Source organism: Pelodiscus sinensis, chromosome 15 (genome assembly GCF_049634645.1).
Source record: "Pelodiscus sinensis isolate JC-2024 chromosome 15, ASM4963464v1, whole genome shotgun sequence".
NCBI lineage: Eukaryota > Metazoa > Chordata > Testudines > Trionychidae > Pelodiscus > Pelodiscus sinensis.
The window spans coordinates 25,977,212-27,061,272 of record NC_134725.1 but is presented as its reverse complement, the minus strand read 5'-3'; the positions used below and the strand labels follow the sequence as shown (position 1 = coordinate 27,061,272).

The 1,084,061-nt window shown below is 44.2% G+C and overlaps 2 protein-coding genes across 11 annotated transcripts; one reads left to right on the top strand and one right to left on the bottom strand.

Moving 5' to 3' along the window:
• The first annotated feature begins 7,834 nt into the window (after positions 1-7,834).
• GLT1D1 (glycosyltransferase 1 domain containing 1) lies at positions 7,835-178,518 on the top strand. 8 transcript variants are annotated; one of them, XR_012895997.1, is made up of 14 exons: positions 7,835-8,115; positions 32,506-32,654; positions 36,670-36,775; positions 44,358-44,409; positions 83,132-83,168; positions 84,906-84,962; positions 115,568-115,663; positions 121,829-121,876; positions 122,283-122,332; positions 130,405-130,455; positions 133,708-133,751; positions 135,385-135,505; positions 135,944-136,080; positions 148,328-148,426. XR_012895997.1 is itself a non-coding variant. In XM_075898460.1 (14 exons), exons 1-14 carry the CDS (start codon positions 8,048-8,050, stop codon positions 175,327-175,329), a joined length of 1,125 nt encoding a protein of 374 aa, XP_075754575.1. In that variant the 5' UTR covers positions 7,838-8,047; the 3' UTR covers positions 175,330-178,504. The 8 variants fall into 8 exon arrangements, 7 of the variants coding, with proteins under 7 accessions (XP_075754578.1, XP_075754575.1, XP_075754576.1 ...); XM_075898460.1 differs by lacking the exon at positions 135,944-136,080 and adding an exon at positions 175,183-178,504 and having other exon boundaries at positions 7,838-8,115; XM_075898465.1 differs by lacking the exons at positions 7,835-8,115; positions 135,944-136,080 and adding exons at positions 34,807-34,909; positions 175,183-178,511 and having other exon boundaries at positions 32,515-32,654.
• A 49,759-nt stretch (positions 178,519-228,277) lies between these two features.
• Positions 228,278-817,759, bottom strand: TMEM132D (transmembrane protein 132D). Of its 3 annotated transcripts, XM_075898457.1 has the most exons (9): positions 816,753-817,759; positions 645,964-646,852; positions 541,972-542,118; positions 412,960-413,137; positions 298,670-298,813; positions 238,969-239,174; positions 237,468-237,741; positions 234,227-234,418; positions 228,278-229,937 (listed from the first exon to the last, which is right to left on the bottom strand). In XM_075898457.1, the coding sequence occupies exons 1-9, from the start codon at positions 816,829-816,831 to the stop codon at positions 228,753-228,755; spliced, it is 3,294 nt and encodes a 1,097-aa protein (XP_075754572.1). In that variant the 5' UTR covers positions 816,832-817,759; the 3' UTR covers positions 228,278-228,752. The 3 variants fall into 3 exon arrangements, with proteins under 3 accessions (XP_075754572.1, XP_075754573.1, XP_075754574.1); XM_075898458.1 differs by lacking the exon at positions 298,670-298,813; XM_075898459.1 differs by lacking the exon at positions 645,964-646,852.
• Between the last annotated feature and the right edge of the window lie 266,302 nt (positions 817,760-1,084,061).

The following is a 1,084,061-nucleotide window of genomic DNA, read 5'->3' as shown; positions in this document are numbered from 1 at the left end:
AGGGAAACAGGATTTTATGCATACTTTTTCTCAAGTACATATCTTTTGAATTCTTTGGAAATAAATGTTCACCATAAACAATGACACACCCTGTTGCCTCTCACTATGCATTTCCATTAAAACCACACATTTTCTGTTCCTTTTAGGGTCTTATACTGAATTCATCCTCATGGCGTACATAGATTTACAGCCAAATTCTGGACTACATTTTAAAGAATGTTCTTCTTACTTTGAATAACCTCACTCATCTTTTTTTTATTCTCACTTCTTTAAATGGTCACAGACTGAAACAGTTCCTGCCTGCATATCGTGAAATAGATGCATCTGTTAATCTTCACTTTGGATTTCAACACTGAATTGGAATTAAATTTGCTTGTAAATAATAAGATATTACTATGAAAACATTATTTTTCTTTCACTGCAGTTCATAGAAAAATAAAACTAAGAAAATAGGAATGATAGACAACAATTATCTTGAAAAAATGGAATTCTGAGTGTAATCTGTCACTTTTTCATCACATTGGTATTATAGACTGATCATTTGACACACCTTCAAAATTATTAGTATTTATATTTAACATATGGTGGTAGTGTATAATATGTGAAAGATAAATGATTAAAAAGCTTAGTTTAGACTTGCCTATTTTTTCTTTTCTTCCCACTGTATTTGAGTTTTACTGTATGTCTCCAGCTTACCTTAAGCAATTAAGGCATTGACATCAGTGGGACCCATTCATGGTAATAAAGTTAACCATGCTGTCAGTGTTACCTGAATCAAGGTCTTAAACTTCCCATTTTACCACCTTCATTTATGCTAATTAGTAGTTGACATTAATGAGACTAATTTTAAAATGCAACTCAGCAATAAAAGGACATTTAATACTTCAGTGGAACTAGTAACAGAAGTAAACAATACTCAGAAGTATGTATTATAATATCAAGCCCTAAGATAAAATGTATGCTGTGAACAAAGTGGAAAAAATACTGTACTCTTCCTATTCTCAATAAAAAAACAGACTGTTAGACAATATGCCACCACACCCAGCTATCTGGTCATAAATTTTATAATTGTCAGTAAAGGACAGCCTGTAGCTATGTGTTAATAATTATACAGCTGGTGCCAGTAAAAATGCACTTATCTTTAAAGAAGGGCCTTTGTAAATAACATACTGACCTCATGGAAGTGACTCATTTAATATATTTGCTCACTTTAAAGTTTAAACCTAAAGACAAAGTGCAGCAGAGCTCTACCAGCCAGCTGGGAAGGAAAGATCTCTGTTATAAATTATTGTTGTAAGTATCATGGGGTAGCATTGTTAGTCTGCTTCCACAAAAACAACTAAGAGTCCTGTAGCATCTTAAGGTGCATCTACACGGTGGTGCTAGTTCAAAATAAGCTATGCAATTTGAGGTATGAAAATTGTATATCTTATTTCGAGCTTATTTCAAGATAGTCTATTGTGAAATTTGGCACTGTCTACACAAGTTGGCACTGTCTATCACTATTTCAACAAATCCCTTAATCCTTGTGGAACAAGATTTACCAAGACTTCAGAACGGCAAGCCCGTTATTTTGATTGCATTTGAAATAACAGGCGTACTCTGAAGACACAGAAAACACTATTTTGGGATGCTGGACATGTGCCCCAAAATAGCACCCGCTGTCTAGACATACTCTAAAAGACCAACAGATTTATTTGGATATAAGATTTCCTGGACAAAAACCCATTTTGTTAGATGCAAGTGGGTTTTTGGCCATGAAAGCTTATGTCCCTATAAATATGTTGGTCTTTAAGGAGCAAGGGACTCCTTGTTGTTATTGTTGTAAGATCACTAATATTTTGGCAGGAACAGACCAACATTTTAGGTTTATAAGACTTACCTAATTCTATATGCTATTCCCCTATATGGAACCAGTGTGATTACATTGTCTAAGGTTTCCACTAGCTTTGCCCAGAGATTACCAAGTAGATAACATTACTTTGTGTTAGTCCACATTTTAACGTATACAGATATCATATTCCAGTTCCTGCACAATTTATCTTAATAGCAGTATGCTGACATTGTATATAGGCCTATTCACCAACTGTTAAAAACATTTAGCAACACTGAAATAATCATATTTAATATTACTGATGTACATTACAAAGTGTTATGTGTGTCTTTAGGATTCAGAACTAAGTAGGTTATGACAGTCCCAATGAAATTCAAAAGCATCTATTGAATTTAATATTGATTAAAAATAGTGGCTTCAACAAGACATTTTTTATTTTCCTCCAAACAAGAACATTTAGCTATAGTACATTTAAAATTCCTGCATGAGGATATACTCATGATGAATTTACTGCCCTATGAGCTCTTGCACCACTTAGTGTTGCATAAAAATAAGGATTTTCCATGGAAGCATTTTATGAAGGACATAGGCGTGAGTTTTTGAAAGCAAGGTAAACAGATGGAGAATTGTTTTTCCTTCATGGCTTACTTACTTTTGAATTAGGACTCTCCAAAGGGAAAGAAAAACCTTTTGTCTGAATGCCACATTTATACACTTATGTCAATATAGATATTTTAAAGACACAGCAGTAAGTAATCATGGCACACATTTAGAGTGTTATGTCTTCAAGGTAGAGTCTAAGCCCTTTTGTAAACACTATATTCTTTCCTATTTCTCTCCTCTGCTACTTTTTTCTTCTTTCCTCACTCATCTTTATTCTGATAATTTTCTTTAGTCTGTTAGTTTGAAGCTAGCATCTCTCTATCAGAAATATTTTCCCATCTCCCTTCTTTTAAAAATGTTTTTGTCATGGGGAACAGGTCCTGATTGACCAATGTGCATTCAGTGCACTAAAAAAGGCCCTCAGCTTAGAAAAGGTCTCAAGCACCAGAAGAAATAAATCGAATCTGCTACAACTCCAAGCACTAGGTGCAACATCAGTCATAGAATCATAGAACCATAGAGCTGGAAGAGACCTCAAAAGGTCATCAAGTCCAGCCCCCTGCTCTAGGCAGGACCAATCCCAACTAAATCAACCCAGCCAGGGCTTTATCAAGCCGAGACTTAAACACCTCTAGGGATGGAGCAACCCAAGGTAACCCATTCCAGTGCTTCACTACCCTCCTAGTGAAATAGTTTTTCCTAATATCCAACCTGGACCTCTTTCACCACAACTTGAGACCATTGCTCCTTGTTCTGCCATCTGTCACTACTGAGAACAGGCTCTCTCCATCCTCTTTGGAACCTCCCTTAAGGAAGTTGAAGACTGCTATCAAATCCCCCCTCACTATTTGCTTCTGGAGACTAAACAGACCCAACTCCCTCAGTCTCTCCTCATAAGTCATATCCTCCAGCCCCTTAATCATTTTGATTGCCCTCCACTGGACCCTCTCCAATGCGGCCACATCCTTTTTGTAGTGGAAGGCCCAGAGCTGGACACAATACTCCAGATGTGGCCTCACCAAAGCCGAATAAAGGGGAATAATGACATCTCTGGATCTGCTGGCAATGCTCCTCTTAATGCAACCTAATATGCCATTATCTTTCTTGGCTACAAGGGCACACTGCTGACTCTTATCCAGCTTCTCATTCCCTGTAGCCCCCAGGTCCTTTTCTGCAGAACTTCTACTTAACTGGTTGGTCCCCAGTTTGTAACTATATTTGGGATTCTTCCGTCCCAAGTGCAGTACTCTGCACTTGTCCTTGTTGAAACTCATCAGATTTCTTGTGGCCCAATCCTCCAATTTGTCTAAGTCACTCTGGCCCCTATCTCTGCCCTCAAGCATATTTACCTCTCCCCTAGCTTAGTGTCATCTGCAAACTTGCTGAGGGTGCAATCCATCGCCTCATCCAGGTCATTAATAAAGATATTGAACAAAACCAGTCCTAGAACCGAACCTTGGGGCACTCTGCCTTTGGCCAAACCTGAGTGAATGACATTGCAAACTGGTGCTTGGCTGTCCAATTCAACTATACTATTGACCCACCAAAAAGCTTATGAGTCCCTTTGGTAGAGAACTTCTATTTGAGATGTTAGAAGAGGGGCAGCACACTTAAATTTTGTCTTGTGCAGCAGCTTTCTTGTCTGTCACATGCTCTGTCTAGTTTAAGGAAGGTGTGTGGTGGAGGAGGGCACAATATCCTCAGTGGACAGTGCCCTAAAATTCTTTAAACTGGGCCTGATGGGTAATCCAAAATCTTTGAATATAAACAAGGTCTGCAAATCTACTCAACCACAGTACAGTGAAAGCTAAACTACCAGACATAGCATAATTGGAAGAATACACACATAACACACCCTTCTTCCTCCTGCCCTCATCCTTGCAGCTGTGGTGAGAAGTGCTGATTTAATTTTGAAACACAGATGTCTTCTGACTCTGCACCTCCTCCTCAGATCATATGCATCTGTGAGTAATATGGGCCTAAAGAGTCAAATCTTGTAAAGTGCAATGCAACTGTGGAAGTTTTAAAAAAAACTGCTGAGATCCTGGCCCTGCTGAAGTCAATGGCAAAGCTTTTTTGGTGTCAGTGGAGCCAAGATTTCATCCCAGGCTTTCTATAATGGATGAATGGTTGCAGTTTGATTATTTGACATAAAAGGGAGCTCAGGGTTTTCAGCATTTTGCAAAGTTATTCTACAGTCCTCAGAATGTCAAGGTTGTCCCAAAGAAAATAAAGACTTGTGAGCAAAGCACAGGCAGAGCTATACAAAATGCTTACAACTTCCCTGAATATACTACACTAATTGATCTTCATCACTTTGGAAAACTTAATTCTTGAAAATGAAGAATATTTTACAAACTATTCAGGAGCACTACATTTTGAAAGAGTTCAAGATTACATCTCTCATTAGGACTCTGTTTCCCCTATGTGAGGATTTCTACCTTGTAAGAAATAAGGGATTTATTTTTCCTTCAAGTATGACAAATTTGTTGAAAATTCACATTTAAATTAAACCAAACTTCTCCAAATGGTGCTTAGTTCTTGAGAATTAAAATATTTTTTACTAGGATTTCTAAGGACTTGTTTACACTATCGCGTAAGCTAATATAACTTACATTGCTCAGGGGTATAAAAAACCTTCTCTTCTGAACAACGTAAATTACATTGTCTTACAGTGGTTCCTACACTGTACTATGCTCTTTCCTTTTTACTCTTGTTTCAATGGAATAATTATATCGATAGGAGAACATTCTTCTGTCAGTGTAGTACATCTTCACCAGGTACATTATAGCAACAGTGATATAATGTGGTAGTGAAGACAAGTCCTAAGGGTATGTCTAGACTACATGGCTCTGTCACCAGAGCCATATAGATTAGTTTACTAGACATACCCAAATGAAGCAGCAATTTAAATAATTGCTGCTTCATTTAAATTAAAATGGCTGCCGTGCTGAGCCGATCAGCTGTTTGTCAGGTCAGCGCAGCAGCCATTTTAATTTAAATGAAGCGGTGATTTTTTAAATCACCACTTCATTTGGGTATGTCTAGTAAACTAATCTACATGGCTCTGCTGACAGAGTCATGTAGTCTAGACATACCCCAAGTGTTTGTCCTAGTATTCCCTCCCAAAGATTCAGAAATGTATTTTGCGGGAAATACACTGAATGCTTCTATTGTTGGGAAAGTTTGGATCTACTGATTTTTTTATTTGGTTTTCATACTGAATGATAACATAGACCCATGAAATCATTATATAAAAATGAAAACACATACAACAGAAATATTATTCCAGGTTATAGTAAAATAAGTATTTATGTGGATTGTTGTTTGACAAATGATTGGTTTCTTTTCATGTGCAAAACAGAACAATGGAAAAGAAAATTAATAAAAAGGAAAATATGTATAAATCTCCCCTCACTTTAATGAAATAGTCCTAATGGACCATTTCTTTGTTAATATGTGCAGATTTGCTACATTTCAATTGTTTGGAGGGAGCCTCCAGTTTTGTATTAATTTTGTGGTTGTTTTTAAAGTATCTTGTTTCAATGCAACAATTTGAAGCCCACACTTTGGGGGAGGGGGAGGAGTGCTGATTTGTCTTTTAAACTCACTAATTCTGTTTAAGTATTGATCTAGTCAATATCTTCATCGACTATGTAGATATTGACAAAGAGAGTACACTTACTAAGTTTGCAGATGATACCAAGCTGGGAAAGGTTGCATGTAATTTGGAGGCTAGGGTTATAATTCAAAGTGATCTGTACACACTGAAGAAATGGTCTGAGGTAAATAGGATGAAGTGTAATAAGGTTAAATGCAAAGTACTCCACTTAGGAAGGAACAATCAATTTCACACATACAGAATGGGAAGGGAGATAGAAATGTAGCCGTGTTAGTCTGGTGTAGCTGAAACAAAAAACAGGACTATGTAGCACTTTAAAGACTAACAAGATGGTTTATTAGGTGATGAGCTTTCATGGGCCAGACCCACTTCCTCAGATCAAATAGTGGAAGAAAATTGTCACAACCATATATACCAAAGGATACAATTAAAAAAATGAACACATATGAAAAGGACAAATTCAAACTTAGGCGTAAAGTGTCAAATTTAAGCATGAATGACAGTTCTGAGGGTGAACCACATATTCACAAAGCTGAACCACATATTCACTCTGCTGATACCATAATTGGACCTAACCAAGTGAGATCAAGAACACATATTCCTGCGCATCCAGAAATATAATTTATGCTATCATGTGCCGAAAGTGTCCATCTGCTATGTACATTGGACAAACGTCTCAGACACTTCGCCAAAGGACCAATGCCCACAAAACAGATATTAGACAGGATCACAAAGAAAAAACAGTTTCTTGCCATTTCAACCAGAAAGGACATCGTCTCAACGACTTGATTACCTGCATCCTGCTTCAAAGGCCTTTTAAGACTACACTTGAAAGAGAATCCTCTGAACTATCATTCATTCTTAAATTTGACACTTTACGCCTAAGTTTGAATAGACTTTAATTATCTTACCTATTACAAAGATAGCTTCCCCAATTATCACATCTAATATCTTTAGCTCACCGACATTTACCTCCCACTCTCCCATCCCCTTTCTGTTCTGAAATTTGATTTGTCCTTTTCATATGTGTTCATTTTTTTAATTGTATCCTTTGGTATATATGGTTGTGACTATTTTCTTCCACTATTTGATCTGAGGAAGTGGGTCTGGCCCACGAAAGCTCATCACCTAGTAAACCATCTTGTTAGTCTTTAAAGTGCTACATAGTCCTGTTTTTTGTTTCAGAATGGGAAGTGGTTGCCTAGGAAGGAATACTGCAGAAATATCTAGGGGTCATAGTGGATCACAAGCTAAATATGAATCAACAGTGTGACACTTAGAAAAAAAGCAAATATGAAATTAGCAGAAGTGTTATGAGCAAGACTTGAGAAGTAATTCTTTGCTCTACTCTGTGCTAATTAGGCATCAATTGGAGCATTTTGTCTAGTTCTGGGCACATTTCAAGAAAGATGTGGAGAAACTGGAGAGGATTCAGAGAAGAGCCAGGAGTAATTCAAGTCACTAATGTAAACATAGTGCAGAGAAAGCCTGTCTTTGTGAGATTGAAGACTGGAACAGGGAGTCTCTTTCTTAACCTTTACTGGCTGGAGAGGCTAGCCCAGTGTTGGGAAGCCTAAGGAAAATCCAATGCCTATCTCCCCTTCAGGGTTCCTCAGGATGTGGCCCCAAATTTAGGGCTGGATCGTCTGCGTACATTTGTCACTGGTGTCCTTCCTGGTGGTAGGAAGTTAGGGGTGTGTCTGTCTTTCTGTGGCCCCTCCCCCTAAAGCTCAGCACTGCCTGTCACTAGAACTGTCTGGCCGCCTCCCCCTCCGCCCTGTAAGGAGCCGGAGGACGTGTCTGCCCCGCCCTGTCGCTCTGTCCCTCCCGCAGTCGGGGGAGGGGAGGCGGAACGCTAGTGCCGGGCGCCTGTGGCCGGGGTGCCGTTGTGGGGCCGGACCGTAGGCGGCCGGGGAGCGCTGGCTGCGGAGCGATGCTGCTGGTCCTGCTGGGTAGCCGCCCGTAGCCGCAGGTGGGGCCGCGCCGCTATGAGGCTGCTCCTGCTGGCCTGTCTCCGAGCCCAGACGGGGAACGCCACCACCGCGGGCAGGATACAGTAAGTACCCCCCGCCCGGCCGTGCCTCTCCCTGCACCAGAGTGAGGTGGGGGCCCCTGGACCTGCCTGCCTCGCTCCTCTCCTCGCCGGTGACTGGAGCACGAGGGTGTCTCACCTGGACCCGCCCTTCTTCTCTTCCCCATGTTCACAGGCGGTTCCTTGGGGTTTGCCTCCCCCCTTCTCAAGGAGGATCTTCCCATGTTTGCCTCTTCCCCCTTGCAAAAGAGGGGGGTCTCCCTATGCCTATCTCCTCAGCTGTGAGGACAAGGGGAAGGGGGTCTCCCCTGTATTGTCACTGCCTTCCCTCATATGCTCTCGGGCAAGGGAAAGCACTCATCTCCCTTGTGCCTGGTCTCCCTTCTATCCACATGGGCAAGAGGGCACTCTGCCTGTCTATCTCTCTCCTGCTCCACAAAAGATGGGTGAGTGTGTGTGTGTGTGTGGGGGGGGGGGGTTCCTTTGTGTGTAATTAATTATTCCTCCTGTCCCCCACACCAGTGTCTTCTGTACATTGAGCACTTGGGTGGCCACCTAAGAGAGAGGCCAATGCTGGTCAGCTGATTAGCAGAGTACCCATAGCTGGCAGCATATGTTTCTAATGGTTGTGCACATCTGCACTTGCCTTGGTGCCTGTAACAAAGTGTATTCTTCCCAGGGATGGGGGAAAAAAATGGAGGGAACACTGTTCCTCCCACTCTCAGTCCATTTCCACAGGAACAACTATGAGAAGAATGGGTGCAGCATAATGTTGTGGTAGTCCCACCCATGCTTTGTGAAAACTGACTTATGAATATAAAAATGCTTAATTTGGAGATGCTTTGGACAAAATACCTCATGTAACCTATAAATTTTAAAGTTACAGTGTTTTGGATTTCGCTATCATATTTTGATAGAAATGTAGCCGTGTTAGTCTGGTGTAGCTGAAACAAAATACAGGACTATGTAGCACTTTAAAGACTAACAAGATGGTTTATCAGATGATGAGCTTTCGTGGGCCAGACCCACTTCCTCAGATCAAATAGTGGAAGAAAATAGTCACAACCATAGATATGTGACTATTTTCTTCCACTATTTGATCTGAGGAAGTGGGTCTGGCCCATGAAAGCTCATCATCTGATAAACCATCTTGTTAGTCTTTAAAGTGCTACATAGTCCTGTATTTTGTTTCAACTATCATATTTTGGTACACATATCATTCTTGAATGAGAAGTTAGAAATATGAAATGTGAGATAGATTATAGTTTTAAATGTGCTCATGAGAGCCATTACTGGTGCCTCCTTCTCATCCCAAGCCTTAATGACTTGCTGATCAACTTAATGATTTGTAAAGACATATGACCATACTACCTGGTACTGGGATTCCATTTTGACCCAAGTATTTTTCCATGGAAGGGGGAATGCAAGTTTTTTGTTAACTAGCATTAGCTATGCATTTTCTTTTCATTTTAACTTGCTAAAACTTTGATCTATCTATTTTCACTTGCTACCACTTAACTCCTATTTCAGAGGGGTAGCTGAGTTAATCTGTAACAGGAAAAACTTAAAAAACAATAAATAGTCTGGTAGCACCTTAAAGATTAACAAAACATGTAGATGGTATCATGAGCTTTTGTGGGAAAAATCCACTTCTTCAGATGACCGGAGTATAAATCCTACTGTTTGTACTTAATAAAAACTAGGGAAATAAAAGGTTAACTGGTTAATGGGTGTGGCTTACTGATTTCGGTTAACCTGTAGGGATTAGTGTGGCTCCCTGCCCACACTGGCCAGGGGATTTCTATAGTCCTGTGGGGCTCACTGCAGGCAACGGCTGCTCCAGCCAGGCACAGCAGCCCCTGGCAGTGTTGGGCCCCCTGGCTTTCCCACCTCAGGTTATATGCTGGCTCCCTGGGAGCTGGGCTGAAAGGGGCTGCTGGCCCCACTCCCTGAAAGCTGGCTGCAGAGCCTGTAGTGAAGCCTACCTGGGAGCAGGCCCAGTATGCCTTGCCAGTCCTATCCCCTGGGAGGTTTCACTGTGGGTTCTGCATTATAAACTTTATACTACAGAGTCTGCAGCACATGTAACTACTGGGATTTCTAGCAGTTACAGTTCTACATGATGTTTTACATCCATAATAAAACTACCTTTGTTTACTATCAAACTCAGTGTAAAAGTTATCTGCGGGATATCTCCAGTGTACATATCTTTCTTTCATTGATAAGAGGCAAACATCCTCATGAGTTTTCCTTGTGTAAAGTTTTACACAGAGAAATCCAGATTTATTTTTTACAGGGGTTTTGATCCCTTTTGGGGGTTAATTACCTGGGGGCTGTACTCTAGAACTGCATTGTGACAGAGCTGAATTGGTTCAGTATCTGCATTGCTTATTAGGAGGATGGTAATTGCAACTCTGTACCTTGTCTGAGGGAGAATAGAGGAGCTGGCTGAACAGGACAGGGTGGTGCAGAGCCTGAGAAAGCAAGAAGGTAGGTGTCAGTGGCATAATCAGCACACTGGGGAGCAATCCGTACGGGACGTCTGTGATATCTTACCCCCTCACAAATATATTTTCTAATCAGGGCTTTTCTCAAGTCCTGAGGAATTCCTTCATTGATAGAGATTGGGTCTGTAAACATCCGCCTGTGACAGGGTGGCTCCGCCCCACATCCAGCCCCAGGAAATCACCTGGCTCAGGGGGCAGAGAGGGCCATGCCCACGTAGCCCTACTCGGCATGCTCCCAGGAGGCCCCAGGTGTAAAGGACTGCAGTCCTATTCAGTTGGGCGGACAGCCGCCGGACCCAACTTGCAGAGCCGCCGACCCGTCAGCCAGAGAGGGGGTCGGCAGGCCCAAGCCAGGCTCGGCCCCAGTGTCGGAGCTGCCAGCCAGCCACCCGGGACCCAGGCACCGGACCTGCCACTGTGACCCCAGATGCTGAGTCAGAAGGTGCTGCAGGCATCGGGCTAATGCCAACAGGTGGGATGCTGCTGACCAGGGGAAGGGGATAGGAAGTGACCAGGGCAGGGAGCCGGAAAGGCCCCGGAGGGCTCTGCGCGTTCAGGAAGGAACCCCCGCCGAGCCAGTGGTGGGAGCTGCCCGCCACTGATAGGGCCCAGTGGAAAGGAAGGGCCCAGGCGCCTCTACCCCTCCTTCCCTGACCCCCAGTGAGAAGGGGTTTGCCTAAAGGACTAGGTCTCAGGGCCTGCGTACTTTCAGACTAGGCCAGCGGGCCGGGCCGTAGATCCCCTAATAGAGGAGCAGCGTACTTTCAGACTGGGCCAGGGGCCATAGTTCCCCTAATACAGGGGCAGCGTACTTTGAAACTAGACCGGAGAAGTCCGAACTATGCCCAGGAGGCGGGCAGCCCGCCCCGAAGGAGGGGCGGCCCCCTGTCACCTCCAAATAAGTCACAAAAGAAACAAGGCATCTTCTAAATCACGGAGACTTGGGCAATGTCAGGCTAATGAGATGAGTGCTACATAGTGTTTTTATAAAGTTAACACTCCACAAAAGGAATATCTTTATCTGTATCTTGTATGTCACAGTACCTTAAAGCTAGTAATGACAATGCAGGGCAATAAGAGTCAGAATTTGTAGGTTATTTTCCTAACTCTTCTACATTGAGTGATGCTGAGTAAGTCGCTTAACCACTTTGTATGCCTCTGTTTATCCCCACTTGTAAAATCAGATTGATAAGGGCTTGTCTACACAGAGAACTTATCTCAGATGACACATGATGTAATTTAAAGCAAAATAGCTATTCTGGTCTTTTCCCCAATGTAGACAAATTCTAGTATATACCTTTTCTGAGCAGTATGAAACTTCCTTAATTAATGTAAAGTACTATGAAATCTTTAGACTAATGGCGCTATACAAATACAGGCAGTCCCCGGGTTACGTACAAGATAGGGACTGTAGGTTTGTTCTTAAGTTGAATTTGTATGTAAGTCGGAACTGGTACATATTGTAGGGGAAACTCTAGCCAAACATTTCTCCAGAGCTCAGTTTTATTCTCCCACACCTCACTTCCCTCAGTCCTTTATTCTCAAGCTGAGGTGTCTGCTGAGAAAAGCCGCTCCGCGTCTCCCTGGTCTGCTGGGTGGGGCGCTAGCTTCGCATCTCCCTGGTCTGCTAGGGGGAAAAGCAGCTAGTGCGGGGTTGCCTCACCCCGTTTGTAAGTAGGGATCCGATGTAAGTCGGATCCATGTAACCCGAGGACTGCCTGTACATATTATTATTGAAGTAGTGTTGATGTTACCATTTACCTAGTACTTTTCTATAAAATATAGGAGAAAAATGCATTATGATTAAGAACATAAGAATGGCCATACTGGGTCAGACCAAAGGTATCTGTATCTTGTCTGCCGACAGTGACCAATGCCAAATGCCCCAGAATCAGTGAACATAACAGGGATTCTTCATGCAATACCTCTCCCATCACCTAATCCCAGCCTCTGACAGAGGCTAAACACACTGTTCCTACTCATCCTGGCTAATAGGCATTGATGGACCTGACCTCCATGAATTTATCTGGTTCTTTTTTGAATCTTTGTTAAAGTCCTGGTCTTCACACACCCTCCTTTGGCAAGGATTTCCACAGGCCAACCGTGCATTGTGTGCAGAAAAACTTACTGTTGTTTGCTTTAAACCTGCTATCTAATAATTTCGTTTGGTGACTTCTAGTACTTATGTTACGGGAACAAGTAAATAACTTTTCTTTATTCTTTTTTTCCATACCAGTGGTTAAGTGACTTACTCAGCATCACTCATTTTGTAGACTTCTACCGTATTCCCCCTTAGTTTTCTCTTTTCTAAGCTGAAAAGTCAGTCTTTTAAATCTCTCTTCATATGGGACCCATTCCAATGGGCTTTCAGAGAACCATTCCAAGCCCCTAATCATTTTTGTTTCCCTTTTCTGAACCCTTTCCAATGCCAATATATCTTTTTTTGACATGAGGTGATCACATCTGTACACAGTATTCAAAATGTGGGCGTACCATGGTTTTTTATAGAGGCAATAAGATATTTTCTGTCTTATTCTCTAAACCTTTTTAATGATTCCTGACATTCTATTTGCTTTTTTTTGACAGCCACTGTACATTGAGTGGGTGTTCTCATAAGGATGTTAAAGGCTAGTCAACTAGTCAGCGATCCAGTAAGCAAATGCTTATATGATAGTCAGTTGACTAGTCAATCTCCCCACCCCCTTGCTGCCTCTATCAGATAGAGGCAGCAAAGGGGGACAGGTAACGGGGTACTTCAAAGGGCAGCACCGCACAGCCTGATTCCAGAATCAGTTGTGTGGGGCTACCTCTGTGAAACCCGAGGCAGCGTTTCAAAGCGGCAGAGCCACTTGGAGCCTTGGGTCCCCTGGGAACTCCCCAGCTGATCCTGGGCTCCATTCAGCATTTCCATGGAACCCAGGATCAGCTGGGGAGTCCCCAGCAGACCCTGAGTTCTGGGGAAATGCCGCGTGGAACCCACAGTTGGCTGGAGAGTCCCCAGCTGATCCCGGGTTCTGCTGAAATGCCGTGCGGAGCCCAAGATCAGCTGGGGAGTCCCCAGCTGACCCCAGGTTCCGTGTGGTATTTGAAATAGGCACTGCAACATGGAGCCCAACCCCTTCTCCCTTCCTCCCCCCGCTGACCCTGGGTTCCATGAGTGCGCTTTCACTTTGAAATGCACCAGAGCCCCCGCTGAGGACTGTTGTACATTTCAAAGCTGGCACGCCCACATGCCGCCCAGAATCAGCGGCACTTCCTGCTGGCCCCAGGCTGCGCGTGGTGTTCTGCATTCCTTCTTTGAAATATACAAGTGCCCCAGAGGGAAGTGCCTATCGACTAGAAATTCCATCAACTACTTGACAAGTAAATTAATCACTATTTAACATTCTTATGCTTTCAGAGAACTATCCACAATGACTCTAAGATCTCTTTCTTGAGTAGTCATACCTAGATTGGTCCTCATCATAATGTATGTATAGTTGGGATTATTTTTTCCAATGTGCATTACTTTACATTTACCAACATTACGTTTCATTTGCCTTTTTGTTGCCCAGTCACTGAGTTTGGTGAGATCTTTTTGAAGCTGTTCGCAGTCTACTTTGGCCTTAACTATCTTAAGCAATTTAGTATCATCTGAAAATTTTGCCGCCTCACTGTTTACCCCTTTTTCCAGAGCATTTTTAAATAAGTTGAATAGGATTGGTCTCAGGACAGACCCTTGGGGACCCCACAATTTAGCTCTCTTCATTCTGAAAACTTACCATTTAGTCCTGGGGTGGCCAACCCATTCTTGGCAAAGAGCCAAGATATCAGTGGATGCAGTGCGAAGAGCCGGGGCAAAGTTGTCAAAGAAAAAAAGGATTGCCCCTTTAAGAAAATGCATTTCGAGGCTTTTTGGCCACATCAGGTTCCACCGGCTGGCACGATCTTTAAAACTCCATCTTTAATGGCTATGCCGGATGGCTCTCTTGCACCAGTGAGCACAGGGAGCTGGGAGAAGAGGGCCGTTTTCAGGTGCATGGGGGCGGCTTTATGAGCCACGGGAGTGGAGGGGTTGTTGTGAGCCACGGGGGTGGAGGGGTTGTTGTGAGCCACACCCAGGGGTTGAGAGCCACATGCGGCTTGTGAGCCACAGGTTGGCCATGGCTGATTTAGTCCTACCCTTCTTTCCAGTCTTTTAATTAGTTACCAGTACATGAGAGGACCTTCCCTCTTGTCCCATAACAACTTACTTTATTTAAGAGCCTTTGGTAAGGGACCTTGTCAAAGGCTCTTTGGAAATCTAAGTACACTGTATCTGCTGGATTCCCCTTGTCCACATGTTTGTTGAGCTTCTCAAAGAACTCTAGTAGGTTAGTAAAGGATGATTTCCTTTTATAGACGCCATGTTGACTTGCCGCCAACAAATTACGTTCATCCATGTGTCTGACAATTTTATTCTTTACTATTGTTTCAACTAATTTGCCTGGTACTGGTGTTAGACTTATGGATCTGTAATTGTCAGGATCACCTCTAGAATCCTTTTTAAATATTAGTGTCCCATCAGCTATCTTCCAGTCATTAGGTACGGAAGCTGATTTAAAGGATAGGTTACAAACCACAGTTAATAGTTCTGGGCTACGTCTACATTGGCATGATCTTGCCCAAATACTAGAGTGTCTACACTGGCATGTGCCATTGCGCAAGAGATGTGCTTTTGCACAAGAGCATCCGTGCCAGTGTAGACACTCTCTTGCACAAGAAAGCTCCGATGGCCATTTTAGCCATCGGGCTTTGTTGTGCAAGAAATTAACATTGCCTGCCTACACTGGCCTCTTGTGCAAGAACAGTTGCTCAAGAGGGCTTATTCCTGAGTGGGGGCATCATAGTTCTTGCGCAAGAAACACTGATTTCACACATTAGAACATCAGTGTTCTTGAGCAAGAACTCCCTGCTAGTGTAGACAGGCAGCATGTTTTTGCGCAAAAGAAGCCGCATTGGTGCAAGATCGCACTAATGTAGACACAGCCCTGCAGTTTCTCATTTGAGTTCTTTCAGAACACTTGGCCATGCCACAGTGACTTGTTACTGTTAAGTTTATCAGTTTGTTCCAAAACCTCCTCTAATGATACCTCAATCTGGACAATTCCTCAGATTTGTCACCTAAAAAGAATGGCTCAGATTTGGGAATCTCCCTAACATCCTTAGTTGTGAAGATGTACGCAAAGAATTAATTTAGTTTCTCCGCAGTGACATTGTCTTTGATTGCTCCTTTGGCATCTCTATTGTCCAGTGGTCCTACTGGTTGTTTAGCAGGCTTCTTGCTTCTAATATACTTAAACAACAGTTTGCTATTACTTTTTAATTTTTTTTGGCTTGCTGTTCTTCAAACTCCTTTTAGGTTTTTTTTATTTTACTTTTACACTTAATTTGACAGAGTTTATGCTCCTTTTTATTTTCCTCACTAGGATTTATCTTCCATTTTTTTTAACAATGCCTTTTTGTATTTCACTGCTTTTTTTTTACTTGGTTGTTAAGCCATGGTGGTTCTCTTACTGTGTTTTTTTTAAATTTGGGTTATATGTTTAAGTTGGGTCTCTAATATGCAGGGATTTTACTTCTGTCACTGTATCTCTTAATTTCTGTTTAACTAACCTCCTAATTTTTGTGTTGTCCCCCTTTCTGAAATTAAATGCCACAGTGTTGGACTGCTGAACTGTTTTTCCCACCACAGGGATGTTAAATTCTACTACATTATGATCACTATTTCCAAGTATAGCGGAGTCCGGATTAACCGACATCTGGGAATCTGACACTCCACTTTATCCGACCCTGCAGCTCCTGGGGACTTTGTCCCAGGAGCTGCAGGGTTGGATACAGCGCAGGCTGGGAGAACGGCCCCGCTTGCTGCCCGGTTGCTCTCTACGAGCGGCAGCAGCTTCTCCTAGAGAGCCGGGGACGTCTCCGCAGGAGTGGCATCAGCTGTTCCCTTGCTCTCTAGGAGATGCTTCTGCTACTGCTGGGACGCTTCCAGGCAGGAGCAGCAGCAGCTTCTCCTAGAGAGCAAGGGAACAGCTGATGCCGCTCCTGCCGGGGACGTCTCCCGCAGGAGCGGCATCAGCTGTTCCCTTGCTCTCTTGGAGCAGCTGCTGCCGCTCCTGCCTGGAAGCATCCCAGCAGGAGCGGCAGCAGCTGCTCCTAGAGAGCAACGGAACAGCTGATGCTGCTCTGCCGGGGATGCTTCGTCCCGGCAGGAGTGGCATCAGCTGTTCTGTTGCTCTCTACAGTACCGTCCGTATCATATGACTTATTCACTAATCCGACCATGTGTCGGTTCCGTTTAGGTCGAATGATAGGTATTCTACTGTAGTCCACTTATATTTATCCCTTGGATCAGATCCTGTGCTGGAAACTAGTGACGTTTCATAATTGTGAGCTCTTATATATATATTTTTGGGGGCGGGGGGAAGGGACATAAAAATAAAACTTTATCTCATAGTGGCTTTGTCTGCTTGTGTCCTGAAGTCATCCCTTGCTTTTTGTATTTTCAGATCTGGACAATAACTCACCATTGTTATAATTTGTATTTGCAAACTTAAGCCCTAACAGTGCAATGGTCTACTAACATGCTCCATTCTTCACGCAAAAATAGTCCATTGAGTTTGTTTTCCAAGAATTTTCCTTCCAGATTCTTAATTTACTTCCTATTCAGTCTTATGTAGTTGGGACTCCAAATGGCTGTCAGGCTTCTAGAAGATAGATTTGTAACAAGTCTACTAGCCTCCAGTACTTGGAGTGGAACAAAAGGGACATAAAGAAAGATCCAAAGCAGTAGAAAGTTAAAGTTTTGTATGATTTAATAGAATGATGAATGGTAAAATATTACAATAAAATGGCTATAACTGTGTGTGACAGAAGTTCTATATCAGAAGCTGAGGATAGGGTTGTGGGCGGGGAGATCACACACAGCCTCCTTCTCTTTCCAGAGCAGAAAGCCACAGGGTTGCCGGGTGCTTAAAGGTCCTGGGCGCGTAGTATGTGGCCCAGAGCCGGTGGCTGGGTGGATGGGATGCAAGACTTATCTTGCTACCCCTATTCTATATCTGCATACTCAACACAGTTTTTTTGAATTTGTGTACTGTGATTTCTGTGTCTATTTATATTATCCTTTTCAATTTCCACTTTTTTTCTAACAAAGCATTCAATTGTATAAAAAACGATATACAACTGGGAACAGATAAAACAACCCAACCATTGCCAGAGTATTCTACTCTTCTCTCTCCTATGTAGCATTATTTTTCTGCCTTATAAATTACACAGCTTTAAGCTAGCCTTCCAAATATTATCTATAGCCTTGGAAAAATGTAAATCTTCAGCCCTTCTAACAGTTCAGGACTTGTCTATCTGCAGTAGCTGCACTAATACAACTTGAGTCATCTTTTAAACTTATTATAAAAGCTGTTTGGATAATCTTTTTCAAAATTAAAAATGGCTAAACTGAAATAAAAGTGTCCACATAGGCTTGCTACCAGTTTAAAAATATCAGTTTAAATTAATACATTAAGTTAGATTGATGCAACTTTCTCTGATCTCCCATAGGGATGTAAGCGACTAGTCAACTATCTGATAAGCATATGCATACTGGATAGTAAACTAGTGTCTCTATTAGTCGCCCCTCCCCTTCTTGCTGCCTCTATCAGAGAGGCAGCAAGTGGGGGAGCAGGAGCGACTGCTTGGGAGAACCATCTTAAAAGCTGGCTCTCTTCCCAGCACCATCTCCATGGGGAGGCAGTGGAGTAGCGGGGAACTGGGCGCCAGCTGGGTATTAGCTACACTTTAGCCTTTTAAATGTATTAGGAATGTCTTGTCTCAATTATAATAATCGCTATTCATAGCAGTGGTGTAAAGGACCCCATAAAAACATCTAATCTGGATAATGTGTAAGCAGTATTAGCTAGAAATATATTCGGCTGTTTAGTAGTGTTAGCTGCCAGTTTAGATTAAACAATTCTACATTGACACTGCCAGGTAAGGACAGTTATTTTAATTATTGTACTTATTATTTAATCAGGTTTTAAAGGCCTAGAGCCTCATACATTTTAACTTTATGAATTGGAATTCTCAGTGTGTTAAGTTAAGCACATACATAAGCCTTTGCAGCACTGTGCTTGAATATATAGATTTTATGTGCTCAAGGAAATATACTGCTTGCTTTAATCACATCCATGTTTGCACATACTATTTTATTTACTCAAGCCTTTTTATATGTTGAGCTGTAGCAAACACCGGTTTGTTTAAAAAATTAAAATGCTTAAGTTATTCCCAAATGGGAGAGAGATTAATATAGGTTGATTTTATGTCCCAAGATCATTGAGAGTGCTAAATTTGTGAGACTGGTTTGTTTATGTAACTATTTTGTCTCCTCAAACAATATTTTCATCTTCTGAATTTAAGCTTTTGAATTCCTAAGTGACAGAAATACCAGAGTTTGATTTCAGAGGGGTAGCTACCTTAGTTTGTTTCAGCAAAAAATGAGGAGTATTGTGGCATTTTCAACACTGAAGATGTGCCTAGACTACAGGGTTTTTTTCAAAAAAAGTAGCCGTTTTAAAAAAAAACTTCCCCTGCATCTAGACTGCTGCTGCGTTCTTTTGAAAGTAAATTGAAAGAACGCAGCGGTTTTTTTGACTGCGGAAAACCTCATTTTATGAGGAAGAATGCCTTTTTTTCGAAAGTGCTCTTTCTAAAAAAAGGTGTTATTGAAAGCAAACAGTGCTTTTTCGAAAGAAAGTATCCAGACTGCCTGGGTGCTCTCTTTTGAAAAAGCGGCTCTCTTTTTCGAAAATACTGGTTGCTGTCTAGATGCTCTTTTGAAAGAGGCTTGTAGTCTAGATGTAGCCCTAGTGTTTAATGCAGATACAGCATGTTGAAATGTTAACTGCCCTAGAGATTGATTAGAACAGTGGTTTTCAAACTGTGGGCCATGACCCAGTAATGGGGTTGTGGAACATCAGGCACTGGGTCTTGTTACTGCAGGGTGATCAGGTAACCAGTGTAAGTGCTAAGGTAGGTCCTGCTGCTTGGTTGGGGGGAGGGGTGGAAGAGTGCACAGAGCTCAGAACACTGCCTCTGCTGTGAGCACTAGCTCCATACTCCCATTGTCTGGGAACTGAGGCTGGCTGCTTTTGGAATGGAGCATGGTCTGCGGAGCCAGGAGAGGCAGGAAGCTGCCTTAGCACTTCTTATGTACTGGGAGCTGCTCAAGGTAAGCTTGTCTTTCTCTAGCCCTGATTTTCCTCTCCTCCCTGCCCCACTCCAAACTGGAGCCCTCGCCTGCACCCCAAAGCTCTTATCCTCAGGCTGATCCAGAGCCCACACGCTAGTCAAATTATGTTGGGCCTTGGGCATGAGCAATTTTCTTCAACTAGGTTATGAGAAAAAAAGTTTGAAAACCATTGGATTAGAATATTGGGTGTCTGCATGCATGCTACATTGCAGGTTAAATATTCATCAATATTCACAAAAGCATTGTGGCTTTTATTTGTTTTTCTTTTTTTTTCTTGCGCTTCTTACCTGGAATTATTACTATGGGAGAGGGTGTGCTCCCCATAGGGAACAAATGCTGAATTAAGAAGGTATTTTCCATTCATCCTCCAGGCCCAAGGCCTCATATTCTGACATTTACAGCCCCAGCATGTGATGCGTGCTGCATTCCAAAAGGATTGACATAGCTGATCCTGTTTACAATTAGAGTGAAATGTCATTGGGTTCAGTTCTACCTCTAGAGGGAAAACTACTGACCTCAGGCACTAGAGGCAGACTGTTTGCCCCTCATGATTGTTGTTTTAATGTTTCCATTCCACAATGGATGTGATCCAAAGTTAGTCTTGTGTATCGGTTGGTGCATATTCATTTAAAGCCTAAAAAAGTTTTCTATGTTAATCCCATGCTGTTTGGAAAGTGATGTCCACGGCAGGGAAAAATTTAAAAAAATGGATGTTGATTAAATAAATATGGATAAATTAAGCCAATGATTGAGAGTGTACAGAAGCAATTTTAGACTTCTGGCCACCCTTATATTTTGTTACACTACAGCAATAGTATATAATTTGCAAATAAAGGTGCCTCATTATTTTATAAGGGAGAAGAATAAAACCTACTGATAAAGGCAATTTCAAACCAAAAAAGGTGTTACCAGGACAGATTTGGTTACACAGTTAAAGCATCTCAAAGTTGTACTTTAAATACAGCTTCCACAGACTTCATTGAGAATTGTAGTTCACTAGCTTTTGAGGGTAAGGCACTACTTAACTGATCTAAACACAGTACACCAGATGAAGTTGAACCTCTCTGGTCTGGCACTGTCTGGTCAGGCCACATCCATGGTACTGCATGATTTTAGTTAGTTGGATGTCCACTTATCATGAGTGTGGCCAACTTTTCCACAATCCCATAAAGCTTGTTTACAGCCACCGAACTCTCAATGTTGTGTGCTGTTATTTAGCTCTAATTTACCCCTACAAGTCTTCTAAGAGCCCAGTAAGCAGTGGAAGTGTTGATAATGCTGCTAGATAATACTGACCTTCCATACTTTGGCAAATTCTCAGGTCCCGAAGGTGCTGGACTAGAACAATTCTACATCTAAAAATTATTTCATTGACTTCAGTAGGCTTAACATTCGGCCTACTACACTCAGTTTAGAAGCACTTTATTCCACCACGTGTGTCACCAAATTCAGTTGGACCATTCATAGATTAATGTGTTACTCAGGATGGAAAAATCTGATAAGGATGGCAAAATCTGGCTTAAAGTGAAGAATGTCAGTAATGAAGATTTTTCTTTGGAAATTCATTCACATTCTGTAAGGAAACAATAGAGAAAATACTATCTCAAGTTTCAGTATTTCTTGCAAGGCTCTACTGCAGGGCTACTTAACTTTGGGAGCCACAGTGATACTCATAGCACATGCCAAGGGCCACAACCGAAGTGTGGTTACAAATGCATGCAAATAGATTCTTTCACACTGACGGGAATGAATAGAAAAATTAAAGCAAGACTACACAACACGTAGGCCCCATTTAATTCAGGTCTGCTGATATTAATAAAATGCAATATTTACTTGATTTTCACCCACATGACAGCACTTTTAATGAGCAATGACAGCCCAGGAATTTCACTACTAAAACGCGTATCAACAGAAGACCATTATATTGACTACTTTTTTGTTTTGACTCCCACCCATGGCACACAAACAAATGGGCCACAGGTTTCATATGGCCCGTGGGCCACGTGTTGAGTAGCCCTGCTCTACAGCATCAGAGCTGTGTTTGCTTTATGAAAATGCATTTATTTTTATTCCAATACTGCTTGTTTATGAATTGACCAAAAATATAAATACACAGTTTCTATCAGAAGGGAAAACAAAATATATCGTGTGTGTGTGTGTGTGTGTGTGTGTGTGTGTGTGTGTGTATATATATATATATATATATATATATATGCGCATGCCTTGGCCTGAGTCAGGGCCTTTTATGACTTCACAGACAGTTGAGTTTTCAAAACAGAATAAAATAAAAACCTTGCAAAACTGTCTACAAAGCATCAGCTCTCTGTCATTTTGAAGTGGCAATATGTGTTCAAGTACACAGGAAGTTGTACTCTTTATGCCCTGAGCAACAGTAAGCCTATCATGGAGGAAGAAAATTACACTCTGTACACTCAAGTACTTTCAATAACTCCTATTTAATAAATGTGATCTCACAAATATTTATGCATGAGCTTAATCTGAAGCAGGCAAGTGAGTAGTCAAATTGAACTCCATGGCATGAGTATAAATGTTTTCAGCATTAGGGATTGTTAACATTGTAAAGAATTTCCAGACTATTCATTTTAACTTTCTAAATTGTTTACTATCTTTTGCATGCCCCTGAACAGCCACTCATAAAGTGAGTCAAGCTTTTTATCATGCTGTTCAATCAGCAGTTCTCAAACTAAGCTGGGACCCCATAGTGGGTCATGCCCCATTTTAAGAGTGTCACCAGGACCAGCATTAGAGTGGCTGGAACCCACATTGGAAGCTGAAGCCCCACCTCCTTCCAGGGAGGAGTCAGGGTCAGTGGGCCTCAGACTCTGAGGGTACATCTACACTAGCCCCCTAGTTCGAACTAGGGGGGCTAATGAGGGCGACCAAAATTGCAAATGAAGCGCAGGATTTCAATATCCCGCTCTTCATTAGTACGTTCTCGTGCGGTTGCCATTTTAGAAACTGACTAGCCCGGAATAACTGCCCACATCTACAGGCAGCAGTCAAACGGGAGTTCTAAGTAAACCCCTTAACTCGAATTAGCTGTTAATTGCCTCGTGGAATGAGGTTTATTCTGGGCTAGTCACTTTCCAAAAGGGTGACCGGCCGGAAATATGCTAATGAAGCACGGGATATTTAAATCCTGCACTTCATTTGCAATTTTGGTCGCCCTCATTAGCCTCCCTAGTTCAAATTAGGGGGCTAGTATAGACATACCCAGAGTCTCTGTTCTCCTAAGCTGGGAAGGTGGGGCTTGGACTGCCTCTCTAAACGTATTGGTTAATCTAGCTGACTGTTTACATACACAAGTAGCGGGGGGCGGGGGAGGGCGGTATCAAAGGCAGCGGAGGAGCAGGAGTCAGTGCTGGGAGAGCCAGCTTGAAAGCCAGTTTTCTGCAGCACAGACTCTGTGGTGCTTCCCCTTCCCCCTCCCCCCAGCACGCTGCTGCCTTTGTGAGCTGTGAAGCTGTAGACAGGCCTGCAGAAAGAGGCTGCTTTGTGACAGCCTCCCTTGGTCTTCGTACTCCCTCCCTCACTCCACAGCAGCCTCTGTCTGCGGGAAGCTCAGATCCTGTGGACAGGGGCTGCTACCATTCCACAGTGCTGCCTCTATTTTTAAAACTGGTTTTAAAAACTGGCTCCCTTCGCATACTGGATTGTTCCTGGCATCCTGCATTGTTGCCTGCTACAGAGGCAGCAGCTCAGGGCTGTGGGGGCTCTCTGGAAGTGGGGCCAGATTGCACTGGCTGTCAGCCCATCCACAGGGACTATAGAATAGTTGAGTAACCGATAAGAATTCATGCAGTTACTCGACTATTCAATTAACTGACAGCTAACATCCCTAACGACGAGTCTAGGACTCTTCATTGTTTTGGCAGGTACAGACTAACACAGCTACCTCGCTGAGATCCTTCAATAAGAGTGTCCTTCACAAAAATCAGTCTTTTAGTACATCACAAGGAAATAACCCTTCCATTTACTATTAAGACTACCATTGTTCCACTTAGATTTTCTTCTGGCAGGATCAGCTCTGTTGGCAGATTTTGCCATTGTTCCCTCTGTTTCAATATGTAACACCTAGGCTATGTCTCCACTGCCTTTTCTTGCAGAAGAGGATATGCAAATGGATGCTCATTTGCATTTCTTATGCTGATCCTTTTTGCGGAAGAGGTTTTTGTGATAAAAAGTCCCGTGTAAATGGGGCCATTTGTCAGAAAAATACCCTTTTTCGCAAGATCCTGTAAATCTCATTTTTTGAGGAATAAGGGATCTTGTGCAAAAGATTTTTTTTTCCAGACAAATAGCCCTGTCTATATGGGGCTTTTTATCGCAAAAACCTCTTCCGCAAAAAGGATTGGCAGAAGATATATAAATGAGAGCATGATTTGCATATCTTGTGCCGAAAAAATCCTGGCAGTGTAGACATAGCCCTTGAGTGGGAGTAGGGAAATTTGTTCTGGGTAGCCCATCAGCTAGTTTTGGACCAGGCTCTGCAGAGAGCTCTCCCTTTGTCACCTTTCTCATCCAGTCTGAATAAAGTGTTGCTCTTTGTGCCACATGCTGTGCTGCTTCCATGGGAAAAGCAAGTCAAATAAATCCTACTTCTGCACTACAAAAACTAAAGGATTAGGGAACCAGTGTTCTGACGTGATTAAAACATGGTTCAGTCTTGGCTGGAAGATGGGGTTGCTACTTCTGATGTGGGGAAAAAAACCCAACAGGACATCCAGGGTAATCCTGAGCCCATAAAATTGGGCAGCTGGTAGTGTATACTGAATATCTCTACAGATTTACAGTGTATACTGAATATCTCTACAGATTTACAGGGACAACTATCTTAAAAAAAAGATGAACCTTTTTTGATAGGAACTCCATGGGGTAGATTAGATAAAGCTTTTAAAATTACACTAAACACCAGTGATAACACCATAAAGTCCCACATGTACAGGTTGAACCTCCCTAGTCTGGCACTCTCAAAACCTGATGGATGCCGAATCAGAGGATTTGCTGAACCACAGGAGGTCAATATTCTAGCTAGTGGGTCTCTTTATTTTTATTTTGACAAGGCAAACGGAACAATGTTTGCAGTGCTGCTTAATATATGACTATACTGATACACCCTATATAAACCTACACCTAGCCACAGCTAATCAGCTCTCTTCATAGAAACATAGAACACTAGAACTGGAAGGGACCTCAAGAGGTCATCAAGTCCAGACACTTGCCCTCAAGCACAGTCTAGATCATCCCTGATAGATGTCTGTCTAACCTGCTCTTAAATACGTTTAGTGATAAGAAATTTTACAACCTCCCTAAGCAATTTATTCCAGTGTTTAAGTACCCTCACAGTTAGGAAGTTTTTCCTAATGTCCAATCTAAAACTCCTTTGCCACAGTTTAAGATCATTGCTTCTTGTCCTATCATCAGAGGCCCAGGAGAACAATTTTCCTCCCTCCTCCCTGTGACTCCTTTAGATACCTGAAAATTGCTATCATGTTCTGTCTCAGGCTTTTCTTTTCAGGTATATCTACACTTGCTCCCTATCTCGAGATAGGGATGCAAATGTAGTGTACCGAAATTGCTAATCACATTATTGCAAAATAAAATGCCCCGTGTAGCAGTGTTATTTTGAGAGAGAACCCTTCTCTCACAATAACTGTGAGTTATGAGGAGTAACAGTTATTTCAAGAGAAGGGTTTTCTCTTAAAATAACGCTGCTACACGGGGCGTTTTATTTTGCAATAACACGATTTCAAAATGGCGCCTGGATGCAATTATGCGAATTAAGCACTGGATATTTAAATCCCACGCTTCATTAACAATTTCGGTATACTACATTTGCAACCCTATCTCGAGATAGGGAGCAAGTGTAGACGTACCCTTCCAAACTAAACAAGCCCAATTTCTTCAGCCTCCCCTCAAAGCTCATGTTTTCCAGACTTTTAATCATGTTTGTTGCTCTTCTCTGGACCTTCTCCAATTTCTCCACATCTTTCTTGAAATGTGGTGCCCAGAACTGGACACAATACTCCAATTGAGACTTAATCAGTGCAGGGTAAAGCAGAAGAATGACTTCTTGTGTCTTGCTCACAACACTCCTGTTTCAAGGCATCCCAGAATCATGTTTTGCTTTTTTTTGCAACAGTGTCACATTATTGACTCATATTTAGATTGTGATCCACTATGACCCCTAGATCCCTTTCTGCCATACTCCTTCCTAGACAGTCGCTTCCCATTCTCTATGTGTGAAATGGATTGTTCCTTCCTAAGTGGAGTAGGTTGCCTTTGTCTTTATTGAACTTCATCCTGTTTACCTCAGACCATTTCTCTAGTTCATTTTGAATTATGACCCTAACCGCCAAAGCACTTGCAGCCCCTCCCAGCCTTGTATCATCTGCAAACTTAATAATCATACTGTCTATGCCATCATCTAAATTGTGGATGAAGATATGGAACAGAAGTAGTCCCAAAACAGTCCTCTGAGAAACCCCACTTGTTCTTCCCGTCCAGCATGACTATGAACTGTTAACCATTCTCAGAGAGTAATTATTATCCAGCACCCACTTATGGTAGCCCCATCTAAGTTGTGTTTGCTTAGTTTATTGATAAGAAGGTCATGTGACACTGTATCAAATGTTTTACTAAAGTCTAGGTATTCCATGTCAACTGCTTGTCCCTTATCCACCAGACTTGTTATCCTGCAAGACTTGTTATCCTATCAAAGAAAGCTATCAGATTTGTTTGACATGATTTATTTGTTACAAAACCATACTAGCTGCTACTTATCACCTTATTTTCTTTCACATAATTTGCAGACAAATTCCTTAATTGCCTGCTCCATTATCTTTTCTGGCACAGACGTTAAACTGACTAGTCTGTAGTTTCCTGGGTTGTTTTTATTTCCCTTTTAATAGATGGGCCCTATATTTGCCCTTTTCCAGTCTTCTGGAATCTTTCTGGTCTTGATGATTTTTCAAAGATGATAGCTAAAGGTTCAGATACCTCCTCGATCAACTCCTTGAGTATTCTAGGATGCATTTCATCAGACTCTGGTGACTTGAAGACATCCAACTTTTCTAAGTAATTTTAACTTGTTCTTTCTTTATTTTAACATCTAAATCTATCCCATTTCCACTAGCATTCTATATGTTAGGCATTCCTTCATCATCAGGCTTCTTGGTGAAGCCTGAAACAAGTCATTTAAACACACCTGCCATTTCCGAGTTTCCTGGTATTGTTTCTCTCTCTTCACTGAACAATGGGCCTAACAAAGTGTTAGTGTTGTTACACAATTTTACTGTATTGGCACAATGAAATAAGTAGATAAAGCATAAAAACCATGCTTACACTTAACAATATTACCAACACTTCCATTGCTTATTTGGCTCTTAGAAGACCTTTGGAGGTAAACTAGGGGGCTGCATACCATGCTTGCTATACTCACCAACTTCCTTCTCTCTGGGGGTAGGCGTCTGACCAGGGGAAAGGGGACAAGCATGGGCTGGGGGGGAGGAGTAAGGGTCTGGCCAGGAAGAAGGTTCAAGAGCAGGGGAGGGTGCAGGAGCAGGCTGGAGGTACGGGGTCTCAGCGGATGGGGTGAGGGATCTGGGAGGGATTGGGCTCAGATGGCAGAGAGGACCTGGCATGGCCCGGGGAGGGCTGGAATGGCTGAGGGATGTGGTGCATCCCAGGGGTTCAGGCTTGGATGGTGGAGAGATCCCAGCCCCAGCAGCTCCTCCCTGGTGGTGCAGCCCCCTAGAGTGTGAAACTAGAGCTGGAGTAGCCCAGGGCCAGAGGGAACAGCACCGAGGATAGCCACAATAAGCAGCTGAGGATGGAGGTGGGTGGCAGCGGCGGCATGAGGATGCAGATGATGTGAAGACATCACTCTGTCATCCCACAGGACATTATATATATATTAGTGCTAAATAACAGCACAGAACACCGAGAGCCAACACGGGTGGCTGTAAACAAATATTAGGGGACTGTGGGAAATTTGGCCACACATATGACAAGTGGATATCTGGCTAACTAAAATCATCCTAGATCATGTATGTTGCAGGATTAGAGTGTGCCGGATGGAGATTCAACCTATACAAGAAAAGTGTTTAATCATGTCAGGTTTTAGTATGTTGCATTTGGGTCCCTTAGCATGGTAGTTATGTAGACGTACCCTAACTAGCCCCCTAGTTCGAACTAGGGAAGCCAATGAGGGTGACCGAAATTGCTAATGAGCGCGGGATTTAAATAGCCTGCGCTTGATTAGCATATTCCCGGCCGGTCGCCATTTTGGAAACTGACTAGCCCAAAGTAACTGCCTGTGTCTACACGCAGCTGAGAAGCGGGATTCCGAGATAAACCCCTTAATTCAAATTAACTGTTAAACCTCATTCCATGAGGAGTAACAGTTAATTTGAACTAAGGGGTTTATCTCGGAATCCTGCTTCGCTGCCACGTGTGGATGCAGGCAGTTACTTTGGGCTAGTCAGTTTCCAAAATGGCGACCAGCCGGGAATATGCTAATCAAGCGCAGGCTAATTGCTTCATTAGCAATTTCGGTTGCTCTCATTAGCCTCCCTATTTTGAACTAGGGGGCTAGTGGAGACGTACCCTTTATATAGTGGGAATTAAACCATGGTCACTGAAGACAAAAGGAAATATTACCTTGTAGTTAGACAAGATAGCTTCAGCTCACATTTTCTAGCTGAGTTTATTGGGTTCTGAAGTCCTTGGCGTGTGATGCTAGGGAGTTATTTTCAAATTAACTGCAACATGCAGACATATTGCTTGTACATGATCATGATGTATGCTAATTGGAATACTGAAGGGGAAAAAAATTCTTTCAGACAAATTAATGAGCACATGAGAATGTGTGAAATGTGTGCATGAGCATCCCAATTGCTTGCCCAAGAGAATGCATTTCTACAGCTGTGGGGTTTGCAAGTGCATTATTATTTAATTAGGGCCAAATTGTGAACCTCATACATTGGCAAAGAGGTACTTACATAAACAACTTGACTGAAATACATGGGACTTGCTCATATGAATAATTGCTCAACAATGTGAATAAAGGCCTTGAAATCTGGCTGTATTTTATTATTTATTAATGCTTACTTTAATGTATTAGTTTTATTTCAAATAGTGAAACCCTAAGTAAAATTAATTCCTATTCAGTATAATGGAGAAATACAGGACCATATGTTGTGCCAATAAGGCTTTGTCTGTTATAGTACTAATAAGGTTTCCAGGGCCTCAAGATATTTTATAATATTTTTAGCAGCAATTTCTGCACTGGTGACTAACTTCTCCAGGACAGATAATTACATTCTTTGGGAGGCTGTGAATTGAACAGCGAAAGGAAAAAGAACAATATTCAAGAAGCTATTGAATTCGTGCTTTTTTAACGCCAGAATAATTAATAGTCAGATGAGAAATGAAACCACTGAAGCACTATCTAATGACTGCAAAAACTGTAGCATTCTTTTTATGATGCTGGAAATGTAAACACTTCATGTTTTATTTTTTTTTGATACACTATGAAAGTTTCTATTAAAATATAGACATGTTCTTCCACTAGCTAATGACAATTGCTAAACTGTGAATTAATCTCAGTTTCAGAGGTGGAGGAGAGATGTAAAATCTCACTGATAATAAATAGATTGCTGGTGCAAAACCTGTTGTAATCCGTGGAAGTTTTTCCGTTGACTTTAAAAGTCTTTTCACTCAGGACTTTAACTGGAAGAATGTTGTTAGATTTAGAGATGTCTCTCAGAAAGAGGCAGCAAGGGAGGGAGCAGAATCCAGTGCTGGGAGGAGACTGGCTTAAAAACTGATTTTTCTCCCCAGCACCATCTCTGTGGGACTGCTTGGGTCCCTCACTGGCTTTGCTACTCATAGAGCTTCCGCCTTTAAAATGTAGCAAGAGCCAGTGTTGCTACATTTCAGAGGAGAAGGTGCCCTAATCAACTAATCAAATAGTTGATGCAATCTAAATTTTCCTAATTGATTAATCTAAATTGAACATAATTTGTTAGATTATGTTGTGCAAAATGTACACTATCATCATGATAGCCAATAATAAAAAAGTAACATTGCCTTGATTTCTTTTAGAATCTCAATTGCATTAATATTTGTGATCATGAAAACATGTTTAATAATAACTTCTTAAACAGGAGGATCAATTAAAGAGACTTATGCCCATTTTACAGATGACTAAACTGGAACAAAGTGAATTGAAATTTTAGTATCAAACAATGTTAGCAGGAAGGTGGGCAATACAATTCTTAGTCCTCTCTTGAACCTAAAATCCTTTTGCACTGAAGAAAGTTTTACTTTGCACATTTTTGGGTGGGTGGTATAGCATTTATTTTAATTAACTGCATGATATCGTATTTTTTTTCCACAAAATAGGGATGTAAGATAGTGGTTGATTAGTTGACTACCCCAGTGTTTCTCAACCAGTGGTATGAGTACCCTTAAGGGTATTCGAGAGATGTCTGGGTGGTACATCAACACAATTGAAATTTGGAGAAAACTGAATATTTGTTTTAAGTTTTACAGCAATTTGTTATTTTTGTACTTTGTGCACCCAAAAATTTCTTCTCCTGCCTGGCTATGATGAAGTTGTTTAAACAAATGTGTTGCAATGATAGAAAAAAAAATGGTGTGTCTGAAAACTGTAGGTACGTGGGGGTACTTCTATTTTTTTTAAAAGGGGTGCTTTATAAAAAAATGTTGAGATACACTGGACTACCCAATAAGCTTATCGCATACTGCCACCACCCTTGCTGCCTCTGTCACAGGCAGCAAGGCAGGGGCAGAAGGACCTGGTGCTATGGGGGAACCAGCCTAAAAGCCGGTTCCCCCAGCACTGCCTCCACTCTCACCTTCCCCCCCACTGCCTCTATTAGAGGGAGCAGGAGGGGGAAAGAGGAAAGGGTAGGGGCCAGACACTGAGGACAGGGGTTGCTTCACAGGCAGCAGCCCCTGTCGGTGAGGGTCCCAACTTCCTGCTGGTATCCTCTGCAGCCAGAGGCTGCCGCTGAAGAGCAGCTCTATCCGTGGCTAGGTGCCGCAGACAGTGGCTGCTATGTGGGCAGCAGCTCTTGTCCACAAGGGTCCCAGCAGGGAGCTGAAACCTCCAATGGACATGGGCTGCTATTGACAGGACAGGCAGGCCTTCTCAGTGCCTGCGGCTCTACAACTTAAAAGAGTAGGAGCTGGGCAGCCTGCCCCCTGTCTCCTACTACAATTTAAATTGCAGGGCCACAGCAAGGTTTTGACCCTGACCCAGTGCAAACAGAGACTGAACTGAACTGTCTGCTCCCCCACCGTTCCTATTCAATTTAGGAGCCAGGTCCCCAGCCCGGTTCAGTCCCTGCTCACACTGGGTTGGAGACCAATCCTCGCCGTAGTTCTGCAATTTAAAATTCAGTAGGAGTCAGGGAGCAGGATGCCTGGCTCCAACTAGGGTTGCCAGATGGTTTTAAAGAAAAAATACTGAAAAAAAAGAAGACTTCGGAGAGTTGTTAAGCAACAAAACAAAACAAAACAAAACAAAAAACCCCAAAACAGCGTGGTCCCTTTAAAAAACGTGTGGGGATGCTTTTTTACCCTAACCCTGAATTGAGCCTGTGCGGGGCTGGACAGCTCCCCTGTGGAACCCGGTAAGTACTATGGTTGTTGGGCTGCCTCCGTATTGAGCCAGACAGCATGGGATTTTCGCCTCCTGGCTGGGAAAAAATCAAAGTACCAGACATTTTAGGTGTCCAGTATTTTCAGAATTTTTTTTACTGGACAGGAGGCAAAAATATAGAACTGTCCGATTCAATACCGGACACCTGGTAACCCTAGCTTCAACTGTGTTTTACATTGCAGAGCCACAATGGGGTTTGGTCCTGGTACAAGTTGGGACACCTTCCCCTGTTGAGTAATCAAGTAATCAATAACAATTCTATCGACTATTCGATTACTAAAATAACCTCAATTTAACATCACTATCTCAAAGCTCCAGTGGATCAGGCCCTCAGGGGGCTAAGAAATACAGACATAGCAACCAAAGGAACTCTTTCCAGTGATTTGAAGGGCATTGGACCATGTTCATGGAACCAGATCCATACATATGCTGAATGTTTTCAACTTCCACTGATTTCAAATTAGGCTGATAATTCTCAGTGCCTTAGAAGATCCTACTACTGAAAGCACACTCCAGCGTTCCCTGTAAGTTGTGTACTTGTGTAGCCACTCAGGAAAGATTCCAGTGATTTGCAGAGTGCACAAAGCTTGTCTTATGTTGTGGTTATGTAGTGGTTGTGCACATTTGCACATGCCTTGGTGCACATAAAACTTTATTCCACATATGAATGGAAAAATCTGCACATGGATGGAAAAGATTCAAGGGAACATTGGCACAGAACCTGTTAAATAAAGATTAAAAGGACGAGATATCAGAAAAGAGCTTTCATGGGAGAGTATTTTCAAACCCAGGTTGCATAAGGAAGGTGAATCTAGGGACAAAAATTATTAAGCAAAACATGTTTTTATTAAGCAATTTAACATACTGGAAAATCTGCAGCATATTCATATTCATCATCTTCCATTTGTTCTATTTATTTTGTGATGAAGGGATCATCTAGAAGCTGTGGGTCACAAATGCAGTCTTAAGGATGCTTTTGGCTATGAGAACCCATCTGAAATAGCAAATCTAATCTCTGCAGAGAAGTTTGAAGCAGCCTTGGCCATTCATCTTTATAAAGGAGGCAGACTTCTGCAAGGTAATCCTCTTTCAATTTAGCAGTTAAAATAACCCTTAAAAGAAAGAGACTGAAAGTAAGCAGGATGAAGACAAATAGCTACAAATGGAAAATGTACATAAACCCATGCATAATGTAGTTATTCTGTATTCATTTCAACAAATGTTAATAAACATTTAAAATGTTTCTCTGTGGGGGGAGCCTAGTTCAGAACAGAGGAATAAGTAACTGTACTTTTAAAGGACACTGTGTGTTTTATAATTAAATATTTTTACTACAGTAAGATAAGAGCATTACAGTAACTTTAAGATACTTTCAATAAATGTGCTCTTTCAGAGGATGATAATAGCTTGGCTAAGTATAGCAGAGGTCAAACAGAAGAAAGGAGAAAGGCTAATTTGATTTTCTGTTGAAAAATGAATCATGTTTTCTAGACATGAAATAACTTTGAGTTGTCAGTCATGCCAGCTAAACTGCAGGAGACAGCATGTTAGCTGACAAATAATAAAATCTTCCATTATAACTGGCGAAGTAGAACAAAATTTTAGTCTGCCATTAATGACATGAGCAACATTGGCTTCCTGAATTACTGAGGCCCCAACTGAAATTGGAAATATATATCGCCCCCTTCTTGAGATCATGTTTGGATCGTCCAAGCCTGTATATTTGGTCAAATGTAGATAATTGATTACTTGCAATAGACCTGGAAATAACTCTAGTTTTCAGGTCCTAAAAGTCTCCACCTTTCAGATACTATGAGTGTTTCAAAGCTTAATTTATTACTGCTAGTATGCATTGGCACAGTGTCCATCACAATGGAATCCTGTTCAGATTGGGAACTCTGGAATATAAATAAGAAATAATTAATCATCTTAATCTGTGTACTGTAATTTTTATTGTGTTGCAGGACACAAAATAGTTACAGCAAAGGCTAATGAAAGGTGCTAAGATTGATCTAACATACTGTTGTAGGTGAAGAAGTGAAGATAAGGTTGGATTTTCAAAAGTGATTAATGTTTGGCTAATTTGTACAGAAGTCAAATTCAGTTAATGCTAAGTACTTTTCAAAACCGCACCCTAAAATCCAAAATGAATTGAAACCTTGCTACTTATCCGATAAAGGAAAATCTTACTAATCTAAATGAATCATAGTTGCACTGTTCCTATAGGCAGCTGCAATAGCAAAAAGAATTATATTGAAAAATGAAATAGAAATCTACAGAGAAAATACACTAATATGGTTATCAGAATGATTGAGCTGACAAATCTTGGATGGATTATTGAGCTTTGAAATGAAAAAAAAAAACCCCAAAAGCCCAGAATGTGGGAGAGAGATAGTAATTGGTTTCAAAAATTTAATAATTGGCGTGCATGTTTACAGTAACATCTATTTCAGGGGCAGGCAAAATACAGCTTGTGTGTTGGATCTGGCCCTCCAAACCTTCATATCTGGCATATCACAATTCCATGGCCCTGCAGGACCCTCAGGCAGACTCCCTGCCTGCTGCACCGCCACACACTGCACAAAACAGCCGGCTGCTAAGGTCATGTGCATCTTGGTGCAAAGGGGTGGGGGTCTCCTTACATTGCTACCACTCCCAGCACAATCTAGAGTAAGCGGCCTCCCAACCAGAGCCTACACCTGGCACTTCACCTCCTTCGTCTCCCCAACTGTCTGTCCCAGGTCACAGCTCAAACCCCTGCACCTCTGCCCACAACCCCTCCCAGATCCTGCACCTTCTGCTGAATCCTAATCCTCTACCCCATCCCCACCTGCCCTAAGTCATATCTTACACAAGACAGGGCTGCAAGATGGGGCTCTATAATAAAATATTAGAAGTAAGTTGCATTTCTGTAGTACCTTTCTACCTGAAACCCCCAAAACACTTTAAAAATAAGTATTACTTCAATCACTACGGAAAAACAGTTAGCTCTGAGTTAAAAATACAAGAGTGATTTTGACAGTGCATATAACATTTTGAGAGATGAAAATACCATATTCAATTGAAAATGCAGGGGGAATTTTTGGTAGGAAGAATGGAATTGAGTAAATTGGACATTAGCCAGAACACTGTGGTAACAGTCTAAATCTTGTAAAAAATGTGATTTTTTTTTGTTAGTTTTAAAGTAACAATAAATATTCAGGGCTTTAGTTTTTTTTTTCCTCCAAAAGATGGTGTCTTCAGAAGCACACTGTTCCCAATGACATGTTGTACATTGGTCTTTAGAGGAAAGAGTGCCATCTGCTGAATCATTGACCCCACTGCTATCCAAAGGTAAAAACATGGAGCAAATAAAATCACTTTTTTGGAGGGAGAGGGAATGGAACTGCACCATTTTCTCTTTGCAGTCCTCTTTAAATGTTCACTATTATGGGTTATCAATTATGAAACATAATAGTGCGTTAGAGTCAAAATGATAGAGCTCTGCCATAAAGTGCTAATAATCAATAGCTACAAACCCTAGGCAATGGACAGCTGATAAAGGTTCCTCTATCCTAATGGATAGAACTTCATAGTTCTATATAAAACCCACAAAAAACAATAGTCTAGATGACAGACCTGATAAACTGTATCTAGCAACACTGGAAGAGGGGGATGCATTTTGTTCTGCCAATGTGTAATCTCATTTATCTGGAATTTAAAATTAATATTAGCAACAATCAGCTAGTTGTTTGTAGCATACTGAAGTTTAAAACTGACCACTTAATTGTTTTCAATACTTTTGTAATGCTTCAAGAATCAAGGATAATATCCTGTGCTAATTTGTTTTTGGTAGCTATTTACTAAAAATCATCTGGTTCCAAATAAACAAATGCTATTAGAATGGAATCTCATTTTTAACACCATTTTTTCCCTCTAAGTAATCTTTAGGCCATGTTCACATTAAGACTTTAGCATCAATGTTAAAGCGCAGGTGTAGCTGCCCTTGGTGTAAACTTTGACACCCTGCACTTGTAGTGATGCAAGTCCCAGTTTACAGAAGTGCAGTTTGTCTAGAGTAGGGCCGTGTCCAGACTCAGGGGTTTTTTCGGGAAAAGTAGCCTGCGTCCAGACTCAAGCCGCGTTCTTTCGAAATTATTTCGAAAGAACGCGGCTTTTCTTTCGATGGCGGTAAACCTTGTTTCACGAGGAAGAACGCCTTCCTTCGAAAGTTCCTCTTTCGAAGGAAGGCGTTCTTCAATGTAAAGAGGCCGTCTTCGAAAGAGAGCATCCAGACTCGCTGGGTGCTCTCTTCCGAAAAAGCGGATTTCTCTTTCGAAAGATACGCCTGCAGTCTAGACGCGATCTTTCGAAAGATGCTCTTTTGAAAGAGGCTCTTTCGAAAGAGCCTCTTTCGAAAGAAGCCTGCAGTCTAGACATAGCCTAGGATTTTACATCAGTGCAGTATTTTGGTGTAGCTATACCTCTGTCTAAAAACTGGAGTGTTGACAAGTCTTTATTCACAGCAGCCCCAATATAATAACATGTTGGCACACCAAACACAATTCTTACAACTGTAGTTGCAAGCATTGATGCTTGCAGAAGCTGCTTCTGGATAATCTGTAAATTAGATCTGGCACTGTACTGTAGGGCAGAGTTAAGCAGAATGGTTAATCCAGTGCATCTTCAGTTCTCTAAGGAGACACTATGATGGACTAAAATCCTTTTGTCAAACGTTGCAATTAACTGGTTCAACCAGTGTTTGTAAAGTGCTTGGAAAGCAGCTGAGTATGGAAACTCAGGCTGTTCCAATCAGCTATTTATTGCAGCAGCTTTTTGGCTGAGTATAGGCAAGGCTTGAGAAAACCTTACAGGTAAGTAATAGACTGGCATGCATGTAATAGAGTACACATATTGTACAATCTCATTAACATTTAGGCTTACCCAGTTGTTATGAAAGGAGTGTGCTTATGAGTGTACGAATATAGCTTGGAAACATACTATTTTAGGAATATCATCTCATTTTCACCAGTGCTATTCACCAGTACTTTCTTCAAGTCCTTATCTTATTACATATAGCTTGCTTGCTTCTCTTGTCTATTTTCATTTTGCAGGTAGTAGAATTCCTTTTGGAATCATCTTCGGTGGGACGGATATAAATGAAGACATCAAACATGAAGAGAAACACCGGGTGATGGGAGCAGTGTTAGAAGAAGCCAGGTAACAATGAATGTAGGGTTTATGGAGAAGTTTATTGTTAATCAGTAAAAAATAAATATATATTGTGGTTAGTGTTGACTAAGGCCCAAACCTGTTCCCACAAGAGTTATTGGGAGTTTGACATAGACTTCAAAGAGAATAGAGCAAACCTTCTGTAAAATCAAATGTGGAAACATACTGTAGTCACCACTGTGCTATTTGTCCATGTTAATGACTTGCTCCAGTCATACAGGGAACTGGAGGAAGGGCCCTGATTTCCTCCAGTAGGATTTTCAAAAGCTTCTGTGTTAGTTAGGAGTTCAAGTCCAATTAAAAGTTAATGGAACTTGTGGCCTAATTATCTAAACCACAACTGTTCCCAAGAATAGTGGATGTGTGCATGTGAGGAGGAAATCATATTATAGGGCTGGTAAATGGCACAATAATCTTATAATGCAGTAAAATAATACCTAGCATGTTTAATTTGTATGTGATCAGATATATGTGTGTGTGTAAAGGGAGGGTATTATTATTATTATTCATTTTTTGAAAATAATAGGTTTGCTTTTTTTAAGACAGTCTCTGGAACAGGGGTGAGCAGAAGCCTCTCACCGGGCCGGATCCGGCCCGCTTTGGGCTTTGATCCAGCCTGCGAGGCAATTACAGGCCCCGTGTGCAGAGGAGTGGGGGGTGAACTTGGCCACTGCAGAGAAGGCAGTGCTGGAGCTGAGGCTTCGCAACAGGGCCAGCCCCGGAGGCGCCGCTTTCATGGCCATGCGATCTGGGGCCAGCCCCGGCGTTTGGAGGCGCCACTACCACAGCAGTAGAAGTGCTTCAGGGTCTGGCCCCAGGGCAGCTCTGGGCCACTTGGCCATGATAGCAGCACCTTCGGGCTGGCCCCATGCCGTGGTAATGGTGCCTCCGGGGCTGACCCCAGGACACAGCAGCAGCCCCTCCAGGGCCAGCCCTGGGATGCCAGGCTGATGCAGTGGCCCCTCCAGGGCTGGCCCTAGGCCACCCAGTAGTGGCACCTCTGGGGCCTGCCCCACGCCACCTAGCCATGTCAGTCGTGCCTCTGGCATCCGGGGAGGTGTGTGAATGCGGTTCCTCGGGCCTGGCCCCAAACCGTGTGGCCATGGCAGTGGTGCCTCCGGCTTCCAGGACTACGTGGCCGTACTAGCGGGGCCTCCCTCCGGGGCGGACGGTTCAGGGTGGCTGCAGCTATTGCTTCAAGAGAGTATGAAATCAGGTAAGGTTCCCCCTCATGCCCAGAGCCCCCCCACCCGCACCCCAGTCCCACCACTTCCCTCCCCCCAAGATCCAGCATCCCCAGCTTGCTCCAACACCCTCCCTTGTTTTTTCACCCTCTCTCCTGGCCACACACTGCACCCTCCCTTGTTCCTGCTTACTCCACCTGGCCAGACACCCTACTCCTAGCCTGTATCTGCAGCCCAGTTCCTTTCCAGATCCTGCACCCTATCCCTATCCTACTTGCTGGCCGCCCTGTCTCACGCACTGTACCCCTTATTTTTGTCCATACACCAGAGCCTAAGGAGGTCCATAAAATCCAGAACCCCAGGAAAGTAAATCTGGTCTTTAGGAAGCCCTGAAACTCAGTTTCCCTCTTCCCTTCACCCTGTGAGGTTGGGGCACCAGGGGAGTGAGGTGTCTCAGTTGGGGCCACATCAGTAAGCATTGAGGGAGGAGATTTTGCTTCTCACTTGTGTGGTCCCCAGCTGATTTTTTTGTGGGTCAGTGACCTGACCCAAAAAGGGTTCCCCACCCCTCCCATCAATAAAGAAAACATTGAAACCTTTTGTGTTGGACATAATATTTTACTTTATTTAAATGAAGTTTGATAAAGTTAAAATGAGAAAGTTAAAATGCTTAATCTGTTTCATAATTTAAATTAAACTGCTCTTACTAGCTGCAGAAAATAAGATCACTGTAACCAGCAGGGTAGTTCTCAACCCCACCCATTCTGGGTCAGCGCAAGGCCACTTCCGAAATCTGTGAAGTGTCCCCCCTTCCAAAATTATTGCCCACCCCTATGGTGGAAGCGTATTGCTCTTTAATGGTAGACTGGTACTGAGTTTGCATTGAGATCTGTCTTTTCTCTTGCAAAAATATGTATCTCTTTGTCAATGTGAATCTTTCCATTGACATCAGTGGGCTTCGGAGTCAGGCTTTTAATGGGTTCTTTCATTTCATGCATTGGAAATCAAAACATTTCAGGATCATGTGCATTTTTATTTGTATTTGTATTTTAAAATTCAATGACCCTTACTCATGTTGAGCAGGGCTTTCCTCTGAGAGTCATCCCACTGACATTCAAATAAAACATGATTTTGGTGGGACTGTTCAACAAGTAAGGGCGGCTGTACTACTCAGCATAAATAAGGCAGAATGAGCTTAAAAGCCCTTACAAGTGATCTTTGCATGAATGTCAGGATGGGTCCACATGGAGCTCACTGAAGGGTTGGGTCTATACACCCTGATGCTGCAAGGTACTTCTAAGCCCGTGCTGAAATTTAAGACCTGAGTAACTCCACTTAAGCCAAGGTGCTATTTGCATGCTTAAAAATTAGACACATTCCTTAAATACATGAATGAACTGAGGCTTTACACTCCAGTTCAGAAAAGTGTATTAACATCAGCTCTTGTGCTTGGATACAAGTCCCAGTAAACCAATCACTAGAGAAGGGGTCAGCAACCTACGGCATGTGTGCCGTAAGTAGCACGTGAGCCAATTTTTCAGTGGCACGCACAGTCTGCAGAGAGAAGAGCTCAAGCCTCTCTCTCCAGAGCCTGCACAGCTGCAAGGCTTGTAGCACTAGCTACAGCTTCTGGGTGCACAGGAGGGGGGGGAGTGAAGGAAGCCCCGACTTCCATCCGCCCCCAGTGTCTGAGAGAGCTGCCTTGGTTCCCCACCCACCTCCACTGGGTGGCACAAGGACCCTTTGCAGAGCCTGGAGGCTTCCCTCTCTCCCTCCTCCCCACCTATGGGATTGAGGTTCCATTGCCCCGTGTGCGTGCTGCTGTTGTGCCCGGTCCAGCTCTGCCAACATGTGGAGGGGCTGGGTAAGAAGGAAGCAGTGGGGTGGGAGTGTCTGCTCCTGTTGCCTCTGAGAGCTCCCCCAGCTCCCAGCCTGCTTCCACCAGGTGGCACAGGGATTTTGCACAGAGCTGGATGATTGAGGTCCTGCCCCTGAACTTGTGCTGTTGCTGATCTGCCTGCCCCAGCTTTGCCTGCCCCAACTCTGCCGGCATGTGGGAATGTGCAAGTGTGGGAAGGGGGTTGGGAACAAGCTTTCCTGCCCTCAGGGCCTGGTCAGGACTGTCTCTGAGCAGCCACCAATGTGTGAGATGAGCAGTGAGGATCTGGGATGTCGAGGGCTGGAGGGTGACAAGGCAGTAGGGCAGCTGGGTGTGAAGTGTGGTGGGGAGAGTCCACGCCGGTACCTCCAAGCACTGCCCCAGTTTCCCACCCACTTCCACTGGGTGGCACAAGCACCCCACACAGAGCTGGAACCTCCCTCTATGGAAGGGGTGGGGGTGTGGGAACCAGGGGTGTGGGAAGTGGGGGCAGGAATGAGGAGGAAATAGGGGAATTGGGAACTGGGGTGTAATGGGGTCAGGCTCAGAGGGTTGGGGGGTTTTAAAGTAGTTTTTTTGCATCTCACTTGTGTGGTCCTCAACTGATAGTTGCTCGCCCCGGCCATAAATAAAGAAAACATTGGAACTTTTTGTGTTGAATATAAGTTAATATTTTACTTTATTTAAAATGAAGTTTGATAAACTAACATGAGAAATTTAAAATGCTTAATCTGTTTAATAACTTTAATTTTCCATTCCCCCAGCTGCATAACTAGCAAAATGGGTCGGCTGAAATTATATAATTAATGTTGAGTTTCCATTAGCAGCTGGTGGTCCGTGAAAAGCTTTGCATTGAGCCAGGTGGTCCATGGACCAAAAAGTTTGAGAACCATTACGCTAGAGGGCAAGTGCTGCCCGGGCTGCAGCTCTGGGGCTGGGCAACAGTGTGGATTTCTAAGGGGAGAAAATGCATGAGGAATCCTCCTGCCTCAAAGCCAAGTTGGGTGCTGGGTACCTAGGTCTGTGGCAGGAAGGCGAAGGGCCTCATTGACTGAACCTCTACTGGATCCCACCCCTAACAGGGCTAGACACCCTGAGGTCACCCACCAGTCTCCCCCTCACCCATTTCCCTGAACCTCACTCTCCACAAGCCACCCTGACCCCAGCTTGTGCTGACAATCCAGCATCGTGCCCCCCAAAAGATTGGAGCCAAGACTTGCTACCTGCAGGGAGTGGGGGAAGTCCCAAGGCTCCATGCTTCCTCTGGCTTCTGGGGAAGTGTGCTCGCGCTGTTCCTCCCCTCCCTGCAGGAGACCAAGCGGGTGCACAGTGTGCGGTGTAGAGAGCTCTTTCCCACCCCCTCCTGGGGGAGTGGTGTGGCCCAGGGCAGATGGGTTAAATCTTAGCACACCACTTTGGACCCCTGCACTAGAACATCATTTATTTATAATTCACATTTTGACTCAAGACTATTTAAGCATATGCTTAAGTCCCAGTGGGATTTATAGGTAAGAAGATATTGCAGTGTGGCTCTGAATTAAGGCCTTAGAAATGTATTCTTGCTTGTAATCAGATAGTTAGAATATCATTTATATTACATTGCAATTTTCCTTTCAGAAATACCTATGGTAATAACTTTGGAAGAGGAGGAGAAAGGAAAGACAGGCGAGTGCAGCTGAAACAAAAATATTAAATGTGAACATTAGATTGAAGCAAACGAAACATTTTTATAAAAATTGGGCTTTTATTTTTTTCTTATTTTTCTCTATTGTGACCTGTGTTGGTACTTAGAGAATATGCAATCTTGCAGCAACATAGCTTTTGCATATGTTAAGTAAGTTCTATGGGTAGTCAATGCAGAGTTGTGGTGATTAGTTTAGGAATTTTAAATGTATTTTATTATGTTGGATTTGTTCTAAATGCTTCAAAATGCATTACCATGTGCATTGTAGAGTTCATAATACTTTTTCTGGTACAGGAAAAATAATTCCATTTTCTAGAAGCTACAGTGAGCAGATTGCCCTGCTAGTATTATCATAGTATTATTCATTGCATAGTTATTAAAATAAAGATTGATTTTTTTTATTATTGATTTCAGGATTCTAAGTAAAAAGTTCCATGAATTGTAGATTACTTGTCCAGAACAATATACCACCAAATTCCAATAAAACAAAGTATTGAACTGTGTCTAGCTTTATAATGAGTGTTTCATTTTTAATCAAATTCCTCTAAATGGTGGTTGTACTCCTCCAGGGTATATTTTCAATTTGACAGAACTTTGTGGACTTGGGAGCAAGAGTTTTTCTGCTTTTTAATGTGATGTATTGAAAGTAAAATTGTAAAAACTTGAAAGGGAGCATATGCAACTTGAGAAAACAAGCATTTTCAAAGGCTTTAATAATCTTTAAACTGTCAAATTGTATATGTGGACTGCATTGTAATGATGTAGAGCAGATGCCACCGAGCAACTGCACGGAAACAGGCTTGAGACTGTGAAAATAAATATAATAATTTAGCACTATGACTTCTGATGAATGATTGTGACTTCACACTAACAAATTATAACATTAACAGTTCTTAGTGAAAGAGCATTTTTGTGACTATAACTTTCTAGTGTACTTCACCCATTGATACTATGGGAGTATAGTATAAGCACTAACAGTGAATAAAACAGAATTGTGCAGTTGTATGAGCTTCAATGATGTGGCTTATGTGGGTAGGTCCTGTGATGATGTCACTTGTAAAGATAGGTGGACAGAATTGGCAATGGGATTTGTTACAGGGGTATGTTCCTGGGTAATGTATCTGAAGTATGATTGTGACTGCTGGAAAGTATTTGTTTTGGGTTAGGGGTTTGTCTATAGGCGAGGACTGGCCTATCTCCCAAGGATATAACCACATAAGCCACAACATCAGAGGCTCACATCCTGTATAACTGCACATCCTCTACGTGATCTATGCCAACATGTGTCAGCAATGCTCCTCTGCCATTATATTGGCCAGACTAGACAGTCTCTATAACAAAGGATAAATGGACACAAATCAGACATCACATAAACCTGGAGGGAAACATTTTATTCTGCCTGGGCACTCAATCATTGATTTAAAAGTAGACATTCTTCTACAGAAAAGTAGGCATTCTTCTTTCACTGGCTTCAGGGGGTAGCCGAGTTAGTCTGTTATAGAAAAAAAACAGCAAGCAAATGGTCTGGTAGCACTTTATAGACTAACAAAACATGTAGATGGTATCATGAGCTTTCGTGGGCACAGCCCACTTCTTCAGATGACCAGCCTACAAAAGCTCATGATACCATCTACATGTTTTGTTAGTCTATAAAGTGCTACCAGACCATTTGCTTGCTGTTTTTTTCATTTCTCTAATCAGTTACTGAGAGTGTGTGGAATTAGTATTCATCTGAAAATTTGATAATGTTTCCCTGGGCTTGAACAAAGACATTAACTGGATGTAGCATTATAAAGCCAGTCTTCCTTGCCTTTAATGGTGCATTTTTACATCAAAAGCTAAGTATGGGACACTGCCAGCACATTTAATTAGCCTCATTAGCACCAGTCCTGGGGAAAAGGTGTTACAGTGAACCCTTGTTTATCGCGGTAGATAGGTTCCAAACCCGACCGCGATAGTTGAAAATCCGCGAAGTAGGGACATGTATATTTAACATGTATACAGCGAGCCCTCGCTACTTCGCGGTTCGACCATCGCGGATTCACGTATATACATAATGTAATGAAAAAAGTCCGCGAAGTCGTGAATCCGCGATGGTCGAACCGCGAAGTAGCGAGGGCTCACTGTACACTCACATAAAGAAGTGCAAATTGCTGGGCTGGGTTGATCTGCCAGCTATAGTATGGAGGGCTATGTCTACACTATCACCTATGTCAGCATAGCTGATGTTGCTATGGGGTGTGAATAACCACCTCCGCCGAGTAACATAAGTTATAGCAAGGTAAGTATTCATGCATATAGTGTTAGTTCTGGAAGAGCTTTTCCTGCAGACATAACTTCTGCTGTTCACTGAGGTGGTTCTTTATGCTGACGGGAGACCTCTCTCCTGTTAGCATAGAGCATCTTCACCAGACACGCTGCAGTGGCACAGATGGATTGGTACAGCTGTGCTGCTGCACTCTGTTAAGTGTAGAAATGCCTTAACTGTATTGGAGTTCAGAATCCTTCTCTTGGTAGAAAGCTGTGTACTGTAACTTGAGAGCAGAACTGGGAAGAGCAGCCTTGAGGCAACGGTGTCAATCTGGATAAATGTCAGTGGGCATCCCCAATGTGTGGGCTTCCAGTGAATGCAATAAATTCTCACTTTAGCTCTACTTGGCAAAACAAATAGAATTTCTGATTCCTGCATTTCCATCTTACTTTAATCATTTTTATCAGCTTTCAGTCTTTGTTTTGATATACTTTTATTCTGAAGTGCTCCTTTATTATTATATTTAAAGACTTTAAGCAGATGATCCTACCCATTTTTGTTCATTTAACTAGGTTTGCAGTGGCTTTCACAAAGAAAATGAAGGAACTGGCAGCAGCAGAGTGGGTATGTTTATATGATTATTACAGCATTATCAACTATATAGTGCCATAAAATTTAATTCTGAATAATGCTGGAGAATTATAATAATCTTCATAGTGTGTATTTATGATTTTTTCTGGAGGAAACAACATTTTATATGTATGCACTTTCCCGGGTCAAATAGGTCTGGCATTTAAAAACCTTTAGTACTTGAGAAGAGTTTACAGTTGTTTTTAAATGCACCACTTTTAAAACTAGCCTTTGCCTTTCAAGTCTCTTTTGAGATTATATTTATGTTCTTCTCTTTTATTTCATTTGTTAAGCCCCTGGATGTTACCACAATTTTATTTAACAGTTTCTACTTACTGTGAGCAATATTTAAAATTAGTTTGTAAATACTTGCTTTTTCAACACAGAAAATAAAGCAAACTTCTTAAGGTAAACTGGAAAATTAAAAGGAATGGGGGGCTAAGTCCAACAATATGAGATCTCCATTTACCAGGCTGTGAATGGTATAAAATACATATTACTTTTAAAAAAAAAATGTGTTAATTTGTGAATTCAAAATGAAAAAATATATGCTAAATGATACATCTGGCCAAACACTGAATAAAATTATTTGTAATAAAACACATTAAATACAAAAACATCATTAGAAAAATTATTTGAAGTATATTATCTGTCAGTTGGCAAGTTCTTCCAAACACCCTTAGTCCTGTTAGTTGAAGCATTTTATTTGCATGAAGTACATTGAATTCAATTTTATAGTAAGTGTTCCATTTAAATTTTACTATAATGGAGAAGATTGTTAAAAAGGAATGTTTTCTTATAAAATTGCGTGACTCTCAAAGATAAATTTTGAACTGTTACAGATGTCAGGAAAATATTTTTGGGGATAGAATTTTTGTGATATTTCTCTATTTCAGGATGTATGTATATATTATATTTATGATACTTAGAGCCCTGCAAATCCTCAGATATCCTCTATATATCTGCAAATATGGATGCGGATATCTGTGGCTCATTTTTCCATACACAGATGCAGAAACAATTTTGTATCTAGAACCCTGGAAATTTGCAGATATCCACTTTATTCACAGGTGTCCTCATAGGTGAATGTGGATATCTGCAGTTCATTTTTGTGGATATGAATGCAGATACAAATTTTGTATTTGCATACAGCTCTACTGATAATCCGTATACCTAATACCTGATTTTGTAGACAAATCTCTTTCCTCTCATGCAGCCTTGTTGACTGTGGTGAAGTTCCACATGGACATAGGAATCCATCTATGTGGAACTCTTTGATGGACTAGGACCCATGTGTGGTGACATTTAACTAAGTCTTAGTGCTTCATCACTCAAGTCAATGATAGCTCTACCACTCATTGCCTAGAGGATCAGGGCCTTAATTACTAGGGTTTGTTTTCCAGTTTCTGGACTGATTTCAATTAGGATTTTCAAGATTTAGGGCTAAGTAATTTACTTCTAGTGATTGAAGTCACAGTAGTTCCAAACTACTGCACTACACAACACTGCATGGGAAAGAGGTGGGCAGCCCTCAGTGGAGAAAGAAGAGGCTGAGAACTATTTAGAAAAGTTAGACATACACAAATCCACGGGGCCAGATTTAATGCATCCGAAGGTGCTGATGGAGTTGGGAGATATTACAGAGCCTTCGGCCATTATCTTTGAAAACTTGTGTAGATTGGGGGACATCCTGGATGATTGGAAAAAGGCAAATGTAGTGCTCATCATGAAAAAAGGGAACAAGGACAATTCAGGGCACTTTAGACTGGTCAGCCTCACCTCAGTCCTCAGAAAAATCATGGAGGTGATTCTTAAGGGATCTATTTTGAAACACTTGGAAGAGAGGAAAGTGATCAGTAAGTCAACATGGATTCACCAAGAGCAAGTAATGCCTGACCAACCTGATTGCCATCTATGACAAAGTAACTGGTTCTGTGGACATGTGGATATGATATACCTTGACTTTAGCAAAGCTTTTGAAATGGTCTCCCACATAATTCTTGCTAGCAAGTTAAGAATCCAAAGTGACCTAGGCAAATTAGAGGATTGGGCCAAAAGAAATCTGATGAAGTTCAGCAAGGACAGGTGTAGAGTTCTACACTTGGGATGGAAGAATCCCTGTGACAGGGTGTACCAACCCTGCACTGGGCCTGTAATGTTTAACCAGGCCTACCTGCCTGAGAGATCCCCTCCCCCACAGCCTACTGGGCATGCTCCAACTGAAGGACCAGTATAAAGGCCAGTGAAGCAGCTTAGTCTGGGCTGACCACCACAGAGGAAGGAGCCAGTGCCAGAGCTTAGGAGAAGGAGGAGCAGCAGATAGCTGGTGCAGCGGAGGCCAGCCAGTGGAGACCGGCCAGGGCAGCTCCAAGTCTGGAGGAGGCAAGTGGGGAAGATGCTGACGATTGTGAATCAGATAGGAAGTAGCCTAGGTTGGGGAGCTGGAGCCCGCCGAGAGCTCAGCGTGTTGCAGGAGGATTCCCCACTGAGCTAATGGTGGGACACACCCACCACTGATAGAGTCCTGGTTTGGGACCCGATTGAGAGGGAGGGCCCAGGTACCCCTACACCACCTTCATTATACTTGAGGGGGACACTACTGCTGGAACTATTGACTTTGGCTCTCAGGCCTCACTGCCCTGTGAGCTGGGGGCTGTTGTAGACTTGGGCCACTGGACCCTATTGCCCTACGAATAGTGGATTGTTATTGACATTGGCTGCAAGGCCTTAGTGCTATTATAGACTCGGGCCGCTGGGCCCTATTGCCCCACAAACGGGATTGCTATTGATTTCAGTTGCAAGATCTTATTGCCTGGTGAACCAGAACTTACTATTGACTTAGGCTGCTGGGCCCTTCTACTGACTTTGGTGACAAGGCCAGACTCTTGTATGAAAGTACTGGGGTTGGTACCACTCACGGGGTGTAGCATGTATTGAGGACTCTGATAGTCTCAACACCCTGCCTCAAAGGGGGCTGGACATACTTGTCCTATTACAATCCCAAGCACTGTTACAGGCTGGGAACTGACTGGCTAAGCAGCAGTTTGGCAGAAAAGGAAATGGGGATTATCGTGGGTAAGAAGCTGGATATGGTCAACAGTGTGACCTTGTAGCCAAGAAGGCTAATGGCATATTAGAGTATATTAGGAGGAGCATTGCCAGCAGATCTAGAGAAGTGATTATGCTTCTTCGAGCGGTTGCTCATGTGCATTTGAATGAGGTGTGTGCATGCTGTATGCATGGCTCCTGGAGCATTTTTTCCCCAGTGGTACCCGTCAGGCCGGCAGGTCGCCCCCTGGAGTGGAGCTTACTGTCTCGTGCAGATCCCAGCTAGTTAATTGTTGCCCATTGGCAGTTCTTTGTTCGTTAAGTAGTTGTTAGGTATTTAGTAGATCGTTTGCACCTTTCTCTCTCCTCCCTACCCCCCGCTGGGGGACGGTGATGCCAGGCCTGCAGGGCTTCAAGCCTTATGCGGCTTGTGCTAAGCCTATGCCCTAAGGAGACCCCTTAAGTGTCTGGGGGAATTTCATCTCACGGACTCCTGCAAAATCTGCCGCAGTTTTAAGCCTCGCACTAAGAGGGACAGGGATTCCCGTCTAAAGTTACTTCTCATGGAATCGGCACTTCAATCCATGCCTTCAAAAGAAGTTTCTGGCCCCTCCCGCACCTCAGTACCGAATAAGATGGCACCGCGGCACCGATCTCAGTCTGCGGCACTGAAAAGGGTGAAGGACTCCAGAGGGAGACACCTGGCTGAAAGGCCTATGGGGACTGGCCACCAGCATAGATGTTCTCCGACACCATCCTCATCACTGAAGAGGAAGGCAGACTCGCACCGGGCGCGAAGCTCAATGCCTATTCCAGCCCATTACCCCTCCACTCTGGAGACGTTCAAGTTGGCTTATGAACTGATAGAGTTGACAGTCTCGCCTCTGTCGCCCCTTTCCTTGGAAGGGTCCTTGACTTCGGTACTGGGAGCCTTGGGTGCACCAGTGACTTCCCCGCCTCCAGGACCCTGACTGGCACTGGCAGTGAGGAGACCAGCCGTTGCTGCCGGCACCAGTTACAAGGGGTCAACCTGTACCAGCACCAACGGCAGCGCCTAAGGTGCTGGGTGACCGCTCAGCACTGCTCTCGGAGGCAGTAGGGGCGGCACTGTTTCCCACTCCGGGGACATCTGCGGCACTGTACCCACTGCCAGCACCTGTGAGGTCGGCGGCTCCATCAGCCATGTTGACACCAGCATCGGCACCAACGCCTCTGGCTCAGGCCCTGACACCAACAGCTCCAGATCAGGCCCCAGAACCGACAGATCCAGTGCCAGCAGCCCCTGCTGGGACCCCAGGATTGGTGCCGCAGCACCAGATGGTTTTTGGCATTCTGATACCACAGTTGCCACAGCTGCACCCTGTACCCACGCCGGAAAGCCGAAGTCTATAGTGAAGTACAGTACTATAGTGGTAATACAGGAGCAGCCCTCCACGGCACCACCGTGGTTGGCGTCGGAGCTGTCCTCCGAATCCGAGGCAGAATCCCTATGTTCTGCAGGTTCATCCCACCTGTTGTCACGGTACCGCTCTTGTTCCCAACACCGACCGATACCACAGGGGTTCGAAGAGATGTAGCCCCCACAGGCACAGCAGTCCTGGCCCTTTTGGACACCTTGGGCCTACCACCAATGGCAGGGCCCGATGCCGCCTCCCCATTCGGCTAGTGGGTCTTACAGATGGTCCACACCGTCCGCCTCATTGTCCAGAGCTCCACCATCGCCCAGAGGGGCCAGTCCACAGGAGCACACCGACTTAGGAGGGTCACACGCTGATCTCCAGCAACAGCTGGTAGTGCCGCAACAGCTGGACCCCGCACTAGTGGTGATGGAGCAACCAGTTCGAGGTCCGGAATCATCGTCCTCGTTGTCTCCAGATGAGGCCCTGGCAGACCCGGCTCCATCTATGCCAGCAAAGGACACCAGATCAAACCAGGAGTTGCTCTGTCGGCTCGCAGCAAACCTAGGGGTGCCAGTAGATCCGGTGACTGAGGAGTCCGACCTGATGGTGGACATTCTCATTGAGGATGCCCTGGCCAAACTGGTCCTGCCACTTAATAAAATTGTGGCAAAAATTACTAATGCATTGTGGCAGATGCCAGCATCCATATCCCTGACACTCAAGGGCAGTGAAAGGAGATATTACGTCCCCCAGTCAGGGCACAAACACCTTTATTCGCACCCCATACCAGGCTGAATCGTGGTCCAGGCAGCAGCACAAAAAGAGGGGCAGGGGCAGCCAGGTCCAACCCCAGAGGCTAATTACCCTAAGTACATGGACCTGTTGGGGTGCAAGGTCTATGCAACTGGAGGGGTGCTATTGCGCATTGCCAACCAACAGGCAATTCTTAGTCGCTATGCCTACAACACCTGGCAAGCGATGGAGAAATTTCGTGACCAGCTTCCCCAGGATGACAGGCAGGAGTTTGCCGCCCTAGTTACAGAGGGCAGAACAATAGCCCACACAGCTCTGCAAGTGTCCCTTGATGCAGTGGATTCGGCTGCCAGGACCATGGCATCAGGTGTGGTAATGAGGCGTAATGCCTGGCTGCAGGTCTTGGGGATCCTGTTAGACTTGCAGTCTACAATACAGGACTTATCTTTCGATGGGAAAGCCCTCTTCTCAGAGAATACTGATTCCAGGCTTCATAGCCTCTGTAGTGGGCCGGAGTGGCCGCCCATTGATCCGGAAGAGGAGGAAGCCTCCGGCTGCCATGTTGGGCTAAGGCTGGCCCCACCAGCCACCTGACTGGAAGCCAAGGGGCAGGCCCAGAACTATTAAAGCCCAGGCAGTCGGCTGAGCCAACAGAGAGACCAGAGGTTGGGAGGCTGGGATTGAGGGCTGGCCAGGGCTTCCTACCTTCCTGGGCGTAGAGGTCAACTACCAGCCCCATGCCGGGGAGGCTGAGGCCTGGCCCGGTGCGCCTACATTTGTTGGCCATGCCGGGGACCAAGGGGGCCAGCCTGATCCCTTGCTCCAGACCCTACCCAGGAACCAGAAGTGGCTGCCGACCTTCCGACCAGAGGGCCAGCCCGGGACCCAGGTCGAGCCCAACTCTGCAATCCGGCCCCAGCGCCTGACGCTGCCTGCACTGGGAGCCCAGCTGAGGCCCGCAGACCCACACACTGCGGAGGACTGGACCGAACCGCCCTAGTGGGATGAGACCCTCCTGGACTCCCTGCCTACTCAGCCCGACACTCAGGTACCGGTCGAGGAAGAGCACAGAAGTGGTCCAGGGATTATTGGGGGCTGTTAAAGGCCCCAAGGCCGGTGTGTTTTGGGCTGGAGCCCCTGCTGAGCTGTAGCAGCCTACATTGCTGCTCCTAGGCCCTGGGCCGGGGCGCAGTGGAGTGGCTGGGCCTGTGCCCCTCCCTGCCACCCACCTGCTGGATGGCTGTCTCCCCCTCGCTGCTGCCACAGGCAAGTAGCCTGTCCACATCCTAAACCAGGTGATCCACCCTGCGTGAAACTGTGTTTGTTTGTTGCCCCGCCCTGGCTGCGGGCCAGGGCCTCCCTAACTGACTGTGGTAATGGCTGTCATGCCCTGAACTAAGGACCTGGCCGCCCCTATAACTGTGTTTGTTTGCTGCCCATCCTGAAACAAGGGCCGGGCTGCTCCCTGGACCTGGGTTTGTTTGTTGCTCTGCCTGGAGTGAGGGCCTGGGCCTCCTAAACGGACTAAGCTACGGCCGCCATGCCCTGAACCAAGGGCCTGGCTGCTCTTCGTAGACACTAACTATGTATGTTTGTCGCCACACTCTGATCCAGGCTTGGCTGGACCCCCAAATTGGGACTTAGGGGATTTGCTGCCCACCCTGAACCAGGGTTGGGCTTGCGTAAAGACGCAGACCGTGTTCGGGCTGCCCACCCGAAAGAAGGCTGGGCGCGGACATGGGGCTTGCCTTAAAGGGGCAGTGTAGTGGGCTGGAGTGGCCGCCCATTGACCTGGAGGAGGAGGAACCTCTCGGGGCAGGCAAGCCGACTACAGCCTCAAAGATACCAGATCTACTCTTAGGTCCTTGGATATCCATACACCGGCGCCTCAGCGCAGGCAGTTGCTGAGTAGACAAACAAATAGGCCGCAGTTCCTGGCTGTGCGCCCAGACTATTTGAGGCATAGACCTCAGGGCTTTGTTAATACAGCTTTGTTAATATGCCGAGCTCCAATACATGCAAGAGGCGCTATTGGCCTCGCCCGGACGCAGGCAGGGGTGCTACTCAACCCCCTTCCCATCAACCCAAGCAGCCATTTTGAAGGCGCGCTTAGGGACCACATACCAATCCCTACCATCCCTCCTCCCTTTGGGGACCTTTTGTTCCATTTTTCTCAGGCCTGGTCAGTTATAACCTCCGATAGGTGGGTGCTAGATATAATCACCAAGGGGTACTCTTATCACGTTCTTGAGTTCCCACCCTTGCCTTCCCTCCTCCTTGTCCCTCTTCAGGGACCCGTCTCACGAGGCTCTCCTCAGGCAGGAGGTCCTCATGCTCTTGGAGAAGTGAGTGGTAGAAAGGATCCCTTCCCATCTGGAGGACAGGGGGTTTGCTCCTGGTATTTCATCATTCCCAAGCCAAAAGCAGGGCTTTGGCCTATCCTGGACCTCAGAGATCTCAACAAACATATACAAAAGGCAAGGTTCAAGATGGTGACCCTAGCCTACATCATTCTGGAGGGGGGCATCCTGTACCACCCGGATGTCAAGTTCCTCCATTTGACAGCATGGCTTATCCATGGCTGAAACAACCGGAGCAGGTTTGCTCGCAGGGGGTGCAAGCGGTTCTCCTAGGGAGTAGGAAACCAACCACCAGATTGTCCTACACTGCCAAATGGAAAAGGTTTTCAGTCTGGGCCTCTGAGAGGGGAGTATGCCCCTCCCAGGCCTCTGTCCCCGTGGTGCTAGACTACTTGTTGAACTGTGTCTGGTGGGTCTGTCTACATCGTTGGTGCGGGCACATTTAGCGTCCTTGACAGTGTTCTACGAAGGGTTTGGAGGCAGATCACTGTTCACAGACCCTCTGATTAAAAGGTTCCTGAAAGATCTAGACAAATTATTCCCGCAGGTGAGAGCCCCTGTACCCCAGTGGGACCTCAACTTGGTGCTGACAAGACTTATGGGTCCTCCCTTTGAGCCCCTGGCATCCTGTCCACTCAAGTACCTATCTCGCAAGGTAGTATTTATAGTGGCCATCACTTCAGTGCACAGGGTGTCTGAGCTGCGTGCCTTGACGGTAGAACCACCGTACTTGGTGTTTTCTGCAGATAGGGTTAGGTTGCGCCCCCACCCGGCATTCCTCCCCAAGGTGGTGTTGGCCTTCCACATGTCACAAGATATATACCTTCCAGTCTTCTTTCCCAAACTGCCCCGCTCCCCTAAGGAGCAGGCGTTGCATTCCCTCAACGCAAAAAGAGCTTTAGCGTTTTATATAAATAGAGCAAAACCTTTTCGTAAATCATCCCGGTTGTGTATTGCCTATGCAGAATGAATGAGAGGGCTACCGGTGTCAGCCCAAAGACTATCGGTATGGATCTCATCGTGTATTAGAGAGTGCTATACTCTGGCGCACAGGGAGCCACCCCAAGTGTCAGCACATTCCACTAGGGCGCATGCTTCGTCTGGCTTTTGGGGCACAAGTCCTGATACTTGAGATCTGTAGAGCAGCCACATGGTCCTCTGTCCACATGTTCACAGAACATTATGTGCTCACCCAACAGGCCATGGAGGATGCCGCATTGATTTCCACTGTGTTAGGTTCAATTCTGTTTAAAAAAAAAGAAAAGAAAAGGAGATTGATGCTGTACCTACCTCTCCTGAGTTCCTGTGTTGTGTTTTGTTATGTTCGGTTGTGATTCTATTACATTTCTGGTTCTTGCTTATGGACATGTGTAGGTGTGTCTGTCTTGCTAAGTGGTGGTCCGACCCCGCCTCTGGTTGGATAGCTTGGAAGTTTTCTCATTCGAATGGACATGAGCAACCACTCGAAGAAGAAAACAGGGTTACTTACCTGTAACTGTTGTTCTCCAAGATGTATTGTTCATGTCCATTCAATTTCCTCCCCGCTTCTCCTGCATTGGAGTCTCCGGCAAGAAGGAACTGAGGAGGGAGAGGGCTGGCAGGGGTACTTATGCTCCGCTATAGCGGCGCCACTCCAGCGTGTGACCTGCTGGCCCGATGGGTACCAGTGGGGAAAAAGTGCTCCAGAAGCCGTGCACGTGGTGTGAGTGCACCTCATTCAAATGGACATGAGCATTACATCTTGAAGAACAACAATTACAGGTAAGTAACCCTATTTTCTCCTTTATTTGTCACTGGTGAGGCCACATCTGGAGAATTGTGTCCAATTCTGGGTCTCCCATTACAGAAAGGATGTGGATGCATTGGAGAGGGTCCAGGAGAGGGCAAGAAAATGATTAGGGGGTTGGAGCACATGACTTATGAGGAGATGCTGAGGGATTTTGGCTTGCTTAGTCTGTAGAAGAGAAGAGTAAGGGGAGATCAGATAGCAGCTTTTAGCTACCTGAAGGGAGGTTCCAAACAGGATGGAGAGAGTCTGGTCTCAGTAGTAGAGAAATGGTTGTTCAAGTAGAAGTGAGGGAGGTCTAGGTTGAATATTAGGAAAAACTATTTCACTTAGATGGTGGTGAAGTACTGGAATGGGTTACCTAGGGAGGAGGTAGAATTTCTATCCCTAGAAGCTTTTAAGTTCCAGCTTGACAAAGTCCTGGCTGGGATGATTTAGTTAGGGTTGATCTTGCTTTGGGCAAGGAGCTGAACTCAGTGACCTTCTGTGGTTTCTTCCAGCCCTATGATTCTATGTTGATATATTATTTAAGTAACATGAAATAAGTTCAGTAGCCTCATCATGTATTTTTAGTGTGGTGGGTGTGTCCACTTAATAGCTTGAGATGTCCAAAACTTAGTCCAAAAGGAATTAATTAAAGCCATCACCATCTCTAAAATTGAAATAAATTAAGGTGAGTGAGACAATGATCTTAAATATCTTGTTCCACATTAATTTTGGTGTAATTGAGCTTAAATCTGTGTGGTTCTATCGGGTGAATATGACCACTTTCCCAAATTTGTACTATTAAAAATATATTGACTAGCTCAAAGGAAGGGGCAAAGTAAACGACAAGGGAAAAATGTAAATTTGTTTAACTTTTACAGAGGCATTCACAAATTTCAGCGAGAGACTGAAATTAAAGGAGTTTAAGGAACAGGTCTTACAAATAAATCAGACAGTGAAGTTGCGCAAAAACTACGATTCTCTTAGATAATTTCTGTTTGAGCATTCTTTCTAAAGTCATAGTTTTAGTGTAATTACATTTTGGTTCTCACACTTTACAATATTGTCAGATTTTGCTTTGTGTTAGTAATCCTTCTTAGTGAACAAATTTGGCCCAGAATATAATTTAACTAATCCCACTAATTATCATGAAATAGAAAAGCAGTAGAGCAGTCACCTCAAAACTAGTAATCTAGAATTTGGTGTATTTTTTTCTCATTTGTCATTTGTGTGTTTTGTTTTGTAATTGTATTGCATGTGTGGGAAGGTTTTAAAAGTTAATAACATGAATTTGTTTTGAATGGAAATAGTTTATATCCTGAAACAGTATTCAATATAGTGATAATATAATATTTAGCATTTCAGTAACACTTTCCTTTTGAAGAACATGAAGAATTTTATAGACTTCAGGCCAGATCCGAATCTAGTGTAAATAAGTTTATCTTAATTAGTTTGAATGAGTTATGTCACATTACACCAAATGAGGATATAGCCCATAATATTCATGTTTGAGGGCTTGTCTTTGTTCCCTCAATTATAGACAGCATCATAACCTGAACTACTAATTCCCGACTTACAGGGAATACTGCAATGGTAAAGCTAACCTCTGCTTGGAGCCATTTAGGCTGCAGCTTAGTGTTCTTTATCCTGCGTATAACAGTATTTGAGTGGGGCAGCTACACTTGTGCCTGGCCACCAGATGGAGCCATGCCAAATGTAGACAAGGCCTGAACTTGGACACTTCACAGAAGCTTAAGAATGTGGAAGGCACAAGGAACTGGGAACAGCTACAGTCTTTGCCCTCGTTTGATCACTAAGATTGCTTCTGGTTAGTACCATTATTGAGTTCCTGGCCCACCTCAACCTCCACCCACCATGAGGAGGCAGAGTTCCTCATATTCAAAGACAAGTACATACTGCATAGCTTAAGGATAGGTCTACACTAGGGATGTAAGTGACTAATCACAAAGAGGCAGCAAGGGGGGGAAGAAGAGAGGGTACTGGGGGGAGTTGGCTTAAAAGCTGGTTCCCCCCCCCAGGTCCAGTTCTGTGGGACTGGGCAGGGGCACAGCAGCGGGGCTTTGATGTGCACAAGAGCCCCAGCAGTGCTCTTATACATCTCAAAGCAGAAGCTCCTGCATGGAGCCTGGGGTCAGCGGGGAGTCAAAGCGGAAGTGCCTGCATGGAGCTTGGGGTCAGCCGGGACCCCTGCTGGGACACATGTACATTGCAAAGCAGAAGTACCTGCATGGAGCCTGGATCAGCAGGAAGCTCCCTGCTAGCCCTGGACTCCACATAGCTTTTCAATCTTTGTACATTTCAAAGGTGGAACGCTGCACTAGTTCTTATCGACTAATTGAATAGTTGATGGAAATACCATCGGCTATTCGATAGTTAATTAATCTAAATTTAACACTCCTAATCTATAACACAAGGACAGGTCAATCTAAGCGATACAATTTGAGTTATGTTAGTAATGTAACTTGAATCAATGTAGCTTAAATCTACTTACTGCTGGTAGGTGTTTTCTAGACTCATTAAATTGTCAGTGGATCAGTTGCTGTAGCATCCATCTTCTCAGTAGGAGACAACCCCTAAGATGTAGGTGAAGTAGCTCTGCTCTCCATTTGCTCCATGTGAGCCAACACTTCTGCTTGGAGAGTGATTTTTGAGCCAAATACAGATGGTTGAAACCATTGTTTTCCATTATTGAAAGCTTGTTTGGGAGTCTCCTCTACAGTGTACAAGAGCCTGGGCCTGAATATTCCATCATTAATTGAAACAGCAGTCCCTTTAGAAACTGTTCTACACATAGCAAGAGGAATCCTTTGACTGCTAGCGAGAGGAATCCCTTGTACTGTTCACTAGGCAGATGAACTCAGGAAATCTTCATTTTTTCATATGCTAGCCTGAATGAATGAGCTGCAATATGACTGACTCCAGGCATTTCTTAGGAGGGTATTTTTCTCTAACAATTCAATTCTTCTCCATCTCTTCTCCACTTGTTCCCTTATTTCAATCCCCAACAGCAGTAGGAACTAACTGCCTGTGCTATCTCTTAGGTTTTAAATTTCATAAGCATGCACTCATTTTCCTTAGGCATTTGGTTCCCCACCCTTCCCTCCACCAACAGAAAACTGTTAAGAGGTACAGTCCGTATGTCCAAACAATTTAATGATGCACATGAATGCTGTCTATAGTTTCTTCAAGATTAATTGACTTAAATCTTTTAGTGAACAAAAGCAGGACACCCAAAGAGATGTGTGGTCTAGTAATTGTATTATTTATTGTGAGTAATGACCACAAGGTGCTAGGCACTATAGAGTCTAGGGATGTGAACGACTATCCAACTATCCAATAAACAAATGCTCATTGGATAGTTGATACCCTAGTGTAGTCGACTAGTCACTCCTCCCCCACCCCTCCACTGCCCCTATCAGAAAGAAGCAGCAAGGGGGGGGGAGAGGAGGGAGTGCTTCAAAGCAGCACGCTGCAGGGAGCCTGGGGCCAGAAACAGGGCTCCACGTGGTGCTGTCACTTTGAAATGCTGCCTACAGACCAGAGCCAGCTGGGAGGTCAGCCTTGGAGCTATTGCTACACTTCAAAGGCAGAGGCGCCCTTATCGACTAATCAAATAGTCGATGCAAATTTCAATGATTATTTGATTAGCCAATTAATTGATATTTTACATACCTAATACAGGAATCTAAAAACATGCTCCCTTTTCCAAAGAGTTTACACTTGAAAAAGTCAAAACAAAGAGCTGGACAAAAGATAGAAGGCAAGAGTAAAGTTAGACTCTGGAGTCCTAACCCTGGTTCTGACTGTGGCTCCCTTGGTAACCTTAGGAAAGTCATTTTTATCATGGTACATATAATATTGGCTAATAGTCATTAATATATTAGCAATTAGACATTTAATTGCTTCTGAAAAATCTATGTATTTTAGGCACATTTGGCTCCAATCACCATAGTAATGGCTCTTCTTACAACAGGTTGTAATACCTGCCCATGGGTTGGATCCTGTCTGACAGGGTTAACCCCTGACAGACCCCCACACTGCTGTTTACCTGTTCCTCTTGTGATACGGGGATCACCAGTGGAGGCATAGGTAAATATAGCAGCAGAGGCCCACCAGGGGCTAACCTTGGTGAATTGATGCCAATTTATTGTGCACCCCGGCCTTTCTATTTTTTAGTGTATTCATCCTTCCCACACTCCTGTGAGGCAGAGCAGTGCTATAATCCTCATTTTACAGATGGAAAAACTGAGACACAGAGAAGCTGTGTGATCTGTCCAAGAGCATACAGGAAGTCTGTGACAAAGAAGGGTCTTCCAAGGCCTAGACTCTTAATTAGCTGGGTCTTAAGTACTGTTATTTCAGGTAAAACAGCTGGATATGAAAATTTCAACTTCAAACTTTGAGAAATACAAAAGCACCTTTCTGTGCTATTCTCCTCAGACTATTATGATTTCTTATCCATTATTTCATACTAATCTGAGCTATATCTTTCTTCCAGTGTGCTGTTTATTGGTTAGTCAGTAATTTAAGAATTTAAATTCCTAGCAAATACTGGGAATTATGAAGTACTCAGTAGGCATGTAATAGTGTAATTGATTAACCAATAAGCAAAAGCTTATAAATTAATGCTGTATACTACATGCATTCCCCACTCCCAGACAGTAATTTTTTTTGGCAGGCTGGCCAACATCCCAGCTCAGTCCTGGATTGTACTGGGTTCAGGACCTATCCCCACTACAGCTCTGCATTTAAAGAGTATTAGGAGCCAGATGGGCAGGCAGCCCGGCTCAGTTCTGGCTTGCACTGGGTCTGGGAGCTCAGACTTCTCCCATCCCATTGAGAAGAGCCGCTGCTACCCCTCACCGCTGTCTTTGTATCAGAGGCAGCAGCGCAGGGTGGCAGATAGCCAGTCCATGAGGAGAGCTGATTTTTAAACTGGCTCCCCTCATGGAACAGCTCCCGCCTGGCACCCCACACTACTGCCTCTGATAACATGACACACATCATACCCAACCAGATTTTAAATAAAGGGGTGTAATTTTGTACATTTTTAAAAATTATTTAAACGAGATGATACAATTTAAACATGTATTATTACAGGACACTCTTTATTGTTCCCATTGGAACTGACTAGATCTCCTAATATGTATCATGTTTTTTCTGTATCCTTAATAAATGAAACCATGGACAAAGAGGTTTAAATCCTGAAAAACCACAAACCTTTCATAATCTCAATTTAATTTACAGTTCCCCATATATTAATCTTGGTTTCAACAAGAATGCCTAGTTTGGTGAAAGCATAGAACTGTTGTTTGGGGTGGTGGCTCTCCACAGGAGCTTTGATCCTGAATAGTCTAGGTTACAATATGTTCTTTATTACCTTTTCCACTTTAAAGCATAACTTAAAATCTTCTGACATATGCTTATCTTTGTATTTTTGGACACTCATTGGGTTTATAATTTAGTTGTTAAGCAAGTGACATACTAGATCCTAAGGAGTTATGGTTATTTCAAGGCAATGGAAAGAACACATACTGAGCAAAGAAAGTCCAATCAGTATGCAGAGCATAATTGTGGCAAAGTTCTGGCTGTGCCCGATGGGTCTCACGCTATTGATAATATTAGGCTCAGAGACTTGCTTTGGTCCTATACACCCTTTTCTCTTTACAGGAGGCAGGGGCCACAGCTTAGTGAGTGATACTCATCACAGGCTAGTCCACGGTTTTGGGGTGAAAACCCTCTGATAGTCCTGGTCTCTCTTCTTGGGACAGGCTCTGTCTTGGCGTGGGGAAAGGTTTGGGGGGGGGAAAGGGCTCATCCACTACTCTGGGTTCTGGCCCAAGGCCCCTACAGTAGCAGCAGCAGTCAAGGTTGTTTTTCCTTCTGACTTGGCAGCTTTTTCCCTGGGCCACTTCCTTAAACAGCCCCTCCAGAATATCTCCCTCTGGTTCACACACAGCATCCTCTTGTTCCTCCCTTTTCTCCCTCCGGTCTGTCACCCTTTGTCTTCCCCCTCTCCTTACCTATGGGAGGCCTTTTAAAACCACTCCACTGGCTGTAACTGGCTGCAGGTGTTGAGTGACTTGCTTGAGGGAGCAATCTAGTTAATTAGCCCCAGGTGTTTTCCTGCTTTCATTTTATTGCAGCAGGCTCTAGGGCTGTGTCTAGACTACATCCCTTTTTCGTAAAAGGGATGCAAATTAGACATATTGCAATTGCAAATGAAGTGGGGATTTAAATCTCCCCCGCTTCATTAGCATAAAATGGCTGCCTCTTTTTTCCGGCTCAGAGCTTTGCCGGAAAAAAGCGCCAGTCTAGACGCGGATCTTTCGAAAAATAAAGCCTTTTCTGAAAGATCCCTTATCCCACTTAAAATGATCTCTTATCTTAAAATGAGGGATAAGGGATCTTTCGGAAAAGGCTTTATTTTCCGAAAGATCCGCATCTAGACTGGCGCTTTTTTCCTGCAAAGCTCCGAGCTGGAAAAAAGCGGCAGCCATTTTTATGCTAATGTAGCGGGGGAGATTTAAATCCCTGCTTCATTTGCAATTGCGATATGTCTGATTTGCATCCCTTTTACGAAAAAGGGATGCAGTCTAGACACAGCCTCGTAGTTTACTCTGGAAAGAGAAAACCACTTATCCAGTGCTCTGTTTACCTGCCTTCCACCAGTGTGTGGCAGACTGCTGGCTTAGGTTTGTCACATAATATGCACGCATGCACATACACCCAAACACATATCTGGGGCTCTTGGCACATGTGGCTTTTAGTAAGAATGGTTTATTGTTATTTCTTGTTCTTAACCATGCCTGGCTCATCAGGCTTCAGAAAGTGCCTGACATGCCGGGACTCTATGCCCGCCTCAGACGGGCTCTCTTCCTGCATCAGGTGCCTTGGGGAAGGCCACATTCCTCAAAAATGTCAGCACTGTTCAAAGCTGACAGTGAGAGCATGGCGCAACTGTGAAATGCACCTCAAAATGCTCTTATTTGATAAGGCACTCCACCCACAGACAGGGGCTGAAGAACAAGTGGCTGTATCTCGTCAGTCCTCCCCTGTGGCAATGAACTCTTGAAGAAGTCGCTCTCCATCGCGCTCCTTGCCAGCGGTGAGGGTGAGCTCCGAGGACAAGCCGGGCATCTCTTATAAAGTGGCAGCTTGAAAGCAGCACAAAGACAAGCCGGTCCGAAGTATATCGGCACCAAGCTCAATGGCGCATGTGGCGCCGAAGCCGACCGGGCACCTCAGCCAGCGCGGCCAGCCCCAGCACCTCCAGCATCCGATCCCACAATGGCACTGACTACAGTAGTGCTCATGGTGCCCAGGGCTTCGACACCGAGGCCAGCACCGTGAGAATCGACGGCACAGCACGGGAGCTCTGCACAGGCACCGACGGCCAACGCTGCCAGAACATGCACCATCATCAGTACAAACAACACAGTCGGCACCAACCTCCCGACCACATCTTCACACCACGTCATCACATGCGGCCCTGGAATCCCCGGCACCGCTAAGACACTCACCAACTCCATCATATTCCCGGAGGATCTCCACACTAAGTGCTTCTCCACCCACACCCCGATGCAGGTGTCCCCCTCCTCGACGAGTGGGCGACTGCCAGTAAGCCCAGGACTGATGGTTTTTTCCTCAAAGCCGCCGTCTACACCTCAACACTGCCAACGACCAAGACACAGTATCTTCCCCCCATCGAGATACTGTTATTACAGATACTATTGATCGCCATCTCCCTGCTGCTCACACCGCAGATCCAGGTCATTGAGATCCCCCTCGTATTCTTGGGATTCCAGATACAGGGATGACTACAGACACTCATATCACTCTTGATATGATGACCGCTGGCACCCACATCACGACCATCGAGACCGATGTTTCTGGTCGATCTGTTCGTCACCATCGCCAGCTCCATCACGGCTCACTCATGGCAGGAGTAGGTCCTCCATTCCGGCAGCATCCAGACCACCTACTCCAGCCGGCGATTTATCTCCTATGCAACAGCCCATCGTGGAACTACCGCAGGTCTCCGAAGTAGAGGCACCATAACAATTCTCTCCCACAGACGTGGCTTCCTTTTCTCTGGACGACGCCATCCTCACCGGAGATATGTCACCCTCCGATGACCTCAAGGAGTTCCAGGACCTTTTCCGTCGAGTAGCGGACACACAGAACGTGAAGCTCACAGAAGTCCAACAGAAACAACACCATCTGTTGCACAATCTACATCCTTCTTCCCATGCTTCCAAGGTCACATTGCCTCTGGATGAGGCTATATTTGAAATTGCCAACGCCATCTGGCAAACACTTGCCACAGCCCCACCCATGAATAAAATGGCAGATAAGAAATATTACGTCCTGACCACGGAGATGGAATACCTGTTCACCCATCCCCAACTGAACTCGTTGGTTGTGGATGCGGCGCAACAATGTGCAAAAGCTCTCCAATACAAGGCAACTACTGGGGACAAAGATAATAAATGCCTTGATCTGCTCGGGCGGAAAGTTTACTCTTCAGCCACCTCCATCCTTTGAATGGCCAACTACTCCACGTTGCTGGCCAGCCATAACTTCAATAATTACACAAAGTTAGTCCTGCTACTGGAACACCTGCCAGACACAAAACGCCAGCTGCTCAAGGCCATTATCCAGGAGGCTTACCGTTCAGCGCTGAACGTAGCCCTCGACATGGTGGATTTAGCAGCTAGAACGACGGCGACATCTATAGTTATGCGCAGGGCTTCGTGACTCCATATGTCAGCGGTCCCCAGGAAACTTCAATCTAAGGTTGAGGACTTACCTTTTGACATCCAAGGTTTGTTTGCGGAGAAAACAGATCAACTTCTCCATTCCGGTAAGGACTCACGTACCACCTTGAGAACTTTAGGCATGTATACACTGCCATACTGCCGCAAGAAGTATACACCATATCAGAAACAGAGACTGCCCACCTATGCACAGCCACGACAATATGAACAGCAAAGCTCTAAGCAGTGTCCCCTAAGATGATGTCCACAGGCTCCCAGGCCTACAACTCAACCACAACCCAAGCAGCAAGTTTGACTTTTGCAGTCTATGATGACTACCCCATTCTTATGATGGTGGGAGAAGAGCTAGCCAACTACATAAAACAAGACCAGAGGGTTGGAGTGGTCACTTGCAGCAGGCCTAAGCAAGCCTCCACACCTAAATCCATTCCTGAGCTTCCGACCAGGGATTAGTCTGTGCACCCAAGCACCCCAGGACCAGACACACAGATGGAGGTGACAGAGCCAGACCCCAGGCCAGCAACCTCAACTGCAGCAGTGGATCCAGTTCCTAAAATCCAGGTGGAACCAGAGCCAGAATTGGAATAATCAACCAAAGATGCCACAGAGCCTACATCAGCAACTGAACCTGCACAAGCCCACCTAAGCCTTCAGCACCACCCAGTACACCAGCAGACAGTGGTTCCTAACCAGCAGAGATACCCACTTCACTTGCTTCGCTTTCAGAGGAACCAAGCCCAGGTTCACAACCCAGCAAGGAACCGATGACTCCAACATCAAGAGAGCAGTTCCAGGCCGAACAGGAAGCAGACGAGAGCATCATGGTAGCTTGGATGGTGGCCAGAAGTGACCTGCCACCTCTCAGCTCTTCTAACAGCCAAATTTGCAGTCAAAAGAGGACTTTTATACTGAGAGACTCTTTCTGGGGAGCACAAGGAAGACTGGCAGTTGGTAGATCCAACTAAATACAGAAAAGACCTTTTCAGCTTATCCCATGATCACCCTAGTAGCCATACTGAAGTCAACAGAACCAAAGACTGGTTGGGAAGGTCATTCTACTGGAAGGGAATGGGCAAGCATGTGGCTAGCTATGTCTGAACTTGTGAGGTGTGCCACCAGGTGGGGAAGTCCCAAGAACAGGTCAAGGCACCTATCCAGCCTTTCCCCATATTAGAGGTCCCATTTCAGCATGTAGCTGTGGATATTATGGGTCCTTTCCCTAAAAAGACCTCCAGAGGGAAACAGTTCATACTGATTCATGTGGATTTTGCCACATGATGGCCTGAAGCAGTAGCTTTAGGGGACGCTACAGACATGAATGTGTGTCAGGCACTAACAGATCTTTACTAAGGTATGATGACCCTCAGAAATCCTTATGGACTTAGGAACTCATTTTCTGGCAGAGACCATGAAATGTCTCTGGGAAGCTCATGAGGTGAAACACCTACTTGCCACTTCCTCCCACTATGCTCAAACAGATGGCCTAGTGGAAAGATTTAATGTAACTTTGCAAGCCATGATACACACATTTGTAAATGAATGCTCCAATGACTGGGACCTGGTTCTGCAGCAGTTGCCGTTTGCCGATAGAGATGGTCCACATCCCAGTTTGGGATTCTCACCCTTTGAACTGATGTATGGCCATGAGGGTAAGGAGGATTAGATCTTATGGAATTAGAGTTCATACAGGATCTGTAGGGTGCAGCTCATGCCTATGGATAGCCCTTTTTCCCTTTAATTGCAGAACTAGTGTTTGTCTGCGGAGCGCCTGTGAAATGTCCACTGCAGAGTGTCTGTGAAATGTCCATTTAAGCGACTTCCACGTCAGCTTCCTATCCCTTTGACTGGATTGTTTGAGTAATTGAAAGAGAATGTCGTGACTCAGCAGTGGAGAGGGCCAGTCACGTAGGACAAAGTTGAAAAACAATACATGCAATTGTTTCACATTGGTTTTGAATTGGGACTGTCTCCTAAAAAAAGTACTGGGTCACAGTCTGCTGATAGAGGTGGATATCCTAAATTGCTTTTATCTGAGGATGCTAAACTCTGGGTAATATAGGGACTCTCTGCTCCATTGGGCAACTCCTCGCGATAATAGTTGGAACTATTTAGGCAAGCACTAGTCATCCCTGCAGCCCTAAAGTACTACAGTTCTGAGTCCAGTATCCTCCAAAATAGGATGGGTAAGATGGTCTACATGGTACCTGGTACTTAGGCCCCATGCTGATGAGGGAGACCCCTCAGAGGCCCTGAGTTTACTTCTTGACTAAAGGCTTACTTTGCTGTTTTCAAGGTAAAATGCATATTATACGGCCTGATTTGCTCTAGAATCAATTCTGGAGAGAAGGAAGGTTATGAAGTATCAAGCTCTTCTTTAAACATATACGCTTTGTCTCCATGGTGGAAACTGCTATATCCGCACTGTATAGCTATTCCAGAACACTTTTGGAAATCATGGAATCATAGAATACTAGGACTGAAAGGGACCTCGAGAGGTCATCGAGTCTAGTCCCATGCCCTCGTGGCAGGACCAAATACTGTCTAGACCATCCTTGATAGACATTTATCTAACCTACTCTTAACTATCTCAAGAGATGGGGATTCCACAACCTCCCTGGGCAATTTATTCCAGTGTTTGACTACCCTTTTAGATACCTGAAAACTGCTATCATGTCCCCTCTCAATTTTCTCTTTTCTAAACTAAACAAACCCAATTCTTTCAGCCTTCCTTCATAGGTCATGTTCTCTAGACCTTTAATCATTCTTGTTGCTCTTCTCTGGACCCTCTCCAATTTCTCCACATCTTTCTTGAAATGCAGTGCCCAGATCGGGACACAATACTCCAAATGATACCTAACCAGCGCAGAGTAGAGCGGAAGAATGACTTCTCGTGTCTTGCTCACAATACACCTGTTAATTCATCCCAGAATCATGTTTGCTTTTTTTGCCGCATCATCACACTGCTGACTCATATTCAGCTTGTGGTCCACTATAGCCCCTAGATCTCTTTCTGCCATATTCCTTCCCAGACCGTCGCTTCCCATTCTACATGCATTCCCCACTCCCAGACAGTAATTTTTTTTGGCAGGCTGGCCAACATCCCAGCTCAGTCCTGGATTGTACTGGGTTCAGGACCTATCCCCACTACAGCTCTGCATTTAAAGAGTATTAGGAGCCAGATGGGCAGGCAGCCCGGCTCAGTTCTGGCTTGCACTGGGTCTGGGAGCTCAGACTTCTCCCATCCCATTGAGAAGAGCCGCTGCTACCCCTCACCGCTGTCTTTGTATCAGAGGCAGCAGCGCAGGGTGGCAGATAGCCAGTCCATGAGGAGAGCTGATTTTTAAACTGGCTCCCCTCATGGAACAGCTCCCGCCTGGCACCCCACACTACTGCCTCTGATAACATGACACACATCATACCCAACCAGATTTTAAATAAAGGGGTGTAATTTTGTACATTTTTAAAAATTATTTAAACGAGATGATACAATTTAAACATGTATTATTACAGGACACTCTTTATTGTTCCCATTGGAACTGACTAGATCTCCTAATATGTATCATGTTTTTTCTGTATCCTTAATAAATGAAACCATGGACAAAGAGGTTTAAATCCTGAAAAACCACAAACCTTTCATAATCTCAATTTAATTTACAGTTCCCCATATATTAATCTTGGTTTCAACAAGAATGCCTAGTTTGGTGAAAGCATAGAACTGTTGTTTGGGGTGGTGGCTCTCCACAGGAGCTTTGATCCTGAATAGTCTAGGTTACAATATGTTCTTTATTACCTTTTCCACTTTAAAGCATAACTTAAAATCTTCTGACATATGCTTATCTTTGTATTTTTGGACACTCATTGGGTTTATAATTTAGTTGTTAAGCAAGTGACATACTAGATCCTAAGGAGTTATGGTTATTTCAAGGCAATGGAAAGAACACATACTGAGCAAAGAAAGTCCAATCAGTATGCAGAGCATAATTGTGGCAAAGTTCTGGCTGTGCCCGATGGGTCTCACGCTATTGATAATATTAGGCTCAGAGACTTGCTTTGGTCCTATACACCCTTTTCTCTTTACAGGAGGCAGGGGCCACAGCTTAGTGAGTGATACTCATCACAGGCTAGTCCACGGTTTTGGGGTGAAAACCCTCTGATAGTCCTGGTCTCTCTTCTTGGGACAGGCTCTGTCTTGGCGTGGGGAAAGGTTTGGGGGGGGGGAAAGGGCTCATCCACTACTCTGGGTTCTGGCCCAAGGCCCCTACAGTAGCAGCAGCAGTCAAGGTTGTTTTTCCTTCTGACTTGGCAGCTTTTTCCCTGGGCCACTTCCTTAAACAGCCCCTCCAGAATATCTCCCTCTGGTTCACACACAGCATCCTCTTGTTCCTCCCTTTTCTCCCTCCGGTCTGTCACCCTTTGTCTTCCCCCTCTCCTTACCTATGGGAGGCCTTTTAAAACCACTCCACTGGCTGTAACTGGCTGCAGGTGTTGAGTGACTTGCTTGAGGGAGCAATCTAGTTAATTAGCCCCAGGTGTTTTCCTGCTTTCATTTTATTGCAGCAGGCTCTAGGGCTGTGTCTAGACTACATCCCTTTTTCGTAAAAGGGATGCAAATTAGACATATTGCAATTGCAAATGAAGTGGGGATTTAAATCTCCCCCGCTTCATTAGCATAAAATGGCTGCCTCTTTTTTCCGGCTCAGAGCTTTGCCGGAAAAAAGCGCCAGTCTAGACGCGGATCTTTCGAAAAATAAAGCCTTTTCTGAAAGATCCCTTATCCCACTTAAAATGATCTCTTATCTTAAAATGAGGGATAAGGGATCTTTCGGAAAAGGCTTTATTTTCCGAAAGATCCGCATCTAGACTGGCGCTTTTTTCCTGCAAAGCTCCGAGCTGGAAAAAAGCGGCAGCCATTTTTATGCTAATGTAGCGGGGGAGATTTAAATCCCTGCTTCATTTGCAATTGCGATATGTCTGATTTGCATCCCTTTTACGAAAAAGGGATGCAGTCTAGACACAGCCTCGTAGTTTACTCTGGAAAGAGAAAACCACTTATCCAGTGCTCTGTTTACCTGCCTTCCACCAGTGTGTGGCAGACTGCTGGCTTAGGTTTGTCACATAATATGCACGCATGCACATACACCCAAACACATATCTGGGGCTCTTGGCACATGTGGCTTTTAGTAAGAATGGTTTATTGTTATTTCTTGTTCTTAACCATGCCTGGCTCATCAGGCTTCAGAAAGTGCCTGACATGCCGGGACTCTATGCCCGCCTCAGACGGGCTCTCTTCCTGCATCAGGTGCCTTGGGGAAGGCCACATTCCTCAAAAATGTCAGCACTGTTCAAAGCTGACAGTGAGAGCATGGCGCAACTGTGAAATGCACCTCAAAATGCTCTTATTTGATAAGGCACTCCACCCACAGACAGGGGCTGAAGAACAAGTGGCTGTATCTCGTCAGTCCTCCCCTGTGGCAATGAACTCTTGAAGAAGTCGCTCTCCATCGCGCTCCTTGCCAGCGGTGAGGGTGAGCTCCGAGGACAAGCCGGGCATCTCTTATAAAGTGGCAGCTTGAAAGCAGCACAAAGACAAGCCGGTCCGAAGTATATCGGCACCAAGCTCAATGGCGCATGTGGCGCCGAAGCCGACCGGGCACCTCAGCCAGCGCGGCCAGCCCCAGCACCTCCAGCATCCGATCCCACAATGGCACTGACTACAGTAGTGCTCATGGTGCCCAGGGCTTCGACACCGAGGCCAGCACCGTGAGAATCGACGGCACAGCACGGGAGCTCTGCACAGGCACCGACGGCCAACGCTGCCAGAACATGCACCATCATCAGTACAAACAACACAGTCGGCACCAACCTCCCGACCACATCTTCACACCACGTCATCACATGCGGCCCTGGAATCCCCGGCACCGCTAAGACACTCACCAACTCCATCATATTCCCGGAGGATCTCCACACTAAGTGCTTCTCCACCCACACCCCGATGCAGGTGTCCCCCTCCTCGACGAGTGGGCGACTGCCAGTAAGCCCAGGACTGATGGTTTTTTCCTCAAAGCCGCCGTCTACACCTCAACACTGCCAACGACCAAGACACAGTATCTTCCCCCCATCGAGATACTGTTATTACAGATACTATTGATCGCCATCTCCCTGCTGCTCACACCGCAGATCCAGGTCATTGAGATCCCCCTCGTATTCTTGGGATTCCAGATACAGGGATGACTACAGACACTCATATCACTCTTGATATGATGACCGCTGGCACCCACATCACGACCATCGAGACCGATGTTTCTGGTCGATCTGTTCGTCACCATCGCCAGCTCCATCACGGCTCACTCATGGCAGGAGTAGGTCCTCCATTCCGGCAGCATCCAGACCACCTACTCCAGCCGGCGATTTATCTCCTATGCAACAGCCCATCGTGGAACTACCGCAGGTCTCCGAAGTAGAGGCACCATAACAATTCTCTCCCACAGACGTGGCTTCCTTTTCTCTGGACGACGCCATCCTCACCGGAGATATGTCACCCTCCGATGACCTCAAGGAGTTCCAGGACCTTTTCCGTCGAGTAGCGGACACACAGAACGTGAAGCTCACAGAAGTCCAACAGAAACAACACCATCTGTTGCACAATCTACATCCTTCTTCCCATGCTTCCAAGGTCACATTGCCTCTGGATGAGGCTATATTTGAAATTGCCAACGCCATCTGGCAAACACTTGCCACAGCCCCACCCATGAATAAAATGGCAGATAAGAAATATTACGTCCTGACCACGGAGATGGAATACCTGTTCACCCATCCCCAACTGAACTCGTTGGTTGTGGATGCGGCGCAACAATGTGCAAAAGCTCTCCAATACAAGGCAACTACTGGGGACAAAGATAATAAATGCCTTGATCTGCTCGGGCGGAAAGTTTACTCTTCAGCCACCTCCATCCTTTGAATGGCCAACTACTCCACGTTGCTGGCCAGCCATAACTTCAATAATTACACAAAGTTAGTCCTGCTACTGGAACACCTGCCAGACACAAAACGCCAGCTGCTCAAGGCCATTATCCAGAAGGCTTACCGTTCAGCGCTGAACGTAGCCCTCGACATGGTGGATTTAGCAGCTAGAACGACGGCGACATCTATAGTTATGCGCAGGGCTTCGTGACTCCATATGTCAGCGGTCCCCAGGAAACTTCAATCTAAGGTTGAGGACTTACCTTTTGACATCCAAGGTTTGTTTGCGGAGAAAACAGATCAACTTCTCCATTCCGGTAAGGACTCACGTACCACCTTGAGAACTTTAGGCATGTATACACTGCCATACTGCCGCAAGAAGTATACACCATATCAGAAACAGAGACTGCCCACCTATGCACAGCCACGACAATATGAACAGCAAAGCTCTAAGCAGTGTCCCCTAAGATGATGTCCACAGGCTCCCAGGCCTACAACTCAACCACAACCCAAGCAGCAAGTTTGACTTTTGCAGTCTATGATGACTACCCCATTCTTATGATGGTGGGAGAAGAGCTAGCCAACTACATAAAACAAGACCAGAGGGTTGGAGTGGTCACTTGCAGCAGGCCTAAGCAAGCCTCCACACCTAAATCCATTCCTGAGCTTCCGACCAGGGATTAGTCTGTGCACCCAAGCACCCCAGGACCAGACACACAGATGGAGGTGACAGAGCCAGACCCCAGGCCAGCAACCTCAACTGCAGCAGTGGATCCAGTTCCTAAAATCCAGGTGGAACCAGAGCCAGAATTGGAATAATCAACCAAAGATGCCACAGAGCCTACATCAGCAACTGAACCTGCACAAGCCCACCTAAGCCTTCAGCACCACCCAGTACACCAGCAGAAAGTGGTTCCTAACCAGCAGAGATACCCACTTCACTTGCTTCGCTTTCAGAGGAACCAAGCCCAGGTTCACAACCCAGCAAGGAACCGATGACTCCAACATCAAGAGAGCAGTTCCAGGCCGAACAGGAAGCAGACGAGAGCATCATGGTAGCTTGGATGGTGGCCAGAAGTGACCTGCCACCTCTCAGCTCTTCTAACAGCCAAATTTGCAGTCAAAAGAGGACTTTTATACTGAGAGACTCTTTCTGGGGAGCACAAGGAAGACTGGCAGTTGGTAGATCCAACTAAATACAGAAAAGACCTTTTCAGCTTATCCCATGATCACCCTAGTAGCCATACTGAAGTCAACAGAACCAAAGACTGGTTGGGAAGGTCATTCTACTGGAAGGGAATGGGCAAGCATGTGGCTAGCTATGTCTGAACTTGTGAGGTGTGCCACCAGGTGGGGAAGTCCCAAGAACAGGTCAAGGCACCTATCCAGCCTTTCCCCATATTAGAGGTCCCATTTCAGCATGTAGCTGTGGATATTATGGGTCCTTTCCCTAAAAAGACCTCCAGAGGGAAACAGTTCATACTGATTCATGTGGATTTTGCCACATGATGGCCTGAAGCAGTAGCTTTAGGGGACGCTACAGACATGAATGTGTGTCAGGCACTAACAGATCTTTACTAAGGTATGATGACCCTCAGAAATCCTTATGGACTTAGGAACTCATTTTCTGGCAGAGACCATGAAATGTCTCTGGGAAGCTCATGAGGTGAAACACCTACTTGCCACTTCCTCCCACTATGCTCAAACAGATGGCCTAGTGGAAAGATTTAATGTAACTTTGCAAGCCATGATACACACATTTGTAAATGAATGCTCCAATGACTGGGACCTGGTTCTGCAGCAGTTGCCGTTTGCCGATAGAGATGGTCCACATCCCAGTTTGGGATTCTCACCCTTTGAACTGATGTATGGCCATGAGGGTAAGGAGGATTAGATCTTATGGAATTAGAGTTCATACAGGATCTGTAGGGTGCAGCTCATGCCTATGGATAGCCCTTTTTCCCTTTAATTGCAGAACTAGTGTTTGTCTGCGGAGCGCCTGTGAAATGTCCACTGCAGAGTGTCTGTGAAATGTCCATTTAAGCGACTTCCACGTCAGCTTCCTATCCCTTTGACTGGATTGTTTGAGTAATTGAAAGAGAATGTCGTGACTCAGCAGTGGGGAGGGCCAGTCACGTAGGACAAAGTTGAAAAACAATACATGCAATTGTTTCACATTGGTTTTGAATTGGGACTGTCTCCTAAAAAAAGTACTGGGTCACAGTCTGCTGATAGAGGTGGATATCCTAAATTGCTTTTATCTGAGGATGCTAAACTCTGGGTAATATAGGGACTCTCTGCTCCATTGGGCAACTCCTCGCGATAATAGTTGGAACTATTTAGGCAAGCACTAGTCATCCCTGCAGCCCTAAAGTACTACAGTTCTGAGTCCAGTATCCTCCAAAATAGGATGGGTAAGATGGTCTACATGGTACCTGGTACTTAGGCCCCATGCTGATGAGGGAGACCCCTCAGAGGCCCTGAGTTTACTTCTTGACTAAAGGCTTACTTTGCTGTTTTCAAGGTAAAATGCATATTATACGGCCTGATTTGCTCTAGAATCAATTCTGGAGAGAAGGAAGGTTATGAAGTATCAAGCTCTTCTTTAAACATATACGCTTTGTCTCCATGGTGGAAACTGCTATATCCGCACTGTATAGCTATTCCAGAACACTTTTGGAAATCATGGAATCATAGAATACTAGGACTGAAAGGGACCTCGAGAGGTCATCGAGTCTAGTCCCATGCCCTCGTGGCAGGACCAAATACTGTCTAGACCATCCTTGATAGACATTTATCTAACCTACTCTTAACTATCTCAAGAGATGGGGATTCCACAACCTCCCTGGGCAATTTATTCCAGTGTTTGACTACCCTTTTAGATACCTGAAAACTGCTATCATGTCCCCTCTCAATTTTCTCTTTTCTAAACTAAACAAACCCAATTCTTTCAGCCTTCCTTCATAGGTCATGTTCTCTAGACCTTTAATCATTCTTGTTGCTCTTCTCTGGACCCTCTCCAATTTCTCCACATCTTTCTTGAAATGCAGTGCCCAGATCGGGACACAATACTCCAAATGATACCTAACCAGCGCAGAGTAGAGCGGAAGAATGACTTCTCGTGTCTTGCTCACAATACACCTGTTAATTCATCCCAGAATCATGTTTGCTTTTTTTGCCGCATCATCACACTGCTGACTCATATTCAGCTTGTGGTCCACTATAGCCCCTAGATCTCTTTCTGCCATATTCCTTCCCAGACCGTCGCTTCCCATTCTACATGCATTCCCCACTCCCAGACAGTAATTTTTTTTGGCAGGCTGGCCAACATCCCAGCTCAGTCCTGGATTGTACTGGGTTCAGGACCTATCCCCACTACAGCTCTGCATTTAAAGAGTATTAGGAGCCAGATGGGCAGGCAGCCCGGCTCAGTTCTGGCTTGCACTGGGTCTGGGAGCTCAGACTTCTCCCATCCCATTGAGAAGAGCCGCTGCTACCCCTCACCGCTGTCTTTGTATCAGAGGCAGCAGCGCAGGGTGGCAGATAGCCAGTCCATGAGGAGAGCTGATTTTTAAACTGGCTCCCCTCATGGAACAGCTCCCGCCTGGCACCCCACACTACTGCCTCTGATAACATGACACACATCATACCCAACCAGATTTTAAATAAAGGGGTGTAATTTTGTACATTTTTAAAAATTATTTAAACGAGATGATACAATTTAAACATGTATTATTACAGGACACTCTTTATTGTTCCCATTGGAACTGACTAGATCTCCTAATATGTATCATGTTTTTTCTGTATCCTTAATAAATGAAACCATGGACAAAGAGGTTTAAATCCTGAAAAACCACAAACCTTTCATAATCTCAATTTAATTTACAGTTCCCCATATATTAATCTTGGTTTCAACAAGAATGCCTAGTTTGGTGAAAGCATAGAACTGTTGTTTGGGGTGGTGGCTCTCCACAGGAGCTTTGATCCTGAATAGTCTAGGTTACAATATGTTCTTTATTACCTTTTCCACTTTAAAGCATAACTTAAAATCTTCTGACATATGCTTATCTTTGTATTTTTGGACACTCATTGGGTTTATAATTTAGTTGTTAAGCAAGTGACATACTAGATCCTAAGGAGTTATGGTTATTTCAAGGCAATGGAAAGAACACATACTGAGCAAAGAAAGTCCAATCAGTATGCAGAGCATAATTGTGGCAAAGTTCTGGCTGTGCCCGATGGGTCTCACGCTATTGATAATATTAGGCTCAGAGACTTGCTTTGGTCCTATACACCCTTTTCTCTTTACAGGAGGCAGGGGCCACAGCTTAGTGAGTGATACTCATCACAGGCTAGTCCACGGTTTTGGGGTGAAAACCCTCTGATAGTCCTGGTCTCTCTTCTTGGGACAGGCTCTGTCTTGGCGTGGGGAAAGGTTTGGGGGGGGGAAAGGGCTCATCCACTACTCTGGGTTCTGGCCCAAGGCCCCTACAGTAGCAGCAGCAGTCAAGGTTGTTTTTCCTTCTGACTTGGCAGCTTTTTCCCTGGGCCACTTCCTTAAACAGCCCCTCCAGAATATCTCCCTCTGGTTCACACACAGCATCCTCTTGTTCCTCCCTTTTCTCCCTCCGGTCTGTCACCCTTTGTCTTCCCCCTCTCCTTACCTATGGGAGGCCTTTTAAAACCACTCCACTGGCTGTAACTGGCTGCAGGTGTTGAGTGACTTGCTTGAGGGAGCAATCTAGTTAATTAGCCCCAGGTGTTTTCCTGCTTTCATTTTATTGCAGCAGGCTCTAGGGCTGTGTCTAGACTACATCCCTTTTTCGTAAAAGGGATGCAAATTAGACATATTGCAATTGCAAATGAAGTGGGGATTTAAATCTCCCCCGCTTCATTAGCATAAAATGGCTGCCTCTTTTTTCCGGCTCAGAGCTTTGCCGGAAAAAAGCGCCAGTCTAGACGCGGATCTTTCGAAAAATAAAGCCTTTTCTGAAAGATCCCTTATCCCACTTAAAATGATCTCTTATCTTAAAATGAGGGATAAGGGATCTTTCGGAAAAGGCTTTATTTTCCGAAAGATCCGCATCTAGACTGGCGCTTTTTTCCTGCAAAGCTCCGAGCTGGAAAAAAGCGGCAGCCATTTTTATGCTAATGTAGCGGGGGAGATTTAAATCCCTGCTTCATTTGCAATTGCGATATGTCTGATTTGCATCCCTTTTACGAAAAAGGGATGCAGTCTAGACACAGCCTCGTAGTTTACTCTGGAAAGAGAAAACCACTTATCCAGTGCTCTGTTTACCTGCCTTCCACCAGTGTGTGGCAGACTGCTGGCTTAGGTTTGTCACATAATATGCACGCATGCACATACACCCAAACACATATCTGGGGCTCTTGGCACATGTGGCTTTTAGTAAGAATGGTTTATTGTTATTTCTTGTTCTTAACCATGCCTGGCTCATCAGGCTTCAGAAAGTGCCTGACATGCCGGGACTCTGTGCCCGCCTCAGACGGGCTCTCTTCCTGCATCAGGTGCCTTGGGGAAGGCCACATTCCTCAAAAATGTCAGCACTGTTCAAAGCTGACAGTGAGAGCATGGCGCAACTGTGAAATGCACCTCAAAATGCTCTTATTTGATAAGGCACTCCACCCACAGACAGGGGCTGAAGAACAAGTGGCTGTATCTCGTCAGTCCTCCCCTGTGGCAATGAACTCTTGAAGAAGTCGCTCTCCATCGCGCTCCTTGCCAGCGGTGAGGGTGAGCTCCGAGGACAAGCCGGGCATCTCTTATAAAGTGGCAGCTTGAAAGCAGCACAAAGACAAGCCGGTCCGAAGTATATCGGCACCAAGCTCAATGGCGCATGTGGCGCCGAAGCCGACCGGGCACCTCAGCCAGCGCGGCCAGCCCCAGCACCTCCAGCATCCGATCCCACAATGGCACTGACTACAGTAGTGCTCATGGTGCCCAGGGCTTCGACACCGAGGCCAGCACCGTGAGAATCGACGGCACAGCACGGGAGCTCTGCACAGGCACCGACGGCCAACGCTGCCAGAACATGCACCATCATCAGTACAAACAACACAGTCGGCACCAACCTCCCGACCACATCTTCACACCACGTCATCACATGCGGCCCTGGAATCCCCGGCACCGCTAAGACACTCACCAACTCCATCATATTCCCGGAGGATCTCCACACTAAGTGCTTCTCCACCCACACCCCGATGCAGGTGTCCCCCTCCTCGACGAGTGGGCGACTGCCAGTAAGCCCAGGACTGATGGTTTTTTCCTCAAAGCCGCCGTCTACACCTCAACACTGCCAACGACCAAGACACAGTATCTTCCCCCCATCGAGATACTGTTATTACAGATACTATTGATCGCCATCTCCCTGCTGCTCACACCGCAGATCCAGGTCATTGAGATCCCCCTCGTATTCTTGGGATTCCAGATACAGGGATGACTACAGACACTCATATCACTCTTGATATGATGACCGCTGGCACCCACATCACGACCATCGAGACCGATGTTTCTGGTCGATCTGTTCGTCACCATCGCCAGCTCCATCACGGCTCACTCATGGCAGGAGTAGGTCCTCCATTCCGGCAGCATCCAGACCACCTACTCCAGCCGGCGATTTATCTCCTATGCAACAGCCCATCGTGGAACTACCGCAGGTCTCCGAAGTAGAGGCACCATAACAATTCTCTCCCACAGACGTGGCTTCCTTTTCTCTGGACGACGCCATCCTCACCGGAGATATGTCACCCTCCGATGACCTCAAGGAGTTCCAGGACCTTTTCCGTCGAGTAGCGGACACACAGAACGTGAAGCTCACAGAAGTCCAACAGAAACAACACCATCTGTTGCACAATCTACATCCTTCTTCCCATGCTTCCAAGGTCACATTGCCTCTGGATGAGGCTATATTTGAAATTGCCAACGCCATCTGGCAAACACTTGCCACAGCCCCACCCATGAATAAAATGGCAGATAAGAAATATTACGTCCTGACCACGGAGATGGAATACCTGTTCACCCATCCCCAACTGAACTCGTTGGTTGTGGATGCGGCGCAACAATGTGCAAAAGCTCTCCAATACAAGGCAACTACTGGGGACAAAGATAATAAATGCCTTGATCTGCTCGGGCGGAAAGTTTACTCTTCAGCCACCTCCATCCTTTGAATGGCCAACTACTCCACGTTGCTGGCCAGCCATAACTTCAATAATTACACAAAGTTAGTCCTGCTACTGGAACACCTGCCAGACACAAAACGCCAGCTGCTCAAGGCCATTATCCAGGAGGCTTACCGTTCAGCGCTGAACGTAGCCCTCGACATGGTGGATTTAGCAGCTAGAACGACGGCGACATCTATAGTTATGCGCAGGGCTTCGTGACTCCATATGTCAGCGGTCCCCAGGAAACTTCAATCTAAGGTTGAGGACTTACCTTTTGACATCCAAGGTTTGTTTGCGGAGAAAACAGATCAACTTCTCCATTCCGGTAAGGACTCACGTACCACCTTGAGAACTTTAGGCATGTATACACTGCCATACTGCCGCAAGAAGTATACACCATATCAGAAACAGAGACTGCCCACCTATGCACAGCCACGACAATATGAACAGCAAAGCTCTAAGCAGTGTCCCCTAAGATGATGTCCACAGGCTCCCAGGCCTACAACTCAACCACAACCCAAGCAGCAAGTTTGACTTTTGCAGTCTATGATGACTACCCCATTCTTATGATGGTGGGAGAAGAGCTAGCCAACTACATAAAACAAGACCAGAGGGTTGGAGTGGTCACTTGCAGCAGGCCTAAGCAAGCCTCCACACCTAAATCCATTCCTGAGCTTCCGACCAGGGATTAGTCTGTGCACCCAAGCACCCCAGGACCAGACACACAGATGGAGGTGACAGAGCCAGACCCCAGGCCAGCAACCTCAACTGCAGCAGTGGATCCAGTTCCTAAAATCCAGGTGGAACCAGAGCCAGAATTGGAATAATCAACCAAAGATGCCACAGAGCCTACATCAGCAACTGAACCTGCACAAGCCCACCTAAGCCTTCAGCACCACCCAGTACACCAGCAGAAAGTGGTTCCTAACCAGCAGAGATACCCACTTCACTTGCTTCGCTTTCAGAGGAACCAAGCCCAGGTTCACAACCCAGCAAGGAACCGATGACTCCAACATCAAGAGAGCAGTTCCAGGCCGAACAGGAAGCAGACGAGAGCATCATGGTAGCTTGGATGGTGGCCAGAAGTGACCTGCCACCTCTCAGCTCTTCTAACAGCCAAATTTGCAGTCAAAAGAGGACTTTTATACTGAGAGACTCTTTCTGGGGAGCACAAGGAAGACTGGCAGTTGGTAGATCCAACTAAATACAGAAAAGACCTTTTCAGCTTATCCCATGATCACCCTAGTAGCCATACTGAAGTCAACAGAACCAAAGACTGGTTGGGAAGGTCATTCTACTGGAAGGGAATGGGCAAGCATGTGGCTAGCTATGTCTGAACTTGTGAGGTGTGCCACCAGGTGGGGAAGTCCCAAGAACAGGTCAAGGCACCTATCCAGCCTTTCCCCATATTAGAGGTCCCATTTCAGCATGTAGCTGTGGATATTATGGGTCCTTTCCCTAAAAAGACCTCCAGAGGGAAACAGTTCATACTGATTCATGTGGATTTTGCCACATGATGGCCTGAAGCAGTAGCTTTAGGGGACGCTACAGACATGAATGTGTGTCAGGCACTAACAGATCTTTACTAAGGTATGATGACCCTCAGAAATCCTTATGGACTTAGGAACTCATTTTCTGGCAGAGACCATGAAATGTCTCTGGGAAGCTCATGAGGTGAAACACCTACTTGCCACTTCCTCCCACTATGCTCAAACAGATGGCCTAGTGGAAAGATTTAATGTAACTTTGCAAGCCATGATACACACATTTGTAAATGAATGCTCCAATGACTGGGACCTGGTTCTGCAGCAGTTGCCGTTTGCCGATAGAGATGGTCCACATCCCAGTTTGGGATTCTCACCCTTTGAACTGATGTATGGCCATGAGGGTAAGGAGGATTAGATCTTATGGAATTAGAGTTCATACAGGATCTGTAGGGTGCAGCTCATGCCTATGGATAGCCCTTTTTCCCTTTAATTGCAGAACTAGTGTTTGTCTGCGGAGCGCCTGTGAAATGTCCACTGCAGAGTGTCTGTGAAATGTCCATTTAAGCGACTTCCACGTCAGCTTCCTATCCCTTTGACTGGATTGTTTGAGTAATTGAAAGAGAATGTCGTGACTCAGCAGTGGAGAGGGCCAGTCACGTAGGACAAAGTTGAAAAACAATACATGCAATTGTTTCACATTGGTTTTGAATTGGGACTGTCTCCTAAAAAAAGTACTGGGTCACAGTCTGCTGATAGAGGTGGATATCCTAAATTGCTTTTATCTGAGGATGCTAAACTCTGGGTAATATAGGGACTCTCTGCTCCATTGGGCAACTCCTCGCGATAATAGTTGGAACTATTTAGGCAAGCACTAGTCATCCCTGCAGCCCTAAAGTACTACAGTTCTGAGTCCAGTATCCTCCAAAATAGGATGGGTAAGATGGTCTACATGGTACCTGGTACTTAGGCCCCATGCTGATGAGGGAGACCCCTCAGAGGCCCTGAGTTTACTTCTTGACTAAAGGCTTACTTTGCTGTTTTCAAGGTAAAATGCATATTATACGGCCTGATTTGCTCTAGAATCAATTCTGGAGAGAAGGAAGGTTATGAAGTATCAAGCTCTTCTTTAAACATATACGCTTTGTCTCCATGGTGGAAACTGCTATATCCGCACTGTATAGCTATTCCAGAACACTTTTGGAAATCATGGAATCATAGAATACTAGGACTGAAAGGGACCTCGAGAGGTCATCGAGTCTAGTCCCATGCCCTCGTGGCAGGACCAAATACTGTCTAGACCATCCTTGATAGACATTTATCTAACCTACTCTTAACTATCTCAAGAGATGGGGATTCCACAACCTCCCTGGGCAATTTATTCCAGTGTTTGACTACCCTTTTAGATACCTGAAAACTGCTATCATGTCCCCTCTCAATTTTCTCTTTTCTAAACTAAACAAACCCAATTCTTTCAGCCTTCCTTCATAGGTCATGTTCTCTAGACCTTTAATCATTCTTGTTGCTCTTCTCTGGACCCTCTCCAATTTCTCCACATCTTTCTTGAAATGCAGTGCCCAGATCGGGACACAATACTCCAAATGATACCTAACCAGCGCAGAGTAGAGCGGAAGAATGACTTCTCGTGTCTTGCTCACAATACACCTGTTAATTCATCCCAGAATCATGTTTGCTTTTTTTGCCGCATCATCACACTGCTGACTCATATTCAGCTTGTGGTCCACTATAGCCCCTAGATCTCTTTCTGCCATATTCCTTCCCAGACCGTCGCTTCCCATTCTGTATGTGTGAAACTGATTGTTCCTTCCTAAGTGGAGCACTTTGCATTTGTCTTTATTAAACTTCATCATGTTTACCTCAGACCATTTCTCCAATTTGTCCAGATCATTTTGAATTATGACCCTATCTTCCATAGCAGTTGCAACCCTTCCCAGCTTGGTATCATCTTCAAACTTAATATGCATACATTCTATGCCAATATTTAAATCGTTGATGAAGATATTGAACAGAGCCGGTCCCAAAACAGACCCCTGCGGAACCCCACTTGTTATACCTTTCCAGCAGGATTGTGAACCATTAATAACTACTCTATGAATACGGTTATCCAGCCAGTTATGCACCCACCTTATAGTAGCCCCATCTAAGTTGTATTTGCCTAGTTTATTGATAAGAATATCATGTGAGACCATATAAAACGCCTTACTAAAGTCTAGGTATACCATATCCACTGCTTCTCCCTTATCTACAAGACTAGTTATCCTACCAAAGAAAACTATCAGATTGATTTGACATGATTTGTTCTTTACAAATCCATGCTGGCTGTTCCCTATTACCTTGCCACCTTCCAAGGCTGTGTCTAGACTGGCATGATTTTCCGCAAATGCTTTTAACGGAAAAGTTTTCCCGTTAAAAGCGTTTGCGGAAAAGAGCGTCTAGATTGGCACGGATGCTTTTCCGCAAAAGCACTTTTTGCGGAAAAGCGTCCGTGCCAATCTAGACTCGGTTTTGCGCAAGAAAGCCCCGATCGCCATTTTCGCCATCGGGGCTTTTTTGCGCAAAACAGTTTTTACCTGTCTACACTGGCCCTCTTGCACAAAAGCATTTGCACAAGAGGGCTTATCCCTGAGCGGGAGCATCATAGTATTTGCGCAAGAACACTGACAATCCTACATTAGATCGTCAGTGTTCTTGCACAAATTCAAGTGGCCAGTGTAGATAGCTGGCAAGTTTTTCCCGCAAAAGTGGCCGCTTTTGAGGAAAAACTTGCCAGTCTAGACGCATCCCAAGTGTTTACAGATGATTTCCTTAATTACTTCCCCATTATCTTCCCTGGCACAGAAGTTAAACTAACTGGTCTGTAGTTTCCTAGGTTGTTCTTAGTTCCCTTTTTATAAATGGGCACTATATTTGCCTTTTTCCAGTCTTCTGGAATCTCTCCTGTGTCCCATGATTTTCCAAAGATGATAGCTAGAGGCTCAGATACCTCCTCTATCAGCTCCTTGAGTATTCTAGGCCACATTACATCAGGCCTTAGTGACTTGCAGGCATCTAACTTTTCTAGGTGATTTTTAATTTCTTCTTTTTTATTTTATCTTCTAAACCTACCCCCTTCCCGCTAGCATTCACCATGGTAGGCATTTCTTCAGACTTCTCGGTGAAGACTGAAACGAAGTCATTAAGCGTCTCTGCCATTTCCAAGTTTCCTGTTACTGTTTCTCCCTCCTCACTGACCAGTGGGCCTACCCTGTCCTTGGTCTTCCTCTTTCTTCTAATGTATTTATAAAAAGTCTTCTTGTTTCCCTTTATTTCCGTAGCTAGTTTGAGCTCATGTTGTGCCTTTGCCTTTCTAATCTTGCCCCTGCATTCCTGTGTTGTTTGCCTATATTTATCCTTTGTAATTTGTCCTACTTTCCATTTTTTTATATGACTTCTTTTTTTTTTTAGATCATGCAAGATGTTGTGGTTAAGCAAAGGCTGTCTTTTGCCATATTTTCTATCTTTCCGATGCAGCGGAATAGCTTCCTTTTGGGCCCTTAAAAATGTCCCTTTGAAAAACTGCCAACTCTCCTCAGTTGTTTTTCTCCTCAGTTTTGATTCCCATGGGACCTTACCTATCAGCTCTCTGATCTTACCAAAATCCGCCTTCCTGAAATCCATTGTCTCTATTTTGCTTTCTCCCTTCTACCCTTCCTTAGAATTGTGAACTCTATGATTTCATGGTCACTTTCACCCAAGCTGCCTTCCACTTTCAAATTCTCAACCAGTTCCTCTCTATTTGTTAGGATCAAATCTAGAACAGCTTCCCCCAGTAGCTTTTTCAACCTTCTGAAATAAAAAGTTGTCTCCAATGCAGTCCAAGAACTTATTGGATAGTCTGTGCCCCATTGCGTTATTTTCCCAACATATATCTGGATAGTTGAGGTCCCCCATCACCACCAAATCTTGGGATTTGGATGATATTGTTAGTTGTTAAAAAAAAAAAAAAGTCTCATCCACTTCTTCCACTTGGGTAGGTGGCCTGTAGTAGACTCCTAGCATGACATTACTCTTGTTTTTAACCTCTTTTAGCCTAACCCAGAGACTCTCGAAATGGAGTAGTGTCTACAGAGGGGAGTTATTCCCAAATAGCTATGCTTGTCAATGTCTACACATAGATAGTGACGGATGGCAGAACAAGGAGCAATGGTCTCAAGTTACAGTGGGGAAGGTGTAGGCTGGATATTAGGAAAAACTATTTCACTAGGAGGGTGATGAAGTACTGAAATGGGTTATGTAGGGAAGTGGTAGGATCTCCATCCCTAGAGGTTTTTAAGTCTCAGCTTGACAAAGCCCTGGCTGGGTTGATTTAGTTAGGGTTGCTCCTGCTTTGAATAGGGGGCTGGACTTCATGACCTCCTGAGGTCTCGTCCAGCCCTGTGATTCTATGATTCTATAAGTCCATATATATTCAGCAGTGATCTTTGACAAAAGATGGTATGAGAGATAAGTGGAGTTTTGGTTTTTGTCTGGTATATTTGAAAGTCCTTTTTAAAGATAAAACCAATTAATGTTTTTCTACGAGTTCCTGTGTTTTTGGAAACTACAGCCTTCTGCAGAGAGTTCTTTTTAAGAACATAGTTTTCTGTTTCTTCATACAGTGAGCAAACAAAAATGTCATTGGCATAAGCCAAAAAATACGTTTTATATTAATCTGGTAATTGTATCAAATTGCAAATTTAGTTGGTACATACTATAAAAATTGATTAAACCTATTTAAATCACTGACTTTGCAAAAGTGTTCCTTTCTAATGGTCAAAACCCACTAGAAATTAGATATACAGCTGGTCTCTTCTCAGTACTCAAAGGGCAACTATGCAGTGGAACATTTTACTGCATTATATTATTGTGAGTCTGAACAGTTTTTCAAATTCATTATTTTACTCTCTTCTCTTTAAAGCCAGGTGCTAGAAGCAAAATATACATCCAAACTCAAGGTAAGTTTTGAAATATTCTGTAAGGTATGTGCTTGCTTTGAAGTTTGCTACCGAATACCCTTGTAACGCCTACTTATGTACATTTTTCTGGTGATACAAAAGTCTTGCTGAAACAGCCATAGGATGAAAGCCTAGTTCCACTGAAGATAGTTTTGCTGTTAACTTCAGTGGACCAGGATTTCACCTCAGATCCTAGATTTTCACGTGAACTCTTGATTTTGGGTGACTCATGTTTCAGCTGCTCGACATGACACATTCATGGGTTTGACCAAAAGCACAGTGAAGTCAACAAGAGTCTTTCATAGACTTCAATGAGCTTTGCATCAAGCTCGTTTTGCCTAATTTTCAGAAAGTGCTAAGTATCCATTCTGGAAAAATAAGGCCCCTTTAACATGCCTCAAGTTGGAGCCACAAAATCAGAGGCTCACAAATAATATCTATCTATCTATCTATCTATCTATCTATCTATCTATCTATCTATCTATCTATCTATCTATCTATCTATCTATCTATCTATCTATCTATCTATCTATCTATCTATCTATCTATCTATCTATCTATCTATCTTTTTTAAATCTTGGTAGGACAATCAATGCAGGGAATGTGGTGTATGCTGTTTCTAAAGTACTATCTTCATCTATAGTGCCATCTAGGTATATTAATACAAATTAAGATCTAGCTTGGCATTTTAAATGTTGCTTCTTCAGCTTCTGCTCTCATTGCCTAAACTAACCAATTGTAAATTGGAAAAATAAAATATAATTTAATATAATTCATATAATTTGGTAGTGACATCAAAAGATTTGGACATGATATTTTATTCCATGATACTTTGGTATTTGTGTCACAACAATTCAGATGATTTTATCAAGTAAAATCTACATATGAGATGCCCAGGCAACAATGTACAATAATTCCTCATTTAACACTATAGATAAGTTTCAGAAAATGATCGTGGTAAGTGAAAACGTGTTATGCGGTGTCAATTTTACCATTGAAAATTATGGAAAAGGTGGGGGTTGCGTTTCAAGCGGTGGTGTCTGTTGGGACCGGGACATAAGGTTGTGGGAGAAAGGGCACTAGGTTACAGTAGGGAGGGAAGGTGTTTGGTTCTGGGGAAGTGAAGGGGAAGAGAGAGGAAGGGCATTGGGTTTGGAGTATGACCCTGTGATGGGTCTGCTGGGACCCACACTGCGTCCGGCGAGGGGGGAGGTCGCTGGGAAACAGCGTGGTGAGTGGCAAACCCTGCGCCACTTTGTAGGGAGGCAGGGGAAACCCTGCGCAGCCACCGGCAATGGGCTGGCTGGGGAAATCGTGTTATTCCGGGGATGGTCGTGTCATTCAAAAAATGTTCCCTAAAAAAAAAAAATCTTGCTATTGCAAAAACATGTTAAGCGGGCACATGTTAAATGAGGAATTACTGTAGTATTAAGAGACCAAGCCAACATTTATGCAAATAGGTCTGACTCTGTGGACTTCCTAGGAGTTGCACCCTCTGATTTCATTTGGCTCAAAGTATAAATACTGGAATCTAAATTGGAACAATGAAATGAAACGTTATAAAAATTCTAGGTGAGGAAATTTAGATGGAAAGGAAAAGCTTGAAATGGGAGCAATTGCAAGTGTGATTTAGAGTATTTGACAAAGACATTATTCACTCAGTGCAAGACTTCTAGACTATAGTTCTACCACCCTGCATCTAATAAATCATGATGTAGTTTTTCCCTTTGAATCCAGGAATTATGACCACACCCAGTGCATCTTTTAATTGGAAGAGATTTCTACAAAATGCAGGTAACATGTAAAACTGCTTTTATGCTTCTGAACAAATTGCATGAAGATCATAGTTCACACATGCTTCCTCTTCCTCTAACTATTTTCAGTATATATTCCTGATACGTTTGAATGATTTTCTGTTTTTGCCTCCATTCTGGAGGGGATCTTAGCATATGTAAGTTGATCTGTTATATGATTATTTTTTTTAGTGATTTTAAAAAGGAGGGACTAACAGTGGTAGGTAGAATAATTTAGTTAGAATTCTGTCATTGCTTGTTAATCACAGCAGTGAACTACTCGTGCTATATCTAATCCCATCCTTTAGCTATACTTAAATTTCCAAACATGAAATAGCCATTCTATTCTTAGGTGCAATGAGAGATGGACAAATGTTACCTGGAAATTTATTCATTTCACTCATGACCAAAGAGCAGGTACCTGGGCATACTAGTGATACACAAAAAATGTGGTGGAGGCTACTTTGACTTTGACAGAAGGGATGAGTAGGGCATCTGAAACAGCCGTTCAGACTTCCACAATCTAATCAAGTGAGTTTAATCCGTGACTTGGAGAGGTCAGATATCACTCAGTATTTGTACCTATACTCTATATAGACAAGACAGATTGGAGTATTGGGCCAAAAGAAATCTGATGAGGTTCAACAAGGACCAGTGCAGAGTTCTCCATTGTTACAGGCTAGGGACCAACTGGCTAAGCAGCAGTTCAGCAGAAAAAGACCTGGGGGTTACAGTGGCTGAGAAGCTGGATATGAATCAACAGTGTGCCCTGGTAGCCAAGAAGACTAATGGCATATTAGGGGCATTAGGAGGGGCATTGCCATTAGATCTAGAGAAGTGATTATTCCCCTTTATTCGGCTCTGGTGAGGCCACATCTGGAGTATTGCGTCCAGTTCTGGGCTCCCTGCTATAGAAAGAATGTGGAAGCGTTGGAGAAGGTCCAGGAGAGGGCAACAAAAATGATTAGGGGCTGGAGCATATGACCTACAAGGAGAGGCTGAGGGATGTGGGCTTATTTAATCCGCAGAAGAGAAGAATGAGGGGGGATTTGATAGTAGCCTTCAGCTACCTGAAGGGAGGTTCCAAAGAGGAAGAAGAGAAACTGTTCTCAATAGTGATGGATGGCAGAATAAGAAGCAATGGTCTCAAGTTACAGTGGGGGAGTGTGACGTAGTGGGGGGTACCTGGCTGGTTTCTATGCTGCTGGCTCTGGGGTAACCCCCACTGGCTGCCGTGGGTACCACGACCCAGCAAAACAGGATGAGTCACTATGCAAACGAGTATGGCCAGACAGCCCCCATGGAGAGGAACAAAGGAAGGTGGAATGCTGCCCTGGCTGGGGGGCAGGGCTGGAAGAGGGTTAGTGAGTTCCTAGCTGGAAGGCAGGGAAGAAGGAGCTGGGGAGGGGGGCTGGGACTCCCCTATCTCAAGGGGGGCACTGAGGCCTCTTAGCCCCAGTTCCTGTAACCAGATTACATCTGTGCTGCGCTGTGCTGGAGGAACAATAAACAACCTCCATTCTACTGGCTGGTGAAGTCTGTTCATGCCATTTCGGGGTGCAGGAGATGGGAAAACCCCGATGCGTCGTCACAGAGATGCCTACGCTGAATATTAGGGAAAACTATTTCATGAGGAGGATGGTGAAGTACTGGAATGGGTTGCCTAGAGAGGTGGTGGAATCTCTATCCCTGGAAGTTTTTAAGTCCCGGCTTGACAAAACCCTGCTGGATGATTTAGTTAGAGTTGGTTCTGTTTTGGTCAGGGGGCTGGATTCGATGTCCTCCTGAGGTATCGTCCAACCTAAGAGTCTATGTTTCTATATCAGAGGTTGGCAACCTTTTCAAACCAAAGAGCCAAATTAAACCAAAATTCAGAACGAGTGGTCAAAATGAGCCATAAAAGAGTGCCCATTTGTATGACTCCAAAATGCACAACTTACTATAATTGACATAATTGACATAGTGATTAATAACTGCATAAATGAAACATTGTACTCACAGATTTACTTAATGGGACTTCTGCTGCTACATCTTTTCACACATTTCTTTGAAGTTTACAGCATGACCGGTCAAATCTAGATTCATTCAGGCTGTCTTCTGTCAATCTTTTGGCAGAGGGCGTATGTGGGGGTGCAGGAGTCTGAGTTGGCGTATATGGGGGCTCAGGGCAGGGGGCTTGGGTGTATGATGGACTCAGGCTGAGACCTAGAGGAAGTGCAGGAGTGTTATGACACTGCAGCCAGATGGGGGCTGGATCCCAATTGGGGGCTTTTTGTCCAGGCTTCATTTTTAAATAAACTAAAATATGTTGAACACAAAAGGTTTCAACATTGTCTTTTTTATGGCAGGGGTGGGGAACCTTGGGACTTCTGAGAGCCACTGACCCTCAGAAAAATCAGTTGGGGAGACTACACAAGTGAGAAGCAAAAAAAAACATCCCTCCAAAAACCTCTAATCCTTACTGATGTGTCCCCCAGCTCAGATACCACACTCCGCTGGTGCTCCATCCTCATGGGGGAGGAAGGGAGGGAAAGGGAGGACTGAGGTTCCAGGCCTCAGGCCAGATGAACTCTTCTGGGGTTCCAGAGTTAGTGGATTTTGTGGGCCCCCCATAGGCTCTGGGGTGGGGCCAAAAACGAGAGGTCCAGTGTTCAGGACAGAACAGCCAGTGAGTGGGCTAGGGATGGGGGTTCAGGATCTGGGTGGAAGGTAGGGTGCAGGAATGGGCTGGGAATAGGGTATCTGGCATCAGGGAAGGGTGCAGGAGCAGGATGGGAGTGCAAGGTCACAGGCGAGGGGCAAGGGATGCAAGGTCTGGGCCAGGAGTGGGCAAAGGGGATGCCCTGCCATTCCCCCACCCCCTAGCCAATCAGGGTCAGCGTGAGAGGGAGTACGGAAGTGTCTTGAACCCGCCCATTCTGCAAGAGACCCTGTCCCTTCTGTGGTGGTTTACGGCCATTTCAAAAATTAGTGAAGTGGCCACCGGCCACTTGTCTAAAATTATTGCCCACCCCTGGTCTGGGTGGCACTTACTTTTTTCCCCCAGTGTCTGTAATAGGGTCTATTCATTGAAACAGATACAAGTCACTCCCACGTGTCAGCTATCCACTGCGCCACATGGGTTATGGCATAAGTTAGCATCCCAAGGGCCCAGTGTGGAATGGAAGCCACACCTTGCCAGGAGTGCAGGGAGTCTGGCTGGTGGGTCTGGGCATGGATGGGAACTGGCTGTGCTTTTTGTATCTCTCCAGGCTGGCCAGGATCCAGCCCACTGGCATCAGAAAGAAGGTGCTCAGGCCTGTGACAGACTTCAGCTGCCCCCATGGGGTTCTCCAGCAGGTGTGAGTGCATGGCGCACATGGGTGGTACAAGGCAGGGGAGGAGCAGTGCACGGAGCAGTGTGCACATGGCCATGGCAGCAGTGTTTCCTTTGTGAGCAAGATGGTGGCTGGATCTGCTTTTTGCACCTCATGCTGTTCTAAGGTTCCCTGTCCCAGGTATGAGTTCCTGCTGCTCCATTTGCCAGATTTTGGCCAATGGAACAATGGGAAAAGCCTCAAGGCAGCGCACGTGTTCTGCAGCTGGGGTAAAGGAAGGGGGAGGAGGAGCACGCTCTGGCTCTGTCTTCTTCCCCAATCATACAGCAAATCTCGGGGCTTTCTCCACCTCTCCCTCCCCCAAAAAGCCAGCACTGGCTCCAGTCTTGCTGGTATGCGAGGCTGGATTATGGTGGGAGTGCATGTGGGCTGAGCTTGAGCTGCGAGTCATATTTGGCTTCTAAGTGTGCCATATGTGTCTTGTGAGCCATACATTGCGTACCACTGCTCTATATGGCCTCACCATGAAGACTATCCTAAAAAATGAGAAACGCGCTTCGACTTCTGGACAGGTATTATGCTGCCACTGAACTATTTGGCAACTCTTTTACAGTGATAATTTATATATATCAGTCTGGGCTGAAACTTAGTTTCAAAGCAGGAGAAAATTTTGGAAAAGAACAGATTTGTTTTATTAATAAGTCTTTTAAATAGATAATTAAGGTATTTCAGTGAGAACATGATGACACTCCTAGCACTGCATCTAGAGTTCATAGACATCAAGAATAATCATCATGTTATTAGAAATGGTTGAAAAAATTCAGAGTGAACTTTGTCAAAAATATTTTGTGAGATTGATTAGATTTCTATGAACTTTGCATGGATCCCAGTTTGACAGCAAGAGTCCGGTCAGCTTCACTCCTGGTATGACATTTGTTCTGATGTGGGATGGAAAGTCTTCCAGAATCTCAAAAATTTTCCTGGGATGGAAAAACTGATTTTCCACTAATCTCTAGTTATTGTTATTAAATATTTAATCGGGTACCCTGACGGACTTACAGTCAAAATGTTTAGATGCATTTTTGAATTGCCCATTGAGTCTGTTGGTTAAAATGCCCATTAATTAATTTAGAATTAATATGCCTACTTTACATTTAAAATACTGGAGCATAATGATGCCTTTGAGTACTTACTCACTTGAACAGTAAGTATAAATACTTTAAAAATTATAGCTCCTCTAACCTGAAAATTGGAAAGTTGATATTTTTTCTTTTCAGATTGAAACACAAATCATTTTCTGGGCTCAGAGCACCTTTGCCGGTTTTCAGCCAAGAACAGCAAAACCTTGCTGACTTACTTATTTGAATACAAAATAAATACATACATGGAAGCAGACTGGATTCAGCAAAGGATTTGTCCAATTCTGGGGGGCATGGATGGGAATCAGAAATGCAGAATGACTTGTGGCGAATGAGAGTTCTTAGGTGATAAATCTGAGAAATTGTCCAGATTGAGTGTCATTAGAGGAAGTTTTGGGACAAATTGATAAGATTAACAGTAACAAGTCACCAGGACCACATGTTATTCACCCAAGAGTTCTGAAAGAACTCAAATGTGAAATTGAGGAACTATTAACTATGGTTTGTAACGTATCCTTTAAATCAGTTTCTGTACCTAATGACTGGAAGATAGCTAACATGATGCCAATATTTAAAAGGAGCTCTGGCAATTACAGACTGGTAAGTCTAACTGGTAGGTCAGTACAGGGCAAATTAGTTGAAACTACAGTAAAGAATAAAACTGTCAGACACCTAGATGAACGTAATTAGTTTGGGGAAAGTCAACATGGTTTCTGTAAAGGGAAATCATACCTACTAGTGTTCTTTTGAGTTTCAAAAAGATCTCGCCAAACAAAGTGTTTGGGCAACAAAATGGCAAGTGAAATTTAATCTTGATAAATGTAAAATAATGGACGTTGGAAAAAATAATTCCAACTACACGTACAATATGATGGGGACTAATTTAGCTATAACTCCTCAACATAAAGATCTTGGAGTTATTGTGGATTGTTCTCTGAAAACATCCACTTGGTGTGTGTGACGGGGCAAGCCTGCACAACGCGGGGGCGTCCCCCCAGGAGGCATTGTTGGGCGGGAGGCTAGGCAACCACCGGCGTTCTCCCGGTTGCTCGGCAGCCGCGCAAGACGCCCATAGCTCCGGCGCGGCGGGTGACGTCAGCCGGAACGCGCCACGACGATGGCCGCGTTACCATGGCAACGGGCCGACTCTCAGATGGAGGGGCGAGGCCGCCGCGACGTGCTGGCGCCATGGTTCCGGCGCCAGATTTAAAAGGCCGGTCAGAGGAGAGGACAGGGGGAATTCACTGCGGACGGAGGCAAACGGCGGGAAGAGCGATCAACGCATCCATCCCCAGCAGTTCCCCCAAGCGGTCCCCGATTGGAGACGGTGAGCAACTTGGACCCGGGGGCATGACGATGGGAAGGGAAGGAAGCAGCCCAGGGCAGAGTCAGGAAAGACTGGTGGGCTGATGAGTTAAGGGGGAACACCCCGTCAGCCAGGTCGGGTCAAGCTGAGTCCGTACCCTTAGGGCCCTGGGCTGGGGCCCGTGAGAGTGGGTGGGCCCGGGCCCCCCTTCCCCTCCCATCTTGCTAGGGAGAGGGAAACTGAAGATAAGCACGTCTAAAAGAAAGACTACGGGAAGTGGTTCGGGGACGTAGGAGTGAGAGCCCGGGGAGTACGCTGCGGAGCGACTTCGGGGCTTCACAGTGTGCAACAGCAGTCAAAAAAGCAAATAGAATGTTAGTAATCATTAAAAAGGGATTGAGAATAAGACAGAGAATATCTTATTGCAGGTATGTAAAACCATGGTACACTCACATCTTGAAAACTGCATACAGATGTGGGCACCTCATCTCAAAAAAGATATATTAGCATTGGAAAAGGTTCGGAAAAGGGCAACAAAAATTATTACGAGTTTGGAACGGGTGCCATATGAAGAGAGATTAAAAAGACTTGGGCTTTTCATCTTAGAAAAGAGGAGACTAAGGGGGGATATGACAGAGGTCTATAAAATCATGACTGGTGTGGAAAAAGTAAACAAGGAAAAGTTATTTACTTATTCCCCATAACCTAAGAACTAGGGGTCACCAATTAAAATTAATAGGCAGCATGTTTAAAACAAACAAAAATAAGTTTTTCTTCACTTAGCACACAGTCAGTCTGTGGAAGTCTGTGCAAGAGGATGTGGTGAAGTCTAGGACTTTATCTTGGTTAAATAAAGAGATAGATTCATGGAGGTTAGATCCATCTATAGCTCTTAGTCAAGATGGATAGGAATGGTGTCCCTAGCTTTTGTTTGTCTCTAAATGGATGACAAGAGAGGGATCACATGATGATTATCTCCTGTGTTCCCTCCCTCTAGGGCATCTGCTATTGGCCACTATCAGCAGACATGATACTGGACTAGATGGACCTTTGGTTGACCTAGTATGACTGTTCTTATAGCTTTGTTATTTTGCCTCCATTCTCATAATCTGGCAATCAGCAGCCCTTCCATCCTTTGAGGATTCTTTTAATTTTTTTAACTCATATCGAAAACATATACTAACATTATATGAGAATTGAGAAGATATTTTATATAATAGCTACCAAATGAGCATTCATAAATAAAGCCCTATGCCTGTCTACCCAAATCTTCCTACAAGCTTGAAGATATAAATTGGTTTCACAATTTTGCTAATGACAAATTAGAGCCGTCTCTTCTGCTAATGTAAACTAGAGTAATTCCTTGGACTTCAGGGGCTCTGTGTCATTTTATAGCAGATAAGTTTAAAGACACCATAATAGAGGCCCAACTTAACTGTATACCTCAAATTAAAAAACATAGCAAGAGACCTAAAAAAGAGTCACCGTGGCTTAACCACCATGTAAAAGAAACAGTGAGGGACAGAAAGGTATCTTTTAAGAAGTGGAAGTCCAATCCTAGTGAGATAAATAGAAAAGAACATGAACACTGTCAAATCAAGTGTAAAAATGTAATAAGAAAAGCAAAAAAAGATTTTGAGGAACAGTTATCCAAAAACTCAAAAAGAAATAACAAAATGTTTAAGTACATTAGAAGCAGGAAGCCTGCTAAAAAACCTGTGGGTCCCCTTGATGATCGAGCTATAGAAGGAGCAATCAAGGACGATAAAGCCATTGCGGAGAAACTAAATGATTTCTTTGCTTCAGTCTTCACGGCTGAGGACGTTGGGGAGATTCCTGAATCTACACCGTCCTTTGTGGGTGATGAATCTGAGGAACTGTCCCGGATTGAAATATCATTAGAGGAGGTTTTGGAACAAATAGAAAAACTTAATGTTAACAAATCTCCGGGACCGGATGGCATTCATCCAAGGGTTCTAAAAGAACTCAAATGGGAAATTGCTGAGCTATTATCAGTGGTTTGTAACCTATGCTTTAAATCGGCTTCCGTACCTAATGACTGGAAGGTAGTCAACGTGACACCAATATTTAAAAAGGGCTGTAGAGGCGATCCTGGCGATTACAGACCGGTAAGTCTAACTTCAGTACCGGGCAAATTAGTCGAAACAATAGTAAAGAATAAAATTGTGAAGCATGTAGAAGAACATAATTTGTTGGACAAAAGTCAACACGGTTTCTGTAAAGAGAAATCCTGTCGTACTAATCTGTTAGAGTTCTTTGAAGGGGTTAACAAACATGCGGACCAGGGGGATCCAGTAGATATAGTATACTTGGATTTTCAGAAAGCCTTTGACAAGGCTCCTCACCAAAGGCTCTTGTGTAAATTACATGGCCATGGGATAAGAGGGAAGGTCCTTTCTTGGATTGTGAACTGGTTAAAAGACAGGAAACAAAGGCTAGGAATAAATGGTAAATTTTCAGATTGGAGAGGGGTAACTAGTGGTGTCCCTCAAGGGTCAGTCCTGGGACCAATCCTTTTCAACTTATTCATAAATGATCTGGAGAAAGGGGTAAGCAGTGAGGTAGTAAAGTTTGCAGATGACACAAAACTGTTTAGGATAGTCAAGACAGAAGCAGACTGTGAGGGACTCCAAGAAGATCTCACCAAACTGAGTGATTGGGCAACAAAATGGCAAATGAAATTTAATGTGGATAAGTGTAAAATAATGCACATCGGGAAAAATAACCCCAACTTATACGTACAGTATGATGGGGGCTAATTTGGCTATGACAAATCAGGAAAGAGATCTTGGAGTTATCGTGGACAGTTCTCTGAAAACTTCCACACAGTGTGCAGCGGCGGTCAAAAAGGCAAACAAGATGCTAGGAATTATTAGGAAAGGGATAGAAAATAAGACCCAGAATATCTTACTGCCCCTGTATAGAACTATGGTACGCCCACATCTTGAATACTGTGTACAAATGTGGTCTCCTCACTTCAAAAAAGATATTTTGGCCTTGGAAAGGGTTCAGAAAAGGGCAACTAAAATGATTAGGGGTTTGGAACGGGTCCCATATGAGGAGAGGTTAAAGCAACTGGGGCTTTTCAGTTTAGAAAAGAGGAGACTGAGGGGGGATATGATAGCGGTCTATAAAATCATGAGTGGTGTGGAGAGGGCCGATAAAGAAAAGTTATTTATTAGTTCCCTAACTAGAAGAACTAGAGGACACCAAATGAAATTAATGGGGAGCAGGTTTAAAACTATTAAAAGAAAGTTCTTCTTCAAACAGCGTGTAGTCAACCTGTGGAACTCCTTGCCAGAAGAGGCTGTGAAGGCTAGGACTATACTAGAGTTTAAAGAGAAGCTAGATAATTTCATGGAGGTTAGGTCTATAAAAGGCTATTAGCCAGGGGATAAAATGGTGTCCTTGGCCTCTGTCTGTCAGAGGCTGGAGAGGGATGGCAGGAGACAAATCGCTTGATCATTGTCTTCGGTCCACCCTCTCTGGGGCACCTGGTGCTGGCCACTGTCGGCAGACAGGATACTGGGCTGGATGGACCTTTGGTCTGACCCAGTACGGCCGTTCTTATGTTTTTATGTTAAGTTCTGGCCTCTTAAACTTTCAGTTAAAAAGGTGTTTATTCCAGAAATGCTGTAGGTGATGGGAGCTAAAACAATGGTGCTTGACCGGAAGAGAACAAAAAAGCAGGATCTGAGGTATCCGGTAGTCATAGAAATTCAGAGTTACAATAGCCTGACAGGTTGCACTGAGATTCATAGATTTCAGTGATCATTGTGATCATCTGATCTGACATCCTGAACAACACATGCCATACAATCTTGCATTGAGCAGTGTAACTTCTGGAACACAAATGCAGCACATGCTACTGTAAAGTTGACAGGTGGAACCAACCCTGGAACCTCTGGAGCTTTGTGCATGCACCTTCAATCTACAGCTTGAGCTAAAAGTGAGCTGACTATTAGCAAAAGCTGTAGAGGAGACTCATCGTTCTCTGTAAGTGGTCTCGGTGCCACTATGTGGAAAATACACCACACCCAGCTGTACGTGGGTTACACTACTTCGTGCTATGTCTCTAGGGGAAAAGTAGGTGTGTGGATCATTCATTTATGTGTGCAGTATGTCTGCCATAAGCAGTACCACGCTGGTGTAGACAAATGAATTGTGCCTTCACAGAACGTTTATGAGCCACAGCAATGTTACACTGAGTTCCTATGTCAGCCTTTCAGTAAAAGCAAGCTCTTCTAAACTTTCTCCTTTAATGGCTCATCTGGGCAACGGACTAATTTTAAAAAGCCATTTCACCTTAACTTTGATTATTAAAGCTCCTTTAGCCACCAAGAAAAATTTTCAGGCTTTTTACCCTGAATTTTTTTTTTTTTTGGCCTCTTGTTCATCAGTCTGATCTCCAATAGTAAAGCTGTTTCTTCCTCCAGTTATAAATGAATCCACACTGTTCAATTGCTTAATCACTTCAGTAAATGCGTGTCATTATTCAGAACCCATGTCCAATTTTAAATTGAGCTTTGTGAGGTTATTTCGTTCCCAGTAAATCATAGCACACTAGCACAGCACCACTAAGATTAATAATTTTCAGAAGTATAATGATTTGTCACTAGCCAGTATAGCCCTAGCATTGATTGGATCCTGTGTCTTGTTATTTCGTGATTAAAGGAACTGCCGGGTCAGGAGTGCAATGGAGAAGAAGATTCCCCATAAATACAATTTGTCTGATATATTAAAGGCACTTTTATCCTAATGTACTCTAATGCAAAACTGCAAAATAATTCATTATTCACATAAAAAAGCAAACAAAATGACTGTGACTTCCTTGTCTTCTAAGCAATAACTTGAAAACGGACAAAATTATTCAGTGTGTATTGGTTTTATGACCAAGTGCCTCATCTAATTTGTCTTTATCATCAGTCCTGCTCTTCTTTCTGTATTCAGAGATGGACTGCAGGTCTCATCAACTCTTTCCCTATGCCCTGGTAACATTTAGAACATGTTCCATTACAGCAGATCAGGTCTGGTTGTTTGTTATTCTCCAGTAAGCACATAATTAGAGTCAAAGGGAGCAGAAAGATGCTTTTCATGCCATTTGCAATTTCTAGATCCCATCTCTTATACTCTGAATTATGGCAAACTTGTAACAGTTACTGACAAATTAGAAAATATAGCAGTGACAATATTTTCCTCAAAGTAGGGCCATTTTGATTTAGTTAAAGCATGCATTTGCTGAGTGCAGTGCACTTTAACCAGATCATCTACTATTTATGTGATCCTATGACTGCCCAATCTAGTTCATCTTATGAAATTTACTACCTTCTGTCATGTATTCACTACTATATCTATCCTGTCTCTATAGGTGATTAACAGTTTTTTCTCCAAACACTTCTCCTAATAACTGGAATGTATTTTCAGTAGTGTTCTCCATGTTATATGCCCAATTTGTCAGCCAGTACCTAGCCATACAGTTCCGACCAAAGTAACTGGGAGCCATAAATGCTCAATTTCCCTGAACACCTGGTCATATAGTGCTAAGTAAGTGTCATTACATCAGTGGACTCTTTAGAAAACTTTATTTTTTCCTAATTGTTTATGCTCCACTTACATAATCCAACATAGTACTAAGTTCCATATCCTTGGTGATGCCTGATACTCATGCTGAATATAACTTTATATTTAAATAATTCTGTTAAAATCAGTCACACTGTACATGAAGTGAGGTACGTCTATACTGTAGCCTTCTTGTGGAAAAGCATATGCAAATGAAGAGTTGCGTGAAATATTGCTATGCTCTATTTGCATAAGAGCAGATATTTTTTCACAAGAGGCTTTTGCGCAAAAAGGAACTCTGTAGACAGCTCCTTTTTGTGTAAAACCCCCTCTCTTAGGAACATAAGAACGGCCATACCGGGTCAGACCAAAGGTACATCTAGCCCAGTATCCTGTCTGCTGACAGTGGCCAGCACCAGGTGCCCCAGAGAGGGTGGACCGAAGACAATGATCAAGCGATTTGTCTCCTGCCATCCCTCTCCAGCCTCTGACAGACAGAGGCCAAGGACACCATTTTATCCCCTGGCTAATAGCCTTTTATGGACCTAACCTCCATGAAATTATCTAGCTTCTCCTAGTATAGTCCTAGCCTTCACAGCCTCCTCTGGCAAGGAGTTCCACAGGTTGACTACATGCTGTGTGAAGAAGAACTTTCTTTTAATAGTTTTAAACCTGCTCCCCATTAATTTCATTTGGTGTCCTCTAGTTCTTCTAGTTAGGGAACTAATAAATAACTTTTCTTTATCGGCCCTCTCCACACTACTCATGATTTTATAGACCTCTATCATATCCCCCCTCAGTCTCCTCTTTTCTAAACTGAAAAGCCCCAGTTGCTTTAACCTCTCCTCATATGGGACCCGTTCCAAACCCCTAATCATTTTAGTTGCCCTTTTCTGAACCCTTTCCAAGGCCAAAATATCTTTTTTGAGGTGAGGAGACCACATCTGTACACAGTATTCAAGATGTGGGCGTGCCATAGTTTTATACAGGGGCAGTAAGATATTCTGGGTCTTATTTTCTATCCCTTTCCTAATAATTCCTAGCATCTTGTTTGCCTTTTTGACCGCCGCTGCACACTGTGTGGAAGTTTTCAGAGAACTGTCCATGATAACTCCAAGATCTCTTTCCTGATTTGTCATAGCCAAATTAGCCCCCATCATACTGTACGTATAGTTGGGGTTATTTTTCCCGATGTGCATTATTTTACACTTATCCACATTAAATTTCATTTGCCATTTTGTTGCCCAATCACTCAGTTTGGTGAGATCTTCTTGGAGTCCCTCACAGTCTGCTTCTGTCTTAACTATCCTAAACAGTTTGGTATCATCTGCAAACTTTACTACCTCACTGCTTACCCCTTTCTCCAGATCATTTATGAATAAGTTGAAAAGGATTGGTCCCAGGACTGACCCTTGGGGGACACCACTAGTTACCCCTCTCCAATCTGAAAATTTACCATTTACTCCTACCCTTTGTTTCCTGTCTTTTAACCAGTTCTCAATCCAAGAAAGGACCTTCCCTCTTATCCCATGGCCATGTAATTTACACAAGAGCCTTTGGTGAGGGACCTTGTCAAAGGCTTTCTGAAAATCCAAGTATACTATATCTACTGGATCCCCCTGGTCCGCATGTTTGTTAACCCCTTCAAAGAACTCTAACAGATTAGTACGACAGGTTTTCTCTTTACAGAAACCGTGTTGACTTTTGTCCAACAAATTATGTTCTTCTACATGCTTCACAATTTTATTCTTTACTATTGTTTCGACTAATTTGCCCGGTACTGAAGTTAGACTTACCGGTCTGTAATCGCCAGGATCGCCTCTACAGCCCTTTTTAAATATTGGTGTCAAGTTGACTACCTTCCAGTCATTAGGTACGGAAGCCGATGTAAAGGATAGGTTACAAACCACTGATAATAGCTCAGCAATTTCCCATTTGAGTTCTTTTAGAACCCTTGGATGAATGCCATCCGGTCCCGGAGATTTGTTAACATTAAGTTTTTCTATTTGTTCCAAAACCTCCTCTAATGACATTTCAATCCGGGACAGTTCCTCAGATTCATCACCCACAAAGGACGGTGTAGATTCAGGAATCTCCCCAATGTCCTCAGCCGTGAAGACTGAAACAAAGAAATCAGTTAGTTTCTCCGCAATGGCTTTATCGTCCTTGATTGCTCCTTTTATAGCTCGATCATCTAGGAGACCCACAGGTTTTTTAGCAGGCTTCCTGCTTCTAATGTACTTAAAAAACATTTTGCTATTTCTTTTTGAGTTTTTGGCTAACTGTTCCTCAAAATCTTTTTTTGCTTTTCTTATTACATTTTTACACTTGATTTGACAGTATTCATGTTCTTTTCTATATATCTCACTCGGATCGGACTTCCACTTCTTAAAAGATACCTTTTTGTCCCTCACTGCCTCTTTTATACGGTGGTTAAGCCACGGTGACTCTTTTTTAGGTCTCTTGCTATGTTTTTTAATTTGGGGTATACATTTAAGTTGGGCCTCTATTATGGTGTCTTTAAAAAGTTTTCATGCAGCTTTTAGGGATTTGGCTCTAGTCACTGTGCCTTTCAATTCCTGTTTTACTAACCTCCTCATTTTTGTAAAATTCCCCTTTTTGAAATTAAATACCAGGGTGCTGGACTGCTGAGGTGTTCTTCCCACCACAGGAATGTTGAATGTTATTATATTATGGTCACTATTCCCGAGCGGTCCTGTAACGGACAAGGGCTGTTCTTCCTGAGGAATATAAAGGATAAACAGAGTTAGAAGATGTATTGAGGATATCAAAGACATATTCCACTAGTGGACATAGTCATCCAAGATTCAAACTCTGGAAGATAAAATAATCATCTCAGACAGAATTTGAAATCTCAGCAAGAAACCTGTCAATACTCTTTGGTAGGAGATCAGTTAATACTTTGAAATGTTTAGGAGACAAAAAAGCAAAAACAAAAAAACCTGAAGTTTTCAAGAGAGATTAAAGATTTGGTATGGTTCAAAGTGAACAGAAAGAGTGATTTGAGAATGGATTCAACCTCACCCTCTGGTCATAACTTAGGCATAATTTGTGAACAAAAGCAAATGCAGGAAGATAATCCTAAATAATGTGGACCTAATATAGAGCTCTAACAGTCTTTGAAATACAAGTGAAAATCAAGCTGAAGTCAGGGATTTAAAAAAATTAACTTTGCTTGACTTTGACCTAGCATTCATAAGACAGTGTTTGTTTATGTGTAACTCTGTACCACAAATTAAGTTATTTAAATACACAAATACTATGTATCTAATCTCTAATATATATTATTTTCAAATCTTAAACTATAAAAAGTAAAACAAATGTTAAAGTTTTGGAGGGAGGGGGCAGGGGTATTAGAATTATAAAATAAATTCTGTTAAAAATAAGCACTCTAAATGAAAATCCTCAGAAGTATGTTTTTTCCCCATTGGAGTTTTGTGAATGCATTTCATGAAAACAGCCATTAAAACCTCTAATAAGAAAAAATATCTGTATTTGAACGAACAGTTTAAAACTAAGTCATGTGTGATTAGATGTTCTCAGACAGCATCCTCGCCTCCAGCAAGTTAGAGTTTGATATCACCCAGACACATAGACTCCCGAGGCTCTGCAGTAAGATTTGTAAGAAGACTTTTATACTATATAACTGAAATTGCTCTATCAGATTTTTCTTGATGGTTCATATTGGGAGGGTGTTAAATCAATTTGCTATTTTAAAGTTCTGTGAGGTGACGATGGTTGTCTTTTACTCTTGCCATTAGCATAAAAATAATGTAATCAGGAATGCCTCAGAAATAATTCCTGAGATGCTACTTAGTTTGTTTCTCAGTTAAAATGTCTTGGCAGCTAAGGCATGGATTATTTTCAAGGCCCCATTCACCTAGTACCATGCTATATCTCAGTTCTGAAGGAGAATCTTTGTTTTTACTTCCTAACATATTATGTAATCTTTTTATATATAAACCTTGGCAACATCTACCCTAGTTTCTGTGGCCCTCACATTATTGCTGCAGGGAGGAAACTGGAGGATTTCCATAGTAATAGATCTTCCAACACCTTGGATTTAGTACCACTTCACTACTTGATACTAATCAAATGACTGCCTCTTAAACAAAATACAGATAGTCTTTCCCAATTAAGAATCAGTCATTGTCATTTACTATTAATAAACTAAATATATTCTCTAGGAAATTCTTTTATTAGGCTGTCATCCTGACAGAGGTCTTGTCTACATAAAAACTTCCACTCATTTTATTACGCCAGCTCAGTTAAACTGCCTTAATAAAACTAGTGAGAAGGTAACTCTGTCACCAAGTCCATGGCAGTTCTGCAAAGTAGGAATGTAAAGGACTAGTCAGTTAGTCAACAGGATAGTCAACTTCCCTCTCCCCTCCCTCCATTCTTCCTGCCTCTATCAGATAGAAGGGGAGAATGGGGAGGGGGGTAATTAAAAGCAGCAGTGCCTCACAGAGCCTAGGGTCAGCTTTTCAAAGCAGAAGTGCCCATGTGGAGCCCAGAGTCAGCAGGGCTTCCTGCTGGCCCTGGACTCCATGCGGTGTTCCAATTTTGAAATGCACAAGAGCCCCAGCTGGAGCTCTTGTTTATTTCAAAGGCGGAACGTGGAAGTGCTTATTGGCTAGTCAAGTTGTCGATGGAAATTCCATTGACTACTCTACTAGTAAATTAATCACTGCTTAACATCCCTGTTGAAAGCTTGTTAATAATCGGGCCAACTGCAGTGATGGTGTTTGCTTTAGTGACACTTATCCACTAAGAACTGGAGAGAGAATGCAAACATTGGATGGCAATCATATGATAGTGCCATTTGAGCACTGTCTGCCTCGGCTGGATTTGAATAAAGTACTCAAAAGAAAAAAGGTTAAAAATCCGGTTTTAGGATGTCATTTCTTTGTAGTTGGTTCTTAAAAGACGATCTATTATTTCCTCAGTTTTATTTTAAAAAGCTCTATGACCTTATGGAATACATGGTAAAAGATTTTATTTTATGGATATAGGAAGAAGTCTATATACATCACAAATAAAGCTCAAAGGAAGGAAAATATTAAGGACATCTATACGAATACAGGGGCAGAGATTCTAAGAAAAATTTCAACAATTTCTGTCTTTCTTCCCACCTAAAGTTATAATTATCTGTTAGTGACATTCTAGTTGCTTGCTGTGAAAATGATTGATGTGACAAACTCAGGATTATGATTTCAGATGAGGAACAAATTGTAGGAGCTGAACCAAAAAAGATCTTGTTTTCATGCAGAAGTGTTGTATAATCAGAGTTCTATCTAACCAAAAGGTTTTCCAAAAGACACGCTTGATCTTGAGAAGCTTTTTGTATTTTCACTGTGCTTTTCAGCTGAGAAGTTCAAAACACTTTACCAACATTACTTGGTTACAACTTCATAACATCTCTTGTGGAATTATATTTATTTTACAGATAGATACATATAGGTCGTTTGCCATTAAGTGATTCACTCTTGATCAGGTGAGTCAAGAACACAGCCAGGCATAGAATAGATTTATATAACTGTAGGACAGAAAGGAATTTTGAGCAGTCATCCAGTCCAGACCCCCGTACTTATGTCAGGACCAAGCACTATCTAGATCATCCCTAATAGATATTTGTCAAACCTGCTTTTAAAAATCTCCAATCTCCACAACTTCCTTAGGTAATTTATTTTAGTGCTTAACCACCTTGACAGTTAGCTATTAGAAAAAATTTCTTAACGTAAACCTCTCTTGCTGCAATTTAAGCCCATTATTTCTTGTCCTATCATTAGAGGTTAAGGAGAATAGTTTTTTCCTTCTCCTTGTAACAAACAACATTTGGTTTCTTGAAAATAGTTATGTCCTCTCTGTCTTCTCTTTTCCAAACTGAACAAACCCAGTTCTTTCCATCTTCCTTCATGGGTCCTGTTTTTTAGACCTGTAATATGTTGAGGCCAGTTGAAAACTAATCAGTGTGGAGTACAATGGAAGAATTTATTTCCTTTGTCTTACCTACAAGACTCCAGCTAATACATCCCAGAATGTCGTTTGCTTTTTTTGCAACATTGTCATACTGTTGAGTCATATTTCATTTGTGGTCCACTATGAAACCCTGCCCCTAATCCTTTCCCCTTTTCTATCCTAGTTATTTCCCATATTGTATATGTGCAACTGATTGTTCCTTCTTTAAGTGGATTAATTAGCCTTTGTCCTTATTGAATTTCATCCTGTTTACTTCAGAACATTTCTCCATGTTGTCCAGATCATGATTAAGAATCCTATCCTCCAAAGCACTTGCAGCCCTTCCCAGGTTGGAATCATCTGCAAACTTTATAAGTAGATTCTTTCTGTGCCATTATATAAATCATTAGTGAAAATATTGAATGGAACTGGACCCAGGACATATCCCTCTGGAACTGCTCTCATCAACTATGTCTACACAGCACCGTTATTTCGGAATAAGCTATTCTGGAAGAGATTTTCTGGAATCGCTTATTTCGAAATAACGCATCTACACACAAAATGTGTTTTGAAATAGCACTTAGCTATTTTGAAATAGAGCATCCACAACTGATTGGACATTGAATTGCATTTAAGACCATCCAGAACCAGTTCAGGCAGGGCATCAGGTCAGTACTTGCTTTGTGTACTGACAAGATAGCTGCTTGAGGCTATCTGAGGGCTCGTGCTTAAAGGGATGCCCCTGGACAGCTGTTTCTCAGGTTTCTCTGCTTGCTTGCCTACATCTCTGAAGGACAGCAAAGTATTTTTTCTTTTTGCTCTGGTTGCCCTGCTTCAGGACACCACAGCACTCTCTGCTATGCAGCTGAAGCTGCCTCCAGGAAGTCTTCAGCTCTTGCAGCTTTTGCTGCCGGTCATGCAGCGCTTTCTGCAGGCTGCCTTCCACATTCTGCTGGAACCCAGCCCTTGTGGCAGTCCCTCCTTGGTTATGTGAGGGCACTCACAGCTGGAGGCTGCCCACCATAGCTTGGAAGCCTTGCCCTGCTGCATCTGGTGTCTGGACACAAGTGCAGATTGGTGGGACTACATCGTTCTGGAATGCTGGGGAGACCAACAATGGCTCCAGAACTTCAGAATGAAGAAAGGTACCTTCCTCAAGCTCTGTCAGTGGCTCACCCCTGCCCCGAGGCAACGGGACACGCATGTAGGCTTGCCATCCCCCTCCAGAAGTCTGTTTCCATTTCCCTCTGGAAACTCTCCATGCCAGTTCGGTGTAGGGAGATTGACCATCGGGGCACTGGTTGTGCAGGTATGTGGCATTCTCGGGCTACTGTCGTAGGAGGGGGGTAGAGGGATAGAATGAGCTTCCCTAAGGAAAGGGGGGGGGGGTAGAAGTGGAGGTGGTACAAGTCCCCTCCCTTGGAGGGTTTGTTCTCTTCCGTCCTCACAAAGCCCTGGTAAGGGTGGGCATGATTGCAGGGATTGCACGTGGGGAGGGGGACTAGGTGAGAGTAGGGAGTAAACTCTCAGGCACCCCTATGATTCTTGGTTTGTCTCCTTCTGCAGGTGGCCAGGGCCATCAGCAGCATCCTGATGCACAGAGCCATCTGCCTGGCAGATGAGGACACTGTCATCGAGGAATTTGATGCCCTGGGCTTCCCCAACTGTGGGGGGAGGGCTAGTTATTAAGGGGACCCACATCCCTATCCGTGTTACAAACCACTGGGCATCAAGCTACATCAATTGGAAGGGATACTTTTCGGTGGTCCTGCAGGCCATGACTGACCACCGGGGTCAGTTCACAGACATATATGCCGGGTGGTCGGGAAAGGCACATGACGCACGTGTCTTCAGAAACTTGAGTATATTCCAGAAGCTGCATGCCAGATCTTTCTTCCCCACCCATCTGCCTGGTGAGGGATATGGCCTATCTCGTGCACACATGGCTCACGAATTCCTTCCCTGGTTATCTCAACCTCAACCCCTCACAACAGGCATTTAATGACAGGCTGAGCAAGGCCCGCATGGTGGTCAAGGTGCACATCTCAGGGAGACCAGTGACACTCCCCTGATACACCCAACTGAGGGTTTCTGCTTCACCCCTCACTGCCATACCCCACGTACCCCTCCTTTTCCTGATGAAAAAATAAAGACACTTTTTTTGGAAAACTTAACGCTCTATATTTTACATAACTGGGGGGAGGGGTGTCAAAGAAACTAGGGAGAGACTGGGGAAAAAGGAGAGGTGATAGGGTGGAAGAAGGGGGGTATTGAAAACCTTGGAGGAGGGAGCTGGAAGGGGGACAAAGGGGAAGGATAGGCTCAGGACTGGGTGTGGCACCGGGTTCTGTGGATCCCACTGCCAGAGATGCCGGGGCTTCAGCATCCACTGGGGGATAGGGAGACTGTGGAGGGAGGAGTGACAGCAGGAGATGGAGCAGAGGTTAGAGCGGGAGGAGGCAGCATGCTCTGCACAAGGGAATGCACATCATAGCACAGAGAGGGGCCCTGCACAAGCAGCTTCTGTCAGCTCTCCAGCCATAGCTGCAGGTGATGGATAGTTTGGTGCAGGGCCCAGAGTGCCACCAGGTGCTGCCTCTGGTATTTGTTCATGGGATGGGTGTGCCTGTGGAAGCTTCGGGTCTGGGAGGCTGTCCTGGGTGGTGTTAACTGCCCTGAGGTGGTCCAGCTGTGGAGAACAAAGATAGATGGTCAGTCATCCCAGGGGACACAGTGCCTGGAGCCCAGCCCCTGTCTGCGAGCCAAGATCAACAGTTCTCAGCTCTGTGTCAGGCGATGTGCTTGGAGCTAGGCCATGTGCGCATTGGTCAATGGCCCCAGATGTCCCCAGAAGTGGGGGCTGATACAAGTGCATACCCATGAGCCATGCACAGGACTGCTTTGGGTGTGTGTGTGTGTGTGTGTGTGTGTGTGTGTGTGTGTGTCCCCTGCCTCCTTGAGGTGGCTTGTGGAGGGAGGGTGTCCCACCCCATGGTCAGGAGCATAGCAGGCCTCTCCAGACACCCTGTGCCCAGTAGCCCAAGGATCCTCTGAGGCAACCTCCTGGGGTCATGTACCCAAGAGAGGTATGGCACATGCCCCTATGTGCATAGGTTGCTGCGTGATCCACAGCCAGCAAGGGCCAAGCGAGGAGCACCCAGCTTCCCCCAACTCAGCCATCTCCTCTACCCCCTGTATGAAGGGAAAGTGATGGCACTTAGACGATGTTCCTTCTCCAGCCTCGGACAACACCTGGGACCCGTCCACAGGGAAGGTGTCAGGGTCCTGGGTTAGCTGTGTGCTGAGGCTGGCCTTATCCGGGTCCTGGTCCTTCTCCTCGTCGCCATTCCTTGCCTCCCTCCTCCCGGGGGGATGACGATGGTAGTCTCCAGCCCGGAGTCGGATCTCTTTCACCTTCATCTTCACCTGTTCTTGGGTGCAGATGTGCCCCTTTGCTTCCCAGGCTGTCTGCCATTTGACCATAGACGGCCGCATTCTTGTGTCTAGTGTGGAGATCCTGGAGGTTCATTTGGCCTCCCCATCACCCCAACCTCAATAAGGTCCAGGATCTCCGCACCAGACCAGGAAGGCACATGTCTTTTGCAGCCCCTGGCAGGCTGCTGGGAGCTGTCTGCATGCTCTTGGGGAGCAGTGGAGGGCTGGGTGGCATCATGAGGCTGGTTCATTTTGGGACCTAAATTCAGTCAGGGGAAGCTGCAGGGGTGGTTTAAGGCTGTCGCCTGCTGTGAGCCACAAACCCTGTCTGCAGAGTCTGCAGCTTTAAGGGCCCTGGAGGGGGAGGAGTTCTTCTGTGTGTAGACAGAGTGGCCAGCAGGTCATCCTGGGAAGGGCTGGAGGCCCCCTATTTCAAAATAGCCCCTATTCTATGTCTACACAGCCCCTATTCCGAAATATCTATTGCGGAATACGTGCTATTCGTAGAATGAGCTTTACAGAACTCAAAGTGGCTTATCTGCTATTTCAAAATTATTTCAAAATTGTGGTTTTGATGTGTAGACACTTGCAAAGTTATTTTGGAATAGTGGCTGTTACTCCAAAATAACTTTGCTATGTAGACACACCCATCGTGTCCTTCCATCATGATTATGAATCATTAATAAGTATTCTCTGGAAACTCTATCTATGTTATATTTTCCTAGTTTGTTAATGAGAAGATCATACAGGACTGTATCAAATGCCTAACCAAAGTCTAGATATAGCACATTTACGAGTTCCGCCCTATCCATAAGACTTGTTACCTTGTCAAGGAAAGTTGTCAGGTTGGTTTGACATGATTTGTTCTAAGAAATCCATTCTCTTACTTATCACCTTATTATCTTCTTGGTGTATGCAAACTGATTCATTAATTATTTGCTCTGTTATCTTTCCTAGTACAAAAGTTAAGCTGACTGGTCTATAATTCCCTGGGTTGTTCCTACATCCCTTTTTATAGATGGGCACTGTATTTGCCCCTTTCCTGTCTCAGATGTCTCTTCAATCAGCTCCTTGACTATTTTAGGATGCATTTCATTAGGCTCTGGTGACTTGAAGCCATCTAACTTGTCTAAGTAATTTTTAACGTGTTCTTTCCCTATTTTAGCTTCTGATCCTATCCCATTTTCACTGGCTTTCACTATGTTAGGCAGCTAGTCGCCAACAATCTTCTTGGTGAAAACTGAAACAAAGAAGTCATTAAATACTTCCGTCATTTCCACATTTTCTGTTGTTATTTTTCCCTCTTCATTGAGTAATGGCCCTACTCTGTCCTTGGTCTCCCTCTTTCTTCTAATTCCTAGCCCCTTATTATAGCTACAAGACAAAATTTTGGAGACCAAATTCTATGGTAGTGTGATTGCACTGAAATCAGTGGAGTTATGCCATAGAAAAATTTACCTGCTCTCTTTATAGTGAAATTATACTCTGATATATCATTGTAAAAGTGGCAGCCCTTTTAATGAACTATTAATGGTGGTCAAGTTTGTTCCATTTACAAGTTTGCTTTACAAAATCAATCAGATAAGTGCAATACAGATATTGCAGGTCAAATCTGAACCCAGACATCAGAAGTGGAGAGTGGAATTTTGTCCCATAGGAGCTGGAATTTTTTTCTATTTATGATGCGTGAGCCAGAACACAATTCAGCTTATATTGCCAAATCATTGACTCTCTAATGCTTTCAATAGTGAAAGTAACATGAAAAAAGTAAAAATAAATAAATATTTTTTGTCATCAATGCAAGAAGATTCTATCAAAGTCGAATCTTTCTATTAAAAGTGTTACTTTTGCATATTTGCTTTTCAACCCACACTTTCAATAGAAATTGCATTACAGCTGAGTTAAAATTTCTTGGAAGCTCAGTGTCTCAGCAACAAGTGAAGCTCTAATTTAAGCTACCTCTCTTCCCACCCCCAAAAAATCAAGAACAAAAAAACCAGGTGCCTTCTGTCAGACATCAATTTCCACATAGCTGTTATGGCAGTAGCACCTAAAAAGCCAGTAGCACTGACTGTATTAATCTCTCCCCATATTAGGGCTCTTGAGTATCTTGTGAGGCCAAATCAAAACTGAGAATGTTGAAATGATTGCTTTCTTGTCCAGATAGTTATAGTTTACTTTTCACAGCAGGGGTTCCAAGAAGTCTTGGAAGAGCACCGAGGAGGTGAAAATCCAGTGGTAGCATTATCTTCATGTGAAAATTTAATCATCTTCAGTGAATAAATAGAAAGCCAACTAGACATACAGGTGTTGCTTAAGTCTGACTGTAAGCAGACCCAAAATAGAATGGACTACTGACAGTGGGGATTGGCTGTAATGCTCCTGCGAAGGAATCTTCCCACAAATGTTTTTTGATATGAGGATTAGGTTGAGGAAAGTTGAGACGTAAAAATGAATTGGGCAAAGAGTAAGATGTACTGCATGTAATAAAATATAATTGTTAACTGATTCCTGGCTCAGGAATTGGATTGTCGTAGCTGGTAATAGCTCCTTTTTGATAGTTTTTAGGACAATCAGAATTGCCATATAGGATCAAAACCATGTTCCATCTAATTCAGTATTATGTCTCTGATAGTGAATATTATGAGAGGTTTCAGAGGAAGGGGCAAAAAGTCCCATAATGGACTATTAGGATTGGATGTTCCTGTCTATGGGAGTTAGGCACCCAGTTTCAATTAAAAACCAAACTCCTTTAATGCCCTTTGAAAAAAAATCACAGCCTTATGAAATAACCTGCCCATCAGAAAAGCTGGTTATGAATGTTTGCGCAACATTAGGAAAGAATATATCAGTAATTTGCGCTACAGAATTCCAGTGGAATGTATAGAAAGTGCACAAATACATAGGTGCTACCCTGCTGTCAGACTGGTATAGATGTGGTTCTTTGAATGGTAACTTTAAATACTGGATGAATGAAGAAATCTCTTACAAAATAATGCAATTACCAGTTAGCACTTACAAAGGGCCCAAGCCACAGAACTGCAGAGTAATGTGCACTATGTGGGCTAAAGCATTACACTGGGGTGTATGAGACCCGGATTCTATTTCAGGCCCTGCCAGTAGCCTGCTAGATGCCTTAGGCAAGTCATTTCATTTCTCTCTGTTATCCCCATTTTACATGGGGATACTGAATCAAAGTGCTCTGAGATCTGCTGATGAAAGCTCTCTGCAACTATTATTATTTATCCTGGGTATGTCTACACAGCAAAGTTATTTTGAAATAACTTTCCTAGCATCTACACAGCCAAACCGCTATTTCGAAATAAATTCAAAATAGCAGAGCGTGTATTTAGAATTTGGTAAACCTCATTCTACGAGGAATAACGTCAAATTCAAAATAGCTATTTCAAAATAAGTGCTGTGTAGACACTTATTTCCAAATAGGGGGCCTCCAGCCTTCTCAGGGTGTCCTGGTGGCCACTCTAGCCTCAACCAAGAACACTTCTCTCGCTCCCCGCTTCCTCGGAGCCCTTAAAGGGGTAGAGTCTGGCCACAGTGCCTGTGCCAGCTTCAAGCCTGCCAGCCCAGAGCCAGCAGTCACTACCCCTGACCCAGTGGCCTTAAAACATGAGCCAGCAAGCCACTGGCAGCCAGCCCTCCACCGCTTTCCAGGAGCAGTCTGCCAGCTCCCAGGAGCCTGTCAGGGCCCAGAGAAGGTGGGCACCTTCCTGGTTCAGGGTGGAGATCATGGACCTTATTCAGGTTTTGGGGGGATGCCCCCAACGTCCATGATCTCCGCAGTAGATGGAGGAATGCGGCCATCTATGGCAGGATAGCTGCCAGCCTGGCCACCAAAGGCCACATGAGAACCCAGGAGCAGGTTTGCATGACAATCAAGTTGGTCTGGTGAGACCCCCAACCCTGAGCCCTGAGCTTCCCCTCTCCCTTCTTCTGCTTGCTTCCCCCTTCCAGCTCCCTTCTCCCAGGTTGCTCCTTCCCCTCTCCCATCCTCTCTTTTCCCTTCTCCCGCCTCTCCCACCCTCTCTTTTCCCTTCTCCTGCCTCCTTTTCCCAGTCTCGCCAGAGTTTCATCCCCCCCCCCCCGTTTTGTTAAATAAAGAGAGTTTGTGTTCATGAAAATATGTGTACAGGCAGTCCCCGATTTACGCGGATCCGACTTATGTCGGATCCGCACTTACGAACGGGGCTTTCTCGCCCCGGAGCTCACAGGCAGCGATCCGCCACCTCAACCTCCGGGGCGAGAAAAGCTGCTCACGGTGCCCCTGGTCTGCTGGAGAGGGGGGGGCGCAGCTAGTGTGCCCCCCCCCAGCAGACCAGGCTTTTGTTGCCGGACCCTGGGGCAGAGCAGCTGGGGCGCTGCCGGTTGGTCCCGCAGCGCTGCTCTGGGCACTACTGGACCAACCCAGCAGCACCCGAGCTGCTCTGCCCCAGGCGTCCTGATTCAGCCGCTGCTGGTCAGTTTCAGCAGCGGCTGAATCAGGACGCCTGGGGCAGAGCAGCTGGGGTGCTGCTGGGTTGGTCCAGTAGCGCCGAGGAGCGGTGCTACTGGAGCAACCCAGCAGCACCCCAGCTGCTCTGCCCCAGGCGTCCCCAAGTCAGCTGCTGCTGAAACTGACCAGCACTGACTACAGGAAAGCCCGAGGCAGAGTTGCTCTTCCCCAGGCTTCCTGGAATCAGCGCTGATCAGTTTTAGCAGCAGCTGACTTGGGGACGCTTGGGGTTCTTAAGTTGAATCTGTATGTAAGTCAGAACTGGCAGTCAGTTTCAGCAGCGGCTGAATCTGGACGCCAGTTCCGACTTACATACAGATTCAATTTAAGAACAAGCCTACAGTCCCTATCTTGCACGTAACCCGGGGACTGCCTGTATTTTATTTGACATCAGGAACGGGGGTTAGGGAAGGGTAAGTGAAAGGACTTGAGGGAGGAATGAGGTACAAGCCCCCACTGGGGCAGACCAGAGAGGCTCTTAGTGCTCCACAGGCTGAAAGCTCTCCCTAAGGGCTTCCTGGATACTGACAGCCCCCCAATGGACCTCCCGGATGGTAGCCTGCAGAAAGTGCAGCCAGGCTCGCAGCAGCGTGTCCAAGAGAAGCACCAGAGTGCCCAGGGGCAGCTCTGGCTCCATGTTGCAGAGTGCTGTGGTGTCCCGAGGGAGGGCAACCAGAGCAGGCAGAGACAAAATGCTTTGCTGTCCCTCATTGAGGTAGATAAGCAAGCAGGGAAACCTGAGAACTGGCTGTCTGGGAGGGTTTCTTTAAGCACAGACCTCAGATAGACACAGGCAGCAGCCTCACAGAGCAAATTCTGACCTGGTGCCCTCCTGGAACTGGTTCCGGCCAGCCTTAAATGCGATTCAGAGTCCACTCAGTGTGGATGCGGTATTTCGAAATAGCAAAATGCTGTTTCAAAATGTATTTTGTGTGTAAACGCATTATTTCAAAATAACTATTTTGAAATAAGATATTTCGAAATACCACTGTAGTGTAGACTGCTGTGACTTGAGGTTGCCCAGAACCTACTGCAGGATGCTCAGCACCTTCCAGATTTGATCTCACTGTGCTTTTCATCTTCAAACTGCTTTACAAACATTATTTACACACATAAATAAAAAGGCAATGCAGAAAAAAGATGCTAAGAGCTAGGAAGAAGCAAATATATTAGATTTATCAAGGCCAGCAGGTATGTATTAAACCCAAGGATCTTCATAACTTTTGTGATGAACTCTACACCTACAATAACGGAATTCTGGATACTCATTGCAGTGCAATTGTTAGTGTCAATCTGATGTTCCTATCCACAGCAGCCAAAGAGGTTAAAAAGTATCAGGAGGTGGAGAAAGCTTAATTTAAATCAAATGTCTGTGCCTTACGTGTAATTAAAATTCAGGCAGAGTTGCTATGCTCAGTCTGACCCTTTTTCTAGCAGTTTTCTTTGTGGAAGTTTATATTATGACTCAAAACCAGTCTAGATTCTTCTAAAAGCATAATGTCTTAATGGGGCATCATACCAGACTAAAGGACCTTTCCAGCCCAAACATTGTGTATTATGAATTATTCTTGGTCCAATAAACAGCATAATTATCTACCTTGTCTGCTGCAGCCACTCTGTGACAGCTAAAACTATTCAAATTAAATCAAAATGACTCAATGGCAAATGCTGTGAAAAATAACATTTAAATTCCCATGTTAGATTTTAATTTTAAATGCAATATCACTTGAATATGTCATGAACAACCCATTGTGTGCCTATGGATGACCACGAAAGCTCATTATACCATCTACATGTTTTGTTAGTCTATAAAGTGCTACTAGACTATTTGTTGTGTTTTAAGTTCATCCTGCACAGGCAATCCCCGGGTTACATGGATCCGACTTACATCGGATCCCTACTTACAAACGGGGTGAGGCAACCCCGAACTAGCTGCATTTAGTGAAAATGGAAAAACAAGAATATGAGATAAATCTAAATAAGGCTGCATCATTCCATTTCCTATTGTCTTTTAGAATTAGAGGGTGTCTCGGAAAATAGAATGTGTGAGGAGACGAGCTAATGTGCCAATGAATAAAATAAGATTGTCCCTGTTTAAATAAAGCATAATTCTTTACTACTATTGATGTTTTATGTTCCAAGGGAACTGTTGGATATATACAAGTTGTTCCAGAAAAAAAAATTGCCTTAATGATTCATTACACAGAACTGGGATATTTGTGTTTAAATTCTGACTTTTTCCCTAAAATGTAGATGATGTGGGGATGTCACTTAAATATTTTCCCATCTGTAAAAATGGCTAATAATATTTCTCTTCCTCATGGGAGAATAAATTCTTTGATGTTTGTGTAGTGATGAGACACTACGTGAGCCCAATCATTGTACAGTCAGAAATAAGCAAAGTTAGATCAAGCCAATTGTGTTTCATCTTTAAGAGCATGTCTGCATAGTAGGGCTAAAGCCAAAATAAGCTACACAATGTAAACTAAATCAATTGGGTAGCTTTAGTCAAAGTAGCTTATTTCGGCTTTTGGTGCTGTCTATATAGCAGGAAGTCCGAGGAAGAGCACTCTTCCTCTGACTTCCCTTACTCCTCCTAAAATGAGGGCTACAGGAGTTGGAGTAAGAAGTCCTCCAGCTTGACATTATTTTGACATTATGTCACATTATGTCAAAATAACTGCTTGCAGTGTATTGAATAATGTTATTTATTCCAAAATAACTTTGCTGTGTAGATTTATACTTAGGCTCAGGTTAGCAATTCAAAATAATTAGCTGGACATAAGGCTGAGGTTTTATTTTACTGAGAAATTCTTAGAGATTTGTTTCCCTTCAACAAAGGTACTTGATGCTTCGCAGAAGAGGTTGTAAATGTTTTATACTATTTTTTGATTTATCACGTCCTGCCTCAGTTTTTGTTGTTTTCTTCTTTCTATTCTTGAGGTCATTTGACTTAAACTGGTTGTTTGTTTCTGAAGAGTCCATTTGTTGCAATTGTTTATCTCGACAGTGTGTGTGCATTTTAGTTGTCCATGAAAGAACAGCAACTCTTTAATAAAATTAAAACAATCAGATAGGGGCGGATAACCTCATAAATAAAGCTCTTGATAACATGGTTTACAGCTGTAAAGTTTTGCAGACATTAGGTATATTGGCTCTCCTTGCCATAATTCAATAAATGTGTGCATGGAATTGATCTGCTTTGTGCAGTGTTCAGCCAGGAAATGGAATTTACCAACCCCCAAGAATTCATTACGTGATGTTGCTGTTATGTACACGCATTGAGCAATTTGTGGATTATATTAAATTATGGTGAACACATTTGATCCAAGCACATCACATGGTGACCCATCCCCAGAATTATATTCTGAGTGTATCTGTGCTATTTTACATTAGAATGTCGTTTTAAAAATTATATTCTTGTGAGAGTGAATGGAATTTTATGGTTCCTATTTGTGTTTCCAGCAGCATTTAAGCGTGGATGCTTTCTTTCTTTTTTTTTTACATTGAGATTTTTCAGATTAGTTTTGATTTGCATTTCTTATCCACAACATACCAACCACTAGTTCAAGTGTGACATGAGAGGCCCTGTCTTGACAGATTCATTTTACCAGAAAGATGTAAAATAAATAGTGAAGGGTATAGTTCATTATCTTCAAAAGGTTTTCTTGTCAGTGTGCTACAAAGGAAATTTAAGATTAAAATAAGTGCTTTGCAGTCATGTAAATTCTGGTTAAATATTCTGTGACAGCTTGGGGGTTTAAAGGATAGATACCATTTTGGAAATTGAAGCAATAAGATTTTGCTCTTATTATGCAATTCCTTTCATATGAAGAACTCACATCTCTTTACAAACATGAAGCGCTTCACAGCTCACAACACTCCTGAAATAGGGCCATGTTATTACCTAGATACACATTATCTCTATGTCACTGATGGGGAAACTGAGTCATGGAGGATTTTTATAATTTGCCTCTCTGTTACGAAGTTAGCAGTAGAACTGAGGCACCTTGGCTACCAGATGCTTTCCATTGAAAATGTCAGTGGTTACATGGTTAAATGCAAGGGGGCAGCCAATTCCATGGGAGCCAGTGCATGCTGGGAGCTGGCTTTTAGGGGACAGAGGCAGCAGTGCAAGGCAGCAGCTGGCTCCCAAGGAGACAGACCAGGAGTCACATATAACCATTTGAGTAACTGATAAGCTCATGCTTATTGGTTACCTGTTTAAACAGATATACTCTTACATCCCTAGTCTACACCAATGGAAAGGATTTTTCTGACAGTGCAGGAAAACCACCTGCTTAAATTTGAGTAGTTTCAGCAATATAAATATTATTCTGTCAAAAGAGATGCATTGACAGTGGGATTTAAGTTAGCATAACTGTGTAGGCGAGGGGTATGGGTTTTTCATACTCTTGACTGACGTAGCTATGTCCAACTGACATATAAAGGTAGAGCACACCTTAATATTCTAGATGGTAAAATGCTGCTTGTTGCTTCACTGAAACTATTTCTAGAGTACAAACAATATATTTTTTACTTGCAAACTATTGACTCTTAATGTAAGACTGCTGTGCTGAATGTGTATGACTGTAAAAATAAATAATTGGAATACTCTGTTATACTCAATGCCATATGGAAAAAAGTGGAATCTACTTTGGCTAAGAGATTTTGGACAACACTAGACACTTACTTTTGACAAATGTAAACTTGCAGTATTGGATGGTTAGAGCATTAATTACATAACAGGAAAGCTGCATTTTTTTCATTCACTGCAGTTAAGAAGAACAAGCACAATAACAGCCTTGCACCCAATGAGTTATATGCACTTTGCATTATTGTGGGCATTTGCTTGAGTTTTATTGTTTAAAAATTAATATTACATTATTAAAATATTCAATCCGGTTAACTGACTACTGGATTAGAAACCAGAAACTCTGGATTCAAATCTAGATTCCCTTTAAACAAGAAATTTTAACCTCTGCATCAGGTTTTCCATTCATTAAAGAGTAATATTTCATCAGGATGCTAAAAAGACTCTCAGTGATTGCAGTGAGTTTTGGATTAGGCCCTTAATGCTGAGATGCACTGAGACAGGCAGTGCTTAGCATTAGGGGTAGAATTTTCAAAAGCTCTCAGTATTGACTAGCTGCTCCCTCTTAACTCACATTTACTTCAATGAGAAAACTTAGTTTGGTGCTGGGTGGGTACTTTGGAAAAACGTCACTCTATTTATATATTCCTATCATTACTGCACAGTAAGCATGCTCACTCATAAAGCAGCTGTGGTGAAGATATTTTAGGGTTCTAACTGCATTCAGTATTTTTGTGTTACAGGCATTCCTCAAGACACAGACAATTTATGCTTGTTTCTTTTGATTTGTGGACTTAGAAGAGTCAAGGACCCTCTTTATTTAGTGGATGCATTTTCAGGTATGTACCCTGCTGTTTAAATATCTCTGCATTTTCACTGGATTTGCTTTTTGCCCTCCAGACATTATTCAGATACATTTCTTGGTGTTTATGACTGTACTATAAATTGTGTTTTTCTCTGCAGAATAATTCATAATATATTTATGTTTTTTAAAAATGTTCCTATAAACATTGATCTTTTGAACATATTTTTCTGTACTGTGTCTTTTTCTGCCTGTTGGGAATAACATAGAATTGCAATCAAAGAAAAATATTTGGTCCTTTTGCCTGTTTAGGGAGTAATTATTTTGCTGCTAGCATGTAATATTCATAATACACAAAAAAAAGTTTACCTAATTCAAAATAAGTTTTTTGGTTTATTGTGTCATGGTTATTACATGTTTCTAGGTGTACCAATGAAGACTGTTAAAGTTATAAGAAAATCTCTTTTCACATGTGCTTAGATCAAAGCAATAATCTAAATGGAGGTTTATTTACATAGCATATAAGAAAATCTTACAATCCTGAAAAAGGTTGCAAACGACCATATTTCATTTACTAGAACTATGCCAAAAAAGTTTCCAATCAGTTCCAAATTTAAAAGTCTACTGTATTCAATGACCATGAGCATAACGCATCTCTCAGAGCCTTGCCTTTTGCCTTTCACAAAAATATTAGCAGAATATAGTGAGAAATAATACAAGGTATTCTTTCTAGGAACTAGGGTGTAAATGGGTCTTCCTACTTTTACAGGGATTTTATCTGTGATGCAGTTGTAGTTAGGTATCAGAGGGGTAGCCGTGTTAGTCTGAATCTGCAAAAGCAACGAGGAGTCCTGTGGCACCTTATAGACTAACTGAAGTGTAGGAGCATAAGCTTTCATGGGCAAAGACCCACTTCGTCAGATGCATGGCGAAGTGGGTCTTTGCCCACGAAAGCTTATGCTCCTACACTTCAGTTAGTCTATAAGGTGCCACAGGACTCCTCGTTGCTGTTGTAGTTAGGGTTGCCAGATGATTTAACCAAAAATACCGAACACCCCCCTCCCCAAAAAAAAACTACCGGGGAAAAAATTCTGTTGAGGGGAGACCAAATTTGTTGAACAAAAAAAAAAAAAAAAAAAAAAGACACCGACAGCATGGCCCCTTTAAGAAGAGTATTTTTTGCCAGTGGCCATTTTGTTTTTCTTTCCATCCACAAGACAAGCCCCCGTGGAACCTAGTAAACGGGAGTAGCCTGGCAGAGAGTCCGGGGGCCAGTTGCTGAGTGTGTCGTAGGGTTGCCAGGTGTCTGGTATTTTCACCTCCAGGCAGGGAAAACCCCCCAGAAAATACCGGAAATATTAGGTGTCTGGTATTTTCTGAATTTATATTACCAGACAGGAGGCGAAAATAGTGGACTGTCTGGGTCAGCACCAGACACTTGGCAACCCTAGGTGTAGTAGTACAAATTGAACCTCTCAGATCTGGGACTCTCTGGTCTAGCAGGACCATGGATGTTGCTGTACCAAAGAGCCATGCAGGCTGGGAATGGAAGCCAGCCTGGAGCCCAGTGGCTGCAAAGCCCCCATGGTAGCTGGGGAATCCCAAGTGGGCTGGTGTCAGCCAAGGAGCCGTGGCCATAGGAAGCCCCCTTGGCAGTGGGACCAACGGCAGCTAGGGATCCCTGGTGGCTAGGAAGCAGTGACAGCAGCGGGGCCAACAGTGACCAGGGAGCATCAGTGGCAGTGGGGCTGGCAGCAGCAAAGGAGCCCTGGCTCCAGGAGCCCCAATGGCAGTGGGGCCACTGGCAGCCCCAGCAGGTGTAAGGCCGGCAGTGGCTGGGGAGCATTGTCTCTGGGGATTCCTGGTGGCAATGGAGCCTGTGGTGGCTGGAGGCTGGGCTAGCAGCAGCAGGACCAATGGTAGGGTGGGGAGCCCTGAAGAGGGGCTGGCAGACAGCAGGAGATCATTGCCATCCAGGGGCTGGGAAACTCTGTGGTTCTAGAACCACTCAGGTCCTGAGAGTGCTGGACCAGGGAGGTCCAACCCGTAGAATCATACTACCTCGAAGCTCTAGTCATGGACTACAATCCTATTATGCAAACACAAGCCACAAAGAGAGTTTCTGCTCCAAGGAGCTTACAGTCTAAGGCAAGAGACAACAGTTGGATAGTGACAGACAGAAAGGGGAGTACAGGAAGATAATGAGATAGCATTGATCACTTTAATAGGTAGCATTATCATTGCACAAGCAGCCTAGCTGTTGCCAAGAATTTTTTAGGTAGTAATTAGAGAAAACAAAGGTTTAATGGAGGATAATGAGTTAGTTTTGCAGATGTTTATTAAGCATTGCACTCAGGTGAGAGGAGCAGGAGGGGCAGGATGGGTAAAAGCATGAAGGTTCTTGTTTGAAAAGTTAACAAGTGGGAAAAAAATAATATTACAGTAGTAAAAAAGATACTTTTTCACACAATGCACAGTCAACCTGGAGAACTCCTTGTCAGATGATGTTGTGAAAGCCAGGACTTTAACAGGGTTCAAAAAAGAACTAGCTAAATTGATAGAGGCTAGGTCCATCAATGGCTATTTGCCAGAATGGGAAGGAATGGTGTCCCTAGCCTCTGTTTGTCAGAAGCTGGGAATGGGTGAAAGGTGGGATTACTTGATGATTACCTGTTCTGTTCATTCTTTCTGGGGCACCTGACACTGGCCACTGTTGGCAGACAGGATACTGGACTAGATGGACCTTTAGTCTGACCCAATAAGGCTGTTCTTATGTTCCTATAATAGGTGAGACAGGGATGCTGTGAAGGGCTTGGAAGGTGATGATAAATAGCTTATGTTTGTTTCAGAAGAGAAGGGGGAGTTACTGAGGGATTAAAAGAAAGAGGTGACATAGTCCAAGTGAGAGACTAGAAAAATACTTTTGGCAGCAGCATTTTGAATGGGATGAGAGTAGCAAGAATGTGTTTGTCAAGGCCAAAAGTTCCAGTAACACAAGATGATAAGAACTTAGCTCGGTGATTGCAAAGGAAAGGACATGTTTCACAGATCTCATGCAGAAAGGATCTGAAAAATGTAAACATAGCCTGGATGTGAGGGCTCAGAGGAAGGGCCAAGTCAAACTTGACACCAGGGTTACAGCCTTAGTGAGTATCAGAGGGGTAGCCGTGTTAGTCTGAATCTGCAAAAACGAGGAGGAGTTCTGTGGCACCTTATAGACTAACAGATTTATTGGAGCATAAGCTTTCATGGGCAAAGACCCACTTCGTCAGATGCATGTAATGGAAATTCCAGAGGCAGGTATAAATATACAGGCATAAGAAAAGAGTACCAGTCAAGAGTAGGGCTAGAGATAACGACGTCAGTTCAATCAGGGAGGATGAGGCCCACTTCTAGCCGCTGATGTGGAGGTGTGAACAGCAAGAGAGGAGAAACTACTTTTGTATTTGGCTAGCCATTCACAGTCTTTGTTTAATCCTAAACTGATGGTGTCAAATTTGAAGATGAACTGTAGCTCAGCAGTTTCTCTTTGAAGTCTGTTCTTGAAGGCTTTTTTGTTGCAGGATGGCTACCTTTAAATCTGCTACTGTGTGTCCAGGGAGATTGTTCTACCGGTTTTTGTATATTACCATTCCTGATATCTGATTTATTATTTTACATAGGACTTTCCATTTTGGCCAATGTATATAACAGAGGGGCACTGCTGGCACATGATAGCGTATATTACATTGATAGATGTGTAAATGAATGAACCCATGATGGTGTGGCTGATCTGGTTAGGTCCTGTGATGGTGTTGCTGGTGTAGATATGTGGGCAGAGTTGGCACCGAGGTTTGTTGCAAGGATTGGTTCATGAGTTAGAGTTACTGTGGTGCGGTGCATAGTTGCTAGTGAGAATTTGCTTCAGGTTCAGGCAGGTTGTCTGTGGGCGAGGACTGGCCTGCCTCCCAAGGCCTGTGAAAGTGAGGGATCATTGTCCAGGATGGGTTGTAGATCACTGAAGATGCGTTGGAGAGGTTTTAGCTGAGGACTGTAGGTGATGGCCAGTGGTGTTCTGTTGGTTTCTTTGTTGGACTTGTCTTTTCGTAGGAGGCTTCTGGGTACACGTCTGGCTCTGTTAATCTGTTTCCTCGCTTCCTCAGTCAGGTATTGTAGTTTCAAGAATACTTGGTGAAGATCTTGTAGGTATTTGTCTCTGTCTGAGGGGTTGAAGCAAATGTGGTTATACCTTAGTGCTTGGCTGTTGACAATGGATCGTGTGGAGTGTCCGGAATGGATGCTGGAGGCATGAAGGTAGGCATAGCGATCTGTAGGTTTTTGGTATAGGGTAGTATTTATGTGACCATCACTTATTTGCACTGTAGTGTCCAGGAAGTGGATCTCCACTGTAGACTGGTCCAGGCTGAGGTTGATGGTGGAGTGGAAATGGTTGAAATTGCAGTGGAATACTTTCAGAGCCTCCTTCACAGGGGGTCCAGATGATGAAGATGTCATCAATGTAGCATAAATAGAGAAGAGGTGCTAGTGGACAAGAGCTGAGGAAGCGTTGTTCCAGGTCAGCCATAAAAATGTTGGCATATTGTAGGACCATGAGGGTGCCCATAGCAGTGCCACTGATTTGGAGGTATATATTGTCACCGAATCTGAAATAGTTGAGTTTTAGGGTAAAGTCACTGAGGTCAGCCACCAGTTGTGCTGTGGCATCATCAGGGATATGGTTCCAGACAGCTTGTATTCCATCTAGGGATGTTGGTGAGAGCTGTAGTAAGAGGGATGTTGGTGTTGTCCACAGTGATCAAGGAAGGAGGTAACAGGGAGGGCAGATTAGGACATCTGCTTTAACCACATTAAGATTAAGCTGAGGATTGAGGTCCACACAGAGATGATACAGGCCACAATTTTAGTTTGGACTGGAAGAGATAGGTATGGGTCAGAGAGATAGACCAATGAATCATGAGTCATCAGAATAAATTTGAATTGTCATCAGAATAGTTGAATTTGTGTGTGCCAGTGAGAGTACCCAGAGATAAGAGAAGAAGAGAAAGAAATCAAGGATAGAGCCTTGTGGAATGCCCAATGAAAGTTGGAAGGGGGATGGGAAATGAGAATGATCCACTGAAAGAAGTGATCAGAGAGAGGGGAAGACAGAGTCATGGAATGTAAGGAAGGATAAGAATTCAAGAAGAGCAATGTCTTGACATTGTCAGTGACAGCTGACAGATTAAGGAGGATGAGGATGGAGTATTGGTTCTAAGTTTTGGCTAGGAAGATGTTATTTTTGCAAAAGCAGTTTGAGTGGAGTGTAAGAGGTGAAAGATTACAGAGGGTCTAGAATGGAATCAGAGGGAGGAAGTTGTGATTCTAAAGTGTGCGTTCAATGAGCTTACAGAACAGAGAAAGGAAATGGAGTGGTAAGCTAGAGAGGCAAGTGGCGTTGAATGTGGCACTGAATATGGGGAGAAACTAAAGCATGCTTCTGTTGTGAAGGGAAAGAGCCATAGAAGAGTGAAAGACAGAAGAGATGGGAAGGGATGTGAGTGGGCATGAACAGGGCTCACCAAGTGGCGGCGAGCCCTGCTCGCCAGCCACGTGGTTCTGCGCATGCGCAGATCATTCTGCACATGCGCAGATCGCTCTGCGCCGGCTCTTCTGGGATGTAATCTACTTGCCACAGGTGAATATATTACATTATTTGTCGAGCCCTGGGCATGAAGGAATTCAGGGGTGAGGTGGAGTTTCTGTGCAAGTGGAAGGGATACAGTAGTACCACTGCATTTGTGGCAGAGAAAGTGGGACTGATGGGAGAAGGTCGTATTGGTTGTGTCTACACTACAAAGAAAAGTTGGAAAAAGATATGCAAATAGAGAACTGCAATTTGAGTATCTTTTCTGCTTTTCTTCCGAAAGAAGCTTTTCCGACATTTGGCCCGTCTACATGGGGCCAAATTTTAAAAAAACCCACCTATTTCGGAACATCCCTTCTTCCTCATGAAAGAAGGTTTACAGGGATGCCCACAAAACATCCGCTTTTCCAACATTTTTTTCCGAAAAGCGGACGCGTTCCTTGGATGAGGCAGAGCTTTTCTGGGATACCTACTTTGGCAATGAAATCTTTAAAGAAAGGCATTTTTGCAAATTCTAGAGTTACAAAACACTATATAACTATAACACCACTGCAGTTATTTCTTCTTTCCATTCACTAGTAACAACAGAACATTGCATTTCCTGGGGGCCACATGCAGGTGCTGGTGGTAAGAATAAGTCCATTTAGGCAGTACAAGAATCCAAACCATCTTGATTTAGTAACCCCATTCACTAGCATTCTGTAAAATGTTTTGCTGTTTAAATTATTCTAAAATAGTACCTGAGCTTAATCGCAAAAATAACACTTGAATCATAACAGAATGAATGAAAGAAAAATTAATGCTAACTTCAATAATGTTAACGAATCAAATATGACGTGTGAATGTTGGAGGTGAAAATCTCATCTATGTGCTATATTTAAACACTGTTGCTAATACTAATGTCCAGATTCTACCTTTCATAGTCATATAAGTGTCTCACTGATTCCAAGAGAGGAAGACAAGCCCTGTATGGGGGTGTAAGAATATTAAGCATAATTTGTTAATATTTTAAAAAATTACTGTTGTGTTTTAGAGTGGCACAGAAGAGAGCCCCATATCCACCTTGTTATAATTGGACCCGCGGTAAGTTGTTTTTCTCCCTTTTTTTTAAAGTAAGTAATTATATTGACTCATACAGATTTATTTTAGTGGACAAATGAGATTTTTTTTTCCATGTTTGATTGCAAATGGAGACAGAGCTAATGGTGTTTGAACTATTACAGAGATTCCAAGTACACCACCAGATTATTGGTGTAGCTGGTCAAAAGGTGCTCTGAATGATAGAAGTCAACCAAGCACTAATGTTTTAATTTCCAAAGCTTCCAATGGGTCACCAGGGTCTCATGTTTTACAAGGTTTAGACACAGTTACATTTTGAAGGGAATCTAGAGATATGCTCCCCGTGAAGTCAATGACAAAACATCAGTTAGTGGGAGCAGGGCAGACTTGAGTTATTTATAATATGGTAGTATGGAGCAGTCCTAGTAAGGATTGGGGTCGCACAGTGCTAAATACTATATAGATCTATGGAGACGATGGTCCTTGCCCAAAGAGCCATACATACAGTCTAACTGAGGCCACGTCTCCACTTACCAGAGGATTGACATTGGCAATCAATCTTCCAGGATTCGATTTAGAAGGTCTAGTAAAGACCTGCTAAATTGAACACTGATGGCACCTCTAGCAACAGTGATACTCCTTACAACATTGAGGAGTAAGGGAAGTTGATGGGAGAATTTCTCCCATTGACCATCTGCTGTAGAGCTGCCCCAGAATATTGATTCATGGTACGTCAACTCCAGCTATGCAATTCACATAGCTAGAGTTGCATATTTTGCCTTGATTTTCTCTGCCAGCATAGACCTGCCCTAAGAGGGAATCAGAATTGATTTAATGACCTCCAAAATGTATTTCGCCAATTTAGATGCCAACTGTGAGACTCAGACCCACTTACTGTCTTGGAACTTACACCTTTTCCTTCTTGTGCCATCACATCTGAATTAAGCTGATCTATCTCATGAGCCAAAAGGCAAGAATGGAGTAGTGTAGCAAGTGCATGGTGAAGTAGCCCCCACCCATCTTTTCCTTTCATCCAGCTCCTTGCATACAATCTGATTCATTGACTTTTGCCATTGACTTCACTGGGCTTTGACTCAGGGCCCTTGACCTTGCTTACATTTCAGCACGTAATTCTAAATTAGACTTTATATGTCACCTCTGAATTTGGGCTACATCCTCAGCTAGTGCAAACAGGCATATGTCTCTTGACATCACATGAGCTAGCCTGGTTGACTGCATCTCAGGGCCTTATGTCAGTTTTGTAGATACAGAGGACACTCTTGTGATTGGAGCAAATATACTCTCTTCAGTTTGAATATTTAAATTCTGAACATTCACATATTAATGATATTCATTGATTTCAGTCTCAGAGCAGAGGCTTTAATATCACATATTACCACAGGACCAACTTTTGGAGGGGAAAACTGTACATTTAACATTTTAATTTTAACATTTACTAGGGTATTTATACCATTAGTTTAACATGCTGATTCTCTGCTGCAGACTGAAAAAGAAGTTGAAAGGTCAAATCTTGTAAAATGAAATATTAGAAATTCATACTTCTGTGTGAATATTTTATGAACAGAGGTTATCTAGCATTTTAAAAGACAGCAGTTATCATTTCTGAAGTTTTTCAGAGAGTCTTGTGTTATGAAAATTTTTAATAATATGTAGATTATATCAAGCACCTTCTAGTTGGTGGTATAATTTTGTTAGCTAGTAGGGATGTTAAAATGCATGTATTTTTGTAAAAATGAGACTGCTGAATTTTTCGGTGGTGCACATTTACACCTGAGAAGGCAGGCAGGAGCTGGTGCTTGTAGCGGGATGGCTTTTAAGCTGTTCCCCCACAAGCATCAGCTCCCACCTGCCCCCCATCCCGTTGCCTCTGAGGGGGTGGGAAGGGCATGCAGGCAGCTCTGCAGGAGGCAGCATGCATGGGGAGACAGCTTTAAGCCGTTCCCCACACGTACCAGATCCTGCCCTTCTGTGAGAGGCAGCAGCATGGGGGAGAGGGGGAGGTGGCTCCATGGGAGACAGCACCCATGAAGAGCTGGCTCCCCACATGTACCAGCTCCCACCTGCCACATTCCTCCCTGCTGCCTCTGTATCAGAGGTGGCAGGGATGAAAGGGGGCTGTGCGTAACTCCTGAGGATTAACCGTGTACATACATGGGTACACTTTCACATCCCTACTAGCTACTTGGCAGTATTTAGGGAATACAGGATGCTGCAGGCAAAGTATATGAAGAAAGAGTAGTGGAATTTTGTGTGAAAGTTGCTAACATGATATTAAAGACTTGTGTGACTGATTTTCTGTTACTAATGTCAGATTTTTTAAGAGCTACAAGCCTCAGTTCTTCAAGGTACTAACTTCAAGGTTCCTAACTTCAAGCACATGAATAGTCCAACGGATAGGAGGATTAGTTAAGCAAGTGCTTTGTTGGGTCAGGGATCTAATGCTTAGTTCCACTGAGCTATCACTCCCCCCAAAGTGGTTTTGTGGACCACTTTGAGAAACACTGGGCTAAGTGTTTGCAGGTTGTCTCTCAAAATTTAGCTCCATGTTACATTTCCTATTTCAACTGCTTGAGATGGTTTATCTTTTGTAAACAGAAGAAGGCCCTTAACAGGCAAAACTAAAAAGCTGATTCACCCTCTAATTTTCAATAACTACAGTTAAAACCTGTGAATCCTGTGACATGTAGCCTGTTTTAAGACTTGTATTTGTGTGCTGAGATAAGTCTTCCCTTCCCCAATTTTGGTTTATTTAAGTTTCTGTTCACACTGATTTTGCTGATGCAGGAGGCTCATTCAGTTTAGATTATTTTAATGACATTTGAACTAGTGTGAATTTTCATACAATTAGCAGATATCAGCTGGTGCAAAATGCTGCTAGGCTTATTTCTGACAGCAGACAGTGCACAGCATTTGAACTGACAATGAAAATCATTGACGTCTGTTTCACTTTTGGATTCTGAATTCTGTAAAGTTTTGTTTGTAGCTATCAAAGGGGAATGTTTAGAATGTTAACAAACATCCCATGCATTTACATTAGTGTTGTTTTACAGACCCGTGGAACTTATACAGTCCATATTTCAGGCTAAATATGAGTTGACCGCATCCCTGGAAATGACTGGCATATCTTTTTTGAAAGTGTTGGTTAACATTAGATTGCATGCTTTACAGTAGGAATTTTTCTTCCTTCTTTGGATTAGATTGGTTTTGTTTTATCTCCTCATACAAAGAATGTTAAAAAGATGGATACTATGAATAACTCTGATTTTTAAGTTTTGGGTATAGCCTGTATCAATGGCTACTATGCTTTATAGTGTTGCCAACTCTCAGGATTTCATCATGACTTACAATATTTATAGTTTGTCCTAAAACCCTAGCTCTTGGAATCATAGAGTCATGATTTAAAATGATCATTTAAAAAAAACGTAAGTTTTTTAGCAGCATTCACTCGCAGCGGCACTTAGTATTTAGGCATTAGGTTTCTATGTGTCCTACCCTCAGTATCTCTCGCCACTGTCATGTCTCTTGGTGATCTGCCTTTTGATATGTATGGACTTCACTTTGTGTCATATCACCACGTAAGCTTTTCTTCTTCTGGGGTTACAGAGTCCCAGAGACGATATTGGGTTCCAGGCCCTTACTGCTGGGGGGACCTACAATCAATCTGTTGATCCCTGCAGGCTCCAGTTCCAACCCTGGATTTTTCAGAGTTTTCATCCTTCCCTTGCTTCCCCAAAGGGAAGTCTGTAAGTGGGAGTTGTGTGCTCTTCATAACAAGGGTGGTTGATAGTGGAACCCAGGCCAGGGTCTTGTAAGAGGCAATGATATTGAGACCCAGAAGTACCTAATGGCTGCCTCTTTGGATCGCTTCCTACTGCCCACCACCCTGCCTTATTCTTACAAGGTCTGACACAAAGGCCATCTGCCCCGTCACAGACCTTTTAAAAAATAGAGCCTTATTGTTCAGTGTATATTAGGGATGTCAACGAGTAGTTGACTGTATGTTTAACCAATAAGCCTGGGCTCTTGTACATTTCAAAGAGGAAGCGCCACTTCTGCACCCCTGCCCCATCCCACAGAGCTGGAGCTGGGGGGAACCAGCTTTTAAGTTAGGTCCCCCCAGCACCTTTTCCTCTCCCCCTCACCTTTGTGATAGAGGCAGAAGGGGAGGTAGAAGTGACTAGTTGACTATCCAATAAGCTTTTGCCTATCAGATAATCAATTAGTCGTTTATATCCCTAATACAGTGTGCCCCAGGGAGTGCACTGGCGACTGGTCCTGCCCCCGGAGACTATCAAATAGTCATGTGTCCACAAAGATTTCATGCGGTTATATGACTGTTCAATTACCTGATATCTAACATCCCTAGTATATATGCAGCTTACATTTTTGTGAGTTCTTTCAAGTGCAGTGCCAAGAGAGAGATGGCTTTTAGCTATAGACTATAAACTGAACCATTAAAAAACACAAGAGAGAATGAGATTTAAGATATGCTCATCTAACCCAAAGATTTTTACGCTTTTATTCCCGGTGAGCCAGATATTCCATTGCACTGAGTTTATAGTCGCAAATGAAAGGACCAAGAAAGAGAAAGAGGGCTCTAAACCACCTTACTGCTCTCCCAATACTGGACAAGTGGAGGGCCAAAATCAGCTAGGACCTAAAAACTACTTCAAGGCCACATCTATACTAACCAGACTGGAGATCAATCTCATAGCATTCATTTGAACAAGTATAGTAAGGACGTGCTAAATCGAACATTGAGGGTGCCCCCAGTCAGTGCAAATACTCCTCAATTTATGAGGAGTAATGCTTCCTTCAACCTCATGCTGTTGAGATGGCACCAAACTCGGCTTAAGGTTCATCGACTCCAGCTATGTTATTTACGTAGCTGGAGTCAACGTTCCTTAAACTGACCTTCCAGGTCTATTATAGACCTAGCCAGTGACTGCTGCACTGGCCAGAGATCTGGGGGAGAATCATTCAGTCTGTCATGCCTTCCAGATTCTAATATGTACCATCTGTCAGGAGAAATCCTTAGTTTCTAGGGAAACTCAAAGCAGCTCTGAATGCATTAACACACTGCACTTGCAATCGCATCACACGGTGGAGAAATGGTTTTGGTGGCTGGACACCAGTTCTGACTGGTAGGACTGGCTGGTGATGGAGCGGTGGGATGGCCAGAAGTGGCTCCAAAACTCCAGAATGAAGAAGGAGACATTCATGGAGCTGTGTGCCAGGCTCACCCCTGCCCTCCATCAACATGACACCCAGATGCGACCCACCCCTCCCCCTGGAGAGATGGGTCACCATCGCCATCTGGAAGCTTGCCACCCCAAACAGTTACTGGTCCATAGGCAACTAGTTTGGCATGGGAAAGTCTACCGTTGGGGCCCTCCTCATGGAGGTAAGGCACTCTCAGGTTGCAGGCCCGGGGGCAGGTATATGGAAAGGGGGACCCTAGGGAAAGGGGGGTTGCAGGTACATGGGGTGGGCTTCCATGCCCTCCCGTCCTCCCAACAACACTCCTTCCCTGCAGACTATTTAGTTAGGAAAAAAAGCTTGCTTGCTTTTTTATTTGGGATAAAAGTAACTAGGAAGGAGGAAGCGAGGCTGAGAACCTGGATATGGAGAGGGAGGATGAAGGGCTGAGAACCTGGATATAGGGTAGAAGGAGGGGGGTTCTGAGAACCTTGGAGAGGGGAGGAGAGGCTCAGAGCTGGGGCTGAGACTGGTGCATATTTTGGGTGGTAGTTCCACCTCATGTCTGGGGACCTCGGCAACCTTGGGACGTGGGATGGGGCTCCTGGAAGAACAGGAGGATAGGCTGGAGTGGGGGCTGGTGCAGGGTCAGGCATGGCAGGGAGGGCAGGGGCTGGCATAGCAGGAGGAGCAAGGGCTGGCATGGGAGGGGTAGCAGGGACAGGAGCTGGGACTGGTGCTAAGTAGGTCACCATGTCTCGGATGGTTGCACACATGATGGGGCCCACTTGGTCCACATCTGGGTCCATCATTGTTCATTATCTCAGACATTCTGGGCCAGCGTCTGCTACATGTTCCTGAGGACGGACACACGTTCCCTCATTAGGCCCTCATGGATCCTCCGATGCCTGTGGCTCCCCCAGGGTCGGACCGCTGGCTCAGATGCTGGTGATCGTCCCACAGTCACGTCTGGTCTGTCTGGGGAGAATAAAGAGAGATGATCAGTCATCCCTGGAGCTACTGTCCCTGAGACCTTGCCCTCATTAGCAAACTGACAGCTATAGTCCTTGGGGCAGAGAGCCATGACCCGGGAGCAAGGCCATGTGTGGCCTGGACAATGAGCCCTGCCCCCAGCCAATGGATAAGCAAACAAGGGAAGTGTCCAGCCACACTGGGATCCTCTGGGCGGGAGAGGGGCCTGGAGCATCCTGGCCTTCCATCAGGGCTGCACACACACCTGCATCTAGCAGTGCTGTCCCCAGGAGCAGATGGTGCCTTGAGTGTGTAGGTATGCTCATGTGCTGTGTGCAGTATTCCATGTGCGGGCATTCCTGTGCCCTTGTCCTAGTGGCTGGTGGAGGGAGGGCATCTATCTTTGGGAGTCAGAAGTGTGTCTGGCCTCCCCCAGAACCTGTGAGCAGCAGTCCAGGGGTGCTCCGGAGATGCCTCCTGGGGCTGCGTGGCATAGACTGGCGCTGCAAGTGCATCCACATGCACAGACTGCAGCACGAGAACCAGGCTGAGAAGGCCGAGCAATGATTGCACCTCAGCCCCATAGCATCTGCCACCCCTGCCCTATGTGTGTGAAAAACTAAGAGCGCTCACCTGATGATTGCTCCCCGACCTTGGAGGATGCCTGGGAGGCATCCAGGCCCGGGGATACTGGCTTTATGGTGATGGTAGTCACCATGCTGGCCATCTCTTCATTTTCTTCCAGGTCTTCGTCGTCCTCCTCCTTCTCCTGGGCTGGGACCCCTGGGTGGGAGACGACGGGCATCTCCAGCCCCCAGTCCATCACCCGGGGTGGGGAAGGGCTGTACCAACCCCCAGGATGCAGTGCAGTTCTGCATAGCAGAGGCAGGAGTGGAGTCCTGCCCCGGAGCGTGAGCTGCACTCCCTTGCCCTGGCATAGCCCTGCTGGAGCTCTTTCACCTTTCTCTTGACCTGCTCCAGAGTCCGATCGTGGCCTCTCATAGCTAGGGTCTTGGCCATCTGGCCATATATGTCGGCATTGCTCCATCTGGAACTGAGATCCTGGAGGCTCTCCTCTTCACCCCATACCTCCAAGAGGACCAGGATATCCACCCCAGACTAGGATGATGCATGCCTTTTCCAGCCCCTGGCAGGTTCCTGGGAACCCCATGCATGTTCCCTGGGAGGGCCATTGAGCTCTTGGCGGGCTTGTGGCTGGAACATTGGTGTCCGCATGCAAAGTACTGGCAACCACACAGTGTATTGCAGCTCCCAGAGCTGGTTTCCTGCCACAAGCCCTTTCCCAGGTCTCTGTAGCATTATGAGCTGCTGGGAGACAGAAACTATAGAGTTGTGATGAGTGTGGCCAGAAGGGCACCTGTGTTATTTCCTGGAGGCCTCTTTTTTTCAACAGAACTCTCTCTTCCACATCCATGCATGCCTTTTTCCAAAAAAGCTTTTTTGGAAAAAAGCTTATTACTCATAGAATGAGCTATACTGCAGTCAGAAAAAGCCCTCAGTTATTTCAACTTTTTGTTGAAATAACGCAATTGTAGTGTAGATGCTAGTATTGTTTTTCCAGAATAACAGCCGTTATTTCGGAAAAACACTGCAGTGTAAATGTATCCTTATTCTCAGTATTCTTTTTTGCAAATTCAAAAGTATCACAACAGGATACCACAGTAACTCCACAATTAAACTTGCTGTATTTATTTTCTTGTGACCCTGAAAGTTTACAGGTAACATGAGAAAATGAATAAAATCTGAATGAACAAATGATTTTTTTTCTCCTTCTTACTCATTTTTGTTCTCTTTAAATTTCAGAATATATAGTTCTATTAAAATACTACAGCATCTTCCTTCTTTTATGTTTTTCTTTTTATCTTCATTTCTTTCCACTCTAGTACACGAAAAGATTTGAAAGTGAACTGATGTGGAAGATAAATCTGAAGCAGGTATAATGCAGTTTGTGTTTGCGACTTGGAAGATGCATTTTCTGCCTCAAATGAAGACTTTAGGCACTTCAGTTGTCTTTTTAAATTTACTTCACTTTTTCATGAATGAACATCATTACGATAAGTAACCAGAAGGACCCAACGTTAATATAAATAGCACATCCATAGTGGTTGAATGATTGACCAAACTTTTAAAACTCTTAAAATATTTAAAAAATATTTCCACACCTGGGAAAGGGCTTGTGGCAGGAAACCAGCCCTGGGAGCTGCAATACACCGTGTGGTTGCCAGTTCTTTGCATGCGGACACCAATGTTCCAGCCACACACAGAGAGAAGGACATTTTCTCCAAATACTGTTAAATATATTTCAATATAGGAGGGGCAACTCTCCATCTCAAAATAAATCTTAGCTGCATTCTAACTCACTCTGTAATAGCTTGTTTACATTAACTCATACCACAAGATTCTTTTGAACTCAGTGGAGTTACTTGTAGTATAAGATAGTATTCATTGTTGGTATCACGGCCTGGCTCTTAGCAGTTATCATCACATAACAGATTAATGTATTTTATTTTCTGTTTGTGTTTGATTATAATTTGTATCCTTCATTCTTCACTTATGAGTATCTCTGTTTACTTTAATGGGATTGCTCATTTGTAACAGTTGCAGGAAGCTCCTTCACAACTTTTTTCTTTCCCCCATTTCTATTTTTAATGATAAAAACACATGTAACTTGTAAGAACAAAAGCTTACAGAATCTTATTCTGAAAAGATAAAAAATCCTCTTGCAGAACTTTTGTTCATTTGAGCTTTCCCTACTGCAAGTTTAGCCTCTTGTACTGCAATAAACTCCTCTTGATACCCAATTTGACTATACCATATAATTTTTAACCATGCAAGTGGCAAGTACAGAATATTGTTATGTTTATAGTGATATTATTTTCCATTGACAACTATTTTTTTCATGTCTGCCTTCTTCCTGTGCCCACTGACTCAATTGTTGAATTCAGTATCATCGAATCTAGAAATAGAAAGAACCTATCAGGTCATTCTAGCCCATCTCCTTAATAATCAGGACTCTTCCTGACTCTATGGTTTGTAGTAGTTTTTTGTAATCTAGTTCTGAAGGAATCTACCAGTGACACTCCTAGCAATTCAAGTACAAAATTATTCCACTGGCTCCCAGACCTTACTGTTGGGAAAATTTCCCAGTGTGAAGTCTACATTTTTCTTTAACTTCATCACATTTCTCCTGTATCCATTCCTACAACCTTCTGTTATAATAAATAATTCTGTTCCATCTTTGATGGTTACAACTTCAAATAACTGTACATTTGTATATTCCCTCTCTTTTAGCAGTGTAGTCAGTTTAGATAGATAGATAGATAGATTACATTCTAGGAATACATATGTACATGAGGGTGGGGCAGTGCCAGATGTGAGTGAGCAGCCAGCCCTTTTCACCTACTTGGTGATTCTGTATCTTTTTATATATCTCCTTATGCATGGGGAGACTTTTCCCCTGCACTGCCAAATCCTGACCTTGCTTTTAGTTTTGATAAGAGGAATCTGAATACCAAATATAGTGGTCCTAATTGAAACAGGACAGTGCACTTGAGATAAGAGACCTGTAATCCCATGATCCAAAGAGTAGAGAGGAGGTCCTGTGGGATCACAACAGCCACACACTATGAGGTAACTGAGAAAAAAGTGTGCTCTTCAAGGCCTCCACAACAACAACCCAAGGGCTGATACTTGTAACTTTCCCATCAAAGAAATCAGAGACAAAGGCATTTCAAGCCAGCCAGTTGACCTAAGAGCAACACCCCCGAGCATAACAGTGCCTGAGCCAGAAGCTATTGCCCAGAGTGCAGTTCCTGAGTGACTCTGAAGCTCAACAGGACACACAAGTTAAAGAAGAGATGCTTTTTCTTTTTTCAAATAAACACATCCCATGAAGAACAAAGCTGTTCTTATTGAACTTGCAGGCATAGCTTTTGACTTTCTGTTGCACTCAGGGCAGCATGTTGACAGACTGCAAATGTGCTATGAGCTCTCCTTTTTACAAAACTTAGACAACAGCAATAGTCTTACCATCATCAAAAAATTCTGGACCACTTCTTTAGTTCAAATTCATTTTTAAATGGCAGGTGTTTAAAATAAGGTGTTTGCAGACAGTTCCTTTGGATTTTTAATATGATATGCCCTTCACTGAAGCAAAGACATCTTCATCATTGTGTTATATTTGATCTATGGCTGTTTTCACAGTGTCGAACATGTCCCAGAGATGATTCTTGCCTGTCAGCAAACTAGTGCTTCCCTCGTAGCTTAACTTAACCCTGCTGCTAAGCATGGTTTCTTACTCTCTGTATCCATTGACTTTTCATTTTGCTTCATGTGCACTTACAGAAACTGTTCATATAACACAACCAGTGTTTCCTGTAAGCTGTGCAGTTTTGATCTCAGGAGAGATTGAAAAGTTGCCCAGCTGATTAGCTGAATTCCCACAACTAGGTTTTTTGTTTCTACTGATGGTGCACATTTTGCACATGTTTTGGTGCATATTAAAATTATTACGCATGTGAAAGGAAAAGATGAGAAGGAACATTGAACACAACCTCAGTGATAAGAAATCCTTAATGTCTTTCCTGGATTTCTTTTTTTTTTTCCCCCAATGGGGAATTGTTTAATAAAATGCACTGGACAACTGATAACAACTTTCTGCTTTTTAATACTGTATTTTGCACAGTCTCTCATAAATCAACTTAATAAAACCTCAATATAACAAAAAGAACTTGTGCTCTTCTTGCTTATCTGGTTATGATTTCCAAATGCCTGTTTATAGTTTTTAATCCTACTAAATGAAAATAGCAGAGTTGGTTAGTTTCTGTAAATAAGCCTATTTAATTTCCCACCTCTACAAAGGGGTTGTGAATTAAGCTTGAACATTCTTCCCATTATATTCACACATTTTAGATTTTTACATTAGTAAAAGCTGGAAATGGAACCCAGAGATCCTGATTCCCATTCTAGTGCCTGCATCACAAAGCTATCTTTTTCTCAAGAACTAAATATGACCTACCAAGTAGGATTTTCTATAACATGATTTTAACATCTAAATTCCACTCTAGAATTACTGCATATTCTTGCAAATATCGAACTGCGGAAATTTATATTTTCCTTTTAGGTGTTTAATTTATATGTTGTATTGCTATGTAGATACATGTAACCGTGTTTGTGTGTCTTTATAGGTTGATCCACTGTTTACAAGTGAAGTCAATGAAAAAGTTAATAGGTATGCAGTTATTACTCCTCCTTAGTTTAAAAAAAGAAGCAAAGAGTTAATTCTGCCTTTGTTTTGTTCATATCTGTGTGTGCGTGCAAATCCTTGTACCTTATATGTATAGTACTCTTCATGTCTATCAAACTAGTTCTACTAGTTTGTATATGAGACTCACAAATAAAATATTGCATGTTTCACTTTTCCAACACTAAAGCAGAACCCTGTATATTGTTTTGTGTTAACTCACAACTGATTTAGAATTAGATTTCTTATATTTATAATTCATGTGGATATTCTCCTTCGAATCTTCCCCTGTGTTTCTGCAAGATCTTACGTGTTGTTGGTGGGCGGACAAGATAACTTGTCTCAGTTCTTTTCTGTTTCTAGTTTAAGTTTTTTCTAGTTGAAGGGTATACATTTTAAGAAACAGATTTTTTTTTCTGCAGTACATAAGGATTTCTTGGCTGGAACAGAACACAAGAGCAATTTCCTAACTCTGGTAGCCTGTGCTAGATGGACAGTTAAGAATCAGCACAGCATATGTGCTCTGTAATATTCTGCTTTCCTTTGATGTTATATTAAGTTACAGTGCCATACAGTTGATATATTCATTTGCATCTATAATAACTTGGTGTAAAATATTATAGAATTAGAATGGTAGCTTTTGGTGGTATAGTCTAGGTCTGGGGTGGGCAAGAACATAGTAGTTGTTCACCAGAGTTAGCCCCTGGAGGGGTGTTACCACTATATTTACCTGCAGAGCTGCAGGTACTGATGATTGCAACTGCCGTTGACCGTGGATCACCATTCCCTGCTAATGGGAGCGACAGGAAGTGGTATGGAAGGGGCACTGCTTTCCACAGCTCCTATTGGCTGGGAATGGTGATCTGCAGCCAGTGAGAAGTGAGATCATCAGCACCTGCGTTTGTGCAAGCAAATATAGTGGTGGGGGCCCACCAGAATCTAAGCCTGGTGGATCAGATCTGGGTCGCAGACTGGTATTTGCCTAACCTGGATCTAGGTGCTGAATTGGGATCCAAAAAATAAGGGGTCTAGTCAGGGCCCCAATATCAGATGACGTCTCTTAGGACCACTGTAATACAAATAATAGCTCATTATAATATTCAGCACAGGGGGTGAGCAATACATACGTGCTAGCAGTAATAATACATTGTGCGTAAGGAATCTTTTATCTAAAGATCTATTAATATTAATTAAGACTCATTATGCCTCTCATTTTACCCATGGGCAAGTCAATGAGTTTGTCTGCAGTGCAATCAGAGTGCAGTTTATTTAGGTCTGTCCATGCTAGCTTTAATCTAGTTAGCACAGCTAAAATTAGAAATGAAGATGCAGCAGAATAGTATATACTTGAGATGCTAACCTATGTGATTCCACCGCATTTTCACTGTAAGTGCTATTCAGACTAATTAGGTTAAAGCTGGTGTGGGTCTGCCTCCATGAACTGCAATCATCTCCAGTTGCACTACAGATACTGATTCTTATTGCTGGAATCAGAAACATAATTCCCAACTGCCAGAGTAGTTTTAACTACTGGGCTATAACTCAGTGACCCTAAATTCTGAGAAAAAGTCCATAATGCTTGTAGTTGAAGATGTTCTAACTATGCCCTGTTTACTTCTAGGGCACCTGGGGTACATTTGTTACAGGAGATACCTCAAAATGATCTTCATGCTGCTGTGAAAAGATGCTTTGCAGTGGTGAACAGCTCCATTTCAGAAGGGATGTCTGCTGCAATCCTGGAGGTAATTACATCAAAGTGTTGAATGTGTGCAGAGTGTGAATCTGAAATTGCTTTGTATCTCCTGAAATTTGTCAGCATTCCTATGCATATTTCAAAGCCACTGAAGGCAAAACCAATTTTTTTTCTTCACAAGAATTAATAGTTTTTAAAAATAAATTAAATATTTAAATATTAGAGTTTATTTTTAAAGACAGGCTGTATTTTCATCAAGCTTGTTAAATTAATATTACAGACCCTTAGGTCGGATGATCTAGATTTCCTGTGGGTATCAAATATTCCTGGTTAAATATCTATCTACTTATAAAACTGCTCAAAAATGCTTTATTGTTATTTAAGTGTTACTATGTCTGAGGCTGAATTTGGTTATTAAAGTGATTAATACGTTTAAGACAAGCTCATTTTATTCATTTAACATATTGTGGTTAAAACAAAATCTCAGGTGTCTTTCATACCAGTCAAAGTAAGGTCCTGCTTGCTCCGACTCCTACAAAAATCATGATTTACTGAGACTATGTCTACACTTGTCAGCATATAGAGGACAGGCACTTCATGCATAGCTACATGCAAGAGCAACAGGTAAGCTGCATCCATACGTGTCACTGCTTTGCACCAGGAAAAGGCTTTGGCGAGGAGGCACGAGGACACTACATTGTTAAAATAACAGCGTAGACGTGGGAGATGGTGCTTGGGCATGTAGAGAGCTGTGTAAGGTAAATACCCATGGGTTTCAGGTATGTAGTGCACTCTATTCACCTAAGCCATACCTCACCATCTGCACTGCTGTTTATATCCATTCTAGCAGGAGTGCCGAGTTTATATTCCACATGCTGTTGTAAGTGTAGACGTACCCTAAGATTGTACAGGGCAGTAGCCCATCTTTATATTCTGTTTGTGTAGTGCTTAGACACACTAGGGGTATTAGCCCATGACTGAGATTCCAAGGTGCTATGACATTATTTTTACTACTATAACTACTGTTAATAGTGAAACTCCTATTGCTGTTCTTAGCAAATGTTCACTTCTAGAATGTTTTTCTAGATTTGTTTGTATGTAACAAACAGTTTCGTAAATATTATCTCATTATACTCATTATACTTCATAAGACCTCTGCAAGGTAGATAAATAGTAGAGAAGGGAGCAAATCATTCATCACTGAATTGTAGCCACCTCTAGGATGGAAGGCAGACACAGTTTGACTGCACAAAGCCATACTGCATACACTATTAAGACCAGAAGCACTACTGCTTCTGGGCAAGGGCTAAAGAAGGTTATGACATTTCCATAGTTTTCATTGCTGCATTTTTTTAACATTGAACAATTGTTGAGAAATGCTGGAGCATAACAACAACATCTTATCTCTAACTCGAGATCTAAGAAGAATCAAGGAATACCACATGCAATTGATATACTATGAGTAAGTTAAATAGATGTTAATTATCTGAATAGAAATGTTATTATCTGAATCTGAATTTGCTAGGGTGTCAGAGTTAACATGGCAAGTGCCTTGAAATCTTTAATTTCTGAAGTGGTTAGGAACTCAGTTTTAGATGTTCTTCAAAAAACAGCAAGACAGTAACCCAGGGGTGGGAAACCTCAGGCCTAGGGACTGGATACAGCGCCTGGCTTGCCTGGATCTGGCCTCCAAGGCTCAGCCCCTTCCTCCCCCCCCAGCATTGTGGAGCCCATGCTCATGCTCCAGCTCTCCCACTGCCCCACAGCGGGCTAGAGCACACAAAATCTACTAGGTTGGGCCCTCCCACCAGGCTCTGGTGTGCAAGAGGAATGTGGGGAGTGTCTTTCTCCTCAGTTAGGAGTCTGTGTCAGTGAGGAAGTTTTTTTTGCTTCTCACTAGTGTGCAGTCCCCGACTGATTTTTCTGTGGGCTGTGGGTCAGTGGCCCCCAACCCAAAAAAGGTTCCCCACTCCTTTAGTAACCCCTAGCAGTATCCAGAGCAGTGGATTCAGTACTGACTCAAAGGAATGAGTGCTCCCTGCTGAGTCACCAACACCACTTCTTACTGCACTTGCATGTCCCCTTAAAGAAATGGCCAATATTCAACCTGATTTTCTTTGTGCGGGGAGAGGGGAGAACAGAATCTCTGTGGGGAAACAGGATCTCTGAAGGTTTCCAACAGAACCTGGTGATTCTGCTGAGGCGAGGAGTAGTTTTTCCACAAGGACGGGACTGACAATTTGTGATCATTGCCATAAAGGTTTTCTGTGAAAAATCCTCTCCCTCAGGTTTTAATGTGGGAGGGAACAATCAGCTCTCATGAGCAGGTGAGTAATTTAACAAATGTTTGTTGAGTCAAAAATGTAAGTCAACGTGAATTTACTTGAAAGAGAGTATTGACCTGAATTCAGGGATTATTGATTTCAGTTCTGCTTTGTTGAAGTCACAGTTCTGACAAGCTTTAGTTCTGATGCCTGACAGACTAAATCAGTTATCAGCAGGATTCCGATGAAGGTTTGTATGTGTGAAATAGAATACCGCTACTCCGTATGCAGTTTTTCATTATTGCATTTCTAAAGAGTTGAGTATCACGTCAAGGGGAAAGCTGCCTTATTCTAAATTTCTATTACATAGATGAAGTAAGTTTCAAGGTGCATAGCTGCCACAAAACCCCTATTCTCTTTCTTTCTTTCTTTCTCTTTCTCTTTCTCTCTCTCACTCTCACTCTCACTCTCACTCTCACTCTCACTCTCACTCTCACTCACACACAATCCCCCAGATGCTTTCATATACATTACTCCATATTGAATTTAATTTTATTTCCTACTAATACAGTAGATCAGTGATGAGCAACCAAAGCTTGTGAGTGAGCCACATTCGTGGCCCTCCTTCTTCTCAATGGGCTGCAAGACAGTCGTAACCAAGATGGTCTTGTAGACTAGGGTAGTTTTGCTAACTGCGCTTGTGCACCTGCTGTGTCAAGTATTAGAGGGGTAGCCGTGTTAGTCTGAATCTGCAAAAGCAGCGAGGAGTCCTGTGGCACCTTATAGACTAACTGAAGTGTAGGAGCATAAGCTTTTGTGGGCAAAGACCCACTTCGTCAGACGCATGCATCTGACGAAGTGGGTCTTTGCCCACGAAAGCTTATGTTCCTACACTTCAGTTAGTCTAGAATTTGTGGTATGTGCTGACTGAACCATAGCAGTGCTTTTATTGTGCAGAGGGAGTGCATGTCTCTCACAGTCAATGTTGTGTGCTAGCAGCATGCACCTCACATCACGTGTCCTTGTTTTACATGTGTGTCATTTTAGTAATATCAACAGGAAAAAAATAAATGGATTTAAACCAGCAAAATCAGGCCCTGCACGTGCGCAATGATAAACGAAATGTCACATGGGCCATACGTAGAACCCCAATGGGTTTCAGGTTGCCTACAGCTGCAGTAGATCATTTGGTATTATTTTCCTACGTTTGCTGGTACAGGTAGCTACTAAAGATGGCCCAATTTACTACTGTGTGTAGTTTTTCAGCTTAAAAGCTATTTTGCAGAGACTCGCTACATTGAAAATGGAGGGATGATTTGTAGTTGCTAAATACTGTACACTCTAATAACCTGTGAAGTACTTAAGTGGAAAATGAAACTCCCTTACTCTAGGTGCAAGAATTGATCTTTAGTTGTTTGCTTGTCACTTGTACATGATGCTATTGAAAGAGAAATCATTCTACCTACTTTCCATTGTTGTATTGATGGGATCATTTCATAGCTTGTTGTAAGTTTTGGATTGTGTTTCTGCATAATGATGTATCTACTTCCAGATCTTCAAAACTGAGCTTAGCCTACACTTAAGAGTTTAAAGCACAGCTGTGGCAGTACTTTAAACTGAAAGAGTGGCCATGGCATGAAGCACTGGGAGAGCTCCTCCAGCACTCTATGTAAAGCATCACCACAAGGAAAGTATTTAACAGTGATAGGAGCATGGCTTCTAGAGCTGTAGCCTGGTTCACATGGTGCTTTACGATCCTGTAACTTGCTGTGCCCTGAGGGGTGTTTCTCACACCCTTGAGCCAGGAAGTTACAGCACTATCTTGGCCTAAGACTCTGGACTATTTAAAGTTGGCCTCCTCTTCTTAGGTATGTTGATGTAGTATATTTTTATTTTGCTTTTTATTCTGGAGATAAAATAAGGCAGCATATTTACTTACAATTTCTGCTGCTACTGAATTTCTTTATATATTACTAGGGGGCTGTGCCCCTTGCCTGCTGTACTCGCCAACCCCCCTTTCTCGGGGGTAGGCAACCCTAGCTTTCCCTGCCAGCCACTGGGGAGGGCTGGGCTGTAGCTGTGCCAGCCCGGGTCCCTTTCCATCCTCCCCCTGCCACACCAGCCCGGGCCCCTTCTCCCCCACCCACCACACCAACCCAGGCTCTCCTCCTCCCAACAAGCCAGGGTCCCTTCTCCCTTCCTCTGCCCCCGTGAGCCAGAGTCCCTTCTCCCCTACCCTCCCCACCAGCCCGGGCCTTTTCTCTCCCTGCCCCAATCCTAACCCCCCTCCTGGCCATGATGCGTGCCAGGCCCAACTCTAATCCCAGAGTCTGGGGAGCTGCAGGGGTGCCTGCCTATCCCATGTGCGGCTCAGGTAGTGCCGTGTGTAGGCAGTGCTCCAGAGCACTGCAGCCTGCTGAGGTAGGGAAAGCAGCAGCATGGTGGCTGCTGTCCCGCCCTCTCTCCAATGCAGTCCCACCTGCGCTGCTCACCACCCCAGCACTGCCCACAGAGCCCAGGGCTGCCAGCTTGCCGGGAGCGGAAGGGAAGAAACTGACAGCTTCGTGCAACAGCTCCCCCAAGCAGCTTGGGAGTGCTCTGGCGGCCACAGTAAGTGCAGCCACTGGGAAGAGGGTGACTGTCCATGGGGGCAGCTGGACTCTGGGCAGTCAGACACCGCACTCCAGTTCCCCAAGAGCTTGGTGGCAGGGGAGCCCCTAAGAGCGGAAGCCCAGCTGGGAGTCCTGCTCCTAGCACTGTCTCCAGGCTGCTGTCCCAACCACCTCCTCCTCCCCCCTTCTTCCCCCCACTCAGTCACATCTGCGATGTGGAGTCTGATGACTACTGTGCCATGTGCACTGTTGTTGAAAGCCCTGTGGGGTGGGGAAGGCAGAAGAGGAACAGGAGCTTGGTTTGAAATAGCAATTCCAAGTGGTGAGGGGAAGCAAGCGAGGTCGGGCTTTAGCTGGAAGAGTGGGGAAAGAGGGGGGAAGCATGCGAGACACAGAGTGTCGTCCCATAGGAAAAAATGTTTTTAATATACAGAGAGATTTTACCAGTGTTTTCTGTGCATCATTAAGAAAATGTTACTTGATAATTTCCTGTTGGAATAAATAGGATCTAATAATGGAGGCTTGAAAATGGCCATAGCTATTTTGTCTGATTCACTTGACTATGATTGCTATATACCGTGTTCTCATAACAAGACGTGTTGTCTCATGATCTGAAAATGTCACTGGTGTCAGGAACTCCTGAGTAATAATCCCTGCTCTGACAATGACTCCCTCTTGGGCTTTGGAGAAATGATTTATGGCCCAGGAAGTGCTGAGAACCCGCAATTCGCATTTGCTTTTGGTCTCCAGAGAAGATGCTCAGCATTTTTGAAAGTCAGACCATTAACCTCTCTTTAGTTCCTCCACAATGTTGTTATTAGAGTCAGCACCAGTTACAACTCAAGTGGAATAGAGAGAACACAAATTATTTACCTTTGCCTATCTCAGTGTGTGATATCTGTTGCTAAATATTGAACCATTATAGTAACCACTGTACTTACCCAATTCTTATTTAGGGGCTGTATAAGAATTAACAGCTGTAAAGATCTATGAAGATGTCACTGCTGAGTATTATTCAAAATTCAATAGTGGCTCCGGGGCTTGTACTTTCTCAGAGAGTAAGGCACGTGAAGCCATAATGATACTCCATTTCCTTCCAGCACTAACAAACCTGTACGGGTCAGCTGCTGAATCAAGACAGATGTCTTTAGTATTGCCTTGAGAGCAGAAGACTGGATTAAAAGACCAGTAGGTCCCTTTCAGTCCTAGGATTGTATGAGTCTATGGATACATCCTTTTTTGGAGTCTACTAACATAAGCTGAGCTTATGTGACAATGATATAAAGAGCTAGTACCCCTTCAAAAGTCTGAGCATTCTGGCTCATGCTCACATCAAATGAATGACCAAGCTACAGTGTAGAAAAGATAATCAAATGGACTATGTGCTAGAGAGGGACTCAAAAGTCCTGGGTTCAGTTTTTGGCTCAGTCACATATTTCATGTGTGGCCTTGGGCAAGTTACTTAAGCTATACAATGGGGATAATAATTCACATTGGATTGTGAGAAAAAAATTCCACCAATGGTTTATGATGTGCCCAGACATTACAGCAATGAAGACCATGGAAATAGCTATATGGATAGTGCTGTTTATTTGTTAAATCTCTTTTAAAGATAATGGGAAGTTCAGTCCAGGTTAGAATTGCTGACAGTCTTCCATTGACCTCAATAAGAGTAGAATCAGGCTCTTAATTTTCCATTAGGCTAGAACTTTTTAGTGACATCAGCCATAGAGCCACTTGGTGCTTTTGCAATTAATTTCCTCGGGATAATTATATGGTAGGATTTGGTAAAACAGTGGAACCACTTCCCTTGAAAATATCTTTTGAAACAAGGTTTTAATTTCCTTAGCTAAACCCCGGACCTAATATTTCCAACAGTAGGAAGAGCCATTTGTCAAAATATTGTCATCTTATCAAAACAAAACAAATTCAAAATTTTTGGATCAGAAATGGAATAAACATTGTGCTAGGATTTAAAAAAAATTGCTGTCTACTAGGGAATTTAAAATGTAGAGAGATTTGTATCCTGCAAACATGCCGGCATACACTTAATTTTATTCATATGAGTTGTCAGTGTTCTCTTCAAACTATAAAATTATGTCTGGTTGAAAACTAGCCCTGATTCAAAGTGACCAGAAATCATTACTGTCAGATTGTTTGATCTGGCCATCTAAGATCTGTTTTTAGCATCCAGATCACAATAGAATTGTCACAATTATCACCTTTTCTTCTTCACTGTCACTCAAGAAAGTAATGTGTGGGGTTTATTAAATAACCTTTGACCCCTTATAGTAGGGGTGGGAAACCTAAGGCTGGGGGGCTGGATGCGGCTCCCAGCTTACCTGGATCTGCCCTCCAAGGCTCAGTGCTCCCTCCCCCCAGCCTTGGGGAGCCCACACTGGTGCTCCAGGTCCCCTGCTGCCCCACCACAGGGCTAGAACACACACATTCTACTAGCCTGAGTCCCTATAGGCTCTGGTGTCTGAGAAGAATGTGTGTGGCCTCTGACCCAAAAAAGATTCCCTGCCTTAGAGGGTACAGGGACTTGGTTATTATCACTGTCCTACATAGCAACTTACTGTGTAGTGGCTGAACAAAAGAGTTTGACTCTTCACATCCTTTTACCACATCACCTTTCCTCTGCTCTAAAACTTAGATAAAATCATGAGATATTGCTGGAATTCAAACAAACAAAAAACACAAACCAATCACCTAATTAAAGAAAACTCAGCACAGAAATGTAAACATCATTAGATGTTTACCCTCTGATACAGAAGTGAGGAACCTTTTTGTGGTCGGGGGTTGCTCACCCACAGAAAAAAATCATTCAGGAGCCGCACACAACTGAGAAGCAAAAAAACTCCCCAGAAACCAAAAAACCCAAACCCTCTCTGATGTAAAAACAAAACAAAAAACAAACAGGACTATGTAGCACTTTAAAGACTAACAAGATGGTTTATTAGGTGATGGGCTTTCATGGGCCAGACCCACTTCCTCAGATCAAATAGTGGAAGAAAATTGGCACAACCATCTATACCAAAGGATACAGTCAAAAAATAAACACCTCTCTGAAGTACACTCCAAGTGAGAAGGAGAAAGACATTCGCCATATTCCCCTAGCATAGCAGCACCTGGGGAGCCCATCCTTGTAGATTTTGTGTTCTCTAGCCCCGTGGTGGAGCTGCCAGGGGAATGGAGAACGAGTGTGGGCTTCAGGGGCCAGATCAAGACAAACTGAGGGCCACATTTGGCCTCTGGGCCTTAGGTTTCCCACCCCTGCTCCAATATTCTATATTGTGGTACAGATTTACTCTTAGTCCAAAAGCCCAGATTTCTGCTTTAGAACAACCTACAGAAAGCTAAGGAAGAAAAAATTAAGCTGGAAGACAGTAGGTAAGAAGTGTGGAGATACCAAAATGACACAGACAAGAAGGACTATGAGGCAGCAAATGAAGGACTCCCAAAAAAGACCATACAATGAATAAAATCCACAATTCCCCCCTCCATACTTGCATGTGTGTAATGCCTAACTTTACATCCTGTATCTGTCTCAAACTGCTCTTAAACATATTGTCAGGATAAGGTAACAAAAGAGAGGGCCATCAGCATAAACTTTTACATTAAGTTGTTATTGACAGATCCCAGGTCAGTAATTATATATTTCCAGCAATACAAATGATTCTCTTTACAGCTTAAAAATAGAATAAATGTCTAAATTAAATTCAAGACTACTTGATATAGCAATTATTTACAGCATAATCCATTTGTGTAAGACTGGCTGGTGCAAAGCCAATTCCTTGTCTTATCCACTTGGCCATCTGTTGTATCTTTCAATGGCTGCAGTACATTAATGCCTATGTGATTCCAGGCTCCAAGTTTTTCAGATGTTGCATTTATCAGCCTCAGTCCCCAACTAACAAGCACTATACATCTCTTTTTCCACTGGGTTCAGAAATGAATTATAAACTAAAGCTCAAATTAACAAAAAGTTTGTAGGTGCCTATATCCCATTGTTTTCTGTAAGAGTTAGATGCTTAAATACTTTTGAGGATCTGGGCCTTTGTGGCCATTTTTAATAAGCTGCAGCCTATGTGGCATATGGAGAAAGAAATGAATAACTGTACTATAGCAAAGTGCATAATAATGAGGGAACACTTCCAGACTGTGGTGCAGCAATACTGCAATACATGTACAAGTTCCCAGTACTAAACTCAACCTAAGGCAGAATTACTATGGGCACTAGTACCTTGAGTCGGTCATCATTATTCATGTATCGAGTGGCGTGTGATGGCCTCTTGTTTAGTATGCCTAATTTACTTCTCCTATCTGTCCTGCCTACCCCAATGTATGGATAGCAGGCAGTCACAACAGCCCATTCTAGAGCACTGAGAGGAATTCAGAAAAAAAAATCTTTCCATTTAATTTAATTTTAAAGGAAATGTCTTGGCCTCTGAAGTGTATCCAATGTAGTCTTGTTCATACGAAAAAAATCTACATAAAGTAGTCAAGTTACTTTTGAAGCATTGTGGCTTTTTTTTTAAATTGAAGGAGAAATATAAAATTTACAGAGCCAAGTACTGCATTGTGCTTATCTCCCCCACTGAAATCTAGGAGACACAAGTCAGTACAGAACTGGACCCTAAGGGTTACACAACAAATACTTTCTTTGAAAAAAATGTCCACTGTCAACTAGTCTTAATTGCTTTTGTGTTGGTTCCTGTTATAGATTTGAGAGATGATTTTTCCTGTCACTAAGCTGGTCCTGATTTTCCAGAGCCAGCCATATGAGCCTATTTGGTTAAAATGATGGTGCTTTTAACATTTATTCTCTTCTAACTCTCTGGGAAAGCAGTGTTCCCTGGGGCTTTGTAATCCTCAGGGGGTGAGGAAACTTTTCTGGAGTTGTTATCATATAGCGTTCCCTCCCTAGACTTCAAACAGGCTAACTGATGGTATGGTTCTTTGATAGAAGAAGCAATCTGTAGTCCTTTCTGAATCCTGGCCTTGAGGGCCACAGTATAAAAACAGAACAACAACAAAAATCAGAGTTATTAAGGAACCTAGGTCTAAATTAGTGTCTTGAACTCATCTCAATTGGTTACCTTGTTTACATAACTGGATAACTGGAAATAGTTATCCTATTCCCCATCATATGCAAAGGACCAGATTTACAAAGGTATTTAGGTACCTAATGCTTTAGATTTTCAATAGAACTTAAGTGACCTAGGCACTTGACTTCCATTGACTTTCACTTGAAAATCACCCTCTACACCAGGGCTACTCAACTTTGGAAGCCCGGGGATTACTGTGGTACTCACAGCACATGCCAAGGGCTACAAGTTAAGTGTGGTTGCACATACATGCAAACATATATGCAAATTCACACTGACAGGCATGAATAAAAAGATTAAGGCAAGACTACACAACACACCGGCCCCATTTAAGTCAGTTCTGCTGATATTAATAAAACACAATATTTACCCCATTTCCACCCATTTGACAGCACTTCTAATGAGCAATGGCAGGCTAGGAATTTAACTACTAAAATGCGTATCAGCAGAATACCATTACATTGACTACTTTTTTGTTCTGGCTTTCACCTGTGGGCTGCATGCGGTCCACAGGCCGCATATTGAGTAGCCCTACTCTACATCTATTTGTGTCTTTAGGTGCCTAAATCAGTATGTAAATCTATGCATACTCATTTATCCAAGATTGTTAGACCATTTAATTTCTTCTCATGAATCTGTTGCTTAGAATTATCTCCATTTGGCTCACTATTTAGACTAGAATGCCTATGTCATTAAGGATTATTAATAGGCTTTTTAGAACAATCTGCTGAAAAGCATTGTAGCATCAGCAAGTTGATGGGCTTTATATGTCTAGTCTAAATTTCTCTACACTAACTATGTTTTCCTTGGATATTTTAAACTATGAATGCATGTTGCTAGGCCACTGCATTCCTTTACTTGTCAACTTGCCGTTGGGTTTGTACGCTAGTGGCTGGGGTATAAAGTCTTGTCCAGATTTACAAACCAAAGAAGCATTTTTCTTCCTCACTTCTTTCCCCATTTAGCTTTTTCATGCTACTTATGCTGACAGAAAATTGCTTCCATCAGAGACTATAATGACAATAATTAAAAATGTGTTCTCTCCAAAGTGACAGTGAATCAGTATGAAATAGATTGTACATTTTGGAGAGTGAATTTGTTTTTTGTTTGACACTGTGATAATTGTATAAGATTAGCCATTATACATTCAGGGTTTGTGTATTTCAAGATTTCCAAATCCCACATTGGTAATTAAAATTTCACATCAGGGCTTGACAAATGCATGAGTAGGCGGTGGGTAGGGATTTTCCTTGGGTGACTAGGCTTTGCACACTGGGTTCTGTACACTTAAACTTTTGTTCAAAATTTTCTAGCTCTTATCTTTATTATGGAGATGATTTACTGGAGATAAACTCATGCAGTGCTGTCTCTGTACTCCTCAATCTACAGACAGCCTGAAATGATATGAGAATAAGCTTAATACTCCATGCTCCCTGGGTATGTGTTTTTTTTAGAAGGGTGTCTGCAACGACATGAGGGGATCGCTTTTCTGCTTCTGCAACATTCTACTTGACTTTTCAGAAGCCTAGACTTTGGGATTCTGTGGCTGTTAAAGGAACAGATTCTTCTCCACATAACTCTTGGATTGAGATAACTATTTTAGTTTTGAGAAAATGGAAATATGCAATGCTTCCCTTGTACACTGCCAAGCTTAGTGAGTTCTCTACTATAGCATTAATGGAAAAAATGACTAATAGAAATGCCTGGAAAAAATATGAAGTTGGTCACACTTGAAACTATTGCACACTTGTGCAGTTTAGTAGATAATTGTCCCCAGTATTCATAGGCTGTATTCACACTTACTTATCTGTGTAGTCACTTTAATAGTTGTTGCCTTGCAATGACCTCTGTGGGTTCAGGTTTTGGTTTGTTTCTTTCCAAGTTTTTCAAACAAGAAACTTTTAATTTATTTTATTTATAGTCTATGTATATTGCATTCTTATTGTATTTTTCATTGTGTGTTTATATTTTATATAAAAACAAAAACAAAAAAAAATTAGAACTCCTGAAGGAATCTGATTATCGTTAGAAGCTATATTAGCTTGTGCCATCTGCCCTCCTCTGTGCTTGGAACCCTCTTTTGGAGAGCGCGATCTAAGCGAAGCCACAATGTAGAAGCAGAGGCATGTTTAACAAGGGCCTGTGGGAACCAGGGCAGCAGAGAAGAGGCCAAGGCATTTCCATGGAACTGGGGGTTGCAGCTACATGTGCTCTCCTGAAGTAGTAATAACAATCCAAACATATTGTGTCTACCTTCAGCACCCCCATTATAAAAATTGTTCCAATAGGACAGACTCCTTGGATGTCCTTGCCTCTAGAGGATTTCTTGTAAAGATTTTGTGAGCTACGTGGATCATAATTTCTCTCTTCTTCTATGGAGAGAACAAAGAGCCATATGTAGGGGAGAATTAGTCCTTTCAGGGTAGCTGTGAACTGTGTCTGTTCAACTCCGTGGGATGTCAACTGTGGCAGGAAAAGTGACAGGCTTCAATCTAGATCTTAGTTTTAACTCCTCATGTCCTGCTGCATGCTAGGAATTTCTAGGAGGTTTCAGCCTCTTCCTGGGCCAACACACCCTGATTACTCTGAATACCTGCCTTGAGAAAGGTGAACATATCACCCAGTGACCTGCCAGATGGGCAGAAAAAGGCTATTTCAGATATTATTTTGAAAGTGATAAGTCCTGATTGCCAGAACCAGCATGACAAGTTTTATGGTTTCACATGGTTCCATAAAGTGGCTAATATGGCCTCCCATAGATCCTTGTTTTAAAAAAAATTTGGAGAGGAGAAGTTTTTGGAACAGGTTTCATACTTTGATTGTATTTTTATTTCTCATCACAAGCCCTAACTGACTACATCTTCTTTTTTTCCACATTCTTTAGGCAATGGATTTAGATGTTCCAGTGCTGGCAAGGAATATTCCTGGGAATGCAGCAATAATAAAACATAAAGATACAGGACTATTATTTACAGATCCCCAGGTAATAAGAACAAAAACCAAAGCATCACAAAACAACCCTTTTTAAAAATTATTTTCCTTTTCCTTTAACTGCTTGGGCACATCTAACCTACATTCCTCTTTCAACAGAGGAATATAAATGAAGCCAATCAAAAGTTCAAATGAAGCGTGGATTTACAGATCTCATGCTTCATTTGCATAATCGCATGAGAATGGTTTTTCGAAAAAGGGTTTTTCAAAAAAGAAACCGCAGTCTAGACAAGGTTCTTTCAAAAAAAATCAAACTCTTTTTTGAAAGAACCCATACTCCTGAAAAATGAGGTGTACGGGTTCTTTCGAACAAGGGGCTGTTGTTTTTTCAAAAGAACACTGTCTAGACTGCTGTTTCTTTTTTGAAAAACCTTTTTTTGAAAAAGCGCTCTCACACGGATTTGTAACGAGATTTGTAAATCTGCGCTTCATTTGAATTTTTGATAGGTCTCATTTATATTCCTCTTTCAAAAGAGGAATGTAGTTTAGACATAGCCCTTGTGTCTTGATGCTCTACTTATGGTAACTTTCAGAAGTTCTACCCTCATTCTCTTAAAACGTCTCCAAACTGATCTTGGTTTTAATGAAGGTTTTTCATGCTCTCTTTGCAGTTCACTGAATGTGGGGGGTAGGGAAAGGGGGGAATCAGCATTATTGAACATTTCTTTTTAGCTTATGACTCTGCTACTTGCTTAAATGCAGTTCAGTTGAGATTTTATCAGGTGATTTAATTTAGTTTTCGGAGCTTCTTAGGCAAACCCTCGAATAGATGCTGTTCAGATGTCTTACTTCCTTCAAGCACTCTCTGAAATGTGAATGTATATCATAGAAGCAGTGGATCACAAAATCAAAAAGGGTTGTGAACTGAATTCATTGCTAGGATTACAGAAAATCCTAATATAAAGAATTAGTATATCATAAATAGCAGTAGGACAGAATATAGTTATACAGAAAGTAAACACTATATTTTGCACTCTGGGTGTGTTGGAGAGAACTCTGTGGTTGCGTTTAGACTGGCAAAATTTTGCACCAAAGCGACTGCTTTTGTGCAAAATCTTGCCGCCTATCTAGACTGGCCGCGAGTATTTGCGCAATAACACTGACTTTGTACTGTACAAAATCAGTGGTTCTTGTGCAAATACTTTGACGCTCCCGCTCAGGGATAAGCCCTCTTGCGCTAAAATGGCCATCGGAGCTTTCTTGTGCAAGAGAGCGTCTACACTGGCATGGATGCTTTTGCGCAAAAGATGTCTTTTGCACAACAGCATCCGTGCCAATGTAGATGCTCTCTTGTGCAAATCTTTTAACGGAAAAACTTTTCCGTTAAAAGTATTTGCGTGAAATCATGCCAGTCTAGATGCAGCCTGTATGTATTTAAGTCCTAGATATTCTTTGATTTGTATGGTGTTTTATGTGGAATGTAAAATCCCGTTTAAAACGTTAACCAATTAAATTATATGTTTAACCCGTTAAACAGCCCGCCATGTCGCACCACGGGCAAGGATGCCTGGCCGGGCTGCAGCAGCAATCTACCCAGGGTGCAGTGGGTTGCTCCACTAAGCCAAGTGCCAGTCAACCGGTTACACTGGTAAGCATGCCGGTAAAGCAATGCTTACCAGGTAACCTGTTAACACTTTACATGCCTAGTTTTATCTAATGTGGTTTGCTGTTCTGCCATTGTCTTTGTGCATTGTGTACACGAGAGGCTCTGCCACATGTTTTTTTGAGTCTTAAGCAAATCTTAATTTTTCTGCCTCACTTTCCCCATCATTAAAACAGAGCAGTCAAACAGCTATCAAGAGCCTGCCAAGGACCAAAAAAGACATGCACCTTCCTGATCTGCTGCAGAGATCCTGGAACTTATTGAGGTTTAAGGTGATGAGACCAACCTCCAGGATCTCCGCATCAGATGCAGGAATGTGAAAGTCTATAGGTGGATGGCTGACAGCCTGGCCGCAAAAGGATACATACTAACCCAAGAACAGGTGTGGATGAAGGAAAAGGAGCTCCGCCAGGCATATGCCAGAGCCAGGGAGGGAAACTCCCACTCTGGGGCACCTTATTACAGAGACTTAGACCACATCCTGCCCTTATTACAGAGACTTAGACCACATCCTGCGGGGTAGGACAGTCCCACCTTACTCCTCGCCCACAGTTGTAGACTCCAGGCTCAAGACGCCCATCGTCATACTCGGGGGGGGAGAGACGAGGAGGAGGAATAGGACCCGGATGAAGCTAGCATCTCCACCCAGCTGACCCAGAAGCCTGATAGCCTCCCTGAGGATGTGTCCCAGGTGTCATCTGAGGCTGGGGAAGGTAAATCATGTGAGTGCCATCGCTTTCCCTTCGTACAAGGGGTGGAGGGGATGGCTGGGGCAGGAGGAAGATGGGCGCTTCACACTTGGCCCTTGTTGCCCACAGATTGCATAGCAGCCTGTGCATGTGAGAGCATGTGCCACACCTCTTCTGGGCAAACAGCCCCAGGAGGCTGCCACAGAGGACCCTTGTGCTATTGTACCGTGGACATCTGGGCCCACTGGCCAGAGTGCACATGGCCTTTCTTCAAGCACATCACCTGTGACAGAGCTGAGAACTGTTGTTCATAGCTCACAGATGGGAGCTGGGCTTCAGGCACTGTATCCCCTAGGTTACTGACCATTTATCTTTGTTCTCCACAGCCAGACCAGCTGTGAGAGAAGGGGTGGTCAACACCACCTGGGACAGCCTCCTGGTCCCGAGGACCTGCAGCTGCATTGGGAGAGCTGGTGGAAGCTGCTTACATAGGGCCGCTCCATATGCACAGCTGTCCACTCCCTTGTGGAGAACATGATGCCTGCTCCAGCTTCTGCTGTAGCTCCTTTTCCCACTCCCTTTCTTCCTCCCTCTCCCGCTTCTCCCTCAACACCTTCCCCACCCTCAACAGAGCCTGACACCACTCCCAGCCCCAGTCCTGAGCCTCTCCTCACCCCTCTTCCCCTTCACAGGTCGTCACCACCCCTTTTCTTCCACCTCCTCTCCTCTCCCAGGTTCTTTCCCCAGTTTCTTTGGTCCCACATAAAAATACAGAGGTTTTAGTTTTTCAAAAACAAATGTGTCCTTTATTTTTTCATCAGGAAAGAGGGGAAAGAGAAAAAGAAGGGTTAGTGGAGGGACAGCAGTGAGGGGTGACGCAGAAGCTCCCAGTGGGGCAGCCCAAGGGAGAGTGTCACTTGGCCCCCAAGGAGAAGCTCTCCCTCAGGGCCTCCCAGATACACACATTCCCCCAAAGGACCTGATGGATGGCAGCCATTTGCAGCTGCTCATAGGTGCTGCCTATGAGGTCAGCCTCTGCCCCCCACCCTGGCAGGAAGGCCTCCCCCTTCCTCTCACACACGTTGTGCAGGACACAACACGCAGCCACCACGTGGGATTTTGTGCTCCCTGAGGTCCAGACAGGTGAGGAGGCGTCTAAAGCGTGCCTTCAAATAACCAAAGGCACCCTCCATAACCATGCGGGTTCTGCTTAACCTATATCGTTCTCTGGAGAGATTGAAGTGGCTGGTGTAGGGTTTCATGAGCCAAGGCTGCAGAGGATAGCCCACATCCCCCACCAGGCAGATGAGCATCTCCACATCCCTGACCCTGATGGTGCTGTCAAGGAAGAAAGTTGCGACATGCAGCTTCTGGAACACGCTCAAGTTCCTGAAGACACCTGTGTCATGCGCCTTCCCCAACCACCCAACATATATGTCGGTGAACTGTCCCCATTGGTCCATCACGGCCTGCAGGACGACTGAAAATATCCCTTGTGGTTGATGTAAAGTGATACTCAGTGGTCTGGGGCACGGATGGAGATGAGGGTCCTGTCAATAGCCTCTTCAAAACTGGAGAAGCCCATGTTGGCAAACACAGTGATGATGGCGTCCACGTCTCTAAGGGAGATGACTCTTCACAGCAGGATGGTGTTGATTGACCTGACCACTTGCAGAAGGAGACAGACAGAGAATCACAGAGGTGCCACGGTGCCTGAGAGTTCCCCCAGTCCCCTTCTCCCCTCCCCCACTCACCAGAAGCAACCCACTCCAATCACCCCAGCCCAAGGCACGGTTTTGTGAGGGGGCTTGCACCCTCACCACCCCCACATCCACGCCCCTTTCTCTAGGGAAGCCTATTCCATCTTTCTACCCCCCCCCCCCACTCTCCCCAGGACAATAGCCCGAGAATGCCATACCTGCATGACCAGGGCCCCAACAGTCGATCTCCCCACACTGAACTGGTTCCTCACCGATCAGTAGCCATCTGGTATGGAGAGCTTCCAGAGGACGATGGCAACATTCTTCTGGAGGGGGATGGCAGGTCTCATGTTCATGTCCTGTTGCCTCAGAGCAGGGGCGAACCACTCACAGTGCTCCATGAAGATGTCCTTCCTCATCCTAAAGTTCTGAAGCCTTTGCTGGTCTTCCCAGTGCTCCAAAACAATGTGGTCCCACCAGTCTGCACTGGTGTCCAGATGCGGCGGGGCACGGTGTCCAGAGCAGGGCGGGTGGAATCCAGCTGCAGGAGCCATGCCTGCACAGACCCAAGGAGGGTCCCCAACAGGGGCTGGGTATTGGGTTCCTGCAGAGCTGGGAGGCTGCATGCAGAAACTGCTGCATGACTTGCAGCAAAAACTGCAAGAGCTGCAGACTGCCCAGCTCTACAGCGGAGAGTGCTGTAGTGTCCAAAAGCAGGGCAACCTGAGCACACAGAGAAAATACTTTGCTGTCCCTCAGAGAGATAGGCAATCAAGCAGGAAAACCTGACAAACAGCTGTCCAGAGGGACTTTAAGCACAAGCCTCAGATACCCTCAAGCAGCAGCCACACGAGGTGACTACTGACTTGATGCCCTGCCTGATTTGGTTCCAGATGGCCTTAAATGCGATTCAGGGTCCAGTCAGTATGGATGCTATTTCAATATGTATTTTGTGTGTAGACATGCTATTTCAAAATAAGCTATTCCAGAAAATCTCTTCCAAAATAGCTTATTCCAAAATAACTGCAGTGTAGACATACCCTTAGTGTCCTATGCAAGTCCCTCTAAAGCTGGACTGGGCTGATGATCTTTAAAATGTGAAGTCTCTTCTCATCATGAATATGTCAGAGACTGTACAGTAGTTTCTATTTGTTTGGCATGGCAATGTATTGGATTATTACTGTATTGGTATGTATTTCTAAAGCTTCCATTGTCCCATCACCCAAGAAATGAAATTCTATTAGTGGCAGTGATGAAATCTATTACAATCTTCAGTTTTCAAAGCAAAATGCAGGACAATGTAGCACTTTAAAGACTAACAAGATGGTTTATTAGATGATGAGCTTTCGTGGGCCAGACCCACTTCCTCAGATCAAATAGTGGAAGAAAGTAGTCACAACCATATATACCAAAGGATACAATTTAAAAAAATGAACAAATATGAAAAGGACAAATCACATTGCAGAACAGAAGGAGGATGCGGGGGGGTGGGAAGGGGGAGGAAGGAAGGTAAGTGTCTGTGAATTGCTGATATTAAAGGTAGGGAGAGTGGGATGTTTGTGAGTTAATGGTATTACAGGTGATAATTGGGGAAACTGTCTTTATAATGGGTGAGAAAGTTCAAAGACTTGTTAAGTCCTTGTTGGTAAGTGTCGAATTTTAACATGAATGACAGTTCAGAGGATTCCCTTTCAAGTGCAGATGTAAAAGGTCTTTGTAGCAGAATGCAGGTGGCTAAGTCATTTAGAGAGTGTCCTTTCTGGTTAAAGTGGCAAGAAACTGTTTTCTCTTTGTGATCTTGTCTAATATCTGTTTTGTGGGCATTAATCCTTTGGCGAAGTGTCTGAGATGTTTGTCCAATGTACATAGCAGACGGACACTTTCGGCACATGATAGCGTAGATTATATTTCTGGATGCGCAGGAATATGTGTTCTTGATCTTATAACTCACTTGGTTAGGTCCAATAATGGTATCAGCAGAATGAATATGTGGACAAAGCTGGCAACGGGGTTTGTTGCAAGGGAAGGTACCAGGGTTGGTATTAGTGTGGTATGTCCTGTGGTGGTTGGTAAGAATCATCTTGAGGTTAGGTGGTTGTCTATAGGAGACTATGGGTCTGTCTCCCAGAGCCTCTTTGAGTATGGTATCCTGTTCCAATATAGGCTGTAGTTTCTTGATAATGTGTTGGACAGGTTTAAGTTGGGGGTTGTAGGTGATGACAAGTGGTGTTCTATTGTTGGTTTTCTTGGGTCTGTCTTGAAGTAGATGGTTTCTAGGTATTCGTCTGGCTCTTTCAATTTGCTTTTTTGTTTCTCTGGGTGGGTAGTTGAGATTTATAAATGCTTGGTAGAGATCCTGAAGCTTCTGGTCTCTGTCAGTGGGGTTAGAGCAGATGCGGTTGTATCGAAGGGCTTGGCTATAGACGATGGATCGTGTGGTGTGTTCTGGATGGGAGCTGGATGCATGTAGGTAACTGTATGAGTCAGTGGGTTTTCTGTAGAGAGTGGTGTCTAATTTTCCACAGTTTTCAAAGTGTTCATGTGCCTACTCTATGTGAAAAGGATTTTTTTTTCATGTTAGACAATATGCCAGTTAAGATAATTAGATGGTTTTGGGATCTTGCACAGGGGAATGAATCAATTTGTTTACTATATAAACCATAGTTTATGCAATACCAATCACGAGCTAAACATGGCACAGATTTTTGTCTAACCCCAAATGAAACTTCCTTGAACAAAATATTTGTTCATTTTGCAAAGCGGAAATGCATTATATTTACCAACTTTGCAGTACATGTGTGATTAATGCATGCTATTAAGCATAGTCTTGGAAGAGGGATTCCTTTTATTTTCATTTGTTTTTTAACTGAAAAAATTATTTCCAGTAACATTTGTCTCTCTGGAAAATTCACATTGTTCCCTATGGTTTTTTACAACCAAATCTTTTTTTAATTACGGTAATTTGTTTTCCTTTGTGGTTTTTTAATTACTCTCTGGGTGGCAGAGCTGTCAAACTGTTCTCAGATAAACCTATTTATATATTTAAACCTTGATTCTGCAACTACATGGAGCCTCATTGACTACAGTGGGATTTCACAGAGGCTCAGGCGTCCATCTGCTTGGGTGTAGTTGCAGGATTGGTGCCCAATACTGAAACTCATAATGGTGATGGCCTACCTGATATTGAAAAATAGCAGGAAGGCCACAAGTGCATGTATAAGTCTTTGCAGGATCAGGGCCTATGATCCAAAGCGTCAAGGTTAAATTAATGAAGACACACAGCATACCTAAGCACTGACTCCTTCACCTAAAAACCTTAAAGTTATAGCAAAACTTCAAAAACGTTAAGCTGAATTCAGCTATTATTAGCTTAAATGTTTTGCTGTATCAGTACAGAGAGAGAGAGACAGTAAATATGATGCCAGTATTTCTAGAATTCTGTACTTCTCAATTCCTGTCAGTATCATCCCTTGCGGTGTTCCCCCTCAGCCCCTTAAATGTTGCCTCTAATATTAGTGATTCCTTTTTATTCTGATACTGTTCTTCTACATCCCTTAGGCTGTATCTAAACTACATTTCTTTTCTCAAAAAAGGGATGTAAATAAGACACTTTGAAATGGCAAATGAAGCCAGTATTTAAATTTCCTGTGCGCCGTGGTTCTTCTTCGAGTGTTGTCCCCGTGGGTGCTCCACTCTAGGTGTCGGGCTTGTCCTGCGCCGCAAACTGGAGAGTCATGAGCAGTGGTCCAGCCAGACCACTCATGCATGGCAGGCGTATCGTGCCATTCGCACCGACTCTGAGTGCACGTGGTCCGGCTCCTGCCAGTTCCTCCTGACCATCTACGGCTGCAGACGGAGCTCTTTTTCTTCTCCTGCATTCTGACAGAAAAGTTGAAGTTATAGTTAGTTCAGTAGGTCTCACTGTTATAGTTCTTTAGTCTTAGTTATTCTAAACAGTTTAATAGTAAACAAAAAAAACCCAAACCAAAACATTATCGTCATAGTTAACTTCTGCGTAGTCGCTCCTCAGAACACAACATGCCAGGATCCCCTGGCTTAAAAAAATGTGCTACATATCAGGACGCAATGCCCGCCTCGGACAGGCATTCGCGATGTTTCAAGTGCTTAGGTAAGGGCCATATCCCTTTAAAATGTCAGCACTGTGCCAAACTCACGGCACAAGCCAGACGAGATCGCGAAATGTGGCTCAAAATGCTGCTATTTAGCAAGGTCTTGCAACCAGCCGAACCTGATGCCTCACGGCCCCTAGACATTCCGGCATTGGACAGGCATCAGGCCACCCCAAGTGCGCCTAAAAGAAGGTCTTCGCCACCCCGTCACACTCCGTTTAAACGGACGAGTCTTAACTACCAAGTAAAAGAAGCAATGAGGGACAAAAAGGCATCTTTCAAGAAATAGAAGTCCAATCCCAGTGAGATAAATAGAAAGGAACATAAACACTGTCAAATTAAGTGTAAAACTGTAAAACTGATTTTGAGGAACAGCTAGCCAAAAACTTCCAAAACAATAGCAAAATATTTTTAAGTACATTAGAAGCAGGAAGCCTGCTAAAAAGCCAGTGGGTCCCCTAGACAATCGAGATACAAAAGGAGCAATCAAGGACGATAAAGCCATTGCAGAGAAGCTAAATGATTTCTTTGCATCAGTCTTCTCGACTGAGGATGTTGGGGAGATTCCCAAACCTGCATCGTCCTTTGTGGGAGATGAATCTGAGGAACTGTCCTGGATTGAAGTGTCATTAGAGGAGGTTTTGGAACAAATAGAAAAACGTAACGTGAACAAATCACTGGGACCGGATGGCATTCACCCAAGGGTTCTAAAAGAACTCAAATGGGAAATTGCAGAACTATTAACTGTGGTTTGTATCCTCTCTCTTAAATCAGCTTCCGTACCTACTGACTGGAAGATAGCTAACATGACACCAATATTTAAAAAGGGCTCTAGAGGTGATCCCGGCAATTACAGACCAATAAGTCTAATGTCGGTATCGGGCAAATTATTCGAAACAATAGTTAAGAATAAAATTGTTAGGAACGTAGAAGAACATAATTTGTTGGGCAAAAGTCATCATGGCTTCTGTAAAGGGAAATAATGTCTTACTAATTTATTAGAGTTCTTTGAAGGGATTAACAAATGTGGACAAGGGGGATCCAGTAGATATAGTATACTTATATTTTCAGAAAGCCTTTGACAGAGTCCCTCTCCAAAGGCTCTTGCGTAAATTACATTGTCATGGGATAAGAGGGAAGGTCCTTTCATGGATTGAGAACTGGTTAAAAGACAGGAAACAAGGGTAGGAATAAATGGTAAATTTTCAGAATTGAGAGGTGTCCCCCAAGGGTCAGTCCTAGGACCAATCATATTCAACTTATTCATAAATGATCTAGAGAAAGGGGCAAGCAGTGAGGTAGTAAAGTTCGTGGATGATACTAAACTGTTTAAGATAGTCAAGACAGAAACAGACTGTGAAGAACTTCAGAAAGATCTCACCAAACTGAGTGATTGGGCAACAAAATAGCAAATGAAGTTTAATGTGGAGAAGTGTAAAGTAATGCACGTTGGAAAAAATAACCCCAAGTATACATATAATAGGATGGGGGCTAATTTGGCTACAACAAATCAGGAAAGAGATCTTGGAGTTATTGTGGATAGTTCTCTGAAAACGTCCACTCAGTGTGCTGCAGCGGTCAAAAAGGCAAATAGAATGTTAGGAATTATTAAGCAAGGGATAGAAAATAAGACACAGAATATCTTATTGCCCCTGTATAAAACTATGGTACACCCACATCTTGAATACTGTGCACAGATGTGGTCTCCCCACCTCAAAAAAGATATTTTGGCCTTGGAAAGGGTTCAGAAAAGGGCAACTAAAATGATCAGGGGTTTGGAACAGATCCCATATGAGGAGAGGCTAAAGCGACTGGGACTTTTCAGTTTGGAAAAGAGGAGACTGAGGGGGGATATGATAGAGGTCTATAAAATCATGAGTGGTGTGGAGAGTGAATAAATAAAAGGTATTCATTTGTTCCCATAATATAAGGACTAGAGGACACCAAATGAAACTAATGGATAGCAGGTTTAAAACTAATAAGCGAAAGTTCTTCTTCACACAGCGTGTAGTCAACCTGTGGAAGTCCTTGCCAGAGGAGGGTACAAAGCCTAGAACTATAACAGAGTTTAAAGAGAAGCTAGATAAATTCATGGAGGTTAGGTCCATAAAAGGCTATTAGCCAGAGGGTAGGAATGGTGTTTCTGGCCTCTGTTTGTCAGAGGCTGGAGATGGATGGCGCGAGACAAATCGCTTCATCATTGTCTTCAGTCCACCCCCTCCGGGGCACCTCGCATTGGCCACTGTCGGCAGACAGGCTACTGGGCTAGATGGATCTTTGGTCTGACCCAGAACGGCCATTCTTATGTTCTTATGAGTGGGGGAAAAGCCGGGCACTTCGGGGACGGGCGTCCCCTATCATGCAGATCAGCATAAAGCTGCGTGTAGCACATCAGCACTGAGTGCTGGTCCTTCACGCAAACAGGCGCAAATGACACCTCCGGCACCTAGAGCAGAGTTGGCACCGGCAGCAGCACCAAGAAGGTTGTCTGTGCTGGCACCGAAAACGATCTCAATGCTGATGTTGAAGTTGGCGCCGACAACCGCCCTGGCACCAGATTTGCCAGCACTGATTCACCAAACCGCGCCGAGCATGGCACCATCCATGGCGCTGAGCATGCTTGCGCCTCCATTGGCACGGACATCGCCAGTGCCGCTGATATAGCTGAAGCCAGAAGCGCCCCTAACATCACCACTCTTCACTAGCACCGTCTAAGGCAATACGCAACTCCAGGAGAATTATCATTCTTTCTCTTAGCCTGCCACTGGTGCCTTTTTTGCCTAAGCCTTCCTCTCCCGTTGCCTAAGCCTTCCTCACCACATTCACTAAGGTCAGAGGCCATTATACATCATCATCGCAACTCCCTGCGTTATTCCCCATCTCCTCAGCGCTGTTACCGGCACAGAACCGTACGATCTCCAAGGCATTCAAGAGCCAGATCACGTTCACCAAGATCACATTTTTTTTATCTTATTTTCGTTATCACCATTCTACGAGGTTATATTCCCCAAGGTATTCTCCTGATAGAAGTTATTAGAGGCACTGCTATGAGCACCATTGCTATGATCACCGTTGCCCTTATTCAGAACGACGCTCAAGACCGCCTCACTATCACCACAGTCATGTTTCCCATGATACCATCAGCTTGACTGCTACATCCACCATCACAGGACCACCTATCCCCACTGGGGACGTGCCTTCCATACCTCATCACCCTTGCCCGGACACAGGTCACGTATCGGAACAGGACCAGCCACAAGGGGAATCTCCCACTTACCAGTCATCCTTATCCCCAGATTCTTCACCCACTGACGATGCCCATCAATTTCAAGACCTCTTCAGGCATGTGGCAGACTTACAGGAAGTACATCTAACCCAAGTCCCGCAAAAACAGCACAGACTTCTTAAACATTTACAACCATTTCAGATATCAAAAGTGACACTACCTTTGGATGACGCAATATTTGAGGTAGTCGATGAAATATGGCAGACACCTGTCTCAGCCCTTGCAACTAACAAGTGGGCAGATAAGAAATACTTCATTCCCTCTATAGACATGGAATTTTTATTTACGCACCCACAATCTAACTCTCTGGTAGTGGACGCAGGGCAGCAGAGGGCAAATGCACCCCAACATAAAACCACTTCAGGAGACAAAGAAGGCAAGCGCCTAGATCTATTTGGTAGGAAGGTTTATTCATCAGCCACACTAACTTTAAGAATGGCAAATTACGCCACCCTCCTTTCTAACCATAATTTTGATAACTATACCAAATTAACACCATTATTAGAGTACCTGCCCGAAAGCAAACATGAAATCTTAAAATCCGTGGTACAAGAGGGCTACTCTGTGTTGAGGACGGCGTTTCAGATAGCGTTGGACATTGCTGACTCAGCTGCAAGAACTATCTTCACATCAGTTGTGATGCGCAGAGCGTCCTGGCTCCAACTGGCTGCAGTTCCAAAGGAGCTACAGTCAAAAGTAGAAGACCTGCCCTTCGACAGGCAAAGTTTAGTCCCTGAGAAGACTGACCAGGTACTCTATTCAGGCAAGGACTCAAGGACCACACTCAGGATGCTTGGGATGTATATGCCACCTTTCCGATGTCGGTAACATACGCCTTATTATCACCAGAGGCCTTTTTCATGTGCGACGTCTCAATACAAGCAATACGACCAGCAATGACCTCGTCAACGACAGCACAAGTGATGACCCCAAAACAACAGGGCACCTAACCAGCAAAATAACTGGCAGTCTGTTTGATGGCTTGGTTGGGGGACTGCAAACCATCCCTTTAGCATACCATCCACACGACTCACACAAACTGTGTCATCATTGATTGAGACCATACCAACATCGGTGGTTTGCCATCACTACCGACAGATGGGTACGCAAGGTAATCACATCGGGCTATACAATCCCATTTGCTTCTCTACCCTCACCCTTCCCCCCTTCCTCGTCCTTCTTCAGGGACCTCTCTCACGAGCCTCTCTTACAAAGAGAGGTTCTCCTCCTACTCGCAATCGGTGTCATTGAGAGGGTGCCCAAACAGTTCTGGGGCAAGGGAGTTTATTCCTGGTATTTCCTTACCCAGAAGAAATCAGGAGGGTGGGGACCAATCTTGAACCTCCGACGACTCAATCGATAGCTGCGAAAGGTTCAGAATGGTGACATTAGCCTCCATAATTCCAGTGCTCAATGCAGGGAACTGGTTTGCGTCCCTCGACTTACAGGAAACCTACTTTCAAGTGACTATACATCACGTGAAAGTATAGTCTGCTCACAGATGTTTCTTCAGGTTCCTGGTGTGCGACGAACATCAGCGCCTAGAGTCTTCTCAAAGACGTTAGTGGTATTGGCCACTTATCTACGCCGACAGGGCATCATAATATTCCCATATCTGGATGATTGCCTAATCAAGGCCCCTTCTTTGGAGGAGGCTTCATATGCGATCAACAAGACACAAGCTCTATTCAATGCTCTTGGGCTCATAATTTTGCGAAATCTTCCACGACTCCACAGGAATCCCTTGAGTTCATTGGGGCACAAGTGGATTCCACCATGGCCAGGGCATACCTGCCCCTATCCAGATTCCAGGTAATTCAAGATTTCATACAGATACTTTCCACAAGCCCCAAGACCTTGATACTTACATGCTTGAGGCTCATGGGTCATATGGCCACCACCACACATGTGGTGCAGCATGCAAGGTTACACCTCAGATGCCTCCAGCATTGGTTAGCTTCAATTTACCTACTGGGCAATCACGATCTTCACAGAACAATGTCCGTCCCTGCTACAGTACGAGGCTCCCTAACATGGTAGAGTACCCCCACAAACATGCTCGCCAGCGTTCCTTTTTGTCGCCCACAGCCCATGGTGCTGATCACAACAGATGTATCCTTAATGGTTTGAGGAGCCCACCTTGGAGAATACCAAATTCAGGGCCGATGGTCTGCTTAGGACTCCCTCCAACACATCAATTTCCTCAAACTGAGAGCGGTAGCCAATGTCTGCAAGCATTTCCTACCCAGTATTCAGGGATGCTCTATATAAGTTCTCTCCGACAACATGACAGCAGTATACTACATTAACAGTCAAGGCGGAGCCCACTCACGATCCCTTTGTGCAGAGGCTGCCCATTTATGGAACTGCTTATCTGCCACAACATTTCCATTATTGCGACATACTTGCCGGGCAAGGACAATGTCATGGCCAATACTCTCAGCAGGCACCTAGTCCATCAATACGAATGGCAATTGAATTCCAAGGTAACACAGCACATCTTCCGGAGGTGGGGATGTCCCGCTATAGATCTATTTGCAACATATCATAATACAAAGTGCCCCTCTTACTGCTCCAGAGGGAGCCTCGGACTGAAATCTCTCCGAGACGCTTTCCTAATAGATTGGAGTCATCACTTGCTGTTCGCTTTTCCTCTGATTCCACTGATTCCCAAAGTCTTGGAGAAAATAGGCAGAGATAACACTAGGGTCATTCTCATAGCTCCCTTCTGGCCCCAGACATGGCTCCCATTTCTCCTCCGGATGTCCCCATACCACTTACTAGACCGACATGACCTTCTGACACAGCAGCAAGAGAGGCTCATACACCCACAAATCCACCGCATGCACCTAATGGCTTGGCTCCTAGCTGGTTCCGGCAAACAGAAATTACCTGTTCCCAGAAGGTCAAGCATGTGCTGATGCAGAGTAGAAGAGATTCCACACATACTACCTACCTATACTAATGGAGCCGTTTCCAGTCCTGGTTCTATGCCAACAACCTTGATTCCAGTTCGCTTCCCATCCAGCTTATCCTCGACTATGCCCTGCAATTACAACAATCAGGTTTAATGCTTTCTTCTATTAAAGTTCACCTTGCGGTGATCTCTGCCTTTCGGCTCCCCATAGGAGGTTACTCACTATTCTCCCACCCAATGACCAAGAGGTTCTTAAAGGGACTCACAGACTTATACCCCCCGCACAGGGAACCTCCGGACCTGTGGGATTTGGAATTAGTTTTAGATGCACTAATGTGTCCCCCCTTTTGAGTCAATGGTGACATCGAATCTGCCCACACTCATGATGAAGGTCACCTTCCTTCTGGCTATTACTTCTGCGCTAAGGGTGGATGAGCTGTCTGCCCTCTCAGCCACACCACCATATACACTTTTCACCAACAAGGGGGTGATACTACGCCCCCATCCGTGCTACCTCCCCAAGGTGAATTCAGAATTTCACATTAACGAGCCTATAGTTCTCCCAACCTTTCACCCTAAGCCACATTCCTCTATCCAGGAATCTCGTCTACAAACCCTGAATATCCATGAAGTTCTGGCGTACTACTTGGACAGAACACGAGCTTTCCGTAAATCCCAGTGCCTGCTACTATCCACTGCAGAGCCTCTAAGGGCCAACCTCTGACAGCGCAGTGCATTTTGAAACTTATTGTCTCCTGTATTTTATGCTGCTACTCGTTATGAAATTTAAAAAAAACCTCGTGCCCTGAGAGCACATTCAAGCAGAGCGATAGTAACTTCTACAGCGTTTCTTAAGGGGGTCTCCTAAGCAGACATCTGCCATGCAGACACATGATCATCCAACTTCACGTTCACGAAACATTACGCTATCAACACTTCTATGCATGACTCAGCAGTTGCTTCCACAGTTTTGTCCACAGCAAAAAGATCATAACTCCAATACCCGCCTCCATAGGCCAGACTACTGCTCTGAAGTCACCTAGAGTGGAGCACTCACGGGGACACCACTCGAAGAAGAAGAAGACGTTACTCACCTTGTGCAGTAACAATGGTTCTTCGAGATGTGTGTCTCCGTGGGTACTCCACAACCCGCCCTCCTCCTCGCTTCAGAGTCTTTCCTTATGTATTTCAGATATCTCCACTTAGGAGGAATTGGCAAGAGCCAGACTGTGTGCATTCAGCTTCGGCATGAATGGCGCGAGACACCTCTCACGCATGCGCGGTCCGGCTGGACTGCTGATGACTCTCCGGTCTGTGGTGTGGGACGAGCCCAACACCTAGAGTGGAGCACCCACAGGGACACACATCTCGAAAAACCATCATTACTGCACAAGGTGAGTAACTTCTTTTTTTCAAAAAGGGGCTATTCAAAAGAAAAACGACTGTTTAGATGGTGATTGTTCGAAAATAAACCCTTTTTTGAAAGATCCTATACTCATTTTTTCAGGAGTACAGTATCTTTGAAAAAGGGTTTTATTTTTGAACGATCCCCATCTAAACAGCCGTTTTTCTTTCGAAAAGCCCCTTTTCGGGAAAAAAAAACCCCTATGGCTCCCATTATGCAAATGAAGTGCAGGAAATTTAAATCCCAGCTTCATTTGCAATTTTGCAGTGTGTAATGTACATTCCTTTTTCAAGAAAAGGGATGTAATCTAGACATACCCTGAGTGCCTACCAAGTAAAGGTGTTAACTTACATTACCATATTAACTAACATCATCCTAAATAATATTTGCATTGGGATAATTAATGTTTGTGCAGGTGCTCTATCTTGAAAAGTGAAATAATCACTTTTCTTTCTCTGTACACCAGCAATTGTATTATATTTAATAAAGCTCCTTTTAAAAGTGCTTTGGTTTCAAATCATGTATAAAGTATCAAAGTTTACAAATGGGTCAGAAAAAGGTTTGTTTTAATGTTAATACCAGGATTCCACCAGGAGGTTGTTGGTGATAATTGTCACCTGCAGTGTCTGCCAGAATGCCACTGACTTTCACTAAATCTTTCAGTTTCACTAGGTGTTGAAGGGAAAGTGTTTTATGATTATCCCATATTCCTTGACACCACCAATGTGTGTCAAATACAGTTTTCCAAACCTCCATATGTAACACATGATCAAGAGAGGGATAACAGAACAAAGAGTTCAGGAAACATTTCTCATTTCAAGCAATTGCTAAAACCTCTTTGTATTGTTAGAAATGGCAGTAATACATTTTATAGCACTTTGCATAGTCTGCTCTTAGAGCACTGGTACTTGACCGGGGGTATACGTTTGCTGATTTTTACAACAGGCTACATAAAAAGCACTAGCAAAGTCAGCACAAACTAAAATTTCTTACAAAAGAATGAGAATGGACGCAATCTTTCAGTAATGGTGTGCTGTGACATTTGTGTATTTTTATGTCTGATTTTATAAGCAAGTCATTTTTAAGTGAGGTAGAATTTGGGATACACAAGATAAATCCAACTCCTGAAAGGGGTACAGTAATCTGGAATAGGATGTAAACAACTAACCATTTAACCAATAAGTGGATACGTATCAGTTAATGGTGTCAGTCATTGCAATGGTATCAGCTTCACTGCAGCAGGGCAGTGAAGCCTCCTTTCTGGGAGCTAAGTGAGCAAGAGCTGCTGCCTCCGCTCCCATGAATTCTCCCTATGTGCTACAGCTAGTGGTGCTGCTCTCAGGAGGCTTCACTGTGGGCTCTGCAGTATAAAGCTAAGTACAGGCAGTCCCCGGGTTACATGGATCCGACTTACATCGGATCCCTACTTACAAACAGGGTGAGGCAACCCCGCACTAGCTGCTTCCCCCCAGCAGACCAGGGAGACGCGAAGCTAGCGCCCCCCGCAGCAAACCAGGGAGACGCGAAGCGGCTTTTCTCAGCAGACACCTCAGCTTGAGAATAAAGGACTGAGGGAAGTGAGGTGTGGGAGAATAAAACTGAGCTCTGGAGAAATGTTTGGCTAGAGTTTCCCCTACAATATGTACCAGTTCCGACTTACATACAAATTCAACTTAAGAACAAACCTACAGTCCCTATCTTGTACGTAACCCGGGGACTGCCTGTATATAAATAGTGTAACAGGGTAACAACAGTTACAGTTACCTATTACACTATTTTTAACTTTCCTTCTAGAAAAGTCTAGAAAATGTCTATCTTAGAGGAATTGGCATGACAGTAGAGGCAGGCCAACCTTGTGTGCTGGAAAGCAATGTGTTTTTTACATTTCTCTTCTGATTACTTCACATCTTAAGTACAGTGAAATCTTTGTTATCCAGCACTCTGTTAACCAGAAAACTTTGTTAACCAGCATTGTCCCCAGCCACAACACTGGCACCTCTTCAGGCGCACAGGCCTGGCTTGGTTTACCATGATTGGCTTAACAATTTTTTATTTAAGAAGTACTAATCATCTTTAACTCAAAATAGAAATGTGAGACCAACTGCCTCACACTTCAAAACTACCAATATTAAAAACTTGAGTTTTACTGTTATTGTCCATTGGTTTTTCCTAGGTTGATGGGACCCTCAGATAACCAGAATTTTTAGATAACCAGAATGTTCTAATCCCCGAGCGTGCCGGATAACACAGGTTTTACTGTATTTGGTAAAATATATCCCACAATAACCTCAGTTTGTTCCTAAATTAGATGTCTTTCAGAACCAACTGTTCAGAGCTAGTCTTTTGGTTTACATGTAGTTACACCTCTGTCTAACTCTAATTCAGATTATTCAGGAGATAGAAGCCACTATTTGCTTTCTGTTAACTACATTATCTGAATTGTCCAGATTTTAATAAACTAAAGTTTATTTGCAATGCAGGTCAACCCACAGACACATTCCTGCTGGTGTTTGCTTTAAGCAGTATCCTACATCAGCAGTACTCAACATGCGGCCCGTGGGCCTCATGCAGCCCGTGGGCCACATGCAACCCATGGCCCGTTTGTTTGTGGCCTGCAGTGTAGAGCCAGGTGGGAGCCAAAACAAAAAAGTAGTCAGTGTAATGGTCTTCTGTTTTAATAGTTAAATTCCTGGACTGTCATTGCTCATTAAAAGTGCTGTCATATGAATGGAAATCAGGTAAATATTGCATTTTATTAATATCAGCAGAACTGACTTAAATTGGCCCTGTGTGTTGTTTAGTCTTGCCTTAATATTTGTATTCATGCCCATCAGTATGAAAAAAAGCTATTTGCAAATATTTGCATGTATATTTGGAGGTATATGCAACCACAATTAAGTTGCAGCCCTGGGCATGTGCTATGAGTATCATTGTGGCCTCTGGGGCTTCCAAAGTTGAATAGCCCTGTCCTAGATCATTCTTTCCCTGTCTACAATTAGCTGGTGGATAGTAAGTATAATTGGATCTAATTTTATTATTTCTTTACAATTAATATATTTTCCTCACTACATAAAATATTATGGTGCAATCTGAATGGCTTTATTGAAGTGTTTGGAGGTTCCACATACTAATAAGGGTGTTTTCATACTACTGCAGGGTCCTAACTCTTTCAGCAATTAGCTTTCTCTTTCAGATAAGCCTCTCTTTTATCCTTCTTTTCCTCAGAAGGTATCCTCCTTTACACTCCTCAGCACTGACTTTTGAGCTCTAGAAGAACACTCTGTTTGACTGATACATTAGACTTATTCTTTTATTGCTCCATTGCCTAGGACCGCGTTTCTCAAACTGTGAGTCCTGACCCCCTGGGGGGTTGCGAGCAACTTAAAGGGGGGGTCGCGATATCACAAAGTTTGAGAACCCCTGGCCCAGGATAAGCAGCAGATGTAGCAAATTTGTGTATTTGAATCTAGATCTATAGTGTTAAAAATATTGCAGTTTTATTTCCTTCCCCCCCAAATACTAACTATGAAAAGGGGCAAGCTAGATACTGTGGGGGCTTGGTTATTGGACATGAATCAGTCTTGTGGATATTTCAGTTTTTATGTCAGGAAACTAAATAAAATGAGTTTTATATGATATATGAGAAAATAATAATTTTAAGTACAAACTTTCCTTTTTTAGTGAGGAAAAAAGTGATGTTTTCTGGCTTACAAAGAAATCAGGCAACTTTTCTTGCCTAATTATACTCATTATAATTAATTGTTGGTAGATATTCTGAGCCCTCATGACCATGTACATAGACAAAAAAAGAAATAGCCAGCTGGACGCAGCTGTTACCATAAAAGTGAAAAGTCATGAAACATGTTGCCCTTGATTCTTGAGTTACACTCCTCATTTTAAAGCCATGTTTTATTCTTGCCATTACTCAAATTTGCAAGTTTATGGAATATGTGACACTGAGTTAATGTGACCCAAAAGGAAAACTGATAACTAAGAAATAAAGGAGTCGTGGGCCCTGTTTGGGTCATAAATAATCACAAAGCATATTCAAATGGAAGACGTGCACCATTATTCAGCAGACTAAGCTTTAGGGTTACAGAATGTCCAGCATCTGTGAAGAATCGCAAAGGTGGGCTGGGGGAGAGAGTACGTAAACCTTTTTCGCCCCAGTCAAAACAGAAGTTCTTGCTATTAGGGAGCAACTGGAATTAGTAATATTAACTGTGTAAGGGAGGCAATCAATTCGTGGACCTACAGGCAGGAGCACATTCATAGTAAGTTGTCTTGCTGTGGCAATGTGGGGGTATGCCATCCCATTGTAAGGTGCTATGATGACATGGCCAGGATTTAGCCCTTAGACTATGCTTCTAGTCTTGAGGACTTTCGTTAGCTTTCAGGATAATATTGAACAGAGCAGTTTGCTGTTTAAGCAATGATCATAGAATCATAGACTCCTAGAACTAGAAGGGATCTCGAGAGGTCATCGAGTCCAGTCCCCTGCCCTCACGGCAGGACCAAATACTGTCTAGACCATCCCTGATAGACATTTATCTAACCTACTCTTAAATATCTCCAGAGATGGGGATTCCACAACCTCCCTGGGCAATTTATTCCAGTGTATGACCACCCTGACAGTTAGGAACTTTTTCCTAATGTCCAACCTAAACCTCCCTTGCTGCAGTTTAAGCCCATTGCTTCTTGTTCTATCCTCAGAGGCCAAATTGAACAAGTTTTCTCCCTCCTCCTTATGACACCCTTTTAGATACCTGAAAACTGCTATCATGTCCCCCCTCAATCTATTCTTTTCTAAATTAAACAAACCCAATTCTTTCAGCCTTCCTTCATAGGTCATGTTCTCTAGACCTTTAATCATTCTTGTTGCTCTTCTCTGGACCCTCTCCAATTTCTCCACCTCTTTCTTGAAATGCAGTGCCCAGATCGGGACACAATACTCCAAATGAGACCTAACCAGCGCAGAGTAGAGCGGAAGAATGACTTCTCGTGTCTTGCTCACAATACACCTGTTAATTCATCCCAGAATCATGTTTGCTTTTTTTGACACAGCATCACACTGCTGACTCATGTTCAGCTTTTGGTCCACTAAAACCCCTAGATCCCTTTCTGCTGTACTCCTTCCTAGACAGTCACTTCCCATTCTGTATGTGTGAAACTGATTGTTCCTTCCTAAGTGGAGCACTTTGCATTTGTCTTTATTAAACTTCATCATGTTTACGTCAGACCATTTCTCAAATTTGTCCAGATCATTTTGAATTATGACCCTATCCTCCAGAGCAGTCGCAACCACTCCCAGCTTGGTATCATCTGCAAACTTAATAAGCGTACTTTCTATGCCAATATCTGAATCGTTGATGAAAATATTGAACAGATCCGGTCCCAAAACAGACCCCTGTGGAACCCCACTTGTTATACCTTTCCAGCAGGATTGTGAACCATTAATAACTACTCTCTGAGTACGATTATCCAGACAGTTATGCATCCACCTTATAGTAGCCCCATCTAAGTTGTATTTACCTAGTTTATTGATAAGAATATCATGCGAGACCATATAAAACGCCTTACTAAAGTCTAGGTATACCACATCCACTGCTTCTCCCTTATCTATAAGACTAGTTATCCTATCAAGGAAAGCTATCAGATTGGTTTGACATGATTTGTTCTTTACAAATCCATGCTGGCTGTTCCCTATCACCTTGCCACCTTCCAAGTGTTTACAGATGATTTCCTTAATTACTTGTCCCATTATCTTCCCTGGCACAGAAGTTAAACTAACTGGTCTGTAGTTTCCTGGGTTGTTCTTGTTTCCCTTTTTATAGGTGGGCACTATATTTGCCCTTTTCCAGTCTTCTGGAATCTCTCGTGTCTCCCATGATTTTCCAAAGATGATAGCTAGAGGCTCAGATACCTCCTCTATCAGCTCCTTGAGTATTCTAGGATGCATTTCATCAGGCCCTGGTGACTTGCAGGCACCTAACGTTTCTAGGTGATTTTTAACTTCTTTTTTTATTTTATCTTCTAAACCTACCCCCTTCCCACTAGCATTCACTATGTTAGGCATTCCTTCAGACTTCTTGGTGAAGACCAAAACAAAGAAGTCATTAAACATCTCTGCCATTTCCAAGTTTCCTGTTACTGTTTCTCCCTCCTCACTGACCAGTGGACCTACTCTGTCCTTGGTCTTCCTCTTTCTTCTAATGTATTTATAAAAAGTCTTCTTGTTTCCCTTTATTCCCAAAACTAGTTTGAGCTCATGTTGTGCCTTTGCCTTTCTAATCTTGCCCCTGCATTCCTGTGTTGTTTGCCTATATTCATCCTTTGTAATTTGTCCTACTTTCCATTTTTATATGACTCCCTTTTTATTTTTAGACCATGCAAGATCTTATGGTTAAGCCAAGGTGGTCTTTTGCCATATTTTCTGTCTTTCCTAACATGATTGGGAATTACCAGTCTGTTGTCCTGCAACTGCTGCACTTTGCCATTTTAGTAGGTGCATTGCTATTTATAACTGTTAATTTAGCTTTATATCTGGAAATTGTCTTGCCTGGGTTTATACTGATCTATTTAAATTCCATGTCCCTTTCCTCTCCTGCAGCCGAGTCTGAAATGGTTTAATTACAGATTTTAGCTTGGTATTTGCTGTGTTTTCAGGGCTCCTCTTTCCAAAACATCTGGGTCTGTAGGGATGTTTGCAAAATTTGGTACTGAATGATTTGATATGTACTGTTGCATTTTCTTGAAAGCTAATTTGGCAATCTGCCTGAGGGAGAAACATATCAGTGACATCATTTTTGAAGATAACTATTACCTAGGGGGATACTGAGTGTCCAGAAACAGGGCATGCATCACATTACTTATAAAACTAAGCAGCCTAGTGCTTGCCCCAATATTTTTGTTCAACTTATAAGTAAGTCTTCACCCTATACACACATATCATTTATGAGGTAGGTAATTGTTGTTTTACCCACATTTCCATGGGTTTATTTTGGTAGATAGAAATTAAGGTCTTCATTTTCAGAAGTGGCATCTAATTACAAGTGCCTCATTTTTTGGATGCTCAGATTCAGCAACCTGGGGCCTGACTTTCAAAGATGCCAAACAATTGCAGCTCCAGAAGATGTCAGGGGGAGTTGCAGAAGAACACGTGAGAATCAGGCCCTTACTGAGCATCCAAAAATGGAGGGACTCTAAATTAGATGCTCCAGGAGCCTGGTCCAAAACCCAGCATCATGAAAGCCGATCTTTACCATAGCTTCAGGTCACACCGTGAGTGACTTGCCTGAAGCTGCACTCTGAGTCAGTACAACAGCTATAACTAAAGTCCCCTGGCTTTATCCATTTGCTATTTTTCCCTCCTGCCTTTGCTTCCCCTTTCCTCTTTGGACTTGTGTTTAATATTATGCTGAAATTATCAGCAGCAAAAGGCAGTTTAGCACTGTAGCAGTGTCTCATTGCTTCTATCATTTACAATGTTTCCAAGTTTTTATCCTCTCTAGCCACATATTAATAGAACAACTCAGCAAGCAATGGTACATTGCAGCTTCTGATATGTATAATTTACATAAATTATTTTTAAACAAAATAAAATCCTCTACAGGAGCATAAAATTAAAGTTGGAATGCAGTGGAGTGAAAATTATTATTTATTATGATCACATAAGAGATTCGATCTAACTAGAAGGCATTTAAAGGTTTTCCCCACTTATCCTGGTGCTGTGTGTTCTTGGCAGTATGGAAAAGAGCACAGAGATGGGATGTGGAAAAAGGAAATGAAGTATTAAGAATAGACTCACTGGGAGAACAGAAAAAAACAATTGAGAATGCAACAAGAGACAAGTCTTGAGAGCTGGTTCAGATTATGCCATGCTTTGCAGGGGAGAATGTGAAGTTAGAACTCTGTTATTTTAAGGGTTGCCATCAGATGAATGCAAGGGGGAAGTGTGTGGTGTAGTGTGTGTGTGTGGGGGGGGTGCTCTGACATGATCAGGTCAGTAAGCAAGGAAAATAATCTTTGCAGTCATGTTTTGGATGGGTTGATATAGGCAATGTGCATGTCCTGGAAGCTGGAATGTTGTAAATTGCAGTAGTCAATATGGGAGTGGCTATGGGCATGGACAACATGAGCAAGAAAGATCAGATTTTTATTGTGTGTTTTGAAGGGGGAAAAAGGCAGCTGGATTTGGAGATGGTGGGAGAAGAAAAAAAAAGAGGAGTCAGATGGTTACAATCCTGGGTGACTGAGAATGTGGGTGCTGTCTACTGCAACAGAAAATGGGGAAAGTGGCGAAGGTTTACAAGAGAATATATTAAATGCCTCTAATATAATATTATGATTATAGCTCTTAATTTGTTAATCTCCACTTCTGATTCGAACCTCTTAAGAGAATAAATTCTCTAATTTTGAAAGCATTTTTCAGGAAGATTTATTCCATTCAGAGATTTCACAACTACAGCTATTACAAGAAATGAACACATCAGTAGGAATCTTTGAGTTCATGAAGGGCTCCATTGTTAATTAATCAGATACTTTTTCCACAAGTGGTCGCTTTTAAATCCCTGTAAATACGCAGACATCTGGTTTATATCCACACTTTTTTGTGTGTGGATGTGGATACAAATTTTGTATCGGGGCAAAGCTCTAGTCATTCTGTTTTAGAATGTTGAGCAGAGGAAAAATGTACAAAGAATTCCTCAAATGAATCTTTAGCATTTATGCAGAAGAGGAACTCATCTTAAAGTTGTGCAGTGCCCTCCTGTGTGTCATTATAGGATGAGAGCCTTAGTAATGCAGTCCCCCCAACCCCGCAAGTAGGGAAGCTCTTCTTTAGCTCTTTTGTGTAACCTTTAGGGGCATGTAGAAGGAGAGATGCTGGTGCTATAGAAAGCTTTATATACTTATAACATAATGTTTCCAAGTAGCCTGACGAGGTAAGTATTATTATGTAATCAGCAGGCAAAGCCTCATCCTACAAACCCAGGTTACATTTTCAGAGGTAATATTTTTAAAAATTAAAGTTATTTGTGGGCATTTAATTTAGAATTACAGCTGCTAATGTGATTCATGTAAACTTTATATTAACCACATAACCAAGACATGGCTATTGAAAAATTCCAGAAGGTTGGAAAATACTTGTAATGGCCAGCTAAAGTGACATACACACATTTTCTGCTGTCATTGCTGGGCCCAGTTTGCACTATCGAAGCATAGCAATCATCCCATGTGACTCAGCATGCAAGATTGACGCCATACTCTAACTGGATATATACAGTAATGACAAAATTGACATGTGAGAATTCATCTTATTTAGTCTATTATTAAGAATGTAAAAAATAAAAAAAAAATTAACCATGTAACAGATAAAAATTCTATTGGTTACATGGTTAACTGTTCCTGGGGCTGCCATAGCTTCCAGCCCCAGAGGGCTGCCAGGGCTCCTGGTCCCATATGGGGCCCATTAGGGCTGGAGCAGCCCTCTGCCCACTGATTTAGTTGGGGTTGGTCCTGCTTTGAACAAAGAGTTGGACTAGATGACCCAGATGGTCTCTTCCAACCCTAATCTTCTATTATTCTATGATATGCACCACTAATATACATGCTTCTTTGGCTATGTAAACTACATGCCACAGTGCTCCATATGTTAAAAACATGTGCATGTCTTCTCAATGAGCATCAAAGGCTGTGATTGGAACATGTGCAGTATTATTTCATATCTCAGCATCGGTTCCCAGTGGTCATGCTGTAGTTGTATATTTTGCACATTGACCATATAAATTACATCAGCAACCGTAGCTCTTTGATAACCATTTTTTGTGGGTGAGTTTAAGTAGAGTTGGCTAATGAAGGAATTGTTGATCAAATATGTATTTTCAGCTCTTTGCTGGAGGGCCTCAGTGATTTTCCCTTTAATAGTTGACAGCTTATTGTCAGGAAAATGCCATCCATGTCTAAATGCTATTATTACTCCACTTGGAGTCTATTACTGATTTTTATCATCATTTGTGTAGTAACTAATGATCTTCACTTTATATTGATCCTACCAGTGCTGACCTTTCTGAACTAGTGCACATTGCTATACTGGTTTTGAGGTACTTCTGTAATCTAGCTTCAATGTTGAAAGTCGTCCTGTGATGGCAGAAAATCAGACAGACAATGCAAAAGTGCATTTGTTTACTTAGAGGCCTCCAACTGTGACATGAGCTCTCATATTCATTAGTTTGGTACCTACACTTCCTAAAACCAAAACTGGAATGGCAGAGCATTGGCCAAAGAAGTCTTGTTCTATCAGTTTCAGTAACTTGTTCCATAGGGCTAAAAGGATTTGATATACTGCATTTTGCAGGCTGTTTGATATTATGTGCCAGATGCTGCCTAGATTCCAGGTCATTAGCTTCCAGCATCACACAGTGCAGCTCTTCTTTATTAGCTTGGATCAATCTTGCATCTATGCCCTGGCACAATACAGATAATTTGTTGCTGAGTGTGTGTTCTTTACTTTATACTATAGACATCTTTGTGAAGTGTTTTTCTTGACCTCATTAAGAGCATGCAATTAGCTAAAGATGCCTCATTAGCAACCAGGCATATGCCTAGTTGAGCCTAGATCAAAACTGTCTGCTACCACCTCTCCTTCATCCAGCAAACTAGTTGAATTTGTAACTTCTTAACCAGCTATGGCATGCTTCATTGCTGGAAGTATCTGGTGTTCAAACACTTTTCTGTCTCATTAAATTGTTTGTCCATATTTTGTCTGATTTAGCACTCTAGGGATTTGGCCATGGTTTAAGTTCTCTCATCAGTGGGCTGTATAAAAGATTTAAAAAATTGTATTTGTTATTTATGGAGTTGTACTTACATATAAAATATGGTACTTGACTCTGAGGAATGGCTCTTGAACTGCTCAGTGGGTGCATTCACTCTAAACTCAACTGCTTTGCTTCAGTTTCAAGATTATTTCAGGGTAAGTAGATGCTCAAGTAACATTTATGTTTTCTTTAACTTTTTAGGAGTTTGTCCACCTCTCCAAAAGTCTGATGAATGACCCTTCTTTGGAAAGAGAAATTGTGACACAGGCAAAAGCATATGTGAAGAAACACCATTCACGGGAATGTGAAAGAGAAGCCTATCAAAATTTTGTCCTTAGACTCCAGTGAATCAGTGGGTATCAAATGTGGAAACTGATCATATTTTGTTTCACTTTAATGATGGAATTGTAATCAAATTATTTTAAAGAAAAAAATCACACATTATGGATATATTGTTCCACTCAAACTGTGCCCACTGTACAAACATAGTGCATCAGACGGTGGTCCATCCAACTCACTATCCTGGCTCCAACATGGATGGCATAGTGAAATCAAGGATGTCAATTTCTTCATAGTATGCAATCATGTGGGCCTCAAAATAGGGCTCTTCTTTATGCACAGGCGGGGATTTCATCCACATTGAACTTATTCAATGCCAGTTACTGTGTTTTAGCCTGACAATGTTAATAGGGCTTAAGGCATTTATACTCTAATCTGAATTTATCTGGATACATGTCAATGATACACATAATGTTGTAAGAGTGGGTTCATCTCGCTATATATACAGTAAGGATGTTAGCTGGGTCTATGTGATCTAAAATTTTAAAGGGGAAGGATCATGAATTAGTCAAATGACTGGTACTTTAATCAAGAATGTAACTCTCTGGAGCTGGTGAGCATTATAGAAGTTGATGCTTTCTAGCATGATCAATAGTAGACACTGTTTGCTGCCTACATATTCTACTTTATTTATGAATTATTGGAAGACAGCAGCTACCTCTTAAAATTACCAAACTTTGGGGACCTCACAGATGGCCATTATTCTTACAAAAGATGAATGGAGGCTGTAATAAAGAGCAACAATGTAATTTACTATTTGGTATGTAATTTGGTAATTTTGCCATGAGTGACTCTCAGGAGAAAGACATAAGAGAAATCTGTGGGCAGTTTAGTCAAATAAAAAGGGTTTTTAAATTATATAACAAAAGGAATCTTAATAGTTCTAGGTACTGGCTCATTACTATATGTATATGGTAAATATTACAGACAAAAATGTTCAATATTTCTGTTCTGTATTTTGAGAAAAAACATGATCTATTAATATTTTATGATTATATATTTTCCAATTACAGTAACAAAGGGTGATATTAAACAGTAGCTATCTAAAGTCAGACATCTTTAAAAATCAGCAGATCCAGATAAACTGTACCTAAAATTTATAAAAGAACTGACTAAGGAGTTCTCTGGATCAGTTATGCAAATTTTCAATTAGCTTTTGAACAATAATGAATCTTCAGAGGAATGAATGAAAATTAATGTTTTGCCAATATTTTAAAAGGACAAGCAGAATGACCCATCTCACAGAAGGCCTGTTAGCCTATCATTAATCCCAAGCAAAATAATGGAAATATATGGAACTCAATAAAGAATTAAAGGAGGATGATATAATGAATGCTAATCAATATGGGATTATGGAAAACAAGTTGTCAAACTATATCACTTTTTGATGAGTATGGTTAATAAAAGTAATAGTGTTGAATTAATATACCTCTCTGTAAGACATTTGACTTGGTACCACACGTCATCTGCATTAATAAATTAGATTGATGCCAAATCAGCATGGTATCTGTTAATTGATTAAAAATGGTTAAAATGATAGGTCTCAAAATTAAATTGAAAACAAGAAGTCATAATTGAGCAACTTAGGGGCTCAGTTTTTAGCTAAAATTTTTAACCAATCACTTGGAAACAAACATAATAATCACTGGTAAAAGTTGGCAGATGACACAAATATTGGGTGAGTGGTAAATAATGAAGAGCACAGATCACTGAGAGGGAACAATACAGATTGCTTGGTAAACTGAGCACATGCAAACAAAATGCATTGCAGTTGAGCCACATATAAAGACATACATCTAGGAGCAAAGAATGTAGGACACCCTAACAGGATGGCTGATTGTATCCTGGGAAACAGTGCCACTGATAATTAGCTGAACATAAGCTCCCCGTGTGGCCAAAAGGGACAATATGATCTTTGGATTTATGAATAGGGGAATTGTCGAGTAGGAGTAGAAAGTAATAGTATTGTATTGCTGCTTGAGCACTGAATCCCATTATGGTGTTCCCTGTTCAGGAAAGATGTTGATAAATTGCAGAGAGTTCTGAGAAGAACTATGAGAATGAGCTAGGGATTGAAAAAAAATCCTAAAGACTTAAGCTATACAGACTGAGCTCTTTATCGAAGAAAAGATTAAAGAGATCACTCGATGACAGCCTATTAGTTCTTAAAAGGAGATAGAAATTTCATGAGAGTTCTCTTCATTCTGCAAGACAAAGGTATAATAAGATCCATTGTCTGTAGGTGTTAGATAAATTTAGACAGGAAATAAGGTGCAAAATTGTGAACAGTAAGAATAATTCCTCATTGGAATATCCATTATGGTAGATTTGCTGTTAGTGGCAGTTTTTAAATTAAATCTGGATTTTTTTTTTTTTTAAAAAAGCTGTTGTGTAACTAGAGCTATTGAAAATGAAGCAGGAATTAAAAGATGGAAGTCCTATGGCCTGGATGAATTCAGACCGGATGATCACAATGTTCCCAGGAAATCTATGGTATAAATCTATTTTGGGGAGCAGTTAGCCACCTCCTAGAAGCTGAGAAATAATTACATCAGCCTGAGTTCTGAGTTTAATGGCCTCTAGCCACTGCATATTAACAGATTTTAAATCTGCAAATTAATTTTGACTTACCAAACTTAAAAAATAACAAAACAGCAGAATCGAAGGGTATGTCTACACTTCAACACTAATTCGAACTAAGCTAATTCGAACTAGTGCATCTAGACTAAAAAATTAGTTCGAATTAGCGTTTTGCTAATTCAAACTAGCATGTCCACACTGAGTGGACCCTGAACTAAGGTTAAGGATGGCCGGAAGCAGTGCCGGCAGGGCATCAGATTAGGACTTAGAGTGTGGAGCTGCTGCCTCAGGCTAGCCAAGGGCTGTGCTTAAAGGGACCCGACCCCCACCCCAGACAGACAGTTCTCAGGGGTTCCCCGCTTGCAAAGCAGTCCTGGCTTGGAGTGCCCTGAGTGCCCACACTCGGCACATCACAGCACTTGGCCATCAGCCTGGCTGCACTTGCTGCAGGCTGCCATCCGGAGGGGGGGGGGTCAATCGAGGGGCTTCAGGAGAGCTTCCACCCCGAGAAGCCCGCAGAGCCACCCCAGTCCTCCTCATCGGGGGCTCGTACCCCATTCCTCCCTCACCTCCTTCCACTTACCCCTCCCTAGCCCCCCTTCCTGATGTACAAAATAAAGGACACGTGTGTTCAGAAATAGAAACTCTCTTTATTGAACTTGGGGAGAGTGGGAAAAGGAGGTGGGAGAGGGGAGGGCAACTACAATATCGGGTTTGGAACAGGTCCCATATGAAGAGAGGCTAAGGAGACTGGGACTTCTCAGCTTAGAAAAGAGGAAACTGAGGGGGGATATGATAGAGGTCTATAAAAGCATGAGTGGTGTGGAGAGGGTGCATAAAGAAAAGTTCTTCATTAGTTCCAATAATAGGAGGACTAGAGGACACCAAAGGAAATGAATGGGTAGCAGGCTTCAAACTAATGACAGAAAGTTCTTCTTCACAAAGCAAAGAGTCAACCTGTGGAACTCCTTGCTGCAGGAGGCTGTGAAGGCTAGAACTAGAACAAAGTTTAAAGAGAAGTTAGATAAAGTCATGGAGGTTGGGTCCATGGAGTGCTATTAGCCAGGGGGTAGAAATGGTGTCCCTGGCCTCTGTTTGTGGAAGGCTGGAGATGGATGGCACGAGACAAATGGCTTGGTCATTGTCTTCGGTCCATCCCCTACAGGGTCCCTAGTGTTGGCAAGCTGTTGTCAGACAGGCTACTGGGCTAGATGGACCTTTGGTCTGACCTGGTACGGCCATTCTAATCTCAGTGCTCAGGATCGGGGGTCTCAGTGGACCACCTTGATTTTCATGCACACCTGCTCCTGGGTGGCCAGGTTGGCAGCTATCCTGCCCTAGACGGCCACTTTCCTGTGCCTAGTGCGGAGGTCATGCGTGAGGTCCATGATCTCCACACTAGACCAGGCGAGCGCCCGCCTCTTGCGGACCCGGGCAGGCTCCTGAGAGCCGCCAGCCTGGTCCCAGGAAGAGGCGGAGGGCTGGGTGGCAGCGGGGGGCTGGCTCGAGCCGTGTCAGGTGCAGGATCTGCTGGCTGGATGCTGGCAGGCTTGCACCTGGCATGGGCACCGTAGCCAGCCCATGCCGCTTTAAGGGCTCCGGGGCCAGGAGGGGGAATAGAGTTTCCCTGGTGGTGCCCAGAGTGGCCACCAGGGAAAGCTGGGGAGGGCTAGCCTCCCACTAGTTCGAATTAAGTGGCTACACAGCCCTTAATTCAAACTAGCTAATTCGAACTAGGCGTTAGTCCTCGTAAAATGAGGTTTACCTAGTTCGAATTAAGTGCTCCGCTAGTTCGAATTAAGTTCGAACTAGCGGAGCGCTAGTGTAGCGCCTATCAAAGTTAATTCGAACTAACGTCTGTTAGTTCGAATTAACTTTGTAGTGTAGACATACCCTTAGAGACTAACAAAAAATGTAGATAGCATCATGAGCTTTCATGGGCACAACCCACTTTTTCAAATGAATGGAATCAAAGGGTCCAGTTTCCAAATAAATAGCAAAGAAAAGAGGAGGTGTGGGGGTGAAGAGAAGGGAAAAGAAGGAGGGTGAAGGGAAAAAATTGTCCATTAGTGTATCCATGCTAAATGAAGTTAATAGAGTGGGTTCTAGGTGCTCTTAATACCCAGTGCTTGATTTTTTATGCCATTAGGATGTTGAATATAGCGGGCCATCCATGCAAGGTCTTTGTTTAGGCCTCTGTTGCAGGTATCTATTCATTATTTTTTATGTTTTTTTCAGTTAAAGACTAATTTGGATACCCCTCAAACTCTTGATGTATCAGTCATTCTCTGCTATTCTCATTTCAGACTGTAGGCCCAATATTGCTGGAGGCTCCCCAGTTGACAGTTATTGGTGAGGTAGCTCTCCAGCTGACAGTCCCCCACTTCTTCCACAAGAAGTTAATTCCTGAAGGCAGGATTTAAGAGGATATTTTTCCAGGGAACCACAAGGGGTGCATCCTCAGGCGGTATCAATAGTCCTAGCACCATTAACTTCCAATTTCCTAGAACCAACTCTCCCAGGACTTCCCTGTTTGTATTTCCTTGCTCCTCCACTTGCACAACTATGACCTATTATACACTGGTTTTCCTCCATCCTACCACACAAATTGTTTTCTGACAAATATGCAGAAGCATGAGCATTTAAAAAAGTAAGATAGTGTTCAGCCCTACTGTTAAGCCCGAGTTAATGGTGTGATGATTAGAAAACTTGTTTTAAAAGCAACACATTAAGTGCCAACTATCAAGCAACCTTATGCCTGGACAAATTGGACCTGAATAACGCATTTGCAGAACTTCCAGCAAAAAACGTGTTCAAGTAAGGAATTCTGCTACATCCACAAAACATACTTAACATGCAGTATTTGATCTATAAATATGAAAAATGCATCTGGGAAACAGAGCAATGCACTCATTTACATGTGATAACTGTGCAGAAAGAAAACAATCAACCCTCCTCAAGGATGTTGGCCTTTTTTATATAGTTATCTAGTTATACCGTTCAGTGATTATTGGCATTCAGTGTAGATGTCATTTATTATTTAGCTGACTTGAATTCTTGGGACCATGCTGAGCTAAGATTTGAGGGAGAGAGGTTACTCTATTTGCTAGGGGCTATTTTTCAGTCACAAAAATGTATATTATACACCCAACTCCATATGTTTTGTACTTTATCCAATCTTTTAGCCAGGGATTACAAATACTCATTACACCTGTGAGGTAAATATTAGACCCATTTGACAGATGGACGAACACAATGGACTTTTCATGCAACCTTAATTTTAAAACAGCATGCTCATTTTACATGCAAGATTAATCATTTTGACCAAAAGACATCTTCCTTCTATTACCACCCTTACAATAAACTTTTGGCTTCCTCTTTCTGGAGCCATTTCCTTTATCCTAAGAAGTCTTGCAACTGAGCCCAGCCTTAGTTTAATAACAGCTGTGGCTCCAAAATGATTTGCTCCAATTTCTGTCCTAGGAAATTTCACATTATGTATTAGCTCTGTGGCTGGTACTGCGTTTCAGGACCTCCGACATGTACAGTTAGTTAATCCAATTAGGCACACCCCAAGAGACATTACAACGCAGACACAGCTTTCAGAGATTAAAAATTTACTTTTGGCCTATACCAGTAACCAAAATTTCCTTTTCCCCCCCAACATCTGCTCAGAAACTCTGACAAGCAAATGGGTGAATTAGATCCAATTCTCTATTCTTAACTCCTATTCTGGAGAAGGAGTAAACAGGTGAGAAGCCCCTCTTATCCCTGAGTGTAAAATTCCAATAACTTGCATAGGGGTGCAAAGGCTTTCTTATTCCCTATGGGCACACACAGTCTGTGTCAGAATCTAGCCCCTAATGTTAGCATTCACAGTCTGAATACCCAGTGTTTGTAGTAGTTAGTTCTTACTCAGAATCGTGCCCCAACAGCACCAGCAACTTCAGTACCACAATATGAAATGGTTCTTATACAAGCAATATAGCCCTGACAGAATTGGGAAAAATTTTTGTATATGGCTCTTTAAGAGTTTACAGAGAGAAAAAGTCATGCTTTCCTGTTCGGATATGTTATGACTCATGGAAATGTGCAAAGAGTTAAAAGCCAAACAAAATACAAACAGTCTCTCCCAAGAAACAAGACTATATTAAAGGGCTGTGAGGACATGCTGGACATTTGAAAGTATTTTAATACCCAAGGGCTCTTTGGGGAGATAGGCTTCAACTTTAATTGATGCCTCATGGCACTTAGAAAGTTAACATTTTAAATTTGTCCTTAACAAAGTGGCAAAAGTTAACAATTCTACTGAGCAGGTGTCAGTTTATCAGAGATGTCAAATACATGTTAAATCCTGACATTTTGCAGTAGGTCAGATGGCTCAGTGGATTAATCAGAGCGCTTTGGGATGCCACTTTCAATCAAAAATTGACCAGAGTGATTTAAAATTTTAATGGATGGCTCAGTGCTACCAAATTAGCTAAAGGTAGTTACTTTCAGATCTCAAGAAGTCAAGTTCTTTTCCTCTTGCTATTAAGCTAGTTCAAATATCAGACTTTGAAAAAAAGCCATCAGAGGAAGATGTTAAACTATTTTAAGATTTAAAAGCACTTGGTGCTTCTTTTTCAAATACAATTTGCCATCAGCTTAACATGATCATCAAGTGAACTCAGATATGTTACACTTAGACCCTTTCTGCTAATTGAATGTGCAAATCTTATCTATCTTCGCTCTCTTTTCCGTAGATTAATCTCCCCAGTTTATCTCTTTTCTGTAATGTAGTGGGGCTTGTAGCCTGTTCTCTGTCCCTTTATCACTCTCTTTTTAATCTTTTGGTCAAGAACAGTTCTTGAGGAAAATAAAGAAATTGTTTTGTCAGAGGCTTGTCCAAAGAGATGGGTGCTTCCATGTGAAAATCAATCATTTAATAGCTCAGTGGGATCTGAGAATTTTTTTTCATTAAATTGTCCAAAGTAATTTCATCACCCTGGAATTTATTCCACTCTGTCCGGTTGGTCAGAGTCTAGCTGCTTTAATATTGATAGTTTAGACTCGAACCACAGGTGAATCCCTCCTGCCCATTATGTGAGAATGCCTATTATATTAGCCTAAGGAGGTGTCCCAAGTATTCATAGCTACTGAAAGAACATATGGTAAATGAAAGAACATTATACAAAATAAGGCCCCGCAGTTGCACATATGTAACATCACAGTACAGTGGGATACTAACATATGTACATTTACACAGGAGTTTAAGCATTTGCGGAACTGGGGCCTAAAATTTTAAGGATGCTAAATTGTTGTAAGAGATAAAACAATGCATTCAAGTTCTCACTGCTTTTAAAGGGCAAAAGGCATTTACTCATATTGAATGATGCCTTATAAGCAGTGTTCCCTCTTCTTTTTTCCATCCTGTCATGAATAGGAGCTGCTAAGCAGAGTCTGACTTACCTGGAGAGTGAGAAAAGAGTTAAGCAACTCTGGAGATACACCTGAGGGAGGGGGCTTCCAGGAATTCAGCCATTGAAATGCAGATAAGAATTTCAAACTGAGAGAAGGTTTTTTTTTTCTTTCTTCTTTTGTTTTTGAGATCAAAGCCATTTTCCCCAGGTAACAAGGGAGACGGCCTTTCCCAGGAATGGACTCCTTGAAATGTGCAAGTAGGGAAGAGTTTAGATAGTCCATCAGATTTTATTGTTTTCCTTGTTTGGGGGTTTGGAAATCATGTCTGAGCTGGTTAATCGTTTTTCTCTTTTGTAAATAAGAATTACAACCCAAAGGATTTCCCCTGAGTCTATTTCACTCCATGGCATTTAACATCCAGTCGTTTACTATGCTTGCAACAGTAATCTTGTTTTGATAATCAAAGTGTTTTCCTTTTTGTTTTGATTAGCCAGTATTGGTTGATTTTTGTGTCCTTAAACTTATATGCCTAAGTTACCTGGGAGGAGTAGAGCCCCATTGTTCTCTGGATTCCCTCTGGTTGTTTTCCTAGCTCCAAGTGAAATGGAGGTTGAGGTAGGGGGGAGAATTTACTTCAGCGAGGGGATTCCCAAATGATCTCTTCTTTGGAAAAGGGTTTATTTATTTTATTTTATTTTATTTTATTTTATTTTATTAACTACACTTGAGTGGTGGCAGCAACCGATCTTCTTCCTTTTGGGTCTCAGGGAAACTGAGTCCGGACAAGTTTGTCTCTGGGAGTTAGAGACAGGTTCTTACAGAGTTTATTCTGCTAGCTGGTCCCCATATCTATACTCGAAGTGCCAGGTTGGGGAATTGAGCCATGACACATCCATATATGGATTAAAATTTGTTATGTGCACCAAGACATGTGTGGATGTGCACCACCAATAGAAACACATGCTGTGTGTGCAGTGGGCACTCTGCTAATCAGTTGAGTGTCATTTGAACCTCTCCTGGTTGGCCGTCCAAGCGCTTAGCTTACAGGGAACACTGTTTATAAACCATTGTCATATAAATTTCTGAGACCCAGGAGTAAGGTAACATTCAGTGTAAGGATGTCACATTCTGGCCCACAATTTAGAACAGGATTAAAAACAAGCTTGCATTGGCTGAGCAACAGCTGTCGTCTAATTCTTTAAGGACCATCAGTTAGGAAAAATGTCCCTTGTGCCATGTGCCTAGAACCCTGCCAGGTAACAGGAGACAGAGCAAGCTTAAGAACAATTCTTCATTGAGAAGTGTCCCTGTAGGTGCTCTACTACAGGTGTTGGGTTTGTCCCGGTGCCGCAGCTTGGAGAGTTTTCCTTATCAGTAGCCCCCCGCCGGACCGCGCATGTGCAGATGCTGCCTCACACAGTTTGCGCCCTTTCTGTTGAGCGCAGTCCAGCCTGCCAGTTCCTCCTAACCATCCATGGCTGCAGATGGAATCTGGATGAGTTCCTCCTCAGTTCTGAGGAGAAAGAGAGACAGAAAAAATTTTAAGTAGAAAGTTCTGTTTTTCTTTTTTTGTCCCAGTTTAGCCCCTTCTCAATAGTTCTAGTTCCAGTTTGTTAAAAAAAAAAGTTTTCTTCTGTATATAGTTATATGCAGTTCACCGTGCAGTTTGACAAAAAAAAAAAAAAAAAAAAAAGGAGAGAGGAGAGGAGAAAGAGAGAGGAACAAGGACTTAGGCTTGGTAGTGGTGCCATCATGCCCGGTTCCCTGAGGCTAATCAGAGGCACCACTAATGCCACCTCGCATGGGGAGAGGTTGGAACCGAGATCCCTTGCCTCAACTCCAACTAGCCCTACGGGTTCGGCTCCACCTCCTGCGCGTGCCTTTACAATGCCTATTAAGGCGCAGTGCAGGTCTAGGCATGTATGCACACCAACACCAAGTCCTGAGGTGGCTGTTTTTTCTCCTGAGCCTTCTCCTCCACCTTCCTACAGGAAGTCACAGACATGAATGCTACATTTCACCTCCACAATGTTATCAGAGATCCCCATGTCGATCACGCTCACCTCATCATTACTACCAATCCTACCCCTCTCATTCACCTTCACACTACACAGTGCAATCAAGATCACCGAGGACACCAATGTCACTATATTCTTGCCATTATAGGAGCCCAAGTTCTTACTCTCCAAGGGTATGTCTACACTACCCTCCTAATTCGAACTAGGAGGGTAATGTAGGCATACCGCACTTGCAAATGAAGCCCGGGGTTTGAATTTCCCGGGCTTCATTTGCATAAGCCGGGCGCCGCCATTTTTAAATCCCGGCTAGTTCGAACCCCGTGCCACGCGGCTACACGTGGCACGGAGTAGTTAGTTCGGATTAGGCTCACGAGGAGCACAGCTAGTTCGGATTAGAAGCCTAATCTGAACTAGCTACTCCGTGCCGCGTGTAGCCGCGCGGCACGGGGTTCGAACTAGCCGGGATTTAAAAATGGCGGTGCCCGGCTTATGCAAATGAAGCCCGGGAAATTCAAATCCCGGGCTTCATTTGCAAGTGCGGTATGCCTACATTACCCTCCTACTTCGAATTAGGAGGATAGTGTAGACATACCCCAAGGCACTCCCCTCAAACGTATTACCATCACAGCCGGCACTATACCTACTACTATCGTGAATGTCCATGCTCATGTAGTGTGGTATAGTCCGTATCCAGATCACCAAGATCCAGGCAATCCCAGCCTCCACAGCGCCCAACCCATGACATCTAACCTTCTAGACAGGCTCCTCCGACACCCACAAGTGATGCACCCTCTACTTGGAGCTAGCAGGAAAGGGATGATAATCTACCCTCCCACTGTGAGCAACGGCATATGGACTCCCCCACTGATCAGTCGTCCTCCTCACTGGATGATGCGCTATTCCAGAGTGACTCCTCCCATGCGGATGATTACAGACAGTTCCAAGAGCTGTTCAAAAGGGTAACCCAGTGCCAGGAACTGCACACCTCGGACATGCCACAGAAACAGTACTGTCTGTTAAAAAAATTACAGGAGTCCCAAAAATCCAAGTTAGCGCTTCCCTTCGACGAGGCCATCTTGGAAATTGCCAATGACATCTGTCAAACTCCAGCCTTTGCGCCACTGATGAACAGACGTGCTGATAAGAAATATTTTGTAGCTCCTAACGACACTGAATTCACACACCTGTAGCCCAACTCCATCATTATGGATGCTGCTTAACAAAGATCAAAGACGGCACAGGGTAGAGCAGTGGCAACTGATAAGGAGGCGAAGCGCTTGGATTTGTTGGGTAGAAAAGTCTATTCCTCTGTCACAGTAACCCTTAGGATGGAGAACTATGTGGCTCTCCTCACCAATCATGATTTTGATAATTATACTAACCTGGTTGCTCTCCTGGAATTTCTACCTGAGGCTAACAGGCAAATTTTGAAGGCAGTAGTGCAGGAGGGCTACACATCAGCCCGTACAGCACTGCAAATTTCCCTAGATATTGCTGACAGTGCCTCTCGGATCACAGCAACATCAGTGGTCATGTGGTGTGCTTCCTGGCTCCACCTGGCATCCATACCGAAGGACCTCCAACCAAAAGTAGAGGACCTACCCTTTGACCGTCAATTGCTGTTCACTCAGAACACCGATCAGGTCTTCCATTCCAGCAAAGACTCGTGTACCATACTGAGGATACTCAGAATGTATATGCCATCATACAGGCACAAGAGATTTGGTCTATACAATAAGCAAAGACCTTTCTCATGTGCCCCACTTCAGGCCATATGATCAGCCGAGGCAGAGACAGCGTACACAGAGATGCTGCCAGCAACCAGGCAAAGAGTCCAACCAACAGCACCCTTAGCAGCAGGTATGACATGTTGATTGATCGAGGGACTGCATGCCATTCCCCTTACAGAGGCTCCACACAACATGACCACATTATTCCATCACCAGTTGAGAGTGTACCACCGCCACTGGTTTGCGGTAACCACAGACCATTGGGTCAGAGAAATCGTCACGTCTGGTTTCACCATCCCATTCTCTACCTGCCTTCCCCCCCCACCACCCTGCTATCCCGTCCCTCTTCAGGGACCCCTCTCACAAACCTCTTTTGCACCAAGAGGTCTCACGTCTACTTACCATCAGGGCAGTGGAGATGGTGCCAAAGCAGTTTAGAGGGAAAGGCTTCTATTCCCGGTACTTGCTCACCCAAAAGAAGTCTGGGGGTGGAGGCCTATCCTGGATCTCTGCAGACTCAACGGCTACCTTTGAAAACAAAAATTCAAGATGGTCACGTTAGCCTCTATCATTCCAGCTCCAAACGAAGGGGATTGGTTTTTCTCCCTTGATCTGCAGGATGCTTATTTCCACATAACCATGCACGCTGCTCACAGGAGGTTCCTCCGTTTCACATTGGGCAAAGAACATTACCAGTACAGAGTGCTACCGTTCAGCCTTTCAGCAGCACCGAGAGTATTTTCCAAAACCCTAACAATCATAGCCACCTACCTCCGACACCTCAGCGTCACCATCTTTCCTTATTTGGATGACTGGCCTGCTGAAGACTCCTTCTGCAGATGAAGGTATGGCAGCAGTTAACACATTCGAAGCTTATTATCAATATCCTGAAGTCTACTTTGACGTCTTCCCAGTCTCTCAAGTTCATTGTGGCGAGGCTGGATTCTGTAGCTGCTACAGTGTATCTGCCCCTGGACAGGTTCCATACCATCCAAGACCTCAGGAACAATTTACTTGTCACCCCCAAAACACCCATACTTACCTGCCTGAAACTGCTGGGTCACATGTTGGCCACCACTTATGTGGTGCCCCATGCAAGACTCCACCTGAGGTGCCTTCAACATTGGGTACTCACCATATATACACGGGGCAACCAGAGCACATGGAATTCTGTTGTTGTCCCCAAACACGTCCCTATTCCTTACTGTGATGGCTCAACCCAAAGAATATCCTATCGGGAGTCCCCTTTCACAGCCAACAGATGCATCCCTAATCGGTTGGGGAGCTCATATGCGTCACTATCATGCTCAGGGGCTTTGGATGCATCAGGATAAACTTTCTGGAGTTGCGAGCTGTGTTCAATGCCTGCAAACACTTCCTGCACATAATATGAGGCATCACAATACAAATTGTCAACGACAACATTTGCACTGTCTACTACATCAATCGGCAGGGAGTTGCCAGATCCCGATCACTCTGCACCGAATCCATCTGATTATGGAATTGGGCTGTCCAGCATGGAATCACACTCACTGTTGCTTACCTCCCTGGCAGGAACAATACTATTGCTGATGCCCTCAGCAAGGCCTTTCCCCTGCAGCACAAGTGGGAATTGCTCAACAAAGTAGTCTGCAACCTCTTCAAGCATTGGGGTATCCCACCATAGACCTTTTTGCCACTTGGATCAACAGGAAGTGCTGCTGCTATTGTTCGAGAGCAGGCATAGACACAGCTTCCCTGGGGGATGCCTTCCTTATCGACTGGGGACCTCACCACTTACTCTACACCTTTCTCCCCATCCCATTCATTCCACGGATGCTGGAGAAAATAGCTACGGAGGGGACGACAGTGATAATGATAACACTGTTTTGGCCCCGACAGATCTGGCTATCTCAGCTAACACTGATGTCAGTATCACAACCACGATGACTTCCGCAGTTACACAGCTTCTGTTGCAATGCCACAGGTCGCTCCTTCACCCTCTCATCGACTGTTTGCACCTCACGGCTTGGCTCCAATTTGACTCCAGGGCCCAGAAACGACTTGCTCTCAGGCAGTGAAAGACGTCTTCAGACATAGTAGATGCCAGACCACCCAAAAGACCTACCTTCACAAATGGCATTGATTTCGGTCCTGGTGTGAGATAAGGGCTGTTGATCCTCTAGTGACATCGGTCCAGCAGATACTGGACTATATTCTACAACTAAAGACCAGAGGATTAGTGATCTCCTCACTTCAGGTCCATCTGGTGGCGATTTCTGCCTTTCATCTGCCCATCAAGGGTTGGTCAATCTTTGCTCACCTACTCACCAAAATATTCTTAAAGGGTATCGCAAATCCCCTCGCAAACCTCCCCTGGAAGAGTGGGACCTAGGTCTAGTCCTGGACACTCTGACTCATCCTCCCTTCAAACCACTTGCGACATATGATCTGCTCACACTCACGAGGAAAGTGACATTCTTGCTTGCCGTCACCTCTGCACGGCGCATGAGTGAACTCGCAGCACTCTCTGCTTATCCCCCATATATGTTATTCATCGAGCGGGGGGTAACACTGTGCATTCACCCTGCCTTTCTGCCAAAGGTCAACTCTCCGTTTCACAGAAACGAACCTATAACCTTACCTACCTTTTACCCGAAACTGCACTCCAATGTGGAGGACATGCGTTTACATATGCTAGACATCAGAAGAGCACTTGCTTTCTATCTGGAAAGAATGCACACCTTTCGAAAGTCGCGGCTTTTTCTATTATCTATAGCAGACCGTTCTAAGGGCCAGCAACTTTCCGCACAGTGCATTTCCACCCGTCTTGTATCCTGCATCACTCGCTGTTATTCCTTGAGTAATAAATCATTATCTCATAGACCTAGGGCACATTCTACTAGAGGGATTACAACCTCCATGGCTTTCCTGAAAGGTGTATCACTGCGAGACATATGCCGTGTGGTGACCTGGTCTTCCACCTTGACCATCGCCAGGCATTACGCCCTCGCAAGCACACTAACAACCGATGCTGCGGTGGCCCAGATGGTCCTATCCACGCAGAGACTTTGATTCCGAAGCACATTATTTACATCGGAGCACTGCTTCGTATTCACCTGTAGTGGAGCACCCATGGGGGCACTACTCGACAAAGAAAGAGTTTCTCATCTGTGCAGTAACATCTGTTCTTTGAGATGCGTGTCCCCGTGGGTGCCCCCCCAACCCACTCTCCTCCCTGCTTTGGAACTGTTGCCTTTGTTTTTCAGATGGTTCCGGCTACGAGGAACTGGCGGGCAGGACCGTGCTTCACAGAAAGGGCGCAAATGGTGCAAGGCGGCATCTGCGCATGCGTGGTCCGGCTGGGGGCTACTGCTAAGGAAAACTCTCCAAGCTGTGGCACCGGGACAAACCTGACATCTATAGTGGAGCACCCATGGGAACACACATCTCGAAAAACAGATGTTACTGCACAGGTAAGTAACTCTTTCTTTTCTGATATATCTGAACAATGCAAACAGGTGATCTACATATTCAGCATGCCCTCATACCATTTCAACCTTCCAGATGGCTTTCTGAGGACCATGGTATTAGCCCCTTTCCAAGCAGGGTTACAAACCTGGCCCAAGTCCTGGGGCATAGTTTGATGATTATATTTATTGTTTTATACTGATTATAATGGTTACTGTTTTATTCTTGTGAGGTGCTAAAAGATTTCCCTGGGGTTGTATTCATCTTGCTCGCTTTGCTGTTCCCACATGTGTGTCCCTGCAATAGTCGCTTGGTTCAGATGAGACACCAGGATGTATTTAGGATGGCACTAGAACAGAAAGGCTCCTAGACACAGCAGTCATGGCAAATCTTCCCCTTGCCTTTTTACTTGTTTTTTGCTCAGGTCTTTCAGAGCAGAACCATTGCTGCTGGTAGGGCAGTGTCACCAAGGGAAATCTGCAGGCAGTAGCATCAAATAAGAAGAAATTGAAGCTTGTAAAGAGTTAACAGGGGCCATCTGATCACATGGCCATTCAGGGCCTGAAAGAGAAGCCTCGGGGAATTATTACCCAATGTTTTTTCAGTTGATTAGCTTCTGTTTTGTGTATAATCAAGCAAGGACAGGGTCTCACAAGGATTGGTGCTGGGAGCTTTACTCCAGGGGCCCTTCCCCTGGCTGGTGAACCTGCTGTCCTCTTACAAGCAGGTTTTACAGTGGTACTGCTTGTTTCTATTAATCTCCAAGTCCCTGCAGATTGCGGGTCTGGAACAACGGAGCTGACAACCTGACTGGATTCCTGGGCAAAGTGAGGGAAGGTCGGCTCTAAGCTCATGGAAAAGGTGAGTGGAAGGGGCAGGAGCAGCCAGCCATGAGCGCTGCTCGGATCACAGTATGCTTCTCCTCAGCCCTCACAGATATTCGGAGTGTGCTGCTCGGTGCTCTGGCGCTGATTTAAAGGGCCCGGGGCTTCAGTTGCTGCCACAGTTGTGGTCATAGACGGGAGCTCTGGGCCTCTTTGAATCACTGGCCCCAGGGCAGTTGCCCTCTTTGCTGCCCCATCCCCCTATTGGCAGGTCAGCTCTGGAATTGCCCCAGAATCCCCCCAGTGGGTGACAAATAGCAAAATAGCCACTAAATCCTCTTCAGGCCCTAGACTATTGCCAGCAAAGGTGATAAGACCCTCAATAAGATCTCTGAAGTACAGGTATGTGGACTGCGAGGAATGGCAGCCCTGTGTTATGAATCATGGAACAGATGAAAACTCAGCCAGAGAGGGAGGTGCAACCACATGAGAGGCAGACCAAGGAGACAGAACCTAATTTCTCTTCTCACACTGGTGTCATGCTATTGATTTCACCCAACTTACTCCAGATGTACCCCAACATCATGGAGATTTGAATGTACCCCACTGAGAAAAGTATCCAGAGATAAGCTCTCTGGCTCACATACTGTACTGACCGTACTATATGGTTTCTTTATCAAGAAAGTCACTTTATCAAGTAGTCACTCAGCCATCTGCAGCTAGATTTTTGATCCCTGTTCTTCGGTAGTCAAAGGAACAAAGTAAATATATTGTTGTTTTCTAAGATTACTCAGCCCTTTTATTCAAGGGATCACCTGTCAGCTTCTGGCAGCATAAAAAACACACTGAAGAGAAATGTCATGCCCAGGAAAGATGCCAGCTTGGCACCTCTGGAAACCATAGATATGAGATAGCAGAGGTGGTGGCAGTGCCAGCTTTACCCCCACACCATTATGATAATTTGCCTCAGCCCTCAGAGGTTTGCAGTCTTTAGAACTCCAGAGGCACTTTGGCCTGGCTCTCTCTGCTCTCACCAGCAGCAAAGTTGCCATTTAGTGCTAGCCCAGTAGTAGGGGGTTTTGTGTGCAATATGAATGCTTTTCCAATAGGAACTGGACTGAGAATACCATCTCCTTTCCTATAGGCCACTGGACAGCTTGACAGAGGGTAGGAATTTCACCCTCTGAGCAGGGCCGAGGAGACTATGCGGGGCTTAAGGGAGAGAGGGGTCAGCTCCAGATGGGCAAGGGAGGTCTAGCTTCCCCCAACCTGCTCTTCAGCACTGCTAGACATGTGTTGCCCAGGATCTAGCAGTGATTTAAAGGGCTCAGAGCTCTGGCTGCTACTGCTGTTGAGATACCAACAGCAATGGCCAGGAGCACTAGGCCCTTTTAAATCACTGGTCCCTGGACCAGCTTCCCACTTTGACTCCCATTGTTGGCAGCCCTGACTCTGAGCATTATAAAAGATTTGCGGAGGCAACCCATCTACACACACCAAGCCCCACTCCAAGCCTATCCCATGCACTGCCACCATTTTTAAAGATAATCCCCATTTTAACTAGAAAGACTGCCTATTGGCGCCAACTTGTCTTGAGCGGCAGCTGCTAAATCTAATGGCAAATGCATTCACATCTCTAATTTGAAAATCACAGCCCCAAGCACTGAAGAGTCAACTGGAATAGTAGGATCCAATCATTAAAATCCATGTAATTCTAAGAACCCATGTAAGTTAGCATGTCTAGTCTCAATAGAATGGCCAGTGAAGTTGTTCCAGGAAGACCAATAAGTTGCTAGAAAAACCAGCCCGAGGCAGCCCAGCCAAAGTGGCAAATTGCCAAGAAAAAATTTCAGAGGTCAGAGTCACGAGAAAGAGAAGGATGAAGGGGGAGACGCTCTCCAGCAGCCATGGGCAAGAATGGGTTCACAGCACATTCAATACACTGGGTGATGAATATACTTACTATTCATAATGTCGAGATATAGTGGATACATCACAAATCTCTGGGAGGAAGAAACCCTTCTGTTTATCTTGGCACAAACTTTAGACTAAGACTTAGCAAGCTGAAGCAAGGAATACTTCAAAAAGCTGTAGCTTTAGGTCAGGAATGGATTCCCTGGACCCCCAGTGAACAAAGCTAGTTAACTGCCAGGAGGTAGGGATGGGAGGTGTTATACAATACACAATACCAGAAACCTTTCAGACAGGCAACTGGTTGAGAAGTCATAAAAATGACTACTGCTGAGGTAAGAAAACTCTATTACATCATCAACTACATGGGAAAGAATTGTTTTGCCTTTGCATTTTCATGTGTGTGCACCCATCTCAATGAAGATCTAGGAGCTAGGTTTCAAAGGAAAAGTGTTGTGATTTTTCCTGTTGCCTTGAGGTGACAGCAGACGCATTAATTTAATCAGGCTACCAACCTTAAAAATGACAAAACAGTATTTAACACCCCTGGAAAACTGCTCTCAGACTCTATTCATATTGACTGAGCAACTCTGTAATCCATGGGTGCTACAATTTTAATAGCAACTCTAAGGTGAAACAGCCTGCGATGTCATGCATCCAGACACTGATGGAAAATAAATAAATGTTGTGCCCAAAGACAGAGTACAGCATGAGAGTTCCACAGCTCTTAGTAAGTAAGATGGAGGTCTGTATTTTCTCCATGGATTTGTTTCTGTGATTTTTTTCCATTTTTAAAAAGTCACTAAAAAAGAAAAAGAATGGGAAAAAATCCAATGCTTTGTGATAGACTGTTCAGCTCAGTTCAGTGTATAAAATATTCAACAAGAAACAAATAATTCTATTTAGGTAAAGAGAAATGTAGAAATCTGCTGTTGCTTATATCTCTGAGGCTACGTCTACACTTCAAGAATTTGTCGGCAGAGGCAATGCAATGAAGTGCTCATTAGCATAGTCTCATGCTTTCATTTGCATAGTCTCTTCCAATCCTTTTTGCTCAAAAAACTGCAGTGTAGACGGGGCTATTTTGCGCAAAAAAACCCACCCTTTTGTGCAAGAACCCTTATTCCTCAAAAAAGCAGGTACACAGGATCTTACACAAAAGGGTTTTTTGCCCCACCTACGCTGCGTTTTTTTTCCGCAAAAACCTCTTCCACAAAACGGATCGGAAGAGACTATGCAAATGACAGCGCTGGAAATGCTAATGAGCACTTCATTTGCATTGCTTTTGCCAACAAATCCCTACAGCGTAGATGTAGCCTGAGCTTCCAGCCCCCACATGTCTCACCACACCAATCAGACAGATGGACTATTTCCTGCTTTGGTATTTCATAGTTAATTTTTATCCAGAGAGACACAGTGACACAATGGCACTCACATGGGAATGGAAGTCTTTGCAGGATCAGAGCCTTGATTATGCTTTTGCTCTGGCTCAAGTGACTAGAAACGACTTCCTGTTCGGCAGTAGCCTTTTTATCAGTGGTTATTGTATGTGTGGACTTACATCCATCTGTTCCCTTTCATATTAGACATTCTCATGCACCACAGATGAGATGTAAGATTTATTTAGGAATGAAGCAAAAGATGTGGCAGTGAAACAGCTATTGGATTTGCTCATAAGTAACATGGACAATGTTTTCTCTGTTGCATCTTCTGAATGTTATCTGCAAATGCCTAGTTCTCCCTGTTTCTAACTATTTTTAGCACAGCCAAAAGTCCTCCAGCAGAATATAATTATCTCAGCCAGAGATGTCAGGAGAGCTTAGAGCTGAAGTAGGTGTCTCCCTGCTCAAAATATTAAAATCTGTGTGGGTGTGTATTTTAAAAGGAAAGTTATTGCACAGTGTTGTTTATCTATAGAAATTTGAGAATTCTGTTGAACAGGTGGGAGTGATTTCTGTAATGTTTCTATTGTGGGACAGAGTAAGTCACATGAATCCACTTGATTTTAACTTTCAATCCTTGGGATTGAGCAAAATAAATCAGTTTTAATTAAATCGCTGTTGCTTCACCCCATGGAGAGGATGCACCTAGTAGAAGCCCCTATTAATGCTAATACAATGACATTAAAAAACCAAGAAGGTCACCTAGGACATTGAAGCAGCTTACAATCTTCTCCACTGATTTGGAGCTACCATTAGGAAACTAGCACATACTCCCTCTCCTTCTCTGATGTTACCAAAAAGTCCAAGGATCCTCATACAAAGCTTATTTGAAATCACATTAGAAGGAGGCACTGTGGGTTCAGGCCATTGATTCCGACATCACTTAAAAAGGGCAGGTAACAGCTGGCCATCCCAAGAGGAGTGAAAAACACCATGATGGTCCATGATGACCCCCTGACCTTGCTGCTATATTGCTATGGCATTCAGTTAAGAATGCCATCTCCCAGAGTTTGAATTGCACACAATGCAGGGGAATGTTAACATAGTGGCTACATCTAGACTGGCATGATTTTCTGCAAATGCTTTTAACAGAAAAGTTTTCTGTTAAAAGCATTTGCGGAAAAGAGCGTCTAGATTGGCATGGACGCTTTTCCGCAAAAGCACTTTTTGTGGAAAAGCGTCCGTGCCAATCCGGACGTGGTTTTGCGCAAGAAAGCCCCGATCGCCATTTTCGCGATAAGGGCTTTTTTGTACAAAACAATACCATGTTGTCTACACTGGCCTTCTTGTGCAAAAGCATTTGTGCAAGAGGGCTTTTGCCCAAACGGGAGCAGCATAGCATTTCCATAAGAAGCACTCATTTCAGACAGTAGGAAGTCAGTGTTCTTACGGAAATTCAAGCGGCCAGTGTAGACAGCTGGCAAGTTTTTCCACAAAAGCAGTTGCTTTTGCGGAAAAACTTGCCAGTCTAGATGCAGCCTGTTTCCTGAGCACTTTTAAAATTTATTTTGATTAGGTTTATATCCAAGCATATGTAAATATTAGAACAGAATCTCCACTTCCAGCCTAAATTACCGGATAGGCTCCCACTTAGAAAAACACTAGCTTTTAAAAGGAGACAATTATTATAAACAGTTTCATTTGTGGAAAGGAGGCAAGGCCCAGTAGAAACAGGGGTGAGGGGAGAGGAGGAATCCCAGGCTGATATTAGTTTATGGAAAGTCACTTTGGCCAAAAATTTCAAAAGTGCCTAACTCAAGAGAGGTAGGGCTCAGTTTTCAGAAGTACAGCAGTATTCACGCTATTTTTTTCCATCCATGTGCTGCATAAATTTTATTATGTCCACTGAGGCATGTGTGAATGTGCACCGCCAATAAAAATACATGCTGCTGGCTGTGGGTGCCTGCTAATCAGATTGGCAGCATTTGAATCTCTCCCAGGTAGCTACCAAAGAGCTCAGCTTATAGGGAACACTGGAGTAACTCAGACCTCACACTGACTCTGACAAGACTTGTGGATCATAGAACTCATAGAAATGTAGTATTAGAAGGACTCGGTTCGGTCATCTATTCTAGTACCTTTCACTGAGGCTCAGACCCTATATGTTATATGCTCAGTGCAATAAAAGTAACATTTTACTCACAGGACAAGAGAGATGGGTGCTTGTTGCTTTATTCAACTGCATCATAACAAGCCGAGTGGGGCAAAGTCCAGACTTCCGTTAACAAAATAGAAAGTACGGAAGTACATTATGGTGTTAATTGTTCCATCTCTTCAATAAGGGTAAAAATACACACTTCTCTACAAAGAGCTTTGTTGATGAGAAGAATCAAAATGGTATGTGACCATACCTGTAGGCTGTGTCTACATTGGCCCCTATTCCGAAATAGGGATGCAAATGTAGCACTTTGGAATAGGCAAATCCGCGGGGAATTTAAATATCCCCCGCGGCATTTGCATTAACATGGCTGCCGCTTTTTTCCGGCTTGTAGATAAGCCAGAGAAAAGCGCCAGTCTGGACGCGATCCTCCGGAAAATAAGCTCTTTTCCAGAGGATCGCATCCAGACTGGCGCTTTTCTCCGGCTTATCTGCAAGCCGGAAAAAAGCGGCAGCCATGTTAATGCAAATGCCACGGGGGATATTTAAATCCCCCGCGGATTTGCCTATTCCAAAGTGCTACATTTGCATCCCTATTACGGAATAGGGGCCAATGTAGACACAGCCCTATTGTATTTGTATTTAGATCTAACACCAACATCAATCTGGTTACCCACTGAGAAACTCAAAGGGTCAGTTTCCATTGTTAGACTCACATATGCAACCCCCTTGATTTTAGCTGGGTTACAAGGTCTAATGAAGGATAAAATTAGGTCCAGTACAATGGCTGCAAGTCCTCATTATTCTGTGAAATGTGTTAATTCCCTAACGCAGCTAAGCGTTGTTCATTATTTTTCAAGAGCTGCAGTAGTATGAGAAAAAACACACTATACGTTGTATTGGATAATATGCCCTGTTATTTTGCTAACACAATAGCGGACCCCATTGTTCTCTTGGTGCTGATGCTAAATCAGGGGTGGGTAAAAGACTCTCAGCGGGCCGGATCCAGCCTGCCTTGGACTTTGATCTGGCCCACGAGGCAATTACATGCCTCATGCCCAGACACTCCTACCCAAACTCCAATTCCATTACTTCCCTCCTCCACAAGACGCAGCACCTTCAGCTTGCTCCAACACCCTCCCTTGTGCTTGCACCCTCTCTCCTGGCCACACACTGCACCCTCCCTTGTTCCTGCTCCCTCCACCTGGCTACACACCCTTCTCCCAGCCTGCTTCTGCACCCCAGATCCTTCCCAGCTCCTGTACCCCATCCCTATCTTACTTGCTGGCAGCGTTGTCTTGCACACTGTACCCCTCGTTTTTGTCCCTACCCCAGAGCCTAAGGAGGTCCATAAAATCCACTAACTCCAGACCCCCAGAAAAGTAAATCTGGTCTATGGGAAGCCCTGAGCCTCAGTTTCCCCCTTCCCTTCCTCTCGCCCCGTGAGGCTGGGGCACCAGAGGAGTGAAGTGTCTCAGTTGGGGCCATATCAGTGAGCATTGGAGGGTTTTGGAGGAGATTTTTCTTCTCACTTGTGTGTGGTCCCCAACTGATTTTTTTGTGGGTCAGTGACCCCAGAACCAGAAAGGGTTCCCCACCCCTCCCATCAATAAAGAAAACATTGAAACCTTTTGTGTTGGACATAATATTTACTTTATTTAAAATGAAGTTTGATAAACTAACATAAGAACGTTAAAATGCGTTCTGTTTCATAATTTTAATTAAACTGTTCTTATTAGCTGCAGGTGGTTCAGAAAATAAGGTCACCGTATCCAGCAGGGTAGTTCTCAACCCTGCTTCTTCTGCCTGAGGTACCGCCCCTTCCAGGTTGGCCTCCAAAATTTGTGAAGTTGCCCTCCTTCCAAAATTATTGCCCACCTCTGTGCTAAATGAACAGTAAGTTCAAGTTATCTGAAGGAAAAAAGCAAAAATAAGTGCTAACAATGAGAATAATTAAGAACACAATTCACTGGTAAAATGTTTTAATCAGCTAACTTAGCTATAATCACAAGGAACTGTTTGCGAGGTTAAGACTGCAATTCGGTATTTGAGTGAGAAAACATACAGCATTATTCAAAACATGCAGTTTCATTCTGGCTGCTTGACTCAGATCTAAAGCTGAAGAGGACAGTCAAGAGTTTGTTGTCCTTCCCCACATGAGTGATTTCCAACAAAATAAAAGTTAATGGGATATTTACAGACAAAGAAGCTACTTTGCAAGGAAATACGCTGCCAAATGAAGCCTATGGCCAGCCCTATGATGCCCAGAATAACACATCTAGAGGGAGGATGGCATTGGGAGGGTTGGGTTCAGTTCCTATTCAGCCATAGACCTCCCCTGTGAGCTTGGACAAGTCAGAGAATCTCTCTGTGTCTATTTAATGGAGGCATTGGGAGGATAAATCCATCAACAAATGCAAGATGCTCAGATGTTATGTGTAAAAGCCACGGAAAAGCCTATAAGGTAAGTGGTTCAGACTTCCTCTCGTGTCAGCAGGATCAGACTCTGCCTCATTAATCTGTAAGGAGCTAACAGTCCCCTCTAAGAGAACTATAAGAGGACTCCTGTGTAAGAGGGAGCTTGGCATTTATTCTGACAGGCACTGGATTGGATCCTAAATGAGAGATGAATAATTTGAGTAACTCAGCTCTGGGGTGTTGATCTCTTTCAGGCTGGTGGGCATTATAGGCCATGGGAGGCTGTCTCCTCAAATGCCCAAGCATGGCCCTTTCCACACTCTGCCCCCAGCCTCTCTCCTGCTTCCACTTAGCACAGCAGCTGCTTTTCCGGAATAAGTGGCCCAGTGTAGACACAGCCCAGAGGTTTGCTTAAAAAGGAAGCCTTCGCATCTGTTTCTTAACAGCCTGAACTTTATGCAAGACTCACCTAATGCAAAGCCCAACTCAGTATGAAAAGGGCTCACTCATAAAAGATAATTCCGATGGCAGATTTGGGCATAAAACTAGATGGCACCATTGCAGAGAAAGGGCTGGGTCCTGGGGAGAATGAAATGGGGCTAAAATATCCATCCGTTTGGAAAGAAGGATAAGGGAGCATTACAGACAAATAAATGGTTACTGCACAGAAGATCAATTTGGGGGCCCTACTACCCTTTTCTATAATATAAGAATAAGAGGTCTTTCCATATGGAAAAGCATCACATCTAAAACGAAGAGCACTTATAATGCATAGTTAACCCGTGGGACTCAGGGCTGCAGGATAGCTTGGGCAGTGTCGCATAGTTGCTTTGTGCCAGTCACATAAACAGGCCACTAGGGGGCATCTTGTAATTTCATGTGAAAGACCCACATCAGCTGAAAATAAAGCATCTTAGTTACCTTCATTCCAGTATCTTGAGGCTTTTCTCTAGTCCGGGACTCCTGAGTGCTATTCCTGCCTCTGCCTCTCAGTATGTGACCATCGTAAGCCAGAAACACTTTCTCTTACTGCGCCAATCTGGCCAAAGGACTTACCTATATTGCAGGAATGTTGTGAGATATAAACAACAGCTGCTTAGAAGGGGGCTAGAGCTCCGTGCAAGAAAGCTGTTACGAGTGCAAATGATTATAGTTACCATGCATGCAGAACAGCATTGGCACTTTGACTGGTTGTGATGACAACTGTAAGGGCCGTGGAGCCAAAGCTAATCACTAGCTGGCTTCAGGAAGAAATGAGACTCATCATATTTTCAATCTATTGAACTATAAACTACCATTTTAGTAGGCCCTATGTAACTTAACTGATTATTATTGTGCTGTGCAAAGAAACATGTAAGGTGCATCCTGTCATTCACTCCCATAGATGCTCAGCTTGGGTCTGAGGTGGGTCCATCTAATGAGACAAGGTGTCCCTTCGGGTGTAAATCAAAGAATATGGACTAATATTGTGGCCTCCTGCCCTGCTCTAATGGCTAGGAATCACCACAGAGCGTTTACTCCTCTCTTTATACTAGGGGTGGAGAATCATTTTTGAGTCAGGGGCCACTGACCCACAGAAAAATCAGTAAGAGGCTGCACACAAGTGAGAAGCAGAAAGAAAGAAAGAAAGAAAAAAATTCCCCTCACACAGCAGAGCCTTGTGGGTAGCGGGCAAGCCAGTGGATTTTGTGTGCTCCAGCCCTGTGGGGGAATGGAGTGGGGGCTAGAGACCAGCATGGGCTCCTCAAAGCTGGGGAGAAGCCCCAAGCCTAAGGGGCCGGATCCAGGCAAGACGGGGTATGTTTACACTAGCCCCCTAGTTCGAACTAGGAAGGCTAATGTAGGCATTCAAAGTTGCAAATCAAGCCCGAGATTTAAATATCCCATGCTTGATTTGCATCTTCCTGGCCGGTTGCCATTTTTGAAATTTACAAGTCCAGACTAACTGCCCGCATCTACACGTGGCAGAGACCCGGTAGTTCGAAATAAAGCCCTAGTTCGAGCTACCTGTTAAACTTCATTCCAGGAGGAATAACAGGTAGTTCGATTTAGGGCTTTATTTTGAACTACCGGGTCCCTGCTGCGTGTAGACGCAGGCAGTTAGCCCGGACTTGTAAATTTCAAAAATGGCAACCAGCCGGGAAGATGCAAAACAAACGCGGGATATTTAAATCTAGGGCTTGATTTGCAACTTTGAATGCCTACATTAGCCTCCCTAGTTCGAACTAGGGGGCTAGTGTAGACATACCCCCGGAGGGCCGCATACCAGCCCTGAGCCTTAGGTTCCCCACTTCTGATCATCTGGCACACCCTACTGGACTAGGTGGAGCACTGGAGTCTCCTCAGCCAGTCACTTTATCCTGTCTTTTGAGTTACTTTTACTGTATCATTAAGGATTCTTTAAGAAGTCACTAGAGCAGGGCAATAGGCCACATTATTAGTCCACATTCTTTGATTTTAACCCAAAGGGGCACCTTGTCTCATCAGATGTACCCACCTCAGAGCCAAGATGAGCATCTAGGGTGTGAATGATATCATACACTGTGGCTGTGTCTACACTGGGTCACTTATTCCGGAAAAGCAGTCACTTTTCCGGAATAACTTGCCAGCTGTCTGTATTGGCCGCTTGCTTTTCCGGAAAGCATGACTATCTACTGTAAAATTGTCAGTGTTTTTCCGGAAAAAACTATGCTGCTCCCGTTCGGGCAAAAGCCCTTTTCTGGAAAAACTGTTCCGGAAAAGGGCCAGTGTAGACAGCACAGTAGTCTTTTCTGCAAAAAAGCCCCGATCGCGAAAATGGTGATTGGGGCTTTTTTTGCGGAAAAGCGCATCTACATTGGCCACGGATGCTTTTCTGGAAAAAGTGCTTTTCCGGAAAAGCATCCTGCCAATGTAGACGCGCTTTTTCCAGAAATACTTATAACGGAAAAGTGTTCCGTGTTAAGCATTTCCGAAAAAGGGTGCCGGTGTAGACGTAGCCTCTATGTTTCCTTGCACAGCAGAGTGATAACAAGGTAATTTATGTAGGGCCTACTGTAATGGTAATGTATAGCTCAATCGACTGAACATATACAGAACTTTAAAAAGCTATTCCTTTAGAGAGAATGTCTGTAGAGATGTGATCAGTTTGTGATTTTAGGTAAGGATTCACAGTCTCTATAAAACGATGAATCAGGGTGAGCTAATGTCTGCAGGTGTGTGGCATCTACTTTATAGTAAGACACACACATGCCTCCCAATGTGAACATTCTGGAAGAGAGTATTAGAGTTGCTCTTATATCAGAGCCAACAGATAGGTTCTCTCTCCCCTTCCCCTCCTCATCGGCTGTGTCTAGACTGGCAAGTTTTTCCGCAAAATCATCTGATTTGCGGAAGAACTTGCCAGCTGTCTACACTGGTCGCTTGAATTTCCGGAAAAGCACTGACGATCTCCTGTAAAATCATCAGTGCTTTTCCGGAAATACTATGCTGCTCCCGTTCGGGCAAAAAAAAAGACTTTTGCGCAAAAGGGCCAGTGTAGACAGCATAGTACTGTTTTCCGAAAAAAAACCCTGATTTTTCTGTGGGTAAGCAGCCCTCAACCCAAAAAACGGTTCCCCACCCCTGCGTTAGAGGCTGAGAATCCAACCTAGACCTCCTTCCTAGACCATTTCTGTGGGTCAACTTTATTCCTGAATGCACAACCCAGATACAGGTCACAAGCTTTACCCCTGGGCTCAGGATGAGCACAGGAGTGAATGTCTTCCATGTGTTTACTCATGCAAGGAATCTCACTGAGTTTAATGAGAGTCCAACTTAGCTGTATGAGTAATGGTTGCAAATTGGGCCCTGCTGCAATAATTCCTCTGGCTGCCACTTTAGTATATTAAACCAGCATTGATGCCAGGCCACACCATCACTCACTTTTATCCAACAGCTTGAAAAGCTTCAGAATCACTTTCAAGACATGTGAAAGGCAAAGGAAACAGTGACACAGCGCTATGGAAAGCAACAGGTGAAAATCATTGCACCGTCATATGTCATCTTGGCACCAGAAGCAAAAGCAGCCACAAGGGAGCATCAGACTGTTCCAAACAGATAGCAAGCAAGAATGGAATGTCACAGAGACGGGGACAAAACACCATCTCCATAAAAAAAGATCGAAGCTACGAAGACTTCATTGGGCAGGGGGTCTGCAGCCAAGCAGGACCTAGGGCAGAGGAACCCCAAGCATCAGCAGGCTCAGCTGCCATGATGCTGGGTGTCAGGGGCACGGTGCCAGAACACCAAAAAGCTAGAGATGCTAACCACCCTCCACATCCCTACTTCCAGCACTCTGTGCAGCAAGAGACAGCTTCTGCCCCCAAAACAAGCTAAACAGACAAGTCAAAGGATGGGAAAATAGAGAATAGAAATCACTTGCCATGGGCCATACAGCAGACAGGGCAAAGGGAACTCACGTCTCCCGAATCCCAGCTCTGAGGCCTCTCCACATTGTTTCACAGATGGCTGGATTGTGAAACAAAGGGACAAGATGTTGACCGACTGAGACCTGTTAGAATATTGTTCCCCATTTGGGTGTGAAATTTCTATCCGATTAACAGCAGACCTAACAGGTTCTCAAATCCAAGCTCTTCCAGTCATTGACATGGCAGGTCGTTTAGATGGATGAGCAGCTGCAACTTTTGTTGGCTTAGGTGGGTACGAGCACAAACATTTTGTGGTTAATCATCAGTCCCAGAATGGTTTCCTTTGTCATTTCTTCTGGAAATTCTGTCCATTCAGAATTCTCCCTCAGCCTGGAAACAGAGCAGCCAGGGACAGCTAAAACCCCCCCAGTGCCATCTAACTCAATGAAAGTGCACAGGGGCACACTGAAAAAAAACCCAAATCACCTCACTGCCTGACCAAAAAAAAAAAAATCCTATCATGGTCAAGGGGGGATAATTAGCAACGTGCTTTCCAAGCAAGGTTGCCACTAATGACCACTTTCCAGGAATCTGACCCAACCTCTAGCCTCAACGCAATAAATGATTTAACGCACGGGGCTTCAAAATCAGCCATGCTCTGCACTGAGGGGCAAATGTAGCCTAAACAGGCAAATAATCGTGCTGCCCTTTCAATACACATACAATTTATAGTTACTGCAATATTTCAGTAGAGGCGCTTTCTGAAGGAGGAACTGTCCGCAGAGCAATTAGAATGAAAAAGAGTTTGGGCTGCCTTTCGCTTGGTAGCTCGCTTCTCTGTCACGTAGGGAAATTTATGCTGCTGCAGAAAGTCTGCATTAAAGGGTTGGAAGGAGGGAGTTTGCCCTCCAGCTCTCGAGATCTTGCAGTGGTCAGAAGTGTCTCTGTGGTGCCAAAAATTCTGTATTAAAATGATAAGCTGCTTGGAACACCATTAGGAATAATAATAATAATAAAGCAAACTTCCCTTTCCCCCAACCACCACAGCTGCTTCTTTCCTTCTCTATTGCACAGGGGTAGCTATAGATCATGTTTTACACAGGGGAACTCCCCACAGCATTTTGCTTGAAACCACCAGTCCTGGCTTGCACTGTGGTTTCCTTACCCCTCCAGCTGGAAGATAGGCCTCTTGCTCCAGTCCCAGTAGTTACACAGATTTAAGGAATTAAACATTTGAATAACCTGGCCTCCAGGCCTGAACTTTCCTATTATAGAGGAGGCAGAGATTCCACTTTCTATTCTAACAGGGTTCTACAACTAGTTCCTGCTAATTTTCCATTAACACCGGACAGTTCTGCCCCTCTCCCCCAGACACAAAAACATGGGTTGGCTACTTTTGGGAGCAGCTGGCAGGTTAAACAACTAGAGCTAGGCCCAAGTTTGGAGCAAATTAGGGGGACACCAGATAGTTTAGGCCTCAATCCCGCACACACTTAGACATAATTTTAGCCATGTGCCTAGCCTCTTCATTCCAATGGGATCAGTCACTTATTTAAAGTGAAGAATGTGCAGAAGTGTTTGCAGGATCAGGGCTTAATCACAACATGCAATTCTGTACTGAATGGCCCTGCTAAGACTATCAAGAAAGGCGGGCTACCAATAAATGCAGTCCTGCCTGTTGCAAGGGGATGTGGATTGCAACTGATTTGAACACTAAGGAGAGGGGATCACCACATAGGAGTGTAAAGGGCTTGTTTATTCAATTAAAACTGGGAAGGGAGGAGGATCTCAGTCATACACTCAACCACACTTACAGTCCCAGGCAGGATGATAAGGCGAGCAGAAGGCCGTGGTATCTGATCTTCCCGTGTTCCCGCTGGCCAGGCAATCCAAACAGAGGGCATTCTCTGGGAGGCTCCATTTGATGGTCAACCAACAACCTGTGTCTTCATCCCTCTCTCCTTTAAGGATCAGCCACATGCAGCTTCTGGCTCCCTAGGCATCTTGGGGAATGTGCACTCCCTGCAGGGATCCCTGTGCACTGTTGTTTACTCCTGCTGTTTACCTCAGTTTTCTCCCACCTCTTGTGTCCACCTCAGACACACTTAGGGAAGAGACAGGGGGTTAACAAATATCACTTTAACAGTTTAGGGAACCAAATAACATTCTTAACAGGTGATAAAGAGAACAACATCCATTTTAACTCTTTCCTTGCTCCTCCTCCTTTGCCGCCAACAGTGCCTTTTTATTTTTATATTCAAACAATTGCACACTAAGTACTAAGTCAACCAGCTCAGTTCACTTGAGGCACAAGTACCTGAAATGGCTTTGAATTAGTGACTTAAGTAGGAAAGGCCGTATAGCCCATCACCCATCTTCTGAGCCTCTCTTATTTAGCACAGCACAGTTGCCATTTGTAACATACACACCTGCTAGGTGTGGTGCACAGTTCCATCTAATAGTGGCACTAAGACCACTTATAAAGAAAACAATAGAGTCATAGAATCCTAGAACTAGAAGGGACCTCGAGAAGTCGAATCCAGTCCCATGCCCTCACCCTAGAACTCAGCACCATCTAGACCATCCTTGATAGATGTCTATCTAACCTGCTTTTAAATATCTCCAGTGATGGACATTCCACAACCTCCCTAGGCAATTATTCCCATGTTTAACCACCCTGACAGTTAGAAAGTTTTTCCTAATGTCCAGCACCTCCCTTGCTGTAACTTAAGCATTGAGTCTGCTCTGTAGCCTTTGCTAATAGTCATCTGGATTTTAGCTCATATAGCAGCGGCTCATGCACTAAGCTCAAGAGGTATTTTGCCTGTGAGTATTACAATTGCTCTATTACTGAAATCAATGCAAACATGACACCAACATTTTCAGTAGCAAACCATGTCGGTTTTTACACAGCTCTATTTCAGGCAGACATGTTATGCATTAAAAACAACACCTACGAGGACAGCATACTCTTTTAGCTCAGATACACTTTTATATAGGTAAGTGTTCCATTTCATATGGTTAGTTCTGCTCACATTCAATTACAGCTCTAGTTCAGACTATCTTGCACTATGATGCCATCCCCAGAGACATGAGGGTCTTGCAGTGTCCAGGGTCAGCACATAGCCCCCCAAACTGGGTACATTTTAAACTGCAATCAAGCAGAATCACATTAAGGAAGTACTCCTGCAAGCTATACCTGTATAGTTAAAACTCCCTTTAATAGGACCTTCCTCATGTGGATGTAGTTATACTAGGTAGGATAAATGCACTAGCTAAGTTTATTCCCCCATGGAAAGGGGACCAGTCTATATTGATATAAAGCACCTTACTACTGATCTAACTACACTCACACTAGGGGTTGCACTGGCATACTGAACCTGTAGAAGATTACAACACTAACCGATAGAGTTATATCAGTACAAGAACAGTGTTAGGACTAATTCTCCTTTGTGGAGCAAAATTTTGATTGGTAAGATTGACTTTAAAGATACTTTATATTAAGAACCCGCCCCTATACTACACTCAATAGTCCCCAGAAATATAGTTACTTGGATGCTTTGCTAGCACGTCTTTATGATGCACTGCCCTTGCAACTTGACATGGAAATCTACATCTATAAAGGGCCTCCAGAAAATTGTATGCCTTCTGCCTATCAAGTGTTGTGACAGGTGGAAGTTTGTTATCTTCAATAACATTTTGGGTTGTGGAGATTGCTATGCACCCATCTCTGTTGCAGAGTAGGAAAAGAACACAGGTAATCTTGCTTAAAATGTCTCTTCCCATTCAGCCCAACTGTAAATGCTGAGGGTCTCTGACATGCCATCATTTTAAAAGAGGCTTCGAATGTTACTAAGGAAGTGAGAAAAAACAGCAGTGAAAAAAAAGAACAGAGGAGAAAAGGGAAAAGAAAGGCATTGCCACTTTCCTGGCTCCCTTTAAAACAAGAACTGATTTAAAAGTCAGCCCTGCCCCCTGGAAAATGTTACTGCAGAATAAGAGGGTCAAGCTCTTCCCTTCTGGGTGATTTGCAAAGCTCACCCGCTGGGAAGGCACCTGCACATTGCTGGAGTGATAGCAAACTCAATAGCACTAAGAAACCAATGGTCTCCAGAGAAACAAAAGAGACGGCATTCTGATAGCCTCTCCCTAGTTCGTGAGCACTTGGAACATTAGTCTAATGAATTTTTTTCCCTGTTAGCACTATAAAAATATTTACAGGGGAACCAGAGTGCATCTTTCTGCACTGTTGGTGAAAACAGGAGTTGATTTGACCTGTTCTTACCTGCATACCCACACACTGTATGTATACCCATACGTTGTTTCCTTGTCTAATACTTAATTGCTTGAGATATTTAGTGTACACAGCTATTGCTTACAAATGAGATGTTTCATGCTGCTTGCACTTTTAGAAGGGGGAAATATCTGTGATCAATAAATCAAGTCAATTCTCTACCCCCTGCCTTTTACAGGAAAACAGCCTATTTCTCTTCCTTTCCCCCATTATTGTTATATTATCGGAGTGAGTCAGGCATTGGCAAGGAGAGGGGGGAAATGACAGGACATTCTAAAAGAATTTAATGAAGTGGCTCCAAATATTGTATCAAAATAAATGAAGTGAATAATGCAAGAACTCATTCCAGGTCCCTTCTACAACAATAACTATTGTGTGAGCAGCACATTTGAGGCGATGGAGATGGATGGGTGAATACGAAGGTGCCACTCCAGCACATTACAGAGCAAGGAACAATGGCAGCCTGAATTGCTATATTTAATTGCAGTAATTCTTTGAGTCCGGCAGCCCTGGAAGAAAACGGAAGGAGGTAAAAGGGGAGGGAGAGGACCGGCTCTCAGTCTTTCTGATCTCAATGGCCTATTTTCTTTCCCATGAGACAAGAGGAAAAGAGCCCGTTTGGTGGCTGCATGTTTTAACTCTGCTGCAAACCTGATATGCATTTTGAACAGTTCATTGAAGGCTGTCAGCTGGCAGAACTGGGTTCCAGCCAACAGGAAGAAATTCATTTGATAAAGTCATCACTCCCATTTATGCGTTATCTGCCTTCTGCTGAAAAATACAAAGTGAAATGTAACAGAGATGGCTACCTAGAGGGTGGGGATCTGGGCATTTGGCCCTTCCAAAGCTTATTTTGGGGGAGAATGCTCAGCTCTAGTAGTAGGTAGAATTGCCTGATCTTTCTGTTGACTAGGCCTATTCAGGTGGACCCCATGGCTTGGCCTGAGCTTTTTGCAGTATTGAGTATTTAGGTGTCAGCCACAGCTCTGCCTGGGGCCATGCTAAGCTCGGATTCTACCGGGAGCAGGATCTGCCTAGATCAAGTCCTTGGATTGTACATGGAGATAAGTTTAAATGTCCAAATTTTGAGGTAAAATGAGTTAGCCGCTTTCCTATTGATGCAGTTTGGATGTGATTATTTCACTCTGTACCATGGGAGACCACATCTGAGACACTAGAAAAGTACATTTCTCTTTTTCTAGACACCTGGAAAATACCCATTCATTTTCCCTATTTCTATTGGGGAGTGCCACTCGCAGAGTGCAGTGATTTGGGTTGTTTGTACACAAGGGTACCTCCAAGATGGCCTCACAGCTCTGGGAACTGAGTTTGTTGACTGACTATGGCAGAGACAGCAAGGCAAGCACATGAGCACAAACCTCTGATTTCAGTTTGTTTCATTTTCTGCATGCATGTTATTGAGGCTGGCAGTTGAGTTGTGGGCCTTGGACAGCTGCACGATAGTCATGCCTGCTCCTGATACATTAGATGGGGCATAGAGGAGTGCAGGAACTGGGATATTCTCTGCATTACAACAGCCCCATGATGGGGGAGAGGAAGGAGGGAGACACCGTCCGCTTTTGAAAACCATTGATTGTTACCCCTTCCCCCACACATCTAGGGCAGTGGAATCCATGTCATTTAATTCTTCCCTGCCCCTCAGCTTTGCAGATGTCTACCATACATTATATTGCTGCCACCCACTAGCAACCACCTGAGAGGTTCCATTTGAGCTCTTGCTTATACTCTGTGGGCACATCTAGGCTACGTCTACACTGGCATGATTTTCCAAAAATGCTTTTAACAGAAAACTTTTCCATTAAAAGCATTTTAGGAAAAGCGCGTCTAGATTGGCAGGATGCTTTTCCGCAAAAGCACTTCTTGCAGAAAAACGTCCGTGGCCAATTTAGATGCGCTTTTCCACAAAAAAGCCCTGATCGCCATTTTCGCGATCGGGGCTTTTTTGCAGAAAACAGAACTGTGCTGTCTACACTGGCCCTTTTGAGCAAAAGTCTTTCGGAAAAAGACTTTTGCCCGAATGGGAGTAGCATAGTATTTCCGGAAAAGCACTGACGATCTTACATGAGATCGTCAGTGCTTTTCCGGAAATTCAAGTGGCCAGTGTAGACAGCTGGCAAGTTTTTCCAGAAAAGAGGCTGATTTTCCGGAAAAACTTGCCAGTTTAGACACAGCACACCAGTGGGCAGTTATTTTGAAGTAACTTCCCTTATTTTGAAATAATAAGGCAAGAAGCCACACTACCAAGCCTTCTACTTCGAAATAATGGGCTTGTTATTTGGAAATAATAACTCCTACTTGTGAAGAGGAATAAGCATATTTCACAATAGTTATTTAGGGAGTTTTTTCAAAATAACTTATTTCAGAATAACCTGGTAGCGTAGACATAGCATGCGTGTGTGGGGAGAGGAAGAGAGAGAATCATGCCACTGACAGGGAGTACAGAAATCTAAGGCATAGGGGACTCATCCTCCCTTCTGTCCACTTTTCTTTGAAAACACTTTCCCTTTCTCCTCTCTTCCTTTTATCTTTTGTCCCTACCATTCTCTCCTGAGTCACTGATCAGTAGTGAATGGAACGTACGCCTCTGTGAAGGCATACACAGGCCAGAATCTCACAGTGAGCAGCGCTGCACCTATTTATGTCAACTGAGGCTCTGGCTTATACACACCGCGTAGACTTTAGAGAGGGAGCTGAATCTAAATACTATTACAAACACCCCTGAAATTTTGGAAGTTTGCTTTAAAATCTGGGCTCCTATCATGAACCTACCATAAGGCAAATGCTCCCAGATCTCCAAGCAGTTTGGAATTGGGAGCAGAATTTTGCAAACCCATCTCTAACTGTAACCAGCAGTAGTGCTGCAGATAGAGAATTTTGAGTCCCAGTGTGGAATCAGCTGCAGAACCTGATGCATTCTGACTTTTGCTTGTAAACGTTCTTTCTTTCCCTCTGCTCTAATTTCCTCCTGCTGAGCAGCCTCATCACATGCCTAGAGCCTGTGGTTTATAGCCAGAAAACAAAAGCAAACTCTTACCACACTTTACATCAGCGTCACCCCATGGACTGGCCACAGGGCCTTCTTCTCTCCTTGGGAGGCAGAGCTTTTCCCTTAGTCAGCCCCTGTCAGTCATGTGTTTCCTAATCCAACTGCATTTTGCTGACAGCTTTATTCACAAATTCCTTCTCTACACAGATCGTGTTAAGAACCTTAATATTCCTGCAAATTCAGAAAGGGGATTTCCAACAAGCATTAGGAAAATTAAACTTCTCTCAATCCTAAAAGCTATTTCTAGCTCCTCAAAGTACAATACATGAAAAATATTAAAAGGGGAAGAAGGTGAGATAGTAATAAGCAGAATGATGAATTAAAAGTGGAAACCAGGGCATCCTATGTCTCTACGGTGAGGTTAAGACTCCCTGCCTCCACCAGATGCAATGTTGGAATTTCCCAGCCTTCTTCCCCATCTAAAGCAGTAGGACGTCACCAGTGTGAGACATGCCCCTCAGAGATTTATGTTGACACAGCATTAAACATGCCTGAGTGCTAACCCTCCCTGGTAACAGACTGGAAAGCTGTCGTTAGAACAGTAGCTATTCACAAAGGACATTTCACCTATCAGTATAAATCACTGGTGAAAGTCCATTGTTCTGCTCAGAGGTGAACTCAATAGAACTGAGAAGAAACACATAGCCAGCTAAATTATATAGAGCCCTCTCAAGAAACAAGACAGAGATCCACTGGTATGTGAATTGGCCTGTGCCTTATCTAAGTCTGTAAGGCTAGTAACAAGGTGACTTTTCAGGCCCGGGATTTGAATTCTGGCCAAGACCAAGAATGGAGACTCTGTAATACATGGGCCCTACTATCCCTTTTATCACCTCAGCAACGACACATACAAAATAACTTTGTGCAGTTCCAAATCCAGTGTCTGTTTTCATATCCACTTGATACATGGCAAGCAGACAAAAATGTCCCTTCCTGGCCCATCTTGTTGCATTTCTTTCTCCAGCTTCCAGAACCTTTCTTTTTTCCTCCCACCCCTCCTTAGTTTTAGAAGTCTTACCTGTAGCAGAACAGAACCACTTCTTGTCTCCAGACTCTTCAGCACTGAATTCAAAATGGAGGACAGCCTATTTATAAAATGGGTGGGTAATATAGGTGGGGCTATGGCAATGGCTTCCTTATAAAATAATGGCTGGGGGAGATTAACCTGGGGTTACAATCTGAAGAGGAAAGATTTAGACTGGGGTTGCTGAAAGCCTCTCTATCTCCTTCGGCAATGTATAGTCTTGGCATCTTGAAATTTCACTTGTTTCAGTCTTGTGATTAGTATTAGTTACCGGTCTACTTAGCTGTTACACTTGTTCCTCCTCTCTGACTTTTCCCTCCTCACAGGTTCTCTTTCCCCTTATTCTCTTTCATGAATCCTATCATGAAATCTCCTGGGTACACTCTGTTGGGAGAGTACCCTCTTTTCATGTAGCTGCTTGGTGCTTGTGACCTGGCCCAGCATGGTTTTACAGAAGAATATGACACTGATTCCATACGGTGCCAGAGAGAGCAGACATTTAGAGAAGCCAATTAAAATCTCATTAATCACAAAGGAACTGCGTTACCTCACCACCATGCTGTGATAAATCTATCTGAATGTGGACTTGCAGCCTTGCAAATGACATTTTATTGAGTGTGGCTCTAAAGCCATATTCCAGATTGTGTAGACAGAAAGGTATGGTGCTAAATCTAATCAATGCTTGGGATCTTTTAATGTCACAAAATATTTTGAGTCAAGTCAAGGCATCTTAATATTATTTGTTTAAAAAAAGGACACAAAAAAGGCTGGTTTGACCTTGGGAGCCTGACTGACTGACTGAACAGAAGGGATGCCAAATGCTAAGAGGAACACTATTGATAAGGTCTGAATGGGATGAACAATGAAAGAAAGCCTTGAGTTGTTATAAATGGCAAAGAAAAATAGGGTGATCTGGATTTCCATTATGAAACTAAAAGGACAGAAAGTAGGGGCTCAAAGAGGAATGCAGGTGTGTGGAGGTGTTGAAAGCAGGAAGAGAATCTTGCACTCCTTTATGGTTTTTAATTTCTATGAGGCAAGTCATCAAAGCTATGTAATCTCTCCTCCTCCTTGTCCCTAACACCTCAATAGCTACATTAATTGTGGTCAGTTTATTTAGGGAAATGGATACATGGTGACCTTTGAAAAACACAGGACTTCCCTCTCACTTTCCCTCCTTCCACCCTCTCCCCCCCTCCCATCTCTCTCTCTATATATACACATCTGTATCTCTCTTTTTTTCAGATAAATCCATCAGGGCTTGATTCTTCTCACAGTTGCACCAGTGCTGTGCTGAGCTTTGGCGTCCTTAGCACAGAATCATTGTAGAAAAAAGGACACAGGGGCTGCGTCTAGACTGGCAAGTTTTTCCGCAAAAGCAGCTGCGGAAAAAACTTGCCAGCTGTCTACACTGGCAGCTTGAATTTCCGCAAGAACACTGATGATCTCATGTAAGATTGTCAGTGTTCTTGCGGAAATACTATGCTGCTCAGTAGTATAAGGGCACTCTGCTCCCGTTCGGGAAAAAGCCCTCTTGCACAAATGCTTTTGTGCAAGAGGGCCAGTGTAGACAATGCGGTATTGTTTTGAACAAAAAAGCCCTGATAGCGAAAATGGCAATCTGGGCTTTCTTGCGCAAAACCGCGTCTAGATTGGCATGGATGCTTTTCTGCAAAAAGTGCTTTTGTGGAAAAGCATCCGTGCCAATCTAGACACTCTTTTCCGCAAATGCATTTTACGGAAAAACTTTTCCATTAAAAGCATTTGCGGAAAATCATGTAGTCAGGGTGAGAATGGCAATTTGGACAAGTTTTTATGTCATTGATGCCATCCAATTGCTGACTGTAGAAAGCTCTTGTTTAATCAATTAAAAATTCTGAATGAAAATAAGCAAAGAGAAGTCTACTGACTTCAGCAAAGTGCTGCATTGTTCAGATATTGCTACAGACATTCCAATCACAGCTACATACAACCGAGGGAAGCTTTGGGTACAGAATAACTAATATTCACACTTTGTCATTCTGCAGCTCACAAAATAATTCACTTATTTCAATCAAAGGAGGAGAAGCAGCCTGAATTGCTTCAAAAACCACACTGAGTGAGGGTACCTTTGCTTCCACCAACAGAGTGAGCAAAAGAAGGCTAAGGGAAAGGCAGATGAATTCTGCTAGGGTAAGAGGTAAAAGATGTCTCCATGCTGGAGTGTATCCCCTCTGGGCTCAGAGGGAAGTTTTAAGAGGCCTGTCATATGTAATCTAGCAGCTGTCTTTAAAATGCAAAGGGAATTTCTTAGTGAAAACTGGCAGGACACACAAACAGCTGCAGCATTGCTTCCCCAAACATTAATATTACATACATGGACTACTTAATTTGCTCCACCACACAGAGGCAATTCATATAATGAAGGACTTGTTGACAAAGTTCCCAGACCCAAGTCTGTAAGAAGGTAAAAAGGGCCCAGTCTCCAGGATGTTCCCTTTCACTCTTGGCAGACTCAGTCCATTTAATTCCATATTTATGTGCACTGAAAAATTATTTCTATTGCTGTTCTATACTGCTGTCATAGTCCTCATAGCTGAGTACTTTTGGAACTTCCATGCTTTAAACCTTTTAGCCAGAAGCCAAACAATAAAGCATTCCTCACCAAACTCCTTTGCAGAGGCATTGTTCTGTACTACTCTTGTTTTGCCTGTGGAGAAATGGAGGCATCTAGCAGCTAAGGCACTAATTCAGCAATGTACTTAAGTAAATGCCCAACTTCAAGTATGTAAGCTTTAGGGGTTAGCTGAGTTAGTCTGTACAGGATAAACTTAAAAAACAACAAATGGTCCGGTAGCACTTTTTAGACTAACAAAACATGTAGGTTACATCTACATTGGGCATTCTTGCGCAATAAGATATGCAAATGAGGCACAACAATGAATATCGCCATGCCTCATTTGCATACCGAGTGAGCCACCATTTTGCGCAAGGGGCTTTTGCACAAGAGCCATTTTGCCGCTTATTTTCAGGCAGAACAGCTCTTGTGCAAGAGGGGGGCTTTGTGCAAGAAAGAGCAGTGTAGACTGCTCCTTGCACAAAAGCCCCTTGCACAAAATGGTGGCTCATTAGGTATGCAAATGAGGCACGGTGATATTCATTGCCACACCTCATTTGCATATCTTCTTGTGCAAGAATGAGCAATGTAAACATAGCCATAGATGGTATCATGAGCGTTCATGGGCATAGCCCACTTCTTCAGATGACTGGAGTTTTGATTTAGGATGTGTAGAGCCAAAATAAATAGGAGGGGGTGGTGGTGAAGAAGTAGGGGTGGGAAACAAGGAGCAGAGGTATGGAAATATCAAAGGGAAAAACAGGAAGGCAGAGCTGGAAATAGTAAGCACCTGAAGATTGGGTAGTTAAAACAAAGCGGATAAAAATTAAAGGCAATAACAGGAATTTACACAAAGAACTATTTGCACCTTCATTGAATGTTAGGTTGATAGTGTCCCAACCATCCCTCATCACTGATTAAGACCATTAGCATGAGAACTGAACATGCAAATGAATTGTAATTTCAACACCTCTCTGTGTATTTGGCTAGTATAATTGGTTGGTAAGTAAGTAAGCAGTTTTATGGAAACTTGCCGAAGGTCAAATAGTGACTTGGTGACTGAGTTGGAAAGAACACAAGTCCCTGCCCCTGCCCAAAGCAGTTTCCTCTGCTAGCAGTGTTTGTGTCTTTACCTCAAAGTATCCTTGAGTATTTGACACCTATCTTGGAATAGAATCCCTTTACCAGCCGCTAATGTGCAGGACATGGCAGATATTTAAAAGATACAGCCACAGTACACATTTTACACAAAGGGAAAATTTCTTGCTGAAATTACATGAGGGAATTTAGGAGGAGAAAATGTAAAAACCAGGATGGCATTATAGTCTCATAATAAACACCAAAATATAATTCTACTGTAATCCTACTGTATTGTGTATTGGGCACAATACAGAACATAACTGATTTTATAAGGTATACATTGTATAGCAGAGGCAAATTCAATCCCTAAATCTGATTGTTACAGAGTGCTTATATCTAGTCTTGGAAGGATTTGCTTGTTATCAATACATGTCGGTAAACAGCAATTTCACCATACACATATAAACCACTGAAAATATTTCTGTTGATAATAATAGAAATTAACAGATAGACAACGTGAGGAAAATGCTGCTTGAGAACTTATTATTTACCTTGTGCATTATTACATGTGATACTGACAATTTGTGATTTTACATATAAAGATTTAACTTTTTTAATCATAACATCAACAGCCATTAAATAATTATTGTCATCAACTAATTGTTTGACCCCTCTTCCATAATTTCTTGCAACTGTGAAAATGTAAACGGATAAAAATATTGTCACTTAAAACTCATGGGCTACGTCGACACTGGCATGAATTTCCGAAAAGTTTTCCGTTAAAAGCATTTTCGGAAAAGCGCGTCTAGATTGGCAGGATGCTTTTCCGCAAAAGCACTTTTTGCCATCCCTGATCCCGCCCCAGCCCTCCCTCCTGCCTGTGGTCCTCATACCCACCCAACCCCAACTCCGATGAGGTCCCCGCACCCAAGGTGGCACATCTAGCCACCACTCTGAGCCCCTGCTCCCTCTCCAGGTTATGAGCCCTCCCTCCCCCTTCAGGTTATGAGCTCCCCTCCCCCTCCCCACCTTTTTTTAATGAAAGATAAATACAGACTTCATTTTTTTGGAAACCAAGCAAGTGTTTTTATTGCGAGGTCAGGGAAGGGGTAAAGGGAGGGATTGTGTTGGGAAAGGGTTGGGGCAGCAAGCTACAGGCCCCTGTTGGGCAGGCCCTGGGGAGAGTTACTGGAGTCCTTCAGAGAACTTCTCCCTCAGGGCCACCCGGATGCGCACTCTGACCTGATGAGCCTGGCGGATGGCGGCTGTCTGAGGCTGCTCGAAGGCTTGACCCTCATGGCCAGCATCTGCCCCCATGCTGGGAGGAAGGTCTCCCCCTTCCTATCCACAATGTTGTGGAGGACACAACATGCTGTGACCACATCAGGGATGTTGTGCTCTCCCACGTTCAGGCAGGTCAGCAGGCACCTGAACTGCGCCTTGAGGTGGCCAAAGGTGCACTCAACCTGGATCCTGGCCCGATTCAAGTGGACATTAAATTGCTCCCTGCTGGGGTCCAGGTGTCCGGTATTAAGCTTCATAAGCCACAGCATCAGAGGGTAAGCTGTGTTCCCCACAATGCACAATGGCATCTGCATGTCTCCAACTGCTAGTTCATGATGGGGGGAAGAATGTGCCTCCCTCCAGCTTCCCATACAGACTAGAGTTGCAAAACATGTGGGCAACGTGCGCCCTGCCCAACCACCTGACAAAAATGTCCATGAAGTGTCCACGGTGGTCAACGAGGTCCTGTAGCACCATTGCGAAGTAGCCCTTCCTAGTAATATACTGGGCTGCTCGATGCTCTGGTGCTCGGATTGGGAGGTTGGTCCCATCTATGGCTCCAACACAGTTCGGGAACCCCAGGGCAGCAAATACGGCCACAATCGGGTCTAGATCTCCCAGGCGGATGACCCTCCACAGCAGGATGGAATTGATGGCCCTCACAACCTGCAGAAGGAGACAAACACGCACACAAAACAGAGAATGAGAGAGCGAGTGCCTGACCTCTTGGGATGTGCCTGCCCCCCTCTCCTCTCCCAAATACCCCAGGAGCCACCCCCTGAGAGGCCACCCTCCCCCCAGCAGCAGGACTGTGTGAAGGTGGGACAACATAACCCCACAGGGATGGGCCTTCCTCCCCATCCCCACTCCACCCCCCACAGCTCCCAACCCCCCTTTCCCAAGGAACTCCCTTTTCCAGGACTCCCCCCCCCCCCCGCCTCCTCCCGCAGGGACTGCAGCCCCAGAGTGCCTTACCACCCTGAGGAGGGCCCCGATGGTGGACTTCTCCACACCAAACTGGTTGCCCACTAGCTGGTAGCTGTCTGGAGTGGTGAGCTTCCAGATGGCAATTGTGACCTGCTTCTCCAGGTGGGTGTCACATCTTTGGAGGGTGAGGGTGAGCCAGGCACACGGGTCCCAAAAGGTGGCCTTCAGCATGCAGAAATTTTGGAGCCACTGCTGGTTGTCCCACTGCTCCATCACCAGTTGGTCCCACCAGTCCGAACTGGTGTCAAGCCTCCAAAAACGCCTCTCCACGGTGGGGTGCGGTTGCCAGAGTGTAGCTTCCGCGCTCGTGGAGAGGGTCCTAAGAATGACCTCGGGGTCGAGCTCAGTCAGGACCAGGAAGGCAGCTGGCAGAAAGTGCTGCAAAAACTGGAGCATGGCTGGGGCAGCTCGGGCTCCATGGCACAAAGGAAAAAGCTGTCCAAAAAAGCAGGGCAACCACAGCAGGCATTGTGAGAGCTTTGCTGTCACTCGAAGAGATAGGCAAGCATGCTGCAGAAGCCGATAAACAGCTGTCCAGGAGGTCCCTTTAAGCACATGTCTCTGAAAGGCACCAGCACCAGACTTGGAAGCAACTAGTGACCTAAAGCCCTGCCTGAACTGGTTCCGGGTGGCCTTTTATGCGAGAGATCACTTTTTCAGTGTGCTTTTGTGTGTGGGCGCTTTCTTTTGGAAGAAGTTTTTTCAGAAGATCTCTTCCACAAAAGCTTCTTCCAAAAGAAGCTCGCAGTCTAGATGTAGCCTCAGGGACTAATGCAGCTTGTTCCGGCTTTTCCCCAAGCCGGAAAAAAAGCGGTGGACATGTTTATTTAAATCCCACGGGGGATATTTAAATCCCCCGCGGATTTCCCTATTCCAAAGTTGGAAATTAGCATGGCTATTTCAGAATAGGGGCCAGTCTAGACGTAGCCTTGGTGTTTAGCCATAAAAGTATATAGCATGCAAACAGAATAATAGTTTTGAGGGAGGGGAATGGGGCCAGTTCTGTTCATTTCAGGGTATGTCTACACTACCACCCTAGTTCGAACTAGGGTGGTAATGTAGGCAACCGGAGTTGCAAATGAAGCCCGGGATTTGAATTTCCCGGGCTTCATTTGCATCTCGCTGGGCGCTGCCATTTTTAAATGTCCGCTAGTGCGGACTCCGTTTCACGAGGAGTAACAGTAGTTTGGACTAGGAAGCCTAGTCTGAACTACCTAGTCTGTGCCGCGTGTAGCCGCGCGGCACGGAGTCCGCATTAGCAGATATTTAAAAATGGCGGCGCCCGGCTTTATGCAAATGAAGCCCAGGAAATTCAAATCCCAGGCTTCATTTACAACTCCGGTTGCCTACATTACCACCCTAGTTTGAACTAGGGTGGTAGTGTAGACATACCCTCAGGTAGTATTCTTGACTGTCTGAAAGATTATCTTTCATTCTGGAAGCCATTCCACCCTTTCCTTCTCTCAGCTCCCTTACTTCTAAAGACTGCTTTGCCCATAATCCCGCATGAGAGCCCAGCATAGCAGCAACTAAGGTTCTAAACTGTGACTCTTGGCTATCTCTATTATCATTAATTTGGAGTCAGGTCCACCAGGGGTGGACCAAGGAAGGCAGTTGCTCAGGGGCCTGCTGATTCAAAGGTACCAGGGCTCCTGGCTGCTGCAGCAGTGATGATGGTCGACGCCCTGAGTCCTTTAAATCCCTTGGCAGAGTGCCACATGGAGAACAGCTCTTAGGACTGCCTGGGGAAGCAGGGGCACCCCACCATGCACTGAATAGGATGGACTGGGGGGCGAGGGGCCGGGGGGAAGAGGGAGGGAAGCAGCGCTGCAGTCTGGATTGTGCTGAGAGCTGGTGGCCCAACCCTGCTCTTTCTGCCTGAAACCCTGCTCCTTCCAAGGGCATAGAGCCACCTCCACACACACCTTTCCTTGGGGCCTGTGGCAGCTGTTGGCTTCCCTCTTTGTATTACAGTAGCATCTAAAGGACCCAACTGAAATCAACACCCCAGTGTGCCAGATGCTGCCCATTGGAGCTGGAAAAAACTGACAAAAATGAAAAATAATGATCATTTTCACCAAAACTTTCAGTGGGAAATTTTGATATTTTTTGGTAAAAAAATCAACAATGCAGAATCTGATCTTTTTGTTGTTGTTGTTGTTGTTGTTGAATGTTTTTTTCCAAGTTCAGCTACAAACCAAGGAACACCATTTCTCCTTCCTCCAATCTTTAGCTGAAATGTTCTAGGCTTCTTGTGTACCAATAAAAAGATCAAAAATTTCTTAGGAATGTGAGACTTCACACAAAATAATTTGTTTTGCTGAAAATTCAATTTCTGTCCAAAAAATTAAATATTGGGAAAAATCACAAGTAATCTTACAATGCATAGAGAGTAAGAGAAAGCCTCTACCTCAAACACGTTACACTCTTAGGCTACATCTACACTGCAGGCTTCTTGTGCAAGAAGCTTTTTGAGGAAGAGATCTTCCGCAAAAACTTCTTGTGTGAGAACGCATCCAGACTGCAAAAGCTCATCGAAAAAGCGATGTGTTTTTGCACAAGAGAGCGCCCAGACTATATGGACACTCTCTTGAAAGAAAGCGCTGATTGCTATTCACAGAATAGCCATGAGAGCACCTGTGCTTTTTTTGATTGGCTCTTTTTGCACAAAACCCCCTTTACACGTCCACACGTACCTTTTTGCACCAGAACTCTGGTGCATAAAGGAGTAATTCCTCGTAAAAAAAGGAATACCTACACCACAAAAACCCCTCTGTTCTTTTGATTTACTCTAACTTTTCTTGCACAAAAACGTGCTTGAGGTGTGGACGCTTCGTGGGGTTTTGTGCAAAATCCCTGCAGTATAGATATAGCCTTAGGCTACATCTAGACTGCATTGCTTTTTTGGGATACTGGAGGGTATCCCAAAGGAATGCATCCACATCCAAGGAATGCATCTGCATAGCGAAAAAGTGGATGCACTCTTTTGCCAACCCAGTAAACCTTGTTCTCTGAGGAATTGCGTATCTTTTTCCGATTTACCAGTGCAGTCTAGAAGTAGCCTTAGAAAAAAATGGGAAAGGGAACATTACCATAACCTCATGACAGCTGGAGACCTGAAGCACAGAGGGCTTAGCTACAGGGTAAAACTGTGAACTGAAGTTACATCTTCTGAATCTTGTGTAGTAATCACGTTAACACTCTTCCTCTCCAGACAGCCATAAGTCAGGATAAGACTGGCTCTCCTGCATGTGTCTAATACTGTTGATGCAAAACTTCAAGGATTTTCTTTTATCCATTGATCCAGGAAGACAAGAGCACAAATATTTATGGTTGTGGGCATCTGCTATTTACTTTAAATAAGAATCTAATATATATGTGGAAGTGCTTGCACGAAGGCCTTTGACTTGCAAATTAAGGGCACCCTGCTTCCAACTGGCAGTATTTATTCCTTGGTAATCAGTTTTTAAGGACATGCTGTAACAGGCATTGGCCACCAGGGATACTGTTCTGGTCATCCAGTTTTCCTTTCTGAGAAACCCTACTGGACAGCTTTCCTTTTGATTGCCACTGTCTTTGGTACCCAATGAAGAGCTCCAGAATGAGAGGCTATTTCTGCACTTCACCCACACTGGAAGGAGGCTGCACCTGGCACGTCAGCTCAAAACACTTGTCAGGGTATGGAGATATTTGTGCTCCTTTTGAGCTATTTAAAAAGAGACTCTCTCTAGATACACTCCATTTGAGTGGCTGCTCCTGCCAAGGTGGCGTGTTGTTGCCACTGTGGATAAGGGAGGATGAGAGGAGATGACTATACAGAGTGAAGAACCAAAAAGCATAACTAATTAACAGTTATGATAATCACGGAAGCAAAAATGATAAATAGCCCCCCTCTGGATTCCCCTGGGCTCCTGCTGCAGCTTTGTTTGCAAATGTAAAGTGTGAAGCCAAGTGAGCATACAGCACAGAGCTCTCTCTTTCTTCCTGCAAGAAGGAGCGAGCAGAACAAAATGTGCGAAAGTTCAGCTGCAGTGGATCCCCAGCACTCTGTACTTAGCACTTACCTACTGCAAGGAGGCTGCTGTAGGCTTGGTCCTCCATTACATCATTATTGTTATTATTCTTTGGCTTCCCGTCATGGACCAGAACACCATTGTGCAAGGCACTGTACGAATACAGAATAAAAAGACCTATGAACTACATTTCTTACAAGAGGCTCCAGTGATCTGATGCAAATGGGATGGCTTTCATTCCTCTCCATGCAGTCAGTTCACTTGCTCAGCTGTTGGACTTTTGGCTGCAATACACCTCACAAAACAGCCTATCCCAAAAACTGCAGGTCACCCTGTCTTTACTGTAGCCACAGAACTTGTGACTGCACACAAGCAAGTGAAAATTGATTCAGCCTGCTTCAAGGACTTTCAGATGGGAAGTTCCAGCATAAGGAGTATTGTGCAATCTATTTGTAAGACGCATGCCTCTTCACTGACGTCTTTCCAGATCTGAATCTAAGGGTACGTCTACACAGCAGAGTTAATTTGAAATAACAGCCCTTATTTCAAATTCACTTTAATTGCTTCTATACAGGCAAACCGCTATTTTGAAATAAAATCAAAATAGCAGGGCTCTTAATTTGAATTAGTTAAACCTCATTCTATGAAGAATAATGTCAAATTCAAAATAGCGAATTCGAAATAAATGCTGTGTAGATGCTTACTTCAAAATAGGGGGCCTCCAGCCTTTCCTAGTTTCCCGTGGTGGCCACTCTGTGCCAAACCAGGAAGACTCTTCTCCTCTCCCCCAGCCCCAGAGCCAGGGGCGGATGAGAGTTTTGTGGGGCCCAGGGCAGCACAATTTTGCGGGGCCAAGCTTTGGAGACAAAATAGAAAAAAGGCGTCAAATGCGCAAATCGAAGGCTATTTTTCACATTAAATGTGAATTGTGTAAATTTGATAGAAACTTAATTTAGCTGGATAATTTTTATTTTAATTATATTGTAATTCATTCTTAAATACAATTCTGCATTAATAATTAAACATTTTAATTTGTATTTAAGTCTACTATAGCTGTCTAGCTCTTTTGGCAGCACATTCTTCAATTATGTCAGTAAAGGCTATTTCTTTACACAGGTCGTTTTCGATCGATATAATCAAAAGACCTACAAAACGCTCCTGGCTCACAGTAGATTCTCTTTGGCTGCCCATGGCTGGTATTTGCCAGGCAGCGTTGGGTGTTCCGCAGCCAGGCAGCATTGGGACTTGCGGGGGCCAGGTGGAGTGTAGGTGTTGAGACTCGGGGGGGAGAGCAGGGGGCATGTGGGTGTTGAGTCTTTGGGGGGCAGGCAGCGTTGGGTGTTGGGGGGAGGCAGCATGTGGCTGTTGGGACTTGGGGGGCCAGACAGTATTAGGTGTTGGGATTTGGGGGGGGACAGGCAGGGTGTGGGTGTTGGGACTTGGGGGAGCAGGCAGCGTGTGGTTACTCGGGTTGGGGGGCAGGCAGGGTGTAGCTACATGGAGGATGGCGCACAGATGGGCCATAGGGAGGACCAGCGGGCAGGGGTGTCTGACTCATCAGACAGGCCAAAATTACCATTTCAGCCTCTCGAACAGCTCCTGGCTGGGCGGGGGCAGCTGGCAACTCCCTCTGGTCCCAGGGAAGCGTGTGTGTGGGGTGGAGCTGGATCGTACTGTGCCCACAAGTTGGGGGAGGTGGGGACTGGCGGGAGGAGATGGGGGCTTCCTGGCGGGCGGGTCGCTCTACCCCTGAGCGTGGCAGGAAAGGGGTCTGGGCTCCCCCCGGGGATAAACTGCGCCACCTCCAGCCTCTCTCTGGCTGGGGCAGGAGGGTGGAGCAGCGGGATACCCGGGCGCCATGGCCAGGCATTGCCCTTCGCCTCGCTGGCAATGAGCCGCAGCCGCATGCGCCACTGGCTAATGGAGCTGCTTGTGGACTCGCAGCGAAAGGCAGCAGTGGAGGCGGCTCCAGCAGTTAAGGGCAGCAGCAGCAGATATAGGGCAGGGTGAACGGGGCTGGCGCAGGGCCTATTGAAGCGCGGGGCCCAGGGCAGCCGCCCTGTTCGCCCTGCCCTATATCTGCTGCTGCCCAGAGCCCTTAAAGGGGTAGACTCTGGCCACACTGCATGTGCCAGATCTAGGCCTGCCAGCAGTCACTGCCCCTGACCCAGTGGCCCTAGGATGAGCCAGGCATCCAGAGCCAGCCAGTGGTCCCCCGCCCAGTCCCCCAGCGCTCAGGAGCCAGCCAGGGGCTGTAGACAGCGGGTGCCCTCCTGGACTAGTGCGGAGATCATGGACCTCACTGAGGTTTGGGGGCAGGACCCAATGTCCATGATCTCCACACTAGATGGAGGAACGCAGCTGTCCACCATGGGCAAGAAAGGCCACAGGTGCACCCAGGAGCAGGTGCGCCTCAAGATAAAAGAGCTGCAGCAGGCATACACCAGGGCCACTTGGGGCAGCTCCGCAGCAGGGGCAGACACCTGCCGCTAATTCACTGCCCTGAACGGCATCCTGGGGGGCGGTGTGGTCCATGCCACTCCGGGGGGCAGCGAACTGGGACCGGAGGGCCCTGACCAGGGCGCGGAGGAGGAGCTGCCATGCCAGCAGGACCCCTGAGCAGTCCCAGGAGAGGAGTCAGCAGAGTCATCTGGGGAGGCCACACCATGTAAGAGCTGTCACTGTCCCCTTTCTGGGAGAGGTGGGGGTGGAGTGAGACCAGGGACCGCACGTGTGGCCCTTGCTTACCACGCATCACGCAGCAGCCTGTGCATGGGCGAGCATGTTCTGTGCCATCCCAGGCAGGTGGCTCCAGCTGCCTGCTACACAGGGGCCATGGCCAGATAGCCACACACATGTGTGAAGAGACCTGACATGCTCCTGATCCCAGGGCGGGACACAGCAGGATGCCCTCCCTTCACAAGCCTCCTCTAACATCTCCCCCCACCTTGGCTGCACTATACACAGCACAGGGGCATGGCTGCAGTCTTGGGGCAGCTCCCTCTCCTGGGGAGAGCCAGACATCCTGACCATGGCCTCTGTGGAAGCACGACGGCTCTGACAGTGCAGGGCACGGTCGTCTTCACCTCGCAGCGGGGGGCTGGGCTTCACCTTCTGTGTCCCCAGGGAGAACTGACCACTTCTCTTCTTTCTCCACAGTCGCATCAGCTTCATGTGCAGGGCGCATCACCCTGCCCAGGACATCCTCCCGCACCGAGGGCTCAGCAGGTCCACTGCAACACCGTAAGGGTACCAAGACCAACAGCTGGATGCCCTGTGAGCCCTGCACCACACCATGGAGCAGAGGGTGCAGGATGAACGGGAGTTCCGATGGTTGCCCATGGTCTTTCCATCTGTGCCCATCTGCAGACCCTGGTGCAGAGTGTGCCGCTCCAGTGCCTGCTGCCCCCCCAGATACCGTTCCTTCTCCCACTCCTTCTCCCCCTCCCGCCTCTTGGTCCTCAACCTCCACACCCTCCTTCTCAATCTCCACACCCCCCTCCCCATTCTCCCGGGGACATCGAGGCCCCTGCACCTGCCATGCTGATAGACAGTTGGCCCAGCGAGATCCCCAACCCTGAGCCTTGAGCTTTCCCTCCCCCTTCTTCTCTTTGCTTCCCCCTTCCAGCTCCTTCCTCCCAGTTTTCCCCCTTCCCTCTCCCACCCTCTTTTCTCCCCTCTCCTGCCTCCTTTCCCCAGTCTCACCAGAGTTTCATTGCCCCCCCCCCCAGTTTTGTTAAATAAAGAGAGTTTATATTTTTGAAAATACATGCATTTTATTTGACAGCAGGAAGAGGGGTTAGGGAGGGGTACGTGGAAGGCAGGCAAGCAAGCAGGGACACTTGAGAACTGGCTGCCTGGCGGGGGGGGGGGGGGGGGAAGAGTCCCTTTAAGCACAGGCCTCAGATAGCCTCAGGCAACAGCCACACAAAGACATTCCTTACCTGATGCCCTAACCCTGACCTGGTTCCGGCCGGCCTTAACTCTGACTCGGTGTCCACTCAGTGTGGATGCGGTATTTTGCAATAGCAAAATGCTATTTCAAAATGCATTTTGTGTGTAGACGCGTTATTTCTAAATAACTTATTTCGAATTAACTATTTTGAAATAAGATATTTCAAAATAATGCTGTAGTGTAGATGTACCCTGAAGGACTTACTATATTTGGGCCTTGTGGACCACCTGTAATTGACTCATTTAGCCCTGACCCTCTGAGCCTAGGTTCCTCATGAGTGAGGAAACTTCTGTGGAGTGTCAGAAAACATATGGAAATTTTACCATGTGGAGTCACTGCTCTGATTCCAGGGACTGAAACATCTTTCAGAGGCTTCTCTCCATTATGCTGGGGATAGATGCTGCAATGATTGATCCACTGGCTGTCGATTTATTGCATCTGCTTAGATGCGATAAATCAGTGTCCAAGCACTCTCTCGTCAATGCTGGTACTCCATCAGGATGAAAAGAGTAGTCGGTGTTGATGGGAGATCAGCCCCTGCCTGCCCTTACTGCACACAAAATGATGCAGTAAGTACATCAACTACAGCTACACTACTTGCATAAGCTGAAGTTACGTCAAGTAGATCAGCAGTGGGGGTTAATGTAAACAAGGCTTTATAGAGAGAACACTAAACCCTCAGAGGCCATCTACTCACGTGCCAATATACAAGAGGCCTCATTAATCTGACCCCTGTACAGAGACACTCAACATGACATGCTAGGCCTATGCTACATCCAATATTATTCTTCACATTCTCCTGGTATGTTTGCCTCCTCTCTAGATACGCCAAGTAATTCTTTTAAAGTTGTCCTCTAAGGAATTTTTATAAATAGAAACAAGGGCCAATATCTATTGCTCTCTTTCTGGCTGCCCCAAACTGAACACCATCCTCATCTCATACAGAAAGCTTTCCAGGCAGAAATACACAGGTGTTATTTGCAAAGAGTTCCAAATCCTGAAAGGGTGACTTGGTGAAAAACATACTTCATCATAATGTGTTGTTATTTTATTTTTCCCCAACACAAAGTGCCACAGCACAAGAGGGAAGAGTTTGTGACTGGATTGTGCTGAGATCCTTAAATCTGTGTGTTCCCTTAAACCAAGGACGGTTGTATGCATTGCTGGTACTCTTTTAAAAGGTGAACAAGGGCAACGGGAGAGAACAGGAAAAAAGATGAAGCCCACCAAAATGCAAATTTTATTTGCCGTTGGTATGTTTATAAATATATAGTACATTCTTACAATCTACAATACATTCTAAATACAGAGGGATTCAGTCAAGGCGTTTCTGGGTATAATAGAGTATTAAATTGGACAACCTAGATTTGGTGGCTGTGAGAGACTTTGTAATCCACTAAAGGCATGGGCTTAGTTTACAAACCAAAGGAAAATTAGGAAAAAGAAGCAGTCCAAACCAAACCTCATTCCTTGGCACTTTGCCACTGGTCACTGGAAATTAACTCTGGATCAAACAGATGATTTCTCAGTTTTAGGGCAAGAGGGCACTTCAGATTCAAACGGCAATTACTGGAATTCTACTGTACATATATGTAAAAGGAATGAGCAGATACAATCATACTGCTGGATGAAACAAATGTTATTTACCAAGCTTAGCCTTCGCCTTCCTGGCCTTCATGTTGCCATATAAATATGCCCAGCAGTGGGTCTGAAAATGCATGATCAAAGTGGAAGTGAGCAATCTAACCTCAAAAGAAGAAGGAGAACAAAGAGCCAGTCACCACTGGTTTCTGAGTTCAGCACGAGTTATACCTACCCAAGACAGAATAGCTAACTTTAATAAATTACAACATGTAAAGCAAGTACCCATTTAGGTCCAATGGCTTCTGCGCTTGGCAAAATTGCACTGTGGATAAATAAATTTGGATCTGAGAGAAGGGAAAAGTCACCAAACTTACAAACCAGATTAGTGCTAATAAGTGCCCCCAGCATATCAAATGAAAGTGCTCCAGGAAAATGCATGGGGAATACAAATTTAAACAGGAAAACTGGATAAAATGGGCTTCTTTAAAAGACGTAAGGTTTCTCAAACCTTTCCAAAGCAAACCTTCCTTTATATGAGCAGTATGTTGATTATAGATTATACCTTCTATTTTACAAATTAAGAAATACTGAAAATTGGCCAGCAAAGTTTATTATCTCAGCATCTACTTAAAAAGAAAGCTTCAGTTATCACTGTACATGTGTAACCGTTCTCAGTGCTTGGAAGATGATCATGCGGGTCTGTAAACAACTCAGTCACTCCCCCTGCCCTGCTTTATTCTTTGGAAATTCATAACTTTGCAACTGTGGTTGCTCTGCTGCTCATACAGCAGTTGTTTGTCAGCTTTAAATTAACGTTCTCAGCTGGGTATCCTCTGCTTGTGTCTTGAATGACAAGCTTCCTTTCATTGATCCATTTATTCCAAGCCTGATTTTCACTTTTAACTACAGCCTGTGATATTGAACATTAGAACTCTGTGAGCTTTGTAATATCCAAACGGTGTTGGAGTTTGTTATTTTTATTGATTTCCTGGGAAAGTTCAGAGAATGAGATCTTATTATTTTGCTAAGTTTTTTTCCCATGTTGCCATGCATCTGAAACCTCACATACATTTTGCTCCAGTCTCCAAGAACATAGAAGACTTGAACTGTATGAGATGGCTAGGATCTCTGTGTCTCAGCTGGTTTTGGGTGGTTTTTTGGGGCTCCAGTGAGGTATGATTCACCTCTTGATTCTCATTTGCCAATGCATTTTTTGCCCCAATACCCAAAATTAAAGGCAGAAAGGTGTGTGAAAACCAAAAACCAAAATGGTCCTTAGCGTCTCATTACACATTCTCATGTAACCTCTCCATATAGTTTTTTAGCTCTTTGCACTCCCCAAGGTCCATATCCTGGCACACCCATTTAATATCATCCTCACTACTCATCAGAATGGAGTTGACAGTAGGACATCCATCGTCAGATGAGATGGTGGTAAATGTGGTGAATTTGACTCGTTTCCGCTTGGAGGTAGGAGAGGCAGTTGGTTCACTTTTCTGTTCTTTCCCTTCAGTGAATGTGGACTCTTGTGACCTGAGGACCTGATCATTAATATTCTTTTGGGCATTTGTGTTGAGAAGATACTTGCTTTCCTCAAAGTCTACCCCTCGGTCAATGGCAGTGATGCACTCATCTTGAGGGGAGGAGAAATTAATGTGATTCTCCAGAAGCTCTGCCCGGTTACTCAACCCAACCCAGTCATGAGAGTGGTTCATGCCTTCCTGCTCTTCAAAAGGGACCTGCTTGTGCCTGTACTTCAAAGCAAAAGTGACACAGTTGATAAGGAAGACAAGGATGGCCAGGCAGAAGACTCCCAACAAAGCATACATTCCTATCTCCAGATCACTGAGCCCTCGGGGCGTCTGCACAAGGTCATTTTCTTCCAAGTCCCCATTGCTTCGTGGCAAGTCTACCTGTGCAGGGAAACTGGTGAAGTCTATTGGAATGTTCTGCATATAGCTGTCATCATCCAGAAGGCTTTCTCTGTCCTCTTTTTTACTTAAAATTGACCTGTCCGTGGTAGTTCCTCTGCCTTCCATACGGCCCACTGAGGAGCTGCTGTAATACTGCCCGTCTGGCCTAACTCTGTCTTGAAAAGTGGTTTTCTGACGCCGGTCACTTGCATGGTTTTCCAGGTGGACACCAGTTCCACTTTGCTTGCTGTCACTGACATTAAGATTGGTGTCACTCTGTCCGAACTTGACTTTAATGTTCCCACTCCCAACAGCCAGGACACTCTTCCTTTTGGATTTCTGGCATGGTTCACTGATCACCATCTCTACCTTCACCAGTGGCCCCTGGCCTTCAGTCTCAGCAGTGAGCATGGGCCACTTGAATTTAGGGTCGTGATGAACGGAGATCACTTTTTCATCTAGAGAGGTAGCCATCAAGGAGAAATCTTTGACATCGTAAATATCCAGGGGCATGACAGATCCATCACTGAACTGGACCCAGCAGCTGATGGTCGCTTCCTGTAATATATGAAATACACACAGAGAGAATAATCAGAAAGGGAAACATACAGTCTCCCCGAGGGCTCCCTCTACCCCCAAACCATTTATAACTAGGACAGAAATAAGAGTGAGCAAGAAGAATATTAATTCCTCTCTAAGACATATAAAAATACTAGTTTTAAGCATCCCTTGGTAATACAATTTGTTTTCCCTGGAGGTGCTAAAAAGGAGCTATGCCCTTTGAGATCTGTGGAGTCTACTAAAGCACGATAATAAATTGCACGTCAAAAGGCATTACCAGCATTGACTTCATTTACTGCTGTTGTATATTTAAATGAAAAAATATTTATTTCATTATTTCTAAACTGCTTAAGATACAAAATAAAAGCACCTAATCTAGCAAATAAAGCAACAACGACTCCGGGTCTTCAAGCTTTGTTTTTTCCTTTCAGCATAAAAATGATTTTGCACAAACTGGGTCAGGAAGGGTTGTTGTTGTTGAAGTGAAATGCTCAAGGTAAATTTCATGTCTGCTAACAGTGAAAAGCAAGACAATACTGCCCCTTTGTTTTGAATTATGATGTCCTGATCTCACATCCGCTAAAGTCAACAGAAGTGTTGCTATCTAATTCAGCATGGGCAAGGTTGAGCCCGAAAGCTGCATCTTACACAGACAACAGATTTTCAAACATGTCTAGTGATTTGGGAAGTCTCCATTTTTTGGTTGTCTATTTGAAACACCGTTACTGGGGTTTCATCTTCAGAGGGCAGGTGCTTAGCCATTTCTGAAAATCAGGACATTTCAGATGTCTGAAGCTGGAAATCAAAAGTAGAGTCACTCAAACTTGTTAGTAACATCTAAAAAGGTTGGCTGGCACGCATCCATGTAAGATATTCAATTGGTATAAAGTCAGTATAGCTCCATTGGACCCATTTACATTTACTTATAATATTTGTATTTAAAGAATAGATGAATAAAATAACCAAACAAAAAACTAGGCTGTTTTTACATCCTAACTCAATACACATGTGGGCTGTGTCTACACTGGCACCTTTTTCCGGAAATGCTTAAAACGGAACAGTTTTCTGTTATAAGTATTTCCGGAAAAAGAGCGTCTACATTGGCAGGATGCTTTTCTGGAAAAGCCCTTTTCCCGGAAAAGCGTCCGTGGCCAATGTAGACGTGCTTTTCCGGAAAAAAAGCCCCAATCGTCATTTTTGCGATCAGGGCTTTTTTGCGGAAAAGACTACTGGGCTGTCTACACTGGCCCTTTTCCGGAACAGTTTTCCGGAAAAAGGACTTTTGCCCGAGCTGGAGCAGCATAGTTGTTCCGGAAAAGCAGCTGATTTCTTACAGTAAATCGTCACTGCTTTTCCGGAAATTCAAGGGGCCAGTGTAGACAGCTCGCAGCTTATTTTGGAAAAGCGGCTGCTTTTCCGGAATAAGTGGCCCAGTGTAGACACAGCCGTGGAGAGTAAACTTTTTCCTTTGTTTTTCAAAATTATGTTTACCAGTGGTTTTCCCGCATGGATCACTATACTGTGAAAGAATTCTCTTCTGGTTTAACTAAGGGTCTGATTCTGAAGTCCTTCTGAGTAAAACTCATATTCTGAGTAAAACTCCCAGCATACTCAATGGGAGGTTTGCCTGGGTTGAGGACCAGGCCCTAAGACTTTGCTGGCTCTGTCATAAATTTTGGCTTTGTGTTTATTAATCTTTGGATGTTTCCTGAAGGCCACATGGAATTTATTGCATCAACTCTTGTCCTCCCTCTGTGCTGCTTAAACCAGCATAATCATTTAATAATTTCACATTGCTCTCTGTGTGAGGAATGTGCTTTGAAATATAATGTGCTAAGTAATGGCTCCAATCAACACCAATTAAAACTCATAAAGCCCTGCCAGGGTGAGTATTTTCCTTTCTGGTTTGTTACATTTTCCTCAGGAGTCCATATGCGCCACTGCCCCCAGAAAAGGGATTCAAACACACTTGATTTCTTGGAACTGAAATACCACAGCAGTGCAGTATGCTGGGGCTAAATGCCAATACACCCCACATCTGAGCTGATTTCAAGATATTGTCTTTAGCTCCACATGTCAGCCATGGATTAGCTCGTTGGCTCTATTTCTAGTTGTGCAGCATCATCTTTTTAGCTCTTGGGAGACTATGGGAACCTGATTTTTATCATGCTATAAAAACATCAGTCCTATGTGACTTTCAGGGGAGCCGACAGCCTGGGCATGGTGTTTGTGTCGGGGGGTGGCTCCACGCCCTCGGAAGGGGCAGGCCCTGGACAGAAGAGGCTGGGCTGGGGCAGCCTACCCCCAGTGCGGCCCAGAGTTCAGTGTGCCCCTCCCCCACCAGCCTTCAGCGCTGCCCAGAATTTAGTGTGTCCCCCCAGCCCTCAGAGCTGCACAGAGCATATGGCGTGGTACTCTGGTGGTGATTTAAAGGAGCCAGAACTCCAGCTGCCACCTCAGTAGCAGCAGTGGAAGCCAGGAGACCAAGGTCCCTTTGAATTGTTGGGCCCCAGGGCAACTACCCGCTTTGCCCTGTGCTGTCAATGGGCCTGGTTACTTCTCATCCACCTGATCAAGGATAAGAGCCAGCAATGAATTAAGTCTCTCTCTCTCTCTAGAGCTGGCCAGCATTCAAATGTATTTAACCTTCTCACTTACTATTAAGCATAAACCGTGTTTAAACATAAAGACAATTCATCCTGGCTGCGTCTAGACTGGCTTGATTTTCCGCAAATGCTTTTAATGGAAATGTTTTCCGTTAAAAGCATTTGCGGAAAAGAGCATCTAGATTGTCACGGACGCTTTTCCGCAAAAGCATTTTTGCGCAAAAGCATCTGTGGCCAATCTAGATGCGCTTTTTCGCAAAAAAGCCCCGATTGCCATTTTTGCGATTGGGGCTTTTTTGCGCAAAACAAATCTGAGCTGTCTACACTGGCCCTTTTGCACAAAAGGATTTTTGCCCGAACAGGAGCAGCATAGTAGTTCCTCAAGAAGCACTGATTTCTTACATGAGATCGTCAGTGTTCTTGCGGAAAAGCTTGCCAGTCTAGACACAGCCCCTGTGTATAACTCATTGGTCTTCCATGGTGAAAACCCACAGATGACTTTGATATAAACAATAGATAATTTCAAATGCAGACAATATAAGGCAGGAAAAAGACCATTCTGTCACTGATTGCATGATCCAGTGTTTTCAGACTCAATGAGCTGTGTGAATGCAGACAGCACAGGGCTACTGAGTATATATGTGCATGAGTGGAACCTTGTGATTCAAGCACACAGGTCCCCCACACAGGGGTTTCACAGTAAGGTGTGACTGAGGAGCACACAGACTCAGCGTCGCATACGATGGAAATTTGGGTCTGGCATTCCTGGGGCCAGCAAGAGGCCAGAGCTCAGACAGGAGGAAATGCCTGATTTTGTTGCTCATAAGGGAACACGCAGACAAATGCCAGAACAAAGCTGAAGGACCTCGGTGGGAGCACAACCTGCCTGGAGGTCAAATGTGAGGTTTTTGAAGGAATCAGGATGGGTAGAAGGGATACGAGAAATGAAGTGGTCCCTGACAAAGGAGAGTAAAGGTGACTGAAAACAACCAGCCCTTGTTTCAGATCAACATGGATCAGTCTGCATGGGAGGTTCTCAGGGCCATTTGAAATACTAATGACAAAGAAATAAAAATGGAGGAGTCTGGCGTTATAGAAAGTCCACCCCCATTTGTTAGCTATTTGCAACACAAGAGACCCTGCTCTATTCTCATTTTCACCCATGTCAACTTGGTTTAATTCTGCCAACATTGACAGTTACTCCAGTATGTAGAAGTGAAACTAGACCACAGTTGTTTACTGTGAGGAAACAGAAAGCTCTTTCCCTTTTTATTTCCAGACTACAGAGCAGTGCACACATAGATAGCTACTATGGAAGGTGCTTGGGTGTGCATGTGTTAATTTTGATGGAATAAATGAAGCCCGAGATCCCAACAGTGGGTTGGGAAGGGGGTTATACAGTTTATTAAAGGTACACAATTGGTGGGGCTTTGCATTATTTATGGGCTGTGACCCACAGAGAGGGAGAGGGTTGTTTGTTGGCACTTGGTGGTGGGTTTTTTTTTCAGACATATTGCCTTTTTATGGGAACTTTGCTTTTCTGTTAAGGTGGCCATTAGCATTCAGTTGTAGGTGTCTATAAATTACAATGTTTTGATAGAATCATATTAATAAAAGGACACCTGATCCCATCAGTTTAGCTGGTGGGAAATGCTGACATGACAGGCTGGGGCACTGTACCTGCTTCGGTGACTGAAGAAGCTCTTGCGCTACTGCGGTAGCAAAGATGGCCTTATTGCTCCCTGGACTGAGCTGGAGGGAGAGTGACAACCCAGTTACCAGCTGAACTCCGAGGTCTGTAATTGTCACCTTCTCATCCATAACGGTCACGGTCTTCTCAGCCAAGATGGCATCCGAAAGAGGGGACAGTATCTGAAAAGGGATATTGCTATTAGTGCCGGTTGTTTTTGTGTAGCATTCGGCACAACAGCATCCCTAATGAGGCTTCTGGTGCTACTTTAAGTCAAAGAAATAATACATTATCTTACTAATTAGTGCACACATTTAATATTAAGGCTATTTTTACACATTAATAACAAATGATAGGTTAATACATGGTGTCCTAAATCGATATAAAGCCTAACATGTAAATAGGCTGCTTACAAACATATACAGTAATTCCTCATTTAACACTATAGATATGTTTCAGAAAATGATAGTGTTAAGTGAAAAATATTTCCCAGAAATGAAAAAACATTTTGTTTTGACATTTTCAGAATGCATCATTTTGAATTTCATTTCAAAATGATGTTTGCAATATTTCGTTCAACTTCATGCATTTTTGAGATTTGGTTCTGTGATACAAACAGTTTCAGTTGATTTTTTATCCAGATTTTTCAGTACATCCCCCATGCTGAAAAATCATTTTTTCATTCTGTTCTCTTTAAATTAACCCTTTGTAAGTTCATTGTACATGTAACCATAATATTAAGTACAATTTAATTAGTAATAATTTAAAAAGTATGTTGTTCCTAGTGTGGGAGAGAGGTGGAAAAACTTTGTCATAAGATTCTATCACAACACAATTTGTAGAGGATCTGTAGAATGAGTTTTATTCCAAATTCTTACCCTGGGGAATTAATGGATAAGAGTGCATGGAAGAAAACTCCTGTGACAATGGGAGGGAAACATACAAAGGAGGCTTGTTAGGATGAAAAGGGATCTGAATACACTGAATAGAAGTTACTGGACTGAGAGAGCACTAACCACAGGTTTGGATTTAGAAGAGGACTTAGTTTAAGCTTGTGTGGTGGGCTACACTTTCCAAATCTGCTCTTAAAACTTATTTTGCTATCAGTTTCTTTCCCTTTGAATTCCCTTTTCAGAGTCACTCAAGCTATTGATGTACACTTGGAATGAGCACTGCAAGTCCCAGCGCCTTGAAGCCTATAAAGACTTTTTATTGAGGCTCCTGGTCACAGAAGACTCAGAAACCCGCTTCCCCAGGACTGACAATCCGTGCAATCAACATATGCAGATGCAGATTTCTACTGGGCTGTCCTGAGAGACTGAGGTCATGAGCATATCTGGGGATGGGAAGAAGATTGTCTCCCTATTAGCCCTAGTGCCTTCTGATAGGAGTAAGTATAGGAGATTTATCATTTCAGTTGTGGGATCCGACTTCCTGATTCAGTGGATAGTTTACCAGATCAGCTGTTAGCATAGCTAGCTTCATGGTATTTTGGCTCTGCCACTGATTCTCTGTGATGTTGGGTAAGTCACTTAACCTCACTAAGCCTGTAAAATAGAATTAATGTTCCACATTCTCTGCTAGTGTTAATTTGCATAGATCCACTGAAGTAAATGGAACTACTGCAACAGAAATTTGGCCCAATCACACTTAACCTCATTCTTTCTAATGCACTTAGAGATGCTTGGCTGGAAAGCACGATCTGAGCACTTATTGCGATCTCCCTGTAATGTTTATATCCTGTAATACAAGTTGAATTTGCATGATTTCAATCCCAGGGTTTCATATTTCATATTTCCATTCTGACTCTTCAATCTGCCCTAGTTAATATCAGTTTAACCGCTTTGCTTTGCCACTTTAGGCTTGAGAACATTAAGTTATTTCACCAGCTGCCTCCCATGTGATATCTCCAGTTGTGGATTTGATATCAAAAAAGTATTAGTCAAATGGAGCAGAAATGGGGACTGATGTTACCTGAGCGGGGATAAAATTAGAGAAGCCTGTTATCCCCAGGCTTGAGGGCACAGGCTGATCAACAGCTGGGGAAAAAAAAGCAACAGTCGTGTTCCATCCGCCTCCCACACACTGTAAAGTATTGCACCCGGGAATGTAGTATGTAGGTTTTACATTTTTTGCTGAAATAAACGGTCTTTGCTTCTGTTGCAGAAGGGGCACTGTGTTCAATGGCAGCATTCCCGTGTGTTAAAATGTCAACTTTTATGGGTGGACATAGGGCTGGTGACAACTCTTGAGATGGAAACCCTTTTATTATCTGTAGGATAGACATAGCTGGGGCATTGTTCATGCAACCTTCTCTGCCCACATGCCTCAGCCATGACTCAAAAGTTCACCATTTCTGGGGGAGAGGGTTAATCAGCTTCAAGCTAATTATTCAGTCTCTGCCCTCTCCATTGAGGCTGCCAACAAGGGGACATATTGGTGGCTGCTATGGTGGTTTGTAGAATGTGGACACAGTGCATGCCAGTAGAATCACAGCATCACTAATTTTTGACATAGGACAAGTAGCCATTGGATGGTAAAAGTTTTCCGGCACTACCCACTCAGGCCAGATTCAAACCCAGGATCAAGTGGAACAGCAAAAAGCTTTGTATTCTTCCCAAACCTAAATCCCCATTTCCTATCTAGGGTTACGTCTAGACTATAGGCTTTTGTCGACAGGGCTTTGTCGACAGATTCTGTCAACAAAGCTTCTGTCGACACAGAGCATCTAGACTACATCCAGTTCTGTCAACAAAGCAAGCCGCTTTGTCGACATGAGAGTGTAGACGCAAAGGACAGTGTAGATGCAATAACGCCTTCTGTTGACAGAACTCTGTCGACAAAAGGCGTTATTCCTTGTAGAATGAGGTTTGCCAACGATGACAAAACTGCTGAGTCTAGACACACCCTAAGAGTCCCTTGAGACCACGGAACCAGAAGAGTTCAACTCGTGATGCGGGGGGAGAGGAAAGGTTGGTGTGTCCAGTTATAAAGAAAAGAGCAACTTGTAAAATTCAGATCCAGATACAGGTTTAGTTTTCAACCTCCTTCCCGATCCAGCTCTGAGGATGTTGGATCTGGGGCAGTTTGGCTTGACCCTATTGCTATGCTCCTGTTCCTAATGCAGGGTGTCACCTGGCAATGACTGCCAAGTTCTGTAAGTAGGGCAGGGTAAAGCCTGAAACACCAAGGAGAAGGAGAAGGGGGAGCACAGTAACCAGTTTTCCCTACCTGAATTGTCGTCATTCCGAGTTCCTGCCCAATCAAAACCTGTCCACCTTGCAGCTTAGCGATTCTGGGCTCCTCCACCTGCATGAAGTCACTCACCAGCTCCGTGATATCAACCTGCCAGTCAGAGCCCAGCAAATAGCTTAGCTGGCCACCTGAGTCGGAGGGTTCAGCGACAAACTGTGTTAGGACTCGCACCATGGCATGCTGGTACTGCAGGGTGCAGCCTCTGCCCTTCCGCTCATCCTCTTCTTCATCATCGCTGTCTCGAGCTGGTCTGGTAAAAGAACAAGATAAAAAATATCAAACCACCAAAGGAATATGTCATGTGCCATGCTGTAACAGCTTGTTAAGCACTGCGAAAGGCATTCAATCAGAGATGCTCAGCTCTTTCCTTTCTCTTGTCCCCCTGACGCATCCAGGTTATGCCCACTCCTGCAGCTTCTTCCCCTGGAATATATCTGACATCTGTCATATTCCCTCATTTCCCCCCAGAATTATGGTAGCCTCCTGGTTTCTTTAGCCTTCATAGCACCCAGAAGGCCCACACCCTTGGGTCACACATAAAATCAGCTGCTAAAGTCACCTTTTTTACCTGCACTTCTGAGCACACCACCTTTCCCCCATCCTCTTGGAATATCTCCAGTGACTCCCCATGTCAAGTCCAACATTCTCATCTTCACCTTCACACCTCTTACTCCATGATTCACCCCACCCTGTCTATGATGCCAGACTCGTGTGTGCTTTGGTCAGCGACAGTCACAAACATCTCCTCCAACCTCTTACTAGCTGCCCATATCAACAGCTGCAGTTAATGCCCTCGCTGAATAGGTCTGCAAGGCCACGTCTTCAAACCCTTTCCTCAGAACCATTCTACTGTGACACTCCCAGGAAACCAGTCAATAAATGAAGGGCACATGACAACAGTTCACATTTAATTGATTTGCTATAATTGTAATTAATAACTTTGTTTATATAAATCCACATCTCTCTGGCACTATCCTTCATGTGCTGTTTGTCTTCATAGCATCTGCCACAATAGGGCCCTGATCCTAATTTGGGCCTACTGTAATATAAATATGGGATATGTAAGAGATGCAGACAGAGTTAGCAATTATTACACGTAATAAATAATTATTAACAATAAAATAAGCAATGGTATCCCATGTATCAGGCCTCAGACCAGACAGATCTGGTCTTTGCTGCTGTCCTGCAATATGCCACATGTGAAAACACTGACCCTGCCTCTCCTGGCCAACAAGCAATTTCCATTTAAGCCACTAGTGCTATAAAAGGAAATTGATTTTCAGTGCAGATCCATACAATCTGTGGTTCCCGTTGCCCTAATAAGTACAATCCGACAGCTGATTGAATAAATGCCTGGTGACCTTCAGGTTTACACCGGAATTGCATTAAGGCCAAATGAGTGTGTTCAGATCCGCTGGCCCTGTCAGCCACTTGGAAAGTGTATAACCCAGACTGAACATTCACTAATGAAACCTACCTCTTATTAGAGAGGATGGGGACCCTCCACCCCTTGATCTGGTTTAATTCTGTGTCAGAGATCTCTATCTGTAGTGGGAGGCGAGGAACCCAGACAGTCAATTCTAGTGAGGCAGTCAGATGCTGGTAAGTAAAATTAACAATGACATTCACTTTGCCTTTCATTTCTTTCCCGTTGACAAAGACATAGTCACATCTGTCAGAAACCTGTAAAAAGGGAAAAGGGGAAAAAATTAATGAGTTTCTGTCCAAAATTATAAAGCTCTCCCCCATGTTGAGTGAGTGGGAGGGAAGGAGAGATAGATTTTGGGTTTGAACTAGTTCCAAACTCTGAGGACAACTAGCAGCATGAAAAGTCTTGCTTTGCTATTAGCAGTCTGCATAATTTAGCAACACTTGTGAACAAACAGGCTTTTCCTGCTATAAATATTTCCAGTGTGAATTATGATAAAAGAACAGCTCCATTCTCTTCCCAGTCCCACCACTAGGAGCCATGGCTCTGATTCTGATCTTGTTCTGGCTCTGATGCTTGTCCACTATATCACAGTCCTATCCCTCAATAAGTCAGATTAAGTTCCCCATCCTCATGTTTGGTGTGAGTCTAAGGAACTGTACTGTAAACATGTGGAAAGTCAGATGGGTGGGTGCTAGCACAAGCAGGGGCAACACAAGGGAGACACAAAGGGTCACACCCCCAAATACTGCAGGGTGAGGGACAGGGGCCAGCTGTTGGGACTAGTGGGGAGCCTGGTGGCAGCAGCAGCAGGGGTCAGGCCCACCACTGCACTCACTGACAGTGGGAAGAATTGGTGTGACTCAGCCCCAGCCTGCTTCACTCCCTGGCTCCCAACGTCACTTGCAGGGGAAACTTGGGGGGAGAAGGGGTGGAACTGCCCCTGCACCCACCAGTGGCAGGAAGTGGAACAATGCAGCTGGGAGTGAAGAGAGAGCTGGGGCTCCACCTCCTGCCACTGCCAGAGAGAGGGAGAGTGGGTGTGTATGTGTGTGTGTGTGTTGCCTAATGGGGGCTTAGGAAAAGGGGTGAAATGGTGGTGGAGCAAGGGAAGGAAAGGGGAGAGAGGGTGGAGCAAGGGCAGTAGGGTGGAAAGAGATGGGTGGAGGGAGTGTTGTCCCAGGCCCCACAGTCTTCTAGGGACAGACTTTCCCCAGGCTAGGTATGGCATGGGGAGGATTCACATGGGGGGGCGATCACATGGCCAGTGTCCCCTCTTGTGTCCCTCTCAAGATATTGAACAGAAGGTGCATTTCCCTAATCTGTTCTGTTGTGATGTCCTGGCAGGAGTGGATTGGTCTGGCGGGACACCGGGAATTTCCCGGTGGGCCATCGTCTAAAGGGCCATCGTGTCTGCACCCCATTGCCCCTCACTTCAAGCGGCTCCTCATCTGTGCTGTATGTGTCACGCAGAGCCCAACGCGCCGCCTGCGCCGCATGCCGAACATGATGCAGAGGGTGGGGCTTGAGGGGCACGCAGGAGTGATGTCCTGGGAAGGCCCGTTCTCAACCCATTTCCCGGGCCTATTTTGATTGCCAGTACGCTCCTGTCTCCTGGAATGGTGACAGCAAGCAGCATTAATGATTTAGTAGGTAGCACTCTCCCTCTGAATCAGTACTGGCCCGACACTAATGAATGACACCAGGGGTGCCTGCTTTGGGGGGGGGTGTGCCACATTTCAGAGAAGACACAAAGCTGGCCAAGTATGTAAGATTGTTTTGTGCATGTCTGTGCAGCAGTGTGGACAGCTTTTAGACCTTTCATGCTTCCTCTGTGGCTTCCCTTCTCTCTCTGACCTATACTGGTCCTCTTTCCTCTATGTCTGCAATGTCTTTAAACAGCCCCAAGTCCCTTGGTCCCAGCACATCTCCCTGTTCTTGCACCACATTTCTCTCTTCAATAGCTTCCCAACCTTCCCCTGTGTGGATGAATTTTGGGCTCTGTTCAAACCTGGCTTTGCTTGCCCTAGTGTCCTGCCTCATACAAAATCCAAGAGACATGTAAGTTATTCTAAGGTAGTGCTATCTTTGACTTCGGTGGGAGTTTTGCCTTAGTAAGGACTGCAGGATCTAGAGTCCCTCCTGAGGAATAGTAGTGAAACGGAGTTGGAGGCTCATGACTAAAACAAATCCAATGTACTGGCATTCATGGAGCTGCGATTAAAACAAGAAAATGTTTGGGGGCTTTGAAACTTTTTTTCCCAGTTTCACAAGGGCTAAGAATGCATTTTTAGGTCAATATCACAGAGTAAAACAAACATATGAAAAGCCAACAGAAGATGCCATTTTGTTGTTCAACAGAAAAAAGGGGAGATTTATAATTCATTCATATTTAAAAGCATGTACTCATGGTGTCAATAGGGCTCCATTTATCAGTTTAAGGTCTGAAATCTCTCTTGATACAAAAAGCTTCCAAAGCGGATTGAAAAAAGTTTCACTGAAACACGTTCAGACAGGTTTATTACAATTTATTGCATGGGCAGTTCTTTGAAAGACTACACTTGCTAAGGATTATTTGATATTAGCATTTTCCCCTCAACCTCTCCTTAATAAAGAACAGTATTTTTGTATTTTAAAAAGCTGAATAAAATAGTGTCTTGACTAATGTATAGCATGAAAGGTAGGATGAATTGTTGTTTGTTTCATGAAAAAAGAGTATAAGTACATAGGGTAGGAGGGGGAGAGGAAGGACCAGACATCTGTCTGAACCACTTCTGAACTGTGGTAGTTCACATGAAATGGAACTCCTGTTCCCTCTAATTTTTCCATCCATGTATGGAATAAATTTTGTTAGGTGCACTGAGGTACCTGTGGATGTTCACCACAAGTAGAAACACATGCCTCCAGTTGTGGACACTCTGGGAGCTCTGCTAGTCAGCTGGGTGGCATTTGAATCTCTCTTGGGTAGCCCCCCAAGTGCTCAGCTTATCCATGACCTTGTAAACCCAAACCTGAAGTCCAATGTCCTTATTCTTGACACTTGAGTTAAAGGCTCAATTGGGCAATGACTGTTCCCTCCCTCCTGCTGGCACACCCAGCTCAGTAACCTATGGGATCTGCTGTCTTTATAATTTCTTTCCCTGAAAGAAGAAAGCATCTGCTCAACCATCTAACGATGCCTTTACTTCTTCAAACATGACCTAGAATCCATTGGCTGCAGCAGCGCTCCAAAAGAGTACAAATGATAGTACAAAGGCTTCTGGGAGGCTAAGGCCTTGCTGCAACCAACTGAGCACAAAGAATAAAAATGTGGGACTGGCCAGCTGATGAGCATCCAAGGCAGTCACCATGGGGCTCTTGAAAAATAATACCCTAAGCAACCACTTATCTCTTAGGCTGCCCCAACGTGCTATATGGATTGATAGCAAAAGGTTCTATGTTAGCACAGTTAGGATCTGCCAAGGAAGAGATAGACTCGTGAGTCCACAGTTGACCTCAAGACAGGACACCTCTGCTGTCTAAAAGCTCAAACCTACCTCATTATTGTGAGTGTGACATCCATTTTACACAATGTCCTTCCAAACCATTTCTGATACTTTATTCATAATAACCTGTGGCTCTGGCCATCAATACTGCTGAGAGTTACTAAATCTCATTCAGGCTCTTTGGCAGCTACTGCAGGAGTCTAGGTGAGCCGACAAGACCTGTTCATTACAGCTAGTTAAAATATATGAGTAAATGTACATGTCAAATAATTTATTAACTACCACTTTACAGTGCTGATGATCTGAAGGAATGATCTATTAAAACCCTGAACTCTTTTCACAATCCATTACCAGCCAGACCTTCTTTTCCATTACGTGGATATATTTAATATTTCTGACTCTTGTATGCATAATCTTGCACTTACCTGAATTTAATGTCGTTTTCTATTTTTGTTTAAATGTTGAGTGAATTTAAATGTTATTTAAATATCACCAGCTTTTGTGGCACAATTTACATCCCCGGTGTTTTGTTTTTCAATAGCAAAGATCAATATAAAGGGTTTAATAGCAAACCATTCCACATTTTTTGTGTCTGTACCACGGCAAACCTGAAAAAAAAAGGATCCTGAAACTGCATTGTTCATTACTTGCTCTAGGATGCTTAACTTGTTGGTAAGATCAGAGGACACATCTTTTCAAGCTGAATTCTGTCCTCCCATACAGTTTCCAGGTGAGAATGATAGGCAGAATTTGTATTACTACAAATATCTAGAAGCCAAATCAAGGAGCAGCTCCTGGGGTGCTAGTGGTTGTAGAGATAAGTGAAAAAAAGAGGCTAGGGAGTGCAACTGCAAACAGAGCTGAGTTGAGGGTGGGAAGAATCAGTAAAGCTCTGAGCCATGCTGTGTCTCAGGTTGCAACAGAAGGGTCCAGTAAGAGCTAGAGGAGAGCACCGAGCTCAACATCACTTCAGATGCTGCAGCTTAGTCCCTTCCCTTTAGCTGCATGGACGGATTCTTGTATGTGCAAGGTTGATTCCATCCCATGGGCACTGGAAGAGCGCACTCCTTTGCGGCTGCCTCTATGCAAGCAGCACAATGCTGCCTGGAAGTCCTGTGCTCCCATGACTTGCATCATTCTTCTCACCCATATTCTACAGTGTCTTGTCTACTAGACAGGAAGGTACAGGGCCCTCAGGAAGTGACTGGTACCCCTCCTTCACCTCTCACCTCACATTACATTGCCTCTGCGGGAGAGGATCCTCTATTCCCTGCTAGCAATGCATGTTTCTCCTAATCCTTCCCTGTGTTTTAAGTGATGCTCTGACACAGAAAATCTCTGGTGGGCTAATGAACTTCATCTGCCGCTTGCTGGCTCACTTTTTTCCTTGGGATGCCAGGGAGGAGAAAATTGGACAAAGCCTCAAACCACACATTACACTTGAGCCATGGCAGATCAAAGTTCAAGCTAAGGTGGCCCTGAGGAAAATAATCAGCTTGGGAGCTGAATGCCTCATGTACGTATCTTGCCTCCACACACTGAAGGCCAGATATTGACTGCAAATGAATGGCCTGGAGATGGGGATTTTCCTTTCTCAAGCTTGAGGCCAGTGTGTTAGCTTACAGCTCACTTATGATGAGTTATAACAAACAGTTACACAGCCTTAATGAATGAATGCATTGGGGAAGCAATTAACCACTGATCTTCATTTCCCAGAAGCAGAAGCTTGGGCAGAGAAGCTAAGTGTCTCCCAAGGCCACAGAGCTGGGACTAGACCTCCTCCAGGAGTAAGTAACTTCTGACACTGATCTGAGAGTGAGACATAGGGTGAAGTTCTGTGCTGAACTACTAGTAGCTGCGCCTTGCAGCCCTGGGGCCTTACATTCCAGCCACCTCACTGAGCCATCCTGCAAATGGCACCACCACCCAGTCCAGCACTATCTGCTGCACTCTCAGTGCCTCAACATGTCTCTCCCAATCTCAGCCAGGCCCTGCCCCAGCACTCTACAGCTTGAGGAGGGGCCTGGAAGCAGCTTTGCAGTGCCTGAACTAAAGGAATCATTCCCCAGCTGGATACAGGGCATCTATATACCAATTTGGCCCTTTTATGCAGCATGAAGGAACCAGAGTACAGGTGGGAATCTCTCCCTTTTAATGTAGATTTGTTGTTTTGGCAAAGTCAAATGAAGCCGCGATTTAAATGATCGCGGCTTCATTTAAATTTACATGGCTGCCGCGCTGAGCCGACAAACAGTTGATCAGCTGTTTGTCCGCTCAACGCGCTAGTCTGGACGCTCCCCTGCCGACATCAAAGCCCTTTGTCAGCAGCCCCGTTATTCCTCGTGGGATGAGGTTTACCAGGGCTGCCGACAAAGGGCTTTGATGTCGGCAGGGAAGCGTCCAGACTAGCGCGCTGAGCGGACAAACAGCTGATCAGCTGTTTATCGGCTCAGCATGGCAGCCATGTAAATTTAAATGAAGCCGCGATCATTTAAATCGCGGCTTCATTTGACTTTGCCAAAACAACAAATCTACATGGCTCCGTCGACGGAGCCATGTAGTTTAGACGTACCCCTAGATATTGAACTTGGCCCTGGCTGCTGCTGGCTCCATCTGACAGAAGGGTTACATACATGGCAATTAGTTATCAACAAATGCTGTCCCCAGTAAAATCCTTGTTCTTCATCCTTCACCATCTGAGAGAGAAATAGATAAGCTCCGAATTCAGTAAGCTCGTGAGTGCAGTGAGTCAGCATTGCATGTGTCTAAACAAGCAAATTTCTCCCTAAGATTATTGTGGGGTATGTGCTCAGAATGAGTTTATTTTCCTCAAACAGACAATTTTCAGAGAACTAGTAAGCATACATGGTAAGTAACTTTTTAAAATAGCAGATGCTCCATAAATATCATTGTATTTAATAAGAATCTTTGAAATGTGAAATATGAAAGCCCCTTTCCAGCAATCAAATTGGATAAAAATGTGTGTAAGTGTGCATATGAATATGTATACACCAAATCCCATTGGAGTATTGTGGGCACCTTCCCCCCAGTGTTCAGAAACCAGAAGATGGTGAGATGGGGCAATATCATGATTTCTTCCAAATCAATCAGGTGTTCCACACCAACCCAATTATTTATTTCTAGCTATTTTTGATCTCTCAGGGCTGGCGATGCTCTGTCCCAGTAGAACAGAAATGAGCAGAGAGAGGATTGTGAAACTGAATTCCATTTTCTTTTGCTGCTCATGTGCTCTTTTCATAGGCTCTGGCCCCTCTCTAGGCTCTGGCCACTGGTAATGCCATAACACAACAATGCCATTAAATCATTTCAGAGCCACTCTCTTTCTAAAGTTTTATAGACCATTGTATCACAATAGGTTTCCTCACAAATGTGCTGAGCTGCCTGCCCTCCATTTAATTTATAGAGAATGCAATTAGTTCCCACAAGACACTCCACTAATCTTTCAACACGGGGAAGCTTTTATCTCCCAATGAGATGGTCTCTTAAATGGTATTTGTAACAGTGACCTTGGAAGTATAGTGAAGCACGTGGAGTTTGATTTGGCTCTTGCAATTCCCCTCTTTCTCTTCTGCAGCTGAACAGCTAGGAAAGCTTCAGTAAGCTTGCCCTGAGCCACATACATGCATGTAATCTCCATCAACCAGAGGAGCAGAGGTTAGAGGCTGCTTGTCAGCAGCAGTATGCAGAGTGACACAGCAGAATTATGAAGCATGTCATGAAGGCACTAAATAAAAGACTTAAGGCAAATTGAGTGTGGGGATCAATTGCTAAGGCTACAAAATTTGCAAGATGAGATTTTTAAACTGGCTAAACTCTACACTCTGACGTTGATGGCAGAACTTCCATTGAGTTCAATGGGAGTAGAAGCACTAAGCGCTTTCAAAAATCCCACCCATCAACTACACTGCTCATTCTTGAGACAAATGTCAGTCTCCAAGAATGGTGCAAAATATGTGGTATGTAGCCCAAGACAGTGCATACAGCTCACGTGGAATAGCAAACTGAAGAGCTTTTTCCTGGAAAGCAAATATGGACTTCAAAGAGTGGGCTCTTTGCTGTGCCAAGACATCTTAATTTTCATTGTTAAAATGTCTGATTGTGTTATTTCAAAAGAAACCAACTTTTCACTCCAAAACAGCTCAAGGACTCTCCAAACTCTTCAATTTTGATCATAAGTAAAGTAAGTTACAAATCTCCATTATTATTTTTTTCACAAGATAAAACAAAATCTGAAAATTATTTCTTCCTCATATTGACGATACTGTATTTTAGAGAGTGCAGCTTCCTATCTAAGCAAGTGAAAACAAAGACATTTGCATCCCTGTTACATGGGGGCTTTGATCTGTCAGCAGAAGTCATCAACGGTAACTCCTGTCACTGGGCATCAATTCCTCAAATACTTTTCACCCTAACTTCTTACTCCTAATTCTGTGCTACTCCACATCTATGTCATCAGGTACAGTCGTGCAAAGGGCACATGAAGGGGGGGAGGAGGAGGTAAAATGCTACCGCTGTTGTAAGAGAGGAATTCTGACTTGGCAGCATTCTACACCCACTATCCACAGGTATAAAGGCCATTGGAAGGCTCTGGGCAGTGCAGAATCATAATCATTAGCCCCACTGCTGGTCCTAATAATACAGCTCTGCTTTTTTCATACTTAGAAACTGTCTACCTTGGATTCTCCAGCTAGTCAGACCTGCCTTTGTTAGTTTACTGTGCTGAGTGGATTATTCAAGTGTAGTAAAACAACAGGACGAATAGTACATTTTGTATTTTGCAGAAGAAGGCTAACACATTTCTTTCTTATCCCATTGGAACACCACCAGGGCCTAAAGCACTTCCCCATCTCATTTGTATCCTTTAGCCCACATGTGAGACTGATTAAAAATCCTTTCAGGCAGCAGTTTTTTTTCTCTTCAGCAGTAATTCTGTTGGCTCTTTTACAAAGCGACACCTAGTACATCTATGAAAATTAGATACATAGTCAGTTATGAAGACTCTAGATTAGGGCATCTTGAGGGACAGCCGATTAGGAAAGCTAGTCTTCACTGTTCCCAATTGACAATCAATGTTTCAGGAATGCATTACGCACTGGGCTTCTAATCTTAATTCCTGGCAATGCAGGACAGTAATCCTTCCCCAGCGCAAGCACTTTCTCTTTCTACTGTATGTTTTAAAAACAGACCTACCACCTTGGCAGGCTTAGCAGACATTTGCAGATTTAGCATTGCACATGTTGCCTAGTCCACAAGCATAAGTAGGAGTCATTAACAAGATAAATTATATTGAGTCCTGCCTGAATAGGTGCCGTCACTTACAAGAACAGGAGAATTTCCCAGCTTTTCTATAATCAGGAAAAAGTTACTGACAAGGGACATAAACAAATGAAATTCATTGTCGCTTTGAAAGACTCCAGGAGGCATCTGAGCTGTGTATATCAAGGTGCAAAAGAAGAACACCATCTCTACTCTGTAGGACATTTGTGAGTGCTTTGGGAAATGTGGAGTCACTTCTAACCATGGATACTTAGCACACAGAGGAAGAATGAGATACATTATTGTGAAGTCTGGGAACTGGCTGTATTTTGAAACTACACGAGATGGGTGATAGCTGACGAGAGTGACAAGACAGGAGGTAAAGTGGGACCAAGGTCTCTATGTAGCTAGAAAATACATCCTTCCTGGTTCTGAATCCAATCATAACCAAAACCATAAGACATCAGAATCTAATAGTAAGAATCTACTGATGGCAGCACGTTGCCTGTCCACACCAAAGGACTCTGGAAATCAGGAGTAATCAGTGAACATCTGCTCCCTGAGGTACAGTATTTCCCTGTGTAGTAGAGGAGAGACTTTTTTTACTCTAGAAAGGAAGGGGTAGGAAACAGAAATTACATCAATTTTAGGCCAGATTCTATTGCCCTCACTCATCCTTGGGTAGAACTTTCTCCCATAGACCATGGACTCACATATTATCTGCAGGGGGAGATGCTACTCAACATACAATGTTTCCTCAGCTATCAGCAGCTGCGTGTTCAGTGGCATAACATCCCCAGCTCCATAGCTGTAGTGAAAAATGCACAACTTGGCTTGAAGCTCAGCATGGGTGGTTGGTAATGCAGGCAAGGGAAGGCTCAGTCTTCCCCAAAACTGCCTACATGACTGATTACCTAAGGCTGGGGTCGCTGCTAGGGAAGGCTGGAATTGCAGCGCGGCAGCTTGGCTCTCCATGTGTGGCACTGGGCTATTGGGGGGGGGGGGGGGAATGTGGGGAAGGCTGGAACCGTGATGCAGCAGCCCAGCTCCGCCCGGCCACTGGCAAAGGCAGCCCAGCTCAGCAGCCTGGCTTCCGGGGGACGGGGAGGATGGGACCACGATGGGGTAGTGTGCTGGAGGGCTGGGCCAGGGGTATCACGATGGCCCCAGCTCTTCACATTGCCAAGCACCATTGGGCTGGGGCGGGTAAGGCCTTAGGCAGAAGGGACAGGACTGGATCTTGCCTTCCTCGGCTGGGCTTTCACCTGATGCCCATGAAGTTCAGTTACTTAACTCCATCCAAATCCTAAATCTGATGTTGCCTTGAGGTCTGTCAACGTGTATTTATTCTAGATGGGGGGGGGGAGGAGGGAATGTGAATGTCTACTCTTTGTACAGGTTATTTCATCTCATCCCAAGTAATTCATCATGTCATAAATGTCAGCAAAAAAATGCAAGAGCCTTTTTGTATGTCTGTATTTCTTTCACTGAAGTAGTGCTCTGAAATAAGAAAGAAACAAAATGGGCTCATGTCAGATTGGCATATTAGGCCAGGTTGCCTGCATCCTAGTCCACAACAAAATGATACCAGAGGATCAGATGCTTAAGGGATACTCTCGGAGTTCCTTCCATCCTCACGAGCAAAGAAAAACAGAAAACAGAAGGCCCTGGAAGTGAATGGCAGTGTAGGTAAGTGGTATAAGGCAGGTGGTTTTTATTTTGTGGAACACTGGTCTACCTTTTATTATGAAAGGAGCTATACAATTTGGATTGGTTCTTGGCACTGTGCTCTTTAACATTTTTATTAATGATTTAGAGGAAAACAAAATCACCCCGATAGTTTGTAGACGGCAAAAAAGACTGGGTGACTGGCAAATAATGAAGAGAATAGATCACTAATGCAGAGTAATCTGGATTGCTAAACTGGGCACAAGAAAATAGCATTGTTATGACATGGTCAAATGTAAAGTGTTGCATCTAGGGACACAGAATGTAGGCTCTACTTAAAGAATGTGGGACTCCCTCTTGGGAAGCAGTGACATTGAAAAGAATAAATGACCTGATCATGATCCTCCATTGCTACACTCTGGCCAAGAAGGATAATATGATCTTTGGATATATAACGAGGGGGATCTTGAGTAGCAAATGGAAGGCTATATTACAGAGCAGAGCAAAATATGGCCCATGGGCTGGATCTAACCTGCCAAGCTGCCAGATCTGGCCTATGGACACAAAGGGGAACCTCAAGTAGGCTGCCTGCCTGCCCCACCTACTGGCCTGCCACTCAGAAAAATGGCTGTTCAGCCATTTGTCTTTCAACAGCTGTGGGCCCTGGGGAAGGGGAGCAGAGGCTTCACGTGCAGTCCCCACTCCCAGCACAATCCCATTGGCTGGTTTCCATCCAATGGGAGATGCCTGTTTGCAGCGCATGAAGTAGCCTTCTCCCTCTCCCCTCAGGCTCATAGTTATTCACAAATGCACATGGCCCCAGCAGCCAGTGTGGAGGCCGGGCAGGCAGGAAGCCTGCCTGGGAAACCTGCTGGGCTTCTGGCTGGGAGTTGCCTAGGTAAGTCTCCCATCCAGAGCCTGCCTTTGTCACCATAACCCCTCTGTCCCCCAAACCTTCTGCCCCCTCCTGCACCCATACCCCCTTTCAGACCTTCTGTTCATTCCTGAACCCATGCCCCCTCCCAGACCCTGTATTCTGCCATAGATCACAACCCCCTCCTGCCTCAGTTCACACAGCTTAAACCCTTGCAGTCCTGCCCTAGGCCACAATCTCCTCCCAGACCCTACAGTCCCTCCTACACTCCTTCTCCAGGTCCTCCTGCACCCATTATCAGACCCTTTCCTGGACCCTGGACCTCAATTCCCTGCCCCAGGTCACAACACCCTCCTGTCCCAGGTTATAAGCCGAATCACTGCAGCTTCCTCATGCACCCCAGGCCTCTGCCCCAGGTGACAACTGCCTCCTTGACCCAAACTCCCTCCCAAACCCACATGCTCTCCTGCCTTCCAATCTGTTACACCAAGCTCTCTTCTGCACCCAAGTTCTATCCCACACCCATGATATTACTGGAGTAGGGGCAGGAAGAATGTGGCCCTTGACCACTTTCCAAATTCTTGGTGTAGTCCCTCATCAAAAATTATTGTCCACCTCTGGACAAGAGTATAACAAGATTTAATAAAGTTGTGAGCAACCTTCAGCTCATTGGGGTTCTATGTGCGGCCGATGAGACATTTTGTGTACTGTTGCTCATGCACAGGGTTATCAGATTCTGCTGGTTTTTGTCTGCATAGTTTTTTTCCTACTGATATTACCAAAGTGATGTGCACATTGAACAATGGCATGTGAAGTGAGGTGCATGCTGATTGCACATAACATTGTGAGAGCCATGTGTCCCCCCTGCATCCAATCAAAGCACTGCTATGGTTGAATCAGCACACCTCTCAAATTCTAGGTACACAAGTGCAGTTAGCAAAACTATCCTATCCTAGGAGACCATCTTTTTATGACAGTTTTGCGGCCTGCTGAAATGAAAGAGAGACACTCATGCGGCCCACTCATTAGTTTAGGTTGCCCCTAATTGATCTAATGGCTAAAAGCTGCAGCTAGAAAAATTCAGAGTGGAAACAAGCTGCAATTTTTTTTGCAGTTGAGTATAATTCATCATTGGAACATCTTAGGCTGTGTCTACACTAAAAAGAAAAGTTGGAAAAAGACATGCAAATTGTGAACTGTAATTTGCATATCTTTTCCTGATTTTATTTCGAAAGAGGCTTTTCCGACATTTGGCCTGTCTCCACTGGGCCAAATGTCAGAACCCCCCCCCCCCTTTTGGAACATCCCTTCTTCCTCATAGAATAATATTTATGGGGATGCTGAAAAAAAGTGTCTGCTTTTCCAAAATGTTTTGGAAAAGCAGACACGTTCCTTGGATGCAACAGAGTTTTTCCAGGATATCTCCAATACCCTGGAAAAACTCTGTAGTCTAGATGTACCCTTACTAAGGTCTGGGGTGGATTGTCCATTACTGGCAGCTTTTAAGTCAGCATTTCCCCCCCCTGAAAGATATGCTTTAATTCACACAAGAATTCTTCCAGAGAACTTCTTTGTCTTGTGTTCTAGCCACTCTATCTATGAAATGTTTTCTTCTATTTGAAAAGGTTCTGCACAGTAGCTCCCTATTATGTGACCCCCATCATATCAGGTTCCAATCCCAGCTAACAGCACTTCTGCCTCAGAAAATGTTCGAACACACTATGGATTTGGGCAGAGACCCATGAAGATAAAAGATAGCTCTCTGATCGCTTTCCTCATGTGTTAATCTGCCTTGAGCGCATTTTAGGAAATATTGATTAGGAAAACACTGCTTCCAATTAATTTCTGAGGAAATCTTATTTTGTTCTGCAGCTTTGTGGCAAACATCAATACATTATCCCCAGCAAAATATACCTTAGTGAAATATGCAGTAGCACATATTAAAAGTACTTACAATTCTGGGCAAACATCCAGTTCTAGTTGCATGCTGCCTCCCCTGTGAATGTTATGGATCAGCCACAATATATGAAGTGTATAGGTGTAACTAACTGAAAGCCCCTTGGTTAAAAATCTCTTCTGGGGAATCACCTCCTTATTATTAACCTAGATCAAGAATATTTCATTTCTGCAGATTTTTCCCCTTCAATTTTAATTTTGTGCATGCATTATTACGAATAACATGGCCCAATACTCAACTCTGTGCAGGGAGCTAGCAATGACCTATGCATCATCAAGGAGTTAAGTTATGCACAACGTGTATACCAGCCTTCTGCACACAAGTAAATTTTGCCAGAGAAAATGATCCTTAGTTAGATGGGATAGGGCATATGGAATGCAGGAGTGCACACTCCCAGCATGGCCAACAACTACTGCGGGCCCTGGGGCAAAGTATGTGTATGTTGGGGGCAGTGCTGCACCTCTGGAAAGGGCAGGGGCCTCAGGTAAAAGGGGCAGGACTGAGGGCTGTCAGCCCTCCGTGCCATCTAGATTGCAGTGCATCCTTCCCAGCCCTTAGAGCTGCATAGAGCATCCAGCATGGCGATTCAAAGGGGCCTGGGACAGTTGCTGCACTGCTATGGTGGATAGTGTAGTACAGGGATCTCCTACCTTTTAAAGCATAAGATCACTTTTTGAATGTAAATGCAATTCAAAGGATCTACCTCAAACCTAGATACCCTTGCCCCGCCTCCTTTGTGCCCCTTCTGCAAGGCCCCACTCTTGTTCATTCCGTCCTCCCTCTCCCATTCTTCCTCCCTTTCATCAGGTTGGGGCACAGGCTCTAGTTTTGAGCTAAGGGATATGGAGTGTAACAGGGGCTCTGAGCTGAGCTTGTGGCAGGGAGCTGGGATGCAGGAGGGGGTTCAGGGTACAAGCCCCATAAGGGAGTTTGGGTCCAGGGGGGTCAGGGCTGGGGCAAGAGGTTGGGGTGCAGGAGGGGATTTATGACTGGGGCAGGGGTTTGGGATTCTGGCTCAGGCTGGACAACTGCTTATCTCAGGTGGCTCCTAGGTGGTGGTGCAGTGGGGCTAAGGCAGGTTCACCCCGTCCTGGCAGTGCATCACTCTCAAAAGCAGCCAGCAAACTCCTTCCATCCTTCCATCCCAAGGACTATTGTGCCTTTCCTCCCCCCCCATGATGTGGAGATAGAATACAAGGTGGGAGGGGGGCACCTTGATATCAGCATTCCTTCCTCTCTCATCCCTGCTCTGAACCACAAGCAGGAGGCTCCCAGGGAGGGGCAGAGGATACATAGCAGTAGGGGGAGGAGCAGCTAAAGTGCTGTGCTTGGGATCCTCATGGCCAAACCAGTCAGGATCACCTATCAGAGGCTCCAAGATCTATCAGTAGATCCTGATCTACTGGTTGTGACCACTGGTTTAGTAGTTCTTTATGAGCTATACCCTCTAAGAAGAGCTTCCTTCACTTTTCCTGAAGCTAAACGCTTCCTGAAGCTAAATACTTGCTCACAATGGGCAATAACCAGCATGGGGTACAGTCCTGGTATTCAGTGGCCTCTGCCTGAAGCTACAGCTTTGTGAAGAAAGTTCTACTCTGGGAAGGATTTTAGAACATGGTTTCATGCCCCATCAAAGTGAAAGTGAAAAATTTCAAAATTCTGCCTAATGGAAACTTTGGAAAGAAAAAAATAGTTTCAAGTCGATTAGCATGTTCTCTTTTGACAAAGTCATGTTACTTCCATTGTGCCTTTTTTACATAAATTCTGTGTTATTAAAATATATAATCTCACCCAGAATAAAAAAAAATTGAAAGGAAGCATTGCTTAAAGACAAAAAAAAATCATATTAGTCTGTTTCAAAAATAAAATAAAATAAAATAAAATAAAATAAAAATGTAGGAACCAGATGTTCTGACATTTTCAGAACAAAATGTTCAACACTATTGTTACTTCCCCACCAAGCTTTTTTCTATTAAGGACTGTTGTAAAAAAGATAATCAATTATTCTCCATGTCCACAGAAGGTAGAATAACAGTAGTTGGTGTGATTTTTGGCATGGGAGATTTGGATTTAGATATTGAAAGAAGTTTCTAACTACAAGATAGTTAAGTACTGGAATAAGCTTAGAAGATTTTGTAATCCTCATTATTGGGGATTTTTGAGAACAGGTTGGACAAACACCTGTTAGGGATGGTCTAGGTAGACTAGGTTCTTGCGTTAGCCGGGGGAAGAAGGGGTGGACCAGATGACCTCTCAAAGCCCCTATATTACAATTTTTCTACATAAGGCAGTGAATCTGTATTAGCTGGATTTACTGGGTATATGATTTATACTCTACTAGAGTTGCTTTCCCATTGCTGCATGGAGTGCAGTGTATGTTATTCTCACTTGCCTGTAGAACAATAAAAACAAAGCTAGAAGATCAATACCAAAAGAAATAATATTTTCACTTAGGATTGCTCATCCCATAAAAAGCAAAAATGCTCAGTAAGAAAAGATTCCCTTTAAGCACTCATGAAATTTTTCATCTGTAGGTCCAATAGGGAGAGTGGAGGTCAGGCAAAATTCCTATTTCACTATGACTACAGCAAACCTTGCTGTGCTTAGGGGAGATGTGGGTGGAAGTGGCCTGGAAAAGACCAGCCTGTTTGTCCTAGCAGAGTGTCTGAAGGAAACAATGCAATGCCACAGAGCTATGTGGCTGTCCGTGAGTGCTCAGAGACCAGTATTCATAACCAAACAACTCTTCTCTTCCTCTATAGCTGAAGAAACATCTCCGATTGTACAAATGGGCAGTTCTCCTGTGGAATGGGGATGGTGGCAGGATTTACAGGGGCTCACACATGGGGGTGTGTTTTCTCCATGTGTGGCACTATACTATTGGTGGGGGAGAGCAGATCTGAAGGCAAGACCATAGGAATCCATTGCCCTAGAAAAGAAAGCAAGGTACAAAGCTTCTCTAAGGCCATGTCTACACTAGGAAATAAAATCGAAAGAAATAAAATAGAAATAATAATCCCTGAAATAACAAAATTGAAATAGCGTGTCCCAATTACTGGAGAGAATCAAAATAGCTCAGAAGTATTCTGATATGGCACGTCCACACTGATTGGAGTCTTCCTTTGATACACAGCCCCCAGAAGCACTCTGGGGAGGACATGAGGAGAGTTCACACTTCCTGTGGCTGCTTAGTCAAGCAGCCACAATGTGTGCTTTCAGGGGTTCCTCTCTATGTTCATGTCTCACACTCCACTGCCCCCAGCTATGTGGAGGAGCCTCAGACCTCACAGGCTGGATCAAAGGAAGGCCGTCAGGCCGTAGGTTCCCCACCCCCAATATATAGAGACCTTAGCCTGCCTAGTATCCTGGCAAACACCATTACAAACTCTTTGGAGTCTTTCCTTAAAGAAAGAAAAATGTTAAAGTATTTGAAATGCAAAGTATTAAGCCAAGCCTCCCTGGGCCTCCAGGCAAGCTGTGGGGGTGGGGGGAGGGGGAGAGCTCTATGCTCTGAAAATGGTGGGACCTCGGGCAAAAGGGGTAGGGCTGGGCCAGCCAGACACTGTGTCACCTGGAGCATGGAGCTTGTCATGGGCGGTTGGTGAAGGTAGGGCAGGGGGAGGCAGGCCCCCAACCCCTCCTACAGCTCTGCCCCTTCTGCTGAGGCCCCAACCCCCATGGGGAAGGGATGAGGGTGCAATGGAGTGAGCATATACATGCCCTAGCGTCCCTACTCCCAGAGCAACAGGGGTGTGTAACCCTAGCTTCCCCAGCCCTGGTGCAATGGGAAGGGAAGAGGGTGTGAGGCTCCCTCCTGTCCAGCCGTGGAGCATGGGGATGGCAGGCACTAGGATCAGTAACATGCTGCCCTCAGTACTCCTACAGCAGGCATTCTGGGGGCAGAGTGTGGGCAGAGCCATGCCTGGAGGTTTGGGATGGCAGAGCCTTCCTTTGCCTATGGTACCGAATGTCCATGGTGCTCGTAGTATGCCCCATCCCCCAGTCATTAGCATGGCAATGTGCATGGAGTGCAGTGAGGCTCTCTCGCAATGATAGAAAGGGTCTGGGGCTCTGGCCACCACCTCTGCTGCAGCAGTAGCTGTGGCAGCTGGGAGACCCAGGCCCCTTTGAATTGCCAGGACTTTGGGAAAGTGCTTTCTTGGCTCCCCTCCCCGCACTGGAAATCTCACGGCTGGCAAAGCACATACCAGTGTTATGGGGCTAGAGAGCCTGGGGCTGCATGCTGCCCACCCTTCCCATGCTCTAGGACCAGGGTGACTCAGGCAATGTGCTGCCATGCCTCCTTGTGATGCTGGGATATGGGGCCTGAGCAGAAAGGGTGGGGCTGGAAGTGGGGGTGGGGGCTTGCCTCCCGAGCCCCACTTTCATCTATTGCCCATGCTTATAGAAATTTAATTTGTTGGGTGATATTAGCAGTGAATCCTGCCCCTGTTAACTACTGCAGTAGTGATACACACAGTCTGGTTACAGTATTTGTGTTGTTACAGTATTTGTGTAGAGCAGTATTCTCAAGAGCTTTCCTATTGTAGCAATGAGGTCACATATATTATAATTATGTTAACAAGCCTGCCTTTCTAAAGAACTGACTATTTTTCTTCTAATTTCCCTGAGACATGTTTCCCCATCTAGCCATAGCAGGCTATTTTGATGGATTGCCACAATCACAAACAACAATTCTGCTTCTTGAGCAAACTCAAATCAGTGCAGTAATAGTTGTGGATGTCTCAGAATAAAGCCTAATGCTTAGAAAAATCTGCTGGGAATATGTTGAAGATACCTGACCCTATATATGTTCATTATATCCAGCTCTGTCCTTGGGGAAAGGGCTATAGGAAGGCTCCATATATTCATTCTCTAAACTATTTCAACACTGTATTCAGCTGAATGAGGAACAAAGAAAGGGTACGTCTACACTACAGAGTTAGTTAGAACTAACTTAGTTCGAATTAGTTAATTCGAACTAAGCTAATTCAAATTAACGTGTCTAGAACTAAAAACTAGTTAGAATTAGCATTTTGCTAATTCGAACTAGCATGTCCACATTGAGTGGACCCTGAACAGGGCTTAAGGATGGCCGGAAGCAGTGCCGGCAGGGCATCAGAGGAGGACTTAGAGCGTGGAGATGCTGTCTCAGGCTAGCCGAGGGCTGCGCTTAAAGGGACCCGACCCCCACCCCAGACAGACAGTTCTCAGGGGTGCCCCGCTTGCAAAGCAGTCCTGGCTTGGAGTGCCCGGAGTGCCCACACTGGGCACATCACAGCACTCGGCCATCAGCCCGGCTGCACTTGCCGCAGGCTGCCATCTGGGGAGAGGGGGCAATTGGGGGGCTGCAGGAGAGCTTCCACCCCCAGAAGCCCGCAGAGCCAGCCCAGTCCTCCCCATCGGGGGCTCGTACCCCATTCCTCCCCCACCTCCTTCCACTTACCCCTCCCTAGCCCCCCTTCCTGATGTACAAAATAAAGAAAACATTTCTTCCAACATTGACTCTGTCTTTATTGAACAAAACTGGGGGAGACTGGGAAAAGGAGGTGGGAGAAGGGAAGAGAAAGGCTGGGAGAGGGGAGAGCAACTAACATGATCAGGGGTTGGGAACAGGTCCCATATGAAGAGAGGCTAAGGAGACTGGGACTTTTCAGCTTAGAAAAGAGGAGACGGAGGGGGGACAGGATAGAGGTCTCTAAAAGCAGGGGTTGGGTGGAGAGGGTGCATTCAGAAAAGTTCTTCCTGAGTTCCCATAAAGAAGGACTAGAGGACACCAAAGGAAAGGAATGGGTAGCAGGCTTGAAACTAGTAAGAGAAAGTTGTTGTTCTTGACAAAGCAAATAGTTAACCTGTGGAACTCCTTGCTGCAGGAGGCTGTGAAGGCTACAACTAGAACAGAGTTTAAAAGGAAGTGAGATCAAGTCATGGAGGTTGGGTCCATGGAGTAGTCTTAGCCAGGGGGTAGGAGTGGTGTCCCTGCCCGAAGTTTGTGGAAGGCTGGAGAGGGATGGCACGAGACAAATGGCTTGGTCACTGTCTTCGGTCCATCCCCTCCAGGGTCCCTAGGGTTGGCCGCTGTCGGCAGACAGGCTACTGGGCTAGATGGTCCTTTGGTCTGACCCAGTACGGCCATTGTAAGCTCAGGGCTCAGGGTCGGGGGTCTCAGTGGACCCCCTTGATTTTCATGAACATCTGCTCCTGGGTGGCCAGGCTGGCAGCTCTCCTGCCCTAGATGGCCACTTTCCTGTGCCTAGTGCAGAGATCGTGGATGAGGTCCACAATGTCTGCACTAGCCCAGGAAGGTGCCCGCCTCTTGCGGTCCCGGGCAAGCTCCCGGGAGCCGCCAGCCTGGTCCCGGGAAGAGGGGGAGGGCTGGGGGGCATCGGGTGGGTGGCTCGATCCGTGCCAGGTGCAGGGTCTGCTGGCTGGGTGTTGGCAGGCTTGCACTTGGCACGGGCACCGTAGCCAGCCCGTGCCCCTTTAAGAGGTCCGGGGCCAGGAGGGGGGCAGACGAGTTTCCCTGGTGTTGGCCAGAGTGGCCACCAGGGAAACCTGGGGAGGGCTAGCCTCCCACTAGTTCGAATTAAGGGGCTACACACCCCTTAATTCAAACTAGTAAGTTCTAACTAGGCTTAGTCCTCGTAGAATGAGGTTTTCCTAGTTCGAACTAAGCGCTCCGCTAGTTCGATTTAAATTCGAACTAGCAGAGCATTAGTGTAGCGCCTATGAATGTTAGTTCGAACTAACGTCCGTTAGTTCAAATTAACATTGTAGTGTAGACATACCCAAAGAGATCTGCCAGATCTCAGCCATGGTCCATCTTGTGATGTTCTGACACTTGGCTGTATTGGATACTTCTGAAGCAGGCCAAAAAGTGAGTCCCCCTTAATTCATGTTGCCAAGGCTGAAAGTTGACCCCTGTATAGAGGTCTAATATGAGGCAAACACCATACTAAGGCCATGCTTTAATGGCTTAGATGGAATGTAACTGGGTGCATAAGTAATCTACTGGTTAGTGTCCATTACAGGTCCTCCTTCTTGTCTGATCCACAAAGGACATGAACCCTAAGCCTTTGGTTTTTAACTCTAACATTAGCAGCTTATGCGTCTTGCTCAGGAAGTTCCTGGTTCACGCCTCAGTCTCTGAGTTAAGGTGACAGATATCACAAACCTTCTGGAAGCCCTTTAATCAACCCTACAAAGGAAAATTTCTTCCTGACTCCCTTGCTGGTCAGTTTATGCTCCAAAGCATGACTGCCCGTAGCTTTTCTACTTGTTACCTACTTAGAATAGTCTAAATGCTATTATTTGTTTGTTTCACTTACTGCCAAAGATCAACCTTTGAATTGTGTTTCATGTCTGTCTGGAATTAATTTCATTATTACCATGTTAAAAGACATTCCCTGTGATATCCTCTTTTTAAAAGGCTTTCAGCACTCAATGCAATCAAATGGAAAACTTAATTAAAACCCCCAAACAATCAAATTAGATGAAATAACTCATGCCCATTACTGCAGGGCTGCTGTGACACTTGCTGTTGGGGTGGTCCAGCTGAAAGTAGAGGAAAATCATTCAGGCCAACATAAAAAAAAATTCTTTCCTTTACAACTTGAAAGGAAAGAGAAATTTAAATCCTCGTTGATGTTTCTGGATTTCTGAACTATTAGGGTGTGTCTAGACTACAGGGCTTTTTTTAAAAAAAGTGGCCTTTTTTCGAAAAAACTGTACCGATGCGTTCTGTCGACAGTAAATCAAAAGAACGCAGTGGTTTTGTCGAGGATGGCAAACCTCATTTTATGAGGAATAACGCCTTTTTTCAAACGTCATCTTTCGAAAAAGGCGCTATTGCATGAAAACAGGGCTTTTTGAAAGAAAGCGTCTAGACTCTTGAAAAAGCGAGCTGCTTTTTCAAAAAAATCTTCTTGTCTAGACACTCTTTTTTGAAAGAGGCTTTTTCAAAAGAGGCTTGCAGTGTAGACGTAGCCTTAGAAACAGACATGCAGCTGACACATCACACAGCTTTTGGAAATCATTCGTTTCTCATCTCAGTCCCTGCACTGAGCACTGAAGCACTGCAATTTTGGGGTGACAAGATGCTCATTTTTCCAGCTTCCAAAAAATCTTTAGCCACGGCATGTCAGCTTTAATTAGCCCATACATGTGGCAGCAACAGGTGGCTGCTGAGGACTCAGCAGTGATGCTTGATCATTTGGAGATGGAGCATGAAGTTCTGACAATGGACTTATTGAGAGCAAGGGGATTGTGCGTTGGTTTGGGCAGTAGCCTTGGTTGGGGAGATCCTCTGAAGATTTCCTTTGTCACCTTGGGCTTGTCTCTTTGAGCATGTTTAGACAGATAAAAATTGCAAATGAAGCCAGGATTTGAATTTCCCGCACTTCATCTGCATAATGGCAGCTGTGCGTTCTTTCGACAATGGGTATTTCGAAAGTGAAACTGCTGTCTAGATGTGGTTCTATCAAACCTCCCCCCCCCCTTTTTTTTGAAAGATCCTGTACTCCTCAAAAAATTAGGTTTATAGGATCTTTCAAAAAAGGCTTTTTTTCCCCCCTAAAGAACCGAGTCTAGGCAGAGGTTTCACTTTTGAAATACCGGTTTCAAAAGTGAACCTAAAGCCCCAGCACAGCAGCTCTCCTGTCCTCAGTGAGACTGACAGCCTGGCCAGGCCCTGGGGCAAGGAGATGGGGGCCCTTCTCCATATCTGGGAAGGGGTTAGGCCTCTACAGGAAGGGGTGGGACTGGGAATAGGCAGCATTCAGCACTTCCTGGAGAGCACTGCACCTCCCTCAGGCAGCCCTCAGTGCTGCCTGGAGTGCAGTGCATGGCGCTCTGGAAACGGTAATGGCAGCAGCGGTTGGGAGCTCTGGGCCATTTTCTATCACCAGGCCCTGGGATAGTTGTCCCCATTGCCCCTGCCATTCCCCATTGGTGGGCCTGTCTGCCCTCTATCTGGATGTCTCCTGCTCTTTTAATTTTCTTCCCAAGAATAATAGGCCATCCACCAGTTTTAACTATGGACACCACTCAGAAATGATGTAACCTCAGCCAAGTATAAAGCCAGACCTCCAGCAAAGAATGGTACCTGCTAAAGGAGAGGGTCAGAGGAGGGGTGAGAAAAATGAAGCTGCAGGGAGATGAGAGGAAGTAGATGAAAGGAGAGGAGAGAGTCTGAACTCCTCTGTGCTTTCAGACTCCACTGCCCCATGAGCAGAGAGGTCATCCCTCAGCTGGTGCTTAATAGAACAATGGCCAAATAATGCTGAAATAACCTTTGTAACCTAGCCCCTCTTCTGAGCAACAGTGTACCGACAGGGTCCAAAGGCATGTCTGGCACTGACCATATGATGAAAAGATTAATCAAGTCTCCAGCATGGACAGCGTCTAGCAAATCCTGCTTCATCAGCCTTTTGGGAACCCACTGCTACAAGGACAGGATGAATTTTGCCTAGGTAATAGGATGTTTTCAAAGGTAATCGTCCAGATTAATTCCACTCCCTGGCATGGTGCTGGCAAAAGCAAAAAGGAGTTCTGCTATGCCTGCCTCAGGCATGGATTCAATTATATGACTTAAAGGGTAGAAAAAGGAGACAATCTGTTAGCAGAATATAGAGTAAGGATCTCAAGCATCTCAGTGTACAGCCAATGGGCTAACATCTGCCAGGGATTGGAGTCAGATGCTACGAGAGACATTCACAAATAAGTTCTCAAAGACATCTAGGAGTCAAATAAAAAATCACCTTGCAGAGACATGTGTGACTAAGTGTGTAACTCAGCTGATAGCGCACAAATAACCCAGGCAAGATCAGAATCAGAAGTTCTGGGCCACCTAAAGTGCCAGCACATGTTTTCCAAGTCACATTCACTATGACAGTAACTTTGAGACCAGCAAGGGGTTAAAAAAAAAGTTTGGGAATTTACCTGAGGGGCCAGTACCAACAGTCAGAGTTGGGAGTTACTTTCCTGGAGTACATTATCCACAGCAATAACACTTCACAGTGGTAGCAACTGAAGGGAAATCTAATTGATGACCTTGATTCTCTGCACATAGCTAGTGCTGGAATGGTAGGCTGCACTCTTAATTAAAGGAGGTAATGAGGCTGTTTGGGAACAATTGTATGCAACTATATTATCTTTCTTCAAAAATAAAAAATGGGACTTGAATTCAGAGGAGCCTTCGAGCAAGGAATGAAGGGGGTGGCTCCGCAATTCTGAAATGGGGCCGAAGGCGGAAGGAGCAGGGCCAAGGGCAGCCACCTTCAGTGGGCATGGAAAGCAGTGCGGCCCTCCCCCTCAGCCCATAGTGGTGCAGGGAGTGTAGCGATTTAAAGGGCTTGGGGCTCCAGCCGCTACAACTACTGCTTCAGCAGCCCTGCATCACTTTGAATCACTGGGCCCCAGAGCAACTGCCCTCTTCTCCCACCCCCGTCTGTGGGCCTGCTTGAATGTGAGTTTTTCCTGCTCTCCCTCTCTCAGTAACTTCCCTGAGTAGTGTCACTGAGATCAGTGCTTTTATTTGCATGAAGAACAGCTGATCTCTGTGACGAAGGGGTTTCTAATCTGGCCCGAACAGACAGTCATCTAAGCTATTTTTAGTGACCCACCAAAAGATCTGCCAACTCCTACCTGCACACAAAGGTGCCCAGGCTACTAATTTGGGGTACGTCTACACTACAGCGCTAGTTCGAACTAACTTAGTTCGAATTAGTTAATTCGAACTAAGCTAGTTCGAACTAACGCATCTAGAACTAAAAACTAGTTCGAACTAGCGTTTTGCTAGTTCGAACTAGTAAGTCCACATTGAGTGGACTCTGAACAGGGCTTAAGGATGGCCGGAAGCAGTGCCGGCAGGGCATAAAAGGAGGACTTAGAGCATGGAGATGCTGTCTCAGGCTAGCCGAGGGCTGCGCTTAAAGGGTCCCGACCCCCACCCCGGACACACAGTTCTAAGGGGTGCCCCGCTTGCAAAGAAGTTCTGGCTTGGAGTGCCCTGAGTGCCCACACTGGGCACATCACACCACTCGGCCATCAGCCCGGCTGCACTTGCCGCAGGCTGCCATCTGGGGAGAGGGAGTAATTGGGGGGCTGCAGGAGAGCTTCCACCCCCAGAAGCCCGCAGAGCCAGCCCAGTCCTCCCCATCGGGGGCTCGTACCCCATTCCTCCCTCACCTCCTTCCACTTGCCCTTCCCTAGCCCCCCTTCTTATTGATGTACAAAATAAAGATAACGTTTCTTCCAACATTGACTCTGTCTTTATTGAACAAAACTGGGGGAGACTGGGAAAAGGAGGTGGGAGAGGGGAAGAGAAAGGCTGGGAGAGGGGAGGGCAACTAACATGATCAGGGGTTGGGAACAGGTCCCAGATGAAGAGAGGCTACAGAGACTGGGACTGTTCAGCTTAGAAAAGAGGAGACGGAGGGGGGACAGGATAGAGGTCTCTAAAAGCAGGGGTTGGGTGGAGAGGGTGCATTCAGAAAAGTTCTTCCTGAGTTCCCATAAAGAAGGACTAGAGGACACCAAAGGAAAGGAATGGGTAGCAGGCTTGAAACTAGTAAGAGAAAGTTGTTGTTCTTGACAAAGCAAATAGTTAACCTGTGGAACTCCTTGCTGCAGGAGGCTGTGAAGGCTAGAACTAGAACAGAGTTGAAAGGGAAGTGAGATCAAGTGATGGAGGTTGGGTCCATGGAGTCCTATTAGCCAGAGGGTAGGAGTGGTATCCCTGCCCAAAGTTTGTGGAAGGCTGGAGAGGGATGGCACGAGACAAATGGCTTGGTCATTGTCTTCGGTCCATCCCCTCCAGGGTCCCTAGGGTTGGCCGCTGTTGGCAGACAGGCTACTGGGCTAGATGGACCTTTGGTCTGACCCAGTACGGCCATTGTAAGCTCAGGGCTCAGTGTCGGGGGTCTCAGTGGACCCCCTTGATTTTCATGCACACCTGGTCCTGGGTGGCCAGGCTGGCAGCTCTCCTGCCCTAGACGGCCACTTTCCTGTGCCTAGTGCGGAGATCGTGGACGAGGTCCACGATGTCCGCACTAGCCCAGGAAGGTGCCCGCCTCTTGCGGTCCAGGGCAAGCTCCTGGGAGCCGCCAGCCTGGTCCCGGCAAGAGGGGGTGGGCTGGGGGGCATCGGGTGGGTGGCTCTGTGCCGTGCCAGGTGCAGGGTCTGCTAGCTGGGTGCTGGCAGGCTTGCACCTGGCACGGGCACCGTAGCCAGCCCGTGCCCCTTTAAGGGGTCCGGGGCCGGGAGGGGGGCATAGAGTTTCCCTGGTGTTGGCCAGAGTGGCCACCAGGGAAACCTGGGGAGGGCTAGCCTCCCACTAGTTCGAACTAAAGGGCTACACAGCCCTTAGTTCGAACTAGCTAGTTCGAACTAGGCGTTAGTCCTCGTAAAATGAGGTTTACCTAGTTCGAACTAAGCGCTCCGCTAGTTCGATTCAAATTCGAACTAGCGGAGCGCTAGTGTAGCGCATAGGAAAGTTAGTTCGAACTAACGTCCGTTAGTTCGAACTAACTTTGTAGTGTAGACATACCCTTGCTGACAATTGCCAGAAGGCTGCCCAACCTTGCCCCTTGCCTACATGCTGGGCAATCTATCCATAGCTCCTTAAGAAAAGTAATGAGTAGGATGCTGACCCCTTCAGCCTGGGAATAATTTTTGTTTTTAATCTGGAGAGAGAGAGAAACTGCACAAAACTCGGCAGTGAGAGTGTGAAAATGTGCTGTGTTTGGGGGGAGGGTGCAGAAAGGGTATTCCCAGACATCCTTCACTAACAAATGAAAGTGCTGCCTCTGCCAGGCAGAAGTGAAAACATCTGTAAAGCTCTAAGATGCCTCCTGCCATCAGCACATGCTGCTGCTGCTAGTTCTCAGGCCTCATTATGCATGGCAAAGCAAGCACCTCCAGGTAGCACTAACTGTCATCTTTCTGGAAAGAGCCAGAGTCCAAAGTCATTATTTGGACCAATTAGATCTCACTCATTCCACTGTGATAACTTGGAATGAATCAGCATGGATCTTCCTCTCCCTTCCCCTCCTCCCTTCCCCACAGGCCTGTAAAATGATGATCATATTTCATATGAACCACTTTTTAAAAATCTAGATTGAGCTCAGTCAGTGTTTCATTTTTAGGGATCAGATTTAGGTATCTGACACCTGACCAGTGTTCCCTGTAAGATGAGCACCTGGCTGGCCTCCCTGGAGGGATTCAGGTGCCACTCAGCTGATTAACTGAACACCCAGACCCGGTGTCATGTGTTTCTAAATCTGGTGCACATCTGCACATGATTTGGTGCACATAACAAAATTTATTTTACAAATAGATGGAAAAAATAAGAGGGAACATTGCATCTGACCTACATTTTTTTTCTGATACCAGTCAAGATACAGTACCTACAAGAAGCTTGGTAGTTTCTCTGGGTAACAAAGGGACCATATAGCTCATCATCTTTGCATTGCAGATGTCATAGTTACCAACTGAGTAAACAGGTCTCCCAATGAAGTGGAAAATATATTTTGGAGACTGACGGTAAAACCTGCCTCCATACTCTTCTATATTCAAAACAAAGCCAAGACTCTATTGCTTTATTGGTCTTGTAGATAGGAAGTTAAGAGCGACTCTGAAACTTACACTGTTCACTGCCTTCATGATGCCCTGCAATGAACCTGAGTCTCTGAAACATCATTACTTATGCAGTTGGAGTGCAATTATATACACAGTTAGCAAACAAGGCAAACACTGTTTCCCTACTCACTTCTTTCCCTGGCAGATGTGACAAAATGCTCGATATATTACATTCACCTATATTAATAGGAATGGTGCTGAAAACTCAAGTAGTTTCTATAAACTATTCAGACATCTTAAAGGAGCCTGGGCCTGCACACTGATTATCAGAGGATGATCCTACTACATATTGTACACTTAGGTAGTTCCTTTCATCTGATGAGGTCAAAGCACTTGGCTCATAAAGAAATCAGATCAGAAAACTCAGCACTTATTCTGTACCCGTCTCTGGGATATTCCTGTGCCCATCCCTGTGACAGTTCAGTTCTTATAAACTAAACCTTGCAACACCATTTATAATACAAGTTTTAGCTCCTTCCTTTGACAGGCGAGGAAGAAATGGCAGAACAGAGAACTGAAGCACTTTGTCCAAAATCACAGTGTCTGAGTTAGGAACAGAATCCTGCTTTTGTTCCATCAAGTATCCAATCTGTTGGACCATGAAGAGAAGTTGTATTGCATTTCTCTTTTTTTTATGAACAAGCAAACAGAGAGTGAAGGTCACAGCCAGGGTAGAAGCCAGGAGCTACTGTTCAATCCCTTGCTCTAATGGCAAGACAAGATTGTTTTTCACAGCCCAATGACAAAAGAACAACATTTAAACCACTTTGTCTAGTGCCTAGTGCACTAGACTGGGATGCAGGAGATCTGCATTGTAGTCCCAGCTGTAGCACTGCCTGGCTCTGTGACCTTGGGCAAGTCACTTCCCTCCTTAATGCCTGTGTGTGCCCCACCCCCCACACACTCATTGTCTCCTTAGGGCACATCTATACAGCAGCATTATTTTGGAATTATTCCAAAATAACATAGTCGGTGTCTATACACCAGCAGTTATTTCGACATAATATTGAACTGGAGGACTTCTTACTCGAACTCCTGTAACCCTCATTTTTTAGGAGCAAGAGAAGCTGGAGGAAGAATGTTCTTCCTTTGACTTTCTCCTGTGTAGACGGAGCTAAAAGCCTAAATAAGCTATTTTGACTTATGCTACTCAATGGATATAGCTCAAATAGTGTTGCTTATTTCGGCTTTAGCCCTGCTTTGTAGACGTACCCTTAGAGTAAGCTCTTCAGGGCAGAGGGTTGTATTCTACTATGTGTTTGTAAAACACCTGGCATAACAAGGCTTAGATTTTAGCTGAGTTCTCTAGGTGCTACTGTAATGTAGACATCACCAATAAAAGGTCCCACCAACAAAAAATAATGGCATCATCAAGTATCCACATTTGTGGTAGCACAGAAAGAAGCAATGACTTTAGTCTCCAATAGCCATGGTGAGGAGGCATTAGGAAAAGCTGATAAAGCTCTTAAAATATACTTAGGGTTAGTTTAAGGTTAGAAACATAAATCAGCTTTTTGTTAGTCAGCCTGGGACATTACAAGCCAAACTGTGGTTTGGCTTCACAATCTGTCAGATTAACTCTAACTATTGGGCTTATGTGAAAAGAGTCAGTCATGGTACCATTTAGCTTTGGAGTTAAAAGCATTTGGTTTTGTACCTAATCAGAGTCTATAGTTCCTTGGTGCCCCTTCTCACCTCTTACAGAAATGACACAGGGAACACACTTGAATGGGGAAACTTCAAGAACAGGCTTTGGCAAGAGTAGAGGTGGGGTGGTGGGCAGTGTTCCCTGTAAGCTGCAAGGCAGTACAGCTTCATAGGTGATTAATCAGCCCCGCCCAGTCAGAGCTTCAGGGCTCTGTGAAGGGAGCTGATAGACTGGGCAGAGCTGATTAATCAACTGTGAAGCTGTGCTGCAGCTACCTTAGGGGAAACACTATTGGGGTATGTCTACACTTGCCCCTACTTTGAAGTAAGGAGGCAAATGAAGCATACCGAAGTTGCAAATCAAGCCCGGGATTTAAAGCCCCTAATTCGAAGTAGCTGGTAAACCTCATTGCAGGAGGAATACCAGCTACTTCAAATTAGGGCTTTAAATCGGACTCCCATTTCACTGCCGCATGTAGATGTGGGCAGTTACTCCGCAGTAGTGAATTTCTAAAATGACAACCGGCTGGAAACATGCAAATCAAGCACGGGATATTTAAATCCCGGGCTTGATTTGCAACTTTGGTATGCTTCATTTGCCTCCCTACTTTGAAGTAGAGGGCAAGTGTAGACGTACCCTTGGTGTGTAATTTTGAAGCATTCTGTCAGATTTCCCACTGACTCTAATGAGATTCATGCTGCTCTGATCAGCAGAATGCTTTCCCAGCATTCCCATGGTGACAGATGCTAAGCACATTTATTGATTGATCGAGTGATTGGTTACTAAGGATTAGGTGATGGACCATGCACACAATTGTATGAAAATCCTGAAGCATCAACATGGCTAAAAATTCTAGAGAGATCTGGAGGGAAGGGCTTTATGCTGACATGTATCCAGAATACACATGCCCATGCGGAGCAAATAATGACAAGAGGCATACAGAGTCAGTGGCATAGATAGGACATCAAGCCATGTGAAACTACACTTCTAGCTGTTGTTACCTTCATTCAACTGTTGACCAATCACAGCCTTGAAAATCCCTTCAACAACTGCAGAAGCCAAGGGGAGGAATGTTTACTAGGTTGACCAACCTATGGTGAAGCAGGACTTCTGTGTGTCCATGTGGTGTACTCTCTTTAAGTCACGAATTACTTCTCTCTGTGCTGCATTTTACTCATGGTAGCATAATGCTACTGCTACATATGTGTTGTGAGGCTTAAATGATATTTGAAAAGCTCTTTGAAATCCTTGCACGATTAAAACCATATCAATGCACAATAGCATTGCTCCTGAAACATTTATGGAGGTCTTAGCTGAATCTGGGCTGATAAGTTGAATAATGTGCTAATGACCCAACATACTCCACTAGTTTTGCACATTAGAACTGGGATTTCCAGAGCCACTGAAGGGACTTGGGTGGCTATTTCCGAATTACCAAAGTAACTTTGAAAATCCTATCCTGTAAATCCAGATTTCATCCCAGTTGAGTGATGGGGAACTCACACTGCAAAGTCTGAGGGGGAAGGTCTTTTAGCCCACCCTGGCTTATATGACACTCTCAGACATCATGGAAATAAGAGCTTTTCTATTTAGACAAGCTGACACACCTATGCACGATCCATTTTGGAAAATATGCAACTGATAATCAACAAACAGCAGCTTCACTTGTTCTTCATGGGGCGCTCGCAGAAATGTTACATCTTTACTACATACTCCTACAACCAGCTGGCAGAAATGCTCCTTCTCAAACACAAGTGCTCCCCTGAAAGCTGTGCACACATCACTGGGTGGTGAAAATTAGTGGAATTTTACATTATTTATTGATTTGTTCTGTGATAGCACCTAGGAGTCCAAACATAGATTCTAAGTCTACAAAGGACTATTGTGATTACCTAGTATGATCTGCACAGCACAGGCTATCACATTCCCCTTAAATAATTAATGGATCAGGACCCCACTGTGCCAGACTGTACAAACACAGAACACAAAGCCTAAATCCAGTCCATTTTTATATCATAGGGTATGTCTACACTACCCCCCTAGTTCGAACTAGGGGGGTAATGTATGCATACCGAACTTGCTAATGAAGCCTGGGATTTGAATTTCCCGGGCTTCATTAGCATAAAGCCGGCTCCGCCATTTTTAAAAGCCGGCTTGTTCGAACCCCGTGCCGCGCGGCTACACACGGCACGGGCTAGATAGTTCGAACTATGTAGTCATTCCGATCTATCTGTACACCTCGTTCCACGAGGCGTACAGATAGTTCGGAATAATTACGTAGTTCGAACTATCTAGCCCGTGCCGCGTGTAGCCGCGCGGCACGGGGTTCGAACAAGCCGGCTTTTAAAAATGGCGGAGCCGGCTTTATGCTAATGAAGCCCGGGAAATTCAAATCCCGGGCTTCATTAGCAAGTTCGGTATGCATACATTACCCCCCTAGTTCGAACTAGGGGGGTAGTGTAGACATACCCATATGTATTGACTATGCTGCTCAGTACTGAATCACTGCTTCTCTTAGGGTATTGCTACACTAGCCACCCTAGTTCAAACTAGGTTGGCTAATGTAGTCATTCAAACTTGCAAATGAAGCCTGGGATTAAAATATTTGAACTACCATTACTCCTCATTAGGAACTTTAATTCGAACTACCTAGCCTGTGCTGCGTGTAGCTGCGGGCAGGGGATTCGAACTACCGGGCATTTAAAAATGGCGGCGCCCGGGAACATGCAAATAAAGCCTGGGATATTTTAATCCTGGGCTTCATTTGCAAGTTCGAATGACTACATTAGCCACCCTAGTTTGAACTAGGGTGGCTAGTGTAGACATACCCTAATTGAGCCAGTGCCAGAACTGGAGTTCAGACTGATATACAGGATCAACTCTCTAGTCTGGACCAAATTTGCTGGTTCTCTCATCTGAACCAGAGAATTTGCTGAACTGCAGGAGATCAATATTGTCTAGCAGTATTACCAACTTCCACAGCTTAGTAGGCTCTTAGAAGACATTTAGGGGTAAATTAGAGCTAAATAACAGCACAGAACACTGAGAGCCAGGATTGGTGGTTATAAACTAAATTTATGGGACTCAGGAAACTTGACCACACCCATAATAAGTGGATATTCCGCTAATTAAAATCATGCTGGACCATGGATGTTGCTGGACTAGAGAGTGACGGACTAGTGAGGTTCAATTTGTATGTGAATATGGGTAGCCTTCCAGTATCCTGCTACCACAGCCTGGGGCTTGAATCTCTTTTCACTGTCATTGGTTTTACACTGGTGTCATTTCAGACGGAGTTACTGGAGATTTACAGAGGCACAAAATAGATCAGCATCAGAACCTATGGATCATCCCCAAAGATGTTACTTGTTTTGCTGACAGTCATGCTTCCAGAAAGGGTGGCACATTTTCAGCTAATCAGCAATGCTTTATATCTCTATAAATCCTGGAGGTGCAACTTTCAGGAGTGGGAAGAGCAGATCTAGCTGGTGCTCATTGGCTCTGATCACTGTCAGAGTTTTGACAGTTTTATATCATGCTGAATCACTTGGGACCCAAGACTGTTTCCAAAGAAGGTTCTCTTGCTAATGGTAAAAATAGAGAAGCTGGGTTACTGGAGGATTTTTTCCAGACAGACTGAACAATGCAGATTTAGGTCCACCAAAAGTATTAGCTAATTTGACACAAATCTGGTGAATTGTTTCAGATTAAAAAAAATTGGGCAGTTTGGTGGATTCCCAAGGCACTTAGCCTCCCTTCACAAAGCAATTTGTGGTGCTGTCTTTATACCCACCAGCTCCATTGTTACAGCTCTCAGCTGGAAAGTGGGAGACAATTTTAAATCTCTATTTCAGGAGCTAGGACATGAATCCTGGTCTCCCGACTTCAACCATCTGACTACCAGATACTCTAGACTGGGTCACTCTGTATCTGTATCAGTTGAAGCTGTTCCACTTTGTATAAAATCCTTGAATTTGACCAGAAAGAGAGCTGGTTTCTAACTTGATGATTAGAGCATTCCCACAGGCTTTGAAAGCTCCATGTTTAAATTCTTGTTCCAGTGATTATTTACACAGAGGGTATGTCTTGATTGCATCCCTCTGTCGGCAGAGGGATGCAGAATAGGCAGGTTGACATTGCAAATGAGGCAGGGATTTAAATATCCCATGCCTAATTTGCATAAAAATTGCCACTCCGTTTTGCCGACTCAGCACCTTGTCGGCAAAAAGTGGCAGAAGGAGGTTTACAGGGTCTGTCGAAAAAGGCTTTCTTTCTCGACAGATCCCTCTCTAGACTGCCACTTTCTGACATACTCAAAATAGAACAACTTTAATAGGAGATCCTGAGAAAGATCCACTTAGCTTGATTCACAGAGAGGAAGATATCTGGGTTCAAAAATCTGCTTTCCCATATCCCAGGCAAATGATCTCATTTTGTGGTACTGAACATAATGGGCGATTGTACTGACACCACCTCAGACACTGGTTATGGGAATTCAGTACTTCATGTCCTTTTCTTTTCTTTCCAAAAGGTTAAAGTGCTCAAGAACAAAACAAAACACTTCATTATTCATCTAGCAAAACATTTAATCAACCCAATAAAATGTTTGATGACTTTTTATAAGCCAAAAGTTCTTAAAAATTTCAGTTTTGATTCAGGTCAAAGAATTCCTCCACTCCCCTGATTTTCTGGTATTATTTGCCCAAAATACTTATTTGGTGAAAAGAATGAAGTCAAAGACTCTGATAGGTGTAGGGTTCAAGACTCCCTCTGGCAGTGAGATCAGAAAGGTTTTCTTAGCCATGACTCAGGATTATACAAACTATAGAGCAGGGGTGGGTAAAAATTTTGGCCTCAGGGCCACATCTGAGTAAGCCCCTGACTCTACCCCATGGTTGGAGTGCCAGAGCAGTGTAAACCCCGACCCTGCTCCTTGGCTGGAGTTCCAGGTGGATAAAGCTGACGTACCAGAGAGGGGCAACAGAGTTTGAGGGCTGGATTACAAGCTGTGATGGGCCACATATGGCCTGCAGGTTGCAGTATGGCCACTGCTGATGGAGAGTTAATAAAAGGGACAAGAGCTCATACAGGAAGAAACCTTTGAATTGGTCAGCTCAGGAGTGTGCTCATATAAACAACAATTCAGAGGCGCCTGCAAAAGCTTATCCCCATGCAGCCCATCAGACACCTGCTACTTTTCACAAATATTTTCTTCTATGGAGACCATGTAACCAAACAGCAGCAACACATACTGCAGTGTCTATATATGGTGCCAAACATGCCCTGTGGAATCAGTCTTTTATGCTTTCCTTATGCTTATCCCCAGGTCCTCTCTGTGACTGTACCATTGCAGCTGTGCCATGGGCTCTGGATTTTCAGGAAAGGTGAACACTGGACAGCTCTATTTGTATGAAAAGTTCCTTGGAAAAATGTACTTACTAATGCTAAGCTCTCGGCATTGGGAGCTGGCTGTAGCCCAATGTGGTTTTAGCTTCCACATGCAACAGCAGGCTATGTAGACAGCGTATGACAAGATCTGACCCCTAGAACAATTATACTAAATACAGGTGGATACTGCAAATCTATCACTCATAAACTTACCCCCAGTATTTAACACAGCCTAACACCAGACAAGATTCAATATCCTTATGCTCACCATGACAAATCTGGTGTACCCCTACAGCTAAGTAACAGGGAGCAAATAGGTTAGGCCTGATTTCCACTCCAAAACACATGTTTTTGCTATGTCCTAGTAGTCATGGCACTCTACTTCTTTGCACCTCAGTTATTCCATCTGTAAAACAGGGCTACACATGCATTTGAGACTTACTGGAGGAAAAAATGCCATGTACGTGCAAAGGATTCTCATTAAGTCCACTTTACAGATAGGAACAGTGAAATGCAGATAAGGTAAACACATGCTTCGGCAATGTTTGGTGGACTGAGTTATGCATAAACCTATGACCTGGTATCCATTCTGCTCTCTGTTAAGTATTTGCTGTGTCATGTTAGGCACGTTGCTTTGCTTCCCCACCTGTACAATGGCAGGTACCTACCTCAGGAAGGTTCCATGGGGGCCATTAGGAATGCTCATGGGATTCTTTGAAGAAAAAGATGGGAGATTGTCAAGAGATAGGGCACAAGTATTTTCCACAGAATCAAAAGTTGCCTGCTAAGTTTGTGTTGCGTGGATCAGCAATCCTGGACTAACTTCTGGCTTTTCATAGGCTATGTCTAGACTGCAGGCTTCTTTTGAAAGAGGCTCTTTTGAAAGCATCTTTTGAAAGAGCCTCTTTCGAAAGATCGCGTCTAGACTGCAGGCGGATCTTTCGAAAGAGCAATCCGCTTTTTCGAAAGAGAGCACCCAGCGAGTCTGGATGCTCTCTTTCGAGGAAGCCCTATTTACATTGAAGAACGCCTTCTTTCGAAAGAGGAACTTTCGAAAGAAGGCGTTCTTCCTCGTGAAACGAGGTTTACCGCCATCGAAAGAAAAGCCGCGTTCTTTCGAAATAATTTCGAAAGAACGCGGCTTGAGTCTGGACGCAGGGGAAGTTTTTTCGGGAAAAGGCTACTTTTCCCGAAAAAACCCCTGAGTCTGGATACAGCCATAGTGTGTGTGTGCTTGTATGTTTGTGTCTGTAGGAAGCACAGCAGCCAAGAGAGGGAGCCCTGATTTAAAACAAAAACCAGACAGAATGGATGAAAGGGATTTGGAAGATGTGGTTCCGACTGCACGTACTACCCCCAGCACACACTTTCATGTGATCTAGGCTTTCAGTTGCTTCTTGTTGGGGCCATAAAGCAACAAGAGTTACAGTAGAGTTATTCCTCTCCCCACAAAGAATAACTATTTTTTGCTCAAGAGTTCTTGAGCAAAAAGGCATGTGTGGACACTCAACAGGGGTTTCTTGTGCAAAAAGAGCCTATCACAAAAAGCACTGGTGCTCTGATGGCCATTTTGTGAATGTCAATCAGAGCTTTTTTGCACAAGAAATGTCCATGCAGTGTGGATGTTCTCTTGTGCAAAAGCCTGTCGCTTTTGTGATGCGCTTTTGAGGTGTGGAAGCGCTTTTGCAGAAGATCTCTTCCACGAAAAGTTTCTTGTACAAAAACCTTGCAGTGTAGACAAAGCCATAGAGTGAAGCTGTCTCTTTGCAGTGAGAGATGGCACCTCTAAGTACGCAGAGAGCTAGGCTAGTAGGCAAGCATGGCAGAAGGCTTGCCAGCTGCTGCCTGTGCCCTACCTGTTCTGTGCTGAGAGGACATTAGCTTCCAGAGCTTGTCATCTCAAGCCCATTCCACCAGGATTAAAGACTCTGCAGCCCTTGTAACAAGCTGGCATGGACATGTCATTAGCTGGGTTCTTCAGATCACATTTTTAATGGGATAATTTACCACTTCTATATTCATTTAGAACTCTCCAGACAAAGGCTTATAAGCAAAGAATGTTTTCCAGCTGGTGAACGTGACTTCTTTCCCCTCAGGCATTTTCCTGATAGACTGTATGTAAGTTTGAAAGCAGGATGTTCCTGACTGGTATGTTATTTCTCATACAATTTTAAACAGGGTTTATCTAGTTTGAGGAGATTTGGCTTCTTCTGTCAAAAGTTGCATGGCCCTAGGGATTCTTCACCAGACAAATGGATGATCTTTTTTAACACCTTCAGATTCTGACATTCATATCTTGCATTAAAGCAATCTTCTGTTCATGATTTATATTTATGCCAATGCCCAATTCTATTATAACTCTCTCTTCTGCTTTCTCAATTTCCTCTAGTATTCTTTTTTTGGCTCAAAAATATCCTTTCAGTAGCTAAGTCATAGGCTGTCATTTCATATTTATGAATAGAAACATAAATGTGCATTATTGCTTTGTTTTTATGAAAGTCCATAATGACTAACACGTTGATTGAATCTCTAGAAAGCTTTATGTTTGACTTCATGACTTTCCCCTGGAAAAAAATCTTTATATAATTGCAATATTTACATACTGAATACGTTGTAAAATTTCTTCATCTCCTCCTGCTCTCCAGAGGACTTCAAAAATTATTAGGTGAACATACTAGAAACTGGGGTTAGGTGAACATACTAGCAACTGCTTAGCATTTTTGTATATTTCAGGCTAGATTTTTTTTCTAAAAGGGGGAAAAATTCTTCCAACAAATTGAGGAGTATTAACCAAAAGGAACACTCCCAAGCTAGTTTTAACTATCAGAATTGGCAATTAGTTGGTAGGACGTAGCATTACTTTCCCTTTCCCTTAAAATGCTGAGTTTGATTCTGTTCCTTTTTTCATCTGTTATTTTCAACAGGATTTTCTCTTGATTTACAATCATAATGGTGCAGGCAGAACTGGGTTTGCAATGTTTGTGAATTTCTTTCCTGTTTTCTCATTTCCTCATGCTGAGGAGCAGAAGGCCACCCATTTAGATTGACTGGGCTCATCCCACTCACCTGGTCCCTTTGCATTGATGTCATGGTGCAAAAGGTACAGAACACAGATCCATTTTCCCACCATAGGGCTCTTCCCAGCTGACCCAGACCTGGCATAGCTTCTAATGCCATCCTTTGATGAAAGGGGCATGCTGGGAACATTCCTAGGAGGAAGGGGTCAAGGCCAGAATGTGCTGTTCTCCAGCCATGCCTGGTGGGTGGATGGGTCTTTGGGGCCATAGCCAACTCAGCATAATTTAGAGCAGCCTTGGGGCTGCTGTAAACAGTCAGTAGCCAAACTGGGGCCTCCATCTAGGGTTGAGAAGCCGAAAATGTTTTCCTCCATCTATGCTGTTTTCTGCAAATACTGCAGAGATGGTGGCCATTGGCTCTAAAAGCCTCTTTTTAGGCTGAAAATGTTATGCTAGCCCTGTAATAAGATTGTGAAATCAGCAGGGTACTTTGCTTGCCACATAACTGTTTGGGGAATAAGAGTGGTTCCGTTTTCGTGACATAGGAACTGGATTGCAATGACAACTGAGATGCTGCTGAGGCAGAATTCTGGAATTGCTCAGGTTATATTTCAGCCTGACCATGATTCAGAAGTAACCTGTGCTCGGATTTTCCAAAGAATAGAAAAAAATTGAAGACGCAGCCCCATTGAATTGTAATGGGACTTGGGAGCCTATTGATAGGAAGACTTTGAAAATCCTAGCCCAGGCTTGCTAATAAACTCATGTTCTTGATTTTTTAATTCATGTCTGGACCTTTTTTATGAAACACAATACAAAGTAAATCCCAAGTCAAATGCAGTATTTCTCTGGGCTGCCAGCTCTAGCCATCATCTTGCCATTGCATTTAGTTTCCTTTCTTCATTTTATGTTGCTTGTGGATTTTGCCAATATACTTTCCATGAACCAATGCTGACTCAGGGGGCATGGAACAATTTCTGTACTGGGAGTGATAAAAGCCATTGAACCAAACTGTCAACCTGGTATATGCTGGAAACCACTTTAACCCAGGGAGGCTGTCTAGATTGCAAACTTCTTTCGGAAGAATCTTTTCTGGAAGAGATCTTCCAGAAAAACTTTTTTCAAAAGATAGCGTCCACACAGAAAAAGTGCAACGAAAAAGTGATCTGCTGTTTTGAAAGATAGTGTCCACATTGATTGGATGCCATCTCACATTTCAGTTGTGCTTACCAGGCCTCCAGGGCACCTGTGCTTTTTTCCTGGAGGCCTCTTCTTTAAAAAACACAACAACAACAACAAAAAACAAACCACCTCCTCCCCATCCACACATGCCTTTTTCTGAAAGAGCTCTTTCAGAAAAAGGCTTCTTCCTCACAGAAAAACCAATGCCAGAAAAACCTCTTTGGTCTTTCGGTTACTTTTGGAAGAATGTGATTGTAGTGTGGATGTAACGCAGGTTTTGTCAGAAAAACAGCCATTTTTCCGATAAAACTCTATAGTGTAGACATGCCCGGAATGTGGCAGTACCTCCAGCATCTCTAGCTCCAGCATATATGGACTGAATCCCTCTGGGGAAGCTCACTGCAAACCAAGAAGCAGTTTAAGGCTTCATATTGCCATGATCATCATCTGGGTGTTTAAAAGTAACATCTGGCAAAGGCATATGATTAAACTTAATTATTTAAACCTTGAAATGTTTCTGAGTGGCACAGCACTACTGATCTTTTGTAAAACAGATGACTTGTCTTTTGCTCAGCAATGACAGAAGTTGGAAGGAGACCAATATCCTTCTGCTTTGGATAAAACACCCCTGCGGCGTAACAGCAGAAGGGTTCCTGGGCTGTGGAACAAGGAAATCCTCTTCTGGTTTAAGCGCCTCAAGGAGCATCTTCATTCACAGCTCCTAATGAAATTTGAATGGTTTCTTTTCCTTGATTTTTTTGACACATTTTATGGCGTTTAGTTTCTCATTCCAAACCCCCGGGTTGTTTTATTGTCTTGACAGCAAAACAAAACAAAACCTATCAGTAATTAGTTTTGCTGGCAGCAAACAGATCCGAGCACTAAACAGTGCAGGTGTGAGGAATCTAATACTGTATTATAGCCTCTCAGGAGTGCAAGTCCCCAAAGAAGCACATATCAGTGACTGGAGCTCAGTCAAATGTAATTAAAAGAAAAGGAAAATAGAGATGCAATTAGACACAAGCGCCATTTAGCCTTGCAGCAAAAGACACAATTTGGAAAATTTCTTGTCAAATGTCTACAAAAATTAACATGAGAACATGAAAAGATATTGCCAGAAAGTCCCATTCCCTGGCCTTTCCACTGCAGATAAAGTTACAGTGCAAAGCGATCACGATAAAGCCCACTTCACCCTTGGGGAAAATCAATTGCTTTTAGGCTTTGTTACAAGCTAGAAACTCAGCTCAGCCTCATCAAAATGTTCATAAAACTTTCAAAGAAACCTGGGCCGATGTACAGGTGTCGCTTTAAATCAGCTGAAACTTGGTGGCCCTGGCTATGTTTTGCTTTGACGTTGTTGTCAGAGGGGCCAACAGCCTCACTGGACCCCTGAGCAAGGCTGAAAGGAACCTGCTCAGTGCCCTGAAAGAGGCAGGGCCTCGGATGAAAGGGGCAGGGCCTCAAGAGGAAGGGACTGGCCTCAGGTGGAAGGGGCAGGACTGGGATTAGGCAGCCCTCTGCACGACCTGGATTGTATCATCTGGCACTCCTGCAGCAATTTTAATGGCTTAGGACTCCAGTCACTGCTACCGTATCCCTTTTGTACCTCTGGACCCTAGGGCAGTTGCCCCTTTTGTCCCTACCCCACCCCCACCCCGTTGGCAGGCCTGGTTGTACTAAACTATCTCATGTTGGTGCAGTTCTACTTAGCAGGACAAGCTGTGCTCTAAGGTCTAGGGTCTTTCTGCTGTTCCAACAGGATAAACTCTATCAGCTTCAGTGGGGTTACTTCAGATTTATACTGCTGTAAATGAGATCGGAATCTGGCTTGATGGCCAAATCTATATACAGTTACAACTCCAATTTGGGAGGACTCTCCCTTCCCTTGATTAGAGTACACTGTATGTAGGTATCTGAGAACAGAGTTTGGCCCTGGTTCTCTATTTTAGTGGCACTCAAGTACAATTAATATAATGGTTACAGACAGCTTGGCACACATGCTTTGTGCTTTTAGGTGCCTAGCCAACAAGCCAAATTATAAATTCTCCTACAACCAGAGCTTTGCTCCTCTTTCTCATTGGCTTGTGGTCATATAAAATGTAGCTTTTCATTACATCCTGCACCAGACTTGAGGTTTTTGTGTATCATTTCTGTCAATGTCCTTTTATAATCAAAGAGCTCTGAAATCACATATATTACGTGACTTTTTAGCCACATCTAAAAGCCAAAACTAGTTGATGCCAGCATCTAAATTCATAACTCTAAATAAGACTCCACATTTACTTTAATCAAAAGGCTTTTTTGAGTCCCACACTAAATAGCTGTTTGCAAAGAGATTACTTTATTTTTTTTAACATTTATTAGCTTTATGGGATCATGAGCTTTGGAATAGAAAAAGGCAAAGTCCATCTTTTACAATACCCACTAGCTCCAAAGCCAGTACTAAATGTTGACTGGAGCTGAGCAGCCAAAAAACATAGTTATCCTGTAACCAATTTAACAAGGTAAGCCTAAATTCAAGAGACTGAAACAAGGGACTCTTTTTGCCTATGCATGGGTAGCTAATGTGGTAATAAAATAACATAACTAATGCCTGCTATGAAAAAAACCAAAATACATATAGCACAGACAACATCTTAGCAAGTTTATAAAAGGAAGGACAGAAAATCCACCCACACAAACACAATATCAGAATAAAAATGTTGTTATAGATAATCATGATTTGTAACTACTTGGGTTTATATAGTACCTTTTATCCAAAGATCTCAATGCATTTTGCAAATATTTCTGAATTAGAGCTCTCCACCCCCTTTGAGGTAAAAGGAGGAATGCAAGCCAAGTTTATAAATGAACTAACCTGGGACACAATGACCATGTCTTCGCTTGTTGCACTGGAGATTGATCTTGCGGAATTTGATTTAGCAGATCTAGTTAAACCCGCTAAATTGAATGATTGGCACCAGTAGTCCTTGCAGTCATGAAGACGGCACCACTCTCAGCTTAAGGTAAGCTGATTCCAGCTACGTATTTTATGTAGCTGGAGCTGCGTGCCTGACCCCAACCTTCCAGGTCTAATGGAGACCAGGCCATAGTGAGTCAGTAGAGCTCAAACAACCCAGGAGTCCTGAATGCCAATATCCTGTTCTAAAGCCCAGACTATATTTCCCACCCACTAGCTATAACAAAAGAACCTAACAACAAACTACCTCAATATACTGGTTGCAGAGCACCTGGAGAAGAGTAAATTCTGCATTTGATTACTCTATTATAAAAAGGTGAGTCTGCTTTTCACTGTAAGACATTTGCTCTAGTGGAGCTATCCCCTATCTTACATTCCTAAATGGCAGCTGAGCTCTTTTGGAAAAGCTGTCCTTGGACAAAAACTACTTATACTAGTATACATGGGAATTCTACATTCCTTTCACCTCAGTAGCAAAATACTCAGTTTGCCAGTGTGTTAATATCCCTGAAGAAAAAAGTCTTGCTATCCGGTAGCTTTTAAAAGCTGCCCTAGGAAGCCAATACAAGAAGGCTGAAAGGGGCAGTGTGTTGAAACTAGAAGTGTGGAGCGGGCAGGATCAGAAAAACGCAGACACAAAAATTTAAGAAAAATCAGGCACGGAAAAAGGCAATGGCCACTGGTGGAGTAGCATGACAGCATTACAGAAGAACAGTGGGAGGAACAGAAATGTGAAGCTGAACAAGAATAATGGAGGGAGGAAAAGCCAATGAGGATGGCGCTGAATGTTAGCAATGATGCCATTGTTCGACTATTGAAAAGTCCATTTCAAGGGGATGCCCACACCCATATAATCTTTCTGGAATACCTACATAGTTGTACAGATGGTAGCATGACAGACAGAAAAATCCATGGAGAGACACATGCCTGTACTCCATCATTATGAATTTTATGAGCACTCCTACAGGATTTCCTCTTGAAGTTAGTATCAGTGCATCACTATTCAGAATTACAAAATGCCCATCTGTGGTGCTAAGTGGAAATAATCTAAGCAGTCATTCTTTCTCAGGAGCCAAGATTCCTAACTCAGCTTTATCTAAGGACTTAATAGTGCCCATGGACAGTGGGTTTAAAAGGCAAGGATTACCTCCCCTGGGTCTTAGTGCCCGAACACTCCTGCTTTCCTAGCCCTAGTCTGAACATTCCTGCAGGAATCCCACAGTGGGCTGTTGCAGCCTGGTGAGTTTTCCTGGCAGGAGAGGAAGGAAATCTAGTAACTTAAAAGTAAAAAGCTTTCCAGCTTGCCAGACCTAACATCGTAACATTGAGCCCGTAAAAAGTCTATGCTCCATTTTCTTTAGAAAGAAATTGTAGAAGCGTGTTGTGGGTTTTTTTCCCTCCAAATGTCATTTACTACATTTGAGTTGAGGGATTTGGCTAGAAGGGGATGAACAGGGAGAGGGAAGGAAAAGAAAGGGGAGACAGTGGGGAAGGGGTGGGTTTGGGCAAGGGGTGGGGAGGACTGGTCAGAATCACAGGCTAGGGAGCTTGCCTCCCAAAGCAGCAGATTCACCCATCATGCATATCTGTCCCCATTTGTTACTAGCTCTCCATACTCCATGTGCTGATATTCTCTCTGCTTCATAAGGATTCTCTCCATGCTTCGGTTCTTCCACCATTCCTGGAAAATAATCCTTGGCTTGGTAATTAGTGAACATGATTAACTGCCCATTAGAGAATAGGGAAAAGATTAATAAAATTCCTCATTGAATGCACGGATCTTGACAGAAGTAAATTCCTTTAGCCAGGGATCTGACATAAAAACAATAACCTATCTGCTAAAATTGGGGAAAACAAGGTCAGGATCAATGTTCCCTCTAATCTTTTCCATCCATGTGTGGAATAAATGTTATTTGCTCTGAGAATTGTGCAAATCTGCACCACCAGGAAAAACATAAACCTAGCTGTGAACACTCTTCTAATGAGCTGGGCAGCATTGGAATCTCTCCTGAGTAGCTGCACAAATACATAACTTATAGAGAATAGTGGTCAGGACCTTACTTGAACAGTTTAGAAAGCAATTAAAAGTGTCCAGAGAGGGTCCACAGAGTAATGAGACTTCAATCAGCAGATCTAAGTGAACTTCTTCACACGCAATCTCTGCCTATGGCAGATGCAAAGGAATGAGTTCTACATCTCTATTAATCCACCAACGTTTTGTCAAAGGGAGTTTCAGGCTACATTGTGATTAATGTCAATTTAGTGGGGCTGCTTCAGAAAAATAGTGAGCTCAATCCTAATTAGTTTCTGAGAAAGTCAAAGACATCACGAAGTAATAATAAGACTTTGTACTTTCATCTGGGCATCTTTACACAGCTGGGTAAGCATTACCACTGGCGCTGGTAGGAATTCTCACAGAACACTGTTTTGTCAGATGAGATGAGTAAAAAATGAAATGGTCAGATGGAATCCTGCTTGAAAGGCAGGTTTCAAAACTTCTCAGTAGCCCTCTTGAAGGACTGTCCCAGGATCTGGGAACTCCAGGCTTTCCAGGGTCCATGGCTCCAGGGTAGCTTGCCATACATACCACCCATGTAATGTTCTTTCTAATATTTATTATCCATGAGTAGATTTTTTCCATCCATGTGTGAAATCATTTGTACATAAGAACATACGAACGACCGTACTGGGTCAGACCAAAGGTCCATCTAGCCCAGTAGCCTGTCTGCTGACAGTGGCCAGCACCAGGTGCCCCAGAGAGGGTTGACCGAAGACAATGATCAAGCAATTTGTCTCCTGCCATCCCTCTCTAGCCTCTGACAAACAGAGGCCAAGGACACCATTTTATCCCCTGGCTAATAGCCTTCTATGGACCTAACCTCCGTGAAATTATCTAGCTTCTCTTTAAACTCTATTATAGTTCTAGCCTTCACAGCCTCCTCTGGCAAGGTGTTCCACAGGTTGACTACACGCTGTGTGAAGAAGAACTTTCTTTTATTAGTTTTAAACCTGCTACCCATTAATTTCATTTGGTGTCCTCTAGTTCTTCTATTATGGGAACTAATAAATAACTTTTCTTTATCCGCCCTCTCCACACCACTCATGATTTTATAGACCTCTATCATATCCCCCCTCAGTCTCCCCTTTTCTAAACTGAAAAGTCCCAGTCACTTTAACCTCTCCTCATATGAGACCTGTCCCAAACCCCTAATCATTTTAGTTGCCCTTTTCTTAACCCTTTCCAAGGCCAAAATATCTTTTTTGAGGGGAGGAGACCACATCTGTACACAGTATTCAAGATGTGGGCATACCATAGTTTTATACAGGGGCAGTAAGATATTCTGTGTCTTATTTTCTATCCCTTTCTTAATAATTCCTAGCATCCTATTTGCCTTTTTGACCGCCACTGCACACTGTGTGGAAGTTTTCAGAGAACTGTCCACGATAACTCCAAGATCTCTTTTCTGATTTGTTGTAGCCAAATTAGCCCCCATCATACTGTACATATAGTTGGGGTTATTTTTCCTGATGTGCGTTACTTTACACTTATCCTCATTAAATTTCATTTGCCATTTTGTTGCCCAATCACTCAGTTTGGTGAGATTTGTATGTGCACCAAGGCATGTGTGAATGTGCACCACCAGTAGAAACATAAAACCCTTGGTGGTCCCTCTGCTAATCAGCCAGGTGGCATTTGAATTTCTCCTGAGCGGCTGCACAAGTGCACAGCTTAGAGGGAATACTGCCCCCAGGGCTTTCAGGTTTCCTGACATGGAGCCAGGAGTCTGGCAGAAAGTCCCAGTTCTACTCAGTGCTCTCAGGGTTTAGATCCCTGACTCTGCAGCAGGGAGCCTGGAAGTCCTGAGGGCTGTTTTTGCAGAGTTGGGAGACTGGCAGCCCTGGGAGCCATGATTCTCACACTCCCAGCTCAGCTGTGACTCCAAAGGCTTCAAGATTCTAAACTCTGCATCAACCCTGGGAGCATAGCTGAGCAGGTGGTCTTGTAACTTGGGCTGGGGTTCCCGTGTGGAATTTCATTTACAAATTTTCACAAAGAAACATTTTCCGTACTGCAAAATGACATCTTGAGGGGAATTTCCGCTTTTTGTTCTGAAATTAAACTACTATTTTTCCAGAATTTTGGCATTTCCCTGAGAACGGAAATTCCAGCTTTTGATCTGCTCTACTTGTCACCCCCCTCTTACCAGGGCAAGGTCAGCTCCCAGGCTAATGCGCTAAGTGACGCAGTATTAGATGAAGATGGACAGCCCTTGGTGGGGAAAGAACAGGTTAAGAACTATTTAAAAAAGCTAAACGTACATAAATCCATGGGTCCGGACTTAATGCATCTGAGGGTACTGAGGGAGTTGACAAATGTCATTGAGGAGCCTTTGGCCATTATCTTTGAAAAGTTGTGGAGATCGGGAGAGATCCTGGATGATTGGAAAAAAGCAAATGTAGTGCCCATCTTTAAGAAAGGGAAGAAGGACGATCTAGGGAACTATAGGCCGGTCAGTCTTACCTCAGACCCTGGAAAAATCATGGAGGGGATCCTCAAGGAATCCATTTAGAAGCACTTGGAAGAGGGAAAGGTGATCAGGGGTAGTCAGCATAGATTCACAAAGGGAAAGTCGTGCCTGACCAATCTGATTAGCTTCTATGATGAGGTAACTAGCTCTGTGGATATGGGAAAGTCAGTGCAGATAACACTAAGCTAGGGGGAGAAGTAGATACACTGCAGGGCAGGGATAGAGTCCAGAGTGACTTAGACAAACTGGAGGATTGGGCCACAAGAAATCTGATGAGGTTCAACAAGGACAAGTGTAGAGTCCTGCACTTGGGACAGAAGAATCCCAAGCATAATTACAGGCTGGGGACCAACTGGCTAAGTAGCAGTTCTGCAGAAAAGGACCTGGAGATTAGCTGATAAGCTGGATGTGAGTCAACAGTGTGCCCTTGTAGTCAAGCAGCTAATAGAATATTAGGTTGCATTAAGAGGAGCATTGCCAGTAGATCCAGAGATGTGATTTTTTCCTCTTTATTTGGCTCTGGTGAGGCCACATCTGGAGTATTATGTCCAGTTCTGGGCCCCCAATTACAGGAAGGATATGGATGCATTGGAGATGGTCCAGCAGAGGGCTACCAAAATGATTAGAGGGCTGGAGCATATGACTTATGAGTAGAGGCTGAGGGAGTTGGGTCTATTTAGTCTGCAGAAGAGAAGAGCGAGGGGGGATTTGATAGCACCCTTCAACTTCCTTAAGGGAAGTTCCAAAAAGGCTGGAGAAAAGCTGTTCACAGTAGTGATGGATGGCAGAACAAGGAGCAATGGTCTAAAGTTGCAGTGGGAGAGGTCCAGGCTGGATACTAGGAAAAACTATTTCCCTAGGAGGGTGGTGAAGCACTGGAATGAGTTACCTAGGGAAGTAGTGGAGTCTCCATCCCTAGAGGTGTTTAAGACTCAGCTTGACAAAGCCCTGGCTGGGTTGATTTAATTGGAATTGGTCCTGTCTTGGGCAGGGGGCTGGACTTGATGACCTCCTGAGATCTCTTCCAACTCTATGGTTCTATCTTATACATGCTGGTTCAGTCAGAACATCTCTCTCTATTCATCATGTTGTCATCATGACCTCATATTTAGGATGGGTCAATGTGTTCCTGTTATTGGTGGGGAATATGTTTTTATTGAGGTGTTCTGGTACCACCCTTCTGGGACATCCTTCCATGAGTGTTCTGTGTCTAGCAATATCAGCCCTATGCTTGTGAAATTCTGGGACCAGAGTCTGCCTCTTGCTAACAACATGACTTTGCTTTAAGGAAAAGGGACTGAACTTCCTTTTCCAAAATCTCAGAAGGCAGCCAATCTCTTCAAAGGAAGAAAAATGAGAAATTCCCAATTAAGTAACAATAAAGAGATAATGCTTGGCTGACAGCTCTGCAAACTAGGTCATTAGAGTTGTTTCCTGCTTCTTACAACCACAAATGACCATTACCTGCCTGTCTGCATCTCACCAGAAACAATTTAGATCATTTACTAATGAGAAGTGAAACTTTATTTTTGCTCCCTGCTTCACTGGTCGGTCAGGAAGAAATTCCTTACCAAGAGTCTAGTGAGAAATGCTTTTTGACAATATTACTTGGATACTATTAAGTAGCTTGTTATTCTTTATCAGGTTCATGCCTTACTATTATTAATTAGAACTATCAGTGGCGAAAGGAGGTTATTTTTCTCTGCATGCACTGGCCATACAGTCTCTGCCATGTAGACACAAAGGACTAAATTCACTGATGCCTGATGTGAAGGCATATTTGAACATCAGTGAAAGTCCCATGTCAGCAATGAATTTGACCTATGCTACCATAACTATGACTCCACAATCAGCCTCTATTTCATGTTTTGTGATTCTAAAGAAACACGGCCTTGATTTTTGCCTCATAGAAATTTCTATTGAGAGCCAAGTTGAACCTTGACCTTCGCAGAAGACTAGTAGACAGGTATGATCTCAAGAGAGAATTTCAGAGTCCTGATACCAGTCCAACCTATTAGAATAAATTGAAATGTACAGTGGAAGTTATGGCAAATTCTGTATTGAGTACATATTTTTGCCTTTCCTGATTTTAATCTGGGGAAGATTAAGGATCTATTTCTGCTCCCACTAAAAACAACTTCAATAGCATCAAGCTTGGGCACACTAATTATTCCTGTGATCTTTATTTTAATACTATATTTTCATGATACCTGTGATCACTAGAGTTGACTGAAAAAAATGAAATTTTTGCCCCCCTTCAATCTTCTTCCTGAGTTGTGATGAAACGTAAAATAATATTTTTCATGGGCTGAAAACTCTAGAAAAATTTTCATTCGGGAATATTGAAACTGGGTTGAGAATAATTATTTATTTCAATACCATTGATCACAATTAAATGTTTAGGCACTCCTGAATTGAAACTTTTCATTTCCATTTCTGAAATGGAAAGTTTTATTTCAAGTTAATGTTAATCACACTGTGTCATGATAACTTAGCCGCAGTGAGATGCCACAATGCATAATGGGAAATGTAGTCTAGTCAGGCTACGTCTACACTATAGCCTTCTTTTGGAAGAAGCTTTTTTTGGAAGAGAGTTTCCAAAAAAATTCTTCTTCCAAAAGAGCGTGGCCATGCTGCAAAAGTGCCTCTAAAAAGTGATCTGCTTTTTCGAAAGAGAGCATCCAGACTTAATGGACAATCTCTTGCATGTAAGCTGTGATTACTATGGATGGAATGGCCACCAAGGCATCTGTGCTTTTTCCTGTTTCCTCTTCTTTTGAAAGAACTCCCTCTTCCTTGTCCACACACGCCTTTTTGCAAAAGAGCTCTTTCGCAAAAAGGTTTCTTCCTCGTAGAATGAGAATTACCAATGCCGGAAAAACACATCTGTTTTCAATTTTCATGCGGAAAAACACAGTTGTTCATCAAGTTTTGTCGAAAAAGGACCATTTTTCTGACAAAGCTCTGTAGTGTAGACATACCCTCAAAGACCAGAGCTTAAAGGGGAAAATGAACGCATAAGGGGCCAATGTTCCCTCTACTTGTTCTGCCCATATGCAGAATAAATTTTGTTATGTGCACTGAGCATGTGAGGATGTGCCCCACTAGTAGAAACACAGGTTGCTTGTAGGCTCTGTGGCACTCTGTACATCAGCTGGGCAGCATTTGAATTTCTCTTGGGTGACTGCCCAAGCACTTAGTACACAGGGCACACTGTGAGGGACCTAGCACTAAGCCTTCATGAAGGTTCAGATGGACACAAACATTCATATATCCAAACAACCAACAAGGAAATGTTTCAGTTTGATTTTCCCCAACAGAAAATTCTGTTTTTCCATAGAAAGTTTTATTTAAATGAAATCCCATTTTCTGACAAAGTTTCATTTGAAGTATTCTGATCATCTCTATGTTCACTCATACTTTTTTAAACTGCAGTATCACCAATCCCAAGCATTCAAAAACTGTGAAGCAGAACCCCAAAATCATGAGACTGTCTTAAAAAAAATCATGAGATTGAAATGAAAAAACCCCACAACCTTATTCACTATTTTATTTTTTGCGTCTCTGAGATACACTTACTTCATATTTTCAAATTTTCCCTTGCAACCAGAGAAAGGACTAAAAACTTACTTCTGAAAAAGGAAAATGGGATGATCATGCCATCATATGTCTCCAAGAGCTGGGGATTTAACATAGACTATCATGACACAATAGCTTTGTGAACACTGGCAACACTAACTGTCCAGCTCAAACTACAGCCCTAGTCAAAACCTTGGACCTGATTATCTTTTCCCATTGGTTTTAAACCCATGCACTGATTTCTATGTGGTGAATTTTCTCCTGAATTATATTGGTGTTAGAAAGAGGAGAAATAGATGCTAAAAGTTTAATAGCTGTGTCAGGCTATTTCAAAGGCTAGGATGCCTTAATTCTGGTGGGAGCAGCATGTAATGTATATCACTTAATTAGAGGGAGGTAATTTTTACTACTAACAAGACCACACTGAGTTTTTAGTGCTAAATATATCATTCCGCAAGAAGACTTTACAAAATGTCAGAGGCATTACTGTCCTTTCAGTACTACTCAGAGTGGATAGGACAAAGTTGCCTTGTAATGCTTGCCGCAGAACCAATAACAGAATGCTGATTGTTCATACCTGAAGGTTACATCTACACTGGCATGATTTTCCAGAAATGCTTTTAACGGAAAAGTTTTCCGTTAAAAGCATTTTTGGAAAAGAGCATCTAGATTGGCACGGACGCTTTTCCACAAAAGCACTTTTTGCGGAAAAGCGTCCGTGCCAATCTAGACACGCTTTTGCGCAAAAAAGCCCCGATCGCCATTTTAGCCACCGGGGCTTTTTTGCACAAAACAGTACTGTGCTGTCTACACTGGCCCTCTTGCACAAATGATTTGCGCAAGAGGGCTTTTGCCCGAACGGGAGCAGCACAGTATTTCTGCAAGAACACTGACGATCTTACATGAGATTATCAGTGTTCTTGCGGAAATTCAAGCGGCCAGTGTAGACAGCTGCAAGTTTTTCTGCAAAAGTAGATGATTTTGCGGAAAAACTTGCCAGTCTAGATGCAGCTGAACAGTTTGGACCTGGTTTCTGCAGAGGTGGTTTGATAATAAAAATAAGCAATGCTCTGGGGCTACATCTAGACTGCAGGCTTCTTTTGGAAGAAGCTTTTCTGGAAGAGATCTTCTGAAAAAATTTCTTCCAAAAGAGAGCGTCCACACTGCCAAAGCGCATTGAAAAAAATCCATCTGTTTTTTCAAAAGATAACGTCCACACTATCTTGAAGTGTGGATGCTATCTTGCATTTCAGCTTTGATTACTATGGATGAAGTAGCCACGAGAGCACCTGTGCTTTTTTCCTCTTTCCTGTTCTTTTGAAAGAACTCCCTCTTTCACATCCCCACACACCTTTTTCTGAAAGAGCTCGTTCAGAAAAAGGCTTCTTCCTCATAGAAAGAGGTTTACCAATGTCGGAAAACCCCTTCTGTTCTTTTGATTTTCTTTCGAAAGAATGTGACTACAGTGTGGACGTAAGTAAAGTTTTTTCAGAAAAACAGCCTTTTTCCCAAAAACACCCTCTGTAGTGTAGACATAACCTGGGGTAGAAATTCACTATTCCATTGTCCACCCACACCTGGGAGAGCAGCATTTGGGCAGGCTAGATGCAGGAAATCTATCTTTTGGCCATAGACCTGCAGGATAACCCTCTGCTTGTCCAATTGCAATGAAGCTGCCTCATTTTAGTACAGAGGCTCTCAGCTCCCTCTTCATCTGGATCATACTCTGAAAGGACTTTGGCAGGCATCATGAGATACTGAGGGTCTGTTGCCTTCCTTTTGTTACGAGTGTGGGTCCAACATAGACGAGGGCTTTTGGAGCTGCTTTCCTTTTCATAGCTTTATCTGATTTCAATGTGTAGAACACTAGAAATGAAGATCCCTCAAGGAACTTTGTTAGAAGCATAATATATTTTTGGATAAAAATCAGTTTATGGGTGTGCTGTGCTCTGTATCAAATACTCAGTGATAGAGTATTGCCTAAAGCAAAGGTGAGCAAATCCTTGTTCATGGGCCAGATCCAATCTCCTAGCTTAGCCCCTAGTAGGCCTCAGCACCACTGCATTTACCTGTGCCTCTGCAGGTACAGGGGATCATAGCTCCCATTGGCTGTGGATCACTGTTGTTGGCCAATGGGAGCTGCAATCGCCCTTACTTGCAGAAGCGCAGGTAAATATAGTGGCAGCAGCCCACCAGATACTAACCCTGGTGAACAACTGCTGTTTTATTGCCCACGCTGGTCTAAGGGCTAGAGAAGGAAATTATGTGCCATTAAGAATTTAATATAAGAATCGACATTCTGGGTCAGACCAAAGGTCTATCTAGCTCGGTATCCTATCTTCCAACAGTGGCCAATGCCAGATGCCCCAGAGGGAGTGAACAGAAACAGGTAGTTATTAAGTGATTTATCTCCTATCTTCCATTCCTGCCCCTGATAAACAGAAGCTAGGGACACCATTCCTACCCATTCTGTCTAATGTTAAAGTCCTGGTCTTCACAACATTCTCTGGCAAGAAGTTCCATAGGTTGATTGTGTGCTGTGTGAAGAAAAAATTTCCTTTTGTTTGTTTTAAACTTACTACCTATTAATTTCATTTGGTGTCCCCGAGTTTTTATGTTATTGGAACATATTCCTGGCTCTGGCACTAACTCACTGTGTGACTTCCAAAAAATTCCTGTGGAAAAGACTATTTGCTGATTAGGATACATGGCTAGGACTGATCAGCTTTGGGTTCTATTTCCTGCTCTGAGAAAGTCATCTTGTATTACCTTGGCTAAGTTTCCAAGATTTTCTACAAAATGACACCACCCTGCTGCAGGCAGGTTTTGTGAGGATAAATACCTAGAGGTACCACAGCGATGGGAATCAGAGAGTAAGCTTTTCAGAATCACTCAGGACTGGCTTATGACTACTCTTTCAGAAGTCTATGGGACATAATGATAAGGACTTTGGAAAAATACCACTCTCAATCTCTTACTTCTCAGAGTCTTCATTAGTGGCATGAGGATCTGTGTTCTCCCCAAGCTGTGTGGCAGCATAGACTACAGCTGCTTAATGAACCCTGCCCAGCTAGGGGCTCAGTACTCATGCACAGAGCTGCCTAGCTAGGGGAGGGACTGGAAGAGACAGTGAGTCTCTTCCAGCCAGTAGGGAGGAAACGCGGAGAGGATCATAACATGCTTTCGGGGGTATTGGGTGGATTATTATGGTCCAAATCACCTTAAATGATCACTTATCATCAGTAGGGTTCCATCTAAGTTGCACAACCATACAACCATGCAGCTGCCTAATAAGCCCCACATTGGGGCTCAGGGATGCAGCACACAGAGCAGTTGCAATTGGGGAAGAGACCACAGTGAGACAGGCAGGGAACTGTTGCAGCTGGGGAGAAGTGGGCCTCCCCAGGCAAACCCAGCCTCACCGGAGTTGCTATAGCCAGCAGAGAGGTGCCTCTCACTGAGCCTAGAGCTGCTGCTGTGACAGAGGACTAGGGGAGCCCTCTCTCCTGTGGGAGCGAATACCCAAACCTCCTCATCCCTATCCCCACCCCAGATCCTGCACCCTCAGCCACAGCCTTCACACTGGCACCCCAACCCTCACCCCCAGCTCTGAGTCCCCTCCTGAACTCCAGATCCCTCATCTTCAGTCTCACCCCAGAGCCTGAACTCTCAGTGAGAACCCTCATCCCCCCAACACTGAGCCCCCTCCTGCACTCTGAACCTCTTGGCCCTATCCCCACCACAGACTGTCCACCTGTAGAATGAATTGTATTATGTGCACCAACACGGAGGAGATGTGTTGCACATTTTCTCCATATGGGCTTACATAACAAAATTCATTCTACACATGGACATAAAACCTTAGAGGCAACACTGGTCCTCGCTGATGGTGAATTAACAGCTCAGTATCTGCTATAATTTATCTCGTGTAACCTTGTTTAAGTCAACAGTATTTCACAGGGTATAAAACAGGAAAAAATGTGGTCCAATTTTGTGCTTTGAAGTTCCAAATGAACGGAGCTAGTAATAAACATAACCCTGAAACAAAGACTGGCACTGACTACCCTCATCCTTTGGGAAAGATTAATCAAAACAATATGAGAATAAAAGAAAGCAGAAAATATCTGACCTCTTAAATGTTACAATACCTGAAATGGATACATTAAAAAAACAAAGACACAGAAAAAAAAAGGAAAGGAAAAACACCTCTAACGACAGTAAAGAAAGAATTGTAACTTTAATCTTTGTATGATGGGCATTTTTAATCAACTGTTTCTTTCTCTTATTGTTCTAATATCCAGAGAACAGAAACTCTAATTACAACCCCATGCTGAAGGCTGACCACTAATTATGGATGTTTATCTTCATTACTTGAGATTTCTGGGTACAAGACTAAGTCTGAACACAGCTGGTATACTGAAAATACAGTGATGCGTTTTCAGTGTCATCCATGGAAGTTTACCTAAGCCTGCAGAAATTGGTTTTCTGCTGCAAAGTCATTGAGGTCCATGGGCCTCAATTTGTGGAAGACAGTACCTTCTCAATTTTAACTGATCAATCTCTATTTGGTCATGGTCTAGTTATCTCCACACTGATCCTGCATACATTTTTGCATGTGCATAACATGTTAGGTACCTAAGTAATCACAGATTAAATTAAAGATGAACAAGGCATTGGCCTTGTTGTCTAATTCTCTTCCAATGCAGGATTATTTGCTTGGATATTGTATTTATTTCCTTTTCTAAACACTGGGTACTATGGGAAGATTGACAAATGTTCACTATTTAACAAGGATCACTATTTATTTTACATTTCACTATCCAGTCTAAAGGTCTCAGCCACCTATTCCTAGCCACATTGCAAGCTTCTTTATTAACAGTTTAAACTAAAAAAAACGTTATAAATCTTCTGCTATGTATTTTAGAGAATTTATGCATCTGTCTGTGTCTATCTGGCTGGCTGTGAGTCCATTTGTTCAAGAACTTCTCCTAAATTGTAGGAGCCAGGACCATCAAATTTGGTAGGCAACTTCCTCTTAGTATAACTTAATGCAAAGTCAGGGAGTGTTTGTGCCAGGACAATGGGATGTGCCTGGAATGTGACGGTTTCACATCTAATGGAAAGAAAGGGGCGTGATAGTAGGGACAGCTATACTCGTAAATGACCACAAGGGAGCAGCAAGTGCCTCAGCCCTGGGGAGCAGCCCATTGGCTGGCAGCACAGCTCCTCCCACCCCAGGCTGCCTGTGGGGTACAGCCGCCCATTGCGTAGTGTGGCTCCTGCTGCTCTGGGCTGGGCCTGAGCAACACCGGGTAAGCCTAGTATCACCATGCAAAGGAAGAGGGGCCGGTTCTCCAACATATATAAACTGATGTAACATCATTGATTTCATTTACATAAACTATGACTTTGGTTCATGATCTCTACAATGACTCAGCAATACATGCCAGCAAATTTGTTTTTTTCCCTGAATCAACATTCAGTTGAAATCAATTTCTTAAATCAGAGGCATATTTACTAGATTCAGGAGGATCTTGCAGAAGCAGTAAAAAAAGAGGATTAAGAGAGACAGAAAAGCATACTTAATCAGAAGCCACCAACATGACAGCTGGATTTGCAACTGTTAAGATAAATGGAAACCCTGTGTAGATTTCAAAAAAGGAAACATAATACACTGGACTTTCAAACTGCTTGGCCTCATCTTTGGTACAAGATGTTAATATGAAGATAAAGTAGACAGGCTATAAGTTTTTCAGTCAGAACTTTTTTTCACTGAAAAATACATTCTCGGCCAGCTGAAACATTTTGACAAAATGTTTGAGTGGAGAAAACCCTAAATATTAACCAAAAAAAAGTGTTTGAATGAAAACATTTAGATTTCTCGCTTCAAAATTACTTTTTACTGTGAAATTTGCTTCAGTTTATTTAATATATTTTGAAAAAATAAAAGCTCAAAATTTAAATGAAATGTTTCATTACAGTGTAGATGAAATGTTTCGACAATCAAAATACAAAATGTTTGACTCTAAACAAAATATTTTCAGCTTTTTGGTGCAGTGAAATTTTTTTGTTTGAGTCAATGTGAAACGAGGTGTACCGGTAGTTCGGAATAGGCACCCTAGTCCGAACTACCTAGTTCGAGCCCTGTGTAGCCACGCTGCACGGGGTTCGAAGCAGCGGGGATTTAAAAATGGCGGCTCCCCGCTTATGCTAATGAAGCCCGGGAAATTCAAATCCCGGGCTTCATTAGCAAGTGCGGTATGCATACATTACCCTCCTAGTTCGAACTAGGAGGGTAGTGTAGACATACCCTCAGTTATCTGGACAGTTCTAATTATAATCTCCCAACAGAGAAGTTAAAATATAGTTTACGGCAGTCACTTTTCACCATCTACAGCTCTATGTGTTTCAAGATGTTTCGTTACTTTGTTACTTCCCTCCTTAACTTGTATGTAAATTTCAAGCTCTCAGCAGGCTGCTCCTAACAGTAACATTTGATTACCTGCATTGGTCTTACAGGTGCATGTTAAGGAATATTAAGCAAAGACTCCAGTTGCGGGTATGCACCATTTGAACAAAATGCAGTTTTCAGTTCCACTTCAACACTACAGGACGTCCACTAGGAAAGCCCTGTTATCAACTAATGGGGCCCAGAGAGGATAGATTTGGAGCTAAATATTTCCTGCCGGGGTATGAATCCATCTTAAAATGGGCAAATGCACTGCTGAGGGAGTTCAATATTCCTGTCAGCCTTTGTCTGAGGAAAATATAGCACAGGGCCAGATCCTCAACTGCTGTAAATTGGTGCAGAACCACTGAAGTCAGCAGGACAAGGCTGATTTACACCAGCTCAGGGAGAGGCTCACAGTGACTAAGGCCCATTGGCTGCCAGATAAGTTAGGTTAAAAATATTTTAAAAGGCAACTTTGGATTCACAAAGGAATTTGCTTCTAGTCGGTCTGGTTTTAACTCTAATTTTTGGCTGTGTCGGCCTATATTTAAGGACAAGTAAACTGGGTGTAAATGTTACAAGTAGACAGGCTACAAGTTTTTCACAGGCCAGCTGTGATTTTCTGAAGTAATAATGGCAAATCCCAGAGAAACTGGTATTGTCATCATTCTGTGCTTGGTTTTCTCACTCCCACCTCATACCATCTTCTACATCCAACCCTGCCTATCATTGTCTTTCTTCCTTTGTCCACTAACATATATTAACCAAATGTGGGATGCTGAGTTTCTGAAAAAAACTTTCAGTATTCATAGTTGTATTATTCCACATTGAATAAACTAAATGGCCAGTTTATTCTCCAAGAAACCTGATGGTGAAATCTACATCCTTTCAGAGCACATCATCGTGCATTACAATAGATGCATAATGAGTCTTGAGAAAAAAATATGGCCCAATCTGTCATTGTGCTGATAATCTCTTGTGAGATGCTTAATCCCCAGTTTAGGGATGTAATAGGTTAACTGGTAAATCTCACCCTTAACCTGTCCAGGCTCTGCAGTATTTAAGCTTTATACTGAAGAGCCCACTGCAGTGTATGTAACCTTGTACAGGCCATCCTCGCTATAAGTCCAAGATATGTTCCAAAAACCTAGGATTTATAGCAAAATAACTTAAAGCGGGGAATTATTTTCCCTGTGGCTGACTTCCACAGGTGCAAACTGTGTTTGGGTTTTTTTTTGGTGTGACTTAAGAGCAGGGCACAGAATAACTTATAATGCATCAGTTCCTACAAGCATCAACAACATTAGTATGGAATCAATGTATACCTAAGTGACTTATAGCGGGGACACCTTATGACTGTTATAATTCTTTGCAATTACACGGTTACATTTTTAACTGCATTTTTACATCCCTAATGCCCAATTAAACCAGAGGAGTACTAGAGTTGGACCTGTAGTTATCAGAAGTTGAGGGTACTCAGCATCTTTCCTGATTATGGCCTCTATCTCTAAGATGTCCACTCTGTAGATTTACTAATTTTAAGATCTAGTTTTATCTCCCACATACCACAGATGATTGATTTTTACCCCATAATTCATACATCAAGCCCAACAGCTATGATGGTATCCTTTACAAAGGGACCCAATCTTGTATTATTTTAGAAAGCCAGGCAATATTGTATAGGAAAAGAACAAACTATTAATTCTCCATAAGATATATGAAAAACAGAAGTAAAAAATATATAAACAGGTCCAAATCCGTTCCACCCCAAACTTTTCAAATCTTCAAAAATCACATCTGAACTTTTTGTCTTGAGACAATCATTTCTGGTATTAATGATGTGTTGGCAGGTTAAATGAGTGAAAAAAGTAGGAATGAAAAATGAACGTAGGCTGTTTTTATTCTGAACTAGAGCAGTTCTGAGTACTGAGTGCAATGACCTGAAATAGCAAAGTCTTGAACTCTCAAAGTCACATGGTATCCTCAACTCAGAAGTGAAAGTTTGATTAGGATATATGTGCTGTCTGGCTTGAAGGGCTGTAGAAAGCACTCTGTTTATGAGCTGTGGATTTTTTCTTACACATTTGGGGCCTGATCCTGTCATTTTACACTTGTCTGTCACTCACTTGTGTGAAAAGTAATATACATGCCCAAGGTTTGGAAGACCTAATCTATACTACTAAAAGATCAGTGGCAAAATAAACTGGATTTTGGTTCAGCATGTTTCTCTCATGAAGACATCATATGCATTGGATAATTTCTCTTGTGTAGGTATTTGTGCTTTATTTGTTACAATTTTATCTTTTTTCTTTCTTCTTCCAATTCATGCTTATGAGTGGGAGGCACTTCACTTGCAAAGCGATTTTCTTCCCATCACATGGAGGTTCACTTTCATTTTCTGGTTCACAACAAAATAAGACTCACAATATTCACTATCTCTGGATGCATTTCTCAGGCTTTTTCCATTTTAATACATGTTTACTTGCTCTTCAAGCAAAGAAACTAGGAATGGCTAAGAAGTCAAGTGAACCTCAACTGGAGACAAGGAGACAGAGAAAGTATTAACAGATGAATGAGTTACACAGCACAAGCAAGGCTGCACATGAGTCTAATCCAGTGTCACTTTCTCACGGGCTACAGAAACACTTCAGGTGTGTCCACATTGCACCACAGATTGAAACAAGATACGCAATTTGAGCTTAACAAATTATGGATCTTATTTTGATTTTATTTTGAAATAGTTTATTTCAAAATTTGGCCCTTTCTACACAGTACTTATTTCAGAATAAATCACTATTCTGAAATGTCCCTTACTCCTCATGGAATGAAGTTTGCAGGGATGTCAGAATAGCGAGCCCATTATTTTTTGAAATAACGGATGCTCTCAAAAGATACAGAATAGCTATTTTGGGATACCTCCTGTATTCCAAAAAAGCTCTGCAGCATAGACATAACCTTCCAATCCCTCCACAGGATGGCTACACTGTGGCTGGGAGTGAACTGCCCAACCCAGGAAGACAGATTAGCAATGGCATTAATACACTAAACTTAGTTAATCAGGACACAGCACATAGGCCAGCAGAGGCTTGCACTACCCACATGAACTTAAACCCAGAAACTAAAATGGGCTTCTGCAGGGTGGAAAAAAACCCAGACCTGCACCAGTATTGCTATGTCTACATAGCTATTTCCAGCACGCTAGTGTGAGTTCTATTATAAGAAGACTGTCTATCTGGATAGGGAGGCTTGCTCTCAGCTGCAGTGTAGACAAACTCACTGAGGGACTGGAAGAGAGGGATGAAACAGGAGAAAGCAGCTACTAAGAAGGTTTGCAGTGGACTTTTTTTCCTGTCTTCTAGCCATTCAGTGACAAATTTTGCTGTCAGTTTCCCCAGTGTACCCCATTCATTGATTCAACCCCATTGAAATGAGAACAGAATTTAGCCCTTACATTATTACCTTGCTGGAATGGCATTAATCCCAGCAGAACTACTCTAGATTTACACCAAGGTGAGAGAACTGCAAGTGACACAGATACAAAGTCCTTAGATGAGAGTCTCCCCTGCATCAGAGTTTGTGCTAACTCTGCCCTGAAGCTGGCATAGCTAGCCAACACAGAGTCACCCTTCTGTGGACTAAATCACCTGTGAGAGAAGAGGCAAGGTGGAGGGGTGTGGTCGACGCTGGGCCCTGACAATCACTGATCTCTATGCATCTGACGAAGTGGGTTTTTGCCCACGAAAGCTTATGCTCCTACACTTCAGTTAGTCTATAAGGTGCCACAGGACTCTTCGTCGCTTTTGCAGATTCAGACTAACACGGCTACCCCTCTGATATTGATCTCTATGGCTCAGTATTTACTTTTGACAAACACCCTCCAAGATGCTGAATAGAGATTTGGGGTTTTCAATGTGTTTTAATAAGTCCAGTACACTGGTTTATACAATACAATGACAGTTCTTTGCTTTCTAGTGGAAGGACAATCAAAAGGGATTAAACTAGCCACACAGAGAACAGACTCCTGTAGGTCAGAGGATACTACTGGCAGCATTTCTTGCAGAGAGTGGTCTTCCATTAATTAAATGATAGGCTCTTACCTTAATTACATCTTCATCAGATGATCTACACTCCACTGATTCCAGAAGATCAGTCACTGTCCCATCAACCTCCACTGAAACCACCTTAACAGGGACAGCCACAGTTTTCCCAGTGAGAATCGCTGTGTTCAGGATCTCAGCTTCCTATAACATCAAACAACAAAACATTGGTTCAGATGTTCCTTCCTTGTCCCCATGTCTTCCATCAACCAGCAACTCTCCTTTTCTTGGTCCACCATTAAAACAATGAAATGTACGTTAATTTCCAGCTGATCTTCCAAGATTCTGGCACAGTGGACAGGACAATTATACAGTAAGTTGCACCAAGTGGAAGGTAATACTGAGGAGTGGGATCCTTCCCCAAGATTAAGGGATTGCCTTCAGACACATGTAATTAGGCATCTTGTTGCACTGATCTCCCCTTATAAAACTCAGTAGTTATGCTCAAAACTTTGCAGCAATGCAGCACTGTATGCTATTAGCCAGAGGTGGTATTTTAATGCATGGTTGGAGGAAAATGAGAGGTCTGTTTTTAAGGGTCCAGCTTGCTTCATGAAAGCACAGAATCATTCTCTTAGGGATGGCTGAGAAGAATCAAGGAACTCTAATCGTTAGAATACTGTGAGCCAGCAATATATGGAGAAGATGACAGTGCTGATTTGGATGTGTACTAGATCCCAGAATACCCTCTTCTGTAACCCTGTGTTAATTATTAATTATTGCTGTTATTTAGTATTTCTGCTATAGAAGTCCTAAATCCTACCTGAGATTGAGAACCATTGTACTAGGTGCTATACACATAATAAGAAAGAGTCTCAGACAACTTACATTTTAAACAAATAAAAGAAACAGAGAGACAAGGACATTCCTTATGTTATAGGCTAGTGAGCAGCAGAGCCAGGAATAGCATCACAGTCCAGTGCTCTAGCCACTCAACACAGCTGCCTCTCATGATGCTTCCAGAGTGTCTCTGATTCTGTACAGTGGATGTCCATTTGATTCTGATGCCAACCTCTCTTCTATCATCAGAGCTGTTGGGTACTTCCCCAGTTGACATTCAATGAATATCAGGTATTAGAGGATGACATCTAGAGGAGATTCCACATAGCATGGGCATGCATGTATCCAGTATTTAGCAATGGGTTCTTTAACTGAGAACCCGAGAAAAGATCTCCTAACAGCCATGTTGTTCACCTGAAAATACCACGATATCTTAACCTTTGTCTTTTTACCATTGGACTCCTGCTCCAGAAGATATCCTATAGCCAATGACAGTCTAGAACAACGTCAGAGAAAACACTACTTATGTAGTTAGAAGAAGGATGATACAGTGGTAAAGGCATTAGTTTAGGACCTAGAGGACACTCAGGATCAAAGTCTTTCTGAATGACCTTAGGTAAGGTCCCTCACCAAAGGCTCTTGTGTAAATTACATTGCAATGGGATAAGAGGGAAGGTCCTTTCTTGGATTGAGAACTGGTTAAAATTCAGGAAACAAAGGGTAGGAATAAATGGTAAATTTTGAGAATGGAGAGGGGTAACTAGTGGTGTCTCCCTAGAGTCAGTCCTGGGATCAATCCTGTTCAACTTATTCATAAATGATCTGGAGAAAGGGGTAAGAAGCGAGGTGGTAAAGTTTGCAGATGATACCAAACTGTTTAGGATAGTCAAGACAGAAGCAGACTGTGAGGGACTCCAAAAAGATCTCACCAAACTGAGTGATTGGGCAACAAAATGGCAAATGAAATTGAATGTGGATAAGTGTAAAGTAATGCACATTGGGAAAAATAACCCCAACTATACGTACAGTATGATGGGGGCTAATTTGGCTATGATAAATCAGGAAAGAGATCTTGGAGTTATTGTGGATAGTTCCCTGAAAACTTCCACACAGTGTGCAGCGGCGGTCAAAAAGGCAAATAGGATGCTAGGAATTATTAATAGAAATGTAGACATGTTAGTCTGGTGTAGCTGAAACAAAGAACAGGACTATGTAGCACTTTAAAGACTAACAAGATGGATGGTTTATTAGGTGATGAGCTTTCGTGGGCCAGACCCACTTCCTCAGATCAAATAGTGAAAGAAAACTGGCATGACCATATATACCAAAGGATACAATCAAAAAAATGAACACATATGAAAAGGACAAATCAAATTTCAGAACAGAAGGGGGATGAGGGGAAGAGGTAAATGTCTGTGAGCTAATGATATTAGAGGTGATAATTGGGGAAGCTATCTTTGTAATGGGTAAGGTAATTAATGTAACGGGTAAGGTAATTATTAAGAAAGGGATAGAAAATAAGACAGAATATCTTACTGCTCCTGTATAAAACTATGGTATGCCCACATCTTGAATACTGTGTACAGATGTAGTCTCCTCACCTCAAAAAGGATATTTTGGCCTTGGAAAGGGTTCAGAAAAGGGCTACAAAAATGATTAGGAGTTTGGAACGGATCCCATATGAAGAGAGGTTAAAACAACTGGGACTTTTCAGTTTAGAAAAGAGGAGACTGAGGGGGGATATTAGAGGTATATAAAATCATGGGTGGTGTGGAGAGGGCGGATAAAGAAAATTTATTTATTAGATCCCATAATAGAAGAACTAGAGGACACCAAATGAAGTTAATGGGTACTAGGTTTAAAACTAATAAAAGAAAATTCTTCTTCACACAGCGTGTAGTCAACCTGTGGAACTCCTTGCCAGAGGAGACTGTGAAGTCTAGGACTATAACAGAGTTTAAAGAGAAGCTAATAATTTCATGGAGGTTAGGTCCATAAAAGGCTATTAGCCAGGGGATAAAAATGGTGTTCTGGCCTCTGTTTGTCAGAGGCTGGGGAAGGATGGCAGGAGACAAATTGCTTGATCATTGTCTTTGGTCTACCCTCTCTGGGGCACCTGCTTGCAGGCCACTGTTGGCAGACAGGCTACTGGGCTAGATGGACCTTTTGTCTGACCCAGTATGGCCGTTCTTATGTAAGCCACTTAGCTGTTCTGTGCCTCAGTTCTCCATCTGTGAAATGGGGACAATAGCACTGCTATACCTCATTAGGGTGCTAAGAGGATAAGTACACTCAGATCTGTATGGTGCTCAGTTATTTTGTGGTAACTGGGACCATACGAGCACAGGGAGTGAGTCTGAGACTCCACTGCTCTGCATGTTTGTATTGTTGGTTATGCCATCACTGGCTGCGATGATTTAGTTGGGATTGGTCCTGGTTTGGGTTTGGGGGCTGGACTTGATGACCTCCTGAGGTCTCTTTCAGCCCTAGGATTCTATGATTCTATTCCAGAGTGTTTTGAAAACATTACAACTCAGATCTGAGATAAGCAACCACAAAAGATGGAAGGCAATAGAAATCCAATGTATCTTGTTTTTAGAATCTGGGATGGTGAATCTGGAAACCACTCTGACTCTGTCTCTGATTTGTCATATGACCTCTGGCAAGTGACTTTGCTTAGTTTCATCTCAGTCCCTTTGTCTGTAAAAAGAGACTAATATAGAGCTGCCATGTCTCAAGGAGTAAAGCTGTCTGAAAAGTGCTTTGACCTCTTTACATGAAGTGCATTATATAAGTGAATAGCATTACTATTGTATCACTATTGTCACATTATTCCAAAAGGAATATTACCCTTGGATGCATTACCTGCACATTTTAAGAACAGTAGTACAGATTATACAGCTATATTTTGATTCAGAAACACAGTACTAAACTGTTAGTTACCCTGGTGTAACTTCATTGTCTTCCCTACAGTTATCCTTGATTTACACTAAAAGAAACAGGGAGCACAATTTGGATCCTGCATTCTTCCATTCCTAATTACAAGGTACTACTCATTCCTGGAAAGGTCGTAAGCTTTTCAGAACCAGGTTTCTGTAGCAAGGAATATCCCTTAGAACAAGGGCTCCTTGATTTCAACTGCTTCTTATGAACTAAAGGCTTTGAAAGTGTTAAGTTCTCTATCTAAATAGCTCATGCTAAGGGTTCTGAGTCTGACCTGATTTTACTTGTGGAAGGAAACAAAGCAATATTGAAACTAAGTAGTCAGAAGACAATGACTCCCCCTACTGTCTATTGGGGTAGAGCACCAATTTTTCTTATTTAAAATATGGGATCAAAAAAGAGCTCTTCACACTATTTAAAGGAACAGACACTTTATTCTGGTTCAAAGTAGTACCTAAAGATGGAAAAAATCCTAGTCCTTTGATAGCTCCCTTGTCAGAAACAGCCCCTGCAGCCCCATGATCTTTAAGGGAAGGAGGAAATAGAATTTTACAAAAAGAAAAGTAAAGAAGAAAGGCTTCTTCCCTCCCTCAGCCAGCCCCCAAACTCTTCAGATATTCTGATATTACAATTTACACAAAGGTAAATGACTCTGAGGACAGACAACCTGCAGTGTGAGGCCTGGCACCCAGTATCTTCAGGAGGTTTGCACTAAATTACCAGATTATTTATTTTTTTCCTTGTATTGAAGACACCACAGAGAATCTCCAGCCTACTATAATCATAAGGCTCTGTTTTGCAAACATTGCACCTAATATATAAGTGCTGTAGAGCCAAGAACCATAGGCCCTGACCCTGTAGTACCTTGTGCATGTGTTTCATTTCAACAGGATTATTCATGGTACTAAAGCTATGTTGGCAGCAACCATTAAGATGGCATTGATCTCTCTTCTCGGTGCCATATTTTGTAGGCCCTTGTTGGAATGCCGTATAGTAGTGATGGGAAACCTAGGCTAGTGAGTGCGTCACGTGAGTGGCCCTCCTTCCTTTCAATGGGCTATAAAATTGTTGTAACCAACACCGTTTGCTGGGTAGAGTAGTTTTGCTAACTGTGCTTGCATACTTAGAATTTGAGAAGCATGCTAAGTGAAACATAGCAACACTTAGACTGGATGCAGAGGAAGATCCTGGATTTTAGTCAATTTTACTTCATGGGCTCTTTCTTTATGTGTGTGTCACTTTAGTAAAACTGGTACAAACAAACCCAAAATGGATGGAAACCAGTGGAATCTGGGAACCCTGTGTGTAAGCAATCGTACACAAAATGTCTTGTGGGCTGCACATAGAGCCTTCAGGCCACAGGTTGCCCACCACTGTCATATAGGAAAGGAGGACTTGTAATGCACTCTTGCAAACAATCTGACTGATGAGATATGTTGCTCCTAAGAGCAACTTGGTTAACAGCTAGTAGAGGCTGAACCTCAAAATGTTCAGGAGTTTGCTCTAAGTAAGTAGCTAGCAGTATTGAAGCTTATCAGAACCACATCTGAATCTTTTTGGTCTGCAAAGAATGCAGACAGAGCACATCATAGAATTTCTGGTACCTCTGACATTTAGATGGGCTAGAAATCCATGGAAACAGTCTCTTTTATGTAGTTCATTGGCTATAAAGAGGCACTGGCAAAGTAATCCATCAATAAAAAGCAATGTAACAAAATTAATATAATTCACTAGTAGTTTACATTTGGATTGAGTTTGGGTAGAGTGTCAGGTAGCAGCGTTATTGATTAACAACCATTTAATAACCCAGCGACAACCATCTGAATCACTGTAGCTATGGCACTCAGAATTGTACAAATGCTGACAGATGTGGTCCCTATCCCAACTGTATTACAGTGACCCTATCTGGATCCAGAAGATCCAGATGTGTGAACTTAGCTTCATACATGTGAATAGTCTCAGTCTGTCTACACTGGCAAGATTTTGAGCAAAAGCAGCTGCTTTTGCGCAAAATCTTGCCGCCTGTCTACACGGGCCACGAGTACTTGCGCAAGAACACTGACGTTCTAATGTATAAAATCAGGGCTTCTTGCACAAATGCTCTGATGCTCCCACTCAGGGATAAGCCTTCTTGCGCAACTGTTCTTGCACAAGAGGCCAGTGTAGACAGGTAACGTTAATTTCTTGCACAAGAAAGCCCAATGGCTAAAATGGCCATCGGAGCTTTCTTGCGCAAGAGAGCATCTACACTGGCATGGATGCTTTTGCACAAAAGCTCATCTCTTGTGCAAATGCATATGCCAGTGTAGACGCTCTCTTGCATGAATACTTTAACGCAAAAACTCTTGCGTTAAAAGTATTTGCGCAAAATCATGCCAGTGTAGACGTAGCCTCATTGTCATTACACTGGTCACAGGCAAAAAAACCAAGTGTTTGTGGAACAAGTATCTGAATCAAATTGGTTCTTGCTATGTTTAGAGAGGGTCTCTACCATATTCAATCACTCAGCTTTCAAGGGATTCCAAATCTGGGGCTTGATCCAGGCTCAAAATTGGCTTGCTTTTTTATTTGCCAAACACCTGTCAGCTTGACACAGTATATTATAATATTACTACTTTTTAAAGAACCACCAAAGACTCTTTAAAACCTTGGCAAACATTTTTTAAAAAATGCCTAGAGTATATAGAACCCCCTAACATTCTAAAATAGGGTTATGATTTCCCATCAACAAGTATCAAAGCATTTACTCTGTCTCAGGTAGATAAATTCATTTGATACTTCCAGAGAGGTGCAAAGCGAAATGAGCAATGTTTAAAATCGGTGAAGCAGCCAAATCTTATTGTGTCTGCACAGTTTTCAGCAATTCCACCTTTGTGCACTGTGGAAATTTCTTCTTTAGACATGTTGGTCTGAATTTCTCATGTGTATGGAGAGGTGTAAAGTGAACTTACACCAATTTAAAGAACAGGGGGCATAAAATATTTCTGCTGTCATTTCTTTATAGATAGAAAGGGCTTAATGTTCCCATGGTGAAATAAAAATAAATAAAAATATTTCATTCCAAGAAAACAAACAAAATACTTTATACAAAGATTTATCATTCAAATTCCCAATATGTGGCAGCTATAAATCTAAAAACACTAATTTCTGCCGTTTAAAGTATACTGGAATCATTTGAAGAAATATGTTATTATTTGTCCATATCTAACATGGATTATAGGAGACTTGGTGACATAGGAATACAACTAGGAATACTTATAGGCTTTGAAAGGCTTTATCCTAATATTCTGTCCAGTGAAAGTTGATTTTCGGAGGAGCTGTAAAAGGATGATCTTTTATAACCATTATATTATGTATTTTGGTGCACATCTCTTTAACTTACGCACAACTAAATTCAATAATAAAATAAAATAAAATAAAATAAAATAAATAGCAGATGAAAGGATTTCTCTCCTCATCATAGGAGTGGACTTATCTAGTAAAATTCATACCAAATAACTGAAGTAACACATTGAGAAGCTTCACACAACAACCATGTTTTTAACTAGAAAGGCAAATGGAGTGTCTACTAGCTGTCCAGCTTTAATTGGTAGTGCCCTTTCAATTTAATTTCCCTTAGAATAATTGTTGACCTTTAATTTTTAAAAGGGAAGAAAAGAATAATATCTTCATAAATTTTGGGGTTCTTCTTCCTCCTTCCAATAGGCTCTTCGCTGCCCAACAGTTATTTCTGAATGGTCATCTTCATGATTACTTGACTAAATAAGCAGATGACTGACTCATGCTTAGTATCTAAGTCTCTGCACTGTATTTATAATAGGGCCACTTTGTTTCATATTAAAGTACAAAATGGTGATGGTCTCTGTTCTCTTCCAAAAGCACTTCAACAGGATTAAAGAATTTATTTTAGCAGCCTTTTTTCCTTGCCCTTACAAGCCACACAACACCATAGGCAACCGTGAACAAAGCACCAATTTGTTTTTCAAAGAAGACCTACAGGCATTTTTCCTTAAAATAACTTGAGCTGATCTGCAGCCTTAGCTCCAAGGAGGAGCAGAAAAATGCAAGGAAGCATGAAATATGAGCTATAGAAATGGAGTTTTAAAACGATTCTGATTTCTGATTTCAAAGGAATAACTCCAGATTTACATCTGAGCACAGAAACTGGCTCTTATTCAGAGTGGGAGGATGAAATCAGATTTCTAAACGTCATACAGATTTATTAAAAAAGAGAAATTGTAGTTATTTCAAGAGAAGTTAGTATGGGGGATGCATATGAATAAACATATTAATGTTCAATACATCTGCTGTGGTCCATTTAGTTATATAAGGAAAGAAAAGAAACATTAAATTGTCATTGAAATACTATAAGTCATTGCAAGAGTGCAAGATCTTAATACACACTTTTTTTTTAAACTACTGGAAAGGATCAGAGGGGTAGCTGTGTTAGTCTGTAACTTTAAAAACAAAGAGTAACTTTTGACTGTTGCTGTTGATCTTCCAGGGTTCAAATTAGCGGATCTAGTTAAGAAAGCTAATTTGAAGTGAGCAGGGTGCTCCAGTCGATGACGGTAACCTTGCTTTTATAAGGAGTAAGGCGAGTTGAAGGAAGAGTGCTCTCCCTTAGGGTATGTCTAGACTACATGGCACTGTCGCCAGAGCCATGTAGATTAGTTTACTAGACATACCCAAATGAAGCGGTGATTTAAATAATCGCTGCTTCATTTCAATTAAAATGGCTGCCGCGCTGTGCCTATCAGCTGTTTGGTGGCACAGCGCTGTAGTCTGGATGCTCTGCAGTCGACATCAAAGGCATTTGTCGACCTCCCTGGTAAACCTCATCCCATGAGGCATACCGGGGAGGTTGACAAATGCCTTTGATGTCGACTGCGGAGCATCCAGACTACAGCGCTGTGCCCCCAAACAGCTGATCGGCACAGCGCGGCAGCCATTTTAATTTAAATGAAGCGGCGATTATTTAAATCGCCACTTCATTTGGGTATGTCTAGTAAACTAATCTACATGGCTCTGGCGACAATGCCATGTAATCTAGACATACCCTTAGACTTCCTGCAGTGTAGACCGCATCAACAGCTGAGTGAAGCTCCTTTGAATTCAGCTGAGCAATTAATGTAACTGAAAGTTGCCTCTCTTAATTTGACTTTGTCCTGTAGAATAGGCATACCCTTAGGCTATGTCTACACTGCACATTTATTTCAGAATTCGCTATTCTGGAATAGAAGCTTCAGGGGGTAGTCGAGTTGGTCCGTACAGAAAAAAACCAACAAATGGTCTGGTAGCACTTTATAGACTAACAAAACATGTAGATGGTATCATGAGCTTTCATGGGCACAGCCCACTTCTTCAGATGACCTGAGTTTTGTTAGTCAATAAGGTGCTACCAGACCATTTGTTTTATTCTGGAATAGTTATTCAGAAATAGATTATTTCAAAATAGCACATCTATACTGAAGAGAAGCCTCAAAATTAGTCCAAGGTAGGCTTCCCTAATGTAAATGTGCTATCTTGATTTAGAGCCTCAGGAGGAATCATTTAGAATGACCTTGGTGAGAGGCTATTTCGAAATAGCAGAAGTGGAGAGTCTATACACACCTTATTTCAAAATAGCTGTTTTGGAATCAGCGTTATTCTTCATAGAATAAAGTTTATAGTAGTTGGAATAAGCCTCCCATTATTTCTAAATTATTTCAAAATTACATTATTGCTGTGTAGATGTTTGCAAAGTTATTTTGGAATAACATCTGTTATTCCGAAATAATTTTGCTGTGTAGACACACCCTATTAGAGACTGCTGTGTAGACACACCCTTGGAGACTAACAGAAATATATATACAGTATCATGAGCTTTTGTGGGCAAAACCCACTTCTCAGATGAGCTCATCTATACACATATTTTTTTGTTAGTTTCTAAGGTGCCACAGGACTATTCTTTGTTTTTAAAGTAAAGATTCAGACTTGACACCTGCTTTATGATATCTATTGAAAATAGCAAGGAACAAAAAGTATCTCAGTCTTTGAGTTTAGTGGCTACAGACTCTATTAGGGAAGGGAATAACAGTTATTGAAACCTTTTAAGGTCAAGTACATGCCACTAAATGAGAATGAATAGCTTGTCTTACAACTGTCTTACTTAGCACTCACTAGTACACTCTCTTTCCTCATAGCTTTTCCAAGTCTCAGTCTCCAGAGCATTAACCCTGGGTGTCACCCAGAATCCCAGTGCTGTTTATTTAAATGAGGCCTAGCTTCTCCTTCTCTTCTGCTGGAAGCCATCTTAGCTGTATCACAGAATACATGCCTCAGTCATGCATAACTAATTTAAAATCTTATTTAGCATCAAGTCTCAGAATTAAGAAGCTAAGTGACAGCTGTTTAATTAACTCCTTAAGCTGATTAGACAGCATTACAGAAATCCCCCCAAGGAAGAGTTTATAACTGTCAAGAGAACCGAAGGCCATGTTAATGCTTCTGTTTAAATTTAGTAAGCTTCTAAACCAATAAACTATAAATTCCTGACATCCTCAAGAATGTGGTCATATTTAGTTGTTTTCCCTTATGTTAACAGCTACAAGGATGGGCAACAAAAACAACATATTAGAGATTTTCCCAGAAAAAAATCTAACTGGGGGAAGGAGGATATAAAGAGACACAAGTGTCATTATGAAATGGTTCATGTTTATTAATTCCAAACACCTGATGTTTGATTATATTGAATTAGTCCTCAGTCCTGGAGTAAAGCTGAGTCCACACCTAAAGTGAAGAGCCATCTCCCAGCACTTTGGTGTGAGGATAAAGTGTAACTCATTGGCTTAAACCTTTAAACTATGCAATTGGGCAGATTAAATAGAAATTTTAAAACCAGACACAGAGGCTAGTTGCCTGGCAGAGTGGCTTGAATATTTCCAAGCAACTTTATTTGGCTAACACACACCTATCCCAATTGCAAGCTTTCAAAAATCATGAGTCAGGGGCCCGCAAAATCCTGAGGTTGATTTAAAAATTATAAGAGTCAAAAAATCATCCGTGCCTCCTCCTAGAAAAAACCATCAAAGTCTAAGTTCCTTTTATTTGCCTTCTGGTTTCTGAGTCTTCAAAGTGCACATAGATTGTATTTTTCAGCTTCTCAGCAACCATCAGGACAAGAGACTGACTTAAAAAAAAGCAGATTGTGCGAACTTCTCATTCACTCTTCTGTTTGACATGTGGACATATCGGTGACACTGAAGGCTACTCTATATGAACTATATTAAATGGAAGGAGGGGACTGCCCCTCTTTTATTTAGTTTTGTGGCTTTGTACACTTGTTAGTATGTGGTGTATAACCAGTTTCACTGTTTCCCATGTACAGAAGAGATGGGTTTCCTTTCCGAAAAACTTCTTTATTCCACAGAGCTTTGAGCACCAGCTTAACTTTAAACACGGAAATAAAGTGAAGCACACTCTTAGGGTACCTTCAAACTACATCCCTCTGTTGGCAGAGGGAAATAAATGAGGCCCTTCGAAAGTGCACATGAAGTGGGGATTTAAATATCCTGCGCTTCATTTGCATAATCGAATCATAGTGCTCTTTCGAACAAGCGCCATTTCGAAAGTAAAACTGCAGTCTAGACGTGGTTCTTTCGAAAATTACAGGCTTTTTAAAGATCCTGTACTCCATAGAGTACAGACTGTGGTTTTACTTTCGAAATGGCGTTTGTTCGAAGGAGCGACATGACACGATTATGCAAATGTAGTGCGGGATATTTAAATCCCCGCTTCATTTGCACTTTCTAAGTGCCTCACTGAACACAGCATTAGGTATTTAAGAGGAATTTAAGCATATGCTCAATTGCATTCTTGAACTGGGACCTTAGTCATCTCCCGCTGCTCAGTGTATGGGACTTTCACACAACAATATGTGTGAAATATGGAGATATATTTTAAAAATAGGAAAATGTGATTGTGAAAGCAGAAAAATTTATAGGCATAAGGGAACAAAAGCAGTATCTGAAATGACTTTTAATCCTTTTTCAAAAAACAGACTATATTTTAAGATGCTAAGTTCCCTTTAATATTAGCCAAACAAAATCCCATCCCCTACAAAAGACAGGCAGTTTCCTTCTTTCCTCATCCTCTGTACTTATGAAAATATTCCCCAAAACAGACAGGAGAAAGGAATAATAATATGCATAACCCTGCACTGCCTGCCGTCCAGGGAGTCCAAAGCACTTTATATATGAACTAAGCCTCACAACACTACTGGGTATGAACCTCCTATATCATGGCTTATGGGAAGAGATTACTGCCACATGAATGAGGTGTTATCACTTTTGATCTCCAAGGTCTGTCAGAAAATTACAATATTGAAAAACTCTGCTCCTGGTGGCAAGATGACTTTGCCATCTGGTATGCTCAGAACGCTGCATGCATCTTGCTTGAAATTTCTTGAGAACAACTTTGAGTGAGGTCTCAATTACTTTTTAGAAATGAAGCAACCATTGGAGATCCAGGCTAGTGCAAAGTAGAGAGAAGGCTGTACATCCCTTATATATTGTACAGGCATGAAGTTCCTTCTGTAGGCAACCGCATTAAATATGTTTTATTTTACAGATATATCCTATTCTTGATACAGCTTCTCCTTTCTACATAATTGAAACAGCAGTAAAATACTCTGATGTAAGAATTAACATTAACCTAAGAAGGGTAACACACACACACGCACGCATACTCAAATACTTGCACATGCAACCTCCAAAATAATGTGCATAATTAACATTTTATTTTAAAAAAAGCATTTTAAATACCCAAAACATGTTTTAGTACCTTCCTTAAAATCTAATCTTCAATTAAATTCTTAAACTAAACTCAAAACTTAATAAACTTTTATTTAATAATACATATGGGGATGTAAAATGGCCACTGAACAGAGTACATACATTAATTAAATTATATTTTTATTAAAAGTCCCATGCAAGGTCCCAAGGACCCTTGTGATAGGTTTAAAAATCCACTTCATTTAAACAATGTCTCAATAAGGAGCAATGACATATATTAAGATAATGTGAGAGTCCATATTAGCATATCATAAATAGGCTAATAGTGAATTACGACATCTATGACGTCAGTCATCTATCCACCTATCTTTCTACTTAATCATCTGTGGGTTTCTGTAGGGCCCAGCAACACAGTGTCTATAATTTAGAGGTGTCAAATTATGTAAACTGTCTCTCAGTTTCCATGTACTTTCATGTCTGTCTGTATCCATGTGTTTTCCTTTGTCTTCTACTTAGATTGACCTCTTTTGGTCAGAGAGCCATGTGTCCTCTAATTTTTTTTCAACCATACGTGGAATGTAGTTTGTTTTGTACCCCAAAGCATGTGCAGATGTGCATCACCAGTAGAAACAAATGCTGCCAGGTGTGGGTGCTGTGGACACTCTGCTAATCAGCTGGGTAGCATCTGAATATCTCCTGGATGGCTGCACAAGCACAAAGCTTATAGGGAACATTGGCAGAGAGTGTCTCATTGTTCTGTGTTTGTACAGAGGCTAGCATAATGGGGTTCTCACTGATGATTAGGACTCTTAAGCTATGGCTTATTAATATAAAACTTGCTTCTTCCCATGAAAACAACTTCAGTCTTGTTATTTCAACCCATAAGACCTCCCAGGGATCAACTATTAAGGAACTAAAATGAAACCACAAAACCCAATCTCAAAAATTCTAGCGAGAACAAACTATTTCATTTGAAGCTTAATTAAACTATTATAGATCAATAAAGTTTCACAGGAAGCCAAGCAGGTTTAATTTCCAAAAATAGCTGAATTTTACCATGAAAAGTTCACACAGCTCTAGTAATTACCATGCTACCACAGTGGCTCGAAAGCAATTTAAAGTCAAAATCACTCTTGGTGTAGGTACCTGCCTCACCACCGAAACCAGACTCTGTACCTGCTCAGCCCAACAACTAGTCCCTAAAGGCCAAAAACAAAGATGAAACATAAAGTGTTTCCCAAAGTTCTTGGACTGTATTTGCAAAAAGTTGAACAGTTAGTACTTTAATTAATTGAGAACTAAATTAGTGTAATAAATTAAACAGGTGTAAATCAATACTGTCCTAATCTTTACTCAAAAATATATCCTCAAATTTTTTTAAAAATTTTAGTCAAATTCCGTGTAACTTCTTTGGAAGAAATATGATTCCAATAACTGACAGTTAATGGGGTTGCCACCAGTCAAACCAACAGCTTCTGTGGCCCTCCAAAACGACATCTCTGAGAGATGAGGATATCAGTACATCTGGTCTTGTTTGTAAGGGAGATTCTCTAGGGATTGAGAATGGGAATGGGCAGGCAGCTCTGGTGAAGACAATTAGTGAAATTCAGCCTGTGAGATACTTAAAAGTGCAGCTGTCAGATTTTCTCACTTAAAAACAGATATCAGTCAATGACTGGATTTTGCTCCAGGAAAGAATTCAACACATGAATACCACCACAACAGCTGCCTTTCTACCTCTTATGGCACCCTGGGTATGCAGAAAACATTCTTGATGTGAATTTATTTTTAACCTTTGTGAGGACCTCTGGACAGTACTAAGAATGACTTATCCCTTCCACCGTTAAAATACAGAAACTTTCATTTCTAAACACCAGATACAACTTACCACAGACAATTTAGAGTTTAATCAAAAAGACATACAAATATCCCAGATCCTCTGTGGAACAACCCTTTGAAACTATCTCAGATCAACAAATTGACTGATAGTTCTATTAGTGGCCAATAAGGAGTTTGAAAAGTTAGAGCTGGATTTTTAAAAGGGGCAGGGCCTTTAATATTATGAACAATAGTAGCATGGTTCCTATTTCCCCAAAGGTAAGAGTTGTTTCATACTTCAAGGCATAAACCATTAACAACAAAAGTTAGGAAGGAATGAAATGCATCTTATGCTGACATAGTAAGTATGTGCTTACTCGATTTGGTGAAAAAGTGTCAATACATTGAATTCTATATTCACATGTTTCTGTGCATCACCAATGAATGTCATAGCATAGACACCCATGAGTTTTGGCAGTCATTGTACATCTCAGGAATGAAAAGGCATATTATCCAGTTGTACTTTATTATATGATTCATTCCATCTCAGTAAAGTATGGTTCCATTCTGTTAAAATGGGACTGTCTTACATGATCATTGTGTCTCTCAGACTCTAGATCAGATTTGCTCTGTTTGTAGATGGAAATATCTGATTTGCTCCCTGTTAAGATCCCTGGGTGAATTAAGGACCTAAGAATCTTAATTTCTAGGCGTTTTTTTTTGGCTTGTACATGATCATCAGCAAAACAAATTCTGCTTTAAGTTACACCTGCATAGCCCCAGTATCTTCAAAGGGATTGCACAGATGTGATTCATGGCAGAATACAGCATTTCTCAGTGATGCACAAGTCAGAATAAGACTTTCCTCCCCTCTCACAGCAGAAAATGGCTCTGCACATTACATCCTTTCCCCCAATCTTTGCCTGTCTTTCCTATTGAGATTGTAAATTCTTTGGAGCATGGACTATCTCTTGCCCTGTATTTCTGCAGTGCCTAACACAGAATTCTGTTGGGATCTCAAGGAATGATTCCAATACAAATAAAAGTAATTGGAGTAAAATGTATAATTCATTTCCTTAGATTAAGAAATTCAGGTGTGAAATATACACAGGAAGCAGAGTAGAACTAAACTATTTCAAGCTTCTACACTTTGTCAAGGAATCCTTACAACAGGAGTCATGCAAATTGTACCTGAAATCTAATGGAGAGTGCGGAGTTCATTAGTGCAGGGCCAGTTTGGCTTGAACACCCACAGTAAGCTACAGAGTGGTCGACTATCTGCTTCAGAGCCAGGTAATTGGGGAATCAAGCTCTCAGTTTTCTGCTGGGAGTTTTAAAAAGCTAGTTTTAAAAAAAAATCTCCCACATTTAAAATGGTGCATGTTCCCTTAATATTTTGACTTTTAACTTTTTGAAATTGGTTAATCTCAAGTCATAGCTGGTGATTTGGTGGTTGTTGGCAATAAGACAGATGGGATGACACCAGAAAACTGTTGTGTGTGCACACTGTCTGCTTATCAAAGTCAGACAACTATGCAGACTGTGAAGTCTGTGGGTTGTCAGACTATGATTCTTCTGAGAAATCACTAATTAATTTACAGGCTCCAAGCTGTAATTCCATGAAGCGCTGTATGCATATTTGATTTTGGTCTCTAGACAGAGTTCTTTAGGGGCTGATAATCAAGAGTGCTCACGTTTTTTTTTAAAAAACCAGTGGTTACGTTTTCCTCTGCGTTTTCTTAAGCAAAACTTTTATGCATCGCTAAGGGGGAAAAATGCATGTCTGATTGTCAAAGGAAGCCAGCCTTTGAGAAGAGCAAAGCTAGGAGGTCTGGCCTAAGGTACACAAATATACTACTGTATCTGATGCTGCTGAATCGCAAAGACTTGTGAGACTGTTAAGGACATGTCATGCAAAATTAGCTAAGCCCAATCAAAATTTCACACATGGAACCAGTTTATCATTCCCAGGATTGATGTGCTATCCATGCAGGTTCTTTTGATTCTTGGACCCGTAGTTAAGAAATATTATGTAAAGGTTGGTGCCCTTGGGGTCTGGTACTCTTCTGAGGAAGAAGATGGGGTAGTGTTTAGGGATTTCCAGCAACAAAATGAAAGCTTTAGGGTATCACTTCAAGGGAAAGATCTCATCCAGCCACTAGAAATGCAATTTAACAGAGTAAATATTTGCAGCTATTGCAGAGTCTAGCAGAGCCAGAAAGCCTGGGATCAAACTGAATGGCACAGATTTACTTTGAGGAAAGGAGAATTTAAAACTGCCCAAACAAACTGCTGCCTCTGCTTAATGTGTCCTCTTTCTTTTCCCTTTGCTTGGCTGCTGAACTTAGCGGGGTACACTCTGAATTTTGCTTCAACCTTACTGTGCCTCTCCTGTATAGCAAGATCATGTGCCAACACCATTTCAGTCCCTGGTTTTGAGTGTGTAAGAGGATGCACAGAAGAACCATACTGAACTCCAGGGACGCCTAGATGGAGGAGGGGGCAATTTGCCCCAGACCCCGGACCCCGCAGGGGTCCCTACAAGAATGTCTGAAGTCTGAGATGCAGTGCCAGAAAGGGGCCTCCGAAATTGCTTTGCCCCAGGCCCCCTTAATTCTCTAGGTGGCCCTGCTGAACTCCACCTGACAGATAGCTCCTTGAGGGCCTAATCAAATAGGATTTGTTTAGAGCAACCCTGGGAATTAGGAAACTGCCAAGCTCTCCTTGCATTTGCTGTGTTCATCCTCCCATCTCCAACTGTACTCATCTGTCTCTGCTTTCACTGGTAGTGGTCAGTAATATGAACAAAGGATATTGAAAGAGACATTTCATCAAACCCTGTACATAACTGGGCTCCAGCATAAAGTGTCCCCAAATTCAGGGCATGTGGATTCAGCTAGCTTTGTAAACAGTCAATGCTCGAGGAAATAGGGGTATGTCTACACTACCACCCTAGTTCGAACTAGGGTGGTACTGTAGGCAACCGGTGTTGCAAATGAAGCCCGGGATTTGAATTTCCCGGGCTTCATTTGCATAAAGCCGGGCGCCGCCATTTTTAAATGTCCGCTAGTGTGGACTCCATGCCGCGCGGCTACACGTGGCATGGACTAGGTAGTTCGGACTAGGCTTCCTAGTCCGAACTACTGTTACTCCTCGTTTCACTAGGAAGCCTAGTCGGCACTAGCAGACATTTAAAAATGGCGGCGCCCGGCTTTATGCAAATGAAGCCCGGGAAATTCAAATCCCAGGCTTCATTTGCAACTTCGGTTGCCTACATTACCATTCTAGTTCGAACTAGGGTGGTAGTGTAGACATACCCTAGAAGTCTTTATTTCTGAAGTGTCTTTAGATCCTCCGGTGTTTTACCAGCAAATGTATTCACACCTGCAAACAACTTTAGTATAGTCTATTGGAGTGTGATGGAGTGTCTGCTGTGCACTGTCTGTTTTTTTTATTATGAAGGATTTCATTTGTGATTTAAAACATTGCATGTCCTCCCTGCAGTGAGCCATTCAATTATTTTCAAATACCAAGCCATGGTCAGCTGTTTGCCTTGGTGACTCACCATTTCTTTTTCTCTCCTTTGTTTGCATGAACCACTTGAAAGCTAACTTGAGACCTCTGAATGGGTAGAGGCATTGGTTAACCACTTCAATGCTACCTCACTTTTAGATGCATCTGCATAGAACACAGCTCCTTTGCCTCTGCATCTCTCAGGAACTCCCTAACATTAATAAACGTGCACTTGCTTGTGCCTTTCGTTTGATGATCCCCATAAGTAAAGCACAAGCTTCTTGTGTTTATCCATAAGAACCTGGATGAATTGGTCCCATCCTACCTTTCCGAGTCAGAACTACAACAATGGCTGCCCATCGCAGGGAGCCACAGCCTGTAATACCTCTAAGGCTGGTATAGGGGGTTCTGTCTGTGAGGTGGAGTGTTTTCCATATAAGGGCATGTAAATTAATAATCTTCCCCTGCTCGCTCCACCCATTGCAGTGAAAGATCAGCCAATGGGCTGACTTGTGCTTAGGCCTGCTACTCCACCCACTGCAGCAAAAACCAACCTATGGGGTGATAAGTTCACAGGCAATAAAACAGGCAGGCAGCCCCTCTCTCACTGGGGATTCACATCGAGTGAACGCCTGGCCTGATCACCCAGACGCCTTGCACCCCCCGCTCTCGAGTCTTACTGAGTGTACTCCGAGTTGGTCGACCCGAGTGGAGACAGTTTATGAGCATGCGACCGGTACTTGTGTTCCTGCTGTCTCCAGAATTGGTATAACCCCCCACCCCCGCCATCATCCCTATCCTAATTGATTTTTTAGTTGTCCTTATTGCTTGTCAAGTGACAGTGGTTATAAAGTTACTAAGTTAGTTTATAAATAGTTGTGGTTTAGGGTTTTTTACTGTTTCCTTGTATAAAGTTGTGTAAATAATCTGCCCTATGGACAATACCAGTGTTAATTCAACTGTTTCTAACCCCTGGGCAGTTATTGGGAATTATTGTGATTTAGAAAAGCCTCAGGGAATTGTTTTGTGTTGTCTGGCAATCTGTTTAATTTTTGTTCTGATGATTGTCTGGCGTCGTCAAAATAAAATCAGTTTGTGCTTTTTAAAACCCCCAGTTGTGGTCTTATCCTTTCCGGCATCCCTTCGAACCTCGTGTATTACGGGGACTGACACTACCTAGCTGCCTTTTCAGTTCATCAACTCTCCCTCCCCTCCATCAAATTTCCCAACTTTTAATATGTACTAGTCAGCTTTCCCCACTAGACTATTCCTAGTGTCTTCTACCTCATTCCACGAGGCGTACAGATAGTTCGGAATAACTATGTAGTTCGAACTATCTGGCCCGTGCCGCGTGTAGCCGCGCGGCACGGGGTTCGAACAAGCCGGCTTTTAAAAATGGCGGAGCCGGCTTTATGCTAATGAAGCCCGGGAAATTCAAATCCCGGGCTTCATTAGCAAGTTCGGTATGCATACATTACCCCCCTAGTTTGAACTAGGGGGGTAGTGTAGACATACCCGAGATGTTTAGGGTGTTGGAGGTGTAACTCTTTGACCAGGTAAAGCCAGCAGCAGCCAGGGCCAGGTTCAATATCTAGTGGTATGTCTACACTACAGAGTTTTGTTGGAAAAATGGCTGTTTTTCCAACAAAACCTGAGTTATGTCAACACTGCAATCACGTTCTTCTGCAAGTAAATCAAAAGACCAGAGGGCTTTTTCCAGTGTTGGTAATCGTCTTTCCACAAGGAAGAAGCCTTTTTCTGAAAGAGATCTGTCGAAAAAAGGTGTGTGTGGATGGGGAAGAGGGAGTTCTTTCAAAAGAAGAGGAAAGAGGAAAAAGCTCAGGTGCCCTGGTGGCTTCTCTGTCCATAGTAATCACAGCTTAAATGCGAGATAGCTTCCACACTGAATGGACACTACCTTTCAAAAGAGCAGATCACTTTGTGTGGAGGTTTCTTTCGAAAGAAGCCTGCAGTCTAGACATTGCTAAGGGGTTCCGCTCTATCCATCCAACACAGAACCAATCACCTGTGAAATTTACACAACACCGTGGGTGCCTCTGAGAGGCAATGCTTCCCCACTCACCAGCACAGAGTCTGAGTGTAGAAAAGAAACCTTTAAAAAAGGGGGAGGGAAGACACCACAAAGAGAGTTCATAACCAACACCACGAGTAACTGTCCCAGTAGGCTGTGCTATGTCCTTTTCCTCTCAGGTCTTAAGCCCAGCAATGGAAATGTCCCCTTCACATTCCCAACCCTTCTCTGCACCCCACTCACAATTGCAGCTCTGGGTGAGGGCAGACCAGAGCTCAGAGGTGCACCACAGAGTTCACCTCTCATTCTGAGTGGGGAGGGAGGGAAGGTAAGGAGGCCTCTTAATCACTCTGCCAGTCACTCACCATCTACCTGCTTTCTGCTCTCTGCCGCTCTCTGCTGCCCCCTTGCTATCAATTTGCCTCACCTTGCTGCCACTGCTCAGTTGGCTGCTCATTACACCTCTCCATACCTGCTCTGCTGGATGCTTATTGTGCTGCCGCTACTCTGCTAGCCGCTTGTCACATCTTCCACTGGCTTGTGGTGGTTTTGGCTCTGGATCAAACCTAGTGATTTCAGCTCTTGGCTCAAAGCAGAGCACAGCTACAAGAGATTCCAACATCCACTGGAGTAAATTTCAAATAATAAAGAGACTTCCTATGGAGTCTGCTCTAGTTCTATCATTAGAACAGAGGGAAGAAACAGGTTGAACCAGTCTTACAGCTCACACCTGGAGGGCATGCAGCCAGCTGATTCAGAGTCCTCTGCCCTTCCTCCAGTCAACTTCACAGAGGTTTGGCTGGGGAACCCTTATCCCTCTTAGGTTCTTTACACTGAGGTTGTGTCTAGACCACATGGCTCTGTCGACGGAGCCATGTAGATGAGTGTACTCGGCAAAGGTAAATGAAGTGACGATTTAAATAATTCCCACTTCATTTACATCAAAATGGCTTCGGTGCTGTACCGATCAACTGATTGTCGGCACAGCGCAGTAGTCTAGACGAGGATCAGCAGACCCCAGATCCCTTTCTCGTCAGATCCTTTATGCCTCGGCACAGCGCGGTGGTCATTTTGATGTAAATGAAGCGGTGATTATTTAAATCGCCGCTTCATTTTGCTATGTCTAGTAAACTCATCTATATGGCTCCGTCGACGGAGCCATGTAGTCAAGACACACCCTGACAGTCTAGCAGGCCTAAGCAAACTGAGTGAACTGTATTTACATTCACTTGTCCAGAATCTCATTCTGTAAACTGGGAATGTTTCCCTCTTCTGTGCTAGATTAAGCACAGACTTTCTTCTTTTGTATTCCCCCAAAAATTACATACATTGCAATTAGTGTTAATACAATGTGTGACCCAAAACCAGACAAATGGATTACAATGAACAAAGCATCATTGTGTAGCTGGATATCTAACACATCTAAGTGAAGCAGGGGCAAACTGTATTTACATAACCACACACAGGATATCTTTCCCATTCCAGCTGGCTATAATGGAAGCATTGATTCAGACTCTGCTTACACAGGATAGCTTCCCAGTGAAAGAGAAATCAGTGATATGGAGACTGGGTACATTATAGATGTAACTTGCTTTATTTACACCCATACACTTGTCCTAGAACAAAGTAGTCACAAACAACATGCAGGCAATCCTCTCTTCCAGGCCACTCATCCCAGCACTAACACCTGCAATACAGCTAGCAAGTGAGCTGCACCTTACATCTTTTTTATGTCCCTCATGAATGTACTCCTCAGCACTCTTAAAGGTGTACTCTCCTGGTTAAACCAGTCTGAGACTGGATCTGTCGGCCGCAGCCCTCTGTTCCCCAACTGTGTTAATGTGATAGGCTCAATTTAACATCTCTCTCCCCTTTTCCTGTGGGAGCCTGGGACAGCAATTATTTACAGTGATTCAAAGTAGAGATGTGAATGGTTAATTGATTAATTGTTTACCTGGTAAACATCACCCTTATCGGTGATGTTTACCAATTATGGTTAACTGTCAGGAACCCAAGCAACCTTGGGTTAGTCACAGGCAGGAGGCTGCTCCAGCATGTTTGGAGCAGCTCCCACCTGTGGCAGGTCTGGTGTGCTGTGGGCAGGAGTGCTTGTTCCACCTGCCCCCATTTAAATGGTTGAACATAACGTTTAACTGGTTAACTGATTAAATGGGATTTTACATTCCTAACTCAATGAATTTCTTCAAATCAAGTAATATTTATTCACCCAAAAATATATACCTTGCAGAGCACACAGTTAAAAATAAATTAACATGCATTAATTCTGCTTACCTAAACAATCATTATTCTTTGCAAGATTTGGTAAGTTCCATTCAGACCACTTGCTTTCATCTGTGGCGTGGGAGAAGCATGCAGTAGGTGCTCTGTGTCTTTCCCTGTGGGAGACTCATTTCAAGCCACATGCTCATAACCTCCTTCCTTTTCTAGACAAAGGGCCCTTTATTAGTTTTTATATCTTCTTTGATCCTAGGCTCAGACATGGCCGAGTAAACTTTGCTAAGCTGGATGGATTCAGGCAGGGGCATTCCCCAAATAATGGCACCACTCCTTTGTTCCTTTAAGGAGCCTTATCTCTATCATTAGTTGTTTCCTATTTGTCTGCTCCCCATCCTCCTCCTTTGGTTTATCTGCACAATCATGAAGGATAATATGAAGCAATTAAACTGAGATGCACATGATCACGGACAGTTGGTGAAGGTAGGGCTGGGGGAAGGAAGCCTCTAGCCCCACCTCCAGTACCTCCCCTTCTGCTAAGGCCCTGCTCTCCTCTCCACCCTGTCCCCCCCCCCCCGCCATGGAGAGGCAGGGCAGCATACCACGTGTGGCCCCGCACCAACCATGGGGAGAGGAGAGGGTGGGTGTGAGCTCGCCCCAGCCTCCCTGGCCCCGGAGCACCTGGGAGGAAGGAGGGTGTGTGTGTGGTGCAGCCAAGGGTGCCATTTGGGGAGGATAATGGGGGCAGCAGCCATGCACTCAGGGACATGGCTAGGTTTTCATTCTGTCCCCAGACAGTAAGGGAGTGAGGGGGAAGTATGTGCATTCCATGCACGCCTCCCACACCAGGCTGCTGAGCGCCCTTCACAAGCCTGGTGTGAGATGCTTCCATGGAATGCAACATTCCCCCTCACCTAGTGCCTGGGGAATGGGATGAAAAAGTAAACCGTACCACGAGGGAGGGAGGAGAAGGGTAAGCAGCTCTAGTCTCCCTGCCCTGGAGCACAGGGATGGCAGGTTGGCAACATTCCACCCCCAGAACTCTAAGCAGGTGTTCAGGCAGCAGAGTGTGAGAGGGGCCATGCCTGGTGGTTTGGAAAGGAAAAGCCTTCCCTCACCTAGGTTACCAGATGCCCATGCACATTTTATTTATTAAAAAAAAACCCACATGGGCATCCGGTACGTAAGGCAGGGGAAGACTTTGCCTTCCCAAACTGCCAGGCATGGCCCTGCCCACACTCAGCCCCCAGAATGCCTGCTGTGTCCATTCTGGGGGTGCAGTGTTGCTGCCCCCAGTGCCCACTCTCCTGGTGGTCTGGGTCTGGAGAATCTGGGCCAGGCTGCTTGGCGCGCTCTCCTCTCTTCCCCAGTGCTCTGGGGCCAGAGAGACTGGGCTAGACCATGTGATGAGCCATTCTCCCTTCACTGGCGCTCTGGGGTTGGAGAGGCTGAGCCAGGCTGGGCAATACAGTATGACCTCCTCTGGGGCTGTGGAGGCTGGAGCCATGCCATGCACCCTCCTCCTTCCTCCAGGGCTGAGGAAGCTGGGGCCATGCAGTGCACCCTTCTTTCCCCCAGGGCTGAAGAGACTGGGTCCATGCCGCATGCCTTCTGCCCTCCTCCTTCCCTGGGCTGGGGAGGCTGGGGCCATGCTGTGCACCCTCCTACTTCCTCCGAAGCTGGAGCCATGCCATGCACCCTCCTCCTTCCTCCAGGGCTGAGGAAGCTGGGGCCATGCAGTGCACCCTTCTTTCCCCCAGGGCTGAAGAGACTGGGTCCATGCCGCATGCCTTCTGCCCTCCTCCTTCCCTGGGCTGGGGAGGCTGGGGCCATGCTGTGCACCCTCCTACTTCCTCCGAAGCTGGGGCCATGCAGTGCACCCTTCTCTTTCCCCCAGGGCTGAGCAGACTGGGACCATGCCACATGCCCTTGGTCCTCGTCCTTCCCTGGGCTGGGGAGGCCTTGTGGTTGGGAGGGGGGAGTGTGCATGAAGCACAGTGTTCTGCCTGCCTATGGGGAGTGGGGAAGGAGTGGGGCCTCAGCAGAAGGGGTGGGGCTGAGGGTTTACGTCCCCACAGCCCTGCCTTCACCTGCCACCCATGGAAACTCCTGTACACATAACTCCCTCATTCACCACAACCTGGAACTGACAAGGCAAGCAGCAACCTCTCCTGCTTTTCATATAGCTCCCATTTCCCCAAAACTGCATCAACCTCTGAAATCCTGCTTAATTCAAAACTGACATCACTACAGCATGTCTCTCTAGAAGTCACATCTTACACGCATGCTAGGAAGAAGATCTAGTTATAATAGAATCACCTACTTATGCCAGCCACGGCAGTATCCTCTGCACTTCCCAGAAGGGAAAACTGAAGCCCACTGAGGTTAAGTGACTTGCCCAAGTGCAGTCAGCCAGTGGCTGAGCTAGGAAGAAAACCCAAGAGTCCTGATTTTCCATTCTTGTATCAAAACCTTCTAAGTTCTCAAGTGGCCTTTTCTTACTTTACCTATTAGAAATCATTTTTTCATTGGTTTGTGTGTATTCAGGGAAATCCGTATTTACTGACATTTACTGATAAATATCTAATAATTCCAAGCCTAAGTGTGGTATATTGAGCCATGCCTGTTCTTGGACACATATGAATGACTTCAAGTGAAAGGCACCCAACATCCAAGCACAAAAACATTATTTTTTGTCAAGCTAGCTTGACAAAAAACATTATTCCATCCCACTAGCTGCACCTGTATCAGGGGTTGGGTTGGCATAACTATTGCACTCAGGATGTTGATTATTTTTCTCTCTCTGAGCACTTTAGCTAGGCTACCCTATATTGCGAGTGAATTCTAGACCAGGCCTAAATGGTTTAGGAGCTTACATCTCATTTTCAAAAGTTACTTGGGCAGTTAGGAGTCTAAATGGAAGTCAGTGGGACTTTGGCTCTGAAGGAAGACATTTGTAAAGGTACTTGTTGTACCAACCTGGTCCGGCACTCTCGGGACCTGACTAGTCCCAAATGAAGGAGTGTGCCAGAACAGGGAGGTCAATTCTGGCCTCTCTTCTGATGGACTCTGGTCTCTGCAGGGGTGCTACTGGCCTCCTGGCTGGGCTCCCCACTTGCCTGCTGATTTTGCTGCCAGCCCAGTCACCAGGCTCTATTGCCAGACCTGGCTAGGCTACCTGCCCCCAATCTGCTGGCCTGGCTTTGTTCCCAGCACCAATTAGGCTCTGGCCATCGCACCCCACCACCAGTTGCCCAGCTCTGCTCCCAGGCACTGGTTCCCTGGCCACAGGACCTGCTCCATTCCTAGCCCTGGCCAAGCTCTGGTCACTGACCCCAGGTACCGGACTGGCTCCGCTCCTGGCTGCTGATCCTCCAGCTGCCAGCCCAGCTCTGATCTTGGCCCCAGTTGGGTTCCTGACCTCTTGATCTTAGTGATGTAGGTAGTTTAAAAAAATATTACTTGTAATCACATTACTAGATAGTGTGAGAACTGTGCGCTCCCTTGCATACCCCACCAATTCTAGATATGCAAACGCAGTTAGCAAAACTACCCTATCCCAGAAGACTGTCCAGGTTACAATAATCTTGTGGCCCACAGAGATGAAGGAGGGCCACATATGCGTCCTACTCACTAGCCTACTTTGCCCTTCCTTCTTCCCCACTGCCTTAGATGTTGCTGAATGTTATACATGCTCTTCCTTTTATAAGTAGACATAGCCTAAATAGGTGACAAGCAGAACAGAAAAGAATCCAGTTGGAATGGTAGAGTATTGAAGAGAAACTACAAGATGATATTAAAATAGAAAAGTGGCCCTGAGGCAAAGGGATGAACTAACCGTGACACTATGGATGACTGCACTACTTTTGGAAGCAAGAGCCAGAGGCGTTCCATGTCATGTGTGCAACAGTTCAGGACAGGTTATGTATTGTGTTTATCTCCAGAAGCTTGAGTGCTTATCTAAGCCTCCACTAAAATCAAAGAATGTCTTTCCATTGATTCAAGGGGCTTTGGATGGTGCCCTTCGCTCATCTTTCAAATGTGCTGTTGCACTTGTGATATTTTTGTAGCCTTTGCTTAGAAAAAGTAAATAGTTTCTCATGTTTTTATCCCCCTGCTCTTTTAGAGACAGAAGGATACAAGCTAGAGGCAAAGACTGCTGAAAAGGTGTTGTTTTACCTGCAGTAAATCAGGAATCATTGATAAACCACTGCAATCACCTGGTGAAAGTATATGTATCTGTGACACCCCAGGTCGCCCCGTGGCGTCCTGCCCGGGGTCACTCCCCTAGAACAATGAACCACTTCTTTTAGTTTCCTCTCAGACGCGTTCGTCTTCAGTTTCCCACTCCCTAGCAAGGCGGGAAGGGAAGGGAAGGGGGGCCCGGGCCCACCCACTCTCACGGGCCCCAACCCAGGGCCCTAAGGGTTCAGGTTCAGTTTGACCCGACCTGGCTGATGGGGCATGAATCCTTAACGCGTCAGCCCACCAGTCAATCCAGACTCTGCCCTGGGCTGTTTCCTTCCCTTCCCGCGCCGGCGCCACTTGGCACCTGGCCTTCCCAAATGGTTCGCTCACCGTTGATACTCGGTGCCCACTCAGGGGCACCGGGGGATGGGTCCACCGACCGCTCCTTCAGCCGCCGGCCTCCGTCAGAGGCGATCACCTCCGCTCCCCTCTGTCTCTCCTCCGCTGGGCCATTTTAAATCTGGTGCTGGGGCCGTGAACCCAGTGTCTCCCGGCGGCCCCACCTCTCGCACCTGGTCGGCCTCATGTTGCCATGGCGTCGTGCCCCATGCCCCCGCGGGCTCCGGCAGACGTCTTCCGATGCGCCGTATGCCGGAGCGTTCTGCGTGGCTGCCGAGCAGCCCGGACAAAGCCGGCTGACGCCCGGCATCTCGCTGTATAGCGCCGTTCGGGGGGGTGCCTCCGCACTGTGCGGGCCTGTCCTGTCACAGTATCCCACTGGCTTTTATTGGCCTTTACTCCCTAAGGAGACAATTGTTTCAACTGGGGAGTATTAAACATCCAGGGGCGGTTCTTTTTTAGCTTCCTGTGCTAGGATGATGAGCTATAACTCATCTGTGGCCCTGAAGTTCCTACTGATCAGGTGCACAGGAGAGAGACAACTATGAATTCGAGTGTGATCAGGGGTTTGTTATCGTTATAAAAGTGAGAGAAATATGGACATGAAGATATTGCATTCAGGGTCAAATCAGCAAAAATTAATGCAAAACTGTTTTCTGCATGAGCTCAGCTATGTTTGGTATAACATTAGAGATACAATTCCAGTGTAGATTATTGAATCCTGCAAAACTAAAATTCCAATGCAACTTCAATTGGGTATTGGGTTCTTCTGCACACCTATCCTAAACTGCTGTGTAGTGCTCTCTCTCTAGTAAAGAAGTTGTCAGAATGTGTATTGAAAGCTCAGTGGTTAGTGAAGTGTTTTCTTTAGTGGGAAATGTGTACAGAATTTAAGATCCATTGGAATGAAAGACACACTACAGTAATTACTCATTTAACACATGCCCACTTAACGTGTTTTCTCAATAGCACGATTTTATTTTAGAGACCATTTTTTGAATAACACGACCATCCCCAAAATAACACGAAAACAATCAAGTGGTGGACTACTTTGCGCAGCAGTATAAGTTGGTGAAAACAGTGGTAATATGCATGAGTGGATGAATACATGTGGTCACAGTGCTCCTCCGCTCACTCACATGTTTATCTTTGTGTTTTAACAAACTGCGGCGACTTGTATTGCTAGATATCTAATGTTGACGTTGACAACCCAGCACCAACAAAAAATTGACTTTACCACCACCACCTGAAACACAACCCCCACCTTTTCCATTATTTTTAATGGGAAAATTGATCCCGCATAGCACGTTTTTGCTTTAGCAGAAACATTTTCAAAAACACACTATAGTGTTAAATGAGGAATTACTGTAATCAGAAGATACTCAATGAATTGGGCAACATGTATGTGTACCACAGCCCCCTTCTGGAGAGAGTCAGAACTGCTCCACTTTTATTATAGCCCTTAATGGAGAATCTCCTTTAATTTAAGCATTTGTGCTTTTGGAGCAGATTATAGGTCTGTTGTCATGAAGCTCCTAGTGATCATGGTGTGCAATGAAGGGACAGTTTTGAATTTCTTAGTGCACCAAGGATTTGATCAAAGATTATTGTAATTAGAATGGGCATATGTTTCTATTAACTTTGGGATCAGAGTTGATTTACGGTACTCCTACCTGTTTTTAGAACACACACAAATTTAAATTCTTTACTGTTGCATGTTTTTCAAAAAGAGGACTATGGAAAAACTTAGAGCCTCAACTGGTGTAAATGGGGGTAGCATCATTGACATCAATGGTGACTTCAACTCCCCTGGTGATTTATATAAGCTGAGGGCCTACTGCACTTGTTTTCTAAGGGCGAAATGGCACCCTTTAATGCCTATATCAAGGAGCAGTGTTGAGTTTATGAGGACTTAGGAGGTAGAAATGAGAGGGTGGCAAACCCGAAGGCCTCTGCTTTAATCATGTAGCCTCTGAAAATTTGGGGCAAATTTTCTTTTTCTTCAAGAATTTGAACTGATACAGATTTATATGAGCAGTTAAAAATAATACCAAGTGGGAACTAAACTCCTTCCTAGCTCCACAGAAAAGCAATAAACTAAAGAAGCAGTTAGACAGACAAGAATGATCAGAAATGTTTTACAATGAAAAAAATTATTAACAATGAAAAAAGAGCTGTTGGATGTTTGTAAATCAAGCTGTGGCAGGCTGAAAACAGAGAATCCAAAAAGTCATTAGAAAAAAGACATGAAAAGTCTTGTAATAATATCCTAAGGAACATGCATACTACAGATTCAATGCCTTTAAGACTATATTGTGTGTTCTGCAACAATTGTTTAATGTCTAATCCTTCCGGAATGATTGCACAGAACTTATTGTTAACGTCTACTCAATGTGCTCAAGAAAATAAATCTGAGCTTCACATCAAATTACTTACTTTGTACCTGGAACATCTGACATATTTCCATAATCGGATATATAGGGAGAATTGCATACAAGATTTTACCTGATAATAGTGCAGATTAGTGGCTTCCCCCTCCTTCTTTGCTAACGTGCTCGCTTTACTGTATTTTTGGCTGGTCTTCTCCAAATGGAGAAAGGGCAGAGCCAAGGATTGACAGAAGCTATGTATATCAAGGTGATTGATTTACTTGTCTAGGTTCCATTAGACAGTTACACAGGATTTCATTAATTATTGTCAATACTAACCTACTGGGGTTTAGGTTGAATACTGTACTACTCACTTTCTATTAGGAGAGTGCCACAATACTGGTCGAGTATTAACTATATTGGAGAGAGGAATCTTTTGTATTGTTACTAAATGTTTGGTACTTCTCAGCCCCATGGACACATAGGCTGCTTCTATACTAGCAAGAAGATTGATGCTGTGGTGATTCATCTTCTGGTGTTCGATTTAGCAGGTCTAGTAAACACCCACTAAATCAAAATTGGAGAGTTTCCCTGTCAACTCTGGTACTGTTCAATTCACAGTGACTGGGATGTTATCACATATTGGTGATCATGTGATACCCCATGTATTTATAACTTCATTTATCCCCAATTCCTCTTTGAAAAAACTCCACCAACCACAGTTCCCCAGTTGCAAAATGGGAATAATATTATTTCTTTAGTCTTTCACGTCTATTTAATCCATAAACTCTTGTAAGCAAGGACTATACTGTATACTGTGTCTAACACACGAGAGTCCTGACCCCACCATTGAGCTAACAATATTACGAATCATTAGCCATCAATAAGAGAAATGGAGACAATGTGACATGAACATGTCTTTATATATCATGAAGCAACAGACACATATTTCTTAACTGTTTTGCTTGATGATTATTATTTAATATTTAGTATATAATATTTAATATTTCATCTTCCTCTTCTGACAATATTTCACTCATATTATTTTAGTGTAGGCTATGATAGCTGATAGAACTTTTAACCGATCTTACTAGAAACCTTTACTTTTTTTACTCTAAACATGTCTTAAAACTGAGCTTATGTTTAAAAGTATGCAGCATAGATTTGGTCACCTTTTGTCCGATTTTCTGGGAAACCTTTGTATAGGTTGATTTACCTCAAACAATTATATTGGTTAATGGAATGGTCTATGGCATTAGTGAAAAATATAAAACCTCAATATGAAATATTAAATTACTCTTGATTAATCCTTTTATGGTCTTGGACTTACAACTGATGTAATGTCTCCCGGATAATTACTTCTATTATAATTCTGTCTTTGATTTTTAATTAAGTGTTCAAAGTTTCTTATTTCAGCTTAATGTTGCCTTTCTACAAATAGTCAACTCTCTCCTTTGACATTCAGTTAACATTCGACTAATGTTTGGATTTCAGAACCTGAACTGCAAATCTTTCCAAATTGTGTAGGCCTATAAAAGAGAGTGATTGCTTACTCTAAATAATTATCTAATTTTTAAAAATGCTTTGCTTCAACATGCTGAGCAGTGATATTTTATGAGTCGCCCCATACTCTTAGGCTGTGTCTACACTGCACCCCTTTTCCGGTAAAGGGATGCATATTAGACCAGTCGGAATAGCAAAATCCGCGGGGGATTTAAATATCCCCCGCGGCATTTGCATTAACATAGGTGCCGCTTTTTTCCGGCTTGGGGATAAGCCGGAGAAAAGCGCCAGTCTAGATGTGATTCTCCGGAAAATAAGCCTTTTCCCGGAGGATCTCTTATTCCTACTTTGGGGATAAGCCGGAAAAAGGCTTATTTTCCGAAGAATCACATCTAGACTGGCGCTTTTCTCCAGCTTATCCCCAAGCCGGAAAAAAGCGGCAGCCATGTTAATGCAAATGCCGCGGGGGATATTTAAATCCCCTGCAGATTTTGCTATTCCGACTGGTCTAATATGCATCCCTTTACCGGAAAAGGGGTGCAGTGTAGACACAGCCTTACTGATATTATTCCCTAGAAACCTTAACTCCTCCTATACTTTGCTGGTTATGTCTGTAACGAGGGATTCCATTTTCAGTTACCTCAGTGGGATATCTCACTTGCTTAAATTAATCACATAGATGTTTGAAGGATGGGGACTTCAGGTTATTAGCTCCTTGAGACAAGGATCAAGTCTTTTATTTCTTTTCTAGAAGTATCCTGACCTGTCATCTAAAATAATCTAGTACACTCTGGGGAACTGTTGACATAATGAATTGACACTAATAATCAGCAGCAGGTGTATGTGAATGCAGACTCATTTTCTTTTCCTTCTAGAAATGCATGTTGAAATTTAAGATAAGCATCCCACTAGCTTTGAATGATAGTAAATAAAACTATTTAGCTGAAGATAGAGAACATGGTCTAATGTTTTGGTAGCAGTCTAGTAGTTAGAGCAGGGTACTAGAAGTCAATATGGCATCTGTGCTAGTCTTTGTTGTGCTACAAGATCTCAGGCAAATCATGTAGGCCAAAATTTTCACACTGTAGTGCTCAATGTTAGGCACCTTACTCATGGAAGGGGCAAGGCCTTGGGAGGAAGGCGCAGAGCTGGGAGCACAATATGCCATCCCCACCCCTTGCCAGCTCTCAGATCCACCTGGAGCACTGCAATTTAAAGGACTCTAGTTACTGCTGCTCCTGTAATAGAGGTGGCAATCGCTGGGTCCTCCTGGACTCTTTTGAATCACCGGGTACCAGGGCAACTCTCCCTCTCCTTCTCCCGTGAGCACGCCTGGGCACCGCATTCCATATTTACGTACCTCACCACAGACTTGATGAGCATCCACACATTCCATTACAGTTCAATGCAAATGAGGTGAACTGACCCAGGAAGTTGTATGTGTACAGCACCTTAGAATACCAAGACCCTCACAGATAGGAGCTTGACAATGGATTAAGGTATTAAACACACATGTTTGAATATGTTAGCTTGGCTTTAACCTACTTGTGTCTGAGCCTACCCAGTTGCATAGTGAGATGATGATAATAATACTTACAAACCTCCCCGAGGTGATATGAGGCTTAAAAGCACTGTGAGAATCTTGGCCAAAAGGTGCTACATAATGCAGAGTACAGTCATTGGTTCATAAGTTATTGAATTGTGACAAAGAGCTGGAGTTGCACATTTTCATCAGCTGCTCCACATGTGCACTTTTGAAGATTCTCTCTGGCTCTTCCATACATTATTTACCATCATCCTGATGTAAGGGCAGCTAAGTAGGGCTGGGGATGGTACCAATCATTGCCAGTTATGAAGCACCCAGAGGGCATTGCTGTAGAGTGGCACCAGCACCTCCCTGCATCTTGATGCCAACTGTGATTCCTCAGCTGTACTGCTGGTTCCTTCAGGCTCAGAAGGAAGGAACAGAAATGAATCAAACTCTGACCCACCACATGGAATCTTGTACAACTACTGAACTAGCACCAACATGGCTTCAATGAAAACCTGTTATCAATTTCCTCCAGTAAACTATGATCTTAGAAAAACACAGTGCAGTTTTTCTAAAACACTCTGATACCACTCTCATCTAGAAACTAGGTGCAGTGCTGATTTCTTGCAGAATTTAAAACTGTTCTCTTTAGAAACAACAAGGAGATTGCAGCACCTTAAAGACTAACAGGTTTACTTGGGCATAAGATTTGTGGTTAAAAACCACTTTCTCAGATGCATCTGTAATTGTCTTTAAGGTGCCAACAGGACTCTTTGTTGTTTTTACAAATACAGATTAACATGGAAATTAAAGGAGCAACACCTTAAATATGATTTACTCTGCATCAGAGGAGAAAGTAAGTGGGTGCTCCATGGTGAGCAGCTCCAGCAAGAGCTGGCTGAAGCAAAGGATAGGAGGGAGTTATTTAAAGAGCTGGCAGGAATCTGGGTTGTAATAGGAGAGTACCTGTAAGAAATTTTAAGTTACTTTTACCGCTGCTCTATATACACATTATCAGTTAGTCCTCTCTCTGTGCCCCATGCTCTTTTCCAAGTGTGCACACATGACTGGCCACATTTCTGGTTTGTAATGACTGATAGCATGGCAGGCAATGGATTTAAAGAAAAAGCAATGATGCTGTCAAAGATACCCTCCCCAGACCAAAGTGAAATCAGCAGTCAATGTCAGGAGCTGATTTACAATGAACTGATGTAATCTTCTTTAATTAAGTCAGTAGATCAAAGTATTTACTGGCATGCTGTGCTGGCAATATATCGACAGCACCTCATATCAAATCCAAGTGACAGTCCAGCTAAAGTACAGTCAACATGCTCTGTGAGCTACTCAGAGAGAAGGTATGTTTGTATAGGAAATGAACTTCCCAGGAACTTGCTGATGGTGAATTCTGATATAGTGACACTCTGACTGTAGAGCATTTCAATATACTGCACTGTGCCCAAATATGTCCAGAGGTAGCTGAGCAACACAAGAGATCACAATTCATTTGTGACAGTTGAACCAGAATCACTGGAGGAGTGGTTTATGGGGAACTTGGTGGCACACAGGACAGGGGTGGATCAAACTGTCATGATTCATTAAGGGTGTGTCTAGACTACATGCCTCCTTCGACGGAGGCATGTAGATTAGCCAGATCGGAAGAGGGAAATGAAGCCGCGATTAAAATAATCGCGGCTTCATTTAAATTTAAATGGCTGCCCCGATCTGCCGATCAGCTGTTTGTCGGCAGATCAGGGGAGTCTGGACGCGATGCCCCGACAAAGAAGCCTTTCTTCATCGACACAGGTAAGCCTCGTGAAACCAGGCTTACCTGTGTCGATGAAGAAAGGCTTCTTTGTCGGGGCATCGCGTCCAGACTCCCCCGATCTGCCGACAAACAGCTGATCGGCAGATCGGGGCAGCCATTTAAATTTAAATGAAGCCGCGATTATTTTAATCGCGGCTTCATTTCCCTCTTCCGATCTGGCTAATCTACATGCCTCCGTCGAAGGAGGCATGTAGTCTAGACACACCCTAAGAGAGGAAGCTGTGGTTCTGAAATCCAGAGTGGGAAAGGAAGGAAGATAAACCTAAAAGGTGAATGACAAAGTCATGTCATATTTGAAGGCAGAAAGCATCCACTGCCACAAAAACAATCAGTGTCTTAGGATATATTATATTACTAGCCTGCAAAATAACAATTCTGTGCACATAGTCACACCTTTCCCGAAGAATCTCAAGCAACGTGCAAACACTGCAAACATCCTTGTGTGATCAGTAACTACAGGCTGAACCTTTCTAGTCCAGAACTCTCTAATCCAGAAACATCCACTGTCTGGAATTATTTTTGTTAGCTGGATGTCCATTTATCACGGGCTTGGTCAAGTTTCATGTGGTCCCATAAAGTTTGTTTACAGCCACCAGTCTCAGTGTTCTGTGCCATTATTCAGCTCTAATTTACCCCTTCACATATTTTAAGAGCCCAGTAAGCAATGGAAGTGTTGGTAATGTTGCTGGACAATACTGACCTGCAATCTGGCAAATTCCCTGACAGGAACTGGTCAGGTCCCAACAGTGCCAGACTAGAGAGGTTCAACCTGTAGTGCTATTTTCATTTTACAGATGCGGAAATGAAGCCCAAAACACATTCAATGATTTGCCCAAAAGGATACCGGAAAAAACTGACAAAGCGAGGAAGTGCACCCAGGAGTCCTAATTTGCAGTCCCATACTCTTACCATGGGACCAGGAAGTTCCAACATGGGGGTCCATGAACAGGTGTCAAAGGTGACCACCTGCCTTTTCCACCGGTGTTGTCTAGATGAAAGTAGGATATTAGGGTATGTCTAGACTACATGCCTCTGTCGCCAGAGGCATGTAGATTAGGCTACCCGGCATAGGAAAATGAAGCGGTGATTTAAATAATCGCTGCTTAATTTAAATTTAAATGGCTGCCACGCTGAGCGGATCAGCTGTTTGCCGGCTCAGCGTGGTAGTCTGGACGCTCAGTGGTCGACATCAAAGGTATTTGTCAACCTCCCAGGCAAACCTCATCCCAGGAGGCATGCCTGGGAGGTCGACAAATGCCTTTGATGTTGACCGCAGAGCATCCAGACTACTGCGTTGAGCCAACAAACAGCTTGATCGGCTCAGCGCGGCAGCCATTTAAATTTAAATGAAGTGGCGATTATTCAAATCGCCGCTTCATTTTCCTAAGCCGGGTAGCCTAATCTACATGCCTCTATCGCCAGAGGCATGTAGTCTAGACATACCCTTAGTGTGGAATAAGAGATGAACCATTGGCCTGCTTTCCTATCTTTGATTTTTCAGGACAGAGTAGAGACAGCAGGAGTTAATCTTTCATAATGATGGCAGTTATAGGTGGAACTGTCCTTGGTTCCCCTTCTAGTAAATCTTAGTTTCATAGCTGTCAATGTGCTTCAGGAAAGTAAGGTCACCTCCCTGCTCCTCTTGTTCTTCCTTCTCTTTTGCTTTCAGCAATGATTTAACATGTGTGACTGAGTGAGGAAAATAAGTGTCATCAAACCCAACATAATTGTTGGTCATTATTAACCCAGTGCAAGGGGTGCGGCTCAAGATCCCAAGTCCCGATCCTTTTCTCGTCACCAGAGTTACACCTGACGACATGGAAGCCTCTGAATTTTACCTTCAAGCTCCAAGATAATGGTAACTGAGGAAGAATAAAGTCATCTCAGAAGGTGAAATGACATTATGAAGAGAGCAAGGGGAAATATTCTCACTGTAAATACTTAAAATGATTGACACCACATGTTACTGAGCTATGACGCCCCTGATAGGAACCTATTCAAATTTCAGTGATTTCCAGTTCTTGATCACATTCGATATAATAAGATATAACTGTATACTCTGAAGTTTTGCATTTGATCTCCTGGAGCATAACTATTTGTGAGAATATGAACAGTACATCCCAAATAGCTTTATTCTGTTGGGGATTTATTTTTTGGTCTGGTGAATAGCTCTGATATGCATCTTATGCCCAGACCCCTTTCTCCCTGTCGAGGGGCATGTCTCCCCCTCGGGGTTGGGACCACCTGACCGGGTTCTATAACCTGTCCCTAGGGTATACACAGCCCTTGCAGCCCAACCCAAAAACACCCTTCTCCCGTGTTAGGTTACAGGCGTCCCTTAAAGCATAGCCTCAAAGTTCAGGCCCCTCTATCAGGGTATATATGGCACCTCCGGCCCAATCAGAAGAAAAGTCCCTCCTGGCGAGGGGTGATCGTCCAGGATAGTGAAAAGAGAGGTCGGGGGACCCAGGCGCTCCCTCTTCACTGGGTCCCAGCCCAGGGCCCTGTAGGCAGAGACTGTTGCTCCTGCCTGCTCTGCAGGGAATCTAGCTGATACACACCGAGCCACACTATCAGTCCTCTGCCCTGGGCTTCTTCCTATAGCACCCTGGTACCTGTGTAGTCTGTTGGCCTCCCGGACCAGCCCTTACCAGGGCTGGGGCTGCGGTTGCTCCTGCCTCCCAAGGGCTCGGCTCCAGGGTCGGCTGCAGGCGGTGACTCGGGTCTCAGTTGCTGCAGAAACATAGGTGCAGCCTGATCTACTCCTTCCCCCAGCGGCCTTCCTCGCTGCAGGGCTCTTTCTGCTTTTATACTCTGGCTCTGCTGCAAGCACGCCCCGCAGAGCTGGATGGGCAGGGCCTTCTCAGCCAGCTGGGCCTGGGCTATTCCCTGCCCTTCAGTGCGGGGCCTGTTTGCCCCGTCACACTGCCCACATCCAGTATCACAGAACAAGCAGGAACCTACATGATTCCATTAAGCAAAAAAGGCACAAAATGCTTAGTGCTAGTAGTTACCTCTTCCAAAATTTCCCTTGTGTCAAAACATTAGAATGACTGTTAACATCCCACAGATAATTGTAATTGGGGATGAATAAACACAATTCTGTTAAGCACCTGAAAACTGGTGAGAAGATGTTGGGGATTTGATTCAGTGCTAAGGTGTTCTACCAACAAAATAAACCATTGCTGCTCTGTCTGCCAACAGCTTTAAAGGTATGGTCATTAAAGTTATAAAGAGTGCCATAAAGAAGAGCCTGAACCAATACATTTGCCCCAAAGCCAGAGTTTTAAAATAACATTTGAACAAGAGACAGAAAGGAAGAATAAGCTACTTCATGCTTTGCTGGTCTTGTTTGATACTGCCAGGAAAAAGCCCCACAGACATACTGTCTGTCATCAAAATAGTGGAGGATGTTTGATGTTACGTTTATCTCCCTAGGTTTCTGGCACAGCTGTTGCACTGCATATTAGCTTGTAAAGCAGTGAAAGCCCCTCTTCTGTGATCTCCTAGCTAGGTACCTTACAAATCTTATTCTAAAGATAAGATGTCCAATATAGATTTTCTGAGTTGATAATGTGGGACTGTTAGCACTACAACTATCACATAGGAAAGGATGGCTTACACTGTTCAAAATTTTTTTTTACTTGCTCATAATAGCTTGAAAAAATTAAATTTCATTGGCAACTGAGGAGCTGATTCTATTGTTTATCCCAGTTTTAGATTAGTAATTCACAATCATAGCATGTGGTTGTCTGCATCTACTGGCCTTATTGTATCTAGATATTTGGTGTTTTCTACAGCCTTTGAGCCAACAGGGCTGCACTTTTAGCTTGAACAATAAAGGTTCACGCTTTTAGATCCAGAGGCTCTGGGTTCTAGCCCCACAGGTACCCTGAGCAGAGGTATCCTTGTATTCTTTTAACTTGAGTAGAATTATTTATAATATACACCAGGCTGATCACAATCACTTAATAGGTTTTGAAGACAAACTCAAATGTGCATTGGGAAGTCTTGCCCCTGAACTGATGGCATACTGGACCTTAGCAAAGATGTAATTCTCCAAAATATTCATTACACTTTGGAGTTAAAATACATGTTAACTAAAAGCAAGCAGAACACAGAATTTGACATAGTCTGAATATCTTCCACATCTCCATTGCTCAGCTTTCACTCTCTCATCTTGTGAATATGACCACTTATGCTTTAGTCATCTGAGGGTACATCTACAGTGCACAGCTATTTCAAAATCAACTATTATGGAATAGTTATTCCAGAATATCTTATTTTGAAATAGCATGTCTGCACTGCAGGGAAGCCTCAAAATTAGTCCAAGGCAGGCTTCCTAATGTAGATGTACTAATCTCCATTTAAAGCCCCTGGAGGCATTGGGGAAGGAGAACTTTGAATGGCCCTGGTGATGGGCTATTTCAAAATAGCAGCAGTGGAGCATCTACCCTTGCCTTATTTTGAAATAGCTATTTTGGAATAGGTGTTATTCCTCATAGAATGAGGTTTACAGATTTCAGAATAAGCCGTCCATTATTTTAAAATAACAGAATGGCTGTGTAGACACTCTCATTGTTATTTCGAAATAACTCTAGTTATCTCGAAATAATGGTGCAGTGTAGATGCACCCTTAGAGTTTTTCAGGCTAAACAACAGCTGAATTTCTAATTTCCAAAACAAACAAACAAAATCTCACCACCAATCCCAAGCATTATCTTTCAGAGGCACTGTATTGTGGACAAGATGATCAATGTCTGAAACAAGTTCTCAACAGAAGAATGTTTGGAAGATGCACAGTCTCAGTCTGTATTATTATTATTATTATTATTATTATTATTATTATTATTATTCCACAAGGGCTGAACAAAAATGATGCTGGTATCAAAAAGTTGCATGTCCCTCCCCATTCTTTTTCTTTCTTATTTTGCCCTCTCCTCTTTATGGCCACTTTCCCCATCTCTCTCTCCCCATATCTCTCTCACTAAACTTACACAGTCCTGTTTTTTGTTTAAACCACACCCAGGTTCTCTCCCAGACTAAATTCACTGTCATATTAAAAACAAAACCAAACTAGGGATCTGATTCTGGTCTCCCTTCTGCTAATTTTGCAGCAGTGTGACTCCACTGAATCACTCCCGATTTCTACCAGGGAAAGTAAGCTCAGAATCAGACCACAGAAGTTCAGTATTCTGCACAGGCTCCCATTCCGTTACTGAACAGTCCTTTTACTTCAGGCCGTGCAGGGCAAACATGGACACAATGCATCACTAAAGCCGACTTGTCAATCTAAACCTGGTATGTTAATTTTTTTAGATAGCTTTCAAGGACATTTACTATAAATCTGTAAAAAGAGAGCTACTTACAGGCCTGGGATTTACAGAATGTGCTGCCTATTTGTATTCTGTCTTTTGTCAATAGCATTAAGATTTGCAGTTTGCACTGAATTATCCGCTGACCTAAATCCTTGCAAGCTATCAAAATCTGTTTCCTAGATAAAGTCATGCTAGAGTTTGATACATTTATCAGTGCCAGGCACACAGCAATGCTTACAAGCAGGGCTATTTTTTCAAGTCTTCTCCAGAGTCAGACAAAAGAGAGATACAAATGAATTACAACCCATTGACACCAATGGTTTAAAATAATTATCAACCGCTTATTGTCTGGAAACACAATAGCACAATTCCTGCCTCCCAATTTCCCACACACTCCCAAATACAATGACACACTATTTATTTACGTAATGTAAAGCACCTGAGTATTCTACTGACAGGTCCAAAATGATTTATTGTTCTTACATTATGCTAAATACTCTGGGTAGATCATGCCTCATTATACAAAATATAATCCATTACCATTCAGCTGAATGAAACTTGATAGGGGAGAGGCAGGGGACTTGCTAATTGTCACAATAGCTTCATGGTGACATATTCCCTCAGTGGCAAGACTCAAATATTTGACAAAAGGATACTCTCCATTCCTTCTGCCCTCTCCTAATGCAGGACTCTCTCCTCTTGTTGAAGCCACTGGGCGTTGAATGGGAGCTAGGAGCAACATAGTTTCTAATTATATGGTTAGAGCATTACTCCAAAGTGCTCTGCAAACTAAAGTCCTGATCCTGCAGTCCTTTCTCAGGCAAAACTCCTATCCAGTCACTGAGTATCCTGCCTGAACAAGATCCCTAGCATAGATTAGACAGGCACATGCAGTCAGAAATCACATCCCTCATCATTCTCCAACTGCAAATGAGCAACCTCTGTTTTGGGCTGCTTGCCTACATTCACTTCAGTGTATAAAGTGCATATTTGCAATAGTCACCATTTCAGCCCATGTACTAAGGACTGAACTGAGAATCGTCAGAGCTAAATTGCTTGAGATAGTATAACTCAGGAGTGGGCAACCTGCAGGACACATAGAGCCCACTGGGAATCCACCTGTGGCACCTGTGGCAGATCCCCTCTCCCCGCCCATTCCCTATGAACATAAGAACAGAACGGCTGTACTGGGTCAGACCAAAGGTCCATCTAGCCCAGTAGCCTGTCTGCTGACAGTGGCCAGCACCAGGTGCCCCAGAGAGGGTGGACTGAAGACAATGATCAAGCGATTTGTCTCCTGCCATCCTTCTCCAGCCTCTCTCCAGCCTCTGACAGACAGAGGCCAGGGACACCAATTCTATCCCCTGGCTAATGGCTTTTTATGGACCTAACCTCCATGAAATTATCTAGCGACTCTTTAAACTCTATTATAGTTCTAGCCTTCACAGCCTCCTCTGGCAAGGAGTTCCACAGGTTCACTACACGCTGTGTGAAGAAGAACTTTCTTTTATTAGTTTTAAACGTGCTACCCATTAATTTCATTTGGTGTCCTCTAGTTCTTCTATTATGGGAACTAATAAAAAACTTTTCTTAATCCACCCTCTCCACACCACTCATGATTTTATATACCTGACTTTATATATGAACTTCTTGTGCCCTGAGGCACCAGAGCCCCGCACTTCCTACCATCCCCCCCTTTTCCTGGCACTTTCAGGGTATGTCTAGATGACATGGCTCCGTCAACGGAGCCATGTAGATGAGTTTACTAGACATAGCAAAATGAAGCGGCGATTATTTAAATTGCCGCTTCATTTTGCTATGTCTAGTAAACTCATCTACATGGCTCCATTGACGGAGCCATGTTGTCTAGACATACCCTCAGAGTGGGAAAACCACCTGATTAGCACTCTGGCCTCTCTCCTTCCCCTCTCTTCCAGAGCTCAAACAGCTGCAAACAGCTGATTTGCAGCATTGCAGCTCTTGAAGGGAGGGGGAGAAGCAGGGTCAGAGTGCAATTTGTGCACCCCAAAAGTGCTGGGAAGGAGGGAAAGGTGTAAGAAGTGCAGGGCTCCAGTGTCCCAGTGTGCGAGAGGCAGATGGGGGAGGAGGGAGGATGGGCTGCAGGTGGCTCACTGACATGAAGGAGGCAGTCACTCCCTATATTTGGTCACCCATTGCTTGTATATCCTGAATGAAAATGACATGTGTTCTAGCATGCCTGCAACAGACTCATCCCCTTGGTGGATCAGCCACAGGGGTACTTGTCGTACAACTCACCAGTGAATTACACATGGGTGTCACTGAAGGTGGGATCTGGCCCACTCTGAGACTGAACAGAGGATGATGAGGTTATTCTGTCAGAACTGTAGCTCATTGGACTGTAGTTCAGCATTCCCTGTAAGCTGAGTTCTTGGGCAGCCACCCAGGAGAGATTCAAATGCCACTCAGGTGAATAGCAGAGCACCCACAGCCGGCAGCTGGGGGAGCAGCAGCCTTGCTGGACCTCTGCAAAATGTGGGGGATTGACTCCTGTGCTCCTGAAAGGGGTGGGACCTCAAACAGAAGGGATGGGGCTAAGGGCAGTCAGCCCTCAGTGCCACATGCAACACACCATTCCAGCCCTTAGTGCTGCCCAGAGCATGCCACACGGTGCTCCAGTGGCTACTAAAGGGGCCTGGGGCTCCAGCTGTTTTTGCTCCTGCAGAAGTGATATAGTGGCCAGCAGTCCCAGACCCTTTTCAATTGCTGGGCTCCAGGGCTATAGACTCTGCCTATAGACTCTGCCTATAGTCTGGAGCAATGCCTCCTACTTCTAATCTCGGCTGGAAATTCCATGCCACAACTGCATTAGTGGGGCAGTTGAGTCAGTTGACGATTTCTCACTGGGGATAAGGTGCTGAGCGTGATTCTATTTTTCAGCCTGGAACCATGGAAAGCTACGTCAGAGTATTCTGAGCCATCAACAGCTCCAGCTTGCACTGCCATGAGGGAATCACAATGAAAAAGGAACCTCTCTGCTGGGATACAAAGAGACTCCTCATCTGCTTTCCTGCTTCTGGGCAGATACAATCTGCATTGTGAAAGGGTCTGGCCTTCTGAGACACTGGAATGTCCATCTGGTAGCAGTACAGATGCTGCTGAGCAGACAAAGCATTGTTAAAGCCTTCAGCAGATGCAGCCTATTACAGAAAAGCCATCAACTCTCCATTCGAGCTTCCCAAGAGAAATCAGCCTGAAGGTTGCTGTGTATCCTGGGATTTCTGGGTAGGACCTAATGTTTCTAGGGAGGTCAAGGGGCAAAGCTTCAAGTCATAAAAATATCCACCTCTCAGCTGTCTTGGGGAAAGGTTGTCACTCGGGTAGAAGGAGCAGAGAGAGGAAAGGGGGGAATTTTGCTGCACAAAATCCTAGAGTGAGAATGTAAGAGTTTTAAAGAGTTTGTGAGAGAATTCGGATGGCATTTGGAAGCATTCTAGAGTGTAAAGCCCACCTTAAGATCAGCTTAGGTTGCACAAGTGCTTTTTTTCAAACTCATTATTGTTATTATTATTATTATTATTTATTATTATGAAACCCACAATATTAGCACAGTAAATGAGTATGGCATTACAGCCTCGTCTCAAATGCTGCTTTCTCTAATTCTCTGATTACAGGGCCTGGAGGGCTTTGCCAGCTTGGAAAACTCTGTTAGAATCCACTGTGTCCCCTTTTGCTTTTTCCCCAAAACAATTACTTTACAACTTAGTTGCTAAAATAAGGTTAAGGGTGAGATTTTAATGCTGAGGCATGAGAAAGGCAGAGCTGGGCTTCCATTCCATGGAGTAGTGATTAGACCTGGGGATGGTATATCTGGCCCTGTGCTCTTTGCAATGTTTTCAAATATTTATTTTTCTTCCTGCAAATGCCAGAGATAATATAATACCACCTGCTTTCCTAAGTTGTTCATTTTCGTTATGAATCTTAGAGATAATTTAAAACAAATATCTGACACTGTCCCACAAAAAATGCCTGTAAATATAATTAGAAAACAGTCGAATGAACTGTGATATTCTATAAAGCCAAACTAAACTAAACTACTTGGGAAAATACAGAAGCTGATCTTAGTAATGACTTGTACACCAGATCCCAGCTAGCATGCACTGGAGCAGCTCCAGTGGGTCATCCTGATTCATACTAGTTGAAGTTCTTCCCCCTTGATTGCAGAACAGATAAAAATTATTATACAATAGAGACAGAAAATCATGCTGGCATTAGAAAAGTAGTCCTTCAGCACCAGAAATATAGGCCTCTACTGCTCAAGCTAAAAGGTAGTTCCTTTACCTGTTGGTAATAGCAGGCTTCTTATCTTAGGTGCGGCATTACAGGAACACATCATTCAGAGATATGCACATAAAAGCTTGTACATTACCTCTACATAATGCCACACAAAGCTTATAATTTCTGACAAGTCTCAGAGGGGTAACTGTGTTAGTCTGCATCTGCAAAAGAATGAGGAATCCTGTGCACCTTAAAGATTAACAGGTTTATTTGGGCATAACCTTTTGTGGGTAAAAACCTCTTCATCACATGCATCTCATGAAGTGTTTTTTTATCCACAAAACCTTGTGCCCAAATAAACCTGCTTTGTTTTTAAGGGGTCACAGGAATCCTTGTTGTTCTTACAATTTTAGTCACGTATTTGCCTAACTTTGGGCTAAATACAAGGAGGGGTTTTCTTCCCCAACAAACTTAGTTGGTCAGAGAGAGCTGAATATAGAGAGATGTCAGTTATTGTTGCCACTGTGTGAACAGATATGGCTAACGTTTGTGTTTTAGTGTATGCCATGTGTCCAGATGCCACATGAATTGTGCACTTTATTGAGGGCTAGATTCCAACATTCTTATACATTGTTGAAATCATTGGGGCTGTTTGATGGGCTCCATACCAAAAGGAAGCAAAATGGATCCTTACATAAATAACCCAAACAAACAATATGAAAGAACAACAAAAATAGATGGATGCAAGAAGAGACAGTTTCAGAAGTATGAATATTACTCTAAGGGTGCGTCTAGACTGGCAAGATTTTGCACAAAAGTGGCCACTTTTGCACAAAATCTTGCCACCTGTCTACATTGGCTGCGAGTATTTGCACAGGAACACTGATTTTGTACTGTACAAAATCAGTGGTTCTTGCGCAAATACTCCAACGCTCCCGCTCAGGGATAAGACCTCTTGTGCAAGTATTCTTGCGCAAGAGGGTGAGTGTAGACAGGCAAGTTAATTTCTTGTGCAAGAAAGCCCAATGGCTAAAATGGCCATCGGAGCTTTCTTGCACAAGAGAGCGTCTACACTGGCACTGATGCTTTTGCGCAAAAGCGAATCTTTTGCACAAAATCATCCCAGTCTAGACGCAGCCTAAGGCTGTAGCATTTCCCAGATGCATTCCAATTGTTTTTGTCACCATGCAGTGTGCACATCACTCTTTCATAAGAAGCTATTTCAAGTAAAGATGTCTTTGATTACTGAAAAGGATTTTACTTGCCAATTATGAGGCTTAGTCAAGTGGTTGGCAAAAAAGCATTTGAGACTTTGTTCCAAGCAACTCAATCAAAACTGGTCAATCAAATTTAAATCATGTTGTTCTTTAAATCTGTTGTAACATACCTATATATATTAATTTCTACAGTGCACTGATGACATCTGAGTGATTCAATTTGTGAAAAAGGCCAACATATTAAGTCCTAATGTTTATTAAATAGAAATGCTGACAGACCTTTATATCTATATTGAGACATGCTGATGTAATTAAGAGTGAGAGTGGTGAGGTGGGCAGAGAGTTCCTGCTAAGATCAGGTCCTAAGCAGCAAACGCATCTTTTCAAATTGTTTTTCATGTTCTGTGCCAGGCTGTGTACTGCAGAGCAAAGAAGTCTATTTATGTTTACATTATAAGCCAAATCTCTTGTGACTAGGATTTTTAAATACATAATAAACAGTTTTTTTTCTTTTATGACCAAATATGTTTGTGCAAGGAGAAAGGTAGAGGCAAGAGTCTGGTGCTTTGGTATGAACGCTACACTAGTCTCAAGAATTATTTGCATTTCTTGCATTTCTTCTATCCTTTAACTCCCAGTTCAACAAAGCACATGTTTAACTTTGAGCACATGAATTATCCCATTTAAACCAATATGCTTGAAATTAAGCCAATGTTTAGTACAGATTGAACCCCTCTGAGGTTCAGGGAGCCCTAGGAGCTGGAAACCCAGCAGCTGGGGCTGACCCCAGGCAGTGGATTCCCAGTGGCCCAGCATCTTCAGTGGTCCAAGGCAAACGGCATCCCTGGTGGCCCTGGAACAATGGAGTCCTGGCAGCCCCAGGGCAGTGGAGCCCCAGCAGTCTTGGGGCAGTGGTCTGGCCAGGGAGCCAGGAGCCTGGCAGCAGGGGGAAGGGTAACCCTGCCGGGTCTGCTGATGTATCCCAGGAGAGCCCAGAGTCTATCAGCCAAGCGGTGGAATTGACGTCCCCTGGTCCATCAAATTCTATCGTTCGGCACTGGTCAGGTCCCCAGGGTGCCAAACCATGGAGGTCCAACCTGTATTTTACTGAATCAGTGTCTGAGTCTCTACTCTCTGCCACATTACTGATGGATATTGCACCATTTGGCAAAAGCTGAACTCACAAGTGGAACTACATGGCTCTCTCATTCAAATTGCTTCCTTTCTTACCTACTCTTCCACTATGTCCAGGCACCTACAGTTAGGTCCAGATGCAAATTGTGGAGGTCACAGCTAAAAACTTGGTAGCGAGAGAAAGAGGTGCACAAGGTGTCATTGCACTTTATAGTCTTATGCAGTACTACTTGCACACAATGAAACTTGAGGTGTTTGTTCCATTTTGCAGAACTTCAGGCCATTAACTTATTTACAGTGTCCATTGCAAGGAAAGTTCCAATCTCTGTGGATCTGTAAGTTCCCTGTGATTTCCCAGGGCTCCTCATCGATCCAAAACAGACTCTTGTTTTCTGATACACATTTCTCCCTTGGCAGATCGCATTAGTGTGGGTACTGTACAACTATTCAATTTGGGAACACATCTGGGTAAAATCATCCCTTGATGCCATCTGTTGCAGCTGAACTATTGAAATAGTTAGCCTGAACTTTAAGCTCGTTCATGTTGTTGAAAGAGCTAATCCACTTAGAAATATTTGAAGGCATTTACGCATCTAAAACAACCCAAGGAAACTGTCAGCTAAAATGAAAGGTCTCACTGTCTATTCTTAGGTGCACTCTACCTAACCTTTTTACTCTGAACTACAAATCATTGACATGATGATTAACTTTTGAGGATCCCCTCCCGACTTCATTACTAAATAAAGGGAGAGCTACGCGCACCCTCTTCTGATTACAACAAGAAATCAACTAGTCCAGAGATGACCTTTTGGCATGAATTAAAGTTAACTTATTTCAGAGATTTCACAGCTTGTTTGCTGGGTTAAATATAAAAAGCTAAGTTAACTTGAAAATATGTGGGGAAGTCAAGTTTGGTGGGCAGAAGGAAAAGTATTCTTTGTTGTACTTTCTGCAAGCCTTAGAGGAATCGGATGGAGACAGAGCTTTGCTTAAGAACCCCATCTGAACAGAGGTTTTAAGGAGATCTGGGCTAACATTGAGACAAATAATCTATTGAAAAAAGGAAGTTTCAGTCAACTCAAAGCTATTTAGGAATTTGGTATGAAGAGTGTCAGCCAGTGGAAGAGAAGTCACTCTCCTTCCCAATTCCCTGTTACGGGCTGTGTCACTCGGGGAGGGGACTTGAGGGAAGAGGTTGAGAGGGGTCAAGAAGTGGCAGGACGTGAGGCAGAGAGCGGAGTTGTTCAGGGCCCTGCACTCTCCTACAGACAGCCCTATAGGCCTGGGTTAGGGGTGATGTAAGGAGGAGATACGTAGGCTGGCAGTCACATAACCACTGGCCTCCTTGTGACCCTTTCTAGCAGTAGCCTATGCTGGGGAAGGGTCACTCTGCATTACACAGTGTAAACTAGGCCTTTAAGTTGCTCTGAATCCCCCAGTCTGGCCCTGCATGCTACTGCACCACACATGGAAAATCTTTGTGGCCTGGGGGGAGGTTTGAGCGGAGCCATCATGTCCATGTGACACTTTGGGGCAGCCGCCCCGGGCTGTGTGCTTTGGGGGCCCACACAGTGGCCACCCCAAATGTCCTATGGGCAGGATGGTCCCCCATATTCAGGTAGGTCCACTGATGCTGGCTGAATGGGTCAGGCCTCCTACATTCACCACAGCAGTGGGAGCTGCAAGAAAGCAGAGCAACACAGCAGCATGATCTGCTCTGCTGCCATCTCCTTGGCTAGCCCAGGGTACGTCTATACTATGATCCTCTTGCGGAACTGGAAATGCAAATGGAGCACTCATTTTTTGAGGAAGAACAGCTCTTGCACAAAAGGATTTTTTTGCGCAAAAAGGTGCCATCTACACAGAGCTTTTTTGTGCAAAAACCTCTTGCACAAAAGGGAAAGGAAGAGGAAATGCAAATGATAGCACAACAAATGCAAATGAGTGCTCCATTTGCATTTCCTCTTCCTCAAGAGGATTGTAGTATAGACGTAGCCCCAGTCTCTCCACTTCCCTCTGGCTCCTGCTATTGTGGTGAGTGTGTGAGCTCCTTCTGCCACCCCACACAAGCTCTCCCAGTAATCTCTAAGGGTGAGTCCTTTCAGGGGAGGGTAGGAAGGGCTGCAATAGGGAGTGTGACAGGCAGAGCTGGGGCTTGGATGGTGCATATGTGCCAGATTGTGGCACTGCGTGGGCTCTAGATGGCTTCCAGGTTGTGAGTTTGAGCACCCTGCTCTGAATGAGGTCTTCCCCCACCCTTGCTTGATATTCTCCACCCATTCTCTACCACACTTTTGCTCTGCCTAGCATATAGGCAGTAGACTCTTGGTGCTGGTAGGGATAGGGTTAGGGTTGCACTATGGAGTCTTCTCATCACCATGTTAATTCTCATCTCAGGTTACCAGGTTTAATGCTACAAGTTTAATTTATTTTTGAAGAAAGGACCCCCCCCATTACCCTTCAACTCACTTATTTTCATGGCCATGGCCCAGTGGCAATTTGTTACATTTGTAATATACTTTCCACCACACCAAGAAACAAATATTCCTGTCGCAAGGAGCCATACCTGGAACACAGAGAGATTTAGTAGGGCTCTAGTTTGTTACTTCCTGTTTTGTCCTTGGGAATAGAGCAAATACATTCTCAGTGGCAGACTGATTCATGATGGAGGAAGGTCCATTGCTTGGCCATAATTCTGCATTAAGGGGAAATGGGTTCAAGAATTAGCTCAGGATGTTTCTGAATCATTGTCAACAAAAGCCGCAATCAGAATGGTTACTGGCAAGAATTTGCAACATCAATTTGACAGGTACATATTTCTTGTTTATACCAAAGGAGGGTCCAGAGCAAGAAACTATTATTTTACGTTCCTCAATGATGGACTCTAATAATATACAGTCTCTCACCGAGGAAAAAGAGAAATTGTTTAAGAGTCTGTGAAAAGCTATAACTAGGGACATTAGGATGAAAGCGAACAACAGAAAATTTAGCTTGAACACCAGAAAACAATTAACAATGATGGTTTTATATGACTGCAAGATCTCAGTGGAAGTGATGAATTCCCAAGCATCTCAGTCATGTAAGGATGGTTGGACACTGAAGATTATATTATAGACTCATAGACTCATAGACTTTAAGGTCAGAAGGGACCATTATGATCATCTAGTCTGACCCCCTGCACAGTGCAGGCCACAGAATCTCACCCACTCCTCCTAGAATAATCCTCTCACCTATATCTCAGATATTGAAGCCTTCAAATACTTTGAAGACCCCAAGATGCAGAGAATCCTCCAGCTGTGATCTTTACCCCATGCTACAGAGGAAGGCGAAAAATCTCCAGGGCCTCTGCCAATCTACCATGGAGGAAAATTCCTTCCCGACCCCAAATATTGCGATCAGCTAAACCCTGAGCACGTGGGCAAGACTCACCAGCCAGACACCCAGAAAGTTCTCTATAGTAACTCCTATCATCCATCCATTGATCTATTTCCCACTGATAATGAATGGTCAATTAGTTACCAAGATCATGTTATCTCATCAAACCATCCCCTTCATAAACCCATCTAGTTTAATCTTGAAGCCAGATAGATCTTTTGCCCCCACTACTTCCCTTGGAACAAGCTACCTAAGGCCTAGATCCAGCAGGTGATTAAGGCATTTTGTATTTGGCTGTATCAAGGTTAGATGGCCTGATGCAAGACTCATTGAAGTCAACGAGAGCCTTTCAAACAATTTCAATGGTTTTGGATTGGGTCCTAAATCAATTTTTCCATTTCTGTTTCAGATTCTTCTGTGACTGAAGAGCAAAAACTGGGACTATATTAACAATATTTTCCTGGTGCCTAAAATTAGATAAAATTGCACAATTTTAAACTCCGAAGCTAGGACATGATAGGAAAAAAGTCGAAAAGGAATTTTGTAATTATGTAATTTTTATCCTTTAGTGAAGCCTGTGAATAGCAACTGGTTTGATACAGCTTTTTCAAACCCTGTCCTTTGCATGAAATGCACACATGTAAATATTACCTCATTTATCAAGCACACCCATCCCTAAACTGCATGACTTCATAAAGGACATGTTAGGGAAATGTTCAGTCATCAGATAATTCCATCGTATTTGAAGTTAAGTACGTTAATGTATCTTGAATTAATTTTCTTGGTGTTAAAGTGCAAACTGGGCTAATAAAAGTGACACATTGACTTTTTCCAGAGAATGATGTTTGGCTTATGAGGAATGGCAGCATAAATGAAAATTAGCCTCAAGACAATGTTAATTACGTTTTATCCATTAGTAGGAGGTAATTGAACCACTCATTTTCACAGCAAAGAAAACCCTGCCGGCTTCATAAAGGGAAACGATTGTATTTAATGTGCTAATTAAAGTCTAACAATGTAGCAATATGGAAGAGAAAGAAAAGCAAAATGGAGGCAATATATTATATACCTATATAATACAATGATGGCCATCTTTACGCATTATCAGCCTCTAGTTGGGTTAAGATGGACTTCAGAGGGACAACTACATAGTAAGACGATGAGTCTCTCCTGTGCTAAGCTCCAGCCAATTGTCAAGTCAGGAACTGGTCTGGTGAGTCCCAGGACATGTATATAAGCTTCACAGGAGAAACAGCTCCTCAGTTTCCTCAAGGTCTGTTCAGGGATTAGAACTCTTTCCTGCATTATGGTGGCAAGATACTCCCTAAGCCTGAGGCCACATCTTTACTTGCTGCGCCAGAGATGGATCTTCTGGCATTTGATTTAGCCTGTCTAATTAAGACCCAGTAAAGCAAACACTGAGAGGGTATGTCTACACTACTCCGCTAGTTCGAACTAGCGGGGTAATGTATGCATACCGCACTTGCTAATGAAGCCCGGGATTTGAATTTCCCGGGCTTCATTAGCATAAGCGGGGAGCCGCCATTTTTAAATCCCCGCTGCTTCGAACCCCGTGCAGCGCGGCTACACGGGGCTCGAACTAGGTAGTTCGGACTAGGGTGCCTATTCCGAAATACCGGTACACCTCATTTCACGAGGAGTAACGGTAGTTCGGAATAGGAACCTAGTCCGAACTACCTAGTTCGAGCCCCGTGTAGCCGTGCTGCACGGGGTTCGAAGCAGCGGGGATTTAAAAATGGCGGCTCCCCGCTTATGCTAATGAAGCCCGGGAAATTCAAATCCCGGGCTTCATTAGCAAGTGCGGTATGCATACATTACCCCGCTAGTTCGAACTAGCGGGGTAGTGTAGACATACCCAGAGTGACTCTGATCAGCATGGATACTCCCTCCTGTCAGCCTCCCTCTGTGAAGACTTAAGGTAAGCCAACTCCAGCTACATATTTTACATAGCTGAAGTTGAATATCTTAACCCAACTTCCAGGTCTAGTGTAGGTCTGGCCTCACCCTCACTCCAGCTCTGTTCCTAGGTGTGCTCTAGTCCTACTCTGGGACTCCTTATTATGGCACTGACTCCTGGCTTTGGCCAGTAGGCACAACCATCCCATGATGATTTCTGACAGTAATCAATGTTATATGGAGTAATTAAGATCTTCTGACATGATTACACTATACATAAATACATGTATAGTTAAAACAAATTCACTGTTTATAACAAGGGTGGGCAAATTCCACCCCACAGCCTGGATTCCTACATATTTCCTTGTTCTTCCAGAGGTGTTGAGCGATTGCAGCTTTCATTGACCACGGAGTGCTGTTTGTGGCCAATGTTAGAGGCAGGAAACAGTCCTGGTCCATGCTGCTTCCCACTGCTCCCATTGGCCATGAACAGTGATCCACGGCCAATGAGAGCCTTCCTGGGTTGAACTTTTGCTGGTCCAGGACTATATATTGTCCATTCAGGAGCTCAGATTATAGAACCTTTGAATCATAGGGTTGAAAGAGACCTCAGGAGGTCATCAAGTCTAATCCCCTGCTAAACACAGGGCCAGTACCAACTAAATCATCTCAGCCAGAGGTTGTTAACCCAGAACTTAAAAACTTCTATCAATGGAGATTCTTCCATTTCCCTAGGTAACCCAATCCAGTGCCTCACCACCCTCCTAGTGAAACAGCTTTTCTTAATATCAAAACGAGGCCTCCCCCACTGCAACTCGAGACCATTGCTCCTTGTTCTATTATCTGCTATTGCTGAGAAAAGTCTCTCTCCATTCACATCCCCCCTCACTCTTCTCTTCTACAGACTAAATTAGCCCAAATCCCTCAGCCTCTAACTAAAACAATTGCTCAAGAAACTTCCTGCTACAATTCAGGACCAAATCTACACAAATGCACCCCCAAATCCCCAGCCAGGAGTTTTCTATCTACTACCCAAGATACACAAACCTGGAAATCCTGGACAACCCATCATCTGAAGCATTGGCATTGGCATCTGAAGCATTACAGCAGAATTATTTGGTTATATTGATTCTTTCCTCAGATCCTATGCTACCAGCAACCTAGCTTTCTTCAACACACCATTGACTCTGAAGGAACTACAGAGCATCAGTAATCTTCCTGAAAACACCATTCTTGCCACCAAGGATGTAAGAAGCTCTTTATGCCAACATTCCACACAAAGATGGATTACTGGCTGTCAGAAACACTATCACTGATGACGCCCCTGCACACTTGGTTACAGAGCTCTGCAACTTTGTCCTCACCCACAACTACTTCCAATTTGGGGACAATTATATCTTCAAGTCAGCGGCACAGCCATGAGCCCACATGGCCTCACAATATGCCAACATCTTTCTAGCTGACTTTGAACATTTCCTTTAGAAATTGACTAGCCTGAAGTAACTGCCCACATCTACATGTGGCAGTGAAATGGGATTCCAGAATAAAGACCTTAAATTGAATTAGGTGGTAAACCTCATTCCACGAGGAATACTACCTAATTCGATTTAGAGCTTTATTCTGGAATCCCATTTCATTGCCGCATGTAGACACGGGCAGTTACTTTGGGCTAGTCAATTTCAAAAAATGGCAACTAGCCGGGAACATGTAAATCAAGCGTGGGATATTTAAATCCCAGGCTTGATTTGCAATTCCAGTCACCCTTATTAGCCTCCCTAGATTGATCTAGGGGGCTAGTGTAGACGTACCCTAAGGTACTACAAGACTATTCATGTTTTTTTAAGTTTTTCCTCATAAGTCATGTGCTCCAGCCCCCTAATCATTTTTGTTATTCTCTTCTGGACTCTCTCTAATGTGTCCACATCCTTTCTGTAGTGGGGCTACCAGAATTGGATGCAATACCTCAGATGTGGTCTCACCAGTGCCAAATAAAGGGGAATAATCACTACCCTACATCTGCTGGCAGTGTTTCTACTAATACACACTAACATGCCATTAGCCTTCTTGGCTACAATGGCATACTGTTAATTCATATCCAGCTTCTCATCCACTGTAATCCCCAGGTCCTTTTCTGTAAAACTGCTGTTTAGCCAGTTGGTCTCCAGCCTGTAACAATGCTTGGGATTCTTCCGTCTCAAGTGCAGGACTCTACACTTGTCCTTGTTGAACCTCATCAGATTTCTTTTGGCCTAATCCTCTAATTTTTCTAGGTCACTCTGGACCCTGTCCCTACCCTCCAACATATCTACCTCTCCCCCTAGCTTATTGCCATCCATGAACTTGCTGCGGGTACAATCCATCCCCACATCCAGGTAATTAATAAAGAAGTTCATCAAAATTGGCCCCAGAACTGATTCTTGGAGCATTCCCCTTGATACTGAGTGCCAACCAGACACTGAGCTATTGATCACTACACATTGAGCCTGACAATCTAGCCAGCTTTCTATCCACTTTACAGTTCATTTATCCAAGTCATACTGTTTTTACTTGCTAGCAAGAATACTGTAGGAGACTGTATCTAAAGCTTAGCTAAAGTCAAGGTATATCACATCCACCACCTTCCCCATTTCCAATGAGCTACTTACCTAGTCATAGAAGGCAATCAGGCATGACTTGCCCTTGCTGAATCCATGTTGACTATTCCCAATCATTTCCCTCTTTTCCAACTGCTTCAAAATGGATTCCTTGAGGATCCCCTCCATGTTTTTTTCTGGGGACTGAAGTGAGGCTGAAGGGGCTGCAGTTCCCTGGATTGTTCTTCTTTCTTTTTTTAAAGAGGGGCTCTATATTTACCTTTTTCAAATCATCTGTTCTTGTTACCTTTCACATCTCTTGCTAGCTTCACTTCCAATTGCAATTTGGCCTTCCTGATTACACCACTGCATGCTTTATGCTCCTCCCTAGTCATCTGTCCAAGTTTTCCCTTCCTGTAAGCGACCTTTTTGTGTTTAAGCTCGCCAAAGATTTCACTGTTAAGCCAAGTGGTTAATACACATCAGGATGGTTTGTTCCTGCACTTTCCATAAGGCTTCTTTAAGGTACAACCAGCTCTCCTGGACTCCTTTTCCCCTTATGCTAGCATCTTAGGAGATTCTGCCCATCAGTTTCCTAATCAGTGTAATATTGCAGGAGCAGAAACATTTTGTTGTGGATTGATGTTAGAATAAAGGAAAGTCTGAAGGGACTCAGAGGTTTGGCATGGCAGAGTAAGTTTCTGGTGAGACACACTACGGTTTTCTGGGCACAAATAAGGTTTGTGCAAATAAGGTTTTCTGGGCACAATTATAAAAGCAATTTACCATATGTACATCATTACAGTTATATACATACACATATATACAAGGGCTGTCAATTGACAAGCATTAACGCCTGTGATTAACGCAGTCCAGGATTAATGTGTTAATTTTTTTAACGCTGTTAATTGTAGGCATCAGTGCTGTGCTGCCCCTTTGAAGTACACTGCCCCGGTGATTAAAAGGGGCAGCACTGTATGGAGCCCGTGGTCAGCTTGGGACTTTAGCTGATCCTGGGCTCCATGCAGCACTGCCCCGTTGAAACAACAGAGCAGAGTTTCAAAGGGAAGGTGCACGCAATTAATTGCATGATTAATTGCAATGCAATTTTTTAATCATGTGATTAATCATGATTAAATTTTTTAATCGCTTGACAGCCCTAATAAATACACATTCTTCTCTAAGGGTATGTCTACACTACAGCGCTAATTCGAACTAACTAAGCTAATTCGAACTAACGCATCTAGAACTAAAAACTAGTTCAAATTAGCGTTTTGCTAATTCGAACTAGCGTGTCCACACTGATTGGACGCAGGGGCGCATTTAAGGGCGGCTGAAACCGGTTCTGGCAGGGCGTCAGGTCAGTAGTTGCGTTGTGTGGCTGCTGTCTGAGGCTATCTGAGGCTCGTGCTTAAAGGGACCCCCCCGGACAGCCGGTTCTCAGCTTTTCCTGCTTGCTTGCCAACCTCGCCGAGGGACAGCAAAGCATTGGTCTCTGTGCCCGTCTGTGTCGGTGCTTCCCTTTGGGGACGCCGCCACAGGTGGCAACATGGAGCCAGAGCTCGCCCTGCACCTTCTGGTGCACTTTCTGGACTTGCTGCTGCAAGCCTGCCAGCAATGGCTGGAGGCTGCCTGGCACCACCTGGTGCACGTCAGTCCCCTGCCTCTCTACCTGGCCGCCCTGGGGGCCGTGGAGGAGCTGCGGCAGCACCCCAGCACCAGCGTGCCCCGCCGCATCTGGCGTCTGGACACCAGCAGCTACTGGTGGGACCGCATCGTCCTGGAACGCTGAGAAGACCGACAGTGGACCCAGAACTTCAGGATGAGGAGGGACACCTTCCTGGAGCTCTGCGAGTGGCTCGCCCCTGCTCTGCGCAGAAGGGACACTCGCATGAGGCCCGCCATCCCCCTCCAGAAGCGGGTGGCCATCGCCCTCTGGAAGCTCTCCACGCCGGACAGCTACCGATCCGTCGGGAACCAGTTCGGCATGGGGAGATCCACCATCGGAGCAGTGCTCATGCAGGTATGGCACTCGTCGGCCACTTTGCCCGGGGGGGAGCGGGGCTGCAAGGAGGGGATGGGCCACCCTAGGGACAAAGGGGGGGTGGGAGGAGGCGAAAGCGCCCCGCACTGGAGGGGTCAGTCTGTCCGGCTGTACTACACGCCGCCAGGGGGGTTGCTTCCGGGAGTGGGGCATGGGGCACTGCCAGGGCACAAATGCTCCCAGCCACCCGGGCGCCCCACTGATTGGCGCTTTGCTGTGTCTCTCTCTGCAGGTGGTCAAGGCCATCAACCGGGTGCTGCTCTGCAGGGTGGTCCGCCTCGCCGACCCGGATGCCGTCATCCGGGGATTCGGCGCCCTCGGCTTCCCCAACTGCGGGGGGGCCATCGACGGGACGCACATCCCCATCCGTGCCCTGGAACACCAGGTGTCCCGTTATGTGAACCACAAGGGGTACTTCTCCATTCTCCTGCAAGCCGTGTGTGACCACCGGGGACAGTTCACGGACATTAATGTGGGCTGGTCCGGCAAAGCACACGACGCCCGGGTGTACCGCAACTCCTCCATGTGTGAGAGAAAGGGGGAGGCTTTCCTGCCAGCCTGGATGGCTGAGGCTGAGCGCATGGCTGGACACTACGGTCAGCCCCACACCGCCGCCGTCTGGGAAGCCCTGTGGGGGGCTGTCCAGATCCGGGAAGCCCTGCGGGAGAGCTTCTTGGTGGAGGAGGAGGACTGACCTCTCCCTGCATGCCCCACTGGGGCCTTCTTCCACCCTACCCCCTTCTCCTTTCCCCTCCTTACCTACTGTCAAATAAAGACACCTGTTTTTCAAACAAAAATGTCTTTTTATTTAACATAACTGGGGTGGGAGGAGGGAGGAAGGAGAGTGGAAGAGGGGAGGGGGAAACCTGGGACGAGGGAGCTGGAAGGGAAGGGAAGGGAGGAAGGGAAAGGAAAGCTCAGGGGTGGGGGTCCGGCTGCCTCTCCTGTCTCGCAACACTGCGGATCCGGGGGCATTGGTGGGGAATGGTTGTGGAGGGTGGGGCAGGAGGGACGGGGGGTGTGGAGGAAGCAGGAGTGGGATCAGGAGGAAGAGCAGGGGGATCAGGAGGAGGAGCAGGGGGAGCAGGGGGAGGAGGAGGAATTGGGAAGCGGTCGAGCAGGCTCTGGAGGTGGCCTCGCAGGGCACGGCCCTGCTCCTCCAGTGCCTCCAAGCTCCTCCGGCGCAGCCTCAGGTCCTCCTGGACCCAGTGGGCCTGGATACGGAGCTGTTGCTCCAGGAACCAGAGGTGCCGCCTCTGGTAGTCCTCCTGGTTCCTGGCTCTCCTGCTTGCCCGGGCACGGGCAGCTGCTGCAGGCGGGGTGGTGCACCCTGCAGGCCCAGGTGCTGCGGCTGTGGTGAAACCAGAACAGCGGTCAATTACCCCAGGGGCCCAGGTGTGTGAAACCCAGCTCCCCTCTGCAAGGCCAGGGCCCCTGCAGGATCCCCAGCTGCTGCTCCGTGGTGGGCAAGGCCCAGGCGCACGGTCCCTGGGCTCCCTCTCGCCCCAGCCACCTGTACACATAAGGGGAGCATGATGGTACTCACATGTGGATGCCTCCCCGGCCTCGGATGACACAGGCGAGTGGCTCTGTGCGGTGCCTCGGGGGTCCCGGGTCCTGGGCAGGCTGCCGGCAGGCTCCTGGCTCTCGGAGCCCTCGTCCTCCTCCTCCTTCTCCTCCTCCTCCTCCGTCTCTGGGAGCGGTCCCTCTGCCCCGGGGTCTATCACGTCCCGGGGGGCAGGGACGACATGAGCCCCCAGGAGGCGGTCCAGAGCCTGGAAGTGGGGGCACATCTCCAGGTCGGCCCCTGGCAGGCAGGCCTGGGAGTAGGACTGCCGCAGGTCCTTGATTTTCCAGCGCACCTGCTCCTGGCTGCACTGGTGGCCCCTGGCGGCCAGGCTGGCAGCCATGCGGCCGTACACTGCCGCGTTCCTGTGGCTAGTGCGGAGATCGTGGACATTGGAGGCTTCCCCCCAAACCTCGATGAGGTCCACGATCTCCGCACTAGACCACGAGGACACCCGCCTCTTGTGGCCCTGGGCAGGGTCCTGGGAGCCGCCAGGCTGGTCCCAGGAAGAGGGGGAGGGCTGAGTGTCATCGGGTGGCTGGCTCATGGGGTGTCAGCTGCTGGGTGTGCTGGCACGGGTACTGGCAGCCTTGCAACTGGCACAAACTGTGTAGCCAGCCCGTGGCCCTTTAAGGGCTCCGGGGCCGGGAGGGGGGCAGTAGAGTTTGTCTGGTGTTGGCCAGAGTGGCCAGCAGGGCAAGCTGGTAAGGGCTAGCCTCCCACTAGTTCGAATTAAGGGGCTACAGAGCCCTTAATTCGAACTAGTAAATTCGAACTAGGCTTAATCCTCGTGGAATGAGGATTACCTAGTTCGAACTAAGCGCTCGAAGCGTTTAGTTCGAACTAGCGGAGCGCTAGTGTAGCGCCTATGAAAGTTAGTTCGAACTAACGTCCGTTAGTTCTAACTAACTTTGTAGTGTAGACATACCCTCCGATACCTAGAATGAGACTTTTGAGGCTAAATTCATTATTATATTAGTGAAATGGGTTAAAAGCTGCAGATGAAGCATACTAAGGAAATGAAACATATTATCCTTATACTGCGGCAAACACTCAAGATCATCCTTTACAGAAATGAGGGGAAAGAAAAAACTTTTTTTGACTAGAGAGGAACAACTGAATAGAAATCCACTAAACAAAGGTCCATGATATTGGGGTCAGGAAGTGGATTGTACAAATAAAGATGTAACCGGAAATAACAATTCTGCAATCTATTTCATCCACATTTGGGGACCTTGTACTAATCACGCTTCATGGCCTGAGCTGGATTCTGAGTTGGTATAAAAGCAGAGTTGGCCACTAGGTATTGATGGAAATCACGTGTTTACCTGAAACAATTGTTCAAGAACCAGCACATCCATCTTTACATAACAACTTCCTCTGTAATGATACTAAAATCAATGATTTCTCTCCAAGCACAGTCAGCTCCTGACTGGCAAACTCCACTCAAGTACAACAAATGCGAAGAAACATTTTCATGAGCAATGCACATCAGGCTGCAAACTCCACCAATAGAAATAATTGCTTTCCTGGGGCAAGATCCAGCTCCCACTATTATCAATGGACATCAGTCCATTGAATTCAACAGCATTTGGACTAGGCCCTGGATCTTGCCAGATGCACAAAGTTCAGTTACAGTACCAGTCAGCTAATAAAAAGGAGGAGTATTCTGCCTCTAGCACGCTCTGAGTTCAGCTTTGTGGGGGATGCACGTTTAGAAGGCCATGAAGCCAAAAACAGAGAGACCAAAAAAAAAAAAAACCAATTACAAAAAATAAATAAATAACAATCAGCCTTTGTCATCATTCGCTAAATTTTTAAAAACATTCTTTTATTATGAAAATGAAATGACTTAAATTTTCCCTCATTATTGTTTTCCCAGGGGGGAATAAAAAAGCTTTTTATTTCGATGTGGCTGAAGCTGCCATTTGCATTTAAATGAAGAGATCTGAAGAACAGGAGTTTGAAAGTTACTTTTTTTTCTCTTCTTGTGCGCAATGAGATTTCATTTCATTTTGCTGTTCTCCTTTAGTACAAACCTGGCTCCTCTTTCTGCTTCATTAAGTAGTCAATCACAAGCTGTTTTCCAAAAATGCACAGAGAGAACTAGACTCAGATGATGCTCAGTCAAGGTTCTGAATGGACTAACAATATATTTTTAATATCCCTTTTAAAAGTTGCTGTCATGACTGCTTATTTATTACATAAAATTTCAGTTAACTTCTCAAATGATACTTTTAAACAATCTATATTCTTAAAGCTCCATGGTTTGTGGTCCCTCCTCCGCCCCCATCAAAAACTTATTTAAATTGAAAGTTCACAAGCAGCTCCAAAATACACACATCCAAAAGCACAAATATTCATTGCACTGTTAGCTGTGCTAAGGAAAAAAAATACAGAGATTGAGCTTGCACCACTGAAGTCTATGAGAGTGGTGCTGTTGATTTAAATGGGAGTAGGAGCAGATCCTGGTATGAAATACACCCCCAGAGTAAGGACTACCAGGAGATCAATGAATCAATTCCTACTTAAGTTCTGTTTGATGTAAAGTATGATGTTCAGGTCTTTTGCTGGCTTCTGCACAGTGATAACTTTCACCATAGTGAATAACAGGTAGCCATTCAAGAAGGCAAAGAGATCTGGGACTGCCTTCTGAAATCTTAAACCTGACACCGGTACCTAGTTTCAAAAGATAACTATTCTCATGGGGGAAAGCACCCACCAAGGAAAGAATCTGATACAGGAAACAAGTCAAAAGAAAATAGAGAGTAGAAAGAAGGGCCAGTGTGCTGGTGATTAGGAAATTACTGAGCAAAGTAAGGAATGACAATTTGCAGTAATAGCATTGGGTTTGGGGGCAAGGAACTAACATCTTGCAAGCGAAGCAGGACTAAGCCCAGTCAAGAGTAGATGGCAAATATTCCATTTCTCTTTCCTTTAGGTACACAAAAAAGGGGGAGATTGGTAAATTCAAGGTGCTCTAAAGTTACCAGTTATACATGATGGCTGTGTCTACACTGCACCCCTTTTCTGGAAAAGGGATGCAGATTAGACCAGTCGGAATTGCAAATCCGCAAGGGATTTAAATCCCCCGCGGATTTGCAATTCCAAAGTGTCTAATCTGCATCCCTTTTCCGGAAAAGGGGTGCACTGTATACACAGCCGATGTGTCCTGTTTATGAAGAGCCTAAAACCAAAATAAGATTTGGTTTTTGATATGCATAGGAGCAAGAAAATACAACAATGGCCTATATGGTCAATGAGAAAAAACAAAGGCTTTGTACAAAAGCAGCCACCATTGTCCTCACATGCCCTTCACATAGGAGAAGAACAGGCTGTCTCCTTTACTTGGCCATCTTACAAAGCAAAAAGTGGATTTGAAATTGGCAGTAAAATGGGCAGCAGTGGGCCAGCAGTTGCTGATCGAAATGTTCATCAAAAAGAGAGTACACTTAACAAGACTGCATGCTTTGCTTGAGGGGGTCACTCACTACTAGGCTGCACTAGTGGGAGTCAGTGGTTTTAAAAAACCAATCTTTCGTTCACTAGCTGCTTCTGACTGATTTGTTTCACTGAAGTATTGGGCAATTTTACAGTAGCTGCGTGAAAAATAATACTCAAATGTAGAGACCAAGGGAGACAGGAGGTTAGTGCTCAAATTATATCTAGAATACTGGAGTTTATAAAAAAAAACACATTTGTTTTTATTTAGAGATTTGCTTCTATCAACAGCTAGATTGCCTTCAACACATACCAATGGAATGAATCACAGGAGATTCATGTGAACTGTAATTATCCATAGATACAACTGTTAGTGTTGCTACATTTTTAATGCAGTTGTATCAGTTATCAGTTAAGTACATCGAGAACAAAATAAAAAAGTGATTTTTCTCCTCTCTTTTATTATGCTGTACTTAAAGTGTTTTTCAAGAGAGACTTTTAAACTAAGTACTGTAGTAAAACAATCTAACTAAGAGAAGTATCCTTCTGGAGCAATATAAAAACATTTGCATTAACTGCACTGGTGTTGCTATTAAGGGGAACAAAAGAGAAGAAATAAAGTTAGAAGGAAAGCAACAGGAATTATGGAAAGAAGGATCAAACTCTACCCTCAGAGGCAATTTGATGCAATCTCCATCAAAGTTCATTGGAATTGTGTGTGCATATTCAAGAACAGAGTTTGCTCTAAATGGATGATTTTTCAAGGGTGCTGAATTTGCTGTCTAAAAACCTAGCATTTCACTAGCCAGTTTGCATTTGTAAATGCAAGATGGGTAATAGCAGTCTCACATGTATACTTTAGTGTGCAATTGTCTGTTCTGAAAACATAACAACAGGGTTTTGTTAGTGCAGCCTTGTTGAATCCTTAGACCAAAAAGTGAGAACCCCACTGATATACTGAAGAAATGAATCCCACATGCTCTGAATACCACCCAGGGCTATGGGCAAGCAATGCATCCCACATCCTTTCCCAACCCCCACCTGTAGATGTAAGCACAAGAAGAAGCATTCAAATGGCAGAACTGGGGACATTGTGTATTATCATGGTTATAATTCCTGCCCTCCTGAAATGTATGCATATGGTGGAGAGTCACAAGGGTCAGAACCATACATAGTGGCTGTGTCTACACTGGCAAGTTATTCTGGAAAATCAGCCGCTTTTCCGGAAAAACTTGCCAGCTGTCTACACTGGCCGCTTGAATTTCCGGAAAAGCACTGACGATCTAATGTAAAATCATCAGTGCTTTTCCGGAAAAACTATGCTGCTCCCATTTGGGCAAAAGTCTTTTTCTGGAAAACTGTTCTGGAAAAGGGCCAGTGTAGACAGCACAGTAGTGTTTTCTGCAAAAAAGCCCCGATCGCGAAATGACGATCAGGGCTTTTTTGAGGAAAAGCGCATCTAGATTGGCCACGGACGCTTTTCCGGAAAAAGTGCTTTTCCGGAAAAGTATCCTGCCAATCTAGACGCGCTTTTCCGAAAATGCTTTTATCGGAAAACTTTTCCGTTAAAAGCATTTCTGGAAAATCATGCCAGTGTAGACGTAGCCAGTGTGTGTGTGAGCACATGCACATATGTATAGTTGCCAAATTTCTAATTGCACAAAACAATGCCCCCTGCATCTTCCTCAAGGCCACATCACTGCCTTACCTCTTCTCTGAGGCCCTGTCCCCTCCTTGCCCCATTCCCCCTTCCTCCATCACCCACTCTCCCCTCACTCTCATTCAGCTTTCACCGGGCTGCGGGGATGTGAGGTGTGAGTGTTCTGGCTAGGGGTGTGGACTTGGAGCCAGGGTTGAGGAATATGGAATATAGGAGAGGGCACCAGGCTGGGGCAGAGGGATTGGGTGTGAAGCAGGTATGGGCTTCAGGAGCCAGGAATGAGGGATTCAGGGTTGGGGAGGGCTCTGGGATGGGGTAAAAGCCTGGAGTGTGGGGAGGCTATGGGCTCCAGCTGGGGATGTAGGCTCTGAAGCCGGGCCAGAGATGAGAGATTTGGCATGTAGGAGGAGACTCAAGTCTAGGGAAAGGGATAGGGAAGTAGGGGAGACAGGGGTGAGGTACCGACTCTAGGAGAGTTTGGGTGCAAGAGGGGAATCCAGGCTGGGCCAAGGAGTTGGAATTCAGGATCCTGATGGTGTTTGCCACAGCTCCTGAAATGGTTCCCAGGTCCCTGCAGACTTTAGGCATTTGGTGGGCAGCCAAGAAGGCTCTGTGCACTGTCCTTATGCCTGCAGTACCACCCCTACACATTGCCTAGATCATGGTTCCTGGCCAATGGGAGCTGTTGGGACAGAGCCTGAGGGCAGTGTGTGGAGCCTCCTTGGTCATCCAGGGACCTGGCAGCTGCTCCTGGGAGCTGTGTGGAGTCAAAGCAGGTAAGGAGCTCACTGTGCTGCCAGCTGAGCTTTTAATATTCTAGCCCACACTGCCAACCAGAGCTGCCTGGTTCCCTTTTCATACAGTTGTTCCAGTCAAGAACTGGACAAACCTATACATATGGCTAGGAGTCAAATGGCAAAATGACTTCACTGGCTGGACTAGGGCCCAGCATGGTATGTTGGTAAAGTTCCCAACTGCCAAATAAACCATGAGTCTCACATCTCCACTTCGCCAGCAATGTGTTACTTTAGAATCACCAGCTTAATGACATTATGCATATTCAGTTTTTAAAGTAACCCCAAGGCCTCACATGGAAGCACAGTTTCCTCAAGCCAATTCTATATTAGAGTATTTTTAGCCCCCACTTTTTTCTTTTTGCAGACGCTTTCAGGAAAACATGAAATAGTTGCACTCCTCTGGATTAGAAATAATTAAGAACAACCTACACAGGCATTTTGGGAGCTAAATTAATGTTTCCATATGAGGCAGCAATGGCACAAAACAGAATAAACAGATACTTTCAAGAGATTAAAAATACCCAACCTTGTGGTTCTTTTAAATCAAATTTTTCTATTGCTTGCACATTTGGGACCCACTAATTATAAAACTGCAGTATTTTTCTATACTGAAAGCAGATTTTATCCATTTGCTAAGATGGAAAGATAAAGACACTGGAAAAGCTTGTGGTTATTAGATCTCATCCAGATGTTCTTAAAAGCATTTTTCATCAGATTCAGTGATGCTTGTTGAAGATAAGTTAGCCATGGTTATAAAAATCAAGCTACCCAATCCTCTCAAAGTGCTAAAGGAAATACCATTTGTGAACTGTTCAGAACAGATAAAAATCCTGAACATATTTATATCTTCCACAGTAAATGCTAAATGCCATAATTTCTAAATTCTCCTCCTTTACCTTGAAAATCTGAATCTCACAAAAATCAACTGGATTTAAAAAAAAAATTGATAAATGTATAGCTGTTAAGGAGACTCCTCCATACTACGAACTATAAAGAAGTTTCATAAAACAATTAACAGAGGTTTTAAGCTATAGTTGTGAGCCAAGGTATTCTTTTATCAGAGAGGCTGTGTCTAGACTGACCAGTTTTTCCGGAAAATCAGCCGCTTTTACAGAAAAACTTGCCAGCTGTCTACACTGGCCACTTGAATTTCCGCAAAAGCACTGACTTCCTACTGTAAGAAATCAGTGCTTCTTCTGGAAATACTATTCTGCTCCCATTCAGGCAAAAGTCCCTTTTGCGCAAAGCTTTTGCGCAAAAGGGCCAGTGTAGACAGCTCAGATTTGTTTTGCGCAAAAAAGCCCCAATCACAAAAATGGTGATCGGGGCTTTTTTGCGGAAAAACACATCTAGATTGGCACGGACGCTTTTCTGCAAAAAGTGCTTTTGCGGAAAAGCGTCCGTGCCAATCTAGACGCTCTGTTCTGAAAATGCTTTTAACGGAAAACTTTTCCGTTAAAAGCATTTCCGGAAAATCATGCCAATCTAGATGCAGCCAGAGAGTTTAATAAGAGAGAGGCTAATACCAATGAGGGATTACATCGTTTTTATAACTTCTCCTGTTTTGCTAAGATCAGAGGTCTCACAGAGATCCCATTAGTCTCTAAGACAAAGTGATATGCAAAGATTTATTCTAAAGAAAAAGAAAATTCATATTTTTATAAATTAAGAGAGTATGACTTGAAGATAAGACATGCCACCTCCTGAGGGATGGGTCGCCTATGAGAGACATAAGTTGGTCATTGTCAAGTTCCCAATGAACAGATTTCTATATCTTGAAACTTTTAACCATGCAAACTGTCACCTATTGGGTCTAGGCCTAGTACTCTTGAAGTCAATAGCAAAACCCTCATTGACTTCAAAAGGAGATAGAATTTAGCTCCTGTCTTTGCAGTCTCTCTACAATGGCCATTGCCTAAACCATGGAGTCTGAGCTGTTCTTTTACATCAAGATCTGGTTCCTTCAGGACAGACTTGAGACATTCTGGTGTGGTAACATGAGAGATAAACTCATACCATGCTGACTTTGCAGTACCTGTTCTCAGGGCTGGCCTTACCATGAGGTAAACTGAGGCGGCCGCCTCAAGTGCCAGACTGTGTGTGTGGGGGGGGATGCCACTAGGACCCAGAGTGTAGAAAATTGTGTCTGCTGCTGGTGTATATGTATTCCCTCTGCAGTATCATGAGAGGAGTAGCACAGGAAGAAGGCAGAATTGAGACCTTTCAAAGTTTTGGCCCAAGTGAGGGAGCTTAGGGGCATCATTTGAGCTCCCCGCCTCAGGTGCCAAAATGTTGTGGGTCAGCCCTGCCTGTTCAGCAGCTGAGATTGTCTCTCTCCCTTGTCCAGACATGCATCCATCCAGGTAGAGTCCCTTTGGGTAGCATTCATTGAATCCTTGGGTTCCTTCTTGGAGCAGCAGGTTCTGACTAGGGTTCTGTGCTCAATGTCCTCTTCTGGTTCCTTTGGTTTGATCCTAGAACCTGCACCCCATCAATATCTTTTTTATTCATTACCCCATATATTCTGGTTGATTCTTGGTCCTGAAGTCCCTCCCTTGCCAGAGGAGGTGGGTTTTCTGTTACTTTGGTGGACTCTGTCCAAAAATGTCATCATTTAAATTGAACAGCATCCTTCATCAGCACTAAATCCATTTAAAACATATTTAGAACCAACATTAATTTAAAAATGTGAACATGGGCTCTGCTATTCCATATGGGTATGTCTACCCAGCAAAGTTATTTTGAAATAACAGCCGTTATTTTGAAATAACTTTACTAGTGTCTACACAACCAAACCGTTATTTTGAAATTAATTCGAAATATCGGAGCGTGTATTTCGAATTTGGTAAACCTCATTCCATGAGGAATAATGTCAAACTCAAAATAGCTATTTCGAAATAAGTGCTGTGTAGACACTTATTTCAAAATAGAGGGCCTCCAGCCTTCCCAGGGTGCCCTGGCGGCCACTCCAGCCTCAAACACGAACACTCCTCTCCCTCCCCCTCTCCCCAGAGCCCTTAAAGGGGTTAACTCTGGCCACAGTGCCTGTGCCAGCTACAAGCCTGCCAGCCCAGAGACAGCAGTCACTGCCAGCAAGCCACTGGTAGCCAGCCCTCCACTGCTCCCCAGGAGCAGTCTGTCAGCTCCCAGGAGCCTGTCAGGGCCTGGAGAAGGTGGGTGCCTTCCTGGTCCAAGGTGGAGATCATGGACCTTATTCAGGTTTGGGGGGATGCCCCCAATGTCCATGATCTCTGCACTAGATGGAAGAATGCGGCGATCTATGGCAGGATAGCTGCCAGCCTGGCCATGAAAGGCCACATGCAAACCCAGAAGCAGGTGCACATGAAAATCAAGTTGGTCCGGTGAGACCCCCAACCCTGAACCCTGAGCTTCCCCTCCCCCTTCTTCGCCTTGCTTCCCCCTTCCAGCTCCCTCCTTTCAGGTTTCCCCCTCCCCTCTCACACCCTCTTTTCTCCCCTCTCCCATGTTTTTTCCCCATTCTCACCAGAGTTTCATCCCTCCCTCCCAGTTTTGTTAAATAAAGAGAGTTTGTGTTCATGAAAATATGTGTTTATTTGACATCAGGAAGGGTGATTAGGGAGGGGCAAGTAGAAGGACGTGAGAGAGGAATGAGGCACAAGCCCCCAATGGAGCAGACCAGGGAGGTTCTTAGTGCTCCTCAGGGTGGAAGCTCTCCCGCAGAGTCTCCTGGATACTGACAGCCTCCCGGATGGACCTCCCGGATGGCAGCCTGCAAAAAGTGCATCCAGGCTTACAGTAACGCATCCAAGAGAAGCACCAGAGTGCCCAGGGGCAGCTCTGGCTCCATGTTGCAGAGTGCTGTGGTGTCCTGAGTGAGGGCAACCAGAGTACGCAGAGACAAAATGCTTTGCTGTCCCTCATCGAGGTAGGCAAGCAAACAGGGAAAGCTGAGAACCAGTTGTCCATGGGGTTCCCTATAAACACAGGCCTCACATACCCTCAGGCAGCAGCCACACAAAGTAACTTCTGACATGATGCCCTGCCAGACCTGGTTCCGGCCGGCATTAAATGCGATTCAGCATCCACTCAGTGCGGATGTGCTATTTCGAAAAAGCAAAATGCTATTTCAAAACGCATTTTGTGTGTAGACATGTTACTTTAAAATAACGTATTTTGAATTAACTATTTTGAAATAAAATATTTCAAAATAACGCTGTATTATAGACATACCCTATATCTGGAAGAGATCCTAGGTTATTTTTGTAGTTTCTCATTTTTTCTAGTTTCTCTTCTAGCAAGATTGTCTTTTTAAGGAAAATGAAGAACAACAAGATTATTCCTTGTTGCCTGATAAGCTCTCCTCATCTAATGTCAGGCAAGCTTTGATAAGCACATAAAGTGAATTAGCCAAAGGACAATAATTACTTGATTACTTTATTTACAATTCAACATTATCAACTCAAGATTGAATAGGGATCTCAACTGGTTAAAGCATTACAAAGGCAATTCCCTCCTCTGAATATTCACATCTCTACACCAAATGCTGTGAATGATCCACCCTGGCACTTATTAGTTTCATTAACACCAGAAACTTCTGTGTTAACGAGTTTGGTAGTGTGGACGTTCCACTTGTTATTTTCAAATAAAGGGTGTAGACCAGGGCTAAGGTGCCACATGCCTCCTTGTTGTTTTTGCAGATACAGACTAACATGGCTACCCCACTGATATAATTATTTGTATTCAAACTCTCTTATACCCATTCATTCAACAGAATGAAAACAGTATTAAAATGCTTCCCCCACTATCATATTCCAAGGTTCAACCTGGACTAGGGAGATTTTTTTTCACAAGTTGCTTGACAACTGCGAGTGACTCACAATGCTTTGTTGTTGCAGCTCACATCCTGCGTCGCTCACAAGCATCCTAACAGCATGCAGGTCACACTCTGAGGCTTCGTCTACACTGCAACATTTTCGCGGAAGAGGGAATGCAAATGAAGTGCTCATTAGCATTTCTTGCACTCTCATTTGCATATTCTCTTCTGAACCTTTTTGCAGAAGAGGTTTTTGTGGAAAAAAATGCAGAGTAAGCGGGGCCATTCTGTGCAAAAAAAACAAAAACCCTTTTGCGCAAGAAACCTTATTCCTCATTCCAAAAAATGTACCAGGTGTCTTGCCACAGCTGGATGTCTTCCTGAAGTCTGTGGTCCAGGGTCAGCTCCATGGATTGGAGTGCCATGATCAATGGATTTGGCTGCTGCCTCATGTCCCATTCTCGTCTGTGAGCCAGGCTTCATGGCTGGACTCTCTCTCTCAAAATGCACTGTGATCTCTCTTCTTTCTGGCCTCCACAGAGCATCACGGGGTCCCAGGTGCGCAGGGCATTCAGCCAAAAACTGGAAATTCTTCACTTGTGGGTTGTTCTGTTTTCCACAGAATGCAGATATGTTTTGTGAAGTTACAGTTACTCAAAAACACAATTTTGCACAGAAAGAACAGCCAATTTCTGACAGATTTTTGACCAGGCCTACAACCTCAACAGGAAAGAGACAAAGGATAGGCAGGGAAATGGAGGGGTAAAGAAAATTACCCAATTTTCACAACGAGTGAAGCAACAGAATTAAATCTTAGGCCTTCAGACTCTCAATACAGCACCCTATCCACAAGGGATGTTAAAAAAGTGGGGGTGGGGGGTTTGGTAAACATGTAACTGCTGAAAATTTCAGTGATTACATGTTTACTCACAGGGAGGCAGGCATTTAAGTTAGCTCCCCTTGAGCACTGGATCCCACCTGCTCTCTCCCTCTGCCTCTGATACAGTGGCAGCAAGTGGGGGGCTTGCATGAAACCATGAAAGTTAGCCAATGAATCCATGGGCCCTCATCCTTGTGGGACACAGAAAGCTATGGTTACGTGGAGTGAACTTGCTGCCAATTCCCTGAGACAGAGCAATCACTGCTGCTTGGGGAAAGTGCAGGGGATGACTGCTCCCTAGTGTCCGCTGTCCTCCTTCAGGTCCTCTCCCCTCACTGGGCTGAAGCTGGCTTGTTTTCCAGGCCTTGTCACATTCACCAGGATCAAGGGCTTTGAGAGGCTGCTGATGAGATCTGACTCACTGAAGAGGGGTGCATTAACAAAAAAAGACTGGAAATCTCTGCACCCAGACCATGGCAGAAGCAGGATTCAATTTTTTTCTGAGAACTTTTGAAAATGTAACCATGTATCACCATGAGTTTTTGAGTAACTGAAACTTGTGTTTTTCAGTAACTGAAACTTCACAAAACATATCTGCATTCTGTGGCAAACATGGTTCCACAGGAAAGATAGATAAAGAGATGAGAGATGCTCAGAGAGTGAAGGAGAATGTCTACTGCATTAGAAAACCTCTCATGCATCAAGGAGTCCATTCTATAATACAATAAAAATACTCCCATGACCCAAAGTAAGCACCATTAAAATTGCTGAGATGTATAAAAAGTAAAGAACATAATGTGCCTTTTACACCTATTTAGTCCCCAACGCAGTGGCTTGCTCCATTACATTTCTTTAAATGGGATACAGGTGAAAAACTTTCTTTGAAATACTGTTTCACTCAACGCTACTTAATTAATCCTCTAAAACAATGGCATTTCCTTATGAGTAACAGTGCAAGATTAGCATATAACTACAAGTAACCTACGAAACATTCACAATTATATATTGCCATTACCAAAAGCAAATGATGCACTTTGGCAGGATTCACATGCCATCCAGTAGAGGGCAGGAAGAGGATAGAGATAAGGTTAGAGTAATGATTTTGTTCAGAGATTGATCATACATATTCCTTGAACTTTTTATTCAATTCTCCTCCCTTTTATCAGCATGTATTAAGCAGCTTCTATTGGAAGTTTCACAATTGCACCACCAAGTTTATAGGATTAAACCTCACAAGAGGCTTTTGTGGCAGGAATGGAAAAGCATTATCTCCATGTCAGAGGACAGCAAGGTGAGTTTACTTCAGCAATATTTACCTATATATATTACCCAAGCTCATGGAGCAAGCCAGCATCTGCCTGAGGGCTTGCAGCGTCTTCTTTTGATTCCTGGCTTTTGTTGGAGCCATTGGACTACAATGTTTCCACATCAACACCCTGCTTCCTTCCCCCTTTTAGAAATCTACCTCACTGATCTGCCTGAAGGTATGGTGACCATCTGTTTTCTACATAGCTTCCCAAAGCTGAAATATCCCATTCTTATACCATTCATGGCATATGAATTTTTTAACGGAAGTGACACAGGCAAAACATTATTTCTCCGATGTGCTCAGTATTGTTGTGTCTAGGGATGTTAAAAATAGTTTAATATGGTAACTGTGTAGCCACTAAAAATCTTAGCAGTTGCATGTGCTGTGGGCTTTGCAGCATAAAGCTTTATACTGCAAAGCCTGCAGCAAAGCCTTCGCCGGAGTGGGGCTGCCACTCCTTCCTCAGGAGTGGAGCGGGCATCCCTTAACTGCCAGGCTCCTGGGGTTCAGGTTTCGGAGCTGGCAACCCTTTCCTGCCTTGCTTTCAGGGGGGAGGCTTTGCTGCCCTGCTACAGTGAAGTTGCCTCCCTGGGAATTGGCTGAGTTATAATTAACTAATAAGCATCAGCTTATCAGTAATGGTTAATTGGTTAAATTCTAACATCCCTAGTTGTGTCTACATCTAAGTATAATATTTAGCATCTTTATGGGGAAGTTTGTCCTTTGTCTGAGAATACTCATTAAATATTGTCTTTATACAGCTAGATATCATAGGGCATGTTTTAGGGAAGATGTCTTGAAATTGCTGATCCTCTTTTTAGAAGATTCACATTTACTAATCACTGTGAAAAGTCAGTAGCAAGAATTCTTATAGATTGAGCAATTAAGATCTGCTCAATGAAGTCCCCATTGGAAAACTAACCATAAAATATTACAAACTCACTGAATTGTAATGGGCATGCACCAAACTGGGTAATTTAGAATGTAACAAGAAATACTTTACATTCTAAATTAGTATGAAAAGAAAATCAGCAACAGCATCACCGGCCTTCATATGCCACAAATGAGTCCCATAAGCATATTCCCTGACAAGACTATGTCAAAATCATATTATGAGTAAAGAGATTTCTTTGGCCATCCAGACATTGCAGATGCTGTGGCTAGGGCTGGCTTTATGAAAAAAATTAGGTTGTTGCTATTAATTACTTGCATTGCCATAATGCCTAGGCACTGTGGCCAAGTACCAAGATCCTGTTGTGTTACGAACTGTCCAAACACAGAACAAAAAGATCATTCCAGAGGTTGCCAAACTGGCTTTTGTTCTGCAATGTAATGGAAGAAAAACTTTTAATTTAAAAAGCAGAAGACAAACCCATCCTGTGGAAGTCAATAGCCCCGTAGCTACAGCACATACATGGGGTGAGAGAGAACCCCGATGAAGTGTCTGCTCTGAAGACAGAACTGGGCGGCTATTCGGGGTTGTGGTCTATCTCTTGTGGCAAAAAATCAGTTTGGATGAAACCACATTTTCTGATCAAAAATCACTTGATCAAAAAAACTCCTAATCAGTGCTAGTTATAATCAACCAGCTGTTTTACATGGACACAAAGAAAAATTAAAATCATGGTATACGCAGGGGATTTGCTGGCACTATGAAAACAGAGGAAAACATTTCTCTGCAGTCTCAGGCACAAATTACTAAGGGATTTTTAAGCTCCCCTAGTATAAATCTTCTGACAGAGGGGATGGACATCTGGGCTATGTGTTGCCCCAAAGGTATTTACTGCAGTAATGAAATTAGGTTACCCCTCAAGGTTTTTGCAGGTAAGAGAGCTGATATTTTAGGTGGCCACCTGTTGGCTGCACTAGGAAAGATGCTGAATCTTCTTAGAGCAACTTCAGAGCTCCTGATAAGTGGTAAATGCAGAAAAATCCATTTCCAACTCTCCTCAAAGTCTAGAGCTTCTGGAATTCACAACAGATGCTATGATCTACTGATATCTTCACACAATTCCATTTAGGATTAGAAGAGGAGAAATCTATCTGGAGAAATGGCTTTAACCCTGGATGCTTTCTGGTCTTTTAGAGATTGCAGATTTTTCTGGCCATATCTTTTTTCCTAAGCCAAAAAAAAAAAAAAAAATGCAGATTTGGGTCAGCTGAAACATTTTGTGAATTCATGTAGATTTCAGCCAATTGTCTTGACTAAAGATAATGTGAAGAGTTGGAATGTTTCATTCTTACACCATATGACAAAGTATAGGGCCCTTGATCTCAATTAATTTTCCTGGATTCAGGAAATTTGATAGTGTATATTTTTCTGCTCTTTTTTAACTGTGTGAGTGAATGTTGATTCTACTGATTTGGTAATCTTCATGTTTGCTCTCTAGAGCTGGTGGGGAATTTTCTGATAAAACATTATTTTTATTGGAACATGATGATTTGTTGAAATCAAAGCTTTTTGCAGGAAAGGGCAGGTTGGGCATGGCCATGAGTGGGCCACAGCCCACATACTCTGCATCCAGGTCCGCCACCCACCAGCCCACCAGGTGATGCAGCCAGGCCGTTGGATCAGCATAGGGGCTCACCTCACTCTGTCTGGTGACCCATCTGGGGAGCCGGGCCAGGGCACTGGGTCTGGTATTCCAGATGGGGAGCAGGAGTAGCCAGGCTAGAACCCACATTGCAGTGCTGGGCACGCATCAGAACAAGGCAACCCCCTGTGTGCAGACTCTACTCTCTGGGTGCATGTCTGGGTTTCTCTGGCCAGTTGCAGGGAGGTGGCCCCATCCTTCTTGTCCTGCCCCCCCCCCATGTTCCATTCTTACCCATCCACCCAAAGTCAGGGCTCAACCATGTGGGCCCTTCTGGCTATACCATTGGGGCAGGTTTTGACAAATCTGGCAATTTTGAGAAAATTTTGAGAAAGTTCTGAAATTGCCAACACAGCCTGTTTTGACTTTTTATGATTGAAAAGATCTATTAGTAAGAATTAAAAACAAATTTTAATAGAAACAAAATATTTTGAAATGATCAAAGTGAAATATTATGGTTGACAAAATAATATTTTGTGCAGTTGGCAAAAATTCTCAAGATTTCAAGTTTTTGCCACAATATGGTATGGGAATTTTGTTCACATTCTCAAATTCTCACAGGATGGGATAATCATCTTCTGATCAACTTTAGTGTTTTCTTCTGGTTTCATATATGGCAGTGGCAGTCATTCAGACGTGCAAATATTTGCACATCTGTTACTCCTATTCCTGTCGGGAATGTTAAAATGTTTTTTCTTCCTGTTCTCTGCCCCTCTAGAAGTCATAACTTTGTTGGTGGTATCTGGTGTCAAAGCTGTGAAGATTTCTCTATAAAGAATTCCAGTCATGTTTGGTGTTACAGTGGTTCACAAACTGAATGTGAGTCAACAATTTGAGGAAGCTGCAAAACTGCTAACTCTGTATAAACAGTAGTGTTATGTTTAGGACATGAGAGATAATTGTCCTGCTCAACTTGGCACTATGGAGGTGTCAGCAGGCATTCTGTGTCCAGTTCTGGGCATCACATTTTAAGAAATACAAATAAGAGAGACGGGAGGAGAGCAACAAAATCATGAAAGATTTAGAAAACCTGACCTGCGAGGAAAGGTTAAGAAAACACCCGGGGTATGTCTACACTACCCCGCTAGTTCGAACTAGCAGGGGTAATGTAGTCATCCGCAGTTGCAAATGAAGCCCGGGATTTGAATCTCCCGGGCTTCATTTGCATGAAGCCGGCTGGCGCCATTTTTAAATGCCGGCTAATTCGAACCCCTAAACCTCATTCCACGAGGAGTACAGCTAGTTCGGATTAGAAGCCTAATCCAAACTAGCTACTCTGTGCCGCATGTAGCCGCGCTGCACGGGGTTCGAATTAGCCGGCATTTAAAAATGGCGCCGGCCGGCTTCATGCAAATGGAGCCCGGGAGATTCAAATCCTGGGCTTCATTTGCAATTGCGGATGACTACATTACCCCCGCTAGTTCGAACTAGCGGGGTAGTGTAGACATACCCCCAGGCATGGTTAGTTTTCAGAAAAGAAGAGCAGGGGGAGATGGAGATGACAGTTTTCAAATTAGGGATGTAAAATCCCATTTTAAAAATTAACTGGGTAAATGGTACAGTTAACCCTTTAGCCAGGATCCCATCCTGGCACTGAGCCACAGAGCGGAGGGCTACTTTGGCTGGGCCACACTGTGGGTAGAGAGTTGTTCCAGCTGGGCCGGGCCTCCTGCCTTGTGTTGTTGGTACAAAGCTGCTCTAGCCTGAGTCCGCCATGTTGCACCATAAGCAGGGGGGCTGCTCTACCCCAGCTAGGCCAGAGCACCTCCCTCCCCACCCACAGCACAGCACAGCACAGCACAGCACAGCACAGCAGGCCTTGCCAGGCTGGAGCACCCTCTTCCCACAGTGTGGTGTGGTGGGTATGGTTGGGCCACCAGTTAAAGGTAATGCTTACTGGATAACTGGTTAACCCTTAAAAAGCAGTGAGGAGTCTTGTGGCACCTTAGGCTATGTCTACACTGCCACCCTAGTTTGAACTAGGGTGGCTAATATAGGCATTCGAAGTTGCAAATGAAGCCCGGGATTTAAATATCTGGGCTTAATTTGCATCTTGCCTGGCGCCATCATTTTTAAATCCCCGTTAGTGCGGACTCCGTGCCCGCGGCTACAGGCGGCACGGAGTAGGTAGTTCAAATTAGACTCTCTAATTCGAACTACCGTTACTCCTTATGGAATGAGGTGTACCTACTCCGTGCCGCGTGTAGCCGTGGGCACGGAGTCCCCACTAACGGGGATTTAAAAATGGTGGCACCCGGCAAGATGCAAATGAAGCCCGGAATATTTAAATCCTGGGCTTCATTTGCAAGTTCGAATGCCTACATTAGCCACCCTAGTTCAAACTAGGGTGGCAGTGTGGACATAGCCTTATAGACTAACCAAAGTGTTGGAGCATAACCTTTCATGGGCAAAGACCCACTTCGTCAGATGCATGAAGTGGGTCTTTGCCCACGAAAGCTTATGCTCCAACACTTCGGTTATTCTATAAGGTGCCACAGGACTCCTCGCCGCTTTTGTAGATTCAGACTAACACGGCTACCCCTCTCTGATGGTTAACCCTTTATATCCATATTTCAAATATGCTGCGAATGTGCAATTTTAATTCATGAGCGCTGAAGCTAGAACAAGAAGTAACTAGCTTAATGCAGAAGAGAGTTTTAGGCTAGATATTAGGAAAAAGTTTCTAACTACTGAATATAGTTAAGCACTTGGACAGACATCTGGAAAGAATTCTCTGGGGTATACTTGGCTCTTCCTCAGCTCAGGGGAGTTGGACTAGATACCCTCCCAAGGTCACTTTCAACCCTACCTTTTTATGATTCTGTGAAAATTTAGCCCCACCATCATTGTTCAAAGGGCAAAGAGAAACCTGTACATAAAAACAGAGTGTCTTTATTTTGTTTATACAAAGAATTGCCTGCTTTCAAATCTACTGTACACAATCAACTGTACACATCGCAATGAACAAAATTTGAGATTTTACAAATGGAATTACAATAACATTTTTCCCTTTACAAGCATTTTGCCTTTTATAAAACAACATTTTTCTATATGTTGTCCTTCTACACTATTTTTTACTGCATTTGACAGCCTCACAATCTATTTTCAAGAAGACTGATTTGCATGCAAGGTACAGAGAGGGTTATATACTTTCTTCCACAGTGTTTGGGGCTGACAGGTTTAAGAAAAATAAGTTTGAAATTGCAGAAAAAAACCCACTTTGAACTGTAGCTACCATATCTCCAGAGTAGTAATTTTGCAGAATTCTATCCAGGGTAGTAATTCTGTTATTTTATGACAGGCCTACTAGTGAGTGGTCTGAAAGGGAATCGGAATCCACCCTCCCCCCATTTACATTTCTTATATGCTTACAATTTAGTCCTTTTATATGTCAGCTTTTAAAATATAATATTTACCCCATCTCTAATGTTTTTTCCCTATCTTCCTCACCTTAGAAACAACATCAGTGAATATTAAATAGTGAGATAGGTGCTCTGAAATCTTTACATTTTCACTCTTCCATTTCTCTCCTTGGTCCTCTTCAAGGTCATAAACCCTGTGAAAAAATGACTCCTTACAAGTCCCTTTTTGCTTTGATTCCATTGGATATACTCTCAAGGCAAACCTTCTCTCCTTGTTCCAAGGGGAGTGGGATAACGCTGCTGTAGTTCATTTGCTCACACTGTTCCCACCTATCTACTTACTATTCACTTTACAATACCTCTCTGTACAGTCCATCAGCTTCTTCTTCATCTCTAAAGGCTCAATTGTCTCTCCAGGCATGACATGATCTGTTCTATCACAGGAAGCATTGGGAGTCACAATCTCTTCCTTTGCTTCCCTCCTGCCTATCTGAGCAGATAGCTACTAGCCTCTTGCCTCTCCTTGTTCACAGGGGGGCAGATTCTCTGATTTGCCAAGTTCACCTTGCACAACCACAGTGCACAGTGGAAATAAAGCAGCAGGATTTGCTGCTGATAAAGCCTGTCTGTATCAAGGAAAATTCTGCTGGTGTGCAACTTGCAAAGGCAGCTGTACACTTTCCTGTGCCAGAATCTCATGTCTTGACCAGAGATGTAAAATCCCATTAAAAAGTTAACTGGTTAGATGTTACATTTAAATGGTTAACTGGGATCCCGCGGGTGCAGGGCTTATTGGGTACATAAGAACATGAGAAAGGTCACACTGGATCAGGCCACAGGTCCATCTAGCCCAGAATACTGTCTGCCAACAATAGCCAATACCAACTGCCCCAGAGGGAATGAACAGAACAGGGAATCATCACATGATCTGTTTCCCATTCCCAGCCTCTGACAAACAGAGGCAAGGGACACCAGCTCTGCCCATCCTAGCTAATAGCCATTGATGGACCTCTCCTCCATGAATTTATCAAGCTCTTTTCTGAACACTGTTAAAGTCCTGGTCTTCACAACCTCATCGGGCAAGGAGTTTTGTGGGTGGCAGACTGCTCCAACCTGTCCATGCCCACCATGTTGCACCATGGGCTGATGCCAGTTAACTGGTTAACCCTTTACATCCCTAGTCCTAGGATTTGGGAGGAGAGGCATGGCCATGGCAGAGTGCAGCAAGGTACAAGTAGCTCAGTGGACAGGGGGCATGCAGCCTTCACACAGAAATTGACAGGCTGGGCTTCACAATGGTTGAGGGCTGATACCCAGATGCCGGGACAGTTTCTGGATCAAGTGGTCCTCAAGAAGTTTGTGCAGGGCCACCCAAATAGCATGTGGGCCTGGGTTCAGCGGCATCAACCTGGCACAGTAGATGTTGCAGTCAAAATGACCGAGGAAGATGCAGAGGTGCAGGAAGATGCAGAGGTGGAGTTAAGGGAGCATCAGATCCAGAGAGACACAGAAAGAGGGAAGAAACACCATAAACAACCTCGTGGGAAGCCAGGAGACAAGTGACATGGAGACCACAAGGGAGCCACTCGTCACCTAAGACAACTCATATTCTGGTTAAATAGACAACTAGGGCATAAGAGCAGGGACTGGCTGGTGATGGACTGAGTCATGACAGTCCTGCAACTGGCCTGAGGCCGGGGGTGGAGAAGGAGGCTTGGCTTAGCCACCATCCCTGTTTAGGTGCGGAGAAAGGTCCAGAGAGGATTGGTGAATGTGGTCTTTGCCTGATCTCTCATACAAAGGCATTAGAAAAGCCACATTGGCCTATCCCCGGGGAAAGAATACAGCTCAACCAATCCAGGAAGATAGAGAGGTATTATCATGTGGCCCAGGTACCCCTGGAAGTCCAGTGAAAATCTGCCTGGAAGTGAGTGGGGGATGTTGAAGGACTGGTTAAGACCTGATGGTCTTAGAACCTTGCCCCAAAAGAGAAAGAGGGCACGGGGGGAGAGCAGTGGAAAAAGTGAGAGGGAGGAGTGCAAAGGGAGGAATCAAAGCCCTTATGGTAATAACCCAAGAAAAGAGAGTTCCCCACAACCCTAAGAGGATGAAGAGAGAACCCCTACACAATCTAGTCAGGATCAGGACCTGACAGAGGTGGCCAACGGGGAAATGGAGACCCTGGGACAGGACCACCCAGGGGAGGGAATCCTGGTGATAGAGGAGGAGAGACTGAAGGCAGACTTGAGGATAGAAACCCCAAAAGAGGAAGCCCAACTTCTAATAGACAAAGGCGCAGAACTGGAGACATGGGGCAGCCTGGGGGTGCAATTCACACTGATCTGATTCCTGTACCAGGGAAGAAAAGGGAATGTCCAAGGGGTAGTCCACCCCCCTACCCAGTGCATCTTTTGTCAGGGGTGGTACTTGGTCCTGCTGTGAAGGCAGGGGACTGGACTCAATGACCTTTCAAGGTCCCTTCCAGTTCTAGGAGATAGGCAGTCTCCATTATTATTATGTGCATGGGGGATGTCAGAACCCAAATGGGTGAGCCTAGTTGGGCAGAGAGGATGACCCCAGAATAACCTCCTAGGCCAAGGAAGGCGGGGCTGATCTTAAGACTTAAGGGTAGAGGTATGTAGCAGACGGCTTGTGTAAGAACAACTATTTAGCCCCTGCCCTGTCAATCCCAATCAAGGGGAAGAGTTTGGGGCTGATGAAAAAGCCTGATGCCGGTGTGAAAACTGGCAACACTAGCCAGCCTGATGAGCCAAGGGCCGGAAGGGATGCCTTGGGCAGGGAGCACTGCAGTCTGGCTGGAGCAGCCCACAACAGCAGCGGGACTTGCTTGGTCTGGAACAGCACACTGTGGGTGAATGCATTCCAGCCCAGCCAGAGCAGCCCCCACTTGTCCCCATTTAAGTGGTTAACTGGTTAAACATGACCACTTAACTGATTGAATGAGATTTCACATCCCTAGTGACAAAGAAACCTGTGGGAAAGCAGGAAATTAAAATAATCTTCTCAATCTTAGGCCAGTGCTTCTTTCACCACATTAATCTTCCTCGTCCTCTGTTTTGCTTCCTGTATCTGATGCTATCTGACAATGGAGAAGAAACTCTCTTTTAATACGAGTGGCTGCCAATTAAAAGAAGGATGGAAAAGTCAGAGAATAATTCACCTAATTGACTACTCTTATTACTGCTTGTAATCTAGATGAAATCAAATTAATTCTACATGAAGAATGACTATTCTTTAGTGAAGTGTAATTCCAGATCTCTGGGGCTTCATTTTATCATTTGTTAAATTATCCAATTACACACTTGTAAAAATCCATTTTGGGGAGATCTTCATGCCTTGTAAACAATTTCCAAAGATTTAATCCTTCACAAAGCTCCAACAGTACCTCAAAAATCACAAAAAACTCCAAGCAAAATAATATAAGAAAATTGAAGAAATGAATACTGGCATGTTTTGTTTAGGCAGCACCATAAAACCTATGCAACTATTTCAGAGGTAGGATGACTTGGGTCTTGTTTCATAGGAGGGCTGTCTCCCATTCAGTATTTTGGCTTCCTTCCTTCCTTCCTTCCTTCCACACGGAGCTAGAGCTGCTGCAAAGCAGTGCCAGGCCCATGGGCCTCATGCTGTGCCTCATTGCACAGTTGATCCACATTGTCCACGTTCTGTTTTAGGACCACAACAAGCAGCCCAGACTAGGGGACCTCTTTGTTCATGCCCTGGTGTTTCTCATGTAGCAAATGATCCATAATCCATTGCACACCATGGAACGCCACTTTTGGCAGAGGGAGATCAATTCCAATGGTGGGACCGTATCATCCTGCAGTGGTTCCAGAACTTCCGCATGTGGAAGGCCACCTTCCTGAAGCTCTGTGAGTGGCTTAACCCTGCTCTCAGGTAACAGGACACTCACATGAAACCTGCCACCCCCCTCCATGTAACCATCACCCTGTGGAAGCTCACAATGCTGGACAGCTACCACTCCACCAGAAATCAGTTCAGTGTGGGGAAATCCAAGGTCAGGGCCATGCTCATGCAGGTAGTCTAGGCCATCAACATCATATTGCTGCAAGGGCTGTCACTCAGGGGAATGCTGATCTGATCATTTCTAGCTTTGCTGCCTGTGCTTCCCCAGTTGTGTGTGTGTGTGTGTGGGGGGGGCATGGATTGCACCCACATCCCCATCCTGGCCCCCGACCACCGTGCCTCAGCCTATGTCAACAGGAAGGGGTACTTTTCGATGGTGCTTCAGGCCCTGCTAGACCACAAGGGCCAGTTTACAGACACCAATGTCAGCTGGTCAGGGAAGGTGCACAACGCCTGCATATTCTGGAACTCAAGCCTGTTCCAGCGGATGTACACTGGTACTTTTCCCCTTGACTGCACAATCAGGGTCCAGGACATGGACATACCCATGTGCATCCTGGGCGACACAGCCTATCCCTTGCTCCCCTGGCTGATGAAGCCCTAGGTGGGCAGCTTGGACCCTGCCAAAGAACAGTACAATGCCAGACTCAGCAGGTGCCACAGGGCGGTGGAGCGTGCCTTCGTCTGCTTAAAGGGGAGGTTCATAAGTCTGCTCACACACCTGCACCTCAGCAAATGGAACATCCCCTATGTGGGGAAGCCTTCAACTTCCTGAAGGGAGGTTCCAAAGAGGATGGAGAGAGGCTGTTCTCAGTAGTGACAGATGGAAGAACAAGGAGCAATGGTCTCAAGTTGTGGTGGGAGAGATCCAGGTTGGATATTAGGAAAAACTATTTCACTAGGAGAGTGGTGAAGCACTGGAATGGGTTACCTAGGGAAGTAGTGGAGTCTCCATCCCTAGATGTGTTTAAGGCTCGGCTTGACAAAGCCCTGGCTGGGTTGATTCAGTTGGGATTGGTCCTGCCTTGGGCAGGGGGCTGGACTTGATGACCTTCTGAGGTCTTTTCCAGCTCTATGGTTCTATGATTCTTGGTGTGGAGATCCTGGATGTTGCTCTTCTCCTCCTAGACCTAGATGACATCCAGGATCTCCTCACCAGTTCAGGCCAGTGCCCTCTTTTGCCCCTGGCCAAGGACATAAGAGGGTGCTGTGAGCATGCTGGCACAGAGGGAGCACTGGGGTCACTCATGGCTCCGCTCAAGGGTGCTGCATGACATGGGGCTAGCAGAACTCTTCTGGTGCCCCAAGCACTTTCCCTTCTGCCTACATCTTTAAAGACTGTAGGAGAAGAGGAGCAGTGGAATTGTCAGGGGTGTGGCCAGAGTGGCCACAAGTGCAGCTGTAAGAGGCTTCTGGAGGCCAACTTTTTTGAAATAGCAGCTGCTGAGCATCCACACTAATGCTATTTTGAAATAAGAATTTTGAAATAAGCATTATTCTTCATGACAAGCTGGAGTTATTATTTTGAAATAACAGGCTTGGTAGTGTGGACGCTCAGTCTGTTATTTTGAAATGAGGGGAGTTATTTTGAAGTAACTCTCTAGTATAAACCAAGGCTAAGGTTGAAAACCAGAAGAATAAAATGTGTTTGTAGACTTTTATCATCTATCACCTGTATCCTCTTAGGTGGGCTATCTCATAATCCAAGAATTCAGAATTCCAGAAAAATAAGAAAACTTTATAGTAGGCAGTGTAGCCTAGTGGTTAGGGCACTGAATTGTGCCTTAAATCTCCTGGTTTCAATTTGTGGCACTGGTCTGCGGGGTGACGTTGGGCAAATCACAATCTTCCCTGTGTCTCAGTTTTCTCCATCTGTAAAAGTAGGATAACACTATCACACGTCTTCATCAAGTGTTTTAAGATCACTGTGTGAAAATGACAATAGACCAACTAAGCATTATTTTGCAAAGAGCTCCTTATGAGTCAGGCTATGAAACTGTGTAAACATGAGGACGAATCCTATTCAACTAATTTATAAATCATCTAGAGAATGGGTAAACAGTGAGGTAGCAAAATTTGCAGATGATGCTAACCTGCTCAAGATAGTTAAGACCAAAGCAGACTGTGGTGAGCTTCAAAAAGATCTCACTGAACTAAGTAATTGGGCAACAAAACGGCAAATGAAATGTAATGTTGATACATGTTTAGTCAAACACTAGAATAAATTGCCCAGGGAGGTTGTGGAATCTCCATCTCTGGAGATATTTAAGAGTAGGTTAGATAAATGTCTATCAGGGATGGTCTAGACAGTATTTGGTCCTGCCATGAGGGCAGGGGACTGGACTCGATGACCTCTCGAGGTCCCTTCCAGTCCTAGTATTCTATGATTCTATGAATACCAAAGCTGGGTTTGAGCCTCAATAGGCTTTGGAGAAGTTTGGGTCTAGATTGTAATTTGGATGCATGGGGCCATCTTTTCTCCATGCCGCTAGTTCCCTCCAATATGCCTGGCTCCACCCAGGGGACCTGTCATAGAGTGTCTGACATTTCAAGAGCACAGAGAGGAGACAGGCAGCCCAGAAATCCCTCCCCCCCATCACCATGCCAGACTTTCATTCCCTCTGCAGTCAGCCCGGGCATGTATTGTTCCAGTGCTGCAGCTGCCGATTGGGTTACACCTCTCCCAAGTGGCGTTGGGTTTCACTTTCGGGCCAGAAATTCCACGGCATGAAAAAGGAAGGCGTGTATTTTTGGAGGCAGTGTTACTGTACACGTGTGACAGCACACCAAAGGATTCCAGGGCTGCGTGCCAGCCTCCCCCCCCCCCCCCAGTGGAAATCCCATCAGAAGCTTTGTCGCACCAAAGAAATCAATCGCCGTGAATATTACCCCTCTTGGAGGAATTGCTCCTGCCGGGTGCCTCAGAGAGGGAGTGTAGCCAGCCCCTGGGGTGTGTACGCACGTGTAGGTTCAGGCACGAGGCTGGGACTTTAGGGAATTGAGTTTAATTCCTAGATGGGTAGGGTGGAAAAATGAAATCGATGGATTATATCTACGGTGGCAGCCCGAAAGCAGGGGGCTGCAGAAGCCAGGTGAAGGGCAGGTACACAGGGAGTTGGGTGTGTGGGTTTATGTGCCCTGAATAGTCTGCCAGCGACTGCGGCTCAGCCATTTGGTCAGAAAGGCACCTGAAGTCTGTGATGTAGTGGGGGTGCTATCTACTTTGTAACCCTGTGTTTCTGCCTGTCTGTATTGTGTTCTGTGTGATTCTCAATGACCCACTCCAAGTTTTAGTCAACCTGTGGAACTCCTTGCCAGAGGAGGCTGTGAGGGCTAGGACTATAACAGAGTTTAAAGAGAAGCTAGATAATTTCATGGAGGTTAGGTCCATAAAAGGCTATTAGACGGGGGATAGAAATGGTGTCCCTGGCCTCTGTTTGTCAGAGGCTGGAGAAGGATAGCAGGAGACAAATTGCTTGATCATTGTCTTCGGTCCACCCTCTCTGGGGCACCTGGTGCTGGCCACTGTCGGCAGATAGGTACTGGGCTAGATGGACCTTTTGTCTGACCCAGTACAGCCGTTCTTATGTTCTTATGTTCTTATGTACATGTAAAGTAATGCACATTGGAAAAAATAATCCCAACTATACATACAATATGATGGGGATTAATTTAGCTAAAACTACGCAAGAGAGAAATCTTGGAGTCATTGTGGACAGTTCTCTGAAAACATCCATTCAATATGTAGTGACAGTCAAAAAACAAATAGAATGTTAGGAATCATTAAAAAAAGGATAGAGAATAAAACAGAGACTATCTTATTGCCTCTATAGAAAACCATGGTAAATCCACATCTTGAATACTGCATACAGTTGTGGTTGCCTCATCTCATAAAAGATATATTGGCATTGGAAAAGGTTCAGAAAGTGCAACAAAAATGATTAGGGGTTTGGAATGGGTCCCATGTGAAGAGAGATTAAAAAGACTTGAACTTTTCACCTTAGAAAAGAGGCAACTGGGGGAGGCGGGGGGGTGAGGGTTAGGATAAAACTCTACAAAATCATGACTGGTGTGGAAAAGTTAATAAGGAACATTTATTTACTTGTCCCCATAATAAAAGAACTAGGGGTCACCAAATGAAATTAATAGGCAGCACATTTAAAACAAACAAAAGGAAGTTTTTCAGTGCACAGTCAGCCTGTGGAACTCCTTGCCAGAGGACGCTGTGAAGACTAGGACTTTAAACAGAGTTCAAAAAAGAGCTAGATAGATTCATGGAGGTTAAGTCCATCAATGGCTATTAGCTTGAATAGATAGGAATGGTGTCCCTAGTCTCTGTCTGGAAATGAGTGATGGGGAGAGATCACGTGAGGATTACCTGTTGTGTTCCCTCTCTCTGGAGCATCTGGTATTGGCCACTGTCAGAAGATGGGATACTGAGATAGATGGACTGTTGGTCTGACCCAGTATGGCTGTTCTAATGAGGAACTTTTTCTCTAAGCATGTGTGCAATCCTGGTACAATCTGTGGTATATCAGTCAAAGCACGGGAGATGACAGGTTCTGTGGGGTCCTGGAAAAGGTATGAGGGGGCCCAACTCTATGCTCCCAGAAGGGGTGCGGTGGGAGCAGAAAGCCCTGAGTGCCCCCCAGAGTATACCACGCCAGTCCCCAGGAAGCACTTAGTGCTGCTTGGAGTTCAGTGCACATACCCCTCCCCCCGCCTCTAATGCTGTCCAGAGCACATTGTACAGTGCTCCAGCAGTGATTCAAAAAGCCCAGTAGCAGTGGTTGAGAGCCCTAGGCCCTTCTGAATCATTGGGCCCCATGATGATCACTTCTTCTCCCTCCCTCCTTCCTGTAAATGCTCCTGAGTCAAGGTACCAGCTCTCATTTGTGTTCTTATTTTAGGCCTTGATGCTATAAAGTCTTATATGCATCTTAATTTTCTCCAATCTCATTAAAGTTGCTGGGCCTACTTTTAATATGTAAAGTCAAGCCCAGGAGGGAAATTATTTCAACAGTTCCCTGAGGTGCCAGTCAGGATCTGGTTTTCATTATGCTATGTACTGTTCAGAAATAAAGAAAAAATAAAATGGTCCCTACCCCAAAGATCTGATTTCATGTGAGACAAGAGTTAAGAAATGGGCAAAACAACCAAAAAATGTAGCTATGCAGATGAGCTATGCAGAAAAGTAAATGGTTCTAAGTGTGTAGGTTCCTCTGAAACAAACCAACCAGCTATTAGTATCTCCCAGTTATTACTATCTACTTAGCTCCACGAGCCCATTGTCAGTTGTTTTTTTCCTAATGGGCTCCATGGTAGAAGTGGATCTTAATAAAAAACCCTGAAGGAATAGAGGGTAGAGGCTTTAGGCGTTAGTCTGTGGAGGGGAGCCTTCCCTCCAGACAAGAAGAATTGACAAATCGTAGTAGTCAAGGCGGCATTGTTGGCAAAGCCAAGAGAAATGGAAAATCTGACCCAGGACCTGGACTGGGAGGTTACAGATTCAGAAGAACTGGGAACTATAGTACAGGAGTAGCTGAATGCTAGTTTCAACAACATTTACTTGAATCAGAGCTTTTAAGGTGATATGTTCTTTAATTGCGCACTAATGCTTTTTTATTTCTATCAGCTCCATGATAAACTCACCTGCCCTTTTCATGCTTACTTGCTCATCCCAGAAATCTGCCTCACAATGATGCCAATGAATATAGTTTTCAGGAACAAAAGGCAAATTGTTCCTTGTTATGCATATTTTTAACATGTGCAGATGTTGATTTTTTTTTTGTCAACTGCAGAACAATTTTTAAACAAATTGTTTCTCATTATGAAGCAATTTGGTATTTAACTCCCAACAACAGATTATAATAAATTCATTATTTCAGTGTTTTCATTGGTAGGTTATTCAGCTGGATACCCAGCATATTTCCACAGAGGTTTCTTGTACTTTTCCATTAATTATTTGTTACTAAATGATCTGCTATGTAAATTGTCTAAATGCTGTTAAGAAAGATACACTCACGAGCAAAAGGAAAATTTTATAATTAGTATGCATGTAAAGGAACACTACCAAGTCAATTTAAGCATTAAATTCAGGCTTCACAAAACTTCGATTTTACCATTTAGATTTTACCAAACCTACATTTGAAAAAAGGATTAGATAACGTTCCTTGATTTAATTTTTTAATTCCAATTAGAATCATTTAGTGTTTGTAATTAGGCATTTCATTGTAATTTTTGTTATCTTAATATGGCAGCATTACATTTGTGCCTTACACTTGCATAAGAGCAGGAAGTGAAACTGATGTGAAACAAAAGTGACACTGATTATAGTAATCCATTTTCTGTGCACTATGAATTTCAGTAAAAGTCAGCAAATCACAAACCTTGGGAAAATGAATTGATTTTTAAATATTCTTTCAATGTGGATCACCAAGACTCATTAATAACTGATGTAAGGGAATTAAAAACATAAAGGTCCAAGATTTTTAACAATGACTAGTGATTTTGGGTACCCATCCTGAGACACTTTAAAAGAGCCTGATTCACAGAAAGTGTTCTCCCCTACTCTCTGAAAACTAGGGCCTCTCAATCTGGCTCAAGCTGGGCACTTTACTAGCTGTTGATGAGAAATCTTGGCTGTGGGAACCAGATCCACCTCTTTATTATTTCAGTTTTAATAGCTATGTTACTTTACTAAAAACAACAGAATTACAGGTTTGTGAGACTGGTGAGCTCCCCATGGGCATGCCTACACTAGGAAATTATTTTGAAATAACTTATTTTGAAATAATAACTCCCACAATAACTATTTCAAAATAGTGTGTCTACACTATGGGAAAACCTCAAAATTAGTCTGAGGCAGGCCCACTTAATGTGGATGCACTACCTCAACTTTAGAGTCCCAGGGAACGCTGAGGAGTAATTAGTCTGAATTACTCTGGGGAGAAGTTATTTTGAAATAGTTGCACTGGAGTGTCCATGCTAATGCTATTTCAAAATAACGATTTCAAAATTAGTGTTATTCCTTGTGGAAAGCAGGAGTTACTATTTCAAAATAATGGGTATGGTAGTGTGGATGCTCTGCTTGTTATTGCAAAATAATCATACCAGGGCCATGATTTTTAAGCAAAGTGTCCATTAAATAAGGAGAGAGTTCTGGGTATTACTTCTCCAGCCTCAAAATCCCAATACTTTTCTTGCCTTAATCAGTCTGCACCTTTAAAGCAACATAGTAAAGCCAGGGCTAAGGAATTGTGTTGAAACAAGAGCAATCCGAGAGCTTCTCATCAGACAGAATGTATGTTGCACTCGCTTACGAAAGAACAGCAGCTGTTACGCAAAGCCATTTTTCTTTTACTTTAATTTATAAGAAAAATAAACCCGTTTGCTCCTGCTTTTCAAGGAAGACCCAATTTTCAATGCTCTGCATCAAACTGCAGTGCTGTCAGTAGCATTGCCAGCAGCTAGTCCAAGCCCTACATTACTCAATCCCCTATTCAGAAAAAAAATGGGTGCCTATTGCCATACATCATTAGTGGTGATTACAGTATTAGTCAGCTGGTGACTGAAGTTCCCAAATACAAAAACAAGCTTTCTAAGCTCCAGAGTTAAACCCTGCAAACAACAATAACAACAAAAATATTTTTTCTGTTGTGCTACAGTTCTCAGGAGGAGAAAATGGAATTCTATTAAACTGGAATTATGCTTTCTAGCTGGCTTTCACTGCTGGAAAACAGCATCGCTAATTGTTTGCCCTTATTTTGTGGTTTAATGAGTAATTAATGCAGTTGTCTCTTCATTGCTTATTCAACAGGTCAGCTAAGTGGCTAATTGCAGAAGTACAATAGCTATTACTTAATTTTTCTAGTTTTAAATGCACCAAGGTCTCAATTAACTCCAAAAAGAAAAAAAAGGTCTAAAGAATATTTTGTTTGTTGGATGCTGTGGTTAAAGGCAAGAGGCCTTTTGCTACCTGATGCTAAATGCTTGCATTACCTTTTCAATTCAGTATTTCTACACAAAACAAAATGCTTCAATAGCTACCTGCATCTTTGTCTATTTGTTGGCATTTTTAGAATAGAAACCCTTCAGGCTAAGGGCAGTGTCTAGCCGATGAATAATAATAACAAATAAGTGACTATTCAAAAACAAGTTTAAAAGGCAGTTTTCCTCCAAAAGCAATTATGAAAAATTGGCACATATAGGAAATATTATGCTGAACTGAACCATTCAGTCATTTGATCCAGTATCCTATCCCCAGGCTATGTCTACACTACAGAGTTTTTCCAGGGAATGTGTCCGCTTTTTCGGATCACCCCATGTTGGTACCTCTGCACCAGAGACAGCAGCACAGGGAAGCAGCCAGCTCCCCAGGAGTGAGGTGACAAGCAGCAGCCAGTGCTGGCCAGGAGCATCTGATACAATGTAACCATGCAACCACTGAAATGTTCAGCTGTTACATGGTTAGCAAATTATACACATTTTAACATCCCTAATTCTCAGGAGGCTTCAGAGGAAGGTACAAGTAATAGATAATTATGTAATAATCTAGGATAAACATTTCTCTTAGCTCCAAGTAGCTAGAGCTTCCATTATTCTCTGAATCATGAAGGTTCATATTTCCCATCTTACCTGGTCTCTATGTCACTGACTAAACTATTTACTTAACATTTTTGCTCCTCTTAGCTCTGCATATATATTACATCTTGAGAGTGACAGCAGTATGCTGGTCTGACTCATGCATCATATACAGACAAGGACAGTGGGTGGCCCCACCCTTTTGGGGGACTGATCCTCCCCCCACTTGAGCCCCAAGCATCCTCCTCTGCTCCCCCCACACTGTGCCACAGGAGCCGTGGACCAGCCAGAGCCCTGAACCCACTCTGTGGTGGGAGAATCCCCAAACTTCCCCAAGTCCCAGGCTGACTCCAACTGCTGAAGGGGAAATATGCTATCCAGGCCTTGAGACCCCTGGCAGGAAAAGCAAAAGCTTTTCCCTAAGAACTCTGGAGCTTTTGATATGTGCCATCACTGTTGCAGGGCAGCTGATGAGGAGGTATCAGAGAGATTACTGATGAACCCAGGAAACTGAATAGCCAATACCAGAACCTGCATGGGTATGATCATGAGCAAAAACTCCCTCCAATGGAAGCCCAGTCCACTCCTAGCCCTCATGAACTGCAAAACCCCTCAACTCAGCATCCAGCAACAGCAGCAGTGTCTGTTTCAAGGGAGGCTTAGCCTGCTTTGGCCTATGATACCTGCTACCTATGTGTGCCAATTACTAACAAAGGCCCAGACCACAAAGGAACGTGGGTATTGCAATGGAAAGCATCACAGCACCTAAATTCTAGGTGCCTAGAAAAACCACAGGAACAAGACACAATCCACAAAGCCGGAGTTAGGAATGAAGGCTCCTCTACAATGAATGAATGCACCTTAGAATGCAATCCAGACAGTCCCACAGGCTAACCTGGGAGCTACCTTAACCATTGATGGGAGATGCTGACAAGCTGATGTGTCCTATGTCTGGCCCCTTGTCAGAAATAGGCACCTATCTACGTTAGCGCTGAACATACCAAGAGAAGGTGGGTTTTTCTCTGCCTAACCCATGTGTTAAGCTGCCGTTCTCCACATAACGTGAAGCTCTGATGTGCTCATTCAGGATGTGAGAGACCTCTAGTGAAAATCCCCCCTGTCTGAAAAAGATTTAAATAGGGATCTGCCACCTCTCATGAGAATGCTCTAGCCATGGGGCTACAAGATTCTGATACTGGGCTCCTTTCATCTGCTTATTATAGTTAATATAAATTTAATAATTGAACAGTTAAATATTAATTGGGCCAAAGAATGACTGATCCTATAGCCTAACAATTAGCATACTGACCAGAGATGGCATATGCCATCTCATCAGGGAGAGGTGAGGACTTGAAGCTAGGGATTTGTACATCCTGGGTGAGTGCTCTACATGGGAGCCTACATGGCTCCCAGAAGGGATGGGCCCTGGGGAAGAAGAGGCAGGGGCAGAAGCCCCTGCTCTCCCCAAGGCACAGAGCCATGTGGACTGATACTCCACAGGTGATTTACAGAGCCCCCACTGCTTCTGTAGTAGCAGCATCCAGAAGCCATGGACTCCCTTGAATCACTGGGCCCCGGGGCACCTGGCCCTTTTGCCCTCCTAATGGCCAGCCTACCGCTCTGAGCATTGACCTAGAGGTTAAAAGAGAGCACCTACTCCTTGTTTTGTGTGTGGAGTTAAGGAGCAATTGAGCATCCCTACTTAATTGGGCCCCACATGTAAGCTAAGGAGAGGAGCTCCTGTTTTCCTCCCAGTGTGTGAATTGTTCTGGAGTTTAGGTGAGAGATAGGCACCTGGACTCCTAGGATATGTCTAGACTACAAGGTTTTTTTTGAAAAAAAAATGGCCTTTTATTGAAAAAACTTCCCCTGTGTCCAGACTGCCACCGCGTTCCTTTGAAAGTAAATCGAAAGAACGCAGCAGTTTTTTTCAACTGCAGAAAACCTTGTTTTACAAGGCATAACACTTTTTTTCAAAAGTGCTCTTGAAAAAAGGCACTGTACATATGCTAGCTACATTGATGACATCTTCATCATATGGACCCTCGGAAAAGAGACTCTTGAAGAATTCCACAAGGATTTCAACAACTTCCACCCTACTATCAACCTCAGCCTGGACCAGTCCACAAGGGAAATCCATTTCCTGGACACTACAGTACAGTTAAATAATGGACAAATTTCCACCTCCCTATATCGGAAACCTACCGACCGCTACACTTACCTTCATGCTTCCAGCTACCATCCCAGAAACATTTTTCAGTCTATTGTATACAGCCAAGCCCTACGATATAACTGGATTTGCTCCAACCCCACAGACAGGGTATGTCTACACTACCCTCCTAGTTCGAACTAGGAGGGTAATGTATGCATACCGCACTTGCTAATGAAGCCCGGGAAATTCAAATCCCGGGCTTCATTAGCAAGTGCGGTATGCATACATTACCCTCCTAGTTCGAACTAGGAGGGTAGTGTAGACATACCCACAGAGACAATCACCTACAGGATCTTTACAGAGCATTCCCAAAACTGAAATACCCACCTGGGGAAGTGAAAAAACAAATTGACAGAGCCAAAAAAGTACCTAGATATGAACTACTTCAAGACAGACCCAAAAGAGAAAATAACAGAACTCCTCTTGTTTTTACCTATAGTCCACAACTCAGACCCCTCCAATGCAATATACACAATATACAACCCATCTTGGAAAATGATCCCTTGCTCTCAGAGGCCTTAGGAGAAAAAACTATTCTTGCTTACAGACAACCCCCTAACCTGAAACGTATTCTTTCTGATAACCATGCCACACAACCACATCATAAACCTCCAGGAACCCAGCCTTCCAACCAAAAAAAGATGCCAACTCTGTCCACATATCTGCACTGGCGAATTCATCACTGGAGCAAACAACATAAGCCACAAAATCAAAGGGTCATTTGACTGCACATCCAGTAATTCGATCTATGTCATCAAATGCCAGCAGTGCCCCACTGCTATATATATTGGACAAACTGGACGGTCTCTGTGGGAAAGAATCAATGGACACAAATTGGATATACGTAAAGGGAATATACAGAAGCCTGTTGGCGAACATTTCAGCCTTCTAACCACGGCATGACAGACCTGCAAGTAGCTGTCTTGTCACAAACCAGCTCCATAAGCCAGATCCACAGGGAGGCCCTGGAATCACAGTTCATCCAAAAATTCAATTCACATGCTAATGGCTCAATCGTGATATGGGCTGGTGGGGACTCTACCTACTTAATAACCACTGAAGGTGCTAACAGCCAGAGTTGTTGACTCGAGTCTCATGACTTGAACTTGAGTCTGACTTAAGTCACCTAGGTGACTCGACTTGAGAATCGACTCAGATTCATTGTTTGTGACTTGAGACTAGACTTGAGACTTGCTAATTTTGTTAAATTGACTTGGTGAAAAAAATGTCCGAAAATGCCAATATTGATGGCTTGTACAAAAGTAACTTGACATTTTTTTAAATTAAGACTTGAGACTCAACTTGGGACTTGACAATGACGACTTGAAGACAACACAACTAACAGATCCCACAGTGGTATCCTTGCTGTTTTAGGAATCTATCTACAGGCAGTCCCCGAATTATGAGGATCCGACTTATGTCGGATCCGCACTGACGAACGGGGCTTTTCTCGCCCCGGAACTTGCGGGCGGCGGGACCACCCCGACGCGCAGTGGTCCCGCCACCACGTCCTCCGGGGCAAGAAAAGCTGCTCCGGGTGTCCCTGGTCTGCTGGGGAGGTCCCCAGCAGACCAGGGACACCCCGAGCAAAGCCGCAGAAGTGGCGGGGTCCCGCACCTCCGTGGCTTTGCTCCGGGTGACCCTGGTCTGCTCGGGGTGTCCCTGGTCTGCTGAGAGGGGTCCCCAGCAGACCAGGAACACCCCGAGCAAAGCCGCAGAGGCGGCGGAGTCCCGCGCCTCTGCGGCTTTGCTCCAGAGCAAAGCCTTGGAGGCGCGGGACCCCGCCGCCTCTGCGGCTTTGTTCTGGGTGTCCCTGGTCTGCTGGGGACCCCCCCCCCAGCGGATCAGGGACACCCGGAACAAAGCCTTGGAGGCGCGGGACCCCGCCGCCTCCGCGGGTTTGCTCTGGGTCTCCTTGGTCTGCTGGGGGGTGCAGCTAGTGCGCCCCCCCCAGCAGACCAGGCTTTTGTTGTGGACGCCTGGGGTAGAGCAGCTGGGGTGCTGCCGGGTTGGTCCTGGGGGGACCTACCCGGCAGTGCCCCAGCTGTTCTGTCCCAGGCTCCAGATTCAGCCGCTGTTGAAACTGATCAGTGGCTGATTCCAGGAAGGTGGGGGCAGAGCAACTCTGCCTCGGGCTTCCTGTAGTCAACCCCTGGTAAGTTTCAGCAGCAGCGGCTGAATCTGGAGCCAGTTCCGAGTTACGTACAAATTCAACTTAAGAACAAACCTATAGTCCCTATCTTGTACGTAACCCGGGGACTGCCTGTATTGATATTGATTTTTACCTGCTTAGGTTTATGTACCCATTCTCCAAATACTTAATGATGCTCTGTCTCCACCCTCTCCCTTTTTCTTTCTCTCCCCCCTTCCCTTTCCCTCTCCTATTTATTTCGAGTTTTCTTATCCCCAATTAATAACTCCCGTCATCTGAATAAGTGGGCTGTGCCCACAAAAGCTCATGATCCCATCTACATGTTTTGTTAGTCTATAAAGTGCTACCAGACCATTTGTTGTTTTTTTCTGAAACAGACTAACTTGGCTACCCCCTAAAGCTCCTGGTTGTGGTCTAGACTCTCTTTTTCGGAAGAGGCTTTTTTGAAAGTATCTTTCAAAAAAGCCTCTTTTGAAAGAGGCTTGGCAGTCTAGATGTAGCCCTAGGGAGGACAGTGCTCAAACACAAAACCTGGGCACATAGGGAACTTGTACACCAAAAAAGTAAGCTCCAAGAGAGTTTTTTGGGTCTTAGTGTCTGGGAATAATGAGTTCAAGTATCTCGGAGTTTCTTAGCCTAAGTTCTAAATTATCCTTATTGTTGATTCATGAACCAAAAAATATCCAACGTGACTTCAAGATCCAAGGTGATTTGGCAGGACTGGCATTTAGTAGAAAAATATATCAGTCAGCCAAGCAGATTTCATCTGTAAGTCAATGACAGCATTTTTTTTAAAAGTCACTTTTCAGACCAAGCTCAAATTTTAATGAAGCCTTTAGAAAGCTGCGGCGTCAAGTTATTCTAGAGCCTTCAAGAAGTTATCAGTTAGGGACTTAAAAGTTCTCTAGTACTGTAAAAAATCATTTCCAGATAGGTTTTCTTAAAGATGATAATCAAATAGATTTTTTTTAAGTTCTACAACTTTCAGGAACAAGATGACTCCGGAGGGCTGTGTGTCCTTATACTTTTAAGCTGCCAGGTCAAATCTAGACCATCAGTGATCAATAATTGTTACCACTTGTAGTCAACAATTTGTTAGTCCATGTCAAATGTATCAATGGAATTTCAAAATCAGTGGTAATATAGCCATTGATTTTAGAGGGTTTTGGATAATGCTCTTGATATCTCTCCCAGGGTATGTCTACACTACCCCCCTAGTTCGAACTAGCGGGGTAATGTATGCATACCGAACTTGCTAATGAAGCCCGGGATTTGAATTTCCCGGGCTTCATTAGCATAAAGCCGGCGCTGCCATTTTCAAAAGCCGGCTAGTGCGAACCCCGTGCCGCGCGGCTACACGCGGCACGGACTAGATAGCCTAATCCGAACTATCTAGTCCGTGTCACGTGTAGACGCGCGGCACGGGGTTCGCACTAGCCGGCTTTTGAAAATGGCGGCGCCGGCTTTATGTTAATGAAGCCCGGGAAATTCAAATCCCAGGCTTCATTAGCAAGTTCGGTATGCATACATTACCCCCCTAGTTCGAACTAGGGGGGTAGTGTAGACATACCCTCACTTACCCATCTGCAAAATAGGAGGAGGAGGATGATAGCATCATCTCTCTCCCCCACTTTTTTTCTATCTTATCTATATAGACAGGTCTTCAGGGCAGGAATAATCCCATATGTGATTGTACAGCCCAGCTTAATAAATAAAGGGCTCTGGGCTCCAGGACACTCAAAACAGGAACCTATTCTGATACCTTGGGCAAATCCCGGGCAAAATCCTGTCCCAGTTACGGTTGATGACAAAGCTCCTCTTAACTTCAGTGGTGTCAGGATTTCACCCTCTATGTCTCTGTTCCCCATACTTTATAATGTAGATGATGTTTACTCCTTTTCTCCCTTTGTCTGTACACATTGTATTCTTCAAAGCAGGGACTGATTCTCACTGGCTGTGTCTAGACTGGCCAGTTTTTTCGGAAAATCAGCCACTTTTCCGGAAAAACTTGCCAGCTGTCTACACTGGCCGCTTGAATTTCCGCAAAAGCACTGACTTCCTACTGTAAGAAATCAGTGCTTTTTGCAGAAATTCTATGCTGCTCCCATTCAGGCAAAAGTCCCTTTTGCACAAAACTTATACTCAAAAGGGCCAGTGTAGACAGCTGAGATTTGTTTTGCACAAAAAAGCCCCGATAGCGAAAATGGTGATCAGGGCTTTTTTGCGGAAAACCGTGTCTAGATTGGCCACGGCCGCTTTTCCACAAAAAGTGCTTTTGCGGAAAAGCGTCCTGCCAATCTAGACATTCTTTTCCGAAAATGCTTTAAACGGAAAACTTTTCTGTTAAAAGCATTTCCGGAAAATCATGCCAGTCTAGACATAGCCACTGTGTATTTGTACAGCACCTGGAAGAATGCGGCCCTGATCTCAGGTGGGTCACACAGGCACCACAAATAAAATAATAAATGGAAATAAAATAAAATAAAATAAAATAAATTAATAAATGGAATGTTCCAAATAAGCATTTTTATGAGGCCATTAGCACATAATTAGTTTGAAGCAGCCCTGCAGTGTATTAGCCACAGGGTGGACTGCTGGCATTTGTAATTATATGGAATTACTTTAGTATTGAGACTTCTATATGAGAGATACTTTCTCTGTGATAAGCACAGATTTTGATTAAGTTTGGTTTTGCTCTATTAATCCAGGTTCTTATATTAATGGAACGGAGAAATGGGTTTTTTTTCTACTGATGTTTGCTATAAGTCAAAACAACAGGACATCGGGATGAAGTAAAAAGATTAAATATCCAATGGTACAATATCAGACTTACATTTGTTCTTCTGGCTCCAAGAGATTTAACAGCTTAAATGTCACTGCCTGCCAGACAAAATAAATATGATGACAAAAGAACATGACCATCTCTGGAAATCCTAAATAGGAAGCCCAGGTTTATATTCTTATGTTGCTAAGTAAGTGTCAGGTGAAACTTCTGTGGTGAGGCAGCAACTTGCAAAATCAAAGGAGACTCCAGAACAATTTTTAAAGAACAGAAAGCTCACATTAAAAATAAAGCTTATGGCATGCTCCAACTGACAGACACTCTATGATCAGCAAGTACACAGAACCTTCACTTTCCTCAGGTTTTTACATAGCTGCAATTCTAAAAGAAATACTACATTAGTGGTTTAAATTACTACAAAAATTAATGGAATTATACCAGTCCTAAAAGTTTAAAAATGGTTTTACTTTGAGGTGTTGTAAGGAACAGAACAGTGGTTTTACAATGGTGTTTTATAGAAGAGGCGACTGATTCTGCCATTTAAAATCTTTAACTTCTAACATTTTTTAGTTTTGCAACTACTCTTTGGACCTATGCATGTGGGCTTGATTGAGGTCCTGATTCATGAAAAACTTTAAGCACTTTAAGTTCAACCCCTGTTCAGGAAAGCATATAACCATGTGTTTAAGTGTTTTCCTGAAGGTGCTTGTCTGAGTTGGAGCCCAGATAAGTAAATATGATTCCTTAGTTCTTTATGTTTTGTTTGCTACAAAGTAGCAAACCAGACTCCAGAAACTGCTTCTCTTTTTAGGATGCACAAATCAGGAGTCTCCACGTCTGATTTACTTCAAATTCAGCAGGAAAAATTCTACTTCTACTCCAAATCCACCTATTGATTTTCAGGTCGGTATTTCATTTTTTCTGGATTTTAGAAGAGGGGCCAAAGTCAGATGGATAATGGACACAACTGCTACTGCTACTTCATAATTCACTCTAAGTATGGCTAGCATGGAGAAAAGAACATGAGAGTTTTAACTGGAGATGTTCTCCAACCAAATAGACTGCAATAGTTTTATTGTTAATTGAGTTTCTTTCCTACCTCATTTCATGTCATTAGTAATGAGGTTAATTTTAAGTACACATTGACTGTACTGTACATCAATTTAGGAGTTGCTCTGCTGCATTCAGTGAGGAGGAGAGAAAGAATGCTAATCAAAGGACATGTAAAAGGCATTTAATAACAAAATCAAAAACAAGCTCAGACTGATAAAGATTAAATGAACAGAAAAATTCTGCTAGTTTCTAGAAAAGATGAAAGCTGCTAATTTGGCTCTAGTGCCAGGCAGGCTGCTTTGTTTATCAATGAATTTAATTACCCAGATGTCTCTATGCAGGAACAAAATTAAATTATCAATTCTGAAATGTTAGTACAGGTTGAACCTCTCTAAACCATGAATCTCTGGTCCAGTGCTTGACCACGGATGTTCCTGGACCAGACCGTCCTGGTGAAGGGCCAGTAGCAAGAGCTCTGCAGGGGCCAGGAGCCCAGCTGAGCTGGCTACAGGGGAGGTGGTGGCCAGGAGCCCTGCTCTGGGAGTCCAGGAACCCCAATGGGCCAGTGGGTTACTGGCAGGGCCAGTGTGCGGAGTTGGGAACTCAGGTGGGCTGGCAGGGCAGTTGGGCCAGCAATACAACGGTGCTGGCAGGGAGGCTAGCAGCAGGGAAGCCAGCAGCCCTGCTGTGGCCACAAGCCTAGCTGGGCTCGTGGCAGGGGGAGACCTGGCCTGGAAGCTAGCAGCCAGACCAGGAGTAGAGCCACGCTGCAGGGGGCCAGTGGTAGGAGGACCAGAAATGACTCCCTCTTGGCTGGCAAAAGGCCTCATTTAGGACCAGTCAGGTCCTGAGGCGTCCAGACCAACAGGTCCAACCTGTAGTATGATTAATATGAGATAATCAATAGCTACGTGGCCACTGTTATAGCTAGGCTGAACCATTCTGAGATCCTTGCTGTAGAAAGCAGGAGCATTTGCATTGATTCCTAGCTATAAAGATAATGCAAGGAGCTCTGTTACCTGCAGCTCTGACATGAGGGGTAGGGACTCTTTCAAGGAAGTGAGACAGATCTAATGACATTTCACATTTGATATCTCAGACAGACTATTGAACTGCTTCTCCTTCCTTTGCCAGCATTCTATGCCCAATGGAAAAGTCAGAATTTAGGCAGGTCAGGCAGCCCTGCTTACTAAGATTACTGAACTAAAGAGCCTATTTTCAGCTGTTTATAACTTTGTGACTTTAATCATTTGTTCTGATATTTTCCATGTAAGTTGTGTGCCTAAGACTGATTTTTTTTTTAATTTCACCCAAAACGATTCATTTATTTCTGAGAATAAGGCTGCGGGAAAATACTTATTTTTTAATATGGGCAAAACAATGTGTGATTTAAAAAAAATCTCTATCTACTCTGTGGCTTGGAGCACAAACTTGAAATTTGTCATGGGACAGGGCTTTATAAGGGGGATGAATTGTTTGCCATTTCCATAACAACCCACGTGAATCTCACCAAGTTACAAACCTTATAGAAAAATCACAGTTCACACATGCTCAGTAGAGACTTACTCCATTTTGGCAGCTAAAGTCTCCAAAGATTCCAACCTTACTAGGCCTATCAGGAATTTTCAGATGAAACAAAGTTAATGAAAACAGTTCAGGTTCCATGAATTTTCATTGATTTGCAGACAGTATTCCATTTTGCTGATTTTTAGGCTGATTGCCCTGCTAGGCAGTCTGCCTCAAATGAGGGCTCTGGGTTCTGAAGGCTTCCTGCTGCCGAGTTGGGAACCAGAAAGTCTGAGAGACCTGGCTGTAGCTCATGGGTTTTTCCATGGTGCTCATCACCACAGTATCTAAGTGCTTCACAAAAGTTAATTTAACTTCACAACATCCCTGTCAGGTGAGGGGGCATTAGCCCCATTTTACAGAAGGGGAGCTGAGGTACAGAGAGATTATGGCTACTGATCTTGGGTGCCCAATTTGAGATGCTTAGGACCTGATTTGTCAGAATATTTAACAAGATACATCAATTTGTATGTTCCAAGCATAGCTCCCCTGCCTTCATTTGTAGAGGTTAGAGGTCAGAACTTGAGCAAATCAGAAACCAGGTTCCTAGGTCAATGTTCCCAGGCAGCGTCTGCTGTAACATGAGGTGAGAACCAAGATACTATACAATTCTACCGCATATAATTCTCTACTCACAGTCCCCAGAAAAAAAAAGTTCATTGCTCTATGACATGCAGCATAGCCTGAATGCCCGATACATATCTATGTGGCAGACACTGCCCTAGCTCCAAAGCCACTAATAACTATGAGCCCCAGAATTGGAGTCCCCCTCTAAGGTCACCTGGATTTTGCTGGATTATAAACACATCCGTGCAAACAGGGGAGTAAACACTCTGCACCTAATGTCCGGTATGTCTCTGAGGTATCAGTTTATGGGAGTGGCTGATATACTGAGACTCCTGTTGCTTTTTCTTGCGCCACTATGAGGGGACAGCCCTGGTTCCTGCTGACAATTGGCTGGATCACTGAGCACTTCTCTTTCTGCAACATCCCACAAACTAATTCATAATTTTTTTGTTATCCGACAGTCTCCAGGTAGAGGCACTTTGTATTGATTTACAGCATCTGTTCTGTGCTCTGGCCTTTAAATAGTATTCTGAATGTAACTTCTTTATTGTGCCTGACCCCAAGGATATATATTTTTAAGCTCGATGTATAGAAGTACAAATTAAATAGGGAAACTGAGGCATGGATATGGATGATAAAAATATCACCATGGTTCCCACATTCATCACAGCACTAGTTACCAATTTAGATTGAATACAGGGACCATTAAGCACAAGACCACAATTTTAAACCATAATATCATGGGCAAGAAGACTGCTATATTTGTCTTATTGATCCATAATTGACTGCTGAATTGGAGGTCTAAGTGTCATGTGAAAGGTCCAGCAAGATACCTGGTAAAGAAAATCCCTCCAGACATAACTAGAAAAGATCCACAATCTGATCCAGAAATTTGTGACCATGCCTACATTGTTGTGCAATCTGAGTACAGTGAAACTGTTGGAACATCTGTATTGCAGCATGTGCAGACATACCCACATTAGCTTTCATCTAAATATCTTGGATAACAAGAACAGTGCAGCTGTGACAGCATGAACTAACAGCTACTCAAGTAAATAGCACAGGATCCCATGTGGGCTAGCACAGTGGGTACATGTTGCTGCAGCTTCACTCTTTGGGAGCTATGCAAATTGTGTCGTTTATTTTGAATTAATTTTGAAATAGCTTATTTTGAAATTTAGCATTGTCTACACCAAGCCAGATTTCAAAATAGAGCACTATTCTGAAACATCTCTTCATCTTCATGGAACAGGGTTTACAGGGACATCAGAATAGCAGACCCATTATTTTGAATGCTATTTTTGAATAATGGGTATGCTGTCAAGATGTGGAAAATGCTATTTTGGGATACCAGAAGTATCCTGAAATAGCACTGCTGTTTAGATACACCCTTAGTTTATTTGACCTCGCTATCCTGAGTAGCATTTGTTTAGCAAATGTAGTGCCCATCTTTAAGAAAGGGAAGAAGGACAATACAGGGAACAATAGGCCAGTCAGCCTTACCTCAGTCTCTGGAAAAATCATGGAGGAGACCCTCAAGGAATCCATTTTGAAGCACTTGGAAGAAGGGAAAGTGATCTGGAATAGTCAGCATGGATTCATGAAGGGCAAGTCATGCCTGACCAGTCTGATTAGCTTCTGTGATGAGGTAACTGACTCTGTGGATATGGGAAAGTCAGTGGATGTGACATGGCTGGCTAACCTTGTGAGGAGGGCTCTGTAGCCAGACACAAACCCCATCTTGGTTTTCCACGAACCCCATCTTGGTTCCCCTCCCCCCCCCAGAGAGCAAGAGAAAGGCAGTCAGCCTTTGATGCCCTGGGAACACAGGTGTGCTGCCTGTCCCTGACTCTACCATAAATAGAAACCAGACAGTAAATGGGCTAGCTGACGACCCGGGGCCGCCCGTCGCCCTGATGGCTAGTACCAGTAATTGACACGCCTGCACTGTCCCAGGAGAGGAATCTTCGCCCATCACATACCAGAAGTGCCCATTGTCTGCATTTTCCCAGGTGTAAATTATGCTTTGCACCCTTCATGGGAAACTTGGCATTCAAAGCCATTTTTCCTAATTGGCCACTTGAAACCAGGAAGAAGCCTACATGACCCAAGGGGTATAAAAGAGGTTCAGCAGCCCACCCCATTTGAGCTCCAATCATCTATACCTGCTGGCAGGTATTGATTGTCTCCCGAGGTCTGTGGGACGCCCAACCTCGCCCTACTTCTTCCCGAGGGATTGAGAGAAAGACGCTGGCCACGCCAAGTCTGGAACGCAGGGGTGAGAATATATACCTTCTATGTGTCTATTTTGCATGCATTTAATAAGAGCTCAGAGAACCAAAGGGTTTCATGGTACCTGTAAGTGACTTCTTAGTGTAAATTCTGTCCTGTCCTTTGTAGTGTCTGTGTTATCTGTAACACAGTAGTAGCATTTAACAACTAAGTTTACCCTGTAACAATAAATAGTAACAGTTTAAGCTTTAACCTGACTCCTTCAGTTGCTGTAACAGAACCAAGCACAATTTAAAAGAACTTCAGCCGGTCATAAGGGACTTACTGCCCTGACCGTCGGCTGACAGGCTCTAAACTAGGTTCGACGTGGGCAGGTGAACAAAGCCCACAGGTAAGTGCTGAATGTGCGGGACTGGGAGATGGGTTGGAAATGGGGGGGACTACGGCCTATAATGGCAAGGAGAAAGGAGGGTCAGGGCACAACAGGGAGGCAAGATCAAATCAGTATCTTAGATGCCTATATACAAATGCGAGAAGTATGGGTAATAAGCAGGAAGAACTGGAATTGCTAACCAATAAATACAACTATGATATCATTGGTATTACAGAAACGTGGTGGGATGGGACGCACGATTGGAATGTTGGTATGGAAGGGTACGGCTTGCTCAGGAAGGACAGACAGGGAAAAAAGGGAGGAGGGGTTGCCTTGTATATTAAAAATGTACACACTTGGACTGAAGTGGAGATGAACGTAGGAGATAGCTGTGTAGAGAGTCTCTGGGTTAAGCTAAAAGGAGTAAAAAACGAGGGTGATATCATGCTAGGAGTCTACTGCAGGCCACCTAGCCAGGTGGAAGAGGTGGATGAGGCCTTTTTTAAACAATTAACAAAACTATCCAAAGCCCAAGATTTGGTGGTGATGGGGGACTTCAACTATCCAGACATATGTTGGGAAACTAACACAGCGAGGCACAGGCTATCCAATAAGTTTCTGGACTGCATTGGAGACAACTTTCTGTTTCAGAAGGTTGAAAAAGCTACCAGAGGAGAAGCTGTTCTGGATTTGGTTTTAACAAATAGGAAGGAACTAGTTGAGAACTTGAAAGTGGAAGACAGTATAGGGGACAGTGATCATGAAATAATAGAGTTCATGATCTTAAGAAAAGGTAGAAGGGAGACCAGCACAATTGAGGTAATGGATTTCAGGAAGGCAGATTTTGATAAGCTCAGAGAACTTGTAGGTAAGGTCCCATGGGAAGCAAGACTGAAGGGAAAAACAACTGAGGAGAGTTGGAAGTATTTCAAAGGGACGTTGTTAAGGGCCCAAAAGCAAACAATTCCGCTGTGTAGGAAAGATAGAAAATATGGCAAAAGACCAGCTTGGCTTAACAAGGAGATCTTGCATGATCTCAAAATAAAAAAGGAGTCATATAAAAAATGGAAACTAGGACAACTAACAAAGGATGAATATAGGCAAGCAACACGGGAATGCAGGGGCAAGATTAGAAAGGCAAAGGCACAAAATGAGATCAAACTAGCTACAGGCATAAAGGGAAACAAGAAGACCTTTTATAAATACATTAAAAGCAAGAGGAAGACCAAGGACAGGGTAGGCCCACTGCTTAGGGAGGAGGGAGAAGCAGTAACAGGGAACTTGGAAATGGCGGAGATGCTCAATGACTTCTTTGTTTCGGTCTTCACCGAGAAGTCTGGAGGTGTGCCTAACATAGTGAATACAAGCAGAGAGAGGGTAAGTTTAGAAGATAGGATACACAAAGAACAGGTTAAAAATCACTTAGGAAAGTTAGATGTCAGCAAGTCACCAGGTCCTGATGAAATGCATCCCAGGATACTCAAGGAACTGATAGAGGAGGTATCTGAGCCTTTAGCTATGATCTTTGAAAAATCATGGCAGTCAGGGAAGATTCCAGAAGACTGGAAAGGGCAAATATTGTGCCCATCTATAAAAAGGGGAATAAGAACAACCCAGGAAACTACAGACCGGTCAGTTTAACGTCTGTCCCAGGGAAGATAATGGAGCAGGTAATTAAGGAAATCGTATGCAAACACTTGGAAGGTAATAAAGTGATAGGGAATAGCCAGCATGGGTTTGTGAAGAACAAGTCATGCCAAACTAATCTGATAGCTTTCTTTGATAAGATAACGAGCCTTGTGGATAAGGGAGAAGCGGTGGATGTCATATACCTAGACTTTAGTAAGGCATTTGCTACGGTCTCGCATGATATTCTTATTGATAAACTAGGCAAATATGACTTAGATAGGGCCACGATAAGGTGGGTGCATAATTGGCTGGATAACCGTAGTCAGAGAGTTGTTGTTAACGGTTCTAAATCCTGCTGGAAAGGGATAACAAGTGGAGTTCCTCAAGGGTCTGTTTTGGGACCCGTACTGTTCAATATCTTCATCAATGATGTAGATATTGGGATAGAGAGTACGCTTATTAAGTTGGAGATGATACCAAACTGGGTGGGATTGCAACTTCTTTGGAGGATAGGGGCATAATTCAAAATGACCTTAGCAAGTTAGGGAAATGGTCAGAGGTAAACAGGATGAGGTTTAATAAAGAGAAATGCAAAGTGCTCCACTTAGGAAGGAACAATCAGTTCCATACATACAAGATGGGAAGCGACTGTCTAGGAAGGAGCATGGTGGAAAGGGATCTAGGGGTCATAGTGGACCAAAAGTTGAATATGAGTCAACAGTGTGATGCTGTTGCAAAAAAAGCAAATATGATTCTAGGTTGTATCAACAGGTGTGTTGTAAGCAAAACTCATGAAGTCATTCTGCCGCTCTACTCTGCACTAGTTAGGCCTCAGCTGGAGTACTGTGTCCAGTTCTAGGCGCCACATTTCAAGAAAGATGTGGAGAAATTGGAAAGGGTACAGAGAAGAGCTACAAGAATGATTAAAGGTTTAGAGAACATGACCTATGAAGCCAGGCTTCATGATCTGGGCTTGTTTAGTTTGGAAAAAAGAAGATTAAGGGGGGACATGATAGCGGTTTTCAAATATCTAAAAGGGTGTCACAAGGAGGAAGGAGAAAATTTGTTCCTCTTGGTTTCTGAGGACAGGACAAGGAGTAATGGGCTTAAAGTGCAGCAGGGGAGGTTTAGATTGGATATTAGGAAAAAATTCCTAACTGTCAGGGTGGTCAAATATTGGAATAAATTGCCAAGGGAGGTGGTGGAATCTCCCTCTCTGGAGATATTTAAGAACAGGTTGGATAGACATCTGTCAGGGATGGTGTAGACAGAGCTTGGTCCTGCCTTGAGAGCGGGGGGCTGGACTCGATGACCTCTTGAGGTCCCTTCCAGTCCTATTATTCTATGATTCTATGACATACCTTGACTTTAGCAAGGCTTTTGATATGGTCTACCACAATATTCTTGCCAGTAAGTTAAGGGAATGTGGATTAGATAAATGGACAGTAAAATGGATAGAAAGCTGGCTAGAAGGGCGGGACCAGCAGGTAGTGATCAACGGCTTGATGTCAGGATGGTGGTCGGTTTCTAGCGGAGTGCCCCAAGGTTCGTTTCTGGGGCCAGGTTTGTTCAACATCTTTATTAATGACCTGAATGAGGAGATGGATTGCACCCTCAGCAAATATGCGGATGACACTAAACTATGGGGAGAGGTAGTTACGCTGGAGGGCAGGTATAGAGTCCAGAGTGACTTAGACAAATTGGAGGATTGGGGCCACAAGAAATCTGATGAGGTTCAACAAGGACAAGTGTAGAGTCCTGCACTTGGGACAGAAGAATCCTAAGCATTGTTACAGTCTGGGGATCAACTGGCTAAGTAGCAGTTCTGCAGAAAAGGACCTGGGGATTACAGTGGATGAGAAGCTGGATATGAGTCAACAGTGTGCCCTTGTAGCCAAGAAAGCTAATGGCATATTAGGAGGAGCATTAGGAGGAGCATTGCCCGTAGATTCAGAGATGTGATTATTCCTCTTTATTTGGCTCTGGTGAGGCCACATCTGGAGTATTGTGTCCAGTTCTGGGCCCCCAATTACAGGAAGGATGTGGATGCATTGGAGAGGGTCCAGCGGAGGGTGACCAAAATTATTAGTATCAGAGGGGTAGCCATGTTAGTCTGGATCTGTAAAAGTGACAAAGAGTCCTGTGGCACCTTATAGACTAGCAGATGAATTGAAGCATAAGCTTTCTTGGGCAAAGTGGATCCCAAATGAATCTTTGCCCATGAAAGCTTATGCTCCATCTGTTAGTCTATAATGTGCCACAGGATTCCTTGTCACTTTTGCAAAATGATTAGGGGGCTGGAGCATATGACCTACAAGGAGAGGCTGAGGGAGTTGGGTCTATTTAGTCTGCAGAAGAGAAGAGCAAGGGGGATTTGATAGTAGCCTTCAACTTCCTGAAGGGAGGTTCCAAAGAGGATGGAGACAGGTTGTTCTCAGTAGTGACAGATGGCAGAACAAGGAGCAATGGTCTCAAGTTGCAGTGGGAGAGGTCTAGGTTGGATATTAGGAAAAACTATTTCACTAGGAGGGTGGTGAAGCACTGGAATGGGTTACCTAGGGAAGTAGTGGTGCCTCCATCCCTAGAGGTTTTTAAGTCTCAGCTTGACAAAGCCCTGGCTGGGTTGATTAAATTGGGATTGGTCCTGCCTTGGGCAGGGGCTGGACTTGATGACCTTCTGAGGTCTCTTCCAGCTCTATGGTTCTATGGTTCTATAGCACTAATCAAGTGGCTATTCTAAGTAGGAGATTTCAGCCTTGGTAAAATGACCCACAGGAGATCACAAACAGGGATCAGGGGGTTATAACTTCGCTGCTCTTCTCAGATTACTAAATATGAGTGAGGTGCTAGCTAGATGGTGTGGTGCACTAAAAAAGGGTGCCAGTATGAAGAAGGTTTAGAGGATACACTGAGGCAATCAGGTGATGTGGGTATTTCAATCTCAGTTTAACTCTAAAACAGATATATTTTAATGGTTATGATTAATAATCATTTAAAAAATAGTATTTACAGATCATTTACCAGCATGCTAATGTGCCCTCCACCTATGCCCAATAGAGATTATCTTGTACACATATAGATGCCTCCAGCATTATTTGTCTCTCTCAATCTATTCTGAATCACTGAGGCTCCACAAAAGGCAAAAGTCATAATTACGAAATAGCTAATAGGATGTTTAAAAATAGAAAAGAAATTGAACAGTCAATATTGTGCAGTTGATTATTTAACAAAACAGATGGAAGAGAGTAAAAAAATCCACACAAGTGAAATAAAAACTGTGAGGCTGATTCTTTCCGGTGAATATAAAAGATTATGCTGTGTCTGGAAAATCCGGGAGTATGGTCTCTCTGGCTGTCATGGTACATCATCAAGCTCTCCGCTCAGCAAGCCTCTGGATGAGGGGTTATTATGTTGAGGAGATTCTGATGATGATTTTATGTAACAAATGAATAGCACTAACACCACTTTAACTTCATATTTCCAAGGGTTTTAAAAGGAATTGACAAGGTCCATGATTATATGGATGGCCCATTACCAGCATTTGAAGAAACTGAATGTGTGTGCAGAGGAGATCAAGCCAGATCTTATTAACTGTATAGAAGGAACTGGATTTGAACTGGTGAGTAGTTGTTTTGGATTTCTGGAGGTTCTTGAACCACAGACTCCAATAATGCTGTGTGGAAACCCCAAAGGCCTCTTCATCTGCCATCACATCATCTGCCATCACACCATCTGTCTCTGTAAGGCCAGTACAAAGGAGACAAATTCTGAACACCCCCCTTTTCATCCTCTACTTGCACAAGGACTGTGGAGGCAGAAGGTTCCCTAACAACAGAACCACAAGCAGAATGGGAAAGGATTTATGGGGGAGACCATGCAGGGTGTTCATAAATGGCAGACGCTGTGCCTTACAGCTCTGCCGATGTTTCTTCAGTGAAATTATGGACTGGTATTTCTGGGTGGAATGGGCCAGGGGTGGAAGTTCCACTAATAAAAAGATCCTCTAATCCAGTGGTGGGCAATAAAATGTTGACAGTTCACCAGTTAGCCTCTAATGAGCCACTGCCGCTATATTTACCTGTACCTCCACAGCTACTGGCAACTGCAGCTCCCATTGGCCATGGGTCATCATTCCCAGCCAAAGGGAGTTGTAGGAAGCAGTGCAAACACTACTTCCCGCAGCTCCCATTGGATGGGAATGGTAATTCGTGGCCAAGTGGTGGTGGACGTAAATACAGTTGGAGGTGGCCTGCAAGTGGCTAACCCTAACAGACCAGCTCTGGCACGTAGGCCAGTATTTGCCCACTCCTGCTATAATTCCTCTCCACTGAAGAGGGGGCATGTAGTGGGGACATGAATCTGCTGTAGCCATTAGGATGGGGCTGCAGGGTAATTCTGCAACCTCTTGACAATCTGAGACGTGAAGAAGTGGCAGAGAAAGATCCATACGTGGCTCAGCTATACTACGGTGGAATAGGCTCTAAGGGTACATCTACTCAGTAACATTATTTCAAAATAACTAAAGTTATTTCAAAATAAGGCAATCCGCATCTGCACAGCAGACAGTTATTTCAAAATAATGTTCAAATACTGTCAAGCTGGAGGAATTCTTACTCCGATTCCTATCATCCTCAGTGTACAGGGAGTAGGGGAAGACAAAGGAAGAGTGCTCTGTTTTGAAATAAGTGCTGTGTAGATGCTCCCAATTTCAATTTCAAAATAAGCTACGCAACTGACGTAGCTCAGTTTTCATAGCTTATTTCCAGTTTAAGCTATGCTGTGTAGATGCACCCTAAGTGATTCATTAAGTGCGGAGTTGCATTCACACTGCTATAAAACAACATGGATACGTACTCACTGGGCCACAGGGGTTATTGATGAGAGCAGAATTTGGCCCAAACTTGTTTAATTGCTGGGTGGCCATAATAATCCATCTAATAATCACCTGGTTCTTCATGCTTTGAGGAATGTCTCCCTTATGTAAATGAGGCATGGCATTTCTGCGAGGCCTATAACATGCATTACAAAGCAATTGCAGTGATAGGCTATATGCTGTTTGTATCCAGTAGCTCCCTGAATAAGCATCTCTGCCTGTGTTTTATCAGCTTAAAGGGGATGAACAGTGCATCCCCAGAGCCAGAACAGGTGGTTATCATAATCTAACTACATATCCAGATGTTCAAAGTGATTTATCTGGGTATAAAAGGGCTTTCTTTTTGGTAAATTTGACTTGTAAGCCCATGTTTCTGAGTTACAGAGTACTAAAGCTGGCTGGTGTCCAGTACATCATTGTTGTCAACACTGATTTTTGGGACCTCTGGAACATCAGAACCTGAAAGGTACTTTATTCTTTTCTTTTCTTTGGATTTGAGCAATCTTCAGGTAAGATGATAAAAGAGGAAGCAAAATCTTCAGCCAGTCAGAGGAGATCAAGAAAGTTACTCTTTTTTAAAAGCCAAATATAACTGTTTTGGCAATAGGATTATTTAGAGATTGGTGACAGATAAGAGTTTTTCACTTGTGGGTCACTGAATCAAATTCCAGATCATGAGTGACTAAAAGTCTCAAAGTTGTTTGGTAGCCTCCCTTAAAGTGACATATCCAAAGCCCACTGAAATTAACAGAAAAACTCTCTTCAACTTGAATGGGCTTTGGCTAAGTGCCAAAATGTCTCACTGTGGTTCCCAACAGACATGCTCCACATTTCTATTGGCACTAACTGGAATTTGGCCTGTTGGTTGACAGTCTCAGCAAAGACGTCATGACTGAACTGTCCTGGACAATGCTTTGCATTCTTAGCTTTTACAGGGGCTCCCTGCAGATTGTGATGATAGATGAATCCTTCTATGGCAACATGGGAAATGGCTGTCTCCTATTTCACACCTGTCTAGCTAGAGGATTTCAGTCTGTACGGCACCTTTCATTAGCACTAAAGTCACTTTTTAAAATGCTGACTAAAAGGGCATTCTTCCTCCACATTCCAACTTCCATGTGGGGTGGGGAGGAAGGAAAGCATGAATATTAATATTCCAATGCAAGTAAAGACTCATTCACTGCATGCTGAATGAAACATGTCTTTGGCTGTGCTACCTTAAAGCCTGATGGCAAGAGCATGCTAGGCTCCCATGCATAACTTGCCTAAATGGATTTTGTCATGCTTTAAAATTAGAAAGGGCTTAGTTATTAAAGTGTCAGAAAGGGCTGGTCTTTATGGTACCCACACATCAATAACATGCACAGCACAGCTTTTTTCATCAGGACCCTAGAGCTCTTCTAAGCTTCTTGTTGCTGAATAGTCCTGCAAAGTCTCAATAGTTAAAATGCTGACTTCTTCATAAAACTGACCCCCATACTGGGGAAAGGTAACGTTGTAGCAACAGTCCTAATAATATTAATGGGGATAGGAGATTTCCAATAAACCTTGATGTTGATATGACACAGGATAGAATCTATAGTCTGATGCATTAATCAGAATTTAATTATCTTTTCTCTTAGAGTTTTCTAGCTTAAAAATATATTACATCAAACTGGCTGATAAGCTGCTGTTACTGACTCACAAATCCATGACAGTAATCAAAAAAGAAATTGCAGAATAGAAAAGGGTGCGAGGGTATTAAGTGGTAGCCTACAAACATGTATGAAATTTTAAGATGTAAAAATGTTCTTTGGAAGATTCACTTTAATCACCATGTTCATTTGCACTGCAGTTTGGTGGTTGCAAACATGAAATTACATGCTCCATAAATAATGAAAGCCCAACAAAGCTAACCTGAGCTGGTTCCAACTCTCAGAAATATTTGAGCAGTTTAACAGATATGCTTTCATTGCTGTTCTCCCTGGACACAGATTTTGGCTTATATGGCTTTTATGTGTACTTTTTATTATTTCTTTACCCCCAATTCCTTTCCCAAAAAAGCCCTGGCTCTGACAAAGTCACATGGAATTCTGAAGTGCCAGACTAGAGTTACACATCTTGAAAGATCTGTACCTGAATCATCATTAACTAAGTGCAGAGTGAAGTACTACAAAGATGTTTAGATTTTTCATGAACAATGCAGTAAATATAAAGTAGGTTAAGTCTGTCCTTGGTTTGTCAGTAATGATGAAACACCTGCCACATACCTATGCTTCCTCTGCCACCCAGTACTCCAAACACCTGTTGCCTTGCACCTACCACTACTTTGTAAGCTTCATAATGAAGTGAGTATACAATTCTAGATTTATTGACAACATGTCCCATTTATCTATAGAGTGATGGCAGAGTCCTGGCTGTTTTGCACAAATGATAAGGAACATGGCTGTTTCTTTTAAAAAGACTGGCCAAAAAATGTGATCTGCTACATCCTGCTGTGTTTTGTATTATGAACACATACAAGTAGAAATAGTGTATTCCTCCACTAACACTGCAAGGAAGGCAACACATACATTCATCTGGACATGGTGCAATCACAATTGCCCATAATATAGATCATATAATACAGATCAGATCTAGGGTTTCAGCTCTGAATACCTCCAAACTTTGTGGAAGTTCAGATCTCCACCCAGGGTTCTCTGTGGTATCAACAAAGCAGCAGAGCTCACCCGGTACTTGAATGTGAGAATTAGCAGATGGAAACACTCCTGCACAACAAAGCATTTATAAAAAACACGGCTAGAATGTGATAGGTGACTACAGTCCCAGATGGACGCAGCTGTTTCAACAATTATAGCTAATGCAGCACTGGAAACAAGAGTCTTTTTTAAAAAGTAAGTGTGTGTGTGTGTGTGTGTGTGTGTGTGAGTGAGAGAGAGAGAGAGAGGTGAAATACCATTTGGTGAAAGTAATTGTCAGAATGACATCTGAGTTGTTTTAAAGTTGGTAAATTACAATAATGGCCTATATCAGCTGTGTGTAGTTCTGATGTGCACAATAACACTCTCAACCTTCACTAATGGCATAATAATTAACTGGCTGTCACTAGGCAACAATCCAGGTTCCTTTTATTTTTAAACACTTCATGATTGATTTTTATTTTTCTTTCAGTGCTAAATAATAACATGTGTCAATATTTTCTAATTGATGGTCTAGGGGCAGACACTGGGCAATCAAATCTTGGATGATTATACTTTATTCCTGACAGGAAGGTAATTGAATTGTGTGTGGGGGGAGGAAGAAGGGGGGTGGGCGAACCACATAACACATTGTTTCCAGTGTGAATCTGGAGCATCCAAGTGTCTTAGATGAGATCAAGGTCAAAGAACAACATGCTTTGTTAAGCATCTTCTTTGTATCTTGATTATGGAGTTATCCTTGTGAGCAGGATTAGATACTCAGTTTACATAGTACTTTTCATTATCCACATACTTCACAGTTCTTTGGAAAGTGACACATCATGACTGGTTGCCCCTCACATAAATCAAAGCCAGAGTTCAAAAGCAATAAAAGTATCCATTTCAGGAAGATGATTAAGAATGAGCCTAAATTTAAATATTACAAATGGGAGTACAAGGTTGAACCTCCAGCAATATTTGTGGTCTGGTATGATTTTAGTTAGCTGCATAGGTGTGACCAAGTTTCCCGCAACCACCTAAAGTTTGTTTACAGCTGTCAGACTTGACTGTCAGTATTCTGTGCTATGGTTCAGCTGAAATTTACCCCAAAATGAATGTCTTCTGAGAGCCCAGTAAACAGTGGAAGTGTTAGTAATGCTGCTCTTGTTCCAAAGAGGATGGAGAGAGGCTGTTCTCAGTAGTGACAGACGGCAGAACAAGGAGCAATGGGCTCAAGTTACAGTGTGGGAGGTCAAATTGGATATTAGGAAAAACTATTTCATGAGGAGGATGGTGAAGCACTGGAATGGGTTACTTAGGGAAGAGGTGGAATCTCCATCCCTAGAGGTTTTTAAGTCTCAGCTTGACAAAGCCCTGGCTGGGTTGATTTAGTTGGGGGTTGGTCCTGCTTAGGGCAGGAGGCTGGACTCAGTGACCTCCTGAGGTCTCTTCCAGCTCTAGGATTCTATGATTCTATGACAGTATTGACCTCCTGTGGTTTGGCAAATTCTCTGGTTCAGCACCTGTCAGGTTCTGAGAGACTAAAGAGGTTTAACCTATACTCATAGGCTTAATGGTAGGCATTCTGGGGCCATCCTTGTGTGCTACAGTAGGTGTTAGGGTAAAATACTGAGGATGCTGTGACCATGTACTCAATCCCTACTCTCCTTGAGGTTAACAGCAAAAAATGTATTCAAAAGGAGCAGGATTAGACTCTACGCAGGCGACAGTGCATATATTTATGCATACATTCAGCAATAAATGAGAAACAGATTTGGAGGTCAGAAGCTGTTTTACTGAGATAGTGGTATAACATCCAAGTACCCACTCATATAGACACAGAGTATAAAGTTTACTAGGTTATATTTTAAAGAAATTAATGAAGCAGCTTGATTATGAGCTTTGGGAAAATGAAATATTTTTTCCCCTGTAACCTAGATGTGCTGACAATTCCATACCTTCTTATTATTTTTATTTATGAAGCCTTGTCTATGTGGAAATGTGAACATGAAATGTGTGAATGGGTAAGGAACTGTATTTGTGTTTTTGTAACTCCAAGGACAATGGGTCTTATGCTATGACTTGGAATGCAATGGTCCTCAATGGTGAAGGAACATTAAAGAATCTTAGCTGTTCACCAAAACACAAGAGATTGAGATCATCTGGGAATAATCCCCTCCTGTTATTCTCTAATATTATTTATCTGGGAAGGGGACAAACTTGTCACACACTTTAAAAGGAAATTGCCTATTTGTGTGATGGTATCTGAGCCACAAGACTCTGCCTGGTTTCCCAAATGCTGACCAACTCTGAGACACTGCAAGACCAGCAGGCTAAAGAGCAGATATTATTTTTTCTAAGTGACTTTATTCTTTTTGGTTCTTTAACAGGACATTTGAACACCTGGTCATGGATGCCTATCCAGAAAGACCAATCCTAATATTTTTTTGGAGAGGGGATGTCCATTAATAGTAATGAGTATATATGTATATAGCAAAAGAGTATATATGCATAGTATAAGCTACCATTAGGAATGATTAACATATGTTTGAAGCAACTCTTATCATAGATCACTAAGAATCACCTGGGATACCTAAAGAATTGAATCGGAATTTATTATTTCCACAAGGTAAAGTTGAAGCTGCTAAGTAAACCCCACAGAGATTGAAAGATTAAATTAGTAATTTAATCATTTGTGTTATGTTAACTTTGTGATTTGATTACTGTTGCATTCATGCAATAACTTGACCGATAGTTGATCTTAAGTTGTGTGTTTTGTAGTTATCCAATTTTTAATTGTATTACTGTTAACAAGTTGATTTGACTAACTCAATTTATAGAGTCATGTCAATATTAATTATATTGTAACACTTTAGGGAAATAAAATTAATTGTCTAACTGTGTAGTTATTAGTGCTCTTGAATGAAACTTGTAATTGGTTTTCTCTGATCAACTAGAAACAAGGTAAGAACATTGCACTCAAGTCCTAGGAAAACCCTTATCGTTACAGTGGAATTCTTTCTTATCCTTTTACAAAGAGGCTATGTCTTCATTACAGAGGGGGTTGGTTTTTTTTTAGAAAAACATCTGTTTTTCTGAAAAAACTTCACTTACGTCCACACTGCAATCGCGTTCTTTTGACAAAAAATTGAAAGAACAAAAGGGGTTTTCTTGAAATTGATAAACCTCTTTCTACATGGAAGAAACCTTTTTCTGAAAGAGCTCTTTTGGGAAAAGGCATGTGTGGACGGGGAAGAGGGAGTTCTTTCAAAAGAAGAGGAAAGACGAAAATGAACAATTGCCCTGGTGGCCACTCCATCCATAGTAATCACAGCTGAAATGTGAGATAGTATCCATACTGAATGGATGCTGTCTTTTAAAAAAGAAGATCACTTTTTCAATGTGCTTTTGCTGTGTGGACACTCTCTTTCTGAAGTTTTTTCAGAAGATCTCTTCCAAAAAAGCTTCTTCCAAAAGAAGCCTACAGTCTAGACATAGCCAGAGTGTATATACCTTTGCTGCCACAGTGGTAAACAACATTTAGACCTCACAAAGTAACGGGCAGTCCCTTACCATCGCCAAAGGCAAGACTCCTACAAGATCCTTCTGGCTTACATAGATCTTGGAGACTCCTAGATCAGACGATGTATCCCCAGGATATTCAACCTGCCATGTGATAAGCTGCGTCCCAGGTAGATCACTGAGGTCTTCAATTTCAAAATCAATCTGCATGATCTCAGAGTTGTCTGCACTGCAAAAAACAAAAAACAAAAACAAAAAGAGAGAGAGAAATGCCTTAATTCATCTGAGTGACTGATGTTACACCACATCATCTTCATAGAAAAATAGTTATGATATGAATATAAATAATACATACTTCATGCAAGGGGATTCATGTAAGATGTCATTGGAAAGGTTATGATTTACTGAATGTCATTATCCAATTTGTATACATGTAGCACTTCTCTATCTAAAGTTAGGAATACTGACTATACAACTATTTCAATTGGGTGTGTATTTGGAAGACAGTCACCAGATAATAAGTCATCAGCCTTGATGAGCCATTAAGACTGTGAAGATACTAATATCTCTCCTTCCTGAGACTCATCCTTGGAGTAGCTGGGACACTAATGGTTCAGGTGTTCCTGTCACCTGATATTAAACATTATCTTGGACATGTAATTTTCCATTAAAAGGCGAGGGGGAGGTTAAGTTTAGGAAACAAAAGATTCCTGCCTCATATAAATCTTATTTAAGGGTGGGGAGGAAAGCAAATGGGACTCTACTCCCTTGCCTGTCTGCTCAAGACATTCAAAGGGAAGGGAAGGGGGAGTCCACACTGAGATAGGGGTCCAATCTGAAAAAAGACATAACTGGAACTCTGAGCTGCAGAAGTTTTGCAACCTACCTAAAATAATATTTAACATATGAAATCACATTTTGTAACCTGTTTTTGAATGTATTAAGTTTAGCTTGCATTTTTTTGCTTAGTAATCTGCTTTGCTGTCTTTGTTATCACTTATACACACTTAAAATCTACTCCTTCTAGTTAATAAACTTATTTTTTGTTTACTCCGAAACCCAGTTTGTATAATCCATAATGTGCAGCAGGGGCGCATAAGAGGCTGCGCACCCATTCCTCCACATTGAGAGAATGGGAAGATTTAGGAGTCTGCACTGGAGGAGAATTGGGCACTTGAGTGCTAGGGCAACTAGCTGAGACTTTCTAGAATTGATCTCAGAGTCTGTGTGATTCTGCAACTGGGTGGTTTTCCACCTGTGTGTGCGCTGGAGGAGGCGAAGAGCCTGGCTCAGCAAAAAAGGGTGCCCAGGCTAGAAGAACAGGCAGGCTCAGTGGTATTTTGGTACATCAGGTGGCATCATAAATGGGGGCATACTGCTGCATATTGAATTATATCTGTTCCTAGATTTGTGGGATGAAGAAATTAGAAGTGAATTAATCATATGTAAGTATTATTCCAGGCCCTACGTACATTCCCTATGGTTCACAAAATAGACAGTACTTAGCTATTTGTACTTCACCAATAGGGAAATGGAGTCATGGAGAGGTTAAGCAGTGAGGTTAAAGTCATAAGGTGAGTCAGTGGCAGATCTTGGAATGCCTGACTCTAAAGCTCTGTGTTCTAACCTTCGGATTGTATTTCCCCCTTGTTAAAAGCAACCTGAAAAAGGAATGACCTATAGACAGTTGTCCACTAAGATATGAGACTAATGCAGATTCTTTCTTTGAAGCAGCTCATGACCTTTAAAAAGGGGAGGACGGACAAAACTAGGCTATGTCTCCACTGCAGAGTTCTTTCAGGGAAATATCCCAAAATAGCTATTCCACATCTTTAAAGCCGCCCGTTATTTCAAAATAGATTTCAAAAGTACAGGTTTGCTATTCTGGCATTGCTGCAACCTGTGTTCCACAAGGGTTAAGGGATGTGTCAGAATAGCGCTTTATTTCAAAATTTGGTGCTGTGTAGAAAATACCAAATTTCAAAATAAGCTATTTCGAAAATACCTCGAAATAAGCTACACAATTTGCATAGCACAAACTGTGTAGCTTATTTAAGGTAAGGGTGCAGTGTAGTCACACCCCTAAAGGCTATTTCTTACTCTACCCACCTCACTGTGATATGAATGGAAAATACCTTAAACTCCCTGGCTGAATCTAGACTGGCAAGTTTTTCCACAAAAGCAGCTGCTTTTGCGAAAAAACTTGCCAGCTGTCTACACTGGCCGCTTGAATTTCCGCAAGAACACTGACGATCTTATGTAAGATTGTCTGTGTTCTTGCGGAAATACTATCTTGCTCCCGTTCGGGCAAAAGCCTTCTTGCGCAAATCATTTGCGCAAGAGGGCCAGTGTACTGTTTTGTGCAAAAAAGCCCCAATGGCTAAAATGGCGATCGGGGCTTTTTTGCGCAAAAGCGCGTCTAGATTGAGAACTACAATGTTATTAGCTGTGATATCCCTGGATCATCTGTATTAGAGTGTCTGATATAGTACCACTACAGTGCTGTTTATTTTTATAGTGGTTTTTTTTCTACATTCTGTTACAAAATGCTTTAGAGAGCAAATGAATCACAACCAAAAGGGAAAATGGTGGATGCTCTACAGGAGAGATTTAAAGCAGGGAACAGAACAGTGGCTCATGGAATTAGATCTTTTAAACCTTATTATAAAATGAACTACTGCACAGGAAACAGTGTAGTGCAGATTCTATTGTGTGTTATTCTACCTGCTATTTTAAAGGGGCCCCAAAACCTCAGGATGTGCAGTGACATTCCCTAGCAGTGCAACATTTTGAGGACTATTGCTGATGACAGTGATTTTACATCTCAATCACTGACGGCCATTCAGTGATCTTTAATGCAGGTATGTAGGGGTGAATAGTGAAGGCTGAATGTATTTCAGTGCAGGGGTGAGACCCGAAGGCTTGAGAGAAAGGAAGGAATGTCACAATTACAGAAGGATCACAAGCTGCTCAAGCCACCTCATCTCAGAGGGCACAACTGGAAGATAGAGAAAACACAGCAAGTGATTGATGGGAAAGCCATGGAAAAGTGTTTAAACCATGCAATCTTCCCTGGTCGCTGTAGGAAGAGAGTTAAAACTAGTCATCTCCTTGATCAAAACCAGTTGTGACAATAGCCCCAATTCAGGACTGCTCCCAAAATGCCCAGGGTTTTTTATCATTTCAGCTCTGTTCAATTTCTTGTCTAAAGCCACTGCTTGGCGATTTTAATCTGCAGCCCCTGAAAGCTGGACTCTAATGGATGTATTGAGTCATTGCTGTCACAGTGAGAATTTAAAAAGGAGCTTTTGCATCAGTTCCACCCTTGGCAGAATTAATGGCGCTGAATGATTTTACATTTTATTCAATTCCTCATCACTTTATGTCAAACCCACGAAAGTGCAATTTGCAAACTAATACTGAATGCAACCATATTCCTCATGACCTGAGTGGGACCAGAAAACTGCTTTACACAGCTACTGCTATTAAAACTCACTTAGCCTTACTGTATAAATAGGAATAGGCAATGCATTACCCATACAAACAGGATACTGATCTCACTTTGCACAATACACGTCAGCTTTACTTCTGTTAAAGAGACAAATTTAATCATTGCACAGCAGCATCAGGGTTCTGAGCTCTATTTCTGGTTGCCTTTCTTTAATCTTTTAGTGCACAGGTGGCTACTGTTACTAGTCCCTGTTGCTGTTGAATTGGTGCTGCCGCAGGCAGGGTTTCCTGTCAGTCATTGGCAGAATGGGCCACTAGGGAGGTTGGCAGTGCAAAGAGAAAGGCATGGGCAAGCTAGTGGCAGCTGCAAGAAGAAGATTTAATAAAAAGAAAGGATCGATGAAAACTTTTCAAGATATGGAGAGTTTTAAAAGGAAAGAGGGAAAAGTGAAAGGCAAAAGAAAAGGGAACAATGAAGAAGAAAAGAAGGGATCTAGAGGATAGTATAACAAGCATGGGAGAGGCTGCAGGGGAAAACCAAAGGAGTTCTGAATGCTACATACAGATGTGGTCTCCTCATCTCAAAAAAGATATAATGGCATTAGAAAGGTTCAGAGAAGGGCAACTAAATGATTAGGGGTTTGGAATGTGTCCCATATGAGGAGAGATTAAAGAGAGTAGGACTTTTCAACTTGGAAAGGAGGAAACTAAGTGGGGATATGATAGAGGTGGCATGGAGAAAGTGAATAAGGAAAAGTTATTTATTAGTTTCCATAATAGAAGAACGAGGGGCCACCAAATGAAACTAATGGGCAGAAGGTTTAAAACAAATAAAAGGAAGTTCTTCTTCACACTGCGCAGTCAATCTGTGGAACTCCTTGCCTGGGGAGGTTGTGAAGACTAGGACTATAACAGGGTTTAAAAGAACTAGATAAATTCATGGAGGTTAAGTCCATTAATGGCTATTAGCCATGATGGGTAAGGAATGGTGTCCCTAGTTTCTGTTTGTCAGAGGGTGGAGATGGATGGCAGGAGAGAGATCGCTTGATCATTACCTGTTCGAATCACTCCCTCTGGGACACCTGGCATTGGCCACTGTCGGTAGACAGGGTACTGTGCTAGATGGACCTTTGGTCTGACCCAGTGTGGCCATTCTTATGTTCTTCTTCATTCTCCCCCCACATGCAACTTTTTGATTCCTTTTTAACAAAATTCTCTTCACCCTTGTTTTCCTCTTCATGTCACTGTGCCACACCTCTCCTCCTTAACTCAGATCCTTCTAGGGCAGGGGCCTCGACAGTCTGCCTAGCTGTAGTTTTACTGACATCAATGGGATCAAGTGCTAACAGTTAGGCTCATGCTTTTGTTCTTCGTTAAACTGGTCCTCAATGTTTACCTGCCTTGCAGTCAGTGCAAGTTAAAGACTAGGTAAAAAAGATGAATAAGATTATTAAGGTTTTTCACATTCTGTGGACTAGAGATTTTTCAGTAAGGAATCATTTATCATACTTGTTTACAGCACCTACCCTAAGGGAGTCTAAATGGGTTGATGTTTCTAGGTGCTGCCACAATATGAATATTCAATGAAAATAACAAGAGGAAAAGCTCCTTTATTAGGAAGCATCATCTTTGCACAATTTTCCTTAAGCACGACTGCAGACCAAAAGGAAATGATTTTCATGCCCTCTGTGATATTCTCATCGGTCAAAGAACAAGAATGATCACATAGGAGTGTCTGTGAAAATGGGACTCATGCTTAACCATACTGTTAGTCAAAACATTTTTTTCTCCCCATTGCATATCCAAATTTGCACTGAAAAAGTGGAATACTTAAATATTTTGTCTTCAAACTAAAATATTTCTATTAGGAATGCTGCCACAGTATCCCATGGAAGTTGTAGGCATCTCCTACTTTCATCCCTGGGATGACATCACCATAATCTCCCTTTGAGAGTTTTAACCTTTCATGAAAAACCACAATTTAGTAAAAAAATATTTTCTATTGAAAAACAATTCCAACTAGACCTAGGAACAGAAGGCTCTTTTCCTTATACCTAGAACTGACAGATCAAGAAGTGTTTTAACCATCAATAAAGATCTGAACATTAATACAAAATATGTATAGAAAAGTGTAAAGGTTTCTCTGGTCTATGCTCAGACCATGCCTAAAACCATCAAGTCAGGAACTTTTGCTTAATTCGTTAACTTGAAATTCAATCTTTAATTTACACGGCTATGAACATCTCTGTACGTATAATTCTGAGAAAACAGAGTGACCATCTTTTAGTACAGATTGGACCTCCCTGGTCTGGCACCTTCAGGACCTGCCCAGTCCTGAATGAGAGAATTTACTGGATCAGGGGAGGTGTCCCCTGCCACCTGTCCTGAGCCAGCTGACCTCCTACCTCTGCCCCCACTACTTCTTCCCCAGCTGTCAGTCTGTCATGCTGCCACTGCACACCCTGATCTGCCATAGGCAGCCAGGTTTCCCTGGCTCCATGCTGCCATTGGTGGCTGAGATTCTCACTGCTGGGAGAGGCTGGGTTCTCTGCCCCAGCCCTTCACTACACAGGTGGCTAAGATTCCCTGCTCCACACTGCTGTGTTCTATCTCAATCACTGCTGTGGGCAGATGAGATTCTCCAGCCCACGGCTCCGTGTTGCTGTGGGTGACCAAGGTTCCCTGGCCCCACACTGGTGTGGGCTGCCAGGGTTCTACAACCCTGATCCCAGTCCTATCTCCAGTACTGCTATGGGGCTTCTCTGGACCTGCTGCCCCCAGCCCTGGCTGGGCTGCTGGCCCTCGTGCCATTAGGTTCCCAGGTTCTCTCATTCAGGAACCTGTAGTAAAATGGCCAAACTGAAATAGAGATTTGCAACTGATAATTCTATAGATGAATAAGCAAAAAACAAAAAAACAAAAAAAACCCCCCAAAAAACCCTTAACCCCCCCCCCCCACCACTACTCAGTGAATAAGAATGGGGTGTCATCTTCTTTAAATTAACAAAAATTTCCAGTGGATTTGTGAAGAGGGTATGGGGTGTCTTTCTGTTTAACACAAGAAAAAAAAGCTATATATTAATTCCAAACCTATAAGAGGAAGCAGACAACTTCCTGTCGGTATGAATTTATCTGAATTGCTAATATGTTTTTCTTTCATTTCCTACAAACCAGTGAAATGCCACTCAGTACTTAAGCTTCTGAAATCACAAGTTTAAAACATAGGTGGAGAAACCTGCACAAACAAATGGGATCATCAGAAAAAATATTTGGGTCACACTGAAAATACTCGGGACTATTTTAGTGAAGGTGAAGTTGGATTTTAATATAGGATTGAAGCTTGGTTGGTATCTATAATATTTTGATTTTTCATGTAATCATGAAGACATAATATTCTAGTTATCCTGCATGGGATTTCCTGAACTATGAAAAATTCCACTTAATATTGTTGTGCCTATCTTCACAAGAATTGTAAGTCATGTTAGAGCACCATGTTTTTAACACAATTTATGGTTGTTTTGTAACAGACCCTGATTTTCCAATGAAGAAAAGTTCACTGAGTAGCTAGCCACTGGTGCTTTAACCACTCCACTGTCTAACTCTCCTAAGAACAGATCTAGAAAATATGATGGTGAAAACACCATGTCTTCAGCAGTGCCTTGGTGAACATTGCCACCACGAGAACAGCTATTCACGTGGTACCAATAGATAAGAAGGAAAGACAGTAATACAGGGTATGTCTACACTTCAAAGTTAATTCGAACTAACAGCAGTTAGTTCGAATTAACTTCGATAGGCGCTACACATACAAACCGCTAGTTCGAACTTAATTCGAACAAGCGGAGTGCTTAATTCGAACTATGTAAACCTCATTCTACGAGGACTAACGCCTAGTTTGAATTAACTAGTTCGAATTAAGGCCTGCGTGGGAGGAACTAGTGGGAGGCTAGCCCTCCCCAGCTTGCCCTGGTGGCCACTCTGGGCACCACCAGGGAAACTTGTCTGCCCCCCTCCCGGCCCCGGAGCCCTTAAAGGGGCACGGGCTGGCTACGGTGCCCGTGCCAGGTGCAAGCCTGCCAGCACCCAGCCAGGAGACCCTGCACCTGGCACGGCACGAGCCAGCCATCCGCTGCCACCCAGCCCTCCGCCTCTTCCTGGAACCAGGCTGGTGGCTCCCGGGAGCCTACCTGGGTCCGCAAGAGGCAGGTGCCTGCCTGGTCTAGTGTGGACATCGTGGACCTCATCGAGGTTTGGGGGGAAGTCTCCAACATCCACGACCTCCACACTAGGCACAGGAAAGTGGCTGTCTAGGGCAGGAGAGCTGCCAGCCTGGTCACCCAGGAACAGGTTTGCATGAAAATCAAGGTGGTCCAGTGAGACCCCCGACCCTGAGCCCTGAGCTTAGAACAGCTGTACTGGGTCAGACCAAAGGTCCATCTAGCCCAGTAGCCTGTCTGCCGAAAGCGGCCAACACTAGGTACCCTGGAGGGGATGGACCGAAGACAATGACCAAGCCATTTGTCTCGTGCCATCCATCTCCAGCCTTCCACAAACAGAGGCCAGGGACACCATTTCTAACCCCTGGCGAATACCACTCCTTGGACCCAACCTTCATGAATTTATCTAACTTCTCTTTAAACTCTGTTCTAGTTGTAGCCTTCACAGCCTCCTGCTGCAAGGAGTTCCACAGGTTGACTATTTGCTTTGTGAAGAAGAACTTTCTGTTATTAATTTGAAGCCTGCTACCCATTCATTTCATTTGGTGTCCTCTAGTCCTTCTATTATGGGAACTAATGAAGAACTGTTCTTTATGCACCCTCTCCACTTCACTCATGATTTTATAGATCTCTATCATATCCCCCCTCCATTTCCTCTTTTCTAAGCTGAAAAGTCCCAGTCTCTTTAGCCTCTCTTCATATGGGACCTGTTCCAAACCCCTGATCGTTTTAGTTGCCCTTTTCTGAACCTTTTCCAAGGCCAAAATATCTTTTCTGGTGTGAGGAGATCACATCTGTACACAGTACTGAAGATATGGCGTACCATAGTTTGATACTTGCCCTCCTCCTTCTTCCCCTGGTTTCCCCCTTCCATCTCCCTCCTCCCATGTTTCTTCCTCCCCTCTCCCACCCTCTCTCTTCCCCTCTCCCACCTCCTTTTCCCAGTCTCCCCAAGTTTTGTTCAATAAAGAGAGTTTCTATTTTTGAACACACGTGTCCTTTATTTTGTACATCAGGAAGGGGGGCTAGGGAAGGGTAAGTGGAAGGAGGTGGGGGAGGAATGGGGTACGAGCCCCCGATGGGGAGGACTGGGGTGGCTCTGTGGGCTACTTGGGGTGGAAGCTCTCCTGCAGCCCCCCAATTGCCCCCCCCCCGGATGTCAGCCTGCGGCAAGTGCAGCCGGGCTGATGGCCGAGTGCTGTGATGTGCCAAGTGAGGGCACTCAGGGCACTCCAAGCCAGGACTTCTTTGCTGTCCCTCATTGAGGTAGACAAGCAAGAGGGGAACCCTGAGAACTGTCTGTCCGGGGTGGGGGTTGGGTCCCCTTAAGCACAGCGCTCGGCTAGCCTGAGACAGCAGCTCCACGCTCTAAGTCCTAACCCGTTGCCCTGCCGGCACTGCTTCCGGCCATCTTTAACCCCGGTTCAGGGTCCACTCAATGTGGACATGCTAGTTCGAATTAGCAAAATGCTAATTCGAACTAGTTTTTAGGTCTAGATGTGTTAGTTCGAATTAGCTTAGTTCGAATTAACTAATTCAAATTAAGTTAGTTCGAATTAGTGCTGTAGTGTAGACATACCCACAGAGACATAAGGGAGAGGTGTGGCTCTCTTGTGTAAGAAGAGCTTAGGGTACCCTTCTGGAAGACGTTCCAAGTCTTTCTCCCTAGAGTCAGAAAGAAAGGGGTTTTTCACTTAGGCTATGTCTAGACTGCAGGCTTCTTTCGAAAGAGCCTCTTTCGAAAGCATCTTTCGAAAGAGCCTCTTTCAAAAGATCGCGTCTAAGACTGCAGGCGGATCTTTCGAAAGAGAAATCCGCTTTTTCGAAAGAGAGCACCCAGCGAGTCTGGATGCTCTCTTTCGAAGACGGCCTCTTTACATTGAAGAACGCCTTCTTTCGAAAGAGGAACTTTCGAAAGAAGGCGTTCTTCCTCGTAAATTGAGGTTTACCGCCATCGAAAGAAAAGCCGCGTTCTTTCGAAATAATTTTGAAAGAACGCGGCTTGAGTCTGGACGCAGGGGAAGTTTTTTCGGGAAAAGGCTACTTTTCCCGAAAAAACCCCTGAGTCTGGACACGGCCTTAATGGTGGCAGCCTGTATTCCACGGCCAGTAAATCTGTGATTTTGAGAAGCTTTTAAGCAAAAACCTATAGAGGTAAGGTATTTTTAAGGTCTCTTGTGGGCTTCCTCCTTTTGCACTCAGAGTGCCAGAGTGGGAAACAGCTTTAACACAGAGTCACAAAGAAAGGAGGGCCTGCTATTAATTTAGACAGCAGCCAGAAAAAAGAAAAGACAAATATATTCCTCTTCCTAGTACAACCCCACTATTCCACCCTGTTTGAAACAGTTTGGGGAAGAGCCCAGTAATAGCCTTACATTTTATATCCAGCAGAAGAAGATCTCTAGGTTCCTTTCTAGTTCTTAGTAAATTCCTAACAAATAGCCACAACTCCAGTTTCAAAAAGTTAACATTTTGTTTACTTATGTTTCCTCTTACAACTTTTCAAAAGACTCAAAATATTGCACCTGGGATACACATTTGCATTTTCTTTATGGAAGCAGGAGAGATAGAGATCACATCCCTTCTGCATAAAGAGGTACTCACAATGCAATAAACTCCCTCTGCTTGGTGTGTTGATGGAGCTGTAGGTGTTAATAAGTATAGGAAACACAAGTCAAAAAGAGTGGGGTCAGCTGCCAAGGAGACTTTAACTCACAATTTAGCTGTGTGTACACAATGCATGTATTTATGGGAATAAGAATGGAAGAAAGCCATATTTAGTGAAGGATCAGTTATCTGTATCTTTCTCAGGTGCTTATCACTACAGTATGGACACACCAAACATACATTTAAGAAATATTATTTTAGCTGTTCTCTAAACTCTTTTGGTTTCAGTCAACTGGGAAATCTTTGTGATGGATGATGCTGGGTATACATTTCACACCCACGTTAAATTTGAAATTATAATTTTTTTTTATTTTATCAACTGCAACATGACACCTCTAAGTTCTCCTGCATTGGTATTTCTTTAAAGCAACACACAGAGTCATGTCTACTTCAAGCAAGATGACATCTCAGCAATACAACACCAAAAGCCAAAGTGGCGTAAGCTTTTCCTGAGCAATACAAAAGCTTCCAGTGCAGGATATCTATGGGGACGGTGACTTCATTGGGAATATATTGCCATAGTACAGAGTTAAAGAATTATATTACCCCCACTCCAAATGATGTGATTAGCAATCATGGGATTTATAACAATTAGAAATGTGTGTGTGTGTGTGTGTGTGTGTGTGTGTGTGTGTGTGTGTGGAGGGGGCGTTATTTGTCTTCTATTTCTGACCTTTTTGCGTGCACTTGTTTTACACAGTTGAGCTTTGCTTCATATCCGTAAGAGACCGCCAACTTGGTTGTTTAAATGAAAGCTGAGATTTTAATGCAATCTCTTGATTTCAGCAGCACAGGTTTAAAAAACACTTTCAAATACTGCAAGACTGCGATAAAATCTCAAGAATTAGCAGTTCTGATCTTGACTTAAATCAGGCAAGGATTTACATTTATAAGCTGGCAGGATAATGTGGTCTGAGCTCAGCCATGGCCTTGAACGCCCAGTGAGAAAAGGGTGTATATAATTTTTTTTTAGAATTTAGAATACTAGATCTGGAAAGGACACGGAAAAATCATCAAATCCAGTCCCCTGCCCTCACATCAGGACCAAGCATCATCTAGATTAGCGGTGAAAAAATCTTGTTTAATCAGTTAACCAGTTAAATGTTATGTTTAACTGGTTAACCACTTAACAGAAGCTGCTCCTGCCAGGCTGAAGTTCCCCTGCCCATGGCTTGCTGCTCTGGCTGGGCTGGGCATGCTGCGGATGGGGACTGCTCCAAAAGGGCTGTTAACCTCTGGGCTGGAGCAATCTGCTGCCTGTGTCATAACAGGTAAGCATCTCCCAGTGAGGGTGATTCTTCTCCATTAACCAGCTATCAGGTTAGCCATTCACATCCCTAATCTAGATGATTTCTTATAGATGTTTATTTAATCTACTCTTAAATATCTTCAGTGATGGAGATTCCACATCCTCCCAAGGCAATTTATTCCAGTGTTTAACCACCCTGACAGGAAGTTTTTCCTAATGTCCAACGTAAACCTCTCTTGCTGCCATTTAAAACCATTGTTCCTTCTCCTATTATCAGAGGCCAACGAGAATAAATTTTCTCCCTCCTCCTTGTAACACCCTTTTAGATATTTGAACATTGCTATCATGTCCTTTCTCAGTTTTCTCTTATCTAAACTAAACAAGCCCAATTCTTTCAGTCTTCCCTCATTGGTCATTTTTTCTAGACCATTAATATTTTTTGTTGTTCTTCTCTGGACCGTCTCGAACTTCTTCACGTTTTTTGAAATACTCCAATACAATACAAATACACACAATACTCCAACAGAGACCTAATCACTACAGAATAGGGCAGAATTACTTCTCATGTCTTGCTCACACCACTCCTGTCAATGCATCCCATAATCATGTTTGCTTCTTTTTTTTTTCTAATAACGTCACATTGTTGACTTTCATTTAGCTTGTGGTTCTCTATGACCCCTAGATCCTTTTCTGCAGTACTCCTTCCTAGACCGTCACTTTCCATTCTGTATGTGTGCAACTGATTGTTTCTCCCTAAGTGGAGCACTTTGCATTTGTTCCTTATCAGACTTCATCCTATTTACCTCAGGCCATTTCTCCAGTTTATTCAGCTCATTTTGAATTTTGACCCTATCCTCCAAAGCTGTTGCAACCTTCCCAGCTTGGTATCATCTGCAAACTTTATAAACATACTCTCTATGCCATTCTCTAAATCCTCAATGAAGATATTGAACAGAATTAGTCTCAAAACTGATCCCTGCAGAACCCCGCTTGTTATACCCTTCCAGCATGACTTCAAACCTTTAATAACTATCCTCTGAAAATGGTTATCCAGCCGTTATGCACCCACTTTATAGTAGCCCCATCTATACTGTATTTCCCTAGGTTATTGATAATTAGGTTATGAGTGACTGAGATTGGGGACCTACTGTGCTAGGCACTGTGAAAGTCAGTCTCTGCTCCCAAAAGGGGACAATCTAAATATATAGCAGAGACGAAAGACTAGTATTCCATTATACATGGTAATTGAGGTCCAGCGAGATTTTCACTAGGTGATGCAGGAAGCATAGAAATCAGAATCCCAGCCCAGTTTATCAAGCAAACAATCATTTACCACAACAGATCAGGTAGGAAATACAGAAATAAATTAAAACTTAATTTTATCCAGTGTCATCTTAGCATTAAATATGCAGTAAGGGGGTGTCTGATCATTTTTCTTTACGAATCAACCTTTGACATTAGTCAAACCAGCAAGAAAAATGGCAAAAGAATGAGCTCGCTAATCATGAAATGGTGGTGCTTAAAAAAATTAGACCCATCTCAATAAGGCATGATGTCAGTAGAGCTGGTGAAATAATATTTGCTGAATAATTTTTGATTAACTCTGTGCTATTTTCAAATGAATTATTCAACAGAGAATTTTCCAGCTGGAGATGTCACTTTGCCCAAACAACACAAACCAGTCATTTGATTTTTTCCTTCAAAAGAGCAAAAAATTAGTAACGTCTTTAATTGGACATTAAATTTAAAGCCCAAATTCCCCATCGAGTCTGCACTTCAGTTTATAGAGCCCTGTCAATGCGCCAAATGTCTCTCGACATAATAAATCTAGTAGTTATTTGCCACATTATGCAAAGGAAATGATACATCAACATGGAATTCATTGCAACCAAACTAATAATAATCCAGCACTTTATTCAGCCTGACACTCAGTAAACATCAAGCACTTTTGAAGTGGCCCAATCAAGAAGCAATAGTGGAAAAGCTTCAGGGCTAAGGATGTGTGTTTTTACTGGGAACTGAAAGTCTGATCAAACACTGGATGTTGCTTTCTCAGGTTGCCCAGCCTATTCCTACCTCTGATTATTTAAGAGCATTCAATATTTCTTGTTTAATATACAATATGGTGTAACAGAGAGAATCAAAGGGAAGGAATCCATATATACAGATACAGGATTTATGATTGTGTTATCAAGGTGGCACCCCCTTGTGTCTCCTCTGGGCACAATTGACCCAACTGTGGGTCTCTGCTGGTATGTCTGGTCCAATGAGGACCAGCATGGTGGTATTTTGGCCTTCCTGCCAAAACCTCCTCAGTCCTACCTCTTTCAGGCCATTTAAGGTTCAATGGTAATCAGGAATAAAAATAAACACCATTCAAATCTAGGGTCACCCACAAACCATCAGGGGGGTCCTATCCTCCCATTTAGGCTTGTTCCAGTTGATTCCCTTTTCAGGATCTGGTTGCCTCTCCTAAAAGGGATGGTATGGCTGGCAAGAGAGTTCCATCTTTGTGCTGCAGCCAAGTCTTTCTCCTGTCAAGAAGGTAGAGAGATGTCCTCCCTCCTGCCTGGCCCTGAATTGCTCCAGGCCTTCTTCTGTTACCTTTCCTCTCCATGCCTGACATTCCAAATGTAGTGGGGCAAGGCCATCTCGGCCCACAAACGTCCCTAACTTTTGTTGCCAGTAGGGACTCTTTCAGCCAGAGTTGTCCTTAAGATTTATGGTGCCCCTAGGCCCAGCAGCAGCTGCGGGAGAAAGTGGGGAGGAACAATGATTTTTTAGAGATGTGATTTTATAATCTCCAGCAACACACCAATGAAATGTTTTTAAAACAAATTTTAAACTAAGGTCCTGCCATCTAACACAGTCAATTCAGAAACTGACAGTATGTAGCTGGGACTGGCAAATGCCTGTTAAATGGCATCTTTATCACTTGAATGACTCTTTAACTGGTTCAGTGTTCTGCTAATAGCTCTGGCAGGCTTTTTCACTTTTAAGTTAACTAGATTTACTTTGAGGGAAGCAGAGCCACAGAACAGGAATAGGAAGAGGCAGGTGGTTGGACATTAAGACCAAGGGATGCCCCAAACTTTTGGATGCTCCACAGAACTGTATATTCTGCATATTGGTAAGGACAGCTCTGCCTTCACCCTCTCTGACCTCCTTGTCACCAGTGTGGGGTTATTTTTTTTCTCATAATATGTTTATTGTTATTTATTGTGGAGCAGCCTTTGATGGGCTCAACTGAAATCGGGGCTCATTGTACTGGCACAATACTTACAGATAAGGTATGTCTGCACTGCAGTTGGCAGCATGTTTCCCAGCTTGTGTCAGCAGGCACATAAAAACAGCAGTGTCACCAGAGAGAGTACAGCTTGGGCTGGCAGCCTGACTACAAGCATGTCTGGAATCCCTAGGTACAGTCTTCGGTGAGTAGCACGAACTGCTGCTTGTGGTATCTCTTGCTACACTGCTCTTTTTAGTGTGCTAGCACCTCTGTCTACCTGAGCTGGGAAGCATCCTTCCAGGTGCAGGATAGATGTAAGAATAGGAAGAGCCTAGCCTTGCTCTAAAGAACTTTTATAATTTAAGCAGATAGGACAGACAAAAAATAAGAGAAAGAAGGTACAACCCTCATTTGACATATGGAGAACTGAAACAGAGAGAGAGAGAAAAGGTTCCAGTGACATTATCACATGAACACATAGTTTAGTGCTTTGCTGAGTCAAATCCTAAGCGACTTCCCCAAATCCCACAGGAAATCTATGGCAGAGCAAGGAATTAAAACCAGATCTCCTGAGCCCTAATGCCTCAATCACAATATTGTTCTTCCCAGTTACCAACATTCCTAAATAAAGTCATTTGTGTGACAATCCCTTAAAAACAGATAACATAACACTCAGACTTCTGGGGCTTCATTCACTACTGTGTTCATCTAAATGAAGCAACAGCATGGGAAAGGGCAGAATCATGGTGGCCTAACACAGAATGAACACTCAAGGTATCTGCATACAAGTGGAAAATACATGGCCCATCTTGCAAACATTTACTGTTGAGAGCAATACCAGCATACTGCAGGATAATTCATAACATTAAGTTTGTGCTTGACAGTAAATGCCCACACAGTTGGGCACATAACTAATGAATCACAAACTTTGGCCCTGATCCTGCATATACTTATGTGCATCAATTCCTGCAGTAGCCCTGTGAGTAAATTCACTCACATGTATAAGTAATCATGGGGCTGAGCCATTTGACTCCAAAAAAGCTAGCCATCAAGTTGAACTCACCTGGATCCCATAATATAGGAAACTCTTATTGAATTTAATAGGAGTTTTGCTTGAATAAGGATTGTTGGGCTGCAATGCTAAGACCATGACCTCTCAGGGTGCGTCCACACTGCACCACAAGTAGAATTAAGAGGTGCAATTTGATCTATGCAAATTGTGTTTCTTATTTTGAGGTTATTTTGAAATTGCTCATTTCATAATTTGGTACTGTCTACATAGCATGTAGTTCAAAATAAATGGCTATTCCAAAATATCCCTTACTCCTCATGGAATGAGATTTATAGGAACATTGGAAAAGTGAGCATGTTGCTTAACATGGTATATTTCAGGATCCTGACCAAAGGAAGAAAGGAGAGTAGCAAAATACACACTCTGGGCTTCAGAAAAGCAGACTTTGATTCCCTCAGAGAACTGATAGGCAGGATTCCCTGGGATGCTTATATGAAGGGGAAAGGGATCCAGGAGAACTGGCTGTATTTTAAAGAAGCCTTATTGAAGGAGCAGGAAAAAAACATCCCGATGTGCAGTTAGAAAAACAAATATGGTAGGTGACCAGATTGGCTTACTGGGGAAATCCTTGGTAAGCTTAAACACAAAAAGGAAGCTTATAAGAAGTGGAAACTTGGACAGATGACTAAGGAGGAGTATAAATATATTGCTAGAGAATGCAGGGAAGTTATCAGGAAGTCAAAAGCACAACTGGAATTGCAGCTAGCAAGAGATGTGAAGGGTAACGAGAAAGATTTCTACAGGCATGTTAGCAATAAGAGGGTGATCAGATAGTGTGTAGGGCACTTACTGGATGAGGGAGGTAACCTAGTGACAGATGATGTGGGAAAAGCTGAAGTACTCAATGCTTTTTTTTGCCTCTGTCTTCTCAGACAAGGGCAGCTCCCAGACTAATGCACTAGGCAACACAGTATGGGAAGGAGGTAGGCAGCCCTCTGTGGAGAAAGAACAGGTTAAGAACTATTTAGAAAAGCTAGACATACACAAATCCATGGGTCCAGATTTAATGCATCCAAGGGTACTGAGGGAGCTGGCAGGTGTCATTGCAGAGCCTTTGGCCATTACCTTTGAAAAATCATGGAGAGCGGGAGAGATCCCAGATGATTGGAAAAAGTCAAATGTAGTGCCCATCTTTAAAAAAGGGAAGGACAATCCAGGGAACTATAGACCAGTCAGCCTTACCACAGTCCTAGGGAAAATCATGGAGGGGATCTTCAAAGAATCTATTTTGAAGCACCTGAAACAGGGGAAAGTAATCAGGAATGATCAAAATGGATTCACCAAGGGCAAGTCATTCCTGACCAATCTGATTAGCTTCTATGATTAGGTTCTGTGGATATGGGAAATTTGGAAGCTGTGATATATCTTGACTTTAGCAGAGTTTTTGATATGGTCATCCACAATGTTCTTGCCAGCAAGTTAAGGAAATATGGATTGAATAATTGAACTATAAGGTGGATAGAAAAATGGCTAGATTGTCAGGCCCAACAGGTAGTGATCAATGGCTGAATGTCTGGCTGGCGGTCAGTTTCAAGTGGGGTGCCCCAAGGATTGAATCTATGGCTGGTTTTAGTCAATATCTTCATTAATGATCTGGATGAGGGGATGGATTGCACCCTCAGCAAGTTTGCAGATGACACTAAGCTAGGGGGAGAGGTAGATACATTGAAGAGCAGGGACAGCATTCAGAGTGACCTAGACAGATTAGAGGATTGGGTCAAAACAAGGACAAGTGTAGAATCGTGTACTTGGGACAGAAGAATCCTGAACATTGTTACAGGCTGGGGACCGAATGGCTAACTAGTAGTTCAACAGAAAAGCACCTGGGGATTACAGTGAATGAGAAGCTGGATATGAGTAAACAGTGTGCCCTTGTAGCCAAGAAGGTGAATGGAATATTAGGGTGCATTAGGAGGAGCATTGCCAGCAGATCCAGAGAAGTGATTATTCCCCTTTATTTGAGACTAGTGGGGCCACACATGGAATATTGCACCCAGTTCTGCTCCCCTCCCCCCACTACAGAAAGGATGTGGATGCATTGGAGAGGGTCCAGTGGAGGGCAACCAACATGATTAGGGGGTTGGAGCACTTAACCTACGAGGAGAGGCTGAGGGATTTGGGTCTATTTAGTCTGCAGAAGAGAAGAGTGAGGGGGGATTTGATAGCAGCCTACAACTTCCTGAAGGGAGGTTCCAAAGAGGATGGAGAGAGGCTGTTCACAGTAGTGATGGATGGCAGAACAAGGAACAATGGTCTCAAGTTATAGTGAGGGAGGTCTAGGTTGGATATTAGAAAAAACTATTTCCCTAGGAGGGTGGTGAAGCACTGGGGTGGGTTACCCTAGGGAGGTGGTAGAATCTCCATCCCTAGAGGTTTTTAAGTCTCAGCTTGACAAAGTCCTGGCTGGGATGATTTAGTTGGGATTGGTCCTGCTTTGGGCAGGGGGCTGAACTCGATGACCTCCTGAGGTTTCTTCCAGCCTTAGCATTCTATGATTCTATGTTAGTGTAGATGTAGCCTAAGTGAGCTTCATGTGGCAGGTCTGAGAGGATGCTTCTGAAGTAGTTCACACATACCCACACACACACACACTATCTAGGTTTATTACAGTAATCATTTATACTCTTTTCTACTGTTACATTTACAATAGAAGGGGAATTTTAAAAAGTGATTTTGAATAAAGGGTCGCCAACCTGTAATGAGACACAATGAGGGGTCTAAGGCATATCAGTTCTGAGGCTGACTCTCAGTATGGTGTAATATTTTTCCAGAATGTTACCATTTCCACATTGTCATTATGCATGCAGCACTGTGTTACCTGACGCTCCATGAATCCCTAGGAGGGTGGTGACGCTCCATGAATCCCTAGGAGGGTGGTGAGTCACTCTCTCTTTTTGATGCTTACCTTGGTCATTTTACTTTGGAATCCAATATAATGAATTACCTTCTTAAATCCAGAATAGAAGATCCAATATGTTAACCCATAGCCCATTCCACACTTCCAAGGTGAGAGTCATTTCACATTCCTTTTCATACCTTGCTTATTAGTACCCAGACTGACTCTTGAGTAAATGAAATTATATGTGGGAGCAGAGCTACATTTCACAAGACCCAAGGCCATGATATATTTTAGAATTAGGGGCTCTTCTGCAGTCCACAGCGTGTGTCCAATAAATGAGAGATTACTGTCCTCTGTGGAAGAATCTCCTCTGCTGTGAATTATTCAACAAATATTTCTGCGAAGTGAAGAAAATTGCAAAAATATACCAGTGCTATATTTTAATCTAAAAACTCACATTTCCCCCCTTTTCCAAACTTACAGCAGTTTTTGGCTGATTCAAGAAAGAAAAGAGAAAACAAAGAGGAAGATGTATGCATGAATAAGATGAAATATTTATTGGCAAGACCCTTCCCATATCTGTCTTCCTGTCCATTTGCAAAGCAATAAGTTCAAATAAAAATGTAAGGGGACCTCTAAACTGAGGTGTTCCTCCTTTCGGAGATGCATTTTGTTGAAAATATATGAAATTTCTGCTTCTGCTTTCCACAAAAGGGTGATCTTTAGGAACTGATCTGTGCTCTTTTGGAAATATTTGCATAGCTTGGTAATGGGCCCAGCTGCACAATTTGCAGGTGAAGAGGGACTCATTCTTCCATGTAGAAAACAGATCACTTGCCTCTTTTTTCCACCTCCTCTGGATTCTGGTGTGTTGGGGGTGGTATTCTAGAGGGATTGAGTGAACCAGGGAAATAGAGAATAGGCAAAAGGCAGGTCCAGGGACTTGTGCCTCACTTCCCCCCTGCTCTGAGAAGCTAAGGGCAGAACTGTAATAAAACACCGGACATGCCCTTTATAGTCACACACATTCTTTAAGGGGTTCCCTGTGGTACTTGCTGGCAACAGCATCCCTGATAGTACAGCTCCAAAGGAAAGGAAGGCAGAGACCCAGAGACAGCATGCAGTCATAAGGACTTTATATAGATAGCCCAGCCTCCCATTGTTTGTCTGGGATCTGTGGAATTAGTAGGTGGCAAAGTCTTCCCCCGACAGAACAAATGGGGAGAACTACCCCAGAGGAGAACTCTGTGAAATGCTCCTTCCCATTAACTGCCCTCAGCACAGGATCAGCATGCATTAGCGCACACCAAGAACTGCCTTGGTCACTGACACCCACCCACACACACACACAGAGACACATGCAGACACAAGCATGGAAACTTCCTCAGTCCCATTTATTATGGGAGGATTCCAGACTTGACTGCAGCTATGAGTTGTTGAGAGTTGTTGAGCCTTCTACTCTGTTGCATAGTATGAGGAGTGATTTAACAAACCACTGTGCCCAAGCTTAATGGAAAGAAATCATTAAGGTGTGCGAGGAGAGCTGGAGCTTTGTAAATTCTCAGAGGCCATCTTCACCAAAAATAGATTCTTAAGTTGGAAATAAAAGATCCAGGGGAGTGCTAAGAAAGGTTATGTGACAGGGACTGCAGCGCTGAATAGCTTTTACTTAAAGATAGAAATTAAATGATAGGGCTCCTACCATGATTTGCCAGCCTATTTTCAAGACTGTCTGGCCTGCAGCAAAACCAATAGCGGCTGATCGCCTGTTCTAAATGGAAAACTGCCACTTCTATTTTCCATTCATTTAGTCATGGAATTCCATTTGCTAGCTACAAAGGATTGGTGAGCTTTAGCGCAACTGAGTAGTTTAAAATGTAGCCATCTATTTCAATGTCATTAACATTCACTGCGTTTTCACTAGGTAATGAGACCTTGGTGGAAAAAAAAAAGAAGCACACATCACAACAGCAGAGGGCTTAAAGACTCAGCTGAGAAATAAATGTATGAAATCAAGAAATTATACAATGACTCTGGAAATTATATACTTGCATCTGGTGTAAACTGGCAAAGCTCCATTGACTTCAGTGGAGTTGTGCTGATTTTTTGCACCACATGAGAATCTCATCCTTATTGATGGTTCCAGTTAACTGGTGGGGACTGGAGCAGCTCCCCACCCATCCCAGGCAGGTGGGTGCTCCAGCCCCGTGGGGCCCGTCATGGACAGGGGTGCTCCTGCCAAGCTGAAGCAGTCCCTGCCAGTGGTGTAGGGGCTAAGGATGTTAAATATCAGTTAACTGAATAGTCGATTAACCTTATGAATTTTTATTGATTACTTAACTATTCTACAAAAGCAGCAAGGAGTCCTGTGGCACCTTAGGGTATGTCTACACTAGCTCGTTAATTCGAGCTAGGTAGGCAAATGAGGCGACCGGAGTTGCAAATGAAGCCCGGGATTTAAATATCCCAGGCTTTATTTGCATGTTCCCGTCCGGTCGCCATTTTGAAATTTCACTAGCCCGAACTTACTGCTGCACGACTACACACGGCAGTGAAACATTAATTCGAATTAACTGTTACTCCTCATTCCAGAAGGAGTGAGTTATTCTTGCATTGAGCACAATAACCTGGATTACAATAATCATATTCTAGCCCTCTAGAGACTAAATTGTTGTGTGCTCCAGGCAGAGAATGAGAGGAACTTGAGATCCTAGGAGTGGCAGGGATGATTTGGTAGAATATTTCCAGATGAACCACGCTGCTAAGCAAGGTCTTAATGAAGCTCATAATATAAAACAATGGGCTACTTTTTAGAACAACTAATTATTTTGGGGAAATAGACCCAGCATAGTTCATTTTTATGGTTTTACTAACTCCTGTCCCAATTGAGTGGCAGTAATGATGCCAGATATCATTCCCATCCTAGTGTGAAACATCTGGGCTGTGGTGTGACAGTATGGCTTTGTTAATTTCTCAAGCAAAACTCCCAGCCAATAGTATTTTTGCTTGAGCCAGGGATGAGTGGAGAGCAAGGAACACTGCTTATAATCAGCAATCAATCAGAAATATACAGCTCATTACTTTGCAGCCCCAGTGATGAGCACTGTATTTTCAAAATTACCTGAACAACCCTTTAATGTCAGGTACTAAGCGTTTTTAATGCAAATAAATACTGTAGACATTAGAGAAAGGAATCATTGCACAACAAACATGGAGAGAAATTTGGGTGTGGGTGAGCAGCTAGAGAAATGGTAAGAAAGCTAATAAGAGTTAACAAAATTTTTAAAGAGAATCAGAAGCACCAAGTTAGCCAGTGAGTCACTTTGATCCTGACATGCACAATGCCCACTGTTCATAGTCCTCTGTTGTACTCTCTCTTCCACTTCTCCAAGCTTTCTGTAGGCTCTCAAGACACTAAGGCTGTGTCTACATTGGCAAGATTTTGCGCAAAAGCAGGTGCTTTTGCGCAAAAACTTGCTACCTGTCTAAACTGCTCACAAGTTCTTGCGCAAGAACACTGACGTTCTAATGTAAGAAATCTGTGCTTCTTGTGCAAGAACTATAACGCTCCTGCTCAGGAATAAGCCCTCTTGTGCAGCTGTTCTTGCGCAAGAGGTCAGTGTAGACAGGCAACATGAATTTCTTGAACAAGAAAGCCCGATGGTTAAAATTGCCATCGGAGCTTTCTTGCATAAGAGAGCGTCTACACTGGCATGGATGCTTTTGCGCAAAAGCACATCTCTTGCGCAAAAGCACATGCCAGTGTAGACTCTCTTTTGCACTAATACTCTAATGCAAAAACTCTTGCATTAAAGAGTATTTGTGCAAAATTTTGCCAATATAGACGTAGCCTAGCAGACTTTTCTTGTCTTAGTAAACACTTTGGGATATGTTGAGTGCCAGGATAAAACCTTATAGACAGGATGAGGAAACAGGTCTACAGTACAATGCTGTGCCCTGTCACATCAAATCACAGACTCTACAGTACTGTCTGTGTTGAAAATGTTGGGTTCCAAGGCACCTAATACTCATGTTTGCATTTATGTCAGTTATTTCACTAAATCAACCAGTTGAGTATCAGAGGGATAGCGGTGTTAGTCTGAATCTACAAAAGCGGCGAGGAGTCCTGTGGCACCTTATAGACTAACTGAAGTGTTGGGGCATAAGCTTTCGTGGGCAAAGACCCACTTCGTCAGATGCACGTAGAGGAAATTTCCAGAGGTAGGTATAAATATGCAGGTCAAAATCAGGCTAGAGATGATGAGGTGGATCCAATCAAGGAGGATGAGGCCCACTTCTAGCAGCTGATCTGGAGGTGTGAATTCCAAGAGAGGAGAAGCTGCTTTTGTAGTTAGCAAGCCATTCACAGTCTTTGTTTAATCCAGAGTTGATTGTGTCAAAGTTGAAGATGAACTGTAGCTCAGCAGTTTCTCTTTGAAGTCTGGTCTTGAAGTTTTTTTGCTGCAGGTTGGCTACCTTTAGATCTGCAATTGTGTGTCCAGGAAGACTGAAGTGTTTCCCTACAGGTTTTTGTATGTTGCCATTCCTAATATCTGATTTGTGTCCATTGATTCTTTTACGTAGGGACTGTCCAGTTTGGTCAATATATATAGCAGAGGGGCATAGATGGGACATGATGGCATATATTATGTTAATAGATGTGCAGGAGAATGAACCAGTGATGGTATAAATCAACCAGTGTTATTCTTTCTAGATCTCAAGTGCAGTCAGATTTGTCAGCACTGTGCTTTTCTCCACATGGGGCTAGATCTTCACTGCACTTGAGCCCTGCTTAGCACTGCTGGGAAGGGAGGGCTGATAAAGTTATCTTTACATCATCTTTGCATTCCTCTAATCCCAAGGCCTAATGGGGCCAGTTCAGCACTAACATAAATTTAGAGCAGCCCCAAAGCAAACTATGCCCACTTCCTCCCCCAACATACCCTCTAAATTTGGTTCTGTTTCCATATCCTTGCAAACTTTGGCTGCTCCGCTGGGAATATCAACAAAGAAAATCAATTAGTACCAGTTGTGATAATCGTTTCTGTGTCATGAGAAAGCATTCATTAGGATCTGTACTAAGGCCAACAAACTCATTTCAGAGCCGTCTGTCAAACAGTCTCCAGCGAAGGGCAGCATGAAAGACAAAGCAGGATAATTTATGCACATGCGCCAAGCAAGCTCAGCCACCAGACAGGAGACTCTCTCTTGGCAGGTGAGGTCCACTTTAACGTATGGCCACCAGCTGCCAGGCAAGCTGAACAGTTTCATCAGAGTCTTGCTCATGCAGATGTTCCACAGGCTGGCACTTTCACATCCTCTGCTATTGATCCCCTCTGAGCAATTCCAGGTGATGGAGTACATTTCCCACTCTGGATCTTCACATGCCAAGAGGAAGCACTTTGAAAATCCAAAACCTGGAAGCACCGATGCATAAAGCTACTAAACACTACCTGCTGCTCTGTGGGCCTATGGTCCAGAAGGAGGATCTTATTAGGATGACATGAGCATAGAACGCCAGTTCATCCTGCATTTTTTAAGTCAAAAGACTACTGGCAAAACAGAGAGGAGCTCAGACAGGAATACAAGCAAGGATTTGCTTCAATACATAGGTTTGTTCCATGAGATATGCATGTTTATTTGTTAAGAAAAGCTTGTATCCAACTAATGCAGTGGAAAGACAGACGGTGAGAAGGGAGTGGCACTCCTGTTGGTTTGGAGAACCTCTGGGGACCAGAGTAGCCCTCAAGGCTGGAGCACTAAACACCGAGCCTTTGTTCAGAATTGCCAAAGCACAACATGCTCCAGTCATACTCACCCAATACCATTGCCACAGGGACATTCTGCTAATGAAAGAAAACTTGTGTGAGCTTTAAAACCTGGTTAGAATAATCAAAGCTGCATCAAAAATAGCATCTCAACACCACTTCTGGATGTGATGGGGCAGATAACCCCCTTCTTGCCAGTGTGGGGCCGAGCTAAGGCCTGTGGTACTGTTACATCTGCAGTAATTGCTGGGAATGGAGAAGGGCCTTAGAAGGAAGATGCCCAGCTCAGTCAGGGGCTGACCAGGAAGGAAAGCAAAGCTCTGCTTTTTCCTCTCCAAGGGATACTTGATTCTAGATAAGAGCCCAAGGCAACTTGACCTGAGCAAGAGTTCCAGTGGAGAAGATTACTGGGTCCAGCAAAACCAACAAAAAGGACCTGCTGCACAAAGACCAGTCAGAGTAAAGGGGTGGGATCCTGCTGGCAAATCTTTGGATTACCCTAGTTTTTGGACTCTTAATACTCCTAAAGAGGTGGGATTCAAGTTTGCCATAGCAGGAGGATTAAGGCACATCAGCACTGGATCTGTGGGAGGCGACATATGACCATCAGGGTGGGTGAATGATGTCCTGTCAAGTCGTTTTGGCAAGCCAGATAGAAATGTGGTGGAGAATGTGGGCATTAGTCTGGTCCCTTCAGAAGAGACCAGGTCAAGACATAAGAAAAAGGAACAAAAAACAAAAATATTTCCTCAGTTAATCAACATGAAACAACTATTGAAATAAGAACATAAGAACATAAGAACAGCTGTACTGGGTCAGACCAAAGGTCGTTCTAGCCCATTATCCTGTCTGCCAACAGTGGCCAGCACCAGGTGCCCCAGAGAGGGTGGACCGAAGACAATGATCAAGCGATTTGTCTTCTGCCATCTCTCTCCAGCCTCTGACAAACAGAGGCCAAGGACACCGTTTTATCCCCTGGCTAATAGCCTTTTATGGACCTAACCTCCATGAAATTATCTAGCTTCTCTTTAACTCTGTTATAGTCCTAGCCTTCACAGCCTCCTCTGGCAAGGAGTTCCACAGATTGACTACACGCTGTGTGAAGAAGAACTTTCTTTTATTAGTTTTAAACCTGTTACCCATTAATTTCATTTGGTGTCCTCTAGTTCTTCTATTTAGGGAACAAATAAATAACTTTTCTTTATCGGCCCTCTCCACACCACTCATGATTGTATAGACCTCTATCATATCCCCCCTCAGTCTCCTCTTTTCTAAACTGAAAAGTCCCAGTCGCTTTAACCTCTCCTCATATGGGACCTGTTCCAAACCTCTAATCATTTTAGTTGTCCTTTTCTGAACCCTTTCCAAGGCCAAAATGAATGGAGGAACAGAATGTTCAGCACCAGCTGCAACAACTCCTACAGCTGTTGGTCACCCAGCAGCAGCAGAAGCTGATCTAAGAGGCTGATCAGCAGAGGCTGATCATATTGTATCCTCTTACAACACCCAGGCCTTCTAACATGGCTCTAGTGGGGCCCCGGTAGATTAAAAACAATGGGACCTGAAGATACTCCAGAGGCCTTTCTTGAGACTTTGAATGCAGCATCACTAGGATTTGCCCCCTACTTAACCAAGATGGCACAAGTGGTTTATCATGGGAGTATACTCAAGTCAAGGTGTTCATTTTAGACTCACTGAATATCTTTGAGGACATGTTCTGCCAGAGATTTTGGGAGGAGTGATATGCTATGGGCATCTGGCCCTATAGAAACAGTGAGATTGGTGTTGGTCTCGAACTCAGACCTGAGAGAAAGACAGGCATTCAAGCAGTGAAATGATTCTGCCCAAACAATGTATTCAGATACTCTCTTCCAGGGGAAAGAATTTGATCTCATGCTTCTAGCCTGAAGCAATGAGGAAGCCATCAAGCTAATGAGATCTGTACAGTGGCTAGAATAGTTGAAGGGACATCCAGAGATAGACCCTTGGGGCCAACATGAAGGGAAACTGGCCAGGGGGACCTGGGTCAACATCCTGAAAAACCCTGCCAGGCTTGTCTCTCATGAGGATCTAAGATACCCAGGAAGCTGTATTGGACAGATCAAGGAACTGAACTTCCCCAAGCTGACAGTGTTATGTAGCATCTCCTCACCCTTTGTGGGAGGCTAGAAATATTAGGCACCTTCCAAGAAATTCCTAAATGAACAAAATCTCAATCAATCAACCTACAGTAAGGGAGCTTTTCTCCAAGAGCTCAAACCCAGAGAGTGGGTATTCTTGTTGCTCCCTAGCTTGGAATCAAGACTCATTAGCAGGACCTTGACAAATTAATTTTCCAGATAGGCCCCAGTGAATTATAAAATCAGGCACTTGGACAATCCCTTCCCCACCCCCACTCTCCGCACAATAAATATGTCATGCCAATCTGCTGTAGTCTAGGAGGGTCTAATTATAACCCTCTACACACCAGAATTAGAGAAAGGTCTCAAATAGCAAGCATCTCAGGGCCCTGTCCCTGTATCAGAGACAGTCTCACACTGGAACAGAAAGTCCAAGTCCAATAGCTGATAGCCACCTTCTCTGTGGTATTTTCTGCTCAGTCTGGGAGAACTCACCTCACCTCCTACCACATCTAAACTGAGCCTGGACACCATTATGGGGAGACCATGCCTTCATAGCTATTGTTATTTAAGTTAGCTAGATCCAAGTTAGCTTGCTTATGTCTATATGTACTGCAGTCACACCTATGATTGCCATGTAGACATACCGTATATTCTAGGAAGACACTTTCATGGACACAACCACCACGTTTTTGTAATCAGAGTGCTCCCCAGAGGCACAAATTGTGTTGCTTCTACTCGTGAGAGCTTTAGCACATAAAAATCTTTCTAATTGACAATGGGAAGCTGTACATCCAGCTCTTTAAAAGGAAATATTGATCCTATTGAGCTGGCAGCAGGGGATAGGGGACCCTAATGATTATCACCAGGAAAGCAGTAATGCCAGAAATCATTATTGGTTTCAATGGGTTCATAAATCATTCTCATAACAGTAAGGAGCGGAAAGTGACGATCAATTTTCACTCCAAGGCATCAGAAAATGTGAAACCCTTATTGAAATTTGTGAACCAGATTTCCTTTCATGAATAGCATTGCTTGAAAGGAAGCTGACAATGAGACTTGAGGTGAAGAAGTCATGCTTCAGAACATAGGCAGGTTTGCAAGGCAGCTACCCAACATATTGGAGTGCTGGAAATTATCGACTCGCCTTTGTTTAATGCTCTGACAGCTATTGTGCTATAGTCCTGGAGTCCAGTCTTGTGATAGGGCCTTAATTGAATCTATAGTGTCTTTCTTCCAAGGCTAACATCAAACCATTGACAGTAAGTACAATACTGCAATGTTAAATCTTCAAGGGTGCACCAAGAGGCACCAAACAAAGAATGCAAAAAAAGTAAATTTAAAAATATCTCTCTTGTGGCTGGATTTCCACAATGTTTTAGATAGCTCACATATTTAAGACATCAAAACTAGCATGCTTCTTGGGATATGAACGGAAAAATCAAAAGGCAACTGCTGTGTCTGGGAACATTCAAAGCAAGGGGATAACACCAGCAAAATTACTACTGCACCATGTGAATATAAGTTAAGTATTTGGGACAGATTCTTAACCTATGCTGCTTGAACTTTAGTGCATTCAGTTCTGGGTTCTGCAATACCAGAATGAAGTGTAGACACTGGAGGGAATTTGGATAACAGTGACAAGAACTAAGAAGTGTCACACAAAGAAAGAGTGGAAGAATCAACATCTTGATTGCTTAGTAGCCAATACTTCCACTGAAATCAATTAAGTACAGCAGGCAGGTACTTAACAGCTCTTTAAAAAGAATCAAGCCATAGATATCTTGGTTTGAACAAGTGATAGTTATCAGGTGTGTGATAATTATCCACAAGAACTGAACCTCCAGGAAGGAAGACAGTTGCTGAAGGTGGTAGAAGGGGGTATAATTAAGAGCAGTGAGATGACATTAAGGAAATGTGAATTTTGGCTAAATAGAAGCAAATAGACAGGTAGCAGGGGAACTTCCTCAAGGCAAGGGTAGAAGCCATCATTAGAATGGTCTGAAATCAGACCGTGTAACGCACCAGAATGGATACTCCCTGCACTGACAGTAAGGTGGGCCTAACAGGTCTTTTCTATTTTAACTTTTAGGATTCTATGGCTCTCATGGCCTCAGTTCAAAAGTACCTTCCTATTTATCAAAGAACTTAAGCACATACTTAAGAACCATGGGACCCAAGCACATTCCATAAATTGGCTACATTTTTAAATGCTTTGCTATATTATCAGCAGGGCCATGCATCCCTAGTGGGGCATACCTGGGACAATTCCCACACAGTGTTGCTGGTGTGGGGCCCTGGGCAACTCCTACACTGCAGGGTCCGCCTCTGCTCCATCCTACCCTATGCCCTCCCCTTGCCTGTAGCAATGGGGCAGCTGCAGGGGTTGCCTCCTCTCACATTCACTATGGTGGCAGGAGCTGGAGTAACCTGGCAGCCTGCCCCTCTACACCCTCTCCCAGCCCACTGCGCCCCACTTCTCTGCAGCAGTGGGAAGTGGAGTGCCCTGTGATCAGGGTGTTCTGATTCCTGTCACCATGGTGAAGTGGTGAGCAGCATGTTGGGAGGCAGTGATGGGTCAGGGTGGGGTAGAGCAGGCTGCTGGGTCATTCCAGCTTCTGACACTGCAGTGAATGTGGGAGGAGGCCAGTCCCTGCTGCTGCCATGCACCAGGCTTTCAGGTAATCCTGCAGGCCCCCTGGGCCCACCCATCGGATGGTTAAGGCAGCTGCTGCAGGGCCCTCCAAAACTCGGGTTCTGAGTCAGCTGATCTGAACCATCCTATGGACGGGATGCTCTGATTATCCATCCACCTCAGAGCCCCATAGAGGCAAATGCACCTCCCTACTTCACAGATTTGATGCACATTGAAATCTGGTGATGAAAGGTGCTATAAAAGAGATAGGCATTGTTTCATGGAATGAATACATCTTGGAGAAATAGTACAGTGGCAGAGATATTTCTTCCTGATTTTCTCTAAAAAATAGGAAAAATTACCTTGATAGGGAATATAGACTAGTTTACAGACTTGTGTATGTAGTAGGATCCTGTTTAATATTAATTCCACCAAAAGTTGTATAGGAGAGTAACAACCAATGTTCAGAAAATTATTGTGCACAAACAAGACTTTCTGCTCATTGCTGAACCTCCAAGCACAGTATAGAGTCTGACTACTTGGACTGTCCTCATTGGTCTTACTACCCTGAGAATAGAGGCTGATTTGGTCTCAACTCAAGCTCATACAAGTCTCCACAGGTTCCCATGAGCCATTGTGCATCTAAAATTCAGGAAATAGCAATAAATAAATAAATATAAAAATTCAGCCATAATTTTCTCCATATAAACATGTAGCAAGGATTGGTTTGAAATGAAAATCAAATGTACTGCCTTCTCACAACATGGCTAAAGGACAGGAATATCTGCAAAAAAAAGGGTCTCTACCTCTTATTTCCATATTTAATAATTTAGAGCTCTTATTGTTTGTTGAGAAGACAAGCAGTATCTTCTGCATGTTTTATGGATGTGTGAAACAAAGAGCCCCAAATCAGCATCTAAATTGCTAGTGAATGCTTTACTAACCCTCCTGAGCAAAGTATCCCTGATTATGAAATGATCAAGGACTGACACCAGGTTAAATGAGGATACACGGAGAGGAGATGAACTTGGGGAAAAATCATAAATCATGCCCACTGGAGATGTATACCTAGGGACTCAGGATTATATAATGGAAACTCTGATCCTATGCTGGCTAAGTCTGACAATGACAGCATCTACACCATGTATTTTCTATCTGTAGCTACCACAAAATAAAAATATAGAGAGCCGGATCCTCAGCTGGTATAAAGTAGCATGCCTCCATTAATTTTATGTTGCTCTAAATAAGATGAGATTCTAGTTTAAAATGCCAAACCAGAGCCATTGTCAATACTTGGTTTTATCAGTATTTATTAAGACTTTTGTCCAAACCGTTGGGAGTTTGGACACAATAGGTCCTGAGGTAGAACCAGCAGAAGCAATGTGGTCAACATAAGGCATTGGACTTTGTATCAAAGAGAAGTGGTGGTCCCAGAGACTGACAGCCAAAGACAGCTACACATGCCTACCCGCTTACAGACTGAGTCAGAAGAACTGGGTTCATTTCCTGGCTCAACTAGTCAGGATGGAGAGTGACCCTGGGTAAGCCACTTCATCTTCTTTTCAGTCATCAATGGTGAGAATGATGGTTAAGTCCTTAATAAATAATTTTGAGATCTATAGATAAAAGTGCTATGTAAAAGGAAGGAAGAACCTTGATCCAAACTGTTCCCAGGCCTGGATCTTTGAGATAAAACCTTCATTACTGAGTTTTTGCAAAATCAAAACCCATCCTTTAATGCTAATGGAATGGAATGATTTAAAATGCTTTCTGCTGAGATTGGAAAGCACGAAAGAAGAGTTAGTCACTCATTTTGACACTCCATTGTCATTGATGTACATCCCCATGGAAGATGTCTTCCCAAAAGGAAAAACTGCAGGTTCCAAATATGAGTTCCTTAAAGATAGACCATTTTCCTCCTAATTAGGTTTTCCACTCATTTCTAACAAACATCCTAATTTCCCACATGTTCCCTTTAACGCAGCTATATGGAGGCTCTTTCACATGGAGGCCTTAGCATTTTATCAGCTTGCCCAACTAATGGAACACTTCTGATTTTCTAATCAGAGACAAGACACAGCCTATTTTGATTTGCACCTTTACAAATTTGGAGGCTGGTTAGATCCAGCTTCTAACTCTGAGCAATGTAGCAGAGTTCCACCGTTTGGCTGCAGGGAAGAAAAAAGGAAAGCAGCTTTTGGTGATTCCATCCTTCTAGGTGAATGGAGATGTATGTTGTCTATATAAAGAATGAAAGTCCAACAAACTAGAATTTTATAACTGCAGCAGGTTAGCAGCACCGAGTTGCAACATCAGCAACACCAGACCCTCCTGAGACACTGCAACAGGGAGAAATTCTCAGCGTCACATTCCTACTTACTACACAGCACACAGTCCAGCAAATGCTGTAAGCAGTGCTAGCTTATAGAGATATATATCAGTCTGATCTGGCTGAAGCAAACCCAGCAAGTGGCCTGTGCCAAATTGACGTTGTTGTCTTCTTTCAGTTACGATACATCACTCAGGGAATCACATCATAATGTACAGTGACACACGTAGAGGAGTTAGAGCAGGAGAAAGCTTTCAAAGTATTTCAGCTCTTCTTTAGGAAACATAAACTCAGGACACTGAATTCAGTCACAGCTCAGACTGAAATGTTCAACAGTACAATCCACTTTCGGCAACTGAAATATTTATCCAGGCATAATTATCATATAAGATTAATATTTTAATTCAGAGTAATTTGTTTGCTTTCTTCCTTTTCTTTCTTTTTAAGACACAGAGTTGTAAAACTGAATGAAATTATTTAGTTCTCAGAGTGGATTTTATCATTTATTAATAACAGCCTGGAATTATGAGCAATTGATCAAACTGTGCATTTTCCAGAGCGAGGGAGGGGAAATCTTAGCTTTGAGCTCTGGATTTTGCAGCCATTACTGTCAATTATACACCCCACTGTGGGAGCAAAAGGAATCTCTATCCATGCCAGCTGCAGGGGTGATTGCTACTGCAAATGCTGAAGGAGAGAAAAAAGCATATCAAGTTTAGTCATAATGCAGAGATTAATATTCTAGCCTCATATTTGGGGACAACTGATTAGTCTGTAATATATTGGAAATAACATTTTGAGTAACAGCAATAACAACGGTTTGGTTTTCAATAGTATCTTGCCCTTCATAAAGGGACACGGTTATCTGTCCCCCATTTTGCACATAGCAAAACTCAAGAGGGAGGTGCAATGACTTGTCCAAAGCTGTGTAGCAGATTAGCAGCAGAGCTGTGAATAAAAATTGTGGTGAAATGCTGGCCCCAACTAAATCAATAAGAGTTTTGCCATAGGCTTCAATGGGATTAATATTTCATCCCTGCCTATTGTCCTATTTATTAGGCCATTCACAGCCAACTCTAGGTGCAGCGTCACTGTAATGAAAGATGAGATTTGGTGCCCCTTCAAACAACCCCAGTTATAAATGCAGTGTAGGCTTCAGCATTGATTTCAGCAGTCATTTGCTGAGAACACGGTGCAACAAAGAAGAATGTTTCTCTCTTTCTCTGTATTTCTTTCCTTTCTCTCTTAGGGTATGTCTATACAGCAACATAATTTCGAAATAACTTAGTCTGCATCTACACAGTAGGTAGTTATTTCAAAATAATGTCAAAATACTGTCAAGCTGGAGGACTTCTGACTCCTACTTCTGTAACCCTCATTGTACGAGAAATAAGGGAAGTCAGAGAAGAGTGCTCTATTTTGAAATAAGTGCTGTGTAGATGCTCCCTATTTCAAAATAAGCTCAATTTGCATACCTTATTTCAAGTTAAGCCCTGCTGTGTAGACGCACCCATATATATCAGAGTTGTCTAACTATCTGTTTGCACTCACAGACTCATGACAGTCTGCACATGCAAATGCAGGCCTTTGTGCATTCCCACTATGCTCGTGACTTTACGAAAAATCAGTGGAGTGATGCTACCATAACGCCATAATAACAGTAGTGAATCATGACCAAGACCTATTTTCCTTTCCCTTCCCCCCAGACTGATTTTGTATCTTCTTTCTTTCTTTTCTGTTGGAAGCCTTTATAAAGTTACACAGCAAGCTTCTGTCAAATTAGGGCTCTGGATGATAAGCACCACGTGGCCGAAGCTGAGCTTCCAAATGCTGCAGGGCTCCAACTAAGTTCCCACAGAGTTCCTCAGCTCCACAGGAATCGAACAGTAAAGACACTCCTTGTCCCCACCTGCCGAATTTAGCAGTTCCATGGTGAAATACAGCATTGCACCAGTTGTGCTCTATTTGACTGAAGTTACCCAGAGTGGTAGAGAAACAAAGCTCCTGTGAGGCATAGGAGCATTACAGGAGTAACTCTTCAGTCAGAACAACCCCAACCGATTGTCAGTTAACTAGAGTTTGGAAATGTGCGACTTGCTCTGAACTGGGAGTTGTACTGATAGTGGCACTAATTGATTTGCTGCTATTCTGGGCAGCCCTAGGTTATATACATCTTCATGGTTTTTGTAAAGCCCCAGCTCTTGCAGACACATGATAGGTAAGGAGCTCAGCCTTTTTTTTTAAGTCAGATTTTGGCCCTCAGACTTGCAGAAAAAATCTTGAAAGTGATGCATGTACCCAAAAGACTCACAAATGAGAGGTCACATTTTATTCCACAGTAACAAAGCACATTGCAAACGTTAATTATCTTGTCAATAAATGCTATGACCCCCACATGGACGAACTGATGTACACAGAGGGCAACTATTCGATTTCTGTTTTTATAGGCACTTATTCTGTCCTCAGCTCTGCAAAATGTGTGTGCCTTCCAGTAGTGCGATAAGTCATATGACTAACATCTCTCATTTTTGTTTACTCTATCATATCCAAGGAGCATCTGTTTGGGAAGGGTTTCTTTTTGTATGCCCATGCTGGTTCCATGCTTATGTTTGAAAAGACAGGATGAAGAACTCTGCCTTCCACTTGAAGTGGAATCAGTGAAGTTTGTGCCGTCATTGGTTCCTGGAGGAGTTTACTGCACATTCTGGGATTGCATATCAGGAAAGTTTGGTCTCCTCCCCAGATAAGCTTTGCCTACATAACAGAATGTTCCATTGTGCTGGAGGAATGAAGCTATCAACCACAATCTTCATCCCAGAGTATTAGGTGATTTCTTACCTAGTATGTGTCCAGATCATTGAATATCTTGAAGATAAGGACTAAGACCTCAGATGTGACTCAATATTCTATGTGAATCCAATGCAGAGAGTGGAGGACAAGTCTGTTATGTTCAGAGCAGCTAACTTTCCCATAGGTCTTGAATGAAGTCAAGTGAAACCACACAGTCCACTCGATTTCCATATGTTGGCTAAGCTTTGCTCAGAAAACTTGTCAACCTTTGAGTAAACATGAACTGGAGTTCAAAACAATGCAAGTTGCTGAGTCCTTTCCATTTCCAGGGGAGTTAATGCATGTTATGGGTCCCCAGCAGCTCAGAGAAATGAGCTTTTGATATGAGCTAGGATTTTAAGTAAATATTGCTATAAATAATCTGATACACTAACCCTAAAAACTTCAAGGGGAAAGTTGCACAAAATGGCTTGGAGGTTCAGCCCCTTAGTTACTGCTACTTTATGTCTCTACTCTTCTATGGGATGTGGAAATGATTGAGTCATCATCAGGAGAGTAGTATCTTTTCCCTAAATCAGGGATGGAAATCTTTATCTACACAGCTCCCTGTTCTATATGCCATGGTCAACGATGAGCAAGCAGCACACAAGGAATGGAACTACCCTGCTGAGGTTGCACCACTGTTTGGAGAATTAAATTCCTATTTGCAGGGAGCACTCTCAATGATGCACACAGGAAAGGCAGATGAGAAGGCAAATTTCCTTTCCTTACTGTTTAAAATTTCAAGAGATGCACTTGGGAACCACCAGAGTTACAGTGCACAACATTAAAAAGACATTGAGAGTAAATGGACAGGAAAACCTTTTGGTAACTTGAGTTCTGGTCATCCATTAGATTTTTCTAAGAATAGCATGCATGCAAATAACTAAGAAAAACAACAAAACAAATGTAATATCTGGCTTCCAAAATTGGCTTGGAATGGAGGATTTTTAATGTTTCAGTTTTGATTCAGGAAGATCTGATATGACTGAAGTTTTCAACATGTTCATAAATAATCTGGAAAAGGGAGTAAACAGTGAGGTGGTAAAGATGTTACAAAATTATTCGCAATAATTAAGTCCAATGTTGACTATGAGGAGTTACAAAGGTTCTCATAATAAGAGAGTAAATATCATAATGCTATTATATTAATCCATGGTACGCCCACACCTTGTATTTCTAGTCATACCATCTCAATACATATATTAAAAACAAAAAAGGTACAGAGAAGTGTGATAAAAATATCTGGGACTGTATCTAGGAAAAGAGATGACTAAAAAGGTATACATTACAGCATAGGCGTGCACACAGGGTGTGTCGGGTGTGCCCAGGCACACCCTAATGTTTCAAAGGGCTGCCCTGGTATGCTGGGGAACGGACGCTGCGCAGGGTTTGCCACGTGTGCGTGGCCAAAACCGGCGGGTCTTAGGATCCCACGGAAACAGGTGGCAGGGAGCAGCATCTTCACCCCGCCTCCCAGTCAAGCGAGGTAAGTTTAAACCCCGGGCGGGAAGGTGGGGTGTGTGCCCTGGGCAGGGGATCGGGAGCAGTGCAGCTGGTGTGTGTGGGGGGGTCGGGTCAGGAGTAGCACAGCTGGGCCTGGGGTCGGGAGAGTTGGGGGACCCAGGGGCAGCGCAGCTGGTCTGGGAAGGGAGGTGGCCAGGCCCAGGGGCAGCGCAGCTAGTCCAGCCCAGAGTCAGGGGGGCCCGGAGGCAGCGTGGTTGGCTCAGGTCGGGGGTAGCGTGGCTTGTCTGGGGCCGGGGAGGGGGGCTGGGGTCAGGGGCAGCACGGCTGGCCTGGGGCCGGGGGAACCCGGGGGCAGTACAACTGGCCCAGGAAGCAGGGGCTCAGGGGCAGGGGCAACACGGCTGGCCCAGGGTCGGGGGCAGTGCGGCTGGTCTGGAGGGGGGGCAGGGGTGAGGGCAGAGTGACTGCCCCCCCTTTCTCCCCCCCAGAGCTGCTTCCCATCCCCCCTCTTCCTCCTGGCGAACCCAGCGTTCCGTGACACCCCCCCCCCCAGCTCTGCTTCCTGCACCTCCTTCCTCCGGGCTCCCCTTTCTCCCGGCCAGCCCTGTGGCCCTTGACCCCCCACCAGCTCTGCTTCCCACCCACCCCCTTCCTCCTGGCCATCCTCCCCCCGGTCCATGAATAAGTGTGTCTGTTTTTTTGGGGGGGGTTTACCTGGTAACCCTACTAGCTGCAGCCCCACAACATGCTCAGGGACAGGCCTTCTCCTCCTCCCCAAGACATCAGACTCAACTAAAGGCTCCCAGTGCCGATTGCACCCCACCTTCCAGTCATTTCCCCCACTGCCACCAGGCTTCAGTCTGGCGCTCAGCCGGAAAACCAGGAAATACCAGACGTTGCATGTGTCGGGTATTTTCTGGATTTTTTTACCGGACAGAGGTCCCAAAAACCAGACTGTCTGGTAGAAAACCGGACACCTGGCGATTGCCAAGTCGGACCCGGTGCAAGCACCAAGTGATGGGGAGACTGCCAGAACTTGGGGACCAGACACTGTGGGGTGGGGGTTTGTGGCCCAAAAAGAGGCTGAGAAACCTAAGAAAGACAGAGTAGGGAGGGCACCAGAAGGGTGACAGTCAGGGCAACCCTAGAACTCTTTTACAGACCAGCTGGCGGCTGCTGGAGGATGAGAGGAAAAATAGGGGGAAAGGGTCAGAGAGGAAGGGGCTTGTGCTGAGGGAAGGGGGGCAGGTCAGGAGAAGAAAGGAGAAGACACCAAGGGACAGGGTGGAGGAGAGAGACAAATGCCAGGGGGCCAAGTGCAGACAATGAGGAAAAGGGCAGGAGGGGACGTGTCAGTGAGAGGGGGGGACAGGATGATGCTGGGAGAGGAGAGGGTAAGGGCACTGGGGGCTAAAGGGGAGAAGGCGAGGTGCTGGGAGAAGGCTTCAAAGAAGGGGTGGGCGTGAGGAAGGCAGGGATGGAGCAAGTCATGTGTGAGGGCACAGAGGGGCATGAGGGGAACAGGGGCAGAGAGTGGTGAGGGGGTGGGCATCAGGGATAAAGAGGGCAAAGGGGGCAGGAGCAGTGAAGGAAGGGGGAGGCACCAGGAGGATGCAGGGGTAAGGGAAGGTGCAGGTGCCAGGGGATTCTAGGGGTGAAGCAAAAAGACAGACACCTGCAGGGGAGGGACCAGCACCAGAGGAGAGAGGAAGGGCAGGTGTGTAGAGGAAGGTGTTAGGAGAGGGGATGAGGAGGGGTAGCTCATATGATCAGAGTGGGTCTACTGGAGGAGTGGGCACAGCGGGGGAGAGAAGGGCTGGTGGAGGGGAGCAGGTCGCAGGAGAGCTGAGGGCAGTGAGAAGGGCAGGAGTCAGGACAGCAGAGGTGGCTGAGGGGTTGGGGGAGGCAGCAGGCACCAGGGGAACTGATGGAGCAAGGGGAGGAGACAGGGCAGCAGAGGGAAAAGGTAAATGTTTATAAGGTACTTATTAATAACTTGGGTGCCACAGTGGCACATCCAAACAAGCCACAAACTCAGTACTGGTGCATAACACACAATTTATTGTGCTCATGGGAGGAAACTCTTAGAGGGAACACTTCCCCGCAGCCTCTCTGCCCCCGAATTAATGTCACACACATTGGGTTAATGCAATCGCAGGATAGTTGCATGAGGGGGGTTTGGTGAGGGCCAAACTAATCCCTATTGGTAGGAGGATGGTGGGGAAAGTCCTTGGGGTGTGTGTCACATGACACCTTTTATTTCTGGTAATGTGTCCATATTGCCCTGAAAGTATTACCTCCAGCGGCGTGGCTAATGAGGGACAGGGGGTGTGGCTAACGGGGGCAAAGAGTACATTTAAAAAAAATTATTTGGGTGCACACCCTAATGAAATGTGCTGCGCACACCTATGCATTACAGGTCTATACAATAAGGAATGGTGTGGAGAAATTGATTAACATGTAACACAATGCATAATTTAAGAAACAGAGGTCACCTGATGAAATTAAGAGACAACAGGTTTAAAACAAAGAGGAAGTACTTCTTCACACAACACAATCAGACTGTGGAATTCTTTGCCAGGGGATGTTGTGAATCAAAAACTATAATTGGATTAAAAAAAGAATTAATCAAATTCATGGTCAAACGCTGGCTCTTAGCCAAGATAGTCAGATATGCAACCTCATGCTCTGGGTGTCTCTAAACCTCTAACTGCTAAATAGTGAAACTGGATGGTAGTGGTAGATCATTTGACAATTGGCCCTGTTTGGTTTATTATCTCTGAAGCACCTGGCATTGGCCACTTTTGGAAGACAGATTACTGAGCTAGCTAAACCATTGATCTGACCCAATATGGCCATTCCTATGTTCACATGTTTCCTTTTTGTAGCTTCCTATTAATATTTATGGGTTTTCAGGACATCACATTTCTTCTGTGATTGTTCACCCCCAGACGTATGATCCTCCACCAATTTAGGATACATTAACCAATGTAAAGAACAGAGTGGAGATGCTTACAATAGGTTGCCCATAAACTGCACATTGGATCTGTGGGAAAGATGAAGCTGAATAATACTGATCAATTTCAAAAGGGGTTCCCCACAAGGAAACATTCAAAATTTTGCAAAACTTTGATAGTGACTTACTTTACTCTTGTAAATGCATTCAAACCAAGTCTTAGGACACAAGTGAAGATGTATGTGGAGAACTCATCCTACCATCTACCACCATTAGAGATAGCATGTTTAGTGATCAGCCCTAAAGTGTCCCCAGCCTGGAGCAACAGGGATCTTGCAGACCAAAATGGAGGTGCATGGTGGAGTCTGATTCCAAAACATGCTCCAGCTCCCCTTCTTTAAAAACAAATAGTCCCCAATTTATGAACAAGTTACATACCAAACACTTGGTCGTAACTCAATCTGTTTGTAAGTCGGACTCCATTCATTTAAATGTGACCGCGCTGTTCATACGCGTGGATCACGCGTTCGTAACTCGGGGACCAGCTGTAATGTGCTTAATGGGAAGTTGGTCGTAAGTACAAACGATCATAAGTCGATGCATACGTAACTCAGGGACCACCTGTAGTGTTAAGTACACTTGATTAAAAAAAGTAGTTTGAGAAGATCATAAATGTATGCTCTTTTGGCAGTTTGGCAAAATGCTGTGAGATCACCACATGAACTTCTGTGAACCTGCCCATCTGTACTTCCACAGAATAATGACGGACATTTTCTGCTCTTATCTTTAAATGCAGATCCCACAGGTTTTCCAAGTTCTCTTCACACGCCCATGATGACTTTGTGAAACTTCAAACACTGTAGCTTTGGGGTTGGGTGGGTGGGGGTGAGTGTGGAATATGATGTACAGAATGGGGAACAGAACTCAAATGGAGTTTTGTAGATTCATATGTATATTGCACAAAACTTTTTTCTCTGCAGTGAACTTAATGCTTTGCTTTCAATAGCAACTTCCATCACAGATGCCAGTGTGCTTTATGAGCATTAATGAGACAAACCTCACAAATCCCATGTGAGTTTAAGGATATCTCCTTTCCACACTTGAGGAAAGGGAATTACAGAGAGTTTAATTGGTTTTTCCCAAGGATACATTCAGTGTCTATGTCACAGCCATAAATAATACCCAGATCTCCTGATTCTATGTCCTATTTTTTAGCCATGAAATCCAACTTTATTCAGCATTTATCCTGTGCTCAAAATTTACAATTATGTAATGCCTAAAGCTAAAGATAAAAGTTTAAGGCATTGGGAGGATGGGAGGGGGACAGAAAAGGCTTTTTGGCCTGACAGTCACTTCTGGGTATGGAAATTGTATGACAAGCCAAGGTGAGGCAGGGTCTTGCATGGGGGGGAGGGAGTTCTGGCTCTATAAGGGATGTTACAAGGTGGAGGATGGGGGACTCTTTGCGGAGCGGCTCTGTAAGGGATGTTACCAAGGTTGGGAGAGAGGAGACTCATGAGGTGTGATGTGTGGGAGCTCTATAAGGCTGGATCCAGGAGCCCGGCTGGCAGTGACACCGAGGCAATCATACCAAGCTGCATCATGAATGGAGGCAACCTTGCTGGGATGGGTGCAGCTCTGGCAGTTTTGAAGCTCTTGAGGGTGGAGCTATAGGAGACTGGGAAGGGACTGGATGAACTGCTGCTTGGAGGTGGGGCTCAGATCCTGGAAAGAGCATGCTGAGGTCACACCTGTGCACTGTGGTTCTGTGCATGCCATAAGATGGTGGAATTGTGAGCTGGGAACTGGGAAGCATTGGGTGGGCAGAGCAGGGAAAGCCCTCAAGCCCCACTTCCTGATCCTGCTCTCTGGCTGGAGCTCATGAGCCAGATAAAAAATCTACTGGGCTAGACACAGCCTGTGGGCTCTTGTTTGCCCACCCCTGGTTTAAGACGAGCTTATCAGCTCATGTAAATAAGCATAGCTTAGTTGAAGTCAATGGAGCAATGCCAATTTACAGCACATAAAGGCTTTTAATGTAAACTGAAATAAATAAATCCATTAAATAAACCATGTTTGTATATTCTGACTGCAGGGCCTAGGAGGTCTGCAGGGCATAAGAGAAATGCAGAATTTTGCCCACAGTGGGTTTGATCAAACATTATTCCTGGTCAAGCTGGAAAGAGTTCTGCTGATATGGTGAGCCAACATTAAAAGTGCATAAAAAGGAAAAAGGAGACAGTATCCCTCTGTAATATGCTTGTATGCCCTCCCAAGCATTAGGACTTCGTCTACACTGCAGGGTTTTTGTGCAAGAAGCTTTTTGCAAAAAATATCTTCCACAAAAACCTCTTGTGCAAAAGCATGGCCACACCGCAAAAGCACATTGCAAAAGCGATGTGCTTTTGTGCAAAAGAGTGTCCATACTGGACATCAGAGCACCTGTGCTTTTTCTGATAAGGTCTTTTTGGGCAAGAAACCTCTGCAGTGTGTCCACTCATGCCTTTTTGCACAAGAGCTATGGTGCAAAAAAGGAGTTATTCCTTGTGGGGAAAAGAATAACTCTACTGGCAAAAGCCCTATGTCCTGTTGATTTACTGTATTTTTGGGGGGCAAAAACACGCTTAAGGTGTGAATGATCTGCTGTTTTCTGTGCAAAAATGCCTGTTTTTGCGCAAAAACCTTGCAGTGTAGACATAGCCTAGGTGTTTCAGAAGTTTTCTGACCCAGATATAGGACATCAGGAGGTTGGAATGACAGGGAAGAATGCTGCTAAGGCTATTGATGAAGGACTTGGACAAGTTACGAAGAAGGGATCTCTAAAAAGTTGGCTCTTAATCTACTTTCATTACTAACCGTGCAATAGCTCATGGAAGGAACCTAGCCCTTTTATCATAGAACCAGTGGTAGCCGGGTGAAAACATTATTTATGTCAGATATGTACATTCACATAGAGTGAAAGCACAAGACAGGGACAGCATGAGCAGTGGAGAACTAATGCCAGTTACCAATTTTACAACTTTTTACACTTTTTATTTTAAATATTAATTTGAAGAAACTTGAGTCTAGCACAGCAGAAAGCATTAGCTAGGTGTTGCCCTGTCACCACTTAGCTGAATACCTAATAGTTTTGGGAAAAACTGAAGTGAATGAAGTATTGCCAGCCCCATGCTTTCAAAACCATGAGTCAAGTCTTCAAAAAAAATTAAGAAATTAAAAATATATAATATATTCCTGGTACTTTTCATCTGCCTTCTGGTTTCTGAGTCTTTAGGATACTCTTATGTCATCCTATCAATTTTTTCCTTTACAATCATGATAGCTAGAAGTGTACCTGTTTTTGATAAAAAGAAAGAAAATTCAGATCATCTCAACAGTACATAATTCCATAAGCTGGGGCATCCAATACAACCTGACTCATGATGAAATCAAGAGACTTGGCAACACTGACGTGCATGGCCAATCAGAGAGGGGATACAGGAAGGCCATTTGGGCTGGACCTCAAGTTCAAAGGGGGCCTCAAATAGACACTTAATTGTTCTTGCACAGAAAAAGGCTAGAAAAGCATTTGTTAAATAAATTAACATTAAAATTATGATCTCTCTTCTTTGGTGACTTATTTGGTTTTCATGTGTCATCATTTCTTTTTTTTTATTATGGCGACCTCTGAGAAGGCCTGCTAATATATCTGTTTTATACCAGCTAGTTCTCATACTAGGTCACCTGCTGGTCCCTGTCACTATCCCCTCCAGTGGAGAGGGGAAAGCAAATGAAGAGATCCCATATTTGTTATTTTTAAAAAACACGATTGTTATTCCTCTTCCATAATTTTTGAACTTTTGGGATTGGCAATTGCACAGGCCTAGGGAACTCAGGGTCTGCTGATATACTAACATAGTCCAGGGGTCTGTAAGAAAAAAGGGCAGAGTGAGTGACTGAGTAGAATTATCCAGTTTATCACCAGACCATTGTGCTCGTGCCCACCTACTTATACAGGGATAGCTATGCACTCCTCACACACACTGAGCATCGGGGGATGACAGATTTCCAGGCTCCTGGGAGAGATGGGGAAAAGGACCTGTGCTCCCGGAAGGGTTGAGACGTTGGGCAGAAGTGATAGGGCTGGGGACAGTCAGCACTGCCCAGAGTGTGACATTCCAACCCCTGCAGCCTTCAGAAGATTTAAAGAGCCTGCAGCTCCAGCTGCCGCCATTCTTGTAGCAGTGGTGACTAGAAGCACTTCTGAATCCCAGGACACCAGGGAAACTGCCACCTTTACCCCCTCTGCCATCAGTGGGCCTGTGCATAGCATCTTCAACCCAGGCTCCAGTTCCACTTCTGTGAAACAAAGTTAAACTTAATGAACTCTGGCTAAACGCAGCTGTAAAGTTCGAGGGCAGCAGCTCCGAGAGTACACACACAAATGGCGATACCATAGCATGGATGGCTTCCAGTCACTGGGAGCCTCCTGGACAGCTTTTACCCCTGATAAATACAAGTCTTCTCAAGGGAGGCTGCAGTTCGCTGACTTTATTACATTGTCCACCTCATCACTAGATTTGTGACTTGGTCTTTAGCATAGTGCTGCTGTACATGGCCCCATGAATGTGCTCCATTCCTGACTTGGAGAGAGGGCTGAAAAAATGTCAGCCTCTGTGACTATCTTCTCTGCTAAGGCTGCCAAGAAGCATAACACAGATACCTCTCCTCCAGGTTAGTGCTTATTTAGAACTATCTTCCTCTATAGATTTCAAAATATATTAGAATAAGGAATACAGATAAGTATCCCCATTTTAAGGGGCAATGGAGACAGAGATTACTGTGGTACTCCTCTGAACTTTAGTTTTCTGCAACTTGTGCATCTTCCTCCAAGTAGTGGCCACCTCTTGGGCACAAGGAATGTTTAGAAAGCATCTACCACATTGCTGTTGCTCCAAGAAAACAAAGATAATGATAATCAGAACAGGATTTAAAATGGTTAACTTAAGGTGACTACCTCCAAATGCCTTTACCACTCTCCTAAGGCATCTGGTCCTATAGTCGGTTTAAATTGTTTATTTAAACACATATTGAAGTTCACTTTATGATACAGTGACCAGTGCACCCATGAAAAATATTATTGATGTTTTAAACTTCATTATTAATAGACCTTATTTTGATTTTCTATTTTTCTCTTGTAAATTATACATTTTTGTTGGGTTCGCAAAGAAAAAGTAAAAAGCAAAATTCTTCACGTTTACCTGAAATTTAATATACACTAAGATATAAGAGAAGTTATTTTGCTTTGGCCTTATGGCTGGGTTTTTGTGCTTCTATCATGTCAAGGGAAACTTCAAAGCTGTTTGGGAAAGGGCTGTTTGATCCCCCTCAGAGCTCCTGGAATGATTAGATGAAGGAGTTAAAACTGAGTATCTTTGAAACACTCCAAGTTTGTGGGTTCACAGCAGGGATTTTCCTGCAGGTCTTGCAGGGTCACATGCCTGCTACATGTTTGCGTGTTTGTGTGTGTGGGAAAAAGGGGGGAAGTGAGGAAGAAAAAGGCTTGGAATTTACAGGAAATGTATATACTGCACTTTGCTTGGAGGATGTGTCAAAGGAGAAAAATAAATGCCTTTTGACAATTGCTAGTCATTTTGGGCCCATAGCAAAATACAAGAGCTATGTTTTCTTTCCCTGAATGCACACAGAGCACAGTGGATGAATCACTCTGGCAAATTAACCTTTCAGTAATTTGTGGCAGTAAATTGTCACTGACATCACAAAAACAAAGTGTAACCTTCTGATTTTATTAACATATCACAGAACGTCACTTGGACATGCTCTGCTAAATGGCATATTTTAAGCTGTACAATATACTCGGTGTCCTCACCTTTCAGCCAAGATTGAAGAGGAAACACACAACTGAAGTCTGATATTATTATTCTCTTATTTTTACAAAATATGCTACTTTTAATTTATTAATATGTCATGCACTACCATAAACCATGTGAACTAAATTGCACCTGTTGAAATATAAGCACCGAGTATATCTTGAGATATTAACCTTGCTTATCTTGACTAGGTTTGCTCAGTTTCTTGGTAGTTTGCAAAATGCTTGGATTTGCAAAGGGTCCACTTTTTCAATGGGAAGGTATGTCTACACTTGCCCCCTAGTTGGAACTAGGGAGGCAAATGAAGCATACCGAAGTTGCTAATGAAGCATTGGATTTAAATATTCCGCACTTGATTAGCATATTCACAGCCAGTCGCCATTTTAAAATGCCGGTAACCTGAATTAACTTGCCACGTGTAGACGCGTTAGTCCAATCCAAAACGCTTCCCTTGAATTAACTGTTACCCCTCACTGCATCTTTTAAAAGATGTCTTTTAGTCTAAGTAAGGATGAAGAATGAGCCAAGTAAAAGAAAAAAAACGTAATGGCAACGAGCAAAGTCACCTCTCTCAGGGAAAGGGACATGTCTGCCTACCCAAACACACACTCTAAAGCAGTATATTTTTCTAGCAGACTCTTCCAAGTTGAAAACCCATCCCACACTGAGAAATTGACATTCATTTGGGAGTTTCCAAAGAGGCTGCCACCTTCCTTCCATTCTACAAGACGTTGTCATTTATTAAAAAAAAAAAGAAAGGCCATCAGTAACTGGTCTGCTTTTATGTGGAATTAACATCTTCAGGACAAATATTTTATTCTGTCCTGTTTCTTTAACCCAGGGAATATTTCATACAAAGGGACAAGAGCAGCGTGGCTTAAATCTGGAGTGACAACTGAGCAGCATTAGCGCATCCGTGTGTGCAGAAGGAATGTGGATTCCTTTATAAATGATCCTATTATTTTTTGAAACCACCTTCTGGGAAAGGATTACTCCCCTTCAAGGGTGAAGCACTAGATCAATCCCCCTGCAGCCTCTTTTGAAATAAATAACTCCACATGTGGCTCGATTCATGCTGTGGAACTATTTCCCCCTGCCCTGCCAGTAAAGCAACGTGAGGTTCCTAAATATATTTGAAAGGCAGCCTACGGGAGATATTCTGCCCAACAGCCTATATACATTCCTGGCATCAAGATCCTGACTTATAACAAAAGAACTCCTCCTCTCCCAGACCTCCTTTCCCCCACCCCCCATGAAACCTACAGCATATTCCTTCAGGGGACTCAAGTGGACAGAGAAAACCCTGGGAAAGAAAGCAGAACCAATGGGATACAAAAATAATTAAAGCACAACATTTTCCCTTTTAAATGTCCAATTTTTATCCCCTTTACGTGGACGGGCTTTTAAAGACTTTATGTGTAACAATGACATGGTTAGGAAAGCAGCTCATTCTGCACCATCAGTGCCTGCTGTCAAGATAGCACCAACTAGAGTCATTAAATAGCAAATTAGTAAGGGACACAGCCCTGTAAATTACTTTCTCATTGTTCTGTCTCATACAGAGCTTCACTTTAATATCTAAGTAGGATAATTGCAACCCAAGGTGCTTTTTTTGTGCAGAGATTCAAAACCAACTAGCTGCTGACTGCCAGGCACTGGAGGGATTTTATTTTTAAATATCTCCATTGGGCAGGTCCTTAATATCCCTTTCCAGAATAAAAAAATAAAGGACCAGCTGAGGGCAGATCTACATGTAAAGGTTTTGACAGTGTAATAATGTCAATTAGAAGGGTGATTTTTAATGGCATTTTATAAAGGCAAAGGCCTAAGTGAAGACAAAGTGCTTTTGTGACAATAACTTATTTCACTTGGTGAGCTGGTAAAAGCTATACTGGTAATATCTTTTGCTGATGTAGGTTGCACCTACAGTAGGAGGGTTTGCCAACAAAGCAATAGCAGACTAGGCCTAAGTAGGTAACATGAAATACAGCTCCTGAGGTCAAAGAAGGACTAAGGAAGAAAAGGGAGGTGGGCAGGGGGGAAGCACAAATGGGTACAAAGGGGCATTTGTTGAAACTTCAAGTGCTAGGCCAAAACAAGGATTCTCTAGAGCTTGTAGGTCAATGCTGATTTTTTGTGGCTGTCAGTGTCAGCAGATCTGTGTTCTATTGTAGTATCTGCCATGGATTTGTGTTTCACTTAGGCCAAGTCATTTACAGCCAAATTCTTCTGCCAGTTACTATTTGGCAAAGCCCAAATTCAGCAAAGCTTTTTCAGGGCCTGCTAACCTTTAAACATGTGAGTAACTTTATCGGTATTCATTAGAGTACTTAAACACATGCTTAACTTATAGCAGGTGCTAATGACCACACCTATTCAGCAATACACCTAAGCATGTGCCTCATAGTAATTAAATGCTTCAACAGGAGTGTGCGTTAAACATGATCTTAAGAGGTTTGTGGAACTGGGGCCTAAATCCAGAATAAGTCTAATCACCAATGCAGATGATTACATTAATTTGACCCTTAATCTTTCTGCATTTCCATCTCTCCATCTGCAAAATGAGACAATGATTGATATTTGCCTCTCAAATGTGTTGTGTGCCTTAATATACTTTATATCTGAGAATTTGTCTGTTCGTGCGTCTGTCTGCTCAAGAACTCCTCCTAGCGGGTAAGAGCTAGGACCACTAAAGTTGGTATACAGCTTCCTTTTACTGTAACATAAAGCAAGGTAAGGGTTTGGTTGTGACAAGAACATGGGTTATGCCTAGAATGAGATTGCTTCTCATAGAACCAAACAAAAAAGAAATAGAATCACCAGGCAGGTGAAAGGAGATGGCTAGGGGTTCCTCCCTCCCACCTACTGTCCAGAACTGCCCTAGCCCTGAGCCTCACACCACCCCGGTGCCCTTTATGGGGGTGGCTGAAGTCCACCATTTCATTTCTAGAGGAATGTTGCTGGCTGCTCCCATTCATCAGGGAGTGAGAGGAAAATTCACCATTTGCTGCATTTCTCACTCTGGATGGGGAGAACTGGGTCCTGCCCTAGCTGGGGACCATGTGCCCCTTCATCAGATGTTCCTGCTGGAGCTGCAGTCCTCATGAAGAGGAGTTTCTCACCTGGCTCCAAGTTGCTATCGTGAAAGAGCTGAGGTAGTCCTCGCTCCCTGGGGCAGCCTGCATCCTGAACCCCTCAGCCCCACCCCAGAGCAATGGTTTCAATGAAGCATGGACATTTTCATTTTATTTTCCAAAAATCAAAAATTTAGTGATGGACCTGAGCAACACTGGTAACTCTTCTGGTTTTTTAATATTTTATTAAAACGTGAGATCATCCACAAAAGAAAGGTGCTAAGTAGCACATTCATCCTTGTTGCTAGCATTACAAGTCTTACAAGTCCTATCCTGTTTTAGAATGATAGTCTGTAGTGTTTGAAGTAATAGTTTTACCACAGTCTGTGGGCATGTTAGAGACATTACAGTCAGCAGAGGTCAGTTGAAATTACAGCAGAGACAAGAGAAAGACAAACCTCTGCAGAAACTTCTTCATAATGATAGAAGACAAAACAGACAGGCTCCTGAGCATATCCACCCCTCAAAAACTCTGAAGGACATCAAGTTACAATCACCACATCATCATTTCAGAAAGCTCCTATGGAGCGATCCACCCAGCAAGTGGCACATTGTTTGTTTAAGGACTTAGATTTTGAAATTAGACATTTCACTTGACATAACCAGCAAAAATATTTCACAGGACAAATACAGCAGTGGCTATACACCTACAGCAACACTATGCTAGAAAGAAAACTAGGCTTCCTCTTTTCTCAGCTGTTATAGTAGAGTAAGCATCATGGAAGACTGTGCCATACTGAGGTACTTATGAGTCATTGAGCTTTCCATCAGGCCCTTTGTATACCTTTTGGCACTGACAGCTGTTGCATACCATCTGAATACCATCAGTACAAAAGCTGCACTGCAAAAGCATTCTGTCTGGGGTTGTACTTTATGTTATTTCTAAAACTGCTTTGTTTTCGGCAAAATACAGGCACTATATTTTGATTGCCTAGAGCTGGCAAATGACAATTGGTCAAATTCCTCCCTGGTATAACTGTGTTCAAGATAACTCAGTGACACCAACTATTAACATGGTCAGATATCTTACATTTAAATAACAATTTAAATAACAATTTTTCATACTTGAAAACTCAACAAGACTTACCTGCAAGCCATTGATAAATATGGATTCCCAAAGAACTCATTTCAAAGGGTCACTTTTCAGAATAGAACTATGCTTTCAACTAAAGAAACATAGTGCAGAGTAGTTAGGAAACAGCAGAATTTTGGGTTCCATTCCCAGCTAAGCTGCTGACTTGCTTTGTGATCTCAGCCAATCAATACAATAATAGATAAGGCTTCATGAGGCAATTTTACACTATGCAAAAAGGAAGGATGCTCCAGTGGTCCTGTACTGAAGGATGGTCCAATGGTTAACTGGCTACCCTTTGATGCAGTTCCCAGTTCTATCACACACTTCTGTGATGTTGGACAAGTCACCAACTCTCTCTGGGTATGTCTACACTACAGCGCTAATTCGAACTAAGCTAATTCGAACTAACGCAGCTAGACCTAAAAACTAGTTCGAATTAGCGTTTTGCTAATTCGAACTAGCGCGTCCACACTGATTGGACGCAGGGGGGCTTTAAGGGCACCTGAAACCAGTTCTGGCAGAGCATCAGGTCAGTAGTTGCGTTGTGTGGCTGCTGTCTGAGGCTATCTGAGGCTCATGCTTAAAGGGACCCCCCTGGACAGCCGGTTCTCAGCTTTTCCGCTTGCTTGCCAACATCGCTGAGGGACAGCAAAGCGTTGGTCTCTGCGCCCGTGTGTGTTGGTGCTTCCCTTCGGGGCCGCCGCCACAGGTGGCAACATGGAGCCAGAGCTCGCCCTGCACCTTCTGGTGCACTTTCTGTACTTGCTGCTGCAAGCCTGCCACCAATGGCTGGAGGCTGCCTGGCACCATCTGGTGCACGTCAGCCCCCTGCCTCTCTGCCTGGCCGCCCTGGGGGCCATGGAGGAGCTGTGGTGGCGCCCCAGCACCGGCGTGCCCTGCCGCATCTGGCGTCTGGACACCAGCAGCAACTGGTGGGACTGCATCATCCTGGATCTCTGGGAAGACCGACAGTGGACCCAGAATTTCAGGATGAGGAGGGACACCTTCCTGGAGCTCTGCGAGTGGCTCGCCCCTGCCCTGCGCAGAAGGGACACTCGCATGAGGCCCGCCATCCCCCTCCAGAAGCGTGTGGCCATCGCCCTCTGGAAGCTCTCCACGCCAGAAAGCTACCGATCCATTGGGAACCAGTTCGGCGTGGGGAGATCCAGCATCGGAGCGGTGCTCATGCAGGTATGGCACTTGCCAGCCACTGGACCGGGGGGGGAGGTGGGTTGCAAGGAGGGGATGGGCCGCCCCAGGGAAAAAGGGGGGGGGGCGGAAGGAGGCGAAAGCGCCCCGCACCGGAGGGGTCGGTCTGTCCTGGCCGTACTTCACGCTGCCAGGGGGGTTGCTTCTGGGAGTGGGGCGCGGGGCACTGCCAGGGCACGAATGCTCCCAGCCACCCGGGCGCCCCACTGATTGGCGCTTTGCTGAGTCTCTCTGCAGGTGGTCAAGGCCATCAACCGGCTGCTGCTCTGCAGGGTGGTCCATCTCGCCGACCCGGACGCTGTCATCTGGGGAATTGGCGCCCTCAGCTTCCCCAACTGCGGGGGGGCCATCGACGGGACGCACATCCCCATTCGTGCCCCGGAACACCAGGCCTCCCGTTACGTGAACCACAAGGGGTACGTCTCCATCCTCCTGCAGGCCGTGTGTGACCACCGGAGACAGCTCACGGACATTAATGGTCCAGCAAGGCACACGATGCCAGGGTGTACCGCAACTCCTCTGCGTGCCAGCGGCTGCAGGACGGAACCTTCTTCCCCGACCGCCACATCAGGGTCAAGGACATGGACATGCCCATCTGCCTGGTGGGGGATGCCGCCTACCCACTGCAGCCGTGGCTGATGAAGCCCTACACGGGGCACCTCAATCCCTCCCGCCAGGCCTTCAATGCCAGGCTCACCAGGGCCTGCATCGTGGTGGAGGGGGTCTTCGGGCGACTGAAAGCCCGCTTTCGATGCCTCCTCACCCGTCTGGACCTGGCCGAGCACAACATCCCTCCCGTGGTGGCAGCATGTTGTGTGTTCCACAATTTATGTGAGCGAAAGGGGGAGGCTCTCCTGCCAGCCTGGATGGCTGAGGTTGACCGCATAGCTGGCCACTTAGCTCAGCCCCACACCGCTGCTGTCCGGGAAGCCCAGCGGGGGGCCGTCCGGATTCGGGAAGCCCTGCGGGAGAGCTTCCTGGTGGAAGAGGAGGACTGACCTCTCCCTTGCATGCCCCACTGGGGCCTTCTTCCTCCCTACCCCCCTTCCCGTTTCCCCTCCCTACCTACTGTCAAATAAAGACACCTGTTTTTCAAACAAAAACATCTTTTTATTTAACATAACTGGGGTGGGGGGAGGGAGGAATGAGGGTGGGAGAGGGGAGGGGGAAACCTGGGATGAGGGAGCTGGAAGGGGAGGGAAGGGAGGAAGGGAAAGGAAAGCTCAGGGGTGGGTGTCCGGCTGCCTCTCCTGTCTCGCAGCACTGCGGGTCCGGGGGCGTCGGTGGGGAATGGTTGTGGAGGGTGGGGCAGGAGGGACGGGGGGTGTGGAGGAAGCAGGAGCAAGAGCAGGGAGAACAGGGGGAGCAGGAGGAGCAGGAGGAGCAGGAGCGGGAGCAGGTGGAGCAGGAGGAGCAGGAGCAGGGGGAGCAGGAGCAGGAGCCGGAGCAGGAGGAATTGGGAAGCGGTCAAGCAGGCTCTGGAGGTGGCCTCGCAGGGCATGGCCCTGCTCCTCCAGTGCCTCCAAGCTCCTCCGGTGCAGCCTCGGGTCCTCCTGGTCCCAGTGGTCCTGGGTGCAGAGCTGGTGCTCCAGGAACTGGAGGTGCCGCCACTGGTACTCCTCCTGGTTCCTGGCTCTCCTGCTTGCCGGGCACGGGCAGCTGCTGCAGGCGGGATGGTGCGCCCTGCAGGCCCAGGTGCTGCAGCTGTGGTGCAAGAAGACCAGCGGTCAATTACCCCAGGGGCCCAGGTGTGTGAAACCCAGCTCCCCTCTGCAAGGCCAGGGCCCCTGCAGCATCCCCAGCTGCTGCTCCATGGTGGGCAAGGCCCAGGCGCATGGTCCCTGGGCTACCTCTCGCTCCAGCCCCCCGTACACATAAGAGGAGCATGATAGTACTCACAGGTGGACGCCTCCCCGGCCACGGACGACACAGGCGAGCGGCTCTGTGGGGTGCCTTGCAGGTCCTGGGTCCTGGGCAGGCTGCCGGCAGGCTCCTGGTTCTCGGAGCCCTCCTCTTCCTCCTCCTCCTCCTCTTCGGTGTCTGGGAGCGGTCCCTCTGCCCTGGGGTCTATCACTTCCCAGGGGGCAGGGACGGCATGAGCCCCCAGGATGCGGTCCAGAGCCTGGAAGTGGGGGCAGGCCTCCGGGTCGGCCCCAGGCAGGCAGGCCCGGGAGTAGGACTGCCGCAAGTCCTTAATTTTACAGCGCACCTGCTCCCGGCTGCACTGGTGGCCCCTGGCGGCCAGGCTGGCAGCCATGCGGCTGTAGATGGCCGCGTTCCTGTGGCTAGTGCGGAGATCGTGGACATTGGAGGGCTCCCCCCAAACCTCGATGAGGTCCACGATGTCCGCACTAGACCACGCGGGCGCCCACCTCTTTTGGCCCCGGGCAGGGTCCTGGGAGCCACCAGGCTGGTCCCGGGAAGAGGGGGAGGGATGGGGGGCATCGGGTGGCTGGCTTATGGGGTGTCAGCTGCTGGGTGTGCTGGCACGGGTGCTGGCAGCCTTGCAACTGGCACAAACCCTATAACCAGCCCGTGCCCCTTTAAGGGCTCCGGGGCCGGGAGGGGACAGTAGAGTTTCCCTGGTGTTGGCCAGAGTGGCCACCAGGGAAAGCTGGGGAGGGCTAGCCTCCCACTAGTTCGAATTAAGGGGCTACACACCCCTTAATTTGAACTAGTAAGTTCGAACTAGGCTTAATCCTCGTGGAATGAGGTTTACCTAGTTCGAACTAAGCGCTCCGTTAGTTCGATTTAAATTCGAACTAGTGGAGCGCTAGTGTAGTGCCTATGAAAGTTAGTTCGAACTAACGTCCGTTAGTTCGAATTAACTTTGTAGTGTAGACATACCCTCTGTGCTTCTGTTCCCCATCTGTAAAGTGTGGATAATAGCACTGCTCTGCCTCACTAGGGTTTTGTAAGGATACATGCTGTGTGGTGCTCAAGCAGTATGGGAATGGGCACCTCAGAGAGAAAGGCAATCTCACTCAGGGTACCTCACAGCTTGACACAAGGTTTGGGTGCAATGCAGGGTACCAGTGACTGACGTATTTATTTACTAACTTCTTCTGGGCATTGTAGAAAAGGTCAAGTATGAACTATAATAGGATGGGAATTTAATGTACTGGGGGCAACACAGAGATGAACGTGTACATTAACCTAAGACTGAGAACAGTTTAGTCCAAAGCCCTGTTTTGCTCTTTGCTGTGGGCTGGTGTGGTCTAGAGAACTAGAACATTAGCCTATGAATTAAGAAAATCTGGGTTCCATTCCTAGCCCTACCCCTGAACTATTGCTGTCCAAGTCTAAGTCACTTTACTTCTCTGTGCTGCTTCGTCCACTCACACTCTTTGCTTTGCCACTTTGCATTGTAAACTCTTTGAGACAGGAACAAAAACAACAACATAGTTCTCACTTTCTACAGTGTCCAGGACAGTGAAGCCCTCACCCACAATAGCTAAGAGCTGCTGTAATATAGTCAATAATGATAATATACATGTGGGGAAGTGAGGCTCTGAAGTTTGTAATGTATTGCCATTTTTACTCTAAAGATTTTACCCAAACGGAATATTCTCATATGTCTTTGTTAGCCCTTCCCTTGCATGTTACTTACTGTTGTTGCTATGATGACTTTTCCTTTGTTACTTGCTGTCAACTTTCAATCTTCTTTAGGATTAATAAAGATATACAGATGAGCTCCTTATCTTTGATAGGAATTATGTTTATAATCAAAAAATGTTTTGCTCTAGACGGGCAGTGCAAGAAAAGCTAAAGAAGAAACATGGAGGGAATAATGAGAAGCGTGAGGGCTGAGGGCAGATGGCTAGCCAAACACAGTTTATTTTGTAGTTAGAATTTGAAAGCTTATGTTCATGATGAGCTACATGTATTAGATTTCACATGTTATTGCCTGAGTGAGGGTCAGGGTCTGAGCAGGTGAAAGGGTAGTTCACAGAGGCTTTGGGGTAAACTTGCAAAGGCATTTTAGAGCCTAGAGTTGCAGATAGCTGTCTAGTGGGATTTACAGAAGTACCTAGGCAAGTTAAAGTGCTACATAGTCCTGTATTTTGTTTAGGCAAGTTAGGCCTTTAACTCCTATTGATTTGTGCTTACAATGTGCATTAACTGTGGAGCATCTGTTGCCAGCTGTTGACTTTTTAATGGTGATCGTCATGTGCCCATGATTTTTGATAGCAAAGCAGAAAAGTAACTGTTCATTCTACAGGTGGCTCTGGTGCAATTGAGTGGAATTTTGTACTTGTTAGGGAGCACAACATTGCTAGAAAAATAGAAGAAAATTGACTTTCTGCTTCAGAGTCAAGCTACATGTGTGATCATGGGGCTAAAGGAGTGGTTTAGGAAGAAGGACTAAAGACTTCTTCTGACAGAGTGATCCAGCAAAGTCTTTAACTTAAAATATGTAAATCATGGACAAAGTAAACAAAGACCATGTAAAGAGTCTCACTGACACCACTGTGACTACTTGGTCATGTCTACATTAGAAAACTATTTTGACATAACTAAATTCAACTTAATAACTCCCAATTTTACAAAATCGAAATAGCATGTCCCCACTATGGGGGAGCCTCGAAATCAGTCCAAGGCAGGCTCCATAAATATGGGCATACTACCTTGACTTAGAGCTCCAACAGGCACTGGGGAGTAATTAGTTTGAATTGCTCTGGGAAGTAGTTATTTCAAAATAGCAGCACCAGAACATCTACACTACTGCTATTTCAAAATAACTATTTCAAAATTAGCATTATTCCCTGAGAAAAGCAGGAGTACGGATTCTGAAATAAGTGGCTCCTTATTTCAAAATAACGGGCTTCGTAGTGTGAACACTCCACTTATAAATTCATCTTACTTTTTTTTAAAAAATAAAGCCCTAGTATAAACCAGGTCCTTGCGTGTTTAAAGTAAAGCAGATGATTACGAGCTTTCTTAGATCAGGGCCAGGGCACTCTGTTCTTTGCAGGATTGGGCTGTAAAAGAACAAAATACTCTTGTCTGAAAGGTGTCATGGGCAGAGAGAGAAGGGAAAAGACACTAAGTGTCTTTAGCAATTTGAAGGGTATACATACTAAGGCAGAAAATGAATTATTGAGGGTAGTGCATAGGATGTGACTAGAAGTAAAATGGCAGAAATAAGAAAAAAGGAAAAAATAGGTTCCTTACAACTTCCTTACAATGAAAGCTATTAGCTTGCAGAGCAACCTTTCAAGGAAGTTATAGAAATGCCAGGTGGTGAATTTCCATATCTAGACTGGATAATGTATGAGAAGAAAGAATTGTAAGGGGAAAAAAATCTATATGGTAGGAAATGGGCTAAGTGACCTGACATTCTTGACTGATGGCCAGTAGTTACTTAAAGGTTACACTGTTTCTTCATACAGACATTGCATTCCCAAAAGAGCATCTTTCTTCAAAAGTTCCAAGGCATTGTGAGGGTGAAAGAACATTCCTATAACAATCCCCTCTTCACCTAGATCCTTCTACTTGCTAGACAATGATGAACATGTTGGTGTGAAGCCAAAAAGTAGAAATTCACAAATGAGCCTGCAAAAATAACCAATAACTGTGAAATGCGTAAACCAGTGACGAATTTGTGAAATTCAGCAAAATGAGGTGAATATGTTACACAGCAGAAAATAATTGCAAAGTGCTGCAAAGTCTTCAGAATCAATGCATACTATATTTATAGTGAGATAAATCACTCAAAAGTTTATTGTTCCTGGTGTATAGAGTTACATAAGTCAGAACAGCAAAACATTTACAACCTCTAATATAACCCTAACTAAAATAAAGTAGTTGGACAACAAAAACATTTTCTTTTTTCAAAGAAAATGCACCCTGTCCTCCAATATTTATCCAATAATATATCATGAAATGAAGCAAAGATACATATTGTAGAATTTGAGCAGCACAGCACAAGTCATAGCCCTATTTTTAGAAACACGCTTATCCTTTAATGTGCATGCTCAGCTCCCATCGACACTAATTAGAGTCCAATGTGTACAGGGGGACAGGTATTGCCCTTCGTTACTAAAGGGGAATATTTCTTAAACACCTTGACCTTTGCAGGCCTTATGCCTCATTGCATATTTATAATGCAGTATTCAGGTTTACATCATTAACCCTTGCAGTTTCCTTCACACAGAACCTCTGAACCTCTGTTCTCACCCTCAGTCCCATGTCATGGGACAAGGATATTACAGTATTGGTGCTCACCCTCCCCTACACAGTATTTATTCTTGCATCAACATTGGTGTAACTCTGCATATCCTCTGGCAGCCTGGTATAAAGCAGCAAGTGTGTACCTTCCTCAGTTTCCCCTTTATGGGCTAGCAATAGGATTGAAAAGTTGAGCCCCGAAATACCCAGCCACACACTGTTGTGATAATTTTTTTCAAAATATGTCTTGTGAGATAACATCTCAAAATTAATAATTCACTAGTCAACAATATCATGAGCTATGTCGCACCACTTTATATGCAAAGTTAGGAACTGTCCCTGTATGATGTCACTGATTAACTAGGATAAATTAAGCAGTCCCTTGTCTTCTTTAACCTGCACTAGGACCTAGGGCAATATACACCTGGCCTGCAAATGTCGGACTGGTTACCATATTTCTGACAGCCCTATATCAAAGTGGGCCTTGGTATTCTAGTCAGGTACATAACAGGCCTGAGCTATTGAAGCTGGTGGCAAGACTTTTGAGCCCTAAATTCCTGCCATCTATAGGCTTTCCTCATAGAGTTGGGCAGAAACCTGATTTTTTTTGTTTTTTTGTTTTTTTTTGGTTCATTGGCTGTTTCAAAGAATTGAAAAAGAAATCATTTTGGATCTTTTTAGAAATTAGGTGAATCAAAAAATTGTTCTGGATCAAACAAAATGTTTTGCTTGAGCCAAAATGAAATTTTTCAGTATGGGGCGTGTTTAACAAAAGTAAAGGAAATGAAAATTCACAAAGACAGAGAAGGAAGTCGAGGTGTACACGTTGTTACCTTTAGCTCAATGGTTAGAACACTCATTTGGGAGACTTCTTCCCTATCCCAGGTGAATTTCCCAACCCTCAAGCTGTTGGCTACTCTAGTGTAGGGCTCTTTCAAACTCTCCAGCTACGCCTACACTGGCATGATTTTCTGGAAATGCTTTTAACGGAAAAGAGCATCTAGATTGGCACGAACGCTTTTCCACAAAAGCTCTTTTTGCGGAAAAGCGTCCGTACCAATCTAGACGCGCTTTTGCGCAAAAAAGCCCCGATTGCCATTTTAGCCATCGGGGCTTTTTTGCGCAAAACAGTACTGTGCTGTCTACACTGGCCCTCTTGCGCAAATGATTTGCACAAGAAGGCTTTTGCCTGAACGGGAGCAGCATAGTCTTTCTGCAAGAACACTGACGATCTTACATGAGATCGTCAGTGTTCTTGCAGAAATTCAAGTGGCCAGTGTAGACAGCTAGCAAGTTTTTCCGCAAAAGCAGATGATTTTGCGGAAAAACTTGCCAGTCTAGACACAGCCTCCTGTTAGAACTCTTCCACTTAGTATTGGAGCAAAGTTTTGTTTGTAGATCTTCCACATTCTAGCTGAATGTCCTAACAACTAGACTAATGAAGAAAGGATGAGACATGAACACCAGTAACATTTTTATGATGATCATCAATATCATAGAACACTAGAACTGGAAGGGACCATTGAGTCCAGTCCCCTGCCTTCACAGCAGGACTAAGTACCACCCCTGACAAATTTTTGCCCCAAATGACCTCCACAAAGATTGAACTTGTAACCCTGGGTTTATCAGGCCAATGCTCAAACCACTGAGCTATCCCTCCCCCATTTTAGATATTCAAACATCGCAATCGTATCCCTTCTCAATCTTCTCTTTTCTAAACCAAACAAGCCCAATTCTTTCAGTCTTCCCTCACTGATCATTTTTTCTAGGCCTTTAATCATTCTTTTTGCTCTTCTCTGGACCTTCTACAATTTCTCCACATCCTTCTTGAAATGTGGTGCCCAGAACTGGACACAGTACTCCCACTGAGGCCTAATCAGTGCAGACTAGAGTGGAAGGATGACTCCTCCTGTCTTGCTCATCACACATCTCTTGTGATATAGCCAGAATTACAGAAACAAACCATGTGAATATTTTCAAATGGAAATATTTCAGTATTTCCTTTTTTGTTTTGTTTTGTTTTGTTTTGTTTTGTTTTGACTGAAACCATTTGCTGAAACTAACGTAATTTTTATCCAGTTCTGCTGCCCTGCACCTGATGGTTCAACTTTGCAACCCTCAGTAAAGTTTATTTCCTGTTTATCATCACAGCCACATTCTCACTCATTCCCCAAATCCCCAAATGTTTAGTCAGGGAAATGTAAAAAAACAAACTCAGATGAGTAATGGAACCCATGGCACTGTGACCAAAGCCCATCTGTGACCATTAAACAGGATGCTGGAAGATACAAAGCACCAGCCTGGATTTTCTGTTCTGAAACTAACAAGTAAACAAGGATCTGTAACAAAGCTCCATGCTGAAACAGCAGAAAGTTGACAATGTTCAGCATCTATCTACATTAGCTCTCCTCCAAGGCTTTGAAATGTATTGGAAGTGAGCCAAAGATTTCCTACTCTGAAAGCAAAGCACTCAGCACACATTAAAAAACCTGGTTTCCTTGAAATCCCTGACTAAAGCCAGGCTGAACACAAAGCTTGAAAGGGTAGGAAAAACTTAGTACAGACATACATGTGCAGAGTACTATGTATGTGGAATCTCTTCAAGTGAAATAGCCATGCATGCAACATGTGTTTGAATGAGATACATTTGGAGACCAAAGTTGTGTGGTGACAATGAGGAGTTGTAAACCACAAGTGTTTCACAATGTAGTACATCAGTGCACACAAGGGAACATCTGGTGTGCAGCAACTGGGTCCATGTGGACAGTGTATATCACGCTGGAGCGCTGTAGATTTACATTTCAGCTACTTGTGTAGCAGCTTTCCAGGTACATATGTCCTAAGAGTTGCTGGGCTTTAAGTCCCATCTGTAAAAAAGGGGGTACTTCCCTCTCTCAAAGGTATTAAAGGTTGTGAGGGATACTGTAGTGATGGGGGTCATGTAAAAGGTAGAGTCTCCATCTGGTTCCCTGACCCCAGCTCTAAATCATGACCCTGAATTTACATGGTCTTTATTAATGGCACACTAACACACTTTGGCTAAGTCACTTTGGTTATGTCTACACTGCGGTTAACATCTGTGGCTGCCATGTCACCTGACCTGGACTTAAGCTGCAGATCTATACAATTGCATGTAGATGTTTGGGCATGGGCTAGAGCCTCAATATCTATGCAATAATATTATAGTCATGCAGGGTGAATACCATGAACCGAATTCTGCTGCCACGGGACTAGTCCTGGGTGTTTAATTGCAGTGTAGACATACCCTTTACTGCCTTACAACCCTAGGTATCTCATGAAAGTACGTGGGGGTGGGAGCAGTGGTACACCACCATCCATGCCAAAATTTTGATTGCTAAATGGGGTGCCCCCACATAGCCCCTCCCTGCCTCTCTAGATAGCCCTACTGGCGCCCTCCTCCCCTGTAGGCAACAGTGGCCCCTGCCGACAATACCCTGGTAAGTAGGAAAGTATTAGTAAACTAATTTTATAGATGACTAAACAAAGTGAGAGGCTTTCTTGCTTCAACAAAGAACTGAAATATATGAATAAACCATGTTCTCTATGTGAAAAAAATATTATAGAAAATCGGCCTGTTTGTTGAAGATCCATTTGCAATGCTTGCAGTAGTGGCAAGATTCCATTACGAAAACATATATTAACTACTGTTTCAAAATCACGATTGCGAGGATGGGGGTTACACTGACACATCAAGGTATCATATTGAAACATCATAATAGTCATAAATACTGTACGTTTATAGTTTTTCTCAATCCTGTACTTGAACCCAGTACTTTGGCTTCAACGTCCTAGCTCCCTGAAATGGTAAATAAAAGAGGCAGCATCTGCCACTGAGTTACCAGGCAGGACACCAAGTACTCTTTTGTTGCTTGTCTTGCACCTGTCTAGTGAAGCATGCATTTTAATTTAGTCTGACACTTCAATATATTTTTAAATCTGATTTTTGCATCCCTTATGCACAACTTAGTTAATTTCCAAGCTGGGAGATGTGCTGCAGGGTGCTAATTGTAAGGAACAAAGTCAGTTTCTTTATATACACCACATATATGCAAAAAATTCTATGCCAGAAGTTGATGAAACCTACATGTGGTCCTGTCTGAAGGAAATCAGAGATCATTAACAGAGTAGAATGAGAAAATGATAGTTCAGTGGACAGAGGAGGTACTTCGAATGCAAGATCTCCCAGTTTTAAACTTTATCAATGCCAATATTTGCCATGCAAATACATACTTTTTGGCAATGATCATGGTATACTTATGTGGACGATATACGTTTTGTGCTTTGCATCATTAGAGAACTTGGATAGTTCAATCCTGTTAGGAAGTGATCTAGAAATGACTTCAATGCTTTTGACTACAATATATGCAGAATAAAAGGAGACAGCTAAGAATGGGCATACAAAGTTATGCACGCCACTTAGAGACTGATTTTGAAGTATTTATATCTTTGTCTCTTTCTACATATCTCCCTGGGGCAAGCAAAGCTTCAGAGCAGTAAGTGGGAAGAAGCCATGGGAGAAGAAAGGTTCAGCAAATATTGGTTACAACCACAGCCCGCATACATTGCTAATCTTTCACATCCTTAACAACTATGAAGACAAAGAAGTATTAAGTTGTTGCAGATATGACAATATCCTGGAGATACCTTATTGAAATAAATTTAAATATTTTAGGGAGGTCATGTTAAAAATGCAAATATGTATGAACTATTGAGGCGAATAAAAAAAGTGAATAAGGTGAATAAGGAAAAGTTATTTATGTATTCCCACAATATAAGAACTAGGGGTCACCAAATGAAATTAATAGGCAGCTGGTTTTAAACAAACAAAAGAATGTTTTCTTCACTCAGCACATGGTCAACCTGTGAACTCCTTGCCAGAGGATGCGGTGAAGGCTAGGATTTCAACAGGGTTCAAAAAAGAGCCAGATAGATTCATGGAGGTTAGGTCCACCTATTAGCCAGGATGGGTAGCAATGCTGTCTCTAGCCTCTGTTTCTCTGGAGGTGGGTGACAGGGGAGGGATCACATGAGGATTACTTTTGTGTTCCCTCCCTCTGGGGCATCTGGTATTGGCCACTATTGGCAGACAGGATACTGGGCTGGATGGACCATTGGTCTGACCCAGTCTGGCCATTCTTATGTTCTTATATTCTTATGAGGGATTGTATGTAATTCCATGTGGCAAGGGAGCCACTGCTCCAGGAACTAAGACCAGTGTGACTGTTAAGGCAGATTCACTCAGAGTGTGTCTAGACTACATGTTTTTTTTTTTAAAAAAAGTGGCCTTCCCCTGCATCTAGACTGCTGCTGCATTCTTTCAAAAGTAAATCCAAAGAATGCGGCAGTTTTTTTGACCGCGGAAAATCTCATTTTTTGAGGAAGAATGCCTTTTTTCGAACGTGCTCTTTTGAAAAAAGGTGCGATGTAATGCAAACTGTGCTTTTTCAAAAGAGAGCATCCGGACTGCGGCTTGCTTTTTCAAAAGTACTGGTTGTAGTCTAGACGCTCTTTTTCGAAAGAGGCTTTTTTGAAAGTGTCTTTCGAAAAAGCCTCTTTCTAAAGAGGCTTGCAGTCTAGATGTAGCCTCAGGTTTCAGCTCCTACCACCATCTGCAGAGAAGCTCATGTATACTGATTCAGACTGGATTCCCCAAAACCATGCAAAGAAAGGAATTTTGGTGAAAGAGCCTGAGTGAAAAACTAATACTGGGCCTCGCTTCTCATCCAGACAGACAGGACCTGTGGTCTAGTCCAAACCTGAAAGAAAGGTTGGTAGAACTTTGGCCTGTTGAAGTCCTATGAAACTAAAGAGCTGGTTCTGAGCAAAGCCTGTTACAGACTGGTGAGCATAAAACACCCCATTTGGAGCCCTTGCGGAAGTTAGAGGCAGATATCTGGTAAATGTGTTAGCATGTGTGTAGGTTCTTTTATTGTTTTTAATGTTTTTTCTGTAATGCTTTTATCTTAAGAATACATGTGATTGCTTATAAAGAGCAATGTGGCAACTTAAATCTGTAGGCAATTACACTATGTATCATCGCTGAGGAGAGACGCAAAGCCGGGTTGGCAGGGCCATCTGTCTTTTCCTAGGGAATATCTCTGTGAAAGGAGGAAACAGCCTATTCAGAAGAGAGAGAGATGGGTCTTGGCATTAATGAGGGACAGCTGAGGAGCAGGACAGCTAGAACAGGTGGTCTTACCACACCTTAGACTGGGGATCAGCTGCCCACTACTGTGACTGAATCCAACAAAAGCCACAGACAAATGTATTCTACCTCCATTCATGAATACCTAGAATATATGTGGTACAAAGCCATTGGTTGCCCATGAAAATATTCTGTTTAACAAACATTTGCTCAAGAATTTCAAACTGACATGGTTACTGTAGAAAAAAAACCCAACAACAACAAGCACTGGATGTGCACATACTTACCTATTCTTATAGAGCCATCTTTTCAAGGAGGCTCGCTATTATGTAGGAACCAAGATAAGAGTCAGACTTTTTCAAGCATTCTTAGCATCTAGCCGCTCCCATTCTAATACCACCAGAGAGAATTCATCTTCCAGGTGCTGGCGGGTTGGACCCTGGCCCACCTTCCTGGACCTACCAGCCAGACTTCCTGAGTTCCTGGCAAGGCACGGCCTTCATTCCACACTCAGCCCAGGGGCGGCTAACTTATTCCCTGTTTGGTGTAGTGTCTGGCTGCCACATGGAAGTGTTACAATAAATAAATGCTGTAAAATAAATGCTCTGCAGGCAGAGCTCTGCCCCAGAGCAGAACTGGGCTGCTCTCCTGTCCTGTCTAGCTGCTGGGGAAGGCATGTCTAGGATCCTGAGACCTGTCCTGCTTGGGGGGTGGTACTGGGAGTTGCCCTGGCTGGAGCAGCAGGGAAAGTAGGCACTGTCCTACAGTCAAGGCATTGAAAGCAAGGAGCGCCACACCTCCACTTTGGCAAACCTCCCCTAGGATTGAGAGCCCACCTGTACCAGCTTCACCCGCCAGGTCCTACACCTCCAGAGCAAGCTGCTCACCCCTACCAGCTCTAGCCCTGGGGAAGCTGGTAATTCACCTCCTTCCTCTCAGCTGGTGCTAGCTCTAGCCCTCAGGAAGTTGGAGGCAGCTGCCTGGCTGCTCATGGAGTGGGACTCAAAGCCACAACACCCCAGGCTCTGGAGGTTAATGCCTTAGCCTGTAGGCCACTGGATTACCCACCCCAGACCTAGGCTTCTCAAAACTTCCAGTGTATTCTCAAACATTCTCTGTGACAGAGGGTGTGATGGACACCTCTTCTTTTATACTAGTATAGATATAGATTGGTATTACAGTAGCACCTAGGAGCCCTAGTCATAGATCAGGACCCCACGGTGCTAGGTGCTATACACACAAAACAAATACATAACAAAAAGATGGTTCCTGACCCAGCAATTTATAAGATTACAGACAACAAGTGGATACTGACAGAAAGGCAGGGAAGCACAAGGAAACAATGTTACAATATCAGTCAGTACAATAGGCAGTGGCCTCTGCACACTAGCCATTGTCAAGCTTTTTGTACGCATCAAGTCAAAGGAGAATTTTTAATAATAATTTTAAGGAAAATGAAGTGGCTTTGCTATTTATGACAATGAGGGATGGCAAGGAGAAAGCACTAAAGGACCTCTTTGAAAATTTAACAAGTAGGCAAGAAAGACTGGCCTCAATGATCCAGCAGATGCAGGAGCATATGTTTCAACAGTGACAAAGACAGGAGGGCAGGAATAGGCTATGAAGAGCTCTCTTGAAAATTTGGGCACTTATCTATAGTGTTTAAAAGGAAGTGGAGCTCTTTCAATATTCCTCTAGTAGTTCTCAGTGCTTCAACACTCTGGCTGATTACTGAAGATACAAATTACAGTAAGGAAGTGTTTTTCTAACAGATGTCCGCCTTTGTTCCAGCTATTTTTTCAGCTAGATTGAAGCCTCTACTGGCTTCACACTGTCCCTCATTTATTAGATGGAATTAGGGTGAGCCTGCCAATAAGAACTAGGACTTTAAACTACTTTGTTCACTAATTAAACAGCTAACCCAGAGATAGACCCCATTTAATTAAAAATACTTTCCAATTAAACATTTGGTACCAAATCACATTCTTAACTCTGAAAAGTTACTCCACAAATCTGCTGGTTCATTATGTGGTTTGCTTGGAGGCAAAGATAGCCAAACAACTGGCGTTAAACCAAGTCATTAAATTGGACAGGCATAGTTTAGTGATAAAGCACATTGCTCAGATAAGTTCAGACTTCAGTTCCTGAGTCTGCCACAGAATTTGGCTCCAAACCCATAATCCTGCAAACTGGCCTCATGATTTTGGGTGCCAAACTGGAACGCACTTTGGGTCTGATTTTCAGAGGCACCGAGCACCCAAAATTCTCACTTTAGCAGGAGCTGGATCCACAAAAATGGAGAGTCTGAAAATTTAATTGGTTGCTGATGAACATTTGGTCTTAATCTTTCTATGGATTGGTTTTCTCAAGAGAAACAAAATTTATCCCCACCCTCTTTGGTAGGTAATGATATGAAACTTAACTTGGATGGAAAGTACTACAGAAGATCAAAGATTAGTATTATCCTGGGAGGAACATGTCCATCCTGGCTAGAGTATTGGAGGAGATGAATTAGATGATGTAAGTGGTCTTTTCCACCTCTAATTTACCAGGAAAATAGGGGCAAAAGCATCTTTCTGCTCCAGATAGTGAACCTACATTACCATATCAGTGTTGTCCTTCCATTCATATGTGAAAGCTACTGTCTTGACAGACATCAGGAATAGGAAAACATAAGTCTCTATAGCTTGAACTAAAGCCAGACCCTAGGAATGCAGGAGATTCACATCCTCTGTGAATCAGGCACGGATGGACTTATGTGACACACTCTTTTTAGTGGGTGACACATGGAACTCCTATACTATGCCTCCTCCATAAGGAAATCCACATACAAAAATAGATCTGAATATCTAAGTCAAGATGCAAGAAGAATTTTGCCTTTGGATTGTTATTTTGGGAACACTTTATAGTCTGCTTTCACATCTGTCTTCTTCTAATAAATATTCTGCTAAACTTGGCCATTACACTCTTCCCATTTCTGGGCACTCAAGTTAATGACAGGCAATGAAAATATTACCGGAATTAGAGTTTCATATGCTACAGTAGTGGCAAAAGCTGAGTGTTAGCAATTAAATGTAGGAAATTAAAAATGGCTGTGAAGAGTTTCTTTCTCTCTCCCTCTGTCTCTAAATGTTTCATTTCTTAACCATCCCTTCTCCTGTTGCTTTAAGGAAGAAAAATACTGTAGAAGTGATTTCAGTATTAGAAGTGTCAATAGAGTCTGCCAACCTTTAATCAATGTGCCTGCCTGTTGTACTAGGTAGGCACAAACTTTCTGTATGAAATAAACACCTGAGTTATTACACTTCCTGTTAAATACTGAAAATACTCCCAATGTGTTGAATACAGCATTATTTAACTATCAGTTTGAATCTAAAATATGCTAATCCACAGAGATGGAAAACAACTGCTGTCAGGCATTTCAGCCAGTGACTGTGACCTTCATGAATTCTTCTACCTGCTCACTTTTTAAAAAATCCTAGAAAAGATATTTTTGGGGGAGAAGGGCCTTGAGGCTGCTGCTTGCCAGCCAAAATAGCGAGTTTTCAGTTGGGGTTTAATCCAAACCAGTGAAGTCAATGGGAGCCTGTATATTAACTTAAATGGCTTTGATTCAGCCCCCTAGTATAAAATAGTGTAACCCCATGTCACAGAGTTGATACACCCTGTCACTCTTTGGAGCAGGGAAGAAGTGTGTCATAGCTCTGCACCCAAGTTTGAGTGGTGCCCCACATCTCAGAGCTGTGCAGCTCAGGGCTGCATCTTTTAGTACAGCCCTTGACTGCAGGGTGGTGCAGCCAAAGTCAATACTTCAGCCCCTGCTGTCAGGGCAGAATGATCCAAAGGCCAGAGTCAATTTGCTTCGTGGGTTAAACGACCACCTATGGGCGGGTAATGGCCAGGTAGGGGGATCCACGCCCTCTCTTTCTACAGGGTCGTGACCAACAGCCCTGTCAGTGGCAAGTTTATTCACCACCAGCTCTCTAGGGATCTTACCAAGACATGCTGAGCCTTGGTCCAGTTCTGCCACAGTTGCCCAACAAAGCCCCCCTAGGTCAACTTCTACCCATTGTCTTGTGTTACATCTTCTGTGCTAGATTGAGAAGTACATACAAACTGTAAATAAGTCACCCTTCAAACTTTGTTAAACTAAACAGATTTACTTTTCGAGTGCATCTCTGAAAAACATTTATTCTAATCCTTTGTTCATTCTTATGGCTCTGCTCTGAATCCTCTCCAATTTATCAACATCCTTGAATTGTGGACACCAGAACAGGACACAGTATTCCAGCAACGAGCATACTAGTAAGGATGTAAGCGACTAGTTAAGTAGTTGACTACCCAATAAACCTAGGCTTATTGGATAGTCGAGTCACTACTTGACTACTTGTTTCCCCCCTCTCCCGAGGAGTGGCAGGGGAGGCAGAGTCACAATGGAGGAAATGGCATGAGCTGGGATTCCCTGGTTCACGCCATGTCCCCAACCACTGCACCTCTGCCTTTTAAATGTAGTAAGAGTCAGGCAGCTAGGACTACTTTTGAAAGACAGAGGTGCAGTGGTCCCAGAAAGCTCACGCTGCCCCCTGGAGCTAACCCCACTGCGGTAGTAGGAACTGAGTTGCCTGCACGCTTGCCTTCTACTACATTTAAACTGCAGAGCCACAGACAGGGTAGTAAGCACTCCCCTATTTACTAATTGAATAGTTGATGAAAATTCCATTGACTACTCAATTACCCAATTAAACGCTACTTAAAATCTCTACATACCAGTACCAAATTCAGACATAACTTAATATCTCTAACACACCTTGAGATTCCTCTGTTTAAGTATACCAGGATCGCACTATCCCTTTTGGCCACAACATCACAAGAAAGCTCATGTTCTGATGACTATCCATGATCAATCACCCCCAAATCTTTTTCAGATTAATCGCTTCCCAAAACAAAACCCCCCATCCTATAAGCATGGCCTATATTCTTTATGCATGGATATATACTTTTACTGTTTGCTGTATTAAAATGCATATTGTTGGCTTATACTCAATTACCAAACAATTCAGATTGCTCTGCAGCCATGGGGGTCCTCTTCATTATTTGCAACTCACCCAGTTTTGGGTGATTTTATGTTTTTTTCTGGGTCATTGAAAATTATGTTAGGATCAACACCAGATCCCACCAGGGATGCAGCACAATCACACCTTCCCAGTGATGATTCCCAGTTTACAATTATTCTTGGGAGATCTGTTGCTTAACCAGGTTTTAATCCACTTAATGCATGCCCTGTTACATGTATATCATTCTACTTTTATAAATTGAAATGCTGTGTTCCAAGGCAAAAGCCTTACAGAAGTCTTAGAATATTATACCAACTCTATTACCTTTCTCAACTAAACTGTAAGGGACCAGATAGCAAGCAGTTTGGACCAGCAGTCCTGGTGAGACTGGAATCAAGAAGTCAAGTATGGCCACAAGGCAGTAATCAGCAAGCAGGGATTAGAATAATGCCTAGAGCGGGGCTAGAATCAGGGTTGGGGTCAAAGACCAGGTGGGAATAAGGAGACAAGAGTTAGAATCAAGTCAGAGATTGGACACTGGACATCAGAAAGCAGGCACAGTCTAATCACAGGAGGCCAGAAACCTATATGATTGCCTAATCACCTCCCTGAGCCACTCTCTAGGGTAAAATAGTGCATATGGGCTAATCAGTGAGCCATAGAGTCCTGTCACTTTGGACACTATCAGAGATACTTCCTTCAACACTTAATTTCCACAGTCGAGTTTGGATGAGGCTATGCATGTTTCCTGGGACTGTCCATTGTCCCAAGCTCTGCGAACCTGTACTCTAGTCCCATAAATCCTTACATCAAAAAATGATATCACACTAGTCTGAAAAGATCTATCTACTATAAGCTCACATTGATAGGTATAATTATTTTACCCTCTTTAATTCTTTATTAATTAAATCTTGTATCAACCACTCCATCTTCCCTGGGACCAATGTCAGATTGACAGACCCACAATTACCCAAGACATCCTGTTTAAACTTTTTAAATATTGGCACATTAGCATTCTTACAATCTTCTGGAACTTCCCTAGTGTTTCAAGACATACAGTATTAAACATTAACATGATCCAGTGAGCTCCTCAATCAGCTCTTTTAAAACTCTTGAATAGAAGTTAGCTGTACCTGCCAATTTAAAGAAGTGTGACTTTAGTAACTGCTATATAACAACTTCCTGAGATACTAGTAGAATAGAAAGAGTATTGTCATAATCATATGATATGACTATATTTTATATCACAGTTACAGAACTGAAATGAACACTTCTGAATTTATTGAGCACAGCTTTTATGTATTAATATGGATAATTCTATCATTCCAATGTAATAATGTACTAGTACCAATATTAGGGATCTTTTGTTAATAATATACTTTTAAAATGCCATCTTGCCTTAATTATCCTATCCATTGATTTCTTCTTGCATCCCTTTGCTTTCTTCTAGCAATTTCTACAATCACCATCTTCTGATTTATATTTATTGCTATCAACTTCTCCTTTTCTCCATTTGTTATTGAATTATAACAGCCTTCATTTCTCCTCTAACCCCCAACAGTTTTTTAACCAATTTGACCTTCTTCTTCACTTGTGAGATTGCAGCTTTGGGGGCATCGAGTAAAGTATGCTCAAAAAATTCTTAATTATCATCAGGGATCCTAAAAGTTCATTTGCCTTGGAGTAAAAGCTTGGAAAAACATGGAATTTGGAGTTGCTACAGTAAATCTATGGTTTTTACATTTTGTGAAAAATAAAAACATATGATTAGATATTAATCGTTAACAATTAATAATTAATAGTTAAAATATGAGCTATTAACTAAATTTTACTGAAATTACCCAGTGTCACTTACTGAAGGTGTGCAGCTTCTCCCTCTTGTGGTTGATTTTTGACAGCACTTTCAATTTTCAGTGGAGCCCTATTTATTGGATCTAACTGGGATAGAGGCCAGATTGAATAATGAAAAATCGGGAGAAGTAGGAGAGAACTGACAAAGAACTTTCTAGCCTATATTTTAAAATAGGGTAGGGGGAGGAAGCAAGGAGGTCAGATGTCCTGAGCTAACAGCTAATAAACTGAGCCTCAGCCACTGTCAGAGATGAGCTTCTGGTGGTTTTGTTAATATGGAGAGCCAGGTGACACAGGCTCCAATAGTTAAGGTTCTACTATCTATCAATAAAACACGATGTTCAATTGCTATCTTTTTGTACATTGTGGTAAGGGAAAGTAAAGGTCAGTATTTCATTTTAATTGTAGTAAAATGCAGTTGCTTATGCCTTTTTATGGGGAATTTTATTGGGGAATTTTTTTATAATGGAAAACTAGGATCCCTAATTATCATTCATATTTTTCTGTCTAAATTCTTTCTACTAGATGATTTGGCTCATCATTGTTTTCTGTTTTGTGAAACTGGCCCTTTTGAAACACCCACTACATATAATACTGGGTAGGACTTTATTCCATTTGCCTATTGTAAGTGTGATCAAATCATGATTTGTACCCAAGCAACCTTCCTAAAAGGGCTCTGCAGTCTATCCTGTGGAACATTATAAGGGAGAATCATTCTTGAATAAATTAATGCAAATGTGAAGTGGCAAATACTGTGTCTGAATTTGAACAACATAACTACAGATCTCATGCAAGTGATGCTGATGATGGGAACAGCAAGAGTACTATGAGAAAGATAAGTGCATTGACAGAGCTGAGGGGGGATGCAATTGCAAAACTCGCAGTATGTTTAGATTTAGAGCTCTGTATTGGGAAGTCAGGGCTAAATTGGCAAAACTTTTAAGAATAAACTTAAATCCACCCCACTAACAGATTAATTTTAAGCAAGTACTATAGTTTAACGTTTTGCAAATGTTTCATACCACGGATGTCTATAACATTTAAGTATATACTTGAATATTTAATATTTGTTTCTGAAAAATCTGTCTAGAATATAATGGCCACTGTAGGTCAAAACTAGAGAGACGCATTACCAGAAATGGGTGAAAACAACTTGAAGGGCACCTAACAGCAGCACAATTACCTCCAAATGAGAAGCGGTTGCTCTCTCTGCAAAAACATGTTGACATATGAAATAACATTAAAAAATTAAAAAGGGCATTTTCACCCAACAGATTAAGCCTTCCAAATGTAACTATAGCTGCAGAATGTTGTAAACTCTGCAAGTTCTCCATAATTATGAGCTATATAAAACCCAGATAAGTGTGCAGTCAAACTTCAAAAACTTCCTTTAAAACAAAAATCAGGTCTGTATTTCTGGCTAGCTACACCAATTTGTGGTACTTTAAAATACGTTCTCTCCTATTTCTATTGTAACTTCTTTCTGTTGAATACAAATAGAATTTTAATTTTCTTCCTCCTCTCAGAGGCTATGTCTAGACTGCAAGCCTCTTTCGAAAGAGCCTCTTTCGAAAGATACTTTCAAAAGAGCCTCTTTCGAAAGAGAGCGTCTAGACTGCACGCGGAACTTTCGAAAGAGCAAGCCGCTTTTTCGAAAGAAAGCACCCAGTGAGTCTGGATGCTGTCTTTCGAAGAAACCCTATTTACATTCAAGAACGCCTTCTTTCGAAAGAAGCACTTTCCAAAGAAGGCGTTCTTCCTCGTGAAATGAGGTTTACCGCCGTCGAAAGAAAAGCCACGTTCTTTCGATTTAATTTCGAAAGAACGCGGCTGCAGTCTAGATGCAGGTGAAGTTTTTTCGGAAAAAGGCTACTTTTCCCGAAAAAACCCCTGGGTCTGGACACAGCCAGAGTGTAGCAAGAGTAACCAAATAGAAGTTATGTACATTCTAATGACATGTAAATAAATAAAGGCTTCCATACTACCTGAAGTAATATTGTTTTCTATCAAAGCAAGCTGCTTTGTCAACATGGCAGTGTAGACGCAAGGACAGTTTACATGCAATAACACCTTCTGTCGACAGAACTCTGTCGACAGAAGGCGTTATGCCTCGTAAAATGAGGTTTACCAGCGTCGACAAAACTGCTGCATTCTGTCGACGTTATGTCGACAGAACTCAGCGGTAGTGTAGACGCAGGTATAGTTTTGTCGACAAAAGTCCACTTTTGTCGACAAAACTCTGTAGTCTAGACACACCCTAAATGTCCATAAAAATGTTACACAATTAGAAAGCAGTTGGTGGGATTCTAAACTTATGTAAAACAAAACAAGGATGGAGGAAAGACAGAAGTTGTAAATGACCCCCAAAATAGTAGAGGAGCAAAATAAATTATGCTGTTTGAGACCAGGTCTTTGAGGTCAATTTAAAAGGATGAAATGCCATCTCTCAGTTTGATGTAGTCTTACTAGCTACTCATTTCCTGCAAGCAGGAATCATGATGAATGACTCCACCACATTTGGCTCAGTTTTACAGCACAGCTCAGAAAATTTATTGGATTTTGCCTGAAAAAGAGACAGCATATAATAATGCTCATCTAGGAAGGATAAATAACATGCTGGGTATGGGAAGCAAAGCATCTCTCTGTTAATTGTGAGGCACACTGGAAAGCTGGCGTGGGTATGATGGATTGATGACGAAAAACTTCAAACTTGCTTCCAGCATGATCTGCTCGGCAGGGGCATCCGCTTCCAAACAGGAAGTCTCACTTGTCATTTTTCATATTTACAATATAACCCGCTTAGCCATATTTTCAGAGTGGTGATTTTATTTGTGTAATGATCTTTCTATACAGTAAAACTTCATTCATCTAAGCCCCTGTTATCCTGTTCACTTCAACAGGTCGAGTGAGGATGTGGCAGCTAGATCTCATGCAAGCCACATCTGCTGTGCAGTCATTGCCCTAGTTTTACCATATATGCAATGACACATTTATATGGTATGATGGTACTTTCAATTTATATACACCAGTGTTTCTCAAAATGGGCCTCAGGTCTGCTTTGGGAACGCCATTAATGGGCTGCTCCACTTTGTATATCTAAAAGCGCCGAAGCCACAGAGCCTCTAGTCTCCCATTGGCTATGGTTTGCTGTTTCTAGCCACGGGGAGCCCGTGGCCCACTTTGAGAAACACTGATGTAGACTAAAAAGGCGTTTTATCAAGAGATCTAAAAACTTTCTATAGATAGGTAAGAATTATCGGCCACCAGAGCAGAGCTATAATGGTGTTTATATAAAAGAATCAAGACTAATCCAGAATTCTAACAGTCTTCCTCCAGTCAGGGAAATAGATTCCAACATATCCCAAACTTTGCACCAAGACTTGCCATGTTCTTAGGGTCTGTCTAATTTGCTTACACAGTCACTTTTTTCATTACATCAGTATCCAATTTATTGTATGGGACTCCCTCTGAGAATTACTGTGCATAAAAGAAACATTTTTTGAAATTTCTCGTGTTTTATACATTTATAGAATTTAAGGCCAGAAGAAATCATTAGATGTTCTACTTTGAACTTTTTCTATAAAACAGACACAGAACTGTACTTTCCTCCCAACCAGCTTTGAGATCCGCTTCAGTTCAACCCCCTTTATTTTACATATTCAAACCACATAAAACCTGATCTGCACAGAAACACTGATGGCTATTTTTCAGCATTACATCTCTTGCTATTCTCTTTTTTAATTATTTGTATTGCTATAATAATCATTGAGTCAGTTCCAACCGACATTGAGGCTTCAGTATTCTGTGCACTATGCAAGGCAACCTCTCCCCAAAGAGTTTACACATTAACCATAAAGGAGAGGAAAAAAATGGGAGGAAGCAATTATTAGTGTGGAGATACTGAGACACAAAGAGTCTAAATTACTTGCCCCCGGCCACATGAGAAGTCTGTGCACAAGCTAAGAATGAAACCTAGATCTTCTAAGCACTGGTCCAATGTCTTAATCACAAAATTGTCCTTCCTCTGCCATCATAATCCTCAGCCACAGCCACAGCCACTAGGATATAAAGTTGTAGCATTCTTAATACTAGTCACAGGCTACATCTAGACTGCAGGCTTCTTTTAGAAGAAGCTTTTTTCAGAAGATCTCTTCCAAGAGAGAGTGTCCACACAGAAAAGCGCACAGAAAAAGTGATCTGCTTTTTTTCTCTTGTGTGAAAGGCCACCCAAAATCACTTCAGACGGGGCTTTAGATCACCAGGGTAGTAGATAGGAGGAGCAATAGCAGGCGTGTGTGCCATCATTTCTTGCATGACGGCGCACATGCTATTGCACCACTGCCTGAGCTGGTCCCAAGCTTAGCTCCACCACTTAGTGTCCTTGTGTATCTTCTGTGCCAGGGTCTGCTGAATGTCGCGCAAGATGCTGACATGCTGGGGCATGAGGTCTTTGTGGACCCTGGTGCACTTTTGGGTCCCATAGGCTGAGGCAGCTGGCATGGGAGGTCTGGCTCACCCCTTAGTTCCAACTGGTTTGGCTGTAGAGAACACTAAGAGGGAGAGTCATCCATGTGGACACTGTCCCTGAGGCTGTGCTCTCCTTGTGAACAGAGACCAACAGTCCTCGGGCCAGAGAAGGGTGATGTCCCAGGAGCAAGGACATGTTTGGCCTGCACAGCAGGCTCTGCTTCACAGGGGCCCCGAGGTGACAAGAGGACCATGCTGCCTACTCCCTTCACCTTCCCGCTAGCCCACAGACAAGCAGGAAAGGGAAGTGGCCAACCAGAGGGGAACCCATCGGCAGAAGAGGAGCCGGGAGCAGCCTGGTCCTCCCTAGTGTCCACACACACATCTGCGGCTCGCATCACTGCCTGCAGGAGCGGGTGGTGCCTGGCACAAGCAGGCATGCCTGAGTCCTGTGCGCAGCACTCCTCAGGATGTCTAGGGTCATGCCTGAGCCCTTGTGGCTAGCCTGCTTCCAGCCATGGCAGTTTCTGGGAGGACCACGCACCGCCCTGGGCCAGATGTGAGTGGCCTCCCCTGAGCCTGGCAGAAGGATCCCACCCATGTTCAGGGGCTGCCTGCTGAGTCCATGTGCTGCATATTAATGCTGTACATGGTTCCTGAGAAGTCCCAGCAATGCTTGCACCCCACGCCTTATGTGCCTGCCTCCCCTGCCCTGTGTATGTGACAAACTGAGAACATTCACCTAATGATATCTCCCCAGCGTCAGATAAGACCTGGGAGACATCCTGGCTGACAAGGAGGAACAAGATCTCTGCTCCGGACCAGAAGGGTGCCCTCCTCTCGGTCCCCCTGGGTGGGTCCTGGGGCCCTTGGGGCTGCTCCCTACGAGGACCAGGGATATTGTGGGAGGCTTGAGGCTGAGTCATGGGTGGCAAGGCCTGTAGCAGGGAGAGCCGCACAATCAGGGTGCTGCTCTCAGGCCGGCTTCTTGCCTCGAGGCTTGTCCAGGGTGCCTGCAGCTTTAAGAGCTGGCAGGAAACAGGAACTGTAGAGTTGTGATTAGTATGGTTGGCGTGTCCACTAGGGCACCCTGTGTTATTTCCTGGAGGCCAGTTCAGCATGGAGAGATTGACCCTGAGGGCCCTGGTTATCGGTATGGTATTCTCAGGAGGGGGTGGAAGGACGGAATGGGCTTCCCCAGGAAAAGGGAGGACAAGGGGGGGTGCAAGCCCCCTCCCCGGAAGGGTTTGTTCAGTCCCACCCTCACAAAGCCCTGCCAGGGGTTGGGGTTATTGCTGGGGGTTGCTCCTGGTGAGTGGGGAGAGGGAGGAGTATATGGAGGAGGGACTGGGGGAACTCACAGGTGCCCTGCCAGCCCTGTGATTCTCTAACTGTTTGTCTCCTTCTGCAGGTGGTCAGAGCGATCAACACCACCCTGCTGTGCAGAGTCATCTGCCTTGGAGATATGGACGCGATCATCACCGGATTTGGCACCCTGGGCTTTCCCAACTGCAGGGGGGCTATCAACGGGACCCACATCCCCATGCATGCCCCAGACCATGGGGTATCGCTATACATCAGCTGGGAGAAATACTTTTTGGTGGTCCTGCAGGCCGTGACTCACTATTGGGGCCAGTTCACAGACACATATGTTGGGTGATCAGGGAAGGCAGACAAAGCACATATGTTTTGTAACTCGAGTATGTTCCAGAAGCTGCACGCTGGAACTTTCTTCTCTGACCGCAACATCAGGTTCAAGGATGTGGACATGCCCATCTGCCTGGTGGGAGATGCGGCTCATGATGCCCTAGACTGGCCACCTGAACCCCTCCAAAGAGGTATTCAATGCCAGGCTAAGCAAGGCCCGCCGGACATGAAGGGTGCCTTTGGCTGTTTGATGACATGTTTTAGATGCTTCCTTGCCCACCTGAATCTCGGGGAGCACAACATCCCACATGTGGTGGCTGTGTGCTGTGTTCTGCACAACATGTGCAAAAGGAAGTGGAAGCATTTCTGCTAGGGTGGGGGCTGGTGGCTGACTGCATAGGCAAGGCCTACGAGTAGCTGCTACAGCTGCCATCCGGCATGCCATCAGGGGGCCATGCACATCCAAGAGGCCCTGAAGGAGAGCTTCTCCCTGGGAGACCAGTGACACTCTCCCCTGATCCACCCCACTGGGAGCTTCTGATTCACTCCTCACTGCCGTCTCTCTGCTTATCCCTCCCTTTTCCCCTTCCGCCCTTTCCCGATGAAAAAATAGAAGACGCTTTTAAAAAAAACCCTGAAAGCATGTATTTTTAATGTGGGGTTAAAGAAACTGGGGAGAGACTGGGAAAAGAACATAGGAGAGGGGAGGAGAGCAGGTGGAAGAAGGAGGGTGGTGAGTACTTTGGAGGAGGAAGGAGGGAGCTGGAAAGGAGAGGAAGGGGGGAGGAGAGGCTCAGGGTTGTGCCTGGGAGTGGCACCGGGCTCTGGATCCCACTGCCACAGGTGCAGAGGCCTCGGTGTCCACAGGGGGGTGGAGAAGATGTGAAGAGAGAAGCGGGAGGGGGAGTGGGAGAGGGAGGAGGAGTGACAGCAGGAGATGGAGCAGAGGCTGGAGTGGGAGGAGGTATCATGCTCTGCACAAGAGAGTGGGCATCTGTTTACATGGAGCAGCCCTGCGCAAGCAGCTCCCACCAGCTCTCCTAATGCAGCTGCAGGTCCTTCTGGACCCAGCCATGGATGGTCTGCTCCAGGGCTCGGAGTGCCGTCAGGTGCTGCCCCTGAAATTTGTCCTTGGAACGGTGGCACCTGTGGATGCCTCAGGTCTGGAAGGCTGTCCCGGGTGGTGTTGACCACCCCCCTCTTACCACTGGTCCAACCGTGGAGAATTAAGAGAGATGGTCAGTCATCCCATGGGACAGGGTGCCTGAAGTCCAGCCCCCATCTGCAAGCCACGAGTGATAGTTCTTGTCTCTGTCACAGGCTATGTGCTTAGAGCAGGGGTCTCCAAACTACGGCCCGGGGGCCGGATGCGGCCCGCGAGGCCCTCTCATCCGGCCCGTGGAGACCTTTTTGGATTCAAAGGCAGAAGAAGTGAGATTGTTTCAAAACCCATTTGAAGCAGATGTGGCCAGTTGCCCAGATGAACTGCAGCTGGAAGTCATTGAGTTGCAAGCAAATGACCTCCTTAGGGACAAGTTCAAAATAGGACTGGTGGGTTTTTACCAGTTTTTGCCCAAGGAAGACTTTCCTAATGTCAAAACTTTTGCATCAAGGTACCTTTCAATCTTTGGAACAACATACCTGTGTGAACAAACATTTTCAAGAATGAAATACGTGAAGAACAATTTGAGAACAAACTTGTCCGATGATAATCTCAGGTCACTGTTGATGTTAGGGACAACAAATCTAAAGCCAGAAATGTCTGCTATTTTGGCATCCAGGAAACAATTTCACCATTCACACTAATACAGGTGTTCATGTGTGGTGTATGAATGTGTTATTAAATAATAACTGAATAAAATAATATTAAATAAATAATTAAAAACAACATCCATGTTTTGATTGTTTTTTATTTGGACCTCAAGTGTGTAGTCGGCCCCCGAACTGCTGTTTGATAGTTAATGCGGCCCTCGGGCTGAAAAGTTTGGAGACCCCTGGCTTAGAGCAAGGCCAAATGCGCTATGGCCAATGGGCCCACATTTCCCTGGGAGTGGGTGCTTCCCTGAGACTGTGGGCATGCCTGTGTGCCATATGTAGGACTGCTGAGTGTGCCTCCTGCCCCTCCATCTAGAAGTAGCTTATGGAGGGAGGGTGTGAGAGTGTCCCACCTTGGTGTCAGGAGTATGGCAGGCCTCTCCAGACATCCTGTGGCCAATAGCATGTATTTTAATATGATACGAACACAAGGGTCCTCTGAGGCAGCCTCCTGAGGCCATGTGCCCAGGAGTGGCACGGCACATGCTCCCACATGCACAGGTTGCTGCACAATCCATGGCCAGCAAAAGCAAAGCATGGAGCACCCAGCTCCCCACTGCCCAGCCATCCCCTTCACCCCCTGTGAAGGTGAACAGAGCAGCCAACAGGGCACCCTGGGAAGGGCTGGAATCCCCCTGTTTTGAAATAGCTGCTATTCCCTGTCAACACAGCCCCTATTCCGAAATATCTATTTTGGAATAGGCGCTATTCCTCATAGGATGAGGTTTACAAAAGCCAGAATAAGCTGTCCACTATTTAGAAATTATTTCAAAATAGTGGAATTGCTGTGTAGATGCTCGCATAGTTATTTTGGAATAATGGCTTTTATTCCAAAATAATTTTGCTGTGTAAATACACCCTAAGACAGCCTCCTCTGCATACAGCAATATGACATGTGCCTGCAGACTCAGGACATTTACAGTTAGACTTTGCAAAGGTGCCTGTAATTTTGGGCCGACAGAAAATGAGCATCATGCTCACAAAAGGAAGATGTAACACTGCTTCAGATTCATTCATGAAATACTGTTTCCCCCATAATAAGCAAGGTGTTGAAAACAGAACTAGATAAATTTCCATTCATGATTATTATTAGCTAGGTATGGCAGAGATGCAAGACCATGCTCTGAAGCATTGCTAGTCTCCTTTTGCCAGAAGGGAGAAGGGGCAAAAGGGGATGGGCCCTTTGATAATTGCCTATTCTGTTCATTCCTTCTGAAGCATCTGACATTGGCCACTGTTCAAAGACTGGATACTAGGTTGGATGGACTATTGGTCCAACTCAGTAAGGCCATTCTTATGTTCTTATTAATTGCTTCCTTGCAATGAATCTGATAAAGTTATTTACATAGCAGAGATTTAAGAACTTTAAAAATGAAATAACTGCAATGAAATTGGACCTGAGAACTTTCCTAAAATACATGAGATACATCATCCACTAGGCTTTAAAAAAGAGAGGTGAGAATTATTATAGGTTTTAAATTAGCCCCTGGAATCTGCTCATGTTGTCCTTTAAATTTAAATAAAAAACACACTTTGATTCATAGTAAATAAATGAATGTTAAAACTATGCATACAGAGGCATTTTCCAAAGGGCTTTCTTCTGTGGTCTAATTCTGTCATTGAAGTCAATAGTAAAATTCCCATTGACTTAAATGGGACCAAAATTTGGCCAATGCTAAGCTGATGATTACAAGTGGGAAAGCAGCTAGATTTTTTATTTAATGGGAAAATCCATCTTTTTATCCTTCTGAAACAGAACATGCACACACACAAAAAAATACAAATTTATCACAAAACAGAATTCCAAGGTTTTTTGTCTTAGATAATCAAAACATTTCTCACCAATTTTTACTTTTTAAAATTTTATCATTATATAATGGAAATCTTTAAACCTCACTGGAACTCTTTTTCATCAATTTTTCTTTTGACACTAAATGTTGTCAAAATTGACATGTTTTGCTTTTGATGACTCAACATTTCTATTGGAAAATTTCCTACCATCTCTAATGATGACATTTAACACAAAGCTCTCGTATCATATTAAAATACACATGAGTTACTATGATAATTAGGCATCCAACATTGTAAGTAAACAATAATTACTATATCACTTCCCCAAGTCATTTTGGCTGACATCAATATGACCAGCATTTATATTGCCCTTGATATTGAGTTAATCCAATGCCTAATAAAATCAAAGAGATTCTTTTAGGCAGCTTTGAATGAGACACAAAGTGAAATGAGATCTGTAAAAAATAATGAACTGAGTTTAAGATAAGTGACTGAATTTATACAGCAAGCTGAGAACATAAATGTGTTTTTCTTGCTGGGTACTTTTTTCTGTTTTCATGTCAGGTTAATCAGAAAAATGAAAGAGAGTGATCCTGAGAACATATATGTAGCAAAATGGGACAGTCTACAGTGCAAATTTTAAAAAAACACTGTCAAAACTTCCAAACTAATTTGGGAGGTAAGCTTGACCAAAGATAAACCTAATTAATTTAACAATAGCACAGATTAGCCATCTTTGTGGAATGCAAAATGCCTGCATGCACAATATCTTTAGAAATTAAATGTCTGAATTCCTCCTAATTGCCAGCTGAAATGAAATAAGTCCTTTCGTCCAGTTGCTGTTCCTAAATTAATCGCAGTACTAGTTACTAGTACAGGGAGGCTAAAGCAAGAAAATTCAACAGAATTCAAACAAAATTCAAAGAAACACAAATGTGCTCTTTGACATGCACTTTTCCAGCTGTTCCAAACTGCAGGATTCCATTCTAAAGCCCTGCATACAAAATTTGCCCCCCTCCCCAGCTTTGCAACAGGGACAGTCCTGATGTCTGTGCAAGGGCAGGGAAATGCAGGATTGGATCTGTGACATAAAAAAGCACTTGCTATTAAATTATTCCTAACAAATGAAGAGTCTCAGGGAATCCTCTATCAGTCTGACTCTAGGGAGTAAAAATAACAGGCTAGTCAAGCCAGTCCATTAGTGAGCCTCCCACACAGAACATGACAGAAAAATGCTGTGTAGGCTGCTCAGATGCATTAACAGCCATCAAAACTGCCTGTATTTTTGGCACAGACAGCAAATGAGCAAGGAACCACTAGTATCCGTATAATGGCGTCCCTCTCTCTCTCTGCTAGCAAAGATGTTATTTTTAATAAAACATCATTCAATTTGCAAAGTTTGGGGGGCCTATTTCTTCATCCATGTGCCCAGAATTCAGGTTGATATGACTTTGTTTCATTCATCAACTATCCTGTGTCACAACAGCACAAACTTATTTGATAATTAATAAATTCCATCTGTCCCCAGCCCTTTTTGGTTGAACAATGAGAGAAGATGTAGATTTTAAAGCAGAGGAGATAACTAAACTGAAACATTTTGAAGACAGAGGGAAGCTGGTCTAAGCCCATTTCTGATTCACAGTGTTCCCACATCAAAGTATGGAAAATTCCATTTCAGAGTGTAGTTGCCACCCATCCAGTTTTCAGCTGGCCAGTCTGGGTTTCAGTTTGTGCGTCTGGCTGCCATGTGTCAAGCCCTGGTGTCTGATCCGAACACAATGAGGTAGCACTACTATCAACTAGCACTACTATCAACTAGGGCAGTGGTGGGCTTTATCTCATTGAATTCTAATGCAGACTATACTTTTCAAGTGAATGGAATAATCACCTCTGGTTACATTTAGGCTATGTCTACACTAAAAGCTTTTTGTACAAAAACTGGTGGAGCATACACACTTCAAGCAAGTTTTTGTGCAGAAAAAAATATATACAGTAAATCGAGAGGACAGAGGGCTTTTGCTGGTAGGTTTATTCCTCTCCCCACGAGAAATAACTCCTTTTTGTGCTACAGCTCTTGAGCAAAAAGGCATGTGTGGACGCTCCACAGGGATTTCTTGAGCAAAAAGAACCTATCAGAAAAAGCACAGGTGCTCTGATGACCATTCTGTAAATCTTTCTTGTGCAAGAGTGTCCATGCAGTGTGAACGCTCTCTTGCGCAAGAAGTTTTTGCATAAGATCTCTTCCTCAAAAAGCTTCTTGTGCAAAACCCCTGCAGTGTAGACAAAGCCTTACACAATACTTAGCCTCACATCTCCAACCTCAAATACACACCATATCCAAGACAACAAGAACTCAGACCTTGGGATATATCTACACAGGGATATGTCTACACAGCAAAGAAAAACCTGCAACTGGCCTTGGACTCACCGTGCAGAGCTGTTACATTGCTATGTAGCGTTCTGGGCTTGGACTGCAGCCCAAACTGCTGGGACCCTCTCAGGCTTTGTCTACACTACAAGATTTGCCGCAAGAGCCTATGCAAATGAAGCGCAGATTAGCATTTTCCCGCACTTCATTTGTGTACTTTCTTTTGGTCTGTTTTTGTGCTAGGGGTTTTTGCGCAAAAACAGGCAGTGTGGCCATGGCCGTTTTGCACAAAACCCCCTTTTTCTGCAAGATCCTTATGCCTCTCTGGGACAGGCATAAGGATCTTGCAGAAAAAGAGGGATTCACACAAAACAGCCACAACCACACTGCCTGTTTTTGCGCAAAAACCCCTAGCACAAAAACAGACCAAAAGAAAGTATGCAAATGAAGTGTGGGAAAATGCTAATCTGCGCTTCATTTGCATAGGCTCTTGCAGCAAAAGTCATAGTGTAGCCATAGCCTCAGTCTCCAGGAACCCTGAGATTGGGACCTGCCTGAACCTGCAAGTCCACATAGCAATGAAACTCTCCTTCAGCTGTCCCCTTATCCCAAACTGGCTAGCATGGGCCAGCAATGGATGTCCAGCTGCTGTGTAGACACTCTCGGATGTCCTCTGCAGAAAGCAAAAAATGCAGAGATGTGGTAGATATGGAAAGCCTAATAACACTGGCAAATCACAGGCTTTGAGAGTAGCCAGACTCTTCTCTCCTAGTGTCATTACGGTTCCAAACTCTGACCCAAAAAGATGATTTGTGTGTATTGAAGGATATGATTGAGATAGAAAAATCATATTAGTGATTTCCTATTCCAATTTCCGCATTAGCATGCAATATTGCTAATAAGATGCAAAAGATATTGATAAAAATGTCAACAATATATCACTTCTGTATTCATCTGGGAACAATTAAATATTAAGCTCATGTATTGGCCCTGTCTCTTTAGCACTGAAACAACATTTTCCCAGAATAACTTCAGTCAAAAAATGTGGAGTAACATTAGTTCGAGCCAAAGGGTTTGGTTCGAACTAACGTGTCCCGGCACGTACTCTCTCTTTCAAAACAGCTGGCATTTGGAGTAATATGCCTGTGAGATTATGCTAATGAAGCATGGGGTATTTAAATCCCTGCTTCATTGACTATTTCAAATGCCTGCATTTGCATCCCTAGTCCGAACTAGGGTGCAAGTGTAGACATACCCTCACTGTCCCATTTGTGGCTAGCCTTATGGTGCAGTCTCCTTCACCCCCCTAGCACTTCCCTCTGAGGACTTCAAAACTTGTTACAAGCATTAATCAATTAAACCTCACAATCCCCTTTTGAGCTACATATTATTGTTATCACCATTTCACATATGGGTAAACTGAGGTAAAGTAAGATTCTCTCACTTGCCCAAAATCATACAGCAAGTCCAGAGCAAAGCCAAGGGTTGATCTCAGTCTATTGCCTCTAACCACCAGACAATACTTTCCACATGATAATCTACATCGCTGAATATATACACCTATTCTAACCAGGCATTTTCACTCTGGACACATAGGTAGCAGCAGCAAAGGCCTGGCTGGATCATGTTGAATTCATACTCTCTATTTTCAGGTCACCTCCAGATGACATCTCTTAACTTCAGGACCTTAAGAATGCAATAGATACATAATCCCACAAATGTTATACAGGCATATACATTACAATGATCCAACCAATGGGCGACCACCGCTCAACAGAGAGCACACTTGCCATCCTTTGAACTATTATGTAAGTGTCTGACCAAGGGGATCCCTGAAAAACCCTATGCACCACCCTGTGCCCTCTGTCAGTGGCACTTAGAGGTCCCTAGGCCACACATGGGACCTATTTCAGCCATTACAATATTTGAATGGTTGTGCTATAAATAAAGCCATACAAGTCACATATAGTAATAGCAGAAATGCAGTGGAAATATTTTAACTTAATCTACCATCCCCTATTTTCAAGGAGGCAGAAACAATTGTGTGCAGCTGACTCTCTAAGGGAAAGCATAAACATGGCTGTTGGTCTTGTTTTCCTTCAAAAGGATCTGTCTTCACAGACTGAAGCAATGTACACAGAATATGACACTGATTGCCACTGAAGAGCATCTCAATGGATTCAGAATCTTTCAGGGACTGACTGCTTGAAATATGCGGAATACACCATGGACCACATATCTTCTGTTATCATCTCATGCTTTTGTCATGCCCTGTCTCCATCAGTAAAAGGAGACACAGAAGAGTGGAAAAAGGTAATCATACAAATTTCAGATATTTTGTTAAATGAACTAAAAAGGCTTTTGGAATAAATCCCTATTTCTTTGCTAGCGAAAAGCCCGGATCTCAAGCAATTTCCCCTTTCTCCTACCTTCTTTAATGTATTAATTGGTCTGGTACTCTCTCAAGCATTTACTGAAATGTAGGGAGGAAAAAATATAGACTCTATGATTTTGCAGAGGGATGGGGTGATGTTACCTTGCTTTGTGTCCTGTGTGCGAATCAACCTGGAATCCATGGAGAGAAATGATAGGGCTGATCAATCTCTACTCCAGGACACTGCCCAAATTTGTAGCTTGGACAATAAATGCAATGTGTTTTGAGAGAGGGAATGACTATATAAAATGAAAGAGACGAGGAGTCCTGTGGCACCTTATAGACTAACTGAAGTGTAGGAGCATAAGCTTTCGTGGGCTTTTCGTGCATGCATCTGACGAAGTGGGTCTTTGCCCACGAAAGCTTATGCTCCTACACTTCAGTTAGTCTATAAGGTGCCACAGGACTCCTCGTCGCTTTTGCAGATTCAGACTAACACGGCTACCCCTCTGATATATAAAATGAATGCATTTGGTTTATTTACTTTCTAAAATAATTCTCATGGGCAATAATGTGGAAGGTGAGACAGAACTTTGTCCTTTTCAAGATGTAACATATATATATATATATATTTTTAAACAGTGAGACCAAGGCATTTTAACACTGAAATGCTTCACGTACAAAATTAAAAGAATGCCCTTCAGGTGTGCTTCCATGCCAAGGAGAATGGTTATGCTCCCTCCCAAATAACCATTATTACACCATGATGAAGAATAAGTAGAACAGGGATATTCTCAGTGGTTTCAGCCCATGGGGTACCACACACATTTTTTCCAACATCAGTTCACACAGATTCATTTAATATCAAGTTTCTGGTTTTAACAAAATACATCAAAGAGATACATACCTTGGGAAGTGTCACCTATGAGAGGTGAGAGGAAGCAAAAAGGAACAGCAGTGAAGTCTTCAGGACAGAGCACTGAGCGGAGGTGTTGAGAAACTCATTCAAATCAATGGGAGTTCTGCTTTTTGTCTTCAGTGCAGCCAGAATTTTCACCCAACTCAGCCACTGACCTGATGTATGATCTTGGGAAGTTACTTCACCTCCCTGTGCCTCTGGTCCCCTTCAGTTGTTAGTTTAAATGGCAAGCTCTCAAGGGCAGATACCAATACTCACTCTACATCTAGACTGGCATGATTTTCTGCAAATGCTTTTAACGGAAAAGTTTTTCTGTTAAAAGCATTTGCAGAAAAGAGCGTCTAGATTGGCACGGACGCTTTTCCGCAAAAGCACTTTTTGCGGAAAAGCGTCCGTGCCAATCTAGACGCGGTTTTGTGCAAGAAAGCCCCGATTGCCATTTTCGCCATCAGGGCTTTTTTGCGCAAAACAGTTTTTAGCTGTCTACACTGGCCCTCTTGTGCAAAAACGTTTCCAGAAAAGGGCTTTTGCCCAAACAGGAACGTCAATGCATTTGCGCAAGAAGCACTGATTTTGGACAGTAGAACGTCAGTGCTTTTGCGCAAAATCAAGCGACCATTGTAGACAGCTGGCAAGTTTTTGCACAAAACTTTTTGCTTTTGCAGAAAAACTTGCCAGTCTAGACGCAGTCTAGACGCAGCCGTTGTATGTATAGACAATGCCTGGAAACATATGCCACAACCCTTACTGAGAAGTCTAGGCACTTTAGATAATAAAAGATAAAAAAATTAATGGACTCATCAAGGGCATATGCCTTATGAATTTATTATTATTTACCATTACCCCATTGTCTATGACCATGCCTCATTGTATTCTCTAAGGGAAGGGATAGGATTATTTGTTTATTTTCATTTTCATTATTGTGACAAAGCTTCTACTTAAACTTGGTGGTTCCTACACTTCCTGTGAGCCTCTGAAGCAAGTAAATTCCTGGCGAATTTGCTTGCCTCATAGGCTCACAGCAGCCCCCAATTTTAGGCACCACACCTAGGCTACATCTACACTGCAGGCTTCTTGCACAATAACTGTTTTGTGCAAGAGTTCTTGTGCAAAAGGTCTTGTGCAAGAGTGCAGCCACACTGCCATGTGCTTTTGCCCAAGAAATGTGCTTTTGCACAAGAGTGTCCAGGGCAGTGTGGCACTCTTTTGTGCAAGAAAGCTCTGATGGCCATTTTAGCCATAGGGGTTTCTTGCATAAGAAACCATTGTTGCCCGTCCACACTGCCTTCTTGTGCAAGAGCTCTTGCGTAAGAGGGCTTATTCATCGTGGGGCGAGGAATAATTCTTGTGCAAGAAGCCCTCTCTTCCAACGCTTTACTGTAAATTTACTTGTGCAAGAACGCACGTGCAGTGTAGATCCTCCGCAAGGTTTTGCGCAAGAATGGCTGTTCTTGAGCAAAAAGCCTGCAGTGTAGACATAACCCCTGGGTTTTAGTTTGCTTTTTGCTGAGCTATAAGTATGTGATCACATTGGCCAACATGTGATGTAAGGGGAGAATAGTATCCACAGTCTTTTCACCAAGTGGAAATGGGGAGGTGGGTGTTGGGGGGAACACGGTCCCATCCTCTAATCTTGGTTCTAGCCGAGGGCCACTTGTCTCTTTTCCTCCTACTCCCAGCAGCACTTTCCTCCATCTTCTCAACTACCCACGCATCCCACCAACTGCAGGCAAGCTCCTTTTATAGCCAGTCTCAGCTGGCTTTCCTTAATTAACCCAGGTGTCATAATCAGCCCAGGCTGGCCTGACTCTGCAGGCTTGGTCAATTAGCCCCAGGTTTTCAACTGACCCTGATTGCCTCTGCAGGTTACCCTGGGAACAGAAATTTTCTTAGTCTGAGGTATACATATCTTCCTTCTACTACTTTTTTTATAGCCTTCACCGCTGTCACAGTATTTATTTATTTATTGGAATTGCAGTAGGGCCTACAGATCCTAAATGGGATTAGGGCTATTTTGTGCTACAAGCGGTACACCTAGCAAACATTTACACCGGTCTAAAACAAGGCTTGTCTTTATTTCATAGGGAGATAGTAGCTGGTCAACACCATGGCAACACTATGTCCATATTATTCCTTGAAGCCCTGTCAAGTAACCTTTAAAAAGCTTTTTATAAAGAGATAGTTCAGTGTAGACTGGGGCGCACTGTCAGACCTACTAAGACATTGGCATAACACCTTCTTTCTCTCCTGTTGCTCTACCCAATGTATTCTTAGGATCTTAATTCCATGAGCAGAAAATGCAGAAATTTTAGGACCAATACATCCAGAAGCCTTCGTCCATACAAAACTTTCAAAGATGTGTCTCAGTGTTTGAGGATGCAGTTGTACAAAAACAAAAACTGTGCCTGTAGCTCACTGTGGGGAAAATAGTAGGAATTACTGCCAGTCACTAAAGGCAAAAAATTGCCCCTCCAGAAAATTAGGCTGAGTTAATGTTTAAATCTCAATTGGACCATAATTTTAAACTGAATTATTTTTAAGGGCATTATTCGAGTTGTTTTCTATTGTGGTTCAAATTATTAGATAACCTGTGATAATTTTGTAGGCCTGCCTTGACATAAGTAATTAGATATGTACAGCAGGTCCAACAGCCACTATTGGCCTCAGATAGACAGCACTTAGAGCCACCCAGACAGCAGTGCAGTCTTTCCAGTAAGTCCTCAAAACCACACAGCGCAGTGGAGAAGCACTCTGGCAGCAATTCAAAGGGTCCTGGGAAGCTCCTCACTGCTGCTGCTACAGTAAAGCGGCAGCTGGGAACTCCAGCTCGTTTTGAAACTCCAGGCCCCCTGTCGGTGGACCTGGATATATGGGATCTCTGTGAGAAAACTGTCTCCAAATTGCAAAGTACGGTTAAACCATTAACTGTAAACACTGGTAAAGTAGAAACCATGTATGAGAGAAATAACAAATATTGTGTGAGAATTAAAAAAAAATCTGTCAAACCCAAAAAATGTTATTTTGTTCGGCTTATGTTTCGTTTCAAAATGTTCTGTAATAATACACTATATTATAAAATCTGGCACAAGATATAAATAAATTAAAGTTAACATTACAAAAGGATGCTCTAAAAGCTTTATTTTATTTTAACTTCAATAGGGAAGAAATACACTGATCCTTTCTATCAGGGGTGCCATCACCTTCCACGGGCCTCTGGACAAGGACAAAGGGGGGGGGGCATTGTGCTCCTGGAAGGGGTAGGACCTCAAGAAGAAGGGGTGGAGCCAAAGCCTGCCACCACTCCTATTCTTTAGAGCAGGGCCAATCCTAACCAATTGGCAGCCTTGGGTGACCTCCCGGCTCACCTGTAGGGTTGTCTGATGGTTTCAAAAAAATACTGAACAAAAATTTGTCAAGCAAAAACAAAAACAAAAGAAACAATGCTGGGGAAAATTTGTAGAGCAAAAAACGCCCAAAACTTGGGGAGTAACTAGGGAACCCAGGGAAGAAGGTGCAGCCCATAAGAACAACTCTGTTGGTGGCCCCTTGAAAATGGTTGCCCCAGGTGATCACCCGGCTCACTCACCCCTAAGACCAGCTCTGCCAGAGCCATGCAGAGCAGATGGCAGGGCACTCCAGCAGTGATTTAAAAGGCTTGGGACTCTGGCCGACGCTGCTTCCACAGTATCCTCAGCAGAGGCTAGCTGCCTGGGCCTCTTTGAATCACCAGGCCCTGGGACAACTGCCCTTTTCACTCCCCTCTTGGAGGGATAGCCTGTTCCATACATACACAATGTTAAACAATGCTGAGCATGCCACTGGAAAGCCTTTTGCCTTAAATCACTACTATTTTTAGCTCTCCCACCCCCACCCCCCGGTTCTGTATTGATAGACTTGCCCTGCATTCCCCTTCTTCAAGAACATTCTCCTCTAAAGAAATGGCAACTATTAACAGAACACTCAGCCCTGGAGCTAGCTTTAATGCCTTGATTTTGTGATAATTAACAAAGAGAAATATTCAATGAAATAAATTTAAACCTATCATGCTAGACTGTGTGAAGTGGCCTTTAATCTTCTGGACAGTTCAAAAATGCAATTGGTTATTTAATTTGGAGACCTCACTAAAGCAATTTTCCTTCTTCTTCTTCTTCACCTCTTGTGAGTGAATTTTGACAGCCTGGAGAAATACTCTCTGTCCTGGTCCCAGCCCCTGCCCCAAAGGTGTAATGGAGTCAATGGGTGTGTCTAGACTACATGGCTCTGTCGATGGTAAACCTCATTTCACGAGGGATAACGGAGCAGTCAACAAAGGCTTCCCTTGTTGACCGCTCCACGTCTAAACTCCACGTTGTGCCGGATCAGCTAATTGTTGGCACAGTGCGGTGGCGGCCATTTTTATTTTAATGAAGTGGGGATTATTTAAATCCCCACTTCATTGACTATGTCAGGTAAACTACTTTATATGGCTCCATCAACAGAGCCATGTAGTTTAGACACACCCAATGAGTTCAAAGCAGTTTGTTACACTGCTAATTTCAGAGGGCAAATACTGCTGCTCATTCCCCACACTGAACAGACAAACAAAAGATTTCTGCACATTCACACACCAAAATGTTGCTAGATTCTGTATTCTCAAAAAAAATGCTGCTTTTCCATTGGCATTAAGTTCAGGTGTTTGCTTCCAAGAACCTGAGCATCTAAACTTGCCCCAGAAGAACCTACTAAAAATGTATTAAAATCTATCTTATGGCCAGATGTTTCAATAATGATAATTAAGATTTTCCCCCCAAGGAAGATGGTTGCTCAAATTGCTCTGGTTCCTTGCAACACAATACACTGAGCTGATAATTGCCCTGATTTCAATAGAAGCTAGGAGGCAATGCTTCATGCTTTAGCTCTTTCCACTGACTCAGGATCACAACTTATCTATAAGCACACTTACTCTGAGGCTTTGTCTACATTTAAAAGTTTAAAACACATCCATTGCAGTGCTTTAAAGTTAAAGTGTGGTCATAGCAGGAATGTTAGGAGAGAGCTTTATGTAAATCTTCTCCATGAGGGGAGTAGCTAACAGCTCTGGGAGCCTGGCTCCCAGCACTGTAGCCTGGTTCACATTGGTATTTTACAGCACTGTAACTTGCTGTGCTTGAGGGAGGGATATCAGAGCCTGAGCTAGAAAGCTACACCACAGTAAGCACCAGTGTAGACTTAGCCTCTGTATCAGCAGCACTTTGTTCTGGCACTACAGGATGAATCTTTCTAGTCCAGTCCTCTCTGGTCTGGTAATATCCATGGTACAGTATGATTTTAGTTAGCCAGATGTCCATTTATCATGGGTGTGGCCAAGTTTCTCATGGTCCCATAAAGTTTGTTTATAGCCACCTATAGCAGCTTTTAGTGTTCTGTGCTGCTATTTAGCTCCAATTTACCCCCAATGTCTTCTAAGAGCCCAGTAAGCAGTGGAAGTGTTGGTAAAGCTGTCAGAAAATAGTGACCTCCCAGGTTCGGCAATTCTCTGGTTGGGCACTGGTCAGGTCCCAAGGGCAGGGCCGGCTTGAGCCATTCCTGCATCCCGGGCAGCAGGCGCGTGATGCATGCGCAGCTCTGCCCACGGGTGCACGGCACATGTGACCCCACCCCCAGCGCACTGCATCCCTTACAGCTGCCATCAGGCACATGGTGCCTGATGGCAGCTGTAAGGGGCGCCGCATGGTCCCCGGCTCTGGGCACGCGGGACCTCATTGCAGCTCTAAGGGGCACCGCACAGCCGGGCACATGGCGCCCCTTGCAGCTGCCATCAGGCGCTCCCCATAGGTTGGTGCTCTGGGCAGCTGCCCAGCTAGCCCCCCACCCTTAATCCAGACCTGCCCTAGGGTACTGAACTAGAGAGGTTCAACTTATATAAGCAGTGTGGAATTCCTGTACTGTTACTTTCCAGCTTAACCTTGTCATCTAAACCTACTCAGAAAGTTAACTTTTTGGTAGTGATCTTGCAAAACCTGTTTAGTGCCCCTTGGCCTATCACCTCATCTTTCTCCTGAAAAAACAAGGGGTTAGAGATGCAAGCTCCTTTGTGAGGTCATCTGTTCAAAGAAGGTAACTGCAGAAGAAAGGAACCAGTGAGGACAGACTCAATTTATATGGCCCAGAAAAGACCATTTGCAATTGGGTGATCTAAACACTTCTCTGCATCAGTTTTCCCATGTTTAAAATGGAGATAATGACATTGACCTCCTTTCCGAAGTGTTCTGGGATCTACTGTTGAAAAGCACAAGATAAGAGCTTAGGTGCATTATACTGAACCTGGTGCATTCTAAAGGACAAAGGTCCTGGCAAAGATTGAAAGTCAGGAAGGCAACAACAGCCTCTGATTCTGGCACTGGTTCCCCCTGCTTTTGGTTCATACATAACACTGAGTTTCCTAATTGTCCAAGGTACAGACTTACCTAAAGCCTGAACAGACCAACCCAAACCCCCATTTAAATAGATATGCTCTCCTGGGCAGTCATTGGTTTGGAGAACCCCCTAATTTTGCACTAGAACTAGCACAGGATCTGCACAGGCAGGAGGGATAATTCCTAAATAGAGGGGAAAGCTTTATTTTCTTACTATATTTTAGAAATGTGTGTGTGTGTGTGTGTGTGTGTGTGTGTGTGTGTGTCTGTCTCTTTTGTCCATCTGTCCTTGAGTCTGTTTGTTCAAGAACTCCTCCTAAAGGTTGAGCTAGGACCAGAAATTTGGTATGCAGCTTCCTCTTATAACTGAAAACACAGTAATGGTTGGTTGTGCCAAGACAATAGGATGTGCCTGGAATTCGACTGTTTCTCATAAAATGAAAATGGAAGAGTTTGGTAGGAGAGACTTATGTTGTAGAATTACCACAAGGGGCAGCAAGAGGCCAGAGATGGGGACTGGGATAGCAATAATCCTAGTTGGCCAGCAGGAGGCAGGGTTGGAGAAAGAGACAACTATCTATTTCAGAGAGTTTGTCTGCTTGTCTGTGTGTCTGTCTGTCTTCCCAGACAGGTGACATGCACTCTTTCCCCAGCGGGGCCTGCTGGAGTTGCAGAGGTCATGGAGAGGTGCTTCTCACCTGGCCCCAAACTACTGTAATGAGAAAGGGCTGGGTTAGTCCTCTCTCCCCAGAGCAGACTGCATACTGAACCCTCACCCCCAGACCACCCTAGAACAACTATTTAAATGAAGAAAAAGAAAACGTATTTGAATTAAAAACCCTAGCAATTCCAGGTAACTCTTAAGTTTTTTATATCTAGCAGGCACAGTCAAGTCCAGGTTCATGTGGTTCCCAGCCAGAGTGGGAAATGGAGCAAACTGTGCACTTTCCTCTTGTTCCCTGATGAAGTGTAACATCCAGCAATGTTCCTTAATGAATTGGGGGAAAGGCGGGAGGAATCTCAAGGTCTCCCTACCCCACTCTTCCTAAGAAACCTGGAGGGTTGAAGGCGAGCCCTGAGATCATTCACTCAGATGGAGATCGTGCCCTCAGCCAGCCCCTTTCATCTGCCTGGTGATTCTCTTTGCTATATGGTTTATGAATTCCCCTATGAATGGGAGGGAGTTCAGTAGCCCCCAGTCCAATACAACCAAACCCTCACCTTTCTTTCAGTTATGATACGAGGAATCTGTATGCCAAATTTGGTTGTCCTAGCTCTTACTGTTTGGGATGAGCTCTTGAACAAATGGACAGATAGAGGACGCTTGCTCACTCACAGATAAACATACTCTCTCAAATATATAATAGATATATATTAATAGGTAGGTGTGCATATATAGGTTAACACCCCTACATACACACACACACACACACACCTGCACACACACACAAAAGAGAGAGAGAGAGAGAGAGAATTACATCTACACTATATTTCAATATATTATTTTCTGTTCTTTTCTGTGCCTTTCACTGGCTTGCATTCACCTCACAAAAAGGGCTTGGCATGTGGATGTAAGAAGCAAATTAATTGCTTTTAGCAATTAACAAGAAGATGCATCTCAGAGGAAACATGTCACAATCAGTCAGTTTTCAGGTACAATATTTGCTACCTAACCTATTCTTAATTGGATTGAAAATTACAAGGGTTAATTACTTTTCTTCCTAAATTTTAGCAATTTCAAAACTAAATATGAGTTGAATAATCTGAAAATGAAGGAGTTCTCACTCTGTCCACGACATTCTTTTTTTCACAAGCTTCTAGTCAATGTTATTTGTGTTCATGTATTAAATACAAGCCTGTTTACAAAGCTGCTGACCACTCAGAGGCTTATATACTATGTGGGAGCTGCAGTATGGTACTAGGCATAAGGTACATCTACATGAGCATGTTTTGTTGACAAAACTTATGTCAACACCAAAAAATCAACAAAAGAAAAATTGCCAAAGGGAGTCACACTTGCTCCCTCATCCATACTGGGGGCACGATCATTGACAGTATGACCAATGCATTGTGGGTATATATATCCCACAGTGCAGTGTTGTGGGAAGGCAGAACTGATCCCTGTGCATCTTGGGATTCCCCCCGAGTTCTCCCACAGCATTCCCAGCTGCTGAGCGCTGTTTCATGAGTCATTCTGGGTGTGTCTAGACTACAGGGATTTTTAAAAAAAGTGACGTTGTTTTGAAAAAATGTTACCTGTGTCTAGACTGCTGCCATGTCCTTTTGAAATTAAATCGAAAGAATGTACGTTTTTTTGACCGCAGAAAACCTCATTTTACGAGGAACAACACTTTTTTCGAAAGTGCTCTTTTGAAAAAAGGCATTATTGAACTCAAACAGGGCTTTTTCAAAAGAGAGCATCCAGACTGCCTGGTGCTCTCTTTCGAAAAAGCAGCTCTTTTTTTGAAAATACTGGTTGCTGTCTAGACAATCTCTGTCAAAAGAAGCTTTTTTGAAAGATACTTGCAAAAAAGCCTCTTTCAAAAGAGGCTTCTAGTCTAGACGTAGCCTCTGTGAGCTCGCCATGCTAAGGAATATCAAAGCAGCACAGCATCCGTCTCCCTCTCCCTGCAGCAGTCTTCCTGTTGCTGTGTTCCTGGCAGGGTAGAATAGGAGCAGTCCAATGATTTGTTCTTTGTTCCCCAAATGGAACAGCTCACTCAGCTGTCAGAGACTTCCTGGACCCTTGAAAGGGGAGAGATGCTTTCCTGTAGGTATCAGAGGAGTAGCTGTGTTAGTCTGAATCTGCAAAAGTGGCGAGGAGTCCTGTGGCACTTTATAGACTAACTGAAGTGCTGGAGCATAAGCTTTCGTGAGCAGAGACCCACTTCGTCAGATGCAAGACCCACTCCTCGCCGCTTTTCCTGTAGGGCAACACAGATCAAAACACTGAACCGAGCCATCAGGGCAGGCATTGTGGAATACTGGTGGAAGCCAGGTCTGTTGACAAAACAAATAGCAGGGGCTAGGGTGGCTCTTTGTTGACCATAAAAGGCGTGGAAAAGAAACTCTCTCATACAGGTGGAAGTTTTGTCCCCCAAACTACGTGTTTTTTTTAACAAAAGTAGCATTGCAATGTGAACGGTCCTCACTTTTTGCCGCATTAAGTCGATGTAAGTTATCTCAGGTAGGTTTTTTACAACCCTGACTGACATATCCTATGTTGACTTAAGCCAGCAGTTCTCAAACTTTTGGGGCTCTGGAGCCCTTTCCATGCAGAGCCCCAGCAGTCCACGGATTGTACGTGTTGTACCTATCGATGTTTCCAGTTTGTCAACCTCACGGAGCCCCTGGAGATGTCTCGCAGAGCTCTGGGGCTCCGTGGAGCACAGTTTGAGAAACACTGACTTAAGCAGTAGTATAGAGAAGGCCTAAGTTAACTTCATCCCCAAATCTCAGCGGATTTTCCCACCCATCTTGTATTTTCACAAATAGGACCATAGAAATGTAGGGCTGGAAAAGATCTCAAGAAGACATCTAGTCAACCCCCACTTCACTAAGGCAGAGTCAAGTAAACCTAGACTGTCTTTGACAGGTGTTTTCTAACTTGTTCTTAAAAACCTCAAGTGACAGGGATTCCTTGATAGCTATTCCAGTGCTTAACTATCATTAGAGACCGTCAGACCTACACCATGGGGAGCAAAGGGGGCAAAGCGGGAAGTTGCCTCAGGCCCCATTGATTCAAAAAGGCCTGTGGCTCCCAGCCACTGTTGCTGCTTCTGCAGGAGAGACTGTGTCTGGAGCCTCGGGACCTTTACATTGCCACCAGGGCACCATGCGGCATGCTCTGGGCAGTGCCAAGGGCTTGCTTCTCCCAGCCCTGCCTTATTCTGCCTGAGGCTCCACCCCTTCTGGGAGTGTGGACCTGAGCCCCCCACCTTGCCCAGAGGCCCAGTAAATTTGCGAGTCCCACTGGAAACAGAAAGCTTTCCAAGTATCTAATTTATGATTGATAATACAATATATGGTGTATGTCACCTCATCAATCACTATGTCCAAGGAATCATGAATAATAAATCTGAATAAAACTAAGGAAACATATCACTATACACCAGCTTAAAGCATTTTTCCCCTGTTGACTTTAATGGGGTTATGACAGTTTACCCAGCTGAGAATATGGCCCAGTAATGAGTGAAGCAGCAAACTACTGTGAAGAAAGCATATTTTGAGCTCAGCAAGAACGATGAGTGTTGTGGGAAGAGACAGAGCCGCAAGGCGACTTGTAGACGACTGCTGCTGCTTTTTATAGGGAGTCTTGTGATACCCAAAGCAAACCCAGAACAGGTGGCAGTACTAACCCAAGACAATGCTCAGAACAAGGAGGTCAATGGGGCCTAATAAATGGAGTACTGGCAGGACATGCCCTAGAAGAAACTGTACTGGAGACCTGAGTTCTGTTTCTGGCTCTGCTGTTGCCGTGGTGGCTGACTGTGGGTCACAGGAGCTCTGTGCCTGAGTTTCCCCATCTATAAACAGAGATTAATGATACAGATTTCCTTTGTAAACCATTTTGTCTACTTATGACAAGTGCTAGGTGCTACTGATTTTTAGTGGGTAGTGTCATGTCATTCTGGGATTGGATCAGTCCTCAAGACCTGTTCCCAACAGTCCTGCACTAGCCATTAGAACTGAGGTCTCCAAGGCTAATATCACTAATATCACTCTTCTAGCCTGTTCCTCATCACAACCTTTCTGGCTTTGAGACATCTGCTGCCTTGCTGCAGGACCGAATGAGCCATTGGTGAGACTGAATTTCACATCAATACTGAGAAGTCCTTTTATGTTGCCTGTCCTGATCCTTGTTTAATTCTACAGATCGCTGTACTGTACTATAGTATTCTGCCTCTTCCCAACAGCTGTTGTATTTCTCAATCAGAGCTCTTGTACTCGATTTGCAACTTGTCCAAGTAATGTGTTCATAGTTTAAAAGCACATCTCGTTTCTGGCATTGCCAGCATTTTGATTGAGGCTCAACCCTTTTAGATTGCTGTTCACTCCTCACATTTAGACTAATTTTTTCCCCAGGAATGTTACATTATTTTCAGGATGACTGATTTGATTGGGCTGGATTGGATTGGGTTTTTTGCAAGTGGGGGTGGAAACTGATGACTGGATGAAAAAGCACTATGTAATAAATGACAACATATCACCCACAAGACCATAATATAACAGATACACACCATTCATTCAAGCAAAATAGAAGTCTGAGATGTAGACATTAGATTAGGTGGTGGAGCTAAGAGGTAAGTTTACCCTCAGATAAGACCAATAATGACCTGGAAAAATATATGTATACTGCAAGTGAAGGTATGACTGTAAGTAAGGCTAGATATGGCTAAAAATACTGCAGTTGTATAAAGGGCATAATAGCACTGTCTTAGCTCCTAGGAGAGTTCAGAAGGTAACTTTGTTAGGGTATGTCTACACTACCCCGCTAGTTCGAACAAGCGGGGTAATGTAGGCATACCGCACTTGCAAATGAAGCCCGGGATTTAAATTTCCCGGGCTTCATTTGCACAAGTGGGGAGCAGCCATTTTTAAAACCACGCTGGTTCGAACCCCGTGCAGCGCGGCTAGACGGGGCTCGAGCTAGGTAGTTCGGACTAGGCTTCCTATTCCGAACTACTGGTGCACGGGGTTCGAACGAGCGGGGTTTTAAAAATGGCGGCGCTCCGCTTATGCAAATGAAGCCCGGGAAATTCAAATCCCGGGCTTCATTTGCAAGTGCGGTATGCCTACATTACGCCGCTAGTTCGAACTAGCGGGGTAGTGTAGACATACCCCCAGATGTACAAAATAAAGAAAACATGTGTTCAAAAATAGAATCTCTCTTTATTGAACAAAACTGGAGGAGACTGGGAAAAGGAGGTGAGAGAGGGGAAGAGAGAGGGTGGGAGAGGGGAGGGCAACTAAAATGATCAGAGGTTTGGAACAGGTCCCATATGAAGAGAGGCTAAAGAGACTGGGACTTTTCAGTTTAGAAAAGAGGAGACTGAGGGGGGATAGGATAGAGGTCTATAAAAGCATGAGTGGGGTGGAGTGGGTGCATAAAGAAAGTTCTTCATTAGTTCCCATAATAGAAGGACTAGAGGACACCAAAGGAAAGGAATGGGTAGCTGGCTTCACACTAGTAACAGAAAGTTGTTCTTCACAAAGCAAATAGTCAACCTGTGGAACTCCTTGCTGCAGGAGGCTGTGAAGGCTAGAAATAGAAGAGAGTTTAAAGAGAAGTGAGATAAAGTCATGGAGGTTGGGTCCATGGAGTGGTATTAGCCAGGGGGTAGGAGTGGTGTCCATGCCCAAAGTTTGTGGAAGGCTGAAGAGGGATGGCACAAGACAAATGGCTTGGTCACTGTCTTCGGTCCATCCCCTCCAGGATTCCTAGGGTTGGCCACTGTCGTCAGACAGGCTACTGGGCTAGATGGACCTTTGGTCTGACCCAGTACGGCCATTGTAAGCTCAGGGCTCAGGGTCGGGAGTCTCAGTGGACCACCTTGATTTTCATGCACACCTGCTCCTGGGTGGCAAGGCTGGCAGCTATCCTGCCCTAGCTGGCCACTTTCCTGTGCCTAGTGCAGAGGTCGTGGACAAGGTCCACGATGTCCACACTAGACCAGGCGGGTGCCCGCCTCTTGCGGTCCCGGGCAAGCTCCCGGAAGCCTCCATCCTGGTCCCGGGAAGAGGGGGAGGGTTGGGGGGCATTGGGTGGCTGGCTTGAGCCATGCCAGGTGCAGGGTCTGCTAGCTGGGTGCTGGCAGGCTTGCATCTGGCACGGGCACCGTAGCCAGCCCGTGCCCCTTTAAGGGGTCCTGGGCCAGGAGGGGGGCAATAGACTTTCCCTGGTGTTGGCCAGAGTGGCCACCAGGGAAACCTGGGGAGGGCTAGCCTCCCACTAGTTCGAATTAAGGGGCTACACACCCCTTAATTCGAACTAGTAAGTTCGAACTAGGCTTAGTTCTCGTGCAATGAGGTTTACCTAGTTTGAACTAAGCACTCCACTAGTTCGAATTAAGTTCGAACTAGCAGAGCGCTAGTGTAGCGCCTATCAAAATTAATTCGAACTAACGTCTGTTAGTTCGAATTAACTTTGTAGTGTAGACATACCCCCAGTGATGGAGATAGGGGATAGAAATAATACAGCCTTCTTTTTCCTATAGCATCAGACTCATGGGCTACGTCTACACTGGCCCCTTTTCCGGAAGGGGCATGTAAATTTCACTAGTCGTCGTAGGGAAATCCGCGGGGGATTTAAATATCCCCCGCGGCATTTAAATAAAAATGTCCGCCGCTTTTTTCCGGCTTTTAAAAAAGCCGGAAAAGAGCGTCTAGACTGGCCCCGATCCTCCGGAAAAAGTGCCCTTTTCCGGAGGGTCTTATTCCTACTTTAAAGTAGGAATAAGACCCTCCGGAAAAGGGCACTTTTTCCGGAGGATCGGGGCCAGTCTAGACGCTCTTTTCCGGCTTTTTTAAAAGCCGGAAAAAAGCGGCGGACATTTTTATTTAAATGCCGCGGGGGATATTTAAATCCCCCGCGGATTTCCCTACGACGACTAGTGAAATTTACATGCCCCTTCCGGAAAAGGGGCCAGTGTAGACGTAGCCATATGGTTTCCCAAGAACAAGGATTTTGCAAAGGCTTCCACTATTAGGGAATTACAATAGCTAATACAGTAAATGACTAAGATGCCATTCAGTAATAATGAGGGCTTAAGGTGGCAGTAAGTACAAGATCTTACAACATCCCTGAGACAATGACAGCTAGTTTTATAAGTAAGAAAGGATGTCCACGGTGATAAGAAGTTTAATTCCTGGTTTACTTCAATATTATGTTTACTGAATCAGTGCTTGTGAGAGGTGCCAGGAAGGCCGCATGGAGACCAAGAACTGCTTCAACACAGGCAGCGGCTGTGCAAGCAAACCCTTGTTCCCTCCCAACCAGTACTCTGCCCATGCACCCCAGCCATAGCACCGAGGGAACACCTCTAAGCAGGAGGGACAGCCTGAACAGGGCACCTGAGCCTTCTTTCAGTCCCTGACCTTTCTGACATTGGGTATGTCTACACTACAGAATTAGTTTGAAATAACAGACATTATTTCGAATTAACTTTAATAGCTGTCAACACATACAAACTGAGCCCTTATTTCGAATTAGGTAAACCTCATTCTACAACGAATAGCACCTAATTTAAAATAGCTAATTCGAACTAAGTGCTGTGTAGACAATTATTTCAAATGAGGGGGCCTCCAGCCCTTCCCAGTTCCCCCTGGTGGCCACTCTGGGCCAAACCAGTAAAATTCCTCTCCTCTCCCCCAGCCCTGGGGCCCTTAAAGGGGTAGACTCTCACCAGACAGCACTTGCCAGAGCCAGGCCTGCCAGCAGTCTCTGCCCCTGACGCAGTGGCCCCAGGATGAGCCAAGGAGCCAATGCCAGCCAGCTCTCCCCCACCGAGTCTCCCAGCACCCAGGTGCCAGCCAGGGGCCATAAACAGCGCATGCCCTCATGGAGTAGTGTGGAGATCATGGACCTCATTGAGGTTTGGGGGGGAGGCGCCTAACTTCCATGATCTTTGCACTAGGTGGAGGAATGCAGCCGTCTATGGCCGCATAGCGGCCACAATGGCCAAGAAAGGCCACAGGCACACCGAAGAGCAGGTGCGCCTGAAGGTGAAAGAGCTCGGCAGGCATACTCCAGGGACACCAGGGGCGGCACCGCAGCAGGGGCTGACACCTGCCCCTACTTCCCCACCCTCAACTGACTCCTGGGGGGAGGAGCGGTCCGCACCAGCCCAGGAGGCAGTGAGCCGGGATCGGAGTGCCCTGACCCGGGCACACCAGAGGGGCCACTGCCAGCTGTCCTGGCACCGGAGTCAGCAGTGTCATCCAGGGAGGCCATACCAGGTAAGTGCCAGCACTGTCCCCTACCCGGAGGGGGAGATGGAGAGGGAGACCAGGGACCGTGAGCATGGACCATGCCTCTCATGGATCACACAGCCACCTGTGCACTTGCGAGCACGTGCCATGCCATCCTTGGGCAGGTGGCTCCAGCTGCGTGACACCCAAGAGCCGTGGCCCAATAGGCGTGTGTGAAGAGACATGACATGCTCCCGACCCCGGGGTGGGACCCAAGAGGACACACCACTTCTCTTCTTTCTCTACAGCCGCACCAGCTGCTCGTGCAGGGCGCACCACCCCACGCAGGACATGCTCCCGCACCCGCGGCCTGCTCTGGACCACCAGCACGCGGCAGGAGTACCGGGACCAGCACCTAGGGGCCCTGCGAGCCCTGCACCACACCATCTAGGCCTGAATGCTGGAGGACGTACAGCTCTATTGGGATCAGCTTGCTGAGGACCGAGCCATGAACACAAACCTGCAGGCCCTGCTGCAGAGCGTGCTGCCCTGTGCCGGTCCTGCGCCTGCTGCTCCCGCAACTACTGTTCCTCCTCCCACTCCTGCCCCCCCCTCACCTCTTCCTCCTCAACCTCCACACTGTCCTCCTCAATGTCCACACCCCCTACCTCAACATCCGCACCCTCCTCCCCATCTCCCTGGGGACACCGAGGCCCCCTCCCCCAACGTGCTGGGAGGGAGTTGGCCCGGTGAGATCCCCAGCCCTGAGTGCTGAGCTTCCCCTCCCCCTTCTTTCCCTTGCTTCCCCCTTCCATCTCCCTCCTCCCAGGTTTCCCTCTCCCCTCTCCCACCCTCTCTCCTGCCCTCTCCCGCTTCCTTTCCCCCACTCCGCAGAGTTTCATTCCCCCTCCCCAGTGGTGTTCAATAAAGAGAGTTGTTATTTTTGAAAATATGTGTCTTTCATTTGACATCAGGAAGGGGGGGCTAGGACAGGGTAAGTGGAAGGACAAGAGGGAGGAATGGGGCACAAGCCCACACTGGGGCAGACCAGGGAGACTGTTAGGGCTCCTCAGGGTGGAAGCTCTCCCGCAGGGCCCCCAGATTCTGACAGCCTCTTGATGGTCCTCCCGGATGGCAGCCTGCAGACAGTGCAGCCAGGCTGCTGGTAACATGCCCACGAGACGCAGCAGAGTCCCCGGGGGCAGGTCTGGCTCCATGTTGCAGAGTGCCGTGGTGTCCCGAGTGAGGGCAGGCAGGGCACTCCGAGACACAAATGCTTTGCTGTCCCTCAACGAGGTAGCCAGCAAGCAGAGAAACCCGAGAACTGTCTGTCCGGGATGGAGGGTCAGGTCCCTTTAAGCACAGACCTTGGCTAGCCTGAGGCAGCAGCCCCACATACTAAGTCCGACCCTGATGCCCTTTTGGCACTGGTTCCGACCAGCCTACCTTCGATTCAGGGTCCACTCAATGTGGATGCACTATTTTGAATTAGAAAAATGCTATTTCGAATTAGTTTTTGTGTCTAGATGTGTTATTTCGATTTAGCTTATTTCAAATTAACTAATTCAAAATAAGTTAATTTGAAATAGCGCTGTAGTGTAGACATACCCATTGTCAGCGCGGGTGCAGGATTGCACTGATGAGACTTGTCACATTGGGTCTGCCCACTAGAAAGTGAATTTCAGCAACAAATCCCCATAAGAAGGGGAATTTCAATCACTACCAATCTGAGCTGTGCTTGACTCAGAGACCTAGGTTATCACCTGAGCTATCAGCTCCCCAGTGACCAGAAGCTTTAAGGTCCATCTCAGAAAATATACTTATCACTTCCAATACAGAGAAGCCTGAGGCCCTATGGAGCATGTAGTAGCAATGAAATACTGTCCTAATAAGGATTCCAGTAGCTAACCATAGCAGCAAATAGTAAGCTTGTCTCCTTGGCATCCTCATATTACAAAACATGTATGTAGTTTGGTTTCTGCTCCCCCTCCTTTTTCTGAATGCCCCCCATCCCCTGTGAAAATTCAATTTTGTATAAATTATTGTGCAGCACCTTTTCTCTGCATTCCCATCCTCAGTTTTTGGCAGTGCATAATACATAAAGAACAAAATTCATAAAACTGCACAATGAGGGTGGAATTCAATAAAAAAAGATCCAGATCTTAGGAAAAGGTGCAAATTGAAAGCAGACTCCACAGAACACAGGAAAACTCATATTTCAAATGACATCTAAAGCTGGAACTCATTCTCAGAAGCCTGGATGGGGGTGGAGAGAGGAGAGCAAAAAATGCTTGTTTTTACAGAAAACTGGAAAGAGCAGTGGAGTGTTTTTATTGCACACTACACCTACATAACCCCAACATGTCCACTGAGGTCAAAGGGACAGTTCTGCCTTGCAGGCGCATACCATATTGAGACTTAAGATTTCTCTTCTTTTATAGTTAATGCTTTGATGTATAACAGACATCCCCCTGGGGCCAGCCAGCCAGCCTGTTGTCCCCGTGAAGTCAGTGTCCTCCTACGAACTTCCATATCAGATCATACAGTCCAGTAGGCAGTACCAGATACTTCAGAGGAAGGTGCAAGAAGCCCTGCAGGAAGTAGCTGTGGAATTACCTGCCCACAGAGAAAGTTTCTACAATAGCCAGTGATTTTAGTTTATTGTGTTATGTTATATGTAATTGTTGTATGCTACATATCTTGTGGGATTATAGAGGCATAAGACTGATCAGTATTTAGGGCAATAGTCATGTATTAGCTATGTAAGTAAGATTGAAATGCAAGGCCTGTAGGCTGAAGACCAAATGCAAGGTTTTAGTTCAGCTGTTATAGGCTAATAAAAGCTAAGAAATGTTAATATAAATAAGTGGCCAAAGAAAAACCTAACTCTCTAAGGGTATGTCTACACAACAAAGTTAATTCGAACTAACAGACGTTAGTTTGAATTAATTTTAATAGCGGCTACACATGCAAATTTAATTTGAACTAGCGGAGCGCTTAATTCGAACTAGGTAAACCTTATTCTACGAGGACTAATGCCTAGTTTGAATTAAGTAGTTCGAATTAAGGGATGTGTAGCCACTTAATTCGAACTAATTGGAGGCTAGCCCTTCCCAGCTTGCCCTGGTGGCCACTCTGAGCCAAACCAGGGAAACTCTTCTGCCTCCCTCCCAGCCCCGGAGCCCTTAAAGGGGCACCGTCTGGCTATGGTGCTTGTGCCAGTTGAAAGGTTGCCAGCAACCGGCCAGAAGACCCTGAACATGGCACGGCATGAGCCAGCCACCCAGCCCTCTGCCTCTTCTCAGAACCAGGCTGGCGGCTCCTAGGAGCTTGCCCGGGGCCGCAAGAGGCGGGCGCCCGCCTGGTCTAGTGCAGAGATCGTGGACCTCATCGAGGTTTGGGGGGAGGCCTCCAACGTCCACAATCTCCACACTAGGCACAGTAAAACGGCCGTCTACTGCTGCATGGATGCCAGCCTGGCCACCAGAGGCCACATGCGAACATAGGAGCAGATTTGCATGAAAATCAAGTTGGTCCAGTGAATCCCCCAACTCTGAGCCCTGAGCTTAGAACATAAGAACATAAGAATGGCCGTACTGGGTCAGACCAAAGATCCATCTAGCCCAGTAGCCTGTCTGCTGACAGCGGCCAGCACCAGGTACTCCAGAGGGGATGGACCAAATACAATGACAAAGCGATTTGTCTCATGCCATCCATCTCCAGCCTTCTACAAACAGAGGCCAGGGACACCATTCCTACCCCCTGATTAATAGCACTCCATGGACCCAACCTCCATGAATTTATCTAACTTCTCTTTAATCTCTGTTATAGTTCTAGCCTTCACAGCCTCCTGTGGCAAGGAGTTCCACAGGTTGACTATGTGCTGTCTGAAGAAGAACTTTCGCTTATTAGTTTTAAACCTGCTGTCCATTAATTTCATTTGGTGTCCTCTAGTCCTTATATTATAAGAACTAATGAAGAACTTTTCTTTATTCACCCTCTCCATATCACGCATGATTTTATAGACCTCTATCATATCCCTCCTCAGTCTCCTCTTTTCTAAGCTGAAATGTCTCAGTCTCTTTAGCCTCTCTTCATATGGGACCTGTTCCAAACCCCTAATCATTTTAGTTGCCTTTTTCTGAACCCTTTCCAAGGCCAAAATATCTTTTCTGAGGTTAGGAGACCACATCTATACACAGTACTGAAGATATGGCTTACCATAGCTTTATACTTCCCCTCCTCCTTCTTCCCCTGGCTTCCCCCTTCCAGCTCCCTCCTCCCAGGTTTCCCCCTCCTCTCTCCCACCCTCTCTCTTCCCCTCTCCCACCTCCTTTTCACAGTCTCCCCAGAGGTTAATCCCCCCTCCAGTTTGTTAAATAAAGAGAGTTTCTATTTTTGAACACATGTGTCCTTTATTTTTTACATCAGGAAGGGGGGCTAGGAAGGGGTAAGTGGAAGGAGGTGAGGGAGGAATGGGGCACGAGTCCCTGATGGGTAGGACTGGGGTGGCTCTGTGGGTTCCTTGGGGTGGAAGCTCTCCTGCAGGGCCTCCTGGATCCTGACAGCCCCCCGATTGACACCCCCAGATGGTAGCCTGTGGTAAATGCAGCCGGGCTGATGGCCGAGTGCTGTGATGTGCCGAGTGTGGGCACTCAGGGCACTCCAAGACAGTACTGCTTTGCTGTCCCTCATCGAGGTAGACAAGCAAGCGGGGAACCCTGAGAACTGTCTGTCCAGGGTGGGGGTCAGGTCACTTTAAGCACAGCCCTCAGCTAGCCTGAGGCACCAGCTTCATACTCTAAGTCCTAACCTGATGCCCTGCTGGCACTGGTTCTGGCCAGCCTTAACTTTGGTTCAGGGTCCACTCAATGTGGACATGCTATTTCGAATTAGCAAAACACTAATTCGGATGAGTTTTTAGGTCTAGATGCACTAATTCGAATTAGCTTAATTTGAATTAAGTAAGTTAGTTCGAATTAGCGCTGTAGTGTAGACATACCCTGAGATTGTGAGTAGAGAAGTATGAAATAATAATACTACAAAAAAATTAGCCAGAAGATTAATTTCAAATCATAAAAATGCTGTAAAGGCACTTCTGTTTCCAGCATATGCCTTAACATACTGTGCATGGATTCTATGATAATCTACTACATTTTGTCTCTTTGTCTGTGTGTCTGTCTATCTGTGAGTCCATGTATTCAAGAACTCCTTCCCCCCTAAATGGCAAGAGCCAGGACCATCCAATTTGATATGCAGCTTCCTCTTCTCATAACTTAAAGCACGGTCAGGATTTGGCTTTGCACAAAGGAATGCACGTGGAATGTGACTGTTTCACATCAAATGGAAAAAGCGTGTGTGATAGCAAAGACAGTTACATTCATGAATGACCACAGGGGGCAGCAAGTGCCTCAGTCCCAGGGAGCAGCTGATGTCTCCCATGTGGCCCCCACCAGTCCCAGGCCAAATCCCAGGAGAAGCCAACAGGTGGCCTCTGTGACCAATCATCCCCTCAGGCCAACCCTGGGGAAAAGTCAGCAGGGGGTCCCCACTGCATGGGGCTAGACTCAGGCAATTCCATGTAAGTCTTCTAAGTAGGAACATAAATACCTAACATAAATAAGGGAAGTTTCAATGTATCTTCTTTAACGAGACTGGGTGATGCCTGAAAATGAAGGTTCCCAAAAAGCATCCATTTTAAATCCTCAGTTCTACAGTGCAAGATGTTTCCCTTATCCCTAAAGCTAGCCATGAGGAGAAGAATCCATTAAACACTCAGTATGACATAAATAACAATATCCATTGCATTTCATCTTGGTACCTGTGGTTAAAATTTAGATAAGAATAATTTAATCGTCTAAATACATATTAGACACACTGCATACCGACACGAGCCTTCCAATTTGTGCACTATTTTGAGCTGACTGAGAAGGAAAATTAACATCCAATGACCTGCTTGTCACAGAGTGGGATTCCCTTGTACTACACCACCACATGTAGTCCCACTCCCAACCTTAACTCTGTCACCTGCCCACTTCTAAATGACAGAGTAATTAAAATGATTTCTCAGAGGATGTCCTTGAAGGGGAAGAAAACCCATAGCAAAATGGTGATAATTGCTCATGACACAGAATCTTCAGATTTAACATTAGATTTTCCACGGGATTAAAGCAGCTTTCTCTCTTTTTTGGTACATAGTAAATTCCTCCTGTCCCACTAGAATTGTGAGTAAGAGAGCTAGGGCCATCAATGTCTTAAAGGACAGAATTTTAACTATCCGAGATACAAAGAGAGTGCATGGTGATGATGAATCTTAAGGGTTCCTAAGGGAAATCTCTCCCTTCCCCCCACGAACATTAAAATTATGTTTATTGCACTGGACAGCACCTGCATAAAAATTAGGGTATTAAAAATGCATGGACATATCCAAATTATTGAAAAAATCTTTTGTTTCTTGCACACAGCAGAAAAATAAAGTAGAGGAGAATTTTTGCATGTGCACACGAGCTACCCAGCCTTTGGTCAAAGAGCAAGGGAGCTGGAGGCAGCACTCTTTGATTATTGCCAGCCTTTTTGTGATCTCAGGTGACTGTAAAACTGTATTCCTCAAATTCATGATTCACTTAGCTTACATATTTTAGGGTATGTCTAGCATACTGAGTTTTTTTCAGAAAAAGTGGTCTTTTTTTGAAAAAACTTCACCTGCATCTGGATTGCCGTTCCATTCTTTCAAAATTAAATTGAAAGAATGTGGCTGTTTTTTTAATATTGGTAAACCTACTTTTACCAGGAAGAACGCCTTTTTCCGAAAGAGCTCTTTCAAAAAAAAAGTGCTCTTGAGCGCAAACAGGGCTTTTTCAAAAGACAGCGTCCAGATTGCCTGGGTGTTCTCTTTTGAAAAAGCGGATTGCTTTTTCAAAACCCTTGTGGCTGTCTAGATGATCTCTTTTGAAAGTCTAGATATACCCTTACAGAAGTGTTTGTGGATTAGTAACTTGTGCCATGATCCTCTGAGGGAGGTGATAAAAAGACAAAGTGTTAATATTGTGCCTTGATTTTACAGGAGCTGATAATTTAGGATGATATACTAAAAAATCATAAAAATAATGAAAAACCTCCATCATAATCATCCAGGAGCCCACCCTGCTATCAACCTTAGTGCCAACTCTGTACACACATCTATACAAGCAATATCATCACAGGACCTAACCTTGCAAACCACCGGTTCATTTAACTGTACAGACACTAACGTGATCTATGCTGTGAAATGCCAGCAAGGCCCCACTGCCATTTATATTGGCCAAACTGGACAGTCTCTATGAGAAAGAATTAATGGACACAAATCAGATATCCAAAAAGGCAACACAGAGAAACCAATTGGGGAACATTATAATTTGCTGGGCCCTCATTAATAGGTCTCATAGTCATCATAGTGTTTCAGGCCAATTCCACAAGCCAGCTACACAGGGAAGCCTTAGAATGTAACATCATTTACAAGTTTGATGACAAAAGTATGAATAAAGACATTGGCTAGATGGCCCACTACATTCCACATCCTAATGACATAAAAAACAAACAATGGGTACTTAAGAACAATTTGCACCTTCTCTATTAGCTTCGTGTAGCATGGACACTCTAAGGGTATGTCTACACTAGCCCCCTAGTTCAAACTAGGGAGGCTAATGAGGGTGACCGAAATTGCAAATGAAGCGCAGGATTTAAATATCCCACGCTTCATTAGCATGTTCCCGGGCGGTCGCCATTTCTACGTGGTTTAACTGGTAATACGAAGTAAGGAGTTTATTTCAGAATTGCCCTTCTCTGCCGCCTATAGACGCAGGCAGTTCTTCAGGGCTAGTCAATATCCAAAATGGCGACTGCCCGGGAACATGCTAATGAGGCACAGGATATTTAAATATCCCTTATGCAGGAGGCATAAGGGATCTGTCGAAAAAGGCTTTCTTTCGCAACAGATCCCCCTCTAGATTGCCTCTTTTTGCCGACAAAGTACTGAGTCGGCAAAACACGGTGGCCATTTTTATGCAAATTAAACACAGGATATTTAAATCCCTGCCTCATTTGTAATGTTGACGTGCCTAATCTGCATCCCTCTGCCAACAGAGGGATGCAGTCTAGACATACCCTTACAGACTAACTCAACTCTAAAACTTTTGAAAAATCATGGTGAGGCCCTTAAGTGAAAAACTCTGATATTCCAGCTCAGTCAGATAACCACTAAGGGTATGTCTACACTACAAAGTTAGTTAGAACTAACGGACGTTAGTTCGAACTAACTTTGATAGGTGCTTCACTAGCGCTCCGTTAGTTCGAACTTAATTCGAACTAACGGAGCACTTAGTTCGAACTAGGTAATCCTCATTCCACGAGGAATAAGTCTAGTTCGAACTAGCTAGTTCAAATTAAGGGGTGTGTAGCCCCTTAATTTGAACTAGTGGGAGGCTAGCCCTCCCCAGGTTTCCCTGGTGGCCACTCTGGCCAACACCAGGGAAACTCTACTGCCCCCCCTCCCGGCCCCAGATCCCTTAAAGGGGCACGGGCTGGCTACGGTGCCCGTGCCAGGTGCAAGCCTGCCAGCACCCAGCCAGCAGACCCTGCACCTGGCATGGATCGAGCCACCCACCCGATGCCCCCCAGCCCTCCCCCTCTTCCTGGGACCAGGCTGGCGGCTCCCGGGAGCTTGCCCGGGACCGCAAGAGGCGGGCACCCGCCTGGGCTAGTGCGGACATCGTGGACCTCGTCCACGATCTCCGCACTAGGCACAGGAAAGTGGCAGGCTAGGGCAGGAGAGCTGCCAGCCTGGCCACCCAGGAGCAGGTGTGCAAGAGAATCAAGGGGGTCCTCCTCTGATGCCCTGCCGGCATTGCTTCCGGCCATCCTTAAGCCCGGTTCAGGGTCCACTTAATGTGGACATGCTAGTTCGAATTAGCAAAATGCTAATTCGAACTAGTTTTTAGTCTGGATCCGTTAGTTCGAATTAGCTTAGTTCGAATTAACTAATTCGAACTAAATTAGTTCGAATTAACATTGTAGTGTAGATGTACCCTAAGTTTTGTATGACTTAAAAGGTACAGTATTACAATGATCTAGGCAATCTTAATTCTACCTTTGTGTATGTATTACCATACAATCTTCAATTACATGCCCATATACTAATTTGTTCCCTCGCAGGTCATCAGCAAAGGTTCAACGCAAGACCTTTCACATTCACCTCATAGTCCTCTACCTCTTGAGTGAAAACATTAGTTGGCAATTATGATGAGGATGTTAGTGTTCCCATTCTTAAATTCTTAGCTGATTATTTGAATAAGATACTATACTAGGTACTGCCCTCTTTTTTCTTTTCTTTTCTTTTCTTTTCTTTTCTTTTCTTTTCTTTTCTTTTCTTTTCTTTTCTTTTCTTTTCTTTTCTTTTCTTTCAGAGTGATAAGTAATGTTTGTAACCTTGTTTTCTTTTCTTTCTTTCACACAAAAAAACCAATATAATTTAATTCCAAAATATATAGATGATTTTTTTTCTGATAAAAAATTTTGGCCTCTGATCCCCGCTTTTCAGATGAGATCGGACAGGAAATTAAATTCAACTTTCCTTACAAGCACTGTGCACTCTGCCTGAAGCCAAAATTCTTGCTGTTCAAAGTCCCACCCTAGGTCATTGCTGAAATGAGGTTAGGAGAAGTCATCCTTAACGCTAATGTATGTGAAACATGGATCTGCTCCAAAATGAACTAAGCAGACTCTCTCTCAGGTTGCCTTCCATTGTGACATTTTATGTGGTGTGAAAATGTTTTTCACAGTTGTCCGATGTACAGCTATGGAGCAGAGTTACTAACTTCGTCATTGCAGAAACCTGAACAACCTTGCTTTGCCTCTACCCTGGGCTTCTATGAGGCCCGCCCCCTGCTCACTCCACCCATGCCAGCTCCCCATTGATTGATGTCCCCCATGCTCACTCCCTCGCTCATTTTCACCAGGCTGGGGCACAGGCATGCGAGTGTAGGGAGGTGAGGGCTTCAGCTCGGGGGGTAGGTTCAGAAGTGGGGCCAGAAATGAGGAGTACAGGATGCAGATGGGGGCTGTGGACGGGGGGGTGTAGCCAAAGAGTATGGGCTCTGGGCTAAGGCAGGCAATTGAAGACTCTGGACTGGGAGTATGGGTTCTGGGGTAGGGCCAGAAATAAGGGCCTTCTGTATAGCATATATAACTTCTGTATAGCAGCACTAGAAGATTTACCTAGCATTGTGTGACTCCTTAACTCAATTAATTTTTGTTTTTTTGGAATATAAAATGAAAATGTACATGCTTTATGTAAATCATTGCTCTGGAATGGGGCTGGAGATGAGGAGTTCAGTATGCAGGCTGCCCACGGACAGAGGACTACCTCAGTCTCTCTCACCACTTGGAAGTAGGTGAGAAGCACCTCTTCACAGCCACTGCAGCGCCACTGGGCAGAGCTATGGGTTTGTGTGTGTGCATGTTCCCCATCTGGGGCAGGTCCAGGTTCATCTGCCCCTGCACTCCCCAGACAGGGTGAGGAATGCAGCAAACTGTGCACTGTCTTCTAAGTCTCTGACAAAGGGGAACAGCCAGCAACGTTCCTGTACTAATCAGAAAAGGAGAAGCTTCAGCTTAAGGTCACCTGGACAGTGGAAGGCTTGGAGCTGGGACAGTCCTGGATGGGGAAGAGTACACCCCCAGCCAGCTCCTTTCTATATGGTTTATGAGAAGCAATCCCATTCCAGGCACAGCCCATTGTCCTGGCACAACCAAGCCCTTGCCTTGCTTTAAGTTATGAGAAGCAGAAGCTGCAACCCAAATCTCATGGTCCTCACTCTTACCATTTAGGAGAAGATCTTGAACAGACAGACAGATGGACAGATGGGTGGATGGGGAGGTAAACTCTCTCAAAGATATAGCAGATTTGCAAAGCGTATGGAGGTGGAAAATGCTGTATGAATAAATACAAGTTCTTACAGACAATTCAGTTGCAAAGAGCAATACCTCGCTGAACTGGGGAAAGAATCCTTTTTCTTACAGAATGCTCCAAGAGATTATGACAACCATTAATTGTCATTTATTCCTTATTTTTAATACCATTATGCTCACAAAGAATCCCTGCTATGCTCCCTTCCTATGGATCATCTTAAAGTTCAGCAAAGATTAAAAGAAATCTTAATCTTTGTAATGACAGCTGCAATGCCCTGTGGTAACTTTTGTGTCTAAATGTCATAGCTATAGACACAAGGTCACTTCCAAGATGCCTGGACTCTTTTTGTTTTTTTAAATAAATGAGTGTCATTCAAACAAACAGGTGAAAAAAGTCCCCTAATGGTGCCTTTGTCTAAGAAATTCTGGTTAATATTTCATCTCTTCCCCTTTGATTTGCAGCAAGAAGATGAGCACAATGTATTTCTTCAACACATTAGCACTGGTGAGACATACTTAAAGAAAAGACTTGGTTTCTCAATAAATAAAATAAGAGTTTTATTATTAAAATTATAGAAAAAGAGATTAATGTGGAGAAGAGTGAAGGAGTCAGGCCAAATTCTGTTCAGATTACAGTGACGTAAACCTGCTGCCAGGACTGGAATTACTCCAGATTTACACTGGTGTAACTGACAAGTAAACTCACCAAGGACCTACTAATCAATGGCTGCGTCTAGATTGGCATGATTTTCCAGAAATGCTTTTAACGGAAAAGTTTTCCGTTAAAAGCATTTTCGGAACAGAGCATCTAGATTGGCATGGACGCTTTTCCGCAAAAGCACTTTTTGCGGAAAAGCGTCCCATGCCAATCTAGACATGCTTTTCCGCAAAAAAGCCTCGATCGCCGTTTTCGTGATCAGGGCTTTTTTGTGGAAAACAAATCTGAGCTGTCTACACTGGCCCTTTTGCACAAAAGCTTTGTGCAAAAGGGACTTTTGCCTGAACGGGAGCAGAATAGTATTTCCCCAAGAAGCTTTCTTACAGTAGGAAGTCAGTGCTTTTGCGGAAATTCAAGTGGCCAGTGTAGACAGCTGGCAAGTTTTTCCAGAAAAGCGGCTGATTTTCCAGAAAAACTGGCCGGTCTAGACACAGCCAATATGTTTTAAGCCTTACTACAAGTGTTTTAAGTAAGAAATTGATGCTTTTTAACTGTTCTGGCCAATCTGTCTTGAAACAGTGACAGCTTAAACATCATTTTTTAGGAGACCTATATATGGTATTCTCAGAGCAACACAACAGTTAAACAGTTTATGTCTACATTTCATGCTTATTTCAAAATAACTCATGTTATCATATATATAGTAGCTCAATGTCTGTGACTCTGTAATGCTGAAATGCTGGCTGTTGCCTCTGAGCGGCACTGTTGCCTCAGTTACGTCCTTCGCCTCCTGCCGTAGTGCTCGGCTGACTTCTGCGCCACTCAACCGGGCTGCCGCAGGGGAGCAAGTGGCGCAAGTGGCCATTCGGGCGCCATGGTCCCTATGCAGCAGGGGGAGCGTGGAGCCCAAATGGCCGTTTGGGCTCCGCAGTCCCGCGAATGAGAGGCAGGAGGGGGAGGAGAAGAGAAAGAGAGAGTGAGAGGCAGGAGGAGGAGGAGAAGAGAAAGAGAGAGTCAGAGGCAGGAGGGGGAAAAGAAGAGAAAGAGAGAGTGAGAGGCAGGAGCGGGAGGAGAAGAGAAAGAGAGAGATGGAGAGAGAGGCAGGAGGCGGAGGAGAGGTGAGTGGGGGGGAGGCAGTAGGAGGAGGAGGAGGAAGAGGAGGAGAGAGAGAGAGCGAGACATGGACGTGGAAGAGAGATCTGAAAATCCCGTCTTATGATGGGCTATTGGCTAGTTTTGAAATAATAGAATGCATGTCTATTCAGCAAGCCAATTATTTCAAAATATTTTCTAAATAATGGGCTCCTTACTCCTACTTCTGTAAGTCTCATCTCACAAGGAGTAAGGGAAGTAAAAGGAAGAGGTTCTTCTTCAGCTTCCTGCTGTGTAGACAGTACAAAAAGCTGAATTAAGGTACTTCGACTTCAGCTACACAATTTACGTTGCTGAAGTTGCGTATCTTAACTCAACTTTAGCCCACAGTGTAGCTGTACCCTTAGATTACTGGGACAGCCCCCAAATGCCAAAACCTTTTCAAATCTAACTGATATGCATTATGGATCTCATGAGCTGCCAGGGAAGGGGCATTTACAACCGATGAAAAATCAGGCAGATTTAGCTCATTCCTTCTCGTAAGTGCCTGAGAAGAGAGAATCAAATTAAACACTGGATATTTCAGAATGAAATTAACACATAATCTCTTTCTGATTTAGTTAATACGGTCCAGATCCTAATGGTGTTATAGACTAGATTTTCTGATTAGAGCATTCACATACTTTGGAATGCTGAATCCTTAAAGGTGCCTGATTTTCAAAAGTCTTGGGGTTAATGCTTTATTAAAATGCCCTTTTAAAGTGTCTTTAGACCCCACTAGGCCACCTAATATTACTAGTCACTTGAAAACTTCATTAGTTATTTGAATAAATGTACATTTTCAATTTAATATTTTCATTTCAACAATTTAAATAATAAATACAACAGTGCAAATTAATGACTAACCATTTCCATAAAGTCTGCAGAACTGGAATTTATCCACAGATTTGACACCATTATCCTGGGCCTAAACTAAGACATTAACTGGTTGGTGCATTACAAAGCCAATTGCTCCTTCTATTAATATTTGCATTTCCACATCAAAAGCAATACACGGGATACAACCAGCCCACTTCATTAGCGTCATTGACGTGGGTCATACAATTCACTGGTACTTCTTTTGCTGTTAAATATCTATATCTATATCTATATCTATATCTATATCTATATCTATATCTATATCTATATCTATATCTATATCTATATCTATATCTATATCTATATCTATCTATTAGTTTCTGTTATTTCCACTCCAATTTATTTAATGAAGTGTGTTTTGCCCTCTAAAACTCATGCTTCTATATATGTTGATTGGTTTTAAAGATGCCACAGGACCACTTGTAGCTTTTAAAGTTACAAACTAACATGGCTACCCTTCTGAGACTTTTTAGTTGCATTTGTATGGAGCTTCCAATTAGACTGCTAGGGCAGCCAGGAGCAGAACACATTACTGCAGTCTAGTCTATTGGTGCTCAACCAGGATACATGGATCCCTAGGGAACTGTGAGCAGGTTTTAGGGGTTATGGCAAGCAGAGCTGACATTAGACTTGCAGGAACTCAGGGCAGAGAGCCAAACTCCCACCACACTCCAGTGGAAGCCTGGGGCTCCAAATCCTGCCACCTAGGGCTGAAGCCAAAACGTGAGCTACTTAGCTTCACAAGGACCCCAGTGGTTTATGGCCTTGAGCAATTGTCCTGTTTGTTATCCCGGAACACTGGGACTGGCTTTATTTGGAGAAAAACAGCTATTGTGGACACAAGCTGGCCATAGAGTGTTTATAGTATGTTGAAGGGAGGGGCTAAGAAAGAAAAAGTTTGAGAACCCTTCATTTCTGGCTCCACCCCAGAGTCCACATCCTCAAGCCAGAGCCTATTGCCCCTCTCAGATGCCAATCTCCTCCTGCCACCCATAGACCACTCCCACACTCCAAACCTCTAAGTCACACATCCCCTATCCAGAGCCCTCTCATCCCCAACCCCACTGCAGAGCCTATACCCCAGATGGATTCCTCACCCCCTCTTTAACTCCAATCACCTATCCCAGTCTGGAGCCCCCTTCTGTTCCTAAAATCCACCATGAGTGGCCCTATCCCAGAGCCTGCACCTCTAACCAGAGACCTCCTACCCTCCTGCACCTCAGTCCCCTACCCCAACCCAGTGAAAATTAACATGTCATCCAGAATGGGAGAGAGTGAATGATGTGGGGCATGGTGTGCAGTCAGGGAGAAGGGGCCTTATTGAAAGGATGGAGCAAAGCTTTTTGATTTTGTGCCATCAGAAAGTTGGTAGCTCTGCTTATTCTGCTTTCAGCTATATCTATCACAGCAACACCAGCGCAGAAAGAGGTTTAAAGAGGCGACGTGACTCAAAATCTTGGTTCCCGATAAACAGAGTAAAACTAAGTGAGAGTCAGTCCTCCAAGCATGAAGAATCAGAAGATAAAACAAGGAAGGCAAGACCAAACAATTTTGTAATATAGGGATGTAAAACCCCATTTAATTGGTTAACTACAATCAGGGGCTGCTGCAGCCTGGCCATAGCAGCTCTTACCTGCAGCTCACACAGGCCCACTATGGATAGGTGCAGTTCTGGACAACCGAAACAGGCCTGTACATGGTGCACTGCCCTGCCCATGGTGTGGTACGGAGCTGCCCAGTCTCCACTGCTTAACCAGAATCAGTAAGCATCATCCATTAAGTGTTAACCTTTCACAGCCCTATTCTAAAGCACCAAAGAGATCAGTTGAAACACAAGCTGAATACAGTAAAACTCCAATAGTCCGGCATCCAATAGTCTGGCATCAAAATGGCAAGAGCCTAGTGAGTGAGCTTCAGCAAAAAATGAGTCAGAAGGTAACAGCAGCAGCAGCCGAACTGAGCAAAAAGGGTAAAAAAGGCTTAAAACCCCTAAAATATTACAGTATACTGTATAGAGTATGTACAATAAAAAGGGTTAAGAACACTTTATATACAGTATATAATGTATACAGTATGGCTACGTCTACACTGGCCACAATTTCCGGAAAAGCCATGCAAATCAGGTAAGTCAGGATAGGGAAATCCGCGGGGGATTTGACACCATTATCCTGGGCCTAAACTTCGAAGTAGGAATAAGAGATCCTCCGGAAAAGGGCTTTATTCCGGAGGATCGCGCCAGACTAGACGCTTTTTTTCCGGCTTTTCCCCAAGCCGGAAAAAAAGCGGCGGACATGTTTATTTAAATCCCGCGGGGGATATTTAAATCCCCCGCGGATTTCCCTATCCTGACTTACCTGATTTGCATGGCTTTTCCGGAAATTGTGGCCAGTGTAGATGTAGCCTTTATATATATAACCATCTTATAGTACTTCCTGATAGTCCGGCATATCTGATAATCCGGCACCACCTAGGTCCCATAGGTTCCAGATTATCGGAAGTCTACTGTATATGTTCAGGAAATCAAGGCAGTAGAGCAAAGGAGCCAGAAACTACCCATTGCCCTGCACCTTTTACATCAGTACAGAGTGCTGCAAAATGCTACAAACCAGGGATGTCAAATATTGGTTAATTGACTGGTTGAGTAACTTCATGAATTCTTATCTGTTAGTCAACTAGTACATAGTCCCTGGGAGCGGGGCCAGCAGCCAATGTGCTCTGGCCTCATTCTGGAGGAGCCCTCTGCTATTCCATGCTGCTGCCTCTGAATCAAAGGCAGCAGCATGGGGTGCCAGGAGGGAGCTGGTCCGCAAGGGAAGCCAGTTTAAAAACCAGCTCCCCTTGAGGATTGTCTGCCTGTTGCCCTGTGCTGCTGCCTTTGATAGACAGATAGCAGTGTGGGGTGACAGCAACCCCTGTCAAGGGAGTGTGAGCTCCCAGACCCGGCACGAGATAGAACTGAGCTGGGCTGCCTGACTCCCCACCCCCAGCTCCTAATAAAGTTTCAATACAGAGCCGCAGCAGAGGCAGGTCCTGGATCCGTCGCAAGCCAGGACTGAGCTGGGCTGGCCAGCCTCCTAAAAAATTTACTGGAGAGGGGAGCGGGGGAGGGAAATGCATGTAGTCCTTAGCATTAACCTATAAGCTTAATCGACTACACTATTACATCCCTACTACAAACAAGAGCTGTAGCAGATTTTGCACAAAGTTCTAGGCATGGGAAATTTTGGCCCTTGGCTCAGGGAGCAGGTACACATACGCTTAGGATGAGAGGAGTCAATGAAGAGCTTTGAAAATGAGGCAGGAAAAACTACCTTATCAAAAGAATACAAAGTGAATCAGACCTCTCTGAACATATACTCAAATGGGGCTTTTCCTCTAGAGCAAGGGTTTTCAAACTGGAGGTTGAGACCCTCAGGAGATTGTAAGGTTACTGCATGAGGGCTGCAAGCCATTAACCTAAACCCTCAAACTCTGCTTTGTCTCCAACATTTGTAATTTATTTAAATATTTCAAAAAGTGGTTTTAATGTACAAGGAGGTTACCCTTAATGGCTTGCTGTGTGAAACGGCTTACCAACACAAAAAATTGAGAACCCTTCCTGCCCCCTTACCCTCCTGCCCCCCACTCTAGAGAAAAAGAATGCTCTTAGATTGTCATACAATTGCTTACATATGTACAAGAAACCACCTATTGCTTGTAGAACTATTGTAATGATATATTAGCTATGTTTAGTCCAAAATCCCAGACAGCTTATATTACTATTTTCTCACTGAAATTTCAAGTCCAGTTATTTACATTAAGTTCAAATAAAGCATATGGAATGGGACACGTTCTATTTTGGTTTGGAAAGGTGGATTGGTAATTCTACTGAATACAGCATTTTATCTCCCCTAGCGTTAATATATACTTGGTGGGTAAAACTATGTAAAATGCAGTTTGCAGAAAAAAAAAATCAACATTACTGGTGATCTACAACACCAGACCACGTTTACAAAGCATTTTGATAAAAAACGGCACCCACGTAATATAATTATTGTTGCTATTAGACTGTTATTTATGTCAAATTTGTTGCTTTTATAGCTCTAGCAGAGAAAGCCATACAGTATTTTAGGAATATAGCTCTCTAGAGACCTTATCAAATGTAATGGCAGCAGCAACAAGTACAAGAATGAGGCAGTAACTCACTGCAGTTATAACTCCAAAACTAGATGCTAAATAATTTAATGTGAGATTCCATAGTTGATTTGAAAATAAGAGATGCGGGATACTAAACTTCCCAGTCTGCGTATAATAAAAACGAAGTATGGATAAATCATAGGGAACGTTACAATATGTTCCCTCTTCCCTTACTTCCAGATAATATTTAGTTTATCTCATACTCTTCTGACAATTATGGAGAAAATTTACATACCTCAGATTTTAGGTTCTTCTCCAAGATTTTCCAAGTTTGCCCATCTCCATTTTCAACATGAATGGATATTATTCCATGTATGGAGAAATACACTAAATTCTCCATACACATGCAATGGACAAAATTTAGTATTCATTGATGTAAACAAAAATAGAGTGGCTTAAAAGGCTTATCTGTCATCTATGTTAGATACCTATTGTATCCATTTCTGTAGTGGCTGAGCATCTCACAATCTTTAACGTATTTATCCTCACAACACTCCAATGAAGTAGGGAGTTGCTATCGTCCATATTTTACAGATGGGGAACTGAGGTGCATAGAGTCTAAGTGATTTGTCCAAGGTCACATAGGCATATAAAAATACAAGCCTGTCCTTGCTATTATCTAGATCAGTGGAAATAAACTCATCCAGGCTGAATTGTGATAAGAAAGACCCATTCAATCATACCCATTTATTTTGGTTTTATTCCAAAGTTTTATCTAACTCTCTGAACTCAAGAATACTCTGGACTTTGTTTGATATTGAAAACTTGTTTTTGTCACTATGGGTATGTCTACACTACAAAGTTAATTCGAACTAACAGACGTTAGTTCGAATTGACTTTCATAGTCGCTACACATACAAACCGCTAGTTCGAACTTAATTCAAACTAGCGGAGCGCTTAATTCAAACGAGGTAAACCTCATTCTATGAGGACTAACGCCTAGTTCGAATTAAGTAGTTCGAATTAAGGGCTGTGTACCACTCTGGGCACCACCAGGGAAACCTGTCTGCCCCCCTCCCAATCCCGGAGCCCTTAAAGGGGCATGGTCTGGCTACGGTGCCCGTGCCAGGTGCAAGCCTGCCAGCACCCAGCCAGTAGACCCTGCACCTGGCACGACACAAGCCAGCCACCCGCTGCCACCCAGCCTTCCACCTCTTCCTAGGACCAGGCTGGCGGCTCTCAGGAGCCTGCTCGGGGCTGCAAGAGGCGGGCGCCCACCTGGTCTAGTGCGTGGATCTCATCCACGACCTCCGCACTAGGCACAGGAAAGTGGCCGTCTAGGGCAGGATAGCTGCCAGCCTGGCCACCCAGGAGCAGGTTTGCATAAAAATCAAGGTGGTCCAGTGAGACCCCTGACCCTGAGCCCTGAGCTTAGAACATAAAAGCATAAGAACGGCCGTACTGGGTCAGACCAAAGGTCCACCTAGCCCAGTAGCCTGTCTGCCAACAGCGGCCCACACTAGGTACCCTGGAGGGCATGGACCAAAGACAATGACCAAGCCATTTGTCTCGTGCCATCCATCTCCAGCCTTCCACAAACGGAGGCCAGGGACACCATTTCTACCCCCTGGCTAATAGCACTTCATGGACCCAGCCTCCATGAATTTATCTAACTTCTCTTTAAACTCTGTTCTAGTTCTAGCCTTCACAGCCTCCTGTGACAAGGAGTTCCACAGGTTGACTATTTGCTTTGTGAAGAACAACTTTCTGTTATTAATTTGAAGCCTGATACCCATTCATTTCATTTGGTGTCCTCTAGTCCTTCTATTATGGGAACTAATGAAGAACTTTTCTTTATGCACCCTCTCCACACCACTCATGCTTTTATAGACCTCTATCATATCCCCCCTCAGTCTCCTCTTTTCTAAGCTGAAAAGTCCCAGTCTCTTTAGACGCTCTTCATATGGGACCTGTTCCAAACCCCTAATCATTTTAGTTGCCCTTTTCTGAACCTTTTCCAAGGCCAAAATATCTTTTCTGGGGTGAGGAGACCACATCTGTATACAGTACTGAAGATATGGCGTACCATAGTTTGATACTTCCCCTCCTCCTTCTTCCCCTGGCTTCCCCCTTCCAGCTCCCTCCTCCCAGGTTTCCCCCTCCTCTCTCCCACCCTCTCTCTTCCCCTCTCCCACCTCCTTTTCCCAGTCTCCCCGAATTTTGTTCAATAAAGAGAGTTTCTATTTTTGAACACAGGTGTCCTTTATTTTGTACATCAGGAAGGGGGGCTAGGGAGGTGTAAGTGGAAGAAGGTGATGGAGGAATGGGGTACGAGCCCCCGATGGGGAGGACTGGGGTGGCTCTGTGGGATCCTCGGGGTGGAAGCTCTCCTGCAGCCCCCTGATTGACTCCCCCTCTGAATGGCAGCCTGCGGCAAGTGCAGTCGGGCTGATGGTCAAGTGCTGTGATGTGCCAAGTGTGGGCATTCAGGGCACTCCAAGACAGGACTGCTTTGCTGTCCCTCATCGAGTTAGACAAGTGAGCAGGGAACCCCTAAGAACTGTCCGGGGTGGGGGTCGGGTCCCTTTAAGCACAGCCCTCGGCTAGCCTGAGACAGCAGCTCCACGCTCTAAGTCCTAATCTGATGCCCTGCCGGCACTGCTTCCGGCCATCCTTAACCTCGGTTCAGGGTCCACTCAATGTGGACATGCTAGTTCGAATTAGCAAAATGCTAATTCAAACTAGTTTTTAGGTCTAGATGCACTAGTTCGAATTACTTTAGTTCGAATTAACTAATTCGAATTTAGTTCGAATTAGTGCTGTAGTGTAGACATACCCTAAGATGGTTCATGTGTAACTGAAATTTAAAATATTAGGAATGCCTTATTCAGCATGTTGATTTTCTTATAAAATTTTACTCATGTCTGTTTTGCCACTCACTTTTAGGAGAAAAAGCAAGCATTATAATGGGGATATAGAAGAGGAAGTGAACTTCTATTGGCAAATAATTCCTCTTTATATTTGCATATTTAATGGTGCTAAATATGCAAACTGGATAACAGTTAAATACTGACGTCTTATCAAGTTGTTTGCTTTCTGGAGTTCTTTTATAACTTCTTCAAACTCTATTTACATATTGTTTAATTACTCTTAAAAATCAGAGATCTGATCACATGAATTCAGAGGTGGCAATGTTAATTAACTTGAGATTCAATGCTTTTGTGATTCTGATAGTTTTACATGGATCAGGAAATAGTGTTAATAAAGCTTACTTACTGTGACAGGTGTAATTTCACGGATTAAGGAAACACTTGTGCAAGTGACAAACTTAACTTAAACTTAGCCTGAACATTTCTTTATCTAAGTTTTGAAATATATCACTCATTTTGTTTCGGGAGGTTTTGGCACTGGAAGCTTATCATAACAGGATTAACATATAAATATTATCACAGCCAGCAGGATGTTTTTGTATTAATATTAACAGCAAATGTTATACATCTGTATCAGAATAACTAATTAAGCCCAGCTGTCAAATATCATTTGAAGTTTTCAGTGCCCTGTTTAATACAGGCTGGTGACAATGTTCCAGATTAATGGCGACACAACCATAAGGTTTCCCTCTTCCTCAGTTCTTCACATTTACCCTCATAGAAGCGTAAACGTATACAAAAACTAAATCATGACTTCTATGATTAGCAGATTAATTTAATATCTGTAACAGCTGTACAATCCTTTACACTGTACAACCACCTATTTATATTTTTCTGCTACAAGGAAAAATGTATAGCAATAACTTTCTCTATGAATGAATCAATGACTCAGAAATGCTTTAACTTGTGAAAAACTTAAAATTGATTGAAGTATCAAGTTGGCCATCCTTTGGTTTATCTTTTGAGTTTCTGTTTCATTATTCATCATATATATTTGCTCAAACAAATATGAAAACCTGTGTGTCAGTGTATCCTGGGCTGCAGAAACTTTTCAGAGGCTTAAAGTTGCCCTATATGCAATTTGAAGCTGAGCTTTTCAGCTTCCCTAAACATGGCTGACACAAGAAGGAAGAATGCTTAGAACTCAGGAGACCTGAATCCAAATCCTTGCACCACTTACAGACTTCCGGACTGACCTGCAGTAGTAGTGTAAATCCAGAATTCCTTTGATTATGTTGGTTTATGCCCCAAAACCATGAAACCATCTTCCTCAACAATGAAATCTCAAGGCAATGTTCTGTTGAGGTCTATACTATAGTATCTGTGTTGTAGGGAGGAGGAAAGGTTTAGCCACCACACAGAAATTAAGTCTAAAACAGGAAGCTTTAATTAGCCATAAAATTGTGGTCCAGGCATTAGATAATATTTTGATTTCTTACCCATTTAAATTATATATCAGATTAATTTGGTAAAATTCTTTCTCTGGGATTTAAAAACAAAGTGGATGGCCATCTTTTTAGAACCCTCTTTAAAATGTATGTGAATTGATTATTTTTAGCAGTCATTTGATCACTCAGTTAATTTGAGAGTGTAATTTCCATCCACTACTGAGACTAATTTGTTGATTTGATCTTGATTTGATTGTTGTAATGCTTCATTTTTAGTGTAGTTGTAGTAGCTTCTCTTTGGTGATATGTTTTCTTGATTTTGTGTTTTAATTAAATTTAAAATAGATACTGAGCTACATTGCTTGCAATAAGCAACATGGATCTGGAACTTCAGAGGACCTGTCCTGGGTGAATACCGCTTAAGTCAACCAAAAAGCCTCTCTAGCTCCCCCCGCCCTATTAATATATGTTCTCACCTGCCTTATCTAAAGCTGCAAACCAGCAACAAACTAACTTTACTGGGCAGAGACCGAATGATAATGGTGGTCTGCTAAGATGCAGGGATTTGCTCATGCAGAGCTTATTGCAGAATTGGAGCTTAAATCACTCTGGGTATGTCTACACAGCAAAGTCATTTCGAAATAACTTTTCTAGCGTCGACACAGCCAAACCGCTATTTTGAAATTAATTCAAAATAGTGGAGCACTTATTTTGAATTTGGTAAATCTCATTCCACGAGGAATAATGCCAAATTGGAAATAGCTAAATCAAAATAAGCGCTGTGTAGATGCTTATTTTGAAATAGGGGGCCTCCAGCCCTTCCCGGGGTGCCCTAGTGGCCACTCTGGGCACAACCAGGAAAACTCTTCTGCTCCTGCCCCAGCCCTGAAGCCCTTAAAGGGGTAGACTCTGGCCACAGTGCCTGTGCCAGCTGCAAGCCTGCCAGCACAGAGCCAGCAGTCCATGCACCTGGCCCAGCATAAGCCAGCAACCCAGTGGCACCCAGCCCTCCACCCTCCCCAGGAGCAGGCTGGCAGCTCCCAGGAGCCTGCCAGGTGCTGCAAAAGGCGGGCACCTTCCGGGTCTAGTGCAGAGATTGTGGACCTCTTTAAGGTTTGGGGGAGGCTTCCAATGTCCACAATCTCCACACTAGACACAGTCTACAGGCGGATGGCTGACAGCATGGCCACCAAAGGCCACATGCACACCCAGGAGCAGGTGTGCATGACATTTAAAGAGTTGTAGCAGGCCTATGCCAGAGCCTCAGGGGGCAGCTCCCAACCAGGGGCTGACCCGGATCCCTGCCCCTATTATGATGCCCTGGACTCCATCCTGGGGGGGTCAGACAGTCTGTGCACCTCAGGTGGTCATCGACCCTGGGGCAGAGGGCCCTGCCCATGACATTGAGGAGGAGGAGGAGGAGGAAGAAAAGGAGAAGGGCCAGGAGCTGCAGGAGCCTGGAGGGCATGTGCTCCATACCCAGGACCCCCAAGCCGTCCCAGCAGACCCAGTGTCATCTGAGGCCAGGGAGGCCTCAACTTGTGAGTGCCATCACCAGGGTTTGACAAATTATTGAAAATCCTATTTGACAGACAAGAAAGGGACTCGCTACCTCCCTTCCAAAAGTGTTTTAATGGCATAAATTCCTAATAAGAATAAGAACAGTAATTACTAATAAGTTATTAATAAATATCACCCAAGTTATTAATAAATATCTTATAAATCTCTACTTTTTCCCTCTGCTGCCATGTCTCCTCCCCTTGCTCCATCAGCTCCCCGGGTGCCTGCTGCCCCCCAATCCCTCACCTTCCTCTGCTGTCCTGACTCCTGCCCTTCTCACTGCCCTCAGCCTTCCTGAGACCTGCCCCCCTCCACCAGCCCTTCTCTCCCCCCCGTGCCCACTCCTCCAGTAGCCCCACTCTGATCATGTGAGCTACCCCTCCTCATCCCTTCTTCTAACACCTCCCTCTACACACCTGCCCTGCCTCTCTCCTCTGGTGCTGGGCCCTCGCCTGCAGGTGTCTGCCCTTCTGCTTCACCTCCAGAATCCCCTGGCACCTGCACCCTCCTGGTGCCTCCCCCTTCCCTCACTGCCCCGGCCCCCTTTGCCCTCTTTTTCCCTGATACCCACCCCCTCACCACCCTCTACCCCCATTCCCCTCATGCCCGTGCCCTCACACAGGACTTGCTCCATCCCCACCTTCCTCATGCCCACCCCTTCTTTCAAGCCTTCTCTCAGCACCTCACTTCCCCCCTCTAACCTCCAGTGCCCTTCCCCTCTCCTCTCCCAGCATCACCCTGTCCCCCCTCCCACTGACACCTTCCCTCCTGCCCTTTTCCTCATTGTCTGCACTTGGCCCCCTGGGATTTGTCTCTCTTGCACCCCTGTTCCTTGGTGCCTTCCCCTTTCTTCTTCTTCTTCTCCTGACCTCCTCCCCTCCCCTCCCCTTCCCCATGTTTTCCCCCTTCCCTCAGCACAGCACAGCACAGCACAAGCCCCTTCCTCTCCCCTACCAGGCTTCTGCCTTCCACTTTGCGGGGTTACCAGAGCCTTTTTGAATCCGGCAGTTGCCAGCTGTGACATCAGGAAGCCACGTCACGCCAGAGTCCTGCTGTCTGCTGGCATCCTGCCATCTGGCTTTCAGCCCCACCCCCTCACGCCGGAGCTTCATGCAGGCAGCCCAGCACTGAGAATTGCAGCACTTCCCTCTTCCCGGCCGCGCTCTGCTCCTCCACCAGCCAGTGGATCGGAGGGGGCCACGCCGCCCGTAGTGCAGGCTTTGGCTAGCCTGTCACAAGGCCCCACCGGGCCAGACGACCCCTGCACTCGCCATCTGGTAAAATCTACTCACCATGGACGAGCGGGCAAGTGTATTTGCCGAGCCCTGGCCATCACTGTCCCATTATGAGGGGCAGGGAGTGGGGGAGAGGGAGACCAGGGACTGTGCATGTGGGCCTGGCTGACCACAGAGCATGCAGCAACCTGTGCATGTACCATGCCACCCTGGGCATGTGGCCCCGGCTGGCTGCCACACAGGTGCTCTGGCCTGTTACCCACACGCGTGTATGTATAAAGGCACATGACGTGCTCCTGACCCGGGGGGAGGGACACTGCATGATGCCCTCCCTCCAAGAGCCCCCTCTATGCAGAGGCAGGGCACATCTTCCCTCCCTCCCCTCACCCCCAAACTAGATACAGCACAGGGGCATAGGTGAAGTCCTGGGCCAGCTCACACTCCTGGGGATAGCAGGACATACAGAACATGGCCTGTGTGCAAGCACATCAGCTCCGATGCTGTCCTTACCATGCAGAGGGGGGCTGGGATTCACCCACTGTGTCCCCAGGGAGAACTAACCATTTCTCTTGTTTTTCCATAGCTGCAGCAGCTGTCAGGGATGGGCACACCACCCAGCCCAAGATAGTCTCCCGCACCCAGGCCAGCAGGCTGGCCAGTAACCAGGAGGAGTACCAGTGGCAGCACCTGAGGATCCTGTGAGGCCAGCACCGCACCCTTGACCACTAGGTGCATGAAGACCTGCAGCTTCGGCGGGAGAGCTGGTGGGAGTTACTTGCCCAGGGCCATGCCATCTCTGACTACCTGCAGACCCTGGTGCAGAAATTGTTGCCTCCTACTACTTCAGCCCCAGCTGCCGCCCCAGCTACCGCTCCTCCTCCCACTCCTGCTCCCCCTCCCACTTCTTCCTCCCCACTCCACCTGCCCCCCCTCCATACTCGCTCCCCCCTGGGGACGCCAAGGCCCCCGCACCTGCAGTGTGAGGAGACAGGTGGACCAGCAACATCCCCAACCCTGAGCTTCTCCTCCCCTTCCTCCCCTTGCCTCCCCCTTCCAGCCCACTCCTCTCAGGTTCACTCCTCCCCTCTCCCACCCTCTCGCCTCTCCTCCCCTGCCCTCATTCCCTTCCCCCAGTTTTGTTCAATAAACAGAGTTTGTTTTTGTCAACACATGTGTCTTTATTTAATGGGAAGAGGGGTTAGGGAGGCATCAGTGAAAGGATGTAAGGGTGAAATGAGGCACAAGCCCCCAGTGGGGCACACCAGGGAGTCCTCCTCCGGGTGGAAGCTCTCCCGCAGGGCCTCCCGGATACAGACAGCCCCCCGATGGGGCTCCCAGGTGGCAGCCATGTGGGGCTGAATGTACAGGCCAGCCAAGTGGTCAGCCTCTGCCATCCAGCCCAGAAGGAAAGGCTCCCCCTTCTTCTCACATAAATTATGCAGTACACAACACGCTACCACCACATGCAGAATATTCTGCTCGGATAGGTCCAGGCGGGTGAGGAGGCATCTAAAACAGGCCTTCAACAGGCCAAATGCCCCCTTCACCACAGTGATGTCCATGAACTGGCCCTGGTGGTCAGACACAGCCTGCAGGATGACTGAGAAAGTATCCCTTCTGGTTGATGTAGAGGAAGGCCTGGTGTTCTGGGGCACAGATAGGGATGTGTGTCCCGCAGTTGGGGAAGCCCAGGTTGCCAAACCCTTCGATCACTGAGTCCACATTGGTGAGGTGGATAACTCTGCGAAGCAGCACTCTGTAGATGGCCTTGACCACCTGCAGAGGGACACACAAAACCACCGAGTTTCACTGGGGTGCCAGGGTGGCTGAGAGTGCTCCTTCCCCGCCACTTCCTCGTGCCCCCACACCCAGGAGCAACCCCCCCTGCCGCAATCCTGGCCACTGCGGGCAGCCCATAGTGCGGGTGGGACAGATTAAACCCTCCTGTGGAGGAGACTTGCACCATCTCTACCCCCTTTTCCCTGGGGCAGCCCATCATCTCCTTGCCCCCCACCCCATCCCAGACACAGTGGCTGGAGACTGCCATACCTGCATGAGCACTGCTCCAACGGTGGATCTCCCCATGCCGAACTGGTTCCCCACGGATCGGTAGCTATTCGGTGTGGAGAACTTCCATAGGGGAATGGAGGGCCTCATGTGAGCGTCCCATTGCTTCAGAGCAGAGGCAAGCCATTCACCGAGCTTGAGGAAGGTGTCCTTTTTCATCCTGAAGTTCTGAGTCCATTGTTGGTCTCCACAGCGCTCCAGGATGATGTGGTCCCACCAGTCGCTGCTTGTGTCCAGATGCCAGATGTGGCAGGACACGCTGGTGTCAGGGAGCTGCAGCTACTGCTCCCTTTCCCCCAGGAGGGTCCGGAGGACGGCATGGGGGTCAGGCTGCAGCAGATGCTGCGAGGCAGCCTGTAGAAAGCACAGCCAGGCTTGCAGCAACATGTCCAAAATGAGCACCAGAGTGGCCAGGGGCAGCTCTGGTTCCATGATGCCAAGTGCTGTGGTGTCCTGAGTCAGGGCAACCAAAGTAGGCAGAGACAAAAATGCTTTGCTGTCCCTCAGCAAGGTAGGCAAGCAAGCAGGGAAAACTGAGAACCGGCTGTCCAGGGGGGTCCCTTTAAGCACAAGCCTCAGATAGCCTCAGGTAGCAGCCACACAAAGTAACTCCTGACCTGATGCCCTGCTGGAACTGGTTTCAACTGCCCTTAAATGCAATTCAGTGTCCAATCAGTGTGGATGAGCTATTTCAAAATAGCAAAACACTATTTTGTATGTAGATGTATTATTTCAAAATAACTTATTTCAAATTAACTAACAAAATAAGATATTTAGAAATAACACTGTAGCAAGACATACCCTCTGTGTGTTTGTGAGAGAGAGAGAGAAGGAACATACTTCAGTTATGGGTTCACCTTACATAGTGATCTGATTAAAACAGATGAATGTTTAAAGGCAACCACTGTACGCTTAGGCTTAGGACAATATTGAAATCTAATAAGTACCCTTACTCTGACCTTGATATCATGTTATATTTCACTATGACCAAAAAAAGAGCAGGGACATGCTGCACTGCATCACAGAGCACAGCCACAAAAAAAGGAAGGGTGGATGGTGGTAGATAATTCACTGTGATAATCATTACTTTGGGACAAAGCCCAGTAAAGTTAATGAAAAGGCTCTCATTACTACAGTGAGTTTTGAATCAAGTCTAAGAATCTTTCTCCTTTTTTTTTAACTGTGGAAAAAGTTGTCCTCTAGGGCATCCTTCCTAACCACTAAAATTCAGTCAGCTGTGAAATGGTATATGGTTTAGGGGAGGAACTGGAAGATACCATATTTGGGGAGGGGGTTATTTTGAAATTGAACTGTAGTGTGGGGGATATCTGGAAAATAGAGGAAATCTCACTTTCCCCTCCTTCCTGTATTCCAAGGTCACTGATCTTTCTGTGTATCTAGTGGTAAGAGGTTTTCAGTTAAAATAGTCCAAATCTTGCATCCAGTGCAAACTGAATGAATTTCAATGGAATTTCACAGCAGATAAATCACTGCAGAATTTGACCTCCTTCTTCATAATGCAAATTTAATAGTAACAGTAATTAATATAACAAATCTCTGGCCAGTTAGCACTTTACCAATAAGCTCTCCTTATGTTTTCTCATGTCCAATGAATGAAGTGAAACCAAAATATATCAAACATTTATTCTTAAAAACACTCAACTGTGATTATAATCTGAAATAACAGTTCACCAATGATTGTTTTAGGAGTTCCCTTAGAAAGCTTATTATATGAATTGAAGACTGTAATTAACAGTCTCTAGGATAATGCCTGACCCATTTGGAAGCAAATAATTTAAAAAGACTATACAATGTGGTTTAGCTAAATTCAGAGAGATAGAGCAAGTCCTTTTAAATGTTGTGAAATGAACATTTCCTGATCATTTTCATTTCCTTTAGGCAATCAAGATGAATTTAGAATACATATAGTACAGTAAGCACAGTATTACAAGTTGAAGACAATATCAGTTTTTCTATTGACATATTATTTACTATGTGTATTTGGAAACTATAATGAAAGTTTTATTAATAATATAGAAAAGCGAATACACCTGCTTTTAAAAAGCAAAATTATCTCATTTATAAAATGTGAAACTATTGGAAATGACCTACCTGTTTTCAGAGGTAGCAAATTTCCTTTGACAAACAATAACAGCTGGTGCATATTTCCCAGTATAATCCATGCTCTCTCTAATATCCCATAAGTATGGGTTGCTGGCTCTTACACTTAAAATATTCACACCTTTCTTCACCTTTGCCCTAAGAGAAACAAGAGAATTTGTCAACAATTAGATACAGAATTTCATCTCCAAGCTGTTACATAGATCTTCATTGTTTTCTCATTACTGGTCCTCTGGAGATGCTATAGCTCATTACAGATGGACCACATTAGTCAGAAGTAAAGGTATAATGGAATTTAATCTCCCCATAGTTTAAAAGAATTCTGCCAAGATAATAATGTTATTTCTATAGCGGTAAATAGAATTGTATTTACATTTTCTTCCTATAATACATTAGATCACTAAAACCAAAAGAATTTTAAAGATTTGCTACAATTTTTCACCATTTAAACTGCTTTGATTTTAAGTTTCTCCATGTCATTTTGACACTGAAACTAGCCTAATCAATTATACTTTCAGCCCTCATTGGTTTAATAGGCCCTGATCCTGCAAGCTCTTATGCGCATGCTTATCGGTACATAATGAGTGATCTAGTTTCAGTTAGACTGTTTACATGTGCAAAATTAAGTACACAATATTGTTCACCTACTTGTTTGCAAGATTGTGCCTTCAGAGATCATGGTGATGGGACTGATTATGACTAGAAAGACTAGGCTAGAAAACATGGTGATGTCACTAATGGTAGAAAGCGTTACAGGCTCTAAGATTTCCTATGGAATCTTTTAAAAAAAGAGTAAAAATGCACATGGCCAGAGCCTTCCCTTGAGCAGGAGAAATTGGGGTGACTGCCCATGAGGTCTGTCCCAGTATTTAGCCTTTTGTTCTGAATTGCAACAAATGAATGATCAGCAGGCAAAGAGGATATGGAGGCAAGCAGGGAGGCAGGTGAGGAGGTAGGTGGGCCGACCGAAAGGAGGAGAACAGCAGTTGGGTGGAATGGGGGGAGGAGCTGAATGGATAATGAGCAGATGAGCAGGTAGTTGAGTGACTAGCAGGCAAGGAAGTGAGCGGCAGGTGGATGGGAGAATGGGGATGAGGAGGAGAGTGGCAGACAGGTGAGTAGGAGCTCCGAGTGCGCAGTGAGGAGACTTGTAGGGAGGTTGATTTGTTACAGGCCCCACACCTTTGTAGGATTACCCTTGAGCACGGGATTCCTTCTATGAATTGGATATTCTAGGTCAGGAGTGAGCAAACTATGGACCATGAGCTACATCCAGCCAATCAGACCTTTTAACCTGGCCCTTGAGCTGGCACAGGGGAGCAGGGTTGGGAGCTTGTCCTGCTCTGGTGCTCCAGTAGGAGAGCAAGGTCAGTGGCTTGCCTCACTCCACTCATGCAGCAGTTCCACATGACTCCAGAAGCAGAGGCAGACAAGAGCCCCGTCCTACACTCTGAACCCCTTGGTCCCAGCCCAGAGCATCCTCCTGCACCCTGGACGCCTCCTTTTTTGGCTACACCCCAGGACCTGCATCTCCAGCAGGAGCCTTCACCCATGCCTGTACCCCAAATCCAATTTTGTGAGCATTCTTCGTCGTCCACACAATTTCCATACTGAGAGGTCACCCTAAGGTCAAAAAGTTTGGCCTGTGACTGCAGTGATAGTTGTCACTATTTTATTCGTTTGAAGCAGAGTTTAGCCACTGTTTAGAAATTTTCTTAGCTTATCCATGACCATTATTATGTGGAGACCAGATAATTTGAGCTTAGAGTCTTCTATGCCAGTTTCACAATATGCTGCATTATAGGCAGGATGCTGTATCCATTTATAGCCCTATTATAAACATCCCTCAAGATGATGGACCAATGACCCTATCAGAACTTTGGAAATTACCTTAGAGTCCATGCAGGTTTACTAGAGACACTGTGCCAGAGTAAGACAAACAAAACAAGGTAGATTGAACTTCAGATGCAACTTCAACTAGTCCCAAAGACTGCAGTGATGGGAAATCTTTGTAACTGCTCTGTTTACTTTCTGTCCACTGGAAAGAACTAGTATAAGGCCCAAATGGGAGGTAGAATACCACATGCCTTTCATGACCTGGGCCTAAATGATTTCATTGGGTCTTGTGAGCACTCAGTAGCTCTCAGGATCAGGCAACTATGACTGTGAATTCATACATTCACACCCCCACATATGCCCCTGTTATAGTTTTCCAGAATGCTCACCTAAACAGCTCACCAAACTGAAAGGAGTAGTACTGCTAATTATAGCATGCCAGTGTGGGATTAGGACTTCCTGTTAAGAATGTCAGGCCACGTCTCCACTTATGGAAATATCAATACTGCGGCAGTCGATCTTCTGGCATTTCATTTAGCGAGTCTAGTAAAGATCTGCTAAATCAAACACTGAGCGTGCCCCTGTCGATGTCAGTACTCCTACTCCTCATGTGAAGTAAGGGAAGTCAGTGGGAGCATTTCTCCCATCGACCTTCCGCTTTGAGGATGCCGCCAAAGCTTGGCTTAAGGTACATTGACTCCAGCTACATTTTTACTTATCTGGACTTGCGTACCTTAAGCCAACCTTCCCCTGTAGCGTGGACATGGCCTCATATTAAGACTAGTCTACCTGCATAGGCCTGAATCATTGCTGCTCCACACTTAGCATAGCCATTGATACTAGTAAAAAATGGGTATGAATCTATATAAGGCACCTTTCTGTGCACACTCACTCCATTATGGAAGTAAGCACCTCACAACATCATGTGAGGCAAGAGAGTGTTGCCCATGTTGCAACTGGGGAACTGATGCATAGAAATAGTATGTAACTTATCTAAGGGCTTGTCTATACTATACTGCCGTCAAAGTAATCTACATCAACTTCATCTATACATATAGTGAAGCTGAAATCAATGAATTTACCACTGTGTCTTGTGTGTGGTAAGGTTGTGGGGGCTGCTCTCCATTGAAGTCCCTTACTCTTTTCATTCTGGTGGAGTACCAGCATTGATGCCAGAGCACTCAGAGATCAATTTACTGTGTCTAAGCAGACATGATAAATCAACAGCTGATGGATTGATTACTACAGCATTGATCCCCAGCATAGTAGAGATAAGACCTAAGGTCACACAGAAAATCTGTTGCAGTTCAAGGGTTTGAATGCAGGTTTCCCATGTCCTTATTATTGGCCAAACTATCTTTCCTCCCTAGCATAACAGTAGCATTTTACACCCACTGTTGACTGAAGTAAATGAGTACCCAAAATGCATGCAAACAAAATCAGGCCCAATATATTTATAGAGCTGTATCTAGAGAAGTACGTTGCATGAATGCATACATCTGAGAGAGAGAGAGAGAGAGAGAGGGAGAGAGAGAGGGTACGTCTACACTACAGCGCTAGTTCGAACTAACTTAGTTCGAATTAGTAAATTCGAACTAAGCTAGTTCGAACTAACGCATCTAGAACTAAAAACTAGTTCGAACTAGCATTTTGCTAGTTTGAACTAGCAAGTCCACATTGAGTGGACTCTGAACAGGGCTTAAGGATGGCCGGAAGCAGTGCCGGCAGGGCATCAGAGGAGGACTTAGAGCGTGGAGATGCTGTCTCAGGTTAGCCGAGGGCTGCGCTTAAAGGGTCCCGACCCCCACCCCGGACACACAGTTCTAAGGGGTGCCCCGCTTGCAAAGAAGTTCTGGCTTGGAGTGCCCTGAGTGCTCACACTGGGCACATCACACCACTCGGCCATCAGCCCGGCTGCACTTGCCACAGGCTGCCATCTGGGGAGAGGGAGTAATTGGGGGGCTGCAGGAGAGCTTCCACCCCCAGAAGACCGCAGAGCCAGCCCAGTCCTCCCCATCGGGGGCTCGTACCCCATTCCTCCCTCACCTCCTTCCACTTACCCTTCCCTAGCCCCCCTTCTTATTGATGTACAAAATAAAGATAACGTTTCTTCCAACATTGACTCTGTCTTTATTGAACAAAACTGGGGGAGACTGGGAAAAGGAGGTGGGAGAGGGGAAGAGAAAGGCTGGGAGAGGGGAGGGCAACTAACATGATCAGGGGTTGGGAACAGGTCCCAGATGAAGAAAGGCTACAGAGACTGGGACTGTTCAGCTTAGAAAAGAGGAGACGGAGGGGGGACAGGATAGAGGTCTCTAAAAGCAGGGGTTGGGTGGAGAGGGTGCATTCAGAAAAGTTCTTCCTGAGTTCCCATAAAGAAGGACTAGAGGACACCAAAGGAAAGGAATGGGTAGCAGGCTTCAAACTAGTAACAGAAAGTTGTTGTTCACAAAGCAAAGTGTCTACCTGTGGAACTCCTTGCTGCAGGACGCTGTGAAGGCTACAACTAGAACAGAGTTTAAAGGGAAGTGAGATAAAGTGATGGAGGTTGGGTCCATGGAGTCCTATTAGCCAGAGGGTAGGAGTGGTGTCCCTGCCCAAAGTTTGTGGAAGGCTGGAGAGGGATGGCACGAGACAAATGGCTTGGTCACTGTCTTCGGTCCATCCCCTCCAGGGTCCCTAGGGTTGGCCGCTGTCGGCAGACAGGCTACTGGGCTAGATGGACCTTTGGTCTGACCCAGGACGGCCATTGTAAGCTCAGGGCTCAGTGTCGGGGGTCTCAGTGGACCCCCTTGATTTTCATGCACACCTGGTCCTGGGTGGCCAGGCTGGCAGCTCTCCTGCCCTAGACAGCCATTTTCCTGTGCCTAGTGCGGAGATCGTGGACGAGGTCCACGATGTCCGCACTAGCCCAGGAAGGTGCCCGCCTCTTGCGGTCCAGGGCAAGCTCCCGGGAGCCGCCAGCCTGGTCCCGGCAAGAGGGGGAGGGCTGGGGGGCATCGGGTGGGTGGCTCTGTGCCGTGCCAGGTGCAGGGTCTGCTAGCTGGGTGCTGGCAGGCTTGCACCTGGCACGGGCACCGTAGCCAGCCCGTGCCCCTTTAAGGGGTCCGGGGCCGGGAGGGGGGCATAGAGTTTCCCTGGTGTTGGCCAGAGTGGCCACCAGGGAAACCTGGGGAGGGCTAGCCTCCCACTAGTTCGAACTAAAGGGCTACACAGCCCTTAGTTCGAACTAGCTAGTTCGAACTAGGCGTTAGTCCTCGTAAAATGAGGTTTACCTAGTTCGAACTAAGCGCTCCGCTAGTTCGATTCAAATTCGAACTAGCGGAGCGCTAGTGTAGCACCTATTAAAGTTAGTTCGAACTAACGTCCGTTAGTTCGAACTAACTTTGTAGTGTAGACATACCCAGAGAGAGAATGTCTACACTGCAGTGTTTTTCTGGAAAAATGGCCATTTTTTGGGAAAAACAATACTTGTGTCTACACTGCTATTGCATTTTTTCGACAAAAGGTCAAAAGAACGGAGAGGTTTTTCTGACGGTGGTAAACCTCTTTCTATGAGGAAGAAGCCTTTTCCAAAAAAGCTTTTTCGGAAAAAGGCATGTGTTGACAAAGAAGAGGGAATTCTGTCAAAAAAAAGAGACCTCCACAAACAATACAGGTACCCTGGTGGCCACTCTGTCCAAACTAATCACAACTCAATAGTTCCTGTTTCCTGCCAGCTCTTAAAGCTGCCTGTGACAAGCCAGGTGGCAGGAATTCAGCCCTAAGAGATGCACCAGACCATGCGGCTCTCCCTGCCACCCAAATTTGGACCCATGGCCCAGCCACAACCCCTCGGAGAGCCTCCTGGCCCTCGCAGCAAGCACCACCAGAGGTCCCAGGAGCCAGCCAGGGGCAGCAAAAGGTGTGCGCTGTCTTGGTCTGGGGCAGAGATCCTGTCCCTCTTGGAGGTGTGGGATCTCCTGCAGGATCTCCACTCCCAGAAGCGCAATGCAGACATCTACAGCTGGACGGCCTAGGCTCTAGCTGCAAGAGGCTACCACCCATGGACCTTGGAATAAATCTGAAGCAAGGTCAAGGAGCTCTACCAGGGCTATGCCAGGGCAAGTTCCTTCCCCACTGTGGACTCAAGGGTAGAGACACCTGTTGTCACCCACCCAGGGCTCCCTGTTGAGGAGGAGGAGGAGGGTGAGGAGGAGGAGGAGGAGGACAAGCTACAGGAGGAGGAGGATACAGTCAGCATGGTCACCCTCACCCTGGAGCCAGTACCCCAGACCCTGGATATCTCCCAAGCATCTTCTGAAGATGGGGAGGGATCACCAGGTGAGTGCTCTCAGTTTTTCACACACACAGGGTGGGCAGGCTGGTGCAGAGGGGATGGGTTGCAATAGTCACATGGCCTGCTTGGCATGGATATTGTGCTGCAGTCAATGCACATGGAAGCACATGCTGTGCAGGTCTGTTCCACGCAGCCTCAGAAGGCAGCCCTGCAGCACCCCCAGGCTCCTGCTCACAGACTCTGAGGAGGTCACGCACATGTCTGACCCCACGGGCAGGGGTGCACACCCACCACCAGCCACCACTGGAAGCAGGCTCGGCACAAGGTCATACGCACACCTGCACACAGACCGAGGAGTGCCGCACATGACACATGGACATGCCTGCATGTGCAAGGCCCCACCCGCTCCTGCGGACAGCACTGCGAGGTGCAGATGTATGTGCAGGTCCCATGGAAGGCCAGGCTGCTCCAGGCCCCTCTCCTGCCCATTGGATCCATGTGTAGCCAGACACTTCCCTTGCCTTCTTGTCCATGAGCTGGGGGGAGTGGGAAGCATGGTCCCCTGGGCACCTAGGACCCCTGTGAGGCAGGGCCCGCTGTGCAGGCCACTCATGGCCTTGCTGTCAGGACATCCTTGACCTCTGGCCCAAGGACTGTTGCTTGCTGCTCACAGAGGAGGGCACGGCCTCAGGGACAGTGTCTGCAAGAATGACTGACCGCCTCTCCCTCTTCATTCTCTACTGCCAGAGCAGCCATCGCTGAGGGGCAATCAGGGCCGAGGCAGCCGCCTGACCCCGGGGGAGCCGCAGGCACTGGAGGGTCCATGAGTACCTCATAAGACAGCACATGTTCTTCCTCCATGACATGCAGCAAACCCTGGCCCAGAAGGTCTGGGATGACACCCAGTCGCAGACCCGCATGTGGGATCCGCTTGTGCAGCAGGGCAATAGCATGAGTGCCACCATCCGCAAAATGATGGCACACCAGGCTCCCGTCCCTGCTCCTGCCTGCTGTGCTCCTGCCCCCCCATTTCCCCTGCTATTCCTATGCCCTCTGCTCCTGCTCCCCCTGCTGTGCCTATGTCCCCTCCCTTTGCTCCCTCTCCACCATACCTGACCCAGCTCCAGCCCCCTCTCCTGTTCATCCCCCTGTTGTCCCAGGTCCCACCCACCCCCAAGGTCGCTGAGGTCCCTGAACCTAAGGTGGCACTTCCAGCTGCACCACGCGCCACTCCCAGCCCTGAGCCTGCCTCCTCCCTGCCCTTATCCAGGTTCTCAGACCCCCTCTTCTCCAGTTATTTTTATTATGAAAAAAAAATTCAAAGTTCTTGTTTCATAGCTCAAAACTGGTATCTTTATTCAATGCACAGGGAAAGGGGGATGGGCGGGGTTGTTATGCGAAAGGCATAGGGATGCAAGGCACAGGCCCTTTGAGGGGAGGCCCTAAGGAGAATTACTGGTGTCCTTGAGAAAAACTCTCTTTCAGGGCCTCCTGGATATGCACCACCACCTGAGGGGTCTGGCAAATTGCAGCTGTGCATGGCTGCTCAAAGGCCCTTCCCTCCTAGCCAGCCTCTGCCTGCCACCCCGGGAAGAAGGCCTCCTCCTTCCTCTCCAAGATGCATTCAGAGAACACAAAAGGCTGAGACCACTTCAGGGATGTTGTGCTCCTCTACATCGAGGCAGGTCAAGAGTCACCTGAACCGACCGCACTTACAGGTGCCCGAAGGTGCATTCAATCCACATTCGAGGTGGGCATTGAATAGGTCCCTGCTGAGGTCCAAGTGGCCAGTGTACAGCTCCATGAGCCACAGCGTGAGAGGGTAGGCCGCATTCCCCATGATGTCCCGTGGCATCTGCACATCCCCAACCTGAAAGTCATGCTGGGGGAAGAATGTGTCAGCCTCCAGCTTCTGGTACAGGCTGGAATTTCAGAAAATGCAGGGATCATGTGCCCTGCCTGACAACTCAATGAAAATGTCAGTAAACTGTCCATGGTAGTTGACCAGGGCCTATAGCACCATCGAGAAATAGCCTTTGAAATTGATGTATTGGGTGGCTCAATGATGTGGTACGTGGATGGGAAGGTGGGTTCTATCAATGGCTCCCCTGCAGTTGGGGAAGCCCAGGGATGCAAATCCGGCAATCATAGGGTCCAGGTCTCCCAGGCGGATGACCCTGCGCAGCAGGATGGAGTTGATGGCCCTCACCATCTGCAGAAAACACACAAAACAGAGAATCAGAGGAAGTGCCTGAGCCCTTTGGAGGTGCCCACTTCCTTCCCATCCCTCCCGCAAACACCACAGGAGCCATCCCATATAAGCCCTCCCTCCCCACCCCCCAAGCAGGGCTGTGTGAGGACAGCACGGCACAACCCCCCAAGGATGGGGCTTTTCTTCCATCCCCAGTCCACCCCGCACTCCCACCCCCTTTCCCTAGGGTCCCCCTTTCCAGAACTCTCCCTCTCCAGGGACTGCAGCCCGAGAGTGACTTACCTCCATGAGGAGGGCCCTGACGGTGGACTTCCCTATGCTGGTAACTGTCTGTGTTGTGAGCTTCCAGATGGCAATGGCAACAGCGACCCGCTTCTCCAGGGGGATGACAAGTAGCATCCGGGTGTCCTGTTGTTGGAGGGCAGGAGCGAGCCAGGCACATAGCTCCATAAAGGTGGCCTTATGCATTTGGAAGTTTTGGAGCCACTGCTGGTCATCCCACCACTCCATGACCTGTCAGTCACACCAGTTGGAACTGGTGTCCAGCATCCTGAAGCATCTCTCCACCATGGAGTATGGTTGCGAGGGCATTGCTCCTGCACACAGGCAGAGGGTTTCACTGATGAGCTCAGACCATGACTACAGTGTTCACAAAGTGCTGCAGAAGCTGCAGCATGGCAGTGTGGGGCCATTGCATGCCCAGAGGCAGTTCTGGCTCCCTGGCAAACAGTGTTGTGCTGTCCTGAAGCAGAGAAACCAGAGCAGGCACTGCTAGAGCTTTGCTGTCTCTCAGGGTATGCCTACACTACAAAGTTAGTTCGAACTAACGGACGTTAGTTCGAACTAACTTTCATAGGTGCTACAGTAGCGCTCCGCTAGTTCGAATTTAATTCGAACTAGCGGAGCGCTTAGTTCGAACTAGGTAAACCTCATTTTACGAGGATTAAGCCTAGTCCAAACTAGCTAGTTCGAATTAAGGGCTGTGTAGACCCTTAATTCGAACTAGTGGGAGGCTAGCCCTCCTCAGGTTTCCCTGGTGGCCACTCTGGCCAACACCAGGGAAACTCTATGCCCCCCTCCCGGCCCCGGACCCCTTAAAGGGGCACGGGCTGGCTACGGTGCCCGTGCCAGGTGCAAGCCTGCCAGCACCCAGCCAGCAGACCCTGCACCTGGCATGGATCGAGCCACCCACCCGATGCCCCCCAGCCCTCCCCCTCTTCCCGGGACTAGGCTGGCGGCTCCCGGGAGCTTGCCCGGGACCGCAAGAGGCGGGCACCCGCCTGGGCAAGTGCGGACATTGTGGACCTGGTCCACGATCTCCGCACTAGGCACAGGAAAGTGGCTGGCTAGGGCAGGAGAGCTGCCAGCCTGGCCACCCAGGAGCAGGTGTGCATGAAAATCAAGGGGGTCCACTGAGACCTCCGGCCCTGAGCCCTGAGCTTACAATGGCCGTCCTGGGTCAGACCAAAGGTCCATCTAGCCCAGTAGCCTGTCTGTCAACAGCAGACAACCCTAGGGACCCTGGAGGGGATGGACCGAAGACAGTGACCAAGCCATTTGTCTCGTGCCATCCCTCTCCAGCCTTTCACAAACTTTGGGCAGGGACACCACTCCTACCCCCTGGCTAATACCACTCCATGGACCCAACCTCCATGACTTGATCTCACTTCCCTTTAAACTCTGTTCTATTTCTAGCCTTCACAGCCTCCTGCAGCAAGGAGTTCCACAGGTTGACTCTTTGCTTTGTGAAGAACAACTTTCTGTTACTAGTTTGAAGCCTGCTACCCATTTCTTTCCTTTGGTGTCCTCTAGTCCTTCTTTATGGGAACTAATGAAGAACTTTTCTGTATGCACCCTCTCCACCCAACTCCTGCTTTTAGAGACCTCTATCCTGTCCCCCCTCCGTCTCCTCTTTTCTAAGCTAAGAAGTCCCAGTCTCTTTAGCCTCTCTTCATATGGGACCTGTTCCCAACCCCTGATCATTTTAGTTGCCCTCCCCTCTCCCAGCCTCTCTCTTCCCCTCTCCCACCTCCTTTTCCCAGTCTCCCCCAGTTTTGTTCAATAAAGACAGATTCCATTTTTGAACACAATTTTCCTTTATTTTGTACATCAAGAAAAGGGGCTAGGGAAGGGTAAGCGGAAGGAGGTGAGGGAGGAATGGGGCACGAGCCCCCGATGGGGAGGACTGGGCTGGCTCTGTGGGCTTCTGGGGGTGGAAGCTCTCCTGCAGTCCCCCAATTGCCCCCTCTCCCCAGATGGCAGCCTGCGGCAAGTGCAGCCGGGCTGATGGCCGAGTGCTGTGATGTGCCCAGTGTGGGCACTCAGGGCACTCCAAGCCAGGACTGCTTTGCAAGCGGGGCACCCCTGAGAACTGTCTGTCCGGGGTGGGGGTCGGGTCCTTTTAAGCACAGCCCTCGGCTAGCCCGAGACAGCATCTCCACGCTCTAAGTCCTTCTCTGATGCCCTGCCGGCACTGCTTCCGGCCATCCTTAACCCCACTTCAGGGTCCACTTAATGTGGACATGCTAATTCGAATTAGCAAAACGCTAATTCGAACTAGTTTTTAGTTCTAGACGCGTTAGTTCGAATTAGCGCTGTAGTGTAGATGTACCCTCAGAGAGGTGGCCAAGCAAGCAGCAGAAGCAGAGAAATGGCTGTCGGGGGGGTGGGGGGGTATCCCTTTAAGCACACATGTCAGCTAGCCTTAGGCAACAGAACCTGGAATCAACTGCTAACCTAATGCCCTGCCTGAACAAGTTCCATGTGGCCTTAAATGCAAGATAGCATCTAATCAGTGTGTACGCTATCTTTTGAAAAAGCACATCCCTTTTTCGTTGCACTTTTGCTATGAGGACACTCTCTTTCGAAATAAAATCTTCCAGAAGATTTCTTCCAGAAAAGCTCTCAGTGAGGGAAGGGGGGAAAGGGGAGAAGAGAGAGAGAGAGAGAGAATATATATACAATCACAAATGAAACATACACATAGATATTTCTCTGTGAATTCTGAGTGTCAAAGAATACGCAGAAAGAATATTTGATTTTGATTCTGGGTCAAATATGTTTTCATTCATTTGGTTAGAGAAACTAGTTAGAATTAAAAAAGAACAACTGCAGTCTTTAGTGTCAGAAAGTGTGGAAGTGGAATGAAATGTCCTTGCAAATCGAATGTGCCAACAAATCTCTGTATATCAGTAGTAGTGTAAATTCTCCTCTACCTGCTGCCAAATTTAAGTAAAGGTACCTCAGTGAAAATGGGAATAGGGCCCAATGTCTTAGTTCTGCTAAAAATATAGCCACTAACATAGAATGGAAGGAATCTTCTGTTTCCCTATAAAAACAATTGTAAAAGTACCAAAAAAAACCAGAGATGCAAACATTCTCTCTCTTCTTTGTTATCTTATAGCTGCATTTCCTAAAGTAATAGTGTGGTGTAGCAAAGCAGGTTGGACACACAAACAGAAAGACAACTTGAGCTTGTTTACCCTTGACATTCATTTTTGATGTTTCAAAACAAACACAAGTCCTTGCATTCCTTCGTGGAATAATTGCAGTCTAAAGGATGAAGATTTCTTTAAAAGGGTTTTGATAAGGTCTAATTTAGTCATCTGTTATAAGCCCCAAGCCCCTAATTTTACAGAAAACAATAATAGAACTAGATTGCTGTTTTCTACAGAATTAGAGGTTACTAGCTCTTTTTAGTAGACAGTTATACATGCTCCTGTAATTACCACCAAAGCTTTGACTCCAGCAAAATCCAGTTTCATTCATTTTCTCAGGAGTTTCTTGGTACAGTAAACTTCCAATAATCTGGCACCTTTGGGACCCAGGGGGTGCTGGATTATCGGATATGCCGGAGTATTAGGAGGTACTCCGGAACGGGGGGCGTGAGGGAGGGAAGCGGGGGAAGCCCCGTGCAGCCGCCAGCAACAGGCCAGCTGGGGCTGCAAGTGGCAGCAGCAACTTAAGGAAGTGGCGGGACAGAGAAGCTGGGGTGCTGCCGGGTTGGTCCCGCCGTGCTGCCCCTCACCTGAAATGCGCTGCGGACCAACCCAGCAGCACCCCAGCTGCTCTGCCTGCAGCTTCCCCAAGTTCACTACTCATCAGTTTCAGCAGCGGCAGACTTGGGGAAGTGGCGGAGCAGAGCAGCTGGGTGCTGCTGGGTTGGTCCCTCAGCGTCGCCCCTCATTCCCCTGCTCGGTGCCCGGCAGCACCCGAGCTGCTCTGCTTCGCAGCTTCCCCAAGTCCGCCACTCGTCAATTTCAGCAGTGGCAGCCGCGCAGAGCAGAGCAGCTGGGGTGTTGCCGGGCGCCGAGCAGGGGAATGAGGGGTGACGCTGAGGGACCACCCCGGCAGCACCCGAGCTGCTCTACTCTGCGCCTTTTCCCCAAGTCCGCCACTGGTCAGTATCAGCAGCTGCAGCAGCGGACTTGGGGAAGTGGCACGAAGCAGCTCTAATTGTCTGGCTGGCCGGAGCACTTCTGGGTTCCAGTTGGTGCCAGACTATTGGGAGCGCCGGACCACTGAAAGCCGGACAATTGGAGTTTTACTCTATTTTGTTCGCTAATATTGCATTGCAGAATTTTCTTCACCCAACTTATCTTGACACTCACACTAAATTATCAAAGAGAAACCTGGAAGAGATTGGGTAGTACTAAAAAAGGCACATTATTTGTCAACAAACTAAAACTGAAGGTACTTGAGAAGTTTTTATAAAACTGTTGTCAGGCTTCAATTTACTTCTTCCAAAACCTTTTATTTTTTTTTTTTTTAAATTTGTGTCTGACTGTCATGGTTACAAGACAAGCTGTGTTTTTTTAACCCTTTGCACCCCACAAGTGACAGATATCTCTTCCTGAATCTCTCAAAGGGGGAAAAAACCACAGTTCAATGATTTTTAGACTGGGTCTCTAGGGGTATGTCTAGACTACATGGCTCTGTCACCAGAGCCACGTAGATTAGTTTACTAGACATAACCAAATGAAGTGGCGATTTAAATAATCACCGCTTCATTTAAATTAAAATGGCTGCCGCGCTGAGCCGATCAGCTGTTTGTCGGCTCAGCGCGCGAGTCTGGATGCTCCATGGTCAACATCAAAGGCATTTGTCAACCGCCCCGTTATGCCTCGTGGGATGAGGTTTACCGGGGCTGTCGACAAATGCCTTTGATGTCGACCGCGGAGCGCCCAGGCTAACGCGCTGAGCCGACAAACAGCTGATTGGCTCAGCGCAGCAGCCATTTTAATTTAAATGAAGCAGCAATTATTTAAATCTCCGCTTCATTTGAGTATGTCTAGAAAACTATTCTACATGGCTCTGGCGACAGAGCCATGTAGTCTAGAACAGTGGTCCCCAACCTTTAGAGGCTCCCGGGCGCCTGGAGGTGGGGCCACTCATGCGCCGGGCGCCCGAGGGGTGGGGCCACTCATGCTCCAGGCGCCCAGGGGCGACGCAGCGTGTCCTGGGGCACGCTAGGGGCGGGGATGCCCTTGCACTGGGCGCCAGCATGTTCCCCAGGGCCGGGGCCGCCTGAGCGCCTTGTGCCGTGGGCCCGGGGCCGGCACCGCCACCCGAGCCGTACGCCTGGGGCCAGCACCGGCGCCCGCATGTGCCCCAGGGCTGGGGCCGCTTGAGCGCTGCGCGCCAGGCGCCGATGCGTGTCGCGCTCCTGGGGCCGGCGCCTCCAGTGCGCCGCGCGCTGGGGGTGGGGCCGGCCCAGGTTGTCGGCGGGCGCACACAAATGCGCCGGCGGGCGCTATGGCACCCACGGGCACCGCGTTGGGGACCACTAGACCAGAAATTTTGACACACACAAGAAAACTTCTGGGTGCCTGTGAACCATTCTGGTTGACATGAGCCAAAAACAACTTCTTCAAAACAGGTGTATTGCTTCTTCACCCACAGATCTATAAAAAACAGATAAATTGACAAAAGTCTATGCCCATCTATTCTCACTTACACTTTATCCCTTCACATTTTTGGTAAGTTTCATTCAGCCCATTCCCCTTCTTCTGGGCTGAGAATGTGTTGCCACATTCTTGTCAATTTCATGGCTAAACTTGAAGTTGACAAAAAGGCTGGGCTACCGCAGTGGCCTGGGAGCTCCATCTAGAGTTCCTCTGCCTCCTGGATTATTCACTCCCTCTCAGGTTGCACTCATTGCATTCCTCATTTGCTCCCTGCCTTTCTGCAGCTCAGCTGCTTGATTTGACTCCCAGTTCTGAATGTGATGTAACTCCCAGATCGGCACTGCCATCAGAGCTGCTGCCTGGAGTCCTAGTATTGCCCAGAGCCTCCTGCTCCTCTCTCCTTACTGCTGGGATCCTGGCTGTCCTTCCCTCAAGCTCCCACCCACCATACACATGCACACACAGCCTCTTAGTGCTTTGCTCCCAACCTTTTAAAAAAAATTATTTAAAAACTACTTTTTGTGAAAAAATAAAATAGAGGTTTTTCTATTATTACCATTTTCCAACTGGCTTTAATATCTGAAAATGGAGAAAACTACTCAACAGTTTTTTTTTATCAATGTACAGGGGGAAAATTTAGTCCACGCATTTTTGAAAACAGGGAGAGGCAGTGTGTTTATATGTATGTCTGTGTTTGTGTCTGTAAAAAAAAAAGAAAACAAACAAACAAAAAACAGACAAAGAACTCCCCTGCTCCTCAGTTTTACATGTTTCAATAACCAGTTAGTCAAATAAAGTGTCTCCCATTTATCCATATAATTATCTGTGATTTGCATCATTGTTTGCTTTATATACATGACAGCATATTATTTAGTGCTGGTCTGCAGTTATGAGACCTTTGCTCAGTTTACTATCTTCACAAATCAGTCCATGTAAGCAATGGGCTTAGGAGAATTCACCCACTGAAAATCTGTCAGTACTGGCATAGTGCCAAACCAAGTGTGCAAGAGAGGAAGAAGGCATAGCGGGAACTCCCAGATTTTCCTAAGTGCATAAAGATAGTGATTTCTCAATTTCATCTTATGACCCACTAAACACCATGTTTACTCCAGTGATAAAAAGAGGCTTCAACTCATGCAATTAAAATGCAGGAGATGCCCCTTTTCATTTATCGAAGTGTCTGGTGTAACATCTCCCAGTTTTCTTTGTAGTTTACAACCAGTTAGCACTTAGCTTTCAGCCGTGTCATTACCGCAGGCTGGTAATGGCTGTGAAATTGTTACTTAAGTGTTATATAAAATGGAACAGCTGGCTGGTAAAAAATAACAGTGTTACAGCACGAGTGCCACTAAGTGCCCCGGTACAATGTCAACATAGTGTTGGGTCTAAAACACCAAGCAGAAGCAAAAAAAGAAAAAATTCCAAGACCACTACAGGGAAATCAAAGGGGACTGGCAGATAATCTAGATAATCTTCCTCTAGTGAGGACTCCTAAAAGGTCTCTGCCTACAACATGTCATACAATTCATACAACTATTCACTCTCCTCCCTCCTGCTTCCACTCTCCCTCCAAAAAAAGCCAACCGCAAAAACATTTCTAAAAAAAGATGTTTCAAATCCGTGAAATTGATTCTGGTTTTCTATTACTGCAGTTGCTCAAGGCAAAGACATATAGAAATCCTTCTTAGGAAAGGAAGCTATACTCAACATTTACAGAGAGCCTATGAACTGCTGTACTTCCAGAAGCTATCACCTCATTAGGGGTGGAATGGACAAATGTATGTGCCTTGAGGGATGGGGTAGATTTTCAATAGCACAAGGTAGCCAGCTCCCACCAACTTTTTGTAGGAGCCCAGTTTCCCTTTGTGCTGTTAGAGATCTCCCCTGTTAATCACTACTGCTCACTGAGGGTATGTCTACACTACCCCGCTAGTTCGAACTAGCGGGGTAATGTAGGCATACCGCACTTGCAAATGAAGCCCAGGATTTGAATTTCCCAGGCTTCATTTGCATAAGGGGGGAGCCGCCATTTTTAAATCCCCGCTGGTTCGAACCCCGTGCAGCGCGGCTACACGGGGCTCGAACTAGGTAGTTTGGACTAGGTTCCTATTCCGAACTACCGTTACTCCTCGTGGAATGAGGTGTACCGGTAGTTCAGAATAGGAACTCTAGTCCGAACTACCTAGTTCGAGCCCCGTGTAGCCGCGCTGCACGGGGTTCGAACCAGCGGGGATTTAAAAATGGCGGCTCCCCGCTTATGCAAATGGAGCCCGGGAAATTCAAATCCCGGGCTTCATTTGCAAGTGCGGTATGCCTACATTACCCTCCTAGTTCGAACTAGGAGGGTAGTGTAGACATACCCTGAAGGACTTGAGAGGTCTGATTTTTCATCTGTTGTACTTTTTATTGCACAGGTGGTTCCAGGATGTTGTACTGAAATGTCCAAAGCAGTATCTGACCCCAAGAAGTGACATTCTTGGTGCTTCCGGAATTCCCCCTGCTTTGCAGTGTCAGCTTGAACCATATGAGTGATGGGCCTTTACCAATCCATTCAAGTTTTTAACACCCAGCACAAGATGGTTGCTTTCTTACCATGCAGTTCACTTAGTAAAATATCTGGAGAAATGTTGCCCTACTTGCCAAGCACTACTAATAAGAGGGAGGTAAATGCTACTATATACCTAATGCAGTGGGCAAGTTTATAAGGCATCATCATACACACGCCCACTCAGAGAATCAGATAAAGTCATCCTTTCAGTATGCATCCAGCCAAGGTCAAATGAGGTCATCCTATACCACAGGGAATGTCACAATGACACCTACATGCTCATTTTTCATACCCTGCATTTTCTTCTGGAATGGTTCTCTCATCTTCCCACCACTTGACTGTGAAGGTCTCAGAATCAGGACCGTGGGAGCTTTTCAAGTACATAAGTAAAGATATCATTCTTTGCCATAATTCTTCACATCCTTGCCAGTTACTCCTGTGCTCTTGTTTCTTCCAACAGGTCCAGAATTAAAATCAAGGAAAAAAAATAGAGCTTATGAATTCTGCCTTCCCTCAAATCCTGAGCTGTTTACCCAGAAATAACCTATTTCTTATCTTGCACTGGATGTGCTAGCACCCAAGGATGCTTATACATTAAGGACTTATGAAAATGCAGTGTATAAATAATGTGTTTAACCTGAGACACAACTAGATTGCATGAAGACCAGTAACAAAAATGTTTGTCTTTACATCTGTACCACTTAAACAATCAGAAAGAGTTTCTCTAGTTGGATTTTTTTAAATTTTGCAATAACAAGAGACTGCACTATAGAACCAGACCTCTAGATAACAAGCTACCTGGCAAATAATGAATAGCACTGAGATGGAAAAGAACCTCAAAAAGAGTGCCAGACAGACACTGTAAGTGAGCTTCAGGGGCAAAGCCAAGAGAAAGATTCCCAAAGAAATCAGAAACAAGAGGAAATTTGATGTATTGAAAGTTCCCTTATAGTCTCTAAACACACACCAAGGTTTCTCAAAAGTATAGTGAATCCATCACTGGGGGGTAATTTCTCTATCTGCTTTGAGATGCTGCTCTTGATAGCTAAAGCCTTCAGCTGACTAGGACCTACCAATGTAAGGGACCACTTGTCCACTCACCTTGACTGCTAGGCTAAGGGGGAGAGTCTCTCTGAATTGCGGGTATTCTTAATGGGAGACTGTCTACCCAAGAAGGATTCTGTGTATAGTCATCTTTAAAGAGCTCCCTCTTTCACAGGCCTTTGCCTAACATTGATGACAGCAAACCACATTGGCTGTATTTCGACCTCTGACAGAACTGATCAAAATATCTAGTGCAAATCAATAATGCAATAAATGGTTGGAAAGTGTGTTGTTCTCTTGCTATTTGTACTTTTAATTGCATGTATACCACATCTAAACAATATGGTGATGGGAACTTTATACATTCCTAAAGATAAATTCTACCTGATTTACCCCCACTGTTTTGCTTGTATGGAGTTAATGTAGAATAGAATGCGGTCCTCACACAGATGTATGTCTTTGCCTAGAAATCATGCAAAAATGTGTCTTCTGTGAGAAACCAGGCAGAGCTCCACAATTTCAAGTGAGTTTTACATTAAGATTTAGGATTTATTTGTATTTTAAGGATGGGCATTAAAAACCACAAAAGCCACATGGGTCTGGCGAGATACAGGATAGAGGAGTCTCTTAGGATTTTCCTGTTAGGAACAACCCAGCATGTTGAAGAGTCTATCCAACAGAGTGCAAGGCTGCCTCCGTGATGCACCCTCTTGAATGAAAACAACAGGAATGTTCTAAATACAATGGAACCTGTTGCACCTCTGAAAGTCAAGGCTACTCCTTGATTTAGGAGACTAATGTTAGGAACCAAGATTGGAAAGTTTTGGTCATTGATTTTAGATCAGCTTTGGTTCAGTTTCAGTTAGGCTTTGGTTTAGTTTTGGTTCAGCTTTGGTTCAGTTGGCTAAGTTGGGCTTCAGGACTGAGTTGGCTTTTACTGTTGTTTTCAAAGAGGATGTCACAACGTTTCTTCTGGTTATAGCTTTGTTGGTTGAAATTCCACAGCTGAAGAGAATCAGGAATCCCTTACAGATACTGATGGAGTTAGAATAATTTATGGAGAGCGATCTAGCATAACACAAGCTATTTAATGCTGTATAATATACCCACAAAGTTGTATTAAGGTCTGTGGTTTTCAACCCTGTGAGACAGAAACGAGTTATCATTATGCTCCACCATGAAAGCAGATTAAAATTAAATCAATCTGTTTATCTTTGGGCTTGCAATGCTGCTTTCTCAAAACCTAAAATATTCTCAGCCTAATTAAAATTTCAGGAGGAAAAACCATTTCACCCGGACACTTGAACAGCCCCATTCAAATTGTGATATTAGAAAAAATGAATTCCAAGAGGTGTGGCAAAAGGGAATAAGGAAAAGTTATTTACTTATTCCCACAATATAAGAACTAGGAGTCACCACATGAAATTAATAGGCAGCAGGTTTAAAACAAAAAAAAATGAAGTTTTTCTTTACTCAGCACACAGTCAGCCTCTGGAACTCCTTGCCAGCGGATGTGGTGATGACTAGGACTTTAACAGGGTTCAAAAAAGAGCTAGATAAAGTCATGGAAGTTAGGTCCAACAATGGCTATTAGCCAGGATGGGTAGGAATGGTGTCCCTAGCCTCTGTTTATCTGGATATGGGTGACAGGAGAAGGATCACGTGAGGATTTCCTGTTGTTTTTCCACCCTCTGGAGCATCTGGTATTGGCCACTGTTGGCAGATGAGATTCTGGGCTAGATGGACCTTTGTTCTGACCCAGTATGGCCGTTCTCATGTTCTTATGTTTAATAATCAAGTTTAATTAGTAAAAGAGCACAAGATCAATTTAGGCCTCAGAAAATGAACTGTGCCTGACATGAGTTAAATAAAATAAACATCTTTGGAATATATTTATCTTGTATTGGGCAAAACCTGCCTTTCCTGCTTTTTGTTATACGTATACATGGGTTGGGGGAGGGGGAGCTTACACTTTATTTTTATAGTGTTCAGTCAGAAAGTTAATATGAAAGCATGTTTTGCAAGAAGAAAATTAAACTTAAAACCCATACATCTCTGGGGGATTAAAGGGAGCGGGGGGAGCATAAAGGCTGATTCAATACAGGTAAATATCATGTGTTATGCTATTCTGACTTCCATCCACCTATATGATATAGTCTTACAAACCTGGCCCTCTTTGTTAGTAGGAATTGAGGGTTCTCAGAACCTTGCATGATGAAACCTTCAGATTCTCATTTTTAATAAATATTTGTTCTGATGAACAAGTGTGTTTGGCTATGTCTACACTGCTGAGAAAAGTCGGAAAAAGATATGCAATTTGCGATTCACAATTTGCGTATCTTTTTCTGCTATTTTTCTGAAAGAGGTTTTTCCGAAATTGGCCCATCTACATGGGGCAAAAATTCAGAAAAAACTCTTTTTTCAGAGCATCCCTTATTCCTCTCACTGAGAGGATGCCAAAAGAACAAGTCTGGTATCCCGGAAAAGCTCTGCAGTTTAGACATAGCCTTTGTTGCTTTATGATGTTGTGAAGTAATCTCAGGACACAGTACAGTAAATTTCCGATAATCCGGCACCTTTAGGACCCAGGGGGTGCCAGATTATCAGATATGCCAGACTATAGGAAGGGGGGGCAATGAGGGGTCTGAGGTGGGGTGGGAGGATGCCACTCCAGACCCCTCATAGCCCCACCTTCCGATAGTCCGGCTCTGCCCCAGGCGTCCCCATTCAGCTGCCGCTGGTCAGTTTCAGCAGCGGCTGAATCAGGGACGCCTGGGGCAGAGCAGCAGGGGTGCTGCTGGGTTGGTCCTGCAGTGCTGAGGAGTGACGCTACGGGATCAACCCGGCAGCACCCCAGCTGCTCTGCCCCAGGCATTCCCAAGTCAGCCGCTGCTGAAACTGACCAGCAGCTGATTCCAGAGCCCGATGGGCAGCACTAGGGGACCATCCCGGCAGCACCCCAGCAGCGGCTGAATTGGGGAAGCCGGGCGCAGAGCGGCTCCAATTGTCTGGCAGCTGGAGCACTTATGGGTTCCTGATGGTTCCGGACCATCAGGAGTGCCGGAGCATTGGATACTGGACCAATGGAGTTTTACTGTATTACCATCCTGTGGATTTGGCACATCCTGGCATGATATACAAAGACAAGATCACAATGTCATGACCTGATATCATGATAACAACATCATTGTGTCTTCAAACTATTTTCTTGAAACTTAAAAGCTTCTGAAAATCCACATAAGGTGGTGAAAACCCTACTGCTAATATGCCATTTAAGTAAACATTTATGTTTTAAGGGTACCCCAGGTAGCTGTATGAAAACTGATATTATCTTCAAATTTCAGCAGGCATGACCTCTACTCCCAATCTACACACAATGTGTTATTATCCAAAACTCACCTGTGTTCTAGGATTTTCCTTTATTCTCAATTAACAACAAATATGAGCCTTAACCTGAGTTGCTTTCTGGACTGGCTATTCCGCAGGGCTTTTCCTTGCAACACCATCTTTACCTGGCTTTCCATTGTCTTAGAATAGCTCCCAACTTCTATTCCTCAACTAGAGTGAAAGAGATCAACATGATTTAACTGTGTGAGTAGTGAGAATAGCTCTGCATACCCATCAGGGTTCTAGCAGCTGACATCTCAGGACAGGAAATATGAGTGTGAAGGCAAAAGCTGTTTTGCTTTTGTTTTGCTTCTGCTGTCTCTCTGCATAGTAATATAGCTGCTGGTGGCATTTTCTTCCTGCCTTCTTCACACTAACTGTACTTAAAGAAAGCTGGGTTGCAGACCAGGGCGGAACAGGAAAATAGCAGTATTGTACGTACAAGTGATCTTATAGACATGGCTGTTACAAGCAAGAAAAACCTAATTCCTGGAATTAGCTAAGATACTGCTATTAGCAGTAATGGTGTTATAAACTAGGGACACGCTAATGAGGTATTATTGCATTAAAGGACAAAACCATGACCCTGCTAAGAGCCATGTATCAGTTTGGAATTATGAGGCAAACACTCAGGTGGTTGCAGAGAAGTGACTGTCTTTGTGCTGTTGATAGTTAGGAAATAGACTGCAGAGGAAAATGATCTTGTGTTTATCCAGAGGCCATTCACAAATGCAGTGCCAGTAATAGTAACTCACATCTGCATGCCACTTTTTCAACCAGCAGCAGAAAATTGGAAAATTCAGTGGGACAGTAAAATGTGTGTATCCAAAAGAACAAAGTGAGTTTATTTATAAAAACAGGAGCCAGAGATGAACAGGGCTGCCTGCTAAAGGAAGTTAGGAACCCAGTCCTTTGCTTTTGCCTAGTGCCAAAAAAGAGATGTATAAAAATATCTGTGAGGGCAAAACTATAGTGCATATTCTTAACTAGTTTTTTGCTAGTAAAAGAAAAGAGTAAAATGGCTGCAAAAGCTGTTTATCATCCTGTGCAGTAAACTCATTCAGCCTGTAGCTACTTGAAATTTTCATAAAATCCAATTCAGATTTGGGGGAGGTTGGGAATAACAATATCTCAAGCAGCACCTTTGTACACAGATCTCCAACCACTCTGCAACAACAAACAAATCAGCAGCTGCAATGTAGACTGCGGCCCGGGCAGTGAGTAGAGATTGAATTGTCATGAGCTCTATTTTGCAGATAGGGAAACTGAAGCCAACACAGCTGATGTGACTAGCCCAAGCTCTCCTAGCAAGCCAGTGGCAGAGGTGATCCCTGAGTCCCAGCCCACAGCACTAACCTCTAGGGCATACATCCTCAGAAGCTTTTAATCAAGGTTCCTTTTACCGTGGGAAATCAGGCAGAGATACTTCCTTTAATTGCCAACATTTCCTCTGACATAACTCTTATCAACCAGCTCTATACTCACAGCCCAGCCTCTCCACTCCTCATATCTGCATTGCACCTACTATCTGTTTGGTTTTCTGGCTCTTTTTTTTTAATTAGCTCCCATTGTAGCAGACCCTGTATTTCCTTGATCTGAATAAACTAATGGTATACAGACTGCTATTTAAAGACTGAGGCTAAAGTGGATACACTAACAACAATATTTTGCATTTACATAGCACTTTTTATCTCAAATAGCCCTAAGGACACTTTATCAAAATTGTAATAAACTTGCTAGCATGTGTGTAACTCTGCTCTCTGCTGAATGTTCAATTATGGGTCATAGCTCTAAAAGTCCTACTTTTAATGAGGTAGCTCTAGTGACAGGGGCCAGTGCTTTGAAAGCAGAAGAAGCTGAATTCTATCCTTGTTGTCTAGCAGAGTGGCATCTGTGACATGAGTAGTTGCCCACAGTCATACTCTTGGCTTACAGCTTAGTGTGGTGAGGTGATATAAATCACCGATTTACTAAGAAGCTTAATTTAAATGTCAGCAGGTTACTCCTATGTTATTCCAAGTTTCCATCCACCACTCCTTACTGGGCATGAAGAGATGACATGCTCAACCAATGAAACAGAAGCATGACCTCAAGAGAAGAACCTTAGACTGATCGGTGAAAATGGGTCAACACTGTTCCCTAGCAACTTCTGAGCACTGCAGCTAATAAAGCATTTTGTGGATTGTGCATATACACCACATACCTATACAAGAATCCCTTCACCCACCACCAAAATACAGTCACCTTTTGAGGAATGCAGCAGCTATTTAACCAAGAGAAGCAACATTACACTTTAGCTAATTCCAAAAAGTGAGAAAGAATACTGCATTCTGCTGAAACAATGTTTCCATTCGCCTTTTACTTATCAGGGATTCTTATTTCGTATCTGTCTTCTATTAGACAAATATATGAGACATTCAGGCTATTCACAGCATAACGAAAAACAAATTCATGTTAAGCCTTGCAGGAGATCCTTACTCACATGAGTAGTGTTACCAGATGTAAATGAAGCCACTTGAAGGCTTTCAGCACCAAGACAGTAGTATCGAAAATGTGAAACAAAGAAGCAGAAGGATGCAGATTATACAGTGAGGAATTAAAAACAGCTGGATCATGCCAAAGGATTTTGATGATCACAAAGCAGGTATTCACCCAATAGGACTTATTGTTCTATATACAGCATATGCTAGATATATATATTTAGTGAAGTACTTTCCCATCCTTTCTGTCATCTGTGCAATGCTAGTAGTTCCAAAAGAAATATTTCCTAACAACAGGAAGCAGTCCATAGGCCAACCTTACCAGCTCACTGTAGCCACTGATGCAGAAAGGAGTGCAATTAATTAATACAATAAAGACACAGTCTAACATTATTCTGTGTCCCTAATCTAGAATACAAACAGGGAGAGGAGGAAAAGTCACAAGGTATCTCCTGTATCTACCCACAGTACTTAACATCAGTGCCTGTCAAAGCAGATAAAAGAGCTACAAGAGATGGCTTTGGTGGTCTAGTCAAGGAAGAATACATATATAACTTGGAATTATAGAACATTTTGGTTGCTGATTACTTCCTGTTTCACAGGAATATAAGGGTAGTTTGTAACTTTCTCCATATATAAAAATCCATAAGAGAAACAATATTTATAATTGCATCCTCCTCTCAAAATGTCACACAATGTTCCTTGGACTAGCTCATCCTATTTGTATGTTTCAGTCTTTGAAATATAAATGAGAATGAGAGTTAAATGTCTTGCATCACAGCTTAAAATAATCCAATATATTACACTATACTACCTGATTTGCTAATGAACCCAGTGTGAATTTACAAGGCATGTTAGTAGCATGGGAACCACTGTGGGCATTTGTCACATTTGGCTTAGCAGTGTCTGCATATGAGATGTAAGTGGGCAAATATTATAAAGTTCATAAAACATAGTATGGAATCATCAACTATTGACTGAGCCAGAATTATATTGGCGCTATGATTTTTCTTTGGTCCATGGGATTACAAAGTCTTTTTAATAAATGGATTGCAATGACCCTTAGTTGTGCAGACAGATTGATCTTTAAAAACTGCATAAGCTCTTTTGTGCCACTGTTAAAAGCCAGCGTGCTGATGTGACAGAAATTGCTTCATATAAAGAGATTATTTCTAAGATTAATGACAATACTGGTGACTTTTCTTCTTAGCTAAAGAAAAATACATATGTGTTACTAGCTGGCGCATGTGGCCATTCACTAGTTTTAAGGTGATCAGGAGTAAGAACCCAATGCTTTGCTTTTCTAAAGAACTCCTTTGTTTCTTGCTTATCTATAGCTTGTTCTTTTTAGTCATTTTTCTTAACAATGGTTTAAAAAGAAACATTCTGTTAAAAAGTATAGTGATGTGACCAGTTAAAAGAGTAGGTTGCTACCATGATAAAGATCTTGTTGGTGTCGTTCTTATAGATTCACAGATTTTAAGGCCAGAAGGAACCATTTTGATCATTTAGTCAGGTTTCCTGCAAAATACAGTCCATAGAACTCTCCCAAAACAATTCCTGTTTGACCCAGAGCAGATCGTTGAGAAGAAAACAGCCAATCTTTATTTAAAGATTGGAAGAGATGCAGATTCTACCATAGTCCTTGGTAAAATGTTCCAATAATTAATGACTCAATATTAAAAATGTATGCCTTATTTCCAGGCTGAATTTGTCTAGCTTCCACTTCTTGCTATTGTTTAGCTTCTTGAAGCTACAGAAGGCATCAATGTGAGCTCTTTGCGACATGGACAATGTTTTTGTCCTCTGTGTAGACAGCGCCTAGCACAGAGTGGTCTTGGTTTTCAACTTAGAGTTCACAGGCACTACTACAATACAAATAAATAATAATGAACAGGAAGTGGACAGCAGCTGCAGACAGGGGAGTTTGAGAGGGCATTTGGCAGAGGGAGGCTTACGATAGTCAGGAAGACCCGCAACACCTGTGCAAGCACTGCTTCTGTCTCCTCCACCGGCATCTGTAGCCAGACAGAACACCTGAGCATGGATGCCTTTACCTAGATCCTGGTGTGGTTTTGCAGGGACTGTGGATTGCAATTCCCACTTACTGATATCCAGGCTGGGGAGATCATCGAATGCAAAAGGTGCCTGATGGTGGAATCTCTCAGGCAGCTGGTGGCAGAGCTATAGGAGGAAGTAGCTAGGTTGAGGAGCACCCGCATCCATAAGAATTCCTGGACCGCATTCATGAGGAGACAGCTGAGGTAGCTGTCCCGGTACACAGGACTGTGGACACACCACTGGTGGAGGAGGAGACGGCTGAGGGTGAACAGTGGCAGCTGGTTACCGCTGGCAGCAGGCACTGCTCCACCCCTGCTCTGAACCCTCCCACTGTGGTACTAGGAAACCGTTATGCTCTTCTTTATACAGGAGATAAGTAATCACCCCCCTACACCAGGGGAGGAGAAGCCTCGTACCCCAAGGCTGGGAGGTCTGTTGCCATCACTGCAAATAGGAAACGTAGGGTAGTGGTGGTCGGAGACTCTCATCTGAGGGGGACAGAGGCGCCCATCTGTCGCCCTGACATTTCATCTCAGGAGGTATGCTGTCTGCCGCGGGCCCGTATCTGACATGTTACGGAGGCATTATCGAGGATTATCTGGCTCTCTGACTACTACCCCATGCTACTCATCCATGTGGGCACAAATGATACTACGAGGTGTGACACTGAGTGGATCAAGAGTGACTACAGGGCTCTGGGAGTTTGGGTGAAGGAGTTTGGAGCACAGGTGGTATTCTGTGTATTAAATGCATTAGAAGCAAGAGGAAGACCTAGGAGAGGGTAGGCCCACTGGTCAGTGAAGAGGGAGAAACAGTAACAGGAAACTTGGAAATGGCAGAGATGCTCAATGACTTCTTTGTTTCGGTCTTTACCAAGAAGTCTGAAGGAATGCCTAACATAGTGAATGCTAGTGGAAAGGGGGTAATTTTAGAAGGTAAAATAAAAAAAGAAGAAGTTAAAAATCAACTGGAAAAGTTAGATGCCTGCAAGTCACCAGGGCCTGATGAAATGCATCCTAGACTACTCAAGGAGCTGATAGAGGAGGTATCTGAGCCTTTAGCTATCATCTTTGGAAAATCATGGGAGACAGGAGAGATTCCAGAGGACTGGAAAAGGGCAAATATAGTGCCCATCTATAAAAAGGGAAATAAGAACAACCCAGGAAACTACAGACCAGTTAGTTTAACTTCTGTGCCAGGGAAGATAATGGAGCAAGTAATTAAGGAAATCCTCTGTAAAGACTTGGACGGTGGCAAGATGATAGGGAACAGCCAGCATGGATTTGTAAAGAACAAATCATGTCAAGCCAATCTGATAGTTTTCTTTAATAGGATAATGAGTCTTGTGGATAAGGGAGAAGTGGTGGATGTGGTATACCTAGACCTTAGTAAGGCGTTTGATACGGTCCCGCATGATATTCTTATCAATAAACTAGGTAAATACAATTTAGATGGGGCTACTATAAGGTGGGTGCATAACTGGCTGGATAACTGTACTCAGAGAGTAGTTATTAATGGTTCACAATCCTGCTGGAAAGACATAACAAGTGGGGTTCCGCAGCAGTCTGTTTTGGGACCAGCTCTGTTCAATATCTTCATCAACGATTTAGATATTGGCATAGAAAGTATGCTTATTAAGTTTGCAGATGATACCAAGCTGGGAGGGGTTGCAACTGCTCTGGAGGATAGGGTCATAATTCAAAATGATCTGGACAAATTGGAGAAATGGTCTAAGATAAATAGGATGAAGTTTAATAAAGACAAATGCAAAGTGCTCCACTTAGGAAGGAACAATCAGTTTCACACATACAGAATGGGAATCGAAGGTCTGGGAAGGAGTTCGGCAGAAAGGGATCTAGGGGTTATAGTGGACCACAAGTTAAATATGAGTCAGCAGTGTGCTGCTGTTGCAAACATGATTCTGGGATGTATTAAAGGGTGTGTTGTGAGCAAGACACGAGAAGTCATTCTTCCGCTCTACTCTGCACGGTTAGGCTTCAATTGGAGTATTGTGTCCAGTTTTGGGCACCGCATTTCAAGAAAGATGTGGAAAAATTGGAGAGGGTCCAGAGAAGAGCAACGAGAATGATTAAAGGTCTAGAGAACATGACCTATGAGGGAAGGCTGAAGGAATTGGGTTTGTTTAGTTTAGAAAAGAGAAGATTGAGGGGGGACTTGATAGCAGTTTTCAGATATCTAAAAGGGTGCCATAAGGAGGAGGGAGAAAACTTGTTCATCTTGGCCTCTGAGGATAGAACAAGAAGCAATGGGCTTAAACTGCAGCAAGGGAGGCTTAGGTTGGACATTAGGAAAAAGTTCCTAACTGTCAGGGTGGTCAAACACTGGAATAAATTGCCTAGGGAGGTTGTGGAATCCCCATCTGTGGAGATATTTAAGAGTAGGTTAGATAAATGTCTATCAGGGATGGTCTAGACAGTATATGGTCCTGCCATGAGGACAGGGGACTGGACTCGATGACCTCTCGATGTCCCTTCCAGTCCTAGTATTCTATGATTCTATAAATTTGGGATAAGGTAATCAGCACTACAGATGATTGAAGGTTTCAGTGGCCTCTGAGATGTTGGGGGGAAGGAAGTACCTATAATTTCTGAACTGAATGGTGAAAAAGGATATTGAATTTCAGAATGTGGCTCTGTGAACACTGGTGATTTGCTTTGAGCAGTGGCTAACTGCTAATGCTGTAGCCAGCCAAAAGTGAACTTCTCTCCATAGCTCAGAAATATACCTAGTCCCCAAAGGTCCAAAGCAGCCACTGATTTTAATGCCTCAGTTTGGTATGTCTTGAGATGAGACATTGTACACCTAATTTCCCAAGTACATACATTGACATCAGCTGAAAATGTGGTGGCTTGGCATGTCTGAAAAAGTATCTAAAGTCAGGCATCTAGGGGGTACTGAATATTAGGGACCACTTCTGACAATCTGAAGCAGGGAGGAGGCTGTTTGCTACCAGTAGACATTAGCTCCTGAGAAGGAAATATGCGCATGATAAGCTGCTGTGATAAAAAGCATGGAGAAGTAGTAGACCTCCGATTTCAGCCCAGGACATTGAAATGGGTGAATTAGAAATGCCAGGGAATGACAGAACAAATGAAAAAGGGTGGAGGTGAAGGTGCAAAAAAGGAGAAATTGTGGAGGAGCCTCTCAGGGGACAAACGACACTCAGCAACATAACCTAAACCATTATCTGATGAGAAGTTCCTGTTGCCTCTTTCTTTAGCCTACATGAAATGTGAGTTGCAGATTCAAGAATCCCCATGATACTATTATATGGTAAGGATTTTACAACACAGCATAGATAATGCTATTGTTCAGCATGGAATATCTTTTTGTTCTAGGAAGGAAATTAATAGTCTACCTAGGGATTAAGTTATTGCTCAGATCCAGGAAAATCCCAGCCCCTGCTGATGTACATAGTTTGCATTACATCTCCACTGATCAGTAAACTTCTCTGCTATGCCAAATGGCAGTATGGGTCCCAGAATTATTTGAGAGAGAGGGCTTTCCTGCTGGTAATGGGTGTTTTTGATACACACAATATCAAAATCAAGCTGTATATTTGTTTGGCTCTGAGCTCTCTTTACTATCATACAGAAATCCATCTAATCACAAGGACATAGAATTGCAAACTGTCTCCAAGCACAAAAAATGCCTCCCTTCCTGGGAGAATGACATTTCTAACTTAGGGTACGTCTACACTACCACCCTAGTTCAAACTAGGGTGGTTAATGTAGGCAACCGAAGTTGCAAATGAAGCCCAGGATTTGAATTTCCCGGGCTTCATTTGCATCTTGCCGGGCGCCGCCATTTTTAAAGCCCCGCTAATTCGGACTCCGTGCCCGCAGCTACACGTGGCACGGTCTAGGTAGTTCGGATTAGGCTTCCTATTCCGAACTACCAATACACCTCATTCCACGAGGAGTAACGGTAGTTCGGAATAGGAAGCCTAATCCGAACTACCTACTCCTTGCCGCGTGTAGCCGCAGGCATGGAGTCCGAACTAGCGGGGCTTTAAAAATGGCGGCGCCTGGCAAGATGCAAATGAAGCCCGGGAAATTCAAATCCCAGGCTTGATTTGCAACTTCGGTTGCCTACATTAACCACCCTAGTACGAACTAGGGTGGTAGTGTAGACATACCCTCAGAAAGTCTCATCTCAAGACAAACATCCACACCGACTAACACATTGCAAGACTTTTGTTCCACCAGACAAGAAATCTACTATACATACTTCTATTCCCTATAACAAAGAAAAGACAATAAACTTTCTAAACTGCTCCACTCCACAGGCTACAACAGCAACTACCTCAACCCACCGGAAAATATTGTTAACCTCTCCAGCTACAAACTCAATCCAGCAGAAGAGTCTGTCTTATCCCGGGGTCTCTCTTTCTGCCCCACATCCCTACAGACTGGATACAATTTTGTGGTGACCTTGATGCTTTTTTTCGCCGCCTCCGAGAATATTTCCAAACCACCAATGAACATCAATCTGACCTACCAGATCCCCCCTATCAACACCAAAGGAAAAATAATTCTATATGGGCTCCCCCTGATGGTCGGAATTACAATCTGGATTTCTATATACAAAGCTTCCGCAACAACGCACAGACTGACATTATTCGCAAATGACAAGTGACACACAAACTCAGCCATGCTGAACGCCAAACCATCCAGAGTCTCAAAAACAACCTGGACATTATAATCTAACCAGATGACAAAGGGGGTGCTATGGTAATTATGAATAAGGCTGACTATAACCCGGAGGCAACCAGACAACTCTCCAACACCATATTTTACAAATCTCTCTCCTCTGATCCCACCTCGGAATACCAAAAGAAACTACACTGTCTCCTTAAAAGCCTCCCTACATCTTCTCGGGAACAAATCCACACAGAAACACCTTCTGGCCCCCGACCAGGATTGTTCTATCTGCTTCCCAAAATCCATAAACCTGGACACCCCGGACGTCCCATCATCTCAGGTATCGGCACACTCACTTCTGGTTTATCCAGCTATGTAGACTCTCTTTTCAAACTCTACGCAACCAACACTCCCAGCTATCTCCAAGATACTACTGACTTCCTAAGGAAACTACAAAACATTGATAACCTCCCCGATAACACCATCCTTGCCACCATGGACTTAGAAGCTCTATACACTAATATCTCATATGAAGATGGATTACAAGCAATTAGAAACACTATCCCAAAGGACACCGCTGCCAATCTGACAGCAGACCTATGTAACTTTGTTCTCACCTACAATTATTTCCAGTTTGAGAGCAACTTATACCTCCAGATCAGTGGCACAGCCATGGATACACGCATGGCCCCACAGTATGCTAATATCTTTATGGCTGACTTAGAACAACGTTTCCTCAACTCCCATCCTCTTTTACCCCTTAGAATCATAGAATAATAGGACTGGAAGGGACCTCGAGAGGTCATCGAGTCCAGCCCCCCGCCCTCAAGGCAGGATCAAGCTCCGTCTACACCATCCCTGACAGATGTCTATCTAACCTGTTCTTAAATATCTCCAGAGAGGGAGATTTCACCACCTCCCTTGGCAATTTATTCCAATATTTGACCACCCTGACAGTTAGGAATTTTTTCCTAATGTCCAATCTAAACCTCCCCTGCTGCACTTTAAGCCCATTACTCTTTGTCCTGTCCTCAGAAACCAAGAGGAACAAATTTTCGCCTTCCTCCTTATGACACCCTTTTAGATATTTGAAAATCGCTATCATGTCCCCCCTTAATCTTCTTTTTTCCAAAGTAAACAAGCCCAGTTCATGAAGCCTGGCTTCATAGGTCATGTTCTCTAAACCTTTAATCATTCTTGTCGCTCTTCTCTGTACCCTTTCCAATTTCTCCACATCTTTCTTGAAATGTGGTGCCCAGAACTGGACACAGTACTTCAGCTGAGGCCTAACTAGTGCAAAGTAGAGCGGCAGAATGACTTCACGAGTTTTGCTTACAACACACCTGTTGATAAAACCTAGAATCATATTTGCTTTTTTTGCAACAGCATCACACTGTTGACTCATATTCAACTTGTGGTCCACTATGACCCCTAGATCCCTTTCCGCCATGCTCCTTCCTAGACAGTCGCTTCCCATCTTGTAGTATGGAACTGATTGTTCCTTCCTAAGTGGAGCACTTTGCATTTCTCTTTATTAAACCTCATCCTGTTTACCTCTGACCATTTCTCTAACTTGCTAAGGTCATTTTGAATTATGTCCCTATCCTCCAAAGAAGTTGCAACCCCACCCAGTTTGGTATCATCTGCAAACTTAATAAGCGTACTCTCTATCCCAATATCTACATCATTGATGAAGATATTGAACAGTACGGGTCCCAAAACAGACCCTTGAGGAACTCCACTTGTTATCCCTTTCCAGCAGGATTTAGAACCGTTAACAACAACTCTCTGACTACGGTTATCCAGCCAATTATGCACCCACCTTATCGTGGCCCTATCTAAGTTATATTTGCCTAGTTTATCAATAAGAATATCATGCGAGACCATATCAAATGCCTTACTAAAGTCTAGGTATATGACATCCACCACTTCTCCCTTATCCACAAGGCTCGTTATCCTATCAAAGAAAGCTATCAGATTAGTTTGGCATGACTTGTTCTTCACAAACCCATGCTGGCTATTCCCTATCACTTTATTACCTTCCAAGTGTTTGCATATGATTTCCTTAATTACCTGCTCCATTATCTTCCCTGGGACAGACGTTAAACTGACCGGTCTGTAGTTTCCTGGGTTGTTCTTATTCCCCTTTTTATAGATGGGCACAATATTTGCCCTTTTCCAGCCTTCTGGAATCTCCCCTGTCTGCCATGATTTTTCAAAGATAATAGCTAAAGGCTCAGATACCTCCTCTATCAGCTCCTTGAGTATTCTGGGATGCATTTCATCAGGACCTGGTGACTTGCTGACATCTAACTTTCCTAAGTGATTTTTAACTTGTTCTTTGTGTATCCTATCTTCTAAACTTACCCTCTCTCTGCTTGTATTCACTACGTTAGGCACACCTCCAGACTTCTCGGTGAAGACCGAAACAAAGAAGTCATTGAGCATCTCCGCCATTTCCAAGTTCCCTGTTACTGCTTCTCCCTCCTCACTAAGCAGTGGGTCTACCCTGTCCTTGGTCTTCCTCTTGCTTTTAATGTATTTATAAAAGGTCTTCTTGTTTCCCTTTATGCCTGTAGCTAGTTTGATCTCATTTTGTGCCTTTGCCTTTCTAATCGTGCCCCTGCATTCCCATGTTGCTTGCCTATATTCATCCTTTGTTAGTTGTCCTAGTTTCCATTTTTTATATGACTCCTTTTTTATTTTGAGATCATGCAAGATCTCCTTGTTAAGCCAAGCTGGTCTTTTGCCATATTTTCTATCTTTCCTACACAGCGGAATTGTTTGCTTTTGGGCCCTTAACAACGTCCCTTTGAAATACTTCCAACTCTCCTCAGTTGTTTTCCCCTTCAGTCTTGCTTCCCTTGGTACCTTACCTACAAGTTCTCTGAGCTTATCAAAATCTGCCTTCCTGAAATCCATTACCTCAATTGTGTTGGTCTCCCTTCTACCTTTCCTTAAGATCATGAACTCTATTATTTCGTGATCACTGTCCCCTATACTGTCTTCCACTTTCAAGTTCTCAACTAGTTCCTCCCTATTTGTTAAAACCAAATCCAGAACAGCTTCTCCTCTGGTAGCTTTTTCAACCTTCTGAAACAGAAAGTTGTCTCCAATGCAGTCCAGAAACTTATTGGATAGCCTGTGCCTCGCTGTGTTAGTTTCCCAACATATGTCTGGATAGTTGAAGTCCCCCATCACCACCAAATCTTGGGCTTTGGATAGTTTTGTTAATTGTTTAAAAAAGGCCTCATCCACCTCTTCCACCTGGCTAGGTGGCCTGTAGTAGACTCCTAGCATGATATCACCCTCGTTTTTTACCCCTTTTAGCTTAACCCAGAGACTCTCTACACAGCTATCTCCTACATTCATCTCCACTTCAGTCCAAGTGTGTACATTTTTAATATACAAGGCAACCCCTCCTCCCTTTTTTCCCTGTCTGTCCTTCCTGAGCAAGCCGTACCCTTCCATACCAATATTCCAATCATGCGTCCCATCCCACCAGGTTTCTGTAATACCAATGATATCATAGTTGTATTTATTAGTTAGCAATTCCAGCTCTTCCTGCTTATTACCCATACTTCTCGCATTTGTATATAGGCATCTAAGATACTGATTTGATCTTGCCTCCCTGTTGTGCCCTGACCCTCCTTTCTCCTTGCCATTATAGGCCGTAGTCCCCCACATTTCCAACCCATCTCCCAGTCCCGCACATTCAGCACTTACCTGTGGGCTTTGCTCACCTGCCCCCGACAAACCTAGTTTAAAGCCCTTCTCTACTTACGATACATCAATGACATCTTTATGATCTGGACGCATGGCCAAGAAACACTGGAGACATTCCACAGAGATTATAACAACCTACACCCCACCATCAATCTCAGCCTGGACCATTCTACACGAGAGATCCATTTCCTGGACACCACTGTACAAATCAGCAATGGAAAATTAGACACCACTCTCTACAGAAAACCCACTGACGCATACAGTTACCTACATGCCTCCAGCTCCCATCCAGAACACACCATACGATCCATTGCGTATAGCCAAGCCCTTCGATACAACCGTATCTGCTCTAATCCCACTGACAGAGACCAGAAACTTCAGGATCTCTACCAAGCATTTATAAATCTCAACTACCCACCCGGAGAAATAAAAAAGCAAATTGAAAGAACCAGACAAATACCTAGAAATCATCTACTTCAAGACAGACCCAAGAAAACCAACAATAGAACACCACTTGTCATCACCTACAGCCCTCAACTTAAACTTGTCCAACACATTATCAATAAACTACAGCCTATACTGGAACAGGATACTAAACTCCAAGAGGCTCTGGGAGACAGACCCATAGTCTCCTATAGACAACCACCTAACCTCAAGATGGTTCTTACCAACAATCACAGGACATACCACACTAATACCAACCCTGGTACCTTTCCTTGCAACAAACCCTGTTGCCAGTTTTGTCCACATATTCACTCTGCAGATACCATTATTGGACCTAACCAAGTGAGTTATAAGATCAAGAACACATATTCCTGCTCACTCAGAAATATAATTTATGCTATCATGTGCCAAAAGTGTCTGTCTGCTATGTACATTGGACAAACTTCACAGACACTTCGCCAAAGAATCAATGCCCACAAAACAGATATTAGACAGAATCACAAAGAAAAAACAGTTTCTTGCCATTTCAACCAGAAAGGACATTGTCTCAATGACTTGATTACCTGCATCCTGCTTCAAAGACCTTTTCAGACCACACTTGAAAGAGAATCCTCTGAACTGTCATTCATACTTAAATTCGACACTTTACACCTAAGTTTAAACAAAGACTTTAATTATCTTACCCATTACAAAGATAGCTTCCCCAATTATCACCTCTAATATCATTAGCTCACAGACATTTACCTTTCCCCTCCTCCTCCGCATCCTCCTTCTGTTCTGAAATTTGATTTGTCCTATTCACATGTGTTCATTTTTTTAAATTGTACCCTTTGGTATATATGGTTGTGACAATTTTCTTCCACTATCGGATCTGAGGAAGTGGGTCTGGCCAACAAAACCTCATCACCTAATAAACCATCTTGTTAGTCTTTACAGTGCTACATATTCCTGGTTTTTGTTTCAGGTATACCAGACTAACACAGCTACATTTCTATCTCCCTTCCTGGAGGCCTTCTTACTTCTCTGAGACCCTGCTCCCTACTTACTCCATTCTCCCTCTCTCAATCCAGGGTATGAACATTCCCTAGGAGACACAAGATTTAGCTCTGTATGAGCTCCAAGCCTAACTACAAGCAAATGACAGGAGTATGCGTGAAGTATGCGTAAGGCTGGGGGAATCCTCTGCTATTTGCTCTCCTCTTTCCTGCAGGAAAGAGTGAGAGATGGAGTAGGCTGCTTCAGCCACTGGGCTGCAGTAACTTCCATTTTGTGGCTCCGTGTGGGCAGAACTATTCCCCCCTGCCCCACGCTATGGATCCACTCTGGCATAACCCAGTTCTCTGGCTAGGCACTGGGCTCTAGATTTGTTGCTGATAAAGAATGTCACCCTCCTAGGCTGTCAATCCAGCATCTCATTGCAGCACCAAAACCCTCTTTCAAGTTTCTTCCTTAACACGATAGCTATTAATTTCCAATCTACTGCTATTTACCTTTGAACAAGAAAAAGTAGTCAGTCATCTCTCTGTGGTGCAAAGAATGTCTCTCTCCATGGAGGAGAAAGCCAAAAGAGAAGCATAATATATTTTATTAAAAACCTCTTTCCTGTTGGCTGGAATGTTGGCTGCTGTTAACAGATGGATGAAAACTGTCTCCATCTCTTTTTTGACATGTTGCTTTTCCTTTTCATACATAAAACAAATTTAAAAAAATAGATGCTGGAGAGTATATATCTCAGTAATTCCAGTTGCAAGATCAATCACAATTTAAGTATTACAGTAAATCCAGTATTTATTAGATCCATGGGAAAACTTGTGATAGAAATGTAGCCGTGTTAGTCTGGGGTAGCTGAAGCAAAATGCAGGACAATGTAGCACTTTAAAGACTAAAAAGATGGTTTATTAGATGATGAGCTTTCGTGGGCCAGACCCACTTCCCCAGATCAAAAACTTGGGAAAACTTGTAATTCAATTGTATCCCATTGAAGTTAAAGCCACCATACAGTGCTGTGGGATGAACTCCTTTTATCCATTGAATTGCACAGCATTTGGTACTGTTTGCTGGAAATACTGAATACGTCACAAGGAGAGGTTCCATGCTGCATAGAGCCTAGATTTTTAGAAGAAAGCTCATGTTACACACAGGTCAGTGTCCCCCCCCTATGCTTAATCCACAGAGCATGTGGGTCTCTAGCCTTTGAGGTGTCTCTTGTTCAAGAGCAAAAGGTGCTTGCTTCTTGTTTTAGAGCCTGGCAGTGACTGAGATGGCGGCCTTCACACATGTACTTTCAGTTTGGTGTGCAGCATTTATTTTAGGAAACCATCCTCTCTCGGGCTATGTCTATACTAGGAGATTAGCCCGAATTTACTAAATTCACTTCTGGGCACCAAATTTTACAGATTTTAAGTTCCGTGTCCTCACTACAGGGAAGAATCAAATCAGTCCTAGGCAGGCTCTGTTAATGTGGACACACTATCTTGGACTCAGAGCCCTAGAAAGCACTCTGGGGAGCCGCGGGAGGCCTCCCGGAGCCAATAAGTTAGAATTAGCAGCTCTGGAGTGTCCACACTAATGTTATTTTGGACTTACAAGTTCAGGAATAACATTATTCCTCATGAAAAGCAGCACTACAGAGTTTTAATTCCATGGTCCCTTATTCTGGAATAACAAGCTTGGTAGTGTGGATGCATTGCTTACAAATTTGACCTTGGTGGGCCAATTTCGGACTAAGGTCCTGGTATAGACTAGGCCTAGGAGAGATGGAGGATAATTCTTTGGGAAGAATAAACAATCCCAAAGCTTGGAAAATATCATTAGGTTTTCTTCCTCCAAAAGTATGTGCATGGAGTCAAGGGGTTATTGCTGGAGGAGATTTACTAAAATGACTCCTATAAAAAATAACAAACTATTTCATATGACAGCTCATTGTAAAGGTTAATTTGAAAAACTTCTCTCTTGGAGATTCTGTGTTTCTGACAGGAATGCCACTATACATATTCATGGATGTACTGGAACACTGTATGATAGTACTTCATTAACTTTCCCTACACCTGGCTCTAAATAAATGGACTGAAGGAAAGAAGAGCCATGAACAGCAGTGGAGAGTGTCAAATAGGAACAATACATTTAACACATTTTTATCCGTTTTAGCGGGTGTGCAATAACTATGGTATATAAAGTTAGAATGAATTATCTGGTGTCAAATGTTCATTAAGTTTGTCCTTGAGAAATCACAGAGCAGGGTCAATCTATGTTTAAAACTTACTGGAGCGAGGGTTAGAAAAGTGGGTCACTCTCTTTGCTGCTCAGCATAGTGACATATAAATGGAGGCATTACCATATCTGCAAGTAACCTAGCAAGTCATCTGTTGTATAGAGAGACAAGCTAACAGCTTCCTCCCAAGATTTGTTATAATTTGGCTTTGAGATGATCCATAGTGCTGAATTTTCTCAGTGATTTGCTGCATGCCGATCATGGGTTTGATTAAAACAAAAACATAATTAGATAAAGGTGGGTGAGATAATCTTTTATTGGACCAACTTCTATTAGAGAAAGAGGCAACTTTCTGTGTGGCTCACCCATTTTGACTCTCTAATATCTATGGCCAACAGAGCTATAACAAACATTGCAAACAAAAAATAAATGTAACTTATGTTGCTTGTACAGAAATACACATAGTTACCTAGTAAAAAATACAGCCTGTTAAATGAAGCGGAAAAGAGTGATAAAATAGAAATTGAAAAACAGGAAGGGATAAAAAAGAATGTGTTTAGTGCCACAACTTTCTAGAATTTACAATATGTGACCTTCACAATCTCTTTTAAAGTCACTGAGAGACTATTCATTAGTTTAGTAAACTAATAACAGCTATATAGGATTTTTCATCTTCAAACATTAATTAATTCTCAGAACACTCCAGAGAAGTAGGTATTATTATCCCCATGTTAGAGAAAAAGAAACTTCAGCAAGAGTAGGTTTGGCGGGGAGGATGGGGGAAGAGTTCTTAATGATTTGAACCCAAAACTACAATGGAGTTAGTGGAAGACAAGGATTCAGAATTTTGTGGGTAATAGCCCAGTGCTCAAACCACTAAATCATATCCTGCTCATGGAATTTAAAGAGCTCTTCAGTGCCATCTCTCCAAATTGGTATCCCTGTTCAAATTGCTTGTCTCGCCTCTACGCTGTCTGCTTTGAATAACACTGAGTATAAGCTGATCCAGAATCCATTCAAGCACAACATTGGAAATGTTCTTCTTGCTTTACATAATGTAAAATGATTTTGATACCAAACAAGCTTGGGGCCAGTTAGGGTACTGAACTTCAGAACTTTTTTCCAAAATCCCAAGGAAAAATTTCATTAAAGCTGTAGAATGGAAAGAGAAGGTTTATCAGTGTAAGGTGGGTGAATAAAAGGTGGATAACCAACCTTTTGATTTACACAGAAAGAAGTTGGCTACACTCCACGCTACTTTGCTGTTTAGTCATGGGTTATGTGTACATTGTAGCGCTATTTTGGAATACGGAACTATATTTCGAAATATAACGGGCTTGCTACTCTAACATTCCTATAAACCTCATTCCACAAGGGGGAAAGGACATTTTGGAATAGCGACTTATTTATAGTTAGGGTTGTCAGGTATCCAGTATTGGCCCATATTTGTGGCATGTGCCCAGTAAAAAAAATCAGAAAATACTGGACATGTAAAATGTCTGGTATTTTCTGTTTTTCTCAGCTGGAAGTCCACTTGGGCCATGCTTCCCCTGCTGCATCTGGTGGGGAAGGGGGCCACGGAGAGATTTAAAAGTGCAGTGACTGGATTTTTTTGGTGCGATTTTTTGCTCAACCAATTTTTTTCTCGCCATGTTTCGTATTTTTTATGAAAGTATCTGGCAACCCTATTTATAGTAAGTGACAAATTACTAAATAAGATATTTTGAAAAATTGACTCAAAATAAGCTATGCAATTTGCGTAGCTCAAACTGTGTAGCTTATTTCAAACTATGGGTGCAGTGTAGATGCACCCATGGTGAAATGTTTCTGCTAATGGCAGCCTACCAAAGCAATTCTACTCTCCAGGAACCAGATTATGAGGAGGTTTGCTTTGCTACACTGATCCCATAAATTCCTGCTACTTTCCTGTTACTCGGAAGAGAAAAATGAAAAGTTAGGTCCAGGTGACTGTATACCATGGTATTCCAAGTGTGCCAATGCTCTAAGCCAGAGGCGGGAACTTTTTTTGGGTCAGGGGCTGCTGACCCACAGAAAAAACAATTGGGGACTGTCTACAAGTGAGAAGCAAAAAACAACAACAACAAACAAAAAATCCTCACTCATGTGGCACCTGACTGAGAAGGAGAATGACACTTCCCACATTCCCCTTGCACACCATAGCATAAGGGGCCCAACCTAGTGCTTTCTGTGTGTTCCAGCCCTGTGGTAGGATGGCAGGGGTGCTGGAGCATCAGAGCAGGCTCTCCAACTCTGAGGGTGATCCCTGAACCGCAGGGGCCCCATCCAGGCAAGCCAGTGGCCACATCTGGCCTGCAGGTCTGAGGTTTCCCACCCCGCTCTAAGCAAAGAAATTATTGTATCTGTGTTAAAAAGAAGGAAGCCATTTGCACAGGAAGTTAGATCTCTTTTAATTTCAAGTGTGAAAAAAGATCAACAAAGTCTTGAAATAGGAAGAAAACTGTCGTGTCAGTATATTACACAAATGCAAGTTAGATACCTGTCTTCTAGAGATGATCTGTCAGGACATGTCTCAACTTGCAGGAAGATCGATACTGTGGTGATCAATTGTCCAGCATTCAGTTTAGCAGGTCTAGTGAAAACCTGCTAAATCAAATGCTGAGGGGGCCACTGTCGGTGTTGGTACTCCTGTTCCTCACACGGACTAAGGGAAGTCAATGGGAGTGCTTCTTCCAGTTGATCTCCTGCTGTGAGGTTTGCGCCAAAGCTCAGCTTAAAGTACATCGACTCCAGCTACAATTTTCATGTAGCTGTAATTGCGTATTTTAAGCCAGCCTTCCCCCATTGTGTGAACACAGCCAAAGCTCTTATTACCTTACGCACAGCTCTGCGACAAAGTCGCTCTTGGTGTCTCAGGTTGGACTCTCAAAAAACAGAAGCAACCCCATCATGAACATTTTGAAATGTTGTTTTGGAACTGTCTGTTTTTCAACTTCTCAATGGATAAAATATATTGCTATCCTGTTGTGAGCTTTAATTTCTTATAATAACGGTAGAGCTGATAATAAATAATACTGCTACTTAGCATTCATAGAGCACTTTTCACATTCCAAGCACTTTAAAAACATTATCTAATTTATGCTCAAAACAGCCCCTTCTCTTGATGTCTGCAAAGTGCTTTGCGATGCTCAGATAGAAGGTGTCAGGTAAGTACAAAGGATTATTACTATTCATGTATTTGAGCACTCAGAGCTACTAGCCTCTCACAGATTTTCCTGTAATAACATCCTACAATAGTAAGGCATCTTCTATTTATTGTAATTTCACAAAGTACATAATAATATTTAACAATGCTGCACAACATGATACCCTAGAAGAAAGCGTTGATGGTCTGGCTTAATGCTTTAACCCCTCTGGGTTCACTAAATTGGAATAAAGGTTTCCTAGAGAACACAATGGAAATAGGTTCAATTTTGTTTATCAGGGCAGGACAATGTTTTCTAATGACAGCTGTCACACAGATTTCCTACTCTCTGAACAATAATATACTTTCAAAAAATGGCTGGGTGGATTAATATACGTGTTTGAAAGCTCTCAGCTAAAAAATGATTGAAACAATAACCTGAGATCTGAAGATAATCCAATGAAAATGTTTGTTCAGTGCACCATGGTGGTCAAAAATGCAAACAGGATGCTAAGTGCTATTAAGAAAAAAGGGATAGAGGATAATAGCGAACATATTATAATCTCAATATTACTTGGATTGTGAGCTCACGGGAGCAGGAGCTATCTTTTAGTTGTTTGTGTGTACAGAGCCTCGCAAAATGAGGTTCATGTCTGGGGTTTTACGTGCTACTAAAATATAAATATAACTAGCAGACTTATCCAGCATTGCCCAGGTCCTTCAGGATAGCGGGCTGTCTGTGTGTGGGGTGCAGGGGTTTAGGGAAGTGGAAGGGGGAATTCAGGAGGCTGGGGGATATGAGAGTGAGGGTTGGAGGCTGAGGAGGGGCTCAGGGCAGGAGATCCCATCTAGGACTGGCCTTTTCTCTCCCTCCAGCCCCCCCATGGCCACCAGAGACATTTTTTATCTTCCTCCTCTCCTCCCCATGGCTCTGTGGCCAAGGGGGGAAGGATTTGGGACAGGGGGGCTACTTATCCAGTGTGCCCGCATGCAAGATGGCAGAGCCTCAGCCCTGCTGGCCACTCCCTTGGTGGTCTGGCTGCTCCCAGTGGATACTCTGCAGGAGAGCTCTCCCCTATGGGCTCACTGCCCTTAGTGGCCACTCTCTTATTGTGTCCCCCAAACAGCTGCCTTTCCCTTTACATGTTATGAGAAACTGTCCTTTTCTAAGCACTTCCTGGCACAACCAAACCCTGACCTTGCTTTAAGTTAGAAGAGGATGCTGCATACTAAATTTGGTGGTCCGAGCCCTTAGTATTTAGGAGGACAAAAGTCTCATAGACAGACAGATGCACTCTAAAAGATAGATAGATAGATAGATAGATAGATAGATAGATAGATAGATAGATAGATAGATAGATAGATAGATAGATAGATAGATAGATAGATAGATAGATAGATAGATAGATAGATAGATAGATTAACACTGATAAATTAGGAATGTAAATCCCGTTTAATTGCTTAGCCCATTAAACATTACATTTAACCTGTTAACCAGTTAAAAGGAGCACAGGCTAGGGGGCTGCTCCTGTCCTGCTGAGCTGCAGCAGTCCCCCTGCCCACCACAACCAGGCTATGGCAGCTCCTTCTGCTGCAGCCAGGGGCTGCTCTAACCTGGCCCTATTTGTGATGAACCCAGGCATGTCTAAAACAGGAGCTGTTCCAGATGATTGGAGCAGTCCCTGTCTGCAATGTGCCTGGACTCACTGCAGACGAAGGTTACTCTGGATGACTGGAGCAGTCCCTGTATGCAGCAGAGCTCCTGTGGGGCTGGAGCAGCTCTCTGTTCATGGCAGGCAGGGAGCTGTTCCAGCCCATAATGATTAACTGGAACCAGTAAGCACCAACTTTTAAGTGTAATGCTGACCAGTTAACCAGCTTACCTTTCACAGCTGTGTAATAAACGACCTGGCAGCACACTCTCGCCAGGATACTGTGTTCAGGTCCAGTCACCCTCTGTCTCTCAGAGGATTTAGCACGCCAGAACAAGAAAAAGGAGCAGAGTTTGCAAAGCCTTCCATGTGAGCACAATTTTTAAAAAAAGAACCAATATAGTTTGGAGAGGAGATAAATGGGAAGTGATATGCTAGTGCCATGTAAATTAATGAAAGATACAGGGAAGATAACCTGGGTGCTCTTATTTACTCTCTCTTATAATAAATGAACATGAGGACATGGAACAGAATAAAAGGCAGCAAATTTATGTTAGGCAAAAATGAAAAGAACTCCTCCAACACATACAGAGAATTAATCTGTGGAACTCAGTGTCCTAGCATGTTATTAGAGAAAATAGCTTAGCAGGATTTAAACAAAATGAAGCATTTATATAAATAATAATATCTGCAATTCTACTAATAAAACTGAAGATGCATAAGGGATACAAACCTGCATGCCTCTGGGCACAATCACTAACTGACCAGAATTAGGAGGACGCTTTCCCATAGGCATGTTTTTACACAGCTGTGCATTATCAGATTTTATACTCTCTCTACAGAATCTGATACCAGCAACTGTTACAGATGAGCCAGTGGACCATTGGTGGGAACCAGTATGATATAATTCCTATGTTCCAAAATCCCTCTCTTTAGAGCATGTCTTTGACATTTTAATAAAAAATAAGCAGAAAATTTAAAATGCAATGTATATTATTGACAACATTTATACTGTTATCAAGAAAAAACTGAAAATATAGGAAGACAATGAAACATTTGCAAGACATGGAGAAGAGAAGCTCCACATCTCCATCTGAACCGAATGAGAAAAATTATGCAGTAATTTAGTAAGGCCTAAGAAACAAGTGCTACAAGTGCTTCTGAGTCTGTGGACCCACTATATAATAGCCCAGCTATGTATCCAAAACCTACAAGACGTCACCAGCCAGTCCTACACTGGACTTCCTCAAAACACAATGTATCATCAGTGTCCGAAGCAAATGTTAACAAGCAAATTTTTATCAGAATATAATATTTCCATAGCAATGGGAAATTGCCTCATGGCCCATTCAGGTCCATGAACAACAAGGCTGTGTCTACACTGACGTGATCTTGCGCAAAAGCAATTGCTTTTGCGCAAAAACTTACTGCCTGTCTACACTGGCAGGGAGTTCTTGCACAAGTACACTGACGTTCTAATGCAGTGGTCCCCAACCTTTTCAGGTTGTCGGGCGCCAGGGGGCGTGGCTGTTCGCTCGCCGGGCGCCAGGGGGCGGAGACACGTGCGCGCCCGGGGCCAGGGCCCCCACCCTCAAGCGCCGCGCGCCCGGGGCCGGCGCCCCCTGCCGAGTGCCGCGCGCCCGGAACCAGCGCTCTCCCCCGTAAGCACCGCGTGCCCGGCGCTGGCACTCTCCCCGTAAGCGCCGTGCGCCCGGGGCCGGCGCTCCCCCCCCGCCGAGCGCTGCGTGCCCGGGGCCAGCGCTCCCCCCGCCAAGCGCCGCGCACCCGGGGCCGGCGCCCCCCCCCCGTGTTGGGGACCACGGTTCTAATGTGTGAAATCAGTGCTTCTTGCGCAAGAACTATGATGCTCCTGCTCAGGAATAAGCCCTCTTGAATAACTGTTCTTGAGCAAGAGGCCAGTGTAGACAGGCAGCCAAGAGATTTTGTGCAAGAGCCATCAAAATGGAAAAAAGCCCCAGTGGCCGCTTGGACGCTCTGTACGTGCAGGCAGCTCCAGATTTCCTGGTAACCCGAGCCCCCTTAAAGGCAGACGCAGCCTGCAGAGGCCACGAGGCAGAAGCACCTCTGCCACCACTGTCACCCAGCTCTGCCGCGTGGCTCTGCTCCCTCCAAACAGCCACCAGACCACCCAGGATGGCCACTCCAGGGGAGGAACAACAACCCATACCCCCAGGGCAGGAGGCCCCAAGGGGCACAAAGCGGCGCACCCTCTCCTGGTCCTCAGAGGAGATCGAGGCCCTCCTGGGCCTCTGGGGAGAGGAAGAGGCCCTCCACAACCCACGGTCCCGTCAGCGGAATGCAGACATCTTCCGCCAAATGGCCCAGGCGCTCTCTGACCAGGGTCATCCATCCCGTACCCTTGAACAGGTCCGGGCTAAGGTCAAGGAACTGCGCCTGGGCTATGTCCGGGCCAGTGAGGGCCAGGGGGCAGGAGCCGGCAGCTGCCCCCATTACCAGTGGCACTACGCCATCCTGGGAGAGGCAGCACCCCAGGGACTGTCAGTGCCAGTGGACACCAGCAGGCACCCCTTCCTCCCCATCACCAGGCCCAGCTAGGCAGGGGATGAGGAAGAGCTGCCCAGTGGGTGGGAGGAGGAGGAAGACCAGGTAAGCAGTGTGACCCTCTAGCTGGAGGTCCTCTCAGGCAGCCCGTATGTCTCCTGTGCATCATCGGAGGCCGGGGAAGGATCCACTGGTGAGTGTTGCACTTTGCACTCACAAGGGTGGGGGGGGGGGAGTCAGGAGTCCGAGGGGGAGGGGGAGGGAGTGTCACTCAGGCCTCATGAGCTGCACACTCTGTACCATACTAGTATGCAGCACGTGCAACCACATGCAGCCTGGTAACTGAGCGGTATGTGGCTGCGGCAGGCAGCTCCAGGGCATGCCTGGTACCGTGCTGCTCACACACATCCGGACCAGGGGGGAAGGGTGGCTGCCGGCTGGAACCAGCCAGGGCCCCAGGGACTCAGCCCAGACCCCGCACCTCTGCCAGGGTGCAGCACACAGAACGGCAACACTGTCCCATGCCTGGCTGTGAGGCACAGCCAGCTGCGCCTGGGAAAACTGCAGCGTCACAGTCCTGTGAGTGTGGCCCCCACTGAGCCCCTCGCCTGCTCCCGGTGCCTTGGCTGGCCCCCCGAGGGAAGGCCCCACTGCAGCCACACATGTCCCTGGGCTACGTGTGTGAGGGCTAGTGGGAGGGGGAGGGGAGAAGCGCTCGGGCCGGCCCCCTAGGGCCGCCTGAGTTTTGCTGCAAGGATGGTACACTCCCCAGTCACTCTCGTGGTTCCGTCCAGGAGACATCCCACGCGATGGGGATCTGAGAGCCCAGACCACGTCTGCCAGATGTGCTCCCAGGCACTGTGTGGGGATGCATCTTGCTCCCTGTCAAACACCACTGATTAGCCCAAAGCCTCAATACATGGAGGAGCACCCTACTCCTGGGGCGGTCCTGTATGCAAACATACAACACAAGGGGGGAATGTGTGGGCCCAAGCCACAATAATGTGGCTCACCTGGGCTCAGGGGTGGAGGGCATAGGGATGGTGGCTGGGCTGCCTGACTGACCCATCCTTCCTTTGTTCCCCTGGTCAGAGAGCGCCTGGGCCATTTGGCAGAAGATGTCTGCATTCCGCTGACGGGACCGTGGGTTGTGGAGGGCCTCTTCCTCTCCCCAGAGGTCCAGGAGGGCCTCGATCTCCTCTGAGGACCAGGAGAGGGTGCGCCACTTTGTGCAGGACCAAGCAGCAGTGGGGAACCCTCCAGCCCTGCGGCAGCGGCAGCACTCCCAACCGCTCAGGCACCAAGCCGGCGGGTCCGGCAGCAGGACCAACTACTTCAGCGGCATGTCCAGGCCATTGAACGGCATGAGGCAGCCTTCACACGCTGGGTGGATGCGGACCTGGAGTGGCACCAGCAGGCCTAGGGTCGCTGCCAGGCCCAGTGTGAGCACATCGGCGATGCCATCACTGCCCTCACTGCGCAAATTGGGCAAGCTGTGTATTATGGGATGGCATTACCCCATGTATCCGCCATCCCTCCCATGCCAACGCCTGTGCTCCCTCCTCCTGCTGCCCCTCCTGCTCCCGCAATGCCCCCTCCTCCTGCCCTTCCTGTTCCTGCAATGCCCCCTCCTGATGCACCCCATCCTACCCACCTCCCCGAGCTGCCTGCCCTGATGCGGCCTGAACCACATGTAGTGATCCGCCCCCACAGAGGCAGTCGCAGGGGCCACACCTCCCAGCAGTAGTTCCCCCCCTTCTCCTCCCCCCTCCTAGTTCAGAGCCTCTTCCCCCCTCCCAGTTCAGAGCCTCCTCCCCCCTCCCATCCTACGTCCCCACATTGTAAATAAAAAGTTCAAGACGTTGTTTTCCAAAAAAACCTGTATTGGTTGTTTATTGGGAGGGACAGGGAGGGGTGGAGGGAAGGGTTGGGGATGGGAAGGAGATGTCAAGGGAGACAGAGGTGACCCTACTATGGGGCCTGGGAGAACATCTCCATCAGAGCCTCCCAGATGCGTACCCCATCATGGTATGCCTGGCGGACGGCAGCTGTGCGGGGCTGTTCAAAGGCCTGGCCCTCGCCTGCCATCCATGCCGGGGGGAAGGCCTCCCTCTTCCACTCCACGATGTGGAGCACGCAGCATGCAGGCCTGTGCAAGGGAGGGACGGACCAAACCCCTGGGTGATGGGGCATTCCCCATCACCCCAGACTGGAGTCTTGTCTGCCCCTGGACATGGAGTGTAGCACCCTCCTCCTCCCCACCAGCACTTACCTGCATGACAACGGCACCGACCATGGATCTGCCCACCCCAAAATGGTGTGCCACTGATTGGTAGCTATCCGGGGTGGCCAGCTTCCAGACTGCGATGGCGACCCTCTCGTCCACGAGGATGGGTGCCCGCAGCTGGGTGGTGCTTCTCTGGAGTGCAGGGGTGAGCCAGGCACACAGCTCCAGGAACATCCGCTTTCACAGCCAAAAGTTCCAGAGCCACTGCTGGTCATTCCATTGTCCCAGGACCTGCTGGTCCCACCGCTTAGTACTGGTGTCCAGTGTCCACAAGGGCCTCTCCACGGTGGGGTGGGGATGCCATAGGGATGCCATGGCCTCCCTGGTGAGGGAGTCCAGAGTGACCTGCGCCTCAGGTCCTGGACGAGGAGTGCAGCAGCCTGGAGCAGCAGTTGCAGGCACTCCAAAATGGCCAGAAGGGACCAGAGCAGGCACAAGGCCACTCCTGGCTCCATGGCACAAGAAGAGAGCTGAGGTCAAAAAATCAGCAAATGCCACTAAGGCACAAGCTGTGGTATCCAAGAAGTCAGAGGGCAACCACAACTAGAACTGCTATGGCTGTTAGTCCCTGCAAGAGGTCCTAAAGCTCACAGCAAGAGAGAAATAGCTGTCTGGGGAGATCCCTTTAAGCACGTGTCTCAAAGGAGCTCCAGACCCCGCCCCCGGAAAGGGCTGGTGCCCTTTAGCCCTCTTCAAAATTGTTCCGGGCTCCTGCTTTTGCACAAGAGCATCCCGCCAATGTAGACACTCTCTTGCGCAAAATTGCATCATTCTTACAATGAGTCCTGGCCAATATAGATGCTCTCTTGAGCAACTACTTTAATGAAAGAACTCTTGCGTTAAAGAGCATTTGCGCAAGATCGCGCCAATGTAGACATAGCCCAAAAGAAGAGGGTTTATAGTTACCCTTCTAAGGCTGTCAGGACATTATTATAGAAAGCCAGTTAAATATGTTAAGTCACTACATTAATATTCCATTAGCCAATCCACAGAAGTGGTGTTAGTAATTATGTTGATGGGGGGGGGGGTACATTCTCCTATTTAAAAAAACTTTATCAGTACTAATGACAGCCCACGGGATTAACACTGCAGCAAACCACACTGTTGTAGGGCAGAGTTCTTAACAAATATCTCAGGTCAGCTTCCTTCTGCAGAATGGGTCAGAAATATTGAGGGTTTTTTAATAGAAAATGCCATCTTCACAATCAGATCATTTTGAAAAAATGTATTCATTTCAATTAAGATTTTTGCAAAAATATTTCAAAAAGGATTAGGCTTTTGAGAAAAATGTCAAAATTTCACTCAATTATTTTATATTTATTTTTCATACTATTTGTACATTATTTCATGATGTCAGCAGTAGACTATGCCATTAGAACAGGCATTGCTACTGACATATAATATGACATAATGTAACCATTGAAACAGCATTTTATTTTTAAAAATTTCACAGGTACTAGCTGCTTAGTACTGATGGATACATTTTATGTTCTTTTCTAGATCAAAGTGCCTCCTGTTTGTGTTATAATAAAATGGCTTGAAACTTTGATATCTTGGCACAAACTTTTTCATGTCAAAATTTCCCATGGACATGTCAGACAGCTCTACCTTTCTGATGTAGTATTAGTCCATATGGGTACGTCTACAGTACAGTGCTAATTCGAACTAACTTAGTTCGAATTAGTTAATTCGAACTAAGATAATTCGAACTAACGCATCCAGACTAAAAAACTTGTTCGAATTAGCGTTTTGCTAATTCGAACTAGCATGTCCACATTAAGTGGACCCTGAACCGGAGTTAGGGATGGCCGGAAGCAGTGCCAGCATGGCATCAGATTAGGACTTAGTGGAGCTGCTGTCTCAGGCTAGGCGAGGGCTGTGCTTAAAGGGACCCGACCCCCACCCCGGACAGACAGTTCTCAGGGGTTCCCCGCTTGCAAAGCAGTCCTGGCTTGGAATGCCCTGAATGCCCACACTGGGCACATCACAGCACTCGGCCATCAGACCGGCTGCACTTGCCGCAAGCTGCCATCCCGGGGGGGGGGGTCAATCGGGGGGCTGCAGGAGAGCTTCAACCCCGAGGAGCCCGCAGAGCCAGCCCAGTCCTCCCCATCAGGGGCTCGTACCCCATTCCTCCCTCACCTCCTTCCACTTACCCTTCCCTAGCCCCCCTTCCTGATGTACAAAATAAAGGACACATGTGCTCAAAAATAGAAACTCTTTTTATTGAACAGAACTCGGGGAGACTGGGAAAAGGAGGTGGGAGAGGGGAAGAGAGAGGGTGGCAGAGGGGAGGGGGAAAACTGGGAGGAGGGAGCTGGAAGGGGGAAGCCAGGGAAAGGAGGGGGTGGGGAAACTCAAGGATCAGGGGTGGGGGTCTCGCCGGGCCAACCGCCTCCCAGCATGGTGAGGGAGGGGGCCTCGGCGTCCCCGGGGAATGGGGTGGAGGATGCGGAGGTTGAGGTGGGGGGTGTGGACATTGAGGAAGAAGGTGTGGGGGTTGAGGAGGAAGTGGTGGGAGGGGGGGCAGGAGTGGGAGGAGGGACAGCAGTTGTGGGGGCAGCAGGCGCAGGACCAGTACGGGGCACCATGCTCTGCAGCAGGACCTGCAGGTTTGTGCTCAGCCCTTGGACCTCAGCCAGCAGCTCATGGCGGAGCTGGAGGTCTGGCCGCATCCAGGCCTCCAGTGTGCGGTGCAGGGCTCGCAAGGACCCCAGGTGCTGGTCCCAATACTCCTGCTCCATGCAGGCCACGGGTGCGGGAGCATGTCCCGGGTGGGGTGGTGCGCCCTGCATGAGCAGCTGGTGCAGCTGTAGAGAAAGAAGAGAAGTGGTCAGTTCTCCCTGGGGATGCAGAGGATGATGCCCAGCTCTCTTCCCCACCCCACAATGTGAGGGTGACCTTGTCCTGCACTGTCAGAGCTGCTGTGCTTATACAGAGGCCATGGTCAGGATGTCTGGCTCTCCCCCGGACTGGGAGCTGCCCCAAGACCGCACCCATGTCCCTGTGCTATGTATAGTGTGGCCGGGGCAGCAGGGGAGAGGGGGAGATGTCCCCTGCCTCCATGTAGAGGGGACATGTGAAGGGAAAGCACCCTGCTGGGTCCCGCCCCAGGGTCGGGAGCATGTCAGGTCTCTTCGCACAAGCATGTGCCTATTGGGCCATGGCCCCTGGGTGTCACACAGCTGGAGCCACCTGCCCAAGGGTGGCATGGCATGTGCTCGTACGTGCACAGGTGTCTGCATGATCCGTGGAAGGCATGGCCCACGCGCGTGGTCTCTGGTCTCCCTCCCGCCTCCCCCCCCCCCCCCCGAACTACATAATTAGAACTACTTACCCGGTACGGTCTCCCCGGATGCTGGGACATCCTGTGGTGGCCCCTCTGGGGTGCCCAGGTCAGGGCCCTCCGGTCCCGGCTCACTGTCCCCCGGGCTGGCACGGACCGCCCCGCCCCCCAAGAGTCTGTCGAGGGTGGGGAAGTAGGGGCAGGTGGCACCCCTGCTGCGGCGCCACCCCTGGTGGCCCTGGCGTACGCCTGCCGCAGCTGCTTTATTTTCAGGTGCACCTGCTCCTGGGTGGCCTGTGGCCCTTTCGGGCCATGGTGGCTGCTATGCGGCTGTAGACGGCCACGTTCCTCCTCCTAGTGTGGAGATCATGGAGGTAGGGGGCCTGCCCCCAAACCTCAATGAGGTCCATGACCTCCGCACTAGTCCAGGAGGCCGCGCGCCGTCTACGGCCCCTGGATGGCCCCTGGGTGCTGGGGGACTGGGCAGGGGACAGCTCGCTGCCACTAGCTGCCTGGCTCATCATGCAGCCACTGGGTCAGGGCACAGACTGCTGGCAGCGCTGGCTGTCTCAAGTGCTGTCTGGCCACAGTCTACCCCCTTTAAGGGCCCGGGGCTGGGGGAGAGGAGAGGAGTTTTCCTGGTTGTGCCCAGAGAGGCCACCAGGGGGAACCTGGGAAGGGCTAGCCTCCCACTAGTTCGAATTAAGGGTCTACACAGCCCTTAATTTGAACTAGTAAGTTCGAACTAGGCTTAGTCCTCGTGGAATGAGGATTACCTAGTTCGAACTAAGTGCTCCGCTAGTTCGAATTAAGTTCGAACTAGAGAAGCGCTAGTGTAGCGCCTATCAAAGTTAATTCGAACTAATGTCCATTAGTTCGAATTAACTTTGTAGTGTAGACATACACTATCTTATCATCCCATTATCTAGACCACGGTAAAGGGTCCATACTTCATAATTCAGACCACTGATTATATGAACCATGCAACAAAGGCTGTCATCTAGCACACATTAGGAATTGCTTCCATTCTTCCCCTGCCAGATTTTTTACATGAGATCCTGCACTCTGGACTCAACTTAATCTGTCCCTAAATAGTCCATAAGAACCAGAAGCAATGCAATGAGTACATTTTTAAAGACAGCTTGCTCATCACAAGATTTTCAGGGCTGATGGAAACCTATCAGGGACTTTGACGCTGGGCTGCACCCCAGTAACTTTTCATTGCCAGAGCAGCACAAAAAAGTTCTAAAATTAGTAGGTCCTGAATCTGGAGGGTAACCTAGGGGCATAGAATTATTTTAGCTAGCTGCTCCTATACCATACTCCATCCCTGTAGCCTGTACAGGCTGCATGGTAGGAAAAAAATGAGCCTGACTGAGACAACCGAGAGAGATCCACAGAGATCCCTACCTCTCAAAACAGCCATGTGGGGCTGCTGGCAGCTGGCGCATGCTAGAGCAGCCCTAAAGCTGCTATAGCTTGTATCAGGGGAGGTGTCTAAACGAAGAGCTGTGCCAGGATCTGAGACATGCAAAGGGGCATCTTTGTGTAGCTCTTGCTCAGCTGCACTGAATGCTTCTTGGCTGCAGCTGAGGAACTGGGACTTGCTCCAAAACCCACCAAAGTCACTGGGAATCTTTCCATGGATTTCAATGGACTTTGGCACAAGCCTGTTAATTTTTTTTAAACCACTGATGATATAATAATATATTACAAAGCTATTTTAAATCACATAACCTTGTCTTCCTCAGGAAGACTGTGTTTGGAAATCAAAGGTTATAATATACATATTTGCTCCTATTCTGAACATTCAATTATTTATTACGTCTCTTTCACATTTCAAGATTCCTAGACAGATAGTTAAAAATATGTGAAATGATTTATTCAAGGTTAGGAGCACTTACAGAATCCATAATAAATCTCAAAATGAGACTCATTTTTTTCCTGGATGTACATTACTTACACTAGCAGCTGAAACATCTATAAAACTTCTGAACAAGTTTAATAAATCTTTTCAAAAACAGATGTGCATAATTGATCTCATACATTTTCCCATGGAGATAGGAGGTGCCGTTCATTTTTAAACCCTGAAAGATACTGGTTCCATTTGATTTCCTTGGGCATTAAATTCCCAAAATTCATTCATCTAAATAAAAATGTTGCACTTTGATTTGCATTTGCCTAACCATTTTTCCAACTCTCAACTCACTTCATAAATATACCAATCTGTTCTTGTCATTTCCACAATTCCCTCTTCTGAAGAATATTTCTGGCATTACTGTGTCTTCAGAACGACAAGCTGTTATAAGGCCTTTGTATTTAATAAAAATGTTCTTGATATGCATCTGATTTTTTCCTCATGGGAAAATAATTTGTTTTAATACTATTGTCCAACCTCCTTAAGGCTTTTGTGATGACACTATAATTTTAGAAATGTAAGATCCACTTAGTTACTAATTATTTCTCATTAAAGGTAAGCAGAACTTTTGACTTTATAAGTTACTATACAACTTATATAACTGCCCTATATAAGAGGATATTCAAGGTACATAAGAGAATACATATAAGTTGAAAGAACAAAGTTTATCAGCTGTAATGAGCTAGTGTCCTGTTATTCTAAGTTATATCAAATGGCCCCACTCTCATTTAATTAACCTTTCCCAAAGTAGGACTGATCTATTTAAACTAAATATTCCCTTTCACCAAATAGAGAAAAGCTGGTTTGGAGTTCTGTCTGAATTCAACTGTTTACATCACACATTGAATAGTTACAGAACATTAAAAATGTCTGTGCAGAATTAAGTTCAACTACCAGAAATAGAAGCATAGATGCTATGTAAAGAATGCTATTTCGGATTCTCCGGAAGTCTGAAATCCAATTTGTTTGTGTTAGCAATCAAGTTGATTATCTATATTGCTGTGACATCATTACTACTGTTAGTTATTTTTTATGTTGTGTAGAACCGAAGAACTCCAGTCAAGAGTGAATAAAATTGTTAAAACTGCCCTCGTGACTTAGATACCTATTTCCTATTGGCTTTCAATGGGAACAGGTTCCAAAGTGTCTAAGTCCCTTTTGAAAATTTTATCCTAGCTAAAAAGAGGCATTCAGGTATTATTGTTACCTATTTTTAAAAGCCAGGCTATCATCATAGAATATGGCTCTGTCTCAGCAGGCCCTCATTATAAGCACCTGAGGGTGTGCTTAAATCCCACTGAATTCCATGGGATTTAGACACTTGCACAAAGGAGAGCATGTGTTCAACTGATTAACTGGGGCCTAAATTGGATACCATCTGCAATTCAATATTGGCAGTCTGATCTCCAGTGCAGTATGATTCATGGTTTACAGTTCTTTCTTGATCTCAGCCAAAGACAATGAACACCCAGAAAGATGCCAAACCTAACCATACTGTCATACATGGTAAAGGTTTCAAAACTGCCTACATGATTAGGATCTCAAATCCTAGAAGCCTAAGATCTTCAGCAAAGCAACAGAATTTAAGTTCCTAAGTGACTTATCTTAGAAGCTTTTGGAAATTTTACCTATATTATTTTTTAATGAAATGTACACAAAATTTATCCTGGTGGCAAGCATTCCTTTCTGACACCAGCTGCATTCTGTTCTAAAGACTTTAATTTGCAAAGCAAGCTTAAGTGTTTGGAACAGGATGAAGTCTCATTCTCTGCCTTGGTACAACATCATTTTTTATTTTTTATGACTGAATTAAGGTTGGAAGCAATCCTTTTCTTTCACTTAATAACTTTAGTTATCAGCTTCAAGGGAGAGCATTATGATCACAACAAATACCTGAAATAAAACCTTTTTTATACAGACTGGAATACACAATGCCAAATGTCTTTTCTCATTGTTTACATCCATTCTTTGACTTCATGCTGACTTGTCCCTATGAGCCACAAAGACTTAGCAGTTGCTTGCTGAGTTTTGTATGGCAGCTGGCCAGGTTTTAATTCCCCCAATCAACTTATAACATACTCTTCAAAGATTAAATCATTGTATCCTGGGAGCATTATGCTAGGTGTCTGTATCCAGCCCACAATCCGTATGTTGGTGGAGCAAAAGGAGGAGTCTAATAGCTGAACAGCTTGTTTCCCTTTCATCCTGTGAAATATTGATTGCTGGGAGGGGGTGGGGGAGGAGAAACAGAGCACTACAAAGTGAATAAAACAGTATCTGCAAATCCCAAGCCTTTAGATTATAATCATTGTCAAAGAAGAGTAAAGGGTCTTTTAAAAAGCCTGAATGCAGCCTTTTACTCTTAAACTGGTCAAATCAGAAGCAAAAATTGTTGATCTGTTAATATCCACCAGACTTTACTGGACCAGGTAAGTTTATAAGGCACGATAAAGCACAAACTTTCAAAGCATGGGTATGGGCTGGTACAGACAGCAGAGTGAAAAATAAGCATACTGCTTTAAAATCCTTGCGCAATTTTGTTGAGTGCATGGTTAAGTTATGATTTTATTTCAGAAACAGATTTTATGAGTGAAGAAATGATGAATGAAGTACAAGAGCCACTCATAAATAAGTAGGTTCTGATAGAAATTGAACTGGTGGTAATTGAACTGGTTATTGACTACATGCTGCCACTTGGATGTAGTGAGATATAATCACTTATAAAGTATTTACAAACTAAGTATGTTACAGGTCTGTTTTGGCATTTGCTAGGTGCTCCACTGGCTTGGCAAACAAAAATTCCCTGCATATTCTGTGGTTTTGTTTGTTGCCATCCAACTTCTTTTCAAGGAGCAGGGAAAAGCAAATATGACTACAGAAGTAGAAATATTCAGAAAGGAGCAGAAAAACAGCGCTACTGGATTATGCTAATTTGCAAGGAGAACAAGCAAGGAGAAACAAGCAAGGAGAAACTGGTAAATATATATATATATATATATATATATATATATATATATATATATATATATATATATATATATATATATATATATATATATTGTAATCTTCTGCACTGCCCAAAAAACAGTGACATGTTATTCCACTATCCATGCAATCCTAAGTGATCCTTCCATCATATACATCATCAATGTTTCCCAAAAGTCATGTGCTCCTGAGGCCAATAGGCTAGTCCCAGCACAAACGGCACTGCCGAACATTAATTTATTCATTGGGTTCATATGCTAAGTGATGCCTGTGACTTTCTTTTTGTGTCTTCAAGCCTAGGAGAGCATTTCACACTTCTCAAAATGCCTCTCCAATGCAGGTAAAACACATTGCAACATCCAGTTGCAACTGTACGAGCCAATTATACCAGGCTATGTATTGCACTCTTGGCTGTAGCATACAGATGTTGAATACAACAACAGAAAGAAGTGTCATTGCTGTCTGAGAGCGAACTAACTTAACTCTAAGGTCAGATTTACTAAGGATTTAGGTGCCTAAAGATACCAGGAAGTATCTGGTTAAGCAGGGTGGCATTCAGCTCCCAGGCACTAAACTAACTTCAAGCACTTTTGTAAAGCACAGCTACTACTTTCAGGCTCATAAGTACCTCTGTAAATCTTGCCCTAAAACATTGGCATTGCATCAGAGGATTGTAGGTCACACAATTTGTCCCCAAGGGTATGTCTAGACTACATGGCTCTGTCGACGGAGCCATGTAAACTAGTTTAGCCAGCATAGTCAATGAAGCGGGGATTTAAATAATCCCCGCTTCATTAAAATAAACATGGCCGCCGCGCTGTGCCAACGATCAGCTGATCCGGCACAGCACGGCAGTCTAGACGTGGATCTGTCAGCTGGGGAAGCCTTTGCCGACTGATCCTGTAAACCTAATTTCACGAGGCATAAGGGATCGGTCGGCAAAGGCTTCCCCAGCTGACAGATCCACGTCTAGACTGCTGCACCGTACTGGATCAGCTGATCGTTGGCACAGCGCGGCGGCCATGTTTATTTTAATGAAGCAGGGATTATTTAAATCCCTGCTTCATTGACTATGTCGGGTAAACTAGTTTACATGGCTCAGTCGACGGAGCCATGTAGTCTAGATAGACCCAAACAGAGTTCCTTTGATTATTACTTCCTGAATACCAATAACAATGCCTAGCTCTAGCTGTAAGTCTCAGCTCAGAGACCTGAACCCAGACTGTGACAGCAAATGAAAAATCCTTGTTCATCACACCTGATTTGGGGAACAAAGCCCACACCAGCCACGGATAGCTCCTGCCCCTGAATGTTTCACATCTACAGAAAAATAGTCAGAAAACTTATATAACTTTAGTATCATTTTTTATAGAGACCCCGACAGCGTTGTATTTATTGCATAACTCCAACTCAAACATTTACAATATAATCTTTCTAAATAGCTTTCCCATCAGTATTCCCAACTATTCACTTTGTTGACTTTTGTCATTGTATTCCTATGGCATATATGGTCATGCCAATTCTCTTCCAGAATATGATCTGAGTAAATGGGTCTGGCCCATAAAAGCTCATCGCCTATTAAACCATCTTGTTAGTCTTTAAAGTGCTCCATAGTTTTTCCTTTTGTTTTCCCAACTAATACAGTTAAAGAAAGACCAGATAGTCCAGTTCTTGTTTGTTTGGTGTCGGGGTTTTAGATTTTTTAAACTTCTTTTTCCTTTTGAGCCTTGTTATCAAATGTGATGGTAAACTATCTTGGCAAAGCTACATTCCCTGTTTTATTAACAGACTTGTGGGCTTGCGTTGTCTGAGACTCAGACAGTTGTGTCCTCTCCACATGAACCAAGCAGTTGGTACTCTGAAAAGTTTTATCTCTAGAGAAGAAAATTATTAAAATGTTATCATTTCTATTATATTCACTGAGCTATCGGTGGATCAAATACAAAACTTGTATATTAATTCTCTGATGTATCCAAAGCATCATATGCTGTTCAGTATTCATAGGACTGGAGAAATGGTTGAATTACTTGCATTTCTTTGCAGACATGCATCATAATAGCAGGATGAGTTACACAGAAACTCATCTTAGGGCTTCAATACAACGTTTCTCTTTCTGTGATACATATTTACTATTGTACACAACTATAATAGGAAAGCAGACAGATAACAGATAATTACCATGATATACAGGCTAATTAGGTTAAGTATCTATGGAGGTATATTCATCTGGCATTACATTTGTATTCCGATGGTGGACAAGAGAAAATAGCCATTCATTCTATTGGCTTCCTTAGAGGGCAAAGTTGAAACACAAATCTAATGGGCTCTTTTTCATCAATAAGTGAAGAAAGCATTCAAAACCCTTCCCCATTTATTGCTGGACATATCATCAAATATCTGCCTCTGTATGCAATTTTTCAAATAGCTGGGAAGCATTAAGACAGCAGGATTCTATGTGTCTAGACTACAGGTTTTTTTCAAAAGAAGTGACCTTTTTTCAAAAAAAACTTCCCCTGCATCTAGACTGCTGCCATGTTCTTTTGAAAGTAAATTGAAAGAACACGGCCATTTTTTCGACCGTGGAAAACCTCGTTTTACAAGGAATAATGCCTTTTTTTTGAAAGTGCTCTTTCTAAAAAAGGCGCTACGTAATGTAAACTGTGCTTTTTCGAAAGGGAGCATCCAGACTGCCTGGGTTCTCTCTTTCAAAAAAGCAGCTTGCTTTTTTGAAAGTACTGGTTGTAGTCTAGACGCTCTTTTTCAAAAGAGGCATTTTCAAAAGTATCTTTCAAAAAAGCCTCTTTCGAAAGAGGCTTGCAGTCTAGATGTAGCCTAAGGGAAAGGACTCAGTAGACCTGGGTCCTGTACCCAGCTCTGCCATTGACTTATTATAGGATGTTGGGTTATTCAAACACTTAACTTCTCCATGCTTCAGTTTACCCACCTGTAAAATGGAGTAATGATATTGCAAAATGCTTTGAAAAAAGGGCTAGCTCAGTGCAAAGTTCTATTATTACTTCTGTTTTTGTTTAGCCTTATAAGCTCATGTTTATCAAGATAAGCCTCAAGATAATAATTTTCTACTATTTTTAAGACACCAAACAGCACATTTACAATAGTTCTTCTCTCTAAGTTCTTCTTACACTGATGGTATTCTGGAATACAGGGGCCAAAATATTTCTTGCCAGCATCTATTTGCATCTACTGTATCTATACACCCCCACACTCTTTTTTTAGCTCTCTCTCTAGCCAAAACTTATCAAGACAAGAAACGTCTCATATTTGGCATATATTGAATACTAGTACCTGCTTCTCACATGCTGTTGCACTGAGCTGTGGCAAGAATATTCCCAGAGTATATCACCTTTTGCTGTGAATAAATTACCAAATGCTCTTCTGGAAAATGGCAATTATACACAAATTGTGGCAGTGGTGATAATGCATAGGTTTGCACACATTACATTTAAAGCTGGCTATTTCAAACTTGAATAAAATGCATCTGTGGAGCAGACAGGCTTTTATTTTATTTGAGCTGTCTTTTCCAGCTCTCTAAACACCAGTTTAGCTACTAGGAAAAGTCAAATTTCCAAAAACCACAAGATAAGAAGTTTGTAAACTATGTAAAGCTTTCCCTTACTTTATTTTTATTAAAAGTATGCGCCCATACTTCTTGGAGGTATCTCCAGCAAAGAAAGATATGAGGACTTACTGAATCACAGTCTGCTCTCAGGTTGCTCAGGGTAAATCCAAGAGTGACTTCAGTGTAATGTAGGGTTTGTCTACACTACCCTCCTAGTTCGAACTAGGAGGGTAATGTAAGCATACCGCACTTGCAAATGAAGCCCGGGATTTGAATTTCCCGGGCTTCATTTGCATAAGCGGGGAGCCGCCATTTTTAAAACCCCGCTGGTTCGAACCCCGTGCAGCGCGGCTACACGGGGCTCGAACTAGGTAGTTCGAACCAGGCTTCCTATTCCTATTCCGTGGAATGAGGTGTACCGGTAGTTCGGAATAGGAAGCCTAGTTCGAACTACCTAGTTCAAGCCCCGTGTAGCCGCGCTGCACGGGGTTCGAACCAGCGGGGTTTTAAAAATGGCGGCTCCCCGCTTATGCAAATGAAGCCCAGGAAATTCAAATCCCGGGCTTCATTTGCAAGTGTGGTATGCCTACATTACCCCGCTAGTTCGAACTAGGAGGGTAGTGTAGACATACCCATATAGATTTACTGTAGATTTATACCAGTATAGCCAAGATCAGAGTCAGTCCTAGAATACGTGCAATATCACATCAACTATAGCCCATGTTGAGAGATCATGGATATACGTGGTGAATGGTGTTGCAATGTTCAGAGTGCACTTCCCTGGTCTCGTTTGCACTCCATACCTCCAACCCTGGCTCTCCCTTCACTTCTGTTGTTGCCATTCTTCTCCACCAGTTCCAGTCCATATGCCCTATAGAAAATATTCCATATATGGAAGCTGGTGGTGGCTGAGCAGATAGCTGAGGGCTGGAGTCATGCCGTGACTAGGAGCAGCCACCACCAGCTTCCTGAGGGACGGAACTGGCACCCTTGGAACACAGGAAGGATAAGGGGGGTTCTGATGGTAGAGAGGTTGGGCAGCCACTTCCACCCTCCCAGGTCTTCAACAGGTGCCAGGCTGAAGGTGGGCAGGATAAGGCATCTGGGGAAGGAGTGGTGCTGGGATGGGTCTTCCTGTGGCCTCATGAATAAGGCACCAGACTCTTTCACTGAATTTCACTGAATTATTTCACTCTTCTAGATTTGCATATCACACCCAAAACTACAAGAGTATCCGTTTGATCCTGTTGCGTGGTCTCAGCTACTCCCTAACTCCCAAACCTACCTCTCACCCTCCATCATTAATCCTTCTATCTGATCTCACACCTCAAAATGTCACTCACATATTCACTCCAGGGGTATGTCTAGACTACATCCCTCTGTCGCCAGACGGATGTAAATTAGACATACTGAAATTGCTCATGAAGTGGGGATTTAAATATCCCGCGTGTTATTATAATAAAAACAGCCACCACTTTTTGCCGACGCGGCATTTTGCCAGCTAAAAGCGGTAGTCTAGACAGGGATCGGTCGATAAGGAAAGCCTTTTCCGACAGATCCTTTATGCCTCGTGCAACAGAGGGATGTAGTCTAGACATACCCCAGGAGACTCACAGCTCTCTTAAACTTAGCATCTCACAAACTGGATTCTATTTCTTTTGCCAGGTAGGACCTTGTAGCTTCTTCATCAGAAACACAGTCCATCCATTCCTTGTTCATGCCTATCTTTATGCTTTGCCAACCTCTCCCCTTGGTTACTGGGTCCTTTTTTTCTCTGTCTACTCCTATGTTTTGCTTTTCTCTCTCCCAAGCTATCCAAAGTACCCAAAAAGCTTCATAGTCAGTCTCATCACTCTCAGCTCCTTTCCTCCCTACAAGCACCTCGCTGTTTGTTCTTGTTCTCCCATTTGCCCTCACACTCTGTAGGCTCCTCTGAATCTTCTGTCCTTCCTGCTTCCTTCACTTGTCTCCCTACAATTCCTTTGACTCCTCAGAGGGCTTTAATGACGATCTCCTCTCCACAAGGTTGTGGAAGACAACCCAATTGTCACTGCATGTTAAGTGTCCAACCCTTTATCTGCCAAGGGCAAAGAGGAACATTCCCACTTTATTCACTCACTGCATAGATGTGTGGATTAAACAGCAGAAATCTGTCTGAGGCTATTCACTGTATAACTTTTCCGAGGGTCACCCATACCCTATTTATATGGACAACGTGAGTGTTCATCCACTTTATACTTGCTCCAGTTTTATCCCAGTGTGATAAAACCACTGACTTCCAACATAATTGTTCCTGATTTGCATCAGTTAGAGGTGCTTCTTGCCATCAGGTTCCTCATATCTATTCTCTCCTGCAGCTGATCCTGATGACTCAGCTCCTCAGTTGATATAGATATAGCTCCATTGGCTTCACAAATGAGAATGTATTGATTCTAGGGACCTAATGTACAGAGCAGTAGACTGGGACTCTGAGAAGATGAGTTTTCAGCCACTAGTCTTTTTGGTAATCTTGGGCAAGTCACTTTGCCTCTCGTGTCTAAGTTTCCCAATATGTAAAATGGGGATAATGGTACCTCCTTTATAAAAGCACTTAGAGTTGTACAGCTGACAAGCACTATGTAAGAGCTCAGTATTATTTAGTAGTAGTAGTAGTAACTTCATTGAACTCAGAGGCTACGTCTACATTGCTCATTCTTGCACAAGAAGATATGCAAATAAGGCAAAGCAGTGAATATCACCGTGCCTCATTTGCATACCTAATGAGACACCATTTTTGCACAAGGGGCTTTTGTGCAAGAAGGAGCAGTCTACACTACTCCTTCTTGCACAAAACCCCCCTCTTGCATAAGAGCCGCATCGCCGTACCTCATTTGCATATCTTCTTGCACAAAAATGCTCAATGTAGACATTCCCTCTTGTGCCACATAAGAACTTAGCTGTTTTTCATGTCCCATATCCAAATGGTGATTTGAACAAAAATACCAAAGAGAAAAACAATAATAAAAAAGAACCTTAAATAAATGTCAGAAAGAGGGTGAAATCAGCTTTGACTAGTCTCTTCTACAGTCATGTTATGTGAAACTCTGTGCTTAGTATTTTTCAAAAAAAAGGCAGCATTGAGTCCCACACAGTAAGCGCCTGAGAATATTTAGTAGAAAAGCCAAACCTGCTCCTACTGAAATTATTCTGAACCTCTGGAGTCATAATTACACTGTCATAATGGGGGAAGAGGGGGAGAACAGCTCTAATAACTAAATACCTTTAGTAAATCGCATTATGGAAGCAGTAATTCCCTCCAAAGTAGGCATTATCATGTCTTACTGCCCACATCAGATCATTATGATGCCTTTGCCATCCCAATGGAACCTTCGTTTACTAAATGAATGTTTTGGGATGATAGTGCCAACTTGGTACTTATTAGTTAATTGAATATAGAAACATTTAGCCTATTAGCAAACATTTAAAAGTGTTTTATTTCAAAGATGTTAATTTATCTTGTGGAATCTCCTTCTCCCTCCCCTTCTTCTAATTCTTTCACTCCAGGGTAATTATCCTCATTTTAACTCAATTAGTTTTAGAAAAGGAAAAAAATGTCATGGTAGCAACTGTCTGAAAAGCTATGGTGAGTGGCATGTCTACTCTTAAGGTTTTAAAACCCATCTTGTGGTCTGGCATTTAAAGTCCAGTTTACAGAAGCATTGAGCCCCCAAAACTCTACTCTAAGGCCAGGTCTACGCTTGACCAGGAAGCGTGGTTTAAGGCATGCAACTCCAGCTTTGTAGATTATGTAGCTGTAGTCAGCTTATCTTAAACTGAGTTTGGCAGCATCCCCACAGTAAGAGGCTAACAGGAGAAAATATTCCTGTCAGCTTCCCTTACTCCTTGCAGAAGTAGGAATACTGGACAGTGGGAGGGGAGAGGCACTCTTCCAGTTCTGTTTAGTGAGTCTTAAGCAGACTTGCTAAATTGAACTCCGGAAGATCGATCATGATACATGTGGTCTTTCCTTTAGTGTGGACAAGTCCTAAATAAACTAAAACAGCACAGTATTGCCATACTGAGTCAAAAACTATGAACCAGGCTACAATAAATCATGAGATCAGTTTAAAAATCATGAGATTTTCAAAATGATACATACTTTATCTGAAAATGGAGATCCTCCCTTAATCACATGACTCTAGAAGTTGACTTGTCTCCATCTCATCTTCAACATGAAAAACCTGAGTTGGGTGTGTATGTAGGTATTTTCACAGGGTTTGCGTGCATATACTGAATTTGCAAAGTGTGAGAGTGAAGGTGGATAACACTGAACACATTTTATTATGTGCTCTCCTGTGTTGTCCCAAAACAAATAAGTCCTCTTAAGTCTCTTGGGTCCAGTGCACTGAAAAAGTGAGAGAGGATAGAGATGTCCTTTGCCACCCAGTTCTGTATTTTGCTGATATCTTTCATGAATAGCAAATTACTCTGAGGCTACATCTATACTGCACTCTCTTCCACAAGAAAATATGCAAATGAGGTGAAGCAGTGAATATCATTATGCCTCATTTGCGTACTTAATAAGCCACCATTTTTGCACAAAGGGCTTTTGTGCAAAAAGGAGAGGTCTACACAGCTCCTTTTTGCGCAAAACCTCCCTCTTGCGCAAGAGCTGTTCTGCCACCTTTTTTCAGGAAGAACAGCTGTTGCACAAGAGGGGGTTTTGCACAAAAAGGAGATGTGTAGACAGCTCCTTTTTGCGCAAAAGCCCCTTGCACAAAATGGTGGCTCATTAAGTATGCAAGTGAGGCATAGTGATACTCACCGCTTCGCTGCATTTGTATATTTTCTGGTGCAAAAGAGCACAGTATAGACGTAGCCTTAGGACTGCAAAACGTACAACGTATTTGCAAATGTATGATTTCTAGTAATCAGGGTTTCTGTAAAATAAATGTATTCTAGCTGAACAACAGAATCATACAACCATAGGTGAAGGTTGTCAACTTTGTAATATTTAAAAAACAGCTATTCCAGCAGGAGTAAAGGATCATATCCTGTCTCTTCCCCTGGGGCCTCACTCTAGCCCCACCTCTGGTCCCAGAAACCCCACTGCCATACATCATCCCCACAAGGCCCTACCCCTGCCATGCCTTATCCCCCTGAGGTTCCACCTGGATCCTGCTCTGACCCACCTTTTCCTGGTACACCACAGCCTCATTTTCTCCTCCTTCCACCTTCCCCATCTCTTTCTGCTTTTCCCCTTTCTTATCCTTCTCCTCCCCACTCCAGCCTCCAGCAAGGCTTGGTAGCTGTATCTGCCCCAATGCAGATAGGAGGTGGCCCTGACTGACTTGGAGAGGGTGTGGGTGAGCCTGGTGCCTCCCCACCACCTCTATACCACAGGAACCAGATGTAGATCTTGACACTATCAGGACCCCTTTTTGGTTGCAGATTAGACAGTTTTGAAAGAATTATCTAGTCTAACCCCCTGTCAAGATATAGTAAGTGTTGTGTCTAAACCACCCAAGACAGATGGCTATCCAGCCTCCTTTTGCAAACCAGCAGTAAATAGTTCAAACATTGGAATTCTACATTAAATGAGGACAGATTCTGCCAGCCTTACTCAATTTGAATAGTGCATTACACAATGAGGAGACAATGAACTTCAACTACTCACTTTCCATTTTGGCCTGGAGGTTGGGCATCACAACTTTCTTCTACCTTCCTCCCACTGCCACAACTCACTTTTGCTATGAAAACCTCTCCTTACAGTAAAATGCAGGACAATGTCCTGCATTTTGCTTCAGCTACCCCAGACTAACACGGCTACATTTCTATCACTATTCTCCTTACAGTACTGATTCAAGGGCTTGCTTGGATGTTATGAACCCTGGATAACATGAGCTGCTTTCTATATCTCAGGCATCTCCATTAAAGGCAAGAAATAGTGCTGACATCTTCATTAAGAACAGATAATTTTATTAGAGGAAGAATTTTTAGGTAAAGAGGAGAAAAACTGCCAAGAATGTAGGAAAAAGGTGAAAGTATAATACAGCTTTTACAGGAACTCTGTTACAAGTTGATATTGTTCCTTTAACCGTCTTTTATTTTTTCCCTTTATTGTTGCCCCTTTTCATTCTTAGACATGCATATACCTGTAGTTCTGCTATTTTTATTTCCATTAAAACAGTGGAAGAGCTAGTTATAACTCACCCCACAAACTGTAGTGTTAATGCTGGAATTTGAGATTGACCTTCCACATTTGTAGTTGGCCACAAACTTCAGCTCATATCAATTGACATTACTCTTAGAAGATCTGAAAATTGGTCCTGCCTACAGATGGGTAAAGCAATTAACATGTCTTCCAATGTTAGACCATTGACAAACTCTATAGCACTTTGGAAAGGCAAGTCTAGCAGGATTTAAACAAAAAAAAAGTGGCGTCTGATTCAAACCCACACTGAAATCACATTGAAGACTGTCCTTGGCTTCAAAGGGCTTCGGTTCACACCACAAAATACAGTAGTTGTATTTTGAACTACAGAATTTATGAAACATGAAGTTTTATTATTTTTATTTTATTACAGTAATGCCATGAGGTCTCCATCCACAACAGGGGTCATGCTTGGTACTCTACAAACTACAGTGTTGTTACCTTCCACAATTTTGTTTTGATACTTGGCTTTTTTTTTTTTTTTAAGCTACAGATCTGGGAGTTTCCTGAATATATATGTGAGAATCACTGTTTTCGTTTTAGAAAGAATGAAACAAAGTATGTTTCTAGCCTTCATGTTTGCAGAAGAGAGCTTGAAAACATGAACCCTACAGGTTCAAAAATCAGAAAGCTAGTTTTTGCTTCTATTGTACCAGTTCTGTTGCACTTCAAAGGCCATGAATCTCACTTGCTTTTGATGTGTGAAGAATTACTGCTGTTGTTTTGAAGAATGTAGGTAATTACTGCTGGGTGAATAATTGATTTTTTTTTGTTTGGTGGCTGAATAGAAAAATTAAAAAAAATTACTTTCAGATCAACCTCAAATGACAATTTTTGGGGTTTTCTTTCCCAAACAAAGAAAAATAATTTTGAGTTGAACATTGTGTTTTGTTTGATCTGAAATGAGAGGATTTTAACTCTTTTGTTTGTTAGTTTTCAGGGGATTTTAACTTCTACACAGATTTCATTTTGCCACTAAAAATGAAACTAGAGATCTAAGGATCTTTGACTAAACTTAAAGGGAACAGAGAGGTGTAAAGCCAACAAACAGGACAAAATAAAATTAGTAGGATGAGTAGGATTGAGGCTCACTTGAAATGGTAAGGTTACTATATTGCCCAGTGATGTGCTGTGCAGGATTATTAACCATGATCACAGAATGGGTTGGTATTGCAATCCACTGATGGGGATGAGAAATTCTTACCTATGGATGAGCTCAGCACACTACTATGGGAATGTATTTGATACTGACATGTTCATAACACTTACTCACCAGCCCGAATATTTACTCTATTCTATAAATGTTCTCATACCTCACTCTTCACCATACTGCATGAAGGGATAAAAATGAATAATTTTAAAGCAAAGTACAAGCAGATAGGAGGAACTGTAGGACATGGTTATGGTCTAGTGAGTAATAAAATAAAAATCACTTGATGGACAAATAGTAACATCTCTTTCACAAGACAAGGAAGACATAAAATTGCCATTCTTTTTAGTCATTCACAAGTTCTAACATGGCTTCCTAGCTGAAAAGAAATGATACCATGTATGGCAAGAAATATGAATGGGATAAAAGAGGAATATAGGAGATATTATGAGCTACAGCCTCAATTGGTGACTTCAATTGGACTACGTGCATTTAGATCCAAGCTGTGAATCTGACCCTATGCATGCCTTGCAAGGAGAGTTGTAAAACATTTCCCAAAACTTTTTGATGGAAAACTAGATTTCCAATTTAACAAAACATTTGCAAAAAGTGAAAACTGAAAATTGTTTGGCAGTTTTCAGCTGTTTATGGGTTTTGGCAAATTACAGCTGAAAATTACCAGTTTTCAGCTGCCAAAAACTGATGAAAAATCTACCTTTTTGTGCTGAAAATATCAATGAAAATGATACATTTTTCATTTTGGCAAACTTTCCAGGGGGAAAATAAACCCTTTACTTACAAGGCCTGGAAGCAAATAAATCATTGTTCTGTGAAGCTATGGAAAATAAAACAAAGTGAGAACATAGAGAAAGTCGTCGGTCTCAGTAGGAAAATAAAGCAAAGCTGGAAAGACCAGTGATAATGCAGAAAGTAGCCAAAGTAAATGTTCACAGTTTGGCTGACTAACAACTGTGATTGCAAATGAGCTCCGCAGGGTGGAGGTAAGGGGGCAGAAATAAACATATCATTGACTTGAGCCAGTTAATGACCAGGATGGATGGAAAAAGGTCTCTCTGATGGCAACAGTTGTTCCAGGAAGACTTCAGCAGGAAGGTATCCAGATAACACTGCTTGCGTTATGGCTGGCAACAGAGCAAAAAGAGGAAAGTACAAAGGCTGAGAAAGCTGGGACAGATGGAAAGGGAGGCAAGCTGTAGGAGACAGAGCAGGCAGATGAAGACAGGAAAAGCCTCTGGTAAACATCTGTGCCTGGGTAAATTGTCACTGACGAGCTCATAGGCTGGAGTATTTCTGATGAGGAAAGAATGTCACCATATCATGCCAAAAGTGAAGGAAACAAAGAATGTGTCTCAGAACTGAAATGCTACTGGGTTGATTTGAGCATTTTGAGTTCAATCTGACTGAAGGACAGCTCTTTGGCAGAAAACCTCTGAGCTATATACCTGGCTAAAGAGGAGGATGTGGATGACATGAGCTAATTACGCAGTTACAAAGATTATTTTGGAGCTTGGATCTTACTCATCCGATAATTTTCACCACCATTTCTTGCAAAGGCTGAACTACCGCACCCAGCTACCAAATCTTCACACTGACAAAGCGGGTCACTGGATGAGTTTTGTGAGCATGTAACTGAATTTGGAAAGAAGATGTCTGTGGACAGGTGAAACTGGATAAGGTAACTAGACAGATTAATAGGCTACTCTGTAAGACATACCAGGAGAGGAAGGATTGTGTATGGATTTTATGGGTCTGTGTCAGAACAGCGTCTAAAAGTTAAAAGTCTGCTTGGGCTGAAACTTGTCATATATCTCCTCAAATACAGGTGATTTCAGCTCCCATTGGCCACAGATTCCCAGCCAATGGGCGCTCCAGGAATGGTGTCCCAAATCTGCACCACTTCTGACAGATCTCATTGGCTGGGAATGGTGATCTGTGGCCAATGGGAGCTGAGATCCCTGTACCTGTGGAGGCACAGGTAAATATAGCAGCGTGTGGAGACTTTGCGGCTTATAGGAGTTAAATAGCAGCGGTGGCTAACTCTGGCGAACTGCCACCATTTTATTTCCCCCTCCTGTTCTAGAACATGGGAAGAGAGGATGGAAGGTGGCTCACTGCAAGAGACTCGAGAGAGACTTTTGCTGATCAGACATAGTCCCTTATTTCTGACACAATAATGGCAAGACTTGAATGAAACAAATTCAGCATTAGGGAGATTACAAGTGCTGCAGAACAATGGATGTGCCATGTATTATCTCAAAAAACAATGTTTGATGCTTCTTTATCTATGTTAACACACCTTAAAGTTAGGTTGCTCCTAGCACTATGCTCTCACTTGGTCCTTTCTTCCTGTTGGGTTCACTTCATTGGTCGGTTGGGGATTTAAGTACATCACAGTGACATCTCCCACTTTTAGGTAGAAGTGTGATGGATGACAGGAGCAGCACCTGCAAACAAGGCTTCTCACATGTTGTCAGTGCCAATCACACTTACCATCTGTCTTCCATTTATCTAGCACAGACCTGACAGCACTCTCCCAGATTGTTTCATTTTCTCAGCACAGAGGAACCTCTAATATTTTCTCTGCAGAGGACTGAGAAGCTGTCTGGGAGGGAAAAGAAACAAAAAAACCCATCCCCACCAAAGACACTGATTGGCAAGGTTTAACTCCTATAACCCCCAAAATCTTCCCAAACTCCTAAAAACCCAAACCCATTTTTGCCCACCATAACCCAGCTAAGTGGATTTCTGCTGAGGCTCCTCTTCTATCTAAGTTAATGAAAACTATATTGAAAAATACTTCTCTCCTTTCCAATCACCCCAATGTCTCTGCACTTCAGAAGAACAATAATTCTGAGCTTAGTGGATCAGCTGCCAGGCCCTTCAAGTCAATGTAATCTAAAAATTGCTAGCATGCACAGTGTTTTTACATATATTGCTTGGACTATATTGAAGCATTCGTCTCATCAATCATTTCAAGCCTGAAATAACACATCTACGGAACAAGGAAAATGTGTTCTTGATGTGTATGTCAGAGTCTAATTACTTTACATTTTTACTTTATCAAGGGAATTTTCTAGTTACACACATAGATGGGCTTTTTTTGCTCAGGTTGCTTAAACCAACTCCACTTAAAGAGACAGCATCAAGATAAATGGTTAAGCCTAGTTCTTGCTCTCACTTACACCAGTGGAACTGCACAGATATCAAAAGGGTTGCACTGGTATAATTGACTGCATGAGCAGGGGATGCTGTCCCCTCAGAATCAGCATTGCATAAAAGCACAAATAAGACTTCTGAGTACACTATATATTGGAGATGCTGTTTTTCATATAAAAAACAATGTCCTGATTATTTGTGTTCATAAAAGCTCTCTTATCCCAAATACTGAGTGCTCTCAACTCTTGTGGTTTGCAGTGAGAGAAGACAATGCTCTACTCTAAGCAGAAGGAGGTGATTAGTTCAAACAGAGAATGTAAGGATCAAACTGGGGAGTTCTAATTGACTGATAGGCTGTCTTGTGGACAGTAACATACATGCCATCTCTGTACTCCTTATGACCCAAGAGCCTTCACCACGGTTTGAGGTTGCACAGTGGAAGGATAAGAAATTAAAACAACCAAAAAACTGTGGACCTGCTGAGGCACTGTTCTACATAACCCATGCAAACCAGGCACTTTCCTGCTCTGGCATCTTACACTTAGACCACCAATTACAATTCAGTGTGTTCAGTCAAGACATGCTTGGTCTTCATTTGTCAGGCACTTTCTGCCATTACTTAGAAGCTGAGGGAGTTCTAATGTATTAAGTTAAGCAGGGACAGCAATTAAATATCTGGAAAAAGTAATCTGTCAAAACTTGTTGGCTATTTTCCCATGATTTTCATATCCTCCAACATCTCTACTGATCACCAGCCAACTACTCTGTAATTATTTCATCATGTGACTTGTTTTATACAATAGTCCTGGGATATCAGGATGCTTGTTGAAAAGGTCCCGTTTCCAGGAAAGCTGTGCAGGCCCCAGTAAACACTGATGTGAACTTAGCCAGAGATCTGATTGTAGGTGTTAAATATTGCTTATGTGCTCCAAATTATCTCCTTTGTTCTCCAGACAGCAAGCTCAAGAATAGCATGAGAACACAACTCGCGCAGAAAAAGGGACTCACATCAGGGGCAAGAAACATACAGGGTCTGATTTCAATGGAGCCACACAGATTTTCACCAGCTGATGATATGGTTAATAAGGTGAAGCTCATCCTGCTATAAAGAACCCTCCCCACAAGCGGCTATACAAGCCAATCTACCATGTGAGTGGAAAGAATCCCTCCTTTGAACTGGCCTCACAAAGGCTGGCATAGTAGACCACTTTGAGGGGCAGGGTTGTGGGCATCTGAAAATCCCATGCAATGGGCACAGAGGCACTGCAGTTGCTTTGAAAGGTCTCAGGCTGGAACAGAGGCCATGAATGTTGGTTTGCCCTGGGCTGCGATTGCACTGTGAGTCCCTGCCCTTTAGGTGAACAGAGGAATTTCACCCAAAAATGAGAGGCCTGGATTTTATTAGCTAGTTTTCTCTTGAACAAAAAGAAGTACAAACTGGATTATTTTATGGCTAAGGAAATAAACCCTCGCTGCCATAAAAAAACAGTAAGAACTGACACTCTTCGTTTCCTGTTGTTCCAGTGCTGAATGCTTTATAAAAGGATGCTTTTCATCCGAGACATGCAAGTTAAAAAGACATAAGGCTCATGCATGCACAGCATAGGACTACAATGGCACAGGCCACTAAGACTCCTGTGAGTGTTCTTATACACAGAAGGAACTAGGGAAGTGAATGGTTAACCGGTAAACCTCAGCCTTAATAAATGAGGCGTACTGGTTCTGGTAACCCGGTAGGGGCTGAAGCACCTCTCCACCCATGGCAGGCAGGAGGCTGCTCAGTTGCTGCTCTGGCTGGCCAGATCATCTGCTATCTGTAGCAGGCCTGGATCAAGTGATTCACCACATGCAGGGACTTATCTGGCCAATTAGCTGGTGCAGTCATTCTCCATTGCTGGTGGCAGGAGAGCACTCCAGCCCAGGTTTCCCCCTTTAACTGGTTAACAAATTAAAATGGGAATTTGCATCCCTAGAAGAAACCTGCATTGGAAGCAGTCTAAACAAACAATGGAAATCATTTCAACTGCACTGTGAACTGTCCAAAAGAGAGACAGGTGCAGTTGTCCAAAATGCAGCAGTTCTCCACTTTGGTAATAGGATCCAAATGTGCATACCACTTTAAAGCTTACTTCAGGCTATAGTCCACCACACGGTAGCCCAGTGTGCCAGCTTGCCCCAGTGTGCAAGCTTGCCCCTATTATATTCATTGCTTGGCATAACATCCTGTTTTATTAGATTTAGCAGTAATGTAAGGGGCCTACAGGTTTGTATCTTGTAAAGTAAGACATTGGCTTTGACAGTTAGTATAAGTCTTGAGACCTACACACTTTAGCAGTTGGAATATCCAACTGCAACTGTGCCATGTCAACAAACTGACATATATAATAGAGGGGTGAAATCAGAGATATGCTAACAGAGGTGAAACTGAGCAGGTGCACCCTTAATAAATGCACCCAGGCTGCAACAAAAGCCAACAGGGAGTTATTTAAAGAGCTGGCAGGGACCCAGGTTGCAATAGAACTGTACCTGTAAGAAATGTTAAGTTACATTCACCACTGTATCCTAACCTATAGAAAAAGCACACCCTAGCATTTGTTAGGGGAGGAAATACAAATAAGCAAGAAGGGCAAACCCCTATAGAATATGCATTAGATATGTTAATGTCAGTGTAACAGATAATAAAAGTGGCCTCCCAGAGCAGCAAGGGGAGAGACCTCCTTGGAAGGAGTCGGAACGATGGCCACTGGTGAAGATGAGGAAGAGAATGGTGAGAAGGAAAATAGTGGCTAACATATTCAGTTGTTCTGCAAGGGATGGTGTAAATATGGATGTCCCAATGTACCTTCTGTATTATCTCTTGATACCTTGTGGAATTAGTGTGTGTAACTTTACTAAATGTGTAAATAAATAAAAAAAAATTCCTTTAGTGTGAGTGTTGCACCCGTGCATATTGGGGTTCTCAAACATAGGATAATTGTACTAATAATTTAACTGGGCCTGATCTTGGGACAAGATCCTGTCAACCTTCTAAGTGATAAATGGGAATCTTCAGATCAGTTATTTCGAAATACTGCTACAGTGTAGATGTGCCCTTCCTGTCCTTGTGCACAGGGTGAATTTTACCCAGGCAGCACTAAAGAGCCATGTACAATAATATCACCAGCATAATTTTATTATAATGGAACATTAAAAGGCTTCTCAGCTGGACTAGTTTCTCAGGTGCTTATGCAGAACTCCCATCTAACACCGTGTTTTGCATGCCCAACGCATGCACACACAGTGAAATCTGACTAATGTATCAACCCCAGGGACCATGGCAAATCATTTGCTTTGTTAAAGACCTCCGTTCATAAAAGCTCAAACCAAGCCCTGCTGGATGTGAGAACCTCTGGGATACTTTCAAAGGGTTGTTTCAGCCCACAGAGATTGCTTTGTGCAGATGCAGGGTTGCCTGTGTATGCTGTCGATTCTGAATGCTCATCTAGAGTGTAGCTTGAGTCAAAGAGACTGAGGCAGAAGCTCCCTATAGCAAAGAGAGAAGTGTCAATCACAGCACACTGCTGGACCCTTCCTCTTCTTCTCTCTCTGGAGAATGGAGCAGATTTTAAATATTTGAAACCTACCATGCCTGCACTGGCTGTGATGCTCTGACTTTTTCACATACTTCTCTGAGGACACTGACCCAGATTTTTTGTGGGTGTAAACTAGTTTGGCTTCATGCAAGTCGGTGCCAATTTACATGCCCGGAGAATCTGGTCAGCTGTAACATTCCATGACTAGCCTACAAGAGCGTTAAAGAGAGAGGCATCTTCCAGAATCTGTCTGTCAGCTCCTCTCCTCATACAGACCACGTTCTCCAGGCTGCTAAGGCGGCTTGTGCAGAATAGCCAGTGGAGAAGTCCGTTTGCATATGGGAAGTTTTTGCTGATGAAAAGCCTTGGGCTTGCTATCTTGCCACCTGTAGAGGAAGGGGAGGAAAAGGGTACCAGGAATATTCCACTGGTGGAGTGAGGGGGGTAGGGATGGAATGAAAGTCAGTGTCTGGTTCCCAATTTACTAGCCCTGACCTCTCTTTTAATTATCCTAGATCAGATCCTCAGCTTCTGTAAATAGTCATTGACTTCTATGGCAATTTGCATCATTTGAAGATCTGGTTCAAAAATTGAGCAATTAACTTTTCTTAACTTTAAACTCTCTGTCCTGTTCTCTGCAAGCTCCCAGGTTTTTATCTAAACCCCCTTTTACTCCCCCTTCCCCATAAGATGCTTCTATCTATGAAGAGTAAAAAGCAATTAGCTCAGCATGACTGCTTCATCCTCTGCCATTCCCCAAAGTCTACTGTGATCATCGTCCCTACCATTCTGAGCAACTAATTACAGCACGGCAAACAACAGAGCACAGAGCACAGCAAAACAAACATCCGCTCTAGGCTGTTGAGTGCAAGGGGTCTGCACAGCAGAATGTTATGCATCATTGTGCAGCTTGCTGGCTTAGCAACTGTGTTCACCCGGGCTGTGCTCTAGCTCTGAGCATACAAGCTGGAAGGTGAGGATCAGAATTATTCCACCCATCTCCACTTTGAGTGGCAAATAAATCAATTCCATTGGAGCTAGAAGTGAAAGCTACCTAAAAGCCAAATAAACACGTCCCAGCTTGCTCTTGTGGCTGTACATTTGGTTAAAGATCTGTGCTGAATTTTATTTGACAAAGAACCAGCTTCCTTTTCACTAACTGTTCCCACAAAACAGTCTCACGAAGCTATGTGCACCAGGTTTCTAAACTGAGCCATTTAAGCACTGTATACTTTGCTGTTTTTCCTTAATACGTCATAGACCTAATGCATACGATAGACCTTCGCTAGCTGTCGGCAGGACATTGGCAGACCCTGGTTGTCTGCAAGTAGAATCAAACCTGGGACCTCTGGAACTTAGTGTATGAGCTAAAAGCCAGCTGCCTTTTAGCAAAGGCTGAAGAGCAGACTCATTGCTATCTCTGTAAGCGGTCTCAGTGCCACTAGATGGAACAGTACATCACACTGAGGAGTATGAACCTCTTCCGCATGAACTAAAAGGTTCTTAGATTAACAAGAGCTGGGGTGGGCAGTAAAACGGTGGCAGTTCACCATAGTTAGGCCCTGGTGGTCTGCTGCCACTATATTTACCTACACTTCCGCAGGTACAGGCAATCACAGTCCCCATTGTCCAGGAATGGTGATCCACCATCAACGGCAACTGTGATCCCCCCATCTGTGGAGGCACAGGTAAATATGGTAGTGCAGGGACCTGGCAGCGGCTAACCCTGGGAGACCAGATCCAGCCCACTCTAGATCTAGAGATCAATGAGTCTGAAACATTGAGAAACAACTGGGGTGGGGAAGGGAGGACAGAGTGCCACATCAAGCAGGCACAGGTCACACTAGGATTCTTGAATTTTAGCCAGCAGTGAAGTTGCTCCCATACCATAGACCCAATTTACACAAGGGTAACCTGAAAAAACTTAAAAAGCAATGAATGGTCAATTTGCACTAACGCATCTTAATCCTGCTTGATGTAACCTCCACTACTCTGAATCATACCATGCTGCTGGGAATTATGTTAATGCTAGAACCCTGTTTGCCTGTGGAAGAAGGAGCTTTTTCCATCAAGTTAGCTCAACAATGGGTTCTGTGTTTGGAAAGCCCCCTGAAGACTCGTGTCAACAACCTTGGACCCTTTACAGCCCAGGTGGGAACTTAGGCTACATAGCAACAAAGTCATGTGGTTTTAAAGCTGTTCCTTTGAGTCTGCATAGCTGTGATGAGGCCTCACTTAAGCACCTTTTCCCCAGATACAGGCAGACCACATACCAGTGCAGTTTTCTCAGTGCCTGAATTGCTAATGTAGGCTACAGGATGATTCCCTGCTATATATTTTCTTCTGTCATTTTATAACTCAACTCAGAATGCCTAGCTCTTTTCACCTGGATATCTGAAAGCATTTTCCAAAGGAGGGCATTTTATCCCCATTTTACAGATGGAGAAACTGATGCTCCAGGAGGAAAAGTGATAGGTCACACAGCAGGCCAGCAGCAGAAAGAGAACTCAGGCCTACTGAGTCCCAGTTCAGTACTCTGCCCATGATGCATGCTGACTCTAGCTTCATGAGTGGGGTTTTGGAGAATAACCACAGTGGGATCTATGCTGTACCATTCTTCTCATGTTGGGCCTGATCCTACAAATCCTTGTAGGATGGGGCTAATAGCTCCACTGAAAGAAACTAATAGGCAATGTGCCCAATCCATAGGGTGGCATGATTCTACAGTGCCCACAGTGAACAGATGAGAGTGAAACAAAACTCTAGCTGGGGGCAGGAGAGGGGAATGAGATATTATTCTGTGCACATCTCTGGCTTGGTTCATGTGGGTTTGTGTGCCTTACCCTCAGGTTGGTGAAATAAGACATAAGGGTGGTTAAGCAGGGAAAGACAAAGAGGCGTGAATGATCTTGAAGACAGGAGAAGGAGAAACAAAAACCAGGACTATGTAGCACCTTAAAGACTAACAAGATGGTTTATTAGGTGATGAGCTTTCATGGGCCAGACCCACTTCCTAAGATCAAATAGTGGAAGAAAATTGTCACAACCATATATACCAAAGGATACAATTTAAAAAAATGAACACATATGAAAAGGACAAATCAAATTTCAGAACAGAAGGGGGATGGGGGAAGGTAAATGTCTGTGAGCTAATGATATTAGAGGTTATAATTGAGGAAGCTATCTTTGTAATGGGTATGATAATTAATGTCTTTGTTTAAAATTAGGCATAAAGTGTCAAATTTAAGTATGAATGACAGTTCAGAGGATTCTCTTTCAAGTATGGTCTGAAAAGATCTTTGAAGCAGGATGCAGATAATCAAGTCGTTGAGACAATGTCCTTTCTGGTTGAAATGGCAAGAAACTGTTTTTTCTATGTGATCCTGTCTAATATCTGTTTTGTGGGCATTGATCCTTTGGCGAAGTGTCTGAGACGTTTGTCCAATGTACAAAGCAGACGGACACTTTTGGCACATGATAGCATAAATTATATTTCTGGATGCGCAGGAATATGTGTTCTTGATCTTATAACTCACTTGGTTAGGTCCAATAATGGTATCAGCAGAGTGAATATGCGGACAAAGCTGGCAACGGAGTTTGTTGCAAGGGAAGGTACCAGGGTTGGTATTAGTGTGGTATGTCCTGTGGTTGTTGGTAAGAATCATCTTGAGGTTAGGTGGTTGTCTATAAAGGCTATGGGTCTGTCTTTTAGAGCCTCTTGGAGTTTAGTATTCTGTTCCAGTATAGGCTGTAGTTTATTGATAATGCATTGGACAGGTTTAAGTTGGGGGCTGTAGGTGATGACAAGTGGTGTTCTACTGTTGGTTTTCTTGGGTCTGTCTTGAAGTAGTTGGTTTCTAGGTATTTGTCTGACTCTTTCAATTTGCTTTTTTATTTCTCCGGGTGGGTAGTTGAGGTTTATAAATGCTTGGTAGAGATCCTGAAATTTCTGGTCCCTGTCAGTGGGATTAGAGCAGATGTGGTTGTATCGAAAGGCTTGGCTATAGACAATGGATCGTATGGTGTGTTCTGGATGGGATCTTGAGGCAGGTAGGTAACTGTATGAGTCCGTGGGTTTTCTGTAGAGAGTGCTGTCTAATTTACCATTGGTGATTTGTACTGTGGTGTCCAGGAAATAGATCTCTCATGTAGAATGGTCCAGGCTGAGATTGATGGGGAGTGTAGGTTGTTAAAATCTCTGTGGAATGTCTCCAGTGTTTCTTGGCCATGCGTCCAGATCATAAAGATGTCATTGATGTAACATAAGTAGAGAAGGGGTAAAAGGGGACGGGAGTTGAGGAAACGTTGTTCTAAGTCAGCCATAAAGATATTAGCGTACTGTGGGGAGGAGGACTGTCTGTTTGGTCTGTGTTTGTACTGTGCTTGGGGGCAGTGGGATACTAATCCACAGCTCTTAATTTTTTATATTACTCTAGAATCTAAGAGGATGGCAAATGGGAGTGAACAGATGCAAGGAGCTGGGTAACAACATGTGTAAAGCCACGGGGGAGTGAGATTTTTAGGAGGTGAATTTTGTATGAATCAGAGGGAGGGATGAGGGAAAAGAGATCAAACAGATTCTCCCCAGTCTTACAGCAGATACACCAATCCAGGGCTGGAATGCCAGGAACTAGCCACATAATATATGGCCCAAAGAGAAACCCTTCCTTTTGTGCAGGGTGGTGTGGGTGGTAACCTTCCTCATCGCCCTTTGTTGCTTGATTGTCTCTCTCAAAATATGATTTAGTTCAGTGCTAAGAATAAAATTTGATTTCACTCAGCATGAGGAGAGAGCACAAGCAGCTTGAAAAAATGTCAGTCCTATTTAAATTGTCTTGCTGTCTAAATTGAGTGCTAATGATCTTGACTCAGCTACCCTCATGTATTTATGCAACCTCTTTCATATTTGCTAGCTTATTATTGATTAACTGTTAGATGACAAGGCAAATAAAAGAAGTCAACGTAGCCTAACCCCTGGAGGCCTTTTAAGGAAACATTTTAATCATGATCAAAGTGCACTGTTTAGTCACTAATATGATTTCACTTGGGTCACTGCACTCCTATCATTTTCATTGGCTTCATCTTTAGTGATAATTATAGACGAAGCAGAATTTGAGCTTCTCTCTCAAACCCTTCCAAATCATAGTGGACTGGAATGGAGGAATGGAGGAACTGATCAACCCGTGTGCTTTACATTCTGAAAGATGTGAAAAACACCAGACTGACATGGTTTTGCTAAATCAAAAACAATACCACTAGAGTTTTCCCAGTTATGAACATGGGACAAAACAGATTCATTTTCTCCAAGGCTTATCTTTACCAAGGTTCACTACCACTAGCCATTGATGTCTCTTGGGAACTACAGTAAACTTCCGATAATCCGGCACCTTTAGGACCCAGAGGGTGCCGGATTATCAGATATGCTGGACTATCGGAAGGGGAGCGCTGGTCAGTTTCAGCAGCGGCTGAATCGGGGACAGCTGGGGTGCTGCCGGGTTGGTCCCGCAGCCCCGAGGGAAAGCGCTACGGGACCTACCCGGCAGCCCTCCAGCTACTCTGCCCCCGGCTTCCCCGATTCAGCTGCTGGTCAGTTTTAGCAGTGGCTGAATTGGAGAAGCTGGGGGCAGAGCAGCTCCAATTGTCCGGCTGCCCAGAGCACTTCTGGGTTCCTCATGGTGTCGGACCATCAGGAGTGCCGGACCATCAGATGCTGTACCATAGGAGTTTTACTGTATAACACCTGGTACCATTGGATCAGGTTTTCACAGAAAAAGGAAGGCAGACAGTGCAGCATCTCAGGCAGCAGGAGTTTGGCAGTGAGGGTATGTCTACACTACAGAGTTAGTTCAAACTAACTTAGTTCGAATTAGTTAATTCGAACTAAGCTAATTCGAACTAACGCGTCTAGAACTAAAAACTAGTTCGAATTAGCGTTTTGCTAATTCGAACTAGCAAGTCCACATTGAGTGGACCCTGAACAGGGCTTAAGGATGGCCGGAAGCAGTGCCGGCAGGGCATCAGAGGAGGACTTAGAGCATGGAGATGCTGTCTCAGGCTAGCCGAGGGCTGCGCTTAAAGGGTCCCGACCCCACCCTGGACAGACAGTTCTCAGGGGTGCCCCGCTTGCAAAGCAGTCCTGGCTTGGAGTGCCCGGAGTGCCCACACTGGGCACATCACAGCACTCGGCCATCAGCCCGGCTGCACTTGTCGCAGGCTGCCATCTGGGGAGAGGGGGCAATTGGGGGGCTGCAGGAGAGCTTCCACCCCAGAAGCCCACAGAGCCAGCCCAGTCCTCCCCATCGGGGGCTCGTACCCCATTCCTCCCTCACCTCCTTCCACTTACCCTTCCCTAGCCCCTTTTCTTGATGTACAAAATAAAGATAACGTGTCTTCCAAAATGGAATCTGTCTTTATTGAACAAAACTGGGGGAGACTGGGAAAAGGAGGTGGGAGAGGGGAAGAGAGAGGCTGGGAGAGGGGAGGGCAACTAAAATGATCAGGGGTTGGGAACAGGTCCCATATGAAGAAAGGCTAAAGAGACTGGGACTTCTCAGCTTAGAAAAGAGGAGACGGAGGGGGGACAGGATAGAGGTCTCTAAAAGCAGGAGTTGGGTGGAGAGGGTGCATACAGAAAAGTTCTTCATTAGTTCCCATAAAGAAGGACTAGAGGAAACCAAAGGAAAGGAATGGGTAGCAGGCTTCAAACTAGTAACAGAAAGATGTTCTTCACAAAGCAAAGAGTCAACCTGTGGAACTCCTTGCTGCAGGAGGCTGTGAAGGCTAGAACTAGAACAGAGTTTAAAGGGAAGTGAGATCAAGTCATGGAGGTTGGGTCCATGGAGTGGTATTAGCCAGGGGGTAGGAGTGGTGTCCCTGCCCAAGGTTTGTGGAAGGCTGGAGAGGGATGGCACGAGACAAATGGCTTGGTCACTGTCTTCGGTCCATCCCCTCCAGGGTCCCTAGGGTTGGCCGCTGTCGGCAGACAGGCTACTGGGCTAGATGGACCTTCGGTCTGATCCAGGACGGCCATGTAAGCTCAAGGCTCAGGGTCGGGGGTCTCAGTGGACCCCCTTGATTTTCATGCACACCTGCTCTTGGGTGGCCAGGCTGGCAGCTATCCTGCCCAAGCCGGCCACTTTCCTGTGCCTAGTGCGGAGATTGTGGACAAGGTCCACGATGTCCGCACTAGCCCAGGCGGGTGCCCGCCTCTTGCGGTCCCGGGCAAGCTCCCGGGAGCCGCCAGCCTGGTCCCGGGAAGAGGGGGAGGGCTGGAGGGCATCAGGTGGGTGGCTCGATCTGTGCCAGGTGCAGGGTCTGCTGGCTGAGTGCTGGCAGGCTTGCACCTGGCACGGGCACCGTAGCCAGCCTGTGCCCCTTTAAGGGGTCCGGGGCCGGGAGGGGGGCATAGAGTAGCGCCTATTAAAGTTAGTTCGAACTAACGTCCGTTAGTTCGAACTAACTCTGTAGTGTAGACATACTCTGACTGTGCAGTATCTGAAGAGCACTGAAAGATACTTATAGATGGAAGAGGTCACAGTAGGCTAGATTATCAAATGGTATAAATTCAGGGTGTGTCTAGACTACAGGGTTTTGTTGACAAAACTATACCTACGTCTACACTGCCGCTGAGTTCTGTCGACATAACATCGACAGAACTCAGCAGTTTTTCAATGGCTCTAAACCTCATTCTACGAGGAATAACACCTTTTGTTGACAGAGTTAACACCTTTTGTCGACAGAAGGCGTTATTGCATCTATACTGTCCTTTGCGTCTACACTGTCATGTCAATAAAGCCGCTTGCTTTGTCGACAGAACTGGATATAGGCTAGACACTCTTTGTCGACAGACGCTTTGTCGACAGTATCTGTCAACAAAACTTCTGTCGACAAAAGCCTGTAGTCTAGACGTACCCTCAGATAGCTTTATTAGTTTCAATGGCACTGTACTGGATTGGCACCAGCTGAAGATCAAGCCAGCATTTCTAATCTCCCACAAGCAAGAGGTAGAAAGAAAATACAGTAATCAAAGATCTAACGCTATAAGCCTGAATGAAAGTCAAGAAACTTAAGAAGTAAAGCCCACTCCAAACCCTTTTCCACATGATCTCTTAATTTCTACCATTTAATAAGCTGTTTATCCTACCTAACAATATACTTAACATTTATTAAGAAAATGTGCACCAGGCAAACGATCCCCCTCTAGAAAGAGGATTGTGTGAAGTGTTTCAGGAACCTGACCCTCACGCCTGCCAACGGAGGTGAAGTGGGCAGGGAATAAAGGAGGCATTTGCCCTAGGGCATAGTGATTCAAAAAGGATGAGAGTTCCTGGCCACTGCTGCAGTAACTGGCAGCGGCCAGAGTCCCAGGCCCTTTAAATTACCATTGGAGCCTTCAGGTGATGCTATGGGATGGTTGGGGGATGCAGCATGCTCTGGGGGATGCACTAAGGGATGACTGTCCCCAGTCCTGCCTCTTTTGTCTGTAGCTCCACTCCTTCCAGGAGTCTTAAGCTGAGCCACCTCCACTCATTTCCCAAGGTCTTGGCAAGTTTGTCAGCTCCCCTGCTGTCACTTTTCATAGGTAGATGTATTTACCTAATTAATACAGGAAGAAATCAAAGCAAGAGAGTAATCAAAACTGTCACACTATGAATAAGCCAGTAAACTAACAGATTCATACATGATAAGGCCGGAAGAGAGAATTGTAATCATCTAATCCAGGGGTGGGCAAAAGGGCCTCTGTGGGCCTGCCAGAAAGAGTTGATCCAGACAGCGGTGGCCCTGCCACTCCCGCATTCCCAGGCCAATTAGGGCCTGGGAGCAGAGGGAAGCTCACAACGTTTCCTTCGCCCTGCAAAAGGCATGCCGCGCTTAGAAGCGCCACACACTCCTGGCAGGGTGGGAGGAGACTTTGCACACTCCCCCACCCACAAGCCCTGATTGGCAAAATCTCCTCCCACCGCCAGGAGCATGGGTGCCTAAGGGGAACCTCAGGCACGAGGTTCCTAAAATGTCCGGTATTTTCTGAATTTTTTTTCGGACAGGAGGCAAAAATGCCGGGTACCTGGCAACCCTACAAACACTCAGCGCCTGGCTTCCCCCTCGCCTCCAAGTTCCCCCCCAGCTCCCGACCCAGCCCCTCTGCTTACCTGGTTCTCCAAGGCTGCTGGCACAAAATGGATGCCGGCCAAAAGACTTAGGGGAAGCAATGCTTTCCCCTGGGTCTTAGTGCTCAACCGCTCCTATCCCTGCACTCACTTTGAAAGGGAAAATGCTGCTTTAATGCTGTTTTATTTTAATTTTTGGATTAGTAAGTCCTTGGAGTCCTTTTTTTTTCTCAACCACTTTGGTCTCCCTTCTTTTTTTTTTCTCTTCGACAGAATTTTTCCCCATTTTGGAGGGGATGTGTGGTAGGTATTTTTGTATCAACCATTTGGCAACCATAGTCACAGCAGACCGCAGCCCACTGGGGTTCCACCTGGACCTTATGGTCCTCCTGTCTGCCCTGCCTCTGCTATGCACTTCTTGTGCACTGGGGCACCAGAGCCCTGCACTTATCTGCTCTTCCCCCTCTTTCCCAGCACTTTGAGCATGCAAATCATCTGATTCGCGCTCTGACCCTGTTCCTCCCTCTCTATCTCAGAGCTGAAATGCCGCAAACAGCTGATTTGCAGTGACCCAGCTCTGGGAGGAACAGGGACAGAATGCAAATCAGGCAATTTGCGCCTCTTTCAAAAGTGCTGGGAAAGAGGGGGGAGGCATAGGAAGTGTGAGGCTTTGGTGCCCTAGTGTGTGAGAAGGAGAGGGCAGGCAGGAGGTTTGTGGGCTGCAGGTAGAGCCCAGTGGTCTGCATGCAGCCTGTAGGTCAACACTGACCTAGAATATAAGCACCATGAATCTTTCAATTCAGTGCAACCAACTTTTCCATTTATACTATCATCTCCTACATATGCTACAAGACTATCACCATGCAAAATGAGTTATCTCGGTAGACTGGGGAAAAAACAACAACCTTGTACTTGGGCTGGTGAGGGAGGTGAAAATGTCATAGGTAGAAAAAAAGATTTGCTTCTAAATGTACCAGTGAATATCTCACATTTACACATAATCACCCTGGGAGGAAAAGAAACAACTGAAAGACTTCATGCATTGAGTGATTATCTCAACCCACTTCAAAAAATGCTTTCAATTCTTTACTTCCTACATTTCTTTGTTTAGAGCTACAGAAACGTCATCCTGGAGCTCACAAGCCTAAGCTTTTCAAATGGCCTGTTTCTCCATACTGCAGTGTACATGGATGAAACAATCAAGTTACTTCATACTTCAGTGAAATGACCTCTCCTTATTCCCAGCCTTTAATAGCAGTATCTCTGATAGGGCTGATGAACAGAGGAAAGAAGGTGGATTTAATCAGGTAACCAAGGGAGACAGTTCCCACACTTTCAAACCAGCAAGGACACATACACCCAACTATGCAATGACCAAACACACACATTTACTTTTCAGCGTAAATAAACACAGCGTGGTAGTTTGGAAAGCAGCAGCAGCTATAGCACTGAGTGCTTGCTGAATTCTTGCCTTCCAGGTTGTTTTCATGCTAACCCCCACTGATGCTTGTAGCAAATCTTATGTATTTTACTTCTTGTGAAGTCCACCACGAAAATATTGTAGTCTGATCAGGGAGCAGTAGGGAAGCATTGTAATGGATCTTAAGAGAAGGAAGAAGATGCAGCAAGATGGCATTTTTTCCAAAGTAATTGTTAAATGAGGCTGCACTTTCTTTTTGCTTTATGCCAATGTTCAGCACAAACCTTCTGTTGACATATGAACTGGTGACAAATGTATGTCAGCATCACAATCTGCCACATACCTGAACCATGTTAGTCCCAGGGAGCTTTTTAAGTTACATTCTAGATTGTGGTGGAATTGTAGGAGCTCCAGTGTTTCCCCAACCTATTTTCTCATCATGCACAGTACACTACAGAGCTCTCTGTTCTACATAGGTCTCTCAAATGTTCTGTTAAATACAATAGGAACCATATGGAACACTCACATTCAAAAGAGAAGTGACCAAAACAGGCTATGGACATGTGCTATCACTCATAGCACTGGGTATGTAATACTTCAGAACTTCACTAGACAGATAGCATGACCTCACAGTTAGACCTCATTAGACAGAATGTGTCTAATCTTCAACACATTAATAATATTAACTGTAGGAAAGTTCAGTGTAGAGAGATTAACTAACTTGACCAATGCCACAAAAGGGGTCAGAGTATGAGCTGAAAAGAGAACTAGTTTCTTGAAACTCCTGATTTAGTCACTATCGCAGTTCACAGGCCAGCCCAATGCCCATGTTCATACTTTATGGTCATTATTTCATTTTATGCATTTCCCTCCCACCTAGCCACCCATGCCTCCAGTCTTCCTATGCTTTCAAGGAATTTTAACCTCTCCAGTGCACAAAAAACAAAGTATAATCTTTATTGGTTGTTTAACGAAATCAGTGTTGGATACCCAACAATTTCATGTGTAACTACTTTAAGCCCTCTACCATGTGAAAAGTAATTGCTATGGGAAATAATGTGGTTACCTTTCAGTCTGTATTTAGTAGCTATATCTTCTGGAGTCAGTGTCTTCTGTCAGTTCAAATCATACCCAAGGAACTTCCTAAACTTTAACATCATTTTTTTTAAACAAATTTTATTGAAATGGAATTAGCAGTTTTTGACTGGTGATTGTGTTCCTTCGATGTTATCTCTCATTTTTGACCACCACATCCTATATATTCCATCTGTTCAAGCCATAATTTCCAGTCCATTGAAGCAAAAGCAATGGTGAAAAAACATTTTTGCCAGATGCCCTTAGCCTTGCGTTTTGAACATAGATGCCAAGTCTTGCTGCCACTCAAGACAGGATTTCCAAAAACAAGTGACTGTGCTTCAAAGAACAGGACAAAAAAGGCAATCATTTCATACTGTTTGTGGTGATGTTCTAGCTGCATTGGTCCCAGAATATTAAAGGAATGATAGAGGATAGAAAAAAAACTTTCATTGGACCAACTTTGGTTGGTGAAAGAGACATGCTTTTGGTCTACATGGAGTACTTTTTCAGGTCTGGGAGAGGTACTTAAAATGTCATGGCTAAATTCAATGTGGAGTGGATTGTTTAGCATAAGTGGTTAATATATTCTAAGGGACAAGAGATGCAGAACCTGAAGACTTAGCACCTCTGCTTCGATGATCAATACTCACGACAGCACACCTTTCAAGTGACATGGGCCTTATACATGCCTATCATGCCAACACATGTTACACCTCATCCCGACCACTAAATGACCCAATAATAACTAGAACCCTGTAAATGCTTGGATATTTCCTTTATGTCTGCAGGTATCCAAATCTATGGATGTAGATAGTCTCAGTTCATTTTTACAGATATGGTTCAGATACAACTTTGAATCTAGAGCCCTGCAAATGTGAAGCTATTCATTTTATCTCCATGGGTATCCACAGATGTCAATGCAGATATCCATAGCTCATTTTTGTGGATATAGATACAAATTTTGTGTCTGCACTAGGGATTTAAAATCCCAGTTAATCAATTAGCCAGTTAAACATCAGGTCAACCTAATGTTTAACCAGTTAACTTACTGAGCCAGATCCTTATTGGGGAATGCTCCATCCACCTGAAGAAGCCCTTAGCCTGCATGGCTTCCACTCCTAGCCCCCAAGCGGGAAAAGGGGCTGACACCGGTTCCTAGCTCCCAGCCCCTTGCAACCTGTCCCCAGTCCCCTCTGTAGGAGCAGCCCCTGCATGCAGGGCACCCAGGTGCCCCTCAGCCAGAGTCTACACCCCTCTCCCCTCCACAGAGGCTACTGCAAACAAAATCAGTCCCTATGTAGACAACTCTGCTGGCCACCCTTCTCTGATTCACAGAGAAGAACAGTCTTCTAGGCCCTTAATAAAAATGCATCCAATAAACTGTGTGTGATTATATCTGATTCAAGACAGAAAGAGATCAGAAGGATCCTTGTAATTCAGCATGATCACACTGTTGCTCTTAGGAGTAATTAGAATATAGATTGTATTCTAAAGAAAATACGATGAACAATTAAAAGTTTGTACTAATAGAAGCATTGTACTGAAATAGATTGATACCTTTTGTATGGACAATTGTAACCCTTTTGCGATATGTAAAAGGGTTGTGTCATTCCTGGGGAGGGGGAGTGAATGAGTTTGAAAAGTGAATGTTTGGAGAAGAGGCCATAAAACTCAGACGCACCAAGCAACCATCCATTGGGCCCAATACAAAGCAGTCTGATGGAGGACTTCTGGATGGCCTTGGAGTGTTAAGAAGCAAGCACCCTTTTACAAACAAGACAGCCTTGAAATAACACTGGGAAAGAGGCACCAACACATTGATGTCAGATGGCAAAGAAGAATGATTTCCAGATAAACAGATGTTAAAATGGTGATGAATGTAGAACTGATGCAGCAAAATGCATAGACCCGAGCAGAAGAAAAATTGTATAAAAGATGAGGCATCTTGCGTGAATCTCCAGGTCTCATCTTGTCAAAATCAGAGTGTCAGTTCAGACAGAGAGAAGCCCCCAATCCTCTTCCTCATATTTAATTTGCCTGGCCATTGAGTTATTGTGAGCAACAGACTGGTAATTTTAAGCAACAACAAGACTATACATGTGTATGTTTGTGTCTTTGCATGCGTAGGTAAATGTGAATATGAATTTAAATATCAATGTTACATTGTCAATAAATGTGGTGTTTTGCCTTATCCCCCTGAAAAGATCCTGTGAAATTATTTCAAGTATAGCACCTGGCCACAGCAGGTCCTCTGTGTGGTTGGAGCAGTCCCTATCAGTAGCAGGTGGGAAGCTGCTCCAACCCTCATGGGTTACCAGTTAACCAGAACTCGTAAGCATCACTGGTTTAGGGGGTGATGCTTACCAGTTAACCTTTCACATCTCTAATCTGTGCAGGGTTTCACCCAAATAATTATTTCACCCAATAATTATTTGGGTGAAACCAATCACTATGCTCTTGAATGGATTCACACAGAAAAATGCTAGAAAATAAATCACCATATCACCCCATGGCAAATACTTTTTCATAACATGATTACTCCATATCTGACCTCTCAGTTCTTGTCTTCAAAACACATCTGCATAATAATAACTTGCAAAGGCAAATCTCAGAGTTTCAGTAGATAACTTTGCTACACACTAAAAAACATGGTTTCAATGAAGCCATTTGTCTCAAGGCTTATTACAACAATCTGTGACCTAGTAATCCCCATTGTGTCCCATGGTTGCAAGGATGTTAACAGGTCATTTTGCTATAAAGTCTCCCTTAGAAGAAGAGCTCTGTGTAGCTGAAAAGCTTGTCTGTTTTACCATCAGAAATTGGTCCAACGAAAGAAACTATCTTCAGCCACCTATCATCTCATATCTCAGCTTGTTCCACAGAAGGGAAATGTCTCTGTTCCATTAATGTGTATATAGTCCTTTATAAGAGGGTTCAGTATTATGTTATGATCAGAGGAGGAGCCCAGTGTGATGGAGCAGCAGATGGACGCAGTGCCCTGTATTATGATTTGTATTGCAGTCATGCAAAAAGACTGTAATGCACTGGTGATCTGCACACATACAATCTTAGCATTTTAAATCACTAACCAATAAACATACTGGAAAGGGGCCAGCAGACTGGACAGTGGGCCCTAAGTTAAAATGGTTAACCAGCTTAACACTATCATTTAACCAGTTAACTGTTTTAACATCCCTAACAACAATAACCCCTGCTTTGACGAGTTTATAATCCAAGCAGAAACACAGATCCTGAATGGAAGGATTGACTGTTATCCCCATTTTACAGATAGGGAGCCAAGATAAGGCAACGGAGGCCAAGAATACACTGCACATGCCTTACTGGAATATCTAGGCCAGCAAAGTCCCAAAGGCTACATCTACACTGCAGGGCTATTTCAGGATACCGGAGAATCCTGAAATAGCTATCCCATGTTTTAACAGCAAGCCAGTTATTTCAGCCTTGTTATTCCCACATTCCCCCTGTAAACCTCATTCCATGAGGAGTAAAGGACATTTCAAAATAGTGGGAATTAGATTGGAATAAGATATGCACTTTGTGTAGCTCAAATTGCGTATCTTATTTTGAGCTATGGTGCAGTTTATCCTACTAGAGTAGGTATGGCTTGTGATGACAGATGGTGGTTTTTTTGTCAGCATAGTTACCTTATTTCCCTGATGCCATCTTGCTACACTGACAAAAGCTTTTGTCTGTGGCCATACCTATGACTACACTAGAAGCTTTGCCAGCATGGTTGTGTTGCTAGTGAAAAGGTTTTTGCCCACTCCTGCCCAAAACAGTTATGTTAACAAAATTTGTAAAACATACCATGCCTGACTTGCTGTTTGGGCCTGGGGCCCACTAGGGATGTAAAAATGCATATAAAAATGTAACCGTGTAACTGCTAAAAAATCATAGAGGTTACATGTGCCACAGGCTCTGTGGTATAAAGCTTAAATGAGTTTATTTAAGCTTCATACTGCAGAGCCCTCAGCAAAGCCTCCCTGGGAGTGAGGCTGGCAGGGGAAACTTGGCTGCTGCTGCTCCCAAGAAGTTGGTCTGGCCGTGCCTGTGAACCCCTGCTAGGTCTACACTACAGAGGGAACACTACTCCGGACCCCTGGATCTTTGGCCAGGGCCTCCTGTTAACACTATGCCAGGTTACCTGGCCCTGACACTTGGCCAAGGTCACACAGGAAGACTGTGGTACAGTTGGATACAGACCCAAAATCCCTGAGTCTAACTCCACTGCCTTAATCATAAGATCATCTCTTTGAAACATCAAAGCTCTACTCTCCCGTTTGTGCTGGCCTGAAAAATGTGTGGGGTGTTTGTTTGTTTGTTGGTTTTGCCATAGCCTTGCCACCCTTCCACCTCCTTCCCCCACAATCATGACTAATTCTTTCTCACTAGTCTCACTCCCACTTCACACCAGACTACCTAAGGATCCTGGGGCAGGTTAGTGATGGTCACTGAAATACACCCCTCACTGTCATTGATTTCATCTACAAATAGTTTGGGTGAGTGCATGCACAATTGATTGTTAGGTCCTCACAGACTCCAGCTGCACAAGTGGAACCCAGCTGCTTGTTTTGTTCAATCTCAGAAATTGGGTTATAACATTTTATATTGTCACAGCTGCCAGTTCCACAAAAAGAGCAAGGAATTTATCTCAGTCCCCTCCAAAAGCTACTAGCAAAATATTGGCCACAACTTGGTCTCGGCTGCCACAGGGAACTTGCACAGGTCTTCCCCTTCACTGGCTGCTTTCCCTTGTCAAGATGCATGGGGCAAACCATCCAGTGTGTCACACATTCTGGCTGGGCTGAGACTGGATATCTCCTTCTTCTAGCAGGTAGAAACCAGAGCAATGGAGAGTAGAAGAGTTTTGAAAAGGACCAAGGAGATGCCCAACCAACTCCCCTAGAATTGAGTGCTACAGGAATACACCAAGGCTGTGTCTACACTGGGCCACTTATTCCGGAAAAGCAGCCGCTTTTCCGGAATAAGCTGCGAGCTGTCTACACTGGCCCCTTGAATTTCCGGAAAAGCACTGACGATCTACTGTAAGAAATCAGCTGCTTTTCCAGAAAAACTATGCTGCTCCCACTCGGGCAAAAGTCCTTTTTCCGGAAAACTGTTCCAGAAAAGGGCCAGTGTAGACAGCACAGTAGTCTTTTCCGCAAAAAAGCCCCGATCGCGAAAATGACGATCGGGGCTTTTTTCCGGAAAAGCGCGTCTACATTGGCCATGGACGCTTTTCTGGAAAAAGGGCTTTTCCAGAAAAGCATCCTGCCAATGTAGATGCTTCTTTTCCGGAAATACTTATAACGGAAAACTGTTCCGTTTTAAGCATTTCTGGAAAAGGGTGCCAATGTAGACTCAGCCCACTAGTCTTTCACTTTTGTGGCTGAAGTTGTAGCCACCTGCATGAAAAAAATGCCATGTGTATAAAATTTAAATACCTCTTGGGAGGAATCTTTGGTCAGAACAATCTTCTACCCTTTTTAACAGCATTAAGAGAACTTTAATTTGCACCTGTGCAAAAGGGGACCTTTGATTAAAAGTATATCTGAAGAAACCATTGGGCAACTCCACCCTTCCCTTGTAAAGCAGATGAGGTAAAAGAGGTCTAGATGCTAGTATCGCAGTAAGTCTGAGAACTAACAGTAGATCCACACCTACAAATTATGTGCAACTGAGCTAAAATAACATCTTTCCCCTAAAATGCAGCTCTGGTTCTGATTCATGGATGTGATTAGTTGCCATGTTGTGAACACTAGTATTGCCAACTCCAAACATTCAGAAAGTTGAATTAAAAAAATCAACCACCTGGCTTAAAAACAACAAATAACTTTATTTGCCTTCTAATTATTGAGCCAATCCTGTTTCGTGTTTTCAAGCTTTCTCCTGAAGCCCTGAAGGCTAGAAACTGATTTTCCTTTTCAAATGAAAGAGGAGAATTTAATATAATCCCACTGCTGTGGGAACTGGGACTATAAAAAAGTCCCACCAAATATCATAAGATTTGCAATAAAAAAAATTACAAGCATTGGAAACATAGGTGAATTATAACTCTACTGTATGTGTTAAGTTATATCCTCCACTGCTGTAAACTGATTTCAGGGGAGCTACACCAATGTATGCCAGCTGAGGTTCAGGCCTATTATTTATCTTGTTCTTCAAGTAGTAGTATTGCAAGTTATGAAAAAGAAAATGCATTGTCAGAGTGTGGAGAGGGAATGGTGCATGTTGCATGAACTAGTGAGTCCATTTTCATTAAAATGAGCATGCCATTATGTGCACATAATCAGTAGATCTCAACTTGGGTCCTTGTTAATAGTCTCATAAAACATTTCCTAATTTTTTTGTTCAGTGTTTCAAAGAAAGCCATATATGCACATGAGTAGCCAACCATGCACCATTGCCTTTTAATTGAATGGAAGCAAGAATAGCTGCACTGTTCAGTAGAAACTTTTTTTTAATTATAAGTTATTGAAAACTTAATTTTCACAGATCATAAATTAATTTCAAGATGGGTAAACACTAAGCATATCTTTTGCGTTTCATCAAAACTTGGTGCTTGGGTATAAACAGCACTGTTGGTCCATGCAGTTCTGTCAGGAAGACTTTGTTACAGGTACATTTTCGTTCAGAACAATGCATGGAGTCAAACTCTGGGTTTGTGTATGTAGGCTCCCTTTACTATAGGAGCCTCTGACTTTCATGGGGAGGATCCCTGTGCTGCAATCTGGCTCTAGAGAATACAACTCCCATGAACATGATGCATTTGAAAAAAAGGAAGAAAGATGGGGGGCTGGCTCTGTTTTGGAGAAAATAGCCAGATTGCTTTGTGGAGCCTTTTCCAGTCCAGGAGCTGCTGCTGGAAGTTACAGCCTGTTGCTGAGAGCCTGCTGGGGCTTGGATCTAGCAGCCTGCTTCAGGCATGTTGGTAACTGTCCATGGAGGGGAGAGACCCTGGCTGAGCTTATGTCTTACAAGGGCCTGCATAGAAATAACTGTGAGTAACTGCAGCTATTTGGGAAAGTGCTGCCTGGGTTGGAGCAAAGAAGACTTGGGATGGACTTCACCTAAGTAGGGAGGGAAATAGACTTCTAGGATGGAGGCTGGCTCAACTGATTAAGAGAGCTTTAAACTAGGAATTTGGGGGAGACGGTTGGGAGATGTCCAGGTAATCTCTACGCCGGATTTTAACACTGAGAGAGAGGAAAACGAAGTAAGAAAGGATATAGCTGGGGGTAGGAGAATGTACATGAGGAAGGGTAGGGTGGATACTAGTCTAATAGGTCATATTGGAGGTACAATGTCCAGGCCAAATTGGGTAAAGAATGTGAATGAGGCCAAACAGCAAAAATTAAGATGTTTGTACACCAATGCGAGGAGCCTACGTAACAAAAAGGAGGAACTAGAGCTATTGGTCCAGGAAGTGAAACCAGATATTATAGGAATAACAGAAACTCGGTGGAATACTAGGCATGACTGGAGTACAGGTATTGAAGGGTATGTGCTGTTTAGGAAAGACAGAAATAAGGGTAAAGGTGGTGGAGTTGCATTGTATATCAAAGAAAAGGTAGGTTGTAAAGAAATAAAAAGTGATGGAATGAAGAAGACAGAGTCTGTTTGGGCAAAAATCACATTGGGAAAGAAAACTATCAGATCCTCCCCTGGGATAGTGCTTGGGGTGTGTTATAGACCACCAGGATCCAATTTGGATATGGATAGAGACCTCTTTAATGTTTTTAATGAAGTAAATACTCATGGAAACTGCGTAATCATGGGAGATTTCAACTTTCCAGATATAGACTGGAGAACAAGTGCTAGTAATAATAATAGGGCTCAGATTTTCCTAGATGTGATAGCTGATAAATTCCTTCATCAAGTAGTTGCTGAATCAACAAAGGGGGATGCTATTTTAGATTTGGTTTTGGTGTGTAGCGAGGACCTCATAGATGAAATGCTTGTAGGGGACAACCTTGGCTCGAGTGATCATGAGCTAATTCAGTTCAAATTAAATGGAAGGATAAACAAAAATAAATCTGAGACTAGGGTTTTTTATTTCAAAAGGGCTAACTTTAATAAATTAAGGAAATTAGTTAGGGAAGTTGATTGGACTAAAGAAATTATGGATCTTGAGTTGGAGGAGGCCTGAAATTATTTTAAGTTAAAATTGCAGAAGCTGTCAGAAGCCTGTATCCCAAGAAAAGGGAAAAAATTTATAGGCAGGTGTGTTAGACCAAGCTGGATGAGCAAGCATCTCAGAGAGGTGATTAAGAAAAAGCAGAAAGCATATAAGGAGTGGATAATGGGAGGGATCAGTAAAGAAAGCTACCTTATTGAGGTTAGAGCATGTAGGGACAAAGTGAGAAAGGTTAAAAGTCAGGTAGAGTTGGACCTTGCAAAGGGAATTAAAACTAATAATAAAAGGTTTTATAGTCATATAAATAGGAAAAAAAAACAAAAAAAGAAGTAGGACCACTAATTACTAAGGATGGAGTGGAGGTTAAGGATAATCTAGGAATGGCCCAATATCTAAACAAATACTTTGCTTCAGTCTTTAATGAGGCTAATGAAGAGCTTAGGGATAATGGTAACATAACAAATGGGACTGAGGATGTGGAGGTAGATATTACCATATCTGAGGTAAAAGCCAAACTTGAACAGCTTAATGGGAGTAAATCGGGGGGCCCAGATAATCTTCATCCAAGAATATTAAAGGAACTGGCACATGAACTTGCAAGTCCATTAGCAAATTTTTTTAATAAATCTCTAAACTCAGGGGTTGTACCATTTGACTGGAGAATTGCTAATATAGTTCCTATTTTTAAGAAAGGGAAAAAAAGCGACCCGGGTAACTATAGGCCTGTTAGTTTGACATCTGTAGTATGCAAGATCTTGGAAAAAATTTTGAAGGAGAAAGTCGTTAGAGACATTGAGGCTAATGGCAATTGGGACATGGTTTTACAAAAGGTAGATCATGCCAAACCAACCTGATCTCCTTTTTCGAGGAAAGTAACAGATCTTTTAGATAAAGGAAATGCAGTAGATCTAATCTACCTCGACTTTAGTAAGGCATTTGATACAGTACCACATGGGGAATTATTGGTTAAATTGGAAAAGATAGGGATTAATATGAAAGTTGAGAGGTGGATAAGCAACTGGTTAAAGGGGAGACTACAGCGGGTTATATTGAAAGGTGAACTGTCAGGTTGGAGGAAGGTTACTAGCGGAGTTCCTCAGGGATCAGTTTTGGGGCCAATTTTATTTAATCTTTTTATGGTTGACCTTTGCACCAAAAGTGGAAGTGTCCTGATAAAATCTGCAGATGACACAAAGTTGGGAGGTATTGCCAATTCAGAAAAGGATCAGGATATCATACAGGAAGATCTGGATGATCTTGTAAATTGGAGTGATAGCAATAGGATGAAATTTAATAGTAAGAAGTGTAAGGTTATGCATTTAGGGATTAATAACAAGAATTTTAGTTATAAGCTGAGGACACATCAGTTGGAAGTAACGGAGGAGGAGAAGGACCTTGGAGTCCTGGTTGATTATAGGATGACTATGAGCCGCCATTGTGACTGGCCATGAAAAAGGCTAATACGATCTTGGGATGTATTAGGCAAGGTATTTCCAGTAGGGATAAGGAGGTGTTAGTGCCATTATACAAGGCATTGGTGAGACCCCATTTGGAATACTGTGTGCAGTTCTGGTCTCCCATGTTTAAGAAGGATGAATTCAAACTGGAACAGGTACAAAGAAGGGCCACTAGGATGATCCGCGGAATGGAAAACCTGTCTTATGAAAGGAGACTCAAGGAGCTTGGCTTGTTTACCTTAACCAAAAGAAGGCTGAGGGGGGGACATGATTGCACTCTTTAAATATATTAGAGGGATAAATACCAGGGAGGGAGAGGAATTATTTAAGCTTAATACCAATGTGGACACAAGAACAAATGGATATAAGCTGGCTAGTAGGAAGTTTAGACTTGAGATTAGATGAAGATTTCTAACCATTAGAGGAGTGAAGTTCTGGAATGGTCTTCCAAGGGAAGTAGTGGCAGCAAAAGATCTATCTGGCTTCAAGATTAAACTAGATGGGTTTATGAAGGGGATGGTTTGATGAGATAACATGATCTTGGTAACTAATTGACCATTCATTATCAGTGGGAAATAGGTCAATGGATGGATGATAGGAGTTACTATAGAGAACTTTCTGAGTGTCTGGCTGGTGAGTCTTGCCCACATGCTCAGGGTTTAGCTGATCGCCATATTTGGGGTCGGGAAGGAATTTTCCTCCAGGGTAGATTGGCAGAGACCCTGGAGGTTTTTCGCCTTCCTCTGTAGCATGGGGTACAGATCACAGCTAGAGGACTCTCTGCATCTTGGGGTCTTCAAAGTATTTGAAGGCTTCAGTATCTGAGATATAGGTGAGAGGAGGGGAGGGTGAGATTCTGTGGCCTGCACTGTGCAGGGGGTCAGACTAGATGATCATAATGGTCCCTTCTGACCTTAAAGTCTATGAGTCTATGAGTCTATGAGTAAGACAAACTGACTCTGGGTCCAAAGAGAAGCAGAGTGATCTGGCCAGTGAACCAGAGCTGCTGGCATTTGGTGGGGCCTACTTCAGTGTCAGAGGGATTTTGCAGCTAGTTGCCTGCCTGGACTGACGCACACAACCTAACCTGCACAGCACTGTCTCCACTTCAGCTGCAGACCTTCAAGCATGCCGATGCAAGCAAGTGTCTGGGACTCAGATCCAGAGGAGTGCACACTCTGGGCTGGGATAAATGGTGGCATTGCAAATGCCAGTTCATTCCTATTACTTCTGAGTACTTTGCTAATTGATTTTATTCATTTTTAGTCTGTTAAACCCTGTTTCTTTAAGTGGTTAAGTAAAGGTGTGTTAATTCTAATGTAATCAATTAGATGTATATTCTTTATAATTGTTATTCTGGTGTTAGATCCAGATTATTACTGGAGAAAGTTCACTTCTGGGGTTCCCAAGGAGCACCATTAAGTGTGTATAGGTGCCAGCCAGGTGGAGGCACTGCCATTTTATATTCCTTTAGAAGCAAGGGACTGCAGCAAAGGGGTGGATAGGGGATCCCCAACTATTCAACATCATCACTGGAGTACTCAGTTTCTCTTATAATGTTAAAAATCTCAGGCGCCCAGGTGAGCATTGCCTGCTCCTGAGTAACGCAGGAAGGAAAGAGAGAGTTACATATAGATGAACAGTATAGATGAACATGGCAAGCTGGAGTGTAAATCTATAGCAAATATAACCTGCGGTTTATATTTGTTTTTATAAACCCCGCACCTGCCCCCCCCCCCCTCCGTGGGGTATACTCAGGTGCGGGCTATACTTTTTTTTGTTACTCACCTGGTGATGAGCACTCCCCCAGCCCTTCCCCCTGTGCGGGGACCGGGAGATAAGCGCTCACCCTGCCCCTTCCTGCGGCTGTGCAGGAACTGGGGGATGAGTTCTCCCCCACCCAGAGGCTGGAGGCTGGCGGCTGGCTGCTGCAGGAAGGGGCAGGGGAGCACTCTTCATTCCCCCACCTGGAGGTTGTGCAGCTGCATGGGAATCAGGCGAGGTGAGTGCTCCCCTGCCTGGAGGGTGGCTAATTCCCCCCTCCGACCCATAGAAGCCCCCCCACCCGCAGTTTGAAAAAAGTCTTGTATACCCTGCGGGTTATACTCATGCACGGGGCATACAAGATTTTTGTTACTCAAACTGCAAAAACCACGGGATATATTCGGGTGCAGGATATATTCACTAAATTACGGTAGCTCCATAGGGCTGGAACAGCCCTCTGCCTATGGCAGGCAGGGAACTGCTCTGGGGTAATGGTTAACTAGGGATGCAAGCATATAGCAATAAGCCTGGGCTTATCAGTTAATCCTATTGATTGTATCAGCGGCAGTGGGGGAGGGGGCAGGAGTGGGACCTGGTACCCATGAGGAGCTGGCTTTAAGCAGGCTTCCCATGAGCATTGGATCCACCTGCTTTCCATACACACTCCCACGTTGCTGCCTCTGATAGAGAAGCCAGCTCTCCACACATATCAGCTCTGCGGACCCACCTGCCCTCCACCTGCTGCCACCTACAGAGGCAGCAAGGGGAGGCAGGCGGGAGCCAGTGCTGGGGGGAGCCAGCTTAAAAGCCAGTTCCCCCGAGCACCAGTTCTGCAGTGCTCTCTGCCCCCTTACTGTGCTGCTGCCTCTATCAGAGGCAGAAGTGGGGGATGGGAGGAGGCAGAAGAGGATGCCATCATCAGGCCTCTGTCTGCAGTGGCCTGGGCTCACTACAGACAGAGGCTGTCCTGCAGCAACAGCCCCTGTCCACAGGGTGTCTGAGCCCCTAGTGGACGGGGGCTACTGCCACCCCACATTGCTATCTCTGATACAGAGGCAGCAGCACAGGGTGGCAGGCAACCAGTCTGTGCAGGGAGCTGGTTTTTAAACTGCCTCCCCTTGCAGACCAGCTCCCGCCTGCTACCCTATGCTGATGCCTCTGATACAGCACTGGGTGCACACTGGCTGCCACCCCTGCCCCCAGGGACTATCAAATAGTTGTGTAACCCCATAAATTTCATGAAGTTACAGGACTATTCAATTACACAATATCTAACATTCTTACTAGGTTAACAGTTAGCTGGTAAGCATCACACAGAAAGGGTGATGCTTACCAGGTAATCGGTTTTCTGGTTACCTGTTCACATCCCTAGTGGCAGTAATGCAACCACCCTAAAATAAACTTGTGACCTCACCTTCCCAAAACTCCCTTTTGGGTCAGGACCCCCTCTTTGAGAAACACTGGCCTCCTTCATGAAATCCATATAGAATAGGGTAAAAGCACCCATAAGACCAAATGTCATGAGAAGAGACCTGATTTCATAGTCTGTAACATGTTTTTTATTACCATGAATTTAGTAGCACCCTACTTATGCTTGGTATGGGTCTCTCTTCTGTCCATCCTGGACAGAACCCTTTCCTGAAAGATTAATTAAAACTGATATATTTACTAATCATTTTTTCCAATAACAACAAGAAGTTAATTATAAAGTTCCTAGCCAGCTCTGCCTTCAGTGGTCATTTACACAGTGTAAACACAACAGTTTGAACTAGGGATGTAAAAAGTAGTTCAAAAAGGTATCTGTGTTACAGCTAAAAATCTTAGCAGTTGTACAGTAACACATGCTATGAGCTCTGCATCCTGGGCAAGGCAGGCCAAGGGAACAAAGCATCCTTCTGGTTTTGATTTCAAATGGACATTTACATCATAAGTGAAATAGTGTGATCAGGTTTCACAGCCCGACTAAACCTTCCCCATCTCTAACAAAGAAATTAACTTGTCTGTCTTTGTTCAGGTTGCTCAGACAGGTCAATTATTTGCCTCTCCATGTCCTTTGCAGGTCAGGTACAGAAGCCTAGAAACATCTAGCAGCTGATGTGCTGGGACTTGTTGCTATTCCTTGTAAACACTGAAGCTTAATTATGACAATTTAATATTAATGTTGTCAATTAAGCTACTGATATTTTAAAGCAGAAATGTCCACTTGCATTGTGAGCAGAGTTTGGATGCACTATCACCATAAATTTCCCTAATCGTGGACAATTGATCATAAGAGAGTCAGAGATTTTAAAGATAAGAAGGGATCATTAGGATTTCCTGCACTGGTCTCTTGCATGACAGGCCGAAAAAACCAAATCCAGTAATTTTTTTTATCAAGCTCCTAATTTGACTTAGAAACCACATAGGAAGGGAGAAGGACTGATAGACTTAAGATGCTGCTGGCTCTACCACTGAATAGGAAGATTATATTTGGAAAATCAAAAGAAGTGAAAGCAGAGCTGTTGCTGTGTGCCATCAAAGACAAAAAGGGGAAAAAAATCTAGGATACTATTGGAGGATCACAGGCTAGAATGGGGTTTTGTAAAAGGCCAGTCCATTTGCAGGTCATTTGTTAGCAGCCAGGGTCCTAGTGCACAGGCAGGAGGACTATATGTGGAAAGCTGGCTTGGGTCTGTGTTACTCATCCCTCACTTTTATGCATCTTCAATTTATTCAGAAGGGTTTTTTTAATATTATCTAATGAAAATTGTGCATTTATTACAACCTAAGCACTTCACTGCCTGATCTGGAATTTGAAAAGACATAGTGGTACCTGTTGGACTTTCCTCTTCATTATCATCATCATCATCATCAACAACAACAACCATGGGCTCAACGCTGTTGTCCAATGCCTCCACTTCCCTCTTGCTGGACCTTATTCTACTATGCGCAGCTACTAGAGATTGTTGCATTTGTAATCGGTTGTTCACACTGGTGGGTATCAGCAGTCATTTCTGTATCCCCCAGATGTAATTATGGAGCAGTGACTACAGCCTTAATACTGCCATTTGTGCCTTCATATTTTCAGGATGGGTAGGAATCCCTTTTGAAACCTACACATTTGTATCTCTGCAAACCAATGTTCATTCCCTCTAATCTTCTCCATCCATGTGAAGATTTTTTCCATTCATGTGCAGAATAATTTTCATATGCACCAAGGCATGTAGGAATGTGCACCATCAATAGAAATAAAACCTAGCTATGGGTGTTTTGCTGATCAGCAGGCTGGCATTTGACTGTCCCCTTAGCAGCCACACAAGTTCATAGCTTACAGAGAGTACTGCTGCTGTTTCTATCACTTGTCTGCAGCACTGTGCATTCTGAAATCAGAATAGGCTGCTGGATCACAAAGTATCAGTTCCATAACTGACAGGCTCATGCAGTAAAATGAATGCTATGTTAGACCAACATGTCAGGTCCTATTTTATGACAGAAAATCTTACTTCAGTCATAGGACAGAGTTTGAGAGAGATTTAAATTGCCCTGCAATTAATGTCCTTTAACTCATAAATCCTTGGCATATAGACTACCAGCAAAATGGATGTTAAGAGGGTGTCTGTACATGCTTGCACTCACAGTACTGCAGCCTTGTATGCAAATATTTGATAGCACCAAAAATGTTTGAGAGGAAGGAGATCTATTACACCATACCTCCTGGGGACCAGTGGAGGATGTTCCCTTCAGAATATTTTTGCTGCCATGTCCAGACCAGTTTTAAACTGTCGAAGCAACTAGCCTTCCCCTATGATTAGACAGCTTAACAAAGATCACTATCAGGAAGATGTTCATAATATACAGCCTACATTTACCGAGTCACAAAGCACTCCTTCTCAATGGGACTCTGAGCATGTCTGAACATTCAGGATAGATGTTTCAAAACTGAATAAGGGCACTGAATTGAATGCCAAAGGCTTAAGCATCTTTGTAAATCTCTGTCTCAGATCACTCTTCTCCTCTCCTTAATTATATTACAAATAGAAAAATGCCTATACTAAGTACTGATAGAAATGTAGCCGTGTTAGTCTGGTGTAGCTGAAACAAAAAACAGGACTATGTAGCACTTTAAAGACTAACAAGATGGTTTATTAGGCGATGAGCTTTCGTGGGCCAGACCCACTTCCTCAGATCAAAGTTTTTGATCTGAGGAAGTGGGTCTGGCCCACGAAAGCTCATCACCTAATAAACCATCTTGTTAGTCTTTAAAGTGCTACATAGTCCTGTTTTTTGTTTATACTAAATACTGATATGCTATTCCAATGGATAACGACAGATCACAAAATTTACTCCTGTGTAGAGGCCAGCACCAAGCACTATTCCCCACTCAGTCCCTGGGGTTAACGCGGGGTGAATCTTCCCCAAAAGTTCTTTCTTAGCACTCCTCAAGAGGTTGCTTGCTGTCCTATGCCAAACAACATATACAAACAGCAGCACTCCAAACACTTGAGTTAGACAGGTATATTTCACCGCAGGGCAAAAAGGGAATACAGATACTATAGTGATGACAGAGGTGTTAAAATACGAGATATGGTAGCTTAATTAGAGACAAGCAGAGATGCTTCAGAAACACATTTAACTACTTTGCTATTACAGCAGGCCATTCTTTTAAGCAACACGAGCTAGAAAAAGTTCAACAGGATCTTTTTCCAAAGAAAATACCTAGAAAAGTTCTATCAAAATGCTTCTTGAAATCAACTTGACTTGGGTAAAACTTTGTTTTGGCAAACAAACATTTTCCAAAAAATGTTAATTATGCCAAAATGTCCCATTTTGATATTTTTATTTGAAGTGATTTCTCTTTTTCTAATGATATATTTTATGTATTATAAAATAAACAAACCCAGGCTTTTCACTCAATGCTAAGCCACTTCCTTCCCCCAGAATTCTGAAGTTTTTGCATTTCATTCCTATAAAAAACAAAGCCAGATTTCAAACTCTTTCATGAATTGTAATTCTCCAGCAAGCTCTACCGTTTAATGTTCACAGCTAATTAGCACATAAGTTCTTTGACATCAACGTTTTAGACCCTAAATTCTCAGTGTAAATGCAATGAAGGAAAGTTGTATTTATTCTCTTAGGCTGAAAAAGTCTATCATCTTTATAATTAAATCACATTTCAAGCATAGTAGGAATTTCCATGCATGTCTGAAGTGATATCCTCCTAAGATAACAAGTACATAAATAATTAGAGGTGAATGGGTGATAAATTATTGCATTCTTTACAGACACACTTCCTGTCTTCTAACAAACTCACAGATTAGTTAATTGCCCAAGATTCCTTTCTTTCTGACTTGAAAAAAAAAAAAGATGTTTTCAACAGATGCAAGGTACTGTAAGGAGTTACTGAAAGTTCTAGGCACAGTTACCAAATGCCAGACTTAACCAAAACAGAAAGAGCAAAACAAAACAGAAAGAGCAATTTTATAGTAAGTGTCAAACAGCTGAAGACACATGGTTCACCCAGTCCATATCTTACAGTTTGAGAGGGAAAATAATCACATTAGGTGACAGAAAAAACAAGCCCTATGCTTACCAATTTTACACTGGTTCTGTTCCACTGGTTCTGTTCCATCAATGTGGAATTGAATGAAGAATTAGACCCAATATTTCCTCACTTTAGGAGTTCAGAATCCATTGTCAGCCTTGTGCTATTCTTGTGGTTCAGATTTCTGAGAAGCTGAGGTGGGGTTAGCCAGAGAATTTGGGGTTCAACTTAATGCAACTGGTAGAGAAGTTTTACCTCAAGGCAGAGCACTAAAGTTTTGAAAAGTGTTCTTAGAGTAGACGGTGCTGAGGGCTATATCCAGTATCTTTAACATGCAGAGAAACTGCTGACTGTAGACACTAAAATTGCTTGCCAAGAGGGAGATCTCATTTGAGGCACTGTGCTTGAATGTTCCCTAAATCTGTGTGCTGCAGCTTATCTCTACCACATGCTCAGAAAGACATCTCTCAAAGCACAGTCTTAGGCTTTGTTTCCCATTGTGACGCGGATCAACATTTCAGCCTGTCAACTCAGGAAATTCTCCAGGATGAGAAGAGTAGCCAGAGTTGATGGAAGAGCAGTCCCCACCAACCTTACAGTGTGGAAGACAATACAATAAGTATGTCGACTTCAGCTATGCTATTAGTGTAGACAAGGCCATACCTATTCAGTTTCAGAAGTCTAGACTACAGTCTATGACATTTACCTCCAACACTAAGGCTATGTCTAGACTTTCGAGGAAAGATATACCGAAAAACTTCTTCTGAAAGAGAGTGTCCACACACAAAAGTGCATAGAAAAAGCGATCTGCTTTTTCGAAAGATAGCATCCACACTGAATGGACGCTATCTTGCATTTAAGCTGTGATTACTGTGGATGAAGTGGCCACCAGGGCACCTATGCTTTTTCCTCTTTCCTCTTCTTTTGAAAGACCTCCCTTTTCCCCATTCACACATGCCTTTTTGTGAAAGAGCTCTTTTGGGAAAAGGGTTCTTGCTCACGGAAAGAGGTTTATCAATATCAGAAAAACCCTTCTGTACTTTTGATTTTTTTTTTTTTGAAAGAACACAATTGCAGTGTGGACATAAGTGAAGTTTTTTCAGAGAAGTGGCATCACTCATTGGTGCGGAATAATAATCCGAAATTATCTTGTGCACTTCTCTTCCTTGGCAATACAAGATATTGGTACAGAGAGAATGACAAGCTTGAAAGCAGAGAATCCACTGGGGAAAAGGTCACTTGTATTTCGTGCACATCTATTGTCCACTGAAGCCTTCTGGTTAACCGCCTGCTACACTGTAAGCGCTCAAAGCTTGCTATAGTAAGGCCGGAAATCCTGGGCTGCCAAAGAAGCAACCAAATACAACAGAGTGATGCTGCAATGCGAGCTACAGTTTTCATTAAAACTTCTCACCTGGGTTGAGGAAAAAAAATATATTTATTTTAATCATAGGATATTTGGGATTCCTAAGAAGAAAATATTAAATAGCCTAATAGGGCTTACAAGCCAGGTAGGATGAGAGGCATATAGATGTTTTAACAAGAGGCTCGAATGACAGATCATGTTAGGTCTAGGATAGTGATTCTTCGACCTCAGTGTTTCTTGAGCCAAGAAGTCTGTTCAACTTTACCCAAAAGAGTTCCAGTATTAATTAATTCATTGTTTCATTTTCTAGTCTATATATGTATATTTCCTCACAGCACAATGGCTGACCAAGTATTATACATAATTATTAGCATCACTTACCATATTAAAGTATCCCGATTGGTTAATTATTAAATCAGACAGTTTTTTAATATCAGGTGGTGCCAACAACTGCAGGAGACAAAGAGCCGTTCTAGGCACTCTGCAAAATCCAGCTCAGGGGAAAATTTGCAGTTTATTCTACTCATGGGTAAGTGATTTTAAATGTCCCATTTGCAAAATTATACAACGTCTGCTGTCCTGCCTTCCACAAATTATCCCACAGCCAGGTCGCTCAATATTTTGAGTGGATAATAGAAAAAAAAGGAGGCAACTTTTACTAGTTTGGATCAAACAAGCAACAATATTTAAATCACATCTATAAAGTAGAAATTGTGGGAAAGCTACCAGAAATCTCCACTTGTGAAAGAGACGTCCAATATAACAAGGCAACAGCAACATCAGAAATCTCTGATTTTCAGGTTAACAGAGCAATTTAGAAAGAACTTACCTCAGAGTGAACTGGTCTTCTGTTGAATTTTTATCAATAGACACAAGGAAAGTCAAAATATCACCTTTCTTGACAGTCTTTGGTACATATCGGATGACAATATTCTTATCCAACCTCATTTCACTTAAGGATGGGTCACCATGTGTCTGGTAAAGGAAAACACTTCCAATTCTCTGCAAAGGAGGTACTGATTCATCAATATCATTGCGGCCCAGTCTGATCCCATTATTTTTCCTTACATCTTCCTTAGTGCACTCCCCAGTCTCATCCCCTGGCTGGATGGTATAATAAAGCTCCACAGGGCTCCCTTCAGATTGATTCATCACTTTCTTACGGCCAGCCACCACTGTGGGGGGGTTAAACCAGCTCGGCAGAAGTTCCAGCTCTGCCACGCACAATCCCAGATCCCCCTTTAGGCGGCAGCTGCCTCGGACTTCCCTCGTTTCGCGGAAGGCAAACACACGCAGGCAGGGCAGCCTCTCTGTGGAGCTGTAGTCATCCCAGTCCCTGCCCACAATGTAGAACAGGATCTGGACTTTCGGCTTCCTCAGGTAAATTTTGTCATTCATGATGTAGGCTTTAAGTCTCCAGTTAAAGGAAAACTTGTTGATGGATCCAAATGGATTTGAAGACAACATTAGATCCTGAGGCACTGTTTGTTCAACTGAAAAGGGTCCATAGCTTGCATTTAACACAGGTGGCCTCTTGGATTTATAGATCAGGAAGGATTCTACCCGGGATTGCAAACTAGAGTTCCTCATGATATCCTGGTTGGCTTCCTTAAGAAAGAAGGAAATGTCTGCATTGTGGATATGATAGTTCACAGGCAGGTAAGTTGGCAGCAAAGAAAATCTCTGAATACTCTCCAGGATGCCTCGGCTGTCGGTCACTGTTGAAAGGAAAGGAGAGTTTAGAAGTTCCATATGCTAGAGAAAATTTGGGAACATCCAGTATCAAGATGCAATCTGATCCCATCTCCAGAGCAGAAGTACAAAGTGACTACTGAGAGAAGCTGGAGTGTTGGAAAGGCAGACAGTGAGTAACTGGCCTGCTTTCATGTTTGTTTCCGTGTTCTTGATCAGCAAATTGTATCAGGCACACAGAGATATCTTACGATTGTTCCCCATATCCTTTTTGGATAGTTAGTAGAAGTAGTATAATAGTGATGCTTAGATGTTGTGGCCAATACTAGTCCCTGTTGTGCAAGGCTTAATACTAATACATGGTAAGAGACAGCACCTCTAAGAGATTAAAGTCTAAATCAGTGGTGGGCAACTCGCAGCCCATCAGAGTAATCTGATTGTGGGCCATGGAACATTTTGCTGATGTTAGCCATCCCCAGGAATGCTGCTCCCAACCAACCTCCTGCAGCTCCAAATGGCTGCAGTTCACCTTTCCCAGTCAATGGGAGCTGCAGGAAGTGGTGGTCAGTACTTTCCTATGGCCCCTTCACCTTCATGCACCATTCCCATTGCTCCCACTGGGAGCAGCGCGGGGCCTTGCACATTGATAACATCAGCAAAAAGTCTTGCGGCCCATAATCAGATGGGCCACAGATTGCCCACCACTGATTTGGACTACTACTGGTCTAAATAGTCAAGACAAACATGAGGGAAAACAGAGAGATGAAGTGACTTTCCAATGGTCAAAGTTGGGAATAGATCAGGACTCTGGAGACCCATTCTAGTGTCATGTCCAGTGGATTATACCATCTCTCCTACTTGTTACATAAGAACATAACAATGTAAGAACACCATACTGGCTCAGACCAAAGGCCCATCTAGCCCAGTATCCTGTCTGCCGACAGTGACCAATACCAGATACCCCAGAGGGAATGAACAGAACAGGGAATCATCAAATGATTCCTCTCCTGTCATCCCTTTACAGCCTCTGACAGACAAAGGCTAGGGACACCATACCTACCCATCCTGGCTAATAGCCATTGATGGACCTATCCTCCATGAGTTTATCTAGTTATTTTTTGAACCCTGTTAAAGTCCTGGTCTTCACAACCTCCTCTGGCAAGGAGTTCCACAGGTTGACGGTGCACGGTATGAAGAAAAACGAAGTAAACTGTATCCACTGGATCCCCCTTGTCCACATGTTTGCTGACCCCCCTCAAAGAACACTAGTAGGTTAGTAGGCATGGTTTCCCTTTACAGAAAGAAACCTTGTTGACTTTTCCCCAGCAAATTATATTCATCTATGTGTCTGATCATTTTATTCTTTACTATAGTTTCAACTAATTTGCCAGTACTGACATTAGACTTACAGGTCTATAATTGCCAGGATCACTTCTCAAGCCCTTTTTATATACCGGTCTCACATTAGCTATCTTCGGTCATTAGATACAGAAGCTGATTTAAAGGATAGGTTACAAACCAGTTAATAGTTCCACAATTTCACATTTGAGTTCTTTCAGAACTGTTGGGTGAATGCCATCTGGTCCCAGTGACTTGTTATTGTTAAGTTTATCAATTTGTTCTACAAGCTCCTTTAATGACACCTCAATCTGGGACAATTTCTCAGATTTGTCACCTAAGAAGAATGGCTCAAGTTTGGGAATCTCCCTAACATCCTAAGCTGTGAAGACAGAAGCAAAGAATCCTTTTCCTAGAATCATAGAACACTAGACCTGGAAAGGACCTTGAGAGATCATTGAGTCCAGTCAGCTGCCCTCACAGCAGGACCAAGCACTATCTAGATTGGGGTGGGTAATAATTTTTGATGGTGGGGCACTCCAAGATTTTTGAAAGAGATCAAGGGCCATATTCTTCCATTAAATTAATGGAGGAGATACGGTGTCTAGGATGGAGGTTGGATGCAGAAGGGAGCTTGGAGTAAGAGATTGGGGTACAAGAGAGAGACTGCAATCTAGGAGGGCATGTCTACACTTGCACCCTTTTTCGAGAGAGGACTGCAAATGAAGACATTCAAAATTACAAATGAAGCTGAGACTTAAATAATCCTGCACTTCATTTGCATATTAGCATTATGGCCCTATTCCTAAGGATACAGAGCCCTTGCCAAGAGTGGGGTAAATGGGAATCAATGAGACAAAGGGAGGCAGGCACACACAACTTTTGACACATGACCACATGCTGCAGAGGGTGCCAGGGAGTCCCTGAAATAGGTGAGGGTGGGAAGGCAAAACACAAGGAGGGAGAAGTGCAAGGGCTCCAGATGTATGCAATATGCTTGGACTACAGCAGCAACAAAGTATGTAACCTGTTAGTGAATTTAACTATCACCATTCCTTTGTGAGGCAGGGAAGTGCAATCATAGGGTGCATCTACACAGCAAACTTATTTCAGAATAACTAGCATTATTCTGAAATAACTTAGTCCACATCTACAAAGCAGGCAGTTATTTCGACATAATATCAAAATACTGTCAAGCTGGAGGTCTTCTTACTCCAACTCCTGTAACCCTCATTGTATGAGGAGTAAGGGAAGTCAGAAGAAGAGCGCTCTATTTCGAAATAATTGCTGGGTACACATTCCCAATTTTGAAATAAGCTATTCCAAAATAAGCTACGCAATTGATGTAGCTCAATTTGTGTAGCTTATTTCAAGATAAGCTCTGCTATGTAGATGCACCCATATTTATTTTTGAGAGCAAAATGACATGCCCAAGATCACACAGGAAGTATGTGGCAAAGCAAGGTTCCAAAGCGGGATCTTCGGAGTCTGAACTAGTGCCCTAAGCACTCAACCAGTCCTTCATCCTCTGTGGAGTTTGAGTTAAAATACTCAATAAATGTCTGCCATTAGAATGGCTAACATGATATCTGTTACACATAGACAATTCACAAAAAGTTAACACCCTAGAATGTCATGCTTCCATGGAGGAGTGTGGGGGACAACTTTTGTTCACTGGACTTTGAAAAACTTAATTGACAAAATCCCATAGAGTGCACTGTGAGGATTAACATATTTTTAGTAATGGTGCAGTTACATTCCTGTGTACTTTTCTGCCAGCAGAGTTTATGACATCCCTTTGTGCTATGTTTATGCTTACTTCAAAGGCCTACATAATTAAACACTAAAAGGTCGAGAAAAGGTCAGCACACTGATACAACCCATGTAAACAACATTGTGGCTTTAGAGCCACCTGGAATGCTGAATTCCTCCTCCAAACATCTCCTCACTGGTGCCCTGAGGAGTTGGAAGATCTGGCAGCTTACCATTTCAACTGTGCATTGAAAGAAATACCCAGAACTCTGCTAGGCTAGGGACCCAGGTTTCAAAATTCCACGACCCATAGCCCCATAAAATGTACCCATAAAACTGTACACTGTTGTGGTTTGGACCATTAGTAGGCCATGTCTACACTACAGATAAGATCGAAGCAGCCACAATTGATCTTCTGGGATTTGAATTAACAGATCTAGTGAAGACACGCTAATTCCAACTGAGAGGATGCTCCCATCGATGCCAGTAATCCTGCTTTTATGTGGAGTAAGGGAAGTCGAAGAGAGAGTGTGCTCCCTTCAACTTCTCGCAGTATGGACATCGATAAAATTCAAGTTAAGATGCTTAGACTTAAGCGACGCAATTAACGTAGCTGAAGTTACATATCTTAATTTGACCTTGACCCATAGTGTAGACCAGGCCATATAGAATACCACTGACAAATGTTTTTATACAGGGACACAGAAGTGCATCTCTCCTCAATATTTGGGGTGTCAGGGTATATCTATACTGCCACCCTAGTTTGAACTAGGGTGGCTAATGTAGGCATTCGAACTTGCAAATGAACCCCAGGACTGCTGGCTGCAAACAAACTTTATGGGATGGCAGGATACTTGTCCACATCCATGATAAAAGGACATCCAGCTAACTAAAATCATGCTGGATCATGGATGTTGCCGAACAGAGAATACCGAACTGGAGAGGTTCAACCTGTATTAACAACCTTGCAAGTATCACTTTTCACAGCACACTTACTCAGCCCTAGCAAGCCTGGGGACAAATGAAGCTCTGGGTGGCAGCAGGGTGGTTGGGAGAAGCAATGTGAGGCTGGAATCTGAACAGACGCATAGAGAGGGTGTTATGCTCCCAGGGGCAAAGGAAAAGTGTATGCTGTCCCCCGCCATGCATCAGGGCCTCGAACCTGGTGCATGGCTGAGCCCAACCCTGCCCCCTCCAGTTTGGGTCCGAGCCCCTGCCTGCACTAACAAGCCGGTAGAGATGGAGGAGGATCAGACTGCGGGTGGAGAGAAGACTCTAGCCACCGCTGGCACACGGAGGAGGAGCAGGTAGCCGAGGGATGATAGGGGCAGCAGAAGGGGACTAAATTGGCACTCCCCCCCCAATGTGGCACCAGAGGACAACTGCTTCCCTCTGCCTCCCCCTCGCTACGCCACTGAATCAGAAACCTTAAGGCCAGAGATCCGAAGCCCTGTAGCTGGCACCTGAGCATTGAGTCCAAAGCCATGTGGAGAGAGGAGGCCTTCCCGCCACTCCACAGCAGACGCACAAAACCTGAGCCCCATCACCCCTGGGAAGGTGGGGAACTCACAGGCTGCCAGCTCCTCCATTGTTATTCCCCTTGGGTGTCTCCAGAGGAAGGAGGGGGGTAGGTCCAACCTCTGCTGGTAGCCCCAACAACCCATTCAGCAAATCCAGGAGGAACAGGGAGGGGAAGGGGCCACTATTTTGCTCACCATACATATCACAGCTCAGATAGGATGTGGACACAAGAAAAACTCCTAGTGGCTACATTTAAGACATGTGCATCAGTACAAGGAACTGGCAGGACTAGGGACTGGCAGGCTTGATGTCTTCTTTCAGCCCTATATTTCTAGGATTCAATGATTGAGCCTAATAAACACACTAAAACCCTTTTCTATCTCTCTGGCAATGAAAAGAAGCCTAACAGGGAATGTAATTAGAATATAGCCTCATTTACAGCCCTTTTTACTTTGCCAGAGCGGGATAAGAGGGTGTTAGTGTAAATGACAATCAGAACGTATAGTATTTAATTGCTGTTGCACAACCCTACCTGATCCAAGAACGACATAAATGCAACTGAACAAATGTACATTCTGTGCCACCGGGCACTAAGAGAACATTTTCAATGACACTGAGCTTCTCCTACTGCCAGATATCTATCTTAACTGTGCTGTCGAGCAATTACCTGAGGCAGGCTATCATATTAAGGAATAAGCTCTCCATCCTTTCTAGGAACTGTCAGTCCTGAAGAGCAAAGACACACACTGTTAAACAATAATACGAATCACAAATACAGTCCAACTTTTCCTGTTTGAACATCTGACCTTCGTACTCAAGGATGAACACCTTAATTGGTCAATAAATTACATATTCTTCTAAGTCAACTTCAGATCCTTATACATAGTCACAAGAGCAACAAGGGGTCACTGTGAATGTCATTCAAAGAGACCTAATTTCCAAAGCTTTATTCCACAAATGCTTTATTACTCTTCACTTGGCTTGCCATCTGACCTAAATATTTATTGTCTGGACAAGTAGTGAATTGACCTGAACTGATGTTCGTTATTCTAAGCCACCAAAATACCAATTATGTTCAGCTATTCACTGCGGAAGGCTAAAACAGGCTCATTATCCTCAAGCCCCTAGGGAGGGAGTGATTAGTGCCTAAGAGAACAGATTCCACATCAGAAATGCCCAAGTGCTGCAACTTTGGAAACCTCTTCTCAACATGAAAAATAATCAGGACACAAATGCAATAGGTACGTTTTATGTTTTGTTAAGAAAAATATCTATATGGTAGTAGGCTATTGCATTCATGGGTGTTTGATATCATGTCACATGTGATAAGAGAATCATAAAGAGACAGCCTTGTAAATAAGGCACTGGATTGGGTCTCAGGAGATCTAAGGGTTCAATTCCTGCTGCTACCATTAGCTATTTAACCTCTCTTTGCCATAGCTCCCAATCTGTAAAATGGGGATAATACAGGTTTCTTCCTCTCTCCCCACTTTTGTATGTCTGATCTGTTCACATTGCAGGCACTTCAGAAAGAGGCTGTATGTTATGGCCTCAATCTCAGCAGAAGCCTGTAGGGCAGAGGTGGGAACGTTTTTTCAGTTGGGGGCCACTGACCTACAAAAGAAACAGTCAGGGGCCACAAACAAGTGAGAAACAAAAAACAAAACCCAACAAACACACTACTTGCCTGACTTGCGGCACTGGGGCTTCCTTTGTGCTCCAGCCCTATGTGGGGGGAGGAGTGTGCCAAGTCTTAGGGTATGTCTACACTACAGCACTAATTCAAATTAGTTAATTCGAACTAAGCTAATTCAAATTAGTGCATCTAGACCTAAAAACTAATTCGAATTAGCATTTTGCAAATTCAAAATAGCATGTCCACATTGAGTGGACCCTGAACTGAAGGTAAGGCTGGCCGGAACCATGGCTGGCAGGGCATCAGGTTAGGACTTAGGGTGTGGAGCTTCTGCCTCAGGCTAGCTGAGGGCTGTGCTTAAAGGGACCCGACACCCACCCTGGACAGACAGTTCTCAGGGTTCCTTGCTTGCTTATCCAACTCGATGAGGGACAGCAAAGTAGTCCTGTCTTGGAGTGCCCTGAGTGCCCACACTAGGCACATCACAGCACTCAGCCATCAGCCCGGCTGCACTTTCTGCAGGCTGCGATCTGGGGGGGGGGAAGGGTCAATCAGGGGGCTGTCAGGATCCAGGAGGCCCTGCTGGAGAGCTTCCACCCCGAGGGGCCCGCAGAGCCACCCCGGTCCTCCCCATCGGGGGCTTGTGCCCCATTCCTCCCTCACCTCCTTCCACTTACCCTTCCCTAGCCCCCCTTCCTGATGTAAACAATAAAGGACACGTGTTCAAAAATAGAAACTCTCTTTATTTAACAAAATTGGAGGTGGGGGGATGATTAACCTCTGGGGAGACTGGGAAAAGGAGGTGGGAGAGGGAAAGAGAGAGGATGGGAGAGGGGAGGTGGAAACCTGGGAGGAGGGAGCTGGAAGGGGGAAGCCAGAGAAAGAAGGAGGAGGAGAAGTATAAAACTATGGTACGCCATATCTTCAGTGTGGTCTCCTCACCTCAAAAAAGATATTTTGGCCTTGGAAAGGGTTCAGAAAAGGGCAACTAAAATGATTAGCAGTTTGGAACAGGTCCCATATGAAGAGAGGCTAAAGCGAGAAGGACTTTTCATCTTAGAAAAGAGGAGACTGAGGGAGGATATTATAGAGGTATATAAAATCATCAGTGGTGTAGAGAGGATGAATAAAGAAAAATTCTTCATTAGTTCCCATAATAGAAGGACTAGAGGACACCAAATGAAATTAACGGAAAGCAGGTTTAAAACTAATAAGCAAAAGTTGTTCTTCACACAGCACATAGTCAGCCTATGGAACTCCGTGCCACAGGAGGCTGTGAAGGCTAGAACTATAACAGAGTGTAAAGAGAAGTTAGATAAATTCATGGAGGTTGGATCCATGGAGTGCTATTAGCCAAGGGGTAGGAATGGTGTCCCTGGCCTCTGTTTGTGAAAGGCTGGAGATGGATGGCCCGAAACAAATCATTTGGGGTATGTCTACACTACCCCCCTAGTTCGAACTAGGGGGGTAATGTATGCATACCGAACTTGCTAATGAAGCCCGGGATTTGCTACACGCGGCACGGGGTTCGCCCTAGCCGGCTTTTAAAAATGGCGGCGCCGGCTTTATGCTAATGAAGCCCGGGAAATTCAAATCCCGGGCTTCATTAGCAAGTTCGGTATGCATACATTACCCCCCTAGTTCGAACTAGGGGGGTAGTGTAGACATACCCTTGGTTATTATCTTCAGTCCATCCCCTCCAGGTTATCTGGTGTTGGTCGCTGTTGGCAGACAGGCTACTGGGATAGATGGACCTTTGGTCTGACCTAGTATGGCCATTCTTATGTATTAATCTCAGGGCTCAGGGTCGGGGGTCTCACTGGACCAACTTGATTTTCATGCAAACCTGCTTCTGGGTTCGCATGTGGCCTTTGGTGGCCAGGCTGACAGCTATCCTGCCCTAGACGGCCGCATTCCTGTGCCTAGTGCGGAGATTGTGGACATTGGAAGCCTCCCCCCAAACCTCGATGAGGTCCATGATCTCCATACTAGACCAGGCGGTCGCCCGCCTCCTGCGGCTCCGGGCAGGTGCCTGGGAGCTGCCAGCCTGATCCTGGGAAGAGGTGGAGGGCTGGGTGGCAGCAGGTGGCTGGCTCATGCCATCCCAGGTGCAGGGTCTGCTGGCTGGGTGCTGGCAGGCTTGCAACTGGCACAAGCACTGTAGCCCCTTTAAGGGCTCCGGGGCCGGGATGGGGGCAGAAAAGTTTCCCTGGTTTGGCCCAGAGTGGCCACCAGGGCAACCTGGGAAGGGCTAGCCTCCAACTAGTTCGAATTAACATGTTAGTTCGAATTAACATAGACATACTAACTTTGTAGTGTAGACATACTGGAGTACAGTCACCAGCCTGTCTCACTGCAGAAGAAAGCCTCAAGCCGTGCTGCAGGCTAGATGAAAGTAAGTAGGGGTATGTCTACACTACCCCGCTAGTTCGAACTACCTAGTGCATACCGCACTTGCAAATGAAGCCCGGGATTTGCATAAGCGGGGTGCCACCATTTTTAAAACCCCACTAGTTCGAACTACCTAGTTCGTGCCCCGTGTAGCCGTGCTGCACCGGGTTCGAACCAGCGGGGTTTTAAAAATGGCGGCTCCCCACTTATGCAAATGAAGCCCAGGAAATTCAAATCCCGGGCTTCATTTGCAAGTGCGATATGCCTACATTAACCTCCTAGTTCGAACTAGGAGGGTAGTGTAGACATACCCCAAGGGACTAGATTCAGCCCATGGACATTAGATTCCCCACCCTTAATCCAGGGCCTACTCTAATACAAACAGTGATTAATAAGAGAATCCTGCATATGCATATGAAGTAATCTCGTACCTGATTTTCTAGCAACAGTGCACTGTTCTATATAATCACATTATGGGATGTTACCAATATTCCTTTTAAGGTGAGTGCTTAGGCAACCAGCCAGGAGAGATTCAAATGCCATCTAGCTCATCAGCAGTGTCCAGAGCCAGCAGCATGTGTTTCTATTGGCTGTGCACATCCACAGTTGCCTCGATGAAGGTAACAACATTTATTCCACACAATGATAGGAAAAAATTAGCGGGAACATTGGATATTACCCAATTAAAGATTAGGAGAATAGTACATTATTATGTTTACATAGAGTAAACGTCAACTTTTGCGATAGAAACAACTTTATCCTCACTAGTTCAGGAATTATGCATTATGAGAAAGAATATGTCCTGTGTATATTGAAAGTAATTAACAAAATACTAACTAATTAATCTGCCAGCATCCCCGTCAAGTAGTTAACATGCTCTCTATTGTATTGATGAGGAAAGTAGACAGAGATATGAAGAGATTTCCATATAGCCACAGAGTAAATCACTATCAGAGCTGGCATTACAATTCATCAGTCCCTCGTCCTGTACTACATCTTGGCTGTGCATGCAAGGAAACAATACCTCCCCTGTAACTCTCTCTCTCATACTCTCCTGCAGCTTTAAGTCAATTTTGCATACAGTATGGTGCCAGTCAGAAAACTGTGGTCATGCCATCTGACTAAAAGCAGTATTCATATTTCCTGAATTGACAGGCATGGAAAGCTGCAATATTCAGACCCAGAATCTGAAAGCTCTAGTCCAGCAGTATTTGGCCACAGGGCTTTGATTCAGGTCTGTCTCCCATGTACGTACCTAACCAAAAGTGGATTATTAAAACATGGTTCCAGAGACCCCCATCACAACTTTTTCATAATCCCAGTGCTATGAGCAGGGCTGGTGTCTGTCTTAATGAGCCTGGTTGCCATTTTTACAGTTCTTCCCAACAGGGAAGTGAAGGCTGTTGACATGGTTTGTGACAGAGAAAGCACTAATCAGCAGAAATAATCAGCCTGGGAGAAGCTGGCAACTAGAATGGTAGTTTTAAAACAGGTTTTACCATTGATTAGAAGAAATTATATAGAGAAGAAGTTGGTATTTTTCATATGAATCCAATGTTATAATTAACAAAAAAGCATGTGCCTGAGATGTCAGAGAGCCTGCCTCATCCCTGCCCTGAATGTCTCCAGAGGCTCCTTGTGCACTCAATTCCAGAGCAGCACTTCCTTTGTCACAATACAGGTCAGCAGCCTGGCTTCTTGTTCACTTTGGTTCTGTTGAATGGTGTTTTATGACCAGTGCCCAGAAGCTGGGATCATGCCCTGATCGTACACTGCCCACATCCTGCCTGTGCACTCCCAGACAGGAGAACCCCTGATGCTAAGTGTCGGGCTCACTCAGCCTCAGCCAATTGTGTACAAGAGTCAGCAGGGCTTGGGAGGACACCTCTCACAGCACTGCCAGTGAATGAAGGGACCTGCAAGAGCCCCTCTCAGCACAGAAAGGAATGGGGTGGAGCACTTGGTCTTTGAAGACCTTCACTAGAAAAACACTTTGTTGTTAACTCAAATGGGCAAACATGAGATTAAACTTTTGTGAGGACAAAGGCACTTGGTGCTTTGGTTGGTGGAGGTAAACCTGAGGATCCTCAACAGTCCTTTAACTTGAGCAGTTAATTCATGTGAAAACTATATAAGCAAAGAGCTCTCACTTGGGAGAGGGGAACCTATGATGTAAGGCGAATAACTGGGAGACCAGGGTAGGTGAGAGATCAACTGGGAGGTGTGAACTATGGGAAGAGGAGTGCCTATGGGGCAGGGAACGGGGGCTGGGGGGGAGGGGAAGGGGCAGGGTGCTGGGAGAGGGAAGCAGGGGTGATATTTACCATTTTAGAATTTTACTCCTCCACTACCCCCCTCATTAAAGAATGAAATCAAAGATTTTTTTTTTGCCTGTCCAGCAATGAAACTTAACTGTATACAACCCCATCACATGTTATTCTATAAAGTGATCTCTCTCCAGGCAGAGCTCCCTGGGACACCTGGGCTGGAATGAAAGGAGGTGGAGGGTAATGCTGGTAATGAGATGAAGAGATACCCAAGTCCTTTCTACAAAGTAAATTTCAATTTACCCTCACTTGGTAGCATAAACTGTCTACAGCCTTGTCTTTATCTCTTTCAGTTGTTGTCTTTGTCTCTCTCCACTCACTGAGTGAACAATCAAAGTTATTACAGACTCTTTTCCAGGTCATCCCCAATATGATCTCAGAGAACCTTAACTGGCTTTGCAGCCAAACTAGTTCCTATGTCTGAACCTAAGAGGAAGGTACCACTGCTGTCCTGCCCTTATGATTAATTTGTTCTGCAGCATTACTTCTTGGAACCTGCCCTCCTCTGCCCCCCCAGCCCATCAGACCCTCCAGCTAGTTCTCTGTTAACACATCACACACATGCTTATTTGGCACTCCTCCTAGCAACCCACAGCCAATGCAACTTGGAAAGAGCATGCAAGTGAACGCGTTCAATTTTTATTCCTCTCATTCCAACCACAACTCTCCTCCCCTTCCCCCCACAGGCAGAATGTGGAAGGGTATGTCTACACTACAGTGCTAATTCGAACTAACTTAGTTCGAATTAGTTAATTCGAACTAAGCTAATTCGAACTAACGCAGCTAGAACTAAAAACTAGTTCGAATTAGCGTTTTGCTAATTCAAACTAGCGTGTCCACATTAAGTGGACCCTGAACAGGGCTTAAGGATGGCTGGAAGCAGTGCCGGCAGGGCACCAGAGGAGGACTTAGAGCGTGGAGCTGCTGTCTCAGGCTAGCCGAGGGCTGTGCTTAAAGGGTCCCGACCCCCACCCCGGACAGACAGTTCTCAGGGGTGCCCTGCTTGCAAAGCAGTCCTGGCTTGGAGTGCCCTGAGTGCCCACACTGGGCACATCACACCACTCGGCCATCAGCCTGGCTGCACTTGCCGCAGGCTGCCATCTGGGGAGAGGGGGCAATTGGGGGGCTGCAGGAGAGCTTCCACCCCCAGAAGCCTGCAGAGCCAGTCCAGTCCTCTCCATCGGGGGCCCGTGCCCCATTCCTCCCTCACCTCCTTCCACTTACCCTTCCCTAGTCCCTCTTCTTGATGTACAAAATAAAGATAACGTGTCTTCCAAAATGGAATCTGTCTTTATTGAACAAAACTGGGGGAGACTGGGAAAAGGAGGTGGGAGAGGGGAAGAGAGAGGCTGGGAGAGGGGAGGGCAACTAAAATGATCAGGGGTTGGGAACAGGTCCCATATGAAGAGAGGCTAAAGAGACTGGGACTTTTCAGCTTAGAAAAGAGGAGACGGAGGGGGGACAGGATAGAGGTCTCTAAAAGCAGGAGTTCGGTGGAGACGGTGCATATAGAAAAGTTCTTCATTAGTTCCCATAAAGAAGGACTAGAGGACACCAAAGGAAAGGAATGGGTAGCAGGCTTCAAACTAGTAACAGAAAGTTGTTCTTCACAAAGCAAAGAGTCAACCTGTGGAACTCCTTGCTGCAGGAGGCTGTGAAGGCTAGAACTGGAACAGAGTTTAAAGGGAAGTGAGATCAAGTCATGGAGGTAGGAGTGGTGTCCCTGCCCAAGGTTTGTGGAAGGCTGGAGATGGATGGCACGAGACAAATGGCTTGGTCACTGTCTTCGGTCCATCCCCTCCAGGGTCCCTAGGGTTGGCCGCTGTCGGCAGACAGGCTACTGGGCTAGATGGACCTTAGCGCCTATCAAAGTTAGTTCGAACTGACGTCCGTTAGTTCGAACTAACTTTGTAGTGTAGACATACCCGAACTTCATTAAGTTATTTTATATTAAAATTAGCAGAGTGTCTCACCTCATAATTTTTTAAAAATTGTTTAGTTTAATGTTTAATTAGCTGAGGGATTAAAAATCACTTTCTCTTCCTTTTCCATAGGACAATGCCTTTTAAGAGGCTGTAAATCAGAGGCTATTTTTGCTACAAGAGCAACAGAAATGAAAAAAGGGAAGGGGACAGACTGTATTAAAAATACTCCAGATGCAGCAACATCTGCTGGTTTCAAGGTTATTGGGCAGCAGGAGACTGGTCCACTCGCTACCATGCTTCTCCCTACTAGCGAGTCATGCGCATGTACTGAATACGAATCAGCTTGCATTGAAAGTGGAAGCTGACAGCAGCTTTGCAAACAAGCAAAGGCCAAAAATTCAAACACTTCTACACTTTATCTGAAGACAGAGAGTTACAATCAGCAGAAGCAACAATGATCTCAGACAACTACCCTGAGCTCTGTACCACCATCTGGATTTGAGCAGGAAAATTTAACAAGGATTCTAAAGTATGGCAAATTAAAAAAATAGAATCTGAACGACAACCTTAATTGTTCTCATACAAACTAGGCATGTGTCTGCAAAAGAGTCTGGTGTAGAAACCAGGGTGATGTATGTTAAAATGAAGGTCATGAAAAAATAATGCCCATAACACAGTAGGGTCTTTAAAAGCTCACATAGGTCACTATATATTGGAAGGGAGATCAGAAATGAGAGTCAGCTTCCCATTTGCATGAGAGTTCATGGGGCTTCATCCTGCTTCATTTCACTTGTTTTGTCTACAATAAACACTGCAGTGACCCCATGCTGTTATGAACTAATCCGTTGGAAGAAAACCACCTGGATATTTTTAAGGTTGCCAGATGGTTTCATCAAAAATACCGGACACACTTGACATTAGATCACAATCTACATTACATCTTATTTAGAAAATACCGGTCATTTATATTTTCTCATTTATATTTTCTCATTTTGTTTCCCAAACAGAAAGCTCAAATACTGGACTGTCCGGTTCAAAACCAGATGTCTGGCAACCCTACTGGATAATCTAGATGACCTTTATAGAGTAGAACTCAGTGCTTCTTCTAGTTTAGTGCTGAATCAATTCAATTGTGAAGAGTGACTAAAGTGCAATTAAAAGGCATAACATCAGGATAAATGGAGATCTGGGAACTGCAACTCATCTTCAATATCTATCACTATTAACTGAGCATGTGCAGATAGCTATGCTGAACACATCCAGGCAGTGGTTGAAGCAAACATTGTTTTAAACAGGACTTGCACTATGATGGCGGGGTGAGTAACGATGAAATTTTAACTCATGTAGATCAAATCAGACAATTTCACCTGATTTCTTGTATTGTAGCCATGTGCAACTATATATTTTGCATGCAACCCCATAAAATCAACCCTGGATATTTAAACCTGGACCCAGTTTTGTTTCCATAGCTAAAAAAACCATCAGCAAATCTTTCAGTGAAGCTGGTCTGAGAGGCTCAGTTTGACTGGGGGAAAAAAAGTTCTAAGGCACCAGTTAAATTAGTATTTACTTGGGGCCTCTCTGCTGATTATTTATGAGCTAAAAACTACAAGTAGTCCTGTGGCACCTTATGGCATGTCTACCTTAGGGAATTATTTCAAAATAACTAAATTTGAAATAACAACTCCTGAAGTAACAAAATCAAAATAGCATGTCCACACTAGAAGGGAGCGTAGAAATTAGTCTGAGGCAGGCTCCGTTACTGTGGATGTATAACTTTATCTCAGAGCCCCAGGAAGCACTGGGGAGTCATTAATCTGAATGACTCTGGGGAGTAGTTATTTTGAAATAGCAGTAGTGGAGTGTCCACACTACTTCTATTTATTCCTCGCGGTATGCAGGAGTACAGGCAGTCCCCGGGTTACGTACAAGATAGGGACTGTAGGTTTGTTCTTAAGTTGAATCTGTATGTAAGTCGGAACTGGTGTCCAGATTCAGCCGCTGCTGAAACTGATCAGTTTCAACAGCGGCTGAATCTGGAGGCCAGTTCTGACTTACATACAGATTCAACTTAAGAACCCCAGGCATCCCCAAGTCAGCTGCTGTTGAAACTGAACAGCAGCTGATTCCAGGAAGCCCGGGGTAGGGGCTTCCTGTAGTCAGCCACTGGTCAGTTTCAACAGCGGCTGACTTGGGGACACCTGGGGCAGAGCAGCTGGGGTGCTGCTGGGTTGGTGCAGTGGCGCCCAGAGCGGCGCTACGGGACCAACCGGCAGCGCCCCAGCTGCTGTACCACGGGCGTCCGGAGCAAAGCCGCGGAGCACGGGGGCAGCGGGACAGCCCAGACGCGCCGTGGCTATCCTGCTGCCCTCGTGCTCCGCGGCTTTGCTCTGCTCTGCTCCCCATCCCCCTGGTCTGCAGATCAGGGGGACGGGGAGCAGAGCAGAGCAGAGAAAAGCGGTGGAACACGCGGCCAGCTGACAGCTCAGACGCGTCTGGGCTGTCCGCTGCCCGCGTGTTCCGCTGCTTTGCTTCTGGAGAGGGAGGGCCCCGTTTGTAACTGCGGATCCGACATAAGTCGGATCCGCGTAACTCGGGGACTGCCTGTACAGATTTTTAAATAACCAGCCTGTTATTTCAAAATAACTGGCTTGATAATGTGGACGCTCATCTTATTATTTCAAATTAAAGGAGGTTATTTGGAAATAACTTCATAATGTAGACCAAGGTTTAGAGACTAAAAAAATGCACAGGATCATGAGCTTTCTTGGGTACGACCCACTTCATCAGATGAGTTATATATATGAGCTAGTTTAGCTAGTTTGACTTCAGTAACTCTAAAGTTCAATGATCTTTTCACTGCATAGGGGAGAACTAACTTCAAGATTCTAGTGTGCAACACTGAAATCTCTACTTCTCCAAATGATGCATATCAGATCAGTGAGGGAATTAAGGTCCTGTGGTGTTGGACTGACTAGGTTTGTCAAGCTGTAGGATCAATATTCTTGGCACCATAAACAGTGAAGGAAAAAGAATTAAATAGAAGCACATGCTAAAGATCACAGCAGACTTCACCTCTGAAAGCAAATCACACTTCCTCTTGACCTTACATTTCTTTCGCTGGTGCTTGTCACATCCTGGGAATAGGCAGGTCTCATTATACATTGTTGCAAAGTTGGGCATGTGAATCTAGAGACGATATTGCTAGGCATTGCAATCACCCGACTGGGAGATGCTAAGGTGAAGTGGAAGAAAGATGTGCGCTCACATCAGCCAGTCTTTTGCTTGCATCTATTTTTTCCCCCTCACTACTACCCACAGATAATCCTTCTTAGGATTTATATAAGCCCAGTGTATGCTGGGACCGGTCACTGTAAGTTTTGCAAAGTGCTGTATGGATGCCCGTGCAACGCAGACAGGATCAAGGAAGCCATGTAGTTTAGGTGTCTCACTACTGAGCCTCAGGGCAGATCCTCAGCTGCTGTACATTGTCATAACTCCACTGAAGTCAACAGCATTCTGACAATTTATACCAGCTGAGAATCTGCCCTGTCTCTGTTCTGCTTTAAGGACATGATGTCCCCTCTGCCTCAATAAACTGGAACATGTCAACACAGGCCAGTTCCCACCGCTGTACTTAAAACCAAAGCTATTAAGTTTGAAATGCTTAGATCTTAGCCTGCACATGGTCATCTCTGCTGTGGAAGGAATGTTGAGGATTTCCATCAAGGGACATCCAGGAAGAGATGCCCTATGAGGATAGTTTACCTTCTTTTTCCCTCTCTAACTCTTCCCACAATGTACATTGTTTAAAAAAATAGTTGTCCCCAGTGGGAGAAGGGAAAACCTTTGTAGGTCATGGACTATGGAAACAGGTAACTTGATTAATCTTCAGAAGAGGCAGTAGAGTCAGTCTCCTTTTGTACAGCACATGCTTATGCATATGGGATATCCCTGAGTTTCCCACCACATGCATGCTACACCTGCCTGTCAAGAAGTTAAGACAACTTCTACATGAGAGTAGCACTGCACTAGAACAGTAACATTCTGGCCAAGACACTAAGGGCATGTCTACACAGCAGGGCAAAAGTCAAATTAAGATATGCAAGATTAGCAATGTCAATTGCATAGCTGAAGTCAAAACAGCTTAACTCGACTTTTGGTGTTGTCTACACAGCAGGAAGTCGAAGGAAGAGCACTCTTCCTTTGACTTCCCTTACTCCTCAGGAAATGAAGGTTCCTGGAGTCAGAATAAGAAGTCCTCTACCTTGACATAAGAAGTCCTCTACCTTGAAATAACAGCTTGATGTATAGACATATGCTACGGTATTTTGAAATAACGTCAGTTATTCTGAAATAACGCCACTATGTAGATGTACCCTAAGAACTTGATTCCCTTTCACATCATGAAACAGTAGCTCTTGGACAACTGCAATACAGCTGTTCATAGCTCAGTTTTACTGCAGAATTATTGACCATAGCTTCAGGAAAACAGAGGAAATCTACCAGATCACTAATTTAGTCCCTAGTCTATGAAACACTTGGGACATGCACATTCCTTTACTTACAGTTGTTTTAGATAAATAATCTTTCAACTGGTTGCATAATGTGAATGTTTGCAAATCAATTCTCATTACTTTGGGTTGACTAGAGAGAGACATTTTAAATCTATTTGTACAGCAGAAAGATAGGGACCTCAGTAAGTTTGTTTTGAGAATATAATTGGGATAGATAAGGTGGTTTCTTGCAATATCCTTGAAAAACATTATTGAAAACATTACTGAACTAAATTTAAGTATCTTAGAAGTCCATTTTATTGAACTGGAACTTTATGTATTATTGTGGGATTCAATGTAACTTCTCTAGGGGAGAGACAAAGCCAATATAATCTTTAGGAAGTGCTCTGAGTATCAAAGGGCTATTTTAAACAATGTGCCAGAAAAGAAAGGAGTTTTGGAACAAACTTAAGTGGATTTCCTAGAAAGTATGGGGGGTGGGGGAGAAGGAGAGGTTGATGAATTGAAATTCCAACCTCTAGACCCAACATTCTTAAGCTATACCCTAAGGAGAGAACTGCTCTCTGCTGATCACCTGTTTCATAAGCACATGATCAAAGGCCCAATTAGTATGAAGGAAAGAATGATGTATTCTCTGTTATTATTCTGAGCAAAAGTTGTTATGAATGTGTAACTACGGGAAAGACTCTTGCGTGGGGTCTGAAGAGGGGTCTGATCACCTGCCAGGGCCCTTCTTGGATTTGGGGTTTATCTCTGTTCAGATTTTTCTGATTCTTTTCAATGTTTTCTCTGTAATGCTTTCATCTTAAGAATAAATGTGCTTGCTTAGAAAGGGCTACATGGTAACTGATAAATGTGGGGAAGTGCAAATGCTTATGGCCTCTAAGGAGAAAGCAAAGTACAGATCTCAGCCTTATTAGGCAGTTTAACTTGCTGGGGAATAACACAGTGTAGGTTGGGAACGGTGTGCAGCATGACAAAACAACAAGTTACGAGGGAGAGAGAAAAGTGTTACTGTCCAAGAGAGATCATGACAGGTAGCCAGGAGCCTAACAGTGGGTGCCCTGCTGTCACACAGAGCAGTTGCCCTAAACTGTGACAGTGACATCTGGAATTTGGTATTTCTCTGTGCTCATGAGCTCTCGGGGGTTCTGCCGAATCAGACTGGACCAGGATTCTGGCTTACTTGATCTCATTGATCTCTCTTCAGTTCTGTCTCTACTTTTGCACTCATGGGTTCCATCTGCTGAAGAAGGCTATCTTTTTCATTGTTTCAATTCATTTACTCATTAGGGTTGTGAGCAAGTCTTACAACATTTCAAGCCTAGTTTTGCAAACTCAGAACTGCTCAGACAAATATAATTTCTGTGTGCTTCCTCCCAACCCCACCCAGCAAGATGCCCTCTATAGAGCCAGAGGCAGCTGTACAGGAGGGGAAGGTTTCATGCCCAGAAGAAGGCAGGGGTACTACTATTGCCATGCTCTTGTAACCCACATGCCTATGGGGTGTGGTATGCTGTCCCATATAGTGACACTTAGACTACATAGAGAAAGAAGAAGAGAAAGAATGAATTTGCTCAGCAACCTTCATTGAGAGCCAGCTGGCTTTTTACCTAGAACTGTAGAGGCTCATACACTAAGCTCCAGAGGTTCTAGGTTCAGTTGTGCCTGCTGGTGTTACATGCGCACAGGTATTCTGTTGAGATCTGAATCAGCCCATCTCTCAGTCCATCTGGCTTTGAAGCTCTGCAAGCCTGTCCTTCACCAACTGCCTCTTGTATCCCACCCCCTAGAGGAGCAGGAGCTGAGAATGGTTTGTGCCTGGCTGCCCTCCCTCCAGATGGAATCACTTGCTCCTGAGGCATTAGAGACAAGACCTAGTGTCATTCTGTGTGCTGGTCTGAACTTCTGGAATCCTAAGAATGACTTCTTTATTCAGGGCCAATCCTAGCCAATTGGTGGCCGGCCCCTTTAATGTCCATGTGTCCCAAGAAGTCTTCTGTCGGGCTCTGTCGGCAGCCCTTAAAAATGGCAGCCCCGGGCGACTACTCATCTCACCCACCCCTAAGACCAGCTCTGCCTTTACTCTGCCACTAGGGGTTGTTGAAAGAGAACAGTGGTAGCCACTTGTATTACACTGATTAGTGGCAAACTTTTGGGGAGAATCCTTTGTCATTCAAATGTTCAGTCTCTTCTGCACAGAAGGACTAGAAGAACCCTGCTCTGGTTCAAGCAGTCAATGTTTCAGGCATTAGGCAGAAGTAGACAAGGCTGGAGCACTGGTGGTGACTTACTCAATTACTTGTTCTGTCTGTCCTATAGCATCCTTCGCTTAAGACAACGAGCACTGTGTTTTTAAGCTTTTCGTTAAGTGTTATGCTCCACCGAGAACAACTTTATTAAACAGTGGCAGGCTGGGGGTAGGTTTTGATCTCAGTCAGAAAGGAAAGCAAAGACGTCTATATGGCAGTAAGATATGGATGGTTTTAAGAGCATTCAGGCTATACTCTGGCAACACTCAAAGGCCAATGGCCAGATGCGAGCTGGCATATCTTCATCAAGAAGGAGCAGCACAGGGAGGAAAGGGAGCTTGTATTTTACAGCATCGCTTAGTATGAGATGGGAAACAGGACAGTCACAGTGCTCAGATAGCATCAGAGGTCAATGAATTAAAGCTGCAAGAAGAAACAAACTGAAGAGTATGATCAAAGACCTTCAAACTCAGACAGGATCATAGTGCAGATAAAAATTCTACACTTTGGCTTTTGAAGTAGCATTCACCCAATGGCATGATGTAACAAGTCAGGACTCACTGCCATGGTGTCTCCTGGTCTGCTTTGGCCATTTTGCACAGTGTAAGCTACCAGAGAATTCATCTTTGATGTAACTCCACTACCTATTGCATCTTTAAAATAGGGCCTGATCCTACACAGTGTGGAGTATCCTCTTTGCACCTCAAAGCAACAGTCCAATAGGGAAGCTCGCCTTTATCCTACACACGTCCCATTTCTTACAACTACTCTTCTGAAGTGCCAGAAAATAGTCCCCTTCCAGATAGAATATTATATATGAAATCGTGCAAAGATTATGGTAGCCTTTGCACTGCCACATAATATGCATGGCTGAGATGACAGTCAGCCTACTATTATCATAGTTCACATCAGAGCATTGATTTCCTGTCACCCTGCCTGCACCTTCCTTGCTGAGAAAAGAAGAGGCAACGATCTAGGATTGCTTACATGTATCTGTCATACCAACACAGATATTAAAAACCAATGGGTGACCTTTTCCGACAGAGGGAGCCCCCCCGCCCATTCCTGCCCAGGCTGCTGTAACGGCACAGCAGAATGATTTCCACAATGCCAGTGCACTGTGTGTCCCTATCAATAATCACTGTTAAGAAGGGAGAACCAGCCAATTAAATTAACGAGTCAAGTATGCATGGAGCACTGGCCAGAAGAGCTCAGTAGACGTCAAAATAGAGAGAGGAAAAAAAATCAAATACTGGAATCCGAAAATCTACACGTTTATTTTGCACTAATTTTAAAAAGAAAAAGGAAGAGTGAAAGAGAGAGTGATACGGCTTCAAAGTCAAAAGTAACCAATTAAAATAAAAGGAAAGTCCTTCCTTCATTAGCATGTTACCCTGAGAACCTTGCTTGGGTTTATAGATTTCTTGTAACCATTTCATTCAAGGGAAATTATCATTCTTTTCTGACAGAATAGCTTCTCTCAACCTGTCACCCTCCCCCTTCCACCAAGTTCATAACAACTCGTTTTCCAATTCTGCATATCTTTCTGGAGCTTGTTACAAAGTGAGGGAACAATTACTTGCACATCAAGGGATGAGAAAATGTGGCGGAGCTCCTTTGTAGTGAGGCAAATCCTCATTTCTTATAAGAGAGTTGAGAAGAAGTTGGAATATTGTTAGAGGATGTAATGTAATAAAAGATGGTGGGAATACAGTATAAAGAAGGTAGGTTAAACTCAGTACAAATTTATGTCTGCAGTCTTATAGTCTTTACAGAGATGACACTGCAGCTATAAACTGTTCTTTTCTATGAAACATGCTGTAATGCAGAAACAAAGGTTTATATAGACAGAAAAAAACCCCAGGATCTAAATGCTTGAAGCCCCAAGGCACTGAGCATCCTGGAAGGATTTTGGCATGTGATGAACACAGTGAAACTGCCCATGTGCTTACAGTTACGCATATGTTTAAGTAGTTTGTTAGCATGGCTTTGCGAATAACCTGCAGGATCAAACACTACGGCTGTGTCTAGACTGGCAAGATTTTCTGCAAAAGTGACTGCTTTTGCGGAAAAACTTGCCAGCTGTCTACACTGGCCGCTTGATTCTGCGCAAAAGCACTGACTTTCTACTGTCTGAAATCAGTGCTTCTTGCGCGAATACTATGCTGCTCCTGTTCGGGGAAAAGCCCTTTTCCGGAAATGCTTTTGCACAAAAGGGCCAGTGTAGACAGCTGAAAACTGTTATGCGCAAAAAAGCCCCGAAGGCAAAAATGGCGATCGGGGCTTTCTTGCGCAAAACCGCGTCTAGATTGGCACGGACGCTTTTCCGCAAAAAGTCCTTTTGCAGAAAAGCGTCCGTGCCAATCTAGACGCTCTTTTCCATTAAAAGCATTTGTGGAAAATCATGCCAGTCTAGACGTAGCCTATAAGAAGAAATGCATGTTCAACTCTGGTGTATCAGTTGCCATTCTTACTGAGACCTTTTCACTCAGCTTATCCAGAACAACTCATCGAGATCTGGGAGAATACTCCATTCATTTCTCTGGGATCCAAAAAACTCAGTCCATCTCCAGCTCAGAGTCACTTAGATTACTTTGCTGTAACAGCTGTTTGCCTTCACTGCTAAAATAGACTCAGGGGACTGGTCATCATGGTGATACCACAATTTTCAATCCATGGCAAATACCACATTGTTTATATACATCTGTCCTAGCTACTAAAGTTGAAAATTCTTGCAGATGAAGACCAATCACTTTGAAGACTGTACAGACCAATAAGAAACGTGTATTGTTCAGGGTGTTTCTACCTACTTTTATGAACAGGAAAAACTTAAAAAACAACGAATAGTCTAGCAGTACCTTAAGACTAACAAAACATGTAGATGATATCATGAACTTTCATGGGCACAACCCATTTTCATGCTCGTGACACCACCTACATGTTTTGTTAGTCTTTGAGGTACTGCTAGACTATTCATTGTTTTCTAAGTTTTTCCAAATATGGCACATTTAGACATGCTTTCACTTTCGAAAGAAGATATATAGATTCCTATATACAAATGCGAGAAGTATGGGTAATAAGCAGGAAGAACTGGAATTGCTAACCAATAAATACAACTATGATATCATTGGTATTACAGAAACCTGGTGGGATGGGACGCATGATTGGAATGTTGGTATGGAAGGGTACGGCTTGCTCAGGAAGGACAGACAGGGAAAAAAGGGAGGAGGGGTTGCCTTGTATATTCAAAATGTACACACTTGGACTGAAGTGGAGATGAACGTAGGAGATAGCTGTGTAGAGAGTCTCTGGGTTAAGCTAAAAGGGGTAAAAAACGAGGGTGATATCATGCTAGGAGTCTACTACAGGCCACCTAGCCAGGTGGAAGAGGTGGATGAGGCCTTTTTTAAACAATTAACAAAACTATCCAAAGCCCAAGATTTGGTGGTGATGGGGGACTTCAACTATCCAGACATATGTTGGGAAACTAACACAGCGAGGCACAGGCTATCCAATAAGTTTCTGGACTGCATTGGAGACAACTTTCTGTTTCAGAAGGTTGAAAAAGCTACCAGAGGAGAAGCTGAGGAGAGTTGGAAGTATTTCAAAGGGACGTTGTTAAGGGCCCAAAAGCAAACAATTCCGCTGTGTAGGAAAGATAGAAAATATGGCAAAAGACCAGCTTCGCTTAACAAGGAGATCTTGCATGATCTCAAAATAAAAAAGGAGTCATATAAAAAATGGAAACTAGGACAACTAACGAAGGATGAATATAGGCAAGCAACACGGGAATGCAGGGGCACGATTAGAAAGGCAAAGGCACAAAATGAGATCAAACTAGCTACAGGCATAAAGGGAAACAAGAAGACCTTTTATAAATACATTAAAAGCAAGAGGAAGACCAAGGACAGGGTAGACCCACTGCTTAGTGAGGAGGGAGAAGCAGTAACAGGGAACTTGGAAATGGCGGAGATGCTCAATGACTTCTTTGTTTCGGTCTTCACCGAGAAGTCTGGAGGTGTGCCTAACGTAGTGAATACAAGCAGAGAGAGGGTAAGTTTAGAAGATAGGATACACAAAGAACAAGTTAAAAATCACTTAGGAAAGTTAGATGTCAGCAAGTCACCAGGTCCTGATGAAATGCATCCCAGGATACTCAAGGAGCTGATAGAGGAGGTATCTGAGCCTTTAGCTATGATCTTTGAAAAATCATGGCAGACAGGGGAGATTCCAGAAGACTGGAAAAGGGCAAATATTGTGCCCATCTATAAAAAGGGGAATAAGAACAACCCAGGAAACTATAGACCGGTCAGTTTAAGGTCTGTCCCAGGGAAGATAATGGAGCAGGTAATTAAGGAAATCATATTCAAACACTTGGAAGGTAATAAAGTGATAGGGAATAGCCAGCATGGGTTTGTGAAGAACAAGTCATGCCAAACTAATCTGATAGCTTTCTTTGATAAGATAACGAGCCTTGTGGATAAGGGAGAAGCGGTGGATGTCATATACCTAGACTTTAGTAAGGCATTTGATATGGTCTCGCATGATATTCTTATTGATAAACTAGGCAAATATAACTTAGATAGGGCCACGATAAGGTGGGTGCATAATTGGCTGGATAACCGTAGTCAGAGAGTTGTTGTTACTGGTTCTAAATCCTGCTGGAAAGGGATAACAAGTGGAGTTCCTCAAGGGTCTGTTTTGGGACCCGTACTGTTCAATATCTTCCTCAATGATGTAGATATTGGGATAGAGAGTACGCTTATTAAGTTTGCAGATGATACCAAACTGGGTGAGGTTGCGACTTCTTTGGAGGATAGGGACATAATTCAAAATGACCTTAGCAAGTTAGAGAAATGGTCAGAGGTAAACAGGATGAGGTTTAATAAAGAGAAATGCAAAGTGCTCCACTTAGGAAGGAACAATCAGTTCCATACATACAAGATGGGAAGCGACTGTCTAGGAAGGAGCATGGCAGAAAGGGATCTAGGGGTCATAGTGGACCACAAGTTGAATATGAGTCAACAGTGTGACGCTGTTGCAAAAAAAGCAAATATGATTCTAGGTTGTATCAACAGGTGTGTTGTAAGCAAAACTCGTGAAGTCATTCTGCCGCTCTACTCTGCGCTAGTTAGGCCTCAGCTGAAGTACTGTGTCCAGTTCTGGGCGCCACATTTCAAGAAAGATGTGGAGAAATTGGAAAGGGTACAGAGAAGAGCGACAAGAATGATTAAAGGTCTAGAGAACATGACCTATGAAGCCAGGCTTCATGAACTGGGCTTGTTTAGTTTGGAAAAAAGAAGATTAAGGGGGGACATGATAGCGGTTTTCAAATATCTAAAAGGGTGTCACAAGGAGGAAGGAGAAAATTTGTTCCTCTTGGTTTCTGAGGACAGGACAAGGAGCAATGGGCTTAAAGTGCAGCAGGGGAGGTTTAGATTGGACATTAGGAAAAAATTCCTAACTGTCAGGGTGGTCAAATATTGGAATAAATTGCCAAGGGAGGTGGTGGAATCTCCCTCTCTGGAGATATTTAAGAACAGGTTAGATAGACATCTGTCAGGGATGGTGTAGATGGAGCTTGGTCCTGCCTTGAGGGCGGGGGACTGGACTCGATGACCTCTTGAGGTCCCTTCCAGTCCTATTATTCTATGATTCTATGATATGCACAATTGGCACAAATTTGCATATCTTCTTCTCATCACTTTTTCAAAAGTGGTTCTTTCGAACAAGAAAGTAGTCTAGATGAGGTTCTTCTGAGAAAAAAAACTCTTTTTGAAAGAACCGTGTAAACCTAATTTTTTTAGGAAGAACAGTTCTTTCAAAAAAGGTTTGTTTTTTTTTTCTCAAAAGAACCATGTCTAGACTGCTTTCTTTTTTGAAAGAACCTCTTTTGAAAAAGCAATCGGAAGAAAATATGCAAATTCGTGCTCCCATGGGACTGCACAGCAGCTCTGCCCCGGGCTTCCTGGAATCAGCCGCTGATCTGTTTCAGCAGAGGCTGAATCAGGGACCCCTGGGGCAGAGCAGCTGGGGTCCTGCTGGGGTGGTCCCACAGCGCCGTCCTTTGGTGCTGTGGGACCAACCCGGCAGCACTCCAGCTGCTCTGCCCCAGGCGTCCTCAAGAGCAGCTGGGGTGCTGCCGGGTTCGTCCCGCAGCACCGAGGGGCAGCGCTACAGGACCAACCGGGCAGTACCCCAGCTGCTCTGTCCCAGGCGTCCCCAAGAGCAGCTGGAGTGCTGCTGGGTTGGTGCCATAGCGCTGCCCCTCGGCGCTGCGGGACCAACCCGGAAGCACCCCAGCTGCTCTATTGCAGGCATCCCCGATTCAGCTCCTGCTGAAACTGACCAGCAGCAGCTGAATTAGGGACGCCTGGGGCAGAGCCGGACTATCGGAAGGAGGGGCTATGAGGGGTCTGGGGTGGCATCCCCTCCCACCCCACTCCAGACCCCTCATAGCCCCCCCTTCTGATAGTCCGGCATATTTGATAATCCGGCACCCCCTGGGTCCTAAAGGTGCTGGATTATCAGAAGTTTACTGTAGTTAGTTGTTTTAGCAATTACTTGATCAGGCACGTCTTGTCTTAACTTGGGCCTGCTCAGCTAAGCCAGCCCAACAATGTCCTGGTCATCATACGATTTCTTAACCCATTTGGCTTCTGCATTAGCAGTTCTATATGCTTTTACACCCACCACCATCTTACAGTGTTGTTTGCAAATGTCCTCTTTGTGAAGCTGGAAAGGGAGTTTCCGTGAACTGAATGGGGATCTGACACAGCCTCCTAGTGAGAAGTAGTGAGGAATGACTGGACAAAAATTCCTCCAGTAGTATAAGGTCCTCTGCACTAAAAGTTGGACCTCTGTAGTCCAGATTTTAGCCGTTTGGCAACATCTGTGATCCTCCTTCCCCAAGGGTGCTCCTGGACTGGAGCATTCATGGGGAAAAGCCAGACCCTACACTCAGGACCTTCCCAGAGCTTCCAGAGCACCACTTATAGCTCATTTGTGGCTCTCTAACTCAGGGAGGGAGGGGAAAAGGAAGGAAAAGGAGCTTGAGGGAAGAGGTAGGGTAGCTGCTGATCTCTGCAGCTGGGGGCCAGCAGCGCAACCCTGCAGAGCCCTCTTTCCCCAGGCCTCTATCACAGTCTCTGCTCAGTCAGCGTTTGCCCCTCTGGCTCCTGGCTGGCCTGTTGTCCCTCCCACCCACGGCCTGGGTTTGATCCTTCCTTCCATTCAGTCTTAGATGTTTCCAGCAGGCATCTTGGGTGGTACGCAGGTGTGTCCTGATGTCTGACAGCTGCCCCTATTGTTTGGCTTCCCACCTTTATATAGATTTTATCCAAGGCAGGAATCCTTTGTGTTCAGTTTAAACTTTTTCTCACCTTCAGTGGAAAAGTGCAAGTACCATGATGGTGACCTAAACACATGTCTTTGTGGGAACTATTAGCCCCTCCTACTAACCGGTCTATAGGCAAAAAAAACCCATATACAGATCATTGACCTTATCCATGAGCTACCAAGTTCTGAAATATCCTTAATGGCCCTCATTTAGCATGTCTAGATTAGTAAAACAAGTTTATACTTCATATCTCTACATTCAAATACAGGAATGATATGTGCACAGAAATGGGAAAATCACTTTCAGTAGATTACAACTTTTTAAATGATACCTTACAAGAAGTATTTTGCATAAAGTATCTTCCAGTTATGTATATTCATATTTATAAGCATATATCCATAAAGAATATGAAATGCACTGTGACACTGAGTAACGGGCATAAGAGAGAATCTGAATTTGGCATACTCTAGTGTCCCAGATTGTACGGTGTTTAGTCTTGGCTTAGCTGGAGTAGTTTAATGACATAGTGATGATCATAGTTGTAACATAAGAGTGGATAGGAACTGGTTTGTGTTCTAGACTCTCCCTGCTTAGCACAGAGCATAGAGGGAAGTTGTATTTGAGTTTATTGAACTACCTAATTGAAAAATGAACTTCTAGGAAGAGAGCGTTTGCAGCATCAAATAAAGCCATTGGTCCATGAGGTACCAATACTGGTCAATACCCAATGCTTCATGATAAGGCCAGAAAACTAAAACCCATCACATATCTGTAGCCCTTCTGCCAGGCCGAGTAAATAGCAGCAAGGGCCGGGTTCAGTATCTAGGGGTCTCCTCCCAACAAGGTAATACAACACCGGCTCGAGCCCCCACCCAGTGACCTGGGAAATCTTACATACATCTCTGGGTGCCTCAAAAGAGGCAATTCTTCCCCTCTCGCAAGCACAGAACCTCAGTATAGTAGCAAACCTTTAATAACATGAGGTAACCGACATCAGCATTAAATTGGGAAACACCACAACTCAGCATTAAATTGGGAAACACCACAACTTGGATTTACAGACCAAACATGAGCAAAGGCCCTCCCCCCAGCCACAAATCCCCCCAAATTCCCAAAAGTCCAACACCCCAAAAGTCTCTGCCCCGGGTTCGTGCCTCACCCGGCAGGGTTTCACCATCCCAACCTGGAGGGGCAGGGATCGATACACCTTACATGGCCTGCTGGTGGTTCCGCCTCTGTGGGGTTCTGCCGCCGCTGTGAGTCATTCCGCCACACTCTACCTGCCGTCCAGTGAGCCGCCTCCGCCGTCTCGGTCCACACCCCTGGCTGCCAGCTGGTTGCTCCTGCCGCTGCTCCGCTGGCTGTCTGATGCCGCTCCTACCAGCCGCAGGTCATCCCCATCAGCCGCATCTGCTGTCCGCCTGTACTCACCGGTCGTCCCGGTAAACCACTCTGCTGTCTGCCTGCGCTTCTGGTTGTCCCTTGCAAGTTGCTCTGCTAGTAGCCCAGCAGCTTAGCACCAGGCTCCCCACAGCACCAGTGATTTCAGCTCTCATCCACAGCACAGCGCCAGGCTCCCCACAACACCAGTGATTTCAGCTCTCATCCGCAGCAGTCCACAACACAGCAATTTCAGCTCATAACAGAGGAGCCTTAGAACTAGCACTCCATTGGCCCACAGTGAAGTTAACTCCACAGCTCACAACTAGACTCTTAATAGAATCCAAATTAACTCTGATATTCCACAGTGGAGGGGGAAAGGTGTGTGTGCAATCAGCATTGTTTAGGCCCTCAGACAGCACCCCACCACCAGGTAAAAAAACCTGTCCCCAGCCTCTCTCAATTTGACTGGGTTTGGAACCCATGCCCCTTGTCTAGCGAGTGCTACTTAGTTTATGGCGAATCCCTCAGTCATAAACAGTTCCACCATTCCATTGTCCTTGATTCGCATAATCGGGGTAACAACACTTTTATCCCCCCACCTCAATAACAGAGAGACTGGGGATCCCACAGTTGCCAAACTGACCATTTGGGCTGCTGTGAGCACATACTAGACAGGGTGGGTGTGTCTATGCAAATTGGGCTCCGCCCCTGAAGTCTCTTTGCACCACTTGCCACAGTTCACCACCAGATGTCAGGATAGAGTTTACCCTGATCCCGCTTACATATCTACTAATTGTACTACATTGTACATGGAGGAAAGGGGAATTCCTGTGATAGGGGTCTGACAGAAAACATGAGATTTAGTTAACTGTGTCTAACGAAGGATTTTTAATGTACCCATGTGTGCAATAGACATGGGCATTGAATCATGTTATGCATAATTCAGATTACTTAACTACAAGTAATGTTAAAACCCATCAACTTATCCAATACTTCTTAAAATCTAGCTACTGTGTTTGACTCAATGATTCTATAAGTGCTTGTCCTTGACACACACTCTGTGATACAGATTCTGCTTTCTGTTATAGCTTTATTAATCCAGAGAAAACCCAGAGTGGGTTCAGTGAGTTTACACTGGATTTATGCCCTTTGATGCAAAAGACAGAAAGAGGATATGTCTACACTAGTCCCCTAGTTCGAACTAGGGAGGCTAATGTAGGCATTTGAAGTTGCAAATGAAGCCCAGGATTTTAATATCCTGGGCTTTATTTGCATCTTCCCATCTGACCGCCATTTTTAAATCCCCTGAGTCCGAACTAACTGCCCGCGGCTACACGCAGCAGTCAAACGTTAACTCGAACTAAGTCCTTAGTTCGAGTTAACTGTTACACCTCATTCCATGTAAGGACTTAGTTCGAGTTAACGTTTGACTGCCGCGTGTAGCCACGGGCAGATAGTTCAGACCAAGGGGATTTAAAAATGGTGCCCGGACAGGAAGATGCAAATACAGCCCAGGATATTTAAATCCCAGGCTTCATTTGCAACTTCGAATGCCTACATTAGGCTCCCTAGTTTGAACTAGGGGGCTAGTATGGACATACCCAGAAAGAGAGAGAAGGGGAGAGGAAAGGAGAGTGAGAGAGATTGGCCAGTAAATAGCCCTGGTCTACACTTGGGAGCTATTTCAAAATAATAAGTAGAGAGTTCACACTACCAAGCCCGCTATTTCAAAATAAGGCACTGGTTATTTCAAAATCTGTACTTCTGCTTTTCTCAGGAAACAAGCTTATTTCAAAAATGTGATTTCGGGAGTTATTTCAAATTTAATTATTTCAAATAATTTCCTTGAGTACACATGCCTATTTACTCTACAGGCCTCTCTGCCAACAGCATTCCACTGTCCAGCTGGTATCAGTTGGCTGACACCACAGTATTTTTGTTCAATAGCCCTGATTTACTGAAGTTTCAAGAGAGAATGTGGGTGAGGTAATTAGTATCTTTTACTGGACCAACTTCTGTTGATAAGACAGTAAAGCTTTCGAGCTTACACCGAGCTCTTCTTCAGGTCTCTGTGTAAATGTGAAAGCTTTTCTCTTCACCAACATAGGCTGGTCCAATAAATGAAGTTTCAATGAACATTCTACAACTTAAATCACTAACAACAGTATTACTCATCATTGCTCCTTTGGAGAGAGACAAACACTCCAGCCGTCACTTTATTATTCACACTGACAGAAAAAAAATCATTTAAATAAAAGGGCCGCAGTAGAATGCACACATCCTTATAGCACTGAGCAATACAGAAATGATCAGAGGCAGATCACATAACAAAGGAAAGTTCCCATCTGAAAAGCTGGCAATATAATAATTGCAGGGGAAAGTATTAAGATAAAAGGATCTGGTGATGTTTCACATAAGTTCTGGTGACAGCCTGAACATGAAAGGGCAATATGAATGATGGGCATGTAAACAGAATAAAGCAGGAAAAACTAAATCCCATTAATAACTGATGCAATTCTTTAATCAACATCATAGCAATAGAGATTCACCTGTTTAACCAAGAGGGGCACATGATTCATAACTGATGAAACATATAAGCAGAACTGCATGTATTTTTTTTTTAACAAATTGTAATTTAATTGAAAAATACATTTTTCAGGGCATCAAAATATTTCATGAATTTGGCAAAAAGTAGCAGCCAAAAGAAACCCCCAGAAAATAAACATTTCAGAAATGCTGAAACTGATTGTTTTGAAAAACATCAAAATGATTAATTTGAAATATTACTTCAATTCAATATTTTATGTCAAAATATTATTTCAATTCAACATTTTATGTCAAAATATTATTTCAATTCAACATGCAGCATGTGCAGCATGCGATTTTGTCCCAAACAAAATTTTACAGACTTTAATATTTTATTTAAAAAGGCAGAAATATTCAGTTTTGGTTCAAAATTACCAATTTCATTCTTTATTTTTCAGTTCAAATATTGAACCAATATATAAGTACAGGCAGTCCCCGAGTTACGCGAATCCAACTTATGTTGGATCCGCAGTTACGAACGGGGCCCTTCCTCTCCCTGGTCTCCAGCAGACCAGGGAGAGGAAGCAAAGCGGCGGAACACGAGGGCAGCGGACAGCCCAGACGCGTCTGGGCTGTCAGCTGGCCGCGTGTTCCGCCGCTTTGCTCTGCTCTGCTCCCTCTCCCCCTGGTCTGCAGACCAGGGGGACAGGGAGCAAAGCAGAGCAAAGCCACGGAGCCCGAGGGCAGCAGGATAGCCACGGCGCGTCTGGGCTGTCCCGCTGCCCCGTGTTCCGCGGCTTTGCTCCGGACGTCTGTGGTACAGCAGCTGGGGCGCTGCCGGTTGGTCCCGTAGCGCCGCTCTGAGCGCCACTGGACCAACCCAGCAGCACCTCAGCTGCTCTGCCCCAGGTGTCCCCAAGTCAGCAGCTGCTGAAAATGACCAGTGGCTGACTACAGGAAGCCCCTGCCCCGGGCTTCCTGGAATCAGCCGCTGATCAGTTTCAGCAGAAGCTGACTTGGGGATGCCTGGGGTTCTTAAGTTGAATCTGTATGTAAGTCAGAACTGGCGTCCAGATTCAGTCACTGTTGAAACTGATCAGTTTCAGCAGCGGCTGAATCTGGACACCAGTTCCGACTTACATACAGATTCAACTTAAGAACAAACCTACAGTCCCTATCTTGTACGTAACCCGGGGACTGCCTTTACAATATTTATAAGTACCTAGACAGATAGCGAATATCAATACTGAAAAATCTACACGGTGTCAAAAAAATTACTGTCAACAAAATAATAGAGACTTTTTTCCCTTCAGTTAGAAGGATGAGGTTGTGATGAATGTTACATGGAAGATAAATGATAAGAGCAGCTCAGGCTTGAAGGAAACCTCAAGATACTATGAATTGTTTTTCTATGTGAGTACATTTTCTATTATGTCTACACCATAAGGGTATTTCGAAATAAGTTATTTAGGAATAACTCCTAAAATAACTATTTTGAAATAGCACATCCACACGACAGGGAAGCCTCAAAATTAATCTGAGGCAGGTTCCCCTAATGTGGACCCCCCGGAAGTACTGTGAAGTTATTACTTTGAATGGGCTGTGGGAGGAAGTATTTTAAAATAGCAGCAGTGGCGCGTCCACACTACCACTATTTTGAAATAACAATTTCAAAATAAGCATTATTATTCTAAAATGAGGGTTTATTATTCTGAAATTAGAACCCTGTTATTTTGAAATTATTTCAAAATAACAGGCTTGCTGTGTGGATGCTCGCCATGTTATTTTGAAATAACATGAGTTATTTTGAAATAACTCTGCAGTTTAGACATGCCCTATGAGTACTATTAGTTGCAAAGCTTAATAACCAATATGGAGGTGGTGGGGGTAGAGGGAGATAAAATGGAGTAAATAACTTCAGTAGTCCAGTCAAAATAGTCAAAATTGACAACAAAGATGTTAACGCACCTTTAAAAAGAAAAGAGACGATGACAAGGAATACTGGTGGTGCAGAATCTAAATGACTGTTAAATTAATATATTTTTAAATTGGAATAACCATACAATGATTGTCAATACTATTTGCATATTTTATGTGTCTTATACAAATGTATGTCATATTGATTACATGAAAACATAAGTATTGGATAACTCTATGTTTAGTTTTGCTGTTTGTGGGTTATTTCTTAATACCTAAAGTATAGAGGACTTTCATCAACATGTTGTCTCTGTTTTTCCCTCCTGTCTGTTTATCAACATGCACACATTGCTATTGTATATGAAATTATTGCAGAAAAAGCTTTTAAATCCTGAAAAATCAATATAGTAGTGGTTCAGTATCATGCTAAGTCAATTCAGAGCTGCACCAACAAAAGCCCAACTCCAGCAATGGCTTAAAACTCAGAAACATTTGTGGTGTTTTGTGTGTTTCTTTTCTTTTTCTAAGAGAAGCTAAGGCCCTCATGGGACAAGTAGTCATCTGATCTCAAGGTGAATCTGAAGTAATAGAGAAAAGCAAGTCAGGCATGTTAAACATTCAAAGCCAAATCCTGATATCTTCATTCAGGCAAAATTCCTGTGGACTTCAATGTAAAGACTTTAGGATTTGAACTCACATTTCCTACACAGATATATATATATATATAAGCTGCTGATGCCAGGAGTTTTGCTGCTAGGATGAAGAAAAAATAACTCTAGGCATTCAGTTAACATCAGAGCTCGTGGGATGCATCTAGACTGGCAAGATTTTGCACAAAAGCAGTTGCTTTTGCGCAAAAACTTGCCGCCTGTCTACACCGGCCGCGAGTATTTGCACAGGAACACTGACTTTGTACTGTACAAAATCAGTGGTTCTTGCACAAATATTCCGATGCTCCTGCTCAGGAATAAGCCCTCTTCTGCAAGTATTCTTGCGCAAGAGGGCCAGTGTAGACAGCCAAGTTAATTTCTTGCGCAAGAAAGCCCGATGGCTAAAGTGGCCATCGGAGCTTTCTTGCGCAAGAGAGCATCTACGCTGGCACCGATGATTTTGCGCAAAAGCAAATCTTTGCGCAAAGGCACATGCCAGTATAGACGCTCTCTTGCGCAAATACTTTTAATGGAAAAACTTTGCCGTTAAAAGTATTTGCGCAAAATCATGCCAGTCTAGACGCAGCCTTAGAGCAAGAATGATTTATAAAGGCCCAAATCCTGATCCCTTTCAAGTCCATGGCAAAAACATCACTTAGTTCAATGGGACCAAAATTAGGTTAATCAAAGCCCAGTAAAGTCAACGTGAGCCTTTCCATGTGCTTTAGATCTGATGTATGGTCTAAGATTCATGCAGTATAAGATTCATTGAGGAGGGTGGCATTTGTCAATGGGATTGTGTCTAGACTATAGTGGCCTTTTTTAAAAAAAATTTCACCAGCTTCTAGACTGCTGCCAAGTTCTTTCAAAAGTAAATCAAAAGAATGTGGCAGTTTTTTCAACCGTGGAAAACCTCGTTTTATAAGGAAGAATGCCTTTTTTCAAAAGTGCTCTTTCGAAAAAAGGTGCTATGTAATTCAAATTGTACTTTTTCGAAAGCGAGCATCCAGACTGCCTGGGCACTCTCTTTTGAAAGAGCAGCTTGCTTTGTCGAAAGTACTGGTTGTAGTCTTGACGCTTTTTTTTTGAAAGAGGCTTTTTTGAAAGTATCTTTCAAAAAAGCCTCTTTCGAAAGAGGCTTGAAGTCTAGACGTAGCCTGAGAAAAAAAGTGCAGTACAGAAGCAGGTCCCCATTGATACTATTATAATTATAAGAATGGCTAGGATTTTCAAAAAGACCTTAGGGATTAGGCACACAGTGACAGCTGAGTGTTTAATTGCCATAAGCACCTTTGGGAATCCCATCCAATAATAATATACATTTCAGAATTCCAGTTATCCTACTGGAAGTCGGTGATGAACAAGTTGTCACTACAGTGCTAAGAAAGAGGAAAACATGTGTAATCACGGAGCTAGGTCCTGGGAGGTACTCAGGATCCAGAATGTCCACTTAAGACAACAAGAATTGCAGGTGTTTGGCATTCCTATCAGCATTTTGCCAATGTCACATGACCTGTTTTGAAAAAAGTAATAAAGCTGACACAGCATCTTTTATCTGCAAGTCTCAATGTGATCTTAACTGTCTATTAGGGAAGAAACTTTATTGTGTCCATTTTACAGATAGCAAACTGAGGCAGCAATAGAACAGTTGCATGAACTCCCAAAGTAATTGAAAGAATAAGGAACAGAACCAAGGCATCTGGGTTGTTCTAACTATTATATTATAGTGCACTAATATTTTAATCATGAGACCACATTAACAGATTGCCCATCCCTTCGTTGCTCTGATTTAGCTCTGTTCAAATAAAGATCCTCTTTTCGCTCTCCTTTCTACCATCTTGTGATGGGGCAGTTGCCCTGCACTGGGAAGGAAAGGGTTAAAACAGCCCTAAGACAGGGTTGTAGCTAGGAGCCATTTGAGAAAGGGTTTGTGGCAGCTAAACACAGCCCAGGAGGGCTTTATAAAAGAGAAGGATTGCCAGGTTGAACTCACTCTTGCTCCAGCTCTGGAGTGAGAGGGACCTAGCTACCTTCTAGGACGGTCCAAGACAAAGCAGTGCTGGACAAAGGCAGGCAAACCTGAAGAGTTCTGATATGATGAAGTTTAATAAAGACAAATGCAAAGTGCTCCACTTAGGAAGGAACAATCAGTTTCACACATACAGAATGGGAAGCGATGGTCTGGGAAGGAGTATGGCAGAAAGTGATCTAGGGGTTATAGTGAACCACAAGTTAAATATGAGTCAGCAGTGTGATGCTGTTGCAAAGAAAGCAAACATGATTCTGGGATGTATTAACAGGTGTGTTGTGAGCAAGACATGAGAAGTCATTCTTTCGCTCTACTCTGCGCTGGTTAGGCCTCAATTGGAGTATTGTGTCCAGTTCTGGGCACCACATTTCAAGAAAGATGTGGAGAAATTGGAGAGGGTCCAGAGAAGAGCAACGAGAATGATTAAAGGTCTAGAGAACATGATCTATGAGGGAAGGCTGAAGGTCTAGAGAACATGATCTATGAGGGAAGGCTGAAGGAATTGGGTTTGTTTAGTTTAGAAAAGAGAAGATTGAGGGGGGACATGATAGCAGTTTTCAGGTATCTAAAAGGGTGTCATAAGGAGGAGGGAGAAAACTTGTTCATCTTGGCCTCTGAGGATAGAACAAGAAGCAATGGGCTTAAACTGCAGCAAGGGAGGTTTAGGTTGGACATTAGGAAAAGTTCCCAACTGTCAGGGTAGTCAAACACTGGAATAAATTGCCCAGGGAGGTTGTAGAATCCCTATCTCTGGAGATATTTAAGGGTAGGTTAGATAAATGTCTATCAGGGATGCTCTAGACAGTATTTGGCCTGCTGTGAGGGCAGTGGACTGGACTCGATGACCTCTCGAGGGCCAGTCCTAGTATTCTATGACCCAACTCACATGCTGCAGGCCTGATACAGGGGCCTGAGCGTACTGGGTTTCAGGGAGACAGCCAAGGCAGGAATAGGCAGCAGGTCCATACTCCCTTGTCAGTGAGTGGCCATTTCAGATTACAGTTTGCCCTGAGGCAGGAGCTATATGATGGCTGGCAGTGGGTCACTGAGGCAAGGTGGGTATAGAGGTTTTGCTGTCCCCTGAGAGGGAAGGACCCCAGAATGTGGGGTATTGTCACAGGGCAGTACTTTGAATGAAAGGCGCCATGGTCTGGAAGGGACACAGGTCCAGATGAGGGGTAAAGAGTGGACATAAAGGTAACAGCAGGCAAGACACCGCCAGGAGAAGGTGCTCTGAGACTGCATTGAGCTAATTCCTGGCATGACCAACAGTAGGCACTGCAATGGTGAGTCACGAACTTCTACACATGCCAGTGTTTTATCAGAACAACTGCCAAGTGCCACCTTTCCCCATATGCTGTCAATGGTTCAGAAACCCAAGCCTGTGCCAGAAATAGACCGCAATCCTCAATCAGCTCAGAGATGCTGGTTATTGATCCTCAGTCTTTTTAATGCACTAGCTCTTCTCCAAACATGAATTTGACAAGAAAAGTGGTTGTAAGTATACTCACATCATTCTACATCTGCCAACTACCACGAAAATGGCTTGGTAGCTTTTCTGCTCATAGAAAGTTGGCATCGCCTAATGGAACTTATCCACACATTTTGTATTTTTTTGCAGCTGAATTATGAGGTTATAAAGGGTGTGTCTAGACTATAGCGATTTTTCGAAAAAAGTGGCCTTTTTTCGAAAAAACTTCACCTGCATCTAGACTGCTGCTGTGTTCTTTCAAAAGTAAGTAAAAAGAACGGCTACGTCTAGACTGGCCACAAATTCCGGAAAAGGGATGCAAATCAGGTAAGTCAGCACAGGGAAATCCACGGGGGATTTAAATATCCCCCGCGGATTTAAATAAACATGTCCGCCGGTTTTTTTCCGGCTTGGGGAAAAGCTGGAAAAAAAGTGTCTAGACTGGCGCGATTCTCCGGAATAAAGCCCTTTTCCGGAGGATCTCTTATTCCTACTTGAAAGTAGGAATAAGAGATCTTCCTTGAAAGTAGGAATAAGAGATCTTCCGGAAAAGGACTTTATTCCGGAGGATCGTGCCAGTCTAGACGCTTTTTTTCCGGCTTTTCCCCAAGCCGGAAAAAAAGCGGCGGACATGTTTATTTAAATCCGCGGGGGATATTTAAATCCCCCGCGGATTTCCCTATGCTGATTTACCTTATTTGCATCCCTTTTCTAGAATTTGTGGCCAGTCTAGACGTAGCCAACCAGTTTTTTCGACTGGAAAACCTCATTTTATGAGGAAAAATGCCTTTTTTTAAAAGTGTTCTTTCAAAAAAAGGTGCTATGTAATGTAAATTGTGCTTTTTCGAAAGAGAGTATCAAGACTGCCTGGGTGCTGTGTTTCGAAAAAGCAGCTTGCTTTTTCGAAAGTACTGGTTGTAGTCTAGACACTCTTTTTCGAAAGAGGCTTGTAGTCTAGACGAATTTCCCTTCTTGATGTCAGGTGTTTTTTTCATGTTGCCAGAAGTTTTATTATCAGCCCTGAAACACTCCTGATGCTTTTCATCTTTTTCTCAAATGAGAATGGACCCAAGGTTCTCTTGGTAAAGGAATTCACCTCAAAACAAGCACACAAACTTCAGAAGATCACACCTCACAGCTGCAGCCAAAGCCCCTTTTATTTTAGCCAGTAAGTGAAGCTGAGACCTTGGAAATTCTTTACTCACTCTGTGGGAGAGAGGATGGGTTGGGAATATTCAGCGATATAAATTAACTCCTCAAGCACCTTACTGCAGTACTTCTGCTCGCTGTGTAAGGAACATGCACCAAGGGAAAAACAGAACATGCACTGGATTTTTCTAAAGAAATCTTGTAGATGTTGGAGGGTGAGAGTGAATTGCTGCCAGTGAGGATACAGCTATGCACCATTCCCTCTACTCATCCTGCCAGCTCCATCTCCAGCTCTCCAAATGGCACTGACTATAATCCCACTGTTTAAGGCACCAAAGAGCATTTTCAAATCCTTGCTGGCTCAAAAGTATACAGAGGAGTAACGGTAGTTCGGAATAGGAAGCCTAATCCGAACTACCTAGTTCGTGCCGCGTGTAGCCGCGGGCACGGAGTCCGAACTAGCGGACATTTAAAAATGGCGGCGCCCAGCAATATGCAAATGAAGCCCGGAAAATTCAAATCCCGGGCTTCATTTGCAACTCTGATTGCCTAAATTAACCACCCTTGTTCGAACTAGGGTGGTAGTGTAGACATACCCCTAGTGATTAGATCAGTTGGGGCTCATAGGTTCTGTTCTTAGTTCAGTCACTAGTCTATTACATTACCTTGGAAGTTTGTTCCAGGAAAGAAATTAGTATAATAGAGAGAAAGGAAAATGGATTATAAAGCTGAAAGATTTTATTTTGGTTATTTTGACTTAACACTGAAGTATCCCTTTAAAGATCAAGAGATTAGTATAAATTGCCATAGCTCTACTAGAATCTGCCCCAAACTGTCTAGAATTATAGCTCTCGTGCTCTCCTCATCGTCCAGCTGAAATGCTTTGGTAGCTTAGTTTATGCACATACAGATGCTACCATATTTGCTATTCTATATGCACTGAAAAATAGACAGATGAGGTAGATCTCATTTTTTTCTGCATCAGGATGAGTCTCCAATGTTTTCTTTAGTGCCTCCTTGGGAGTTTTTTCACACAATTTTGAGTCAGTCTCACACCTCCTTGCAGATTTTCAAAGGTCATACTAAAATCTGTTCCAGCTAAATACCTTGTTTTCTTGAAGTTAGGGACTAGAAATTGGAATGTTACACCTAGTGTCACTAATCAGAACTCTCAAGGGGATAACAGCATTGTAAGGCTCTGGCTATTTAATTGCAGCTGAAAGTTCTTCCCAAAGACTATGGAGGATGCTTGAAATTCAGCAGCGATAAAGCTGAGTGCTTTTCTGTGTGGTAGCTGCACAAGCAGCACTAAGTGCTCAGTTTATTCTTTCCTACCCTGCAATTATCTTGGATACTTAAAGCTCCCTGCTATTTAGCAGACATACAAACGGTTTTGCATGCCAGAGTTGTTGAGAAGCTTCAAAGAAAGATTTAAAAGTACTGATAGAAAGCATACAGTAACAAACCTAAACAACCACATACAATAGAAATGTACTTTCTGAAGAGCAGATATCCCCCACCCTCTTAGGAGAGCAGATATCCCCCACCCTCTTAGGAGAGCACAAGTCACAGCTAGCTTTTCCAGCCTTACTCACTGAACACCTGGGATTCAATTACAGCCATCAGTGCCAGCCCCATCCAAAGTGACTGAAATGATTTATATTTCATGTGAGGCAGACTTAGAGGTCATGGTTCCTTTCAGTTCAGTTTTTCTATCCCTCTATACCCCTAATTTAGCTGCTCAAGGTGATATGTAGTTAGGAATACATATTTTTCACTTTAAAATAACTCCACATCCAGTATTAATTAAAACCTACTGCTTTAGCACTTCCCTTCCTTGACACAAAGAAGACTCATCTCTAACCCTTGCTCACATAGATGTATCCCTGAGGGTTTATGCCCTCTGCTTTCTTTCAGTCTTTTTAAAGGTCATGCTCTGACATTTTGCACAGTGTTGGAAGTCATTGTCTGCCTTTCTATATGTGTCTTTCTCCATCTAAGCACTATTTCTTGTTAGTCACAGGGCCCAAGGCAACAAATCACTACTTTATGAAAAGACTAGATCTGGTAACTGCAATTGGAGTCCAGGCAACTCAGCTGAAGTGAAGCCAAATACACAAGAGTTACAGAGAAATAAACTGTCACCCATAATGACAGAAGACACTTTTCTTACTTAAATTACAATTTCTTACATCAGATTCTGTCCATCCCCCTTTATATACAAATATATGGCCCACTACCATAATCAATTGCCTGTATTGGAAAAGTATGGCAACAACTAGAAAGGCCCCACTTTTTTAACACCACTGTCGTCCCAGTCCTTCCCTTTCACTCCCTCCCCACCCTCACCAAAAGACCTCCAATCACCACATTCTGGTTTGAAACAAGTAAAACACATTTTATTTACTGCATTGTTCCTTCAAAGTTATTGCAACTGATAAATGATGTCACATCTATCCCTAAAGTACCTATCTTGCCCCTAATTCTACTCAGACTGTGACACCAGGGATGCACTAGCCATGCTGAAGTAGCTCAACACGGATGGAGCAGTCCCATACTCGCATCAGGAGAGGAACTGCTACAGTCCCCACTGGTTAACTTTGACCAGTAAGCATCACCCATCAAGGGTGAGACTTACCCATTAACCAGTTAACCAGTTAAATATTCATATCCCTAGTCTCAATGTTGCTGTAAACTGTGCCAGTTTATAATGAGAAAAGGTGGACAAGATAATATCTTCATTTGATATGAGAGACAAGCTTTGGAGCTTACCAAAGATTTTACATCGTCCATCTCGTATCGCTCTAATACCAGGGCATCTGCGTGGTTACCCAGTTTGTAAAAGCCTTTCACAAGACAGCTACAAAACAACTGAAGCACAGTGCACTCCAGCCAGGCTCCCTCCTGCCATGCCCTTGAGCCAGGAGCCACAGACCCTATGTTAAAAACTGACTTCTGTTGTGAGGTTATCATTCAAAGGAAATCTCCAGCTTTTCTTAAACTATGTTAAGGGACCACAACATTGCACAGAATTGTCTCCTTTCTTACAGAATTTAATCTTAACACTATCATATGAGAAGCTTCATTATCTTTGGTGGTGGAGAGGGTTGTGGAGAACTCATTCTTGGAAAATGTTTGCAGCTATAAATAGGAGGTGAATTTAATCTTTTCCCAGTTAGCCTAATTGGTATAAAGGCTGATTGAGGCTTGAGAATAAGAGGTTTCATGCAATTTAAAGGTTGGGGGGAACCCATAGACCTTGGTAGAGATAGTTGGGAGGAGGAGGACAGAGACAGAAAGTGAAGATAATGGAGGTAAGAAGTGGATAGATGCAATTGTATTGCCTTCTTTGAACGTCAGTACTGAGGGTATGTCTACACTACAGAGAAGATCAAAGCTGCTGCTGTCGATCTTCCAGGGTTTGATTTAGTGCATCTAGTGAAGACAGCTAATTCAAATTGAGAGGGTTGCTCCAGTCGATGTCAGTAGTTCTGCTTCCATGAGGAGTAAGGGAAATCGAAGGAAGAGTGTTTTCTCTTTGACTTCCTGCAGTGTGGACAGCACCAAAAGTCTAATTAATATACTTTGACTTCAGCTATGCAATTGATGTAGCTGAAGTTGAGTACCTTAATCCAACCTTTTCCCATAGGGTACGTCTAGACTACATTGCCCCGTCGACAGAGCTATGTAAAGTAGTTTACTCGGCATAGTCAATGAAGCGGGGATTTAAATAATCCCCACTTCGTTAAAATAAAAATGGCTGCTGCTCTGTGCCGACAATCAGCTGATCCGGCACAGCACAGCAGTCTAGACACGGAGTGGTCGACAAGGGAAGTCTTTGTCAACCACTCTGTTACACCTCGTGAAACCAGGACAGAGAGTATTTCTCCAGGCTGTCAAAATTCACTCACAAGAGGTTCAGAAGAAGGAGAAGGAAAATCGCTTTAGTGAGATCTCCAAATTAAATAACCAATTGCATTTTTGAACTGTCCAAAAGATTAAAGGCCCTTCACATAGTCAGGGCCAGGAGTGTTCTGTTGAGCAAGTCAGTATTTAAATCATAAACAACTCTAATAACAGGGAATTATTCTGGATAAAAGCTACATGGGAGGGGATTAAGGCCTTGATGGGTGCAACACCAGAGCTATATTTTTGGGGATCTTTTGATGAAAACTCAGAATTCTTTGTCCTTGGTTCTGCAGAATGAACATTTGGGAGGTCATCTAGGGTGATTTTGCTTATTGTTTTCTTAGCTTTTATGTCACTGTCAATACAACCGTGACTCTGTTTACGTAAGGAACCCTCAATACTAAGCCCACAGAGAGACACATACAGTCAGAGATTACTGTTTGAAGTGGGATGAAGTTTCCCCATACAAAAGCTGTCTCTTGATAGCCAACCAACTAGCAACCCAACAGCTACGTTTCCAAATGTAAAAAGTAAAACTTAATTCAGAGACAGAGCCTGCAACCTGTATTCATGCAAGCAGCCTCCATTTTAAGGCCTCCCAGAAGTGGGGGTGAGAGAAATGGCTAACATACAAATAAAAAAATTACATTTATAGACAGAGAGCAAAAGAGAACAATTACTCTATTTTTTCCCATAGGCCCTGAACTGTAACAATCACGATTTCATTTCAAGACTCATCAGACCACCCTAACCTTTTTGTGACTAGCTGAAGCCCTGCTATGAATTACAAATATATGCTGTCTCATAAGGACTCAAGGGGTGAAATCCCAGTCAGTATGCATTTTCCACTTTCAGCAAAAGAAGTCAAGGCCTGTGTGAACTGCAGCAGCTCGAACACTGGTCAGTGCTTTACCAGTTTGTGTGGATAGACAATTATAGGGACTACATTGCTTTTTTGGGGAGGAAATATTTATGCTGCAACATTATTTTAATGGCATGAGGCCTCCAAAGGTCAAGGGAGTGAGTGTCATTAAATGTAGATATATTAGTCTTTAGTAAGCATTTGCCATTATCTAACCTTCAGACTGACTGAAATTCAGCACTGTAGTAACAGTGTGCATATATGCAAGTATATTATATAGAAACATCATTATAAATACATCACTATACTAATAAATTACATACATCATTAAGCCAAAATCTAGAGTATCAGTTTACAGTGTAAAAAATTCTAAACTCTATACTTGAATTCTATGTTTTCTACATAAACAGAATGTTGATTATCATTAGTATAAAGGATAAAAGTTAAAGCAGAGCATGATTCCTTTAATTATTTATTCCTTTAATAATTTACTATATTTACAGGTGCTCTCACTTTTGACTCCAATGAGAGTAGGACTGGGCCCACTGGAGCTTGATTCTCGTCTCATTTCACTAATTGAAACCAAGAGTTTCAGTGGAGTTAATCTGGTATAAGAGACACCATAACTGGGCCTTAAGTCAGAGAAAGCAGAACCTTGAATCTGACAGTCTCTTTTGGAATTTTACAGGCAGATACAGAGATCTAAATCCATCTTTGTAGTTTTGGTTCTGATCTGAGCACCACCAAAGTGTTATCTGATCATCTTGGATCTTATGTCTCAAGGAAAGTTTGTGAAATTTCATCTCAGTATAACTAAAACTAAGCTTGGTCACACCTGAAAACAAGACCAAATATACCCACAGATATATTTGCAAATCCACAGATGTGGATCTGGATGCAAATTTTGTATCTGTTCAGGGCTCTACAATTGTAATTCACAGCCCATTAGGGACCACCCTGACTAAAATAAACTCTCACAATTAGCATTCCTGAATTCACTGACCTCAACAGAACTAATGGATAGAGATATGGTATGCAATCAAAGTTAGTAACCACGGGGGCTTTTTGTTATGCATAACTTTTCATGACTAAAATCCAGCTCAATTCACTACAGGCCCACAGGCACAGCTTACTGATTTTAGCCATTTATTGTGCAAATCATTTACTTGACTATTGTGCTGCTGTGTGACATAAGGTGTATGCAAAGTTGTTACCCTTTGCTTGTCAGGTGGTTCATATGAAGTTTGAATTTGTTGGTGTCTGCCCATTTCCCAATGGACAGGCAGTGACTCTAACTGACACCTTGTTAGCTAGCACTCTCAACAGCAGCCAACAAATGAATTAGTCATAGACCTGTATTGTATGGCTTGTGTTTGTGTTCATTAAAAGATTGGATTGAAGAGAAAACAGCATAGTACAGAATAGTATAAAATCAGAAACAGAAACTCCACTAAAAAAAAGTATAAAAATCACTGACAGAAATGCCATTCGAAATGAAAAACAAGCAAAAAAATGTGAACACAAGCAATGCTCCAGTTCTGAGCTTTAAATTCAGAGTCCAACGTGGGTCAGTTGGTCACCCACATTTTTTTCCACCATGCCCAGCAGCTTAGCAGCTGCAGAAACCTGGTTAGCTACTGATATGGGGAGCTGACCTCTCTTTGCCAATATTGAGGCTTGTTGGGAGGACAATATGAGAGGTCTATTGTTCATGGTTTTTTGCTAGCAAGGGAAGGTTTAATTATATTTCACCCAAAATAAGGCAACATGACCTAATCCCCAGCTGGATGAGGAATAGAAATGAACTGACAAGGAAACAGAACAATAATCTCTTTCTCACACATACATCCTTCTACCTGTCTACATACCAACAAGACAAAAGTCAAATGAAAACAAGAGCAGTGCAATTTATCTGAAAATATATATGTGTGTTTCAGCAGCTCCTTGCCAACAGCACTTTAACCTGCATCAATCTTTCTTTATCACTGTAAGTTCAATTTTGCAATGGATTTGGGAAGAGCTGTGCATGATGGAATAGCCCTCTTTCCTCATATACTTTCTTACTACTTTAGAAGTGAGCCCCGAACTAGAAGCTAACCACGTTCATATGAATAATGCTAATGTTGAACTTTCAGATGTGGACTGTGTAATAACAATTCAGCCCAGTCTAACAGTCAGCATATCTTCTCTCTGTGACCCTATCATCTAAATAGGAACTAGCCACAGAAGGAATTTTAATGTTTGCAGCAGATTTGTTAACAAAGAAATGATGATAGGTATATTTTATCAAAAGATGTCTTAACCCATGAAATCTGAACAATTTCATTCTCGGGGTGCAGTCTCCTATTGATACAGGTGCCCTGAGAGGAGAATTTACAGTGTTCATTATTTTCTAAAATAGGAAGCAATGAGAAATGACTGTGTAAGGAAAGTATCAGAGAGGTAGCCGTGTTAGTCTGAATCTGCAAAAGCGGCGAGGAGTCCTGTGGCACCTTATAGACTAACCGAAGTGTTGGAGCATAAGGAAAGACACTGTAAAAGGCATCGCTTAATCTAAGATTTGTGGGAGTAAAACTCCATTTTAAGCATCAAAAGCCAAGTTCAAAGTCCACTTGAAACAGAATCTGTAATACGATAGCCCATAACCCCAGAAGCTGCTCTGCCCACTTAAACAAATAATGACTGAAATTCTTACACTGTCATTACATGGGACCATTTATCTTGCTTAGTGTCTCTGAGTAATGGAGAGGACACAGACACTGACAGAGTACAGCAGATTCACTGCCATGACCATTGAGATGTGGAGTAAAGAACAAACACAACGCTTTTCATCTTGCTCTGACAGAATGGCCTGGGAATAAGTGAAAAGTGATCGATACTGTCCTGGGAATACATCTGCTGGCTTGCTGAGCTGTAAGCACATGTACCGCATTGGGCTGGAAATGAAGCTCTTAATTAGTATCCGATTCTGCCACCCACTCACACCCAGTCATACATTATTTCCTGAGTAGTTCCACTGAAGTCAATGGGGCTGCTTGAGAAGCCAGGGACTTCTCAATGTAAGCGGAAATCCACTGTGGATCAGCTGCATTCCCCTTTTCTTTTACAGGATTATTTTCTTTTTTGTGCATGCTGGCATAAGGTGCTAGACAGACATCGGTCCTTCAACAGCTGGAACTTCCCAGTACAGTGAATGCTCCCCAACATACCTCTGCCAATATGCATCTATCCTGATCAGGCGGGCTGACAGTAAGGGTTGGTGTATAGCTCGATCCTTCTGCCTAATCAGTCGATAGCATCTCTGACAATACCACAACTAGGTGATGCTGTGGCTTTGTATGATCTATTTTCAGATGCTTTCAAATGATTATTATTGATGTGTACAGTCACAAGCATGCATAGCAGTTTATATAGAGAGAAAATACATGCCCTGCCTAAGGAATTTAAAGTCTAGATCAACTATAACCTGTGATGTTCAGAGGGAAGACATCAGGCAATGCTACCAAGGGAAATATCCTGATAAAAATCTATCCGGAAACAGCTCCAGAATTAAAGGGCAAATCCAGAGGTCTTTACTCCATTTCACAGTGCCCTCAGCAGGAAACTATTAATTGAAGTCAATAGGAGTTTGCAGTCTTGCAAACCTTACCCACATGGAGACTATCAGAGTTCCCAGTAAAATAAAGGGCAAGACCCTCCATGTCTGTGCCTGAATGCAGAATACAGTGCAATATTGAGGGAATTCAAGTCTTGGATTATCAAAATGAATCCTTACAACATGGAGGTAGGTGCTTGGAGCCTGCACAGAGATACACACTATTTTTGCTGGTTCAGACTGGTTTGAACTTCCATTTAAGGTAGAGAGAAATAGGGACAAGATGCAGAAGTCCAGCAGGGAAAAACTCTAGGAAAAGCCAAACTCAGGAGAAAATTCAGGATGAGGCATATGTTGTCCCTGTTTAACTTTACAATAAATTGGAACCTTAGAAAGGAGGCAGGTTTGGATCAACTCCAACACATACTGTGTTAAGAGAAGGTAGATGCTAATTGCTTATAGACCAGATAAAGAACTTCCTATTTTGGAAGTTATAGAATAACAGTAATCAATTCAGAGTGTTGAATTAATGAAGTCATCAGATCTTGTTTCCACAACAGCGGAGTTAATACTCATATGGGAACTTTTCTGCAGTACAAGGTGCAGATGTGAAAGTAATAGGACTGGTGTTTCCTTTAAAGATCCACCAAACTAAAGGGATGTCTACACAGTAGTTAATACCCATGGCTGAACTATGTCTGCAGACTCAGGCTAAGAGGCTTAGGTTGAGTGGTTGCTGAATGACAATGTTGACACTGGATGGTGTATGGGTTCTGGGATTTGTGACTAAAGCAAGCTGTCATCCTGGGCCAGGAACGGATGTTTAATTGAAGCACAGACAATCCTAAGAGACTAATAAAGGCTGGTAAACAACATACTGGATGGAGATATTCTCTCAGACTGATTGGAACAGGACAAATTTCTCCGGCGCTGTGTGGGGTACTTAGAAAGTTTGAGTCTCTGTCACAGATTCTGCTGTTACTAGCATTCCATAGTTGAAATAAATGCCAATTAACACACACAGCACTAGAAGGAGCATATGTAAAAGGCAATATAGATAGATAAACATAAGATCTAAATGCAAGAGGAATTCAAGAGATAAAAAGGGATAAAAAATCCCATCAGCCAGCACCCAGTGGCAATCTGTCAAAGGTGCTCTAACTTCATTATCACTTCTAATGTGCAATCCTCCTCTGGTCCAGCCATGAATGTAGCACAAGAATATTTTAAATAGGTTACATAAAACAGACACTTGGCATGGAGCCTTGGTTTTATCATCCAAATAGCCTTTTATGTTACAGTTGGTTCCCCTGTACCTCCTGGTTTTAACAAACCTATTGATAATAAATGAAAATGTTATACCACTTGGTAAGTTAACCAAAATGCTAGCATCTAGCTAATGAGCCTTATAATTGAGTTGTAATGAATTTTACATCGTGCTCTGTGATTCAAATGGTGTAATGAGATCCAGAAAGAGATTCAAGAAGGAATGTTTTCAGATTTTAACTCTTTGATTTCTAAAAAATGGACAACACTTAAGGGCTTTCCTCCTTCCCAAACTTTATTCCTGTGAACAACAGTTGAAGTTAATTAGATTACTCACATAAGTAAAGTGGTAGGATCAGGTGTAAAACAGGAGAAATCTGAAATTCTTGTTCTTGTGTATTATTGCATAACCTAAGCCTATTCACAAGACACATTTTGATCAGAATACAGACTATTTCAACACTATTACATAGCATGGTTGCTCTTTAGAGAATACATCATCAGTTTTTTGAAGTAATGTATTTCCACTGATTGAGATACACTCCTATAAGCCTGAAAAAAAATCCCCTCACCCAAAACTTGTTTTTCTCTCATGCACCTGATCAATACTTAGTTCTTTGCATTTCTAGTGGAGAGTCATTTAAAATGTGTGACTAGTCACCCAGATCCCCTAATTGGAAGATCAAATAACCAATTATGAACTATATTGTCCATTGTAGAGTCATTTGGGATAAAGGCAGTGAAATTTCAAGCCTTGAAAATTTTTTTTGTGAATGTCCAAAAGTCATCTGAATAGTTCTGGACTACATAAAATAACCCCAAGAACAGCAGTGAACCCAGGCATCTACATTTACTGGCAAAGTCTATCTACATATACTTTGTGTATTCTTACCAGGCGTCAGCTGAAACCAGATTGTCAAGGAGCATGTTTACACTGCAGTGTATAACTAACATTTCGAAAAAACAAGGTGAGAGTCTACACAGCAAGCCGATTATTTTTAAATATCAAAATAACAGGTTTCTTATTCCAGAATAAATAAACCTTCATTTCAGGAGGAATAACACCTATTTCAAAATAGGATTTGTGTAGACAGTCCAGCTGTGATTTTATTTTATTTTTTAAATAATTGGCTGCCAGGACTCCTCACAGCTGCCCTCATGGCCACTCTGTCCACACCCCTCACATCTCTCTAGTTTCCCTTCCCCTGCAGCCTTTAAAAGTGCAGCCACAGGGGAAACAGTCTGTGGTACAAGGAAGGCCCTGACAGCCCTGTGCTACACAGCAGGACACATTTCTGCATTCTTCAGCAAGGGCTGACCACTGTGATCCTACTCAGCCCCACAGGGCTGCTAGTGAGCTACCAGCCAGCTCCCAAGACCCTTTCCAGGGTCGGAAGAAGGCCCCTTCTTGGTCTGGTGCAGAAATCCTTGCTCTCGTTGAGATCTGGGGAGAGGAGGCAAACCTCCAGGATCTCTGCACCAGATGCAGAAATGGAGAGGTCTATGGCCAGATGGCTGCAAGCCTGGGTCAGAAAGGTTACATCCACACCCAGGATTAGGTGCGCATAAAAATAAAAGAGCTCAAGCAGGCCTACACAAACACCAGGGAGCTAAGTTCCTGCTCAGGGGTAGCACGTCTGTTGTGCTGCTTCTATGAGCAGCTGCACCGCATCCTGAGAGGGAAGTTGGTCCCACCCCTGCTGGTCGTGGGCTCCGGCCTGGAGACGCCCAGTGTGAGCCTCCTGAAGGGCAGAGCTGTACATCAGGAGGAGGAAGAAGAAGAGGAGGAGAATTTGGAGGAGGAAGACAAGGAGGCCTATCAACTGAGTTCCATTGTTTTCCATAGATACACATGGGGGAAGACAGTGGGCAGCAAAGGCCTCACACTCCTTTCTTGGCCTTCTTGTCCTGGGGTTCACACAGCAATCTGTGCACATGGGTGCACATGGTGTTATAACACCAGTCCAGAGCAAACAGCAACATCAGGCTTCCACAAAGGAACTTTTCACTCCTACTCACAGGGCTCTTGAGTGCCTTATTCACAATTCCATAGTGGGACAACTTCCCACTATAAGCCACCACTAAGGAGGCCGGGGTCATAGACACACAGCAGTGACACACGTGGCACAGGCTCATGCCCACACTCTCGGGGTAGCATCCACTCCTGGTTAAGCATAGCTATGTGGAGGACACTGTGCCCCTTTATGGGAACCTGCCAGTGGGAGGAAGAAGAGGGTCCCTAGTAGCACCCTCCCTGGCAAGGGGCATCTACTGTTCATGCACACCTCCCCCAACACCCTTCCACTCTCTCCTCCAGTGGATAGGGATAGAAGTCCTCTCCCTGTGGGATGTTGCCACTTCTAGACCTGGCATGTGCGTGGCACAGAGGGAAGGCAAGCCACTCCAATGGCCCCTCCTACCAGCAGGCTACTGGCCTGGATGGCATCTTCCCATGGCTGCTTGTCCTTGGGGGTAGCAAGGTTGCCCTGGGACATCTGTGTCCCTGCAGGACAGTGCATGCTGTCCAGGCCACAGATGGCCTTGCAAGAAGCACATCAACATCATCTGAACTGAGACTTTTCAGTGTCAGCTAAGAGATGAGGGCTAGGCAGCATGCACAATGTCTCCTGGGATGACTGCCCTTCTCACTTTTCTTCACAGCTGGACCAGCTGTAAGTGAGGCATGTATACCACCTCCAGTGCCATCCTCCTGACCCCACAAGAGCCGCGGCACAGACAACCCTGTGAGGATCTAAAGCGAGAACACATCACCTGCCTGCATGCCATGCAGCAGTGTCTTGAGTGGCAGGAGCAGAGGTTGGACACCGACTTGGAGTTGTACCACACCGTCTGATAGGAGCTATTTGAGCAGACCTAAAGTATGTGTGTAGTATACTGTGCCACTACTGATCTCCTGCTCACTGCAATTGAGCAGCCCGGCACCCCCTGCACTTGTTCCTTCCCAAGTGGCCTCCGCACCTGATCCTACTTCTTTCCCTGCCCCTGCTCCTCCAGCTTCTACCCCAAATGAGGGCCCCACACATAAGGCGGTGGTTGGGACCACCTGAGACAGAGGCCAGTTCCAACCCATCTTTCAGCCCCTCCTTCCCCCTCCTCACCCTTCCTGCTCCCTTCCAGGTTCTTTGTCCAGTCCGTGCCCAGTTGCATTTAGCCCAAATAAAAAAAAACCAGTTTATTCTTTCAAACCAAAACGTCTGGCTTATTGTATCTGCAGGGCAGGGGAGGATGGGAAAAGAGTGAAGGAAAGGCTGGGGAAAGGAGGTGTGGGGCGGGACAGGCACAGAGAGGCAATGCTGAGGATCCATGTAGGGAAGCCCAAGGGAGAGTGTCACAGTTAGCCTTGTCTTAAATTATCCGTCAGGGTATCCCCCTGATGGGCTTGCTGGATGGCATCAGTGTGTAGCTGCTCAGAGGCCCTGGCCAACTGCTCAGCCTCTGCCTCCCACCCTGACAGGAACATCTTCCCCTTGTTCTTTCACAGCCGCAGGACACAGCAGGCCACCACCATATGGAGGATGTTCTGCTCGCCAAGGTCCAGACAGGTGAGGAGACAGCAGGACCTCCCTTTCAAATGGCCAGAGGCGTCCTCCACCATGGTGTGGGCCCTGCTGAGCCTGGCATTGAACCATTCCTTGGTGGCATCCCATGTGGGGTTTCATAAGCCAGGGGAATAAAGGGTATGCTGCACTGCCCACAATGCACATGGGCATGTCCATGTCCCTAATGGTGCAGTTGAGAAAAAAGTGCTGGTGTGCATCTTCTGGAACAGACTGGAGTTGGAGAATATGCAGGCATGATGTGCGTTCCCTGACCACTTGACATTAATGTCAATGAAGTGTCCTTGGTGGTCCACAAGGGCCTGCAGCACCATGGAAAAGTACTCATTCCTATTGATATAATTGGGGGCCCAGTCCTGATGGGGATGTGAGTGCCATCAATGGTCCTCCTCAGTTGCAGGAGCCCATGGCAGTAAAGCCAGTGACGATGGGGTCCATATCGCCCAGGATGATGACCCTGCACAGTAGGATAGCATTGATGGCCCTCAACACAGGGTTGCCAGTGTTCTCAGGATGTCCCTGAGCCCAGCCCCTTCCCACAGCAGAAGCAACTCCCAACCACCTCATCCCTAGGAGGGCTTTGTGAAGGTGGGCCTGCAAAGGAGTGAGATTCCATCCCCCCCTTCCCTAGGGAACCACATTCCAGTGCTTCACCACCCTCCTGGGACAATAGTAAGAGAGTCATACCTGCATGAGCATGGCCCAATAGTTGATTTCACAAGCCCAAATGATTCCTGACGGAGTGTAGCTGTCTGGTGTGGCAAGGTTCCAAATAGTGATGGCAACATGCTTCTGGAGGGGGATGATGGGTCACATATGAGTGTCCCATTGCCTGAGGGCAGGGGTGAGTCACTCACACAGCTCCAGGAAGGTGTCCTTCTGCATGCAGAAGTCCTGGAGTCTCTGCTGGTCATCCCACTGCTCTATGATGATTCGGTCCCATCAGCCAGAACTGGTGTCCTGGTGCCAGAAGCGATGGTGTACGGTGTGCAGGGGAAGTTGGGAGGGGCTATGCTACATGAGCAGCACATGGAGTGTGGTGAGGAGGTGCCCCAGAGTGGCTGCTGGTCCTGGTCCTGCAGTGCCATGTGGGAAGCCTGCGGTAACTGCACCAGGAGGAGCAGCAGGAGGTGTAAGGGCTGGTGATTGCTTTGCAGAAGGTCCAGCTCCATGGTAGAAGTGCTGTGATGTCTGCAAGGGCAACCAGAGGATGCAGTAGGAAGAGTTTGCTGTCCCTCCAGGAGGTAGACAAAGGAGAAGAGCCTCAGACATGGCTGTAGAAGGGTGCTCCATTAAGCATGAATCTCAAATAGCCTCAGGCAGCAGCTCCAGGAAGTGACTGCTGTACTGATGCCCTTACCCGATGAATTGCCCTTCCCAGATGCAAGTCAGCCTCCAATCAATGTGGATGCACTGTTTCGATGGGCATTTGTAGTGTGGATGCGCTATTTCAAAATACCTATTTTGGGAGTTATTATTCCAAAATAACTTATTGCGAAATAAGTATGTAGTGTAGACATACCCATAGGCTACGTCTACACTGGCATGATTTTCCGAAAATGCTTTTAACGGAAAAGTTTTCCATTAAAAGCATTTTCAGAAAAGCGCATCTAGATTGGCAGGATGCTTTCCCGCAAAAGCACTTTTTGCGGAAAAGCGTCCGTGGCCAATCTAGACGCAGTTTTCCGCAAAAAAGCCCCGATCGCCATTTTCGCAGTCGGGGCTTTTTTGTGGAAAACAGTACTGTGCTGTCTACACTGGCCCTTTTGTGCAAAAGTCTTTCGGAAAAAGACTTTTGCCCAAACGGGAGCAACATAGTATTTCTGGAAAAGCACTGACGATCTTACATGAGATCGTCGGTGCTCTTCCGGAAATTCAAGCAGACAGTGTAGACAGCTGGCAAGATTTTCCGCAAAAGCATACGCTTTTGCGGAAAAACTTGCCAGTCTAAACACAGCCATAGAGATTTAGAGCCAGTTTTCCAAGAGCTCACCAACAACAAATATATCCAGGTTTTCCAAATAGCTGAAATTTCTTTTAGATGCCTAAAGGAAGGCCAGATTCAGTATCTAGTTATTCACCCACAGCTAGGTTAAAATAAAACCCCTCAAAACAGACAAAAAACCACAACTTCCTCCATTGAGTGCTGAGATCTTTTGAAAATCTAACCCAAAAGACCAAACCAAAAAATAAAAAAATTCCTCCAAGCCTTTGTTTAGAAACTAGAGGACATTCCTCTGTGATTATATTTTTACATTTGATCCTTACTAACTTAACCTACTTCATCAAGTTCTATGACTCCTGGGTAGCTTGCCAAAGTGAACAAATTCAGTGATGACACATAACAATCTTCTGCATAAGTGGATTAATATTGTGGTGCTCTCATTCATGCCAATCAGAATGACAAGTGTCCTATACACCTTCCACCCTTTCTTTAACCCCCCTCTTCTCTCCACCAAGCATCTTACATTAAAAACAAATGGGGATTACAGCTGCGCAGTGTGGTGTCTTCACATTTCAGGATTCCAGGTAGGAATATCTGCTTTCATTTCAAACTGAGATGGATGGGTTTCACATTCCTAAAGTTTTGGAGTCACAAACTCAGTCCAAAATTTTATCTGGTTTTCCTTTGGAAATTATATGAAAGTGAAACACACTTGATTTTGATGCAAAAAGTTAGAGACCTCAGGTCAATCAAAAAGTCTGGGAGTCGTTCAAGGAATATGGACTGATCCAAAGCTCACTTGATCCCCAGAAAGGCTGCTCCTCTCTACAATGGGCTTGGGACCAAATGCTTCATCTAGGTTTTCAGCTAGTTACAAAACTCAAAGCCAGGTGAATTTTCAATGGCTTATGGTTTCCTGTGGGGAGTTTTCACTGCTTGGCTACAGACATAACTGCCCTCAAAGACATCTCCACTATCATCAACCCTAAGTATCCACCCAATTTTTGCTGACTTCAGCATGGACATTTAAAGAAAAAATCAAGAAAAATATTACCTCCGGTAGACACATGGAATCACAGAACACCAGAACTGGAAGAGACCTCCAGAGGTCATCAAGTCCATTCTCCTACCCACGAGGCAAGACCAAGCATCATCTATATTATTCCTGACAGATGTCTATCTAACCTGATCTTAAATATTTCCAATAACAGAGATTCCACAATCTCCATAGACAATGTATTCCAGTGCTTAACCAAAATGACAGGAAGTTTTTCCTAATGTCCAGCCAAAATCTCCTTTGCTGAAATTTAAATCCATTGCTTCTTATCCTATCATGACACATAGAGGAGAATAATTTTTCTCCCTCCTCTTTGTAGCCCCTTTTTAGGCCCTTGAAAGCTGCTATCATGTCCTCTCTCAGTCTTTCCTTTTCCAAATAAAACAAATCCAGTTATTTCAATCTTACCTCATAGGTCATGTTTTCTACACCTTTAACCATTTTTGTTGCTCTTCTCTGGACTTTCTCCAATTTCTCCACAACTTTCCTGAAATGTGGTGTCCAGAACTAAACATAATACTTCAATTGAGCCCAATCAGTGAAAGCAGAGCAGAAGAATGACTTCTTGTGTTTTGCTTACAACACTCCTGTTAATGCATCCCAGAATCATGTTTGCTTTTCTTGCAACAGTGTCACACTGCTGATTCATATTTAGCTTGTGGTCCACTATGACCCCTAGATTCTTTTCTGTGGTATTCCTTCCTAGACAAGCAGTGAGGAGTCCTGTGGCACCTTATAGACTAACTGAAGTGTTGGAGCATAATTTCCAGAGGCAGGTATAAATATGCAGGCCAGAATCAGGCTGGCGATGACGAGGTGGATCCAATCCAGTCTTTGTTTAATCCTGAGTTGATTGGGTCAAACTTGAAGATGAACTGTAGCTCAGCAGTTTCTCTTTGAAGTCTGGTCCTGAAGATTTTTGCTGTAGGAGGCTACCTTTAGATCTGCAATTGCGTGTTCAGGGAGACTGAAGTGTTCCCCTACAGATTTTTGTATATTGCCATTCCTAATATCTGATTTGTGTTTATTGATTCTTTTCGTAGGGACTGTACAGTTTGACACAATCAACTCAGGATTAAACAAAGACTGTGAATGGTTTGCTAACTACAAAAGCAGCTTCTCCTCTCTTGGAATTCACACCTCCAGATCAGCTACTAAGAGTGGGCCTCATCCTCCCTGATTGGATCCACCTCGTCATTTCTAGCCTGATTCTGGCCTGCATATTTATACCTGCCTCTGGAAACTTCCACTATATGCATCTGACGAAGTGGGTCTTTGCCCACGAAAGCTTATGCTCCAACACTTCAGTTAGTCTGTTAGGGTATGTCTACACTACAGCGCTAATTCGAACTAACTTAATTCGAATTAGTTAATTCGAACTAAGCTAATTTGAACTAGTGCATCTAGACTAAAAAATTAGTTCGAATTAGCGTTTTGCTAATTCTAACTAGCATGTCCACACTGAGTGGACCCTGAGCTGAGGTTAAGGATGGCCAGAAGCAGTGCCGGCAGGGCATCAGATTAGGACTTAGAGCATGGAGCTGCTGCCTCAGGCTAGCTGAGGGCTGTGCTTAAAGGGTCCCGACCCCCACCCCGGACAGACAGTTCTCAGGGGTTCCCCACTTGCAAAGCAGTCCTGGCTTGGAGTGCCCTGAGTGCCCACACTGGGCACATCACAGCACTCGGCTATCAGCCTGGCTGCGCTTTCCGCAGGCTTCCATCCGGGGCGGGGGTGGGTCAATCAAGGGGCTTCAGGAGAGCTTCCACCCTGAGAAGCCTGCAGAGCCACCCCAGTCCTCCCCATCGGGGGCTGGTACCACATTCCTCCCTCACCTCCATTCACTTACCCCTCCCTAGGCCCCCTTCCTGATGTACAAAATAAAGGACACGTATGTTCAAAAATAGAAACTCTCTTTATTGAACAAAACTCGGGGAGACTGGAAAAGGAGGTGGGAGAGGGGAAGAGAGAGGGTGGGAGAGGGCAGGGCAACTAAAATGATCAGGGGTTTGGAACAGGTCCCAGATGAAGAGAGGCTAAGGAGACTGGGACTTTTCAGCTTAGAAAAGAGGAGACTGAGGGGGGACAGGATAGAGGTCTATAAAAGCACGAGTGGTGTGGAGAGGGTGCATAAAGAAAAGTTATTCATTAGTTCCCATAATAGAAAGGCTAGAGGACACCAAATGAAATGAATGGGTAGCAGGCTTCAAACTAATAACAGAAAGTTCTTCTTCACAAAGCAAATAGTCAACCTGTGGAACTCCTTGCTACAGGAGGCTGTGAAGGCTAGAACTAGAACAGAGTTTAAAGAGAAGTGAGATAAAGTCATGGAGGTTGGGTCCATGAAGTGGTATTAGCCAGGGGGTAGAAATGGTGTCCCTGGCCTCTGTTTGTGGAAGGCTGGAGATGGATGGCACGAGACAAATGGCTTGGTCATTGTCTTCGGTCCATCCCCTCCAGGGTCCCTAGTGTTGGCTGCTGTTGACAGATAGGCTACTGGGCTAGATGGACCTTTAGTCTGACCCAGTATGGCCATTCTAAGCTCAGGGCTCAGGGTCAGGGGTCTCAGTGGACCACCTTGATTTTCATGCACACCTGCTCCCGGGTGGCCAGGCTGGCAGCTATCCTGCCCTAGACGGCCACTTTCCTGTGCCTAGTGCGGAGGTCATGGATGAGGTCCACGATCTCCGCACTAGACCAGGCGGGCGCCCGCCTCTTGCGGACCTGGGCAGGCTCCCGGGAGCCGCCAGCCTGGTCCCGGGAAGAGGCAGAGGGCTGGGTGGCAGCGAGTGGCTGGCTCGAGCCGTGCCAGGTGCAGGGTCTGATAGCTGGGTGCTGGCAGGCTTGCACCTGGCACGGGCACCGTAGCCAGCCCGTGCCCCTTTAAGGGCTCCGGGGCCGGGAGGGGGGCAGAAGAGTTTCCCTGGTGGTGCCCAGAGTGGCCACCAGGGCACGTTGGGGAGGGCTAGCCTCCCACTAGTTTGAATTAAGTGGCTACACAGCCCTTAATTCGAACTAGCTAATTCGAACTAGGCGTTAGTCCTCGTAAAATTAGGTTTACCTAGTTCGAATTAAGCGCTCCGCTAGTTTGAATTAAGTTCGAACTAGCGATTTGCATGTGTAGCGTCTATCAAAGTTAATTCGAACTAACATCTGTTAGTTCAAATTAACTTTGTAGTATAAACATACCCTAAGGTGCCACAGGACTCCTCGCCTCTTTTGCAGATTCAGACTAACGCGGCTACCCCTCTGATACTTCCTAGACAGTCACTTCCCATTCTATATTTATGAAACTGTTTGTTCTTCCCTAAGTGGAGCACTTTACATTTATCCTTATTAAACTTCATCCTATTTACCTCAGACCATTTCTCTAGTTTGTCCAGATCATTTTGAATTATGATCCTATCCTCCAAAGCAACCCCTCCCAGCTTGGTATAATCTGCAAACTCATTAAGTGTACTATCTATACCATCATCTAAATCGTTGATGAAGATATTGAAGAGAACCAGTTCTAAAACAGACCCCTGCAGAATCCCACTTGTTATGCCCTTCCAGCATGATTGTGAACCATTAATAACTACTTTCTCAGAATGGTTATCCAGCCAGTTATGCATCTACCTTATAATAGCTCCATCTAGGTTGTATTTCCCTAGTTCACTAATAAGACAGTCATGCTAGAAGAGAAGGGTGGGGGATTATTGTTAGAGCCCTGTGTGGATATAAAATTTGTATTCTCGTCCAGTCTGCAATCCCCAAACATGGTTCATGGATATCTACACCCCGGTATCTGCAGATTTGTAAGACTCTAATTAGTGTTTTTATTTGTATTATGGTAGCATAGAGAGGACCTAACCAGATGCCGCAATTGTACTACACACTGTAGAAACACATTATAAAAACCAGCCTCTGACCAAAGGGTTTACAGTCTAAAAGGAGGAGGAGTTGCACTATATGTAAGAGAGCACTACAATTGCTCTGAACTCCAGTATAAAGAGGGAGAAAAAACTGTTGAAAGTCCATGGATTAAGTTTAAAGGAGCAAACAACAGCAGTGATGTTGTGGTTGGTGTCTGCTACAGGCCACCGAACCAGGTGGATGAGGTAGATGAGGCTTTCTTCGGACAACTGAGCGAAGCTTCCAGATCGCAGGCCCTGGTTCTCGTGGGGGAGTTTAATCACCCTGACATCTGTTGGGAAACCTATACGGCAGTACACAGGCAATCCAGGAAGTTTTTGGAGAATGTTGGGGATAACTTCTTGACACAAGTGCTGAAGGATCCAACCAGCGGATGTGTGCAACTTGACCTTCTGCTCACAAACAGGGAGGAACTAATAGGGGAAGTGGAGGTGGGTGACAACCTGGGAAGCAGTGATCATGAGATGGTAGATTTCAGGATCCTGACCAAAGGAAGAAAAGAGAGTAGTAAAATACACACCTTGGACTTCAAAAAAGCAGATTTTGACTCCCTCAGAGATCTGATGGGGAGAATCCCCTGGGATGTTAACATGAAGGGGAAAGGAGTCCAGGACAGCTGGCAGTATTTTAAAGAAGCCTTATTGAAGGCACAGAAAGAAACCATCCCGACGCATAGCAAGAGAGGCAAACATGGTAGGAGACCAGATTGGCTTACAGGGGAAATCCTTGGTGAACTTAAGCACAAAAAGGAAGCTTACAAAAAGTGGAAACTTGGACAAATGACCAGGGAGGAGTTTAAAGGTATAGCTCGAGAATGCCGGGGGGTTATCAGGAAGGCGAAAGCACAAATGGAATTGCGACTGGCTAAGGATGTGAAGGATAACAAGAAAGGTTTCTACAGGCATGTTAACAAGAAGTAGGTGATCAGAGAGGGTGTGCGGCCCCTAATGGATGAAGGAGGTAACCTAGTGACAGATGATGTGGGGAAAGCTGAAGTATTCAATGCTCTCTTTGCCTCTGTATTCACGGACAAGGTCGGCTCCTGGGCTTCTGCGCTAAGTGACGCAAGATGGGATGAAGATGGACAGCCCGTGGTGGGTAAAGAGCAGGTTGGAAACTATTTGGAAAAGCTAAACGTACATAAATCCATGGGTCTGGGCTTAGTGCGTCCGAGGGTACTGAGGGAGTTGGCAAATGTCATTGAGGAGCCTTTGGCTATTATCTTTGAAAAGTCGTGAGATCGGGAGAAATCCCGGATGATTGGAAAAAGGCAAATGTAGTGGCCATCTTCAAGAAAGGGAAGAAGGATAATCCAGGGAACTATAGGCCAGTCAGTATTTCCTCAGTTCCTGGAAAAATCATGGAAGGGATCCTTAAGGAATCCATTTTGAGGCACTTGGATGAGAGGAAAGTGATTAGGAATAGTCAGCATGGATTCACAAAGGGCAAGTCATGCCTGACCAATCTGATTAGCTTCTATGATGAGGTAACTGGCTCGGTGGACATGGGGAAGTCAGTGGATGTTATATACCTTGACTTTAGCAAGGCTTTTGATACAGTCTCCCACAATATTCTTGCCAGCAAGTTAAGGGAATGTGGATTGGATAAATGGACGGTAAGATGGATAGAAAGATGGCTAGAAGGCTGGGCCCAGCGGGTAGTGATCAATGGCTCGATGTCAGGATGGCGGTCGGTTTCTAGTGGAGTGCCCCAAGGTTCAGTTCTAGGACTGGTTTTGTTCAATATCTTTATTAATGATCTGGATGAGGGGATGTATTGCCCCTTCAGCAAGTTTGCGGATGACACTAAGCGGGGGGGAGAGGTAGATATGCTTAAGGGCAGAGATAGAATCCAGAATGGCTTAGACAAGTTGGAGGATTGGGCCACAAGAAATCTGATGAGATTCAACAAGGACAAGTGTAGAGTCCTGCAACTGGGACGGAAGAATCCCAAGCATAGTTGCAAGCTGGGGACCAACCGGTTAAGTAGTCGTTCTGCAGAAAAAGGACCTGGGGGTTAAAGTGGATGAGAAGCTGGATATGAGTCAACAGTGTACCCTTGTAGCCAAGAAGGCTAATGACATATTAGGTTGAATTAAGAGGAGCATTGACAGCAGATCCAGAGATGTCATTATTCCCCTCTATTTGGCTCTGGTGAGGCCACATCTGGAGTACTGTGTCCAGTTCTGGGCCCCCCACTACAAAAAGGATGTGGACGCATTGGAGAGGGTCCAGCGGAGGGCATCCAAAATGATTAGGGGGCTGTAGCATATGACTTATGAGGAGAGGCTGAAGGACTTGGGTCTGTTTAGTCTGCAGAAGCGAAGAGTGAGGGGGGATTTGATAGCAGCCTTCAACTTCCTGAAGGGAGGTTCCAAAGAGGATGGAGAGAGGCTGTTCTCAGTAGTGACAGATGGCAGAACAAGGAGCAATGGTCTCAAGTTGTGGTGGGAGAGGTCCAGGTTGGATATTAGGAAAAACTATTTCACTAGGAGGGTGGTGAAGCAGTGGAATGGGTTACCTAGGGAAGTAGTGGAGTCTCCATCCCTAGAGGTGTTTAAGTCTCGGCTTGACAAAGCCCTGGCCGGGTTGATTTAGTTGGAATTGGTCCTACCTAGAGCAGGGGGCTGGACTTGATGACCTTCTGAGGTCTCTTCCAGTTCTATGATTCTATGATTCTATGAAATAGAAGACAGAGGGACAGGGAGGGAAGTGTCTTGCCCAAAGTCACACAACAGATCAGCGACAAAGCAAGGAAGAGGCTTAAAAAAGAATCAACCATCTATATTCTTTCTCAGCAGGTTAATATAGTCTCCTAAGTCCATCATGCCTTGACCTCTTTACTGAGCTTTTTTGACTCATGGGGACACTTCGTATTAAATGGAATAGCTCCCATGTGTGATTGTGATTGGCCTGTGGCAGTCAACCCACTTGTCAGAAACCAATGAAGAGCTGTCAAATTTCAGCCACAACCCTTTGGGGCTGGATTTGAACCAGTGGCATGTAAAAGGTTTCCAGAATCATTACAAAGGCTACCCACTCATGCTCCTCACAATAATTTATGTGTGTTGCCACTCAGTGTGTATGACAGGTTCCTCTCTTCCCACACGGTTGTCTTATAGAGGCTATGGGTTTCACCTGGAGAGGCTGGCTCAAATCATAGAGGCTCATTCTTTTAGGTGTGGAGGTACCTAATTTAATCCATGGTACCAGCCAAGATGATGGCTATTACTCTTCTGTCCTACCTCACGGCTCTGGTTCTTCCCCTCACTGAGGAACACAGTCATTTTAAATAGAACAGATGTGACTTCAGCAAATTCCAGGGAGATACACTGGTTTAACAAGAATAAACAAGAGAAGAATCAGAACCAGCAGTTTTTATCATGAGCATATTGTGGGCTTTGATCTGAAACAAGGACTTTGCCTTTGTCATCTGTAAGGAAAGAGTTGTGACTCATAGTCTGAATTCTGGCTGTGACTGTAATTTTATACCAATGTTATGTTCTCATGCTGTGAATCAGGTGGTCAAGTGATTTACAAACACCCTCTCCCCATCTCCCCCAGTAAATATAATGAATTAAAAACAGAAACTTCGCCACAGACAATATTTTATATTATCAAATGCTCCATCCCTGCAGTTATGAATAGAGTACAATTGGCATTATTCTGCTCTACTATTTTATATAAGCCTGGTGGCAGCCTTTTAACTCAATCATATAAATGTCTTAATACTCTGCATTGATCTGGAATCAACACAGTTGCCGACATGTGGATAAAAAGCATCTGGAGAATTTGTTGGTTGTTATTTCAAGCTGTTTATTATTCCTTGAGGACTCATATGCACGCTCAGAACTATCATGCCTGCATTAATAGTGTTCTCTGACACCGCTGGGTACAGTAACACTGTACATTAAAGATGCTTTAGAAAATTGTTTGTGAGCTGCTATTGCACTGGGATTCCTTTGTACAATCTTCAGCTTTACTCTGAACAAATATTGGAAACCCACATGCTGGGAAAGAGGAAGTTTGCACTTCTCAAACTGGCCCCTGGCATATAGTTATAAAATAAAATGGTGATATTCAGAGAGTTATAGACTGAATATTGGATTCAGCACATTTATTATTAACAAAGACACATGGAACATAGGCATTGCCTTGCCCTAAGAATTAAGTGTAAGAATAACTTTGGAATACAGGATCTTATGAGACCAGTGGAGAAACAGGTAGTAAGGATGTTCTTGGCATCCAGATGAAGGCAGATGAGAGACATGCCCTCCCTTTAGACACACTGCAATCCCTCTTGGGCATCTATCTGCATGAAGGACAACTAAAAGAAAGGATGTATTCCAGCTTGCTATTTCCACTTTTTCATTTGATGAAGGACTGTGGGCCAAGTTCTCAGATGTCATAGCCCAAATTACGTCAGAGGGAAGGCAAGCAAGCTACTCACTCACCTAAGTTAAACCTGAGGAACTAAGCAATAGATCATCTAGACATATCATACCAGCAACCATTTAGTCTGAGGATAAAAGGCCAGCAGACTGTTTATGCTGACCAACAAGGCAACACCAAATAAACAGGGGGATACACCATGTCCTGTTGTGTGATAGGGAGCACACTGGCTACTGATAGCATCCACTCCCTGAATTTTAGTCATTTCAGTCCTAACATGGTCTAACATTAGCACCATCACCATAGATCAGATGCAGCTGGCGCAAAGAGGGAAACCTACTGTGCTGTAGTTTTAACAAGGAAATCACAAGTACAGTGTACCTCAGCACAATCTTAACAATGTGTGTGTTTATTTATGGAGTTCAGAGCACTTTACAAACACCCTTAAAAGATATGCAATCAAATAACACCATCACTACTGTACAGATGGGGAGACAGAGAGATAATGTTCCCAGGGTTAACCAGTCATTTCAGAGATAAGAGTTGGGAGCAGAACTTCATGCTCTTTCCTCCAAATGAGGCTTCCTCCCAAGTCAAATTTTGTGAAAACCTCACAAACTGTATTTGAAATGTGTTGTACTTCTAACAGAGATCCCTTTAGAAAAAACAGGGTAGATTGCAATCTTCATGGGATGTAAATATAGCCTATTACAAGCAACCACATAAAGTGTGTCAAGAGTCAATGGATTCTTGTCATGCTCTTTCATGGTTATTGCAGCAATATGGCTAAAATGAAGTCATTACGATCTTGCTGTGAAAAATTAAAGATGCTTCTCTATGTTATATTTTAAAAATACATTAGTGCCTTGATGCCTTCAGAACTTAAAGAATTCAGAATTTGTTGCTTTCTTAATCCAGCATCCTCGTACACCTCTGAAAATGCCCTAATTCAAATCATGTGTGAGGGCAAACTGACCTGAGCTCAGGTCTGCAAGCCTATTGATAGCCTTCAAACTGTTCCACTTTGGACAGACATCTCCAGTATAGTCCATTACATATTTTAGAAAGTTTGTCTGTCTACCTGTCTGTCCATTTAAGAATTCCTCCTAAATGGTAAGAACTAGAAGCACCAAATTCAGTATACAGCTTCCTCTTATTGTAGCTCAGGTTGTGAAAGGAAAACGGGATGTGCTTGGAATAGGATTGCTTCTCATAAAACCATATAGAAAAGAGACAGAATCACCAGCTTTGTGAAAGGAGCTGGCCAGGAGTGCCCCCACCTCTGGGACTGCCCCCTCTCCAAGCCTCCCACTCCCCAGGAGCCCTTTAGGGACAGGGTTCTGAGCCCTCCTCCCTACCTCCCTTCCCTCCCCCCCACGCTTTGTACAGGGACTTTGGCTGTTCCCCTTCATCTGTCAGTGTACGTCTACACTTGCTCCCTAGTCTGAATTAGGGATGCAAATGTAGCATAAAGAAGTTGCTAATGAAGCATGGGATTTAAATATCCCATGCTTGACTAGCATATTTGCGTCCGGTCACCTTTTTTAAAATCCACTAGTCTGAATCAACTCACCGCATGTAGACGCGGTATTCCGAAAGAAACCCCTTCCCTCGGATTAACTGTTACTACTCGTACAATGAGAATTGCTGGTTTACTCATATCATGTTGAATATAAACTTGCAATTATTTTTCAGAACACCTATAAAAAGCAGAATTTCTGACTCCCATCATCACTCCCCGCCATGATTATTCAATGATTTATGCCTTTCACACTTAGTGGTGTTGAACAAAACAGTGTGACAGTTCAGAGACTAGTTATAAGAAATAACAACTGACTTGATCCAAGAGTAAGAATTGAATTCAACTTAATAAAATAATAAAATAAAATAAAATAAAATAATAATAATAATAATAATAATAAAAAACTTTACAGGATAGCAAGCTAGAGAGAAGCATTGTACTTCTCCTGGCTTCCAGTAGACTCTGTCCACTATCAGGTTACAAAAGTTAACTGGTCAGAATGAACTCTCATTAGCTGATAACATCCTGTGGGAAGGATGCTGATAGCTATACAAATTAACATTTTCATGAGTATTCCACAGACAACACCGATATGGAGATGCGATGTAATATAAAAACAAACACTACAAAGCCCATAAAAGAAATCCAACTGGCATGTTTGTGTCTCCATGCATCTGCTTCTCTTTTTTTCTTAAGTTAATTCTGCCCTTTTTCTTTCTGGCTTTCTCTGTGAACTAGTGGTACCCAGTAGGGATGTAAAATCCGATTTAATAAGTTAAGCAGTTATATGTTAGGTTTTAACCAATTAACCAATTAAGCGGGATGTGGGGGGATCACACCAGTCTGGCTGGAGCAGCCCCTAGACCACAGGGCTGCTGCTGGTGCTCCTGGTCCTCCAATGTGGGGCTGCTGCCAGCTCTCTTGGCCCTCTTGGCCTTCGTGCACAGGGTTACTACTGGCTCCCTTTGGCTGCCTCCAATAGCCCCGGCGGCCCTGCACAATAGATCAGGCAGGGCAGGAGTAGTCCACCACCCAAGGCAGGCTGCGGGCAGGGGACTGCTCCCGAGCTTTGGTTAACCGGTCCTTTCACATCCTAGTACCGAGTCACTGATATACACTCATGTGAAGATGATAATGGATTACTTGTATTGTGGTAATGCTTAGGACCTCTACTTATGAATAGGACCCTATTGCATTCAATGCTGTACAAAAACAGAGCAAAAACATGCTTCCTGTTCCAATGAACTATGAGACAAAGATGCTCAGAATCAGACTGTCAGTTACTCAGATGTATGAGTATCAGCACATGATGCATTAGTTCTCATACCTATAGTATACCCTTTCATGACTCATCCCTACCTGCACCTCCTTGCTCAAAGTGTCTTCCATTGATCCCAGGGTTTGCATCAGTCCCAAAGACAAGAGTGGCAAAGGGCAACCATCTTCACTGTAAATCAGCTTCTTTTTTATCAGATACCTTTCACTTGTACTTAGTGTACCATTCAGAACACATGCAGCCTTGAGGAATACAAATGCTTTGGATGGACAAAAAAGTCAAAAACAACCAGTAATACAATAAAAAATATGAGGGAAAATATACCACTGAGGTCTGCATTTATGTCTTATGTGCTGTCTAATTATACTTCTCCTTCAAATTAGATCATAAACTAAGACACCTGACTCCAGAGCAAGGGTTCATAAACCAACCCTGAGTCATGGTACATTTCTCATCCAGTTGAGGGGAAATGATCACACAGTTAGCAATGAGGTATTTGAGCCCCAGGGTAAGTCTGTAAAAAAGGGACTAATACTGCTTTCCACAACTCATGGTAGGAATGCTAAGCCTCATAGGAACATAGCCATGAAAAGACACTATACTGATCTTAGACAGTTTAAACCATGGGGTCTTTTTGCAGTCTGGCAAATTAAAAATAATAAAAATATAGAAATAGCACATTCTGGAATATGCCCAACATCTCCAGTATCTGGAATGAAATTAGTTTAAAAATTCACAGTGACAGCTACATAATATTTGAAATGGGAGACATTTATTACCAAAGTCTAGGTAATACACTCAGATCTAATATCACACATTCCATAAAGAAACATGAGGCCAAAATCATATAATATATCCTTCAAGCCACACAGCTGCATCCTGTAAATTATGATTGTCAAAAGCAAGAAAAGGTTAATGCCTGGGACTGGGTGACATTTGGAAATTTCTTTCATTAGACCTTAGGTTCATGATTCAAACTAGCTTATTGCATTCCGCTAAGGCTAGTGAAGGTAAGTTGTATTTGGATAGCCCTCAAAGATATTGCAGTTTTGCACACTTAGAGGTAAATGTGCCACAGAAATGCAACATGGGATATATTATTATTACCTTTTTACTGTTTAGCTACCATTACTTCTGCTGAAGTTACTGCTACTCAGGGGAGCCGACAGCTTCAGTAGGCCCCCAGGCAGTTCTGTGCCCCCAGAAGGGGCGGGGCCTTGGGCTGAAGGGATGGGGCAGAGGCGGCCAATCCTCACTGCTGTCTGGATCATGGTGCACTGTCCCCTCCCCTCCAGCACTTAACGGTACCTTGAGCACAGCACTCTGGCAGAAGTATAAAGGGCTTGGGTTTTTGCCAACCACTGCAGAAGTAGGAGAGATGGTGGCCAGGAGCGCCAGACCCTTTTGAATCACTGGTCCCCAGGGCAACTACTTCCTGTACCCCCCCCCCCCCCCCCGCCCAACCCCTATAGGAGGCAGGGCCAGCTTTAGGAAGTGCAGGGCCCAATTTGAACAGTTTTGGCGGGGCCCCCCACGACCCAGGATTTTTTTGTTTAGCAAAAAAAAAACCCCCAAAAACCCACCATGTTTTGTACATTGTGGCATATATTGTACACACAAGTTTGGGTACATTGCGGCATATATTATAAATATCAAGTTGGTTAAGCTGTTACCCGACAGACTTACGTAAGCAATTGCTGTGGAGCCTAAGCAATTAATCAAAGCCTATCCCCCCACAGAAGCCAAATTCTATCACTGCTGGACTGACATTCACCGCTGTATCTATCACCGCTAGACTGACAATCACAAATCAGACCAGACAAGGTTTAGGGCCAAACCATGTATTTGAAAGTTAAAGGCACACAACAAGCAACTACAACGAATCCACCCTATCCCAGAAGAAGTCTTGTGTGTCTTAATTGTAATACGTATTGTAAATGTTGCTGTGTATAGAAAATTGTTTTTTTTTAATGAAAGGATAATTTGAGTAAAGCAGAAGCATGAATTTAAACCAACAAAATTAATAATTGGGCCCAATCAATTGGCAACTGTAAACTTAGTCAATTGTCAACTTTAAAATTTAGTGAAAGGATAATAGTTTGGTAATTGTTTAGGTTAGGAGAATGTTAACAATGTCTCCACAGGTGAACAAAAAAGGAACTGGAAGGAAGCAAGGAGTGCATCATGTGAACAGAAGGATAGGAGACAGATACCAACCCCCTCTCCCACCAGATTGGTTTTGCTTTAATGGCCACACAAATGAAATATTTAGCTTCTGAAAATTTGCACACCAACCATAAAAATGGTTTGGCCAGAGATAATAAGAAATCTGTAAGAAACAATACGGGCAAGTGGGACATCAGCATATTTAAGTAAAGATGCCCACAACAAGGAGGAAACTAGTAATTTCACCATTGAAATAACAGCTACTTGCCATGCTACTCATTGGTGCCTGATGCCTTAAAAGGCCTCAAGAATTATGGAATTGCATTAACAATTAAACATCTGTGAACCATGCTTGGTCCCATAAGAAAAACAGTGAATCCAGTTGTGACGGGGTGAGGCAACCCTGTCACTGGTTCCAGCGGGGGAACCCGAGCACAGCCGGGGGAGGCGTGGGCCCACCGCAAGCGGGGACAGGCCGAGCAATGCCGGACACCCCCGGGACCAGGGCGAATCCATGCGACATGGCAGCGTGTCAGCTGGGGGGTGGGGAAATGCATGGACAGCCACCCCATCCGTCGCGCTGTTTGACGTCATTGGCACGATGGAGGGGGGCAGGGCAAGGGGACCAGCAGGGCCTCTGGAGCGGGTGACGTCTGGGGCGGGAGTGGAGGAGACGGCGCACATAAAAGCGGGGGAGGGAGAGCAGGAAGGGGGAGCTAGGATGGCAAGTAAAGAGGGTTTGGGGGAAAGTGGTGGAGGAGAAGCTTCCTTTAGGGGAGGACTGTGAGGAATTTCTGTGGCAGAGTTGAATGTGGCCCAGGGAGGGTCGTGGAGCCTGTGAACAGGTGAGTTTAGGGGTAAGCCTCCACCTGTTACCACTGGGAGTGGTGTTCCTGGTGTTAGGGCCCTGGGCTGGGGTCTGGGAGTGAGGGAGAGCCTGGACTCCCCTCTCTGTCACCGGTCCTTGTGCACAGTATCACTAACAAGGGTGACAGCCTGGCCTCGCGGGGACTGTTCCACGCCACAGTGTGGGTGGGCAAGCTAGCCTGGGTGATCGGGTGTGATAGACATGTGAGCAACCCGGTGCAATCGCTGAATGAAATAGTGACCTTGTAACACCAGTCAATGAAACCAGACTTCAAGTCACATACATAGAACAAATTTACACTAATAGCGATGGGGAATACACGGCCTTGGGCCGCCCCTCATTCATACAATTATTTTGTTTATTATAACAACATGAACACTACGAGGACAAAGAATACACAGTCCTCCGAGTTAAAGTTTGTATGGAATATTGTGGGAAAAAAGCTAAACACTGACATCAGGCCACCGAAGTTGGACCTACTGACTCCCACTGGGGCTTACCACTTAAGCCCAAACAAAGGTAACTCCTGAGGCATGGCTGTTATTTGTTAAACAATGGCCATTGCTAACTTGCCCTCATTTGGGTATTATTAATCAGGTCCTTAAGGACAAAATAGAGCCTCCCAATTGTGCATCATGCCCTGAACAGACCCCTGTCCCAGAACCAGGACAACTGTCACTGGTCCTTACCTTGGTGATGTTCCACATTGGTATAGACCAGCTGTGTGCTAGACTGGCTAATCAAATTGGCAAGTGCCTGATTAGGCAACGATGGGGCTTAGCAGATACCATCACAGATTGGTTTGGGGCCTGAAAACTCTGTCAGCAACACTTATGTCATAGCCCAGAAATTGTATAAGAATCCAGGCTGGTAGATGCAGTAATACCTAGTGCCTGTGAAGGCCTAGACACAAGCCAAGCCAACCACTTGATTCTGGATAGTTTGAAGGATCTGTCCAGCTCTGGGTCCACTTCACTAGATCTAACCAGATATTTGGACCAGAGACTAATTGTATTGTTAATTAATGGAACTAAATTAAAGCAATTAGAAGGCCAGTATTGAAGAATAGGGTAAGCTTTAGCCACTCCCACCCAGCCCTTATAGAGGTGGTGAGTCCCCATCTCCCCCGTGCCTATCCATAAGAGTGGAGAAGTAGAGAATCCATGAGGACCCAAAGACCCACCTGGACAGACCATAGTATAACCTTTTGTTTGTGGCCCCTCTGGGGATTCCTTACTCACAGTGATCAGAATGGTAATCTCCCTGTCTGTACCCAAGCAGGGGCATATAGATAGAGTCGAGGGCATTGCTTATTCTGAAGGTGTGGGAGCCTCCCTGTACCCAGGGATTGTTGCACCCACTTTGATAAGGAAATCTTATGTACCTGCCCATGTAACATCATGACAAATCTGCCTAGGTTTGATGTGGTTGTCACAGAAAAACAAATGAACATCAAGCTGGTCCAAATAAATGGTACCTTCTGGTGTTTGACTACCCAGACAGATCACTCCATCCTGCCCCTCTACATATCCGTCTGTGTGCATAACAGCCCCTCTCCGAATGATCCTGACCGTTGATGGAATGCGGCTCTATCACACTTCGGCAGTAATGGGTAACCTAACATGAGATCCTGAATGTCACGGCAGAAGTAAATACTTAGAGGTCCTGCAGGCAAAGATCAAGGAGTTGGTGGCCAATGCCCAAAGACATATCGGGGCTGGTCATCTGAGGTACACACAGATAGGGAAACACCATGGACCATGCCAAACACCTACCTCTGAGGCACTCAACCAGGGTATGTCTACACTACCCCGCTAGTTCGAACTAGCGGGGTAATGTAGGCATACCGCACTTGCAAATGAAGCCCGGGATTTGAATTTCCCGGGCTTCATTTGCATAAGCGGGGAGCTGCCATTTTTAAAACCCCGCTGGTTCGAACCCCGTGCAGCGCAGCTACACGGGGCTCGAACTAGGTAGTTCGGACTAGGCTTCCTATTCCGAACTACCGGTAAAAATGGCGGCTCCCCGCTTATGCAAATGAAGCCCGGGAAATTCAAATCCCAGGCTTCATTTGCAAGTGTGGTATGCCTACATTACCCTCCTAGTTCGAACTAGGAGGGTAGTGTAGACATACCTCCAGGCAGTAGAGGTCAAACCTATAATCATGGGCAGCGCCAGTAAGGCGATGAAATATCATGGGGATGGATTTGAATAGTGTTTGCCAAATTATGTGGGAAGTTTCGATGATAACATTCATAACAGTGCTGGTGCTGTACCGGCGCTTCCAGAGTAAATTAAAACCCCTTAAACTGTTGTATTTAACCTAGCGGGTTAAAGAACCCTGAGGTCAAGAGGAGGGAACTGTAGGGTAAATTGAGGCAGTCCATGGTATCTTGCTGAGAACTGACAAATTCAAATCTCAAATCATTAGGCCAGCCCTGGGAAGCATACACTACAGCAGTTACTGTGATCCCAGTTGCCCTGGCAACTACATTCCAAAAGGGCCTCACTTTGATAAGGCCGGTAGCAAACAACCAAACAACCGTGCAGGATTGCTTTTATGGTTTGCTTTATTCCTAGGAAATAACCTTGGTTCCAAAGGAGCCAGCTGGCTTTTAGCTCAGAGAATAGAGACTCTTATGTCCATCAGCAAAAGACGGCTCTAGAAAGACCTTTACCAAGTTTTGCTAACTACCAACACCGCTGTGAAGTGCCAAGAACTGACTGTTGGCCAATGCTTCTCACTGCAAAAAGATCCCTCCATCTCGAAATGATCCTACCCCGACTGCTGATAAGCCTCTCTCTCCTTCTGGTCCTGCTTTATTAATATTCAGATTTGTTTACTGTATCTTTGAAAATGTGCCCTGCTTGCTTGTGACCTTCTTATGCTGTCGTTTCCTCAGTCAAACAAAGTTGAAAGCTAAAGAACAAAACATGTTGCTTGATTAACCCAGTATCCCCCAAGCACCCTTCAAAATATTCTATTTAAGATACAAGGAAAGAGAAGTGATATGCATTCAGGCCTCTCATGTCATTGATAGCTTCCAAACTAATCTACTTTGGACAGAGATCTTCATTATTGTTCAAAATAACGCAAAGTCCCAATGTCTGTGAGGGTATGTCTACACTACCACCCTCGTTCGAACTAGGGTGGTTAATATAGGCAACCGAAGTTGCAAATGAAGCCCGGAATTTGAATTTCCCGGGCTTCATTCGCATTTTGCTGGGCGCCGCCATTTTTAAAGCCCTGCTAGTTCAGACTCCGTGCCCGCGGCTACACGCGGCACGGAGTAGGTAGTTCAGATTAGGCTTCCTATTCCGAACTACCAGTACACCTCGTTCCATTTGCGGGAAATCATGCCAGTCTAGACGTAGCCATGTGGTATGTCTGTCCAGCATTTTGGAACAAGACTCCCAGGCCAAGTCAACAGAAAGTAGTGCACTAAATATAGCTATTAGACAACATTTTGAAATTGTGGCTTGTGTTTTGGCACATAAAGAGGGGGTGATAGTCTTCAGAGCCTGAGCTCATCCACTCAATGTGCAGCATCTGTCAAATAAGCAAACAGAATGTTTGGAATAATTTAAAAAGGGATAGAGAATAAGACAGAGAACATCTTATTGCCTACATATAAATCCATGGTACACCCACATCTTGAATACTATGTGCTGACATGGCTGCCTCATCTCAAAAAAGATATATTGTCATTGGAAAAAGTTCAGAAAAGGACAATAAAAGTGATTAAGGGTTTGGAATGACTGCCATATGAAGAGAGATTAAGAAGACTGGGACTTTTCAACTAAGAAAAGAGGAGACTAAAGGGGGATATGATAGAGGTCTACAAAATAATGACTAGTGTGGAGAAAGTGAATAAGGCAAAGTTATTTACTTGTTCCCATAACATAAGAACTAGGGGCCACCAAATGAAATTAATAGGTAGCAGGTTTAAAACAAACAAAAGGAAATGTTTCTTCACACAACACACAGTCAACCTGTGGACCTCCTTGCCAGAGAATATTGTAAAACCAGGACTTTAACTGGGTTCAAAAAAGAACTAGATAAATTAATGGAGGATAGATTCATCAATGGCTATTAGCCAGAAAGGGACGGGATGGTGTCCCTAGCCTCTGTTTGTCTGAGGCTGGGAATGGAAGGCAGGGGAGGGATCACTTGATAATTCCCTGTTCTGTTCATTCCCTCTGAGGGGTACCTGGCATTGGCCACTGTCAGAAGGCAGAATACTGTGCAAGATGGACATTTAGTTTGACCCATTATGGCCATTCTTATCTTCTTAAGCTTGAGCCCAAGAGACAAGTTCAAAATGCTCTCTGTAGCAGTATTTTTAGAATGTTAATATAGTCCAAGTTTGTCAACCTAGACTAGAAGGCTCATACAAAAATGCTGGGCAGACATACACATAGGGGCTATTAAAGCCTAAACATACTGTGGGCTTACCTTTGTAATTGACTGCTCACATGGAAATTCTTGATCTCCACAAAAGTTCTAAACAAGTAAAATTACTATAACTTGTCGTCTTATATTTTAGAGACTTTCTCGCTTTGATTGAGATTGTATCTTGCAATGATTTTCAGCGGGGTGGAATATTCCTTAGTACTAATCTGTCCCTGACACTGACTTCTTTCTTTGGCTTCAGTCATGACATTGGACCTGTCGCAATTTCTTCTTCTGTAAACCAGGAATAATAATACTTAACTTCTGGCGCACTGATGCAGGAGGACTGGGGGGGGGGGAGAGGGGGGAGCAAGGGAGAGGGAACAAAGGAGGCAATTCCCCCAGGCCTGGTGATTCAAGAGGGCCTGGGTCTCCTGCCTGCTGCTGCCACAATTGCAACAGCAGCAGCCAGAGCCTTTTAAATTGTCACTGGTGCCCCAACTGGTATGCTCTGGGCATCGCCGAGGGCTGATTGGAAGGGGTGTGACATGGTCTGGTCAGTGTTGGAGGCTGATTACCCTAGCCCTGCCCCCTATGTTCAAGGTCCCAGATCTTCCAGAAGCGCCTACCCCACACCTTGTCCAGGAGCCCAGCATTTCTGTCGGATCCTCTGCTTAACTGCCTATCTCTGGGTATGGCTACACAGTAAAACTAACCTCAAAATAAGCTACACATCTTGGGCTATACTAATTACATACTTTAAGTTATTTTGAAATAACGGGTTTGCTGTGTAGATGCGCAATATATTGTTTTAGAATAACATCCGTTATTCCAAAATATTGCTGCTGTATAGACGTATCCTCAGAGGGATGTTAAAGTGCTTTGAAAACTAATATTAGTATGTCCCCATTCTTGAGTTATTTAGTTGTTTTCCACAGCATTGCAGGTATACATTGCCCAATGCATGCATTGCATACAGTGAACAATACTGCATAATACTGCAGACATTTCAGTAAGGAGCAGTGGCTAAGCTGAATAACCTGGGTCTCTAGCAGAAGTACTAATCAAATTTCCTACAGTCTCAGCTGCATCATCATCATTGTGAATACTGAACCATCAAAACTGTCCTCAAAATACAATTGTTTTAAAAGCTACCACACAGATGCATGGCATATTTCATAACGAGTAAACTACTAAAAATAATAAAAGCACTATATGAAACTTTTCTTTCCTGGATTTCCTGTAAATAGCCTGACTCAAGATTTCCAAAGAACAATCAGAAGAAACCTTAGCTTGTTTGGTTGGCACAGTGATAATTAGAAATGGGGTTAAACTACAAAATTCAGAACTGGATCTTGGTTCTGATTTCAGTTCCTACCCTTAGCCTTTAAAATTAGGAGCAGTGTTCCTCCTAATTTTTTCCATCCATGTTCAGACAAAATTTAGTTATGTACACTGAGGCATGTGGGATGTGCACCATCAATAGAAATACATGCTGCCACTGTGGGTGCTCTGCTAATCAGCTGGGTATCATTTGAATCTCTCCTAGATGACTGCTGAAGCGCTCAGCTTCCAGGAAACACTGGTTTGGAGTACTGGAAGTTTTGGTCTGGGCCCATTTCTATTGATTAAATGTCCACTTATTATTCTCCTCTATATAATACAGGAAGTCCCCGGGTTACATACAAGATAGGGACTGTAGGTTTGTTCTTAAGTTGAATCTGTATGTAAGTCGGAACTGGCGTCAGCCGCTGCTGAAACTGATCAGCGGCTGACTACAGGAAGCCCAAGGCAGAGTTGCTCTGCCCCGGGCTTCCTGGAATCAGCCTCTGATCAGTTTCAACAGGCTGAATCTGGACGCCAGTTCTTACATACAGATTCAGCTTAAGAACCCCAGGCGTCCCCAAGTCAGCTGCTGCTGAAACTGATCAGAGACTGATTCCAGGAAGCCCGGGCAAAGCAACTCTCTCCAGCAGACCAGGGAGACGGGGAGCAATGCCGCGGAGCACGCAGGCAGCGGACAGCCCAGACGCGCCACGGCTGTCCCGCTGCCGGCATCCTCAGAGGCTTTGCTCCCCATCTCCCTGGTCTGCTGGAGACCAGCAGACCAGGGCGACGCAGAGCAAACCCCGTTCGTAACTGCAGATCCGACATAAGTCGGATCCGCATAACTCAGGGACTTCCTGTATACCAAATTGGATCTCAATAATAAATTATATGCACACACAAACCATTTTATCATGAAAGGATATTAATTAATGTTAGATTACAAAGGAATAAATTGGAATTATGCGTTAAATCTACACAGATATCTATACCATAGGGAAACAAAAGTGATTTTCATTTATTATAAAGCATTGGTGTTCATATCATCATGAAGCAAACAGGGAAGAAAGTACTACATGGTCAATATCCCACAACAGGAGACCAGTCACAAGTTTGGAAGGGGAAACTCAGTAGTCACAAGCCTTTGGGAAGTCTCATACAAAATGTTTTGAGAAGTTAAATAACTTTCAGCCCCACAACCTACTTACCTTTGGGCATATTACCTTTCAGGTATCTAAAAGGGTGTCATAAGGAGGAGGGAGAAAACTTGTTCATCTTGGCCTCTGGGGATAGAACAAGAAGCAACGGGCTTAAACTGCAGCAAGGGAGGTTTAGGTTGGACATTAGGAAAAAGTTCCTAACTGTCAGGGTAGTCAAACACAGGAATAAATTGCCCAGGGAGGTTGTGGAATCCCCATCTGTGGAGATATTTAAGAGTAGGTTAGATAAATGTCTATCAGGGATGGTCTAGACAGTATTTGGTCCTGCCATGGGGGCAGGGGACTGGACTCGATGACCTCTCGAGGTCCCTTCTAGTCCTAGTATTCTATGATTTTATGATATCTACAATACAGTGTTATTTTGAAATTAGCATCCAAAGAGCAAGCCCGTTATTTTGAAATTATTTCAAAATACCAGACTTCTTATTACAGAATAATAAACCCTAATGGGTGTGTCAGATGGGAGCCGTGCACAGCTGTTCAAAGGCCCTGGCCAGCCTCTATGCCTCTGCCTCCCATCCTGGCAGGAATGTCTCCACCTTGTTCTCACACAGGTTGTGCAGGACACAGACGGCCTCCACCAGCTGGAGGATGTTCCATTCCTTGAGGTCCAGGCAAGTGAGAAGAACTAGAACCTCCCCTTCAAATGGCTGAAGGAGCCTTCCACACTGATGCAGCACGTGCTCAGTCTGGCATTGAACTGTTCCTTAGTGGGGTCCAAGTGTCCCATGTAGGGCTTTATTAGTAAAGGGAGCAATCCCTGGCAGGGCTTTGTGAGGGTGGGACTGCAAAACCTCCAGGAATGGAGATTCCATCCGTCCCTTCCCTAGGAAACCCTATTCTAGTGCTTCATCACCGTCCTGGGACAATAGCTGAAGATCGCCATACCTGCATGAGCACAGCCCTAGTAGTCGATCTTCCCACGCCAAACTGGTTCCTCATGGAACGGTAGCTGTCCGGCATGGCAAGCTTATAGATGGTAATGACAACGCACTTCTGCAGGGGGATGGCAGGTCACATGTGGGCATCCCATTGCCTGAGGGCAGGGGCGAGCCACTCACAGCGCTCCAGGAAGGTGTCCTTCTGCATGCGGAAGTTTTGAAGCTACTGCTGGTTGTCCCACCATTCCATGATGATCCAGTCCCACCAGTCAGAACTGGTGTCCTGGTACCAGAATCAGCAGTATATGGTGTACAGAGGAGGTTGGAAGGGGCTGTGCTGCCTGTGTAGCACATGGAGAGAGGTGAGAAGGTGACCGAGAGCGAGCTGCTGGTCCTGGTCCTGCAGTGCCATGTGGAAAGCCTGCAGTAACTGCACCAGGAGGTGCAGCAGGAGGTCTAAGAGCTAGTGACTACTTGCAGAAGGTCCGGTTCCATAGCAGAAGTGCTGTGGCGTCTGCAAGGGCTACCAGAGCATGCAGTGTGAGTTTGCTGTCCCTCGAGGAGGCAGGCAAAAGTGAAGAGCCTAAGATATGGCTGTAGAGGGGAGCCTCTTTAAGCATGAACCTCAGATAGCCTCAGATGCCCTACCTATAGTGCTTCCGGGGGGAGGGGAGGGCATTAAAAGTGATTTAGGCTCCAATCAGTGAAAACACTCTTTTTTCTATATAATTCTGCTCTATTTCAATGGGCATTTAAAGTGTGGACGTGCTATTTAAAATAGTTATTTCAAAATAGCTTATTTTGAAATATGTGTGTAGTCTAGACATATCCTTCCTGACCTAGGTTGGATAAGGAATACTGGTATGAGTAACTAATAGCCCTAAGCAAGCTGGGAAACCAATTAACATTCAGCTGTGTTCAATTAATATAATCCTATCTTGCACCTTCCATTAAAGGCTAAAGGAATACTTTTAAAACAGTCATTAGCTCTTTGAGGTATGTAAGTAGTATAGCTATTTTATGGCTGTATTGTCTAAGGCAGAATGGTTATGTGCTTTTCCTATGCCATACAATGAATCAAGTGTCAAAAACCGGCATAATCACCCAGGAGTCCTGGGAGCAGATCCTCGGTGAAAATTGTCAATTAATATCAATAAGCTGTTAGAGTTTCTATTAACTGACAATCTGCTCCTTGATTCCAAAGAACTTTGCTTTAAGCACTAGAAAATATTTATTTCCTCTTCCTTTATCTTCAAGGTAAGCCAGCTGATGGAACTCCTGCTTCCCAGATTTTCAACAACAAAAATTTTACTTTATATTTTTAGGCCTATCTCTAGCCATTTTGTCTTAGCTACTCCAATGAAAGAATTTCAAACATAGCTAAAAAGCGATGGTATTCAGGTATCGATTAAAAAAATTATCTCTGGAATCCTTGTTTCATAACATGTTCCCATTTCACTCTCCATTGGAGTTGTATCTATAATGTGTATCATATCCATTTCTTTCATTTCAGTGCACCATTTAATGCTGCCCAGCAAGACACAACCAAATTAACTTCATCTGTCTGAAGGAGCAGTTCAACCTCATTACAGACATAAAAGTAAACATTATTCATATACATAATATTCCAGAAATCCAGACCTGAAAGACACATTGATCCAAACAAACCAGCAAATGTAAAAAAAGGAAAAAGAAAAAGGAAGACATCAAAACCTTTGGTTTTCAACTGTTAACATATTTAAATAGCTGGTGGTAAAATAAAGTTGATTGTGTATTATGTAGGCAACATTCTGGAAAAATGAGGAACTGGCCCCACAAAATATGGTATGCTGCCAAACCAGCTTTAATTTACATTCATATTCTAAATGAAAGCAGCAAAACAATTGAAAGCCTGCCTCTGTAGTTCTCGCATGTGCATGTGCACACACAGGCTGTTTATAGAGGAAGAAATTAAACCACTTTGCAGAAGGTCAGAAGAATAAGTTCACACTATGACCTTAAACAGGACACAATGGTGCATAGAATTTGAGCTGTCACATCTGCTGTCCACTGCAAAAAACAGGAATAAATTCTAGGCTTCGTCTACACTGGCCAGTCTTGTGCAAGAACATATGCAAATGAGGCATGGTGATGACTATTGCCATGCCTCATTTGCATACTTAATGAGCTGGCTGTATTTTACTGACATCCCAATTGGAGTGACTACAGGGCAAAAACAGCAAAAGACTTACTCAAATTCTCACAATGAGGGAAGTACCTCAACTTTTCCTTTTATCTTTGGACACTCGGGTTAACTTCACAAGATGAAGGGTATGTTTACACTACCCCGCTAGTTCGAACTAGCGGGGTAATGTATGCATACCGCACTTGCTAATGAAGCCCGGGATTTGAATTTCCCAGGCTTCATTAGCATAAGCGGGGAGCCGCCATTTTAAAATCCCCGCTGCTTCGAACCCCGTGCAGCGCGGCTACACGGGGCTCAAACTAGGTAGTTCGGACTAGGTTCCTATTCCGAACTACCGTTACTCCTCGTGAAACGAGGTGTACCGGTAGTTCGGAATAGGCACCCTAGTCCGAACTACCTAGTTCGAGCCCCGTGTAGCCGCGCTGCACGGGGTTCAAAGCAGCGGGGATTTAAAAATGGCGGCTCCCCGCTTATGCTAATGAAGCCCGGGAAATTCAAATCCCGGGCTTCATTAGCAAGTGCGGTATGCATACATTACCCCGCTAGTTCGAACTAGCGGGGTAGTGTAGACATACCCGAATACAATACATGAGCTCTATTTTGTTTATGCTGTGTCTTTGTCATATTACACAATACATAAGATATGAAGAAACAGCACTGGAACAAATAATAGTGCTTACTGAATATATAAAACACAATCCTAGCTACATAGACATTTGGCTACTCTGATTGGGCTCTAATGGCTTCTAAAATACAGAACTCAGTAAGCACCAATTGGTGGGCTATTAATAGGAACACTACACAATCTGTATACACTACAACTTGCATTGGATCTACCCTAAATTCAGAATTTTTAATTTGTACTACTTCACTCAGAGGAGGATTTTAAAGGCTAACTACAAAAATATTTGTGGGAAAGTTCAACCTTAAAAGTATATGATATCTGAAGACTAAAAATACTTGAGCATTTTTACTGTTTTATTGAGATTTCAAAGTGATCCTACAGAAGTTGAGAGGTGATAAATAAATCATATATGTCTATGTATCTCCAGCTCTTATCTAGTCCTCTAACTAAGAGAACCTGCTGGAGAAATCTTCACTAGTCCTACAACATATTGGACCAGTAATCAGGAAAAAAATAGTTTGAGCAAATCCATTATAGAGTCCTTTGCTGAAATGACTACAAGTTGAACCTCTTTAGCCCGGCACCCCTCTCCCGACCTGACTGGTGCCAAACCAGAGAATTTGCTGAACCACAGGAGTTCAATATTGTTCAGTAGCATTACCCACACTTCCATTGCTTGCTGGACTCTTAGGGTGTGTCTGAACTACATGGCTCCATCAATGGAGCCATGTAGATTAGGCTGATCGGCAAAGGGAAATGAAGCCGCAATTTAAATAATCGCAGCTTCATTTAAATTTAAATGGCTGCCGCACTGAGCCGACAAACAGCTGATCAGCTGTTTGTCACGGCAGCCATTTAAATTTAAATGAAGCCACAATTATTTAAATCGCGGCTTCATTTCCCTTTGCCGAACAAACAAATCTACATGGCTCCGTCGACGGAGCCATGTAGTTTAGACATACCCTTAGAGAAGATTTAGGGGTAAATTAGAGCTAAATAACAGCACAGAACACTGAGAGCCAGGCCTGGTGGCTGTAAACAAACTTGATGGGACCACAGGAAACTTGGCCACGCCCATGATATGTGGACATCCAGCTAACTAAAATCATGCTAGACCATGGATGTTGCCAGACCAGAGAGTGCCAAATTAGAAAGGTTCAACCTGTAGAAGAACATACAAGATCCCACCCTTCTGACCCTGTAAGGCTATGGTACCTTTGCTGGGCTTAATATATAATCCTGATGGTCTCTTGTCCAAATTCTCATCTGGTCACTGAAGTCTGTGGACCTACCCCAGGAGAGAGTTGGGCTTCTTAAATCTACTTCAAACTAAGGCTGCAGCTAGGATGACATCAAATTGATTACTGTGGCCCAGAATGCAGACTTATAAGCATCTTACATAGAAAAATCTCAAGATGAACTTAAAATTATTTATCTGCCTAAGTCACCAGTTGACTCATTAAAAAACTCAATACAAGCCTTCTTATTTTAGACAGGCAAGTGCCTGCATTTCCACTCTTCTCCCCACTAGGCAGCAAGGTATTTAGGCACTGAAGATAGTCAGGCAAGGGCAAGTTGTTTACGATGGAGTTCAAGTTGCATCTGAAATCATCACCACATTCTGCCACAAGCAGACTGCTATTGGAATTGTCCCTGATCTTGTTTAGAGTGCACCATGCTAGCAGAAAAAAGTTTTGCCATAGTCTGCAGGACAACTACCAGAAATTAATTGGTGAACAGCCATTAATTGGTATAATTTGTATATTTATTTCCACTACCAGTGCATTTTTACAGCAAGCCTTATGATAAAGTAAAGCAGAATGATACCCATTGATTTAACAGGAAGCTTACAAAGACCAGGGTTATTTAATGCTAACTATGTATTGGAACACACATTAGGAGTGATAAGTTGCTAAAATACTTTAGAATTAGCATGAGAAATATCTCAGAAGCAGGAATGGTTTTACCATGAAGAAGTGATCTCTTTTTAAACTTTGTCTCATTATGAAGAAAAATGTTATATTTTTAGGCAGAAATTTAAAAGCTAAGAACAGCCACTGCACAAATATTGCACATTTCTATTTTAATCACAGATAGGAAAGCTGAACTCACCCATTAGCTCTGTCTCAGCAATTCTCTCTTCAGGAGAAGGGAAGCATCTGGGATTAGCAGAGTTTTATACTGTTAGGGTACGTCTAGACTACAGGCTTTTGTCGACAGAAGTTTTGTCAACAGTATCTGTCAACAAAACTTCTGTCGACAAAGAGCATCTAGACACATTCAGTTCTGTTGACAAAGCAAGCTGCTTTGTCGACAAAACCCTGTAGTCTAGACACAACCCTACATGCAATAACACCTTCTGTTGACAGAACTCTGATGACAGAAGGCGTTATGCCTCGTAAAATGAGGTTTACCAGCGTCGACAAAACTGCTGAGTTCTGTCGACGTTATGTCAACAGAACTCAGCGGTAGTATAGACGCAGGTATAGTTTTGTCGACAAAAGTCCACTTTTGTCGACAAAACTCTGTAGTCTAGACACACCCTTAGTCTCCTAACCTGAAGAAAAGTGGGTTTCAAAATGACAAACTGTTTATCCCCAATTCTGGCCTGATGTATTTTAACATTGTTGGAATTATGTGAAAATACCCCTAAAATTAAGAGAATGGCTAGTAATGAAACCCTCTGACATCTATGCGGGTTACTGAAATCTGGTCCTTATTTTGAGTCCATATCTTGCAGCTAAGACACAACTGTACAAAAGTCTGAATGAACCATTTGGTTGGGGGGTGGAGAGGTTAAGACTCAGTGCTATTTATTGAAAAAAATTTGGGGGGAAATCCAGAATTGTCATTTTTATGCAAAACTTTACACAGAAACAATGACATTTGCTCTCTTGTTGGCTCTGTATTAGTAAGCAAATAAATATAGATGATAAAGATACATAAAAAAGAAAAGACATCCAATGATTGTATTTTTCAACAAGAAAGTTATTTTTATGAAATAATTTTTAAGATGGGAATGCCATCAAGTGCTCTCCTTAGGGGAAACACATTGAGCTCCATTCTCTGGGAAGAGACGAGGTCTAAACATTCAAAAACCCTGCCTAAGCTCTTACTTTGATAGTGCACTTATCTGCCTCACAAGATTATTGCATGAATGTGCTGCCACATTGTACTAGGCTCCCCGCCCGCCCCTCCCTGCCCAGTGATTTGCAAGTGTAGGTCCATTGTGGGACAGGGTGCCATTGGAGGAAAAGGTAGGGTGATGGCAGGAAGGAGTGGAGCTTGGGGAATGGGAATGAACAGCTGGGACTCCTAGACTGGATTGTGACCCCTGCTCTAAATATAGGGATGTTGATGGTGAAATTGTGAACCCAGGCAAGACTGCAATCTCACAGATCTCACTGCATTTAAAGTATGGCCATGCTTACCAAGTCTAATATAGAATGTGTTTTCCAGTCTTTGATTGTAGGTCATTAGAAATGTTGGTAATGCTACTCGACAATATTGACCTCCAGTGGTTCAGCAAATTCTCTGGTTCAGCACCAGTCAGAATTCTGAAGGTGCTGGACTAGAGAGATTCAATCTATACTGTGTTACTGTACCACAGAATGTATTGAATAAGACATTTTATGAAAGCTTGTAATGTTCTAAATTGAATGGTCATTATGACACAGAAATACAGACTATGGTATGAATCTGTGTATTTCTGTATACAGAAATCTGTGCTCATAACCTGTACCACAACTGCAATTGACAGCAGGGAGGAGCATCTCCCAAGACAGGTGTTTGAAGAAATCTGACTCCAAGTAACAATCCATTGCCCAACAAGGAAGAGACAATGATGGCAATTAAGAATTAATTGAAAAATACAGCAACATCTCAAGTAAAGAGAGAATTTCCACACTTGGAATAAATATTAGTCACCATGAACTGAGAGGAGAAGGACATTTTTAAAAAGAGCAGAAAGCCTTTTAAAATCAGGCTTGTATCTGTGGTTTTTAATAAAGAAATTGAGGGACAGTCACTTGATGGTTGCTCTCTGTGAAATGCTGGACCTGTTTTATGTCTACAGGGTACACTTGGAAACTGATCAAAGGCAACAAGCAGCTTCTTTTGGTATAGGGATTTTATCAAAAATGGAAGTGCAAATGTTTATTTTATGTGCAGCTCTCATATAGTGTTTCTTGAAGTGCTATTTCATCTTTGAATCTGTGGTTTTTTTCTATTACACAAATCCTGTGCTTATGTCTACCCCAAGCAGGCTATACGTGATTGCAGGGCTAGAACCACAATGAATACATACCAGAGATGCTGACTTACTGAGTTCCCAGGGGAGGAGGGGTGTGTAATCTACCCCATGCCCTACCCCCACTTCACCCTTTCTCCCAAGTTCTGGCCCCACCTCTTCCCCTACCACCTCGCCCCACCTCTGCTCCACTTCTTCCTGCCTTGTTCTGCTTATTCCACATACTCCCTGTTCCTATTTCTCCCCACTCAGAACCTTCTGCACAACTCTGAACCACTGATCATCAGCAGATAGAAGACACTGGAGGGGAAGAAGAGGAGCTGATAGGTGGGGCCCATTGGTGGGCCAAAGGGGCTGGAGGAGCTGATCAGTGGGGCTGCCAGTGGGTGCTGAGCACCCACTATTTTTTCTGTGTGCTCTAAGCACAGGGCATCCATGCAGTCAATACCTGTGATATATACCCACCGGTTGTTCTGCAAAGGGAAAAGCCAAATCATATGCTGAAAGGACATAATGAGTGGGATTCCACAGGGATCAGTTTGGAGACTGGTTCTGTTCATTATCTTCAACAGTGCTTTAGATAATGGCTTAGAAAGTACACTTATAAAGTTTGCATATGATACCAAGCTGGGAGCAGTTGCAAGTGCTGTGAAGGATAGGGTTATAATTCAAAATGATCTGGACAAACTGGAGAGATGGTCTGAAGTACTGGAGAAATTCAAAGTATTCCACAGAGGAAGGAACACTTAGTTGCACACATATGAAATGCGAAATGACTGCCTAGGATGGAGTACTACAGAAAGGGATCTAGAGGTCATAGTGAACAATGACCTAAAGATGAGTCAACAGTGTAAAAATGTTGCAAAAAAAAAAAGGAAACATGAATCTGGGATGTATTAATAAGAGTGTTGTGAGCACAACAGGAAAAGTAATTCTTCTGTACTATTCTGCACTGAGTAGGACTCATCTGGAGTATTGTGTCCAATTCTGAGTACCACCTTTCAGGAAATATGAGAACAAACTGCAGAAGGTCCAAAAAAGAGCAACAACAATGACTGAAGGTCTAGAAAACATGACCAATAAGCAAAGACTGAAAGAATTGGGATTGTTTAGTCTGCAGAAGAAAAGACTGAGAGGGGACATGATAGCCTTTCACATATCTAAAATACTGTTACAAAGAGGAGGGAGAAAAATTATTCTTCTGAACCTGTAAGGATAGGACAAAAAGCAATGGGCTTCAATTGCAGCAAGGGAGGCTTAGGTTGGACATCAGGAATAAGTTCCTAACTGTCACGGTACTTAACCTATGGAATAAATTGCCTAAGAGGGTTGTGAAATCTCCATCATTAGAGATTTTAAAGACAGATTAGACAAACACCAGATAGATGGCCTAGATGGTGCTTGGTCCTGCCATCTTTGATGGTGACTGGACTTGATGACCTCTCGAGGTTACTTCCAGTTCTGTAATTCTATGATTCTATATCTTTTCATTACAAACCAATAGGCCTTAGTCTTAGAATTTTTCCTAGATCCCAAGCCCACTTACATACGCACATAGCCCTGTTGCTGTCAAAGGGACTTCTTGTTTCTTTCCAGCCTGAGAAAAGGATCCACAAGTTGGCTCAAATTAAGCTGTTGATTGCTGACTTGGTGCAGAAACACTGGATACCTAATTAGTCACCTAGACACTCTCGTCAATATATTCAAGCACAAAGAACACTCTGGTTAATCACCTGGTCAGTGACTTTTTGTTGGTGTTGTTTTGTGCTTTAGGCAGGTCACACTATCAGTTTCCTTGATGTATTTTTCATTACAATCCATAAGCTGCATGCAAACCTCATTTGCCATGCCTTTAAATCTAGCCTTGGGATACATTTAAGGAACCAGAGACAGTGCTAGCTCACTGGGGGCCCAAAGCTGAAATATGCTCCTTCCCCAACACACATAAGTTAAGTAAATAGGGGGGCACTTTGAGCCACTTGAGGTCCTAAGCAAGTGCTTACTCTGCTTATGCCTCATGCTAGCACTGTTAGGAAGAATCATCACAAAGTCTTAACTACTTGCAAAAAGTTGGCTAAAGAAATGCCATTAACTTGACAGATTAAACAGGTGTTTGTTTGTTAGTCCCATAACTTCAACACAAGTAGATTGACAGCTAATATATGTAGACTATTGGTAAATTAATGTGGGGGGGGGGGAGAGAGGTTCAAATGTATATTGAAACTGAGAAAGCACATCCCTAAAAAGTAATATATAAAAGTTGCTTTCCTACATTGAAAAAGTGATTAAAAAGGTAATCTTACAGAAATGTATCACACATTTGTTTATATTAATGTTAATAACTTGCTAACTAATGATAAATGTATGATAATTTATTCTAAGTGAAATGAAGTGTGCCCTTAAGACAGACTCTGCAAATGAAAGCTTCTGCTCACACAGGTTTGGAACATGAACATTAATAACTACACTTCTTCACTGCAGAGAAAATGAGTGCATGAAAATGATATGCAAAGGAAAACCATGGGAGCAAGAAAACAATGTCAGCATAAGAATATCTACAAACTATGATGTTTCATATGGGACCTTTTTCAATATATTAAGGTCTTGAGATGTCATGTGAGATCAAAATATTCTCGCTCCCCTTCCCAAAGAGAAACAGTTTTCAACTTCCCTTTTAAAAGTCCTTTGCCCTGTTTCTCTCCAATGCAAATGGGAGTGAAGGCTACTTGTGGAGTCAAGAGAAGTTAAATAGCTAGGCAAGTTCTTCCTCACTGCGGGTATGTCTAGACTACATGTCTCTGTTGATGGAGCCATGTAAACTAGTTTACCTGGCATAGGCAAAGAAGCGGGGATTTAAATAATCCCCACTTCATTAAAATAAACATGGCCGCCGCTCTGTGCCGATGATCAGCTAATCCGGCACAGCGCAGCAGTCCAGACATGGATCTATCAGCTGGGGAAGCCTTTGCCGACCAATCCTGTAAACCTTGTTTAATGAGGCATAAGGGATCCATTGGCAAAGGCTTCCCCAGCTGACAGATCTACATCTAGAGTGCCGCGCTGTGCCGGATCAGCTGATAGTCAGCACAGCGAGGCCAGCAGACCAGCAGACCAGGGAGACGGGGAGCAAAGCCTCTGAGGACGCCAGCAGAGGGACAGCCGCGGCGCGCCTGGGCTGCCCCGCTGCCCAAGCCCCTCCGCAGCTTTGCTCCACAGCTTCCTGGTCTGCAGACCAGGGAGAAGCAGAGCAGCTTTTCTCGCCCCGGACTACACGGGCGGCGGGACCGTGAGGTCCCGCAGTCCGTGTCCTCCGGGGCGAGAAAAGCCCCATTCGTAACTGCGGATCCGACGTAAGTCGGATCCGCGTAAGTCGGGGACTGCCTGTACAAGAATTTCTTGTGTTTCTTGACAGTCTTGGAAGGAGTGGGATCATGTCCACAAAAAATAATTTTTAAACAACTTTTCCCTTCCTCTTGTTTTTGAGTAACATGACTAGAATTAATAGCAGACAATGAAGAGAGTTTGTGCTATTTCTAAGACAGTTTATTTAACACTGAGAATACTTTCAACATGGAATTAGCTATCCCCTCACCAAATGCCATAACCTAAAGTCACCCACACAAAGGCAAAAAAAACCCCCCCAAAAAACCCTGATGCAGACTTTCCAAAAATGGTGAATTTTGCAAAGTTGTAGTTTTTTTGGTTTAATCATTACAAAGTATAAGTGGTCATCAGACCCTGAAATTTTCTGCTGAGCATGTGGATCTTGTAGTCAGGGTTTTGGAAGCACAATATTTCTTTTAGACAAATCCAAAGATCTTGACAAATTCATGTCTTCCTTGATAATTTAAATAATTGTGTACCCTCTGAGCAATACAGGGATGGGCAGTATTTAAATTGCTTTCTGTGACTTCAAAGTTATAATATTCACCAAGTTTTTTTATTATCTCTGCTGCCTTTACTAGTGCTTTCCTGTTGGAAAGACAGAGTTATGCAAATCTTTGCTTAAATTATGGACTACGCGTCTCTAGGAAAGGTGAAAAATAAGAACCAAATAGGACCCCAGCACTATGACTAGGTACCAGGTCTCAGCGTTTGCCACTCAGTGGTTCATTATCAGTGGTGGGTAACCTGTGATCCATGGACCACATGTAGCCCATCAGGGTTCTATGTGTCACCCACAAGACATTTTATTTTCCTACTGGCATTACTGAAGTGATATGCAAGTGAACCGAGGTATGTGCTGTGATTGCACATAATGCTGTGAGAGCTGTATGGTCCCTCCACAGCCAATCAAAGTGCTTCTATAGTTCAGTCAGCACACCCTGCAAATTCTAGCTACTCAAGCACAGTTAGCAAAATTACCCTATTCCAGGAAACTGTCTTGTTTAAGACACTCATGCAGACACTCACTAACTAGGGTTTGCTCATCCCTGTTTTATATTATTCTCATATCTTTTCGCTCTATCTCCTGCAGGATCCTACAGAAACATACAACTCCACCATTCTGCTTTTCCGATTAATTAATTTTTGTGAATCATGGAACTTTCTGATTATTCTTTAACTGCCCAATTTTACTTCCATAAATATCTGTGGTAGCACTCTCATTTACTTTAATGGAGTTCTAGGTGACTATAGATATCCAAAGTCATATAAAAAACGAAAGTAGATTTCAGTTCCTTTTTGTCTTCCATCCCCTCCTCCAGATAAAATACAAGTAATAATCAGTATGAAAATGAAAGACATAACCCTTCTAACATCCACCCCTGAGATGTAAATCACTGACCTGTAGATTTATTCAGGCTGCTTAGACAAGCCCTAGCACAGCCTCATCAGGGAAGAGTTCCATTAACAACCAAACTTACAGAATTCTTTGAGAAGAATTGTCTTCTTAGTGGGTGTAATTAATTCCTTGACCGCCACAGAAGGACGCTCTGAATGAAAACACATCCTTAGACTGTAATGATTATGCTAATCCACTAAAAAGAAAATCTGTGTTGTCAATTAATCAAAGCACTGAGCTTCACAACTCAACTTCTGAGAGTTCTTGAACTAAACTATCTATAAGAGGGAGACACACACACTCTATAAGCACAGGAGGAGGTCTTTGGACTTTTTTCCTCTCTTTTCTGTGCATCGGAAGGTTTGTCTATACAGTGATCATGGCATGTAATTCCAGTTTTGGTAGACAAACCCAAGTCAATCTAGCTAGCCCAGGCGCTAGAGCAATGAACCTCCTACAGCATAGGTTTCGCCTAGGGATGTTAAATATCGGTTAATTAAGTATTGAATAACCTCATGAATTCTTATTGGTTACTCAACTATTATATAGTCCCTGGGGGTGGGTCTGGCAGCCAGTGCACTCCAGCCCCATTCCAAAGGAGCCCTCTGCCACTCTGCACTGCTGCCTCTGTATCAGAAGCAGCAGTGCAGGGTGCTAGGCAGGAGCTGGTTCGTGAGGGGATCCAGTTTAAAAACCAGCTTCCCTTGCAGATTGGCTGCCTGTCAGAAGAAGGGCTGAGCTCCCAGACCCAGCACAAGCTTTTGCTTATTGGTTAATCTGTTACTCGACTACACTATTACATCCCTAGTTTCACCATGGGCTAAAATATCAGTAATTATCTATGTTTTCAGGTGGATTTTTTACAGCTGACCCTGAAGTCCACATTGTCATGGTTTCACAGCCCTCATACCCAACATAGCTAGAGTAAAGATAGCGTGACGACATCTATTCAAGCTGTTAGCACGCCTTCTAATTGCAGACATATCCTGATTCAAATTTTACTAGTGGGACACCAATAGGAGGTCTGACCAGCCTATTGTGAAGGTACTATTCAGGTGGAATAGAACTACTTGACTGGCAATGGGACTTGAGAGGTGTCAAGCCACTCCTGATGACCTGTCCTATGAACATTCAGACTAGCATGAGAGCAGTGGAATCTCTCTGTAAAAGAACTGAATCACACATGACTTGCTCGTGTTACTCCAAACGCCATCTTGGGATATATTTTTCCACAGTGGGACCAATGAAATTCTCTCTCTGTCTCTGGAGGATCTTAGCTACAAACTGAGGCTCTAAAGAAAGTTCTGAATGACGCATCCCAGTGTGGATATAACCCAGATATGTAACTTAAACCAGCAGTTTATTCCATCACTGGTACAAGCTTGCATCAAGAACTTTGTGATTGGTCTTTCTTTCTTTCTTTCTTTCTTTCTTTCTTTCTTTCTTTCTTTCTTTCTTTCTTTCTTTCTTTCTTTCTTTCTTTCTTTCTTTCTTTTTCTTGATGGCCCATTTGTGCAACAGGAATGATCACCTCTGCTCTGTGCCACTGAGTCACTGTGGCTTTATTGGTTTTGAACAATGTTTCCTAGCTAGTCTCATACATCCAAACAAATCCACAAGTCAATTCTAGTTATTTGTGTGTATCACTAATAAGCCTCAAAACCCATACTCTTCATGCACATAAATGAAAAAAAGGGTGGGGGGGACTGAAAACATCTGACAAAATAGGTGTTAGCCCTAAAGCAGAAATACCTGGCTTATTAGGCTTATTAAGCACAATATTTTTGCTTAATTAAACTAATTTCAAACTCCAAAGCCCCCATGCTGCATTAATATGGCACTTCTCAAATTATTCAAATTCTCTCATGGGTCTCTGCTGGAGGAGACATTTCCTATGTGAATATTCAGCTTACTAGCTCTTGGTCTCAGATACCAACTAATAAGTTGTTCCTGTAAAAACATTAATTAAGTTAGAACATTCTATGAATACCAAGAGCCAGGAATTGCACAGCAAATGGGACTTACCCAATAACTTCCAAACTACAAAGTATAAAGGGATAAGGTGGGGTTGGGGGTGGAGGGCACCAAACTTTCAGAATTCACACGATCAATGTGAATTCATAATTTAGGAAAAAATCCAGTCTATAGTTTAACTTAATGAGTTTTGCATCATTCAACCAAGAGAGAGAAATGGAGCAAAATTCATTCCTGTAGCAACTGGCTGATTTGAAAGGAGTCACACCAGCCATGAAGGTTTCAGTTTCTGCTTCCATCTATTCCTCCGTTCACTAATTGAAATAGAGACTTAATTCTGATTCAGATTCTCAGCAATTCAACACATGAGCTATTTGAGGGCTTAGTGGCTGTCAATTTATCAGAGTGAAGATACTGTGATAAGTAGAACCAAGTACATTGATTTCAGCAATGTTAATCATGTAGCTCAAGTTGTATAACTTAGATGGATGGCCCACAGCAGTATAGAGTAGGCCTAATAGTCGCTCACATAAGCTATGAACCCTCATATTACTACACCAAACAAAGAGACAGCAACCTTTAATTTTAAAGTCAAAGGTTGAAATCCTACCACCACTGGAATCAATGGCAAAACTCCAGATCATTTCATTAGGAGCAGGATTTCACCCAGATCTATCCCCCAAATTGCAGGTGTGCAGTTTGGACAGTGAAGTGGTAATTTCTTTGCAGTTGAACCTGGATAGTAACCAGCCAGCAAAGAATTTCTAATAAGCACTATCACAAGAGGTTTTTTTAAATCAGAGATTCTGCTTCAGCCCATGTGACGCAAGCCCCACATTGCATCCATGCACATAGCTGCCGTCCATGAGGCATGTACAGCCACAGTTCATTACAACTCTCATACTCACCAGCTACTGTTTTCTTTCTTTCTTTCTTTCTTTCTTTCTTTCTTTCTTTCTTTCTTTCTTTCTTTCTTTCTTTCTTTCTTTCTTTCTTTCTTTCTTTCTTCTTTAGGTGAGGTTGTTCTGCTGAATGCGTCTGCTTTGACTTTTAATACCTCATGATATACAAACAGCCTCAGTGGCCCCAGATTCTAAAAGTCAGTTGAGTCACCTTGCTGTGATTGATATTTGGGGAAAGTGGCTGCTCATTTGTAGTGTATGTCTTGACTTTTATTTCATAGTTTGGCAAACCAAACATCCACTCATAATTCTTCCTTGTCACATGCCTCTATCTTACACCAGCCAATGTTCTACAACCCTGATAGCTAGAGCCAAGATTCATATAATTATTATGTCTGTTCTAGTAGTATTAGCCCAAGGTCACACAGTTAGTCAGTGGCAGAACCAGGAATAGAACTCAAGTCTCCTAATTCCCATACCCTACATACTAAGCCACACTGCCTCCCATTTTAAAAGTTGGTCTTTTTGGTCCTTTAACATAAATCTAGATAGTTGCATTCTCTAGTACAGGAGATCCCAACCTGGGGTACGCGTACTCCCAGGGGGTACGAGAAGCTTGTCAAGGGGGCACAAGGAATATTTGATAAATAACTAGATTATCTTAATTGAAATATTCCAAAAGTAGTAGTGTTAGTGAAAAAAGTTGTGGATTATAGTCTAGAATTTATTTCCTTTCATATTGAATAGGGGGTACGGAAAGGTTTACTAAAAGCCAAAGGAGTACAGGGACCGAAAAAGGTTGGGAACCCCTGCTCTAGTGGATGCAAGGACAAAAGTGTAACTGAAAAGAATTTCACAAGGATTTTAACAACTTCCATCCCCCCCATCAACCTCAGCCTGGATCAGTCCACACAAGAAATCCATTTCCAGGACACGACAGTACAACTGAATAATGGATAAATTTCCACCACCCTATATTGGAAACCCACCGACTGCTACACTTACCTCCATGCCTCCAGCTTCCATCCCAGACACATTTCTCAATCTATTGAATACAGCCAAGCCCTAAGATACAATCAGATTTGTTCTGATCCCACAGGCCGAAACAAACACCTACATTAGGAATGCTTTATACAGCATTCCTAAAACTGAAACATCCACCTGGAGAATCATAGAACCATAGAATACTAGGACTGAAAGGGACCTCGAGAGGTCATCGAGTCCAGTCCCCTGTCCTCACAGCAGGCCAAATACTGTCTAGAGCATCCCTGATAGACATTTATCTAACCTACTCTTAAATATCTCCACAGATGGAGACTCCACAACCTCCCTGGGCAATTTATTCCAGTGTTTGACCACCCTGTCAGTTAGGAACTTTTTCCTAATGTCTAACCTAAACCTCCCTTGCTGCAGTTTAATCCCATTGCTTCTTGTTCTATCCTCAGAGGTCAAGATGAACAAGTTTTCTCCCTCCTCCTTACGACACCCTCTTAGATACCTGAAAACTGCTATCATGTCCCCCCTAAATCTTCTCTTTTCTAAACTAAACAAACCCAATTCTTTCAGTCTTCCTTCATAGGTCATGTTCTCTAGACCTTTAATCATTCTTGTTCTTCTCTGGACCCTCTCCAATTTCTCCACATCTTTCTTGAAATGCGGTGCCCAGAACTGGACACAATACTCCAACTGAGGCCTAACCAGCGCAGAGTAGAGCAGAAGAATGACTTCTCGTGTCTTGCTCACAACATACCTGATAATGTGAAACTGAAAAACAAATTGACAGAGCCACAAAAGTACCCAAATATGAGCTACTTCAAGACATACCCAAAAAAGAAAATAACAGAATTCCGCTTGTTACCTATAGTCCACAACTCAAACCCATCCAACACATTATACACAATTTGTAACCCATCTTGGAAAATGATCCCTCACTCTCAGAGGCCTTTGGAGAAAAGCCTATTCTCACTTTCAGACTACCTCCCAATCTGAAATGAATTCTTTCAGGTAATCATGCTACACAACCACATCATAAGCATCCAGGAGCCCAGCCCTGCAATCAGCTGTGGTGCCAACTCTGCCCACATATCTATACAAGCAAATTCATTGCTGGAGCCAACAACACAAGCTACCAAATAAGGGGATCATTCAACTGCACATCCAGTAATTTGGTCTATGCCATCAAATGCCAGCAATACCCCACTGCTAGATATATTGGACAACCTGGACCATCCCTACGGGAAAGAATCAATGGACACAAATCAGATATATGTAAAGGGAACATACAGACACTTGATGAGGAACACTTCAATCTACCTAATCATTCTTTAAAAGATCTCCAGGTGGCTGTCTTTTCACAAACCAGTTCTACAAGTCTAATACAGAGAGGCACTGGAATTAGAATTCATCCAGAAATTCATTTCTCACTCTGATCATCAGCTCCTCAATGGAGATAATGGATAGCTGAGACATTGCCAACTGTAGCCAGACAGGAACACCCCCATGTAACATCCATCTTTTCTTGCCTGAAGCATGCAGGGCACACAGAGCAGTAAGTGTTGAATAGAAGGCCCGGGCTGCTGCTGTGACCGTGAATGGCTGTAAACAGAGATATGCCAATTGCTGACCAAGAGGCTGCCAAAGAGTGCCCTTGACTAAAACCCATATTGATACGAACACACAGCCATCGGCGGGGGGAGGAATCTCTTGCCCAGCAAAGAATATCTGGCACTCCTAATTTAGCTATCTTCCTCTCTTACAAGTGAAAATTAGTTAAAACTTGCTTGTAAGAACTGGTGCCACAAAACAGACCAGTACAATTTTGCATCTTAAGATAAGAAAGAGGATACGGGCCCCCAGCGGTATAAAGACGGGTCCAGCAGCACATTTACTCTGAGCGTCAATCTGCCATCTATCTGTTGGTCAGGTTTGGTGTTTGACCTCCCGAGGTTCTACAGGGACGCCCACCTCGTATTCGTCTTTCCTAGGAATTGAGGGACCGGCCCTGGCTTGACCTGCTGGAGTCGAGAGGCACAGAAAGGGGTAAAAATTGTACCTGGATGTGGTCCTTTGTCTTAAGTGTACACATAGACTTAGAGCTCTTTAAAGATTAAGCTGTCATTTGGTACCATTATTTCTATTTTCTATCTTTATTTTCTTTGTAACCATTTTTGAGATCTGTATTTGCTAACAGTTAAGAAAGAGAGCAATAGCCATTGTAACCATCTGCTTTTATAAGTTTTTTTTAATAAACCTGTAACTGTTTAAGTTTTAACCTGACTCCTTCAGTTGCTGTAATAGAACCAAGCACAATTTAAAAGAACTTCAGCCGGTCATAAGGGACAGGTAGAGGAGGAGCTTGGGCATTTGGATCGTGTCACTCCCAGGTGACATATCCATTGGGGCATCTCTCAGTCTTCCCTAGACTGCCCACTGCGAAGGGATCCTGTATCCTAGCAGCTAAAATCTGAGGTGTAATAAGCTTTTCCTATAAACAGGGGCATCTGTCAGCCTGTTGGCTGCCCTCTGCGACGGGACCCCAGTCCTAGCAGTAAAGTCACGGACGTTAAACCTTTTCTCAGTGCACACACACACACTGCCCTGACCGTCAGCTGACACTAATATTCAATGAAGGTGCCAACAACTCTCTGTGTGGATTCTTGTATTATAGTTTGATCCTTATCTGCTTCCTTTTAACTATCCAATCTTCGGGTGCTTATAGGCACCAGCTCTGCCTACTTGTTTTTCCCTTTGATATTTTCATTCCTTCTGCTCCTTGTTTCCCGCTCCCTTCTCTTTTTCCTTACCTCCTCTTTCTTCTCCCCTATTTATTTTGGGTCTGCACATCCTAAATTCATAACTCCGGTCATCTGAAGAAGTGGGCTCTGTTCACGAAAGCTCATGATACCACACATTTTGTTAGTCTATAAAGTGCTACCGGACCATTCGTTGTTTTTTAAGTTTATCCTGTATAGACTAACTCGGCTAACCCCTGCAGCTTCTGAAAAGTTACTGTTTATTCTGATAGAAATGTAGCCGTGTTAGTCTGGGGTAGTTGAAGCAAAATGCAGGACAATGTAGCACTTTAAAGACTAACAAGATGGTTTATTAGATGATGAGCTTTCGTGGGCCAGACCCACTTCCTCAGATCAAATAGTGGAAGAAAGTAGTCACAACCATATATACCAAAGGATACAATTAAAAAAAATGAACAAATATGAAAAGGACAAATCAAATTTCAGAACAGAGGGGTGATGGGGGGGGAGGTAAATGTCTGTGAGTTAATGAGTTAATGTCTGTGAGACATTTACCTCCCCCCCCCCATCCCCCTTCTGTTCTGAAATTTGATTTGTCCTTTTCATATGTGTTCATTTTTTTAAATTGTATCCTTTGGTATATATGGTTGTGACTATTTTCTTCCACTATTTGATCTGAGGAAGTGGGTCTGGCCCATGAAAGCTCATCACCTAATAAACCGTCTTGTAAGTCTTTAAAGTGCTACATAGTCCTGTATTTTGTTTCAGCTACACCAGACTAACACGGCTACATTTCTATCATTAATAACCATACTGTGACTTCTGTTTTTCACTGATATAAATCCAGAGTAACTTTGCTGACATCAATGGAGTTACTCTATTGAAGTCCGTCTGCTATGTACATTGGACAAACATCTCAGACACTTCGCCAAAGGATTAATGCCCACAAAACAGATATCAGACAAGATCACAAAGAGAAAACAGTTTCTTGCCACTTTAACCAGAAAGGACACTCTCTAAATGAATTAGCCACCTGCATTCTGCTACAAAGACCTTTTACATCTGCACTTGAAAGGGAATCCTCTGAACTGTCATTCATGTTAAAATTCGACACTTGCCAACAAGGACTTAACAAGAATTTGAACTTTCTCACCCATTACCAAGACAGTTTCCCCAATTATCACCTGTAATACCATTAACTCACAAACATCCCACTCTCCCTACCTTTAATATCAGCAATTCACAGACACTTACCTTCCTTCCTCCCCCTTCCCACCCCCCCGCATCCCCCTTCTGTTCTGCAATGTGATTTGTCCTTTTCATATTTGTTCATTTTTTTTAATTGTATCCTTTGGTATATATGGTTGTGACTACTTTCTTCCACTATTTGATCTGAGGAAGTGGGTCTGGCCCACGAAAGCTCATCATCTAATAAACCATCTTGTTAGTCTTTAAAGTGCTACATTGTCCTGCATTTTGTTTATTCTGGACATTTCACAGTTAGACTGGGGGAACCTATGTATTTTTGAATAAAAATTATTAAGAGAAAGTAAGAAAAAATAATAAAAGAGAAATTCACTGGGTCATTTTCAGGTCTGGGTCTGCTCTTCCTCCTTTCTAGTATCTACAGGTCACCTACCGAGGTACATTAAACACTTTGCGTCCATATATATCCTTCATCCTGCGTGTGAGAAGGAAACAAACATTGCTGTCTATGCTTTCAAGACTCTGATCTTGAAAACAATTATGCCTGATGTAAATAAACACAGTGCCTTTCCTATGCCGTGAATCTTCTGTCAATTCCTTTCCACCCTTCTTCACACCAACATAGCAGCAGGAGCAGAATGCATCCCCTTTGACAGTCCTGTCATTTCCCATTTTTCTAGAGCTCCATCCCAAAAGATGCCTCTAAATTTAAGTATTTATGTCATCACCTGAACCTCTCTTTATCTGACAACTGAATAGCGCTCCCTAAGAATCAGTAGTCCTTCCTGCCTTTCTCTAGGAAGTACATTCACACAGGGAAGCAAAGGAATGAACTCAGTTCTTAAGCAAAGTCATTTAGATCACTCTCTACATGGTCAGGCTTACTCTAGTTGCATTTGAGATCCTCATATTCACTGACCACATCAGGCAACTGTTGACAGAAATGGGGAGAAGATGCAAAGGATTCTCTACAGCTCTACATTCTCCTGCTGGCACTATAACTGAATTCCATCACAGCAAGAATTCATAGAAATCAATGATTTTTTAAATTAAAAATACACTTTTCAATTTAAACTGGATTTTTTTATTTAAATTAGATTTTTAATTTTTAAAAAAATCAATAAAATACTAAATTTATCATTTAAAAATAAGTTACAATTATATCTCATCATGAACATGTTTCATTTTTATGAGGCTGTAAGTGTAAATGTATTAATGGCTCTAGTCTGCCCAGCTTAACAACCTGTTCTTGCTTTTTGAAAGTTCTGGGATTTCTGTTTCTCAGCTGGCTAACATGTATTGAAAACAGGATTGTTTTTGTTCTGTGCTTATGTGGTGGTGAACCTCAAAACTGAAGAGTTAATTAAGACCTTGTCTAAAAACACAGAGATAACATATGGGAAAGGACAGAGGCAACATAGAAAGGAACAGTGAAGTGGACTGGAAAAAAGGAACACATTATTCAGCACATACACAGCTTTCTGTACTCCCCTTCGCTTTTGCCACAGAAAAATTGTCATGTCTTCTGGGTGTAAAGAGACCCTATCCGGGAATAATTAATTCCCTTGGCAAAAAAGGAAAATGTGTTAAGTGTAAGCAGTGCAAGAAGATGCAAAGCCTACTTGCAAGAATGAAACATAAGAAAAAGAGCTTATTGGGATAAAATGATGTAGATGAAGATGTAGCTATGTCTGAAGAACAATATGAATCAACTTTGTGATGCATCATTCTTCAAGACTCTCTCTATACCTTTTAGTATAAGTATGATTTAACAAGTAAATTCTCAAGCTATTTGCTATGTTGGATGTTGCTAGGAAAAAAAGGGTTAGCTTAGCTAATTCTTATGGAGACTGCTGCAATTCCAAATGTGAAACGTTTAAGATTTTGTTTAATAAAACATAACTGCTATTATTTTTATGTGTATGATTTCATTCTTACCATTCCTGTTGCTCTGCTGCTGCATCTACAGCTTGACAAAGGTAATGAGTATTATGTATTATCTCCTAAATTAATAAAAATCAAGTTATCTAAAAAAATTACACAAAGTATACCCACTTAGCTGTTGTAAAATGCTATACTGAGCTATAAATTAACATATTTTAGCAATCAGATTTGCACCATCATTTGAAGAAATATGTGAAGAAGTATCAGTGGGAAACTTGATTTTTTTTTGGTGAGTTAAATTATTATTTAAATCACTTTGATTTAACTGATCCAACCTGATCATAACCCATTCAGGTTTCTCTTATAAAGGCATTTAAGTAATCTACAGTTTGCTATATAGATTAATAGCTGCTTTTTCCTCTCTGTGCACCTGTGACTCCCATTAACAGTAATAAATCAAAAGACAAAGAAAAATGCCCTCCTAAAACTTTAGAGATGAATTACTATCCTCAGAAGCTTCTTTTGTTAGCAGTAGATCTGTACATGCCATTTTTTAAAATACTGTGTCTAGAGACCAACAATTATTACGTTTAAACCTACAGCAAACTCAAAGACTTAAGCAGCCAAGCACAATTACCTTGTAGCTATAGCCATTAACAAACTAATTAAAGGAACCATTAATAAATCTATCCTAATTGATTCCAACTTTTCCAGAGGAAAAAGAAACCTCATGAAAGAAAAATCTGTTCCCAACTTAGAACACAGAATTTGCTTGAAGTGCAATCTGGTGAACAGAAGAAAAGCTTACATTAGCTACGCCCAATATTAACTCACATTGCAAAAACCTGTCATGTTCAAGGGTGCCTCAAAGTGCATTGAAGTAAGAAATAAAGGAGTCAGCCCTTTTACCCAATGTCCTCAATAGCACTTATCATGGGAGCAAGGATAATATAAGTGAATAAGGATCAAGCAGCAATTTTTTCCTGTATACTTTTATGAATATAGATAGTAAACACTAGATATCGTTTCTAGGGCTGACCGAAAACTGGATTTTCTATTTGGTGGAAACTTCAGACAATTCAAAATTTGTTTTCATTTCAAAGCAGAACAAAAAGACCTCAAAAACAAAATTCCCATGAAACAAAATTTTGCCAAAATTTGATTCAGAACCATCACAATATTTTCTTTCAATAATGTCAAATTGTTTAGTTTTGGTAAAATAAAAGCACTGTTTCAATCCCGTGGAAACATAAAGGATTATATCAAATGTGTTATATTTAATATTATATATGAATATATTTATATTAGTATTTTGTATAATACAAAAGTTTAAGTCTAAATTAAATAAAACAACATTGAAACAAAAAATTTTACCTAAGCAAAATTAAATACTTTGACAATACTAAAACAAAACTTCCATTGATCTGGCATTGAGTAAAGTTAGCCCTAATGGATTCAATCAGCATCCTGTGAAGTTAACTTCAACTAGTCTGTCCTTTGACTTTAACACTCATTAAATCAAGCCCAATAGCAAGCCCACTTGTGGGGCATCCAGGAAAAACGTCCTGGAGATACCACGCAGAAAAAATTTTATACAGGGAAGTTTGCTCATTGATCAGATATTTTCTCTACTTGTCTCATCCTTACAGACATCAGCATTTATTTCTGTTTTCAGTTCCTTTCACTTTGGAAGCCACAAAATCTTTTTTGACATAATAACACTACAGAAACCAGTGTTTCACAGAAACCAATGTAATAGCCTAAACAAAATCAAGAAACTCTAAGGGTGATCTGCAAATGATTTTTTTAAACCGGACTTGTTCTCTTTTTAATGTCTTTAATGATGTAAAAATTTGGCTTGAAAGGCTTTCCAAAAATAAATATTTTCTGCTTTTTTCTTCTCCACAAACTTCAAAAATAATCAGAAAAGGGTCTGTTTTTTTCCACTTTTGCTGGAGAGCTTATTGGAGTCCTAACGGGTATAATTTAATTATCATGTCTTAATTTAAAAGGCAAAACTTTAACAAAAGATCCCTTTCTTCAAAAGAGTTAATTAGTCACTGAAGTGAAATAGGTGTTAGAAAAAAAACCCCAACAACCCAAGAATGATATCCTCACTGTACTGAAATCAATGGGAGTTTTGTATTGAACCAAAATACTGAATATCCATTCTCTATTCTTCAAAAGATCAAATTTCACAATTTTGGCTCTTGTGGAGTCATCAGTTCTCCAGTCACTGTAGAGTAGGGATCGGCAACCTATGACTCGCAAGCCAAATATGGCTCACTAGGGGGCCAAATATGGCGGAGGGAGAAAGCCTCGAGCCTCTCTGCCAAATTTGGCATGCGGAGAGCAAGTGGAACCAAAAATGGCTTAGTGAATGTTGCTCTTTTTCTTCTCCCAATGTGCGGGGAATGCACTCTGCACTCTGCCATTTTCCTTCCCCTGGGATACATTTCCTAGAAGCTTCCTTCTGGCAAATGAAGTAAAACAATCCTCATATCTCTTAATTAGGATAAAAATGAGAGGGGAGGTTTATTTAAAACTGCTTGTATTTTGCCACCTTCAGTTTTTTGAGTATGTCACGAGGCTTTGCTGGTTACAAACAGGATGTTAGGAATCATTAAAAAAGGGATAACGAATAAGACAGAGAAAATCTTATTGCCCTTATATAAATCCATGGTATGTCCACATCTTGAATACTGTGTACAGATGTGGTCTCCTCATCTCACAAAAGATATACTGGCATTAGAAAACGTTCAGAGAAGGGCAACTAAAATGATTAGGGATTTGGAACTGGTCCCGTATGAGGAAAGATTAAAGAGACTAGGACTTTTCAGCTTGGAAAAGAGGAGACTAACGGGGGATATGACAGAGGTATATAAAATCATGAGTGGTGTGAAGAAAGTGAATAAGGAAAAGTTATTTACTTGTTCCCTTAATATAAGAACGAGGGGCTACCGAATGAAATTAATGGGCAGCAGGGTTAAAACAAATAAAAGGAAGTTCTTCACATAGTGCACAGTCAACCTGTGGAACTCCTTGCCTGGGGAGGTTGTGAAGGCTAGGACTATAACAGGATTTAAAAGAGAACTAGATACATTCATGGAGGTTAAGTCCATTAATGGCTATTAGCCATGATGGGTAAGGAAGGGTGTCCCTCGCCTCTGTTTGTCAGAGAGTGGAAATGGATGGCAGGAGAGAGATTGCTTGATCATTACCTGTTCGGTTCACTCCATCTGGGGCATCTGGCATTGGCCACTGTTGGCAGACAGGATACTGGACTGGATGGACCTTTGCTCAGACCCAGTATAGTCGTTTTTATGCACAGTTGGCTGCCATATCTTTACAATTTTTTATAAAATACCCATTGTAAAAATAATTGATCTTCCATTGAATACGTAATATGATTCTAACCAAGACATTCTTTGGTTGGGATTGTGGGCCAATCAGAAGAGGGCTAACGACAGCCAAACAGGGCCTGAATAGGCCCTATAGGAAGGGATCTTGGAGAAGAAGAGCTCAAATATTCATGCTCTACCTGTGGATCAGGAAGGACCTGGCAGCCTGATAAGCTGGCACCTGAGACAGAGCAGTGCTGGGAAGGGCAGGCAAAGCTGGAAAGCTCTGGCCTGGTCCAGCTCCTAAACTGCAGGCCTGATACAGGGGCTTGAGGGGTTCTAGGATTGTAGGGAGACAGCCTGGGCAAAATGCAGTAGGTCTACTTCCTCCTTGCAGACGATTCATGGCCATTTCAGACTGCAGTTTTCCCCGTTTAAATGATGGAAACAAATTTTGTTCTCATTTACTCTACAGTAATATCACAAGAGTTACTTTACCTTTGTATCAGTGTAACCTATAGTAGAATTTAGCCAGGACCCTTCAATGTTAGATGATAAACACATTCCTTAAGTGCTATCAGGCCACCTAACAAACTCTTCATGAAGGCAGATTGCATTCTAATCAGTGGAGAACTATGACAGGGGACCTAAATGACAATTAGAACAGTGTTAATAAGACTTTATGTGTGTCTGGTTCATTAAATGCTGCTATAACCCCTGATGTACTCTGGGGATAAAAGCAGATTGTGACACAGACTGGAACATTAAACCCCACCAAAATTCAATTTGGGATTTAAGAAAAAGAAAAGAAGAAATGTTTTTTTTTAGTTTTTTTAAAGTGCTTCTCATCCCTTCATTTATATTTTAACTTGAAATATTAATAGTTGATTTTACCCCTTGTCCATCTTATAGTAAATGGCCTGTAACCTCATATTAATTCTTGAACTATTTTGTCCTATTTGAAGCACGTGAAATATTCATAAAATGGTCTCATGCCACCTGCAAATGAGAACATCAAGAAAGATTTACAGTTCAGAGAGGCACAACTCCAAAAGCTTTGAGAAAGACTAATTTAGTACATCTGTCATGTACAATTACACAGTAAAATGTAATCCAAAACATCTATTTTTTTCCTCTGTGAAGGTAAAAGAGCCAATTGCCTAGGCTCAAAATTAAACAGCTGTCTCTCAAAACAAAGATATTAACCTCCAAGGTTTTTATGAACCAATAAAATTTGATCATTCAGTGCACTTCTCAGTAACAGTTGCTTTCTCCATTACATAAAATGCTACAGTGGATTCTCAAGCCTAAACCACTACAATGAATCAGTATTAAAAGCAGTGGGTGGGATATTATTAATACAGGAATGCAGATGTCCTCTTTATCTATTATGGATTATTCACAACAAAATGTTCTTCTTTTTTTGTTAAATAGCTATGATGCAGGAAATACTCATCCATTGCCTTGGGGATGGGCACAGTTTAAGAACCTGGCTAGAACAGAACCACTATGGAGACTTTAATGATCTCCCATTAAATGAAGATTAAATCACATCAGTTATGAAGGCAGTCATTACCATCATTGGACTCTGTTGTTACCAAAATGTACCCACATTTCTGTTAGCCTTAGAAACCTGGGCCTACTGAAGTAACTGGGAGTTTTAGCATTGACTTCAGTAGGGCTAAGAGGATACCCAAGACAGATGGTGCTGAGATACTATTCTCTTCTCTCCATGGTTTACTGAAACATCTCTTGAGAATTATCACAAATTCAGAATTGTGCATGCTCACAGCACATACAGGCAGTGGAGAAGTCAACTAAGATCCAAAAGTGCTGGTTCAGAGAGCTTTGGTTCAGAAGGCTATGGGGCACAAGGGACAGACAAGTCTTTATGTGAGGAGGGTAATAGAAAGTATCTTTTTCAAACAGCTTAGAAAGAAAGAAGATCCACAGAGATAGTTCTTTCCATGGATTTTACAACAGAATCAGAATTATTTGATGACTTAAATAGTATCTATCCTACCAAACTAGCTAGACTAAAATAAGAGGCCCCCTATTCTTTCACACCAGTCTGTGTTCTGGCTTCTGGTATATCACAATTACAACTTTTAAAATAAAATTTTGCTCATCTCTGTACTTCATGATTTCAAGCTGTACTGAAGCAAAAAGAGTTAGACATACCATAATACTAGACCAGATTTGGATACAAGCACTGAAGAGTAAATATAGAGTAACTCCATTGATGTCAGCAAAGTTACTCTGGATTTATATCAGTGAAAAACAGAAGTCACAGTATGGTTATTAATGATAGAAATGTAGCCGTGTTAGTCTGGTGTAGCTGAAACAAAATACAGGACTATGTAGCACTTTAAAGACTTACAAGACGGTTTATTAGATGATGAGCTTTCATGGGCCAGACCCACTTCCTCAGATCAAATAGTGGAAGAAAATAGTCACAACCATATATACCAAAGGATACAATTTAAAAAAATGAACACATATGAAAAGGACAAATCAAATTTCAGAACAGAAGGGGGATGGCGGGGGAGGTAAATGTCTCACAGACATTAACTCATTAACTCACAGACATTTACCTCCCCCCCATCACCCCTCTGTTCTGAAATTTGATTTGTCCTTTTCATATGTGTTCATTTTTTTAAATTGTATCCATTGGTATATATGGTTGTGACAATTTTCTTCCACTATTTGATCTGAGGAAGTGGGTCTGGCCCACGAAAGCTCATCACCTAATAAACCATCTTGTTAGTCTTTAAAATGCTACATAGTCCTTTATTTTGTTATGGTTATTTAATCTTTTATAACATGAATCCTGCTTTCCAGAACAAAAATTTTCACAAGGCTCTGGAAAAGCATCTGGATTTCTATGTATTTATTCTGAACACATTAACCCTTCATATATCTGAATGAGAAAGCACTTTGCATCTTCAAAAGCGTCCCACAAATATTAACTCGATCCTCAACACACACCCTAAGTTGCTCCTCCCTGCAGAGCACAAGCCTGTGTTCTACATACTACTGCAAGACAAAAAGTGATGAGAAAGATAGGGAATGCAAAGGAACTTGATGGTGACTTAATGAAAGTGCTACTCCAATGCCACCATGTTACTCTGGCCTACTAATAGATAGGGATGTAAATGGTTAACGCTTAATGTAAATAGTTGTAATTAACTGGTAAGGGCTGGTGTAGATCCCCGCCTGCCCCAGGCAGGGGGCTGCTACAGCTCCACAGGGCCTGACGGATCAGCCCCTGTCCATTGTGGGTCCGGCTCAGCCCTCCCCATTGCAGGTTACATGCTGACTCGATGTTACATGCTGACACCCAAGAGCGGTATCAGCTGCCCCTGCTGGCCTTGCTCCTGGGGAAACTTCACTGCAGGCTCAACCGTATAAAGCTTATTTAAAATTTTTAGCAGTTACACGATTACATTTTGAAACGAGATTTTACATACCTAGTAATAGGAGAGAGGCCTAAGAAGGGAATGCATAACTCATTAGTATCTTGGGGTATGTCTACACTACCCCGCTAGTTCGAACTAGCGGGGTAATGTATGCATACCGCACTTGCTAATGAAGCCCGGGATTTGAATTTCCCGGGCTTCATTAGCATAAGCGGGGAGCCGCCATTTTTAAATCCCCGCTGCTTCGAACCCTGTGTAGCGTGGCTACACGGGGCTCGAACTAGGTAGTTCGGACTAGGTTCCTATTCCGAACTACCGTTACTCCTCGTGAAACGAGGTGTACCGGTAGTTCGGAATAGGCACCCTAGTCCGAACTACCTAGTTCGAGCCCCGTGTAGCCGCGCTACACGGGGTTCGAAGCAGCGGGTATTTAAAAATGGCGGCTCCCCGCTTATGCAACTGAAGCCCGGGAAATTCAAATCCCAGGCTTCATTAGCAAGTGCGGTATGCATACATTACCCTCCTAGTTTGAACTAGGAGGGTAGTGTAGACATACCCCTGAGGACTGGGGTTAAGCCAGTCTCTTCAGACCATGCTCTCTGCTCATACCCCGTCATTTTTCACTGAGCATACTATGTTCACGGTATGTTCAGGGAGTATTTTCACTGGAGGTTGGAGATATATTACCACTGCACTCTCCATTTCCAAAGTAATGAGTTTCCACTGTCTGGCATTGGTGTGGGACCTGGGAACATGGAGGTTTTCAAAACATCAGACCTATGAAAATACAAATGTCCGAGTAACACATACATCATTGATTCTGCTGAGCAAAAGTATGCATGTAGATAGCAATTACAAGTAAAGACAGCAGATATATGTACACAGAATAAGTTCCAACCCAAGCTTCAACCACACCAAACCAAATTCAGTTAGAAGCTGTGTCCTTGGGAATAGAGATGCTGCAGATCATAAATGATCCTCAGTTCAGAGCCTTTGATATGTGCATTTCCACTTCAAATGCTATGAATTGGACACATCCAGCCCAACTTAATTAGCTTCATTAACACAGATCCTCCAGTTGACAGGTAAGTGTTGTTGTTATATATACCCTGGATTCTGTAATTTCCACTCTAACTCATCTGATGAAAAGTGGGTTTACCCACAAAAGCTCATGATATAATATATTTGTTAGTCTCCAAAGTGCCATGGGACTGTTCTTTGTTTTTAAAGTTGCAGACTAACACAGCTACTTCTCCGAGACTAAGAGCTCAAGGTAGGGGAAAACACTGAATTCACTTAAACTTGCTTACTCTTAGGGTATATTAGGCCACAAGGAATCTGGATTACATAAGCAATGACCATAAAAGGAAACTTTCCCTGGAGACTTTTACTAAAATGTGCACAACACCTCAGATGATGTTTCCACTGACTAGCCAAGCTGCCCAAACCAATATCAGTTTAACAGTGAAATCATACATGCATCTTCTCAGATTTCCAAGAGCAATGTATATTTAGATTTGCATCATCACCTGCCAAAAGGCTTTGATATCCGAAATCACTGTGAAAATTGAAAGGCCTATCTGATAAGCCATCGATTCAGGAATGACATTTCTATGGTCTAGGTTTCTTTGTGGTAGTTAATGTTGACTCTGTGGGTCCAGTTCCCCTCTCACTCACAGCAGTGTAAATCTGGTAACATGTATGGGAAAGGTTCTTGAACCAACCAACCAACCAACCAACCTGCCCTCCCTAGGCAAATGCCCTATCCTCTAGCCCATCACAGAAGCCACCCCACCACCCTACCTACAGGGCAACCCTTATCCTGCCTTCCACAGGGGCAGCCTACGTGTTGGCTGTTCTGCTACTCCCTTGGTAGGCAGGACTTGAATCCATCATCCGGCCCTCCCCAGGTGAATGGGATGCCAAAACCCACCACACCATCTTACTTTCAGCTATTAGCTTAAAGAAAGTTGTTCAAAATTTTTCACATTCCTAGAGATTTTCCAAAATGTGTGAAATTACTTTACAGACTAGCAAGGATTAGGTTACGTACGACAATTTCTCCTAAAATATTACCCCTTAACCCAGAATGATCATGCCACGAAATGAAATGCAAACTGGAAGCTTAGTAGACACATCTTCACTTCTCCTTACATGTATGGTGTAAGAGGTAACACTAGCATAATGTGGCTCCCAGTGGGCAGCATTCTCCTGTAGCTTTCCTTAAGTTTATAGTAACAATGATTTGTAAGGTAGTTAGATAGTGTAGAAAGCAGAACTGAAGCTACCAGGCCTGATTATCTGCTCACTTAACCAGGAGTAATTCCAATAAAGCCAAAAGGGTCTCACTAGTGTAAACGAAAAGAGAATCTTCCCTCATTATCACAAACAAATGATTCCTACTGATTTCAATGGCCAGTGGATCGTACTCTCAAGATGCAAAATGAGTGTAACTTACTTACTAAAAGGGCAGAGTTGAAGAAAGAAAATCAGCAGTGATGAGGGTGTAATATACAGCAGACCCTAGAAAATGTTGGCAGCCACACTGCTTCTTGATGAAACAGGTTAAGTAACAGATGTGCAATAACTTTGACTGCACCAAAGTAGAAACAAGGTATTTGGTGCAAATATGATCCATTACACCCAAAGGAATTATAGTGTGGCCTAGAGATGTCATGGGTTAACTGATTATCTGGTTGGTTGGTGTTCCAGATGGGCTGGAGCAGCCCTTGCCACCACCACGGACTGGGGCGTTGCAGCCCAACCAGGCTCGTTGCACTGTACCACAGGATCCCATTAAAGCAGTTAAGTAGTTAAACTTAACAATTAACCAGTTAATTGATTAAATGGAATTTTACATCTCTAGTTAGATCTTTCTGAAAGCTTGTGCATTATAACTGGGCTATTTCATGGTTTCCCTCTCACCTAGTTTGCCTAACCAAAGTTATTAAATGATTAGATTTCCAGGCCAAATTCCCTTGGGAAGAAAAACAAATCTCTTAGGGTACGTCTACACTACAGCGCTAATTCGAACTAACTTAGTTCGAATTAGTTAATTCGAACTAAGCTAATTCAAACTAACGCATCTAGAACTAAAAACTAGTTCGAATTAGCGTTTTGCTAATTCGAACTAGCGTGTCCTCACTGATTGGACGCAGGGGCGCATTTAAGGGCGGCTGAAACCAGTTCTGGCAGGGCATCAGGTCAGTAGTTGCTTTGTGTGGCTGCTGTCTGAGGCTATCTGAGGCTCGTGCTTCAAGGGACCCCCCTGGACAGCCGGTTCTCAGCTTTTCCTGCTTGCTTGCCAACCTCGCTGAGGGACAGCAAAGCGTTGGTCTCTGTGCCTGTCTGTGTCGGTGCTTCCCTTCAGGACCGCCGCCGCAGGTGGCAACATGGAGCCAGAGCTCGCCCTGCACCTTCTGGTGCACTTTCTGGACTTGCTGCTGCAAGCCTGCCAGCAATGGCTCGAGGCTGCCTGGCACCACCTGGTGCACGTCAGCCCCCTGCCTCTCCGCCTGGCCGCCCTGGGGGCTGTGGAGGAGCCACGGCAGCGCCCCGGCACCGGCGTGCCCCGCCGCATCTGGCGTCTGGACACCAGCAGCGACTGGTGGGACCGCATCGTCCTGGAACGCTGGGAAGACCGACAGTGGATCCAGAACTTCAGGATGAGGAGGGACACCTTCCTGGAGCTCTGCGAGTGGCTCGCCCCTGCTCTGCGCAGAAGGGACACTCGCATGAGGCCCGCCATCCCCCTCCAGAAGCGGGTGGCCATCGCCCTCTGGAAGCTCTCCACGCCGGTCAGCTACCGATCCGTCGGGAACCAGTTCGGCGTGGGGAGATCCACCGTCGGAGCGGTGCTCATGCAGGTATGGCACTCGTCGGCCACTGCTCCGGGGCGGAGGGGGGCTGCGAGGATGGGATGGGACACCCCAGGGACAAATGGGGGGCGGGAGGAGGCGAAAGCGCCCCGCACCGGAGGGGTCGCTCTGTCCCAGCCGTACTACATGCCGCCAGGGGGGTTGCTTCCGGGAGTGGGGCGCGGGGCACTGCCAGGGCACGAATGCTCCCAGCCACCCGGGCGACCCACTGATTGGCGCTTTGCCGTGTCTCTCTCCGCAGGTGGTCAAGGCCATCAACCGGGTGCTGCTCCGCAGGGTGGTCCGCCTCGCCGACCCGGACGCCGTCTTCTGGGGGTTCGGCGCCCTGGGCTTCCCCAACTGTGGGGGAGCCATCGACGCGACGCACATCCCCATCCGTGCCCCGGAACACCAGGCGTCCCGGTACGTCAACCGCAAGGGGTACTTCATCCTCCTGCAGGCAGTGTGTGACCACCGGGGACAGTTCACGGACATTAATGTGGGCTGGTCCGGCAAAGCACACGACGCCCGGGTGTACCAGAACTCCGTGTGCCAGCGGCTGCAGGCCAGGACCTTCTTCCCCGATCGCCACATCAGGGTCGGGGACGTGGACATGCCCATCTGCCTGGTGGGGGATGCCACCTACCCACTGCAGCCGTGGCTGATGAAGCCCTACACAGGGCACCTCAATCCCTCCCGCCAGGCCTTCAATGCCAGGCTGACCAGGGCCCGCATCGTGGTGGAGGGGGCCTTCGGGCGACTGAAAGCCCGCTTTCGATGCCTCCTCACCCGTCTGGACCTGGCCGAGCACAACAACCCTCCCGTGGTGGCAGCATGTTGTGTGCTCCACAATTTATGTGAGCGAAAGGGGGAGGCTTTCCTGCCAGCCTGGATGGCTGAGGCTGACCGCATGGCAGGCCACTACGGTCAGCCCCGCACCGCCGCCGTCCGGGAAGCCCAGCGGGGGGCCGTCAGGATCCGGGAACCCCGGCGGGAGAGCTTTCTGGTGGAGGAGGAGGACTGACCTCTCCCTGCATGCCCCACTGGGGCCTTCTTCCACCCTACCCCCTTCCCCTTTCCCCTCCCTACCTACTGTCAAATAAAGACACCTGTTTTTCAAACAAAAACGTCTTTTTATTTTACATAACTGGGGTGGGGGGAGGGAGGGAGGAAGGAGGGTGGGAGAAGGGAGGGGGAAACCTGGGACAAGGGAGCTGGAAGGGGAGGGAAGGGAGGAAGGGAAAGGAAAGCTCAGGGGTGGGGGTCCGGCTGCCTCTCCTGTCTCGCAACGCTGTGGGTCTGGGGGCATTGGTGGGGAATGGTTGTGGAGGGTGGAGCAGGAGGGACGGCGGGTGTGGAGGAAGCAGGATTAGGAGCAGGAGAGGGAGCAGGGGGAGGAGCAGGGGGAGCAGGGAGGGCAGGAGGAATTGGGAAGAGGTCAAGCAGGCTCTGGAGGTGGCCTTGCAGGGCACGGCCCTGCTCCTCCAGTGCCTCCAAGCTCCTCCGGCGCAGCCTCAGGTCCTCCTGGACCCAGTGGTCCTGGAGACGGAGCTGTTGCTCCAGGAATCGGAGGTGCCGCCCCTGGTAGTCCTCCTGGTTCCTGGCTCTCCTGCTTGCCTGGGCACGGGCAGCTGCTGCAGGTGGGGTGGTGCGCCCTGCAGGCCCAGGTGCTGCGGCTGTGGTGAAACAAGAACAGTGGTCAATTACCCCAGGGGCCCAGGTGTGTGAAACCCAGCTCCCCTCTGCAAGGCTAGGGCCCCTGCAGGATCCCCAGCTGCTGCTCCGTGGTGGGCAAGGCTCAGGCGCACGGTCCCGGGGCTCCCTCTCGCCCCAGCACCCCGTACACATAAGGGGAGCTTGATAGTACTCACATGTGGATGCCTCCCCGGCCTCGGACGACACAGGTGAGCAGCTCTGTGGGGTGCCTCGGGGGTCCCGGGTCCTGGGCAGGCTGCCGGCAGGCTCCTGGCTCTCTGAGCCCTCCTCTTCCTCTTCTTCCTCCTCCTCCGTCTCCTGGAGCGGTACCTCTGCCCCGGGGTCTTTCACGTCCCGGGGGGCAGGGACGGCATGAGCCCCCAGGAGGCGGTCCAGAGCCTGTAAGTGGGGGCACACCTCTGGGTCGGCCCCTGGCAGGCAGGCCCGGGAGTAGGACTGCCGCAGGTCCTTGATTTTCCAGCACACCTGCTCCCGGCTGCGCTGGTGGCCCCTGGCGGCCAGGCTAGCAGCCATGCGGCCATAGACTGCCGCATTCCTGTGGCTAGTGCGGAGATCATGGACATTGGAGGCTTCCCCCCAAACCTCGATGAGATCCACGATCTCTGCACTAGACCACGAGGACACCCGCCTCTTGCGGCCCCGGGCAGGGTCCTGGGAGCTGCCAGGCTGGTCCCGGGAAGAGGGGGAGGGCTGGGTGTCATTGGGTGGCTGGCTCATGGGGTGTCAGCTGCTGGGTGTGCTGGCACGGGTGCTGGCAGCCTTGCAACTGGCACAAACTGTGTAGCCAGCCCGTGGCCCTTTAAGGGCTCCGGGGCCGGGAGGGGGGCAGTAGAGTTTGCCTAGTGTTGGCCAGAGTGGCCACCAGGGCAAGCTGGGAAGGGATAGCCTCCCACTAGTTCGAATTAAGGGTCTACACAGCCCTTAATTCGAACTAGTAAATTCGAACTAGGTTTAATCCTCGTGGAATGAGGATTACCTAGTTCGAACTAAGCGCTCCATTAGTTCGATTTAAATTCGAACTAACGGAGCGCTAGTGTAGCGCCTATGAAAGTTAGTTTGAACTAACGTCTGTTAGTTCGAACTAACTTTGTAGTGTAGACATACCCTTAAAATGCTTATAAAGACTTCTTGTGGATTAAAAGTTGTAGAAATAATCAGTGAGTTGGAAGTACCTCTCCTTCCCTTTTCCACAACAGTGTCTAATTAGACTGAATGCCTTTTTATTTCATTCAGTGCAGAGAATTTCTGAAATCCCAGTTTAATCAAGCCTCAGTCCCATTGCTCCTCTGAGAGATCTTTTTTGTCAAAGCCACAAACTTCAGCCAAGGTTGTATTAATAGTACTTTGTTCATTTTCTCCCTTTTTTCCCTTTTGCTAATTTCATTTTTTTCTGAATTAATGATAATCAGGTTCCAACAGCATTTTAAAGTGTCTCAGACTTTTTATTAAATCCCACAATTTCTGACATAGTATTTTAAATTCTCCTTTTTGTCAAGACTTGTCAAATATGTTCAAGGGTTTAGAATTCATGGACTTGGGAAGGATTCTGTAAAAGGACTGGAGCAGCTACCACAGTTGCTTCATTCTGCAACCTACATCTACGTTTTGGTTTTGTAAGGATAGATAAAACCTGATTATGGCTAGGCAACTGATGTTCTGTGTCCATTGCATGTCATGCTGGCCAGTTTCCTTGTGACCCTGATGGTCCATCAGATCCAGCTGTAGTCTCTGTTATATGGATGTTAGATAATGTATAATTGAATAGTTGTGTAACCGCATCAAATTTTAGTGCTTACACGACTATCTGAGTAGCAGCCAGTGTGCTCCCGGTCCCATTCATAAGAAGTCCCCTACCACCTTGCGCTTCTGCCTCTCTATCAGAGGCAGCAGTGCAGGGTGGCAGGCAGGTGCAGTTCCACGAGTGGAGATGGTTTAAAAATCAGCTTCACACGAAGACTGGTTCCTGCCCGCCACTCCATGCTGTTGCCTCTATACAGATGAAGCAGCAGGTGTGGCAGCATCTCCTGTCCACAGGGGCTATGAGCTTCCCATGGACAGGGGCTATGGCTGCAGAGCAGCTTCTGTCCACGGCAAGCCCGGGCCCACCATGTACTGGGGCGGCTATATGGCAGCCTCCCTGCCCCTTCGGTGCTGCCTCTCCAAGAAGCAGCAGCATGTGGGGAGGGGAGAGGCAGCACTGCAGAGTTGCATAGCTCCCCCACCCACCCAATTCTGTAGCAGGCAGCAAGGGAGGGCAGATGGGTCCACAGACCCAGTACACAAGGAGAACCGGCTTATAAGCCATCTCCCCATGCATATTGCCTCGTGCCTGCCCCTCTCACTCTCCACTCTGCTGGCTCTATATCAGAGATAGAAGCATGGGGGTGGGGTGGGCAGGCAGATCCAGTGCTTGGCTCCCCCCTGGACATTGGCTTCCTCCTCCCTTCCCCTTGATGCCTCTGATACAGAGATGGGGGGGAGGGAGGAAATGCATGTAGACGACAGGATTAACTGATAACCCCAGGCTTATACAGTTGTCTATACATTGACATCCCTTCTTTGTTTTACTTAGGACTTGTCTACACAGGCATGTTTTGTTACACAAACTGCTAGAAAGGTGAGAGCATTTACACTGCAGTGTGACATTTGTCAAGAAATTTTGATGACAAGTTTTGATGACAAAATGCTTCCATCCCGAAAGAGACTTTTGTCTCCTCCCCCCCCCCCCCGCCTTTATCTTTGACAAAGAGCCAGTGTGGACTCTGCTGTTTGTTTTGTTGAGAGAACGGTGTTCTGCCAGTATCACATAACGCCTGCCAGAATGGCTATGATCAGTGTTTTATTATCTTTGCTGCCCTGAAACCATGTGCCCCTCCCCTTTCAAAGCTCTGGCAGGTATCTGACAGCTGAGCTGCTCCATTTGGGGAACAAAGAAAGAACAACTAATTGGAAAACTCCAGTTCTGCCCTGCTAGGGACACAGCAGCAGGAAGACTACTGGTACAGGGGAGGGCTAGAGAGACAGCTGTGCTGTTTTGACATTCCGCAGCATGGAGAACTCACACATCTACAAAGGAATCCCAAGAAGCAGAGGGATCGGCTCTGCCTTCCTGCAACACTGCACTGTGGGATGCTTCCCCACATTGCTTTGCTCTATCTGTTGACAGGGTGCTAGCAACATAACTATCAAAACAGTCTGGCCCATAGACTCAGCAGTCTGTCTCCCGTGCAGCCTCCTCTGCTTTCCCCACCCCCACACACGGTGCTCAGAAAAGCAACTGTGGAACTGTTTGTGTTTTACAAACTGTGAGCTGGGACGGAAGGAGTGAGTGGTGCTTGACAGCTACTCCAACCTCAGGCCAAACCCACAGGCTAGTTTCTGGCCAATGGAAGAGAAGTACAATCCTCCCTCCCTTCGGGCTCTTATTCACAGAGCACATGGCCCTGCAGCGTGTGCGGGGGGGAGGGCCGGCTCCTTCCTGAGAAATGTGTTGGGCTGCTGGTCTGGAATCTCACTGGTAAGTCTCCCGGACAGAACCTGTGTCTGGCACCCCTGACTACATCTCATTACACCCAGATAAGTCCTCCCTCCCCACATAAGTCAAACCTTCTGTCCCTCTCCTCCTGAGCCCATCTATTATTTTTTAGTCCTTTGGGCTCCTAATGGAGCATAGGCTCTCTATAATCATTCTCTACTCTTGCAATCATTAGCAATAGTCTAGATTTGATCCCATGTTAAGCCAGCTGCTTTTACTTCATCCAGGCTTCTTTGTTGCCATGTTTGTTTTGGACGTCCCCTTTTCCTCTTTCCCTTTGGATTCCATTCTAACACTTGTCCCGTGATACATTCCTCACAGTCCTTACGTAGAATGAGACCTGCCCATTGCCATTTTTTTCTTAATCTGGACCTCCATTGGTTTCTGAGTTGTTTTGATCTACAAGGTTTCATTTGGCACTCTATCATACCACTTTAGCTGGAGAATGTGTCTAAGGCATTTATTGACAAATGTCTGAATTATCTTAGTGTTTCTCTAGACAACACGCCACACCTCCGAGCCATACAGTAGCACTGATTTCATATTGGAAGTGAAAATACATAGTTTAGTTCTTGTTGAAATGGCTCTTGTACCCCAGACTGGTCATAGTATGGCAAAAGCTTGTTGCACCTTTCTTATTCTTGCACTGATGTCCTCTTCAGTTCCCCCATTCTTGCTGATAATGCTCCCCAAGTATACAAACTGATCTACCTCTTGCACTGCTTTTCCTTCAATTGTAATGTCACCTTCCTGTCTGTTAATGCACATCAACTTGATCTTCTCTTGACTAATTTTGAGGCCCACTAACTAAGCTGTTTCCTGTTGGGCATCTGTCTTCTCTTGCATGTGCTTTAATTTGTCTGCAAGCAGGGCTAAGTCATCTGCAAACTCTAGGCCTTCAAGTTTCCTAGTTTGAATCCATTGGAGTCCCCTTCCTGAGTCAGCATATGCTGTTTTTGTGACCCAGTCTAGGACAATCAAGAAGAGTAATGGAGAAAGAAGGCAGTCTTGGCGTACACCTATTGTGACCTGGAATTTTTCCAACAATTTTCCATCATGGATGACCTGAAAGAGTATTCGTCATCCTTCCTGAGCCCATATCCCCTCCCAAACTCTGCATCCCAATCCCCTGCCCCAGATCACAGTCCCCTCCTTCCCTAAGTCACAAACCAACCCCCAGTATTGTAATCCCCCACCCTAGGTCACAATCCAAACCCCTACCTCCTTTACCCAAACTCAGTGGCTCCTGACTCAAAAAATATTTCTCACCCTTATCATAAATAAAGATAATGTTGTGTTGGACATAATATTTTACTTTATTTAAAAACGAAGCCTTGTCAACAAGTCCCTAATTGGGACACAGCCCCCATCTGGCCTCAGTGTCATAACACTCCTGCACCACCTCCCACACACCAACGCTGAGCCCATCATACATCTGAACCCCCTGCCCTGAGCCCCTCATAATTCCACATACCCAGACTCTTGCACTCTCACATCCCCAGTTCTGTGCTATAAAACTCCTGCACCCCCATACCTCAAGCTTGTGCCCTGAGCCCATCATACATCCCATCCCAGACTCTTGCAGCCCCATATCCCCAGCCCTCTTCCATAACACTTCTGCCCCCCCTCACATCCCAATCATGTTCCCTAAGTCCACCATACACCAGAACCCCCTACCCTGAACTCCTCACACCCCAACATCCCTAGAATGCTGCACTCCCACATCCCAGCCCCTGCCATAAGATTGACAGAAGACAGCCAGAAGACGTGCATGAAGCTGAATTTGACCAGTCATGATGTAAACGTCAAAGAAATGTGTGAAAAGATACAGAAGTCCCATTAAATGAAGTCTGTGAGTATAATGTTTCATTATGATATTATTAACCATTATGTTAATTATGTTAATTATCAATAATATTAAGTTGTATATTTTTCGCCATGCAAACAGGCATTCTTATGAGGCTCTTTGTTGACCACTTGTTCTGAATTTTGATGTAGTTTGGCTCTTTGAAAAGGTTGCCGATCCTTGCCTTAGACTGAAAGCTCTTCAAAGACCACCTCTTTGTTATGTTTGTATAGCACCTAGCTAGAGACATAAAAGGTAACAAGAAAACATTTTACAAATACTTTTGAAACAAAAGGAAGAACTATGACAAAGTAAGCCTATTACTCAGTGGGGTGGAGGGAACAGTAATAGAAAATATGGAAATGACAGAAGTTATCATAGAATCATAGAATCATAAAACTGGAAGAGACCTCAGAAGGTAATCAAGGCCAGCCTCCTGCTCTAGGTAGGACCAATTCCAACTAAATCAACCCGGCCAGGGCTTTGTCAAGCCAAGACTTAAACACCTCTAGGGATGGAGACTCCACTACTTCCCTAGGTAAGCCATTCCAGTGCTTCACCACCCTCCTAGTGAAATAGTTTTTCCTAATATCCAACCTGGACCTCTCCCACCACAACTTGAGACCATTGCTCCTTGTTCTGCCATCTGTCACTACTGAGAACAGCCTCTCTCCATCCTCTTTGGAACATCCCTTCAGGAAGTTGAAGACTGCTATCAAATTCCCCCTCACTCTTCGCTTCTGCAGACTAAACAGACCCAAGTCCCTCAGCCTCTCCTCATAAGTCATATGCTCCAGCCCCCTAATCATTTTGGTTGCCCTCCGCTGGACCCTCTCTAAAGCGTCCACATCCTTTTTGTAGTGTGGGGCCCAGAACTCCAGATGCAGCCTCACTAAAGCCGAATAAAGGGGAATAATGACATCTCTGGATCTGCTGGCAATGCTCCTCTTAATGCAACCTAATATGCCGTTAGCTTTCTTGGCTACAAGGGCACACTGTTGACTCATATCTAGCTTCTCATCCACTGAACCCCCAGGTCCTTTTCTGCAGAACTACTACTTAACCGGTTGGTCCCCAGCTTGTAACTATGCTTGGGATTCTTCCGTCCCACGTGCAGGACTCTACACTTGTCCTTGTTGAACCTCATCAGATTTCTTGTGGCCCAATCCTCCAATTTGTCTAAGTCATACTGTACCCTATCTCTGCCCTTAAGCGTATCTACCTCTCCCCCCAGCTTAGTGTCAGATTTCTTCTGTTCCAGTTTTTATGAAGGAGTTTAGTAGCAATTGGACATCTAACTTATCAGCTTAAAATAGGAAAGAACAATTTAGATGTTTTCAAGTCACCACGGCCAGATGAAATACGTCCTAGAACACTCAAGGAGTTGACTGAGAAGATATCTGAGCCATTGGCAATTATCTTTGAAAAGTCATGGAAGATGGGTGAAATTATATAGGACTGGAAAAGGGCAAATATAGTGTCAATTTACAAAAAGGGAAATAAGGACCATCTTGGGAATTATAGACCAGTCAGCTTAACTTCATACCCCAGAAAAATAATGAAGCAAATAATTAAGCAATCTATTTCCTACAAGGTGATAAGCAACAGTCAGCATGGATTTTTAAAGAACAAATTGTTTCAAACCAACCAAATAGCTTTTTTTCACAGATAACAAGCTTTGTGGATAGGAAGGAGGCAGTACTTGTGGTCATTATCTTGATGTCAGTATGATTTTTTATACTGTCTTGATTGACCTTCTCATAAACAAACTAGTGAAATACAACCTAGCTGGACCTACTATATGATAGATACGTAACTGGTTAGATAACCCTTTGCAGAGAGTCATTGTCTGTGATTCAGTCAAGCTGTAATGGCATATCAAGTGGAGTTTCAGGGGGAATAATTCTGGGTCCAGTCCTGTTCAATAACTTCAACAGTGATTTAGATAATGGCATAGAGAGTACACTTTCAAAGTTTGTAGCCAATATCAAACTAAGTGCTTTGAAGGGTAAGATTAAAATTCAAAATGATTCGAACAAACTAGAGAAATGGTCTGAAGTAAATAGGATGAATTCAATAAGGATAAATGCAGAGTAGTCCACGTTAGGAAGGATCAATCAGTTATACTCACACAAAATGGGAAATGACTACCTATGAAGGAATTCTACAGAAAGGGATCAGGGGTCGTAACAGATCACAAGGTAAATATAATTTGATGGTGTAACGCTGCAGAAAAACCAAACATCATTCTAGGATGTATCTGAAGGAGTGTTGTAAGCAAGCTATGAGAAGCAATTCTTCCAATCTACTCCACGTAGATTAGGCCTCAGCTACACTATTGTGTTCAGTTCTGAGTGCCCACGTTTCTGCAAAGATGTGGGCAAACTGAAGAAAGCCAAGAGAAGAGCAACAAAAATTATTCAAAGTCTAGAAAATATGAGCAATGAGGGAAGACTGAAAAATTGGGTTTGTGTAGTTTAGAGAAGACTGAGAGAGGACATAATTGATTTCAAATATACAAAAGATTGTGACTAGGAAGAGGGAGAACGAATGTTTTACTTCAACCACTGATAGGACAAGAAGCAATGGGCTTAAATTGCAGCAAGGGAAGTTTAGACTGGACAATAGGAAAAACTTCCTAACTGTCAGGGTATTTAGATACTGGAATAAATTGCCTAAGGAGATTGTGGAATCTCCTTTATTAGAGACTTGTAAAAGCATGTCACAAATGGTTTAGATAATACTTACACTAATCATACCTAGTGATGTGTACAGTCCATACATACCATAAGAAATGGAATAGTCATGCTTGGAAAACTTGTTGGGAATATAATCTTACATATGTGAACTGAACACAAACTAATGGAAAACTGCTTTGAAATCCAACAGAAATTAAGACAGAATGAGGTCAGTTCAACTGGTATTTGTAACCACCCTATGGATTTTTCTGACAGGGTTATCATCCTTTGATAAAATTTAAAAAACAACAAATAATCTTACAGCACCTTAGGTAGTAAAAAATATGTGGATGGTATCATGAGCTTTCATGGGCACAACCCACTTCTTCAGATGAAAGGAGTTAAGGGGTTCAGGGGACAAATAAATAGCAGAGAAAGAGATGGGATGAAGAGGGAAAGAAGAAAAAAATATTATCAATTAGAGTATACATGGTAAATGAGGCTGATAGAATGGGTTCTCGGAACTCTAAGTATCCAGTGCTTGGCTTTTTATATCACTAGGGTGTGGAATGTAGCAAGCCACCAAGTTAAGGTCTTTGTTTAAATTTCTATGGCAGGTGTGAAACTTGTAAATGAAATCAAGTTCTATAGCTTATCTCTCCAGCTGGTATTTGAAAATGCCTTGTAATAATATTGTCACTTTTAGATCCATTAACTTGTCCAGGCAAGTTAAAATGTTCCCCAACAGGTTTATGTGTGTTACCATTTTGAAAATCTGATTTGTGTTCATTAATCCTTTGTCATAGGGACTGTCCATTTTGGCCAACATACATGGCAGAGGGGCACTGACAGCACTTGATGGCATAGACCACATTGGTGGATGTGCAGTTATATGAGCTTCTGATGTGGTGGTTTATATGGTTAGGTCCTGTGATGATGTCGCTTATATAGATGTGTGAACAGAGTTGGCACTGAAGTTGATTGCAGGGTTGGTTCCTCGATGAGTATGATGGAGGTGTGCCACATGGTTCACCAGAATGGTCCAACGATCCTTGAAGAAAAAGTTATTTTCCATCACATCCTCCTGGGTGGTTCTGAAATAATGGAACACAACCCTCTCCTCAGACTCAGAGGCTACGTCTATACTACAAGGCTTTTGCATAAAAGCTGCTATTTTTGAACATAAACTGATGGAGCGTCCACACCTCAAGAGTGCTTTTGTGCAAAAAAATTGACAGAACAGAGGGCTTTTTGCGGTAGAGTTATTCTTCTCCTCATAAGGAATTACTCCTTTTTGCACTACAGCTCTTGCACAAAAAGGCATGTGTGAACATTCCGCAGGAGTTTCTTGCTCAAGAAACCCCTATTGGAAAAAGCACAGGTGCTCTGATGGCCATTCTGCGAATGGCTATCAGAGCTTTCTTGCGCAAGAGTGTTCATGTAGTGTGGATGCTCTCTTGCGCAAAATCGCATCAGTTTAATGATATGTTTTGAGGTCTGGACGCGCTTTTGTGCAAGAAGTTTTTCCACAAAAACCCTGCAGTGTAGACAAAGCCAGACTGTTTTCCTGGTAAGTTCCAATCTTAGCCATAAATATTTCTGTATCAATGAAACGCATGCTTGTTTTTAGGGCTAGAGTGTGCCACTTTGATTCAAGTGAGGAGGAGGAGGAACTAAGAACATATATCCCCCTTACTTAATGTTTTCACACAAAAACTGTGTATGACCCCACAGGAAAAAGCCCTAATCCCTGATAAATCTCCCTTAGCTATTGAAAGAGACAGACTGTGGTCCCACATCCTCTCCACACCAGCTAGAATAATCAGGCATGGAATAGCAGAAAGTATACTTCAGCTGCTGGAAGAATTTAACTTATTCAAACATCTTGGCGGTTCCACTATAGAATCACCCCACATCAGGTCACTTTACTTCTAGTTGTGAGCCTCAGAAACTAGTGAGGCACCTGAATCCTTTATAAACAAGGCCAGACTTCTGGAAACATTTCTGATTTTTTTTCCTACCCAAGAGATGTAACCTTTTCTAGTGTAAGTTATTATTGATCCCTTGGGTCTAATGTACTGACCAGTCAATCAATTTAAATCCTTCAGCAGCTTTATACTTTTCAAGAATTAACCTTTCAAAACAAGAGCTGACCCCAATAAAGGCCAGTCTGCTAAAACTTCTTCAGCTTAATTAGCGCATCTTGCCTCCCCACCACTCACAGTGGGGAGCAACTGGAAGAGCTGTAGATTAGCCAATCCCCAAGCCTGCCCCCATTCGGGGTGGGGGAGGGGGAAGTTACTGGTCAAGGAGGGTGACTATACACCTTATCCTTGCAGACCACTGACATAGGCTTGTTTGCAGCCATGAAGAGGAGGTCAGACTCTGTACAATCCAAGGGTCAGTTATTATCTCATTTGCACCAATACAAAGCCACTGCAGCACACCATCCACATTCAGGCCTTGTGTATGCAGATTAGGGATGTAAAATCCCATTTAAAATATTACCTCGACTGCCATGTGGTGCCATTGGTGGAGCAGCTCTCTGCCCAGGGCATGTCATAGTGGACCCAGCTAGGTTGTAATGCCCCCCATCTGCCAGGGTGGGCCCAGCCAGTTTCTGGTTAACCGGTTACCCTAGTAAGCATGCCAGTAAGTCATGTTTACCAGATAACTTATTAACTGGTTAACCCTTTACATCTCTAGGGCAGATTCAATCTCTCTCAAGCCAACAAAGCTGCAAGTACTTATGCTGTGGCTAAATATGGCCTGGCGAGCTGTAAGAGATCATAATTTGACTCAAAGGTGTTAAAGCATTTATACATTCTAACTCTTAGGCTACGTTTACACTGGCCAATCTTGCACAAGAACATATGCAAATGAGGCATGGCAATGAATATCGCCGTGCCTCATTTGCATAAGTTCTTGCACAAGACTGGCCAGTGTAGATGTAGCCCTAAAGTCTTCAAAGCAAGACACGGTTCCTTTCTGGAATATATGCTCTAGACCAGGGATGTGCAATAAGTGGCTAACCATGGCGAGTACTGCCCTGTCTGTGGGCCATTTATTGCCCACCCCTGCTCTAGTGAAACACAAGTTGTTGGATTCGGTAACTGGATGAACATCTATGGCTTCCATTGTACAGGAGTCCAGACTCAATGAGCTAATAAAGTCAATGATGTCAAGAACAGCCCGGTCTGAGCCCAAACCACACAGCCACAAAGCATACCCAAAAGTATATTTGAAGAAGAAAAGACACACATACAACAATAAGCATACATAGGTGTGAAACACACTACACACATACAACAACAAGCACACATAGGTGTGAATACACACTGTAGAAATCTCTCAACATTTTGTTCTTTTTCTAATTTTCTGAAAGCAAAAATTAAAAAATAAATACAAAGGTTTTGTCATGTTAGTTATGAAGACCGATAGACAAATATCTCAGGGAGAAGCAGCTTTTAGCACATTAGCTACTAGATACCCCAAGAAAAATCACTTGGGGAGTAAACATTGAATTATTTTCACTTTTTAAAACTATGTCTCAATAGTTAATGTCTGCAAATGTTTATGATCATCTCACCTGCCTGAATCCCGTGGGGATATTTAAAGAAAATAGCAACCTTCAGATTTTCAAGAAAAATAAAAAGATATTTAAAAAAACCTCAGCATAAGCCTGTTTCTAAATATGGCTGATGTAATCTCCTTTTGAGCCAGTAAAAGAGGAGCATAGGAACACAGGATCCCAGGGGTGAACTGAAATACAGAAATGGGACATTCTGTTAAGAAAACTGGGCATCTTGTAACCAGCTAGCTCTGAATCAGAATGACAAATACCCTTTTTAAAAAGCAGATGGGGACTCCACACTGCACAAAAGAATTTTTTTCTCTACTTGTATTCTGGGTTGATTAGAATGTATCCAAACTCCCATTTAATAACAATCAGCGATTTAATCATAAGGGCAAATCCTAATCCAACCCTCCATGGCCACTGAAATCGCTGAATACAGACAGCCAAACTGGTCTATTCTAATGTGGAGAGATGTCTCCGGATTCAAAGAGCCCTCACAGAATATCTGCTCTCTGAGGATTCATTGCTCTTTAGCTAATAGACAGTAGCAGAAGAAGGAAGAGCCAGCATACCCATGATGTTATAAATATGTGTTCCCTGGAGAATATTCTTGTCCATGACAGTTTTAAATGACTCAAGTGATAGAGCGTCCACTATGTTTCTTGGGAGGTTATTCTATAGCCTTATAGCTGTCAGTGTTAGGAAATATCTCCCTTTATTTTAATAATATCTAGTGCCTCTCACTATGTGAAATTTCTTGTTCAGATGCTGCTTGTGATGCTTCATGTTTTTCCCACTTTCCAAACAGAGGCAACTTTATTTATTCTCCAATGTGTTTTATTTTCCCCTCACAATGTCTCTGAAAGTCTGAACCTGAAAGACCCTTGTGAGGGAAGGAATGGGGGCACTGGACTTCAAAGGCTACGGATACAGTACGGCTTTTGCCGGAAGAGGTAGTGCTTTTGCTGGGGAAGGCACAAGGATCTTGCGCAAAAAAGGGTTTTTGTGCAAAAAGGAAACATCTATACTGCATGTTTTTGCACAAAAACCTTTTGCACCATAAGAGATTATGCAAATGAAGCGCAAGAAAATACTAATCTGTGCTTCATTTGCATTGCCTCTTCTGGCAAAAGTCATAGTGTAGCTGTAGCCTAACTGAATTCAAAACAATCCATTAATATGGACAAAAGGAAAATGCTTTTTTGCACCATTTTAAAGTGTGATCTACATTTTTAACAAAGATGGCCTCAAACTTCATCTAGCAAAGGATACTAATGACTTTCTACAAAAGTAACAAATTCTTTTGGTTTGGAAGGGATCTGAACCAGTATTGGTAAGCAAGCTTGAGTGACCCAAAAGGGCACCAAGTAGACAGAGCTATCAGATGTATTCCTTTTGCTAGTGCTCAGGTGAAATCTGAGACAAGTCTAATTAGAGGGATTCATCCCTCCATATTTCATGCATTGAATATATACTGTTATTCTGGGAGATTCTGTAGATGGGGGAGGTTGTCTGGCACAGCCCCCAATCATAACTCATTTGCCTCTGCATTGACTTGAAAAAATACTACATTTCAAAGGGATGATAGACTAATGGTTAATGCACTAGCCCATCCATTCTGGATCAAATTCGTGTTGTTAATGCATTGCTCCACCTTTTCCAAAGGAAGGAAACATTTTCACCATTGTGCTGTGGTTTACACCAAGACTGAGGCCAACAGTCTCAAGGAGGCTTCAGGCGCTAGAGACAATCAAAAGACACACAAAAGCTAAACAACAAGACTTGTGACATTTTATACCCATCAAATAACTTTTCAACACTAGGTGCTATTAATAACTCAAGATTAGCCACACCATGTTATCTGTAATCCTACAACAATTCCTATTCCTAGCAGGGAAAAATAATATGCAGCCCATTTATGCCATCTTATAAGATAGACGGGGCTTTCCTGACAAGTAAAGTGCTGCTCAGCATAAGAAAGCATGGTAGAATTTGGCCCTGAGTTGGCAACAACCTCATTTACTGTAATGATTGTTTTGGCTGAGTCAGGGCAGGAGAATTGGGCCTTATGAGTTAACCAAGTGGGAGGAGGGGTTCACTGTTTGAAGTATAAGGAATTTTGAAGAATATGAGGAACAAAGCATGTGGCTGGTTTGTGGGCAGCTGAACTGTGCATAATCATAACCAGTACACTGGGAAAACTCCCATTAACTTCAGTGGGGCTAGAATTTCATCCTATGTATGTTTTAGAGCTTTATACTAGAATCCACCATCAACATTCCATCTGAGCCTCTCCCAGTTCAACTGTAAGGCCCCGAAGAAACATTATCAAGTCTCCAGCTCCTCTCAGACCTCTGCTTTAGTTTGAAGATTTTGGGGAAGGTAAGAGCAGCAGCTCTTATAAATATTATTCTGGTTATGGTGAAAATGTTTTCTGCGGTAGACCCCGGCCTTGACTAACAAAGCCTTGATTCCAGCTCTTCAACCATATTTGTAATTCACATTGCCCCAAATGAGTGCAATTGTCTTGATGGTTGAGAAAGGAAAATGTGGACTTGAATGTACCTGGGACTTCATCTATATGTACATCTGAAATTCAAGACCAAGGCCTCAAGCAGTAATCAGAAGCCGAGCCAGTACCTCGTCAGTAATAAATACAGAAAATCTAAATTACAAACAAAATGATGCTATTTCCACTGGAAACAGTGGCATGATTTTAGCCATCTTACACGTTTGTCATGTGTTGCTCTTCTAAAGTGCTCACTGAGTTTTGTCTCCTACATTTCTAGCATCTGAAATATGTCTTGAAAGGTGGGTTCCAAAGCTTTATTTATTCCCCTGACAGTCCATTACATTTTCTGGACGATCAAATCAAAGGGACAAACACAGAATAAGAAAATCAAGATAGGAGCCACAGCTCAATTCTTTACCTTCAAACAATCTAAACAAAGTATAGAAGAGATCAACTTGTACTTATTCCCCACACCTACTGAAAGAAGTAACTCACTCCTAGTGAAGTCAATTGGGGTCAGATTGTCAAAGAGCTCAGAGCCATTAGTGTCTTTTGCCATAAAACTAATACTATTTGTATTTCGTTAGTAAAGGTCCTCTCAGCCCAAAGCAGGTCCCATTATGCCAGGTCAGGGTGGGCAAAATAAGTCTGGAGGAGAGGGAAATGTGTGTGCAGATCCAGTCCACTAAGCATTTCTCCCTGATCTGACCAGCTGATTAGCAGAGCATGCCTATGTAAGCTGGCATCTTGTGTTCAGTTGCTCCTCCCACAACTTGGTCCATCCTGCAGCCAAGCTGCTCCCAGGATTCTCCTGCTTGCTGCGTACAGTGCAGTGGGAGGGAGGTGAGAAAGGAGAGCTGAAGTCAGGGTATCTCCCTGTACTCCATCTCTGCAGAGAAGGGGTCAGGGAGAGGGAGACACACAGCAGAGCTGCTCTAATCTGATGCATGGATGGTAAGTGACTCAGAGGATAGCAGAGCAGGAGAGGAGGAAGACAACAAAGCAGGACAGATTTTCCTTAAAGACACAGAGTGTGGCTTCCCTCAGAAACTTACCCAGCAGTAGCCAGCACACACACCCCGTTTCACTCACACACACCCATACTGTCACATTGTCTCTGTGCCACACAGCTACAGTCACTGTCACATATACACTGCTGCATACAATCTGTGTCCCAAGTCTGTCTCTCACACACAAAGGCTACGTCTACACTGTCATGATTTTCTGGAAATGCTTTTAGCGGAAAAGTTTTCCATTAAGAGCATTTTTGGAAAAGTGCATCTAGATTGGCAGGATGCTTTTCTGCAAAAGCACTTTTTGCAGAAAAGCGTCCGTGGCCAATCTAGACGTGCTTTTCCACAAAAAAGCCCCGATCGCCATTTTCGCGATCGGGGCTTTTTTTCCGCAAAACAAATCTCTGCTGTCTACACTGGCCCTTTTGTGCAAAAGTTTTTCGGAAAAAGACTTTTGCCTGAACGGGAGCAGCATAGTATTTCCGCAAAAGCACTGACAATCTTACATGAGATCGTCAGTGCTTTTGCGGAAATTCAAGTGGCCAGTGTAGACAGCTAGCAAGTTTTTCCGCAAAAGCAGATGATTTTGCAGAAAAACTTGCGAGTCTAGACACAGCCAAAGTGTCTCTCTTTCACAACACATACTGTCGCTCTCTGTAGCCCCCAGCTCCACCCTTTCTGCTTGAGGCTCCACTCCTTACAGGGGACCTGGGGATGGTCATGAGTTAAGTGGGTCCCCCTTCAAAAATTATTGCCCACATCTGAGGTTTGTGCTCTACAAAGATGCTCAGAGACAGATTGTAAAGCATTTAGCACCCACAACAAGAGCCAGAATCTCAAAGAAGTTCAGCACCCCATGTAATCCTGGTTTGGAGCTTCATCTAGGTGAAGCATGGGTTGAGTCAATGCTGCTTTTAGCCCTTTATGTCTTTTGGCTGTCAAAATTTTGACTCCAACAGCCTGCCAGCGGCCCAACTTGTTTACTCCTTGCAGACTAACTTTATTACCCTTCTGGTTCCCAATTTATCCCTTAATAAGGACCAGTCCTTCTCACTACACTCTCCCAGAAGACATATTAGGGTCACTGGCTCCTGCAGACACAGTTTAACTTTCCATCTTGTCAGCTTATTAAAAGTTTTGCTTAACATACACAGCATTGACGCCAGGGAGGGATCTTCAGGTGAGTGCTCTCAGTTTGTCACACACAGAGGGCAGGAGAGGCGAGCGCAGAAGGGGCAGGGTGTGAGCGTCGCTCAGGCTGCTCGGGCTGGACATTGTGCTGTAGTCCATGCATGTGAAACCACGTGCAGTGTTAGTGTGAACCACATGGACTCAGCAGGCAGCCCCTGAGCACAGGTGGGTCCTGCAGACAGGCTCAGGGGAAACCACACAGGTTCCGCCCTATGGGGGGCCCTCCCAGCACCTGCCATGGCTGGAAGAAGGCTAGCCACAAGGGCTTAGGCATGACCCCAAACACCCCGAGGAGCGCTACACACACAACATGGGCATGCCTGCATGTGCAAGGCACCACCCGCTCCCACGAATAGCATTGCGAGCCACAGGTGTGTGTGCAGACTCCAGGGAGGACCAGGCTGCTCCCAGCTCCTCTGCCCCCCATGGGATCCCACTGTGGCCAGACACTTCCCTTGCCTGCTTGTCTTCAGACAACTGAAAGAAGCTTCCAGATCACAGACCCTGGTTCTCATGGGGGACTTCAATCACCCTGACAGCTGTTGAGAGACCAATACAGCAGTAAACAGATAATCCAGGAAGTTTTTGGATATGATGGGGGCAACTTCTTGGTACAAGTGCTGACAGAACCGACCAGGGGCTATACACATCTTGACCTGCTGCTCACAAACAGGGAGGAACTAGTAGGGGAAGAAGAGGTGGGTGACAACCTGCAAAGCAGTGATCATGAGATGGTAGATTTAAGGATCCTGACCAAAGAAAGAAAGGAGAGTAGCAAAACAGAAACCCTGGATTTTAGAAGAGCAGACCTGACTCCCTCAAGAGAACTAATGGGCAGGATTCCCTGGGATGCTTTCATGAAGGGGAAAGGAGTCCAGGAGAACTGGCAATATTTTAAAGAAGCCTTATTAAAGGCACAGGAACAAACCATCCCGATGTGCAGTAAGAACAGCAAATATGGTAGGCGACCAGATTAGCTTACTGGGGACATTCTTGGTGAGCTAAACACAAAAAGGAAGTTTACAAGAAGTGGAAACTTGGACAGATGACTAGGGAGGAGTATAAATAGATAGCTCAAGAATGCAGGGGAGTTATCAGGAGGGCGAAAGAGCAATTGGAATTGCAGCTAGCAAGAGATGTGAAGGATAACAAGAAAGGTTTCTACAGGCAAGTTAGCAATAAAAGGGTGATCAAAGAGAGTGTGGGGCTCTTTTTGGATGATGGAAGTAACCTAGTGACAGATGATGTGGGAAAAGCTGAAGTACTCAATGCTTTCTTTTCCTCTGTCTTCACAGACAAGGTTAGTTCCCAGACAAATGCACTAGGCAATGCAGTATGGGAAGGAGGTGGCCAGCCCTTGTTGGGGAAAGAACAAGTTAGGAACTATTTAGAAAAGCTAAACATACACAAATCCATGGACTCTGACTTAATGCATCCGAGGGTATTGAGGTAGTTGGCAAATGTCGTTGCGGAGCCTTTGGCCGTTAGCTTTGAAAACTCGTGGAGATCGGGAGAGATCCCAGATGATTAGAAAAAGGCAAATGTAGTGCCCATCTTTAAAAAAGGGAAGAAGGACAATCTAGGGAACTACAGACCAGTCAGCCTTACCTCAGTCCCCAGAAAAATCATGGAGGGGATTGTTAAGGAATCCATTTTGAAGCACTTGGAAGAGAAAAAAAGTGATCATAGACTCATAGACTTTAAGGTCAGAAGGGACCATTATGATCATCTAGTCTGACCCCCTGCACAGCGCAGGCCACAGAATCTCGCCCACCCCTCTCAGAATAATCCTCTCACCTATGTCTCAGATATTGAAGCCTTCAAATACTTTGAAGGCCCCAACATGTAGAGAGTCCTTCAGCTGTGATCTGTGCCCAATGCTACAGAGGAAGGCGAAAAACCTCCAGGGCCTCTGCCAATCTACCCTGGAGGAAAATTCCTTCCTGACCCCAAATATGGCGATCAGCTAAGCCCTGAGCATGTGGGTAAGACTCACCAGCCAGACACCCAGAAAGTTCCCTATAATGAATGGTCAATTAGTTACCAAGATCATGTTATTTCATCCAACCATCCCCTTATCATAGAATCATAGAACTGGAAGAGACCTCAGAAGGTCGTCAAGTCCAGCCCTCCGCTCTAGGCAGGACCAATCCCATCTAAATCAACCCGGCCAGGGTTTTGTCAAGCCGAGACTTAAACACCTCTAGGGATGGAGACTCCACTACTTCCCTAGGTAACCCATTCCAATGCTTCACTACCCTCCTAGTAAAATAGTTTTTCCTAATATCCAATCTGGACCTCTCCCACCACAACTTGAGACCATTGCTCCTTGTTCTGCCATCTGTCACTACTGAGAACAGCCTCTCTCCATCCTCTTTGGAACCTCCCTTCAGGAAGTTGAAGGCTGCTATCAAGTCCCCCCTTACTCTTCGCTTCTGCAGACTAAACAGACCCAAGTCCCTCAGCCTCTCCTCGTAGGTCATATGCTCCAGACCCCTAATCATTTTGGTTGCCCTCCGCTGGACCCTCTCCAATGCGTCCGCATCCTTTTTGTAGTGGGCGGCCCAGAACTGGACACAGTACTCCAGATGTGGCCTCACCAAAGCCGAATAAAGGGGAATAATGACATCTCTGGATCTGCTGGCAATGCTCCTCTTAATGCATCCTAATATGCCATTAGCCTTCTTGGCTACAAGGGCACACTGTTGACTCATATCTAGCTTCTCATCCACTGTAACCCCCAGGTCCTTTTCTGCAGAACTACTACTTAACTGGTTGGTCCCCAGCCTGTAACTATGCTTGGGATTCTTCCGTCCCAAGTGCAGGACTCTACACTTGTCTTTGTTGAATCTCATGAGATTTCTAGTGGCCCAATCCTCCAATTTGTCTAAGTCACTCTGGACCCTATCTCTGCCCTTAAGCGTATCTACCTCTCCCCCTAGCTTAGTGTCATCTGCAAACTTGCTGAGGGTGCAATCTATCCCCTCATCCAGGTCATTAATAAAGATATTGAACAAAACTGGTCCTAGAACCGAACCTTGGGGTACTCCACTAGAAACCGACCGCCATCCTGACATCGAGCCATTGATCACTACCCGCTGGGCCCGGCCTTCTAGCCATCTTTCTATCCATCTTACCGTCCATTTATCCAATCCGCATTCCCTTAACTTGCTGGCAAGAATATTGTGGGAGACTGTATCAAAAGCCTTGCTAAAGTCAAGGTATATAACATCCACTGACTTTCCCATGTCCACTGAGCCAGTTACCTCATCATAGAAGCTAATCAGATTGGTCAAGCACGACTTGCCCTTTGTGAATCCATGCTGACTATTCCTGATCACTTTCCTCTCATTCAAGTGTCTCAAAATGGATTCCTTTAGGATCCCTTCCATGATTTTTCCAGGAACCGAGGAAGGACTGACCGGCCTATAGTTCCCTGGATCGTCCTTCTTCCCTTTTTTGAAGATGGGCACTACATTTGCCTTTTTCCAATCATCCGGGATTTCGCCCGATCTCCACGACTTTTCAAAGATAATGGCCAAAGGCTCCTCAATGACATTTGCCAACTCCTTCAGTACCCTCGGGTGCATTAAGTCCGGACCCATGGATTTGTGTACGTTTAGTTTTTCTAAATATTTCCTAACCTGTTCTTTACCCACAAAGGGCTGTCCATCTTCTTCCCATCTTGCGTCGCTTAGCACAGAAGTCCAGGAGGCGACCTTGTCCGTGAATACAGAGGCAAAGAAAGCATTGAGTACTTCAGCTTTCCCCACATCCTCTGTCACTAGATTACCTCCTTCATCCATTAGGGACTGCACACCCTCTCTGATCACCTTCTTGTTGACATGCCTGTAGAAACCTTTCTTGTTATCCTTTACACCCTTAGCTAGTCGCAACTCCATTTGCGCTTTCGCCTTCCTGATAACCCCCCGGCATTCTCAAACTATACATTTAAACTCCTCCCTAGTCATTTGTCCAAGTTTCCACTTTCTGTAAGCTTCCTTTTTGTGCTTAAGTACACCAAGGATTTCCCCTGTAAGCCAATCCGGTCTCCTACCAGGTTTGCCTCTCTTGCTACGCGTCGGGATGGTTTCTTTCTGTGCCTTCAATAAGGCTTCTTTAAAATACTGCCAGCTGTCCTGGACTCCTTTCCCCTTCATGTTAACATCCCAGGGGATTCTTTCCATCAGATCTCTGAGGGAGTCAAAATCTGCTTTTTTGAAGTCCAAGGTGTGTATTTTACTACTCTCTTTCCTTCCTTTGGTCAGGATCCTGAAATCTACCATCTCATGATCACTGCTTCCCAGGTTGTCACCCACCTCTACGTCCCCTATTAGTTCCTCCCTGTTTGTGAGGAGAAGGTCAAGCTGTGCACGGCCCCTGGTCGGATCCTTCAGCACTTGTACCAAGAAGTTATCCCCAACATTCTCCAAAAACTTCCAGGATTGCCTGTGTACTGCCATATTGGTTTCCCAACAGATGTCAGGGTGATTAAAGTCCGCCATGAGAACCAGGGCCTGCGATCTGGAAGCTTCGCTCAGTTGTCCGAAGAAAGCCTCATCTACCTCATCCACCTGGTTCGGTGGCCTGTAGCAGACACCAACCACAACATCACTGCTGTTTGCTCCTTTAAACCTGACCCATAGACTTTCAACAAGTTTTTCTCCCTCTTTATACTGGAGTTCAGAGCAAGCATAGTGCTCTCTTACATATAGTGCAACTCCTCCTCCTTTTCTCCCCTGCCTATTCTTCCTGAACAATCTATACCCTTCCATGACAGCGCTCCAGTCATGCGAGTCATCCCACCAAGTCTCTGTTATCCCAATTAAATCATATTTCTTGGTCTGGGCCAGGGCCTCCAGTTCTTCCTGCTTGTTGCCCAGGCTTCTTGCATTATTGTACAAACACTTCAGGTAACCAGTTGATTTCGAAACTGGGGTCCTCCTTTCTCGCTCCTTGCTCTATGCATTTCTTCCCGGTCAACATCAGGAAGAGTCAACATGGATTCACGAAGGGCAAGTCGTGCCTGACTAATCTGATTAGCTACTATGATGAGGTAACTGGCTCTGTGGACATGGGGAAGTCGGTGGAAGTGATATACCTTGACTTTAGCAAAGCTTTTGATACAGTCTCCCACAGTATTCTTGCCAGCAAGTTAAGGGAATATGGATTGGATACATGGACTGTAAGATGGATAAAAAGCTGGCTAGACGGTCAGGGCCAACTGGTGATCAATGGCTCGATATCAGGTTGATGGTCGGTTTCTAGCAGAGTGCCCCAAGGATCTGTTCTAGGAACAGTTTTGTTCAACACCTTTATTAATGACCTGGATGAGCAGATGGATTGCACCCTCAGCAAGTTCACAGATGACACTAAGCTGGGTGGAGAGGTAGATATGCTGGAGGGAAGGGATAGTGTCCAGAGTGACCTGGACAGATTAGAGCCATGGTCACAAACCCGTTGATCGCTATCGACTGGTCGATCGCGAAGCCTCAACCGATCGATCTTGAGGCATTCAGGCACCCCCACCCCTCATTTTTCCCCCACCCCCGAGAAGCCCCACTACCTACCTCTAGTGTAGTGCCGGCTTCCCGTGGGGTGGATGGAAGTCCTGGGTGAAGCCCGTGTCACTTCCGGCGGCTCCGGAAGTGCACAGGCTGCTCCCCTCCCACAGCTCTGTCACGGGAGGGGGTTGGCCACGCCTGTGGAAGGGGGTTGGCCACGCCGAGGGAGAGGGGGTTTGGCCCCGGGACAGGCTACTGCGGGAGTTTGCAGGAGGGGGGGTTGGTCCCAGTGCAGTCACGCGCGGGGTTTCCCTGCACTGTGGGGGGGGGGGGAGTCGGGTCCAGAGGAGGCACATGCTGGCTTCCCTCTGGGCGGGGGCAGGGGGAGAATCCTGGGAGGAGGCAGATGCAGGGGACTCTCTGCTGCGACTGGCACCCTGCCCACTGTCCGCACTCCTTGTTCCCCTGTCCCTACTCCCGTCCCCAGCTGCAGAAACCCGTCCCCGCTGGCACCCTGTTCCCTCTCCCCTGCCCCCAGCCGCTGAACTCTGTCCCCACAAAATGTATAATTATAAATGCTTCATTGTAGATTTAAATAGCATGAATAAAAAACAGACCATTTATTTCATATCTATAAACACGTGATTTTAATTTTATATATTGCATAATTTAAAAATAAACTGTTTATCAGGGTGTGTAAGTAAGGGCTGGGGATAGTAAGTGATGGACAGAAGGAGAATAGAGAGGGCGGGGCTTCAAGGAAGGGGAGGGGAGGTAGATCTTCTCCTGTTCTAAGATTTAAAAAGTGATCTTGAGAGTAAAATGGTTGGAGACCACTGGATTAGAGGATTGGGCCACAAAAAATCTGATGAGGTTCAACAAGGACACGTGTAGAGTCCTGCACTTGGGACAGAAGAATCCCAAGCATTGTTACAGGCTGGGGACCGACTGCCTAAGTAGCAGTTCTGCAGAAAAGGACCTGGGGATTACAGTGGATGAGAAGCTGGATATGAGTCAACAGTGTGCCCTTGTAGCGAAGAAAGCTAATGGCATGTTAGGGTACATTAGGAGGAGCATTGCCAGCAGATCTAGAGAAGTGATTATTCCCCTTCATTAGGCTTTGGTGAGGCCACCTCCGGAGTATTGTGTCCAGTTCTGGGCCCCCCACTGTACAAAGGATGTGGACACGCTGGAGAGAGTCTAGGGGACAGCAACCAAAAGGAATACAGGGCTCGAGCGCTTGACGTATGAGGAAAGACTGAGGGTATGTCTACATTACAAAGTTAATTCAAACTAACAGCTGTTAGTTCGAATTAACTTTGATAGGCGCTACACAGGCAAACCGCTAGTTCGAACTTAATTCAAACTAGCGGAGCACTTAATTTGAACTAGGTAAACCTCATTTTACGAGGACTAACACCTAGTTCGAATTAGCTAGTTCGAATTAAGGGGTGTGTAGCCACTTAATTCGAACTAGTGGGAGGCTAACCCTCCCCAGCTTGCCCTGGTGGCCACTCTGGGCACCACCAGGGAAACTCGTCTGCCCCCCTCCCGACCCCGGAGCCCTTAAAGGGCCACGGGCTGGCTACGGTACCCGTGCCAGGTGCAAGCCTGCCAGCACCCAGCCAGCAGACCCTGCACCTGGCACGGCTCGAGCCAGCCACCCGCTGCCACCCAGCCCTCCGCCTCTTCCCGAGACCAGGCTGGCGGCTCCTGGAAGCCTGCCCAGGTCCGCAAGAGGCGGGCGCCCACCTGGTCTAGTGCGGAGATCGTGGACCTCATCCATGACCTCCGCACTAGGCACAGGAAAGTGGCCATCTAGGGCAGGATAGCTGCCAGCCTGGCCACCCAGGAGCAGGTGTGCATGAAAATCAAGGTGGTCCAGTGAGACCCCCGACCCTGAGTCCTGAGCTTAAAATGGCCATACTGGGTCAGACCAAAGGTCCATCTAGCCCAGTAGCCTGTCTGTCAACAGCGGCCAACACTAGGGACCCTGGAGGGGATGGACCGAAGACAATGACCAAGCCATTTGTCTCGTGCCATCCATCTCCAGCCTTCCACAAACAGAGGCCAGGGAAGCCATTTCTACCGCCTGGCTAATAGCACTCCATGGACCCAACCTCCATGACTTTATCTCACTTCTCTTTAAACTCTGTTCTAGTTGTAGCCTTCACAGCCTCCTGCAGCAAGGAGTTCCACAGGTTGACTATTTGCTTTGTGAAGAAGAACTTTCTGTTATTAGTTTGAATCCTGCTACCCATTCATTTCATTTGGTGTCCTCTAGTCCTTCTATTATGGGAACTAATGAAGAACTTTTCTTTATGCATCCTCTCCACCCCACTCATGCTTTTATAGATCTCTATCATATCCCCCCTCAGTCTCCTCTTTTCTAAGCTGAAAAGTCCCAGTCTCTTTAGCCTCGCTTCATATGGAACCTGTTCCAAACCCCTGATCATTTTAGTTGCTCTTCCCTCTCCCACCCTCTCTCTTCCCCTCTCCCATCTCCTTTTCCCAGTCTCCCCGAGTTTTGTTCAATAAAGAGAGTTTCTATTTTTGAACACACGTGTCCTTTATTTTGTACATCAGGAAGGGGGGTTAGGGAAGGGTTAATGGAAGAAGGTGAGGGAGGAATGTGGTACCAGCCCCCGATGGGGAGGACTGGGGTGGCTCTGCGGGCTTCTCGGGGTGGAAGCTCTCCTGAAGTCCCTTGATTGACCCCCCCCCCCCTCCGGATGGCAGCCTGCAGCAAGTGCAGCCAGGCTGATGGCCGAGTGCTGTGATGTGCCGAGTGTGGGTACTCCGGGCAATCCAAGCCAGGACTGCTTTCCAAGCGGGGCACCCCTGAGAACTGTCTGTCCGGGGTGGGGGTCGGGTCCCTTTAAGCGCAGCCCTTGGCTAGCCTGAGGCAGCAGCTCCACGCTCTAAGTCCTAATCTGATGCTCTGCTGGCACTGCTTCCGGCCATCCTTAACCCCGGTTCAGGGTCCACTTAATGTGGACATGCTAGTTCAAATTAGCAAAACGCTAATTTGAACTAATTTTTTAGTCTAGATGCACTAGTTTGAATTAGCTTAGTTCGAATTAACTAATTCGAACTAAGTTAGTTCGAATTAGTGCTGTAGTGTAGACATACCCTGAGGGATTTGGGTTTGTTTAGTCTGCAGAAGAGAAGAGTGAGCGGGGATTTGATAGCAGCCTTCAACTTCCTGAAGGGAGGCTCCAAAGAGGATGGAGAGAGGCTGTTAACTCTGTGGTGACAGATGGCAGAACAAGGAGCAAAGTTGTGGTGGGAGAGATCCAGGTTGGATATTAGGAAAAACTATTTCACTAGGAGGGTAGTGAAGCACGGGAGTGGGTTACCTAGGGAAGTAGTGGAGTCTCCATCCCTAGAGGTGTTTAACTCTTGGCTTGACAAAGCCCTGGCTGGGTTGATTTAGTTGTGATTGGTCCTGCCTTGGGATGGGTCCTGCCTTGGGATGGGTCCTTCCTGAGATCTCTTCCAGCTCTATAATTCACTGATTCTAAGCAGGCAGCCTGGGCCCTGGGCACCTCAGGGCCCCTGGGAGGCAGCGCCTGCTGTGCATACCACACATGGCCTTACTACTGGGACATCTCCCTCCTCTGGCCCGAGGATTGTTGGTCACTGCTCACAGAGGAGGGCATGGCCTCAGGGATGATGTCTGCAAAGAATGACGCACCACCTCTCCCTTTTTGTATTCTCCACAGTTGGACCAGTTGCGACTGATGGGCGAGCAACGCCACCTGAGCCAGCGGCCACAGCCCGGGGGATCCGAAAGCGTACCAAGATCCTGGAAGACCTGATGCAGAAGCATGTCAAGAGTCCCGCATGACATTCAGCAGACCCTGGTGCAGAAGATCTGGAAGGACGCAGAGTGGCAGAACTGCGTGTGGGACCAGCTCATGAAGCAGTATGATAACATGAGAGAAATGATGGCACACCTTCCTGCTGTCGCTGCTCCTGCCTACCATCCTCCTGCCCTCCCCCCCCACTATGCCCATTCCCCCTCCGCCTACCCCCCAAGCGATGCCTCTGCTCCCTCCCCAAGTGATTTGTATGCCCTCTCTTCCTACTCTGCTGCCATCCCTGACCCTGCTCTAGCCCCCTCCCCTCCTGCCCACTGCTCTCTGGTCCCCAGACCCATCCAACCCCAAGTCCGAAGAGGCCCCCCGCACCTGAAGTGGCACATCCAGCTGCCCCCCTATGCCACTCCAAGACCCACTGCCCTCCAGGTTATAAGCCCCCATCCCCTCCAGGTTATGAGCCTCTCTCCTCAGATCTTTTTACTGAAAGATCAATACAGAGTTAATTTTGTTCAAAACCAAACAGGTGACCTTATTGAGAGGTCAGGTAAGGGGCGAAGGGAGAGGTTGTGGTGGGGAAAGGATAGGGCAGCAAGCCAGAGGCCTCTAGAGGGGAGGCTCTGGAGAGAGTTACTGGTGTCTTTCAGAGAACCTCTCCCTCAGAGACTCCCTGATGCACACCCCAGCCTGATGAGCCCGGCGGATGGCAGCTGTACGTGGCTGCTCAAAGGGTTGCCCCTTACTGCCAATGTCTGCTCCCAACCCCAGGAGAAAGGCCGCCCCATTCCTCTCCCTAATGCTGTAGAGAACACAACATGCAGCGACCACCTCGACATCAAAGTGAGTCAGGAGGCACCTGATCTGCGCCTTGAGGCGGCTGATGGTACACTCGACCTGGATCCTGGCCCGATTCATAGAGGCATTACATTGGTCCTTGCTGGAGTCCAGGTGGCTGGTGTAAGCCTTCACGACATCAGGGGGTAGGACGCATCCCACACGATGCACAGTGGCATATGCACGTCCCCAGTGGGAAAATCACAGGAAGGGAAGTATGTGCCCACCTCCAGCTTCCTGTACAGAGTTCTGAAAGACACAGGCATTGTGAACCCTGCCCAATCATCCAACAGAAAAGTCCATGAACATTGTGGTCCACTAGGGCCTGCAGCATGACGGAGAAGTAGCCCTTTCTATTAATATACTGGGCTGCTCAATGCTCAGGTGCGTGGATCGGTATGTGGGTCCATGGATTGCTCCAGCGCAGTTTGGGAACCCCAGGGCAGCAAATCCGGCCACAATGGGGTCTCTCAGGCAGATGACCCTGTGCAGCAGGATGGAGTTGATGGCCCTCACCACCTGCAGAAGGAGACAAACACACAAAACAGAATGAAAGAGGGAATACTGAGTCCTTGCGAGGTGCCTGTCCCTGCTCATCCCCTCCCCACACCAAACACCCCAGGAGCCATTCCCTATGAGGCTACTTCCCCAGAAGCAGGGCAGTGTGAGGGCAGGTTGGCATAACCCTCTGTGTATGGGGCTTCCCCCATCCCCACTCTACCCCTCACAGTCCCCAACCCCCGTTTCCCAAGGGTCCCCCTTTTCCAGGACCTCCCCTCTCCCCTGCATCCAGGCAAGGGCTGCAGCCTGAGAGTGTCTTACCTCCATGAGGAGGGCCCCAACAGTGGACTTCCTCACGCTGAAATGGTTGTCCACCGATTAATAGCTGTTGCAGGTGGCGAACTTCTAGATAGTTATTGTAACCCACTTCTCCAGTGGGTGGAGGGCCGCAGGTGGGTGTTGCATCTCCGAGCCAGGCACATAGTTCCAAAAAGGTTCCCTTCTACATGCGGAAGTTTTGGAGTCACTGCTGGTTGTCCCACCGCTCCATGACCAGCCAGTCCCACCTGTCGGAGTTTATGTTGAACCTCCAAAAACACCTCTCCACTGGGAGGTGCAGTTGCAAGAGTGTAACTCCCACATCCAAGTAGAGGGTCCCATGAACTAGCTCGGGGTTAAGCTTGTGCAGGATCAGGAAGGCATCTGGCACTAAGTGCTGCAGAAACTGCAGAATGTCCAAATAGGACCATCACATGCACAAAGGAAAAAGCTGCGGCATCCAAAAAAGCAAGGTAACCACAGCAGGCAGTGCAAGAGCTTTGATGTCCCTCAAAGTGGTGACCTAAAGCCCTGCCTGAAGTAGATTCGGGTGACATTTTATACAAGAGAGTGTCCAATCAGTCTGGATGCTATATTTTGAAAAAGCAGATCGCTTTTTCAATGCGCTTTTGTGTGTGGACACTCTCTTTTAGAAGACGTTTTTCCGTTCTTCCAGAAAAGCTCCTTCCAAAAGAAGCCTGCAAGCTATACATAGCCACCCTGACTCTTACAGGCAGAGTCAATATGCCAAGCTGTTTTCAAAATCTAGTCCTGCATGCTATATACAGCAAAGAATGGAGACCGAGACTCCCTCTTCCCCTACCACCTAAGCCATGTGAATGTAAGGTTGTTAAGATACCAGAAGAAAGTGTCAACTAGCATAAGAGTATGTGGTGATTTCACATATGTTGTAAATGTTATGTTTTATGTTTATTTTCTTTTTGCAGCTACAAGAGATTTCAATACGAGAGAAGGCTACAGCGAAAAGTGACTCCAAAGCAAAAAGCCTTTAAGCAATTCTTTGGAGGGCTCCACAATGGCTGGCACTTTCTATGCATTAGGTATCTTTCTGCCCACAGAGATCACATTTAGCCAGTAAACTTGCCCTTTCAATTCACTTGAAGCTGTTACCTCAATCTATTCCATCTGTGCTCTCTGAACCTTTCATTTCCAATAGGTTTGGCCTAATGCAGAACAGCCGAGGAGGTTGACAAGCAGTACCTTTCTTTCACATCCTTGGGGCTACATGCTGACAACTTTAAAAGAATTTAGAAATAAATCTAATACTGCTTCTTTCACACAATAAAATTATTTATTTGAATTCCATCAAGAGAGCACACCGGTATAAACAAGGGACGGCTCTGTGGCTCAAAAGCACTTTAAAAAGCCATTTGCTCCTATGTGAGTCTAGCCATTCCGTTGTAATAAAATAAAACACTATTGTAAATTGACACAGGCTGAGTTTAAAGTCTGATGTCTTAAGGAGAAGTAAGATAGACTTAGTTAAAAAAAAATCACAGTAGCCCAGGTACAGATTAGCAAGTGTTTGTAAACGCTTTGCATCTTGACATACACAAACTATTTACAGCGGTACATGCGATGGGGTCTCATTTCCCAGATGGCATCCTGCTATTAATACACAGAAGCTGGAACAAGAAGCCTGAGTCAGATCTGATGAGATTATGGCTTTTATCAATTCAGTCACAGCACCAGTTCATGGGGGGGGGGGGGGGAAAGTGCCTAAGAACTGTGAACTGCCTGGGCGATAGGCAGATGTGAAACATCTCATACAATAGTGCACTTTGTTTCTTAGCACAGATTTGAGATGCAGAGAGAAAAGAGCTGGCTCCCTGGAACATGAAGGCACAGCCCCAAGCCATGACTATAAAAGGAGAATGTTCTGCTTTTTTTTTTTTAAATAGTTTTAGCAGTAGCCATGAGTGTCAATGGATAATGACCCCAGCTATGTTAATGAATCCAGGAAATAAAGTGACATTTCTTCCTAGCACTCCTGTGTCTCACACCTTCATTAGAATAGCAATATCCCCACAGGCACCGCCTCAGAATTGAGCTATCCATTGCATTACTTCCGGAGATGGAAGGGGAAAATAAACTTTCCCAACTTTCTCAACCAATACTGCTCTATTAAAACACCCATCACACAGGCAAGCCACATCCTACTAGAATATCTACTTGCAATGGGCCAAGTATTGTGGCTGCGATCTATGGGTATGTCTACACTACATGGCTATTTTGGGATACTGTCACATGTATTTTTTTCTTAAGTTACCAATTAATAAAGGGAATAGGGATGATGTAATGGTAATGCTAGTGACTTGCAAACAGACATTGTAAATATTGAGTGATCATTACAAGGCTGTTTCATTCCCCTTTGTCTCCTTTCCATGTCATTACCAAGGATCGTTACACATCTGATTTCAATAATAATGATTTACATATGGGGACTGGCTGCCTCAGAGGAATGGGAATAAATCTTTCCTATCTAGGACAACCGCTTGAATTCAGCCCAGAAAAAGGAGGATTAGAAACTGCTTCCTTCTGACTGGTATGGTAACCTATAGAATCCTAAACATATAGGAATGGAAGGGACTAACTACAGAGGTAATTTGGTCTAGTCCCCTGCATTCAAGGCAGAATTATGTAATAACTAGACAATTCCTGACAGATGTGGTCTAACCAGTTCTTATAAACCTCCCTCCTCAGTTTGATCCAATGCTTAACTAGCATCATAGAACTATAGAATACTATAATTGGAAGGGATCTTGAGAGATCATCAAGACCAGTCCTTTACCCTCACGACAGGACCAAGCACCATCTAGATCAGGGGTCAGCAATCTTTCAGAAGTGGTGTGCCAAGATTGAACTTATTCACGGATCTATGTTCTGGGTGCAAGAGGTGGGCAGGGGCAGGCTGGGTACAGTGACCATATTTTCTGAACCAGCTACAGCTAGGGAGAACAGGTTAAGTTATTAAACAGATTAAGCATTTTAACTTTCTCATGTTAATTTATCAAATTTCATTTTAAATAAAGTAAAATATTAATTTAAATCTAACACAAAAGTTTCAATGTTTTCTTTATTTATGGCAGAGGTAGGGAACCCTTTTTGAGTTGGAGGGTCACTGACCCACAGAAAAATCAGTTGGGGACCACACAAGTGAGAAGCAAAAAAAAACTCCAAAAACCCCTAATCCTCACTAATGTGGCCCCTAACTGAGACACCTCACTCCTCTGATGCTCCAGCCTTATAGGGGAAGGGGAAAGGGAAGGGACAGGGAGGACTGAGGTTCAGGTTTTCCCATTGGCCAGATTTACTTTTCTGGGATGCCAGAGTTAGTGTATTTTATGGACCCCCTTAGGCTCTGGGGTGGGGACAAAAATGAGGATTTCAATGTGCGAGATAGGGCTGCCAGCGAGTGGGATAGGGATGGGTTGCAGGATCTGGGAGCGAGGTAGGGTGCAGAAAGGGAACAGGTTGCATGGTTTGGGTGGGAAGTAGGGTGCATAAGCAGGCTGGGAGTAGGTTGTTTGGCCAGTTGGAGGGAGCAGGAGCAAGGGAGGGTGTTGGAGCAAGCTGAGGGTACAGGGTCTTGGCGGGGGGAGGGGAGTAAGTGAGGAAATTTGGGCATGGTGGGTCTGGGCATATGGGGGGATACTTACCTGGCTTTGTGCCCCCTTGCACCAACTGCTGCAGCAAGAAGGTCCCGGGCCAGCCCTGGAGCAGCCACTGCTGTGTCCAAGTGGTCCGAGAGAAATCACAGAGAAGTGCTCAGAGATCTCAGGTGATAGGAAAATTTGCACAAGAGCAGCAGAAGATGAAACTTAAGAGAGATGGGGGAAAGCTGGAGCTAGAGCCAGGATATTACAGAACCTCCTTCAGGGGCTGGTGCTTCTCAAGGCATGTACCAGGGTGTCCTACTCCCAGGTTTTGGGGTTCTCACTGCCCTGCATTTTTCTGAACCTGCACAGGAAAGCAGCCCCCTTGCAAAGTGAGGTGAGGCATGAGCCAGGGCTATGCAGCCTGGGCCCCCTCAGCCCAGTGTGCTGCAACCCCAGAGTTGGCCAAGGCATGCACAGTGTGATGCAGCCCCTCCCACTGCGCTGACCGGGGATGACACAAGCCAGACCTATCCAAGCCAGTGCCATTGCCTGCTCTGGCGAGGCCTGGGCTGTTGCCACCACCCCCACCACATGACCCAGGCCAGACTGAATGGGGGCGGGTCAGAGAGAATCTTCCTGGGTCAGAGGCATTTCCGAGAGCCTGGCTGTGGCTGTGGCTGCCACAGCAGCTCATGGGGTGTTCATGCCACTGAGGAGCCACAGCCCCAGCTGCTTCCTTCCCCGTGCTGCCTCCTCTCACCATAGCAAACCTGCTGCTGGGGAAGAGGGAGGGCTCCAATGATACCCCAGGCTCCCCGCTGCATGGGGGAGAAGAGGTGGGGCTGAGCTTCTGCCACATGCCTGTGCAAATTGGCTCACATGCCTCTTATGGCATGTGTGCTGGGGGTTGCCAACCTCTGATTTAAATCATCCCTGAGGATGATTCTAATTCAAACTACCATTACTCCTCATTCCATGAGGATCTTTAATTCGAACTACTTACTCTGTGCCACGTGTAGCCGCAGGCACAGAGTTCAGACTAAGGGGGATTTAAAAATGGCAGCACCCCAAAACATGCAAATGAAGCCCGGGATATTTAAATCCCGGGCTTCATTTGCAACTCCGCTTGCCCTCATTACCCTACCTAGCTCGAACTAACGAGCTAGCGTAGACGTACTCTGATAGATGTCTATCCAACCTGCTCTTAAATATCTCCAGTGATGGAGATTCCACATCCTCCCTAGGCAATTTATTCCAGTGTTTAACCACCCTGACAGTTAGGAAGTTTTTCCTCATATCGAACCTAAACCTCCCTTGCTGCAATTTAAGCCATCAGAGGCCAAAGAGAACAATTTTTCTCCCTCGTCTTTGAAACACCCTTTTAGATACTTGAAACAGCTATCATGTCCCCTCTCAGGGTATGTCTACACTGCCACCCTAGTTGGAACTAGGGTGGCTAATGTAGTCATTCGAACTTGCAAATGAAGCCCGGGATTTAAATATCCCGGGCTTTATTTGCATGTTCCCGGGCGCCACCATTTTTAAATGCCCCGTAATTTGAACTCCCTGACCACGGCTACACGCGGCACGGGCTAGGTAGTTCGAATTAAAGCTCCTAATTTGAACTACCGTTACTCCTCCTGCAATGGTTAGGAAATTTTTCCTAATGAGTGAAATTAGTTTTTTATTCTCAGTCCAGGTCAAAGTGAATAAAAGTTCACAGCACAAAAACCACCTCTCCACGTGGTGAGACCCCTCTTGACCAATAAATAACTTCACTCTCCAAGACATTATGGGAACATCTAAACAACAGCATTATTCCGGAATAACTGATGTTATTCCAAAATAACAATGCAAGTGTCTACACAACAAGCACACTATTTTGAAGTAATATCGAAATAACAGGCCTCTTATTCCAGATTCCGTAACCCTCATCCTACGCGGAATAACACATATTCCAAAATAGCTATTTCAGAATAGGGCGTATGTGACAGGGCAGCTGGAGTAATTTCAAAATAAGGGGCCCCTGGGGTGTGCGCATAGGTGTGCGCTGCTGGCTGTTCTGTCCACAGTCATCAGAACTCTATAGCGTCCCTTTCCTTGCCACCCCTTAAGCTGCAGCCTCAGGAGAAACACAGCAGGCCCTGACTTCCCTGAGCCACACAGCAGCTGCCAAACCAGCACTTTCTGCCAGCATGAGTGATCCCGTTGTTCACACTTAGCCCTCCAAGGATGCAAGGGAGCTGGCAGTCAGTTCTCAGGACCTTGTCCAGAGACAGAAGTGCTAGCTCAGAACACACGGACCCAGGAGGCAAAAACTGAGGACCCTTGTGCTCTGGCTCAAAGGGTGTCTGGAGAATCCTGCCTTACTTCCAAAACCGGGATGGGACACCGTCCACCACAAGTCACCACTAGAAGAAGGCTGGGGACACGGAGACACACACACACACACACACCCCACAAGTCACCACTAGAAGGCTGGGGACACAGACACATACACACTTAGCAGTGCCTCACATGGCGCACAGGCAGGCCTACACTTTTGGGGCAGCATCCACTCCTGGGGACAGCGCAGCGAGGTGGAGGAGCATTTGCTGTTCACACACACCTCTCTCCCTCCACATACTCTGTCCCCTCTCCTCCAGTGGGCAGCGATACAAGTCTTCTCCCTTTGGGATGCCACCACTGCTGGACCTGGCATGTGTGCGACATAGAGGAAAGCCCAAATGCCCCATGACCTCCCTCCCACCTGTAGGCTCCCAGTCTGACTAGCACCTTCCCATGCCTTCTTGTCCCCATGACGTGGGGGTAGTGAGACTCTCCCCTTGGACATCTGTGCCCCTGCAGTAAAGGGCCCACTATCTAGGCCTCAGGTGGCCTTGTTGGAAGCACATCACCTTCATCTGACCCAAGACTTTTTGGTCAGATCAGATCAGAAATGAGGGCTAGGCTTCATACACAATTTCTCCTGGGATGACTGCCCTTCTCTTTGTTCTCCACACCTGCACCAGCTGCAAGAGGGGAGCAGTCGATACCTCCTGTGTCATCCTCCCAACTCCACGTGATCTGCCAGCACCGGATAGTTCATGAGGACCTCCACAGGGAGCATATCACTGCCCTGTGATCCCCGCAGTGCTCCATGGACCACCGGCACCAGAGAGCCCATGAGGACCTCTACAGAGAGCACATTGCCACCCTCTGAGCCCTGCAGCACTCCATGGACTGGTAGGACCAGACTCTGGAGGAGGACCTCCAGCTGTGCCGCGACACCTGGTGGGAGCTGTTGCAACAGAGCCGATCCATCTGCCTGGCCTTCTACACAGTCATCAATCACTGGTGGCTGTTCCCGTACCAGCTCCTTCCCCTCCAGCTTCTCCCCGTAGTCTCCCCCATGGCCTCTGAAGGCCCTGCAGATGAGATGATGGCACCACCCACTGCAGGTGCCACTCCCAACCCCAGCCCTGAGCTTCTTCATCCCCCTCCTCTCCCTTCCACTTTCCTCCTCCTCCTCCCAGATTCTTTCCCCAATCCCTCCCCAGTTATATTTACCCCAATAATAAAATCAGATTCTGTTGTTTCCAGATAAAAAGTGTGGTTTATTGTCTGTGCAGAGGAGGAGAGGGAGAGAGGATGGGGGAGGAAAGGGAAGTCAGTTCAAGGGATGGGTGTGGGAGAAAAGGCAAAGAGGAGCATTGCACAGGCCTCTTGTGGGAGGCCTGGGGAGAGTGCCACTGGGGCTTTGTGAGAAACTCTCCCTCAGGGCCTCCTAGATTTGCACAGCCTCTTGATGGACCTGCTGGATAGCAGCCATACATGGCTGCTCAAAGGCCCTACAAATATGGTCAGCCTCTGCCCCATACCCTGGCAGGAATGGCTCCCTCTTGCTTTTACAAAGGTTGTGGAGGACACAACACGTTGCCACCACTTGGGGGACGTTCCACTCGCCAAGGTCCAGTCAGGTGATGAGACAATGGAACCTCCCCTTGAGATGCCCGAAGGTGCCCTTCACAATAATATGGGCCTTGCTGAGTCTGGTATTAAAACATTCCTGGGTGAGGTCAAGATGTCTGGCGTTAGGCTTCATAAGCCAGGAGAGCCAGGAGGTTAGAGAGTCCCTGTGACGGGGTGGCACCGCCCCCCGCACTCAAGCCCAGGGAATTCACCTGGCCCAGGTGGCTGAGAGGGTCCCACCCCCGCAGCCCTGCTGGACATGCTCCCAGTGCAGCCCAGGTATAAAGGGCTGCAGCACAGCTCAGTTGGGGCTGACCTCTGGAGGAGAAGGAGCTAGGGCACAACCTCCAGAGCCACGGCCACCGCAGCCCGAGAGAGAGGCGCCGGGCCGGCTGATCTCGCCGCTGCTAGGCCCCGGCCAGGCCCGACCCCAACGCCATAGACGCCGCACAGCCTCCCTGAACACAGGTGCTGCACCTGCCGCTGCTACCCGGACGCTGGGGGGGAACCGCTGCTACTGATGCCCGACTCCGCCTACAGGTGGGACGCAGCCGGCCGGGGGAAGGGGGTAGGAAGCGACCCAGGGCGGGGAGCTGGAAAAGCACCAGTGGGTTCGGCAAGTTTCGGGAAAGACTCCCTGCCGAGCCAGTGGGGGGAGCCACCTGCCACTGATAGGGCCCTGGGTCGGGCCCGGTAGAGAGGGAGGGCCCAGACCCCCCTAATCCCTGCGCCCCAGAGCCCTGTCGAGTGGGGGATCATGTAAAGGACTAGGCCAGCGGGCCGTATTTCCCCTAAGACAGGGGCCTTCGACTTTAAGACTAGGCCAGCAGGCCGTATTTCCCGTAAGACAGGGGCCTTGGACTTTAAGCCTAGGCCAGCGGGCCGTATTTCCCCTAAGACAGAGGCTTTGAACTTTAAGACTAGGCCAGCGGGCCGTATTTCCCCTAAGACAGGGGAAATCTACTTTGGGACCAGACCCAGGAGGCCTAAAGTATGCCCTGGACCTGGGTGGGCACACCCCAGAATGGGGGCCACCCCTCGACAGTCCCCTACAACACAGACTGGCTTGTCCATGTTCCTGACCCTGATGGTGCAGTTGGAGAAAAAGATGCCAGCGTACAGCTTCTGTAACAGGCTGGAGTTTTGGAAGACATGTGTGTCATGCATCTTCCCCAACCACCCAATGTAGTTGTTGATGACTGGTTGTGATGGTCGATATGGGCCAGCAGAACCATAAAAAGGTACTCCTTTCAGTTAATGTATTCAGATGCCTGGTGTTTGGAGGCCAAGATGGATATCTAGGTGCCATCAATAGTCCCCTGCAGTTGGGGAAACCTATGGCAGCAAAGCCAGCAGCAAAGCCAGCAATGATGGGGTCCACATCACTCAAGTTGATGACTCTGCAAAGCAAGATGGTCACCTGGCCCTCACCTGGCAGGTTTATGGCCCTCACCATCTGCAGAAGGAGACAAACAGAGAATCATAGGGGGTACATCTAGACTGCAAGCTTCTTTCAAAAGAAGTTTTTTCAAAAGAGACCTTCCGATAAAGCTTCTTTCGATAGGGAGCATTCACACCTCAAAACCAGATCAAAAAGATGATCTGCTTTTTCTAAAAAGAGTGTCCAGACTGCATGGACGTTCTCTTAAAAGAAAGCCTTGATTGCTATTCACAGAATAGCCACCAGAGCACTTGTGCTTTTTTTGATTGCCGTGTCTTTTGAAAAATGTCCCTGTTTTGCGTCCACACACACCATTTTTTCAAAAGAGCTCTTTCGAAAAAGGCGTTCTTCTTCATAATTTGAAGTTTAACAAAGTCGAAAAAACACCTGCATTCTTTCGATCTAATTTCGAAAGAATGCAATTGCAATGTAGACTCTGGTGGAGTTTTTTCAAAAAAAAGGGCAGGTTTTTTCAGTCTAGAGATACCCAAGGTTGCCAGGGCCCTTGGGAGGCCCCCAAATCCTACCCCCATTATCCCCGCCCACATCAGGAGCAACCCCAACTTGCTCCATCCCTTGTCAGGGCTTTGTGAAGGTGGGACTGAAAAACATTCCAGGGAGAAGGCTTCCACTACCATCACCACCTTTCTTTCCTGGGGAACCCAATTGCAGCAGTTCAGTTCACTAGCCTCTGGGACAATAGCATGAGGGCACCATACCTGCATGACCATGGTCCCAACAGTCGATCTCCCCATGCTGAACTGGTTCCCAACAGATCAGTAGCTGTTCAGTGTGACGAGTTTCCAGATGGAAATGGTGACCCTCTTCTGGAGGAGGATGGTGGGTTTCATCTGGGTGTCCCACTATCTGAGGACAAGGGCAAGCCACTCACACAGATCCATGAAAGCACCCTTCCACATGTGGAAATTCTGGAGCCACTGATGGTAGTCCCACCGCTGCAGGACAATCTGGTCCCACCAATTAGAGCTGTCACCAGAAGTGGCGGTGCACAATATGCAGGGGAGGCTGGGTGAGGTTGTACTGCATGAGCAGCCCCCAGAGAATGGAGAGGAATTGCCCCACAAAAAGGATGTGGACGCATTGGAGAGGGTCCAGCGGAGGGCAACCAAAATGATTAGGGGGCTGGAGCATATGACTTATGAGGAGAGGCTGAGGGACTTGGGTCTGTTTAGTCTGCAGAAGCGAAGAGTGAGGGGGGATTTGATAGCAGCCTTCAACTTCCTGAAGGGAGGTTCCAAAGAGGATGGAGAGAGGCTGTTCTCAGTAGTGACAGATGGCAGAACAAGGAGCAATGTTCTCAAGTTGTGGTGGGAGAGATCCAGGTTGGATATTAGGAAAAACTATTTCACTAGGAGGGTGGTGAAGCACTAGAATGGGTTACCTAGGGAAGTAGTGGAGTCTCCATCCCTAGAGGTGTTTAAGTCTCAGCTTGACAAAGCCCTGGCTGGGTTGATTTAGTTGGGATGGTCCTGCCTAGAGCAGGGGGCTGGCCTTGATGACCTTCTGAGGTCTCTTCCAGTTCTATGATTCTATGATTCTACAATGAGCAGAAAGTCCTGTTCCTGTAGGGCCAGGAAGGCAACCTACAGAAACTGCAGTAGGAGGTGCAGCAAGATATATAAGAGCCATAAACTGCCCAGAGGCAGGTCTGACTCCAAGGCAGGAGTCCTGAGGTGTCTGCCAGGGCAACCACAAAAGGCAAAGAAAAGGCTTTGCTGTCCCTCGAGGAGATAGGCCAAGGAGAAGAGCCTGAGACATAGCTTTACAAGGGGTCTCTTTAAACACAAGCCTCAGATAGCCTCGGGCAGAAATGAGAAATGACTGCTGTCCTGATGCCCTGCCTGAAGTGCTTCTGGGTGGCCTTAAATGCGATTCAGCGTCCAATGAGTGCGGATGCTCTATTTCAAAATAGCTCAGCACTATTTCAATGGGCATTTGCTGTGTAGAAGCGCTATTTCCAAATAAGCTACTTCAAAGTATTTCCTCCAAAATAGCTTATTCCAAAATAAGCGTACAGTGTAGACGTGCCATAAGTTAGCTAGCACTGAGCTGCTTAGCTTTCCTGTTCAGATAGTCCATGTTCATAAAGGCTTAGAGTCTTTTTACTCTGTCTATGCAGTGTTTAGCACAAGATCTTGATGTCCACTGCGATTTGCAGAAAATAGTGTATTACAATCACTAACCATAACTAAGCCCTAATTAAAGTAAAAAACCTCTTTGATGCCAGTGGTGCTTTTACCTAAATAAAGAATATAAGACATACTTTCCCTTCAGTTTACTAGAGCAACTCATTGACCTTATGCAGAGTGGAACTGTCATAAGCGGGGAGAGGATACAAATAAGCAATGGCTGAATAAAGACATCAGGATTTGATCTTGTATTTCTCATTTCTATGTATCAGATTAAAATAATCAATATTGTATCACTGCTCTCTTGTGCTCCTCTGTCTCTAGCAGTTGTCTCTTATCTTGTACTTAGATTATAACTAGGGCTCTACCAAATTCACAGTCCATTATGGCCAATTTCATGACCGTAGGATTTGAAAATTGGAAAATTTCATGTTTTCAGCTGTTTTAACCTGAAATTGGGGCACTAACCTAACAGGAGATGAGAAGATCACTAATCTCTTACTTGGGGGGCGAGTCACAGAATTGCCATCCCCACTTCTGTGCTACCTTCAGATGGACTCTGAAGGCAGCAACCATAGAGCTTCCTGCAGGTAAAGGAGGTTCCAAGAAGAAGAGATGGGTCTGGTCTGGTCCTCCCTCCCACTGCCAGTGTAGTTTGCAGGGGAAGGAGAGGTCCTCTCCTTTCCCCACCCAGTAGGAGGTAGGAAGCCTCCTTTGATGGGGTGATCCTAGCAGTGTTCCCTGTAAGCTGAGGTCTTGGGCAGCCACTCAGGAGAGATTCAAACGTTACCCAGCTGATTAGCAGAGTGCTCACAGCATCCACGCCAGCAGCCTGTGTTTCTATTGGTGGTGCACATCCACACATGCCTCTGTGCACATAACAAAATGTATTTGCCCATGGATTAAAAAAATTAAAGGGAACATTGGCTCCTAGGAACAAGAAGGCAACATATTTCAAGGGGAAGGCCTATTTCACGGTTTGTGATGTGTTTTTCACAGCTGTGAAATTGGTAACACCTTAATAAATTATAAATACCTGGAGCCAAGGAATATCTTTTTTGTTCTGTTTATACTGAGCCTAGCAATGTGGCCCATGACTGGGGCTCCTACTACTACTACTACTACTACTGCTACTACTACTACTACTACTACTACTACTAATAATAATAATTTTAAAACATCATGGTTTCATCTGTTTCTTAAACTTCTTCATCATATCAAGATCAACAGGTTCTTTGAATGGAAACATTGCATCTAAAATATCCCCTAAATACATTTTTCATCCCACTTGCTAGATCAAAGGCTTACTGTAGTGCATTGTAATTTACCACTATTGCATTGCCACAACATTTGGAGATAGTTAATCCAGAACAGAAGGCAAGGGCCATTGTATGCACTGCACAATCTGCTTCCAGTGAGGAAGAGGCAAATATCTTTTAATATCACTGTTTGCCAGCTAGTCAAAGAAGGGCATTAAAGACATCTGTAAAGTGCTTTAGCTACCATGAAGCAAGAGGATGAGTGCTGAAAAGTGCCTTTGGCAATGAGCAAGAAGACCAGGAATGGGACGAGGAAGGAGTACAAGGGAAAAAATATCAACAGAAAATATAAGAGGTGTTATTTTTAAACACTGAATTCCGCATTCGCATATTTCAACTTAACTTTTGCAGATACCATCTTACATGGCAATAGGCTAATATATTCCATATAAAGAGAGACCCAGTGAAACTGAGCTTCAGTTCTGTTGCTTGTTTTCAGTTTTAATGGACAAGGCACAATAGAAACCTATGCAGAAATATAAATTAATCTATTCTCCTATCATTTTGAAGAAAATGGCCAAGTATGCTGTTATAAGGGCAAGTGATTTTGCGTCTTGGCTATTTGTATGACTGAAGCAGAAAACAACAGTTGAGCAAAATAAAAAATCTTCATTTTTCAGAAAATTACGGTATTCTAACTTTTGTTTCTGTCTCAAATCATGACTCATATCTGAAATTTTGATTTTTTTTCATAAAATTAAATATTCTAAATACTTCAGAAGAGTCACATTTTGGTTTGTCAAACTGGAATGTTTCATTTCTAGTCAGTTCAACATTGAATTACATTTCCTATAATCTCAGGAAGTATTAGTTGTGAGCCTGATTCCCCCATTTTCCCTTTAGAGCCAGGTTTTCCAACCAGTTAGTTAGCCTACAGCTTGATTAAAAGGGAGTCTGCTATAATCCTCCAGGAAGCTAGAGCCATGGGGGAGAACTGGGTCCCAAACTACAATTCCCATGAGGCTATGTAATGGACCCAAAATGCAATTACTGGTAAATGTTTTGTTGAACTGATTTGAACCAAAATATTTTTGGTCAGTTAAATAAAATGAAATATTCCAATTTGAATCGAATTGGTTATTTCATTCTGAATTTCCCAGTGAAACATTATCAGCAAAACCGAAATTTCCTTGTAGAAAATTTTGATTTCGTGGAAATTGCATTTTCCATTGGAAAATTCCCACAGTTCTCAAGAAGCAATAGTTGGGCCTATTTATTAACAGTTACAATTGTGCAACCCTTAGTTATCTTGGTAAACTCTTACTTACATGGAGTAATCCCATCGTAAGCCTACTTGCATAAGTATTCACCTCAATGAGTATGCCCAGTCTAGCCTTATGAACTCATAGAGGACACTTAAATCTTGTGCAGAAGTATTTATACCTCTGAGTAGATGATGGGTGTGTTGGTGTTTTCTTGGTATGGAGAATTCAGATAATTAATTTAATTTGCTCACACCTCCACTGAGCTGTGTTCCCTGTAAACTGTGCACTTGTGCAGCTGCTTAGGGGAGACTCATATACCAAGCTGAGCTCCCACAGGTAAGCTTTTTGTTGGTGGTGCTCATTTGCACATTTCTTAGTGCACATAAAATATTTATTCTGCACATGGATGGAAAAAATCCGCATGCAGATGGAAAACATTAAAGGGAACATTGCAACAGAATGCATATTTTCTTGAAAAAACAAGAGGCACGTCAGATTTTCAAATTCCAAACCACCAAAGGTGACAGAATACCCCATTGCAGGCACACAATGGTCTTTTGTAGATAACTTGAACAAAGCCTTCAGAGTCAGAAAACACCTAAAAAACACCATGAAAATAATGAGTTTCATGCAGGCAACATTCTGTCTCTCAAAGTATAAAATAGTACAACTCTCTAGGAATAGGTGAAATAAAACATGGGGCCAAACTTTAAGTACACTGTGCTGGTTTGTGGGATTAATATGTCAGTTCACAAGATGAAATAAAACAAAAAAAAATTTCTACCCATATCCTTCTAGGTGAGTAGGATGATAATTACTTCTAGCACAATGTTTAAAAACTATCACATCTTTAAACAGAAACTTCATATCCTCTCTGTCTTTCTGCTTCCATTTAACCATGTACGTTTTATGCTATAGGTCACTTTCCCCCTATTTTTCTAGAATGACTGCTGGATGAACCTCTCTAATCTGGCACTCTCTGGTCCAGCAACATCCATGGTCCAGCATGATTTTAGTTAGCCGAATGTTCACTTATCATGGGTGTGGTCAACTTTGCTGAAGTCCCATAAAGTTTGTTTATAGCCACCAATCCTGGCTCTGAGAGTTCTGTGCTGTTATTTAGCTCTAATATACCTCGAAATGTGTACTAAGCAGTGGATATGCAAGTAATGCTATTAGGCAATATTGACCTCCCATGTTTGGGCAAATTCTCTTGTTTGTCACTGGTCAGGACCCAAGGGTGCTGGACTAGAGAGGTTCACCCTGTACAATAGGTTATATTAGCTTTTTTCTAGAGACATTCTTAACATCATTTAACTTTTACGCCTACTAGAAACTTTAAAAAATATTTCAACCACTTAGATCAGATCAGCAGTCTAAATGTTTTTAAAGATAAGCACATTTTGAGCCTATTACTAGTTTTCTGGACAACTTGCCCTTTTTTATATTCCCATGCCATTATTTGTAACAAGCAAGCCCAAAACACACACAACTGAAATTTGATATTTAAAAGTTAAGCATTTGGTTTAAATATTATATATCAAGATGCTTGTTAAAGGAGGATTAACGCAATATGGAAAGTTTACCCAAGATCCCCATACAATCACAAATGTATTCCAGTTTGTTTTATTTCTGTAAGATAGCTAGCTGGCTCAGAAACACTAACTGTAATTAAAAATATACAAAGCAGCTAATTTTCAATTAGTCTGTTCATGTTGAAAAGTACATCTAGGCACTTTAAAATTACAGATTCAGCAACTTACTCATTAAAGGAAATGACAGACTATAGCATTGTTCCCAAGTGCTATATGAATGTTATTGCTCACAGCCACCTTTTGGAACCTTACTGGTAGCATTCTTTTGGGAATTTTCTATGTTCTATGATCTGTATTGACTCCCAGTAAGTTTCCAGGCAGTTGAGTCCCTCTTTTTCTCTCTCTCCCTGAGACCAACAATCACAGGTGAGATCAGCAGACATGACTGAGCTAGAGATTGTTCAGCTGAAAGGGAGAGTCTGACAAGTGGTTCTTTGGAAGAGTTCTTCAGATTTGGAACTCCCTCCCCAGCTTGGTTCACCACAGCCAAGAGTTGATACTATTCTGAGCAACGGTTGCCACCATCTTTTGTAAGGCAATTCAGAAGGGAGTATGTTGAGGTGAATCCCTTTGAGGGCAATTCTTTAATGTTATCTGTGTGTTTTAATATATGGGAAACATGACTACAATTTCATTTTTAAATCAGAAGAAACAAACAAACAGATAAATAATATCATTGCACATATCCTCTGTATAGCATATTCAGCACTTGTACTGGTTTCTCTCTTTTTCCTAGACTCTGGATACATAGACATAGATATCTCAAACCATATGCATTATTCTTGTTGAGACTGATAAAAAAGAAAGTATTATTATAATACCAGCGGGAAGAAAATCAAACAAATACATGTTTCCACAGTCATTATTGTGCCATAACTCCGATTTATTGCTACTCAAATAAAAGACATAAGTAGAAGACAAGAAAAGAGGCAGCTGACGCCCGCATTATTTTTAAAATACTGTAACCGTAGAAATTTAGGCTGGCTTTTGAGAAACAGCAAGAGTAATATCAGGACAGAGAAGGAGAAAATCCCAACAGCAGCAACAATTGGAGGTTTAGGCAGCACAGACTCTAGGCATAAACCTTATTTAACAGCATCTCATCCATCCATTACACAAAAGAAGCATAAATATAAGAAAGAACAGGCTCAGATTCACTAGTCAAAACATTAGGCTAGAAAATACAGCTATTTGTTTTCTCAGGGGTTCATAGAAATATTTGCTTTCCATTTGCTCTAACATAGATTTGTAGTCTTCAAGTTTCAACCTACATTCTGGACCACAAGAAAGATAATGGAGCCAATTGAAAACTGCTGACAAAATTTTCATGATTCTGACAGAAAACCATTAGCCATTGACCAGGGGGCATATGAACCTGAATGCAGGTTGGTTGAGATGGTTCCTAGGCATTTGAGCAAGCTAGTCTGAGTATGTAACAAAACCTGGTGATAGGCGAAGTTGCACAGGATCTCAAGATTCCAAAAAAAAGACCTCTTTGATATTGGCTGCAGCTTCAAAAATACTGAATAGACAGGCTGCTGCTCCTCATGCAGGGAAGGAATTTTTCCAGCTATCCCACAAAAAGAACTCTCATGTGTACTTCCCAGACAGTAATAATACCAAATGGTTCTATGAATCTTGGTCTAAACCTAAAGAATGCTGGCTGTGCACATTAAGAGAGGATGTATTGCAAAGCATTCCAACAGCTGAAGAGTCTCAGAAACCCATAAAAAGGTCTCCCTCTCGTAATGGTCAATGCACATGAAATACTACAATAGCATGGAAGATTGTCTTTTGAGTACACAGCAATAGTGATTCTCCAGGAAAGAGGCAGAGGGTGACAGAGGCAAATATGCAGCAGGAACTTTGATGAAACAGTCCTGCATGTCCTGCCCACTCAGGAGGCTGTGTAGCCCTCTGGAGAGGATGCAAGACCTCCTGGATTACCTTGGGCAAAGTTACTTGTGTTTAAATGTTCAAAAGGGTCTACCAATTTTGAATCTTCCATTTCTTAGGGTACATCTACATAGCATGCTTATTTCGAAATAAGCTATTCCAGAATAGTTATTCCTAAATAGCTTATTTCAAAATAGCACGTCTACACTTCAGGGAAGCCTCAAAATTAGTGTGAGTCAGGCTTCTCTAATTTAGATGTGCTATCTCGATTTAGAGATCCAAGAGGCACTGGGGAGGAAAAACTCAAAATGGCCTTGGCAAGGGGCTATTTCAAAATAGCAGCAGTGGAGCATCTACTCATGCCTTATTTCAGAATAGCTATTTTGGAAGAAGAGCTATTCCTTATGGAATGAGGTTTACAGAAGCTGGAATAAGCTGACTGTTATTTCAATATTATTTCGAAATAACAGACTTGTTTAGTAGATTCTTGAATTGTTATTTCAGAATAACGCTAGTTATTCCAAAATAAGAGTGCAGTGTAGACGTACCCTTAGAGTCCAGCTCAAAATGGCAGGGTTTAGCCTTTCATTTTTTTCTAGCAAGATCACCTTAATGCCACTCCTGAATCACTTGACTCTCTTGACTTACTGACATGCACGAACTTTAAAAAAACTCAAGTCATTTGAAGGGATAAAAAAGGAGCAAAGGAGTTCATAAAACTGCACTGTCTGCACAAAGACAATCTCTCCCATAAAAGGTTTGTTCCAGTATTAATAGAAACATTCAAAATTAAGTTGGTTTCTTTACTAGTTCAGTAACATGGATTATCACGGGGAGAAAAATAAAGATTTCTTCATAATATTTTTCAACCCACTCTGTGTTTTCTTTTCACTGTTACTGTTTAGATAATTTATTAATATTACACTGCTAGATGGGTTGTGAGATTAATCACTGTGTTGCATTTCATTATGTGTTCATATTGACCCTTTCCCCCTCTTAGGTGCAGTGCCCACAGGCCTTTGTGTAGTTAACATGATCCAGCAGTCAGTGCTAAGTGCCACAAGTTGCAATACTGTGTTCTGATTTCTAGCACTGTTACTATTTGTATTGCAGTAGTGCCTAGAAACCTCAACTGAGATCAGGACTTTACTGGAGAAGGTACTGGATAAATATAAAGGAAGTGACAGCCTGAAAGCTGTTCAGAGCAGGGACTAAGGCAGACAGAGGGCAGAAGGAAACGGGCTCAAAAGTGGTGAAAGTCAGAGTCAGTCCAAGCACTTTCAGGGATTGCACCTTGGTCTTCTAAGCTGCAGCCCCAGGCCCTATCAAGGAATCACACTGTCTCTGTAAGCCTGCTGTTGATTCTTGGCTGATAATACCAGTCAGGCTTCCTACTGACGTAGCACATTACGTGCATTTTACAAAGGTGATTAAGTATCATTCTACAGATGAAGAAACTGAGGCACGGAGAGGAGACGTGATTACCAAAGAGCAAGTTAATAGCAGGGACAAGAACCCTGGTGCCCTGACTCCTCAGTCAGGGTACTCTTCCATGGACCATCTTCCTCCATTTCTTTTAACCTCATTGTGTTTTAATCCATTCTAATATTGTCTCCATCTGCAAAAGGGAGGTGATAATAACTGTCTCACAGAAATGTGGCAATGAATTCAGTCTTGTAAATGTTTTGGTGATACTCTGGTAAAAGTGCATGTTGAACCTCCATAGTCCGGCACCCTCAAGCCCTGTTCAGTGCCAAACCAGAGAATTTGTGGAAATATGGGAGGCCGACATTGTCTAGCAGCATTACCAACACTTCCACTGCTTACTTAGCTATTATAAGACATTTAAATATAAATTAGAACTAAATAATAGCACAGAATACTGAAAGCCAAGAATCGGAGCTATAAACAAATTTTATGGGGCTGCAGCAAACTTGGCCACACCCACGATAAGTGGACATTCCACTAACTAAAATCATGCTGGACCACAGATGTTGCAGGACCAGAGCATGCTGGACTAAAGAGGTTCAACCTGAAGTATGCATCTGCAAATTCTTATTATAAATGAGCTATTACAAATGGTTCATATTTGCTTAGTTTTTTACATATTAGGGAGAGCTGTTCCTCTGACCCCTAAAATGTCAGAGAATACAGAACACCGCCTACAAAACTTGGAAGCAAATGTTCATGTTTGGGGGCTTTTAATTTGGAGAATACTCTGGGGGCTGCAATGCAGACTGGCTCAGTGGAAGCCCATTAGATTACTTTAGTGGGCAGATGGTGTCAAAGAGTCAGAAGTATGTAACAGACTCCTGCTGTGCCCAAGTGTTCAGTACGCAAGAAATCATCTCTTATCAGACAACTGCTCCAGGAAACACAGTGAAGCACAAAGGAGAGAGAGCAGGGCATAGCTAAAGTCATGAGCCCTTACAAGTGCTTGCCCAAAGATGTCAGCAAATTATCCAGTGACAGAACCAAAACTGGGAGGAGTGAGCCAATGAGACAATGGCAAAGGAGATGTGATCCACACTGTGCCACTGGGGAACATCTTCAAATGTGTGGGACATACCTCTGTAGACATACTTGCCCTCAATGTGCCTCTGGGAGACGGAGAAGTAAAATTCACCCTTCTCATTGATGTTAAAACTGCTGTTCCAAGAGGCTGAAACCAACTTTTCAAAAGCATCCCCTAATTTTGGGAGCCTGAGGTAAAAAAGCCAGGTCCTGGATTTTCAAAGGGAAACTAGGAGTAGACTCCAGGCACACACATCCTGAGTCCCTATGCTTTTAGCCACGAAGTAATGCTTCTCTAACTCCTACCCATTGTATGGTAAACAGCCAAGGATTGGAACTACTGTATAAGCAGTCTACCAGTGCCTAGTGATGAAGTCTTAGTCATGATCCAGAACCACATGCATTTGCCTATAATGTGGCACCACTGATGCAGTGTTAGTATCTTCTGAAACACCCTTTTTGCATGCATTCATGTGACACTATTCTCCTCTGCTTATGCTAGGATGAGTTATTCTAGTGCAGTGATCTCCAAACTTTTTAACCACAAGATATTTTTTTCAGTTTAAGTGCAATGTAAGATTTCCTTAAACCCAAATACCCTTGCCCCGCCTTCTTTCCTGCCCCTTCTTTAAGGCCATGCCCCTGCTCCACCCCTTCTCCAAGACCTCACCCAGCTCACTCCATTCCCCTCCATCCCTGAACCTCACTCACTTTCACCAGGCTGGGGTAGGAGGTTGGGGTGCAACCTCTGGTCTTGGGCCAAAGGGTTCAGAGTGTGGGAGGGGCTCCAGACTTAGCCCAGGGTAGGAGATTGGGGTCCAGCAGTGGGTTCAGGGTGCAAGTTCTGAGAAGGATTTTGGGTCCAAGGGGACCCATGTCTGGGGCAAGAGTTTGGATGAGGAGGGGGTTCAGGACTGGGACAGGGATCCAGGATGCAGGCTCTGGCTGAGCACCACTTAACCAGGTGGCGGAACAGTGTCATTTAGGCAGGCTTAGTCCTGCCCTGGCCCTGCACCACTCCTGTAAATGCCAGCTGCTTTCAGTATTTGCTCCATGGCATTATGTGCTGCCCCTCATCTGCAGGCATTAGCCTGGTGCTTCTACAGGCCATGGTTCCCCATTACTGATCAATGGGAGCTGCAGAAGTGGACAGCAGGCAAGGACAGTATGTGGAGACCCCCTGCTCTGCCTTTCTCAGGGGCTGCAGGGATGTGCCAGCCACTTCCAGGAGCAGCAATTACCACAGGCATAACAACTTCAGCCGCAACAGGTTCAGAATTTTAGAACTCACTACTCAAAGAATTAAATTTAAGCATAAGAGTATGTCTACCCTAGCCCCCTAGTTCAAACTAGGGAGGCTAATGTAGGCATTCAAAGTTGCAAATCAAGCCTGGGATTTAAATATCCTGCGCTTGATTTACATCTTCCCGGCTGGTCGCCTTTTTTTGAAATTTACAAGTCTGGACTAACTGCCTGCATCTACACGCGGCAGGGACCCGGTAGTTCGAAATAAAGCTCAAGTTGGAACTACCTGTTATTCCTCCTGGAATGAGGTTGAACAGATAGTTTGATTTAGGGGCTTTAATTCGAACTACCGGACCCCTGCTGCGTGTAGATGTGGGCAATTAGTCCGGACTTGTAAATTTCAAAAATGGCCTCCAGCCGGGAAGATGCAAATCAAGCGCGAGATATTTACGTCCCAGGCTAGATTTGCAACTTCGAATGACTATATTAGCTTCCCTAGTTTAAACTAGGGGGCTAGTGTAGACATACCCTAAGAGAGAAATGAAAATGATGAAATGCTCAGACCAGTCAAAAACCAAAATTAAGCAGTAAAAGAAGTAACAACAACAACTCACATATGTGTTGGGTCGGGACATGAGAGTGAAGGTCAATGTGTGTTTGTGGGAATGACAGAGACATACACACTGTGTGAGAGTGACAGATTTGCCTTGCCAAGCTCCCTTCATCCCCTTTTCTCTGTGTGAAGACAGGGAACAGAAGTACAGGGAGGTGAGACACCCTGACATCAGTGCTTCCCTCTTCTCCTTCTCACACCCTGCACATCAAGCAAGGGGCTCCCAAGGGGGGCAGCTCCAAGGCAGAGGCCAGGAGCAGCATTACACTGGGGGGAGGGCAAGTGAAGTGCCAATGCTTGATAGCTTCCCGGCCAAACCAGTCAGGATCCACTGTCAGAGGCTCCAAGATCTACTGGCTGGTGACCACTGTTCTAGTGTCATCACATGAGTCAGATGCTGTATGCAGGCTTAACAAGCCAGGACACTTTGCTCAAGATAACCAGTACAGAGCTACTAAAACGTGGATTTCAAACCACATAGAATTGAAAAGGTCCTAGACTGTTAAACACACTTTAGATATAACTCTAAAATTCTTTTCTCCATCTTGAGACCTATTACTCCTTTTTTCTTACGGAGTCATGAAGCATTGTGATAAGTTGGTTGTTGGGAATGTGCTCCAGTGCTTTCTACTGGATAGACTTAGATTTGTTCCACTCTGTGTCACAAGCCCTTTACTGCTAACCATGTAAGGAGATTCTTCTTCAGTTCAAAGGTAAGGGTCTGTACTTTTGTACTGGAGGTCCTAAGTGCTATTTCTGTTGTTGCTATAAATGCCACTGTGACCACAGAGGACTAAATAGGGACAAGGCAAATTCCCATGGATTTATTACAACAGAAAATACTGTAACAGCTGCACATTTGCTCACAAGTGGCTTAAAAAATATAGCCTATGATGATAGGGTACCATAAAATCAAATTTCCATTTTGTTTTTTAAAAATGTATTTTTCCAGTAAGATATTGTAGCAAAAACCTGCTGGGACAAAATATGTCTGTGGCCAAAATAGCAAACTCAAAGCTTAGTCCTGCAGCTCCAAGTCAAATGAAAATTTTGCCTGAGTAAAGACCTCAAGATCAACTGTGATTTATGACCAGTATAACAATGTAAGCTTTATGAGCCATCTCTCTAGACCAGTGGTGGGCCACCTGCAGCCCAGTGGGGGTTTTTGTGTGGTCCACAAGACATTTTGTTTACCACTGCCCATGTGCAGATTGCCATATTCCACTGGTTTTCACGCTGAGGCTGCTGCCAGCTCCCAAACTGAAGCTGGGACTGGAGGTAGGGCTGTCTCTGTCAGCTCCCAGTCTCCACACAGTGGCTGGGGCTGTTGCCAGCTCCCAGCTCTCAGTCCCCACCAGAGCAGCCCCGTTCATGGCAGGCCTGGCCTCCCCATGGACAGAGGTTTCTCCAGATGAGAGTAGCTCCTAACTGCAGCGGGCCCCCTGCCTGTGGCAGGCAGAGAGCTGCTCCATCTCCACCAGTTACTAGTAAACATTCACACACACATCCCCTTTCAGCTCCCTCTGGTTTTCCAGTTAAACAGTCACATCTCTAATCCTGGAAGACCATCTTGGTTATGACAATCTTGTGGCCCATTGTGATAAAAGGAGGGCCACTCATATAGCCCACTCACTAGCCTAGGCTGCTCATCACTGATGTGTTAACTGGCCAAGCCAGAAGGGAATCCCCAGAAATGGGTAGTTGTATGAGGCCTGAGGCACATAAGTGCAGTTCTGATTTCATAAGATAGAGGGCAGTGGTGTGCAAGCCTGCACACACAGTCACACACCAGTTTATTACAACAAAGGATGTTAAATATCAGGTAATTTAATGTCACAAATTTTTATCAGTCGACTATTCTGTAGTCCCCAGGAGCAGAGCCAGCAGCCAATGCACTCCAGTCCCACTCCGGAGGAGCTCCCTGCCATTCCACCAGAGGCAGCAACACGGGGTGCCAGGCAGGAGCTGGTCCGCAAGGGGAACCAGTTTAAAAACCAGCTCCCCTCATGGGACCCAGCACAAGCTGGAACTAAGCAGGACTGCCTGCCCACCCAGCTCCTAATATACTTTAAATGTAGAGACACAGCAGGAGTAGGTCCCAGACCCATCATAAGCCAGGACTGAGCAAGGCTGCTGGCCAGCCTACTAAAAAACTTACTGGCAAGGGCAGTGAAGGAAATGTGTGTAGTCTCTAGCATTAACCTATGAACTTTTGCTTATCAGTTAATCAGTTAATCGACTACACTATTAGGGTATGTCTACACTACCACAATAGTTCGAACTAGGGTGGTAATGTAGGCAACCGGAGTTGCAAATGAAGCCCGGGATTTGAATTTCCCGGGCTTCATTTGCATCTCGCCGGGCGCCTCCATTTTTAAATGTCTGCTAGTGCGGACTCCATGCCGCGCAGCTACACGCGGCACGGACTAAGTAGTTCGGACTAGGCTTCCTACTCCGAACTACCGTTACTCCTTGTGAAACGTGAAACGGAGTCCGCACTAGCGGACATTTAAAAATGGCGGCGCCCGGCGAGATGCAAATGAAGCCCGGGAAATTCAAATCCCGGGCTTCGTTTGCAACTCCGCTTGCCTACATTACCACCCTAGTTCGAACTAGGGTGGTAGTGTAGACATACCCTTACATCCTTAATTACAATCCTGCTCAAACAACTTTTAAAAATTTTTCTAGATGATTTTACAGCCATTATTTGTCTCTACTGTAGAGATCAAAAACTAACTAACCATATATGTGCTACCTAATTAAAGGAAACCAAGCAAGACTCTTATTACAGTAACACCTTAGATTCATAACTTAAAAGGATAACTACAGAGATCTCATTTGTGGATTGCTGGATGCTACAGTATACCCAAATCACTGCCATTAGTTTACAGTAAAGACAATCAAATTACTTACCACAATCAGCTGTGTATGGAGATCAACATCTCCCAAAACCCCAGGTCTTTTCATAATTGGGCTAGCTGAGGCCTGAAAGACATTACTGCTACTGAATGGCATTGTTTTACTGTTGTTTATTCTTGGGTGATTATTATTGAAACTATTGGCTGTGCAGTTTATTCCTTCTCTAATTATATCTTGGGATTTTTCTTCTTGTGCATTTTTCTTTTATAAATGACTATCATACGTACAGCAGTGGGTAGGTGCTTTATACATCTAAATAAAAACAGGGATATTAAGCACCACAGAGAGTAGTTCTGAGCTCAGTTAGCACTAGGCAAGACTGAGCTCACTGATTCAAAGGATTTCTTTGGCATACAATGGACATGAGGACTCATCTGTGTGATTATCTGTTCATCTGCTTTGTTTCCCAGCCAGTGGCCTGCACACTGCCTGCCCAATTGTCTTCCTACCTTGATGGCATGCAGCTCAAAAGGCATACGTTACAGCCGCCTGAGGCAGCTAGATAGGGCACATTTCCTTTTACTGCTTTTTAGCATACATTAGGATTCATACAGAGTGCTGGTTTCCTTTCTATGTCTCTGCTTGGCCCCCTAACAATCATTTCCACTGAGTACCCATCTTCACACAAAGCTGGTTTGCTTGTTTGCTTTTCTTGCAGAGCTTGTAGCAGCCTGCAGCTTCCTACTGCCCATTCACATCTGAGGGTCCCACACAGGTCACTTTTAGATAGGGTTTCCTTTGCATGCTTTGAAAGACTGCAGTGCAGCAAAATGGGAAGGTTCAATAGATCAGGGAAGGAATGTTACCCAGTATGATATCGTATCATCACTGTAATAAGGTGGACCATGACCTGAGGCCCCTCTACTGGAGGCCTTTTGGTCCTGTCACACCTTGTCCAGAAAGGCTATAGAGAAGTCCTCCAAGCCGGGTAGAGTGGCAGCAGAAGAAGCATCCAATCAGGGGCCAGGAAGACCCTATAAAAGGAGCTGGGAAACAGTTCTTCTTAAGACTTCAAGATGTGAAGACTGGGTAAGTAGCTGGCTGAGAGAACGGCAGTACTGAAGATAGCTCCATATGGCGAGATTATTGGAGACTAATGGACTATGCTAGGACTCTAAAATAAAGCCCTGAGGACACGGCAAACATGCTGCCTCCAGAAGGGAAAGCTCTGGGGAGCACCACTCTTCTCCAGACAGTTCAAGGATACCAAGGTGGGCCCCTGTTAAAGGTGTACCCTTGGATGAGGTTTATGTTGATTTGCACACAGGGCAGCATGTGACTTGGCCAAAGGGCTGAGTTGACAAAGAAGTTTTAAACAAGAGAGTGCAGGTACAAACACAGCCAAAAGGGAGCACCTGTGAGAAAAGAGTGCCACCCTGTTACAGTCACCAAACCTTTCCCCTTTAACTCAGCGCAGAAAACACAGGATAGGGGATGAGTGATCTCCAGCAAGCTACTCTTACCTGGCCTGTAGATGAAATGACACTTGACTGAGTCAGGTCCCAGTCCACACCACTGGAAACACCATGTAAACTGGCAGTGGCCAGCCCCCTTTTTGGACGTTTTACCCAAGAGGCCAAGAAATGAGGGTCTGAGTAAAAACCTAACACCCCTAGGAGTTTCGGCATTAACTTCAAGAGGCCCATTGTAATTACGAAGATTGAGCTGCCCTCTTAAACCTTAGAACTGGTGGGAAGGATGAAGAGAGAGTGACTACCAATTCATCAACTTCCTGGGGCTTTCAGACTGATACCTTTCATCAAAATTAAAGTTCCTTAATACAGGATGAAAGCAAGAATCTAAATATAGAGGAACCACACCACCACCCCCATTCTGCTTTTCCATAGAAGAAAAAATAGGTTGGCTTCCTCAAATATGTAATTTTTAACCTTGCTCACGATAATTAGTGCTAGTTAAGTGCCACCAAAACTACTTAAAATCCACTTAATTTTGAATTATTATTAATAATGCAGCAAGAGATATTATGCAGAAGGATGAAAAATCAAGTAATTTAATGTAACACTTCATAAATGAAACCTGCAATGAATCTTAGCTGCCTGTTCAGACTCTCTGTAATCAATCTGTCTGCAGTCATGTTTATGTATCCTAGGACCGAGTGATAGACTGCCACCAGACTTGGCATCTACGACAACCTCAAGAGGATGATTTAATGTGAATGCAGCATGAAAAATCAGATTATCTTTAGATTCTCTCTTTTATTAAATAAAAATGATCTTTATTGAATAAAGCTGCTTTTATTAATATCTAAAACACTGGTTGGTGCCATAGAGCCTGCTCATCCCATGGAACTAATAAAAGGAAAAGCGGAGGTAAAAATGAGAACATTACAGGGAAATATTAGAAATTAAATTGCATTGAGTGAGTTTTGTGGATAGCAAATACAACTAAGGCTCTTCTGTAGAACTATTTAGTTTCATTTGGATTTATTATGTTTTGTTCTGTTCATACTGAGATGAAAAGTTGGAATAGCTCTCCAGATGCACATCGTGTCAGGGTGCAAGGCCATTAACAATGACCAAGGAGCTAATCTTACTCCCCCTAGCCTAGCATAATAGCCCAAAGAACTATAAATGACCTTCAGGGTGAAAGAGGGCAAGAATGGCTGTTTCACCAAATTAGCTTGACCCTCAGGCAGAGGAAGGTTGGTATTGGTTTGTGGAGGGGAAAAGAGGAAGCTTAAGCAAATTTATTTTGATTTCTGGCTACAAACAACAACACTCCAGGAAAAACCCTTGCTGAATGCCTCTGTGGTTTGTTTCTGCTGAGTCATTCCCCCCCCCCCCTCACTGGCCACAAACTCTCTCTCTCTCCTGTTCTCTCTCACACACACACTTTTTCCCAACAAGCTCACCTCCCCCCACCGCCCCTAACACACATACTTTTCAACATATGGCAAATCATACAAAATTACCAAATTAAAGTTATGCAGCTACCTCAACAAAGACATTTTTGACAACAGATTCCCAGAGGTGTTATTACTATTGTGACACTTACAGAAAAAAAGATTTGTTTCCTTATCAAAAACAACAAGCTTCTGTTACCAAAACAAAACAAATCACAGATTGTAAAATGCTGATTAGACTTACTCACTGTAAAACTCAATCCTATTCCCTGTCTGGAGATACCAGAAAGAGTTAAAAGAAAGAGAAATTATATCTTTAATTCAAACTCAAGATTCTTTAATTATAACAACAACTAACAAATAAATATAGAACAAGTATCCCTTACCAACAGAATAAATCCTGTAATGTTTCTGAGTAATAATCCAAAAGAAATTGTAACACTTTACATTTTAATTTTCCATATTCTTATTCACGATAAACTTCCCATTCTCAGAGCTCCCATGGACATCACTCAGAAATATGCACTGGAGCTCTTTCAGAAATGGCTCACAACTTAGGGTACGTCTAGACTACATGCCTCTGTCTTCAGAGGCATGTAGATTAGGCTACCAGAAATAGGAAAATGAAGAGGCGATTTAAATAATCGCCGCTTCATTTAAATTTACATGGCTCCCACGCTGAGCCGACAAACAGCTGATCAGCTGTTTGTCAGCTCAGCGCGATAGTCTGGACGCGCGGGTGGCAACATCAAAGGTATTTGTCAACCACCGAGGTATACCTCATCCCAGGAGGCTTACCTGGGTGGTCGACAAATACCTTTGATGTCGCCACCCGCATGTCCAGACTATCGTGCTGAGCCAACAAACAGCTGATCAGCTGTTTGTCGGCTCAGCGCGGCAGCCATGTAAATTTAAATGAAGCGGCGATTATTTAAATCGCCGCTTCATTTTCCTATGTCTGGTAGCCTAATCTACATGCCCCTGGCGACAGAGGCATGTAGTCTAGACGTACCCTTAGTGGAAGATAGGAATATAAAAGAAACACAAGTAAAGAGCTCGCTCCTGTATTCTTTGTGTGTTCATTATTCCCACTCCAAATAACAGATGAAGGAGTGAGTAGCAATGTGTTAACTTCCTGTATAACTATAACACCCCCATCATGCAGTAATTGCTGTAATAGGATATTTCTTATGAGCAATCAATCATATCAGAGTAACCCATGGAAGTCAATGGAGTTGATCAGATGTAACTAAGGCTGAAGTTTGGCCCTATCTAAAATACAAAGAAGTGGGGGGGGGGGGGGGGGAAGATGTTATGTGATATAACTGATACTACTGTGAGGGTTCAAAGACCAATAAAACACAATATTAATAATATATGTCTTAAAAGACATTTAGGGGTAAATTAGAGCTAAATTACAGCACAGAATACTGAGAGCCAGGAATCGGAGCTGTAAACAAATTTTATGGGATGGGAGGAAATTTGGCCACACCCATGGTAAGTGGACATCTGACAAACTAAAATCATGCCAGACCACAGATGTTGCTGAACCAGAGAGTGCTGGACTAGAGAGGTTCAACCTGTATCAGATGTTTAATCAAAAACAGTCAAGTCCAGTTAAAGGGTATTGTTTTGTTTCCTGGGAGATTCTTTTTTCCTTCCCTAAATTAGGAGATTGACATCACTGCAAATTGAATTTGTATCTCCCACACTAGTGGTGAAAACCCTTTGGAAAGTATTCCTGTCTAACCCATCTGCCACGCCTATACACAACAAATGGTCTTCTGTACCTGGAGGGAACAGAAAATCCAAACAGAAGTTTTATCACCAAAAAAGAAATCCCCATGAAAAATTATCTCTTGTGAATATATCTGCTCTTCTAATGATGGAGGAGAAGGGCATGGAATGCTCAGGAAAATGTAGGAAGACAAAAAAACACTGTGAACTGTGACATTCTCTTGCTGGTACTATTTAGTTCCTATTAACTTGGACTGCTGTTTAAAGCAGGTGTATGCACAGGTCTTCCAGGGGTACATTCATGCACCTAGATAATTGCCAAGTTTTAAAACAGGCTACATAAAAAGCACTTGCTAAGTCAGCACAAACTAAAATGCCATACAGACATAATGAGAGGGTAAGCAATCTTTCAGTAACAGTGCATCCTGACACTTTCGTACTTTTATGTCTGATTTGGTAAGCAAGTAGTTTTTAAGTGAGTGAAACTTGGGTAGTGCAAGACAAATCTGAGTCCTGAAAGGAAAGCAGTAGTCTGGAAAGGTTGATAACCACCGATTTAAAGTGAAGGCTCTCCAACCTTTGACAGAGGGTTTTATTGGCTCAGTGTGCGTAACATCCCTCAGGTTCCATTGGAAGATTGTTAAGAATCCTCCGTACCTCTCAGGCAATATTGAGGTCATTGCAGAACTGGGCCATAAAGAGGTATTTGGTGTTAGAGGAGATATCCAAGGCCCCCATCTTACCCTCATAGAAGCCAATCAGAGTTCTGGCCTTTACACAAACAACCTGTTTAACTTTAAAAGACATGGACAACATGTCCTTGCTATTAAGCCTGCTCATATTTGGTAGCAATAGATTCAGAATTTTACTATTGAAAATCTCTGAATGTTTCTATAGTTGGAGATAGATTCCACTCCCATTGATATCAATGGCAAAATAAACTGTCTGTGAGCAGGATTTGGGAGTCACATTAAATGAAGCTCTACAGCCACATACTTGCAATACACACATCTCATCATCATTTACAAGTAGTTCTGCTGAGAATGTTGAACTCGTTACGGAAAACATTACAACATTTCACCTCCTGGGCTTGAACTAATTTCTCCCTTCCCAGGATAAAAGCAAAGCAAAACCATAAATGGTGCTTTTCAAGTCTTGAAAACGTGTAGGAAGGAGCTTTGTTGCCATGCTTCAAAGTAATCAGCAACAGACCTATATACAATAGGCAACTGATTGCTATTGCATGTTAAAAAAATGTGTCTCTCTCTTACTAAAACTTTGCTATAATGTCATAAATGAAAGAGCATTTCTATTAGCAACAACAAAGCATCAAACAAAGAATTATGCCCTGTAGCAATAATCAAGACTGATTATGTTTTCAGTTTTCCTTCTGTTAGGGAGATCAACCTTTTGCACAATGTCTAATTCATATTGCAAATCTCTAGAAACCTCTGGTCTTTCTGACTATTCTAAGTCTCAATAATAAGATCTCGGTCTACCACCAGATAAGGAAATAGTTATGTATGTATAATATTTTTTAAATCACAACTCAGTATACACATCCAGCAACCATGCAAAAGCATGTTTTCAACTCTAAAATACAAAATAAGCAATACCAGTGATTGTAGAAGAACTATTAATAAGATCAAGTGTATGTAATTCGAAAGGTACGCTTAATGAGATTTCATATTTTATATGGGAAAATACGTATGTAGTTTTTCATTAGTATATTTTTATAACAATATCTCCTTACCAAATCCAATTTTCTGCCCAGATTTATCTTTCAAAATGGGGTGGGGTGGTTTAATAATTAAAAATAAAATCTCAGATGAATGTTATAATTACTGAGAAAACCCTCAATTTCAAGCAAGTAATTTCTGTAAGTCTCAATCAAACACAAACTTTTTTATTAATCAAGTGTAGAGGTTGCAAATTGAAATACACCAAAACAAACGCAGGAAATGAAAAAGTTAGCATTCTTACTGAAGTGTTTATTGATCAAAAACGAGACATGGCTTGTATTAAAATACATATTTAACAATCTAACTAGTAATCAGAAGCTACAGATTGGTAATGTGAATGAAGTAATCTTAGAGCAAGAATCATCTTTATAGTCTCTGACTTTATGGGCTTTCATTTGCAGCTAGGAAGTTGCACTAACAATAGGATTTTGAATTTAATTTACTTTGGATTGTTATGGTTGTTTTGGAAGTTCTTATATTTGTTTTAAAGGTATGAGAGGGAAAAGGAAAATCCTTAGTTGGAAACACAGAACTGTGGTCTTTAGATACACAAAAAATATTAAGCCTGGCACCCTACAACTACACTATAATACTGCTACAACTTTGACATGCCATTGACAATTATGTAACAAAACTTTTCTAAAAACACTTCACTGCATATAAACAAAACTACAGTAATTTAAAATATTTTTACAAAGAAATTAAAAGCATAACTCAAAGACATATGGCCACAGTTCCTCACTGATGGCCTATACATTCTAAAGCTATAACATTCAAGCCAGTTTTCAGCTATTCAGGCACAGACAAGTCCTTAATATCTTCCTGAAAATGTATATTCTCTCTGCTCCCCCCTCCATTTTTATAATTCAAGACAAATTTAAAGATTTTCTTCGTACATTGAAAAAATTAATTAATCTATGGGCTTACACCAAGCATCAGAAGTTTAAGTATTCAAAGGAGAATTTTTGATTGCAAGAAAGGTTGTGTGGGTGGAGGGGGGGTATGTATCTTGGTCTTGTAACCCTTTTTCTAACTTTATTCCGGTACAACTCTCACTCAGGAATTATGTCAACACATTCCAAATCAGTTCAACATATTGAAATTCTAAAGTCACTGACATGAGATTTCAGAACAATAAGCAGGTCTTGGACATTTCAACCAACCTGTATTACTATTGGAAGGATGGTCTGTTAGTTCCCATCATGTGTTCTAGTAAAAGGCTGTCAGATGAGATACAGGGACTTTACATAGGAATTATTACATAGGGCATAAAGCTAGGGTACTTAAACCCAAAGTTAGGTAGTCCTGAAGAATTTTAGAAACCCAGCTAACTAAAAACCTTTGTAGTGCACATCAGAGGTTGTCCGCCAGTATCATATGCATGAACAAAGATATAGTAGACAGCTTACAAATGTAGATCTGGGAAATTCTAGGAGGTGGCTTTAGCTATAAACACAATTTATTTTCAGAATGTATTCTTTGTGTTTGCCTATCACAAAGATCCCCCCAAAACGTTTCAGCCATAAATCGTACAGAAGACAACAATATCCAAGACACCCTGAGAGGTTGCTGTAGTAAAGAAAAGAATAAATTGCTCTTTACCTTTGGAAAAAAATGCTGCCAGGCTGAAGAGGAACGGTGACAGAAGCTGCCACATATTGCTAACCCCAGCACTGCACATCCTTGTGTCTGTTGGGAACTTTAGGGTTCTATTTCACACACTTTGGATTCAAAATAAAAACCAATAAGCGGCAGAGGTTGCATTTTCAGAGGAGGTCATCTGGAGAGCGCAGAAGGCATTTCCTTCACAGAGATGAATTGTTTCTTTACTTTCCTTTTTTTAACCCTCCCTCTCTCCTCCAGAATAGCCGAGGGTATTAAAATAAATACACTCGCAAATAGCCCCCCCCCCCCTCCGCAATAAACAAAAAACCAAAAACTCTTCCGATTCTGCTAGATCGTTAGTCCTGTTCCCTGTTCATCTAAAAAGTAAACAACTCCTCCTTTTTCCCCTCGCCTTCACACACACTCTCACATACATCCAAATAAAAATATCAGCGCTGGAGCTTCTAGGCAAGGATCTCACGCGCAAGCCTAGGGCGCTGTTGGGGTGAACACACACATTCCCCCACCATGCTCAGGAGAGCGCCTTGATTTTATAAACCAGATGCCCACATCTCTGGGCACATTCGTTCGCTTCGCTGCACTAAAGTTTTCTGGGAGGTGGGGATACTGACCAACCCAGAGCCCAGACAGGCACAGAGAGAGGCAGACTGGGTTTGAGTCTCTCCTTCCCACTCCTCCCCCGTGTTTTCTCAGTCACTTGTTTAACTCGGAAACAGAGTCTCGCCCGAGAAGGTTACTGCTCTAGACGATTTAATGCTTTCGGGAATGTTGAAAGCAGCGGCGGCGGCGGACGAAAACCCCAAAGATGCAGCAGAAGTTGATCTCCACTCAATATGCTGGCCCCAGGCTCCGAGCTCCTCCTCCTCCTCTGGACCCGACCAGCCAAGTCCAGGGTATCTTTTAAGCCAGTAGGTTTCGCGAAATAAAAAAAGAGGAGGAACATAAATAAACGCACCTCTTAACTAGACAGCCAGACTCACCAATCCATGTGCACAGTACAAGGGCTGGGTGGAGCTACTAAGCCCACCCCTCTTGGTTCCCACACAATCACAGAACAGGTGGGCGGAGCGTCTGCAGTAGTTTAGCGCCCTTTCCCCCTCCCAGCAGTCATTAAACCAGGATCCTGCTAGGACTTAGCAGGGACAGGGAATTGGGGGCTGGCTGGCTGCCTGGCTGGCAGGCACCGTGACGAATCAAGGTTGATGTTATCATCTCATCCACTGTAGGAAACAAAGAGGTGCATGGCTTCCTCTCTTTCTTCCCCATCCGACTCTGGTAATGACGGAAATTACAAAGAGAAAAAGGAAAACCTCACGGACTCTGATAGAGCCTGTTGCCCTACAAAAATCATTTTAAAAATCTAGATTTCACCTTAAAAAATAGACCCTGAGAACTCTGCATAAAATCCTGCACCTAGATCCACAGCACTACAAAAACTCAGATCTAGAATCTGGTTCCTGCCAGATTTTGGCTCCAGACTTAGTAGTTGTACTATCAACATAGGACATTAAGTGTTGCTTCAGCTGCCATAAAATCTGAATCCTGGCTGGTACAAGAAACTGCAAAACAGTCTAGCTTGACAGGTGTATATTACAATATATGGTTGGGGTTTGGCTGGTTATATTCCAAGTTTTGACATCTAAATTTGTTATTTATGCAACTCCACATAGTCCATCAAAATATTCTGCATCCCAGCATCTTACAATGTATCAGTGACTGGAGACTCAGTAAAAAAGTGATTTCACAGCTATATTGAACTCTGTACACACGCCACTGACAAAGCAACAGAATTACTTATTCTACCTAATGTTAATAATGTGTTATAAATAATACTCTAGTCTAAAATGTTCCATAAATTGCTAACTGTACAAATTGTTAAATCTGTATTTACATTTGGTCAAGGATAATAAGTCATTATTTCCTAGAATACAGAACAGCAGCAAAATAGAAACAGAAAACCTCAAACTAAAATATTGCAAGGCTGGCACGCTGTGTATGATCAACCATGCAATAGAGAGAGATTGCATTTCATATGTATGTTTTAGAAGTTCATTTTGGTTTGAGAGGCATTACCAGTTTCAGAGAGATTCCCTAAATCCCTGATCTTTAAAATGGCAAATACCTCTACAACTGATGTTATATGTAAAACTGAACTGAACTTTCTAAGGCTTTCTCTACACTGCAGGGTTTTTGCACAAGAACTTTTTTGCAGAAAAGATCTTCCACAAAAACTTCTTGTGCAAAAGCATGTCCACACCTCAAAAGCTCATCACAAAAGCACTGTGCTTTTTTTTGCAAGTGATCAACAACGCTGCATGGACACTCCTGCGCAAGAAAGAACCTGTGCTTTTTGTGATAGGCTCTTTTTGTGCAAGAAACCCGTGTTGAGCATCCACACCTGCCTTTTTGTGCAAAAATTCTTGTGCAAAAAGGAGTTATGCGTGTAGAAAGAAGTATACCTACACCACAAAAAGCCCTCTATTATGTCAATTGACTATAGATTTTCTTGCACAAAAACAGGCTTGAGGTGTGGACGCGTGGGTTTTTGAGCAAAAACAGCTATTTTTGCACAAAACCCATGGGCTACGTCTACATTGGCAAGATTTCATGCAAATACTTTTAACACAAGAGTTTTTGTGTTAAAGTATTCATGCAAGAGAGCGTCTACACTGGCATGTGCCTTTGCACAAGAGATGTGCTTTTGCACAAAAGCATCCGTGCCAGTATAGACGCTCTCTTGCTCAAGAAAGCTCCGATGAACTGTTGCGCAAGAGGGCTTATCCCTCAGCAGGAGCATCAGAGTATCTGCACAAGAAATACTGATTTCCTACATTAGAACGTCAGTGTTCTTGCACAAGTACTTGCGGCCAGTGTAGACAGGTGGCAAGATTTTGCGCAAAAGCAATTGCTTTTGCGCAAAATCTTGCTAATGTAGACACAGCCCTATAGTGTAGACATAGCCTAAGTGTGTCCAGTGTAGGAGGAGAAGTATATAAGGCTACTGACTAAATAGATATAGAAACAGACACACACACACACACACACACACACACACACAAAAGAGGTTGCTCAAGAGAGGAATTCTTGTATCCATCTTACGCAGGGTTTACAGTTTGGTCCTTTGATTGTCGGTGCTCTCACTCTACAAATTGTTCCAGCACCTCTGGATCCAGATGATGCTGTTGGAAGTATTTAGGGTTGCAGATATAATATATATATAGGCAGAACCAGTGGGTAAGTGTTATGGGAGATGTGGGAATTTCACAAAAAACACTGTTGCATCCAAGAGGATATAGGTTTACATATTTTTAAAATATATATCTTTTTGCAGCTGTCATGTATCATGGGGCAACAAATAGAGTTACTGTTTGTTTTTGATTGATTGACTGGCTGATACATTAACGGATTGTGGTTTTGTACTGGGACACATTCAAGGCCAGATATTTAAGGTACAGTAGCAGCTCTTAATTATGTTTTCCATTTAGTCACTGGAGTCCCGGCCCAAACTGGCAGGAAGGTACCCAGTCCTTTTTTTTTTTTTTTTTTTTTTTTTTTTTGCAACACTAGTGTACCAGGATGTATCAGGGTCTGGTTTTTTGTTTGTTTGTTTTGTTTTAATTTGCAACAGAAGTAGCAAGATATGTTCATAATTTAGGCAGGGCTAGAGCCAGGATCTTAGTCTTGGTTTGATATGCATCAATCTACCCTGAGAAATAGAAACCAGAAAGAGAATGGAATACAGCAAGGCCTGCTCCTTTCCCCAAAAATATGGCACACAATAGTCCTTTGGAGGGAGGAAGGAGAAGCTGTGATGGTCTTGGAAACTAGTGCATTAACCCTCCTATCACCACATATTTATTGTGATTTGTCTTTAAATATAGCTCTTCTACTCCCATCTGATTAGGCAGTAATTTCAATGAAAGATAGAATGGCAACAAAATATCCATTATATTAAAGAAGCCACTGGAAAGCAGATATCAATTTAATGTTGTATTTTTGCAAGTTTTTCTCCTTAAAAACATCTAAGGGAACATTTCCCCTGCTGTAACTACTGAAGTCAGATGAATTACATCAGGGATGGATCTTTGTCCCCAGATACAGCCATATAATTCCAGTGTGTTCTATGCAGTTCCAATGGTGGAAATGAGGGTGAACAATGGACCCTAGTTGCTTTGCGAGTCACACTCATATGACAGCAATCCTTCAGATCAGGAGTTTAAATAGTGTGAAAGAGAAAAAGAGTAGGAGGAGAGACGGATTCTGATAATTCTTGTTTAAAATGGACCACAACACTGACAAACCAGTGCTAAATTCTTTGAAATCTAATGGTGATTTTCCACCTAGAATATATGATAGAAAGAACCAGTTTACTGTATGGCTATGTCTAAACTACATTCCTCTTCCAAAAGAGGAATGTAAAGGAGTCCGATCGAAAATGCAAATGAAGCATGGATTTTCAAATCTTGCGCTTCGTTTGCATAATTGCGTGAGAGTGCTTTTTCGAAAAAGGGTTTTTTTGAAAAAGAAACCGCAGTCTAAACTGGGTTCTTTTGTGGAAAAAAAAAACCCCTTTTTCGAAAGAACCTGTATTCCTGGAAAAAATGAGGTATATGTGTCTAGTCTTAATTGTCAGCCACTGAAGGACTGTCCTCTATAATTCTAGACTCTTTCCAAATACATTTCAATTGGTTCCTTCCTGTATGTCTAAACTTGTGTTTACTACATGTTTTTTTAAAATAGATTTTATTTTTCCTCTCTCTGTTTAAGAAAGTTCTTGTAAGTCTGCTCCTTCACAACTCCCTCCAATTGTTTCATTTGCTTCTCCATCTGGTGAACCTCCATACCCTGAGATGTTTTTTACATGTTTGAAATGATAAAAAAATGTAACCAGTTGGTTTTTGCTCAGAATTGGCCTAGGGGAAGAAATAAAAATCATCTTCCACTTGGGTTCTACTATTTTTCCAGAATGTTTTAAAAATCTTTCTAAAAATATCACTAACGATGAAATGTTGCACATTGGGATGGAAGAATCCCAAACATTGTTACAGGCTGGGGACCGACTGGCTAGGTAGCAGTTCAGCAGAAAAGGACCTGGGGATTACAGTGGATGAGAAGCTGGATATGAGTAAACAGTGTGCCCTTGTAGCCAAGAAGGCTAATGGCATATTAGGGTGCTTTAGGAGGGGCATTGCCAGCAGATCTAGAGAAGTAATCATTCCCCTTTATTTGGCACTAGTGAGGCCACATCTGGAGTATTGTGTCCAGTTCTGGGCCCCGCACTACAGAAAGGATGTGGACACATCGGAGAGGGTCCCGCACAGGGCAACCAAAATGATTAGGGGACTGGAGCACATGAGGAAAGGCTGAGGGATTTGGTCTTATTTCATCTGCAGAAGAGAAGAATGAGGGGGGATTTGATAGCAGCCTTCAACTTCCTGAAGGGAAGTTCCAAAGAAAATGGGAGAGAGGCTGTTCTCAGAAGCGATGCATGGCAGAACAAGGAGCAAGGGGGAGATCTAGGTTGGATATTAGAAAAAACTATTTCCCTAGGAGGGTGGTGAAGCACTGGAATGGGTTACCCTAGGGAGGTGGTGGAAATTCCAGTCCTAGAGGTTTTTAAGTCTCAGCTTGACAAAGCCCTGGCTGGGATGATTTAGTTGGGATTGGTCCTGCTTTGGGCTGGGGGCTGGACTTGATGACCTCCTGAGGTCTCTTCCAGTCCTATGATTCTAGGATAAACATCACTATTCACAACAGTGCACCCTGTAGACCAGTGGCAGCCCCTGCACTGTAGACCAGTGCAACCTGCAGCCCCTCAGGGTTCTATGTGTGGCCTACAAGACATTTTGTTTTCCTGCCAGTAAAGTGACACACATGTAAACTGAGCTGAATGCTGATTACACACAACATTGACTATAAGAGCTATTCACTCCCTTTGTATCCAGTCAAAGTGCTGCTTCATTTCAATCAGCTCACCCTGCAAATTCTAGGTACACAAGCACTGTTAGCAAAACTATCCTGTCCTGAGGAACCATTGTGGTTATGACAGTCTTGTAGCCCACAGAAATGGAGGAGGGCCACTAAGGTGGCTCCTTCACTAGCCTAGGTTGTTCATCACTGCTATAGACTCCACAATGCAGACAAAACTACGTATGTTCTGCCATTATCCCAGCTTTTCACTGTCCTGTTGAGGTTCCCATCAGCCAGCGTCAAGTCTCTTTCTTTCTCATAGCTGCTCTCCTCAGTTTTTTTGATTACCTCATAAAAGGTGTGGCGGCATAGATGTGAATGTTATATCCACTTCATAGATAAGCAGATTGAGTCTGCAATCTTTAAACAAACAAATTCTTCATTTTCTTCAGTGAGAAGTTTTGTCCAGGTCAAATAGGCATGATTGGGCCCTAGAAACCTTCCCAAGCCTACACAGCAGGACTAGTGGATTCAAGTTATCTGCTATGACCATTTGCTAACACCCCTTTAACAATACAATCTATATTCACTGCAACTAAGGCTATGTTAAATGAAAAAGGCCTTTGCTGGAAGCTGCCCAGGGTGAATTGTATCCATTCATACTATAAGACATGAGAAAACATTTTCCTATTTTATAAGCAATATGTTAGTTTGGCAAGTATGTCTAATCTTCTCTGGGTAATTAACACAACTAATTATGGAGGAAACATTGCCTCCAGGAAAACACCAGTGAGCATGGAGAGACCTGCCAGACCATCATCTCCACAACCTATGGTGTTTGTAAAGCTTCGAAGCTGAATAATCTGCTTCCAATAAATTAATACAAAGAAATCTTTGCTCTGAGGCTTCTAGTTTCATTTTCTCTGCAATATATCAACTGGTAAATCTAATCTGCTTTAGGTATTTAACACTACTAATTGTCCTCACTTTGCTGGTTTGGCTTTTCTAGAAGCAGTGGTTCTCTCTGAATGATGGACTTGATTTGTAGTGCTAGTTTGCGAGATGTCCACTTGGCACTGCAGGAGGTTAATAGTCTGGAGGAGTGGACAGAGGCTTTGGATGTTTCCTTTCCTCTCCCAACATCCTATCCTGCTCCCAGAAGTGGAACACTTTCCCCAGTGGCAATTTTACAAGTGGTGATGAATACATGTGCTGTGAGCCAGTAGTGGACATCTCACTGTTAGGGGGCCAGTTTGAGTCCTCCTCTTGCATTCTAGAGACATAGGAGATAGAGATCATTTAGCTAAGTTCTGTTTAACTTTGCAGCTGTCTTTTCCAAAAACTGGAGACTTTTATCCAGTCCATTAAATTCCAAGCATGAAATCTTAGTCCAGTTGAAGTTAGTGGGAATTTATCATGAACTTTACTAGCGCTATAATTTGACCTCTATGGGAAGATTATCCAGTGTTTTATTCATGGAGCCTTGAAATGATAGTCTGGCCTTTCTTACCCCATTATAATAGGCACTATATAATCTAAGGAGACTAGCCTCATCTAGCTTCATTGATTTTAAGGCCAGATCTCATAGCTAGTTTGTATACAACGTTCTATGTCTTGAACAGGGATGGAAGAGCAGAAAAAGAGACTTCCAGGGCAAAGAGCATGTCAGAGAGTGCACAGTACTGAGATGCCCACAAAATAGTTGCCAGTGGTTCATGGATTCCAAAGCTGAAAGGACCTTGGACTGCTAGTGTGCTGTGACTTTGATTGTTACTTTGTGCTTCCATCATTTGTTTGTGGCATCCACCTCGTCTCTCATTTTAAACTTTGATTATAATTGCTTTTTGTTGTATGTATAGTCAACGCCTCATAAAACGGGGCCTGGATCCAGGAGTACGTGCATCACAATACAAAGAAGGATGCTAAAAGCAGGAGGCAGTGGAAAAAGCTGAATTTACAGGAGAAAAGTAGGAGATGCTTTATTATTATTTGGTATTAATATCTAGATCCTATTCCCTTTAAAGCCAGAAAGGGTAAGTCTACACAGCAGGGCTAAAATCTAATTAAGCTACGCAACTTTAGCTACGTCAATTGAGTAGGTTAAGTTGAAACAGTTAACTCAGCTTTTGGTGCTGTTTACACAGCAGGAAGTCTGAGGTAGAGCACTCTTCCTTCAACTTCCCTTAGCTATGTCTATACAGCAGCATTATTTTGGAATAGTGTCAGTTTGAACAAGTGTTTGAACAGTTTGAACATAATGTTGAAATAATGTTGAGCTAGAGGACTTCTTATTCCGACTCCCGTAACCCTCAATTCAAGTAATAAGGGAAGTTGGAGGAAGAGTGCCCTTTCTTGGACTTCCTGCTGCATAGGCAGTGCCAAAAGCCAAAATAAGCTATTTCAATTTAAGCTATGCAATTGATGTAGCTAACGTTGCGTAGCTTGTTTTGGCTTTAGCCCTGCTGTGTAGCTGTGCTCTTATTCCTCATGAAATAAGGGTTACCATGGGTGCTTCTACACAGCTGTGCTAGTTCGAAATAAGGTAAGCAATTTGTACACAGCTTATTTCAAGGTAGTCTATTTCAAAATTGGGCACTGTCTGCACAACACCAAATTTTGAAACAGAGCACTATTCTGACAAATCCCTTAATCCTTGTGAAATGAGGTTTACCAGGACATTGGACTAGCACACCTGTTATTTCAATTACATTTCAAAATAACGGGTGTGATGTCAAGATGCAGAAAATGCTATTTTGGGATACCAAAAGTATCCTGAAATAGTGCTGCAGTGTAGATGTACCACATGAGTCAGAGTAAGAAATCCTCCAGCTCTACATGATTTCAAAATAAAGGCTTGTAGTATAGACATGCACTTTGTTATTTTGGAATAACATCAGTTACTGTGTAGATGTAGCCAAAGAGTTTCACGACTGCATTCCAAGAGAAAAGGACCTAGCACAGAATCTTACATTTGTTTTAAATATGATTGTTTTATCTGCTTGAATTTACCATATTTATTTTCTTTTTCCTACATCTTGTTTTGCTTCATATGGCTTCTCTGATATAAAAAGGTAAATTTGGTTCAAATTGTAGGCCAGACTAGAATAAAAATCTCTTTGACAGCTTGTAATTCTGCTGTCAGTGGTAATACCCATTGGAATGCCCATCTCTTTAATGATCAAAAGCTAACCCTTTAGATGTGAATAGGATTCCTGTTGAGCTACTTTATATTGCTGGACTTGCAGTCGGTTCACAATAGCTGGAAAGGTAGAAGATGTCAGTCACTGGGTTTTCACCTAGTCTCCTTGTTCCCAAGAAAGATTTCTTGAAACAGAGAACTTAGTTCCAAGAGATTTAAATTAGTAGATAAATAATTTAATCACAACCCTATTTATGCTGTCTTCATCCATTTTAGCATCACATATGCAAGAGGGTATTTTCTTTTAATTAAATACACATGGATACGTTGATCAGCTTTTTCAGACAACAGAATTGTAAGAAGCATATTGACTGCAAAGGAATTCACCTTCACCATTCACTGCTATATGCATTGGTTTATATAAAGCAGATCTTGTGAGATGCAGGGCCTGAACAGAGTGGAAGATGTAGAGCTCAGGGCTTTGTGAGGCGGACCCTAAATTAGTTATCTGAAGCTGGCATGGAAAAATTCAGCCTTAATGACTAAAAGTTAGGCAAGTTTTAAGCAAATGCAAATAAGATCTTATAACAGAATGTGTCAAGCGACCTTATGAATTCAAACTATAATAAAATTAAAAGAAGAAAAGCATGCATCTCCAGAAAATCAGAGGCTACAACTGGAATTCTGTGATCCTGACTAAGATGAACTTTAGCCACTTTGGTCACTGCATTCTACAACTAGCAGCTGACAAGTTAAAACAGCTGAAATAAATGTAAGTTGCTGGAACTTACTTAAATGTAAGTTTAACATGTAATGATGTCCTCCCTGAAACTTGATTACATTCTGAGTGGTGTAATTTTGAAACTGACAAAGAGTGGGTTTTCAAAGCAGATGACATGATATAATAGAGATATTACCTTGAAAACTGTAAGCAGTAATGTGAGACAAATTGAAATGTTACGTTATGCTTACAACTCACTAACATTTTTAGGGGAGAAATTTATTTGAAATGGTATATGGAGGTTGTGGAATATACTTTGCTCATGGGTACCCAGTGTATTCCTTCCACGGTCTTATTCACTTATATATCCAATATAAAGGAAAATTCTCTTTCTCCATTTTGCTGTACCAGTGACCCTTATTAAATGCTGGCATTTTTTTTAATTATTCATTTATAAAAGATGGGACCTAAATAAAAATTCCTATCACCCCAAACTTTTGGGAAGTGAAGGTAGATGAGATAATATATTTTATTGGACTGACTTCTGTGAGTAAACGAGACAACTTTCAATCTACACAAACTTTTGGGGGCATTTGCAATCTAAACTAGAATCTGAATTCAAATTTTGCAGCTAAGCCTTATCTTATACTGAGCTGATCCAAAGCCCTCCATAAAAACATCCCTAGTAGTGAGATACTTAAAAAAAAAATCTAGATCTGGCTTCCTGCTTTACTCTTAAGCCTATTCTGAGTCTCCTCCACACCAATGGGAAAATTGAAGTATTTCCACTAGTAGGTTTATTAGTATTGATCTGTGAACATTTATTCATCATTTAGGTTTTCTAGGGCACTTTTACACTACAGGCTAAGGTTGAGTTAAGATACAAAACTTCAGTTATGTTAATTGCGTAGCTGAAGTCGAAGTATCTTAACTCAACTTTTCGTGCTGTCTACACAGCAGGAAGTTGAAGGAAAAATGCTCTTCCTCCAACTTCCCTTGCTCCTTGTGAAAAGAGATTTACAGGAGTTGGATTAAGATGTCCCCCAGCTCACCATTATTTTGAAATAATGGCTTGATATGTGGATGCACCCGTTGTTATTTCAGAATAACGTTAGTTATTCCAAAATAATGCTGCTGTGTACACATAGCCGTAGAGTGCCTGTAATGTCCCTGATTTCGGTGGGGAAGAAATACTGATAAATATTATGATTTTTTTGTATAATAGATGAAAGCAACCTCTTTAAGCTTAGCCCACTTGTTATTTTTAAGTGTAACTGGCAAAGATTATAGACCATGGTAATTAATTATTACATTATTATCACTAGCCAATTAGCCCGTCATAAGACAGGATTTTCAGGTCTTCTATCCTGAGCTCTCTTGCTCCGTTTGTCTGTCTGTCTGTCTCTCTCTCTCTCTCCTCCTACTGCCTTCCCCCCCCCTCACCTCTCCTCCGGCTCCTGCCTCTCTCTCCGTCTCTTTCTTTCTCTTCTCCCCCTCCTGCCTCTCACTCTCCCTTTCTCTTCTCCTCCTCCTCTTGCCTCTCTCTCCCCTCTGTTTCTCCCTTCCCCCTTTCTCTTCCCTCCCCCCGTGGCACTCGGCTGAGTGCTGCCTGCTCAGCCGGGCTGCCGCAAGGGAGGGGGGCGGGGCGGTGACATACACAGCTAGGGAGTGGGGCCATGTACGTCACCGCCCTGCCCCCCCTTTCCCTCCGGCCACGGGGGAGCCCAAATGGCCCCTTGCGATGCTGGCTCCCCCAGAAGCCCAGCTGAGGGATGCAACACTCAGCTGAGCGCCACAGCAGGAGGGGGGGGGGCGGTGATGTACACGGCCCTGGCCCCAGGCCATGTATGTCACCGCCCCGCCCCCTTCCCCTCCCTCCATGGCTGCTCGGTTGAGTGTTGCGCGCTCAGCCAGACCACCGCAGGGAAGGAGGTGCAGAGCAGTACACGGCCCCACTCTCTGGCCGTATATGTCACCTCCCTTCCTTCCCCTCCCCCACGGTGGCCCAGCTGAGGGGCGCGGCACTCAGCGCTATGGCGGGAGGGGAAGGGGGGCGCCGATGTACACGGCCACACTCCTGGCCATGTACGTCTCTGCCCTCCCATTCCCTTACCCTGCGGCGGACCGGCTGAGGGGCGAAGCACTCAGCCCCATGGCGGAAGGTGAAGGGGCAGCACTGATGTACACGACTCACAGACACTGAGCTACTATATATATGATGCTGAAGATAGGCGCCCAATCCTCAGATATTGTGAATGTCTTTCTGGATTTGCTGAACTCCAAAAAACTGGGGGCCCAATCCTGCAATCCCTCATCCTTGGGCACGGGCTGTATTAACTGTAACACAGTGGGCAGTATGCGTGATAGTAATAATTTTGGACCAGGTTCTAATTTAGCACAACATACAAGAAGCCATCAGATACAGACAAACAAAAATTGTAGAAATATGAAAAGAGCGGCAGATTTGAGCAGGCTTTGTTCTTTCATAAACATAGCTTTGTAAACACATATGGTGCCTACTTGTGTGCATACATTAGGCAGAGCCTAAAACAGTTATGTGCTTTGCAATACAAATATTATTAAACTGTATGCAAGAGACTGTTACCATGACAAAAGCAACCACATTTCTCATGCTTCTGTTAACAGTGGAGTTTTACTGACCTCTAGTGCTAGGTTATTCTACAAAGCTCAGTAAATCATAAGCCTGGATAGCTTTGGAGGGGTCTTCCAAGGAGTAAACCTAACTTCCAGTGAAACCACTTGCCTATTGTTTGCCAGAAGGGAGAATGGAATTCCTGACAATGGGGCAGTCACACAAGCATATGGATTTGATCCATCAACGTGTTCTGTGCTATCCTTTTAGCAGTTGCAAGGAAGACCATTTTAAATAGCCATCAAGCAATTTTAAATTGTTTGCATGGAAATTGCTGTCCTCAGAAGCTGACTAGTTGACAGTTTCAGAGACAGAAGCCCTCATCTATCTGCTGAGTAGCGCTTAATTCGAACTATGTAAACCTCATTCTACGAGGACTAACGTCTAGTTCGAATTAACTAGTTCGAATTAAGGGCTGTGTAGCCACTTAATTCAAACTAGTGGGAGGCTAACCCTCCCCAGCTTTCCCTGGTGGCCACTCTGGGCACCACCAGGGAAACTCGTCTGCTTCCCTCCCGGCCCCGGAGCCCTTAAAGGGGCATGGGCTGGCTACAGTGCCCGTGCCAGGTGCAAGCCTGCCAGCACCCAGCCAGCAGACCCTGCACCTGGCACGGCACGAACCAGCCACCCACTGCCACCCAGCCCTCCGCCTCTTCCCGGGACCAGGCTGGCAGCTCCCAGGAGCCTGCCTGGGGTCGCAAGAGCCGGGCGCCTGCCTGGTCTAGTGCAGATATCGTGGACCTCATCCACGACCTCCGTACTAGGCACAGGAAAGTGGCTGTCTAGGGCAGGATAGCTGCCAGCCTGGCCACCCAGGAGCAGGTTTGCATGAAAATCAAGGTGGTCCACTGAGACCCCCAACCCTGAGCCCTGAGTTTAGAACGGCCATACTGGGTCAGACCAAAGGTCCATCTAGCCCAGTAGCCTGTCTGCCGACAGCGGCCAACACCAGCTACACCGGAGGGGATGGACCAAAGACAACGACCAAGCCATTTGTCTCCTGCCATCCATCTCCAGCCTTCCACAAACAGAGGCCAGAGACGCCATTTCTATCCCCTGGCTAATACCACTCCATGGACCCAGCCTCCGTGAATTTATCTAACTTCTCTTTAAACTCTGTTCTAGTTGTAGCCTTCACAGCCTTCTGCAGCAAGGAGTTCTACAGGTTAACTATTTGTTTTGTGAAGAAGAACTTTCTGTTATTAATTTGAATCCTGCTACCCATTCCTTTCCTTTGGTGTCCTCTAGTCCTTCTATTATGGGAACTAATGAAGAACTTTTCTTTATGCACCCTCTCCACCCCACTCATGCTTTTATAGACCTCTATCATATCCCCCCTCAGTCTCCTCTTTTCTAAGCTGAGAAGTCCCGGTCTCTTTAGCCTCTGTTCATATGGGACCTGTTCCAAACCTCTGATCATTTTAGTTGCCCTCCCCTCTCTCAACCTCTCTCTTCCCCTCTCTCTCCTCCTTTTCCCAGTCTCCCCGAGTTTTGTTCAATAAAGAGAGTTTCTATTTTTGAACACACGTGTCCTTTATTTTGTACATTAGGAAGGGGGGCTAGGGAGGGTTAATTGGAAGGAGGTGAAGGAGGAATGGGGTACGAGCCCCAGATGGGGAGGACTGGGGTGGCTCTGCGGGCTCCTCGAGGTGGAAGCTCTCCTGCAGCCCCCTGATTGACCCCCCCCCACGGATGGCAGCCTGCAGCAAGTGGAGCCGGGCTGATGGCCGAGTGCTATGATGTGCCGAGTGAGGGCATTCCAAGCCAGGACTGCTTTGCTGTCCCTCATCGAGTTAGACAGGCGAGCGGGGAACCCCTGAGAACTGTCTGTCCAGGATGGGGGTCAGATCCCTTTAAGCACAGCCTTCGGTTAGCCTGAGACAGCAGCTCCACGCTTTAAGTCCTAATCTGATGCCCTGCCGGCACTGCTTCCGGCCATCCTTAACCCTGGTTCAGGGTCCACTCAATGTGGACATGCTAGTTTGAATTAGCAAAACGCTAATTTGAACTAGTTTTTAGGTCTAGATGCACTATTCGAATTATCTTAGTTCGAATTAACTAATTCGAATTAAGTTAGTTCGAATTAATGCTGTAGTGTAGACATACCCAGGGTTACTTCTCATGTTTGAGGCTAGTCCCAAAGCCTTTTTGCCCCTTGTCTCTTCTGCAGATACAGCTATACTTTCTATTGCAGTTGTGCCAAGGACCATCAATCAAAGATCGAAGCCCCATCAGGCTGGACACTAAACTTTTTAATAGCAAGCAACAAAGAACTTATCATTGCCTTAGTGAACTTGCAATGTAAATGTTCGATCCTGCAAGGTACTGAGCACTTTGGCCTCACGCCAGAGAAGCACTTAGTATTCCTTCCTAGAAGGTGCTTAAAATGCCAGACAGAAAGCAACAGGTCAATGACATGCACAAAGAGCAGGTGAGATATTGGGAAAATGAAGTAAGAGTAAACCAAGCAGAGTTTAGCACAGAAGCAGAAGTCTCAGATCATCTCTGACTGACAAGGAGTAGTTGTTTGTAGGTGTCATAGCTGATAGACACTTACAGGGACTAGATGGATCCTAGGAACTTATTTGCATGAGACACCCCTACACTCTTTGGTGCTGTTTCAAAGGGAGCATCCCCCTGAGATTTTTATTCAACACAAATGCTAAACTAACTAAGCAAATAGTATTTTGTAGGACACACAGACATGTTTTCTCTTTCCTTTCCCAGCTCTGCATGAGTAGTTAACTAACAAATGCTCTTCCCAGAGCTATTCAGCCATAAATCAAAGATACTGGTGCACAGATAAACAATATTTTGGCATATTCAAATGTAGTTAACTTAAATTTAAACAAAACAACAACTAGTCACACTTTATACTAAGGTTCTATTTACATAGGATGAATACATTATGAATAGAAGTGTTAATAAATGGTTAATATTTAGTGTCTAACAGATCAATTAGTTACTTATAGCCATTTGTAGCACCTGCTAGTGATATGTTTATGAACATTTATAACACAAACTATTCTTGTCTCTGTAACATGTTGACTGTGTCTTTTAATAATTTATTAGCCATTTAGAAACCATTTATACATGGAACCTTAATATAAAAACATTAGAGGGCTGCATCCCCTGCTCGCTATGCTCACCAACTCGCCCTCCTGCTTCTCTGGAGACAGGTATTTAGCCAGGGGGGAGGGGGCAGGAGCAGTTTAGGACAGGATGTCTGGCTGGGGGAAGGAGCAGGCAAGGGATAGGTGTCTTGCCAGGGGGAGGGTGCAAGAGCAGGGGAGAGTGAAGGAGTAGGCTGGGGATAAGTGTCTGGCCTGGGAGAGGGGGCAGGAGTGAGCTGGAGCTATGGGATCTCAGTGGAAGGGGTGAGGAGGATGGGGGGTCAGGCTCAGATGGCAGAGAACACCAGGTGTGGCCCGGGGGAGAGGGGTGTCAGGCTTGGATGGTGAATGGGACCCAGAACCCCCAGCAGCTCCTCCTTGGCAGCACAATTCTCTCCCCCCCCCCCCCCCCCCCAGCATGAAGTGGAAGCCAGAGCTGGAGCAGCCCAAGCTCAGAGTGGAGGGTGCTAAGTCTGGTCACAGCAAGAGGCTGAGGATGGAGGCAGAGGCCCATGGCAGCATGTGGATGCAGATGACCTGATGACATCACTCCGTTGTCCTGCAAGAATTTTTTTTATATACAGGCAGTCCCCGACTTACACGGATCCGACTAATGTCGGATCCGCAGTTACGAATGGGGCTTTTCTCGCCCCGGAGGTGAGAAAAGCTGCTCCGCGTCTCCCTGGTCCGCAGACCAGGAAGACGCGGAGCAAAGCCACGGAGGGGCTCAGGCAGCGGAGCAGCCCAGGTGCGCCTGGACTGCTCCGCTGCCCGAGCCCCTCCGCGGCTTTGCAACGCCTCGGGGGAAGCTGGCAGCGGGGCAGCCCAGACGCGCTGCGGCTGTCCCTCTGCCGGCGTCCTCAGAGGCTTTGCTCCCCGTCTCCCTGGTCTGCTGGTCTCCAGGGGTATATCTACACTACCCTCCTAGTTCGAACTAGGAGGGTAATGTAGGCATACAGCACTTGCAAATGAAGCCCGGGATTTGAATTTCCCGGGCTTCATTTGCATAAGCGGGGAGCCGCCATTTTTAAAACCCCGCTGGTTCGAACCCCGTGCAGTGCGGCTACACGGGGCACGAACTAGGTAGTTCGAACTAGGCTTCCTAGTTCGAACTACCGTTACTCCTCGTGAAATGAGGAGTAACGGTAGTTCGAACTAGGAAGCCTAGTTCGAACACCTAGTTTGTGCCCTGTGTAGCCGCGCTGCACGGGGTTCGAACCAGTGGGTTTTTAAAAATGGCGGCTCCCCGCTTATGCAAATGAAGCCCGGGAAATTCAAATCCCGGGCTTCATTTGCAAGTGCGGTATGCCTACATTACCGCACTAGTTCGAACTAGCGGGGTAGTGTAGACATACCCCAGCAGACCAGGGAGACTGGGAGCAAAGCTGTGGAGGCCCCGGGCGGCGGGACCGCGGTGCGTCTCGGTCCGCCGCCCGCGTCTTCCTGGTATGCTGGGGGGGGGGGGGGGCGCAGCTAGTACGCCCCCCCTCCTCCAGCAGACTAGGCTTTTCTCCGGATGCCTGTGGCAGAGCAGCTGGGGCGCTGCCGGTTGGTCCCGCAGCGCCGCTCTGGGCGCTACTGGACCAACCCGGCAGCACCCCAGCTGCTCTGCCCCAGGCATCCTGATTCAGCCGCTGCTGGTCAGTTTCAATTCTTGGAGCAGCCCAAGCTCAGAGTGGCATAAACAGTTATAAGGTGTTTCTCCTTAAGTTTGGCCCTTTTTTCTTTTCAATAGCATAAATACTAGGAATACTGATTATGAGAATTATGTGTACAAATGAAGGGAAGAAAAGTCTTCTTAAGAACATGAAAGACTTATCAGTCTTTTACAATTTAAAGGAGAGCAAAAATTTAAAAATTAGGAGACTGCTCTTTTTTTGTGTTACTTGTATATGACGGGTAAAGAGAGTCTAAAAGGAACAAACTTCTTTACTCCAGAAATATCAAGTATGTCTATTCCAGTAATCCCTGGTTTTGCTCACAGGTTTGTTGAACGTCCCGGAGAATCTTAATTTAACTGATGAGAGTGATAATATTTAGCAAAGCCTTCCTTTCTCTAAAATGTGAATTAGTTGAAGTTAAATAAATGTTAATAATAACAAGACATTTATATAGTGACCAAAAAAAATCCTTCATCCCTTTTCATTCTTGTGATGTTGTCTTTTCACTAATTCTCCACCCATCAGACAGAGTTTCAGGCTGGAAAAAATCTGAATCTCTAATGTTAAATGAACAGAGAAAATGAAATGTGCATACTACTTCCAGGTGTTTAGTTAGATATCTGTAAAGAAGCAAAAAAAAGTTAAAAGCCTTTTGTGGGCTACCTTTAAGGTGGGCTGAATTTGAATGCTATAAACCAGATGAAACCAGCCAGAAGTGGCCATCACCTAAGGCAGTAAAATTTTCTGTAATTTTTTGAATGGCTGTGGGGAAGTACGGGTGGACATTATTATTTGCTCGTTTACCTTAAGCAGCTGATGCCCTGGAGCCTTCCTCATGAAAAGCCTCAACATTTTCTCTTTGAATCAGTGAAAGCTTTTTTCCCCTCCAGCTTTTGGCCCTTTCTAAAGCCTGCAGAGAGAGTACGCGAAAGGAGAACTAGATTAAAATATCTTTATTCTCTGAGTGGACTCTTCAAAAATAAGTCTGAATGGCTTTTAAGTATAGGAATTAACTTTCACAACCAATTCTAAGTCAAAGTAATCCTCATACATGTGATTAAAATACTAAAATGCCCCACTCCACAGCTGGGCATGTAAGTAGCTCTGACCCACAGATTAGGCAAGCAAGCAGAATCAATTTCTGTTCTTGATTTCTAAGTATCTCTCTGGTAACTGTAGTGTTTGTTTTCTATCAAGCCTTAAAATCCCAACTGCTGCACTGGGCAAACAATCATCCAGGAAAATGTGTTATCAGGAACACTGGACATGAGAGCACATGTGAAGTTAGCAAAGTCTTTCTGCCCCCTCTGCTGGCTTTGTCCTGGACTGATGGATCCCCCAACTGAGAATTTACAGAACCAGAAGGGAAAGTTGAAGGAACAGAGCATACATATACAGACATAATGCAATAGATGTGTACACCTTTGGATTCAATCTAAGTCTTGTCACTGACTCCAGTGAGAACAGGATCAGGTTTTAATAGAGAGGTACCCTTGTTTTGCTTTTTATTGTCATAATATACATTTCTGAATAATGTATATTTTCCCTTAGCTGACTTGTCTTTAGATATTTCTGTTGTGCCCATTGCCATTGTATTTATATAACATGGGATTTTTACAAGGACATACACAATCTTCGGTTTTATTAACAGGGACAGGAGCCTGTGCCAGTTCAAAACGTTGTGTGAACACATTCAGGGTATGAGGACGGGGGGCCTGACAAAGGGAAAGAGAGTCTTGAACCACTAGATCTAACTCCAATCTAGCTCAGTGTTGCACAGAAAGTGTAAAATAAAAATGTTTGCATGCACCCTTTCATTTTGTCTAATTTTCTGTGCAACATTAGCCTTCTAGGTGCCTCACATTCAGAAGTGCAGAGCACCCAAAACACCACTGGAAGCCTCCAAATCCTGCCAATGCATAGCACCCCTGAAAATCAGGGCTCTGGAGTGTTAAGATGGGTTTCCAAAACCAAAGCATCCATGCTGGCAAAAATGACGTTGCCATGATTAATCAGCAATGGAACTGCAAATAGAAGCTAGAATTCATGACTCCCAGTCCTGCTTTCTGAAAACCATGAGATTAACCTTTGTTCTCTCTTGGAAAACACTAATATCAGCAATATTCCACCATCAGAATTCACTCATTGTGGCAGTTGCTGCTGCCATGATTCAGCACATCTATATTGCGGCTTCTAATGGCTGGTCTCCTGCGGAACCCCCAACAGAAACTAATGTAACCCCCTTTTTCCTCCCTGGGTTACTCGGGAGCAGGTCACACTCAGAGGTGTGTGATGGTTTTAACCCAAAAGGAGATCCTGAGCACCCCAGTGGTGATGGTGTCTAGTTGGGGAAAGCCCTATCCACCCCCTTGCTGCAGTCCCTTGCTCATAATGAATGTAAAATGGCAGTGCCTCCACCTGGCTAGCCTTGTACACATTCACTGGTGTGCCTTGAGAGCCTCCAGGAACATACTCATTCCAACATAAATCTGGATCTAATTCCAGAACAACTACAAATCATATACATCTAATAGAATACTTTAAAATAAACAATCTTTACTTAACTTAAATAAACAGGGTTTAACAGATTAACAATGAATAACATTAACAAAGTGCACAACAATAATTGGAACTTATATATCTAGCAGCTACTCTGCCAATATTGATCCCACCCGAGAGTGTGCACACCTCTGGACACACAGTCCCAGACTCTTGCTTGCATGGGCGTGCTGATGAACTGCAGCTCTAGTGGAGATTCGGTCCAAGCTAGACAGCAGCTCTGTCCCAGGCAGCACTTTCCCAACAAGCCCCAAAACTTACTGCCTCATGCTGTGCCTTTCGGAAGCAGCCTGCTAGATCCCAGTTCCAACAGGCATCTAGTCCCAGACTGTAGCTGCATCCAGCAGCCCCTGGACTGGAACAAACTCCTCCACAGGTGCCTGGCTCCCCCTTCAGTTTCAAACTCCAAGGCAGAGTCCAACACTGCTAAGCCTCTTTCTTCATGCACACAGGAGAGCCTCTCTCCCACACAAGAGTCACTTCCTTCCTGTTTTTCCCAAGGGCTCATGAGAATTGCAGTCTGGATTGCAGCACACAGGGTCTTTCCTGAAAACAGAGGCCCCTTTAGTAAGGGGACTACAGTAAGAATTCCTTTGTCCCACCAGAAACCCTAGGGAAATGCAGACAATGTATTACTTCCCTCACCCGCCTCCCTTTCACCAATCTCCACGGACCCGTGCACACAACAGTGTTATTCTGGACTAATGGATGTTATTCCAAAATAATTATTCGAGCATCTACACAGCAAGCCAGTTATTTTGAAATTATTTCAAAATAACAGGTGTTTTATTCCAGATACTTCCACTCTCACAGAGGGTTCATATAGGCATCACCACTCCTTCCCTAAGGAACCCCACTCCAGCAGTACAGTTCACCATCCACCTAGGCATGAAAGCACCAGATCTGCATGACCATAGCCCCTATGGTTGACCTCCCCATGCTGAACTGGTTCCTCATGGATCGGTAGCTGTCTGGCATGGTGAGCTTCCAGATGGTGATGGTGACCCACTTATGAGTAGGGGGAGAAGGATGGTAGGTTGCATGTGGGTGTCCTGTCACCTGAGGGCAGGGGCGAGCTACTCACACACCTCCAGAAAGGTGTCCCTCCTCATCTGGAAATTCTGGAGCCACTGCTGGTCATCCCACTGTTCCAGGATGATCAGGTCCCGACAGTCATTGCTGATGTCACCAGAAGCGGTGCTGAATGGTGTGCAGGGGAGGGCTAATAGGATCGTGCTGCATGAGCAGTGCCTGAAGAGAGAAGAGGTCAGGAGGTGTCCTGCAATGAGCTGGAGGGCCTGTTCATGCAGGGCCAGGAAGGCAACCTACAGAAACTGCAGCAGGAGGTGCAGCAAGACATATAAGAGCTGCCAACTGCTCAGAGGCAGGTCTGGCTCCATGGCAGGAATGATGAGGTGTCTGCAAGGGCAACCACAGCAGGCAGAGGAATGGGTTTGCTGTTCCTCAATGAGGTAGACAAAGGAGAAGAGCCTGAGACACAGCTGTATGGGGGTGGTCCCTTTAAGCACAAGCCTCAGATGGCCTCAGGCAGAAGCTCCAGGAAGAAAAAAATAAGCCCCGCCTGAACTGCTTCTGGGTGGCCTTAAATGCAATTCAATGTCCAATCAGTGTGGATGCTCTGTTTCAAAATAGCTCAGCACTATTTCAATGGACATTTGGGCTATGTCTACACTGGCAGGTACTTGTGCAAGAACATCTTGTGCAAGGATTCTTCTGCAAGGACTCTTGTGCAAGAACACGTCCACACAGCCATGTGCTTTTGCGCAAGAACGATGGCAATGTGGACGCTTTCTTGGGCAAGAAAGCTCTGATGGCCATTTTAGCCATAGGGCTTTCTGGCTCAAGAAACTGCTGCCGAGCATCCACACTGCCCTCTTACGCAAGATAGCTTACACCTGTTAGAAAAGAGCATAGCTCTTGCGCAAGAATCCTCTCTTACCACACTTTACTGTAAATCTTCTTGCATAAAAACAGGCGGGCCGTGTGGATGTTCTGCGGAAGAACAGCCATTCTTGCGCAAGAACCCTACATAGCCTTGCTGTGTAGTCATACTATTTTTAAATAAGCCATTTCAGAGTTTTTCTTCTGAAATAGCTTATTCTGAAATAAGTGTGCAGTGTAGACGTGCCCCAAGAGTCCTGGAGGTGAGGGTTAGCACAAAGCAGTCTAATTCACACCTCTCTCCAGGTAGTATGACCAGGTGTCCAGTTTTTGACCAAACACCTGGTTGGAAAGGGACCTTCCCCAACCCAGTAAGTGAGGATGGGGGAGAATGAGCAACAGAGGGAGGGGGGATGAAGTGAGCATGGTGAGGCCTGGAGAAGGAACAGGGCAAGAAAGGTCTTTTTTTTTTTCCAGTGAGAAGGTTTGCAACTCTACACAGCAGATGAACTTGACCCTTGTAAAAAGAAACAGCACAAGGTCAAATTTCACCCTCGATGAAAAATAACTCAGGGTATGTCTACACTACAAAGTTAGTTCGAACTAACGGACGTTAGTTCGAACTAACTTTCATAGGCGCTACACTAGCGTTCCATTAATTCGAATTTAATTCGAACTAACGGAGCGTTTAGTTCGAACTAGGTAACCCTCATTCCACGAGGATTAAGCCTAGTTTGAACTAGTGTGTAGCCCCTTAATTCGAACTAGTGGAAGGCTAGCCCTTCCCAGGTTTCCCTGGTGGCCACTCTGGCCAACACCAGGGAAACTCGTCTGCCCCCCTCCCGGCCCTGGACCTCTTAAAGGGGCATGGGCTGGCTACAGTGCCCGTGCCAGGTGCACGCCTGCCAGCACCCAGCCAGCAGACCCTGCACCTAGCACGGCTCGAGCCACCCACCCGATGCCCCCCAGCCCTCCCCCTCTTCCCGGGACCAGGCTGGCGGCTCCCGGGAGCTTGCCCGGGACCGCAACAGGCGGGCACCCACCTTGGCTAGTGCGGACATCGTGGACCTCATCCATGATCTCCGCACTAGGCACAGGAAAGTGGCAGGCTAGGGCAGGAGAGCTGCCAGCCTGGCCACCCAGGAGCAGGTGTGCAAGAGAATCAAGGGGGTCCACTGAGACCCCCGACACTGAGCCCTGAGCTTACAATGGCTGTCCTGGGTCAGACCAAAGGTCCATCTAGTCCAGTAGCCTGTCTGCCGACAGCGGCCAACCCTAGAGACCCTGGAGGGGATGGACCGAAGACAGTGACCAAGCCATTTGTCTTGTGCCATCCCTCTCCAGCCTTCCACAAACCTTGGGCAGGGACACCACTCCTCCCCCCTCGCTAATACCATTCCATGGACCCAGCCTCCATGACTTGATCTCACTTCCCTTTAAACTCTGTTCTAGTTCTAGCCTTCACAGCCTCCTGCAGCAAGGAGTTCCACAGGTTGACTATTTGCTTTGTGAAGAACAACTTTCTGTTACTAGTTTGAAGCCTGCTACCCATTCCTTTCCTGTGGTGTCCTCTAGTCCTTCTTTATGGGAACTAATGAAGAACTTTTCTGTATGCACCCTCTCCACCCAACTCCTGCTTTTAGAGACCCCTATCCTGTCCCCCCTCCATCTCCTCTTTTCTAAGCTGAAAAGTCCCAGTCTCTTTAGCCTCTCTTCATATGGGACCTGTTCCCAACCCCTGATCATTTTAGTTACCCTCCCCTCTCCCAGCCTCTCTCTTCCCCTCTCCCACCTCCTTTTCCCAGTCTCCCCCAGTTTTGTTCAATAAAGACAGATTCCATTTTGGAAGACACGTTATCTTTATTTTGTACATCAAGAAAAGGGGCTAGGGAAGGGTAAGTGGAAGGAGGTGAGGGAGGAATGGGGCACAAGCCCCCGATGGGGAGGACTGGGCTGGCTCTGCGGGCTTCTGGGGGTGGAAGCTCTCCTGCAGCACCCCAATTGCCCCCTCTCCTCAGATGTCAGCCTGCGGCAAGTGCAGCCGAGTGCTGTGATGTGCCCAGTGTGGGTAGTCCTGGCACTCCAAGACAGGACTGCTTTGCAAGCGGGGCACCCCTGAAAACTGTCTGTCCGTGTTGGGGGTCAGGACCCTTTAAGCACAGCCCTCGGCTAGCCTGAGACAGCATCTCCACGCTCTAAGTCCTCCTCTGATGCCCTTCCGGCACTGCTTCCAGCCATCCTTAAGCCCTGTTCAGGGTCCACTTTATATGGACATGCTAGTTCGAATTAGCAAAATGCTAATTCGAACTAGTTTTTTAGTCTGGATCCGTTAGTTCGAATTAGCTTAGTTCGAATTAACTAATTCGAACTAAGTTAGTTCGAATTAATGTTGTAGTGTAGACATACCCTCAGTTACCAAGAGATGAAAAGACCATGAATATGAAGGATTAGTAATCTCTATCAAAGGTGGTCTGATTAATAGGAAAATTAAAGAAGATGGTTGCTTAGGTAATAATTGTCACCTGGAAAATACGCATTCTGGCACTGTATTGATTTCAGTTAGCTGTGAGGAGAAATAAACAAACTTTGGGTAGTGGGAAGGGAAGAGAGAGATAAATGTTGAACACATTTCAACTACAATCAGTCATGCTTATTTTTTCTTTTTAATGCAACACTCCTCTTTTTTTTATCACAGATGGAAGAACATATGGCAGAAAGTCTTTACAGTATGTCTGGAATAGCTTCCAGATTATAATAGATTTCACATTGAAAATCTGCAATTGGTACATGGGAGAGAGCGGCCAATGATGTTTTTAATGTTTTAACCTATTTGCCATAAACACTGTCTGCTTTCATAGTTGAGGATGGTGGAAAAGGACATTTGTAGGTTCAGGAGCAGCTGAAGGAGGGGAAATTAAATTAGCTCCGTAAATGGGGAGAAAAGGAGCAAGAAACCTTGAAAATAATGTTTTGACAAATAGAGATAAAATTACATGCAAAATTGGAAACCTGAAGAGATAGAACCTGCAACAAAGTTACAATGGCAGAATTGAAAGAAAAGGTAAATGGTCTCAGGAAAAGGCATGGATGAGGAATTCTTGACTTCTGAGTGATTTGAATCTAACCCAGGTTTACTCAGACAGTTTTACAGTGCTACATGAAATGAGCTGTCAGGTGTCAGTCCAGTTCACTGTAGATAGGTATCCAACCACTATTCCCACAATTAGCAGAGCTTGTCTGTTGTCCGTATTTAAGTTGTGAACCATAATAGTACTTCCCCCCTGCAACTTATTACAGCCAGCAGTGAAAATCCATGCTGCCTTTCCCACAAAAAGCTATGTGGAACCAGTGGTATCTTCTGTACATGCCGTGAAGGGGGTGAAGGCTTTGGTGAGGTAGATCAGGGATCACTGTGACCCTTTATGATTGAAAAGGTGCTAATTACCCTCCTCTACATTGTGGTACTTTTTAGCTGTCAAGGAAGTGAAAGATTTTCCCAGTAGTGGTACTATTAGTTCAGCTGCACTAGTGCAGGGCCTCAGTGTATAGCAAATCCCTTGTAGCTGGTTCAAGTTTTACTACCTTGCTAACTAAACTTACTTGTCATCAGCTGGCTCCTGGCACTTGTGACTTTGTTAACAGCAGCAAGAGGAGAGAAAAAATTAAATTGACCCAGCAGACTTTAAAGTTCTGCATATGGATACTTTGACCATTTCTTGCTTACTCCACTACGTTTGAGAGGAATTTTTCAATAGTTGCTGGGTTCTTTCTATGGGACAGTGTGAAATGAAATATTTAATTTCTGGTCAGCCACAATTGAAATATTTCAGTTAGCAGAACCAAGCTGAGATGTGTACTCTGGTGCATCGTGGGAGATGTAGTCCCAGTCAGAAAGCCCAGCCCACGAAGGAGAATTTGATCAAGAGGTACCTAAACTTCTATTTCCCTGAGACAATATAGCAGGTCAAACCACTAATGATTAACGAATGTATCCTCTCCCAAAAAAACCCTGTTTAAAATAATCTGAACAAAACCATAGGCTATGTCTAGACCGACAAGCTTTTCCGCAAAAACTTGCCACTGGCTGTTTGAATTTCCGCAAGAACACTGACGATTTCATGTAAAATCATTTGCGCAAGAGGGCCAGTGTAAATAGTACAGTACTGTTTTCCGCAAAAAAGCCCCAATCGCGAAAATGGCGATCAGGGCTTTTTTGCGGAAAACCGCATCTAGATTGGCCACGGACGCTTTTCTGCAAAAAGTGCTTTTGCGGAAAAGCATCCTGCCAATCTTGACATGCTTTTCTGAAAATACTTTTAATGGAAAACTTTTCCGTTAAAAGCATTTTCGGAAAATCATGCCAGTGTAGACATAGCCACAAAGTTTAATTTAGGCTAACATGACACAAAATATTTTGTTCAGATATTCCCAATGAGAAAAACAAATATTCAGCAAAATTCTTTTGCACAAAAGTTCTATTTTGAGAAAACTGCATTTTCCAAAAATAAATACATGAAAATCACTGACTAGTTCCACTGCTCATCAATCAACAGATATTACTAGAGATAGTTTGCTGTCCATGTGATTAGTGGCTTTCCCCGTACATCAGATGTACCAGCCCGTGTTCTGCTTGTTGTTACTGGGATGTCTTTGTATGAGAATTTGCCCCCATGAGTATTGCCTTTCCCATCATTGGGCTGGACAATGATAGTGTTACTATTGCATTCTTGAATATTTTGTCCTCTAGGATAGGCCTATGCTATCAAAAACAGCCCTGCCACTCAAGGTATTATCATGCTTTCACAGACAGAGGTTTGAAAGCTATATCACTTCCTTTCTCTTCTAACTACATGCAGCAATAAATGAGGATTACAATTTTATTCTCATTGAAGGGCTCTGACTTTAACAGAATGAAAGGAATCTTTGAGTAATTTAGTCACCAAACTCTGAAGAGTAAATGTATTTATTTTGACATATAAAAATACACCTATCCAAAACTCTAGTCTATCCATTTACATCCTACATAAAATCAGTCATGAGTGCACTGCATCTGTGCCTGGCTCAATAAGGCTACGTCTACACTGAGGGTTTTTTGCAGAAGAGGATGTACAAATGGTGTGCTTTGAGGAAGAGGTTTTGCTGTTAAAAAGCTGGGGCCATTTGCTGGGAAAAAACCCTTTTGCGCAAGGTCCTGTAAACCTCGATTTTTAAGGAACAAGGTGTGTAGTCAGCACCAAATTCTGAAATAACCGTATGTTCTGAAATGTCCCTTACTCCTCATAGAATGAGGCTTACTAAGACATCAGAATAGCGAGCCAAAAATAACAGGTGTACTGTTAAGACGTGGAATAGCTATTTTGGAATACTCCGGCAAGAAGGTTTAACGGTAGTTCGAATTAGGAGCTTTAATTCGAACTACCTAGTCCATGCCGCATGTAGCCATGGGCAGGGAGTTCGAACTACAGGGCATTTTAAAATGGTGGTGCCTGGGAACATGAAAATAAAGCCTGGGATATTTAACCCTGGGCTTCATTTGCAAGTTCAAATGCCTACATTAGCCACCTTAGTTCGAACAGCCGTTAGTTCGAATTAACTTTAATAGGGGCTACAAATACAAACCACTAGTTCGAATTTAAATCGAACTAGCGGAGCACTTAATTCGAACTAGGTAAACCTCATTCTACACGGAGTAACGCCTAGTTCGAATTAAGTAGTTCAAATTAAGGGCTGTGTAGCCACTTAATTCGAACTAGTTGGAGGCTAGCCCCTCCCAGGTTGCCCTGGTGGCCACTCTCGGGCAAACCAGGGGAACTCTTCTGCCTCCCTCCTGGCCCCGGAGCCCTTAAAGGGGCACGGTCTGGCCAAAGTGCTCGTGCCAGTTGCAAGCCTGCTAGCACCCAGCCAGAAGACAATGCGCCTGGCACAGCATGAGCCAGCCACCAGCTGCTACCCAGCCCTCTGCCTCTTTTCAGGACCAGGCTGGCAGCTCACAGGAGCCTGCCCGGGGCTGCAAGAGGCGGTCGCCTGCCTGGTCTAGTGCGGAGATCGTGGACCTCGTCGAGGTTTGCGGGGAGGCCTCCAACATCCACAATCTCCACACTAGGCACAGGAAAGCAGCCATCTAGGGCACAATAGCTGCCAGCCTGGCCACCAAAGGCCACATGCAAACCCAGGAGCAGGTTTGCATGAAAATCAAGTTGGTCCAGTGAGACCACCTAACCCAGAGCTTAGAACATAAGAATATAAGAATGGCCGTACTGGGTGAGACCAAAGGTTCATCTAGCCCAGTAGCCTGTCTGCCAACAGCGGCCAGCACCAGGTACTCCCGAGGAGATGGACCGAAGACAATGATCAAGCGATTTGTCTCGTGCCATCTCTCTCCAGCCTTCCACAGAGTCCAGGGACACCATTCCTCTCCCCTAGCTAATAGCACTCCATGGACCCAACCTCCATGAATTTATCTAACTTCTCTTTAAACTCTGTTATAGTTCTAGCCTTCACAGCCTCCTGTGGCAAGGAGTTCCACAGGTTGACTATGAGCTGTGTGAAAAAGAACTTTCTTTTATTAGTTTGAAGCCTGCTACCCATTCATTTCATTTGGGGTACGTCTAAACTACATGGCTCCGTCGACGGAGCCATGTAGATTTGTTGTTTTGGCAAAGGCAAATGAAGCCGTGATTTAAATGATTGCAGCTTCATTTAAATTTACATGGCTGCCGTACTGAGCCGACAAACAGCTGATCAGCTGTTTGTCCGCTCAGTGCGCTAGTCTGGACGCTCCCCTGCCGACATCAAAGGCCTTTGTCGGCAGCCCCGGTAAACCTCATCCCACAAGGAATAATGGGGCTGCCAACAAAGGGCTTTGATGTCGGCAGGGGAACGTCCAGACTAGCGCGCTGAGTGGACAAACAGCTGATCAGCTGTTCGTCGGCTCAGCGCGGCAGCCATGTAAATTTAAATGAAGCCACGATCATTTAAATCGCGGCTTCATTTGCCTTTGCCTATGTGTCTAATCTACATGCCTCTGATGACAGAGACATGTAGTCTAGTCACAGCCTTGGTGTCCTCTAGTCCTTCTATTATGGGAACTAATGAAGAACTTTTCTTTATTCACCCTCTCCACACCACTCATGATTTTATAGGCCTCTATCATATCCCCCCTCAGTCTCCTCTTTTCTAAGCTGAAAAGTCCCAGTCTCTTTAGCCTCTCTTCATATGGGACCTGTTCCAAACCCCTAATCATTTTAGTTGCCCTTTTCTGAACCCTTTCCAAGGCCAAAATATCTTTTTTGAGGTGAGACCACATCTGTACACTGTACTGAAGATATGGCGTACCATAGTTTTATTCTTCCCCTCCTCCTTCTTCCCCTGGCTTCCCCCTTCCAGCTCCCTCCTCCCAGGTTTCCCCTTTCCCTCTCCCACCCTCTCTCTTCCCCTCGCCCACCTCCTTTTCCCAGTCTCCCTAGAGGTTAATCCCTCCTCCCCCCCGGTTTTGTTAAATAAAGAGAGTTTCTATTTTTGAACACACGTGTCCTTTATTTTGTACATCAGGAAGGGGGGCTAGGGAAGGGTAAATGGAAGGAGGTGAGGGAGGATGGGGCATGAGCCCTCGATGGGGAGGACTGGGGTGGCTCTGCGGGCTCCTCGGGGTGGAAGCTCTCCTGCAGGGCCTCCTGGATCCTGACAGCCCCCTGATTGATCCCCCCGGATGGCAGCCTGCAGCAAGTGCAGCCGGGCTGATGGCCGAGTGCTGTGATGTGCCGAGTGTGGGCATTCAGGGCATGCCAAGACAGGACTGCTTTGCTGACCCTCATCAAGTTAGACAAGCAAGCGGGGAACCCCTGAGAACTGTCTGTCCGAGGTGGGGGTTGGGTTCCTTTAAGCACAGCCCTCGGCTAGCCTGAGGCAGCAGCTCCACACTCTAAGTCCTAACCTGATTCCCTGCCAGCACTGGTTCTGGCCAGCCTTAACTTCGGTTCAGGGTCCACTCAATGTGGACATGCTAGTTCGAATTAGCAAAATGCTAATTCAAATTAGTTTTTAGGTCTAGATGCACTAATTTGAATTAGCTTATTTCGAATTAACTAATTCAAATTAAGTTAGTTCTAATTAGTGCTGTAGTGTAGACATACCCTTAGAGATGTAAGCAAAATGCCTGTTGAAGGGAGATTTTAAGCTCAGAGAGCATCGAAGTGACTCGGACATTAAAGGTTAGCTTTTCTTGGCGTTAACAAGTAGATCCAGACACCTCCAATAGAGTCCATATTCCCAGGAAATGTGCAGCAGCATACTGATCATTATTATGATATGCAGTCAGTAATAATGCTTTCTACTTGTATGGTGTTTTCCTTCCAAGGATCTCAGAGCATTTTACAAACATGAATTCATTCTCCTTGACACACCCTAAAAGAGAGGGAAAACAGACAGGGAATCTGAGGCATGCAGCAAGATTAAAACAAAAGCACACAGGTTGTTTGCTGGAGTTAAGGACCCAAGCAACTCTGAGTAAATTGTCCAATTTCCTTGTAATATTACTTATGAATATGAACAATGTTACATGTGAAAACAAACAATTAAAAACATAATTTTACAGTCTGGAGTATTTCTTGGTGTTAAACCCAATAACTCTTGGAAGCTTAATCTAAATATCAGGTACTACCAGAAGTGTAGCTGATTCAGATTTCTCTTTTGTACAAACAAGAGGATGCTAGTTTCTTTCTTTCAGATAAATCTTAATCTCTATACCTCAAGACAAGCCATTTCTTGAAGCCTCACCCCTGCATATCGTACTATTCATCAAAATCAAGTTGGGGGCGGGGGTTAGAAAAGAATGCAGAATGAAGCCCTTAACATGAATCTTTAAAGATAGTCAAAGAGTTGGCTCCTAGGGAAGGTCTCCATCCTGCAGATGCATATGCAACGGCTGAGCTTTTCCACCATGAGTCCCACTGATTTCAAAGCTAAATCCATGGATAAATGTTTGCAGAATCAGGGCCTATGTCTGTAGCTGCAGCTCAGTTCTGATCCTTATTTTTCAATGTAAATCGTTCCATGAGTCTCTTCTGATGGGATTTGTTACAATGTTTATTTTAGAAAAGCTAAGAGTTGCCTTTGTCAGGAGTGAATGGAATTCCAGAAATCAAAGTACATGCTACTATGTTGACTTTAGCCAGTGTAGCAGAAGGCTGATGTATTTCATTATACTGGCACTGCTCAATTTATCCAAAGCCCTTGCCAATTGCATAAAAGGGATTATGATGATTTGTAATTAATATGTTCTGGATTTTCAGGAATCCACTAAAAAGCCTTAAAATAAGTGACTTAGGTTTGGCAGCTCTGTGAATAGAGCACTAGGGAGTATTACACAGGAGACTAGATTTGGGGAACAAACCTCCTTGGCTTTGTCAGCAAGGTCAGTGGATTGGCCTCTGCCTTCAGGACAGGCAACAGATATTGGGCTACAGCAAATCTCATTTTTGAGAACAATAGTTCAGCATCATTGGAGAGTATAATATTCGCAAGGCTGTATGACTTGAACAACACAGAGATGCTAACAGTGGAGTGTACTTGACAGGCATGTTGCCAGAAGTGCTGACTGGAGCAGAGGCACTGGAACTTTTTTTAGGGTGAAGGTACCGAGCTGCTCCCTCCCCATACCTGTTTTACCCCTCAGAGGGTCCCACTGAGGCTTGCCAACTCTACCAAATCAGAGGGACAGGATACCATTACAGCAAATGGCATCTGGTCCAGAAGAGTTGACAACTTTGCCACTACTCGAGGTGGCTGCAGAGCCTGGGCTGGTGGTAAGACCCAGAGCAGCAGTGCAGCCTTCAGGGCCAGTGGCCTGGACCAAGGGAATTGAGAGCTGCAGAGTCCATAGAGATGGTGTGTAGTGGGACCCCGAGGACCCCAGAGTCTGGGACTAGGAGCTGGCAGCAGAGCCAGACCTGGGCACAGGGAATACAAGTGGAAAATCTTTGGGTGCTGGACCACCCATTCCTACCTACTTCCCACACCTATGTTCTGGAGTTTTGTTTGCCTAGCACCTTCCAGACTCAGTCGTTAAACGCAACAGGGAAAAAATTAAAACATTTACAAATAAACACACCTGTGATCAGGTAGGCTGCTCCTTCTACACTCGCTTAGACTGTTATGAATCATCCTCTCTTTGTCAGAACCCCACCTATCAAATGCCAATAAAGCTGGAGTGGGCAAACTACAGCCCCGGGCCACATCCTGCCATGAGGGCTTTTAATCTGGCCCTTAGCATGACCAGTCTGGTGGCACAGTGAATCTAATGCCGACTCCTTGCCTTCTGTGGACCTGTTCCGCCCCCAGAAGTGGCCAGTATGCCCCTGCAGCCAGAGGTGGACAGAGGTTTCCATATACTGCCCTTACCAGTAGGCAACTGTTATTGTCCAAGAACAGGGAACTGTGGCCAATGGAAGCTGTGGGGGCAGTGCCTGCAGGTGTAGGCAGTGCACAGAGCCATCTGCTCCCCCCAAGAGATGCTTCTGTCATGCCCGTTATTTCTGGGAGTGTCACAGAGCCGGGGGTGGAGGGGAGAGAGATTTCCTTAGCCCTGATGTGCCACCAATCAGGAGCTGCCTGAAGTAATCAGCACCTAGCTGGAGCCCACATTCTAAGCCCCTCCTGCATTCTCTCCTACTGTATCAACCTCCTACTCTAGGCCCCGGGTGTACTCCTCTGAATCTCAACCCTCTGCGCTGAGCCCTACCTCATAGCTTCTCCAACACCACAACCTCCGGCCCTAGCCCATGCCCTAGTCCAGTGGTCCCCAAACTTTTCAGGTTGGCGGGTGCCAGGAGGCGTGGCCGTTCGCCCGCCGGGCGCCAGGGGGTGGGGACACTTGCCCGCCCGGGGGCGGCCCCCCCCAGCCGCATGCCCGGGGGCGGGGCCCCCTCCATAGCTGCGCGCCCGGGGAAGGCGCCCCCTGGCAAGCGCCGCACGCCCGGCGCCCCCCCCCCCCGGCAAGCGCCGTTGGGCCGGGGCACGCGCGGCGCCAGAGCCGGCAAGGGTACGCGCGGCACCCCCGGGGGCGGGACCAGCCATGCGCCCGGGGCTGGCACCTGCCAGCCCAGATTGCTCCGCGGGCGCATGTAAAGAGCCCGGCGGGCGCCATGGCGCCCGCGGGCACCGGGTTGGGGACCACGGCCCTAGTCCTACATTCATGGCCTGCCATACACTTTCCTTATTGAGATGTGGCCCTTGGGCCAAAAAGTTTGCCCACCCCTGCAACAGAAGTAGTCTAGGGTTATAGCTTCGCAGTACACAATGTGATGCTCAGTGTTGTGACACTTAAGTCCATTAATGGATCCCACCCATAGAATCTAGCTTTTGTCATTCACAAAATTTTAATTCTGACTTTACCTGTGGTTCTATTTCCATAACACAAGAGATATTCCATGAGAGAAAAGGTGAGGAAAACTAGTTGGACTAGTCGCACAATTATGTGGCTTTGGTATGTTATGGATATCTGACCATAACAACCACTACACAGAACATTGATGATGTTGACAAACCATGGTATACATTTCAAACCATTATATATATTTCTATACATTTATAATAACTTTACATGATACGTCACCACCAAGTATTATCACCCACAGCAATTACAGCTTTGCTTTTAGTGCAAGCAACTAAAGAGTCAGCATGTGCAACTATGGATGGCTCCAAAGTATAAGGGGAATCTTTCTGCATGGTAATTGCCAGTAAAAACTGATTCTGTCATGGCAATCACTGTTCTTAAAAGGTGGAAAAGCAAATTTTATACATATCCTTAGCAATGGGGAAGTCCAAATAAACAAAACATGTGGTGCTGTTGGAAATCTTAATGGCATTATTCCCTCATGCATTCTCTGTACACATGGTACATTGAAATTGATACATTTACAACACATCAGTGTTGGAACCCAAACTGTGTAAAATCCAGGAGAGTTATCCACAAGCAGGAAAAATCATATAATTGCCCTTAGTTAGGGCAGACCACACAAAACTTGCTAGTAGCTTTGTTTTGCTCTGGTAGTAGCAATACAGTCTATTCTCAGTTCATGAAAATACAATATGTACCATATCATCTGTCAATACTCCCTCCCCACACCCTCACCTCCAAAATATGCCTTTTGGAAGAGGAGCTGGCTTGATAAAGCAAATTTCTTGTACTTCAATGGGAGTCTAGAACAGACATGAGAGGATTAAATATTAAACCAGACTATGGTAGAGCCTTATAAACAGTCTGGTCACAAGAGTACACAAAAAGGCACTTAAACATATTTGGAAAGATGATTATTATCAGCAAATGTTGATAAACAGCAATCCTAAACTCACAAACTGTCTAAAAAAAATTCCATTGATGATCATCAAAATTTGCAGACAAGCAAAATAAAATAAAGCACCTCTTGTGAATTTAGAGTTTGATTTAAGGATATTTACTGTGTGTATTTTTACATTGTGATGTTGACAATTTGTGTTGTATCAGCTATAAAGTTTTATATTTTGAAAATCATCATCTTCTGTCATTGAATTATTTTTATATGACAGCTGCCCTTACATTATTTCCCTCAACTGTACACATTTAAAAAACAATAAAAATAGAAAAATGCTTAAAACAGCCAGCTATATTATCCATCAAGATTACAAAAAATAAACATTGAATTCTTTCAAGCTTACATTTAAACAATGTCATATTTTGTTTTCTTAACGTCACTTTAGGAAATGATAGAAATTAAGATTGTCCCAGTCTTGGGCAAAGTGGGTTATTATCCTGCCTCCAAACATGAAATAAAATAAATATATTATAAATAATTAACATACAAATCTTCTCTCTCTAGTTGCAGAGCTGAAAATAAAGGCCCTCTTTGTCATTTAAAAGACACAAAGGACATGTGACATGCACATTAAGCAGCTAAGCCATACGATTAAGTAAATGCCATTAATAAATAATTTAAATTGCTTTGCCTCATGTGTTAGATGAACAACACTTGCATTGTAAAAATTTCAGAATCTTCATATTATCAAGAGGAAAATCACAGAATCAGAGAATACCAAAACTGGAAGAGACCTCCAGAGGATATCAAGTCCATTCTCCTACAACATGGCAGTACCAAGCACCATCTAGATCATGGGTTACCAGACTGGGGGGCATGCCTCTCTGCTGGGGCATGAAGAAATTCTGGGGAAGGGGAGGGAACGAGGTGACCCAGCCTTCCCTCTCCCCCATGTGTTAATCCTCCCCCCTAAGTTTTGCTGCTATTTTTGTTTTTCGGCCCCGATCAGTTCCTTTTTTTTTTTTTTTTTTGGCTCAGCAAGTTTTGCTGATTTGGGGTGTGCGTGAGGGTTTCTCAAACACCAAAAAGGGGGCATGTTGCCAAAAAGTTTGGGAACCACTGATCTAGATCATTCCTGACAGATGTCTATCTAACCTGCTCTTAAATATCTCCAATGATGGAGATTCCACAACTTACTGAGGCAAGTTATTCCAATGCTTAACAAAACTGACAGGAAGATTTTCCTAATGTCCAACCAAAATCTCCTTTGCTGAAATTTAAGCCCATTGCTTCTTGTCCTATCATGAGACATAAGGAAAATATTTTCCCCCCTCTTCTTTGTAACCCCCTTTTAGGTACTTGAAAGCTGCTATCATGGACCCCCTTCTGTCTTCCTGTGACGGGGCATGTATACCCTGCACTGCACCTCAAAAAAGATATTTTGGCCTTGGAAAGGGTTCAGAAAAGGGCAACTAAAATGATTAGGGGTTTGGAACGGGTCCCATATGAGGAGAGGTTAAAGCAACTGGGACTTTTCAGTTTAGAAAAAAGGAGACTGAGGGGGGATATGATAGAGGTCTATAAAATCATGAGTGGTGTGGAGAGGGCCGATAAAGAAAAGTTATTTATTAGTTCCCTAAATAGAAGAACTAGAGGTCACCAAATGACATTAATGGGTAGCAGGTTTAAAACGAATAAAATAAAGTTCTTCTTCACACAGCGTGTAGTCAACCTGTGGAACTCCTTGCCAGAGGAGGCTGTGAAGGCTAGGACTATAATAGAGTTTAAAGAGAAGCTAGAAATTTCATGGAGGTTAGGTCCATAAAAGGTTATTAGCCAGGGGATAAAATGGTGTCCTTGGTCTCTGTTTGTCAGAGGCTGGAGAGAGATGGCAGGAGACAAATCGCTTGATCATTGTCTTCGGTCCACCCTCTCTGGGGCACCTGGTGCTGGCCACTGTCGGTAGACAGGATACTGGGCTAGAAGGACCTTTGGTCTGACCCAGTACGGCCATTCTTATGTTCTTATGAAGCAGGTGAGGCTAAGACTCAGTGGAGGAGGAAGTCCCACCCCTTTACTCAGACTGGGAATACTCCAAATGTTTAGGTAGCATAAAAGGCAGCAGAGAAGCTAGTGACTGCTCTGGGCTGGCTAGTGAAGGAGAAGGACCTCCAGCCAGAGCTCCCGAGCTGCAGCAGTCAGTGACGCAGATCATGGGAACTGGAGTCCCAGGAGACTGCTGCTACACAACCCACTCGGAGTCCCAGGGAGAAGCTGCAGCCAGGGACCTGGAAGACCCATCCACTATGTGGAATGTCAACCCAGCACTGGTAGGAAGTGACCCAGGGAGGGTACAGGAGCAGCCTCTCCTACTCAGGTACAGTCAGCGTGTTTCGGCCAGATTCCCCACCAAGGGAGCAGTAGACCATTCTGCCACTCATAGAGCCCTGGGTTGGGACCTGGTGGATACAGATGAGCCTGGGTCTTCCAACAAGTGAGCTTTCCCAGCCCTGCTGACTCTGGTTACTCGTCCATGCCACCCAGAGCCAAGGGCTATTTATTTACTCTGACCATTGAGCCATTCTGCCCTGCAACCAGGACTACTTACTGACTCTCTGTGTTGCTCTGTGTCAAGGGTTACTTATTAACTGTCTGTGCTGCCCTGAGCCAAGGGCTAATTATTGACTATGGCCATTGGGCCATGCTGCCCTGCAACAAAGTCTACTTACTGATTCTTTGTGTTGTCCTGAGATGAGGGGAGCCTACTAACTCTGGCCATTAGGCCATATTGCCATGAGACCAGGCCTGCTTACTGACTCTTGCCACTAAGCCATACTGTCCCAGAGTAAGAGCTGACCACAGTGGACTCTGACCAGTGGACTGTACTGCCCTGAGGGAAGGGAAAGCATTGTTGACCTTGGGCACTGTGCTCAGCTACCCTGGACTGCAAGGGGAAATTTATAGACTATAGCAGAGGTGGGCAATAAGTTTTGCCCTGGGCCACCTCGGAAGGGGCAGGACCTAACCCAGAAGAGGCGGTGCCAGGATGCTTCTGGGCTACCCCATCCACAGACCATGATTGGTCTGGGGGTGGGGGAGATCCTTTGCCCCACCTTCCTGCTAGGCACCCATGCCCCTGGAAGGGCAGGAAGAGGCTTTGCATGCTCCCTACCCCCAGACCAATCATGGCATGGGAGGGAGGGAAGTGACCAAAGCCTCCTCCCACCCTGCAAGGAGCACGTGGAATTTTGAAGTGCTGCATGCTCCTTGCAGGGCCGAGGCAGGGTGAATTGGCCTGGGAGCTGGAGAGCGCGTGAAACCTTCTCCCACTTCAAAGTGCTACATGCTCCTCATAGGGTGGGAGAAAGCTTCATGCACTCCCCGCACCCCCAGGCCAATCAGGGGCTGGGGGCAGGGGAGTTGCGCAAAGCTTCCTTCCCCCTTCCCCCACCCTGCACGAACATACAGCACTTTGAAGTGCTGTGCGCTCCTCACAAGGCAGGGGAAGGGTGGAGGAAACTTTGCACGCTCCTCCCACTCCCAGGCTAATCAGGGCTTGGGGGTAGGGGAGCCCATGACAGCTCCTCCTGCCCTCTGAGGAGTGCATGGTGCTTCAAAGCACTGCGTGGTCCTGCCAGGACAGGAGGAAGTTTCATGTACTCTTCCGCTCCCAGACCCCCTAATTGGCCTGGGGGCGGGGGAGCAGCAGGGCCTCCACGGGCCGTGCTCTACCCCTGGACTATAGAGATGGTTGGCAACCCTGTGGCTGGTTGGGCAGCGTCCACACTCCTGAATATACCCACCCCTGTGATGAGGTGTGTACATGCCTCCAAACTTACTTTTTTCCAAACTAAACAAATTCAGTTCTTTCAATCCCCTCATAGGTTATGTTCTCTAGACCTTTAATCATTTTTGTTGCCCTTCTCTGGGCCTACTCCAATTTCCCCACGTCTTTCTTGAAATGTGGTACCCAGAACTAGACACAATACTCCAACTGAGGCCTAATCAGTGCAGAATAGAGCGGAAGAATGACTTCTCGTGTCTTGCTCACAACACACCTGTTAATGCATCCTAGAATCATGTTTGCTTTTTTTTGCAGCAGTGTCACTCTGTTGACACATGGTTAGCTTCTGGTTCACTATGACCCCTAGATCCCTTTCTGCAGTACTCCTTCCTAAACAGTTGCTTCCCATTTTGTATGTGCGAAACTGATTGTTCCTTCCTATGTGGAGTACTTCACATTTGTCCTTATTGAACTTCATCCTATTTACCACAGACTATTCCTTCAGTGTGTTTAGATCATTTTGAATTATGATCCTCTCCTCCAAAGCATTTGCAATGCCTTCCAGCTTGGTATTGTCTGCAAACTTTATGGCTGTGTCTAGACTAGCAAGTTTTTCCTCAAAATCATCTGCTTTTGCGGAAAAACTTGCAGCTGTCTACACTGGCCACTTGAATTTCCGGAAAAACACTGACGATCTCATATAAGATCGTCAGTGCTTTTCCAGAAATACTATGCTGCCCCCTTTCGGGCAAAAGTCTTTTTCCGAAAGACTTTTGTGCAAAAGGGCCAGTGTAAACAGCACAGTACTGTTTTCCTCAAAAAAGCCCCGATTGCGAAAATGGCGATCGGGGCTTTTTTGCGGAAAACCGCATCTAGATTGGCCATGGACGCTTTTCCGCGAAAAGTGCTTTTGCGGAAAAGCATCCTGCCAATCTAGATGTGCTTTTCCGAAAATGCTTTTAACGGAAAACTTTTCCGTTAAAAGCATTTTCGGAAAATCATGCCAGTGTAGACGCAGCCTATAAGTATACTTTTTGTGCTCTTATCTAAATGGCCAATGAAGATTTTGAACAAAACTAGTCCCAGAATGATTGCTGCAGAATCGCACTTTTCTATGCCTTTCCAGCATGATGTGAATGACTGAACTACTCTCTGTGTATATTAATACAGAAACGGAAGAGAGATTTTCCTGTGATTAAGGCACCAGATTGGGCTCCAATGATTGGGGTTAAATTCTTGTCTGCTATAGACCTTTTCAGTGAGTTTTGGCAAGTCATGTAATCTCTTTGTTTTTCAGTTCCCTATCTATAGTATATTCTTTTTTTTCCAAGGATGCCTTAAGGATAAATTCCTGAATGTCTGTAAAATGCTCAGATTCATATACAAGTGATATAAGTGCTCAGATTCACTTATATGTGGGACTATATAAGTACCTGTATACAATTTTAATAACAGGTGAATGAAAAGGAAAGAAGGAAAACTAAGAGAAAGAGGACTTCAGGAGAGCTGTCAGTTTTTCAAGGAACAAAAGACAGAACTATGTAGCACTTTAAAGACTAACAAGATGGTTTATTAGGTGATGAGCTTTTGTGGGCCAGACCCACTTCCTCAGATCAATATGTGGAAGAAAATTGGCACAACCATATATACAAAGTGATACAATAAAAAAAATGAACGCATGTGAAATTGACAAATCAAATTTTAGAACAGAGTGGGGGTGAGGGAAGAAGGTTAGTGTCTGTGAGGTAATGACATAGGGGTGATAATAGGGGAAGTTTCTGTGAGGCAATGACATTCTCAAGGAAACTGTGTTAAAGCCACACTGCAAACTATTCTGTGGTGAAGGAAAGACAGGACTTGAAAATCAAAAAGGAATCCTACAGAAAATGGAAACGTGGATGAATTACTAAGGATGGGTACAAAAGAATAGCACAACCATGTAAGGACAACAATATAAGGACAAAATCAGAAAGTCTAGCTCGGTCAGGACCAGGAAGGCAGCTGGCAGAAAGTGCTGCAAAAACTGAAGCATGGCTGTGGGGGCCATCGCATGCCCAGGGGCAGCTCCGGCTCCATGGCACAAAGGAATTCCAAAAAAGCAGGGCAACCCCAGATGGCACTGTGAGAACCTTGCTGTCCCTTGAAGAGGTATGCAAGCATTTAGCAGAAGCAGAGAAATGGCGGTCCGGCACCAGCACTCGGAAGCAACTGGTGATCTGTGGTCCTGCCTGAAGCAGTTCTGGGTGGCCTTTTATGCGAGAGAGCATCTAATCAGTCTGGACTCCCTCTTTTGAAAAAGTGCATCACTTTTTCTATGAGCTTTTGTGTGTGCTTTTGTGTGCAGATGATCTCTTTGGGTATGTCTACACTACAAAGTTAATTCAAACTAACAGACGTTAGTTCAAATTAACATTGATAGGCGCTACACACGCGAACCGCTAGTTCGAATTTAAATCAAACTAGTGGAGCGCTTAATTCGAACTATGTAAACCTCATTCTACAAGGACTAACGCCTAGTTCGAATTAACTAGTTTGAATTAAGGCCACTCTGGGCACCACCAGGGAAACTCTTCTGCCCCCCTCCCGGCCCCGGAGCCCTTAAAGGGGCATGGCTGGCTACGGTGCCCATGCCAGGTGCAAGCCTGCCAGGACCCAGCCAGCAGACCCTGCACCTGGCACGGCTCGAGCCAGTCACCCGCTGCCACCCAGCACTCCGTCTCTTCCCAGGACCAGGCTGGCGGCTCCCGGGAGCCTGGCCAGGTCCGCAAGAGGCGGGCGCCCGCCTGGTCTAGTGCAGACATTGTGGACCTCATCCACGACCTCCGCACTAGGCACAGGAAAGTGGCTGTCTAGGGCAGGATAGCTGCCAGCCTGGCCACCCAGGAGCAGGTGTGCATGAAAATCAAGGTGGTCCAGTGAGACCCCCGACCCTGAGCCCTGAGCTTAGAATGGCCATACTGGGTCAGACCAAAGGTCCATCTAGCCCAGTAGCCTGTCTGCCGACAGCGGCCCACACTAGGTACCCTGAAGGGGATGGACCGAAGACAATGACCAAGCCATTTGTCTCGTGCCATCCATCTCCTGCCTTCCTCAAAGAGAGGACAGGGACTCCATTTCTACCCTCTGGCTAATAGCACTCCATGGACCCAACCTCCATAGAATCATAGAATCATAGAACTGGAAGAGACCTCAGAAGGTCATCAAGTCCAGCCCCCTGCTCTAGGTAGGACCAATTCCAACTAAATCAACCCGGCCAGGGCTTTGTCAAGCCGAGACTTAAACACCTCTAGGGATGGAGACTCCACTACTTCCCTAGGTAACCTAGTGCTTCACCACCCTTCTAGTGAAATAGTTTTTCCTAATATCCAACCTGGACCTCTCCCACCACAACTTGAGACCATTGCTCCTTGTTCTGCCATCTGTCACTACTGAGAACAGCCTCTCTCCATCCTCTTTGGAACCTCCCTCCAGGAAGTTGAAGGCTGCTATCAAATTCCCCCTCACTCTTCGCTTCTGCAGACTAAACAGACCCAAGTCCCTCAGCCTCTCCTCATAAGTCATATGCTCCAGCCCCCTAATCGTTTTGGTTGCCCTCCGCTGGACCCTCTCCAATGCGTCCATATCCTTTTTGTAGTGGGGGGCCCAGAACTGGACACAATACTCCAGATGCGGCCTCACCAAAGCCGAATAAAGGGGAATGATGACATCTCTGGATCTGCTGGCAATGCTCCTCTTAATGCAACCTAATATGCCATTAGCCTTCTTGGCTACAAGGGCACACTGTTGACTCATATCTAGCTTCTCATCCACTGTAACCCCCAGGTCCTTTTCTGCAGAACTACTACTTAACCGGTTGGTCCCCAGCTTGTAACTATGCTTGGGATTCTTCCGTCCCAAGTGCAGGACTCTACACTTGTCCTTGTTGAACCTCATCAGATTTCTTGTGGCCCAATCCTCCAATTTGTCTAAGTCACTCTGGACCCTATTCCTGCCTTCCAGAGTATCTACCTCTCCCCCCAGCTTAGTGTCATCCGCAAACTTGCTGAGGGTGCAATCCATCCCCTCATCCAGATCATTAATAAAGATATTGAACAAAACCGGTCCTAGAACCGAACCTTGGGGCACTCCGCTAGAAACCAACCGCCATCCTGACATCAAGCCATTGATCACTACCCGCTGGGCCCAGCCTTCTAGCCATCTTTCTATCCATCTTACCATCCATTTATCCAATCCACAATCCCTTAACTTGCTGGCAAGAATATTGTGGGAGACCGTATCAAAAGCCTTGCTAAAGTCAAGGTATATAACATCCACTGACTTCCCCATGTCCACTGAGCCAGCTACCTCATCATAGAAGCTAATCAGATTGGTCAGGCACGATTTGCCTTTCTGAATCCATGCTGACTATTCCTAATCACTTTCCTCTCATCCAAGTGCCTCAATATGGGTTCCTTAAGGATCCCTTCCATGATTTTTCCAGGAACCGAGGTAAGACTGACCGGCCTATAGTTCCCTGGATCATTCTTCTTCCCTTTTTTGAAGATGGGCACTACATTTGCCTTTTTCCAGTCATCCGGGATTTCTCCCGATCTCATGACTTTTCAAAGATAATAGCCAAAGGCTCTACAATGATATTTGCCAACTCCCTCATTACCCTCGGATGCACTAAGTTCGGACCCATGGATTTATGTACGTTTAGCTTTTCTAAATAGTTCCTAACCTGTTCTTTACCCACCACGGGCTGTCCATCTTTATCCCATCTTGCGTCACTTGGCGCAGAAGTCCAGGAGCCGACCTTGTCCATGAATACAGAGGCAAAGAAAGCATTGAGTACTTCAGCTTTCCCCACATCATCTGTCACTAGGTTATCTCCTTCATCCATTAGGGGCCGCACACCCTCTCTGATCACCTTCTTCTTGTTAACATGCCTGTAGAAACCTTTCTTGTTATCCTTCACATCCTTAGCCAGTCGCAATTCCATTTGTGCTTTCGCCTTCCTGATAACCCCCCGGCATTCTCAAGCTATACCTTTAAACTCCTCCCTGGTCATTTGTCCAAGTTTCCACTCTTTGTAAGCTTCCTTTTTGTGCTTAAGTTCACCAAGGATTTCCCCTGTAAGCCAGTCCGGTCTCCTACCATGTTTGCCTCTCTTGCTACGCGTCGGGATGGTTTCTTTCTGTGCCTTCAGTAAGGCTTCTTTAAAATACTGCCAGCTGTCCTGGACTCCTTACCCCTTCATGTTAACATCCCAGGGGATTCTGCCCATCAGGTCTCTGAGGGAGTCAAAATCTGTTTTTTTGAAGTCCAAGGTGTGTATTTTACTACTCTCTTTTCTTCCTTTGGTCAGGATCCTGAAATCTACCATCTCATTATCACAGCTTCCCAGGTTGTCACCCACCTCCACTTCCCTTATTAGTTCCTCCCTGTTTGTGAGCAGAAGGTCAAGCTGCGCACGGCCCCTGGTTGGATCCTTCAGCACCTGTGTCAAGAAGTTATCCCCAACATTCTCCAAAAACTTCCTGGATTGCCTGTGTACTGCCGTATAGGTTTCCCAGCAGATGTCAGGGTGATTAAAGTCCCCCACGAGAACCAGGGCCTGCGATCTGGAAGCTTCTCTCAGTTGTCCGAAGAAAGTCTCATCTACCTCATCCACCTGATTCGGTGGCCTGTAGCAAACACCAACCACAACATCACTGCTGTTGTTTGCTCCTTTAAACTTAACCCATAGACTCTCAACAGGTTTTTCTCCCTCTTTATACTGGAGTTCAGAGCAATCGTAGTGCTCTCTTACATATAGTGCAACTCCTCCTCCTTTTCTCCCCTGCCTGTTCTTCCTGAACAGTCTATACCCTTCCATGACAGCGCTCCAGTCATGCGAGTCATCCCACCAGGTCTCTGTTATCCCAATTAAATCATATTTCTTGGTCTGGGCCAGGGCCTCCAGTTCTTCCTGTTTGTTGCCCAGGCTTCTCGCATTAGTGTACAAACACTTCAAGTAACCAGCTGATCGTCCTATCTTCTCCATTCGAAACATGGGTCCTCCTTTCTTGCCCCTTCCTCTCTGCATTTCTTCCCGGTATCCGACTTTCCCACTCCCCTCAGGGTTTTGGTCACCGTACCCCGACTAACCTAGTTTAAAGCCCTCCTCACTAGGTTTGCAAGCCTGCCCGCGAAGATGCTCCTTCCTCTCTTCGTTAGGTGGATCCCATCTCTTCCTAACAATCCTTGCGCCCGGAACAGAGTCCCATGGTCGAAGAAACCAAAGTCCTCTCTGCAACACCATCTGCGCAACCACGCATTTACGTCCTCAATTCGATGATCCCTGCCCAGTCCTTTCCCTTCAACAGGGAGGATGGAGGAGAATACCACTTGCGCTCCAAACTCTTGGATCTTTCTTCCTAGCACTACATAATCTGCAGTAACACGCTCAAGATTATTCTTGGCCGTATCATTAGTTCTCTTTAAACTCTGTTATAGTTCTAGCTTTCACAGCCTCCTGCAGCAAGGAGTTACACAGGTTGAATATTTGCTTTGTGAAGAAGAACTTTCTGTTATTAGTTTGAAGCCTGCTACCCGTTCATTTCATTTGGTGTCCTCTAGTCCTTCTATTATGGGAACTAATGAAGAATTTTTCTTTATGCACCCTGTCCACACCACTCATGATTTTATAGACCTCTATCATAGCCCCCCTCAGTCTCCTCTTTTCTAAGCTGAAAAGTCCCAGTCTCTTTAGCCTTTCTTCATATGGGTCATTTTAGTTGCCCTCCCCTCTCCCACCCTCTCTCTTCCCCTCTTACACCTCCTTTTCCCAGTCTCCCCAGAGGTTAACCCCACCCCCACCCCGAGTATTGTTAAATAAAGAAAGTTTCTATTTTTGAACACGTGTCCTTTATTTTGTACATCAGGAAGGGGGGCTAGGGAGGGGAAAGTGGAAGGAGGTGAGGGAGGAATGGGGTACAAGCCCCCGATGGGGAGGACTGGGCTGGCTCTGCGGGCTCCTTGGGGTGTAAGCTCTCCTGAAGCCCCTTGATTGCCCCCCCCTCCGGATGGCAGCCTGCGGCAAGTGCAGCCGGGCTGATGGCCTAGTTCTGTGATGTGCCGAGTGTGGGCACTCAGGGCACTCCAAGCCAGGACTGCTTTGCAAGCGGGGAACCCCTGAGAACTGTCTGTCCCAGATGGGAGTCGGATCCCTTTAAGCACAGCCTTCGGCTAGCCTGAGACAGCAGCTCCACGCTCTACGACCTAATCTGATGCCCTGCCGGCACTGCTTCCGGCCATCCTTAACCCCGGTTCAGGGTCCACTCAGTGTGGACATGCTAGTTCGAATTAGCAAAATGCTAATTTGAACTAGTTTTTAAGTCTAGATGCACTAATTCAAATTAGCTGTAGTGTAGACATACCCTTTCAGAAGAAGTTTTTTGGAAAATCTCTTCTGAAAAAAAGGTTCTTCCGAAGGAAGCCTGCAATCTATATGTAGCCTCAGTAAATAACTAGAGATATTTAAAATAAGGTAAAAAAGCTTATATGACGTACTTGCATGTAAAAGAGACTTTCTTGGCTCAAAGTTACTATGGTGCTAGATTTCAACTGTTTAGGTATCATCAAGTAATATTATATTTTGAATATTATAGTTTGAATTGTAGGTCAGGAAATCTTTGAAAGATGTTGCATCTTCCACTACAATCCATTGATCCTTCAGTGTATTCAGCAAGCAGAAACTAACATTTGGTTAAATATTGCAACTCCCATTAGATATTCACTTTTTTCATCCACTTCATACACATCAAAGAGGGAAAATGCAGATGATATCTGCAACCTTTATTTCTGCTTCTCTGAATTATAGTTCATTGCTACCTTGAGGCTAAAGAGCTATTAATGGAATAAAGTTTTTTTAAGTCTTATTTTATATAAAGAAACCCTACTTAACAAACTTTGAAACTAGCCTGTCTTATATTTGCTATTGTGCTAATTGGATTTATCCTTTGCTGCATGCCTTGGTTTCCATTGTAGGAAACAAATACAGGAAGCCACCCAACAATATCTAAAAGAACTCCCAACTGCATCTCAGAGACTCAACATGAATTAATACTCAGAAATGTCCTTGCCACACTGACTGTCAAACAACCAGTTAAGGACATCAGTATCAGATGTTATTCATTCACAACAAAATTAGATGTTATTAACTACAGATCTGGCTGAATATTGCAGAAAATGTTCTGTGTAGTGTGCAAGAGTACCACCTACTTATAGAAAATTTAGGACAAGCCATTAGCCCCATGCCTGCCCCTTCTTTTATAAGAGTATTGAGACCTGCTTGTGATGGGACCACTGGTATGCAGCCGTACAGAGAATATAGGAATTCAGGAATGACTGTAGAGTATAGAATCTATAGGCTACACTGCCTACCTCTGTATAAGAGCACCATGCAGCTATGCAAAACAGCTCTTCAGGAACAGAGTAGATGGGCAAGACTGTTTGAATCCACTGGCTACTGATCCACTGGGGCAAGTGAATTCCCCACAAGTTTCTCTGGATACCAGGGTGATGGATGCTATTAAAATGTCTATGTGTCATTCTGTTGACCTTGAGCAGAGGTGGGGAAGTGTATTGGTTTCAAAGACCCTGAGTCCTGAGGTTGTAAAATGGTTGCAGAGCAGCCCTGAAACTAGACTGCAGAGTCAGGTGGGCAGGAGGAGCATTAACCCAGCGTTCAGTCCAGCTTTTCCAGCTCAGCAGGGGGGCCAACAGGATTTGTTGGTTAATTAACTAGCATATATGGTAGGTCAGGGAGACTGGTGACTCACTCTTAAAAATATTGATGTAGAGCTTCCACTGTCTGACATGCAATAAAGATTTTTTCAGAGGTGGCTTGGTAACACTCATGAGTAGGGCCCTCCCAAATTCACAGATCACTTTGGTCAATTTCCCAATGATAGGATTTTAAAAATCATAAATTTCATGATTTTAGCTATTTAAATCTGAAATTTCACAGTACTTGGCCATGAGGATGTTTGTATTTGTATAATGATGGTTATTTGAATATGATGAGAATTTGCGTGAGTGAGTCTCAAGCTCAAACACATTCAGATGTGATACAATCCGTACAATTTTCTTGAGGATTTCAATGTAATACTATTTATGTAATGAAAAATAAATAAATATTGGCTGTAACATCCCATTATACTCAAGAGTTGATTTTAAATTACACTTGAATAAAATAACTGGCTATGGGCTGTTTGGGTTTCCTTACAGTTCTTGTTGGGAATGGAAAAGACTAATACTGTCCCTTTGGGTGTATCTAGACTACAGGGTTTTTTCAAAAAAAAGTGGCCTTTTTTCGAAAAAAATTCCCCAGCGTCTAGACTGCTGCTGCATTCTTTCGAAAGTAAATCAAAAGAACGCGGCAGGTTTTTTTTGACCGCAGAAAACCTTGTTTTACGAGGAATAATGCCTTTTTTTGAAAGTGCTCTTTCAAAAAAAGGTGCTATGTAATGCAAACTGCTTTTTCAAAAGAAAGCATCCAGACTGCCTGAGTGCTCTATTTCGAAAAAGCGGCTTGCTTTTTCGAAAGTATTGGTTGTAGTCTAGAAGCTCTTTTTTGGAAGAGGCTTTTTCAAAAGTATCTTTCAAAAAAGCCTCTTTCAAAAGAGGCTTGCAGTCTAGATGTATTCTTTCTGAGCAACCTCTATCCTAATAATCTGACTCTAAAGCAGGGGGATCCAATCTTTTTGAGCACAGGATCACTTTTAACCAGGATCTACCTCAAGCTCAAATAACTGTGTCCCATCTTCTTTCCTGCCCCTCTCCCCTTCTTGAAGTCCCCATCCTACTCACTCTGTGGTGATGGAATACAGAGGCAGGGGTGGGGGACAGTCTGACATCAGCGCTCACACGTAAGTCTCTACCCACCCTGTATAACAAGCAAGAGGCTCACAGGAGGCATCTCCAAGCCAGAGGCTAGGTAGTTGGGAGAGGGGCAGCTGAAGTGCCAACACTTGATAGCCCCCCAGCCAACCCAGTTAGGATCACTTGTCAGTGGCTCCAGGATCTATTCGTAGTGGAGACCAGTGCTCTAGAGCTAATTTATTGGAGGAGGACTGATGTTCTTCTAACTCAGGATGTTATAAATCAGAAGTAACTTTACTGAAGCAAATGGAGTTTCATCAACAGTAGGAAAAGGAGGTTCTTATATCTAGCAAGAAAAGGTGTAAGAAAATCCAATGGCTGGAAGGTACAGATTGATACATTTAAGATGGAAATAAGGGACAAATTTTAACAGTGATGGAAACTGATCACTGGAATTAAAAACTGAGCAAATAATGTGGCTTCTCCATCACTTGGGATATTTAAACTTTTCCAAACTGATTATTTTTCTAAAGGATACTCTGTAGTTAAATATAATATTTTTGGCCTAATGCAGGAATTATTGGATGAAGTTCTCAGGCATTCTGATATGCAGATAGTCAGATTTGATTATCAAAATGTTTCTTCTGGTTTTAATCTACAAATCAATGGAAACTAGGGTGAGAGGAAAATTGTTCTTTATAATCTTAAACAAACAAACAAAATGCCTACAATTCTAAACATCCTCAGCCTTTGAATCCTAATTTGGATCTGAACTTCAGGAATGGCTCTTATATAACACGCTGAACAAAAACACCAGTTATGAACCCTCCTAAAGCTTTGGTGGCACATGGATTCAGAGCTGAATTTTTTAGTTCAAACTCATCTCCTCATTACCACAGACTGGGGCCTAGATTTACCAAATGTCAGAACCCATCCACTTCCCATCAAAAAAAAAAAGTCTGTACCTTCACTGAATGCACAAAGCAGGACATGCATACTATCTAAGTTAATAAGACATTGTATAAATTTTGCATTGCACTGTTATAATATTCCTTTTAATATCTACTATTATGTAAAATAGAATAATATTCCTAATCTATGTTTATATGTTAATATATCTTTTATCAGTAGATACAGGAGAAGAGCCTCAGGTGGTGTAACTCCACATACCAGCACTGAAGTCATTAGAGAGAAACTGATTTATACCTGCTGAGGATATGGCCTCTGGAATTGCAGCTATTCTCAAGCAGAGAGAACCAAACGCAGCCATCTCACTCACCAGAGAAACAGACAAGCTATATGAACTGCTTCTCTCACATCACAAACAGTAGATTCTTAGAATTCTGTTCCATGTTCCTAAATTCAGTAACTGCATCCTGGTACTCCAAGCACACTGCCCCAAGCAGCCTCTGACCACAGATATAATACATTCAAGCCTTTAACTTTCTGAAATAAGGACCAGATTCTGTTTCTTTAGTCACAGAAACAATTTTTTTTCAGTATAAAATGTGGAAGCAGAAGTCTTCACTGTTTTTTGTTGGCCACCAGTACAAACTCAGAATTCAACAGACTGTGTTACTCTGTGTGTTTATATACTAAAATTACATATCTTGCCCTAGGACATTCTCCGTAAGTTCCTCAGGACACTTGAGTGCCCTCTCTTTCAAGTCTGTGAAGAATGATGCTTGCTAGACTAAAAGGAGCCACATGTGGCCCTGGAGCTGCTGAGATTTGCTAAAGCAGGCTTTTCGTTGTGGGTAACACAAAATCTGCTACTGAGTGGCATATAAAGAAGCAGATAAACAATACAAGGTGCCTATTGCATTTATCAAATAGATGAGGCTAATTTAAGAATGTTAGTTATAAACAACAGTGCCTTTCATTCCCACAACATTCCACAGTGCCTTAGAGAGTAATTAGAAAAAGCTCCCAGTACACAGACTTTGTAAACAAATGAACAGTCATTATGCTTTCAATAATAGCTCACATGCTGAATTGTATAATAAAACCTGGTTTTGAAAGAGGGAATGTTGGTCAATGGGCTGGAGCTAAATCCCTTTTATTTTTGAAAGGTGTCACATAAGCATCTGATGTTAGACCACATGATCACAGTATCTTCTGCTCTTAAAATCTATGGAAAAGCCATCACTTTCTCTTAGGCCAAGTCCACACCACATGAAGTTGACCTAAGATAAGCAATTCCAGCTACGAGAATAGTGTAGCTGGAGTCTTACCATAAATCAAATTTTTGTGGCATGCCCACTGCAAGAGGTTGATGGGAGAAACTCTCCCTTTGACTTCCCTTACTCCTCATGACCTGATGGAGTACCACGTTGACAGGGGTGCCATCAGTGGTCAATTTAGAGGGTCTTTACCCATCTCTTAAGAGTGTAGCCACATTGCAAAGAAAGTGAGACAATGTAGAGTAGAACCTTTAATCTTGCTAGCTTTTTCATGGTTCAAACAGAAGACGAGATTCCTTCGCTATTTTATGTATTTTTTTTTCCTGATATAATGTTGTCCCTCTTTTACAAATGACAGCTTGTGCTTAGTTGCTTCCTATCTGTCCTAGCCTTGCATGAAAGCTATTGTTAGAAATGTCTCCATATGGAAAGCTCTGCAAAGCTGGAGAGTATGCAAAGGTTATATCGCCAACACTGGTTCTTAGAAAAATATACAGCAAATTGAGACTGCACAACCTGGATTTAAGGGCTGTCAAAAATCAAAGCACAGAGGAAAGTACACCTCAGACTGCTACCTTCTCTACAAAAAGTCTTTCAGTAGCCTATCCATATAATATAGATAGACTTGGAGATATTTTTGATCAGTTGATGGGCAATACAAATAAATGACAAGAGCTGAATGCAGAGCTTGAACATGGAAAGTAAATGTGGAATGAAGAGAACACTAAACCTTATATAAATGAACAGCAAAACCATGGGAGGCATAAGAAATATAGTTCAGCAGAGAGAAATATGAAGAATGAATTAGCAGTGCCAGTCCAATGTGAGACCTACAGCTTCCTGCCAGGCCTGCCAATGAGGGTGGGCAAAGAAGGTAATTGCTCTGGTCCCCACAGCTACTACTGCGGTTGTGGCTGGGGCCCTGAGCCCCTTTGAATTGCTTCAGGAGCACTGCTCTTCCACTCTAAGAGCTGTGGAGGTGGCGGGGGGGGGGGGGGGGCAGTACTGTGTTCCAGGTGATGCTAAGGACTGATTGGCCTTGGCCCCACTCCTTCCACCAAAGCTCAGCCCTTTCTGGGGGCATGGAACTGGGCTTGTACACACCTTGCCCCAGGTCCATGTGACTCTCCACCCCCCTGCTGCCTGCAGATGGGAAAGTATAGAGAAGCTTATGATTCCATGTGATGACTCTGCTGTGCTTGGGCAGCTGTTTGGGTCACATGGAAATGAATCAAGAACCAGCTCAAAAGTCAAGCTGGTGGATATTCAACAGGAAGAGAAGGAAAGATAAATCTCTAGTTGCACAGAGTGGCCCAGATTTTCAAAGGAGCGCATTCATGGGCAAGCACACATGGGAAACAGGAATTGCACAAGGAGCTACCTTGAAAGACAAGATTTATATATAATCCACCCTCAAACCCTCAGCTGGAGTTGGGCTATGTCATCCTTAGAAAAGGAGCTACTTTCATTTTGCTTGTTGGAATAGCTGCTGGATAAAGGCCTTACTAAATCTTTAAGACATTCATACGAGTGCTTGGTGCTATAGGGCCAGATCTACATTAAAAGGGAATGTCAAATCAAGATATGTGACTCCAGGTATGTTTATTACATAGCTGGAGTCGATGGGCTTAGTTTCAAGTTTACCTGCCCTTCCCACAGTGGGAGGCTGACAGGAGCAAATGCTCCCATTGGCTTTCCTTACTCCTCACAGAAGCAGGACTACCAGCTGCCAGCAGGGGCACACTCTGAGTTCAATTTAGTGAATTGTAATTAGACTTGCTAAATCAAACTCCAAAAGATGGATCGTGGCAGCATCGATCTTCTGTTCAGTGAAGACATAGCCTTCATGTTCTGTTCATGAAATGCAGACTACCTCCCTTACATCTGCATAATGTACAAGTAAGGAGAAATTCTGTAGGGCTATGTCTAGACTGCAAGCCTCTTTCAAAAGAGGCTTTTTCGAAAGATAATTTCAAAAAAGCCTCTTTTGAAAGAGAGCGTCTAGACTGCACGCGGAACTTTCGAAAAAGCAAGCTGCTTTTTCAAAAGAAAGCAGCAAGTGAGTCTAGATGCTCTCTTTCTAAAAAGCCCTGTTTGCTTTCAAGAACACCTTTTTTCGAAAGAGCACTTTCAAAAAAAGGCGTTCTTCCTCGTGGAATTAGGTTTACCGCTGTTGAAAGAAAAGCCGCATTCTTTCGATTTAATTTTGAAAGAACGTGGCTGCAGTCTAGACGCAGGTGAAGTTTTTTCGAAAAAAACTCTGAGTCTGGACACAGCCTAGGTGTTTAGTTCAATGGGAGCAGGATCAGACTTGAAGTCATTGGTGTCTTTGGAAATTAGGGTGTTTTCTAATTTAACCTACAATCACTTAATTGTTCTAACAGTGGCTTGTTCAAGAGTGTTACCTTCCTGGGGGGAAAAAAACTTTGGAGAAACAAACAAATTACTTAAAACTGTGGTCTTGGATGTCTTCTTCTGAATTCTAAAGTAAAGGAGAATACACATTGATTTTGTGTTACTATTCAGAGTATAGTTTCTCTCGTAAAGTCAGTCATACAAATTCATTAAACTGGCTTGATCTCTGAATAATCAGTCATTTTTATTTTATTTTATTGGTTTCTGTCTACCCCCTGCCCCTGCCAATCTTCTCTTAAGCTTTGTATTTGGTATCTACTTTACCTCAGAAGTAACTACAGTCCTGATCAAAATCGTAACAAAGTCAAGGGAAAGACATTCATTGAGTTCCGTGTGCTCTGGATCCAGTCCAGGAGTGCAACTCTGCCACATGTAAATGTCTCTGCAATACAGTATCTTGGTAGTGCTTACTCTTGATTCAGATATGTTTCAGAAAGTCCTAGCTCCTTAAGTAATTTATCTTTTTTTAAATGCTAACCTCCTTCATCAAGATCTGTAAACACACTATTAATTAATATGACCACCAGTTCTAAACATCTGGGAAATAATTTTCAAAATGTAGGATGACTGTACAATCTACTTAGTACCATATAAAGCCTTTTAGTCAACTTAAGCATATTTTAAAAAATTAAGACAAACTTCTTAATATCTAATGACTCAATACATTGATCATTTATTTAAGCAGAGCACACTAGTTTTCTCCAGCACAGTGCCCAGAGTTCATGTCCCTGTTGGCAATTAAATCTCAGGAAGAGATTTTGATCAGTTTCCACAGCTCAGTAGTGGTGTTATTAGGCCACTAGCCTTGCTGTTACCTCAAGAGAAATTGAAAGGAAACATAATTTCACTCACCCTTAATAAAGCGTTTCTCTAAAATGAAGAAAAATCTTTCCATCTCCAAGGCTGTATGAAACAAAAGAGATGTCTAGAGATGGAGGTTGGGAGGGTTTTTTAAGATACCACCTCGGTTAGGGTGACAAGACAGAATGGCTGCAGCAGAAAGGTGAACCAGGATTGTACAACTTAAATGACTCTGGTAAAAACCCTCTGCCTTTCTTCTATCCTCCATGTATGAGGGATCCGTCTGTACTTTCAGCTATAACATCTGACCAACCAGGAATAGGAACTTATACTAAAAACCATATTAGAGCAGTGAATTTTATACTGCTATATATAATATTTTAGAGTGTCATGAATTATCCAACTTAGAATTATGGGTTATGAATGTTTGTTATGTTCTATGCATAAAGCAACTATGTTTGTAATTAAGCCAATCAGCTTTTGGTTTAGATTAATGGTCACTAAGATTTCAAAATTTGGTACCATTAAGAAAGAAGGTATTTTAGTTTTATAAATTCAGAAGTTATGTTTTATAAACCCAGAAGGATAGACACTGTCCTGAAGTCCAAAAAGCAGATGAAGTATTAAGCTTCTCAGAATTCAGCAAATACCTAACAACTCTTGAATTGTTTTCTCACATGCTCACATAACACAGAAAAATCTGAACTATGTTTTACTCATCTTTGAAGGGGTGAGGCCAATCATGTATAATTTCAATCCCAAAATAATATATTTGAAAACGTAATGAGGAACTGAAAACATGGGGCATGAGGTGGCAGAATAAATCTCCATCATTGGAAACTTTTAAGAGTAGGCTAGACAAACCCCTGTCAGCAATAATTTAGATGGTGCTCACTCCTGCAGGGGACTGGTTGACCTGTCGAGGTCCCTTCGCTTCCAGTTGTAGTATTCTATGAATGAGGGGCAAGGCTACAATGGAAACTGGATTTTATTGTTAAAAGCTACATTTGCTAGTTACATTAGTTATGATAGAAAATAAAAGATCAATATCTTAGGGGCATGATTTTGATAAGCATTTGGGGATGCAGGATCTGCTGAGGTTTGCCATATTCCTGATCCTGTTGCTGCTGAAATCAATAGGAGTTTTGCCTTTCATTTCAATTGGAGCATAACTGGAGCATAAGGAGAAAAATCACTGCAGTAATAGAATGTTCCAATAGAAGAAAACTATTGTCTTATTAATTGTATTATTGTAGAATGTGGGGGCCTCCATCTTTAGACCAGAACTGCTTTGTGTGAAGCACCATACAAACATCGAACAAAAAGATGGTTTCTGCACCATGAAACATACAATCTAAGTATAAGACAAGAAACAACAGAGATACAGACATGGGAGAAGAAAATAATGTTTCTTTCTCAGACTCTCTCTTTGGATTTTCTTATAAGTTATAAAGATACTAGAAGTTTTCTAAGCACATTTCTAAACCTAAGTCCATAAGTAGGCCCAGCCACTATATCATGACTATTCATGCTCTTACACTTAGGCCCCTATTTAATGCTGAATCTGGGCCCTTATATTTTAAAAAGAGTCCAGTTCAACCAAAGGGCACCTAAATACATTCTTTCAAATTACCAAAATAAACTAACAAACATTCCATAATCTTTATTCTGACTTATAATATGCTTGAACTAATTTGTTATTAACATACTTGTCATGGTTAGTGGATACATAGTTCCTTTTTAAATCTTCATTGATTGTTTCTATTTGATTAATGCATCAGCAGTAGAAAATTCCAAAGTGCTTTATAATAACTCATAAAAGATGGCGTCAGTATTGAAATAGCTGATCTAAACACTTATCCCTGGGTATTACTAGGATCCCATGAATAAACATTACACAATGTAGTTGGTACCTGAGATAATTATAACAGCTTATATTTATACGACATAGCATCTCCCATCACATGGGTCTGCAAAGCAATTGAGATACTGGTATTCAAACTAGATTCAAGGGTCACTTTGCTTACTGTTGAAATGTAACTGTATCTGTAGTGAAACATGAAAGGTGCTTAACAGCAATCTTAGAGTTATTTAATACAGGAAATAGAGAGGATGTTACCCAGATGAAAATACAGAGGGAATTTGGATAGCACAATTTACCTAGATTGGAATTTGGTCTGTACATCACAATTAATACAATCTAACACTTATTACAGGTAAGGTAAAATGTTTATGGTACACAAATAGGCAAATTGCAGGATGGAAATGGCCTGAAGATTGCAATTACAAGTGGGTGAATTTTTTTAAATCACAATTTAACAATTATCTGAAAACTCAATTTGTACTTTTATTTCTTATTACTTTGCAAAAGATTGAAAGTCTTTGACAAGAGAGTGGGTGGCAGGATGTGGTCCATGGAGACAGTCTTAAAGCAGTTGGAGGCGCTGGAGAAGAGCTGCTGAGCCCAGATTCAATTTTCAAGCAACCTGACCAACAGCAATAATAGTTATGGTCCTTTTCTTGTTGCTGATTTTCTTGCTGTAGATGGATTTTCTTAGCAGGCAGTACAAGCTTATGCCGTAGTAAAAAAATAAAAATAAAATTCACAGTTCTTAAAGTGCTCAGAAAACACATTTTAACATAACAACAAATAATGTTTCATCCACTGTTTCGTTTGGTTCTTTCATTTAGACTTCACTTCAGCAAAACATCTCAATACACAGCAAAATAAGCATAACAAAGCAAGTTTAAGTATCATTGGCAATGACCTTTGCACACACTTTAGCACTTTGTAGAAGAGAGATGGATTTAAACTCAGGCTTAATTATTTTGCAGCAGTGCGGCCTTATTTAAGATACAGAATATATGACTGATTTTTATCAAGTGTGTGTACTGTATACAGGGCTAGCTAAGGTCACATGACCCTATGAGACTATTGAGATGGGACCTTTATTCCTCTCACAATATCATAGAAACCCTTGTTCCACCAAGGAGTCTATGAGATTTGGAGTTACATTTGTTTTCAGGGACTGCCCTATTCATCCCTGTGTAAGAGTGATATAGCAAAGAAGTTTCTGGCATGTGCACCTCATGGAGTACCATTGGGACTTTTTCAGTACAATATTTATTTGTCTCTCTTCTTAATCTATTCTGTCCCCCTAAGTGTAGCCTAAGGGTACGTCTAGACTACCGCGTTTTGTCGACGGAAGTTTTGTCGACAGATACTGTCGACAAAACTTCCGTCGACAATTTGCGTCCAGACACATGGAGTTCTGTCGACAAAGCAAGCCGCTTTGTCGACAGAACTCCGTAGTCTGGACGCAGTGTTACAGGCAATAACACTTTCTGTCGACAGAGTTCTGTCGACAGAATGTGTTATGCCTCGTAAAATGAGGTATACCAGCGTCGACAAAACCGCGGAGTTCTGTCGACGTTATGCCGACAGAACTCCGCGGTAGTGTAGACACTGGTATTGTTTTGTCGACAAAAGTCCACTTTTGTCGACAAAACTAGGTAGTCTAGACACACCCTAATATTTAACACAAAAACTTGGCAGAAAGAGGATTAAAAGGAATTTGTTAAAGCCTGGGCACAGGATCTTGTTATTTCTTTTAAATAGGAGGTTTATACTGAATGGAGAGTTAAATCAAAGCATGCACAGAACAGAACCCAAATTACCTAAAGACTCATTTGATTTGATTCTCTTTCATCAATCAGATTGAGATGGCAGAAAGAAATGAGAAACATTTACCTGTAGACCTCGTGGGTTATGTTCACAATGGTTAAAATGCACATCAAATGTGTGCTTACATGCATTTAAGATAAAGATTGTAGCTCTGATTGACAAAGACATCCTGAAGAAATTGTCCTCAAGCAAGACTTAGCACTCAACATAGGTCATTAATCAAACAGTCAGATAAATCAGTATTTCATTCATCCACTCCTCTGGTGAGCTTCTGGCAAGAAAGACATGCACAATAGACCTGACTTTCAAAGCTGCTGAGTACTCGCAGCTCCCATTAGCTCCAATTGGAGTTCTAAGCGCTTAGCCCTTATGAAAATCAGGTCTACTGAGACCAGGTACTATTTCAGTGCTATAGTAATTTGATATCAATCCCAGACTCCAGTCAGCTACCCTACAACAGTGGTTTTCATGCTATGGGTTGCAACCCAGTACTGGGTTGTGGAATGTCAAGCAATGGGTCTTGTTGCTTCAGGGGGATCAGGTAACCAGTGGGGTGCTAAGGCAGTTACCTGCCTCTCCTAGCACTGTAGACTGCACAACAGGCCCAGTTCCTAGGTGACAAGAAGCAATAGAGTGCACAGGGCTCCAAACATGGCTTCTGCTCCTAGCACTAGTGGCACAGTCCCATTGGCTGGGAACCTGCTCCTGGCAGCTTCTGGGGCACAGCATGGTCTGGGAGGTAGTAAGCCTGCCTTAGCACACACCTCCTGCAGCACTGACATGGAGCTTCTCATGGTAAGCCCCTCCTGACCACCTCCCAAATCTAGAGCCCCTCCTGTACCCTAAAACTCTCATCCTCAATCCCATCACAGAGCCCACACTCCAGTCAAATTATGTTGGGTCACTGGCATCAACCATTTTCTTCAGGGACACAAGAAAAAAAGTTTGAAAACCACTGACCTGCAGTATGAGAGCCAAATCCTCAGCAGATCTAAATCAGTACTGCTCTCTAGACGTCAGCAGAGCTATATTTTAGGTATAAACATCAAGGCTGTGTCTACACTGGGCCACTTATTCCAGAAAATCAGCCGCTTTTCCGGAATAAGCTACGAGCTGTCTACACTGGCCCTTGAATTTCCGGAAAAGCAACGATGCTCTACTGTACAAAATCAGCCGCTATTCTGGAAACCGTACGATGCTCCCGCTCGGGCATAAGTCCTTTTTCCGGAAAAGCTTTTCCGGAAAAGGGCCAGTGTAGACAGCTTTTCCGGAAAAGCAGAAGAAACGTAAAAAAGCGGTTTGGACGGCAGGAGACCCCGTAGAAGCCGCAGACTTCCGCGTTACCCGAGGGCTTAAAGAGCCTGCATGCTAGTGGCCGCACGTGGCAGGACCCCCCCGGAGACTTCCCTTCCCAGCTCTGCCATGTGGCAACTGTGCTGCCCAGCCACCTCAGCGCAGGCATGGCAGCTCGAGGTGGTCGTCAGCCACCATCACCCGGGGCAGAGGAGGAAGCCCCCAGGGGCCAGAAACGCAGGGCCCCATCCTGGACCCCCAGGGAGCTGGAGGCCCTCCTGGACTTGTGGGAGGAGGAGGAGGGTCTCCATGACCTCCAGTCCCGCCGCCGGAATGCAGAGCTGTACACCCGGCTGGCCCAGAACCTGGCCCAGCAAGGCCACCCCAGCTGCAACTGCGAGCAGGTCCGCTCGAAGGTCAAGGAGCTGCGGCTGGGGTACGTGCGGGCCACGGAGGGGAGGGGCGCAGGACCCGATGCCTGCCCCTATTTTGAGAGGATGCACTCATTTCTTGGCGAGCCAGCCCCACAAGGCCCACCTGTCCCAGTAGACACCTGCCAGCACCCCCCGATCAACCGTCCCACCGAGCCGGAGGAGGGAGACGACAGCAGCAGCGCGTCGGGAGAGGAGGCCAACGTTGCCACCCAGCAGGCCCCCTCCAGCAGCTCCTCTGTGGCCGGGGAGGAACCCACTGGTGAGTCTTTGAAGGTTACACTCCCAAAGGGCGGGGGGCGGAGGGCGGGGGGGAGCGAGAGCCAGGTGCCCGGAGGGGGGAGGGGGAGAGCATGTCACTCAGGCCACGTGAGCTGCATGCTGTGTAGCATGAGGCAGTTAGCAGCACATGCAACCACGTGCAGCCTGGCGACCAAGCGGCAGGTGGCCGTGGCAGGCAGCTGCAGGGCACGCCTGGGACCGTGCTCCTCACACACATTCGGCGGGAAGGGTGGATGCCGGCTGGAACCGGCCAGGGCCCCAGGGACTCAGCCCAGAGCCTGCTGCTCCACCAAGGGGTGCAGCACAGGGAATGGCGCACTGTCCCGGGCCTGGCTGTGAGGCACCACCAGCTGCTCCTGGGATAAGTGCAGCGTCACAGTCCTGTGACCATGGACTGCCACCGAGCCGCTCACCTGCTCCCAGTGCCTTGGCAGGTTCCCCGAGGGAAGTCTCCACTGCGGCCACACCTGTCCCTGGGCTACCAGGCTTGCGGGAGGGATAGTGGGAGGCAGAAGGGCCCCTGAGTTTTGCTGCAAGGATGGGACATCCCCCCACCCAGTCACCCTTCTGGTTCTGACCAGGAGATATCCCACGCGAGGGGATCTGAGAGCCCAGACCGCCACTGACAGGTGTGCGTCCAGGCACTGCGTGGGGATGCATCTCGGTCCCTGTCAAACACCACTGATTAGCCCTAAGCTTTTTACAGTGTCCACCGGCAGGGAGTTCCACAGGTGAACGCAGCACAAGCACCCTCCCGCCCTGCACAGGGCCAGGATACAGACTGGTGCTTGCAATACTGCAGGGAGGACCCTACTCCCAGGCGTGGTCCTTCTTGCCAACATACAACACGGGAGCAGGAGGGGAACCGAGCGGGCCCAAGCCACAACTGTGCAGTCACCTGGGGCTCCGGGGTGGAGGGCATGGAGGTGTGGGGACAGTGGATGGCCTGCCTGACTGACCCGTCCTTTCTTCTCTTCCCTGCAGCGGGACCCAGCACCAGACCTGCGACTCCAGCAGCAGCGGCACCCCCAGCTGCCCAAGCCCGGAGGCCCAGGCTCCGACACCGGGACCAGCTGCTTCGGCGTCATGTCACCGCGGTGGAGGGGATCCAGACCTCCATTGCGGAGCGTGTGCAGGGGGACCAGGAGTGGCGGCAGGAGGGATGGGCTGCGTTCCTGGAGGAATGCCGCGAGATGCGCGCTACAATGGGCACCCTGACGGCACATTTGATACATGCCATCCACTATGGCATGGCCGGACCGCATGCCCCCGCCATCCCTCCCGGAGCACAGCCCATGCCCCCTCCTATCCCTGCTCCTCTCCCAGCTCCTGCTCCTCTCCCTGCTCCTGGTTCTGCTCCTGCTCGTGACCCTGACCGTGCTCCTACTCCTGACCCTGACCCTGACCCTGACCGTGCTCCTACTCGTGCTCCTTCTCGTGCTTCTACTCGTGCTCCTACTCGTGGGCACCTCAGCGTGCAGGCTGCCCCAACGCGGTCTGCCCAGCGTGGGCAGGTCCGCCCCCAGAGGGGCGCTCGCAGGGACCACCCGTCCCAGTAACTGCCCCTCCCTCCTTCTCCCAGTTAAAGATCCCCCTCCCTCCTTCTCCCAGTTAAAGGTCCCCCTCCCTCCTTCTCCCAGTTAAAGGTCCCCCCCCCCTCCTTTGTAAATAAAAAGTTCTGTTTTCATTTGAATCTTGTGTGGTTATTGTGTTCCTCTAGTAACTGTACAGAAATTATGTGAGATGCCAATTAGCCACTTCAATTTAAGAGGGTTACAAACTGTGGACAACAAATTCATGACTCATCACCGGGGGGGGGAGGAGGGGGACCTTTTTCAGTGGTCATTGGTTTGCGGCGCATAAAGAAATACTGAGACTTTTCAGTAAAGATGTAAACCACAAACTATATTTACATAGCAACAAACAAGCAGAAAAAAAATGGTTCAAATATGCAGTACAGTACAGATTCAAAAACATAGTTTAGGCGCAGGGAGGACGATTGTGGTGAGGAGACAGCCAGGAGAGGAACAGCCAGGAGAGGAACACCCAGGAGATCCCTCGACGGACGATGACGGTGTTGCTGGCCACCTCGATCCTTTGGTCCTTCCGGGCCTCAGGAGAGGAACAACCAGGAGATCCCTCGACGGACGATGACGGTGTTGCTGGCCACCTCGATCCTTTGGTCCTTCCGGGCCTCAGGAGAGGAACAGCCAGGAGATCCATCGAAGATGGCACTGATGTGAGCCTTCCACACAAGTCCCAAATCCTGTTGGCTGTTCTTCAGGACGGCGATGGTGGCCTAAACCCTAGCCTAACTTAAAAGAAAAACCCTAACTACACCCGACGCACCCGATGAACAGACTCGATGACGGCCGATGTGCTGTGACCCGACGCTTTACTATACTATGGGGGGGGGGAGTAAGGGGAGGAGGTGGGGAAGGAGCTGGGACGGAGTACTCTGGGGTGACCCAAGCGACCCTGCTACGGGGCTTGGGCAAACATGTCCACCAGGGCCTCTCTAATGCGCACCGCCTCCTGGCGCGCCTGGCGGATGGCAGCTGTGTCGGGCTGGTCCAAAGTCTGTGCCTCAGCTGCCACCCATGCAGGGAGGAAGGCCTCCCCACTGTGCTCCACAATATTGTGGAGCACGCAGCACGCGGCCAGCACCTCCGTTGCATTCTGCTCACCCATGTCGAGACGGGTGAGCAAACAACGGAAGCGGGCTTTTAAGCGTCCAAACGCCGGCTCCACTGGGTTTCGGGCCCGGCTGAGGCGGTCGTTGAACCGGGCCCGGTTCTGGTCCGGCTGCCCCGTGTAGGGCCGCATGAGCCAGGGCATCAGGGGATAGGCCGCGTCCCCGACGATGCAGATGGGCATCGGCACATCCCCGACAGTCAAGTCCCGCCGGGGGAAGTAGGTGCCCGCCTCCAACCTCTGAAATAGTCCTGAGTTCTGGAGGATGCGGGCATCGTGTGCCCGGCCGGACCAGCCGCCGTAGATGTCCAGGAAGCGGCCCCGGTGATCCACGAGGGCCTGCAGGACGATGGAGCAGTACCCCTTTCGGTTCATAAAGTGGGCTGCTCGATGCTCCGGGGCCCGGATGGCGATGTGGGTGGCGTCCAGGGCTCCCCCGCAGTTGGGGAACCCGAGGGCAGCAAAGCCGGCCATGGTCTCATCGACGTCACGCAGGCGGATGATTCTCGGCAGCAGGACGTCATTGATGGCGTGGACAACCTGCAGAAGGGTGCAGAGAAAGACAAGGGAACACATTACATACAGCCAGGGGTGAGTGTGCGCTCCCTTGGGTCCCCCCCTTGATTCCCTCTGTACACACACACACACACACACACACACACACACACACCCCAGGGCCTCCCTCGCCCCACGCCCCCCCCCCTCCCCCACCAGTGGGCCGGTGCAAGGGAGGGACGGCCGAAACCCCTGGGCGACCCAGCCTGGAGTTTTGGGTGTCCTTGTACCTGGAACGGAGCACCCTCCCCCCATCCCACTCCCCCTGGGACTTACCTGGATGACGATCACGCCAACGGTGGATCTTCCCACCCTGAACTGCTGTGCCACCGAGCGGTAGCTGTCCGGTGTGGCCAGCTTCCACAGAGCGATGGCAACCCTCTTGTTGACGGGGATGGGTGCCCGCAGCCGGGTGGCGGTTCTCTGCAGCGCGGGGGTGAGCCAGGTGCACAGCGTCAAGAAGGTCTGCTTCCTCATCCGAAAATTCTGGACCCACTGGTAGTCGTCCCATCGTCCGAGGACCACACGGTTCCACCAGTCGGTGCTGGTCTCCAAAGTCCAGATGGGCCGGTCTATCGTCGGGTGCTGATGCCATGCGGTTGCCAGGACCTCCCTGGTGAGGGAGTCCAAGGCGATCTCTGCCTCCTGGTACATGAACACCAGGGCACCAGCCTGCAGCACAAGCTCCAGGCACCTGTACAGGTCCAACAGGGGCCCGAGCAGGTACATGGCCACCCACGGCTCCATGGCAGACAGAGCAGGGCACAAAAAAGAAAATGCCAGGAAAAGCTGTTGGGGGGCCAAAGGGTGGTGTCCCCAAAACTCACAGGGCAACCACCGACCCTGTGAAGGGTGCCAGTCCCTGGCAGAGGTCACAAGGCACGGGAGCACAAGACCAACGGCTGCCCGGCGAGACCCCTTTAACCACGCGTCTGGACGGAGCTCCGGCCCCGCCCCCGGAAAGGTCTGGTGGCCTTTGCCCTTTTCAAAATGGTTCTGGGCTTTTTGCTTTTCCAGAAAAGTGTGCCGGCAATGTAGACGCGCTTTTCCGGAAAAGCGCATCGTTATCACGGAAACTCCGCGGCCAATGTAGACGCTCCTTTTCCGGAAAAGCTGAAAACGGAATAGGATTCCGTTTTAAGCATTTCCGGAAATTCATGCCAGTGTAGACGTAGCTCAACTGTTTCTGTTGGGAAAACACCTACTGAATTCGATGGGAGTTTTACCTGAGTCACAACTGCTTCATCAGATCCTTTGTGTATTTCCATTTTCAATCATGTTTAACTAGTAGGCTGCGCCCGGTGCTTGCTATACTCGCCAATCCCCCTCTCTATGGCCACTTTCCCTTTTGTGGCTAGAGAATGTGAGAGTGTGATTATATCATTCTTTCTCCTGACAAGGAAAACTTTTTATATAGAGAGAAATTATTTCCTCAAATAGGCAGTAGCTTTGCCTTGATGTGCTTTCAGATGGATAGACGGTGTCACCGAGGCTGTGTCCAGACTCAGGGGTTTTTTCGGGAAAAGTAGCCTTTTTCCGAAAAAACTTCACCTGCGTCTAGACTGCAGCCGCGTTCTTTCAAAATTAAATCGAAAGAATGCGGCTTTTCTTTCGATGGTGGTAAACCTAATTCCACGAGGAAGAACGCCTTCTTTCGAAAGTGCTCTTTTGAAAGAAGGCGTTCTTGAAAGCAAACAGGCTTTTTAGAAAGAGAGCATCCAGACTCACTGGGTGCTTTCTTTCGAAAAAGCGGCTTGCTTTTTCGAAATTCCGCGTGCAGTCTAGACGCTCTCTTTCGAAAGAGGCTCTTTCGAAAGTATCTTTCGAAAGAGCCTCTTTCGAAAGAGGCTTGCAGTCTAGACATAGCCTTAGTGGTTTTCAAACTCTGGGTTGTGACCCAGTACTGGGTTGTGGAATGTCAGGCACTGGGTCTCATTGCTGCAGGGTGATCAGTGGGGGTGCTAAGGAAGGCTACCTGCTTGTCCCAGGACTGCAGACTGTGCTGCACCCCAGAAGTGGCTGGTAACAGGCCCAGCTTTTGGTGGGGGGGGGGGGGGGGAAGTACACAGGGCCCTACACACTGCCCCTTCCCGGAACATTAGCTCCATGTTCCCATTGGCTGGGAACCTGCTGCTGGCTGCTTCTGGGGAGCAGCATGGTCTGCGGTGCCAGGAGAGGCATAAAGTTGCCTTAGCACCCCCTCTGCAGTACTGAGCAGGAGCCACTCCTGACCCCCTCAAAGTCCGAGCCTCCTACTACAGCCCAAAACTCTCATCCTCAGCCCCATCACAAAGCCTCATCACTTCAATGAAAACACATTTAGTCAAAAATGTTCCAATTCTCTCTAGCAGTCATTTAGCCTTAATTGGGTTGAAATAACTATATAGAAGTTAAGGAAGGGAAGGTGTGTGTATTCAAAAGGCTGGTTTAGTAGGTGGAACTCTAGGATTTGGACTCAGGAGACATGGCTGAGCCTTAGGTTTGTATAACTTTGGACAAGTCATTTAATCTACCCTGTGTTTGTTTTCCCATCTATGAAGTGGGGACAGTACTTCTGTACCATACAGTGTGTTGTGAGGCTAAAATGCATTAATGAATGTGAAGTGCTCTCAGATACCATGATGAGGGCCATGTAAGTGTCCAAAAGGGGAATTGTATACTGTTCTACAGGAGGTCAGATCACAGTGGTCCTTTCTGGCATTGGAACCTCTGAATCTCTTAGTAGGCAGATGCTCATCCCTGGACAATGTTGAAATACAGGGCTTACAGTTTAGTGTCCTGCAGCACTTTGATCTAATATAGGTGGTTATATTCAGTGTGTGGGTGCAGGGTGGCCTCTGACAAACAGGAGAGCAGATTAGATTAACCAGTTTTGCTTCCTAGCCTTAAAAATCTATGATTCTATTACTTTAATTGCCTGCATTTTAGGAAATCCTGGGAGACAGGTTTTATATGTACAAACTTACCTGCTCTTTAAATATGTTTCAAGTTACAGACCATGCTCTATTACATTTAGGCATTCAAACTACCCCAAATACATTCACATACTTCTGATCTGACAAGTACATTAAAACATAAAGCATGACAAAAGCCAGCAATAATACCAACGATGTAAAAAACCCAAAGCAGCCAAGCAACACCCTTGCCACATCTGCATTTTACAATCAGGTTGCTGTAGCCTCCTAAGCAATCATAGGCAGTAATGTCTGAATTAAACACTAATGTGCATTGGAATATTCTGACAGCAGGCTTTCAAAAGAACAAGTTTTTTAACCTTATGATATCTTCCCAGTTTTCTATTTGTCTTTTTCCCCCCAATATTCATGTTCCCTTCATTCATTTCCTCCCACCTTGTGTTCTCTGTCCTGTTGGGATATAAAAAAAATTAATAATGGTCTGAGATAGTGGTAAGAGGTCAGTCACCCCAGGCATTGCCCTTTAAACATGTTTTTCCCCTTTGTCCTGGCAGCTTTGAAAGATGGTTGCACTGAACAGTGTCTTGTTTTGTCTTTGCACTTGTTCTGTAAAAACACTTCAAGGGTCTGAATTCTTTCCCCCTCCCTTGAAACTGTTGCTTAAGATAGCATGTATTGCTAATTTAACTAAAAACCAGTAAACAACAAACAGGGGTGGGTATAATTGTATTCATCACCTGCTTATTCACTGTATGAGAGTTAAGATTAATAAATAAGGTTTTAGAGAAAGTAGTAATAAACATGTAAATTAACATCCTAAAATAAATAAAAGGGTTCCAAATTGTTGCCACTTGGAATGTTGTGATGGGGGTCTGAGGTTAATGTGCGTGGGCAATAAAGCAGTTCTGTTTACTCCATCTGCTCTAGGGTCACCTGTTTCTTCTCTAATATCTGGCATCACAAATGGAATTCCAAGGGAAAGTTATGCCTGATTATCATGTCTTGATGGATTGCGTGGGCAATAAAGCAGTTCCTTTTACCCCATCTGCTCCTGAGTTGCCTGTTTCTTCTGTAACATGACCCTGATTATTTCAGTTTTTTAAAATGTTCCATTTTCCCTGTAATGTAACTCTTCTCTTACACCCATTTAATTCTCCCTTTTCTTCATGTAGAACCATCCTCCAACCCATGTCTCTTCTAGCTGTGTCTCCCAGCCAGAGACAACAGAGAAAAAGGGTAACCAGTATTGTGACAAGTCTTCTTTTAAGAGGCAGATGGCAGGCTGAGACATCTCTTCAGGAGTTGCTGTTATGCCTCCAAGTGATGGGGAAAATGGAAGGCCTTGGGAATTTCTGTAGTGGCTGCTTTTATTTCAAATCATCCAGTCTTGTGAGAGTCCTCATTTCACCAGAGTAGAGTTTAATGGAAGTAGTGTACCATGGGACAGAGAGGGAGAGTATGGGAGGGAGATCCTTCTGATGTAAACACAGGAAAGGTTACTACTGAATTCAATTGCACGACTTTTGGTCTCCTAAGAGGTCCCCCTAGTCAGCAATATTTCTAATGTGAAAACAATCAAACAATTATGAATTACCACCAAACTGTGGGGGAAGGAGTTGTTTGGTTTTTTAAATGCAACACACACACTCACTCTCACCCTGTACATCATATCGAACCCAAAAAGGGTGATTGGACAAATTTACTTTCCTTTCTTTAACCACAAGATGATCATTGGTCCCCTAGACTTGTTTGCTGGTAGCCTAATCATAGAATATTGGAGTTGGAAGAGACCTTAGCAGGTCATCTACTCCAGTCCACTGCTCAAAGCAGGACCAATGCCAACTATATAATTTCAGATATGATTTTATCAAGCCTGGCTTAAAAACCTCTAAGAATTGAAATTCTACCGCCTTCCCAGGTAACCTATTCCAGTGCTTTATTACCCTCCTAATAAAATAGTTTTTCCTAATATCCAGCCTCGACCTTCCCCACTGCAACATGGAACCATTGATTCTTTGTTCTGTCATCTGCCCCCCTGAGAATAGCTTAGCTCCATCCTCTTTGGAATCCCCCTTCTATGCTATTATTTTGTGATGGTTTCTACCAAATTCTTTCCTCAACTGGCCCCCAAAACTGCTTTGGTCCATCACCTTGATTTTGAACAAATCCCTCCACTGTAAAGATGAAGATACAATTCAAGTTGGGTTCCAAATATTTCCCTACAGTGTGACAGTGTTTAACTCATAGTGAGGGAAAGCAATACCTACGCAAAAGATTTTTGACAATGTTTCAAATATTTTAATTTATTATTTTTAGCAATGATCAATCAAAATGATTGCCCAGCTTCTCAAAATCTTTTTACCGACAGGGTCATTGAGCAGTAATCTTGTTGGCAGCCTCTCTCATTTTCACTTTTTGAGAGAAATGGCTGTTCTTCACTGAGAACAGTAGATATGGTCACAGGTCAAGACTACTTTGTAGAAATATGCTACTTCAGAGCAACAGTACTTTACAGCAAAGCCTAATAATTAATTCTGCTATCAGAGCATCTGTAACACCATCGAGCATTCAGTGAACTCCTACATGTGGAGCTAGGAAGACTGTTAACAAGACACCTTGTGCTTCCCCAGATGTTCACTTTATGGGGTTCCATCATTAGGCAGAACGAGTTTTGTGCTTATTAGCGCAAAACAGAGCAATCAGCTGAAAACCTCAATGCCATCTGGAATGGAATCAGTGTCTCTCTGTTGGGCCAGATGGGAACAGTTCAGACCAAACAGGAGTTTTGAGTTTGCACAGGCTGGTATATAACGTTCCTAAAGAAGATTTGGCATTGCGTCTTGTTTTATTATTTAAAAACTGTTGGGTCAGTGTTCTTCCTTTAAACAGCTAATGTTTATCTATGGTAAGACAACTAAAACATGTCTTCCCTAATAGATCCACATCACTAATCAGGAACACAGCTTTTTTCCAGCATTGCCTGGAGCATATTTTTAAAGTTGTAAGCAAACAACAATTTCCTACGTCTTTAGCAAATTAAATTTGCAAAGCAATTCACAAACATTATGCACCCAGAAACCAAGTTTTGATTATCCACATCCTTAGCCATTAGCATGTGCATGTGTCAAAATCAGTGTGTCAAGAAATATTTATTAATCATCTAAAGTGATTTGTTCTGCACATGAGAAGACTTGGGATTAAATGTTGTAGCTGCCACAATTAAGTAGGAGATGATCACTAAGCTGTTTGTTTCCATAGCAGGAGAAGTTGAGCACTGATCTCCTGAGGAATAACATTAACATGGTGCTTCTTAAGCTTACCAATCTTTTTGTTAGTGGTTAGTAATTGTTTCAGAGTTGACAGGTAGGCTGGGAGAAAAAGGGTTTTAAACTAATGTTAACTGAAAAATCTGCCTTTTCTGACACACTCTGCTAACTTCATGGGAGATTTCTAAATATTTAATATTGGCCTGCCTAAAGCAGCAGGAAAAAGAGATGAGTCTTATTTAACATCAATGGCAAAGTGGCAAAACACTAATGAACCTATATAAGCTTTGTCTGAATTTCATGGTGCTCTGTGAGTCTAGAGAAAGCTCCTAATGTAAGGAAGGATCAGGTGAACAGAGGTGGAGAGAAAAGGGGTAGTATTGGTATCTTCCTGAAAGGTACCACTTCATCACATTGGAAAACAGCTGCTACAGTTAGACCTAGACAGGGAATGGTTTTCCCATCCTGGGACATTTCTGAGTTATGAAAAAAAAATTCCCAGTCTGAATCAGGATTAAAAGCCAAAAATCTCAAACATTTTTGTGATTTGACAATTGGAAAAAAAATCAGTTCAGGTCTATCAAAACACTGCTTTGATAATTTTGAAACATCTTGATTTTTATTATTTGGTATTTAAAACATTTTTTCCTATGATCATCTTATACAGGCAGTCCCCGGGTTACATACAAGATAGGGACTGTAGGTTTGTTCTTAAGTTGAATTTGTATGTAAGTCGGAACTGGTACATATTGTAGGGGAAACTCTAGCCAAACATTTCTCCAGAGCTCAGTTTTATTCTCCCACACCTCACTTCCCTCAGTCCTTTATTCTCAAGCTGAGGTGTCTGCTGAGAAAAGCCGCTCCGCGTCTCCCTGGTTTGCTGGAGGGGGGGGGCGCTAGCTTCGCGTCTCCCTAGTCTGCTGGGGGGAAGCAGCTAGTGCGGGGTTGCCTCACCCCGTTTATAAGTAGGGATCTGATGTAAGTCGGATCCATGTAACCCGGGGACTGCCTGTATTTCAAAACAAAACATTATTTTTACCCAGAAAACTAGAACTTTTCATTCTGAAGATGTTGAAACCTTTTTTTTTTATGATAAATTGGAAACTTTTTTTAATGTCTAGCCAAAAAATGCATTCCTACTGTCCTTTTCCCCTATAGAATTTTGGGTTAAGTAAATCAGCAGTTTCAGTTGGGAAAACATTTCATTGGAAAATTTCCACCCAGCTCTGTAGACCTTAGAAGTATATGATTTGGTTGAGTATAAACCCAATGTGATTTTAAAAATTGTGTGAAGATCTCATAACAGAAGATCCTCTTGTGAATTTGTTGGTGTTTCCTGCTTTGATTCTGACTAGAAATACAGCACAAAGAAAGATATTTGGCATCTTGGTTATGCTTCTAGTCCTGACCAGAATCTCATTAATATGAAAAAACAAGTTATAAATATTATTTGTTGATCAGTAGTAATTAATTGCATAGTCTAATCAATTGTATAGTCTATCTGAGCCAAAGCGTCACAGAAATGAACTACACTATCATTTTTGAACTGACTAGATGTGTTTTTTTTTAATAAGGAATCCCTATGAACCCATCTTGGTGAATGTCAGTAAGATAATTATAAACTGATCTCCCTTATCCTCTAGAAGCAGCAGGTAGAATGAGCATTAGATTAAGGTAATAAAATAATCTGCTGGTCCTGGTCTACTCTCGGAAGTTATTTGGAAATAGCCTCCCTTATTTTGAAATAGTAAGCGGAATATCCACACTATCAAACCCATTATTTCGAAATAAAGGGCTGGTTATTTCAAAATCTGTACTCCTGCTTTTCTCAGGGAATACATGCGGCACGGAGTAGGTAGTTTGAATTAAAGATTCTAATTCAACTACCGTTACTCCTTGTGGAATGAGGTGCTCGCCTGGGGGGAACAGGATTGCGGGTTCAAGTCCCTCCTCGGCTGGAATGGAATGGGGGAAAGTCAAGCGGCCCTTGGACAGGTGGAATAAGGGGCTTTTCCACGATACGGTAGTGGGGCAGGTTCCTGCGTGGACTAGGGGATAGGGGCTTGCTTAGGGAGGACAGGGTTGTGGGTTCAAGTCCCACCTCACTCAGGTCAGGGGAAAACCAAGTGGCCCAGGGGTATGCAGAATAAGGGGCCTCTCCCCAATAGTGTGGTGGGGCAGGTTCCTGCATGGCCATGTGGATAGGGAAATCAGCTGGGGAGAACAGGGTTGGGGGCCTGAGTCCCACCTCTCCAGGGTAGAATGAGGAGTAATAGTAGTTTGAATTAGGGTCTTTAATTCAAACTCCATGCCACATGTAGCCATGGGCACAGAGTTCGGACTAAGGGGGATTTAAAAATGGCAGCACCCAGGAACATGCAAATGAAGGCCAGGATATTTAAATCCCAGGCTTCATTTGCAACTCTGCTTGCCCTAATTTTCCTACCTAGCTCAAACTAACGAGCTAGTGTAGACATACCCTAAGAGACTAATAACTGGAAAGATGTTGCTTGAAGATGGGGAGCAAATTTGCAATTCATAGATATTAGGATCAATCTTATTTTCAATCCCACGACACTGAAATTATCTTCAACATGCTAAGTAATACAGGTTGAACCTCTGAAAATTGGGACTGCCTGCTATAGCAATAGCAATATCTGACAGGACCGTGGATGTTCCTGGGCCAGAGAGGCCCAATGGCTGGGAGTTGGGTGTCAGGAGGGAATGTGGCTGGAAGCCCTTCCAGAGCCAAGAGTTTGCCTGGGCCAGCAGCCTGGCTGGGGTTAGAGCGCCAGGGCTGGGAATCCATCTAGGGCCAACAGTCCATCCATGGTTGGTGGCAGCACGTCCAGAAGACTGGTTTGCATTAGTGGCAGTAGTGGGACCAGCAGCCCAAGCAGAGCCAGGATCCTGACTAGGGTGGGTGGCAGCAGCCAGTCTAAGGGACCAGTGCCTGGGAATGGTGATAGGGTGGGGAAAGCCAACAGCTGGGGCCAGGAACAGACCTGGACAGGAGGGGCCAGAATTGGGCTCCCATAATCCAGCAAACTTCCTCATTTTGGATTAGTTAGGTCCCAAGGGTGCTGGATCAGGGAGGTTCAACCTGTAGTTTGGATTGCGGAAGACTAGCATTTATTCATATCTGGTGCTAAATGACAGTAAAATAGGGAAAATCCAGAGCTAACTAGAAGGGAGAGTGAAGTCTGTTCTATGGGCTTAGCTAAGAGTTAGTTGGCTTTTAGCTCGTGCAGCAGATCGGGGTGAGCAATAATTTTTGTTGGGGGTGGGCATTCCAAGATTTTGGAAATTGGTCAAGGGCCACATTCTTTCATGATATTAATGGAGGAAGTGTGGGGTTCAGGATGGAGGTTAGATGCAGAAGGAAGCTTGAGGTCTGGGAGGGAGTTTGAGTGAAGGAGGCAATTGTGATCTACAGTACTGGTCAGGAGTGCAGGGATTTGGGTTGTGATCTAGGAACAGGAAGGGGTTGTGGCCTGGGGTTCAGGTGTTTGGGTTGTGACCTTCAGAAGGAGATAGGGGCTCAGGGATTTGGGATGTGACCTATGGATGGAGGGGGTTGTGACTTGTAGCAGGGCATTGGTGTGCAGGATCTGGGAGGAGGCTTGGGTTCAGGAGAGGCAGAGGGTTTGGGTTATCTGAGGTAGGAGACAGGAGTGGGGGAGGGCAGAAGACTGGGGGAGGGAGGCGCTGGTGCACCAGAGGCAGGCTGTGGCAAGGAGACTAAGCTGGGTGACTCCCAGCCAGCAGCCCAGTATGTTTCTGAGGCATCCGCCCTGTCTGCCCCACCCTTGCACAGGCTGCAAGGGCCATGTGAGTGTGTGAATAACTATAAGCCAGAGGGGAGGGAGCCCTGGCCCTTCATGTACTTCCTGTTCTTCAAACAGGCTACTCCCATTGACCAGAAATTGGCCAATGGCATTGTGCTGGGGTCGGGCACAGCACATGAAGTCTTTCATCCCTCCCTCCCCTCTCAGGGTTCACAATTGTGAAAGAGAAATGGCCCAGCAGCTGCTTTTCTGAGAGCATGTGGGTGGGGCAAGGCAAGCAGGGAAACTGCCTGGGGCTCACTACTGCACCTGCAAACAGGATCTGGTGGCTTGGTGGGCCAAATCTGGCACACGGGACATATATTGCCCAGCCCTGAGGAAGAGGCTCATAACTTTAACTCCTAAGGTCCCAGATTCAGTCCCACCTGTCGATGACCCGAGTCCCATTGGCTTTACATAAGGATACTAAGAAAGATGGTGGCAATATTTGCTTAAATCTTTTGTTAAGTCTTGCTATAAAAATAAATATTGAACATTGAAAAAGAGTTCTCTTGACTGTCTTAGACTATTGATGCTGAAAGCCCAGGAGAATGGATTACATTGATCCTGGAATGCTGGAATTTTTACTTATTAATTTCTGGGACTTCATTTCTTACTGTCATTAACCTTCTCCATCTCACTTGAATTCTTAATTCATTAGCTTTTTCCCCCTAGCACAGATGGTACTTTCACTTTAAGGTGGTTACTAGTTAAAGACAACTATTTCCTGTTTTTCTCCCCTGGTTAATGTTGAAGTACTAACAAACAGGATTTTTAAAAACTAGTTTTATTTTCTCCTGCTATACAACTTCTCTTTTCCCAGATGGATTTAGTTCCTCTCTTCTGTTCATTGCAGAGACCACTTTGTGTTATATGTAAGGCTGTATTTCAGAGGCTAAAGGAAAGTATTAATTAGATGTCTGTATGTGTCAAGGAGAGGACCCACTTAGCAGACCACATTGACACCTACAGAATCTCCCTACTAGGTTGGCAGAGCACTAGGAACTGAATAGTGACACACCGTGAGCTAAATTCATCCCTGGTATAACACTACTGATATCAGTGGTTTGTAAAGCAGAGCTAGAACTGGATAGAGGGAGCAGGAAATGTCACTGATTTGCACAATCCTGTTACATATGTTTTCACTCGGGGTAGAAACCATCTTGCCGATGAAAACATTGTCATATCATGCATGAGTTTTCACAAAGTGGTGCTTGTCAGATGACAGCTTACATTCCACCACTCTGATTCTGTGCTTCAGGTTTTGCACTCATTTAAAAAAAAAACTATAGCAAGCTGCTCACCATATTTTAGGAACTGCAGCCAGCTGATAATGTTGCCTGAAAGGCATTAAATTGATCAGGCACTCAGGCAGAATGGCAATCAGAGTGAATTCAGTGTGCAACCAGGGAGTTGGTGTATTGCTTTGAAACAAAGCAAGGTTTATTGCCTTATTGATTGAAAAAACAATTGCTAAAATAAAACCATATTCTGTACTAAAAATGCATTGCCATCTTGTTTTCTTGTCTCAGACCTCCCTCCCCTTTCCACGCCCCCCTCCCCCCGTTGGTTGTACTGCTTTAATTGCTTTCTTGTGTTGATACTGCATGTCCTGTGTTGACACTAAAGCTAGGTCTACACTACAGAGTTTATGTGCAAAAATAGCCATTTTTGTGCAAAAAGTCATGGAACGTCCACATCTCAAGTGCGTTTTTGCACGAGTAAATCAACAGAACAGAGGGGGGGTTCTGATGTAGTTATTCCTCCTTCTATGAGGAATAACTCCTTTTTTCACAAGAGTTCTTGCACAAAAATGTGTGTGTGGACAGGAAACAGACTCCTCCCTCCTCCCCCCCCGCAGGGCCTGCAGACCCAGAGTGCCTTACCTTCATGAGGAGAGCCCCGACAGTGGACTTTCCCACACCGAAATGGTTGCCCATCGACAAGTAGCTGTCATGGAGTGGCGAGCTTCCATATGGCAATGGCAACCCTCTTCTCCAGGGGGATGGTAGGTTGCATCTGGGAGTCCCTTCAATGGAGGGCAAGGTTGAGCCAGGCACACAGCTCCATGAAGATGGCCTTCCACATTCTGAAGTTTTGGAGCCACTGCTGGTCATTCCACCGCTCCATAACCAGCCCATCCCACCAGTCGGAACTGGTGTCCAGCCTCCAGAACTTTCTCACTACTATGAGATGTGGTAGCCAGGGCCTTGTTCCCTCATCCATGAATTAGGACTTGAGGACATGCAGGACCATGAATACAGAAGCTGCAGCATGTTAGTGTGGGGCCATCACATGGCCAGAGGCAGCTCTGGCTCCATGGCTAGAAGTGTGCTGTGGTGTCCTTAAGCAGGGCAACCAGAGCACACACTGCTAAAGCTTTCCTGTCCCTTGGAGAGGTGGCTGAGCAAGCAGCAGAAGCAGAGAACTGGCTCTCCGGGGGGGGGGGGGGGTCCGTTTAAGCACACATCTCAGATAGCCTTAGGCACCAGCACCCGGAAGCAACTTGGTAAAATAATGCCCCACCTGAACGGGTTCTGGGTGGCCTTATATGTGAGTTAGGGTCCAATCAGTATGGACACAATCTTTCAAAAAAGCACATCGCTTTTTCATTGCGCCTTTGCTGTGCATATGTTCTCTCTGAAATAATTATTTACGGAAGATCTCTTCCAGAAAAGCTTCTTCTGAAAGAAGCTTGCAGTCTATGTATCAGGCTGATGGAGACCAGAAGCCATTCTCCATCCCTTTAAAATCCTCATATTTTTGAAATTCCTTTTCCTGAGTGCTCAGTACAAAGAGGGGTAAAGGATAATGGGGGGTTAAGGAGCTGTCTGTTCTGTGGGGGAAATCTCGCTTCCCTGGGGTATAGAGCCCCCAGAAGGGTCCGAGGCTGGAGGTCAAAGCAGAGAGGCAGGAGAGAAACCTAGAAGGAAAACTTTATTATGCATGCATGCAGGCTGACAGCTACCAGAGTTAGCAGCCAGCCCTGAGAGACAGTTTCAGGGATTCTTTATACAATATGTTCAGACAGTAGTTGTTGATTGTTTTTCTTTAACATATCAAAGTCTCAGCAGAAGTACTCTGAGATGTTTCTGTTCACACCAGGAGTGCTAGAAGTAAGTTTTACAGAACAAAGGCACATGAGAGAGTTTACATGACAAATTGTGACAGACTAGGAGTCTTCATGAACTTGAGATAGGAGGCATTGTAAGGGCCTTGATTAGAGGTAATTTGATTTCTCTCTGTTACAGGGAGAGAGGCCTGGAAAACTTTTAACCCTTACAGCAGTTTTCTTTTAGAGAGTTTTTATTTCCTGCACAGTCCCCCTAGACACAATTGGAGTTATTTAATTTTTCTCCCACAGTTCTTGGCCATGTCTACCCCACCACACCTGCAAAACAAGCACACATAGAATCATAATATCATAGAGCTGGAAGAGACCTCAGGAGGTCATCAAGTCTAGCCCCTTGTAAAAGGCAGGACCAATCCCAACTAAATCAACCCAGCAAGGGCTTTGTCAAGCTGAGAAGTAAAAACTTGTAAGGATGGATATTCCACCACCTCCCTATGTAACCCATTCCAGTGCTTCACCACCCTTCTAGTGAAATACTTTTTCCTAGTGTCAAACCCAGACCACTCCCACTGTAACTTGAGACCATTGCTCCTTGTTCAGCCATCCGTCACTACTGTGAACAGCCTCTCTCCATCCTCTTTGGAAGCTCCCTTCCAAGTTGAAGGCTGCTATCAAATCCCCCCTCAATCTTCTCTTCTGCAGACTAAACAAACCTAAATCCCTCAGTCTCTTCTCATAGGTCATGCGCTCCAGTTTCCTTATCATTTTGGTCACCCTCCACTAGACCCTCTCCAATGCGTCCACATCCTTTCTATAGTAGGGGCCCCAGAACTGGACACAATACTCCAGAGATGGCCTCACCAGAGCTGAATAAAGGGGAATAATCATTTCTCTGGATCTGCTGGCAATGCTCCTCCTAATGCACCTTAATATGCCATTAGCCCTCTTGGATTCAAGGGCACACTGTTGACTCATATCCAACTTCTCATCCACTGTAATCCTCAGGTACTTTTCTGCAGAACTACTACTGAGCCAGTTGTGTCCCCAGCCTGTAACAATGCTTGGGATTCTTCTTTCCCAAGTGCAGGACTCTACACTTCTCCTTGTTGAACCTCATTAGATTTCTTTTGGCCCAATCCTCTAATCTGTCCACTCTGGACCCTATCACTGCCCTCCAGTGTATCTACCTCTTCTCCTAGCTTAATATTATCTGCGAACTTGCTAAGGGTGCAATCCATCCCCTCATCCAGGTCATTAATAAAGATGTTAAACAAAACTGGCTCTAGAACCGATCCTTGGGGCACTCTGCTAGAAACCAACTGCCAACCTGACATTGAGCCGTTGATCACTACCTGTTGGGCCCCACAGTCTAGCCAGCTTTCTATCCATTTTACAGTCCATGTATCCAATCCATATTCTTTTAATTTACTGGCAAGAATATTGTGGGAGACTTTGCTAAAGTCAAGATATATCACATCTACTGACTTCCCCATATCCACAGACCTAGTTACCTCATCATAGAAGCTAATCAGATTGGTCAGGCATGACTTAATCACTTTCCCCTCTTCCAAGTGCTTCAAAATTGATTCTTTAAGGATCCCTTCCATGATTTTTCCAGGGACTGAGGTAAGGCTGATTGGCCTGTAGTTCCTTGGATCGTCCTTCTTCCCTTTTTTAAAGATGGGCACTACATTTGCCTTTTTCCACTCATCCGGAATCTCTCCCGACGTCCACGGGTTTTCAAATATAATGGCCAAGCCTCCGCAATGACAATTGCCAACTCCCTGAATATCCTCAGATGCATTAAATCCGTACTCATGGATTTGTGTATGTTTAGCTTTTCTAAATAGTTCCTAACTTGTTCTTTTCCAACCAAGAGCTGTCCACTTCCTTCCCATAGTGCGTTGCCTAGTGCATTTGTCTGGGAGCTGACCTTGTCCATGAAGACAGAGGAAAAGAAAGCATTGAGTACTTCAGCTTTTCCCACATCATCTGTCACTAGGTTATCTCTCTCATCCAGTAAGGGTCCCACACCCTCTATGATCCCCCTAACATGCCTGTAGAAACCTTTCTTGTTATCCTTCACATCTCTTGCTAGCTGCAATTCCAATTGCACTTTCACCTTCCTGATAACTCCCCTGCATTCTCAAGCAATCTATTTATACTCCTTCCTCGTCATCTGTCTGAGTTTCCACTTCTTGTAAACTTCCTTTTTGTGTTTAAGCTTACTTAGGATGTCCCCGGTAAGTCAATCTTGGTCACCTACCATATTTGCTGTTCTTACTGCACATCGGGATGGTTTCTTCCTGTGCCTTTAATAAGGCTCCTTTAAAATACTGCCAGCTCTCCTGAACTCCTTTCCCCTTCATCTAAGCATCCAAGGGAATCCTTCCCATCAGTTCTTTGAGGGAGTCAAAGTCTGCTTTTCTGAAGTCCAGGGTGTGTATTTTGCTACTCTCCTTTCTTCCTTTGTCAGGATCTTGAAATCTACCATCTCATGATCACTGCTTCCCAGGTTGTCATAGAATCATAGAAGACTAGGACTGGAAGGGACCTCGAGAGGTCATCGAGTCCAGTCCCCTGCCCTCATGGCAGGACCAAATACTGTCTAGACCATCCCTGATAGACATTTATTTAACTACTTTTAAATATCTCCAGAAATGGAGATTCCGCAACCTCCCTGAGCAATTTATTCCAGTGTTTGACTACCCTGACAGGAACTTTTTCCTAATGTCCAACCTAAACCTCCCTTGCTGCAGTTTAAGCTTACTGCTTCTTGTTCTATCCCCAGAGGCCAAGATGAACAAGTTTATTTCCTCCTCCTTATGACATCCTTTTAGATACCTGAAAACTGCTATCATGTCCCCCCTCAATCTTCTCTTTTCTAAACTAAACAAACCCAATTCCTTCAGCCTTTCCTCATAGGGCATGTTCTCTAGACCTTAAATCATTCTCGTTGCTCTTCTCTGGACCTTCTCCAAATTCTCCATATCTTTCTTGAAATGTGGTGCCCAGAACTGAACACAATACTCCAATTGAGGCCTAACCAGTGCAGAGTAGAGCGGAAGAATGACTTCTCATGTCTTGCTCACAACACACTTGTTAATGCATCCCAGAATCATGTTTGCTTTCTTTGCAGCAGCATCACACTGCTGACTCATATTCTACTTGTGGTCCACTATAACCCCTAGATCCCTTTTTGCTGTACTCCTCCCCAGACAGTCGCTTCCCATTCTGTATGTGTGAAACTGATTGTTCCTCCTAAGTGGAGCACTTTGCATTTGTCTATTAAACTTCATCCTATTTAAATCAGACCATTTCTCCAATTTGTCCAGCTCATTTTGAATTATGACCCTATCCTGCAGATTAGTCACAAACCACCTCTACTTTCTCTACTCAGTTCCTCCCTGTTTGTGAGCAGAAGGTCAAACTGCGCATGGCCCCTGGTCAGTTCCTTCAGCACTTGTACCAAGAAGTTAACCCCAACATTCTCCAAAACTTCCTGGATTGCCTGTGTACTGCTGTATTGGTCTCCCAACAGATGTCAGGGTGATTAAAGTCCCCCATGAGAACCAGGGTCTGTGATCTGGAAGCTTCCCTCAGTTGTCCAAAGAAAGTCTCATCTACCTTATACACCTGATCCGACAGTCTATAGCAGACACCAACCACAACATCACCCCTGTTGCTTCCACCTCTAAACGTAATCCATAGACTTTCAACAGTCTTTTCTCCCTCTAAATACTGAAGTTCCGAGCAATCATACTGCTCTCTTACATACAATGCAATTCCTCCTCCTTTTCTCACCCGCCTGTTCTTCCTGAACAGTTTATACCCTTCCATGACAGTGCTCCAGTCATGCGAGTCATCCCACCAAGTCTCCATTATCAAATCATAGTTCTTTGGCTGGGTCAGGGCTTCTAATTCTTCCTGTTTGTTTCCCAGGTGTGACGATGCGTTGGGGTTCCCCCGCCTCCTGCACCCCCGTCATGGCTCGAACAGACTCCACCAGCCAGTAGAATAGAGGTGGTTTATTGCTTTGCCAGCATACAGCACAGCACAGATGTCATCAGGTTACAGGGGAGGCCTAGGATGCCTCAGCTCCCCCTTGATATGGGGGGGGGTCTCGGCTTCTAAACCCCCCAGCCTCTTGCTGAGGCTGCTTCCTCCATCCTCCCAGACAGAAACTAAACTAACTCTCTTCCAGCCCTGCCCCCAGCCAGGGCAGCATTCACCGGTTGAGAGATCCCTTTGCATAATGACCCATCCCTGTCCTTCTGGGCTGTGGTACCTGCGGCAGCCAGTGGGGTTACCACTGACCCATAGAAACCAGCAAGTCCCCCCCCCCCCACTACGTCACAGTTCTCCCCCCTCCGAGAGCGAACTGAGCAGGGTCACTCCGCTCGTGACCTAGGAAAGTTCGGGTCCTCTGCATGGGAACCCGCCCTGGGGACATGGGTGCTCCCCTTGTCTCGGGCCGGCCGCAATGAGGCCCCACATGAATTGGCTTCCCTCTGTCCACTCACCGCACTGCTCCAGGGGGACTGGCACAGGCCTGTCCTCGGGGGTCACACCCACCCTTCTGCTGGCCTTGATCTCTGGCCAGGGTCTCTTGGGCCAGGGCCATGAGCCCAGCGAGCCTCCCCGGGCAGCCAAGGCGGCTTCCACACCCGACACTCCATCCAGGGGTGCTTCCCCTTCCATAACCCTCTCAGCGAGCCCAGAGGGTCCTCTGTATGGGGGAGGGACCCCCAAGCCGCTTTCCTCCTGTCTTGGGCCTTCCCATCCCTGGGGACCTGATGCACTGAGCCCTCTTGTGGCCTTTTTTCCCACAGCGATGGCAAGTTAGGCTTTGGGCTGTCTCTGTCCAGGCCCTGGCTAGTTCTCTGGGGCACAGATGACCTGTTCCTTGGGCTCGCCTCCTAGTTGACCCCCTCCGTTGCTCAGCTGAGATCTGGTCTCTGCGCAATACCCTTCTCTCCAGGACTCCCATTCACACCCGGACCAGCTCTCTGTGAACTCATCTGCCAACCTCCCGACCTCCTGGGGGGTTCCTGGTCTTCGGTCCTTGAACCACAGCCTCAGGCTGGGTGGGCACGCTTCATAAAACTGTTCCATCATGAACAGCTTCAGCAGCTCCTCTGCAGTCTGGGCTCCGACTCCAGACACCCACTTGCGGCAGTATTGCGCCAGGCAGGAGGCCAGATCCACATAGGTCTCCTGTGGCTCCTTCTGCACCCCCCAGAACCTCTTCCTGTACATCTCGGGGGTCAGCCCGAACTTGTGCAGCAGGGCCTCCTTGACTCGGTTGTAATCCCCTGGCTGTAGGTCCTCCAGCTGACTGAGCACTCCGGCCGCCTCCTGGTTCAGTGCGGGGATGAGCTCCTGCACCCAGTCAGCTGGGAGGACCCGTTGCAGTCCACAGGCCCTCTCAAAGGAGCTGAAGAACCCATCTATGTCACCCATGTCCTTCAATTGGGCCACCACGAGCCTCTGCAAGCGTCTGGCAGTCCCGGGACCCTGGGGCCCATCCGCTCTTGGCACAGCCGGGGCCCCACCGGTTCTCCACACTGCCATGGCCAACTCATGCTGTCGCTGCCTCTCTCGATCTTGGCATTCCTTCTCTTGGTCCTGGCAGTCCCTCTCTCAGTCCTCTACTTCCAATTCCTTGATCTGCAGCTGGATCTCCAGCCTCCGCAGCTCTGCTGGGCTGGCCCCTGCCCTAGATGGGCTACAGCTTACAGGCCTCCTGGGGGAAGCTGTCTCATCTCTCCGGTGCGTTCCAGTGCTCCTCCCCCTCTCTGAGCTTGACACACGCTCAGGAGGGGTCTGGCTGCTCCCCCAGGGGACAAGATCCTGGCCCTATGGCTGGTCATTCTCATCCAGCTGGGCAATCAGCTGGGCCTGGGTTGCTTTCTGCATAGGCAAGCCCCTCTCTCTGCACAGCCCCACCAGCTCTGCCTTCAAGAGTCGGGCATAGGCCATCTGCCCGCTGGTCCCCTTGGTGCAGACTCACCAGTCTAGAGCTGCAGCACCCCACGATTCCCTGGAACCGCTTCGCTCTGTCTCCAGCATGCCTGGCTACCGGGCTCTTGCTTCTACTGCGCCTTGTCACTCGCCGCTGGAAGCTACATTCACGGGGTGCAGTGGATCCCACCCCTGACACCAGTGTGATGATGTGTTGGGGTTCCCCTGCCTCCTGCACCCCTGTCATGGCTTGAACAGACTCCTCCAGCCAGTAGAATAGAGGTGGTTTATTGCTTTGCCAGCATACAGCACAGCACAGATGTCATCAGGTTACAGGGCAGGCCTAGGATGCCTCAGCCCCCCTTGATATGGGGGGGAGGTCTCAGCTTCTAAACCCCCCAGCCTCTTGCTGAGGCTGCTTCCTCCATCCTCCCAGACAGAAACTAAACTAACTCTCCTCCAGCCCTGCCCCCAGCCAGGGCAGCATTCACCTTCCTTTGTTCCTCTCCATGGGGGTTAGCTGGTCGGACCGGTTGAGAGATCCCTTTACATAATGACCCATCCCTGTCCTTCTGGGCTGTGGTACCTGCGGCAGCCAGTGGGGTTACCACAGACCCATAGAAACCAGCAAGTTCCCCCCCACTACGTCACACCAGGCTTCTTGCATTGGTATACAAACACCTTAGATAACCAATTGATCGCCCTTCCTTCTCCATCTGAATCAGGGCTCCTCCCTTGTTGCTCATTCCTCCTTGTGTTTCTTCCTGGCATCCGACTTCCTCTCTTACCTCAAGGCTTTGGTCACCATCCCCCAAAGAACCTAGTTTAAAGCCCTTCTCACTAGGTTTGCAAGTGTGCCCATGAAGATGCTCTTTCCTCTCTTGATTAGATGGATCCCATCTCTTCTAAGCAATCCCTGTGCCTGGAACAGAATCCCATGGTCAAAGAAACCAAAGCCCTCTCTCCAACACCAGCTGTGCAACCGTGCGTTTACTTCCTCAATTCAATGATCCCTACCTGGACCTTTTCCTTCAACAGGGAGGATGGACAAGAACACCACTTGTGCTTCAAATTCCTTGATTCTTTTTCCCAGTGCTACGTAATCTGCTGTGACCCACTCAAGGTCATTCTTGGCTGTATCGTTAGTTCCTACATGGAGAAGCAGGAAGGGGTAGTGATCTGAAGGTTTAATCGCTTTTGGAAGACTCTCAGTCACATCCTGAATGCAAGCTCCCGGTAAGCAGCACACTTCTCAAGATTGCAGCACACTTCTCAAGATTGCACACTTCTCAAGAGTGAAGGAGGAATTAAAAAGGAAGCAGAACAGCTTGATTGTGGTTAGACCAGGAAAAAGAACAGACCTTCAGGTTTCAACTCGTGAGGAAAGGCAGTAACTTCCCCAACATCTAACACCTGAAACCATCTCTGAGAGAAGAGAGGGCCTGATCATGATACATTCTGAGAGGAAGTCATTTCTTGCTCTCTCTTAACCCTTATCTATACTACATGAGGTTAACCTAAGTTATTCAACTTCAGCTACATGAATATTCAACCCACTGCTGGATTGGTCACTTCCCATAGTGAAGATATATCCTAAATCACACAAGGCTATGTCTAGACTGCAGACTTCTTTCGGAAGAAGCTTTTCCGAAAGAGATCTTCTGAAAAAACTTGTTCCAGAAGAGAGCGTCCACATTGCAAAAACTCATTGAAAAAGTGATCTGCTTTTCTGAAAGATAGTGTCCACATTTAAGCTGCAATTACTCTGGATGGAATGGCCACCAGGGTACCTCTGCTTTTTCCTCTTTCTTCTTCTTTCAAAAAAACTTCCTCTTCCCTGTCCATACACACATTTTTCTGAACAAGCTCTTGCGCAAAAAGGTTTCTTCCTCATAGAAAGAGGTTTACCAATGTTGGAGAAACCCCTTTGTTCTTTCGATTTTTTGTCGAAAGAACGTGATTGCAATGTAGACATAAGGGAAGTTTTTCAGAAAAAAAACCTCTGTAGTGTAGACATAGCCTCAGTTGATTTATGTTAACTCCTCTTGCTTTTTGTTTATGGGCAACCCTGGGAGGGGAGAGTTTGAAATTATATGGCCAGAAAGCCAATTTTCCTTTCCTTTTTCCTTTCTAGAGGATTATTCAGCCTTCATTTGCAATATGCATGTTAATAGTGCACAGCTGTGCAGGCTCCAGGCTCCTGTCAGAAATAATAGGCAACACAAAGTGGCATGTGGATCTGTGAGATTTTTTTAAAATGTACAAAAATAATGGGATATGGGTAGCATTTGAGTATGGAGATAAGGGGATTATGGGACACCATCTATGATGGACAAGACAGAATGATGCTTTTTCCCAGTCATCTGATGCCACTCATTTCTGGCCCACAATGCATTGCCAAAATTTTCCTACAAACAGTGTATCTGATAATGGTGAGATGCACACTGGAATACCTACACACTATGCATCAATACAAGCTCTCCTGGTAAGTACTGGCAAGGCTGAAGAGAAGTCCAGGATGCATGTGCGCAAATGATATGCTAACTGTAGCAGTTTCATGCCACTATAATGTATGTCAACCAAAGTTTGTGGAGTAGGTGGTTTTCCATCACCATAGTTAATCAAACCTTCTGAGAAGCAGTGAATAGTCTGACAAAAGAATTTTTCTTTTAACTCAGCAGAGTCTATATTGGGGCTTCATTACCTCTCGGAGGGATGTGAATTTTTCACACCCCTGAGCAGAGTAGCCAGGCTGACCTGTTTTAGCTTCCCTTATTTTGAAAATGAGGCATAGATTCCTAAGGACTTGTTTTCAGTGCAGAATTAACTCAGGTGGTCTCTTCATTCAAGTCCTGTTCACACACATAAAGTCCTCATTGAAATGTGTTGGTACTTTTAACTCAAATTGTCTTGGCTGCCAGAAGGTGGAGGAGGCTATCATTTGAGAGAGTATAACTGGTCAATGGCTAGTCCAATCACTGCGATGTTCATCCAGTTGCTTAAGTATTACTATTTTGCAGCATGCCTGCTTTCACTTGAGAGGAATTATCCCTTATAAATAACTTGGGCATATTTGAAAATGTTAGTCGATATCTTTCTGCCTCAATTTCCATTCTGTGAAATGAGACTAATCATATTTCCTATATCTGTCTTGCCTTGGTTGCCTATTTAGATTGTAAACTCTGCAGGGCAAGGACTGTTTCTCACTATGTATATGTAAAGTATCTAACATAAGGGGACCTTGTTCTAGCTTGGGGTGGGGGGCGGTTGAGTGCTATGCTAGCATAGATTACTACAACTTGTATTTAATTTTCAATTAGTGCTATGATTTTTCAGTTTTCCTTTCCCAGGAAGGTGATGCCTCTACCTTAGCAAATACCAAGGTTTTTAATGGGAGGACGAAACAAATAGAGAAAAGGGACATTAGGCACAAAGGGAAGTGAAATGGCCGTGTTCTTTTAGGTTACAATTCACAAAGGCAATTACAGGAGTGGTTCTTTTCTGTTAGCTCTTTCTTCTGTCATACCATTTTATTTTTGCACTGAAAATGCAGTATCTTGCTGGCAATTTATATGACCGTTGGTATATAAATTATCTAACTGTACATTAGTGAATAAGGAGGTGATATAAATTATGCTGTCCTTATGCAGTGAGGAAGGGCATGTTTCTTCATGCTCAGATCAGATATGTTTGTAGTCAACTGCTCAGAGCCTGCTCTAAATTGAAAACACCAAGTCAGTAGTGTGTTAGTCTCTTCTTGTAGGATAGGCAATTGGGAGAAGGAGGAGCTAGGACAGAGATAATATCAAACAACACATACTGACAATTGATTTAAGATCTGATCCAAGATGTTCATGTCTAGGTGCAAGCTTGGATGTCCTCCCCTTCCTGCCCCTCAGAGCCTGGAGCTTAGAACCTTGATGTTAATTAAATAAAGCAAAATGAAACAAAGTGTTCTGAAGTGTGAACATCTGCTGTGACAGATGCATTGTGAGGGATGTCACTCAGCCCAGTACATTAATAATTTATTTAATTCTTTGTATTGCCTACGGGGGCTGTAGTCATGCACCTGGACCCACTGGGTTAGGAGCTGTCAATGATAATCCCTGACCGGACAATTTACAATCTAAGACTGGCTTTGGCCTTCGTTCTCCAGGTTTTCATTTTCCCCATGCAATTCATATGTCACCTCAAGGCCAATAATTGCCATTCTGGGCTACTGTCTGCTAGTCTTAGGTCTGTGCTATAAAGCTAATGCTGTGGACCATATCATTCTAATTAGTGGATGAACTAATGCCTTTGCAGACAAAGAAAGCTCTAGGTCATGGGTGGGGAACCTAAGGCAGGGGCTGAATGCATCCCCTAGCTTACCTGGGTCCAGACCCCAGGGCACAGGGCTCTCCCTCCCAGCATTCCTTTCTTCCTTCCTGCACTGGCACTCCAGACCTGCCGCCACTTCTCCCAATGAGGCTGGAGCACACAAAATCTACCAGCCTGGGCCTCACTAGGATTTGTGTGTCTGTGTGTGTGTTGGGGGGGGGGGGGGTGTTTTGGTTTTGACTTCTGGGCAGCCCTTGACTATTTTATTGCATACCACCAATCCGAAAAAGGTTCCCCATCCCTGCTCTAGGTATGGGGGCATAGAGACATTGCCCCTGGTATGAGGATAGGATTCTTGGAACACAACCGGTGGGGAAGTCCCTACTTCAGTACAGCTTTGTGGAGCTTGCTGGTATGCACATGGGTTTGGGGGCAGGCAGGGCTGACTTTAGGAAGTGCGGGGCCCAATTTGAACCATTTTGGTTGCCCCCCACATCCCACTCTGGATTTTTTGTTGAGCGAAAAAAAAACCCCACAACCACACACATCAAGTAGATCTGATCAAAATCATATCTATATAATTGAACATTTTAAAAAAAATGCCATCCTTTATTACACAAAATTAAATCAGTTGCCTTAAGTGTAGGTGAAATATTTTCAATTGCAAACTATCCAATTTTTTCAGTAAAGTTTAAAGTTTGATTTTTAAAAAGTTACCACAGAGCGTTGCAGTTTTCTGTTACATTGATTTACTTTTTAAATAGCAAAAATGGAGTCTTTGTTAAGAAAGTGTCAATTCTGTGGTCAAATTCCAGTCCTTAGTGATTTCAGCACCAATGATTTCACTAGGTAATATGGTACCTCACCACCATTGCCTCCTTGCACTGCCCTTCAACACATTGTCTGCATGTTGAGTCCAAGGTCAGTCTACACAAGATTTTATCAATGATTTTTGCTCAAGCGATCACTGAGACAAGACAAGGACTCTCAATCGATTCTAGTCAGCTCTGCCTTTAAAAACTGGATGTAAAGTATCAGATATAATTGAGGACACCCAAATAGACTCTACACCACCAGCAATAAAACCTGTTTCCATCTTTTGTGACTTTCAGTTAGATGTGACTCACTATCCTCTGCTTAGTGTTCAAATTATGGTAGACCCTAAGCCAGGTAATATTAAGTTCAGGTCTTTAACCTTTTAATCATACAATATGGATAACAACATTTCATTCTCCCAGCTCCAAATCTTAAGTGAATTTCAACCCAAAAGAGCCAAAATTGATCACCTTGACACAGCAAGTGTGTCTACTGATCTCTGTGGCAAAGTAAGTTGTCTATATAAATAAGGTCTACTTGTGAAGCCTTGTCCTACAGCTGATTAACAGATGGCAGTAGATAGCTCATTCAGACCACTGGCTGATAATAGTTAGTCACCCTGACCAGTCATTAACCATAGTTATGGACTCACTCTACTCTCCACTGTCTCTATGATTCTCTATAACCTGTGACAAAAAAGGAGGGTGGAAAGGGAAACTGAAGGGAGACACCTCTCTAAATTCACCTGTGACTGTGCCCCCGCCCTCAGCCCATCTCTGGGGGAGGGGGAGGAGCGGTCACTCGACTTTCCGGAAAAGTTGCCGAGTCTTGGGCGACGAGCCCGTTCGTGGGCCCGCCCTCTCTCCCGGACCCCAGCCCAGGGCCCTGAGGACGGAGACTACCTATAAGTCTCGGTCCAACTGGTGGGGGCGTGCCCCTAAACGCACCAGCCCACGGGCTATCTCGCCGCCCTGCCCTGAGCTGCTTCCTTCCTCTCTCCTACCCCGGCTCCAGGGTGTCACTCCTTCCCTGCTGGTTCCTGCTGCCAAAGCTGACAGTGTCCTGCGGCTCCTCCGCCGCCAGTTTTTCCCCTGCTCAGCCCGTCGGCATTTCTGCGGGTCCTCTACTGCCCGGGGGGGGGCGGTACTCTCGCGACCTCCTCGCGTTACCCCCCTCCTCGTCCTTGGCAGCTGGCCAGCTTTTAAGGCTCTCCGCCGGCCCGGGGGGGGGGGGGGGGGGTTACGCGCCCCGCCCCCCTTTGCGTCTACCGTCGCGCGCTTCTTCCCTCCCCGCCCCCTTGCTGGAGCCGCGTCCCGCTGAGCTGTGCCGCCGCTCCTCTCCAGCTGGGCAGCGGCATCAATCAGCTGAGCCGCGGCTTTGCTCAGCCGCGCCGCGGTGCCGCTCCGCTGAGCCGCAGCGTGTGAACAGCCGGCACAGCAGCGGTAAGCACTCTGTTGCCCTTCTCCCAGGGCACAGAGTCTTGGTGGTTGGGTGCGGGGTCTCGGTGCCCTGTCACATCACCAAAGAGCAGTATTGCCAATTCAAAAAATCACAAGGAATGCCTATACACAGTTATGAGAATGGTCTACAAATCATAAGATATTTTAAAAATAAAACGTTGGATTTTTATTGGCCTTTTGTTTCTTGAGCATTTAAGGTTAATGTTTTAAAGCTTTTCTCCTTAGCTATAAGGCCCAAAAGTATAGAGAACTTTTTTTAAATTAAAGCTGAGATTCCTACATAATCAATTGACTCCAGGCTTTTAGAAAAACACCAAGGCTGTGTCTAGACGGGCAAGTTTTTCCACAAAATTATCTGCTTTTGCGGAAAAACTTGCCAGCTGTCTACACTGGCCACTTGAATTTCCGAAAGAACACTGATAATCTCATGTAAGATCGTCAGTGTTCTTGCGGAAATACTGTGCTGCTCCTGTTCGGGCAAAAGTCCTCTTGTGCAAATCATTTGCACAAGAGGGCCAGTGTAGACAGCACAGTACTGTTTTGCGCAAAAAAGCCCCAATGGCTAAAATGGCGATCTGGGCTTTTTTGCGCAAAAGCACGTCTAGATTGGCACGGACGCTTTTCCGCAAAAAGTGCTTTTGCGGAAAAGCGTCCGTGCCAATCTAGATGCTCTTTTCCGAAAACGCTTTTAACGGAAAACTTTTCCGTTAAAAGCATTTCCGGAAAATCATGCCAGTGTAGACGTAGCCCAAATGTTTTGAGACTCATGGTAAAATAATGGAGGAATTCTTGTGAGCTCATGCTTTGCCCACGGTATAAATAAAAAAAATCTTCTCCACTAAACATCCTAATGAGATACTGCAAATGGTAAACTGAATTCAACAGCTCCTGATATGAACAGGTATCAACCATTTTTGAGATGGGTTACCAGGAATCATGCATGACAGTATGAAATCATGCATGACAATATGAAATCTTTCCACTCTCAAGTCAGCATATTCAAAAAGCACCTATAATTTTGATCCATGCATTTATTGGATAGTGAAAGAGAAAGGAGGGGAATTAGTGTAGGTAAATGTTTAAATTAAAAAAAAAGGCTGAAGGAATTAGGACTGGGCTCCTACATCTCACGTTCAGAACTGACTAAGACACTTATGACCACATTTTCAAAAGTGTGAAAAGATCAGATAGATATCTTTGAAGATCTGAGCTGGCAACTGTCTCTTTAGGAGCTTAATTACCTTTGAAAATCTGAGCTTAGATTTCCAAGTCCAATTTTCAAAAATGACTCTAGTCACTCAAGTGCCTTTGAAAATTTTAACTGGGGGCCTAAAGAGACAAAAATAGACAAAAGGCAGGAGATATGGTATTCCTTTTAAAAACGTGTGATTTCTATTTTTAGCTAAATTTTATATTATTTTTCTCCCAGGGGCAACTGACCCCTCCGGCCCCCTCACTATGCCACTGCTCCCCCTCCTGCAGACCTATCATCTTATGCATGTGCAAGATCTGTGAGAGCCATCCCATGAATCTGAAGTTAGTGCCTATGGCGCCTGCTTCTGGGTGGTGTCTCAATGCTGCCACATTTACCTCCAAAGAGGGGGCTTCCCAAAGCAGGCCCTTGCTGCTGACCCCCAAGGCATCCACAGGTGCAGTCTCCTTTCAATGGGCCCATTTCCCAGGGCTCATTGATCTTGGATCTGGCTTCCATCCCCTCTCCAAGCCCCTTCAGAACCACTGTGCCCTCCTTAGGAAAAGAATAAACAGGAGGATTGGAAATTAACCCACCCACTCTCATATCCCCTAGGCAGGGAATGAGCCATCTACATTAGGCCCCAGCTGGAGTATCATGTCCAGTTCTAGGTGCCAAATTTCAGGAAATGTGGAGAAACTGGAGAAAGTCCAGAGAAGATCAACACAAATGATGAAAGGACTAGAGAACATGAGATATGAGACAAGGCTGAAGAAACTGGCCTTGTTTACCTTGGAATAGAGAAGACAGAAAAGGGACATGAGATCAGCTTTCAAGTATCTAAAAGAGTATCAGAAGGAAGAGGAAGAAAAATTGTTCTGCTTGGCCTCTGAGGTTAGGATGAGAAGCAATGGGCATAAATGGCAGATATTTAAAACCAGGTTAGACAGACACCTGTCAGGGATGAGCTAGGGCAACTCAACTTTGGAAGCCCCAGGGGCCACACTGATACTTACAGAACATGCTGAGGGCCTCAACTTAAGTGTGGTTGCATATGCAAGCAAATATATATAAATAGCTTCTCTCACACTGACAGGTATGAATCCAGCCTCCAATACTCTTCCCCTTTCCCCTCCCCACATCACCCTGTCCCCCTCCCACTGACACCTCCCCTCCTGCCCTTTTCCTCATTGTCTGTGCTTGGACCCCTGCCATTTGTCTCTCCTCCACCCTGTCTCTTGGTACTTTCCCCTTTCTTCCTCCTCCCCCGCCACACCAGCCTCTTCCTCTCTCCCCCCTACCCTCCGTACAAGCCCCTTCCCCTCTGCACAAGCCTCTTCCTCTCTCCCTCTTTCCTCCCTACAAGCCTCTTCCTCCCCTCTCCATTCAACCTCTTCCTTTCCCACCCCATCCAAGCTGCTCTCGCTCCTCCGCCGGGCCAGACTGTGAACCGTGTGTGCCGCGGCGATGACCATGTGGCACTTTTCAGTTTTAAAATCCTGGGTGTCTCCCTGCCCATCTGTGAACTGCACGCACAGCAGGAGCAGCCAGCAGCGTGCACAGGTATTGGCGGGAGGGAGCCGAGCCGAGGGAGCAACTTCCAGGTGCAGGAATGCGGGGCACCCTTAGGCGCGGGGCCCGATTCGGTGGAATCGGCTGAATCAGCTTCAGGCCGGCCCGGGGGGCTGGGTTGGACAGTGAATCCAGAACTACATGCATCTGTCACTGCATGTCTGGGATACTTGTCCTGCATGGTTGTTGCTGCAGGAGTAGCTTTGGAGCAGTTCAGATATTTATGGTGTGGGTGGTGTAAGAATTAATTTCCTTGTTCTACTTAGCCATTGAGAATCCTTGTAGCCAGAGTCAAGATTTACCACAGGAATAGGATTTGCTCTTCAATACATAACAGCAAAACTAAACATAACACCAATATAACACCTTTCATGTAAAGATCTCAGTGTTCTTTTATGAAGTCTCACAATGCCCTGTAAAGTGGGTCATTGTCAGTGACACACTTCGTGTAGAAATGAGGCATGCATGTTACTTTTCATATGTTATCTGTGTACCCTGAGCTAGATCATTTGGGGTACGTGTATACTGCACTGAAACTCAAAATAAGATACGCAATTTGAACTATGCAAATTGCATAGCTTTTTTGTTAATTTCGAAATAGCTTATTTTGTAATTTGGCACTGTCTAAAAATCTTTGAAATAAAGCATTATTCCAAAACGTCCTTTACTCCTCATAGAATGAGTTGTACAGGCATGTCGGAATAGTGAGCCCAAAATAACGGGTTTGCCATGAAGACGCAGGATAGCTATTTTGGGATATTCCTGTATCCTGAAATAGCACTGCAGTGCACACGTAGCCACGTTGATATAAATCAGCTCCACTGAAAGGTCTGTACATATTACAGTTCTTTTTCTTACTGATCTTGCCAAGCCCTGATATTACATAACATAATATGCATTATAGGAACTAGAAATTGTGCCTTACCTTGAACAGGAACCAGGAGTTTACAGCTGAGATGAGAAGTAACTTAAGTGTGAAATATTTCTGCATGTGGTACAGTGCACTACTTGGGGATAACAAGACTCTAGAAATCTTATGACTTTATTTTGACTTTTAATGTTGCCAATGCTGCTAGACAATAGTGATCTCCCATAGAACTAATTTGCCTCAGGCTTCCTGTAGTCAGCCCCTGGTCAGTTTCAGCAGTGACTGACTTGGGGACGCCTGGGGCAGAGCAGCTGGAGTGCTGCTAGGTTGCTCCAGTAGCGCCGCTCCTCGGCGCTACTGGACCAACCCAGCAGCACCCCAGCTGCTCTGCCCCAGGCGTCCTGATTCAGCCGCTGCTGAAACTGACCAGCAGCGGCTGAATCAGGACGCCTGGGGCAGAGCAGCTGGGGTGCTGCTGGGTTGGTCCAGTAGCGCCCAGAGCGGCGCTGAGAGACCAACCGGCAGCACCTCAGCTGCTCTACTACAGGTGTCCGGAGAAAAGCCTGGTCTGCTGGGGAGGGGCGTACTAGCTGCGCCCTCCCCCCCCAGCAGACTAGGGAGACGCGGGCGGCGGACCGAGACGCACCGCAGTCCCGCCGCCCGGGTCCTCCACAGCTTTGCTCCACATCTCCCTGGTCTGCTGGTCTCCAGAATACCAGGGAGATGCGGAGCAAACCCCGTTCGTAACTGCGGATCCGACATAAGTCAGATCCGTGTAACTCGGGGACTGCCTGTATTTGGCTTCAGATGATCAGTCTGGGAAATTCTCCCAGTTCATGGCTGTACAGATTAAAATGGGAGACTTTAGCAGCTTCAGTGTGGTGAAATTTTTATGAAAGCCTCCAAGCACAGTATTGTACTTTGTGCTTATTCCTCATTTTAAAAGGCTAAAGTTTCTGGTCATGGGAGAAGGTGAAGACAAGGTTAATACAAACTTGGTTACCTGTGTCCTAGAAACAAAACATTTTCCCCTGTTTCTTATGGAAGGCAGGTATATAGGGCACTGGATAAATAGTTTTCTCTTCCCCAAATAAACTCCTAGAGACTGCTGCCATGAAATGAAGGCAGGCAGACACCTGGGGCTAGTTAATGAGGGAATAAGTTAATTAAACACCTGCAGCCAATAAAGCTTGTGGGGCTGCTTTAAAAGTTTTCCCCCAGGTAAGGAGAGGGGAAAGACAAAGAGTAATGGACTAGAAAGAGGAAGAGCAGTACAGAAGAGTGTGTGTGTGTGTGTGTGTGTGTGTGTGTGTGTGTGTGTGTGTGTGTGTGTGTGTGTGTGTGTGTGTGTGGCTAGCAGGTGCCAGGGGGAAGGAACTTGAAGGGACCATTTGGGGAAGTGGCCCAGGGAAAAAGCTGCCACACTGTAAGCAAAACAAAAGTCTGTTGCTGCTGCCTGGGTTCTCCCTAACCATCTTCTTCTACATCAACACAGAGACTGCTCCAAAGAGATTGAGCAGGACTATAGACGGGTTTCACCCTGAAACCTTAACCTGTGATGAATATGGCTTAGTAAGCTGTGGACTCTGCCTCTTGTAAAGAGAAACAAGCTATGTGGAGGGCCACAGAGAGCCTCTGAGGCTAATACTATCTGCCAGGAGCATGAGAACCATGAGGCTTGGCCAGAGTTTTGCCACAATATATAGTATCATGAGATTTCATGGGCAAAACTCCTTTCCTCAGAAGACCAGAATGGTTTGCTAGGACTTCATTTGCAAGCAGGAAAAGAGGCTCCCATCAATTCCATACTTCATCTGCCAAAGCTTTTATCTCAATGAGCTCTCCTAGGCTTTTTACACATGATTTTCAAGGTGCTATCTGAGAGTGTCTGCACTGTTCCTTTAAAATTGAAGCAGAAAGTTATGATGGAGGAGTTGGAAAAGTTCACAGACAGAATCTCTGAAGCAAAGAGAGAGACCAACTGCTTTAGGTAATATACTATAGTCCTATATGGAGCTGTTGGCCCTGACCAATCCAGTTTTCAGTTCCTTAACCTTTGCCAAACATCAATCTTTTGGGCTAAAATTTGCCATGTCAGGGGTCTGTCTCAGACTCATGTTTTTGAGAAAATTTCAGCCGAAACAGTTCAGCCACATTCAAGAGTGATACTTAGGGGGACAAGGGGGAGCCTAGATTTGCTCATGTTAAAACATTCTGACAATCTTTTCTTTGAATGGCTCTGGCATCCCATGCTTTTGAGCAAGAAATTAAAATTTGTCAGGGGACTTTTGCCATCTTTATGAAACACCACCAAAATGTGGCCAAGATAGTGACTTTGAGTATGTTGGTCACATCACTGGGGAAGCACAGAGGCTACGTCTACACTGGCCCCTTTTCCGGAAGGGGCATGTAAATTTCACTAGTCGTCGTAGGGAAATCCGCGGGGGATTTAAATATCCCCCGCGGCATTTAAATAAAAATGTCCGCCGCTTTTTTCCGGCTTTTAAAAAAGCCGGAAAAGAGCGTCTAGACTGGCCCCGATCCTCCGGAAAAAGCGCCCTTTTCCGGAGGATCTTATTCCTACTTCAAAGGAGTAAGGAATAAGATCCTCCGGAAAAGGGCGCTTTTTCCGGAGGATCGGGGCCAGTCTAGACGCTCTTTTCCGGCTTTTTTAAAAGCCGGAAAAAAGCGGCGGACATTTTTATTTAAATGCCGCGGGGGATATTTAAATCCCCCGCGGATTTCCCTACGACGACTAGTGAAATTTACATGCCCCTTCCGGAAAAGGGGCCAGTGTAGACGTAGCCAAGAAAGTGTGAGCCCAGGTTTATTTGGACTGCATGGACTATGTCACAAAAATGCTGATCTACTCCAGTTTCCAAGACTTTCTAATGAGATCATGGATCCTTTTAGTTCCTGTTAGAAATCACTTCTAGATCAGTAGCTTCTACTCAGGGTATGTCACTATTTCAAGCTTGGAGTGGTATTCTAATCTCAAGGAGACATTGCTATAAGTGTTTTCAAACTAGGATCCCGCAAAGGGGAATAAGGTCATTACATGGTGGGGGTTGCAAGCTGCCATCCTCCACCCAAACATTGCTTTGCATCTATTATTTATAAATGTTAAATATATAAAATGTGTTTTAATTTATAAGGAGGGGATCATACCCAGAGACTTGCTATGTGAAGTGCGTCACCAGTATAAAAGTTTGAGAACCACTGAGCTAGAGTGCTAAAAATAGAAGTATAGCTGTAAGGAGCAGGTGGGGCTAGTCGCTTTGAGTATATACCCATCCAAAACCATAGTCCAAACAACTAGTTTCCTATGCCATGGCAGCTACCCTCTATTTTTAAGGTGCACATTACACCCCCATTTTGAAATGTTGCCAGATGTTGAAGGATTAAGTCCTGCATGGCTTACTCACATGTAATTCCTACTGATTTCTCCTCACTCAGTTTTACCTGACCATTTCCAAATCATTTTATTTATATTGGAAGGGCTGAGAAAATGTAAAATATTCTGTGAAATAGTATCTGCTGTCCAGTATCAGAGAGGTAGCTGTGTTAGTCTGAATCTGCAAAAACGGCGAGGAGTCCTGTGGCACCTTATAGACTAACCAAAGTGTTGGTTATGCATGCATCTGACAAAGTGGGTCTTTGCCCACGAAAGCTTATGCTCCAACACTTCGGTTAGTCTATAAGGTGCCACAGGACTCCTTGCCACTATATACTGTCTGCAACTTCAATTATCTTTCCTTTTCTGATGGCTTGATTGTACCTTTTTCCTAGACACATACCTCCATACAGAAAAGGAACCAGCATATGTTACAGATGCTACAAGTCATATATAAACAGATTCATAGAACTATATCAATATTCTGGTTTTTTTTTCTCTTTCCCATCCCCTTCCTCTTTTTGGCTGTGATCTTGCATATTATTTCTATCCTTTCCAAATAAAGTGGTTTCAAATTGAATTAATGGGGAGTTAAGGCCAAACACTGCCCTCAGTTTGGGCCCAATCCTAGAAGATGTTGTGCATAGCCTGATGGATTGGGAGTAGTCTCATTACCTAATGAAACCAGTGGAAATTGACTGTGATCACTGGTTTGAAGAAGGGCTGTAACATTATAGTTGATTAACTGATAAGCAAAAGCTTATAGGTTAATGCTATGACTTCTCTCATTTCTCTCCTCCTCCCCACTAGTACATTTTTTTGCAGGCTGGCCAGCAGCCCGGTTCTGGTCTGGGTCATGCCCGGTCTAGAACCTATCCCCGCTGTGGCTCTGCATTTAAAGTGTATGAGGAGCCAGGCAGGCAGGCAGGCAGCCCAACTTAGTTCCAGTTTGCACTGGTTCAAGGAGCTCAAACCACGAGCAGGGGCTGCTGCTACCTCTTCACCAGAGGAAGTAGCACATGGAAACAAGAAGCTGGTCTGCAAGAGGAGCTGGTTTTTTAAGTGGCTCCCCTCGCGGACTAGCTCCTACCTGGCACCCTGCACTACTGTTGGCCCCGCCCCAAGGGACTATAGAATAGTGGACTAATTTATAAGAATTCATGAGGTTACTCGACTATTCAATTAACTGATATTTAACATCCCTAGTTTGAAGGATTAGGCTTCTACACGGGCATATATTTGGAAAGTGATCACAAAAGAGTTAATCCAGATTTACTCTAGTGTAAACTTCCAGAAAAATGTGGCACTTCCATGCACCTTAAAAATATCAGGAAACTTAAAGGTAACATTGTTTTTGTCTGCCCATGTTCAGCCTGGTTGATACACATTTATAAAACATATATTCCCCAGTGTAGGTCCCAGTACATTGAATCATTTAAGTATATGCTTTAGTTTAAGCATCTGAGTAATCAGCTAGGATGGGATTACTCATCTGCTTCAAATTAACCGGACGTTTAAATGCCTGGCAGAATGGGGGTCATAATCTTGATGGGATGGTATAGTGTGATTATTAAACAAAACAAAGTATTCTGTCACATTTCTTACTTTATCGTCTAACACAGGAGTGGAGAACCTCAGGCTGGGGGCCAGATGCCACCCACAGCTTCCCTGGATCTGGCCCCTGAGGCTCAGGGATCCCTCTGCAGGGCTGAGACACACAAAATCTACTAGCTTGGGTCCCTGTAGGCTCTGGTGTGCGAGGGGAATATGAGGAGTGTCTTTTTCCTTCTCAGTCAGAGGCTTCTCACTTTTGCTTCTCACTTGTGTGTGGCCCCTGAGTGATTTTTCTGTGGGTCAGGAGTCCTGCTCCAAAAAAGGTTTCCCTCAAACTAAAAGCAGCCTTAAAATAAACGTGTGTATTGCCCAGTAAAGGCAACAGATATTGTACCCGCTAATGTTGGGGCTCCCTTTGACCAACTGTGTTCTTATTAGAAGTATCTGCTAGTGTCAACAATTGATTGTGTCATACCCTGTTCTTGTACCTAAAAGCCCTAAAAATTCCACTCAAATATAGAGCCAGGCCTCACTCCATTGCTACTAAGAACAATGAGCAGACAATTACTGTAGCTTTGGCACCTCCAGTCACTACAGGAGAGATTTTCAGGGTCAGGGACACAGTCAGCATGAGCTGGGTGCCTAACATTTTTTTATGCCTTTGAAAGTCTCCTCCTAAACTAAGGATCTTTACAACAATTGTTTTGAGGGCTGGAAAGTGCAGCCATCAACTCTTGCTGGTTATTCTCACTTCACTTTAGAAAAAACAAATAAATAGGCACATATGCCTATTTCCTATATCCAAATCATTCTAATTTGTTTTTGTAGGATTTTTTTGTAGAAGAGGAGACTGAGGGGGGATATGATAGAGGTCTATAAAATCATGAGTGATGTGGAGAGGGCCGATAAAGAAAAGTTATTTATTAGTTCCCTAAATAGAAGAACTAGAGGACACCAAATGAAATTAATGGGTAGCAGGTTTAAAACAAATAAAAGAAAGTTCTTTACACAGCGTGTAATCAACCTGTGGAACTCCTTGCCAGAGGAGGCTGTGAAGGCTAGGACTATAATAGAGTTTAAAGAGAAGCTGGATAATTTCATGGAGGTTTGGTCGATAAAAGGCTATTAGCCAGGGGATAAAATGGTGTCCTTGGCCTCTGTCTGTCAGAGGCTGGAGAGGGATGGCAGGAGACAAATCGCTTGATTGTGTCTTCGGTCCACCCTCTCTGGGGCACCTGGTGGTGGCCACTGTCGGCAGACAGGATATTGGGCTAGATGGACCTTTGGTCTGACCCAGTACAGCCGTTCTTATGTTCTTATGACCCAATAATAAAAACAATGGACAGTTATCGCTATTCTTTATTGGACCTAAGGAGAATAGAAGCACAAATAAGGTCCTTTGCACATTGAGGTTTTTTTTAAAAACTTGCTAGCTACTAAATCTGTTATAAAAAGTGATATTAACAAACATCTCTGTTCACAGCAGACCTACTCAGCCCTGGCAAGCATGTAGACAAATTTAACCTCAGACAGGGAGATGGGTACAGATGCAGCAGTGACCGGAGGGGTAGTGGTAATGGGGATGAGCTCAGGCCAGAGCCCACCACTGTCCATTGCTTTGCTCTTCCCTCCATCACTGCCCATCAGGTTGTGACCATAAGAAAAAACACCACATGCAGCTGTGGTGGCCACATTTGAGAAACGCTGTAAAAACAGATACATTTCTATCAGCAGTGTCACTCATCTTCTTGCATGTGGCTTATGAATCAGCCTTTCTGATCAGGAAATAACACACAAACTTTTCATTCCCCCCTAGGAAGAGGCCAACTTAGGAAGCTGACCTCTTCTATTGTCTTCCTAAAAAGAGATTAAGAGGTCCTCCACTTGTACCTAGCGCCAATGATTCTCCAGACTCACCACAGCCAAACCTCAGCACCATATGCTTTGACAATTCCTTGGCTTGATTCAGACCTATCTTTTACTGACAGTATCTCATCAGCATAAATGGAATCTCCTCAGGAGATACTGGTTATTTCTATTTACTACATATGGTTTTTCATAACTTCTAGCTCTACTCCCAGGACCATTTCAAGCACTCCAAACTCAGGAGTACCTCAGTAATTGAGGAGAGTTAATGGCACATCTAGAGACACTTTAAGCTATTGATTCTCCCCTCATGCTCACATGCATGTCTGTTGAGATGCTATAGTGGGTGTGTTTATCTGCAAAGATCACTATTAAGAGTAATTATTTTTCAGTGGTTAATAGCACAATGCGCTACAGCCTGATGGCATAGAGACAGTACAGACCCCGTTTTGGCAGGCATGGTTCCACAAATAAGCCCTGCTTTATTTTCCCTCACCCAGCATATAAGTAAATCCAGACAGATCTTTTTAATCAAAGAGGCACAATCATGCAACTCATTTATTAAAAAGAGGCACAATCATAAGCTTACTCAAGAACATCTCAGGCTCACTCTAACCATCAATCTCTGGCTCTTTCCTTCAGGAGATTCTTCCTTCATGGCCTGTAAGCAGTCTCTGGGGCAGTAATCGTCCCACTTTATTCCTAAGCTGCACTAGTTACACCCTCCCCCCAGCCTCTTCTCTAAAGCTGGGTTCACCCGCTTCTCCTTTAGTTGGCCCCTTCTCCTGGATTATCCTCTAGGGTACTCAGCAGGCTGGCCTGGCCCTACTGATGTCTTCCCTGCTCTGCAGTATGATGGAAGGAAGCCTTTATGTTGGTCCCCTTCTCACTGTTCATTCACAGGTGGTCGAACCCTCAAAGAAAAAGTACAAGATTTCTTTTCCATCTTCTCTTCCTTCCAAAACCACTTCTCTCCTAAATTCTTATACATATAGTCAGACCTTTCAGTATCTTAAAGAGACATGCCACATGACAGGGTGAACTGACCGCTGGGACCACTTCCCTTAAGAAAACAGATGGATTCACGTAGAAATAAGTCAGCAGTATTGCATTGTTAAATCAGGTATATTATTCCTTATGGGCCATAAGATGGGTGGTGCTACCAAACACCTACCACTCCCATACCCTTGGCAAAGTAACTAACTGGCACCACTCAGGATTTCTGCCAGTATGAGAGAAAGTAATTTTGTCATCATTAAAAAGAAAAATCCCAGGGTTATAAATTAAATAACTCTAAAGCTTTGGGCCAGATTACAGCCCAAATAACAAGGCTCTGCAGGGAGAAGGGAACATCCAGGAGCAGGAATCATCCCTAACCCAACCTGTGACAGAGCAGCAGAGCTACAGTGAACTGCATCAAAACCCACAGGTTCTGCACCCCCGATCTGCAGTGCCAAATGGCTAGTGCATCCATTTCATCATAGCTCTAACAGTCCTACCCCAGGGCATAGTTCTCTAGCATGTAGGATTCAAGACCATCCTTTTAAGAATTACAGCATCATGTCCAGCAGCACTGTATCATCCCCCTCACTCCCATACACACTCTGCAGGACTTAGGGTCAGCAGGTTTTGCCCCTTAGAGGCCAATCTGCAGGTATTACTCAATATTTTCCTGGCTTCTATAGGCGCTCGGTTTATGGTAGTCAGCCGCCTCCTTCACTGGAACTACATTAACTAAGGAGAATTGGGCCAATCCCCTGCTATTAGGGGAACTTATCAATTTGGAGAAGTTAATTAGCTTTGACCACCAAGACATGAAGAAAACCAGCTCAACCCCAGCCTGAAATATGAACTAGTACTTCTAATTGATGAAGCAATATTACATCAGCACCCTTCGAGATGCTGTTATAATACAAAGAAGGAGTTGGCATTCTATCGACTCTGGATCAAGTGGAGATTATACATTTATGAGGTGGGAAAACTAGTTCCTGTGCTGTGGGAAGCCTAAAAGCAGAATAAAGATTCCTGAAGCTGATTAACTGACAAGTGTTTATGAAACTAAGAGGCCATGGCACTTAGGGAGGAAAGGAGAATAATGGAATTCAGTACCTGCAAGAGAACCACCTCGTGGCCAGGCATGGAATAGGGATTTTCTCCTGCATAGAACCTCTGCTGAGAATAGACTCTCACAGTGTTTTCTCTGTATGACTCAACTGGGTCACTATATAGTCCTCTCCTTCCAGTATATCAAAGTCTCATTAGGCAAGCTATCTGTATACTATGTTGGATTGTCTTCCAATACAAGTGTAGGTCTAGAACCACTTTCCTAGTGCCTGGTAGGGGAACCTAGGTTAGCCCGCCCACTACTCCAAGTTCTAGACCAGGTATCCTCTACCTAGCAAACACAATCTATTCACCTCTGTTGCTGTTTCCCTGGACACCTTCTTTCCTACCTCACCTGTCTATCTTCTTGCCCACCTCTGAGTTTTCCAAACTCCACACCCCAATGTACACCACCCTTTTAATCTTCCTCTCTACTTCAGGGCATGATACTAGGGTCCACTTCTCCCATCCCCAAGAAGTCATCCTCCTTATCTCCAGCTAGGCCTCTTTTTCTCTTGGGGGTGAGTGCAGAAGTCCTAACAGTAGGCCCCTTTTGCTTTCAACTTCCTGGCTTTAGACAAGCTCAATATGTGTGCACACCTGGACTTCATCTTCAGTAAGACTTTATCAGTCCCTGACTCTCTGCCAGGCAGCCTTTAAGGTTAATTTATAACATGTAACATGTTAGGCCTTGTGTGGGATGGACACCTTGTCATAAGGAGATGGTTCCAAAAGATGACTATTTAATGTAAAATCAGGACACCCTGGAGCAGAGCAAATCACCTGTGAGATGCCAAGGACCCTGGAACAATAAATGTTCAGTAATAATAATGAAAGGTCTATTAATTATGAAATTATTCCTCTGGGTCTGTATATACATGTGGCTTTGCATGTAGTCTATGTAATCTGACTAATGCTCAAGCTAGGGCTACTATTCAAGGCTTGTTTGGCATGATTAATATGCTGAACTAAACAGACAAAAAATTGGGGCTGCTGTGGTAGAGACTTTTGTCCTTCAGCAGAGTGAACCACAGACCTCAGGAGATAGGTTAAGTTGACTCACAGTAACATAGAATTTAAGACAAAACAAATCACAATGATATTTATAAATGTTATTTAAACTCTGTTGGAACTGGGAACATAATAGCTAAATGCTGGGGACAGCATGCATTGTATAATTCAGGAAGGCAAAGCATGTTCTTTTGAAATCTTTGTTCCAGAACTGCTGCAGAGAGCATCTGAAAGGCCCACAGCCACACTACAGACAAGCTTATCAGGTTCTGTAATTCAGCACAACTCCATTAAGTCCTATAGAACAACCCAAATTAGCACAAGTTGGCTTACTAGCCCAAACTCAGTAATATAAATCAACTTCTCAAAACAGAATATCCCTGGCAAAATTCTTACAGGTACTTTCTTCTTCATAGCTGCATTTCTATGTGATCCATCTTTAGCTTCACATGTTTAAATATTTACTGAAATTAAGGGCACTGGTAGGTCAGCAAGAATGGAGAATTTTATTAAAGATCTGGAGAAGTCACCTACTTGTGGAACAAAAAAAATCTGTAAATCCAACCAGACAGTATTTCCCTACTGCTGTTTCTACAGAAGAAAGGAAATATGATTTAGAGATTACTGGGATACTACTCATATTCCTCTTCCTAAATCAGCCTTATGAAAGTCGAACAAGGTATTAGAGCCATTTATTTCTATAAATGGAAGAGACACTCGTTTTACCTCAGGGTTAGGCGATGACTTGGCTTTGCTGATCTAAGCTAATTAGCTGTTATAAATCAATTTTTCTTGCCTCGTGATAACAATTTAGACCCACAGCAATTTTTTTAATCAATGCTGTTTTCCCACTGAGACTTAGGACAAAGGCGGAGTCATAATAGTTGCTCACTAGGCCAAAAAACTGCCAGCTTATTTCACATGGTTACTCTGCACAGCTCTGATTTAGGAAGAATCTCATTAAAGGATCCGACCTCTCTGCAGATAGTGGAAGATTTAGATGAATCTTGAAGCTTGGTTTCATTGTAAGTAGCTGATGAAACTGCCAAAAATGTTATACTCTTATCTGCTGTGCATCAAAACTAGAAAGATTATCTGATGACAAAGCTGATTGAGATCAAAGAAAGAAGTGTGAAAGTGTGTGGCTAAAGCTGATGCTGGAGGAGCTGAGAAACTACAGGATCTATGGCACTTAAATTCAATGATGATAAAACCAAAGCAATGCATTTCTCCAATAAAATTCAAATAAAGGCCCTCTTGCTTCTTAGCATAGATGGCAATGCCCCTAAATGGGTGTATGGTTATATTGACAGCAGGAGGATAGCTGAAGAAGTTACACATCAGATCCACCTTGCATCACTTGTCTTTCTGTGTCTTCAAAGGCCTGTGGCTGGGCAGCAAGGTGTTTGTGTGATAAGATATGAGCATTAAATGTACTAGCAATTACAACTTGTTTTATGGAGCAGAAATATAGAGTCATTAAAACATCTGAGGCAAGAGAACTTCTCAGTGTCAGAATTTTTTTTCAGGGACAAGTGCCCTGAGGCCCAGCAATTCAAAAGTAGCTGCCGCTACTGTAACAACAGTGGTGGCCAGGGCCCTGGGGATATTTAAATTACTGCTGGAGCCCCAGGCAGTGTGCTTTGGGCAGTGCTTAAAGCTGTCGTGGATGAGGAATGGCCTGGCCAGCGATGAACTGGGGCCCCCGTCTTGTGCAGAGGCCCAGCAATTCTATCAGCCCCCTTGTGTTTTTTTTAACATCCATTGGTTTGAATTTGTCCCAAAGAGGATACACTCAGAAGATCCTGGCAAACTGCTGTCTGGCATCAGATGAGATCCTGCTGGAGTGGTGGAGTAATGGCCAACGTGCAGAAGAAGATACTGTGATGCTCCCCCATGCTTTATGAAAATTAACTTATGAATATTAAATATGTATAAATCAAAGGTGCTTTAGAAAAATACCTCATGTAACTGATCAATATTACATTCAGCAGGATCATTATATCCTATTTTGGTGCATGTATCATTCTTGTATATGAAATATGAAGTGTGAGTCTATTTATCATTTTAAATGTGCTGATGAGAGCCATTACTGCTGCCTTGGAAGCCTAGTGACTGTGTGATCAACTCATCAACTTTTAAACAGCTTTGTTTGTCCTGTAAGATCAAGTGGTAGTTGGTGTTAGAAAGACACGTGACCAGGTACTGAAATCCATTCTAAACCTAGTATCTTTTCATGGAAGAGGGGAGGTAAAACAAAAGATTCCCACCCTAGGGGATAGTCTATTTAAGTAATGGGAAGCTATCAGCCTTTGTTTTTCAGCTGGTTTTTGAAACTACATGACTCACTCTGAGAGGAAGCAAAGAACTTTGAAGGGCTGGAGACCCAAGTCAGTATAAAAGATTGTATTTGATTTGAAGATTATGCCTGAAATAAGAACAACTTTTAAATGTCAGACTCTACATTAAATAAGTTTCTTAGAGTATGTCTACACAGAAGTGTTATTTCAGAATAACTTCCATTATTCTGACATAACTGTGCGAGCACCTACATAGCTAGTCCGTTATTTTTAAATAATTTTGAAATAGCGGATGGCTTATTTTGGCATTTGTAAATCTCATTCCATGAGGAATAATGCCTCTTCCAAAATAGCTGTTTCAGAATAGCAGTAGGGTGGATTCTTCACTGCTGCTATTTTGAAATAGCTTCTTCTCCAGGCCATTCAAAATAATTACTCCCCAGTGCTTCCTGGGGCTCTAAATCGAGGTAGCATGCCCATATAAGAGGAGCCTGCTTCAGACTAATTTCCAGGCTTTACTGTAGTGTAGAGATGCTACTTCAAAATAAGCTGTGCATATCTTTCATTGATAAATGGAGCTTACTTGATAAGCTTTTCTCTATGTAAAACTTTTACACAGAGAAAGATTTATCTGGGAAGAGGAGTTGGTCCCATTTGCAAGTTGATTTTCTGGGAGCTGAGCTCAGAGCTGAATTGGTTCAATGCCTGCATTCGTCTGCAGGGAGACAATAACCTCCAACTCTGTGCTTTGTCTGGAGTACAGTCCACCAGGCCAGAGTGGTGGGAAGTCTCAGCGAGCAAGAAGATGGGTGTCAGTGGAATGATCAGCACATTGAGAAACAATCTCAGGAGGTCTTCTGTGACTGCACTCCATCACAATTACTGTTTTACTGATGATTTTATAGAGATAAGGTCAAAGCAAGTGATGCAGTTGATAAATCACAAATGAAGTTGGAACATGAAATTTTGAAGTATTTAAGAAGTCTAAGCCACTTCATTCCAACATTTGCTGAAAGAAGAATATTTCTAGATGGAAGTTGTCTCTAACCCCACCTCAGCTCCATCATAGCTATGCTAATAGGCTACTGCTACATAAAGAATAGGCATGGGGAACATCTCTGCCTCCCTGCCCAATTATAAAAGTGAATTCCATTTATATTTCTATTTAGGTCTGTTCTGCCCAGTTACCTGGACTCCTGTTGCATATCAGTCAAAAGCAAAGGTAGAGGGCTAGCTATGAACACAAAGCCCATAATGGGTTCAGCTGCTTAAGTAAGTCTGAATTGAGGTCAGATAGGAATAGAGCATAGTTAATTAAGAACTACTCCCAAATGCTGGAAAAATTACAGTGGCAGAGTTTGGGGCAGCTCTCTAAGCAGCTCTCCACAATGAAATAGGGTTATCAATGCCACTCTTTTACAAACAGTTGCTTCATTCCATTTGAAGACTACAAAAATAATATTTATGAAGAATAAATTCAGCCTGTTTGTGCATGACTTATGTAACTCAATTGAATTATTTTGCCTTTGTATGTAAACTAGTTCTCAGTTGCTGAGTTATTATTATGTTCATTCCAGCTCAAGTGTTTGAGTAAATTAAATGATAAAGGAAAAATGAAGTCATGCCTCTTAAAGAATGAAAATGACTGAGTAGAAAGAGGCTGAATTCTAACCAAAAACACCCCAACCCACCATTGACACTAGTTCCTTGATTCTCTCATAATTTGCTGCAATATATTTTTGGAGTGTGATGATTGCAATTAAAATGGTCATCACGAGCCAGTAATCTGAATCAAAACACTCCACTTCTGACAATCTCCTGGAACAGTGCAGAGAATTTCAGTCTGACAAATGCAGCAGGTAACAAACAACAGTTCAGAGACTGATCTCTTTCATTCGATTAAAAAGGCCTGTCTAAAAACAGACAGAGAATATAGATGCTGCCTCCACATTGGTGTTATGATTAAAACTCTCAGGAGATGATTCTCTGTTGCCCTGCACATTGTATAATCATTTACACCAGTATAAAGGGTTCTTATATTAGTGCAAGCTGCTATGGGTCATTTTCTGATCTCATACACATTGGCTACGTCTAGATTGGCATGATTTTTCAGAAATGCTTTTAATGGAAAACTTTTCCATTAAAAGCATTTTCGGAAAAGAGAGTCTAGATTGGCACGGACGCTTTTCTGCAAAAGCACTTTTTGTGGAAAAGCATCCGTGGCCAATCTAGACGCGCTTTAATGCAAAAAAGCCCTGATCGCCATTTTCGCAATTGGGGCTTTTTTGCACAAAACAAATCTGAGTTGTCTACACTGGCCCTTTTGCACAAAAGTTTTGCGCAAAAGGGACTTTTGCCCGAATGGGAGCAGCATAGTATTTCTGCAAAAAGCACTGATTTCTTACAGTAGGAAGTCAGTGCTTTTGCGGAAATTCAAGCGACCAGTGTAGACAGCTGGCAAGTTTTTCCGGAAAAGCGGCTGATTTTCCGGAAAAACTGGCCAGTCTAGACACAGCCTTAGAGTAAAATCACTAATGTAATCCAAACAATCCTGCTGTTGGCAGGAGGAGGGGTGCAACTGCCCCGGGGCCTGGTTATTCTAAAGGGCCTGGGGTTCAAGGCTGCCATCACCATTATTACATCATTGGCAGTGCTCAGAGCCCCAGGCCCTTTAAATAATCACTGGAGCACTGTTTGGCACATTGTAGGTGGCTCTAAGAGCTGGGGAAGGAGGGTGCACCACATTCCAGGTGGTGTGAAGGTTGTGTCCGCTGGTGCGCAGCCCAAGGCCTGCCCCCAGGGTGCATGATGCATGCGCTGCCCAGCCCAGCCAGGCCAGCATTGCTGGCACGCGTGCCGGGCCGTGCAGGGCCCCGCGGCTGTGGGGGGAAGGGTGTTGCTGGCTGACGCCGCGGGGGCTGGTGCTGCGGGAGCTGGGCGCGCGGCGCCTGATGCCAGCTGTAAGGGACGCTGCACACCCCTTACAATTGCCATCAGGTGCCCCCATCGGTTGGTGCCCTAGGCAGCTGCCTGGCTCGCCCATGTCTCAATCCGGCCCTGCCTTCAGGGAGCACAGAGCACTCCCCGCAGACCTTGCCCAGGGGCATGGCATGGCTGACAGCTCCCCTTAGCCTAAAAGAACTGTCCTGCAGTGTTGCTTACAACATTCCCGAGAACTCATCCCAGAATGATGTTTGCGTGTTTGCAACAGTGTCACACTGTTGATTCATATTTAACTTGTAGCCCACTATGACCCCTAGATCCCTTGCAGCAGTACTCCCTCTTTAACAGTCATTTCCCATTTTGTATGTGTGCAATGGATTGTTTCTTCCTAAGTAGATTACCTTGCATTTGTCCTCATTGAAATTTATCCTATTTACCTCTCACCATTTCTCCAGTTTGGAGGATTTCAAGAAGGCAGGTCTCCATGGTTTTGACCTGGGGAGCTGACAGCCAGGTAGGGAAGAAGAGATCCTCAGTCCCAGAAGTGGCAGGGCCTCAGGCAGAAGGGTCAGGAGCAGGACAGCCAGTTTTTAGTTCTAGACACGTTAGTTCGAATTAGCTTAGTTCGAATTAGCGCTGTAGTATAGACGTACCTTAAGGTGCTGCAATTTTTCTAGCATATAATGCCTTTTCCCTGGTCCAAACTAAATAAAATGCAAACCTGCAGTAATATACATGGAGGCTCAGATTTATGCATTGTCAATAGTCCTATGGAAATCAAGGGGAGCACTACACATTTAGGGCTTGCAGGATTGGGCTTTTATTTTATTAGTGAGATAGGGAAGGAACTTGTTTGGTTGGCTTTTATTTTATCTTGACAGTTTCCCTTTAAGAATTTGAATATGTTTTAAAGAGTGAGTATGAAGGAGAAACATTATTACACTTTCCATGTGAAATAGGTAAGTTATACTCTGTTTTCTAGCACATTGTTTTATCTTGCATGTCAACTCTATCATAATATAGTGAGCTGGGCCCTGATTCTGCCACCACATACTCTCACTAAGTTCATGTCCTTGCAAATGAAGTTAAGCACTTGAACAACTTGTTGTGGGATCGGGGTACTAACTAGAACATTGTTGAAACTAAGCTTGGCTCTTTCACATTAAGGGCTTGATCCCTTAATGAAAGCAGAGTTGGTCCATAACTGAGAAAATGAAAAAAAAAATAATGAGAAAAGAAAAATGGCACACAGTAAATGTAATTTAATAACAGAACCAGGGGGACTCTATGCTGTAAGACAAATTATCTAAAAACGTACCTGCATTCTCAATTATGAATAAGTAAGAGTGCATTATGAACACTTTGGAGTATCAGTGTGTGGAGGCTATCATCTTTAATTATGTTTCAATGAATATCCAAGCACATCGACGCTTTAGGGAAAGAAAGAATAGAAATGTTCTACCAGTCACCAGTGGGAAAAGTGCATTCAACACATTAGATAGTGTTAATGTAGTTCTTTTGTAAATATTTTATATTAGTAAGAAATAAACCAACAGAACAATGATTTGCAAAATAAACTCATATTGTTAACATTACTTATTGTGGAGAAATGTGTAATTGTTAATGCTGCTAATGACCCTCTTCTGAAGATAAAATGAGTCCACTTGTGTGAATGGTTACACCAATGTAAGATTCAGTGCAAGAGGGAGAAGAATCAGCCCCTCTGTGTTTGGAGATAAAACTAATGAGGTGCAAATCCTGAACTGGTAATAAGAGTGCATGGTGGACTTAGAATGATTGATGTAACTATGGGGGAGTTGGCTTTTAGAAGCATGAAGAGATGGCACCCCTGCATTTCCCCCAACCTAGCTTTCAGTGCATTTCAATTAAGGGTTGGGTTAGCCCAGCTCACCAAGTCACTAACAGGGTATGTCTACTTTGTGGGTTACAGCCAACTTAAGATATACAACATTAGCTACATTAATTGTGTAGCTGAAATCCAAGTAGCTTAACTCGGCTTTTGGAGCTGTCTGCACAGCAGGAAGTCAAAGGGAGAATGGTTCCTTCCACTTCTTTACTCCTCATGAAATGAGGATGACAGAAGTTGATGTAAGAAGCCCGTTATTTCAGAATTATTTTGAAATAACATGATTGCTGTGTAGATGTGCACTTTTTTCAAAATAACATGAGTTATTTCAAAATAAGCATGCAATGCAGACATAGTCTTAGAGAATTAACTCTATTCTGGGGTGGTGGAGTCTCCAAGTCAAAGTTCAACATAAACACAAACTAAAGTAGGTTTCTGCTCTGCAGAGCCCAGCTCTTTGTCCTTTTCCTTTCAGATGTGTCCCATACTCAGTAGCTTTCCTTAACACCTAGCACCAGATTCTTGCTAGCCAAGCCAAATGCTGAGGCTGTGTCTACATTGGCATGATTTTGCACAAAAGCAGCCGCTTTTGCGCAAAGACATGCTGCCTGTCTACACTGGCGGGGAGTTCTTGTGCAAGAACACTGACGTTCTAATGTGTGAAATCAGTGCTTCTTGCGCAAGAACTATGATGCTCCCGCTCAGGCATAAGCCCTCTTGCGCAACTGTTCTTGCGCAAGAGGCCAGTGTAGACAGGCAACACGAATTTCTTGTGCAAGAAATCCCAATGGCTAAAATGGCCATCGGAGCTTTCTTGCGCAGGAGAGCGTCTACACTGGCACGAATGCTTTTGCACAAAAACACATCTCTTGCGCAAAAGCACATGCCAGTATAGACACTCTCTTAGAATCATAGAATACTAGGACAGGAAGGGACCTCAAGAGGTCATCGAGTCCAGTCCCCTGCCCTCATGGCAGGACCAAATACTGTATACACCATCCCTGATAGACATTTATCTAACCTACTCTTAAATATCTCCACAGATGGAGATTCCACAACCTCCCTGAGCAATTTATTCCAGTGTTTGACTACCCTGACAGTTAGGAACTTTTTCCTAATGTCCAACCTAGACCTCCCTTGCTGCAGTTTAAGCCCATTGCTTCTTGATCTATCCTCAGAGGCCAAGATGAGCAAGTTTTCTCCCTCCTCCTTATGACACCCTTTTAGATACCTGAAAACTACTATCATGTCTAAACAAAACAAACCTAATTCCTTCAGCCTTCCCTCATAGGTCATGTTCTCTAGACCTTTAATCATTCTCGTTGCTCTTCTCTGGACCCTTTCCAATTTTTCCACATCTTTCTTGAAATGCGGTGCCCAGAACTGGACACAATACTTCAATTGGGGCCTAACCAGTACAGAGTAGAGCGGAAGAATGACTTCTGGTGTCTTGCTCACAACACACCTGTTAATACATCCCAGAATCATGTTTGCTTTCTTTGCAACAGCATCACACCGCTGACACATATTTAACTTGTGGTTCACTATAACCCCTAGATCCCTTTCTGCTGTACTCCTTCCCAGACCGTCGCTTCCCATTCTGTATGTGTAAAACTGATTGTTCCTTCCTAAGTAGAGCACTTTGCATTTGTCTTTATTTCAAAATAATGTTGAGCTGGAGTACTTCTTACTCCAACTCCTGTAACACTCATTTTATGAGGAATAAGGGAAGTAGAAGGAAGAGTGTTCTTCCTTCGACTTCCTGTTGTGCAGACAGTGCCAAAAGCCAAGTTAAGCTATTTCAGCTAAAGCTACACAATTGATATAGCTGAAGTTACATAGCTTAACGTGACTTTACCCTGTTGTGTAGATTATCCTAGATGTGGTAACATTCCTGATTTTAATGCAACAAGCAATGATTTTACAGCAGTTGCTATAAAAGATGGAAACTAAAAAGGGGATGAAAATGATTTTGTCTGATTGAAAAGATAGTCATACTGCTTGCTTAGTTATCACATCCCACAAATAGCTGAATACTGTAAGATAAGTGGCTCCATTGTCTCAGTACATATAGTATATGAATGCTGATAATAGGCAATACTCTGGAGTAGCTGTGTATTAACAAGGGGGAAAGAATTTTCTTCTTTAAAAGAAATGCTTGAGTTTAGGGATGAAATACAAAAAAGTTAGTAAAATGTTATTACACCAGAAAAAAGTGTGTTGCTGTGAGTTCTTGACTTAAATCTAAAGCCCTCATGTCCCTTAGCAAAGGGATTAATAGTGTGGGACTCTGGTGCATGCTTGTTATTTAACCTAAATTGCACAAGTTCATTTTTCCTATTATTGTCTGAAGAAACATGATGACACAATATTATAGATTATTGTTTCTGTTTACTGGTAAATTTGTATTCTACCCTCATTCCTGCTGCCTTAAACAATGTTAAGAGGGCCTGCTTGAAGTTTTGTCTTTTATATATTGAAGCAGTGGAGCAGCTTAACACACTATGGTAATTAGAACTTAATAAATATCAAGTACTGGCAATTCCCCAAAATATCAGAGGAAAACATGGGCTGAGGGTCATATTGAAAACAAACTTTTTTCAAATTTGGGGGTAAATTGAAATGTTGAAAAAATATTTAGAGTTATTTTGCTTCACACAAAATAAAATGGTTCATTTCAATTTCAAGCATTTTAACATTTTTAATTTTTTAAATAAAATTAAAGGAAAATTTGAAAAAATAAAAAAATTGAAATGTTTTATTTTGAAAATGTTGACGTAATTTTTTTTTAATGAAGCAATTGCGTGAAATTGACATGAACCCACAAAATGGACATTGCTGGATATGCATTTTTTTGCTGAGAAGAGTCTGAGTTGGAAAAAGAAATCCCAGCTCTACTGGTAATAATAAAAAAAAAATAGCACAACATCTATTACAGTGAGTACAATTTAACACACAGCTCTGTCTCAAAAGGCAACTAATTAACCAAATGGTTGATTAGCCTGGGCCTGATCAGACTGTGCTATTTGTATAATGAAAAATATGTAAGTCTGGACATTTCTAATGGCAGAAAGAAAGCTGTTCTAATAATTGACTGTTTCTTTGGTGGAAAATAGACCTGACAAATTTCCCTTTATTGTACAGCATATCCATTTTGATTGTACAAAACAGATAGGGGTATGGGATTTAATAAAATATAGGAGCTGAAACTCTGTTATATCGAGCTGTTATTCTTGAAGTTGATGGGCCAAAGAGGAATTGGATTAAAATCTGGGCTTGGTTTTAGCCTAAAGGTCAACATTTGAAGACATATCAGGGCTAGAGTTTGATTTTGAATTTGATTGTCTGAAATATAGCAATAGAAATGTAGCCGTGTTAGTCCGGTGTAGCTGAAACAAAAAACAGGACAATGTAGCACTTTAAAGACTAACAAGATGGTTCATTAGGTGATGAGCTTTCGTGGGCCAGACCCACTTCCATCTTGTTAGTCTTTAAAATGCTACATAGTCCTGTTTTTTTAAATATAGCATGCTTTGATGGTAAAGAAGTACATTTTGGAGCTCTTTGCACCAGTCGGCAGGAATGCAGACTGTCAGCTGGAGTAATTAGCAACTGGTAAATGACAATCTGAAAAAATGCACTTTGTTGTTGGTTTAGAAATCATCCAGAGTTGATATTTCAAGTTTAGTTCTGAATCTGTCTGTCTGATATTTCATTGGGTGAAATTCCCACACGTGCAGCAGGCCAGAGCAAGACTTCTTCAATAAGGCTGGTTGAAAAATTATTATTTTGATTAAATTCAGTTTTTCACAAACTGCCCTTTCACATAAATTTTCAATGAAAGATTGAAAATCAAACACTCAAATATTGCAAAATGATGGCTACAAATTGAAAACATTCTCTAGTCTGAATATGTTTTAGATATACCATAGTAAATTAGGGGAGTTGTACTTCAGTGGCTTCATTCCTCCATTCTTCTCTATGGGCTGAACTCCCCAGGTGCATTACACCTTTCGTGATACTCTGCACCCTCTCTCCAGCTGGGGAGTCTGTGGTGCATCACTGGAGATGTAGTCCAACCAGGGAGCCTGTCAATAGAGGAAAATGGGAGTATAAATTGGGACTACCATTCCCAAGAGGCACCTTGGAAACAAGAGGGAAAAAAGGTTTCCTGAATAGCTCTATTTTTCTCTATTTAAGTTCCACTAAGAGTTATTGAAGCTTGAAAGTTGTATACAGCCTTGTTCTTTCTGCAGAGGAGTTCCTTTGCCATTATGAATTCTATCACTGTGGTATCTGAATGCAGCCAATTTGCCAGGGGTGTTTTGTCAGGGTTGCTGAGTTGCAAGTACAGTAAATCTAGTTGAACTCTAGTTATTTTCTTTCTGTTTATGGAGTGGAAAAGAGAAACCTATTGTCACAGCTTGTATTTTATTTATTTTAAGTTAGTTGGTGGCATACTTATTTATCATTTTATGACATGACAATCTGAAGGGGAATTTATCACTTTTGATTATTCAGAGCCCTGAAATATTATGCTGCGCCCCCACAAAATTAATACTCTGCCATGAAATAAATGTTCTAGTGTTCAGATTGCTCTTCTAGCTATTTGTTATTGGTTGTATTTAGACTCGTCTTTGGCCAAAGGAAGACCCTAAGTAATTTGCTTCTGATTAAAAAATGTATTAAAACAACTTTCTATTATGGTAACATGAGCAAAGCCATAAATTTATTGGTTTCTATTATCATAGACTGCCACATACTTTTCTAACAATAACTATAGGTATGTATATATCATACCATATGTAAGTGTCACCAGTGTCCATGGCCCTTTACAAATACAAAAGAAGAAAACGTTCACGGACAATGAGCTTAATTTTTTTTACATAAGCAGCCTTCTCACATGGGATGGTCTCCATTTCATAGAATCATAGAATCATAGAATAATAGGACTGGAAGGGACCTCGAGAGGTCATCGAGTCCAGCCCCCCGCCCTCAAGGCAGGACCAAGCTCCGTCTACACCATCCCTGACAGATGTCTATCTAACCTGTTCTTAAATATCTCCAGAGAGGGAGATTCCACCACCTCCCTTGGCAATTTATTCCAATATTTGACCACCCTGACAGTTAGGAATTTTTTCCTAATGTCCAATCTAAACCTCCCCTGCTGCACTTTAAGCCCATTACTCCTTGTCCTGTCCTCAGAAACCAAGAGGAACAAATTTTCTCCTTCCTCCTTGTGACACCCTTTTAGATATTTGAAAACCGCTATCATGTCCCCCCTTAATCTTCTTTTTTCCAAACTAAACAAGCCCAGTTCATGAAGCCTGGCTTCATAGGTCATGTTCTCTAAACCTTTAATCATTCTTGTCGCTCTTCTCTGCACCCTTTCCAATTTCTCCACATCTTTCTTGAAATGTGGCGCCCAGAACTGGACACAGTACTCCAGCTGAGGCCTAACTAGTGCAGAATAGAGCGGCAGAATGACTTCACGAGTTTTGCTTACAACACACCTGTTGATACAACCTAGAATCATATTTGCTTTTTTTGCAACAGCATCACACTGTTGACTCATATTCAACTTGTGGTCCACTATGACCACTAGATCCCTTTCCGCCATGCTCCTTCCTAGACAGTCGCTTCCCATCTTGTATGTATGGAACTGATTGTTCCTTCCTAAGTGGAGCACTCTGCATTTCTCCTTATTAAACCTCATCCTGTTTACCTCTGACCATTTCTCTAACTTGCTAAGGTCATTTTGAATTATGTCCCTATCCTCCAAAGAAGTTGCAACCCCACCCAGTTTGGTATCATCTGCAAACTTAATAAGAGTACTCTCTATCCCAATATCTACATCATTGATGAAGATATTGAATAGTACGGGTCCCAAAACAGACCCTTGAGGAACTCCACTTGTTATCCCTTTCCAGCAGGATTTAGAACCGTTAACAACAACTCTCTGACTACGGTTATCCAGCCAATTATGCACCCACCTTATCGTGGCCCTATCTAAGTTATATTTGCCTAGTTTATCAATAAGAATATCATGCGAGACCGTATCAAATGCCTTACTAAAGTCTAGGTATATGACATCCACCGCTTCTCCCTTATCCACAAGGCTCGTTATCTTTTCAAAGAAAGCTATCAGATTAGTTTGGCATGACTTGTTCTTCACAAACCCATGCTGGCTATTCCCTATCACTTTATTACTTTCCAAGTGTTTGCATACGATTTCCTTAATTACCTGCTCCATTATCTTCCCTGGGACAGACGTTAAACTGACCGGTCTATAATTTCCTGGGTTGTTCTTATTCCCCTTTTTATAGATGGGCACAATATTTGCCCTTTTCCAGTCTTCTGGAATCTCCCCTGTCTGCCATGATTTTTCAAAGATCATAGCTAAAGGCTCAGATACCTCCTCTATCAGCTCCTTGAGTATCCTGGGATGCATTTCATCAGGACCTGGTGACTTGCTGACATCTAACTTTCCTAAGTGATTTTTAACTTGTTCTTTGTGTATCCTATCTTCTAAACTTACCCTCTCTCTGCTTGTATTCACTACGTTAGGCACACCTCCAGACTTCTCGGTGAAGACCGAAACAAAGAAGTCATTGAGCATCTCCGCCATTTCCAAGTTCCCTGTTACTGCTTCTCCCTCCTCGCTAAGCAGTGGGCCTACCCTGTCCTTGGTCTTCCTCTTGCTTTTAATGTATTTATAAAAGGTCTTCTTGTTTCCCTTTATGCCTGTAGCTAGTTTGATCTCATTTTGTGCCTTTGCCTTTCTAATCTTGCCCCTGCATTCCCGTGTTGCTTGCCTATATTCCTCCTTTGTTAGTTGTCCTAGTTTCCATTTTTTATATGACTCCTTTTTTATTTTGAGATCATGCAAGATCTCCTTGTTAAGCCAAGCTGGTCTTTTGCCATATTTTCTATCTTTCCTACACAGCGGAATTGTTTGCTTTTGGGCCCTTAACAACGTCCCTTTGAAATACTTCCAACTCTCCTCAGTTGTTTTTCCCTTCAGTCTTGCTTCCCATGGGACCTTACCTACAAGTTCTCTGAGCTTATCAAAATCTGCCTTCCTGAAATCCATAACCTCAATTGTGGTGGTCTCCCTTCTACCTTTCCTTAAGATCATGAACTCTATTATTTCGTGATCACTGTCCCCTATACTGTCTTCCACTTTCAAGTTCTCAACTAGTTCCTCCCTATTTGTTAAAACCAAATCCAGAACAGCTTCTCCTCTGGTAGCTTTTTCAACCTTCTGAAACAGAAAGTTGTCTCCAATGCAGTCCAGAAACTTATTGGATAGCCTGTGCCTCGCTGTGTTAGTTTCCCAACATATGTCTGGATAGTTGAAGTCCCCCATCACCACCAAATCTTGGGCTTTGGATAGTTTTGTTAATTGTTTAAAAAAGGCCTCATCCACCTCTTCCACCTGGCTAGGTGGCCTGTAGTAGACTCCTAGCATGATATCACCCTCGTTTTTTACCCCTTTTAGCTTAACCCAGAGACTCTCTACACAGCTATCTCCTACGTTCATCTCCACTTCAGTCCAAGTGTGTACATTTTTAATATACAAGGCAACCCCTCCTCCCTTTTTTCCCTGTCTGTCCTTCCTGAGCAAGCCGTACCCTTCCATACCAATATTCCAATCATGCGTCCCATCCCACCAGGTTTCTGTAATACCAATGATATCATAGTTGTATTTATTGGTTAGCAATTCCAGTTCTTCCTGCTTATTACCCATACTTCTCGCATTTGTATATAGGCATCTAAGATACTGATTTGATCTTGCCTCCCTGTTGTGCCCTGACCCTCCTTTCTCCTTGCCATTATAGGCCGTAGTCCCCCCCATTTCCAACCCATCTCCCAGTCCCGCACATTCAGCACTTACCTGTGGGCTTTGCTCACCTGCCCCCGACAAACCTAGTTTAAAGCCCTCCTCACAAGGTTAGCCAGTCTGTGTCCAAACAAGGCCTTCCCACTCCTGGAAAGGTGAACTCCATCTCCGCCAAGCAGTCCTTCCTGGAAGAGCACCCCGTGATCAAGGAAGCCGAATCCCTCCTGGCGACACCATCGTCGCAGCCAGGCATTCACCTCCAGGATGCACCTCTCTCTGCCCGGGCCCCTACCTTTGACAGGAAGGATAGAAGAGAATACCACCTGCGCTCCAAACTCCCTCACCCGTACTCCCAAAGCCCTGTAGTCACACTTGATCCGCTCAGTGTCACATCTGGCAGTATCATTTGTGCCCACGTGGATGAGTAGCATGGGGTAGTAGTCAGAGGGCCGGATAATCCTCGACAATGCCTCCGTAACATCTCGGATACGGGCCCCTGGCAGACAGCATACCTCTCGAGATGAGCTGTCAGGGCGACAGATGGGTGCCTCCGTTCCCCTCAGAAGAGAGTCTCCAACCACCACTACTCTACGTTTCCTCCTCGCAGTGGTGGCAGGAGACTGCTCAACCTTGGTGGTGCAAGGCCTGGTCTCCTCCACTGTGGGGGGTGACTCCTTGTCTCCTGCTGAAAGTAAAGAGTAACGGTTATGTAACAACACAGTGGGAGGGTTAGGAGCAGGGGTGGAACACTGCCTGCTGCCGGAAGTAACCAGCTGCCAGTGCTCACCCTGCACCACTGCCCCCTCCATAAGTGGCTGGTCAACAGTCCCACATCCTAGGACAGTGACCTCCGTGGACTCCACAGGAATACTGTCCAGGAATTCCTCATGGCTTCGAATGCTCCTCAGCCTGGCCACCTCCTCCTGTAGCTCTCCCACCTGCTGCCTGAGAGATTCTACCAGCAGGCACCTTTCACAACGGTTGTCTCCCCCAGCCTGGAGATCACTCAGTGGGAATTGCAAGCCACAAATACAGCAAGACCACACCAGGACCTGGGTAGAGGCATCCATGCTCAGGTTCTCTGTCTGGATACAGGCACAGGTGGAGGAGACAGGAGAAGTACTGGCACAAGCGCTACGGGTCTTCATCACCATCAGTCACTCCCTCTGCCCAACTCCCTCTTCAACTCCCCTGTCTGCAGTCCCCTGTCCGCTTCGCTCCCCTGGTCACACTGCTCTGGCTTTTTAAAGCCTGCTTGCCTAGGTCAGGCCTGCCCCCTTCTGAGTCACACAGGGGAAGGCTGAGCCTGAGGCTAATCAGAGGCAATCAAGGGAACAATGGCAGGCTCTCAGTCCCAACTGCCACAGAAGCTGAAACTGAAACTGCTAGCACTCCCTGGAATCAGACTCAATTCACACTTCAAACTGTAAAATTCAAACAGTCAGGCACACACACACACTCACACCACAGCTTGTACTCTCACCGGGTAGCCTCTTCGGCGGTGGGGTCGCTTTGCTCTCCCTCTTCAACTCCCCTGTCTGCAGTCCCCTGTCCGCTTCGCTCCCCTGGTCGCACTGCTCTGGCTTTTTAAAGCCTGCTTGCCTAGGTCAGGCCTGCCCCCTTCTGAGTCACACAGGGGAAGGCTGAGCCTGAGGCTAATCAGAGGCAATCAAGGGAACAATGGCAGGCTCTCAGTCCCAACTGCCACAGAAGCTGAAACTGAAACTGCTAGCACTCCCTGGAATCAGACTCAATTCACACTTCAAACTGTAAAATTCAAACAGTCAGGCACACACACACACTCACACCACAGCTTGTACTCTCACCGGGTAGCCTCTTCGGCGGTGGGGTCGCTTTGCTCTCCCTCTTCAACTCCCCTGTCTGCAGTCCCCTGTCCGCTTCGCTCCCCTGGTCGCACTGCTCTGGCTTTTTAAAGCCTGCTTGCCTAGGTCAGGCCTGCCCCCTTCTGAGTCACACAGGGGAAGGCTGAGCCTGAGGCTAATCAGAGGCAATCAAGGGAACAATGGCAGGCTCTCAGTCCCAACTGCCACAGAAGCTGAAACTGAAACTGCTAGCACTCCCTGGAATCAGACTCAATTCACACTTCAAACTGTAAAATTCAAACAGTCAGGCACACACACACACTCACACCACAGCTTGTACTCTCACCGGGTAGCCTCTTCGGCGGTGGGGTCGCTTTGCTCTCCCTCTTCAACTCCCCTGTCTGCAGTCCCCTGTCCGCTTCGCTCCCCTGGTCGCACTGCTCTGGCTTTTTAAAGCCTGCTTGCCTAGGTCAGGCCTGCCCCCTTCTGAGTCACACAGGGGAAGGCTGAGCCTGAGGCTAATCAGAGGCAATCAAGGGAACAATGGCAGGCTCTCAGTCCCAACTGCCACAGAAGCTGAAACTGAAACTGCTAGCACTCCCTGGAATCAGACTCAATTCACACTTCAAACTGTAAAATTCAAACAGTCAGGCACACACACACACTCACACCACAGCTTGTACTCTCACCGGGTAGCCTCTTCGGCGGTGGGGTCGCTTTGCTCTCCCTCTTCAGTTTATTACACCATTTAATAATGTGATAAGCCTGATGCAGCCCTCTCTGTGACTTTTCAACCAAATGGTCTACAGCTATACATTACCCAGCTCACCAAGTCTTTTGCAGCCTGTGGTTTGCAATTGAAACGTGCAACTTGTTGTTTGCATAGCCTAGTCTTTAGGATGTGAATCTGACAGTCATTAAGACTAAGGGACACCATAAATGCAAAATCTCTGGAATGAACATCTTCTGCCAAGTGAAGAGTTCTACAAATAACATTTTCTGCCAAGTGTTATTGGTAGCACCAAGGGCCATGTTAAAATAACTAAAGGACAGAGAAACCTCACACTGGCAGAAAAGGGGTTAAACAGAGTCCTAGTTGCCAGCCCTGTTGTACCAGCAGCCAATTGACAGGTCTGGAGTGAGAAGAACAGAAAAGAACCTGGCTCAGTTCAAGCACTGAAGAGGCAGGAGATAGTTTCATCTCTCTACTTGAGGGAACTGACAATGGAGACAGCTTTCAGGGGAGAAGCACTGTGTTCCTGGTCAAGAGACAAAGGCATTGAAACTGAGGAGCACCCAGTAGTGAGCAAACTGTACTACTTGACTGTAAGGATTTTGTGGTGGTAAGCTCTCTTCGACCTGGCATGTGTCCTGAGTGACATGAGATTGCAGCAGGTCTCAAGTGGGTGCTACTCCAGGAGAGATATGAAAGACTATTTTGAATATAGGGGCCAAGACAAAACTGCTCTTGGGCAGTCTCCCAAGTGTTCAACTTACTGGGAACACTGATCAAGAGTATATTTAACTCTTCAGCAAACTCTTGCTTCAAAGTAGGAGTCATTTTCTCATCTCTCAATTTAACTTCAGTTCTGAGTTTGTGAACATTTATTTTGATTCTCAGAGTGGCCTTGGAGGAATTCTGGGTAGAAATATTATACAAAGGAATCTCTCACTGTAGCTATACTCCTTCATGTTCACCAACAGACAAGGACAGAAAGCTCCTTCCATCCTGCATCTTCTGTCCATCTGTCATTTTGTGTACATAGTATATAAAATGAGGTAGCTGTGGCCATTCTTCCCCTGTTCTCCAACAGATGGGAGAAGAGAACTCCTTATCCTTTAGAGCTTTCAGCAAGAGGGCTTACAAGAATTCTTTTGTTACAGTCAGAGTATGAGTGGGTGATTATGCAGTCATGCCAGGGACTACACACACATACTTACTTATACATAGATGGGTAAGGAAGTTTAAGAAGAAACAGAGAATGTCCAGGACTTTGGCTGCACCTCTCTATTTAGTAGCCAATGCAGTTGACCAGCATAAAAGAGGTAGGCTGTGTCTAGACTGGCATGATTTTGCGGAAATACTTTTAACGGAAAAGTGTTTCCGCAAAAGAGCGTCTAGATTGGCACGGATGCTTTTGCGCAAAAAATGCTTTTGCGCAAAAGCATCTGGGCCCAGTATAGATGCGCTTTTGCGCAAGAAAGCTCCAATGGCCATTTTACCCATCGGGCTTTCTTGCACAAAAAATTAAGGTGCCTGTCTACACTGGCCCTCTTCCGCAAGTATTCTTGTGCAAGAGGGCTTATTCCTGAGCGGGAGCATCAAAGTATTTGCACAAGAAGCACTGAATTCTTACATTAGAACGTTAGTGCTCTTGTGCAAATTCAAGCGGCCCGTGTAGACAGCTGGCAAGTTTTTGCGCAAAATCTTGCCAGTCTAGATACACCCGTAGTATTTTATTGTTAGCATGAATCCATTATAAAAATTGCTACTTCCAGGACCAAGAAGGAGCCAAAGGAGAAATTGTGACTCACAGGTGTCCAGATGACTACTTTGGATTGTGCCTAAAGTCACAAACTAGCCCTTTCACACAGTCATGTGTATATGCATGTGTTTATTTTAAAATATCTATAATCAAGGTTAAATACAAATAAATGCTTTCTCTTGGCACATTCTGTCTGCATATTATGAAATACAAAATAATAGGCTCAAGACCAACAAGACTTTCAGATACACACACACTTTTTAAAAAAAATTATACTTCATTTAAGTTTCCAGTAAATACTAAATCTCTCTCTCTCTTTTATTTTACTGCAGTGGGAAGTAGATGGAAGAATGCAAAAACCCTACAGCAACCTAAGAACATATTCACTCTTGCACTGCATCCATAATTAATCTGTTTTCTCTTATCAGGGTTTTTGCAGCAGATAACTGCATCCATGTAGATGCCACAGTGCACAGACTGGTAGACAGTACTGCAATTGAGAGATAATTAAAACACAAAAATCTTACTTTCAAGTGAGAGCCATTTCAATCCCCCCAAAGCTAAGCAATTGTTCTGTGTGGCTATCCAGGAGCAGGAATAAAAAGCTATGCCCTGGGGGAGAAAATCCACAGCACAAGAATGCTCATAGATTGGGAAACATCATAGGAAGAATCATAGAACACTAGAACTGGAAGGGACTTCGAGAGGTCACTGAGTCCAGTCCCCTGCCCCCATGGCAGGACCAAGTACTATTCCTGATATATATCTAGCTAACCTGCACTTAAATATCTCCACAGATGGAGATTCCACAACCTCATTAGGCAACTTTGCTGAAGTTTAAGCCCATCCCTTCTTGTCCTATCCTCAGAGGCTGAGGAGAAAATTTTTTCTCCCTCCTCCTTTTGACACCCTTTTAGATACCTGAAAATCGCTATCATGTCCTCTCTAAGTCTTCTCGTTTCCAAACTAAACAAGCCCAAGTCTTTCAGTCTTCCTTTATAGGTTATGTTCTCCAGACCTTTAATCATTTTTGTTGATCTTCTCTGGATCTTCTCCAATTCTCCACAGCTTTCTTAAAATGTGGAGTCCAGAATTGAACACAATGCTCCAATTGAAGCCAATCAGCACAGGGTAGAGCGGAAGAATGACTTTTCGTGTCTTGCTCACAAAACTCCTGTTAATGATTCATGTTTGGTTTTTTTGCAACAGTGTCACACTGTTGACTCATATTTAGTTTGTGGTCCACTATGACCTCTAGATCCCTTTCTGCAGTACTCCTACCTAGACAGTCACTTCACATCCTGTATGTGTGGGAGTGATTGTTCCTTCCTAAGTGTAGTACTTTGCATTTGTCCTTATTAAACGTCATCCTATTTACCTCAGACCATTTCTTCAGTTTGTCCAGATCATTTTGAATTATGACCCTATCCTCCAAAGCAGTTGCAACCATTCCCAGCTTGGTATCATCTGCAAACTTAATAAGCGTACTCTCTATGCCAATATCTAAATCATTCATGAATATATTGAACAGAACCACTCTCAAAACAGACCCCTTTGGAACCCTACTTGTTATGCCCTTCCAGCAGAATTGTGCACCATTAATAACTACTCTCTGAGAATGGTTATCCAGCCATTTACGCACCCACTCTATAGTAGCCCCATCTAAGTTGTATTTGCCTAGTTTATTGATAAGAATATCATATAAGACCATATCAAATGCCTTACTGAAGTCTAGGTATACCATGTCTACCACTTCTCCCTTATCCTCAAGACTCATTATCCTATCAAAGAAAGCTATCAGATTGGTTTGACATGATTTGTTCTTTGGAAATCCATGCTGGCTGTTACTTATCACCTTATTATCTTCCAGGTGTTTGCAGATGAATTCCTTAATTATTTGCTCCATTATCTTTCCTGGCATGGAAGTTAAACTGACTGGTCTGTACTTTCCTGGGTTGTTCTTATTTCTATTTTTATAGATGGGCACTATATTTGCCCTTTTCCAGTCTTCTGGAATCTCTCCTGTCTTCCATGATTTTCCAAAGATGATAGCTAACGGCTCAGATACCTCTTCTATCAGGCCCTTGAATATTCTAGAATGCATTTCATTGCAGATATCTTGTAGACATCTAACTTTTCTAAGTAATTTTTAACTTGTTCTTTTTTTATTTTATCTTCTAACCCTATCCCCTTCCCACTAGCATTCACTATGTTAGGCATTCCTTCATCATCAGACTTCTTGGTGAAGACTGAAACAAAGACATCATTAAGCACCTCTGTCATTTCCAAGTTTCCGGTTACTGTTTCTACCCTCCCCACTGAGCAGTGGGCCTACCCTGTCCTTGGTCTTCTTCTTGCTTCTAATATATTTATAGAATGTCTTCTTGTTTCTCTTTTATGTCTGTAGCTAGTTTGAGCTCATTTTATGCCTTTGCCTTTCTAATCTTGCCCCTGAATACCTGTATTGTTTGCTTATATTCTTCCTTTGTGATTTGTCCTAGTTTCCACTTTTTATTACTCCTTTTTTATTTTTAGATAATACAAGATCTCCTAGTTAAGCCAAGGTGGTTTTTTGCTGTACTTTCTGTCTTTCCTATGCAGTGGAATAGCTTGCTTTTAAGCCCTTAATAATGTCCCTTTGAAAAACTGCCAACTCTCTTCAGTTGTTTTTCACCTTAGTCTTGCTTCCCATGGGACCTTACCTACCATGGGAACTTACCAAAATCTGTCTTTTGGAAATCCATTGTCTCTATTCTGATGGTCTCCCTTCTACCATTCCTTAGAATAATGAACTGTATGATTTCATGATCACTTCCACCCAAGCTGTCTTTCATTTTCAAATTCTCAACCAGTCCCTCCTTATTTGTTAAAATCAAATCTAGAACAGCTTCCCCCAGTAGCTTTTTCAACCTTCTGAAATAAAAAGTTGTCTTCAGTGCAGTCCAAGAACTTATTGAATGGTCTGTGCCCCACTGTGTTAGTTTCCCAACTTATATCTGGATAGCTGAAGTCCCCCAATTCCACAAAATCCTACGCTTTGGATGATTTTGTTAGTTATTTAAAAAAAAGCTTCATCCACCTCTTCCACCTGGGTAGGTGGCCTGTAGTAGACCTCTAGCATGACATCACCCTTTTTTTTTTACCCCTTTAAGCCTAACCCAGAGGCTCTCAACACATCTGTCTCCTATGTCCATCTCCACCTCAGTCCAAGTGTATACATTTTTAATATATAAGGCCACACCTCCTCCTTTTTGTCTCCGCCTGTCTTTCCTGAGTAAGCTGTACCTTTCTATACCAATATTCTAATTGTGTGTATTATTCCACTAAGTCCCTGTGATACCAACATTGTCATAGTTGTGTTTATTTATTAGCACTTCAAGCTCTTCCCGCTTATTAGTCATACTTCTTGCATTTGTATATAGGCATCTAAGATACTGATTTGATCTTGCCTCCCAATTGTGCTTTATCCATCCTTTTTCTCTGCTATTATAGCCCAAACTCCCTCCCAATTCCATCTTCCAGGTCTCCATGTTCTTCACTTACCTGTGGGCTTTGGTCATCTCCCCCATCGAACCTCGTTTAAAGCCCTTCTCACTAGGTTAGCCAGTCTGCATCCAAATACGGTCTCCCCCTTTCTCAAAAGGTGAACCCCATCCCTGCTTAGAAGTCCTTCCTGACATAGCATCCCATGGTCAAGGAAGCCAAAGCCCTCCTGGCGACACCATCTTCACAGCCAGGCATTCACCTCTAGGATGCATCTGTATCTGCCTGGGCCCCTACCTTTGACAGGAAGGACTGAAGAGAATACCACCTGTGCTCCAAACTCCTTCACCCCTGGTCCCAGAGCCCTGTAGTCACTCTTTATCTGCTCAGTGTCACACCTTGCGGTATCATTAGTGCCCACATGGATGAGTAGCATGGGTTAGTAGTCAAAGGGCCAGGTGATCCTCGATAGTGCCTCCGTAATGTCTTGGATATGGGCTCCCGGCAGGCAGCATACCTCCTGAGATGACATGTCAAGGCAACAGATGGGCACATCTGTCCCTCTCAGAAGAGAGTCTCCGACCACTACTACCCTACATTTCCTTCTTGCAGTGGTGGCAGCAGACCTCCCAGCCTTCGGGTATGAGGCTTCTCCTCCTCAGTTGTATGGGGGGATTCCTTATCTCCTGTATCGAGAAGAGTATAATGGTTTCCCAGTACCATGGTGGGAGTGTTGGGAGCAGGGGTGGAGGACTGCCTGCTTCCAGAAGTGACCAGCTTCCAGTGTCCCTGCTGAGCCATCTCCTTCTCCTCCAATGGTGTATCCAGAGATTCCACCAGCAGGCACCTTTCACATTGGATAGTTCCCTCAACCTGGATATCAGTAAGTGGGAATTGCAAGCCACAGATCCTACAAAACTACACCAGGATCTGGGTAGAGGCACCCATGGTCAGGTGGTCTGTCTGGCAACAGACGCAAGCAGAGGAGACAAAATCAGTGCTGGCATAGGCGTTGCTGGTCTTCCTGACCATAGTAGTCCTCTCCCTTTAAAACTCCCTCTTAAACTCTCCTCTCTGCAGCCCCCTACCACTTCGCTCTCCTGGTTGCTTGGCCTCTGGCATTTAAAGCCTGCTGGCCTAAGTCAGGCCTACCTCCCCCTTAGTCACACAAGGGAAGGCTGATCCTGAGGCTGATCAAAGGCTATCAAGGGAACAAAGGATCAAACACTCCCAGATGCACAATCCCATCTGCCACAGTAACTGAAACTGAAATCACCTGAAATCAGATCAAAATTCAAAAGTAAACTCACTCACACCAAAAGCTAGTACTCTCACCTGGTAGCCTGTTCAGCAGTGGGATCTTTTGATCTCCCTGTTAATCTCCCCTATCTGTAGCCCCCTGTCCACTTCACGGAATGTGGTAGAAGTTATTATTTCATATGCTGCAACCTTGACAATATTTACAGGAGCAAACATTTATGAAAAATTGACTTCATTGTAGTCAATGGGAATTTTGGGCCATGATTTCACCTGGTGTTTTCAGAACTGGCTGATTTGCTACTGATCAGGCAGATTTGGCTTCTTTCAGTGTATTCAGTACAAACTTGTATTTTACTAAGCTGCCTGGTATCCTGGCTTCAGTAATTTTATATTTTCCTAGTATCATTGTTCCAGTTGGGCATCCAGAAAATATCTATTAAAATCTTAATGGTTTCTTATCCTTTTCCTTTCAGAACAGCTTTGTTATTATCAATATGCATTTCTTCCTCAGCATTTAATATATTGAAATGTCAATAATGCTTTGTTCTATAAAATACATCAAGTACTTTCATGCTGTATCCAGCCTCATAAAACTGTGCTTGAGCTGATAAACAACATCCATAAAATGGATAAAGAAGGTTGTGTTGAACCAGAATAATAGAAAAATTGCTTTTTTGACCCAAAAGATTAACAAACAAACTTAAACCTTTTCTTTGACTTTTTGTTTCAAGGTAATGAAAGTTTGAGAACTAATTAGCACAGGGTCCCTTAATTCTGAAGTTTGTTCAGATATTTAATGGGTAAAATTCTCCCCTGGCACAATTCCTGTGCAATCAGTGGAATTACGCTACTACAGAATTTGGCCTCATGTCTGTCTGTTTTACTGACATTATTATGTCTGGAATTACTTCCCAGTCGCTGGGGGCCAGGACTCTTTTGCATGTTCCACCCTGTCCTTTGCTCTATATCGGCAGACAAGAATCAAGCCCACATTCTGTGCATACGACTCAAAGATTTTCACCTTATTTACAACAAATCCCCTTTACACTATCAAAGCAGTGTAAAAGGGTCTTAAATTGGTGCTAATCATTCAGTATTATTGTTTGGGGGTTAAACCAATCCCAAAGATATTTTGCAGCTTAACTTCTCTTCCTTGCACCATGATCCTCTCTTTGTGCACAGGGAAATTTGTTTCTAACCTTGCAATGTCTTGCAAGGACCTCTGAGGGACAAGGGAAAAAACCTGAAATTATACACAACAGTAAATTTAAATTGTTTATGTTGGGTTTGTCTTAAAATAGCTTTGGGCATTCTTCCATCTACTTCCCATAGGTTTTTAGCATACTCTGTATTACTATAGTGATGCATTTCAAAGTCAAGCGGAGTTTAATTAAACATAGTAATGAGGACATGAACAATTGGAAAAGCAGAAATTCTTGGTGGGAAGCAAGGAGGGAATGTTTCCTTTCAAGAAATTTGTTCCTGAACTTTTTCAGACAATTTGTGAAGGACACTGTAGTCAGTCCAGCTACCTGCAATACCACAAGCTATGCCTGATCTTGCTATAATCTCCATAGCCCTAGTCTATACTAGGGAGTTATTTCAAAATAACCCCCCTCGTGTTGAAATAATAAGCAGAGCTTCTATACTACCAAGCCTATTATTTTGAAATACAGGAAGTCCCCGAGTTACGCGGATCCGACTTATGTCGGATCCGCAGTTACAAACGGGGCTTTTCTCGCCCCAGAGGACGGAAGTGGTGGGACGCCCAGATGCGCTGCGGTCCGCCGCCACCGTCCTCCGGGGCGAGAAAAGCTGCTCCCCGTCTCCCTGGTCTGCAGGGAGACAGGGAGCAAAGCCTTGGAGCACGCCCGCAGCGGGACAGCCCGGGCGTGCTTGAGCTGTCCCCCTACGGGCGTGCTCCACGGCTTTGCTCCCCGTCTCCCTGCAGTCTGACCAGCAGACCAGGGAGATGGGGAGCAAAGCCTCAGAGCACGCCAGCAGTGGGACAGCCGCGGCGCGCCTGGACTGTCCCGCTGCCCGCGTGCTCTGCGGCTTTGCTCCGCGTCTCCCAGGTCAGCAGACCAGGGAGACGGAGCAAAGCCGTGGAGGACTTGGGCGGTCCCGCCACCCCCGTCTCCCTGGTCTGCTGGGGGGGGGGGTGCAAGTAGTGCCCCCCCAGCAGACCAGGCTTTTCTTGCCTACCCCTGGGGTAGAGCAGCTGGGGGCTGCTGGGTTGGTCCTGCAGTGCTGCTCCGGACCAACCCGGCAGCACCCCAGCTGCTCTGCCCCAGGTGTCCTGATTCAGCCACTGCTGGTCAGTTTCAGCAGCGGCTGAATCAGGACGCCTGGGCAGAGCAGCTGGGGTGCTGCTGGGTTGCTCCAGTATCGCCGAGGAGCCGCGCTACTGGAGCAACTCAGCAGCACCCCAGCTGCTCTGCTCCAGGCGTCCCCAAGTCAGCCGCTGCTGAAACTGACCAGCGGCTGACTACAGGAAGCCCAAGGCAGAGTTGCTCTGCCCCAGGCTTCCTGATATCAGCCGCTGATCACTTTCATCAGCAGCAGCTGACTTGGGGACGCCTGGGTTTCTTAAGTTGAATCTGTATGTAAGTCAGAACTGGCGTCCAGATTCAGCCGCGGTTGAAACTGATCAGTTTCAGCAGCGGCTGATGCCAGTTCCGACTTACATACAGATTCAACTTAAGAACAAACCTACAGTCCCTATCTTGTATTTTAATCCTGGGACTGCCTGTAACAGGCTGGTTATTTCATAATTTGTACTCCTGCTTTCCTTCGGGAATACTGCTTATTTCAAAATTGTTATTTCGAAATAGTTTTAGTATAGACACTCCACTGCTGCTAATTGAAAATAATTGGCCTCTCGCAGCTGCAGTTCTGACTGTTCAGGCCATACCTGTCATCTCCACTGCTCCCCTTCTCCTGTGGAGCTTAAAACTCCAGGCTTCAGGAGAAGGGCTTGTGCCATGTGGTCAGTTTTACAAGCCCTGTGCCCTACCGCACATAGCCCAGGGTCATGCCTGCTCTCAGACAGCAATCGCTCCCAATCAAGTGCATCAATGCAGAAGAGACTGATCCTGTGCATGGGAACCTGTCGGAGTCTGGGGGGGGGGGGGGGAGGAGTGGATCCCATTAGTACTTTTTCCAGCAAATGGCATCTGCCACTCACACACAGCGCCCCCATTACTCCCCCACAGCAGGCAAGGATAGAAGTTCTCTCTCTGTGGGACGCAGCCAGTGCCAGACCTGATGTGTGTGGAACACACTAGGAAGCTGGGTCACTCTATCCCCCCCTCCCCACCAAAGGCTTCTGACCTGGCTGGCACCTTCCCATGCCTGCTTGTTCCTGGGCCATGGGTATTGTGATGTTCCTCTGGGACATCTGTGTGCCTTCTAGAAAGTGCTCACTATCTAGGCAACAGATGGCCTTGCTTGAAGCAAAGTGCCATTGTCTGAACCAAGACCTTTGGTATCGGTGCAGAGATTAGGGCTTATTCCAACCTTCATGGTGGGACACCTTCCCATGACAAGCCACCAATAAGGAACCACACTGCAGCCTGCCCTCAGTGTCTCCTGGGATGACTATCCTTGTCCCTTTTCTGCACAGCTGGGGCAGCTGTGAGTTTGGAGCATCCCCCACCTCGCATGCCATCTATCCGAATCCGCAGGATCCACAGGCAGAAGAGAACCCACAAGGACCTGATGCTGGAGCAGATGGCCTGCCTGCAGTCCTCATCTGAGGGCTTGAGGAGGAGCCCTGGGAGCAGGCCACTGACCAGGATCAGAGGAAGTCCACCTGCGACAATCTGGGGCATCAGCACAAGGCCATGTGCTCCTCACTCACCTCAGTGATGGAGCACATGGCCTCATACATGGAGTGTGCCACCAGCCAGCTTCCTCTTCCACCTAACTCCTCCCCATCCTCCCCGGGACTGCTGGGGCTCCAGAATACATGTCATTGGGAACTTTCAGCTATCTGAAGTCTCCTGAACACCCCAAGGCAGACACCAGCCCCAACCCCAGCCCTGAGCCTCTACCCTGGTCCATGTTCTTTCCCCCAATCCCTCCCCTGCTGTCTATCCCCCCCAATAAACACTCCTATATTTTTCACAAAATAAGACTTTATTATTTGTTGTGATGGGGAGGTGGGAAAGGGGGAGAAAAGTCTCACAGAGGGAATGATGGGGCCCCTTGTGGAGAGCCACAGGGGAGAGTGAGTCTCACAGCCGGCCTTGGATAAAACTCTCCCTCAAAGCCTCTCTGATAAACACCATCCCTTTAAATGCTCTCCTGATGGAGCAGGTATCTAGCTGCTTATTTTCCCTGGCCAGCATTCAGCCTCAGCTCCTCACCCTGGCAGAAAAGTCTCCCATTTGTTCTCACACAGGTTGTGGAGCATACAACAAGCCACCACCACAAAGAGGATGTTGTGCTCATTGAGGTCCAGGCAGGTGAGGAGACACCTGATCCTCCCCTTTAAATGGCCAAACACACCACCATAAGTGACTGCTCAGCTTGATGTTGAAGTGCTCCTTGGTGGAGTCCAGGCTGCCCATATAGGGCTTCCTGAGCCAAGGGAGTAAGAGGTAGGCTACATCACCTAGGATTACAATGGGTATGTCCACCTCCCCGGCTATGATGGTGCAGTCAGAGAAAAAAGTGCTGATGTGCCTCTTTCAGAAGAGGGAGGAGTTCTGGAAGATGCGGATGTTGTGCGCCTTCCCTGACCACACAATGTTAATGTTAGTGAAGCTTCCCTTGTAATCCATGAAAGCTTGCAGCACCATGGAAGTGTGGCAAGCTTCCAGAGTGTGATGGCAACATGCTTCTGCAGGGGGATGGCGGGTTGCTGTTGAGGGTCCTGTTGCCTGAGAGCAGAGGCAAGCCACTCGCAGTACTTCAAGAAGGTGTCCTTCTGCATGCAGAAGTTCTGGAACCACTGCTGGTCATCCCATAGGATGATGTGGTTCCACCAGTCTGAACTGGTTTCCCGCTGCTAGATGCAGTGTTCCACAGTGTCCAGGGAATTGAGGGACATGTGCAGCAGTAGGAGCTCCAAGGCCTGGGTGAGCAGGGCCTCCAGTTCCGGCTGGTCCTCATCCTGCTGAAGCAGCATGCAAGTGGTCTGCAAGTATTGTGCCATGAGGTGCAACATGAGGCCTGTGAGCCTAGCACTGCTTTGCAGCAGTTCTGCCTCCATGCTGTGAGTGCTGTGCAGTCTACAAGGGCAACCACAGAACTCTGCATCTGTTTGATGTCCCACAAAGGGAGATGCTCTCTGTGTAACCTATGAGATCGCTGTAGTGGTAGCAAAGATAACATTTACAGTTTCCTTCCATTCTCCCAGGTATCCAACTTAGCTTCCTTTTATTTTCTTTAGTATTGTATTCCCTGAAAGACCCACTATAACTTAAATCCATTTATGCATTTAACTACCTGTACTGGGCACATGCAAACCTTTGTAAGGCTCTTTTATGATACCACTATGTCACAAAGCAATGTTTAATCTATTTTACGTGTCCAGTGGAAGAATCCCCCTGTGGGGAGCCAGAGAGACTTCTATCCCACTTCTGCTCCCAAGCCCTGAACTAGGGGACACATCAAGAAAGGAGGGAAAGTGACCGGGGTGCCTATTTCCCATCTTCTAGAACAGGGGTTGGCAACATCTGGCATGCATGCCATAAGTGGCATGCAATATGATTTTCAATGGCATACTCAATGAACAGGCTTCCCCTTCTCCCCTTTCCCTCCCCTGCAACGGAGAGCCCCTGCTGGTGATGCAGCATCACACCCCCTGCAAGATTGGAGCCAGTGCTGGCTTCCTGGAGGGGGGGAGTGAGGAGGAGCCCATGTGCCCCACAGACATGAGACTCAGCTGGGGAGGAGGAGAGTCTAGTTACTTTTGCGCACCACCACCACAGGACGTGTAACATAGCATTACATGTACATCATTTCTGTTTGCGGAAGTGGAAATGATGTACATCAGCTGAGCCACCCCTTGCAGCAGTTTGACCCTGACCCTTTCTCCATCTAGGCTGGTGACTTCATGGCATGTTCCTGGCTCTGTCACAGTCCCCTAGACAGGAGTGGAGAGGCAAGAAGTAGGCATGTGTGTGTGTGTGTGTGTGTGTGTGTGTGTGTGTGTGTGTGCTCTGAAAGTCCTGGGAAACCCCGAGGCTGTGCACCTGATCCAGTTTGTGGGGAAGCATGCATGTGCTGCTCCTCCTCTCCCCACAGGAAAACCTGGAGTGGAGTTCAAGGCATGAGACCATATAGGGTGTGTGGTGGAGAGAATGGCATGGTCCAAGACAAGAGGGTTTAAGTCTTGACACACCATGTTGGAAAAGTTTCCGACCCCCATTCTATAATGACCCCTTGGGGCTCTGGATAGCTGGACATAAAAGGGAGTGTCCCTGAATCTTCTTTGCTTTATGATTTGGCCCACCCTAGTGGGCAAAGATCCACAAAACCAGGTAACACAGAGAGGTGGTTTAAATCACATCATCTGAGCCAATTAACTTGCACTATTGATATTTATTAATGTAACATAACACTAATAAAATACCGTACCTGAAAGTACCATGCTTTGTTTTGTTCAGTGTCAATTAGCTTTTTATTCTTTACATACTTTTCTTTTCATTCAGTTATTATTTGCATAAAGAGGTTTATTTCCTACATTGCTACCGAATCTGCAGAAATCTAGTACCAAAGGGACACAAATGGTTAGCACACTAATATTAAATATCTAACTGCAATTTTTCAATATCAATGAAGGATAGATTTTTCACCATTATACCCTGTAAACCAATATTTTTAAAGCTTATGACACACTGTTTGGCTGAAAATGCTGTTATTCACATGAAGGACCTTCGATTTCTACTCTGATGATGTGTCAAAGTAAAATCTTGAGTTTTGTTACACTGCACCTTTTATAGTCATTTTTACTGTGCAATGGGAAGACAAAATGTACATAAATTGGTTCTATTTTTCACTTGCTTTTTGCTGGCATAAGTGATGGACAAAGTGTAGGGCAATGATGAATCAGGACCTCAAACTCTACCTAATTATTTAATGGTTTTCTATTATTATGTATTTAATAAGTTAAGGGTAAGCATAAATATAGCTGGCACTTCAAAGCAGAGAAGCAGACTGTCCCTGCTCAGTAGCAAATGGATGTGAAAACAAAGAGGACTTTCTGGTACAAACCAATAAATAACATTAGAGAAAAAAATTGAGAGGTGGGCTGCTCCTGTTATTAGGCCACTATCCTAGGACTTGAGAGACATGGATTCAAATTCCTGCTCTGATGCAAGCCTTCTGAGTCACCTTGAGCAGTTCACTTGGGCTAGGTCTAGACTGCAGTGCTTTTCCGGGATACCTCTGGTATCCCAGAAAAACAATGCTGTGTCCAGGGAATGCATCTGTTTTTCCCCCCAAAAAATTGGAAAAGTGGATGTGTTCTTTCATCATTCCTGTGAACCTCATTCTACGAGGAAGAAGGGATGTGTCAAAAGAGCAGGTTTTTCTGAAATATGGCCCCATGTAGACACGCCAAATTTGGAAAAGTCTCTTTTGACAGAAAAGTGGGAAAAGATATGCAAATTGCGGTTCACAATTTGCATATCTTTTTCCGACTTACCTTTTTAGGCTAGACATACCCTTAGGCTCACATTGTGAAAGGCAACTATGGACAACCTAGACTAATCAGTGAGCCAGATGAATGGCCCTCCTTCATCTCAATGGGCCACAAGATTGTTGTAACCAAAGTGGTCTCCCAAGATAGAACAGTTTTGCTTACTGCGCTTGTGTACGTAGAGTGGGTGGGGTGTGCCGATTGAACCACAGGGGCACTTTGATTGGATGCAGAGGGAATGCACGGCTCTCATAGTCAATGTCATGTGCAATCAGCACGCACCTCACTTCATGTACCCTTGCTTTCACATGTGTGTCTCTAATAATATCAGTTGGAAAAAAACTACATTGATGTAAACCAGTGGAATCTGGTAACCTAGTGCACAGACAACAGTAAAAGAGATGTCTTACTTGCCAAACATAGAATCCCGATGGACTGCATGCAGCTCACAGGCTACAGGTTGCCCACTTCCACTGCTCAAAAGCATTGAAATCAATGAGAGTCAGGCAACTAAACACCTCAGAGGATCTTAGTTTTAATATCTTTGTGCCTAACTTCCTCACATGTACAATGTGGGTAACAGTATTTTTCTACCTCTGAGGGGTTTTGTGAGGCTTAACTCTCTCTCCCCCACTGTGAATGACAAAGTTTTGCCATGGCAAGTGCAAACATGAATGCGGCTTTGTCAGCAGGAGTGCTCTCCTTCCCACAAAGCAAAAGCCACTCATAAGTGATGGAAGTATTTTGCTGGCAAAATTGCAAACAGCGTTCACACATATTGACTTTTTTAGCAACTTTTTTGTGCTAAAAACTGTATAGTTTAGACATACCCATAAGAACAAATTTGGCATTAGATACTGATTTGCTACCCAAGCAAAATGTTAGCTGGATTCTTCAATATTTGTCAGCATTTAGCAGCCTTTACCTCTGTCAGGCCAAAGGCTTGTAACGCTTCCTATGAAACCTTATATTCTTTTTCTCATTAAATTAATATTCAGCCAAGTTTGTATCTTTTTTGTCAGCTGAAGAACCCTTCTCTTCAAGCTTCAAGATGATAGGTGGATTAGCTGGGTTAAGATGACTTTTTCTGGTAACACTATAAATCTTGAAGAAATAAATCCTTTGAAATACTCTTTTTTTCTGTTCTGTATATTTGGCTGAGTAGCTAAAAGAGTTTATCCACTTGAGTATGTTGAGACTGTGGATTAACATCAGTGTAGTAATAGCATGGAGTCTTTCTTGCCCTTTCTCATTGTGATTTGGTTTTCTGTTAATAGTAATCTAGTAGTTACAATCAAGGAGTGGATAATCAGTGTTTTTTTAGGCTTTAATTCAAGCTCCGCCACTGATTTGCTTTGTGATCCAGAGGCTGATACCTTGATTTCTGTTAAATAGTGCTTTGTGCTATGAATAGTCCCACTAAAGGCAATGGAATTGGTGTGAAATAAAGTGCTTCTAAACTAAAGTAAAATTATTAGAAGCAGGCCTTTAATTTATATTTGCCTTCATTACTGTACTGTAAAATGTAGATAAAAATGCTTCCTTCCTACGCAATTTCTGCCTTGTTGATTGAAATTGCAAGCCCTTCAGTTTGCAGGGACTATCTCCTTCTATCTGTTTGTAGTACCTAGCATTTTAGGGCTCCAATCTTATCTGAAGTGCTACACGTTACTGAAATACAAATACATTTTCATTCTGCACCTTTCTAAAGTTGACTGCCATGTTAAGCTTTTGAAAGGTTTGTTAAGCAACTATTCAAACCATTTTAATAACAAATGTGCAAAATAACTGCCTTTATTACACACATTCTGGCATGTTTGTGAATGTTAAAATATTTAAACTGTGTGTAGTTTAACTTTGACAATAATTGGAGAGCAAATGCTTGACATGCTTAAAATTAATGTGCTTTGTTTCAGAAAAGCATTGAACTGCTACAGTAATCTTAAAGCTCTGCTGTACACTACTCTTGGGAGATCAAATTATTGGAGCTTGTTTTTCTTGGAATATGAGTTCAAAATTAGGTGTTCTTTGCATTTGCAACACATAGTGATTTCAAATTGTATTGGGACCTTTCACATAGAGGATGCCTTCACATTTCCATTGTAAGATTTCAACTCTGAAAATCCATAGGCACTTGTGCCCAGATTTTCCTTAGAGCTCTGCTCCCATTGGAACATCTAAATAAAGTGCAGATGTTTAAAACTGCCCAGTACTCAACAGACTGCGCATTTATGCCACTATGATTGCTTATTTATGTTCCTAAATGAAATCTAAGACCTTCTGAAAATTCTGGCCTTCAGTTAATTTTCTCAAGTGTTAATTCAATGAGACTCGTTTCATGGGCAGAGTTGCTTGTGTCAGCCTGTATTTCCAAGAGCAGGGAAATGTTACATTATTTAAGTTAAAGCTGAGATTCTCATGTATTCATATGACTCCTGGATGGGGATGTGCAGGTTTAACTGGTAAGCCTCACCAGTGGTGAAAGTAACTTAAAATTTCTTATAGGTACCACTGCCGGCTCTTTGAATAGCTCCCTGCTGGCTTTTGCCACAGTTGGGCTAGCTCTTGCAAGAACTGCATGCCATGACGCACCCATTTACTTTCAGTTCTGAGCATCCTCCTCAACAGGTGAGGCTTATTGGTTAAGGTTAACCAGTGGTTTGGGAAAGCTCCCCACCTGCTGGGCAGAGTAAATAAAACCATTTATTTGGTTAACCAATTGAAGGGGATTGAGCCCAAGGCTGCACCCCACAGGCAGGAGTTGCTCCAGCTGGGATGCCAGAGCAATCTATGCTTGCAGCGGCAAGGGGGAGAAGGGGGATGTTCCCTCACATTGGTGGGTGGGGAAGCTGCTCTAGCCAAGTTGGAGCATCCCTGGGCTCAATCCCCTTGAATTGCTTAACCAAATAAATGGGATTTTACATCCCTAGTCCAGAATTTGGGCTATCAGATGAATATCATTCATGAGACTTGTAATAAAATCATGAAAGTTGGCCACACTGGCCCCTTTCACCACAAGATACTATTTAGCATTCAGTCCCCAAATTTTTTTAAAAAAATCTTTGTTTCAAAATGCATGAAATGCCAGTCTTGGAATCTAGATCTATGTAGAAAAAGCCAAATGTAAAACTGGCATTCTATTATCGATTTCATCAACGTTCTTTTATTCTGAAATTTAACTTAAGAAGCAAACTTTAACATTAGAGAATGAGATCCTTTGATTTTCACAAGGACTAAGGATTGTTTTTATAATCCATTACATTTTAAAGTTAATATAATTGTGTTTTCTAAGGTATTATTTTTCTGTCCACCACTAGACTTGGGAGCTGTTTGAAATTTCCTGAATTTTGACTTCTTTGATAAAATTTGTATCTACATTTTGATGAATTAAAGTGATTAATTTTACATAATATTAAAGTGATTTATTTTACATAAAATTTTTCTGTGTCAAATATATTTAATCCTTTGATCTCTTGTATTATATTGTTGCTATATGAAATCTAAATTTGAAATTCTGGCAAACAAAATTTGAAATTTTGATGAAAATAGGCACATTTTTCATGACACTTTTTGAGAATAAGCACTCGTTTTTCAAGCAGCTGAAATAAGATGGTTATGTTAGGCCTTACCATATCCATACATATAGATTCATATAAAATAAAATAGGAAAGGAGAAGGAATTGAGCCAGTGTTCCCTGTAAAATGTGGACTTTGGTGGCCACCAGGGAAAGGTTCATATGCCACTCAGCTGATTAGCAGAGCACCCACAGCCAACAGCCTGTGTTTCTACTGATGATGCACATCCACAAATGCCTTGGTGCACATGACAAAATGTATTTCTCACATGTGTAGAAAAAATTAGACAGAATACTGAATAGCGCTATTAAGGAGTCCTTAGAGTAAGAAACTTAGATGTATGAATTGGAATAGCTGCTCTGAATTAACCAGAACTATACCACCTGCGGTTCTGTCTCATGGTATTAAGTTTCTCACTGTGCAACTGGAGCAAAAGCAATAAGTTTGATTTTCATTTACACTAAAACCACTTTACATGAGTTTAGCCATGTAAAAGGAGTTTTAAAGATGGTGCAAACATAACTGACTCCCACTTTAAACCCCCTTACACAGTCAGAACAGAGTTAAGGGATCTTAGCATGACTGAGAATCAAGCCCTAAATGTCATACTTGGTGGGATATCCAGGACCATAGATCAGAACTTCCATTAACTAAGTGATACCATTTAGACTTCATTGATCTGATTTACTGGCGTGGAATGACATAGAATACATCAGCTGAGAGTCTAGTCCCGTGGTCAACAACCCATCGATTGTGATCCACTGGTCAATCCTGGGGGCCTGACCAGTTGATTGCAAGGCTTTTGGGGGGCCCCCCTTGCTGCCCCCACCCACAAGTTGCAAGCTGCACTGATGCTACCTCCAGGGACAATGGAGGAAGTGCAGGCTTCCAGTGGAGTGCGGGGAGAGTTCTGCAGCTGCGCGCCAGGTCCTGGAAGTGTGCGGGCTGCTCTTCCTCCCTCCCCTCCACAACAGCCAGTGCAGTACCCAAAACACCGATCTGTCGCATGCTAGGGACTTTATTCCCCTGCACCCTTCCTGAGCAAGGAGAAGAGGATGGGGGTTCAGGGCTGCACCAGCTCCAGCTGCTCAGGTGGTGCACACTGCCATGGGGAGTGGAGGAGCTAGGCACGCACTGCCTGAGCGATTGGGGCTGGTGTGGTCCAGGACTCCCTTTTTCCCCCACCCCCACAGAGGAAGGCAGCAGGGGAATAACGTCTTCAGCACACTGGCTCCATCTGGTGCAGTCCAGGACTCTCCCTTCCCCCATTCCCACCCCACGCAGGAAGGCATCAGGCATGTGATGGACCAGTGTTTTAGGTATTGCACAGCTGTTTGGGGGGCTGGGGAGCAACCCACACATTTCCTGGGTCTTGGCGTGCAGCTGCAGGATCCCCAGGTACCGGTCCCTGTCCCCTCTCCTCACTCAGACCCCCACAAGTACCTTGCCCCAGCACCCACCGGCACCCTGTCCCCTGCCCCAGGCCCCTGCCCTAGAACTCACTGGCACCCTGTCCCCTGCTCCAGGCCCCTGCCCTGACACCCTATCCCCTGCCCCAGCACCCATTGGCACCCTGTCCCAGCACCCTGTCCCCTGTTCCCTGCCCTGGCACTCACTGGCACCCTGTGCCCTGCCCCAGCACTCACAAGCATTCTGTCCCCTACCGCAGCATCCTGTGCCCTGCCACAGCACCCTGTCCTCTGCCCCCACCAGCACAGTTGGGTCCACATATGTGAGGCTTCGGGAGTTTGGAGGGGTTGTGTTTTTGTATCTCACTTGTGTGGCCCCGACTGACTTTTCTGTGGTCCAGTGACCCCCGAGTCAAAACAGGTTCCCCACCCCTCTCATAAATAAAGACAATGCTGAAACATTTTGTGTTTGACATAATATTTTATTTAAAAATGAAGCCTGGTCAACAAGCCCCAACTGGGTCCAAGCCCCCATCTGGCCACAACATCATAACATTCCTGTCCCCTCGACCCCAACCCCAAATCTGAGCCTCCCATATACTGCAACCCCCTGTCCTGAGCCTCTCACATCCCCAACCCTCCACCTGAGCCCAACAATCCCCAGCCTGGAGCCCCTTCCCTGAGCCAACATCCCCTTCTCCACATCCTGCTGCATCCAGATTCCCTCCCAGAGCTTGCACCTCTCAATCTTTCCCACACCTAAATCCCTCATTCCCACCCCATAGCCCGCACCTCCTGTTTCAACCCAGTGAGGCTAGACTGGGAGTTTTTCTGGCAAGTACGCTCTTTTGGCAGCCTCTGTATTCCTTGTTCCACAAGAAATGATGGGGCTTCCAAAAGAAGGGTTTTTTCCAACATTTAGCCCAGTCTAGATGGGCCAAATGTCAGAAAAATTTCTTCCAACAGAAGGATTGAATAAAAGCAGCAGTGTAGCCATGCCCTGAGAGTGTATAAGGGCTGGGGATAGCAAGTGATGGAGAAAAGGGAAACAGAGAGGACGGGGCCTCCAGGAAGGGGTGGGGTCTTGGGGAATGGATGGGGTTGATCTTAGCTTGTTCTAACATTTAAAAAGTGATCTTGGGTGTAAAAAGGTTGGAGACCACTGGTCTAGTCCATAATTAGCAAAAAAAATATGGCTGGTTTCTATGTGAGTTCATCCCCTACAATGGTGATGGGAGAAGAATCCACGGGGTCTGATTCTGTTCTCATTCATACCAAATTAAATAAAAAATAATTCCACTTAGGTAGTTTCAGAGGGGTAGCCAAGTTAGTCTGTAACTGGAAAAATCTAAAAAACAACGAACAGTCTAGCAGTACCTTAAAGACTAACAAAACATGTAGGCTGTTTCTACATTGGCACCCTTTTCCGGAAATGGGATGCTAATGAGACACTTCGTAATTTCAAATGCCGTGGGGCATTCCTGATTTTAAGAGGAATAAGGGATCTTCCAGAAAAGGCTTTATTTTCCAAAAGATCCCGTCTAGACTGGCGCTTTTCTCCGGCAAAACCCCGAGCCGGAAAAAAGCGGCAGCCATGTTCATGCAAATGCCGCGGGGGATATTTAAATCCCCCGTGGCATTTGCAATTCCGAAGTGTCTCATTAGCATCCCTTTTCCAGAAAAGGGTGCCAGTGTAGACACAGCCATAAATGGTATCATGAGCTTTTGTGGGTACAACCCTCTTCTTCTGAAATACCCAGGAAAGCTCAAGACACCAGCTACATGTTTTGTTAGTCTTTAAGGTGCTACTAGACCATTCATTGTTTTTAGGATTTTCCACTTAGGTGAAGGGAGTTACAATCATGTAAAACCAGTGCAAATTAGATCAGAACCAGGCCATGTGGTTTTGTTTTCATAAAGATCATGATAATTATAGGAGCACAGGTATCATTAGCATACAGGTTATAATGTTGTTTTCATGCTGCATCATGGCATGATTTCAGCTGGCAGATAGCCAGAAAAGAGTAACCATTCTGTAATGCTCTAAGTTAAAATATAACAACTTAGCATTTTTATAATTTTCAGTACTGCCAGCGAAGACACTTTCCCCAAGACAAAATTTTGCAAAGAATGATTCACTTTCTTGCTGCATTGAGTCGTGTTAATGTAGTATTTATAGAGTTGTGGCTCAGTTAGTAGGAGTAGAAGTAAAGAAACAAGATACAGTTTCTTAAATCTAGTAGGATTCTTAAATTATTTCAGAATGTCTGAGAGGTTCCCAGAGAGGTCACAATGAGGCCAGGTCTACACTAAAGGGAAAAGGGAAATTATCTGGAGTTGATGTGCCTTAATTTGAGTTTCTCCACCGTCATTTGCTCCCATCAGCTTCTCTTACTCCTCACAGGAGCAGGTGTACCAGCTGCCTTCCATGGTGCCCTCCGAGTTCGCATTAGCAGGTCTTTACTAGGAAAACAAAATGTTCCTTGCTTGTGTGTTGTTTCACACTGACAGGTGAAATAAACATTTGAAGAAGGATGATAGGGTATGTCTGCACTACAGCACTAATTCGAACTAACTTAATTCAAATTAGTTAATTCGAACTAAGCTAATTTGAACTACTGCACCTAGACCTAAAAACTAGTTCGAATTAGCATTTTGCTAATTCGAACTACCATGTCCATATTGAGTGGACCCTGAACCGAGGTTAAGGATGGCCGGAAGCAGTGCCAGCAGGGCATAAGATTAGCACTTAGAGCGTGGAGCTGCTGTCTCAGGCTAGCCGAGGGCTGTGCTTAAAGGGACCCGACCCCCACCCCGGACAGACAGTTCTCAGGGTTCCCCACTTGCTTGTCTAACTCGATGAGGGACAGCAAAGCAGTCCTGGCTTGGAGTGCCCTGAATGCCCACACTCGGCACATCACAGCACTCGGCCATCAGCGCGGCCGCACTTGCCGCAGCCTGCCATCCGCAGGAGAGCTTCCACCCCGAGGAGCCCGCAGAGCCACCCCAGTCCTTCCCATCGGGGTCTCATACCCCATTCCTCCCTCACCTCCTTCCACTTACCCTTCCCTAGCCCCCCTTCCTGATGTAAAAAATAAAGGACACGTGTTAAGTGTGTTCAAAAATAGAAACTCTTTTTATTTAACAAAACTGGGAGGGGGGGATTAACCTTTGGGGAGACTGTGAAAAGGAGGTGGGAGAGGGGAAGAGAGAGGGTGGGAGAGGGGAAGGGGAAACCTGGGAGGAGGGAGCTGGAAGGGGGAAGCCACGGGAAGAAGGAGGAGGGGAAGTATCAAACTATGGTACGCCATATCTTCAGTACAGTGTACAGATGTGGTCTCCTTACCCCAGAAAAGATATTTTGGCCTTGGAAAAGGTTCAGAAAAGGGCAACTAAAATGAAACAGGTCCTATATGAAGAGAGGCTAAAGAGACTGGGACTTTTCAGCTTAGAAAAGACAAGACTGAGGGGGGATATGATAGAGGTCTATAAAATCATGAGTGGTGTGGAGAGGGTGCATAAAGAAAAGTTCTTCATTAGTTCCCATAATAGAAGGACTAGAGGACACCAAATGAAATGAATGGGTAGCAGGCTTCAAACTAATAACAGAAAGTTCTGCTTCACAAAGCAAATAGTCAACCTGTGGAACTCCTTGCCGCATGAGGCTGTGAAGGCTAGAACTAGAACAAAATTTAAAGAGAAGTTAGATAAAGTCATTGAGGTTGGGTCCATGGAGTGCTATTAGCCAGGCGATAGAAATGGTGTCCCTGTCCTCTCTTTGTGGAAGGCTGGAGAGGGATGGCACGAGACAAATGGCTTGGTCATTGTCTTCAGTCCATCCCCTTCAGGGTCCCTAGTGTATGCCGCTGTCGGCAGACAGGCTACTGGGCTAGATGGACCTTTGGTCTGACCCAGTACGGCCGTTCTTATGTTTTTATGTTCTAAGCCCAGGGCTCAGGGTCGGGGGTCTCACTGGACCACCTTGATTTTCATGGAAACCTGCTCCTGGGTGGCCAGGCTGGCAGCTCTCCTGCCCTAGACGGCCACTTTCCTGTGCCTAATGTGGAGGTCGTGGATGAGGTCCATGATGTCCGCACTAGACCAGGCAGGTGCCCGCGTCTTACAGCCCCGGGCAGGCTCTTGGGAGCCACCAGCCTGGTCCCGGGAAGAGGCGGAGGGCTGGGTGGCAGTGGGTTGCTGGCTCATGCCGTGCCAGGTGCAGGGTCTGCTGGCTGGGTGCTGGCAGGCTTGCACCTGGCACGGGCACCGTAGCCAGCCTGTGCCCTTTAAAGGGCTCCGGGGCCGGGAGGGGAGCAGACAAGTTTCCCTGGTGGTACCCAGAGTGGCCACCACGGCAAGCTGGGGAGGGCTAGCCTCCCACTAGTTCGAATTAAGTGGCTACACAGCCCTTAATTCGAACTAGTTAATTCGAACTAGGCATTAGTCCTCGTAGAATGAGGTTTACCTAGTTCGAATTAAGCGCTCCGCTAGTTTGAATTAAGTTCGAACTAGCGGTTTGTATGTGTAGCGCCTATTAAAGTTAATTTGAACTAACGTCTGTTAGTTCGAATTAACTTTGTAGTGTAGACATACCCATAGTTATCCAAACTCCTTCAATGTAATAGGAAATAATTTTGCTCTACTTAACATAACAGTAAAAGTAAAAATACAAGATGCTAAAATAAGACAAAGAATGGGCATGGCAAGGTGATAATTAGGGTATGTCTATACAGCAAAGTTATTTTGAAATAACAGCCATTAATTCAAAATAACTTTACTAGCATCTCCACAGACAAACCGTTATTTCAAAATTAATTCGAAATAGCGGAGCACTTATTTTGAATTTTGTAAACCTCATTCCACAAGTAATAATGCCAAATTCGAAATAGCTATTTAGAAATAAGTGCTGTATAGACACTTAGGCTGTGTCCAGACTCCATGCCTCCGTCGACGGAGGCATGTAGATTAGCCAGATCGGAAGAGGGAAATGAAGCCGCGATTAAAATAATCGCGGCTTCATTTAAATTTAAATGGCTGCCCCGATCTGCCGATCAGCTGTTTGTCGGCAGATCGGGAGAGTCTGGACGCGATGCCCCGACAAAGAAGCCTTTCTTCATCGACACAGGTAAGCCTGGTTTCACGAGGCTTACCTGTGTCGATGAAGAAAGGCTTCTTTGTCGGGGCGTCGCGTCCAGACTCCCCCGATCTGCCGACAAACAGCTGATCGGCAGATCGGGGCAGCCATTTAAATTTAAATGAAGCCGCGATTATTTTAATCGCGGCTTCATTTCCCTCTTCCGATCTGGCTAATCTACATGCCTCCGTCGACGGAGGCATGGAGTCTGGACACAGCCTTATATAGAAATAGTGGGCCTCCAGCCTTCGCAGGGTGCCCAGGTGGCCACTCCATCCTCAACCAAGAACACTCCTCTCCCTCCCCACTCCCTGGAGCCCTTAAAGGGGTTGATTCTGGCCACAGTGCCTGTGCCAGCTCCAAGCCTGCCAGCCTAGACCCAGCAGTCACTGCCCCTGACCCAGTGGCCCCAAAACATGAGCCAGCAAGTGAGTGGCAGCCAGCCCTCCACTGTGCCCCAGGAGCAGTCTGCCAGCTCCCAGGAGCCTGACAGGGCCTGGAGAAGGCGGGCACCTTTCTGGTCCAGGGTGGAGATCATGGACCTTATTCACGTTTAGGGGGGATGCCCCCAACATCCTTGATCTCCACCCTAGATGGAGGAACGTGGCTGTCTATGGCAGGATAGCTGCCAGCCTGGCCACCAAAGGTCACATGCAAACCCACGAGCAGGTTTGCATGAAAATCAAGTTGGTCCAGCAAGACTCCCAAACCCTGAGCCCTGAGCTTCCCCTCTCACTTCTTCCCCTTGCTTCCCACTTCCAGCTCCCTCCCCCCAGGTTTCCCCCTGCCCTCTCCTATCATCTTGTCTCCCCTCTCCTGCCTCCTTTCCCCAGTCTCACCAGAGTTTCATTCTTCCCCCCCCCCCCAGTTTCATTAAATAAAGAGAGTTAGTGTTCATGAAAATACATGTATTTTATTTGACATCAGGAAGAGGGGTTAAGGAGGGGTAGACATACCCTTACTGCCATAGTAAATCAATGTATTATATGAATGCTGAGTGTTAGCATGATCAGGAAGATATGGGAATAGAACGTCTGGAAAATTGCAGTATTCCTCAAATAGCTGGACAAGTACCACATTAACTCAAATGTTAGCATTTTATTATTTAGAAACTGACATTTTAAACTCACATTGGAAATGGTAAATTTGATGTGAGAGAATGTTTGATACAGCAGCAATTCTGAGTTCTTCAAGCCTTTTGCCAGGGCATTTGCACAAACAGTCTATCTGTATCCAGCTTAACCCAGTGTCTAGTCAATAAATTGCACCATAGTCTAATTCTTCCAAGATGGGTGTCTTGGTTGGGAAAATCCATATGGGATTTCCTCTAGGCTGGGTATCAGAAAGGGAAGGTCAATATAATTGCCCATGGAAGGATCACTAAGTCTGGGAGAAACCTTTGGTACTGGCTCTTATGCAGTCACCCTCTCTGATGTTTTCTTCCAGGTGTGGCATGGGGAGAAGTGGTTAGCACTTCCTTCTATCTCAGAAACTTTAACTCCTGCACAGGGGATTTTGGCAGCTGATATAATTTAGAGCATCTGGAGATTGATCTTCACAGGCTGTGAACAGAACTAGTCATTTTTGTATCCTCCCTCCATAGATAATGAACTCTTAGCTTCTGCGTTCAAACATAGTGCAATGTAAATATCCATCTCCAGGGCATTCCTATTAGAACAGCTGCATGCAATACCACCAGAGCAATTCAAAGTAATGTATTGTTGTGCCAACCAATCTGGATAACTGGAAGCCAAAAGAAAAGAAAGCAAATGTTGCTTAACTTTCTCCATTTACCAATGCCTGTCCCCTGTAAACTTAGTGATGTTTTCTTCAGAACCTTAATGTTATTTCAATGCATTTTTATGTAAATATGCCCTCTAACATTTATGGGTATCTCCAGCAATGCAAATGGAGTTTTGTGTTTTGTGTCAATTTCTGTCAATGACACAAACTCATCAATTGACAATATTTTGTTTTGCTAACTTCTAGTACCTTATTTGCTCTATAGTGCCTGCCCTTCTCCTTCATGCAAGCATTATTCTAACATGTACAGCCTGGTTGCCATTCCAGAAACTCTTCATTTCTTTAGTGAGTTTAAAGGCTGACCTATAAGCAGCATAAAAAAATTGGGACGCTTCAAGTGAAAGCCCATGGGCTTTGTCAGTTGAACAGGAAATGACCTGCAAGTTTTATTACTTACACCTGAAACAAAATACCTCATGTAACTTGCACAGATTTACATCCCTTGCCATATCCACAATTGTATATTCATGAGGCAGGGATGGATTAAGTATGAGAGCCAGCAATCACAGAGATTTAGGATCCCTTTTCAAACATATCACCATACTGTTTTCTGTGTGACAGTAACTTACAATTGTAAATATTACTGGAAGTCATGTCTCCTAAAGTTTATGGGTGGGGATCCCTGGACACTGTTAGCTTGGTTCTGGCATGAAGCCTTAGTTGGAAAATACCTAGATGCTCTTCTTACTCATTAAATAAAAGGTTATCCAGCTAAGAATTTGAAAGCATAAATAAGTGTTATATAGTGTTGTGCTCAGAAGAAAAACTAATATGGTGATACAAACCAACTAAAGTTAATGAGAATAACAATGAAAATGGGTTTGATTAATTGTTGGAACTGGCAGTGTGGTCAAGCGAAGGGAGCACCTGTCTGAGGGTATGTCTACACTAGCCCCCTAGTTCGAACTAGGGAGGTTAATATAGGCATTCAAAGTTGTAAATGAAGCCCGGGATTTAAATATCCCAAGCTTTATTAGCATCTTCCCATCCGGGCGCCATTTTTAAATCCCCTTAGTCCGAACTAACTGCCCGCGGCAGTCAAACGTTAACTCGAACTAAGTCTTTAGTTTGAGTTAACTGTTACACCTCATTCCACGAGGTGTAACAGTTAACTCGAACTAAAGACTTAGTTCGAGTTAACTATTCACTGCCACGTGTAGCCGCGGGCAATTAGTTTGGACTAAGGGGATTTAAAAATGGCGCCCAGAAGGGAAGATGCAAATAAAGTCTGGGATATTTAAATCCCGGGCTAGATTTGCAACTTTGAACGCCTACATTAGCCTCCCTAGTTCGAACTAGGGGGCTAGTGTAGATATACCCTGAGAGAGTGGATCTCTCAAATTCTAATCGTGGTTTTGTTACTGAATTTCTGTGTGTCCTTGGTGAGTCACATAAGAGAACTTTCAGAGGACTTAAGCACCCTTAGCTCCGCTTTGCTTGTACTGAAATTGTGGATGCTTAAATTTCTGAAATCCAGACTGTTAGCCTATTTATGTTTCAGCTCCCCCATTGGTATACTTCATGAAATGACAATTTTAAAAGGGTTTACTGCAGCCTGTAAAGACTTCCCTTTTATCAAGCTGGACATGTAAAAGGGTGAACTACAGGGTTCCTGATTGAGATTAAGGGTTACTTTAACCTCAGGAAATGGGGAGAGGGAAGTGTTTTTTTGCTAAAGAAGGAAATCTGAATTTTATTTTTAATTCTCAAAAGTAAGTTCTTTTAACTTTTAGTGTTGTGTTTACTTATTTTTTATCTTAGAAATATAACAAATAATATGGCTTCATATCCCAGCTTTTGCTGGAGTACTATTTGGAGGCTGGAGAGCTCCAGTGGAAACTTATTCTGCGTCAGATGAAGGGGCAGAGAGTCAGTTTCCCAAATGTTTGTGAATAATTTGCTTTTTAGTAGCATATGTTTAAAAGGGGAAGAGAAGAATTTTATTCAGTCTAATTCAAAATAATTGCATTCCTCTTAATTGCTCATGTTCTAGTTCTTCTCCCATGTGATGCCAATATCCCAATGGTTGTCTAGTCCTTCCATAAAGGAGGATAAAATCTGACATTTCTAAGGTATAGACAAGCAGAGGAGCTGCATTTTTAGAAGCTAAAAAATATGAAAATGGAGAGCTCCTCTCTATTCCCTTATTAATAAGCACAAATTGTTAAAAACTAGTATTTTTCTCTTTGCATGTTGCTTTGGTTTAGGGGAATGTTGAAACTTTTCTGTTGAATCTGTTTTTTGTCAGAAAATTAGGTTGTTGACAAACAGAATAAAATTATAACAAAAGTTTTATGGAAGGTGTCTGCTTCATATGGAAAAAGCAAACCTGGAAATGTTACTCTTCCAGTAAATAATATACAAGTGAAAAATCCAAGGATACAGAGGGAGGTTTATTTGTAACCACCATATCTAGGTACATTCTCCATTGGAAAACAGTGAAAAATTGTTGCAAGAAAAGTCTATAAAGAAAATGCTTACTTTCTAAATACCAAGCTTCCTGATCTGTTGCATAAACAAATTTCATTTCCACTCTAATGTCTTTTAGTTTTCTAATGAAATTTGATTTGATTTTTATCATAAAATATAAAACCTTGAAAAACATTATTACTATCAGGAAGGATCTGTATATGTGTCACTATGAAACTGAAAGTACAAAACTTTAGTGGCTCCCTGAATCATTCTTAACTCTGAAGCCTTATCAGGTACTTTATCAATTTATATAATGATGGCTGCTAACAAATATCTGCTGCCAATGGAGTTTGCTGTACCCAAGTCGGTCAGGGAAGATGGCAAAACCCATGGCCCTAGGCAAACATGTTATTTTAGGGCATCTCCTTGAGGAAGTAAAAAAGAAGCCATTTGCTCTTGTGCCTGTCTCTGAAGGTTGGTCTCAAAAGCATCTTGGTGAAGAACAGAATGATTTCAAGTGTTCGCTAAAGAAGATAAAGTTATTAAGTAAAGGCTTTGGGCAGCACACTGCTGTTTAGTATTTAAATTACTAGGATAGAGGTGAAAAGGGCAAGTAAAGAGATTTATGTAGAGCAACATTGGCTGGAGATTTCTCTGACGAAAATCACATGCAGAGTCTTAACCCTTTCCTTTCGTGAGGTATATGTTATTATATAGGCAGTTTTCTGGGCAGATGAATGACCAAGAAGATGAGTCTGTCCTAAAATAAAATTTTTGTCCCACCTCTATCTTGAAGCATTGTTTTGCCAAGCCCTGCCTCTCAATTATCCTCCCATACTAGAGAAAAGTCTTTCCCAGTCTCTTTGGGAACCAATTTATTTTCATTCATATCAGACCTCCAGGTAATATGGCTGCTTGGAGCAATTAGGGGGTCAGCCTATACTCTTTAGATATTTGAGGTTTGGAGACATAAGCCAGGATTGGCAGAAGAGAGAAATGGGAGAAAGATGGAGGTTTAAGGAGCAGAGAAGTGTGATCAAGGTTTCTCTACTGAGTTTACTTTCAGTCATTGTCTGATGACTGATGTCCAGATAGAGAGATACAGCTCCTGTAAACTGGCACGGCTGTGTAAACTGATGATTCTTGTGATGCAGGGAGGTTATATATAGTGTATATTTTTGTTGTGGGACTGAGGTTAAGGGGCAAAGGTCCAATTTTATGTTTGCAACCGGACTGTTTTGTGAATATGACCCTCACAGACATGCAAATATACAGACCTTATTATGTTATTTGCATAGGATGAAATGTCCAGAAGACTTGGATTCATGTATTTATTGGGGGAGAGCGGGCGACAAGGAACATAGCAGGAATTTTTCTCTGGAATAGGAATAAGAAGGTAGAACTTTATTTGATAAGGTGGGCCTCTGCCAAGGGGGAGTGTCTGATCTTTTGTGCTGTGTAGCAAAGGCTGAGTATTAAGTAGACAGGATTGTAAGAATTTGGTTGAAGGCTGAGGGGAACATTTGTCCAATCCTTTTCTTGCTGCTTAAAAAACAAAATTATGTGACCTCTCCCTATGTGAAGTTAAATTAGCTGAGTGTGCTATATATCTAGCCTTATAAAGAGTAGTAGTGTTTTAAAACTCTAGTTATTTTTTATTTCTTACTGAAATATGATAGCTTTCTTATCTACATGCAATCACAGATGATCCTTGTGCAAACAGAATCCAGTTAATAATTCTTCATCTTTTTTATAGGAATCAGTAGCAATGTTGCTCAGTGTGTGTGTGTGTGTGTGTGTGTGTGTGTGTGTGTGTGTGTGTGTGTGTGTGTGTGTGTTGCATATCACATGAAATTTACAATTAGTCCCCTTGGACATTAATCACTGTCTTTACAGCTGTAGCTACAAATCTAGCTGCTCCGTATCTTTCATAGATTCTCACTACCACAGGCCTTGATTGAGGGCAGCACTGAAACACTGTGTTTAACATTAAATAAAAGATCAGATCATCTTCCTGTTTAAAAGAGTCAAATGTTTAAACTTGGCTGTAGAATTTGCAGCTACCAAGGAAACATGCCAGAAATTCTTATACATTTAAAACCCACAAGGTATATGCAAATGATAGAATGTCATGGGGGAAGAGGGGTAATACACATAAAAGTGAGATCTTTTTCTTCATTGAGTACTGGAATTACCCATATAATGGGTATACATATAACACCACTGTTCAATGGGTATTACATGTTCTCTGTGGCTGATCCACAGATAACATGAATTTGCTACAGCTCCAAGTGAGGACTGAGTCCATCAATTCAATCTCTAATGAGATGTAAAAATTGTTATGTTGGTCAGGTGTCTGAAACATCAGCACTACATAGTTGCCGTCTCTAGAATCTATTTTTAATTTTATTCTGAAACTGATATTGGGGTTTTGTCTAATTGTTCCATGTATTACGTATTCCTTGACCATCCCCCATCCCAGATGTTCCTCTCTGCTTATTGAAACTGGGTTTCAGTTTATTCTGCTTCAGCACTTGACTTTAAAAGGCAACCAAAATCAAATCCCTTTCTTGCAGAAATAATGCATCATTTTCCCCTCTCTTTGTTGAGTGTGTATCATCTCCTTTTGCATCTGATCACATCATCAAAATCTAACTTGCTGCATCTGGGTTGAGTAATTAGTGCCTTGGTTTTATCCATTCCCCATCAAAAAGAAAATGTTTTTGTAACTAATCAATGTTGTATTTAAAACAAAAAAACACTGAATGTTCTGAACACATTTAAGAGGGAGAAAAGAAAAATGTTACTCTGCTACACTAGTCCCTCAAAAGTTAGGTGAAAAGAAAATGATGGGGACAAAAAAGCAAATTAACCAGTGAATGTGCTAAAAGAAAATGAGAATCTTTTAATGGAAATCATTGCAGAAAACCATTGTGGTCAGTCGCATAACCGTTCTACTAAAAATGCAACACTGCCTATTATTAAAATATTAGTTGTTTATTCTCTTCTGTAAATCTACTGAAGTCAGTGGGGCTATGGTGATCTACATCAACTGAAGGTCTGCTCAAGTGTTCCTGATTCCCATTGAAAAAACAAAATTTTAAGGTCCCAAGCCAGTAGCTGGATCTACACATGTAGACCCTTGAATATGCTGAAATCACTCGATATCCATGCATGTGCAAAAGTTTGTCCACGTATATCTAATTTAAATATCAGGTCCCAAATCTCCCTGAATCAAGAACCAGTTATATGAATCCTAATGGAAGTCAATTGCCCCTATTCAGGAAAACAACTCCTTTGTGAGAATACTTAATTACTCTCCTGGATAGGGATGGACATTACTACATTTGTAAGTGACTTTCTAAATCAGAGCCTACATGTATTCAGATGTAAAAAGGTATATTAAAAGGCATTAAATGATACCCTGTCTTTCCTCTCTATAGTATACCATATGTCTTTAGCAGTTGAGCTATGAATCAGACCCACAAACACCTAATTTTTAGATCATTGATAAATGGTTCACTTCCTAATAGACTTGACTCATTCACATTTTTAAACTTAAAAACTCATGGGAACCTTTTGTTATTAAAGTACTACATATCTGATATGCTATTTCTAATTCAGCTATAGTAAGTATACTCTGGTTTAGTAAAAAATTGTGTGTTCAGAACAATCATTTTAAAAAGAAGCCATGGCATGTGTTTATTAGTAACTGGGTGCCACATTAAGTTCATATCTAACATCAATATAAATGCTATGAAATGCCTAAAAGATAAATTCAACAGTGTTCAAAATGTTGAAATGAAGAGCTTGATTCTCCCTATCCTTTGTGAACAGTACTTCTTTTGATTTCAATGACTTCTTATAGAATCAGGCCTGGAGATAATGTCTCCGTTATCATACTTGCTTTACAAGGGTTCTTGATATTCCTTTTATTTTCCCTGTGATGCAGTGGGGAGGGGGGACAGGGGGGGAATAGCACACTCCCAAAACATAATATGAATCTGCATCTTGCTTTTTAAAAATCCCTTTCTATAATTTAGCACTATGGATTTTTAGACAATGAATGTTAAATGTATTTACTGTGGACACTGAAATAAAATGTATACAATACTCAGAACAGAGGTATGTAGTAGCCATTGCTTTGCATATACTTTCTTCATGTTATGACATGGCATTTTTACACACTCACATGCATGCTTGCACACTCCACACAGTCATTCTCAGTATTTAAGCTGAGTTTAAGGTGTACACATGATACTAGTCAGAGCAGATCTTTTAAGCCATTGACTATATTTCCAAAAGTAACAACAGATCAGAACCAAGATTATATTAAACATACTTATATGCCTGTATATGCTGAGGTACAGACAGATGTATTAATGAAAATACAAGAAGTTACATTAATGTTGACATTAAAATAACTAGTTTAAATGCTCAAAAGGAACTGAAATAGATAGGCTTCCTATATCCTCATAGCACACTTTGTGCAAAAAGCCCACAACAGGCCTATGCACCAGTTGACTAAGACCAATTTTGAAGTCTTAATTGGAACATAAAACGTGTTCAGGTCTTCTGAATAGGAATCAGTTTCACCCAGTAAAATATACTCAGCCATTTTGCGTTCCTTTTGAATTTTAAGACCGATATTTAAAAATATAAGTATTAATAGATTAAGGTAAACATGTAGAAAGACAGAGGGATAGAAATGTGTATATGCCATTCGTATATGACCATGAGGACCTTAGCTTTTTCCTCACATTTATCTAATAAAAGACACCACAGTATTTTTGTTAATCCAAGAACCCTTGAGGATGGAAAGATAGCAGCAATTTAGAGATGCTCACATACTGCCATCCAGTGGTTATCACTTGCATTGCTGTTCTGCTTTCCCACATGTTTACCTTTTGAATGGAGCCATGGCACCAATAAGCAAACTGTTGGTTATTTCTTCTAATGTAAATGTTTCAGCAGGAGTGTTTATTTTATAACAATTCATAATTAAACTAGAAAGAAATCCTCTCTTGCTGTTGTGTATGTATTGCCTGTATATACTGGGTCTGGTTCTCCTTTTAATAATAACAGAGGAAATTTGGAATAACTTAACTGAAATTATGGTGCATCACTGGAGTGAACAAGTAAGAAGCATAACATCTGTAACAGAAAACAAGAAAGCTAGTATTTGCATAATATATACAGGTACAGAGTGTGTTTGGATTTGAAATGATACTGGAATAAACCAACATAACTTCTGTCTCATAAAACCCCAAGCCCTCAAAAAATCATGAGTCAGATCCCCAAAATCATGAGACTTTTTAAATTTGGAGTTTTTATTTTCTTCTATTTTTTGAGCCTTTAGGGAACTTTCTATTCACATTTTCTCATTAACCATAATTATAAAAATACCTGTCTCTTTCATAGTGCTTTTCCTCAGTAGATCTCAAAATGCTTTACAAAATACATCAGTATCATTAGCCCTTATTGTACATATGAGGAAACTAAGGCACAGGCAGTAATTTGTCCAAAATCAGTAGGCCAATAACAGAGCCAGGCACAGAGTACATATTCCCCTAAGTCCCAATCCAATACTCTATCCATTGGACCTCAATGTGTTCCTAGGAAGGTGACATTTTTTAAAATAAAACCTAAGATTTTTCCATTACTTATCTACAGGAGGTGGGAGTTTTAAGAATGCCACATACCATGAGACATAATAAAGTGTGAGAGTAGGTGATAGTCCCCTTATGAACTTTGGGGAAACGGAAATCAGGTCTGATTTTTGTCAGTGGTCCTTGTCTTTTATTATTAGATTAGCCAATTAGCCTGTCACAAGACAGGATTTTCAGGTCTCTCCTCCACATTGGTTTTCCGTCCTGAGCCTCCGGTCTCTTGCTCTGTCTCTCTCTTTCCTCCTCCTACTACCTCCCCCCTTCAGCTCTCCTCCACCTCGTGCCTCTCTCTCCGTCTCTCTTTTTCTCTTCTCCTCCCCCTCCTGCCTCTCAGGGGACCGTGGAGTCCAAAAGGTCACTTGCACCACTTGCTCCCATGCGGCAGCCTGGCTGAGCGGTGCAGAAATCAGCCAAGCGCCATGGTGGGAGGCGAAGGGGGGCAGTGACTTTCATGGTCAGGGGGCGGGGCCTGAAGCCACTGTCACACCGCACGTCACCGCCCCGCCCCCCTTTGCCTCCCGCCGTGGCACTGTGCTGACTTCTGCGCCACTCAGCCGGGCCGCCGCGGGGCAGCAAGCAGCCGTTTGGACTTCCCTGTGGTAGCCTGGCTGAACGGTGCAGAAGTCAGCCGAGCGCCATGGAGAGAGGCAAAGGGGAGCGGGGCGGTGACGTACATGGCCAGGCCCCACCCCCTGGGCATGTACGTCACCACCCCGCACCCTTTCCCCTTCCGCCGTGGCACTCGGCTGACTTCTGCTCCGCTCAGCTGAGCCACCGCAGGGGAGCAAACGGCGCAAGCAGCCGTTTGGGCCCCCACACTCCCCATGCAGCACAGGCCACCCAGAGGGAACAGCCAGCATTTCAAGCAACAGCGCCCCCCAGAGGTAACAGCCAGCATTTCGGCATTACAGACTCTCAGACACTGGGGGTACGTCTACACTACATGCCTCTGTCGGCAGAGGCATGTAGATTTGTTTAATCAGCAAAGGCAAATGAAGCCGCGATTTAAATGATCGCGGCTTCATTTACATTTACATGGCTGCCGCGCTGAGCCGACAAACAGCTGATTAGCTGTTTGTCAGCTCAGCGCGGCAGCCATGTAAATGTAAATGAAGCCGCGATCATTTAAATCGTGGCTTCATTTTCCTTTGCTGATCTGTCTAATCTACATGCCTCTGCCGACAGAGGCATGTAGTCTAGACACAGCCTGGGCTACTATATATAAGATAAGTCAAAGCCTTGAATCCAAAATTTTAGGGTGCTTTTGAAATCTTGATCTGAATTTTGCTGCATGTGACCTTAGCCCCAACCCTCCTACCCACAGGTGCTGGGGAATGAAAGGGGAAGATAAACCTGCCCTTCCCCAGGCAAGGGACATGGCTATGCCCACTAGAGCTGCAACAGCCATGGAGAGGCCCGTCTCACCTGGCCGCAAGTTGCTTCAATGAGAGAGAGCTGCGGTAGTCCTCTCTCCCTGGAATAGCCTGTGTACTGAACTCCTCATCCCCAGCTCTACCCCAGAGCACTGATTCAAATGAAGCATTTACATTTTAATTGTATTTTCAAAAATAATTAATTAAGTTAAGGACCAGAGCAATGCTGGGTAAATCTTCTCAATATAATTTCTAAACACTCCTGAAAATCATTCAGACAGAAGCACCTCTGACTCTCACAGAACGGCATTCAACCCATCAATATCTAGGAAATCAAGAGTGTAGCAAATCTGGCAAACAACCAGTTCCGAGATCGAAACAGGAGACACAGTGAGTGCACCTAGCCATCTGCACTGTGATCAAATATTCTAATTCATCAATGTAGGCAAATGTCTATACATTTATGCAACTTTTTGTGCAAAAAACCCCTCTTGCACAAGAGCCATTCTTCATTTTTTTTTCAGCTTAAGAAACCCACCATTCAACTATTTCTAATTCTCCATTTATTTCCCAACAAACCGAGAGTGGATAGTTGAGGGAGAAGTAAGTCACCTTGGCTAGTGGGACAGAGGTCAGCTAGTGAGCTGATCCATTATGGCTCCTGAGGCAAGCAGCTCTGTCCTGACTGCCCTCTCTACTAGATAATGAGGGGGAGGGGTTGGAGAATGGCTGGAACACAGATGAGAGCTTCCTCACAAAACCAGCTCTTCAGACACCAGACCTGAGGTGAGCAATCAGACAAGAGCAGAGAGACCGAAGGGCCCAGTTATGAACTTGCAAACCAATGTAGAATCAGAGACGACTAGAACTGGGGACCTCAAGAAGACCAAGCACCATCTAGCTCAACCTTGGTTTATGTTTATATAACTTGCTCTTAAATATCTCCAATAATGGAGATTCCACAACCTCCCTTGGCAATTTATTCCAGTGTTTAACCACTTTGACCATTAAGAAGTTTTTCCTGATGTCCAACCTAAACTTCCCTTGCTGCTACTTAAGCCCACTGCTTCTTGTACTATCATCAGAAGTTAAGGAGAATAATTTTTCTCTCTCCTCCTTTTAGTACCCTTTTAGGTATTTGAAAGCTGCTAAGATGTCTCCTCTCAGTAGCCCCAGATATTTTGTATTATCCTAGTTTATCAATAAAAAGGTAATGCAATACCCTGTCAAATGCTTTACTGAAGTCTAGATGTACCATGTCTCCCACTTCCCCCTCATCCATGAAGCTCTTTATCCTATCAAAGAAAGACATCAGGTTGCTTTGACATGATTTGTTCTTTGCTAATTCATGTTAACTGTCACCTATCAGCCTACTGCCTTCTAACTGTTTGCAAATGACTTCCTTAATTGTTTGCTCTGGTATCTTTTCTGGCACAGAAATGAAGCTGACTGGTCTGTAGTTTTCTGGGTTGTCCTTATATTCCCTTTTTATAGATGGGTACTATATTTACTCTTTTCCTGTCTTCTGGAATCTTTCGCATCTTCCATGAATTTTCAGGGACAGCTAATGGCTCAAAGACTTCCTCAATCAGTTCCTTCTAGAATGCATTCATCAGGTCCTGGTGACTTGAAGACAGCTAACTTTTCTAAGTAACTTTTAACTTGTTCTTTTCCTATTTTAACTTCTGAACCTACTTCATTTTCACTGAATTCGCTATGTTAGGCATCCAATGTCTGTTAAAATGCAGATTCCTCTTGGCTCATTAAGCAATGTAATAACACAGGGCCTTTCTCTTTAAAAGGCCTCATTGTTATGTTTCAGGGATGATAAAGAACATATCTTAAATAAAGAACAAAGGGAGAAATGAGCATTCATCTGACACTGGACAATAATGCAGGTGATCAAATAATGTGGCCCTGGGCAGACTCACTGTCACATGAGAACATAACTTAATCTGTCTTCATAGCAAACAATAGAGCCATTGGAAATAACTTTGTTACAACTCCTTTATTAAAAATGGGGAGGAGAGAAATGTTAATCAGCGCCTGATTAAAGTGTAAGGCTCAATCTCATTAATTTTGGGGAGGAAGTCAAACCACTGACAAATGGGGATGATCTAACTGAACTGTACAAAGAATTTAATCTATCATAAATTGCTAGGCTTGGTTTAGGGCAGGGATAGGGAATCTTTTTTGAACCGGGGGCCATTGACCCACAGACCCTCTCACTGAGGTGACCCCGGACTGAGAAGGAGAAAATTATCCATATTCTCTTCACACATGAGAGCTGTGGGGGAGTCCCGGGCTAGTAGATTTTGTGTGCTCCAGTCTCATGGGGGCAACAGTGTGGGAGAGGGGTAGAGCTCCAGTGTGGGCTCCCTAGTGCTGGGTGGAATCCTGAGCCTTGGGAGCTAGATCCAGGCAAGCCAAGGGTTGCATCTGACCCCTGGGCCTTAGGTTCCCCTCGTTTATGGGCTGGTATATATAGAGATTTTTGAGACACCCTCTCCAGCTCCTTCCTGTGATATGAACACTTTAAAAGAGAGGGCTTGGGGACAGAGCTAGCATCCAGTGTTCAGACTCTCAGAGATGCACAATCCTTATAATGTCCCCTTGACTTGCCCTCTCCGCCCCTGACAACACAGTCACACATGAACAGCCTGTCTCTGTCTCTCCACTGAATAATATAATTAACACAAGTATTAAACATTTCAGATAGTCTTGCTCCCCCTTTTGGTACTGTGCTCCTCTTATACCTCTTCCTACAGGTAGAAGGGCTGGTAAATTTCCCTTAGGTCAGAAGAAGAAGGGAGCTATTCCAGTTGTAAGGGCAGGCATAAAGTTTAGTGTGAGCTGAAACAAAGGGAATGCACAAGGAGAAAGACTGGGCAAAGTATAAGGTGGAGCATAGAAGGAAAGATGATGTTCTTGGTAGCTGAGCATGAAAGCAATACATTTCTTTGGCCTTGATTCTTATTGACACAAAATCTCCTTTACATTGCTTTGGCAAAGTAAGGGAGACTTAAAGCTCATGCAGCTGTAATGTAGGTACACTTTAAAGTTATTTTGTACTGTTTAAAGTGCCTTGATATAAATGAGAATGCAAATCTGTCCAAATCACCAAGAATTTTTGCAGATGAGCTATGAAGCAGCAATGCATTGAATGACTAGTTGGGGAGCTGGAAAACGAACTGGGGTCCTTCAGAGTTATGTGTAGCTAGATGGACACTGTTGATTGTCCTGCCATTGTGCCTGACTTGTGGAATGGTCTTTTCAGCAGGTTCAGGGATTGGGCCATGTGGATTATAGGAAGGAAAAACATTCCTGATGAAAGATAAAATATAATGATGGAGAATGTTCTTCCCACCTATGATCCGCATAGGGAAATGACTGGGAAATAAATCAAGAACTGATCAAAAAAGTTTCAGCATAATATGACTATCATTCTCCATGCTCAAGTGACCTACACTCCCTCCCCACAGACTTACATGCACAATCTTTTATTAGGTAAGAATTGGTGGTTAGATAATATCTATTCCACTGTGGTTCATCCCTGTTTCAAAGGACCTTGATATCTCTGACCTCATGCAGTTTATCTTCCAACAAAACACTCCTGAGATCCCTTACCCTGCAGTGTTTATATACTTTATACTCTTCATGTCATCACCTGGAATAAAAAGTATTTCTGCATTGAAAAATGTATATAAAAAACCAACACTCACATATATGGTGTGTTGAAAATAGACATGGAGTGGAGGCAAAAGAGGTTTTTAGCATTTCTAAGCACACACAGAGTGTATTTAATAACTTTTCATAATAATCAATTCCATTTTTGCATTTGAAGGAATATCTCTTGAATTCCATTTCAGATCAGTTTAATAGAAAGACAACCATTTCCACTTTTACTATTGAATTTGCTGGTCAGGCAGGATCTCTTCCTTAGTTGTATGAATATGAAGCTCCTTCTGAATCTATTATGCTCCTTCTGAATCTGTCATAACAGCAGAACAAGCAGTTAGGTCATGAGTTTTTCCAGCACATTTACGAGGAGAGGGATATGTTTATAAAAATGAGATTTGCACCAGTTAAAGGTTTTATTGGAGAGGAAAAGAAATGTAAAAGCGGTAACATACACCATTCTCCTTTCTGTTTGAGCAAATCATTCTTCTAGCTGAGTGACAGGGTTGCACTGTTGCCAATTTTTGTGACACAGACCCCTAATTCAAGAACTTTTATCCTGAGGACTAACAATAGGTCAGAGTATTCAAAGTCCATAAGATCTGAGTCTATGCACGACCACCCAAAAGTCCTTTTGACTATGTCTGCCTTAAATTTCCTTTCTTAACATTTCCTGATGATGATACTAATGCATCTTGAATAGTGGTAGCCATGGGGGAAATAATATAGACCATCTGCAGGCTTCTTACTCACTATTTGAGCTTGAGAATTTTTTTATTTTAGTTATTAGTTTTATGAGAGTTGTATTGAACCCTATGTTATTTGTACTTGTTGGTCTAGTAGAAAATCATGCAGATATGTGATCAGCTTAATCCAGCATGTTTTGAGGTCACCACCAGTAAAACCTATAGAAATTCAGTTGCCATCTATGGAGGAAAACAGGAAACCCTCACCATTCACTGACACCACCATAAATGGCAATATTTGTGAATACTGGGAGCCAGGCTCCTGGCCCCCACAGTGAATTCCTATGGCTCCCAACCTTACCACTGGGAACAGACAGCTGCAGGAAACTCACCACAGGGGCTAGGTCAGGAGACCTGGTGAATACGTGGAACTGCGAATAGTAATTCTATGAATCACAAGGGTCTCCTATACACTTTCATTTCTTTAGTTCCCAAATAAATTCTGTGTTTATAAAATGACTGGCTAAATAATGTGCCACATTGTCTAAGTAAGAACTGAATTATTAGACAACACAACTTTCTGTTAGGGTATGTCTACACTTGTTCCCTAATCCAAACTAGGGATGCAAATGTAGCATACCGAAGTTGCTAATGAAGCGCGGGATTTAAATATCCCACACTTGATTAGCATATTCGCATCCGGTCACCATTTTAAAAATCCACTAGTCCGAATTAACTCACCACGTGTAGATTCGGTATTCTGAAAGAAACCCCTTCCCTCAGATTAACTGTTACTCCTTGTGCAATGAGGAATAACAGTTAATCCAAGGGAAGGGGTTTATTTCGGAATACCTCATCTACACGTGATGAGTTAATTTGGACTAGTGGATTTTTAAAATGGCGACCGGACGCGAATATGCTAATCTAGCATGGGATATTTAAATCCCGCGCTTCATTAGCAACTTCGGTATGCTACATTTGCATCCCTAGTTCGGACTAGGGAGCAAGTGTAGGCATACGCTTATTTAGTATGGAATTGCAGTGTCAGTTTCATCACTATCAATATTCCATGTCTTGCATGTTATCCAGGATTCAGGATTCAGTTAGGTAAGAAGTGTTTCATAACTTATTCACATGCTACCAGCCTCTTGAGATGTCATTCAGACCTCTGCCTGAAAATACAGCCTTCATTAAATAACACAGATGAAAGATAAATGAATAGGGAGTAATTTAGTGAGATTAAATGGGCAGGACTTTGGACACTTATCATAGCTTCTGCAATGCTTCATATCTAAGCAAAGGAGAATTGCTAAGTTCGAAATGCCAGGGTCATTAATCAACTGCATGATGTTGAAGTAATGTGAAATAATATTTGTAGCTTGTAAAATTTAGAATTTTGTTTTGCTTGGGTCTGCCACTCTATTTTATATTTTGTTCAGCCCCACTGTAAAAGGCAGGGAATTAGAGTGGAATAGTTTCTCTATGAATAGTATTTTAAATAACACAACAGCCTAAAACAACATAATAAGAAAGGGTTACATAGGCTTTGGAGTCCTTTTTATGTAAATTACACGGTTCATTTGTTCTTTGACATCAGCTGAGAAAAATATGGGTCTCTCTGCTCTGGAAATCTAAGACTAATAAGAATCCTAGGACCCAACACAGTATCCACAGTATCCCAAAGGAAAGGTCCCTGTTAACTTCATTGGACATAGGATTAAACCTTTGAGAAGGGTCAAAGGCTTGATCCAAGTTCTGTTGAAGTGCCTTTGATTTCAGTGATATGACTCAAATGCATTTACCTTGAAAGAAGATGAGACCAATCCCCTATTCTTTATGCTGACAAAACTTCCAGTAAAGGGAGGCAAAGCATGACATGGATTGGGGCCATAAATATTTTTAATGTAGTGTTCAAAACTATAAAACAGGTCCATACAGCTCATAACTAGGCATTTTTATAAAGCAAGAGTGCATCAATGTACAAGTGGCCATCTATATCTGTCTGGCAATTTGTGAATGTAGTTTCTCAGTTTGTGAATTCTTTAATGGTGATTGTGCTTGCAATTTAAGCATGAAATATACTTGCATTTTCCATGTACATTGTACACAGATGTATTAAAATCAGCTTGTACAACTGGAGAAGTGTAAACCCTTTCAAATTTGTTTCAATATGGGTTTGTACTTGGATCTGGTCTACATTGATTTACAGCCCCCAATGTTCAGAAAGGTTCTGCTTTGAACTCTGTCCAATAGCATTGCACTGTGGGTTGGGTGATTTGAGTTTGTATTGGTTCAACAGTAAGACTAGGAGCCTCAATCTTTCACTGTAGTCAAAAAAGCAACCAAGATGTAAGGATGCATAAGGAATCAAATGGAGAATATGGTAATGCCATGATATAAATCTGTGATGCAGCCTCCTCCAGAATATTGTGTGCAGTACTGGTCATCTCGTAAAAAAATATGCAGAAGTAGAAGGGTGTCAGAGTAAAGTGGTGAGAATGATAAAGAGCCTGGGGGGGAGGCAGAGGGAGGAGAAAAAACTCTGACATAAAGAGAGATTGAAAAGACTGAGACTGTTCACCTTAAAAAAGGAGATGAATGAGAAAGAACATGATAAAAGTACATAAAATAATAAATGGGATAGAAAAGGCAGATCAGGAATTTTTCTGCCTGTTTCATAACAAAAAATAGTACAGCCAGTGAAATTAAAAGATGGCAAATTCAAGAAAGTCAAAAAGAAATGCTTTTTTTCACACAGTGTGTAATTAGACGCAGGAACTCATTGCCTATGAAAATTATTGGAGCCAAAAATGTAGTAATATTCAAACAAGGACTGAACATTAATATGAATTCTAAGAATATACAGCCGCTCCCCAAGTTACGACCACCTCCACTTATGACCATCCTCACTTATGACCAAAGCGGTCGTAAATGCAGATCCGACTTACGAACAGCAGTCCACGCTTACGAACAGCGCAATCGCCATGTAACTCTATGGGATCCGAGTTACGAACACTTCGAGTTACAGACCAAGTGTTGGTCTATAACTTTTTCATAACTTGGGGAGCGGCTGTATAGAGTTATTATAATTAAGGATAGCAGAAATTTTGGAAAAGATGTTGCATCTCATGCAACAGAGTTTTAAATCTGTGTCTAATGATTAGATATCAGCAAGAGACCTAATGTGGGGTAGGGACAGATTACTCCACATCTGTGTACTGTAGGATTCTTAAAGCTTCTTCTGAAGCATCTGGTACTAGCCATTGTCAAAGACAAGGATACTGGACTAGATGGACATTGAATCAGATCCAATTTGGCAAATCCTATGTACTTATGCTTTCCTCTGATCAAAAAGAGAACTCTGATCTCAGGGAAAATGATGGAAATCTTTTACATGTAAAACTGGAATGCAATTATTAGGAGTCAAAATATAAAATAATGAGATAATTCCCACTTACTTGGGGTCTTACAGAAGGTAATAATAATAATAATGTGCTATGATATGATTTCCTTGCATACCACATTCCCCACATATGAACAAACACAACATAGGAGAAAATGTTGAAAGTGTTGTCCCAAAGTGTCCCTCCTCTACATGTGCTACACCGAGGAGATATATTCATCATCTGGACCTCTGGGAAGGGGGCCCTTGCAGAATTCCACCAAAATTTAAATTTCTACCCCTCCATCAATTTCAGCCTGGACCAATTCACACAAGAAATCCACTTCCTGGACACTACAGTGCAAATAAGTGATGGTCACATAAAAACCACCTTATACCAGAAACCTTCTGACCACTATACTTACCTACGCACCTCCAGCTTCCATCCAGAATACATCACATGACACATTGTCTACAGCCAACTCCTAAGATACAACCACATTTGCTCCAATCCTTTGACAGAGAAGTCATCAAGCATTCTTAAAAACCACAATACCCACTTGGAAAAGTGAAGAAACAGATTGACAGAGCCAGGCAAATACCCAGAAATTACCTACTATAGGACAGACCCAAAGAAAGCAACAGAATGCTAGTGGCTATTATCTACAACCTTTAGCTAACACCTCTCCAGCACATCATCAAGGACCTTCAAACTATCCTAGATGATGAATCTTTACTTTCACAGACCTTGGGAGGCAGGCCAGTCCTCATTCACAGACAGCCCCATCCCCAATCTGAAACACATATTCACTACCATAACAATGGGTCTGAATATGCCTCTCTTATTATGATAAATTTTATATAGAAATATATTACCCTGATTAAATTTACACTGGTATGACACTCCCGTATCTGTACTTTTACCATTTGATCTTTCACTTTGTGCATCTGATGAATAAGGATGTTAAATTTGAATTAATTGGCTAATTGAATAGTTGATGCAATTTACATTGACTATTTGATTAGCCGATAATGGCACCTTCAACTTTGAAGTGTAGCAACAGCCTGAGGGCTGTTGCTACACTTCAAATGCAAAAGTGCTGCGGAAGCACAGGGCCAGCAGGGGATTCAAGCAGTCCCCTGCTAGGCCTGTGCTCCACGCGGTGTTTCAAAGTGGCAGCACCGCACAGTGACAGGGGTCAGCGGGGGAGTCCCCAACTGACCCCAGGCTCCACACGGTGCTGCTGTTTTGAAATACTGTGTGCAGCCCAGGGCCCACTAGTCTTGGGTTGCATGTGGCATTTCAAAGCAACAAACCCCAGGCTCCAGACAGCACTGCCTCTTTGAAGTGCCTCTTTGAAAATGCTTTTTTATACCTTTCCACCCACACATACTTCCACAACAGTCCCATGGATGGAATAAACCAGTAAAGAAAAGCAGAAGACTATGTGACTTCCATCATGTGTCACTGCCAACTGGAGATAGCTCAAATATTGTGACTGAAATAAAATTTCAACAAAAAATAACAAAATATTCACGAGAAGTTATCTATATAATAAGACTTGAGGGTGCCACTCTGGCTACTTCTATTCTGGGAGGGCTGGGAATGTTACTCTCAGTTCACATAAGATACATCTACAGTTACACATGTGACTACACAAACTGTGTAGCTTATTTCAAAATAGAGCACTATTTTGTCATCTTCTTTATTCCTTGTGCAACGAGGTTTACAGGAAGCCAGAATAAGATGCCTGTTATTTCAAATCTATTTTGAAATGACAGGCATGCTGTTAAGACACACATAATGCTATTTCAGGGTAACGGAAGTTATCCCAACATAGCGCCACAGTGTAGAAGTATCCATAGATATGTCTTGCTAGTTCTCAGGCTAATGCTCTGAAACTGGGGGTCCAATTCAGCAAAGCATCCAAAATGGTCAATTTCAGGATTTTGTCAATCCCTCTAGGTCCTTTCCCAAGCTTCCATAGGACTTCTTGTTCATTTAAGGACCTCTGAACCTGGCTCTTTTAACTTTTATGTTTAGGGTTGACAAAACAACAATTTGCCTCTTACCAGATTTAATCAGTTACACCTCACAACTCCCCTGTATCTTTAAAAGTTGGATAACTAGATTTGCGAGTCTCACTTCAGAGGTTTATCTTGCCTGTTATCCCACTACCTAATGGATAAAATCATATAGAAAAATGCCCCTTTCTAGAGGCTGAGGAAAAATACAAGAAATCATGCCTTACTGCAAACATAAATCAGAGCTTCCTGGCGTGCACTGGCTACTGATTTAGGGCTCATGTCTGATGTGATTAAGTATTTTCCTCATCTGTATTTTATCATTTGTTATGTCAGTTTAATTTTTTGCCTCTCTGAAAGAGATCAATGGAAAAGAAATATACAGAGAATACTAAGATGCTCCCGTTAGCATTTAAACTCAGATGCTGTGCATAGAATGTCTCAGCTGGCCAGCTGAGTATTTGCCATTTCTGACATTTTAAAAATTAAAATGAATATTTCCAAACAACTAGGCCCCATTAGGAGTCAGATGGAGGTTTCCTTCAAAGTTCCCTCTTCTTGGTTTTCCAGCAATACATTTGCCAAGCTTTAGTTTCAGGATTTACCCCTCTCCAGCTGTCCAATGGGAATGGTTTTCATACCCCTGCACTCCTCGAGCTGTGAAGGCCCAAACACTCTCACCTCATACACCCATAGGTGTATGGCTTAAGCAGTGCTATAAAGTATGCATTGTCTTGAAGCCAAAAGAGACATGGCTTCCCTCCTCCAGTATTTGCACCAAAGCTTGTCCCTAAGTGGAGTCACACAGGAATAGTTACACCACTTTCAATTCACACCCTATCTTGGGCTTTGAGTACACTTGAAAGTTTAAAGTGCTGCCATGGCAGCTTTGCTGTGGCAGAGCTTTAAACTGAAAGCGTGGCCATTGTGCTAGAAGAGAGCTCTTCCAGCACTCTTTGTAAACCACATCTGTGAGGGGAGTAAACAGTGCTGGGACCACAGCTCCCAGTGCTGTAATGATTCACACTTGCTGTGATCAGGAAGCATTATATTCTTTTCACACTCCTAAGCCAGAAAGTTACAATGTTTTAAAGTGCCAGTGTAGATTTAGCCTTAATTTGAAGAAACTTGAAATTTTAAACATACCTGTGAGCATTATTCTTCTAAATGAGGTTGGGATTCCATTGTGCTAGGCATTTAATATACACAGGGAGATACCGTCTTTTAGTGAACATACCCCGCACCTGAGTATACCCCGCACCTGAATATACCCTGCAGTTTTTGCAGTTTGAGTTAAAAAAATCTTGTATACCCCACGCACGAATATAACCCGCAGGGTATACAAGACTTTTTTTCAAACTGTGTGTGTTTGGAGGGGGGGAGCTTCTATGGATTGTGTGTGGGGGGGGAATTAGCCACCCTTCGGATGGGGGAGCACTCACCCCACATAGTACCTGCGCAGCCACACAACCTCCAGGCGGGGGAATTAGAGTGTTTCTCCAACCCTTCCTGTGGCTGCACAGCCACCAGCCTCCAGCATCCGGGCAGGGAAGCACTCATCCCCCGGTTCCTGCGAAGGAGCACTCCCTCTGCCCCTTCCTGCATCTGCACAGCCTCTAACTTCCGGGCGGGGGAGCGCTCATCTCCTGGTTCCTGTGCAGCTGCAGGAAGGGACGCAGGGAGTGCTCCTGTGCAGGAACTGGGAGATGAGTGCTCCCCCACCTAGAGGCTGGAGGCTGGTGATTGTGCAGTGAGGGAAGGGGCGTAGGAGTGCTCCTGCGCAGGAACTGGGAGATGAGTGTTCCCCCACCTAGAGGTTGGAGGCTGGTGATTGTGCAGTGAGGGAAGGGGCGTAGGAGTGCTCCTGTGCAGGAACTGGGAGATGAGTGCTCCCCCACCTAGAGGCTGGAGGCTGGTGATTGTGCAGTGAGGGAAGGGGCGTAGGAGTGCTCCTGCGCAGGAACTGGGAGATGAGTGTTCCCCCACCTAGAGGCTGGAGGCTGGTGATTGTGCAGTGAGGGAAGGGGCGTAGGAGTGCTCCTGTGCAGGAACTGGGAGATGAGTGCTCCCCCACCTAGAGGCTGGAGGCTGGTGATTGTGCAGTGAGGGAAGGGGCGTGGGAGTGCTCCTGCGCAGGAACTGGGAGATGAGCGCTCCCCCGCCCGGAGGCTGGAGGCCAGGTGAGTAAAAAATTTTTTGTATACCCCACACACGAGTGCACCCCTCGGGGGGGGGGGGGGGTGCAGGGTTTGTAAAAACAAATATAACCAGTGGGTTATATTCGCTAAAATATGGTAGTATTACAGTTGTACACAAAGGTTGCAACTGTGAACCCATTGTGTTGAGTGCTGTACAAATTCACTATGCAAGTCCCTCTATCAAAGAGCATACAGGTTACACAAAGACAAAGGATGGGATGGAAAACAGAGACACACAGAGGTGAAGTAATTTACTCAAGATCGTGTGGCAGCTCACTAGCAGAGCCAGGATAAGAACTACGGTCTTCTGACCCAGAACCAACCAAAGAGTTCGTGGGGCCCAAGACAGCACCCTCTGTTTAGCTGAGCCTCATGGCTCCCAGTCAGGGCAGTGAGTGAGCGGCCAGGTGGATGGGGCCAGGAGCTGGGCACCATGGGGCCCTGAATGAATGGGGCCCACAGCAACCACCTCGCTCGCCTTGTCCAAAGGCCAGGCCTGCCCTGAACTCCAGAATAGTGCCCTAGCTATTAGACCACTGTCTCGGCCCTCAAGAGTTTGCAGTCGAAGAGCCACACTCTGCAACCCAATCCTCACCCAAATAGTACCAATGTCTGAAACATTTGGTATGACAATTGTAGAATCTGGGCCTAAATAACGCAGAACTTGCTGTGATGTCTGGGGAGACTGGCTACACAGAACTTATGAATTCTCTCTGAGTTTATGAACGCTCTGTATAAATCAAGTTGCAAACTACATTTTTTATTATGAGGCTGGTCTTTGTCTTCCTGCTGTCTCTTTATCTCCATATTATACTAAAATTTTAAAAAATGGAAGCTCACTGAACTTTGATTTTTGGTTTAAGTGACATAATCTTGGACAAAGGCAGCTGTTATGCAAGGCAAACCACTTTTTCAAGTCTTAAATATCGGGCGCTGGTAACTAATCAATGAATCGCCCAGAAAGAGACTTGGATAACCTGATAATAAGGCTGATCTGCGAATCCAACAAAGGAAACTGGAAGCTATAAATGAAAGGCTATAAATAAACAATTAGAGCAAGAGAGAGAGACTGACACTATGACCCAGACTCCAGGATATGGAGTAAAGCCTTGTGCAGAAGGGCAGCAGGAGAGGAATGGTCCGAGACTCTTTAAAAACTGCTGACCTGCACCTAAAGAGTATTTCTGTGTGGCTAGGAGACTGAGGCAGGGAAATGTGTGTTTATTTTTGTCCACACTAGTATATTTCTTGTCAGAGCTAAAGTAAAGAATGGATGGTCTGGGAGAATTCTTATAAAACTTGGCATGTCTATTTGCTCCACTGTCTCTTATTCATGGAACTCTGTATATCTAAGGTACATCAACATAGCAACATTATTTTGGAATAACTGATGTTATTCCAAAATAAAATAGTGCATGACTATACTACAAGCTTTTATTTCAAAACAATGTCAAGCTGAAGGACTTCTTACTCCGACTCATTGTAAACCTCATTTCATGAGGAGTAAGGGAAGTTGAAGGAAGAATGTTCTTCCTTCAACTTCCTGATGTGTAGATAGTGCCAAAAGTGGATTTAAGCTATTTTGACTTCAGCTATTGACATAGCTGAAGTTGCATAGCTTATTTCGACTTTAGGCCTGTGTAGATGTACCCCTAGAGTACTCATGAGATTGGAGCTGAAGGACAGGATGTGTCCCCCTTGGGCAGTGGAGGGGGGGGGGAAGGGAGCTGTCAGCACTGGTCCTAGGGCCAAGGAAAGTTGTATGTCATAGTCCAATTTCTGTAATGAGGTAGCAGTCTGAGCCTCTTCTCAGGAAATATGGCAGAGAAGCAAGGGAGGAAAAGATTGTTGATGCCTAACCAATCCAAGGAAAACTTAAGAGCACACAAACCTAATGTGTGATGTCCAGCCACAGCATCCTGTTGAATGTCCAAAAAGAGGAGCTGCCCTGTGGAGTGTGATACCTACCAGAATGGAGTGGAAGTCTTAGTTACAAGCTTAAGTAATTGCCTCCCTCACTTGAGATGAGATGAAGCCAGTTTTAAATGTCTGCTAAATTTTGTTCCCTCTAAAATGGAGGCCACAACTGGAAGAAATAAGTGTTTCTAAAAGTTCAGCATCCTCAGAATAATGTCAGACTTCTTGCTCTGCTTCTGTTGGTTCTGAGATTCAGATTATATTCAAGGTACTTCTCTCCAGCTTTACCTTCCCATGCTTAATAAACCACTACTCTGTGAAATATATATGCTGATACCACTTTTAATCTGTTCCTCTGAAGAAAGATATAAATTATTCCATTTTGCAGAGTAATCTGTAATGAATAGGAGCAAAAAGTTTCTTCTAAGGCTGCTGAAGGATGAGAAGTGCAGCAACATGAAAGGAACCCGTTCTTCTCCTGCCATTCCCCCTCTCACCCATCCTGTCCAATTCATGTCATTCTATTTAAAGAGATATGGTTGTTGAGAGGTATGCACACGCAAGCAATCTGCAGCACAAACGAGATTTATTGGTCCTCCTACAATGCTGCGTATTCATGAGTGCTTTTTACTACATGTTATCTATGTATTACCTTATTCCTTTTCTGTAGTGCACTCTCATAACAGCTGTCAAGATAGGGTCGCCTTATATTTTTACCTGCACTTTTTTATCTTATGTTTACAAAATCTCTTCTTCAAAAGTTCCCCTATGTAGCCAAATTGATTCTTTCATGCACATTTCTCTTTAATAATAATAATAAAAAAAAGCTAGTAGCTTTGCATTCACAAACAATTCTTCATTAACTGCACAACTACTGGTAAAAAGCCTACTTAGATTTAACATTGTCTGCATGGAAAAAATGGAATAACATAGAGCTGGAGAGCTGCGAAGAAAAGCTAGAGCAGAAAATGGGCAAATCTTTTCCTTGGTGATGTCAGACTGAGAAAAGGAGAAGGGGGAACTGCTATGTACTTTGCTAAGTGGTGAACTACAAACATAGGTCAGAAGCTATCTCAGAATCATGCTTTGTCCTACTTTTACTTTTACTTTTGAAGATGTTTGAACCCCAATCCTTTTTTCAGCTGTTCAGCAAGATTCTCGAGTAACATCAAATACATCTCAGCCAAGATCTTGCAGTTGTCTGAGGATGAGAGAGAGCAAATGCTTTAGAATAAAGAGAAAACAAGATGTGTTGGATTTGTCTTCTCATTGTCTGGCATCAGCACTGTCCCAACCATATAGGTGAACTAGGCAGTTGCCTAGGGTACCAGGATTTAAGGGGCAACAAATTAAATGGAATTGATTTTTTCTCTATTTTAAAAATCTATTAATATGTTATCTTTTATAAATGAAATTATCCAATATTGTACTTGTGAAAACAATGCATCATTGCCATTTCAGAAGTTGAGTTATATTATTTCACATTATGGAGCATAGCTATGTATGTAAATACAGTTAAAGTATGTCACAGCAGAGCTGCCTGTGGGGATCTGGCAGTTCAGTTGTTCTCAGTAGCCTAGTGTTGATCAGTCATACAGGGGTGTCAGTGTTGCCCACCATTTAGGGAAGGCCAGTCAGGGACCTGCAACAGCTGTTCTGCCATGTTATGAGCTGTGATCCTAATGGCATTGTGCCCACACTGAATTTGTATTGTGTTGGACTTGAAACATTTGTAAGAGGTTTAAACAAGATTGTGAAAGGCAACTCACAAGTGAAGTAATATTATCTGTGATGCACTGATTAACTGATACTACCCTAATAGGATCATCTGTCAATAGGGTGCATCCAGATGCAGAAGCTCTTGCAAGTGGCCTTTGTAAGTTCAAATTTGTAGTTTCACTCACTTTCTGGTATATTTTGTTTGAGATTAACCTTAACAGTCAGAGTTCAGGCAAAGGACTTTAAAAAACATTCTGCTAGATAACAGCTGCAACAGACCAAGAAGTCTCTGGAGGAATACAGGAATGATAAAGACTTTGAAAAGACACTAGTAGATGCTCATGAGCTTGCTGAGGAATTTAAACTACCAACAGACTTTAAAGCAGAACTAGCATGTATTTGGAGAAAGAAGCAACAGTTCACATATGAATCAGTTCAGGATCCAAAATAAAAATTCAAAATTATTAGTTAACTTCTACTTTTCAGTCCTAGATACTGCAATCCAGTCACTTAAGGAACGATTTGAAAAGATACAGCAACTTGATTCAATATTTGTTTTCCTCAACGATACGCTCAGTTTGCAAAGGACTTCAAAACGTATATTCAAACATTGCATGAAGCTGGATTGGCAATACAAAATGGAAATTTGAAAGATATTAATGCAGTAGATTTGTGTACAGGTTGAACCTTTTTAGTTCAGCATCCTCAGGATTAGAACAGTACTGAACCAGAGAGTTTGCAGAACCATGGGAGGTCAATATTGTCTAGCAGCATTACTAACACTTCTACTGTGTACTGGACTCCTAGATGACATTTAGGGGTAAATTAAAGATAAACAGCACAGAACTCTGAGGGCCAGGCCTGGTGGCTGTAAACAAATATTATGGGACTGTGGAAACTTAGGCACATCCATGATATATGGACATTTAGCTAACTAAAATCATTCCAGACCACGGACATTGTCGGACTAAGGAGTACCAGACTAGAGAGGTTCAATTTACAGTGAACCGAAGGCTATTTCATGATGACTTCCAAGACGTCTTACACCTCAACATGCATTGAAGTTTGTTTCTGAATACAGATTCACAGACAGTTTTCTCAGTATCTTCAATGCTCTTGAAATTCTCTTGACTCTTCCAGTTTCTGTGGATGGAGCGAGCATAGCTTTCAAAATTAAAAGAGATAAAGACATATCTTCATTCTTCCTGCAGAAAAAAAGCTTGCTGGATTTTCCACAATCTCAATAGAATACCAAATAGCTTCAAAACTTTGTCTCAAATAATTTATTGCCCAATTTGTGTAAGAAAAAGCATGAAAAGCAAAGTTCTAAATTTTAACACAAATCGATGGCATTGTACAACTCAAAAACAGACATCGTTCTGTATCAAGGAATAATAATTTTTATAGCTTCCCCCAAATCAGTTTCTTTGGCAGGAAGACAGTTTCGACTTGAAATGCAACTGTTTGTAGTGCTGACAAGAAACAGTATGTACAGCTCAAAACAGTTAAAACTTTAAATCGTCAGTGTTTGCCCTATGCAGTATAATTATATTGGGATTAATGAAGAGAAGAAAAAAAACAATAATAGTATTTATTATTTTTACATTGTTCATTTTGATTGCCAAATAAATAAAGGTAAAATTTTATTCTAGACTTCTGATTTTTTTTCTCTATATTGAATATGGGTGGGGGGGCAATGTTATAGTTTGTATTAGGCACTAAAAATCTTGTTTTACACCATGTCTCATTAAAGTGTTACAAGAAGGAGGGAGGAAAATTATTCTCCTTAACATCTGATGATAGGACAAGAAGCAATTGGCTTAAATTGCAGCAAGGAAGGTTTAGGTTGGACATTAGGGAAAACTTCCTAACTGTCAGCGTGGTTAAACACTGGAATAAATTACCTACAGAGGTTGTAGAATCTCTATCATTAGAGATATTTAAAACTGGGTTAGACAAACATCTGTCAAGGATGATCTAGATGCTGCTCGGTCCTGCTATGAGTGTTGAGGACTGGACTTGATGACCTCTTGAGATCCCTTCCAGTTCTAGTATCTATGATTCTATGTGTTGGACATGCAGTGAAAAAAATATTGGGGGTGAGACATAGACAAAATAGGTAACTTTTCTAGTGGTTAATAAGACCATTAAGACCAGGCATGAAGATCATTCTATTGCCAATTTCAGAAATAGGCACCATATTCAAAAAGACGGCATTGTATGCACGGCTAAATTTTAGAATATAAAATATTACTGAAAAAATACATTGGCTAGACAGCTGAGAGACTATGGGTTTGGAGATGAAGTCATTGGTTTGATTTCAAACTCAGATAGTAGAAATAGAAATAGTTACCATCTTATGTTTATTTAATTATCTTTATCCATCTCCATATGGGTATGTCTACATAGCAGGGCTAAAGTTAAATTAAGCTACCCGACTTCAGCTACATCAATTGCATAGCTGAAGTCGAAATAGCATAATATGATTTTGGCGCTGTTGTCACAGTAGGAAGTCAAAGGAAGAACACTGTTTCTTCAACTTCCCTTACTCCTCGTGAAATGAGAGTTACCATGAGTCAGAGTAAGAAGTCCTCCAGCTTGACATTATTTTGAAATAAAGGCTTGTGATGTATATGCACACTATGTTATTTTGGAATAACTGTAGTTATTCCCAAATAATGCTGCTGTGTAGACATACCCTATGACATTGCACATACCTTGCATTTTGCTGTGTTGCTGGGAGTACTTCAGATCTGGGAAATGAAGAGCTCTGTGTGGCTTGAAAGGTTGTTTCTCGTGCCAACAAAAGCTAGTCCAATAAAAGATACTGCTTCACCCACCTGGTCTTTCCCATTGTAAACACAATCAATTAATACCAGCTCAAAGTGCATGGATTAAATGAGCATGGGCACTAGATTATTTTTTCACCCGAACAGTAGCTTACACTATGTGCCCTCAACAGTAAGTTGGAAGCATGTTAATGGAAAAGTGTGAGAGGAAAGATTATACTGCTTTGTAATTTAAAGCTGTGGACTGAAGCTCATGAGATCTGGGTCCAGTTTTTTACCCTACCACAGACTATGTGACTTTGGGCAAAGTATTTACTAAATCTCTCTCTATTCCTTAGTTTTCCATTTGTAAAAATTGAGATATTGCTTCCTTTGTCTGTTCTTAGATTGTAAATTCTTTGGGAGAGGCCTTTTAGTTTACCATGTGTATGCACAGTGCCTAACACAACAGGGCTCTGATCATGGTCAGATGGTTTCCAGGCACTGCTACTAAAAAAATAAGTCTGGAAATTTTGTTTTCTCTCTGTTTATTCTGTTCCCATTCTGTGGAGAATCAATATTTCTGTTTAGACAATCGATGCAGGCATACATGGCCATTGGATGAATAAAAGTCTCAGAGATGTAGCCATGTTAGTTTGTAATTTTAAAAACAATAATAGTCCTGTGGCAACTTAGAAACTAACAAATATATAGGATCACGAGCTTCCATAGGTAAAACCCACTTCATCAGATGGGTCAGAGTGGAAATAATAATATATATATACTGCCAAAGAGTTACCTGTCAATTGTAGACCCATATTAATGAGGCTAATTAAGTGGGCTGGATGTGTCCCATTCTTAGCTTTTGATGTGATAATGCAGATGTTAAAGGCAGAGGAAACTGGCTTTGTAATGCTCTAACCAGTGAATGTCCTTATTCAAGCCCAGGGTAACAGTGTCAATTCCAGTTCTGCAGTCTCTCTCTCTAATTTGGTGGTGAAATTCCTTTGTAGAAGAATGTCTACTTTTAAATCCATGACTGAGTAACCAGGCAGGTTAAAATGTTCCCCTACAGTTTTATGTGTATCACCTCCTTCCCTTCTCCTATTTATTTAGAGTTTTCTTATCCCCTAGTCATAACTCTGGTCATCTGAAGAAGTGGGCTGTGCCCACAAAAGTTCATGAGACCATCTACATGTTTTGTTAGTCTATAAAGAGCTACCAGACCATTTGCTTACCATTTCTGATATCTGATTTATATCCATTTATCCTTGGTAGTACAGACTGTCAAATTTGACCAATATACATGGCAGAGGGGCATTGCTGGCACTTGATGGGATATATCACATTAAAGGATCTGCAGTTTATGAGCCCCTTAAGTTGTGCCGTATGTGGGTAGGTCCTGTGATGGTGTTTCTTGTATAGATATGTGACAGAGTTAGCAGCAGGGTTTGTACCAAAAGTAGGTTCCTGGGTGAATGTATCTCAGATGTGATGAGTGGCTGCTAGAAAGGATTTGCTTCAGGTTAGGGGATTGTCTGTACGTGAGGATTGGCCTGTCTCCCAAGGCCTGTGAAAGTGAGGGATCATTTTCCAGGATAATTTGTAGGTTGTCAATGATGCACTGGAGGGGTTTAAGCTGGGGGCTGTAGATGATGACTAGTGGTGTTCTGTTATTTTCCATGTTGGGCCTGTCTTGAAGAAGCAGATTCCTGGGTACTCGTCTGGCTCTGACAATCTGTTTCCTCATTTTTCCAGGTGAGCTTTTAAATTTTAAGAATGCCTGATAAAGATCTTGTAGGTGTTTGTTTCTGTCTGAGGGATTGGAGCAAATCAGATTGTATCTTAGGGGTTGGTTGTAGACAATTGATCATGTGATGTGTCCTGGATGAAAGCTAGATTTATGTAGGTGAGAATAGCATTCAGTAGACTTTCAGGGTATGTCTGCCCTTGCAGCCTAATTCGAACTAGGGCTGCAAATGTAAACATTCAGAATTGCAAATCAAGCCTGGGATTTAAATATCCCGTTCTTGATTTGCATGTTCCCGGCTGGGCGCCATTTTTTGAAATTTACAAGCCCAGACTAACTGCCTGTGTCTACATGCGGCAGGGAATGGGCATTCAAAATAAAGCCCTATTTTGAACTACCTGTTATTCCTCCTGCAATGAGGTTTAACAAGTAGTTTGAAATAGGGCATGTAGACACGGGCAGTTAGTCTGGGCTTGTAAATTTCAAAAATGGCACTCGGCTGGGAACATGCAAATCAAGCGTGGGATATTTAAATCCCAGGCTTGATTTGCAATTCTGAATGCCTACATTTGCAGCCCTAGTTTGAATTAGGCTGCAATTATAGACATACCCTCAGTATAGAGTGGTGTTTATGTGACTATTATTTATTTGTACTATAGTGTCAAGGGAGTAGATCTCTTGTGCAGAATGGTCCACACTCAGGTGATGGTAGGGTGGAAATTGTAGAAATCCCTGTGGAATTCTTAAAGTTCTTCATCCTGTGAGTCCATCTGAAGAAGATGTTGTCAATGTAGTATAACTAGAGGAAGGATGCTAGGAGATGAGAGCTGAGGAACCATTGTTCAGGATCCGCCATAAAAATGTTGTCATGTTGTGGGGCCATACAGGTGCCCATAGCAGTGCCACTGATTTGAAGGTATAAAATGTCCCCAGATTGGAAATAGTTGTGGGTGAGGACAAAGTCACATAGCTCAGCCACCAGGAGTATGTATACACAGCAAAGTTATTTCAGAATACCAGAGGTATCCCGAAACAGCTACCCCACATCTTTTGAACACATCTACTACTTCAAAATATAGTGGACACTCTATGTCACCATCCCCGTAAACCTCATTGTACTAGGAGTAAGGGATGGCTCGAAATAGCACTGTATTTCAAAATTTGGCACTATGTAGACAGCGCCAAATGATGAAATAAGCTATTTTGACATAGACTCGAAATAAGCTATGCAATATGCACTATGCAAATTGCATAGTTTATTTTGAGTTTCGGGTGCTGTGTAGATGCACCCCAGATGTGCTGTGTGCTGACAGCTCATAGTCCATCCTCGTATGGAATTTTAGTGTAAAAAGCTTCTACATCCATGATAGCCAGGATGGTGTTTTCAGGAAGATTACTGATGCGCTTTAGTTCCCTAAGGGTACGTCTACACTACAGCGCTAGTTCGAACTAACTTAGTTCGAATTAGTTAATTCGAACTAAGCTAGTTCGAACTAACGCATCTAGAACTAAAAACTAGTTCGAACTAGCGTTTTGCTAGTTCGAACTAGTAAGTCCACATTGAGTGGACTCTGAACAGGGCTTAATGATGGCCGGAAGCAGTGCCGGCAGGGCATAAAAGGAGGACTTAGAGCATGGAGATACTGTCTCAGGCTAGCCGAGGGCTGCGCTTAAAGGGTCCCGACCCCCACCCCGGACACACAGTTCTAAGGGGTGCCCCGCTTGCAAAGAAGTTCTGGCTTGGAGTGCCCTGAGTGCCCACACTGGGCACATCACACCACTCGGCCATCAGCCCGGCTGCACTTGCCGCAGGCTGCCATCTGGGGAGAGGGAGTAATTGGGGGGCTGCAGGAGAGCTTCCACCCCCAGAAGCCCGCAGAGCCAGCCCAGTCCTCCCCATCGGGGGCTTGTACCCCATTCCTCCCTCACCTCCTTCCACTTGCCCTTCCCTAGCCCCCCTTCTTATTGATGTACAAAATAAAGATAACGTTTCTTCCAACATTGACTCTGTCTTTATTGAAAAAAACTGGGGGAGACTGGGAAAAGGAGGTGGGAGAGGGGAAGAGAAAGGCTGGGAGAGGGGAGGGCAACTAACATGATCAGGGGTTGGGAACAGGTCCCAGATGAAGAGAGGCTACAGAGACTGGGACTGTTCAGCTTAGAAAAGAGGAGACGGAGGGGGGACAGGATAGAGGGCTCTAAAAGCAGGGGTTGGGTGGAGAGGGTGCATTCAGAAAAGTTCTTCAGGAGTTCCCATAAAGAAGGACTAGAGGACACCAAAGGAAAGGAATGGGTAGCAGGCTTCAAACTAGTAAGAGAAAGTTGTTCTTCACAAAGCAAATAGTTAACCTGTGGAACTCCTTGCTGCAGGAGGATGTGAAGGCTAGAACTAGAACAGAGTTGAAAGGGAAGTGAGATCAAGTGATGGAGGTTGGGTCCATGGAGTCCTATTAGCCAGAGGGTAGGAGTGGTGTCCCTGCCCAAAGTTTGTGGAAGGCTGGAGAGGGATGGCACGAGACAAATGGCTTGGTCATTGTCTTCGGTCCATCCCCTCCAGGGTCCCTAGGGTTGGCCGCTGTTGGCAGACAGGCTACTGGGCTAGATGGACCTTTGGTCTGACCCAGGACGGCCATTGTAAGCTCAGGGCTCAGGGTCTGGGGTCTTAGTGGACCCCCTTGATTTTCATGCACACCTGGTCCTGGGTGGCCAGGCTGGCAGCTCTCCTGCCCTAGACGGCCACTTTCCTGTGCCTAGTGCAGAGATCGTGGACGATCGTCCGCACTAGCCCAGGAAGGTGCCCGCCTCTTGCGGTCCAGGGCAAGCTCCCGGGAGCCGCCAGCCTGGTCCCGGCAAGAGGGGGTGGGCTGGGAGGCATCGGGTGGGTGGCTCTGTGCCGTGCCAGGTGCAGGGTCTGCTAGCTGGGTGCTGGCAGGCTTGCACCTGGCACGGGCACCGTAGCCAGCCCGTGCCCCTTTAAGGGGTCCGGGGCCGGGAGGGGGGCATAGAGTTTCCCTGGTGTTGGCCAGAGTGGCCACCAGGGAAACCTGGGGAGGGCTAGCCTCCCACTAGTTCGAACTAAAGGGCTACACAGCCCTTAGTTCGAACTAGCTAGTTCGAACTAGGCGTTAGTCCTCGTAAAATGAGGTTTTCCTAGTTCGAACTAAGCGCTCCGCTAGTTCGATTCAAATTCGAACTAGCGGAGCGCTAGTGTAGCGCATAGGAAAGTTAGTTCGAACTAACGTCCGTTAGTTCGAACTAACTTTCTAGTGTAGACATACCCTAAGGGAGTGAATGATGTCTTGAAGATAGCTAGGAGTGCTGGTAGCATAGGGTCTGAGGAGAGAGTCAACAAATGGGATAATCCTGCTGTTAGTGTGCCAATGCCTGAGATGATGAGACATCTGGGATTTCCAGGTTTATGGATCTGAACTGTAGCAGGGAATTTCCTTGATCAGATGGTATCGTTTCTTTTGGTATTCCTCAGGCTGTGTCCAGACTCAGGGGTTTTTTCGAAAAAAGTAGCCTTTTTTCGAAAAAACTTCACCTGCGTCTAGACTGCAGCCGTGTTCTTTCGAAATTAAATCGAAAGAATGCGGCTTTTCTTTCGACGGTGGTAAACCTAATTCCACGAGGAAGAACGCCTTCTTTCGAAAGTGCTCTTTCGAAAGAAGGCGTTCTTGAAAGCAAACAGGCTTTTTAGAAAGAGAGCATCCAGACTCACTGGGTGCTTTCTTTCGAAAAAGCGGCTTGCTTTTTCGAAATTCCGTGTGCAGTCTATACGCTCTCTTTTGAAAGAGGCTCTTTCGAAAGTATCTTTCAAAAGAGCCTCTTTCGAAAGAGGCTTGCAGTCTAGACATAGCCTCAGTGGGATCAGAGGAAAGAGTCCCGTAGAATGTGCTGTTGGTGTGTTATCTGGCAGCCTCCAGTTCTTAATCTGCCCTATTCATGGTGACTGCAGCATGTGTACGCTGTAAGACTACTATACAAAATAAGCTTTTTTAAAACAACCTCTAGCTTCCTCTCTTCCACATAATTTAATCAGATTTCAATTCTTATTTAACACTGCATATATACTCTACCAAATAAGAATTTCAGCTCTATAATAGAACCCAGGTTTGATGTCACCTCAATCTGCTTCCTCTGTGAGGAAAAACCTATGTATTAAGGGCTCAATCCTGAAAGGTATTGGCACTACTTACTCCACTGATGTTAACAAGACTAGAAGGAAATCACACATCACATAATTGGGTTCTTACTGCCCAGGGTTAAACTGGCTGTGCTCTGTATGTAGTATTTCCTATGCATAGTGAATGTAGCAGTATACCTGAATAGCACAATGTAGTAAAAGTGTAAGAAGAATGAAATTCCACTCCAGTGTCTGATTCTTGATTCCATCATCATAATACCTGAGCATCTCACAATCCTTAATGTATTTGTCCTCAAAAAGGTCTTGTAAGATGGGAAACTGAGGCTTCCAGAAGCTAAGTGACTGGTCCAAGATTATACAGGAAACCTGTGACATATCCTGTAATTCCGTGGTCACCAACCTATCAATTGCAATCGACTGGTCAATCTTGGAGGCTTGACCAATTGATTGTGAGGCTCCAGGGGCCCTCCCTCACTGCCCTCAGCCCCAAGATGCAGGCCGCACTGATGCTACTTCCAGGGACCACAGAGGTAGCACAGGCTTCCTGTTGGGTCGGGGGACGAGTTGTGCAGCTGCGTGCCAGGTCCCAGAAGTGCATGGGCTGCTCTCCCCCATGTCCCAACAGCCGGCGCAGTACCTAAAACGCCAGTCCATCAAGCGCTGGGGAGGTGATAGGGAACCAGGACATGCCTCCAAACAATGAACACTTAAAAGAAAGGGATTTCTTTCCGTGAAGCTTTCTGGGAACCAAAAATGTTACCTTCTCCCTATAAATAGAATAGCTCTTCAGGAGCTCCCCTCATGTATAATATATCCTCATGCTAGTATTACAAGAATGAGGGGGTTGCGCGGCTGATTGACTTGTCAGGCCACGGGGCAAGGTGGTGAGAAGGAGGGGGCAAATCTGCACATGTAGAAAAAGCAGGATCTCAGGCAGAAAGTGCAGGAATGGGGGCAGCCAGCCCTCAGCGCTGCCCAGAGCACACTGTACTGCCTGCCCTGGCCTGAGAGGCACCTAGAAAATGCCGCATGGTGCTCCAGTGATGATTTAAAGGCTCCAGCTGCCCCTGCTTCTGTGGTAGCTTCTTTGAATGGCTGGGCCCTGGGGCAACTGTCTCCTTTCTCCATCACCCCATTGGTGGGCCTGAGTAAGTGAGAAACCAACAAGCACATTTGAATTGCCAGAGCACTATGTTCAACAAAGAAATACATCTGGAGAAAGTGTGACTATAATAAGAACATAAGAATGGCTGTACCAGGTCAGACCAAACCTCTATCTAACCCAGTGTCCTGCCTGCCAACAGTGGCCAATGCCAGGTGTCCCAGAGGAAATGGATAGAACGGGGAATCACCAAGTGATCCCTCCTCTGTCTTCCATTCTCAGCCTCTGACAGACGAAGGCTAAGGATGTCCCCCTGGCCATCCTAGCTAACAGCCATTGTTGGACTCATCCTTCTCTTACTGGGAAGGTTTTATCACCACTGATTAAATCAAGTCCATGTCCAAGTAGATGAGCTATCTGTTGGTGAAACCGGATTTGCTCTTTTGATAACCATATTGCAGTTCACACATCAGACCACAAGGTAGGGCTAGATACAATGATTAGAACAGCTGTTTGTTCTGAGATATGGGAACATTCCAGGTATTTCTCAGTCATTGGCATAATAACAATGCTTGTGAGTGCTTTTTGCCATTTGAAACTATGTAAAATCATGGGTTGAATGGGTTACCTTCTTACCAGTAAAGATTCTGTCCTGGTAGCTCAGGAAGTTAGCTCAAATTTCACTTTGGCCCCCAGACTGAAATGAATTGTGAAAACACATTTGATTAGGGATGGATGAAAAACAAAAATTATTTTAAGATAAAATGTTGAAGTTTCAGGACTCACTTTTTGTTCTGCATCAGAATGAAACTTTTGTCCAAAAAAAGTATGAGCAAGAGAGACTGCAAACTAGTCAGTAGTCCAGTGACAAGAACACTCATCCAGGATGGAGGAACCTCAGATTCAAGTCTCTGCTCTAAACCAGTGTATCCCACCTCCCAGGTAAGTGCCTTAGTCTCTGGAGTATTGTGAGTCTGTCTCTGATTTTAACCAGCAATTCCACCTGGGCTCTGAAAAACCTTCCAGACAAAAGTTTAGTCAAAGCATATAGATTTCCACATAAATTTTTGGTTTTCATAAATCATTTTCTGATGTATCACTTCTGTTGCAAAATTCCTAACCAGCTCTGATGTCAATAACATAAAGAGCTCCGTTGCAGCTTATGTCTTTTTGTATGTTTCGCGTCTGACCTTTTGACCATTGTCATTTCCTAGAGTTCACTTATGCTTTCTATGCAGCCATATAAAAAAGTAAGGTAAGTTTGTATTACACCTTCATTTCACCTGCAGCCCTTTGGAGTTCTATGTGTGTCCCACCAGATATTTTGTTTACCATTGCTCATGTGCAGGGTTGCCAGATCTGCTGTTTTTTGACAGCATAGTTCTTTTTCCACTAGTGTTAACTAACATGTCATGCGTGTAAACCCAGGGCATGTGAAGTGAGGTGTGTGGCAACACACAACACTAATAGTGAGAGCCATGCACTCCCCATTCAATCAATGCACTGTTACTTAATCAGCACACCCCACAAATTCTTGTTGCACAAGTGCAGTTAGTAAAACTACCCTGTCCTGGGAGAAAGTTTTGGCTATGACAAACTTGTGGCCCATGGAGATGAAAGAGGACCACTCACGAGGCCTATTCACTAGCATAGGTTGCTCTTCACTCTCATAGTCCCTGTCTCTCAAGTAGGGGTGAAAGCAACTTACATTTCTTATGGGTACTGTCATATTGCACACACACCCCCAAACCCGCATACTCCACTTGGAGAGGGATCGGGGAATGCAATATGACAGTTCCTGTAAAAAATGTAAGTGTGGGGTGGAGTGCAGGGAACTCAGGATAGAGAGTTGGAGGTGCAATATGACAGTGTGGGGGTTCAGGGCAGAGGAATGGGGCCTGCAGGGGCTCAGGGAAGGGGCTGGGAATGTGGAAAGGGGCAAGAGTAAGAGTAAAGGGTTGGGACGTGTGGGGAGGCTCAGAACATAACTGTGGGGGTACAGGAGTCAGGGCAGGAAGTTTGGGGGGTGTGGCTCTCAAGGTAAGGTATCAGTGAGGGATGCTCAGAGCATGGGATGTGGGAGGGTATTGGCCACTGCGCTGCCCTGGGCCTGGCCAGGGTTGGTGGGGATTGCACTGCGGGCTGCTGGATCCCCAGGTAGCAAAGATCCGTGCTGCCCAGACCCTGGATTCCTGGAGCTGGCTGGGACTATGGATACTGGCTTGGGCCCACCAAGCCTTATCTCCCCTCCCCCAGCCGTCCGGCACTGGGGCCGATTCTAGCTGGGTGGGAAGGCCGGGGCATTGTGTTGCCCCAGCCTCCTTCCTCCATGCTCCAGCCAACTAGGGGAAGGTTGGGGCTGATTCCCTTCCAACCCTGCCAGTAGTGAGACTAGGGGCAGGTCTGGGCCTTGCTCCTCGGGAGAGGGTGGGAGGTGAAATCATCAGCAGCAGGTAGGTCAGTAGCAGCCACCTGGCTGGGATGATGCTTCCTCCATGGCTGGCGGTGGCTGTGTGCACACACCTGTTAAAAGGGGAGGCAGCAGAGACAGGGCTGGGCTGCAAGATCCTGGAACGCCCGGGTGGGGAGGGCTCAGGCTGGCTGCCATGGCAACAGTGGCCATTGAGCATGATAAGCTGGTGCTAAAGCCGGAGCATGTTGATTGTTGATGCCCCGAGACCCTCACATTGTCAAGGGAGAGACAGAACAAGGCTTGCTGCTCCTGCTGCACCAGGCAAACTCCCAGCTGGACCCCAACATATCTTAGTGCAACAACTCTGGGCAGCCTGGATCCAGGTGGAGTGCGCCTTTGGCTGTCTCAAGGTGCGGCTACAGTGCCTTCTGACCTGCCTCGACATGGGGGATCACAACGTCCCCGAGGTGGGCGTGATATGTTGTGTTTCCCACAGCATTGTGGAGAGGAAGGGGGAGGCCTTCCTCCCAGGGTGGGGGACAGATGCTGGCCATGAGGCGTGAGCATTCAAGCAGCTGAGGACGGCCATCCACCAGGCCCATGAGGCTGGGGTGCGCATCAAGGAGGTCCTGAGGCAGAGATTCTCTGAAGGACCCAAGTAACTCTCCCCAGGGCCTCCTCAACAGGGGCCTCCGGCTTGCAGCCCTATCCCTTCCCACAACCCCTCCCTTCACCCTTTCCTTGACCTCTCAATAAACACACCTGTTTGATTTTGAAAAAAATGAAGTCTAAATTTATGAAACTTTAAGAAAAGGTGGGCAGAAGAGAGGGGGCTCATAACCTGGAGGGGGAGGAGGCTCAGGGCGGGGAGGGGCATGGAGGTAGTTAGATGTCTCACCTCAGGTGCAGGGACTTCATCAGAGTTGGGGTCAGATGGGTCTGGGGACCACAGGGGACTGGTAGAAGGGGGACTGGAGTGTGGCCAGGCATGACAGGGGGGCAGAGGGAGGGGACATCAGCATCACTTGGGGAGGGGACATAGGCATCACCTGGGGAGGGAGCAGAGGCATCACATGGGGGGCAGGTTGAGGGGGAATGGGCATAGAATGGGGGCAGGAGGGTGGAAGCCAGGAGCAGTGGCATCAGGTGGGTGTGCCATCATGTGCGACATGACAGCACACATGTCACACTGCTGCATGAGCTGGTCCCATGCACGATTCCACCACTCAGCGTCATTGTGGATCTGCTGCATGTCATGCAGGATGCTGATGTGCTGGTGCATGAGGACTTCCTGGAGTCTTGCGCGACTTTGGGTCCCCCAGGCTCTGGTGGGTGGCTGCGGTGGTGTGGTTCGCCCCTCAGTCCTGGCTGGTCCGCCAGCTGTGGAGAACACAATGAGGAAGAGGCAGTAAGTCATCCATGCACACACTGTTCCTGAGGCTGTACCCTCTTCTGTGAGCAGCAACCAACAGTCCTCGGCCCAGAGAAGGGGGATGTCCCAGGAGCAGGGGTGGCCCATGAATCTAGGCAAACTATGCAGTTGCCTACGGCGCCATTGCCCAGGCGCCTGATGATGATGTCACGGGGTGCCAGGGCGCCCCATGATTACGTCACGGCAGTGCAGGCGGGGGCACCGATCGTACCTTCCGCCTGGGGCGCCAGCTGCCACAACCGGCCTTGGGCCAGTCCTGCCCAGGAGCAAGGCCATGTGTTGCCTTCACAGGGGGCCATGCTTCACAGGGGCCCTGAGATGCCCAGGGAACCGTGCTGCCTGCTTCCCTCCCTCCCCCAGATCATTGACAAGCAGCCAAGGGAAGTGTCTGGCCACAGTGGGATCACCTCATGGGCAACAGACGAGTTGGAAGCAGTCTGGCTTTCCCTGAGGTCCACATATGACCTGCGGCTCACAGCACTGCTCAGGGAAGCAGATGGTGCCTCGCACATGCAGCAATGCCCATGTGCTGTGTGCAGCACTCCTTGGTCTGTGTGGAGTCATGCCTGCACCCTTGTGGCTCACCTGCTTCCAGCGCTAGTGGCCCCTCTCCTCCATGACAGGATGTGTGTGTCTCCCCTGAGCCGGGCAGAAGGACCCCACCCATGCTCAGGGGCTGCCTGCTGTGTCCGTGTGCCACACACTAACGCTGAATGTGGTTCCACGTGCACAGACCACAGCATGATGTCCAGCCCAAGCAGCCCGCTCCCTGTGCACCCACCTCTTCCGCCCTGTGTGTGTGACAAAGTGAGACCACTCACCTGACCATCCCTCCCAGGCTTCCAAGGAGGCCTAGGAGACATCTTGGCTCACAAGCACTGGTTCAAGGGACAGGTTGATGGTTTCTGTCTTCTCCTCCTCTGCCTCCAGTTGGTCCTGGTCCTTCTGCTCCTCCTCCACCAACACTTCCGGCAGGGCGATGACAGGGGTGTCCAGGCCAAAGTCCACGAGGACAGGTGGGGAAGACATTTCTCCACTCCCCAGAATCTGATGGAGCTCCTGGTAATAGGGGCAGGTGTGGGGTCCTGCTCCTGAGGGTAAGCTGCACTCTCTGACCTGGACTTATTCCTGGCAAAACTCCTTAACCTTACTCTGGACCTGTTCCAAGCTCCGGGGTGGGTGTCTGCGCTCTGCCAGGAACTCTGCCGTGCACTCATATATGTTGGAATTGTGGCGCTTGGCCAAGAGATCCTGCAAGGTGTCCTCCTCACCCTACAGCTCGAGGAGGGACGGGATCCATTCCAGACCAGGTGGGTGTGCACCTCTTGGTCCCCCTAGCTAGGTCCTGGGACACCTGGGGCTGCTCCTTGTGAGGGCCAGGAGGGACACGGGGGGCTTGTGGCTCAAACATATCTCCTAATGCTGTGGCAGGGAGAGCCGCGTGGTCAGAGTATTGCTCCAAGGCTGGATTCCTGCCACAAGGCCTGTCCAGGGTGCCTGCCGCTTTAAGAGCTGGCAGGAGACAGGAACTATAGAGTTGTGAATACTTTGGATGGAGTGTCAGCCAGGGCAACCTTATTTCCTCAAGGACTCTTCTTCAAAAAGAAAACCCCTTTTCCCATCCCCACACACCTTTTTCCAAAAGAGTTCTTTCAGAAAAGGGCTTCTTCCTCGTAGAAAGAGAAGTACCAACATCAGAAAAAACCCTCTGTTCTTTTGATTTACTTTTGGAAGAAGATGATTGCAGTGTGGACGTTCTGCAGGTTTTGTCAGGAAAACGGCTGTTTTTCCAACAAAACTCTGTAGTGTAGACATATTCTGGGTGGCTAGCCTGAGTCCCATGCTGCTTTCTGATTTTAGCATGCTAGCTCCATGGAAATTATTTCCTGCTAGGAATTGCACTCCCTACCCTCCACTATAGGAACAAATAATTAAAGTTGGGCACATTCTTATTCTTGGGCTGTGCACAGGGAAACTGTGGTGGAATCAGTAGAATGAAAAGGTATCTTTTCCTACACATTTGAGCCCCAGACCATACCATGGGATATACTCCCAAACCCTTCTGCAAAGGGTATGCACCTATATGTTTGCTTAATTACACACCAGAGTCAGAGGTCCACTTCTGCAGCCTTTGTGCTGAAATATCAGTTTTGTTTAACATCTTTATTAATGATCTAGATGAGGGGATGGATTGCACCCTCAGTAAGTTTGCAGATAAAACTAAGCTAGGAAGAGAGGTAACTACATTGCAGGGCAGGGATAGGGTTTAGAGTGACTTAGATAAATTAGAGGATTGGGCCAAAAGAAATTTGATGATTTTTAACAGGGACAACTGCACTCGGGATGGAAGAATTGCAAGCATTGTTACAGGCTGAGGACCAACTGGCTAAGTAGCAGTTCTGCAGAAAAGGACCTGGGGATTACAATGGATAAGAAGCTGGATATAAGTCAACAGTGTTCCCTTGTAACCAAGAAGGTTAATGGCATATTGGAGTGCGTTTGTAGGAGCAGATCTAAGGAAGTGATTATTCCCCTCTGTTTGCCACTAGTGAGACCACATCTGGAGCATTTTGTCCAGTTCTGGGCTCCCCATTATAGAAAGGATATGGATGCATTGGAGAAAGTCCAGTGGAGCGCAAGAAAAATTATCAGGAGATTGGAGCACATGGTTTATGAGGTGAGGCTGAGGGATTTGGGCTTATTTAGTCTGCAGAAGAGAAGAGTGAGGAGGGATTTAATAACAGCCTTTAAATAGCTGACGGTGGGTTCCAAAGAGGAAGGAGAGATGCTGTTCTCAGTAGTGACAGACAACAGAACAGGAAGCAATGGTCTCAAGTTGCAATGGGGGAGGTCTAGTTTGGATAATAGGAAAAACTATTTCACTAGGAGGGTGGTCAAGCACTGGGATGGGTTACCTAGGGAGAGGATGGAATCTCCATCCCTGGAGGTTTTCAAGTCCCGGCTTGACAAAGTACAGTGTCCATGGGGCTTGCTGAAGCACTGAGACTATATTAGCGTGTGCTCAGCTGCAGTGTGGCCTGAGGGCAGAGGAGTGCTTCTCATGGACCCCTCAATTGTTCCCCAGGACAAAGCTCAGGTATATGAGAAGAACAACAGGGAATTTGATAGTAACCTTCAGCTTCCTGAAGGGGGTTCCAATGAGGAGACACCCAGGCTGTTCTCAGCAGTGACGGATGGCAGAGCAAGGAGCAATGGTCTCAAGTTGTAGTGGGGGAGCTCTAGGTTGGATATTAGGAAAAACTATTTCACTAGAAGGGAGGTGAAACACTGGAATGGGCTGCCCAGAGAGGTGGTGGAATTTCCATCCTTATAGGTTTTAAAGCCAAGTTTGATAAAGCCCTGGCTGGGATGATTTTGTTGAGCTGGTCCTCTGCTTTGGGCAGAGGATTGGATTAGCTGACCTCCTAAGGTTTCTTCCAACCATCCCTAACCTTCTATGGTTCTATGATTCTATTGCCCCTACACTGGGTATATCATTTGGCCTTTAGCACCAGTATTGACATTCTGTTTGTTAAATCTATAGCTAGCTTTAAGTCACCATTTGGATGCTGATTAAGAAAGTTCGGATTCAAAGCCATATCCAGGCTGGATTCAACAGCACAATATCTTGTGGGGCTTCAACCCAAGATGGCTGAATGCTTGCAAGCCAGCTGATCAGGGAGCATTCCTCTCACTTTGCACCGAAATCTCACAAGCACATAAAATAGAATAGAATCAGAAGATAGGCTCCTTCTGGGATTTAGGATCTGAACTGGTGGAGGGGGAGAGTTGGATCAGCTGTTCGCACTAGAAAAAAGGGAACACTTCAGAGATCTTAAGAAACCAATCCAAAAAAGGGTGCAAATATGGCTGAAGCAAATTAATTTAAAAATGTGATCTAATAGTTCCTGAACCTCTGCATGCTGTCATCTTTATAATGTTCTTACATGAGTTGCTGCACATATAAACCACATTGAAGAGTCCATCCACACCTTTAGTTCAAAGAATAATAGCTGGCTTTGCTTTATTATTTGTAGCACCACAACATGGCTGAAACATAATCCACAACCAGTGGAAATGTGAATCACTACACATAACTCCAGAATGTTCTCGTTCATCTCCTTGAAGATGCTACTCTCTCTCTTAATCACTCTACTGGTTCACCTTTCTGCATCAATATATACTACTTGCCCTTCACTACCTGTCATTCACTGACTCCTACAGAGATGTTAAGCTCTTTGGGTATGTCTACACTACCCCGCTAGTTCGAACTAGCGGGGTAATGTATGCATACCGCACTTGCAAATGAAGCCCGGGATTTGAATTTCCCGGGCTTCATTTGCATAAGCGGGGAGCCGCCATTTTTAAATCCCGGCTGGTTCGAACCCTGTGCAGCGCAGCTACACGGGGCTCGAACTAGGTGTACCGAGGTGTACCGGTAGTTCGGAATAGGAAGCCTAGTCCGAACTACCTAGTTCGAGCCCCGTGTAGCCGCGCTGCACGGGGTTCGAACCAGCGGGGTTTTAAAAATGGCAGCTCCCCGCTTATGCAAATGAAGCCCGGGAAATTCAAATCCCAGGCTTCATTTGCAAGTGCGGTATGCCTACATTACCCCGCTAGTTCGAACTAGGAGGGTAGTGTAGACATACCCTTTGATACTTCATTGTTCTGTGTTTATCCAGTAGTTAGCACTGTGAGCTCTTGGTCCATGATTGGGGCTGCAGTAGCACCACAAGTAATAAATGTCAATGCCAATTTCAATCCGCTAGGGAAATACAATTAAAGTCTATGGGAGTTTTCATAAGTATGCTCCTGCATAGCTTCACTGGTTCAATCTCACACCACAGCTTGGTATCTAGCTTCTTACAAGTCTGTCAGGGTATGTCTACACTACAAAGTTAATTCGAACTAACAGACGTTAGTTCGAATTAACTTTAATAGGCACTACACTAGCAAACCGCTAGTTCAAACTTAATTTGAACTAGCGGAGCGCTTAATTCGAACTAGGTAACCTCATTTCACGAGGACTAACGCCTAGTTCGAATTAAGTAGTTCGAATTAAGGGCTGTGTAGCCACTTAATTCGAACTAGTGGGAGGCTAGCCCTCCCCAGCTTGCCCTGGTGGCCACTCTGAGCACCACCAGGGAAACTCTTCTGCCCCCCTCCCAGCCCCGGAGCCCTTAAAGGGGCACGGGCTGGCTACGGTGCCCGTGCCAGGTGCAAGCCTGCCAGCACCCAGCCAGCAGATCCTGCATCTGAAATGACTTGAGCCAGCCACCCGCTGCTACCCAGCCCTCCGCCTCTTCCCGGGACCAGGCTGGCGGCTCCCAGGAGCCTGCCCAGGTCCGCAAGAGGCGGGCGCCCGCCTGGTCTAGTGCAGACATCGTGGACTTCATCCACAACCTCCGCACTAGGCACAGGAAAGTGGCCGTCTAGGGCAGGATAGCTGCCAGCCTGGCCACCCAGGAGCAGGTTTCCATGAAAATCAAGGTGGTCCACTGAGACCCCCGACCCTGAACCCTGAGCTTAGAACAGCCGGACTGGGTCAGACCAAAGGTCCATCTAGCCCAGTAGCCTGTCTGCCGACAGAGGCCAACACTAGGTACCCTGGAGGGGAAGGACAGAAGACAATGACCAAGCCATTTGTCTCATGCCATCCATCTCCAGCCTTCCAGAAACAGAGTCCAGGGACACCTTTTCTACCCCCTGGCTAATAGCACTCCATGGACCCAACCTCCATGACTTTATCTCACTTCTCTTTAAACTCTGTTCTAGTTCTAGCCTTCACAACCTCCTGCTGCAAGGAGTTCCACAGGTTGACTATTTGCTTTGTGAAGAAGTACTTTCTGTTGTTAGTTTGAAGCCTGCTACCTATTCATTTCATTTGGTGTCCTCTAGTCCATCTATTATGGGAACTAATGAAGAACTTTTCTTTATGCACCCTCTCCACACCACTCATGATTTTATAGACCTCTATCATATCCCCCCTCAGTCTCCTCTTTTCTAAGCTGAAAAGTCCCAGTCTCTTTATCCTCTCTTCATATGGGACCTGTTCCAAACCCCTGATCATTTTAGTTGCCCTCCCCTCTCCCACCCTCTCACTTCCCCTCTCCCACCTCCTTTTCCCAGTCTCCCCCAGTTTTGTTCAATAAAGAAAGTTTCTATTTTTCACCACATGTGTCCTTTATTTTGTACATCAGGAAGGGGGGTTAGGGAGGGGTAAGTGGAAGGAGGTGAGGGAGGAATGGGGTACGAGCCCCCGATGGGGAGGACTGGGGTGGCTCTGCAGGCTCCTTGGGGTGGAAGCTCTGCTGCAGCCCCCCGATTAACCCCCCTCCCCGGATGGCAGCCTGTAGCAAGTGCAGCTGGACTGATGGCCGAGTGCTGTGATGTGCCGACTGTGGGCATTCAGGGCACTCCAAGCCAGGACTGCTTTGCTGTCCCTCATCGAGGTAGACATGCATGCGGGGAACCCCTGAGAACTGTCTCTCCGGAGTGGGGGTCGGGTCCCTTTAAGCACAGCCCTCAGCTAGCCTGAGACAGCAGCTCCACGCTCTAAGTCCTAACCTGATGCCCTGCCGGCACTGCTTCCGGCCATCCTTAACCTCGGTTCAGGGTCCACTCAATGTGGACATGGTAGTTCGAATTAGCAAAATGCTAATTCAAACTAGTTTTTAGGTCTAGATTCACTAATTCGAATTAGCTTATTTCGAATTAACTAATTCGAATTAAGTTAGTTCGAATTAGTGCTGTAGAGTAGACATATCCTCAGTGACACCATGAGTGGACATTACAGCACAAGAAGTCCAAGGGCTTTTGTAGTGTTTCATCATTCCCATAGTTCAGGCATTTGCTTTCCTTAAACTTGACGGATTTTTTATAGCCTTCCCATGCCCCTACCCCCAGCCCTCAACTCCCATTCATCTAAATCCTTTCTACTCATATCTGACACACATTAGTCCCCTTTATCAAAGGATTTTCACACCTGTGGCCTCAAGTCACATCCTTGCAGTAAAACAATTGCTTAAAAATAAATCCTTTTGAATCCTAAGGCCAAACATCATAACAAACATATCTACTCAAGGGATCAGTTTTCCAAAGGGGCTTTGAACCTACATCCCAGCAAACATTTGGCTTTCAGTGTGTCAGAGCTTTAGTTTTTTGTAAAGAAGTTTCCTTCCATCTAAAGTGGTGCTGGTGGTAGATTTTGCCCCTGAAGTGTTGAGTAGCAGGGTGATGCTAGAGAGAGACACAAGGGCAACAGGTCAAGACAAAAAGATAGATTGAAATAAAATCTTCTAAGAAAGTGTCAGTTATAGTGAGAACGTATCACTTTTGAGGGTTCAGTGAGGAGAGAGTTAAATCATGTTTTCCAAATCAAACTTTGAGAATATACTATATATTAGGTTGTCAGACTGTCAATGAATGAGGTAGTTTTTTAAAATGAGAGATTTGTATGTAACATTTGCCTAAAAAATCCTGCAAAATGCAGCATCATAAACTACCCCTAAAATTTACCCAAAGCACAGAAGGTTTCCTTCCCCCAGTGCTGATTTTATATGGCAACATCCAAATCATGCAGTTTGCTTTCGAAGCCCTGGTCTACACTAGGGAGTTCTTTTGAAATAACTCCCCTTATTTAAAAATAATGGGCTGGTTATTTCAAAACAATAACTCCTGCTTTTCATGAGGAATAACACTTATTTCAAAATAGTTATTTCAAAATAGTTATTTCAAAATAGTGGTAGTGTGGATGCTCTATTGCTGCTATTTCAAAATAACTACTCCCTAGAGTCATTCAAAGAAATTACTCCCTAGTGCTTCCTGAAGCTGTAAGTCAAGATATTACATCCATATTAATGGAGCCTGCTTCACTAATTTTGAGGCTTCCCTTTAGGGTGGACATGCTATTTCAAAATGGTTATTTCATGATTTGTTATTTTAAAATAATTTCCTAGTGTAGACGTACTCCATATTTTGAGCTCTGCAAAATATGTTTTGTGCCCCACCACCGCCACCAGAGCATGTCATTGGCATGAAAATGGTTAATTGTACATGTAGATGAAGTTTAAAATCCAAGGACCTGTTTGTATACATGGGATGTATACAAACAGGGATTGCTTCTCAGAAAACCAACCAGAAAAGAAAAAGACTCATCAAAGCAAGTACAGTCATAAAATTTGACATAACTGAGTGAATGTTAAAAGAGACTGAACCAAGATGAGCCAGAAAAGTAGACTGAACATGTAATAGGATTGCTTCTCAATAAATAGATAAATAGATAAATTTGGAGCATTGCTCTGTTTTGGCACAGCTAAATCAATGTTTAAGGTTTGAAAACTAGAGGGCAATGTTATTGAAAACCAAATTGACTATCAGAGTTGTTGACTCGAGTCTCGTGACTTGAACTTGAGTCTGACTTAAGTCGCCTAGGTGACTCGACTTGAGACTCGACTCGGGTTCATTGTTTGTGATTTGAGACTCAACTTGAGACTTACTCATTTTGTTAAATCAACTTGGTGAAAAAATTGTCTGAAAATGCTGATACTGATGGCTTCTACAAAAGTTACTTGGCATTTTTTAAATTAAGACTTGAGACTCGACTTGAGACTTAACTAGAAAGTGACTTTAGGGACTCGAGACTCAACTTGAGACTTGAACTGTAGTGACTTGAGACTCAACTTGGACTTGACAATGATGACTTGAAGACAACACTGTTGACTACAGGCAGTCCCCGGGTTACATGGATCCGACTTACATCAGATCCCTACTTACAAACGGGGTGAGGCAACCCCGCACTAGCTGCTTCCCCCCAGCCGACCAGGGAGACGTGAAGCTAGCGCCCCCCTGCTCCCCACTCCAGCAGACCAGAGAGACGTGGAGCGGCTTTTCTCAGCAGACACCTCAGCTTGAGAATAAAGGACTGAGGGAAGTGAGATGTGGGAGAATAAAACTGAGCTCTGGAGAAATGTTTGGCTAGAGTTTCCCCTACAATATGTACCAGTTCCGACTTACATACAAATTCAACTTAAGAACAAACCTACAGTCCCTATCTTGTACGTAACCCAGGGACTGTCTGTATATCTCGGAAAAGCTCAAACAAATTGAGGTATCCTGGAAAAGCTCTACCGCATCTAAGGAATCTGTCTGCTTTTCCGGAAAAAAAAATTCAGAAAAGCAGAAGCGTTTTTTCAGCATTCCTTTAAACCTCATTCTGCAAGGAAGAAGGGATGTTCTGAAAGAGGGGTTTTCCTAGTATTTGGCCCCATGTAGATGGGCCAAATGTTGGAAAAGCCTCTTTCAGAAGAAAATTGGAAAAAGATGTGCAAATTGCAGTTCACAATTTGCCTATCTTTTTCCAACTTATCTTTGTAGTGTAGACGTAGCCTTGGCACCCCGGACATCCTCCAGCCTCTAGTTAGTGCTGCCAGATGTTGTTTAGTTCCATGCTCTATCCCTATCTCTGCTTGAGGCAGCACATGTTTCTGAGTGGGGATCGGTGACTCTCATCCATGAGACATATCAGACAGAGCTGTACAAAACATAGCAGCTATGATACAGCCCTTAACTTGGTCAGGGCCTGCTGCTTTGTAAGCATAAAATGCTATAAAAATACTAAGCAGTTTTCTTCTACTTGTAAAAGAATCACTTGGGGCTAAGTAGTCTATTAAGTGTGTGATGAGCCAGAGTCTTGTCCGTAAATTTTTGCCATAGTGAAGTTTCCCTATATAAAGCATGCAAATAAAAATAATAATAGTTTCTTCCTTGGTAAAAGGGAGATTGTAATTCAATCCTATTTTAATAAAAAGAACCCCAAAGGCAACCTAATGGAGCCTAAAGCAACAGATTCATAATCATATTAATAGCCATATGCTTCATTTCAACTAAGTACCCAAAGGCAACATGATAATCCTCCCTGATTTTGAAAGTTACATAGAAGCCTATAGGTATTTAAAACCAATATAAATTGAATCTGGAACAGAATGGAACAGATTGTAACTAAGTTGAAAGCACATCCTTTGGGCACATTCAGCAGAGGGGATGGTGATCTGTGGGATATTGAAATGTAAATTAGTTGCAACACATAAGGTCTATTGTGTCATTAGTTTGTTTGATAGAGTTCAGCTGTATATGTTGGGGTATATATTTCCCCCTTTCATCTCTTTCTACCTCGTCTTCATTATATTGAGACAATAATGAATGTAATTGTCTGCAGTCCCTCTTTCATTAAAATATGCAGGGAAATATCTCCATCCAGGAATATGGGCCCTTCAGAAGAATCTGAAGATTTCAACTCCTGTCTCTCCTGTCTGTACTGCAATTCCAATTTGAACCATGGTTAAAACAGTCTGTGGCCCAATCCCTGGTACAAAATAGCTCAATTTTGTTTGCAATGGTAGGAATAAGCTGTCTTGTAGAAACAGTGCTACATCCTGGCTTGTTGCTAGGATCAACACAGCTGTAACTCTAGTGTCAAAGGGATCTTAGTCACATATGGGAAATCTGTTTCCTTTCATTCTGTTTAGCCCACCGGAGTGGGAAAGGAGAGAATTACTGATGGATATGCCATGTTATGCTCCAGAATAATATTTGATGCTAACTTTGGGGAGGAATTATTATCTTAAGTGGACTCTGCCTTACTGGTGGCAATTAAATTTTCATCCTGTAATAATGTGAAATGATTGTAATCAGTGTTCCCTGTAAGCTGCGCATTAGTGCAGCCACTCAGGAGAAATTCAGATGTTGTCCAGTCGATTAGCAGAGCACCCACAGCTAGTTTTTTTGTGTTTCTACCAGTGGTACACATTTGCACATGCCTCAGTGCACATAAAATGGAAAAAAATGGATGGAAAAAAAATCCACACATGGACAGAAAAGATTAGCAGGAACATTAGTTGTTATACAAGTGAACCAAATGGTAGTGCCTTGGACAATGGAAAAAATCCTATCCAGGGTTTGTGTCAGTACTTCCTATGTGCAAAACGTATTCTGATAGAGTGCCTAATAATTTTACTGAAAATGTATGTTTTCTGAAGTCAGAAGTTCTCAAACTCTGATAATGTGGACCAATAACTTCTTATAGTGTTTTTTTCCTAGGGTACCCCCTCTACTATTTACAAATGAATAATATCCCTATGATCACTGTGCCAATTGTCATATGGAGGGAAACTTCTTTATAACAAAATTTGATGTTTTGACTAGAGTCCAAGGTTCAGGGTGCAGTCAAAGATAAGGAGGTTGAAGTGCAGAGTGGGGTCTAGGTTGTGACGGCTCAGGGGTGGGGCAGGGGATTGAAGATATGGGGTTGAGGTGTAAGCTTACCTTTGGTGGTTCCTTGTCCATAGTACAGTGGGGGTGTTGAGGCAGGCTTCCTGCCTCTCCTGGCACCACAGACCATGCTCTGCCCTGGAAGTGGCCAGTAGCAAGTCTGGCTCCTAGGCAGAGGTGGGCTACTCTTACACACAGGCACCCTTCCCCCCCAGTTCCCGTTGTCTGGGAATTAACCAATGAGAGCGTGAAGCTGATGGTCAGGGTAGGGCAGCATGCAGAGCCCCATGGCCCCTAGATCTGCTTCTGGCTGCTTTCAGGGCACAGTGCAGTCCATGGAGCGATAACAGGTAAGAAACCTGCCTTAACACATCTGCTGGTCACCTGGTCATCCTACAGCAAGGTGACCCAGTGCCTGACATTGTGCAACCCATTACTGGGTTGCAACCCATAGTTTGAAAATTAGTGATGTAACCCATTCTTCTCTCATGTTCCCTAGATCTGCTACATGCCAAAGAAGGTTTCTAGTTCAAGTTCTACAGATTCATGCTGTTGGGTCAGCTTGTTTCAAGACACTGATGATTGTTATTAGTTATATAGAAAGTGCCTTGAGGCAAGAACAATCCTTCTTTTTTGTTTGTACAGCACTTTAATAAAATGGATCCTGTTTCCATCACAAGGGTTCTTAGATGCTATGATAATAGGAATATAGTTAGAAAAATATTGGAAAATATTTTAATTTATTTAATGGTTAGAAACAGGTAAGAGAACCAACATCATGAGTCAATCAATGCTCCATAGACCTCAGAAATCTAGTTGGGTCACTCTGGAAATACAAAATCCAGTTTTTTACAACTCCATAATAGTTAAATGAATGGCCACATAGCATTAAAAAGAGTTATTTTTGTTTCTACACAGTTTACCTTGCCCCAGATGTTTATGCAACTAAAAATTTAATAACACTTTTTTATTGGGCATGTATAAAACTAATTTCTATATACCTTTTTAATTAACCATTTCTTCCCCCTCCCTCCTCTCACTCCTGCCAAAATTTTTGCTTCATGTCTTTAAGGACTAACAAAATATGTTTGACATTTGCCACTTCTTAATTATTTAGGTACATAAAATAGATTCTTGTCATTGTAAAATAGAAGCTGTATAATTACTACTCATATTTCAGGCACAAAACAATCATCTTCCATCTGAAAATAAGGAAGGAAGGTTTCAGCCTCAACAGAAATAGTTCAGAAAGTTATGAGCAAATATAAACACAGAGGTAGAAAGAAAATGGGCCAGGTAGTGGAGAGCAATAGAGTTCCATTGAAGTCATCTAATTACACCTATTTATACCACATACAGATGTGGACTTATTATTACTGTTATAGATGTTCAGTTTACATAATATGGGTTAAATCCTGCCCTCATTACATCAGTGTAAACCCTTTGGCTCAGTTATTAAACTGAATTTACAGTATTAGTAAAGAACTAGTTCCTCAAGGGGTCCAGTCAGGTGTTAGGGTCCCATTGTGCCAGGTACTCTACAAACATAATACAAATGCATCTCTCTTTCCCAAAGAGCTTACTGTCTACAGGCTTGTTTACAGGACAGGGAAATGCATTTTATGGGGGTGGGGACAGAGGATTTCTAAAGAGCACTAATATGTTATGCTTTATTTGGTCTGTGTGGACCCTGCTGATGCATCCTAGAAATTTTCACTACATGTTAGATCTCCCTGGTTAGACCTCAGGTCCTGACCTATCCCAGACAAGGGAGTTTTCTAGACGTGGGAAGGTCTGGCTGGGGAGAGTGGGAGGAGCCACTTCTCTGGGCTCCTTTCCCCAGCTACCTGCCACTGCTGCCCCCAGCCGCTGCCAGCACCTCTGTGGCCCCGCAACCTCTGGTGGCCCTGCAGCCCCGCCAGCTCCAAGAGTTCTGGAGGCAGCCCTGTGGGTGCTTGCAGCCCCACCAGCTGTGAGCTCTGTAGCTCCCTTCTCCCCCAGCTCCTGGACCTGTTGGCTGTGGGCTCAGTGACCTCTCAGCCCCACAGACTCCGGCAGTCGTCTTGGCTTCCCAGAGCAACTAGCTGTGCTCTCTGCCCCAACCATCGGCTCCAGCTTCCCAGCCAAGCCCAGCTGTGGGCTCTGGTGCCTCGTGGACTCCAATGCCTCACTGTCTCTGCATTCCAGCTCTACTCCCAGGCTCCAGTAACCTTTGTGCTGGGGCTCTCTAATTCAGCAATTCAGCAATATCCAGGTTCCTTCTACATCACAGATGTTGACAGACCAGAAAGTCACAGACCACAGAGGCTCATGTACTATGTTAATGCATATAAGGGAATCTTTAGTGTCCATCACAAGAGTGGAACAATTAATATGTGACATATCAGTGCACTTTAGAAATCACTAAGTATAGTGCTTACTGCTGCATTGTGTAGATTCACCCAAAGTAACTGCCAACTGAAAATAAAATTTGGCCCAATGCATACATCAAGATAACCTTATTTTTTATGTATTTCTAGCTCTTTGAGAGTTCCGGTCTAAAATATACCAGAAACGGGTGCAATAAAAATGGATGCGTTTTTAACTGATTATAAACATGATGTCATTCTTACAACTCCAGTTTGCATCCATGGTAGAAGAAAAAAGTCAGTGCTCGGATTTAATTTAGTATGAGATAAGTGGGAAAAGAAGTTTGTTGAAGATCAAATACCTTTAGGGAAACTCACCAAGGAAATTCATGAAAGAAATGGGAGAAACTTTAGAAATACATGCTGAACTTGCAGGAAAATTAGATCTCCTGCCTTTTAGAACAGTGTTATGGTGTCAATGCTTGTAATAAGCTATATTATATCAGAAGAAGGATTAAGAAACTTTTTTTGCCTTTTGATTTTTACCATGTATTATATACTGCCTGTTTATATGTCAGTCCTAGGTTACCTTGATTGGAATCAGAAGCTGCTTTGTGAAGAGTGTAGATATCTGGCTATAGAAATATGCTCAGCTTTATGTCACTTCTATGCTAGTGCCTGAATTCCTCAAGGAACCTTCTAATTCAAACAGTAAATCTCAGTGTGACATCTAAACTTGGCAGAAGGCATTTTGGATTCTTTTTAAAAGGAAATTTTTATCTAGAGTATAGAATATAAACCCAGTTTTAAAAATTTATATTTCTCTTCACTGTTAAAGGCACAATTCCATTGTATAAGATACTTGGTCTGTAGAATGAGATGGTTACACATATTTGTCCGCTGCATCTATTTGATTTGCTGAACATAGTGCTTTACAGTGGCAAATAAAGGGCTAAACATCATTGTAGCTCCTCTGTAGATGTTATAGATGGGGAAAGCCTTCAAAGAGTTTATAGTAACAAGGTCTTTGTAACCACAGCAAAAGACTCTTGGTCAGGACACTATATTCATGTCCTCAGCTCTGTCATTACAAGTCAATTTGCTTAAACTGCTTGATCCTCCATTTATTTAGTATTCTTGTAAAGCAGATATGACACGTACATTTCAGGAATGTTGTAAAGCTTAATTAATCTTTGCTTGTAAATTTCATGGAGATTCCTTGAGAGGAACTCTAGAAGTAAAAAATATTAATATAACTGAAATCACTTGATTAAGATCTCTTAGATTAGTTTCCTTTGTGATGTTGTTCCCATCCTAACATCTTCGTGAGGTACCATGTAGATGAAAGGCATCACTGGTATAGGGGTCACATGCCTCATATTATGGCAATTAATATTATTTCTTCATATGGTCTTTTTCTGATAGTTGATTTTATAACTATTTTGTTTTAGTTGAATATTTATTTGGCAGTAGCAAGAGTGATCCACAGGGGCTATAGACAAGGGGTATAGATCCAAATTGTCTTAAACTAAAGCAGAATTCCAACTGAAATCTCCTTTTACTTACAATACAATTCTGAATTTTAATATGAGCAGATTTTCCCATGTGGTAAAGGTGACTGCTGTGCATAGGATAAGCAATATTTAAGGCCCCTAAGGACTCAAAGTGAGACTTGAATGGTGCATAAGCTTTGTGATGGGCCTCTGACCAGCAGGAATTTCAGCTCATAACTTTCAAAATCTTGTACTCATCATAACGGATGATATTATCCTTGTAGGATGACATTTCATCCTTAACTTGTTATGGGGAGGAGTATGCTGTTCATAAAGGCATTTTAAATGCCTTGCTTGATTTCTGACATTGAATGCCTTCCCAGTTTTCAGCAATAAAGGGTAGGAACAATGCCTATGTGTGACGGGGTGGAGCAACCCCGTCACTCGGGCAAGACAAACGGGGCTGCCGCGGAGCTGGCAATCAGCGCAGCAGGCCCGAGCGGGGGTGAAGGGACGCGTCATCACGCGGCGCCAGGGCGCGCCGGTGATGACGTCAAAGGGGTGACGCCAGGGAAGGCGGAAGGGAGGGGGATAAAAGGAGCCGGAGAGGCCGGGATAAGGGGGGGGCGGAACCAGTGGAACCGGCGGAACCGGCTGGACCAGAGGGACCGGAATCAGCGGCGCCAGAGCCAGCGGCGGCGGGACCAGCGGCAGCAGAGCCAGCGGGAGCAGGAGCCCAGGAGAGGGAGAAAGGAGCTGCGGAAGCCAGGCAAGGAGGCAGAGAAGGCGGCTGGGGACCCGCAGAGGCCAGCGGGGAACCGACAGAGTGAGGGCCGGCGGAGTGGAGCAAGACCCAGGGCGGGCTGTGGAACCCGGGAGCGGGGGTGTTTTGGGGTGCCAGCCCCCCTCGCTACCACTGAGAGGGCGCCTCTCAGTGTCAGGGCCCTGGGTCGGGGTCTGGAGAGAGGGCGGGCCCGGACCCCCCACTCCGCCCGGAGATCCAGAACCAAGGGGTACATTGAACGCGGGCTAGTGGCAAATAGGAGGGGCGGCGGCCCAGACTGGTGACCCCGTGACACTATGCTACTAAGAGTTTCAGAAAGTGAATAATAGATTTTTTTTTTTTATTTAGAAGAAAATATTGGAAGAAATTCCCCCCTAAAAAACATGGCAGATCCTACTGGAAGTGTTTTTGGTCAAGGTTGTTTCTGAGCATTTGAAAAATCTAAGGAAAAAAATCAGCTCAGATTCTCCTTAAACCTTTATAAGACATTTTCGATGAACCTGAGATCCTTGTATTTCCTTTGTAATAGAAAGAGCTAAGAAGCAGGCAATTATGACTTGTCAACTTGCTGAAGTAAGGATGGGACACTCTTTTAACACTAAGTTTGGCAACATGCTTTTGGACTAATTTGTGGTCACTGGCAAACAAGTACACAGTATTTTCAGTTTGTACTACCTCCATTTTGTTGCCATTTTCAACAATGGACGTGTGCAAGTTTAAGTTTTTTCAAACCTGATGTTCATCAAAACAAACAAGGAGAGCATCTGAGATCAGTGGAACAAAAGCTTTGAGTTGCACAGTCAACATGTTCTAAACTCTACATATCTCGAGGTATGTTTACACTAGCCCCCTAGTTTGAACTAAGGAGGCTAATGAGGACGACCGAAATTGCAAATGAAGCGCAGGATTTAAATATCCCGCGTTTTATTAGCATGTTCCCGAGTGGGCGCCATTTTGGAAATTGACTAGCCTGGAATAACTGCCCGTGTCTACCCGCGGCAGTGAAACGGGAGTTCGAAGTAAAGCCCTTAATTCAAATTAGCTATTAAACCTCATTCCAGGAGGAATAACAGCTAATTCGAGTTAGGCCTTTACTTCAAATTCCCGTTTCACTGCTGCGTGTAGACGCGAGTAGTTATTCTGGGCTAGTCAATTTCCAAAATGGCAGCCGCCCAGGAACATGCTAATGAAGCGCAGGATATTTAAATCTCGCACTTCATTTGCAATTTTGGTCGCACTCATTAGCCTCCCTAGTTTGAACTAGGGGGCTAGTGTAGACATACTCAAAGAGAACTTCCATTTCTCATTAAGTTATGTAGTAATTTATTTTAGCGCTGGTCGGGGCATGCTGTACAAATCTTTTATTGAAGTAAGTGTGTCCTAGACTGGAAAAGGTTGGGAAAGTATGCATTAGAGTACAGCATGTTATTCCTGCAGTATCTCTGATTTGGTTGCATTATAGGATTTAACATGGTGTAAGGCAGTGGAGTGACTCTCCTGCATTTGGCAATCTGAAGAGAGCACACATTACAAAGGAAGGAAAGAGCATTCAGAGGAAGAGGCTGATCTCAAGGGCTCTCTTGATAGCAGGGTTAATAGTTTTTGGTGGGGCAATGCGGAGCAGCTCACATTGCTTCAATTCTGTGGCAAAACAGAGGAGTTCAGTTTTAAGTGCAATCAACCTGGCACTTTCCTAAGAGTTAAATCCATTTGAAAGAAAAATAAGCCAACAATGGAAAAGAAACATGAACCATATAATGGACTCTACTATGAGGCAATGCTCACTGGCAGTGAATCTTGAATGGCTGGCCCAGTTGCTAAAGACTCTTAGTGATGACTGATTAAACTTCTCTGGCTATTTCTGCCCTCTCCCTTTGGTGTATGAAGAGGCTAGATATCTGTTTTCAGTATTTCTATCATTTTGAAATCTGATGTCTCTTTTTAAAGGGGGGAGGGGTGGAGCTTAAGAAGTCCTGCTGTTATAATGCCTGGGAGTGCACTGTAACAGCATGGACAGCAGGCAAGGAAATATTTTTTCCCACCAACTTAGCTTTGGCTGGGTTTAGCCATTTTGCAGGAAGAGCTACTTTAAAATATTAATGTCATGGGGTTACATTTACATCCAACCCTCTTGCAAAATACAGTTCTTTCTCTAAAAAAAAACCAAAAACAAAACCTTGTCAACAACTTTCTTAAACCTTTGCCTTCTGAATTGTTGTATTGAGTTTACACTTGACCTTTTAACATTTGTACCTGGATTTAGTTTCAGTCTACCCAGCCTGCCATTTGCACTGAATCCAATTGTTCTAAACAGAAGTTGTTTCTTTCTCTCAAGTTCACAAAATGCACAGTATAATGATTCTTGCCTGCCTCACAAGGGTGCTATTGAGCAGAATTCATTATCGGTAAATCTTTCTATAATAATGGCACTATTATAGAAGGGCAAATCGCGACGATGGATAGATAGTGTGATCTAGTACAGTGTTTCTCAACCAGTGGTACGAGTACCCTCAGGGGTACCTGAAAGAAATCTGGAGGGATATGTCAACACAATTGAAATTTGGAGAAAACTGAATTTTTGTTTTAAGTTTTACAAGCTCTTTATTATTTTTGTACTTTTTACACCCAAAAATTTCATTGCCTGCCCCGTTATGATTAAGTTGTTTAAACAAATGTGTTGTAATGGTAGAAATAAAATTGTGTGTCTGAAAACTGTAGGTACTGGGGGTACTTTTTTTTAAAATGGTACTTTATAAGGAAAGGTTGAGAAACACTGGTCCAGTGAATACAGTACTGAAGTAGAAATAAAAAAATCTGAGTTCTGCCATAGACCTGTTGTGTAATTTTAGGCAGGTCTCTTCATCGCTATGGCTACATCTAGACTGCACACCTTTTTCGACAGAGGCTTTGTTGACAGTATCTGTCGACAAAGCCTCTGTCAAAAAAGAGCGTCTAGATGACATTATGTGGATCGAAAAATCAATCCGCTTTTTCGAAAAAGAGCATCCCGACTGTTGGACGCTCTGTCGACAAAAGAAGGCACCTGGAAGTGCTTCTGGCAAGGCATGGGTGTAGCCTTTATTTCCAGGTGCTGCTTCCGGCACTTTGCAGAGACGTGTGCATAAAGGGATCCCCCTGGACAGCCGTTGCTCTGCTCCTGATTCTGGCTTGCCTATCTCCTAGAGGGAAAGCAAAGTTACTGCAGTGCTTGCTCTGGTTGCCTGGCTTCCTCGGACACCACAGCAGTTTATTTTCTGTTTGTTTGTTTTTTCTGCTTTTCACCTTTTATTTGACCATGGAGCCCGAGCTGCCCCTGGTCAAGCGATGGCCCCATACTGCCATACTGCAGCTTCTGCTGCATCTGCATGACTCTGTCATGAATATCCTGCTCCATAAGGACCCGGACCGCACCAAGAGACCCACTTATGCAGGGGCAGGATGCAGGAGCTCTGCCCTTGCCCCCAAACTTTTCTGGGGACAAGCAGATTTGGAGGCACGAGACAAGTTCAGACTGGTGGGACTGGCTTGTCATGCAGCTCTGGGATGACGACCACTAGTTCTGCAGAAGGCCACATTCCAGAGCTTTGCGCCTGGCTCACCCCTACTCTAGAACACCAGGACACCCACCTGTGGCCCGCCATCCCCCTGCAGAAGTGGGTCCCAATCGCCCTGTGGAAGCTGGCTACGCAGACAGCTACCGCTCCGTGGGACATCAGTTTGGCATGGGGAGGTCTACCATCAGGGCCATCTTGATGGAGGTAAGTCACTTTCGGGAGACCGGCCACCCCTGCACTGATGACGGGGGGAGGAGGGGAGGCATCCTGACAAGGGGAGGGGTCAGGTGGGAGGGTTCTCCTCCCAAGCGCTTAGGTAACCTGTCTAATTGCCTTGTTGCTATTTGTCTATTTGTCTTGCGCTGCAGGTGGTGAGGGCCATCAATGCGGAGCTGCTGAAAAGACTCATCCATCTCAGGGACCTGGACAACATCATTGCTGGGTTTGCTGCTCTTGGATTCCCAAACTGCAGAGGAGCCCTCGATGGGACACACATCACAATCCGTGCACTGCCCCATCAAGCAGCCCAATTTATAAACCGGAAGGGCTACTATTCAATGGTGCTGCAGGCCCTGGTCGACCATCGGGGACACTTTATGGACATTTGTGTCAGGTGGTTAGGGCAGGCAAATGATGCCCACATATTCCGGAACTCCTACCTGTACCACAGGTTGCAGGCAGGAACATTCTTCCCCCAGCAGCACCTTGTACTCGGAAATTCTGGTGGGCATAGTGGCCGACGTGGCCTATCCCCTGATGCCGTGGCTCATGAAGCCCTACACCGGCCACCAGGATGTGAGCAAGGAGCTTTTCAACATGCAACTTAGCCAAGCTCGCATCCAGGTGGAATGCGCCTTCACCCAGCTGAAAGGGAGGTTCCATTGCCTCCTCACATGGCTGGAGATGGGTGAACACAACATCTCGGAGGTGGTGACTGCATGTTGCACCCTCCATAACCTGGTGGAGAGGAAAGGGGAGGTCTTCCTGCTGAGGTGGGAGACAGGTGCTGATGGCAAGGACAGGCCATTTTAGCAGACTCGAATGGCTGCCATCAGCCAGGCTCACCCAGCTGGTGTCCAAATCTGAGAGGCCCTGACAGAGAGATTCTCAGAAGGAGCCCACTGACTCTCCCCAGGGCCTTGGCCTGGCCCATCTCTACCTGTCCCTCCACTACCTTCACCCTCTTCCCATAAAAAATACATACACGCCCGGTTTTCTTTGCACACAGACATTAGTTTTTTATTAGAAACACTATCAATACAGAAAATGTGCTAACTGTTTTTTAAAAAAATCTCTGTGTACTGTTCAAATGTGTAAAGGTAAATCTTTCACACAAAAATAAAGATTTTGTTATATAACTGAAATGACCTTTAACTGGGGTAGTAAGGGGACTGATAACCTGGAGGGGGGAGGTGGACTGAAAACTTGGAGGGGGGGAAGAGGGCTCAAGTAGGCTGCTGCTTCCCTGATCGCAGGGTCCAGCCACCTTCCTGTGTCCTGGCATCACCACAGCCTTGGGATCGGGTGGAGCGAGACCGAGTCCTGGCCTGGGCAGGAGAGGGGGCAGCTGTTGGGCCTGTGAGGGCTCAGAAGCAGGCGGGACTGGAGAGAAAGGGGGGATTGAGAGGTCTGGGGGAGCTGGAGGAGCAGGGGGAGCAGGGGCCTGGCATGCAGGAGGAGCGGTGCCCATGACAGGGGCAGGCAAGGTGAAGAGCTCCCTCATTGTGGCACAGATGGTAGTGCACTGCTGGACCAGCTCATCCAGCAGCCAGGTGCGCCACTCGGCCTCTGCCTCCGTCCTCTGCTGGAGGCTCCTGTTGAGGTCCTGCAGGGCCACAAAGTGCTCCCTCAGCAGGTCTGGGTCCCTGCTGCCTCCTCTTCCTCCTCCTCCTCCTCCAGATGCAGCTCTCCCGCCTCTCCTGCCTGGTCATCCTCCCTCAGGAAGGGTCAGTCCACGATGTGGTGGGGTAACCCAGACTCCACCACACGCAGTGGAGTCTGGGCTTCCCCACCACCCAGGATCTGCTCCAACTCCTCATGGTAAGGTTAGTGTAATGGCGATCGGGCAGATTAACCCAGGGGTTAGCGAAAATGGCGCTCGGGGCTTTTTTGCTGAAAAGCACGTCTAGATTGGCCGCGGATGCTTTTCCACAAAAAGTGCTTTTGCGGAAAAGCGTCCTGCCAATCTAGACGCTCTTTTCCGAAAATGCTTTTAATGGAAAACTTTTCCATTAAAAGCATTTCCGGAAAATCATGCCAGTGTAGACGTAGCCTTTGTGTCTCTATTTCCCCTTCAAACCTTTGTCTACAATATTATCTATTGTTTGCATTATGGTAATAATAACTGAGAAACCCTAACTGAGACTGGGGCCTCATTAGATTAGGCATTATACAAAAACACAATAAGGGTATGTCTACACTACCCTCCTAGTTTGAACTAGGAGGGTAATGTAGGCATACCGCACTTGCAAATGAAGCCCGGGATTTGAATTTCCCGGGCGTCATTTGCATAAGCGGGGAGCCGCCATTTTTAAATCCCCGCTGCTTCGAACCCCGTGCAGCGCGGCTACACGGGGCTCGAACTAGGTAGTTCGGACTAGGTGCCTATTCCGAACTACCGTTACTCCTCGTGAAATGAGGTGTACCGGTAGTTCGGAATAGGCACCCTAGTCCGAACTACCTAGTTCGAGCCCCGTGTAGCAGCGCTGCACGGGGTTCGAAGCAGCGGGGATTTAAAAATGGCGGCTCCCCGCTTATGCTAATGAAGCCCAGGAAATTCAAATCCCGGGCTTCATTAGCAAGTGCGGTATGCATACATTACCCCGCTAGTTCGAACTAGCGGGGTAGTGTAGACATACCCATACATAGTAAATGTGAATACATAATTATCATACATAGTAAAAGCTTCCATTACTTTCCCCATAACTAATTTGAATTATTTTATTATTTGTAAGCGTAAAAATGTTCTTTGCACTAAAATGACAGTTGAATAGATGACTCGATTTTAATTTTGAACTCTAATCATAATAGTCATGAGTTTTTTCCAATGAAAACCAAAAATACTATTTTCCCACGAGTACAGAGTATAGTTAATTTCTAGAAAACCTAAAAAAGTATTAACAGCTTGTACACTACCTTTCATTATTTGTCTTGTATTAAACTAAGATTTGAGTTACCTGACATTCATCTGGCAGTGTTTCAAGTATTACATTGATAAAGGGACCAAAATGGTTTCAGAAAAGTAATTCTCCCTGCATTTTTAGTGGCTCTAGGTTTATTTGTAGCCCCTTTTGATGAATAAGAGTACGTCTACCCTGTACGCTTATTTCGAAATAAGCTATTCCAAAATAGTTATTCCAAAATAGCTTATTTCATAATAGCACGTCTGCACTGCAGGGAAGCCTCAAAATTAGTCCAAGGCAGGCTTCCTTATTGTAGATGTACTATCTTGATTTAGGGCTCCAGGAGGTAGTGGGAGGGAATAACACAGAATGACCCTGGTGAGGGGCTATTTTGAAATACTGACAGGGGAGTATCTACACACACCTTATTTTGAAATAGCTATTTCAGAGTAGACGTTATTCATCACAGAATGAGATTTACAGATTTCAAAATAAGCCATTCGTTATTTTGAAATTATTTTGAAATAACAGAATGTCTGCGTAGACGTTTGGATTGTTATTTCGAAATAATGCTTGTTATCTCGAAATAATGGTGCAGTGTAGATGCACCCTAAAAGTAAAATTTAAAAAGTGAGTTAGAAGCAATGGAAGACTCTCAAAACAATCCATTTGGGATTCTTGAAATTCCATTGGAATTAAAATGTATGCATGTCCCACAGTCAACATAAAGGGGCCAAATCCTGCTTGGAGGCACACTCATTCAAAACTTATTGACATCAATGTGTTCCTATAGAGAAGAATTATTGGCTCATTGAGTAGAATGAGATTCTGGTTTTGGACATAGCCACAAGCCCTTTCAAAAGTGGCACAGTATAAATTCAGTGTGAAACAAAAGCGGCGGGGAGTCCTGTGGCACCTTATGGACTAACTGAAGTGTTGGAGCATAAGCTTTCGTGGGCAAAGACTCACTTCGTCAGAAGTGGGTCTTTGCCCACGAAAGCTTATGCTCCAACACTTCGGTTAGTCTATAAGGTGCCACAGGACTCCTCGCCGCTTTTGCAGATTCAGACTAACACGGCTACCCCTCTGATAGTGTGAAACAAGTTGATTTTCTCCATCTAAATGACAATCTTAATGTGACTAAGCACATGGAATGAATTAATACTGCCAGCCTCTATAATCCTTTTGCTGCTACCTGCCAGGTGCACTTACATGGCTGGGAATATGTATGTACTGAGCTGCTTAAATAATGGGACAAATAATGCAAGAAGAAGACTTCTGGCACACCATGAGTTCCAGTGTTTTGCTTGGTGAAAAGCAGTAAGAGATGTTTAACCATCCCTTCTTGCTTTACTGTTATCTGTGGGCTGTAGAAGTGTAACCATAGCCTCTATGAAGTTGCAAAAGTGGGTTCCCTGGCTAAAAGCAGGGCAGCAAGTGAATGTTTTCTGAGTTGGCTGCAGCAAGATTTTACCCAAACGGCAGCTCAGTTGGATTCACTTGATTTCCCAAGCTACATTTTGAGAGCCCAAATTGGGTTTAATTACATAGCATGATTAAAAAGTCTTTGTAAGTCGTGTTTTTGTGAGAGGCATGAAAGCCATCGTTTTGTATTTTTACATGTTTGTGTGTAGTAAAGCAATGGAAACTGGGCATTATCTCCTCTTTAGTCTGACTGTGGATCAGGTTTTGAGAATGAAATAGAGGCTGTGTGATGTGAAGGAACTTAGGACTCACCACTGAAGTTCATAGCCCTGGAGGGTTCATTATCTGAAAGATACTAGCTACATCTCCTCATGTAGCCAGTGGGCTGTAGCTCAGTAATACCTGATAATTGGAGACAAGAAGAAGAAACCCCAGCAATGCCTGTGTTTAAATGTACCTGAATATCAATGCTAATATGACACTTATTGTGAAAAAATTGGTTGAGGCCACAATGCACTTGGTAGAATAATAAAGATTGTAATCATGGCAATATGTCATTATGTCCTGCAGCTAACACATTGTATAGGGATATTCATATATGTATCCTAATGTAGCTCCCACAGCAAGCAGAGCACTGCCCAGACATGCAGGGAGACAGTTCCTGCTCACAGTCTCTTCCATTTTTCTATGTGTAGTCCCCTTACTAAAGGTGCCTCTGCTTATTTTCTGGGAAGACCCTGTGTGCTGCAATCTAGCTCCACAGACCACAATTCCCATACAATTTCCGTGGAGGAAAACAGGAAGGAAGTGACTTTTGGTTTTGGAGATATGAGTATCTCCACCTGTGTGGAGGAAGACTCAGCAGCCTATGGACTGTTCCCTTTGTTTTTTGTAACAAAAGGGGGAGCCAGGCTGCTGTGGAGGAGTTTTTATCCAGTTCAGGAGCTGTTATAATGCAGTTACTGACTGGGACAGAGAGCCTTTGGAACTGGGATCTAGCAGGCTGCTTCCGATTGCCCTAGAGGGGAGGCCCTTATTTGTACTTGTGGCTAGAAGCTACTCTGCATACAGCACACCAAAGGAGACTGTGAGTAACTGGGCATCGTTGGGAAAGTGCTGCCTGGGACAGACCTCAGAGATTCAGACTAACTCTGGGTTCAAAGAGAGGCAGAGAGGCCAACCCAGTGAACCAGAGCTGCTGCATAGCTTGGACCCACATACACACTACCTACAGAGCCTCTCCATTACAGCTGCAATTCTTCAAGTGTGCCCACGCAAGCACGAGTCTGGGACTCTGAGTCCAGAGGTGTGTACACTCTGGGGTGGGATAAATATTGGCAGTGCAAATGGCAGCTACATAAGTTCCTTTTACTTCTGTGTACTTTGTTAATTGATGTTATTCACTATTAATTTGTTAAATCCTGTTTCTTTAAGCTAAATAAAGATTGTTCATTCTAATGCAATCTATTAGATGTATATTATTTATGATTTGTAATTGTTGTTCTGAAGTTAGATCCAGTTTATTTCTGGAATAAGTTTATTCCTGAAGGTTCCCAAGGCACACCAGTAGATGTGTACAGGGCCAGCCAGGTGGAGGCACACCATTGTACATTCTTTATGAGCAAGGGACTGCAGCAAGGGGGTCGATAGGTTTTCTCCAACCAAACAACATCACCAGTGGGGTACTCAGGATCTCCTTTTATGCCAAGACCATCAGACCCCCAGGCACACCTGTGAGTGTGACATGCTCCCAAGTAACCCGGGAGGAAAAGGTAGGTTACATATGCTTAATACATGTGTGGGAAAACTTCTAGGCTGAGATTTTTATTATTACAATTAAAAAGGCTCAAGCATCCAAATCCTCTAGCCTTCTTTGAAAATCTTCTCCTAAATATATTTTTCTACACACACTATCAGATCCTGCACACTTTATTCCTGAAAAGAATCACATTCGCTTCAATGGGAGTACTTATGAAAATAAGGCAAGCAGGGTATAGACCTTTACTTCTTAGATTGAATGATGTGTAACAGACTATTTGCTCTTTTCATGCAGCCACCATAAGATGCCTGTCTGTGATAATCCACCAGCAACACAAAATAGTATGGTTCTGATCTGTTTTCATATGCCTCTAGGCATAGTCTTACCTGCATCACTCCAGTTGGCCTGGTGACTCACACCCATCATCAGAATTCCTTCTTTATTTCCTGCTGTCTTTTGGGAGGTAGCAATTTTACTGATGGTCTATTTAAGCACCAAATTACATATCCACTGGCTCAGAATTATTGGCTAGGAGAAGAAAAGGCAAGCAAGGAACCAAGACATCTCCTGTTTCCCACCTCTTTCCCACCTCCCAGCCTATTGGAGACCGAGTAAGCAGGCAAGTAACATATTAATCTTGCATGCCCAGACCCAGGATCTAAATTGCCTGAGTAAGAGTTTAGGTGTATAAAACCAATTTTCAGTCTTATACTAAATGGCTGAAATATTCCCCCTGTAATCATTCATCTGGAAAAAATGTATTGCTTATGAAAATGTGCTTCGAATCATATATTGCATACCTAGAATCAGCTTGGGCCAAATCCTATACATCTTTTCCACAGATAATCCTGACTCAGGTGAATAATCCCATTGTGGAATATTTACATTAAGGACAGATTCCTTATTTATCTTTTATTCCTTGTGTAACCCCCAAGGAGATTACTTGGATTCCCGGGGTCTTGTCTGCTGGCAGCTCAGGGAGAGGTACACTGAGTTTGCCTTGGCTCCCCCTCCCTACCAGGGTTAGAGTCTGCCCGGCAACCCATGGGGAGTGAGATGCCCCTCCCAGGGGGAAGGAGAGACCATTGTTGGGAGTCTGGAGCCAGCCAGGAAAAGGGGAGGGCTGGCTGTGTGGGAGCTAGTAAGCCCCAGGCCTGCATGCAGGGTTCCCCCTGAGAACTAGCCTCTAGGGACCTGAAGGCAGGATCCCTCAGCTGGGTTTATGTCTCCACTGTTGATTCCCAGTTGTGGAGTTTGCTGGGAGGCTTCCCCAGCCAGGCTGAATTGGCTCCAGCTTCCTGGGTGAGACCAGTCACCGCATGGTCAGCTCTGCTCTAGCAGCAAGTTCAGGGCTGCTGCCTGCTGTGTGGGTCTGAATGCTGGGCTAGGAGGTTATAGTTTGAATTTTGGTGCAGTTGTGTGGTCTGCATCTTGAGTCCTGCACCCCTTCGCAGTGAGGGGAAATTCTGGGACCGAAGCAGCCTGGTTCCTGCTTGAAGAGGATCCCTGTGAGAAGAGAGCAGCCCTTTGCAGAGACTGAGTCATCTCTCAACCTGAGCCTCATTCATGGAGTGTGTGAGTGCACCAATTTTTAGTTAGTAAGTCAGGGAATTTGTTTGGGGATTTTATTACCTGCAGCATATTAAACCTGTGGAGGGATTTACCATCTTCTCCCATTTGTGAGTCCTTTGGGCTGTACTGGACCTAGTCAGCTCCACTGCTAAACCACTGCAGAGAAGGATTTTGTGGTCAACAGTCATCAAGGGCCCCAACAAAGTACGCGTACCAACGGGACACTAACCTCACAGTTGCTGGGCACCGGTGACCCTAAAAATAGTGTTTTACCCTGTTCTGTTATAATTGTCTCCTGTTTAATATAATTGTGTTTATTATAGTGTATGTGTTTGTGCTATTTTCTGGGAGTCTCCAACTATCTGGCAAATATGTGGGGATTATCCTGGGCTAGAATTTTCCTCCCAAGCTGCCCTGGTGACCCTGCTAGGAAGGAGTGAGGGGGGTGAAGGCACCGCCAAGTACATCAATCAGAAAGAATAAAATTGAGTGGGTGGAGGGATCCAGAAGAACCCAGACCTATCCATCCAAACCTGAAAGGAGATTGGCTTTAAAAGAAGGTAACCAGGTGGAGAGGGGGCGCTACACTTGTACATCCGAGGCTTCCCTTTCTGTCTAATCTTGATGAATGGGAGTTTGAGATGTGGAAAGAGAAGTGTCTACACTTTAAAAGCACTTCCCATTTAAATGGGATTTATGCTTAAATGGACAAATCCTTCACCCATGGTGCAGAGTCCCATCTTGCATAATCTCTGAGCATGAGACTCCTATGACATGTGTCTCTCTCACCAACAGAAATCGATCTAATAAAAGATATTACCTCCCCCACCTTGAAATTCCTGTTGGTATCAGTGTTTCTTAATGAATTGCATTTAATTCAATGTGAACATGGAAGTTTGGTCCTTTGGTCACTACTCTGGCAAACACTCCATTGATGGGAAATAAGTGGGAATTAATCTATCAGGTGGGATTGTAAATCATGAACTTTCCTTACAGTCCCTATGCTCTCCCCAGTTATATACCAAGCACAGCAATTTGGTATTCTTTGTTAATCAATTAAATATAACATATCTCCTTAAGTTCAAGCACTTCTGAAGAATAAATAATCTGAACAAAGTTTCATCCCCTTACTGAGGAGCACACATTTCTAAAAAGAGGAGGGCAAGAGAGATTCGGATGCCATGCAAATGCAAATGAGAAAGATTTAATTCCAGTGCTATTCTGCTTGCACATTGGCATCCTCAAGGTTGGACAAATTATGCAGCAACATGAGCTGGAGATGGGCCTGTCTCAAACAAGAGAAGATAAAAATAGATCTTCCATTTTACCTCCTATTTCTTGTAACAAACTTATCTTGGAAAATTATTCAAGGCTAAATTCCTAATTACAAGTTGTACTGTATATTCAAACCAATAACTCTAATTACACTCCTACTCTTTCCATGTCCGTCTCCCTTCACCTCCAGAAGCATCTGTCTTCCAGCTGCTTGACATGCTGTAAAAGGCAGGGTCATCTGGATGTCACTTTTTCACTGTGTTATTTAGCTTCTCAGCATACTCCTAGGGTTACTAGGGCTTGGTATTTGAATTTCACCAATGTGCTAATTACAGAGGAATTTGAGTACCACAGTCTGCTTTCTGACAGGTTTCATTGCTTGAGCTGTGATATGTTATCATTATAAGTTACCTACTTCGTAGTCTATCCCTTTATCATCCTGAAACTCAACAAAGTACCCTGAAGAGAGGCTTTAAATAAATAGATGTATTATCAGGGCGGGGGTCGTGGAGGAATAAAATTTGTCTCTAGAAAATGGAGATGTTTTCAGAATATCTTTGATACCAAACAGTGCCTTGTAAAAACAAAATTTGATGGACCCTGAAATAGCTGGTGTAGATTCCAGCAAGCTAAAGAAAAAAATAATCCCCAAAGATAATGCACCTAGGATGCAGAAGGGAAAGAAGGGCTTTTAAATTATTTTTAAAGTTTTTTGGGGGGTAGAAGGCGGTGAATGTTCTTCTTTTCAATATATTTTGACTGCTCCTGTTAAGGTTATTTGGTAAGAAACACAGAAAACAGATCGAAGTTATGTAAGTGCAACCTCTTTACATTACACTGGGGATTGCATTTGTATAACTAAGAATTTAGATTAAATGTTGGGTTTTTTCATTGAATTTAAATCAGCACTTTTTTCTTTCTTCTCCATATTTCTCCCATGGTCATAAGTTTTTGTGAAAACTATTTTCTAGAATAGCCATATGAGATGGCAAATGCGCAGGATCAATTTTGTGAACCTATTTATTACTAAGCCATGATTGTCAATATCTGGTCAACATCATGACTTCTCTTTTCCCTCCTCAATGAATCTGCATTCCTCTCTCTGTGCAGGAAAAAGTAGGTCTTATTGTGGTAATAAAAGAAATTAAAAGGTACTAAGCACACTTTTAAGATGCAAGTAAATTTTCACATAATATAGTTCATGAATCTTTTCCATTCCCTCCTCCATGCAAGATTTTCACTTACTTCACTGAGGATATGTCTACACAGCAAAGTTATTTTGAAATAACATTACCAGCGTCTACACAGCCAAACTGCTATTTAGAAATTAAATTGAAATAGTGGAGGGCTTATTTTGAAATTGGTTAAACCTCATTCCACTAGGAATAGAGCCAATTTTGAAACTGCTATTTCAAAATAAGCGCTGTGTAAATGCTTATTTCGAAATAGGGGGCCTCCAGCCCTTCCCAGGGTGCTCTGGTGGCCACTCTGGGCACAACCAAGAAACCTCCTCTCCCTCCCCCCCCCCTCCAGAGCTCTTAAAGGAGTAGACTCTGGTCACAGTGCCTGTGCCAGCTCCAAGCCTGCCAGCCCAGAGCCATCAGTCACTGCACCTGACCCAGTGGCCCCAGCATGAGCCAGGCAGCCAGTGCCAGCCAGCCCTCCACCGCTCCCCAGGACCAGTCTGCGGGTGCCTGCCTGGTCCAGTGTGGAGATCAGGGACCTAATTCAGGTTTGGGGGGATGCCTCCAATATCCATGATCTCCACGCTAAATGGATGAATGCAACCGTCTACAGGCGGATAGCTACCAGCCTGGCCACCAAAGGCCACATGCGAACCCAGAAGCAGTTTTGCATGAAAATCAAGGAGCCACGGCAGGCATATGCCAGGGCCACGGGGCAGCTCCCGACCAGGGGCAGTCCCAGACCCCTGCCCCTATTTTGATGCCATGGAATACATCCTGGGGGGGCAGGATGGTCCGTGCCCTTCAGGTGGTCATCAACCCTGGGGCAGAGCTTGCTGCCTCCTGCTGTTCCAGCCCCTGCTGCCTCCCCAGTTACCGCTCCTCCTCCCACTCCTTCTCCTTCTCCCCCTCTTACTTCTTTATCTCCACATCCCCAGGGATGTCAAGGCTCCTGCACCCACGGTGCTGGGAGACAATTGGGCTGGTGAGTCCCCCAACCCTGAGCCCTGAGCTTCTCCTCCCCCTTCCGCCCCTTGCCTCCCCCTGCCAGCTCCCTCCTCTTGGGTTTCCCCCTCTCCTCTCCCACCTTCTTTCCCCAGTGTCACCTCAGTTTCATTCCCCCCAATCCAGTTTTGTTCAATAAAGAGGCTTTGTTGTGCTGCCAGGCTCGCATCAACATGTCCAGGAGAGGCACCAGAGTGCCCTGGGGCAGCTCTGGCTCCATGCTGCTGTGGTGTCCTGAGTAAGGGCAACCAGAGCATGTGCAGAAAAAAATGCTTTGCTGTCCCTCAGCCAGGTAGGCAAACAACCAGGGAAACCTTAGAACTGACTGTCCGGGGTGGTCTCCTTAAGCTCAGGTCTCAGATAGCCTCACGCAGCAGCCACACAAGGTAACTCCTGACTTAATGCTCTGCCAGAACTGGTTCCAGCCTGCCTTAAATGCGATTCAGCCTCCTATCAGTGTGGACACGCTATTTTAAAATAGCAAAATGCTATTTTGAAATGCATTTTGTGCGTAGATGCGTTATTTTGAAATAACTATTTTGTAATAAGATATTTTGAAATAACACTGTAGTATAGACATACCCTGAGTCACATTTTCAAGGTGACAATGTAGTGTGTCAATGCTCCTATGAAAATGTAATGGATCCTGTGCTTCCTGGCGGATTTTGCTTACCTCACATGCTCTCAGCATCCCACAGTTTTAGGCACCACAAGTAGGGCTTTGGTTTTCTGTTTGCTGAGCTCTTTTCATCATTGGCCAGCGTGTAGTAAAATGGAGAATAAATTCCACAGTCCTTTTCCCCGAGTGGAAATGGGGAGGTGGATGTTGGGGGGGATCCCGGACCTACCCTTTACTCTGGGATCTATCCCAGGGTCCTGTGATAGTAGCTGCCTGAGCGAATCCCTGACACCTGCTATAAGACAGCTCCAAAACTCCTGGGCTACTTCCCCACACCTTCCCCAACACCTTCCTTCTCTCCAGTTAATCCTCCTAGTGTTCAGCTGTTGTTTCCTTTCCTCCTACTCCCGGCAGTGCTGTCCTCTGTCCTCTCAACTACATGCACACCCCAACTGTAGGCAAAGCTTCTTTTAGAGCCAGTCTGAACTGGTTTTCTTAATTCCCCCCAGGTGTCCTAATTCGTCTAAGTTGGCCTGACTCTGCAGGCCTGGTCAATTAGCTCCAGGTATTCCACTGTCCCTGATTGCCTCTGTTAGGGTACGTCTAGACTACATTCCTCTATTGCCAGAGGCATGTAGATTAGGCTACCCGGCACAGTAAAATGAAGCGGTGATTTAAATAATCGCCGCTTCATTTCAATTTACATGGCTGCCGCGCTGAACCGACAAACAGCGCGATAGTCTGGACGCTCACCTGCCGACATCAAAGGTATTTGTCGACCATCCAGGTAAACCTCATCCCAGGAGGTTTACCTGGGTGGTCGACAAATACCTTTGATGTTGACACCCGCGCATCTAGACTATCGCGCTGAGCTGACAAACAGCTGATCAGCTATTTGTCGGCTCAGCGCGGCAGCCATGTAAATTTAAATGAAGCGTCGATTATTTAAATCGCCGCTTCATTTTACTGTATCGGGTAACCTAATCTACATGCCTCTGGTGACAGAGGCATGTAGTCTAGACGTACCCTGTGTTCTAAACCAGCCCCTCCCTGTTACTCTGGGAGCATAGATCTCCTCTGGCTGAGGCTTTTAGATCTCCTCTCCTCTACTTTTTTATAGCCTTCTGTAATAACCCTGTCACAGTAGCTTTCTTAGAGACGTGACAGAGACAGTTACTACAGAATGGGACTAGATGTATTTTCCCAATGGAAATGAATGCTGCAAACCCTGATGGAGTGACAAGAACATCCTGATCCTTCAAGAGTTTACATACAAATGAAATGACTTAGCTACACATGACAAACCATCTTCTGTCCAATCTTTAAAAAAAAATTAAATGAGTTCTCCTTATCTCTGACTTCATCTCCCATTCTAAAAACTGTATAAGGTAAGAGTTTCAGATAAATTAACTAATCATATGGTCTCAGAGGAGTAGCCATGTTAATCTGTAATTAATAAAAATGAAAAAGCAAGGAATAGTTCTGCAGCACTACCAAAAAGTGTAGATGGTATCATGAAGATTTTTTTCCTATTTTCCCCTTCTCTTTCCCTCCCCATCCCCTCTCTTTCGCTGCTATTTATGTGTACCCTGGACCCCTTACTCCATTCATCTGAAGAAGTGGGTTGTACCTACCCATCATGATACCATCTACATTTTTTGTTAATCGTATGGTGTCAGGACATTGTGGGGCCATTAAATGTAAATTTTGGTTCCATCATGCCAACTAACCATCTCATGATACTATGATTGTAGTAGGGTAACATCCACTCTTTGGGTTATATTTGAGGACATGCTGGCATTAATTTTTTTTATTTTAAACTAGATGGAAAACATTTAAACGTGGTCCATCTATATTTTTTACATAATTTAATATTGCAGTTTTTAAAAAATAGTATGCATATTTGGGTTTCAATCCTATAAAGAAGTACATACACACAAGTTTCTCTTCAGATCATATAAATCTTTCACCTTTTAATTACATGATTTTAACAGAATTATTTGTGTAAGTAAAATTCAGTGTGTTCAGTTTACACAATCCTGTAATCTGGAATGGTTTTCAAGCATTGATCTTGAATGTTGTATCTGAATGTTTTTTGCAGTGAAATTCCAAATCAGACCGAAGAGAAATCATTGATCAAACTTCTGTTGACTTCAAAAGTCCCTACTTACCATATTATTTAAGTACTAAATGCAGTCACTTCAGGATCAGACCTTATTTTACCAGAAGGAAATGGTGATCTGCTATGGATAGTATCAACAGCAGATGTTTCGTGAATGTACATGTTAAAGACTAAATTTTAGCCCAGGGGTTAAAACAATGGATTCATAGCACATCTGCAAACTAGTACTATTCAAGTTGCATTATGTTCTCTTCAGGAATAAGCCACAAAGTAAAGACTTTTTGTTTTGCTATCAATGTTTTATGTCTAGAATCCTTCAGAGTAGGAAATAGGATCTGTTTTATTGCCTACACGTGGAGATTTTTTTTTTCTGTAAGGGGGATTGCAAATTAAAATCCTTTGATATCTCTTTTAAATTGATGACTGACATCCAACAAATCAGAAATTGTAAATTTGACCTAAGGCAGTCAAGATTAGTTGTAATGTTTAAAGTCCTAATGCAGATCAGATTTCTCTTCCTGAGTTAAGAGCTAAGACTATGGAGGTATTACTTAAGTGTGTGCTGATGTCATGTAAACTGGGAGAGGACAAACTAAATTTTGACTAACTAGAGAGCTCTTATTTAATGCCTGTCAGCTAATACATATTATAAATCTATATTGCGTCATCGCTTTCATTTCCCTTGAGTTTCACTACATGCAACTACTGAGATGTACATTTTCATAAGAAAACACATACTTGTAGCTAATAGCATAATTACCTTTATATGGATGCATCTTGTAAATTATTTCTATAGGTAATGGCTTTGTTTAGCAGCTATTGGCTACCTAGCTTCTTGATTTTAAACTTAATGTAAAGCAGGATGTTATAACACTGATACTTGGCTTAACAAGGAGATCTTGCATGATCTCAAAATAAAAAAGGAGTCATATAAAAAATGGAAACTAGGACAAATAACAAAGGATGAATATAGGCAAGCAACACAGGAATGCAGGGGCAAGATTAGAAAGGCAAAGGCACAAAATGAGCTCAAACTAGCTACAGGCATAAAGGGAAACAAGAAGACCTTTTATAAATACATTAAAAGCAAGAGGAAGACCAAGGACAGGGTAGGACCACTGCTCAGTGAGGAGGGAGAAGCAGTAACAGGAAACTTGGAAATGGCGGAGATGCTCAATGACTTCTTTGTTTCGGTCTTCACCGAGAAGTCTGGAGGTGTGCCTAACGTAGTGAATACAAGCAGAGAGAGGGTAAGTTTAGAAGATAGGATACACAAAGAACAAGTTAAAAATCACTTAGGAAAGTTAGATGTCAGCAAGTCACCAGGTCCTGATGAAATGCATCCCAGGATACTCAAGGAGCTGATAGAGGAGGTATCTGAACCTTTAGCTATGATCTTTGAAAAATCATGGAAGACAGGGGAGATTCCAGAAGACTGGAAAAGGGCAAATATTGTGCCCATCTATAAAAATGGAAATAAGAACAACCCAGGAAACTACAGACAGGTCAGTTTAACGTCTGTCCCAGGGAAGATAATGGAGCAGGTAATTAAGGAAATCATATGCAAACAGTTGGAAGGTAATAAAGTGATAGGGAATAGCCAGCATGGGTTTCTGAAGAACAAATCATGCCAAACTAATCTGATAGCTTTCTTTGATAGGATAACGAGCCTTGTGGATAAGGGAGAAGCGGTGGATGTCATATACTTAGACTTTAGTAAGGCATTTGATTCGGTCTCACATGATATTCTTATTGATAAACTAGGCAAATATAACTTAGATAGGGCCATGATAAGGTGGGTGCATAATTGGCTGGATAATCATAGTCAGAGAGTTGTTGTTAACGGTGCTAAATCCTGCTGGAAAGGGATAACAAGTGGAGTTCCGCAAGGGTCTGTTTTGGGACCCGCACTGTTCAATATCTTCATCAATGATGTAGATATTGGGATAGAGAGTACGCTTATTAAGTTTGCAGATGATACCAAACTGGGTGGGGTTGCAACTTCTTTGGAGGATAGGGACATAATTCAAAATGACCTTAGCAAGTTAGAGAAATGGTCAGAGGTAAACAGGATGAAGTTTAATAAAGAGAAATGCAAAGTGCTCCACTTAGGAAGGAACAATCAGTTCCATACATACAAGATGGGAAGCGACTGTCTAGGAAGGAGCATGGCGGAAAGGGATCTAGTGGTCATAGTGGACCACAAGTTGAATATGAGTCAACAGTGTGATGCTGTTGCAAAAAAAGCAAATATGATTCTAGGTTATATCAACAGGTGTGTTGTAAGCAAAACTCGTGAAGTCATTCTGCCGCTCTACTCTGCACTTGTTAGGCCTCAGCTGGAGTACTGTGTCCAGTTCTGGCGCCACATTTCAAGAAAGATGTGGAGAAATTGGAAAGGGTATAGAGAAGAGCGACAAGAATGATTAAAGGTCTAGAGAACATGACCTATGAAGCCAGGCTTCATGAACTGGGCTTATTTAGTTCGGAAAAAAGAAGATTAAGGGGGGACATGATAGCGGTTTTCAAACATCTAAAAGGGTGTCACAAGGAGGAAGGAGGAAATTTGTTACTCTTGATTTCTGAGGACAGGACAAGGAGTAATGGGCTTAAAGTGCAGCAAGGGAGGTTTAGATTGGACATTAGGAAAAAATTCCTAACTGTCAGTGTGGTCAAATATTGGAATAAATTGCCAAGGGAGGTGGTGGAATCTCCCTCTCTGGAGATATTTAAGAACAGGTTAGATAGACATCTGTCAGGGATGGTGTAGACGGAGCTTGGTCCTGCCTTGAGGGTGGGGGGGCTGGACTCGATGACCTCTCGAGGTCCCTTCCAGTCCTATGATTCTATGATTCTATAAACCTGTTTACAAGAGGAGGGATGGTCTTATGGAGAAGTAGGTTCAGTTCCTACCTCCACCACAGACTTGCTGTGCAGCCTACTTATCTGCCAATGTAGATAAGAAAATTGATAGGTAAGGTACCATGGGAAGGAAATCAAAGGGATAAAGGAATTCAAGAAACCTGGCAGTTTCTCAGTGAGACAATATTTGAACAACTGCAAACTATCCTGATGTGAAAGATAAGAATAGTAACAGGCCAATATGATTCCTTCAGAAGCTCTTTAATGACCTGAAAACCAAAAAGAAATCCTATAAAAAATTAAAACATAGACAGATTACTATGGAAGGATATGAAGAAATAGCCCAACCATCTAAGGACAAAATCGGAATGGCTAACGCACAACATGAGTTACAATTATCAAGGGACTAAAAATGTAATAAGCAAGGGTCTTTAAACTCATTAGGAGCAAGAGAAAGTGGAGGGGAAGTTTAGATCTTCTCATTAGCAAGGAAGTTTAGATCTTCTCATTAGCAAGGAAGGGGATTTAGTAACTGATGACATCAAGAGTACTTAGATGTTGAGTGCCTATTTTGCTACAGGCATCACCAAAAAATTTAAAAGTGACCAGATACTCAATACAGTTAATATTAACAAGGAGGAAGGAATGCAAACCAAAACAGGAAAAGAACAGGCTAAAGAATATTTAGATAACTTAGATGTATTTAAGTCATTAGGGCCTGATGAAATTAATCCTAGGATACTTAAGAAACTAGCTGAAGCAATCTCAGAATTGTTAGCAATTATCTTCAAGAAGTCAAGAAAGAGAGGTAAAGTCCCAGAGGACTGGAGAAGGATAAACATAATACCTTTCTTTAAAAAGAAGAATGAAGAGATGCTGGAAAATAATTTCAGTTCACAATCTGCTGTGAAATAGTATAATGGGAAACACTTTATTTTGTTTTTGCCCAGACATGTAAATGCTATGTCTGCTATAGCTGAGTAGTATTGAGAGGTGACACAGGGCCTGGTAATACCATAATATTTGTATTCCAAATTTGAAAAGATTTTACAAAGTATGCACCAAATGTGTAGGAAAATGAAAAACAACACCACTTTATTGGAATAAGTGTTACTCAGGTAACCAATCTAGTTTTTTTAATAGGTGGGATAATCTTACTGCTGCACCATAGAAGCTGGGAGTGAGCATATAAAAAAAAATGTGAATCCCCCTTCATGCTGCCATGAACAAAGAATGAGAACAGTTCCCAATTATAAAAACAGAGGGGTATATTGTTGATACACAATAATGTATATCCTGTCCTAGAGCCATGTAAGAGACATGTACTACAGGCTGTATTATCAGTAGAGGCTCCTGGTGTATGTCTAAATTGTAAGGTAAGTCCCAAGTTAGTAGAATTCAAGTTAGCAGACTCTGGATTTGTTAACCTAGAGTTTTAGCATCTATACTCATTTATAACCCCAGACTGGGACTTCAGAATCTACAATAACTAGCATTATGCAGGCCCAAGTCCAACACCTGTATCCCAGACATCTTCCCAAAATGTGGTTGCTCTAGCCAGGGGTGTCCAAACTTTTTTCAAAGAGGGCCAGATTTGATGAAGTGAACATGCGTGAGGGCCGACCATTTTGCCTGACATTCTTTGAACCATTAAAATTAAATGCAAATTAACTATTTTATGCAAAGTTTATTGCAAACGGCATACTTTTTATTTCATCACATAGATGACAAATCTAAACAGGTGTTAAATCACTCTGCCTTTCATATCTGAAGGCCAGATGAAAAAAAAATCCAGGAAGCTGAAATATATGTCAGGAACATTGTAAAGTACATTACATATTATTGGTAATAAAGGTTGTCTGTCAACTTTTAAGTTCAAAAAATATGAACAGGAACATAACACCAAGTATACATGTTGTGTCCAAATATATTTATAACTGATTTAGACCAACTGACATTAACTGAGATTTTACAATGTATTCATCTCAATACATATGGATTCGTTGGGGGCCATAAAAGATAAGATATTGCCAAATTACCTGTGGGGCCATATTAAACCGGAACACGGGCCACAATTGGCCCCCGGGCCGGACTTTGGACATGCATGCTCTAGCCCTTTGTTCATGGTGCAATGTGGGAAAACTTTACTGTTCAGTGGACAAAGCAAGTGGGATTGTGGGATACTTTTGTTGGCCTCCCAGAGCACAAGTGAAATGTGGGGCACACTGCAATGCTATAGGGCTTGAACCCTGGATCTTGGCTTAACTCAAGCTCTGATCCTATACTATCATGAGGCCTTGGCACTCTGGGTTCAAGCCTCAATTTGCATGATTTATGTTTAGATGGAGGGTAGGTGTAGGCTGGAGCCTGATCTTACACTGCATTGTAGACATACCCTTTAGCCAGGCAAATTTGGCTTTTGTTGAACCAGATTTCTAATTCTATCTATAGGCAAAATGGGCAGAGGTGGTCAGTGCTCAAAAAAGGAGAAAAGTTAAACAATCTCCTTTGAATCACCATGGGTTAGTTTGTGTTTTGCTTAACTGTTGAAGAGGGAAGCCAGTATTTTATCCAGACCTACTGACTGGAACCTATTGCACTTTCTAATCAAGCTTTTCCCCATCACTAAAAAAGCTTCTAGGTAAGGATTTTATAGTGCCACCCATTGACATATTACCTGAATGTATTAATGTAAAATCAACAGCAATAGCCAAGACCTGAGTGTAGTCATGGAGTTTCTGGCACTTCTTTCATTGTATCAAAAGTACAGTTGGTGTTGGATAGAGAGGGTTATTTTTCAGATTTTAGTTATGTAGGTATTTTAGATTCATATGATTCTGAATCAAATGACCACACCTTATTCAATGCCCAAAGATCTTTAAATACATGCTTCCAAACTGACTTCTATTAATTAAGAACATAGGAACATAAGAACGTCCGTACTGGGTCAGACCAAAGGTCCATCCAGCCCAGTATCCTGTCTGCTGACAGTGGCCAGCACCAGGTGCCCCAGAGAGGGTGGACTTAAGACAATGATCAAGCGATTTGTCTCCTGCCATCCCTCTCCAGCCTCTGACAAACAGAGGTCAAGGACACCATTTTATCCCCTGGCTAATAGCTTTTTATCGACCTAACCTCCATGAAATTATCTAGCTTCTCTTTAAACTCTATTATATTCCTAGCCTTCACAGCTTCCTCTGGCAAGGAGTTCCACAGGTTGACCACACGCTGTGTGAAGAAGAAATTTCTTTTATTCGTTTTAAACCTGCTACCCATTCATTTCATTTGGTGTCCTCTAGTTCTTCTATTTAGGGAACTAATAAATAACTTTTCTTTATCGGCCCTCTCCACATCACTCATGATTTTTATATACCTCTATCATATCCCCCCTCAGTCTCTCTTTTCTAAACTGAAAAGTCCCAGTCGCTTTAACCTCTCCTCATATGGGACCCGTTCCAAACCCCTAATCATTTTAGTTGCCCTTTTCTGAACCCTTTCCAAGGCCAAAATATCTTTTTTGACGTGAGGAGACCACATCTGTACATGGTATTCAAGATGTGGGTGTACCATAGTTTTATACAGGGGCAGTAAGATATTCTGGGTCTTATTTTCTATCCCTTTCCTAATAATTCCTAGCATCCTATTTGCCTTTTTGACCGCCACTGCACACTGTGGGGAAGTTTTCAGAGAACTGTCCACGATAACTCCAAGATCTCTTTCCTGATTTGTCGTAGCCAAATTAGCCCCCATCATACTGTACGTATAGTTGGGATTATTTTTCCCGATGTGCATTACTTTACACTTATCCACATTAAATTTCTCAATCCAAGAAAGAATCTTTCCTCTTATCCCAAGGCCATGTAATTTACACAAGAGCCTTTGGTGAGGGGCCTTGTCAAAGGCTTTCTGAAAATCCAAGTATACTATATCTACTGGATCCCTCTTGTCCGCATGTTTGTTAACTCCTTCAAAGAACGCTAACAGATTAGTAAGACAGGATTTCCCTTTACAGAAACCATGTTGACTTTTGTCCAACAAATTATGTTCTTCTACATGCTTCACAATTTTATTCTTTACTTTTATTTCTACTAATTTGCCCGGTACTGAAATTAGACTTACCGGTCTGTAATTGCCAGGATCGCCTCTAGAGCCCTTTTAAATTCACACTGAGACATAAACAAAAACATGAATTGTCAACTGTCAGCTTTTATTCTCTTAGTAGGCTTTTATTTTTTTTGTTTCAGCTTGCTTGGAAACACATAGCTTATCCACTTAATGAACAATTGGTATATCCCATGCTTGCATCATATTCATCAAAGATCTTAAACTGCCAGGCAGAATTTAAAATGAAGCAGAGAAGGAGGGAAGCCAGGGTCACACAGCAATCAGAGCGCTGTAATGAAAGCTTAAAGAAAAAGTGATCAGCAACACTTTGTTCATCCATGTTCCAGTCCTTCCCTCTTCTCTACATGTTATGGAACTCCCTGCGCTTCACTGAAGGCAAAAGCATTGGCTGTAAGTACATGACAGCAGAGAGACCATCTCTATAAACTTCATTAGTGTAATTGGTTTTTCAAGCTACTGGATGTGTCAATCATTCGCTTCCCTCTCCTCACTCCCTGTCAATAGCACTTTTTGCATTCTTCCAGTTTTCAGAAACAATGTCTCACTTTATGCAGGACAAGAATCAACCACACTCTTGTCCCAGTCTTTTTGAAGGGACAAAGATAACAAAGGGAGAAATTCTAGTGTTCAAAAATGCTTATATTTAAGAATGTGTATGTACTTATGGGGCTGTCATTTAATAGTCATTGGAACTACTAGATTATATGAGTGATGCTGAAAAATATTAGTAATATTTAGCACTAATAGCTCTTATTACTGGGATTGCAAATTTTCTTAATTATGCCTGTCAGTCTGTATAATGGAATTAATTATACCCATTTACAAATGGGCAAAAGGAGGCACTAATATCTAGTTCTTATACAGCCTTTTCCAGTAGATCTCAATGTGCTTTACAAAATAGGTCAGTATCATCATCCCCAGTCACCCAGTAGGCAGACATAAAATGATTTGTCTGAACTTAGACAACTTACACAGCACAGTAGCAGAGCCAATGAGGGTATGTCTACCCAGCAATCAAACACCTGCAGTTGGCTCATGTCAGCTGACTTGCACTCATGGGACTAGGTCAACAGGTTTATAAAACTGCAGTGTAAATGCTTGGGCTGAGTCTGGGCTCTAGGACCATCTTCCTTCATAAGCTCTGAGATCCCAGGCTCAAGCCAGAGCCTAAACCTCTACACTGGAATTTTAGAGCCCCAAGCGCCCATCAGCTGACTCAGGCCAGCTGTGAGTGTTTTCCTGAAGAGTAGACATAAAAGAATCCTGGAGGGCCTGTCCTGTTCTAGCTATTAGCCATGGTCTCTGTCAACAAAATACAATATAGAACTTCTTCTCAAGCTCTCAATGTAATCAAGTATCCTGAACTAGATGTTGTTTTTGTCCTTCACTGCAATATGTATATTCCACAGTGAAATAGACAAGTCATCATCTACTTTCCTCTGTTCCTATTGTTGGTTGGACCAGGATAAGTGGAGATGAAATAGTTGTAATTTGAAAGAATGCAGTGTCTGCAAATAAAAAAAAATTAGTTGCACTATAGGGAGCAGACAGTTGAAAACTCTGCAGCAAGAGACAGGGCCATATGTTGATACGGCAACAGAATTGCAACCATCTGACCAATGTAGCCTACTATCAGGTGGCATTAATTAACAGATTTTGCTCTGCGGGCTTGACTCTTTTTATCTGTTACAGATTTTATCTTTGTCCACGTTGTTAAATTCTGCTTTACCTTCCATAGTGACTTTAAATGACGGGTTATTACCTGGGATCTTTTTTGTGTCTCTGATTATTATATTTTTTGTGGAAAAACAAAATGAAAAAATTAAGAAAAACCAAACATAGTTTCATATAGTATGTGAGTTCAGGTAGAATTTTTTGTTCATTTAGCTGTCCAGGTATTGTTTCCTTGGAATTGTCTCTTAAGTAGAAGGACAGTGTTCAGGGTTCTAAGCTGTTCCTTTCCTGATTATTCTGTTCTTTACGCAGCAAATTTATTTGCTATGGGTAGTGAAAAAACTTCTCTTCTCTACTCATGGGTCGCATTTGCTTCCACCAAAATCAAAAGCAGGTGGATTGGCACATCTCTGTTTGAGAGAGTTTCTTTTCTTTTTTTTTTTTTTTTAGAGGGTGTGTGTGTGCTTCTAAGGACACAACTAGTCACAGCATCATTCGAGGGAACCAGCCTGCCTTTCAAAGCTCCTTTGCTTTATTTTATGTGCTGTTTCCTGTCCTTTTCACATTTTTCTCTCTTTGTCTTTTAAGCTAGAACTGCAGAGATTTTCAGGGACAGATTATAACTTTTCTCTCAGGTGAGATCAAAGAAGCTATGTTACAGGCCTGATTGTCTCTTTCTCTCTCACACACACACAACTTTCCAACATCTGTTGCAGCCAGCCCAGCTGCACATAGATAGCAGCTTGAGATAACTTTCCAGAGCTGTTTTCAACACCCACTCCATCCTTGATAGTTAAGCTTTAAGGGATCTGAATGCAGAGCCTGGGTCTTGTTACACAATCAGCATAATTGATGGGGTAGGAACTTGCATTTTCTTTTTGCCAGGTGTAGCTTTGCTATTAAGGTATATGAACATACAGTACAGGAGCAGAGTAACACTTGGTTAATAATAGCATAGCACTGTATTTGTATGCAGCATAACATGACTGCCAGTTCTTGGAAAGTCCATGGCTGAATTCAGAAAAATGAAGAATGCTAGACTTCTAGGAGTCTGATATGGGAAATGCCTGTTAAGTCATCCTGAGTCCTTTCTCTGCAACTTCAACATTGATCCCCAAAGCACATTTCTTAGTACTTTGTCCACCTCACTCTTAAATACTCCAAACTCAGGGATTCCACTCTTTTTCTTTCAGGCTATGTCTAGACTACAGAATTTTGTTGGAAAAATGGCAAGATTTCTGACAAAACTCGTGGAATGTCCACACTGCAAGTGCGTTCTTGTGCAAGTAAATTGACAGAACAGAGGGTATTCTTGCTCAATTGGTATTTCTTTTTCTACAAGGAAGAAGCCTTTTTGCAAAAGAGCTCTTCTGAAAAAAGGCATGTATGGATGGGGAAGAGCGTTTTTTGCGCAAGAAGAGGCCTCCAAGGAAAAGCATACATGCCCTGGTGGCCACTCCATACCAGCTAATCACAACTCCATAGTTCCTGTCTGCTGGGCTCTCTTAAAGCTGCAGGCACCCTGGACAAGCCTTGTGGCAGGAAGCTGGACACAGAGCAGCAGGTCACCATGTGGCTGTCCCTGCCACAGGCCAGGACACCCATGGCTGAGCCTCAAGCCCCCCACAACTCCCCTGGCTCTGCAAGGAAACAACAGGAGGGAGAGCCCAGGACCCCCCCTAGGGGAACAAAGAGCCACACCCTGACATGGTCTGGACCAGAGTTAGAGTCCCTCCTCAAACTGTGGGGCAAGGAGGAGACTGCAAGATCCCTGGGCCAAATGTAGGAATGTGAACACTGATGCCCAGTTGGCCTCCTCCCTGGCGGAGTGGAGACACTCAGCCCGGACAATGCAACAGGTCTGGAGCAAAGTGAAAGAACTCCACCTTGGATATGTCCAGGCCACAGAGGCCAGTTCCCGCTGAGGGGCAGGACCCCACACCTGTCCCTACTATCGGGAGCTGAACCACATCTGGGGGGGTTGGGAAATGTCTTCTCCACCCATCCTCATGGACTCCAGGATCAGGACCCCAATAGCTGTCCAGCCAGAAGTCGCCCAGGAGGAGGAGCAGAAGGTCCAGGGCCAGCCAGCTGCATTGGAGGAGGAGCAGCAGGAGGAGGAGATGGGAACCGTGACCCTCTCCTTGGAGCTGATGCCTGTGAGCCAGGATGTCTCTGAGGCCTCCTCGAATGCCTGGGAGGGATCTTCAGGTGAGTGGTTTCACTTTCTCACACACATAGGGTGGGGGAGGTGGGTGCACAAGGGGTGGGGGGGAAGTGTCGCGTGGGATGCTCAGGCTGGACATCATGCTCTAGTCCATACACATGCAACCATGTGCTGCATTAGTGTGTGGCACGTGAAAGTAGCACACACAACTCCATTGGCCCAGATTTAATGCAGCTGAGGGTACTGAGGGAGTTGGCAACTCCATTGTGGAGCCTTTGGTCATTATCTTCGAAAACTCATGGAGATCAGGAGAGATCCTGGATGATTGGACAAAGGCAAATGTAGTGCCCATCTCTAAAAAAGGGAAGTGGGAGAATCCAGGGAACTACAGACCAGTCAGCCTTACTTTAGTCCCCGGAAAAGTCATGGAGGGGATCCTCAAGGAATCCATTTTGAAGCACTTGGAAAAGGGAAAAGCGATCAGGAATAGTCAACAATGATTCACGAAGGGCAAGTCATGCCTAACCAATCTGATTAGCTTCTATGATGAAGTAACTGTCTCTGTGGATATGGGAAGTCAGTGGTTGTGATACACCTTGATTTTAGCAAAGCTTTTGATATGTTCTCCCACATTATTCTTGCCTGTAAGTTAAGGGAGTATGGATTGGATAAGTGGACTGTAAGATAGACAGAATGCAGGCTAGACTGTTGGGCCCAAAGGGTAGTGATCAACAGCTCGATGTCAGGTTGGTGGTCAGAGTGCCCCAAGCATCTATTCTAGGACCAGTTTTGTTCAACATCTTTATTAATGACCTGGATGAGGGGATGGATTGTACCCACAGCAAGTTTGCAGATAACACTAAGCTAGGGGGTGAAGTAATTATGCTGGAGGGCAGGGATGGTGACCTGGACAGATTAGAGGATTGGGCCACAAGAAATCTGATGAGGTTCAACAAGGACAAGTGCAGAGTCCTGCGCTTGGGACGGAAGAATCCCAAGCATTGTTACAGGTTGGGGATTGAATGGCTAAGTAGCAGTTCAGCAGAAAAGGACCTGGGGGTTACAGTGGATGAGAAGTTGGTTATGAGTCAACAGTGTGCCCTTGTAGCCAAGAAGGCTAATGGTATTAGGTGGAGCATTGCCAGCAGATCCAGAGAAGTGATTATTCCCCTTTATTCGGCTCTAGTGAGGCTACCTCTGGAGCATTGTGTCCAGTTCAGAGGCCCCCATTATAGAAAGGATGTGGATGCATTAGAGAGGGTCCAGCAAAGAGTTACCAAAATGGTAAGGGGGCTAGAGTGTATGACCTATGAGGAGAGGCTGATGGATTTGGGTTTGTTTAGTCTGCAGAAGAGAAGAGTGAGAGGGGATTTGATAGCAGCCTTCAACTTCCTGAAGGGAGGTTCCAGAGAAGCTGGAGAGAGGCTGTTCACATTGGTGACAGATGGCAAAACAAGGAGCAATGGTCTCAAGTCGCAGTGGGAGAGGTCCAGGTTGGATGTTAGGAAAAACTATTTCACTAGGAGGGTGGTAAAGCACTGGCATGGGTTACTTAAGGAGGTGGTGGAAACTCCATCCACTGAGGTTTTTAAGTCTCGGCTTGACAAAGCTCTGGCTGTGCTGATTTAGTTAGGGTTGGTCCTGCCTTGGGCAGGGGGCTTGACTTGATGACCTCGTGAGATCTCTTCCAGCTCTATGATTCTATGACTCTATCAGGCAGCCCCTGAGAACGCCCAGGATCCTGCTCCCAGGCTCAGGGGAGCCACACACATCCCTCCACGGTGGGGAGGGGAGGCACCGAGGCTGGAGGCAGGCTAGCCACCAGGGTGCAAACATGAACCCACACAGACTGGGGAGCGCCACACACAGCACACAGGCATGCCTGCACGTACAAGGCAGCAGCCACTCGCACACACAGCCCAGCGACCCCCACCTATGTGTGCGGACCCCAGGGGGAGCCAGGCTTCTCCTAGCTCTTCTGCTGCCCGTGAGGCAATCCCATCATGGCCAGACACTTCCCTGGTCCATGGGGGGAGGAGGGGGAAGTGGGCAGTACTCTGAGCACATCGGGACCCTTGGCACCTGGGACATCCCCCTCCTGTGGTCCCTGGACTGTTGGTCACTGCTTACAATGGAGGGCACAACCTCAGGGACAGTGTCTGCAAGGAGACCTCTCCCTCTTGTGTGTTCTCCACAGCTAGACAAGCCGGGACTGAGGGCCAAGCCACACGATCGCAACCACCCACCAGAGCCTGGGGGACTGGAAAGCACGCCAGGGTGCACACGGACCTGATGCACATCAGCATCCTCAGGGACGTTCACCAGACCCTGGTGCACAAGGTCCGTGCCAACCTGGAGTTGTGGGAACATGTCTGGGACCAACTCATGGAGCACTGTGACACCATGTGTGGTGTCATGTCGCACCTGGTGGTGCAACCGCCTGAGGCCGCTACTCCTGGCTTGCACCCTCATACCCCCCCCCCCCCCGCTATGCCTTTGCTCCCTCTCTAGGTGATGCCCATGTTGCCTCCCCTAAGAGTGTACATGCCCCCTCCCCAAGTGATTCCGAAGGCCGCACCCCTGCCAACCCTGACCCCGCTCCAGCTCCCCCTTTTGTTCACCCCACTGTGCTCCCCGGACCCTCACAACCCCAACAAGGCCCCCTCACCTGAGGGGACTCCTCGAGCCGCCCCCCCTCCTCCTCCCCCTCCCAGTTCTGAGTCCCCCTCCCAGTTCTGAGCCCTACTCCGAGTTCTGAATCCCCTCCCCCTGCCCACCTTTTCCCAATGTTTAATTAATACAGTGTGCATGTTTTGTTAAACCAAACAGGTGTGTTTATTGGAAGGTCAAGGAAAGGGTGAAGAGAGGAGTTGTGGCGGAGAAGGGATAGGGCCGCAAGTTAGAGGCCCGTAGTGGGGAGGCCCTGGGAAGAGTTACTTGGTCCTTCAGAGAACCTCTCCCTCAGGGCCTCCCAGATGCATACCCCAGCCTGATGGGCCTGGTGGATGGCAGCTGTCCAGGGTTGCTCAAATGCATGGCCCTTGCGGCCGGCATCTAACCCCCGTCCCAGGAGGAATGTCTCCCCCTTCCACTCCACGACATTGTTGAGGATGCAAAATGCTGCCACCACCGCAGGGATGTTATTCTCCCCTCAAAAGCACTCAGAAGCAACTGGTGACCTAAAGCCCAGCTTGAACTAGTTCTGGGTGCCTTTTATGTGAGAGAGCATCTAATGAGTCTGGACAATCTCATGCGCAAAAGCGCATTGCTTTTTCGATGCACTTTTGTGTGTGGACGCACCCTTGCGCAAGAAGTTTTTTCGGAAGATCTCTTACAAAAGAAAGTTCTTGCACAAAAAGACTGCAGTCTAGACATAGCTTCAGAGATTATTTCAGACAATTGACTAGAACCGATGAAAGGGAATCTTTTTTCCTGCTGTTACTTTTTTCATGGATCTCCCCCTTCTTTGTATTAAAACATTTTAACATTTGAAATGCTTTGATTAGCTTTACTATCTATTATGGTCTGCGATCTGGGTCTGATGGTTGTCATAAAAAATGCAAAATTGATCGATTTCTTTCATTCTTTATAATTTCTTAGCTTTTTCTTCCTCCTCCTACCCTTTGCTTCCCCCCCTGTTCACTTAATATTCTGGTCTTGTGTTATTTCATTTATTTTGGATACTCATTGCAATAGCTTCCTCCTAGTCAGCCAGCATGATCTATGACCACAAAAAGCTACACACAATATGGCCAAGTCACCACTATTTTATCCTTCATAGAGCACTCAGAATCATACATTTGTCTATGTTCAAGTAAATGTCTGCTCGCTGGTAATGAATTAGCAAAGCAATTCCCCCACCTACTCACCTATTGACTCCATTGGGGCTGAGTCCTGAATGTGGGCTTTTGTAACACGGTGATCCCACTATTCAAATTTATACTACCAAAAAAAAACCCGCCACCCCTCTGGGCATCCTCTTCAAATTTCAAAAACTACCTATAAGATAAATCAAGCCCTAGCAATTATTATCTGACAGATAATGCCACCAAGTGGCAACACTAGCCAACACAAATTAAATAAGCCTAACTAACAGCATGGCTAACAGTGTTCCCTCTTTTCCTTCCACCTAGTTTACCTAGCCTCACCCATATCATTGTATACAAGGTAAATGGTTGGCACTAATAATAGTCCCTGCCCTGTAAAACTTACAGGGGTCTCTAACTCAATTTACCTCAGAGCTAGTGCCTTAATTCTTCTAGTGGGCCAGTGGAGAAACCCTCCCTGGTAAGGCTCCAAGAGAACAGAAATCTCCATACATTTCCCCCAACACATGTCTCTGAACCCCTGCTGCTGTCTTGTACCAGGTTCCCCAGTAATCCCTGAGGCTGTGTCCTTGAGGGCTTGAGAGAAGGGTTGTGATGAGGGGAGAGGGCAGAAGACAGATGGGAAAAGGTGAGGCAGAGAAAGAGCAGGGGTTAGACTGGGGGGGAGGACAGACACCCCACAAGAGCTGCAGGAACTCATATACTAGCACCTCTGTGTCAAAAGGCCCTGAGTTTGAGACCCCTGGCCAGGGACATCTGGTAGCCTAGGTGAGGGAAGGCTTTGCCTTTCCAAACTGCCAAGCATGGCCCTGCCCACACTCTACCCCCAGAATGCCCACTGTAGATGTTCCTGGGGGCAGAGTGTTGCTGCCCACAGCGCCTGCCCTCCCTGTGCTCTGGAAAACCCGCCGGCCTTCTCCCTCCCTGGTTCTCTGGGGGCCAGTCAGACTGGGGCCACATGGCCTCCTTCCTTCCTGGTGTTCGGAGGCCAGACAAGATGGGGCTATGCATCCTCCTCCCTCTTCAGAGCTCTGGGACTGGGGAGGCAGGAGCTCTGCAGCCTTCTCCCTCTGTGGTGCTCCAGGGGCCAGGCAGGCTTGAGCCGTGTAGCTCCCTCCCAGGTGCTCTGGGGCCAGGGAGGTGAAAGCCCCATGGCCTACACGGCCTTCTCTCTCCCTGGTGCTCCGGGAAGGCTGGGCAGCACGTGCACCCCCTCCAATCTCTTCCCCTCCCCATGGTGAGGGTTGCACACTTGGCACACTGCCCTGCCTCCTTCCCTTCCCTTCCCATGGGAGGTGTGGTGCCTTAGCAGAGGGGGCAGGGCTGTAGGTGGAGGTGGGGGGCCTGCCTCCTCCAGCCCCAGCTGCACAGACTGCCCATGTCCCTGGCTTACACTCTAACACTACACAAGTGGGTAGAGTACAAAACTATGTAAAAGGAAGATGGAGTGTAGTCATTGCAGCTGGAGGGCTCTGCAGATTAAGTATGTCTACAGGATGAGAAAAGGTGGTGTGATGCAAAGAGGGTATCAGTTACTTCGTAGATTGCAAAAAATAGGGTTAGAGGATTTTATGCTATTAATATTTAACTACTTATCAACATAAGTATGGTACTATGCAGAAAAATGTTTCACCAGGCCCTAGGTCTTTTTCATTATCAGCATCTCTAAAGCAATTGACCAAATTGCCTTGTGATCTAGCTTTGGATTGTTTCCCCTATCTGTTAGCAGCACCAGAGTTGATTACTAATTCAAACGTGAGGCTCCATTATCAAAACTCTAAAATTAAAAATCTAAACAAAGTCACATTCCCAAAATAGGGATTGAACATGTGTAATTAAGTTTGTTGTTTTGTTTTGTTGGGGTTATGCGATTTGATTCTGAAAACTCGAATGGGTATATTAACAATTTTTCTAGTTTGTTAGCCAAATCATAGCCCAATACTATTTTTGTCTTCTCATATCCTATACTACTAGACTACATATACACAGCACAATTATTTCAGAATAAACAATTTCGGAAGAAATATTTCAAAATAGTTTATTTCAAAATAGTGTGCCCACATACCAAAAGCTCACTGAAATAGCAGCACTTAGCTATTTTGAAATAGAATGTCCACACTGATTCGACACTAATTTGAATTTAAGGTCACCCAGAACCACTTTGGGTTCTGGACAGAGGTTACTTCCTGGAGCTGATGCTGTGCCTGAGGCTATCTCAGGCTCTGCTTAAAAGGACCCTCCGTCCTCTGTACAGCAGTGTCTCAAGCTTTTTTCCTTTGCTTACCTCCTTGGGGGACAGCAAAGCCTTTTCTTTTGCCTGCTGTGATTGCCCTTGCGGACACCTCAGCTCTCCAGCCATGGACCCAGAGCTGCCTCTGGGCAATCGACCACTATTACAGCTTGTGTTGCACTTCATGCATCAGTTTCTGCAGGCTGCCTACCAGGCCCTGCAGGAACCCAACCCCCAGCTCCACTTGGAGACTGTCCTTGCCTCTCCGAGGGCATGACTCATGCTGTTGGATCCTGCCCACCCTCCCCTACACACCGTGAACCACCACTTCTGGTGTCTGGACACCAGTGCCGACTGGTGGGATTGGCTCATCATAGAGTGGTGGTGTTGATTAGCAGTGGCTCCAGAATTTCCAGATGAGGAAAGACACCTTTCTGGAGCTGTGTGAAGCCCCTGCCTTCAGGTGATAGGATTCTCACATGAAACCTCCAAACCCCCTTGAGAAGTGGGTCTCTATTGCCCTCTGGAACCTCGCCACGGTGGACAGCTACCGATCCTATGAGAACCCACTCAGGGTATGTCTACACTACAAAGTTCATTTGAACTAACAGCCGTTAGGTCGAATTAACTTTCATAGGTGCTACACATGCAAACCGCTAGTTTTGTACAGATGTGATCTCCTCATCCTCCACAATATTTGTGAGAGAAAAGGGGAGGCAATCCTGCCAGGGTGGGAGGCAGAAGCTGACTGCATCAGCAGACCTTTGAGCATCTGTGCATGTCTGCCATCTGGCAAGCCCATCAGTTGGGAGTGCGTATCTGGGAGTCTTTGAGGGAGAGTTTCTGCCAAGGACCATAGTGATACTCTCCCCTGGGCTTCCCCACTAGGGGCCTGTGCATCATCCTCTCTGCCTTTCCTCCAATGCCTCTCTCTTCCCTTCCTTACCACTGTTCCTTGCAGAGACAATAGAACAGACTTTTTTTTTTTTTAAACAAACTGTGTTGTTTTTATTTGGGGCCAAAGTAACTGGGGAGAGACTAGGACAGGCACCTGAAAGAGGGAAGAAAAGGGGAAAGGGGGAGGAGAGATGGCAAGAACTTTAGAGAGGGCAGGAGGGAGCTGGAAGGGGGAACAAGGGCTCAGGGCTGGGGCTGGGATTGGCACCTGACTCTGGGGATCCCACTGCCACAGATGCAGGGGCCTCAGTGGCCATGGAAGGGAGGGTTGGGGGGAAAGCGGGAGGATCAGGAGCAGTGGCAGTGGCAGGAGCAGGGGCAGGAACAGCTGTGGGAGCGGGTGCAGGAGCAGGGGCAGGAGTGGGAGCAGGCAGCCTGCTGGCAACCAGGGATTGCACAGTCACATACATGGTGCAGTCCTGCTCCAGCATCTCCCACTAGATGTCTCGCTGCCGCTGGATGTCTTCCTGGAGCCTGCAGTTTATGGTCTGCTCCACGGATCGGAGTGCTGAGAGGTGCTCCCTCTGGAATTCATCCATGGGTCTCTGGCACCTGCGGGTCCCTTGGGGTTGGGAGGCTCCCCTGGGTGGTGTTGACCAGGCCCCCTCTCACAGCTGGTCCAGTTGTGGAGAATAAAAAGAGATGGTCAGTCACCCAGGGGACACTGTGCCTGAAGCCCAGTCCTCATCTCTGAACCAAGAGTGAGAGTTCTCAGCTCAAACAAAGGTGATTTGCCTGGAGCAAGGCCATGTGCACTCTAGCCAGTGGGCCCCTTGCCTGCAGAGACTCAGATGTCCCCGGAGGGAGCCTCACTACCCCCTGTCCTGGGGACAATCAGGCATTGGAAGGTGCAACTGAGATACTACAGGCAAGAGGAGGGGCACTAGGGTGGCTAGGCTTGCCTCCATGCTACGTGCCCGCTTGGTCCAGCAGTGGTGGTGTCTTGCAGGGAGAGGACTTGTGTCCCTGCCCATTGTGGAAGTGGGGGACTGGGTGTTGGTAGGGGAGGTGTGTGTGAGTGGCAGATGCTCCTGCATCTCGCCGCTCTATGCCTGGAAGTGGTTGCTTCCCCAAGAGTGCGAGCATGCCCGTATGCCATGTGCGGCACTGCTGGTGGTGTATGTGTGTGCATGTGTGTATCCATGTCTCCAGCATCCTTCTAGTGGTGGCTTGTGGAGGGAGGGTGTCCCACCCTGGTGTCATGTGTGTGCAAGGCCTCTTCAGCCAATAACACAAGGATCCTCTGGTGCAGCCTGCTGGGGCTGTGTGCCCCAGACTGGTGCTCCATGTGAACTCACGTGCACAGGCTGCTGCACTATTCCCAGGCCACAGAGGCCAAGTTAGGAGCATGCCCCAGCCCCTTGCCTCACACCTGCACCGCCCTGTGTGTGTAGGGAACATGATGGCACTTGCCTGATATGGCTTCCCCGGCCTTGGGCAGTGCCTGGGACACATCCAGAATGTGGGTTACCAGCTCAAAGGTGAGGAGGCTGACAGTGCTGGCCTTGTCCAGCTCCTCCTCTTCCTCCTCCTCCTTCTCATCTCTGTTCCCCAGGAGAGTGACAATGGGCATCTCGAGCCCCAAGTCCAGTACCGGAGAGGCGGGGGAGGAGGGACTGCTTTGCCCTCTAGGATGTGGTCCAGGTCATCAAAGTAGGGCAAGTATGGGATTCTGGCCTGGACCTGTACTCTCGGGCTCTGGTATAGGCCCAGTGGTGCTCTTTGACTTTTGTCCACACCTGCTCCTGGGTGTGGATGTGGCCATCCGGCTTTGTAGACATCCACTTTCCTATGGCTGGTGTGGAAATCTTGAAGATTTCCCTCCTCGCCCCAGGTAGCTGTTTTGGAAGAGGCGTTATTCCTTATAAAATGAGGTTTACCAATGCTGAAATAAGCTGCCCATTTTTTTCAAAATAACGCTATTGCTGTGTAGACACTTGCATAGTTATTTTGAATTAATAACCATTATTCCAGAATAACTTTGCTCTGTAGACATACCCTTATCTTTTGTAAATCAATTGGAAGTAAAGAACCCTAATAAAGGTGATATGGGTAATCAGTTAAGTGGCTTCTTAATTAAGGTTTGTTTTATGCCATATTTTTTCTTGTAATCTCAATCTACCCTGATGTTCCCCTAAATTTCCTCACAGTAATACCTGCTGCTATTTAAATGTATCACTTGAGCTGAGCATTGACCATAATCATCAATGTTCTGGGAGAGAATCTGGAAATGACAGATTAAGTTCGCATCTATGAAATGCAGAGAAGAGAGATTGATGCCCAAATTCTGTTCTTGTTCCGTGAAATTACTTTGGATTTTCACTCATGTGAAGTCAGTGGAATTCTTCTGAATTAACATCTTGTCTCATTGAACAGAATTTAGCTGTAATTTTTAATGCATAACTGTGGATGATCCCCTTCTCCTTCCCTACCCCTGAATCTTCCTGGTGGATGGGTGTCCATAGAGTTCAGGGGGTGATGAACATATGTATGGTCATGGTGTGTCACTGTTGTAGAGTCCAGAAGATTGTACACACTCTGCTGCATGGCCTTATTGGAGGTGGGCAAAACATTTTATACAAATAGTTTATTGGCCAAGAAATGCAGTTTTGGTTAACCCCAAAACATCTGGGAATTTAACAGAAAATTGCTAAATAGTTTCATCTAAATTGTTCTTTCTTCCAAGGAGTAGGATGACATTCATAGAGCAGCCCATCGTCCATAAGTTTTTAGCCCAGTGACTACTAGGGCCAAAGACTACCTGAGCCAAAGACTATTCATCATCAGTCTAATCCCTTTACCTGAATACATGAATTACTGTGAAGAAGAATTGCAACCTTCAAAATTCTTAGCCATTCTTGCACTCTTGGTTCTCCAGGGGATAAATCCCGGAAAATTCTTCAAGAGGAAACCTTTCTGAGAACCAGACTGAGAACCCAATGTTCACATTGGTGAACAGTTACTTCCCCAAGTATTCCAGCTGAAGTCAGTACAACTCCTCCTCTGAGTAGCATCTTGTTAGTGTGAACAAAGGGCCCACAATCTGATGTGAAGCTATTTTCACTCCTTGACCTGTCCGGTGAGATTCTTTTCCAGAGGATAGGTGACCTCTCCTATAGAAAGTTAGATTATAATAGTAGGCAGAGACATAGATATTATTTGAAATGTTATTGAAATGCATTTCTCATTAACACTTTTTAAAAATATTCATAAATTGTATTGATAATTTGAAAATACAGATAATGCCTAAACTTAGGGTAACCATTTTCCACTGTAATGTTTTCTCTTCATGGAAGCAAAGATTGACTTGCTTTCACTTGAAAAAGTGTAAAATTAAAATTCACATTAATGCATGATCTCTGGTTGGAATAAAGACATATATAAAATAATCTAAGTGGGGAGAAAAGACAATTATCAAAAGAGGCATCATATGAAAGGGTCTGTAATTTCAGCTGTCATTGATACTTGTTTCTTAACTACTGATAAATTCATCTGTTCAGGAAATAAATGTCAATGCGCTTTTGTCATTTAAATGAGAACTTGTAATATGGAAAATATGCTCCTCATTAGGATTTTTGAAGGTTTGCTTTGAAAGGAGAGTCCCCTGTGATGTCTATTTCATTTTCTTTTATTGTTACAGTGTTGTGTCACTGATAAAATTTGTGCTGAATGCTGCCCAATTATAACAACTGACATCTGTGTAGAGATATTGTATCCTCTCAGGGGGATTATGGGAAACAAACACACTGGTAAACAGAGAAGTAGCCAAATTTATTTGCAGGAAATGTATTCACTTTGGCTGCCAGAGGTCGGGGCTTGCTAACAAAACACTTTTGCAATGTTTAGACTTAGATCAAAGATGGAGAAAAAGCTATTAATATGATCAAGAAGCAGGGGGAAAGTTGTGGTTTTCACTGTGCTTTTAAAAATAACTTACATGGGAATTGGGAAAGAACCATGCCAGGGAATTAAATACATGTTAATAATTTGCATCACTGGCCCTTTAGTGAATTTCAGTGTACTCTTGTCTAATAAATGTAAAATTTGTCCTGATGCCAAAGGTCAGAGGGACAGTATCAAGATGGAAATGTAATATATACAGTAGGACACTTAGTCATGTTGTTTTGGTGCCAAGACTCCGTATAATTATCAAAGCAAATGCTATTTGAATTTCAATTGAGACTTGTGAGCTGGGTCCTGCATTCACTATGCAGCCAACTGAAACTCCCAATCAAGACAGTAGAAAAACTTAGTGTGTGAAAGAATGCAAGCCTGAGGTCATAATTTAACACAGGCTGTATCCAGATGAGCGTAACATTATCCATAGTAGCAATTATAGTGGTGAGGGTAGACTGGCTGCAACTGTGTCCTCTGTGTCAGGGCACTCTTAGCAAAACATTTAACAGGCCCATAGGGTACCCTTAGGAAGACATTTAACAGGCCCGTATGGGGTGAGAGTGTGAGAAGGGTGTGAACACACCCGCAATGGTTCCCCATCAGGCCAATTCTGGCCAGTTGGGGGAAGGCTGGAATGGCACGCTGCCCAAGCCTCTCTTCCCCCATGCTCTGGCTGGCAAAAAGCTGGGCTTGATTTCCACACCACCCAGGAGTGAGGCGCAGGCCTGTCCCAGCCTCACTCCTGGTAGTAGCAACCACTGATGCTTGCAAGGCTGGGGAGGCGAAGGAAAGTGAGGGACACAGAAATGCCAAAGCCCCTGGGGCAGCAGAGGAGAGTTGCCAGGCTCCATGTGTGTAGCAAAGAAGATAGGAGCCCAGTCATCACGCAGCTTCCAGCATCTCTCAGGGAACTGGGTGCAGCAGCTCCAGCTTGGGAGAGCAGCCACCGCCTGCCAGCTCAGTGCAGCGAATTAAAAAGTTTCTCTTCTGGGTGGAGCACAGTGCACAGCGCCATGCCCCTTGCAAAGGGGACAGCCCCCCAAAGAGAGGCTGGAGCAGGGGTGGGCAAGAGGTTGCCAACAGGCCAGATTTGGTCCCCTAAGCCACCGGATGTGGCCTGCGGCCACCTTGCCGGAGCCCTTTGGTAGGGAGCAAGCTTTAAAAAGTCTGTGGCTCTCAATTCTGGATGGCTGGGAAGGGAGAAGGGAGGCTTCTCATGATGTTCCCCTCCACCAGCAAAATCTCAGCTCCCATTGGCCAATTTTTCAGTTTCTAGCCAATAGGAGCTGAGAATTTTTGCGGGAAGCAGGGACAGTGTGGGAAGGTTTTTCTCTTCCTCTCCCCATCCTCCGCCGCCTCCTCCTTATGCCTGGAGTGAGCCACATGGAGCAGTGAGCAGCCTGCAGTAGACAGTCTGCCTCAGATTTCTGCAGGTAAGCGCCTCCCAGCCAGAGCCTGCCTCTGGCACCCCACCTTCTCTCTTCCCTCTCACTACCTGTCCCAGACCACCATCCAAACCCTCTGTACCCCTTTCCCCCCTTCTCCCAGGTCACACGTCCCTCCCAGACCCTTTACCCCCTCCTACATGCCTCCCACAGGCCAGAATATTTCCTGCACCTAAGCCCTTCCTTGTCCCTACACCCCATTCTGCTGCCTCAGGTCACCACCCAAGCCCTCTGCACCCCCTAAAGCCCGGTCACAACTCCCTCCCAGACCTTGCATCCTCTGCTAGAGTCCTTCCCCCAGGTCAAAATCACTCCTGTAGCCATACTTCCTACTAGAGCATGCAGCCCAAGCCCCTACCCCAGATCACAGACCTCTCCTTTACCCAAACTCCCTCTCAGACCCTTCACCCCCTCCTGCACCGAGCCCCCTATCTCAAGTTCCCTTCTGCACCCAACCTCTGTCCCAGACTGCACACCCCCTCCACAGAAGTGCGTCTCTTGTCTACTTGCCAAAATCTTGGACTGCCCCTCCCATTAAAAATGATTGCCCACCCCTTGGCTGGAGGATGCTGACGGTGTGGCCCCCAATGCACAGCACACACCTCCTTTGCATGGTGAGTGAAGAGAGAGAAGATGAGACATATTTGTGAGAGTTTGAAGAAATGCTGAGAGAGTGGTCTGCAAATGCCTCCCCCGCTTCACCATCATGCGTTCATTGCCTTCCAGCCTGACTCAGGGCTCACTTCCGCAAACACCCAACTCCCCATCTAGGACTTCCAAAACTCCCCTCCCCTTCCCTTCCTTCTGCTCCCTCACAATCTCTTCATCTGGCCCTCTTTCCTTCTTTCTCACTTCTTTATTTCCCCTCAACTCTTTTCCCATCAACGATTCCCTTTTCTTCTCATTCTATATAGTTTATCCTTTTCTAACTAAATCTTTTCCAAAAACAAACATTTGTGGAATTGCCATGACATTTGCTGCCATCACATTGTTCATTCTGCTTGTCTTCTACCTCTTCCACAGCCCTCTCTCTGTCCGTTAGCTCTTTGGAAAAGGGACTATCTGCTACTCTGTATTTGTACAATGCCTAGCACCCGAGGGAGTAGAAGAAAAAAACATTTTTAGATAGTCCCTCCTTAGGCACTACCATGATAAACATGGAGCCTTGTGCCCAGCAATTCAAAGGGGCTCAAGGCTCCAGCCTCTGCCACTGTCTCAGTAGCAGCAGCAGCATATGGTGTCCTGGGCCCTTTAAATTGTTGACAGAGTATCAGGCTGCAGGGCTGGGCTGTGTGCTCTGGGCAGTGCTAAGGACCTGCTTACCTTAGCCGTACCCCATTGCTCTCAGCCCCATCCCTTATGGGAGTGCACAGCTGCCTCCCACCACCTTGCCCAGGGACCCGCAGAGGCTGTCAGATGTCTGTCCCAAATACTTTTTATCCACCTAGTTGTCTTATGATTCTACTAGAACACCTGCCATCATAGTATGTGAGCACCAATTTAATACTTATATGTGGATGGGTGACAGATTTGCTGGGCATAGCGGAAAGAGCAGGACCTCAGGTAGAAGGGTCAGGGCAGAGGGAAGTCTCCTCCTGCCAACTTTTCCATGCTACTGAGACCACACCACTCGGGATGTGGCATCTCTTAAGACACCTGGTATAGGGGCAGCTACTGGTAGGCCTGTTTATTACTGATTTTAAGTCCATTAATGGCTATTAGCCAGTATGGGTAAGGAATGGTGTCCCTAGCTTCTGTTTGCAGAGGATGGAGATGGATGGCAGGAGAGAGATCTCTTGATCAGTACCTGTTCGATTCACTCCCTCTGAGGCACCTGGCATTGGCCACTGTCGGCAGACAGGGTACGGGGCTGGATGGCCCTTTGGCTGGATGGCCATTCTTATGTTCTTATTCAACTGACTTATATTTTCATTTTCCAAAGACTGCTACAGAAAATCTATAGTAATCGCCCAAAATGCTGCAGCTTGCTGCCATGTTACTGCAATGTTTAAGGCTGCTATTGTGGAGTACTTCAGTGCATTTTATAAGTCTTATCTATTTATTTTTACTGAGTTTTTTTAATAATAATTAGAATGGTTTTACTGGATTGTACATGAAAAATGTGCTCCATCAGTGGGATTCTGTTTTTCCCAACGGATAAAAGGAAAGCATTAGTGTGTGTGAGTGTTTCTGTTAATTCACCTCAATAGTGTGAATGCTCGCAGATTTTTTTTTTAAATTCCTGCTGTTGAAATGAGGATAAGTAACTTGCTATATCTGAAAAATAGAACTAAAAATACCTGCCTGACCTGTGGGTTTTAAGAAAGGCTTGCAACAGTAGTTAATACAATCCCCCCTGCTGAGATCAAAGTCTGGCCTGTCTCATTTGAAACACTGTAGTCAGTGCCTTGTTGTTAGGCAAAAAGTAGCAGAGTGTTCCCCTCTCCAGTGGAAATGCAATATTTATTTGATCTTGGGCCTCTTTTGAATAATTTTGCTAAATCTAATTGCTCTTGATGTTTTACCCAGTACATTATGGACTTCTTCAGAAGTAGCTCTTTATGCAATGGGTGAAACATTAGAATACAGTAAGGACCACTTCAAATATCTTCTCATCAAGGCAGAGAATCCTGGAAAGATTACTGCAGATCAATCTATATAAATCCTGCATGAATACTGAAGTTCTTTTAAGTTAAAATATACTTCTTTTTAAAAAAGGAAAAAAAAGAAAAAAAACCTTAAATTCTCAAAGGTAAAGTACTGCATAATGATTAAAATTGTCAAGTGAAGGGAGAGATTGGAAAATTTGGTTAAATTGTTAATTTACATATGTTTATGATAAAATCAAATATATGGTGATATCCTTTCAAATGGGTTTATTACCATACACTAAAATTATACCTTCCAGAGCTTTCTAATTAGAATACGAACACATGTAATTTCTGGACTTGATTCTTCAGTATATAGATGTAGAATGTTGCATATATGTCAGGGATCCCAATATTTCAAAGCATTTAAACATGCATTTAATTTAAAACTCGCACATAATCTTACCAACTTCAGCAAGAACATTTACATGCTTAACATCAAACATGTGCTTAGATGGACCCCGATTCTGCATTAATGGGAGTGCTTTTGTGAGGCTACCATGTTACTCTCGGTCATAGAAGTGAGGCCAAGATACTGAGTATCTGCATATTTTCATATTCACTGTAGTTCATTGGGAAGAACTACGACTTCACCTTGTGACAACATGTGACCTCTACTCATACTTGTGATGGCATGCAGTAGAGTGGTGGTCCCTGCTACACAACATGCAAGGAAGAGTGCTAGGATCAAAGCCTACCTGGGCACATCATACCTGTTTCCAAGTAAGAGTATTAGTTGAAATCAGTAACAACTTAAACTTGTTGACACAAAATGACCTGAGGATATGCCTTACTGCAATATAAACCCAGAAATAGTAGCAATCAAGTTAGTAGACTGTGGGCTTCATAGCTTGGGGCTTGAAGGTATGTCTACAGAGCAAAGACAAACCTGTGATTGGCCCATGCCAGCTAACTCAGGCTGGCATGATTAAGGCTGAGGGGCTGTTTCACTGCTGTGTAGATTTCCAAGCTTGGGCTGGCACAAGCCAGCCAAAGGTGTCTAGTTGCTATGTTGACATATTGAGACCTGGTCTGCTCTAGGAGCTTAGACTGAATTTAATTGCATAAGGTCGATTTTTCTAAATAATTTTCAAAATTTATTTGTAGCCTTAGGTTACTAATTGCTGAATTCTGGTTCCAACTTAACACCCCAAGTCTACATTGCAATTTGCAAGCCTGAATCCAGTCCACATCCCAGACTTTCATGTTCCCTCCCAAAGGGCATGTCTACACTACAGAGTTTTGTCAGAAAAAACAGCTGTTTTTTCAACAAAACCTGAGTTACATCCACACTGTAATCGTGTTCTTCTAAAAGTAAATAGAAAGAACAGACAGGTTTTTCCAGTGTTGGTAATCCTCTTTCTACGAGGAAGAAGCCTTTTTTCCAAAAGAGCTCTTTCAGAAAAAGGCGTGTGTGGACAAAGAAGGGGGAATTCTTTCGAAATAAGAGGAAGGAGGAAAAAAGCACAGGTGCCCTGGTGGCCTCTCTGTCCATAGTAATCACAGCTTAAATGCGAGATAGCATCCATTCAGTGTGGCCACTATAAGAACATAAGAACGGCCATACTGGGTCAGACCAAAGGTCCTTCTAGCCCAGTATCTTGTCTGCCGACAGTGGCCAGCACCAGGTGCCCCAGAAAGGGTGGACCGAAGACACGATCAAGCGATTTGTCTTCTGCCATCTCTCTCCAGCCTCTGACAAACAGAGGTCAAGGACACCATTTTATCCCCTGGCTAATAGACTTTTATGGACCTAACCTCCATGAATTATCTAGCTTCTCTTTAAACTCTGTTATAGTCCTAGCCTTCACAGCCTCCTCTGGCAAGGAGTTCCACAGGTTGACTACACACTGTGTAAAGAAGAACTTTCTTTTATTCGTTTTAAACCTGCTACCCATTAATTTCATTTGGTGTCCTCTAGGTCTTCTATTTAGGGAACTAATAAATAACTTTTCTTTATCAGCCCTCTCCACACCACTCATGATTTTATAGACCTCTATCATATCCCCCCTCAGTCTCCTCTTCTCTAAACTGAAAAGTCCCAGTCATTTTAACCTCTCCTCATATGGGACCCGTTCCAAACCCCTAATCATTTTAGTTGACCTTTTCTGAACCCTTTCTAAGGCCAAAATATCTTTTTTGAGGTGAGGAGACCACATCTGTACACAGTATTCAAGATGTGGGCGTACCGTAGTTTTATACAGGGGAAGTAAAATATTCTGGGTCTTATTTTCTATCCCTTTCCTAATAATTCCTAGCATCCTATTTGCCTTTTTGACCGCTGCTGCACACTGCGTGGAAGTTTTCAGAGAACTGTCCACGATAACTCCAAGATCTCTTTCCTGATTTGTCGTAGCCAAATTAGCCTCAATCATACTGTATGTATAGTTGGGGTTATTTTTCCCGATGTGCATTACTTTACACTTATCCACATTATATTTCATTTGCCATTTTGTTGTCCAGTCACTCAGTTTGGAGAGATCTTCTTGGAGTCCCTCACAGTCTGCTTCTGTCTTGACTATCCTAAACAGTTTGGAATCATCTGCAAACTTTACCACCTCACTGTTTACCTCTTTCTCCAGATCATTTATCAATAAGTTGAAAAATGAAAAAGCAGATCACTTTTTCTATGCACTTTTGTGTGTGGACGCTGTCTTTCAGAAGAAATTTTTTTGGAAGATCTCTTCCAAAAACATTCTTCCGAAAGAAGCCTGCAGTCTAGACATAGTCAAAATGTGGCTTCTCTAGCCCTTTATTCATGGTGCAGTGTGGGGAAGTTTGGCTATTCAAAGGACAAAAAATTGACCTGTGAGATTGTGGAGGATTTCAAGAGCATAAATCTGATGGGACTTCTTCCTCCACCTTTCAAAGCAATAGGACTTGAACTTGAATAGGACTCAGGCTGTGATCCTTCACTCCAAGCCCTGGGTTGGTGCAATTTGTATATAGATCCAAGGAGAGTTAGACTTTAGCCTGAGATTGAATGGAAGGCTGCTGTGTAGACATACCCTGTGTAGAGATACCATACATGAGGGTCAGTAAACAAGGGTAAGTCATGAATGCATCTCTTCATTCAGGGGATAAAACCCTGGACAGGATTTCAGAAAACTTGGGTTCTAGCCCCAGCTCTAATGTCTTGCTGAGTGACCTTTCATAAGTCACTCCCCTTCTCCCTGTCTCAGTTTCTGCATCTATAGTATGGAAATAATTATATCTACCTCCTCTGTAATGCACTTTGAAAGTTATTGCTATCAAGCCTGTTTGTAGAGCTTTTATTTGTTTTGATATTACTACTGCCTTGTGATTGGTTATAAGTTGTTAAACTTACCATTGGTGAGTTTGATGGTGAGGAACATAGAATGGTATTTACTGCATCTCTCGATTCGTTGTCTGGGAAAACAAAAAAGACCAAATTCAGCACTCACTTCTCTGCTACCTCACTGGAACAAATTCTCTTTTTATTCTTACCCATCTAAATCCAGTATATTGTTTACTCCAAAACAACTAGAGCCAGATTCTATTCTTATTTATTCCAGATTTATACTGGTGTGACTTCATTTCAGCAGTTGAGTGACTCCAGATCTGTACTCTGTAAATGAGATGAAAACATGGCTCATTGACTCCAGTGCTGCATATATAGTGAGAACCAAGCTACAGAACTGATTTATAGAGCTCAGAATACAGGAGCCTTTCAGTTTGTAGTGAAGATGAAGTACTTCGGTTTAGATATACAGGCAGTCCCCGAGTTACGCGGATCCGACTTATGTCGGATCCGCAGTTACAAACGGGGTTTGCTGCCCGTCTCCCTGGTCTGCTGAGATGAGGAGCAAAGCCTCTGAGGACGCCGGCAGCAGGACAGCCGCAGCGTGTCTGGGCTGTCCGCTGCCCGCGTGCTCCCCGGCTTTGCTCCCCGTCTCCAGCAGACCAGGGAGACGTGGAGCAAAGCTGGGGAGCACATGGGCAGCGGACAGCCCAGACGCGCCGCGGCTGTCCCGCTGCCGGCGTCCTCAGAGGCTTTGCTCCCCATCTCCCTGGTCTGCTGATCTCCAGCAGACCAGGGAGATGGGGAGCAAAGCCGCGGAAGACCCGGGCGGCAGGACCGTGGTGCATCTCGGTCCGCCGCCCGCGTCTCCCTGGTCTGCTGGGGGGGGAGGGGCCGCAGCTAGTACGCCCCCCCCCCCCAGCAGACCAGGCTTTTCTTCGGACGCCTGTGGTAGAGCAGCTGGGGCGCTGCCGGTTGGTCCCGCAGCGCCGCTCTCGGCGCTACTGGACCAACCCGGCAGCACCCCAGCTGCTCTGCCCCAGGCGTCCCCAAGTCAGCCGCTGCTGAAACTGACCAGCGCTGACTACAGGAAGCCCGAGGCAGAGTTGCCCTGCCCCGGGCTTCCTGGAATCATCCGCTGATCAGTTTCAGCAGCAGCTGACTTGGGGACTCCTGGGGTTCTTAAGTTGAATCTGTATGTAGGTCGGAACTGGCGTCCAAATTCAGCCTGTTGAAACTGATCAGAGGAAGCCCGGGGCAGAGCAAATCTGCCTTGGGCTTCCTGTAGTCAGCCGCTGGTCAGTTTCAGTAGTGGCTGAATCTGGACGCCAGTTCCGACTTACATACAGATTCAACTTAAGAACAAATCTACAGTCCCTATCTTGTACGTAACCCAGGGACTGCCTGTAATGTAGTTAAGAATAAGAATGAGTTGGCTACTGACCCTATTTGCTATTATTGAGTAATTTGTTGTGTATTAGAAACAGAAATCCAAGCTGCATCTGGTGAACTTGTGCTGCTGATACTGGTTTGGGTTTAATTTTTGGTCAGCTTTCATGTATCCTGAAGCAATCTTGAAATCCCATGAAACTAATACAAATAAATAGCTACTATCACTACCAGATAAGAATGTTAAGGGCCTAACTTTGTAAATACTGGATGAAATGAGGAAAACTGGAAAAATTTATCAGCAAATTTTCTCCTTTTTCTTCCTTTTCTTAAAAATCTGTTTAATTTTAGTTGTCAAATGCAAATGAAAGGCTGAAAATTTCTGAAATGGTCTCTGCTTAGAATTGCTGCTAAAATACAAAGGATTATTGGACAGCTTAACTATTTGCAAATCCTGGTCTACCTGAAGTGAATGGAACCCATATTTCACCCCAGCTACTCATTATCTGGATTCACTATCTATGGCTGCGTCCACACTGTGAGCTTCTTTTCAAATAAGCTTTTCTGGAAGAGATCTTCTGGAAAAGCTTATTTCGAAAGACAGCATCCACACTCAAAAAGCACAATGAAATAGCAATTTGCTATTTTGAAAGATAGCATTCACATTGATTGGATGCTATCTCTCATTTAAAGCCACCCAGAACCAGTTCAGGCAGGGCATTAGGTCAGCAGCTGCTTCTGCTGCCTAAGGCTATCTGAGACGTGTGCTTAAAGGGATCCCCCCTGGACAACTGTTTCTCAGCTTCTTCTGCGTGCTTGCCTACCTCTCTGAGACTATGTCTACACTACGGGGTTTTTCTGGGATACCTCCAATATCCCAGAAAAATTCTGTCAGGTCCAGAGAATGCACCTGCTCTTCCGCTTTTCTTGTGGAGGAGCAGACGTGCTCTTTCAGAAGCCCTGTCTTCCTCCTTCCACAAGGAAGAAGGGCTCTTCCAAAAGAGGGTGATTTTCTGAAATTTGGCCTGTGTAGATGGGCCAAATTTCGGAAAAGCCTTTTCTGAAAAAACTATTGGAAAAAGGTACACAAATTGTAGAGCATAATTTGCATATCTTTTTCCGATAGATCAGTGTAGTCTAGACATAGCCTGTGGGACAGCAAAGTGTTTCCTCTGTGTGCTCTGGTTGCCCTGCCTTTGGACATCACCGCTCTCCCTAGCATGAAACCAGAGCTGCCTCTGGGCATGCGATGGCCCCACATTACCATGCTGCAGTTTCTATAGCAGTTTGTGCAGGCTGCCTTCATGGTCCTGCATGAGCTTGACTCCGAGCTCATCCTTGAGAACCTCTGCCTGTGTGCGGGCGCAAGGCCATTGCAACTGCATCCCATGGTTGAGAGAGGGTTCTGGAGGCTGGACACCAGTTCTAACCGGTGGGACTGGCTGGTCATGGAGTGCTGAGATGACCAGCAGTGGATCCAAAACTTCAGAATGAGGAAGGAGACATTCATGGAGCTGTGTGCCTGGCTCACCCTGGCCCTCCATTGACATGACACCCAGATGCAACTTACCATCCCCATGGAGAAGTGGGTCACCATCACTGTCTGGAAGCTCACCATTCCATGACAGCCAGTGGTCTGTGGGTAACCAGTTCGGCATGGGAATGTCCACTGTCTGGGCCCTCCTCTTGGAGGAAAGGCACTTTTGGGCTGCAGTCCCAGAAGTGGGGGGGAGTTCTGGAAAGAGGGATCCTAGGAAAAAGGGCAGCTGGAGGAACAGGAGGTGGGCTGGGATAGGGGTAAAGCCCCTACAAACACCCGAGCAGGCACCCCTAATTAAGCCACTCCCCACCACAGGGCTGTGTGAGGGGGAGACTGCAGAATCCCCTGAAGACACTATCCGTGAGGCCTTGCCCTCATCAGTGAGCTGAAAGCAACAGTTCTTGGGTCAGAGGAAGGTGATGTCCCGGGGGCAAAGCCATGTGTGGCCTTGACAGCGGGCCCTGCCTTACAGGGACCCAGAGGTCCCCAGGGGAACATGCTTCCTGCCGCCCCCCTCCCCCTACCCATTCCACAGACAAGAAGGCAAGGGAAGTGCCCAGCCATACTGGGATCTCTGGCCAGGAGACAGCCCTCAAGTAGCCTGGCTTTCCATCAGTGCCACACACACACCTGGTGCCTGGCAATACTGCCCCTGGGAATGGGTGGTGCCTTGAGCATTCAAGCATGCCCGTGTGCCATGTGCGGGACTCCAAGGTGGGCGTGCCTGTGCTCTCATCCCCCGACTCTTACCAGCGGTGGCTGGTGGTGGGAAGGCATCCATCCCTGGGAGTCAGAAGTGTGTCTGGCCTCCCAAGATCCTGTGAGCAGGAGGCCAGGGATGCTCCAGGGCTGTCTCCTGGGGCTGTATGATGCAGACTGGTGCTGCATATACATCCCCTCAGCGCCCGCCATCTCCACCCTGTGTGTGCAAAAAATGAAGAGAATTCATCTGATGATCCTTCCCCAGCCTCAGGGGGTACCTGGGAAACATCCAAGCCCTGGGGTACCCTCTCCAGGGTGATGGTGCTCATCATGCTGGCCATCTCTTCCTCCTCCTCCAGCTCCTTGTCCTTCTTCTCATGGGCTGGGACCCCCAGTAGGCAACGAAGGGTGTCTCCAGTCTGAGTCCACCACCAGGGATAAGGAAGGAGCTGCACCACCTCCCAGGATGCGGTGCAGTTCTGTGCAGTAAGGGCAGGAGTGGGGTCCTGCCCCATAGTGTGAGCTGCACTCCCTTGCCCTGGCATAGCCCTGCTGGAGCATCTTGCTCCTGACCTGCTCCAGAGTCCAGTGTTGGCCCCTCCTGACATTGTGAAAACTGGAATGGAGATCCTGGAGGGTCTCCTCTTCCTCCCATACCTCCAAGAAGGCCAGGATCTCTGCCCCAGACCAGGACGGTGCATGCCTTTTGTGGCCCCGGCAGGCTCCTGGAAGCCCTGGGCATGCTCCCTGAGATCAGCAGGGAACTCTTGTGGGGCTTGTGGCTGGGACGTTGATGCCCATGTGTCAGGAACTGGCAGCCAGGGCCAGCTTCCTGCCATAAGCCCTATCCCCAGTGTCTTCAGCATTAAGAGCTGCTGGGAGACAGGAACTACAGAGTTGTGATGAATGTGAACGGAGTGGGCAGCAGGGCACCTGTGTTATTTCCTGGAGGCCTCTTTTTTTAACAGAACCCCCTCTTCTGCATCCACATATGCCTTTTTCTGAAAAAGCTTTTTTGGGAAAAGCCTTATTCCTTGTAGAATGAGGTTTACTGCCATTGGGAAAAGCCCTTCATGATTTCGACTTTTTGTCGAAATAACGCAATTGCAGTGTGGATGCTAGTATTGTTTTCCCGGAATAACAGCCATTATTCTAGGAAAAAGCTGCAGAGTAGATGTACCTTTATGTTCCCATGTTCTGTGTCCTAGAATGGAAAGAAAGTAACTCCCTAGGACCAAGCCTATCTGCTTGGACTGGATGGATTGGGGGATTTGGGTCAATGAAAGCAAATAGCTGCAGCCCTTGGGCAATTCAGTATAGCCAGATTCATTGCACCTTGTCCTATCATTGAACCTGTGTAAAGTAATCCCAATCTGACTTGTCGGCAGTTAGTATCCACTTTGCACTAGTGCAAAAAACAGTACAGGTACACAGCAATAGTGAATCAGACCATGTGACATCTGAAGTGAATTTTCCCTAAGAAACTAAAGTGATATTTTCTGGTAGGAATTTGTGGATATCACCTTTTCATCTCATTATATCAAGATGCAGAATTTTTCAGTTCATCATCTTTGGCACTTTCTCCCCACTTTAGACAGAATTTGTGATTAAAATCAAGACTATCATATATTAAAACCTCAAAAGTTTGATGGGAACAAAAAGCATAAAGATTAATCTGTAAATGTTGTGATGGGTTGCTTTGCTCCTTGGTTTTTCAAAGCTCCCCAAAAAACTTTAGTCTTGAGTAAAGACACAAATTCAAAATGTTATTAATAATGTAAAAGATCTGCCTGTCACTCAAGGGCTAGAAAGAAACCAGGAAATGAAAGTGAACTATTTTCTTCTTCAAAGTATACGGAAAACAGAACTGTTTTATACAAGATTGTGACTTGGTGTGGTTCTTTGTTTTGTTTATAAACCAGTCCACTTAAAATAAAGTTAATAGAATAACTTTTTATATGTTATTTTTCAGTCTATATTAGCAGATCAGTACTATCTGGGAGAATATGGAAGTAGATGTGATTTTGTGTAAAGGAGTCAAAGTTAAGATTTCTGAATTTTAATCCCAGCTCTACTGGTAATCTATATGGGTACATCTATTCTAGCCCCCTAGTTCGAACTAGGGAGGCCACTGAGGGCGACTGAAATTGCAGATGAAGAGTGGGATTTAAATATTTTTAAACCTCATTCCATGAGGAGTAACAGCTAATTCGAGTTAGGGCTTTACTTTGAACTCCCGTTTCTAGCCAGTTTCCAAAATGGCGACCGCCCAGGAACATGCTAATGAAGTGCGGGATATTTAAATCCCGTGCTTCATTTGCAATTTCCATCGCTCTCATTAGCGTCCCTAGTTCAAACTAGGGGGCTAGTGTAGACATACCCTATGTGGTTTTGGAAAAATCATTTATGTCCAGCATTTCAAAATGTCCTCCAGTTTTCTGTGCTTTAGCTTTTGGTGTCCAGTTTGAGACATCTAAGGACTGATTTTCAGAGATGCTGAGCAGAAGCAGTGCCCAATGAAGTAATTGTGAAAATCAGTGCCATAGATAAGGCAGCCAAAGTTAGAGATCACTTCTGGGAATGTATACTTTCAGATCCCTATGTCTCTCCTTATCAATATGTGATTACCTGTATTTGAGGCAATGTTTCCTAGGGCACAGTGTGCTGGGCCTGGATTGAGAAATGTGTTCTGCTCTTGGCTTCGATTTCCCCCTCCATGAAATGGGAATAATAGTACTGACCTTTGTAACATGCTTTGAAATCTGTGGATGAAAAATCACACATGAGAGCTAGGTGGTATTATTGCTATTGTTGCTGTTCTTATTTCCCAGGGTTGTGCGAATTAGCTAGTCTAATAGCTATAAAGCTCTTTGAGATTCTTGGATCAAAGACAACACAGAAGTATAATTCATTAATTCCTTGACTTTCAAATACATCTGCCACCTACTACTAACCAACTGGCTGTTCCTGCAGAAGCTTTCAGTGGGTTACCGAGAATGCTTATTGGTATCAAATTACAAGGAAACAATGCACAGGCTTTCTGAGAGGAAGGATGACTGACAAAATATTTCCCCTTGGTGGTAAAAAGCATCATGTTACATTTCACTACTATTTGTTTGCACTGGAAAGAGAAAAAGGGATTGTCTCCTTGTCGGTAGGTTAGCAATTTGCTCACTTTACACTTGCCAGTACTGCAAACATTTTGTTCAGATGAGTGGTGATTTAAGTTATTTATAACAGAGGTAACCATGTTAGTATGTTTTAGCAAAAACAACAAGGAATCCTATGTTACCTTAAAGACTAACAAGTTTGTTTCTTTGTAACTAGAAAATTTACCCAGTGTTGCCCAGGTCCTTAGCTCAATTTTTTTTTTTTTTTTAAGAAAATAAAATTAAAATGTGCATGCTTAATTTAAATCATTGTTCTGAGGTGAGGCCAGGATGAGGGGTTCATTGTTCAGGCTGCCCTGAGGAGCGAGGACAACCCCAGCCCTCTCTTATCACAGCCTAGAATCATAGAATCATAGAACCATAGAGCTGAAAGAGACCTCAGAAGGTCATCAAGTCCAGCCCCCTACTCTAGGCAGGACCAATCCCAACTGAATCAACCCAGCCAGGGCTTTGTCAAGCTGAGACTTAAACACCTCTAGGGATGGAGACTCCACTACTTCCCTAGGTAACCCATTCCAGTGCTTCACCACCCTCCTAGTGAAATAGTTTTTCCTAATATCCAACCTGGATCTCTCCCACCACAACTTGAGACCATTGCTCCTTGTTCTGCCATCTGTCACTACTGAGAACAGCCTCTCTCCATCCTCTTTGGAACCTTCCTTCAGGAAGTTGAAGGCTGCTATCAAATCCCCCCTCACTCTTCGCTTCTGCAGACTAAACAGACCCAACTCCCTCAGCCTCTCCTCATATGTCATATGCTCCAGCTCCCTAATCATTTTGGTTGCCCTCCGCTGGACCCTCTCCAATGTGTCCACATCCTTTTTGTAGTGGGGGGGCCCAGAACTGGACCCAATTCTCCAGATGTGGCCTCACCAAAGCCAAATAAAGGGGAATAATGACATCTCTGGATCTGCTGGCAATGCTCCTCTTAATGTAACCTAATATGCCATTAGCTTTTTTGGCTATAAGGGTACACTGTTCTTTTCTGCAGAACTACTACTTAAGTGGTTGGCCCCAGCTTGTAACAATGGTTGGGATTCTTCCGTCCCAAGTGCAGGACCCAAGCAGCTTGCGGCCAGGTGAAAAGCGCCTCTCCATTGGCAATGCAGCTCCAGCAGGCACAGCAGGGGAAGGGCGCATGCCCCCCAGCTTGGACAGGTCCAAATTAAATTGTCTCCTGTATTCCCAAATTGTGCATTTCCACTGTGTTCCTGGACCAAGGGGAACAACCAGCAATGTTCCTGTATGAAAGGGAGGGGAAGCTTCAGCCTCCATTCCCCTCTCTAAACGGTGTCGGGGGGTGGGAGGCTTGGGGCTGGAGCAGTCCTAGATGGAGAGTTATGCCTCCAGCCAGCCCTATTCACCTGCTAGATGATTCTGTCTCTTTCCTGTATGGTTTATGAGAAGCAATCCCATTCTAGGCACATCCCATTGTCCTGGAACAACCAAGCCCTTACTTCACTCTAAGTTATGATAAGAGGAAGCTGTATACTTTGGTGGTTCTAGCTCTTACCATTTAGGAAGAAAGCTTCAAGAGGGGTAGCCGAGTTAGTCTGTTACAGAAAAATAACAACAAATGGTCTGGTAGCACTTTATAGACCATCTACATGTTTCGTTAGTCTATAAAGTGCTACCAGCCCATTTGTTGTTGTTGTTTACTTAGGAAGTTCTTGAACAAACAGGCAGACAGGCTACATCTACACTGGCATGATTTTCCAAAAATGCTTTTAACTGAAAAGTTTTCTGTCAAAAGCATTTTCAGAAAAGCACGTCTAGATTGGCAGGATGCTTTACCGCAAAAGCACTTTTTGTGGAAAAGCGTCCGTGGCCAATCTAGATGCGGTTTTCCACAAAAAAGCCCCGATCGCCATTTTTGCGATCGGGGCTTTTTTGCGGAAAACAGTACTGTGCTGTTTACACTAGCCCTCTTGCGCAAATGATTTGCGCAAGAGGGCTTTTACCCGAATGGGAGCAGCACAGTATTTCCGCAAGAACACTGATGATCTTACATGAGATCGTCAGTGTTCTTGCGGAAATTCAAACGGCCAGTCTAGACACAGCCACAGGGTACGTCTACATTTGCTCCCTAGTTCGAGCTAGGGATGCAAATGTAGGCGACTGAAATTGCTAATGAAACGGGGATTTAAATATCCCGTGCTTCATTAGCATGATCTTGCTGGCATGTTATTCCGCTCAACAGCTGATTCAAACCAGGAAGTGTGAGCCAGGATGTGTAACTTTGAACCAAACCCCTTGGTTTGAATTAACATTACTCCTCAAAAAATGAGTAAGTGTAGATGTACCCACACAGACTGACAAATTCTCTCAAAAATAAATAGTAAAATAAATGTGTTTATCTTTAAGGTGCCACAAGACTCCTCATTGTTTTGGCGTATTTGTTACGTATACAGGAGTTGCTTTTTAGTAAAATCTGATATAGTTATTGAAACAATTATTTCAGCTCTGTAGATAGTGTCAAACTAGTTTGACACTGAAGTAGGAAAATAGCTACTGTTACTTTATTTAAAGCCTCTTGAAATCAAATGAAATGAATGCTCCCATTGACTTCAGTTGGCCGTATAACAGAGTCTTCAATGGGACAACAGAACTTCAAAAGATGGGTTTCACAACAAGAATTCAAAATGCAGATAGTTATTCCAATGTTTGTGGTTTATAAATTGAAAAGTTAATGAGATGAGGCTTTGTTACAAAATTTCCAGTAGTTCCTGGAGCTTGGCTGGAAATAAGTCAAATACAGGACAGAGATAAGAAGGTACAACTCTTGTGCATTCACTGCAGCTATACTGTTTCTATCAAATGTAAATATATCCAATAATGAACTCCTCTAGAGCATCTTACATTTTCATCGTGCTGTCTGAGCATTAATGAGTTAATCCTCACAACACCCCTATGAGGAGGGGAAGAATTAGCCATTTTGTATTGCTAACTAATTTAGGGTATGTCTACACTACAGCGTTATTTCGAAATATCTTATTTCAAAATAGTTAATTTCAAATAAGTTATTTTGAATTAACGCGTCTACTCACAAAATGCATTTTGAAATAGCGGTTTGCTATTTCGAAATAGTGCATCCACACTGAGTGACACTGAATCTCATTTAAGGCCAGCCAGAACCAGGTTCGGCAGAGCATCAGGTCAGGATTTGTGTGGCTGCTGCCTGAGGCTATCTGGACCCCCCTGGTTAAAGGGACCCCCCCTGGACAGCTGGTTCTCAGCTTTCCCTGCTTGCTTGCCTACTTCGATGAAGGACAGCAAAGCATTTTGTCTCTGGGTGCTCTGGTTGCCCTCACTCGGGACACAACAGAACTCTGCAACGTGGAGCCGGAGCTGCCCCTGGGCACTCTGGTGCTTCTCTTGGATGCGTTGCTGTGAGCCTGGTTGCTGTGAGTCTGCAGGCTGCCATCCGGGAGGTCCATCAGGGGGCTGGCTGTCAGTATCCAGGAGGCCCTGTGGGAGACCTTCCACCCTGAGGAGCACTAGGAGCCTCCCTGGTCTGCCCCACTGGGGGCTTGTGCCTCATTCCTCCCTCACGTCCTTCCACTTACCCCCCTTTTCCCCAGCCCCCTTCCTGATGTAAAATAAAATACACATTTTTCATAAACACAAACTCTGGTGAGACTGGGGAAAGGAGGCAGGAGAGGGGAGACGAGAGGGTGGGAGAGGGGAGGGAGAAACCTGGGAGGAGGGAACTGGAAGGGGGAAGCAAGGGGAAGAAGGGAGAGGGGAAGATCAGGGCTCAGGGGTGGGGGTCTTGCCAGACCAACTTGATTTTCATGCGCACCTGCTCCTGGGTTCGCATGTGGCCTTTGGTGGCCAGGCTGGTAGCTATCCTGCCATAGACGGCTGCGTTCCTCCATCTAGTGAGAAGATCATGGATGTTGGGGGAATCCCCCCAAGCCTGAATAAGGTCCATGATCTCCGCCCTGGACCAGGAAAGCGCCCGCCTTCTCCAGGCCCTGGCAGGCTCCTGGGAGCTGACAAACTGCTCCTGGGGAGCAGTGGAGGGCTGGCTGCCAGTGGCTTGCTGGCTTATGTTTTGGGGCCACTGGGTCAGGGGCTGTGACTGCTGGCTCTGGGCTGGCAGGCTTGGAGCTGGCACAGGAACTGTGGCCAGAGTCTACTCCTTTAAGGGCTCCGGGGAGGTGGGGAAGGAGAGGAGTGTTCTTGGTTGAGGCTGGAGTGGCCACCAGGGCACCCTGGGAAGACTGGAGGCCCCCTATTTGGAAATAAGTGTCTACACAGCACTTATTTCTAAATAGCTATTTCGAATTTGACGTTATTCCTTGTGGAATGAGGTTTACAAATTCAAAATAAGCACTCTGCTATTTCGAATTTATTTCAAAATAGCGGTTTGACTGTGTAGACACTAGGAAAGTTATTTCGAAATAAGGGCTGTTTTTTTTAAATAACTTCGCTGTGTAGACATACCCTTAGGGAATATCTACACCAGTGGTCACCAAGCCATAGATTGGGATCTATTGGTAGATCTTGGGGCCTCTAACAGGTGATCCTGACTGGTTTAGCCAAGAGCTATCAAATGCTGGCACTTCAGCTGCCCCTCCCCCCACTGCTGTGCTGTGGGGAGCCTCCTGCTTTCTGTGCAGGGCAGGGGAGGGAGAGGAGAGGTGCTGATGTCAAGGTGCCCCCTTCCACTCAGTATCCTATCTCCACAGAAAAGAGTGGGGGCACAACAGGACTTGGGATGGAATTTGTGGCTGCTTTTGGGAGTGAGCCTGCCTTAGCCCCACTGCGCCACCACCCAGGAGCCCTGAGGTAAGCAGAGCCCAGCTGGAGCCCACATCCCGAACTCCTATCCCAGTCATGAACCCTCTCCTACACCCCAAACCTCCGCCCTATCCCCGAGCACCCCTGCATCCAAATGCCCTCCCAGAGCCTGCACCTAAAACCCCCTGTAGCACACCAACTGCCTGCCCCCAGAGCAGCTCAGACCCCTCTCACCCTCCAGATCCCTTAGTCCAAGAAAAGAGCCTGCACCCCAACCCTCTGCTCCAGCCTCATGAAAGTGAGTGAGGATGTGTAAGAGAGGGAGGATGGAGTGAGCACGGACTGGTCTTGGAGAAGGGGCGGGAAGGAGGCGGGGCAAAGGTATTTATATTTAAGGTAGGTCTTGGATTGCACTTAAATTCAAAAAGTGATCTTGTGCTCAAAAAGGTTGGAGACCACTGATCTACAATTCAGTCAGAGGTGGGACTGCAGCACAGGTAGACAGATGAACTAGCTTTGATCTAGCTAGTTTGAATAACAATAGCAGTGAAGCTATAGGAGCACAGGATGTCTGACCCCAGGGTCCCAGAAGGGATCAGACAGTCTGTGCTGCTGCCAATGCAGAGAATAGAGAAGAAATCCAGAGAGGAGAGTTTTAGGAGTCAGCACTCTATGAAGAGTGCGAAGTCAAGAAAATGCCTCAGGAAGGAATGCAGCCTGCATTGGTCAGAGGAATTGCTTTGTTTTGATGTTAAGTTTATATTTGAACAATACATGATTTCATAAGTGCTGGAGACAGACTTGGATGTAGCATTGGTTCCTTTTTGTGCAGGAGAAGCAGCTGATAGCTTATTGCCTCAATTCCCTTGGGCAGTCACCAGCAACATTCTGTAAGAGCTCCTAGAGCAGGGGTCTGCAGCCTATGGCTTGTGAGCCAGTTATGACTTCTATGTCACAACCCAAAGTCCTGTACCTCAATCCTGTGCCTCAGGTCACTCAAACTCAGTGGCCCCCAACTCGCAAAAAGATTCTGCACCCCTGCCATAAATAAAGACAAATGTTGAAACCTTTTATGTTGGACATATTTTACTTTATTTAAAAATGAAGTCTGGCCAACAAGCCCCCAGTTGGAGCCCAGCCCCCATCTGGCCTCAGCATCATAACATTTCTGCACCCCCTACACAGCAACACTGAGCTCATCATACCTCTGAACCCCCTGCCCTGAGTCCCTCATACTCTTACCTCCCCAGATTCCTGCACCCCACACATACCCCAACCCTATGTCCTGAGCCCCTCATACACTCCAGCCCAAATTCCTGCAGCCCCACATCCTCAACCCCCTGCCATAAAATTGAAAGAAGACAGCCTGAATTCATGCATGAAGCTGGATTTGACCAGCTATAATGTAAACTTCAAAGAAATGCATGGAAAGATGCAGTAGCAGAAGTCCCATTAAATAAAGTCTGTGAGTACAATGTTTAATTTATGCTATTATTAATCATTATGTCAATTATCAATAATGTTAACTTGTATATGTTCAGTCATGCAAATGGGCATTCATATGTGACTCTTTGTTGATCACTTGCTCTGAACTGGGATGTAGCTTGGGGCTTTCGTATGAAAAGCTTGCCGACCCTGTCCCAGAGAATCTTCTGGACAAACACACCCAGCATTGAACCAGAGATCTGTGGAGCTAAACACACACGTGACTACAGTTTAAGCTAAAGCCTGAGTGTATGTCTATGCAGTGCCACGTAGTTTGAAATAAGCTACTCAATTACAGCGACACAAATGCATAGCTTAAGAACATGAGAAAAGCCAGACTGGGTCAGATCAAAGGCCCATCTAGCCCAGCATCCTGTCTGCCAACAGTGGCCAATGCCAGGTGCCCCAGAAGAAGGGAACACAACAGGTAATCCTCATATGATCCCTCTCCTGTCACCCATTTACAGACAAACAGAGGCTAGGAACACCATTCCTACCCATTCTGGCTAATAGCCATTGATGGACCCAACCTCCATGAATGTATCTAGCTCTTTTTTGAACCCTGTTAAAGTCCTAGTCCTCACCACATCCTCTGGCAAGGAGTTCCACAGGCTGACTGTACGGTGATTGAAGAAAAATATCCTTTTTTTGTTGTAACCCTGCTGCTTATTAATTTCATTTGGTGACCCCTAGTTTTTATATTATGGGAACAAGTAAATACATTTTCCTTATTCACTTTTTTCCACACCAGTCATGATTTTAGAGACCTCTATCAGGCTACACTACAAGGTTTTTGCGCAAAACTGGCAGAGCGTCCACACCTCAATTGCGTTTTTGCACAAGAAAATTTACAGTACAATGGCAGAACAGAGAGCTTTTTGTGGTAGAGTTATTCTTTTCCTCATAAGGAATAACTCCTTTTTGTGCTAGGTTTCCTATCAGAAAAAGCACAAATGCTCTGATGGCTATTCTGTTAATGGCAATCAGTTTTCTTGTGCAAAGGTGTCCCTGCAGCATGGATGCTCTCTTGTGCAAAAACCCTGCTATGTAGACAAAGCCTTTTATCCCATCTTAGTCTCTTTTCTAAACTGAAAAGTCGCAATCCCTCTATATACAGCAGCTGTTCCAAATCCTAATCATTTATGTTGCCCTTCCCTGAACCTTTTCGAATGACAATTTATCTTTTTTTGAGATGAGGGGACCACATCTCTATGCAGTATTAAAAATGTGGGCATACCATAGTTTTATATAAAGGCATTAAGATATTTTCTATCTCATTATCTATCCCTTTTTTAACGATACCTAACTTTTTTTTTTTTTTGACAGCCACTGCACACTGAGGCTATGTCTAGACTACAGGGTTCTTTCAGAAAATGCTTTTCTGAAAGAGATTTTCCAGAAAAACTTCTTCTGAAAGAGAGCAGCCACACTGCAAAAGCGCATCAAATAAGCTACCTGCTTTTTCAAGTGATAGCATCCATCCAGTATGGATGCTATCTCGCATGTAAGCTGTGATTACTATGGACAGAGTGGCCACCAGGGCACCTGTGCTTTTTCCTCTTTCCTCATCTTTCGAAAGAACTCCCTCTTCCCCGTCCACACACGCCTTTTTCTGAAAGATGCACAAAAGAAAAACAACTGAAAGCACTTGTTATCTTGCATTCTCATCTTTTCCCAAGTTAGAAAGAAGGGTGTGTTTTCAACTGCCTTGGATTTACTATTGATGGCTCTACCTGCTAATTATCCGTTCTTGTGAAGATTAATTGATTAATTTTTGCAAACTACTATATAGATAGGGATAGCACTGTTCTTCTAAAATGTTATACTGATATTATTTCAGAAGCTCTATAGTTTTTCATATACAAAATGTACTTCTGCGCCAATAGATCCATCCTGTGTTTTGGTCATGTTGGGAAGAGAAAAGTCTCTGCTTATTGATTTCTTGGCCACTTTGCCAAGATTGGTAACAAGGATTCTAATTTTTATTGATGATATAAGCATTAGTTCATTAGTAACAAAAGCTGATCAAACATTTCAATTTAATTTTTTTCCTGGCTTCAGCAGCCTCCAGGGGTTGGCAACGCTATCTGAAAGTCTCAGAGATATAAACCCTCCTAGCTTCTGCTGAATGGCACTGTGGAGAGTCTAATTGTGAGATATCTGTGGAAAGGGCGATGGAACTGTCCTGTAAAACAGAAATGTGGTTATGCAATAGCACCTGTCTTTACCATTCAACAGCCTCCAGCTCCAATGTGCATGAAGACAACTGAAGTATGACTAGTCAAGCCCGGGGGAGAAATTGGGAATGGCTACTAACTGTGGCATATTCCTTTCTCTAAGGAGCATAATCTATACTGTAATGTGTTTAATAAATCCCTGCTGCCTACAGCAGTAATGCTATGTCCTCTGTAGCTCATAAGCAAACTTGGCAGAGTTGTGTATACAGAGAAAGGGTAGAGCATAAACAAGCACAAGAGGCAAAGATCCAAGGATCTGAGAAGCAGAAGACCAGGGAGCTGATCCAATGAACCTTGGTATTACATGCAATAAGTAGCCAATGCATCTTCATAGACTTGCAAAACAGCAGATTCTGCCTCCCAAGCCTCAAAAATAAAGCTGCCAAGGAACTGTGAACTTCTTTATGTGAATCTTCCCATCTGTGTAGCGGTACTATAAAAGAGGACTGTAGAGTAGCTCAGATTAACTAAACATCACCACACCTGGGAAGTATATACTATCCCAACTATATTTATAGAGAAACTGGGTTTAGACTGATTTTCTCAAGCCTGGCTAGAATCAGTGGCAGAGCCATGAAGTGGATCCAGAAGTTGTGCTCTAACATGAGCATATATGTACCTATCCATTTATTCTGCTAGCTTTTTCCCTTGTATTTAATCCTAACTTTCCCATTTCTGGTCACTTCTAGGTTTCTGACAGGTCCACACCTTTCCTATCAGCTTTCCTGTGAAATTCCATTCCATATTCTTTATAAAGAAATATGCTTATGATATGAATATGACATAACTAAGATGTACTTTATGCAAGATAACTCATGTAAGTTATCATTCTATGGGTCATGATTTATTGAACATGATTATCCTATTTGTAGATATGTATAATTTAGAAATATTGACTGTGTTTCTGTATTCCAACTGTGCTACTTTGGGTGACACCCACTGCTAACCCTTCCAGTATGACAATGGAAAAGACAGACAGGGATGGCGGCCTATCTGCAAGAACAATGGACTGTGCAAAACCTTGGCCTTCCTTTGTCAGCTCCTGTGTCAGCTCCATACTGTCACTGACTCATAGACACTGTGATACTACAAAGTCAGGTGACCTGGTCACTGGATACTAATCTTGAGTTGCTGTATTTTTCCATTGGGGAAAAGGGAGAATCAAGCAAAGGATCCCTGCCTCATGGAAATTCTATGAAAGGTGGGGCAGAAAAACAATTGATGGTTTCAGTTTGCTTCGCTTCTGCTTCTCTACCCAAAGATACATTTGAAAACAACTGGAATCAAAAGGCCAGGACTGGGGTGGTGAGGAAATCTGCTGGATCCACCTTTGGCCTATAAAGGACTCTATGAAGAAGTGGGCTGTGCCCACGAAAGCTCATGGTACCATCTACATGTTTTGTTAGTGTTTAAAGTGCTACCAGATATCTGTTTTTTTTTTAAGTTTATCCTGTACAGACTAACTTGGCTATCCCCTGAAGCTTCTGAAATTCCTCTAGGGTGAGGAATTTTATTTGTAAACAGTTTCTTTACTGAATCCATCTTAGTTTGCATGCTCTGTAAGGGTATGTCTACACTACCACCCTAGTTCAAACTAGGGTGGTTAATGTAGGCAACCGGAGTTGCAAATGAAGCCCGGGATTTGAATTTCCCGGGCTTCATTTGCATATTGCCGGGCGCCGCCATTTTTTAATGTCCGCTAGTGCGGACTCCGTGCCCGCGGCTACATGTGGCATGAACTAGATAGTTCGGACTAGGCTTCCTATTCCGAACTATCTGTACGCCTCGTTCCGTACAGATAGTTCGGAATAGGAAGCCTAGTCTGAACTATCTAGTTCGTGCTGCGTGTAGCCGCGGGCACGGAGTCCGCACTAGCGGACATTTAGAAATGGAGGCACCCGGCAATATGCAAATTAAGCCCGGGAAATTCAAATCCCGGACTTCATTTGCAACTCCGGTTGCCTACATTAACCACCCTAGTTCAAACTAGGGTGGTAGTGTAGACATACCCTAATTTCTTAGTAATCTGCTTTGTTTCATTTGCTACCTTTTTAACAACTTAAAATCAGCATATTCTTCCTTGTTCATAATATAGCCCTGTTCGTGCAATTTCTAACTATATGAGGAGGCTGGAAGTTGTGCATTCCTTCCTCCACTTTGAGGGGGAGACAAATTTCATATAACTTTGAGTTTATACTCCAAAAGAGGTGGACTTCTGGGTGCTGTGGCAGTCGCTTTAAGTTGAGCCCTCCAAGAGCTGATCTCAGTGTCTGTGTGGTTCTGCAGCTGGGTGTGGCCCTGCCTGTGTGTGTGCTAGAGGAGGCTTAAAAGCTTGACTCAACAAGAGAGGATTAAAGGTACCCAGACTGGCAGAAAAGCCAGGCTTCATGATATCTGATCTCATCGTGATATCTCATTTCATCAGGTGACTCCCCAAACAATCCAACCTGTCACATTATTACCATCTCTTAAAGTTGAAGAATGAAAATTCCCTAGCATGGGTGAGTTCAGCACATTGGCAATGTGCTGCCTTGCTTTGGAGAGAACCGTCTTCCAGGTGAAAGTAACCTACTAGTCTTGCTCATGTTTCATGGGATTTATCATCTTCATCAGTAGAACACAACAAGGCAGCTCAGACACATCAATGGTTATGTTATGTGTAAGATTAGCGTGACCCATATCTCAGTTAAAAATGCAATGACATATCATGTAGTTCAGAGCAAAGGGATTGCCAAGAATTTCATTAAAATATGATAAATGGGTCTATTGTCTGACTCTAGAAACAACTGAAACTACCAGATAGCACTTTGTGAGGACCAACATTTTCATTTGTGACTGTGATCTAGATATAGTCTATTGTCTCAGCCTTTATCTCTGTCTGGGAAATAGGACGTTTTTTATGTAAACCTGGGTCCAAGTTTCATATATATACTCACATTTATGCTAAAATCCTCAGCCCAGGTTGGAAGAAAACAGAGAGAAGGAGATGTACATGTCTTTTCATATTCTGGAGCCTGGGACTAGTTCAGCCCCAGTGACAACTTAAAGCAATCTCTGGAGTGCTCTAAGTTATAACAGTTAAGGTGCAGTCACATTCTGGGCATGCCTCTGACAGGTCTCAATGCCAGCAAGAGAAGTTTAGGCCAATTCCTTTGCCATGCAGTGGATGATGCAGGGACTCCTGTATGTTCATGAGTGAAAGAAAAATGGAAGATCCCTGGCATACTGAATCTGGATTTCTTTTGCCCAACAGATATTTTAAAACAGTGAGGGGAGGGGTAGCTTGGTGGTTTGAACATTGGCTTGCTAACCCTGTTGAGGGATCTGGGGCAAATCTGTCAGGGATGGTATTTGGTCCTGCTGTGAGGACTCAATGACCTCTCAAGGTCTCTTCCAGTTCTAGGAGATAGGTATGTCTCCATATATTTTTTTATATATATTGTATTGCATTTCACAGCACAAGCAGAGACAACAAGAGCAGGCTTTTTAAAAGTTTTGAATAAAGGTTATCTACGTGCTTCTCAGAAGACCAGTGAGACAGGGTTTTTCACCAATAACATCCAGGTTTTTCGGTTTTTGTTTTTTGTTTTTCTCTCACATGGCCTCTTTAGAAAGCTTTAATTCTGGCACAATAAAAAAAAATCTCTTTAAAAAAGCCTTAGAAATCTGCACAAGGCAAGAACAACTTCTTTCTTCTCTGCTGTTTTTGCCACTAACATCAAATTACCTCCTTGCTGCTGCTTTATTAGCCTTCTTAACATGTAGAAAACAAGGTTCTGGTTATGAACTGCCACTTTGTCCCTCTCATAATGTTCAGTGCATTTTATGAGCCTTTTTACAGTAAATTAAATAGGTGTCCATAATGACAGAGCTGGATAATTTACACTTATCACGCAGTGCGTTGCAAACTTTTATTAATTAAAGCTCACCGCACTCATCTGAGGTACTATAGATAAATGCACGTCTATTACAACAAGAATAAAGGATGATAAACTGTGACATAATTTAAAACCTCTATGCCACAAAGTGATTCTGTAACAGAGCCAGGAACAGAATCCAAGATTCCTACTCCTATCCCTCCTTTGACCACTATCTAACACTCACTTTTTCCTCTGTCAGAAGATGTTTGCCGATATTGCTCAGGTAAAGCACATAGGGCATGTCCAGACAGCACACAGGGCATGGATTCAGTGTGAATCGGCCACCTGGTTCCATTCTTACAACAATGGATCTATTGTTGGTGATGCAAGAACTGGGAGGACACTACACATTGATTGGGAGGTAACTACACATTGATTTAGTTCCGGAGCTTCAATCTTATGCCAGCTGATGAACCCTATTAAACACAATAGGGTACAAAGAAAAATGCAGTTTTAAAAAGCCACAGCTTAACAGCAGTGGGAAGTTCACCCATTTGGAATAAAAGCCCATGGCTATGACACTCATGGAGTTAACTTTTACCTGCTCAGCTAACCATGGATCATTTTTGAAAGAGGTGCTCGCACTCAGGTCATCTCATGACTTATTCAATTACGCTTGATGCAGCAATATGATAAGCATAGGTGTGCACAGCACATTTCATTAGGGTGTGCACCCAAAGAATTTTTAAAAAATGTACTCTTTGACCCCATTAGCCACACCACTCCCTGACCCCCATTAGCCATGCCTCTGGAGGTAATACTTTCAGGGCAATATGGACACACAACCAGATATAAAAGGTGTCATATGAGTCCCCCAAGGACTTTTCCCACCATCCTCTTACCAATAGGGATTAGTTTGGCCCTCACCAAACCCTCCCCCCCCTCATGCAACTATCCTGCAATTGCATTAACCCAATGTGTGTGACATTAACTTGGGGGGTAGAGAGGCTGGGGGAAGTGTCCCTTCTAAAAGGTTTCTCCCATGAGCACAACAAATTGTGTGTTGTGAACCAGTACTGAGTTTGTGGCTTGTTTGGATGTGCCACTGTGGCACCCAAGTTATTAGTAAGTATCTTAGGGTATGTCTACACTACAAAGTTAGTTCGAACTAACGGACGTTAGTTCGAACTAACTTTAATAGGTGCTACACTAGCGCTCCGCTAGTTCGAATTTGAATCGAACTAGCGGAGCGCTTAGTTCGAACTAGGTAAACCTCATTTTACGAGGACTAACGCCTAGTTCGAACTAGCTAGTTCGAACTAAGGGCTGTGTAGCCCTTTAGTTCGAACTAGTGGGAGGCTAGCCCTCCCTAGGTTTCCCTGGTGGCCACTCTGGCCAACACCAGGGAAACTCTATGCCCCCCTCCCGGCCCCGGACCCCTTAAAGGGGCACGGGCTGGATACGGTGCCCGTGCCAGGTGCAAGCCTGCCAGCACCCAGCTAGCAGACCCTGCACCTGGCACGGCACAGAGCCACCCATCCGATGCCCCCCAGCCCACCCCCCCTTGCCGGGACCAGGCTGGCGGCTCCCGGGAGCTTACCCTGGACCGCAAGAGGCGGGCACCTTCCTGGGCTAGTGCGGACATCGTGGACCTCGTCCACGATCTCTGCACTAGGCACAGGAAAGTGGCCGGCTAGGGCAGGAGAGCTGCCAGCCTGGCCACCCAGGACCAGGTGTGCATGAAAATCAAGGGGGTCCACTAAGACCCCAGACCCTGAGCCCTGAGCTTACAATGGCCGTCCTGGGTCAGACCAAAGGTCCATCTAGCCCAGTAGCCTGTCTTCCGACAGCGGCCAACCCTAGGGACCCTGGAGGGGATGGCCCAAAGACAGTGACCAAGCCATTTGTCTCGTGCCATCCCTCTCCAGCCTTCCACAAACTTTGGGCAGGGACACCACTCCTACCCCCTGGCTAAGACTATTCCATGGACCCATCCTCCATCACTTTATCTCACTTCCCTTTCAACTCTGTTCTAGTTGTAGCCTTCACAGCCTCCTGCAGCAAGGAGTTCCACAGGTTAACTAATTGCTTTGGGAAGAACAACTTTCTCTTACTAGTTTGAAGCCTGCTACCCATTCCTTTCCTTTGGTGTCCTCTAGTCCTTC

Bases quoted from the DNA above. Each gene is read 5' to 3' on its own strand.
- TMEM132D (XM_075898457.1), bottom strand. From the start codon at position 816,831: ATGTGCAGTGCTGGGGTTAGCAATATGTGGCAGCTTCTGTCACCGTTC. The intron at 237,742-238,968 runs GTAGGTTTCATT...TTCTTTTACCAG, and splicing joins CCCATCCTCTCTAATAAGAG to ACCAGCTCGAGACAGCGATG. The intron at 234,419-237,467 runs GTAGGGAAAACT...ATCCCTTTTCAG, and splicing joins TCGGAATGACGACAATTCAG to ATACTGTCCCCTCTTTCGGA.
- GLT1D1 (XM_075898460.1), top strand. From the start codon at position 8,048: ATGAGGCTGCTCCTGCTGGCCTGTCTCCGAGCCCAGACGGGGAACGCC. The intron at 32,655-36,669 runs GTAATCCTCTTT...TTCATTTTGCAG, and splicing joins AGGAGGCAGACTTCTGCAAG to GTAGTAGAATTCCTTTTGGA. The intron at 115,664-121,828 runs GTATGTACCCTG...TCCATTCACTAG, and splicing joins TTTAGTGGATGCATTTTCAG to TAACAACAGAACATTGCATT.